This window comes from Geotrypetes seraphini, chromosome 1 (assembly GCF_902459505.1).
Source record: "Geotrypetes seraphini chromosome 1, aGeoSer1.1, whole genome shotgun sequence".
Taxonomy (NCBI): Eukaryota; Metazoa; Chordata; class Amphibia; order Gymnophiona; family Dermophiidae; genus Geotrypetes; species Geotrypetes seraphini.
The window spans coordinates 381,727,543-382,734,835 of record NC_047084.1 but is presented as its reverse complement, the minus strand read 5'-3'; the positions used below and the strand labels follow the sequence as shown (position 1 = coordinate 382,734,835).

The window sequence follows — 1,007,293 nt, the reverse complement described above, 5'->3', positions numbered from 1 at the left end:
TAAATTTAATTAATCCGATCAACATTCTTATTAATAGTAATAAAGGGAATAAGGAACTCAAACCCAGCCTTTACCTGAGCTCGGGCCTTAAATTCATCTGGGACTCCTCTTGGGACACCTATAGCATCTATGTATACATGTGATCAGATTTATATTGAGACAGAAAAGAGGAAAAACCATGTGAATAGGAAGGATGCCTTTCAGAAAAAATATGCAGGAGCATGGTAACCTTAACTAAAGTGCACTGGCCTATCCACTGGCTGGGTAGCTTAACAGGGAATCAAAAGTCTCCATAAAGCCAGTAAATATCAAATACTTTTGCTCATTCTTTTTGGGACTGTTGGACTGTTCAAGTTTTTGGGAACTCCATCGTCCGATATTTTCAGGGCTTATTTCAGGGTCCCATTTCGGGTACTGTAGAGCACTTGTTTTTAGATCTCCCTGGAGCTTTTCATGGCCTACCCAAGGGGGGTCCCCTATGGTGTCATAAGGTGTGTCTTCTTGCTCGTAAATGCATTTTGCAATCATGGACTGTTTCTGAGCCTCCCTCCTATTGGACTTGGAGATCTATGGTGCATAATTTAGCCACCTGGGAGGCTGGAGAGATGGTTGGTCGCCCTTGCCAACGGCGCAGATTCCTGCTGATTTGGGGAATCTATCTGAATTCCTTACCTCCTAAAGGTCGTAGCCTCCTTTTAAATCCTCTTGCCAGCTTTGCTAGTGTTCCATTCATTTGCTCCCATGGTCAGTCACTGCCTGCCTCTTCTTTTTTTTTGGGGGGGTAGGGGGTTCCCATCTGACGTAGCCCAAGGGCCACAAGAGTATGGGCCTTTGGATTCCAGGTGATCTTTTGGTGATCTTTCGTTTATTTTCTGGGGGGGGGGGGGGGGGGTTGGTGGTTGGGTGGGGGGTTTGGGGGATGGGTTTGCTACTTTAATCTTGTATTTTTTTTTATCTTTGTACTTTTCACATTCACAATAAAAAAGATTTGAACATAAACAAAGCCCTGCCAGCTGAACATCTTTCTTTAGTTCAGCAGCCAGAACTTTGATTTATAAAATGACAATTGTGCAGAATATTGTTTCTTTTTATACTTTAATAAAATAAGTGTAGTATAAAACTACTCAAGGCTTGTGTTGATGAGATCAGATGGTTTGCGGGGAAGGGGACTGAGCTCGCGGGGACGGAGACCGAGCTCGCTGGGATGGGGTAGAGACGGGGACAAATTTTTTCCCCGCATCATTCTCTAGTTCTGGTGCTATCTTCCTTGAATAAGTTATGTACTTTCATCAAAGAGACTTCAGGGAAGCTAGGTGAATTGGACACTATGGGGGTAATAATCAAAACAGAAAAACATCTAAAAAGGCCACCATCCAGGATCTCTGCCTTCCAAGCAGCCAAGTCGAACCCATGGCTAGCACAGATGATACTCGAGGCCCCCACTTACCTATCATTCAGAAAACTACTAAAAACGTACCTTTTCAGCAAACACGACCCTTAATAATCCATTCACCTCACATGACACTTACCCCACCCCTGCCCCCTTCCTCCTTCACCAGTCCCTCCCTCCCCCACTCTCTACCTCCCCTACCTAGCTCGATCAAACCTGCAATCTCTGTAATATTGTTGTAAACCTGCCCTCTTTGCAGACAGTTAAGAATCGCTGTAATTTCACGGCTGACTCCGGCAAATCACTGTAATTTATCGTAATTCAGCCTGCAATTTGCTGTTAAAAATTACTTCTAATTATGCTGTAAATCTGCTTCTAATTTTGTAAACCTACTTCTAATTTTGTTGTAAATCTGCTATTCAATGCAGATCATTTGCTAATTGATGTAAACCGCCTAGAACTCACTGGGTATGGCGGTATATAAGAATAAATAATAATAATAATAATTGCAGCCCCTGCTACAGGCCCCCACTCGCTGTAATTACCCAATCCCAGTGCATTTAAAAGTAACAACAGCCCTCGCTTTCCTGGCAACTGGGAGCTTCCAGTCTGTATTGGCCTCCAACACTGGGCTCACTAATCCTGCCATTTCCAACTGCCTCACCCAATTTCTTAATGCCTTCCTAACCCACACCCGTGACTACATCTCCTTCCCCACCACTCCCCAGGCCCTATAGGACAGTATGAAGCGGTTCTACAATGTGGCACAATTCCCCTCTGTCATCGGAGTGGTAGACTGCATTCATATTGCCCTGAGACCCCCTCGGGCGGATGAGGCCAGTTACCGGAATAGGAAAGCGTTCCACTCCATGAATATGCAGGTGGTGTGCAATTCAGAGGGAGAGATCCTGGATGTGTGTGCCTGATACCCTGGTTCCACACACGACTCCTATATAGTGCAACATTGCGGCCTCCACAGGAGAGCAACCCAGGGGGAGTTCAATGGGGCTTGGCTTCTTGGTAAGCACCTCAGGGACACAGCTACCCTGTTCCCCCCCCCACCCCAACACTCTCCTCCTGCACCTGCAAATCACTGCCACTCATCATTGTTCTCTCTCTCTCTATGTGTGATAGGTGACAGGGGGTATCCGCAGCGTGTCTGGCTGATGACTCCGATTGTCCACCTCATACTGCAGCTGAGGAGAAATACAACCAGCGTTACAGAGCCACCAAGAGCATCATTGAAAGAACATTTGGCCAGTTAAAAAACCGCTTCAGATGCCTGGATCGCTCAGGGGGCCAGCTGCTGTACAGGCCTGAGAAGGTGGCTCACATCTTTGTGGCATGCTGCATGTTGCATAACCTTGCACTACGCAAACAGCTGCCACTGCCGGATCCCCCACAGCAACAACCTGATGCTGATGATGACGAGCCCCCTCCACCCCCACACTGCAGAGCTGAGCAGAGTGCCGTCCATGAAGGGTTCAACGCCAGGCACCATCTAATACAGACCCACTTCGTGTGACATGGATGGTGTACCCTAGCCACCTGACACTATATCAGTCCAGTGCCATTTAACTGGACTGCAAAACCAAGTCAGCTTCAGTGTACATAAACTGAAGCTGGAAAATAAGCACAGGTTCCTCTCCAAAAACACCTTTATTATCCCACATAATGTGCAAAACGCCACCCCTACATACACACATCCTCACCAAACCCACCCCCACCCCATACACAAACAACTGCAGCCCCACCTACTTCCCCTTCCCTCACCCACGTGGTCTCCCACGGCCCCTGACAGCCCTCCCAGCTCCCCCTCTAGGTAGAGATGTGGCCTCTGGAACAACTGGCGCCACATAAGTGTCTGAGCTGCCACTCTCACTGCTGGAGGTTGTGTTGTGGTCAAACGCTGGCCATCTTAAGGGAGCCGAGGAAGGCAAGCGTGGAACAGGCCCCAACACCTGGGGGTGCTTGGTTTTCTGTGTGGCTTTGCGGCCGCTTGGCACTGAGCCAGTGCTGGAGGGTGGTGCAGGCACCTCATCAATGTGGTGGCTTGTGGAGGGAGTACGGTGTGCAGCTCGCAGCTCACTGCGGAGGCATTCCAGCTTGCCAACGATGGCAGTGTTGGTATGCACAAGCTGGCGCAGAAGGTCATTCGTCTCCCGTTGGGCCTCCACTCCCTGCAGTTTCGCCTCCTCAGCCTCTCTCAGCAGCTGGAGCTTCTGCTGGTGATACCCCTCCAGGGTCAGATTCTGGCCCAGTAGCTTCTGGGCCAATCGAACCAGGTGTCGATGCTGGTGACTGGGTGCCCTCCAGCGGCCAGCCTGGGGTCCCTCACTGCCATCTTCAGTCTCACCAACCACAGTGGCAAGCTACTCAGGTGGTGGGAGAATTGGAAGGTCCTCAGTTCCACTCGCAGGCTCCTGTGTGAGGGTGTGCTGGGATCCCTCAAGCTCCTGCTGGCTGACTATAGCTGTCTCATCCTGCAGAGTTGATGTGTCCATGACACTACCGCAGGGCTGCTCATCAGAGCTGGCATCTACATAGGGGAAAAGCAGACACCTTATGTGACCACACCTGCTGATCATAACAAATGCTCCAATTTGTGAGTATAAGGGTGGTGGGCTCTAATTCCATGCTATGGCATCAGCAGTACCAAACAGGTGTTATGTGAAGGACTGAACAGCAGGTGTACTCACTGGCCCATTAGAGGGGTAGAGGAAGGCGGATGAAAGAGAGGGCTCTCAGAATATGGGACATAGCTGTGAGACTGGGGATGAGGACAGGTACTTACCAGAAGGCTGTGCAGGTGGGGCAGCTGAGGTGTCCTGGGTGCCCACACCATAGGTGGAGGATACTGATACAAAGCTCAGCACCAGCTGCTCCATGGGGCTGAGGTCTGACATGTCTGCATCCGGAGGCCGGTTCCCCACCTTTGCTCACACCTCCCTTTTAATGGCTCACCATTTCTTTTTGCAGTCCTCCACATCCCGCTTATGGTGGTGGACTGCATTGAGGCGGTGAGCAATTTCGGTCCACAGCTTGCTCTTGGAGTATGCCCAGAGTCTTTCTCCCTGGGGCGAGAAGAGGCTCTGGTGGTGAGTGTGGACCTCCTGCACCAGCAGTTCGGTCTCAGCCTGGTTGAAGTTGGGTTTTCTCTCCATAGGTTTCTGTGCTTTGGGAGCCATGGTGTCAAAGTACCCACACTTTTGATAATATGAAGTTAGACGTATTTATACACAATTAAGCACGTACAACAAGCCGTACGTTAGACGACCTGACGTAATACGTTCATCTGGTCGGTTATGGACAAATCCAAAAGACGTCTAGCCGACGTTCCTTGGTACGTTTAAATTCTGAGGCCTGTGATATGTCTACATCACCATGAACTTCCGTCTCCTGTCTGTTCGGAGACACCTTCCTATCTACTGTTGCAATCCGCACTCGTTTGCTGAATGTTACACATTACATGAGCTGCCTTTTCAAGCCTGTGGCTGTACTCAGGTAAGCAAGTATTCCTGCTTCATCTATGATGTTTGGAATGCTCATAGTAATGTCTGGGGCTCACGTTGCTGGTCACCCTATGGAAAGGCTGTGTGAAACAGCGTATAGAAGAGTGGGGGGGAGAGGCACTCTTTATTGGGGGGACACATCTCCTTCCTGTCCTCCATCCCTGCCTGGGGGGGGCTTCCTTATCCCACAATGCCACCTCCTTCCTCCAATGATTGCTTTACCTCACCCCCCTCCCCTCCCCTGGGATATCTGCCTTACACACACCTGATCCTGGCCACAGGTGTATGTGTGGCTGTGTTGGTGGGTATGCTGTTACAGCTTTTAGATGTCATGGGGGGGTACCTTCTCATTTTTCACAGCTCTGCTTCCTAGTGCCTCACCTTGCACATGTGATGCTCTTATGGCATCTACCTGATTGCATATGATTCCCAGCATTGCAAAGCAGTCACCAGCTGTCCTGTACATGACTCCTCAGGCCTAGGATGTCCAGTCAGTCTAGGGTCAGCACAGGCCTCTAGAATGAGGGGGAGCTATTTGTGCTGGTCAAGTGGTACATGCATTGCAAATCATGGAACCCACAGGTCTATGTCTCTCCCCTCATTCTAGACTAGAGAGTTGCGTGGGGACAGAAATCCCACCCATCCCCGCCAAAGTCTCACCCGTCCCCACCCGTCCCCGTGAGGAATCCCAGCCGTCCCCACCCGTCCCCGTGAGGAATCCCTCCATCCCCACCCGTCCCCGTGAGGAATCTCCTCCGTCCCCGCCCGTCCCCATGAGGAATCCCCTCCGTCCCTGCCCGTCCCTATAAACTTCAGAAATAGTTATTTCATTTAATTATGCTACTGAATTAAAGGCTCTGGTAGAAACCCATTTACAATTAAGCAAAAAGACTTTATTAATTTGGAAATATTAATTGGGAAGAATACATACTTTGTAAACGGGTTTCTACCAGAGCCTCTTTTGTTTATAAATTTGTATCAACACAACTAATATACTACTTTATCCTGAAGCAAAAAAAAAAGAAAAAAAGAAATAGAATTCTTTTCCTACCTTTATTGCCTAGTTTCTGCTTTCCTCATGTTTCATTCAGTTCCTTCCATCCACTGTCTCTCTTCCTTCTGCGTCTTCCATTTGCTCTGTTACTGTACCTCTCCCTTTCTCCCCCTTCCAAATTGGTCTGGCACCCATCTTCTTCCCTCCGCTCCCCCCATAGTCTGGCATCTCTGTCTTCTTCCATGCCAGCATCTTCTCCCCACTCTCTCTTCCCTATTTCCTTTCAGCATCCTTCTCCCCCCCCCTCCCATCTTCCCCATGTCCTGTCAGCGTCCTTCTCCCCCCTCTGTCTTCCCCATGGCCTTTCAGCGTCCTTCTCCACCCCCCCCCGTCTTCCCCATGGCCTTTCAGCGTCCTTCTCCACCCCCCCCCACCTTCCCCATGTCCTTTCAGCGTCCTTCTCCACCCCTTTGTCTTCCCCATGTGCTTTCAGCGTCCTTCTCCCACCCATCTTCCCCATGGCCTTTCAGCGTCCTTCTCCACCCTTTGTCTTCCCCAGTGCTTTCAGCATCCTTCTCCCCCCTCCTTCTCTCCCGCCCCGGGAGCAGCACAGCCGGCCAGGTCCCCTTACTTTTGTGGCGCTTCCCCGACCGACAGACTGACAACAGCCCCGGTCTGACAAACCTCCCTGCCCTTAACCGCGAATCTAAATTTCCTTCTTACAGCTGCTGTAAGAAGGTAATTTAGATTTGCGGTTAAGGGCAGGGAGGTTTGTCGGACCAGGGCTGTTGTCGGTCGGTCGGGGAAGTGCCATAAAAGTAAGGGGACCTGGCCGGCTGTGCTGCACCCGGGGCAGGGTGGGGTGGGGCGGGGCGGACCACCCCCCTCCCTTGGTAGCCACTCGAGCCGCGAGGCTACTCCTCCTTACCTACCCTGCCTGCAGCACAGAGCCGAACGGAAGTCTTCCCGACGTCAGCGCTGACGTTGGGAAGACTTCCGTTCGGCTCTGTGCTGCAAGCAGAGCAGGTAGGGAGAAAAGCTGCGCGACTTAGTACATCCAGCCCTGCAGGAACCCCGCTACCCTCGGAGGCGTCCCCACAGGATCCCCGAGACCCTAGGGGGCATCCCCATGGGATTCCCATGACCCGAAGGGGGAACCCGCGGGATTCCTGTCGTCCCCGTTCCCGTGCAGCTCTCTATTCTAGACCTCTTACTAACACAGCCTCTGTCTCAGGTCCTGCATTTGACATGGTCTCATCCACATCTCACTTACAAGATGGGCACCTTCCCACTTTCAGTAGGCTGCCTGACCTTTTGTTAGGTGCAGGTCAGTGACATGACATCAGGGAGCACACATGACACCCAGTTTAGAGGTAGATATCTGTTATTTATTTACTTCTGCTTTTGTTTTGTCATGATTCATATATAAATGCATACACCATTGCTGAGGTAGACATGAATGCTAGACCACCTGGTCACAACAGACTGTCATAGAACATTCACCATACATATATGTACGCTTTATGAGAAAACACAATATCATACTTATGGTAACAACATGGCACATACCAGGCTGATTGGCCCAATATGCCTGAAACTGCTCCGACCTGTGCAAAGTAAGCGAAAAGTTCTCAGCCTCACATACTTTTTTCATTTGTAAGGGACAGCAAATATCTGTGAGGGCTATCCTGCTGCAGCAGCCTCTGTCTCCAGAGGTTGTGGCTTCTAATCTCACTGCTGCTCCCTGTACCCCTGGCCTGGTTACATCATCATCCATTGGCCCATAGGTTAGGCAAGCTATCTGTCACCTCAAATATGCAGCCTACCATTCCCACGTTTTCAGTGTCACTCTTTGGGCCTCCACACCACATGCCAACTGATGGCAGGGTCTTTTCATTTCACTGCATACCTCTTTTCCACTGATATGGGATAGGTACCCTATATTGCATATAACACTGTCCCACCATATGCATGTCTTCCTACCCTAGGCATGGGGTGAAAACACACCTTCGGTGCAACTATTGCACACCTTAACCATCAGCATCTGTACATCACATCTCAACACTTGCAATCATTGGCAGAGAATATGGTGACAACATTGTAGGCGACAGCCTGTAACATGCAAGTATGTCCCAATGGGATACAGTAGGTAAAGTCCCTTGAATATGCAAAGAAGCGCCCGTGTGATGTCCTTTCAGTCATTGGATATCTGCCAGCTACTTGTGAGATGTCAGGGACACTGTTGGTAACATGATTGGGGCCTCAATGGTCCATTGCCACTATGGCCCTCAGCTCTGCCCCTTCGGCTCCTACACAGGCTCCTGGAAGATGCCTACCAGCTGGCGCAGGAGCCTGACAATCTCCGCCAGGGCCTCCATTGTCTCCCACCTCCCCTCCTACAGTTCAGCACACATATTGGCCACAACGTTCAGTAGCTGTTCATAGGCCTCAGGAGGGAGAGGAACAATTGGGGCCGCTGGCTGCACATCCTGGGCTGGGGCTGGCCCTGCTGCCTCCATCGCCATCTCCTCATCCCCTTCAAGAGGGGGCATGTCTGCATAGACATCGGGGACCTCCCATGCTCCCTGCTCCTCCACCACGTGCTCTGGCACCACCTCCGCCACGCCCTGTGCCACATCCTGCACCTCTGCCGCCCGGCCCTCCTCCTCCACATCTGACACCTCCACTATGTTGTCATGTGGCAGACTCTCCTCAGATGCAGAGTTGCCTTCCTCCTCATCTGCTGCCTCTGCCTCTGCCACTGCCTCCCTGGCGGCCTCGAGGCACATATCCTGCACCACCTCCTGGGCTAGGCCCTCCGCAGTATGCTGTGCACGACCTGTGTATGGACAGAATATGTTAGGGTAACCATAGCGTGCATAGCTTTTATACTACATACACAATTAGCTATCTCCCCACCCAACCCATTAAGACTACCGTATTTTCACGTACATAACGCGCACCCGTGTAAAACGCACTCACGGGTATAGCGCGCGGGAAACCGAAATATATGTTTAAAAAAATTTGTATACCGCGCACACCCGTATACTGCGCATGCTGCCCGACTCTCCCGTCGCCGCCCGGCTCTCCTTTCGCCCGCCCCGACTCTCCTCTCCCCCTTGAAGTCCTGTCCCCACCCTGAAAGCCTGATGCCCCCCCGACGTCCGATTCACCCCCCCCGCAGGACCGCTCGCACCCCTACCCCGAAGGACCGCTCGCACGCACCCGCACCCCCACCCTGAAGGACCGCTCGCACCCCCACAGCCTCCCGACCCCCCCCCCATCATGTAGAAGCTCCTACCGGTGTCCTGCTGCTTCCTCTTGGCGGTCCTGGCCCTTCTGTGAGCCCTGCCTGCGCTGCTTCCTCTTCCGGCGGTCCCGCCCTTTCTCTGACGTCAAGCCCTCTTGCCCCGCTGACTCCCCAACTCCCCGACACGATCGGGGCAAGAGGGAGCTCAAGCCCTCTTGCCCCAGCCAACCACGGCACCTCCGACACGATCGGGGCAAGAGAGAACTCAGGCCCTCTTCCCCCCCCCCCCCAACTCCCCAACTCCCCGACAATATCAGGCCAGGAGGGAGCACAAGCCCTCCTGGCTCTGGCAAACCCCCCCCCTGCTAGTTGTTCGGGCCAGGAGGGACCTAAGGCTCCCGGGCCTATTCTGATTGGCCCAGGCGCCATAGGCCCCACCAGTAGGCGGATCTTTGGGACGGATGGGCCAATCCGGCCTCATTCCGTCGTTGGCTGCCTGCCGGACAAGCGGGTTTGGCTCCCGTCTGTCCGGCCAACTACACAAAGGTACGGGGAAGGGGGGTGGGGGTGTCATGGGGGTCGGCCAGGGGGGTCACGGGTCGGCTGGGGGGGCGGTCAGAGGTTCTTGGGGGGGCGGTCGTTGGGGGGAGGGAGGTTTGCGTAGAGGGCAGGAGGGCCTGGGATCCCTCCTGCCCGTAATGTAGTGCGGGGTGGGGGTAGGGGGTCGCCGTGGCCAGGAGGGTTTGGGCTCATTTTTGCCCCGATCGTGTTGGGGAGTCGGGGGGCAAGAGGGCTTGAGCTCCCTCTTGCCCCGATCGTGTCGGGGGTGCCGCGGTTGGCTGGGCAAGAGGGCTTGAGCTCCCTCTTGCCCCGATCGTGTTGGGGAGTCGGCGGGGCAAGAGGGCTTGACGTCAGAGAAAGGGCGGGACCGCCGGAAGAGGAAGCAGCGCAGGCGCAGGGCTCACAGAAGGGCCGGGACCGCCAAGAGGAAGCAGCAGGACACCGGTAGGAGCTTCTACATGATGGGGGGGGGGGTCGGGAGGCTGTGGGGGTGCGAGCGGTCCTTCAGGGTGGGGATCCGGGTGCGGGAGGGAGTGCGTGCGAGCGGTCCTTCGGGGTGCGGGTGCGAGCGGTCCTGCGGGTGGGGGGTGAATTGGTCGGGGGGGGGAACTATGTAAAAAAAAATTTTGTTCAACGCGCTCACTCGTATAACGTGCAAGGTTATGCACAGTTTGTAAAAATCGTGTATAACGCGCGCATTATATGCGTGAAAATACGGTAGGTGGGAGGCAGGTCAGGCCAGTGTGTGAACACATATGTAAACTACTTTCTGTGTTCAGTGACACCGGTATACATCTAAACAAAAGGTGGCCAGGCTTATGCAGGTGACACTGAGTGGCCTTGATGTATATGTTGACACAGTGGCCTGACCGGCATCTCATCACCAATAGGTTGCATACCAGAACAGCTGACAAAGAAGAGCACATTGACAAGAAGGTGAACGTTGAGAGGTAGCAGACATGCGATGACATAGAATAGAGGGTGACAGGTGCAACTATGAAGCACACATGATGCTTAGATTCTGATCGTGTCTCTCCGAAGCCCCTCACCGCAATCATCTGCATTGTCAGGGAGGCATACCTGACCAAGGGATATATGCCTCCACAACAGCAGGCCTGACATTCGTCTGGAGGTATGAGGATGACCTCCAGAGCAATATGTGGCTGGCAGCCTCTGAGGCCTATATCCCTTGTTCAGATATGCCTCCTTGACAATGCAGATGATTGCGGTGAGGGGCCTCAGAGAATGAGCACTCAGTATGCTATCAGCACCGATATCAACTGCAGAGATATTCATTGAGCTGACCATTAGCTCCTGTTCTTCCATTATAGCTTTTGTGCATCTAAGAGTCACCTTCACGTTTCAGGATTTCTGGTATTTATTACAAGGCAGCTGTCATAACTGCTACTGACTTTAGTGTTTTTTGTTTGGGGGGGGGCTGCCACTTACGTCCAGCTCGGAGGTGGTGTCTGGTGTGCCGGATGAGGGCTGGGTTCTCCCGGTGGACTCTGCGCCACCTGTGCCTCAGGGACTCGAGGTCCCGGTACACACCATAACGCCTGGAAGAAAGATATGGTGGAGAATACGGTCAGGTGACAATCCTTTTCAAACATATGCAGCGTTATGAAGGCACTGAGCACATCACATCTGTCATGTAGATTCTGATGAGGTAGGGACCTATCCAGGTATTAAACATCTGCCTGCCAAAATATTGTTATCCTTCATTATCTATCTCTGTTTCCTTTATATATATATATATATATATCTTTTTTTATGCAACATAGAATAAGCAAGCAGGTCCTTGACAAATGGGGGTGGGAGCAATAGGTGACAGGTTAAGTGACTAGGACACACTGGCTACATAGTGATGGGTACTGGGATGGTTCTCACCTATGCAGGGTGTCTTGTATTCTGGCCCAGGCCCTCATGGCGACATTGCGGGGTGGCCTCCTGCCATTGTAGCCAAACACCCGTGCCTCATACTGGAGACAGAGCTCCACTAATGACTCTGTCTCCGCTAGGGAGTAGTTGGGCTCCCTACGCTCCACCATCACACCCGCACGCACTCACAGAACCTCTCACACACACACTCCCACACCCTCTCCCACACTCACCCTGGTGGCCACACACTCTTCCTGGCACGCCCTTCCTCACTACACTATCTCTCACTCCCACAATTGCTCACACTGTCGCTCCTGTCTGTCTCCCTTACAATCTCTCTCACTTGCTCTCACACACACACTCACAGAAATACTCTCCAATCACTCGATCCCACTCAGTAATCAATTTAAACTCTCCTAACCTCCACCAAACTCCAACCACTCTCCTACTCACTAAACTCCTACTACACCCACAAGGGTCGCACTTCCATGTGGTGGTTTATATATGGGCATGCAGGACGTTGTTGGGGACAGTATGACATCAGTGGGACATGTGCAAGGCCAACTAATAGATAAAGAGCGCTACACGACTAGCAAGTCGTCTAGCGGAACGTGGCAACAATAGTTGTACGTCCTGTTTGGACGAATGACATTTTGGTAGGTAAAGTTGGACGCTTCGGTATAGCGCATGTGGACGTGTTTCTGGTGGACGTGTTACGTGCCGATAATCGACTGGCTTGGACGTCTTTCGATTATCAACACATTTCCCTGGACATTTTACACCGCCGACGCGTGGAGCTCTTATACGACTTATCGTTTATGCCCCTCCACGCGTGGATAATTTGCATTAAATTAAGAATCTGAAGAGACAAGAGATTACTATCCAGTTAGCTTCTTGTTCAACTATTAAAGATAATTTACATTTGCATATGAAGAGGCATTGCAAGGACTACAGGGACCAGACGGGTTACACCTGACCAGAAGAGGGAAGACCGTCCTTGGACACCGTCTAGCCTGCCTAATACACAGGGCTTTAAACTAGGTAAGTTGGGGGAGGGTACGGGCACAAACAACCTACCTGGCGAGCTAAGCTGCCAATACTTTTTTGAGACTAAAATAAGTAAACACCGATCTGGGTCAGGGGAGAGTATACACACTTTCAAGTCTGGGGTTGGCTCACATTATAATTCTGGGTCACATTGTAATTCTGGTTCTAAGGGGAGTACACATTGTAATTCTGGGTCTAAGGGGAGTACACATTGTAATTCTGGGTCTAGGGGGAGTACACATTGTAATTCTGGGTCCAGCGAGAGAACACACATTGCAAATTGTACTAAAGGAGTTCAAGTAGCCCAAGTGGGACACACATTTTAAAGTCTGGGATAGGAACACACTGTAGTTCTGGGTCTGGGGAGTCCGGGATAGGTGCACGTTGTAACTCTGGGTCTAGAGAAAGTACAAAACATGCGAATAATGCTAAAGGTGTCCAAGTAGCTCAAGCGGAAACATCCCCACTGAGACATAACAAACATACAACATGGAGGGCTATGTACGTAAACGCCCAGTCTGGGAAACAAGATCCTGGAATTAGAAACAGAAACGAGGAATGCCGACTTGGATGTGGTGGCGATATCTGAGACCTGGCTCACGGATTCCCACGGGTGGGACATGGTCATACCGGGTTACAACTTGCTTCGCCGGGACAGGAAGGGCAAAATGGGAGGAGGTGTAGCATTATATACTAAAGATGACATAAAGGTCACCAGAATCACAGATGTCCACTACACTGAGGAATCCCTTTGGGTAAATTTGGCCAGAGGGAAGGACAAATGCCTGTATCTTGGCGTAATATACAGACCCCCAAGACAACAGGATGACTTAGATATGGAATTAATCGGAGATATAGAGAATATCACCTTGCATGGGGACACAGTATTGTTAGGTGACTTCAACATGCCTGATGTGGATTGGGACACGCTTTCCTCTGCTTCCAGCAGCAGTAGGAGGCTATTAAACTCTATGAAGGGAGCAAAACTCAGGCAACTGGTGTTGGAACCAACAAGGGATCAGGCAATACTGGACCTGATACTTACCAATGGAGAAAGTGTCACAGAGGTCTCGGTGGGCGACACATTGGCCTCCAGTGACCACAACATGGTATGGTTCAATCTCAGGAAAGGTTTCACTAAATCTACCACACTGACCAAGGTCCTCAAATTCAAGGACACAAACTTCAAAGAAATGGGAGACTTTGTTCACCAGGCGCTACAAAGCCAAGCAGAAACCGATAACGTGGAAGAAATGTGGTCGACTTTGAAAGCCACCATACAAGAAGCAACAAACCGCTATGTTAAATCAGTAAGTAAACGGCAAAGGAACAATAAGCCACAGTGGTTCTCTGCGGAGATTTCGGACCTCATCAAGGAGAAGAAAAAAGCATTCATCTCTTACAAACAATCAGGCTAACAGGACTCTAGGGAAGTCTATCTGGATAAGTCAAAAGCCGTCAAAACAGCAGTTAGGGAGGCCAAATTCCGCATGGAGGAGTCTCTAGCGAAGAACATCCAGAAAGGAGATAAATCCTTCTTCAGGTATATCAGTGACAGAAATAAGAACTCAGGCGAGATAGTACGTCTTAGGAAACCAGACGGAGACTATGTAGAAGCAGACTCGGAAAAAGCCCAACTGTTAAATGAATACTTCTGCTCAGTCTTCACCCGCGAGGCGCCAGGACTCGGCCCTCAGCTACAGACAAGGGTTGACGCAGATGACCCGTTTAGTAATTTCGAGTTTACACCCAGCGGTGTCTACTGCGAGCTGTCAAGCTTAAGGTTAACAAGGCAATGGGGCCTGACAACCTACACCCCAGGGTGCTCAGGGAGTTGTGTGATGTCTTGGCGGAACCGCTATCCACGCTCTTCAATCTCTCCCTTAGTACGGGTAACATCCCGTTGGACTGGAAGACGGCTAACGTCATTCCACTCCACAAGAAAGGCTCCAAGATGGAGACAGCAAACTACAGACCGGTGAGTCTCACATCAATAGTGTGCAAACTAATGGAAACTCTAATCAAACGCCAATTGGATACGATCCTGAACGAGGAGAATCTACGGGATCCCCGTCAACATGGATTTACTAAGGGGAGATCCTGCCAATCCAACCTGATCAGCTTCTTTGACTGGGTGACGAGGAAGCTGGATGTTGGGGAGTCCCTGGACATCGTATACCTGGACTTCAGTAAAGCATTTGATAACGTACCACACCGCAGGTTGCTGAGCAAGATGAGTTCTATAGGATTGGGCAACACATTGACGAAATGGGTTGGGAACTGGCTTGGAGGTAGGCTTCAGAGGGTAGTGGAGAACAGCATCCCCTCCGAAATGATGGAAGTAATCAGTGGAGTGCCGCAGGGCTCAGTCCTGGGCCCGATCCTATTCAACATCTTTATAGGAGACTTGGCAGAAGGGCTGCGAGGTAAAATAACATTATTCGCCGATGACGCCAAACTAAGCAATGTAGTGGGCAAAAGCACAACAGACATAAATACAACGTCCGACAACATGATGCATGACCTACTCCTACTGGAGCGCTGGTCTAGGTCCTGGCAACTCAGCTTCAATGCCAAAAAATGCAGTCATGCACCTGGGCAGCCAAAATCCATGCAAGACTTACACCCTTAATGGCGAGATCCTAACTAGAGAATGACACGGGGAAAAAATCTGTCCCCATCCCCGCCCCACCATCCTCTGCACCGCCCCATCACCGCCATTCCCTTCACCACCCCGTCACTGTCATCCCTTTCACCGCCCCTGCCATCCCATTCACCGCCCCGTCACCGTCCCCGCAGCATCCATATAAGCCTTAGTACTGTAATATTTAGCTTATTCCTTTCTTATAAATCAAAGTTCCTGCTGCTGAACTAGAGAAAGAGATGTTCAGCTGGCAGGGCTTTGTTTATAAATTTTTATCAACACAACTAATATACTACTTTATCCTAAAGCAAAAAATAAATAAATAAATATAATTTTTTTTTCTACCTTTGTTGTCTGGTTTCTGCTTTCCACATCTTCTCATTCAATTCCTTCCATCCACTGTGTGTCTTCTCTCTGTATCTTCCATTTGCTGTTACTGTGCCTCTCCCTTCATCCTCCCCCAATTGGTCTAGCACCCATCTTCTTCCCTCCGCTCCCCCATAGTCTGGCATCTGTCTTCCCTTCCAGCATCTTCTCCCCACTCTGTCTTCCACATTTCCCTTCAGGGTCTTTCCCTCTACCCTCTTTCAATGTCTGTTCTATTCCTTTCCACCACCATCCTTCCCTCCCTCCTTTACCATCTGTTCCTTTCTACCACCCTTCAGCTCCTCTCGCGTGGCCTATCTACCTCCCTCCCTCTTATTTTCATGGCACGTTACAATGTAATTTGTGCAAGCTGCTGGAGCCTGCGAGCTCGGTCCCTGTCCCATCCCCACAAACCATCTCGCTTCTGTGCTATTTTCCCCATTTCTAATATCTCTCCTATGAATCTGCCATTTCCCCCCTCCCTGTGTCCATATACCATCCCCATGGCATGTCCCCTTTATGACTCAGTCCCTATGCCCCATGCACATAATTTCCTCTCTTTCCGTTACCTTCCTCTGTCCAAATTTCCCCTATCTTCCTCTTCCGTACCAGTGTGTCTCTTCTTTTCAACCCCATCTAGCTTCTTTCCCTCTTTCTCCCCCCCCGCCCCCTGCTTCCAGCACCTGCCTGTCTTCCCCTTTCTCTCCTGCTGTGGGTTTCTTTCTTTCCCTCTTCATCCCCTTGGCCCAGATTTTTTTCCTTTCACTCTCTTCTTCCTAGTATGAGCCGGGAACACACGCGATCGCACGATCTAGCAGCCCCCACCTACTCCATCGCAGCGTTTAGCCAGCTCCCTCCCTCCACCTCACCTTATATTCTGAGTTTGTCGGTTTCCTTTTTCCCGAGCCACACGCGTTCGCAGCTGCGCGAGTCCATCAAACTTCTCCTCTCCTGCAACTTCCTGTTTCCGGTTGCGTCAGAGAAGATTGATGGAATCGCGCAGCCGCGCGTGCACGTCTTTTTGAACGCGTGCGGCTCGGGAAAAAGGAAGCCAGCAAACTCAGAATATAAGGTGAGGTGGAGGGAGGTAGCTGGCTAAACGCTACAGGCGGGCGGTGGCTGCGGGGACCGCGCAATCCTTAATGCCTCACTACGGAAACAAGACCATTCACCGCTCCATGGGGCAGTGAATGGCCTTGTCCCCGTCCCCGCAGCGACTGTTATTTTTCTTTCCCTGTTCCGGCGGGTTACCCGCGGCTAGCCGCGGGTAACCGCCACCGTGTCATTCTCTAATCCTAACAAGAACTGAAGCAGAACGAGACTTAGGGGTGATCATCAGTGAGAACATGAAGACTGCCAATCAAGTGGAGCAAGCTTCATCCAAGGCAAGGAAAATCATAGGTTGCATACGCAGGAGTTTCGTCAGCCGTAAGCCTGAAGTCATTATGCCATTGTATAGATCCATGGTGAGACCCCACCTGGAATACTGTGTGCAATTCTGGAGGCCGCATTACCGTAAGGATGTGCTGAGACTGGAGTCGGTCCAGAGAATGGCCACCCGGATGGTCTCGGGACTCAAGGATCTCCCGTACGAGGAACGGCTGGATAAGTTGCAGCTGTACTCACTCGAGGAACGCAGAGAGAGGGGTGACATGATCGAGACATTCAAGTATCTCATGGGCCGCATTGAGGTGGAAGAAGATATCTTCTTTTTCAAGGGTCCCGCGGCAACAAGGGGGCATCCGTGGAAAATCAGGGGCAGGAAACTGCACAGGGACACCAGGAAATTCTTTTTCACTGCAAGGGTGGTTGATCGCTGGAATAGTCTTCCACTTCAGGTTATTGAGGCCAGCAGTGTGCCTGATTTTAAGGCCAAATGGGATAGACACGTGGGATCTATTCACAGAGAAAGGTAGGGGAGGGTCATTGAGGTGGGCAGACTAGATGGGCCGTGGCCCTTATCTGCCGTCTATTTCTATGAGAATCAGTCTTGAGTAAACAATTTACATTTTTTTGAATCTTCCGCAGATTATTTGCTTTTTCTTGAAATTATTTTATGGAAATACTTCAGAGATTCTTGCCATCCCCAATTGTGATTCTATGATTCTGTTCATTATTTATCTATTTTTTTAAAAATTCTCATTTTGGTATTTGAGGTAGAGAGGGTTATTAAAAACCTGAAACCCAGTAAATCTCTGGGATTGGATGGATATTCTGGGCAATTTTATAAGATTTTTAAGGAAGATCTTAGTGATTATTAATGAGAGTTGCTAATGAGTTCTGGAAAAGTGGGGAGGTGTCTCTCCCTTCCTCAATGGGGGAGGTGGAAATCATGGTACTACTGAAACCTAGTAACGATCCTTCTAATTGTGGAGTAAACAGACCCTTTTCACTCGACTAAAGATGCCAAAATTATAGCTAATATTTTGGCCTTGCGTTTAGCCATGGTGTTGCCTGGGCTTATCCATGTGGATCAGTTGGGTTTCATTAAGAAAGTTGGGGATAATGTATTGTGGGGGGGCTCAACAAACTAGAGATAAGTTGGCCTTATTGACAAAAGACATGGAAAAGGCATTCAGTAGGGTGCATTGGGAGTTTCTCTGGTCAGTTAAGTGCAAAATGTGTTCGATTCTTGGGTTCAAGCATTATTAGTGTCCCAAGGCCATAGACTAAATGGCTCTTATATGGATTTCTTTTATTGAAAAGGGTAAGAGACAGGGATGCCTGCGTTTGCCTCTCCTCTTTGCTATTTATATTGAACTCTCAGCAGCTTATATAAGAACTCATCCAGATATTAGAGGGTTTCAAGTGGTGGTGATGGTGGTGGTGGCTTAGAACATAGGATTGCTGATGGCATCTTATTATACCTTTGAGACCCGTTCCTTTCTCTGACTTTCGTGGAAGCGGATTTCCAGCTATATGGTAGGATGACAGAGTTTAATGTGAATCTGAATAAATCTGAGCTGATGGGTATTACTTTATCAGAAGATGAGAAGCAGCACTTAGGACATTGTTTTCGATTTTCTTTGGAGTTCAGGTATTTAGGAATCTACATCATTTATATACTGCCAATTATGCATGACTCCTCCAGGAGGTTCATTCCGATTTGCAGCAACAGAAGGGGCTCTGGTTGTCGTGGTGGGGAAGGATAGCTGTGATTAAAATGAATGTATGGACCAGACTATTATTTTCAATTCAAACTCTTCCTCTTGATATCCCACATTAAGTCTTTAGGGGTCTCCTTAGGGAATTTTTCCAGTTTATTTGGGGGGGGGGGTTAAATCCCCAAGAGGGGCTATAACGATCCTGTGGGGAACTAGGAAGAATGGGGGCACAGCCGTTCCAAACTTAGTTTGGCATTATCAGGCAGCCCAGTTGAGACTGGACGATTGTGGAGACTAAGCCAGGGATTCAACTAAAACAATATTATGCTGGTCCATGCCCCTTGAGACATTGCCAGTGGTCCTCTCATTCCTTGGCCAATAGATTGCATGGGACCACTAATCCGTACGTACATTTGGTAAAACTGGGGGGGGGGGGGGGGGGGTCCAGAGGAAATAAGGGCAGGAGGGCCAGATCTCCATGCTAGCTTCGATTAGAAGGGAGCCTAGATTTGTGGGGGAAAAGAGCAAGGAGTCTTTGCCCGGTGGGAATGGGAGGGATTAGTTTTGTTTCAAGATGTTTTGCATGGTGCTGACAAGTTAAATTAATCATATATTTTTAATGAATATAACTAATGGGCAGACTGGATGGACCATTCAGATTTTATCTGCTGTCATTTACTATGTTACATCATTCCATTTACCAGTTTGCGGGATTGTTACCATTTTTTAATGGGGGACTTTTTGGCCCATATGAAATTTACTATGGTGGTTAAGGTATGAGACAAACCGCAAAAACGATATCTTTTTTGCGGTTTGTCTCATACCTTAACCACCATGGTAGGTCTTCTTTAGCCTTTTTCTATTCACATGTCACTATTTCACTCATACAGTTCACAGTTCTAAATATGAGATTAGTATGTTGTACTTCCATTTTTTTGGTCACCTTTTGTGACGTTTTCGTTTATTATTTTCTCATTATTATTTTTTATTGCTGATTTTGATGTTTACATCATTTTGTGTCACTCTTTCCACATTATGTTATGCATGCTTTGTCTTTACCTTCACAGCATTGTAGTATCAACATTACTGTACAGCTTCATAACAACATAGGGTTATTGGTCTTCCTTTTTTATATATTGTGTAACACATCATCACTTGATCACCACGTCACATCATAACGTTTCTGCATGGCACATACAAACTATCGCCATGTCACACCATTTTGGTACTTCTAAGCATTTATTATATTCATCTCAGAATATTTATATTCATTAGGACCTCTGAGGAAGGCGTGTTATCCAAAACACGGACCGTGTTGGGTCCCTTGGTTGGTAATAAGGTTGTATATTTACTGCACTTTTATTGGGTTAATAAACAATGCCTGCATCCTGTACATAATCTGCAGTTTGTGTTTTGTTTTTTGCTTGCTGCTTGTTTAACTGCAGACCACGTTGGACTCCTTCTTTGTGCTCACTCAACTGCTGCATCAGGGAATTAAGGACATTCGTTTTTATTAGAGTACACTGGTCTTTTGTACTTCAGAGTTTTTGGTAATACAGTAGAATCTTAGTTAACTGGGATTATCATACAACCGGCAAAAAAATTGCCAGTGGAAAAAAATAAATGTCCCTCGAAGAACCAGCAGCAGTGTCTTGAGCCACCAATCATCCCTTCCTCAAGCCCCCAAGCAGCTTCAAACCCCCCTCCCTCGTGCCTCAAAGCACCAATTTGGCAGCAGTCCTGGACTACAAAGCCCTCCTTCCTCAAGCTGTGAAGTGGCAGAAGCAGGTGGCGGTCCCAAGCTGCAAACTACCTCGCTCCCTCCCTCTCTCTTCCTTACCTGAAGCACAGTAATCAGCAGAGGCACAGGCTGCTGGCGGCCAGTCCTGGCAGGGTTTTTCATCTGACTCATCGCTTCTGACACATCAGAAGAAAGGCCCAAGGCTCTGCTAGGGCTGGCTGCGAACAGCCTGTTTTGAGGCTGCCTCCTGCTGACCGCTGCACTTTGGGTAAAGAAGAAAGAGGGAACGAGGGAGTTCGCAGCTCAGGACCGCAGCCTGCTTCTGCCACTTCGGGGCTTGAGGGAGGAGGGCTTTGCGGTTCAGGATCACTGCCGCGCTGGTGCTTCGGGGTGAGAGGGGGTGGGGAATTGAGTGTGTTAGACAAGATTTCTAACACACTCTCAATTAAACAGAAAAACATATCCACCGATCCCCGTGGGTGCTGGATAACTGAGATTCTACTGTATGTCACAGTTTTTCTTCGCTTAACACTTGTTTCCGATGGCTTGCAGAATCTTGTATGAACTTTCCCCCCCCCCAATCAAGTAGGGCTCATTTCTAAGCAAACAACCTCACGGTCTTCAGTTCTGAATTAAAAAAGGGTTCAAGAACTATTTATTTTGATGTGCAAAATATACAATATAAACATATCTGTGTGATAAAAGTTTTAAAATATATTAAGGTGCTTAATGAACAAAAAATTTACATTGAACTGGCTTATTTTTACATGTTTCTGTTTATATTAACAGTGAGCTTCCGTTATTAATCTATATTGCATGGCAATGGTTAATTTTTCACAGATGGATTTTGTGGCACAGGAGCTCCTTCAAGCGATGCAGTGCTAGCCACAGGCATCAACTGCCCTCCATGTAACCTTTCATTTACACGTAGCTGGCAGCCATCCTGCAGCATGCGTACAGCGATCCGTGCTATGTTGCAGGAGTCATCCAATCCACTATGAGGCCGTCCTTCATAATCCATGCCAAGATTCTCAAGCATGATTGTTAGCTTGGTCTGGTTCCTGGGAACCTGTGCAAATGAAAGATATCATAACATTTATTTTCTCTGCTTTAAAACTATTTGATGTTATTCATACAATTTATTTTACCTTGTATAAAAGTGAAAACAAAGCAACTTCAGAAAAGCTCAATACCATTACTGAAATAAAAATATGTCCTCCTAGTTCAAGTCAGCCATTTATGCCATGCCTGATTCCAAACAAAGTGCAAATATGGCATTTGTGGTTTTCAGTTCTGCCTTTCCACTATCTCTACAAATGCCCAAAGATGATCTGGATATTTACAATTGCAATAATGTCAGCTTTTCCAATGGGAGATTTTTTCATCTTTTTATCATGACTTATTTAACAATATATATGCTGCATTTCAATTACCACCAAATATAACAACATTTGTGTACCGCATTACCCTTCAGATCTATGCCGTTTAACAAAAGTAAAATAATGCTACAACACAGAATGAAATACATTTTAAATCTTTCAAAAATGTTCTAAATAAGTTTTTAATAGTTTCCTAAAATTTTGATATGATGTAGATATAAAGAATAATTCACGAACATCAGTATCCAATGTAGCTGCTCAAAATGACAGTAGTCGATTATGATATCTTTTATAGCAGCAACCTTTTATAGCAGCAATCAAAAAAGGGAAGCTATCCCAATAGAACGTCTATGAAGGGAAATATAAATTGATTAATTAAGTAGGTTGGAGCCATACCAGATATTACTTTGTAACACAGGCAACCGAACTTTAAACTGCACTCTAGCTTACATGAGGTGCCAATGCAGCTGATCCCTGTAAAAAGAGATTAGGTACTTACCCTGGTAAGCTCTTTTCCAGTAGATAGGTGAGACAATCTAGATGACATTCTAGACAGTAGGGTTATTTCACTTTAGTCGCATGGTTGCAGAAGGAATCCACTCCAGATTTTCACTCTGTCTGTATAGTACTTCACTGATCAGTTTAGCGCCCTCTACAGTTAGTACCCAAGAACTGAGGAGCACCAAATATACGTAAAGCAAGTAAGTGGGTCACTTCTTCAGTTGAACAACTGTTCAACAGGCTCAAACCAGCTGTTCTGCTCAAGAATTTAAACAACAGTAAAGAGAAATGCCAACACCGGCTTCAGAGAAGCCGAGACATTCCCCAATAAATGGAACATATATCCAAATTCTTTCCAGCTCACAAGGGCTGACAGGTCTCCAAGAAACAGCTTGGAAAGGCATAAACAGCTCAAACTATAAGCAGGCACAGTAAATATTGGGTAGGAGTCTTACCAGGATAAGTACATAATCTCATTTTCCAATGAAATAGATGAGACATTCTAAACAGTAGGGTCGTACAAAAGCAGTCCCCCTCCAAAAAAAAACTAGAATGGGCTTGCTGTGCCGACCCATAAGACCGAGGACCCAGAGGCAGAGTCCTGTCTTGCCACAACATCCACTCTGTAGGTCTTGGCAAACATGCAAAGAGAAAACCACATTGCCAGCCTGCAAATCTCCACAAGAGACAGCTCTAGCTGCAGCCGACAAAGAGACCATAAATCTGGCAGACGGAGTCCCCGCAAAATGTAAGCTAACAAAATGGCCCTACGGAGCCATCTGGAAACAAGGCCTTTGAAGCAGGAGCGTCCCGCTGAATGGAATGATTCAACACAAACAAATGAACAGAGACAAAACTTGGTGACTTTCAAGTAAGCAGAAGAACTCTGCGCACATCCAGTTTCTTCAACAGGTAATCCTGTGACTGGGAACCTGTCGGCTGAAAGTCAGGCAAACACACATCTGGACTGACCAGGAAATCCAAAATCATGTTTGACAAGCAAGAAGGAACCATCCAAAGGAAAACTCCCTTCTCTGAAATATAGAAGAAAGGGTCCCTGCAAGACCAAGCCCTCAGTGCAGATCCTCGATGTAACCATGTAATGGTAACCAGAAAAAACAGTCTTGAGCATCAAGTCCAAGAGGGTAGCATCTCGAAGTGGCTCAAAAGATGCCTTAGCAAGGCTAAACAGTTGCTATGTATTGACTCAGTTGCTATGTAACATCTCCTGTGATATTGAATGTACTGTAATTCTTCACTATTACCTGTAATTAACACTTCTCCTGTAATGTAATTCTACTGGAAATGCCCAGATATCTTCCTTATTGTAATCCGAGGCTATGTTATATCTGCTGCGATGTTGAATGTATTATAACTCTTCACAGTTACTTGTAATCTACTCTTCTCCTGTAATGTAATTCTACTGGAAATGTCCAGATTCATCTTTATTGTAATCCGCCTAGAACCGCAAGGCACAGGCGGAATAGAAATCCCTAATGTAATGTAATGTAAACAATATCTGGTGATAGACCCAGAAATGGAAAAGGTGCTTATCCAGTGATCGCACACAAAGAACTCCCTGCATGAGTCTAGCAACACATAGGCTGAGACGTCAAGGGAGACCTATGCTTCAGGATCTGAAGCAGGAGAGTCCGGCCACATGACTCAAAGAGAAACTACAAGAAGGCCTGCATCCAAACCAGCCTAAAGCAAGGTAAAAATGAACCAGATCATAACTAAATAAGGGTCCACCTGGACTGGGCACACTAGTGTGGAAGGCCTTCCACACCTGTAGCGTAAGCCGACACCACAGACTACTGTGTAGACTTCCGCCAAGTATCAACAGCCAGGGCAGAACATTCTGTCACTCCAAGACTGCGTGCTCAAGATCCAAGCCGGCAGAGCGAAGTAACCTGGAACTTCTATGGCTGCTGGACCCTGTGTGAAGAAGTCTGGAGAGAAGCTCAGCCAAAGGCTGTGACCATTGCGCAGGCAGGGCCGCCATCAGGGCAGTACTACCAGTCCTGCATTCAGGGGCCCGGAGCTGACATGGGGCCCGGGCTCCCCCAGGGTCCTAGGCCACAGTCTAGGGAGGGGGCGGTCCACCCCAGATGCACAGGAGAGAGCTGGACGGAGCATCCTCGGAGTTCAATACATCTCTAGCCGCGAGGCTCGTCTTCTGTTTCTACCTGCCCTGCCGCTCACATTTAGCCGATTGGAAGTGTTCCCCGATGTCAGCGCTGACGTCGGAGGGAGGGCTTAAGCAAAGCCTGCCCTCCGACGTCAGCACTGACTTCAGAGAATACTTCCGGTCAGCTATTTGTGCGCGGCAGGACTGGCAGGAAACAGGAAACAAGCCTCTCGGCTCGAGCTCCGTTTTGCTGAGAAAGTTGCAAAGATGGGCTGGGAGGCAAACGCGGAACACAAAAGGGGGGACGGAGTGCGTTTTGGACACAAGGGAGAGAGGAAGGGAGGGAAAGAGATGCTGAGGTGGGGGAGGGAATGGGTTTTTGGACACAAGGCATGAACTTGGGAGAGAGGAAGGGAGGGAAAGAGATGCTGAGGTGGGGGAGGGAATGGGTTTTTGGACACAGAAGGCATGGACTTGGGAGAGAGGAAGGGAGGGAAAGAGATGCTGAGGTGGGGGATGGAATGGGTTTTTGGACACAGAGGGCATGGACTTGGGAGAGAGGAAGGGAGGGAAAGAGATGCTGAGGTGGGGGAGGGAATGGGTTTTTGGACACAGAAGGCATGGACTTGGGAGAGAGGAAGGGAGGGAAAGAGATGCTGAGGTGGGGGATGGAATGGGTTTTTGGACACAGAAGGGCATGGACTTGGGAGAGAGGAAGGGAGGGAAAGAGATGCTGAGGTGGGGGAGGGAATGGGTTTTTGGACACAGAAGGCATGGACTTGGGAGAGAGGAAGGGAGGGAAAGAGATGCTGAGGTGGGGGAGGGAATGGGTTTTTGGACACAGAAGGCATGGACTTGGGAGAGAGGAAGGGAGGGAAAGAGATGCTGAGGTGGGGGAGGGAATGGGTTTTTGGACACAGAAGGCATGGACTTGGGAGAGAGGAAGGGAAGGAAAGAGATGGTTGTGTACACGGGGAATAGAAGAAAGGAGAATTTTTGTTCATAGGGAGGGAGTGAGGTATAGATAGTGGCATACCAAGGTGGGGGAGGGGCGGTTCGCCCCGTGCCGGGTTTACATTCCAAGAGGGTGCACAGCTGGCCACCCTCCAGTGTTCTCCCTAGGCCGGCAAACTGCGGCTCTTTAGCCACTTGAGTGCCACCACCGCCATCGGGAACAGGCCGGCGCCAAGTTCTCCCTGCTTTTCCCTGTGGGGCCGATCAACTCTCGCCACTCGCGTCAATTCTGACGTCGGAGAGTACGTTCTGGGCCAGCCAATCGCTGCCTGGCTGGCCTAGAACGTCCTCTCCGACGTTAGAATTGACGTCGGGTGGCGAGAGTTGTTCGGCCCCGCGGGGAAGAGAAGCAGGGCGAACTCGGCGCCGGCCTGTTCCCGATGGCGGCAGTGGCAGCCTATTCCCCAGTGGCGGTGGCAGCATTTTCCCAATGGTGGTGGCATAGGGGAGGGCAGGGAGAAAGAAAGGAGGGGACATGAAGCCAGAAAGAAAGAAAGGGGGCAGGGTGAAACAAAGAAAAATGGGGCACGGAGAGAGAGAGAGAGAAAGACATACAGAAAGAAAGGGGGTATGGAGAGAGAGAAAAAGAAAGAAGGGGCAGGGTGAAACAAAGAAAAAGTTTGGGGAGGGAATGAGGTCTGGAGGAGAGGAAGCATACAGGAGGCTGAAAGAAGGGAAGAAATATTGGATGCACAGTCAGAAGAATAAAGTGCAACCAGAGACTGATGAAATTACCAAAGGTAGGAAAAATGATTTTATTTTCAATTTAGTGATCAAAATGTGTCTGCTTTGAGAATTTATATATGCTGTCTATATTTTGCACTATGGCCCCCTTTTACTAAACCGCAATAGCGTTTTTTAGCGCAGGGAGCCTATGAGCATTGAGAGCAGCGTGGGGCATCAGTGCAGCTCCCTGCGCTAAAAATCGCTATTGCATTTTAGTAAAAAGGGAGGGGGAATATTTGTCTATTTTTGTATAGTTGTTACTGAGATGACATTGCATAAAGTCATCTGCCTTTACCTCTTTGAAAACCCGCGGAATATAAATGATAATTAACATTTTCTCTGCGTACAGCGTGCTTTGTGTTTTTAAAATTTTATTGTTGGTAGATCATTTTGACTTGGCCACAAAGGTAAGGGGGGGGGGGAAGGAGGGGAGCTGCTGAAAGACATCTAGTAATCCTTGCATGCTTGACTGTGCAGGGAATTATTTTTGTAAAATCATGTTTTGTTATGTGACTGGCATTATTTAGACTTTAATTTCTATGAATGAATAGAATGAAAATGATATAAATTACTTGCTTGTTTTTATGTGCTTGCGCTGAAGGAAAGTGGAGAGAGAATGGGCTGAGGACGCTGAAGGGAAATGGAGAAGAGAGAGTGGGGAGAAGACGCTGATGTATAAATTGACAAATGTACAGAATATTGTTTCTTTTTTATATTCATCCATAGCTGCATGTTAATGATGTGCTCATATGCACTTATTTATCATCATAACATATACATCATCATTAACATGCAGCTGTGGATGTGTAAGGACAGGCTGAGGAGGATGGATGGGAAGGAAGGAAGGTGCACATATCAACATATCGTACATTTTTAACATGCATGATGCAGCTATAGGCAAGCTGAGGAGGATGGGATCATACAGATGTGTATGTTCAGATATGCGCTCAGATGTGTATGTTTAGATATGCGCTCAGATGTGTAGTTTTTTCTGATATATTTATTAAGCTTACAGAATTTATAAAAACACATTTAATACTTGTTACAAAAAATATTGTGCAATTGTGATCTACTTCTGGCCTACAAAGGTCAAAAGAAATCCTTAACTGAGATTTTACATTCAAAAGTGAATTATAGCTACTAGCACTATTATTTATTAGTTATTTATTATGCAGATGTTTGTTAGTTTGTTATTAGTTCAGTATTAGACATATGTGAGTTTAGAATAGATAGGTATAGATTAGTTTAGTTTAGGTTAGGTTAGGGCCCTGCTGAAAGAGTCTACCTTGACGTGGTTGCAGGCTTACAAATCTTTTGGTCAAAGAGTGCGGTGACAGAGAAAAGTATGTGTGTATTCGGCCCATGGAAGAAAGGGGGGGAGTTGGGGGGGGGAAGGGGTGCGTGGGGGGCCCAATAGGATTGCTCAGTAAGGGGCCCAGAAATTTCTGATGGCGGCCCTGTGCGCAGGCACAGCAAATCTGCGCACCAAGGACTGTGAGGCCAATCTGGAGCCACCAGAATGACGTGACCTGGAAGAACTGTGATCGTCCGAAGGATTCAGCTGACCATCAGCCAAAGAGGAAAAACATACAGGAGAAACTCCGGAGACCACGGCTGCACCACAGCGTCGAGCCCCTCGCTTCCAGGCTCGGATCTTCGACTGAAGAAGTGACCCCATTTACTTGCTTCTCGCCCTGGAACACCTCTGGGAACAGAACGCACTCGCTTGGATCCAGAGGCTGTCTGTTGAGGAAGTCTGCTGGAACGTCATCTACTCCCACCTGTGCTGACGCAAGTGCTAGGGCATGACGCTCCGTCCAATGAAAAAAAAAAAAAAACGGACTTGTTGAGCCAGAGGAGTGTTCTTGGTTCCTCCAGGGTGAATGCCAGAAGCTACTGTTATCGTACTTTTGGAGAATACCCAGAGCTCTTGGTCCACTAGCAGCTTCTGTAATCTTGACCGAGCTAGTCAAATGGCTCTGAGCTCCAACTGGTGAAATGACCACTGTTGTTGAGATGGTGTCCAACACCCCTGAACATAACAACAAGTGCAATAAGCTCCCCAGCCCCAAAGGCTAGCATCTGTCCACCACGATCCAGGAGGCAAAGTGTAGTGGAACGCTCCAGCGGAGCGATTACGGGAGAAGCCACTAGACCATGCTCGGCTTCCAGAGTCCAAGGTAGACAGGTCTGCACAGTATCCCTGTGTGGAATTCGGCGAGAGAGCAAAGCATGTTGTAGAGGATGCCTATGCACCCTCGCACAAGGAATCACCTACAACGGGGAAACCATTGATCCCAGAATCTGAAGACAATCCCACGCCGAAGGAGCCGGCGCTCCAGAAGGGAAGAAAGCTGTGCCCACTAGTTTCTGCTGATTTGAAAGGAACTCCCAGGTATCCAAGCGAGTGTATAGGCGTCAGATGGTGCATTTTTGTTCTTTTTGGGGGGGGGGGGGGGTCATGTTTTGACTGACAATCCAACTCAGGTCTTCCAGCACCTGGAGCACTCTCGCTCCAAGATGCAGTATCCCTCGGCCAGTGAGGGCGCTCTGATCAGCCAGCACTCTAAATAAGGGTGCACCTGGAGACCCATCTGCTGTAGGTAAACCGCTTCCATCACCTTAGTGAAGGTTTGGGGTGCTGAAGCCAGTCGAAAGGGCAGGGCTGAGACCTGAAAATGCCATCCCAACCTGAACTCGCAAAACTTAGCGGGAACTGGAAAAATTGTTGATGTGCAAGCACATCTCTGTAAGATCCAGAGGCCAAGAGACTGTCCTGGAGTCACTGCTGCAATAACCGAATGCATAGCCTCCATTCGAAATCTTGAGAGCCACTGCTGAAGATCCAAAAGAGGCTTCCACTCTGCAGAGCCTTTCTTTGTCTCGAGAAAGTATATGGCATATCTACTTGAGCACGAGGTCAGGCAATACGGAGTTCATAGTTTGAAAATGGTTTTCAGAATCCTGAGCGCTTTGTCCAGGCGATCTAAGCAGAGCCCACTAACCAATCTGCCAGAGATTGAGCAAAGTCCAGTTTAGAACCTGACCAAATAAACTCCAAGACCCACTGGTCAGGTATAACGCTTATCCAGACAGGCAGAAATGTTTTGACATGGCCCCCAATCCAAAGAGGGGCATCCGTGGACCTGGTGCTATTGTGCCTATGCATCAGGAGGCGCAGCACTGAAGTCGGGAGACTAAGATGTCTGTAGCCACAATACCAGCATTGGTAGGCCTGAAAAACACCTATGATGTGTCACTTGTACACGGTTGGAAGTGCTGGCGCCAAGAAATCAGAATGACCAAAACTCCAGGAGGGCCAGGACTACTATCAGGCTGAGTCGTAGGATGACAGTCCAGTCTAGAATCCATGAAATCATGCAAACCTCTGTCAAACAATCACAGCTCCTGAAAAGGCAGCCCAGCCAAAGGAGCCTTGAAAGTGGAAACAGCAGCCCACTGCGGGCAGACATGGATTACTCTGATACCTGAGTCAAACTCGCTTAAACAGGGAATGCAAAGCATCTGGAAGATAAATAGTGCCCGCAAAAACAAAATGGAAAAGAAGGAACCACTGCCAGCGTGCCTTTGAGTGTGACATGCACGAGCGACACAAAACTTCGCCATAGCAGCTTTAATGCCTAAGGCAGCTGGGTCACCCACCTTGCACTACCAAAAATCCACCCTGGGCTGAACCAAAGCTGCTGACACTTCCTTGCTATAAAATCCAAGCATGGCAAAGCTCTAGCAAAAGTCAGAGCACTCTCAGGAGAATTAAATTGCTTCAAGACCAGAATGCACATATCAGGGTACCAGGGAAAGGTAGCAAGAATACACCACAAAGCCAGGAGGAAGAAGTGACCAGAGTCAGCTGAGAGAACAAAAAGACCTGTAAAGGCCGGCAAAGTCGCAAATTCAAATAGGCACAGGCTTGTGAGAGTATGTCCAGGCTCCCAAAACCCCAGAGGGATCCACAGATCCAACACATAGTCTCTGATTTCCCATCAAGGAAACGCACCTATAAAGAAGGAGTCAGCAAGCAAATCATCTGCACCCGGATCCCCCAGATCAGGGACAGGCAGCACAAGCATCACAACTGGGTGAGTCTAGGATGTGTCCAAAGAAGTAACGCCTCTGAGGGACGCCTTGTAGGCGGACTGAGATTGCGCAGGGGGAAAAACACAGGGGGTCCGAAATCCAGAGCACAAAAATTTCAAAAAATGGTAAAAATGTGTCTGGCTCCTGGGGCATAGGTCACATAGATGTGGCAAAACTGAAAGTTCTGAGGCTGTGCAGGATCCGCAGCCTGATGGATGGAATTACCAGCCATGCCGAGCCCCGAAAACCATCCCATTGGGCTAGCTGAACATTTGATCACCTGCTTCAGCAGAGAAAAGGCTAAGCTGGACGCTGCAGGCCCCCCCCCCCCCCCCCGGCTGCGCCATGCGACACATGGAGCAAAAACAAACAATCTAAAAGTACCAAAATTGTGCAATCCTGGCAAGAGTCCACAAGAGGAAAGCCTAAGGACTCCATCCCACCAGGTTTCCAGGCACATTTTGTAGATTTGAAGAAGCAGGGAGCTTTAGAAATTAAAATTGCTAAAAATCCGAGATGGCCACCATCACAAAATTTGTGTATTTTTCACATTTTCCAAACTTTAAAAACAGCGATTTTAGCACAGTTACTTACCGTAACAGGTGTTATCCACGGACAACAGGCAGATATTCTCTACATGTGGGTGACGTCACCGACGGAGCCCCCTAGCAGATGTTTTCACAAGCAAACTTGCTTGAAGACCTTCAAGCTTGCAATTGGCCCGCACATGCGCACGTGCCCCTCCCTGCCCAGTCTAGGGAATGCGTCTCCTCAGCGTGGCCTCAGTTCAGATAGCAAGCAAAGAAGCCAACCACGCGGAGGTGGGTGGATTGCGAGAATGCTGCTGTCCCTGGATAACACCTGTTATGGTAAGTAACTGTGCTATATCCCAGGACAAACAGGCAGCATATTTTCTACATGTGGGAGACCTCCAAGCTAACCAGAACGGGATGGAGAGAGAGTTGGCAATTTAGGAGAACAGATTTTGCAAAACTGACTGGCCGAAATGGCCATCACGCCTGAAAAAGCTTCCAGACAGTACTGCGAGGTAAACGTATGAACTGAGGACCAAGTGGCAGCCTTACAGATTTCCTCAATCAGAGTCGAGCAGAGGAAAGCAACAGACGCTGCCATCACTCTGACCTTGTGGAGTGTGACTCGACCCGGCAGGGAGAGACCAGCCTGAGCATAACAAAGAGATACAAGCGGCCAACCAGTTAGAAATGGTCCACTTAGAAACAGAGCGACCCAAGCGATTAGGATCGAAAGAGAGGAACAGCTGGGGAGCAGAACGATGAGGAGCGGTGCGCTTCAAGTAGAAGGCCAACGCATGCTTACAATCAAGAGAATGCAGAGTCACTTCTCCAGGGTGAGAATGGGGCTTCGAATAAAACACTGGAAGAACGATGGATTGGTTGATATGAAACTCAGAAACAACCTTAGGCAAGAACTTAGGATGGGTACGGAGAACCACCTTATCATGATGGAAGACAGTGAAAGGTGGATCCGCAACCAAGGCTTGAAGCTCACTGACCCGATGGGCAGAAGTGAGAGCAATAAGAAACACAACCTTCCAAGTAAGAAACTTCAAGTGAGCCCGCGCAAGTAGTTCAAATGGGGGTTTCATCAATTGAGCAAGGACCACTTTAAGATCCCAAACCACAGGAGGAGGTTTAAGGGGCGGATGAACGTGGAAAAGGCCTTCCATGAAGTGGGAAACCACAGGATGAACAGAGATAGGCTTCCCGTCAATTGGCTGGTGAAAAGCAGCAATGACACTGAGGTGGACTCGAACTGAAGAGGTCTTGAGTCCAGCGCCAGACAAGTGTAAAAGATAATCCAGGACAGCAGATAAGGGGGCAGACAGCGGCTCCTGCTGTCGAGTACCACACCAGGAAGCAAAGCGAGTCTACTTCTGATGGTAACATTGGCGAGTGGACTCCTTCCGAGACGCCTCCAGTTGTGAGAACTGGAATGAGGGCATTAAGTCTCGAGGAACCAAGCCATCAAGTGCAGAGACTGTAGAAGAAGAGAACCTCGACTCTGTGTAAGCAGAGAAGGAAAAACAGGCAGAAGAAGAGGCTCCCTGGAACTGAGTTGCATAAGAAGGGAGAACCATGGCTGCCGTGGCCACCGAGGAGCTATCAGAATCATGGTGGCACACGAGGACTTGAGTCTGACGAGAGTTTTCAGAATCAGAGGGAATGGAGGGAACGCATACAGAAAGAGGTTCGTCCAATCCAGCAGGAAAGCATCCGCCTCGAGTCTGAGACGGGTGTAAACCCTGGAGCAGAAGTGGGGCAACTTGTGATTGAGGGGGGATGCGAACAGATCGACGTCCGGAGTCCCCCAACGAGCAAACACCTGACGCAGGGTCATGGAATGGATGGATCACTCGTGAGGCTGCAGAAGACAACTCAACTTGTCCGCCAGACAATTGTGCTGGCCCTGAATGTAGACCGATCGAAGGAATATGTTGCAGCAGATGGCACAATCCCCAGAGCCGCATCGCCTCCAGGCAGAGGGACCGGGACCTCAGTCCCCCGTTTGCTGATATAATACATGGCGACCTGGTTGTCCGTGCGGACCAGCACCACTCAGTCGCGAAGCAGGTGACAAAAAGCTTTCAGGGCGAGGAAAATCGCTCGAAGCTCCAGTAGATTGATGTGACAAAGGCGGTCGGCACTGGACCAAAGACCCTGAGTACAAAGACCATCCAGATGAGCCCCCCAAGCATAGGTCGTGATGACCTTCTGCGGAGGAGGAGCATGAAACAGAAAACCTCTGGAAAGATTGGAAGAGAGCATCCACCAACAGAGAGACTGCTTCAGCAAAGGAGTCACGACAATGAGTCGAGAGACAGGATCCCGATCCTGGTTCCATTGGGACGCTAGTTTGGCAAAAAGAGTCACGTGAACTGTGGAGGCCATGTGACCTAGGAGGACCATCATGAGCCGAGCCGTGGCCGAGGACAAATGGGCAACCCTCCGGCATAAGTGAACAAGGGCCTTCTGCCGTGACCGAGGCAAGAAGGAGCGGAGACGAGCCATGACGAGCCGATAAATTCCAGAGACTGGGACGGGCAGAGGTGAGACTTGGGAAAGTTCACCTCGAAGCTGAGGCTCTGAAAGAGCAAGATGGTTTGATTCGTCGATCGTAGCACTTCATGGCGAGAGGACGCCTTGATCAACCAGTCGTCGAGGTAGGGAAACACCTGCAGGCCGCGGAGACGCAGGGCCGCAGCAACCACAACTAGACATTTCGTGAAGACCCTTGGCGAGGCTGCCAGGCCGAAGGGAAGAACACAATACTAGAGATGGAGATCCCCCCACCCAGAATCTCAGATACCGGCGAGAGGCCGGGTGTATCAGAATGTGTGTGTACACCTCTTTGAGGTCCAGCACAGCCAGTCCCCCTTGTTCAAGAGGGGATACAACGTAGAAAGGGTGAGCATTCTGAACCGTTCCCTGACCAGAAACTTGTTCAGAGCACAGAGGTCCAGGATTGGATGCAGATCCCCCATCTTCTTGGGTACCAGAAAGTACCGGGAATAAAATCCGGTGTTCCACTGGTCCGGAGGAACCTCCTCGACCGCCTGAAGGCAAAGAAGGGCCTGAGCTTCCTGCAGAAGGAGAGGCAGCTGAAGCCGAGCAGAAGGAAACTCTCTTGGAGGCAGGTCCGGGGGTATGTGACTGAAGGGAAGAGAGTATCCTTCTCGGATGATAGAAAGCACCCAACTGTCGGTGGTAAGACTTTCCCACTAGGGCATAGAAATGATGGAGACAACCCCCGATGGGAAGGGGGGAAGGCTCCAGGAGGAAGGAAGCCCAAAGGCTTGGACCGGAATTGTCAAAAAGACGGCCCAGTCTTCGCCGGAGCAGGCGGCTGGGCCTTAGTTTGATGCTGCAGCTGTTACAGTGGCCGCTTCGAAGGAGGCCGAGAGAAGGCAGGAGTAGATTTCTGTGGGTACCTCCGGAGAGGAATTTTGTATTGCCGAGCCAGAGGGGCCTTCGGTTTAAGTTTCACCAGGGAGGCGAAGGACCGTTCGTGGTCTGAGAGGCGCTTGGTGGCCGCTTCAATGGAATCATCGAAGAGCTCATGACCCACACACGGGAGATTGGCAAGACGATCCTGTAGATTCGGATCCATAACCACAATCCGGAGCCAAGCGAGGCGACACATGGCGATCGCAAAGGCCGTGACCCTCGTTGACAACTCGAAGGTGTCATAGGTCGCCTGAAACATATAAAGGCGGAGCTGGGAGAGGAGACTAAATTCCTGACGCCGAGAATCCGGCACAGCTTCCCGGAACGAGTGGAGGGCATCCACACAAAACCGGAGGTAGGACGTGAAGATAAAATTATAGTTAAGGACACGATTCACCATCATTGAGTTTTGATAAAGACGGCGACCAAATTTGTCCATCGTACGGCCCTCTCTGCCCAGAGGGACAGCAGCGTAAACCTTCGAGAGGTTAGACTTCTTCAAGGAAGACTCAACCACCAAGGATTGGTGAGAAAGCTGAGAACTTTCAAACCCCTTAACCGGAATCGTCCGGTAACGGGGCTCCAACTTGGAGGGAATGGGTGTGACTGCATATGGGGATCTCCAGGTTCCGTAGAAAAGTCTGACGGAGAATCTGGTGCAATGGTAATCTTAGCGCCTCACGGGGCTGATCATCAACACCCATTTCCGCCAGGTATAACTGGACTCAGACTGGAGGTCCATGTTCAAGGCCCTACCCATGTCAGAGATGAAACGAGTAAAGGAGGAGTTTCGAGAAGAAGAGACATCCTGAGGAGACCCCAAGCAAGATCTGGGGGCAGCCGAGAAAGAGGGAGAAATTTCCCTCGAATAGTAAGCCGGGGCCTTAGAGTCCCACGAATGGGAGACCAAAGAGGCTCGACTAAAGTGTCTTAGGGGCGTCAAGGAACGACCCCATGCAAGATGTTCCAGGGAAGACCCCGGGGTCCGAGGAAACAGCTGGCGAAGCCTCGTAGAAGACGGGGCAAAGGAAAATTCCTCCACCAGTTTCGAAGAAGACCCCTTAGAGGCTGGCAGCCGCCTCGATGGGGAACACACACTAGAGTCCAACTCGAGGACAAGCATGTGCCTGGAAGGTTTCGCGTTCGGAGACCTGTCCCGAAGGGGCAGAGAAGACTGGGGTTTTTTAGGAGGGGCAAGCCGCGACATAGTAGTGGGGGAAAAACGGGCCCCTGGCCTGGACCCCCGAAAAGTCTGAGGTGACTCGGGGGATGAAAAATCACTCGAGAGAGCCCGGCGAGTCTTGCAGGCATGGCCTCGAGATACAAGGGGACGCCCAGGCTGGTTTAGACCGAGACTGGGTCGAGACCGAAGTCAGAGGCGTCGAAGTCGGGACCAGATGGTTCACCACCGAGGAAAGCTACGTGGTAAGTATAGCCTTAAGCATGTCCTCGAACATAGGCACCGAGACCAATGGTGGTTGGATCTTAGGTGCAGCAGTGCGCTCCTTCGGGGTCAACCTCAAGGAAGAGTATTCCCTATGTGAGGAGGCACGCTTAGAGTGATGTCTCGAAGACGCAGACAAGGCGGCACTGACATGAGACTCCGAGGTAGGCTTCTTTGTCGGCACACCTGAGGAGGAAAGAGGAGACTTACCTGAGGCCGCAGTAGCAGGAGGAGCCGAGGTCGACGGGGACTTCGAGGCCGAGGCACCCAAAGAGGGCGCCGAGGCCGAGCTCGAGGCCTGTCCTGCAGGATGCATGGGGCCAAAGAGTTGAAGAATCTTGGCCACCCTCCTACGAAGAGCCCGCGGTTGCAAAGTCGCACAACAGGGACACGACTCAGCGCGGTGCTCTGCACCCAGGCACTCCACACACCAACGATGAGGGTCGATGATGGAGATAACCCGGTTGCACTTAGTACAGTTTTTAAACCCGGAACAAGGCCGGGACATAAGAAGAAAATACGGCCGCGGCCCCGCGAGGCCAGGCGGCCAGAGTATGACCGGGAACCCGGTCAAAAATATACGAACTGAAAAAATGAAAAAGAAAGGAAAACAAAGACGCGGGCACAGCGACTCAACTGAAACTAACCAAACAAGCCGCGGTGCAAGAGGGACAACGATATCGCGCAAAGCATGGGAGCAGTGCTTCTGGCTTCGCGGAAAACAGAGAACTGAGGCCATGCTGAGGAGATTCATGCCCTAGACTGGGCGGGAGGGGCACGCGCGCATGCACGGGCCAATCGCAAGCTTGAAGGTCTTCAAGCAAGTCTGCATGTGAAAACATCCACTAGGGGGCTCCGTCGATGATGTCACCCACGTGTAGAGAATATGCTGCCTGCTTGTCCTGGGATAAAGGATTTTTCAGGAGGGGGAACAATCAGAAGCACTTAAAACCCCACTTTTCACACCTCCCCTGATATCTCTCACAGGGTGTCATCCTGTGTACTCACTGTGACCTGACAGAATCAGTTAGAAGTGCTAGAAGTCTGCATTCAGCTCTCACATAGTAGCTGGAGGAGAATTAATCACTGCCACAAAGCTGGGAATGTTCCTACAAAGCTGATAGTTGGGCTGCCAGTCAGACTCCAACGTCTGACTACACCTCCACTCTCGCAGACCATCGGATGCGCACCGGAATGGGCGTGACAATGCAACCTGAGAGACACCGTTGAGCCTCCTAAGGGTGCCTAACAGCCTGTGCTCAACCCCTGATTAACAGGAGATGAGACCACCTCAGGGACAGCCTTGAGCTCTGGAGAAAACTATGTAGGCTGGCCAACAGGTCAGCTACAGACTGAAGTCTGAATTCTCAAGCAGGCAGAGCTTTAAAATTGCTCCAAGCACTAAATTACATGGAATTAAAACAGTAAAATGGGAAGAGTAGAACACACACAACTGCATCCATGCGTGCAACAGGAAAAAAATGTAGAGCGCCCTAAACTGATCAGTGAAGTACTATAGAGGCAGAGTGAAAAATTTGGAGTGGATTCCTTCTGCAACCATGTAACTAAAGGGAAATAACTCTTCTGTCTAGAACAGGGGTGTCAAACTCAATCACATAAGGGGCCGAAATATAAAACAGAGGCTAAGTTGCGGCCCAAATTTTTTATTAAGATACTTACCCCCTCTTCTATTAAACTACGCTAGCAATTTGTGGCACAGAGAGCCGCATTGAATGACCTGTGCTGCTCATAGGAATTCTATGAGCGTCAGGAGCAGCACAGGCCATCAGCATGGCTCACCGCACTAAAAACTGCTAGTGCAGTTTAATAGAAAAGGGCCATAGTCTTAGAAGTATAGGGTTACCTATGCCAGCTCTGTGGTGTAAACAAAAATAAATAAAAAAGACTTTTCCTCTGTCCTTTAGGTCCTAGTTCACGCTTGCTGTCTTAACACCAGCTCTGACATATTGTGATCACAAAATAGAAAATAAAATTATTTTTTCTACCATTTTGTTGTCTGGCCATTTTGTTTTCTCCATCATCTTGGTCCCAGTTTCTCTTTCTGCTTTTTGTCTATCTTCTACTAATTCTCTTTCCAGTGTCTGCTATCCATTTTTTCTCCTCTTCTTTCTTGTTCCATTCCCTCTTTATGACTGCCTCCAACGTATTGAATTTTCCCATTCAGTTTTCTTAACCTTTTCTTTTTTTGCCTCTGTCGACTCAAATTTTGCCCTCTTTCTCACCCTTCTTCTTTTTAAATTTTCAGCTACCTCTGAATTCTCCATCTTCTCACAGTCTTTAGCTCTCCATTTTCCCATCTCACTCCTTTTCTAGCCTCCTATTTCCTTCTATCTATTCTCCATTACCACATCTCTCCTCCTCTCTCCCCATGGACCAGCATTTTGCTCCCTTACTTTTCTGTTGTTCTTCTTCCCACCAACTCCCCTTGATGCTGAACAATGAAATGGAAGGAAAAAAAAAGATGCTGCATCTCTCTCTCTCTCTCCCTTCCACCCCCAGGCCTAACATTTCTCCCTTCCTTCCATCCCCAGATCCAACTTCTCTCCCTTACACTTCCCAACTGCCCCCCTCCCATCTCTCCCCCCTACCTGCCTCCCTCTCCCAGGTCCACCATTTCTCCCTATTTCTTCCCAACAGTTCTCCCTTCAAGTATCTATTTCCCTCTGCCTCCATACCACCCCGAATCCAACTTCTCTCCCTTCAGACCATTGCCTACCATCTCTCTCTCTATCCTCTGTTTCTGGCCCCATAAGCTCTCCCTCCATGCCCAATCTAGCCTTGCTTTTAATACCCTCCCCCTTCGTACTTAAAAAACCCCAACAAAAACTCAGTTAGTCCAGGCGACTTCCTCAGCCCAGCATGTCCTCCCCCTTCTCTCTGCGCCAGTCCAATGTCACCCTCATCTTCTGTCACAGTGAAAAATATGCCAGCCTCGGCAGTAATTCAGCAACGTTGCCTACGGCTCCCCTTCCTGCTTTCCGTATGCCATGGTCTGTCTTCAATGACGTAACTTCCTGTTTCCGCCCGGGTGGACCACGGCAGACAAAAAGCAGGAAGGGGAACCGCAGGCAACGTTACTGAATCACTGCCAAAGCTGGCAGATTTTTCAGCATGACAGAAAGTGAGGGCGACATCAGAATGGCACAAAGTCCTCCCTCCGACGTCAGTGCTGACATCGGGGAAGACTTCCGGTCGGCTATTTCCTGCCTGCAGGGCAGGCAGGAAATAGAAGTTCTCAGAGCTCCATTTGGATGAGAAAGTTGCTGATAAGGTTGCTGGCAGATGAGAGCTGGACACGAACGTGGGAGGCAAATGCGAGACAGAAAGAGGTCGAACATGGGAGGCAAACGCGGAACACAAAAGGGGGGAGGGAGTGCGTTTTTGGACACAAGGCATGAACTTGGGAGAGAGGATGGAGGAAGAGAAGGAAAGAGATGCTGAGGTGGGGGAGGGAATGCATTTTTGGACACAAGGTATTATTTCATGCTACCCCAGAGCACACCTGTTTTGGAATAATAGGGAAATCTCCTTTGTTAATTGTGGAATATGTTGATGCGAAACACTGGATGTAGGTAGGAGATGAGAATGAGGATGGGTTGACAGAAAGTTGAGGGAATACCCTTGGGAAATTATCTTGAGAACCCCAAAATCTGTTGTGATGATTGACCATGCTGGGAAAAAACTGGCTAGCCGCCCTCCCTCCCCCCCCCCCCGCCAACCACTGGTAGCGGGTCAAAAAGTAGGAGTCTGCTTAAGTGGAGGAAGTTGGGTAATTGATGGTTGTTTATGTTCCCTTGGACATTGTTTTTGTGAAAACATCAACGCTTGGGACCCTAGAGGCATCGACCTGGAATAAGGATAGTACTGCTGAAAAAACTGTTGATGGTATGATCTGCAATAAGGTGGTTGGGACTGCTCAATTTGTTTCTGAATTCTAAAATTGTTCGATCACTTGTACCAATATTACCAATGCCTGTTATATCCAATCCATAAATAGTAAATTGCTGGAGTTAGCTTTCATCTTTCTTATGGGACTTTATATAGTGCCTTGAATTGAGCCTAGTCCCCTTCTAAATTTTGTAGACTAAGGGCTCCTTTTACATAGCCGCGCTAGCGGTTTAACACGTGTAATAAATAGCACGCGCTAAACTGCCGGACACACTAGCCGCTACCGCCTCCTCTTGAGCAGGCGGAAGTTTGTGGTCAGCGCGGGGGTTAGCGCGTGATGAAAAGTCACGCGCGTTAACCCTGCTAGCGCGCCTTTGTAAAAGGAGCCCTAAGTAAAAGTAAAGCTTTTCTGTTTTGCACATGGGGTTAAAAATTAGTATGTGTGTGTAATTAGTCTTTTTTCAAAACTAGAGGGTTTTTTTTCTTCTTCTTGTATTTGTTATATATGCCTATAAGTAAAAATAAATCAAAATAATCTGAGCCTTGGCAAATGGCTTCTGGAGCCCATCATATTTAGTCTCCTAAACATCCAAGCAAACAAGTTGCTTACTGTGAAGGAAGCAAACTAGTGACACAGGAAGACAACATGGGGGAACCATTCACAGTATCTGACTATGAATAAAAATCATTTAAAGGAAAAATCTATAAGAATTACTTCAAAGGAACAAATGTAATCTTTTTTTTTATAACTGGACTTAATTACACCTTAGCTCTAAAGTTATCTAGAAGCAGCAACTGCAAACAGACCTTGTAAAAGTTCCCATAGGATTTGCGAATGTTGATCCACTTTTTTGCAAAGCGAGGATACTTGATACAGCTAACGCGACATTGTATATTCAGGAACTTACTCATGTCCCAGGATCTGAGAAAAGGAAGAATTAAAAGGAAACATGAACAAAGGAGAAAGGAGCATTCAAAAACCTTCTACTGGGAGCAAGAATCAATTACAAATCAGCTGTCTTTAAGCTCAACTTGGGAGCATTAGTTGGATTTGTTTTCTGAATTCAACTAAACTCAAAAATTTGTATATGTGGAGGGGCATAATAAAAAAACTACCTTTTTGGCCTAAGGCTTTAAACGTCCAAAGTAAGCAGCAGGGAAATGTCCATTCTCAAAAAAACATCCAAAATGTATTTTTTTCCAAGAATGGCCTACCTGTACATTCAGGTGTTTAATTGACCAGACTGCCACTATGTCTACCTTTAAGCTCTAGTCCCGAAAAAAAAAAATTGCCTAAGTCCCAAACACCTAAAACAAGACCTTATAGGCGTGGGAGGGACCAGCCCTTCACCTAAAATCACGATTCTCTAACTGGTGTCTGTCATAAGCACCGATTAGAGAATCATGGAACCGTCCCCCCCCCCCCCCCCCCCAATGATCACCACAGGAGGGATGCCCAATCCCTCCTGCCCAAAGCTGTCGCAATCTCCTGCAACGTTCCCCGGCAGGAGGATTACCTTTAGTAAGGAAGGGAAGGATAGAGTTGGGCCTGTAATTACTGACCACAGCTGGATCAGATTTCAAAGATTTAAGAACAGGGTACTGTGACAGGGATCTGGCTAGTCCTACCAAATCCAAGGAGAAAGTCCCTGTAAGCCCCACTAAAGATCCTGTGTCCAGGTTTAGGAAACATCCTGTATATAGTAAAAATCCTGTGCACAGCTTTAGGAATGAGCCTGCCCCTTTAAAAGTTCCCAGAGCTCAGGCAGTGACTGAAAGGACAGGGCTCTTTAAGAATTTTGCTAACCCTGCTAGGGGGGGCGTGGCCTGTTGCCGAGGCTCCCTTTTTCTGAGCTTTCCTCGTCAGATGGTGAGGAGAGACAGCTGGGACTGGAAGCTGAAGTCAAGCTGAGGAGGAAGCCAGCTCTGGCAGCTAACCCATGGCCAGCACAAGAAGGTTCTCCCAAGGATTGGGAAATGGAGGAACCTGAAGTCCAGCCCGAGGTTTGTGACATGGAATGGCTGGAGAACTATGTTTTGCCCCAAAGGGAAGAGCACCCCATGGAATGTGAGTAGGCTGATAAGCCCGGGGTTTCCTTTTTCTTTTGAAGAGTTTTTTTTTAAATTTATGTTTTGAGAGCAGTTTGTGCACTGCACTGACTTTGTGCTGGAAGCTGCAGAAGTTACACCAAAACTTGCCTGTTGGGGAGAGTGGTAACACCTGTGGAGAACAGGCTTCTCTGCTCTCATACTGTTGGGGATTTTTGCTCAACCTAACAGGGACACAAGGTGTCAGGTCAAAAGCGCGCTGGGACAAAAGCGCGCGCAGACAACTGAGCACAACGCGGAAGCATGCACTGAAGAAAATGACTGTTTTAAAGGGCTCTGACAGGGGGTGTGGGGGGGAACCCACATTTTACTGAAAACTTCACTTTTTCCCTAAAAAACAGGGAAACAGTTAAGTTTCCAGTATAATGAGGGCGGTTACAACCCCCCAAACCCCCCACAACGCCGCCGCGATCTGTATTAAGTAAAGTGTGGGGGGGGGGTTCCCCAACAAAACCCCCTGTTGGAGCCCCTAAAAACACTTTTTCTTCAGCGCGCGCTTCCATCTTGCGTTCAGTTGTCGGCGTGCGCCTTTGTCTTCAGCGGTTTTGTCTATGAACCGGGACACCATTAGAGCCAGTACCCAAGAGACCCTTATACTCAAAAGCTATTACTTGATGCACGGACTGTTCTGTCATACCCTGAATGTGGCCAGAAGGCTAAACTGAAGATTTTGCTGTTATTAGTTTGGACTGACTCTGGAAGCACGGCTGGTGCTAGGAGTAGGACTTATTTGTTTGGTAAAAGAAGTAAAGAGAATTCTTGGAAGTTTTGTTTTCACTCGTGCCAAATTCTGACATTTTTGTTTGAAACTTTTGATGTTCCATTAAAAGTGTTTTGTTTGAATAACCTGGACATTTTAGTGTGCAATTTCTGGGAGACATTAAAGAATCTGTGTTCCACTACCTTTATTTTAACTCCAGGACTAGGATTCAGCAGAGCCACTAGGCCTAGCCAGGATCCTTGTCCCACAGTACGTGGCACACGGATGTTCCTCAGCCAGCCATCCAGAGCAAATCTGACATCAGGGGTCAATAAGCTTGAGGAATCCATACTAACCAATTTAAATCAAAATCTAGGTGTTTTGAGGTAGAGGCTTTTAAAATAAAATAGGGATATCCAAAATGGCTGTTGCAACAGCATTTTGGCTCCAAAAAATGACCTAGAAGAGCTATATTAATGTTCCAAAAATTCAGGAAGGGGGTTTCTGAAGTTGGGGAACCCTAACATAAGCCCCAGAAACACTCAGAAGTTCAATTTCTGAACTCCCCCCTCCCCAGATGTCTCCCATAGAGAGCAGTGTTCTCCCCAGGGCTTTTTAGCCGGGCGGTCCACCCGGCTAATTTAGGTGACCGCTCGGATGTCATCTATCGGGAATCCTGCTGCTGCTGCCGCTCAACATTAAAAAATCCCCCCAAAAAACCATCTCTCACCGGCTTGGAGATGCAAACTCATGCTTCGGGGCTCTAAGGCATGTGCGCCGGCTTCCATTCTCTTCCCTCTGAAATCGGAAGTTACGTCCGGAGGGGGGGAGAATAGAAGGGAAGCCAGCACACACACCTTAGAGCCCTGAAGCATGAGTTCGTTACGGGCTAAGGCAGGAGACTGGTCAACGACGGATAGAAGCTTACAACTTGCTTCGGGCCTTCCTCACTGCCGGATCCTGCCTACTTTCTGTTTCTGCGAAGGCAGGACTCGGCAACGAGGAAGGCCCGAAGCAAGTTGTAAGCTTCCCTCTGTCGCTGACCTATGCCTAATGAGGCAAAAAAGTCACGGCACAAGGGAAGCCTCCCCTTCCCTTCCTTGGAAACTTCACTGCAGCGCAGGATGCCTATGGTGCAGGACAGGACACTGAACAAATCGGACCTCGCACTCTCTTCCACACTGTCCTTTGCAACCTCGCTGCTTAAAGCGTGGTCACCACCTGTTTGATACCAGTTCATCGCCGATTCCCCCTCTCATTTTGACTTGGTCACTTTAAAAGTAGCTCGCAAGCCAAAAAAGTGTGGGCACCCCTGCTCTAGAGCCATTTCTTGTATGACTGGATGAGCTATATTTATCTTTTTTTTTTTAGTTGTTTAAATTCATGCAGAAATAAATGGCTAGATTGAACCTAATGACTTCATTAACGCCTTCCCCTTTTTTAAACCTCTATACCATTTGAAAGAGGGCAAATATCTAATTATTCCCTTCTAGAATTGAGTACTTCTTAAATTTAGTAAAAATATTCTGGCACAAGTGTCAAACCTTAAAAAAAGGAAGTCATATTGAGGATGGGAAAATAATAATAAACTAATAAAAAATAGTACACATTTAGGGCTCCTTTTATTAAGTTGCGATAGTGATTTTAGCGTGTGCTTAGCGCGCGCAGAATTGCCATGTGCACTAGACGCTAACGCCAGCATTGAGCTGGCTTTAGTTTTCCCACTTAGCACGAGGGTTTGCGCGTGGTAAAAATGCTAGCGCACCTTAGTAAAAGAGGGGGTTAATTTTCCCCATCCCACTCCACCCGGCTACTTTTTCATGCCACCCGGCTGGAAAAAATTTCTGGGGAGAACACTGGAGAGTAATAGTTTGTTCTCACAGAACTGTGCCTGCATCAGCTTGAACTGCAGCGGAACAATGAAGATTTCTGCCTCAGACAAGTAGGTAACTTTCTTCAAAAGCTTCTTGGGCTGCTTTTAGTCAAACCCAGTGAGCATGAACCCCCCACAGCTCCTCATATGTCTTTGGTGAGGGGAGGAGGGGGAAGGAGGGATCACAGCCAGCATCTGCTAAAGGCTTCTGGACTATCACGGGGTCAAACAGCCTGTGCTCCAGTGCCTAATGAATCAGAGGCAAGCCTAGCTCTGAGGGGACCAGAAACTCAAGCAGCTTTAAGTGTTATTGCAGGCCTACCAAGCAGGTTCCCTGTAAAAGGATTGACCCACCTTCCAGCTACAGAACCCACCGCAGAGTTTGTCCTCTCCCAGGCAGAGCTACCTCAGGAATACCAGAGACCTCGGGAGTACAGAGAAGCCTCAAATATTTGGGTAAAAACCCCAAAATAATAAATCAAATGCAGAACAAATGTAAAGATACTTTCTCAACTCATGTGTAGAAGGATATAGAACACAGCCAAGTGAGTCAAGGAGATGAACCTGCAAAAATGTAGACTACGTACTTCTATACAAACTTGCAAGTAGAGATGAATAACCTACTCGTTCAAGACTCATAAGAACACAGGAATGCTAGTTGGGAGAAAAAGCAGTTACTTACCGTAACAGGTGTTATCCAGGGACAGCAGGCAGATATTCTCAACATGTGGGTGACGTCATCAACGGAGCCCCCTAGGGACGTTTTCGTAAGCAGACTTGCTCGAAGACCTTCAAGCTTGCGATTGGCCCACGCATGCGCGCGAGCCCCTCCCGCCCTTCCTAGGGCATGCGTCTCCTAGCGTGTCCTCAGTTCAGATAGCAAGCAAAGAAGCCAACCACTGGGAGGTGGGTGGGTTGCAAGAATATCTGCCTGCTGTCCCTGGATAACACCTGTTACGGTAAGTAACTGTGCTTTATCCCAGGACAAACAGGGAGCATATTCTCAACATGTAGGTGACCTTCAAGCTAACTATAATGGGATGGAGGGAAAGTTGGCAATTTAGGAGAACAGATGCTGCAAAACAGACTGGCCAAAGCGGCCATCACGCCTGGCGAAAGTATCCAGACAGTAATGCGAGGTGAACCTATGAACCGAGGACCAAGTGGCAGCTTTACAGATTTCCTCGATGGGAGTCGAGCGGAGGAAAGCAATAGACGCCGCCATCGCTCTGACCTTGTGGCCTGTGACTCGACCCGGGAGAGACCAGCCTGAGCGTAACAAAAAGAGATACAAGCGGCCAACCAGTTAGAAATGGTCCGCTTAGAAACAGAGCGACCCAAGCAATTGGGATCGAAAGAGACGAACAGCTGGGAAACAGTACGTTGAGGAGCGGTGCGCTTCATATAGAAGGCCAGCGCACACTTACAATCAAGAGAATGCAGAGCCACTTCTCCAGGGTGAGAATGGGGCTTCGGAAAAAAACACAGGAAGAACAATGGATTGGTTGATGTGAAAATCAGAAACAATCTTAGGCAAGAACTTCGGATGGGTACGGAGAACCACCTTATCATGATGGAAGACAGTGAAAGGTGGATCCGCAACCAAGGCTTGAAGCTCACTGACCTGACGGGCAGAAGTGAGAGCAATAAGGAACACAAACTTCCAAATAAGATACTTCAAGTGAGCCCGCGCTAGCGGCTCAAACGGGGGTTTCATCAATCAGGCAAGGACCACGTTAAGATCTCAAACCACAGGAGGAGGTTTAAGGGTCGGATGAACGTGGGAAAGTCCTTTCATGAAGCGGGAAACCACAGGATGAACAGAGATAGGCTTCCCATCAATCAGCTGATGAAAAGCAGCAATGGCACTAAGATGGACTCGAACCAAAGAGGACCGGAGTCCAGCGCCAGACAAGTGTAACAGATAATCCAGGACAGCAGAGAGAGGCTCCAGCTGTCACGTAGCACACCAGGAAGAAAAGCGGGTCCATTTCTGATGGTAACATTGGCGAGTGGACTCCTTCCGAGACGCTTCCAGGACATCCAGGACAGGCTGAAAAGATGGAATTAAGTCTGGAGGAACCAGGTTGGGATGAAGAAGAGAACCCCGACTCTGTGTAAGCAGAGAAGGAAAAACAGGCAGAAGAAGAGGCTCCCTGGAACTGAGTTGCAACAAAAGGGATAACCAAGGTTGTCGGGGCTACCGAGGAGCTATCAGGATTATGGTGGTATGTGAAGACTTGAGTCTGACAAGAGACTTCAGAATCAGAGGGAAAGGAGGGAACGCATACAGGAGGAACTCGTTTGTCTAATCCAGAAGGAAGGCATCCGCCTCGATCCTGAGGGGTGTAAACCCTGGAGCAGAAGCAGGGCAATTTGTGATTGAGGAGGGATGCGAACAGATCAATATCCAGAGTCCCCCAATGAGCATACACCTGATGCAGGGTGACGGAGTGGAGAGACCACTCGTGAGGCTGAAGAAGACGACTCAACCTGTCTGCCAGACAGTTCCGCTAGCCCTGAATGTAGACAGCTCGAATGAAGATGTTGCGGCGGACGGCCCAATCCCAGAGCCGCATCGCCTCCTGGCACAGGGACCTGGACCCCGTGCCCCCATGCTTGTTGATATAATACATGGCGACTGAAGGGACACATATCATGAACCTTGGTAATTTTCCTTAGGCATTTGTTGTTTAAAGCTGTAAATCCAGACCCTGTTTGTCTTTCCTTCTTTGAAGAGAGTACAAGGACATTTATGTTTGAAAAGATATGTTCTTAACTTGTTGTGAAGTGAATTCAATTGTTTTTATAAGCCGTATTTGCAAACAGCTATAGATAAGAAAAAAGCTCTGCTGACCACAGCACCCTCTGTGGACTTAGTCTTGAGATAGAAAAAATGCTGACGACCCTTACCCATGTAATTTGTTATTTCTTTTAAAGTTTCATGTGACCTGTGTCCATATATGGTTTGTGTTTACGTCACATGCTGACAACACTGATTCATGAATAATATAAAAGAGGTGTGAAGCTGACAATAAATTTGGACATGTTTTGGAGATCATTTCTTGCCTCTACAATATGTCCCGGGGTGCACCTGTCTTCCAAATGGCAGAGAAAGTATGGGGCAGGAATTGGGACCTAATCCTTTTCAGCGACCTGGTTGTCCATGCGAACCAGCACCACTCGGTCGCGAAGTAGGTGACAAAAAGCTTTCAGAACGAGGAAAATCGCTCGAAGCTCCAGAAGATTGATGTGACAAAGGCGGTCGGCACATGACCAAAGACCCTGGGTACGCAGACCGTCCAGATGATCCCCCCCCCCAACATAGGTCGACGAGTCAGTCGTGAGGACCCTCTGCGGAGGAGGAGCATGGAACAGAAAACCTCTGGAAAGATTGGAAGAGAGCATCCATCAATGGAGAGACTTCCTCAACAAAGGAGTCATGACAATGTGTCGAGAGATGCCAGAGTCCATTGAGGAATACGGAGGTAAAGTTTGGCAAAAGGAGTCACGTGAACCGTGGAGGCCATGTGACCCAGGAGGACCATCATGAGCCGAGCCGGCGCTGAGTGCAGATGGGTCACCACACGGCACAAACGGATAAGGGCCTCCTGACGAGGCCGAGGCAAGAAGGAGCGGAGGCGCACCGTGTCCAGGACCGCTCTGATGAACTCGAGAGACTGGGACGGACAGAGATGGGACTTGGGAAAGTTCACCTCGAATCCGAGACTCTGAAGGAGCAAGATTGTCTGTCTGTTCCGTCGCTTGCAGGACTTCGTTATGAGAAGATGCTTTGATTAACCAGTCATCGAGGTAGGGAAACACCTGCAGGCCACGGAGGCGCAGGGCCGCAGCTACTACAACCAGACATTTCGTGAAGACCCTCGGAGAGGCCGCCAGGCCGAAGGGAAGTACACGATACTGGAGATGGAGATCCCCCACCCAGAATCTCAAATACCGGCGAGAGGCCGAGTGTATCGGAATGTGCGTGTACGCCTCCTTAAGGTCCAGTGAGCACAGCCAGTCCCCCTCGTCCAAGAGTGGATACGTGGGAAGGGTGAGCATTCTGAATCATTCCCGTACCAGAAACTTGTTGAGAGCGCGGAGGTTCAGGATCGGACGCAGATCTCCCCCGTCTTCTTGGGTACCAGAAAGTATAAATCTGGGAATAAAATCCAGAGTTCCACTGTTCCGTGTGAACTTCCTCGACCGCCCGAAGGTGAAGAAGGGCCTGAGCTTTCTGCAGAAGGAGAGGAAGCTGAGACTGAGGCAGTCCGGGGGTAAGCGACTGAAGTGGAGGGAGTACCCTTTCCTTGATGATAGACAGTACCCAACTGTCGGTGGTAAGAATCTCCCACTGGGCATAGAAATGTTGGAGACGACCCCCGATGGGGAAGGGGGAAGGCTCCATGAGGAAGGGAGCCCAAAGGCCCGGACTGGAATTGTCAAAAAGACGGCCTGGCCTTCGCTGGGGCCGACGGCTGATCCTTAGCCTGACGCTGCTGCTGTTGCGGAGGCGTTTCGAAGGAGGCCTGTAGAAAACAGGAGTGGATTTCTGTGCATACCTACGGAGAGGAATTTTATATTGGTGAGCTGGAGGGGCCTTAGGTTTAAGTTTCACCAGAGACGCAAAGGACCACTCGTGGCTGCCTTGATGGACTCAAAGAGCTCATGACCCACACACGGGAGATTGGCAAGACGATCCTGTAGATTCGGATCCATATCCACAAGCCGGAGCCAAGCGAGGCGACGCATAGTGATTGCAAAGGCTGCGACTCTCAAGGACAATTCAAAGGCGTCGTAAGAGGCCTGAAACATATACAGGCGGAGCTGGGAGAGGGTCTCCACGAGGAGACTAAACTCCCGAGGCTCAGGCATGACCTCCCGGAATGGGCGGAGGGCATCAATACAGTACCGAAGATAGGACGTGAAGAAGAAACTGTAGTTAAGGACACGGTTTGCCATCATCGAGTTCTGGTAAAGATGGCGACCAAATTTGTCCATCGTACGGCCCTCCCTGCCAGGGGGGACGGCAGCATAGACCTTCAAGGGATTAGATTTCTTCAAGGAAGGCCCAACCACCAAGAATTGGTGGGAAAGCTGAGCACCCTCAAACCCCTTAACCGGGGTAGTCCGGTAACGGGACTCCAACTTGGAGGGGATAGCAATGACAGCATATGGTGTCTCCAGGTTCTGGAGAAACATCTGCCGAAGAACCTGATGCAAAGTTAGGCGAAGTGCCTCACGAGGCATATTGTCAACTCCCAGTTCCGCCAGGTATTCCTGGGTAAAGTGGGAGTCGGACTGAAGATCCAAGTTTGGGACCCCCGAAAAGTCCTCGGCACCTCAGATGAGGAAGAATCGCTCGAGGGAATCCGACAAATCTTGCGGGCGACGCCTCGAGAAACGAGGGGACACTCAGGCTGGGCAGACCGCGACTGGGTCGAGACCGAGGCCACAGGCGTCGAGGTCGGGACTAGTTGGTTCACCATCGAGGAAAACTGCGTGGCAATAATAGCCTTAAGCATGTCCTCGAACATAGGCACCGAGACCAAAGGAAGGTGGGTCGGAGGTGCAGCAGTGTGCTCCTGCGGGGGCAGTATTCCCTACATGAGGAGGCACGCTTAGAATGATGTCTCGAAGACGCCAATGAGGCGGCGCTAACTTGAGACTCAGAGGAAGGCTTCTTTGCCGGCACATCTGAGGAGGAAAGAGGAGACTTACCCGATGCCGGAGCAGCAGAAGAGGCTGAGGCCGGAGCTTTCGACGCCGATGGGGACTTCGAGGCCGAGAACTTTGAGGCCGAAGTACCCAACGAGGGAGCTGAGGCCGAGACGACCAACGAGGGTGCCGAGGCCAAGCTCGAGGCCTGCCCTGCAGGATCCACGGGGCCAAAGAGTTGGAGAATCTTGGCCACCCTTCGACGAAGAGCCCGCAGTTTTAGAGTCGCACAACGGGGACACAACTCGGCGTGGTGCTTTGCACCCAGGCACTCAACACACCAACGATGGGGATCGGTGATGGAGATAACCCAGTTATACTGAGTAGTTTTTAAATCCAGAACGAAGCAGGGACATAAGAAAAATTACGGCTGCGGCCCCGCAAAGCCAGGCAAGGACCGGGAACCTGATCAAAATCCACGAACTGAAAAAAAAAAAATTAATAATAATAATAAAGATGCGAGCACAGCGACTTAAATGAAAATAATAAAGAAAGCTGTGGTGCAAGAGGGACAATGAAATTGCGCAAGGGAGCAGTGCTTTTGGCTCCACGAAAAACACTGAACTGAGGACATGCTGAGGAGATGCATGCCCTAGGCAGGATGGGAGGGGCATGCACGCATGCGAGGGCCAATCGCAAGCTTGAAGATCTTTGAGCACGTCTGCTTGCGAAAACATCCGCTAGGGAGCTCCGTTGATGATGTCACCCACATGTTGAGAATATGCTGCCTGCTTGTCCTGGGATAATTTAGGGTTCTGTTCAAATCTTGAGCTACATGGGCAACAAACATTATTGCACACCTTCTTTTAGTTATAAAAAGGTTTCTTAGCTTGTGTTCTTCCTTTATTTTTTCCTAGTGTTCATTTTCTCTTGTCTCAAAATTAAAACGAGGGGTTATGTGATGTGATGTCTCATTTTCTAAATATTTTTAGCCTTTCTTCTGTTTAGATACAACTTTATACTGTTTTACATTGAAAGGTAGTCGTTTGCTTATTTTGTACATTGTTATTCTTGTGCTTCAATAAGGACTTTGTGACTTCTTGAATTATAAAAAAAAAAAAAAAATACACACAGTGGTGCCTAGCTAAAGCTTTGGACATCGTTACCCACTTGTGAACAACTGTAATCCTTCATGTATTGAAGAAACTATCCTGCTTAATCCATTTCTTGTTTTTGAATCTCTCAGAACAAAGCATATTGCAGTAGCAGTTAGATATAACTTCTCTCTATAACTCTGCTATTTGGCTTAATTTCAGATTTCTGGACTTTATTTTTGCCTCAAATTCTGCTAAAGCTAACTAGATGATGATGACAGTGCATAAAAAGAGTAGTGCAATACAATTCATTTCATTCTGTGCAAACATACCCATCTGTAAGAATGCAGTATTTATACTTTGTTCCCAGTTCTTTTTGTCTCATCCAATCGACAGCTTTTTGAAGCACCTGAGGAAATGTGTCAGCCTTATCTACAAGGTCCTGTGCATGAAGTAAAACAAAAAAAGTAAAACAAGTAAAAAAAGTAAAACAACAGTTTTTGCAAACATTAAAATTTTATAGTAAGGTAACAGAGAAATATTTTACTTGCTAATTTCCTTTCTTTTGGTCCCTCCAAACTAGTCCTAACACTTGGGTTATGCACACCTACAAGCAGAGACCAAGAACCACTGGCTTCATAACCTGCTATAAACGTTTCCTATGTAGCTCACAACCAGTCGGTATTTTCATACCAAAGCATATAATACCCTTTGAACACCTCACACTCCCCAAACCAGAGAACAATTAGCAACAAAAACTCATAAACCATCATTTGAGAAAAAATATATACGACCTCTTGCTGCATAACTCTTGCTCATGCTTTGCCCTAGATATCTACCAAAACTGATCCTGGGTAGGCTCTGGATTGGTCTGAAGGAACTAAAAGGAAAGAAAATTAGTATGTAAGACCTAATTTCTCCTTCAGTCCAGATACATGAGAAGTAGAGTACCCTCTATAGAAACATAGAAAATTATGGCAAATAAAGGCCACATAGCCCATCCAGTCTGCCATTCAAATCATCCGCTATCCTCTTCCTCCTCCTAAGAGATCCCACATGCCCGTCCCATAATTTCTCAAATTCAAATATACCCCATCTCAAGTACCACCACCAGAAGATTGTTCCAAGTATCCACCACCCTTTCTATGAAGAAGTATTTCCTCGGTTTACTTCTGAGGATATCCCCTTTCAACTTCATCTTATGCCCTCTCATTCCAGAGCTTCCTTGCAGGTGAAAGAGACCTCCTATGCGTTTATGCCATGGAGATATTTAAATGCATCAATCATCTCCTCTCTCTCAACTTTCTTCTAAAGTATACATACTGAGGTCTATGAGTCTATCTCTATATGCCTTATGATGAAGACCACAGACCATTTAGTAGCTACCCCCACTGGACCAACTCCATCCTGGTCATATCTTTGAGGATGCAGTCTCCAGAACTGCACATAGTATACTAAATAGGGCCTCACCAGAGATTTATACAGAGGCCATATCACCTCCTTTTTCCTGCTGGATATTTTTTTTCCCTGTGCACCCAAGCATCCTTTTGGCTTAGACATTGTCCTTTCCACCTGTTTGGCTACTTTAAGATCTTCAGAAACAATCACCCACAAGTCTCCTTCTTTCAACCACAGGAGTACTTCTCCTAAATGGTACTGCTTCCTCGGGTTGATGTAGCCCAAGTGCATAACCCCACATTTTAACATTAAATTTTAGCTGCCAATTTCTGGACCATTTTTCAAGTTTAGCTAGATCCCTTCTCATGCACACCAATAGTGATAATTACCCTATTACAGAGTTTTGCATTGTCTGCAAAAAAGCAAACCTTACATGATGGCCCTTCTGCAATATTAAAAAGAGCCATGTCAAGGACCGATCTCTATGGTACACAACTGGTAACATGCTCCTCCTCTGAATAAACTCCATTTACCTTCTAGCACTTAACCAGTTTCTAATCCAGTTAGTGACTTTTTGGATGAGATAGAGGTTACTCAGTTTATCAATCACTTATGCAGAACCATGTCAAAAGGCTTTACTGAAATCTAAGTATACCACATCCAGCACTCCCCCTAAATCCAACTGTTTGGTCACCCAAAGAAGTTAATCAGATTAGTCTGACAAGATCTTCCTCTAGTAAAACCACAGTGCCTTGAGTCTTGTAATCCACTTTGATTCCAGAAACCTCTCTAGCCTCTGTTTAGAAACATTTCCATTAATTTACTCACACCACTGAGGTAAGACTAACCAGCCTGCAGTTCCCAACTCTTCCCTACTCCCACTTTTATGTAAAGGGACTACTCTCAACTCAAGCAGTGAAAAAGTCAGCTAGAGGAGTTACCAGAACCTCCCAGAGTTCCTTTGGCCCCATTGCTGTTTAACCTTTAGTATAGCTATCTAACATAGTAACTTAACAGATTATGGCAAATAAAGACCTGTGTGGTCCATCCAGTCTGCCCAATAGTCACATTCATTTTTGAGGCAATGTTAAACGAGCAAGCCAGTAATTATTCATTTTACTTGCTAAGTTCCACTATAAAATGTTTTTCCCCTCTCCCCAAGACCTGTACTCAGACTAAATGAATGTGGTTAAAAAAGTGCTTTCTTGCTCTTGATTCATAATGCAGCACACGCGACACAGGCCCTAGAAGTCTAGTTGGCATTAGCCACAGTGCTCCACTCTGGAGTCACTGCCCAAGGTAACTCCAGCCTACCCCAATCTGTCTTATCACATACTGAACACACCAATAAACCAACCTAATCCTAAACGCACCAACATACCATTCATTCAGAAAATCACTAAAACCCCACCTATTCGACAAATTTATCTAACCTTCAATCCTGCTCACCCCTCACCCATCTTACAAGCTCCCTCCCCTTACCAACCTGTTTACTAAACTGTCTTCTACCTCTTCCCAATTCTAACTGATGTTGTAACTCTTGTTGTACACCATCTTGAACTGAAAAGGTATGACGAGATATAAATAATGCTATTATTATTATTATACTGGACCCAGACCATAGAAGTCTGTCCGGCATTGGCTTCACTGCTAGAGCTGCCCCCGTATAAGATTCTGGTGCGACCTCAATTAGAATATTGTGTACAATTCTGGAGACCACACTTTCAAAAAGATATAAAGAGGATGGAGTCGGTCAAGAGGAAAGCTACTAAAATGGTTGATGGTCTTTGTCATACGGCGTTTGGGGACAAACTTAAAGATCTCGATACGTATACTTTGCAGGAAAGGCAGGAGAGGGGAGATATGATACAGACATTTAGATCTTGCTATTTTCACAAAGCTTCCCAGTCTTTAATCATACAAACTATATGTTTTATGTTCAAAAAACTGTTTATTGGTCAAAATATTCAATCCAATATCGCAATAATAACAAGCAACACAGACCAATTTTCATTTCCTCTCCTGACAAAGCAATTAACAACAAAACTCAAGCAGAGTGGGGTAGGCTAGGAAAAGCTGCACTGCACGATGACTTAAGGTGTTGGTTAAAAGCCAGTGGTAACCGTGTTGCCAGTGGGTTAAGGGGGGAGAAAGGGATGGAGAGGTAGTGGGGGGAGGGTGGGGAGGTTTCTCCTGTTGGGTGAGCCTTGGCCGAGTCTGGGTACAAGAACCCAACCCGGACTCTACCGGTCTCTGCCCGTTCGGGTGGTTTGTTGTGGGGGGGGTTTTGTATACTGTATACTGAAAATGCTGTTATCACCTGCTCTGTTTGTTTGGACTTTATCGTTTAATAAACTGTTTTGGAAAAAAAAAAAGCAGCAAGGTGCAGCATCGATGAAAGCAACAAAGCTAAGCAGAGAATATGATAGAAGTTACAATGTAATAACTGTTTCAAAGGTGCTTAACTGATTAGTATATACTTACAGCAACATTGTTTCCAAGGCGGTTACAGGGACTGTGAAAGTGCAGTGGACAACCTATGTTTGCTTTTATAAGTTTTGAGCACAGAGGATGGTGGTCTGTGCAATATATATAGAAATATATATCTATCTTATATCTATCTATCTATCTATCTATCTATCTATCTATATATATATATCACACATACATTATACAGTAAGACCTTGGTTTGCGAGCATAATTCGTTCCAGAAGCATGCTTGTAATCCAAAGCACTTGTATATCAAAGCGAATTTCCCCATAGGAAATAATGGAAACTCAGACGATTCGTTCCACAACCCAAAACTTTAATGCAAAATACTGTATGTACTTGTATTGCAAGACCTCGCTTGTTTAGAACAGTCACTACACTCCTGCAGCATCAGAGAGGGAAGAATCATCAGCTCAGTTGTGATGATGCGACGCGTGTATACTGTATGTACTCATATTGCAAGACATTGCTTGTTTAGAAGTCATTACATGCTTGCAGTGTCAGAGAGAGAAGAACTGATGTGGTATGTACTTGTATTGCAAGACAATGCTTGTATATCAAGTTAAAATTTAATAAAATGTTTTGCTTGTCTTGCAAAACACTTGCAAACCAATTTACTTGCAATCCAAGGTTTTACTATATATATATATATATATATATATATATATATATATATATATATATATATATATATATATATAAAATAATAAAATGCTAGCCGCGCATGCGCACTTGCCTCACGTGTTCCCTGATCCCTTTTCTGTCGGGATGTGGCAAGACAAGTGCGCATGCGCGCCCTTCCCTGCTCTCCACCTCACAATACGGCCCTACTGGCCAAAGTTTCTAAAGGCAGTACGGAGCGGCGGCTTCCGGGAGGAGGCCGCGGCGGCCCAGGAGAGACTTCCTGTGTCCGGGGCTGGCTCCCATGGAGATGTTGTTTTTCTGTTTGGGGCGGCGGCTTCTCTCGGGAGCCGCACCAGCGTCGGACACCTCTCTGTCGTCACAATGTCAGAGACAAGGCTTCCGACGCTGGTGCGCCTCTTGAGGGAGTCTGCCGCCGCGGCTTTGGACAGAGGGGTAGCATTTTCTTTGGAGCCGGCCTTCGGAGAGGCTTGGGATGCGGGAGGGGCTGCCGCCGCGAAGGGCTTTGGTGGGGGAGCCAGCCAGACCACCCGTTAATATAATGGGCTAAAAAACTAGTGTGTGTGTATATATATATATATATATATATATATACACATACACACACACACACACACACAGTGGTACCTCGGTTTACGAGTGCATCGGTTTGCGAGTGTTTTGTAAGACGAGCAAAACATTAGCAAAATCGGCGCCTCGGAAACCGAGCTTACTTCGATGTACGAGCGACCCCCCCCCCCCGGCAATCCGGCATCCCCCTCGCTAGCATCACCCCCCGACATCCCACCCCCCGCACCCATCCACCCACCCGAACACATCGTTTACCCCCCATCTGGCACCGGCACCAATGCACAGGACATGCCGGTCCAGTGCCCAAAGATCTGCCTCCTTCTTTTTGCTGGGCCTTGAGCATCTGCGCATGCTCAAGGCCTTCGAGTTCCCGCGCTCTCCGGGAAGGTTTGTGAAAGTACCAAGAGTTAATCTGTACACAGGCTTATAGTGATATTTTGTGAGCTCCCTTTTTATTTGAGAGACATTTAAATACCTATGTGGCATAAATGCGCGAGGCGAGTCTCTCTCATTTGAAAGGAAGCTCCAAAATGAGAGGGCATAGGATGAAATTAAGAGGTGATAGGCTCAGGAGTAATAAGGAAATACTTATTTTCACAGAAAGGGTGGTAGATGCGTGGAATAGTCTTCTGGTAGAGGTCAGGACTTTCTGAATTCAAGAAAGCGTGAGGCAGGCAAGTGGGATCTCTCAAGGAGTGGAGATAGTAGTTGATGCTGTGGATAGGCAGACTGGATGAGTCATTTGGCCTTTATCTGCCATCCTGTTTCTATGTTTCAGACAGATCTCGTGATCAACATGAAAGACAGACTACTTTTGGCAAAAAGTAAGGCACCATATGCAACGATACCTAATTTCAATAAATCAGAGAAATGGCTCCCAATAGGACAAAGCCTGAAGTTCCAAAATCCTTTCTGCCAAAACTATGGCCACCAAAAATACCATCTTCACTGTGAGGTCCATAAACAATGCCCTCTATAAAGGCTTATATAGAGCTCAACAGAGGGCTCTGAGAACTATGTTGATATTCCACGCTGGGCCCTGTGAAAGAAATTTGGATGAAGGGGAAGCTTATGACTCTGCACTAAATCCACATACCACAGCTGCCATGGCCAATCTGGAGTGACCAGGATTACAAGACTTGGATAAGTTGTTATTCTTTCAAATGACCTGGCCTATTATTAGCCAAGGTGGAAACATATACAGCAGACCTGCATCCAACTGCCTGAACACACACATCCGTGCTGATGCTTCTGGGCTCATACCTTCGGCTGAACTGCGACACCTTCTTGTTGGCCACCGTTGAAATCAGATCGAAAGTTGGACAGCCCCCATCAACATAAGATTGCGTCAAATTCTCTTTGCGACAAAGACCATTCTCTGGAGTCCAAGGTCTGTCCACTCAAGTAGTCACACACTGTCTACTCTCGCCACGAGTGGCCGAGATAGCTTGAAAATGAACCTCTGCCCACTGAAACAACAAGCAGACTTCCAGTCTAAAGGGAGTGCTTTTGCTGCCTCCTGCTGATTAACATAGCCCACTTCTGTGGCATTGTCCGAAACGACTCTGACTGCTTTGCCTTCCCGGGGGGTTTCTAGACTCTGGAGCGCTAGACGGATGGCTCGTTGCTCCAACCATTTGATCAACCGCTTCCTCTGAGAAGGTGACCATCACCCAAACAGGACATCCCTCACAATGGCCTCCCCAGCCATAAAGACTGGCATTGTCTGAAAAGACCCTGACCGCTTTGCCCTCCTGGGAGGTTTCTAGACTCTGGAGCGCTAAACGGATGGCTCGTAGCTCCAGCCATTTAATCGACCGCTTCCTCTGAGAAGGCAACCACCACCCGAACAGGACATCCCTCATAATTGCTTCCCCAGCCATAAAGACTGGCATCTGTCGTATCACCCAAGATGAGATGTGGCGAGGCATGTCCTTGGAAAGCAATTCCAGATGGAGCCATTAGCATAGACTCCAGCTCACTTCTGCTGTCCAGACTAGTGGCATGGTGAGAGGATCAGTCTGATGGAAACAATGGGATAATAACACTTCCTGAAGTAGCCATAGGTGAGTTTTTGCCCAATGATTCCACCATATATCCCAGCACCTGTAGACAATGCCAAGCTGCGAGATTTAGCTTCACCAAAAGCTCCAAAATCTGACGCCACAGCTTCTATTTGCATGGCTCTGAAAGAAAAACACAGCCCTGTGCCATGTCAAAGATGACTCCCATGTATTCCAGGAATTGGGTTGGCTCCAGGTGGTATTTCCAAAAACTGATTACCAAACCTAGCCCACTGCCGACTTCCCCTCGGACATGGATGAGGCTCTGATTAGCCAGCTGTCCAGATAGGGGTGTCCAGATAGGGGTGCACAAATGTGCTGCCACTATGACCATCACTTTGGTGAAGGTACAAGGCACTGTTGCAAGCCCAACATCCTTATAGCCCAGCATCTCCTCCCCACCCTCCTAGCCTAACATCTTCCTATCTCTTCCCTGCTACACTCTCTCCCATGGTCTAGCATTTCTCCCACTCTCTTCTCTCACTCCCATTTCCAGGCATCACTCCATCACTTCATTCTGCTCCTGGATCCAACATCTCCCTCCTTCTCCCCTTCCACCTCCTGTGTGTCTCTTTTCCCCTCGCATCTACCCCCATATCCAACACCTCTCCCTCTCCCTTCCTTGGGCCCTGCGTCAAATCTCTCTAACCCCCTCCATGCACCATCTCTCCCTTCTTCCCCTCCATTATTTGCAATTTCATCTTCTCCCCTCACCATGCATTTCTCCCTCTACTCCCCCATCTTTCCTTCTTCTCACCCTCCCCTCCCCCTATGCCATCAGATTTTCTTCCTCTTACCTCTTCCCTCTCACTGTGCCATCAGATTTCCTTCCTCTCCTTCCCTGTACTCCAAGGCTTGCTTCTTCGGGTCGCGGTATCAGCAATCTCTCACATGCTGCCTGCCACTAACCCAGAAGTCTTCCCTCTGCTGCAGATAGACTTCCATATCAGTGGCAGGCAATATATGGGAAATGCTGCAGATACTGCGACGAAATTCAATGCTGACTCAGTGGGTGAAAAGGAAATTCCATTTCTCCCATCCCCTGTGCAGCAACTTTTGGACCTCCTAAAAAGGTAGCAATAAACAGGCTGCTCGCAGCCTGCCCACTAGGGCTTCTCTCCACCGCATCATCAGTGATGTCATCAGTGATGTGGCAGAGGGAAGGCCCCGGCAGGCAAGGCAGGAGCAGCCTGTTCACCACTGCTGCTGCTTTAGACCCAGAAGTGACTCAGGACTCAGTGAATCGGTGAGTCCATTTTTTTAAGGAAACAAATCGATTTGAAGCAATTCACCAAAGTGAATTGGTGAATCAATTCGAATCGGTGAATCAGGCAGCACTACCGAACAACCCCGAAGCCACAGGGTACAGAGGGTCGCTACACCGAGCTGAGGCGCACAACAGATCATACATGGCATCAGAGACATAAGAAGCTCCCAGCTCAATCTTAGCAATGTCCTGATCCACTAAGGACCAGTCAGCTGTTTCACGGTCAAGAACTTTCTCAGACTACCGGAAGGAAGCCCAGGCTACTAGACTGCCACAAATCACCACCTGGACAGCCTGCCAAATCAAAACTACATTTAAGTAGAGCTTTCATCTTACGGTTCCTAAGGGTTTCTCAAGGCCAAGTTGCCTTCCAATAGTCAAGATCGCCGCATCCACAACAGGAGACTTAAAGGTTTCTCTATCACCATCAGGAATTCATAGGGAAAGAGCGGGATGCTGACTGGATCCCTCTAAGAGGGTCCACCACACGAGGGGGGTCCTTAGCTTCCTCTTCAAAGAGTAAAACTGAAGACACCTGAAAAATGAGCTCATGCAACTCTTCTCGATGAAATATATGCACAACAGATGCATCCTCACCAACCGGCATCGGGAGGGAGGGGGGGAAAGGGTACAGAGCCCCATGTCAACCTTTTTTCCTCCTTTTTTTTGGGGGGGAGGGAAGGTTACTTTGGTTTATATTAGAATACATATGGTATGTTTTCTATCATACCTCCTAGTCCGTTACTATTCATGTGTTTGAACAATAAGCAGAGCTAAGATGGACCTCATATCAACCATCACCCATGAACTAGCAAGCCAGTATCTCAAACATTCATCTCTCTCTGCATTTAAAGAAGCAAGGCAGAGGAACAACCCAAATGAATGACAGTATGCTTGTTAATATTTTCCTTTTAGCATTCTACAAATGATCTAATCAAGCTAGTGCAACTTTGCAACAAAGTTCCCACTTAGGCTTCTTCAGGTAAGGTTTGCAAACACATGGCTTTTTAGAATTCCACACCTTACAACGAGGAAGCCCACTATGATAAATGTTTCTTCCCCTTTATTTCAAACACTCATTTGTTTAGTGAGTACAATACACATGCTTATAACTATCCAATGGAACTTCAACCCTCCCCCAGTTATATACAGAAATTCCCCACAGTAGGTAAAACTCTTAATTTCTTCCTCAATATTCAAGTTTTGTATGGACAAAAAATTTCAAGGTAAAAAAGTGTCATAAACTAGGCAGTAGGTCAGTATATCGCAAACTGTGTGCCACGGCACAATAGTGTGCCTCCTGAGATTCCAAGTGTGCCGTGGCACACTGAGAAGGAAGAGAGGCGTCGGCTAGCTGACTTGCTTATATAACGTGCCTCTCGCCACGAGAGGCACGACCTGTAGGGCCAGAGGTTCTCAACACACAGTACAGCGCCAGTGCTGTATGTCTAGCGACTTCCTGCTGCCGTTGCATATCTTTCGGGACTTTTGCCTTCCTCATCTTCTCTCCCCATCTCCACACCAGCAGCGGCAGCTCAGTGTGCATTTAACTTTGCCACACAGCTGCCGCTAGCATTACTTTAGATGCGGTTCCATCAGGCAGCCTCGGGGCCCTTGCTAGGCCGATCCGCTTCGATGATGTAACTTCCTCTTTTGTCAGATGCAGGATGGCCTAGCAAAGGCCCCGAGGCTGCCTGATGGAACCGCGTCTAAACTAATGCTAGTGGCAACTGTGTGGGGAAAGTTAAAAGCACAGTGAGCTGCCGCTAGAGAGAGGAGAGGTACTGCTGGACAGGGGAGGAGGGAAAGAGAAGGGAGAAGGGGTACTGCTGGACAGGGGAGGAGGGAAAGAGAAGGGAGAAGGGGTACTGCTGGACAGGGGAGGAAGGAAAAGGAAGGGAAGAGAGGTACTGTTGGACATAGGGAGAGGGACAGGTGCTGCTGGACAGGAGGGAGAGAAAGGAAATGGAGAAGAGGTGCTTCTGGACCTTGCAGAAGGAGAGGGAAAGGAAAGGTGCTGCATACTGGAGGGGAGGGTGAGATGGTGCATGGAGAGAGATCATATTAGTTGAGTGGGGTTGGGGAGGGAAGGAAAGAAAATTGTTGCAGGAGGACAGTGATGAGAGAGGGAGAAATGGAAATGGGGTGGAGGAGAGAGAGAAATGGTGCATAGGGAGAGAGCATGTTGGGGTGGGGATGTCACTCGAGGGAAGAGGCAAGGAGAGAGAAAAAGAAAGAGTGAGTGAATGAGAGAGTATAAGTGTGCAGGAGGCAGAAAATGTTGGACTCATGGAGAGGGTGAGATGGATGGGGAGGACAGAAAGGAGGAAAGGAGAAATCTCACACTTGGGGGAAGTGGGAGAGGGCAGAGAGTGTAAAGTTGGACTCATGGAGAGAAGTTGGTTGGGGGAGGGAAGGAGAACCAGAAGAGAAGCAGCATGCAGGAGGAAGAGAGAAAGAAATGTTGGACTGGTGGAAAGGAGGGAGAAATGTTAGACCACTGGGAGGAGGGAGGGAAGGGGAAAATACCCTCCAGGGATTCAAGACAAAGTAGACAAGTGCCTATTGAACCAGAACATATGCAGGTAGGGCTAGTCTCAGTTAGGGCACTGGTCTTTGACCAAGGTATACCATGTGAGCGGACTGCTGGGCACGATGGACCACTGGTCTGACCCAACAGTAGCAATTCTTATGTTCTTAGCTAAATAAGAAATGAAAAACGTGTTACTACTGAAAAATGCAAGCACAACTCTTACTTGATAAAACTTATATTATAAATTATTTACGTAAAAACGGCATTTCAACACGCTGGTTACCTTTAAAGTACCTAAAATATTCAATCAGACACTCTCACAAGTCTCTTAACAGGAGAAACGGCGACAAACAGCTGATTTTAAAGAACTGAGTGTCAAAACTTCAAAACATGGTTGACGTCCAGTCTACCCTTCCTTACAACTCAAAGGACACACATTCAAAAACAAGCAGGATCTTCAGGCACCGGCACGTCCGGTGCGTTGGTACTGGTGCCAGTGCCAGATCGCGGTAAGGGATTGTGTTTGGGTGGGTGGGGGATGCCGGATCGCGGGGGAGTTCACAAGCGGGGGGCAATGGCGGTGGGGTGTAAGGTGGAGCAGCATCGGTGGCCTCGGGGGAGGGGAGAATGAATCAAGCGAGTTTCCCTTACTTCCTATGGGGAAACTCGCTTTGATATACGAGCAATTTGGTTTAAAGGGCATGCTTCTGGAGCGAATTATGCTCGTAAAGCAAGGTTCCACTGTACTTGAAAAATGATCTTAAAAGGTACAAAAGTAAAAAAGTCAGTACTCTATTTTCTGCACATTACTGCCATCTAGTGGCCAATAGCTGGAACACGTGGCGACTAGAGCATATAGTAAAAAAGTCAATACTTTATTTTCTACACAGTACTGCCACCTAGTGGCAATCAATTGGAACTGATTTTCAAAATACTGTACTACAGAAAGGCTTGCCATTCAAGCTCACTATTTAACCCAACAGGGATTAAAGTATGCAACTTAAAAATCCAATGTTGCACAAAATCTGTGCTAGATTACCACCCTGTGGCAAACATGGTAAATACTGAAAATAAAAGGGATTCAATCGGATGTTGTAGATCTATCCAGTGTTGGACTAAAGATGCTGACAGGACTTCAGTTCTAATTCTACTTAAATGTTCTGTTATACGTTAACGTATAGTCCTCATCGTGTGCTCTACATAAAATTTTGGACAGGGACATTGTATTATGTAAATGAATCCACTGGTAGTACAGTCAAAAGCATATTTTTTATGTAATACCCATAGATCTTCCAATGGGACACTGTGCCTGCAAATTTTACATTTGTCACATATAACGTGGCTCTGCATAGAAGATCTAAGAACTTAAATCAGTGGATTGGAATTGGGTTCTCATTAAATAATTACGCATATTGCATCCTTTAGAGCAGTGTTCTTCAACCTTTTTACACCTATGGACCGGCGAAAATAAAATAATTATTTTGTGGACCGGCAAACTAATAAGACTGAAATTTTTAAAATCCCCATTGCCGCCCTGTCCTCGCGAGCTCGGTCCCGTTAACCATCTGATCCCATCCGCACAAGCCTCAAATAGTTATGATTTTATATTGAAAATATTTTATTAAAGTATAAAAAAAACAATATTCTGTACAATTGTCATTTTATAAATATAAATAATACAGGGCAAGGATCAACAAAACTCCCATCTCCCCTCCCCTTCACATATATCCCCTCTACTATCAAGAAAACTGAATAAGCCAAATTATTACAGAATGCTACACAAATATCATGCTAACAGAATACCGCAGTCACACATGGCAGGAATGGTGTTAGGGGGAGGGCAACTGCCTCCTAGTCAGAGAGAGCCCTAAGCCAGATGGAAGCTAAAGACACACTGCCTGGGCTTTGCACTCCCCAGTTATGTCTAACATCAGCTCTAGCAGGATACATATTTTAAATCTGATATATTCTAATCACAAGATAGAAATAAAATTATTTTTTTCTACCTTTTGTCGTCTCTGGTTTCTGCTTTCATCGTCTTTTCACTCTCTTCCATCCAGCGTCTGCTCTCTGTCTCTTCAATCCAGCATCTGCCTCTTCCATCCACTGTCTGCCCTCTACCCCTCCCCCTCCCATATGGTATCTGCGTTCTTTCTATGCCCCTCTCTCCTACACCAGATCTAGCATCTTTGTCCCTCTTTCCTTATTTTTCATCTGAGCCCCCTTCCCAGCATGAATCTCTCTCTACCTTGTCATTCCTCTGTCTCTCCCCTTTCCCTCATCTGATCTCTCCATTCCATCCTGACTCCTTCCCCTCCTCTAATCTCCCTGCCAGCTGTTTCCTTCCAATGTTCCTCCTCCCTTGTCCAGCAGTACCTTCTCCCTTTCTTCCTCCCCTTATCCAATAGTAACTCTCTTCCCTTCCTCTTCTCCCCTGTCAGCAGTAGCCCCTTCCCCTCCCTTGTTCAGGAATACCCCTTCTCCCTTTCCTCCTCCCCTTATCCAACAGTAATTCTCATCCCTTCCCTTCTCCCCTGCCAGCAGTAGCCCCTTCCCCTCCCTTGTCCAGGAGCACCTCTACTCCCTTCCCTCCTTCCCTCTCCAGCAAATGTTTCCTCTATGTAGGCTAGCGGCAGCTCTGTGTGCTTTTAACTTCGGCACACAGCTGCCCCTAAGCAGTACTTTAGCGCGGTTTCATGAGGCAGCCTTGGGGCCTTTGGTAGGCCGGCCCGCTTCGATGATGCGATGTGGGCCGGCCTACCAAAGGCCCCGAGGCTGCCTCATTAAACCGCGCTAAAATACTGCCTAGGGGCAGCTGTGTGCCGAAGTTAAAAGCACACAGACCCGCCGCTGCTTTTCTAGGGGTGCGGAGACATATGCGGCAGGAGTCGGTGGTGGCAGGCAGGAGTGCCGGCATAGCGACGGCAACAGGAAGTTGCACGTCAGCTGACGCCGGCACCTTTTGCTGCGGCGGGGTCCTGAATCCTTTGCGGACTGGCATGATTTTTTTGCGGACCGACACCGGTTCACGGACCGGCGGTTGAAGAACTGTGCTTTAGAGAAAGCAAAACAGGGAAATTCCTGAAAAACAGGATGGTACTGCAATACGTTCCAATGTGATTTTATAATGTGCTTGATCTTAAATGAGCGAGTATGGTAACACACATACTACTGATGAATCAGTAGATTTAACTGCAGGTTTCAACAACGTATCATGTTGAGCATATAATGCCCCTTTATATGCTTTTTTCACTGTGGACTGTGGATACCCATAAGCCAAAAATCTCACCTTCATTTCTTCTGCTTTCACTTAACAGTCCTGTTTAGAGGAACAGATCCTGCGCAAACACAGAAACTATCCTACTGGAATATTATTATGCAGATGTTTAGGATGTTAACTGTCATATTAAAAGATTATTGCGATCAGTGGAACAAAGAGCAACGTTGGATTTTTAAGTTGCACACTTTAATCCCTGCTGGGTTAAATAGTGAGCTTGAATGGTAAGCCTTTCTGTAGTATTTTGAAAATCAGTTCCGATTGATTGCCCCTAGGTGGCAGTACTGTGTAGAAAATAGAGTATTGACGTCTTTACTTTTGCACCTTTTGAGATCATTTTTCCAAGTAATGAGTTCTTTATGAACTCTATGATCAGGTTTTTTTCTCATCCATTCATTTTTTAGCTTCTCTTAGTCTTTCTGTTTTTGAATAAGTGTATTCTTTGAGTTGATAGGAAGGGTAGACTGGATGTCACCACGTTTTGACACTCAGTTCTTTAAAATCAGCTGTTTGTCGGCGTTTCTCCTGTTAAGAGACTTGTGAGAGCGTCTGATTGAATATTTGAGCTGCTTTAAAGTTAACCAGCGTGTTGAAATGTCGTTTTTACTTAAATAATTTATAATATAAGTTTTATCAAGTAAGAGTTGCACTTACATTTTTCAGTAGTAACATATTTTTCATTTCTTATTTAGGGCTCCTTTTATCAAGCCGCTCTAGCAGGGTAAATGCGCGCAATGTTTCATCACGCGCTAACCCCTACACTGGCCAAAAACTACCGCCTGCTCAAGAGGAGGCGGTAGCGGCTAGCGCGGCCGGCGCTTTATCGCGCGCTATTATGCGCATTAAACCGCTAGCGCGGCTTGATAAAAGAAGCCCTTAGTTTTAGAGTATTCCCTGCTGCCAAGTACAGTTGAATGCGGCTGTATTCTAATGCTGTTTGGTTTCCTGAAGCAGGAGAACGAAACGTGTGCAAGTTGAAACCAAGAAACCAAGCTGATCTTTACATATGTATAGCATGATTTAAGCTTTATTTAGGTAATTTTTGGGTAGTGCTCTGATATTATTATATACAAAGATAGATAGATGCAAGGCAGAAAGTGAAGGAGAGAAAAACAGTCAATGGATAAGAAGGCATTGGAAACATAGTTAAAAGCACAGAAAAATAAAGTCACCAGACAACAAAGGTAGGGAGAATGATTTTATTTTCAATATAGTGATTGAAATGTGTCAGTTTTGAGAATTTATATCTGCTGTATATATTGTGTGTATATGAAAAATGAAAGGAAAAGATTGAATTACAATTAGTAAAGGAGGTGGGAACTGGGGCAGAGCTTGGGAGGTCTGTGGTTGGGGTACTCAGTTGATATCTGTTAGACTTAGGGGTACCTAGCTTGAAGTAGTTGAGAAACGCTGCTGTAGGCAATCAGCTGGCACCAGTGCCTCTCCTTCCCTGCTGGCACCCCCTATTGGCATCTCAGGGCCCATCTGGAGGGCCTCTATGCATGCGTGGATGTCAACGTGATGATGTCACGCATGCGTGTGATGTTATCTTGGCGACATCCGCGCACCTCCGGGTGCCTTGAGCCGTGGCCACTACCTTCAGTGTTCTCTAGCTCGAGAAAGTTTGAGAGACACTGCTGTAGGTAATATATAGGTGGTAAAAAGCTTTCAAAAATGCATGCTATTTTAACTCAGTGTAATTGCATCAATTTGGTTGTTGACCCTTAATGACATACTGCTCTGCTCAGTTAAAAAAAAAAAAGACTGAGGGACCTACATTTCAACTGTATAGAAGAATATGGATTGAGTGCTCACCTATGCACAAGCATATATACTCAGTTAATTTAGAAAACACCTTCCATTTGCACAAAATCATAATGCAAGAGCCATGTATTTGTACCACATTTTCCAAGGTATTGAGTGATTAATTTTGCTTTCTGATGGTGTACTTCTGCTATCCCATCAAAAACGGAAGTTAAAATATTAAAGAAATTTTTATGGGATGCAAAGGCAACAAATATTTGCTTGTCTTATCCAGATAAAATGTTTTTACATATGTAAATAAGTGTTTTGATCTGTAGCCAGTCTCTGTGCACACAGAAGTATACCTGTTGTGCAACGATTGTACTTTTTTTTTGCTAAAAGAAGGGACAGTCCACTTATTGTTTAACAATTGACAAAAGAACACTCATAGGGAAAAACTATTCTCTAAGAACAGCATAACAGAGCTAAAATTGAAAACACATCTTTGTGGTTATATAAAATAATCCAAATAAAATTTTTGCTATAACACACTAAATACCTGAGTAATTCCAGTCAGACTGATACAGAAATCAGACAGCTGCGTTTTAATCTCTGGCCTCACATACTCTTGAAAGGTATCTTCCTAAGGGAGAAGCAAGAGGGGAAAATATGAAGTTTTCTGTATGTGGTATTTGACAAATATACATCTCAGCAATTCTAGCAGTTACTCAGAGCTCCTCATGAGTGTTTACTCCAAGCTATATAGAACAGTTCAAACAAAGACAAATTTTAAATTGTGAGAGTTATAAGATAAAGATACAGCATACCATTACTTTACTGGATCATCTGAAGAGCTTCAACCTTTAGAAATCAATTTTGAGTTAGGCCATAGACATCAGGTAATAATCGCATGATTGATCTAGCTCCAACAATAAAACTAGATCTCTCTTCTGGAAAGTTTGGGCTCAACAGTCTACATGCATTATTACAGTCTTAACAAAGGCTCAACATTTATACTCTGATAAGGGAGGTGTGGTCCCAGATAGAAAGAGGGAAGTTAGGGTCCTGCAGGGTTCTCTGAAGGTTTTCTAGTGAAGAGTTGGGCCTAATGACCCTCTTAAAATGCCACCTTTAGGTCAGAGGCCACCACAGCCATTCCTTAGCTCCTGGAAAAAAAGTCAACCCAACCCAGATGTAAGGATAACAAGGAAAGCCAGGGGTCTAAGTAAATGCCCTTAAAGGATAAGACACTGGGAAAAGAAGAGAGTTTGATTTGTGGTAAACCCTTCGAAGAAGAAGAGGAAATGGTTTGGGAAAATCAGGAGGAAAAGAGGGAGAATTTTCCCATGGAATTCAAAGAAGTATCACGCCTGGAAGATATGGAAATAGACAACTAACCTGAGAGACACCCAAGTGGGAGGGGATGGAAGGGAATTGGGGAGGAGAACCATATGATTGTTCTATGTAGGTAGTGACTTTCTCCTAGTCTCTGTGCCCCAGTGGAAGGTGAAAATTGGATGGGTATGTGGGAAAACCTTGAAACCAATCCAAACAAGACTGAAGAAGGACTTGGGAATGTCTTATGAACTGATAAGTCACTGGACTTCATAAAGCCCTATATGACTTAGGATGATTTGCAGAATGAATTTGCATGAGGACTAAGAACATAAGAACAGCCTCTGCTGGGTCAGACCAGAGGTCCATCGTGTCCAGCAGTCCGCTCGCGCGGCGGCCCAACAGGTCCAGGACCTGTGTAGTAGTCCTCTATCTATACCCCTCTATCCCCTTTTCCTTCAGAAAACTGTCCAATTCCTTCTTGAACCCTAATACCATACTCTGTCCTATCACGCCCTCTGGAAGCGCATTCCAGGTGTCCACCACCCGTTGGGTGAAGAAAAACTTCCTAGCATTGGTTTTGAATCTGTCCCCCTTCCAACTTTTCTGAATGCCCTCTCGTTCTTGTGGTTTTCGAAAGTTTGAAGAATCTGTCCCTCTCTACTTTCTTTATGCCCTTCATGATCTTGTAAGTCTCTATCATGTCCCCTCTAATTCTCCTCTTCTCCAGGGAAAAGAGCCCCAGTTTCTCCAGTTTCTAAGGGTATGGAAAACCTTTCATACACTGAATCAGACGCGTCGCTCTCCTCTGAACCCTCTCGAGTATCGCCATATCCTTCTTATGGTACGGCGACCAATATTGGACGCAGTACTCCAGATGCGGACGCACCATCACCCGATACAATGGCAGGATAACTTCTTTCGTTCTGACTGTAATACCCTTCTTGATTATACCTAAGCATTCTATTCGCTCTCTTAGCAGCCGCTACGCACTGTGCCGACGGCTTCATTGTCTTGTCCACTATTAGCCCCAAGTCCCTTTCCTGGGTACTCTCGCTCAAAAAAATCCCTCCCATCGTATAGCTGTACCTTGGGTTTCTGCTTCCTACATGCAATACTTTACATTTCTCTACATTGAACTTCATCTGCCATCTCGTCACCCACTCCCCTAGTTTGTTCAGGTCCCTTTGTAATTCCTCGCAGTCCTCTTTAGTCCGAGCACCACTACATAGTTTGGTGTTGTCTGCAAATTTTATTATTTCGCACTGTGTCCGTTTCTATATCATTTATACATATATTGAATAGCAGCGAACTAAGCACCGACCCCTTCGGCACACCATTCGTGACTCTCCTCCAGTCCGTGTAGTGGCCCTTTACTCCTACCCTCTGCTTCCTACCCGCCAATCAATTTCTGATCCATCTATGTACGTCTCCTTCCACCCCCATGGTTCTTCAGTTTCCGAAGTAGGCGTTCATGGGGTACCTTGTCAAAGGCTTTTTGGAAATCTAAATATACGATATCTATGGGGTCACCTTTGTCCATCTGTTTGTTAATTCCTTCGAAGAAGTGCAGTAAGTTAGTTGGGCACGATCTCCCCTTGCAGAAGCCATGTTGACTTGTGATTAGAAGTTTATTTCTTTCAAAATGCTCATCGATGCTGTCTTTTACCAGCGCTTCCGCCATTTTCCCCGGAACTGAGGTCAGACTTACCGGTCTGTAGTTCCCCGGGTCACCTCTCGATCCCTTCTTAAACATGGGCGTAACATTGGCTATCTTCCAATCCTCCGGGATCACGCCTGTTTTCAGGGATAGATTGCAAACTTGCTGTAGTAGTTCCGCTATTTCCTCCTTTAGTTCCTTCACAATCCTTGGGTGGATTCCATCCGGGCCTGGAGATTTGTCAGTTTTTAATTTTTCTAACTGCCTGCGTACATCTTCAAGGCTTACTTCCATGGATGTTAGTTTATCTGTTTGGGCTCCTATGAAGATTTGCTCAGGTTCTGGTATGTTGGATGTTTCCTCTTTTGTAAATACAAACGAAAAGAAAATGTTTAGTCTTTCCGCCACTTCTTTCTCCTCCTTCACCACTCCCTTCCTGTCTCCGTCATCCAGCGGTCCCACCTCTTCCCTAGCCGGCTGCTTCCCTTTAACATACCTGAAGAACGGTTTGAAATTTCGTGCTTCCTTGGCTAGCCTTTCTTCATATTCTCTTTTGGCTTTTCTAACCACACAGTGACATTCTTTTTGATGCTTCCTGTGCTCTTTCCAGTTCTCCTCAGTTTTGCCCTTTTCCCATTTCCTGAATGAGTTCTTCTTATCACCTATCGCTTTCTTCACTTCTTTGGTTATCCACGCCGGGTCTTTTGTTCGATTCTTTTTTCACCCTTTTCTGAATCTTGGTATATGTAGATTTTGCGCCTCAATCACCGTGTCCTTGAACAAAGACCAGGCTTGCTCTACAGTCTGCCATTTCTTTGAGACATTCCTAAGTTTCTTCCTTACCATTACTCTCATCGCTTTGTAGTTTCCTTTCTTGAAGTTAAAAGTTGTCGCTATGGTTATCTTTCCCTTCGGTAGTCCTACTTCAACTTTGAACTTGATCATATTGTGATCGCTGTTTCCCAACGGTCCCACTACTTCTTCCTTTGCAGGTCCTCTTAGCTCATTTAGGATTAGATCCAGAGTGGCATTCCCTCTTGTCGGTTCTCTAACAAGTTGATCCATGAAGCAATCCTGTATAGCCCCCAGGAATCCGGTCTCTCTGGCACATTTTGAGCTTCCAAGACTCCAGTCTATCCCGGGATAGTTGAAGTCTCCCATAATAATTGTGTTACCGCTTTTGCATTCTCGCCTCATCTCGGCTTCCATTTCTTCATTGATAGCTTCGCTTTGCCCAGGTGGACGATAGTACAGGGCCATCTTTATCTCAGGCCCTTTCCTTCCCGGTATTTTAACCCATAGTGATTCCAAATTGTTGGTCGCCGCCGCTGTATCCACTCTAGTCGAGTGTATGCTTTCTTTTATGTATAGGGCTATTCCTCCTCCTTTCTGACCTGACCTTTCCTGGCGATAGAGTTTGTACCCCGGCAGTGCTGTATCCCATTTGTTTTCTTCATTCCACCATGTTTCGGAGACCCCAATGATGTCTATGTTCTCAGATTTGGCCTTGACTTCTAATTCCCCCATTTTGTTCCTTAGGCTCCTTGCATTAATATATATGCAATTTAAGTCCTGGTATTTTTTTGTCTTCATTTCCTTTCCCTATGCTTCAAACTTTATTTTCTTCTCTTGTGCTGCAATTCTTTTATCTTCCTCTTCTGGGTTAGTCAACTCGTGTGTTTTGCCAGTTGTTTCTTCCCAGCATTTTTCTCCCTTAGTATTTTCGTGGGATATCTTCTTCCGAATCGTCGACACTTGGTCGACTGTCGGCTTTCCCCTTCTTCTTAGTTTAAAGCCTGTTCTATTCCTCTCCTGGCGTTGCTTGCTAGAAGTCTAGTTCCCGCCGCGCTCAGGTGCAGTCCATTTCTTCTGTAGAGCTTGCTCTTACCCCAAAACGTTGTCCAGTTCCTCACGAAGTGGAACCCCTCTTCCTCACACCATCTCCTCATCCAAGCATTTATTGATTGTAGTTCCGTCTGCCTCTTTACATCTGCCCTCGGTACTGGTAGGATCTCTGAGAACGCTATCTTCTGGGTCCTCATCTTCAACTTCCTTCCCAGAATCTTGAAATGTTCTATCAGTGCACCTCTTCTGTAGTCTCTCCTGCTGACATCATTTGTCCCGATGTGGATCATTACTGCAGTCTCTTCTGTCTCTGCTCCTTCCAGGATCTCTTCAATTTTGTCCACGATGTCCTTTGTTCTCGCTCCTGGGAGACAGGTCACTAGTCGATCCTCTCTCCCACCTGCTATGTGGCTGTCTACATTCCTTAGGATTGAGTCTCCCATTAGGATCGCAGACTTTCCCTTCTTCAATTTTCGCTTCGGTCGCAGGTCAGTGTCCTCGAAGTGCTTTGCTGCTTCTTCTTCTGGGCATCGACTTGCCCTTTCCTCCCCTTCCTGTGGTTTTCCTCTGTGGGCATCTACTTCGGGGTCATCCGTCTCTTGTTCTCCTTTCCATGTTGGTGTAACTTCATCTGTCTTCTGAAGTTTGTTCTCTTCCACCCACCTGTAGGCTTCCTCAATGAATTCCTCGAGTTCCCTGACTTCTTCCTCGATGTGTCTCTTTCTCAAGAAGTCCTCAGGTGTCCTAATTGGGTCCTATGTGATGTGAAGTCCTTCCAGTTCCTGTATCTTGTCCTTCAGTTGCTTGACTTCTTTCTTCAGGCGGCCTGCCAAGGCAGAAAAGACCGGAGGCGGACCGAGGACAGAGGGGCCACCTTCCGGCATAAACAAACAAGGGCCACCCCCTGAGGCCGAGACAAGAAGGAGCGCAGACAAACTGGGTCCAGGTCCGCCCCGACGGACTCCCGAGACTGGGGCGGGCAGAGTCTGAATCACTCCCGGACTAGAACTAGTGCAGGTCACGAAGGGCCTGGACCAGACGCAGATGGGAGGATGGGAATGCCCAACCGACAGAAGCGAGGCTATACTCCCGGTGCGTAGACACGGAGACACCCCTCCCGAAGGGAGGGGAGGAATCCCAGAAGGAGAGCAGGCCGGAGGCTATGCGAGAATAGTCAAAAAGGCGGCCAGGAGTCGCCGAAGCCGGTGACTGGACCATAACCTGGCGCTGCTGCAGCTATTGAAGCTGCTGCGAAGGAGGCCGAGAACACAAGAAAGGTATCCGGAGGGCCCCTCCGGAGGAGTCCAAACCACCAAGGCAGACGGGATTCAGCTGAAGGCGTCCCGATAGGTGAAGGACCGGTCGCGTTCTGAGAGGCGGTTAGTGGCCACCGCAAGAGAGGCCTCAAGAAGCGCAGAACTCACGCAAGTAAAAGTGGCGAGACGATCCTGGAGGTTCGGATCCTCAGCCACACTCTGCGCCAAGCTAGATAACGCATGGCAGGAGCAATAGAGCCGGAGCAGGGAGAGAGTCTCCTCCAGGCAACCAAACTCCATACTACAAGATTCCGTCACGGCTGCCCGGAATGAACCGAAGAGAAAGCGGGGAACCCTTTCGAACAGGAGCCGGAGACGCCGAGGCACAGAGCCCCAGATGTCGAGACACTAAGCCCCCGTCGATAACGGGGCGCAAACCCGCAGTTGACGCCAAGGCCCAAAGCCTCAGCCGCTGCTGAAATATAAAGCCCCCAGCGACGTTGCGGCACCAAGCCACAGTCGACATCGAGACACAAGGCCACCGCCAACCAAAGGGCAAAGCCCCAAGCGACGTCAAGTCACAAAGCTCCAGTCGACGGCGAGACACGAAGCCCTGGCAACGACGAGGCACAGATCTCCAGCAGACAATGAGGCCCCCAGCCTCAGTCGAGGCACAAGCCTCAGGCGCCATCGAAGCACAAGTGTCAAGTGACGCGGAGCACACGACCGCAGCTGACGTCGAAGGTACAAAGCATCCGTCGACGTCGAGACACCCAGCCCCAGTCGACGTCGAGGCACGAAGCCCCAGTCGACGTCGAGGCACGAAACCCCAGTCGACGTCGAGGCACGAAACCCCAGTCGACGTCGAGGCACGAAACCCCAGTCAACGTCGAGGCACGAAACCCCAGTCGACGTCGAGGCACGAAGCCCCAGTCGACGTCGAGGCACGAAGCCCCAGTCGACGTCGAGGCACGAAGCCCCAGTCGACGTCGAGGCACGAAGCCTCAGTCGACGTCGAGGCAAGAAGCCTCAGTCGACGTCGAGGCACGAAGCTCCAGTCGACGTCGAGGCACATCGAGGTTCAGAAGTCGGCACCGTACCAATGAAACTGGTAATAAAGGTGCAGCAGTGCGCTCCATAAAGGGCAACCTCGAGATGAGTATTCCCATGAAAGGAGGCACGCTTCGAAGGTCTCGTAGAGGCGGGCACGACTGCACTCGATGCCTGGAATGCCTGAGACTCAGCCGGTGGCATTACCGAGGTAACGCAGCTAGAAGAACAGAAAGAAAGAAAGAAGACTTACCGGGGATCGAAGCTACTCAGTCCGATTCCAACGAAGGAAAAATGGTCCTGGCCATCCTGCTCACACGAGGTGAGCCCAGAGAGAGGCCAGGGAAGAAGAAAATACAGCTGCAGCCAAATGAGGCCTAGCCGCATGGCTGAGGCCCAAGAAGGGCCTGCCGGTGGAACCAGCAGAAACACAATAAAAAGTCCTTTTTTTTTTTTGAAACAAAGAAATATACGATCAATCAACAAACGCACAGCGACTCCCTAACAAAATAAAGAAGCCGCGGTGCTAGAAAGGCACTTATAAGAACGCAGAGAAGAGAGACAGGGCTTTCTGGCTCCGAGGAAAACTAAGAACTGAAGACCATGAGGAGGGGATGCGCCTTCTAGTGGATCAGGAAGGCACACACATGCGTGGTGCAGCACTAGCAAACTTGAAATCTTCAATCAAGTTTGCTTGAAAAGCTGTCCGCATCGGGGCTCCGTGGATGACGTCACCCACATGTGAGAATATGCTGCCTGCTTGTCCTGGGATAAAGGTGTTTTATCTCAACCCGTGAACTAGGTCTTGCAGAAAACCACACGCTTTTTTCCTCTGCTCTTCCCACTTAGCTGAGAAACAGAGCCCCCCCCACAGTTGAAGCCAAAAGCAAACGAGTATCAATGGAACAAAGCATACACACAAAGGGGGCATGGGAAACTTCCCCACCACACAACAGCAATCTGTTACGCTCTGCAATATATAAGAGAACAATTATTAAACAGGCAATATGAAAAACAGGCAAGAAAATGGAAGCAACATGGAACCAATTTGCTGCGTGCAACAAGCACTAGCTTGAACAAAGCCAGCAGTAAAGATGCAAACTCACATATACAGAATGATGCCCCACAGGACCCTTCTGCTGGTTGGAAGATACTCAGGCCAGAAAGGAGAAACATTCGAGGCAGAAATAATGCAGGTGATATAGAGAAAGACAGAGGTAAGGCTATATGGACTTCATTGGGGATTACCAAAAGGTAAGAACCTAATCTTCCATTCTGTTAAATCCCCTCTGGAGTCAATACGATAGGCAACATACCAAAGCAATGGAAACATCTAGGGTGGGACAGAAGAGCCTGCCTGCAATACTGAGGCTCCAAAAGTGATGTTGGACCAAGCCTCCACACCCACACTTTAAAACATTGTAAAGGTATAAAGAGAAAAACAAATGGCCGCTCTACAAATTTTGGCCAGATGAATCGCTCTAGACTCTGCCCACAAAGCTGCAATACCTCTTGTCAGTGAGTTTTGAGAGAAACTGGCGGCTGCTTGCCACAGGCAATGTAAGTAGACAAAATGGCAATGCAGATCCATCAGGAAAAATAGAGGCCTCGCCAGCCTACCTCATCTGATCTGGCTAGTCAGGACAAACAAATGGTTAGAAAGATGAAAATCACTGGGCCTATCTAAGTAGTGGAGTAAGACTCTTCGCACATTTAGTCATCTCAGAAACTGATCCTTCCGCTCTGACCCCATGGTACAAAAAGCAGGACGATGAACTTCCTGGTTGACATGAAAATCCAAAACCACTTTTGGAAGAAAGGAAGGAACAATGCAGAGGGAAATCCCCACCTCCATGATCCAGAGAAAGGGCTCTTTGCAAGAGAGAGCCTGTAACTCTGAAATAATAATAATACCGGTTTAATACACCTTGCTGAGATGCTGAGACAATCGCCACATGGAAAACTGAGGTCCAGAAAGGATGCATCTTTTGAGTGGCTCAAAAGGTGCTTCCGCGAGCCCTTTCAGTACAACATTAAGATTCTAAGTAGGAAAGAGCTTTTCAGGGGTGGTCCCAAGTGAAGCATCCCCATGAGAAATCTAGTCACATCTGGATGAGATGTAAGTGAACTGGAACCGCTGTGCACTCTCAAACAGGAAAGGCCTGCTACCTGTGCTTTGAGGGACAGGACCTGGAGGAAAGCTAGTACCACAGGAATGGGAGCAAATGACGGGTCCACCTGGTCTTTGGTATACCATTACTGGAAAGCCTTCCAAGCATTGGCATAAGCCGCCAAGGTAGGTTTCTTGGACCTCAAAAGAGTGGCAACGACTATGTCACAATATCTCTTCTGAATCAAGGCCTTGTGCTCAAGAGCCATACTGTAAGATCAAAGCACTGGGGGTTCTCCAATGAGAATTGGTCCCTGAGTGAGTAGGTCGCAATGAAGAGGGAGCTTGAGTTTTTTTGTCCCCTGATGATGGACTAGATCCACACACCATTGATGGCGAGGGCAGTCCAGAGATGACTCGGCCCACTAAGGACCGAGTTGGAAAGACAAAGGAGTTCCTGAGTTGGCCAAGGCTAAACCAAAGTGTCTTGCCCTAAGCTTACTGGCTCTGTTCTTCGATTGAAGAATTGCTTGACTTTCAAGTTCTTGGCTGAAGCCATCAAGTCCAATGCTGGCCTGAATCAACACCTCACAATGAGATGAAATGCTCTCCCAGGTCCAGGCCTTGATGACTGAGAAAGTCTGCTTGCACATTTTCCACTCGTCATGTGCACTGAAATAATATCTGAGCTCTGCCCACCAAAATAACATCTGAGCTTCCTGATTCTAGTGAGCAGTCCTGGTGGCTCCCTGTCGATTCACATACACCACCATAGCATTGTCGGAAAACACTCTTATGCTTTTCCTTCCAGGGTGTTTTGAAGAGCTTGCAAAGCCAAGCGTATAGCTCGAAGCTCTCAATGGTTTTATTGACCAACCCTTTTAATGGCGCATCCATTGGCCCTGGATGGAGTAGTTCCTGCAATGAACACCCCAGCCTAAAAGACTGGAGTCGGTCATGAGAGATCCATTTTGTGACTCAAAGAGGCATGCCCTGCATTAGAGTTTCTCCCTGAATACACCAGCGCAGGATGAACCATGCTGGCTCCATCCAGGGAAGGAGCCTCTGAAGGGGATGATGCTGAGGGGACCACTGAGACAGGAGGGACTCCTCCAGGGGACCACCTGTATTGAGGCCACCATGAACCCCAAGACTTGAAGGTAATGCTAAGCAGTAGGGTTTGGGAGTGCTAAAAGATCCATTATCTGTTTCTGGAGCTTCTATTTGCGTGTCCTCAAAGCTTCATAGAACTTTAACATGACAGTACACTTTAGCACTGTTCGTACCGGACTCCATGGATAATGTTTCCCACTCTTCTTTCATCCCCTAGGTTTAGCTTTTCTCTTTCACTTTCCTTCTCTCTCTTCCTCCTTGCAGGTCATGTACCTCTCTCCCTTCCCTCTAGCTCTCTTCCCATGGGTCCAACACTTCTATCCCCTCCCTTCAGCACCCTTTTCCCTTCCCTCCAGCTCGACTCCTCCCAACTCCCTCCCCTTTTTGTGGATGTAGCAGTAGTCCCCCCCCAGCGAGTCCAGCAGCATCACCTCCCTCCCTCTAATTAGTCCAACAGCCCCCCGACCCTTGCTCCCTCTTTCCCGAGAGTGGACAGTAAAAAAAAAATTTTTTAAAAAATGCAAGTGCAACTCCTGGGTTGGACCCTTCGCGCCTCCTGGGGCGAGCATACCAGCCTGTTGGTACAGAAGCTTCCTGTACGCGTGACGCAGGGCTGCTCAAACCGGAACCTTCTTGCTGCTGAGTCCCGCCTTCCGATATAACTTCCGGCTGCAAGTTACCCTTTCTGAAGGGGTGGAATTTGGAATGGAAGTCCCAGGGTCAGGTTGGAACAAATGATCCATGAAAGAAGAGTGACTCAAATCTGGAGGAATAAGTTTGACATCCGCTAGGTTCTCAGTCATCCTGAAGAGTAAAGAAGACAACCTAGAAGATCCATCCAACTAAAGGCTGGTAGCCAACCAACCATGGATATCTAAACTAATAGACAAACTAGTCTACCAACAAATATCAGACTTCCTAGAAAACTCATCAAAACTAGACCAGGCCCAATCAGGATTCAGAACACACCTGAGTACAGAAACCGAGATAGCAGCAGTACAGGACTCGGTCCTCAAAACACCACGCAAAAGGAGAAGACGTGCTGCTGAACCTCTCAGCGGCCTTCGACCTAATCCAACACACACTGCTAAAGTCAAGATGCATAGAATTGAGCCTTAAGGGTAAAGTCATAGTTTACCTGCAAACGAACATAATAGCCTTACTGGGTCAGACCAATGGTCCATCAAGCCCAGTAGCCCGTTCTCACAGTGGCTAATCCAGGTCACTTGTACCTGGCCAAAACCCAAGAAGTAACAATATTCCATGCTACCGATACAGGGCAAGCAGTGGCTTCCCCCATGTCTTTCTCAATAACAGACTATGGACTTTTCCTCCAGTATTTCATCCATGTGCTCTCATTAAAAGACCTGAACCATAACTCTGATATGTGCTCTTTGATTTTATTTTTAATTGTAATCTGTCTGGTTAAAGGGTTTGCAGCCTGATATCTATTCTCTAAATTTTTAATTACTTATTTAAACTGTGCTAACTATATCTGTATTGTGGTGTACTGCTCTGTTTTCAATCCTAGACCTCTTCTTCCTCAAAAAAACCAACAACAAAAAAAAGCTCTCTCTTCCTTTCTGGCTAACTTTTATACAAGAGGAGATAGCCTTTTAAAACTGACTCTAGCCTTTCCAAACTGAATCTAGTATTTTGTGCTGCTAATTTTTCTAAAACTTTCCTAACTTGGTTTCTTGAACTGTAGACTGTAAGGTTTTATTTTCCATTGCCAAAGCTTGGATAGGTTAGCAGATTAAAATCTTGCAGCTGGTTTATTAGGCAAGAACGTGATATATATACACTTTTTGCTAGCCTTCTCCCCCCCCCCCACTTCTTGTCTGGAGGCAGGCTCTATTACAAACAGTTATACAAAAATGTTTTAATAGAAAATTACATTGGAGATAGGTTTCATAGCTAACACAGCTCACAGAGCTCTGTTGTTTATACTACCTATATACCAGTGGTCTCAAACTCAAACCCTTTGCAGGGCCACATTTTGGATTTGTAGGTACTTGGAGGGCCTCAGAAAAAAATAGTTAATGTCTTATTAAAGAAATGACAATTTTGCGTGAGGTAAAACTCTTTATAGTTTATAAATCTTTCCTTTTGGCTAAGTCAATAATAATAAGAGACGTATGATCAAGAAACTGTTTATTTTACTTTTGTGATTATGATAAACATACCGAAGGCCTCAAAATAGTACCTGGCGGGCCATGAGTTTGAGACCACTGCTATATACCTAATTCTCATCCTTGGTTCTCTGCTGCATTAAGGACTAATTGCCCCACCCACCCCTGGTTTGTTACTGATAAGTATTGTTGTCTATATATCAGTCATATCCCATACCAACCAATCTAGATGATTTTTATTCAGTGCAATCATGTGGTGCTTTAGTTCCAAGGCGCACCGTCTGGAGACTTAGGGCTTGCCTCATCTGTCTTCAGCTTTCTAATATTAAGGAGCAGCTTGGTGATCTTAAGCAGGAATTGGATGCAATCAAAGCAGCTTCCATCACTCCACAGAATCATACCAATTTACCACCACTGCCTCAAAGAGTAATGCAATCAATGAATAAATGGATCACAGTAGGGTCAGATAGACTGCAACATGTAACACAGAAACATCCACCCTCACAGCTGCACCTGAAGAATTCTTTTGTTTCATTACAGCACTGCAGTGCTCAAGAAAGAACTGAAAGCACCCACAAAGGAAGAGTAAGAAAGCTCAATCTAATAAATTATTTCTTTTAGGGGATCCCATCATCAGAGGCATTAATATTGGAACACAAGTCAAGGAGCCTAAAATAGTGAAGTGTCTCCCAGGATCCTCAGCTACCAGCTACCCAACAAATACTGTCTATAATTAGGGAAGAAACTAAGAATTCTAAAGCTGATGTCATCATCCATTTGGTAACAAATGACCTGGCTAACAACTCCCCACTTGCAGAGCAGAAAGCCTTTCGGGAGCTAGGGGAGGGTTTAAAACCTTTTGTAAAGACTGTAGCTTTTTTACTGCCTACATATGGAAAGGGAGAGGAAACAGTTAAAAACACAGAGTTCTTCAAAAGATGGCTCAAAGCCTGGTGTCATCAAGAAAGCTTTAGGTACATAGGAGGATGGGGAAATACATGGAAGGACAAGAAACTATATTGTGCTGATGGGCTACAACTTACTACAGCAGGTAAAAGAATCCTTGCTGAAAAATTTAGACAATATGTTTCTAGGCGTTTAAACTAGAAGGTGGGGGTGGTGTGTGTATGAAGGACAATTATGAAGGCTACCCCCAGGAAGACAAGATGTGATGGTAGTAAAGATATGCAACATAAACAATATTAGCAACTCACTTCTTAGCAATGCAACAGGAAGCGAAACAAAACAAAATCTATACAAAAAAGGAGATTACCACTGAAAAATAGCCGGAAAGCAAGGACCACAGTCTAAGTAACAAAGTTCATGATCTACAAGCCCTAATGTTTGAGGCATACCTGGATATTGCTGCTATCACAGAGACATGGTTCAGTGAATTCAATGGATGGGATGCAAACATACTGGCGCTATCTCGAGAGACAACACAAAGGAGGCTGCCGCCGCAGTCTTGATACCTGAAAAAGCTACCTTCAAAAAGCCTTTTCAAGATAATGAGCATACTATGATCTAGGAGTCAATAAGCAGTACAACCCTGGTCTTGCGCTGGATGATCTATGCCATGGCGGAATCCACCTTTGGCTGTGGCAGTGGAGAAAATGTAGTCATAGCTTTAGAGTTGGAAAGAGCTTTCTGGAATTCCACTGGCCCATCACCAGACCAAAAAGCTGTGGGTGGGACGGAAAAAAGGAGGCCAGCACATTAAAATGGTCCATGACTGAACACAGACATAGAAGGCTGAAAGGCCAATTTAAGCCATTTCAGGGCATCAGTATGAAATAGTGGATAGACACAGACCTAAAAAAAAATCTATGGATGGTGGGGTTCTCACCCAAATCCAGACACACTGAGGTATTGCGCTGACAAGTCCCTGCAGTAGCATCCAAAAGACAGACATAATATCCATGCAACATCTAATGCAATTGAGATCAGTCGTAGCCGGAGGAGAGGGCTCCCGCACAGGGACCTCCGGCACGTGACCAGCATGGAAGAAAGCGACACGCCCGCCGGCTGCGTCAAATGAGCCAGGTCCAAAAAGCATGCTCTCCAAAAGAGCTGAAGGAAATCTGAGGAACTTGCATATCCCGTGGTCACTGCCGAGTCCAGCTGAGGCACACACGCCATGCCAAAAGAATCCTCAGACTTGGAACGCAGGCATTTGGCGCCAGTGTTCAGAACGGCCAGTGGGTGAGACTTTTAGCCCAAAACATAGACCCAGGCTGGCTCCTCAGCCCTGAAGGGCCCAGAGGAGGCAAAGCCCTTAGCTCCTGCCCCTCCCCCCAGCATGCTGTGGCACGCAAACACTGTTCTGGCGCCAATTTAGAGCAATTGATACATGAAGTCGACAGATTAGGGGTTGAGGAGTTCATCCCAATCAAGGAGTTTTGAGGCAGAAATCAAGCTTTGAAGAAAAAAAAAAAAAAAAAAAAAGATAATTGAAAATCCAAGATGGTTGCTGCCAGTGAATTTGAGGCAAAAATAAAGAAAATATGAAAAGAAAAACCCCAGCGATTTGGGATGGGAAAGAACTTGAATCCTACCCTCAGAAACTCTGAAAAATGAATTTTAAAGAGTTTCACAGACCACCCCTGCAACTCCCATAGGAAATAATGGCCTGCTTGCCATCTCCGTTACACTGCAACTGAATGAAGGAAAAGGATTTTCTGCCCCAGAAACTGCTCCAAATTACCAAACTTGAAGATTTTTGGACTGCCAGTTGAACGGACACTGACTGTAACTTCTGCCCACACAGACTCTCCATGCGTCCAGCGTCGGGAAACGTAGCCTGTGCCCTGAAACCCGGAGTGATATTTCACTCAGGACACATATAGCCTGTGCTTAAACCCCCGACAGGGTCAGAGGGCAAGCAAACTCCTAGGGGAAAGTACACCGAGTCTGAGAAAGGTGCTCCACAGATCTACCAAAGTTTCTCTGTAAAGCAGCAGTCCAGCTCTGCGGGACTGCATCCTTTCCTTCAGTAGAGGACACTGCACAGGGTCTCACGGCACTGAAGCCACAGGAAAAAGCAAACTTTAAGCGAAAAAAATAAGAAAAAGATGCAAAGCAGATCAAAAGACTTCTGAACAGATTGCTTGCAGAAATTGAAAACTGTAAGGGGTTCTAACTCACTCTTTAAGGTAGGAAGAGCACATGCTCACAAAAGCGTTTGGATTTCTGCAACTCCTGGATTGCGGGAAGGGACTTAACACCTAGAGTATGGAATCTGGAAGGGACATAACAGAATGCAGTTTCTGTCGAGTGAAATTTTCTAAAACCAGATTGGGAGGAATGTAGCTTAAAACTAAAACACTAATCATTCCACAACTTTAGACATAAATGGCAAATTAGTAATAGGATAGAAACTGGATGCCTGTGTCAAGTCTAAGGAATGATTTTTGATGATTGGAAAACTGCTATTGTTTATCCTATCTGTAAGAACAAAACCATTTGACAGACTATCGACAACCATACTCAATACTAAAGAATCCAGGAAAATGGTATTGGGTCCAAAACCAAGCTGTTTTCTTCATAGTGCTAATTGTCTTCTCTAAAATAGTAAAGAAGGCAAGTTAAATTTTGACCAAGTATTAGAAGTCCCAATCAAAGATTAATTAAACAAAGATAAAGTACTTTCAGCTGAACAAGTTGGGGGCGGTCTAACTGGAAAGGAATGATGCGAACAAGATATTTTGGAAACAAATTATCAGCCAAATGTTGAGCAGTCAATGTAGAATTATTAGCAGACTAGTCTTATAGCCCGTTACATTAACGGGTGCTAGAATATATATGTGTGTGTCTGTCTTTATATTTTTTTTCTCTCTCCTTAGCCGCTTTCTGTATTTCTGTCTTTCTTTCTTTCTTTTCCTTGGCTGTCCACTACCACCCCTTGCCTGCTCCCCCTGTCCATTCTCCCTTCCTTTTACCTCCCCTGTGTCCTCCACCACCCCATCACTGCTCAACTTATCCAGCAGCAGCCCTTCTCCCTTTGTTTTACCTCCCCCTGTCCATCATCACCTCCTTCCTGCTCCCCCTGTCCAGCAGTAGGCCTGCCTTCATTTTTCTGACCCCCCCTGTCCATCAGCACCTCTTCCCCTGTCCATCAACCCCTTTTTCCTGCCCCCCCTGCCCAGCAGTACGCCTCCCTTCCTTTTTCTGCCCCTCCATTTCCGTGTGCTGCAGCATTTTCCTCCCACCCCACTTCCCTGTGCAGTATTTTCCTCCCCTCATACCTTCCTCCTTAACTCCATCAACTTCATCAGGCAGCAGCAGCAGCAGCATTTATAATTAATTGCTGTTGCCGGCTTCAGGTCTTCCTCTCTGGCGGGTCCTGTCTTCATGAAAACATAAAGTAGGCAGGACCCGCCAGAGAGGAAGGCCTGAAGCAGGCAACAGCAGCGAATTTTAAACGCTGCTTCTGCCTGAAGAAGCCAGGCCTTAACCACAAAGCTGGGGGGGAGGGTTTTAAAAGGTACAGCGGTGGTGGTGCCTGTTTGAAAAGCCATCATTTAAAAACTTGCCTCTTTTATTTTAAAATGCCGTCTGGGTTCGGCCGCCGCGGCCAGCAGCCGCCGCGGCTGACATCCGCCTCGGGGGGAGGGAGAGAGAGAGCTTCGCGCACATGCGCACTCCTTTTATGTTTAAGTTTTTTTATTGAATTTTTTTTCCATTTAACAACAAGTGTCATAAATTTTCATACAATTATCTTAACAATACACTTGATATTTTTATAATATATTTTATATATAACATTTCTTGTCTTATTTTTCTTATGGTTTTATATATCATATAATTGTAATTATTTTTCTTATAAAGTTATACAATATATATATTGTAATGATTTTATCAATTATTAATTAAATATGAACCTTTTCCCCCTCCCTTTATTACGTTATTTTCATGTAAGAATATCATCTATTATAATATTTTATTTATAATATATGATAAAGAGAATAATTCCCTCCCCTTAACCCCTCCCCCCCTCCTTCTTTATACTATTTTCTTATCATGGGAAAATGAAATTCAAATATTGCAATATTCTGTTAATGGTCCCCAAATTTTCTTGAACTTATTCATATATCCTTTTTGTGTTGCAAATGCATGTTCCATCTTATATATATGGCAAACTGAGTTCCACCAGAAATTATAGTTCAATCTGTCCCAATTTTTCCAATTACATGTAATTTGCTGTATTGCTATTCCAGTCATTATAAATAAAAGTTTGTTGTTATTTGATGAGATTTGACTATGGGCTCTCATTGTAGTACCAAATAGAATTGTATCATATGTCAAGGCTACTGGATTTTCTAACATCCTATTTATTTGGGGCCAAATTGATTTCCAAAATGTTAATATGAATGGACAATAGAATAAAAGATGATCTAATGTCCCTGCTTCTAGATGACAATGCCAGCATCTATTAGACTTAGAGCTATCAATTCTATGTAAACGTGTAGGGGTCCATAGAGCTCTATGTAAAATAAAAAACCAAGTTTGTCTCATAGATGCTGACATTGTACATCTTATCCTCCAAGACCAAAGTCGTGGCCATTGAGATGCATTAATTTGATGCTTAATCTCAATGCTCCAAATATCTCTAAGACCATTTTTTTTTTTTAATGTATAAATCCAGATATTAATTTATACCACATTGCGGCCTGGTGTCCCATGGAATCTATCTGAAAACATAAGAATTCCATACTATGATAATTATTAAGATTTTTCCATTCAGAGAACTCTGTCTGAATGGCCTGCTTCAATTGCAACCATCTGAAATATTGTGATTTATTTAAACCAAATTTATTTTGCAATTGTGAAAACTCAAGCAGTTTACCTTTATTTATTACATCTTCTAAAATACGAATTCCAGCCATCATCCAATGTTTCCAGATAATTTTAAAACCGCCAACTTTGATCTTTGGGTTAAGCCATATTGTTTGAGTCGTTGATTTAGTTATTGAAATAGGAGTTAGATTACTTATATATCTTATAGTTTTCCAAGTATCCATTAATATTTTATGATCTTTATATAACCTTGGCATTTGAATACTTATCACATGACTCAGACGTAAAGGAAACATTAATCTCCATTCTAACCAGAACCAATCTGGTATATGTTCAATGGGTTCTGGGAGGATCCAATACATACCATGACGCATAATATAGGCTTGATGGTACCTATAAAAATTTGGAAAATTTACCCCTCCCTCCTCAATTGGTCTTTGTAAAGATACTAGAGCAATTCTGAGGTTTTTTCCAAGCCAAATAAATTTTGTTAATATTTTATCCAATTTTTTGTAAAAAGACCCCTGGAAAAAAATTGGTATCATACCCATTTGATAACAAACTATTGGTAAAATCATCATTTTTACAGTTTGCACTCTCCCCCACCAAGATATGCACAAAGGATTCCATTGCTCACACATGCGCACTCCTACCTGCGGTGCCCTACAGCTCATAGAAAACGGGCGCACGCAGGTGGGACTGCGCATGCGCGGCTTAGTTTTATTATATTAGATGTAACATTAGCTTTAAAAAGCCTATTCCGAGTAGCAGCAGTTAAAGCTACAGCCTCAATACCCTGAGGTTGTGGGTTTAAACCTATGCTGCTCCTTGTGACCCTGGGCAAGTCACTTAATCCCCCTCCCCCCAGGTACATTAGATTTTGAGTCCACCGGGACAGACAGGGAAAAATGCTTGAGTACCTGAATAAATTCATGTAAACCATTCTGAGCTCCCCTGGGGGACTGACGGCAGCCATTCAGGAAGTGGCGCATGCCCACGCAGCAGCGCGCTTGTGCGTCGCTGGCCCCGACATACCGGTAATCAGCAGGCTGCCGTCCAGCGAAGCACCAGCAATCACAATTAGGAAGTGTTGTGGGCCCAGGCATTAGTGCACTTGTGCGCCACTGGCCCTGACATAATCAGCAAGTAGTTGTCCACCGACCACCACAATTTAAAGGTACTGCCGGGGGGGGTATGGAATTTAAAGGTGCCAGTATACAATTTGGTTCAGAATGGTTTTTTTTTGTGTTTTCCTCCTCTAAATCTGGGGTGCATCTTATGGCGAGATGCGTCTTAAGGAGTGAAAAATACGGTATACATAATTGGTGCTCATTAACAGTCAAAAATATTTAGAAACCAAGAATAAATTAAGTACAGTTTAAATATACTTTGCTTTTTTGGTCTTTTTCTTTGTTCACTCCCTCTCACTCTTTCCAGGTACTCCTCCCTTACCTTCCTCCTGGCATTTTCCCTATCCTCATCAAATCCTTCACCTGTCCCACTGGCATTATCCCTCCTTTCCTCTCCCCTTCCCTCTACCTGCTTTCAATACTCTCTCATCTTCCTTATTTATAGCCTCCCCCAATAGTTTTCTCTGGGCCCAGAATGCACCCCATGAGCTAGTATTGAGTCAAGTATCTCCAAGATTTTTTAATTTCTCCAGTCCTGCCTATATGTGGACATGTTTGAGGCTGTTAAATTCTTGCACTTACCAAAATCAAATGTTATTAGTTTCCACAACTGTGAAATATATTTTCAGTATTAATGCTTTATTTTCTCACAATATACTAAACCAACTGGGCTGTTCACATACAGATTCAAAACTGTCCCAACAGTCAAATCTTACTCTCATGTCCGACATGCTATTAAAAAGCTCACTTACTATTTGCAAGGTGCATGTGTTGAGGAGGACAATGGGGAACTCTATGATTTCATGCACATACCCCGAAGGGTTATCTTCTTCACAAGTGGCCTCAAAGTCAATAATGCATATGTAGTCATAGTAGGTGTCTGTACTTGCATCACTAGCCTCTTTCCACAACTTCTGTTGTTTGTAATGGTTCTTCAACCTTTTCTGCAGAACATCCTTCACACCTCTGAGGAAAGTGAAAAAAAAAAAGTCACAAAGTAACAAAAGTAGGGATAGATTAAATAAAAATACAATCATTGAATTGTACTGTATATAACTTAGATGTTTGTTATGTAATTCCTGTATTTAATTTCTCCTATTGTGAACAATAAGGTGTACCCTACTGTGATTGGTGGTATGAATTTGGAAAATAAAATAAGTACATTGGGCTCTTATCACTACAATTAGGGAAGCAACTCCTTTAGGCCAGAATAGGCAGCCCTAGTTAAAAAGCCAGAAAGTGCTCTTCAATTCCGAGATCACATGCTCAAGAACACATAGTTGCTTACCTAAACATGGATTTTTTGGTAAATCAAGACCACTTAGGCACCAAAAGAGTACATGTGATACCCTACTGTTATCCTGCTGTCTACACAGTGTTTCTGGTTTAGGTAAGCAAACAAGATCAGCCACCATATTAGCGGGGACCTTCATACCTGTAAACTGTTCTGAGCTCTTTGGGGAAAACGGGATAGAAAATGAATTAAATAAATATAAATACATGAGGGTTGTCATAATCATGATTTAGCTCTGCAAGCAACTTAAACAAGGGGAAATTAACATCAGAGCCCTTGTAAGATTGGTTGACCAAAATGCACTGTCTCAGACACACTATCAAGAGTAATACAATATGAATAGATGCCTCAGTGCTTGCTTTACATATTCCCTCAATTAAGAAGGAGAGGTACACAACCAGTACAGCAAAGTTACCTGTAGCAGGTTTTCTCTGAGGACAGAAGCTGGGTGACGTCATCTGACAAATGTAAGTGGAAGTTTCTAGCAATGCTGCACTAGGTAGGCATCAGCAGGTACCTTCCTAGCTTACATGCGAGTGCGGGTCCCTCAGTCCTATAACATAGATTAAAGAATACAACGCCAAAGCCAAGAATATTTGGCCTGCTGTCTTCAGAGAACACCTGCTACAGGTAAGTAACTTCACTTTCTCCAAGGACAAACAGACCTTCATATTATTGAAACTGGAATCCCTAGCTACCAGGCTCACCGAAAACATACCTAGGATAATAGGAGCTCAAAATGTTACAGCTTGTAGAACAGGGGTGCCCAAAAGGTTGATTGCGAACGCCAGTAGATCGCAAGGGCCTTTGTGCTCTCCCTGCTTCCCTGAAGCTGCAAAAGCCATGCGCGTGCAGCTACTGCATAAGTGCGGGCCCACAAGCCTCCTCCCCCGATGTCAATTCTGATGTCAGAGAGGAAGTTTCGGGCCAGCCAGACAGTGACTGGACGTCAGGGGAGGCTTGTGGGCCCGGCGCTTGTGCAGTGGCTGCACGCGCCTGGCTTTTGTGGCGTCGGGAAAGCAGAGAGAAATCGCTAGTCGTTGTCGGTGCCTGGGGGCGGGGGCAGGCGGTGGTGGCTTGGGGAGGCAGAAAGAGAGAAAGAAAGACAGAGCTTCATGCTTCCTGGAACTCACAGGCTGCTGTTCCTCCAATGACCAACTAACAGTACTGCCTTCTCATGGCAGAGCCAAAAACTGATAATGCTGATCCTGCACAAGAAACCTTCGCTTAGCTTCAAGCATTTTTTAAAAAAAATTTAAATTTGATTGAATACTGTGAAGTCATAATTTAAAAATATTTTCCAGCATATGTAATGAATGGGTGGTGGGTCTTGCAATAGGGGCTTCAGCCCTTAGCAAGACTGCACAACTCTGAGCATATGTTATCACTTCAATTACAGTATGTATGATTGCATAAATTTTGAAACAGGGATCATTATATTATTTGCTGAAACTTGAGAGACACCTGAAGTTATATTAGATCCAGAAGAGGTCTCCAATCTACTGATGCATTCTTTAGTACAATCAAGTGTACAGAGTATCTGCCTAAGCCCGAAAGGGTGCTTGGCACTGGCTCTGTCGCTCAAATATCCAGGAAGCGCTGAAAGGTAGCCTGGACTATGGTTTTCAGCATTATATCTACTTAATTTCTCTTCTCCTCCCTGTTTCTTACTTAAAAAAAAGCACAAAAAAATAAACCCTTCTCTTTCCTCTGTTAAATCTTATTTCCTCTTCCTCTTCATAGGAATAAGGGTAAGACTTTATTAACTCTAATTAAATCCTAGTGCCTGTGGCTCAGGGTGACTAAAGTAGGGAAAATCCTGTTATAAATCCTGTGTTTTAGGGTAGCCACTGATTTGTTATAGAACCTGCATTTCTGTTTAAAATACTGTGTTTTAGGTGGTATAGAGCCTATATTTCTAACTTACTAGTTTTTAGCCATTGTGTCTGATTAGGTGGAGAAGGGAGGGGCTCTGTTTTACTTCTAAGGTTAATTGCATTATCTTTGGGACATTGCTGTGAACAAGGCTGCCATGTGAACTTCAATAAGATAAGTTGCTCAACATTTCATATTCTGCTCTTTTCATTGGTTTTCAGCAATATATCTGCTTAATTTCTCTTCTCCCTGTTTCTTACTTAAAAAAAACAAAACAAAAAAGCACAAAAAAAACCCTTCTCTTTCCTCTGTTAAATCTTATTTCCTCTTCCTCTTCATAGGAATAAGGGTAAGACTTATAGTCCCACCATATATAGAGACCCAAATAGTCAGGACTACTCAAATCAAGTCACTTCACAACCAATCAAGATGACCTTTATTCTATGCAATCACTGTGGTGCTTTAATTCCAAGACATACTATTTGGAGGCTTAAGGCTTGCCCCATCTGTCTTCAACTTGCTAGTATTAAGGAGAAGCTTTGCAAACTTAAACAGGAATTGAATACAATTAAAGCAGCTTTCATCACTCCACAAAATCATACCAACTTACCACCTCTACCTCAAAGAATAAAACAGCCCAGGAATAAATGGATCACAGTAGGCTCAGGAAGACTGCGACATGTAACACAGAAACATCCACCTTAACAAATATTACCTCTACAGAATTCCTTCGCTCCACTAGTGCACTGCGATACTCAAGAAAACAGAAGGGAGGTGGGACTGGAACCAATGAAGGTAACTCAAGAGAGCAAGCACACCCTAAGCACAAATAAAAAGGCCAAAAACAGAAAACTATTACTGTTGGGGGGTTCCATCATCAGAGGCATTAACCTTGGAACACAAGGCGAGGAGACCAAAATAGTGAAATGTCTTCCAGGATCCTCAGCTACCAGGAGTTCCAGGCAAATACAGACTATAATTAAGGAAGAAACTAAGGATTTTAACACTGATGTTGTCATCCATCTGGGAACAAATGACCTGGCCTTCAACTCCACACTTGCAGCACAGAAAGCTTTTCGGGAGCTTGGTGAGGACGTGAAACCTTTTGTAAACACTTTAGCTTTTTCTGAAATACTGCCTGCATATGGAAAGGGAGAGCAAAGAGTGAAAAACACAGAAGACTTTAATAGATGGCTCAAAGCCTTGTGTCATCAAGAAGGCTTCAGGTACATAGGAGGATGGGGAAATATATGGAAGAACAAGAAGCTATATTGCACTGATGGGCTACATATTACTACAGCAGGAAAAAGAAACCTTGCAGAGAAATTTATACAATACAATATTTTTCTAGGCATTTAAACTAGAAGGTGGGGGTGATGTATGTACGAAGGACAATTATAGAGACCACCCCCGGCAAAAGAAAAGATGTGATAGTAAAGACTGCAACATAAGCAATATCAGCAACTCATTTCTTAGTATTGCAACGGAAAGTGAAACGACACAAAAATCCATACGAAAAAGGAGATTATCGCTGAAAAATAGTTGGAAAGCGATGACCACAAATGCTCGCAGTCTAAGCAACAAAGCCCTGATGTTAGAGGCAGATCTAGATATTGTCGCTATCACAGAGACATGGTTTAGTGAATCACATGGATGGTATGCAAACATACCGGGATATAATCTTTTTAGGAAGGACAGAGATGGTCAAAAAGGTGGAGGAGTAGCTCTCTATGTAAAGATCAATATCCAAGCGACCGAAATGCAAGGGACCTGAGGAGAGGAAGAAGCAATATGGATTGCTCTGAAAAGAGAAGATGGAACTTCTATCTATGTGGGTGTAATCTACAGACCTCCGACTCAATCGCAGCAAATTGATAAGGATCTGATTGTGGATATCCAAAAGTTTGGAAGGAAAGAGGAGGTTCTGCTGTTGGGAGATTTCAACCTGCCGGATGCGGACTGGAATGTTCCGTCTGCAGAATCGGAAAGAAGTAGGGAGATTGTGGATGCCTTTCAAGAGGCTCTGCTCAGACAAATGGTGATGGAACCCACAAGGGAAAAAGCGATATTGGATCTGGTCCTCACAAATGTAGAGAGTATCTCTAATGTTCGAGTGGGTACTCACCTGGGAAGTAGTGATCATCAAACGGTTTGGTTTGATATAACGGCTAAAGTGGAGAGCGGCCGTACGATACTTAAAGTCCTAGATTTCAAACGTACGGACTTTAATGCTATGGGAGAGTACCTGAAGAAAGAGCTGTTAGGATGGGAGGACATAAGAGAAGTGGAAAGACAGTGGTCTAAGCTGAAAGGAGCGATAAAAATGGCTACGGACCTTTATGTGAAGAAAATCAATAAAAACAAGAGAAAAAGGAAGCCGATATGGTTCTCCAACCTAGTGGCTGAGAAAATAAAGGCGAAAGAGTTGGCGTTCGTGAACTATAAAAAAAACCAAGAAGAGGAGAGCAGAAACTGCAGGGTGAAACTGAAAGAAGCCAAGAGAGAGAGATACGTCTGGCGAAAGCACAGGCGGAAGAACAAATGGCTAAAAATGTAAAAAAGGGAGACAAAAATTTTTTCAGATATATTAGTGAAAGGAGGAAGATGAAAAATGGAATTGCTAGGCTAAAAGATGCTGGGAACCAATATGTGGAAAGTGATGAGGAGAAAGCGAATATGCTAAACAAATACTTCTGTTCTGTGTTCACAGAAGAAAATCCTGGAGAAGGACTGAGATTGTCTAGCAAAGTTACACGAGAAAATGGAGTAGATTCTGCGCCGTTCACGGAGGAGGGTGTTTATGAGCAACTTGAAAAACTGAAGGTGGACAAAGCGATGGGACCAGACGGGATCCATCCCAGGATACTAAGGGAGCTCAGAGAGGTTCTGGCGAGTCCTATTAAAGACTTGTTCAACAAATCTCTGGAGACGGGAGTGATTCCTGGGGATTGGAGGAGAGCGGATGTGGTTCCTATTCATAAAAGTGGTCACAGGGATGAAGCAGGAAACTACAGGCCAGTGAGCTTCACTTCAGTTGTTGGAAAAATAATGGAAGTTTTGCTGAAAGAAAGAATAGTGTACTTCCTTGAATCTAATGGGTTACAGGATCCGAGGCAACATGGCTTTACAAAAGGTAAATCGTGCCAAACGAACCTGATTGAATTTTTTGATTGGGTGACCAGAGAGCTGGATCGAGGACATATGCTAGATGTAATTTACTTGGATTTCAGCAAAGCCTTTGATACAGTTCCTCATAGGAGGCTGTTGAACAAACGTGAAGGGCTGAAGTTAGGACCCAAAGTGGTGAACTGGGTCAGAAACTGGCTGTCGGACAGATGCCAGAGGGTGGTGGTTAATTGAAGTCGCTCGAAGGAAGGAAAGGTGAGTAGTGGAGTCCCTCGGGGATCAGTGCTGGGGCCAATCCTGTTCAATATGTTTGTGAGTGACATTGCTGAAGGGATAGAAGGAAAAATGTGCCTTTTTGCAGATGATACCAAGATTTGTAACAGAGTAGACACCGAAGAGGGAGTGGAAAATATGAAAAAGGATCTGCAAAAGTTAGAGGAATGGTCTAATGCCTGGCAACTAAAATTCAATGCAAAGAAATGCAGAGTAATGCATTTGGGGATTAATAATAGGAAGGAACCGTATATGCTGGGAGGAGAGAAGCTGATATGCACGGACGGGGAGAGGGACCTTGGGGTGATAGTGTCCGAAGATCTAAAGGTGAAAAAAACAGTGTGACAAGGCAGTGGCTGCTGCCAGAAGGATGCTGGGCTGTATAAAGAGAGGCGTAGTCAGTAGTAGGAAGAAGGTGTTGATGCCCCTGTACAGGTCATTGGTAAGGCCCCACTTGGAGTATTGTGTTCAATTTTGGTGACCATATCTGGCGAAGGATGTAAGAAGACTTGAGGCGGTCCAGAGGAGGGTGACGAAAATGATAGGAGGCTTGCGCCAGAAGACGAATGAGGAGAGACTGGAAGCCCTGAATATGTATACCCTAGAGGAAAGGAGAGACAGGGGAGATATGATTCAGACGTTCAAATACTTGAAGGGTATTAACGTAGAACAAAATCTTTTTCAGAGAAAGGAAAATGGTAAAACCAGAGGACATAATTTGAGGTTGAGGGGTGGTAGATTCAAAGGCAATGTTAGGAAATTCTACTTTACGGAGAGGGTGGTGGATGCCTGGAATGCGTTCCCGAGAGAGGTGGTGGAGAGTAAAACTGTGACTGAGTTCAAAGAAGCGTGGGATGAACACAAAGGATCAGAAAATAAGATTAAATATTGAACTAAGGCCAGTACTGGGCAGACTTTCACGGTCTGTGTCTGTATATGGCCGTTTGGTGGAGGATGGGCTGGGGAGGGCTTCAATGGCTGGGAGGGTGTAGATGGGCTACAGTAAGTTTTAACAGAGATTTTGGCAGTTGGAACCCAAGCACAGTACAGGGTAAAGCTTTGGATTTTTGCCTATTCGGGTCTTTATCTGCTGTCATCTACTATGTTACTATGTTACTATGTGTCTGGTCTCCTGGCAGCAGAAGCCACAAACCAATCTAACAGGGGTTGGGCAAATTCTAGCTTGTAGCCTGACCGAATAAATTCCAAGACCCACTGGTCTGCCGCAATGTGCATCCAGGCCTGCAGAAGCTCCAAGATCCAACTCCCTATCCGCAGAGGGGTCCTCAGCTCCCTAGCATCAACATGCTTTTTTTTGTTGTTTTTTGGGCAGATCGGGCAGAGGCAGGCTGAGAGTGCCTGTAGTTCACAAACTGGCCCCTGAAAGGATCTCTGCGACGAGGAAGGAGAATGTGGTCTATATGCACATAAAATCCTTCTGGAACCCCAAAAAGGGGGGCATTATACCATCCAGCTGAGCCTGCGGACGACGATCCATCACCAAACTCAAGACGGCATACAGCTAATTGCCCAACAGCAACTGCCCCTTGAAAGGAAGCCAGACTAGAGTTGCCATGGACGACATATCACCAGCCTACTGCCAAAGCATTAGGTGAGCTGACATAAAATATGCTGACCCTGAAGCTAGCCCTCTCAAAAGTTCATAGAACCATCCGTCATGAAGTCCATTCCAACCATCAGAAGCCGGAGGAGGAGGCTCTTCCGCCTCAGTCTCTAGCATGCACAGCAAGCTAGGCAGGCGCAGCACAAAGGACATCGCCATAGCAGCTTTAACTCCTAACTTAGTTAAGTCAAAAACTGTCACTAGGCAGTAACGTGCATCGGGTCACCTGAGCGCTCCAGGAATCACCTAGGGCCGCCTCAACAGCTACTGTCACTCCTGCGCCAGAGGATAGCAGAGGGAGATAGTGCTAGCATTCCAGAAAAGTCCATCCAGAGTCAAACTATTCCGTAACTATGAGACTGATATCCGGATGCCGCGGAAAGGACTCACACTGCGAGAGCACTCTGCAAAGCCAAGAGAAGAAGTAACAGAAATAGGAGGCGGCTTGGCATCCAAGCTCAAGGCCTGCAAAGATAGAACAATCAGATCAAGCAGCGCCGCAAAGTTAAACAAGAGCACCACAGTCTGATCAGCACCAGGATTCGGAGCCCCTAAGGAATCCGCGGATCCAGCATTCAAATCCGGATCCTCCAATCCAATCACCACAGCCCTTGCAACAAAATGCTCAAGGACCAGATTTGCCGCTGGCGCCCCTTGAACTGGCTGCGAAAAAGGAACAGATGGAGCTAGTACAGACGCAGAAATTCCTGAGGAGGTGCAGGAGAGATAGAACAGCCAGAAGCCAGATCCCCAGCTTGAAACTCGGAGCACAAAAATCTCATGCACTCTGAGAAGGTATCTGGACTAGAGAGTTGCGCGGGGACAGAAGTCTCACCCGTCCCCACCCATCCCCGCGAGGAACCCTCCGTCCCCACAAGGAATACCCTCCGTCCCCGCCCGTCCCTATAAACTTCAGAAATAGTTATTTCAGTTAATTATGCTACTGAATTAAAGGCTCTGGTAGAAACCCATTTAAAAATAAGCAAAAAGACTTTATTAATTTGGAAATATTAATTGGGAAGAATACATACTTTTTAAACGGGTTTCTACCAGAGCCTCTAAAATTTATAAATTTTTATCAACACAACTAATATACTACTTTATCCTGAAGCAAAAAAAAAAAATGAATTTTTTTCCTACCTTTGTTGCCTGGTTTCTGCTTTCCTCATGTTCTCATTCAATTCCTTCCATCCACTGTCTCTCTTCTCTCTGCGTCTTCCATTTGCTCTGTTACTGTACCTCTCCCTTTCTCCCCCCTTCCAAATTGGTCTGGCACCCATCTTCTTCCCTCCGCTCCCCCCATAGTCTGGCATCTCTGTCTTCTTCCCTGCCAGCGTCTTCTCCCCACTCTCTCTTCCCCATTTCCTTTCAGCGTCCTTCTCCCCCATGTCCTGTCAGCATCCTTCTCCCCCTCTGTCTTCCCCATGTCCTTTCAGCGTCCTTCTCCCCCCTCTGTCTTCCCCAGGTCCTTTCAGCATCCTTCTCCGCCCCTCCCGTCTTCCCCATGTGCTTTCAGCATCCTTCTCCACCCCTTTGTCTTCCCCATGTGCTTTCAGCATCCTTCTCTATCCCTTTGTCTTCCCCATGTGCTTTCAGCATCCTTCTCCCCCCTCTCGTCTTCCCTATGTCCTTTCAGCGTCCTTCTCCACCCCTTTGTCTTCCCCATGTGCTTTCAGCGTCCTTCTCCCCCGTCTTCCCCATGTGCTTTCAGCGTCCTTTTCCCCCCCTTTGTCTTCCCCAGTGCTTTCAGCGTCCTTCTCCACCCCTTTGTCTTCCCCAGTGCTTTCAGCGTCCTTCTCCCCCCTGTTTTACCCATTTCCCTTAAGCGTCTTTTCTTCTCCACTCCACATTTCCTCCCTTTCTCCCTCCCTGCCCCTTACCTTTGTGGCGCTTCCCCACCCGACTGACAACAGAAAAGGCCCGGTCCGACAAACCTCCCTGCCCTGTAGCCGCAAATCTAAATTACCTTCTTACAGCAGCTGGAGTATTGAAGCTGCTGTAAGAAGGTAATTTAGATTCGCGGCTACAGGGCAGGGAGGTTTGTCGGCCGGGCCTGTTGTCGGTCAGTCATGGGAAGCACCACAAAGGTAAGGGAACCTGACCGGCTGTGCACACTCCCCCCCATGGCTGCACCCGGGGCGGACCGCCCCCCCCCCCCCCCTTTGGTATGCCACTGCCTTTTCCCTACCTGCCCTGCCGCACACAGCTGACCGGAAGTCTTCCCGATGTCAGCGCTGACGTCGGAGGAAGGGAGGGCTTTGCTTAAGCCGGGGAAGACTTCCGATTGGGACTAGAAAATAATGGGAATAAAAGCCCGTGTCCCGCTGGTTGAGGAGAACTTCCTTGACAGCTCGAAGGCAAAGATCCTGAGCTTCCTGAAGAAGGGAAAGTTGCAACACACTGGAAGGAAACTCTCTTGAAGGGAGATCTGGTGGCTCTTGGATGAAATGAAGTGAATAACCCTCCCGAATGATGGTGAGAACCCAGAGGTCTGATGTAATCTGCTCCCACTGTTGGTAAAAATGATGGAATCAACCTAGCCCACACAGCGACCGACCCCAAAAAGAAATAAAAGACACAGAAATCTGCGATGCGAGAAAGGCACTTAGTACACAGCAGAGCTAAAAAACAGGGCTTCTCGGCTTCGCGGAAAACTAAGAACTGAGGAGACGCTGAGGAGATGCGCGCCCTGAGTCGGGTGGGAAAGCACACACGCATGCGCAGTACAGCACTCGCAAACCTGAAAATCTTCAAGCAAGTCTGCTTACGAGGCTGTCCACTGCGGGGCTCCGTGGAGGACATCACTCACATGTTGAGAATATGCTGCATGCTTGTAATGGGATAAAGAAAGTTAGGAAAGAATATAAAGAGAAACTTGTAAAGGAGGCAAAAAATCATAACAATTTTTTTAGGTACATAACAAGCAGAAAACCTGTGAGAGAATCCGTGGGACCGTTGGATGATCAAGGAGCAAAAGGGGTGTTTAGGGAAGATAAGACCATAGCGGAGAGACTGAATGAAATCTTTGCTTCGGTCTTTATGAAAGAAGATGTAAGAGATCTACCTAACTCAAAATAGTTTTCAAGGGCGATGATGCAGAGGAACTGAAAGAAATCTCGGTGAATCTGGAAAATGTACTAAGCCAAATCAACAAGTTAAAAAGTGATAAATCACCTGGACTGGATGGTATACATCCCAGGGTACTAAAAGAACTCAAACATGAAATTGCTGACCTGCTGTTAGAGATCTGTAAACCTGTCGCTAAAATCATCATCTACAGTACCTGAAGATTGGAGGGTGACCGATTTTTAAAAAAGGGATCCAGGGGAGATCCAAGAAATTACAGACCTGTAAGATTGACTTCAGTGCTGGGCAAAATGGTGGAAGCAATCATAAAAAATAAAATTGTGAAACACGTAGACAAACATGATTTAATGAGACAGAGTCAGCATGGGTTCAGCCGAGGGAGATCTTGCCTTACCAATTTGCTTGACTTCTTTGAAGGTGTGAATAAACATGTGGATAAAGGTAAGCCAGTTGATGTAGTGTATCTAGATTTTCAGAACGCTTTTGATAAAGTTCCTCATGAGAGGCTTCTGAGAAAATTAAAGAGTCAAGGGATAGGTGGCAAAGTTCAGTTGTGGATTAGGAATTGGTTATCAGATAGAAAAGAGAGGGTAGAGTTAAATGGTCATTTTTCTCAATGGAGGAGAGTAAACAGTAGAGTACTGCAGAGATCTGTACTAGGACCGATGCTATTTAACTTATTTATAAATGATCTGGAAATTGGAATTATAAGTGAGGTGATTAAATTTGCAGATGACACCAAACTGTTCAAAGCTGTTAAATCATATGCGGATTGTGAAAAATTACAGGAAGATCTTAGCAAACTGGAAGACTGGGCATCCAAGTGGCAGATGAAATTTAATGTGGGCAAATACAAAGTGATGCACATTGGGAAGAATAACCCAAATCACAGTTACCTTGGGGGTTAGCACCCAAGAAAAGGATCTGGGTGTCATTGTAGATAATACAATGAAACCTTCCGTTCAATGTGCGGTGTCGGCCAAAAAGCAAACAGGGTGCTAGAATTATTTAAAAAGGGATGGTTAACAAGAATACAAATGTTATAATATGCCTGTATTGCTACATGGTGCGACCTCATCTAGAATATTGCATTCAATTCTGGTCTCCTTATCTCAAGAAAGATATAGCGGCACTAGAAAAGGATCAAAGAGCGACCAAGATGATATAGGGGATGGAACTCCTCTTGTATGAGGAAAGACTAAAAAGATTAGGGCTCTTCAGCTTGGAAAAGAGACGACTGAGGGGAGATATGATTAAAGTCTACAAAATCCTGAGTGGAGTAGAACAGGTACAAGTGAATCGATTTTTCACTCCGTCAAAAATTACAAAGACTACGGACACTCAATGAAGTTACAGGGAAATACTTTTAAAACCAATAGGAGGAAATACTTTTTCACCCAGAGAATAGTTAAGAACATAAGAATTGCTGCTGTTGGGTCAGACCAGTGGTCTTTTAAGCTCTGGAACCCGTTGTCAGAGGTTGTTGTAACAGCGGATAGCATAGCTGATTTTAAGAAAGGTTTGGGCAATTTCCTGGAAGAAAGTCCATAATCTGGTATTGAGAAAGCCATATGGGGGAAGCCACTGCTTGCTTCGGATCGGTAGGGACGTGGATTGGCCCCGTGAGAACTGGCTACTGGGTTTGATGGAACATTGGTCTGACCCAGTAAGGCTATTCTCATGTTTTTATTTATTTATAAGATTTCAAATAATATTCCAACCATAACATCTTGTACAGAAAGTGTGATCCAGAGATAACAATATTGCTACAATAATAAAAATCCCAAAGAAAAAGAAAAATTTCTATTCAACTTAATTACACTCAAGTCCTCTATAAACTGGAACTAGGATAGAGAACAAGAGTAATTAAATTAGGAACATAATCTATAAAAAGTATACTAGTGATCTGCTGCAGAACAGAGCCAATTACTAATTGGATGCAGTAGTCGATGTTCCCACATTCTCAAGACGCTTTAAGGAGAGAAAATTTACTAATCCCCTCTTCTATTAAACTGCACTAGCAGTTTTTAGCGCAGAGAGCTGCGCTAAATGGCCCATGCTGCTCCCAACGCTCATAGGAACTCTATGAGCAACAGGAACAGCGTGGGCCATTTAGCTCGGCTCCCCGCGCTAGAAAACTGCTAGCACAGTTTAACAGAAGAGGTCCTAAATATGTCGGTTCTACAAAAACATATTTCACAGAACGAATCTAATAACACACTTGCAAGTATATCTGAGGAAAAATGTACCCCCTAGCTGAATAACCCCAGGTTTAAAAATCAGGAATTCTCGTCTTCTTTTCCGAGTCTTCCTTGAGACGTCAGGGAATATTTGAATTTGGCACCCTAGAAGTCTTTAGATCTGTTCTTCAAGAAAAGTTTGAGGATCCAATCCTTGTCTGGAGCTAAAGCTACAATCAATAAGAGGGTGGCGGGAATAGCCACTTCCCTTTCAGATTGTTCCAATAGTGCGGAAACATTTAAAGGACCTTCCTGTGAGTCACCATCATCTTCTTTAGTTTGTGGATTTTGATATTTAACCGGCAAATAATACGCCTGTGTAAGGGAGATAGTGAATTTTCCGGGATCTTCAAAATTTCCAAGAAATAACATTTTACCATAACTTGAGGAGAGATTGAGGAAATCCTAGGAAAATTAATTAACCGTAAATTGTTAATTCTACTATTGTTCTCAAGGGCTTCCAATTTTCTTCTCATCATTAAATTATCTCTTACAAGCATATCTTGATTATGTTTAACAGTTGTCAACTCTTTATCATACTTTGAATGTCAGATTTTGCTAAAGTCATATCTTGAGTCAGAGTTAATTTCTTCCTTCCGATTTTTCAATTCCTTATTTAAATGTTCAATTTGGGGATTAGGAATTTCCCAAATTCGCCACCAAATCCCAACTGCAGGTATGTTTAAGAACATAAGAATTGCCATTGCTGGGTCAGACCAGTGGTCCATCATGCCCAACAGTCCGCTCACACAGCGGCCCTCTGGTCAAAGACCAGCGTCCTAACTGAGACTGAGACTAGCCCTACCAGCGAACATCCTTGTTCAGCAGGAACTTGTCTAACTTTGTCTTGAATACCTGGAGGGTGTTTTCCCCTATGACAGACTCCGGAAGAGCGTTCCAGTTTTCCACCACTCTCTGGGTGGGTGAAGAAGAACTTCCTTACGTTTGTATGGAATCTATCCCCTTTCAACTTTAGAGAGTGCTCTCTCGTTCTCCCTACCTTGGAGAGGGTGAACAACCTGTCCTTATCTACTAAGTCTATCCCCTTCAGTACCTTGAATGTTTCAATCATGTCCCCTCTCAATCTCCTCTATTCAAGGGAGAAGAGGCCCAGTTTCTCTAATCTTTCGCTGTACGGCAGCTCCTTCAACCCCTTAACCATCTTAGTCACTCTTCTCTGGACCCTTTCAAGTAGTACCGTGTCCTTCTTCATGTAAAGCGACCAGTGCTGTACGCATTACTCCAGATGAGGAGGGCCCAACATGGCCCGGTACAGCGGCATGATAACCTTCTCCGATCTGTTCGTGATCCCCTTCTTTATCATTCCTAGCAGAATTCTGGTAAAGATGGCGACCAAATTTATCCATAGTATGACTCTCACGTCTTGGTGGTGTAGTGGCATAAACCCTGGAACTTGAGGATTTTTTAAGAGAGGATTCAACAAACACCGACTGGTATGGTAGTTGAGATTTATAAACGCCAGGGCAAGATTGTATTCTATTAAGTGAGTCAATCTTTCTAGGAGTGACAGAAAGAAGATTCTCCCAGGTCTTAAAGAGCACTACTTTGAGGAGACTGTGTAGAGGCAACTTAAGAAGCTCTTTAGGAGGCTCATTGTAATCCAAAGCATCAAGGAGTTCTGCTCTGAGCTCAGTGTCTGCCTCCAATTTGACAGGTAGAGCTTTCCCTCAACTGTCTGATATATTTGATAAATGAAAGTCCCTCAGAAGATGGATCTGAAGGGATACCATATGACTCAGGAGCAGATAATGTAGGCTCATACTCAGTTTCAGTATGGTGATGGGACAGGTCAGAATCAACTTCTTGTACCCTAGGTAATTCTCTGTAGGTCGAAGATTTTCTAGGTGGAGGAGACTGATGAGTGTGAGAATGTCAAGAAAAGCTTCTTCAACAACATCTGTACAGAGCTGATGATGATGGAGAATGGTACTGTATCTATGCAGACCTGGAATTGTTACCATGTGGACTCAAGAGTGCGACGCTCAGACTGGGCCAGTACTGAGGGAGTCAACAGGTCACCAAGCTCCCTCCGTAAAAACACTTGTTGAGTTGTTCTTTGAAAACTTGCGGTACTGAAGGATGTTGAGGGGTGGAGACCTTGATGAGGATGGGGGTCCAACTTGGGGGTTAGCGCCCAAAAAAAGATCTGGGTCATTGTGGACCATACAATGAATCCTTCTGCCCAATGTGCAGCAGCAGCCAAAGAGATATTTAAAATTATTTTAAAAGAGATGGTTAACAAGTCTAAGAATGGTACAAAGCCTCTATCACTCCATGATACAAACTCCCCTTGAGTAGTGCATTCAATTCTGGTCACCTTATGTGAAGAAAGATATAGTGGAACTAGAAAAGGTTAAAAAAGAGCGACCAAGATGATAAAGGGGATGGAACTCCTCTTATATGAGGAAAAACTTAAAAGGTTAAGGCTCTTAGGCTTGGAAAACAGACCTCCTTAGAGCCTTGTTTCTCCATAGCACCAGATATCCCAGCCGTGGGTTTGTTCAGGAGGAATAAATCACTCCCAGATATTTCAAATCGGCAAGCCCTCCAATACACTGGCCTCTCAAGACGAGAGCTCTTCCTCTTTGGGTAAACTCTCATCTCGCGGTGAGTTGGCTTCCAATGGGGGCAGCTGTAGAGGTGGCGTCCTCACGTCAAGGCTCAGAGTAACATCCATCCCAAGGGTATTTGCCGTGACACTACTCTCTGCCAGGGAGTGATTCCCCATTACTTGCTCTTGTTGGTGGCATCTGAAAAAATTATCAATAGTAGCAAGGGGGACTTCTAAGCGCCGGGAGGTACCACTGATGTTTTTTCCCCCTTCTCTTCGGCATCTCAGGCTAAAAACCAAGAGAGGCAATCAGAGGCGTCCGCTCAGCAGTGGGTAGAAGCAGCCATCTTGGATCCCAGAAACTATTCTTGTTTTTAAGGTAGCCTGAATTCTGTATGGACACCGGTGCGCAATTAACACGTGATACTCTGCCGCTTCTTAGGCAGCTCCCAAGACCTGCGTCCTATACAGAATGAGGCCCAAAAAGTATCTTAATTCAAGAAAGTTTGGGACAAGTGTAATGGATCTCTAAGGGAGAGGAAGGGATAGATGTCACAGTTAGGCTATATAGTGATTATCTGACTTAATTTTTCTCTGTTTTCAATAAGAACAGAAATAAAACTACCATATATGCTCAAATATAAGTTGATCCCCCCTTTTTCCCCCCCAAAAAGAAGGAAAAATGGTTGACTCGAATATAAGTCAGGCAGCTTAATATTCAAGTGCCCTGCCCTGTCAGGATCTCCACCCAGCCCCCTCCCTGCCAAGCTCTGCACCCAGCCCCCTTCCTGCCAGGCACTGCACCCAGCCCCCTTCCCTTCCTCATCAGGTTCTGCACCCAGCACCCTTCCTTCCTCGTCAGGCTCTGCACCCATCACCCTTCCCTCCCATCAGAAGCTGCACCCAGGACCCTTCTTTCCCTCCCTCCCCTATAAGGCTCTGCACCCAGCACCCTTCCTTTCTTCCCTCCCCTGTCAGGCTCCGCACCCAGCACCCCTCCCTACCGTCAGGCTCTGCACCCAGCACCCTTCCATCCTTCCCCTGTCAGGCTCTGCACCCTCCCTCCCAGGTTCTACCCCCTGCCCCCCCCCTGCCCTATCCTCATACATCTGCCGATCCCTGGTGGAGGTGCAATGGGCAAGAGCAAGCTTTCTGAACTCCTGCCCCGCTGCTAATCGGCTGCGCAGATCCAGTTTCTTCGGCTGAGTGGCACAAGCAGGAGCATGATTTGGCGCTGCTGCTCGGCGTTGAGCGGCTTCCTTACTGGTTCCCACGAATTCTCTTGCTCATGCCACTCAGCGGCCAAAGAAACTCGATCTGTGGCAGCCTGTTAGCAATGGGGCAGGAGTGTGGAAAGCTTGCTCCTGCCCGCTGCACTTCTACCAGGGATCGGCAGAGGTATGAGGATAGGGCAGGGAGGAGGGCAGAGTCTGGCAGTGGCAGGGGCGGCCTGCAAAATTCTGGGAAGGGGTGTTGGCTCGAATATAAACCGGGACCCCCATTTTTGGGCCAATTTTTTGGCCCCAAAATCCCAGTTTATATTTGAGTATATACGGTAGCAATGAACTACTACTGTTTGTTTAAGAGCCCAAAAAAGTCCTAAACAATTCTCCCCATTTTGTGCCTACAATAGATAAAGCATTTTCTCACATTTCTCCATTTCATTTATTAAAATGATTATGCAGAAACACAAAATTAACCGATAAACAATCAGTTATTGATCCCACCTGGTATCGAGTTTTAATTCGGCTAATTTACGCCTCAGCTCTTCTCGGCTCATTCTGTTAACACGGCCATTGGTAGCTGCCAGCTCTTTGTACACGGGGTCGCTGTAATCGTCAGCAGTAACGGAATTCGTTTCCCTTTCTTCTTCGCCATCCAGTCTACATCGCTGCCCACCCTAAACAAAAAATTATTAGTAAGTTGCAAAAAAATAGAACTTGCAGCATCGCATTATTTAAAAACAAAAAACAAGCACAGCACACGACACTAATGGGCATAGAGGAAAGCACATTCTTCTCAGAAAAGGCCCTGGAAACAATGGCACAGCAAGACAAGGAAAACAGAACGCAAGACAGAAAGCACCCTGGCAGGCATGCCTTTTAATATCACCCACTCTGTGTAGCGTGGACGATCTACCGCAACTTGCAGAAACTAATGCTCTTGCAGATCTCATTCTTTCGTGCAACTCCAGTTTTCCTTTTCATCCCCCATTCCACTCGGAGAAAGTTGACTGCTCAATCCATCTTTTCCACTTTCGTCGCCAGACACTAACCTAGCGACCCAAGACCGCGTGCGGTTCTTTGATGTCACTCTATAGAGCCAACCAATCAGATTCCTAAGGTTAGGCAATAGGAAGAGGTTTTCGTGTCACCTAAGACAAAACTGATTTGGAGGCGCGCATAAATTTACATAGGATCAGGCGCTTATGGATGAGGTTGTGGAATAGCTAGATTTGAATGCTGGTGCAAGGCTGAATTAACACTAAGGCCCAGATGCACTAAACTCACCATGCTTCTAACGATCAACCCTAAACTAGTTGAACCAGTTTAGCATTGATGTAATTTAACAGACTAATATACATAATGGCTCAAGGCTAGATGCACTTGAATTGTTACCTGCCAGAGCATTTTTTCTTAGGTTTGACTTACGATTGTTTACTCATTTACTTATTGTACCACATATTCCTCATGTACTGGAAATGTTCATCCTTATTCTGTATTTTTGAAAAACTTTAATAAACAAATCTTGACTAAAAAAAAAAGACCATGGCAGTCGCTGTTGGCAGATGTTTTGGCTGATTGTGGAACAGAGATTGACATACCAACAAGTTATCCCAGGACAAGCAGGCATGATATTCTCACATGTGGGTGACGTCATCTACGGAGCCCCAGCGCGGACAGCTTTTCAAGCAAACTTGATTGAAGTTTCAAGTTTGCTACACTGCACCACGCATGTGCATGCCTTCTTGCCCACTAGAGGGCACATCCCCACCTCGTGGTCCTCAGTTCAGTCTTTTCCGCGGAGCCAGAAGCCCTGTGGAAATTGTGCTCTTCGTGTTTAGCCTTCTGACACCGCGGCTGAGTGTTTTTCTCTTGGTCGCTGTGCTTATTTTGCTTTTTTCTTTGATTGTGTATCGAGTTTCGTAAAAAAAAAAAAAAACTTTTATTTTCTTCAGTCGGCTCCGGGGGCTCCCGGTAGCCGCGGCCGCAGGACCTCGTTCGTTCCCGGACGGGTTTCGTGTCCATGTCCCGTCCCTTGACGGGTTTTAAAAAAGTGCACCTGGTGCGATCGTCTCCTGTCAATTACCGATCCTCACCGGTGGTGCTTGCTTTGTTTGGGCCCTGAGCACCCGACCGATTCTTGTACTCGGTGCTCTACTTTTCAAACCCGGGCCCTCCGCCGCCGTCGGATGGCGGAGCTCTTTGCGGTGGACTCCGGGGCGGGGAAGGCCTCGACGTCGGCCTCGGCCCCGGCCTTGACCTCGGCCTCGTCTCCCTCGACCCGTCAGCCCGCTTCGTCGAAGCCGGTCTCCTCGACCCCGAAGTCAACGAAGGGTAAGTCCTCACTTCCTTCTTCTCTTCCAGCCTCGAAGAAGCCATCCTCTGGATCGACGGGGGCGGGTGGGTCGTCCTCGGCCCGCCCCGAGCGTCGAAGTCGGGTGCCCCGCGGGAATACTCGAGACCGAGGTCGCCCTCGAGGGAGCACCCGCCGGCCCCGGATCTGCCTGCCATGATGGCGGTACCGGCCTTTCAGGACTTACTCCGTGCACTTATTACCTCGGAGCTGTCCGGTGCCCTCGCGCACCTCCAGCCGCCTTCGGTGGCCCCGGCGTCGGCGGCCTCAGTCTCGGTACCCTCGACCTCGGCTGACCAGCCTGAGCTGAGCGTGCGGCCTCGGGACAAGGGGCGGAGGGTTCGGAGGATCTCTTCCTCTTCGTCCAGGTCCTCCCGGGGCTCCTCGCCCTCGGGTCGGCCTCGAGCGAAGCGTCGGTCGAGGAAGCCCAAACGTCAACGAGTTTCTCCTCGACGACGCGGTCGCTCCTCGCCGACCGGGGCCGAGACCCTTCGGGTCTCCGAGCTTCGCCTCGATAATCCGAGGCTTCTCCGTTCCTCCGAGGTTGAGTACTCGAGGGACTCTTCGCCGAGACGGAGGGGGCGTGCCTCGATCCCTCATACCCCGGGGACTTCCCGCAGGGGTTCCTCGGGGCGTGGCCGGTCCCCGACCCCATCGAGATCGCTTGATGCGGCCTCTTGGGGTTCGGGGTCAGGCACGGGGAGGGAGCCTCGTTATTCCCGTGAGGCTTCCCCTTCCTTCTTGGCGACGAAGACTTCTCGTTCTCCCTCGCCTCCTTCAAAGCCCTCTTCCTTTTCCAGATTTGTCCTTGATATGGGAAGAGCCTTGGACCTTGATCTGGCGTCAGGGTCTCAATATACGAAGGAATTTTTGGAGGAGCAGGATTTGCCTTCTCCTCCCAGAGAGACCCCCCGGCTGCCTCTTAACAAGGTTCTACACCAGACCTTCCTGAGGAACTTGGACTCCCCTCTTACAGTCACAGCTGTTCCGTCTAAGATGGAGTCTAAGTACCGCACAGTCCCCTGCAAGGGCTTCGATAAAGCGCAGTTGTCTCACCAGTCGTTGCTGGTGGAGTCGGCGTTGAAGAAGTCCCAGCCTTCTCGGGTCTCGGCTGCGGTTCCCCCCGGGCGGGAGGGGCGGACCCTGGACAAGTTTGGTCGTCGCCTCTATTCTAACTCCTTGATGGCGGCCAGGGTCCTTAATTACGCTTTCACCTTCTCCTCCTATTTAAGGCAGATGGTCAAGGCGTTGCCCGGGTATTATGGAGTCATGCCTGATTCCCATAAGGAGGATTTTGGCGCCTTTATGGCCAATTTATCCCAGCTGCGCCTCTACCTCTTTCACGCAGTCTACGATGCCTTTGAGTTGGCCTCTCGCGTGTCCGCCTTTGCGGTGGCGATGCGCCGTCTCGCATGGCTTCGTACGTTAGATATGGACCCGAACTTGCAGGAACGCCTGGCCAACCTTCCCTGTGTTGGCTCCGAGTTGTTCAATGAGTCCTTGGAGGCGGCGACCAAACGCTTGTCTGAACATGAGCGCTCTATCGCCTCATTGGTCCGTCCTAAACCCCGGGCCCCGCTGCAGAAGCCGTTTAGACCTCCTCCGCGGCGGTACCCACAGAAGTCGACGCCGGCCTTCTCCAGACCTCCGACCCGGCGTCCCCAGCAGCAGGGCAGAACGTCCCAACCAAAGCCTCAGGCGCAAGGAGCGTCTAAACCCGCTCCATCTTTTTGACATGATGCGCGGTTGGGGGCGGGCCTCCTCCGCACTGTCAAAGGACCCCCTTCCTATCGGGGGCCGATTACAGGCCTTTCTTCCAGCCTGGGCCCAGATCACGTCGGACGCTTGGGTGCTCCGGATCATCTCCGAGGGTTACTCGCTAAACTTCTTAGCCAGGCCGCCGGAACATCCGCCGGGGGCTTCTCTTGCCTGTCGAGACCAGCTTCCTCTCCTCCTGTCGGAAGCCAAGTCCTTGTTGAGCCTTCGGGCGGTGGAGCCTGTTCCCCCGAACCAAAGGGGACGGGGGTTTTACTCCCGGTACTTCTTGGTCCCGAAGACAGGGGACTTACGCCCAATTCTGGACCTCCGAGGGCTCAACAAGTTTCTTGTTCGGGAGAAGTTCCGTATGTTGTCCCTCCCAGTCCTGTACCCTCTGTTAGACTCGGGGGACTGGATGTGCTCCCTGGACCTGAAGGAAGCGTATACTCATGTTCCGGTGCATCCCGCCTTCCGCAAGTTCTTACGGTTCCAGGTGGGGGAGTTGCACCTCCAGTATCGCGTCTTTCCCTTCGGGCTGGCCTCGTCTCCTCGGGTCTTCACGAAGTGTATGGTGGTGGTCACGGCTGCCCTGAGATCTCAGGGGCTGCAGGTCTTCCCCTACCTGGACGATTGGCTGATCAAGGCTTCATCCCGGGAAGGGGTTATCTCAGCGACCTGACAGACTATCATTTTTCTTCAACGTCTGGGGTTCGAGGTAAATTTTCCCAAATCGCAACTGTGCCCGGCTCAATCCCTGCAGTTTATCTGGGCCGTGCTGGACACGGTTTGCCTTCGGGCGTTCCTTCCCTCGTCGAGACTGGAGGCTCTGCTTCGCCTGGCCCGTCAGATTTTGCTGCAGCGCTCCGTATCTGCCCACAGACTGATGATTCTACTCGGCCACATGGCTTCGACAGTTCATGTCACACCGTTTGCATCCGAGACTCCCTCAGTGGACCTTGGCCTCCCAGTGGCGTCAGGATCGAGATCCACTCTCCCTTCCTGTAACGGTGACTCCTTCCTTGAAACGATCGCTCCGTTGGTGGACCAACTCTTCCAATCTTTCCGGGGGTTTGCTCTTTCTCGTCCCTCCACATCGCAAGGTCCTGACCACGGACTCTTCGGAGTACGCGTGGGGAGCTCACCTCGACGGTCTGCGGACTCAAGCGCTATGGTCGGCGGAGGACCGTCTTTGTCACATCAATGTGTTGGAGCTTCGCGCCATTTTCCTGGCAGCTCGAGGGTTCGGTCATCTGCTGCGCAATCAGGTAGTCCTGGTACGGACGGACAACCAAGTGGCCATGTATTATGTAAACAAACAAGGGGGAACGGGCTCTTGGTCTCTGTGCCGGGAAGCCTTGCGCCTTTGGGAATGGGCGACCTCCCAGAACATCTTCCTGCAGGCGGTCTACATTCAGGGAGAAAAGAATTGTCTCGCAGACAAACTCAGTCGTCTTCTCCAGCCGCACGAGTGGTCGCTAAACTCCCGAGTCTTACGCGAGGTCTTCGACCGCTTGGGGACCCCTCAGGTGGATCTTTTTGCTTCCCTGGAGACTCGCAAACTGCCCCTCTATTGTTCCCGGATTTACTCCCAGGACCGTCTCGAGGCAAATGCCTTCCTTCTCGACTGGGGAGGGAGATTCCTTTATGCGTTTCCTCCTTTTCCTCTGATCTTGAGGACGTTGGTTCACCTCAAGTCATCCAGAGCCACTATGATTCTCATAGCGCCACGTTGGCCTCGTCAGCACTGGTTTTCCCTGCTCCTTCAACTCAGTGCCAGGAAGCCTCTACTTCTGCCAGTTTTTCCCTCTCTGCTGTCTCAGAGTCGGGGTTCACTGTTGCATCCCAATCTTCAGTCATTACATCTGACGGCTTGGTTCCTTTCCCCCTGACTTCGGCGGTCAGGGAGGTGTTGGAAGCCTCGCGCAAGGCCTCGACTCGGCTTTGTTATTCCCAGAAGTGGACCAGATTTTCATCCTGGTGTGCCTCGCACCATCTGGACCCGAGTTTCGTTCCGGTGTCCTCGGTTCTGGAATATTTGCTGCATTTGTCCAAGTCTGGGCTGAAGACAACTTCCATCCGAGTGCATCTCAGTGCTATTGCTGCTTTCCATCGGCATCTAGAGGGACGTTCTCTCTCTCTGCATCCTCTGGTGGGTCGTTTCATGAGGGGTTTAGTTAATGTTAATCCTCCTCTGAAACCTCCTCCTGTAGTTTGGGATCTGAATGTGGTCTTGGCTCAGCTGATGAAACCTCCCTTTGAGCCAATTGACAAGTCTCTTCCTAAGTTTCTCACTTGGAAGGTGGTCTTTTTACTTGCGTTCACGTCTGCTCGTCGAATTAGTGAGCTTCAGGCTTTGGTTGCGGACCCGCCCTTTACTGTGTTCCATCATGACAAGGTGGTTCTTCGCACTCATCCGAAATTTCTACCTAAGGTTGTGTCTGATTTCCACCTCAATCAGTCTATTGTCCTTCCGGTGTTCTTCCCGAAGCCCCACTCTCATCCTGGTGAGGCGGCGCTTCACATGCTTGACTGTAAGAGGGCGTTGGCCTTTTATCTCCAACGTACCAAGTCTCATCGGAAGGTTCCTCAATTGTTTTTGTCCTTTGATCCTAATCGGTTGGGACATCCTATTTCCAAGCGCACCTTGTCCAACTGGTTGGCTGCTTGTATTTCTTTTTGCTACGCTCAGGCTGGTCTCACGCTCCATGGTCGAGTCACGGGGCATAAGGTCAGGGCTATGGCAGCTTCTGTTGCTTTCCTCCGGTCTACTCCTGTGGAGGACATATGTAAAGCTGCCACTTGGTCTTCGGTTCATACGTTCACCTCCCACTACTGTCTGGACACTTTGTCCAGAAGCGACGGCCGGTTTGGCCAGTCGGTGTTACGTAACTTGTTTTCCTAAATTGCCATCCTCCCACCTGCCCTTTTTTGGTTGGCTTGGAGGTCACCCACATGTGAGAATATCATGCCTGCTTGTCCTGGGATAAAGCACAATTACTTACCGTAACAGGTGTTATCCAGGGACAGCAGGCATATATTCTCACAACCCGCCCTCCTCCCCGGGGATGGCTTCTTTGCTGGTTATGGAACTGAGGACCACGAGGTGGGGATGCGCCCTCTAGTGGGCAAGAAGGCATGCACATGCGTGGTGCAGTGTAGCAAACTTGAAACTTCAATCAAGTTTGCTTGAAAAGCTGTCCGCGCTGGGGCTCCGTAGATGACGTCACCCACATGTGAGAATATATGCCTGCTGTCCCTGGATAACACCTGTTACGGTAAGTAACTGTGCTTTTCCATGCAAGTGATTTGCACAGAGGTTCATCGTAATCCCGTCTGACCACTTTGACACATGCGCTCTGGTTTGGGGAAGCCCAAAGCAGCCTCCTGCCACTCAGCTATTGGGGCTTTTTTCTTTCGCCAGTTTCGCCTCCCTCCCTCTAGCGTTAGAATCTGTCACCGATGGGTTCTGTCTGCCGTGGTATCTTTTTGTTGCTTCATTTCCGTCATGGGAAGTCAGTTGACCCAACTAAATGAATGTAAAGAGCCAAAGGCTGTACTAACTTCCAAACAAAAAAAAATTCCAGCAGCTGGAGAATAAAACGAATGCACATCACAGTGCTGAACTCTCCTCGGTGGCCACTTATCAGCAGCCCCGCTCCCGATCTCCGTGCTCTCCTGGCGCCAACGGTGCTCCCAACATTTTTTCATCACCCCATCCTTCATTTATCCCCACCCCATCCTTCATTTATCCCCACCATTACCATCACCATTTCTCACGTCGGTGGTCATTAAAATCTACTGCCACTCCTAGGAAAAACAGCCTAAGAATAAAGCCAAGGAACTTGGAAAAAAAATACTATAAAAATTTGATCATTAACCTTAATTATGAAAATTATATATTTCACAACAAACTTCTGTTGCAGGATCTTTCAAGATTTACAGTTGCTCTCATCTCCGTGATAAATATTGGAGGAAGTTTACGAGGAATGCAAGCTAGCTGCTTATGGCCATTACAGTGTTTTAGTAAAAACAAAAATCCTGGCAGATGTAGCAGGGGCCAAGAAACGTCTTCATTTATTTGGTGCAATTATACCTTCCAACTGTGCCTTCAGTTGCCGATTGGTCTGTACTCTGTTTAAGGAACTGGATCTCCTCTGCATGCTTTTTCTCTTCTACTTGCCGCCTTTCAGCCCCTCCCGCTTCACAAGCTCTGATATTCTCTTCCGCATGTCGGATTTGCCGCGCTTAGCCTGCGAGGCCTTCCTCATGCCAAATGCTACGCTGCTCTCGTAAAGGGCTGCGATGGTCATTGCGGATCTCGTCTCTCACTCCCAACAGAAGCACGCCTCGCTCCGGATCAGCTCATCAAAGCACTGGTGGGGATACGTATGTTCTGTGCGCGGGGAGCTTTACTCCCAGTGCTTCGATGAACTGATCAGGGAGATTATCATTAACTGCGCGGAGGGAAGCTTGGGGGAGGGGGCAGGCTGTTGCGGACTCACTTTCAAAGGCCTGCTCTCCTCGAGCGGCTCAGCAGCCATGATCCCGCCTGCAGACTCCCTGCTAAAGAATGACAACCTCCATGCTCATCATCCGCAACACGGACAGGAAGTCCCCCCACGTTTTCTTTTAAAAAAAAAAAAAAAAATTTCAGCGGGCACTGTGTTACGAGTGATTTCCTGTTCTCATTGGTTAAATTGGACGTCGATCAAGGAGCAACCGTTTCCCATAGGATCAAAGAACTAGGTACTAAGGCGCAGATAAACTAAGTTTCTTGTCAATTGACGGTGGAAGCCGCCTATCAAATCTCTTGGTCGGCTTCTTAAGCACGTTTTTGATAATACAGGCTGAATCCCAATTGGCTTTCACACTGGCAGACGAGGGAAAACTACGGCCGCCTCAGGTGCAGAGTTTTACAGTTCTGCGGTTTGGATTTTTGTTATTGGGAGAGAGGGAGGCTGTGGATCCTTCTGAACTGTTTCGGGAGCGGAGAGTATCCACCGCTGTGACAGGATTTGCAGCTTTTACCATTGTTGGTATTTTTTGGGGAGCTTCCTGTGGTTCTGGTTGGTGCTGGTGTTCTCCTGATTTCTTTTGACATATTGGTCTGTGACAGCCCAGGTCTCCCAAAACAAGGGCTTGGCTCTAGAGAGTTGCACTGGAACAGAAATCCCACCCGTCAGCGTGAGGAATCCCTTCCATCCCCCCCTAAAAGTAACCTGTCCCCATAAAAAGCAGCAATTACTTCAGAAAGTTTTTATTTTTTTTTAAGTTTTAGTTTATTTAGATTGTAAACAATTTTTATTGAAGTTTTAGTTTTTTTTTAGTTTTTTAACACCCCCCTCCTCTCTCTATAAAAAATTTTTTTTAGTAATAATCCATGGGTCAAACAGCAAGGGTGCATCTAGGAAAAGGGAGCATCATAAACACTGCAGTGAGCATTAGAACATCAATATACCCATTGTTAAACTGAAGCCAGATTAATACAGATCGATCCTGCAGTCAACCCTATAAGAAAAGTTTTCATACATACAGAACACAACCTCCCTACCCCTCACACTGACCCACTTGCTTCCTTGTCACATAGTAACATAGTAGATGATGGCAAATAAAGACCCGAATGGTCCATCTAGTTTGCCAACCTGATTCAATTTAAAAATTTGTTGGGGGGGGGGTCTTCTTCTTAGCTATTTCTGGGCAAGAATCCAAAGCTCTGCCCAGTACTGTTCTTAGGTTCCAACTACTGAAGTCTCCGTGAAAGCTCACTCCAGTCCATCTACACTAGTGGTCTCAAACTCTTTGCAGGGCCACATTTTGGATTTGTAGGTACTTGAAGGCCTAAGAAAAAATAGTTAATGTCTTATTAAAGAAATGACAATTTTGCATGAGGTAAAACTCTTTATAGTTTATATATCTTTCCTTTTGGCTAAGTCTTAATAATAATATTGTAATTTATAGCTAAAGAGACATATGATCAACAAACTGTTTTATTTTACTTTTGTGATTAAGATAAACATACCGAGGGCCTCAAAATAGTACCTGACGGGCCGTATGTGGCCCCCAGGCCGCGAGTTTGAGACCACTGATCTACATCCTCCCAGCCATTGAAGCCCTCCCCAGCCCATCCTCAATCAAACGGCCATATACAGACACAGACCGTGCAAGTCTGCCCAGTACTGGCCTTAGTTCTTCAATATTTACTCTTATTTTCTGATTCTAGATCATCTGTGTTCATCCCACACTTTTTTAAACTCCATCACCATTTTCCTCTCCACGACTTCTCTCGGGAGTGCATTCCAAGCATCCACCACCCTCTCCGTAAAGAATAATAATAACTAGCTAATAATAACTTTATTTTTTCTATACCGCCATAATCTTGTGACTTCTAGAATTTCCCTACATTGCTTTTGAGTCTCCCACCCCTCAACCTCAAATTATGTCCTCTGGTTTTACCATTTTCCATTCTCCGGAAAAGATTACATTAATAACTAGCTAATAATAACTTTATTTTTTCTATACCGCCATAATCTTGCGACTTCTAGAATTTCCTTACATTGCTTTTGAGTCTCCCACCCCTCAACCTCAAATTATGTCCTCTGGTTTTACCATTTTCCTTTCTCTGGAAAAGATTACGTTAATACCTTCCAAGTATTTGAATGGCTGAATCATACCCCCCCTGTCCCTCCTTTCCGCTAAGGTATACATATTCAGGGCTTCCAATCTTTCCTCATACGTCTTTTGTCACAAACCTCCTATCATTTTTGTCACTCTTCTCTGGACCGCTTCAAGCCTTTTTGTGTCCTTTGCCAGATACGGTCTCCAAAATTAAAACAATACTCCAAGTGGGGCCTCACCAACGACCTGTACAGGGGCATCAACACCTTCGTTCTACTGATTACGCCTCTCTTTATACAGCCCAGCATCCTTCTGGCAGCAGTCACGGCCTTGTCACACTGTTTTTTTCGCCTATAGATCTTCGGACACTATCACCCCAAGGTCCCTCTCCCCATCCGTGCATATCAGTCTCTCCCCTCCCAGCATATACGGCTCCTTCCGATTATTAATCCCCAAATGCATTACTCTGCATTTTTTTGCATTGAATTCTAGTTGCCAGATATTAGGCCATTCCTTTAACTTTTGTAGATCCTTTTTCATGTTTTCCACACCCTGCTCGGTGTCTACTCTGTTACAAATCTTGGTATCATCCGCAAAAAGGCAAACTTTTCCTTCTAACCCTTCAGCAATGTCACTCACATACATATTGAACAGGATTGGCCCCAGCACCGAACCCTGAGGGACTCCACTACTCACCTTTCCTTCCTCCGAGCGACTTCCATTAACCACCACCCTCTGGCGTCTGTCCATCAACCAGTTTCTATTCCAGTTCTCCACTTTGGGTCCTAACTTCAGCCCTTCAAGTTTGTTCAAGAGCCTCCTATTAGGAACCGTGTCAAAGGCGTTGCTGAAATCTAAGTAAATTAAGAACATAACATAAGAACATAAGCAGTGCCTCCGCCGGGTCAGACCATAGGTCCATCCTGCCCGGCAGTCCGCTCCCGCGGCAGCCCAGACTGGTCACGACCTGTCTGTATCACCAGAAGAGGCTCCCTTGCCACCTTGGTTTCTCATTTAAATCCTGTCTTCCTATAGAAGTCCTAACCTTCCGGTCTTGCACATGCACGACCTGGTTTGGTTTCTATACTCATTACTTGGTTAGCTTTTTATACTTGTGTTACATCCCAGCTCCTCCCTCAGTATCCCACGATCCCTTTATCCTTCAGGAATCCGTCCAATCCCTGTTTGAATCCCTGTACCGTACTCTGCCTGATCACTTCCTCCGGTAGCGCATTCCAAGTGTCCACGACCCTTTGGGTGAAAAAAAACTTCCTTGCATTTGTTTTGAACCTATCTCCCTTCAGTTTCTCCGAATGCCCCCTCGTATTTGCTGTCCCTTTCAGTCTGAAGAATCTGTCCCTATCCACCCTCTCTATGCCCCTCATGATCTTGAAGGTCTCTATCATATCTCCCCTGAGCCTCCTCTTCTCCAGAGAGAAAAGCCCCAGCCTATCCAACCTCTCGGCGTATGGGCAGTGTTCCAGCCCTTTTTCCATTTTCGTTGCTCTCCTTTGGACTCTCTCAAGTACCGCCATGTCCTTCTTGAGGTGACCAATACTGAACGCAGTATTCCAGATGTGGACGCACCATCGCTCGATACAATGGCATGATGACTTCCCGTGTTCTGGTTGTTATGCCCTTCTTTATGATGCCCAGCATCCTGTTGGCTTTTTTCGAGGCTGCTGCACACTGTGCAGATGGCTTCATTGATGCATCCACCAGCACACCCAAGTCTCTCTCAAGTCTGCTGTCTCCCAATAATACCCCCCCCAATTTGTAGTTGAACAACGGGTTCTTTTTCCCTATATGCATGACCTTGCATTTGTCCACGTTAAAGCGCATTTGCCATTTGTTTGCCCAGTCTTCCAGCTTGTCCAGGTCCCTTTGTAGGTCCTCACACTCCTCCCTGGTCTTAACTCTGCCGCACAGTTTGGTATCGTCTGCAAATTTTATAACCTCGCACTTTGCCTCCTTTTCCAGGTCATTGATAAATATGTTAGAGTAACGGCCCCAGCACCGACCCCTGTGGCACACCACTTGTAACTCCCCTCCAGTCAGAATATTGACCCTTTACTCCGACCCTCTGCAGTCTACCCGACAACCAGTGCTTGATCCATCTGTGCACATCCCCTCCCACCCCGTGGTTCCACAGCTTCTTAAGCAGCCTTTCATGTGGCACCTTGTCGAAAGCCTTTTGAAAATCGAGGTAAATGATGTCTATGGGTTCCCCATTGTCCACCCGACTGCTTATTCCCTCAAAGAAGTACAGAAGGTTCGTTAGGCACGATCTTCCCTTACAGAATCCGTGCTGGCTTGTTCTCAGTAGGCCATTCCTCTCGATGTGCTCGCAAATGCCGTCCTTGATCATAGCTTCCACCATCTTCCCTATAATTGAAGTCAGGCTCACCGGCCTGTAGTTCCCGGGGTCACCCCTCGATCCCTTCTTGAAGATAGGTGTGACATTCGCCAATTTCCAGTCCTCTGGTACCTCACCAGTTTTCAAGGATAGGTTGCAAACATGCTGGATTGTGCCCGCTATTTCTTGTCTTAGTTCCTTCAGAACCCTTGGGAGGATCCCGTCCGGGCCCGGTGATTTGCCGCATTTCAGCCTGTCTATCTGTTTGAGGACATCCTCCTTACTTACCTCTATGTGTTCCAATTTTTCAGCCTGTTCCCCATTCATGAGCTCCTCTGAGTCCGGTATATTAGATGTGTCTTCGCTCGTGAAAACCGACGAGAAGAACGTGTTCAACCTCTCAGCTACCTCTTTATCCTCCTTAATCACTCACTTCCTATCCCCATCGTCCAACGGCCCCATCTAGCATATGTCCTCAATCCAGCTCTCTGGTCACCTCATCAAAAAATTCAATCAGGTTCGTTTGACAAGATATACCTTTAGTAAAGCCATGTTTCCTCAGATCCTGTAACCCATTAGATTCTAGGAAGTTCACTATCCTTTCTTTCAGCAAAACTTCCATTATTTTTCCAACAACCGAAGTGAGGCTTACCGGCCTGTAGTTTCCCGCTTCATCCCTGTGACCACTTTTGTGAATAGGGACCATATCTGCTCTTCTCCAGTCCCCAGGAACCACTCCCGTCTCCAGAGATTTGTTGAACAAGTCTAATAGGACCGCCAGAACCTCTCTGAGCTCCCTCAGTATCCTGGGATGGATCCCATCTGGTCCCATCGCTTTGTCCACCTTCAGTTTTCAAGTTGTTCATAAACACTTTCCTCCGTGAACGGCACAGAATCTACTCCATTTTCTCATGTAACTTTGCCAGACAATTTCAGTCCTTCTCCAGGATTTTCTTCCGTGAACACAGAGCAGAATTATTTGTTTAGTTTCAAGTTTATTTGTAATTTGATATACCGACCATCACAAGTATCTGGTCGGTTTACAAGCACGTTTGCTTTTTCCTAATCACTCTCCACATATTGGTTCCTAGCATCTTTTAGTTTAGCAATTCCTTTTTTCATCTTCCTCGTTTCACTGATATACCTGAAAAAATTTTTGTCTCCCTTTTTTACATTTTTAGCCATTTGCTCTTCCGCCTGCGCTTTTGCCAGGCATATCTCCCTCTTGGCTTTTTTCAGTTTCACCCAGTAGTCCTTTCTGTACTCCTCTTCTTTGGGTTTTTTTAAATATTTCAGGAACGCCAAATCTTTTGCCTTTATTTTCTCCGCCACTAGTTTAGAGAACCATGTCAGTTTCCTTTTTCTCTTGTTTTTATTTATTTTCTTCACATAAAGTTCCAGTCATTTTTATAGCTCATTTCAGCTTAGACCACTGTTTTTCCACTTCTCTTATGTACTCCCTTCCTAACAGCTCTTTCTTCAGGTACTCTCCCATTTTATTAAAGCCCGTACATTTGAAATCTAGGACTTTTAGTATTGTGTGGCCGCCCTCCACTTTAGCCGTTATATCAAACCAAACCGTTTGATGATCACTACTTCCCAGGTGAGCACCTACTCTCTCCATTTATAAGGACCAGATCCAATATCGCTTTTTCCCTCATGGGTTCCGTCATCATTTGTCTGAGCAGAGCCTCTTGAAAGGTATCCACAATCTCCCTACTTCTTTCCAATTCTGCATCCGGAACTTTCCAGTCCGCATCCAGCAGGTTGAAATCTCCCAACATCAGCACCTCCTCTTTCTTTCCAAACTTTTGTATATCCACAATCAGATCTTTATCAATTTGCTGTGATTGAGTCAGAGGTCTGTAGACTACACCCACATAGATAGAAGTTCCATCTTCTCTTGTCAAAGCGATCCATATTGCTTCTTCCTCTCCCCAGGTCCCTTGCATTTCAGTCGCTTGGATATCAATCCTTACATAGAGAGCTACTCCTCCACCTTTTTGACCATCTCTGTCCTTTCTAAAAAGAGTATATCCCGGAATGTTTGCATCCCATCCATGGGATTCACTGAACCATGTCTCTGTGACATTTTTCTGTTCTTATACAATCAATCATTCTTTCGAGGTAATGCGGTCTTCTTAAGCCTGACTAAGAAAAGTCTTCAAAGGCTTCAGTTGATCCACAATACTGCGGCTAGGCTGATCTTTGGTAAATTTGATTATGTTTCGCCGCTTTTGCTAAAACTTCATTGGCTTCCAATTATTTCTAGTCTATTTCAAATGTGCTTGCTTTAAATTTAAGATCTTGCATGGCATCTTTCCTTCCTTCTTTCTTTCCTCTATTTTGGAATTCTACAAGATCTGAGATTACCAGACCTACTCAAAAACTTAAATTATACTTTCCTACGCTGAAAGGCGTTTCACACTTGGTTTCATCAGGGGCTATGCCTCCTTACGTACATGCACCAATTTTCTGGTGAAGAAACCTTTTCTTAGACAAAATAACAAGCACCAAAGTCTGCCTGTGTGAAACGGTTGAGCAGCCGTTGAGCATGAAAGATAAGTGCCTTCCTTTCATAGCACCACAAGCACTTTATATTTTTATAGAGCCTGTTAAAAATGAATTTAAAATCAATTTGCACACATCACTTTACCAAGACCGATGATGAACACATCAGCCCAGTAAGGACACCTAAAATTAATAAGTAGTGCAGGGGTGTCAAAGTCCCTCCTCGAGGGCCGCAATCCAGTTGGGTTTTCAGGATTTCCCCAAAGAAAATGCATGAGATCTATTTGCATGCACTGCTTTCATTGTATGCTAATAGCTCTCATGCATATTCACTGGGGAAATCCTGAAAACCCGACTGGATTGCGGCCCTCGAGGAGGGACTTTGACACCCCTGAAGTAGTGTCTAGGGTGTTTGAGGTCTGGTAATTAAATTTACTTGATATTAGTTTGTTCTCCATCGCATTATTATTCCTCAATCACTGGAGCAGTATCAAGCAGGTATGTCAGAATGCAGTGAGTACGTACAAGTACATGCTCCCATATTTAGCTTTGGAACATATTTGGCTGTTCCAGCCAGCATGTGATCAGTAGCATAGCAAGTGAAGTTGGGCCCAGGAAAGAGACACCTGGCAGCACCATGCTCCCCAATATGTTCTTTCCCACCCATGCCCTGCATCTCAACTCCTGTACCTCTTTAAATCTTTGCTGGCAAAAAGCAGCATCTCATAGTCACAGCTTGTGCAGGCTAAGCCTTTCTTCTGACATCACTTTCTGGCCCCATGACCAGTAAGTGATGTCAGGGAGGGATGAGTCCAGTGCAAGTAGTGGCTAGGATTTGCTGCTCACTGCCACCAAAGATTTGAGGATGTAAGCAGGGAGGGGATGTGGCATTGAAGAGACTCCCCTCATTGCTGGGAAAGGGGAGAGAAGAGGTTTCGGTACCCTTGCCAAGACAGTGTCTGGGACATCCCACCCCCTCCCACTTACTACACTAGCTGCATGTAATCTGTATTCCCAGGGCTCAAGGCTAGAAGATGGCAGAACATATCACACAGAGTCTGTAGGCATGGGTGAGAGAAAGACGATGGGTATGAACTGAGTTGGAGAAAAGCATGATTGGTAGGATTTTTGAGTACTTTCCCAGTTTCCCATTTGGCCACATGAGTCTTCTGCATATCCACAGTACCTGCTTTGCTCTTGACATTTAAATATGAACATACAACCTGTTATTCATTTATTTATTTTCTGGGAAAGAAGAAATTTTATTGTGTCAGTGATTTAGCCCCTTGATCATTTTCAAAAATTGGCCACTATGAAAGCAATTCTAAAACGGAGCACCTATTTGGAGCTTACTTTCCTTTATAGAATACTAATGTAAATGGATATACTGTATATGCTCATTATCCCCCCTTTTTGTTAAGCTGCGATAAAGAATTCTACCGCGGCCCGAAGCACTATGGGCCATGGTAGAAACATCTATCGCAGCTTAATAAAAGAGGGGGGCATGTGTTTAGCCATGAACACTTGCACCAGCCACTGAGCTCGTGTAAATGCTTGCACCTAGATTGGGGAAATGCATGTAACTTTTAGTATTTATTTAAAATTTTATACTGCTTAAGAACTAAACGGTTCACATGAATTAAAACAAACATAATTATGATAAACTAAAATCTTAAAATCAACAGGGGAGAACTATCTTTTCTTTTCCAAAGAACTGTTAAGTCATAAGAATGCAGTGACAATTGGGTTTTTAGCTGTTTCTTGAATTGAAACAGATGAATGCACTGTAGCAACTGACCCACCAGAGCATTCCACATCTTAACATCAACTATGTGTAAGCTATGTATGCAACCCATGTGAATGCCTACCTACAAAATACATATCAAGAAAATGCAAGTAATAACAAATAGCTGGATTATTGATATTTATGCACATGTATGTTCACATTTGCACATAAATGACAAGAATGCTGGCAATTATACATGTACTTGCTGCTTAAATCTATGCAGCTTCTTAACCCCCCCTTTTACAAAACTGTAGTGTGTGTTTTAGCGCCGGAATTATATGAGCATTGGAGCTGTTACTGTCACGGCCGGCACTAAAAACCACATTACGGTTTTGAAAAAGGCGGCAGGGAGTAATAGAATTACCTCCCAAGTGTCCAGGCGGCTCACATGAAATAAACATCCAAGACCTGTAATGGCAAAAATTCTGCGCTACCAGCATGCTTTAAGGATTTTAACAGTGACTAAAAACAAAAAACTATTGCTGTTTCAAGGTTTCAACACATTTTGACTCCCAAGTTGTTTTTGTCCCCTGAGGAAGGCAGTGGTCCTGCTGAAACCAGGATCCTAGTTGGGACTGTCAATAAAGTTACCTTGATTGATCATAACACATCTCCTTTGCCTTTTTGTTCCTGTTTTCAGATGCAAGAATGGCAATGAAAGCTAATAAAAAGCAAGTCACAAAGAACTTTGAAATCTCCCCCCCAATAATGTATTGGTCAATGTAATGCAATATTTCTCAAGCTTAACTCTCTGAATACCTAAGGCCTTAAGATATTCTGTAAATAACTCAATTACCTACTGTCTGAAGGTTTTTTTTCACTATTAATTAGCTTACACAAACGGAGACAGTGGTTGGAACTGTAGAAAAGTGCTGCTGACACTGGGACCACATATAATTGATGTTGGCCTTTCCGTAACTCTCTGATCAATCAGTGACATTCATCCATGCTTCATGGTAATTTTATTTACAAATTTTCATGTTACTACAAACTGTCATTAGTTCTTCTCATCTGCTAACTCCAATTTCATTGACAAGATATGAATATTGCATTTTTTTTTCCATGGTTAGGGAAGATGAACTGACCCAGTAAAATTATTTGGATCTAGAACATTAAACAGATGGGAGACTTTATAGGCACATCCCCTTTTTAAAATTTCACATTTTGGACAAGGTTTCAATCATATCATCTGTTTGTGTTGGTCCTACCCATCAATTTTTATAAATAACAAATAAATTTATTCTTTTAGACCCTTCTTTACAAAGCCACACTAACGTTTATAGTACCAGCCACACTGGTAAAACTTCAGACGCTCATATGAATTCTATGAGCGTCGGAGTTCTTACCATCGTGGCCAGTGCTAAAAATGTGCGGCTTTGTAAAGGAGGGGGTTAGCTCCAAGTTTTGCTCTCTCGGTCTTGTTTCATTTCTAAATAATACTCATATTTAGTCTAAAATTAATATCAGCTAATTTTATATTTTTGCAATTAAAGGTCTGCATAATTTATTAAGACTGAAACTATCTCCAGTTGGTTTTCAACAGTAAATTGTATTGGTCAGTATTCAGCTGATGCAATGAGCATTTCTTTTTAAAAATGCCCACCATGGCATTTTAAACAAACAAACAAAAAAGTATATTCATAGAAACATGATGGTAAATAAAGGCCCAATGGCGCATCTAGTTTGCCCATCAGCATCTGCCATCTCCTCTTCTCCCTAAGAGATCCCACATGCCTGTCACACACTTTGTTGAATTCAGTCCTGCTATCCATATATAGAGCAATTCTATAAACTGGGTGCTAACATTTATACACCCATTGTGCGTATAAATGTTTAGATTATTAACACATGTGCATATGTGTGCAAATACCTGCAAAAGGGTCCCTTTTACAAAGCCACGGTAGTGATTACCGTGCAACAAATGTGATACAGCCTATTCAATTTCTACAGGCTGCATTATATTTGCCACATGGGAATCGCTACCGCGGCTTTGTAAAAGGGGTAAGTGCTATTCTACAAATACCTGCTTCACTTATATAGTGTGAATTTGTAAGCAGAGGCAAACATAGAGGTAGGGCATGAGTGGGATAACAGTACAAGCTCCCACTTATGCACATAACTTACAGAAAACTGCAAGTTAGGTCATTCCCGCTCCAATTACAGTGGTTCTAGGGCAGGTGTAACTGTAGGTGTCTAAATATTAAGTGCACCACTACTGGGTTACAGTAGATTAGTATTCTTTAATGGAACCTAGATATTTAGGTTCTATTACAGAATAGGCTCCTACTACAAGGGTTCAGGGCACTACTGTATTTGCAGGCATAAAACATGCATATTATATTAATTTTTAAGTCCCAGGCATTGTGCTGTATGTTACATGTGCGTAATATACTGGAGAGTTTAGGAGGGGTTTGGTTTTTTTTTTTACATTTTTCTCTAGTTCTTGCTTTCTTTTTCTCCTCTTTCCATAAGACCTCTTTAATCTTCCTTCCACTCCAAGTGAATCCTGCATCATCCCTTCATTCCATTCTCCAGCAGTCCTTACTTAGTTATACACTTCTCCCTCCAAATCCACGAGGGTTAGGGACAGAGCCAGGCCCATGAATATGGAAAATTGTGGATAACTTTTAGGGCCAACTAACCCACCCCCGCCTCCCTCCTGCGACCTGGACTTCTCCAGACCACGGGAACTCACAGCAGCCATTTTTGATGATGGCTCTACACGGGGCAGGAGTGTAGGAAGATCGCTCCTGCCCCCCGTCACCACTAGACCATCAGGCAAGGTCTATGGAGGTCTGAGACGCAGTGATTCAGCCTTTAAAAACTAGGGGAGGTCCGGGGCAAAAAAATCAAGAATAACCAAATTTGCGGGTACTAAACCTGCAGATTCGGAGGGAGAAGTGTACTAGCAGTAATCTACACAGATAGTCTTCTGCCAGTTGATGCAACTTCCTGTTTTCATGTCACAGCAAAATTCCCGATGTTTGCAGAAGACAGCTTATGTAGAGCGCAGCTAGTATAGCAGTACAGCAAGAGGTCATAAGAAGTAAGGAGGACTGTAGGAGGGGGAGGGAGGGAGAAGAAGAAATGCAATATTTGTATGGAGAGGAGGCAGCAAATAAAGACGGACAGCAAGATTCATGCAGAGGCAAGAGAGGGGAGGGATAGATTGGGGAGGGGGCGGTGTAAAGGGCCTGATGCTGGCAATAAAACCACTGAATTTCATGCATATAGTTTGCACATGTTGTATGCATTTAATTTTTACATGTTCCACAATGAATGTATGTTTTACGCAAACACACATTATACAATAAATAGAGGTACCCCTTACAGAACTGCCTCCATAGCAAGCAGTGCTGAATATACATAGAATTCACTGCCCAGCTACAGAGATGGCAGCAAAACTCAGCAACTATCTGTATAGTTTGGAGAAATTAGGTTCTTACCTGCTAATTTTCTTTCTTTTAAACCTGCCAGATTGGTACGACTTCAGCTTACTGATGGGTTATATCTCATCATGACCAGCAGGTGGAGACTTGAGACAAAACTTCAGAATAGCATATAACTGATCCTCCCTATATTCCTTCAGTCTGCTGAATAGCCAAGCAAAACTATAAACAGAGAACAAGACTCTGAACAGGAGTAACAACTAATAAATTTGAATGCTGCTGGAAAATGCAAAAGAGAGACTCCCGCAGCAAAATGTCCCCACAGCTCGCCAGCTACACCAGCCGAGCCACTGCCGCTGTTTTTTAATCTCCCCGGCCCTAGAAAAATACTAGAACCCACAGAAAAAGCAAAATCTGCACGTGCAACAACCGCAAAAACAACATGACAACATACAGGGTGGGGTGCTGTACCAGTCTGGCAGGTATAAAAGAAAGAAAATTAGCTAGTAAGAACCTAATTTCTCCTTCTTTATCAACCTTGCCAGACTGGTGCAGCTTCAGCTTACTGATGGGACGTACCACAGCAGTACCCTTTATGGGTGGAACCCCCGAAGGGCTAACACCAGAACAAGCTCACCGAATACCACGTCCCAACACATATGAACATCCACATGGTAGTGTCTGACAAAGGAACACAGAGAAGCCCAAACTGTAATCCTGCAAATATCCACTGGAGGCACCAAAGAAGACTCAGCCAAAGAAGCTGCTTAACCCCCGAGAGGAATGAGCCTAGAGAAATTCAGGAACAGGCTTTTTCTGAAGAAGATAAGCGGAAGCAATAGTCTCCTTGATCCAGCGCACAATGGTAGCCTTGGCAGCGCCATCCCCCTTACGAGAACCCACTAGAAGGATAAAGAGATGATCTGATTTCCTGATCTCCTGGGTCCTCTGCACATAAGAGCAAAGGACACGACAAACATCCAACTTGCACAACTATTTCTGCTCAGAAGATCCCTCCCACCTACCCAAAACCGGGAGGACCACTAACTGATTGACATGAAAAGGAGAAGCTACCTTTGGCAGAAAAGAAGGAACAGGCCGCAACACAACCCGCTCCATAGAAAACTCCAGGAACAGAGATCTGCAAGAGAAAGCCTGTAGCTCAGAAACTCATCTAGCAGATGTAATTGCTACCAAAAAGGCCACCTTAAGAGTAAGGTCCTTTAATGTACAGGCCCCCAAAGGCTCAAAGGGTGGATGCACCAGCACAGACAAGACCATATTAAGATCCCAAGATGGAACAGATAGTCTAACGCAGGGCTGGCTAAGTCCGATCCTCAAGATCTACTGGCAGGCCAGGTTTTCAGGATAGCCACAATGAATATGCATGAGAGAGATTTGCCTGCACTGCCTTCTTGGTATGCAAATCTCTCTCATGCATGTTCATTGTGGATATCCTGAAAACCTGGCCTGCCAGTAGATCTCGAGAACCGGACTTGGGCAGCCCTGATTTAATGGGAGGGCCTGAGCAACTTCGCCACCTACAAGAAGTGAATGATATCAGGAATGGCAGTCAGGCGCTGACCTTGTAACAACCCATGAAAGGCTGACAAGGCCGCAAGCTGAACCCGGAGAGAAGATCAAGCCAGACCCCTGTCCAGGCCATCCTGCAAGACCTCTAAGATGTGAAGCAGAGAAGCGCGAAAGGAGACCACTCCACACGCAGCACACCACTCCTCAAAGATAAGCCAAACCTGCACATAAGCCCAAGAAGTGGAAAGTCTCCAGGACCCCAACAGGGTAGAAATGACATTCTTACCTAGGCACTCCCTTTCAAGAGCCAAGTCGTAAGCCAAAAGGGCCCCAGATCAAATATTGGAATGGGACCCTGAAGCAGAAGGTCGGGTGAGAGCGGCAGAGGCTCCGCCACTAGATGCCGCACCAGGTCTGCGTACCATGGACGCCTGGGCCAATCCGGGCCCACCAGAATCACAAGGCCTGGATGACAAACTATGCGGAGAACTCTGCCCACTCATGGCCACAAAGGGAACACATGCAACAGACCCTCCGTTGGCCATGGTTGGACCAGAGCATCCAGATCCTCGGCCTGACTGTCTCTGCAATGACTGAAGAAGCGGGGTTGACACTTGTGGCCATCAGATCCATGAGGGGCTGACCCCAAGCTTGCACTATCAACTGAAAAGCCACGTGACTTAGGTACCACTCTCCAGGATCTAGCATGTGATGACTCAGAAAGTCTGCCTAAACATTCTCCACGCCTGCTATGTGGGAAGCCGAGATGTCCAGAAGATGAAACTCTGCCCAGACCATGAGCAGAGCTGCCTCTTGCACCACCAGAGTGCTCTCGGTGCCCCCCTGACGATTCACATAGGCCACCACTGTGGCATTGTCTGAAAGGACCCTGACTTGCCCATCAAGAGGATCGGAAGGCCAACAGTGCCAGACAGATAGCTCTGGTCTCGAGAACACTGATCGACCAAGATGCCTCCTGTGTGGACCAGGTGCCCTGAGCCGAGTGGCCTAGACACTGAGCTCCCCAACCGAGGAGACTGGCATCCATGAGAAGCACCGTCCACTGTGGCTGAACCATACTCACCCCTGGAAGTAGATAGGGGTGTCTGAAGTCACCAACGAAGACTGCAGCGAGCCATCCAGAATGTGCCTCTGTGGTGACCACCTCCAAAGAACAGCATACTGAAGAGGTGCATATGGGCACAAGCCCACCTCACTACAATAAGGAAGCCGTCATTGACTCCAAGACTTGGAGGAAATCCTGTGCCCAAGGACACCAGGATGCCAAAAGAAGACAAATCTGTGACTGTAACTTGCTCACCAAGGCCTCTGGGAGGAAGACCTTCCCCAAGGAGGTGTTGAACAGAATCCCAAGGTACTCCAAGCACTGAGATGGGTCCAACCAACTCTTTGAAAGATTGACAACCCAGCTCAGCGACTGCAGGAACTCCACCACCCAAGCCGTGACCCGTGTGCTCTCCTGGAACGACTTCGCCCCAATCAACCAGTCATCCAAGTAGGGATGTACTAGAATGCCCTCTCTGCGTAAAGCCGCCATGACAACCACCATAACCTTGGTGAACGTTTGCGGAGCCATGGCCAAACCAAAAGGAAGTGCACAGAACTGATAGTGCTGACCCAAGATCGCAAAGTGAAGGAAGCACTGATGGGAAGCCCGGATTGGAACATGCAAGTAGGCCTCCGTCAGATCGAGAGAGGTCAGAAACTCTCCTGGCTGAACCACCAGAATCACAGACTGTTGATCCCTTTCAAATCTAAGATGGGCCGATAGGTCCCCTCTTTCTTGGGCACCACAAAGTAACTTGAGTACCTGCCAGTGCAACACTCCTGAGGGGGCACTGGACCTGCTGCTTTGAGATCCAACAATTTTTGAAGGGTCTGGTGAAAAGCCTGCTTCTTCCACGCTGTCTGACAAGGAGAAGCTAGAAGAATATCTGGCAGGGAGTGGGCATACTCCAAAGAATAACCGTCCCAAATCACCTCCAGGACCCACTGATCAGATGTGATCTCTGCCCACTTTGGAGAAAACTTGCGTAGCTGGGCACCCACTGGAATGACGGCAAGGAGTCATTGGGCAGGACGGGCCACAGGGGAAACAGTGGAGGGATTCCCAGCCCGACGTGCCCGCCCCCCCCCCCCCCCCCCCGAAAGGACTGCATGCACTGATAGAAATGACCCCAGGAAAAACCAGAAGTCAGGAAGGGAGCAGCCCCACTACCAGGGTAGTATTTGCGGAACTCTCCGAGCAGTGCCACCCCCTAACAGCTGGGCAGGCACGGTCTTCAGGCAGGCGGGACACTTTAGAGTCCGTCAGAGTCTGAACCAACCTATCCAAATCTTCCCCAAACAAAAAGGACCCCCGAAAGAGAAATTTAGTAAGTTTAGTCTTGGACGTTGCATCCACCGACCAAGCGCAAAGCCACAAGGTACGACGCGCAGCCACCCTAAAAGCCATCGAATTGGTGGATGTCTGCACCAAGTCATCGAGGGTGTCCAAGAGGAAAGAGGCTGCCATCTCAATCTGTGCGACCTCTTGATCCACCAAGGACCAGTCATCAGACTCATGGTCCAGGACATGCTTGGTCCACCAAAACATGGCCTGAGCCATGAGCCCCACACAAATAGCCGCCTGGACACCCAAGGCAGAGACATCAAAATTCTGCTTAAGAATGGTCTCCAACTTACGCTCCTCAGAGTCCCCTAAGGCAGAACCGCCTTCTACGGGCACTGTATGCCACTTAGCAATAGCTGAGACCAGCGCGTCTACCACAAGCGACAGCATCAGGACCCGATCACCCTCCAGGATGGGATACAGGCGGGCCATGGAATGCGCAAGCAAAAGGGCATCAATGGCACCTACCACAGAGCGAGCAGAAAATCCCAATATCCTGAAGCATAAGGAAAGAGCGGGAACAGAGTGGTTCCCCTGAAGAAAGGGGTCCACCACATGTGGGGGCTCCGACACAGTGTCCTCAGATTGCAACACAGAGGAGACCGAAAAACACAGCTCATGGAGCTTGTTCCGCAGAACAATGCACCCCCGGATGTGTAGGCACTAGTAAATGGAGCAACAACCGCCGCTAGCGAGAAAACTGTATCCCTCAGAGGATCCTGGAGAGTTCCCCAAAGGGTACAGGTCCTGCGCTACCAAAGACTGCTCCGTCCAACCCAGTAGCATCCCAAGAGACTCCCAGGCATTGGGACACGTGAGGAGCAGAGGGGAACAGAACTGTTAGTTAGTGGAGCCGACCCGTAGAGGACATTGGGGCAAGACCCCCGGGGCGGAAGCAGGACCTCTAGCTACATCAAAAAGCTAAACATGTAAAAATAGGGGGGAAAAACCCCTGGCGGCCCCCTGGGACTCCCTGTCACAGCAGGGGACCCAGCAAACCAATCTGTCACCTGTGTCACCAAACAGGGACAAGATCACATGAGGTTAGACTAAAATGGAGATGCTTCCCGCCAAAAATGGAGCTGAACCACCCAAAAAAATAAGCTCCATAGACCTTCAGCGGCTAAGAGGTCTAAACCGCCCCAGCCGCTAAAGGAGAAAAACCAGCATCAGCTGGTAAGGGAGTTCCCAGCCACTGCAGAAGTAAGGGAATCCTTTCTGCCTAACTGTCAGGCGGCTGGGGAAGCTCCCGCGTGTGCAGCGGGGGAAGTCCGGGCTTCCCCGCTAATAGCTGCCAGACACAAGGCACTTGCAAAGGGGATCCCTGGACGCCGGCATCCGATGCTGACAAGGCTTCCCCTTTGCAGCGGCTGCCTCGCACAAACAGATCGGCCGCAAACGCCTCACAGCTGGATTACAATGAGCACTTTTTCCCTTACAAAAGTGCTCATTGCTCCAGACGTGACCTAGCTAAATAAAAAAGTGCCGGTTAGGTGAAAAATACATTAAAATACAGTAAATTTAAAGGGAAAGATCCCTTCAGACCGGCACAGCCTCAGAATTTTTTCTTCTTCTATCAGAGCAGACTCCACGGCTCTTGAAGATGGAGGCCTGACTGGAATCAGGGGCCAGGCTGCCAGCTGAGGCACCTTTACAAAAACTTGGGGAGGTGGAGGAAAGGGGTGGGAGGGACCCAGCACGAGACCCGCCGGGTGTGACATCCCCGAGGTCGGACGGACCCCCAAACAGGGTCCACCCAAGCTCAGTCTGGCAACAAAAAAGGACCAGGAGCCCTAAATAAATTCCAACAGCCCTAACCAATGGAGATGGGTACAACTCACTAATACCTGCTAGAGACTTAGAAAAGACTGAAGGAATACAGGGAGGGTCAGCTATTATATGCTATTCCAAAGTTTTATCTCAGTTTCCACCTGCTGGTCATGATGACAACCGATCAGTAAGCTGAAGCTGTACCGGTCTGGCAAGGTTGATAAAGAAATATGATTTAAGTTAAGGAAGCATTTTTGCATTCCTAAATTAAACTACATAGCTCATGAATAATGGCTGAGTTAAGTTGAAAGCCCAAGTTCTGTCCCAGCACTATCATCTGGATTTTGTAAACAGTGCCTAAATCAGCTGGCGCCTAGAAAAACAGCACTGGCCACATGTCAATTACGCTTAGGTGCCGTTTATAGAATCACACTTAGTGGCGCCTATGTAAAAACTTAAGCGCTGGAAATGTAGTCAAGGGTTTTAAAGGCCTACATTTCAGGTGCCTAAGTTTTTGAAGAATCACGCTTAGCGGTGCTTAAGTCATGCTCTGTCCATAGAAATACCCACTTAGGCATTAGGCTCCACTAAGTGCCATGCAATAGGCACCTAACTTTTATAGAATCTGATAGGTACCCAATTGATTTTTTTCCAATTATTGAGGCTATCAAGGGTATTTTGCCAATTAAGTTAGGTGCCATTTATGGAATCTGGCTCTATATGAATATGGGTTCATTTTATAACGAGATGCCTAGGTTTGAAGGTGGAGAAGATGCTTATTTTGTAAAGACACAAAGGCCTTTATGAGTCTTTATAAAAATGCTAATGCAAATACAACAGAAATAGTGCATATATTCAAAGCACACATATGTCTCTTCAAAAGCAGGTTTAAATGTTGGCGGGTGAAGTGCGACTCTGTCCATACTCAACACTAATTCTATGCCTGTGCACACCTACTTGTAAAAGTATGCAGCTGCTTATATTTTTAGGTAGGTGACCCATGTTTATGAGAATCGATTTATGCAAATAAAACACTATTTTAGACCTAAGAGCGGCTTATAAAATTACCCTCCATGTACCAGGATGATTTGTAAAGATTTTGAGTGGCATTGTACAGTGCCATGGAAAATTTGCACTTATCCATATGGTAGCAAATGTAGTTTGGATAAGTGCTTTTGAATACTGGGCCTTACTTGATCAATATTCAAAATGATTTAACCAACCAGAAACGGCTGCTGACCAGTTAAATCACTTGGTTGGGGCTATCTACAAATTTTCAGTGGCACTTAACTGGTTATTGCTACTGAAAATTAGCAGTTAGTGCCTAAGAGCTAGATGCACTAAAGTCAGTGATCATCTAACGATTGTCATTAAACCAGTTTTGGCTGGTTTAGCGACGATCGAATTTGCTGATCTGATGCAGAAAACGGCCCACCGTGTTTTGTTTTGTTTTGCCTGATCTGACTCAATGATGCAAATAAGCTCTTTAATATTAAAATGCCATGCAAACTAGTCAAGCGCTTGATGCACTAATATTGCTTCCCGATGCACAGAAAAGCTATACTTTTATTTTTTTGTTAAAGGGCATAAATGCTGTGTATTACACATGCACAATATCTGTCCCATTAAATTAAAAAAAAATAAAAAATAAAACAAAGCAAGACAAACAGTACCCCCCCCCAATGACAAGCCGCCACCCCTTGACAACCATGGGTCCCTGAATCCTCCCCCCCCCCCCCGATAGAGAGACAGGAGTGTTGCCAACTCCCAACGTGAAAACCCCCTGTGCCAGGCGCCCTCCCCAAAACCATCCCTTATTCTCCCCTCCTTCCCTCTCCTCCCAAAAAAGGCAGGAGGGATGCCTACTCCTTCCTGCCACTGGATGCTCCCCTGACCCTCCCCCACCTTATCTTTGTCAGAAGTTGAGAGCCGGAAGGACGCTCAGTCCATCTGGCTCCAAGGCCCCCCAGTACAACCAATTGGGCCCTTAGGCTCCTCCCTCTATATCCTGGGATACAGAGGGAGGAGTCTTCCTGATTGGCTCAGGTGCCTAAAGCCAAAGACACCTTGGGAGGGGCCTTATGCATCTGAGCCAATCAGGCTCTTAGGTCCCTCCCTGTACATCATATGATGCACCAGGGAGGGGAAGGCCCGCCATTTTGGACTGGCAGACTTCAAGAGCCAGAGGGAGCGAGTTTCCTTTTTGCTTTCAACTTCTGACAAAGGTAAGGGGGGAGGGAGTTCGGAGAAGCATCCAATGGCAGAAAGGAATGGGCATTCTTCCTCTTTTTTTGAGGAGGTGGGGAGAAGGGAGGAAGGTAGAACATGGTTCATGGGGAGGAACCTGAGGCAGGTGGCCTCCATTGACAGGAGGGAGTGGGCATCCCTCCTGCCATATTTGCTACCATGGGTTGCTGAAGCAGGAAGGAATGAGCAGGAGTGGGCATCCCTCCTATCTTTCACAGGGCAGCCATCATCATTGGGGGGGGGCAGGGATTGGGGGACCCATGGGGGGGGGCTGCGACATTTGTGGTCGTGAGGGAAGGCCAGCACAACATTTAAAAAAAAAAATGGGAACAGATATTGTGCGTAGTTAACACACACATTACAAAAAAAATAAAAAAAGGTTTCTTGCCCCAAATAGCTGAATGACAGTGATCCATCAGATGGGAGAGATGGAGACTATGGCGAACCTCCACGCCAATCATTTACATGCAAACTTGTTTGTGCATCAATCGTTCTTTTGGAATCAGCCAAAAATCGGATCGCAGCAGACCCACACAGTATTACCGACCCTGTTTAGTGCATCTAACTCTAAGTGAAAACCAGCTACTTTGGGGGCATTCTGAGGCAGAGTCAGGACTTAATCAGCCAAGGTAACCATATAAATGGGTCTACATACATATGTCTTATCTTTATGCGGCAACCCATAGCCAGTTAATACCAAGAACAGCACTGAATATCTGGCAATAATGCCAGTAGTGGTCAACAAAATGCTCACTGCCATCGGTTGAATATTTACCTCTCTATTCCTATCTTGCTTGCACCAGAGTGGTACTGAACTTGGATTCTAATGAATAGTAGAGCAGCACCATAATTTACATTTTGTTTGTATAGCACATATCATATGTACAGAGCAGTGTTTAAAGATACATAAAATGTGAGGTGACAGAGGATGAGACTCAAAACCTCCTTGTTCTAATTTCATTTGTAGGTTAACTAGAATCCAGAAGGAAAGTTTAATTGGAAAGTGGGAGGTATGTCAATCTTTTGCCCAATGAATGTCTGTAAAAAACAAACAAGAAAAACTTCATTCATACACACATACATATAAATACACACACACATATACTAAATTTACACATTAAGGTACAACATAACATATTTGTGAGCCTTTTTGATGTGATACATGGTTCTCATGCAGAACATTACACCTGCTGTTAAGTAACACTAGAAACTGTAAACTGTAGAAATTCAAATGCAAATTCATATTATAAAAATAAAGATAAAAATGTACAATTCTGTGACTTTACATGTGTTACTAAACAGCTGTGAATGTCTGTGATGCCATTGTTCCTACTCAAGAGAACTAAACGTGAGAATACTAAATTCTGCCATTCCTACTAACAAATTATGGCTTATATGTGCACAGCAAACAATCCCTGAGAAGCCATTAAGATATATTCTCTTTCCAGCAGCTCCATCTCTCAGGATCCAGATAGTAGACTGTAATACTTTCTCCATTTTCATTCCTTAAATAGTCAAATTATTATTGAAAAGCATTCAGTCTTCTGTTTAAGTCCTTACAGGAGGATTACTATGATATTCCTTGATGGTCTTCCATAAGTTGAAAATGGTTCAGGATTTATAATTATTTTACCTATTTCCTTTATATAAAGAGATCACCACTTTCTGTGCTTTTCAGCAGCACACTTCCTACAAAAGAAAAAAGAAGTCTATCAGATGACAGTAAAAACACAAGGCAATGTACCATAAAAGCTGCTGTAATTCTTCTGGTTCCCCATTCATCTCCTTTAGTTACCTTCAGCACACATTCCAAGGACAAGGCTTTTTTTCTTTCATACAATTTCAAGTGTATATGCATTATAATCAGGGGAACTAACTTTGTCATAGGATATTAGGATGGTTACAGAATCTCTGACTTTTATAAATGCTCATGTCCTAAAGAATCATGCCATTTGCTAAGTAAAAATGCTTCTTGCATTCTTGAGGCTTGTTAGCTGGGAACTAAACCCTTATTAGTGATTAAGGCATTTGTTGTTCAGAAAGAACATCTGCTCTAACAGCCTGGGATTGGTGTCTGAACTTTGCATATTGATAACGGCAAGTAAAGGACTTGTTCACCTACTATCTTAGAAACATAGAAAATGACGGCAGAAAAGGGCCATAGCCCATCAAGTCTGCCCACTCCAACAACCCTCCCCTAATCTACACTCTATCACTCATCCCCAAGCTGCCCTCATCTATGCTACCCTCGTAGGGATCCGATGTGGGCATCCCATTTATTCTTAAAATCTTGTATGCTGCTGGCTACGATCACCTGCTCCGGGAGCTCATTCCAATGGTCCACCACTCTTTCAGTGAAGAAGTACTTCCTGGTATCCCCATGAAATTTCCCCCCCCCTGATTTTCAACGGATGTCCCCTTGTGGACGAGGGTCCTTTTAGAAGGAAAACGTCGTCTTCCACCTCTATGCGGCCAGTGATGTACTTAAATGTCTCTATCATATCTCCCCTCTCCCTACGTTCCTCGAGAGAGTATAGCCGCAACTTGTGCAGCCTGTCTTCATACGAGAGATCCTTGAGCCCCAGGATCATCCTGGTGGCCATTCGCTGAACCGACTCAACTCTCAGCACATCCTTACAGTAGTGCGGCCTCCAGAATTGCACACAGTACTCCAGATGAGGTCTCACCATGCTTCTGTATAACGGCATTATGACCTCTGGCTTCCGGCTAACAAAGCCTCTACGGATACATCCCAGCATTTGTCTAGCCTTAGATGAAGCCTTCTCCACTTGATTGGCTGATTTCATGTCTCCACTAATGATCACCCCCAAATCCCGCTCTGCTGTAGTCCTGGACAAGGTTTCACCATTCAGTGTGTATGTCTTACACGGATTATTGTTACCAAGGTGCATGACCTTGCATTTTTTCGCATTGAAGCCCAGCTGCCAGGTTGTGGACCGATGTTCCAGTAAAAGCAGGTCCTGCCTCATGCTGTCGGACAAATCATTTTTACTTGCGGTGTCACTCACAGTGTTACATAATTTGGCATCGTCGGCGAACAATGCTATTTTACCTTGAAGCCCCTGAGTCATGTCTCCTATAAATATGTTGAAAAGGATCGAGCCCAAGACTGATCCCTGCGGCACTCCACTGGTCACCCTCGACGTTTCAGAGAGGGTACCGTTAACCAACACCCTCTGAAGTCTCCCGCTTAGCCAGTCGCTGACCCATGCAGTTAATGTATCACCTAATCCCAATGATTTCATCTTGCTCAGTAATCTACGGTGGGGGACGCTGTCAAAAGCTTTGCTGAAGTCCAAGTACATGACGTCTAGGGACTCTCCCAGGTCCAGCCTCCTAGTTACCCAGTCAAAGAAGCTGATAAGATTGGATTGGCATGACCTACCCTTGGTGAGACCGTGTTGGTGGGGGTTGCGTAGGTTCTCCTCATCAAGGATCATGTCTAGTTTGCGTTTGACTAGTGTTTCCATGAGCTTACACACAATCGAAGTGAGACTCACCGGTCTGTAATTTGCAGCTTCTGCCTTGCAACCCTTTTTGTGCAGAGGAACGACGTTAGCTGTTTTCCAGTCCAATGGGACTTTTCCCGTACTGAGAGAGAGATTGAAGAGTACGGCTAACGGTTCCACCAGGACGTCACACAGCTCTCTGAGCACCCTTGGATGCAGATTGAGTGGTCCCATGGCTTTGTTCACCTTGAGTTTCGATAGTTCGTCGTATACGTCACTGAGTGTAAACTCGTGGTTCTGAAATGGGTCTCCCGAATTATGCTTCACATTTAACTTTGGACCTGACCCTGACCTTATATTTTGAAATATGTAACATCCTCTCATTCTGGGAACATGTACCATCCACATAGCTAAGCAAGTAAACAGAGGTCAACTGAAATTACTTTTTTTAGTTTTGTCCAAAACCAAAACTTCCACTGAAAATATCTGAAAGTTTTTGGCCAAAACCAAAACTGAAAAATCAAGTTTGATTGTGTGGATGTAAACCTGTGAGGGCCTGTGAGGATTGTCAGAGTTTGCAGTCTGTATCCCTCTGCTAAACGCACAGTAACCAAGCCAGAATATAAAAAATAATGAAAGACTGCAATTTACCTTCAAACAAAAATAGCCCCCACAAACATGGACTGCAACTAATGAAAACTGTAACTACGTAAAAGTAGGGGTTACCATATGGCTCCAGAAAAAAAGAGGATGGATTGAGACATCTGGATTTTATTTTCATAGCTTCCAATGGAAATATAACCCAGATGTCTGTCCTCCTTTTTACTGGAGCCACCAGTTCATGCTTGCTCTGGCCTCCAAAGTCCATGGCAGGCTCATCTGTAAGGCATCTCAGTGGGGCGTCCAGTGAGAAAGCAAGGCATTCTGAAGAGGACACATGTGTGCTCTCGCTCAAGGGACTACATCAAGCGTGGCCACCATGGAACACAGAACCTATAGGTAGACTCACGCCAAAGGAGCTGACTTCTTCAACAGAGCCAAAATCTGGACACAGAGCTTCCGCCTGTGGTCCTCGGGCAGGTATACATGACCTTCTGCCTTATCGAAAAGAACTCCCAGGTATTCCAGCGACTGCATGGGCGTTAGATGGCTCTTCCTGAAATTGACAATCCAACCCAGTTCTTCCAGTACCTGTAGCACTTTCCCCACCGTGTTGCACCTCTCTGCCAACGATGGAGCTCTGATCAACCAATCGTCTAGATCAGTGTTTCTCAGCATGTGATATGCATACCGTTGGGGGTACATGGCCCACCTGTTGGGAGTACGTGGCCTGGCTGACACCAGGGATCCTTGCCTGCCCCCTGCTGAAGCCACCGCTGCCGGGAATCCTTCCCTGCCTCCCTGTCTGCAAGCGTGCACCACCCACCACCTCCGAAGCTAACCCTGCCACCAAGCCAGAGCTTTAGGGCCAACTCTGACCCACCTCCATCCCGCCACCCAGACCTCTCCACACATTACTTAGGGCTGACTCTGACCCACTCTCGCCTCCTCCTGCCTCCTGGACTTCTCCACACCTTACCTGGTGGTCTAGCAGTGAAGCGGGCAGGAGCGATCTCACGGGAACTCATGGCAGCCATTTTTGTTTGCGGCAGATATTTTCACTGATGGGTGACGTCACCAACGGAGCCCCAGTACGGACACTTTAAAAGTGCATTGGCACTTTAAGAATTTAGAAAGTTTGCGATAGTCCACACCGCACATGCGCGAGTGCCTTCCCACCCAATGTAGGCGCGCAGTCCCTCAGTTAAGATAAGCCAGCTAAGAAGTCAACCCGGGAAGGTGGGAGGGTTGTGAGAATATCTGCCTGCTGTCCCTGGATAACACCTGTTATGGTAAGTAACTGTGCTTTATCCCAGGACAAGCAGGCAGTGTATTCTCACTGATGGGTGATCTCCAAGCTAACAGAATGGGATGGTGGGAGAGTTGGCCTTTAGGAAAATAAATTTTGTAATACAGATTGGTCGAAGTGCCCATCCCTTCTGGAGAATGGTTTCAGATAGTAGTGAGAAGTGAAGGTATGAACTGAGGACCAGGTGGCAGCTTTACATATTTCCTCAATGGGAGTGGATCGAAGGAAAGCAACAGAAGCTGCCATAGCTCTAACTTTATGGGCTGTGACACAGCTCTCCAGCTCCAGTCCTGTCTGAGCATAGCAGAATGCGATGCAGGCAGCTAGCCAGTTGGAAATCGTTCTCTTGGAAACAGAATGCCCAAACTTGTTTGGATCAAATGAGATGAAGAGTTGGGGAGAAGTTCTGTGAGACTTTGTGCGAACAAGGTAGTAAGCCAAAGCTCGTTTACAGTCCAAAGTATGCAAGGCTGCTTCTCCAGGATGAGAATGAGGCCTAGGAAAAAATACTGGAAGAACAATCAACTGATTGAGATGAAAGTCAGAGACAACTTTTGGAAGAAACTTTGGATGTGTACGCAGAACCACGTTATCATGATGGAAAACTGTGAAAGGTGGATTTGCTACTAGTGCTTGTAACTCATTGACCCTCCTGGCAGAGGTGAGAGCAATAAGAAAGACTACTTTCCAGGTAAGAAATTTGAGATGAGCTGTCATTGGTTCAAATGGTGGCTTCATTAAGAACATAAGAACATAAGAAGTTGCCTCCGCTGAGGCAGACCAGAGGTCCATCTCGCCCAGCGGTCCGCTCCCGCGGCGGCCCATCAGGCCCATTGCCTGAGCAATGGTCCCAGACTATCCCTATAACCTACCGCTATTCTTATCTGTACCCCTCAATTCCTTTATCCTCTAGGAACCTATCCAAACCTTCTTTGAAGCCTTGTAACGTGCTCCGGCCTATCACAGCCTCCGGAAGCGAGTTCCATTTGTCCACCACCCTCTGGGTGAAAAAGAACTTTCTGGCATTTGTTTTAAACCTGTCCCCTTTTAATTTCTCCGAGTGCCCCCTTGTACTTGTGGTTCCCCATAGTCTGAAAAATCTGTCCCTGTCTACTTTTTCTATACCCTTCAGGATCTTGAAGGTTTCTATCATGTCTCCTTTAAGTCTCCGCTTTTCCAGGGAGAACAGCCCCAGCTTTTTCAGTCTGTCAGTATATGAGAGGTTTTCCATACCTCTTATAAGTTTAGTTGCTCTTCTCTGGACTCCCTCAAGTACCACCATGTCCTTTTTGAGGTACGGCAACCAATACTGGACACAGTACTCCAGATGCGGTCGCACCATTGCACGATACAGTGGCAGGATGACCTCCTTTGTCCTGGTCGTGATACCCTTCTTAATGATACCCAACATTTTGTTTGCTTTTCTTGAGGCTGTGGTGCACTGTGCCGACGCCTTCATAGACGTGTCCACCATCACTCCCAGGTCTCTTTCAAGGTTGCTTACCCCTAGCAGTGATCCTCCCATTTTGTAGCTGAACATCGGGTTCTTTTTCCCTACATGCATGACCTTGCATTTCCCTACGTTAAAGTTCATTTGCCATTTTTTTGGCCCATTCTTCTAGCGTCGTTAGGTCCCTTTGCAGATCTTCGCAGTCTTCCATGGTTTCAACCCTGCGGTAGAGTTTGGTGTCATCCGCAAATTTAATAACTTCGCAATTTGTTCCCGCCTCCAGGTCATTAATAAATATATTGAACAGGAGCGGTCCCAGCACCGACCCCTGCGGAACTCCGCTCGTGACCCAATGCCAGTCTGAGTAATGGCCCTTCACTCCAACCCTCTGTTTCCTGTCTGCCAGCCAGTTTTTAATCCATCGGTGGACCTCCCCTTGCACCACGTGTTTCCACAGCTTTTTAAGCAGTCTTTCGTGCGGTACCTTGTCAAAGGCTTTTTGAAAGTCAAGGTAAATGATGTCAATGGATTCCCCTTTATCCACCTGTCTGTTTACCCCCTCAAAGAAGTACAATAAGTTTGTGAGGCATGACCTACCCTTGCAGAAGCCGTGCTGGCTCGACTTTAGCTGTCCATTGTTTTCTATGTGTTCACAGATACTGTCCTTAATCAATGCTTCCATCATTTTTCCCGGGACCGAGGTCAAGCTCACCGGCCTGTAGTTCCCCGGGTCCCCCCTTGAACCCTTCTTGAAGATGGGCGTGACATTTGCAATTTTCCAATCCTCCGGGATCTCTCCAGTTTTTAAGGATAGGTTACATATTTGGCGAAGTGGCTCTGCTATTTCGTTCCTTAGTTCCTTGAGTACCCTTGGGTGAATGCCGTCCGGACCTGGCGATTTGTCGCTCTTTAGTCTGTCTATCTGCCTGAGGACATCCTCTTGGCTTACCTCTAGTTGGACCAGCTTTTCATCCCGATCCCCATTTACGATGTCCTCCGGTTCCGGAATATTGGATGTGTCCTCCCTCGTGAAGACTGACGTGAAGAACTTATTTAACCTGTCTGCTATCTCTTTTTCCTCTTTTATCACTCCTTTTTTGTCTCCATCATCCAATGGCCCCACTTCTTCCCTTGCCGGTTGCTTCCCCTTCACATTTCTGAAGAACGATTTGAAGTTTGTTGCTTCCCCCGCCAGTCTCTCCTCATATTCTCTTTTAGCTTTTCTAACCACACGGTGACACTCCCTTTGGTGTTCTTTGTGCTCCTTTTGGTTGTCCTTTGTTTGGTCCTTTTTCCATTTTTTGAACGATGCTTTCTTGTCACTTATCGCCTTTTTCACTGCAGTTGTTATCCACGCTGGGTTTTTTGTTCGGTTTTTTTTTGCACCCCTTCCTGGAAATAACCACATTAAGGTCCCAGACGACAGGCGGAGGCTTGATAAGTGGTTTCACATTGAAAAGCCCTTTCATGAATCTGGAGACCAAAGGATGAGCAGTAAGAGGTTTTCCCTGTACTGGTTCATGATAAGCAGTAATAGCACTGAGATGGACTCTAATGGATGTAGATTTAAGGCCAGAGTCAGACAGAGAAAGGAGATAATCCAACACCAATTCCACTGCCAAGGAAGTTGGATCATGATGATGAAGAAGACACCAGGAAGAAAACAGAGTCCACTTTTGTTGGTAACATTGCTATGTGGCTGGTTTCCTGGAGGCATCAATAATCTGACAGACAGGCTGAGAGAGGAGAATTTGAGAAGAACTCAGCCCGTGAGAAACCAAGCTGTCAGGTGTAGAGACTGCAGGTTGGGATGTAGAAGCGATTCCTAATTCTGAGTAAGCAGAGTAGGAAATACTGGAAGAAGTATGGGCTTCCTGGAACTGAGTTGAAGAAGAAGGGAGAACCAATGTTGCCTGGGCCACCATGGAGCAATGAGAATTATGGTGACTGCTTCTCTCTTGAGTTTGAACAGAGTTCTCAACATGAGAGGAAGTGGAGGAAATGCATATAGAAATAGACCCGTCCAATTCAGAAGAAAAGCATCCGCTGCCAGATGGAGAGGAGAGTAAAGTCTGGAGTAAAACTGGGGCAACTAGTGATTGTGAGGAGCTGTGAATAAGTCCACCTGTGGAGTGCCCCATTGAGCAAATACGGACTGGAGAGTTGCAGAGTCGAGAGTCCATTCATGAGGCTGAAGAATCCTGCTGAGGTTGTCTGTTAGTGAATTCTCTCCTTGAATGTATACAGCCTTTAAGAATAGATTGTGAGCTGTCACCCAAGAACAGATTTTCTGGGCCTCCTGACACAACAGGAGAGAGCCCGTGCCTCCCTGCTTGTTGATGTAGTACATTGCTACTTGATTGTCCGTGGAAAGGAGGAGGACTTGAGGGCAGAGATGTTGAAAAGCCTTGAGGGCATAAAACATCGCTCTGAGTTCTAGGAAATTGATGTGAAATTTCCGTTCTCTGGCAGTCCAAAGACCCTGAGTCTGCAGATCATCCATATGTGCCCCCCAGGCATAAGGAGATGCGTCTGTCATGAAGATCTTGTGATGAAGGGGCAAGTGAAAAAGGAGACCTCTGGAAAGATTGGATGAGGTCATCCACCATTGAAGTGACTGCAGAAGAGATAATGTGTTGTGAAAGTCGATCTGTTGCCTGAGACCACTGGGAAGCCAGAGTCCACTGAGGAGTGTGCAGATGGAGTTTTGCCAATGGCGTGACATGGACAATTGAAGCCATGTGGCCTAGAAGAACCATCATGTATCTGGCAGAGATGGTTTGAAGAGGAAGCAATTGTTGACAGAGACGGAGGAGAGTCTGAAGTCGATCTGGCCAAAGAAACGCTCTCATGAGAGTGTTGTCTAGAATTGCCCCAATGAACTGAAGACGCTGAGTCAGAATGAGGAAGTTGACTTCAAATCCCAGAATCTGAAGAAAGGAAATGATCTGAGATGTTGCTTGGACCACTTCCTGAGATGAAACAGCCTTGATCAACCAGTCGTCCAGGTAAGGAAAGACTTGAAGGCCCTGCAAACGGAGAGATGCGGCCACTACAGTCAGGCATTTCGTGAATACTCTGGGAGAAGATGCCAGACCGAAGGGAAGTACCTTGTATTGGTAATGACAATGATTGATTTGAAACCAGAGGTACTTCCTGGAAGCCGGATGAATCAGGATATGTGTGTAGGCTTCTTTGAGGTCTAGGGAGCATAGCCAGTCATTCTGATTGAGGAGAGGAAAAAGCAGAGCAAGTGACAACATCCTGAATTTCTCCTTTACTAGAAATTTGTTGAGAGCTCTGAGATCCAAGATGGGTCTCAGTTCTCCGGTCTTCTTGGGTACTAAGAAGTAACAGGAGTAGAATCCCCAACCCTGCTGATCGAGAGGAACTTCCTTGATGGCATTCAGCAGAAGAAGGGATTGCACCTCCTGCAGAAGAAGCGAGAAGGGAGGACCGAGCAGGGTCCAAAGCAGACTCTCTTGAAGGATTATCTGGTGGAAGAGTCTGGAAACTGAGAGAGTAACCCTGATGAATGATGTTGAAGACCCAAAGATCCGAGGTTATGAGTTCCCAATGACTGATGAACAACTGAAGACGACCTCCGATGGGCTGAGGTAAAGGTTAAGAAATGATGAGACTGGCTATCAAAAAGACTGTGTAGCTTTAGGTTGTGTAGCCTGTTCTTTCTGCTGTTGTTGACGTGGTTGTTGCTGCTGCTGTTGCCTTTGTCTGCGAGGTTGAGACTGAGATGGTTGCAGAGGCCTAGCAGCAAAACGATGTTATAGTAAGACAGTTATCTGAAAGGACGAGCAGGTGGAGGATTTTTCTTGTTCTTAACCAAAGTATCCCACCTGGTTTCATGAGCTGATAAATTTTGGATGGTGATATCTAAAGACTCCAAAAAGTTAATCGCCCAAACAAGAATCATTGGCCAGACGATCCTGGTGGTTGACATCCAGCTCAGACACCCTAAGCCAAGCTAAGCGCTGCATAGTCACAGACATGGCTGCAGCTTGTGACAAAACCAGCACCAGCACTAGTTCGGTCCCTAATAGGATCGGGTGCAGAAGAGCTGATCAGATTGATTCTGGCGCTCAACTTGAGGCTGACCTCCCTTGCCCCTATGATCAGAGCAGTAGTGATCTGGAGCAGAGGCAGGCAGACTGGCAACAGCAGCCTCCAGGCTTTAGGGCAGCTAGAGAAGCCACAAGGGATATAGCTGCATTAGATAAACCCAGGCAGAGAAAAGCTGCTTTAGAGCCAAAGCCCATCCCCCGCTACAGGCTGAAGGGGATTGGCTCTGAGCTGTTTAAAAGCAGGCTGAGACAAGCAGCAGGAGGAGGAGCGAGTCACTCCCACAGCCCAAGGCAGGTGAGGAGCTGTGGAGCAGAGCAGCAGAGACAACCGTGCCAGATTGGCCCATGCAGGATTTGGAAGAAATCCTCCCCACTTCAAACTTCCAGAGTCCAGATTGTGTGGAAGGCATGGAGGTACAAGTAGCTGACCCTATGCTAGAGAGCCAGACAGAATGTATGGACACTGAATGAAGGAAGTGAGTAACTGGGAAACAATTAGTGGTTTGGTGTTTTTTCTTCCTTTTTGCCTGTGCTTTCCTTCTCTGCAAACCAAGCCTGAAGAATGTGAGATATGTTTGGGCTTTATGAGTATTTTTGAGTTTAAGAATAATACTTACCGGAATCCTAAACTATGGAAGTGATTTAAAGTCAAGTTTGGGAACAAGAAGCTCAAGAGAGAATATTTAAGTTTGTGGTTTTGAACTTTGGAAATCCTGCTGTGACTCCCGTTCCTGAGGAGCTAATTAGCTTATCTCTCTCAGCTGTGTGTTTTGCCTGCACGAGGGAGTTGAGGGAAAAGCTGATCTGTTTGCAAGAGCTATATTGCCTAAAGAGTTTTGGTTTGATTTGGATTTACAGCAAAGGTTTATTTCAAACTTTATTTGGCTGCTGAAATCTGCTGTTACATGCCTTTGATATTAATGCTGAGAAAAAGTTTGAATTATGAGTGAACACCAGTGTAAAGCAATCCTGAGTCAGAGCACATGACCTCAGGAATAATCAACTACAGGAGATTGCTGTTTTGTGATATCTTTATTTTACAATTGACTTTATTTTTGAATGAAATGCAAAAGTGATTTTTGTTTTATGCTGCATCTTTTTGACCTCTGGGTCAGAATAAACATCATATTCCTATTTGAAGAACTTGGTTTCACTGGTGATATTTGGAAACTCTTTGCTTGCCTTGTCTCTCATAGGCCTAGGCGGTCGCCTAGAGCCACCTGAAAAGTCCTGAAGGTACCCCTGGTTAGAGGGGACACGCCAGAATCCTTGTGTTTGTCACACGACAGCCCGCCGCTGCAGAGGGTTTGTGACAGATTTGGTATCAGGAGTGCGGATCTGGTACCTCTTCAGGTGAAGATTTGGGAGTGCAAAGGTGGAAAAAAAATTTTTTTTTTTTTCTCTCTACTACTGTTTGGTTTCATGTTGTGAACTGCTGGAGTGGACTGCCAGTGCATCTTACCGGTGCTGGTTGGAAACATTGGTTGGTTCATCGGAACCGGGATTACAAATTCTGCTGAATGGAAGCGGCTTAAACAGAGCAGTGCTGTGCAAGGATATCGGTTCCAGTGTCCTGAGTTTGGCGGCTGCAAGAGGTGCGGATAGCAGACCAGGAGACGAGGCCATCGTCCGGAGCTGGCGAGGAACCAAAAGGGGGACCAGGAGGTCTCTGAAGAAAGGCGGTGCACCCTGTAATGAGCACGCAGGCGATGATTCATCAGTACCTCTGGTAAGCATATTTGACAGAGGGTCTGGTGAAGACAGTTCTGGGGGGAAAGAAACTGAGTGGTATCGCACTTGGATTGTGTGTTTGTGATTTCCCTACAGAGCCAACATGGAGCCGGCGGCGTTGGCAGTGGTGGCTGGAGAACGACAGCGGCAGAATGAGGACCTAAAGAAAGTTCTTGAAACTAGTCATGGACTATGGCAGGCAAGCCAGGAGGCTAGCGAACGTCATCACAGTGACTTTATGCGAGCTATGGAGCAGCAATCTCAATTGATGGCGCAACTATTGAAGCCTACGTCTGGTGGACAGAGACCTATACCGGTATTGGGGACTGGTGGTACTCTACCTACGGTAGGACAAAACTCTCTAAATTTATTGAATCTGAGTAAAATAACACCACAGGATGCTCCAGATGACTTTTTTAATTCTTTTGAGAGAGTTGCTGCTGCAGCAGGTTGGCCTCCAGAACAGTGGGCGGTACGCCTTCTGCCATGTTTGGCTGGAGAGACCCTTGCGGCTTTCCAGACCATTGCTGCAGAGCAGGCCAATAGTTATCCAGCTGTGAAAGCGCATATCCTGGATTTTCTGGGATATACAAGAGAGTATTACAGACAAACCTTTCGTGCTCTCCAGTTAAAAGTAAAAGAAAGACCTAAGGCGCTGTTACAATGCCTAACGAAAGCTGCAGAGAGGTGGTTACAGCCTTTCTTGGCAGACCCCCGAGCTATGTTCGCTGAGTTAGTCAGGGAACAATTCCTAGAAGCTCTGCCCCAGAACATAAAGGGGTGGATCCAGAAACAGGGATGCCAGGATCTGACACAGACACTCTCTGTGGCAGAGGCTTATCTGGATGCCCAGGGGCTTCCTGAGAGACCAGGCCCAAGTTATAGACCCCAGACACAGTTCCAGAGGGACACTACACTTCAGGCTCCTACTAATACTAACATGCCACCCAGGAACCCTCAGAATCGTGCAAAGAAACCCTTTAACCCAGCTCCCATCTATTGCTTTAGGTGTGGGGGAAAAAGGACACCGTCAAAGGGAGTGCAGGGAAAGAAGGGATTTTACTATTGCATGTGGGGTAAAGAGAGCTAGCCACGGAGAATATTTTCAGAAAGTACAAGTGACTGGTAGGACAGTGTCTGCCCTGATTGATACGGGGGCAGAACAAAGCGTTATGGCACAGAAATTATGGCATCAAATTAGGGGTGCCAGCTCCAGTGATAAAGGGTTGGATACAGTGAATGTGTGGTGTGTGCATGGTGATGTGAGGGAGTATCCCCGTCAGCAGGTGAACTTGAGAGTTGGGGAAGAAATGATTGAGCTAAAGGTAGCCATTGCTCAGAATATACCTCATTCCTTGATCCTGGGTCAGGATTGGCTCAGAACCAAGGTTAGGGGTGATTACAAGATCTCTACCGGAGATAGGAGGGGGGAAGAGACCCAAACTAAGGGTAGACTGATATTGGGAGCATGGTCTAAGCAACAGCAGTTCCAATCCAGGAGGGCCAGAAGAGCAGGGGACTGGCGGGTTAGAAATGGGGGAAAAGAATGGCAGCCCACAATCAGATGGGTACCCTTATCTGAAAAAGCAAAGGCCCCTACATGAGCATATGGGAAGGCTGCAGGGTACGATCTTTATGCTGCACAGGAACAACTGATTCCCACCAATGGAAGAGCCCTTGTTAATACTGATTTACAGTTGTCTCCTCCACTAGGCTCATATTTAAGGATTGCACCCCGCTCAGGTTTAGCATGGAAGGATTCGGTAGATGTAGCAGCAGGAGTTATTGACCCTGATTTTCGGGGTAATGTAGCGGTCCTATTGGTGAATCACGGGTCTGTACCATTCCAGGTACAGCCTGGGGATTGCATTGCCCAGATGGTGTGTGAACGTATATGGGCAGCAAGACTGGAGAGATGGGTTCACTTCCCTGAGACTAAGAGGGGTATGAAAGGCTTTGGGTCATCAGGGAACACACAACCTAGTAATCACGGAGGATTGAGTGATCAGGATAATATACCTCCACAAGTGAGAAGTAAGGTGACAGAAAACATCCAAATACAGAGTTCTGATACTCCTACTCCGGCAACCTTCCCGGTTCCAGGAGACTCACACAAGGGGGAACACAATGAAGGGGCCGAATGGAGAAAGGATATGGAGAAATTACAAGAACAGATAAGAGCCCTGACAAAAGATAAAGAGGCTCTTGGTAAAGAAATAAAACAGGAACTTGAAGAGCAAAATCAACAAAATATAAAGTCCTTTAATAAAGCTCTAGCGGACTTGACCTAGCAACTTTCTCAGGTGGGAGAGCAAGTCGCAGGAAATCAGCAGCAGCAGAGCGAGTTAAAAAAGCTTATGGAAGGTTTGGCAGGAAAATGGAAAGACAAGGAGGGTGAAACAAGTAAATGGGTAAAGCAAAGTCAAACCTTTGAAACCCAGTTAGGCCAGAATAAATCCCAGTTAAACAGAGTGGAAGAGGTGTTGGGTGACTTACAGGCTCAACTGGAACAGACAAAGGAGGGTGGTATGAAAGAAATATCAGAGGCCGTAGCGGCCTTAGCCCACAGGGTATTCAGTCTGGAGGGGTTGGAGTGCACAAGGGGCTTAGATGATTGTGAGTCAAACAAAGTCCCAGTGTTACAGTGGCCTGATGACTTCTGTGATACGAACCCTAGTCCGAGCCCTTCTGACAAAAGAAACAAAAATAGGAAACGCCATTGAATTTATTTAGGTTGTCACGTATTCCTGAGAATATAGGGACTCCTCAGGGTACAAGTGAGGGTCATCCTTTAAGGGTGGGGGAATGTGACAAACCCAGCACCAGCACTAGTTTGGTCCCTAATAGGATCGGGTGCAGAAGAGCTGATCAGGTTGATTCTGGCGCTCAACTTGAGGCTGACCTCCCTTGCCCCTATGATCAGAGCAGTAGTGATCTGGAGCAGAGGCAGGCAGACTGGCAACAGCAGCCTCCAGGCTTTAGGGCAGCTAGAGAAGCCACAAGGGATATAGCTGCATTAGATAAACCCAGGCAGAGAAAAGCTGCTTTAGAGCCAAAGCCCATCCCCCGCTACAGGCTGAAGGGGATTGGCTCTGAGCTGTTTAAAAGCAGGCTGAGACAAGCAGCAGGAGGAGGAGCGAGTCACTCCCACAGCCCAAGGCAGGTGAGGAGCTGTGGAGCAGAGCAGCAGAGACAACCGTGCCAGATTGGCCCATGCAGGATTTGGAAGAAATCCTCCCCACTTCAAACTTCCAGAGTCCAGATTGTGTGGAAGGCATGGAGGTACAAGTAGCTGACCCTATGCTAGAGAGCCAGACAGAATGTATGGACACTGAATGAAGGAAGTGAGTAACTGGGAAACAATTAGTGGTTTGGTGTTTTTTCTTCCTTTTTGCCTGTGCTTTCCTTCTCTGCAAACCAAGCCTGAAGAATGTGAGATATGTTTGGGCTTTATGAGTATTTTTGAGTTTAAGAATAATACTTACCGGAATCCTAAACTATGGAAGTGATTTAAAGTCAAGTTTGGGAACAAGAAGCTCAAGAGAGAATATTTAAGTTTGTGGTTTTGAACTTTGGAAATCCTGCTGTGACTCCCGTTCCTGAGGAGCTAATTAGCTTATCTCTCTCAGCTGTGTGTTTTGCCTGCACGAGGGAGCTGAGGGAAAAGCTGATCTGTTTGCAAGAGCTATATTGCCTAAAGAGTTTTGGTTTGATTTGGATTTACAGCAAAGGTTTATTTCAAACTTTATTTGGCTGCTGAAATCTGCTGTTACATGCCTTTGATATTAATGCTGAGAAAAAGTTTGAATTATGAGTGAACACCAGTGTAAAGCAATCCTGAGTCAGAGCACATGACCTCAGGAATAATCAACTACAGGAGATTGCTGTTTTGTGATATCTTTATTTTACAATTGACTTTATTTTTGAATGAAATGCAAAGTGATTTTTGTTTTATGCTGCATCTTTTTGACCTCTGGGTCAGAATAAACATCATATTCCTATTTGAAGAACTTGGTTTCACTGGTGATATTTGGAAACTCTTTGCTTGCCTTGTCTCTCATAGGTCTAGGCGGTCGCCTAGAGCCACCTGAAAAGTCCTGAAGGTACCCCTGGTTAGAGGGGATACGCCAGAATCCTTGTGTTTGTCACACGACAGCCCGCCGCTGCAGAGGGTTTGTGACAAGCTCTAGATGTGAGCTCAAAAGTGTCATAAATAGAACATACTAAAAACTTTCTCAGTTGCAGCAAACTAGAAATGTACTGTTGTAAAATAGGTACTTTACGTTCAGGTAAATATTTCATTACATTACAGTAGGTACTTGCTTGACTAAGTGTTTAAGATAAAAAGAAAAATGGAAAGCATAATTGCCGGACCGATTGGCAAGCATGGCATTTTGAAATAAACGCTTCCCAAATCGGTCCATTGTCTTTCCTTCTCTGCCAGGAGGAACAGAAGTGTTAACAATGGCCCCTGAAGATTTTTTAAGAGTGGACTCCACCAGGAGAGACTCATGAGGGAGCTGAGGCTTGTCAAAGCCCGGAATTGAAACCACCCTATAAAGGGAATCAAGTTTACGAGGAGCCCAGGAACAGTCAAAGGAGTTTCAAGATTTTTATAAAAAGTCTCCCTTAGAATATCATGAAGGGGGAGCTTAAGAAACTCCTTAGATGGATGCTCATAATTTAATGCATCTAAAAATGCTTTAGATTTCTTTGAATCAGCCTCCAGAGGGATAGAAAGAGTCTCTGACATTTCCCTCAAAAATAAGGAGAAAGATATCTGCTCTGGTTTTTGAACAGGCTCTTGAGAAGAAGGATCTTCATTAGAAGAGGCCTCATCATCAGTCAAAATAGGCTCTTCAGACTCTTCCCAGAGATCAGAGTTGGTGTCGGTGGAAGAGTCAGTGTCGGTGGAAGACGACGTCGAGAACGGGTGTCAATGGCTCAACATGTTTCATCTTCTTCAAGGATTTTCCCGATTTGACCGACATCGTCTCGGGAGATGTGTGTGAAGAAGAACGATGTTGAGCTGCATCCGACATTGAACCTTGAATCAAGCCCACCGGCACCGAAGACTTTCATTCTGGTGCCCAGGCAGTAGACACCAGTTCCGCAAGAGTCGATGCCGACAATAAAGGTTCAGACTGCACCGGTGCTGCAAGGGTCGGTGCCGGCATCAAAAGTTCAGACCGAACCAGTGCCGCAAGGGTTGATGCCAAGAGCAAAGGCTCAGAACGGACTGGCACCGGAGGAGCCGGTGTCGTCATGACAGGGAATAAGATTTGCAACTGCTCCCTTAGCTCGACTCGCAGCACTTCTTGTATTTGCTGCGTAAGAGTCTGCACCGGTACCACTGGCTTTTTCGCCAGTACCTTCGGTGTCGCTCTGCACTCTGGAGATGAGGAGACCGATGACGAGGTACTCACCTCAATCGGAGCCGAGTGTTTCTTAGAGCGCCTCGAGGTCTGCAGGACTTGGCTCACTGCTGAAGTGACCTGAGGGCCTGAAGGGGTGGGGGAAGGCTTCTTAGCCGGCTTACCCACTGGCTGCAACACCAAGGTGGATTGCAGCGACATCGCGTGATATGATGTCAACTTCGGTGTGGATTCCGACGCCAGGACTGGTGCTGTATCTCCCACCTTACCGGACCTGAAAAGCAAACGCTGTTGAATTTGATGATTCTTGAGGGTCCTCTTTTGAAGGGAAGAGCAACGGGTGCACGAATCAGCCCTATGGTCTGGCCCCAAACACTGGAAACACCAGCGATGCGGGTCAGTAAGAGAAACAGGGCGAGCACACCATTCGCACTTTTTAAAACCTGATTGTGGATGGGACATGGATGGAAAAATAGCCTCAGCAAAATCAAAAGTCGCTTGAGGCGTGGAACAGGACCTGCCGAGCCGTGACTGCGAAAGAGGAAAAGTAAAAAAAAAATATATATATATTTTTTTTTTTTTTAACTTTAAACTAAACGGAAAATAAAAATAAAATGAAAGCTGACAAAAGTCAGAAAAAAACCTGCGTGAGCAGAAAGGCAGCGAAAAAATATCAACGACCGTTGACAAGCGACTTCTTAGCTCTGCAGAAACTAAGAAATTGAGGGACCGCACCCCTACGTTGGGCGGGAAGGCACTTGCGCATGTGCGGTGCGGACTATCACGAACTTTCTAAATTCTTAAAGTGGCAATGCACTTTTAAAGTGTCCGTTCTGGGGCTCCGTCGGTGACGTCCCCCTTCAATGAGAATATGCTGCCTGCTTGTCCTGGGATAAAGGCATGTCTGAGACAGAAAGCAGGCTAACCGACTAACAGGGCAGATGTCAAAACTGATGTTCCTATCCACTAGAAAGAAGATTATCAAGGTAAGTACCTAATCTTCTCTTACAGTATAGTAAGAACATCCTTAAACATTTTAATACACTCACTTGTGATCGCTAAGCTTGATTATTGTAACTCGCTATTGTTAAACATTACTCAAAAGGAAAAGAAACGTTTACAAATAATCCAAAATACTGCAGTTAAAATCATTCATAATGGAAAAAAATTTGATCATGTAACTCCTTTTCTGATTGACTCACATTGGCTTCCCATTAACCAACGAATAACCTATAAAATTTTGCTTTCAGTATTTAAAACGCTATCCACCAACGAACCTCAATTTATAGATCGGTTACTCATCCCTTACAATACGACACGTTCACTCCGATCTACATCTCAGGAACTGCTAATGGTTCCTTCTTTGAAAATTATTGGAACCAGACGTCACGATATATATTCTGTAATGGCCCCTTTAACCTGGAACGCCTTGCCTTTATATATAAGAGAAGTTAAAGATCTCAGCAGATTCAAAAATAATTTAAAAACTTTTCTATTTAGAGATGCATTTAATGTTTAAATAATTCATTTTTAACAATCTTAATCCCATTCCATATGTTTTTTCCCTTATTTGGTTTTTCTTTTCTTCCCAATTATGAAAAATATCAATATTGTAACTGTCTTCTATTCCTTTCCTTTCCCTTATGTATCTGAGTCTGTTTGTTTTGTCAGTTTGTTTTTAACCCCTTTTAAAGTTGTATAATGAACTCTAGATCTATCTTATATTTTAATGTTACTCGCTTAGTATGTAATAAGCGATTTATCAAATTTAAATAAACTTGGAAACTTGGAACATTTGTCTTAATCAACAGGATGTACCAGAACAGTCCCTGGATTTTTGGATAGGACAGGGAAGAGGAGACTGCGAGGGGATCTGTTCGAGACTTTCAAAATACTGAAAGGAATCGACAAAATAGAGCAGGAAAAACAGTTATTTACAATGTCCAATGTGACACAGACAAGAGGGCATGGACTAAAGCTGAAGGGGGACAAGTCCAGGACAAATATCAGGAAGTTCTGTTTCATGCAGCGAATGGTGGACACCTGGAATGCTCTCACAGAGAAGGTAATTACGGAATCCACCATTCTAGGATTTAAGGGTAAACTAGATGCACATCTCCTTACGAGTGGCATAGAGTGATATGGGGACTAAATCTATGCCAGGGTACACCTGACGGGGCCTTCGCATGTGCGGATCGCCGGATTTGATGGACCTAAGGTCTGATCCGGAGTTGGCAATTCTTATGTTCTTATGTATGCCTGCTACCAGTACAGCAGAGCCAAATTCTGAATCCATTCTGGCTGTGACATCTACCCTATAAAATTTAGTTAAATTATGAAGGCCGGACCACGTGGCCACCCTACAAATTTCTTCAGGTGAGAGTGATCTCGCCTCCACCCAGGATGATGCATGTCCCTTGTGGAGTGTGCTTTCAAGGCCACAAGAGATTGTTTTCTGTCCGATATAAGCTGAAGAAATCACCATTTGAATCCATCTGGAAATGGTCACCTTTTGACACCAGCCTACCTTTTCGTGCAGTCCCCAGGAGTATGAAGAGATGATTGGAAAGTCGAAACGCATTTGTTACTTCCAAGTACCAAAGGAAAATTCTCAGAACATCCAGGGATGTCAGAACCTTTTCTTTCTTCCTTGCTCCAGAGGGCAAAAAGACTGGTAGATGCACTTCGTGGTTTTCATGAAAACTTGAAATTACTTTCGGTAAAAAGGAACTGTTCTTAGCAAAACACCAACGTCTGAGATTCTGAGAAAAAGCTCCCTGTAGACAGAGCCTCTAACTCAGACACCCTTCTGGCTGAGGCCACTGCTACTAAAAACACAATTTCAACCGTCAAGTCCAGAAATGCCTCTTCCAGAGCTCTATTAGGACCAAGTTAAGGTTCCATGTAGGAAAAGACTGGCACACTGGCGAGCGAAGGTGTAAAGCTCCCTTTAAAAATCTGGACACATTTGGATGTGAAGCCAATGTTTGTTTATTTGATTGTTCCCTGAAGCAGAAGAGACCCGCAATCTGAACTTTGAGTGACCCACTGCAAGGACTTTTGCAAGATCTTCCTGAAGAAAAGCTAACAACAATGGAATGAGGCCTTGGTTTGGGTTTGCATGTGTCTGACCGCACCAGCTCTAGAAACACTCCCAGGCCTTTGCGTAAGCTGCTAAAGTAGACTGCTTCTTCACTCCAGAGTAATTATGATCAGTGTCACTGCTTTTTAGGGGCAGAATTGGGATGGGATCCAGACCCTTGGGGGCACCTGGCGCTCTTGAATCTCTGTCTCGGGCTTGAACATATGAATTGTCATACTAGGACAGATTAAAGGTCCATCAAGCCCAGTATCCTGTTTCCAACAGTGGCCAACCCAGGTTCCAAGTACCTAGCTAGTAAAACAGATTTTATGCTGCTTATCCTAGAAAAAAGCAGTGGATTTCCCTTTAAGCCATTTCAATAATGCCCTATGGACTTCTATTTTAGAAAAGTATCCAAACCTTTTTTAAACCCTGCTAAGCTTACTGATTTCACCACATTCTCCAGCAATGAAATCCAGAATTTAATTACACGTTGTGTGAAGAAATATTTTCGCCAGCTTTTTTAAATCTACTACTTAGTAAGTTCATCGCATGCTCCCTAGTCCTAGTATTTCTGGACTCCACACAGTATTTTATAGACCTTTATCATACCACCCCTGAACAGTCTCTTCTCTAAGCTGAAGAGCCCTTGCCGCCCTATCCCAGGGTTTTGCTGATATTATTTATTTATTTTAAACTTTGTTGTTCTCTATAGAAGGAAAACTAAGCCTTCTTGTTAAATCTTTGCCCTTTTCAATTTGAGGAGGGAGGGAGCCAGCTACTCTTAAGGAATTCTGGACAGGGGGGGTGAGACATGACCTGGCATCACCAGGTGTACCCCAATACCAAGGACCCCAAATCCAGACTCCCAGCTCTCTGAATTAGTATTCTGAGACAGTAGCAAGGCCATCATCAAAACAAAGCCAGGAGCATAAGAGATATCCATTCATCTGCCTGCTGGAGACAGAGAATACTGGGTAGACGGGGAGTGTACCATCCTTATATCATAGATCAGTGTTCTCTATCTCTGCCTTCTTGTGGATGGCCACAACCCATTCGTTTGGATTCGTCTTCTGCTGATGACAGGAAAAATACTGTTCCCCACTAGGTAGCTGCTAAAAACATTAGCATATTTTTCTGAAGTTGCTTACTACTTACTATAGTATAAGACATCACAACTGGTGAACATTTTGCATAGAGTGTGGATGGCTTTGCTATTGTATGCTCTCTAATATATCTGCATTTAAAACTAGATTAGTCATTCCTTTTCACTGAAACATTAAAAAAAGTTATACTGATTTTTTTTTTACCTTTGCTTATAAAATCTGATGATGCTATGTCGCAAAAAATTAGAGCAGTGCCTTGGCAGCTTGATGATTACTTTTCCCAGGTTTTTCTTTTGGTGGCTGTTTTTGTGTTGGTGCGCAAAGAGGTGGAAGGAAGAGGGAGGTGTTGGTGTTCTTCAGAGCTTACTTGGAACAAGGACTGATTACAGTTGGGGTGGGTGGGTACACCAAGGCCACATTCACTCGTTCACTACCATTCTTGGGGCACATGATCTCGGCCACACCTTCTGGTCTGGGCTGACTCAACAACTCTCCTGGTAAAAGGGAAAGAAAGAGAAATGTTATTTAAGGTAATTTTAAAACAAACAAGATATCATTTCTTTACAAAATTAATGTCAATTATAAGCTAATTTGGATATTTATAATATACTTACTTTTTCTGATAAAGCAAAATTATTTACCTGTGACAGGCATTCTCCGAGGACAGCAGAGATATATTCTCACATGTGGGTGATGTCATCCATGAAACCCGGTGCAGACACTAAGGCCCTAATTCTAGAAAGGTGCCCAATGCTGAGCGGGACTTAGGCATCCAAACAAAGTGGTTAATGAGTCATTTCAGGGTCTTAAAGAGTGATAACTGGAACTTGGACGTCCAAAGAATGTGGACGTCACTTTGTATGCACCTCCACAATTTCATGGACGCCCATTGGGAAAACTCACATCTAAAGGAATAGGCGTGGGCGTGGAATGGGAGATGGTTTCAAAGTGGGCATCCTTTGATTCATTTGCATAATGCTGAGCGACCTAGGGCATCCATATCATGCCTACATTGTAGGCAAATGAAAACCAGGTCTACTTTTCAGCATAGTTTGGGCTTCAGATAGACCTGAGTTCTATGGACAGAACTTTGGCACAGTTTAGACGTCCTTACTGCGATCTGCTAAATAGATCTCTGGGCTTTTATTTTTGCTTTATTAATACATTTAATAAGGCACCACATAAACATGGCACATCAAAGCAGATATATTGCATGCAAAACCTTCTATTTTTATGGACAAACAGCAATGCTATTTGCTAATTAGAGGAAAAGATCCATTTAACTGAAGCATAGCACATGAAAATCACAGCTTTATGTTTCTTGCTAAAAAGCTACACTTTTTTCTGACTAAACAGTGCTCCAATCAGCTCATTCTTAAAAGCAAAGAAAGCACATGAAAAAAAATATGTAGATTGCATACATAACTTCATTTGCAAAAACTTAAAAAGAGAAAAAACAGATGCAGACCTTAGCATGGCTTCTACTTCATTGCAAATGGAGGTGTGCAGCTGCAAAATGCTGACCTCATTGTGAGATCATCACGGTGCACCTGCAAGCTTACCCTTGATGTGAATTCTGATATCGGAGAGAAGGTCCGGGCCAGCCAAGCAGCGATTGAACAGGTAGAAACAGGATTTCTGTGCGCTTATCTCTTTTATGATGGTAAATAACAGTCCTTGGTGTTTCTCTTGTGTTCTCTGAATGCTGTTATATTGGACCTTCTTGAATACAATACAGCTTCTTATATCCTGCAATTTTCAGCAGGATATCATTGCAGCTTACAGCAAGATGGATTACATTTGTGGTATAATGTTATTGATAGGTGAGTTTAATATTGCTAGGTTAGTTTAAGGGATGGCAGTTTGTGGGATGAAGAGGGCTGGGAAGAGTTGAGAACCAGGGGAAGAGATATGTTTTTAATCTTTTCCTGCAGATAGGCAGGTAGACTATTCCAGATATATGGTCCTAGGAAGGAACTCATAAGTGGAGTTAAACATCCTCTTCGGACGTACTCCTTAAGAGGATGGAAACAGTATTTTAAATTGCTTGTGTGGTCAAGTTTCAAGTTTATTTATGTCTTGATATACCGACCATCACATGTATCTGGACGGTTTACAATATTAAAAATTAGAAAAATTTAATAAAATTTAAGATTTAGTTAAAATAAAATAAAAGGGGGGTAAAACTAGGACTAAGACAGATTAAGACTTGTCAGAAACGAAAGGTGCTAGGGGATAGGGAAGTTTTAATTACAATATGTAAATAAAAAGGAGGGGTAGAGGGGTAGGAAGTAACAAGAGGGAGATGGGGATGTCACTTCTTAAAAGCTTTCCCCCCCCTGTTGATAGGCATCTTTAAAAAGAAATGTTTTAAGATTTGTTTTAAATTTATTTAGGGAATTTTCACTGCGGAGATATAGTGGCATTGCATTCCAGAGCGAGGGTGCGATTACAGAAAAAATGGAATTTCTAGTATAGTATAGGTCCTTGATTGAGGGTACTGTCAGTAAGTTCTGATTCATAGATCTAAGGGCCAAAAACCAGCCTAAGTCGGCATTTGGACGACCATAAGTCAGAAAAACCCACTTAAAGTCACCAGATAAGCACTGCAAACACATAAAACAGATCCCCACACACTACCCCAGTGATCACCGACCTCCCCCCCCATAAAAATATTAATCACACCTTTAAAATTCAGCCTCCAGACCAACATCACCTGGCAGCCTGGCATAGGAAAGCCTAGTCGTCCAGCACAGAGGCGGCTTAAGCTGTCTTGAGGGTGGGTTAGGGACTCATGCAGAGGAGGACCCATGCCAATAAGTCCCTGTAATCCCTGCATTGATAATGAAACATGTGCACTCCCCTATACACCCCCAAAACCCTTTTGTACTGGCATATAAGTGGCTCCTGCAGCCATAAGGGCTATTGGGGTGGTATATAAGTGGGTCTAGAGGATTCTGGAGGTGGTTTGGGGGGCTCACCGTGACCTATAAGGGAGCTGTAGTGAGGAGAAGACATGGCACCCTTTTTGTGAAGTTCACAGCAGTGCCCTGTAAGGTACCCCACTATTTAGGTACCATGTCTGGGTGTTCAGTCCATCACTTTGTAGACCCCTCCCACGTCCAACAGGGCTTGTTCTAGGCATTTTTGATTCGATTGAAAAGTTAGACGAAAATGTGGTATAAAGATGGACGATTTAGCGACTTGGACGATCAGATCTGCAGGACATATAATTAGATGATTTTCGAAAGAAAAAAAATTTTGGATGTATTTTTCAAAAATGTGTCCTAGGCTGTTTTTCACTTTGATTGACTTGCGACTTAGACGAAAACGGACTTAGACATCCCTTTCGATTATGCCCCTCTAGGTCTAGGATATGGCCCACAGAGTGAATCGGCAAGGGGACTATTTATGGGAAGTCTAGATATGATAGTGAAGTGATGAAGTCTGCTGGGGATCCGGTCTCAGTTGGGTAACTTGCGAAGTTAAAGTCTCCAAAAATGATGACTCGGTTGTATGTGATGAACAGTTTGCTAAGGATAGATAGCAGGTCATCTAAGATAGCCATTGGAGAATGCGGTATTCTGTATATCAAGGTGAATGTTAGATCACTGTTGTGACCGACCAAGAAGGTGAGGCACTCTAGTGTCCATCAGTCTTGGACTGAAGCTGGACTTGAGGATGGCGGCTACACCTCCACTTCTAGTGTCGGTGTGTAAGCAAGCTATTGCTTGGTACCCTGGTGGGCAAGTTTATTTGAAATTTTTTATACCGCCTAATCAAACCTTCTAGGCCAGAGGTGCCCACACTTTTTGGGCTTGTGAGCTACTTTTATAATGATTAAGTCAAAATGATCTACCAACAATAAAATTTAAAAAAAACACAAAGCGGGGCATGGCTTGGTCGCGCATGAAGAAGGTTGGGTAGTGAGTGAGCTCCATATCAGCAGATTTTGAAAGTTTTATAAGTCGCATGAAATATATGGCGATAATTAGGTTATGAAGGAACTGAAAGAGATTAAAGAGATTGTGTCGGGCACTGCCAAGAAAGTTAACAATTTGACAGAGGAAGTTTTCACCCTGAACAAGAAAATGGAAATGTTAGAAATGAAGTCAAACAATATGGAAAAAAGTATAGATATAGTGGAAACAGAATTACTTCATAATAAAACAGATCGGAGGAAAATTGAGTTACTCACCTGTGAGCTGGAGGACTGCTCAAACCGAGAGAGGAGTAATTTAAGACTTTTAGAGCTACCGGAAGGGGCGGAGAAAGGAAATGCAATCTACTTCCTAGAAAATACTGCCGATAAAGTCAAAGTTCCCTTTAGAAGTCGAGAGAGCACACAGGATTCCTGTGAAGAGATCAGATAAGCAAAAGGGTCCTTGGCCATTAATTTTTAAGTTATTAAGACATCAACAGGTCATAGAGATCTTTCAACTAGCAAAGCAAAATAAAAATTTGAAATATCAAGACGCCCGTATACATTTAGTACCCGACTTTGCCAGAAACACGGCAAACAAAAGAAAAAGTTTTTTGGATCTTAGACCCCCAGCTGAGAGAGATGGGGATAAATATGGATTAATATATCCTGCTCTTATGAAGATAACTTTTGACAATAAAACAATCACTTTTGACAATCCAGAGAAGTTACAAAGTTTTATACAGCAGCAGGAACAGCCAATGTCTACATAATTCCTCTCAATGAGAAAGAAAGGGGAAAATGGATTTTAATTATACTATTATATATATCTTTATTTTTTTGGATGATAGTATATAAATGAAATCTCTTATGCATGAGTTAGAGTGTGAAAATTAAAGATAAAATATTGTCTTCATAGGTGCCTAAAGGAAAATGGAATAGAATGTTTACAGATTTAATTTAAATAGTGTGATTCAACGGTCCCTGCAAGGAATTCATCAAACTAAGAATAAACATTCTAAGTTGGAACAAAAGCAACTCTAGTGCTGCGGTTATATCTTTTTGTATCTGTTATGGATGCAGGAAGTATATTGATAATATGCCTCTCTATCTAATAATTACCCACTTGCGTTACAGTTCTTGTAATGGAGTTTTTAAATTTTTCTACTTTTAATTCTTAGTTATATTGAAGAGGCCAGTTGAAGAATTAATCTGTCATCCCATCATATAATTTGGAGATTTCTATGTTGTGCTGTTTTCACTCTTGTATACGTTATCTGGATCGGAACACTGTTCAACATCGGAATGTTGCCTTGGAAAAATATAATTTTAAGATGGCTTATATAATTTTGAGGTTGAGCTTCAAGCCAATGTTGAATATATCCGTGGAGTCATTGACATGGGGAACTCACTTATGGTTCGAGATACCTGTGCAGGAGTGAGAATGCAGTAAAGGTATGCATGGAAGATATGGCAGACCAATGGAAGTTCCTGATACAGAAATCTACAGAGAAGAGTCAGAAGCTGAAGGAAACCAATAAACAACAGAACTTCAATACTGGAATTAAAGATTTTGACTTTGGGCTATCATTGCTCTGAAAGACCAGTTTCTGGCAGCTAAACATGTGGAATCCAAGACCATTGAGGCTCGCCATGCCGCCCTGATGAAACGCTGAAATCAGCTGTTGGCCAAATCCGCTACCAGGAAAAAGAAACTGTTAGAAGCCCAGGAGTACTTCAAAAAGGTTGAGGATTTATTCCTAGCATTTGCCAAAGAGACATCAGCATTTAACAGTTGATTTGAGAATGCAGAAGAAGATCTAACAGACCCAACGCGCTGTAATTCATAGGAGGAAATTAAAGCACTTCGTGAAGCATATGATGCCTTTCGCAACTCACTCAGTTCTGCTAAGGCAGATTTCAACCAGCTGAAAGAGATGAACCGACAGATCAAAAATTACATTGTGACTTCAAATCCATACACTTGGTTAACAATTGAGGTATTGGAAGAATCCTAGAGAAACCTACAAAAAATCATTAAGGAACGCGAGTTGGAAATACAGAAGGAGCAACGAAGATAAGAGGGAAATGACAAATTATGCCAAGAGTTTGCACAACATGCCAATAATAAGATATTATATTACTTTTGGTTATATCTATACTTTAGATAAATACAAATGATTCAATTTTAGAATTTAGAAAGGGGAAGATGCTAATAGTTCCATAAAGGCGAATTTTTAAAGGAAGGGATTATATGGGTAAAAGTTATTCCAGGTTTATTTATCTATTTATGTTTCATATATTAATTGTAACATAAGAAATAGATTCTAAATGGTTCTAAATATGCTTAGTGATACTTATGGGATTGTAATGGATTCTCATTATTAAAATTAATTTATTTAATTTAAGAAATTAATTTAGTTAAAAAATTTATTTTACAGGTAATATAATATATTCCCCGAAAGATAGATGGTAAGCTTAAGTCTTACACTAATTCAATAAATTAAATATGTTCTGAGTTTTAAATTATGTAAGCTGGTGTAAAAGAAGATTGATGATAAAATTTTATGAAAGATTTAATTAAACATAAGTAAAAAGAGGACAAATTATAGATATTTATTAATGAATTTATTAATGAATGAATAAGTTATAATATAAGTTGATAATTGGACCAAAAAGGAATTTGATTCTATTATTGATTTCTAATCTTAAATGTAAAAGTCTTTAATATAAAAATTAAAAGATATTAAGAAGGTATACTCATATTAATAAAATATATTGATTATAGGGTGAATTAAATGGGATATAAATGAGTGTTTAGGTATCTAATATAATAAAGCCCTAAACTGCGCATGCGCACTCCCACCTGCGTGCTCCCGTTTTCCGTGCGCTTAAGGGACCCTCAGGTAGGAGTGCGCATGCTCGAGAGTCTTGCCATACAAACAAAATCACACAGCTTCATACTTATTTGATGGCCCTACAGTACTCTCTCCCTCCCTTCCTGTAAGCTTGCCGTCGCCGCCGCCGTCGTTCCCTGTAAGAACACTCGCGCGCACCAAAAGGTGATGTTTTCACACTCGCGCACCAGTGCTCCCTTAATGTATAGACGCAGCTCCCATCGTCGATTTCGTGCACTAGACTGGAAGTGATCCATCCCCCCATTAATAGCAAAGAGGAGGAAAAAAATGGCTGACGGTGAAGAGGCAGATGGCGTAGGCTAGCGCTGTTTAGTGCTTGCAATTGGGATGGCGAGGACATCAACAAGCATGTTTTTTTTAACATTCAAAGGCAGTGTGTACTGAATTGGCACCGCCGCGGTAGAACATCCTGAGGTTAGGTCGGATGATAATCTCTTCAAGTGCCAGGGTTAGTGAGAAGATAGATCGGCATCTGCCAAATGGAGAAATGCCGGGACAGAAAGGACGGAGACCCGAAACCTGTTGCGACAGATCCTGCACGTAGTGAGGCAGAGAGGTGATTTATGTGGCCGCTGAAGCCGAGTGAAACGGCGGAGGGTATACTGTATTTCGGAACCCAGGCAATAGCTGTATTAAATGAAACCTAAAACAACACATATACTAAATGCAAACTACTTTGATTGAACTTTTTTTTTTAAGCTTTTTTCTTTAGTGCCCTCTTTATCCCAACTTTCACCCCATTTGCAGCCACCCTTCTAGGACCAGCCTAAAGGTATCTGATCTCTTAAGCCACAGTTCTTGCCGGTCCGCGAAGGATTCGATCCCCGCCGCAACGAAAGGCCGGCATCAGCTGACTTGCAACTTCCCGTTGCAGTCGCTGTGCCGGGACTCCTGCCTTCCACCGCATTTGCCTCCTGCCTTGTCTCCGCACCTCCAGACCAGCAGCGGCAGCTCTGTGTACTTTTAACTTTGGCACAGAGCTGCCCCTAAGCAGTAGTTTAGCGCAGTTTCATGAGGCAGCCTCGGGGCCTTTGCTAGGCCGGCCCACATCGCATCATCGAAGCGGGCCAGTCTAGCAAAGGCCCCGAGGCTGCCTCATGAAACCGCGCTAAACTACTGCTTAGGGGCAGCTCTGTGCCAAAGTTAAAAGTACACAGAGCTGCCGCTGTTGGTCTGGACTCTTGGGCCACTGAAGGAGAGCAAAGAGCAGCTGTCCTGGAGGATTCCCTTCCTCTCGCCTTTGCAGGTCCCTTTTTTCCACCTTTTTTTTTCCTTCAAAGGCCAAGGGGCCCCAGCATCGACATCAATCAAGTAAGTTCAACTGTTCCTTGCAAGCGGTTCTGCTCGGCCAAAGCTTCCCTTCCGACATGAGCCACCCTCAGGGGAAAGAAAGTGACCCGCAAAGGTGAGGGGAAGGGGGGCAAATGATGGAAGTTGGGGGGGGAGAGAGAGAAGGGGCAGATGATGGAATGGAGGAGATGAGAGAGAGAAGGGGACAGATGATGGAATGGAGGAGATGAGAGAGAGAAGGGGACAGATGATGGAAGTGAGAAGAAGGGAGAGAGAGAGAGAGAGAGAGCAGAAGGCAGATGGATGTCAGTTGAGAGGGGAGAGCAGATGCTGAATGGAAGTGGGAAAGAACACATACTGGATGGAAGGAGGAGATAAAGGGGGAAGAAAATAGTAAGATAATGGAGGGGTGAGGGAAAGGGGTGACAAGCTGTGGGTCGACACAGTGAAAAGAGGGAAACGGGACTAAATAGGAAGAAATAATTTAATTTAGGAGGAAGAAAATAGAGAAGGAAGACCAGAGAAGAGAAGAGAGAGCAGAGAATGATATCAGATCTGAGTGGAGGAAATGATAAGAGAGAGATGCTAAAAACCACAGGGGGGAGGGAAGGACAGAGATGCCAGACCATGAGGGGAACAGAAGGAAGATGATGGATGCCAGACCAAATTGTGGGGGGGCAGGAGGAGAGATGGCAGGGAAAGACAGACAGTGAATGGAAGGGGCAGATGCTGGACTGAAGAGACAGAGAAGGTTATCATGCCGTTGTACCGGGCCATGGTACGCCCTCACCTGGAGTACTGCGTCCAGCACTGGTCACCGTACATGAAGAAGGACATGGTACTACTCGAAAGGGTCCAGAGAAGAGCGACTAAAATGGTTAAGGGGCTGGAGGAGTTGCCGTACAGCGAAAGATTAGAGAAACTGGGCCTCTTCTCCCTTGAGCAGAGGAGATTGAGAGGGGACATGATAGAAACATTCAAGGTACTGAAGGGAATAGACTTAGTAGCTAAGGACAGGTTGTTCACCCTCTGCAAGGCAGGGAGAACGAGAGGGCACTCTCTAAAGTTGAAAGGGGATAGATTCCGTACAAACGTAAGGAAGTTCTGTGATGGAAAGCTGGAACGCTCTTCCAGAGGCTGTTATAGGGGAAAACACCCTCCAAGGATTCAAGACAAAGTTAGACAAGTTCCTGCTGAACAAGAATGTGCGCTGGTAGGGCTAGTCTCAGTTAGGGTGCTGGTCTTAGACCAGAAGGCCGCCCTAGTTCCACTCCCCTAACACCATTCCTGTCATGTGTGACTGTGGTATTCTGTTACATGATATTTGTGTAGCATTCTGTAATAATTTGGCTTATTCAGTTTTCTTGATAGTAGAGGGGATATATGTGAAGGGGAGGGGAGACAGGGGTTTTGTTGATTTTGCCCTGTATTATTTGTATTTATAAAATGACAATTGTATAGAATATTGTTTCTTTTTATACTTTAATAAAATATGTTCAATATAAAATCATAACTATTTGAGGCTTGTGCGGATGGGATCAGATGGTTTGTGGGACCGAGCTCGCGGGGACGGGGCGGCAATGGTTTTTTAAAAAAAATTTCAGTCTTAGTAGTTTGCCGGTCCACAAAATAATTATTTTATTTCCGCAAGTCCATAGGTGTAAAAAGGTTGAAGAACACTGTCTTAAGTGAACTTTCAGCCATGGGCCCACACCCAGGGATAGCGCCAGCCTCTTCCTTTCCTTATTCTCTCCTTCAAACTCAACTATCAACCACTACCTTACCTGCCCCCCCCCCCACACACATACACACACGTATCAAGCATATCTCCTTCTTCACCCTTTTCATCGTGGCATGATTTGGGATGCAGCACTGGCATGGCAGAACACCATCTCTAAACAACATAAGAACATAAGAACATAAGAAGCGCCATCTCCGGATCAGACCTTCGGTCCATCAAGTCCGGTGATCCGCACACGCGGAGGCCCTGCCAGGTATACACCTGGCTTACCCTATAGCCAACCATATCTCTATATGCCTCTCTCAAGGAGATATGCATCTAGTTTGCCCTTGAAGCCTAGGACTGTCGATTCTGCAATAATCTCCCCTGGGAGAGTATTCCAGATGTCAACCACTCTCTGTGTGAAGCAGAACTTCCTGATATTAGTCCTGAACTTGCCCCCCCCTTAGCTTCATTTTATGTCCTCTTGTCCGTGTCAAATTGGACAATGTAAATAATCTTCTCTGCTCTATTTTGTCGATTCCTTTCAGTATTTTGAAGGTCTCGATCATATCCCCACTCAGTCTCCTTTTCTCAAGGGAGAACAATCCCAGTGTTTTAAGTCGATCCTCATATTCCAGTTTCTCCATACCCTTCACTAGTTTAGTTGCTCGCCTCTGCACCCTCTCCAGCAGTTTTATATCCTTCTTTAGGTAGGGAGACCAATGTTGGACGCAGTATTCCAAGTGTGGTCTGACCATTGCCCTATAAAGCGGCATTATAACTTTCTCCGATCTACTCGAGATTCCTTTCTTTATCATGCCCAACATTCTATTTGCCTTATTTGCCGCTGCCGCGCATTGTGCCGACGGCTTCAGGGTCCTATCTATCAGTACACCCAGATCCCTTTCTTGTTCACTTTTTCCCAGAGTTGCACCTGACATTCTGTACTCGTATTCCTTATTTTTACTGCCTAAATGCATTACCTTGCATTTCTCCACATTGAACTTCATCTGCCATTTCTCCGCCCAGTTTTCTAACCGACACAAATCGCTCTGGAGTTCCTCACTGTCCTCCTGCGATCTGATTTCCCGGCAGAGTTTTGTGTCGTCTGCAAACTTGATGATCTCACTGGATGTTCCGTTTTCCAGGTCATTGATATAAATATTAAAAAGAATCGGCCCAAGTACCGAGCCCTGGGGTACACCACTAGTCACTTTCTCCCAGTCGGAGAACTTCCCATTTATGCCCACTCTCTGCTTCCTATTTTCCAGCCATTTGCCTATCCATCTTTGTATATCTCCCTCTATGCCATGGCTTTGTAGTTTCCTGAGAAGTCTTTCGTGTGGAACTTTGTCAAATGCTTTCTGGAAGTCCAAGTATATTATGTCCACCGGCTTTCCACTATCAATTTGCTTGTTCACGGTCTCAAAGAATTGGAGTAAATTCGTCAAACACGATTTCCCTTTCCTGAATCCATGTTGACTGGGTTTCATCAAGTCGTGTGTGTCCAAGTGCTGAACTATGCTATCCTTGATCAGTGATTCAATCATCTTGCCGGGGACAGACGTAAGACTCACAGGTCTATAGTTGCCCGGTTCTCCTCTCGATCCTTTTTTGAAGATTGGCGTGATGTTCGCTTTCCTCCAGTCGTCTGGTATTTGACCAGTTCTGATTGACAGGTTTGCAAGTTTTTGCAGTAACTCTCCGATTTCAACCTTCAATTCCTTCAAGACTCTTGGGTGAATTTCATCCGGTCCAGGGGATTTGTCACTTTTAAGTTTGTCGATCTGGTAGTATATCTGATCTAAGTTCACTTCAACTGTGGTGAGGCTGTCCTCTATTTCTCCTGTAAACAGTTTCTCCGCTTCAGGTATTGTTGAGGTGTCCTCCTTCGTAAAGACGGACGCAAAGAAGGAATTTAGTTTGTCTGCGATTTGTTTATCTTCCTTGATGTACCCTTTTCTTCCCTTGTCGTCCAGGGGTCCCACTGCCTCTTTTGCAGGTTTTTTCCCTTTCACGTATCTAAAGAAGGGCTTGAAGTTTTTAGCCTCCCGGGCTATTTTTTCCTCATAGTCCTGTTTTGCATCCCTCACCGCCTTGTGACATTTCTTCTGTTCATCTTTATGTTTGTTCCAGGCTTCGGTTGTCTTCGTGCATTTCCATTTTCTGAAAGAGTCCTTCTTTTCTTTTATGGCTTCCTTCACCTGTATGGTAAGCCATGCCGGTTCTCCTTTGCCTTTAGTTCTCCGATCTTTGGAAATCCTCGGAATGTAGAGATCTTGTGCTTCTGCAATAGTATTTTTCAATAGGCACCATGCCTGATCTACTGTTTCAAGTTTGTCCACCATCTTCTCGAGTCGTTTTGTTACCATGGCTCTCATGCAATCGTATTTACCCTTTTTAAAGTTTAAGGTGGTGGTTAAGGTTTTGGTATGTTTCCCTTTCCCGATGTCAAGTTTAAAGTTGATTACATTGTGATCACTCGTTCCCAGTCGAACCATGACTTCTACTTCTGTTATCGGTCCGGTGAGATCATTTAGGACCAAGTCCAAGATGGCGTCTCCTCTTGTCGGCTCTTTTACCATTTGCTCCAGGAAGCAATCCCCTAGCACCTCCAGGAACTTGGCCTCCTTGCCGCAGTTGGAGGCTCCTAGTTTCCAGTCTATTCCTGGGAAACAAAACTCAACATAGGTGGTATGGGACCTTGCACATGTTCGATGCTGGTAGCATCCCATCCTTTCCAAACTTCCTGTTGGAGGGAGGGCACCAACTTGAGCCATGCAGGTAATCAAAGGCGTCATGCTGACCATGCTAAGTTGTTTAGACTTTAGAGCTGACGGCTGCCCCACTAGTGCCAAACTTGGTGGACACGTGGTCAACCTGATGGTAGGGCTAGCTCTGTACCCTTACACAGCCTTACCCCCTTACATTGTAGAAATTTTTATCTTATTCCACAATCTAAATTTGTTTAGGAAATTTCAACTTAAAATGTTCCTTGACCCAAATTGGAGTCTCTCTTACTATTTGGGATCTTTAAGCTGTTTTCTCATTTTCCTCTAAAGTTGGGTAATGATTCCTCACTAATTTAGTTTTCCATTACAAAACACAGATGCTCACAGGAACTTGAGTGGATTTTAAATTTTTAAGATCTGTGGGTCTATGTAGAAAGCTCTATGCTAAAGCTCAGTACATGGTTCCTTAACACTCATAAAACAATTTTGTGTCTGGTGCAGTAACTAAATAGTATGTGAAAAAAGTACATACTAAAATATGCCTTAAGATGGAAGAGCATGGCAAAACTATATTTTGTGCAAAGAAATGCATCAGCACTCAGTTGCATGTACATAAATATATGCATGAGCTAGAACAGAGGTTTCAAAGTCCCTCCTTGAGGGCCGCAATCCAGTTGGGTTTTCAGGATTTCCCCAATGAATATGCATGAGATCTATGTGCATGCTATGCTTTCGATGCATATTCATTGGGGAAACCCTGAAAACCCAACTGGAAGACAGACACACACACATATATTCTAGCACCCGTTAATGTAATGGGTTATAAGACTAGTATTATTATAAAAGATTAATTTAAAGCTTTCTAAATTGCATAAAAAGTTATTAAATTTATATTATTGTATAATTTATGACTTAGAATAGTTTTATGAAGAATGATTATATTTAATAAGTATTTTCTTTGTGACTTATAATAGCTGAGCCACTTCGACAAATATGCAACCTATCCTTAAAAACTGGAGAGATTCCGGAGGACTGGAAAATAGCAAATGTCACGCCCATCTTCAAGAAAGGCTCAAGGGGAGACCCAGGAAACTACAGGCCGGTGAGCTTGACCTCGGTCCCGGGAAAGATGATGGAAGCGCTAATTAAAGACAGCATCTGGGAACACATCGAAAACAATGGGCAGCTAAAGTCGAGCCAGCATGGCTTCTGCAAGGGCAGGTCATGCCTCACGAACTTATTATACTTCTTTGAGGGGGTAAGCAGCCAGGTGGATAAAGGGGAATCCATAGGCATCATTTACCTTGACTTCCAAAAAGCCTTTGACAAGGTACCACACGAAAGACTGCTAAGGAGGAGAGGTATGCCGGGGACGCAGAAGGGAAGAGGCAGGCAGGCAAACCGGGGTCGCGGCGAGAGATAGCTCCGCCCACCCCCACCGCGTCACAGGTCACATCGGCCCGGGCTCCCATTTAAGAGGAAGGGAGCCGGGACACGAGGTGAACTGCGGCGGAGCTTCTTTCAGCTTTCTTTTTCTTTTCTTTTGTTAGTTTCCAGGCGGGGAGGCGGAGGAGAGGTAAGCAGGGGACGCAGAAGGGAAGAGGCAGGCAGGCAAACCGGGGTCACGGCAAGAGATAGCTCCGCCCACCCCCACCGCATCACAGGTCACATCGGCCCAGGCTCCCATTTAAGAGGAAGGGAGCCAACGGCGCCCAGCTGTTCGGCGCGCGGCGAAGGCGAGCGGCAAAGGCGCTCGCCTTAGCGAGAGCGCCTTTGCGAAGGAGCCTTGAGTAGGAGACCAGGCATCCCAGCAGCATACCTAATTTTCTAACTTTAACTGTATTAAAAAAAAAAAAAAAAATTATTCTTCTCTCATAATCTCTCTCATACTCTTACTATCTCTTATACTCATACATTTACTCTTTCTCATTTACTCTCTCCCTTTTGTTATGGCAGGGCGGACGAGGAGTGTGAAAACTACATGCAAGGTTGACATCCCCTGCACTGAAGTGATGAACTCGGCCTACACACAGACGGAGGAAAACACAGCCCCGGGAAAGGACGTCTCCACGCAGACCGAGGCCATCCCACAGCAGTACATCACGGTCTCTACACAGACGGAGGAGGTCGGTCAGTGGGATGAAAACATCATGCAGGAACTTAGAAGCCTTAGGGAAGAGGTGAAACGTCTGAGAGGCATTAGAGAGGATGAGGCCTACATCGATGGGATAGTGCAGAAACTATCCCAAATCACAGAGCAGGCCCGTGACGGTTCACCCATGATGACTCCAGGGCCGCTGACAAAGAAACCAACTATTGCAGTTCAGGAGATGGATGGAGACACTGACTCCTGGCAGTTAGTAACCTCCTCCACAGGTAAACGTAGGAGACTCCCCCCCCGCCCCCCCATTTACAATCTCCTCACCTTCTCACTCTTTCTCTCACCAGGGCAGCTCCACATCGACTCCACAGCTGAGCCTGAAGAACAGATTCCAGGTCTTGCAGGAAGAGACTACCGACGTGGACCAGGATCAACACACTTCTCCATCTCCCGGGACGATGGATCGACACCCCCAAAAGAAGCGTAGAGTGATAGTCATTGGGGATTCCACGTTGAGGGGCACCGAGGGACCAATATGCAGACCGGATATGCAGTCGAGGGAGGTCTGCTGTCTACCTGGAGCCAGGATACGAGATGTGACCACCTGTCTTGATAGACTTCTCAGGCCCCAGGACCACTTCCCCATGCTACTCATCCACGTCGGGACGAACGACACTGCCAAGAACAACCTGGAGGACATAGCTAGAGATTTCGGAGCTCTGGGAAGGAGGCTGAAGCAGACAGGAGCACAGGTAGTATTCTCTTCAATTCTTCCTGTTAGGGGCAGAGGAAGGGACAGGGACGAACGTATCCTGAAGACGAATGAGTGGCTACAACGATGGTGCCTGGAAATGAACTTCGGATTCCTGAATCACGGAGAGACACTACAGGGACTACAGGGACCAGACGGACTCCACCTGACCAACAGAGGTAAGAATGTCTTCGGACGCAGACTAGCCCACCTACTTCAAAGGGCTTTAAACTAGGTAAGTCGGGGGTGGGTACCCATTTTTACACCAGAGCAGTAAGTAACAATCCTGATGGGGCGAATCAAAACTCCACTTCTAAGTCTGAGGTAAGTACCCTTATTGCAAAAGAATCGCTAGGTGACACTTTAATTCAAATGGGTAGCTCACTACAGGAGATTAGTAAACAGAAAGAGTGGAGAGCTATGTATGTTAACGCACACAGCCTAGGGAATAAATTTCTAGAACTAGAAACAGAAATAGTTAATGCAGAGCTAGACGTAGTAGCAATATCCGAAACATGGTTCACAGACTCTCATGGGTGGGATATAACTATACCAGGATACAACCTGCTTCGACAAGATAGAGAGGGTAAGTTAGGAGGAGGGGTAGCACTCTATATCAAAGAGAACATCAAGACAACCAGGATCACAGATGTCAAGTATACTGGGGAATCCATCTGGGTAAACCTGGCCAGAAGCAGAGAAAAATGCCTGTACCTTGGTGTGGTATACAGACCTCCAAGACAATCGGAGGACAAGGATGCAGAATTAATTGAAGACATTGAGAATATCACCTTACGGGGAGATGTTGTTCTGTTAGGAGACTTCAACATGCCTGATGTAGACTGGAACACACTCTCAGCGACAACTTGTGATAGCAGGAGGATATTAACGTCCATGAAGGGAGTACGGCTCAAACAAATGGTACTAGAACCCACTAGGGCCCAGGCCATCCTGGATCTGGTACTTACGAACGGGGAAAGCGTCTCGGGGGTCTCGGTGGGAGAAACGCTAGCCACCAGTGACCATAACATGGTATGGTTTAACCTTAAGAAAGGCTTCCCTAGGTCACAAACAAAAACAAAGGTACTCAATTTCCGGGGCACCGACTTCACACGCATGGGAAATTTCGTCCATCAGACGCTCCAGGTTCAAGAAGTAACTGATAATGTGGAAGCTATGTGGTCAAGCTTGAAATCAACCCTTCATGAGGCAACAAAACGCTACATTAAATCGGTAACCAAACAGCAAAGAAAAAAGAAACCCCAATGGTTCACTGATGAGATCTCGTACCTTGTCAAAGAGAAGAAAAGAGCATTTCTCTCATACAAACGCATGGGGGAAAAAGAAGCAAACATTGAATACAGGACAAAGTCTGCAGCGGTCAAAACAGCAGTCAGGGAGGCCAAACTTCAGATGGAAGAAACTCTAGCGAAGAACATTAAGAAAGGGGACAAATCTTTCTTCAGATACATTAGCGACAGGAAAAAGAACGCAAACGGGATAGTACGCCTTAGAACGCCAGAAGGGAACTATGTGGAAACAGATTCCGATAAGGCCAAACTACTAAATGATTACTTCTGTTCAGTCTTTACATGCGAGACACCAGGGCACGGGCCACGTCTGGAAGCAAAGCAAAGCATAGAAGACCCATTTCAGAATTTTGAGTTCACACCAGCTGATGTTTACAGAGAACTGTCAAAACTCAAGGTGAACAAAGCCATGGGACCGGACAATCTGCACCCAAGAGTACTCAGAGAGCTATGCGATGTTCTGGCAGAACCGTTAGCCATGCTCTTCAATCTCTCTCTAAGTACGGGGAGAGTCCCCCTGGACTGGAAAACAGCCAACGTTGTTCCTCTGCACAAAAAGGGTTGCAGAGCAGAGGCTGCGAATTACAGACCAGTGAGTCTCACATCAATAGTGTGTAAACTCATGGAAACTTTACTTAAAGGTAAACTGGACACGATATTGGATGAGGGAAATCTGAGGGATCCCTGTCAACATGGATTCACTAGGGGCAGGTCATGCCAATCCAATCTTATCAGCTTCTTTGACTGGGTGACAGGAAAGCTAGACTCGGGAGAGTCTCTGGACGTGGTGTACTTGGATTTCAGTAAAGCTTTTGACAGTGTCCCGCACCGTAGACTATTAAACAAGATGAAATCGATGGTGTTAGGTGAGAAACTAACTGCATGGGTCAGTGATTGGCTGAGTGGAAGACTTCAGAGGGTGGTGGTCAACGGTACCCTCTCTGAGACATCGGAGGTGACTAGCGGAGTGCCGCAAGGATCAGTCCTGGGACCATCTCTTTTCAACATATTCATAAGGGATTTAACCCGGGGGCTTCAGGGTAAAGTAGCACTGTTCGCCGACGACGCCTAACTGTGTAATATAGTAAGTGAAAGCAGTCTCAAGAGTAGTATGACGCAGGATCTGATCATGTTGGAAAACTGGTCCTCAACATGGCAGCTGTGCTTCAACGCTAAGAAGTGTAAGGTCATGCATCTCGGCAGCAGAAATCCATGCAGAACATACACCTTGAATGGAGAAGCACTAGCTAGGACTTCAGAAGAACGGGATTTAGGAGTAATCATCAGTGCAGACATGAAGGCTGCCAAACAAGTAGAGAAGGCCTCATCCAAGGCAAGGCAAATGATGGGATGTATCAAGAGAAGCTTCGTCAGCCGCAAGCCTGAAGTCATAATGCCACTTTACAGAACCATGGTGAGACCTCATCTGGAGTACTGTGTGCAATTCTGGAGGCCACATTACCATAAAGATGTGCTTCGAGCCGAGTCGGTCCAGCGGATGGCCACTAGAATGGTCTCTGGACTCAAGGGTCTCTCATACGAAGAAAGACTGGGCAAATTGCAGCTCTATACTCTAGAGGAGCGCAGGGAAAGGGGGGACATGATTGAGACATTTAAATATGTCACAGGACGTGTTGAGGTGGAAGACGACATCTTCCTTCTCAAAGGACCATCGGTCACAAGGGGGCACGCACTCAAACTCAGAGGAGGGAGCTTTAATGGTGACACCAGGAAGTACTTCTTCACAGAAAGGGTGGTGGATCGCTGGAACAAACTTCCGGTGCAGGTGATCAAGGCCACCAGCGTGCTCGACTTTAAGAATAAATGGGACATCCACGTAGGATCACTACGAGGGTCGAGTTAAGGAACTAAGTCATCTGCACCTAGACTTAATGGGGTGGGTCAGTAGAGTGGGCAGACTTGATGGGCTGTAGCCCTTTTCTGCCGTCATCTTTCTATGTTTCTATGTTTCTAAGGAAGCTATGGAACCACGGGGTGCAAGGGGTGGTCCACCGATGGATCAAAAACTGGCTGGCGGACAGGAAACGGAGGGTTGGAGTAAAGGGCCATTACTCGGATTGGCAATGGGTCATGAGCGGAGTTCCACAGGGGTCGGTGCTGGGACCGCTCCTGTTCAATATATTTATTAACGACCTGGAGGCGGGAACAAAATGTGAGGTTATTAAATTTGCGGATGACACTAAACTATACAGCAGGGTCAAAACCATGGAAGACTGCGAAGACCTCCAAAAAGATCTGACAACGCTGGAAGAGTGGGCCAAAAAGTGGCAAATGAGCTTCAACATAGGGAAATGCAAGGTCATGCATGTTGGGAAAAAGAACCCGATGTTCACCTACAAGATGAGGGGGGACACCGCTAGGGGTGAGCAACCTTGAAAGAGACCTGGGAGTGATGGTAGACACAACATTGAAGGCGTCGGCGCAGTGCGCCACAGCCTCAAGGAAAGCGAACAAAATGTTGGGTATCATTAAGAAAGGTATCATGACCAGGACGAGGGAAATCATCCTGCCACTGTATCGTGCGATGGTGCGCCCGCACCTGGAGTACTGTGTCCAGTACTGGTCGCCGTACCTCAAGAAGGACATGGCGGTACTTGAGAGAGTCCAGAGAAGAGCAACTAAGCTTATAAAGGGTATGGGGGACCTCTCATATACTGACAGACTGAAAAAGCTAGGGCTTTTCTCCCTGGAAAAGCGACGACTTAGGGGAGACATGATAGAAACCTTCAAGATCATGAAGGGCATGGAAAAAGTGGACAGGGACAGATTTTTTTAAACTATGGGGAACCACAATTATAAGGGGGCACACAGAGAAATCAAAAGTGGAAAGGTTTAGAACAAACGCCAGGAAGTTCTTTTTCACCCAGAGGGTGGTGGATACATGGAACGCGCTGCCGGAGGATGTGATAAGCAGAAGCACGCTACAGGGCTTCAAAGAAGGTCTGGACAGGTACCTGGAGGACAAAGGGATTGAGGGGTACAGATAGGAGTAGAGGTATGGTTATAGGGATAGGATTGAGGTAATTTATAAAATTAGTCAGAGACCACTGTTCAGGCAGTGGGCCTGATGGGCCGCCGCGGGAGCGGATCGCTGGGCAAGATGGACCTCTGGTCTGCCTCAGTGGAGGCAACTTCTTATGTTGTTATGTTCTTAATATGGATTTAAAGAAGGTCTATATCAGTGTTCTCAAACTCGCGGCCCGGGGGCCACATGCGGCCCGCCAGGTACTATTTTGAGGCCCTCGGTATGTTTATCTTAATCACAAAAGTAAAATAAAACAGTTTCTTGATCATATGTCTCTTTAGCTATAAATTACAATATTATTATTAAGACAGCCAAAAGGAAAGATTTATAAACTATAAAGAGTTTTACCTCATGCAAAATTGTCATTTCTTTAATAAGACATTAACTATTTTTTCTGATGCCCTCCAAGTACCTAAAAACCCAAAATGTGGCCCTGCAAAGGGTTTGAGTTTAAGACCACTGGTCTATATGGAGTTTATCATCGCCTGATCTAATATGTGTGTCACCAAGTTAACACTATTATTACAAATTTGAGGAGGGAGGGTAGGGGGAAGGGTAGAGAAGAAATTTTTTAGGAGAGGGGAATTTTATGTACAAAATTTTAAAATATTGGTAATGGTGTCTAATTATTTTAAATTAATTATATCTGACTACTTAGAAAACAAATTATATAATGGAAGTTAAACTTTTTTCATTAAATGTTAATGGCCTTAACCATCATATAAAGAAGAAAAAAATGCTTGCTTTTCTGAAACAACAGAATGCGGATCTATATTTCATACAAGAGACTCATTTATCAGTGGTGGAGTCACAAAAGTTGGAAGGGGGATGGATAAAACAGAGTTTTTTTGCCCCTGCTCTTGGAAAAAAAGCTGGGGTTGCCATATTAATAAATAAAAAGAATACAGCTAATTTTCAATTGATTGATTCTGATCCCTTGGGAAGGTGGGTACATGTAAGATTGAGCATGGGAAATAATACCCTGGATCTGGTAAATGTATATGCCACAAATACGAATCAAAATGAATTTTTCAAGAAATTACAACAATTATTACTCCCACTGGCTGTTTCTAATTTAGTGGTGGCTGGAGATTTCAATGCTGTTATAGATCCATTAATGGATAAAAAACCAAGTAAAATTATGAAGTCTTTAGGGTTAGATAATTTGATACAATCTTGTGATTTGAAAGATATATGGCGGATACTTCATTTTGATGAGCGGGAATTTTCTTTTTGTTCACAAGTTCATAAATCCATTACATTTGTCTTGGTGGGGGAGAGTTCAAACTATTAAAATGATGATATTGCCTGTGGTATGCTATCAGATGGGAATGTTACCAGTTTTTTTAAGGGGTCCTTTTATAAAAAGTTAAACAGTACTCTTACAAAATTTGTTTGGTTGGGCAAAACTCCTAGAATTGCTTTAGTATCTCTACAAAAATCAATTGCGTAGGGTGGGGTAAATTTTCCCAATTTCTATAGGTATCATCAAGCTTATATTTTGAGACAGGGTATGTATTGGGTCCTCCCAGAGCTCATAGATAATACTCCAGATTGGTTGTGGTTTGAATGGCAACTCATGTTCCCTTTGATACTATGTCATGTTCTTAGTATATAAAGAACATTCTTAGGTTATATAAAGAATTGCAGAATATTTATGGATACATGGAAAACTCTCAGGTATGTTAATAATTTAACACCTATTCCAATCTATAAATCAACTAATCAAACAATATGGTTAAACTCCAAGATTCAAATTGGCGGATTTAAGGTCATCTGGAAGCACTGGATGATTGCAGGTATACGAATTTTGGGAGATGTTATTTCAAATGGTAAGCTGCTTGACTTTTCACAGTTGCAACATAAATATGGTCTTAATAAATCACAAAGCTTTAGATAGTTGCAACTGAAGTAGGCTATTCAGAAGGGGTTCCCTGAATGGAAAAATCTCAATAATCAGTATAGTCTGGAGTTCTTGTGCTTTCAGGTGGACTTCTTGGGTCACTAGGCCGCACAGTGGTATAAGTTGATAAATGGATTTATAAATAAAAAACCTAAAAACGGACTTAGGGACATCTGGAGCATTGAGATTAAGCATCAAATTACAGCGTCTCAATGGCCACGAATTTGGTCTTGGAGAATGAGATCTACAGTGTCTGCATCTATGAGACAAACTTTTTTTTTTGTTTTGCATACAGCATTTTGGACCCCAGTTAGATTACAAAAGTTGGATAGCTCCAAGTCTAATAGATGCTGGCATTGTAATCTGGAAGCAGGGACTTTAGATCATTTAATATTCTATTGTCCCTGTATCATGGCATTTTGGAAATCAATCTGGTCTCAAATTAATTGTTTATTAGAAAACCATGTAGCATTATCATATGATACAATAATGTTCGGGATGTCAATGAGAACAAAAAGTCAAATTTCATCAAGCAATAATAAACTTTTATTGATCATGACAGGAGTCGCCACTGGTTATCTTCAGTGCTATGTTAGACAATGCAACAGCAGTGAAGATAAGTGCAGGCCTTTTATCTAATAGTTTTGTAAAAAAAAATTTAAAGAAATAATATTGAGAATAATTTAGTTGAACGGAGTTTTTCAGACCAAGGATGTGTTTCCTATGACAATTTCATAACTGCCATAGAAGTTCCCCGAGTTTGCCTCTTGGAATACTGAGGTCTTTTCTCCGGATATTCTGTAAACCTGCTATTTTGAAGTCTCTGGTAATGAGGTTTAGTATATGAATATCTATGTAGTGGTTTTATACATTTTTTGATATTCAGCTTGTGTGGAATTACTGAAGGAGTCGCCATACAACATATTACCAGTAATTGGAAAAATTACAGTAGACTAAATTATACCTTCTGGTGGAATTTGTTATGCCACATTTACAGAAATGGAAAGAGTAATTGCCATACAAAAAGGGAGTTATAATAATTTTAAAAAGATTTGGGGGGGCCATTGACAAGTTATTGCAATGATTAGACACCATTATTCATTGAAAGTATACTTACACATAGGGGGAGGAAAGAGGGTATAAAGTTATATTAAGGTTCAAGCAATTGATAATATTTATATGAAATTTTTGATTAAAATATTTGTGGGAAGGGGGGAGGGGAAGGTATAAATGTGTTTTTAAGAAGATGTTAAAAGAAATACAAGAGATGTTTATAAGGTTTAAATGATATACCGTATTTTCACGCATATAACGCGCGCGTTATACACGATTTTTACAAACCGAGTATAACCATGCGTGTTATATTCGTGAGCGCGTTATCCCCTTTTTTTTTAACATAGTTCCCCCCCCCCCCCGACGTCCTATTCACCCCGCAGGACCGCTCGCACCCCCACCCCGAAGGTCCAATCGCACCCGCACCCCCACCCCCACCCCGAAGGACCGCTCGCACCCCCACAGCCTCCCCACACCTCTGATGTCAGAGAAAGGGCGGGACCGCCGGAAGAGGAAGCAGCGTAGATGCAGGGCTAAGAGAAGGGGCAGGACCGCCGGCAGAGGAAGCAGCAGGACGACGGTAGGCAGCTTCTACATGATAGGGGGGGTGGGGAGGCTGTGGGAGTGCGAGTGGTCCTTCGGGGTGCGGGTGCGTGTTCGAGTGCGAGCGGTCCTTCGGGGTGGGGGAGCGAGCGGTCCTGCGGGGGGTGAATTGGACGTCGGGGAGGGCATCAGGCTTTCAGGGTGGGGACAGGACTTCAAGAGGGGACAGGACTTCAAGGGGGAGAGGAGAGTCGGGGCGGGCTAAAGGAGAGTCGGGCTGGGCTAAAGGAGAGTCGGGCAGCGACGGGAGAATCGGGGTGGTGTGCGCGGTATATAAAAATTTATTTACATAAATTACAGTTTCCTGCGCGCTATACCCGTGTGCGCGTTTTACACGGGTGCGCGGTATATGAGTGAAAATACGGTAATATTGTGTTCTTGATGTTAGATGGAAAATGAATAAAGAATTTGAAAAAAAAACAAAAACCCACAAAGCACACTGAAAGGCAGAGAAAATGTTAATTATCATTCATATTCCGGGTTTTTTCAAAGAGGTCACGGCAGATGACTCTATGCAATGTCACCTCAGTAACAAAATACAAAAATAGACAAATATACCCCCTCCCTTTTTACCTTTTTACCAGTTTTTAGCACAGGGAGTTACTAAGGTGGATACTGAAAAGGAGTTGGGCAACAGAGCAACACAGAACTTTTAGCCCTTGAACCCCAGAGTTCAAGCAATCATAGTCAAACTACCAAAGAGCTCAAACAAAGAAAAAAATATTTGCCTGCAGCAGCATAAACACTTTTCTACGAGTACAATCAGAGTGCAGCTCATTTCCCTCACCTTCACCTTTCCCCAACTCATACAGTAACTCCTCATTAGTAATAGAAGAAAAATCTCCCCCAGAGCTGGGAGGAGCAAAACTGCATTTGGAACCATTCAACTCAGAAAGACTATTGTCCAAATGCGGGGGCACTACAAAGGTTGTTTTGGCATGTTACACAATACATGAATTACTAATAGAGCTCTCAAGGAACTGACAAGAAAAAATTAACATCTCTACCATATTATATTGGGCCCAATATGAATTGCATGCATACAGGGTACTTTACTTATTCTATGTTTGTCTTTCAGCCCTTTTACAGCTCCCAGCTCCTGCAGCTTGGTCTAGCGTTACAAAGCTATAGATCTTAATGCTTTATATCAATTTAATGACTGTTTATATTGTGTACAGTGAATTTATTAAGAATATTTTAGTAAAAGTGTTTACATATGGCTGGTTTCAAGACAGGCAGAAGCTTCCTGAACTCTTTTGCATTCCAGAATGTACCACACTATATTCAACAATATTTTAACCAGCTCAGGTCCCAGAACAGGACAACAACAAAAAAACCCCACACAGTTACTGTAACTGGCCCCATCTTAATTAATCATAGAAAAACTTATCAATTCAAGCAAAGACTAATTTTTTTTAAAATTACTACCTAATGCTGTTAAGAAAGCATACAGCATTATTTGCTGAAGTGTTTCTGCTTTCCACTAAAATCTTAAAAGCTTCTACACTGTCTAAAAGTTTTATCTCAACAAGTCTTAAAATGGAAAAACATTTTTGTTAAGCATACTTGGTGAATTGCGTAAGCATTTGCTGTAATACATTTTTTAAAAAATTTGGCAAGGAAAGAGAACAGTTTGAAACTACAAATTCTCAGTATGTCAGTAACTTGTCTACAAAAGAATTCACTCTCCAAACAGGATGTGATAAAGTGAAAAATCTTCCAAAAGGAGAGTGTGGCACCATGGTTAAAGCTACATCTCAGCACCCTGAGGTTGTGGGTTCAAACCCATGCTGCTTCTTGTGTCCCTAAACAAGTCACTTAATCCCCCCATTGCCCCAGGTGCATTAGATAGATTGTGAGCCCACTGGGACAGACAAGGAAAAAAGCTTGAGTACTTGAATAAATCCATGTAAACCATTCTGAGCTCCCTGGGGAGAATTGTATAAAAAATTGAATAAATACAATTTTTCTGTACAAGATGCTACGGCCTCACTGTGTTATTTTGGAGGCCATATCACAATAAGGATATAAAGGGCAAAAGAAAATCATAGATATAGAGAGGTGCAGGGTATGCACTGAAAGACATATGATATGAGAGTTAAAAGACCTAAATATATACACCTGAGAGGAGAGAAGGAGCAGAGGAAATATGATACAGATTCTTAAATATTTGGAAGGTATCAATTCACAAGAAAAACCTTTTCCAAATAAAAAGAAAATTGTTGAACTAGGGGACACAATGTAAAGCCAGAAAGAGAGACTCAGAAGCAACATCAGGATATATATTTTCATAGAAAGCATGGAGGAGGTGCCTGGAATGCCTCTTGGAAGAGGTAGAAGACACAGTGATGGAATTTAAAAAAGAATGGATAAGGGAAGATTAGGTTCTTACTGCGATAATCTTTTTAATAGAAAGGCATGAGTCTCTAATTATGAGTTGTGTAAAACGTGTTGTCAGCCCAGGCTTACATTGCTAGCTGTCAGCATTTTCTGTTGGCCTAACCCAGTGGTCGGTAAACTGCGGCTCTTTAGCCACTTGAGTGCGGCTCGCGGCTCATCTAGAGCAGGGGTGCCCAACCTGCTTCCCTTCCCTTCTCACTGCCCTCCCCCAAGCCACCGCCATTGGGGAACAGGCTGCCACTGCCGCTGGGGAATAGGCTGTCACTGCTCCCATCGGGGAACAGGCCGGCACCGAGTTCTGAGCTCTCCCTGCTTCCCTTCCCCGTAAAGAGGAGCGTGGGGCCGACCAACTCTTGCCACCCGACGTCAATTCTGACGTCGGAGAGGAAGTTCTGGGCCAGCTAATCGCTCTGGAACAATCTTCCGAAAACATCTGAAAACCTGGTTATTTTCAAAAATGTAACTCTTCCTCTCTCTGGTTACTCTGTCCTAAATTTTCTCTTCATTTTGTCTTTTCCTTTCACTGGAGTTCCTTTTTACCCTAACCCTTGTTAACCGTGTCGAGCTTTGCGAATGTAGAGATGATGCGGTATACAAACCCAAGGTTTAGTTTAGTTTAGTTTATGTGCGTGCGCTGAAGGGAAGTGAAGAGAGAGTGGGCTGAGGAAGCTGAAGGGAAATGAGGAAGAAAGAGTGGGGAGAAGAAGCTGATTTATAATTGACAATTGTACAGAATATTGTTTCTTATTATACTATAATATAATAAGTTCAGTATAAAACTATTCGAAGCTTGTGTGGATGGGATCAGATGGTTTGCGGGGACAGGGACCGAGCTCACAGGGACGGGGCGGGGATGGAAACAAATTTTTTGCCATGTCATTCTCTAGGCTCTGCCATGAATCGATTTCGACTACATGCGGGCGAGTGGGGTCAGTTGGGTTGACGTAGCCATCGTAGTGCAAGCGGGCACAGGGTATGGCTCTCAAAAAAATCTTAATCATTGTACTGCTAATTTTGGCTCTTTTGACTAATGAGTTTGCCTACCACTGGCCTAACCAATGTCATCAAAAGCCTATGGGAAATTACAGTGTTCTCCCCAGAAATTTTTTTCCAGCTGGGTGGCATGAAAAAGTAGCCAGGTGGGGCGGGACAGAGAAATTTGGTGGTTAGAATAGGGTCATTAAATCCAGTGGCGAACCTAGTATATATGACAGCCAGTGCTGATCATTTTTTAACAACCCCCTCCTCTATATAAAAAAATTATTTTTAGTAATAATCCATGAGCCACACAACAAGGGTGCACCTAGGAAAAGGCAGCATCTTAAACACTGAGCACTAGAAACCAACACACAAATTGTAAAACTAAACAAGCCAGATCCTGTCCAGTCAATTGATTTTGTACAGTCAATGCTAGCAGAAAACCATGTCCTTTTCATACACACAGAACACAGAAACACCCTCGCACAATATGGAATAATCACAAATTAAAAATAGAAATATGTAGACAAAAGTTAAACTAATACACCACAGAAACAGTGACATGTCCCCTAATACTGTGTAAAATATAAAGACAGTAGATGTAAATTTGAAAAAAACTGATACATAACAATCACCACTTTAAAAATTAAGAAATAGAAATAAAACAAATAACGAGAAATAAGAAAATACCATTTTATTGGACTAATCCATTTTTCAATTAGCTTTCAGAGGCCAAATCTTTCTTCAAGACAGTACAGAATACTGCTGTTATGGTATCCTGTCTTGACCTGAGGAAAGGGGTTTAATCCAAAAGAAATTGCCTTATTTCCATTTCCTATTTATAAAGTTTTATCAATACAGTTGCAATAGTACTTGATTCTATGTAAAGCAACAAAAAAAAAATGTCTTGCTACCTTTTGTAGTTTCTGCTTTAATTATCTTCTCTTCACTCTTTTCTTTCTATATAGTGTTTGTCCTCTCTCCCTTCCATGCAACATCTGCCCTCTATCTTTGCCCCTTCCACTCAGCCTCTGCTCTCTCTACCCCTTCCATCTACTGTCCACCCTCTTTCTGCCCCTTCCATCCACTGTCCACCTTCTCTCTGCCCTTTCCATCCAGTGTCTGCCCTCTCTCTCTTTCTTAAGGCATCTTCCCTCTTTTTATGTCGCTTCAATAAATTGTACCGTATTTTTCGTGCCATAAGACGCACCTAACCATAAGACGCACCCTAAATTTAGAGGAGTTAAACAAGAAAAAAAGCATTCTGAACCAAATTCTCCCTGCCACGCTCTGCACCCAACCCCACACCCCTTGCCAGGCTCTGCACCCTGTCCCCACTATGGTGGTCTAGTGGTGGGCAGGGACAGGGCACAGATATCAAGGCAGATGACTTTTTAAAATATGCAATGTCACCTCAGTAACAACTATAGAAAAACAGACAAATATAGTGCAAAATATAGACAGCAGATATAAATTCTCAAAACACACATTTTAATCACTAAATTGAAAATAACATCATTTTTCCTACCTTTGTTTGGTGATTTCTTTCTTTCTTTCCTTCCTTCCTTCCTCAGGCCCAACAATTGTCCCTTCCTCCCTCCCTCCCTTCCTCCTATGTTCCCCTTACTGCCTTCCAGCCTCTGTCCTCCTTCGCCACCCCCCCAAGCCTGCTTGCCCGCCCGCCCGATCTAATTACACGTCAACGAAGCAGCAGCAGCAGCCAGGGAAGGGGGACTCCTGGCTCAGCAGCGCGGCACCCGGAACAGATGTTGCTAGGAAGGGCCAGGCGGGTGCAGCGATTGCACGCCACCGGCCCAGAAGCCTTACGCCCGATGACGAAGCAGCAGCAGCAGCGGGGAGGGACTCCTGGTTCAGCGCGGCACCCGGAACAGAAGATGTTGCTACTTGCTAGGAAGGGCCAGGAGGGTGCAGTGATTGCACGCCAGCCCAGAAGCCTTATTCCCAATGTCAATTCTAACATCGGAGTAAGGCTTCTGGGCTGGCGGCATGCAATCACTGCACCCACATGGCCTTTCCCTTCCTCTACTTTCCGCGGCAGTGAGCAACCAGCAGCAGCGGCGGCAGCGTGCAAAGGGCGAGCAACGGCGACAATCTAAATAAGGTAACGGAGGGGATTTGGGTATTCGCTCCATAGGATGCACCCCTTTTTCCACCCACTTTTTTTTTGGGGGGAAGTGTGTCTTATGGAGTGAAAAATATGGTATATCTTGTGCCCTTTCTCTCCTTTGTACATGATTCATTTCAGCTTCATCCCCTCTCCATTTTTCTATCTCCACTCCCTCCCCTATGCTCTGGCATCTCTCTCTTCTCCTTTCCTTCCTTCCTTCCCATTCCATCCCATGGTCTGGTATCTTTGTCTCCTTCCCTTCCCTCCCCCCATGCCCTGGCATCGCTCTCCTCTCCTATCTCTCCCTCTCTGCTCTGGCACCTCCTCTTATTCCTTTCCCTCTGGTTTGGCATTTGTCTCCTTAGTTTCCCTTCCCTCCCCCTTGCCCTGGCATCTCTCTATTCTCCCCCTCCATTATCTGGCATCTCCTTTCCTTCCTCTCCCTCCTTCCTTTCCCATGGTCTGGCATCTGTCTCCTTTTCCCCCACCATGCCCTGACATCTCTCCCTCCATGGTATAGTATCGCCTTTCCTTTCTCTCCCTCCCATGGTCTTGACATCTCTCCTCTCCCTTCATGATCTTCCTTTTCCCTCCTTCCCTCTCTCTCTCCAATTGGGTGTAGCAGCAGCATTTCTCTTCCCCCATCCCCTCTCACTCTCCTCCTCCACTGCTCTTCCCCCTTCCCCCAACCACTCTCCTCCTCCACTACTCTTCCCTCAGTCCTGCTGCAGCTTTCCCTCTTCCACTTTAAGTCCAGCAGCACTCTTCTCTATTCCCAATCCAGCAGCACCTCTCCCTCTCACCTCCCTCCACCACTCAGCTCCAACAGCACCTCTCCCTCCCTCCTCTCTACTTCTGTTTCCCCCACCGACTAGCTGCAGCACCTCTCCTTTCCACCCCCAGGGTCAGCAGCACCTCTCCTCTCCGACTAGCAGGGCTTCTCTCCCTTCCCTTTCTCTCCCCTCTGACTAGAATCAGTACCTTACCCACTCACCTCCCAGATCTAGCAGCACCACTCCCTCCTCTCCTCTTCGCCTCTTATCAGCATCCCTCCCTCTTATCTCCCTGGTCCATCCGCACCACTCCTCTCTCCCTATTAACAGGCTCTCACCGGCTTGGGGATTCCCCGGCCTAACTCAGCACTGCCTGAAGTTCTGTGTTCGACTCCGGCCAAAGAAAGTAAAAAAAGAAAAAAACAACCGAAAAACGAAGTGATTTTTCAAACCCTCCCTGTAACACTAGCCTGGACTAACAGCAGCACTGCTCTCTCCTTATTGTAATTTGCCAGACTACTGCCATAGCTTTAGTGAGTCAATTCCCTCCAGCAGCCTCGGGGCCTCTGCTAGGCCGTTCCGCCTCCGAGGAAGAATTAAGTTGCATCATCGGAGGTGGGGCGGCCTAGCAAAATCCCCAAGGCTGCAGAAGGGGAAGATAAAGCAGGTGTACTCGAGACTAAAGATGATTCAAACGAGGACGGTCTGATGAGGCTCGAGGTCGGAGTCGTAGAAGCAGGAAGACCTTCGCTGGGACCGAGGCAGCACTCGAGGTCGAGGGTGTCAGCGAAGAGTCCATGCTGAAGAGTTTTTCCACTAAAACTCAAAGATGTTTAAGGGCTAGAGGTTGAAGAGTAGCACAGGGCTCGCACGACTTTGGATTAGGGTCAGGCCCAAGGCATTTGAGGTACCAACAGTGTGGGTCCGTGAGAGAAATCGCACGCTGGCACTGGCTACACTGCTTGAAGCCCGTGACTGGCCGGGACATAGGAGAGAAATTAGCTGCTGCAAAGTCGAAGTCTGCAGGCTGTGGCCTGGCCCGCCAGTCAGGCAATGAAGAAAAAAATCAAAATAAATCTTTTTTTTAAAAAAAGGAAAATAAAGTAACACAGCGATTCGCAACTAAAAAGAACACAAACCACTGTGCAACAATCAATTCCTGCATCACTTCATGTACCGGGAAAGCCTTGGAGGGTCTCCCGGTACCTGCCATCTTGGGGTTCACCACTGACATTGCAGGAGTTTTTAACAAGCTAATATTGAGAGCTTCTAGTGCCTTAACAATGAGGGCAACTCCTGTTTGTGAAAGACCCATACCACTATAGGATCATCTGCAAGGTCTGGAGGCAGCTCGCCTTCCTCCAACTCTTCCAGAGGAGCAGCAGACACCGGTGCAATTGAACTTTTCACCAAAGACAAGTTTGATGAGGAAAGAGAGGCCCCCATCGACTCCTCTGTGTCCTGCAACCTCCTGTGCTTTGATGTGCTGCCCGAAGTCCAAGCCTGCAAAGCTGCCCAGGATTCCTGGGCACCAGCAAGAATTCCCTGCAGTCCAGAGACCTCAGGCTCTCCCCTCAGCCACAATGCTCCCCTGTCCCTAGGAAGACTGGGCCAGCCTTAATAAAAAAGCCTGATGGAGCAAAGTACAAATTCTGAAGAAAAAGGCAGCTCAGCCCCCAGCTCGGCGCAAGAGCCATGCAGCTCTGAACTCCCTGATAGTGGTTCTGAGGGCCCAAACCACAGGGATTTAGTTCCATTTTTTTTTTTGTCCTGGTGAGGATGAAGTGCAGAGTGGGCAGCAGAAAAGGGAGAGGTAAAGGAGATATTGATATGGCTCTACCAGGAATATCCCCTAGGCACCCAATCAGCCTAAACCCTCCAGACTCAGCCATGGCAGAGAACCACAATGGGAGCCTAGAGTCAGATCAATCCTGGAGCATGGGTGAAGCCATCCATCCTCCTGCTGGAGATAGATAATACTGGAGAAACAAGGTGCATGCTATCCAAGGTGATGGATCACAACTCTGGTGTTCTCTATCTCCTCCTGTTGGTGAATGGATTTAACCCATGCATCTGGATTTGTCTGCTGCAGATAACAGGGAAGAACCACTAGGCACTTTGTGAAGTCACGGCTGAAGCTAGTCCAAAGGGCAAGACTTTGTACTGAAAGTGTTGAGATCCATTGTGAAAGTGAAGATACTTTCTGTGAGCAGGTAGGATGAATATGTGAGTGTAGGCCTCTGAGATCTAGAGAGCAAAGCCAATTTCCTTTTCCTGGAGAGGTAGAAGCATTCCCAGAGAGATTATGTGAAACTTCTCCTTCAGCAAGTATTTGTTTAGGCCCCAGAGGTCTAGAATGGATCAAAGGCCTCCAGTCTTTTTTGGTATTAGAAAATACTTCAAGTAGAACCCCCGGCCTCTCTCCTGCAAAGGAACAGGTTCTATTGTGTTTAGCTGGAGAAGGACCGAGAGTTCTTGGCGAAGGAGGGTCTTCTGGAGGGAGCTATAGAGAGACTCTCTTGGTGGGTGATTTTGAGGGTTTTTGATCAGACATAGCTCTGAGTAACAAGTCAAAGAACTCACTGATCTGTTGTGATAAGAGAACAACATTGGTGAAAATAGGACAATATGAGAGGTAGAATGAGAATATCAGCAATGCTCTCTAGAAGAGAGTCATTTGGACTGAGAAAGAGGTTGAGACTTTTGTATCTTTTGTTGTTTTGCACGGGAATGATGACTAGTAAGTCTAGAGGATGATGGTGGCTAGCTATAATGATGTTTTGTGTTGTAGTACAATTTTTTGATAAACATCTAGACCAGTATAAACATCTAGACCAGTGGTCTTAAACTCGCGGCCCGCCAGGTACTATTTTGAGGCCCTAAGTATGTTACCATTGTTCTGGAATGTTGCCCACCTCACTGCTGTAACCTCACGCAAGCGCTTTCCTCCATCTGTGCGTGATTTTGAGGTGGAGTGGAGAGGACAACTGCATACAGCAGTGAGGTAGGCAGCGTTCCAGAACGTAAGGTAACCATTGGAGGCAGTACAGCTTGTGCGTATGTACGTAATCTCGTGAAATTCAGCACCTCTCCTGGCGGTGACTGCTTAATGTAAGATGGCAGTTGTATCCGGTGCTGGAGGAGGTGAGAACTGAAGATGGCTGAGGGTGCAACCACCAGATACTTAAGGCAGACGTTTTCCAGGCACAAGTTGGATATTGATTTTCCCCTCAACAAAAAGCCTAGAGGACTACACCAAAATCTTGTCTCTTGCATTTGATATTTTAGATTGGAATTTAAATCACAATTTTGCATGAGGTAAAACTCGTTATAGTTTATAAATCTTTCCTTAATTGCTTCTGATAGTGAAGTTTAGATAATTTTTCACTTTCTGCATGTTGCACTGCTTTCAGCTGTGTATAGCTGAAATTATCAGAAGCAATTAAGGAAAGATTTATAAACTATAATGAGTTTTACCTCATGCAATGTTGTCATTTCTTTAATAAGACATTAACTACTTTTTTCTGAGGCCCTCTAAATACCTACAAATCCAAAATGTGGCCCTACAAATGGTTTGAGTTTGAGACCGCTGATCTAGACGGAGCAGAGTATCTTCTAGAAGAATACGATAACTGAGATTTAGACAAAGTTGACTTGGTGTTTTCTGTGTTTTTTAAATTTTATCAGTCACTTCTTCAATCTTGTCTCCAAACAGTCATCACCCTTGCAAGGAACATCTGAAAGGCACTCCTGAAGTTTTGCCACATCAAATACAAATATGCCTCTAGCTGGAAGCGTTCTTGTAGTGAACAAGTTCTTGGATAACTGTTAGAATTCTTTAAGTTTGTCTTGAGGGAAGAATTTCTCATACTTTGAAATTGTTTAAGCAAGGATTTTAAATAAAAGGAAGAATAGAATTATCAGTTTATAATTCTATTAATAAGCATGGATGATTAGAAAATTCATTAACCAAAAGAGCCTAGTGTTCTGGCTTCCCTTCCTGGAGGAGCAGAACCATAAGACCTTGAACTTTCTGATCGAGAGTCTGCTGTGGCGGCTACATTACTTGTTACGGTAGCCCTTGCACCAGATAAAAACTGGATGCTTCGGCTCTTCTTCAAGAATAAACAGAAAGACTTTCTTGGTCATAAAGTATTAATGTTTCCAGATTTGGCACGGGATACACAGAAAAGGAGACGAGAATTTCTTATGTTAAAGCCAGGGGTTATATCTCTTGGAGGGTCATTTTTTCTTTGTCATCCATGTAAATGTATAATACATTACCGTATGAAAAAATATGTTTTCTTTGAACCCCCCCAGCTGATAGCTTTCGTGGCTGGAGCTCGAATGGATGAAGGGAAAGTTTTGGATGCAGTTTGAATAATAAGGGATATCTCTGTTCAGTAGAGGGATCTTAATTTTCTTATGTTTCATATAATTTTGGTTTATACTCGTTATTGCAATCTTGGACCCTGGATAGAGGACTTGAGCTGAAGTTAAGCTATGATTTTTATGTTTCTTATATAATTTTGTATTGTAATAGTGCGCTAGGTGTTCCTAGTCGCGTTTTTTAATTTGTCTGCTTTCTTCAACTTTCTGTACAAGTGGATATTTGAATGTAAAATGTGAAACTTGATAAATAAAATAATTAAAAAAAAAGACCTTGAATTGCATAAGCATTTTAGAGCAGATACCACAACTAGAGAGCGATGTTGAAGTTGTGTTCTCTCAAACCCTGGACACCTTTGTATTCTGTACATTTTGTCAATTTTTAGGAGCTACTTGAACTGATAGAGGGGTCTCCTAGTTTTTAAATAGGGTATCTTTTATGACCCTATGTAAAGGTACCTTGATACAGTCATTTGATGATGACTTATAGTCAAATGCTCAAAAAGCTCTGAATGAGGTTCTTCCTCTATCTCTGTTTATCCCAGTAAAATGGAGATAGAGGAAGAACCTCATTCAGAGCTTTTTGAGCATCTTGATTATGAATCACCATTAAATGACTGTATCAAGGTACCTTAACATTTTAGATATGCTTTCTGATGGAGACTTACGCCTTTGAGGTGGAGAAAGATCAGAAGGTATGCCATAGGATTCTTCTGCTGACAAATTTGGCAGATCCTCATCACAGAGGTGTGAAATCTCAGTCAGACTCCTCAAAATATACTCCCTTCTAGGTGAATCTGGGGAGCATACATCAAGAGAAGCATTGACTGTGCATGGAAAAGCATTGAGGTGAGGGTCAATATATTGACCCAGCAGATAATTCCTCTACCAATGATGACACATGCGTGGAATGGGACCATGTCAACTCTGATGCTCAATGTCAAGCAGGGGTGCATGAAATCGATGCCTCTGGGCTGGGCTGTGTGGAATGCATCTGCAGTAGCAACAAAAGCTCTTATGAGCATTGCCAAAATCTCCTCCTAGACTAGGGGTGTCAAACTCAATCAAATAAGGGGCCAAAATCTAAAACGTAGGCTAACCGATTTAGCGCGTGCTAAATGTGCACCTTAATAAAAGGACCCCTTAGTCTTAGTAGAAATATAGGGTTACAACCTCTCCAACCCCACGCCAGCTCTGTGATGTAAACAAAATAAATAAAAAAAGACTTTTCCTCTCTCTTTTAGGTCCTAGTTCACGCTTGCTGTCTAACACCAGCTCTGGCAGGATACACATTTCAAATCTGACACATTGTAATCACAAAACAGAAAATAAAATTATTTTTTCTACTTTTGTTGTCTGATCATCATTCAAATCATGATGGACCCAGGCTCTAGTTGTCTTCTGATAACTCACTTGCCAGGGTCCCCTGCCCATTTGTTATTTTCTTCTTTCTCCATGCTAACCATCCATCTCTCCTTTTCTCAACTACCCTTTCATCCAGCATCATTCCCTCCTTCCCTACCATCCCAGGATCCACCATCTCTCCCTTTCTCTTCCCAGCTATCCTCCTATCCAGTATCTCTATCCCCCCTTTCACACTATCCCTTGAGTCCAACTTCTCTCCCTTTCTGTTCCTTCCCTCCTTAAATCCCATTGTCCACCATCTCTCTCCCTCTCTATTTTCAGACCCATTATTTCTTTTCCCCCCTCCCCCTCAGTCCGGCATATGCATGTCTCTTTGGACCCCCCCTTTCCCTCCCTCTGTATACTTCTACACCAGAGCCCCCCCCCCCTTCTTTGTAGAGCTTTCCTGCTTCCCCCCCGGCCTTCCGGTTTCACCTTCAGCTAATTAGGGACAGTGTAGAGCAGTGGTGTCCAACCTGCGGCCCGAGGGCCACATGCAGCCCTGTGAAGGATTTTGTGTGGCCCCGGTTGAGGGTGATGCAGTGTTTTCCTCTGCTACCCCCTGGGTGTTTACCATCTTGCCGGCTCCCTCCTCTGTCTTGCTGCAGCATTTATGCATTTGTGCGGCCCCAGAAACATTTTTTTCAGCCAATGCGGCCCAGGGAAGCCAAAAGGTTGGGCACCCCTGGTATAGAGGATCATCAGTGCTGTAGTGATCCTAAAAGGCTGCCGTCGGCCTCTGCAACACATTCCCTCTGCCGCAGTCCCACCCCTACTCTATGTCAGGGGCGAGATCGCAGCAGAGGGAACATGCTGCGGAGGCTACAGCAGCCTGCTAGGATCGCTACAATCGACCGGCAATCCTCTGCAGGCTGCTTTAAAGGTAAGACCGGGAAGCTGGGAGGGAAGAAACAGAAGGCCAAATCTCGGGCCAAATTTAATTATCCTGCGGGCCTTTGACACCCCTGTCCTAGAGAGTCAGCGTCTACACCAGAAGAGACATCAGCATGGAAGAAATCTGCAGTACATGGTATCTGGGCGTGGAAGGAGACATAGGAGCTTTCAAAGCATTTAGACATTTGTGTGTTTAAGTGCTTTATAAATGAACCCCATGATCTGTAACAATGGAGAGAGATTTATGGTGTGTTGAGGAGGTAGATGCCTGGGATGATACTGTGCCATGCCTAGAAGGGGAAGAATGTTTATGCATTTTAGCTTTCTTACGTGCCACCTCCCCGATGGGTGAGGCATAGAGGAAGACAATATCAAGTTTTGCCTTTGAAGAGAGCCTGATACTCGATGCTCTCTATGCAGCATTGTGCACACGGTGTTGATACTGATGCCAGTGTCAATGTAGGCTATGTGTCAGGTCCCGAATTTCCCGCTATGCTTGATCTTGATGCTGAACCAAAAAGTCTTTCATGTGTCTTCTTTTGCATATGCAGACAGCAATCACAGTGAATGTCCCAAAGGTCAGGACCAAGACATTAAACACACCAATTATGAGGGTCAGAGCCTGAAATAGTCTAATTACATCAAGTATATTTTTGAAGCTGCTCAGCAGTCAACACCCTCTTTGACATGGAAGGAAAATTGGCCAACGTGAACTCAAAAAGCTCGATGACCCAGGGAGCTCGAGTGAAAAACACACTAAAATTTCTTGATGCTCCCTGGGGCAAAAAAGGTCTCAAAGTTGTCAAAGCAAAAAAATGAAGAAAATTTAACCAAATTAGAAGAAATGACTAAAAAATGAGAAAAATGAAGAATGATGAAGAAAAGTACAATAAAATTTAACTAGGAAGGCACAAAAATATCTATGTTTGACAAACTTAGGAGAAACCGAAGACAGTTTCTTGTCTCCATGGAAAACTAAGAACTGATGGTCTCACAAGTTGACATCGGATGGGAAGGCACCAACATACTCGTATGTGCACTGCCTAAAGATTTAAAATGGCAGTGGACTTGGCAGTACCCGTGTTCTGTGGATGACATCGCCCACATAAGAGAATATTATGCCTGCTTGTCCTCAGAGAATGGAGAATTCCTCTAGGAGAAACTTTCTCTTTTGCTGTAATGGAGAAGGGCCTGAGAACAAACCAAGGGATCCCTCTTTTGAGAAATCCTCTTGTTTCACCTCAGCAGTCCGTATCTGGCTCAGTAAAATACTCCTCATGAGATGTTCGAGCCTGCCTCAAACCATTGGATATCTGGGCAAGAGCGCTGAGGTGCAAGTCCTCTCCTGGGCTCCAGGATCACTTCTTCCCCCAATGGGATGGAGAGGAGCACCAGATTAGTCAATATCACCATAGTCAACACTGATGCCCTCAATGCTTCAGCATCACACTGAACCAGGATGGTCTCCAGCTCTTCCTGTTACATGACTGGAACTGTTCCTTGAGAGCAGACATCAGTAAAGATGGGGCCAGTGCCAGAATGGTGACAGCCTATGACGATAAATGAGTCAAATTGGAGGTGGGATCCTGACTTCAGGGAGACTGATGCATTAGTACTGTTTCCACTGGTGATGTCAGTGTCCCAGAGCTACTGATAACATGCTTCAAAGAGAATCAATATTGAGGCTTCTATGTCTCTATTTGATGCATATCATCAACATAGATAAGGACAATGTGGAATTCTCATATGCCCTTGGTTTTACAGTAGGTCTAATGATGCTCATCCTTAAGTGAGCACTATCAACACCCAGTGTCAAGGTAGGGGAAGACTTCAAGTTGATGCATCCTCAGTGTCAGGTATAGCTCCTGAAGCCAGAGGAACCAGACTTAGGTGCACCAAAAGCTCTTTTGCACAGGGCCTCTCAACTATTCTGGGTTCTTTCTGCATTTTAGAACAGTTTACAATGTGAGGACTGGCAATTAGGGCCCAGGCATGATAGTCACCAGTTATAAGAATCAGTCACTGTCATGACTCTGCTGCACCTTGAGCACTTCTTGAAACCAATGGGAATTTTCTTGAAAATGGTCAGAAAAACAGTCTATGCAAAAATCAAACTGCTCAAATTATTATTATTATTTTTTTTTTTTTAAAGAAAGGGAAACATCCCAATTGGGAGCTCAGACCTAAGGAAACCTAAATGTGCAAAAAAATTACTAAGAAATAAATGGTAAGAAAAAGGAATAAAATAAATAGTAAAAGGTTTTGTGTTATTCATATGCAAAAAAGAGGCTGTGAAGGCCAAGAAAAAAATCTCACAAGGAGAACATATGACAGAAGGCAGAGAAACAGGCAGCTTCAAGAGAACCCACTTCCCTTCCCTCATGTTCTTCCCCTTTTCTGTTCTCTTTTCCTTGTTCAACTGTCTTTGTTATTCATTTTTGTTTTGAATTTTAAATTTGTAAAGCCCCTTTTTTATTACTGTGTATTGCCTAGAATCTAAGATAGGCAATTAATCAAATTTTATTAAATTTGACACTTGCTTCGCTCCTCCACGGAAACAAGACAACTGTAGATCACGCTCTAGTTGGGTAGATGGGAAGGCATGCATGCATGCATGCATGCACAGTCAGGCCTGCCAAAAGCTTCAAGGATCTTCTGAACACTGGACAGCATCTGCGTCAGGGACCATCAGCAATGTCACCTATACATTATAATCTCTCTGTCCTGCTTGTCCTTGGAGAAAGATGTTAGACTGAAATTAGAAACTGAAATCCTGCATTTAACTACAGAAAAAAAGAGGCAAGAAAAACCCTCTGCAAACAATCCCGCTCTTGTATCACAATCTATGTATGAAGGGACCATCTATGGAGGTTCAACATTCAACAATTTAATCTACAGTCTCACTGAATTCTTGACCTCTTTACTGAAGTTGCTAATACCAATTGCCATGTAGTGACAGTTTTACTGTGGTTCTTAATGACTGAGACAACTGTCAACTGGATTGAGTCCACTATCTTATTTCACACAGGCCATCAAACAGCCAACCTGAACTGGAAAGAAAGATTATATCATCATATAAAATGCTCTATCTCTGCTCAAAAGCTCTAGAAGCATTTAAACCCAGATTCTCTAAATGGTGCTGTTGCTGGTGGCTGCCGATTGCGTGCCAATCACACAATGATGCCATTTAGAGAATCACGCCTCCAGCAAAGGTAGGCACCAGAAACACAGGCCAGGGTTTTCAAGTCCTACATTTCCGGCACTTACCTTTGATGTTAATCGTTTCTACAAAGGCAATTTACAGTGCCTAATGCCACGTCTGGCGTAAGCTATGCCTACAGTGGCTTCAGGCACTATGTAAAGTTCCTATGTAAAGTACCTATGTAAGCATGATTTTGGCACCATTTTTATAGGCACTGGTAGGAGTCTTGAAAATCATTTTAAAATGTCTTTTAAACAGCATTTTTCACTTAAGGTGCCATTTATAGAATATGAGCTTTACTCCCTCAGTGCCTTGCTTTCAAAACTTTCTGGCATTCTTTTTACTCTGGGTGATGGCTAACACACATTTCTGGAGCTAATCAATACAGAATAAACGCTAGCTTCACTTCATATTAGGGCTGAACAATTAACGTGTTAATGCAATTGACACATTAATTGTTTAACGATACTAAAGAAATTTAACAGGATTAATACAGTCGGGTCTGCCTACCTTCTTTTCTTTAAAAAAAAAATATTTTATTAATTTTAAGATAAATAATCAAGATATACAATCAGTAGAAATATACAATTAATCAATAAAAATATAGATATACAGTATTTAACTATAACATGAAATCAACTAGTTGCTTATAACACAAATGATATACATCAAATGATGTTGACTATAAGGCCATACAACTAGTGTCTCATGTTCAGCATATATAGTAAGACCAGTACATTTAACTATGGCTGACAGTATGCATGAAGAGTTCCCAACAAGCTTCAAAGAACAGCTTTGTTTAATAACTCGTATATTAACACTGAGGTCAATGATCCAAAGCACAATAAGACTGGACGGAGCTCCAACTTTGGTAGAAAGAACTAGTAGAGTTATGGATACTGTGTTCCACCATACAATGAATTCTACTTTAGATAAGTCCTTCCAACAATGCAGGATGTTTTTTTATAGCCAAAAACAGTAATATATTAAGCAAACGGATATTGGATTCAGACAAAGAATGTGCAAGGCCCTGTTGACCAAGAATAATAATTTTAAGGTGTAGGGGTTCTTTAATGTTTAAAATGGTGAATATAGTGTTCCAGACTTTATCCCAATTAATGCTGCCCAATTCACGATTCGAATCGGTTCACCAATTCAATTCGGGTGAATCGATTCAAATCAATTAAAAAAAAAAAATCAGCCTCCCGATTCGGTAACTGACCCTCCCCCCTCACCCCCTAAAGCAGGAGTGGCAGTGCTGCCTCTTGCTGACTGACCGCTGCCAAAATCTGCTTTAGAGGGTGAGGGGGAGGGTCAGTCATACCAGCAGCCTGCAGAGAAGATCACTGGGGCTAGCGATCTCTGCAAGCTGCTATAGGTCTTCGGAGCTGTTTCCTCTGCCACGGTCCCGCCCCTCCTCTGACATCAGAGGCAGGATCGCGGTAGAGGAAACAGCTCCGAAGACCTATAGCAGCTTGCAGAGATTGCTAGCCCCAGTGATAAGAACATAAGCATCGCCTCTGCCGAGACAGACCACAGGTCCATCATGCCCAGCAGTCCGCTCCCGCGGCAGCCCCCCAGGTCAATGACCTGTAAGTGATCTAATCTCCAAAGCATTTTGTACTGTATAGTAACCCTCTAATTGTACCCTTCAATCCCCTTTTCCTTCAGGAACTCGTCCAATCCCATTTTGAAACCCAAAATCGTACTCTGCTCTACCACCTCTTCTGGAAACGAATTCCAGGTGTCCACCACCCTCTGAGTGAAAAAGAACTTCCTAGCATTTGTTCTGAATCTATCTCCCTTCAATTTAAATGTTAATTACTCATAAATATGGAAAACAAATGAGTTTTTAATTGTTTTCTAAAATGTAAATAAGAGTGAGAAGTCAGTAATATTTGCTTGAAATCCTTATCCCAAGTGGCTTCCTGATAAGAAAGAATACGGAGAATATTGGGGAGATAATTCAAATTAACAGGAATGCACGCTAAATCGGGTAGCGCACCTTATTAAAAGGACCCCATAGTGAGCATCAGGAGCAGCACAGAGCATTCTCTGCAGGCTGCTGCTAGTAGGTAAATGGTGTGCGGGAGGCCAGGGGGAACACGCAGGCCTTCAGGGGTGGGCTGCAGGCCTTCGGGGGGTGCAGGTCTTCAGGGGGATGGTACAGGCCTTCAGGAGGGACAGGCAGGCCTTCAGGGATGGGATGCAGGGCTTCAGGAGGAGGTGCAGGACTTCAGTGGTGGGATGTAGGCCTTCAGGGGGTGGTATAGGCCTTCAGGGGGAACAGGCAGGCCTTCGGGGGGGACAGGCAGGCCTTCAGGGGTGGGGGGTCCTGGTGTAGAAGTACATGGAGGGAGGGAGGGAATGGGGTTCAAAGAGACGTGCATATGCCGGACTTTGGGGGGGAAGAAATAATGGGTCTAAAAACAGAGGAGAGGGAGAGAGATGGTGGACAATGGGATTTAGGGAGGTAAGAAACAGAAAGGGAGAGAAGTTCAACACAAGGGATGGTGTGGAAGGGAGATAGAGATACTGGATAGGAAGGTAGTTGGGAAAAGAAAGGGCGATATTTTGGACCCTGGGATGGTGGGGAAGGAGGGAGAAATGCTGAATGAAAAGGTAGTTGAGAAAAGGTGGATCTGTGGATAGAGATGAAATAAAGGAAAGATGCCAGACCTCCGAGGGAGGGAAGGGAAACGGAAGGGGAGGAAAGAGATAGAAGATGGATGGTTAGTAAGAAGTAAGAAGGAGACCCTGGCAAGCAAGAGCCGGGGACCATCAAGATTTGAATAATGACCAGACAACAAAAGGTAGAAAATAAAATTATTTTTTTCTGTTTTGTGATTACAATATGTCAGATTTGAAAAGTGTATCCTGCCAGAGCTGGTGTAAAGATTTAACAGAGAGAGAAAAATTCTTTTTTGTTTGTTTATTTTGTTTACACCACAGCGCCAGTGTGGTTAGGAGAAGGCAAGGGGGGTGAAGAGGCTATATAAGGAGTGAAGAGGCTATGAAATAAACCCACCAGGATGTTTGAAAAAAAAAACAAAACAAAACCCAAAACATTCAATTGGGCAGGAAAATCGAATTTAAATCGAAAAATTGATTCAATAGGTTGAATCGAATCAAATTTTTTTTTCCTGAATTAGGCAATACAATTTAAGATGTGGGCATAGATAAATCATGTGAGGTAGCGTGCCTACAAATTTTCCACAGGACCAGCCTAGATTGGAGTCTTTATTAGAAAATTTAGCGATTTTCTGTGGTGTCCAATTTGACCGCTGCAGTAAAAAAGTAAATTGATTGTAAGACTGCTGCCAATCGAGTGGATTTAAATACTCTAGTCCACACTTTTTGCCATATCTCATCATCAGCTGATATTTCAAAATCAGCATGCCATGCGCTCATCATTTGTGATATAGACACTGAGGAGGTTTGTCTCAACAATGCGTACCATTTGGAGGCTACACCCCTAAGTGGGGTTATGGTGACAATATATTGAAGAAGGTCAGGTGTAGATTTCAATGCACAAACGCAATGTTTCAACTGGAGCCAATTATTAAATTGATTGACAGGTAAGCAAAACTTGTCACATACTTCTTCAAAGGACAACCAGTGATTATTCCCAAGAAGATCTTGTAATGACCATATATCACAATTTTGCCAAATAGGCCAATTCAAGGCAATGTTTTTTATTCTGAAAGTGTTATTATTCCATAGTAAGATAAGAGTAGAGTTCTTCCAGATGATCTTCATAGCACCGTGAAATTGCATAAGTACCTTATATGTAGAACAAAAAATATAATTGTGTTGTTTCAAAGGAGGAGATAAAGGACTTTTTCCAGAGACAGCCATTGGAGGGGGAGGGAATCAGACATGCTATCGTTAAGGATCCATAAAGAACCTTGCTTGGTAGTATTTAAGAACGTTGGCTTAAAGCCATATTGAGAACTGCCTCTGCCACCACAACCCCCACTCTGGAGAGCCACCATTGCCCTTCTGGAATATGCCATGGTGCACCCTCACCTGGAGTACTGCGTCCAGCACTGGTCGCCGTACATGAAGAAAGACACAGTACTACTCGAAAGGGTCCGGAGAAGAGCGACTAAAATGGTTAAAGGGCTGGAGGAGTTGCCGTACAGCAAAAGATTAGAGAAACTCGGCCTCTTCTCCCTCAAACAGAGGAGATTGAGAGGGGACATGATCGAAACATTCAAGGTACTGAAGGGAATAGACTTAGCAGATAAAGACAGATTATTCACCCTCTCCAAAGTAGGGAGAACAAGAGGAAACTCTCTAAAATTGAAAGGGAATAGATTCCGTACGAACGTAAGGAAGTTCTTCTTCACCCAGAGAGTGGTAGAAAACTGGAACGCTCTTCCAGAGTCTGTCATAGGAGAAAACACCCTCCAAGGATTCAAAACAAAGTTAGACAAGTTCCTGCTGAACCGGAACGCACGCAGGTAGGGCTAGTCTCAGGGCACTGGTCTTTGACCGGAGGGCCACCGCGTGAGCAGTCTGCTGGGCACGATGGACCACTGGTCTGACCCAGCAGCGGCAATTCTTATGTTCTTATGAAGATCCCTTGCCACCACTGCCCACTCCCTAGAGAACCATTCTCGCTGCCACTGCCCTCCCAGAAGAGCGGTCTTGTAGATATTTGTCTCCACCTGCAGCTGCCACTGCCTGCTACCACTGCTACCGTGGTCCACTATATCCCCCCTCCCTATCTCTAACCTTTCATAGCCCACCAGCAGTGCCAGCGCTTATAGTAGAGAACTGCAAACAGGATAGCCTGCTTCAGTCTTTCGCAGTTTCTTCAATCCCTGCTACACTGGAACAGGAAGCTATATCAGCTGTTCCTATGTAACATAACATAACATTGTACTTCTTATCCGCAAAACCATAAGTTCTACATGGTTTACAAAAGATTATAAACTAAAGACAATTTTTCTTATGATAATGACAGAAAAATTATTTGACCAAGTATATTGAGAAAAGATGAGTTTTCAATTGGGTTCTGAAATGTTTATAAGAACAAGCTCCAAGCAATAACAATCAAAAGGGAGGAAAAAAGGAAGGAGAGAGATGCCCAACCTATAACTGGAAAAAGAACCTGTGTCTAAGCTGAATTATTTGACATCATCCAAACTGTACACTGGCTGTTCATTCCTGTAATTCATAAGAAACTGTCCTTTAAAAGAGATTTTGATATGAGAACAAGAAGTTACATATGAAAAGTATATTAACTGTGCTGCAGGATTAGTGGACATTGGAGCAGAGGTTAGTTAAGGTTTCTTAGATCTCTTTTGGAGGAGGTCTGGAACTCTAACAATTTGACATACGAGAAGAGAGACAGGGAGGTATAAATGCTAAATCTGGTTCCTCTCCCTGTAACTAGCATCTGTTTTCTCCATAGAAAAACATGGAAGCTAATATGGGGCACAACACTGAGGGGTTAAACCTAATTGAAGAGAAATGAATACAGCCCACATCTGTGTTGCGTATTAGCCTCTATTTTGATAATGTGGATTTTTTTAAGTTAACCACGTAAAATGTGCTTTCAAGGGGAACAGAAAAAGACCCTTATTACGGTAATTCCTGACTATATTGGGTACAGCCACAGACAAATGAGTGTTGTGCAGCAAATGCTCTGATACCCATTCAATCCCTATGGGCATTGGAGCATTAACTGTGCCAGCTTGTGCTGTAGGGTTTAGTAAAAGGGGGGTTCAGATATGATGGCAATCTTATGTGTGCTGTAAGTGTACCTATTACTCCTGGTGGAATTCTGTACAAAAATTCAGAATTCTGCAAAAAACTAAAATCCAAATTCTGCAAGTTTATTTGACAACATTTAAAAACCTATTTTTGCTATTATTCAGAATTTCATACAATCCAGTATTTTCATTAAATTATATTAGCGAAAACAAAAAGCCATCAAGTTATGAAGGTTTTTATGCCAATGATTGTTTAGCACCAACACAGGCTAATGCCTGGGTGCTGCGAGGCTTTTCCTCTTGCAAGTTGTTTATTTAGTGGTTGATTGAACATAGTACTTCACTTTGGCTTTTTGTTGTTTGAAAAGTATTTCTGAAAGCTGTCATATTTCAATAAATTCAGGCTAAAACACCACACTTTTTCAACCTTTGTTGTCTAAGCATTTTATTTTTCTGTTCACTTTGGTCCCAGAGTCTTTTTTCTGTTTTTCTCTGTTTTTTTGTAACTGTCCTCCCATTTACATTTCAACTCTTTCTATGTATACCATCATCCTTCTTCCCTTTTGTGTTCCTATCTGTCCTGTCTAGCATCTCCCCTCTGTCCCATCCCCCCTCTCCCCGCCCCTGTATTTTGAGCTAATTCACTCTGTTCCTCTCCATTCCCCTGCATCTATCATCCCTCTGTCAGAATCACCCCTTTTCAAGCATTGTCCCTGTGTCTAGCATTCCTTCTATGCCCGTCTAAATGCTCTCTCCCCATCTAGCATTTCTTCTCCATGTCTGTCCCTCCCCATGCCCAGCATTGCTTCAGTGTCCCTTTCTCTATGCTGTTCCCATCTAGGATCTCTTTGATATGCCTCCTAGTGTGCAGGATCTTACCTGAATCAGCATCTCTCTCTCCCCTACCCCCTCAAGTCTGCTTCTCTCACTCGCCCCTCTCACTTTCCCCCATCCCCTCCCAAGCCAGAATCTCCCTTTCTCCCCCCCCCAGCCAACATCTCACACTCTCCATCTCTTCCTATCTTCTCTAAGTCAGAATCTTTCATCTCTCTCCCCATCCAACATCTATCATCCTCTCTCCACTCTCTCCTTCCTGAATCATCACATCTTTCAACCTTATCCTCCAAGTCAGCATCTCTTTCTCCCTCTCCCATCTTCCCTGAGCCAGCATCTTTTATCCTCTTACCCTAACCCTCCCCCTGAGCCAGTCTCTCCCCTCATTCGTCCCCAGCCAGCATCTGTCTTCTCCCTATCCTTCCTGAGCCAGCAACTCTCATGCCCCCCTATGCCAGAATTTCTCAAAATTATATTGCAAGCAATCGCCCAGTTCAAAGTTTTCTGGGCCTCCCGACAAAGAAGGGGAGAACCCCTACCTTCTTGCTTGTTTATGTAGTACATTGCAACCTAAATGTCCGTGGGGATTAGGAGGACGTAGTTAGTCACAACATGCTGAAATGTTTCAAGAAGTATAAGACTTAAATTAGTCACCAAAATAATGAGTTTAAATAAAGTTAAACTCTAAAAACACATCACGTTCCTCAGTGTGCCACACGTATTTAACGAATGGTAGCTGTCCTCATAGGAACCATATTGTGTGTGATTTTATCTTTTAGTTTACTTTTTTACTTTTTATTTATAAGTTATAAAGTTATAAAGAGTGCTTGTGCCTAATAATTTTAGCAACAGTAGTTTATACTAGCAACAGTAGAATGAACCAGACCCAGTCCTTAAATAAAAGCTAAGTAATCGCTACCATAAGCTACTGTTGCTAGTATAAACTACTGTTGCTAAAATTATTAGGCACAAGCACTCTTTATAACTTTATAACTTATAAATAAAAAGTAAAAAAGTAAACTAAAAGATAAAATCACACACAATATGGTTCCTATGAGGACAGCTACCATTCGTTAAATACGTGTGGCACACTGAGGAACGTGATGTGTTTTTAGAGTTTAACTTTATTTAAACTCATTATTTTGGTGACTAATTTAAGTCTTACACTTTTTCAATCTAATTTCTGTGCACTTTTTGGATTTGAAATGTTTCAAGAGCATCGTAGATCGCTCTGAGTTCCAAAAGATATAGATAGAAAAACTGGTTCTACTAGACTAGAAACTGAGTGCGAAAACAGTCCAGGTAAACCCTGCAAGTGTAGGAGGACGAGTGCGTGGTCAGAACCTTCTGATGTGGAGGTGTATGGAACAAAAACCCCGCGCTGCTCCTTGTGACCTTGGGCAAGTCACTCAGTCCTCCATAGCCCCAGGTACGTTAGATCACAGTTCTTCAACCGCCGGTCCGCGGACCGGTGTCGGTCCGCAGAAAATTCTTGCCGGTCCACACAGGACCGGCAAGATCAACATCTTCAAATTTCCTGCCGGTCCACACAGGACCGGCAAGATCGAGTAGCGCAGGGCCGGAGATATAATGGGGAGCCTCAGACTGTGCTTTCTTCCCTCCCAGCGGCTATCCTTACAAGTGCAGCGATTCAGGAAGGAAGCCTTGGAGCTTTTGCTGAGTCGGGCCGCCTCTGATGATGCAACTTCCGCTTTCCTCAGAGGCGGTGCGACCCAACAAAGGAACCGAGGCTGCCTTACTGAATCGCAGCACTGGTAAGTAAGGAGAGTTGCTGGCAGGGGAGAAAGCTGCTGGCATGGTTAAAAAAAAAAAAAGGGACAGCTGCTACTGGACCTGGAGAGGGAGAAGGAGAGATGCTGCTGGGAGGGGGGAGGGAAAGGAGTCTGGGAAGCTGCTGGGAAAGGGGGAAAAAGGGACAGCTGCTACTGGACCTGGAGAGGGAGAAGGAGAGATGCTGCTGGGAGGGGAGGAGGGAAAGGAGTCTGGGAAGCTGCTGGGCAAGGGGGGAAAAGGGACAGCTGCTATTGGACCTGGAGGGAGGGAGAAGGAGAGATGCTGCTGGGAGGGGAGGAGGGAAAGGAAAAGGAAGAGAGTTACTGCTGGACAGGGGGAGGAGGGAAGGGAGAAGAAAAAATGAACAAAACAGCTTGCAGGGAGATTAGAGGAAGGGAAGGGGAGAGATAGGAATGAGATGGGAAGGGAGGGTCAGCAGAGAAATTGAGAGGGACAAAGATGCTAGATCTGGTGTAGGAGAGATAAAAATGAAGAGAGCAGTGAAGCTGGAGTGAATCGTGTATAAAGGAGAGAGGGGCATAGAAAGAAGACCAATACCATATGGAAAGGGGAGAGGTCAGACAGTAGATGGAAGGGGCAGATGCTGGATTGAAGAGACAGAGAGGGCAGACGCTGGAAGGAAGAGAGTGAAAAGAAGATGAAAGCAGAAACCAGAGACAACAAAAGGTAGAAACAAATAATTTTATTTCTATTTTGTGATTAGAATATATCAGATTTGAAATATATATCCTGCTAGAGACATAACTGGGGACTGCAGTATTCTGTTAGCATGATATTTCTATGAACTTGGCTTGTTCAGTTTTCTTGATAGTAGAGGGGATATATGTGAAGGGGAGGGGAGACAGGGGTTTTGTTGGTCCGTGCTCTGTATATTTGTATTTATAAAATCACAATTGTTCAGAACATTGTTTCTTTTTATACTTTAATAAAATGCGTTCAATATAAAATCATAATTGCGGCTTGTGCAGGTGGGATCAGATGGTTTGCGGGGACCGAGCTCGCGGAAATGGAGCGTAAACGGGGTTTTTAAATTTTAGTCCTATTAGTTTGCCGGTCCACAAAATAATTCTTTTATTTCTGCTGGTCCACGGGTATAAAAAGGTTGAAGAACACTGCGTTAGATAGATTGTGAGCCCACCGGGACAGATAGGGAAAATGCTTGAGTACCTGATTGTAAAACCGTTTAGATAATCTTGATAGGCGGTACATAAAAACCTAATAAACTTGAAACTTGAAGAAACATAAAGCTGTGTTTTTCACGTGCTGTGCTTCAGTTAATGGATCTTTTCCTCTAATTAGCAAATAGCATTGCTATTTGTCCACAAAAATAGAAGGTTTTGCATGCAATATATATGTTTTGATGTGCCCTGTTTATGTGGTGCCTTATTAAATGTAGTTTGAGCTTAATAAAGCAAAAATAAAAACCCAGAGAGCTATTTAGCAGATCGCATTAAGGACGTCCAAACTGTGCTGAAGTTCTGTCCATAGAACTCAGGTCTATCTGAAGCCCAAACTGTGCTCAAAAGTAGACCTGGTTTTCATTTGTCTACAATGTAGGCATGAGATGGACACCCTAGGTCGCTCAGCATTATGCAAATGAAACGAAGGATGCCCATATTGAAGCCTCGCCCAGACCACGCCCACACCTATTCCATTAGGCGTGAGTTTTCTCAATGGGCATCCATGAAATTGTGGATGCGCCTACAAAGTGATGTCCAGATCCTTTGGATGTCCATGTGCCAATATCGCTCATTAAAGCACAGTTACTTACCGTAATAGGTGTTATCCAGGGACAACAGGCAGATATTCTCACATATGGGTGACGTCATCCACGAAGCCCCGATGTGAACAGCCTCGCAAGCAGACTTGCTTGAAGAACTTTTAGAAAGTTTGCGACTGCCGCACCGCGCATGCGCGAGTGCCTTCCCACCCAACGCAGGGCGCGCGTCTCCTCAGTGTCTCTTCAGTTCAGATAGCTAGCTAAGAAGCCAACCAGGGGAGGTGGGTGGGTTGTGAGAATATCTGCCTGCTGTCCCTGGATAACATGTGTTACAATAAGCAACTGTGCTTTATCCCAGGACAAGCAGACAGCATATTCTCACATATGCGTGACCTCCAAGCTAACCAGAATGGGATGGTGGGAGTGTTGGCAATTTAGGAGAATAAATTTTCTAATACTGCCTGGCCAAAGTGGCCATCCTGTCTGGAAAAAGAATCCAGACAATAATGAGAGGTTAAGGTATGAACCGAGGACCAAGTGGCAACTTTGCAGATTTCCTCAATAGGAGTAGATCTAAGGAAAGCTACAGATGCCACCATGACTCTAACTTTATGGGCTGTGACTCAACCCTGTAGATGCAGTCCAGCCTGAGCATAGCAGAAAGAAATGCAAGCAGCCAACCAGTTGGAGATGGTGTGCTTGGAAACTGGATGTCCCAACTTGTTTGGATCAAAGGAGACAAAGAGTTGAGAAGATCGTCGTGGCATAGTCCTTTGCAAGTAGAATGCCAAAGCACATTTACAGTCCAGAGTATGAAGAGCTGTTTCTCCAGGATGAGAATGAAGCTTTGGAAAAAATTACTGGAAGAACAATGGATTGATTGACATGAAATTCTGAAACCACTTTAGGTAAGAATTTAGGATGAGTACGGAGGACCACCTTTGTCTTGATGGAATACTGGGAAAGGTGTGTCCACTACTAAAGCTTGTAGCTCACTGACTCTGCGAGCAGATGTGAGAGCAATGAGGAAGACTACTTTCCAAGTGAGATATTTCAGATGAGCTGAAGACATTGGTTCAAATGGAGGCTTCATCAACTGAGCAAGAACCACATTGAGATCCCAAACCACTGGAGGCGGTTTGAGAGGTGGTTTGACATTGAAAAGTCCTTTCATAAATCTGGAAACCACAGGATGAGCAGAAAGGGGTTTCCCTTCTATGGGCTGATGAAAAGCAGCAATTGCACTGAGATGAACGTAAATAGATGTGGATTTGAGGCCTGATTGAGATAAATGCAACAGGAAGACAAGGAGGTAGACTGAGGCTCCTTGTGATGAATGGTGCACCAAGCAGAAAATCTAGTCCACTTCAGGTTGTAACATTGCCTAGTGCTAGGCTTCCTAGAATCCTCTAAAATGTCCTTGACAGAATGAGAGAACTGGAAATTGGCAGTTGCGTTGGAAGGTACCAAGCTGTCAGGTGTAGAGACTGCAGGTTGGGATGAAGCAGAGACTCCTGATTCTGTGTAAGCAGAAACGAAAAAACTGGTAGAAGAAATGGCTCATTGCTGCTGAGTTGAAGTAGAAGGGAGAACCAAGGTTGTCTGGGCCACCGAAGAGCTATCAGAATCACGGTGGCATGTTCATGTTTTGAGTTTGACGAGTGTCTTGAGAATGAGAGGAAATGGAGGAAATGCATAGAGAAATTGATTTGTCCATTCCAGAAGAAAAGCATCTGCCTCCAGACGGTGAGGATAGTATATCCTGGAACAGAACTGAGGAAGTTTCTTGTTGTGGGGAGACGCAAAGAAATCTACTTGAGGAGTTCCCCACTGAAAAAAAATATGATGGAGAGGCGACGAATTGAGCGTCCATTCGTGAGGTTGTAAAAGACTCAATTTGTCCGCCAGACAGTTTTTCTCTCCTAGAATGAAGACCGCTTTCAGAAAGGTGTTGTGAAGAATTGCCCAATTCCAAACCTTCTGAGCTTCCTGGCAAAGAGTGAGAGATCCTGTTCCTCCCTGCTTGTTGATGTAGTACATGGCGACTTGATTGTCTGTACAAATGAGGACTACATGATCGTGAAGAAGATCCTGAAAAGCTTTGAGAGCATTGAAGATCACTCTGAGTTCCAACAGATTGATGTGAAACTGACAATCTGTGCTGGACCAATGCCCTTGAGTATGGACACCATCGAGATGAGTCCCCCAGGCGTAGGTCGAGTAATCTGTCGTGAGGACCTTCTGATGAGGGGGCGTTTGAAACAGTAAACCTCTGGAGAGATTGAAAGAGAGCATCCACCAGTGGAGAGACTGTCTCAACGAAGGAGTCACTGTAATGTGCTGAGAGAGTGGGTTGAAAGCCTGCGCCCACTGAGATGCCAGGGTCCATTGAGGAATTCTGAGTGAAGTCTAGCAAAAGAGTCATGTGAACTGTAAAGACCATGTGACCTAGCAGAACCATCATGTGTCTCGCTGAGAGTGAAGTGAGAGATGAGACTTTTTGACAAAGTTGAATGACAGCATCCTGAGTTGCATAGTGTCCAATACAGCTCCAATGAACTGTAGAGTCTGAGAGGGCTATAGCTGGGATTTTTGAAAGTTGATTTCGAACCCCAAACTTTGGAGGAACCAAGTAGTCCATTGGGTCGCTACAGTAACCCCCTGAGATGTTGAATCTTTGATGAGACAATCGTCCAGGTATGGGAAAACCTAAAGACCATGGTGGCGCAGAGCTGCTGCTACTACAACCAGGCTCTTGGTGAAAACCCTGGAAGATGATGCCAGGCCGAAGGGTAGCACTCTGTATTGAAAATGATGATTTCCCACCCAAAATCTGAGAAACTTGCGAGAGACTGGATGAATGGGGATGTGAGTGTAAGCCTCTTTGAGATCCAGAGAGCATAACCAATCTTTGTGATCTAGAAGGGGATACAAGGATGCTAGAGACAGCATCCAAAATTTTTCTCTGACAAGAAATTTGTTGAGAGCTCTGAGATCTAATATAGGTTGCAGCTCTCCCGTCTTCTTCGGGACAAGTAAGTAACGGGAGTAAAACCCCCTGCTCTGCGGTTCCAGAGGATCTTCCTCGATGGAACGGAGACGAAGCAGAGCTTGAGCTTCCTGAAGAAGGATGGCTTGGAAGGATACTCTCTTGGTGGAACATGGATGAAGTGAATAGAGTAGCCTTCCCTGATGATAGTAAGGACCCGGAGGTCGGATGTAATGAGCTCCCATTGTTGGTAAAAAAGACAGAGACGACCCCCAATGGGGAGAGGAGAGGACAGAGGCAGAACGATTGAGGTTATGCTCTGTGTTAGATGGTCAAAAAGACTGAGAGGCCTTGGGTGCAGCAGGAGTCTGAAGTTTTTGCTGCTGTTGCTGCTATTGTTTCTTAGGAGGCGGTCTTGAATAAGGTGCTGCCTTTTAAGGAAAACGCCTCTGGTAAGATGGATTAGGCCTTAGCGGTAGAAGGCTTTGGCTTGATTATGGAAGCAAAGAACTTCTCATGCTCAGATAAGGAAGTTCCAAGTACCTAATTTTATTTTTATTTTATTGTAACCAGTTCTGGGCTCCTGGGGTGGACGGGCTATAAAAATGAACAAATAAATAAATAAGCGCTTTGTAACTGCCTCATTAGAGTCATCAAACAACTCACTGCTATGGCATGGGATGTTAGCCAGTCAATCTTGTAGATTCGGGTCCATATCTACGGTGCGGTGCCAGCCGGTGCATTGCAACCGAGAACACAGTGACTATAGAGGACATTTCAAACGCATCGTATGCAGCTTGAACCATATGCATGCGAAGTTGACCCAGAGTGTGATGCATGTGTTGAAACACTGGAAGTCGATGTTGAGGAAGATATTTGAAAAAAAATCAGGCATGGCATTCACCAATGCTTCAGGTAAGATATGAAGACAAAGTTGTAATTCAAAATTCGGTTTGTCAGCATTGAATTTTGATACAGCCGACGACCAAACTTGTCCATGGTCCTGCCCTCTCGGCCGAGAGGAACAGTAGCATAAACTTTGGCAGGATTGATTCTTTTTAAAGAAGATTCCACGAGGAGATCACGTGATGCTGTGAGCTGGTCGGCTGAGAGATCGATCGACTCCGGAGCCCTGCAGCTCATCCGGCCTATTTATAGCGCATAAACGCGAGCAGATTTAACCCCCTTTGCCAGACGAAGCATTTTCAATATATGGACAGATATTTGACTCCTCCGGCGGTTCCCATGGCTTCGAAATCGTCGAAAAAAGACCGAGAAAAAGTGTGGCCTGGGGAGGACAAAATGGCGGCCACGCCTCGTGCAGAGGCGCCGGCGCCGGCGTTTACCCCTGAAATGCTTGTGGAGCTGCAACAGGTCATTTTGCAGGCACTGGGGCCGCGGATGGAGCTCATTTCAACTCAGCTGACGAAGTTGGAATCCCTATTGGAGGATAATTCTACGTGAGTAACTGAGCTGGAAACGCGGGTCTCAGCGGTGGAAGATGGGGCCACGGCGATGGAATCTACGGTGGCCTCCCTCACCACTCAGCTCTGATCTTGCCAAGATAAGCTTGAAGACTTGGAGAATCGTTCTCGCCGTGGGAACCAGCGCTTCATTGGCTTACCTGAAACTATATCTGACACAGTGCTGCTATCAGTGGTGGAATCCTGGCTGGCAAGTGAGCTCCCAATGCCGTCTTCCCTGGGCCCAGCCCGTTTTGAAAGGGTGCACAGGGTGGGCCCTCGAGTGGGACCTGAACAACGACCCAGAGTGGTCATTGGAAAACTACACAACTATCGTCATAAAGTGGAGCTGCTGAGAGCCTTTCGTGACAGGTGCACAGGGTTTACTGCATTGTGGATTAAGGAATGAGACTGAGTATTTTTGATTTTTCTTTTTTCTGTAGTGATTTTTGTTGGGTGTTTTCACATATTGTTTTTTTGATTTAGGGTTCAGGGAGAGCTTTTTTAGGGGTGATTTTCTCTCCTTTTGCTCTAATTTGGGGATGATTGGGCTCCCGATTATTTATTATATATATATATATCCTTTGGCTATAATTATTCACACACAAGGATAAGATGATGTACGGGGCAGGGTTTATTTAGATTTATTTCTAAAGTGCTTGTCACTTCATAAACACCTGCCCGGGGCCAACGGTTGTTACGAGGGCTTTGGGCCCGTACTGATCGGTCCTTTTATTTATTTCATCTTTTTTAATTAATAGATTTTGTTCTTACCTCGGGAAAGCAATGTTACTTACCGTAACAGTTGTTATCCAGGGACAGCAGGCAGCTATTCTCACTAGTGGGTGATGTCATCAGACAGAGCTCCGGTACGGACGTCTCACAAGCACGTGTTGCTTGTAGAAACTTAAAAGTTTCTAGATGCCCGCACCGCGCATGCGCCGGTGCCTTCCCGCCCGGAGGTCCGGGCGTGTCTCCTCAGTTCAGGTAGCTAGCCTGAGAAGCCAACCCAGGGGAGGTGGGTGGGACGTGAGAATAGCTGCCTGCTGTCCCTGGATAACAACTGTTACGGTAAGTAACATTGCTTTATCCCAGGACAAGCAGGCAGGTATTCTCACTAGTGGGTGACCTCCAAGCTAACCTCAGTGGGATGGAGGGGGAGTTGGCGACTTAAGAGAATAAATTTTTCAACACTGTTTGGCCAAACTGTCCATCCCGTCTGGAGAAAGTATCCAGACAATAATGTGAGGTGAAAGTGTGAACCGAGGACCAAGTGGCAGCCTTACAAATCTCCTCAATTGGTGTTGATCTGAGGAATGCTACTGAGGCTGCCATTGCTCTGACCTTATGGGCTGTGACCTTACAGGGAAGTGATAATCCAGCCTGGGCATAGCAGAAAGAGATACAAGCCGCCATCCAATTAGAGATGGTGCGCTTTGATACGGGTCTTCCCAACTTATTAGGATCAAAGGAGACAAAAAGTTGAGGAGTGGTTCTGTGTGGCTTGGTACGATCCAGGTAGAAAGCCAAAGCACGTTTACAGTCCAGAGTGTGAAGGGCCGATTCTCCGTGGTGAGAATGGGGCTTAGGAAAGAATACTGGAAGTACAATGGATTGGTTGAGATGAAATTCGGAGACCACTTTAGGCAGGAATTTCGGGTGAGTGCGGAGGACCACCTTGTCATGGTGGAATACTGTGAATGGTGGATCCGCCATCAATGCCTGGAGTTCGCTGACTCTGCGAGCAGACGTAAGGGCTACAAGAAAAAGCACTTTCCAGGTGAGATACTTAAGTGGAGCCCTGTTGAGTGGTTCAAACGGGGGTTTCATGAGACGGGAAAGGACTACATTGAGATCCCAAACTACTGGGGGTGGTTTGAGAGGAGGGTTAACATGAAAGAGTCCTTTCATAAATCTGGCGACCACCGGATGGGCCGAGAGGGGTTTCCCTTGTAGAGGCTGGTGGAAAGCCGCAATAGCGCTCAGGTGGACTCGTATGGATGTAGACTTGAGCCCAGATTGAGATAGGTGTAGGAGATAGTCCAGCACGGAGGATAAGGAAGCTCGCTGAGGTTCCTTTGATTTAGAAACACACCATGAGGAGAATCTAGTCCATTTCTGGGAGTAGCATTGTCGAGTGGCGGGCTTCCTGGAAGCCTCCAAGACCTCCCTCACTTCTTGTGAGAATTGGTGAGGGGTTACGTTGAGAGGAACCAAGCTGTCAGGTGGAGAGACTGCAGGTTGGGGTGAAGCAGTGATCCTTGATGTTGAGTAAGTAGTGAAGGAAACACTGGAAGTGGTACTGGTTCCCTGCTGCTGAGTTGAAGTAGGAGGGAGAACCAAGGTTGTCTGGGCCACCGAGGAGCTATTAGAATCATGGTGGCCCGTTCGAGTTTCAGCTTGACCAGAGTCTTCTGGATCAGCGGGAATGGTGGGAACGCATATAGAAATCGTTCCCCCCAGTTCAGTAGAAAAGCATCTGCCTCGAGGCGATGAGGAGTGTAGATCCTGGAGCAAAACTGAGGCAGTTTGGAGTTGTGGGGAGCCGCAAAGAGGTCTATCTGAGGTGTCCCCCACTGTGTGAAGATTTGGTGAAGGGGGCTGGAATGGAGAGTCCATTCGTGCGGTTGTAGTAGACGACTTAGTTTGTCTGCTAAGACGTTGTTCTCCCCCTGAATGTAGACAGCTCTGAGGAAGGCGTTGTGGCGCACCGCCCAGTCCCAGACTCGTAGAGCTTCCTGGCAAAGGAGGGCCGAGCCCGTGCCTCCTTGCTTGTTGATATAATACATGGCGGCCTGATTGTCTGTGCGAATGAGGATCACCATGTCGTGAAGTAGGTGTTGGAAAGCTTGGAGCGCATTGAAGATGGCTCTGAGCTCCAGTAGATTGATTTGGTGTAGTCTTTCCGCACTGGTCCAGAATCCTTGGGTGCGGAGACCATCCAGGTGGGCCCCCCATGCGTAATTCGACGAATCGGTTGTGAGAACTTTCTGATGGGGGGGAGAGTGCAACAGCAAACCTCTGGATAGATTCGAAGAGGTCATCCACCAAAGTAGAGACTGCCGAAGAGCAGGTGTGACTAAGATGTGTTTGGATAGTGGATCGGACGTCTGATTCCACTGTGATGCCAGGGTCCACTGAGGGATCCTGAGATGGAGTCTGGCAAAGGGTGTCACATGTACTGTGGAGGCCATATGGCCCAGGAGCACCATCAGTTGTCTCGCCGGTAGGGTTTGGCGAGTAGACACCGACTGGCAGAGATGAAGAAGAGACTCCATGCGTTGCAGAGGCAGGAATGCTCGGAGTCGAGTGGTGTCCAGGACCGCTCCGATGAAGGGGAGGGACTGGGTGGGTTGTAGATGAGACTTGGAAAAGCCAAGACCGCCGAAGTGACCTCTGGGGCTGACGGGGCCTTGATGAGCCAGTCGTCGAGGTATGGGAAGACCTGTAGACCCCTGTCTCGGAGTGCCGCGGCCACTACCACCAGGCACTTTGTGAAGACTCTGGGGGACGAAGAGAGGCCGAATGGTAGCACTCGATACTGTAGGTGCAGATTTCCCACCCGAAATCTGAGGAACTTTCGGGAGGCCGGGTGAATGGGGATGTGAGTGTAGGCCTCCTTGAGATCCAGGGAGCATAACCAGTCGTTCTGCTCGAGGAGGGGGTATAGAGAAGCCAAGGTCAGCATGCGGAACTTCTCTTTGACCAGAAACTTGTTGAGGGCCCGAAGGTCTAAAATGGGTCGCAGGTCGCCCGTTTTCTTCGGGACGAGGAAGTACCGGGAGTAAAACCCTCGGTTCAATTGGTCTGACGGGACCGGCTCGACAGCCCGAAGCTGAAGTAAGGTTTGGACTTCCTGAAGAAGGGCGGTCTGTGTCGAGCTTGAAGGATACTCTCTTGGAGGATGGTCCGGGGGGACCTGATGGAATTGAAGAGAGTATCCTTCTCTTATGATGGTAAGGACCCATAGGTCCGTGGTTATGGCCTCCCATCGATGGTAAAAAAGATGGAGGCGGCCCCCTATGGGAGAGGCTGAGTGCAGAACGGTGTCGGTTATGCTCCCGGGAGGGGAGTCAAAAGGGCTGGGGAGCCTTAGGTGCAGCCGGTGGCTGAGGTTTTTGCTGAGACTTCTGGGGAGGTTGTCTCTTCGCAGGTTGTCTCGCAGCAGGCGTTTGTCTGGGCATGTAACACCGCTGGTAAATCAGGGGTGGCCTGGAAGGTCGAGACTGTTGAGGTTTGGGTTTGGGCCGCAGGATGGATTGAAAAGATTTTTCGTGATCCGACAGCTTCTTGGTAACAGTTTCGATAGACTCATCGAACAGGTCAGCTCCCGCACATGGTACGTTGGCGAGTCTGTCCTGGAGGTTGGGATCCATATCGATTGTACGGAGCCATGCCAGGCGACGCATGGCTACCGCGCTTGCGGCAGCACGTGCCGAGAGTTCGAATGCATCGAAGGAGGATTGCATCAGCTGGAGGCGTAATTGGGAGAGGGAGGCTACCACTTCCTCGAACTCGAATCGAGCTTGGGTGTCTATGAACGGAGTGAACTTGCGGAGCACCGGCAAGAAGAACTCCAGATAGGAAGAGAAAAAGAAATTGTAGTTCAGCACCCGTGACGCCATCATGGAGTTTTGATAGAATTTTCTACCAAACTTGTCCATCGTTCTCCCCTCTCGGCCCGGCGGTACAGAGGCGTAGACCTGAGAGGGATGAGAGCGTTTAAGAGAGGACTCGACCAGTAGGGATTGGTGGGAGAGTTGAGGGCCCTCAAACCCTTTATGGTGCACGATGCGGTATCAAGCATCGAGTTTGCTGGGAATCGCCGGTATGGAGTACGGTGTTTCGAAACACTGCATGAAGGTCTGATCCAGCAATTTATGCAGGGGGAGCCGAAGCGACTCCGTTGGAGGGTTAGGTAAATGCATGGTGTCCAGATACTCTTTGGAGTATCGGGAGCCCGTGTCAAGGGTCACATCCAGATCATCCGCCATTTGTCGGAGGAATGATGAGAAAGACAATTGATCCGCCAGCGTCGGTCTGTGGGACGGGCTGGAGGAGGAAGAGGCCTCCGGGTCCATGGACATCGGGGAGTGGCAAGGAGAATCGGGTACGGGTGTCTCCTCGTACTCCGGTCCCTCCGGAGGGGACACCTCTGATGAGGAGTATCCCATACGTTGCAGTTTTTTCTGCGGTGACACCTCCGAATGGCGTGAAGAGTGCCAGGATGAGTGTCTTGATCGGTGCCTGTCTCGGTGGCGGGACGGGGATCGGGATCGTCTGTGCATCGCATGGTCTCCCGAGGCCCCCAAGTGGTGGATAGGGCTGGAAGCGGTGGATCGCAACTGGGGTTGCGATGCGGATTCTTGCGATGCTACCCAAGTCTGGTAAGGAGTACGGAAGAACTCTTCCTGACTATGCCCAGGGCTTTGAGTATCGATCAGAGGTCTGGTCCCATGTTGGCGCGGGGGCGTAATGGGCTCTAATGGCGGCATATCGGTAAGCGAGGCTTGCCGCATGGGCATCGCCGCCCTCCCCCGTTCATCCTCGTCGGTTTTCGAGGTCGAACGGCGTGGGGGAGGGGGCGGACCGCCCCTTTGGACCGGTACCGGGAGGTCACCCTGTATGGCAGCGATGAGCCCGGGTCCGATGGTCTGCATGAGCTCAACGAATTGAGCTTCCAGCATGGACCGTAGCGAAGCCGATAAGGAGGGATCCGCACCGAAAGGGGGTCCTCCTGCACGGTCATCGCGCTCCTTCGAGGTCGAGTGCTTCTGCTTAGTAGCTTTCGGCACTTTGATGACCACTGGTGGCACTGTGGAAGGAAGAGGTACCTGAACCGAGGAGACCGGGGCAGGCACCGACGTCGAGCTCGTGGATGGTGTCGGGATGAACGATGCCGGTTTCACCACACTCGATGCAGGAGGGGTCGATACCGGTTTCGCCCGAACCGGGGAGGTATCCGATGAAGTGGAGGCTGAGGGATCCTTAGCTGCGTCCATCTTGAACATCGATTCCCACAATAGGCAACGCCGTTTGAATGAGCGTGCCGTAAGGGTAGAGCAAGGCCTGCACGATTTCGGAATGTGGTCAGGGCCCAAACACTGCAAACAGCGCTGGTGAGGGTCCGTGAGTGAAATCGCGCGTTGGCACTTGCTGCACTTTTTAAATCCGGTGATTGGCCGGGACATAGGCCGGAAAATCTCCGCCGCGAGGTCGAAGCCAGTGGGCCTGAGCCACGTGGCCGGCCCGTTCGACCCGCCGGAGGAAATAATCTTCTTCTTTTTTTTTTTTTTTTTAACTGAAAAAGAAAAGTACTGTTAACTGTAATTAAAAGAAATCGAAAACGCGGACAAGGAAGGCAAATTTAACTGAATTCAGCTAGCGCATGATGAAGTTGAACTTCTCAGCTCCGCGGAAAGAAAAGAACTGAGGAGACACGCCCGGACCTCCGGGCGGGAAGGCACCGGCGCATGCGCGGTGCGGGCATCTAGAAACTTTTAAGTTTCTACAAGCAACACGTGCATGTGAGACGTCCGTACCGGGGCTCTGTCTGATGACATCACCCACTAGTGAGAATACCTGCCTGCTTGTCCTGGGATAAGCATATTTTCCTATATCATCTCCAGGGTTATTTAAGGACAGATCATCACTATTTATACCAATTTTTTGAAGCGAGAGCCTTTCGTGCCAGACGAGAGCCCCTGACCTATGAAACCTTACCGGTGCGCCTTGGTCAGGATTACTCTGCTGCGCTGACTGACCGGCGCAAAGTTTTCCACCCTCTTTGCGCGAAGCTGGTGGAACAGAAGCGGCGATTTATGTTTCTTTATCCTGCAGTACTAAAAATTCATCAAAATGGGAAATGGCACGTGTTTGACTCTGCAGATTCAGCTGGAGAGTTCATTAATCGTGCTGAGTCCACTGCTGGAGCTACTTGATTAACATGTCCTGTGATTTTTGCAATGCTGGTTTTGGGGGTTTGCTATGACTGATTGTTACTTGTATGCTGTATGTGCAGTGTGTATTACTCTATGAGGGAGGCAGGGTTTCAATAGCCTCACTGTCATGATCTGCTATCCTAGGACCTGGAGGGTTTTAGGTTAGCCCAGAATTTGGCTGGGCAGGGGGATGGTATGGTAGGAAATGGAGGGGGGTTTGGGGGTGGATTGTGTAGGGGTTGGGGGGAGTTTGGGTTTGGGTTTTGGGTACCGAACATGCAGAATTTCTTTGTTTTCCATTCCAGTGCAGTTCCTGAGCTCAACAGGTATCTGGCTCACTTTAGTTTACCTATGGATAGATTGGTATTGTGTTCTCCTTGGTCTGGCTAGGAGCCTGGGAGATCCTGTGTGTGGAACTGGGTGGTTAACTGCTCATTTCCTTATCCATGAACTCTCATACTTTTCGTATATTATCCTGGAACGTGTGTGGTATAACCTCCCCTGTTAAGAGAAGTAAGATTATTCAGCGTCTTCAGCATCATAAAGCTGACTTAGCTTGTTTGCAGGAGACAAGACTTTCTGATGTTGAACACGCTAAGCTTCTTAGAGGATGGGTGGGACAGATGTTTTGTTCCTCCTCCTCTAATAAGAAGGCAGGCGTGGTGCTGTTGGTATGGAGGGGATTCCCGGGTAAGGTGGAACAGCTTTACCGGGATGCATTGGGAAGGATTCTACTGTGTAAGGTCACTATGTCGGGGTCCGTTATTAATCTGTTAATGATTTATGCCCCTAACCAATATGATCACTCCTTTTTTACTTCCATAGCAGGAGTGGGTATCCGTGATCCCACTAACCCTCTTATCCTGCTAGGTGACTTTAACCAGGTGTTGGACCCCACTTTGGACAGAACGGGCCCGGGTTCCTCTCAGCAAACTGGTCCCTCGAAAGGCATTCCATACTTATGTGACACCTTAGACCAGGGGTGCCCAACACGTCGATCGCGATCGACCAGTAGCTCAGGAAGGCAACGCGAGTCGATCGCGGAGCCCATCCCGGGCTCCGTGATAGACTCGTGTTGCCGTCCTGATCTACCGGGCCGATCAGCCTTCCTCTCCAGTGTTCTCTCTAGGGCCTTTTAGCTGGGCGGTCTGCCCAGCTGTCATCTGCTGCTGCTGCCGCTGCTGAACATTAAAAAAAAACGGCTTGGAGATTTCAGCCCGTAGCGAACTTATGTTCCGTGGCTCTAACGTGTGCGTGCAGGCTTCCCTTCTCTTCCCTCCGAAACCGGAAGTTATATCCGGGGGGGGGGAAGGGAAGCCGGCACGCACATGTTGAAAGCCCTGAAGCAAGCGTTCGCTACGGGCTAAGGCAGGAGACAGGTTAATGAAGCATTTCCTCTTCTTGCAGCCGGGTCCTGCCTACTTTCTGTTTCCACGAAGGCAGGACCCGGCAGCATTTCCCCCAACAGCTCGATCGCGATGCTGGTTGGCCGAAGAAGGGAGAGGTTGGGGCGACGTCGGCTTTCGGGCCTGTTATTGGTGCCGGTTTCGAGCCTGTTATTGGTGGCGGTTTGGCAGTGGCTTGGGGGAGGGCAGGGAGAAAGAAAGAAAAAGGGCAGGCAGGGAGACAGAAGGAAAGAAGAGAAACAGAAAAAAAAGAAAGGGAGACAGAGAGAAAGAAAGGGCAGGGAGAGAGGAAGGAAAAGTTGGGGGAGGGAACGAGGTCTAGAGGAGAGGAAGCATACAGGCTAAAAGAAGGGAAGAAAGATTGGATGCACAGTCAGAAGAAGAAAGTGCAACCAGAGATTTATGAAATCACCAGACAAGGTAGGAAAAATGATTTTATTTTAAATTTAGTGATCAAAATGTGTCTGAATTTATATCTGCTGTCTATATTTTACACTAAGGTCCCCTTTTACTAAATCGCAATAGAGTTTTTTAGCGCAGGGAGCCTATGAGCGTCGAGAGCAGTGCTGGGCATTCAGCGCAGCTCCCTGCGCTCTAAAAACTGCTATCGTGGTTTAGTAAAAAGGGAGGGGGGTATATTTGTCTATTTTTGTATGGTTGTTACTGAGGTGATAGTGAATAGAGTCATCTGTTTTGACCTCTTTGAAAAACCCTGGAATAGGAATGATAATTAACATTTTCTATGCGTACAGTGTGCGTTATGTTTTTTTTTTTATTTTATTGTTGGTAGATCATTTTGACTTGGTCATTTTAAAAGTAGCTCGCAAGCCCAAAAAGTGTGGGCACCCCTGCCTTAGACCTTATTGATCCGTGGCGTGTACTTCACACCACGGAACGGGATTACACCCATCAGTCCCGTGCACATCACACGTTTTCCCATATAGATTACATACTGACGTCGACTGCTTATTTGTTTAAGATCCAAGCATCCGAAGTGGGACCACTTTCTGTGTCGGATCATTGTCCTATTTGGTTAGATATCTTATATGGCATGGACAACAAGCCCGGGGGTACCTGGAGGTTTCCGTCCTACTTATTTAAAAATTTGAATTTTCAGAAATATCTTACGCAGAAATGGGATGATTATGTGGCTTTCAATGCACAACATCGGAACACACCCTTGCTCTTTTGGGAGGAAGCCAAATATGTACTTCGGGGGGATATTATTTCCTATGTCAGTGCCCATAGAGCCCGCCTTTCCCGGGCCTTCTACACTTAGAGGGTGAATATAAACGTCTGAAGCGTGCTCACCTTGCGCATCCTTCCCCTCAATCTCAGGAGGCTATGGTGGCGGCACAGAATGCCTTGAATACTTTATTACATGAACGCACGCAACATTATTTCCACTATTGTAAGTTTAAATTCTACAGGTTTGGGAATAGAGCGGGGTGGCTATTGGCTAATTTGACTAAACCTAACCGTCCTAATCGCCATATTTCCTGTATTTTGCTGCGTTCGGGTGAGGCGCTTACATCTACTCCTGACATAGCGGATGGTTTTCTTAAACACTATATGGAAATTTATGCCTCCAGGGATGGGCAGGGGGGACCAGACGCAGAGGATTATTTAACGGATGCTGGGGTTCCCCGATTGACTTCCCCTGATCGTCATTACTTGAATCGTCCCATTCAGGGTAAGGAACTTCAAGGAGCAGTTAAACAGCTTAAGGGAGGCACATCACCAGGCCCTGATGGATTTTCTCCTGAGTTCTATAAACTTCTTTTTCCCTCCATTTGTGGCCCTTTAGAAGCATATTACACAGCGGCCCTTGAGGGTGGGTCTTTTCCGTTGGGGGCTAATCAGGCATTTATAACTTTAATACCTAAACCAGGTAAAATTGAGACGGATATTGAATCCTATCGACCCATATCACTAATCAATGTGGATATCAAAATATTGGACAAAATATTGGCCAATAGACTGGCTACCCTGTTGCCCACTTTGATAGTACAGGAACAAGTGGGTTTTGTGCAACATCGTCATTCGGTACTAAATGTTCGTAGATTACTCACTGCTCTACAGCGTTCCAGGGATTCTGAGCTTCCGGGAATACTGGTGGGCTTAGATGCAGCGAAGGCTTTTGACCAGGTTAATTGGGGATATTTATTCTGAGTGCTTACATACATGGGTTTCGATGGGTGGTTCCTAGATATGCTTCATTTGCTTTATACTGACCCCACAGCTTGCATTTTGGTCAATGGTACCCGTACACCTGTTTTCCAGATAGCGCGTGGGACGCGGCAGGGTAGCCCGCTTTCCCCTCTTCTTTTCTTGCTGTATTTGGACCTCTCCTGCGTACTATCATGTGGGATGATATTGTCCAGGGCTTACCAGAGGGAGATTCCCAACTGAGAGTCTTAGCTTATGCGGATGTCTGTTATTAACTCTGGGATCTCCTGAACTCTCTCTTCCTAGAGCATTAGATTTGCTGGATGAGTTTAGTATGTACTCAGGCCTGGTATTAAACAAATTAAAGTCAACAGTTTTGCCTTTGACCCCGGAGGTACAAACACAGTGGAGGGGGCCTTTTCCTCTCACATGGGCATCGGGACATCTTACCTATTTGGGTATTGTTATTTCCCCTGACCTTTCCAAACTATATGCTCTCAATATAGACCCTCTAGTTCTTACCACAGTACAAAAATTGGAGAACTGGAGGGTCTTTCCGCTTTCATTAATGGGCAGGATAGCATTGTATAATATGGTACTGGTGCCCCAATGGCTTTATGTATTTCAAATGATACCTGTATTATTATCTTCCCGTCATGATAAACTACTAGGGAAATGTTTACAAAAGTTCCTGTGGAATGGGAAGAGAGCACGTTTGTCTTTGTCTCATCTGGCGCGCCCTAAAGATCGCGGTGGTTTTGGCCTCCGTAGTCTTCGATTATTGTCTCAGGCGTGTCAGATGAGACATCTGAATGATTGGTATCGGGGGACTAATCATTTTTCGGCTTCCCGGCAGGAACTGTCACTTTGTGCTCCATATCACTTTAGCTATCTGCTTCATGTTCCTCACCTGCCACGGAAAACTTCAACGGCACGAGATTTGTTCTTACTACCCCTGCGACGCCTCTGGAAACTATTGTACAAACAGCTCCAGATTTCATCTCAGGTGACTCCTTACTTACCGCTGCGGGGTAATGGTGCCTTTACAGCGGGCATGGATCCAGTTTCCTCTCCGGTCTGGACCTTACCATCTAACCAATATGTTTTTCAATTGGTCCATTCCAATGGTTCTTTGAAATCGTTTGAGGAACTTCAACGGGATCATGGTTGGAGGCCCATTGATTGGCTTTCTTACCTTCAACTTTCCTCCTACATTTGCTCATTGCCACGGGACTCCATCACGGACCGTTGTATGGAACTCCTTTCTGAAGCGTTGAGTCTGTCCGCACAGGTACCGATTCCATTGCGATTTCACCATCGTCATCTTCAGGAATGCCTGGGTGAGCCTTCCTATGAATCCTATGCTCTGAAATGGTCGCAGGACCTTTCTTGTGACATGACAGCCACTATGATTCGCAGGGGGGCCTTTCGGACAGCTCGTGTTTCACATAATGTGATCCTATTTGAAATGAACTATAAATTTTTGCACCGGTTGTACAGATCTACCTCATACCAATTTCGGGCAAGGATGTGTTCGTCTGACCGCTGCCTTAAATGTTCTCATTCTCCTTCTACTCTTGGACATCAGTTCTGGTCTTGCCCTCGGATTCATACCTCCCCTGTCAGCACCAAAGGGATTTCAGAGCTTTCTTGCTCGCTCTGTGTTATTGGGGAAGAAAACGATTCTACTCTACTGGATTTCCTCTGACTCTCCAACGCTTTCCCGTTGGCGGACTCTGATGATACAACAAGCATCCATGGAGCGCTTATGCTTTTCCACGTTGGACTCTGCCTTGGGCAGGTTATTTTTGTCTATGTTGGACACCTTTCTGGGACACTTTAACACCACGAGCGCGTAGTCATTTGTTAAATGTATGACTATTTTATTGAGACTGCACTGGAGTGGATTTTTTGTTGTATTTATTTTCTGTTTAGGAAGTGGGAGGGGGTGGGTGGCATAGGATTATGGTGAATTTGGGCTGTACTTTGGTATTCACGAATCTTTGTTGTACACCATATATATATATATATATTGGAGTGTTTGCTATTCCTTTTTGAAAACTTAATAAAATATATTTCTCAAAAAAAAAAAGAAGATTCCACGAGAAGAGACTGATGAGATAATTGAGACTTCTCAAATCCCTTACAATGGATCATCTTGTATCGAGATTCCAACTTTGCTGGCACAGCAGGAACGGAATATGGTGTATCAATATTTCTTTTGAAAGTTTAAGAATGCCATTCATGGGTAATGAGACCCAGTTCTTCCAAATACTCAGAGTATTTTGAGTCATATTCCATATTGATGTTGAGATCTTTATTCATTTGGCATAGAAACTTGGTAAAGGACACCAGATCTGAAGAGGTATGACCTCGTTGAGGAAAAGGTGATTGGGAACCTCTCATAGCAGAGATATGAGGTACCTCTCATAGCAGAGAACGAAGGTGAAGCATCTCTGGAGTATCATTGGGTGCAGCAGTACTTCTGATGATCCACTTCTGGAATGTGAAGAGAACCTCGCAGGAGAAGAACTCGACTGATGAGAGTGGTGAGGCTCTACAATAGATCTCCTCGACAAAGGAGTTGGTGGTCTCGAAGAGTCTCGTTGCTTTGATAAACGAGACCGGTCTCGAGAAGAAGACCTGGGCCTCGATGAATGCCTCGGCAGATGATGTGGAGAACTATGCCTCTAATCACGGTCCCATGATTGAGTCGGATCCAGTCTCGAAGATGAATGTCGAGGAGTCCTCGTCCTGTGCCTCGAAAAGGGCAACGCCTTATGTGAAGAGGTAGGACTGGAAGTCGGAGAACAACGTCGAAATACCGAAAAGGACTCCGCTTCTTGTGTAGAGGTATCTCGAGGTACTCTCAAGGACTCGACTCCTTGCATAGAGTGTGTAGACTGAGCTCGAGGCACTCTCAAGGACTCGACTCCTTGCATAGAGTGTGTAGACTGAGCTCGAGGCACTCTCAATGACTCGACTCCTTGCATAGAGTGTGTAGACTGAGCTCGAGGCACTCTCAAGGACTCGACTCCTTGCATAGAGTATGTAGACTGAGCTCGAGGCACTCTCAAGGACTCGACTCCTTGCATAGAGTGTGTAGATTGAGCTCGAGGCACTCTCAAGGACTCGACTCCTTGCATAGAGTGTGTAGATTGAGCTTGAAGCACTCTCAAGGACTCGACTCCTTGCATAGTGTGTAGATTGAGCTCGAGGCACTCTCAAGGACTCAACTCCTTGCATAGTGTGTAGATTGAGCTCGAGGCACTCTCAAGGACTCGACTCCTTGTAATACTGCTGAGTGCTCAGGCTGAACTTCAGGAAGCAGAGTCGAGCCAGGAGTTAATTTGGCAAGCATGTTACCAAACTCTTGATGCTGAATAGTTTCCAACATATTCTGAAAAGCCGGCACCAAGACCAATGAATCTGGTACATATGGTGTGGCTACAGTCTCCGAGGAAGATGACCTCAAGGAAGAGTGGTGCCTCGATTTTGAGACACGTTTCCTGGGCAGCCTTAGACCCACCGGTTCTAAGGGTGGCATGTCCTGAGGAGATGGCTGAGCTATCTTACCTGAGGGAGATAGTTAAGATAACGGAGCCTCAGGAGAAGATTCAGCTGATTTCCCCAAAGACGAGGACTTCCCCATCGAGGAAGGTTTAAACGAGGTCGAGGTTAAAGGTTTCTGCCCCGTAGATTTTGCTGGAGTCGAGGATGGGGCCAGAATCGGGGTCAAGGCCTTAGGTAGAGGCCGATCCATTCCCCTGAATATTTTTTCAATCTGGACTCGACGAAGTTTAAGGGCTCGATTTTGAAGTGTAACACAGCGGTCGCACGACTCTGGATGATGATCAGACCCTAAATACTGTACACACCACTTGTGTGGGTCAGTGATGGAGATCGCGCATTGACACCAGCTATACTTTTTGAACTCTGTAACCGGCTGGGACATGGAATGAAACACAGCCGTGGCAAAATCGAAGCCTGCAGGCTGAGGCAACAGAGTGATATGAACGAAAAAACAACAAAACTTAAAAAAAAAAAATCAAACGCTTAAATAACACAGTGACCCTGCAAAATAAAATACGCGGTGAGAGAAGGCATGAGTTTAGAATTAACTCATGCAGAGCTTTGAAATGAGGGCTTCTCGGCTCCACGGAAAACTTAGAACTGAGGAGACGCGCACAATATGTTGGGCGGGAAGGCACTCACGCATGCACGGTGTGGTAATCGCAAACTTTCTAAAAGTTCTTCAAGCAAGTCTGCTTGCAAGGCTGTCCACATCGGGGCTCTTTGGATGACGTTACCCATATGTGAGAATATGCTGCCTGCTTGTCCTGGGATAAGACCCTTAAATGGCTCATTAACCACTTAGTTTGGACGCCTAAGACCTGCTCAGACTTAGGCGGGATTTTAGGCGCCCTTTATAGAATCGGGGCCTCAATGAACAAGTAACAGCCAATATAAGCATCAAAGGAACTCAGGAAGTACTCCTGTAAATGCTAAAACATATTATATAGTATTCTTAAGGGCCCAAAAGGCTGAATGGCTTCCAAGATGCAACTTGGAGAAGCATAATAGAATAAGACAGTAGGCAGGTGCAGGAAGCACAGGGCAGGAGTCTAGAATGACACGCCTATCTACTAGAAAATATATTATCAAGGTAAAGACATAATCTCTTTTTACAGTGCAACAGGTGCATGTTATTCTAGACAAGCAGGATGTACAAAAGCACTCCCAAGAATCTAGACTCGGCTGATTGTGCCGGCCCACAACACGGAGGAACCAAAATCAGTCCTCTCGTGCCACAACGTCCACCCTGTAAAACATTGCAAAAATGTGTAGCATGGACCAAGTTGCCGCTATACAAATTTCCTCTGGAGAGACAGCTCTAGCTTTAGCCCACGACGAAGCCACACTTCTAGTCGAATGTACCTTAACAAAAACAGAGGACTGATTGTTTAGTTTATAGTTTATTTAAAGCTTTTATACCGCTAACTAGTGACTATGAAGTCAATTCAGAGCAGTTATCGTTAGAGCCACGGCGCATGAGTTCGCTACAAGCTAAGGCAGGAGACAGGTCAGTGATGGACGGAAGCTTATTTGCTGCTCTTGCTTGCTTAGGGCCTTCCTCGCTGCCAGGTCCTGCCTACTGTCTGTTTCTGCAAAGGTAGGATCTGGCAACAAAGAAGGCCAGAAGCAAGCAAGTGCAGCAAGTTGTAAGCTGCCCTCCATCGCTGACCTATGGAAGATAGGTCAGTGATGGAGGGAAGCTGACAACTTGCCTTAGTCTGTCTGTAGCGAATTTGCTGACGGGTGTGTGAGATGGGAGGGATGGGAAGAGAAATGCTGCTGCACCCAACTGGGGGAAGAGGGAAGAGAAATGTTGCTGCACCCAATTGGGTGGAGAGGGGGAAGAGAAATGCTGCTCCTGCACCCAATGGGAGGGGAAGAAAAATGCTGCTGCTGCACCCAATTTTTTTGGGGGGAGAGGGAAAGGAAATGTTGCTGCTGCTGCACCCAATGAGGGGAAGAGAAATGCTGCTGCACCCAATTTTGGGGTGAGAGAAAGGGAAGAGAAATGTTGCTGCTGCTGCACCCAATTTTTTTGGGGGGAACAGAAATGCTGCTGCTGCTGCTGCTGCTGCTGCTGCTACACCCAATTTTTTGGGCAGGAGGGGAAAGAGAAATGCTGCTGCACTCAATTGGGGAGGGGGAAGAGAAGTGCTCCTGCACCCAATTGGGGAGAAGGAAGACCAGGGAAGGGAGAGGAAAGGAAAGAGATGCAAAGACCATAGGAGATTGGGAAAGGAAATAAGCTACCAGACCATGGAGGGGGAGGGAGAGATGTCAGGGCATAGGGGGGAAGAAGACAGATGCCAGACCAGGTGAAAGGAAGGAAGGAGAAGAGATGTCAGATAATGGAGTGGGAGGGGGAGATGGAAGGAGAAGAGAGAGATGCCAGGGCATGGGGGGAGGGAAGGGAAATCAAGGAGACATAAAATGCCAGACCAGAGGGAAAGGAAGGAAAGGAGGTCCCAGAGGAGGAGGGAGAGGGAGATATAGGAGAGGAGAGAGCTGCCATGGCATGAGGGGAGGGAAAGGAAGGATATAGCGATGCCAGGCCATGGGGTGGAGTGGGAAGGAAGGAAAGGAGAAGAGAGATGCCAGCGCATAGGGGAGGAGGTAGAGACAAAAAATGGAGAGGCGGTGAAGCTGAAATTAATCATGTACAAAGGAGAGAAAGGGTGCAGGCTATACAGTTTATTGAAGGCACATAGAAAGAGGGAAGATGCCATATGGGAGAGAGAGGGTAGACACTGGATGGAAAGGGCAGAGAGGGTGGATAGTGGATGCAAGGGGCAGAGAGAGGGTGGACAGTAGATGGAAGGGGTAGAGAGAAAAGGCAGAGGCTGGGTGGAAGGAGCAAAGAGAGAGGACAGATGTTGCATGGAAGGGAGAGAGGACAAACGCTGAAGAGAAGATGATTAAAGCAGAAATGACAAAAGGTAGAAAAACATTTTTTTTGTTGCTTTACGTAGAATTAGAGAATGACACGGTGGCAGTTTACCAGCGGCTACCGCATTTAGCTGTGGGTAACCCGCCAAAACGGGGAATGAAAAATAGCAGCCTCTGCATGGAGCGGTGAATGGTCTTGTCACCGCAGTGAGGCATCAATGATCGCGCGGTCCCCGCAGCCCCCACGCCGGCTCGATCGTTTAACCAGCTTCCTCTCTCCACCTCACCTTAGTTTGCCGGCTTTCTTTTTCGGCAACCGGCACGCTTTCAAAGAACAGCGCATGCGCGGCTGCTCAGTATTCAATCTTCTGCTCTGACCCAACCGGAAACAGGAAGTTGCAGCAGAGCAGAAAATTGAACTTTGAGCAGCCGCGCGTGTGCGGCTCTTTGAAAGCGTGCCGGTCGCCGAAAAAGAAAGCCGGCAAACTAAGGTGAGGTGGAGAAAGGAAGTAAACGATCGAGTCGGCGTGCGGGTGGAGGCTGCGAGGACTGCGTGTTCCCGGCTCACACAAGGAAGGAGGGAGTGAAAGGGAAAAAGTTTCTCTTCCTTGGAAATAGATTCTGAAGTGACCTCATCAAAGAAGACCAGCACCAAATGTACAAGAAATCCCTTAAACAATGTCAAAAGAGCCCAAAAAAGGAAACTGCTACTGCCGTGAGACTCCATTATTGAAGGAATCAACTTGAAATCACAGTTCAAGAGACAGGAAAAGGTTAAATGCCTCATGGAATCCTCAGCCACAACACAAACCAAATTGTGAATGAAATCAGAGCAGACAGTAAGAATTATAAAATTGATGTCTAATGCTGAGGCATTAGAAATAATGCCTCAGCAATACAATTTTCAGAAGTTCTATTTGCTCATGGTAAGGGAGGAGAGAGAGACTGCTAGTGATGGTGGGGGGACTGATAGAAGATATGAAAGAAGGGTGGTAGAAAGGAACAGATGGTAAAGGAGGGAGGGAAGGGTGGTGGTGGAAAGGAATAGAACAGACATTGAAAGAGGGTAGAGAGGAACAGACCCTGAAGGGAAATGTGGAAGGCAGAGTGGGGAGAAGACGCTGGAAGGGAAGAAGACAGATGCCAGACTATGGGGGAGCGGAGGGAAGAAGATGGGTGCTAGACCAATTGTGGGAGGAGGTGAAGGGAGAGGCACAGTAACAGCAAATGGAAGACGCAGAGAGAAGACACACAGTGGATGGAAGGAATTGAATGAGAAGATGTGGAAAACAGAAACCAGACAACAAAGGTAATGTTACAATGCATGTGTTGGTGTTCTAGTGTTCACTGTAGTTTTAAGATGCTGTCTTTTCCTAGGTGCATCCTTCTTGTGTGACTCATGGATTATTACTAAAAATAACTTTTTTTATAGAGAGGAGGGGATTGTAAAAAATGATCAGCACTGGCTGTCATTTATACTAGGTACGCTACTGGATTTAATGACCCTATTCTAACTTTACTGTTGATGTAGGTGCTGTTCCCCCCTCCCCCCCTCCACACACACACACACACTATAAAGAATTAAATCAAAGTTTTATTAACATCAAGTAGCTTTCAAATGACATTATAAGCAAATAAAAATAAAATATTTTAATACATTGCTAATTATTATCTGCATCTCTGATCAGCCAGTCAGGGAGGTACAGATGCACTAACACACCCAGAGATCGCAGATGGGCAGCCACCACCACCATGAACTTGGTGAAGGTTCTGGGCGCCGATGCTAAACCGAAAGGGAGCACTGCCAACTGGAAATGCCATCCTACAACACGAAACCGCAGGAACCTCCGATGTTCTGGGAAAATCGGGATGTGGAGATCCAAGAAAGCCAAAAACTTCCCAGATGCCACCACTCCAAACACAGAATGCACCGATTCCATCTGGAAACATGGAACTCGCCAGAATGCATGCACTGCTATGAGGTCCAGAATTGGTCTGCAATCGACAGAGTCCTTCTTTGGCACGACAAAGTAAATCGAGTATCTCCGGGAGCCCAAGTCACTCTGTAGGACCGGCTCTAACCGCTTTGAACTTATGGTATAGTGGTATATAAGAAATAAAATTATTATTATTATAGCCGCCAGGTTTAGCAACCTGCGCACCATACCGCGCACCTTGCCAGCCCTCTCCAGATTGCCCTTGGGAGAAGATATGAAAAAAGTCCACTGGCGACTAGAAGAATTGCAGTCAAAGACCTTCCCTGAGTACCTCTAGAACCCACTGGTCTGAGGTTATCTTCAGCCATTCCGGAAGGAAGGCCAACAGCCGCCCGCTGATTCGAGGAGGCCTCGCCAGATCCCTGGTGTCATAATTTTTGGGGGGAAGGTCAAGAGTTGGGAGGATACGGGCGCGCTGTACCTCCAAAGCGAGGTCTGTAGGAGGCTCCGATACGCTGTCCCGCCACAGGGGGGTCCAGCGTACTGCGAGGTCCTCCGGAAGACATGAAAATTCGGCTGTCCCGGCCCCCTGGGCGGACGATATCCAGGGCCAGGAAGCACCTTAGGCTAACGGTCCTGCACACTCGCCATAAGGTCATCCAAACCCTGGTCAAATAAGAGCCAAACTTTGAATGGCAGTTTGCCTTGGATGAAGAATCCCCTGACCACTGGCGAATCCATAACATTCTCCTAGCAGAAACTGAATAAACTCCCAGCTTAGCAAAAATCTTCAAAATATCATAGAGGTTTAGTATGACATGTCCGGGCCACAAAGGAGGTGGCCGCTGCAGCTCGCACCCCAGTCGCAGCAGAATCAAAAAGACACTTCAAGACAAAATCCAGCCTACAGTCCTAGACATCCGTCAGGACCATCCCTCCATCCGAGGGCAAGGAGGTAGGTTTAGTGACCTGAGCCACCGCCTAATCCACCCTCGGCGGGACTAGGCGCTCGGAAAATTCCGACGCCATGGGATACAATTTAGCCATGGCCCTAGTGCACTTCAGGGGACCCTAGGGGGCCCCCCAACCTCCAAGAACATTTCTGCCGAGTCTTCATGATCTGGAAATGCAGTGGAGAGCGGGCGCGTAGAACACATGATCGAACACTCCACCTGAACTACAGAGTCTGAATCAAGTCCCAAAGTCCGCAGGGATTCAGAGATAAAATCAGGAAGGCAACTGGACTTAGCCTGCACACTATCTGATACTCTCCCGCATCGTGAGAATCAGCGTTCTGGGATTCCCCGAGATCCGCTAGGCTAGTCACACAGCGGGACCCGCCGAATCGCCTTGTGACAGCAACGGCCTAGAAAGTGTGCAGGTACCACGACAATAGCGGGAAGTTGATGCTGACATTCAGGCGTACCAGCAAGGATCAGATTGACATGCTGCAACCACAAGCCATCCGCAGGATTTACAGCATGAATCCATGCCATCCTGTCCTGAAGTGGCCATCTGTGAAGTTTGGAGCAAAAATGAAGCTTCTAAGTCCAAAAAATATAGTTTTTAAAACTTTAAAGAAAATCCAAGATGGCCACCGCAGGTGCCGATTTTGACAGAAAAACGGCCGTTATAAACGCAGGAAAATGCTAAAACCACGATTTTAGGATTTTACAAGTGGGGTGGACCAAGGCATGCAGGGAAACCCCCCCCCCCAAAACCCTGATTTGAGGATCTCCCAATATCGGCAAACTCTGACTCACAGGCACCACAGAAACATGTGTTGCAATGCATTTCAATGGCAGCCAACATTACACAGTGCAAGCATAGGGAGATCATTACTGCAGGAGCTGTTTAAACTGGAATTTCAGATCTTCTGGCCGCCTCAACCTCCCTGCCACCTCAGATCACGACCACCAGGACCCCTCAGGGAAATCAGGGAAGACACACGGCATGGTTCCGATCCCAGCGTACCTCCTCAGAACCACAGCAGCCTGCGCTCTACCCCTTTGCGGACGAACCAGGGGAGAGATAGCTCCTAAACTTGGAGACCCGATTCAATCTGCAGGCTGTCCAGAGGGCTTACTACAGTTTCAGGCTTACAGAGCACTCTCCAGAAGCAGACAAATTTTAAAATGTCTGCGATCTCCTGTCAAAGGATGACTCGCACAGAGTTGATCCGCAGCACGTAGGCAAACCCGCGGAAAAAAAATTAAAAAGAACTAGGAATTGAAAACAAATCACAAGCAGAATTAACTGAAATGAAACCAAGCAGTGACGCTGCAGGAACAAACTGAGCAAGACAGGAAGCTCAAGGGCAGGGGAGGGATCATTTTTTAGTTGCCCTGCAAGATCCCATCCGTTCAGCTTCCAAAGAGATTGTACAAGAAGTGGGGATCGCATCTATTTCATATCCTCAGTGAGACCTCAGCAAGGAACCTAGTGATCAAAACATTATTAGAGGTGCTGTAGAGCCATTTCTTGTATGACTGGATAAGCTACATTTATCTTTATTTTTAGTTATTTAAATTCATGCAGAAATAAATGGCTAGATTGAACCTAATGACTTCATTAACGCATTTCCTTTTTTTAAACCTCTATACCATTTGAAAGAGAGCAAATATCTAATTATTCAGTTCTAGAATTGGATACTTCTTAATTTTAGTAAAAATATTCTGGCGCAAGTGTAAAACCTTAAAAAGGAAGTCATATTGAGCATTGGAAAATAATTCATAATAATTAATTAATAAAAATAGTACACATTTAATTTTCCCCACCACCTAATTTCCCTGTCCCGCCCCACCCAGCTACTTTTTCATGCCACCCAGCTAGAAAAAATTTCTGGGGAGAACATTGTGTATTTCAATTTAAAGTACTTATTGGTCTAAAGGGTATTTTAATTTAGGAAAAGTCTAGATTTATTAAAGAAGTGCCTGAGTCTGTTTTAGAAGCATTTTATGATGGGGTCAGAGCACTCAGTGATGCCCTTTCTTACAATTGTTTTATAATTGTCTTCTTGGCTGCTGTTCAAAAGCATATGAGAGGTTCACTTCTAGCAATTCTTGTCTATTATTAAAATATCCTACATATCTGGTTGACCCCTAAATATTTAAAGTAAATTTTAAAAGGGATAAATACTGTTCTGAAAGATTGTAGTTATTTACTGATAAATGAGTGGATCTCTTATTTTCATATCATTTACAAATATGTAGGCTCTCTTTTACTAGGCTGAGATAGAGATTTCTATCAGGCCTGAAGCTCTAAATGCTCCAATACTGCTCCTATCTTGAAAATCATACACTATCTTGGCATTCACTGGATATTAAATAACATACATTGCTTCATACTATAATAATAATAAGTTTATTTTTATATACCGCAATACCACAAATAGTTCAGCGTGGTTTACAGAGGAAGAGACTGTATACAGACAGTGATAATACAACTTTCAAAATTGCATTAGCATGTTAACATTAATCGAGTTTATCTGGGAGTGTTTTAGGAATGCATCAAGGCAGAAGTGGAGTTAGAGAAATTTGTCAAAGAGATATCATGCTGATATACTTTATATCACAATAGGGATTCTCAGAACGCTACCTTGATCAAACAGGAACAGTGTGGCAGCACTCTTCACTGATTCTACCCAGTTGTGTGATATAAATTTACTTTTGTCCTTTTTTTTGTTTAATTATTTTATATGATTTTATCTTAATTTCATGTTTAATACTATATTCTCCAAGAAACTACATTTATCCGGCATCTATCAATCTCCATGGGTGTCGGTTAATCGAAAGTCTACTGTACTGATTTTCTTATACTTTCAAACCACACTTTAAAAAAAAACAACAACATGATATATGTTTTCTGGGTTCTTCATGTTGACTGATGAAGGCATTCTTCTCTTTTGCTGCTTTATATTATTTAAACTGTGTGGTATTATGAAAAAAAATACCTAACAGTTCTCTTCTTGAGTATCACATTATGCAATACTTTTTATTGGGTGAATAAAAGTTTAGTGACAAATAGTCTACATGTAATGAGACATCTGGAAACTGAAATATTCCTGATAGGAATCTGCCAAAAAGCGAAGGCCTCTATTTAGTTAAAAGATTAAGGCCTAGATTCTCAAAACTAACGTCGTCGCTAAACTGTTTTCTGATGGTTTAGCCTGCAGGAATTTTAGTGGCAGATTATCAAAATAGTTTATCTCTGTTTTTAGCGTGGTTTTAGCAGTCTCCAACACTGACATGCAAATGGGCTCTTCAACACTGAAATCAGCATTCCAGTGTATTCTTAACAATTGCTGAGCCATTCTCTTCGAGCAGTGCCACAAAAACAGTTTTGGCAACAAAAATCAGCGACTGGTCCAGGGGTGCCGGTACAGTGACAGCACTGTTTAAAACCCTGGCATGGCAGTGCCTGAGACTGCTAGGAAGCCAACCGAACCCACAGCCGATTCTCTCCCACAACAAATACCCCCCCTGCAGCAGCGATCCCCCCAACCCACCAGGAGAGATGCCCACTCTCTGCTGTCACAAACAACACCCCTGCAGCAGCAACCCCCCTCCAGCAGCAGGAGATATGCCCACTCTCTCCCGCCACCAAGCGGCCTCCCCCAGCAGCGGGAGATATGCCCATTCTCTCCCAGTGCCACACAACACTCCCCCCTCCCTGTTTCCAACCCCTCTCCCCCTTAAATTAGTTGGCTGACAGGAGGCTGTCCTTGTCATTAATTTCACTTCCTGCTGAACCTCTCTGAGGGTACTGAACCCAGGACCTATTGGGGGCTTGTCTGCTGCAGCACCCTCCTGCAAAACCTTAAAGTAGTGCTGGTTGTGTCACCCTTGAGGAAATTCAGATGGGCATGCCCTTCAATAAGGAGTCCCCCTTGAGCCACAAGCACAAGCTGTTCCTCGCTTCCCCTGTCCAATGAAACTGCAGCTGGAGAGAATATCACTTTGAGGACCACCTAAAGAACAGGGAATCCTGGAGGGGGTACAACCCAGGGAACTACTTCCAGGGTAGCCACCATTGAGCCCAGCATCTAGCGGTAACGTCAGGCCATGGGATTCGGCATCACTAAGAGCTCTGCATTTTGCTTCCTGAGTCTCTGTTTGTATATCTTGGGAAGAAAAACATGGCCTTTCGCCATGTCAAAGCAGACTCCCAAACACTCCAAGCATTGGGTCGACTCTAGATGACTCTTTTTGAAGTTGACTATCCAGCCCAGATCCTGTAGATCCACAACTTGTCGCACTGCCTACTTGCCCTTCAGTCTTAATGGAACTCTGATCATCCAATTGTCTAGGTATGGGTGTACTTGTATCCTCATCCTGCGGAGGTGAGCTGCGACCACCATCATCACCTTGGTGAAGGTGCCTGGGATTGTTGCCAACCTGGAAGGCAGAGCTGCAAACTGAAAATACCTTTAAAAGACATAGAATCTCAAATATTTCTTGTGGTCCAGGAAAATGAGAATATGAAGGTACACTTCTATCAGATCTAGGGAGGCTAATAATTTCCTTGGAGCCACTGCTGCAATGACTGACCAAACTGTCTCCATTCAAAAGCATGGTATTCTCAGCGCCATATTCACAAACTTTAGGTCCAGGATCGGTCTCCAGTCTTCTGTGCCTTTATTGCGCACTATGAAGTATATGGAGTATCTGCCAGAGCCCGATTCTTATTCAGGAACTGGTTCTATGACTTATATGTCCAATAGAATTTGTACCATTGCTCGGACCCTGGCCTCTTTTTCTGGCCATCCGGCTGACCAGTCGATGAACAGATCTGAAGGAGGGCAATAGAACTTGATCTTATGACCTTCTCAAATAATATCTATGACCCAGCGGTCTGAGGAAATTTGTTCCCACTTCCTCCAGCTTTTACCAATGTGTAGGAGCACGGCTGCTGACCTAGCATCACTGTATCTTCGTGGAGGTTGTGCTAACGCAAAACCCCGAGGGTTGCTGATGTCTGGAGCTGCCAAATATCTGTCTGGATCCCTGATAAGATCTCTGAGCAGAGGAACCTGCATAGAATTGGCAGGAATGTCGTAAGGAACAAACTTGCCTCTGCCTCCCCCAGCAGGTCAACAAGGTCTGCTGTCTGGCAGAGATTTAAGGCAGCGATTCGCCACACTGGCCATAAGGTTGTCTAAGCCTTTACCAAACAGCATCTGCCCTTTGAAGGTCAGTCTACTCAAAGTGGCTTTGGAGTCTGTATCGCCAGCCCACTGCCTGATCCAGAGCATCCTGTGGGCTGAAACAGCATATGCCAAAACATTGGGCAGGCAGCGGCTGAGGAAGCAGGAGAGCCAGAGGGAGAGGAAAGGAGGCGTTTTTCAGGTAGCTGCGCGCCGGGCACCACTCATACACACCGTGGGACATAGGAACGAGAAAGGAGCAATGGAGGCTGTGGGAACCCAGCAGAGCTACCCAGTATACTGCATCGGGTGCCATATGTATGACTACCTCCCCTCCGGGAGGCAGGCATACATATGCGGTCGATGCCAGGAACTGGATAGCCTGAAACAGGAGGTCGGGAGACTGCAGGTTAGAGTCCAGGAGCTGGAGGGACTCTGCACCATGGAGGAGCAATGCTGGGAAACTAAAGACACCACCAGAGAGAGCCACATCGCGGAACAAGTTAGGGAGCTCGAGAAGTTCATTGAGGAGGCCTGCAGGATGGTGGAGGCACAAGAACACCAACACACCAGGAGAGAACCGACAGTTGGATGACAGGAACCACCAGACACCATGGGAATAGGACCTTGCGGAGGACCTGGGCAGACAGAGGAGGAGGAGACCCAACAGAGCCAGGAGAAAGGACTAGCGGACTGCGCAGATGACACAGACCTGAGACCTTGCGGAGGACCTGGGCAGACAGAGGAGGAGGAGACCCAACAGAGCCAGGAGAAAGGACTAGCGGACTGCACAGATCACACAGACCTGAGACCAGGGGCGGAGACACAGCAGAACCCAGAGGACGGACAAATGGACTGCACATATGACACAGATCTGAGACCAGAGAGACAGTTGAAGAAGGGGAGATCGGCTATCGTGGTTGGAGACTCAATCCTGAGAGGAGTAGACAGTCACATAGCCAGAGGGAGAGAGGACCGACTGGTAACATGTCTCCCGGAGGCAAGAACAAAAGACGACATCATCAACAATATCGAGAGGTTCCTGGAGGGAGCCGAGACGGAGGAGACAGCAGTAGTGATCCACATCGGAACCAATGACATCAGCAGGAGAAACTTCAACAGGACTACACTAACTGACCAGTTCAGGATCCTGGGGAGGAAACTGAGACTGAGGGCAAGGAAGATAGCCTTCTCAGAGATCCTGCCAGTACCGAGAGCGGACACAAGGAGACAGAGCGAACTACAAGCAATTAACGTTTGGCTGAGGAGATGGTGCGATGAGGAGGGTTTCCACTTTGTTAGGAACTGGACTACTTTCTTGGGGAAGAACAAGCTCTACAGAAGAGATGGACTGCACCTTAGCACAGCTGGGACGAGGATGCTGGCACACAACGTCCAGAACGTCATAGACTTGGCTTTAAACTGAGGAGAAGGGGAAAGCCGATAGTCGATTTGACCTCGACACATCGGACATCAGTACCTGACAAGGATACTGATCTGGGACATTGTAAAGGAGGGCTCGGGACTGAGTGTGTATTTTTTGAAAAAGGACCTAAGGACGCATTGCAGGGACTGAGGGCACAAATGGAACTGGTAAGCGGCACTAACACAGAACAACAGGAGCCAGAGGGGCAAAGACTTTGTGAAAAAGAGCCCAGGACTGAGTGGGAATTACGAGAACAAGAGGTGCAGGGGAAACAGGCTGAGGACGTCACAGACACACAGCAGCAGGAGGAGGATGAAGCTCGGGGGCTGGCAAACCATGAGGAGGACTGCAGGGGTACCAAAACAAGAGGAAAACAAAAAGATAGGGCAAAAAACTGGGTCTTAAACTGCCTATACACAAATGCTAGGAGCTGGAGGGCCAAAATGGGAGAACTAGAAATCACTGCTAGCAAAAAGGACCTAGACATAATTGGAGTCACAGAAACGTGGTGGACTGAGGACAATCAATGGGATGTGGCCATACCAGGGTACAAACTATACAGGAGAGACAGGATACATAAAAAGGGTGGAGGAATAGCGCTGTACATAAAAGACTCCATACCCTCAACCAGGATGGAAACAACAGTACGGGCGGATGGCTTGGAATCACTATGGGTTAAGCTACAGGGAGGAACTGGGGCACACATTAAATTGGGACTATACTACCGCCCACCAGGACAACATGAAGAAATCGACCAGGACCTGGAAGCTGAACTGAGGCAGGTATGCGGAAGCGGAAATGTGGTGGTGATGGGGGACTTCAACTATCCTGGGATAGACTGGAGTATTGGGCACTCAAACTGCGCAAGGGAGAACAAATTCCTAGAGGTCACGAGGGACTGTTTCATGGAGCAACTGGTCACGGAACCAACACGGGGTGATGCCACTCTTGACCTAATCTTCAACGGACTAGGGGGGCCAGCAAAGGAGGTGGCAGTATTAGCGCCGCTAGGTAACAGCGATCACAACACGATCCAGTGCAGGCTAGAAATTGGATCATCAAAGGGGAAAAGAACCACAACGACGGCACTCAACTTCAAAAAAGGAAATTATGATGCCATGAGGAAATTGGTGGGAAAGAAACTCAAAGGCAACATAGGGAAGATGGAATCCGTAGAAAAAGCCTGGACCTTACTCAAGGGAACTGTGCACGAAGCGCAAAACCGGTGCATCCCCAAGTTCAGGAAAGGGTGCAAAAAAAATAGAACAAAAAACCCAGTGTGGATAACAAATGCAGTGAAGAAGGCGATAAACGACAAGAAAGCATCGTTCAGAAAATGGAAAAAAGACCAAACAGAGGAGAACCAAAAAGTGCACAAAGAACACCAGAAGGAATGTCACCGAGTGGTTAGAAAAGCAAAAAGAGAATACGAAGAGAGACTGGCAGAGGAAGCAACAAACTTCAAGTCATTCTTCAGATACGTCAAGGGGAAGCAACCGGCAAGAGAAGAAGTGGGACCATTGGATGATGGAGACAGAAAGGGAGTAGTAAAAGAAGAGAAAGAAATAGCTGACAGTTTAAATGAGTTCTTCACGTCAGTCTTCACGATGGAGAATACAACCAACATTCCGGAACCCGAGGAGATCGCAATAGGAGACCAAGATGATAAGCTGGTCAATTTAGAGGTAAGCCAAGAAGATGTACTCAGGCAGATAGACAGACTAAAGAGCGACAAATCGCCAGGTCCGGACGGCATTCACCCAAGGGTACTCAAGGAACTAAAAAACGAAATAGCGGAGCCACTTCGACAGATATACAACCTATCCTTAAAAACCGGAGAGATCCCAGAGGATTGGAAAATAGCAAATGTTACGCCCATCTTCAAGAAGGGCTCAAGGGGCGACCCAGGAAACTACAGGCCGGTGAGCCTGACCTCAGTCCCGGGAAAGATGATGGAGGCACTGATTAAAGACAGCATGTGTGAACACACCGAAAAAAATGGGCAGCTAAAACCGAGTCAACATGGCTTCTGCAAGGGCAGGTCATGCCTCACAAACTTATTGTACTTCTTTGAGGGGGTGAAAAGCCAGGTGGATAAAGGGGAATCTATAGACATCATTTACTTTGACTTCCAAAAAGCCTTCGACAAGGTACCACACGAGAGACTGCTTAAGAAGATATGGAACCACGGGGTGCAAGGGGAGGTCCACCGATGGATTAAAAACTGGCTGGCAAACAGGAAGCAGAGGGTTGGCGTAAAGGGCCATTACTCAGACTGGAAAGGGGTCACGAGCGGAGTTCCGCAGGAGTCAGTACTAGGACCGCTCCTGTTCAATATCTACATAAACGACCTAGAGGTGGGAACCAAGTGTGAGGTCATTAAATTTGCAGATGACACCAAACTATACAGCAGGGCTCAAACCAGGGAAGACTGCGAAGATCTCCAAAAGGATCTAACGCAGCTGGAAAAGTGGGCCGAAAAATGGCAAATGAGCTTCAACATAGGGAAATGCAAGGTCATGCACGTGGGGAAAAAGAACCCGATGTTCACATACAAAATGGGGGGAACACCACTAGGGGTCAGCAACCTGGAGAGAGACCTGGGAGTGATGGTAGACGCAACACTGAAGGCATCGGCGCAGTGCGCCACAGCCTCAAAGAAAGCAAACAGACCAGGACGAAGGAAGTCATCATGCCGCTGTATCGTGCAATGGTGCGGCCGCATCTGGAGTACTGTGTCCAGTACTGGTCGCCGTACCTCAAGAAGGACATGGCAGTACTTGAGGGAGTACAGAGAAGAGCAACTAAACTGATAAAGGGAATGGAAAATCTCCCATATACCGACAGATTGAAGCATTTGGGACTTTTCTCCCTGGAAAAGCGGAGACTTAGAGGAGACATGATAGAAACCTTCAAGATCCTGAAGGGCATAGAAAAAGTAGACAGGGACAGATTTTTCAAATTGTGGGGCACCACAAATACAAGGGGGCACTCGGAGAAATTGAAAGGGGACAGGTTTAGAGCAAACGCTAGGAAGTTCTTTTTCACTCAGAGGGTGGTGGATGCATGGAACGCGCTTCCAGAGGCTGTTGTAGACAAGAAAACATTAAATGGTTTCAAAGAAGGTTTGGATAGATTCCTAGAAGAAAAAGGGATTGAAGGGTATAGATAGGTATAGACCACTACTCAGGCAATGGGCCTGATGGGTCGCCGCGGGAGCGGACCGCTGGGCAGGATGGACCTATGGTCTGCCTCAGCGGAGGCAACTTCTTATGTTCTTATTGCTAATGACTCTGCTGATGTCATATAGAGCACAGTTCTTCAAACGCCGGTCCATGGACCGGTGCCGGTCCACAGGAAATTTCTGCCGGTCCACGCAGGGCCGGTAAGATCAAGATATTTTCAGTTGGTCCGCGCTGGGCAGGAGAGATCATGGGGAGCCTCCGACAGTGGCTTTCTCCTCTCTCTGCAGCTCTCCTTACTTAGCAGTGCAGTGATTCAGAAATGCAGCCTTGGGGCTTTTGCTGAGTTGCAGCCATCTCTGATGATGCAACTTCCTCTTTCCTAAGAGGCGGCGCGACCCAACAAATGACCCGAGGCTGCCTTCCTGAATCGCTGCGCTGGGAAGTAAGGAGAGCTGCTGGGAGGAGAGAAAGCCACTGTTGGAATCTGGGAAGCTGCTGGGCAAGGGGAAAAAGGGACAGCTGCTACTGGACTTGGAGAGGGAGAAGGAGAGATGCTGCTGGGAGAGGAGGAGGGAAAGGAGTCTGGGAAGCTGCTGGGCAAGGGAAAAAAAGGGACAGCTGCTACTGGACCTGGAGGGAAGAAGGAGAGATACTGCTGGGAGGGGAGGAAGGGAAGAGAGTTACTGCTGGACAGGAGGAGGAGGGAAGGGAGAAGGAAAAAAAGTAAGGAAACAGCTGGCAGGGAGATTAGAGGAGGGAAAGGGGAAAGACAGGCATGAGAAAGTAGAGAGATTGATGATGGGAAGGGGTCAGCAGAAAAATAAGCAGAGGACAATGATAGTAGATCTGGAATAGGAGAGATAAAAATGAAGAGAGCAGTGAAGCTGGAATGAATCATGTAAAAAGGAGAGAGGGGCGCAGGCAGGCTGGATGGAAAGGGGAGAGGGGTATAGAAAGAAGACAGATACCATATGGAAGGGGGAGAGGACAGACAGTGGATGGAAGGGGCAGATGCTGGATTGAAGAGACAGAGAGGGCATACGCTGGAAGGAAGAGAGTGAAAAGATGAAAGCAGAAACCAGAGACGAAAAAGATAGAAAAAAATTATTTTATTTCTATTTTGTGATTAGAATATATCAGATTTGAAATATATATCCTGCTAGAGCTGGTGTTAGACATAACTGGGGACTGCAAAGCCCAGGCAGTGCTTCTATAGCTTCCAGCTGGCTTAGAGAGCTCTCTGATCAGGGGGAAGTTGCCCTAGTTGCACTCCCCTAACACTATTCCTGTCATGTGTGACTGTGTGTCATGTGTGTCATGTGTGACTGTTAGCATGATATTTCTGTGTAGCATTCTGTAATTATTTGGCTTGTTCAGTTTTCTTGATAGTAGAGGGGATATATATGAAGGGGAGGGGAGATGGGTTTTGTTGATCCTTGCCCTGTGTTATTTGTATTTATAAAATAACAATTGTACAGAATATTGTTTATTTTTATACTTTAATAAAATACATTAAATATAAAATCATAACCGAGACTTGCGCGGATGGGATCAGATGATTTGCGGGGACCGAGCTCGAAGATATGGGGCGGAAACAGGGTTTTTAAATTTTAGTCCTAGTAGTTTGCCGGTCCACAAAATAATTCTTTTATTTCTGCCGGTCCACGGGTGTAAAAAGGTTGAAAAACACTGATATAGAGCATCTGTCACATAATCCACCCCCTTTGCCTTCAAATTACCTCTTAAGAACCACGCCCCCCTGCAATTTTGTGCATTCTTTAGCATCACTCTTACCTCATTAGGGAGGGAGGTACATTTAGTCACTTGAGCCACCATGAAATCCACCTTCGGCTGACTAACCAACTGCTGAGACTCCGGAGTCACAGAATAAAGTTTAAACATAGTTTTTGCCACCTTCAGAAAGCCTTCCAGTCTCCCATTGCTCAGTGACCAGCAAGGTAATGTCCATATGCAAGGGAAAAAAGGCGATATGAGCATTTGTGCCACTCATGACCGTGCACTGTGAAGTGGATGGCAGTTGGGGCTCCAACTTTAACTCTCCCGAGGGCATCTGTAATAACATGTGAGAAGGTAGCCCACTTGAAAAGCTGCCACACCAATGGATCATCTCCCTGGTCGAGTGCAATTATCGCCTCTTGACTCCAGGTCCCCGACAGGGAACTGGAATCCTCCAGGAAAGCAGCTGAGCACTGGGACAATAATGACATGAAGTCTAACCTCCAATCCTCCCAGTCCTGCTCCGCTTGATATCTTAGGCTGGGGGCCATTTTTTCCCGCAGCAGGGAGACCTCTGAAAGAGGAATCTCTCCCTAGTCCAATGCCAGCACACCCCCAGGTAGAACAAGGCAACCCAGACCCATCAAATAAGCTTTCCACCTAGGGGATTCACAAACTCTACGGAAAATCCTTGAACAGGTGGCCCCAAAGACCCCTGCAGGACCTCAGACTTACTTCTCTTGGGCTTCACAGCATCCTCGCACTTGCATTTCATGCCTTTGCTGTTTGTGATCTCCAGAAGGGATTTTCTCCCTACCACTCGGACCCCCTGCAGTTCCCCAGCCCTAGAAAACTCAGAGGAGGCTGAGACCATGGCTCCTGCCCCTCCCTTACTTGTCTCGCAGCACACGTTACACAGACGCTCGTCAGTCATCCATCCAGTACAAAACTGGCATGACATGGGGCAGAACAGTTTGAGTCCATACCAGTTGATTTTGAGCCAATTCAAGGGGTTTTAAATAATAATAATAACTTTATTTTTGTATACCGCAGTACCATAAGTTCAGAGCGGTTAACAGAGTAATAGACTGTACATAGACAGTGATGTTACAGATGGAGGCTTTAGGATCGTTTAAAATCCAAGATGGCTGCCACCACCGAATAATTTTGGAGAAGGGAGACCCTAGCTCTGACCTCAGAAACCCTTAAAAATAACTTTTTCTGATTTTCCCCATAGGGAATAATGGGCCATACTCACTGTGCTTTGCTGGTGCCTGCCTGTGTCAACTTTGCTTCAGCGTGACTGAATTGATCAGAACACACCTTCTCAGTTCGCTTGCAGAAGGCAAAACTAAAGAGGGCACTATATGAGAGGGTGCTGAAAAGTTCTCAGCCCAACCAACCAACTTCCTAAATTCTGAGCGGTTTTCTTTTCCACTGTAGCTCCAAAGAGTGTTATCTTATTTTGTTAAGTGCCAATTTTCAGAAACAAATTTCTGCACTTTGACATAGAGTTGCACAGGGACAGAAATCAAACCCCATCCTCCCCCATCCCTGCTGGAAATCAAATCTATTCCCGCAAGTAATCTCTTCCGTCCCCGCCCAGAAGTAGTTATTTCATTTAATTATGCTTCTGAATTAAAAGCTCTGATAGAGACCCACTTACAAATAAACAGAGACACTTTATTAATTTGAAAATATTCATTGGGAGGAATACATACTTTGTAAATGGGTCTCCAGACCCTCTAACGTACCGTAAATATAAAAACTCCAGCTGATGAGGATCCTCAAGCTATATTAGCTGTGGACTTCCTCTGAAAGTGGCTGGGGGTCCCTTTTGTCAAGCTTGACATGCAATAGCAGTATCCCTGAGTCACAGATGCTGGCACTTCAGTGGCCTAAGGATGCTGCCAGCTCCTACACTTGGTGGAGGGGAGTTCTGGCCAACTTTGGAGGAGGTCCTTACCTGGCAGTGCTTGGGGATTCCTACCAGCCACAGCAAGGGTCCAAGACTGCCATTAAATGTGGCAATGTGCACAAAAGATTTTTGAGTTTCTCCGCCAAAAGTCAGCGAAACAGGTCTCTTGTCAGGAGTCAGGAGACTGTGATCAAGTTATGAACACAGTGGAATAGAAAAAGTCCCATTACTGAGATAAGTCCCAATATGTGCACCTGACTGCCTGTCCTCACTCTTCTCAAAACAGGATTTCAGCAGAAGCGGGCGAGCTGGGTCAACAGGAAAGCTTGGTACAGGCTATGGGCAGTCTTTCAATAGGGCTGCCACTGGCTGCAGGGCCAAAGATTGATTTGCAAAGATAAGGATGCTGATGCAGCAGTAACAGGGGCATCAGGTTCAGCGATCGGGTCTGGTAAAAAGAGATGCTAGACCTGTGGTGGAAAGAAGGGAAGATATGCGAAGAGGCAGAAGGGCTGCATGTGATTAATTATTAATCATGATTAACCTCTCCCCCCCCCCCCCCCCACTTATTACTAAGCTGCGGTAGAGGTTTCTACTATGGCCCGGTGAGTTAAATGCTCTGATGCTCATAGAATTCCTATGAGCATTGGAGCATTTAGCACCCCGGGCTGTGGTAGAAACTTCTAACATGGCTTAGTAAAAGAGGGCCTAAAATTTTTAATTTCCATTAATAATTAATGTGTTCATTGCAGCGTTAATCGTGATTAACATGTAGCCCTAATTTTACTTTTTTCTTTGATCTCTAAGTTGTGGAATGATCTTCCTGGATTTATTTGTGCTGAAGTTTCGCAAACGATTCATGGTTTTATTAAAGATGCATTTTCTACTTTTTTTTTTTTAGAACCTGAGTCATGGGTCAGCAGATCTGATCCATTGTACATTTTATTCAGTTTGCAATATGACAACTACTGTGTTGTCTTTTTAATTGGTGTTCCTTTCACAGTTTTATATTTGTAAAGCACTTTAGCCCTCTTTTACTAAGCCATGGTAGAAGTTTCTATTTTGCGCCGGTGTGCTAAATGCTCCGATGCTGCTCTGACCTCATAGGAATTCTATGAGCATTGCAACATTTAGTGTTCCAAACTGGGGTAGAAAACTCTACCTCAGCTTAATAAAATGGGGGCTTGATCTGCTACTAGCCAAGGTGGTATATCAAGTCTGTTAATAAACATAATAAAACTTGTAGTAAGATGTTGCTGAAGAGCAGTTCTCACACAGGGCTCTATCAGGTGTCCTCACCAATCAGTGTGGAGATATCATCCTGTTTGTCCTTGAATGACAGCTTTTATTATTAGTGTTAACCCCGGTTATTAGTAACTAGGTCTCATTGCATAAAAATGGGACCTGTGATAAAATAACATGTTAGTGGTAAAACATCACATCTTAACAGTAGGTTACATTGATAACCAAACACCTTAGTAATCCTATAAATTATCCTTTAGAGTTATTTCCTGTATCATTTGAATTTCCTGTTTCAAGGTTGGTTGCATCTCTATTAGTTGCATGGCAGACCATAATAGCCAAAGGGAAAAAGAGCAAAAATGGTAGCCACTGTCAGGGAGATTTGCAGACACTGAGGAAAATTATCCCAGAAAAGGTACCCTCACATATTTACACTTGCTGATTAGTCCAAGGCTAATCTTTGATACTGGAAAAATCTTGGACTAATCTCTTCTTCATCAGGAAAAGTATGTGTGTAAAACTTTGCCTGAGAGGAGGAGGAAGAGAATGAGGATGGAGAAAAGGAAGTCAAGTAGAAGGTTGCAAAGAATTGCTGTTTACACAGCAATCTACTGTATACAGCAGTGTTTCTAAACACATGGTACACGTACCTTTGGGGGTAAGCGGCAATGGCCACCGCCGAGGATATTGCCTGCCTGACCATCTGCCGAAGCCTCTACCGGGGATCCCTCCTTCCTGCCTGCCCATCCGCCGAAGCTGCTGCCGGGGGATCCCTCCTTCCTGCTCACTGAAGCCACCGCCAGGGATCACTCCTTCCTGCCCGCCCCCCTCCGCTGAAGCCGCTGCCTCGGATCCCCCTTCCTGCCTGTCAGAGGAAAGCCTTCCGGGTCAGCCAGGGGGGTGGGGGATTTCCCAGATACCTCCTTCAGCAGCACTTGTTGGGGGGGACACACAGGCAGCGGTTCATACACTGCACGTAGCTGACCTGGAACCTTCTCTCCGACATCAGAGGGAAGGCTTGTGGGTCAGCCACATGCAGCATGTGTGCCGCTGCCTGACAAACCCCTCCAACAAGTTTCGCTGAAGGCAGAAAGAGCGAGTGCAGCTCAAACAAGTAAGGGGATTTGTTCTGGGAGAAAGGAGGGGTAGAGAAGCACGTTGGAATATGGGAGGGGTACAATTTTGGGACAAAGGCTGGAAGACAGGAACGGGGGGCACGAACTTGATAAAGAAGGAAGGGAGGGAGCATGAACATGGGACACAGAGGGGAGGGAGAAAGGAGGCACTAACTTGGGACATAGGAGGAAGGGAATAGAAAAGGAGAATTGTTGTGCATGAGTGTGTGAGTAAGAGAGAAAGAGATGATCCACAGGGGAAAAGAAGAAAGAGAAAAATTGGGCAGAGAGAGAGAGAGGAGTGCGGTAGAGATGCATGGGGAATAGAAGGATGAGAGGGAGGGAGAAATGTTGGATATGGTGGTGGAGAGGGAACAGAGGGACAGATTGAAGGGGATGCAAAGGGGAGGAATGCTGGACATAGAGATGGAGGGAGAGATGTGGCATTGTGTTGGAGAGGGGTGATAGAAGGAGAAATGGGAATGGGGCTGGTGGGCAGTAGTGAAAAATTCTGCAAATGATGTAGAGAATGAGAGAGGGAGAAATGTTGGATGTGGCAGTAGAGGAGGTGGGAGAGATGCCTGATCTCTCAAGACAGATGCACAGTGAGAGAGAGAGGGAGACATGTTGCTAATAGGGGTGGAAGAGAGAGGAAGAAAAGTTGGACTCATGGAGGGACAGAGAAATATGTTGGTTGGGGAAGGAAATGAGGTCCAGAGGAGAGGAAGCATGCAGGAGACAGAAAGAAAGAAATACTGTATGCACAGTCAGAAGAAGTGCAACCAGAGACTCATACACTATATTTTTCTACTAGTTTTTAAGCCTGTTACATTAACGGGTGCTAGAATATATGTCTATCTGTCTTTCGTTTTGTCTCTCTCCCTGCCCCTGTCTCTTTCTTTCTGTCTCTCTCCCTCCCACTGTCTGTCTTTCTTTCTGTCTGTCTATCTCCCTGGCCCCCTTTGTCTGTCCATCTTTCTGTCTCTCTTCCTGCCTCTGTGTCTTTCTTCCTTTCTGTCTATCTTTCTTTCTTTGTCTCTCCCTCCCACTGTCTATCTTTCTTTCTGTCTCTCTCCCTGCCCCCTGTACAGCAGCAGCATTTCCCACCCCCCTCACTTCCCTGTGCAGCAGCAGCAGCATTCCCTCCCTCTCCATTTCCCTGTGTAGCAGCATTTCCCTCCCCCACCCCACTTCCCTGGGCAGCAGCAGCATTCCCTCCCCCTCCCTGTGCAGCAGCAGCAACGGTATTTCCCTCCCCCTCCACTCCCCTGTGCAGCAGCAGTGGTATTTCCCTCCCCCCTCCCACTTCCCTGTGCAGCAGCATTCCCTCCCACTCCATTTCCCTGTGCAGCAGCATTTCCCTCCCCCCCCCACCCACTTCCCTGTGCAGCAGCAGCATTCCCTCCTCCTCCACATCCCTGTGCAGCTGCAGCAGCAGCATTCCCCCCCAGGTCCCTTCCCAGCAGCTGGTTGTTTATGTCTGGCTTCCTTAATCCTTTGCCGGAGTTATTTTTAAGTTTAAAGCTGTTGGCGCAGCTCCTCTCAAGATCCCTGCCTGCGTCGGAAGCCTTCTCTCTGATGTGACGTCAGAGAGGCTTCCAACGCAGGTGCGGCTGCGACAGGAGTCGCCACGGCGGCTTTGAACTTAAAAATAACTTTGGTCAGGGACTGTAAGGGAGCCAGCCAGACCGCGAGCTGCAGAACAGTACCTGGGCGGCAGCAAGTGTGGGGCCATTCTGTTAGACGGAGTGAAGGCGGGAGGGGGGAGTCACCTCCATGCATCCCTGCTTAAGGTGACTCCGTATGCACAGAAGAAACCACCGCTGACTCCTTCTACTGTGCATGCGGGGCCACAGAGCTACGGATCACAAATCAAGTAGGTAGGAGTGCGCATGTGCGCTTAGGGTTTTATTATTAGTAATAGTTGTTACTGAAGTGACATTGCATATTTTAAAATCATCTGCCTCAACCTCTTTGAAAAAAATATATATATAAATGATAATTAACATTTTCTGTGCATACAGTGTGCTATGTTTTTTTTAATTTTGTGGTTACCATTATGTATTAATAAGATTATATTCTGTTTATATGAAAAATAGATGGAAGAAATTGCATTACAATTAGTTCTATTATGGGGTGGGGTCAGGGCAGAGTCTGGGTGGGTCTGAGGCAGAGCTTGGGCAGGAGTACTCAGTTGATATTTGTTAGATTTAGGGGGCACTTGGCTTGAAGAAATTGAGAAACACTGGTATACAGCACTGAATAAGAGGCAATGAAAAGCAAAGGTTCTAAAAAGTACACAAAATTATAACAGCAGCAAAACAAAGACAGTAGAAGCTTTCTGTAGCATCATTTCAGACAGTTTGGAAATCCTTTTATCTAAAAGACTTTCATCCTGAGTTCCTCTCTCACCCATCTGCACTTTAACTAGGCTCCTGATCCCTAATCTCCTCAACTTCCACTCCAAAATCTGAAAAATTTCAAATTCCGAAATAAGTCTGGTTCCAAGAATTTTAAATAAGAGATTTTGTGCTAGTATGCTGCTTTGAAGCTATCAACTGTATTACATATAGTGAGAACAAAGTGCAACCCTTCATTTAAATTTTTTTTTTTACTAAATTCTATTTAAATACCCAAAATGTTTATAAACTGGTTCAAATCTTACCTGGGAAAGTATGTGGGTTGGGTGACCCTCGTTTAAGGCACTTTGAACAGAGGACATGTACAGTGTAGTAAAGACCTGGCCATTCTTGAAGAAGTACATTCAATTCCTCCAGCAGTGGCGTTATGGCTTGCCATGCAGTCCATATATTTGGTAGCGAAGCATGGCTGGCAATGGACAAAGTGTCTAGCTGTAGCAGTCTACTACTGGCAGGTCTGTAACTCACCACAACAGGCACTTTCCCTCTATAGGCAAAGATCTGAAATTTACCATCTGAACGATGAACTACATGACTATTAATCTGAACGCTAAAACGTGCAAATAATCCTGGAGGGAAGATAAATGGAAAGCTGTAGTCTATCTGCAGCTGTTCAGTTACTAATGACTGCCCTGCTGGGCTTGTGCCATTGATCCAGGCCTCTGCATGAGGCACCTCGTTTTTTACGTAACAGGGAAATTTGTGCCAGGCAGCAGCTCCATTCAAAGGTTTAGATTTTGGTTTGTTAATGCAGTAACAGAGCCCCATTTTTTCCAAGAGTTCGAGTATGAGTTGTAGATCCTCAAGAGTTTTGATATGGGGCTTAAGAAGCAGCCTGATAATATGAGCAGGAAGGAGCCCATGAAGAAGGAATCCCTCCACATAGTGATGGAGCTGGGTAGCTCGCAGTTCATCCATGTTGGTATCACTCAAAAGCTTTTGAAGAAGAATTGTGGCATCCTTCTGAAAAAACACATTCAAAATGTCAATCAGTTTTGTGAGGTTGTGAAAAACGTATTCTTTAAGTGTCAGATTATCTTCAAAATAAAGCAGCTTTCCACTTTCATGCAGATAGGAGAGGGCACTCTGCAACCTGTCCTCTGTCAGCCCTGCCTGTAACCCTAAACGAGCTGAATCCCACCAAGTAAGCCACAGCTCTTGGGGTTTAAAGTGCAGTTCTTCCAGCATCTGCCAGGATTTAGGGAGGACTCGGTGCAAGTTTGGAAATATCTCCCTGTGTTCTGCCACAGACATCAGCTTGTCTCTCAGACGCTGAATGTTGGAGTATTCAAGGCAGCTCACACAGAGCACAGGGGAAAGGATCTGCAAGCGACTGTTTAACAAATACTGAAGCTGGGCTTTTCTCCTTCTCAGGTTCTTGTCATTCACACCATAAAATGCTGCATGGGGGCTGGAGGCACGCACATCATAGTCTTGGCCCAGGGCCTCATCTATCTTTTGTGCTAAGTCTTGCAAAATATCAGAGTTTTTTTTCTCCTGCAGAGCTATTTGATGGTGGATGTCAAGGCATTTCTCCTCCAGTTCCTTATCATCACACAAATCAGAGTGGGTCCCCACAATGCAAACAACAGCATGTGGCACCTTGGCACGGATGAAATTTAAAAAGTAGCCAACATATGGATAAAAGTGCTTTGAAACATAAGCTTTCAAGTTTACTACCAAAGTATAAAGGGCCCCAGGTGAAAGGAAGAAAGGTTTAATGACATCATAGCTCTGGTCTCCTGCTAAATCATAAACTATAAAAGTTAGGTTTCTCTCCACATCAGCTGTCCAGTTGGTGACTTCTACCCCTTTACTGCCTTGCACCAGGTGTACCTTCTGTTGCCCACTGGTCAGGCACTGCCTTAGGGCTGTTTTGCCTGCATCTTTCAGCCCCATAAGCACCAGTTTCAATCTTGGCTTTACCGCAGGTTGGGATTGAGCAAGTTCCTTCTGGTAGGCAGCAATGTAAGGGATACCCTTCATGCATACCTCATAAGGAGGCTGGATCAAAGGATTATCCTTTATCTTCCAGATGCTGACTTTGGACAACTTCCCAAAGTTGTCCGGGAGGATGGCGATTTGGTTTCCTTGCAACACCAGCTCTTCCAAACCCTCCAAGTCTACGATGGAGTCAGGCAGGTACCTAATCCTGTTATTGTCCAGCCACAGGGTTAGAAGCCTACTCAGCCCAGAGATGGCTTCGGGCACGGTGAAGAGTCTGTTGCGGCTCAAGTACAGCTCCTCCAGCCCCTGGAGCTCCAGGACGGCGTGGGGAAACTCCTGGAAGGCGTTGGAGGACAGGTTGAGCATCTTGAGCCTCTGCAGCTGGCCGAACTGGACAGGCAGCGCCGCCAGGCCGTTGTTGTCCAACATGAGGCTCTCCAAGCAGCCGAGCTGACGTAAGCTTTCGGGCAGCTCCAGCAGGCCGGCGCCGCTCAGCCAGAGGAGTTTGAGGCCACGCAGGGCACCGATGTCGTCGGGCAGCGCTCCGAGCCGGTTCCCGGACAGGTCGAGCTCCTCCAGGGCGGACAGCTGCAGCAGCGGTCGGGGGAAAGCCGGCAGCTTGTTGTGGTCCAGGTCGAGGGCGCGCAGCCGGCTCAGGAGGCCCAGAGAGTCGGGCAGGGCGGCGAGGCGATTGAAGCTCAGCTCGAGCTCCTCCAGCAGCCGCAGCGCGCCCAGCTGGCAGGGCAACTCGTGCAAGCGGTTATGGCCGAGGCAGAGCCGGCGCAGCCCCTGAAGCGGCGCCAGAGCCTCGGGCAGCGCCTGCAGCCGGTTGTGGCCGAGGTCGAGCTCGAGCAGTCGGCAGCGGGGCAGGGCGGCGGCGGGCAGGCTCAGCAGACGGTTGCGCCGGAGGATGAGCGCGCGCAGGTTCTCCAACTGCCGCCCAGCCAGCGCCGCCGGCAGCTTCTCCAGCGCGCGGTCGTCCAGGTTCAGCACCTGGACGTCGGACAGGTCCGGGGGCAGCGCCAGGTCCGCCACCTCGGCGCCCTTGTCCTCCTCTTTGCCGGCGTCCGGGAACAGCTGGCACAGCGCGCCGCCGCCGCCTTCTCCCCGAAGCTTCCGGGAGCGCAGGGCCAGGTCCCGCCACAGCCGCGCCGCCCGCAGCTTGCCGCTCTCCGGCTCGGTCATGGCGGCGGCGGGAACAAGGCCCCGGGGACCGGCTACATGCCGCTCGCTGCCCCGGGCGGCAGGAGGAAGATCCGTTCACCTCGGGCCGCCCGCAGCCGTCGGCTCGCCCCTCGATTCATCCTCCAGCACAAATCCCATTGGCGCGCGTGCACGGCGTAGAAGGCGGCGCCTGCCGCGACCAGCGCTGCTGCTCGCCCTGAACGTTTGGGCGGGGTGAGTTGAGTTCTTTTTATTGGGCACAGATGTACATTCTATTTTATTTATTTTTTTTAGTCAATGTTCATTTATTGAATTTTTACAAAATTACAAAGTATGGAATAAAACAATCCATAATAGTGGAAAACAAAAGATATGCCAATGAATGGAATCAACAAATACAGAAAATGAAATGCAGAACATGAACATGGATTCTACATTCCTCAAGAAATTTTCTTCATAGCATATCTAATACAACAAACTGTATCCTAACTACCTAAACAAGCACGTTCCAGGTAAAATAAAGGAAGAGAGAGAAATAAGTGTGAGAAAGAAAGAAAGAAAGAGAAAGAGAAAAAAAAAGAAAATAAATACATAAATAAGTGAGTAAATAAATAAATAAACAAATGAGTGAGTAAGTAGATAGACGAATAAGTAGATGAGTAAAAGAAAAGGGAGGAAGGGAGAAGAAAGACTAGAGAAGGGTCCACTCAAGGGAGAGAAGAGTGCAGGTAGAGTTTCAGTAGATTCCATCTGAGCTGGAAACGAGGAAACCTATTGGAGGACTTAGCCAAATACGCTTCAGTTCTGTATGTGAGACAAACGAGGTTCCACCAATGTGAGTGTGAAGCTTTGGATAAATCCTTCCAAGTCCGAAAATTCTTTGAAAGAACACAATTCCAACTTATAGTACAATCCCTAATACTAGGTATATTGGACTACTGTAACATACTCTTCCTTCCATGTCCTGCAACTGCGATAAGACAACTCCAAACAATCCAAAATACAGCTTTGAGACTCATCTACTCATTGAAAAAACATGACCACATCACTGAAGCCTTCATCAACTCACACTGGCTCCCAATCCAAGAAAGAATCCATTTCAAACTCTACTGCATATTATTTAAAACCCTACACGGAGACAGCCCATCATACCTGAACAATCGCCTCATCCAAGCACCCAGTACCAGACACAGAAAAACGCACTCCCCATTCATACCCCCCCCAATCAAAGAAGTAAAAAGAACAAAACTACACGACGGCCTCCTAGCCACTCAAGCCGCAAGACTGGACAACCAGATCTCCAACCTTCTGATGACCACCCCAGACTATAGGACATTCAGAAAAGAAATAAAAACCACACTTTTCAAGAAATTCCTGAAACAGCAATAACAACACGACCTCTAAATGCTCTTAAGATCTACAACTTACCTCTCTAGCTAATCATTGTAATTCTGTCTTTTTTAAATTAACCTTTTGTAATCCGCCTTGAACCGCAAGGTAATGGCGGAATAGAAATCCCTAATGTAATGTAATGTAATGTAATAAGTGAGAATAGTCTTTAAGGCCAAGGTGAGTAAAATATCAAAGAGAAGATGATCGGAATCTGAGAGATCATCAGATGTACATTCTATTTTAAATCAAATTATTATATAATAAAAATAATTAAGGGGTCTTTTTTTTAGGATTTAAAGTTGTTTTCTTTTATTTTAAATTTTTTATCTTCTTTCATTATTTCTATTTCTTTGATTTTTGATCTTAGAAATGTATTACATATTTATATTTTTATTTTAATCAGGTACTTTAGCTAGATTGCGAGCCTTGGAACAGATAGGGTAGTTTTTCTTAAGTACCTAATTTCATTTTAATTTGTTACATTGTAAACCGCTTAGGTCAGTAAAATGCAGGAGCGGTATATCAAATCTTAAATAAACATAAACAATAACAAGATAAATTGAGTGTGATAAGAAGAGTGTCTTGACCATCCTCTATAATAAAACCCTAAGTGCGCATGCGTACTTAGGGTTTCGTGATCCCTACCGCCGTGCTCTCTGGTCAGTGGCCGGATTCTATTGTAGAACACACCAGCAGGGAACACTCCGGAGACTCCCCCTCACTCACCAACTGCTGCCGACACCGCTTCTCTTCAAAGGAGCCTGGTGAGGATCGCGGCCGGCTGTAGCAAACTTCGCAGGCCGCTCAGCACCTCGGTAGCACGTTTCCTCTGATGTACGCGATTGCATCAGAGGGAAATTGCTACAGCGGTGCAGAGCAGCCTGCAAGGTTCGCTACAGCAGGACACGATCCTCACCAGGCTGCTTTAAAGAAGAGGAGGGCAGACGCAAACGACCAAGTAAGGAGTGCTGTTGGACAGGGAAGAGGGACACAGGGAGCAGACAGAGGGGCAGGGGGAGCAATAAGGAGTCCTGCTGGACAGGGGGAGCAGAGAAGAGGGACAGGAGGAGCAGTAAGGAGTCCTGCTGAACAAGGGGGGCAGGGAAGAGGTGCTGCTGGACAGGGGGAGCAGGGAAGAGGGACAGGGGACACAATAAGGAGTGCTGCTGGACAGGGGGAGCAGGGAAGGGGTGCTGCTGGACAGGGGAGACGTAAAACAAAGGGAGAAGGGCTGCTGCTGGACACGGGAGCAGGTAAAGGGTGGTGGTGGACAGCGGAGGAAAGAGAGACAGAAAGAAAGAAAGACAGACAGAAAGCAGCCAAGGAGAGAGAGAAAAAAAGAAAGACACACACTTCTATTCTAGCACCTGTTAATGTAAGGGGCTTAAAGACTAGTTCTTTATAATGAGTTTAGTGCAGTTAGTAAGACCTAGTTGGTAGAATGGAAGCTGTCAGTGATGCAGGGCATTAGTCTTAGGGAGGAAACACGTCAGTTGTTCAGCTACAAGTTTCTCAATTAGTGTACCTTTGAAATAAAGGATTAGTGGCATAGTAACGGGAGGCGGGTGGCAATCCGCCCCGGGTGCCATCTTGGTAGAGGTGCCAGCAGCTATCTTCTTGCCCACACCCCCGCTCCTTCCCAACTCCTGTACCTCTTTCATTTTCCCATCACGAGCAGGATCAGGACTGCCTGCATCAGTGTCCTCCCTCTCTCTCTGATGTCACTTCCAGGTCCCACACCCAGGAGGTGACATCAGAGAGAGAGCTGACACCGACGCAGGCAGTAAGTTCCTGATGCTGCTGGCACTTTTTAATATTTTTCTTTCCCCCTTACTAAGTCTATGTCAATCAATAGGCTTTACTACTTATGCTTTCGCAGACGATATTCAGCTGACTCATCCCCTCAATCCAGAAAATATAGACGAAATACACCAGATCAACCAAAAATTAGAAAAAAATAAAAATTGGCTTACTCTAAATAGATTAGCTTTAAATATAACAAAAAATAAAGCACTACTTTTTCTATGGAAACAGGGGTTAAATCTGGCCGTTCCGTTTACTATTAATAATATACATCTAAACCTAGTATCATCATTGAAAATACTTGGGATTATTATCGATGACAAACTATTGTATCATGATCATATTAGTAATGTTGTCAAATGCTGTTTTTACCGCTTGCGTTTGATTCGTTCTATGTCCAAGTTTCTGGAACCTAAATCATTAAATATTTTAATACATTCACTTGTCATTGCTAAGCTCGATTATTGCAATTCACTATTTTTAAATATCACTCAAAAGAAAAAAAATGTTTACAAATAATTCAAAATACCGCTGTTAAAATCATCCACAACGGAAAAAATTTTGATCACTTAACTCCCTTTTTGATTGATTCGCATTGGCTCCCCGTTAATCACCTTATAACCTATAAAATCCTGCTTCTAGTGTTTAAAACACTGTCCACAAACGAACCTCAATTTATAAACCGGATGCTCATTCCATATAATACGTCACGCTCTCTCCGTTCCACAGCTCAAAGGCTGTTAGCGGTCCCTTCTTTAAAAGTTATTGGTACTAGACGCCATGACATATATTCAGTAATGGCCTCTCAGACCTGGAATACCCTACCACAACATATAAGAGAAGAAAAAGATCTTAACAGATTTAAAAACAACCTGAAAACTTTCCTTTTTAGAGACGCTTTTAATTTTTAAATGACTTATATCCAACGTACCAAACACCATTTATATATAAAAACAAAAAATTGTTTTACCTTTCCTCATGTACCTTCCATTCATGGCTTCTTCTTTTCTTTTTTAAAATGAATAACATTAACTTTGTAACTTTCTCCCTTTTTTTCCTTATGTATTCAAGTTTGTCTATATGTCTGTCCGTCTAACCCATTTTAAGCTGTACGTTAAATTGTATGTTTATTTTATATTTTATTGTAACTCGCTTAGTAAATTATATATAAGTGATTATCAAATTTAAATAAAACTTGAAACTTAAGGGGCATCACTTACCCTTCCTATGCCTCCTCTGCTTTCCCTGCCTTCTTCTGATGAGGAATGAAAGTTCCATGCTTTTCAGTGTAAGAGCTCCTTCTAATCTAAACCTGTGTGTGCCTGACCTGAGATTTAGCTCTCTTGGGCTCCCCCTGTGGTCACACTGCACATTGCTGGGTTAAACACAGTGCCTTGTTTCTATTTTCTGACTACAGGTTTGCAGACAACTGCTTTCGCACTGGGCATGATTTCCATATCACTATCACTCAGAACATCCTGACAGGGTTCATCCTCATAAAATCTGTCTCAGGCTAGGCAGCCAAATCATTAAGGGAATATAACCTGGGCTTTCAATGTGTTTTTCTAACCCCAGCACCATTCTTGTGATTTTTAAAGGGGACCAAAGCAGGCACGAAACCTGTTTGGTCACATCATGTACAGTTGCAGCTCAGTGCGAACCTAACATTCCAAGAAACAGGATATCAGGTGAGTCCTCGTGCAAATCAAGTAAGAAAGTGCTAGATTTGGAGCACCATTCAGTGTATAACATTTCTCATGAAAGAAGGGAAACAGCAAAAGGAGATCCATGAACGCATGACTGTAGTTTATGATAATTCTACCCCATCATCCTACAAAGTAAAATTATGGAGCAAGCAGTTTAAGAGGGGTAGAGAGTCCATTGAAGATGACTCTCATAATGGACGGCCTGAGGAAGCAACATCCACAGAGATGTGCAAAAAAGTCAAAGATTTAAATTTGTCTTATGGATGAATTAAGGTTTCATGTATTGCAGGATTATCCTTAAAAAGTCTCTAAAACATATATATGTACTAGGGTTGCTTTGAGTAAGCCACACTTAAGACAACTACCATCAAACTCCCAGATGTGCCCTGTAAGCCCACCATGGGGCTACATATGTTCTCAATAAAAACTTGTATTCCAGTTCCCTAAGAGTCATATTTACTGTGCTCAAGCCAATGTTTAATAAGCACTCTTGGATCAATGGTCCTTCTATTATGCATTCCAAATCTGTTCCCTGGGCATTAGCCAAATCTGCAAAGGGTAACTGGTTGGAGATTCCTAAAATACTAGTAAAAATACTTTTAACTTCAGCCTTTTTTCCTTCTGAGCTGCAAACATATGTCAGGAACCTACGCTCTAAGCACTAAGTGGGAGCCTTTCGGATCTTGGGCACAGTGCCTCAATTGTAAATATACAAAATAGTCTGTAGGGCCAAGATCACGGGAAGCCTTCTTGGCTTATTACTGGAAACTATTTATGGAACTACATTATGCCTAGGTTATGTGCATTACATTTGTTGTCAATTATCTGGTGCATTAGATTCAAAATTTTTATCATAAGTCTCAGTTTTATGATTAGTAATAAATCCTTACATTGCAGTGCAATCTTTAGTATCAGGTCATCCAGGGCTGTTGATTATTCTATTTCATAAATGTTGTTATGTACAAGGTGAAATACAAGTTGTGCTTTCTCATTTGCAGGTCCTACTTTGTGGAATCCCCTCACACTTGAAATTCAGTTAAAAATAAAGAAACAACTAAAAGCTTTTCTATCAATAAACATTCAGCAGTCTTAAAATAATTGATTCTTACAGATCTATGCGGGGTGATCAGTGGCACTTTTCAAAGCAGGAGTAGTTTCTACCCAAAAAATTCTGCTGAAAATTATCTTTGACTGTCCTAGCACTGTCAAGCTAGTGCTGGGATGGTATAGGGGCTGAGCTAAAGCAGAGCCAGCACTTATTCAGGTATTGGCAATTTTCGGTCTAGTACCCAGATAACTATCGGGACAAAGTTAGAACAGCAAAGAGACTGTCTTAGCTTTATCCAGAAAGTAATCTGGGTACCAGTGTGAATGTTGCCAATACCCAGATAACTATACAGGTACAGTATGGCACTGAAAATCCCAGTATAAAGAGACCATAGTTGGCATAATCAGGAAATGTGAGTTTTAATCACTGGGGACAAGATTCTCAAAAGTTTAATGCCATCACTAAACTGTTTTTCGGCGGTTTAGCCTGCACGCAGTTTAGCGGCGGATTATCAAAATGGATTATCTCCATCTTTAGTGAGGTTTCTAGCAGTCTCTGACACTGACATGCAAATGGACTCTTTCGACATTGAAATGAGCCCTTGTGTGGATTCTTAAAAAATGCTGAGCCATTTTCAAAAAGCAGCATCAGCTTTTGGTGACAAAAAAAAAACGACTGGTCCAGGGGTGTTGGTCAGTGTCAGAGACTGCTAGAAAACCCATCTGTGTTGTGATGCAGCGGGAGAGATGCCCATTCTCTCCGCTGCATCACAACACCCCTTCCCTACCATCCTGGCTGCGATCCTCCCAGCAGCAGGAGAGATGCCCACTCTCTCCTGCTGCACTAAAAAAAAAATCCTGCCTGATCTGACCCGAATGCGTGCGCGCACTCCCCCCCCAGGGCAGCAGGAGAGATGCCTACTCTCTCCTGCTGTACTAAATTACCTGCCATGACTAGTAGTGATACCCCCTACCCCTTACCTGAACAGATGAGCTGGACAGAGATGGACATCCTCATCGCAGCTGCTGCTGCATCGTCTAAACTGTGTATTCCCTTCCGTGGTGCATCTTGTGATGCACCAAGGATCAGCCCGAGGCTCTGATTGGCCCAGGGTGTTTAAGGCCCCTCCTGTGGGAGGGGCCTTAAACAGCTTGGGCCAATCAGAGCCTTAGGCCCCTCCCCGGATGCATCAGGAAAGGTCCTAAGGCTCTGCTTGGCCCAGATCTTATTTGCATGCACAATTTTTTAAGAATGTCTCAGACCACCCTTCTTCTTCAGGAAGCTCAAGCTCTGCTTCTTCTCCATGCCATTGAGGAAGTTCCTCTGGAACAGCAGAGCACAGGATTTTACTCCCGTTACTTCCTTGTCCCGAAGAAGACGAGAGATCTACGACCTATATTGGATCTCAGAGCCCTCAACAAATTTCTTGTAAAAGAAAAATTTTGGATGCTGTCTTTAGCAACCTTGTATCCCCTTCTGGATCACAACGATTGGTTATGCTCTCTAGATCTCAAAGAGGCTTACACTCACATTCCCATTCATCCAACCTCTTTCAAGTTTCTCAGATTTCAGGTGGGAAATCAACATTTTCAATACAGAGTGCTAACCTTTGGCCTGGCCTCATCGCCCAGGGTTTTCACCAAGTGCCTAGTTGTAGTAGCAGCATCTCTGTGTAGTCATGGTCTTCAGGTTTTCCCATACCTGGATGACTGGCTCAAAGAGTCAACATCTCAGGGGGTTATTGTAGTGACCCAACAGACTATTTGGTTCCTCCAAAGTTTATTTCGAACCCCAAACTTTCCAAAATCTCAGCTACAGCCCTCTCAGACTCTACAGTTCATTGGAGCTGTATTGGACACTGTGCAACTCAGAGCATTCCTTCCTCAACTTCAGGATACTCTCATACAATTTTGTCAAAAAGTGTTGACCCTCACTTCATTATCAGCAAGACACATGATGGTTCTCCTAGGTCACATGGCCTCTACTGTTCAAGTGACTCCTTTTGCTAGACTTCACGCCACCTCAGTGGACCCTGGCATCTCAGTGGGCGCAGGCTTTCCACCCACTCTCTCAACACATTACAGTGACTCCTTCTCTTCAGCAAACTCTTCACTGGTGGATGATTTCGTCCAATCTTTCCAGAGGTTTATTGTTCCAAATGCCCCCTCACCAGAAGGTTCTCACAACAGATTCTTCAGCTTACACCTGGGGGGCTCATCTCAATGGTCTTTGGACTCAGGGGCATTGGTCCACTGAGAACCATTGACATCACATCAATCTGTTGGAACTCGGAGCAATCTTCAATGCTCTCAAAGCTTTTCAGAATCTTTTTCACAAACAGGTAGTGCTCATCCATACAGACAATCAAGTCGCCATGTACTACGTCAACAAGCAGGGAGGAATAGAATCTCTTCCCCTGTGCGAAGAAGCTCAGAAGGTTTGGAATTGGGCAATCCTTCACAACACTTTTCTGAATGCGGTCTATATTCAAGGAGAGCAGACGCATTTATCACCTACAAACATTTAGGCAGAGAGAGGGCGAAAGAGGACTATCTAGACAGATCTAAAGCTGTCAAAACAGCAGTCAGAGAAGCCAAACTCCAAATGGAGGAAGAGCTAGCATGGAAAATTAAGAAAGGGGATAAATCTTTCTTCAGCTATATTAGTGACAGGAAAAGAAACAAAGATGGGATACTACACCTGAAGCAATCGGATGGTAACTTTGCGGAATCAGATTCTGAGAAGGCAGAACTACTAAACAAATACTTCTGTTCAGTGTTCACCCGCGAAGCGCCGGGAGCTGGTCCACAGCTGCAGATGGGAGATAACCAGAAAGACCCATTTCAAGATTTCGAATTTACGCCCAGTAGCATCTATGACGAACTATCAAGACTCAAAGTAAACAAAGCCATGGGACCGGATAACCTACACCCCAGAATGCTCAGGGAGTTAAGGGAAGTCCTGGCAGAACCATTATCTGTTCTTTTCAATCTTTCCCTAAGCACAAGAAGGGTCCCCTTGGACTGGAAAACCGCCAACGTAATCCCACTCCACAAAAAGGGCTGCAGGACAGAGACAGCAAGCTACAGACCAGTGAGTCTCACTTCTATAATGTGTAAACTCATGGAAACACTGATCAAACAGAATCTTGACACAATCCTAGACGAAGAAAAACTGCGTGATCCACACCAACACGGGTTCACCCAGGGTAGATCCTGCCAATCTAATCTGATTAGCTTTTTTGACTGGGTTACTAGACAACTGGACGCCGGAGAGTCATTGGACGTGGTATATTTGGACTTCAGTAAAGCATTTGATAGCGTCCCTCATCGAAGATTACTGAACAAGCTGAAATCGATAGGATTAGGAAACACTCTAACTACATGGGTTGGGGATTGGCTGAGTGGTAGACTTCAGAAGGTGGTGGTGAATGGTACCCCATCCGAAGCATCGGACGTGATCAGTGGAGTGCCGCAGGGCTCGGTCCTGGGCCCGATTCTATTTAACTTATTCATAAGAGATATGACGCAAGGACTTAGAGGAAGGGTATCACTGTTCACCAACGACGCCAAACTTTGCAACATAGTAGGCAAAAGCTTATTACCTGATAATATGACACACGACCTACTGTTGCTGGAACAATGGTCAACTACTTGGCAGCTAGGCTTCAATGCTAAAAAATGCAAGATAATGCACCTGGGTAAGAGAAACCCGCGTAGAACTTATGTACTAAATGGTGAGACTTGGTTAGGACCACGGCGGAACACGACCTAGGGGTGATCATTAGTGAGGACATGAAGGTTGCCAATCAAGTGGAGAAGGCTTCCTCCAGGGCAAGACAAATGATGGGGTGTATCCGCAGAGGTTTTGTCAGCAGGAGACCTGAAGTTATGATGCCGTTGTACAGAGCCATGGTGAGGCCTCACTTGGAGTACTGTGTTCAGTTTTGGAGACCACACTACCAAAAGGACGTGCTGAGGATCGAGTCGGTTCAGCGAACGGCCACCAGGATGGTCTTGGGGCTCAAGGATCTTCAGATCGTTCTTCAGATACGTCAAGGGGAAGCAACCGACGAGAGAAGAAGTGGGACCATTGGACGATGGTGACAGAAAGGGAGTAGTAAAAGGAGAGAAAGAGATAGCTGACAGGTTAAATGAGTTCTTCACGTCAGTCTTCACGATGGAAAATATAACCAACATTCCAGAACCCGAGGAGATCGTTATAGGAGACCAAGACGATAAGCTGGTCGATTTAGAAGTAAGCCAAGAGGATGTACTCAAGCAGCTTGACAGACTAAAGAGCGACAAATCGCCAGGTCCGGACGGCATCCATCCAAGGGTACTCAAGGAGCTAAAAAACGAAATAGCGGAGCCATTTCGACAGATATGCAACCTATCCTTAAAAACCGGAGAGATCCCGGAGGATTGGAAAATAGCAAATGTCACGCCCATCTTCAAGAAGGGCGCAAGAGGAGACCCGGGAAACTACAGGCCGGTGAGCCTGACCTCAGTCCCGGGAAAGATGATGGAGGCACTGATTAAAGACAGCATCTGTGAGCACATCGAAAAAAATGGGCAGCTAAAACCGAGTCAACACGGCTTCTGCAAGGGTAGGTCATGCCTCACTAACTTATTGTACTTCTTTGAGGGGGTGAGCAGCCAGATGGATAAAGGGGAATCTATAGACATCATTTACCTTGACTTCCAAAAAGCCTTCGACAAGGTGCCACACGAGAGACTGCTTAAAAAGATATGGAACCACGGGGTACAAGGGGAGGTCCACCGATGGATCAAAATCTGGCTGGCAGATAGGAAGCAGAGGGTTGGCGTAAAGGGCCACTACTCTGACTGGAAAGGGGTCACGAGCGGAGTTCCGCAGGGGTCGGTGCTGGGACCGCTCCTGTTCAATATCTACATAAACGACCTAGAGGCGGGAACCAAGTGTGAGTTCATTAAATTTGCAGATGACACCAAACTATACAGCAGGGTTCAAACCAGGGAAGACTGCGAAGATCTTCAAAAGGATCTAACACAGCTGGAAAAGTGGGCCGAAAAATGGCAGATGAGCTTCAACGTGGGGAAATGCAAGGTCATGCACATGGGGAAAAAGAACCCGATGTTCACATACAAAATGGGGGGAACACCACTAGGGGTCAGCAACCTGGAGAGAGACCTGGGAGTGATGGTAGATGCAACACTGAAGGCATCGGCGCAATGCGCCACGGCCTCAAGGAAAGCAAACAGAATGTTGGGTATCATTAAGAAGGGTATTACAACCAGGACGAAAGAAGTCATCATGCCGCTGTATCGTGCAATGGTGCGGCTGCATCTGGAGTACTGCGTCCAGTACTGGTCACCGTACCTCAAGAAAGACATGGCGGTACTTGAGGGAGTACAAAGAAGAGCAACTAGACTGATAAAGGGAATGGAAAATCTCCCATATACCGAAAGATTGAAGCAGTTGGGACTTTTCTCCCTGGAGAAGCGAAGACTTAGAGGAGACATGATAGAAACCTTCAAGATCCTGAAGGGCATAGAAAAAGTAGACAGGGGCAGATTTTTCAAATTAAGGGGCACCACAAGTACAAGGGGGCACTCGGAGAAATTGAAAGGAGACAGGTTTAGAACAAACGCTAGGAAGTTCTTTTTCACTCAGAGGGTGGTGGATACATGGAACGCACTTCCAGAGGCTGTTGTAGACAAGAAAACATTAAATGGTTTCAAAGAAGGTTTGGATAGATTCCTAGAAGAAAAAGGGATTGAGGGGTATAGATAGGTATAGACCATTGCTCAGGCAATGGGCCTGATGGGCCGCCGCGGGAGCGGACTGCTGAGCAGGATGGACCTAGGGTCTGCCTCAGCGGAGGCAACTTCTTATGTTCTTATGTTCTTATCTCACGTATGAAGAAAGATTTAAAAAATTGCAGCTGTACTCACTTGAGGAAAGAAGAGAACGGGGAGATATGATTGAAACATATAAGTACATCACGGGACGCATTGAGTCAGAAGATGATATCTTCTGGCTCATGGGACCCTCGACCACCAGAGGGCATCCGCTGAAAATCAGGGGAGGGAAGTTTCATGGCGACTCCAGGAAGTACTTCTTCACCGAAAGAGTAGTGGATCATTGGAACAGACTCCCACTCCAGGTGATAAAGGCCAGCAGCGTGACGGATTTTAAGAGAAAATGGGATACTCACGTGGGATCTTTAAGGGAGTAAATTCAGGGGAGGGGATACTTGGAATGGGCAGACTTGGTGGGCTATAGCCCTTTTCTGCTGCTTTTTTCTATGTTTCTAATGCTCTAGTGGACAAATTGAGCATCTTCTGCAACCTCACGAATGGACAATCAATTCTTCCTCTCTCCGCCACATTTTTTCTCAGTGGGGGACTCCTCAGATAGATCTGTTTGCGCCTCCCCACAATTACAAACTGTCCCAGTTTTGCTCCAGGATCTACTCTCCTCACCGGTTGGAGGCAGATGCCTTCCTCCTGGAATGGACAAATAACTTTCTATATGCGTTTCCTCCATTTCCTCTAATTCTCAGGAAACTTGTCAAACTCAAACAAGAACATGCCACCATGATTCTGATAGCTCCTCAGTGGCCCAGACAACCTTGGTTCTCCCTTCTACTTCAACTCAGCAGCAGGGAGCCACTATTTCTACCAGTTTTTCCATCTCTGCTTACACAGAGTCAGGGTTCACTTCTTCATCCCAACCTGCAATCTCTACATAACCTCTCTATCTCCTTCTTGCCTGCTCCCGACTCGGTAAGTTATATTGATTGATTGACTTATTTGTAAATTTCGCTGTAGATGTACAGTCTCTTGTCATGTAAACCGCTTTGAACTATTCTGGTACTGCGATATACAAAAATAAAGTTATTATTATTATTATTACATTTGACAGCTTGATACCTCTCAACGTAACTTCCAATCTACAGTTTTCTCAATCTGTATCAGACATTTTAGAGACTTCCAGAAAACCTTCCACCAGACAATGTTACAACCAGAAATGGACTGTTTTCTGAATGGTGCAAACTTCATCACAAAGAACCTCAGTCAGACCAGTAGTCCATTGTGCCCAGCAGTCCACTCCCATGGCAGCCCTTAAGTCAAAGACCAGTGCCCTAACTGGGTCTAGCCTTACCTACATACGTTCTGGTTTAGCAGGAACTTGTCTAACTTTGTCTTGAATCCCTGGAGGGTGTTTTCCCCTACAACAGCCTCCGGAAGAGCGTTCCAGTTTTCCACCAGTCTCTGGGTGAAGAAGAACTTCCTTACGTTTGTACAGAATCTATCCCCTTTTAACTTTAGAGAGAGTGCCCTCTCGTTCTCCCTACCTTGGAAAGGGTGAACAATCTGTCTTTATCTACTAAGTCTATTCCCTTCATTATCTTGAATGTTTCGATCATGTCCCGAAACATGTCCCCTCTCAGTCTCCTCTTTTCAAGGGAGAAGAGACCTGTTTTCTCTAACCTCTCATTGTACGGCATCTCCTCCAGCACCCTTAACCATTATAGTTGCTCTTCTCTGGATCCTTTCAAGTAGTACTATGTCCTTCTTCATGTACGGCGACCAGTGCTGGATACAGTATTCCAGGTGGGGATGTACCATGACCCGGTATAGCGACATGATAACCTTCTCCAATCTGTTCGTGATCCCCTTCTTAATCGTTCCTAGCATTCTGTTCGCCCTTTTTGCCGCCGCCACACATTGCACAGACAGCTTCATCGACTTGTCAACCAGTATCTCCTTGTCTTCAATTCTGGATTACCTGTTTCATTTATCTCAATCAGGCCTCAAATCAACATCCATTTGAGTTCATCTCAGTGCAATTGCTGCTTTTCATCAGCCACTAGAGGAAAAAGCACAGTTACTTACCGTAACAGGTGTTATCCAGGGACAGCAGGCATATATTCTCACATGTGGGTGACGTCATCTACGGAGCCCCAGCGCGGACAGCTTTTCAAGCAAACTTGCTAGAAGTTTCAAGTTTGCACACTGCACCACGCATGTGCTAGCCTTCTTGCCCACTAGAGGGCGCATCCCCACCTCGTGGTCCTCAGTTCCATATCATAGCAAAGAAGCCATCCCCGGGGAGGTGGGCGGGTTGTGAGAATATATGCCTGCTGTCCCTGGATAACACCTGTTACGGTAAGTAACTGTGCTTTATCCCAGGACAAGCAGGCATGATATTCTCACATGTGGGTGACCTACAAGCCAACCAAAAAAGGGCAGGTGGGAGGATGGCAAATTATGAAAACAGGTTACGTAACACCGACTGGCCAAACCGGCCGTCGCTTCTGGACAAAGTGTCCAGACAGTAGTGGGAGGTGAACGTATGAACCGAAGACCAAGTGGCAGCTTTACAAATGTCCTCCATAGGTGTAGATCGGAGGAAAGCCACAGAAGCTGCCATCGCTCGGACTTTATGACCCGTAACACGACCCGCAAGCGGGAGTCCAGCCTGAGCGTAGCAAAAAGAAATACAAGCAGCTAACCAGTTTGACAAGGTGCGCTTTGAAACCGGGTGTCCCAAACGATTAGGATCAAAGGACAAAAATAATTGAGGAACCTTCCGATAAGACTTGGAGCGTTGGAGATAAAAGGCCAACGCCCTCTTACAGTCAAGGGTATGAAGCGCCGCCTCACCAGGATGAGAATGGGGCTTCGGAAAAAACACCGGAAGGACAATAGACTGATTGAGGTGGAAATCAGACACAACTTTAGGTAAAAATTTTGGATGGGTGCGAAGAACCACCTTATCATGATGAAACACCGTGAAAGGAGGATCCGCCACCAAGGACTGTAGTTCACTGATCCGACGAGCAGACGTGAGTGCAATCAAAAAGACTACTTTCCAAGTAAGAAACTTAAGATGCGACTTGTCGATGGGCTCAAAGGGAGGCTTCATCAGCTGAGCCAAGACCACATTAAGATCCCACACCACCGGAGGAGGTTTCAGAGGAGGATGGATATTCACTAGCCCCTTCATGAAACGAGTCACCAGAGGATGAAGAGAGAGAGAACGACCCTCAAGATGCCGATGGAATGCTGCAATGGCACTGAGATGTACCCGAATGGAAGTCGTTTTCAGGCCAGACTCAGACAAATGCAAAAGATACTCCAGAACCGAAGCCACAGGCACCGAATCCGGTTCCAGACGATTCAAAGAACACCAGGATGTAAACCTGGTCCATTTCTGAGCATAGCAAAGCCGAGTCGAGACCTTACGCGAGGCCTCTAAAATGTCCCTCACGGCCCGAGACACCGGAATCGAAGTCAGGGGGAGAGAAACCAAGCAGTCAGATGTAAAGACTGAAGATTGGGATGCAACAGCGAACCCCGACTCTGAGACAGCAGAGAGGGAAACACCGGCAGAAGCAGAGGTTCCCTGGTACTGAGTTGAAGAAGTAGGGAGAACCAGGGCTGCCTGGCCCAACGAGGCGCAATGAGGATCATGGAGGCTCCGGTCGATCTGAGATGAACCAACGTTCTCAAAATCAGTGGAAACGGCGGAAACGCATAAAGGAACTTCCCCTCCCAATCGAGAAGGAAGGCATCCGCCTCGAGACGATCCGGAGAGTAAATCCGAGAACAATAGAGGGGCAGTTTGTGGGTCTCCGGTGAGGCAAACAGATCCACCTGAGGAGTTCCCCAGCGGTCGAAGACCATGCGAAGGACCCGGGAATTCAGAGACCACTCGTGCGGCTGAAGAAGACGACTGAGCTTGTCCGCCAGCCGGTTTTGCTCTCCCTGAATGTAAACTGCCCGCAGGAATATGTTCTGCGAGATCGCCCAGTCCCAAAGGCGGAGAGCCTCGTGACACAGAGGCCAAGAGCCCGTACCCCCCTGTTTGTTGACATAGTACATCGCTACCTGGTTGTCCGTCCGCACGAGTACCACCTGGTCGTGCAGTAGGTGGACAAAAGCTCGCGCAGCTAGAAAAATGGCGCGAAGCTCCAGCACATTGATGTGACAACGACGGTCCTCGGCCGACCACAGAGCCTGCGTCCGCAGACCGTCCAGGTGAGCTCCCCACGCGTACTCGGAGGAGTCCGTCGTCAAGACCTTGGTGTGAGGAGGAACGAGAAACAGCAAACCCCCTGACAAATTGGAAGAGTCGGTCCACCAACGGAGCGATCGACGTAAGCAAGGGGTCACCGATATCCGGGAAGACACCGGGTCGCGATCCTGTCGCCATTGCGACGCCAGAGTCCACTGCGCGAGCCTCAGGTGCAAGCTAGCGAAAGGCGTGACGTGAACCGTCGACGCCATGTGACCCAGCAAAACCATCATGTGCTGGGCCGACACCTCCCGCTGCCCCTGACAGTGGCGGCACCACCGAAGCAGGGTATCCCGCCGAAGAGGGGGGAGAAAAGCGCGGAGGCGAACCGTGTCCAGCACGGCTCCGATAAACTGGAGAGACTGTGCCGGGCACAATTGAGACTTGGGAAAGTTCACTTCGAACCCCAGGTCTTGTAGAAGATTGATAGTCTGTCGGGTCGCTAAGATAACCCCCTCCCTGGACGGGGCCTTGATTAGCCAATCGTCCAGGTAGGGAAACACCTGTAGACCCCGCGTGCGCAGGGCCGCCGCCACCACTACCATACACTTGGTGAACACCCGAGGGGACGACGCCAGACCGAAAGGAAGAACCCGATACTGCAGGTGCAAATCCCCCACTTGAAAGCGCAAGAACCTGCGGTAAGCGGGATGCACCGGAACATGGGTGTATGCTTCCTTCAAGTCCAGGGAGCACATCCAATCCCCCTCCTCCAACAGCGGATAGAGAACCGGAAGCGATAACATACGGAACTTCTCTCGGACCAGGAACTTGTTGAGCTTCCGTAGGTCCAAAATGGGGCGCAAGTCCCCGGTCTTTTTTGGGACCAAAAAGTAGCGGGAGTAAAACCCCCGTCCCCTCTGATCGGGAGGAACCACTTCGACCGCCCGGAGGGTCAACAAGGCCCTGGCTTCTTCCTGGAGAAGGGCCAACTGGTTCCGATTGGGAGGGCAAGCCCCGGGTGGCAAGTCTGGAGGCTGACTGGAGAAGTTGAGCGAATAGCCCTCTGAGATTGTTCGGAGCACCCATGCGTCCGACGTGACGGCCGACCAGGCCCCGGCAAAGGTCGTCAGCCGACCCCCGATGGGGAGGGGATGGTGCGATATTGCGGTGAGGGCCCGCCCCCAACCGCCTATCCCGTCAAAAGGACGGCGCGGTCTTGGCGGCCCCCTGCACGGCAGGTTTAGAGGGGCCACCCCTACTCTGTTGGGGCTGTCGCCGTGGCGGCGGTCTGGAGAAGGCCGGCGTCGACTTCTGAGGGTACCTCCTCGGGGGCTGCCGGAAAGGACGCTGGGCAGGAGCCTTAGGTTTCGGCCGTACCAGAGAGGCCAGGGAGCGTTCCTGTTTGGACAGTCGCTCCGTCGCCGCATCCAAGAGTCATCAAATAATTCCACCCCAACGCAAGGCAAGTTTGCCAGGCGTTCCTGCAAATTTGACTCCATCTCGAGGGTACGAAGCCACGCCAGCCGGCGCATGGCCACCGCACAGGCTGACACCCTCGAGGCGAGTTCAAACGCATCATAAACAGCGTGGAATAAATATAGGCGCAGCTGGGCCAGATTCGAACTAAAGGTGGCGAACCGGTCCCTATGCGACTCAGGCATCACCTCACGAAAAGAGGGGAGGTCCTTCACCATCGTACGGAGGAAGGAAGAGTACGAAAATGCGTAGTTCAGGACCCTTGTAGCCATCAGAGAGTTCGCATAGAGACGACGCCCAAATTTGTCTAGGGTCCGGCCCTCCCTACTCGGCGGGACCGTCGCCGAGACCCTGGAGGGCTGCGATTTCTTGACCGCCGACTCCACTAGGAGCGAAGTATGGGAAAGTTGGCCCTTCTCGAACCCCTTGATGGGGAGGGTGCGATACTTAGACTCCATTTTGGAGGGGACCACAGCGACCGTCAAGGGAGCCTCAAGATTCCTCAGGAAGGTCTGACAGAGGACCTTGTTAATCGGAAGGCGCGGGGACTCCCTAGGGGGGGCAGGAAGATCCTGCTCCTCCAAGAACTCCTTGGTGTAAGTGGACCCTTCAGACAAGTCAACACCCAAAGCCGCAGCCATATCCTGCACAAACCTCGTAAAGGATGAGGGTTTAGCAGGAGGAGAGGGAGACCGAGACTTCCCGGCGGAGCCGAAGGGAGAGGCCTCGTGGGAGTATCTGGGCTCCCTACCTGACCCCGACCCCAACGAGGCACATTCCTGCGACCTCGACGGAGTCGGAGACCGTGTGCGTCTGAAGGAACCCTTCGGGGATCCCCCCGGGGTCCGAGGCACCGAGGCCCGACCCTTCGGCCCCGGCGAGGAAGCCCGGGAGCTCTCCCTGGCCGGAGACCGGAACAAAATGGGGTTATCGACCCGCAGGTCCCGCACCTGCAAGGCATCGGCCCCGGCCGGCGACGAGCGACCACGCCGCCGAGGCGAGGTCCGAGACCGCTTGGCCTTCCTCGGGCGGCGCCTCGCCCGAGACCTGCCCGAGGGCGATGAACCTCGCGAGGACCTCGAGGACGAAGACGAGATTCTCCGCGCCCGGCGCACCTTGTCCTTTGGGCGCACGCTACGCTCCGGCGGATCCCGCGAAGCCGGGTCCGAGGGTACCGCCGAGGTCGAGGCCGTGGGCGCCTCGGGAGCCGAAGCCCCGGTACCCGAGGCCGAGGTCGCCAACTGTGGGGCCACCGAGGCCGAAGCAGCCGAGGCCGAAGTAGCCGAGGCCGAAGCCTGCTGCAGCTGGTCAATGGCCCCGGTGAGCTCCGAGGCGATTAACGCCCGGAGCAATTCTTGAAACACGGGGATTGACATTCCCTGCGGCAAGACCTGCCGCCGCTCCTCGGAGGGCGACCTCGGTCTCGAGTATTCCCTCGGGGCGGCGGACGCGGGCATCTTGGGCTTAACCGAGGCGGACCCACCCGCCGACGAGCCCGAGGATGGCTTTTTGGACGATCCCGGAGCTGAGGAGGGAAGCGGAGACTTACCCGAGGCCTTGGAAGAGGCCAGTTGCTTCGAAGGCATCGAGGCCCGAGGCGAAGCCGATGGTCCCGAAGCTGAGGTCGAGGCCGAGGTCGAGGCCGAGGTCAAGGCCGGGGCCGAAGCCGAGGCCGAACTCGAGGCCTTCCCCGGAGGGGACTCGACCGAGAAAAGTTCTGCCATGCGGGCTTTGCGGCGTTTAAGTGCCCGCTTCTGGAAAGTGGCACACTTCTCGCAGGACGCCGTCGGGTGTTGGGGCCCCAAACACCGCAAACAGCACCCGTGCGGATCAGTAATTGATAGAAGCCGTTCACAGCGCCCGCACTTTTTAAAGCCCGTTACGGGCCGGGACATGGGCCCAAAAGAGAGCCGGGAACAAGCGAGGTTCCTCGGCCACAGCTACCGGGAGCCCCCGGTAGCTACGAAACGAAACGAAATTTTTTTTTTTTTTTTTTTTTTAGAAAAGAAAGAAAATAAAGAAAGAAGAAGACAAAAAAAACGCAGCGACCGTGCGAAAATCCCTACACAGCCGCGGCGACAGAAGGCACAATTTAGCACAAATTCTCCACAGGGCTTCTGGCTCCGCGGATGAAAATGAACTGAGGACCACGAGGTGGGGATGCGCCCTCTAGTGGGCAAGAAGGCTAGCACATGCGTGGTGCAGTGTGCAAACTTGAAACTTCTAGCAAGTTTGCTTGAAAAGCTGTCCGCGCTGGGGCTCCGTAGATGACGTCACCCACATGTGAGAATATCATGCCTGCTTGTCCTGGGATAAACCTCTTTCTGCTCATCCTGTGGTTTCCCGATTTATGAAAGGACTTTTCAATCTCAAGCCACCTCTCAAACCACCTCCAGTAGTTTGGGACCTCAATGTGGTTCTTGCTAAATTGATGAAACCTCCATTTGAACCAATGTCTTCGGCTCATCTCAAATATCTCACTTGGAAAGTGGTCTTCCTTATCTCTCTCACGTCTGCTTGCAGAGTCAGCGAGCTACAAGATTTAGTAGCTACAAGATTTAGTTTTTCATCACAACAAGGTGGTATTCCGCACTCATCCTAAATTCTTACCTAAGGTTGTTACAGATTTTCATCTAAATCAATCTATTGTACTTCCAGTGTTTTTTTCCAAAGCCTCATTCTCACCCTGGAGAATCAGCTCTTCATACTCTGGACTGCAAGCTTGTTTTGGCCTTCTACTTACAAAGGACTCAGCAGCATAGATCTTCTCCTCAACTTTTTGTCTCCTTTGATCCAAATAAGTTGGGACATCCAGTTTCTAAGAGAACAATCTCCAACTGGTTGTCTGCTTGCATCTCGTTCTTCTATGCTTAGGCTGGACTGCATCTAGAGGGTTGAGTCACAGCCACAAAGTTAGAGCCATGGCGGTATCTGTCGCTTTCCTTAGATCTACTCCTATTGAGGAAATCTGCAAAGCTGCCACTTAGTCCTCAGTTCATACATTCACCTCTCATTATTGTCTGGATTCATGATCCAGGCAGGATGGCCAGTTTGGCCAGGCAGTATTACAAAGTTTATTCTCCTGAATTGCCAACACTCCCACCATCCTATTCTGGTTAGCTTGGCGGTCACCCATATGTTAGAATATGCTGCCTGCTTGGCCTGTGATAAAGCACCGTTACTTACCTTAACAGGTGTTATCCAGGGACAGTAGGCATATATTCTCATAACCCACTCACTTCCCCTGGTTGGCTTCTTAGCTAGCTATCTGAACTGAGGAGACGCACGCCCTGTGTCAGGTGGGAAGGCTTGTAAAGCTGTCCGCATCGGGGCTTCATGGTTAACGTCACCCATATGTGAGAATATATGCCTTCTGTCCATGGATAACACCTGTTACGGTAAGTAACTGTGCTATTCCCCCATCTTATTCCTTAGGCTTTTTGCATTCATGTATATACACGAATTTGCGGCCTGTTACTTTCTTGCATTTCCTTCCCTCTTGTGTCCCTTTCGATCCATCTGGATTTCTATCTTGCCTATGATCTAGGGATAGCAGGCAGATATTCTCACAACCCGCCCACCTCCCCTAGTTGGCTTCTTCATGTGGGCATAGAATAGACAACCTTGCGAGCTGGCATCAGACGGTGCGGGGTGTGGGCAGTCTAAAAATTTGCTAAAGCTTAAAGTGCTACTACACTTTTCATTGTCCATACCAGGGCTCCGTGGATATCACCACCCACATGTGAGAATATCTGCCTGTTGTCCCAGGTTAACACCTGTTACGGTAAGTAACTGTGCTGTCCCAGCACATAGGTAATTACACAGCACAAACATCTACTGGCATTTTACAAAAGGCTGATGGAAAAACATTTAAGCCACAAAAACTTCAAGGGCCACTGGAAGCTTGTCAGGGGTAGTACAGGGGGTATATCATGGGCGGTGCAGAATCATCATCTGTCCCCGATTCTGAATAGCATGCTGATGTACATCCAACACAAGATCTACATTGAAAGTCAACCTTTAAATCATGAATAAGTGCCACAACAGCATATCCCTAAGAACATAAGAGCAGCCTTACTGGGTCAGACCAATGGTCCATCCAGCCCAGTACCCCATCTTCACGGAGACCAATCCGAGTCACAAGTACCTGGCAAAAACCCAAATAGTAGTAGCATTCCATGCCACTGACCCAGGACAAGCAGTGGCTTCCCCCATGTCTGTTTCAATAGCGGACTATGGACTTTTCCTCAAGGAACTTGTCCAAACCTTTTTTAAAACCAGCTACAATAACTGCTCTTACCACATCCTCTGGCAACACGTTACAAAGCTTAACTATTCTCTGAGTGAAAAAATATTTCCTCTCATTGGTTTTAAAAGTATTTCTTTGTAACTTCATCGAGTATCTCCTAGTCTTTGTAAATCTTGATATGATTGCAGGTGTCTGCAGGTGAGCTGAAAAAGAGTCCGTGAGCCTTACTGCCATTTCTGTTCTCCCCGTTCTGTTGTCTATGACTCTTACCTCCCAACTCCCCTCCCTCATCTGCTAACAGCCTGCTGCTTTGCCAAAGCCCCCACCCTCTTTATACCATCCTGTCCCAACACCACCTGTGAGACACTTCCATATTGCTCCCCGAGTCTGTTCCATCCAAAATCTTCTGTGCCAGCCTGCCTTACACTCCAGATCCACTTCAGTCTGTTTCTGTGTGTGTGGCAAGACAGAGTTCTTTTCTTTCGGTTGTCACTGTCTGTGTTGTTTCACATTATTACTTTTGTGCCTGTGAGTGTTGGTTGTAGATAGTCAAACCTTGAGAAACACTGAATTTCTGGGCTGTAAAGGCCATCCTGCATGAGGGACACCAGAGCTATCAAAGACAGAACATTTAGACTGCTAAAAACATGGTTCAATGCCTAGAGATGTCTAGAGGGGAGCTCCTCTCTAAACCAGAAAAAGTATACCAGATTTTTCTGGCCCACTATATCCTGCAAAATCTCACACTAAAATGAAGAATATAATTTGTTGGGGACAGGAGCTCCAGGGCAAAAAACTTGAGGATGGAGAAGAACAGGTACCACCAGGATAGCGGCACCCACAAAACCTATGCCAATCATATGTAGCAAGGCATAACCTACACAGCTTTCCTGTGAAGGTAATTTGTACTGCTCAGTATAAACAGTGTGTATGATATATAAGACTATCCCCTCCCCAACTCAGTGCCTATTTTGTATTCCCTCCCCCACTGTACTATACCCACTCTCACCCCTCTGTGGCCACCATGATTTCTTCACCATCAGCTGACCTTCCCCTCCCTCCAACAATTGTGCAACAGGTCCCTTCAGGGAATCTGACTGGTTTGCAGCGTGGTAGAAATAGAGCAGATCAACATAGAATGTCTGTATTCAAAATTTTTTCACTACAAACAATATTAAAAGCCTAAAAATTCTCTAAAAGCCTGGTACAACCATTTTTCCCCCCCCCCCCCCCCCAAGGGCTGCATCAGAGGCAGATTAAAAACTGTTAAATACATAAGAGTGTTAGTATAAATCATAAAACATACAATAAACCAGAGGCTGCCATACTCAGTCATATAAAGTGACATAAAAAAACATGTTCAAAACAAAATGCAAAAGAGACCAAATCATAATAAACCATGTATACATATAAATCATAAAACAAACAATCAAAAATGTAGAGGGAAAGCTGACATACCCCGCAGATATAATTCCAAAGTCTCGCCTCTCTGGTTGAAGGCTAAAAGTTTTAAAAAAGTACTTTTTAATTGCCCAATCAAATTAAAAAGCACTTGAAAATGTGGGACTTTTAGAGAATTTTTATGCTTTTAATATTGCTTGTGGTGAATAAATTTTGAATACAGACATTCTATGCTGGTCTGCTCTTTTTCTGCTATTTTCCCTGTTTGTTTTGCAATGTCTATCTCTGTTCAGGGCTCTCACTATTATCTGAAACAGTGCATGAGTCCTCTGTCACCACGCCTGCCACCAAATGGTGAGATCAGACCACCAGGGGGATGTTGGGGGGCCTTTCTTTATGACAATATGTGTTTCTTTCTTGCCTATATGGCATGGACGCCCCCAGGAATCCTCAGCAGAAGTCCTGTACTTGTGTCAGTGAGAAGCATCATGGAGGTGATGTGGCTCACCTGGGATGGGTAGGTAGTGGTGTATGGCTAGTGGTCATGAGTCAGGAGAGTGCAGGTCTCATAGCTCAGCTCTGTGTGTTCTGTGCTTTCTGCTATCTGCAGATGCATCGTGTAACTTCCTCAGAGGAGAGCTTTGAAATATGAAAACAATCTTCCAAAATCCACTTCCATCATTCTGACGAGTAGAAGGAATGGGCAAAAATCCATCAGTACCAAAAGGGAAGGAAGAAACAGAATTAGCAATGGAAGAGAAAAGAAACCTCGTCAAGGAATTGGATCAGTAGGGGGAAAAACAACAAGTTGCAAATGCATAAGTATAGTGGGAAATAGAAATTTTTATTCCAGGAACCACTCATGGATCAGCATTAGACATAAATTATTATGGAGAGGTGAACTGAAATCTAAGAATGAACAGTATAGTCGCAGTCCAGGACATCAGATTACAGGCAAGATGGTGTACAGCAATCAGCAATGAGACGCACCACAACAAGGTGGTGTGTCTCATTCATTGGAAACTGTAAGCATTACAACATCAGTGTGCTGGAAAAGCATTGGGATCATGACCTTAAGAGAATTGTGGAAAAAAAAAAAAAAGGAGGTTATGATCATCTGGGACATATCCATCCCAACTGATAAAATGCTGGATGCCAGAAAACCAGATATCGTAGTAAGAGAGAAAAACACCAGAACAGCATTGGTGAATAGTGTGGAGAGTGGGAAGATCCTCAAGTACTAAGAAATGCAGTATGAAACTAATAAAAGGTGGCAGAAAGATACAGAAATATTCCCCATCACTTTGGATGCCACAGGCACACCTGGATAAGTTGCCTATATATATATATTACATCTTATGAACTCCAGAATGAAGCTACATTTGGCACAATGCAAGTACTATACTGAGTATTAGCAGTAAATTTGAGAGACTGAGATCATACTCCACACCCTGGCTTAGGAGTGAGGGTTCATTTCTGTTACCGCATGCGCAAAACTAACCCATTTGGAGAAATCGCCCCTGCAAGATATGAGCTACTGTTTTGGAGCCATTCCAAACCTCCCTATGCAGGTGCTGGCAGAGATTGTAAAATGCAAGCTGTACATTTAACTATAAGCTATAAAAATGTCCAGGTGGGAGAGCTGTAAACATCATTTATGCTTGAGGTTTCTGAAAACAGGTGAAAACATTTAGGGCTGACATTTTACAAAGTGTCTACTAAACATTTAGGGGAATTACTGGCAGGTGTAAATGTTTCTGAGTGAAAAACATCTATGCCTGTCTTGACAAGCAACTGCAAAGGTTTATGAATAAATGCAGTTATTACACTGGACACATGACTAGAGAATTTATCATATTTGATATATCGCTTGTACATAACTATTAAGTGTTTTACAAAACTAACTACATATGCACTTTGGACTTCACTTAGAGAGTGGCAGGGGGACACATTTGTCCCCGTCCCCGCAGGAACTCAATTTCCCCGTCCCGTCCCCGTGAATTTTGTCGCTGTCCCTGTCCCATTCCTGTAAGCTCTGCCTTAACTGCACAAGCCTCAAACACTTATGATTTTAAAGTGTTTGAGGCTTGTGCAGATGAGGACAGAGCTTGCAGGAATGGGGCAAGGACAGGAAAAGAACTCGCAAGGACAGGAAAATTAGTTCCCGTGGGGACGAGGAAAAATTTATCCCTGTGTCATTCTCTAACTTCACTCTGTCCCGAATGGGCTCACAATCTAAACTAAAGCGCCTGTGAGAAAAAGAACATCAATTCATATATTCAAAAAATTAAAATAGAAAGAAGATGAGAAGGAAGAAGGAGCCCCAGAGAGATGTAGAGAACCAGGGAAAGAATGACAAGGGAACGATGATAGGGACAGAGCCTATGGGGATGGGATGGGGACCACAAGGATGAGGACAAACTATCCTTATGTCAATCTTTAAAAGCTTGAGACTGGCCTTAAACAAGCTGTTCCAACTAGATGGAACAACATCTATAAAATGCTATTATCAATATGTAAACACATCTTAGATAGCTGGCAACTGAATTCAATTATTTAAAAATAAGTTGACATTGCTTTTGGATTTAAATGAAACACTGTTAACATCATTTGTGTCTTGTCTGCTATTGATGTAGTAACAAGAATCTAGTATGTCAATCAGACTCCTACCATCTGCATCGTCCTTCCTCACATGCCCAGCTGTTACTACAACAGATTCATCCATCATTGCTGGCAATAAGACTTAATAGACCTTATACCCAGATTCTACAAAAGATGCCTAAAGTTAGGCACCTAGATCTAGGCATGCCTAGCCGATCTAGGTGCCTAACTTATTTATTTAAAAAGCTTAATTGGCACCAATACCAAGCAATTAGCACCTTATAATTGGCTTAAATTAAAATTAATTAGATGGTAGACACCTAACTCAGTAGGCGCCTACCACTTTCAGGTAGGTGCGGTTAGGTGGTGCATCGTGGGCATTTAGGTGCCTGTTTTAGACTTGGGTGCCTGTATTTAAGCTAAGAAAATCCTGCCATAAATAGGGTGTGGCTAAGGTTCAGACACTTACTGGCACTTAAGTCCACTTTAGTTTCAAGTTTCAAGTTTATTAGGTTTTTTATATACCGCCTATCAAGGTTATCTAAGCGGTTTTTACAATCAGGTACTCAAGCATTTTTCCTTATCTGTCCCGGTGGGCTCACAGTCTATCTAACGTACCTGGGGCTATGGAGGACTGAGTGACTTGCCCAGGGTCACAAGGAGCAGCGCGGGGTTTGAACCCACAACTCCAGGGTGCTGAGGCTGTAGGCACCACTAGTGGCCAAACTTAAGATTGACATGAGCTATGTCTGCGTTCCTCTGCGCCTATGTTATAGGTGCCATGTATAAAATCAGGGCCTTATTTACCTGTTCATCTACTACATTGCTGGTTCTCTTCGATACCTATGTCTGAAAGGCAACACAGTTATCTTCCCAAATGATGTAACAATACAGGCAACCGAATCTTTGGGAAGATGGTACTAAAACCAGATCGAAACGGAAGGTTCTATATGTAATTTATAAACAACAGTTGCACAGAATATTGTCCATTTTTATACTTTAATAAAAAGATTTAAATATAAAATCATAAGTGTTTGAGGTTTGTGCAGAAGAGGACAGAGCCCATGAGGATAGGGCAGGAATGGAGACAGAGCTCATGGGGATGGGGAAGGGATGGAGACAGAGTCTGCAGTGATAGGGTGGGGTTAAAGACAAAGCTGGTGAGGAGGTGGGCAGATTTTGTCCCTATGTCACTCTCTACACATCTATATATATAAAATCGGAGGTATGTATGTGTGTATGTGCCGCGATCACGCAAAAACGGCTTGACCGATTTGAACGAAACTTGGTATGCAGATCCCACACGTGGGCGGAGCTACAAACATAAAATCAGTTTTCACCCATTCATGTCAATGGAAAAAATATAAAAAGCTGCCATTCTCACAGTAATTCAAAAACGGCTTGACCGATTTGAACGAAACTTGGTATCCTGATCCCTCACTACCTGGGGTGATATGTTCTGGGGGTCTCGCGGCCCACCTGCACACGTGGGCGGAGCTACACACAGAAAATCAGATCACTCACTACCTGGGGTGATATGTTCTGGGGGTCTCGCGGCCCACCTGCACACGTGGGCGGAGCTACACACAGATAATCAGATTTCACCCATTCATGTCAATGGAAAAAATATAAAAAGCTGCCATTCTCACAGTAATTCAAAAACGGCTTGACCGATTTGAACGAAACTTGGTATCCTGATCCCTCACTACCTGGGGTGATATGTTCTGGGGGTCTCGCGGCCCACCTGCACACGTGGGCGGAGCTACACACAGAAAATCAGATCACTCACTACCTGGGGTGATATGTTCTGGGGGTCTCGCGGCCCACCTGCACACGTGGGCGGAGCTACACACAGATAATCAGATTTCACCCATTCATGTCAATGGAAAAAATGTTAAAAGCTGCCATTCTCACTGTCATTCAAAAACGGCTTGACCGATTTGAACGAAACTTGGTATGCAGATCCCTCACTACCTGGGGTGATATGTTCTGGGGGTCTCGCGGCCCACCTGCACACGTGGGCGGAGCTACAAACAGAAAATCAGATTTCACCCATTCATGTCAATGGAAAAAATGTAAAAAGCTGCCTTTCTCACAGTAATTCAAAACCGGCTTGACCGATTTGACCGAAACTTGGTATGCAGATCCCTCACTACCTGGGGTAATATGTTCTGGGGGTCTCGCGGCCCACCTGCACATGTGGGCGGAGCTACACACAGAAAATCAGATTTCACCCATTCATGTCAATGGAAAAAATGTTAAAAGCTGCCATTCTCACTGTCATTCAAAAACGGCTTGACCGATTTGAACGAAACTTGGTATGCAGATCCCTCACTACCTGGGGTGATATGTTCTGGGGGTCTCGCGGCCCACCTGCACACGTGGGCGGAGCTACAAACAGAAAATCAGATGTCACCCATTCATGTCAATGGAAAAAATGTAAAAAGCTGCCTTTCTCACAGTAATTCAAAACCGGCTTGACCGATTTGACCGAAACTTGGTATGCAGATCCCTCACTACCTGGGGTAATATGTTCTGGGGGTCTCGCGGCCCACCTGCACATGTGGGCGGAGCTACACACAGAAAATCAGATTTTACCCATTCATGTCAATGGAAAAAATGTTAAAAGCTGCCATTCTCACTGTAATTCAAAAACGGCTTGACCGATTTGAACGAAACTTGGTATGCAGATCCTCACTACATGGGGTGATATGTTCTGGGGGTCTCGCGGCCCACCTGCACACGTGGGCGGAGCTACAAACAGAAAATCAGTTTTCACCCATTCATGTCAATGGAAAAAATATAAAAAGCTGCCATTCTCACAGTAATTCAAAAACGGCTTGACCGATTTGAACGAAACTTGGTATCCTGATCCCTCACTACCTGGGGTGATATGTTCTGGGGGTCTCGCGGCCCACCTGCACACGTGGGCGGAGCTACACACAGAAAATCAGATCACTCACTACCTGGGGTGATATGTTCTGGGGGTCTCGCAGCCCACCTGCACACGTGGGCGGAGCTACACACAGATAATCAGATTTCACCCATTCATGTCAATGGAAAAAATGTTAAAAGCTGCCATTCTCACTGTCATTCAAAAACGGCTTGACCGATTTGAACGAGACGTGGTATGCAGATCCCTCACTACCTGGGGTGATATGTTCTGGGGGTCTCGCGGCCCACCTGCACACGTGGGCGGAGCTACAAACAGAAAATCAGATTTCACCCATTCATGTCAATGGAAAAAAATGTAAAAAGCTGCCTTTCTCACAGTAATTCAAAACCGGCTTGACCGATTTGACCGAAACTTGGTATGCAGATCCCTCACTACCTGGGGTAATATGTTCTGGGGGTCTCGCGGCCCACCTGCACATGTGGGCGGAGCTACACACAGAAAATCAGATTTCACCCATTCATGTCAATGGAAAAAATGTTAAAAGCTGCCATTCTCACTGTAATTCAAAAACGGCTTGACCGATTTGAACGAAACTTTGTATGCAGGTCCCTCACTACCTGGGCTGATATGTTCTGGGGTTCTCGCGGCCCTCCTGCACACGTGGGCGGAGCTACAAACAGAAAATCAGATATCACACATTCATGTCAATGGAAAAAATGTAAAAAGCTGCCATTCTCACAGTAATTCAAAAACGGCTTGACCGATTTGAACGAAACTTGGTATGCAGATCCCTCACTACCTGGGGTGATATGTTCTGGGGCTCTCGCGGCCCACCTGCACATGTGGGCGGAGCTACACACAGAAAATCAGATTTCACCCATTCATGTCAATGGAAAAAATGTAAAAAGCTGCCATTCTCACTGTAATTCAAAAACGGCTTGACCAATTTGAACGAAACTTGGTATGCAGATCCTCACTACATGGGGTGATATGTTCTGGGGGTCTCGCGGCCCACCTGCACACGTGGGCGGAGCTACAAACAGAAAATCAGTTTTCACCCATTCATGTCAATGGAAAAAATATAAAAAGCTGCCATTCTCACAGTAATTCAAAAACGGCTTGACCGATTTGAACGAAACTTGGTATCCTGATCCCTCACTACCTGGGGTGATATGTTCTGGGGGTCTCGCGGCCCACCTGCACACGTGGGCGGAGCTACACACAGAAAATCAGATCACTCACTACCTGGGGTGATATGTTCTGGGGGTCTCGCAGCCCACCTGCACACGTGGGCGGAGCTACACACAGATAATCAGATTTCACCCATTCATGTCAATGGAAAAAATGTTAAAAGCTGCCATTCTCACTGTCATTCAAAAACGGCTTGACCGATTTGAACGAAACTTGGTATGCAGATCCCTCACTACCTGGGGTGATATGTTCTGGGGGTCTCGCGGCCCACCTGCACACGTGGGCGGAGCTACAAACAGAAAATCAGATTTCACCCATTCATGTCAATGGAAAAAATGTAAAAAGCTGCCTTTCTCACAGTAATTCAAAACCGGCTTGACCGATTTGACCGAAACTTGGTATGCAGATCCCTCACTACCTGGGGTAATATGTTCTGCGGGTCTCGCGGCCCACCTGCACATGTGGGCGGAGCTACACACAGAAAATCAGATTTCACCCATTCATGTCAATGGAAAAAATGTTAAAAGCTGCAATTCTCACTGTAATTCAAAAACGGCTTGACCGATTTGAACGAAACTTTGTATGCAGGTCCCTCACTACCTGGGCTGATATGTTCTGGGGTTCTCGCGGCCCTCCTGCACACGTGGGCGGAGCTACAAACAGAAAATCAGATATCACACATTCATGTCAATGGAAAAAATGTAAAAAGCTGCCATTCTCACAGTAATTCAAAAACGGCTTGACCGATTTGAACGAAACTTGGTATGCAGATCCCTCACTACCTGGGGTGATATGTTCTGGGGCTCTCGCGGCCCACCTGCACATGTGGGCGGAGCTACACACAGAAAATCAGATTTCACCCATTCATGTCAATGGAAAAAATGTAAAAAGCTGCCATTCTCACTGTAATTCAAAAACGGCTTGACCAATTTGAACGAAACTTGGTATGCGGATCCCTCACTACCTGGGGTGATATGTTCTGGGGGTCTTGCGGCCCAACTGCACACGTGGGCGGAGCTACAAACAGAAAATCAGATTTCACCCATTCATGTCAATGGAAAAAATGTAAAATGCTGCCATTCTCTCAGTAATTCAACAACGGCTTGACCGATTTGACCGAAACTTGGTATGCAGATCCCTCACTATCTGGGGTGATATGTTCTGGGGGGTCTCGCGGCCCACCTGCACACGTGGGCGGAGCTACAAACATAAAATCAGTTTTCACCCATTCATGTCAATGGAAAAAATGTAAAAAGCTGCCTTTCTCACAGTAATTCAAAACTGGCTTGACCGATTTGACCGAAACTTGGTATGCGGATCCCTCACTACCTGGGGTGATATGTTCTGGGGGTCTTGCGGCCCAACTGCACACGTGGGCGGAGCTACAAACAGAAAATCAGATTTCACCCATTCATGTCAATGGAAAAAATGTAAAATGCTGCCATTCTCTCAGTAATTCAAAAACGGCTTGACCGATTTGACCGAAACTTGGTATGCAGATCCCTCACTATCTGGGGTGATATGTTCTGGGGTTCTCGCGGCCCACCTGCACACGTGGGCGGAGCTACAAACATAAAATCAGTTTTCACCCATTCATGTCAATGGAAAAAATGTAAAAAGCTGCCTTTCTCACAGTAATTCAAAACTGGCTTGACCGATTTGACCGAAACTTGGTATGCAGATCCCACACTACCTGGGGTGATATGTTCTGGGGGTCTCGCGGCCCACCTGCACATGTGGGCGGAGCTACACACAGAAAATCAGATTTCACCCATTCATGTCAATGGAAAAAATGTAAAAAGCTGCCATTCTCACTGTAATTCAAAAACGGCTTGACCGATTTGAACGAAACTTGGTATGCAGATCCCTCACTACATGGGGTGATATGTTCTGGGGGTCTCGCGGCCCACCTGCACACGTGGGCGGAGCTACAAACAGAAAATCAGATGTCACCCATTCATGTCAATGGAAAAAATGTAAAAAGCTGCCATTCTCACAGTAATTCAAAAACGGCTTGACCGATTTGAACGAAACTTGGTATGCTGATCCCTCACTACCTGGGGTGATATGTTCTGGGGGTCTCGCGGCCCACCTGCACACATGGGCGGAGCTACACACAGAAAATCAGATCACTCACTACCTGGGGTGATATGTTCTGGGGGTCTCGCAGCCCACCTGCACACGTGGGCGGAGCTACACACAGATAATCAGATTTCACCCATTCATGTCAATGGAAAAAAATGTTAAAAGCTGCCATTCTCACTGTCATTCAAAAACGGCTTGACCGATTTGAACGAAACTTGGTATGCAGATCCCTCACTACCTGGGGTGATATGTTCTGGGGCTCTCGCGGCCCACCTGCACATGTGGGCGGAGCTACAAACAGAAAATCAGATTTCACCCATTCATGTCAATGGAAAAAAATGTAAAAAGCTGCCATTCTCACTGTAATTCAAAAACGGCTTGACCGATTTGAACGAAACTTGGTATGCGGATCCCTCACTACCTGGGGTGATATGTTCTGGGGGTCTCGCGGCCCACCTGCACACGTGGGCGGAGCTACAAACAGAAAATCAGATTTCACCCATTCATGTCAATGGAAAAAATGTAAAATGCTGCCATTCTCTCAGTAATTCAACAACGGCTTGACCGATTTGACCGAAACTTGGTATGCAGATCCCTCACTATTTGGGGTGATATGTTCTGGGGGTCTCGCGGCCCACCTGCACACGTGGGCGGAGCTACAAACATAAAATCAGTTTTAACCCATTCATGTCAATGGAAAAAATGTAAAATGCTGCCATTCTCTCAGTAATTCAACAACGGCTTGACCGATTTGACCGAAACTTGGTATGCAGATCCCTCACTATCTGGGGTGATATGTTCTGGGGGTCTCGCGGCCCACCTGCACACGTGGGCGGAGCTACAAACATAAAATCAGTTTTCACCCATTCATGTCAATGGAAAAAATGTAAAAAGCTGCCTTTCTCACAGTAATTCAAAACCGGCTTGACCGATTTGACCGAAACTTGGTATGCAGATCCCTCACTACCTGGGGTAATATGTTCTGGGGGTCTCGCGGCCCACCTGCACATGTGGGCGGAGCTACACACAGAAAATCAGATTTCACCCATTCATGTCAATGGAAAAAATGTTAAAAGCTGCCATTCTCACTGTAATTCAAAAACGGCTTGACCGATTTGAACGAAACTTTGTATGCAGGTCCCTCACTACCTGGGCTGATATGTTCTGGGGTTCTCGCGGCCCTCCTGCACACGTGGGCGGAGCTACAAACAGAAAATCAGATATCACACATTCATGTCAATGGAAAAAAATGTAAAAAGCTGCCATTCCCACAGTAATTCAAAAACGGCTTGACCGATTTGAACGAAACTTGGTATGCAGATCCCTCACTACCTGGGGTGATATGTTCTGGGGGTCTCGCGGCCCACCTGCACATGTGGGCGGAGCTACAAACAGAAAATCAGATTTCACCCATTCATGTCAATGGAAAAAATGTAAAATGCTGCCATTCTCACTGTAATTCAAAAACGGCTTGACCGATTTGAACGAAACTTGGTATGCAGATCCCTCACTATCTGGGGTGATATGTTCTGGGGGTCTCGCGGCCCACCTGCACACGTGGGCGGAGCTACAAACAGAAAATCAGATTTCACCCATTCATGTCAATGGAAAAAATATAAAAAGCTGCCATTCTCACAGTAATTCAAAAACGGCTTGACCGATTTGAACGAAACTTGGTATCCTGATCCCTCACTACCTGGGGTGATATGTTCTGGGGGTCTCGCGGCCCACCTGCACACGTGGGCGGAGCTACACACAGAAAATCAGATCACTCACTACCTGGGGTGATATGTTCTGGGGGTCTCGCGGCCCACCTGCACACGTGGGCGGAGCTACACACAGATAATCAGATTTCACCCATTCATGTCAATGGAAAAAATGTTAAAAGCTGCCATTCTCACTGTCATTCAAAAACGGCTTGACCGATTTGAACGAAACTTGGTATGCAGATCCCTCACTACCTGGGGTGATATGTTCTGGGGGTCTCGCGGCCCACCTGCACACGTGGGTGGAGCTACAAACAGAAAATCAGATTTCACCCATTCATGTCAATGGAAAAAATGTAAAAAGCTGCCTTTCTCACAGTAATTCAAAACCGGCTTGACCGATTTGACCGAAACTTGGTATGCAGATCCCTCACTACCTGGGGTAATATGTTCTGGGGGTCTCGCGGCCCACCTGCACATGTGGGCGGAGCTACACACAGAAAATCAGATTTCACCCATTCATGTCAATGGAAAAAATGTTAAAAGCTGCCATTCTCACTGTAATTCAAAAACGGCTTGACCGATTTGAACGAAACTTGGTATGCAGATCCTCACTACATGGGGTGATATGTTCTGGGGGTCTCGCGGCCCACCTGCACATGTGGGCGGAGCTACAAACAGAAAATCAGATTTCACCCATTCATGTCAATGGAAAAAAATGTAAAATGCTGCCATTCTCACTGTAATTCAAAAACGGCTTGACCGATTTGAACGAAACTTGGTATGCAGATCCCTCACTATCTGGGGTGATATGTTCTGGGGGTCTCGCGGCCCACCTGCACACGTGGGCGGAGCTACAAACATAAAATCAGTTTTCACCCATTCATGTCAATGGAAAAAATGTAAAAAGCTGCCATTCTCACAGTAATTCAAAAACGGCTTGACCGATTTGAACGAAACTTGGTATGCTGATCCCTCACTACCTGGGGTGATATGTTCTGGGGGTCTCGCGGCCCACCTGCACACGTGGGCGGAGCTACACACAGAAAATCAGATCACTCACTACCTGGGGTGATATGTTCTGGGGGTCTCGCAGCCCACCTGCACACGTGGGCGGAGCTACAAACAGAAAATCATTTTTCACCCATTCATGTCAATGGAAAAAATATAAAAAGCTGCCATTCTCACAGTAATTCAAAAACGGCTTGACCGATTTGAACGAAACTTGGTATCCTGATCCCTCACTACCTGGGGTGATATGTTCTGGGGGTCTCGCGGCCCACCTGCACACGTGGGCGGAGCTACACACAGAAAATCAGATCACTCACTACCTGGGGTGATATGTTCTGGGGGTCTCGCGGCCCACCTGCACACGTGGGCGGAGCTACACACAGATAATCAGATTTTACCCATTCATGTCAATGGAAAAAATGTTAAAAGCTGCCATTCTCACTGTCATTCAAAAACGGCTTGACCGATTTGAACGAAACTTGGTATGCAGATCCCTCACTACCTGGGGTGATATGTTCTGGGGGTCTCACGGCCCACCTGCACACGTGGGCGGAGCTACAAACAGAAAATCAGTTTTCACCCATTCATGTCAATGGAAAAAATATAAAAAGCTGCCATTCTCACAGTAATTCAAAAACGGCTTGACCGATTTGAACGAAACTTGGTATCCTGATCCCTCACTACCTGGGGTGATATGTTCTGGGGGTCTCGCGGCCCACCTGCACACGTGGGCGGAGCTACACACAGAAAATCAGATCACTCACTACCTGGGGTGATATGTTCTGGGGGTCTCGCGGCCCACCTGCACACGTGGGCGGAGCTACACACAGATAATCAGATTTCACCCATTCATGTCAATGGAAAAAATGTTAAAAGCTGCCATTCTCACTGTCATTCAAAAACGGCTTGACCGATTTGAACGAAACTTGGTATGCAGATCCCTCACTACCTGGGGTGATATGTTCTGGGGGTCTCGCGGCCCACCTGCACACGTGGGCGGAGCTACAAACAGAAAATCAGATTTCACCCATTCATGTCAATGGAAAAAATGTAAAAAGCTGCCTTTCTCACAGTAATTCAAAACCGGCTTGACCGATTTGACCGAAACTTGGTATGCAGATCCCTCACTACCTGGGGTGATATGTTCTGGGGGTCTCGCGGCCCACCTGCACATGTGGGCGGAGCTACACACAGAAAATCAGATTTCACCCATTCATGTCAATGGAAAAAATGTTAAAAGCTGCCATTCTCACTGTCATTCAAAAACGGCTTGACCGATTTGAACGAAACTTGGTATGCAGATCCCTCACTACCTGGGGTGATATGTTCTGGGGGTCTCGCGGCCCACCTGCACACGTGGGCGGAGCTACAAACAGAAAATCAGATTTCACCCATTCATGTCAATGGAAAAAATGTAAAAAGCTGCCTTTCTCACAGTAATTCAAAACCGGCTTGACCGATTTGACCGAAACTTGGTATGCAGATCCCTCACTACCTGGGGTAATATGTTCTGGGGGTCTCGCGGCCCACCTGCACATGTGGGCGGAGCTACACACAGAAAATCAGATTTTACCCATTCATGTCAATGGAAAAAAATGTTAAAAGCTGCCATTCTCACTGTAATTCAAAAACGGCTTGACCGATTTGAACGAAACTTGGTATGCAGATCCTCACTACATGGGGTGATATGTTCTGGGGGTCTCGCGGCCCACCTGCACACGTGGGCGGAGCTACAAACAGAAAATCAGTTTTCACCCATTCATGTCAATGGAAAAAATATAAAAAGCTGCCATTCTCACAGTAATTCAAAAACGGCTTGACCGATTTGAACGAAACTTGGTATCCTGATCCCTCACTACCTGGGGTGATATGTTTTGGGGGTCTCGCGGCCCACCTGCACACGTGGGCGGAGCTACACACAGAAAATCAGATCACTCACTACCTGGGGTGATATGTTCTGGGGGTCTCGCGGCCCACCTGCACACGTGGGCGGAGCTACACACAGATAATCAGATTTCACCCATTCATGTCAATAGAAAAAATGTTAAAAGCTGCCATTCTCACTGTCATTCAAAAACGGCTTGACCGATTTGAACGAAACTTGGTATGCAGATCCCTCACTACCTGGGGTGATATGTTCTGGGGGTCTCGCGGCCCACCTGCACACGTGGGCGGAGCTACAAACAGAAAATCAGATTTCACCCATTCATGTCAATGGAAAAAATGTAAAAAGCTGCCTTTCTCACAGTAATTCAAAACCGGCTTGACCGATTTGACCGAAACTTGGTATGCAGATCCCTCACTACCTGGGGTAATATGTTCTGGGGGTCTCGCGGCCCACCTGCACATGTGGGCGGAGCTACACACAGAAAATCAGATTTCACCCATTCATGTCAATGGAAAAAATGTTAAAAGCTGCCATTCTCACTGTCATTCAAAAACGGCTTGACCGATTTGAACGAAACTTGGTATGCAGATCCCTCACTACCTGGGGTGATATGTTCTGGGGGTCTCGCGGCCCACCTGCACACGTGGGCGGAGCTACAAACAGAAAATCAGATTTCACCCATTCATGTCAATGGAAAAAATGTAAAAAGCTGCCTTTCTCACAGTAATTCAAAACCGGCTTGACCGATTTGACCGAAACTTGGTATGCAGATCCCTCACTACCTGGGGTAATATGTTCTGGGGGTCTCGCGGCCCACCTGCACATGTGGGCGGAGCTACACACAGAAAATCAGATTTCACCCATTCATGTCAATGGAAAAAATGTTAAAAGCTGCCATTCTCACTGTAATTCAAAAACGGCTTGACCGATTTGAACGAAACTTTGTATGCAGGTCCCTCACTACCTGGGCTGATATGTTCTGGGGTTCTCGCGGCCCTCCTGCACACGTGGGCGGAGCTACAAACAGAAAATCAGATATCACACATTCATGTCAATGGAAAAAATGTAAAAAGCTGCCATTCTCACAGTAATTCAAAAACGGCTTGACCGATTTGAACGAAACTTGGTATGCAGATCCCTCACTACCTGGGGTGATATGTTCTGGGGCTCTCGCGGCCCACCTGCACATGTGGGCGGAGCTACACACAGAAAATCAGATTTCACCCATTCATGTCCATGGAAAAAATGTAAAAAGCTGCCATTCTCACTGTAATTCAAAAACGGCTTGACCAATTTGAACGAAACTTGGTATGCGGATCCCTCACTACCTGGGGTGATATGTTCTGGGGGTCTTGCGGCCCAACTGCACACGTGGGCGGAGCTACAAACAGAAAATCAGATTTCACCCATTCATGTCAATGGAAAAAATGTAAAATGCTGCCATTCTCTCAGTAATTCAACAACGGCTTGACCGATTTGACCGAAACTTGGTATGCAGATCCCTCACTATCTGGGGTGATATGTTCTGGGGGTCTCGCGGCCCACCTGCACACGTGGGCGGAGCTACAAACATAAAATCAGTTTTCACCCATTCATGTCAATGGAAAAAATGTAAAAAGCTGCCATTCTCACAGTAATTCAAAAACGGCTTGACCGATTTGACCGAAACTTGGTATGCTGATCCCTCACTACCTGGGGTGATATGTTCTGGGGGTCTCGCGGCCCACCTGCACACATGGGCGGAGCTACACACAGAAAATCAGATCACTCACTACCTGGGGTGATATGTTCTGGGGGTCTCGCAGCCCACCTGCACACGTGGGCGGAGCTACACACAGATAATCAGATTTCACCCATTCATGTCAATGGAAAAAATGTTAAAAGCTGCCATTCTCACTGTCATTCAAAAACGGCTTGACCGATTTGAACGAAACTTGGTATGCAGATCCCTCACTACCTGGGGTGATATGTTCTGGGGCTCTCTCGGCCCACCTGCACATGTGGGCGGAGCTACAAACAGAAAATCAGATTTCACCCATTCATGTCAATGGAAAAAATGTAAAAAGCTGCCATTCTCACTGTAATTCAAAAACGGCTTGACCGATTTGAACGAAACTTGGTATGCGGATCCCTCACTACCTGGGGTGATATGTTCTAGGGGTCTCGCGGCCCACCTGCACACGTGGGCGGAGCTACAAACAGAAAATCAGATTTCACCCATTCATGTCAATGGAAAAAATGTAAAATGCTGCCATTCTCTCAGTAATTCAACAACGGCTTGACCGATTTGACCGAAACTTGGTATGCAGATCCCTCACTATTTGGGGTGATATGTTCTGGGGGTCTCGCGGCCCACCTGCACACGTGGGCGGAGCTACAAACATAAAATCAGTTTTAACCCATTCATGTCAATGGAAAAAATGTAAAATGCTGCCATTCTCTCAGTAATTCAACAACGGCTTGACCGATTTGACCGAAACTTGGTATGCAGATCCCTCACTATCTGGGGTGATATGTTCTGGGGGTCTCGCGGCCCACCTGCACACGTGGGCGGAGCTACAAACATAAAATCAGTTTTCACCCATTCATGTCAATGGAAAAAATGTAAAAAGCTGCCTTTCTCACAGTAATTCAAAACCGGCTTGACCGATTTGACCGAAACTTGGTATGCAGATCCCTCACTACCTGGGGTAATATGTTCTGGGGGTCTCGCGGCCCACCTGCACATGTGGGCGGAGCTACACACAGAAAATCAGATTTCACCCATTCATGTCAATGGAAAAAATGTTAAAAGCTGCCATTCTCACTGTAATTCAAAAACGGCTTGACCGATTTGAACGAAACTTTGTATGCAGGTCCCTCACTACCTGGGCTGATATGTTCTGGGGTTCTCGCGGCCCTCCTGCACACGTGGGCGGAGCTACAAACAGAAAATCAGATATCACACATTCATGTCAATGGAAAAAATGTAAAAAGCTGCCATTCCCACAGTAATTCAAAAACGGCTTGACCGATTTGAACGAAACTTGGTATGCAGATCCCTCACTACCTGGGGTGATATGTTCTGGGGGTCTCGCGGCCCACCTGCACATGTGGGCGGAGCTACAAACAGAAAATCAGATTTCACCCATTCATGTCAATGGAAAAAATGTAAAATGCTGCCATTCTCACTGTAATTCAAAAACGGCTTGACCGATTTGAACGAAACTTGGTATGCAGATCCCTCACTATCTGGGGTGATATGTTCTGGGGGTCTCGCGGCCCACCTGCACACGTGGGCGGAGCTACAAACATAAAATCAGTTTTCACCCATTCATGTCAATGGAAAAAATGTAAAAAGCTGCCATTCTCACAGTAATTCAAAAAACGGCTTGACCGATTTGAACGAAACTTGGTATGCTGATCCCTCACTACCTGGGGTGATATGTTCTGGGGGTCTCGCGGCCCACCTGCACACGTGGGCGGAGCTACACACAGAAAATCAGATCACTCACTACCTGGGGTGATATGTTCTGGGTGTCTCGCAGCCCACCTGCACACGTGGGCGGAGCTACAAACAGAAAATCAGATTTCACCCATTCATGTCAATGGAAAAAATGTAAAATGCTGCCATTCTCACTGTAATTCAAAAACGGCTTGACCGATTTGAACGAAACTTGGTATGCAGATCCCTCACTACATGGGGTGATATGTTCTGGGGGTCTCGCGGCCCACCTGCACACGTGGGCGGAGCTACAAACAGAAAATCAGATGTCACCCATTCATGTCAATGGAAAAAATGTAAAAAGCTGCCATTCTCACAGTAATTCAAAAACGGCTTGACCGATTTGAACGAAACTTGGTATGCTGATCCCTCACTACCTGGGGTGATATGTTCTGGGGGTCTCGCGGCCCACCTGCACACGTGGGCGGAGCTACACACAGAAAATCAGATCACTCACTACCTGGGGTGATATGTTCTGGGGGTCTCGCACTCCACCTGCACACGTGGGCGGAGCTACACACAGATAATCAGATTTCACCCATTCATGTCAATGGAAAAAATGTTAAAAGCTGCCATTCTCACTGTCATTCAAAAACGGCTTGACCAATTTGAACGAAACTTGGTATGCAGATCCCTCACTACCTGGGGTGATATGTTCTGGGGCTCTCGTGGCCCACCTGCACATGTGGGCGGAGCTACAAACAGAAAATCAGATTTCACCCATTCATGTCAATGGAAAAAATGTAAAAAGCTGCCATTCTCACTGTAATTCAAAAACGGCTTGACCGATTTGAACGAAACTTGGTATGCGGATCCCTCACTACCTGGGGTGATATGTTCTGGGGGTGTCGCGGCCCACCTGCACACGTGGGCGGAGCTACAAACAGAAAATCAGATTTCACCCATTCATGTCAATGGAAAAAATGTAAAATGCTGCCATTCTCTCAGTAATTCAACAACGGCTTGACCGATTTGACCGAAACTTGGTATGCAGATCCCTCACTATCTGGGGTGATATGTTCTGGGGGTCTCGCGGCCCACCTGCACACGTGGGCGGAGCTACGAACATAAAATCAGTTTTCACCCATTCATGTCAATGGAAAAAATGTAAAAAGCAGCCTTTCTCACAGTAATTCAAAACCGGCTTGACCGATTTGACCGAAACTTGGTATGCAGATCCCTCACTACCTGGGGTAATATGTTCTGGGGGTCTCGCGGCCCACCTGCACATGTGGGCGGAGCTACACACAGAAAATCAGATTTCACCCATTCATGTCAATGGAAAAAAATGTTAAAAGCTGCCATTCTCACTGTAATTCAAAAACGGCTTGACCGATTTGAACGAAACTTTGTATGCAGGTCCCTCACTACCTGGGCTGATATGTTCTGGGGTTCTCGCGGCCCTCCTGCACACGTGGGCGGAGCTACAAACAGAAAATCAGATATCACACATTCATGTCAATGGAAAAAATGTAACAAGCTGCCATTCTCACAGTAATTCAAAAACGGCTTGACCGATTTGAACGAAACTTGGTATGCAGATCCCTCACTACCTGGGGTGATATGTTCTGGGGGTCTCGCGGCCCACCTGCACACGTGGGCGGAGCTACACACAGAAAATCAGATCACTCACTACCTGGGGTGATATGTTCTGGGGGTCTCGCGGCCCACCTGCACACGTGGGCGGAGCTACACACAGATAATTAGATTTCACCCATTCATGTCAATGGAAAAAAATGTTAAAAGCTGCCATTCTCACTGTCATTCAAAAACGGCTTGACCGATTTGAACGAAACTTGGTATGCAGATCCCTCACTACCTGGGGTGATATGTTCTGGGGGTCTCGCGGCCCACCTGCACACGTGGGCGGAGCTACAAACAGAAAATCAGATTTCACCCATTCATGTCAATGGAAAAAAATGTAAAAAGCTGCCTTTCTCACAGTAATTCAAAACCGGCTTGACCGATTTGACCGAAACTTGGTATGCAGATCCCTCACTACCTGGGGTAATATGTTCTGGGGGTCTCGCGGCCCACCTGCACATGTGGGCGGAGCTACACACAGAAAATCAGATTTCACCCATTCATGTCAATGGAAAAAATGTTAAAAGCTGCCATTCTCACTGTCATTCAAAAACGGCTTGACCGATTTGAACGAAACTTGGTATGCAGATCCCTCACTACCTGGGGTGATATGTTCTGGGGGTCTCGCGGCCCACTTGCACACGTGGGCGGAGCTACAAACAGAAAATCAGATTTCACCCATTCATGTCAATGGAAAAAATGTAAAAAGCTGCCTTTCTCACAGTAATTCAAAACCGGCTTGACCGATTTGACCGAAACTTGGTATGCAGATCCCTCACTACCTGGGGTAATATGTTCTGGGGGTCTCGCGGCCCACCTGCACATGTGGGCGGAGCTACACACAGAAAATCAGATTTCACCCATTCATGTCAATGGAAAAAATGTTAAAAGCTGCCATTCTCACTGTAATTCAAAAACGGCTTGACCGATTTGAACGAAACTTGGTATGCAGATCCTCACTACATGGGGTGATATGTTCTGGGGGTCTCGCGGCCCACCTGCACACGTGGGCGGAGCTACAAACAGAAAATCAGTTTTCACCCATTCATGTCAATGGAAAAAATATAAAAAGCTGCCATTCTCACAGTAATTCAAAACCGGCTTGACCGATTTGACCGAAACTTGGTATGCAGATCCCTCACTACCTGGGGTAATATGTTCTGGGGGTCTCGCGGCCCACCTGCACACATGGGCGGAGCTACACACAGAAAATCAGATCACTCACTACCTGGGGTGATATGTTCTGGGGGTCTCGCGGCCCACCTGCACACGTGGGCGGAGCTACACACAGATAATCAGATTTCACCCATTCATGTCAATAGAAAAAAATGTTAAAAGCTGCCATTCTCACTGTCATTCAAAAACGGCTTGACCGATTTGAACGAAACTTGGTATGCAGATCCCTCACTACCTGGGGTGATATATTCTGGGGGTCTCGCGGCCCACCTGCACACGTGGGCGGAGCTACAAACAGAAAATCAGATTTCACCCATTCATGTCAATGGAAAAAATGTAAAAAGCTGCCTTTCTCACAGTAATTCAAAACCGGCTTGACCGATTTGACCGAAACTTGGTATGCAGATCCCTCACTACCTGGGGTAATATGTTCTGGGGGTCTCGCGGCCCACCTGCACATGTGGGCGGAGCTACACACAGAAAATCAGATTTCACCCATTCATGTCAATGGAAAAAATGTTAAAAGCTGCCATTCTCACTGTCATTCAAAAACGGCTTGACCGATTTGAACGAAACTTGGTATGCAGATCCCTCACTATCTGGGGTGATATGTTCTGGGGGTCTCGCGGCCCACCTGCACACGTGGGCGGAGCTACAAACAGAAAATCAGATTTCACCCATTCATGTCAATGGAAAAAATGTAAAAAGCTGCCTTTCTCACAGTAATTCAAAACCGGCTTGACCGATTTGACCGAAACTTGGTATGCAGATCCCTCACTACCTGGGGTAATATGTTCTGGGGGTCTCGCGGCCCACCTGCACATGTGGGCGGAGCTACACACAGAAAATCAGATTTCACCCATTCATGTCAATGGAAAAAATGTAAAAAGCTGCCATTCTCACTGTAATTCAAAAACGGCTTGACCAATTTGAACGAAACTTGGTATGCGGATCCCTCACTACCTGGGGTGATATGTTCTGGGGGTCTTGCGGCCCAACTGCACACGTGGGCGGAGCTACAAACAGAAAATCAGATTTCACCCATTCATGTCAATGGAAAAAATGTAAAATGCTGCCATTCTCTCAGTAATTCAACAACGGCTTGACCGATTTGACCGAAACTTGGTATGCAGATCCCTCACTATCTGGGGTGATATGTTCTGGGGGTCTCGCGGCCCACCTGCACACGTGGGCGGAGCTACAAACATAAAATCAGTTTTCACCCATTCATGTCAATGGAAAAAATGTAAAAAGCTGCCTTTCTCACAGTAATTCAAAACTGGCTTGACCGATTTGACCGAAACTTGGTATGCAGATCCCTCACTACCTGGGGTAATATGTTCTGGGGGTCTCGCGGCCCACCTGCACATGTGGGCGGAGCTACACACAGAAAATCAGATTTCACCCATTCATGTCAATGGAAAAAATGTTAAAAGCTGCCATTCTCACAGTAATTCAAAAACGGCTTGACCGATTTGAACGAAACTTTGTATGCAGGTCCCTCACTACCTGGGCTGATATGTTCTGGGGTTCTCGCGGCCCTCCTGCACACGTGGGCGGAGCTACAAACAGAAAATCAGATATCACACATTCATGTCAATGGAAAAAATGTAAAAAGCTGCCATTCTCACAGTAATTCAAAAATGGCTTGACCGATTTGAACGAAACTTGGTATGCAGATCCCTCACTACCTGGGGTGATATGTTCTGGGGGTCTCGCGGCCCACCTGCACATGTGGGCGGAGCTACAAACATAAAATCAGTTTTCACCTATTCATGTCAATGGAAAAAATGTAAAAAGCTGCCATTCTCACAGTAATTCAAAAACGGCTTGACCGATTTGAACGAAACTTGGTATGCAGATCCCTCACTACATGGGGTGATATGTTCTGGGGGTCTCGCGGCCCACCTGCACACGTGGGCGGAGCTACAAACAGAAAATCAGATGTCACCCATTCATGTCAATGGAAAAAATGTAAAAAGCTGCCATTCTCACAGTAATTCAAAAACGGCTTGACCGATTTGAACGAAACTTGGTATGCTGATCCCTCACTACATGGGGTGATATGTTCTGGGGGTCTCGCGGCCCACCTGCACACATGGGCGGAGCTACACACAGAAAATCAGATCACTCACTACCTGGGGTGATATGTTCTGGGGGTCTCGCAGCCCACCTGCACACGTGGGCAGAGCTACACACAGATAATCAGATTTCACCCATTCATGTCAATGGAAAAAATGTTAAAAGCTGCCATTCTCACTGTCATTCAAAAACGGCTTGACCGATTTGAACGAAACTTGGTATGCAGATCCCTCACTACCTGGGGTGATATGTTCTGGGGCTCTCGCGGCCCACCTGCACATGTGGGCGGAGCTACAAACAGAAAATCAGATTTCACCCATTCATGTCAATGGAAAAAATGTAAAAAGCTGCCATTCTCACTGTAATTCAAAAACGGCTTGACCGATTTGAACGAAACTTGGTATGCGGATCCCTCACTACCTGGGGTGATATGTTCTGGGGGTCTCGCGGCCCACCTGCACACGTGGGCGGAGCTACAAACAGAAAATCAGATTTCACCCATTCATGTCAATGGAAAAAATGTAAAATGCTGCCATTCTCTCAGTAATTCAACAACGGCTTGACCGATTTGACCGAAACTTGGTATGCAGATCCCTCACTATTTGGGGTGATATGTTCTGGGGGTCTCGCGGCCCACCTGCACACGTGGGCGGAGCTACAAACATAAAATCAGTTTTAACCCATTCATGTCAATGGAAAAAATGTAAAATGCTGCCATTCTCTCAGTAATTCAACAACGGCTTGACCGATTTGACCGAAACTTGGTATGCAGATCCCTCACTATCTGGGGTGATATGTTCTGGGGGTCTCGCGGCCCACCTGCACACGTGGGCGGAGCTACAAACATAAAATCAGTTTTCACCCATTCATGTCAATGGAAAAAATGTAAAAAGCAGCCTTTCTCACAGTAATTCAAAACCGGCTTGACCGATTTGACCGAAACTTGGTATGCAGATCCCTCACTACCTGGGGTAATATGTTCTGGGGGTCTCGCGGCCCACCTGCACATGTGGGCGGAGCTACACACAGAAAATCAGATTTCACCCATTCATGTCAATGGAAAAAATGTTAAAAGCTGCCATTCTCACTGTAATTCAAAAACGGCTTGACCGATTTGAACGAAACTTGGTATGCAGATCCCTCACTACATGGGGTGATATGTTCTGGGGGTCTCGCGGCCCACCTGCACACGTGGGCGGAGCTACAAACAGAAAATCAGATGTCACCCATTCATGTCAATGGAAAAAATGTAAAAAGCTGCCATTCTCACAGTAATTCAAAAACGGCTTGACCGATTTGAACGAAACTTGGTATGCAGATCCCTCACTACCTGGGGTGATATGTTCTGGGGGTCTCGCGGCCCACCTGCACATGTGGGCGGAGCTACAAACAGAAAATCAGATTTCACCCATTCATGTCAATGGAAAAAATGTAAAATGCTGCCATTCTCACTGTAATTCAAAAACGGCTTGACCGATTTGAACGAAACTTGGTATGCAGATCCCTCACTATCTGGGGTGATATGTTCTGGGGGTCTCGCGGCCCACCTGCACACGTGGGCGGAGCTACAAACATAAAATCAGTTTTCACCCATTCATGTCAATGGAAAAAATGTAAAAAGCTGCCATTCTCACAGTAATTCAAAAACGGCTTGACCGATTTGAACGAAACTTGGTATGCAGATCCCTCACTACATGGGGTGATATGTTCTGGGGGTCTCGCGGCCCACCTGCACATGTGGGCGGAGCTACAAACAGAAAATCAGATTTCACCCATTCATGTCAATGGAAAAAATGTTAAAAGCTGCCATTCTCACTGTCATTCAAAAACTGCTTGACCGATTTGAACGAAACTTGGTATGCAGATCCCTCACTACCTGGGGTGATATGTTCTGGGAGTCTCGCGGCCCACCTGCACACGTGGGCGGAGCTACAAACAGAAAATCAGATTTCACCCATTCATGTCAATGGAAAAAATGTAAAAAGCTGCCATTCTCACAGTAATTCAAAAACGGCTTGACCGATTTGAACGAAACTTGGTATGCTGATCCCTCACTACCTGGGGTGATATGTTCTGTGGGTCTCGCGGCCCACATGCACACGTGGGCGGAGCTACAAACAGAAAATCACATTTCACCCATTCATGTAAATGGAAAAAATGTAAAAAGCTGCCTTTCTCAGAGTAATTCAAAACCGGCTTGACCGAAACTTGGTATGCAGATCCCTAACTACCTGGGGTAATATGTTCTGGGGGTCTCGCAGCCCACCTGCACACGTGGGCGGAGCTACACACAGAAAATCAGATTTCACCCATTCATGTCAAAGGAAAAAATGTTAAAAGCTGCCATTCTCACTGTAATTCAAAAACGGCTTGACCGATTTGAACGAAATTTTGTGTGCAGGTCCCTCACTACCTGGGCTGATATGTTCTGGGGTTCTCGCGGCCCTCCTGCACACGTGGGCGGAGCTACAAACAGAAAATCAGATATCACACATTCATGTCAATGGAAAAAATGTTAAAAGCTGCCATTCTCACTGTAATTCAAAAACGGCTTGACCGATTTGAACGAAATTTTGTGTGCAGGTCCCTCACTACCTGGGCTGATATGTTCTGGGGTTCTCGCGGCCCTCCTGCACACGTGGGCGGAGCTACAAACAGAAAATCAGATATCACACATTCATGTCAATGGAAAAAATGTAAAAAGCTGCCATTCTCACAGTAATTCAAAAACGGCTTGACCGATTTGAACGAAACTTGGTATGCAGATCCCTCACTACCTGGGGTGATATGTTCTGGGGGTCTCGCGGCCCACCTGCACATGTGGGCGGAGCTACAAACAGAAAATCAGATTTCACCCATTCATGTCAATAGAAAAAATGTAAAAAGCTGCCAATCTCACTGTAATTCAAAAACGGCTTGACCGATTTGAACGAAACTTGTTATGCGGATCCCTCACTACCTGGGGTGATATGTTCTGGGGGTCTCGCAGCCCACCTGCACACATGGGCGGAGCTACAAACAGAAAATCAGATTTCACCCATTCATGTCAATGGAAAAAATGTAAAATGCTGCCATTCTCACAGTAATTCAACAACGGCTTGACCGATTTGAACGAAACTTGGTATGCAGATCCCTCACTACCTGGGGTGATATGTTCTGGGGTTCTCGCGGCCCACCTGCCCATGTGGGCGGAGCTACAAACAGAAAATCAGATTTCACCCATTCATGTCAATGGAAAATATGTAAAAAGCTGCCATTCTCACAGTAATTCAACAACGGCTTGACCGATTTGAACGAAACTTGGTATGCTGATCCCTCACTACCTGGGGTGATATGTTCTGGGGGTCTCGCGGCCCACTTGCACACGTGGGCAGAGCTACAAACAGAAAATCAGATTTCACCCATTCATGTCAATGGAAAAAATGTAAAAAGCTGCCATTCTCACTATAATTCAAAATCGGCTTCACCGATTTGAACGAAACTTGGTATGCAGATCCGTCACTACCTGGGGTGATATGTTCTGGGGGTCTCGCGGCCCACCTGCACACGTGGGCGGATCTACAAACAGAAAATCAGATTTCACCCATTCATGTCAATGGAAAATATGTAAAAAGCTGCCATTCTCACAGTAATTCAAAAACGGCTTGACCGATTTTAACGAAACTTGGTATGCTGATCCCTCACTACCTGGGGTGATATGTTCTGGGGGTCTCGCGGCCCACCTGCACACGTGGGCGGAGCTACACACCGAAAATCAGATCCCTCACTACCTGGGGTGATATGTTCTGGGGGTCTCGCGGCCCACCTGCACACATGGGCGGAGCTACACACAGATAATCAGATTTCACCCATTCATGTCAATGGAAAAATTATACACAGCTGCCATTCTCACAGTAAATAATAAACGGCTTGACCGATTTGATCGAAACTTGGTATGCAGATCCCTCACTACCTGGGGTTATATGTTCTGGGGGTCTCTTCACCCAAGAATTTATATGTTTTTGCTCCTGGAGGTGAAACTAAAAATGTTGTTTATAGTCAAGTTTTGTGTTTGTTGTATTGTATTCATTTTGTCAAATATTTCGCATTATAATTTGATTATTGTACTTTTTATAAAGCTGTAAAAATATAATTTCATTCACCACTATAAAGTATCTTTATTTGAATCCATTTACTGTGTTATTGCTATAATTAAATACCCGTGCAACGCCGGGTCATCAGCTAATGACCTATATAAAGCAGCATTGGTGCCTAGACTATGTGTTTATGCACAAGAAATGATTACTCCCTTCAGAACCATCTCCCCCACCATATAGGAGAAGATCCCCTCCTGAAAGTCTGTCTTTCACCAAGTACATCAGGCAGTTGGGAAAGAACTTCCTGTACAATTGGAAGCAGACATGGAACCCAGAGCTGAGTTGCTGGAGGTATTAGACAATAAGAACATAAGAAATTGCCTCCGCTGAGGCAGACCAGAGGTCATCTCGCCCAGCGGTCCGCTCCCGCGGCGGCCCATCAGGCCCATTGCCTGAGCAGTGGTCTCAGACTATCCCTAAACCTACCTCTACTCCTATCTGTACCCCTCAATTCCTTTATCCTCCAGGAACCTATCCGAACCTTCTTTGAAGCCTTGTAACGTGCTCTGGCCTATCACAGCCTCCGGAAGCACATTCCATGTATCCACCACCCTCTGGGTGAAAAAGAACTTTCTGGCATTTGTTCTAAACCTGTCCCCTTTTAATTTCTTCGAGTGCCTCCTTGTACTTGTGGTTCCCCATAATCTGAAAAATCTGTCCCTGTCTACCCTTTCTATATCCTTCAGGATCTTGAAGGTTTCTAATTATAGACCAATATCTACGATTCCATTCTTGGCTAAATTAACAGAAAAAATTGTCTTTAATCAGATATCAGAGTTCATTGAACAAACCAATGTGTTACATCCTAATCAAACTGGTTTTAGAAAACACCATAACACAGAGCACTCACTTCTTGGAATGACTTCTTCAATTCATTATTTCTTAGATCACCATCAATCGGTGCTTTTAGTTTCTCTTGATCTATCAGCAGCGTTTGATACTATTGATCACCATTTACTCCTTGCTAGACTTCAGACTATTGGGGTGACTGATGAAGTTCTAGCTTGGTTCACTTCATACTTTACTGAGCGTACCTCTATAGTTGATTTCAATAATACTGCATCTCTTCCATCCCAGGTTTCTTATGGAGTTCCACAGGGATCTATTCTCTCACCCTTACTCTTCAATATTTTTTTAGCTCCTTTGATGACTTTATGCCAATCAGTAGGATTTCAAGTTTTTGCTTATGCCGATGATATTCAATTATTACACCCTTTAAACAATAACAATTTAACTGATATCTCATCTATTAATGAGAAACTTGAACAAGTATATCATTGGCTAAACAAAAACAGATTGGCTCTCAATATTAATAAAACCAATGTGATGCTATTTCCTTGGAAAGATAGTTTCTCTCTTGCTCATCCGATATTAATCAATAATGTTCCCTTACAATCAGTTAAGAATATAAAAATTTTAGGTGTTATTTTTGATAATAAACTAAATTTCCATGATCATATCAGTAATATTGTGAAAATCACTTTTTACAGATTACGTAAAATTCGTTCCATTTCAAAATTTCTCTGTTCTAAATCACTTACTATACTTGTTCACTCTTTGGTGATGTCTAAGCTCGATTACTGCAATTCTTTATTCAAAGGGATTGCACTTCATGAAATAAAACGATTACAAATCATACAGAATACAGCAATAAAATTAATCAATAATTCAAAAAAATATGATCATGTAACACCACTTCTTAAAGAGGCGCATTGGCTTCCTGTTAATTATAGAATCACTTATAAGTTATGTATAACTATTTTCAAAACTTTGACTAATAAGACTCCTGCTTTTTTATATAGATCACTGATTCCTTATTCTACTAAAAGAATTTTAAGATCTAGCGAACAAAATCTGCTAACAATTCCATCATTAAAAATTATTAATACTAGGAGACAATTTATTTTTTCCTGTATGGCACCGCAAACTTGGAATGCCCTTCCTATTGTGCTGCGGGATGAGAAAGACTTGGGTAAATTTAAAACTGCGTTAAAAACTTTCCTTTTTAAAGACGCTTTTTTTACATAATTTATTTATTTTATAAATTCTGTTTATTGTCAATTTATTGGGTAAATTTAAATCTGTGTTAAAATTTTACCGTTTTAATGATGCCTTCTTCACATAATTCTTTTATATTTTAAGAATGATGATTATTTGATCAATCCTGTTCTAATTACATTATTTTGTGTTTTCCTTCATTGTCTTATCTTTATTTAAAATTGTATTTCTTCCCTTCTTTCCCTTTGTTTAACTATGCTTAAATTTATTGTTTTTTAGTTATTACTTAAATATATTGTCTGCATTGTAATGTAACGTATTGTTACTGTATTTTAGATTTATATTGTAAATTTTAAATGTACATCGCTTAGAATATTTGATTAAGCGATTTATCAAGTCCCATAATAAACTTGAAACTTGAAAACTTGATGTCTCCTCTAAGTCTCCGCTTTTCCAGGGAGAACAGCCCCAGCTTTTTCAGTCTGTCAGTATATGAGAGGTTTTCCATACTCTTTATTAGTTTAGTTGCTCTTCTCTGGACTCCCTCAAATACCGCCATGTCCTTCTTGAACCTCCTAAAGAACTCTTCAAATTGCCTTTTCATGCTCTATTAAAAGAGTCTTTTCTAAAGAATTGGGAGACTCCACTGACAGTGACTATCACTCCCAGGAAGTTGGATTCTCTTTATAAGATTATTTCTTGTCCAGGTTTTGATAGACCGCAACTTCAATATCAGTCATTGCTGGTAGAATTCACCTTGAGGAAAACATCTAGTTCCAGAGTTTATACTATGGGTCCTCCGGGACGGGAAGGCAGAACCATGGACAAATTTTGGCAGCGTCTATATCAAAACTCAATGTTAGCTAATAGAATTTTGAATTACAATTTTTCATGTTCTTTTATCTTAAACAATTAGTAAAGGTATCTGTATTTGAGGAGTATATTCTTCCAGCTCATTTGCTCTAGTTTAAGCATGTTGCTCATGCTTTAATGCAAACAAGGAAATATAAAGCTCGCACTTCATTTCATGCATTTGAGTTGACATCTAGAGCTTCGTCATATTTCGTATTATGGTTAATGCCATGTACACTGTTTCTGGAGAGCAAACCTTGCTTGACTTTGACTGTATTTGCTATGTTAATGATGGCATATGGTTTTTCATCATTATTATATGTAATTTTTCAAAAATTCAATAAAAAGTTTGAACAAAAAAAAAAAAAAAAAGAAATGATGACCCCCAATAGCTTGACCAATGAAGTTTACTTAACAACCTTATGCAGAGTTGTGGGATATGTGGGGGACACCCTGAGTTCTATAACTCACCTGGGAACTTCAAAGGTATGTTTCGCCTTCTAGTTTTCTTCCTGACACAGCAACTAGAAGGCGAAACAAGGATTCTCTTGTTGAATGAATAAAGTATACCCGGGACTTTGGCAGCCGACGGCGTTATTTGGATTCCCTTTTCTTGCTTGGACTGTGGCTAAGAGACACCACACTGCACTACAGAGGACAGCGATATGAAATTGCAGCAAAAGCTACGTTGAAACTCGTAGCACGGGTGCACAGCACGACTCTGCACGGGGCAGGAGTATAGGAAGATCGCTCCTGCCCTGCATAACCACCTGCCCTGCATAACCAGGTAAGGTCCGGGGGTGGGTCAGAGTCAGCCCAAAAGTTATTAATGAATTTTCCTTATTCACGGGTCAGCTCTGCCCCTAACCCCTGTGAATACGGAGGGGGGAGTGTATATTCAAACGAAACCCTAAGATTCAAGACTGCATGCAGTACAACCCCAGAGAAAAAGAAATAAATACATTTCTTCCTGAACAGTGCAAAATATAGACAACAGATTAAAATTCTCAAAATTGACACAATTCAATCACTAAATTGAAAATAAAATCATTCCCCCCTACCTTTGATATCTCCCTCCCTCCATGCTGTGCCTCAATTAGATGCCTCCCTCTGCACGCATCTGCTCTCTGGCCTTCTTGTCAACGTGCCATCCCTTCATCACGGCAATTGGGTGAGGCTGGGTGTCCTGCCTTCGCTTGTTTACAAACAACACCTTGAGAAAGCCAGCAGTCTCTCTTGTCTTCCTCCCCCTCTGCAAAAAACATACCAGCGCTCCCACCTGGCCGTTTTATGCTGCTCGCAGCCGGCTCCCTCTCTGCTTGCAGCTGGCTCCCTCTTCCTCATTTACCCTCTTCCTCACTGCCACAGTTTGCACAAAGCCACATGCGGCGGCTCCTCGCACGTCCCGTGCATCATCTAGAAGCCTTCCCTCTGATGTTGCGACGTCAGAGAGAAGGTTGCCGGTTCAGGCGCAGGATGGGCGTAGGAGCCGCTGGCCACAGCTTTGTGCACTGATCTCCTCAGGCTGTGGACCGGCAGTAAATTTCTGCGGACCAGCGGTTGAAGAACACTGTTATAAAATACTGTCAGATTGCTATGTGCCTAAGTTTCAATTAATGTCAGTTAAGCCTCATTATTGGCAATTATTGGCACCAATTAAGCCTTTTGATCTATTCAGTTAGGCACCTAACTTTAGAAAGAATATATAGAATCGGTATAAATTCCTAATCTATGCATACTGTTTGCATGCTAAAAATATTTTTTATTTTTGTGCGGAGGATGGACATGTCTGCACTAATCATTTAGGTCAGCTACATTATTATGCACAGACTGATTAGCACAGGATTATCACGTGGTGAACCCTTACCTCCCACAAAATAGGTGTCAGTAAGTGCTTATGTGATCATTTTTTAATGGCATGTGCTAATAGTGACAGTGCATGGCCATTAATACATAAAAAGGAGAAACTTGTGAATTTTTCTGCTGCAGCAAAAAGAGCCTTAGCATGCCCTTGTGTGGCTTTTTCCTAAACGCTAAGGCCACTTTATACCACAACTTATTGAAAAGACCCCTTTGATTCATAATGAAGATTTTTCAGTGTTTTAAGGCCTCCTCCTTCCTCTATCAATCAAAAAGGGGAAAGGTGCTCTCTATTTTTAACATTTTAAACATTCACATTCTTTTCAGAATCTTTAGTAAACCTGTTCGTGTTTACTGTATAACCATGTTGGTCCTGTAGGTTTAGTTTGTTCCTACCTTTCTGTGAGTGTAGGTAGGAGGGGCGTCTCTCTTGGAAACCTAGCTCTTCTGTCTCTGCTCAGGAGAAGCAGTAAATAATACCAAAGGCTGTCACTAGCCTTCAAGAGCATTGCTGTGTAACAAACTGGATCCTCCTAACAGGTCTGCAAAACCCACAACTGTGCTAAAGAACAAGAGCACTGAAAGATTTTAGAATGTACAGTTTTGCTTCAGATGTGGTAAGTCCTACAGCTTTATGTATATATAGGAAGCCAAAATTAATCACACAGTTTTGCGTTGGGTATCTTATTAAAAATACATTAGAAAAAATGTAGAGTTTACTGGAAAACTACTGTATGTACCCAATCATCATGCTAAACAGAAAATGGCTACACTGTAAGAGGGCTAATAGTACACTATAGAGATATGTTAAATGTCATTATTAACTGCTTTTTATCCATACTCATACCCTTTGCAGGGCCACATTTTGGATTTGTAGGTACTTGGAGGGCCTCCGAAAAAAGAGTTAATGTCTTATTAAAGAAATGACAATTTTGCAAGAGGTAAAACTCTTTATAGTTTATAAATCTTTCCTTTTGGCCAGCTCTTAATAATAATATTGTAATTTATAGCTAAAGTGACATATGATCAAGAAACTCTTATTTTACTTTTGTGATTATGATAAACATACCGAGGGCCTCAAAATAATACCTGGCGGGCCACATGTGGCCTCCGGGCCACGAGTTTGAGACCACTGTCTCTCAAAACAACCTTTTTATTAGTTTACATCAGTGAATGTATCTTGCTATAGGTGATCTTTTACTAGAGTATTACCACCATATTACTGAGTACTTAAGAAGTTACTTTAAATGGGTGCTTATAGTATACTTTCAGCCACCTTCCTAATGTGTCTTTGGAAAGAATAAAGACTGTAATGTGAATAAAATAGAGCTTTTAAGAAAAAAAAAAAAAAAGTAGGCTAAAATGAAATTAAAACCAGGTCTGTGTTTCAGATGTTAGGGTGGTTGCTCTGTGGTGTGTTTAGGTTTGTGTATTACCGTGTTCTTCAACCGCTGGTCCGCAAAAATTTCCTGCCGGCCCATACAGGGCTGGCAAGATCAGGGGGGGCCCGATGAGCTGGGTACCCACGTGTCTCCCTCCCTCCTGTGCAGCAGCCGACGTATTGCTACCCAGCCTCCAGACTAGCAGTGGCTGGCTTCCTCCCCTCCCAACAGCTCTGAGTATTCTAATTTGCTTGCAGCAGTGCCAGTAGCATCAGCACAGTGATTCACTTAAGCAGCCTTGGGGCTTTTGCTGAGTCGCGGCCCACCTCTGATGATGCAACTTCCTCTTTCCTCAGAGGCGGGCACGACCCATCAAAGGACCCAAGGCTGCCTAAGTGAATCGTTGTGCTGATGCTACTGACACTGCTGCAGGCAAGTTAAAACAATGAGCTGCTGCTAGTCCGGGTAAAAGAAGGTGCTATTGCCACTGGTTGGAGGAGGAAAGGGGAGCTGTTGCTGATAGGGTGAAAGAGGAAAGGAGAGCTAGAGCTGGTTGGGGGGAAGAGGGCACTGCTTCTGCTGGTCAGGGGAGTTACCACACTGGACTGGAAATGAAGAATAGTGAAGAGGGAGCTGCTGCTGGACAGAGGAAAAGAAAGGGAGAGCTGCTACTGAACCTTGTAGCCAGCACCAGAGCCTTAGGCCGGGACTCTACAGTGCCTCCAGTGGCCACAGTCCAAAATTACACTAGCTTGTGACTATGAATGAAGTCACCCTGCAGAGTTTACAGGAACTATACAAAAACCCCCAACACAGTTCCAGGATGGTAATAGAAGAAAATTTACTGTTCAAAATAAAGGTCAGAATGGCTCAATCTCTCAACATACAAAAAAAAAAAATGCATAAAAAGAAATGTCCAGAAGAAAACTCAGGATTTTCACTCCTAATAGAAACAGTTCTCTCTGCGATTCCCCCTTTCACAGAGCTGCTTTCAATAAAGCTTCCTTTTCCCAAGTCTGCTCCTAACAGAGCTCAGGTAAGCACAGTTCAAAAACCAATGTTTAAGTCATGGAGAATATGTTTTCTCATCCAAATATTCTCAGCACGAACATAAAAACAAAGCCTCCAGCCTAAAATGGAGCAGGGCTGGGCAAAGAGGAGTGTCACAAGTTTAAAAGCACTAACTGCTTTTCAAAATTTCCACCCAGATGGAAGCAAACTTCTCCCCACAACACTCCCAGCTTTTCAGTAAAGTGCACAGTCCAGGAAATTCATGAATGTGACTGGAACAAAAACAATACCAGCCAACAATAGAAGAAGAAAAAAAAACACCTCACAGTCTTTTGCTCAGCTAGAGCTGGTTGCCACTCCTACTTCCATCAGTTCTGGAGTGCTGCACAAATCCTCAGCAGTCAGTTCCCCTTGCAACTCCATGGGCATCTCCTCATCAGTTGCTTGTTACTCTGAAGTGGCTTCAGCTTCATCCACTTCCATGGGCACACAAGCATTACCCTTGCTTGAGCCAGGTATCTCCTCCCCAGGAAGAGCTCTAAGCTTCCTCCCTAACCTGCCTAACAGCTTGTTGAGCACTGCTGGCTTTTCAAGGGGGGAAGACATGTCCTGTTCTAGCTGAGTCAGTACCTAGCTGTTCTTCTCTTTGGCTCCCCTGATGGTGACCTGGATAATAGATATTCTGCTTGCTCTCAGGTCTGACTTTACACTCCTGGGTCCTAGCTCTGCTGTGTTCATGAGAAGGTTTGTGGAAAGTTTTCCCAACCCCCGGCTCTGGGCTGCTAGCAGCTTCAGGGAGATCCAAATAGTGATGAGGCCGGGTCCTTGGCACCCTCTTTTTGGGTTTCCTGTCCCCTTTCCTTCCAGCACCCCCAGGGACCTTAGCAGGAACAGTCACAACTTGGAGGGAGGGACGGAGAAGGAGAGATGCTGCTGGACTGTGACGAGGGCAATGGAGAAGGGGGCATAGAGAGTGAAATGGTGGATGGGAGACAGAGTCCACTGTCAGTCCAGAGGGAGAGATGCTAACAACAGGGGGAGAGCAAGGAAGGCATACAAGCCATAGGGTGGGGAGCCTGGGCTCCGGGCAGAAAAGAATAGAGAGATGATGCCCACAGAAGAGATGCTGTGCATGGAGAATAGGGACAGACAAAGAGGGAGAATGCTGGATGGAGAAGGGATGGGGACACAGAAGGGCAATACTGATCACAGGGGTACAAAGGGACAAGGATGCAGAGGGTAGTAGTTTTTATTTCAGTCTTAGTAGTTTGCCGGTCCACAAAATAATTATTTTATTTCCGCCGGTCCATAGGTGTAAAAAGGTTGAAGAACACTGGTGTAGTCACTGGCAAGTCACTTTATCCCCCCATTGTCCCAGGTACATTTGAGAGATTGTGAACCTGCCAGAACAGATAGGGAATAATGCTTGTGTACCTGAATAAACTCGTGTAAAACCAGTTCTGGCAGATGTACATTGCATAAACTGACATATTCTAATTAATAAATAGAAAACAGGCTGCCTGTGAGTGGTACGCTGGGCCTTCCCCCTGTGGATCCCACCCTTCTGAAAACAGGAGGTAAAATCAGCAGAGGAAAGGCCCCATGGACTGCCCAAAGGCAGCCTGTTTTGAGCACTGTAGCTCCTGTTGGCAAGCATGGAGAGCAAGTTTAAAGGACCCTTGGGGAGGGAGGAGTATATGACAGATGCCAAACTGGAGGGGGGGGGAGATGGAAGCGGGTATAGGGACTCAGGGCTAAAGTCAGCGATTGTTGCAAAACCAGTTTTGACTGCTTTAGTGACAATCACATTTGCTGACCCGATCCACGAAACGGCTCACTGCCTGTTTTTCCCCTCGATCACCCATTTTCCGATCCAGCCATGCAAATTAGCTCTTTAATATTAAAACCCCATGCAAACTACTCAAGCAATTGATGTACTAACATCGCTTGGCAATGCACAAAAAAAAAAAAAAAGCCATCAAAAAAAGCATTCAGAGAAAGAGCGACTGGTCAAGACCAGTCACTTACCAGTCTTACTGGCATTTTTTAAAAGGGCACAGATGCTGTGCATGTGCTACACATGCACAATATCTGCCTCATAAAAAAGCAAAAAAGCCCCCCTCATAACAAATAAATAGCAAATAAAGCCCTCCCTCCCCCTCCCCAATTATGGCCCTCTCTGACATCTCCCTGACAAACCAGGATCGACCTCCCCCTGTGCCAGTGAATATCAGCAGGAGGGATGCCTACTTCCCTCCTGCCATGCTGACACTCCCCCCTGCGTGAGAGAAAATTGGCCAACAGAGGCTCCACTGAACCAATCCTCTACTTTCCCCTCCCTCCAAAAAAAAAAAGGCAGGAAGGATACCCACTCCCTCTTGCCACCGGATGCTTCCGTGAATGCCTCTGGTACCTTTTTCAGAAGTTGGGAGCAGGAGGGAAGCACAGTCCCTCTAGCTCTGAGAGCTGCTAGTCATAAATGGTGGGCCTTCCCCTCCCCGGTACATTTCCTCCCTCTGTATCTCATGTGATGCATGGGGAGGATGCATGGACACTGATTAATGAGAATTCAACGAGATATAAAATTGCACATAACATGTTTAGCATTTCCTTCTCTCCATCTTTGTAACTCAGCATCTCTTCTTTTTCTCCTCACCACCGCACACACTTATAGCTCAACATTTTCCCCTCTCTCTCCCACCCCACATTTGTAACCTAGCATCTCCATGTCCCTTCCCTTCTTCTTCAACTGTGTGGCTTCTAATCTAATCTAATCTAATCCTTAGGTTTGTATACCGCATCATCTCCACGTTCGTAGAGCTCGACGCGGTTTACAGTAGGAGAAATAGGAAGGAACTACAACAGAGGGTTAAAGGTAGAAGTGTGAAGAAAATTTAGAGGACTTGGGATGCCAAGATATAAGAGTTTCCTTGATTCCTAAGTTGGAGGGAGACTTACATTTTTTGAGAAAAGCCAGGTTTTCAGATGTTTGCGGAAAACTTGGAGAGAGCTCAAGTTCCGAAGAGGGGAGGTAAGGTTGTTCCAGAGCTCAGTGATTTTGAAGTGGAGGGAGGTCCCTAGCTTTCCTGTGTGGGAAATGCCTTTTAGCGAGGGGAAGGATTAATTTGTGGGAGGATGTGGTGGTATTAGGGTTTGAGGAATTCCAAGAAAGAGGGATAAAGGGAGGGAGGATACCATATAGGATTTTGAAAGTTAAACAGGCGCATTTATAGTGGACCCTGGCGATTATCGGAAGCCAGTAGAGCTTGGCCAGGAGCAGGGAGACATGGTCAAATTTACTTTTAGCGAAGATGAGCTTGGCCGCGGCATTCTGAATCCTTTGGAGTCTGTGGAGGTTTTTCTTAGTTAGGCTGAAGTAGATAGAGTTGCAATAGTCCAATCTGGAGAGGATGATGGATTGGACAAGGAGGGTAAAATGTTTTTGATGGAAGCAGGATCTAACTTTCCTCAGCATGTGAAGGCTGAAAAAACATTTTTTTACCAAGGATTGGAGGTGGTCATTGAAGGACAATGTGGAATCAATGATGATGGCTTCTCTCTCTTTCTCTCCTTTTCCTCATAATCAGCAGCCCCCTCCCTATCCATTTCTTCTCCTTTCTCCCAAACTCAGTTTCTCTCTCTTCATCCCTTTCTTCTCAAGTTCAAGTTTCAAGTTTATTTATTCTTAATGAATCGCCTATTTTAAATCACTAAGCGATGTACAAAGCCTTAATACATACAGTATTCATCCCCCAGTCAATATCCCTCTTCTCCCTTCTCTAATGGTTCTGCATTTCTCCTTCTCCCTTCCCTCCCCACCCCAATAGATCAGTATTTCTCTCTCCTCCCCTGCTCCATCCTCATGGCCCAACATTTTTTTTCTATTTCCATCTCTCAATGATCCTGCATCAGCGTTCTGGCAACTACACTGGTATCTCAAACACACCTCCACCAATTGCACTAGCAGCAATTCATATCTGATACTCGTGCTCTCCTCACAATCTTCATTTTGATGCTTCTCACCTAAGCGGAAACAGGAAGTTGTGTCAGAGTGAAAGCTGAGGTAAGGTTGTGAGCATTGTGTATGAATCACTGCTCATTGGCCAGGGTCGATGCTGGATCACTAGCTGGAGATAGGATAGGAGGGGGAGAGAAGCTGGATTGTGAGGAACAGATGAGTGGGGAGAACACAGGGTGATGCCATCACTCCTGGAGCTGCTAGACAGGGTGGAATGCCATTCCACCCTGTTCTGGCACAGACTGTAAATGTTTATTTCCAATTCTTATGTTATGTGCGTGTACATAATTGCCAGCATTCCAAACACAATACAAATTACTCCTTCCTGGACACAGTGAAGGAACTTGCTTACTATTGCAGATGTTCCACACCCATTGCATTCTCTGTATGTATGTACAGTATATGTGTGCACAGCCACACATGCACTCTTCTATATTTGCCTAAGGACAAGACAGACAGGGCCTCAACATTATCTAATTCCTGATTTGCAAAATGCAACAGAAAAAAAAAGAGTGGAGAAAAGCATTTCTATGCAGTTTTATGGCCTTTCACCAAAGTCTGAAGACTACATTGGTAATTTGAATTATATTTCATTTTATATACTTTAAAAGCCTGCATTAGTATTCTTGCCATCTTTTTCCAGAGTCCATTTAATCCTGTTAGATGCAACTCTCCAAATCTCTCCAGAGGACACAATTATCAGTCAGCAGATATTGATAGTGGAATAATAAGGTAAGAGCATAATGTGTGATTGAATGTGACAGCACTTTTCTGGTGTATGGCGATATGTACTGATAGCATCGCAGATTAAAAACTGAAAACTAATTTTGAATTTTGGCATACATAGCAATGGCGTAGCTATGGGTGGGCTTATGTGGACACAGGCCCACCCATTCTTGGCTCAGACCCCCTGCTATCTGGCCCACCATATGTTCAGCTATAGCCACCTTATTCTCTTCTCTCCCATTCCCAGATCCGGCATTTGGCTTCCCCACCCCAGGCAATGCCTCAGATTACCTCAGCATCTTCACTGGTGGGAGCAGCGACACACATCCACTACCTGCACCAACCTTGCTGATTTCCCTCTTCTGTGTCCCACACTCATTGACATCACTTCTCGTTTCCTCTCTGGCTGAATGTGGCAGAGGGACGACTGCAAGGATGGTGCACGTAGTAGATGTGCAGTTACTGGGCTACAGGTGGTGGGGCAAATGCAGGATCCAGGGGTAAAGGAGAGAGAGATGCAGGACAAAGGTGGGGGAGTTTTAGAAGACCCATCTATCTTAATGGTGGCCCAAAATGACAGTTCTGACTACATAGTCAAATGTAGGGTTACCATATGGCTCCAGAAAGAGGAAACAATATCCTCTGTATCATAATTCAGATTGCAATACCAGCAACGTCATTTATTTGATTCAGTATCCATGCCCTCTTATTTACGTTGGAAAGACCAAAAGGATGATCAAATCCCAGATCATTAAACATAGGAGTTGCATCAATAGAAATATTACTAGTACACCCTTGGTTGAACATTGGAATGAAGTGAAACACCAAATTGGAGAACTTAGGTTTTTGGCCATTAAGGTCATTAAACAAAAGGTAGAAAGGAGGAGACATGGATCTTATTCTTTCACAAGAAGAGCAAAAAGTAATTTATGAGATGAAGTCTGACACCTTTTGGTCTCAATTTGGAGGTAGATTGGAAGTCCTTCCTTTAAGGTCAGATCTCTCATACTAGCACATTTCAGCTTATATGCTGGTCTATTCGTCTGATTTCATATTGATACATTTTGTCTTTATGTTTATGATTGTATTTTAGTACAAAATTTTGTTTTATTTATGTAATTTGTCTACCTGAGGCTGTTACAGACTCTCGTCTCCTTTCTACATTGGAGTCTTGGCTCTAGTTGGCGTTGCTACTTCCAGACGGAGTTGGGCCTTTGAGGCTCGACCACACTCACCGCCTGGGCCGACGCAACGAAGACCGCGAACAAGCCCGAGTTACCATTCTTAAAGTTCATAATTCGGCTGTGAAATCTGAACTCATGCGGCAGTACCGTCAGAAGCGGAATACCCTCTCTTATGAGGGTACCCCTGTGCGCCTGTTCCAAGATTACTCCCCTGCACTACAGGAACGTCGGAGGCGCTTCTCCCGTGTGTGCTCGGCTCTCTTTAATAGAAAGCAGCAGTTCCAGCTCCTCTACCCGGAACAACTGAAGATTTGGACTCCCACCGGTTGGCAACTGTACACTACGGCAGAGGATGCCCAGGCCTACCTAGATTCGTTATGGGAGAAGCGGGACCATCATCGGCCACCTGAGTCCTGTAGCAGAGTTGGTGTACAGCGTTGATACCCCTTTGTGGAGTGGCTTTGTTCTGTTCGGCCAGTGCTAGCTCTTCGAGCTTTTTGCTCCAGCTTTCTTACTCTTTGGACTTCTAGCCTCCTGGACCTTGCTGACATTTACATCTCACCCTGCGTTTGGGCTGCTTTGTGGCCCATTCCGGCTGCCTCTCTATGCTCTCCCCTAAAGTTTGTTTATCATTATGTTTGTGCACCTGGATTTGATGTTTTGTAATTTTCCAGTTCCTGTTCAGGATTTTCCTGACTGTTTTCATGATCTCCTTGTTGGTTACAGGTGTTTCCTAGGGGGTTGCAGGGGTGCTATGGCTATGGTGTGGAGTTGGCATCCTGTCTGGTTCGAGGGTTTGTCTCCTCCCGTATGGTTGGGGTATGCTTGTGGGGGTTGTGATTTTGATTGGGATGCTGCATGGGCGCGTATTGCTGGGATTGGGTGGTGGGGGGGAGTGTTTGTGTGTTTGTGACCTTGGAGTTTGCTTTTCTTTAGGCATATGCGCATGCGGGACTGATTGCACTGTGTCTGCCTGGGTTGTATGCCACCCTGGGAGGCCCCTTGATGACCCCTTTTATGTTGAATGGCTATTGAGCTGAGTTGCTCCCCGTGTCCTGGGGTCATTTTGCTTCTTGACTTCGCTCTAATATGGCTTCTCTCGGTGTGTATGGTGGTTGGCTGGGGAGATCTGATTGACTGTAGTGTGGTTGGGATTGAGGGATTTGGGGCCCTGACTGCGTCTTTACGTGACTCTATCTCTGTTCCATGTTTGTGGGACTGGGTTTTCCAATCTGGTTGGGTTCTTAGGGGGTTTGGTTCGGGGGGGGTGGGGGGTTCCGGGGGGGTGGGGTGGGTTCGTGAGGGTGGGTTGGGTGTTGGTGGGGTGGGTTTGTGGGGATGGGGTTCCTCCTTCTGTATGTTTGTTCCATAATTTTGATATGGTCCATTGTTCACCTTTTTTATCCATCACTATCATCTGGTAATTACTACTGCTCTGGGGGGGGCTGGGCCCTTGGGGTAGTTTTCATCTGCTTTTTCTTTCTCTTATATTGCTTCCTTTCTGATTTTCTGCTGTGAGTACCCCTTTTAGAATTACATCTTGGAATGTTGGGGGGATCACGTCGCCTGTCAAGAGATCCAAAATAATTGCTGCCCTACAACGCTATCGGTCAGATATTGCTTGTCTACAGGAAACTAGATTGACTGATGCAGAACATCTTAAGTTGCGTCGTTCTTGGGTGGGGGAGGTGTATTTGCTTCCTCTTCGGGCCGTCATGGGGGCATTGCTGTGTTGGTTCGCAAGTCCCCGGCAAGGGAAGAAGTGGGGCCATTGGATGATGGAGACAAAAAAGGAGTGGTAAAAGAGGAAAAAGAGATAGCAGACAGGTTAAATAAGTTCTTCACGTCAGTCTTCACGAGGGAGGATACATCCAATATTCCGGAACCGGAGGACATCGTAAATGGGGATCGGGATGAAAAGCTGGTCCAACTAGAGGTAAGCCAAGAGGATGTCCTCAGGCAGATAGACAGACTAAAGAGCGACAAATCGCCAGGTCCGGATGGCATTCACCCAAGGGTACTCAAGGAACTAAGGAACGTAATAGCAGAGCCACTTCGCCAAATATGTAACCTATCCTTAAAAACTGGAGAGATCCCGGAGGATTGGAAAATTGCAAATGTCACACCCATCTTCAAGAAGGGTTCAAGGGGGGACCCAGGGAACTACAGGCCGGTGAGCTTGACCTCGGTCCCGGGAAAAATGATGGAAGCACTGATTAAGGACAGTATCTGTGAACACATAGAAAACAATGGACAGCTAAAGTCGAGCCAGCACGGCTTCTGCAAGGGTAGGTCATGCCTCACAAACTTATTGTACTTCTTTGAGGGGGTAAACAGACAGGTGGATAAAGGGGAATCCATTGACATCATTTACCTTGACTTTCAAAAAGCCTTTGACAAGGTACCGCACGAAAGACTGCTTAAAAAGCTGTGGAGACACCGGGTGCAAGGGGAGGTCCACCGATGGATCAAAAACTGGCTGGCAGACAGGAAACAGAGGGTTGGAGTGAAGGGCCATTACTCAGACTGGCATGGGGTCACGAGCGGAGTTCCGCAGGGGTCGGTGCTGGGACCGCTCCTGTTCAATATATTTATTAATGACCTGGAGGCGGGAACAAATTGCGAAGTTATTAAATTTGCGGATGACACCAAACTCTACCGCAGGGTTGAAACCATGGAAGACTGCGAAGATCTGCAAAGGGACCTAACGACGCTAGAAGAATGGGCCAAAAAATGGCAAATGAACTTTAATGTAGGGAAATGCAAGGTCATGCATGTAGGGAAAAAGAACCCGATGTTCAGCTACAAAATGGGAGGATCACTGCTAGGGGTAAGTAACCTTGAAAGAGACCTGGGAGTGATGGTGGACACGTCTTTAAAGGCGTCGGCACAGTGCGCCACAGCCTCAAGAAAAGCAAACAAAATGTTGGGTATCATTAAGAAGGGTATCACGACCAGGACAAAGGAGGTCATCCTGCCACTGTATCGTGCAATGGTGCGACCGCATCTGGAGTACTGTGTCCAATATTGGTCGCCGTACCTCAAAAAGGACATGGCGGTACTTGAGGGAGTCCAGAGAAGAGCAACTAAACTGATAAGAGGTATGGAAAACCTCTCATATACTGACAGACTGAAAAAGCTGGGGCTGTTCTCCCTGGAAAAGCGGAGACTTAGAGGAGACATGATAGAAACCTTCAAGATCCTGAAGGGTATAGAAAAAGTAGACAGGGACAGATTTTTCAGATTACGGGGAACCACAAGTACAAGGGGGCACTCGGAAAAATTAAAAGGAGACAGGTTTAAAACAAATGCCAGAAAGTTCTTTTTCACCCAGAGGGTGGTGGACACATGGAACGCGCTTCCGGAGGCTGTGATAGGCCGGAGCACGTTACAAGGCTTCAAAGAAGGTTTGGATAGGTTCCTAGAGGATAAAGGAATTGAAGGGTACAGATAAGAGTAGCGGTAGGTTATAGGGATAGTCTGGGACCATTGCTCAGGCAATGGGCCTGATGGGCCGCCGCGGGAGCGGACCGCTGGGCGAGATGGACCTCTGGTCTGTCTCAGCGGAGGCAACTTCTTATGTTCTTATGTTCTTATGTTCTTATGTTCTTAAGTCTTCGCCCATTGGTGTCCAGGTTCTTGATAAGGAGCCTGACGGTCGATCCTTGCTCTTACAACTTACCTTGGGAGGGCGCTCCTATCTTTTGTTAGTGGTTTATGGCCCTAATTCTGGAGAATCGGCCTTCTTGCAACGGTTGCTCCAAATTTGTTCTCGTTTTCCTGGTGAGCCTCTATTTCTCCTGGAAGATTTTAACTTGGTCATGAATCCTGATCAGGATAAATCCGGATCTCCCGTTTCTTCTTTGGGTTCTAAGGGTCACCTTCTTTCGGACTTTTGTGAATCTCTTTTGGTTGTGGACCCTTGGCGCCTCCTGCACCCTGAAGTTTGTGACTATACTCATCTTTCTCGTGCCCATGGCACTTGGTCTCGCTTGGATTATATCTTCTTGTCTCCCTCTATGTTTTCTCCTGTTCAGTCGGCTGAGATTGGTCCTTTGTCTATTTCTGATCACGCCCCAATTTGGATAGATGTTTTCTTGGACTCTACGTATCTTCGGGCGTCGTCCTGGCGGTTTCCCTTCTATCTTGCCCAGGATACAGAATTTCGTACCTTTCTGCAGGCCCAATGGGATGACTATTCCACGAATAATGATTCCCACATGGATGATCCTATTTTGTTTTGGGAGGCTGGGAAGACGGTGATTAGAGGTCATATTATTTCATTTCTATGTGCTCGTAACAAGCGTATTAATCAAGGGATAGTTACTCTGGAACGGGCCTTGCGTTTGGCGAAGCGGTCCTTTTCTCTCCATCCTTCACAGGAGACTCGAGATTGTTATCTGTCTACTCAGGTGGCCCTGAATTCACTTCTCCATTCTCGTTCCCAAAAATGCAAAGCCTTTTATCAGCATCGTTTTCTTCGTTATGGGAACAAACCCGGCCGCCTTATGGCCCATTTAGTTAAAGCTGCGACTGGTAGGAAGCCGATTTTGTCTTTACGGACCCGGAGTGGTGGGGTGGTGTCCCAAACTTCTAAGATCTCCGGGGTCCTATTTGACTTTTTTCGTCGGTTATATGACGCCCCGGATGACGCTTCGTTGGAGATGTTGACGGACTATCTTCACTCTTCTGGGCTGCCTCGTTTGTCAGCGGATGTGATTTCTTCTCTTAATAGTCCGTTTCGGGCGGCTGAGTTGGAGTCTGCCATTAAGGCGCTCCGCTCTGATAGGGCTCCGGACCGGATGGTTTCTCTGGTGACTTCTACCGGCTCCTTTCCCCTTCTCTTTATGGACCTTTGTTGGCATATTTTAATGCAGCTACTGCCCGTGGTTCTTTTCCGCGCTTTGCGAACGAGGCCCTTATTACTTTGCTCTTGAAGCCGGGTAAGGAAGCTGATTTGCCGGGGTCTTTTCACCCCATTTCTTTAATAAATGTTGACCTCAAACTCTTCGCACGCATGTTGGCTGATCGTCTTGCTCCTCATTTACCACAGCTTATACATGAGGATCAGGTTGGTTTTGTTCGGGGCCGCCAGTCTGTACACAATGTCCGCAAGGTACTTCTTGCTCTTGCTCAGTGTCAATTTCGCCAAATTCCAACTCTATTTGTTAGCCTGGATGCTTCTAAGGCGTTTGATAGCATTCACTGGTCTTTCTTGTTTCGTACCTTAGAGTATGTGGGGCTCGGAGGGTTCTTTCTGGATGCCGTGAGTTCACTCTATTCCAATCCGCAGGCTTCTCTGCTTGTCAACGGGACCCGCTCAGACTCTTTCCCTATTCTTCGTGGTACCCGGCAGGGTTGCCCTCTTTCCCCCCTTCTGTTTCTTCTTTCTTTGGAACCATTGTTATGTACTCTTCGGGGGTTTGCAGAGGTTAGAGGTCTCTCGGTTGGCGACTTCGAGCTTAAGACCCTGGCGTATGCGGATGACATGTTTTTGATTCTAACTCGGCATGTTTTTGATTCTCTCCTGGCAGCCCTGGATCTCATTTCTGAATTTGGTTTTTACTCGGGGCTGTCTCTCAATTTAGATAAATCCTTGGCCTTACCTTTTCCGCCAGATTTACGAACTTCGTGGAGGGGTGCTTTTCCTCTTCGTTGGGCTGATTCCGCTTTGCGGTACCTGGTGGTTACCATTCCGCTGGACTTATCTAGTCTGTACCGGTTAAATGTGACGCCGCTGTTTCAGGCTCTACAAAATAAGTTGCACCTTTGGGAAACTCTTCCTTTCTCGCTTCTAGGTCGAGTGCATCTGTATAACATGCTCCTAGTTCCCTGTTGGCTTTATGTTTTTCAGGTCCTTCCCCTTTATTTGACTTTTCGTGACGAGCGCAGACTGGAGCAACTGGTCCAGAAATTTCTTTGGGCTGGTAAGAAACCTCGTTTGTCTTATAAGCAAGCGGCGACTCCCTGGTATAGAGGTGGTTTGGGCTTATTGAATCTCCGATATTTGACAGTTGGTTGTGGCATGCGACATATTAATGATCTCTTTAGGGGTACCTCAGCGTTCACTAACACATCTCTGGAACTTTCCTGTTTTCATTCTACTCACTTTAGTGCCTCTCTTCATTCTATCCCTTCTCTTGAACCTGAGTCTCTTTCTGTGAAAATACTACATCGACCCTTGCGGAAGGTTTGGTGTTGGGTCTGTAAATTTCACACTCTTTCTCCCTCTGTCTCTCCCTTTCTGCCTCTTCGCTTTAATGGTTCTTTCCTGCCTGGGATTGATGGGCCGAGTTTTGCTCGGTGGGAAACAAAGGGCATTCATTATATATTTCACTTGGTTAATGATGATGGTACCACTAAATCCTTTGCTCAATTGCAAGCAGAATTTGCTCTCCCTCCTGATTATTTTGCTTACATGCAAATCCATCATTACCTTTCTTCCTTACCCTCTAGCTCCTTGCAGGCCTCCTGTCAAGAGTCGTTGTCCGCGGCTTTTACCATTGGTTCCCAACACCCGGTCCCCCTCAAGTTTCATCATCGCCACTTGAAAGATGAATGCCCTTTGTTTGACCATTCTCAGCTGCGAGATGCTTGGTCCTGTGATCTTGCTGTTGATTTGCCTTCTGATATACTCCTTCAGGCTGTCCGCCATCTGCCTGCTTTTCGTAAATATACAGCCTTTTGGGAACAACATTTTAAATTGATTTTTCGTTTATATATCTCTCCTAGAAGGGCTTATTTATCCCACTTCCGTCTAAACGCAGCCTGCCTTCGTTGCCAGGCTCCGGAAGCAAGCTTGGGACACATGTTTTGGACTTGTCCTAAGGTGCAGCTTTTTTGGACTGCTATCTTTGCTTTTGTGGAGAATCTTTGGCATGTCACCATTCGCAGCTCCCCTTTGCTCTTGTTTGGGACTGTTCCGCACTACTTTCCACGTTCTAAAGGAGTTGCAGCCTTCCTTAAGTGGTCTATCCAGATTGCTTTGAAATGCATCTTGCTGAAATGGCTTGAGGCCGAAGCTCCAGACTATTCCTTTTGGAGATGCCGAATTATTTCTCTTCTGATGTGGGAGCGGAGGGATGTGACTGATTTGTCTTCTCGCCAGGGCCGCCTTTTCCAGACCACTTGGGAACCTTTTTGGTCTACTTTGACCCCTCTGGCTTGTAGCCGGATGCTTAATTGAGGATTCTTGTTTGTACCTGCCCTTTTGTTTAGCTTGGTGTTTTACTTTCTTTTCTAATTCTTTGTTACTATGTACTTGGACGGAGGACCCAGGGGTGGGACTGGGGGTGGGAGGGAGGTTGTTTTAGTTGGGGTTTGGGGGGGGGTTCTTTTGGGGACATTTCTTACTCTAATGAGCTGGTTTTGTACTTTGTTGTGTTGACCTGTTAATTTCTTGATTGCTCAATAAAAATATATTTGATCATAAATGGCTAAGTTAGTATCATTATAAGATTTAAAAAGGGCTAATGAGGAGGTTGGTGTCTAAATCTTAATGCTATGAAAGTTTTTGAGCTTTAAGTGTCGCTGCTGAAGCCCATAAAAAGGTGGAAGACTTGCATACTTTAAGAGTATGTGTGATAATACCCTGTGAATGAAAAGTGGTTTACAATGTGACATATTTGTGGGGTAAAACTTGATTGGCAGGACGTTTGAATTATAACATCTAGATTTGGGCATTTAGCTACTGGGCTGATAGGGCTGGAGTAAGCGAGTCTGCCATAATGTATGTGTGTTTTGGCCCAGTGGCACTAATACTCTGTTAAAAAAAAAAAAAAAAAAAACCTACTCTCTGACTGCTTAGCATTCTTTAATGAACAGGCTCCCGGGTGGGATTGGCATTGCTTGATGGTTTCTTAAATGAGCCTGCTCATTTCTGTTAAAGCATTCTATGAAGATTAAGGGAAAACAATACAGAGCTCTCGGTCTTGGATGGTGAAGTAGAGTCTTCTAGGGTTCACTGCTCTCTCCACTAATGTTTAACTTTTCATAGCTCCTTAATGCAAGTGCTTGCATATTTTGATTATTATTCATTTTTCACAACACTGATGCTGCTGCATTATCGTTACGTTTGGCTTGTAGTCTGAGTTTTTGATTGCTTTATTTTCTGACTGGGGCAATAAGTGTTCTAGGTAACCAGGCCAGGCCCTAGGCAAACAAATATACATATGTACCGTGCTATTTATAGGCAATTGTATCAGAGGTACAAACTTACAAAGTTTTACATGCGAGAAGAATTAAAATAAATAAATATAGTTATCTTTGGTGCTCCTGATAGAATACAGAGTGGAAGTAATATTAGTCTAGTTTTCCAATGAATTTGCCTAGTAAACGTAATATCTGGGTGAATTCATCTGGTTGTAAATGTCCATTTATTAAGTGAACAGGATCAGGCAGCGCTTGAACTGCGGCGGACTGAGAGCACAACGTGCCCATAGAAGCAGTGCCACTTAAAAAACAGATCACAGGCAGAGTGGGACTACGCAGAGGAAGATCACCTGCTGCGAGATGCATTCCACAAATATGCCAGCTCCTGGGGCACAGAATCACCCTGAGAAAATGGAAGAATGTGGTTCTGAAGCTGCGGAGGGTCCACAGCCTTGCACACGGAACCATCAACCATGCCAAGCTCCAAAACCAAAATAAGCCGCCCCGCCAGACTAGCCGAGTGTTTAGTCGCCTGCTGAATCAGGGGAGAGGCTTAGCTTTGTGCTGCTGCCACTCCCAGCTGCATCAAGTGACATGTGACGCAAAAATGCTCCAAAAGTGCCTAATTTGCGCAATCCTGGCAAGAATCCACATTAGGAGAGCTCAAGGAGTTTGGAGGTTAGAATTGCAGTTTTGGAGAAGCAGGGAACTTTTGAAAAAAAGATTGCTAAAAAGCCAAGATGGCCAGCACTAAGAAATTCACGCCAAAATTGCGATATTTTCCATACATAACAACATTAAAAATGGTGACACCTAGGAGACACTGCTGAGTCACCTATGTATGCCCAACAGCCTGTGCTGAACTATGTCCAGCAGTAGGAGAAATGGGGACGGACTGAACTCCTCAGAAGCAGATGCAGGCTGGCTGACAGGTACCCACTGGGATTGGCCTGTCAGCTGAAGACCGAAGCTTATGAGTTCTCCATGCAGGTAGAGCTGAATAATCACTCCGACTGAAAAAAACACCAAATTCCTATGAGCATCGGAGCTTCTACCACAGCGGTCTGCAATAAAAAAAAACCCTTACACAGCTTGATAAAAGGAGGCCTCAGTTTGGAATCAATCTGGAATGTTCTACAAAACAGGTCAATTCCAAAATATCAATGTCCTGATCACAAAAGCGAAGTTTGAGGGGAATGATAGCCATTTTCGGTACTTTCTTGGCATAGGCAATTAAGAAAGAAGACTTATTACCCAGGAGTGAAAAAAATTAAGTTTGTTACATGGAGGGGCATTTTTGATAGGACATCCAAGTCTGAGTTTGGCTGTTTTGGGAAAGATGTCCAGAAATCCAGTAGAGAAAACTTCTATTTTCAAGACTTTTTTTTTTATGACCTATTTAGATGTTTGGCCCTTAATACGTCTATCATTTTTAGCAAATTTTGAATTAAAAGACATCCAAATGAAAAATGCACAAAAACAAGCTATTGGGATGTCTAAGCATCCAGCATTCTTAGCAAACTGGCCAAAAGACAGCTGAGCACAAGGGCATTCTAGGGGGTACTGCAGTGAAGGTCACATAAAAAAGTCCCATGTTTGAGAAATCCAGCAAGATCATAAGAGACTTGGCTGAGGGGCTTCGAGGTAAAATTACACTATTCACCGATGACGCCAAACTATGCAACACAGTAGGCAACAGACAAAAGCACAGTGCCCGACAATAGCTCAGTGCCCGAAAGTATGACGCAGGACCTTCTCCTACTGGAGCATTGGTCAGAGACTTGGCAACTAAGTTTCAATGCCAAAAAATGCAAGGTCATGCACCTTGGCGGCAAAAATCCATGCAGGACTTACACCCTGAATGGTGAGATCCAAGCAAGGACTGTAGCAGAACGCGACTTGGGGGTGATCATTAGCGAAGACATGAAGTCTGCCAATCAAGTGGAGAAAGCTTCAACCAGGGCTAGACAAATCATGGGCTATATCCGTAGAAGTTTCGTCAGCCATAAGCCCGATGTGATAATGCCGCTGTACAGATCCATGGTAAGACCCCATCTGGAATACTGTGTACAATTCTGGAGACCGCATTATCAAAAAGATGGGCTGAGAGTTGAGTCGGTTCAGCGAATGGCTACCAGGATGGTCGCAGGACTCAAGGATCTTCTGTATGTGGAATGGCTGGGTAAGTTGCAGCTATACTCACTTGAGGAACGCAGAGAGAGGGGAGACATGATTGAAACGTTCAAATATTTCACGGGCCGTATCAAGGCAGAAGAAGATCTCTTTTTTCTTAAAGGACCCATGGCAACTAGAGGGCATCCGTTGAGAATCAGGGGAGGGAAATTCCATGGCGACACCAGAAAATATTTCTTCACCGAAAGGGTGGTTGATCGCTGGAATAATCTTCCGCAACAGGTAATTGAGGCCAGCAGCGTGCCAGACTTTAAGAAAAAATGGGATTGGCATGTGGGATCACTTCATGGGGGTAGTTATGGGGTGGGTAATTAGTGTGGGCAGATTAGATGGGCCGTGGCCCTTTTCTGCCATCATTTTCTATGTTTCTATGTTAAGATGGCGTCGGGAGCGGACACCTGAGCAGCCAGCGCTGAATGTTGGCCGAGTTCAGCGTGTGGTGTGACTCTCTCCCGTTCAACATGGAGAAGAGGAAAGGAACTGCTCGCCCTAACCCTCCGGCGACGGGAACCTCCCAGCGAATGACACAGCTGACCATATCTAGCGTGTTTGCTCATTCGGGCGAAGAACACAGACCTACCTCTGAGGTCTATCCAGGTTTAGCTGGGAACTTCAGTGCGGGACCAAGCCAGGCTTCACTGAGCCCGGAGCAGAGACTGGTTCCTCCCCAACCCGGAAGCATTACAGTGCAAGGAGCAGCTAGTGTCCGGTTACCCCAAGAGGGAAGTGTGGATTCCAGCACGAGAGGGACGCCTTCACCGGACTCATTGGAGGAAGGAGCAGGTAATTTTCATCTGTATTCTCCCAGCACAGTTAAGGGAGATCTAGGATTCGCTTCAAGTAAGAAAGCCATCAATTTTGGGGAGTTGAAAAAGCCAGAATGTTGGTTTAGAAGTGCTCTGGCAAGCCATATCTGTTATGGACTCCAATCTAAAATTGACTCTTTCTGCTATTAGAACTGATTATGGGACTGTCCATTCCAAGGTGGAGCAACAGGGGATATTGCTATCTACTTTAAAGGATAAAGTGGAGACGCAAGAAGTTAAGATTAATGAACTGAAAGCAGTTGAAGTACAAATGGTTAAAGAAAGATCATATATTTCATGAAAAATGGAAAACTTTGAAAATCAACTGAGAAAGAATAATTTAAGATTTCTAAACTTTCCTAAATGTCCTGTCATCTCACCAGTGGAGATGGTTAGGAAATATTTTCAAGAGACTTTGGCCATACTGTTGGAAAATTTGCTCCCCCATTGTGAGAGCTTATTACTTCAATATCAGGAATCCTCAATGGGAATCTACTCCAGCTGAACTGCCTGTAGATAGACAGGCGGATATGAATTTATCTTCATTTTTGGGAAACTTCTTTAGAAGTAGTTACTGATAGAGCTACCATGCTTGTGACTCTTGCTTTGGAAAGAGACAGGGAATTTGTTCTTCGTTTATATTTCTGTCATATGAATGACCAGTTTTTAGGCTTAAATGTTAGAATTTTTCCAGATTTATCTCAAAAAACCCAGAGACTTAGGAAAGAACTCTTGGCCTTGAGGTCTAGAGCTCTGGCTCTGGGGGCAACATTTCTTGTGAAGTAGCCTGCAAAATGTTTTGTTACATTTCAGAATAAAAAATTTTATGTTTTTTGAGCCTAAACAACTTATAGAATTTATAGAGTCGAGAGAAAGGTTAGTAACCGTATCTGATGTTATATGACTTGCCAGCGGCTGTAAAAGGTGTATCTTTTGTCGTCTCTTTTGTATTAGATTAATAGTTTCCTCAGTGTTTAATTTCTTTTCTTGATCTCTTATATTGTGGACTAAATAAGAGTTATATTTTTTTTTATACTTTGTATCTATAAATTTATATTTCATGATCTGTAACAAGTTATGTATATGCTTGTAAAATTGAAAATGTTATAAATAAATATTTTTTTTTAAAATCCCAGGTTCACTGTTCACTATAACATGCTTATAGGTTGAACCCTCCAAAATCCACCCAAAATTTACTGTACCTACCTGTACAGTAGCTCTTATGCCTGTACCTTTAGGTAGGTATAGTATGCGTACCTAAGACTCTATGTAACGTTCATTGCTGTACCTCTTAGAGTACCCCTCTGCTCTGATGTGCTCAGCTATCTCTGTGGCCATTTGACACTGCAATACAAGCTAGAATGTACTGGGAGGGGTCTTAGGCATCTGGGCCAATTGGAGCCTTAGGCCCCTCCCTGTTGCATCCAAGAATGCACCGGGAAGGGGAAGGCAGCCATTTTGGAGTGGCAGGCCGGCGGCCAGGGATGAGTGTCCCTCTGGCCGGACATTCAACTGAAATGTACGGAGGGTTGAGGGTAGAGTTAGGGGTGTGGAGTTGGGGGCCTGAACCTTGAGGGGGTGTCAGGTTTGTGGGGAGAAGAAGGGAGGGGAGGAAAGGAGTCAGGTGGCATGGGTTGACTTAACACAGCTTTGTATTTCCTTGCTGGATGAAAATAGTTATGTCTCAATTATAGGGTAATTCAGATAACTGGTAGGAACCTATTCTATAAAGGAATATAGCTGCCTACTTTCCTCTATAAAATACTAGCATAACAGCAAAAGTGAATGTCTATAAATTAGCTGCAAGCACTTATGCCAGCCACAGAGTTGGTGTAAGTGTGTGTACCTAAAAGCAGATAACATAAAATACTATTAAGTTATGTGCACAAGTTAGCATCTACTGTAATTGTGAATCTTGCCCATGCCCAGTCACACTTGGCCCATGTATACACCCACTTGTCATATACGCACTGTAAAAGATATGCATGTGCATTTACAGAATAACTTTTATGCAGAAATTTGTCATTTATGCACGTTTGTACACATATGCATCTATATGCTATTATTCTTGATTTACACACATAATCTGGCAAAAAGGAATAGGAAAATGACAGCCACCAGAGGCTTGGTAAATCCAGTGGAATTTTGGTCACACTATGATATTACTTCTACTTCAGACTCCAATTCCCTCTCGGTAGACTCCTGGACCATACGAGCATGCAGATATTAAACAAAATGGCCCCCATCAAATTAAGAAAAATAAGAAACAAAAACCTGGATGGCTGGTTTGACGCCGGGCTAGGAACAGTGAAACGGGAGATATGTAAACTTGAAAAACAATGGCTGAAATCAGGAGATAGCAAAGGGAGACCAAACTGGAGACTCAAAAGAATACAAAAAACTAGTAACTATAAAACGCACTAATTTTTATGCACAAAAAATTGACTCTCCCAACACCAACATTAGAAACCTTTTTAAATTAGTTAACAGTCTCTACGATATACAGGCCTTCTCCCGCCTCACCACAGACTCCCCACCATCGGCCGATGCTCTGACTGTATTTTTCAACAACAAAATCAACTTCCTAAGATCCAACCTACCAGTCACTACATACAACCATTTGAACTACCCAGTGTCTCAACACATAGTCGAACCTCAGGTAGACATGTCCTGGCAAAAATTCTGCAAATTCTACTTGAAATATGCCAATTAGACTGCAGATTAGACTGTTGCCCACCAAACATCATGAAAGCCACCCCAGTCACCTTCAAAGCCAAGTTACACAATTGGCTCTCTTCTCTATTACTGTCGGGTACTTTTCCCAATGAGTTAGGTCAGATCTTAATCACACCAATTATAAAAAATCCCAAAGAATCTATCAAGCGGACATTGAATTACAGACCCATTGCGAGCATTCCCTTATTTGTTAAACTGATGGAAGGTTTGGTAAACCAGAACTTAGTAACGTACCTGGACAAACACAACATACTGCATGACAACCAATCAGGTTTTCGATCCGGATTTAGCACAGAAACAGTCACTGCTTCATTGCTAGATTCCCTCATGAACTTATTTAGCCAGGGTACAAGCGCACTAATCCTGCAGTTAGATTTGAGTATTGCCTTTGATTTAGTTGATCATGTTATCCTAATGGACTATTTGGAGTCAATTGGTCTCTCAGGTAATGTGTTAAAATGGTTTCAAGGTTTCTTGACTACACATTCGTACCGAGTCTATAGCGATAATAAACAATCCTACAGCTGGGTAAACCCATGCGGAGTCCTGCAGGGCTCCCCCCTATCTCCCACTTTGTTTAACATTTATCTAGCCCCTACGGGGAATCTACTGCAAAGCTTAAAAATCAAATTTTATATCTATGCTGATGACATCACCATAGTTCTTCCCCTAACAAGCCTGACCTCTGAGACCAAGAATCACCTGGCATCAATTTTAAAGCAAATCGAATCATGGATGGCTAAATTCAAACTCAAACTCAACTCAGAAAAAACCAAATTCTTCCTGGCGAGTCCGAATGACAAAAATCAAAGATACTTTAATTTCCTTGAACGGTCAGATCTTTCCTATTGCTGACTCCATAAAAATTCTGGGAGTGACGCTACCTCACTCTAGATGTTCACACAGAATTACTGGTTAGAAAAGGCTTCTCGACATTATGGAAACTAAGAACCATCAGAAAGTACTTCGATGCAGCATCATTCCACTTACTGGTGCAACCTTCCATTTTAAGCCTGTTCGACTATTGCACCATTTATCTAGGGTCTTTCAAGAAAACCATCCAAAGACTCCGAATCATATAAAATTCGGCAGTTCGACTGATTTTTGGTATAAAAAATGGGAACATATAACCCCCCTACTACCAAAAACTTCACTGGCTGCCCCTAGAAGCAAGCGTGTTGTTCAAATTTGCCTGTCTATGTTTCAAATCCATTCAAGGTTTGGCCCCCCATATACCTGGTTTCGCACTTCAACTTGGATTGTTCCACCAGGCCTACATGCAGAGTACATATGTTTAGCCACCCAACATTAAAGACCTGCTGATTTAAGAGATATCTGGGCAGAACTCTTGCTTTCCAGGCAGGCCAACAGAACGGTTGGCTGGGTAACATCATTAAGCACTTCTCATCCTATCTTAACTTTAGAAAATTAGTTAAAACAAACCTGTTCAACCGATTTGTAACCAAGAACTCTTAATGCCTTACCATGTACGCTTCCTACTTGTACTCGATGTCTCTACACTCTGACTTTCTCCCACTCAACTTGTATCCGCCCTTTCCACATGTATTCGACGACTTCATTGTAATGATTGTCCAGTTCTTCTTGTTGCAAACCACCTCGAACTACCATGGCTTTGGCAGTATATAAGAATAAAATTATTATTATTATTATAACTGTTAGTGCAAATATTATTAAATTCCCTTCTTTGGGGGTCATTCTCTAACTGGATGCCACAAGTTAGGCCCCTAGATGCAGTGCACTGAGCATTAATTCTATATCACCACCTGGATGCCTAGATTCTGTTATACAATACTAGCATAAGTCACACCCATATATGCCCTATCACCACTAGCAGGCATAAATGTACACACCTATATGCAGCATTTCAGGGTGTAACTTACAGTATCCAGTAACTTATGCATGTACGTGGAAGCCCCATCTAAGCCCCACTCATGTGTACGTCTCATTGCATTTATACACTAAGGAGGGAATTCAGTTAATGGCACTGAAAAACTTGAGTGCTAAGTACTATTCTATAAAGGGACCACTTCCTTCTTAGAATAGTATATGGGCACGGATTCCGCTGTATTAAAAGCATATGTAAATGCTGGTGCCCAGCTTAGCAATCATCTAGCACTTGCTTGCTTAAATGCCAGTATTATATAATTTCAGCATGCAAATGATGCTTACATTTAGGATTTGAAGTTATAGAATGAAGCGGTATGTGTATGGCAACAAATCCCAGTTGAAAAAGGACAAACTGCATAAAGAAATGCCAATAAGCATTACAAATTCTAACATTAACTTATTATCCAGATACATAAATTTTCCTTTGGCTATTGTAAGCCTGTAATTAGATCAGGAGCTATGTCTTAAACAACTTCCTAATCAGGGGGCTCAAATTTATCTCTTATGCCAATTATTTATCTTGGGATGATTGCTGCAGACTAATTTAATCTTCATATTGTATTTTCAGTTTAAACAGCAGTACATGTAGTTCTGAATGTTATGAGTCTAGACGCGATTGTCATTGTCCAGAGAAGAAGGAAGGACTGAGAACCAAATGGCTGAAATCCGAGAACCGAAGATGTGCCCTTGCTGGAACCCTCAGCGGAGCTCACAATGCATTAGAACATCAAAAGGATTGTCTGAAAAAACAAGAGACAGAAATACTGAGCAGCAAGGAAGCACTTGAAAACCTACTGCTAAAACACGAAGTACATACCAGTTGTGTGTTTTCATTGTAATCGTTTGGGAGGGGGGAGGTTAAAATTGTTTATTTATTCAACAACAACAAAAAAAAATCACAGCAAATGTACAATATAATAGGTCATACAGGTACAGATTCATCATAAAAACAAAAACTGTGGATACAGATGTTCTGGAGATAATTTATTAAACAATGACATATAAAACCATGAAAATTCAATTAAAAAAGTACAATGATAAAAAATACTGTGATAAAAATCCAACTGGACCCTACATGGTCCGTGTTTCGGCGAATACTCCTTCCTCAGGAGTCCAATGGTTTGCAATCTCACATATAAAGAATTGGACTGAAAACAGTCTATTGTCTTTAAACGTGAGCAAAGAACACCATAGACAAGCTGAAGTAGAAAAAAAAAAAAAAAGGTATCCACAGTTTTTGTTTTCATCGGTGGATTGTTTTCACTGTGGATCATTGGATCTCCCCATTTTTCTTTGTTGTGCTACAGATTCATCATAACACAGAAACACTGATATTCCAACAGATCCCTGTATAGTTACTCACGTAAAATCTCCCCTCCCCCTCTCTCCAGGAGAAATTCCCAGTACTCCAAAGCAATCGCGGTCAATTATGATCTTTAAACCCCTCAGTTTCTACATAATTGTTTCCTCCATTGTACATAGACATCCTGGACTTCATGGTATGCCGGTAAAGTATTATGTCTCAAAGCTGTTAATTTAGATATCAATTGCAACTTTCTGGGTCTTTCCCATGTTTATGAAGCAAGGTTACAGCTGCTAATCTCCACATCTGGGGAAGTGAGTGGTTTTCATCCAGCCTATTATATGCTTATACCAACAAAGGGGTTAACAGCTGCTGGAACATTTTATAAAATTTATCGGTGAACCCATCCAGCCCCGGGGAGGTATTCAAGGGGAGAGAACTACCATGTTTCCCCCAAAATAAGACCTACCCCAAAAATAACCCTAGCATGATTTTCGGGGTAGGTTTTAATATAAGCCCTAGTCCCTGGATTTGCCGGCAGCAGCACTTCCCTCTGCCCCCTGCCTCACCACATAGCTGAACCCCCGCTGACTCTTCCATCTCTCCCTCCTGTCCAAACCCCACCAACCCTCCGACCATGAGACCTACTACCTCCCTCCACAGAGCAGCGTCAGCAGCACTCTAAACGGGCTGCTGATGCTTCATGGCCTTCTCCCACCAGGGCATTCCCTCTGCCGCATCACTGATGATGTCCCCAGCGGTAGAAGGCCATGAAGCAGCCTGTTTAGAGTGCTGCTGACGCTGCTCTGTGGAGGGAGGTATGTAGGTCTCGTGGTCAGCAGGTTTCAGAAGGGAAGGAGAGATGGAAGGATGGAATGGTCAGCGGGGGCTTGGCTGCGCAGCGGTGGGCAGGGGGGGGCTGCTCAAGAGTTCTGCTGCAGCTGCACAGAAGGGAGGGATAGAAGCAGGGCAGGGGTTCTGCTGCAAGAGGGATGGGAGGTAGGGAGGGATAGAAAGATGCTGTGCACAGTGCAAGGGTTCCGCTGCATGGGGGATGGGAGGGATGGATAGAAAGATGCTGCAGAGGGAAGGCACAAGGGGATGGGTGAGAGGGGAGGAAAGATGCACATGTGGGGGAGAGAAAGGAAAGAGGAAGAATTGGGGTGGAGGAGAGGAAGGGAGAGATGATCATTGTACATGAAAAAAAATAAGAGCTACCCTGAAAATAAGACCTAGTGCATTTTTTGGGTCCCAAATTAATATATGACACTGTCTTATTTTGGGGGAAATAAGGTAATAACCTCTTCCACCTCTCTCGCTGTTATCGGCCAAGAAAGCTGCACTGCTTCACCCTCCAAAAGAGCCTCTAGTGCAGCAGTCTCAAATTAAAACCCTTTGCAGGGCCACATTTTGGATAAGTACCGTATTTTCACGCAGATAACGCGCACCCGTGTAAAACGCGCACACGGGTATAGCGCGCAGAAACCACGATTTTATGTACAAAAACTTTTGTATACCGCGCTCACGGGTATACCGCGCTCACGGGTATACCGCGCATGCAGCCCGACTGTCCTTTCGCCCGCCCCGACTCTCCTCTGGCCACCCCGACTCTCCTTTCGCTCTCCCCGACTCTCCGTGCGCTGTCCCGACTATCCGTTCACCCTCCCTGACTTTCCGTGCACTGCCCCGCCTCTCCGTGCGCGGCCTGAGGCACATGGTCGGGTTGGGCCCATGTGCCTCAGGCCGCGCCCCCAGGTGGGACCTAAGGCTCCAGGGCCTATTCTGATTGGCCCACGCGCCTTAGGCCCCACCAGTAGGCAGAGCTTTGGGACGGATGGGCCAATCCGGCCTCATTCCGTCGTTGGCTGCCTGCCGGACAGGCGGGTTTGGCTCCCGTCTGTCCGGCCAACTACCAAAAATACGGGGAAGGGGGGTGGGGGTGTCGTGGGGGTCGGCCAGGGGGGTCGCGGGTCGGCTGGGGGGGCGGTCGGAGATTCTTGGGGGGGGGCGGTCGTTGGAGGGAGGGGGGTTTGCGTCGAGGGCAGGAGGGCCTGGGATCCCTCCTGCCCGTAATGTAGTGCGGGGTGGGGGTAGGGGGTCGCCGTGGCCAGGAGGGTTTGGGCTCCCTCCTGGCCCGATATTGTCGGGGAGTTGGGGAGTCGGCCGGGCAAGAGGGCTTGGGCTCCCTCTTGCTCCGATCGTGGATGCGGGTGCGGGTGGGAGCGCGTGCGAGCGGTCGTTCGGGGTGGGGGTGCGAGCGGTCCTGCTGGGGGGGGTGAATCGGGCGTCGGGCGGGGTGGGAACTATGTAAAAAAAATTTTGTATACCGCGCTCACGCTTATAACGCGCGAGGGGTATGCGCGGTAGGTAAAAACGCGTATAACGCGCGCGTTATATGCGTGAAAATACGGTAGATACTTGGAAGGCCTCAGAAAAAAATAGTCAATGTCTTATTAAAGAAATGACAATTTTTCATGAGGTAAAACTCTTTATAGTTTCTAAATCTTTCCTTTTGGCTAAGTCTTAATAATAATATTGTAATTTATAGCTAAAGAGACATATGATCAAGAAACTATTTTATTTTACTTTTGTGATTCTGATAAGCATACCGAGGGCTTCAAAATAGTACCTGGCAGGCCACATGTGGCACTCGGGCCGAGCATTTGAGACCACTGCTTTAGGGGGTCTGAATTCAAATAACCCTCTATTGCAGCCTCCATGGACCTCAAATCTGCTTAATATAATTCATTATAATACTGTATGAAAGCCTCTCCTATGGCAGGTATAGATGTACATTTCACCCCTTGGGAGTCAATAATGCTCATAATATTATTTCTTGTAGCTTGCTTTTTCAGACTCTGAGCCAATAGCTTACTAGTTCTATTATTAAACTCAAAGTTTCAAGTTTATTAAAATATTTGTTTGACCGCTTAATCTAATTTCTAAGTGGTTAACATAATAAAATTACATTAAAACAAGTGAAACAGTTACATTGAGACGTATATTAAAACAGGGAAAACAAGTGACTTGCACAGACATACGGCAACAAAGGGACGGATGGGGAAGAACTACAATTGATATAGGATAGGCAAAACATAAATGGCTAAAACAATAGGTTAGGTAAAAAATTATATTTAGGGCCGACTCGATAGAAGCCAACTCTAGGTCTTTCAATTATATTTTTAGTTTGGCTAATTGTGCCCTTTCTTGTTCTGATCTAGCCCTCACCCTCTCCTCAATCTCCCTCAGCGTCTGTCTCTTAGCTTGTTCACCTCATGTGTTTAATTTCCTGACATGGGCTTGTAACGCTATCGCTTTACCCCTTATGACAGCCTTCAATGTTTCCCACAATAGTATCAAGTATGGGATTAACATTGTCAATATCATTTAGTTTTATATACTCTAATTTCCTGAGCCAATTGAGCCACCTGTTTGGGGTCAAGTAGAAAGCTATCATTAAACCACCACTGAGTGGACCAACGAGATGCCCCCCCCCCCATCACTAGCAATAACCAAGGCATGATCCGCCAGGACACTAGTCTGAAGAGTGCACTGCTTTACCTGCTGACATATCATACTATCATCTAACCAAAAGTCTATGCAGGTTTCTGAGATATGCACTGCTGAATAAAAGGTATATTCAAACTTTTGGTACAAGTGTTAATCCTAGGACTCCTGGACTACTCTAACATCCTATACCTGCCATGCCCAACCAACATGCTAAAACAATTACAAACAGTCCAAAATACAGCTCTTAGACTGATTTTCTCACTGAAAAAATATGAACACATTACCACCGCTTTCCAAGATTCACACTGGCTCCCAGTACAAGCACGTATACAATTCAAATTCAACTGCACCCTATTCAAAACCCTAAATGGAAACGGACCAAGCTATCTGAGCAACCACCTAATCAGGAAAAACACATCGAGACCAAGGAGAACTCATGCACACTTTACCTACCCCCAAATCAAAGGCATACAAAGCAAAAAAATATACAACGGACTATTAGCCACCAGAGCAGTAACCCTTTCCGGGACTACCTACCGTGCTCTTGCCCCTTTGTCTACTAAACCTATCTCCCACTCCCGCAAGGCTCCCTGGTATCTTCCATACCACAGGGAATTAAAGCAGAAATGTTGAGCCCTGGAACGTAAATGGAAAAAATCGAAATCCCCTTCAGACAGAAAATCCTGGAGAGACAAAATCAAATTCTATAACACAGTACTAAAAAAAGCAAGGAAGAATTTCTATGGAGATAAAATCACCAGATCAAAAAACCAAAATAGTACACTGTTCAACATCTGGCGCAACCTAACCTCAAAAAACGACTCCACCTTTCCCCTTTTCCCCCCATCTGCAAACGACCTAGCTAAATTTTTCAATGAAAAGATTACTACCTTACGGAGTTCTTTTCCCCCAGCAGTCTCTTACAATTCTCTGCCTCCCAACGACTCCAACCCTATCCCTGCTGATAGATCCTGGACTGCCTTTGAACGTGTATCCAAATCCCAGATCTCTAAACTCTGTCTCAAACTGAAATCCTGCAATTGCATCCTGGATCCTTTCCTTTCCTACCTTTACGAAAACATTCCCGCGCAGGCCATCTCCTCCCTTACCAGGCTTATAAATTCTGCTTTACTATCGGGCCTGTTCTCCACAGAAATGGGACACATTGCCTTGTCCCCTCTTCTGAAAAAAGCTGATCTCGACCCTTCCTTACCATCTAACTACTGCCCCATAGCAAATATCCCTCTCCTAACTAAACTGCTAGAGGCCATAGTCGCCACCCAGCTCTCTTCTTACCTAGAGAGATTCTCTATCCTCCATCCCTACCAATATGGCTTCAGACCCAGCTTCAGCACCGAATCCCTCCTAGTTTCCTTAATTTCTAAGGTGCAACAAATGCATTCTCGTAACAAATTCGCTGTCCTATTACAATTTGATCTCTCTGCAGCTTTCGATGTTGTCCACCACGACATACTACTTTATCAACTTTCCGAGATAGGAATTGAATCCACCATCCTAAAGTGGTTATCAAACTTCCTAAGCTCTCGCTCCTATACTGTCAACACAAATGGCACCATGTCCGTTCCTTGGACACCAGCTTGCGGTGTCCCTCAGGGATCACCCCTATCCCCTATTCTCTTTAACATCTATATGTCCTCCCTGAAACTCCTCCAATTATCTCTCCTTGAAACAATCTACACATATGCTGATGACATCCTTGTCCTCCTTGAGACAGACCAGAACCTCACCAACCTCCACAAAAACATTACAGCTTGCATAATGAGACTCCATTCCTGGTCCTTCTCGGTACAGATGAAATTGAATGAATCAAAAACAAAATTACTCTGGCTCGGCCCAAAATTAGAACACCTGCCCTATTATTATTAAGACTTCGCACTACCCTCAGGCGCTGCACTGCAGCTTGAGTTCTCAAGCAAGGTCCTTGGCATCATTATCGATTCTTCTGTCTCCCTCAATGACCATCTCAACTCCTTGGCTAAATCATGCTTTTTCAGCCTCCACATGCTGAGGAAAGTAAGATCCTATTTTCGCCAACAACATTTTGCTGTCCTTGTCCAATCCATCATCCTCTCCAAATTAGACTACTGCAATGCCATCTACTTAAGCCTATCAAAAAAAGTCTTCAAAGACTCCAGCTAATCCAGAATATTGCAGCCAAGTTGATCTTTGCAAAACGCAAGTCTGACCATGTCTCCCCACTCCTAGCCAAACTTCACTGGCTCCCAGTGATTTCCAGAATCCATTTCAAGTTTCAAGTTTCAAGTTTATTAGGTTGCTTGTTAAATCGCTTAATCAGAATTCTAAGCGATGTACAATAAAATATACATATAAGGAAACAACAACAATACAAACAATTTCAATTATAACGTAAACAAAGGTTAAGAGGGAAAGAAATACATTTTTTTATAGTAAAGAAAGAACTTACAGGGAAAACACATAAGGAGATTAAAAAATGGGTAAAAAAATAATTAACTAGAATAACACTGTGTAATAAAATTTAATTAATTTGCAAATGCGTCTTTAAACAAAAAAGTTTTTAATTCGCTTTTAAATTTCCCAAACACTTTCTCCTCCCGTAAAAACATGGGAAGCGCATTCCAGACCTGGGGAGCTGTACATGAAAAGATAAATTGTCTTCTTGTATTAATTACTTTTAACGTAGGAATTGATAAAAGGTTCCGTTCACTCGATCTTAAAGTTCTTTTAACAGAATATGGAATAAGTAGTCTGAATAAAAATGCTCTTGCCTAGCTTTTAAGATCATTCACGGCATCCTTCCTCCCTTAATCCCACTATCTTATAACTCCTCGAGTCCTGATTCTACCAGACCCACCCAAAGGTATAAATTATCCTTCTCCTCTCTAAACGGTGTTCGCTATGCAGGCAAACTGGGAAAATCCCTTCTCTTCAAAATCACAGGTCTTTGGAACGACCTTACTACCCCACTGCGGAACCTGGGCTCCCTCCAATTATTCCGCAGGCAACTGAAAACCTGGCTTTTCACTAAAATGTATCCCCTTACTCTTCTCTTCTATATATAAGTTCATGTAAACTTTTTTTTTTCCTTCTCTTCCTATATTTTAAGTTCTTGTAAACCGTGCCGAGCTCCACAACATCCGTGGAGATGATGCGGTATAAAAACTTAAGGTTTAGTTTAGTTTAGTTTAGACCGCCACCTCTCCAATCTGCTGGCTATGATGCCCAACTACAAAACATTCAGGAAAGAATTTAAGACTTTTCTATTCAAGAAATTTGTCAAATGATCTAACTCAGGGATCTCAAAGTCCCTCCTTGAGGGCTGCAATCCAGTTGGGTTTTCAGGATTTCTCCAATGAATATGCATTGAAAGCAGTGCATGCACATAGATCTCATGCATACTCGTTGGGGAAATCCTGAAAACCTGACTGGATTGCGGCCCTCAAGGAGGGACTTTTAGACCCCTGATCTAACTAAACCTGATTGACCCTCCACAGATCTTGACGCATACTACATCTGTTAACCATGTATTCTCCCTGGGAATGCCCAGGCCAACTCTTGTTGTAAACCGCCTAGAATTGAAAGGTATTGGAATAGAAGACACCAATGTAATGTAATGTAATATCTCTGCCCCAGGATGCAGAGCTCTCCAAATGTTATGTAGCCTTCAGCGTAATAAGATCTGTAGCATGCCTCTATCAAACACTGCCATGTGGGTTTTTTTGGAAGAGCTGTCCAAAATAGGATTTTTCACTAGATTTCAGTCCCCCCCCCTCCCAATAGTAGTATGCTCTTTAGTTGTTTCTGCAGGACTCCTTCAATCTGTTGAAAAATTTTTCCTTGTTCCACATTGGGAGCATATATATTAAAGAGTTTGTACAGTTGATCATTAATATGGACACACAGGAACAAATAGCACCCTTCCAGGTCCTGTACCAGCTTTGTTACCCATGCCTGGAAATCTTTGTGAAACAAAATTACTACACCTTTGATCTTTTTATTCTGCTGATTAGAAGCACAATAAATCCCAGGAAACCAGGGAGGATTAAGCAGGTGCATTTCCTGCAAGAAGACTATGTTGGCTCGGTGACACGCCATCTCTTTATACAGGAGGTGGCACTTCACAGGTACAATCAGACCCTGCACATTCATAGAAAGCAATCTCAGTTCAGAAATCCTAGGCATTTCTCTAAATCAAAAGCTTTATAATGTTAGGGTGACCAACCCACCAGAAAAAAACAATTGTTATTGGCCCTGCCTCCCTTCCTCCCCCAATCTCCCCCAAACCACAAAAGGAAGCACATCTAGAAATGCACTCTCTGTATACATGTTTGTTGAACATATAAGTTTGCTGCAATAAAAGCTCCTTATACTGTATGTCCACTTGAGTGAGGGCCTTATGTTGCTTTTCCATCTGTACTTCCACCTCTCCCACCCATGTGACAAGTTCAGCTATTTTGCCGTGGAGGTCTGCCGTGAGCTTGGTAAGTTCACTTCGCATCCCCTTAACTTTATTTCGTATTTCTATAAACAGTGCATGTACTTCAGCTAGGGGGCCAAAAGAGACTACGAGGAAAATATAGCCAAGGAGGCAAAAAACTTCAAGCCGTTCTTTTGATATATTAAGGGGAAATGACCCGCGAAGGAAGCGGTGGGGCTGTTGGATGACCATGGGATAAAGAGAGTGCTAAAGGAGGACAAAGCTATCGCCGACAAACTGAAAACATTTTTTGCATCTGTGTTTACCAAAGAGGATATACACAACATACCGGAAGCCGACAGGCTATACACGGAAAATAAAGATGGGAAACTGACAGGGTTGACGGTAAGTCTAGAAGAGGTATGCAGGCAGATTGATAGGCTTAAAAATGATAAATCTCCGGGACTGAATGGCATCCATCTGAGAGTAATCAAGGAACTGAAAGGGGCTATAGCTGAACTGCTTCAACTAATATCCAATCTGTCGATCAAATCGGGGAGGATTCCAGAAGACTGGAAGGTGATGAATGTTACGCCAATCTTCAAGAAAGGTTTGAGGGGTGATCTTGGAAACTACAGATCGGTGAGTCTGACCTCGGTACCGAGAAAGATAGTAGAGGCGCTGATAAAGGACCGCATCATTGAGCACCTTGACAGACAATCTGATGAGGACAAGCCAGCATGGCTTCAGCAAAGGAAGATCTTGCTTGACTAACTTGCTGCACTTCTTTGAGGGAGTAAACAGGTGGATAGACAAGGGTGACCTGGTTGACATTGTATATCTGGACTTTCAGAAGGCGTACGACAAGGTTCCACATGAACAACTACTTCCAAAAATTGCAAGTCATGGAATCGAGGGTGAAGTACTCATGTGGATTAAAAACTGGCTGGCGGATAGGAAACAGAGAGTGGGGGTAAATGGACAATACTTGGACTGGAAAAGCGTCACAGTGGAGTGCCGCAGGGTTCGGTGCTTGGGCCCATGCTCTTCAACATATTTATAAACGATCTGGAAATTGGTACGACAAATGAGGTGATTAAATTTGCAGACGATACAAAGTTATCCAGAGTAGTGAAGATGCAGGAGGACTGTGAAGATCTGCTGCATCGCATAAACACGCTTGTGAAATGGGCTGCGACATGGCAAATGAGGTTCAACATGGATAAGTGTAAGGCGATGCATGTCGGTAACAAATATTTTATACATAAATACAGGATGTCCGGGGTAGTGTAGAGACCCCCCCAGGAGAGAGACCCCAGGAGAGAAACTTGGGAGTACTGGTTGACAAGTTGATGAAGCCATCCGTGCAATGCGCGGCGGCAGCAAAAAGGGCGAACAAAATGCTAGTAATGATTAAGAAGGGGATCACGAACAGATAAGAGAAGGTTATAATGCCGCTGTACTGGGCTATGGTACGCCCTCACCTGGAATACTGCGTCCAGTACTGGTCGCCGTACATGAAGAAGGACCCTGTATTACTCGAAAGGGTCTAGAGAAGAGCGACTAAAATGGTAAAGGAGTTAGAGGAGTTGCCGAACAGCGAGAGATTAGAGAAACTGGGCCTTGTTCTTCCTTGAAAAGAGGAGAACATTTAAGATACTGAAGGGAATAGACTTAGTAGATAAAGATAGGTTGTTCACCCTCTCCAAGGTAGGAAGAACGAGAGGGCACTCTAAAGTTAAAAGGGGACAGATTTATTCTGTACAAACGTAAGGAAGTTCTTCTTCACCCAGAGAGTGGTGGAAAACTGGAACGCCCTTCTGGAGGCTGTTATAGGGGAAAACATCCTCCAGGGATTCAAGACAAAATTAGATAAGTTCCTGTTGAACTGAAGGGTACGCAGGTAGGGTTGATCTCAATTAGGGCACTGGTCTTTGACCTGGGGGCCGCCGTGGGAGCAGACTGCTGAGCGTGATGGACCACCGGTCTGTCCCAGCAGCGGCAATTCTTATGGTCAGATGTTATGACAGCAGGATCCTCCGTAACGTTATTCTCGGCCATAGGTGTCTGCGTGGTCTCACCTTTGCCCTTTGGTGCCATCTTTGCAGATTCCATTCCCAGTGGCTAGAAAACAAAATCATGGAGTGTTTTACAAGTAGATTGGTAGATAGGGTAAACACTTTCAACACTGAATGTGAAGATGTCCAGAAATGTAAGACAGGAACAGCATAGACCTAACTCAATCCCAAAAATGAAGGAAAAAGCCTCCCACCTCACCAAAACGGCTCAAAGAGGTGGTCAAGCTCACTGGCAAAAAAACCTTCATTATGTGATAAAGTTTTATGCTGTGCTGTAATGTGCCAACGAAAATTAAATAATAGAGGAATTATTCCACTTATCTAAACTGATCGGTACACCAACGGTGGCCAGCGTTTCACAAATTCATGCTGCCTCAGGGTGTATCCCGACTGATTAGGTTTCTAGGAGCACAAAAGAAAAGAATGTAAATAATTAAAAGTCTCTTTCTGATGTGTCCCAGACAAATTAAAATCTGCATAGCATAGCATACAGAGGACATACCTTTCAGAACAGGACGCCAAACCGTGAGATGGCTCCCACAAGGTGACACTCAATTTGAATGATCCTGATAGCGAGACATGAGCACAGGAAGTGCATCATCAAAGACGCTATTCGCTAGATTAAGCTGTATGTCAATGAGTCACTGAAGGGGCAGGACAAAAATGCAGATCCATGGGAAATGTAGTGTCTGACCAAACTCAACTTAATAAACCGTTTATGTATTAACAGTATGTAATATGTGAGCAAAACCTTTTTGGAGGAAAACAAAACTCAAAAATAGATAGAGATAATGTAAGAAAACTGACATTAAAACAAAATAAAAGTGAAAACATCAGAAAAAGTGTCAATAAAAATTCTAAAAGCAACACATCATGTTGCTGTGCTTTCTTGGAGAGAACCTCTGTTGGTAAGTAGTGTCATATACAGCACCTTTTGAGCTGTAATATGTTTTCTAAGTTTACTTGTCATTTCATTTTAAAATGTGTGAGGACTTGAGTCTTTTTACTAGAGGGAAATACTGTTTTTAACCCTTCTGGATGGGTGCCAATGATTTTTTTTTTATTATTATTTCTGTTATGGATTCACATATTTACTCAGGATTTTATTCATTACTGTTTGAAATGTATTCAGATCAATTTATTTTATTTATCCTAACTCCCCCCCACCCCCTTTTTACAAAACCTTAGCATTTAGCATGCCTTAATAAAAGGACCCCAATATTTCCAATACTTATAAAGGATTGTTTATTTGCTGGAATAATAGTTCCTGTTTAGAAAATGTATTTGGTGGTGGAATGGGAACTCAATGCTGTGATGATGGTTCCACATATCACAGGACTTATGTTTATTTAAGATTTGATATACCGCTCCTGCATTTTACTGACCTAAGGTACTTGAGAAAAAATACCCTATCTGTCCCAAAGGCTCACAATCTAGCTAATGCTCCACTTTCCATGATCTATGTGAAGGAGCTCTGAACACATTACAAAATTATAACATTATTGAATTATACATTTAATGGGTTCATTAAAAAAAAAAAAAGATAATAATATCACAATACTGAAGAACCAACATTTATTAGAATAATGCTAGCACTAACCTCCTCTTCTACTAAACCGCGCTAACGGTTTTAGCGCAGGGAGCCGCGCTGAATGGCCTGCGCTGCTCCCGACACTCATAGAGTTCTTATGAGCGTCAGGAGCAGCACGAGTCATTCAGTGCGGCTCCCGGCGCTAAAACCGCTAGCACGGTTTAGTAGAAGAGGGGGTAAGGTTTGAATAAAAAATTATATAGTGTGGCAAGCATAATTTTTATCCTCTACTATTGTGATTATACTTTCCATTCTCATTGTCAGCACAGCTCTGCTACAGGCTAGCTTTTGGGATCTATGACCTTTGTGGCTATGCAGGGCACCATGAATGAGGGGGTACTGTTATAGTGGGGTGCCATCTTATATCCTTCCATATAATTTGGGCCAGGTAAAAAGGGGAGTGGGGTTTAATGGTACTAGTCATAGTAGAGCAGAAAGAAGGGGGTGTTTGGTAAAGGGAGAGAATAAGAAGGATGTGGTGCTGGAGTCAGCACTAATAAAGGAGGGAGTGGGGGCATTGTGCCAAAGTTGGTACCACCAAATGAGGTGCCAAGTCCCTTTTTTTTTTTTTTTTTTTTTGCAGAATTCACTAGAGTCATTGCTAATTCAGCTCTCCAATGAGCAAACACTTACTCTGTAACTGCTAGAGCTTTAGCAGCTGGGCTCGCACACAGTGGGTCGATATGAATGTACACCTTTAGGTTCACTGATTTCCTTTTCAGCATGTGATCTTTGGGGTTTTGCAGGGAGCGCTAGTACCCCTCCACCCCTTCGCGTTCACCGGCACGAGCATCTTCCACTTGCTGCTCAAGCCAGCCCCGCCTTCTTTCTGTTATCACTTCCTGGTCATGGGACCAGCATGTGATGTCAGAAGGGAGCCGAGGCTGACGTGAGCAGAGGGTGGAAGATGCTTCTTGTGATGGTGAACATTTCAAGAAGTACGCAGGGTGGTGCGCTCAAGCTGCAGGGAAGAGTGGGGGAAGCATACAGCATGGTGATGCCAGGCGCCACCATCCTGGACACCAACCTCCCTTGCTACACCACTGCTTTTGGAGGAGGTCCAGTGGGGGAGGGGGACAGGAGGCTTTACTATGTTGGGGGGGGAGGGAGAAAAGGGAAGGGAATCATAGGAAGCACCATTACCTTTTAGTCTCTGAGGTAAATACGATACAAAATGCCTTGAATGAAACATTACAATGAAAAAACTTGTGGTCACCCAATTGTTAAATCAAAACCTCAGAACCACTGGTGAAAACCAAAATGATACTGCAGGTATTTTATCTACAAAGGAACAAGCCTCAGATTGTGGAGCATCACCCACTTCGAGTTTTCTTAAGAAGAAATTCCAATTCTCCTGCTCCTCTTTACGTCACTGGCTTGAACCCAGCCTACCTTCCTTTCACTAAAGTTATATTTTTAAACCTTTATTAAATCTCTTATTGATATAATAAAATAATTCTTTAAAAAAAGCCTCTTTAGTTCATTAATTACGAGCTTAATAAACTTCATAAACTCTTTACTGAAAATAGTTAACCTAACAGTTCATTTCAGAACAGAACCAACAGAGGAGCAGAAGAATTGGAATTTCTTCTTAAGAAAACCCGAAGTGGGTGATGCTCCACAATCTGAGGCTTGTTCCTTTGTAGATAAAATACCTTCAGTGTCATTTTGAATGAAACATTACCAGAGTTCACTAAGGATTTCTGAACATGCAGAGCAGGATAGTAGACTCACAGCATTGCCCTATGCTTATGTTCTACAGCAGTGGTTCCCAAACCCTGTCCTGGGGGACCCCCAGCCAGTCAGGTTTTCAAGATATCCTTAATGAATATGCATGAGAGAGATTTGCATATAATGGAAGCGACAGGTATGCAAATCTCTCTCATGCATATTCATTAGGGATATCTTGAAAACCCGACTGGCTGGGGGTCCCCCAGGACAGGGTTTGGGAACCACTGTTCTACAGTATAATATAACTGTTCATGAGTATTTGCTTTCACATCTGCTTCAGTATCCTGTAAGTACATTTCTAGGATGAACATAAGAGAAAATCAGGTGTTGACAAGTCTGCAGTGTCAAGAATACTCTGGATTCACATGATTCTTTAAAAAGTAACATTTTTATTGTTTCATTTACTTCTAGTTTTTAGCATCAAAAGTGTCTCAACTACGAGATGAAAAATTGGATCAAAAGTCTGTGGCACAGCAAAGCAGTGAAGGAGAGCATAATCAGAAGCACAGGTATAAGACACAGATAGGAATGTGCATTTGGTATTATGCCCTTGATCTGTTGGACATCTAAAAAAATATTAATGCATAGAAATCCATTATACTCAACGTATCTACAATCAATATACAAAAGTTCTAGCATGTATAAAATTAATGCAATATAAAAATGTATGAAACTAGCAAAAGAAAAAAAAAACACATGAAAATGGAAAAGAATGTGAAAAATCTAAATATGAGGGGGCATGGGAAGTCCTTGGGTACAGGAGGGGGGATTGGCAATGCTTCATCCTCTGGCTATGTAGGTGTTGGCTGGTTTTCAATGCTGACCATTGGTCCCGCAGATCTTTGAGAGCTTCCAATGCCATTTACCAGTCACTCTGCCAGTTGCCACCATCCCAGCCGGTCCCTCCGCCGGATGCTCCTCAATCTACCAGGCTGCTTCCTAGGGACTGCTACCAATGCCATTTACTGGTCACTTTGCCGGTTGCCGGTGGAACTAGCAGGGGTGGGACCACTGGCCCTGCTAGTCCCACCGTTGATCAGCCATCAGTCCCTTCCCCCCATCCGCCTTGGACTTCAACCTTCTTTCTTCTTGTTGGGCCACCATCAGTTCCTTACTCCATGGCCTCTTGGGTCTCCACCGGTCCTGACTGTTCTTCACTGGTCCCACTTCTAATCATTAAGCCTGAGCCCTTACTCGACTCCAGGCTCTACTGGGACCTCTGGCTAATTCTCCTTCAAGACTTCTCTGCCAGTGTATAGCTTCCTGCGGAATCTCCCACTGCTGTGCTTTTCTGCTGCACTAGTCCCCCTGTCAGGACTGGCCAGCCTGACCACTAAGGTTTCCAGATGGCAAAAAAAATTTCTAGCTAAACTCATGGCAAAAAGTAACCCAAAAGTAACCCAAATTGTGTTCGAGTAGCCCAAAAAGTAGCCCAATCAATTGCCGCTGGAAACACATCTAATTTATCAAACAAATGTGGCATACAAATACAAAATGTTTATTTATACACTGCACATATCCCTCAGTCCTTAATGGTGTACAAAATACAAAAATCCAAATACAAAACATTCAGGAAAATCACAATAAAAACAAGCACTTAACGTAAAAGTCCTTACCAAAATTAATAGCTTGTCAATCTTCTGGACATAACAAGCCGGATTCTTTACAGGATGCTTTTGAGAATCGCACATAGCATCCTATATAGAATCGCATCTGTCTGTGACCATCTAACCACCACGATTCTCATGTCACAGGTGCTGGTTAGAGAATCGCGTTGCCACCGAGTTGATTGTGGGAAGGGAACCTCCCTGCCGTGATCAGTGTAGCACTGCAGCAGGGAACCTGTTTCCCCCGCCCAAAAATCTGTAATGTGGTCATTCAAAAAAAAAAAAAAAAAGAGGTGGAAATCTATTTGTTTCTCCCTGTACTCAGTTACCCGAAGTCCCTTTAAATCCAGTTAAGAAAAGGGTCAGAAGGGAAAAAAGTTTGGGCCTTTCATCATGAGGGGAGAAGCTGAAAAACTCTCCTAAGGATGATAAGCAATACATAACAGATTGATCAGATGAGGGTGACAAAAACCATTTGAGATGAAGCAAGAAATGTTGCAGCTTCGATAAGTTTAGGTAAAGAAGAAACATTTTCTTTTTTGCATCATTTTGTGTGAAAGAAGTCTGCTAACGGGTAGTGATCTTTTGGAATCTAAACTATTAGCTATGAATATTCCTCACCTCAGCGTCCCATCTTCCAACCAGTGTTGCACAGGGACAGAAATTTCACCCACCCCCATTGGAATCAAACCCATTCAGGGTCCCCACAAGTATTCTACGGCATCCCTACCTGTACCCATAACCATAACCATCAGAAGTAGTTATTTCATGTAACTATGTTACCGAGATATATCAATGTATTTGAAATCACATAAAACCCAATAGGGAAGAATATCCAAATGTCGCTACAAAAAAGGATACTAGTGGATCATAGGAGATAGCTTGCTATAACTTTAAATTTTGAAATTTTTTAAAAATTTTTTTTTGATGGGTCCTCAGTCTACACAACTCAATAATCAGGACCAGCCTGTAATGTCGAGTTGAAAGCTTTATAAACCCAACTGGGTTATTCGAGCGTGAAACATCCCTGGACCCTAAATAAATTGTGAAAAGCGTGCAAAATCACACAAACTGGTAATTATTACCACTGAACCCTCTAGTATCCTATAGTGCAATGAATATTGCTACAAGTCCAAAAATCAATTGAGGTTCAAATTTCAGATGTATCCTCCTCTGGATTCAAAAGTTAATATAGAAAAAAAACTCATGAAGACCGAGTGAAAAGGTACTTATATCACAACGCGATAGCGTCAGTGAAGCCTCATTTAGTCCATCGTTCTTGGTGCAGTATTGAAGCTCTTACAGGGCTCCGTTTCGGACATTCAAAACCTCCTTCTTCTGGAGCGATAGCACTGAACTTCTGGAGGCAGAGAGGAGAGGAGGATACATCTGAAATTTGAACCTCAATTGATTTTTGGACTTGTAGCAATTATCTGTGATTGGCCCTTTGTGCTGCAGCAGAACCAATGAGAAAAAATCAGGAAGTTTACCCACCCAAAATAGTCCAGTTACAGAAAAAATAGCCCAAAAACCAGCCATCCACCCAAGCACTTTATTTATTTATTTAGATTTTTATCCTGTCCTCCCAGTAACTCGGAACGGCCTACAAGCAAACATTCACAGTGAAGTGCATTTAGACAATACAAAGACTATACAGTAGTTTAAGTACAAGGACTATACGGCAATTTAAGTACAGGTTAAGAATGGACTATACAGCAATTTAAGTAGAGGTTCAAAATGGAGAAGATAATGTAGAAGGGAGGGGGAGTTTAAGGGGGTAAGGGGTAGATTGCAGTTGTAATTTTAGTTGAAGAGGAGGGTCTTTACTGCTTTCTGGAAGGTCATCAATGAGTTCTGTAATCTGATTTGCAGAGGAGAATTGGTTCCAGAGTTGGGGGATGAAGTGGCTGTAGGAGCATTTCCAGGCAGTTTCTGACAGGAGGAACCTTCCAGGCTTAAAAACTACCCAACTGACAACACTGTTAGCCACTCTACTCTGCTGCACCAGGCCCCCTATCAGCACTAATCAACAGTTGCCTTAAGGGCTGGCTAGTATTTCTCCTCCCACAGGTTGAGCAAGCCTAAAGAAGCTCTTGTTTTTCCTAGCTGGCACCCTGGGAACTGTCCTTTTCAGCACCACAATCCACTCAGGGTGAGTGGACAGCTCCCAGCAGTGTTTGCAGCTTTTATGCAAATCAGCTCCACTGCTCAGACTCTTTCAATGAGCTCCAGTGCACAGGCTTCCTCTATTGGCTGGCCAGTGACAGGGAACTTCACCCTGTCACACACCCACACAGCTAAACAACCAAAGTTAGGACTGCTTTTTATGCAGTCCTGTTTGGTCACTTAGGGCCTCTTATATAACGCCATTTAGCCCATAGAGATTTAAAGGGCTTTGAGGCCATTGCCACAAGGCTGTGTAAAAGGGTGGGGGGCTAGTTATTTGAGCATTGGCACTGAATATTGCTGGCACCTGCTCCTCCCCAGTTCCGCCCTTAAACACCTCTCTCTACCTTAAATCATTTTGAATATCAATTGGAATATTCATACTATATTATGATAGTAGCAAGAAATTGGATTTTGAATATAATTGATTTCCTTTGTAAACCCAAGCTTAAATTGAACTACATGTTAGATGCAGTTGGGATCTTCCTGCCCTGAGGGCTTACAGTCTGAGTCTGTAGCTGAGTCAATAGAGGGTGAACTGCCTTGTACAAGATCCATCAGTGGGAAAAGCAGAATTTAAACCCTGGCTTCCCTAGTTTTCAGCTCACTAAATGTTAAGCTTTTACAAACTTCAGTATAAAGATAGTAGACTGGGAAAAAAAAGTTCTCCAACAGCTAGTTTGAGGTGCAGGAATGAGGGAATCCCAATCATTGTCCAGCAAGGTTGCATCCATACTAGCTTCCAAAACTAATATGGCCTGTCGTTTTCTTTTAAAGGCTGTGATGGGTGCCTCCTACCCTCGCTATGCCATCTGACTAGGTATGCCCTAAGGATTGGGGTGGGAATGGGTGCTACAGAGGGAGGACATTAGGGCCTGATCAGGGGATGGGGGCAGGGGCGGTAGGAGGAAAATCCTAACAACTGTGAAATAATACCCAGATGTCTCACTGTCAGTAAAAAGAAAGCAAGTGATAGGCATGCTTTGACTAGCCCAGGATCTCTTATATGGAGGAAGGTAAGCCAGGCCAAAGTCAAAATAAAACAAACCTCACATGCCGTTGATTTTACTATGCTTAGAGAGGCCCTGTTCTTATTTACCGTTTAAAAAAAATAATACATTTTACAGAATAACAGTCCTAGAAGAGAAAGTTAAAGACATCATCCAGAAAATAGACAGAGATACTCTGAACAGAAAAACAAGTACAACTTCTTCAATCAGTGATACAGCAGATGGGGGAAACGATTATACAGAAGAGGTAAGTTTTTTCTCCAGTGGTATTGTAGTATGTGTGGCCAGGATCATAAGCATTTTCCTAGAATGAATCATAATATGCAAGTGTTTCTGATGCACTTGGATTGAATTTGCAATAGATGTGGAATGTACAGCACAGTATAGCATAACTAGGGTAGATTCAACACTGCTTATTAGTCAGTGTATTGTTCTATCTACATAGGCCAATTGCCAAATGCACATGCCTGAACCTGTCAGGGAATGACCCAAAGAAGACACTTCTGTATGAGAGCCACAATACAATGTAATATTTATGATTCATTTCCTCTCTATAAACACCTTAAGGCTGGAAAAACAATCAACATAATTTGAGAAAAACATAAACAGACATAGAAACAGAGAAAAATTAAGACAAATAAAGAGCATATGTCCTATCTAATCTGCCTAACCATACCATCTACTATCCCTTCCTCACCCCCAGAGATCCATCGTGCTTGTCCAAAGATTCTAAAATTCAGATACACTTTTTGTTTCCACCACTTCTACCAGAAGGTCATTCTATACATTCACCACCCTTTCTGTGAAAAATTATTTTCTGAGGTTATATCTGAATCTATCCCCTTTCACCTTCATCCTATTCCCCCTCATTCTAGAGTTTTCTTTCAATTGAAAGAGAGTTGCTATTCTGCCCCCGGCAGCCTTGCACTAGTTTAAAATGTGATTTATGTATAAATTCTCTCCATGGGACTGCAGTCAGTTATGCTGCAGTCAGTGTGCAAGCAAGGCATTATGAGTAAAGTAGTTTCATACGTATTGCAACTACCCCTGCTTATTGTACAAGCTTTGTGTCTAGTTGTCTTTCTCCTGAGACCCCCCTCCCTCAAGTCTTTTGTCTCACCACTGTACTTCCTGGTCACCTCTACAACCTTTGCTCTGATGGGTCTACAGAGGTCTGACCTCTCTCTGTTACCTGTTGCCAAGCTCTGTCCCTATTGGTCGCTTCTCTTCCCTCTCTTAGCCTTCTGGGTGCTCCCTGAGAATCCTTTGTCTCAGTCACTAGTCACACTTCTGCTTCTATCTTGAACATGTGGCTCAATTCCCAGCAAAGCACCAATATTTTCACCTTAAGCTAATCAACAACATGCATGAATAACTCAGCATTTCAACTCTAAAACTTGGAGCACCTTTCTGTCTACCTACGTCCTCATCTTTGCCCATCCTCCCTTCTTCAAATCTCCATTCTCTTCTCCAGCTGCAATATCCAGGAGATTCACCAACTGTAAGTACATCTTACATATCTACTCAATACAATATATTTCAGAAAATTATAAGGACTTGCCTGCATTTTCGTTGGGAATGCTAAGGTTTAACTATCTGCATAATTTAGCCAGGACAGGAAGCTAAATGAGGGCAGAACAGTTGCCTCATGCATATTTATGCCACATAGGTATTTTAAAAGTATCTATTATATCTCCCCTCTCCTGTTTTTCCTCCAAAGTATACATTGAGACAAAAATGTAAATACAACTTAATATCCTTTCTCTCTTCATTCCAGGTCTAAGGAAAAAGATAAGGCAAGCACACCATCTCACTTAATTTCTCGTTCTTACACTTCCAATTATATGTAGTTTTTCATGTAGATGGAAGCAGAAGCTGTGCTCAAATGTATGCTCCATCTCCTCCCCTATATAACCACACACAAACCATTCCTATATATAAGGTCACAACATTATATTTTTGGCATACATCTGTCCTGAGTCAGTCATCATTAGCAGTATGTTCAGTTCCTTACCTTCCAGCTACCATCCAGATCCAACCCATACCGTATTCCTTGAACCTATAATTTCTTTATGCTGCACAGCTGTGCAGCCATTTAGCCCCACTGCATAGCTATGGAGTCGAAGCCAGCACCCCTCTAGTATCCATCTTGTGCCGTTGCTGCTGCTTTCCCAAAGCAGCAGCAATAGAAGCAAAATGAAACAAACCAGCTGTGGGACCTTCCCATACTTACTCATAGCTGCCGGCCCATCCTCTCCAATGACACTGCTCATAGCACCATTGTTTCTGTCCAAGGCCCTGAGCTGTGGAACATGCTCCCACTCACCCTCAGACTTCAGACCTTACCTAAATTTAACTCAGAATTTGACTTACCTCTTCTCCGATGCCTACATTAGTTATCTTCAAGGGTGCTCCCTGACAGTCAGGAAGCAGAGTCTATCCCCATGTGTTATCCTTTACTCCTCTTTTCTATCCAAATTATTTATTTATTTAAAAACACTTTTATCCCACATAGCCAAACAATCTATGCGGGTTACAAAAGTACATATACAAGTCAATAAACAAACATAAAACAATTTCTTTTAAAAAAAACAAACACAAAAACTCTAAAATTGTATAAAAAAAAAAGCAAAAGCTAATGATTCAACAGCTCAATTGAATATAATATAGCATAACATAATAGCAAATATCTAGACCGCATAACCAATGCGGTTAACAAAAGATTATGTTATGAGAAAATACAGGAATAATGTGATATACAGAAATCTAATTAATCAAGAATTTGGAAAAAAAGAAAAAAGATGTGGATCTAATCAATAATGGACGGAGATCTTTGTCATAATAAGCTGCATGGTAAGAAAGACAATGCTCATGATGTTTCTTACTTTTACAACCCTTAGCTGAAGGGAACGTAAATAGGGCATCAGATTTTCTACTACTCTCATGCACCACGATAACAAATCTGTCGGCAAGATACAATGGGGCAACACCAAGAGCAACTTTATAGTATAAGCATCCCAACTTAAAAATCACCCAGGCCTCTACTGGAAGCCAATGCAGCTCATAATAATAGGGAGTAACGTGGTCTTATTTCCTCAGACCATAAATCATTCTTACTGCTGTATTCTGAACCAGGGTCAATCTATTCAAATTTTTCTTAGTACTTGTCAAATATACAATATTACAATAGTCCAGTATACTCAGAAGTAGTGTCTGAACTAGAATTGTAAAAGCAGCGGCATTAAAGTAGGATTTGATGGTATGTAATTTCGATAAGGTATAGTAACCCTTTTGAACCACTGCATCTATCTGATTTTTCATGGTCAAGCACTGATCAAGAACAACTCCTAAGATTTTAATTGTAGGACTTAATGTATGATATTGAATTGATCTTTTTTTTTTTTTTTAATATTCTTTATTCATTTTCAAAATTACATTAAGTGTAAAATATATTCATTCACAGTAACAATAAATAAATCACTTATAAACAATCATTGGTACATTATATAAATTTTTATCCCTTCCCCTTTCCCATCCCTCCCATCCATATCTTCCATTATTATATAATATATGTAATAATAAAAATACCCCCCTCCCTATATCCTGAACTGATAATTAAAAGGGAAATAATTTTACTTAATCCTTACAATATTTTGTTAATGGTTTCCACACATCCTGAAACTTCTTAAAGTATCCCCTTTGTAAAACAATAAATCTTTCCATTTTATAGATATGGCATAAAGAATTCCACCAAAAATTATAATTTAATCTCCTCCAATCCTTCCAATTATATGTAATTTGCTGAATGGCAACCCCAGTCATTATTAGTAGTAATTTATTGTTGTTAGCAGAAATCTGACTTTTTGCTCTCATTTCCATACCAAATATCACAGTATCATAAGATAATGCCACTGGGTTATCTAATAAATTATTAATTTGGTCCCAAATTGATTTCCAAAAATTCATAATATATGGGCAATGAAACAATAAATGATCTAAAGTTCCTACTTCTAGATGACAATGCCAGCATCTATTAGACAAAGAACTATCTAATTTTTGCAACCTAACAGGGGTCCATAACACTCTATGTAACAGAAAAAAACAAGTTTGTCTCATAGATGCAGACACCGTACATTTCATCCTTCAAGACCAAATTCGTGGCCATTGAGATGCAGTAATTTCATGCTTAATCTCAATGCTCCAAATATCTCTTAAACCAGTTTTTAATTTCTTTTTAGTAAATCCACTTAATATTTTATACCACTGGGCGGCCTGGTGACCCAAGAAGTCTGTCTGAAAACAAAGAAACTCCATACTATAATGATTATTAAGGTTTTTCCAATCAGGGAACCCCGCCTGAATGGCATGCTTCAGTTGCAACCATCTAAAATTTTCTGATTTATTAAGTCCAAACTTATGCTGCAACTGTGAAAATTCAAGCATAGTACCATTAGAAATAACATCATCCAATATACGTATTCCTGCTATCATCCAATGCTTCCAGACTAGCCTTTCTCCGCCAATTTGAATCTTGGAGTTTAACCATATAGATTGACTTGTAGATTTGTAAATTGGAATAGTTGTTAAATTGCTTACATACCGTAAAGTTTTCCATATATCGGCTAGTATTCTGTTGTCCTTACTGTAGCTAGGCATTTTGATACTGAGCACATGGCACAGACGCAATGGAGACATGAGTTGCCATTCTATCCATAACCAGTCTGGGAGTTTTCCTATGAGTTCTGGGAGGATCCAATACATACCATGATGCAAAATATAGGCTTGATGATACCTATAAAAATTTGGAAAATTTACCCCTCCCTCTGAAATTGATCTTTGTAAGGATACCAAAGCCACTCTAGGAGTTTTACCCAGCCAAATAAATTTTAACAGAATGCTATTTAATTTTTTATAAAAGGACCCTTGAAAATATACCGGTAACATACCCATCTGGTAACAAACCACAGGCAAGATCATCATCTTAATAGTTTGGACTCTCCCCCACCAAGAAAGGTGTAAAGGATTCCATTGCTCACACATTTCCATAACCTTCTGCAAGATCTGTTGTGATGACACAAGGAAGAATTTTGATTTTTCCTGATTTAATTTCAACTTGAATTCCTGCATCCAGGATTCCATCATATTTAGCACAGACTCAATAAGTTGAGTACTGTTGGATAGCATTTTATAACATGGGATGACTATTGTAATATCGTCACCATAGCTGAACAACCTCAAGCCCTGCGGGACTCCACACGGGTTTTTCCAAATAGCTGAGAGTGTATCCTTAAATTTAGAGTCTGATAGAGTCTTGAACAGATCTCTGTTTCCAAAAACGTTCAGAAAAAAAAATAAGCCTTCAGCGACTTGCAAAAGGATAATAGAACCGGAATCTGACGAATATTAATAGGTAAAGCATTCCACATACACGGTCCAGCAACACTAAAAATTATCGAATGTATTTTGGTTTTGGCGAAAGAATTCAATGAATGAGTTCACAACAAATATTGCGACGCCAGCCTAAGCGATTGAAAGGGCATATATGTAGACACCAAAACGCTGAATAGCACCAAGATCTTGAACTGAATTCTCCAAAATACTGGAAGCCAGTGTAACTTGGCCAATAATGGAGTTACATGCTCATAATGGGAAATGCCACCAATTACTCTCGCTGCTGCATTTTGTGCAACTTGCAATGTCCTTAAGGTTTTCTTTGGAAGTCCACAAAAGAGAGCATTGCAATAGTCCAGGTGCGGCAGTACAAAGCACTGCGTGACTTGTTGAAAATTTTCCAGAGAAAGCAACTTAAGCAACCCCTTCTTTTCTTTCTGTCCTGTCTCATTTTCACTCACCCCAACCTAAATATTTAGACTGTAAGCCACTTAGACAGCTATGCTTGATAATCAGGATAGTAAATCCCACAATAAACTTGGAAACCTCACCATTCCTTTTTCTCCTATCTTCTTTTCCGCCTGTCAATATTAAATATTTTCTTCCTTCCATTCAACCATCTCTATTCTGTCTGAGTGTATCTCATCTTTGTCACTCATCAGAGACAAGAAAATTTCGTTTAAGGAATGGAAAAGGACAAAAACGGACGAAAACTGGAAAAAGCACAAAAAACATCAAAGCAAGGGCCATAAGGCGGTGAGAGGGGCCAAAATAGACTATGAGGAAAAAATAGTCAAGGAGGCAAAAAATTTTAAGCCGTACTTTCGATATTTTAAGGGGAAACGACCTGCGAAGGAAGCGGTGGGGCCGTTAGATGACCATGGAATAAAGGGAATACTAAAGGAGGACAAAGCCATCGCCAACAAACTGAACACATTTTTTGCATCTGTATTTACCAAAGAGGACATATCCAATATACCCTGTCAGTTTCCCATCTTCATTTCCTGTGTATAGCCTGTTGGCTTCCTGTATATTGGATATGGCCTCTTTGGTAAATACAGACGCAAAAACTGTGTTCAATTTGTCGGCGATGGCTTTGTCCTCCTTTAGTATTCCCTTTATTCCATGGTCATCTAATGGCCCCACTGCTTCCTTCGTAGATCGTTTCCCCTTAATATATCAAAAGAATGGCTTTAAAGTACTTAGCTTGCTAAATCCAAATATTCAGCATGGGATAACCAGTCATCTCCTCTGAATATTTGTAGTTATCAGCTAAAATTTAGCTGGCTATATCCCATGATAGCCACCGATGTTCAGAACTGACCGGTCAAATTGGGCTGCTCAAAAAGCAGCCCTATCTTTGGCCACTATAACTTAACCAGCCAGGGCTGAAAAATGACTTAGCTGATTAAGTTTGAGCCTGCCAAAAAAAAAAAAAAAAGAATATTCAATGACGGTCACTGGAAACAGCCCAGCATTGAATATCTGCAGTTGGCACTGACCGTGGGAGTTAGCTGACCTGCCTCCTACAGTCTGAATATCGGCCTGACAATGCCCAAATATGCTGCAGGTAGCAAGATGCAGTCGTGATGTGGAGAAAAAGGGGCATACACAAGCTATGAATTCTGGAGGGTGCTGAAGTAGTATACCCTCTTATACTGCCATCACCCAGCAAAATATTCTGCATTATTTTTTTCTAATTCATTATACAGGTGAAGAATGTACTTCAGCACCATATCCAGCAGTTGTCTGTCAACCTAAATAGTACCCAACAAGAGAAAGAAACTTTGGAACGCCATTTGACCTCATTGCATTCTGAGCTCTTTCAAGCTAAAATCACAACCAAGAAGCTGGAGAAAGACATTCTGGGACTACAGTCAGAGCTCTCAGCAAGCAGAAATGTGAGTATCAATATATATATCTATACCAGTAAAAGGCAAAGAACAACTGTTCCATTATTAATTGCTTGCGCTCCCTGTAGCCATGGCTAAATTGAGCCAGTACCTGGCAAAAAAAAATCTGAATAAAAAATCAAGACAGAGGACTGGACCTTAATACAGAGAAAACAGAATTCTGTGGTTTAAAAACCAGCATCCTTACGCCTCCATGTACATACTCTCTTGGATGGGACTACTCCCCTTCTTAGTTCACATTTAGAAGTCTGGGAATAATCAACAAATCAACAAGTAGCAAAACACCTGGACTGGATGATATACACTAGAGAATGACACGGGGAAAAATTCTGTCCCCGTCCCCGGACCACCATCCTCTGCACCGCCCTGTCCCCGCTGGTCCTTTCACCGCCCCGTCCCTGTCTCTGCCGTCCCCTTCACCACTCCGTCACCGTCCTCGCTGTCTCTTTCACCGCCCCGTCACCGTCCCCGTCTTCAGTGTCTTCTCCTCTCCATCCCCCCATCCCCAGCACCCTTCATGCGGTCCAGCAGCTCCCTCCCGCCGGCCAGCTGTGCAATTCCCTCCCTCCCTCATTTTCCCTTACCTTTTCTTCTTGAAACTGGCGATTTCTATAAGGCTACGAGCTGTATTACAGCCGGAGCCTTGAAGTCGCGATGGGTTGCCTGCTAGAAAAGTCTCCTCCGATGCAACCAGAAACAGGAAGTTGCATCAGAGGAGACTTTTTCCAGCAGGCAACAAGGCTGTGCCACTGCCACGCACTATGTGAACACTCTTGGAGCCGTTGAGAGTCCAAGGGGTAGGACCTTGTACTGGAGGTGTCTGTCTTGGCTTTAGAATTGACGATGCCTCCTGTGGGCTGAGTGCATGGGCACGTATGCATCATGTAAATCCAGGGATACTAGCCAATACTCGGGCTGTAACAAGGCCAAGACTGTACCCAGAGAGTGCATCTGGAATCGTTCCTTGTGTATGCACCTGTTGAGCTTGCAGAGACCCAGGATCGACCGTTGTCCTTGTCCATGGACGCGGGGGTTCCTGGAGTAAAAACCCCTTGGTGATCTCCTCTGTTCGGCACCGCCTCTATTGATTCTGCCGAAGCAGGTCCTCTCCTTGCTGCAGGAAAATTGGGTCGTCAGATGGAGGGTGCCCCGCCCACTCTGGGGGCAGGAGTGGAGACGAATTCGGAATCCCTGCTTGATGATGCTGAGAGCCCACTGGTCGATGGTGATCCTGGGCCAAACCTTTGCAGACAATCCGATCCTGCTGGCCGGAGGGTGGTCAAGGTTCTGTTTTTGTTTTGGGGAGAGGGCTGCCCTTGGATGCCCCTGCCCCTCGGGCGGTGCTTGTTTGTGTAGCAGTTATGTTACTGTTGTGAGCGCTGGGACACAAACTGCTGCCAGTGTGGACTGGCTCGGTGGTGAGCTGGAGTCCCTGTTTTATTTTATTTATTTATTTTCTCTCAATGGCCTCCTGATAAAGCCGCATCTGGAACTGGAGTGCAGCAATTCGTGCGCTCAGCATTGCGCCCTCGAAGGTCTTTTTCCCCGTGGAATCCAGGGTTTTTCAGGTCCTTCCCTGACGAGGTGTTGGAGGGGGGGTCGTGCTGCCCTGTTTCTCTTAAGCGCCAAGGCTACCGCAGTGTTCATGTATGGCTGCTGCGGGTTGTTGAATCCCCGGGCCGGAAAGATCTGGTACTTCAGTCCCAGTTTCCTTGATGTTGGTTGCCTTGAAGAGGTAGTCTGCCAAATCTTGTCTCTGCAGTCCAGGAGGTTCTTGTGGACTGGGATCGCCACCGCCTGCCTGACATAGTTCAGGCATTGTAGTAATCTGTGTTGGGTACTGGTGGTCCACCCATGTGGATCTTGAGAAAGGCTGTGAGTTTCTGGAGGAACTTGGGGTAAGTCCTCGTTTGTAGGTTTTTTGTTTTGTTTTGTTTTATTTATTTATTTATTTTTGTGGGTGGTGACTCGGGGCGTGGCTGGAGGCTGGTATGCTGCTTGTTCCTCCGTTGCTTGGGTGCATGCCATGCCGCTGGAACGCACCATGTTGTTGTGCGTGGCTCCCTCTAAAGGGGGGCATTGGGAGGAGTGTTGCCCGCTGAGAGAGGAGTTGGGTCAGCAGGAGGATTAACTGTTGCTGCTGGTCCCACCCCTGGTGGTTCGCAGGTTCATGTGCTGCTCCACTTGACTGGTTGGGTAGCTCCATGTACCCCGCCGACATTCCCTGTCCTTCTTGAGAGGGGGGGGTGAGCCTGCAGAGAGGGGGCAGGATGCACCCCTTCATCTGTGCCAGTGCTCCTGGCTGCGTTTCCCACTGTGCCTGGAGGCAGAGAAAGAGGAGTGATGATGCCTCCTGTGTGGGCTTCTCCTGCTGTACTGCCTATTGTATATTAAATTGTACAGCGCTGCATATGCCTTTCAGTGCTATAGAAATCATAAATAGTAGCAGAGTCCCTCATGCTGGCTGGAAAAGCACTCTCTGCCTAGGTATCTGAAGTGCAGTTTCAAACCCCCACCTTTGGAGAGGCGTGGTCTGACATGCCGCATCACTGATGACATCAGCACCATCCTTTGTGAAGAGTTCCCCGGGACTGCCCCTGTTGGCAGGGAGGAAGGAAAAACCTGTGTTGCAATTGGTTGCCAGCAGTTTCCATCATGGCTGGTTGCTGAGACCCTGCCCAGTCTGAGCTCGGAAAGGCTAATGTGAAAGGTAGACTCCTCGTTCCTGACATGAGGGGGGGGGGGGGAGGGTGGAAGAGGTCTGCACTGCAGACTCTGCAGGACCCCAAGAGGGAAAAAGCATCGAGTTTATTTATTTATTTATTTTTTTTTCAGAATGTGGGGAGATTGCTGTACAAGCTGAACTCTGGAGCAGCATGTCTCCTGCCAGTGGGAGAGGTCTGCAGGTCCCCCCAAGGGAAAGAAGCATGGGAGTTTCTTTCTCCTTAAGTTCAGATTGGGAGGAGGGTGGGGCAGAGCCCTCGGTGTTGCAAAAGATTATCAGAAGTTTTCCCAAAAACAAGCAGATAGACTTACCTTTGGGGCTGGAGGGGGAAACCCCAGTCGGCTGCCTGCAGCGGCTGGCTGTACGCAGCAGCATGCAGGGACTCCGGGGGAGATCTCTCAGTCTGGAGGACGAAAACCCCGATCTGCTGACTGCAGAGGCTGGCTGTATGCGGAAGCATGCAGGGACTCTGGGGGAGATCTCTCAGTCTGGAGGGCGAAAAACCCCGATCTGCTGTCTGCAGAGGCTGGCTTTATGCGGCAGCATATAGAGACTCCAGAAGAGATCTCTTGGTCTGGCGAGACCCCTATCGGCTGCCTGCAGAGGCTGGCTGTACACGGCAGCATGCAGGGACTCCGGGAGAGATTTCTCTGCCGGGCCGAGGGCAGGCAGGGGAATTAGCTGAGCCAGGGCATCCTGGAGGCTCCTTGCCGCTGTAGCTTGTGGATCCCCCGCTGTTGTATGCCGATGAGGAAGGCTGCTGGAGGAAGATTCTCGGGCCTCACTTCTCTTCATGAAGTCTCTCAGTGCCCTCTTCCTTAGCTTGTGTGCACGTGGAGACATGTGCACACAATGCAAGCAACATGGAATCTTCGTGCCCCGGAGCCAATCAGTGGGTGCACAATTCATGAGGATCCAGTGCATTCATCCTTCTCCTGCATCCCAGTCATTTCTTTAGATGATTCAGGCATCTTCAAGGTGATGAGTAGAAAAGTTGTAATGGAGAGCTGTAGAAAATCCGACCGATGGGAACGGGCGGAAATTAAAGACTTCAAGGCTCCGGCTGTAATACAGCTCGTAGCCTTATAGAAATCGCCAGATTCAAGAAGAAAAGGTAAGAGAAAAGGAGGGAGGGAGATGCATGGACAGCTGGCGGGAGAGAGTGGGCTGCCGGATCGAACGCTCGTTCACCGTGCATTCACTACTTGTTCACCGCCCTGTGCTACCATTCACTGCTCCACGGGGCGGTGAATGGCGTTGTCCCCGAACTCGCGGTGACCTTTTTTTTTGGTCACCGTTTTGGCAGGTTACCCGTGGCTAGCCGCGGGTGACAACCACCGTGTCATTCTCTAATATACACCTCAGAGTATTGGAAGAACTCAAAAGTGAAATTGCAAACCTATTATTTTAATAATTTATAACCTGTTATTAAAATTGTCTGTGGTATCTTAAGAGTGGAGAAAACTCCAAATATAAACCCTCAGATATCAGCAACTGTGTTTATAGCAACTTCATCTGTAATAGTCCAACTAGATTTTTGTAATTTATTATAAGTCAGATTACTACAACGTAAACTTCAGAATCCTCAGATGATACAAAATTGTGTAGCTCACTTGAAAGCAGGTATTAAATTGGCAGTCTAGTTGCCATCCCCTGATCGCCTTACCATGCCCCTTCCCAAATCTTGAACTCCCAATCAGTCTTTTTTTTTTTTTTGACATATTTTATTGAGACACTATAAAGAAACACAAACATGTGTCAACACTTTTAAAGTACAGTAACAGAAAAATACAATAAATTCAACAAAACAAACCAGTTAATATTTTTTCATCCCCCACCCCTACCACCCCAACTCCTTCCCTCGTCTAGAGGCCGAGTGTATTCTCGCTTGCTATGATAGAAATACTAGATGGTAGGTGAATGTTACAAATTAAGTAATCCGCTTTGGGCAGTCGGTATCAGTGAGTTCCAAAATGGCTCCCAAGTAGACTGTAACTGTCTGCCACCAGGAGTGTTTAAGTTGGGTATTCTCTGCCTTTCCATCTGTAAATGTTGTATAAGAAGCACCCTCCATTGTGCCAAAGTAGCAGTCTCTGGGATTAGCCATTGCGGTAGTATAGCTTTAATGCCCAGGAGAAGAGCTGTTATAAGGAAGGCTCACAGGCCCTTAGGTACCAGTTTGACCATCGGACATTGGGAAAAAAATTATCCGAGGGGTTAAGATACAATGCACCTGCCAAAGGATTGTAACATCTTTTTCCAAAAACATTGGACAACTGGGCAGAGGTAAAACGTATGACCCAGGGTGGCGTTGAAGTTGCCACATTTCAGACACTTGGAATCAATATGAAGGATCATGCGTTGGACACGACTTGGGTGTGATTGTATGTGATGATCTTAAGGTGGCTAAACAGGTTGAAAAGGTGACAGTGAAAGCTAGAAGGATGCTAGGTTGCATAGGGAGAGGTATTGCTAGTAGGAAAAAGGAGATATTGATACCCCTGTATAAGACTTTGGTGAGACTTCATTTAGAATATTGTGTACAATTCTGGAGGCTGCACCTTCAAAAAGATATAAAAAGGATGGAGTCGGTCCAGAGGAAGGCTACTAAAATGGTATGTGGTCTTCATCATAAGGTGTATGGGGACAGACTTAAAGATCTCAATCTGTATACTTTGGAGGAAAGGCGGAAGAGGGGAGATATGATAGAGACATTTAAATGTAAATGTGCATGAGTCGAGTATCTTTCAATTGAAAGGAAACTTTGCAATGATAGGGCATAGGATGAAGTTAAGAGGTGATAGGCTCCAGCGTAATCTAAGGAAATACTTTTTTACAGAAAGGGTAGTAGATGCATGGAATAGTCTCCCAGAAGAGGTGGTAGAGATAGATACTTTGTCTGAATTCAAAGGGCCAGGGATAGGCATGTGGGATCTCTTGGAGAGAGAAAGAGATAATGGTTACTGTGGATGGGAAGAGTACATGGGCCATTTGCCATCATGTTTCTATATAATATTGTATAATCAGCTTTTAAGCGATTTCCTAAAGTGGTACCGAGAGATGTAGGTACGACATCATTCGAAAGTATCGTTTAAGTTTATCAACCGAGCAGGCCACACCCAAGTCTACCTACCACTGTGTACTGAGGCACGAGTAGTCATAATCTGACAGCAGTTCCAATAGACTTTTATGGTGGAACCTTAAATGAATAGCGTTTGTCCATCTAAGCAAAGAGCCTTCCTTAATTGTTCATAAGACTCTAGTGTCAAAGATGCAGAAGGCAATGAATGGATGTAATAGCGCAATTGCCAATAGGCATAAGAATCCTGAGTGAGTATCAAGAACTCCGTTTGCAAAGACAAAAAGGGTTGTACTACCCCTTCATCAATAAGAATCTGATGGAGATAACAGATACTCCTGGTCTGCCAATGTTGGAATACTCTAGAGGTCCATCCTGGTTCTAGTCGTGGTAACCTCGTATAGGAAGTAAAGGTAAACAATCAGATTGAGCTTTTAAGTGTGAACATAGCTGCCTCCAAGCCATTCTCATGGCGGAGTAGATCAGATAGGCCTGGATAAGAGAACAAAAGTGTTTCTGAGGCGCATGAAATATGGCACTAAAGTGAAAAGGATATAGTAAAGCTGTCTCCGTCGAAGTGAAAGAAAAAGTAGTAAGATCTCTAAACCAGTCATTATGACGAAGTTCGCACGCCACTACAAATAATTGGATATTAAAGAGACCCAGCCCTCCCCATTAGAATTTAAAGTAGATGCCCCATCCCACTAGATACCAGGGAAGTCCACCGGGTAAATCATGGGGATGAAGGGGAGGTTCTAGGGAGGTTTGAGGGAGGACAGGGAGTGGTGGTCCTTGAGATTATGGAGAAGCTTCTGCTTTAAAGACAGATGAGGGTGGGGTGGGGGCTGGGGGATCACGTGATGCTGAGCTAGCAAGCAGACGTGTGTGCCTCGAGCTCCTGAACTCCTCTCTCATATCAGCAAATTTAACCCTCAATCTATGCCATAATTTTTCTGAGAGTGCCCTACCTGCCAAGATTAGTTCCTTGAGCTTCAAAATCCGGTGTTGGATCATCTGTTAGGGCAACAAAGCCCCCCCAAAAAGACAAAAAGAAAGGGAAACATGCAGAGCCTAAGATGACCAATGGGGATGGGCCAGCTAGCGCTACAGTAAGCTCTGCCTGGGTGCAAGAGATCGTTGCTGAAGTTAAAGGAGCTATTAAATCCTCTTTAGACCAATGCTTGCAAACAATTATGGATAAATTAGATGATGATGATGATGGGCGTTTGGAATCACTTACCGGTGAATTTTCTACCAACGAGTGTCGACACTGGAGGACAATGTTACACACATGAATACCATGGAAATGATGCTCCAGAATAAAGTTAAAGCTCTAGAAGATAAACTCGATGATTTTGAAAACAGATTGCGTCAGAGAAACCTCCGTCTGGTTGGACCACCTGAAAGTATAGCAAATATGGAGCTATACAGTTTCCTGGAACGATGGCTGGTGGAGACTCTAGCCTTGCAGTCGTCCGCAGAACCACTGCTCATAGAACGGGTGCACAGATTAGGCCCAAAACGGGCACAGGCGGAGGGACCCCGCATTGTGATCTTCAGACTTTTTAAAATTACATACAAAAGATTGAAATTCTGTGTGCGATTAAAGGATCCACTGGTGTATGACAACAAGCAGGTACTTTGTTTCCAGGATTATTTAGCTAGGGTGTCCATGCAATGCAGAACTTATGCTCCATTATGTGCTGATTTACATCGCAAGAATATTCAGTTTGCATTGCTCTTTCCTGCCAAGTTTAAGATTTATTATGAAGGGAAACCTCATCTTTTGACAAGCTGGAAGATGCTACCCGTTTTGTGGCTCAGATGGCTATCCTATCTACTAGCTCAGAAGGCTATCCCATCTACCAGCTACTTCATGTGATCTTTTCTTTGGGTTTCTGTATGGAGAACTGTACAAGCCATCCCAATGCCCACATACAGCTGAGCCTCCTTAGCCTACCTTTGCTTATTATGGCGTTCTATGTTTGACACAGCCTAACTGCTAGATTGGATACCGGTGTCATTGACTTTGGGATGACTTTCTAAGAGCTTTTGGAGGGCTCTTTATTATGTGACCTATATAGATTGGTGGGGAGCCCTCGTGGATGAGCGAGCAGAGTAGGAGACAACCACAGTAGGGTTGGCACTTCTTGGCTGTTCTCTGGACCTCCTGCACGCCAGCTTTTGGATATGATTTATAACCTTTCTCCACTTGGTGACCCTCTGATCCCTGGACATGAAGCTGTAGTTTCTTTGACCAGTACCAGCTCTAACCTTTTGTTTTTCAGCAGATATGCCATGGACTTGATCATTCGACTAACTACTGATGGATAAGAAGCACGAGAGACTTTTGTTAGTTTGCCAGATGATTGAGTGCTGTCTGGAGTGCATTTGTGCTGTATGAGAGGGGGCTGAAGGTTCTTTAGCTGGAGGGTATAAGGGGAGGATGATGGAGGATGTGTAGTGATGTGAGCTCGGTATGGATGATAGTAAGTGTGGTCACCATGTGATTGAATTTAAAAGATGGAACTGTGATATAACGGTCTGGGTCTAAAGGTTAAATGTATTTGCCACAAGAAGGTTAAGGATGATTTATGTACACTGCATGTGGCTCCTTTGCCGGATGGGACACTGATGTTCTATGTCTGGGATGTTGGGGTTTGGTTTACAGTTGATTATGGATCCTTAAAGTTTCACTGTTCACTATTTGTTATTGGAGTTAGAGAGGGGGGTACAAAGGTAGCTCTAGGCTGCCCTCTGTTGTCCTAAGGGACATGTTGTTTTGTGGTTGAATGGGGGGGGGGGAGCTATTTTGGGGGTATGGGTGGTTTGGGAGGGATTTTTCACAGTGTTCTTTTTCTAATTGTGCATCAATGTTCCCTTTCTTTTTCTTTTTCTGTATTCTTTTTCCTTTCTCTTACCCTCTATTTTGTTGTTGGGTTTTTTATGGGGGGGGAGGGGAAGAAGGCGCTGACCCCAGGGTCTACAGAGGCTATGAGAAGTCTTGTATCCTTATCTTGTGCATATTTGGACAATTCTCACTGGGATGGGACTGTGGGTTGGGACGGTCCCCCTTACTAACTAATACTATATGACTAACTTTATACTCTAGAGCAGTGGTTCCCAAACCTGTCCTGGGGGGCCCCCAGCCAGTCAGGTTTTCAAGATTTAACTAATGAATATGCATGAGAGAGATTTGCATATAATGGAAGTGACAGGTATGCAAATCTCTCTCATGCATATTCATTAGGGATATCTTGAAAACCTGACTAGCTGGGGGTCCCCCAGGACAGGTTTGGGAACCACTGCTCTAGAGGGAGACTAATGGTTAAATTGATTTCATGGAATGTTAATGGGGTGACCTCAACAGTTAAATGATAAAAAAATGTTGCAAACCTTGAACTGTCAAAAGGCAGATCTAGTCTTTTTGCAAGAAACACACCTGACCTCTGTTGAGCATGAGAAATTTATGTTTAAATTTGTTTTATTATTATTATCGAGAAACAGCAAACATAAGATACAAGTCAAACATAGTGCGATACACAAGAAACATGTCCTCCCCTTCCATTCCCTCCCCCCCTTCCCCCCCGAAAAGGGAACAGCCACTGTCATACATGCCTGAATATATTCACTCCAATAATCGAGCTTTCGCTACGGGAGACAAAGTAGAACAAAAAGGTCTCCAACAACGAAGAAATAGAACCCCTTTTTTAGAATGTATGTCAAGAATATCCTGTCTTTCAAAACCAGCCCAATAAATCATCTGAGTCCGCCAATGTGAGACGGTAGGCGTTTGTGGGGACAACCAGCATTGTAAAATAGTCTTTATGCCCACCAGGATAGCCCTTTGGACAAATGCATTCACTCCTGGCTTAACTGGGTCCAGTGAGAATTTCAATGTAAAGAAAAAAGTCGACGTCTGTGTCCAGGAGCAGTTCCATAGGGACTGTATTATGAGCCCTATGCGCTGCCAGTAGGCTTGAATACCGGGGCATAGCCAAAACATGTGTCCAAGAGTAGCTCTGGCAGCCGCGCATCTGGGGCATCCTGCTGAAGTACTGATGTGGGCTTGGTATGCTCTTGTGGGAGCCATGTAGGCGCGAACCAAAAATTTATAGTATCGTTCCTTTTCAATTGCTGCTACCAGGATATTTGATCTCAATTTAAAGCTCCTCTTTAACATGGACTCTGTGATTGTGGTTTGTAAGTCCAAGGACCAGGATTCAGCCAAGGTTCTATAGTCAAGGTCCCCAGCCAACCCTTGCAGATAACGATGGTAAACACTGAGTGGGGTGGGGTCTTGTGTTGTTAGACTGAGGGCTTCAGATAATGTATCTTGGACAGTGTCCGATAAAGCCTGTCTAGGTAAAGAGTTCACATAGTATAACAGTTGTCCGTAACTCAGCCAGTCATTAGCAGTTAAAATATGAGCATCTAACAATTTCTGAAATGAATAAAGGGTACCATCCGCGTTTAATACCTGAGACAGATAAAACACCCCCCCTTGGGCCCACCTAGAAGGGGCCCTTAGACCTAGTCCAGGAGCAAAAACAACATTGCCATGTATTGGTAAATAAGGTGTTACGTCCGGTCTAATGTGCAGTTGTTTGCACAGTTTCTTCCAAGTTTTCCTCAACGGAACCAGTAAAAAATCCCCATAATGCTGAGTACGCACAGGCAATGTGGAAGCATGTAGTAAATAGCTGCAATGAAAGGGTGTAAATGCAAGGCATTCAACCTCAGCCGCTGAAAAATGGGAGGTCCCACAGAGCCAATCATTTAGATGTCGAAGTTGGCATGCCATATTCATTCTCCCCAGATGTAATAGTCCAAGGCCTCCCTTGGTTACGGGTAAGAAAAGTGTACGGAGGGGTATACGCGAGCGCCTGCCACCCCACAGATACCCATTTAATGACTTGTGAAGAACACTTAGGTGTCGATGTTGTAACAACAAGGGTAATGTCTGTAATAAATACAACCATTGGGGGATAATCATCATGTTGTACAGGGCTATTCGTCCTAATAGAGATAAAGGGTAAGAGCGCCAGGCTCGAAGTCTCTGTCCCGTTTGTTGGAGCCGGGGGAGAACATTAAGCTTATATAATTGAGTTAAGTCTTGCGGGATCCAAATCCCCAGATAGCGTAAGGATTTCGAGGCCCATTCCAATTGAAAGGGCCCCTGCCAGGAAGTTCGAACCTCATCTTGCAAAGGCATAACTAAGGATTTCTGTTTGTTTAAGATTAGGCCAGAGAATAAATGGAACTCGTCCAATAATTTAAGGGCTCTAGTCAGGGATTGCTGGGGGCAAGCCAGGGTCAGCAAGATGTCATCAGCAAATGCTAATACCCGTAATTGGGATGTTCCCTCCATTAATCCGACTAAAATGTCATCTCTTTGAATTGTTCTGAGGAGAGGTTCCAGGTATAGTATGAATAGTAACGGCGACAATGGGCAACCCTGGCGTGCCCCCCTGCCCACCTCAAAGGGCGGTGTGAAGACTCCGTTTACCAATATGGATGCAGTGGGGGATGTGTATAATGCTCGCAATGCGGCTAGAAAATGCCCGCCTATACCTGCATATTCAAGAACTGAAAACAAGTAGGGCCACAGGACCTGATCGAATGCTTTGGCCGCATCCAGGCTCACCAAAATGCCCCCAACGCGCGATTCCTGCGCCCTAGCCATAGCCAAAAGAGTGCGTCGTACGTTGAGGACAGAGTGGCGACCCTGAACAAAGCCCACCTGTGCGGATGATATGATGTGAGATAAAAGCGGAGTCAATCGATTTGCCAACAAATGGGATAGAATTTTTATGTCCAAATTGAGCAGGGATATAGGTCTGTAGGAGTCAACCTCCTCCCTGGGTTTATTCGGTTTAGGGATCAGTGTAATAGTGGCTGAATTAGCGTAAGCCGGGAAAGCTCCAGTCTCCGTCACCTCCTCATAGTAAGACATCAATGACTCACAGAGCTGGGGTGACATCATCTTATAGAATTCCGCCGAAAACCCGTCAGGGCCCGGGGCTGTGCAGGAACGCAAGGTTTTAATGGCTTTTTGTATCTCTTGGCCTTGCAGTGGTCTGTTCAGAGTTTCTCGTTGGTGTTCAGTAAAACTAGGCAGGCCAGCATCAGTTAAATAATCTAGAACATCAGGGCCTGAGTATGGTCTGGGATTCGCGTAAAATGTCGATAAGTGCTGATAGAATGCGTCCGCAATGTCTTTTGGAGCGGTGTGATAGGTAGAGGGACCGTGCCTAATTTTTGGAATATATCTGGAGTCCTGCCAATTCTTAGTTAATGAGGCAAGCATCCGGCCCGGTTTATTTCCGTACCTATGAAATTTGTATTTGCGGTAAATAATAGAGCGTTTGGTACGGTCATGTATTAATGTATTAAGAGCTACTTGGGCTACATGAAGTTCTTCCCTCAAGGCAGTGGTTGGTGTACATATAAAATCTGCCTTCAAGGCCGAGCATTTTCTTTCTAAGCTTATAATACTAGCCGCTATACGTTTATTCCTTGCCGCAATATAGGCAATGATCTCCCCCCTGAGAACCGATTTAGCGGTTTCCCAAAACAGACACGGTTCTGTACGATGTTGTGCGTTATTCATCAAGAAATCTTCCCAACGTGCTCGGAGGTAGGCCCCAAAGTCAGGGTCATCATGGAGATAGGATGGGAATCTCCACCGGCGGGCTCCGAGAGGAGGCTGTCCCCAAACCAGGTCTATCCAAATGGGACAATGGTCTGACACTTCCATTGGGCCTATAGTAGTTTCAGAGACTCGAATAAACCAAGATTCCGAAACGAGCACATAGTCTATACGTGAAAATGATCCGTGTACACGGGATTGGTGTGTGTAATCTCGCTCTGTTGGGTGGAGAAGTCTCCATGGATCTACCAAACCCAATGATTGACAAAGAAAAGGGATACCTTTGTTTAAATTTGGCACCGTCGATGTTTGGGAACCGGAACGATCTAAGGAGGTGTCCAGCACTTGGTTAAGGTCTCCGGCTATTATCAAAGGCAGTGAGGTGTCTTGCAGGCCCAGTGATACTAATTTATCAAAAAATTCTTGGGAGTACGCGTTTGGCCCATATGCGATCAGCAGCCGGAAGTCTGTGCCCTGCATAGATATCTTCAAGAATAAATATCTACCCTCAGGATCCTCAGAAAGTAACGTTACAGAGCAGTGTAGTCCCTTGCGTATTAGCAGACATATCCCGGCTCTTTTCCCAGAAGATGAAGCCGAATAAACTGAACCCACCCAGCCTCTTTGTAATTTTTGGTGTTCTTCCTGGGTCAATTTAGTCTCCTGGAGGCATGCTAAGTCGGCCCTATGATGTTTTATCTGTCTCAAGAGCTTCGTACGCTTAATTGGTGATGAAATCCCCGACACATTCCATGACAGAATACGGAGAGAGTGATCACCCAGGGTCAAAGCACCAACAGCTTGATCTATCCAGCTGCAAGTAATCAACACCCAGGTGCCCAGCCTCACCCAGGTGAACAATAATGTCCCTGTAGCATCTAATAATCAGGCAGAAATGAATAAACAACATCCCCAATAACAGTTCAGTAGGCTGTTCCCCACACATCTTCTCCCCCCCCCCCCTTACCCCCAGAAATCCCAAAAACCATATCCCCGAAGGAATATGTGGTAGGTCCGAGAATGGCGCCTCACAAGACCCCACCCCTACCCCTGCAAACAGTAAATCAACAGTGCCCCCATCATGTCAAACTGTAAACAGTTCTGTAATATTCAACGTTACGATTGCAGGAACCACCGTCTGGTGTAGAAAGCGTTGCCTCTTCGTCCGTTCCTATGTCGGCTCTGATGTCGGTTGTACAGTCTTGTTTATATAGTCTGCGGCTGCCAAGGCCTCGGTGAACACGTGCCATGAGCCCTCATGGTTAATCTTCAAGACCGCTGGATAGATAAATTGAAAACGATACTTGTTTTCCTCCAGCTTAGAACACAGTGGGTAGAAGGCTTTTCTGCGTTCAGTGAGAGCTGCTGAATAATCCTGGCTTATTCGAATTGCAGAACCTCTAAACTTCACGGTGTCACGTTTAGCTCGGTACTGTCGCAGGATCTCCAGTTTGTGTCTGTAGTTGAGGATTTTCACGATCACCACCCTAGGCCTGGAATCCCTGGTCGGACGTGGGCCAAGGCGATGTGCCCGTTCTAGGCACAGTGGGCCCAGAGATTCAGTGTCTGGAAATTCTAGCTCCAGCCAACCCTCCAGCTCAGCAGTTAATTGGTTATCTGGTATAGTTTCAGGCACTCCCATAAAGCGCAGGTTCCCTCGGCGAGAACGGTTCTCTAGATCATCTATTTTAGCAGCTTGTAGATGAACCGTTTCTTGCAGGGCCGAGAGATCCAATTCATGTGAGTTTAGGGTGTCTTCTGCTGTTGATACACAGTGCTCCAATTCGGTCGTTCGGGCCGTCGTGTCTGACATAAGCTGCTCAAGTCTGGTCATCTGTGTGGTTAAGGCTTCCATCTGGGGGCCCAGTACCTGCGCCACCGCCGCCTTCAGTTCCAGCAGTGCCCCAGCCGAAAATTCTGTGACCGCCGTTCCGGATGCGGCCGCCATCTTGCCTGCCCCGGGGCTCGCACGCTCCTTGTCTTTGCGCGCTGGTTTCATGTGCGCCGCCTCCTGGGAACGTGTTAAATATCGTTCCATGCGATCCGGCTCCCGTTGCTAGGCAGTCTTCGTTCGTGTGCGGTCCGAATTCCGGCGGTAAGCGCGAGGGTAGAGACGGGGTCTCGGAGCTGAGCAGGAACACATCCTCACTCGCTCATGGCGTCAGGTGACCTTCATGAGAAATTTAAGCGTTGGTGGGTAGGTAAGGTGATAGGAGCAGAAACGGTACATCGGAAGGCTGGAGTATTGATTCTAATTCAGAAGACTCTGGCTGTGACAGTGAGAGACGTTTGAGCAGATCCCTCAGGTCGTTTTGTTTTGGCCCATGTGATTCTGAATTGACAAATCTCTTACTCTTCAACATTTATGTCTCGTATGCCTATGAGAAGTTCTTCTACATGGCTGTATTTCAAGCCTTGGATCACTTTTCTGGGATACCTCTAGTGATAGGCAGGGATTTCAATCTGATTCACGACCCAAGCATGGATAAGTCTAATCCCTGACCACAGGATCGTATAGATAGAACTAGAGACATTCCCTACCTTTGCTCTTCTCTTGATCTTTTAGATGTTTGGTGAAATTTGCACCCTGGGGAGAGGGATTACACCTATCTTTCCAGAGCCCATGGATCTCAATCTAGAATTGATTATTGGCTACTCTCTAAAAGCTTATTTTCTCAAACACAACTGGCAGGGATAGGTTCCTATTGTGTCTTGGATCATGCTCTCATCTATGAACCTTGGATGTGGGCATGGCAGGTGATGGACTGTGCAGCTGGAAAGCTCCGGGACCCAATGGGTTTCATTCTGAATTTTATAAATTATTACATGCTGAGATAACACCTGTTTTGGCCTCTTCTTTTAATGCCTACATTCATTGTGGGATGCTCATATAGTGGTATTATTGAAGCCGGGTCGAGATCCGAATCTGCCGGGTTCTTATCAACTGATCTCGCTTCTAAATACTGAGGCAGAGTTGTTTGCAAAAATTCTGGCTAATCGTATGGCATGTATACTTCCTGATCTCATAGTGGTTCTATAGATGGGATTTGTGAAGGACTGAAAAGTGGCCCATAACCTTTGCGCATCTTGGCCTCACTGTAGAATATTGCTAATCTCCACTTACCATCCCTCCTGGCCAGTTTTGATGCAGAAAAAGCGTTTAACCGGGTCTCTTGGACCTTTTTATTTGCAGTTTTATGGCATTATGCTTTTGGGGTGTTTTATTTGGCTGCCATCCAAGCACTTTCTTTTTCTCCTTTGGCATCTATCTGGGTAAATGGGATGCTCTCTCAGCCTTTCGAGATTAAGAAGGGTACTCAGCAGGATTGCCCCCATCACTCTTTTGTTAATTTTAACTCTAGATCCTTTGATACAGAATATTCTGCAGACTTCTGATATTAGTGGAGTATCCTTTGGCAGGCAGGAATTCAAAATTTCAGCCTTTGTAGATGACCTGGAAAAAGAAAAAGGAATTGTTAGAGAGGCAGGAGAAGGGAAAGAGTAGACACAGGCATGGATTGTGCAAGGGCATAGCCCAGTCCCTCCCAGCAGTGGTGTACCTTGACCCAGCCTTGGCATGGAGGAAACAGGGTGGGCTCCCGCAGTCCTGGCTGCATTCCTCTTTTCAATGGGGCAGTGGCAGCAGTTTCCACATGTTGCCTTGATGCTAACCCAGAAGCTTTCCCTCTTTCAAAACTTCCTATTTCTCTACTTGCTAGTGCTGCTTTGTAAAAGAGGGGGTTATTTTTTTGTCCAGGCATTTAATTGAAAAGAACTATGAACTTAAGTGATTGTTCCGTATCATTATTACAGCTTATGGGTGATGTAAACGATGTGGTATTTGTTCAATGTTCATTTGTTCAACTGATTATGAATGTTGCATTGTAAGTTGACTAGGTTGTAGGTGGATAAAGCACAGTTACTTACCGTAACAGGTGTTATCCAGGGACAGCAGGCAGATATTCTCACTGATTGGTGTCGGTACCGACAGAGCCTCGGTACAGACACTTCAAGAACTTGAAAAAGCTCTTGATGCCAGCACCGCGCATGCACGAATGCCTTCCCGTCCGACGTAGGTGCGCGGTCCCTCAGTTAAAATAAGCCAGCTAAGAATTCAAGCGGGGGAGGTGGGAAGGTTGTGAGAATATCTGCCTGCTCTCCCTGGATAACACCTGTTACGGTAAGTAACTGTGCTTTATCCCAGGACAAGCAGGCAGCATATTCTCACTGATGGGTGACCTCCAAGCTAACAGAGATGGGATGGTGGGAGAGTTGGCCAAAGAAATACAACTGGAAAACATAATGGCCGTCTGAAGAAAAAAACCAGACAATAGTGAGAAATGAAGGAATGAACTGAGGACCAGGTGGCAGCTGTACAGAATTCCTCAGTAATGTAACTATAAGGAAAACAACAAAAGCTGCCAGAACTAGAACTTAGGGTCTAGGACATGATATCCCCGTGCCAGGCCAGTCTGAGTAAAGAAGAACAAGAGGGAGGCAATCAGTCAAGTTAAAATCGTTCCCATGAATATAGGATATCCAAACTGAGTTGAATTAAAAGAAAAGGTTGGAATAAAATCACTGTGGCTCCGACCTGTGTAACAAGGAGGACAAAAAAATTGCTTATAGGACAAAACATATAAAGCCAGGATCCTCATAGGGAAAAATGAGATGCAGGAAACAACACAGACAGAAGAACTGGCTGAGCGAAATGAAAATAGTAGAAGGTACGGTGGACATGAACGCAGAATCACCTTGGCTTGATGAAAGACTGATAAGGATGAAGCTGCTAGCAGGGCATGAACACTCTCCGATCCTCCTGGAAGAGGTGAGAGACATAAGGAAAAACCATTTTCCAGGTAATAAACTCAAGAGAAGATGACGCCACTGATACAAATAGTAGCATTAACAACCAGGAAAGAACCACAGGAATAGTCCAGATGACAGAAGAAGGAATGAGGTGTGGTTACACACATGAAAAAACCCCTGTCATGAGCCTGGGAACCAGAGAAGAAATCAGAAAGAGGTTGCTCCTCGAAAGATCAAGGGAAAAAATGCAAAAGCATTAAAAAGAAGTCTGAGAGCTATAGACTCGAGACTAGAATCAAACAAAGAAAAAATACCACCGGTTAGGAAGGTAGAAACAGGCAGAGAAAAAGACACCAGGAAAGAAAACGAAACCACTTTTGATATCAACAACAGCGAGTGGCTGTTGTCCTGGCAGAAATCAACAAACGGGCTGAAAAAGATGTAAATGAAATGGACGCAGCCCCAAAGAAAAAAACCCAATGAAGATTGGAAGAAATCAAAGAGTCCTGAGTCGGAGTGAACCGAACAGGAAAATGAGAAGAAGAAAGGGCTCCCAAAATTTGAGTGGACGAAGAAGGGAGAACCCATGTTGACTGGGTCACCATGCATCATGGTGATAACAGCTCTCGTGAGCTTGATGAAAAAGCCCAACAGGAGAAGAAGCGAAGAGAATGCATATAAAAATATGCTCGCCCAATCCAGGAGAAAAAGAACCGTTGCCATACGAAGAAAAATCCTGGAGTAAAAGGATTAAAGAATCCTGCTGAAATTGGCTGCCAGAAAATTCAGCTCCCCATGAATAGCAGCAAGAGCAGATGGCCAATTGCCTCCAAGGTCACAAAAACAGGGCCTCCTGACAAAACAGGAGAGAGCCCTAGACTCCTTGCTCAATTACATGTAGTGTAAAACCCCTGAATTGACTGTGCAAGGAAGGAGGACTTGAGGACAGAGTAGATGATAAAAATCATGAGGTCCTAAAAATATCATTAGAAAAAATGGGAAAAATCCGATGCCTGGCAGTTGAAAGACCCTGAGGCTGTAGAATACCCATATGAACCCCCCAGGGAGAAATTAGATGCAGTAAGCATGAAGACCATGCAAGGAGTTAACAAATAGAAAAGGGAACCTCCGTAGAGACTAAAGGAGAGCAAAGATATACAAGTTTTGAGAGACAAGCCCTCACCTGGTACCACTGGAAACAAAAGACCACTGGAAACAAAAGACCACTGAAGAGTACAAGAATGTAGGCTGACCCATGGCATAACAGAGACAGGAGAATGCCTGTTGTTCAAAAGGAACAACATGTGGAAGATTGAAAACAATCTGAAAAAGAAACACTCTCAGGAGAGGAGTCAAGTAGTACCCCAAAGAAACACAGACGTGAATACGGGTACTGAAAAAACAACCGGGTAAAAAAAAAGATGTTTGAAAAATGGAAAACCAAGAAGGCCCTGTAATTGAATAGATGTGGCCAGCACAATCAGACACACCCTGAATAATCTGGGAGGAAAAACCCCCAAACAGGTAAAGAGTACGGTTGAAGAACAAAGCTTGAAAGCCGTATGAATTGGAACCTGTAGCGGCTGCCCAGAAAATCAGGAAGCAGAGCCATGAAGTCTGAAATCCAGAAAAAACACAGTCATCCAGTGGCCTTGACAATTAAGAGAAAGACCAGTAATCGAAGAGAACCCTTCAAGGAGAATTAGCAGGAGAAAACAGGAAGGACTGCCTAAGATCCTATGCAGACTCAAAAGAAAACAGAGTCTGAGAGCAGGAGTCTAGATGAAGAAAACTCGGAGAGCCTAGGCTCGTAGGAGTACAGGAAGACTGAGAAGATAGCCACCGTGACAGTGAAAACTGCTACACAGATGCAGCCAGAGAAAACTCACCAGGTCCATAATGTAGAAGAAACATGTTCCAGCACAGCCCCAGGAACACGTCTCCAATCAGACATATTCAATAACTTGACCTGTTGAGTAATGATAAAGACAGACACTCAGATGGAGACCAGATCCGTAAAGAACAGATCTGCAAAAAACAGGTACTCAAATGGAAAAGCGGCTACATGGAATGTGTACACCAATGAATGTCAAGGAAAACCATTAAGGCAGTAGGGGAATCTAGTAAGCCGGTTTGGCGAACCGGACCCCAGCCTTGTCCACTCTGCATAGAAAGACAGAGGACAACACACTAGTCATGAGGAGGAACTCTACCAGGAAGGAAACAAAGACACATGGGAACTACTTCATAGGACATGCCAAAAAGTCCCCACAGAGATCCAGGAAGGGAAGCAAACCACCCTGGAGGAGATAAGGACAAGGAAGGAAAAGAAATTCCATAGGGAAAGAAATGACTGTACAAAGTCAACTCCCAAAGGAATGCATTTACAGAAAATTCCCTAATGGTGCAATTATGAAGGCTCTGCGAATCCCACTCAAGGGAAAAAAGCACATGTGATGAAGAAGCACCCACCACTTCAGAGAGAGATGGGGCATAGTTCTAAAAGACACCCCAAGTCTCTCAATCAGTCAAAGCCAAGACTATCAAGGAGTCGAAGTCAAAGGCCAAATACAGCTTGATGACTGTAAAGCCTTCCCATACCAGAACAATACCGACACCAGAAACTGCAACGACAACTGGTGTCACGGGATAGGAGTCGTCAAAAGCAGAGAAGTGAAAAAGTCCCCAGAATCAAAAAACTCAACTGGGCAGCACTAGAAGAGACGATGTCAACAGGGCTGACAACCCAAACAACTGGAATCACAGTTGAACGTGTCAATGTCAACAAGAAAGTCTGACATCGACCTGGATGTCGATATGGACTGCGACATCGATCACACATGACAACAGTAATATTATGTCGAGAGAGAAGTCGACATCGAACAGGGAGGTCAACACCAATTAGAAACATCGACATCACCAACAGGAACAGTGGAAACATGCTGACGCCGACCAAAATCGTGGCATGAAAGAAAACACTGTTAAAAATGAAGAGCCGGTACCAACAGGAACAGTGAAAACATGACCGGTACCAATGGTGTCATTCAAGAGTAGAAAGAAAAAAGCACCAGCACTCAAGGGCCATGACCGGTATCATCGGTGCCGCTCCTGGAGGAGGAGAAAGAAAGAACACCGGTACCCTTGGTCCATGATCGGTACCATAGGTGTGGCTCCAGAAGAGAAGAAAAGAAAAGAACACCGGTACCCTTGGTCCATGATCGGTACCATAGGTGTGGCTCCAGAAGAGAAAGAAAGAAAAGAACACCGGTACCCTTGGTCCATGACCAGAACCATAGGTGTGGCTCCGGAATAGAAGAAAAGAAAGGAACACCAGTACCCTTAGCTGATGATCGGTACCATCGGTGTCACTCCATGCTTCGAAGATGAACATGCACATATCAAGACAGTCATCGACGTCGAAGCGGAGCCAGAGATAGGACTGAAAAAGGTCAACAGGATTAGACTCACTGCTACAATGACCTGAAGTCTAAAGGAGAAAACCAACCAATGACAGAAAAGAAGAAACTGACAAAAAGTCAGTAAAACCACGAAAGCGGGAAGGCAGTGAAATAAAAAATTTTCAACAGCCGTTGAAACGTGACTTCTTAGCTCCACAGAAACTAAGAAACTGAGGGACCGCGCACATACTTCGTGTGGGAAGGCACTCACGCATGCGCGATGTGGGCGTCAAGAGCTTTTTCAAGTTCTTGAAGTGTCCTTACTGGGGCTCCATCGGTGCCAGCACCCATCAGTGAGAATATGCTGCTTGCTTGTCCTGGGATAATACATATTTTAAATAAATAAATTTGGAGTTCTGTAATATTTAAACACTTTTGGCTAATTATTTTAACCATTAACAGATAAATGAAAACCTCTTACTGGAGGCAACCTCACTGAGGCGAGACATACAGTCACTGTCAGAATCCAAGAAAGTGCTGGAGACTGAGTGGAATCTTCTTGATGTAAGAATTAAAGATCTTGAAATAGAGAAGCAGCAGCTTGTTTCTCAAAATGACCTGTTGCTGAAATCCTTAAAAGCTTGGAGGAGAGGGAATACAGCTGAAGCCTCGGACCAATCAGAGAGGTACAGTACTGTAATACACAGAACAAGACTATAGATATGCTACCTGCTGTTCATTCATATCACTTAATTTATTTTTATTCATTCACAGTTTGCTGTACCACTTTAACTGGCTTGCAGGACTAAGAGGTTTATTGTTACCTTTAAAAAAAAAAAAATCAATTATACAGAAGAAAACTAGCATGCAAACTCACAGGAAGTAGAGAAAGTTTGGTATAAATCACTGTGCTATTAGTGACATAGCAGTTAGCTTAGCAGGGTCTAAAAAAAGTTTGGATAATTTCCTAAAAGAAAAATCCATAAGCCATTATTAAGATAGACTTGGGAAAATCCACTGCTTATTTTTATAAGATAAGCAGCATAAAATCAGTTTTACTCTTTGGGATCTTGCCAGATATTTGTAACATGGGTTGGCCACTGTTGGAAACAAGATACTGAGCTTGCTGGACCTTTGATCTGTCCAAATATGGTAACTCTTAAAAGCAATAGAATCAACTTTTAAATAAACCTGAAACCTAATACAGTGGTTCTTAAACCTGTCCTGGGGCCCCCCCAGCCAGTTGGGTTTTCAGGATATCCCTAATGAATATGCGTCTAATACAAACAGGGCTTTAAATCACTTAAAATAGCTTCAGCTAACTCAAAAATAAATACCTACTAACTACAAGAAGCCTTCTATTGCACTTATTATTTTTTATTCTTTATTACCACAAAATAAATATATTTATATCACACTGATTTAAATAACATATTACCAAACCACACTCTCTGTGAACAAATCACACTACATAACTGTTTTCTTTATAAAATTTCTCAATGGGATTACCCCATTGGGCCAGAAAACCTGGACTGGAACAAAGCCTTTTCTGTTTCAGTTCCTTTCAAAACCACATTGTCCTGATTTGAAATTTATCCCACGTTCTCTTGCTATATTGCAAATTGTTACCACAGTCTCATGTTGCTCAACCACAATGATTATAGTTTATATTTTCTGGTATTGCCATTGAACTCTACAACCATATTGCTCAGTCGGCCGACTGTGGTAACAATTTGCATTACAACAAGAGAAGGTGGGATAAAATTATCTGCAAGTCCTGGGGTCAATGGAAGCAAACATAGAGGTGGTTCCTTGGGCCAGAGCACACGAGGCCCCTCCAAGTCTCTCTTCTCTCTTGCTGATCCCCTCAGATGGGCTTTCTACAACAGCCACTCCCTTGGCTACCGACAGTGAAGAGCAGCCTGCGATGGTGGCTGCAGACAGATGCCCTCTTTGCATCTCCCATCTCCTCCTAGGAAATACTAATTAGAGAATGACACGTTAGTTGTTACCCATGGCTAGCCGTGACTAGCCGCGGGTAACCCACCAAAATGGTGACCAAAAAAAAAGGTCACCGCAAGTTTGGGGACAAGGCCATTCACCGCCCCGTGGAGAGGTGAATGGTAGCACGGGGCGGTGAACAAGTAGTGAATGCACGGTGAACGAGCGTTCGATCCGGCAGCCCACTTTCTCCCGCCGGCCGTCCATGCATCTCCCTCCCTCCTTTTCCCTTATCTTTTCTTCTTGAAACTGGCGATTTGTATAAGGCTACGAGCTGTATTACAGCCGGAGCCTTGAAGTCGCGTTGCGTTGCCTGCTGGAAAAAAGTCTCCTCTGACGCAACTTCCTGTTTCCAGTTGCATCGGAGGAGACTTTTCTAGCAGGCAACCCGACGCGACTTCAAGGCTCCGGCTGTAATACAGCTCGTAGCCTTATAGAAATCACCAGTTTCAAGAAGAAAAGGTAAGGGAAAAGGAGGGAGAGAGGGAAATGAACGGCTGGCGGGCAGGAGGGAGCTGATGGACCGCATGAAGGGTGCTGGGGATGGGGGGATAGAGAGGAGAAGACGCTGAAGATGGGGACGGTGACGGGGCGGTGAAAGAGACAGCGGGGACGGTGACAGGGCGGTGAAGGGGACGGCAGAGACAGGGACGAGGCGGTGAAAGGACCAGCGGGGACGGGGCGGTGCAGAGGATGGTGGTCCGGGGACGGGACGGTGACGAGGACAGAATTTTTCCCCGTGTCATTCTCTAACACTAATGACCAATGCTAGTCTTTACAGTTGGGGGGAGAGGGGGCATTGCAATGGACACCCAAAACAGGAGTGTTGAAATCTGGCTCAGCAGAAGTGGTTCATAAATCATCTGGAACTCAGAGCCATTTATTTAGCACCCTCAGGCACTGACAAAGTCTCTAGAAGGCAAGGTGGTCAGGGTCTTCTCAGACAATACGATAGCAGTAGCATATGTCAACAGGCAAGGGGGCATCAGAAGTGCCCTATTGCGCCTGGAAGCTCAACTCCTCTTCCAGTGGACAGAAGCTTACTTGAAGACTCTCTCGGCTGCCCACGTAGCAGGAGTGGAAAATTGCAGGCTGACATTAACAGTCAGCAAACTCTTAATCCAGGGAAATAGTCACTGTCTCCACAGATGTTCAGTGCCATAGTTCGGTGGTGGGGGCCTCCACAGATGAATTTAATGGCCTCAGCAGTGAACACCAAGATACCTCATTTTTACAGCTGAAGATATGAGCTCAGCAGCTGGATGTGTTAGTTCAACTGTGGCCAGAGCATAAGCTTCTGTACGTGTTTCCCCCATAGCCCATGCTTGGTCGAGTTATCTGCAGGATTGTGAGTCTTCTGGGGATGGTAATCTTGATGGTGCCAGATTGGCCTTGCAGACTTTGTCCGTCTCCAAAGGGACAGAGCAGTGGCGTACCAAGGGGGGGCGTGGGGGGCGGTCCGCCCCAGGTGTCAAGCCCTGAGAGGGTGCTCCTGGTCCGGTCCGGTCCCCCCACCCTGCGCCGGGTGTCGCGTCTGGAAACAGCCTGCAGCAAGATTGCGATGCCAGCAATCTTTGCCTGCTTCGGCTGTTTCCTCCGCCACGGTCCCGCCCCTCCTCTGATGTCAGAGGAGGGGCGGGACCGCGGCGGAGGAAACAGCCGAAGCAAGCAAAGATCGCTGGCATCGCGCGATCTTGCTGCAGGCTGTTTCCCCAGAGAAATGAAGCGGGGAGGCTGGAGGAATTAGCAGTGCTTCGTGGTGGTGGTGGGGCCGAGCGGTCCTTCGAGGTAGGGGGGGCAGCAGGCCTTCAGGGTGGGGCGGGCAGGCAGACCTTGTGGAGGGGGGGGGTGACAGGCCTTCATGGAGAACAGGCAGGCAAGCCTTCAAAGGGGGGACAAGTAAATAACTCCCCCATAAAAGAGGAGGAGCCAATGGCAAAAAACTCACTGGGGTCAGCACTCAGGCTAACAGTAGGTGGTTAGGTGGAGCTGAGCCTAGCTAAACCCAGGCACGTGGAGCAGAGGAAGCAGTGAGAGAGATAGGAAAGAGTTGAGCAGAGATCAGAGCAGAGCAGAGCAGAGGGAGTAGAGCGGGGAGTGCAGAGAGAGATTTGGAAAGGCGGAGAGCGGAGTGGAGAGAAGCAGAGAGCGTAACAGGTAGAGCAGAGTCGAGGGGAAGAGGCGAGAGTTAACTCCGCTTACCCCCGACATCACCAGCCGAACTCCCCCATAAAAGGGGAGGAGCCAACGGCGAAGAACTCACTGGGGTCAGCACTCAGCCTAGCAGTAGGTGGTTAGGTGGAGCTGAGCCTAGCTAAACCCAGGCACGTGGAGCGGAGGAAGCAGTGAGAGAGATAGGAAGGAGTTGAGCGGAGATCGGAGCAGAGCAGATCGGAGGAAGCAGTGAGATTGATAGGAAGGAGTTGAGCGGAGATCGGAGCAGAGCAGATCGGAGGAAGCAGTGAGAGAGATAGGAAGGAGTTGAGCGGAGATCGGAGCAGAGCAGATCGGAGGAAGCAGTGAGATTGATAGGAAGGAGTTGAGCGGAGATCGGAGCAGAGCAGAGCGGAGGAAGCAGAGGGAGTAGAGCGGGGAGTGCAGAGAGAGATTTGGAAAGGCATAGAGGAGCAGAGAGCGGAACGGGCAGAGCAGAGGCAAGAGGAAGAGGCGAGAGTTAACTCCGCCTACCCCCGATGTCACCAGCCGAACTCCCTCATAAAAGGGGAGGAGCCAACGGCAAATAACTCACTGGGGTCAGCACTCAGGCTAGCAGTAGGTGGAGAAACAATAAACCTCAGTGGTTCTCTGCGGAGATCTCAGACCTTGTAAAAAAGAAGAAAAGAGCATTTATCTCCTGCAAACAATCAGGAAAACGAGAGACTAAGGAGAACTATCTGGCCAAGTCTAAAGCTGTCAAAACAGCAGTCAAGAGGCCAAACACCTTATGGAAGCGAATCTGGCAAAGAACATTAAGAAGGGGTATAAATCCTTCTTCAGGTATATTAGTGACAGAAAAAGAAACACAGATGGGATAGTACGCCTTAGGAAACCAGACGGGAATTATGTAGAATCGGATCCCGATAAAGCCGAACTACTAAATGAATACTTCTAATCAGTCTTTACCTGCGAGGCGCCGGGGTCCGGTCCACAGTTGCAGTCAAGGGAGAGCTCGGAAGACCCGTTTTGAAATTTCGAGTTTACGCCCTGCAGCGTCTACTGTGAACTATCTAGACTCAAAGTGAACAAAGCCATGGGACCAGACAATCTACACCCCAGGGTGCTTAGGGAGTTGAGTGATGTCCTGGCAGAGCCGTTATCCGCGCTCTTCAAACTTTCCCTAAGTACAGGAAGAGTTCCATTGGACTGGAAAACAGCCAACGTCATTCCACTCCACAAAAAGGGATGCAGGACAGAGGCTGTGAATTATAGACCGGTGAGTCTCACCTCGATAGTTAGTAAACTTATGGAAACACTAATCAAACACAAGTTAGATACGATCCTGAATGAGGAGAATCTGCGAGATCCCCATCAACATGGATTTACAAAGGGAAGGTCCTGCCAATCCAATCTAATCAGCTTCTTTGACTGGATATGGGGGAGTCCCTGGACATCGTATACTTGGACTTCAGTAAAGCTTTTGATAGCGTTCCACACCGTAGGTTATTGAGCAAGATGTGTTTGATGGGATTAGGTGAAACATTAACTGCATGGGTTAAAGTCTGGCTTAGAGGTAGACTTCAGAGGGTGGTGGTGAACGGTACCCTCTCCGAAACGTCGGAGGTGATCAGTGGAGTGCCGCAGGGCTCGGTCTTGGGCCTGATCCTATTTAACATCTTCGTAAGCGATCTGGCTCAGGGGCTTTGAGGTAAAATTACATTATTCGCCAATGACGCCAAACTATGCAACATAACGTTGGTCCACGACTTGGCAACTAAGTATCAATGCCAAAAAGTGTAAGGTCATGCACCTTGGCAGCAGAAATCCATGCAGATCTTACACCCTAAATGGTGAGACCTTAGCAAGGACTACAGCAGAACGAGACTTAAGGGTAATCATTAGTAAAGACATAAAGACGGCCAATCAAGTGGAGAAAGCTTCATCCAAGGCTAGACAAATGATGGGTTGTATCCATAGAAGTTTCGTCAGCCGAAAGCCGGAAGTCATAATGCCGTTGTATAGATCCATGGTGAGACCTCATTTGGAATATTGTGTACAATTCTGGAGGCCACATTACCAAAAAGATGTGTTGAGAGTTGAGTCGGTTCAGCGAATGGCCACCAGGATGGTCTCAGGACTCAAGGATCTCCCGTATGAGGAACGGCTGGGTAAGTTGCAACTATACTCACTCGAGGAGCGCAGAGAGAGGGGAGATATGATTGAGACGTTCAAATATGTCACGGGCCATATCGAGGTGGAAGAAGATATCTTTTTTCTTAAAGGACCCACGGCAACAAGAGGGCATCCGTTGAACATCAGGGGTGGGAAACTTCATGGCGTCACCAGGAAGTATTTCTTCACTGAAAGGGTGGTTGATCATTGGAATGATCTTCCACTGCAGGTAATCGAGGCCAGCAGCGTGCCAGATTTTAAGAAAAAATGGAATAAGCACATGGGATCTCTTCATGGAAGAAATTAGGGGGGTGGGTCATTGGGAGTGGGCAGATTTGGTGGGCCGTGGCCCTTTTCTGCCATCATTTTCTATGTTTCTATGTTACTTATTTGTAATGATGTTTGTGAACATATAAATAATTGAAATGTAATAAAGATAAAAGTTAAAAATAGAGAAGCAGAGTGACGCTTAGAAGCGGAGTCTGAAGCAGTACCTTGTGGCATGTAAGCTATGCTTGGGCTGGGTCAGTACCGAAGGAGTTGGTGTAGGCACTGGCATGGAGAACAGTTTGAATATATTACGAATTTCCTTGTGCAGCATGTCATCGACATGGGTTCAAAGATCCTTCACTGATATCTGAGACTGAGTGGGTATCAATGGTGCAGCTTGGTGGGGTAGGAGACCTCGAGGAGGATGCACGCCCTGAAGGAGACACAACCTGCATGGAAGGAGACTGTTAGTATTAACATTTGGCTTGCGCATCAAGGGACTCGATGCTGAAGAGACCTGCACGCTGTTTGGGATGTGGTCAGTTTCTTAACAGGTTTTCCAGAGGCAGGGATGCCCGATGTCGATGCAGGCATCGGTGGTTACTGAAGATTGGGAATTTTCTACCGAATCCATGGTGACACTGAAAAGTTTCTCCTGCTGGAGACTCCGGGCCTTCAACAAATGTTTCTGTAGAGTAGAACAACGAATGCAGGTGTCCATTTGATGTTCAGGCCCAAGGCACTGGATACAATAGTTATGTGGGTCAGTGCTGACACTGGCAGCACTTTTTAAACCTGTTCGGCGTTTTAGACATGGACGGAAAAATTTGGGTGGCAAAGTCAAACTCAATTTTAACTGAGGAAAAGCCGCCTAAAGGCCTCAAACAAAGTTTCAAGTTTCTTTATTTTTTATATACCGTCTATCAAAAAAGTGTCTAAAAAACGGTGTACAATAAAATGAGGTTAAAAAAAAAAATAAAAGTAGGCAAATTAAAAGAAATATCTTATCAAATGTTAAAAATACTGGACAAGTTCACACTGATGTACATGGAACAAAAGGGAAGTGGGGGAAGGAAAAGAAAAAAAATTAACAAACAAGGGTTTTTTTTCTTTTTCTTTTTTTTACCAAAAGAAACAGAAGAACCAAAAGAATTAAAATAAAATAATATGAGGCAAGGCTCAAAAAATACTGCGCTGAAGGGAAGGCAATGCAGCACAAGAAAACAACTTCGCTCCACAGAAAACGAAGAACAGAGATACCGTGAGCCTACATTTGGCAGGAAGGCACTTTCGCATGCGCGGTGTGGGTAGTCTGAAAGTTTTTAAACTTTTAAAGTGCAAGTGCACTTTTCACTGTCTGTACCGGGCTCCATGGATGACGTCGCCCATGTGTGAGAATATGCTGCCTGCTTGTCCTGGGATAACATCTCATACATTTAATTGTAATGTAATTGCATCACGTCGCCACTAGTTGGTTTTACACTAATCTTTCTTTAGTACCTTGCAGGAGTTCCTCTTCCTTTTCTCATGATTCATTTGGCTGGTTTTCAGTGGCAGGCCCAGCTACCCAGTGGCGTACTAAGGGGGGGGGTGGTCCTCCCCGGGTGCACACCCCAAGAGGGTGCACAGCCAGCCACCCTCCCTATTCTGCCACTGCTGCTTTCTTTAACCAGCAGCAGTGGCAGTAAACAGGGGTGTCCCCGGTACTCACTCTGGCGTTGTACAGCTTCTGGCTGGCTCCTCTGCTCAAAGCCGCAGGTGTTGGCTTCTTGCATGATCCGCGGCTGCATCGGAAGTGTTCCCTCTGATGTCACTACATCAGAGAGAAGGCTTCCGACACAGCCACGGGTCGCGTGAGGTGTAGATGCCTGTGGCTTTGAGCAGGGGAACCGGCCAGACATGCTGGGCAGGGAGGAGAAATGTTGCTGTTGCACAGGAAGGGGGGAGCATAGAAATGTTGCTGCTGCACAGGGAAGGGGGGAGGGTAGAAAGGCTGCACAGGGAAGGGGGAGGGTAGAAATACTGCACAGGCAAGGGGGGAGACATCCTGCTGCTGCACAGAGAAGGGGGGAGAAATGCTGCATAGGCAAGGGGGAGAGAAAAGCTGCTGCTGCACAAGCAAGGGGTGGAGAAATGCTGCTGCTGCACAGGGAAGGGGGGAGAGAGAGGGAAGGAGGGAAAGGAAGACAAAGGAGAGGAATCAGAGATGCCAAGTCCATGGGAGGGAGGGAAAGGAGATACCAGACCATGGAGGGGGAGGAAGAGATGCCATGGCATGGGGGGAGGGAAGGGAAGGAGATAGAGATACCACACCATGGTGTGGAGTAGGAAGGAAAGGAGAAGAGAGAGATGCCAAAGCATAGGGGAGGGGGTGGAGACAGAAAAATGGAGAGGGGATGAAGCTGAAATGAATCATGTGCAAAGGAGAGAACATAGAAAGGACATAGAAAGAGGGAAGATGCCATATGGAAGAGAGAGAGGGTGGACAGTAGATGGAAGGGGCAGAGAGAGTGTGGGTAGTAGGTGGAAGGGGTAGAGAGAGAGGTCAGAAGCTGGGTGGAAGGTGCAAAGAGAGGGCAGATGTTGCATGGAAGGGGGAGAGGACAAACGCTGTATAGAAAGAAGAGAGCAAAGAGAAGATGATTAAAGCAGAAACGACAAAAGGTAGAAAGATTTTTTTGTTGCTTTACTTAGAATCAAGTAGTATTGTAACTGTATTGATAAAAGTTTATAAATAGGAAATGGAAATAAGGCAATTTTTTGGACTAAACCCCTTTCCTCAGGACAGGATACCATGACAGCAATATACTGTACTGTTCTGAAGAAAGATTTGGCCTCTGAAAGCTAATTGAAAAATGGATTAGTCCAATAAAATGGTATTTTCTTATTTCTCATTATTTGTTTTATTTTTATTTGTTAATTTGTAAAGTGATGATTGTTATGTATCAGTTTTTTCAAATTTACATCTACTGTCTTTATATTTTGCACAGTATTAGGGGACAGTATTAGGGGACATGTGTCACTGTTTTTGTGGTGTTGTGGTGTTGCATTGTATGCAGAGTCTGGTTTCTTGGCGGTTCAGTTAACTTTTATCTACATATTTCTATTTTTAGTTTGTGATTATTCCATATTGGGCGAGGGTGTATCTCTGTTCTGTGTGTATGAAAAGGACATAGTTTTCAGTTGGCATTGACTACAGGATCAATTGACTGTGCGGGATCTGACTTGTTTAATTTTACAATGTATGTGTTGGTGTTCTAGTGCTCACTGCAGTGTTTAAGATGCTGGCTTTTCCTAGGTACACTCTTGTGCGATATGTGGATTGTTAATAAAAATCATATTTTTGATATAGATTGGGGGTGTGTCAAAAAAATGATGGGCCCTGGGTGTCGCATATGCTAGGTACACCACTGCAGCTACCTACATAGTTCTTTTTTGTTTCTGAACTGAAGCTGTGTATATGTTTACCTTATTTTCTCTGCCATGGCTGAGCTACAAGTGCTCCAGGTCTCCTTCCAATAGTAAAGACTGGGTCATGGACATTAGAATTTCCTGATCTCCTACTTTTGTGATGCATAAAGCTTGATCAAAGTTCAAGAAGTTTGACAGCAGTGTAAAGGGAGCTCAATAATCCATAGGTTATCACACATTTTAATAAATGACCTCCTGTAGTGAATCTTGAGGTGATGGGCAATAAATGGATATAATGTGTGCTAGCTAATTTCATTTCAAATCTGTATATTACATTTCAGATAAATGTTATCTGCTTTCAGACACTGCAATAAATGTATAGTTTTGCAAAAGCAGTTAGAAAAACTAAAAACAGAACTGGGAGTCTGCACAAGAAATCATGGACAGAGGAAGACAGAGTTTCAGGATCACTCGTCAACTTCTCAGTCACCCAGAGAACAAAGTGAAAGAAGTCATAAAATAAAGAGGGAGAAATCCTGTAAAATGGTAATTATTTTACCTACAGATTGTTTTATGGCAGTGGAATTATGAAACAGCCCAAAATCATGTTCTCTCTCTATTTATGCTGTCTTTTGTTTGGCAAATTATGCACAGCCAAGACAGTGACTTGGACTGGTATGACCTGTCAAATGTTGCATAGCATTCTCTAAAGTGAACTAAGGCTGTTTTGTTATAATAAGGCATATATTTTTGCATTTCCATTCATACACATGGCTTTGAAAACTGTCCAGCACGTGCACATGTATGGCAAATGCATATGTAAGTATAGGTGTATACAGGCAGTCCCTGGATTAAGAATGAGTTACGTTTTTTAAACCGTTAAGTTGAATTTGTATGTAACTCGGATCTTGTACAGTACACAGTCTATAAAACATAAGAACATAAGAACATAAGCAATGCCTCTGCTGGGTCAGACCTGAGGTCCATCATGCCCAGCAGTCCGCTCATGCGGCGGCCCAACAGGTCCAGGACCTGTGCAGAAATCCTCTATTTATACCCCTCTATCCTCTTTTCCAGCAGGAAACCGTCCAATCCTTTCTTAAATCCCAGTACCGTACTCTGCCCTATTACATTCTCTGGAAGCGCATTCCAGGTGTCCACCACACGTTGGGTAAAGAAGAACTTCCTAGCATTTGTTTTGAATCTGTCCCCTTTCAACTTTTCCAGATGCCCTCTTGTTCTTTTATTTTTTGAAAGTGTGAAGAATCTGTCCCTCTCTACTCTCTCTATGCCCTTCATGATCTTATAAGTCTCTATCATATCCCCTCTAAGTCTCCTCTTCTCCAGGGAAAAGAGACCCAGTTTCTCCAATCTCTCAGCATATGGAAGGTTTTCCATCCCTTTTATCAGACGTGTCGCTCTCCTCTGAACCCTCTCGAGTATCGCCATATCCTTCTTAAGGTACGGCGACCAATATTGGACGCAGTATTCCAGATGCGGGCGCACCATCGCCCGATACAACGGCAGAATAACTTCTCTCGTCCTGGTTGTAATACCCTTCTTGATTATACCCAGCATTCTATTCGCTCTCTTAGCGGCCGCTGCGCACTGTGCCGTCGGCTTCATTGTCATGTCCACCATTACCCCTAAGTCCCTTTCCTGGGTACTCTCATTCAATAACATCCCTACCATCGTATAGTTGTACCTCAGGTTTCTGCTTCCCACATGCAGTACTTTACATTTCTCAACGTTGAACTTCATCTGCCATCTCGTCGCCCATTCCCCTAGTTTATTCAGGTCCCTTTGTAATTCTTCGCAGTCCTCTTTAGTCCGAGCTCCACTGAATAGTTCTGTGTCGTCTGCAAATTTTATTATCTCACACGTCGTCCCTATTTCTAGATCATTTATGAATATATTAAATAGTAGTGGCCCGAGCACCGAGCCCTGCGGAACACCACTTGTGACCCTCTTCCAGTCCGAGTAGTGGCCCTTCACCCCTACCCTCTGTTTCCTACCCATTAAAGAACATTAAACAAACAGTCCTCAAAATAAAGTACAGTATTGTAATTTAAATAGAAAGAAAATATAGGAGGTAAACACTTACTTTGGTTTTTCATTTGTCCCACTGTTCCCACTCCATCACCACATCCAACATTTCTCCCTCTCATCTCTCTCTTCCCCATGCATCTGTACCTCATGCCTCTCCCACTACCATGTCCAATATTTCTCTCTCCTTCCCTATGCCCAACAATTCTCCCTTTCTGTTCCCTCCTCCACCTCAGCATCTTTCCCTCCCTCCCTCCATTTTTCCATCCTATGTCTCAAGTTCATGCTTCCCTCCCTCTATTCTGTGTCCCAAGTTGATGCTCCCTCCCTCCTTCCATCCTTTGTCTGAAGTTTATGCTACCTCCATCCCTTCTTTTTTTTATCAGTTTAATCATTATCATTTTTACAAATAATAATAAAGAAAGAAAAGATTATAGAAATATTCTTAAATAAAAATCACTATCTCCTCTAGTCCATATAACGGGAGAATATATCCTGATATTACTAATTGATACATTCAAACATAATCATGATCAAAGATCAAATATTTATGGTGCATAATTAAGTCAGGTGAAAACCTTACTAGTTTCATGAAGTTGTAAAAACTGTTCCAACTGAATAGAGTCCCAGTATACATATTCACATTCTTTAAATTTCACAAGGCATTTACATGAAAATTTTAAGTAAAATGTGGTCCCAAAGCCAACACCCTTGATTTCAAAACTAAAAAGGCTTTTCTTCTTAATTGTGTAGCTTTGGCCACATCTGGAAAAATCAACACATTATCTCCACAAAATTTAATAAGCTTATTCATAATTAAGGATTTATCTATCTCTCTCGCAAAGGTTATCAATAAGGTAGACCTAGTTTGGATTATATCCTGTGAATCTTCTAGGAAACCAGTTAGATCAAACTCTATCTGTTACAACTGGTCTACACCTAAATCTGCAGGACTTTTCTTTTTCTGTGGAATATAATATAGATGTGTTATGAGCAATGTCTCTGTGTCAGCCAACCCCAAAACTTCCTTGAAATATTTCCGAATCAATATTTATGCGGACAATAAATAGGTTTTTGGGAAATTGACCAGACGCAGGTTTTTTGTCCTTAAAATATTTTCCATCTTCTCAAATTTTGTATGGGTAATATGGAAATCTTTAATAGCTGATGAAGATACCGCTTGCAATGTAGCTACTTGAGACTCTTGTTATAATACGTTTTTCTTTTCCCCATGAGATTGTCAAAAGCAGTATTTCATACATAACAAATTATAGACGTCTCCCATGTCTCCCAGTGTCTCCAAGGAGCTCCCAAGGGGCTCCAAAGGGGCCTGGCATGCCCCTTAGGGCACGCCCCTTTGGCCATGCCCTGCGGCCGCACGCTGCAGTCGTGGCATCCTTTTCACTCGTGGGTGCAGGACTCGAGTGACGTCAGGGTGTCTGTCTCTGTGGGTGTCCGACGAGATTCGGCACCCGATGTCTCCAGCTCAAGTTGTCAAAGAACACCGCTATCCAGGCACAGCAACAGTTCCCCACAAGTTGCACCTCAAATCAGGTATCTCTCCCTCCCTCCCTTCTTTCTGTGTCCCAACACGACCCTGCTTCTACCTTCCTGTGCCAATGCAACCCTCTTCCTTCTGTGTCCCAACGCGCCCCTTGTCATCCTTCCCTTTCTCTGTGCTGTGTCCCAAATTTGTGCCTCCCTCCCCTTGTGTGTTTATCTCCTCTAGCTAGCTCTATCCTCCTAGCCGCACTTCTCTTCACAAAGCCACAGCCCTGGTTCCTACATGCGTCCAACCCAGAAGCCTTCCCTCTGATGTCAGAGGGAAGGCTTCTCAGTCATCTGCTCATTGCTTTGTGAAGATAAGTGCAGATGAGAGGAGGGAACTGGCCAGAGGAGATAAACACACACAGAAAGGAGGCAGGAATATGGGACACAGAACACAGAGAGGAAAGGACGATGAGGGGCGCATTGGGACATGGAAGGAAGGAAGAGGGGCGCATTGACACAGGAAGGGAGAAGCAGACCCTGGTTCATAAGTACAAGTCTAATTTAAGTTGAACATTCTTAACCTGGGGACTGCCTGTATTGGAAAGGCATTGCAGGTGGTGAAAGGCTTGGGGCAGAGAGTGTATTTATACAGTACATATGCTTTTAGATTTCCAAAATCTATAGATTTGGTGCTATGTGTAATTTTCTTAGAAAAAAGACCTGCACATATGAAAAGTATAGATTTGTGTATGTTCTGTTCCTGAATCAGTTTGATGGTTATAAAGTTCTAGCAGAATTTAAGCAAACATGTTTTGTTTAGAAATTGCTTACTAAAATGCCTAATTTATAAAGGCATCGCAAAATAACTTTTTCATTCCATAGTATAAAGGGTTCTAAAAACTGCTTTAGAGTTTTTTGTGGGCCTTTATCCCAATGGTGATCAGAGATGATAATTCAAGCTTCTGGTAATGTCATGTAAATTTTGGATCCAATTTGAGGACCTGAGTAAAGTTGAGCCAATGTAATTTTATTTTCTATTATGAATTAATTGGTTAACAACCAATTTTATTGGAATGTGTAGATTGTTCTAGGCTTAATTTATTTCTGTACAAGTTATGCTTGATAATTATGTTGAAATTTATAAATAAATAATATTAATTTTTTTTAAAAGAGAAAAAAAAGATGTGAAAGAAGATAACTGACATAGATTCACCTTGAATTCTCACCTCCCACCCCTCCCTTCCAACTGTCCACTCTGCCAACCTCCTTCAACTCCTGCCACCTGTTCCTCCTTCTCTGAAATCACTGAAGAGGAAACTGCACATCTCTCCTCCTCCAAATCCACTACCTGCTCCTCTGATTCGAATCGCATCAACCTACTTGGTGCTATCTCCCCCACTGTCATCCCTCCTATCTGTCACATCATCAAAAAAACCCTCACTAGACCCCATATGCCCCTCCAACTATGACCTCATCTCCCTCCTCCCCTTCTTATACAAGCTACTATCCCTGCACTCTATCCCTGTTTATAACAGGGATTATTAATGATGTTGTTTAGAAATGTCTATGTTATATGTGCTAATTGTAGGGAAACAAGATTTTATGTATGTGATTTGGAAACCGCATAGTTGTATGCAGTATATAAATTTATAAATAAATAAAAATAAATACTAGAAAGTGCTGTTCACTGCCATTGTCTCGACTTCCTTTCATTGCAAGCTATTCTTGACCCACTTCAATCAGGCTTTTGCCCGCTCCATTTCATGAAAACTGCCCTTGCTAAAGTCTCTAATGACCTGTTCCTAGCTTTATCCAATGGCCTCTACTCTATCCTCATTCTTCTCAACCAGCCTCCTGCCTTAGATACTGTTGATCACCACATACTCCTTGTTACACTTTCCTTGCTGGGAATGTTCTGTTATCTCCCAGTTTTCATCTTATCTCATCCTTCACACTCTCAATCAGAGTACCTCAAGGCTCTGTTTTAGGACCTCTCCTTTTCTCCTCTTCCTCAATGCACACTGATCTTTTCCCAAGGTTTTCGGTATCACCTCTGTGCTGATAATTCCCAAATTTACTTCTCCACACTAGATATTTCTACAGGAATCCGGGCCTGAGTCTCAGCCTGTCTGTTTGACATTGCTTTCTGGATGTATCACTGCCTTCTAAAACTGAATATGGCTATGAGTTCCTTATCTTTCCACCTAAACCCACTCCCCCCCCCAATTCTCTATTTCTGTGAATAACATTCTCTTTCTCCCTGTCTCATCAGCTTGTAACCTTGGCACCATCTTTTCCTCCTCTCCTTCTCTGCTCAGATCCACAAACTGCTAAAGCTTGTCGCCTCTTCAACCATCTCTCTTCCCTTTCAATCTGTGCAAAATTCTTATGCATGACTTATATTCTGTCAAAGCTACCACACTCACATTACCCCTCTCCTCAAGTCACTTCACTGGCTCCACATCCATTTCCAAATACTGTTCAAACTCCTCTTATTGACCTACAGGTACACTTACTCTGCAGCTCCTCTATCTCTCCAGACTTTTGTTCATTGGACAAGTACTCCTATCCATACCCTTCTCCTCCACTGCCTACTCCAGACTAGTTTGTCCCTCCCATCTTGCTGTGCCGTAGGCATGGAACAAATTGCTGGTGTAGGTGACGTCTCTAGCAGTATTCAAATTCAAGCTAAATGTCCACTTTTTAATGCTGCTTTCAACTCCTAACTCCCACTCACCATAAAATTACCTATGTCCATCCTGTCATTCTCTGAAAGAAACTCCCCCCCCCCCCATATGTCCTCTCTGTCCAAATTAAATTGCAAGTTCTTCTGAGCAGGGACCATTTGTTACATGTTGAATGTACAGCGCTGCGTACATTTTTCAGTGCTATAGAAATGATAAATAGTAGTATTAGTCCAAAACTAGACAGTCTAGTATTTGCTTATTTACTTTAACTTGCATCTCATTTGTTAGGGTAGAAGATTTAACACAGAAAATATAAAACAGAAGTGGACAAAGTTGGTCAGTAAACAGATCCTCCCAAAAGGGTAAGTATTCAGTTTCTGTAGCTCTCAGATTTACTGTAGTATTTGTATGTTACTGTTAAATCATGATTTGTGTCAAAATGAGCAGCAGTATACCATGCAGCCAGGGTCAGTGCTTGGGCAGACTTGGTGCCCTTTCTGGCAGGGGGGGGCCAGGGTTAATGCCCTATTTGCATCCCCTAACAGCAGGCCTGAATGCAGCAATATTATTGGTCTTTACTGATTTGCATACCACGAATTAGAGAATGACACGGAGGGAAAATTTGGCCCCATCACTGCCCTGTCACCGCGACCATCATCCCTGTCACCACCCCATCCCCACGACCACTGTCTCTACCCCGTCCCCATCTCCCCAACCACTGTCCCTGCCCCGTCCCCGTGACTACTATCCCCGCAGCATCAATACAAGCCTCAGTACTGCAATATTTAGCTTATTCCTTCCTTTTAAATCAAAGTTCTGGCTGCTGAACAAGAGAAAGAGATGTTCAGCTAGAAGGGCTTTGTTTATAAATTTTTATCAACAAAACTAATATACTAGTCTATCCTAAAGCAAAAAATAAATAAATAAATAGAATTTTTTTTTCTACCTTTGTTGTCTGGTTTCTGCTTTCTTCATCTTCTCATTCAATTTCTTCCATCCACTGTCTGTCTTCTCTCAGCATCTTCCATTTGCTCTGTTACTGTGCCTCTCCCTTCACCCCCCCCAATTGGTCTGACATCCATCTTCTTCCCTCCACTCCCCCCATAGTCTGGCATCTCTGTCTTCTTCCCTTCCAGCATCTTCTCCCCACTCTCTGTTCCCCATTTCCCTTCCGCGTCTTCTCCCCACTCTGTCATCTCTATTTCCCTTCAGCGTCTCTCCCCACTTTGCTTCCCCATTTCCCTTCAGCGTCTTCTCCCACTCTATCTTCCCCATTTCCCTTCAGCGTCTTCTCCCCACTCTATCTTCCCCATTTCCCTTCAAGCGTCTTCTCCTCACTCTCTCTTCCCCAATCTTCATTTCCCTTCACCACCTTGAAATAAATGATAAGGAGGTATATTAAATTTTTAATAAACTTGAAATTTTTTTTTTTAATAATAAACTTCAGCATCTTCTCCCCACTCTGTCTTCCCCATTTCCCTTCAGTGTCCTCGGCCCACTCTGCCTTCCTCATTTTTTCCCTTCAGTGTCTTCTCCCCACTCTGCCTTCCTCATTTTTTCCCTTCAGCGTCTTTCCCCACTCTGTCTTCCCCAATCCCCATTTCCCTTCAGTGTTTTCTCCCCACTCTGCCTTACCCATTTTTCCCTTCAGTGTCTTCTCCCCACTCTGCCTTCCTCATTTTTTCCCTTCAGCGTCTTTCCCCACTCTGTCTTCCCCAATCCCCATTTCCCTTCAGTGTTTTCTCCCCACTCTGCCTTCCCCATTTTTCCCTTCAGTGTCTTCTCCCCACCACCACCCTTCCCTCTTGCCACCTCACCGCCTTTAAGCACCCCTCGTGTGGCCCAAGAATCTCCCTCCTTCCCCCTTACCTTTGTGGCACGTTAGTAAAGTAACTTGCTCAAAGCCGGCCGAGCCTGCCTGCAGTTGCGTGTGTGTGGGCGGAAGCTTCTCTGACGCAACTGGAAGTTGCATCAGAGAAGCTTCCACCCACACACACGCGACTGCAGGCAGGCTCGGCTGCCTTTGAGCAAGTTACTTTACTAATGCCACAACTTGCCGCGAAGGTAATGGGGAGGGAGGGAGATAGATTCGGTAGGTAGGAAGGAGGGAGGGGGGCCGCGCGCGATCGGTGACTGTGCGCGTTCCTTCCCTTAACTTCGGTGACAAGGCCATTCACCACTCCACAGGGCGGTGGATGGCCTTGTCCCCATGCCCGCAGTGAGCACTTTTTCCCCCTCCACCGTTTCGGCGGGTTACCCGTGGTTAGCCGCGGGTAACAGCCACCGTGTCATTCAATACCAAGAATGTTTGGGGTCTGCACAGCTAGCATTTGCAGAAAACTCGAAAAAAAAGATTTAATGGTATGCAGTTTCCATAGCGTGTAATAACCCTTACTTACCACAGCATCTATTTGTTTTTTCATAGTCAGATGCTGCTGCAAAATAACTTCCAATATTTTAATTGTTGGTTGAAGTGTATATAGTTTATATAGTTTATAGTTTATTCAGTTTTTGATTAAACGCTTTATCGATTCTTCAAAGCGTTGTACAAAGTAAAAACATTAACAATTTAAACAAACAAAACAATTGGACGTACTTTTCTATAAAATCTACAGGACTACTGACCGTACAGAACTAGATAAATATTGACCCATAGGCCATAGATACATGTGGGAAGGGGGGAGAAATACAATTGTAATAGAAAAAGTGAGTAACATTTAAGGAAAAAACACTTAAGGACTGGGAAAATATAAAATTAATAGTTAAACTACCATAGTTTAGTTAAAAGCATCTTTAAAAAGAAAGCACTTTAAATTGCTTTTAAAAATTTTTAGGTTTTTTTTCCATTTTTAGATATAAAGGGAGAGCGTTCCAGATTGTAGGGGCTGTTACAGAAAACGTGGAGGTGCGACGCGTGCCAATGATTTTTAAAGAGGGAATATTAAGGTTATATTGAGAGATAGATCTTAGAGATCTTGGGGGGTCGTAAGGAATCAAAAGTCTATCTATGAAAGCTGGTGTGTTGCTCAGCATTGTTTTAAATGTCAGAAGGGCAATTTTATAAGTTACTCGGTGTGAGATTGGCAACCAATGGGCGTCTTGGAGCAAAGGGGTAACATGATCGTATTTTTTTGCGCCTGAAATTATCTTAATGGCCGTATTTTGAATAAGCTGCAAGCGTTTTAAATCTTTGTGATAGATACCATTTAATAAAGAGTTACAGTAGTCCATTTTTGAAATTACAAGTGAGTGGATCAGAATGTTAAGGGAACCAATATCTAGAAGAGGGGCCAATGATCTAATCATTCTTAATTTGTAATAACAACTTTTTACTATTGCGCTTATTTGAGGACGAAATGTTAGCTTATTGTCAATTAATACACCTAAAATTTTAGTAGTTGTAATTAATGGAAGTGGAATGTTTTCAATAATGACTGGAGATTTTAATTGTGCTCCCTCTTTACCTGAGAAGAGAAGAGTATTTGTTTTTAAAATATTTAAAGAAAGCTTGTTTATGTTTAACCAGTCATGAACTTTACTTAATTTATGATTTATTGCCTGAATCTCAGTTTGGTTATTTGGATCAAGGGGGTGCAGTAATTATAGATCATCAGCATAAGCGTAAACCGTAAATCCTATTGATTGACAGAGGGTCAAAAGACGGGCCAAATAGATATTAAATAATAAGGGAGATAAGATAGAACCTTGTGGTATGCCGAATTTGGAATGATAGGGTTTGGATTCTGAATTAGTAGGAACGAAACCATTCAAGAGCTTGATCAGCTACTCCTATAGAAGAAAGACGTTGCAATAAGAGATGATGATCTATGGTGTCAAACGCAGCAGCAAGATCTAAGGAAATTAGTAAAACAGATTTATGATGATCCAAATAGTAATTTATAGATGTAGTAAGACCAAGTAATGAATACTCTGTGGAATGGTTTGTACGGAATCCTGTTTGGTTCGGATGGAGTACATGCGTTTTTTCAACAAAATCTACCAATTGTTGAAACACAATTTTTTCGGTTAACTTGGATAAAAATGGTAAGTTTTCTATTGGACGATAGTTATTATTTTTTGAATCTTTTATAATTGGAGATATAATGGAATGTTTCCAGTCTAATGGAATATTGGCTGTAGACAAACAAGTATGAATAATTTTAAGAATATAAGGCCCGAATAAGGTAGAATTTATACTAATCGATGGCTCGTGAATAATCTTATGTGGCGACACAACAATAAACTTTGTCTTATCAGGGTTAAGCTTGAGTTTGAAATCCTGCATCCAAGAGTTCATCAATTGCAACACAGACTCAATTTTGTGAGAGATATGAGATAGAACTGTAGCACAAGGTATGACAATTGTAATATCGTCAGCATAGCTGAACAGTTCTATACCTAGTTTACTCAAACTGTAGCCCAAGGAGGGGAGATATACATTAAATAATGTGGGTGAGAATGGGGAACCCTGGGGTACACCACTCGGATTTTTCCAGTTAAAGGAAAACTGGTTATTAAACTTGACCTGATATTGTCTGAATTCCAAAAATCCTTTAAACCACAGGAGAACATTACTCTGTAGGCCAAAAGCATCCAAACAAGCCAATAATTTGGTATGATCTACCAAATCAAAGGCGCTACTTAGGACAAACTGAAGCACTAGCGCACTGTTACCCTTTACTCAGTAGGCTATTTAAATGATCTAATAAATGTAGCCAGCATTGTCTCAGTGCTAAAATAGGTTCTGAAACCTGATTGGGAATCGTGCAGTAGGGAATGTTCCTCAAGATATTTAGTGAGCTGAATTTGAATAAGACCCTCCATAATTTTTTCAAAAAAGGGAATGGATGCAATAGGTCTGTAGTTAGATGGCAATGAAATGGATTCTTTGATGTTTTTAATTATTGGCATAATAATTATATTACCTTCTTCATGTGGAAATATTCCTGCTTCTAAAAAGTCAGATAGCCATTCAAATAATTTCAATTTAAAGCTTAAAGGGGCAACTGCCATAAATTTAGGAGTGCAGGGATCGAGCAGACAACATGATTTAACATATTTACAAAATAATTTGGAAAAATCGTCCCATTCTGGACAGTCAAATGTAGACCAATGTAGATCTGCGTGACTTCTTCTTCTATCATACTAAGATGATAGTCAAAAATTTCTGAGCAAGGCAAGCAAGAAGATCTTAAATTAGAAACCTTGGAACAGAAGAAATTTGCTAGTTCGTCAGCAGAATACAGAGGCAACCATGAAGATTATGTGGGCCTGAATATCACCAGGGACATAGACAACACCAATTACCTTTGGGTATATCAGCCCTTTAGATTTCAAAAACTAAAAAATAACAACTTACCTGATCTGTTCAGTTTCCAATGTTTGCATAATCCTAAAGCAAACTTCTTGGAGCTTAAAAGATAACACCTGAAAAACACAAGAGAGATAAGAATTTACCAGTAAAAATTCAAATCCAATGAAGGAGATTAAAAGTAACAATAATGTTCTTGTTGTGTTTTCTATTGCTGAGATCTGCATAGGAAAAGAAACAACCATTTATGTTAATGATGTGATGCCTTTTTCTGTAATGCGTATATACAAGGGTGGTCACCATATTTTTAAACACTAGCTGTGCCATTTTAATACACATATTCAGTGGCACTAAATGTCACCACTGCTCTTCATCAGTCCTAGACTAAGGGCTCTTTTTACTATGCTGCGATAGCATTTTTAGCGCACGCAGCATTTTAGCACGTGCTAAACTCACGCTACATGGCTAGAACTAATGGCAGCTCAATGCTGGCATTAGCGTCTAGCATGCGCTATTCCGCGTGTTAATGTCCTAACGCAGCTTAGTAAAAGGAGCTTTAAATGTATAGTTTATCTGTATAGCGGCTAACTATTGCTGCCATATGGATATTTGTTTCCTACCCTCCCTCCATCTCCAGAAGCTCTTTTTCTTTCATACCTAACCTACACTCCAGACAATACAGTCCACTCCTCACTCCCTTCCTCCAGACCCTCTTCTTTCTTATTCCCTCTATTCCTTCCTTTTATATCTTTTTCCTTATTCCTTCCAGGCACTGTTACCTCCCTTTTGATTAATTTCTTTCCTCCGCCCAGTTTTCCTCTTCTGATTCATTCTCTTTCCGTACAGACACTCTTCCCAACTTCTCAACCCCTCCTTCCAGATATTGTTTCCTCCTCATTTCTTCTCCCAAGGACTTCCTCCCTTCTTTTCACCTCCTTTTGTCCAAATGTTTTTCCTTCTCACCCTGTCTCTCTCAGACTCTTTATCCTTTTTCTTTGCTAATCCCTCTTTCTTTCCTTCCCTGTTTCTCTTTTCTTTCTCCATCGGGGCTGAGTAAGCTGTGGGATTACCTTAGGACCAATCTTGCTCCTTACTGTGCCACTCACCTGGACTGACAACAGAAGAAACATTGAATTGGATATATCATATCTTATGGCTCTTATCATAAGGCTGACCTCATAGCTACAGAAGATTAAATCAGATATCTGCTGCTGCAGAGGCTAAGCTTGCCTGTTGCTGAAATGAAAAGGAATCTGAGAAGGAGCAGGAGATTGGAAAGAAGACCAGGAAAAGAACCATTGGATTGGAAAGAGGTTGAGTTACCACAGGCTCAATAAGGGTGGAAAGACATTTTTCTGGGTGGTATGTATTGCCTCATGCCAGCCCTTAACAAACATGCCTCACATACATTTAAAAAAATATATAAAATTACCCCCATAAAGTTAGTACTGCTATTTCTGTGTTCAGACCTACAGATTATTCAGATAGTAGTTGAAAGTCACCCCTATCAGGATAACTTGTGACTTTACCACAGCATGCCTTAAACGCCACCTAACCCTGCCCCACTTCCTCCTTCTAACCTTTTGTCTTTGTACCAATGCATATAGCCAAATTTTATCCACATGGAGGGGCAGGAACTGCAAACAGAAGACTTATTTGTGTGACTTCACGTAACTGTGTAAACTGCCATGTTTGAGAATCCTAAAGTTGGGTGGATTTTAGCTGAACAATTTTGCAATTGTCTGACTGACCAAGTCACTCAACCCTCCAGCACCTCAGATACAATATCTATATTGTGAGCTCACTAGGGACAGAAAATGTGTCTGCATGTGATATATATAAACCACTTCACTTGTAGCCACAGAAAGGCAGTACACTTCTCCCTCTGCATTCGCGGTTTCTGCACACGCAGTTTCACTTATTCACGATTTTTCTCATGCTGACTCCGCCCCCCAAATTACATTATGATTAAAGTTCCTTTCCTTTTACTGTACAAAAAATTTTTTTTTATGTTTACCAACATTCATTCTGAAAATTGCTGCTTCCATGCTTTCTCCCACCAAATCGATGCTTCAAATCTTTCACCCTGAAAATCGCTGCTTCCCATCATCCATAGAGAGAAACGCTGTTTCCCAGCATGCATGCAGAAAATCACTATTACACAGAAAATCGCTGGGAATTGCTGCTTGCCTGATTAAAGCTGCTAAAAGCTTAGTGAATCATTTCCAAAAACCGTGAATAACATTTCAAAAGTTATTCACGGTTTTTCCATATTCACGGCTATGTTCCACCCGCATCCACCGCGAATACGGAGGGAGAAGTGTATATCAAATCCATGACCCTTTTAGGGGACAGGGCTGCTTTCAAAAAAAGATTTATGTGCCTGCAGGTTGGTCAATAAAACTATGAAGAAAGAATCTGATATTCAAAAAATGCTGTGCTTCTACGTTATGCTCCTAAATTTGTGCCCTATTTTTAGCCAAACTTAGCCTAAATTTGTGCCCTATTTTTGAGCCTAGTGCTGAAAATCAGTGCTAAGCTCCTAACTTTTTGCCCTGCCCTCCTGGAGTCACCCACCTTTTATGCTCCTAAATGTAGTAGTTTAGTGAAATTTTACATATAAAGCTATCCACTCAGCCCTAGTAAATACCGGGCCCAAAGGTTTTTTTAATCCAAGTTTTTAATAGCCCCTCACCTGACTGTTTAAAATATCAATTTAATTCTAGCAGTCGTGAAGACCAGCTGCCACTTTCCCAGAGCCCTGCTCACCTCATCCAGCCTCTGGTGAACTACAGACTCACTCCTGAATTGAAAAATAGGTAATTTTATAACAGAGGCTATGTGAAAAATGTTTCACTGGTACAATCTGTACAGTACTTCATATTGTGGGCAAATTCATGCTTGCTTCCATGGTATTCGGCACCTATGAGTAGGCAACAGCTGCGCTTACACTTCTTTCCTGATCCAGGTTCTCAGTTACTATAAATCAGATGGGTTTTTTTTTTCCACTGTAGTTATTCATCCTTTCAGCTTTGCCACTGTGCTTTCCAAGACATGCCACTTTTTTTTCCTTTCTCAGTGCCACTGTCTTTTGCTTGATTGTTTACTCCATCTTATAATACCCAGCAAACAAAAGGCGTCTGATTTTGTAAGGTGAACCATAGCAGAGCACAGTTAAAAACAGATTCTGTGCTTTCTTTGAGGCATGTGGATAATTTTAAGAATCTTTCTTCCTGTTTTAGAGGCCAAGATCATAATAAACAGGTCTTCATGCACAGAAATGGATCAAAGTGGCAAAAGGTAAAGCTTGTTTTTCTTTCTTTTTTTTTTAAAGCATGGTGCATTGTTGAAGATGACCTCTCCCATTAGAAGGCAGGAATAACTTTACAGGACAAACAAGTTCGCATTCCATTATGTTTAATATACTACTGATTATAATCTGCTGAGGAGGGATCTCAATCGGTATAACTAACAGAACAGAAATTGAAGAAGACAAGCCCCAGAATAGATTACAATGTAGGCTCGGGGAAGCGGCGAGAGTTCGCTCCGCCCACCCCCACCGCGTCAGAGGCTGCGCCGGACTCCCCCTTGAAAGGGGAGGAGTCAGCGCGGCACACGCGGCAGAGGAGAGCAGAGGAGAGGAGAAGACCAGCGCCAGGGTTCTCTGTGTTCCGGCCGAAGAGAGGAGCAGCGTTGGGCCGAACACAGCAGGGGAAGCGGCGAGACAGAAACAGAAGGCTCGGGGAAGCGGCGAGAGTTCGCTCCGCCCACCCCCACCGCGTCAGAGGCTGCGCCGGACTCCCCCTTGAAAGGGGAGGAGCCAACGGCGCCCAGCCGTTCGGCGCCTGGCAAAGGCGCGCGGCAAAGGCGCTCGCCTTAGCGAGAGCGCCTTTGCGAAGGGCCTCAAGAAGGGCCAAGTTACTACACCAAGAACATCAAGAAAGGACTGAAAGGTAAGGAAGAAGCGGGCGCAGAAGGAACAAACACAAACAAGCAACAGTAAGAAAGCTAGAGCAAAGGCAGCACACAAGACAAAGGTAGCACACACAAGAAGAAGGTAGAGTAAAGGCAGAACACACAGGAAGAAGGCAGCACACACAAGAAGAAGGTATTACAACGGCAGCACACATAAGAAGAATAGGCAGCACACACAGGAAGAAGGCAGGAAGCAGGCATAGAAGAAACACGTAATCTTAACTGTTATCTTTAAGCAGGAACGACAATGGAAGCAGAGGGGAACCAGAAGATGAGCTTTCCAGTGTTCTGCACGGACTGTCATATGTATGACTACCTCCCCTCGGGGAGACAGTCATATGTATGCGGTCGGTGCCAGGAGCTGAAAAGCTTGAAGAAGGAAGTCAAGCGACTAGAGGACAAGATACAGGAGCTAGAAGAACTCTACACCATGGAGGACCCAGTCAAGACAGCTGAAGACTTCATGAGTGAGAGACACATCGAAGAGGAAGTCAGAGAACTCGAGAATTTCATTGAGGAGGCATACAGGAGGAGGGTGGAAGAGGATAAACTTCAGATGAAAGATGAAGATATACCAACACCAACACGGAAGGGAGAACAAGAAGCAGATGACCCCAAAGAAGACACCCACAGAGGAACACCACAAGAGGGAGAGAAATTGGCTAATCGATGCCCAGAAGAAGAAAGAGCGAAGCACACCGGGGACATTGACCTGAGACCGAAGCGAAAATTGAAGAAGGGAAAGTCAGCAATCCTAGTGGGAGATTCGATCCTAAGGCATGTGGACAGCCACATAGCAGGAGGGAGAGAGGATCGACTGGTGACCTGCCTCCCAGGAGCAAGAACCAAGGACATCGTGGACAAAATTGGGAAGATCCTGGAAGGAGCGGAGACGGAAGAGACCGCAGTGATGATCCACATCGGGACGAATGATGTCAGCAGGAGAGACTACAGAAGGAGCACGCTGATAGAACAGTTCAAGATCCTGGGAATGAAGCTGAAGATGAGGACCCAGAAGATAGCGTTCTCAGAGATCCTACCGGTACCGAGGGCAGATGTGAAAAGGCAGGAGGAACTACAATCAATAAATGCGTGGATGAGGAAATGGTGTGAGGAAGAAGGATTCCACTTCGTGAGGAACTGGACAACGTTCTGAGGCAAGAGCAAGCTCTATAGGAGAGATGGACTGCACCTGAGCACGGCGGGAACAAGACTTCTATCAAACAACGTCAAGAGAGGAATAGAACAGGCTTTAAACTAAGAGGAAGGGGAAAGCCGACAGTCGACCTAGCGTCGATGATTCGGAAGAAGGTATCATGTGATGATACTAAGGGAATGCAAGGCTCGGAAGAAACAAAGGACAAATTACAGGAGTCGACTAACCCAGAAGAAGTGGTTGGAAGGAGTGTACCAAAAGAGAAGACACTAAAGACCGAAACACAGGGAAAGGAAATGAAGACACTTAAATGCCAGGATCTAAACTGCATATATACTAATGCAAGGAGCCTAGGAAACAAAATGGGGGAATTAGAAGCCGTGGCCAATGCAGAAGTCTTAGACATCATTGGAAACTCTGAAACATGGTGGAATGAGGAAAGCAAATGGGATACAGCACTGCCGGGATTTAAGCTCTATCGCCAGGACAGGTCAGGACAGAAAGGAGGTGGAATAGCCCTATACATAAAAGAAACCATACAATCGACAAGAATAGACACAGCGGAGACGACCAACAAGCTGGAATCGCTATGGGTTAAAATACCAGGAAGAAAGGGACATGAAATAAAAATGGGCCTATACTATCGCCCACCTGGGCAAACCGGAGATATCGATAAGGAAATGGAAGCCGAGATGAAACAAGAATGCAAAAACGGTTGCACAGTTATTATGGGAGATTTCAACTACCCCGGGATAGACTGGAGTCTTGGAAACTCAAAATGCGCTAGGGAAACAGAATTCCTGGAGGCTACACAAGATTGCTTCATGGAGCAGCTTGTTAGAGAACCGACGAGAGGAAATGCCACTTTGGATCTAATCCTAAATGGGTTAATGGGACCAGCAAAGGAAGTGGAAGTAGTGGGACCGTTGGGAAACAGTGACCATAACATGATCAAGTTCAAGGTTGAAGCAGGAATACCAAAAGGAAAGAGAACCATGGCGACAACTTTCAACTTCAGAAAAGGAAACTATGAAGCAATGAGGAAAATGGTAAGGAATAAACTTAGGAACACTTCCAAGATATGGAGGATGGTAGAACATGCCTGGTCTTTTTTCAAGGACATGGTGAGCGAGGCGCAAAATCTTTACATCCCCAGATTCAGAAAGGGGAGCAAAAAGAGTCGAATAAAGGACCCGATATGGATGACTAAAATAGTGAAGGAAGCGATAAGTAATAAGAAAAATTCATTCAGGAGATGGAAAAAGGACAAAACTGAAGGAAACTGGATAGAGCACAGGAAGTATCAAAAAGAATGTCACCGTGTGGTTCGAAAAGCTAAAAGAGAGTATGAAGAGAAGTTAGCCAGGGAGACTCGTAATTTCAAACCGTTCTTCAGATATGTTAAAGGGAAACAGCCAGCTAGGGAGGAGGTGGGACCGCTGAATGATGGAGTCAGGAAGGGAGTAGTGAAGGAGGAGAAAGAAGTCGCGGAAAGACTGAACATGTTCTTTTCGTCTGTATTTACAAACGAAGACACAACCAACATACCGGAACCTGAGCAATTCTTCAATGGAAATCAAGCAGAAAAATTAACATTCATGGAAGTGAGCCTTGAAGATGTGCGCAGGCAGATAGATAAACTAAAAATAGACAAATCTCCAGGTCCGGACGGAATCCATCCAAGGGTTCTGAAGGAACTAAAGGAGGAGATAGCAGAACTACTGCAGCAAATATGCAATCTATCCCTGAAAACAGGCGTGATCCCGGAGGATTGGAAGACGGCCAACATCACGCCCATCTTTAAAAAGGGATCAAGAGGTGACCCGGGAAACTACAGACCAGTGAGTCTGACCTCGGTTCCCGGAAAAATGGCGGAAGCACTGATAAAAGAAAGCATCGATGATCACTTGGAAAGAAACAAACTTCTTATAACCAGCCAACATGGTTTCTGCAGGGGGAGATCGTGCCTAACCAACTTACTACACTTCTTCCAATGAATTAACAAACAGATGGACAGAGGTGACCCCATAGACATCATATACCTTGATTTCCAAAAAGCCTTTGACAAGGTGCCCCATGAACGATTACTCCGGAAACTGAAGAACCATGGGGTGGACGGAGACGTACATAGATGGATCAGAAACTGGTTGGCAGGTAGGAAACAAAGGATAGGGTTGAAGGGACACTACTCTGACTGGAGGAGGGTCACGAGTGGTGTTCCGCAGGGTTCGGTGCTCGGGCCGCTGTTATTTAATATATTCATAAATGATCTAGAAACAGGGAAGAAGTGTGAGATAATAAAATTTGCAGATGACACCAAACTATTTAGGGAAGCTCGGACTAAAGAGGACTGTGAGGAATTGCAAAGGGACTTGAACAAACTAGGAGAATGGGCGACAAAATGGCAAATGAAGTTCAACGTTGAGAAATGTAAAGTATTGCATGTGGGAAGCAGAAACCCGAGGTACAACTATACGATGGGAGGGATGTCATTGAATGAGAGTACCCAAGAGAGGGACTTGGGGGTAATGGTGGACATGACAATGAAGCCGACTGCACAGTGCGTAGCGGCCGCTAAGAGAGCGAATAGAATGCTAGGTATAATCAAGAAGGGTATTACAGCCAGGACGAAAGAAGTTATCCTGCCGCTGTATCGGGCGATGGTGCGCCCACACCTGGAATACTGTGTCCAGTTTTGGTCGCCATACCTTAAGAAGGATATGGCGTTACTCGAGAGAGTTCAGAGAAGAGCGACACGTCTGATAAAAGGGATGGAAAACCTTTCATACGCTGAGAGATTGGAGAAACTGGGTCTCTTTTCCCTGGAGAAGAGGAGACTTAGAGGGGATATGATAGAGACTTATAAGATCATGAGGGGCATAGAGAGAGTAGAGAGGGACAGATTCTTCAAACTTTCAAAAAATAAAAGAACAAGAGGCCATTCAGAAAAGTTGAAAGGGGACAGATTCAATACAAATGCCAGGAAGTTCTTCTTTACCCAACGTATGGTGGACACTTGGAATGCGCTTCCAGAGGACGTTTTAGGGCAGAATACAGTACTGGGATTTAAGAGAGGATTGGACATTTATCTGCTGGAAAAGGGAATAGAAGGGTATAAATAGAGGATTACTGCTCAGGTCCTGGACCTGTTGGGCTGCCGCGTGAGCGGACTGCTGGGCAAGATGGACCTCAGGTCTGACCCAGCAGAGGCATTGCTTATGTTCTTATGTTCTTATTTGCAAATAAGGCTAAAATTAGTGTTGGATAGAACAAAGAGAGGAGAAAGAATAGTACTAAAATTTACATTTATATTAGATAAGAAATAACATTACATTACATTTGTGATTTCTATTCCGCTTTTACCTTGCGGTTCAAGGCGGATTACATAAAGGATCTATCAGGCCATTTCCAGAGGAATTATAGAATAAATAGATTGGTTCGTAGAGATGAAGTGGTTCTTGTGGCGTTAGGTTGTTTTAGAGAGTAGGGAGACGTTAGGTTGGTTTCTATTGTTGGGTATCAGGGTTTTTTAAAATAGTATGTTTTTTATTTCTTTTCTAAATGTTCTGTAGTCAGGGGTCGTTATCAGCAAAGTAGAGAGTTGGTGGTCTAATCTCGCTGCTTGTGTGGCCAGGAGGTCACTGTACAGTTTTTTCCGTTTGACTTCTCTGATTGGGGGGTATGTGAATGGAGCTTGGGTTCTCCTCTGTCTGGCTGAGTTGGTTCGGATTAGACGGTTGTTTAGGTATGTTGGGCTGTTGCCTTTCATGGTTTTAAATAGAAGACAGTAGAACTTGAATTGTATTCTTGCTTGAATTGGTAGCCAGTGTGAGTGGAGGAACGCCTCGGTGATATGGTCATGTTTCCTCAGTGAGTAGATGAATCTCAGGGCTGTGTTCTGGACTGTTAAGGAATGGAATGGAAAGGAATGGAAAAGGTTAAGGAATGGAAAAGGTCAAAAATGGACGAAAACTGGAACAAGCACAAACAACATCAACACAAGTGCCATAAGGCGGTAAAAGGGGCCAAAAGAGACTACGAGAAAAAAATAGCTAAGGAGGAAAAGAACTTCAAGCCGTTCTTTCGATATATTAAGGGGAAACGACCCGCGAAGGAAGCGGTGGGACCGTTGGATGACCATGGAATAAAGGGAGCGCTAAAAGAGGACAAAGCAATTGCCGACAAACTGAACACATTTTTTGCGTCTGTATTTACCGAAGAAGATGTACACAGCATACCGGAACCCATCAGGCTATATGCTGAAAACGAAGACGGAAAGCTGACAGGATTGACGGTCAGTCTAGAGGATGTGTGTAGGCAGATTGATAGGCTTAAGAGTGATAAATCCCTGGACCGGATGGCATCCATCCGAGGGTCATCAAGGAACTGAAAGGGACCATAGCTGAACTGCTTCAAATAATAGCCAATCTGTCGATCAAATCGGGAAAGATTCCGGAACACTGGAAGGTGGCGAATATTATGCCAATTTTCAAGAAAGGTTCGAGGAGAGATCCGGGAAACTACAGACCTGTGAGGTTGACCTCGGTACCAGGAAAGATGGAAAAGTCACTGATAAAGGACAGCATCATTGATCACCTTGACAGACACGGGCTGATGAGGACCAGTCAGCACGGTTTTAGCAAAGGCAGCTCGTGTTTGATGAACTTGCTGCACTTCTTTGAGGGAGTAAACAGACAGATAGGTCAACATTGTATATCTGGATTTTCAGAAGGTGTTTGATAAGGTTCCGCATGAACGACTACTTCAGAAAATTGCGGGCCATGGAATCGATAATGAAATACGTGGATTAAAAACTGGCTGAAGCATAGGAAACAGAGAGTGGGAGTAAATGGACAATACTCGGACCTGAAAAGCGTCACCAGTGGGGTGCCGCAGGGCTCGGTGTTTGGACCCGTGCTCTTTAACATCTTTATAAACGATCTGGACATAGGTACAACGAGTGAGGTGATTAAATTTGCAGACGATACGAAGTTATTCAGAGTAGTGAAGACGCAGGGGGATTGCAAAGATCTGCAACGTGACATAATCAGGCTCAAGAAATGGGCATCAACATAGCAGATGAGGTTCAACGTGGATAAATGTAAAGTGATGCATGTCAGTAACAAAAATCTCATGCACAAATATAGGATGTCCGGGACGGTACTTGGAGAGACCTCCCAGGAAAGGGACTTAGGAATTCTGATCGACAAGTTGTTGAAGCCGTTCATGCAATGTGCGGCGGCAGCAAAAAGGGCAAACAGAATGCTAGGAATGATAAAGAAGGGGATCACGAACAGATCAGAGAAGGTTATCATGCCGCTGTACCGGGCCATGGTGCGCCCTCACCTGGAGTACTGCGTCCAGCATTGGTACTACTCGAAAGGGTCCAGAGAAGAGTGACTAAGATGGTTAAGGGGTTGGAGGAGCTTCCGTACAGTGAAAGATTAGAGAAACTGGGCCTCTTCTCCCTCGAACAGAGGAGATTGAGAGGGGACATGATCGAAACATTCAAGGTACTGAAGGGGATAGACTAAGTAGATAAGGACAGATTGTTCACACCCCTGCTGACCCCTCGACCCCCCACCCCCAATCCCCAAACCTGGCCCATGTGCCTAATGCCCTGCCCACAGGAGGGGCCTAAGGCTATTGGGCTGATTCTGGTTGGCCCAGGTGCCTCAGGCCCCCACCTGTGGGTGGGGTTTGAGCCACCTGGGCCAATCAGGCCCTAAGGCCAGCCATTCGAGGGATGGATGGCCTGCCGGCCAGCCAGGCTTGGCACCCATCTATCCGGCCAACTTCTACAGGTACGGGGAGGGGGATTGGGGATGGAGGGGGGTTGAGAGGTTGGCGGGGGGGTCGAGGGGTCGGCGGGGGGCGATCGGGGATCGATCGTGGGAGGGGGGTGCATCGAGGGCAGGAGGGCCTGGGATCCCTCCTGCCCATATCTTAGTAGGGGTGGGGGTAGGGGGTTTGCCTGGCCAGGAGGGCTTGGGCTCCTTCCTGGCCCGATCTTAATCGGCGGGGGGGGGGGGGGTTGCAGCTCGCCAGGGCAAGAGGGCTTGGGCTCCCTCTTGCCCCGATCATTGTGGGGGGGTTGCAGTTCGCCGGGGCAGGAGGGCTTGTGCTCCCTCCTGCCCCGATGTTGTTGGGGGTGGGTGGTGGATTCTGTGACCGGTGTTGTTTTTGACAGACACCGGTTGCAGAATTCAGTTTTTAGGCAAAGGATTGGCTCCTCCTTCACCTAAAAGCCCTTGTTTTGGGCTTTTGAGACTTAGAGGGGCATAATCAAAAAAAGCGTCTAAGTCCCCTTTTGGCTTAAGTCCTTAAACGTTCAACGCAGAAGCAGGGAAAGTGTCCCTCTTGCCCCGCCGATTAACATCAGGCCAGGAGAGAGTCCAAGCCCTCCTGGCCCCAGCGACCACCCCCCCCTTGCATCTCGATCGGGCCAGGAGGGAGCCCAAGCCCTCCTGTCCCCGGCGACTCCCCCGCCGCTACTTGAATGGGCCAGGAGGGAGCCCAAGCCCTCCTGTCCCCAGCGACTCCCCCGCCACTACTTGAATGGGCCAGGAGGGAGCCCAAACCCTCCTGGCCCCGGCGACCCCCCCCGCCACTACTTGAATGGGCCAGGAGGGAGCCCAAACCCTCCTGGCCCTGGCGACCCCTATCCCCCATCCCCCACTACAATACGGGCAGGAGGGATCCTAGGCCCTCCTGCCCTCGACGGAACCCCCCCTCCCCCCAACGATCTCCCCCCAGAACCCCCAGCCCCATTCTGGAGTCGGCTACCTTCCGGACAGGCGGGTTTGGCACCCGTCTGTCCGGCCAACTTGGACAAGGTATGGGGAAGGGGGGTGGGGGTGGGGGTGGAGTCAGCCGGGGGGGCATGGGTCGGTGGGGGGGGCGATCGGGGGTTCTGGGGGGTGATTGTTGGGGGGGAGGGGGGTTCCATCGAGGGCAGGAGGGCCTGGGATCCCTCCTGCCTGTATTGTAGTGGGGGGTGGTGGGTAGGGGGTCGCTGGGGCCAGGAGGGTTTGGGCTCCCTCCTGGCCCATTCAAGTAGCGACGGGGATGGTCACCGGGGCCAGGAGGGTTTGGGCTTCCTCCTGGCCCATTCAAGTAGCGGTGGGGGAGTCGCCGGGGCCAGGAGGGCTTGGGCTCCCTCCTGGCCCGATCGTACTCAGGGGTCGCCGCGGGCCAGGAGAGTCTGGGCTCTCTCCTGGCCCACTCGATTCGGGGGTCGCTGCTGGCCAGGAGAGCTTGGGCTCTCTCCTGGCCCAATGTTAATTGTGAGGGGGGGTGATGGATCGCGGCAGGAGAGATGCCTCATCTCCCCTACCGCGATGCCATCACGCCTCTACCGGAACTGCCGCGATCCGCGGCAGGAGAGATAGGGCATCTCTCCTGACGCAGGTCGCGGCAGTTCGGGTAGAGGAGTGATGGCATCGCAGTAGGGGAGATGAGGCATCTCTCCTGCCGCGATGCTTGTGGTGGGTAGGTTGCCGGGCCGCTGAACAGATGGCGCCAGCGGCCATCAGCTCAGCGGCCCTTTTTTTGGCACTTAGACCTGGTTTGACTACGTCTAAGTCAAAAAGGTCTAAGTGCCGACTAGGCAACCTGTAAATGTTTTGGTTATACCTGTTGTACGCCTAGGTGTAGGTCGGCCCACTTCCCGCCCACTGCCCACCCTTTCCCCTCCTCTAAACACACCTCTTTTCTCTCTGTGCATTTAGTGGCAGGGGAAAGGCCTAAGCTGTTTTTAGATACGTCTAAAAAACAGCTTTGGTTATGGTTACTTGGACGATCAGGCTTTTTGATCGTCCAAGTAGCCATTTAGGACACTTTTTAGACTTTTTTTTTTTTTTTAATTATTACCCCCTTAGGCTTTTTTTAGATTGATGATATGGTGTAAGTTTAGACGTAGTGGTGGTCTGGGCATTTAAACAGCTGAACATAGAGGCACGCCATTATTTTTTTTAAAAACTCCTTTTGGACGTTTTTTTTGATAATGGACATTTTTCCTGTTTCTACTTTCAACGCTTAGGGCCTTAGGCCAAAAGGGGACTTAGACCTTTTTTTTAATTATGCCCCTCTGTGCGTATAACCCACCTTAAAAACAAAAGTGAGTGTTTCATGGGGTTTCTGTTTGTTTTTTGCATGATCTAAATTAAAACTTTTTGAAATAATTGTTTTACTACTATTAACCCATCAACTCTACAGGATCACAATGATTATGATACTAAAAATCGAAAACCTATGAGGAAAACAAGAAGCAGGGATAATATAACAAGGTACTACCTAAACTTTCCTTTTTTTCTTTGATTAATTTTGACAAATCTCAGCTTTCTTCTGTTTGGCAGTAAATGTACAAACTCATGACTTGGAGTAAGTGCTCTAATGCTTCATGTTCTTATTCAGAGCACTAGTAAGAGGACTGTTTTTCAGGCAGAGATAGTGATGCTTGGAAAATGTTTTTTCTTTGCTAATATCAGAATGTAAGATACTCATGATTTAGGGTCTCTTCTATCAAACTGCGCTAGCAGTTTGTAGCGTGGTGAGCTGCGCTGCTCCTGATGCTCATAGAGTTCCTATGAGTATTGGGAGCAGCGCGGGCCATTCAGCACAGCTCACCGTGCTACAAACTGCTAGCGCAGTTTGATAGAAGAGGCCCTTAATGATTCCAACTATTTCAGATGGCATCATCTTAAAATTTTTTTAAAAAACTCAAACATTTAAACTATATTGTCATAATAAAGGATGACTTCTTTTATTTTTTGTGGTAAGTGAAAAATTACTTATTTCCTGTACACATGCCACCCAATATTTAAAACCATTTAATTGTTCAGGAATGACTCCTGGCTGGTTAAATGGCACTGAATTGGCTATCTGGCAGTATTCAGCAGGAGATAGCCAGTTATCGCCCGCTAAATATTGCTAGATAGTGCATAGCATAGGGTTACCAGATTTTATAAAATCTGGACCCTTGGCCCTGCCCCCCGGCTGACCCAGTTCTACCCAGACCCACCTCCCTAAAGTGCTCTGAGCTATGTTTAGAAGGCATCTGCACATTGTCACAAGCCCGACTCCCATACCTGCCTTGTGCCAGTTAAAAGACACAGGAATACCCCCATTAAGCTGGTTAGGGCAGATCAATGTGTCTCTGCTTGGCAAAATCCAGAGTATAGTGACCCCGCTGAGCCCAGACTGAACACTAGGCAAAGAGTACTACCTGCACTACTTTACAAGCACAGCCAGGGAAATCAGGACTCTGTCCCTTTAAGGGCATCCATTTTGAAGTTACTGGCTGAACAGGTTGGGAAGCAGCCAGAGCTGAGGAGAGACCATCCCCTGCGCAGGGCTGGGCGTGGCTCTGCATGATGTAGAACTCAGTCAGAGAGGCAGCACAGGGAAGCTTCCATGCAGGAAGAGCTGCTGCAGCCCCAATTGCCAGAAGACATTGATATGGTATGTCCTGAGGAGGACAGTGTAGCTGGCAGGGCAGAATGGGTGTGAAGCCATGGAAGTAGGAAGCATGCCTGAACAACTTATGGTGGAAGCCATGGAAGTAAGTTGAACTTGCTTGTGGTTTTGAAAAGGAAAAAAAAAAGGGGTTTTTTTGCTTTGCAACTTCTGGCTGAAGCCAGGACTCTGGACTGAGTTAATTTACTTAGAGCTGATGGTATACTCTGTAAAGGGGGAAGTTTTTATTTTCAAACTTTCCCAAGACATTTTGTGGTTTATTTCTTTGTTGCCTTGCTGGGAGTTTTTTTTTTCATGTCCAAGATGGCTGCTGCTGCAGGCAGGGATATGTTTTGAGGACTTTGCTAATGCCAAGCAGGTCCCAGTACTGCAGAAGAAAGGAAGAAGTTTATATTTCTTCTACAAAGTAAAAGCTTGAACTGTTTGCAAGACCTGTGAAGATTGGGGGCTTGAGCTTGCCTGACATCTATGGAGTTGGTCTTTGTGGGATGCATTTTGGAGTGCTTTTCAAAATGCCAATTTTGGCAGCCTCACCAATCTCTCTCACCAACCTAGTCAGAGGAGAAGGGCTTTGAGGTAACTGGAAACCATCCTGTTAAATTTTGTGCTGGTTGGTTTATGGACTGTAGAAACTGGACTGAGAGTTTCTGGGTTTCTTTTCTGTTTGGGATTGGGTTGTTTGTTTGGTGTTTTCTTTTTTTTTTGAAAACTGTTTTAACTTACCAGGACTTTGGGGTAAGGACTCTTTGATTGGCCTGCTCAGCCGGGGCAGGAAAGCCTTGTATTTTTTTTTTTGTTCTTTTGTCAAGATGTGACTTGCCTGTTTTTTCTTGTTGGACATTCCGGTATGGAAAATAAATGAACTTAATGAAAGCTTCCCTTTTTACACCTTGTTGCCATTCTGACTTTTATTTCATGTGGTGGGCCCACCTGTACAGAGACTTCCTCTTATTTGGGAAAGCACGCCGGGCCTATATTGTGGCTGTGGACCGGTCCCTTCTGTACCCAAGGGATGGCCACGCTACAGCATGTACGTGTTACATGATTATGTTGCACGCATGCTAACTTTTGCATTGCTGGTGACTCCTGGGTACAAGCCAATGGGTTGCTGCCTTTCTTAAATGCCCAGCTCCAGGCAGAAATACAGGAGAAATCTCCTGCTCCTTCTCTCCTCATTAAAACTCCTCTCTAGACTCACTGAATCTGATAGAACTATTACCAACCGTATAGAATCTGCTAATCTAGCCACTTCCGTGAGGGTACACTATAGCAAATGGTTTACTTCTTTCTACAGTCAACTTCCCCTCCTCCCTAGTGAGGAAGCACATGCCTCTAGAGAAGGGTATAAGTGTCCCTTTACACTGAAAATGTCTGTCACTTTACACTGCAAAAGCCTGACACTTCCTGTTTGTTATGATGCCCTCCACTGGAAGAATGTCGTCAATGCATAAGGACATGACAACCTGTGGGCAGCTCCTTTCACCTGATATCTTCCTTACAGCATAAAGAATGGTAGAAAGGAAGTGGGACTGCAAACCTGTCTTCCTTCATTGCTATACAGGCAGGCCCCGGGTTAAAAATAGGTTCCATTTTTAAACCATTCTTAAGTTAAGTTAAATTTGTATGTAACTCAGATCCTATACAGTACATAGTCTATAAAAACATTAAAAAACCAGTCCTCCAAAATAAAGTATTGTAGTTTAAACAGAAATAAAAGATAGGAGGTTTACACTTACTTTCGTTCTTCATCTGTCCCACTGTTCCCTCTCCATCACCATGTCCAATATTTCTCTCTCCCTCCCTATGCCCAACAATTCTTTCTTCATTTCCCATGTGCACCATTTCTCTTTCCATCTCACTCAGACTCCCTTGCCCAACAATTCTCCTTTTCTATTCCCTCACTCACTCCAGTCTTCCATCCTATGTCCCAAGTTCATACTCCCCTCACTCTATTCTGTGTCCCATGTTCGTGCCCCTCCTCTCTCCTTCCTTCCATCCTTGTCTGAAGTTTCCTCCCTTCCTTCTGTGTCCCAACACACCCCTCAACCTCCTCACTTGCCTCCCTCCCACAGGTGTTACCTCTTGTGGCTGGATCCATAATTGCCAGGTCCACGGTTTTCTCGCCCAATTGGGTTGCTTTGGAATGCTGGTTGCGGAAAATTTTGAGTAGCTACGGGTTGCAGATTTTTGGGTTGGTTTAGATTTTTGTGTGGTAATTTGGGCTGCCTCATGGCACAACTTGTGTTGGATGGGAAGGAGAAGGAAAGCTGCAGACTTGTTGGTAGACAATCTCATAAATTTGATAGTAGGATGGGGTGGTGGGGGGAGGGTTTGAGAGAGAGGTGCTGGACTGAATACAGGGAAGAGAGCGGAAGCAAGCAGGAGGGATGGGAGACCTTAGGGAGGAAAGACCAGTCCCCCTGGTTCACGATTCGCTGCTCTTGTCGGCATTGGACCTTCCTCTCTGCTGTGTCCCACCTACTTCTTGTTTCTGTGAAGGCAGGACCCAGCAGAGAGGAAGGCCTGATACCAACCAGGTCAGTGAATTTGAATGTTGTGCTGCCAACTGCAGGGTGACGAAGGGAGGGAGGGGCAGAGAAACGCTGCACTAGATTGGGGAGAGGGAGGAAGGGAGAAGGAAGACCAGGGAAGGGAGAGGAGATGAAAGAGAGGTGCCAGAACATGGAGTAGGGAAAGGAAGGAAGGAAGAAAAGGAGATGCCAGGGCTTGGGGGGTAGGGAAGTGAAGGTGACACAGATGCCAGACCAGGGAGGAGGGAGGGAGGGAAAGGAAAGAGAGGAGATACCAGAGCATGGAGGGGGAGGGAGAGATGGCAGAGAAAGAGATGCCAGAGCATGGGGGGAGGAAAGGGAAGAAGATTGAGATGCCAAACTATCGAGAAGGAAGGGAGGGAAAGGGAGATGCCAGAGCATAGAGGAAGATATGGAAGGAGAGAGATCCCAGGGCATGGGGGGAAGGGAAGCAGATGCCAGGACCATGGAGTGAGGTGGGGTAGGAAGGAGGGAAGGAAAGGAGAAGGGAGAGATGCCAGAGCATGGGGAGGGAGTGGAGACAGAGAAAGAAAAATGGAAGGAACAGAGAAAGAGAGCACACTGGATGGAATGGAGAGTGAAGAGAAGATGAGGAAAGCAGAAACCAAAGATGATAAAAGGTAGAATAAATATTTTTTTGCTATTGCTTGAGAATAAAGTAGTATATTAGCTGTATTGATAAACATTTATAAATAGAAAATGGAAATAAGGTAATCTTTCATTTGACTAATTTATAATACATTTTTTACTAACTTTTGGAGACCAAAATCCCCTTACTTATGCAGTGGTGTACCAAGGTGGTGCAGGATGGGCAGTCCACCCTGGGTGCAGCTCCTAGGGGTTGCTCCTCCAATCTCTTTTTATATTGGAGGGGAGTGTTAAAAAAAGATCAACCCTGAGTGTCACATACCCTAGAGGTATGCCACTGTCCGATTCCCTCTCCGTAGAGTATTAGGCAACTTCCAGATCTAAGGAGCAATTTGAATCTGATTAGAAAGGGTTGTTTTGTGGCTGTAAATTTTGTTTTGTATCTTCTATAAGGACGTTCGGACACTATTTTGTGGAGACTGTCCCAACTAAAATTAGTTAGGCTAAGAACTTTTCAGCACCCCCTCATCCATTGGACTGTTTTGGGAATGCTTTTTCAAGGTAATTGGGCGGGATTATTAAAAAAAAGTATTTGGCCACACTGGCCGGCTCCCTCCTCTCCGTTATACTTTTCTTCTCAAAGCCGGCTGCGAGTTCTGCATGTGGCCCACAGCTGACCCAGAAGCCTTCCCAGCAGAGAAGGAAGGCTTCCGGGTCAGCTGCGGGCTGTGTGCAGGACCTGCAGTCACAACTTTGAGACTTTGGCAGGGAGGAGAGAGTTGACCAGAGGAGGTAACACCCACAGAAGGGAAGCAAGTTAGGAGGATGAAGGGCACACTGGGACATGGAAGGAAGGAAGAGGGGCGCATTGGGACAGGAAGGGAAGGCTTCTGAGCCAGCTGTGGGCCGCATGTAGGAATTGTGGCCACGGCTTTGAGAAGTATGGCGGGGAGAAGGGATCAGGCCACAGGAGGTAACACCTGCTGGAGGGAGGCAAGTGAGAAGGGAGGAAGAGGGGTGCTTAGGGACACAGAAGGGAGGAAGAGGGGTGCATTGGGACATAGAAGGGAGGAAGAGGGAGGCATTGGGACAGGAAGGGAGAAAGAGGGTCACGCTTGCACATGAAGGAGGTAGCAGGACCCTGGTTTGTAAGTATGAGTCTGACATAAGTCAAGTGTTCTTAAACAAGGGACTACCTGTAGTTCAAAAATCCTGGCCTTGAGAAACATTACTGCTCACAGGGCTATCAGCCATTTGCATCTCTTAATTATTTATCCTGTGAGCTGGCAGCATATGTAGTCAGTCATACCTGTTTCTCTCAATTCAGTGAACTGGGTGTCCTACACTGGTCACGTACGTTTTCCTGTTAATTATGAGAATAGCAGCATTTCAGTACTGCTTTCTTTTATCAAAAGAGGTTTGGTTTTTTTTTTACCACTAATCTGTAAGAATACATGCTAATAAAATTTATTTCTTTAGAACAGAAGACAGCAGACAGGACCATCATGAATATTGTTCTTCTTATCCACAGCTGTCTACTCTACTAAAAAGATTAGAAGGTAAACACAAACTAGTTGATATTCAAGACAATTTAAGTAGGCTGGAGAGGGCTGTTCCTAGGGCAGAGTCCAGGGAACTATGTGGGTGCTGGTAGTATTCAGTGCTGGTGCCCATATAACAAAGCAACCAAATAGGACACATAAATAGGACCTAACACTTAGGTCATTTAGCTATGCAGGTATCAGCTTGAAGTGTGTAGACCCACCCCCCCTCCTTCCTTCTCTCCCACCTTCCCAGAAATTCAAAATCCCCCCTTCTGACCCCCTCCCTCCTTCCCACCTCCTGGAACATCCAGAATCTCTTCCCGCCTCCAGGATCCCCAGCCTCCCAGTTCTGAACATCATAATCTAGATCACTGTTCTTCAACTGCCGGTTCGTGGGCCAGTGCCAGTCCGCAGGAAATTTCTGCCAGTCTGCTCAGGGCCGGCAAGATTAAGGTGACCATAGGCCAGTTTTCAGACCTCCTGTCCTGTTGTCCCTACACACAGCTTCGGGACAGCGTCCCGAAGCTGTGCTCGGGGACAACAGGACAGGCAATCATTTCCTGTCTCTCCCTTCTTCCTTTCCCTGGGTCCCCTTCTCTTACTGCCCTGCCGCTGCTGCTAAAGCCGACAGGAAGTCTTCTTTCCAACGTCAATTCTGACGTCGGAGAGGACGTTATGGCCCAGCCAATCGCTGCCAATCGCACCGCACAGTCTATGGAACATTTATGTTATAGAACTCATGTCTAGTGTTTGCTTTTGTTCTATACATACTCGGGTTTTGTTAACTTTGATATTTTATCAAGGCAGCATAGACTCCAAGATCCAACCTCAGTAGCACACAAATGACAATGAAAAACTTAGCACTGTTTGGATGAAGGTCTAAATGTATGTGTGTGTACTCTATACATGTACAATCCATCCGCACCTCCTCTGCTGTGGCCAAACTACACCCCTGGGAATACCTACGTTCAGATCATATAAAAGCAGGTACACATTTTTCATTCACTTATTTGTTATACATGTATACAGTCAAACAATTTTATAAAGCTCTTTCTGTATTTAACACCATATGAAACATTTCAATCCTCTGAAGCAACCCGCTCTACTCTGTAACACCTCTGGACATGTTCAGAAATCCTCTTCTGTAATCCGCCTTGAACCGCAAGGTAACGGCGGAATAAAAATCACTAATGTAATGTAATTTTATAAAATGATCCCCCCTCCCTCATGCAAGTCTTTCTTAGATCAATCCAGAAGCACCTCTTAGTTTGACTGGTTTTCTGGCTTTATAGCTTTTTACCCTTACCTATTGTTTTTCCCCTTTTACTGTTCTCTTTTCCTCAAAGATTGTAGTTCTAGCCCTTCTTCCCCATCTGTGTGAAGTTAGTTCATATGTTTTGTTATGTGTTTTATTAACCTACCCTGGTCTTGTTTAGTACTTCTAATTTGAATTTGTTTTTATGGAAAATTTTTTACTTTGTACACCGCTTAGAAATTTGATTAAGCGGTATAAAATTTTTTAAATAAACTTGAAACTACATAAGATAGATTTGCATACACTGACTGTAGAACACTGTCAAAGGCTTTGCTAAAATTTAAATACACCATATCTAGCACATTCCCTCTATCCAATTCTCTGGTCACCCAGTCAAAGAAATTGATCAGATTTGTATGACAAGACCTACTTCTAGTGAATCCATGTTGCCTCTGGTCCTATAACCCACAGGATTCTAGAAACTTCAACCTTCTCTGTTTTAAAAGCATTTCCATTAATTTGCTTACTAGCTTGTAATTCCCTACTTCTTCCTTACTTCCACTTTTGTGGAGAAGGGACCACATCCGCCCTTCTCCAATCCTCTGGTACCACTCCCGACTCTAGAGAAACATTGAAAAGGTCAGTCAGCGGAGCTACCAGAACTTCCCTAAGTTCCTTCAGCACCCTCAAATGTACACCATTTGGCCCCATCGCTTTGTCTACTTTTATTTTAGCTAGCTCCTCATAAACCCATCCCTTTCAAAGTTGGTCAGGGTCTGCCACTCTTCCATCATCTACAAATCTACATGTCTGTGTGGTATGCTTGGCGGCTCTAATACTTTCAACACCATGGAATAAACACAACTATTTTATTGCTTTATGAATGCACCACCAGTAGTTCTGTGCCTTGGACAGTATGTACTGTAAATAAATCATTTTAATATATTAGCAAGCTATATTAGCATGTTTCCCAAATATTATCTGGAGGCACATCTAACCATTCAAGTTTTCAGGATGACCATGATGAATATACATATAAGCTAGATTTGCAGTTTCTGAAGAGCTAGTATATGAAATCTAGCATACATATTTATTAAGGTTATCCTGAAAACTTGGGCAGATTGGTGTTCGTGTGGATTGGATGCTTAATACTTCTGAAATAAATGTTTAATTATTTTTCTTACAGATCTCCTTACAATTAATGATGGGGTAGAAAAGGAAAAGCATCGTATAATGAAAAATGTGGTGAAATTGTTAAAGGAAATAAAGGTATGATGAACATAAAAAAAGAGCCACAGATAAATTTTATGTGTTTATTAAGAAACTTTAGGATATATACCTACTGAACATCTTGAATCTTTCTGAAGAAAGTCACCTTATTACCTGTTGCACATTTTAAAGAGAGGATTATCTTTTAGTCATCAAGTAACATGAATCACAATATGGTGGTAATTTTGTAAAGTAATTTTTTGTTTTTTGTGTCCACATATTTATGTATTCAAAAAATGTATAGTTTGCTTTTGAATCTAAGCAGTGGGACCAGCCGCAACTACCGGGAGCCCATCGACCCGATCCTGCCGGGCGTGTGAGCTCCGCCCCCCCGCAATCCGCTGGGGAGAACTGCCTGCTTTTGAATCTAAGCAGCGGGACCAGCCACCACTACCGGGAGCCCATCGACCCGATCTTGCCGGGCGTGTGAGCTCCGCCCCCCCCCCTGCAGTCCGCTGGGGAGAACAACTGCCTGCTTTTGAATCTAAGCAGCGGGACCAGCCGCAACTACCGGGAGCCCATCGACCCGATCCTGCCGGACGTGTGAGCTCCACCCCCCCGCAGTCCGCTGGGGAGAACAACTACTTGCTTTTGAATCGAAGCAGCGGGACCAGCCGCAACTACCAGAAGCCCATCGACCCGATCCTGCCGGGCGTGTGAGCTCCGCCCTCCCCCCCCCCCCCCGCAGTCCGCTGGGGAGAACAACTGCCTGCTTTTGAATCTAAGCAGCGGGACCAGCCGCCACTACCGGGAGCCCATCGACCTGATCCTGCCGGGCATGTGAGCTCCGCCCCCCCCCCCCCCCGCAGTCCGCTAGAAGAAAGAACTGCCTGCCTGCATATGTAACTGTTAGGCATATGTTATCATCAGAGTCATACAATTGCTAGCCCGAGGTGTAATTGTTAGATGCATGTGTAATTGTTGGAGACTTGAATTAGGACTGCTTAGGAACTATAGAGGCATGTGTTACCATCAGAGACACATATAGTTGTTAAATGCATGAGTTATTGCTAGATGCATGTGTAATTACTAGAGACTTGCAGTAGGACTGCTTAAGAACTATATCCACTTGGGCCACCTTCAAAAACTACACCAATCCAGTTAACAACCATACAAACGATAACTCAAGAATTTACAGGGAAACCAATACACTTTCTGTGCTAGGAAGAAATACTTTACCGTGCAAACATGAATCTCCTACCGATTTTACTAATCTGTCTGTTAATTGGCAACATCAAAGATGTTAACTCACTCCACCCACAATTACAATAAATCAACTACCCGGATCTAACAATTTTACACATCACTAATCCACAAGAAAACATAACCGTGGCAGCAGTGTCCAATTTAAAGTAATTGAAAGGCAAGGAGGACGGACCCAATGACGTCAGAGGTCCGTCTTACGAAATGCCTGCCCGATTCAAGCTCCGGGCTCTGGTGCTGCTACGGGCTGCATGGGGCAGCGTAAAGGTCTCCTCTGGCGTCCCAAACTGAAAAATAAGCAGCTCCCAGGCTCTCCACGGCAGCGGTGTCCAATTTAAAGTAATTGAAAGGCAAGAGGACGGACCCAAAGATGTCAGGGGTCCGTCTTCCAAAATGCCTGCCCGATTCAAGCTCCGGGCTCTGTCGCTGCTGCGGGCTGCACGGGGCAGCGTAAAGGTCTCCTTTGGCATCCCAAATTGAAAAACAAGCAATTCCCCTAAATATGTTACTTTTAATAACTAAAAATCAAGACACAAGATTGTTTTCTGATCCAGTATGGTTATAAGATTTATCCTTCATGGTTGATATAACAAAACACTTAAACGATTTAAATTTAAAACTGCAAGGAAAAGATCAGATCATTACGAACTTGTGTGATCAAGTTAAAGCATTCCAATGTAAGCTAGTTCTTTGGGAAAAGCAGTTGAAAAATGAAGATTTAATGCACTTTCCAACATGCAAAATCAAGTTTAGGTGAAATTGCAGTGTATCAAAAATATGCAGAAAACATTTTAAGCCTTAGAACTGAGTTTGAAACAAGATTTGCAGATTTTAAATCTTTGGAAGACAAGTTCTTTGTTTTCTTTGATTTTCTCAATAAATATAGAATTGGTACCTAATCATATGCAAATGGAAGTAATTGAGATCCAGTGCAATTTCGATTTGAAGACAAAATACAGTGAAGTTGGCTTGCTTGAATTTTACAAATATTTGCCAGCCAGGTTTGAAAATACTCGCAAATTCACATACAAGATTATTTCCATGTTTGGAAGTGCTTATCAGTGCGAGCGGTTATTTACACTTATGAAAGGAAATAAGTCTCCTATCAGATCCAGAATTGCCAACATTCCCATGGGTCAGTTTTAAAAGTAATCACTGTAGACAAGACCTAAGCGGTTTACTAAACTACAAACATAATCATCATTTAACCAACAAACAAATAAGTAAACAGGTACTTGGGACCTGGGTTGGTCACTGTTGGAAACAGGATACAGGGCTTGAGGGACCGTCGGTCTGTCCCAGTATTCTTATGTAGATAGTTTGTGAGACCACCAAGACAGGGAAAAATGCTTGAGTGCCTGAATAAATTCATGTAAACCATTTTGAGCTCCTCTAGAAGAGCGGTATAAGAAATCGAATAAATAATCCATCATACACTGTAACTTTCTGTTGGATATAACTTGTACTGCAAACCTTATACCGTAAGGACAAGTATAGCAAATTGTAACCAGTAAACTGTATATTATGCATATTAATATTAGACCCTAGTATGTATCAAGTTAGGATAAAAACTTGTATCGTAAGCTTGTACAGAAATTATGTATGTTAAACCTGTAACCCGTTCTGAGCTTTTGGGGGACAACGGGATAGAAATTGAACTAAATAAATAAGGTTTCCCCCGAAATAGGAAAAATAGTAACAGAGAAGAGATGCCAAGTGTCAGGAAGAAAACATTAATTTTATGGTTGCTCTTCTTTTTTTATACTGTACTTTTCAAAATAAACCTAAGTTTCTATGAAAAATGACATTTTTTGCGGCCCACATAACACTTAAACATTGTTTATTTGGCCCGTGTTTGACATGCTTGCTTTAGACACTTTGATTAAGGAAATTCTTGCTAATGCTGACATCCAAGGGGTCCACTTTAAATGGGAAGAGTTTAATATTTCAGACTTTGCTGATTTGTTTTGCCCCCAGGAGTTGTTAATGGTTTTAATGGAAAGCTTTTTATGGCTATTTTTCTGGCTTTCAGTTGAACCTGGATAAATCTATGGCCTTGAGTTCTATAGCCACAGCCAAAAAGAGGTGAGTAGGAGTATTTCCATTACAATGGGTAGAAATTGGTATCAGTACTTGGGCATTCAATTAACCATTAACACTGCACATTTGTATTTGATTAATATTGCTAAATTGTTGACATACCACTGCATGGGCAGATCTTCTGCATTCCTTGGCAGGGAGAATTGGTCTCTTTCAGAAGACTGTGTTCCCAAGACTGTGTTCAGCAATCTTATGAGTAAGTTTGAATCCAAAATGCTGAACACTACATCTATTGCCAAAATTAGAGAGAAATTGCCTAAAATTGACAGCTTCAGATGCAGATAATATACCGGTATAACATAAATTAATTTGTTCAGAAAATTACTCCCTTCCCAGCCTCTTCTAACAACCAAACTTTTATATGTCCAAGATAGCATCTGGAAAACTTCATCACTCTTACACAAAGTTTCAAGTTTTATTTAAAATTCGATATACACACATTGTCATAATTTCAAAGCGTATTACAAATCTAAAAACAGGGGAGTAATAATATACATGTACAAAGTTTGGGCAGACTTATAAATATCATAACTGATACAAAAAGAGGAGGGGAGGAACTACAAATGTTATAGTAAAGAAAGATCGAACAAATAAGGGAAGAACAATAGGGCAAGTAAAAGAAGTTCAAGAGCATCTAAGGAGGGGCTTGATCATTAAGGGTGAAAAATGATATATAACATAAGAATTGCCACTGCTGGGTCAGACAAGTGGTCCATCGTGCCCAACAGTCCACTCACGTGGCGGCCCTTAGGTCAAAGACCAGTGCCCTGAGTCTAGCCTGCGTACGTTCTGGTTCAGCAGGAACTTGTCTAACTTTGTCTTGAATCCTTATATAAAATGCTTTTTAGGGAGCCTTTGAATCTATTCAATGCTGTTTCATTATGTAGGTATCCCGGTAGGGTGTTCCAAAGCTGGGGACTTGTCACAGAAAAAATTACTGACCACCTTGTGCCAATAATTTTCAGACAGGGAACGATAAGCAGATTCTGTTTTGTTGATCTTAGTGTTCTCAATAAAGTGTAAGCCAAGGTATGAGAAGGCGGTCAAGGAATATCGGAGAGTTTGTAAGTTGGATTTTGAAAATCAGTACACTTCTCCCTCCAAATCTGTGGTTTCAGTATCCGCAATTTTTTTTTTTTTTTTTTTAACTACAGGAAATGCTGCATTCTGGACCTCCCCGGACCTTATCTGGTGGTCTAGCAGGCTTTCAGGGCAGGAGCGATCTTCCTATGCTCCTGCCCTGTGCAGATCACTGAGACAAAATAGCTGCAGGGAGTTCCCGTCGTAGTCTCGAGAGACTACGGTAACTCCCTGCAGCCATTTTGTCTCAGTGATCTGAACAGGGCAGGAGCATAGGAAGATCACTCCTGCCCCGAAAGCCTGCTAGACCACCAGGTAAGGTCCGGGGAGGTCCAGAATGCAGCGTTTCCTGTATTTTAAAAAAAAAAATGGATCAAAATGTTTAAAAATCGTCAAAAAGGAAAAAAATAAGTGAGAAAGATGGCTAACTCTTATACTTCTCTCTTCCATCAAAAAGAAAGTTAATCCCATAACGACTCCCTTACCACCCTCCAGTGGCATACCTAGCATATGTGACACCCGGGGCCCATCATTTTTTGACACCTCCCATCTATATGAAAAATATGATTTTTAGTAACAATCCACATATCGCACAACAAGAGTGTACCTAGGAAAAGGTAGCATCTTAAACACTGCAGTGAGCACTAGAACACCAACACATACATTATAAAACTAAACAAGCCAGATCCCGCACAGTCAATTGATTCTGCAGTCAATGCCTACTGAAAACTATGTTCTTTTCATACACACAGAACAGAGATACACCCTCGCCCAATATGGAATAGTCACAAACTAAAAATAGAAATATGTAGACAAAAGTTAAACTGAACTGCCAAGAAACCAGACTCTGCATACAATGCAACACCACAACACCACAAAAACAGTAATACATGTCCTCTAATACTGTGCAAAATATAAAGACAGTAGATGTAAATTTGAAAAAACTGATACATAACAATCACCACTTTACAAATTAACAAATAAAAATACAACAAATAATGAGAAATAAGAAAATACCATTTTATTGGACTAATCCCCATAAGCTCGGTCCTCATCCCCGCAAACTACCTGATTCCATCCACACAAGCCTTGAATTGTTTTATATTGAACTTATCATATTAAAGTATAAAAAGAAACAATATTCTGTACAATTGTTAATTTATAAATCAGCATCTTCTCCCCATTCTTTCTTCCCCATTTCCCTTCAGCGTCCTCAGCCCACTCTCTCTCCACTTTCCTTCAGCGCACGCACATAAAAACAAGCAAGTAACTATATATCATTTTCATTCTATTCATTCATAGAAAGTAAAGTCTACATAATTCCCTGCACAGTCAAGCCTGCAAGGATTACTAGATGTCTTTCAGCAGCTCCCCTCCCTCCCTCCCCCTTACCTTCATGGCCAAGTCCAAATGATCTACCAACAATAAAATTTTTAAAAACACAAAGCACACTGTACGCAGAGAAAATATCATTTATATTCCGCAGGTTTTCAAAGAGGTCAAGGTAGATGACTTTATGCAATGTCACCTCAATAACAACTATACAAAAATAGACAAATATACCCCCCATGATAGCGGTTTTTAGCGCAGGGAGCTGCGCTGAATGCCCCACACTGCTCTCGACGCTTATAGGCTCCCTGCGCTAAAATCCGCTATTGCCATAGTGCAAAATATAGAAAGCATATATAAATTCTCAAATCGGGCACATTTTGATCACTAAATTGAAAATAAGATCATTTTTCCTACCTTTGTTTGGTAATTTCATCAGTCTCTGGTTGCACTTTATTCTTCTGACTGCGCATCCAATATTTCTTCCCTTCTTTCAGCCTCCTGTATGCTTCCTCTCCTCCAAACCTCATTCCCTCCCCAAACTTTTTTTTTATTTCACCCTGCCCCCTTCTTCCTTTCTCTCTCCATGCCCCCTCTCTTTCTGTATGTCTGTCTTTCTCTCTCTCCGTGTCCTATTTCTTTCTTTCTTTCACCCTGCTCCCTTCTTCCTTTCTCTCTCCATACCCCCTTTCTTTTTGTATGTCTGTCTTTCTCTCTCTGTGCCCCATTTCTTTCTTTCTTTCACCCTGCCCCTTCTTTCTTTCTTTCGCCCCCTTTCTTTATATATGTCTGTCTTTCTCTCTCTCCGTGCCCCATTTCTTTCTTTCTTTCTTTCACCCTGCCCTGTCTTTCTTTCTCTCTCCATGCCCCCTTTCTTTCTCTATGTCTGTCTTTCTCTCTGTCCGTGCCCCATTTTTTTTTCTTTCACCCTGCCCTGTCTTTCTTTCTCTCTCCATGCCCCCTTTCTTTCTCTATGTCTGTCTTTCTCTCTCTCCATGCCCCATTTTTTTCTTTCAGCCTGCCCTGTCTTTCTTTCTCTCTCCATGCCCCCTTTCTTTCTCTATGTCTGTCTTTCTCTCTCTCCTTGCCCCATTTTTTTCTTTCAGCCTGCCCTGTCTTTCTTTCTCTCTCCATGCCCCCTTTCTTTCTCTATGTCTGTCTTTCTCTCTCTCCGTGCCCCATTTTTTTCTTTCTTTCACCCTGCCCCCTTCTTTCTTTCTCTCTCCATGCCCCCTTTCTTTATATCTGTCTCTCTCTCCGTGCCCCATTTTTTTCTTTCACCCTGCCCCCTTCTTTCTTTCTCTCCATGCCCCCTTTTTTCTCTATGTCTGTCTTTCTCTCTCTCTCTGTGCCCCATTTCTTTCTTTCTTTCACCCTGTCCCCTTCTTTCTTTCTCTCTCCATGCCCCCTTTATTTATGTCTTTCTCTCTCTCCGTGCCCCATTTTTTTTCTTCCTTTCTTTGTTTCACCCTGCCCCCTTTCTTTATTTCTGGCTCCCTGCCCCCCATTTCTTTCTTTCTTTCTCCCTGCCCTCCCCCATCCCACTGCCATTGGGAAACATGCTGCTGCTGACACCACCACCGGGGAAAGGCTGCCACTGCCACCATCGGGAACAGGCCGGCGCCGAGTTCTCCCTCCCTGCTTTTCTTTCCCACGGGGCCGACCAACTCTTGCCGCCCGACGTCAATTCTAACGTCGGAGAGGACGTTCCGGGCCAGCCAGGCAGCGATTGGCTGGCCCAGAACGTCCTCTCCGACATCAGAATTGACGTCGGGTGGCGAGAGTTGGAGGGCCCCGTGGGGAAGAAAAGCAGGGAGAACTCGGCGCCAGCTTGTTCCTGATGGTGGCAGTGGCAGCCTTTCCCCAGTGGCAGCCTATTCCTCGGTGGGTGGCCAGCTGTGCACTCCCTTGGGGCATGCACCCGGGGCAGACTGCCCCCCCCCTTGGTAAGCCACTACCACACTCCCCTACCTCCCTGAATCATTAATACAATTAACAAATTCTAGGGGGAACACATTCCAAGCCAGAAAGAAGAAGAAATTAGTTACCCAGACTGGAGAGAATTTAAATCAAATTATGGGCTCTTTGTGGTAAAGACTGTTTATAAGCATCCCAAGTAGACAGAAGTCCTGCCACTTGAACTCTGCAGGATGCCACTGTAAGCCCCTTGTCAAGACTTGCCTTGAGGAAGGCTATCATTATGGAAATTGGAGCAGAGAAACGCTCCACCTTCTTTTTAATGCAGCAGTGCTGGAAAGTTTTCCACACCTTAGCATAAGCAGACAGTTGGAGGCTTTTTGGCTCTGAGCAAGGTATTCAAGCAATGTCGTAAGAACAGAGATCTGGAACTTTTATGACGACTGGCCCCCGAGAAAGAAGGTCTGGCGGTACTTGCAGTCTGAGATTTGCGCCTTTCTGAAGAGAACTAGCTCTACATACTACAGTCTGTGGAACCAACCTGGAGCCACAAGAATTACTGTTCTTTGATGGCTTGCAATCCTGTGGAATGTCCGGCCTATTATGGGCCACAGAGAAAACACATACAAGAGCTTGCTCTTTGGCCACGGCTGGACCAAAGCGTCCAGACCAGTACTTCTGAGCATGGATCTTCAACTTATAGTTCATCCATTCTGTTAAAGCTTGTTTAAATTTTAGCAGAAGTCCCTCTAAGCTGAGCAGGTGTCCTCCAGCTGCATTGCTACCACTAGGGGGTGGAATATTTTCAGTCGCTAAGGACAGGTATGTTCCCTGGAGTCCTGCAGAACTTGCATGTCCCTCACAATTGAAAAATGTGACAGTAAAACAGCACCCTCTATTGGTGAGACTGTGGGTGGAGGACTCCTGCTCAGCTTAGAGGGAACAGTGCGTGGGACATAAGTCAAGTTGACAATATGACTTGGCGTATCTCATGAATAATTTCTCCAAATCCTGAACTGTTACTTTTTGAGAAAAAAAAATGCTATATTCTATCAGAAGGATAGCCTTCAGTAATTATTGATGAGAGATGGTGCTTGCAGTAAGAAGTTCAAGTGCCAAGGCTCCAGGTGGCACAACAAGCATGCATAATTATATTTCCTCAAGTGTAGGCGTCCCAAGCCACCTCCCTTCCAATTTCCATAAAGAAAATTAAATCATAACTTGGATTTCTTGCCCTGCCAGCAAAAAGACAATAAGGTCCTTGTTCAGCAATAGGTGTAGTGTTCAGCATTTTGGATTCAAACTTACTCATAAGATTGCTGAACACAGTCTTGGGAACACAGTCTTCTGAAAGAGACCAATTCTCCCTGCCAAGGAATGCAGAAGATCTGCCCATGCAGTGGTATGTCAACAATTTAGCAATATTAATCAAATACAAATGTGCAGTGTTAATGGTTAATTGAATGCCCAAGTACTGATACCAATTTCTACCCATTGTAATGGAAATACTCCTACTCACCTCTTTTTGGCTGTGGCTATAGAACTCAAGGCCATAGATTTATCCAGGTTCAACTGAAAGCCAGAAAAATAGCCATAAAAAGCTTTCCATTAAAACCATTAACAACTCCTGGGGGCAAAACAAATCAGCAAAGTCTGAAATATTAAACTCTTCCCATTTAAAGTGGACCCCTTGGATGTCAGCATTAGCAAGAATTTCCTTAATCAAAGTGTCTAAAGCAAGCATGTCAAACACGGGCCAAATAAACAATGTTTAAGTGTTTCAAACTTACCGTATATACTTGAATATAAACCAATGTGACCTTTTTCTCTCCAAAAAGGAGGAAAAAAGGTTGAATCAAATATAAACCGGAAAGTTAATATTCAAGTACTCTGCCCTGTCCAGTTCTGCACCCAGCCCCACTCAAAACCTTTAGACTGTGAGCCCACTAATGATAAAGTTCCTGCATGTAGCTTTAACCACTGTGCCACACTCTCCCCAAAAGGGTTCTTATATGCAGGAACTTTCTCTATTACTAGTGGGCTCAGTCTAAAGGTTTTTGAATACATTCCAAATTTTATCTCATTTCATCACACATTCTTGTTGTGGATCCCAGTTGGTCAACAGTTTGAATAAAATCATCCATTTCTTAAAATTAGATAAAAGAAACTCAAGAAATTGATTAATAGAGATGATTTCTATAAAATGCAAACAAATTTTAAAAGATGCTTAATTTGGGGATTGTTACGGTCATTCCCTCTGGTATCTACAAACAATCCAAAACACAGCACTGAGGCTTATCTTTTCATTGAGGAAACACGACCACATCACAGAGGCATACCTCAACTCACACTGGCTTCCAATTCCAGCAAGAATACTATTCAAATTCTACTGTCTACTATTTAAAACTATAAATGGCGACAGCCCAACCTACCTGAACAACCGCCTCATCCAAACTACATCAACTAGACATAGGAAAACCCACACTCCATTCACGTACCCTCCTATCAAAGAAGTCAAACGGAAAAAACTATGTGATGGCCTCCTAAACAAGCAGCGAAACTTGACAACTAAATCTCCAATCTACTGATTATGACCCCCAGATTACAAAACATTCAGAAAAGAAATAAAGACCCTACTTTTCAAGAAATTCCAGCAAACAACTTAATACCATTAGCTCCTTTCCACTCCCCATTACCCCTTCCCAATTCTCCAAAGCAACTTCATCCACTCTTTAGCTCCTCTAGGAATTACCAGATAGCTTCTTCTTGTAATCCATTTTTTGTAATTCTTTTGTAATCCGCCTTGAACTGCAAGGCAATAGCGGAATAGAAATCTCTAATGTAATGTAATCTTTTACCCAGCCTTCATGAATAGGAATCTCCCAAGCTATTCATATACATGAACATCAAATCTTAACTCATGACTTTCATAGTGCATAGGGCTTGCTGTCTCTGGCAGTGTTCAAGTATAAGTTAAAAGCCCACCTCTTTGAGACTGCTTTCAACTCCTAACTCCTCTCACCTTGGGTTCTGCATCCCCAACCCAAGTTAGACTGTAAGCTCTTCTGAGCAGGGACCATTATTAAATTTCAAGATGTGCCATTAAGATCTGCCAAAATGAAGCATGATCCTCTAACATTAATATATCCTATTGGTTTACCCTGGTATATGCCTGCAATTTAGATAAACAAAGAAACAAAAAAAGAGGCTTTTAGAAACCTTTTTCCATCATCTCTAGTAAATGGTATAGAATGACGGAGGAGCTCTTATTATTCTCAAGTTAAACAACTTCCCTCATCTGTCCTTTGCTCATACTAGGATGCCGAAAGTTTCAGTGAACAAAGCAGAAAACAGGTTGAAGATCTTCTCAATGAGCACCTCTACCTAAAGGAAAAATGCCATTTGAGAGAAAATCAGGTAAATTCAAGTAATTGTCTTTTGAGAACATCACTTTTTTCTTTTCACAGAATTCTGTTGAAATCTTGTGGCAAGACCTGAAGCAGACTGTTCATGCAAGAAAGCCTTAAAATGTCACAGAGCTAAACCGGTTTGGTTTCAATTGAGACTGATTAAAAGTTACAGGGAACTTTAGTTGAAGTTAGTGCTTCTCAGTGAGGTGCCACCAGTTGCTTAATATAGGGATTTGTATTCACATAAGGATACTTATTTTTAAAATCATTTTGTTGAATAAATATAAATCCTTTTTGATTGAGTTTATTCAGTAGAGTTATTTTTCTATCCTGTGAAGGTTTAGATTCAGATAGAATTGTATTTTTAGTATCAATTGTGCTTAAAAGAAGAAAAAAACAGGCTAGCATAAAACAAGATACTACTACTACTTATCATTATGTCCATAGCGCTGAAAGGCATATGCAATGCTGTACATTTAACATGCAGTAGACCAGTGGTCTCAAACTCAAACCCGTTGCAGGGCCACATATTGGATTTGTAGGTATTTGAAGGGCCTCAGAAAAAATAATTAATGTCTTATTAAAGAAATGACAATTTTGCATGAGGTAAAACTCTTTATAGTTTATAAATCTTTCCTTTTGGCTAAGTCTTAATAATAATATTGTCATTTATAGCTAAAGAGACACATGATTAAGAAACTGTTTTATTTTACTTTTGTGATTATGATAAGCATACCGAGGTTCTCACAATAGTACCTGGCAGGCTGCATGTGGTCCCCGGGCCGCAAGTATGAAACCACTGCTCTACAGGTTCTGCCTATGTATATTAAGAGGAGGGATGAATTAGAGTTTAAGGCTCTGAGGAGGAGATTTTTGCGGCATAATAAGAGTGCTCGTATTACTTACAATGTACCAGTACGCCCAAGTCCTTTTTTCATACTTTATGGAGCTGTCCCAGAGTTAAGAGTTTTTGGAGACAGGTGGTCCGGTATCTGGAATCCTTGTTGGGCCGCCACATCCCTCTTACTCCGGTGGGGTTTCTCTTGGATAAGTACGAAGCTTTTTGTTTTCCCCCAGGGGGCAGCTGTTTATTTTTTCGGAAAGCTGGCTTGGTGGCTAAGAAAGTGATTCTGGGGGAATGGGTCTCTGCTCACACTCCCTCTTATTGGGCTTGGTGTAATCGTATACATGCTCTGATGGTGCTTGAAAAGAGTCGGGTGTGTGCTTCTTTTCGCCAATCTAAATTATTTTTAAAGGTCTGGGGGTCCTTATGTATATTCTTTGTCTCCTTAAGCCCGCAGTCTGATACTTAATACTTTAACAATCTAAGTTCCTTTAAGCGGTGAGGGGATAAGCGCCCTGGGAGTGTCTTTTTCTTGTATTGTTTCTCCTGGCTATTCCTCCTCTCATGTTGTGGGTTTTGTTGTTTTTTTTGTGTGTGTGTTTTTCTGTTCTGGTTTGCAGTTGTGTTGGTTCTTGTTTCACTGGGTTTGTTGAGCCCTAGCTCGCTGGGGGGACAGGGGGAGGAACCCCTTTGCAGTATTTCAGGGCCCATCAGAGTCCAGGGCCCTGACGTTCTAGCTATCGTTTGGTACTGTTGGGACCTCTCCTGTTTGGTGGGTTTGGGATAATTGCTCCTTTCTTGTGTTCACTATTGCTTGTTGGTTTTCTTCCTTACCATGACTGTACACTGGCTGCCTTTCCTCGCTATGTCTGCCATTATACTTTACTTTGACACGGAGCAGGCTTGGAGGGAATCAATACTATTTTGTTCCTCCAAACATGTTCTTTTCCTGCTCTTCTTGGGAAGGGTGAGGGGGTTAATGTGCTGGAATCTATTGCTGTATAATGCAAAACTTTTGAACATTTACTGTACCTTTTGTTGCATTCTCTGTTTATTTCTCTGTTTGTTAAATAAAATTTGCTTTCTCCTAGAAAGATGAAAGAAACTAATTTTTGAAAGAATTTCCTTTTCATTCTTTAAAATGTCTGCAACATGAAAATTATCCCCAATTTTAACAGATTACAGCTGTCATAATTGAACTGAAGAACCTGAGGAAAGCCTACCATGGAATGTTATGTCATGTGAATCTTCCACAGGCTATTAATTCAGTTGATTGGATCAGCAAGGTACAGCTGGTTAAGGTAGGTTCAACCCCAAATAAAGAACAGTAGTACAAACAACAATATTATAGTAGTTCACGGCAGCTATGATCAAAAGTCTACTGCATATATGTTGCCAAACAGCTCATTAACATACAAGAGTTCAAAAAAAGTGGAGAAAAAGAGACCTCAGAAGAAGAATGATGCTCCTTATTTTCAGTACATCAAGTCCTGCAATGGAGCTAGCACAGTCATTGGTCTCTCAAAAAACGCCACAAAAACAACCAACTCTTTCCAATATCTTCAATAATAATAAATATGCAGTCAGATACTTATCTTCATAGTTGCCGAGGATGGTCAATCATGGCAAAAAGCACTCCATAAACAAATTCAGACAAGCCAAATATTCGACCAGACCCAACAGTGGCCCTATTTCACAACAATGCTATATCAAGGGCTCTGGCCACTATATCTTCTCATATCTTCCACAGACAACAACCGTAGCACATGAAACAAGAATAGTCCCTTCAAAACAGGGCTGCTGTCTGGTCTGGCTGAATATTTGGTTTGTCTGAATTTGTTTATGGAGTGAAGATCAGCAACAGTTTTTGCTTTTTGCCATGACTGACCATCCTCGGCAACCATGAAGATAAGTACCTGACTGCATATTTATTATTATTGAAGATATTGGAAAGAGTTGGTTGTTTTTGTGGCGTTATTTTGAGAGACCAATGACTGTGCTAGCTCCATTGCAGGACTTGATGTACTGAAATAAGGAGCATTATTCTTTTTCTGAGGTCTCTCTTTCTCCACTTTTTTGAACTCTTGTATGTTAATGAGCTTTATGGCAAAATATATGCAGTAGACTTTTGATCATATATTCAGACCAGTGCTTGGATAACTCCCTACATAAGGACAGCACAGCCTTTTTTCTTTTCTAATTTTATATAGTTGCTCAGCTGGTTAATAGACTGAAAATTGCTGCTAACCAGTTAAGCTTACACTCCAACCCTGAACAGCCCACAAAGTAGTCAATTTCAGCATAGATGGTTAGAAGAAATATTCAACGGCACTAAGTGGCTCTGAATATTCCCATATGGTCCTACATAAGTGATTTAAATATCTACCCTTATATGTCTAGATTGACTGCACTCGCATATAGCAATTTTAGAACACCACTAGTGGCCACATATACTGTAGAACCTCACAGATGCAGAGATTTAAAGGAAGCATTGCAGGGCAGTGGTAGGTGCATGGTTAAGGCAGAGTTTGTACATACACATGTAAATTATAAAATTAGCTAATCTCCCCTCTCTGGGGGGAATTCAGTATGAGGGCACCCAAAGTTAGGCACCGGGATGATCTGTGCTAAGCATGAATTCTATAAAGGTTGCTCAGCACAGAGGCCCCTTTATAGAATATTAGCATAGCACCCATTTTCCCAGCAAACATTTGGACACGAGCATGTATGCTTCCTAAAAGATGGTATAAATGCCCAAGTTTTCTATAACATTGTGCCCACCCATTCCTCTCCCTTTGCCACGCTCCCTTTTGAGTTTTGTCCTATGAAATTTAAATGAGCATATTATCGAATAGGGCACATCTGTGTGTAACTCTTAATTACTGCCAATTAAATGCTTATTAACACCAATTATTGATTTTAGCACCTAATTAGCTCATTAATTTATGTGCACCCAACTTTAGGCAACCTATACGGAATCCGGGGCTTAATGTGTGAGTTTTATAGGAATGCTGTTAGCATTGTGTTATATAAAATGTTTGTACACTTCCCCCTCCACATTCGCAGTGATAGGGGAAAAGCATAGCAGCGAATACCGAAAAACCACGAATAACTTTTCGTATGTTATTTGCGGTTTTTCGGTAACAAACCCCTAAAAAAGATTTAAAATCCACGAATAACCTAACCTAATTTGCTCTGGGAGTAGCAATTTCCTCCATACAACGCCAGAAGAATTGATTTCCTCTGTTAAACGCCGGGAGCGTGTGATGCTGTGATTTAAATTTGGGGGCAGAGCCAGAGAATGAAAAACTGTGAGTAATCGAAACTGCGGTTAACGAAACCTGAACAAGGTAACTTATCAAACCCTGCCCTTAGTTGCCTGGGAATAATTACAATTGCACAAATCTTTTCCAATCGGTTATTTTTTATTAGCTTTATCATAATTCACAGGTAATTTGTGCAAAAAAATCATATAAAGTCAGGCATGTCAAAGTACATCTCTCCTGGCAAATATCTAAAAAAAAAAATAATAATAATAATAACAGCTTATATACCGCAATACCGTGAAGTTCTATGCGGTTTACAAAGATTAAGCAAAGGTACAAATTGATTGACTTTAAGAGGGGAGGAAGAAAGAGGGTTAATAGGACAGGAAATCCATTTTTGAGGAGAGAGTGATCAATCGAACAAGTTAATCGCTATAGAGAGGAGAGAGAAGAGAGGATCAGTTGTCTAGATACTTTAGGAACAGGTGTGTTTTCAGACGTTTCCTAAATTCCTCATAAGTAGTGGGCGAAAGCAATTGTTCTAGGTCTTTACCCCATGATGCTGCTTGGTGCGAGAGAAGATGTTCATGGTGTTTTTTTCAGTTACAACCTCTCACTGGGGGGGAAACGAAGTTGGAATGTGAGCTTCTCTTGTGTCTGTTGGCTGAGAAGACGAAAAGGTCAGTTATATATTTAGGGGCAAGTCCGTGTAGTGCTTTGAAGCAGAAGCAGGCAAATTTAAACTTTATGCACGCCTCCATTGGCAGCCAATGCAGCTGCCGGTAGTAGGGTGTCACGTGGTCAAACTTCCTCAGCCCAAAGATCAGTTTGACCGCTGCATTTTGCATCAATTGTAAACTCTGCATGTTCTTTTGGGAAATTGCTAAATAGGCGATGTTACAGTAGTAAAGTAGACTCAGTACGAGAGATTGGACTAGGGTTCTGAATGCCGCTGTATCGAAATAAGCTTTAATGGATCTGAGTTTCCAGAGAGTGAAAAATCCCTTTCTGATCAAGGAGTCCACCTGGTCTCTCATGGTTAGGCACTGATCCAAAGTTACACCTAGTATCTATATGGTAGGTTGGTTAGGGTAATTAAGATTATTGATGTCAAGCGGATGTGGTGAAGCAATAAAGAAAGTTATCTTTTCTGAATTAAGTTTGAGCCTAAAGGTTGTCATCCAGTGCTCCATCACGTTTATGGCTTCTGAAGCTTTAGGAATAGTTTCAGAGATAGAATTAACGAATGGAATGATGATCGTAAAATCATCTGCATAACTAAATAGTTTTATCCCTAACTGGGTTAGCTGCGTGCCTAGTGAGGACATGTAGACGTTGAAGAGCAATGGAGATAGCGGGGACCCTTGTGGCACACCAGATGGATTGCTCCAGGTATCTGAAAGTTCATAATTAAAATGTACTTGATAAGTACGGGACATAAGGAAGCCACGGAACCAATTCAGCACCTCGTCCCTGATACCAATGGCGTCTAGGCATTGAAGCAGTTTCCTGTGGTCTACTAAATCAAAGGCAGAACTCATATCGAATTGCATAACCAGGGCATTAAGGCCCTTACTAAACAGTAGGCGCAGATTGTCTAAAATAACTGCAATTATTGACTCAGTACTGAATAATGGTCTAAAACTGGATTGAGTTTCATGTAGGAGAGAGAACTGATCCAGATAATCCATCAGTTGGGTGTGTACCAATCCCTCCATAATTTTTACAATAAACGGAATGGATGCTACTGGTCTGTAGTTGGATATTATAGCTGAAGATTCTTTTTGATTTTTTAGAATTGGGGTTATTATTATGTGACCATTATTAGAGAGGAACTTCCCAGTTTTTAGGTTATGAGCCAAATATTGCATCAACGATAGTTTAAATACTAAAGGTGCCGCTTTCATGATTTCTGGGGGGCATGAGTCCAGAACACAATAGGATTTAGAGTATTTGTTATATAGTCTGTTGTAATTGTTCCACTCTAAATCTTGAAAGGAGCTCCAGATCATGTCTGCCGGTGTATCATTTCCTTGGGTGATAGGTATCGGATGATCACTAGGGTTGTTTGTTGAACAATGAATTCTAAGGTTTTTAATTTTTGAATCAAAGTGTAGTGCTAAGTCATTTGCAGAGGGTAACTTAGAGTTGTGTGTGGGTGTGGTGTAGCGAGCGGTGTCAAATAAATTTGTGATCAGGTTGAATAGCTCTTTTGTATTGATTCCTTGTGAACCATTACAAGATGAGTTGATTTTAATTGAGTAGAATGCTTTACGTTTGTCTTTTATCATTTGTTTGTAGATTTTTATGTTAGCTCTCCATTTGTTACGGTCCGTTAGTTCTCCTGTTTTTTTCCAAGTTCTACTCCCACAAGGTTCACTTATATACTTTTGCAATGTCTAGTATGACATCACACCTGTCAACCAGTCAGCCAACAGAGAGGCCGTCCTTGGGTATGATCAAAAAAAATTCCTTTTAACATAGTTAGCAGGCTTAAGAAAAGTTTTACAAATTATATTTTTGTGAACACTTTTTCTCTCAGTAATTCTTTAACAATTTAGCTCAAACCAGCTTTCTAACCAAGACTCAGTAACACTGACAGCTTCAAATTTCACTGACACACACAAGAAAAAACCCCAGACCCCCCCTTACTGAGAATTTCCTATGTGGGCTTCACAAGTTTCTATGGTAGGCTAGCTGAAAGGTCAGATAGGTCAAACTGCAGATGTTACTTCTCAGGATTTTCTTCAGGTTTAAAATATATAAAAATGTTTTCAAAACCAATTCTATGTTTATTATACATTCACATTCATAATCACTCACATTCTCTCACATTCATAAATCGTACGACATATTTTCATTCATATTTGATACTTCTTTTTCTTCTATACCCAGCATTTGAATGTCAGGACCATCTGTTAATACTTAAGCCATGTGGTTTCATGACAATCCAGACAAAGAACACTAGAAACCCTAGCTTTTTTTAAGCGGGAAACCTTCAGTATGTTTTACACCAAGAAAAGACACAAAGAATGACAGAAAACAAAATGGAGTCAGATTAATACAAAATGGAATCATTAATACCTCTAGAAGTGTGTTATGTATTACCTGATTTCCCCTATGATCTGGCTTATCCAGCCCTCCTGGTAACCCCTAGTGTTTTTCTGTTATTCTCTAATGTTATTTTTCTGGCCTTTGCCGCAATCCATATTCAATTTGTTTATATTTGTGTACCAACTTTTCATAAGTTTCTATTGGGTGTGGCCTTAACTATCACATATGCATCTAACTAGCCAGAACCATATGAAAGGCAGGTGTTATATGTAGAAAAATCTACAACATACTCCACAGACATGTTTTGCACACTATCCATTCCATTACAGCATTATAGCGCCCCCTACCAGCCAGCCACCAGCGCCACTACTCAAACCGTGAATACCGAGGGGGAAGTGTAATTGTAATTTTACTGCTTGCATTTTTGTGTTTTATTCTGTAAATTGTTCAGAGCTCTAGGTGAACATTAACAAATCTGACTAAATACTCAAGTTTTAATTTTGGGGTCCTTTTACTAAGGCGTGCTAGCCGATTTAGCACGCACTAAATTGGCTAGCACACCTTAGTAAAAGTGGGGGGTTAATGCTTTCTGGCTTGCATTGGTTATAATTCATTAATATCTTTTTTACTGGCAGAAATCTCTTGAGATCTTAAAGTGTCATCAACAGAAGACTAAATTATTGGAGAAAGAAATTAACTGGTTGAAAGTTCAGCTGCAACATAAAGCCTTGAAACAACAAGAATTGTAAAAGAAAAAATGTTGAAGGAGAAATGAAAGCAAAGTGCATGTAAATGTAACCATTTCATAAAGAAAGAGCTATCAAGATTGTTTTCTGTCATCAAGCGATAACTTAGAAACATAGAAAGATGATGGCAGAAAAGGGCTAAAGCCCATCAAGTCTACCCACTCTACTGTCCCACCCCATTAAGTCAGAGTGCTGCTCGAACCACGTAGAGATCCCACTGGATGTCCCATTTATTCTTAAAGTCGAGCACGCTAGTGGCCTTTATCACTTGCACCGGTAGTTTGTTCCAGTGATCCACCACCCTTTCTGTAAAGAAATACTTCCTGGTGTCACCTCCAAATCTCCCTCCTCTGAGTTTGAGCGGGTGCCCCCTTGTGACTGAAGGTCCCTTAGGAAAGAATATGTCGTTTTCCACCTCGACACGACTGTGACGTACTTAAATGTCTCAATCATGTCACCCCACTCCCTGCGCTCCTCTAGAGAGTAGAGCTGCAACTTGTCCAGTCTTTCCTCGTATGAGAGACCCTTGAGTCCGGAGACCATCCTAGTGGCCATTCGCTGGACTGACTCAGCTCGAAGTACATCTTTACGGTAATGTGGCCTCCAAAATTGCACACAGTACTCCAGATGAGGTCTCACTATGGTTCTGTACAGTGGCATTATGACTTCAGGTTTACGGCTGACGAAGCTTCTATTGATACATCCCATCATCCGCCTTGCCTTGGATGAGGCCTTCTCTACTTGTTTGGCAGCCTTCATGTCTGCACTGATGATTACTCCCAAGTCCCGTTCTTCTGAGGTTGTAGCTAGTGTTTCTCCATTCAAGGTGTATGTTCTGCATGGATTTCTGCTGCCGAGATGCATCACCTTACACTTCTTTGCGTTGAAGCCCAGCTGCCATGTTGAAGACCAGTTTTCCAACTTGATCAGATCCTGCGCCATACCATCCGTGAGATCGCTTTCACCTACTATATTACATAGTTTGGCGTCATCGGCAAACAGCACTACTTTACCCTGAAGCCCTCGGGTCAAGTCCCTTATGAATATGTTAAAAAGGGATGGTCCCAGGACTGAGCCCTGTGGCACTCCGCTAGTCACCTCCGATGTCTTGGAGAGGGTGCCAAGTCTTCCACTCAGCCAATCATTGACCCATGCCGTTAGTTTCTCACCTAACTCCATCGATTTCATCTTGTTTAATAGTCTACGGTGTGGGACACTGTCAAACGCTTTACTGAAATCCAAGTACACTATGTCCAGAGACTCTCCCAAGTCTAGCTTTCCTGTCACCCAGTCAAAGAAGCTGATAAGATTGGATTGGCATGACCTGCCCCTAGTGAATCCATGTTGACAGGGATCCCTCAGATTCCCCTCATCCAATATCGTGTCTAATTTCCCTTTAAGTAGAGTTTACATGAGTTTACACACTATTGATGTGAGACTAACTGGTCTGTAATTCGCAGTCTCCGCTCTGCAACCCTTTTTGTGCAGAGGAACAACATTGGCAATTTTCCAGTCCAGGGGGACTCTCCCCGTACTTAGGGAGAGATTGAATAGCATGGCTAACGGTTCCGCCAAAACATCGCATAGCTCTCTGAGAACTCTTGGGTGCAGATTGTCCGGTCCCATGGCTTTGTTCACCTTGAGTCTTGACAGTTCTCTGTAAACATCAGCTGGTGTGAACTCAAACTTCTGAAATGGGTCATCCATGCTTTGCTTTGCATCCAGCCGAGGCCCGTGCCCTGGTGCCTCGCAGGTAAAGACTGAACAGAAGTAATCATTCAGTAGTATGGCTTTATCGGAGTCAGTTTCCACATAATTCCCGTCTGGCGTTCTAATGCGTACTATCCCATTTGTGTTCTTTTTCCTGTCGCTAATGTATCTGAAGAAGGATTTGTCCCCTTTCTTGATGTTCTTTGCTAGAGTTTCTTCCATACGAAGTTTGGCCTCCCTGACTGCTGTTTTGACCGCTGCAGACTTTGTCCTGTATTCAATGTTTGCTTCTTTTTCCCCCATGCGTTTGTATGATAGAAATGCTCTTTTCTTCTTCTTTTTTTTTTTTTAATATATAAGTATTTATTGAAAATAAACTTTTATGGTTAACAATGCACAGAAGCAATACAATATACTCAGCAGTATATATATACATCAAAGAGTATCATGTACTAACAGCAGGTTGATAACGTTAAATGAAAAACAAAATATAATCATGTCGAATAAACAAACTCCCACATCCCCCATGTCCCAGCTTAGTACCAATTTCCCAATTATCCACAATCCCCATCCCTCCCCCCCCACCCCATTCTTCCGGCAGACGACAAGGCAAGGGTCCCTTACAGAGCATCCAGTATTTCTTCCAACTTCCTCCAGGTATGAAAATAGACGATATAGTTATGTCGTCTCTTTGCTATGGCTACCTCCATCTTTCCCATAGAAAGCAAACGAGACACCCATACCGCTCGAGAGGGAGCTTCCACATTTTTCCAGTGGTTGGCAATTAGACATTTCGCAGCCGCTAAACCCCATCTAAGAAATTTAGTCTGCCAAGAACAATCTCTGGAGTTATATAAACCCAAGAGACAACTCCTAGAAGAAAGAACAACACATTCCCCCAGACATTCAGACAATGTATCAGTCACCACCTTCCAGAAGGGCTGTATAAGTTTGCAATCCCACCAGATATGCATAAAAGATCCCCCCTGCATTCCACATCTCCAACATAGGTCAGGCACTCCAGGGTAGATTCTATGCAGACGTTCTGGCGTATAGTACCATCGCGTCAGCACCTTGTATGCATTTTCCTGAACCAAGGCACAGGTAGAAGCCTTATATGCCTCCCGACAAATCATTTCCCAATCTTTATCAGACAACTGAATGCCCAGATCTCTCTCCCATGCCAATCTAAAAGGATAAGTAGCGGGTACATAACCCCTCTTGAATTGATAGATCACTGACAGTGGCTTAGGAGCTTTCTGCAGCAACAACCAGAGATTTTCCAAAGGTTCCTTATCAGTCTTTAGCCCAGAGCCCCATCCCTGTGCTATAATAAAATGCCGAATTTGCAAATAAGCAAAACAGTCCCCATCTGGTAAATCATAGTTTTGTTGAAGTATATGAAATGGGATTGGTCCATCTCTTCCAATGAAATCACGAAACACTCGTAACCCCTTTTGATACCATCGGTGAAAGACCCTGTTATCTCTGCCTGCTGGAAATAAAGGTTCGTGTTGTATCCCCGCCAATGTTGAAACCAAAGCCCCGTCACCCATCTGTTTACGCGTTTGACTCCATAATCGTGCCAAATGTTGCAAAAAGGGATTAGACATGCTCTGGACCCACATGCGTTGCGCCTCCGATGCCCACATCTTGAATTTCAAAGGTACTATATCACTACAATTCTGTTCTATTTGTACCCCACTTTTATATGCCCCAACTTCCCATTCTAGCACCAGTTTCAACTGCGCCGCTTGATAATACCACGCCAAATTAGGCAACCCCCTGCCCCCCTCCTCCCTAGGGGCCCACAACAAAGATTTGGATATTCTAGGCGATCTACGATGCCAAATAAAGCTTCGAATGTCCCTATCCAGTCTCCTCAAATCTCCTAAAGGAACTGGGATAGGCAAAGTCTGAAAAAGGAACAACAGCCTGGGAAGTACATTCATTTTTATGATCGCAATCCTGCCCCACCAAGATAACCACAGCCCATGCCAACGTTGCAGGTCAGCTCTGATCTGCCTATAGATAGGCATATAATTCTTGTCATAAATTCTCTGGAGGTCTGAGGGAATATAAATTCCCAGGTATCTAATCCCCTGCTCCGCCCATCTGAAGGGAAAAATATCCCGCAACCTATCCATCTCATGCCTTGTTAGCGTCAGGTTCAAAATCTCCGTCTTTGTCAGATTTATTTTAAACCCAGAGACCTTCCCATATGTGTCAAATATCTGTAGTATATGAGGTATAGAATGCTCAGGTTGTCCCACGTATAGGAGGATGTCATCTGCAAACATCGCTATTCGATGTTCTATCTCCCCGCTAACTACCCCTACCAATGAGGCATGCTGTCTAATAGCTATTGCAAGCGGCTCTAGGGACACCGCAAACAATAAGGGAGAAAGGGGGCATCCCTGCCGAGTTCCCCTGTATATGTGGAAGAAATCAGTGTATGATTGATTAATCCGTATGCATGCTCTCGGTTCCACATATAGAGCCCGAACCCACTCTCCAAACCTTCCCCCCAGACCCATCCTATCCATCACTTCCCATAGAAATCCCCAAAGAACCCGATCAAATGCTTTCTCAGCATCAATCGATATCAAAACCGCCTTATCTCGGCTCTCACCCACTTTCCATAGCAAATTCAGAGTTCTCCTGATGTTATCACTCACCTGTCTCCTCTGTATAAACCCCGCTTGATCTTGATGGATCAAGGTAGGTAATACCTTTCCCAAGCGCTTAGCTAAAACCTTGGCCAATATTTTGGCATCTATATTCAGCAAAGATATGGGTCGATAAGAACCACAGAGTAAAGGATCCCTTCCCGGTTTAGGCAAAATCACCACTCCTGCTTCCCCCATCGTAGGCGGGAGCCTACCTCCCCCAGATATTCCATTAGCTACTCTAACTAGAAGGGGCCCCAAGTGCTCCGAAAATTGTTTATAGAATCGGCTAGTGTACCCATCCAATCCTGGTGATTTACCATGCTTCAACTCACCAATCACCCCTAGAATCTCTGACAGCTGTACCGGCTCTCTTAAGTATTCCTGATCTGATTCTGTTAACACCGGTATCTGCAGCGAATCCAAAAATCTAGTCTGCGCTCCCTCCTCCATAGGCCCCGGGCGCCCATATAGGTCCGAGTAAAAACATTTGAACTCCTGTTGAATAGTGGAATCCCTGACTTGTATTTCCCCCCCTACTTCCCTTGTGATTCTTGTAATAGTATTCCGAGCTTGTTTAATCTTTATATATCTCGCGACTTGTGCACTAGCTTTATTACTATGTTCATAGATATTAATTCGGAAGCGCTCTCGCTTACGTTCCATTTCTTCCACTTGAAGTTGATATAATTCATCCCTAACTCTTTGTAAGGATATCAATGATCGGGCATCCCTCCTATTCTGATGTTGCATTTCCAATTGAGTCAACCGGGTTCGTAATTGAAGAAAGGTTCGGGCTCTATGTTTTTTAAATCTAGCCCCCCATTTGATAAATTCGCCCCTGACAACCGCTTTAAGAGCGTCCCACAATATAGCATCAGATACTTCCCCATTATCATTCAAATTTAAATAGTCCCCAATAAGACGGTCTACCGCAGCAACCACCTGAGGGGAACTCAGCAGGGATTCATTGAGTCGCCAATATGTACTACCCCCCGGGTCTAACATTTCCGTGCAAGATATCCATACCGGCGCATGATCTGACACATGCATCGGTTCTATCTCTGCTGCACGCAGCCCCCCTGCTAAATTCCTGTGAATCCATATCCCATCCAATCTCGTGTAAGTATTTTGTGCATGTGAATAGAAAGTGTAAGCCTTTTGTGTACCATGTAATAGCCGCCAACCATCTACTAGCCCAAGGGAACCCATTAAAGCCCTGAGCTCTGCAGCTGGTTTCCGAAGAGATCTGCGTCCCCCCCCTGAATGGTCCAGTGCAGGTTCAGGAGGGACATTAAAGTCTCCCCCCACATAAATCGCACCTTGCACAAAAGTACTCAATGCTCTCCTCAATTTCCTATAATAAGCCTCCTGACCTACATTAGGACCATAGATATTAATAATGGTTAGAGTGCGACCCTGTAGTGCACCCCGTACCGCTAGACACCTCCCTTCCCCATTCTTTTCTTCTTCTTGACGAGGTGTGATACCTCATCTGTGAACCATTGGGGTTTCCTTTTTCTTTGTTGTTTGGTTACCGATTTTATGTAGCGGATAGTTGCCTCATGAAGGATCGATTTCAAGGTTGTCCACATAGCTTCCACATTATCAGTTACTTCTTGAACCTGCAGCGTCTGGTAGACGAAATCTCCCATGCGTGTGAAGTCAGTGCCCCTGAAATTGAGTACCCTTGTTTTTGTTTGTGATCTAGGGAAGCCTTTCTTAAGGTTAAACCATACCATGTTATGGTCACTGGTGGCCAGCGTTTCTCCCACCGAGACGTCCGAGACGCTTTCCTCATTCGTAAGTACCAGTTCCAGGATGGCCTGGGCCCTAGTGGGTTCTACTACCATTTGTTTGAGCCGTACTCCCTTCATGGACGTTAATATCCTCCTGCTATCACAAATTGTCGCTGATAGTGTGTTCCAGTCTACATCAGGCATGTTGAAGTCTCCCAATAGAACAGCCTCCCCCCGTAAGGTGATATTCTCAATGTCTTCAATTAATTCTGCGTCCTTTTCCTCCGATTGTCTCGGAGGTCTATATACCACACCAAGGTACAGGCATTTTTCTCCACCTCTGGCCAAGTTTACCCAGATGGATTCCCCAGTATACTTGACATCTGTGATCCTGGTTGTCTTAATGTTCTCTTTGATATAAAGTGCTACCCCACCACCTAACTTACCCTCTCTATCTTGTCTAATTAGGTTGTATCCCGGTATGGTTATATCCCACCCATGAGATTCTGTGAACCATGTTTCGGATATTGCTACTATGTCTATGTCTGCATTAACTATTTCTGTTTCTAGTTCTAGAAATTTATTCCCTAGGCTGTGTGCGTTAACATACATAGCTCTCCACTCTTTCTGTTTGCTAAGCTCCTGTTGTGAGCCACCCATTTGAGTCAAATTGTCTCCTAGCGATTCGTTTGCAGTAAGGGTACTTACCTCAGACCTAGAAGCGTAATGTTGGTTCGCTACATCAGGATTCTTACTTACTGCTCCGGTGTAAAAGTGGGTACCCACCCCCGACTTACCTAGTTTAAAGCCCTTCGAAGTAGGCGGGCTAGTCTGTGTCCGAAGACATTCTTACCTCTGTTGGTCAGGTGGAGTCTGTCTGGTCCCTGTAGTCCCTGTAGTGTCTCTCCGTGATTCAGGAATCCGAAGTTCATCTCCTGGCACCATCGTTGTAGCCACTCATTCGTCTTCAGGATGCGTTCGTCCCTGTCCCTTCCTCTGCCCCTAACAGGAAGAATGGAAGAGAATACTACCTGTGCTCCTATCTGCTTCAGCCTCTTTCCCGGGGCTCCGAAGTCTCTCGCTATGTCCTCCAGGGTGTTCTTGGCAGTGTCATTTGTTCCGACGTGGATAAGCAGCATGGGGAAGTGGTCCTGGGGCCTGAGAAGTCTATCGAGACAGGTGGTCACGTCTCTTATTCTGGCTCCGGGCAGACAGCAGACTTCCCTCGACTGCATATCCAGTCTGCATATTGGTCCCTCAATGCCCCTCAACATGGAGTCCCCAATGGCTATTACTCTACGCTTCTTTTGGGGGTGTCGATCCATCGTCCCCAGAGATGGAGAAGTGTGTTGATCCTGGTCCACATCAGTAGTCTCTTCCTGCAAGACCTGGAATCTGTTCTTCAGGCTCAGCTGTGGAGTCGATGTGGAGCTGCCCTGGTGAGAGAAAGAGTGAGAAGGTGAGGAGATTGTAAATGGGGGGGGGGGGGGAGTCTCCTACGTTTACCTGTGGAGGAGGTCACTAACTGCCAGGAGTCAGTGTCTCCATCCATCTCCTGAACTGCAACAGTTGGTTTCTTTATCGGCGGCCCTGGAGTCATCATGGGTGATTCGTCACGGGCCCGTTCTGTGATTTGGGATAGTTCCTGCACTATCCCATCGATGTAGGCCTCATCCTCTCTAATGCCTCTCAGACGTTTCACCTCCTCCCTAAGGCTTCTTAGTTCCTGCATGATGTCTTCATCCCGCTGACCGACCTCCTCTGTCTGTGTAGAGGCCGTGATGTACTGCTGTGGGATGGTCTCGGTCTGCGCGGAGACGTCCTTTCCCGGGGCTATGTTCTCCTCCGTCTGTGTGTAGGCCGAGTTCATCTCCCGGATCACTTCAGTGCAGGGGATGCCAACCTTACTTGTAGTTTTCACACTCCTCGTCCGCCCTGCCATAACAAAAGGGAGAGAGTAAATGAGAGAGAGTAAATGTAAGAGTATGAGAGATAGTATGAGAGAAGAATGAAGAATGAGAAGAGGAGAAAAGTATTTTTTATTTATTTTTTTTTTTTAAAGTTAGGTTTTTAAAAAAAGTTTGAAAATTAGGTTTGCTGCTGGGCTGCCTGGTTCCCTTCTCAAGGCTCCTTCGCAAAGGCGCTCTCGCCGCACGCCAAACGGCTGGGTGCCGTTGGCTCCCTTCCTCTTAAAGGGGAGCCCGGGTCGATGCGACCTGTGACGCGGTGGGGGTGGGCGAAGCTAGCTCTCGCCGTGACCCCGGTCTGTTTGCCTGCTCCTAGTCCTCCTCCCTTCTGTTTCTCCAGCTTCCTCCCTCTGCCTCCCGACGGAACAAGCCTAAAAAGAAAAAACAAGCAAAGAAAAAGAAATGCCGCCGCAGCTTGCCTCATGCCCCGGCTCCCTTCCTCTTAAAGGGGAGCCCGGGCCGATGCGACCTGTGACGCGGTGGGGGTGGGCGGAGCTAGCTCTCGCTGCGACCCCGGTCTGTTTGCCTGCTCCTAGTCCTCCTCCCTTCTGTTTCTCTGGCTTCCTCCCTCTGCCTCCCGACGGAACAAGCCTAAAAAGAAAAAACAAGCAAAGAAAAAGAAACGCCGCCGCAGCTTGCCTCGTGCCCCGGCTCACTTGTGTAACTAATGATGAAAATCAGGTAATACAGTCAAACCTCAGTTTGCGAGTAACCCGGTTTGCGAGTGTTTTGCAAGACGCGCAAAACATTCTCGCAAAACGTGTCTCGCAAACTGAGTGTTGACTCGATTTGCGAGCACCCCCCGATAACCGGCATCTCTCACCCCCGCTCGCAAAGGGCCCCTTCCCGCTCGAATCAGCACCCTCCCGCAAGAACAGGAACCCCCCGCCCGACCAACTTTAACTCACCCCCCTTTTGGCAAGAGGGAGAATTAGAAGGGGTTGAGCATGCGCAGATGCATGCTCAAAGCCGGCAGAGACTGGGAAGAAGAAGATCTTCAAGCGGCACCGGCACGTGTGGGCTGCGTGACGGTGCCAAAGGGGGGGTGAGTTAAAGTTGGTCGTGCGGGGGGTTCCTGTCCTCGCGGGGGGATGCCGATTCGAGCGGGGGGCCTTTGTGAGCGGGGGGAGCGGTTCTCGTGCCGGTGCCAGATGGGAGGTGGGTGAGTTAAATTTGGTCGGGCGGGGGGTGCCTGTTCTCATGGGGGGTGCCGGATCACGCGGGGGGGACTTTGCGAGTGGGGGGGGGAGCAGCGCCCTGGCCTCGGGGGGGGGGGTGGAAACGTTTCAAAGCGAGTTTCCATTATTTCCTATGGGGAAACTCGCTTTGATAAACGAGCATTTTGGATTACGAGCATGCTCCTGGAACGGAATATGCTCGTAATCCAAGGTACCACTGTACTTTTGATTGCCTTTTCTACAGTTAGAAGACACTGTAACCATTTCTGTTTATCAGTAATGACCATTTAGAGCTGTGCCTCCCATCCCTATACCCTAAAGATTGGTCAACAGTAATGAGTAATCAACTAGGGGCTCCTTTTACTAAGGTGCGCTAGTGTTTTTAGTGCGCGCTAAACGATAAATACTAATGCAAGCTCAATGGAGGCATTCGCGTTTAGCGCATGCGGTATTGTAGCACGCTCTAAAACGCTTAGTGCACCTTAGTAAAAGGAGCCCTAAGTTATAATTATATCTTGTGGCGGGGCCAGGAGTAAGCCTAGCGCTGGCAACCCGACTCCCGTCCCAGGCGTAGGATGGAGCGCTCCCAGGAGGACTCCCACTGGATAATCAGTAGAATAATTAGTAGACTGCTTTTTGGGTAAAGTTCAGCTTTTATCTTTATTACCCCCAGTTCAAAGCACTGGGGTTCCAGTAGTCCCTCTGGCTGAGTGGACTTAAAACAAATCATACATTCACAAGGCTTCTTCCTTATAATATAGTCCAGCCTGCTGCTCAGGCAAAAAGCCAAAAATAAACCAAAAACGTTTTCTCTTTAGTTTTACTACTTTTGTCTGCTGATACTTCAGGAAGCTTTTCTACCTGACCCACCTGAAGTCCAATGCCCCCACTACCCCTATGCTCCTGGGTAGGGGCTAGGGAACTTTATATAACCCAACCTTTTATGACTGGTGTAAGTCCCCTCCCAAAAGTTCCCTGCTTCAGGGTTACGTGAAGTCAGGTCTCTGAGTTCCGTTCAAGCTTCTCGGGAAAGTTAATTATGGTTCTCACCTCCTTCCCTTTATCTACAAGGCCTCTCTCTCAGGCTCTAATTGATTCATTCACACATGCTTACAGTTCTGCCTAAGGGAGAAAGAACGCTATACAAAATACATTCACTTTCATTCCCCTCCCCCATTCATACCTTATGACTGTGATTCTACAGGAGATCCCAGGCTGCTAGATCGCACTCCATTTAACTGCTTCCAGATAGCTCTCCCTCTAATTCCATTAGGGACTCTCCGCTTTCTGAGACCGGGTAAGAACTCCCTTCAGGGGCAGCTAATGGCCAGCCCTGCCCTGGAAGTCTTTCTCCTCCCTTGAACTTCTGCTTAGGAGCCAGAAGTCTGTTAGCTCGAGAGGGTTGTAAGACAGCCTGTGCTTTAGCTCTGGTCTGATACAGAGAACTCCTAGCAGGCTCCTTCCTGCTCAGCACGGCACTTCTTGTTCTAGCAGTTCCTGAATTCCCTCCTGCATTCCTCCCTGCATTCTCTGCCTTCCCCCGAGTGTTCCCAGCTGTGCTGATTTTATGCTGCAGGCTTGTTCCCACTCTCCCTCTGGGTTCGTCCTGCCTGTCAGCCCCGCCCCTCTCATTAACCATGCCTGTGCTGGTTTTCTTTACTAGAGGGTTTGTTGGAGAACTACCCAAGGTGTTATAAAAGGGATTATAGTGCCCTAAACCAGATGTTGTGGTTTCTGCCCTTCTCTCTTTGCCTTGCCCTGCCTGTTGGCTCTTGGTGATAGGAACAGGGTTACTGGGCAGCTTCCTGGGCTTAGGGATAGGGGCAGCCCTTTGCAAGGCAGGGTTTAAAACCGGGTTTAAACTGCTTCCCTGTCACAATCTAAAGAAACTAAAAATACACATCAGTCCTGCTGCTTAGGGTGACATAAAGGTGTTAGCATTACAAAAGGGTCTAGAACAGTGTATCGCAAACTGTGTGCTCCCTGAGATTGTAGGTGTGCCACGGTACACTGGGGAAGAAGAGAGATGCTAGCGCCAGCTGACTGTCTACAGGACATGCCTCTCGTGAAGAGAGGCACAACCTGTAAGCAATCTCCCGACACCGGCACCTCTTCTCGCTGCCAGTCCTTCTCCTGCGCAGGTCCTTCTTTCAGCGCAAGGCCCGTTTGAAGGGCCTTTGCGCATGTGCTGACTTTGGCGTGCTGATGTCACGCATGCATGTGACATCATCACACTGACGCTAGCGCACTTCCGAGTGTCTCAAGCCGGGGACACTAGGTTTAGTGTGCCCCAACTCGAAAAAGTTTGAGAGACATTGGTCTAGAACATGTTTGCCTCAGGTGCAAAGCATTGGATTTTGTAATAAAGTCAAATAGTTGAGCATGAGCTCATTTTCTGTGACTTTTGAAATAATAAGTAAATTTAACACTGAACAGTAATTTCCTCCCAAGGACCAGCAGGTCATATCATTATGTTTATGTATATTATCATTTGTTAAAATTGCCTTTTTTTCTGACAAAAATCAAAGTGATGTGCAAATAAGATATACCCAGAAAGGAACACTATATAAAATATAGGAAAGCAATACAATCACACATCAAGAATTGTCTATAAGACATGGACAGAGACAGTCCACATACAAACCAATAACTCTTGCTGATCCCCCTGCACTAGGGCACATCAAAACAGACAAATATCCCTGACACCAGAAGACAATTAAAAGCTGAATGTGAAAGATCAGTGCCAAAATTTGACAGGAAGTGAAGAAGAAAGGAGGTGAGAAAAGAAATAGCAAATGGGCTGAAGGCCCTGGAAACAGAGTTTAGAGGGAAGGAAGCCAGCAACTCAGAACTAGAAACTGGGGATGTAGGAGGGTGCAGGCAGGATGGAGTGGGCATCCCTCCTGCCAGGAGGGGGGGGTCAGGGGCTCCGTGCCGCTGCCACTCAGTTGATCACGGCAGAGAGATTCCCTTGCCGCGATCAGCTCAGCAGCAACGCGATTCTCTAAACGGCATCTGTGATATGGATGCCGGTTAGAGAATTGGGGTGGTTAGGCGTACGCCCATGTGCAATTCTCAAAAGCCGCTTAGACGGCTGCTGAGAACAGGCGTCCTATACAGAATCAGGCCCTAAATGTATACTGCAATTTTGAATTAATTCTGACCTTCCGACTTATTGGCAATGGAGAAACCAAGTCCATAGTATACCTGATACCTTAGTTAACTGGGTGGCATGCATAGTGGAAGGTTACCATAGTGGAAGGTTTTATTTTATTTTTCTTTCCAGCTTATGATTTATCTTTAATCTTATCTATTGTTTTGCCTTTTGTCTTTGTTTTGTTCTATTTCTATCATTTAAATTTCTCCAGAATTCTACTGTTCAACGGCTCCCCCTTCTGCTTCTATTCCTTTCTCTCCTCTCTTCTACCTTCCAAAGTATTTAGATCAATGCTGTCTTGTTAAAATGTTTATTTTATTTTTATTTTTCCTCTAACTCTACTTTTCACTTCTCTATTACCCTCCAGGTACTTTAGTTAGATTATGAGCCTTCGGGACAGTAAGGGAATTTTTCAAGTACCTTTCTTATTTCTAATCTTAATGTATATTTTCTGTAAACCGCTTAGAACCTAACGGATGTAGCGGTATATAAGAAATAAATTACATTACATTACATTACCTTATAAGGAGTAAACTTTTTTTTTACCAATTTAGGAAACTTATTTGTATTCTTTAAGTTTGAAAGGACATAATTGTTTACTTTTAAATAATTTGTAATTGTGAACCTAATGGAGCCTTTTTCATTTCATGTAATTTCTTGCATATCATATGGATATTTGGGGGTGGGGGGGGGAAGAGGATATAGTGATAGAGTTAACCTGGGGGGATCATATGAGTCCATATTCCCCTCGGATCTTTGAGGATATTTGGACAGGTAGTTGTAGTTTAGTTATGTAAGATGTATTAATAGGGGGATAAGCTTTATGTTGGGAGGGGGCATGGAGATGGGGGATGGATTGGGGAGATGGGGACATATTTGAAAATTCTTGATGATTTCTTATTCGCTGGGAGGTTAATTTTGTTCTTTTGTATTCCTGGAAATTTCTACTGCTTGTCAGTTCTGTATTATCGTTTGTCATCAATAAAGCAGATTTATGCTTCAATCATATTCATTGGAATTGAGAAGTCACTACAACATTCAAAGATATACAAGAGGGCTGACCACAACTTCCAGGAACAAAACAGGGAGGAATAAGTATGGTCAGGGCAGGATTAATTCTTCGAGGGCCCCTAGGCACACAAGTGCACTGGGCCCCCCAGCCCTGCCTGCCTATGCCCTGCCCTCATGTAATTACCTGTTTTCTTACTTACTTCTTTATTTCCACTTCTATTTCTTTTTTTTCTTTTATTATAAAATTCAAAACAAAGATTACCATACCAGTGTCAGTGTACAGTTTTAGTTCTATGCAAGCCCCAAACATCTCTGAACAAATCCTCCCTTCCTTCCCACCTATTGCCCAATAATTTAACTCTGAACCCTTTCCATACGTATACAAAAGTGTTCAAATGCATTGTAAAGCAGTAATACTATCCGAAATATAAGTCTGTATTAATAACCAAGTTTGCAACTCCTCTCAACTGCCTCACTCGATGTTGTCCAACTTTAACCCATATGTATGTATAAACAACCAAATCTGTAACTCCTCTGGTACATTCCACTCCATGTATGGTAATTTGCAACAAAACAACAAGGCAAGTGATCCACCAAAGAATCCAATGTGGAACAAAAGAAGATCGACAGACAATAAGGAGATCCAAATCAAGTTTATTCAAGGTGTTCCCAGGAGCCATGCCTGATGCATTTCGCCAAACAAAAATGGTAAATGCTAATAGAAAACCATGTCTTTCATATACACAGGACACAGAACTACCCTCATCCAGTATGGAATAAGTAATCACAAAATACCCTCCTCCCCCCCCTTTTTTTTTTTTTTTTTTTTACAAAAGCGCTGGCGGGCTGAATGTTCTGCACTGTTCTGACAATCATTTGAATTCTCATCGGAGTACATAAGAACATAAGAAGTTGCCCCCGCTGAGTCAGACCAGAGGTCTATCTTGCTCAGCGGTCCGCTCCCGCGGCGGCCCATCAGGCCTAGTGCCTGAACAGTGGTCCCTGATTAATTTTGTAACTTACCTCTAATCCCATCCCTATAATCTACCTCTACTCTTATCTGTACCCCTCAATCCCTTTGTCTTCCAAGTACCTATCCAAAGCTTCTTTGAACCCCTGTAGCATGCTCCTGTTTATCACATCCTCTGGTAGCGCGTTCCATGTATCCACCACCCTCTGTGTGAAAAAGAACTTCCTGGCGTTTGTTCTAAACCTCTCCCCTTTCAATTTCTCTGAGTGCCCCCTTGTACTTATTGATTCCCTTAATTTGAAAAATCTGTCCCTGTCCACTTTTTCTATGCCCTTCATGATCTTGAAGGTTTCTATCATGTCTCCTCTAAGTCTCTGCTTTTCCAGGGAGAAAAGTCCTAGCTTTTTCAGTCTGTCAGTATATGAGAGGTCCTCCATGCCCTTTATTAGCTTAGTTGCTCTTCTTTGGACCCTCTCAAGTACCTCCATGTCCTTCTTGAGGTACGGCGACCAGAACTGAACAAAGTACTCCAGGTGCGGGCACACCATAACACGATACAGTGGCAGGATGACTTCCTTTGTCCTGGTCGTGATACCCTTCTTAATGATACCCAACATTCTGTTTGCTTTCCTTGAGGCCGTGGCACACTGCGCCGACGCCTTCAATGTTGTGTCTACCATCACTCCCAGGTCTCTTTCAAGGTCGCTCACCCCTAGCACTGATCCCCCCATTTTGTAAGTGAACATCGGGGGGTTTTTCCCTATATGCATGACCTTGCATTTCCCTATGTTGAAACTCATTTGCCACTTTTTGGCCCATTTTTCCAGTGTTGTCAGATCTTTTTGGAGATCTTCGCAGTCCTCCATGTTATTGACCTTGCGATATAGTTTGGTGTCATCCGCAAATTTAATAACCTCACATTTTGTTCCTGCCTCCAGGTCGTTAATGAACTGCGCTAAATGCCCAGCGCTGCTCTCAACACTCATAGGCTCCCTGCGCTAAAAAACACTATTGCAGTTTAGTAAAAGGGGGCCATAGTGCAAAATATAGACATCATATATAAATTCAGACACATTTTGATCACTAAATTTAAAATAAAATCATTTTTCCTACCTTGTCTGGTGATTTCATGAGTCTCTGGTTGCATTTTCATCTTCTGACTGTGCATCCAATCTTTCTTCCCTTCTTTCAGCCTGTATGCTTCCTCTCCTCCAGACCTCATTCCCTCCCCTAACTTTTTCTTCCTCTTTCCCTGCCCTTTCTTTCTTTTTTCTCTCTTGATGCACCCTTTCTTTTTTTCTGTTTCCCTTCTGTCTCCCTGCCTGCCCCCTTTCTTTCTTTCTTTCTCCCTACCCTCCACAAAGCCACTGCTGCCACCATCGGGGGAAACAGGCCCCAAAGCCACCGCCGCGGCTGCCCCAAGCTCTCTCTGCTTCCCACCGTCGGCCGACCAGCATTCCCCCGACGCCAATTCTGCCATCGGAGAGGAAGTTCCGCCCAGCCAGGCAGCGATTGGCTGGCTCAAACTTCCTCTCCGACGGCAGCCTTAGGGGGGTGCACAGCCGGCCAGATCCGGACCTGGCCGGTTGTGCACCCCCCCTAAGGCTGCACCCAGGGCGGACCGTTCCCCCCCCCGATATGTCACTGAAGATGTGGCAGCGGCTGCTCTCACGAATCCCCACCTGCGTCGGAAGTCCGATGCAGTCGGGGATCTTGAGAGGAGTCGCCACTGCATCTTTCCACTTAAAATACACCAAGGTGAGCAGGGCAGACCGCCGCCGCTGCTTCCTCTCACCTCTGCCTGCGACACGAGCTGAGCGACACCATAAAACATATGAGCAACGCCACTGAAAATAGTGAGCGATCGCTCATGCGCTCAGCTTAGAGGGAACATTGGTCAGGGATTAATATCAGGAGTTATTCTCTTTTTCAAGAGTGAGTATTTTGAAACACACTCCTTCATCAACTGAGACAATTGCAAAGACTTAAGAACCTGTTCAACTTTAAGCATATTCATACATTTACAAGTGCTAAGACCTTAGACAAGGGATAGTCACCACTGATCACGTTAATCCAAACTTAGATTCTAATTAGATTATAGAGAATAGTTATAGAAACTACACAGTTCCAATTAACCACTCACCAACACTCATTGTTCCCTCCAGAGAGCACATACACAGCTTTAGACAATATCACAAATACCTCACAAAACCCTTACCTCCCCGTTACACAGCTCATTCCAAATAAATTGGTACAAAAATTCTTCTACCCGCTAATAAAATGGCAAATCGCTCATACAAACTTATATGTGCCCCCTACTACTTTCTCAATTCATTACTAACTCAATAACTGCAGAATTTTACTCATCACCTATCTCAATTCTAAAATCAACCTATAGACAACATCTTCCAATTAGGAAATTCCTTACCTCTAGAACTCTAATAACCTGCCCATTGGTTTGCCAAAAACACAGTTCCACCTCTTGGGGAAAAAGAACCCCAACAAAACTCAAATCAAATAATCAAAAACAACAATCATTGCATATAAATCTCCGTTATCCATACTGCATACCTAGTTCCAAAATAAATCACTCCTCGCTAACAGTTTTAATTAAAGATTGGCTGACTATTGATCAACTAAGCTGTCTTTTTCTTGCAGAAACTTGGCTAACATCCTACTCAGACCCTTGCATTACAGAATTTTGCACTAATGGATACAAATTAGAACTAGTTTGCAGAGAAAACAAACGAGGAGGAGGACTAGCCATTATAGTAAAAAGCAACCTTAACTTAAAAGTCCTACATAAACACTCAACCCCTCATTGGGACCTTCTAGCTTGTCAGCTATCCGAATTGTCTATTATGTTACATCACACCAGGAAATTGGAACGCCTCAAAACCTGAGCTGGAAGAATTCATATTTGAGAACTCAATAACCTCCACATATAATTTACTCCTTGGAGACATAAATCTCCACCTTGAAGACCACACTTCCAAGCAAGTAGAGAGTATTCTCTCACACCTTGAAGCCCTGATTCTCAATCCTGAACCCACGCATGAAAAAGGCCACCAACTCGATATTGCTGCATTCGCATCTCATAACATTCACACCCCAAATATCCACATCACCAATGGTAGCTGGCACCCCTCCCTCTGGTCAGACCACTACAAATATACTTTCACCATCAATTGGCCTCATAATAACATCAAACCCGCCCCCCAAAAAACAACTTTCAAATCTAGACAGAAATTAGAACCTGCTACATTTTGGGATAAAGTGGACCCTTCAATCAACTCCATTGATCCTATAGACTTCATAAAACACTGGCGTAACTTAAGTGAATCAACTTTGAATGAACTAGCTCCAGAAAAAAATCAAGCATAGAACCTGTAGATCTTCAGACAAATGGTTCAACTCTGAACTTCTCTTACTAAAAAGGCATTGTAGACAACTTGAAAGAGCCTGGAGAAAAAAGAAACCAGATCAAACCAAAAAGGCATGGAGAAATCAAATCAAACAATACAACATCAAACTTAAGGAAAAGCGCAAAGCATACTACTCTAAGTTAATCGGCACTAATTCTCCGGACACAAAAGTTCTCTTCAATCTAGTAAAAAAACTTACAGATACTTATCCTTATCTAGCCACTCAAGGTAACAATACTCCATCAGCCTCTCAATTAGCAGATCATTTCAAACATAAGATCATCTCAATTAGATCTACCTTCAACAACTCTTCAAATAATCTTGACGAGTTTTTAACAACCCCCACAATGGAAGAAGCTATAACTGCTGACAGAATTTGGAATACCTTCCCAACTCTACAGTGGTCTGACCTGAATCGACTCTACAACAAATATAGTCATACGTCATGCGTCCTGAATAACTGCCCATCATATCTACTCTCAAATGCATCCCTTAAGTTCAAAACTAGCCTCATGCAATGGATTCAAACTACTCTAAATGAAGGTCAATTCCCACAAGATCTAGGCGAGATTATAATCACTCCTCTACTGAAAGATCAAAAAGGCCCTATAGGCAATCCTACTAACTAAAGACCGATATCCTAGATCCCACTATATGTTAAACTGATTGAAGGTCTTGTGGCACAATACCTCACCAACTTCCTAGATGACCATAACCTACTACATTCCTCTTAATCAGGTTTCAGATCAAATCATAGCACGGAAACCCTATTAGCTACTCTGCTAGACATAGCCAGACAGTATCTTAGCCAAGGACGCAGGATCCTAATAATTCAATTAGATCTCTCAGCAGCTTTCGATCTTGTTGACCATCCCATTCTACTCCAGATACTAGATGCCATTGGGATCTCTGGTGGGGTATATAACTGGTTCCAAGGTTTCCTCAAAGCAAGAACTTATAGAGTCAAACTAAAAGACATTAAATCAGACCCATGGACTAATCCTTGTGGAGTACCTCAGGGGTCTCCACTTTCACTCATTCTATTCAATCTCTTCATATCATCTCTCGGTGCCACTCTAGACAACCTAAATGTAACATCTTTCAGTTATGCAGATGACATAACCATTCTCCTCCCCTTTGATACCCTAGATCCCACCTCATCAGGCCACCTGGAAACAATATTGGAGGAAGTTGAAAATTGGATGACCAACCACAAATTGAAGCTGAACACAGAAAAAAAACAAATTCCTTTTGCTAGAATCAGACAAAATCCCATCCATAACAGACCTGAAAATTAAAGCAACCAAGTATCCAATTCAGAGTTCACTCAAAATCCTGGGAGTACTGATTGACAGATGCTGCACAATGCAAACTCATATAAATAAAACTACCCAAAAAGCCTTCTTCACAATGCACAGCCTAAGAAAAATAAAAAAATTATTTGATAAAGATCAATATAGGATTATAGTTCAATCCCTTGTATTAGGACTTCTAGATTATTGCAATATTCTCTATCTACCATGCCCCATTAATATGATCAAACAGTTACAGACAGTTCAGAATACAGCTCTCAGGTTAATTTACTCGCTCAGAAAATTTGACCACATCACCAATGCCTACTTAGCCTCACATTGGCTACTGATTAGAGCCAGAATTCAATTCAAACTATACTGTATATTCTTCAAAGTAATTTATGGTACAGCACCCACCTATCTCTACAATCACCTAAATCGTCTTCTACCAACAAGAATAAGAAGATCACAGAACATATTTTCCTATCCATCACTAAAAGACATTCAGCGCAAAAAGCAATATGATAACCTCTTAGCAACACATGCAACAAAACTTGAATCCTCTATCGCCAAATTGTTATCTATAACATCTGGCATTAAAGTTTTCCGTAAAGAAATCAAAACTTTCCTATTCTTAAAGTATATTCAACCTATGGCCCTTATCTGCTGTCATCTTCTATGTTTCTACTCTCTTTATAACATTCCCACGTATAGTCTATTCCCTGGTGTCATCCTCTCTATATCCTAATAAGCAACAGGTTTTCCAAATAATCAACTTTTTACCACACCGCAGGAATTTCTGGAGCAATCTATGTAAAAGGACCTCGTCCCTGTGTTGAAGACACACAGATAACATTTGAAATTTTTACAGCCACCCCGGAGCTATCATTATGTTGTACAGATGGACTCGTCCTAATAGTGAGATGGGAAGTGATTGCCACAATGCCAGTTTATGAGAGGTGGCCTGTAGAAGGGGATGCACATTCACTCAGTAAAGTTCAGAAAGCCAGTCTGGAATCAGAATACCCAAATATTCCCAGCCTACGCCAATGGGAAGTTCCCCCGCCATCCTTCTCTAACCTGCGCCAACACAGACAGCACCTTGAACTTCTAAGCATTTATTCAAAATCCAGAAAGGGTGCCATATTTTCATGCCATCCCAAGAAGAGTATCTAAGGAATATTCAGGAACTGTGAGGGTACAGAGCAGATTATCAGCAAATGCTAATACTTTGAGCATCCGGCCCTGAACTATAACCCCATGAACAGCTTCCTCTGAATGGATCATACACAAGAAAGGCTCTAATACCAGAAGAAATTAAAGGGGAGAAGGCGGACACCACTGGTGGGTGCCCACCTGTATGGGGAAAGTCTGCATGAAAGAGCCATTAACCAGTATTGAGGCCTGGGGATTAGCATACAGCACTTTAATTGCCTCCAAATACCACCCTGATATCCCTATATACTCCAAAATAAAACACAAAAACTGCCAGATCACCTTATCAAAAGCATCTAGACTAACTAGAATAGCTGGGACCTCACATTGTTGGCAACATTCCATCACCAATACGAGCTTCCTGATATTGAGGACTGAGTGCCTCCCTCTGACAAAGCCCATCTGGTCATCATGGATCACTGAAGGCAAGTGCTGAGAAAGAAAGTCAGCCAAAATTTTAGAAAGAATCTTGAGATCTACATTGATTACGGAAATGGGCCTAAAAGCTGTTGGAGTGGCTGGGCGGATATCAGGCTTGGGAATTAAACTAATCTATGCCTCATTATCATGTAAGGGAAAGGAACCAGTTGTTATACACCCCTCATAATAAGCCAACAAGGGCTGGCAAAGCTGGTATTTCCGTTATCTTATAGAACTCATAAGAGAACCCATCTGGTCCAGGTGTTGAACCACATTTAGCGGCTCCCAGTACGGAAAGCAGCTCGCTCGGTTAAATGGGGGCCATCTAGGACTGAAAGTGCAATGGGTGAAAACCAAGTCATACCCGACCCTTGCAAATAAAACTCTCTGTCAGCTACATTAATAGGCTCCCCCTGCTGATAGGCTGGACTAAAATAGGAATAGAGGAGCTCAGAGATCTTAGTAGTATCTGTATGGTTGACTCCCTGGCCTTCTTTCATAGATTGGATACAGCAGGAGCCTCTCCTTTGTTTTACCAAACTAGCTAAAAGTTTCCCCACTCTATTACCATGTTTATGGAGGCGATATTTATGATATATGAGCAGTCTTTGAGTTCTCTTATGCAGTAGCGTTTGCAGAGCCACCTTCATGGAATGCCATCTATTGAGGTCCCTTGGCAGATGTGAGTGAACATATTGTCTCCTAGCCCTATACAATTCCTTTTCCAGCTGCAATATACTTGGGAACAAACATTATTATATCTCCCTTCAGAACTGCCTTAGCAGCCTGCCAATATAGCAAGATATCTGAGGTATGTGTGCTTATAATCAATATTTTTAAAATCAGGACTGGTGTATACATAAGCAGGGAAACACCAGCAGCGCTGTGGCTGACATTAGGGGTCCAGAGCCACATCAATCCATATGAGGGCTTAATCAAAGTCCCCTGCAGTCTCAATAGAGGCTGAAACTACATCTGTAAAGTTATGCTCACTAAGGAGAATATAATCAAGTCAGGAGGAGTTGCCATGTGCCCACGAGGCATGAGTGTAATCCCTCTCGTTCATATGGAGAACCCACCAAGAGTCTAGCAACTTTGTTACAAAAGGTATGAAAAAAAATGAAGAAACCCTCTGTGCATTGCCTTGGAGCACACCAGTCCTGTCCCACTGTGAGTCCATAACCATATTGAAGTCACCTACCACTAAAATAGAGTGATCAATATAAGGTAAATATAAACTTGCACTACTTTATCATAGAACCCTGAATAGGGTTACCAGAAGTCCGGATTACCCCGGACATGTCCTCCTTTTAGAGGACATGTCGGGGGGGGGGGGGGGCCTGGACGGCTTTTCAAAACCCGGCACTTTGTCCAGGTTTTGAAAAACCTCCTCTAAATCGTGTCGGGCAGGAAGAAATCTGCGCATATGCAGATTTCTTCCTGCCTGACCAGAACAGGCAGCGGGGGTGGGGCTTGGGCGGGACTGGGGCATAATGGGGCATGGATGGGTGGAACTGGGGGCAGGTGTAGGGGGTCCAGATTTTACAACAGTAAAATCTAGAAACCCTAACTCTGGGGAAAAGGTGTTAAGACCATACAGGTTGTCACAGGGAACCCCCTGTGAAGGCAAAGGAATCCTTGCAGTGCCCCAGAACTAATGACCAAAGTAAGGAATTGCCCCAGGAGAAAACAGTAGATAAACCTAACATTCCTCCTAGGGCACTGCCAAGAAAGAAAATGCCTTTGCATAACAGTGCACAGAAGGAGGTAGAGACTCCTCATGTCTGTTTACCTTTTCTAAGCATCAAGTAAAAAGCTAGGTAACAGGACTACAAATCCCATCAGGCCAAGGGCAGAGCATTGCTAAAGCCAGGACTGGAAAAGCTCCAGTGCCTAGCAAATCCAGAACTGGTTTGAGCCAGCTCAACAAGCCTGAGCTCAGAATTTGCCAGAACTAAGGGCACACCTGCGCTCCAGCACAGGCAGTTAGTCACTGAGAGGGAAAAGGGTGGGGCTCTTAGTTGCAGGCAGCCACACAGGAGGAACCTAGCAGGGGGAGAAAAGGGAACCAGATCTTCTCTGCCAGGAAATAGAAGTGAACCAGAGCCTTATACTCCAGAAGGACAGGTAGTAGAGAATGACATGGTGACAAAATTCATCACTGTTCCTGTCCCCGCGGGAAATAATCCCATGTCATTTTCTAGTGTCTGTTTCAACCTCAGTCCTTCTACACCAGCATTCTTCAAAACAAAGCTTGCGGGTTATTCATACTCTGATTCTTCCCTCTCTCTTTAAAGAATGACATGAAGATGGTTTCCCGCGGTTATCCGCGGGGACGGGAACGGTGATGAATTTTGTCACCGTGTCATTCTCTAACAGGTAGGATCTCAGGATTGGGAGGATTTTGTTGAGGACTCATTCATAAATGAAAATGATATAGAAATGAATGAGGATTTTTCATACACTACTGACCCTGAATTAATGGAGTGGATTTGAGGTACAGTAGGAAAAGTTTGGAGTTTATCAAGAGGAAATTGTTGGTGAATGATTCCAGACTAGCCAGGCTGTATTATTTAAAGCCTCTGGTTGAAAGAGTTTTTTTCCACTTGTTGCATGGAATTTGCAGAAAAAACTGCACAGCCTAAATCCAAGCAAGACTGAGTTTGTTTTGCTGTGATGCTGTTTGGGGTAGTGCCTGAAAATTGGTTACCTAAAGCACTGTTCTTCAACTGCCGGTCTGCAGACTGGTTCTGGTCCGCAGGAAATTTCTGCCAGTCCGCGCAGGGCCGGCAAGATTAAGGTGACCATAGGTCCGTTTTCAGACCTCCTGTCCCATTGTCCCCACACACAGCTTTAGGACAGTGTCCCGAAGCTGTGCTCGGGGACAACGGGATAGGCAATCATTTCCTGTCCCTCCCTGCCATGCAAAAAAAAAAAAAAAGCCTCCCTCCTTCCTTTCCCCAGGTCCCCTTCTCTTACCGCCCTGCTGCTGCTGCTAAACTGACAGGAAGTCTTCTTTACTACGTCAATTCTGACATCAGAGAGGACGTTCTAGACCAGAATTGACGTCGGAAAGAAGACTTCCTGTCGGCTTTAGCAGCAGCAGCAGGGCGGTAAGAGCAGGGGGAAGGAAGGAAGGAGGCTTTTTTTTACACGCGTGACAGGGAGGGAAGGAGGCAGTGGCGTACCTAGGGTATGTGGCACCCGGGGCCCATCATTTTTTGACACCCCCCCCCCCCTCATGGAAAAATTTTTTTTTTTTTTTTTTTTCAATAACCATGAAATGGAATAAATGGTCAGAATAGAAACAGGCAGTGAAAATTTTCTTTTATTGAACCTCATTTATGTAACCATTATTCCAAACATAACATAACATAAATTATGTCGGAATTGTCATGACATCAGAAGTACATATGGAGTAGTTGCAGGTGATGCTTGGGACAGTTCTGATTATGTTAGTTTGGTTTTATGTGTTTTTTGAATAGAAGGGTTTTTATTTCTTTTTTTAAGGTTTTGTAGTTTGTGGTCAAGGTCAATAGGTTGTAGAGTTGGGGGTCAAGTGTTGCAGCTCGAATGGCTAGGAGGTTGTCGAACAGTTTTTTTCTTTTGACGTTTTTGGTTGGAGGGTGTGTGAATGGTGCGTGAGTTCTCCTATGTCTGTTTGAAGTGGATTGAATTATTTAGCTGAAGAAATTAGTTACCCCCCCATTCCACACACATTAATTCTCTTCCATTTTTGTTCCTATTATAAAAAAACACTGATAAGTTCCCAGGAAAAAAATACATTAAAATAAGAAGTGAAAACAAAGGCCCCTACAGATGAGAACATAACATAAGAATAGCCTAACTGGGTCACACCAATGGTCCATCATGCCCAGTAGCCCATTCTCATGGTAGCCAATAGTGCTGCCCGATTCAGAGAAAAATATTTCATTCGATTCGATTCACCCTGTTGAATCGATTTTTTCGATTAGATTCACTGTTAATGACACCGCTTTTTAAGTTTAAACAAAGTATAACAATAAATTTCACAACAACAATAAATTTCACAAAGTACTTAAAAAAAAAAAATCACATTTTTCCATTAAAGCAGTTCTGGAGACATTTGCTTGAACAGTCTTTTTTCCCAGTCCATAAGCAAGCAATATGAAAAAGATTTCCTTAATTATCTACTCAAACATTTTTGCTATTTACTTTCATTGTACCTAGACTATTATTCAGTAGAAAAAATTTAGTTTGTTCAATCAAGCAGAACATTCACTCATAGAAGTCCAATGTCCACACAGGATTTGATTGAACAAACCATATTTTTTCTACTGAATAATAGTTTAGGTATACTGAATAGCAAAAATGTTAAAGCCACACAGAAAAGCAGTAAAAGTCAATAGGTTCTCCAAGTGGGAACAACCTGATGTTTCAGCACTTGAGGAAAAGACCACGTAATAATGTTTATAAGATAAATCATATAAATGATTATACTGAAGCAGGGTGTCCTCAGCGTGAGAGGTAAGCGAGAGGAGAGAATTCTCCAGTGCTTTACACAATAAGGCTCCTCTGCCTGCAGTGCACACCATCATAGGACACCTCAGGTGTGCTCAAATTAATCAATGTGATAAATTAAACAGTGATAAACAATTGGTCAATCACAAGAGTGCAAGATCAAACAGGTTGTTCCCACTCAGAGAACCTATTGACTTTACTGCTTTTCTGTGTGAGTAGATAATTAAGCAAATTTCTGATAGCCTACAGAACTGATTCTCACCTTCCATCCCCAGCCCCCAAGACTTACCAGACCCCCCCTGCCGATGCATTTACTTACTGCCTGAACTGGATATTAAATCGTGGGGAAGAGAGGAGAAATGCGGGGAAAGAGCCAGCCAAAACTAGTATTTGTTGCTGCTGAGTGCACCAATCCAGGGCAAGCAGACGCTTCCCCCATGTCTTAATAACAGACAATGGACTTTTCCTCCAGGAATTTGTCCAAACCTTTCTTAAAACCAGCTACGCTATCTACTTTTAACATAACTTCTGGCCACTTCATTTTTAAGCTTAGATCTTTCCTTCCAAACAGAGACCTTGCTAGATGTCAAATACAGCACAAGGTAACTTCACATGGACTTAACTGTGCAGGAAATGAATCTCCTCATACACCCACCATATAGTGCAAAAATGTGCAAAGGTCTGTTTTTTTCTTTCGATCACTACATAGCCTAATGCCACACAAGCAGCGCTGTTACAAACATATTCTGAAGGTCAATGCTAAGGTTGACAAAGTTTCCTTCCTTGGACCAGAAGGAGATACTGACAAACCACTGGAAGAGATTCTAAAACAACTACCCAGAAATAACACCCAAAGACCCACTCAGTGTGTGAACCAGTTGAGTGGAGTGGACTAACTGGGGGTGGAAATGGGCCCAGAGTTTGCTCAGCAGAATTTCCCAGACTACCTCTTCCTCTCAACACACTGACATGCTACCACCACCACCAACACTAGGAACACCTCACCGAGTATGCCAGCAATGCTTATAAACTTTATAAAACACATTATTATATTTTCTTATAAAGCATATATTTTAACTGAACTCAGCCTTGCCATTCACAAAAATAGAAAAGTTCCCATTTCAAGCTGTCTCATGTACACTTTTCAAATCTAACATATTGTAATCACAAAACAGAAAATAAAATTATTTTTTCTACCTTTTGTTCTCTGATCAATATTCAAATCTTGTTGGTCCCAGGCTCTTGTTGTCTTGCTTGCCAGGGTCTCCTTTCTCCGTGCTAACCATCCGTCTGCCATCTCTGTTCTCCCCTTCCGTTTCCCTTCCCTCTCCCGGAGATCTGGCATCTTTCCTTTTTTTTGTCTCCATCCACAGATTCACCTTTTCTCAACTCCTCACCACCCCAGGATCCACCATCTCTCCCTTTCTGTTCCCAACTATCCTCCTATCCAGTATCTCTATCCCCCCTCCACACCATCCCCTGTTTCCAAGTTCTCTCCCTTTCTGTTCCTTCCCTCCCTAAATCCCATTATGCACCATCTCTCTCCCACTCCTCTGTTTTTAGACCCATTATTTCTAACCCCCAAAGTCTGGCATATGCACGTATCTTTGAACCCCCCCTTCCCTCTCTCCCTCTGTGTACTTTTACACCAGGACCCCCCTCCCCTGAAGGTCTGTCCCCCCTCAGAAGGGCTACACCCCACCCCTGAAGACCTGCACCCCACGAAGGACTTTACCTCCCACCCGAAGGTCTGTCCCCCTCTGAACGCCTAAACCCCACCCCTGAAGGCCTGCACCCTCCCCGAAGGATTGTACCCCCCACCCGAAGGTCTGTCCCCCCCTGAAGGCCTGCACCCATCCCGAAGGCCTGCACCCACCCCGAATGCCTGCACCCACCCCGAAGGCCTGCACCCACCCCGAAGGCCTGCACCCCCCCCCTTGAAGGCCTGACCCCCCCTTGAAGGCCTGCCTGCTTGTCCCCCCTTGAAGGCCTATCCCCCCTTAAAGGTCTGCCTGTCCCACCCCCTTGTAGGCCTGTCCCCCCTTAAAGGTCTGCCTGTCCCACCCCCTTGTAGGCCTGTCCCCCCCTTGAAGGCCTGCCCCCCCCTTGAAGGCCTGCCTGCTTGTCCCCCCTTGAAGGCCTGTCCCCCCCTTGAAGGTTGGCACCCCCCCAAAGGCCTGCACCCCCTTGAAGGCCTGTCCCACCCCCTTGTAGGCCTGTCCCCCCCTTGAAGGCCTGCCTGCTTGTCCCCCCTTGAAGGCCTGTCCCCCCCTTGAAGGTTGGAACCCCCCCAAAGGCCTGCACCCCCTTGAAGGCCTGTCCCACCCCCTTGTAGGCCTGTCCCCCCCTTGAAGGTTGGCACCCCCCCAAAGGCCTGCACCCCCTTGAAGGCCTGTCCCACCCCCTTGTAGGCCTGTCCCCCCCTTGAAGGCCTGCCTGCCTGTCCCCCCCTTGAAGGCCTGCACCCCCTTGAAGGTCGGCACCCCCCCTGAAGGCATGCACCCCCCCTGAAGGCCTGTCCCCCCCCCTTGTAGGCCTGCACCCCCTTGTAGGCCTGTCCCCCCCCCTTGTAGGCCTGTCCCCCCCTTGAAGGCCTGCCTGCCTGTCCCCCCCTTGAAGGCCTGCACCCCCTTGAAGGTCTGCACCCCCCCCCGAAGACCTGCACCCCCCCTTGAAGGCCTGCCTGCCTGCCTGTCACCCCCCTCCCCCTTGAAAGTCTGCCTGCCCGCCCGCCCGCCCCACCCTGAAGGCCTGATGCCCCGACCCACCCCGAAGGACCATTCGCCCCCCTGGCCTCCCCGCACTACCTATGAAGCAGCCGCAGCAGGATCGCGACGTCAGCTATCTTTGCGCTGCTTAGGAGCTGCTTCCTGCGCCGGGCTACCTTAAGCTACTGCCCCCCCCACGCCCGAAGGACCGCTCGCCCCACTGACCTTCCAGCACACCTATGAAGCAGCCCGCAGCAGGATCGCGACGTCAGCAATCCCTCAGCTGCTTGGGCGCTGCTTCCTGCGCCGCGGTCCCGCCCCCTCCTCTGACGTCAGAGGAGGGACGGGACCGCGGCGCAGGAAGCAGCGCCCAAGCAGCTGAGGGATTGCTGACGTCGCGATCCTGCTGCGGGCTGCTTCATAGGTGTGCTGGAAGGTCAGTGGGGCGAGCGGTCCTTCGGGCGTGGGGGGGGACTGAGCGGCAAGGCCGGGAACACCCCCTCAGGGCTGGTACCCGGGGCGGCCCCCCCCCCCCCGCCCCCCCTAGGTACGCCACTGGAAGGAGGTAGGCAGGCAAGCAGGCTGGGTTTGGCCAGGAAGGGAGGGAAAGAGGTAGACAGGCAGGCAGGCTGGCTTCAGGGGTGGGACAAAGTGTGGAAGGCAGTGAGAGGGACATAGGAAGGAGGCACTGGGGGCACTAAAAAGATATGAAGGAGGCACTGGGGGCACTAAGGACATGGTAAGGAGGCACTGGGGGCACTAAAGATAGGAAGGGGCACTAAAGACATGGGAAGGAGGCACTGGGGGCACTAAAGACAGGAAGGGGCAATAAGGACATGGGAAGTAGGCACTGGGGGCACTAAAGAGAGGAAGGTGCACTAAGGACATGGGAAGGAGGCACTGGGGGCACTAAAGACAGGAAGGGGCACTAAGGACATGGGATGGAGGCACTGGGGGCACTAAAGACATGGGAAGGAGGCACCGGGGGCACTAAGGACATAGGAAGGAAGCACTGGGGGAACTAAATACATGGGAAGGAGGCACCAGGGACACTAAGGACATAGGAAGGAAAGAGGGAGGGAATAGAAAGGGACAATTCTTGGGCCTGAGTGAAAAAAGAAAGAAATGAAAAAAAGGATACACAGACAGAAGGAAACGCAACCAGAGACTCATGAAATCACCAGAGAGCAAAGGTAGGAAAAATGATTTTATTTTCAATTTAATGATCAAAACGTGTCAGTTTTGAGAATTTATATTTGCTGACTATATTTTGCACTATATTTGTCTATTTTTCTATAGTTACTGAGGTGACCGAGCTCGAGGAGATGGGGTGGAAACGGGGTTTTTAAATTTTAGTCCTAGTAGTTTGCCGGTCCACAAAATAATTCTTTTATTTCTGCCGGTTCACGGGTGTAAAAAGGTTGAAAAACACTGACCTAAAGCACTGCTGGCCACAGGACACTGGGGAACTCTTTATTCAAAATCTAGTGGTATCTTGGTTGGGATTTTTGTATACCAAAATCTACAGGGCGGGTACAGATCTGGGGGTATTTTGATTAATAAAACACCAAGGTGGATTTTTCCCCAGTGAAAGGACTTACAAGAAGTCATAGAAGAATCTGTTTGAACTGGCCAGGTGGAAAACAGTGGCTGGGCCGAGAAGGTCCTAGCCCAGTGAAGCCAGTGGATGGCACCAAGCCAAATAAAGGAAACAAATTAATTGTTTTTGTTTGTATTTTGTGTAAGGACTATTGTTTACTTGTATTTTTGGAACTCACTTTTGAATTGCTACTAATTTGAGTTAAATGCACCAAGTCTGGTGTGAAATAAAGATTTCTTTTGTGACACACAAGTGTTTTGCACTATTTTTTGAACTTTATTGCAGTCCTTCCCAGCTACCTCTACCTCGCTTTCGCTCGGCCGAGGTCTGTGTGACTTAGGGTATTGGCCCCTGGACATGTCCAATCGGCCACACCCGACCACAAGGTTCAGTAGGAAGTAGGTGGCACCCTGAATTTGAAGTTTAAGGAAGAGAATTCTGCCCTCCTCATCTCTGTCCAATGGACTTATCACCCCACCTCTGCGATGGGAAGGGAAAGAACTGAAAATTTCCCCTACCCAACCCTTATGTTCAGTCTCAGTGAGTCTAGTTTCCTGGAGACGTACTATGTCCGCCCATTTTCTATGCAATATAGTTAAAATCTTACTACGCATCTAACCTCTTTTTAAAACTTACCAACTGCTTGAGTTTTGCTCTGTGGACAAATTTGTGCAAAAAAACCCACACTCTGAAATGTCAACAAAGTCTTCAAAATAGGACAGAGACAAAACTAATATCTACGGGTGAAACCAGGATGATGGGAATGGCAGAAGAAAGTGTTATGTTGAGTGAAACATTTCTTCAAAAGTTGACAAAGGCAGTTGTAGCACATGGCTGCTATCTGGGTAAAGTGAATGAGAATTTACATACTTTGTTGACTTTGGTTACTGATTTTAATGCCCACGTTTCTGAACTTGAGCAACAAATAGAACAGAAGACTCATTGCTGTATGTGACAGAAGAACTAAAACAACTTCGCCAGAAGTTGGAGGGGTAAGCTGAAAAGCTAGATGATCTGGAAAACAGATCTAGACAAAATAATATTCATCTTGTTGGCTTACCTGAGACCCTGAAAGATGTAGAACTGCTTCTCACACTGGAAAAATGGTGGTCGGAGGAACTTCTTGAGGGCTTTCCTCTTGGCCTGCTGCAGATTGAGAGAGCGCATCTCCATGGGTAGATAACCAGAGGGACTCGCCAGACCAAGAATAGAGATCACCCGGTTCCTCAATTTTGCTATAAAAGATCTTCTACTTCCAAATTTTTTTCAACTTAAAGGATTAAAGTTCCAGAATCATCAAGAGCTTCTTTTCCAGGCCTACTCGGTGCACATGGCATCTCTGCATCGTACCTTTGCAGCAGTTTGCAAGCAGCTTACAGAATGGAAGATGCATTTTACTTTATAGTTCCCTGCTAGATTTAGAATATTGCAAAAAGGGAAACCATTTGTGCTCGACACCAGTGATGCAGAAAGGGATCAACATTCTCTTTTTTTTTAAATAAAGCTTTTATTGAGATATACACACAACATAAAATATACATAGTAGATGCAGCAGCAATAAATAAAACAAGGCACAATGTGCAACATTCTGGAAAACACTCAAAGTGCTGCCAACCAAATAACATGTGCAATCCCTATGATCAAGCAACAACAAACCACAATAGCACCTACCCCCCCCACCCTCCCCCAGGGACAAAACACAATACCCACAACACTTAAAAAGGTTGAGAACCATCAAAGCCCATACACAGCAGAAAATAGAAGAGGAATATGAATATGAAATCCCCCACATCCCCGCCCTCCCAGGTCAGCCCCAAATGTATCTCAAATCCCCGGATCCGCCCCTACCTCCAACCTCCACAGAAGCCCGAAATCTACGCCAAATGCGAGCATAGCCATGTTGTTTGCCATGCCGCAAAGCCGTTAAGTGGTAAAGAAGTTGCCATGAAAGCAAGCGCTGCTCCACCATAGCCCAGGTGGGAGAGAGCGCTTGCTTCCACAAGGAGGCCAAAGCCAACCTGGTAGCAGTGAATGCCAGCTTGCAAAACATAGAATCTCCCCAGGCAAGATCTAAGTGATGCCAATACAATAGGGCATGTTGCCAACTCTCCGGGATCTGGATATCAAGGATCTGGGACACCCTAGAAAAAACCTCCTTCCAGAACCCACGCACCCGCCCACACTGCCACCACATATGAAGGTAGATGCCCACCTCCCCACAGCCCCGCCAACATAGTACACTCGCACCCCCCTGCCAACGTGCCACAGCCTGAGGAGTATAGTACCAACGAAAGAGGACCTTATAACCATTCTCAATCAGCAGAGCAGATATACCCGCCGAGGAAACTTCTGTCCAGATATTCCCCCAAGTGTCCCACGAAATAGAAGCACCCCAATCACCTTCCCAAGCCCTCATGTAGGGATGTGGGGCCTCCCTGCGATTAAGACACCTATAGATAACAGCCAGAACTCCCTTCCGGAGCACTGGACCCAACAATAACTCAAAGGGGGTCTTGCCCCCCCTCAAATCCCCCAGGAGACCCGAAGTCCGAATATAGTGAATAACTTGGAGATAAGGAAACAGATCCCGGACCCCCCAGCCAAACCTACCCTGCAAAGGGTCGAATACGGCCCAAAATCGGATCCCACAGTTGTCCCACACATACCAAGCCATTAGCTTCCCAAGCAGCAAACACTCCCCCATCCATGCCCGGTAAAAAATCTGGATTATGTCTCAACGGGGTATACCAGGAATGGCGCCTGCCCTGCAATAAGCCCCCTCTGGTCTGATTCCAAACCCTCAGAGAAGTTCTAATTGAAGGTACCTCACCCACTAGTCGCACCCTGCCCGGCAGCCATGGCCGATGCATCAAGGGCACTCCATCATTTAGACTTTGCTCTATCTCCACCCACGGTTTTGGTACTTGCGTCTGCCACTCTAAAAGGGCACGTAACTGAGCAGCCTGGTAGTATTTCACCACGTTGGGTACCCCCAGTCCCCCATCACTCCGTCCCAAATATAAGACCTTCCTGCTTACCCTGGGTCTGCTGCCCGCCCATATAAAATCAAAAAGGTGCCTTTGAACCCCCTCCAACGCCCTCCTGCTCACCCATAGCGGCAACACCTGAAATAAAAACAAGAGACGGGGTAAGATCATCATCTTCACAACAGCCACCCTGCCCAACCAAGAAAAGTACTGATCCTTCCAGCCAAGCAAATCCTGGCGAATAGGCCGAAAGAGCGGAGGGAAATTAAGATCATAAAGTGCCACTCCCGGCGGTCCAAAATAAATCCCAAGGTAACGTAGAGAATGCTGAACCCACCAAAACGGAAATTGGTCTCTGAGATAAGACACTCGCTCTCCAGTCAAGTTAATATTGAGGAGCTCCGATTTACCAACGTTAACACGAAACCCCGACACCCGACCAAAATCTTCCAACTCCCGCAATATTGCAGGCAGAGAACTCTCAGGCTCCTCCACCGTGAACAGAAGGTCATCCGCGAACAGGGTCAACTTATAATCCCCTCCCGTCACCGTAACCCCTTTGATATCCCGGTTCATCCGCACCCGCTGAGCCAAGGGTTCTACCGTCAAGGCAAAAAGAAGCGGGGAGAGAGGACATCCCTGTCGTGTTCCCCGGGCTAATGAAAAAGTCTCCGAATACCCCCCATTAACCTTAACACAACTAAGAGGGCAAGTATAAAGGACCCGAATCCAATCTTGCATGCGCGGACCCAAACCCACAGAATCTAAGACCCGAAACAAAAAAGGCCAGGAGGCCCTATCAAAAGCCTTCTCAGCATCGACAGATAAAAACACCGTGTCCCGTACACCCCTCCTGGCCCAATCAAACAAGTTATAGACCCGACGAGTGTTATCGCCCACCTGTCTTCCCACTACAAACCCCGACTGATCAGGATGGATCAAACGGGGAATCCAACTCATCAGTCTATCCGCCAAAATTCGCGTGAAGATCTTAGTGTCAACCCCCAGCAGCGAAATCGGCCTATAGGAAGCACATTGAAGGGGGTCCTTTCCCTCCTTAGCCAGCACCGTAACCCCCGCCAAGCGCATGAAGTAGGGGAGAACACTATTCTCTTGCAGAGAATTAAGAAAGCGCAACAAAGGAGGCAGCAAAAGGTCCTGAAAGCGTTTATAGTACCGAACAGTGAATCCATCCATCCCGGGCGATTTACCAAGTTTCATCGAGCGCAGCGCTCCACGAGCCTCAATCAGCGTGAGAGGACGGTCCAACCGTACCACATCTTCACCAGCAATCTTGGGCAGTGCCGCCGAAGTTAGATAGGGGTCCAGATCCTGCGAGGACCCGGGAGCCTCTGGAGTATAGAGATGGGAGTAAAACTCCACGAAACGAGCCCGAATAGCATCCTCTTTCTGCAATAGTTCCCCAGAGGCCGCCCTAATCAAGAGAATATGATTGCGCGTCTGCCGCACCTTCAGACGATGGGCAACCAGCCGACTAGCTTTATTAGAAAACTCAAAATATCTCTGTTGGAGAAGCTGCAAATTAAGATGCAGGCGCTCCAAGTCTAAAGCCTGGAGGTTGCGGCGTGCCTGAAACAACCTCCCACGTAACTCAGTATCCCAAGGGTTGCGCTTGTGTAAGTGCTCTAACCGACCTATCAGAATCAGCAGTTCCGCCGCGTCTGCCCGCCGTTTGCGCTGCCTGGCAGAAGCCAGAGCAATCAATCTGCCTCGAAGGGTAGCCTTTAATCCCTCCCAAACCGCTTCCAACGATGCTCCACACTCCTCATTCACATCCAAATATTCCTGCAGCCACCCCTCTACCTGCACTCCCACCTCCGGGTCGTCAAGAAGGCTATCATTGAAACGCCAAAATTTCTGTCCCGACCCACCCCCCTCCCCCAAGAACCTCACCCAAACCGGTGCATGATCCGACCACGTGAGTGATTCAATCCCCGCGGACTCCACCCGACGAAGCAATCCCCGCTCTATGAATACATAATCGATTCTAGAATAAGAGGAGTGTATCCCCGAAAAATAAGTATAGTCCCTAACCGCGGGATGTAACCACCGCCAGCCATCTACCAAATTAAGGGTAGTCAAAGCCTGACGCAACAGTTTACGATCCGTTCTCCCATACCGATCCGCCCGCCCAGAGTTATCCAAATGAGGGGTCACGGTAAGATTGAAATCCCCACCCAAAACCAGGGCGCCCCCCTTGAACCGGAGGATTCGAGGCACCAATTCTTGGAAATAGGCCCCTTGACCCTCGTTAGGGGCATAGATGTTAACCAGGGAGTACAAGACCCCCTCAATCAGAGCCTCCAGCATTATATATCTACCCTGGGGATCCCGCACCACCCTATGTACCTCACAGCGAACCCCCTTACGAATAAGGATGCCCACCCCTCCCCTCTTGGAAGTACCTACTCGGGAAGCCCAAAAGACCAGAGGAAACCTAGTGTCCTTGACCAGGGATTCATGGGACTGAAGTAGATGAGTCTCCTGGACAAAGCAAACATCAGCCTTCAAACAAAGCAGCTCTCTATAGAAAGCCCGTCTCTTATTGGGGGAATTAAGACCCCTAATATTATAAGAAACCAACTTAAACCCCTCCATAGTCTAATTGAAGCAAAGGACGATGCAGACCCAACCTCTCCATACTCGTCCCCATACCCCCCTCTTCCCCCCACCCTCCCACCCCTCCCCCTCCCTCTCCCAAAGTGAGAGTCCACAGATCTCCCACCAACTTGCAAGAAAGTGAACCATCCCCTCGGCCCATTTATCAATCCCCACAACCAAATACTAACTATCAAAACATCCCCCACAACAATCCCCATAAGCCAACTCTCCCAACCAGCAGCCCTCCACACAATAATACTCAATCCCCCCCTTCCCCACCCAACTCTATACCCCCACCCATCACAGAAAGAATTCCCCCCTTCCCTCTCCCACCACACCCCAAGAACAATCCATGAACATCCCCCACACAACCCTCCCCCAAAACCCAGAAATACATCCTCAAGGAGAGTGTCCAAAAACACTCCTCCCACTCTGAAGGGAAGAAGGAAAATAGTAATGAAACAAACACAGCCAGTCAATGTTCAGGGGGGGCCACTCGAGGTAGAAGCGGTAGCTCGAAGAGAGGGACCGCCCCCCCGGCCTCCCCTCCCGCTCCTGGATCCACTCTCCACACGCTGCCATCGGGAGGAGGCGGGATTCCCCACTCGGTTAGACGCCGCTCCCCCCGGAGGAACAACCTCCTCCGGGACTTCAATACCCGCTTGTTGCAGCAAGCCACGGGCCTCCCGCACAGTGGTAACTTTAGTGTGCACTCCATTGATAGAAATAACCACTCCAAAGGGGTAAGTCCAACGGTAGCGCAAATTGCTGCGCTGCAGAGCTTTAGTCACTTCTCTGAATGCCCGGCGTTTCTGAAGCGTGCCCGCAGCCAAGTCCTGATAGAACTCCAATCGATGCCCCTCCCAGGTGACCGTGCCCAGCTCCCGGGCTCTGCGGAAGATCTGTTCTTTAAGCACAAAGCTCTGAAGGCAAATCACAATGTCTTTAGGTAGATCAGAGGTCCGGGGTCCCAGAGCTCGATGTGCCCGCTCCAGACCCGGCTCCAGAGAGTCATCCTGTAGAAGCCAACGGAGCAGCTTAATAGTAGTAGCCCGAACATCTTTATACTCCGGTAGATCCGGTAGGCCCCGCACCCTCAGGTTATTACGCCGGGTGCGGTTCTCCAGGTCCTCGAGGAGTTGGTAATCAGCAGATGCAGATTCCAGGGATCTTTGCACACCAGTCACATTTTCCTCGCAACTATCCAGCCGCATCTCCACCACTTCCACCCTCGTGCCCACCTCCACCAGGTCAGTGCGCAGCTCTTGCACCGCTTCCCGGACTTGCACAGCCACAGCCGAGATTTCAGATTTTACTTCAATGATCCAGCGTTGCATATCCGCTTTCGTAAGCGGTTCCGGTGGGGCATCCTCCAGCATGGGTTCTGCCACCATATCGGCCACCGCCGCGATGACGCCACTCAATCTCGCCGCCTCCCCACTGCTAGTCTCCGGGCCTGCCCCACCACGTGCAGCCCGACCCAGCACCTGCTCCATCGTGCGCTGGCCGGGTTTATCGCCGAGCAATTTTTTGCGCATCGCCATGGGGTTCTCCAAACCTTCGCACACCTCGCCAGCACCCGGGGGCAGAAAAATTGCGCTTTTTACACAGCTGTAGATAGTTAGAACGCTGGGCCCGAACGGAGCTCTCAGATCAAGCTCCCATCCGCGGCGATGACATCACTTCCTCCGATCAACATTCTCAATGGTTCCCAGAGCAAGCAACTATGTATTCTTGATTGCACCATTATCAACTGCTATTAAACAAAGAAACGTGATGGCAGATAAAAGCCCATCTGCAACATCCACTATCTCCTCCTCTCCCTAAGAGATCCCATGTGCCTGTCCTGTGCTTTTTTAAATTCAGACACAGTGAGGGGCATTTTCAATAGGAAGTCTAAGTCTGAGTAGGAATGTTTTGAGAAAGATGTCCAGAAATCCAGTAGATAGTGAGCCCACCGGGATAGATAGGGAAAATGCTTGAGCACATGATTGTAAACTGCTTAAATAACTTTGATAGGCAGTATATAAATACCTACAATAAAAAAATAGAGAAAATGTCCATTTTTGAAGCCGTGAGAAGTCTATTTAGACATTTCAGCCCTTAAAGTGTCTACCTTTTTTGCCCATTTTCGAATATGAAAATGTCCAAATGAAAAATGCACAGAAACAAGTCACTGGGACACCCAAGCAGCCAGCATTCTTAACAAATTGGCCACAAAGACAGCTGAGCAAAGCAGAGGGGCACTTTAAGGGGTTCTGCAATGAGCATTACATTAAAGTCCCAGGTACACATGTCACTATAACCTGCTTATATTGTACTAGTGTTTAAGCCCATTAGATTAACGGGTGCTAGATGTGAAATGTTAACATTTAATCGGAGATACAATCTGGACTCTTTAGAGAAACTCATTGCACAGTCTCGATCTAGGGAGCAGAAAGAAAAAAAAAGGGGGGGGCTCAGGGCGATGAAAACTGTCTAATGTAACTCTTGAGCCCGTCCACGATTTAGGAGCGAGAGAGAGAGGGAGTGAGTGCAGGCTGACCGCCTCTCCTACTTTTGAACCTGGGCAGAGGCAGAGCCGGGGAGGGAGGGAATGACATCATCATCCCGAAGTGAATAAGATGGGAGAGCAATTTCAAAGCCTCGGGCAGTGGTGGCTCCTCAACCGATCCGCGCTTACAACGGACCCACACTCGCTGTTTGGCTGGTTCCCCCACCAAAGCCCTTCGCGGCGGCAGCCCCTCCCGCATACATCCTCGTGTCCCAAGCCTCTCCGAAGGCCGGCTCCCACGAAAATGCTACCCCTCTGTCCAAAGCCGTGGCGGCAGCCTCCCTCAAGAGGTGCACCAGTGTCAGAAGCCTTGTCTCTGACGTTGTGACGTCAGAGTGGTCTCCGATGCTGGTGCGGCTCCCGAGAGAAGCCGCCACCGCAGCCCCAAACAGAAAAATAACATCTCCATGGGAGCCAGCCCCCGGAGAAGCCCTGGACACAGGGCCAGATGCAAAAGGAGCTGCCACCGCGAAAAACCCCAGCAAGGGAGCCGGCGAGGCTGCGAGTGCGGGGCCATTGCAAACAGCTGACTTCTTCGGCTTCCCCTATTATCTCCACCGCCGTAGTCCTCTTTTTTAATCTGGGGAAACCGCCGTGCAGAAAATGCCATTGCTGGAGAGCAGGGAGTGCCGCATTTTAAAATTTCTCTGCTGCGTGTGGGGCCATAGCAAGCGCACATGCGCACTCTTGCCGGCCACGGACCTACGGATCATGGAAGCACGCCGATAAGAGTGCACATGCGCCGCTTAGGGTTTTATTATAAGAGATGGTGAGCCCTCTAAAACCCACCCAAAACTTTCCATACCCACCTGTACAGCACAACAATAGCCCTTATGCCTGCAGATGTCATCTTTATGTAGGTACAGTAGGTTTTGGGTGGGTTTTGGAGGGCTCACCATACAATATAAGCAGGTTATAGTGACATGTGTACCTGGGACTTTTTAATGTAACGTTTATTGCAGTACCCCAGAGAGTGCCCCTCTGATCTGCTGAGCTGTGTCTGTGAGGCCTTCTGAAACTGTAATACAGGCTGGAATGTACTGTTTCTTTCACATCTTTTGGTCAGTGACCACTGGGGGAGTAAGGTGTGGGGTCGTGCCTTAATCTCCCAGTGGTCATCTTGTCAGTTTGGGTACCTTTTTGATAATTATTAATTTTTTAAAACGGGTCTAGCCCCAAATGTCTAAATGGTGATCTGGACATTTTGTTAAAAATTTGATATCCCTGCAGAAAGTCTAAGCCCACCCAAAACACACCTCTAACATGCTCCCTTAAAATTTAGATGAACTGGAGACAAAATGACCAGAAAGATGTCTAAAAAGTCAGTTTCGAAAATGGCTACTTGGACATTTTGGCTAGTAAGACATCCAAGTGCCGGTTTATGCTGTCTTTTGGATATCTATCTTTCTTTGAAAATGAGCCCCAGTGTAAGACTTTTTTCTTGCCTAATGTAGGCTCATTTATCACTACTATTGCTGAAAATGAATGTGCTCCTTCTTTGGAGAGCGTGCTGATTCAATCTTACTCTATATGCTCTTTTAGTAGTGTTTAATAATACTTATGGGCAAATGTGTGTCTTTGCCATTTGGGTCATATTACATAGACAACACTAAAAATGGAAAAATACTTTCTCCAAAAATGCAAAATGTCATCCAGAAAAGAAAGTTAATGCATAATGGTGTTCTAAAGATTGAGAAAACAAGGATCAGTGGACATCAAACACCCAACCCTCACCCTCCAATACTGGGGTATGATTTTTATCATTGGTCCAAGAAACCTTGTTAAATTTTAAATTTATTAATTTTATTATCAATTTAATTAATAGCAAAAAATCATATGTGTAGATCACCAAGTGGATTTGTCACTCAAAATTTTAAACTGTATCCACATATCTATAAAAGTCCCCCCCAAAAAAGACTAAGTTCATATCAATGTAGGACAAAAAAGCCCAAATGGATCCTTGTTGGAATCAACTGTATAGTTATAAATTTGGTCTGACGGTGACTCAACCGTTTCACAATACTCTGCTGCTTCAGGGACACATTGTGAGAATCATAAAATATGTAGATTTCCAGATACAGTGGTGCATCACACAACGAACTTAATTCGTTCCAGGAGCAAGTTTGTTATGCGAAAAGTTCGTTATGTGAAATGCGTTTTCCCATAACAATACATGTTAAAAAAAATAATTCGTTCTGCAGCATAAAATATGCTAAGATGACATAAAAAAAGATAAATTTTTTGTTATTATGTTTATTTAGATACATCTAAAAACATAATTGTTTTTTAAAACAACACACATTTTTTAAATTTAAAGACAGACTAAGTAGAGTCTAATTTTACAGTGAGAGAGGGCAGAGTCTCAGCGGCAAAAACTGGGACTTAACTGTTCATTTACATCCTTTAATTTACATTTGGTGCACTGACTTGCTGCCCTTTCTATTGTCTCCCATTGGAAAAAAACAGTCATTCCTTTGCATTTCTTTTGTGTAGCATCTCAAAGGCTACCCTGACACCCCAGTGTATGTTTGAGAAAACATCATGTTTAGCTGCTGTTTGGCTCCTGGAGCCCAAAACAGAGAGACAGACTTGACTCCCTTGTAACCATATAGTATCTCAAGTACAGGGCAGCTTTAATGCAGAAGTGTAAGCATGCATCGGATACAAAAGAACGCAAGAGCAAAGCTTAACAAATTGCCAGATGCATGAAAGAAAAGTCAATTTAATAAGGTCAGTTGGTTTCTGTACAACAATGTTTTTTTTTTCTAGCATCGGGGAAGCAGCGAGAGTAGCTCCGCCCCCCCCAACGCATCAGCAGTAGGCGCCGGGCCCCTGCGAGCCGACGGTCCGCCACTGCACAGGGAGCCAGGCGGAGAGAGGGCAGTTAAGCGCAGTGCCTGCGCGGAAGGATGCAGCTCGGGCGACTTCGTTGTGTGAAACGAAGTTCGTTGTGGGAAGCAAGACCTGAAGTTCGTTGTGCGCAGCGTTTGCTGTGCGAGGCGTCCGTTATGCGAGGCACCACTGTATCATTAACTTTGACAATATAAAGCAGGATCCTATGTGTTTCTTTCCATTCCAAAAAGATTCATATTGAATGTGTTACCCTGCATGTTAATCATATCTGGAAATCTACACATTCAGTTGAGGACAGGCTGGGGAGGGTTTCAATGGCTGGGATGGTTAAAATGGGCTGGAGTGAGCTTTGATGGAGACTCCAGTAGATGGAACCTAAGCACACTACTGGGCAGGGCTCTGGTTTTTTGGCCCAGAAATATCTAAGAAAAAGAACCTTTTAAACTAAATTAATTTATGGAGCATGTATGGTTGGACTGAATGGATGGACCACTCGGGTCTTTATCTGCCGTCATTTACTATGTTACTATGACAACTTTATCAAATTTTTAAATATTTTTCAATCTTTTGTGGCACTTTCTAGACTTAAATTGAATGTTTCTAAGTCAGAGAGGCTCTTCCCTTGAATATGTGCATTTCCTCAGTGTGGAATCAATTTCCATTGAAAGAGACTTTGACCATGCTGAAATACCTGGCGACGTATATTCCACCTGATACATGCTCATTATATGACCTCACTATTTCTCCATTACTTAAAATATCTGTGAAATGTTTGCATCTGTGGAGTGCTCTCCCTTTGGCGCTCTCAGGCTAAGTATTCCTTTATATTATGTTGATTATCCCTTGTTGACTCTATGTATTGCAATCCTTTCCAGTGTGATTTAAGAGGAAAAATAAGGATAAACTTCACAGAGAATTACAGAATTGTTTTTTATGGGGAGGTAAGTGCACTAGAATACATTTTGAAGGTCTTGATATAATCTTGAAATAAGGGTGGGTGGGTTATAGTTTATTGGATTTGCAGATACAGCTTCATGATTGGTGTCTTGAGTCTTCGCATTTTACTCCTGAGTCTTTGGAGAGAGTTATTATCTCCGGTTTCTGTTCTCTATTTAATTCATGCTAGATTGTTCCATTTAGTTGTACATCTCAAGATGTACAACTAAATTTGGAGCTATATGAGAATCATTTGACAATCTTTATGTATATTTCAGAGGGATAATTGTTTTATTCCCCTCTATTGCCCATACTAAGAAAAAGACATGTTTAAGGAGGTGTGTGTGTGGTGGGGTGGGGAGGGGGGGGGGGAGGTGGGTTGGAGAGGCACCAGCACCCCCTGCAAAGACAACACCTGGGGCAGTCCACCCCTCCCCACTTACTATGCCACTATTAAGTGATTAGAGCAGCAAACTCCAGGACCCAAATCTCATCTATTTCTGATTTTCAGCAAATCCATTCACCCTCTTGTTTGAAGGACAAACTTAGGGGCCTATTTACCGGTACTAGTTCGCATTTCTGTACCATTTTACTAAGCATACACTGACTCAGGCTACTTCAGTACATCCAACAGTAGACTTTTAGGCCCTGATTCTATAAATGGCACCTAAAACATAAGTGCCAAGGAATGTGGCACATAGTGTGTTTCAATCATGAGTTAGGTACCATTTATTGCAGCCATTTCATTGCGGCTAGTTCATCATGGCCATTTCAGTATGATGAACTGGCTGCAATAAATCCAATTCAGCGTGTGTGGGGCAATGCCTCCCCACCTGAAATTATACCCACCCCCAGAATTAGCTGCAGGCCTGGGGTGGGGCAGGGGAAGCAAGCAAGCAGCGGTGAGCAACAGGCCACAAGGTGAGGCCAGGAAGCGTGCGTATGGCGGTGGCTAGCAGGGAGCTCAGGCCCTGGGCTGGAGCTGCTCTTCAGCTGCATCACAGATATGACCCTGGGGGAAAAGCTGCTGCCAGAGCTGCTCTTTACAATAAGCAGTGGCTGGCAGGGAGGCCCGGCTGGAGCTTTCAGCTGCTCGTCTTAGAAGCCCAGCCTCCCTGTAATGAGGCAATACATCACAGCCGTTTCATCTCAGCCACAATGAATCTTCCCATTCCAATTTATGCCAGGGTTTTCTTGGCCTAAATACTGGTGCCTAAGTCCAATTTAGGTGCCTACATACAAAACAAGCCCAAGATCTTCCAACAGTCCATCCCTAACCATTCCCACTTTCAGGTAGGCACCTACCTGAAATTCGTATGCACCTACCAAGTCATGTGCCTACCACCCAATTAATTTTAATTTTTACCAATTATAAGCTCATTATTGCTCATTATCGGCACCGATTAAGCTTTTTAGATAATTAAGTTGGGCACTTAACTTCAGGCACCATTTATAGAATCTGAGCCTTGGTGTTGTTGCAGCAGGGAACACAACCAGTACTGACCACAGCAACACAAAGACAGTAGATCCCAACACTGACCACTATCAAAGGGCCAGATAAGCAATGTAGAAAAATAAGACTCCTCCCTCCCCCCTCCACACATTTTATAATTCCTGATCAATTTAAATAGCAGCATGTGGACTCCTTCGCACAGCTTAATGCTAGAAATTTCCCCCCAACACATGTTAATGTTTGGTATCTAATACCAAAACATGGTAAAAGAATGAGGACAAGATACCAGAATCACACACAAATATTTTTATTAAATAACAAAGTCCCAGCATAGCCACGTTTTGGCAGAGGCCTGCATCGGGGTGTAGTTTCTAAAAAAAAAACAACAACAAAAAAAAACAAACTACAATATAATTTACACTTATAATCCAAGTATAAATTGATCAAATGAAAAACAACAACACAAGAGTATACAAGAAACTAAATATGTAATATCCAATTAATACCACTAAGTGTCAGTGAAGTATAAAAAAAATCCCTGTACAATCAGTCTATACACCTCCTTAGTAATATAAAAATGCTTAGATCTGCCATACCAATTCATAAGTTTGCCAAGCAGAGGTAAGAAAACAGTGGTCTTTACTTAAGAAAGAAAAATACATAAGTTACTATGGGACCATTTTACTAGGCTGCAGCAAAATCTGGGCTTAGCAAGTCCTACTTTGGACCCTTCCTGAATGAAAAGGCATTTTTGCCACTTTGATAAAATCATACCAAAAAGTTCGCTAAAGAACCAAAATAACCTCATGAAAACCTCACCAAAATTGCTTTAGGAAAGACTAACCCAGAACTCAATAATCAGCATATATATATATATTAGTGCTGCCCGATCCAGGAAAAAAAAATTCGATTCAGCCTATTGAATCGATTTTTCGATTCGATTCGATTTTCCTGCCCAAGTGGATATTTTTTTTTCAAATATCCTGGTGGGTTTATTTTATAGCCTCTTCACCCCTTTTATAGCCTCTTCACCCACTTTGCCCTCTCCTGGCGCTGTGGTGTAAACAAAATAAACAAACAAAAAAACACTTTTCCTCTCTCTCTCTTAAATCCTAGCTCACATTCGTGGTCTAACACCATAAAATAGAAATAAAATTATTTTTTCTACCTTTTGTTATCTGATCATTATTCAGATCTTATCGGTCCCAGGCTCCGGTTGTCTTCTGATAACTTGCTTGCCAGGGTTTCCTTCTTTCATCTTTCTCCGTGCTAACCATCTATCTTCTGTCTCTGTCCTCCCCTCCCCTCCCCCTGAGGTCTGGTATCTTTCCTGTTTTCCGTCTCCATCTACAGATCCACCTTTTCTGAATTACCCTTTCATCCTTCAGCTCTCTCTCCTTTCCCACAACCCCAGGGTCCACCATCTCTCCCTTTCTCTTCCCAACTACCCTCCTATCCAGTATCTCTATCCCCCCTCCACATCATCCCTTGTTTCCAACTTCTCTCCCTTTTTGTTCCTTCCCTCCCTAAATCCCATTGTCCACCATCTATCTCCCTCTCCTGTTTTTAGTTCCTTATTTCTTTTATCCTTTCCCCATCCCTCTCCATGATCTCCCCCAAGTCCATCTCCCCCCTCCACCAAGTTAATTTCTTCCATCTATTTTCTCCCCATCTCTCCTCCAGTCCACAAACTCCCCATCTCACCTCTCCCTCCATCTACCTTTTTAAAAAAATTTTTATGGCACTCCTAAGCCCCCACCACCACCACACCCCCGCACCTTTCCCAAAGAGAGTCCGGAAGAGGTCTGCCGGTGGCGGTAGCGATCCACTCCTGCCACTACTCCTAGTATCTTCTCTCTACTGTGGCCTGCTCTCAGTGAAAACTTCCTGTTTCCACTTGGGCGGCCGAAAGGAGAGAAGTCGTCCAGAGTAGCAGCAGGATAGTGAATTGAATTCGCTACCGCCACTTTTGCCTGGCCAGGGAGGAGAGGAGAAAGTCTTGCTTGCGGGAAGGAGAGAGCTGTGCTGCCCCGATCTGCACCAGAGACTCATTCGAGCTTCCCCTCTGCCACCGGAGTCCTTGCTTCGATGTAACTTCCAGTTTTGCAAAATAGTAAGTGTTTCAGCATTAACCAGTTGGCATGGTAATATGGACATGCTAGCTGGTTATTGCTTCCATGGCCACTATTCGCTAAAGACATGCTTCCTCAAAAAAAAAAATAAAAAAAAATTTGTGTGATTACTGCATGCAAATGGGAATCAATCACAAGATACTTTAGCATGTCCTGTGGTAAGCATTTTTTGGTGCACTATTACATTACATTACATTGATGTCTTCTATCCTGCCAATACCTTTCAGTTCTAGGCGGCTGCCTGCATTATGAGAGAGAATAAAGCATGGAGGCTCTGGTCCCTGTAAGTCCTGACATTAGCAAGACAGGTGAAGTAGGATATATCCCGGAAAGTCCTGGCATTAGACAGGTGAAGAGGGATAAAAGGAAAACAAAGATCACTTTTCTCTTTACAGAAAAATCTGCTCTCACCCCCTGCAACTGACATCTACCTTATCTATCTCTGCAGATGATAGAAACAGTAGATTAACTATGGAAAGATATTTCACCATTAACTGAAGAACATGCAAAGATGGAGAAATACGCTGTTTTATGAGTTCAATTAGCTACTGTAGAAGTAAAAGCAACAGGTCCTGAGGCTGTGGGCTAGCTGTGGTTTTACACCAAGGCCCACCCAGCCAGATACCATAAAGAGATAAACAGACCGTGGTCAGAAGACAGAATTCTCAGAAGAAAGAATTCATAAGAAATATCACCTAATAGAAAGTATCAGAGATGTTTAAAGTTGGGAGGGGGGCTTGTGCTCGGAAGTACTAATATGGTGGGGAAACAGGCATTTCGGGGAAAAGGTAGGTTTTACGGAAAACAGAGTAAAGCATATAACATGACGTAGGTGAGAATAGCCAATAAATGAATGTAGTTAGGCAGTAATGCATAAGTAAATAGCCAATAAGGATGTATCATGTGATGTAAACCAACGTGGTGTTGGCCACTAAGAAATGTATAAAAACCAGGCCTTTAGGAAGGAAAGGTCAGAACAGACATCAGAGGACCTCTAGGCCTAGAGGTCACCTTTTGTATCACCTTCTGTTACACTATATACTATATGATCTATTCTTGTAAGCTGTTATTGATTGACTAAATAAATATATACTTATTGAAGCCAGTATATAGTCTCATTACCGAGGTCTCATTACCGAGGTAGGCCTGGACAGCGGCCTATCTACCTCAGTGGTGAACCCCGACGTTGACAAAGGGAACATGCCCCTTTAGAGACCTCACTGGATTGAAGGCCTATACTCTGCTTGTCAGATTGCCTCTCCATTACTTTTGGCCAAAAGTGTGTTTCTGGGTTGCCTGCTTGTACTTATGCAGTGTCTCTACCTAAACTTCCTTATTTTCTTGCAGATTTGCTGTGTTATTTTACTTCCCCTTTTATGTGGTTTTTTCTTTCTTTTTCTAGTTTAAAGCCAGCAATGGAATGTCGTCTGCCTTAAACACTGCTTTCTCTTTCCTTACTAATCCTGTTTGTTTGTCGTTACACAGGCCCTGTGGCGTCAACTTTGGAGGATCCCGGACCCTGGAGCAGGAATTCACGTCAATTCGCCCAGGACCGAGCTACCATCCTTAGCTGTCCTACGGGTCCTGTATAGACTAGCGCGTTGGGTAGTTAGTAGGACTGACCGGTGGTAGGCAGTCCATAGTTCATAAGATGATATATTTGCTTGCGGATGGGTCGAGTAGTCCGCCGATAGCTTGGGTAGCCGATAGCTTAGGTAGTCAATTGTTTAAGAATTGACTGGTGGGTGGTAGCCAGTCCATAGTTTAGGTATTGTTTAAGAATTGACTGGTGGGTGGTAGCCGGTCCATAGTTTAGGAATTGTTTAAGAATTAGGATATGTGTATATATGTTTATGACTGGTGGGTGGTAGTCAGTCCATAGTTTAGGAATGGTTTAGGAATTAGGATATATGTATATATGTTTATGACTGGTGGGTGGTAGTCAGTCCATAGGTTAGGATAGGAGTCAGAATCCATTATAGTTGGCAGGTTATGTAGTCAGTTCAGGGTGTAGTTAATGTATACATACGTAGGTAATTAATAGTTGATCAATTACTGGCGGGTCGGGTAGCCGGTGTTTAGGTATAGTCTCAGCGTAGCTGTGTTGTCACCCACTAACACTTCCGTTATATGCCTTCTTTTTACTCTCCTTAATTTTTTTTTTGGTACAGACACTGATTCGTTTGCTGGTTAAATTCTTTTCTTTATTTCTTGTGGTCTTGGGCCACGCCTGACATTTCCTCTGCTATATCAAACTATCACTGTTATGGTGTGACTGTTGGACCAGCTTTGACTGGTGGTTATGCTGTTTCTGTGGTCTCTGGCCACACCTGAGTTATTGCTACGAAGGTACCTGCTCTTCTGTGATCACATTGCATCATTTTGTAAGTATTCTTATTAGTTTTATTTTTAGACTCATTAGTTTGTACACTTTGTAGTTGGATATATTGTTTATTTCTCCCATGTTGCCTGCTCCTGTAGTCTCCCACCCCCTTCTTCTCCTGCTTCTCCGCTTTTGCTGCTAGCGTCTCAGTCCTCCCGTTTGTATCACTCTCTGCCACTGGCAACTGCCCCTTTTCTCTCCCCAGCGTATACTCCTAACCCTTACCCTGTCTCTCTATCTCCCTTTGCATACCAAGTGCAATGGCAGGCAGATCGCACTCTTACAACACATACTGGTCGTTATTCCCCTGTCCTGTGGGCCACTATCTCTCAGGCATTAGATGATATCTGTGAAACTATTCAACAGCAATGCACCCCGTTCCCCACCTTCCCCCACTTTCCAGGAAACTGTGCTTAAGTAGTGTTTTTGTCTCGGAGCCCGCTATGTCTGATTTCGCCCCCTGCTCTTGCTGACCTTAGGAATCCCCTTGTCTTATACTTCTCTGGCTGCCAGTGCTAGCCAGAGTTATTTGTCTTGTGCCCCTGGCCCTAGCTTCTCTTTCTCTTGTCTGTTCCCGTTGGATCTTCTGTTAAGCGGTTGCTTAGACAATCCTGTTCCTCCTTTTGCCCCCATATTTCCTACCATTGTTGAGCCGAAAGTATACACCTCTTCTCTGCATTGTGCTTTGTGTTACCTAGCCCCTTATGATGTAGTATTATCATGTGTGGCCACTATTTTGTATGGGTTTTGGCTTATTAGTTCTGTTTTTATGGGTTTATTTCTTTGCTACTAACAAGAGGGGTCTTCTAGCCTTCTAGCTCTGAGTCTGTGTTTTACTGTAATATTTTCAGCTTGTCATGCTTCCTTTATTCTTCCGTTTATGCTAGCTGTCGCTTGTGTACTGACCTGTGTAACATATGGCGCTTTGTGAGACAGCGAAAGCATTGCTCTCGTGGGTTTTTTGTTTCCTGTTCTTTTGTGGTCACGACCGAAAAAAAAAAAAAAAAGAAAAAAAAAAAAAAATTGGGGGGGTGAGGGGGATGAGAGTGAATGAGACTGAAAGAGGAAGTATATATTTTTAACTGCGTTTCAATGTTACCATAAGCTTTCATTAAACAATTATTTATTTCATATAAGTTTGCTGGATTATAAAGGATTGTTTTTGAGAAAGAGAAGAACGAAATTACAGAAATGATTTGGATCACTATCGTTTTCAATAGAAAGTGTTATGTTGGATTGGAAATGAAGGGAATATATAAGGATAGTGTACGTAAATAGGAAGAATTCGTGACAAGTGTTTATGTCTAACCAAATAACTGACAGGCATTAAGTATAACTGACAATATAAAAATAAACGCACCCTTTGTCTTTCTAGGTCTGGGATTTTTATTATGGGCGTTTCCCATCACCTCACTTTTTCCCATTACTAACGATCATTTGTTTTCTAGGGTTAGGAAAACCTACAGTGCACTTGAATTATACAAGAGGGGGACTCCTTTAATACTTGCTAGCAATTAATGTCTGTCTATTTTTCAGCGTTACAGTCTTTTATGTTACTATGAGTCATTATCTGTTGTATTGTGCCCTGTGTCAACTTCAGTGTTTATGGAAATGCGAGTGGATTTCCATTTATGAGCGCTCACTATAATTACCAATATAATGAAAGAAGATTTATTTTTTTATTACTCACCACAACCATTTCAAACCTTATTCTTTGTCTGTGATCAAAGTTTAAGAAATGAGTTATGCTTCTTCTTCTTTTTTCCGTTACACAAACATACCGAGCTACTTCCTGGTTGATGTGTCTATGTTTAGGGACACTGGGAAATGTAGTGCTTTATTTCTTTAACTTGAAATTATCAGTTGCTATTTTCTCTTTGTTTTTTCATTATTCATGTCTCTACAATAACTGGAACATATTGCATAGGGTTCTTATGATCCGCTTCTATCCCAAATGGTAATATTAATTAATGTCGTGCTAACACACCGAAGCGAAAGTAACTTCTGCTTTCTTCATGTACTGTACTGTTAACCCATTGCACGGTTAACAGCAATATAAAAGGGAAACTATTGTTCCTTTACTTATCATAACAGTTTCGGAAAAAAAAAAACCAAACTTCTAGCAGTCTTTCTCTCTCTGCCTTTTCTTGGAACTTGTAAAAGACATGTTACTTCTTCTTTTTCTTACATATTCTCTGATACACGCAGAAATACTTTTTGGTTTAACACAATGCAATTAGCGTTTGGCTTTATTTAAAAAAAAAAAAAAAATGGTTCTAACTGTTTTTTAAGAACTTTTCTAATTAAGTTGCTGAAGGAAATATCCAGTCCTATTGATTGGAATTCAAAATACTGTAGTTTAGGTCTTTTTGCTGATTGACATTCAGAATATTAGTGAAAGAAACAAAATTGAACCCATGATTTGATAGAATCCCATGGGAAGGACATTTCTCCCATAAATCCTATTTTATTGTAATTTTTAGGGTTTATCCTCTTTATTTTAGTATGTTTCAATATAACCTATGTGTTAATATGTTTAGCCATCCTTTTGCTTGGGTTTGACTCTTTGCTAATTCATATTTATGTTTAGCATATTACTCCTGTCCTTTGAACATCATATGCCATTGTAACTATAACTCCCTTAGGCTGACAATTATAATTCAGCCAATACATATATTAGACCTTAGCCTATCTGAATTAAAGCAGATAAGTTTTGTATGTCATCTTTTAACGCTGTACTTATCCTGTTAGTAATATTGCTCAGGTATTGTTGGAAACAAGTTAAATGATATATACAGTACAGATATTTTTGCCTTATTAATTATGGATCACTTCACAAAGACAATTGCCTATCAGAGGAAGCTGTATGCTACATGAGAATCCGTGTTTACATCCTTTTAATGTCTATTAAGGACTTATTTGCATAATTATGGACTAATGCTATTTGAAATATCATCGCTGGAAGAAAGATGTTCGGCCGTATGAAACCCCGATGACGGATGAGCCCCAATGGAATGATCTTGCTACCGGAGAAGAAACTGGATAAATGCCTAGACTTACCAGCAAAGACTTCCTGACTGTTGCTACCAAAGACGGGATGACCTTTATGACTTTGAACTTCTACAGCTTTAATTATGGACTTATTAATTTGCACTTTAACTCTTTTATGGACTCATGCAGTATTAGTACATATATATATTTTCATGTGTTGATAATTATTTCTAACAGCCCTATTGCAAGTTCATGTGTTTTTCTTGATTGTGACTTTATGCATTTTCATCCTGTTTTGACTCCCATAATAGCTCCCTAGTTATTTTCCCCTCCAGTTGGATTCTTTCCATTCCCTTTCTTGCTGCTAAGCTGAGGAGAACTGCAGTGAAGAAGAAATGATGAGCCCAGCTGAAGGATGATGACGTAAGATTTGATGTGGTTACCTGGACTTTCACCCCTGGCGTCTGGACCCAGCCGAGTCTGCACTGATCCCAGCTGTTTTGGAAGAGCTTGGAAATAATCTAACTTGTTAATTTATCCCGCCATCCCTTTTGGATGTAGTATGCTCATAACAGGATGAAGCCATAAAGAGAGAATATATTAAAATGTATCAGGTTAAATTATGAACCCCTGCAGATACCTGGTTGCCCGAACTATCCCAAATGTTGAAATAGAGACCCCAACACAGACCCATACACAACATTTTTGATAATCTTGACTTGGCTGATTTATAATGTACCTCCCTATGAAACATCAACAGCTCCACGAGTCACCACCTATCCCCACTACATCAGTAATTTATGCTGATGTTTCTATCACAGCCCGGCAGGTATAAGTCGTTTATTTGAAGCTTAAATGCCCATGATTTCTGCTTTACACAAATATCTGAATTATTGACTGCTTAGCCTAGTATTATAAGCAATAAGTACACTACGACATGTTATACTGCTCTGTTCACGGTAGCATAGCAAGGGTGGGTACTTGTCTCTTTCCTTTTCCATGGGTAGTTCCTAGCACATAGCCCCGGCCCATAATATACAGTTTCTGATACAAACTAACTCCTCACCGAATGAACAGGGGTCAAAGCCACCTGGAGGGGCTTTGAAGAGGGGATGAGAGAGAATAAAGCATGGAGGCTCTGGTCCCTGTAAGTCCTGACATTAGCAAGACAGGTGAAGTGGGATATATCCCGGAAAGTCCTGGCATTAGACAGGTGAAGAGGGATAAAAGGAAAACAAAGATCACTTTTCTCTTTACAGAAAAATCTGCTCTCACCCCCTGCAACTGACATCTACCTTATCTATCTCTGCAGATGATAGAAACAGTAGATTAACTATGGAAAGATATTTCACCATTAACTGAAGAACATGCAAAGATGGAGAAATACGCTGTTTTATGAGTTCAATTAGCTACTGTAGAAGTAAAAGCAACAGGTCCTGAGGCTGTGGGCTAGCTGTGGTTTTACACCAAGGCCCACCCAGCCAGATACCATAAAGAGATAAACAGACCGTGGTCAGAAGACAGAATTCTCAGAAGAAAGAATTCATAAGAAATATCACCTAATAGAAAGTATCAGAGATGTTTAAAGTTGGGAGGGGGGCTTGTGCTCGGAAGTACTAATATGGTGGGGAAACAGGCATTTCGGGGAAAAGGTAGGTTTTACGGAAAACAGAGTAAAGCATATAACATGACGTAGGTGAGAATAGCCAATAAATGAATGTAGTTAGGCAGTAATGCATAAGTAAATAGCCAATAAGGATGTATCATGTGATGTAAACCAACGTGGTGTTGGCCACTAAGAAATGTATAAAAACCAGGCCTTTAGGAAGGAAAGGTCAGAACAGACATCAGAGGACCTCTAGGCCTAGAGGTCACCTTTTGTATCACCTTCTGTTATACTATATACTATATGATCTATTCTTGTAAGCTGTTATTGATTGAGTAAATAAATATATACTTATTGAAGCCAGTATATAGTCTCATTACCGAGGTCTCATTACCGAGGTAGGCCTGGACAGCGGCCTATCTACCTCAATTAGTACAAAGACTCAACTATTTGTTGATGCATTTAATTAAGAATATAAGAATAACCATACTGAGTCAGACCAATGGTCCATCTAATCCAGTATCCGGTTTCCAATAGTGGCTAATCCAGGTCACAGGCACCTGTCAGAAGCCCAAACTATATTGGGTAATGTAGTAATAAAGTCTGAGAAATGCAAAATAATACACAAAATGGAAAACAAGGTGATACCTTTATATTGGACTAATTGAGGAGTGGCCTAGTGGTTAGAGCAGTTACCTCAGTACCCTGAGGTTGTAGAGAATGACATGGGGACAAATTTTCCCCATCCCTGTAGGATCTCTCTATCCCTGTCCCCGCAGTTAAGGCAGAACTTGCAGGAATGGGACAGGGATATTGAGATCCCTGTGTCATTCTCTAAGTTCAATTTCCACTGCAGCTTCTTGTCACTCTGGGCAAGTCACTTAACACTACATTGCCCCAGGTACAAAATAAGTGCCTGTCTCAAAAAAATGTGCAAACCATACAAAAAGTGGTTATCAAGTCCCATCTCCCCTTCACATTTTTGACTAGCTTTCAGAGACCAACACTTCCTTCCTTAAGTTTACAGTATACTGAGCTGGCATGGAGTTTTGGCCTTTGAAAGCTAAAAAATGTATTAGGCTAGTGGCTAACTAGTCCATTAATAAGATATCATCTTATATTCCATTTCCAAGTGCCTGACCCGAGCATGCGCAGGAGTGCGGCATCACCGACTTTCTGCATTGCTCAAACAGTAGGAAGGGGGCGGCGCTGGGGCGTGTACTGAAAGCTCAAAAATTGGACCCATTTGGCAGCTCTGAATAGGGCAAAAGCACAAATGGATCAGATCCTCAAGGTTGATCTGGCTTTCAGCAGCAAATCTATAGCTATTGCACCTAGACAAGCAGGCAAGAGCCAGTCGCATCAGCTCCGGCAAAGAACCAACAGCACACCAAGTGAACCTTAGCGCAGCCTATCACAACACAGCTTTCAGCGTTCTCGTCAACAGCCTTACGGCAAGTCCCGCCTCCTTCTCCCAGCTTCCTCTGCGACTCCAAAACAGAAACCCGTCATAACAAATAAAACCGATTAGAACGCTCGCCCTGACCTGCATTATCCGTATTCGTCATTTCCGGTCCCTGTGCCTTCCTCACCTGCGATTGGTGTGGGAAGTCGGAAACGTGCCCTGGAAGGGGGCGGTGCAATTACCGCAGTGAAGGGGCTTATGGGGGAGGGGGGTGTTGAAGATGGCGGCGGTCGTACGTCGCTCACCTCAGCAGCACAGGGGAGTAACGTCTCCGACTACTGTCGGTGCCTCGTCTCCACCACATAGTCCCAGTCTGTCTTCACGTTACGGGCTGGAGGCGGCGGCGGGTAGTGAAGCAGATGGAAACCCCGACGTAGGAGGAGAAGGAGGCCCAGACAGAGATCCCGAGCGGCCTCTGTCCCCGACGGAGACCCCAGACTCCGCAGGTTTGGTCTCCGTTCCTAGCCTGAGCAATAGCAGCAGCAGCAGCACTAACACCAGCGGCAGCGTGTCCTCGGGTTCCAGCCCTGCCGAGAGCCCGGAGTTCAGTCCATCAACCGTCAGCGGCGCCTTCAGGGAATTGTTTGAAGCCTGCAGGAACGGGGACGTGTCGCGGGTAAAGCGGCTCCTGGACTCCGGCAACGTGAATGCCAAGGACATGGCAGGGAGGAAATCCACCCCGCTGCACTTCGCAGCAGGTGAGAGATGGGTGCGAGCTAAAGAAACCGGGAGTGGAGTGACGAGCAGTAAGGGGTTTTCTGGTTGAGTCGTCTTTTTGTCTTTAGTGCTCAGTTAAACTTTTAGTATAGTTACTGCTTCATAATCATGTATCTTTTGTTTTTAGGGGCCTTTTCAGTGAATACAAAATATGTAGCAGTATTGAACATGGAAAAAGAGGATGCTTTGCAAGTTACATTTTTGTTGATCTCACAGGCTCATGCAAATCATCTAAGGATATTTATTGTTTTGGTCTAATAAAAAAAAAAAAATTAGAGCCTGGAAAGAGTGGAGATTCTTTGAGTCTTATTTATCACTGTGTCACTAATACAGCACACCAGTGCATAGCCGACTCCTAGGCAACCTTCAGTGCCCCCACCACCATTTCATGGGCAGCTCAAGACAATAACCCCTTTTCCCCAAACAGACCATTATCTTCCTTTCCCTATTGCCCCCACCCCTGAATCGGCCATTGAGGCTCTTCCTTTCTACTTACTAGAGCTGCTACTTCTGTTCTCGGTTTCTGAGGAAGGAAGAGGACTGAGCTTAAGACTGCACTTCAAGGTCCAGTGCTGAAGTGCTGCTGTGTTCTGCTACACTCTGCTACAGGACTTCCTTTTGCAGTGAGTGGATCAGGACAAGACAGTGTTTGAGCTCAGGCCTTTGCTGGTGCTGAGTCCTCTTGTCTCTTTGGCATCAGGAGGGGTGGGGGTCAGTGGCGGCAGGAAATGAGGCTGTACACCTGTCCCATTGCCCAAGTGCTGCCATCCTAAGCAAACATTTACAAAGCTGCACTGTCAAGCAGCACATACTAAATGCTGAGCTGCCCATAGGAGTAGAACGGATGGCTCTGCATTTAGCATGTGCTGCTCTGCAGTGCAGCTTTGTAAAAGGACTCATTAATCTGCCTAATGGTAGGTTTAATTTTATGTATGCTATGCTAATGGTATTTTAAATTCTGCTTTATCTCCTACTGGATTAAGAGCGAATTACGAACATGATTAAAGACAATACAGCTTGAGATTACAATATCTTTTCTATGTGATTTTTCATACTGCAATACTGTGTGACATAATTCTTAGTAAACATCTGAGCAAAGGAGCAGCCTAATGATCAGTGCAGGGGATATCACATAAAGGGATCCAGGTACAAATTCCACCTTAACATCTTTATTTTGTATTATGATATCTAAAAATCTACTGTACCCAATTGTGCACCACTACAAAAGCCCTCAGATCTGCAAGTGTTTACTAGCAATAGATACAGTTGAGATTTTGTGGGTTTTGGAAAACTCACAATTTTTGCCACAAAGCAGAGGGGTTTATTCACTTGGGTCCATTTCTCTACACTCCACTGCACTGACTACTAGACTACTCCTGGAGCTAGCTTGCTGCTCTAATCTGTACTGGAAACCTTTGCATTCCCCCCCCCCCAAGTTTGTTTTAACTGTTTCTTAACATTTTACAGATAGTTGTCTTGGTATCTCTATGGTGTACTTTAGTACAATAAAAGCATAGTGATGGAATAATCGGTTGCAATACCCTGAAAACTTGCTGATTAGGTTTAATTTTATGTCTGCTTTTCTATGTGATTTTTTTCATAATATTGCAGTATGTGCGTAGCATGCTTTTATATAATTTACTTTGTGCTATGATATTCTATGCTACGATTGTCTTATATTCCGCAATATCTCCATAAGATTCAGGGCCCCTTTTAACAAATTCCGAGTAGTGATTCTTCTATGGCAAATGCATTGAAGTCCTTAAGAACTGAATGGTTGTTAATGCTTTTGCCACAGGAGAATTGCTACAGCGGCTTTGTAAAAGGAACCCTGAATGCAGATTACAGTAAGAAAATCTCAATCTGAGAAAAATTACATTCATGAGCAGGAAGCCCTTAGTTACATAACCTTCACAATCCATTTATTAAATAAGCTTTCAAGAGTTTACAAAAAAGACAATAGGATATTTGCATTTAGATAGCCAAATGATAGCTGATAATGTTTATTATTTAACTTCCTTAAAAGTTGAATAAGAGAGTAAATTTACTCTTAGTGGATTGTAAATTTTTGTAACTTTGCAGAATTTGACAATAACTATACCTGGTGGATTTTGTGCTGACAAAGATTTAAATACCATACAGGCAATCTTGGAATGTTCTGAACTGAATTGGCAGCCAATGAAGATCCCTCATATTTCTTTGCACCACAATCAATCTTGCTACTTTATTCTGCAGCAATTCCAATTTTTTTTGAAATTGAAACAATACCTTCATACAATGAATTGCAATAGTCCAAAAGGATTAATAAAATTGCCTGGGATACTAACCGGAAACTGGAGGAATTCAAAGATAGTTGTACCACTCTTAGCTGTCGAAGTTTACCACATATTCCAAAAGTTTAGCAAGCAAGGAATCCCTGCTACCCGATCTCACTCAGTTCAAAACCCAATAATTACGGTATAAACCAGTGTTGGATCAGCATCCACTGACTTTTGAATTGGAGTCAAAACAATCTCTACTAAACCTTCAGGATAAGTACTCTAATCCAATTCAAAGTTTATAAATTTAGAGGGGCATAATTAAAAAAAAAAGGTCTTAGTCCCCTTTTGGCCTAAGGCCCAAGACGCCCAAAGTAGGCAGCAGGGAAATGTCCATTCTAAAAACAAAAAAACAAAAAAAACATCCAAAATGTTGTTTTTTTCCGAGAATAGCCTACCTGGACGTTCAGGAGTTTAATTGCCCAGATCGCCGCTACGTCTATCTTTAAGCCCTATTCTCGAAAAAAAAAATCGTCCATGTCTCAAATGCTCAAAACAAGACCTTTCAGGCGTGGGAAGGACCAGTGCTTCGCCTAAAAGCATGATTCTCTAACTGGTGTCTGTCAAAAGTGCTGGTTAGAGAATCATTGAACTGTCATCGTCATCCCCCCCCCCGACAACAATTGCGGCAGGAGGGATGCTCAGTTCCTTCTACCGCGATACCCCGAACCCTCCCCCAATGTTCCTCGGCAGGAGGGATGCCCAATCTCTCCTGCCACGACCCCCCTATCCGAAGGTTTGCCCCTGGTCCCCCCTGAAAGTTTCCCCCAGACCCTCTCCCCCAACCTGGTTTTGTTGGCCGACCAGCAGGCGCTGGCGCTTAAGGCCCCCTCCTGTGCACTGGGAGTGGCCCCTCCTGGGATGCACTGGGAGTGGCCTAAGATTCCGATTGGCCAGATTCTTTAGGCTACCCCCCCCTTCTGGGGAACATTGTGGGAAGGTTCGGGGGATCGAAGCAGGAGAGATTGGGCATCCCTCCTGCCGCGATCATTACGGAGGCGAGGCCCGATCCGGAACTTATATCTGGTCTAAGTCAAAACGTATAAGTTCCGTCCAGGCAACCTGTCGAATTTTTTGATTATGGCTGCCGGACGACTAAGTGTAGGTCGGCCCACATCCTGCCCACCTCCCACCTTACCCACTCCTCCAAAAATACCCCTTTTCACTCTGGGCGCACAGAGGGAAGGAAAAGGCCTAAGCTCGTTTTAGATACTCGTTTAGAGCTGTTCAATTATCGGTACTTGGATGACCTGGCTTTTTGATCGTCCAAGTGCCGATATAGGTGAGTGTTTAGACTTATTTATTTTTTGATTATAAGCCCTTTAGTTAACAATAAGATTGCTTTACCTGAGATTGTTCTCACTATATAAGAAAGGGAAATGTCTTACACTGCAAGATTTCTTTGAAAGGTTCATAAACAATTGCTTAACTAAAGCCCAAATTCTCAAAACTTTAACACCATCGCTAAACTGTTTCCCAGCAGTGTAATCTGTATGCAGTTTAGCGGCGGATTATCAAAATGGATTATCTGTCTTTAGCAAGGTTTCTAGCAGTCTTCGACACTGACATGCAAATGGGCTCTTCAACTTTGAAATAAGCCCTCCGGTGGATTACTAAAAAATGCTGAACCATTTTCAAAAAGCAGCGTCAGCTTTTGGCGATAAAAATAAGCGACTGGTCCAGGGGTGCCGGTCAGTATCAGAGACTATTAGAAAGCCTCTGTGTTGTGATGCAGCGGGAGAGATGCCCATTCTCTCCGCTGCATCGCAACACCCCTTCCCTGCAGTGGTGGCAAACACCCCTCTTTTGGAATGGTGGTGACCCCCCCCTACAGTGGGAGAGATGCCCACACTCTCCCGCTACCCTAAAATCCCCACCGTGACCTGACCCTCCCCGCGCAGCGGGAGAGATTCCCACTCTCCCCTGCTGGCAAGTGACCTCCTTATCTCAAAATAAATGACTCGGAGGGATGTGAAGTCTCTCCTCCCAGCTGTCTGCATTGTCTAAAATGGGCCTTCCCCTTCCTGGTGCATCTTGGGATGCGCTGGGAAGAGGTCTGATGCTCTGGCCCAAGTTATTTAAGGCCCCACCCATGGGAGGGGCTTTATACAACCAGGGCCAATCAGAGCCTTAGGCCCTTCCTTGGATGCACCAGGAAGGGGTTTAAGGCTCTGATTGGCCCGGATGCCCCGCCCCCATAGGAGGGGCCTTAGGCTTCAGGCCAATCAGAGCCTTAGGCATCTGGGGAGGGACCTGAGGCTCTGGCCCAAGTTGTTTAAGGTGCTGAGGCTGTAGCATTAACTACTGCGAACTCTCCCCCCGTGGATATCAACCAATGTGACAGAAAAAAAATCTTTGTATAATAAAGCTAGACTCCTCCCCTCTTTTCTTATTTTCTCATGAGCAATTAATTACTTTATATTTTGGTGGACAAATATTTAAAACATGAGGTGAATCTAAATCAAATCTACATTACAACAATAAAAGTAAATCCTACATAACTACTGCATCGCCAATCAATTCCTCAATCAATACCATATATACTCGAATATAAACCTGGATTTTTGGAGCAAAAATTGGCCCCAAAATGGAGGTCTGGTTTATATTCAGACCAGCACCCTCCTCTCAGACTTATTGCAGGCCGCTGTCAGGCTCTGCACCCTTCTCCTCTCCCTGCCCTGTCCGTCTTACCTGCTCTGCCGATCTCTGGTAGTCCAGAGGTGCAGCAGGCAGGAGTGAGCTTTCTGCTCTGTTGCACCGCTGCTAACCCGGTTGGTTGGTCGCTGCCATGGCTGCTGCGAGTTTGGGTTTCTTCAGGCACTGAGCTGCATTGAGCAGGAGCGCTCTTTGGTGCTGCTGCCGCTCAGCACTGAGCGGCTTCCTGACTAGCTCCCGTGAATTCTCGCGGACAGGACAGGAAGGGGGCAGGGTGCAGAGCCTGGGAAGGAAAGGGGCTGGGTGCAGAGCCTGACAGGGAAGGGAGGGAAGGATGGAAGGGGGCTGGGTGCAGAGCCTGATGAGGGAGGGAGGGAGGGGGCACTGGGTGAAGACCCTGGCAGGGCACTTGAATATTAAGCCGCTCGACTTTTATTCGAGTCAATCATTTTTCCTCCTTTTTGAGTGGAAAATGGGGGTCTCGACTTATATTCGAGTATGGTAATTTGTTAAAACAGAACATGCTTTTAAATAATATTGAACTTGTGTTGTCAACTCTGATTTTAAAAGGTACTTTCATCAAATTTTTGGTAACATGATTTTTTCCACTCCATTGTCTTAGGTTTATTACCAACCACAATCACTATACTATGAGGAAGGTACCTGGATCAATCTATCACATTATTTCTATCTCTAGGATTAGCAAATTGTGTTCTTTGTTGTCAATAAAAGTTATCAGGGATATAGAAATCTTAAGTCTCGAGCATCTTGTCCTAAATGCAGATTGAACCCTAAATGGGCAAGACATTAATAGGTAACCAATGCATTTTTTTGAACAAGTTAAAACTAAAAGAAAGAGAAAGGGCGAGGTGAAATTCCTTACACTGTCTGGCTCCTGTTGGTAGAACAGTATGTTCCCGGAATAGAGTGGTGGAAATGCGAATCTCACTCTTGGCGCTCATGCTGTCTTAATAATGATGTTGCACTAGTGGGTGGGGCCAAACCACTACACCTAAATGCACCACTTGGATCCACTTGATTCCAAAACAAATAACGAAATTTCAAACATTAAAAAAATTAAAACTCAAAATAAAACCCAGTTTGAGAAATGAAGTTGCAAACAAAGGAGCAGTGTGTGCCCCTTTAGTGCGACACCTGAGGCACAGTGCCTCAGAAGCTGTAGGTCTTTATGTTCTTAATTATATGTTTTGTTTGCTGCTCTGTGTTGTTTAAAAGGTGGGGTATACATTAGAGAGTTGCGCGGGGACAGAAATTCCACCCGTCCCACTCGTCCCCGCGAGGAATCCCCTCCGTCCCCGCCTGTCCCTATAAACTTCAGAAATAGTTATTTCATTTAATTATGCTACTGAATTAAAGGCTCTGGAAGAGACCCGTTTACAAATAAGCAAAGAGACTTTATTAATTTGGAAATATTAACTGGGAAAAATATATACTTTGTAAACGGGTTTCTACCAGAGCCTCTAATGTAAATATAAATACTCAGCTGATGAGAACTCCCAAACTGTCAGCTGAGGACTTCCTTTGCAGTTGGCCAGGGGTTCCTTTTGCCAAGCTTGGCAGGCAGCAGTAGCGTCCCTGAGTCACAGATGCTGGCACCTCAGTGGCTCATGGATGCTGCCAGCGACTGCTGTGCTTGGTGGAGGGGAGTTCTGCCAGACACCTCAGCCAGCCCTCCTCATGCCAGGCACTGCACCCAGCCCCCTTCCCTCCCTCCCCTGTCAGGCACCGTACCCAGCCCCCTTCCCTCCCAGGCTCTGCACCCTGGCCCTCCTCCCTGCCCTGTCCTTGTACCTCCTCTGCTGATCCCTGGTGGTCCAGAGGTGCAGCGGACAGGAGCAAGCTTTCTGCGCTCCTGCCTCGTTGCTAACTCGGTTGGAGGTGGCTGCTGCGAGATCGGGTTTCTTCAGCTTGACGCTGAGCGGCTTCCTGACTGGCTTCTGTGAATTCTAGGGTCCTTTGCTCCAACTCATCAATTGAAGCCCATCACACTGTCGTACCATTTGTCAGTGGATGGTGCTACTTTTGGAGTTAATCTCTTCAGCCATATTGGCACACTTCTGGAATTATCTGCTGCCTTTTAAAGACCAGTGCCAGTTACTATTGTGAGCCATATTTGCCACTTTTATTGAACCAGTGATATTTATAATTGTATGTTCTATTTTTCATTTTTTAATAAACCCTGGACTTGCCAGTTCAGTAACTCCACTCTGCCGGTTGCATAGACAATGATAACAGATAACACCTATCTAGTTATGCTGTTCAATGTTAAGACTATATCCGTGCTGCTAGCTACAGGGTGTAATTTCCAGGATTTTTTCTTTTGTTTGTTCCTCCTTTACACACCACCATTTTGGGTTGAAAAATTGATTAGCCGGGATGTAGCATTTACAGTACTACAGTGTTCTCCCCAGAAATTTTTTCCAGCCGGGTGGCATGAAAAAGTAGCCGGGTGGGGTGGGACGGGGAAATTTGGTGGTGGGGAAAATTAAGGGCTCCTTTTACTAAGCTGCAATAGCATTTTTAGCGCATGCAGAATTGCCGTGCTACACGGCTAGAACTAACGCCAGCTCAATGCTGGCATTAGTGTTTAGCACGTGCGGCAATTCTGCGTGAGCTAAACGCGTGGTAAAACTGGTAGCCCAGCTTAGTAAAAAGAACCCTAAATGTGTACTATTTGTATTAGTTAATTATTATTAGTTATTTTCCAATGCTCAATATGGCAGCCTTTCTTAAGGTTTGACACTTGTTCCATAATTTTTTTATTAAATTTAAGAAGTATGCAATTCTAGAAGTGAATAATTAGATACAGTGGTGCCTCACACAAAGAACTTAATTCGTTCCAGGAGCAAGTTTGTTATGCGAAAAGTTCGTTATGTGAAACGCGTTTTCCCATAACAATACATGTTAAAAAAAATAATTCGTTCTGTAGCATAAAATATGCTAAGATGACATAAAAAAAGATAAATTTTTGGTTATTATTTTTATTTAGATACATCTAAAAACATAATTGTTTTTTAAAACAACACACATTTTTTAAATTTAAAGACAGACTAAGTAGAGTCTAATTTTACAGTGAGAGAGGGCAGAGTCTCAGCGGCAAAAACTGGGACTTAACTGTTCATTTTTTTTTTTTTCTACCGTGTTTCCCCGATGATAAGGCAGGGCCATCAAATAAGACAGCCCCCCCTTTTTAGAAAAAAATGTAAAATAAGGCACCCCCCCGCAAATAAGCCACCCACCGATACCTGCGCTTACCCGAATCGGGTGGTACGGTGGGTGATTCCGTGTGGTCCCTGGCACCCCCGACACGATCGGGGCAAGAGGGAGCTCAAGCCCTCTTGCCCCCCCGACTCCCCGACACGATCGGGGCAAGAGGGAGCTCAAGCCCTCTTGCCCCCCCCGACTCCCCGACACGATCGGGGCAAGAGGGAGCTCAAGCCCTCTTGCCCCCCCGACTCCCCGACACGATCGGGGCAAAAGGGAGCTCAAGCCCTCTTGCCCCCCCCGACTCCCCGACACGATCGGGGCAAAAGGGAGCCCAAGCCCTCTTGCCCCGCCGATTCCCCAACTCCCCGACAATATCGGGCCAGGAGGGAGCCCAAGTCCTCCTGGCCACGGCGACCCCCTAACCCCACCCTGCACTACATTACGGGCAGGAGGGATCCCAGGCCCTCCTGCTCTCGACGCAAACCCCCCCTCCCCCCAACGACCGCCCCCCCCAAGAACCTCCGACCGCCCCCCCAGCCGACCCGCGACCCCCCTGGCCGACCCCCACGACACCCCCAACCCCCTTCCCCGTACCTTTCTGTAGTTGGCCGGACAGACGGGAGCCAAACCCGCCTGTCCGGCAGGCAGCCAACGACGGAATGAGGCCGGATTGGCCCATCCGTCCCAAAGCTCCGCCTACTGGTGGAGCCTAAGGCGCCTGGGCCAATCAGAATAGGCCCGGGAGCCTTAGGTCCCTCCTGGGGGCAGGGCCTGAGGCACATGGTCGGGTTGGGCCCATGTGCCTCAGGCCCCGCCCCCAGAGGGACCTAAGGCTCCCGGGCCTATTCTGATTGGCCCAGGCGCCTTAGGCCCCACCAGTAGGCGGAGCTTTGGGACGGATGGGCCAATCCGGCCTCATTCCGTCGTTGGCTGCCTTCCGGACAGGCGGGTTTGGCTCCCGTCTGTCCGGCCAACTACAGAAAGGTACGGGGAAGGGGGTCGGGGGTGTCGTGGGGGTCGGCCAGGGGGGTCGCGGGTCGGCTGGGGGGGCGGTCGGAGGTTCTTGGGGGGGGGCGGTCGTTGGGGGGAGGGGGGGTTTGCGTCGAGGGCAGGAGGGCCTGGGATCCCTCCTGCCCGTAATGTAGTGCAGGGTGGGGTTAGGGGGTCGCCGTGGCCAGGAGGACTTGGGCTCCCTCCTGGCCCGATATTGTCGGGGAGTTGGGGAATCGGCGGGGCAAGAGGGCTTGGGCTCCTTTTTGCCCCGATCGTGTCGGGGAGTCGGGGGGGCAAGAGGGAGCCAGGCGGAGAGAGGGCATTTAAGCGCAGTGCCTGCGCGGAAGGATGCAGCTCGGGCGACTTCGTTGTGTGAAACGAAGTTCGTTGTACGAATCAAGACATAAAGTTCGTTGTGCGCAGCGTGCGCTGTGCGAGGCGTCCGTTGTGTGAGGCACCACTGTATTTGCCCTCTTTCAAATGGTAAAGAGCAGCGTCTCTCAAACTTTTTTAACTCCGGCACACTAAACAGAGCAAATGTTTTTTGTGGCACACTAAATGCAGCAAATAGTTTTCATGGCTTGAAAAAATTTCTGGGGAGAACACTGTTGCCATTAGTTTTCAAGGTCCAATCACGTCAAAGACTGATGCTTATCTGGGCAGTTGTATAATAAAAAGAATGGATAAGATAACATGAGAAGTGAAATTGTCATGAATCAGAGGGATACATACCCTGTAGATCACAGGTGTCAAAGTCGGTCCTCGAGGGCCGGAATCCAGTCGGGTTTTCAGGATTTCCCCAATGAATATGCATGAGATCTATGTGCATGCACTGCTTTCAATGCATATTCATTGGGGAAATCCTGAAAACCCGACTGGATTACGGCCCTCGAGGAGGGACTTTGACACCCCTGCTGTAGATCCTAAAAGCAGGCTTGTGGATTAGATATAAACTATGAAGGCAGTGGTGTACCTAGCATATGTGACACCCGAGGCCCATCATTTTTTTACACCCCCCCATCTGTATGAAAAACATGATTTTTAGTAACAATCCACACATCACACGAGTGTACCTAGGAAAAGGCAGCATCTTTCATACTGCACTGAGCAGTACAACATCAATACACCCATTGTAAAACTAAACAAGCCAGACTAGTACAGATCAATCCTACACAGTCAATCCTAACTGAAAACCATGTCTTTCGAACACACAGAACACAGAAAACACCTTCGCCTAGTATGGAATATGTAATCACAACTAACCCCTCTCCCTTTTACAAAACTATAATGTGAATTTTAGCCATGGTGGTAACAGCTCAGACTCTCATAGAATTCTGAGCAATTACCACCATGGCCGGTGCTAAAAAAATCCCTCTATAGTTTTGTAAAAGGGGGGATAAAATAGAAAAACGTAGACAAAGGGCTGGACTCTGTATACAATGCAATACCACAGAAACAGCGATGCATCTCCCCTAAAGCAAAAAAAATAAATAGAATTTTTTCTACATTGTCTTCTCTGGTTTCTGCTTTTCTCATAGTCTTGTCACTCTCTTCCTTTCATCCACTGTCTACCTTCTGCCCCTTCTATATGGCATCTTCTCTCCTTGTATTCTCCTTCCATCTCTCCCTTCACCCCTATTATTCTGGCAGCCATCTTCTTCCCTTCCCTCCTCAAGTGGTAGTGAAAGTAGCATAAGGCACCCGTAGTACTGTTAGTGCCAGAGCTGCTTAGAATATAGAACCGTGCTGTACATGAGGAGAAAAAAAGAAAGAATGAGGTGATAAGATGTAAAGTGCTGGCCCCTCACTGCACCACTTGATAAAACTAAGGAGTGATGTTCTAGAGCAGGGGTGCCCACACTTTTTGGGCTTGCGAGCTACTTTTAAAATGACCAAGTCAAAATGATCTACCAACAATAAAATTAAAAAAAAAAACACAAAGCAAACTGTACGCATAGAAAATGTTAATTATCATTCCTATTCCAGGGTTTTTCAAAGAGGTCAAAGCAGATGACTCTATGCACTGTCACCATACAAAAATAGACAAATATACCCCCCTCCCTTTTTACTAAACCACGATAGCAGTTTTTAGCGCAGGGAGCTGCGCTGAATGCCCAGCGCTGCTCTCGAAGCTCATAGACTCCCTGCGCTAAAAACCTCTATTGCGGTTTAGTAAAAGGGGACCTTAGTGTAAAATATAGACAGCTGATATAAATTCAGACATATTTTGATCACTAAATTTAAAATAAAATCATTTTTCCTACCTTGTCTGGTGATTTCATGAGTCTCTGGTTGCACTTTCTTCTTCTGACTGTGCATACAATCTTTCTTCCCTTCTTTTAGCCTGTATGCTTCCTCTCCTCCAGACCTCATTCCCTCCCCCAACTTTTCCTTCCTCTCTCCCTGCCCTTTCTTTCTCTCTGCCTCCCTTTCTTTTTTTTCTGTTTCTCTTCTTTCCTTCTGTCTCCCTGCCTGCCCTTTTTCTTTCTTTCTCCCTGCCCTCCCCCAAGCCACTGCCATCGGGGACCAGGACCCAAACCGCCACCAATAACAGGCCCGAAAGCTGACGCCGCTCCAAGCTCTCCCTGCTTCGGCCGACCAGTATTCCTCTCCCCGAAGTCAATTCTGCCGTCGGGGAGAGGAAGGCTGATCGGCCCAAGATCGCGATCCACCTATTGGGGGAAATGCTGTCGGGTCCTGCCTTCGCGGAAACAGAAAGTAGGCAGGACCCTGCAGCAAGAAGAGCAAATGTTCACTAACCTGTCTCCCACCTTAGCCCGTAGCGAACGCTTGCTTCAGGGTTCTCAACATGTGCGTGCCGGCTTCCCTTCTCCCACCCCCCCTCCCCCCCGAACATAACTTCCGGTTTTGGAGGGAAGAGAAGGGAAGCCGGCACGAACATGTTGAGAGCCCTGAAGCAAACGTTCGCTACGGGCTAAGGCGGGAGACAGGTTAGTGAAGCATTTGCTCTTCTTGCTGCCGGGTCCTGCCTACTTTCTGTTTCTGCGAAGGCAGGACCCGGCAGCATTTCCACCAATAGAGCCCCGGAGCATAAGTTAGCTACGGGCTGAAATCTCCAAGCCGGGTTTTTTTGGTTGTTTTTTTTTTAATGTTCAGCAGCGGCGGAGGCAGCAGATGATAGCCGGGCGCTGGTCTAAATTAGCTGGGCGGACCGCCCAGCTAAAAGGCCCTAGGGAGAACACTGTACTAAATATCTTGCATGAGAATACATCCTGTGTATCTTGATGGAAACTTTATCCCCATGCATACCTTGTGGCTTTCATTAGCTAGGAACGCTTTGTTTTTCTTAGTACAGCACAATAAAAAAAATATTGCTTGTTTAATGCGAGAAGCTGTGTGGAACTTGAATTCTTTCCCCATGGGGGACAGGCTTCTCTTTCTGGCACTGCTCTGCTGCAGCACACAGCCGACCAGAAGTCTTCCCGATCGGGAAGTGACATCGGGAAGTGAAATCGATGTCAGCGCTGACGTCTGAGGGAGGGAGGACTTTGCTTAAGCCCTCCCTCCGATGTCAGCGCTGACATCGGGAAGATTTCTTGTCGACTGTGTGCTGTGGCAGAGCAGGTAGGGAAAAGAAGAAGAGCCTCGCGGCTCGAGTTGCTTCGAACCCCGTAGGATTCCCGCGACCCTAGGAGGCGTCCCCAAGGGATCTCTGTGACCCGAAGGGGGAACCCACGGGATTCCCGTCGACACCGTTCCCGTGCAGCTCTCTAGTATACATTAGAACAGGGGTGCCCACACTTTTTGGGCTTGTGAGCTACTTTTAAAATGACCAAGTCAAAATGATCTACCAACAATACAATTAAAAAAACCCACAAAGCACACTGTACGCAGAGGAAATGTTAATTATCATTTATATACTGGGTTTTTTTTTTCCAAAGAGATCAAGTCAGATGACTATGCACTGTCACCTCAGTAACAACTATACAAAATTAGACAAATAAATCCCCTCCCTTTTTACTAAACCACGATAGCAGTTTTTAGCGCAGGGAGCTGCGCTGCACTCGATGCTCATAGGCTCCCTGCACTAAAAACCACTATTGCGGTTTAGTAAAAGGGGCCATAGTGTAAAATACAGACAGCAGATATAAATTCTCAAAACTGTCCCTCTGCCACGGTCCTGCCCCTCCTCTGACGTCGGAGGCAGGATCGCAGCAGAGGGAAGACAGTTCCTGAGGCCTATGGCAACCTGCAAGGATCGCTAAAGTACTAGTGATCCTCTCTGCAGGCTGCTCCCTGCTAAAATTAGGTAAAGAGATGCGCGGGATGCCAGAGAGAAAGCTGGACAGCACAAAAGGGAAATGGCATGGCTCAGCGATCGACTGGGGTTGCCTGAGCGATCAACCGGTCGATCGCGTTCAACGTTTTGGGCACCCCTGCATTAGAATAACAGGATTAGACATTTAAAAAGATAGTTATTAAGGTGTGGTAAATAACCCCCACCCCCCTTCTATGGTACCTTGACTTCATAATATTATGAGACACCATGCGGGGTTGCCATTGCTATTTTTAACCCAACAGTAGCAGGAGTAATTGGGGATCTCTTGTGCTTTGACCTTCTAGACATCATGGATTTCACCTGTAAGTCCATAACATACTCGTACTTTGATAACTACCCCATATCAATTTTAAAATGAATGTATCATAGTACATTGCTACTAGTACCACTTACCATTTCTGTAGCACTGCTAGATATACATAGTGCTGTACATTAGCATACAAGAGACAGTCTCTGCTCAGTAGAGCTTACAATCTAATTAACAGACAAACAGGATGAGTAGAGGGCTAGGAGGTTTCTTAGGCATGTGTTCCTAACAAGATATTGGGGGCTAGGAATGAAAAGCAGGAATGGAGCTTGACATACTGACTCAGGCAGTTTGTTCCAGGCATATGTTGCAGCAAGAGAGAAGGAACGTAGTCTGGAGTTGGCAGTAGAGGAGAAGGGTACCGTTAAGAGCAGGGGTGCCCAACACGTCGATCGGGAAGGCAACGCCAGTCGATCTCGTGTTGCCGTTCCAATCGGCCGGTCGATCAGCCTTCCTCTCCCCAAGGTTCCCCACCGGAATCTCCCCAAGGTTCCCCACGCACACTCATTCTTGCTGCGCCCTTCCTGCCCGACTGCCAAAACCCGTCTTCCGACTGGGGGATGAAGTCACTTCCTTCGGGAGAAGGCGGGAGGGAGGTCTAGGGAAGTCACGACCCTTGAGAGCTGAGCGCCGGCTGCCCCTGGCGGAATTGACAAGCCAGACTGGAGAAAGGCGGTCGGGAGCAGGAGGTGCTCTGCCCAAAAATGCCGGAGCTGCTGCTGCTGCTCTGACGTCTTGAGCCTGAAAATGGGAAGTTGAGTGTCGTGCTAAAAAGAGACTGGAACGGCTCTCATGGAAGACTGGCTTTTTTTCTTTTCTTTTCCTCGGCCCTGGGGATCCAGAGATTTGGGCCTGCAGAAGCCTAACGCTGACCAGCATTCCTCTCCCCGACATCAATTCTTACATCGGAGAGGAATTTCTGGGCCAACCAATCGCTGCCTGGCTGGCCTGGAACTTCCTCTCCGACATCAGAATTGAAGGGGAGCAGAATGCTGGTCAGTGCAAGGCTTCTGCATGCAGAGCTTGGGGGGTGGTGGCTTGGAGGCCTGTTCCCCGGTGGCGACGGCAAACCTAGTGGCTTTGGGGAGGGCAGGGAAAAAGAAACAAAGGGGGCAAGCAGGGGAGACAGAAAGAAAGTGGGCATGGAGAGAGAGAGAGAAAGAAAGAACAGGAGGCAAGGAGAAAGAGGGAAAAAGTTGGGGGAGAGAATGAGGTATGGAAGAGAGAAAGCATATAGGAGGCTGAAAGAAGGAGTGGGCTGAAATCAGAAGATGTCAGAAGAAGTGCAGCCAGAGTGAAGTGAGAAGAAGTCAGAAGAAGAAAGTGCAACCAGAGACTCATGAAATCATCAAACAAAAGTAGGAAAAATGATTTTATTTTCAATTTAGTGATCAAAATGTGTCTGTTTTGAGAATTTATATCTGCTGTCTATATTTTGCACCATGGCTCCCTTTTACTAAACCACAATAGCGGTTTTTAGCGCAGGGAGCCTATGAGCGTAGAGAGCAGCGTGGGACATTCTGCGCAACTCCCTGCGCTAAAAACTGCTATTTTTGTATGGTTGTTATTGAGATGACATTGCATAGAGTCATCTGCCTTGACCTCTTTGAAAAAAAACCAGAATATGAATGATAATTAACATTTTCTCTGCCTTTCAGTGTGCTTTGTGGGGTTTTAAAAATTTTTTTTATTGTTGGTAGATCATTTTGACTTGGTCATTTTAAAAGTAGCTCGCAAGCCCAAAAAGTGTGGGCACCCCTGGTTAAGAGAGACTTGCCCGATGAACAGAATTCCTGGGGAGGCGTGTAGGGAGACATAAGAGATGAGAGATATTGAGGAGCTGTAGAGTGAATGCACTTGTAGGTTAGTAAGAGGAGTTTGAACTGTGTGTGGAAATGATGGGAAGCCAGTGAAGTGACTGGAGGACAGGGGTGATGTGGACGTAGCGACTCTGGCGGAATATGAGTCATGCAGCAGAATTTTGAAGGGGAGAGAGTTTGTTAAGTGGAATGCCAGCAAGAAGCAAGTTACAGTAGTTGGAGAGAGAGAATAATTTTTGCTATTCTGTCATTTTGGGAAAAGAAAAATAAGACTGGACCAATGAAGATGCCAGCCTGGCAACATGAGACAAGCACCTCCAGGCCCATACAGCCATCTGAGGATCCTTCATCCTCAAAAAAACAGTACATACTGGTGATGTGAAGGAGTTGTTGATTCAGGCCTAATTGCACTAAGAGGATCAGTAAGACTGTGGGTCTGCTCCGATCCTATTTTTTTGCCGATTCAGAGCTATCGATGCACTAAAAAGTTTGCATGCAAATAATTTACGCAGGTGTTCATTGTAATCCCCGAATCTGCCATCAGATTGATCACTGAGAACGACTCTTGCATATGCACAGAGCTGGCAGGGAAGAGCCTCCTGCTACTCAGCTGTTCGGGGCAGGAAACTTTAAAAAAAAAAAAATAATTTTTTTTTATGGACTCAAATGCGCCCCCTCCCCCTGATGACGGCCTTCCCAAACGACCCTTGACGAATGCAGCACTAGAAATTCCTCCCCAATGATAATTTGAAGGAGGGATGGCCATTCCCTCCTGCTATTTGCCCCCCCACCCCCTGCGAGACAAAAACAGAAGGATGCCCACTCCCTCCCGCAATCCTGACCCTCCCCAACAATGGCAGTGAAACAGCAGGAGGGATGCCAACTCCCTCCTGCCCCAAAGGCTCCCCCAAAACATCCCCTCTCCTCCCCACTGAAAAAAAGCTGGAGGGATGCCCACTGCTTCCTGCCACTGGAGTCCTCCCCTCCTGTACTTTTTCAGATAAGTTGGAGCAGGAGGGAAGTTCCGTCCGTCCTGCTCATAGGCCCGTCAGTTCAAAATGGTGGGCGTTTCCCTCCCTGGTGCATCATGTGATACATGGGGAGGAGCCTAAGACCCTGATGGGCTTGACTGAACTAATCAGGGCCTTTGGCTCCTCCCTTTGTTGGCTTTGGGGCAGTTACCACAGTGACAACTGCTAGCGTGACTTTGTAAAAAAAAAAAAAAAAAAAAAGGAGGGGGTCAGTCATTTTCTTTAGGGCCCATACTGAGGGGACTCAGTTTTATTAGTCATCTGTGTAGAACCATGTCAAAGGTTTTGCTAAAATCTAAATACTACTACTACTATTATTTCTAGAGTGCAACCAGACATATGCAGCGCTGTACAGAGTAAAAGAGACAATCTCTGCTCAAAAGAGTTTCATTTAATTTTTGATATACCGTCAATCAAATATATCTAAATGGTTTACAGTAAAATTGATTATATAAAAAACCAAAACAAACAATATCAGGTATAGGGAAGGTAACATTCAAACGACATAAAACAGAAAGGTATAGAAAAAAAAATACAATAAAAGAAAAGGGGAAAACACAAATAGGAATAATTCACATTCCCCTTCCCATCTTGAGTCATTTTTCTCATACATTATATGCATCTTTAAACAAGAATGATTAAAGGTTGGATTTGAACTTTGTAATAGAGTTTTCAGGTCTAAGATGTTGAGGAAATGAGGCTTCTTAAGGAGGGGGGCAGTAATGGAAAATATGGATTTACGTGTTTGTGTCAAAACGATTTGTCACATTGAGGGAATGGACAGGAGATTTTGATGATTGGGCCATGGAATAAGTATTTATCAATGAACTAGTCTTTAAGCCCTTTACATTAACAGGTGCTAGAATAGATGTGTGTGTCTGTCTTTCTTTCTCTCTCTCTCCTTGGCTGCTTTCTGTTCGTCTCTCTCTCTCTCTCTCTCTTTCCTCAGCTGTCCACCACCACCCCTTGCCTGCTCCCCCTGTCCAGCAGTAGTCCTTCTCCTTCCTTTTACCTCCCCCGTGTCCAACAGCACCTCTTCACTGCTCCCCCTGTCCAGCAGCAGCCCTTCTCCCTTCGTTTTACCTCCTCCCTGTCTAGCAGCACCTCTTCCCTGCTCCCCCTGTCCAGCAGTAGGCCTTCTCCCTTCCTTTTACCCCCCCTGTCTAGCAGCATCTCTTCCCTGCTTCCCCTGTCCAGCAGTAGGCCTCCATTCCTGTTACCTCTCCCCTGTCCAGCAACACCTCTTCTCTGCTCCCCCTGTCCAGCAGTAGGCCTCCCTTCCTGTTACCCTCCCCCCCTGTCCAGCAACACCTCTTCTCTGCTCCCCCTGTCCAGCAGTAGGCCTCCCTTCCTGTTACCTCCCCCCCTGTCCAGCAGCACCTCTTCCCTGCTCCTCTTGTCCAGCAGCACCCCTTATCTGCTCCCCCTGTCCAGCATCCAGCTTCCTTGGTTGTTCGCGTTTGCCCTCATCTTCAAAGCAGCCTGCTGAGGTTCGTGGCCAGCTGTAGCGAACCTCGTAGGCCGCTCTGCATGTCGGTAGCATGTTCCCTCTGATGCGATCCCGTGCATCAGAGAAAACGTGCTACCGAGGTGCAGAGCGGCCTGCGAGGTTCGCTACAGCTGGCCGTGAACCTCAGCAGGCTGCTTTGAAGAGGAGCAGTGGCGGCGGCGGCAGTGTTTGGTGAGTGAGGACGGGAGGGGGGAGTTGCCGACGTGTTCCCTGCCTCCGTGTTCGAAAATGGAATTCGGCACAGACACAGAGACCACAGTAGCCATCCTAAGTGTGCATGCACGCTTAAAGTTTTATTATAGAGGATGTCAGGGAGCATTCTAGTCTAGTTTTAAAAGTGAGAAAATAATTTACAATCTAAACAGACAAGACAAACAGGATGCCAGGGTGGGAAACAGGGGGGATGGTTAATCTACTGGTTAGGTTGGTGAGCAGAGGGGAGTAGGATTATGGATTGAAGGCTAAATCAAAAAGGTGGGTTTTCAGTCTGCTTTTAAACAAGGGAAGGGGCATGATGGACAAACTCGGGTAGTTTATTCCAGGTGTACGGGGCAGCTAGATGAAACAAACTAAGTCTGGAATTGGCAGTGGAGGAGAAGGTACAGATAAAAGGAGCTTTACTGAGGAAGAGAGTTCTCAGGGAAGTGCATAAGGAGAGATAAGAGAGGAGAAGTAGTGAGGGGCTGCAGCATGAACACACTTGTAGTTAGTAATAGGAGTTTGAACTGTATGTGGAGGTGGATAGAGAGTCAGTGGATCTATTTGAGGAAAATGGTAGGGTGAGTATAGCAATAGCAAGGATGGCAGTAGATAAGTTGTGCGGCTGAGTTTTGCACTGATTGCGGGGGTGGGGGGAAGGGAGAGGCAGTTCAGCGGGAGATATGTTAGAAGTAAATTGCAGTAGTCCTAAGTGTGAGGTTATAAGTGTGGACAAGGGTCTGGATAGTGTGCTTGGAGAGGAAGGGGCAAATTTTGGTGATGTAGAGATGTAAGTGACATGCTTTAGCGATCTTTTTGGTTGTGCGTAGAAAATGAGTCCTCAGAGCCGAAGACGACTTCAAGTTTGCGAGCAGAGACTGGAAAAATAATAGTATTATTTACAGAGATGGAGAATGGAGGGAGAAGAGCAGAGGGTTTAGGAGGAACGAGGGGCAGTTCAGTCTTGGACATGTTTAGTTTAAGGTGGCAATGAGACATTCAGGCAGCAATGTCTACCAGATAGGCTGAGATTTTTTCTTGGACTTTAGGTGAAATTTGGGGTGTAGAGAGGTAGATCTGGGAGTCATCAGCATATATAGGTGATGCTGGAAGCCATTGGAGGAAATCAGAGCACCAAGGGAAGAGGTGTAGAGAGAGAAAAAAAGAGGTCCTAAGATAGAACCCTGTGGTATGCCAACCATTAGCGGGATAGCAGCAGAGGAAGGCCCACCAACGCATACACTAAAGGTGCAATGGGAGAGGTAGGAGGCAAAACCAGGGAGAGGATAGATTTACCGAATCCAAGCAAGGACAGTGTGTCAAGGAGTAAGAAGTGATTAACAGTATCAAAGGTAGCAGACAGGTCAAGAAGGTCAGACAGGTCCCTTCTTGGCCCAGGCGCCTTAGACTCCTGGGCCTCCCAGGGATGGCCCACTAGACCAGTGTTTCTCAACTTCATCAAGCCAAGTACCCCCTAAGTCTAGCAAGCTCCACCCCGCCCGACCCACACCCACATAATAATAGTACAAGTTTTTAAAAAAAATTTGATGTACACGCATTTGTCGAAATTTCATGTTGAATCGATTTTTATTTTCACAATAACAAGAAACAATCTCATATGCCCTAACCACCCAACAGAAGAAACAATCAAAAACAAAACAGTAGATCCAACAATCCCACCCCACCCACCCCCCATCCCCAAACCCCCTAGGCAAAAGCAGAGATAATGTACTGCAGTAGGCTTGGACTCTGATAGCCCACTGCTAAAGACAATGATTGACTCCAACAGTGAAAAAAGGAAGAAAGAAAGAAGGAAAGAAAAGAAAGAAGAAGAAAGAGAAGTATACCTGGCGCCCCGCAAAGATGGATTGTCAAAATTTCAAAGCGTATTACAATCTAAAATGGGAAAAACAATACTATATATAGATATCATTTTAGTCAAGCATGTAAGTGGCATGACAAAATGGAAGAGGAGAGGAACTACAATAGTTATAGTAAAGAAAGAACATATAAGGAAAAGCACAACCAGGTTGGTTGAGGATAAGATTAAAAAAGCAAAGAACCTCTAAAAGAAGAGGCTTGATTATTTAAACTAAAAGTGATATGAACGAAAGGATGTTCATACTCAGCGAAGTTATGTCTCAAATGCATCCCTCCGTTCATTTTTCATATACACACACAATATAATCTTATTAATAATACATAATGGTAGCCACAAAATAACCCCTCCCCCCACAAAGCACACTATGCAGAGAAAATGTTAATAATTTATATTTGTTTTTTTCAAAGAGGTCAAGGCAGATGACTTTTAAATATACAATGTCACCTCTGGAACAGCTACAAAAAAATAGACAAATATAGTGCAAATTGAAATTTTCACTAAATTGAAAATAAATAATTTTTTCTACCTTTTGTTTGGTGATTTCATGAGTCTGTGGTTGCACTTCCTTCTGACTGTGCATTCAACATTTATTTCTGCCTTCTGCACGCTTCCTCTCTAGATCTCATTCCCTTCCCCAACCAACATCTTTCTCTGTTCCTCCATGAGTTCAACTTTTCTTCCTCTCTCCTCCACCCCCATTGGCAACATGTCTCTCTCTCTCACTGTTCATCTGTCTCTCATTCCCTCCCTTGCTGCAAAGGGAGGTGGGGTGGGAGAGAGATCTAGGGTTCATGTCTCCCACCTCATCTACTGCCACATCCAACATTTCTCAATCTCTCATCTCTTGGATCATGTGCAGCAACTTTCACCACTGCCCCCCAGCCCCATGCCCAGCATTTCTCCTTGTGTTGCCCCTTTCCGGTACTTGCCACATCTCCCTCCATTTTGTACACCACTATGTCCAACATTTCTCCCTCTCTCCTTCCCCCCCCCCCTGGCAAATCAAGCATTTCTCCTCCTCCTCTTCCTCCTTCTGGCGCCCTACCACTGCCTGATCCGTAACCTGGAGTCCACTGGTGCTAACTTCAATGAAGAACCTTCACATCCACACGCTCGGGAAGGCCCTGTCAGCTCCACCCATTTTTGACACAATTGCGTCAGTACCAATAGGGCCTCACGAGTGGATAGACTTGAAGGCTTTGCATCAGTGAAGCTAGCGCCAGTACCGGGCCTTGTATAGACAGGGATCCCCGGGAGGGTGGCAGAAGTAGGAGGGCTGTTCATCACTAGAGTTAGCTTAGTGTTGCCTGGACCGTGGGGCCACCCTGGCTGTCCCAGAAGTCCTTTCCTCAGTCTTCCCAAACTGTAAAGCAAATAGTCTCTTGATTGCCCTGGTTCAGGATTTACACTCCTCCAGGCTGACAAAACTTGCAGGCTCTGTTTCCACTGCCACAACACATACAAATAACCCCCCCAAAAAACCTTTGCCAATTCAAACTTCAGTCTTCCTGAGGCATGCCCTCCTAGTTTGCTTCAATAGCATACAAAATTCTCACAGCTCCTGGGCATGTAATGAAGCTCATAAAGTCCCACAAATGCTCTGCATTTCTCCAGTACAGCAGAAAAGGAAAGCTTTTAAAGCAAAAGTCAACTCACTTGCATGGCTTCCAAATCAGGCTGCGTAAGTGCTTCCCTCCTTTTAGTTTAGCCATGTTTTTTTTAATTTTTATATTCTATTTTATTGTTAACCATTTACATACCTGTATGATAAACGGTATATCAAAAATAAAGAAACTTGAAACTAGAAGTGTCCATAACTTCAATTGGTCCAGGCAAATTCCCCTGCTCTGGCAGCAAAGATTCCTCAGACTCCACCATTTCAATGTCCTCTGGCTGTGCTGCTTCAGGAGCTTCCAAAAGAGTCTGCTTCCTCGGTGCTCTCTCTCTCGGTGAAGTTCCCATTCTTTAACCTGCCTGTGTGTGCAGGGGCCACGCCCAACTTTGTGTGGGGGAGGGCTGAAACTCGGCTCTCCTGAACTCTTCCCCTGCTTAGCCAACAATTTCATTAAGCTAGGACTTAAAGGGTGGGTAGGTAGGTGGTTTCCTACCTGTATTCAATTGCTGCTCATCAGGAATTCTATTCTTAGCACAGAATCCTGCTCAATCCCTTGCTGTATTTATGATTTGCTCTATTTAGGACTCGAGGTAGGAGTCTGTCTGGCACAGGAGCTTCAGTGCTGCACTGATCAGCTCTGGTGATCTTAAGGGCTGTGTTATTAGGCGTTTTAACTGGCACAAGGCTAGTATTTGTGCTGGACTTGTGACAGAGGGCACTAGACTACCAGACTCTTTTGGGCTACATTTTTAAGGAATCGAAGCTGGTGGCAGGTCTGAGAGCTGCTTTATTTTCCTGTCAGTGCCTGAGACAGTCGGCGCTCGGGCACTGACAGGAAAGTAAGGCCACAACAGCCAAGACCCGATTCCTCATAAATGGAGATGCGTTCCTTTTTAAGAATCATCCAGAGAGGTAATTTTAATATTAATGACCTCCTTAGGCTACAGTTTTAATATTAATGATGTTGTTTTTAAGTTTTTTATTCATTTTTCATATAACAAGTGTATCACTTAAATTTATACAATTCATTACGTACACACTTGATATTCCTTCATACATTACTATATATATAACGTATCATTATATAATCTTTTACTATAATCTTGAAACAGTGTATAATATTTAATAAGTATACCAACTATTTCTCAATTATAAACCCATCCCCTCCCCTTCCTTTGGCAACTGCATATAATACAACAAGATATATTGATAAATTATTTATATAATATAAGGTAAATATTAATGATGTTGAACTACATTTGCATAGTACAATTGGAAGCTGCTAGAAAAAACCACAGTGAGCCATTTTAATAATCAGGCGATAAAATCCGTGCATTTAATGATGGTTACTTTATTTTAGAGCAGTATTCTTCAACTGCCGGTCAGTGGACTGATGCCAGTCTTCAGAAATTTCCTGCTTGTTCGTAGGGCCAGCACATGTATCGGGCCCCAGACAGTACTCTTCAGCCGCCGGTCCACAGTGCGATCGATGTGGCATTGTCTTCGGGCTAGCTCCCTCTTCCTTAGTGCTGCAGTGCACAAAGCCGTGGGCAGAGACTCCTATGCATGTCCTGCGCCTGAACTGGAAGCCTTTTCTCTGGCGTTGCAACATCAGAGGGAAGGCTTCCAGATGAGGTGCGCGATGCGCAAAGAGCCGCTGCCCACGGCTATATGCACTGCAGCACTGAGGAAGAGGGAGCCGGCCTGAAGATAACACTTGGGGGGCAGACCAGAAGGCATGGCACAGGATGGAGGGAAGGAGACAACGGTAGGGGGAATGATTTTATTTTTTAATTTAGTGATTGATTTACATCTGCTGTCGGTTCAGGAGGAAATGCATTTGTTTTTTTTCCTCTGGGGTTTTACTGCATGCAGAGTCTTGCATCTTAGGGTTTGTTTCTATATATTAGTACTTTTAGTTTTTGATCCCATATTTGCATGATCTGTGTTCTGGTAGGAATGAATATTGAAAAGCATACAGTGTGCTTTGTGTGGTTAACCATTTTGTGTTTTCGTGCATCGACTATTGTAATGCCCTTTATAAGGGTATAACTAAATAAGAAATTTGAAATCTACAAGATCGATTGGCTAACATCCCATGCCAGGGCAATGAGTTGTTTGATGACTCTATTGAGGCAGCTACAAAGTACTTATCTGAACATGAGAAGTCGTTTGCTTCCATAATTGGGCCAAAGCCTTCTACTGCTAAGGGTTTTAGGTAAGCCTACTCCATCTTACCAGAGGCATTTTCCTCAAAAGGCAGCACCTTATTCAAGGCCGCCTCCTAAGAAACAAGAACAGCAACGGCAGCAAAAACCTCAGACTCCAGCTGCACCCAAGGCCTCTCAGACTTTTTGACCATCTAACACAGAGCATAACCTCAATCGTTCTGCCTCTGTCCTCTCCTCTCCCCATTGGGGGTCGTCTCCATCATTTTTACCAACGATGGGAGCTCATTACATCCGACCTCTATCCTCATTACATCCGACCTCACTATCATCAGGGTTACTCCCTTCACTTCATCCAGGTTCCACCAGATCTTCCCCCAAGAGAGTATCCTTCTTCAGGAAGCTCAAGCTCTGCTTTGCCTCCGTGCCCTCAAGGAAGTTCCCCTGGAATAACAGAGCAGGGGGTTTTACTCCCGTTACTTCCTTGTCCCAAAGAAGACGGGAGATCTGCGACCTATTTTAGATCTCGGAGCTCTCAACAAATTTCTTGTCAGAGAAAAATTTTGGATGCTGTTTCTAACATCCTTGTATCCCCCTCTAGATCACAACGATTGGTTATGCTGTCTGGATCTCAAAGAGGCTTACACTCACATCCCCATTCATCTAGCCTCTCGCCAGTTTCTCAGATTTCGAGTGGGAAATCATCATTTTCAATACAGAGTGCTACCCTTCGGCCTGGAATCATCTCACAGAGTTTTCACCAAGTGCCTAGTAGAAACATAGAAACATAGAAATAGACGGCAGATAAGGGCCCACGGCCCATCCAGTCTGCCCACCTTAATGTCCCTCCCCTACCTTTGCCCTGTGAATAGATCCCATGTGCCGATCCCATTTGGCCTTAAAATCAGGCACGCTGCTGGCCTCAATCACCTGTAGTGGAAGACTATTCCAGCGATCAACCACTCTTTCAATGAAAAAGAATTTCCTGGTGTCACCTCGTAGTTTCCCGCCCCTGATTTTCAACGGATGCCCTCTTGTTGTCGTGGGACCCTTGAAAAAGAAGATATCTTCCTCCGCCTCGATGCGGCCCGTAAGATACTTGAACGTCTCGATCATGTCTCCCCTCTCTCTGCGCTCCTCGAGCGAGTATAGCTGTAATTTGTCAAGCCATTTTTCGTATGGTAGATCCTTGAGTCCCGAGACCATCCGGGTGGCCATTCTTTGCACCGACTCCAGTCTCAGCACATCCTTGCGATAATGCGGCCTCCAGAATTGAACACAGTATTCCAGGTGGGGCCTCACCATGGATCTATACAATGGCATAATGACTTCCGCCTTACGACTGACGAAACCCCTTCGTATGCAGCCCATGATTTGTCTTGCCTTGGACGAAGCCTGCTCCACTTGATTGGCAGACTTCATGTCCTCACTGACGATTACCCCCAAGTCTCGTTCTCCTACCGTTTTTGCTAGGATCTCGCCATTAAGGGTATAAGACTTGCATGGATTCTGGCTGCCCAGGTGCATAACTTTGCATTTTTTGGCATTGAAGTTGAGTTGCCATGTCCTAGACCATCGCTCCAGTAGGAGTAGGTCGTGCATCATGTTGTCGGGCACTGAATCTTCATCTGTTGTGCATTTGCCCACTACATTACTCAGTTTGGCGTCATCGGCGAATAATGTTATTTTACCTCGAAGCCCTTCTGCCAAGTCTCTTATAAAGATGTTGAATAGGATTGGGCCCAAGACTGAGCCCTGTGGTACTCCACTAATCACCTCCGTCATTTCGGAGGGGGTGCCGTTCACCACCACCCTTTGGAGCCTACCTCCAAGCCAGCTCCCAACCCATTTCGTCAATGTGTTACCTAATCCTATAGAACTCATCTTGCTCAGTAACCTGCGGTGTGGTACGCTATCGAATGCTTTGCTAAAGTCCAGGTACACGATGTCCAGGGACTCCCCAATATCCAGCTTCCCTGTCACCCAGTCAAAGAAGCTGATCAGGTTGGATTGGCAGGATCTCCCCTTAGTAAATCCATGTTGTCGGGGATCCCGTAGATTCTCCTCATCCAGGATCTTATCTAATTGGTGTTTGATTAGAGTTTCCATTAGTTTGCTCACTATCGATGTTAGACTCACTGGTCTGTAGTTTGCTGTCTCCATCTTTGAGCCTTTCTTGTGGAGTGGAATGACGTTAGCCGTCCTCCAGTCCAACGGGACGCTGCCTGTACTAAGGGAGAGGTTGAAGAGCGCGGACAATGGCTCCGCCAAGACATCACTCAGCTCCCTAAGCACCCTGGGGTGCAGGTTGTCTGGCCCCATTGCTTTGTTAACCTTGAGCTTTGACAGCTCACCGTAGACACTGCTGGGCGTAAACTCAAAGTTACTAAACGGGTCAACTGAGCCAACCCTTGTCTGTAGCTGAGGGCCGAGCCCTGGCGCTTCTCGGGTGAAGACTGAGCAGAAGTATTCATTTAATAGTTGGGCTTTTTCCGAATCCTTTTCCACATAGTCTCCGTCTGGTTTCCTAAGACGTACAATCCCGCCTGAGTTTTTTCTTCTATCACTGATATACCTGAAGAAGGATTTATCTCCCTTCTGGATGTTCTTTGCTAGAGACTCCTCCATGAGGAATTTAGTAGTAGCAGTAGTAGCAGCAGCAGCTCTGCGCAACCATGGTTTTCAGGTTTTACCATACCTGGACGATTGGCTCATCAAAGATTGCACATCTCAGGGGGTTATTGTAGCAACCCAATGGACTATTTGGTTCCTCCAAAGTTTTGGGTTTGAAATAAACTTTCCAAAATCCCAACTACAGCCCTCTCAGACTCTACAGTTCATTGGCGCAGTATTGGACACTGTGCAACTCAGGGCATTCCTTCCTCAACAACATCAGGATGCTCTCATTCAACTTTGTCAAAAAGTTTCATCCCTCACTTCACTCTCAGCGAGACACATGATGGTAATGCTAGGTCACATGGCCTCTACAGTTCACGTGACTCCTTTTGCCAGACTTCCCCTCAGAATTCATCAGTGGACGCAGGCTTTCGACCCACTCTGTCAGCACATTACAATGAGAAAGTCTCTCCACTGCTCTCTTCCAATCTCTCCAGAGGTTTACTGTTTCAAACGCCCCCTCTTCAGAAGGTCCTTATGACAGATTCCTCAACTTATGCTTTGGGGGGGGGCTCATCTCGATGGTCTCCGTACTCAAAGACTTTAGTCCTGCACAGATTGCCGATGTTGCATCAATCTGTTGGAACTCGGAGCGATCTGGTCCGGAGCTCCGTTTGCAACAGAGTCATTACACAGTTGTTTTGGACACGCATCTGGAAGCCCCTTGGGTCAGTTGGATAGTGAGTTGTCTATGGTAGTGTGCCGATTGGTCCATACCAACCTGTGCAGCTGATGTTTACCTCTCGCATCGATAGCTCATGCTGCCACACAGTTATCACATTGGGTTGTTGAAAAGGTTCCATTCATCCGCTCATGTTACACTTTAACCTTAGCAGCCCTTGAACAGTTCACAAACTCCATCATTTCCGAAATGCTGCTTTGCCCGGTAGCCAATGATCATACCTTTTTCAATGTGATAAATCGTGCATTTTCCCCAAGATAGCCATGGTTGCTATATTGACAACTTGCTGACACCCCACCTTATATACCCACAAAGTCTGAGCGTGACACATACATTCGTTCATTGTGCGTACCTGATGTCGGAGGAAGGTAGTGGTCATCATAATGTGACTTGACCGTTTATCTCCCTATGTTTGACCACTGTTCACCAAGTTGACATCTAGTCCTTCAGGGGTGAATCTTTCAATTGGAACCAGAGTTTTGTGTTTGTGTGTACTTTGTCTTTATCTGCTCTTGAAAAATTTACCACCATTTCATTATAATTACATTTCTGTAAAGGTAATAAATCATTGTGAATCTGCTGCTATATAAGCAGTAATTGTAAAACGAAAGGAAGAATGCCTGCTCTGCATTTAGCTGTTGTTTCTGATCCAGTCTCTTGCCTTTACAAAATGATTTCGCATAAACATAATTTATTTACAGTTTGGCATTGTCAAATATATTGAGATATTGACATTTTGGGGTTTATGAAGGCATTTAGTCTTTGAGTTCTTAAATCACAATGCAAACAGTACCCTATAGTGTCAGTACCCCATAGTACAAAGTATTGTTTATTTTAGCTAAAAAAAAAGAGAGTGCTAATCACTGTTCCTCTAAGCCAGTGTCTCTCAAACTTTCTTGAGCCGGGGCATACTAAAGGTAATGGCCACGGCTTGAGGCACCCAGAAGTGCACGGACTTCGCTGTAATGACATATGCATGACATCATCAAGTTGATGTCTGTGCATGTGCAGAGGCCCTCCAGATGGGCCCTGAGATGCTAGTAGGGGGTGCCAGCAGGGAAGAGGGCCAGAGAGCAGGAGAGGCACTGGTGCCAGCTGATTGCCTACAGCAGTGTTTCTTAACTACTTCAAGTTAAGTACCCCTTAAGTCTAAAAAATATCAATTGAGTACCCTAACCACAGACCTCCCTAGGCCCACCCAAGCTCTGCCTCAGATTTCATCCCCTTTACTAATTGTAATGCAATTTTTTTCCATTCATTTTTTCATATACACAGCAGATATAAATTCTCAAAATGGACACATTTCAATCACTATATTGAAAATAAAATCATTTTACCTACCGGCGATCCTCTGCAGGCTGCTGTAATTAGCTTTAAAAGTGAGACTGGGAGGCCAGAGGAGAAGCTGGAGGACACTAGAGAAGGGGGAAACGTGCAGGCCTTTGGCAAATCGGGCAGCGCTGGCACTGTACCGCATAGGGCAGTCAGCTGGCAGTGTGCCGCGGAACACTTTGAATCTCAGGGGGCACACAGTTTGAGATACACTGGCTTAGAGTGACACTGGTGCTAATATTTCACATGACACCAGCCTACACTGTAGTCTTGTGAGCTGTGCTGCTTGTTTGTAGCCTCTTCTTTTATTTTTTTTTTTTTTCCTTTTGTGGGGTATGTTATTTTTATATTTAAGACAGCCAAGGACCCTATAAGACCCCTGAGGAAGTCATTTTTATTTTGCTGAAACACAGCCCGTGTTTCGTCATTTTTATTCTATACATTATTTGGTTTCTAATATCCTGTGGGTCACTTGTAATTGAAAACACCCTGTGTGGATTGTTTTTAAGATTATTATTTTAAGTTATTTGGATGCTTATTAAACTACAAACTGGTACATCTGATCTTGTGTTCCGCAATCTTTTTGTTATTTTGCTAATAGTTTATAACATGGGCCTCTTTTATTCTATTGACTTCCCCCCTCATTCTGTAATCTTTTTTTTTTTGATAAATCTTTATTGATTTTTCATTACTAACAAAAAGTGCAACACAATATTCATATCGGTAACATTAACAAATAATCACTTAAATTCAATCAGTAGCAATGCAACAATATAACCCCCACACAATTACATTAAGGAATCACACTAAAGATATATCGCTCCCCTCCCCCCCCGGATGTGTCTGAATTATACCAACTAAAAGAAGGATAAAAGAACTATAACAATTGTACAAAAGATGTTAATGGACCCCAAACTAAGTTAAGCATCTTAGAATGCCCTAGTACAGTGTTCTTCAACCTTTTTACACCCGTGGACCGGCAGAAAAAAAATAATTATTTTGTGGACCGGCAAACTACTAGGACTAAAATTTAAAAATCCCGTTTCCGCCCCATCTCCGCGAGCTCGGTCCCCACAAATCATCTGATCCCATCCACACAAGCCTCAGTTATGATTTTATATTGAATGTATTTTATTAAAGTATAAAAAGAAACAATATTCTGTAGAATTGTCATTTTATAAATACAAATAATTCAGAGCAAGGATCAACAAAACCCCTGTCTCCCCTCCCCTTCACATATATCCCCTCTACTATCAAGAAAACTGAACAAGCCAAATTACAGAATGCTACACAGAATTATCATGCTAACAGAATACTGAAGTAACACATGACAGGAATAGTTTTAGGGGAGTGCAACTAGGGCAACTGCCCCCTGGTCAGAGAGCGCCCTAAGCCAGCTGAAAGCTAAAGAAGCACTGCCTGGGTTTTGCAGTCCCCAGTTATGTCTAACACCAGCTCTAGCAGGATATATATTTCAAATCTGATATATTCTAATCACAAAATAGAAATAAAATTATTTTTTTCTACCTTTTGTCGTCTCTGGTTTCTGCTTTCAATCTTTTTTTCACTCTCTTCCTTCCAGCGTATGCCCTCTCTGTCTCTTCAATCCAGCATCTGCCCCTTCCATCCACTATCTGTCCTCTCCCCCTTCCATATGGTATCTGTCTTCTTTCTATGTCCCTCTCCCCTTTCCATCCAGCTTGTGCCCCTCTCTCCTATTTACATGATTCATTCCAGCTTCACTGCTCTCTTCATTTTTATCTCTCCTACACCAGATCTATCATCGTTGTCCCTCTGCTTATTTTTCTGCTGACCCCTTCCTATCATCAATCTCTCTACTTTCTCATGCCTGTGTCTCCCCTTCCCCTCCTCTAATCTCTCTGCCAGCTGTTTCCTTCCTTTTTTCATTCTCCCTTCCCTCCTCCTCCTGTCCAGCAGTAACTCTCTTCCCTTCCTCCCCTCCCAGCAGCATCTCTCCGTCTCCCTCTCCAGTAGCAGCTGTCCCTTTTTTTTCCTTGCCCAGCAGCTTCCCAGATTCCTTTCCCTCCTCCCCTCCCAGAAGCATCTCTCCTTCTCCCTCTCCAGTAGCAGCTGTACCTTTTTTTATCTTGCCCAGCAGCTTCCCAGATTCCTTTCCCTCCTCCCCTCCCAGAAGCATCTCTCCTTCTTCTCCCTCTCCAGTAGCAGCTGTCCTTTTTTTCCTGGCCCAGCAGCTTCCCAGATTCCTTTCCCTCCTCCCCTCCCAGATGCATCTCTCCTTCTCCTTCTCCCTCTCCAGTAGCAGCTGTCCCTTTTTTTTTCCTGGCCCAGCAGCTTCCCAGATTCCTTTCCCTCCTCCCCTCCCAGAAGCATCTCTCCTTCTCCCTTTCCAGTAGCAGCTGTCCCTTTTTTCCCCTGCCCAGCAGCTTCCCAGACTGATAGTGGTTTTCTCCCCTCCCAGCAGCTCTTCTTACTTCCCAGCGCAGCGATTCACGAAGGCAGCCTCGGGTCCTTTGTTGTGTCGCGCCGCCTCTGAGGAAAGAGGAAGTTGCATCATCAGAGACAGCCGCGACTCAGCAAAAGCCCCGAGGCTGCCTTCGTGAATCGCTGCGCTGGGAAGTAAAGGAGAGCTGCAGAGAGGGGAGAAAGCCACTGTCGGAGGCTCCCCAAGATCTCTCCGGCCCAGCGCACGCTTCCGATGCTGATCTTGCCGGTCCTGCGCGGACCGGCAGGAAGTTCAAATGAGTCAATCTTGCCGGTCCTGCGCAGACCGGCAAAAATTTCCTGCGGACCGATACCGGTCCGCGGACCGGCGGTTGAAGAACTGTGCCCTAGTATGTCGGCATTCATTTTCTCATATCTATAGTTTAAACATAAGCTCACCCACCAAAAAGAAAAATTAAGACGATCACAGTTTTTCCAATTTCGAGTTATAATCTGTATGGCTACCCCAATCATAATCGGAAAAAGCCGGCGTTTATAACGATCCATGGGGGGCTTAATATACAGTAGTGTTCCACATATAACCTCATATGTCATTCTGTAATCTTAGTGCTTATATGCACCATTTTTGTGCTAATATTATAGAATACCAACACTTACATACGTGAATGTTACCTTCATGGATGTAAGTGAGATGTGAGCATTCAGCATTATTCTAGAATGTGAGTGTGTGGGATGCACATTGTATAATTGCAAGGGGGCATTCATTGAAGGAGGTACATGGGTGGGTCTCATACTTGCACGCTTAACTTATAGGATTCTATAAGATACAGATTAAAATATATTATTTACACCTGCCTATCACATAGCATAGGTAAAAGTGCCTAAATGTTGGTGCGCAAATGCTGACTTGCACTTTTATTCTATAACAGAATCTGGGTGCCCAGATGCAATTGTAGAATTTCTGCTTAGCAGTTTGGTGCCCAAATTTGGGCATTCTTTATAGAATTGCCCCCATAATGTATTGTCTTGAACTAATAATAATTTGTATTTTGTTACAGGGTTTGGAAGAAAGGATGTGGTAGAACATCTGCTGCAGACAGGAGCTAATGTCCATGCTCGGGATGATGGTGGTCTAATACCACTTCATAATGCATGCTCTTTTGGCCATGCTGAAGTGGTTAGCTTGTTACTGTGCCAAGGTGCAGACCCAAATGCAAGAGACAACTGGAATTATACTCCTTTGCACGAAGCTGCTATCAAAGGGAAGATTGATGTGTGCATTGGTAAGTATTTTTTGAGTGTATTTTTAAAACAAGAAAATGATCTACAAATATTCCATCTAAACTGAAACGGAAATGCGAGTACAGCTTCTATAGAAATTCTGTAGGAATTTGACTTATTTTGGTTGTATTTTTTTTCCTGGTCTTGTGTTTGAGCGATTCTTTGTTTTTTTCCCTCTCTGTAAGTCTGTTACCTTTTAGTACACCAGAAGCCCCATTTTCTGGCATGTTTAAGGCTTGTTAGAAGCCAGCTTACAAATAGTGTTTGTGAATCTCTTGATAAAGCATGAAGCAAAACAGAGATTTCTCTGTCGGGAATTTTGCACTTTAATGCCAAGAGTTGAGTTGGAAATGCAGCTGAGCTTCTAAAACAGCAGGGTATTGTGAGTAGTTTTGAGACAGATAAATATGGGTGCATTTATTTGCTTATACTGTAGTTTGGATTGAACACTCGAATGTGCAGCTTTGCTGAGAGTCACTGTTGGTTTGATCTGCACGATTTGGACTTTAATTATCTATTAAATTATTGTAACATAGTGGAGTTTTCTTTTTTTTTTGTGATGTGTTGCTTTGCTTTAAGCTTACTTGAGCTAATATATAGCAGAATCCCAGTTAACCCGTATTCAACTAAATGGCACTCTCAAACTAGCCAGCAAAAAAAAAAAAAAAAAGTTTCCCACACTCCTCAGACAAACATTCAGAGTCATACTCCTGACCCAACAACCCACCTCCCTCCCTCCAGCCCCCAAAGCATCACATCAGTCACAAATGTCCCCCTCCCTCCCTCCAGCCTCCGAAGCATTGTGGTAGTACCACAAATCTCCCTCCCTCCCTCCCCCCCCAAAGCAGAAGGCAGATGGTCCTGACAACCCTCCTTCACTTACTCAAAGCAGCAGAGCCGGTCCTGGCAACCCCCCCCTTCCTCTCTCCCTCATCCCCAAAATGTGTCGGAGGGCAGGTTTCCTGGTCAGCCGCCAGTAGTATGGAGGAAGGAACACTGCCAGTGGCCTGTAAAGAGAGAGCGAGTGCGGCTGGATATGACCCAATGCCGGGGAAAGGTACCACACTCGCGGGAGTCCCAAATAAAGCAGACCTATTCCTGCAGGATCCCTGCAAGTCTGGAGGCAGATATTCTCACATCCCTCCCACCTCTCCTAGTTGGCTTTTTAGCTTGTTTATGGAACAGAGATACTGTGAGCCAACATCGAGCGGGAAGGCACTCGCACATGTGCGGTGCAGGCAGTCGCAAAGTTTCTAAAAACTTAAAGTGGCAATATACTTTTACCATTGTCCTTACCTGGCTCTGTGGATGATGTCACCCAAATGTGAGAATATCTGCCTGTTGGCCCCAGATAACACCTGTTACGGTAAGTAACTGTGCTTTTTCTGTCGCCTAAAACTAGGTGGTTTCTCATAGAATGTGTACTGAGTTGAGTTCCCCTAATCATTTTGAAAAACAGGCTCCTGTAAACTCAATGGTCAGACTTGTTGCATCCCTCACCCGCTGCTGTTCCCAACCCCTTCCCACACCTTGTCCCCTTCCAACATCTTGTTTGTCTTTTCACCCATACTTTCCCTTAGCGTCTAGGCTTAGTGTGGTTCAGTGGGGCTTGTGTGAGTATCTATTCCCTACTCCTTGGCAGATAGGTAAATTACAATCTGCTGTAAGTTTCTGGTTAATTAAACATTTCCAGTTGGTTGAGTGCTTGATAATGGGGCTTTGGCTGTATCTGGTGGTGTGACAGATTTATATGTTATGTTTATTTGCAGCTTTTTTGGCATCAGAATACTTTTTTTTTTTTTACTAGTCTTTTACATTTTATGTTGGATGAAAGAATATTTTTTGTTGCAGTCTAATTGCTCGATATCCACATTCACAGTTTGGTCTTTTGATCAATGAAGTCTTTTGTTTTATTAGTAGATGAGTTAAGAGAATTCATTCTAACATTTGATTAGGAATACAATTCATATCATTAATTTACCAGATGTAAAGCCAAATGCCAACTAGCATGGAACTAAATTTTGATGGATTAGAGCTGTTAAACCCTGTTATTTTAAAATTGTGTAAGAACGCTTTTATTATGTTAGTTGTTAGAAACATCCTATAGAATGTTACATCTGTGAAGAGGCAAATAGGGTTACATTTGATAGTATTTGTGTTTTGTTTTAGGGTGATAATATGGTACAGTGCTTAATTTCTATAATAAGCAGTACTTTTTGTTTTCCCAGTGGAGTAAAATAGAGCCATCAATTTCTGGTTTCCTATTTCAGAGTTTTAAACGACTTATGACAATAGAAAGTAACTTAATGAGGGCATATATTTCCCTCATGTGCTTTAGTTTGCAAGTGAAGTAATTTAGAACAAAATTGAACTTTTCAGTCGTGTCAAGACAGTCTAAATTGAACTACTTGGTCTTCAATCAACTTGAATGTTTGCCTTGGCTGCCACCTTCATCATGCTGCTTTGTTTCACATGAAGCAAATTTGTGTTTCAAACCTTAGAATAGTTTAATAAGTTCCTTACAAACTTTTGAAAGCATGCCTTCCATAGAAGGATACGTACAATACCTGTGGTCTGGTCTATGGATGAATCATATTTGTTGACTAAGCTTCACATACACATCAGTAAATTGAATCAGTTCAGCGGACAGCCACCAGGATGATCTCTGGGCTCAAGGGTCTCTCGTATGAAGAGAGACTGAACAAATTGCAGCTCTACACTCTCGAGGAACGTAGGGAGAGGGGAGACATGTTCGAAACATTTAAGTACCTCACGGGACGTGTCGAAGTAGAAGATGATATTTTCTTTCTCAAGGGACCCTCGGCCACAAGAGGGCACCCGCTCAAACTCAGGGGCGGAAAATTTCATGGCGACACCAGAAAGTATTTCTTCACAGAGAGAGTGGTTGATCATTGGAACAAGCTTCCAGTGCAGGTGATCGAGGCAGACAGCGTGCCAGACTTTAAGAATAAATGGGATACCCATGTGGGATCCCTACGAGGGTCAAGATAAGAAAATTGGGTCATTAGGGCATAGACAGGGGGTGGGTAAGCAGAGTGGGCAGACTTGATGGGCTGTAGCCCTTTTCTGATGACATTTTCTATGTTTCTATGTAAAGCCAAGGTTGAATTTACAAGTAGACAGAGTAGGCAACTGCCTAGAAATAGCTACCTCAGTGCCAGAAATTTGCCATTGTCACTAACTGAGACTACAGAGCTTTGTCCTTATTTGGGGCTAGCTGGCCTTGCAATCAACATGACATTGGGATAGTTAAGTCCTTACAGCCTGCCTCAGTTACCAAGAGGGGCAGCAAGCAGCTGTCCAAGTACCTTGAGATAGCCATAGGATTAAATCTACCACTGCTCATAGTTCAACTTCTAGAAAGCAGTACCAGATTTGAAGGTGTCAAATTTAATTATTTATCCTGCTTGTCCTGTCCAAATTAACGGATTTGGTGCAACAGAAATGTGAGGTGTAGGATTTGAGTCCCTAGGGTGCAATCTATCTAGTGCGGCCCTATGGTTGAGCCCCTTGCTGTGACTAGTTCTCAGAAATTGGCCTGTGGATCTCTCCTGAAAGGGCACAGTCTGTCTCCTTTTTTTCCCCCTCCTCATAGAAACATAGAAATAGACGGCAGATAAGGGCCACGGCCCATCTAGTCTGCCCACCCCAATGACCCTCCCCTACCTTTCTCTGTGAATAGATCCCACGTGTCTATCCCATTTGGCCTTAAAATCAGGCACGCTGCTGGCCTTAATAACCTATTCCAGCGATCAACCACCCTTTCAGTGAAAAAGAATTTCCTGGTGTCCCCATGCAGTTTCCCGCCCCTGATTTTCCACGGATGCCCCCTTGTTGCCGCGGGACCCTTGAAAAAGAAGATATCTTCTTTCACCTCGATGCGGCCCGTGAGATACTTGAATGTCTCGATCATGTCACCCCTCTCTCTGCGTTCCTCGAGTGAGTACAGCTGCAACTTATCCAGCCGTTCCTCGTACGGGAGATCCTTGAGTCCCGAGACCATCCGGGTGGCCATTCTCTGGACCGACTCCAGTCTCAGCACATCCTTACGGTAATGCGGCCTCCAGAATTGCACACAGTATTACAGGTGGGGCCTCACCATGGATCTATACAATGGCATAATGACTTCAAGCTTACGGCTGACGAAACTCCTGCGTATGCAACCTATGATTTGCCTTGCCTTGGATGAAGCTTGCTCCACTTGATTGGCAGTCTTCATGTTCTCACTGACGATCACCCCTAAGTCTCGTTCTGCTTCAGTTATTGTTAGGATCTCGCCATTAAGGGGTGTAAGTCTTGCATGGATTTTGGCTGCCCAGGTGCATGACTTTGCATTTTTTGGCATTGAAGCTGAGTTGCCAAGACCTAGACCAACGCTCCAGTAGGAGTAGGTCGTGCATCATGTTGTCGGACATTGAATTTATGTCTGTTGTGCTTTTGCCCACTACATTGTTTAGTTTTGCGTCATTGGCGAATAATGTTATTTACCTCGCAGGCCCTTCTGCCAAGTCTCTTATAAAGATGTTAAATAGGATCGGGCCCAGGACCGAGCCCTGTGGCACTCCACTGATTACCTCTATCATTTCGGAGGGGGTGCTGTTCACCACTACCCTCTGAAGCCTACCTCCAAGCCAGTTCCCAACACATTTCGTCAATGTGTCGCCCAATCCTATAGAACTCATCTTGCTCAGCAACCTGCGGTGTGGTACGCTATCGAATGCTTTACTGAAGTCCAGGTATACGATGTCCAGGGACTCCCAACATCCAGCTTCCTCGTCACCCAGTCAAAGAAGCTGATCAGGTTGGATTGGCAGGATCTCCCCTTAGTAAATCCATGTTGACGGGGATCCCGTAGATTCTCCTCATTCAGGATCATATCCAATTGGCGTTTGATTAGAGTTTCCATTAGTTTGCACACTATTGATGTGAGACTCACCGGTCTGTAGTTTGCTGTCTCCATCTTGGAGCCTTTCTTGTGGAGTGGAATGACGTTAGCCGTCTTCCAGTCCAACGGGACGTTACCCGTACTAAGGGAGAGATTGAAGAGCGTGGATAGCGGTTCCGCCAAGACATCACACAACTCCCTGAGCACCCTGGGGTGTAGGTTGTCAGGCCCCATTGCCTTGTTAACCTTAAGCTTTGACAGCTCGCAGTAGACACCGCTGGGTGTAAACTCGAAATTACTAAACGGGTCATCTTCGTCAACCCTTGTCTGTAGCTGAGGGCCGAATCCTGGCGCCTCGCGGGTGAAGACTGAGCAGAAGTATTCATTTAACAGTTGGGCTTTTTCCGAGTCCGCTTCAACACAGTCTCCGTCTGGTTTCCTAAGACGTACTATCCCGCCTGAGTTCTTATTTCTGTCACTGATATACCTGAAGAAGGATTTATCTCCTTTCTGGATGTTGTTTGGCCTTCCTAACTGCTGTTATCCCAGGACAAGCAGGCAGCATATTCTTAACGCATGGGTGACGTCACCGACGGAGCCCCGGTACGGACATTTTAACTAGAAAGTTCTAGTTGGTCGCACCGCGCATGCGCGAGTGCCTTCCCGCCCGACGGAGGAGTGCGTGGTCCCCAGTTTCTTCGTTTCCGCGGAGCGAAGAAGACGCATGTTTTTTCAACGGCCGTTGAAAACGAGTTTTCTGCCTTCCCGCTCGCGTAAATTTTTTCGGTTTTTATTCTCTTTCTTTTCGGATTCCTTATTTTTACTTTAAAAAAAAAAACAAAAAAAACTCTCGTCGAGTTTTCTGTATTTTCTGGCCAGTCCCGGTGGGGCCTGTTGCCACCATACAGGCCTCCGGATTCGATTTTGCGGAGGCAGTGTTTCCCTTCATGCCCCCCAAACCGGGCTTTAAGAAGTGCCAGCGGTGTGCACGCCTGATCTCTCTCACCGACCCGCACAATTGGTGCCTGCAGTGTTTGGGTCCAGAGCATCGGGCTGACACCTGCACCCGCTGTGCTACACTAAAAAGCGCACATAAAAAATAGGCAGATCCAGCAAAATCTTTTGTTCGGTACCGGATCTGCCATGGAACCTGCCGCGACGTCGACGGCACCTCAAAAGTCGGCACCGACTACGTCGATGCTACCGGATCCTTCTTCGGGGTCGCTGGGCCCAGGTAAGCCGGCTAAGAAGCCTTCCACTTCTCTAGAACGTCCTCCTGCCACGGTCGCGACGCCGACCCTTCCGGCACCGCACCGACCCCGTAAACGCTCCGCTCCAATATCGGTGAGTGCCTCGTCATTGGCCTCCTCATCGCCGGAGCGTAGAGCGGCACCTATGGTACCGAAGAAGAAAAAAGCGGTACCGGTGCCCCCCCTGGATGACCGCATCGCGGCCATACTTCAATCTCAATTACAGGAGGCAGCTGCAGCAACAACTACAACAATTGTTGCCGGCGTTGCTGGCCCCGCACATTCCGGTACAGGACCGGTCCGAGCCTCGCACTGTCCCATCGGTGTCGACCCCCTCGGTACCGATTAATACCTCCATGCCAGTGCTCTTGCCTGAACCGCCTACAGTGCATACCCGTGCTGCTGCCGACCCTTCCCGGTCCCAGGAATGACACCGGTCTTCTTCACCCGGTACCGCCTTGGTGCGCTCAGGCAAATCTCTCTCAAAGACTCGCCATACCGAGCCTTCCACACCGATGTCCAGACATGCACACCCCGACGTTAGGGACCCGGACTTATGGGAAGACTCCCCGCACGGTACCGAAGAGGACGCTTCGTCGACCGATGAAGAACCCTCCATGGCCGACACCGTTTCAAAACCGGAACAGTCCTCTTTCTCTAAATTCCTTAGGGAGATGTCAGCAGCTCTTTCTATCCCTTTAGAGTCCGACTCTAAAAAGTCTCAGGCTTTCCTCGATGCCCTAGACTTTGAGCAAGCTCCCAAGGAATTTCTGAAGTTGCTCGTCCACGACATCTTACGGGAAACTTTTTATAAAAACAGGGAGACTCCCCTCACTGTTCCCGGGGCCCCTCGCAAACTGGATAGCTTGTACCGGGTCATTCCAATCCCAGGGTTTGACAAGCCTCAATTGCCCCACGAATCCCTCCTGGTGGAGTCCACCTTGAAAAAATCTCAGGGTTCCAGTGTATATGCTTCCACCCCTCCTGGCAGAGAGGGAAAAACTATGGATAAATTTGGTAAGCGCCTTTTCCAAAATGCAATGTTAGCCAATAGAGCGAACAATTACACCTTCCACTTCTCCTTCTACATGAAGCATTTGGTGCAACAACTCTCCTCCTTACAAAAATATCTTCCTGAACGTAAGGTCCCCCTCTTCCAGCAGCAAATTTCCAGCCTCCTCCAACTCAGGAAGTTCATGGTTCGCTCCATTTATGACTCGTTTGAGCTGACCTCTCGCGCATCTGCCATGGCTGTTGCTATGCGCCGTTTGGCCTGGCTGAGAGTCTCTGACCTTGATATTAACCACCAAGACCGTCTGGCTAACGCACCTTGTCTGGGTGACGAACTCTTCGGGGAGTCCCTGGACTCGACAACCCAGAAACTCTCAGCACACGAGACCAGGTGGGACACTCTGGTCAAACCTAAAAAGAAGACTCCACCTGCTCGCCCCTACAGACAGCAATCTTCCTACCAGCGCAGGTTCTCGGCCAGACCTCTCAACCCGCCTCAACAACAGTCTCGCCATCCTCGTCGCCAGCATCAACCTCAGGCTCGATCACAGTCTCATCAGCCTGCCAAGCCTCTTCCTCCATCAAAACCATCTCAACCCTTTTGACTCCCTTCTCCAGGGCATAGCCAGTCTCCCACCGTCGCTACCTCTTCCTCAACCTATTGGAGGACGTCTCCAGCTCTTCCTCAGCCGTTGGGAGGTCATCACTTCGACCAGTGGGTCCTCAACATCATTCGCCACGGCTACTCTCTCAACTTTCCAGACTCTTCCACCAGACAATCCTCCCATCGAGTCCGCTTCTCACTCCTTTCAATCCCTCCTTCTTCTCAATGCCATCGAAGAGGTGCCTTCGGACCAAAGGGGTCAGGGATTCTACTCCCGCTACTTCCTGGTTCCCAAGAAAAACAGGAGACCTCCGTCCATCCTCGATCTCCGGGACCTCAACAAGTGTCTGGTCAAGGAGAAGTTCAGAATGCTCTCCTTTGCCACGCTTTACCCTCTTCTCGCTCAACACGACTGGCTATGTTCCCTAGACCTCAAAGAGGCCTACACTCACATCCCAATCAATCTGACTTCACGTCGCTAACCTCCGATTTCAGATACAGCACCGTCACTATCAGTACAAAGTGCTACCCTTTGGCCTCGCATCATCGCCCAGGGTGTTCACCAAGTGCCTTATTGTGGTGGCGGCCTTCCTCAGGTCTCACAACCTCCAGGTGTTCCCCTACTTGGACGATTGGTTGGTGGAAAGCACCTACGTCTCCACTTGTGCTACAAGCCACTCATCACACCATCTCTTTCCTCCATCTCCTGGGGTTCGAGATCTGCTTCCCACACAGCGACTTCAGTTCATTGGAGCAGTTCTCGACACCACTCTGATGAGGGCGCTTCTCCCCTCCGACCGACAACGGACCCTGCTCCACCTCTGTCGTCAGGTGCTCCTTCATCACTCCATTCCAGCCCGGCAGATGATGGTCCTCCTGGGCCACATGGCCTCGACGGTCCATGTGCTTCCTCTGGCGCGACTCCACCTCAGGACACCTCAATGGACTCTTGTCCAACCAATGGTCACAGACCACGGATCTTCTTTCTCATCCCATCTCTGTGACATCGTCTCTTCAGCAATCTCTTCACTGGTGGGTTGAACTCCTCAAATCTTTTCAGGGGTCTACTCTTTCACCTACCCCCTCACTCCATGATCATAACCACAGATGGCTCCCCCTATGCATGGGGAGCTCACCTGGGAGATCTTCGCACCCAGGGACTCTGGACCCCTCAGGAGCGTCAACATCACATCAATTTCCTGGAACTCAGAGCCATGTTCTATGCTCTCAAAGCCTTCCAGCACCTTCTCTACTCTCAGGTTCTTCTCCTGTGCACAGACAACCAAGTCGCCATGTAACTACATAAACAAGCAAGGTGGCACCGGATCTCCCCTCCTCTGTCAGGAGGCCATCTGCATCTGACCTGGGCCACGGCCCACAGTCTCTTCCTCAAGGCTGTCTATATCCAGGGCGAACAGAACTCCCTGGCCGACAATCTCAGCCGCATCCTTCAACCTCACGAGTGGACTCTGGATCCTCCCAACGCTCCGCATCCATCTTTGCTCGCTGGGGCACTCCTCAGGTGGACCTCTTTGCAGCTCCTCACAACCATCAGCTGCCCCAGTTCTGTTCCAGACTCTTCTCTCCTCATCGTCTGGCCCCGGATGTATTCCTGCTCGACTGGACTGATCGGTTCCTCTATGCCTTTCCTCCACTGCCTCTGATGTTGCGGACGTTGTCCAAACTCCGCAGGGACAGAGCCACCATGATTCTCATCGCTCCTCGGTGGCCTCGCCAACACTGGTTCTCCCTCCTGCTCCAGCTCAGCTCCAGGGAGCCCATCCCTCTTCCTGTGTTTCCTACTCTACTTATGCAGCAGCATCAGTCTCTACTACATCCCAATCTGTCCTCGCTCCACCTGACAGCTTGGTTTCTCTCGGGCTGACCTCTCCAGAGAATCTGTCTCAGCCTGTCCGTCGTATTTTGGATGCCTCCAGGAAACCGGCCACCCTCCAATGTTACCATCAGAAGTGGACCCGGTTCTCCTCTTGGTGTCTACTTCATCATCACGATCGGTGGAAACTGTACTGGACTATTTGCTCTCTCTCTCCGAAGCTGGCCTCAAGTCTACCTCAATCAGAGTCCACCTCAGTGCCATCACTGCGTTTCATGAGCCTATCCTCGGAAAACCTCTTACGGCTCATCCCCTGGTTTCCCGGTTCATGAGAGGCCTCTTCAATGTCAAACCACCTCTGAAGCCTCCTCCAGTCGTCTGGGACCTGAATGTGGTTTTATCAGCCCTCATGAAACCTCCGTTTGAGCCTCTTGCCACAACATTCACTCAAAATTTCTTACATGGAAGGTGCTTTTCCTCATTGCCATCACCTCTGCCAGGAGGTTAGTGGAGCTGCATGCACTGGTTGCTGACCCACCTTTCACTGTTTTTTCCACCATGACAAGGTGGTTCTGCGTACCCATCCTAAATTCCTTCCAAGGTGGTCTCGGACTTTCATCTCAACCAGTCCATTGTGTTGCCTGTCTTTTCCCTAAACCCCATTCTCATCCTGGGGAACAGGCATTGCACACGCTGGACTGTAAGCGTTCCCTTGCTTACTACCTTGACCGTACCAGGGCTCACCGCTCGTCTCCTCAGCTCTTTTTGTCCTTCGACCCTAACCGTCTAGGTCGTCCTGTCTCTAAACGGACGCTTTCCAACTGGCTTGCTGCCTGCATTGCGTTCTGTTATGCTTGGGCCGGTCTCTCACTGGAAGGTGCTGTCACGGCCCACAGGGTCAGAGCTATGGCTGCTTCTGTGGCTTTTCTCCGTTCCACGCCCATCGAGGAAATATGCAAGGCTGCCACTTGGTCCTCAGTTCACACGTTCACTACTCACTACTGTCTGGATACCTTCTCCAGACGGGATGGGCACTTCGGCCAATCTGTGTTACACAATTTATTTTCCTAATGGCCAACCATCTCTCCTCCCTCTCTGTTAGCTTGGAGGTCACCCATGCGTTAAGAATATGCTGCCTGCTTGTTCTGGGATAAAGCACAGTTACTTACCATAACAGGTGTTATCCAGGGACAGCAGGCAGATATTCTTACGTCCCACCCACCTCCCCGGGTTGGCTTCTTAGCTGGCTTATCTTAACTGGGGACCACGCACTCCTCCGTCGGGCGGAAAGGCACTTGCGCATGCGCGGTGCGGCCAACTAGAACTTTCTAGTTAAAAGTGTCCGTACCGGGGCTCCGTCGGTGACGTCACCCATGCGTTAAGAATATCTGCCTGCTGTCCCTGGATAACACCTGTTACGGTAAGTAACTGTGCTTTTTGACGGCTTTTGAGTTGGCCAGATAGACTTCCCTAGAGTCCTGTTTCCCTGATTGTTTGTAAGAGATGAATGCTTTTTTCTTCTCCTTGATGAGGTCTGAAATCTCCGCAGAGAACCACTGTGGCTTATTGTTCCTTCGCCGTTTACTTACTGATTTAACATAGCGGTTTGTTGCTTCTTGTATGGTGGCTTTCAAAGTCGACCACATTTCTTCCACGTTATTGGTTTCTGCTTGGCTTTGTAGTGCCTGGTGAACGAAGTCTCCCATTTCTTTGAAGTTTGTGTCCTTGAATTTGAGGACCTTGGTCAGTGTGGTAGATTTAGTGAAACCTTTCCTGAGATTGAACCATACCATGTTGTGGTCACTGGAGGCCAATGTGTCGCCCACCGAGACCTCTGTGACTCTTTCTTCATTGGTAAGTATCAGGTCCAGTTTTGCCTGATCCCTTGTTGGTTCCAACACCAGTTGCTGAGTCTTGCTCCCTTCATAGAGTTTAATAGCCTCCTGCTGCTGCCGGAAGCAGAGGAAAGCGTGTCCCAATCTACATCAGGCATGTTGAAGTCACCTAACAATACTGTGTCCCCACGCAAGGTGATATTCTCTATATCTCCGATTAATTCCATATCTAGGTCATCCTGTTGTCTTGGGGGTCTGTATATTACGCCAAGATACAGGCATTTGTCCTTCCCTCTGGCCAAATTTACCCAAAAGGATTCCCCAGTGTAGTATATCAGTGACAGAAATAAGAACTCGGGCGGGATAGTACATCTCAGAAAACCAGACAGAGACTATGTAGAAACGGACTCGGAAAAAGCCCAACTGTTAAATGAATACTTCTGCTCAGCCTTCACCCGCGAGGCGCCAGGAATTGGCCCTCAGCCACAGACAAGGGTTAAATCAGTTGACCCGTTTAGTAATTTCAAGTTTATACCCAGCAGCGTCTACTGCGAGCTGTCAAAAATCAAGGTCAACAAGGCAATGGGGCCTGACAACCTACACCCTAGGGTGCTCAGGGAGTTGGGTGATGTCCTAGCGGAACCGCTATCCGCGCTCTTCAATGTCTCCCTTAGTACAGGTAACGTCCCGATGGACTGGAAGACAGCTAACGTCATTCCACTCCACAAGAAAGGCTCCAGGATGGAGATGGCAAATTACAGACCAGTGAGTCTCACATCAATAGTGAGTAAACTAATGGAAACCCTAATCAAACGCCAGTTGGATAGGATCATGGACGAGGAGAATCTACGGGATCCCCGCCAACATGGATTTACTAAGGTAAGATCCTGCCAATCCAACCTGATCAGCTTCTTTGACTGGGTGACGAGGAAACTGGATGTTGGTGAGTCCCTGGACATCATCTACCTGGATTTCAGCAAAGCATTTGTTAGCGTACCACACCGCAGGTTGCTGAGCAAGATGAGTTCTTTAGGTTTGGGCGACACATTGACCAATTGGGTTGGGAACTGTCTTGGAGGTAGGCTTCAGAGGGTAGTGGTGAATGGCACCCCCTCCGAAATGTCAGAGGTGATAAGTGGAGTGCCACAGGGCTTCGTCCTGGGCCCGATCTTGTTCAACATCTATATAAGAGACTTGACAGAAGGGCTCCGAGGTAGAATAACATTATTCGCCGATGATGCCAAACTAAGCAATGTAGTGAGCAAAACCACAACAGACAAAAATTCAATGGCAGACGATATGATGCATGACCTACTTCTACTGGAGCACTGGTCTAGGTCCTGGCAACTCAGTTTCAATGCCAAAAAATGCAAAGTCATGCACCTGGGAAGCCGAAATCCATGCAGGATTTACACCCTAAATGGCGAGATCTTGACAAGAACTGAAGCAGAAAGGGTGATTGTCAGGGAAGACATGAAGTCTGCAAATCAAGTAGAGCAAGCTTCATCCAAAGCAAGGCAAATCATAGGTTGCATACGCAGGAGTTTCGTCAGCCGTAAACCTGAAGTCATTATGCCACTGTATAGATCCATGGTGAGACCGCACCTGGAGTACTGTGTGCAATTCTGGAGGCCACATTACCGCAAGGATGTGCTGAGACTGGAATCGGTCCAGAGAATGGCCACCAGGATGGTCTCGGGACTCAAGGAGCTCCCATACGAGGAGCGGTTAGGGAAGTTGCAGCTCTACTCACTCGAGGAACGTAGAGAGAGGGGAGATATGATCGAGACATTCAAGTACCTCACGGGTCGCATCAAGGTGGAAGAGGATATCTTCTTTTTCAACGGTCCCGCGGCAACAAGGGGGCATCAGTAGAAAATCGGGGGCGGGAAACTGCACGGTGACACTAGGAAGTTCTTCTTCACCGAAAGGGTGGTTGATCGCTGGAATAGTCTTCCACTTCAGGTTATTGAGGCCAGCAGCGTGCCAGATTTTAAGGCCAGATGGGACAGACATGTAGGATCTATCCGCAAAGATAGATAGGGAGGGCCATTGGAGTGGGCAGACTTGATGGGCCGTGGCCCTTATCTGCCGTTTACTTCTATGTTTCTATGTAGTGGACATCTGTGATTCTGGTGACCTTAATGTCATCTTTAGTATATAATGCTACACCTCCTCCCATTTTGCCCTCCCTGTCCCGGCGAAGCAAGTTGTAACTCGGTATGATCATGTCCCACCCGTGGGAATCCGTGAGCCAGGTCTCAGATATCGCCACCACATCCAGGTCAGCATTCCTCACTTCTGTTCCTAATTCCAGGATCTTGTTTCCCAGACTGTGGGCGTTTACGTACATAGCCCTCCATGTTGTATGTTTGTTATGTCTCAGTGGGGATGTTCCCGCTTGAGCTACTTGGACACCTTTAGCATTATTCACATGTTTTGTACTTTCCCTAGACCCAGAGTTACAACGTGCACCTATCCTGGACTCTCCAGACCCAGAACTACAGTGTGTTCCTATCCCAGACTCGGAAATGTGTGTACCCTGTGAGGGTATTGCCGCTTGGGCTATTTGAACTCCTTTAGTACAATTTGCAATGTGTGTTCTCTCGCTGGACCCAGAATTACAATGTGTACCCCTCCTAGACCCAGAATTACAATGTGTACCCCCCCTATACCCAGAATTACAATGTGTACTCCCCTTAGACCCAGAATTACAATGTGTACTCCCCTTAGACCCAGAATTACAATGTGACCCAGAATTATAATGTGAGCCAACCCCAGACTCGAAAGTGTGTATACTCTCCCCTGACCCAGATCGGTGTTTACTTACCTTAGTCTCAAAAAAGTATTGGCAGCTTAGCTCGCCAGGTAGGTTGTTTGTGCCCGTACCCTCCCCCAACTTACCTAGTTTAAAGCCCTGTGTAGTAGGCGGGCTAGACAATGTCCAAGGACGTTCTTTCCCCTTTCGGTCAGGTGTAACCCGTCTGGTCCCTGTAGTCCTTGCAATGCCTCTCCATGATGCAAGAACCCAAAGTTCATCTCCTTGCACTATCCCTGCAGCCAGTCGTTTGCCCTCTGGATGCGATCCTCCCTGGCACTGCCCTTGCCTCTTACTGGGAGGATCGAGGAGAAGACCACCTGCGCATCCATCCTCCTCAGCTTCTCACCCAGGGCTTCTCTGACTCCCTATTTGTGGTTTTTGTTTTAAGTTCCATGCTGGCTTCACTTTTTATCTCTGTTTAATCTAGTAGACTTATCTATGCTTATCAGAGCTTCTCTAGATTTCTCTCTCTCCTTGGTTGTGTTTTCAAATAGGGAAGTGGGATTGGGGACAACATTTGGACCCAGCTGCCTTTTCTTCTACCCAAGTTGCCTTAAAGCTTATTGAGCTGGTAGTATATAGGATTTGTTGCAAGAAAAGGAAATAAAAAGACAAGACTTTAGGTCAGGGGTGCCCAAAAGGTCGATCACCATCGACCAGTCGATCGCAAAGGCAACGCAAGTCGATTGCGACTCACATTGCCTTTGCATTCTCCCTGTTCTCCGATGCCACAACAGGCCAACAGTGACTTCCGAAGTGCTGGACAAGCCAGCTTCCCCCCCCCCTCGGCTGGCCTGGAACTTCCTCTCAGATGGGGTGGGGGGAGGGGGAGAAGGCTGCTGGCGTGTTGCGGCATCGGGAAACAGGGAGAACTTGGCAGCGGCACGGTTTGGGGGCCTGTTCCCAGATGTCGGCGGTGGCTTGGGGGCCTGTTTCCAGACGACAGCCCCGGTGGTGGCTTGGGGAGAAAGAAATGAGAGACAGAAAGACAGGGAGGCAGAACAGGGAGACAGAAAGAATGAAAGAGGGGTTATGGAGACAGAAAGAAAGAAAGGGGGGCATGGAGACAGAAAGAAAGAAAGGGGGCAGGAAGACAGAGAGGAAAAGAAAGAAAGGGGGGCAGGGAGACAGAAAGAAAGGTGTGGGGGCAGGGAGAGAGGATGGAAAAGGGGGAGGGAATGGAGTGTGTAGGGTGGCAGGGGGCAGGCAGGGAGAGAGGAAGAAAAAGTTGTACTCTTGGAAGGACAGAGATGTTGGTTGGGGAATGGAATGAGGTTTGGAGCAGACGAAGCATGCAGGAAGCAGAAAAGAGGGAAGAAATATTGCATGCACAATCAGAAGAAAGTGCAACAGAGACTCATGAAATCACCAGACAACAAAGGTAGGAAAAATTATTTTATTTTAAATTTAGTGATCAAAATGTGTCCGTTTTTGAGAATTTATATCTGCTGTCTATATTTTGCACTATGGCCCCCTTTTACTAAACCGCAGTAGCGGATTTTAGTGCAGGAAGCCTATGAGCGTCGAGAGCAGCGCAGGGCATTCAGCGCAGCTCCCTGCGCTAGGAACTGCTATCGCGGTTTAGTAAAAGGGGAGAGGGTATATTTGTCTATTTTTGTATAGTTGTTACTGAGGTGGCATTGCATATTTTAAAGTCATCTTCCTTGACCTCTTAGAAAAAAAACCCTGAATATAAATGATGATGAATATTTTCTCTGCATACAGTGTGCTTTGTGTTTTTTTAAATTTTATTGTTGGTAGATCATTTTGACTTGGTCATTTTAAAAGTAGCTCGCAAGCCAAAAATGTATGGGTACCCCTGCTTTAGGAGCTTGTCTTAGCAGCACCTCCTGCTTCTACTTGAGCTTTCCCTAGCTTTATTCAGTGCTCCTTTATGAATGGACCCCAAGATATTCCTTGACAAGTTTGGGATGCTTGGGCATTCTGCTTCTGGGGTGAGGGGGGATATGTTAGCCATTTGCCATAGGTAGAGAGAAGAGGCTTCTTCTGTCAGATATAGTGCCTCCAGAGAGAAGATTAGTGAGAAGGAAAGAGAGAGAGAGGTCTGTGACCCTTACCTCCCAGGGTTTCCTATCCAGCTGTGGCCATAGGAGTCTTCTATATTTCTGGGAATCATATCTCCTCCTCCCCTTAGGTGCTTGTTATGTTTGATAGTTAGAGATGGATTCTTCCTTGTCATCAACAGCAAATGAATCCAGAGACCTAAGAGAGAGAGATTTTTTTTAAATTAAAAAAAGTCTTTGTGTCTGTGAAAATAATAATATGCCACCTGGTTTGCCTTTATTCCTTCAGATATTTGTTTGGCGAGCCAAATAGGTTTTCTTTTCCTCTTGCATTTATTTATTTTCTTTACAGGAAGAGCCATTGCCATTTTTATTGTTTCTTTCAGCTTGGACACTGACTTTCCACATCTCTTATATCCTTCCATCTTTCTGTGGCTGGTGTAGAATTATGGAATGCCATGCCTGGTATTTTGCGATTCTGTATTGGGAAGATGAGCTTTAAGAAAATGCAGAAAATGCAATTATTTGCCAATGCCTTCCTATGCTAATGCTTATTCCTCTGATAATATCCTCTTTAGATTTCCCTGTCAGTAATGTATGATTTAAAGCATGTTGTATTTCTGAATTGATGGTATTAGACAACTTTGCCTGCTAATGTGAATTGGTGTGGCTATCTACCTTAGAATTGATCATTTGATGTGTATGTGGTTTTGCCTTGATTTTTGATGTTGTGGAAATTGTAGGGAAACAAGAATTTATGTATGTGACATGGAAACCACATAGTTGTATGCGGTACATATATTTTTTAAATAAATAATGCTAGCTCTTTCTAAGGTACTCTTCATTTTACTGAAGTCAGCATGTTTGAAATCCAGGACTTTGAGTTTTGTGTCTTTACACTTCCCTTTAGCTCTTATATTGAACCATATGATGTAATAATTATAATTGCTGCCCAAGGAAGCACCTATCTTGGATGAAAAATAAGAAAATTATTCGACAAAGAACAATATAGGCTTCTGCGCTGGTTCTCTAAGAAGCGTGGCCTTTCTAAGTCACTCTATTCAATTGTTCTATCTATTTCAGGGATTTGTTTCCTGTGGTGGTCAATTTGGGTCACTAATGCAGGGCAATATCTGCTTGACAACTTCTAGCCATGTTATGGATCAGAGGGCACACTCTGTCTTTCCCATCTCTACCTTCATAGCAGACCTTAGGCTTTTCCTTCAGGGAATTTTCCAAGCTGGTCTCACAGGCTGCTCACGCAGCAGCCTCATGTATTGCGCTCTGCTCAGACATAGAAACACAGAAATATGATGGCAGATTAGGCCAAATGGCCTATTTGCAGCATCCACTGTGTCCTCCTCTCCACTTATAATAATGCCTAGATTGTAGCTGCAGATATCTACTTCTGCTCAGGAGCAGGTTAACTATTCACACACAAAATATCTATATAAATCTTCTGCTCTTTATTCAGTGCTATTTAACTGGCCCGGAATGGCTTATGGCCGTTTAAAGAGTTTGCCTGGCTCTCTGCTATTCTGCTCAGGCAGCTCTATTTTGTTCAGAATATTCCTGAGGTGGTGTGTTTTCATTTTTCTGATGATGCTTTCATGTCGTACAGTGAGAGATTAGAGAAACTGGGCCTCTTCTCCCTTGAAAAGAGGAGACTGAGAGGGGACATGATCAAAACATTCAAGATACTGAAGGGAATAGACTTAGTACCGTATTTTCACGCATATAACGCGCGCATACCCCTCGCTCGTTATATGCGTGAGCGCGGTATACAAAAGTTTTAAAACATAGTTCCCACCCCGCCCGACGCCCAATTCACCCCCCCAGCAGGACCGCTCGCACCCCCACCCCGAACGACCGCTCGCACGTGCTCCCACCCGCACCCGCATCCACATCGGAGCAAGAGGGAGCCCAAGCCCTCTTGCCCGGCCGACTCCCCGTCGTCCGATACATCCCCCCCCCCGGCAGGAACACTCGCACCCCCACCCCGAAGGACCGCCGACTTCCCGACAATATCGGGCCAGAAGGGAGCCCAAACCCTCCTGGCCACGGCAACCCCCTAACCCCACCCCGCACTACATTACGGGCAGGAGGGATCCCAGGCCCTCCTGCCCTCGACGCAAACCCCCCTCCCTCCAACGACCGCCCCCCCCAAGAACCTCCGACCGCCCCCCCAGCCGACCCGCGACCCCCCTGGCGCAGCCTGAGGCACATGGGCCCAACCCGACCCTTGTGCCTCAGGCCGCGCCCCCAAGGTGGGACCTAAGGCTCCAGGGCCTATTCTGATTGGCCCACGCCGCTTTAGGCCCCACCAGTAGGCGGAGCTTTAGGATGGATGGGCCAATCCGGCCTCATTCCTTCGTTGGCTGCCTGCCGGACAGGCGGGTTTGGCTCCCGTCTGTCCGGCCAACTACCAAAGGTACGGGGAAGGGGGGTGGGGGGGTCGTGGGGGTCGCCAGGGGGGTCGCGGGTCGGCTGGGGGGCGGGTCGGAGGTTCTTGGGGGGGGGCGGTCGTTTGGGGGGGAGGGGGGTTTGCGTCGAGGCAGGAGGCCTGGGATCCCTCCTGCCCGTAATGTAGTGCGGGGTGGGTTAGGGGGTCGCCGTGGCCAGGAGGGTTTGGGCTCCTTCTGGCCCAACTACCAAAGGTACGGGAAGGGGGGTGGGGGGGTCGTGGGGGTCGCCAGGGGGGTTGCGGGTCGGCTGGGGGGGCGGTCGGTAGGTTCTTTGGGGGGGGGGGCGGTCGTTGGGGGCAGGAGGGCCTGGGATCCCTCCTGCCCGTAATGTAGTGCGGGGTGGGGTTAGGGGGTCGCCGTGGCCAGGAGGATTTGGGCTCCCTCCTGGCCCGATATTGTTGGGGAGTCGGCGGTCCTTCGGGGGTAGGGATGTATCGGACTGTCGGGGGGGGGGCATCAGGCTTTCAGGATGGGGACAGACCTTCAAGGGGGACAGTGCACGGAAGTCAGGGGGGGTGAACGGAGAGTCGGGACAGCGCACGGAAAGTCAGGGCGGGCGAAAGGAGCGTCGGGCAGCATGCGCGGTATACCCGTGAGCGCGGTATACCAAAGTTTTTGTACATATCATCGTGATTTCTGCGCGCTATACCCGTGTGCGCGTTTTATACGGGTGCGCGTTATTTGCGTGAAAATACGGTAGATAAAGACAAGTTGTTTACCCTCTCCAAGGTAGAGAGAATGCGAGGGCACTCTCTAAAGTTAAAAGGGGATAGATTCCGTACAAACGTAAGGAAGTTCTTCACCCAGTGAGTGGTAAAAATCTAGAACGTTCTTCCGGAGGCTGTTATAGAGGAAAGCACCCTCCAGGGATTCAAGAGAAAGCTAGACAAGTTCCTGCTGAACCAGAACGTTCGCAGGTAGGCTAGACTCAATTAGAGTACTGTTCTTTGACCTAAGGGCCGCCGCGGGAGCGGACTGCTGGGCATGATGGACCACTGGTCTGACCCAGCAGCGGCAATTCTTATAAAAAACAAAAACACGTGAAACAAATTACATGGCCAAGGACAGACTCAATATTATATAAAAGGGATGGGGTAGAACTGCAATAAATTCAAGAAAAGTGAACATAATGGTAACCACAAAATTAAAAAAAACACACCAAAGTACACTGTATGCAGAGAAAATGTTAATTATCATTTATATTGGCTTTTATTTTCAAAGAAGTCAAGGCAGATGACTTTAAAATATGCAATGTCATCTCAGTAACAGTTATAGAAAAACAGAAAAATATAGTGCAAAATATAGACAGCAGATATAAATTCTCAAAATGGACACATTTCAATCACTAAATATGAAAATAAAATCATTTTTCCTATCTTGTTCTCTGGTGATATTCATGAGTCTCATGGTTGCACTTCATTCTGACTGTGCATCCAATATTTCTTTCTTTCTGCCTCCTGCACACTTCCTCTCCTCCGAACTTCATTCCTTTCCCCAACCAACATCTCTCTCTCTGTCCCTCCATAAGTCCAAAAATTTCTCCCTCTCTCGGGGGAGCGCTTTTCTTCCTTGCGTTTCCTTGATGTGCGCAGAATTCTTCTTCATTATTTGCAGGTTACTAACGATTTTCGTCGGTCGACCACTATATTGTGTTGTTCGCGGGACCGGAACAAAGGGATGGCTGCATCTAGGCTTCCATTGCTCGTTCGGTCCAAAGAGACGATTGCTTCGGCTTACTTGATGGCAGGGAAGCGGTTGCTGGAACAGCCTTCGTGCCCATTCAACCCGAGGGATGGCTGCGTCATGGGCGAGTCAGGGGGTCTTTCCTTGGAAGGATTTGTCGTGCGGCTACTTGGTCTTCTAAGAATACCTTTTCGACTAGCATTACCAATTGGATGTGGCAGTCCGTGGGATGCTGATTTTGGAGCTTCGGTTATTGCGGAGGCTACCTTGGCTTCCCACCCAGTTTGAGTTTTGCTTTGCTACATCCCACTAGTCTCTGGATTCATCTGCTGCTGTGCTAAGGAAGGAAAAAATTATGTTCTTACCTGTTAATTTTCTTTCCTTTAGAAGCAGCAGATGAATCCAGAGCCCCACCCCTTTCTGCGGACTGGTCTGTCGTTTTCTGTGTTACGCAATTCGGTTGTGTTATTGTTGGTAGTTGTATTCTGTATTTTGCCCTTCGTAATTCGTTGCTGGAAAGAAGTTTTTTTTCAATGCTCAATTTTCCTAGTTCTGGATGCTTGGGCAAGGAGCATTACTGGATATACAGGAGGAATGCCAGAATATAAGTCCATCTGTTAATCAGTTTCTCTATCTCCACCTGCTGGTCGATGTGTGCTATCCCACTGGTCTCTGGATTCATCTGCTGCTTCTAAAGGAAAGAAAATTAACAGGTAAGAACATAATTTTCCCCTCTCTGTCCCTCCATAAGTCCAAAATTTCTCCCTCTCTCATCCCCAGATCATGTGCAGCATTTTTCATCATGCCCACCAGCCCCATGCCCATTTCTCCTTCTATCACCCCTCTCCAGCACAATGTCATAATTATCCCTCCATCACTATGTCCAACATTCCTCCCTCTTGCATCCCCTTCAATCTGTCTCTCTGTTCCCTCTCCATCACCATATCCAACATTTCTTCCTGTCATTCTTCTATTCTCCATGCATCTGTACCTCTCTCCTCTTTCTCTTTATGCCAAATTTTTCTCTTTCTTCCTTTCCTCATGTGCCACCATCTCTTTCCCTCTCTCTCATGCACTCATGCCCAACAATTTAACCTTTCTACTCACGCCCTCCTATGTCCCAAGTTAGTGCCCCCTTCCTCCCTCCCTTCTGTGTCCCATGTTCGTGCCACTTCCCTTCCTTCTGAGTTGAGTTTGTGCCTCCTCCCTTTTCCTGTCTTCCAGCTGTTGTCCCAAAATCGTGCCCCTCCAATTCCCCAACGCGTTCCTTCCCCCATCTTTCTCCCTATGTCCCCTTACTTGTTTGAGCCATCAGCTCTGATGTAGAGAAGGTATCTGGGTCAGCTATGTGCAGTATGTGAACCACTGCCGGCTGTGCATCCCTCCCAACAAACCGCTGAAGGAAGAAGGAGTAAGTGCAGCAAGTAGGTAACTGGGATCCTCTCTCTTCCCCCCTCCCTCGCTGTCCTGGAAGGCTTTCCTCTGACATCAGCTCTGACATTGGAGGGCAGGGATCCCTGGCAGCAGCTTCAGCGCACAGGAAGGAGGGATCCCCAGCTTCGGATGGGAGGGCAGGGAATATTCTCCATGGCGGCCATGCTGAGTTCCGCCAAGGGTACGCATACTGCGTGTTGAGAAACACTGCTCTAGATGACGGGCAGCAGTCAGGTGGAGTATGACTCCCTATAGGGATAGCGAGCTCAGGAGCCCTTTTTCCCTGAATTTGTTTTGCTGCTGCACCAGGTCTATCTCCTGAAGCAGGCATAGCCTGTACTTCAGGGGTCTTCTCCTACCCTGGACCCTCTGGGAGAGTCAACAGCAAAGAGGAGAAATTTTCAGGAGCTTCTCCGGGGAACTTTAGGTGCTTTTGCTTCACTGGCAGGGTTGGAGGCTGTGGCTTTGGTGTGTTCTGTTCCAACTTTGCTCCTGGACACAATGGAAGGCAGTGAGCTCTTGGCAGTGGATACCGATGACCCGTCAACAGGTTAGGTGTTTCACAGGGAGGAACTTCTGGCCTTTATTGTCTACGTGCTAGATGCCCTTAATGTTGTGGATCTGGAAGCTTCCTTTCCATCTACTTCAAATCCTAAGATGGTAGGCACTAGGCAGCTGCATAGGACCTTTCCAGTTCTTGAGGCCATCCAGAAATTGATCCCTGTTCAGTGGTCCTCTCTCAACACTGCCTGGAAAGGAGCTAGATAAGTTTCAATGGCTTAAGGTGGACTCCTTGGTGGCTGCAGTCATTAAAAAGGCAACTGTTCCAGTCAACTACTGGCTTCGCTCTTAAAGATCCTCAGGGTTTTAAATTAGAAGGTTCTCTTAAGATTGCTTTTGAGGTGGCAGCTCGTACATTGCAGGCATCTTTCTATAGCTCTTACTTTGTGAGGGCATGTTTATCATGGGTGCAACAGATAGTGGACACAGTGTTAGAGTCTGCTTCTGTCGTTGTTGAGCTGCAACATTTGGAATCCAGTTTAGCATACTTGGTGGCTCCCTGTATGATTTGGTCAGAACTTTGGCGAAGCTGATGGCCTTGGCAGTTACATCACGGCAGTTACTGTGGCTTAACTGGCCAGTGGATGCGTTATCCAAACAGTGTCTTACAAAGATTCCCTTTTGGGGAAAGCTGCTTTTCAGCGAGGACCTGGAAAAGCTAGTGAAGGATTTAGGAGACTCCAACTTCTGCCAGAAGATCAGCCAAAAGATACTGGTAGGCAGTCCCAGATACGGGCTTGGTTTTGGGATTCAAAGCATTACTGTTCCGGGCAGTCGCAGGGACCCCAGAGAGGCAACAGCAGTCCTTTTGCCCTAACAAGCTCAGGCTGTGCATTTGGACCAGACTTCTCTCCCCTCACAATGATGGTCAGCCATTCTACCCTTAGGAAGATTGGACAGGGAGATGGCTGATTCTTTTCTTCGAGGATTGGACCAAGATTACCTTGGATCAGTGGGTTCTCGCTATTATTAGACACAGATACAAGTTAGTGCTGGCTTTTCCTATCATCGATTCCTTTTTAGAGTCCTTGTGCCATGCTCCTGCCAAACAAGAGGTGGTGTTACAAACCCTTCATGTGCTGCGGGCAATGAATGAGGTGGTTCTGGGGAGGCAGGTTCAGTCAGGTACTCCATTTACTTTGTAGTACCAAAGAAGGGCAACTCCTTTTGCCAATTCTTGGACCTCAAGTGCATAAATTGGTTCTTGAAAGTTCAAGTTTCCAAGTTTATTTACAATTTGATAGACCAGCCATCAGCAAGTATCTGTTGGTTTACAATACTAAAAATAAAATGGGGAGCGATTATTAAGCCGTGCATATATTCATGACCATGTGACACCTTTGTATTTAAAATTCCATTGTACGTTCTTTTATTTAGTTCTGCGGCTATGGAATAACTTGCCCATAGACTTGAGAAAAGAAGAATCATATATAAATTTTAAAAGACATTTAAAAGCACATTTTTTTCATTTGGCTTTCTCAAATTGAAGAATTGAGTCTGGGACTGTAATCTATTTATGTAATGATTAATTTCTGTTATGGAAATTTTTAGTTGTATGTATTAGTTATGGTTTATTGAGATTTGATTATTTAATTGTTATTATTAGAATTGTTGTTATTGAGATTTGATTATTTAATTGTTATTATTAGAATTGTTGTTATTGAGACGTTGATTGCTATAGTATTTTATGAAAAAAAAAATAATTTTTGCTCTTATTCTTTCCTTTCCTATTTTTAAATGGAGTTCTTTTCTTAATGAATGTGAACTATACATTGTACCGCTTGGATCCTTTTTAGGCTATTATGTGGTATATAAAGTTTTTAATAAACATAAACATATGGACGGCACAAAGATGACAGGGAAGGGGGGGTTGATACAGAAGGTGCCAAGGGGAGCGGGAAAGTCAAAAATACAACAAAGTTAAAATAAAATTTAAAAGGGGGAAGAAGGGGAAGGGAAGGAACAAACGGAAGTTCAGCGTTTCTGAATGGAAATGCTTCATTTGGTGATTGCAGGGGTGCAGCCCGGGAGTTCCTTACTTTATTGGATTTCAGGGAGGCCTTTATATCACCATTTGGCCACAGTATCTGCTTTGTGGTGTTAGGCCGGCACTTTCATTTTCAGGCCCTGCCCTTTTGGTTGGCAATGGCCCTGCGGACATGGTAGTCATGGCAGCATTCCTCTGGAAGGAAGGCATCGGGGTTCATACTTATCTTGATGCAGTGGTGTACCAAGGAGGGGGCAGTCTGCCGCGGGTGCATGCTCCAAGGGGGTGCACAGCCGGCTGGATCCGTAACCTCCCGTGCTGCTCCAAACGATACCTCAGCGCAGCTGCCCTACTTAGGCAACCGCGCTGAAGTGAGAAGGTCCCGCGATGACTGCGCCGTCTACCGCCTCTGTTCCGGAAGCGGTAAGTGACGGGGGGGGGAGGTGTACCGGCAGCTGCAGTCATCGCGGGATCTTGCCGCAACTAACTGCGTCTGCTGGCCCAGCCCCCCTCCGACGTCACCTCTTCCATCCGGAGCAGAAGCAGTCATCGTGGGACCTTTGGGATGGAGAAAGGAGCATAGTAGGGTGGTGAAAGGAGGTCAGGGTGGCATGGAAGGGTGTGGAGGGTGACAAAGGGGTCAGGGTGGTATAGAATCATGGTGAAGGGTGACAAAGGGGGGGTCAGGGTGGTATGGAATCATGGTGAAGGGGGGTCAGGGTGGTATGGAATCATGGTGAAGGGTGACAAAGAGGGGTCAGGGTGGTGTGGAATCATGGTGAAGGGTGACAAAGGGAGGTCAGGGTGGTATGGAATCATGGTGACGAGTGACAAAGGGTGGTCAGGGTGGTATGGAAGCGTGGTGGAGGGAGAGAAAGGGGCAGATGCTGATGGAATTGCAGGGAAAGAGACATAAGGGGGAAGATACTGCATGGGATTGGGTTGGAGGGAGAGAAAGGGGGCAGATGCTGATGGAAGTGGGGGGGGGAAGGGAGAGGAGAGAGTGAAATGCCAGACCATGTGGGTGTGGGGGAGGGAAGGGAAGAAGAGGAGAGAAAAGATGCTAGACCATTGGAGGAGGGAAAGGGAGGAAGATGGATGCAAGACTAATGGGGGTGAAGGGAGAAATGGAAGGGGGATGCATAAAGTTTCTAGAACGGGAATAGAAAGAAAGAAGATGCCATATAGAAGGGGCAGAGAGAGGGTAGACAGTGGATGGAAGGAAGAGAGTGACAAAAAGATGAGGAAAGCAGAAACCAGAGAAGACAAGGTAGAAAACAATTCTGTTTATTTATTTTTTGCTTTAGGTGAGATGCATCGCTGTTTCTGTGATGATACATTGTATGCAGAGTCCAGCTTCTTGGTGCTTCAGTTTAATCTTTGTCTATGTATTTTTATTCTATCTTCCCATTTACAAAACTGTAGAGCGTTTTTTAGCGTTGGCATCTGAGCTGTTACCACCGTGGCTATAACTACACTACAGTTTTGTAAAAGGGGGAGGAGTTAGTTTGTGATTACATACTAGGCGAAGGTGTTTTCTGTGTTCTGTGTGTTCAAAAAGACATGGTTTTCTGTTAGGATTGACTGTGTAGGATTGATCTGTACTAGTCTGGCTTGTTTAGTTTTACAATGGGTTTATTGATGTACTGCTAACTGCAGTATGTAAGACCAGTATGTAAGATGCTGCCTTTTCCTAGATATTCATGTGTGACGTGTGGATTGTTACTAAAAATAATGTTTTTCATACAGATGGGGGGGGGGGTGTCAAAAAATGATGGGCCCCGGGTGTTACATATGCTAGGTACGCCACTGTCTTGATGACTGTCTAATCTAAGTTACCTCAGCTCAGGAGAGTGCTCAAGCCACCACCTGGGTCATATCCCTACTTCAGTTGTTAGTTTGCTCCTGGACAGACTGACCACTCAATGTGGTCCAGTCTCAGACCTTGGAATACTGTGATATGCAAGGTAAGCCTGCTAGGGCTGTTCCTAATATAAAGCCCATTACTAGAGCAGATAGTGCCCATCCAGCTCTGCTAAAACCTGAGTAAACTTTTTCCTGCCATTACTCCTGTGGCCAGTAGGGGGAGTGCTAGTGCCAGACTGCAGGTTTCCCTTCCCCCACGTAGTCAGGGAAGGAGAAACAGGATATCCTGCACACCTGAGAGTTTGGGGCGTGGTTTTCATCTCCTTAATCTTAGGTCTGCCCTGCTGGAAGGGGAGAAGGAAAAGGGAATTGGAGCAAGGCAGTCAAAAAGCTCAGGGCTGGGAGCTCTGCCAAGCTGTTCAGTTCCTGAGCCGATGGAACTGGTAGAGGCTGGGGCAGAGTCTCCTGAAAGTCCGTTTGAAGAGTTCCAAGGGATGGAACTGGATTTGGAGCCGGAGTCTTACCCTGAGTTACCTGCCAATATACAACCCATGGAAGTCTGCTAACCAAAGGCAAGTGTCCAGTGCTGTATAATTGTGGATTACAAATGTCCAGGTTTTCCTGGAAGGACTATTTTTGAACTGGTCAGACCGGGTTGATTTGCAAGGGGGGGGGGGGGGGGGGGGGGGGGTTAGCCTCACGTTATATGTGGTGGGATAGTGGGCCAGTGTTTGGCGAAACTTCATCACGTGAGGCACACCACCTTGCCCAGCACTGCAGAGGCTGGAGGAAACCAGTGCCGTAGCACTGGTTCAGGCTCAGTCCGAGTAGGAGAGAAATCAGGACTTGTGCTGAACCCATGTCTTAGTCAGACTAAAGAAACTTTATTGTGGGGAACTCTGTCTTAAGCTGAAAAGAACTCTTTTTGGAACATGAAGAGTTAAAGATTCAGATTTTTGAGTTTTGTTGTTTTCTCTGTTTTTGGTTTTGAAATTCCCTTGTTGGAGAGATTATTCAGCACAATAAGACTAATGAGTTTGCCTCTTCTGAACATTCAAAGACTTACCTGTTTATGGTCATTGCCTGACAAAGTTTAATTTCTTATTATTTTGTTTTGAGGGCTGTTATAAGGCTGAAGTGTGAAGCAACCATTTTGTTTTTGGATATCACGAATTAAATCCAGTCCAGGTTTTGGTTTTCCCTTACTTACTGTTTGCATTGTGTTTTCTTTTTGGCTAAACCAGACTTATTCTTCCTTATGTCGCCAGCACACAAGAGCTAAAAATCCATGTCCCAGCGGCTCAGGACCCATTGCCCTGACCCCGCTGGTGACAATACCTTGGAGCATTGTACAACATGGCTGAGAAGAAAGTTTTTCTGCCAAAGTTGTAGAGACTCGAGCTTCTAGATTTGCAGTTTGATGCAGGATCCAAGGCCTCAGACTTAGGACTTTGCTCAGGTCCTCAGCTCGATGGTGTCTCTTCTTATTTTCTTTATTTGGATCCTTTTTCCATTCTTTAAAGGATGTATTTTTGGCTCTAAAAGCCTCTTTCATTTCGCCTTTTAACCATAGTGGCTCTCATTTCTCTCTTCTTTACACCTTTGCTGATACGTGTAATATGTTGGGTCTGGGCTTCCACAATGGTATTTATGAACAACATCCACGTCTGGTCTACTACAACAGTGTACGCTAGAGCAGTGTCTCTCAAATTTTCTCGAGCTGGGGCATACTAAAGGTAGTGGCCACGGTTCAAGGAACCCAGAAGTGCACAGATGTCACTGTGATAACATCATGTGCATGTGTGACATCATCACAACATCAGCGCATGCATAGAGGCCCTCCAGACACCAGTAGGAGGTGCCAGCAGGGAATAGGGCCGGAGAGAAGGTGAGGTGCTGGCGCCAGCTGTTTGCCTACAGCAAGTGTTTCTCAACTATTTTAAGCTAAGTACCCCCTAAGTCTAACAAATATCAACTGAGTACCTCAACCACAGACCTCCCAAGCTCTGCCCTAGATCTACCCAAGCTCTGCCACAGATCCCACCCCCTTTATCAATGCAAATTTTTCCATTCATTTTTCATATACACAAAACATACACAGCAGATATAAATTCTCAAAACTGACATTTCAATCATTATATTGAAAATAAAATCATTTTCCCTACCTTTGTTGTTTGGTGACTTTATTTTTCTGTGCTTTTAACTATGTTTCCAGTGCCTTCTTATCCGTTGACTGTTTTTCTCTCCTTCTTCACTTTCTGCCTTGCATCCATCTTTGGTATAAATTTAATATTCAGTTTTTCCATTTTTATGCTTTCTTCTTAAAATCTACTTTTCCATGTCTTATCTTCCCTCCCCATTTCCATTGTCTGACATCTCTCTCCTATCCTCCCAGTAGTCTGACATCTCTCTCCTTCCTTCTCTCTTCCCAGTGGTTCAACATTTTTTCCCTCCTTTCCATCAGTCCAACACTTGTTTCTCTCTTCCTCCTGCATGCTGCTTCTCCGGTCCTCCTTCCCTTCCCCAACCAACTTTTCTCCATGAGTCCAACTTTTCACTCTCTGCCCTCTCCCCCTTCCCCCCAATTGTGACATTTCTCCTTCCCTCCTTTGTCCTCCCCATCTATCTTGCCTTCTCCATGAGTCCAACACTTTCTGCCTCCTGCACGCTTTCTCTTTTTCTTCTTGCCTCTTCCCTCGACTGACATCCCTCCTTCCCACCCCAACCCAATATGCTCTCTCCCAATGTACATGTCCATGTCTCCTTCTCTCATCACTCTCACTCCTCATGCAACAATTTTCTTTCCTTCACTCCCCCAACCCCACTCACAACTATTATGATCTGTTCCCATGCACCATCTTGCCCTCCCCTCCAGTGTACAGCACATATCCTTTCCCTCCCCTTCTGCCAGGTCCAGCAGTGCCTCTTCTCCCTTTTCTTTCCCTCCCCACTGTCCAGCAATACCTCTCCTCTCTAGTGGCAGCTCACTGTGCTTTTAACTTCCCCACACAGCTGCCGCTAGCATTTGTTTAGATGCAGTTTCATCAGGCAGCCTCGGGGCCTTTGCTAGGCTGGCCCGCCTCTGACGAAAGAGGAAGTTGCATCATCGAAGTAGACCGGCCTAGCAAAGGCCCCGAGGCTGCCTGATGGAACTGCGTCTAATGTTAGTGGCAGCTGTGTGGCAAAGTTAAACATAAACTGAGCTGCCGCTGCTGGTCCGAGGGTGGGGAGAGAAGACGAGGAAGGCAGGAGTCCTGGGAGATACGCGAAGGCAGCAGGAAGTCACTAGATATGTAGAGCTGGCGCCGTACCGCGTGTTGAGAACCTCTAGCCCTACAGGACGTGCCTCTCGCGGCGAGAGGCATGTCCTGTAGGCAAGTTAACTGGCCGACGCCTTTCTTCCTCCTCAATGTGCTGCGGCACACTTGGAATCTCAGAAGGCACACTAGTGTGCCGCGGCACATAGTTTGTGATACACTGTGCTAGAGTCTAGAGGATATTTGAGGTCTGGTGCGGTTTGGGGTGATTTCTCCTGCAAAGGCGTCAATGCCGAGCATCTTGGTATTCTTGAAGGAGGTCCTGGATAGAAGATTGGCTTGCAGCTCCTTAAAGCTCCAGGTGGCATTCCTGGCATGTTTTTGGGGTTATGTACATTGAACATCGTCAGTGGTGCATTCGGATATAGTTCTTTATCCGAAAGTGGTTCAGCATCTGAACATCCCCAGAAGACCAGTATGTCCAGAGTGCAATCTGAATCTGGTGCTCTGGGCCTTGCATTGGGAGCCTTTTGAGCCCTTAGATTGCACCTCCATAAAGGATCTTACTTTGAAGATGGTGTTTTTGGTAGCCAATATGTCAGCCAGGAGGGTGTAAGAGTTGCAAAGGATCTTTTTCTATGTTTCAGAGGTAGGATTATTGATCAGGACAGTTCCTTCCTTCCAAGGTGGCCTCAGCTTTTCATATGATTCGGCCAATTTTTCTGCCAGCTTTTTCTAGAGAAGATATCCAATCGACTTCCGGATCAAGCATTGCCTTGATATACAACATGTGTTAGTCTGGTATTTGAAAATTACCAGTGACTTCCAAGTGTTGTCTTGTTTGCAGGGCACAAAAAAGGAGAGCAAATGTCTAAGGCATTGATTGCACGTTGGTTCAAGTAAGCAGTTTTGTTGGCATATGTGTTAGTGGGGCCATCCCCACCGGTGATTCTGAAGGCACATTCTACCAGGGTACAGTCAACTTCTTTTGCAGAGTTATAGTCAGCCCCAAATGAGGAGATTTGCCAGTTGGCTAATTGGCCTTGATGCATACCTTTGTGAGGCATTACCAGTTGAATGTGGGTGCTAGGAGGGACTCAGCATTTGGTTCCTCAGTGTTGGCTGCTGGGGTTGCAAGTTCCTGCTCAACTTGAGCACGGCTTTGTTACATCCCACAAGTCTCTGGATTGATCTGTGGGATGCTGTGGAAGGATAAATCATTGCTTACCTGATTATGTTTTTTTGTTAGTCCCAACAGATCAATCCAGAGGCCTTCCCTAAGATAGGGGATCAGCTGTTCTGGGAAGTGGATGAGACTGCAAGGAGAGTATGATTTAGAAAAAAAGACATTCTGCTTATATTTGGGTGCTAGGAGTGCCGGCACTGGTATTACTAAGCTGTTTGTGCCCTTTTGGGTTCTTCCTTTTGTTCTTCTTTTCAAAGGCAGATGATTTTCCCTTTCCTTAAAGTTCCTACTGCTTGGCTAGTCAGAATACTGGAAAGAAGGCTGCTGCACAAGAGGATATATGCAGAGCTCTGGCATTCTCTCTATCTCTACTTGCTGGTAGATGGGCAAAACCCACAAGATTCTGGATATGTTGGGACTAATGGAAAGGAAATGATCAGGTAAGAACTAATTTTTCTTAACTTGATACTGTGGGCATTGCAGAAATCCCTGCTAGACCCGCTTTGGGCAGCAATGCTGAAAGATCTTACAGTAAAGACAATATTTTCTGGTGAAGATTGCTTCTGCGAGACATATCTCTGAGCTTCAGGCACTCTCTTGTATAGACCCCTTTCTTCACTTCTCGGAGGCTGGGATTACTATTTGCACTGTGCTCTCCTTTTTGCCTAAGATTGTGTTGGCCTTTAATTTGAATCAGCCGGTGTTTCTTCCCTCCATTTGCGAGGAGAACTATCCAGTAACCTTTGGTCACTGTTGGACATTTGTAGGGTGTTGTGCAAGTATCTATGTGTGACAAATTAGTTTTTCTGTTCAGATCACTTGTTCTCTGTGGAAGTCCAGTGCATGGTGGGGCAGCTTCCAAAGCCACCATTGCTCGCTGGATTCAGGAGGCAATTTTATCTGCGGGCAAGTCAGTACCACTGGCGTTGTGAGCACATTTGGCAGAGCTATTGCAGCTTTGTGGGCAGAGTCGTGGGCAATTTTTTTTGGAGGAGATTTGTTGAACTGCCACCAGGATGTCGGTGCATTCGTTTGCTAAGCATTACAGAGTGGATGTTGTATTGCGAAGCAATGTGTCCTTCGGGGGTGTCTGTTATCTTGGGGTGATTTTGTCTGCCCTCAGTTGAGGATTGCTTTGCTACATCCCATTCATCTGGATTCGTCTGCTGCTGATGACAGGAAAGATAAAATTAGGGCTTACCTGATAATTTTCCTTTCCTTAATCACAGCAGATGAATCCAGGGTCTCATCTTAATTTTCTATTCAGCTGCCAGTTCGTAGCTTAGTTCCAAGTGTTGCAAATTTGCCCCTTTGTCTCCATGCTAGGTTTCATATAGGTTTATTCCAGTTTTGTTTTGTTTTGGGGTTTTTTCTGCTGGAAAATTATGGATTTGTAAGAGGAGGGAGAAGGTGTGGTTTCGACAGTTGACAGTTATTTTTCTTCTGCTTTGTTATGAGTAACATAGAAACATGATGGCAGATAAAGGCCAAATGGCCCATCTAGTCTGCCCATCCATAGAAACCATTACCTTTCTCTATCCGAGAGATCCCACATGCCTATCCCAGGCCCTCTTGAATTCAGATACAGTCTGTCTTTACCACCTCTTTCGGGAGACTGTTCCACGCATCTACCACCCTTTCTGTAAAAACGTATTTCCTTAGATTACTCCTGAGTCTATCCTGTCACCCCTTAACTTCAGCCTATGCCCTCTCATTCCAGAGCTTTCTTTCAAATGAAAGAGACTCGACTCGTGCGCATTTACATTATGTAAGTATTTAAACGTCTCTATCATATCTCCCTTTCCTCCAAAGTATAGAGATTTAGATCTTTAAATCTGTTCCAATACTCCTTATGACGAAGACCACGGACTATTTTAGTAGTCTTCCTCTGGACAGACTCTATTCTTTTTATATCTTTTTGAAGGTGCAGCCTCCAGAATTGTACACAATATTCTAAATGAGGTCTCGCCAAAGTCTTATACAGGGGCATCAATACCTACTGGCCATACCTCTCCCTATGCACGCTAGCATCCTTCTAGCTTTTGCCATCACCTTTTCAACCTGTTTGGCCACCTTAAGATCATCACATACAATTGCACAAAAAGTCATGCTCTTCTGTCATGCACATAAGTTCTTCACCCCCTAAAGTGTACCATTCCCTTGGGTTTTTGCAACCCAAATGCATGATCTTACATTTCTTAGCATTAAATTTTAGCTACCAAATTTCAGATCATTCTTCAAGCTTCATGTAATACTGGGAAGTTAGGGAGCATGCCATCTTAAATATATTTCATGTAGCTTAATGCTTGTCTGGATTTGTCTACTGTGAGTAAGGGAAAGAAAACAATTGGGTAAGCCTTAATTTTACTTTCTAAGGCCCTGCATGATTTAGTACCTGGTCATCTTTATGGAAACCTGTTCTGTTCTGTAACCTCTCAGTCAGGACCACGATAGTTTAATTTTTTCAATAAAAAATTATAGCTCTCTGACTGACTGTGTGTCAGTGAAACTGTAATTGTTTTCTTAGGGAGATAGAATTGCTGGGTAACTCTCACTAGTGGGTGTATGCAAGATGAAAAAGAGGCACATATGCAGAATTGTGCATGAATGTACTATATCAATGAATGCATCATATCTGTGTTGGGAGAGTGCCTCTCACCTGTTTTACCCCCTCTCATTCATGGAGCCTTCTTTAGGCTCTCCAGCTCCTGAGGATATGAGGCCATCTTGTTGAATCATCAGAGGAGTGAATGGCAGAAATTGCTCATCTCTGATTGTGCAGCTCTTGGCAGATGGATATGGCTTCTTCTCTTCTGACAGGACTGAATATCCTTTCCCTCCGCTTCCTTCTAAATTAACAAATTACAGTATATGGAGCTTCGATGAACACATTCCCTTCTTTTACCTCCTGAATTAACCAACATTTTTTTCTTGCAAAATCAAAAACAAAATCGCAGTACCTTCTTGCCTGTCATACATGAAAGAGATTTGCATAAAGTACCTCTATTGTGTGCAAATCTCTTTCATGCAAATTCAATGTGGACATCCTGAACACTTGACTGGCAAGGGGGTACTCCAGGACCGACTTGGGAAACACTGCCCTAGATCACAGTGAGCATGAGGGACAAAGGGGGAGGGGCGCCTTATGAGACTCAGTATTACCACATACACCACCCTCACTTTCCTCAGTACAGAGTAAGTTGTATTGATAAAGGACTCTGAATGGAATCAGATACATGTTTTTGCAATTTCAAAATATGTGTTGCCAAATAATACATTTTGTTTGAACAAAAGTATAGATAAAAATCATGAAATGAAAAGGAAAATGTCTCCAGGCACAAACATACGCACAGAGAAAAACACTATCTGTCACTGTCAGTGCAGAGGCTAATGGATAAAGGGGCGTTTCTCTATTGCTAGAACAGGGCTTGTACTATCGCACATACTGCTCCTTCTCATTTTATAACAAGGACTAAAAAAGTGTCTATTTTTAGCCTGTTTTATAAAGACAGCAGAGGCACCAATGTGCCTCTATGAAATAAGCACACAGAACCAGCCACAAACGCACACAACAGAAAATGCAGATATTTCTATCTGTTCCACCATTGGTATAAATTTGTGTGTGTAGTTTACAGATGTAGTCACATCTTATAAAATACACACATACGTCACAACTCCACCCTCCACCCAGATTATGCCCTCAGAAGCACAAACATGTGATACAAGATTGTGCAGGTTAATAACTACATGCCCTCTTGTTGGCACAGGTACTTATATACACTTGCATGAAAGACAGTGAGTTAAATAACTTAACATTATTAAGACATTGTTTCTCAGAGTTGAGGACAGCAGCTGGGATCAGCTCTCTGCCAAACCTGTATTCACAGTAAGGAGTTGCTGCAGGGTGGCTGCCAGTAGCTTCACTCGTAGTTAAGGAAACCCGGATTTACTTCAGGCACTCAATCACATGGTCTAAATACCAGGGAAAGGGAAGGAAAAGGGATTGGGACTTGCATATACCGCCTTTGGTAGTTATACAACCACACTCAAAGCAGTTTACATACAGGTACTTCAAGCATTTTCCCTATCTGTCCCAGTGGGCTCACAATCTATCTAATGTACCTGGGGCAGTGGAGGATTAAGTGACTTGCTCAGGGTCACAGGGAGCAGTGCGGGGTTTGAACCCACAACCTCAGGGTGTTGAGACTGTAGCTCTAACCACTGTGACACACTCTCCTTCAATGTCCATCTTTTGGATGTAGACATTTATTTCTCCTCTGAAATGGGGATTGGATGCTTGTATTTTGGCTCCTCCCTAGTACTGCCCAAAACACAACTAGACCATGTTCCCTTGGCGTATGGATATACTGCAGTTTTAAAAGTCAATATCCCAGCTTTATTAAAGTGGGGTTTAGACTTGTATTTAATATGAACATCTAAAAGAAAAAGCTATACACGCTTGAGGTTACAGTCCACTCTTGTTATTTACATGTTCCCGATTCACTATTTCGCATAGTCAAGGTTGCATGCATTGTGACCAGCATTTGTATTTCACTTTCACTTCGCGGTTTTGGCTTTGCTTCCAGAAATGGCCATCAAGTGCCAAGAGAGGGAGTGGCATCTGCAGGTACAGCTTCAAAGAGAGAGAAGCATGTCATGTGTCTGAGTGACAAATTACATGTTTTAGACATGCTTCATTTTGGCAAGTCTGTTTCTGCTGTCAGCCTTGAGTTCAGAGTGAATGAATCCACAATCCGATCTATCCGGCAAAAAGAAGTATTCGTTGATCTGTTTGCGAAGCTGCACTGGAAAGTTCCAAAAACAACATCTGTGGTTTGTGATCAGTCAGTGGAAAAGATGGAAAAGTGGCAAAATTTGTGGATGATGCAAATGGTGAATGAGAAAAAAAGCACAGTAGACAGCATTGTAAGGATAAAAGCCAGAGACATTTACGAACACCATCATCCAGGGGCAGGAAAACATGAAAACCTTTTCTGCGAGTTCAGGTTGGCAAGTGTGTTTTAAAAAGTGATATGTGCTAAAAAATGTAATCTTTTCCAGGGAGGCAGGTTCAGCTGACAATGAAGGTGCTGAGGAATTTAAAACATACTTGAAGAAAAGGGGTATGCTCCAGAGCAGGTCTTCATTGTGGATGAGACTGGCTTGTTTTACAAGCAGACTGGGAAATGGACATATAGGATGAAAATGGCAGCAAAAGCCCCAGGATTCAAGGCATTTAAAGATTACATCACCCTAATACTGTGTGCCAGTGCCAAGGGTGATTTCACATGCAAGCCTCTTATGGTCTACAGATCCCAAAATTCTCGGTACTTAAAAGAAAGAACCTGAACTGCATGCCAGTCCATTGGAGATGGCACCACAAGCTTGGATGACATCTGCATTATTCTGGAATTGGTTCAACAAATGTTTCATTCCAGAAGTTGAACATTATCTCCACCATAAAAACCTTGCATTTAAGGCAGGGGTGTCAGAGTCCCTCGAGGGCTGCAATCCAGTTGGGTTTTCAGGATTTCCCCAATGACTATGCATGATATCTATTTGCTTGCACTGCTTTCATTGTATGCTAATAGATCTCATACGTATTCATTGGGGAAATCCTGAAAACCCGACTGGATTGCGGCCCTCGAGGAGGGACTTGACACCCCTGATTTAAGATATTGCTGATTTTGGATAATGCACAGTGCACTGTCGGCAAGACCTGGAAAATGCACACCCTGACATTGAAGTTTTCTTCATGTCTTCTAACACAACATCCCTCATCCAGTCCCTTGATTTGAGAAGAATAAAGGCTTTCAAGAGCCACTATGTGCGACAGTTGTACCTCAAGGTCTGTGAAGCTTTAGATGCTGACAAGGAAACCATCATGTTTGATTACTAGAAGACAGTGACAATGCACAATGTAATAGACTATGTTGGCTTAGCCTGGGAGGGGGATGACATCACACAAGCTACTTTGTACAATTGTTGGGAAAAAAGTTGAACAATCAAACACAACAAGTGAAAGATATGTATCAACAAAGTAAATACAAGTACCACCACAAGTTGATACCGGTAGATATATAGCCTAAATGGAGGAAAAAAGATCTCAGAATCACCTTTTGGGGATCGTAGATTTCTTACCCCAAAATTGTATGGTGACGAGTCTCTATCATCTATCAAAAACCTCCATCCTATCCTACACAATATAAATTAATTACTTTTATTATCTTTTTCAGAATAATAAAAGTAATTAATTTATATTGTGTAGGATAGGATGGAGGTTTTTGATCTATGATAGAGACTCGTCATTGTACAATTTTGGGGTGAGAAATCTATGATCCACCAAAAGGTGATTCTGAGATCTTTTTTCCTCCATTTAGGCTATATATCTACCAGTATCAACTTGTGGTATTTGGAAAAAAAGTTGGCCAGACTGTGTCACAAGCTCTGAGAACTTTGAAGGTGTTGCAGAAAACACAAATAGAAATGTGGAAAACATCAAGTTTTGTACTCAAAAAAATCAACGGAGAAAGAGCTTCAAGGGCATGACATATGAAGACGTGGAAGAAATTTTAGAAGTGAGTGTCATAAAGCCCAGCAAATAAGACCTGGACAAGATGGCGTAACAAGGCATCAGAGACACTGATGATGGAGAGGTGTCAGACATTCCAAAAATTGTGCCTCTCACATCTATACTATTGCCTCCTGAGGTCTCTGATCTCTGTATTTCCTCTGAATATCTACTTATTATATTTCGCTGAATGTCCAGCGTTCTTGATTGTAAACCGCCTAGAAGTCGCAAGATTGTGGCGGTATAGAAGAATAAAGTTATTATTATTATTATTATTATCAGCAAAAATAGCAGGATGTGCATCAATGTTGGAAAAACTCTTCAGTGACATGGAGGAATATGATCCCATGCTGGAGTGAAGTAAAATTCAAGCATCTGACAAGCTCTATGTTTGCATTTATGCTGAGATACTTAAGGATTTGAGAAGGAAAGCCAGGTAGACAAGACTGACAGCTTTTTTCAATCAACAAGTCATGAGAGTCATGCACCAGAGGTTGATGTGACAGAAGTCAACTTGCCAGCCTTGACTCACGTGCCAGAGGTTGATTAGGCTGAAGTTGACCTACCAGCGCTGACATCACTTATCTTGTACAGATACTGTCATTCTTAAGCTGCATGCATATACTTTTCCAGAGGTTGATGTGTCAGAAGTCAACCTATCAGTCTTGACTCATGCACCAAAGGTTGATCAGGCTGAGGTCAGTCAACCTACCAGCTTCAGCGTCTTCTGCTGCCATTTTGGAGCTGCAAGCCTCTCCCTCTCCAGTAGTTGATTTGATAAAAGTTCACCTTGAGTGATATAGTACAGTACAGTTTTGTTCTAATGGTGAAGCACACTAAGAGCTCCTTTAGAAAGCCCAATAGCATGTCCCAGAGTGGCTGATGTACCAAAGCCCATTCAGTTCCTATGGGCTTTGGTGCATTTGTCATAGGAGAATTGCTATCGTGGCTTTGTGAAAGGGGCCCTAATTGCTTACAGTGGTTTATGTTTATTAAAATTTGGTATCCCACAATTTACAACAGATCAATGCAGCTTACAAAACAAAAAATCAGTTAAAACAAGAAAAGAACGCCATTATCAGTAGGAGAGACCTAATCTAAATATTGAGGTGAGAAATCCCCCCTTTTTCTCATGTCCACTGACAATCTAAAAATGACCTCAAATTTAATGCCAGATTGAAAAAAAAAAAATGAGTTTTCAACATAGACTTACATTTTGGAAATGAAAGTTCATTTTGAATAACTTATGGAAGGTTGCTCCATAAGAATGGAGATATAAAGAAAAAAAAAAAAAAAGCAGAATTATGAGTTGATTCAAAATGAGCCATTTTTGGTGAAGGAAGTTCCAGTCTCTGAGAGTTAACTGACTGTAATGTACATTTTGGAGTATATGGAATGGCCAAGTTGGAGATACATAATGCAGAGTTTTAAAAATCTGACAAAGAATTTTAACTTCAGATCTATAATGTACAGGCAACCAACATAAACTTATCAACAGAGGAATAATATGATGATATACTTTAGCCTTGAATAGAAGGCTAGCTGCTGAATTTTGTAATGCCTGTAACCTACGTAAAAGCGCTGCATTGATTCCACAATATATTGACTTACAATAATTTAACCTTGCTGTTACAAAGGCATGAATAAGTGTGTGAATGGAGTCAAAATCTAAGGTCTTACTGACTGAATGAATATGTCTAAGCCAGTAATAGCCTTTTTAAAAAATACATGACCTATCTTCTGTTATATGGTACAGTACATTGTATTTATTTTCCAGCACTGTTGTGTGCAATTTTTGCTTCTAATGGTGAGAAAACCATGGTGTATTGCATTGGTTAATGAGCAGACTAATTGCTTACTATGGTAGTGCAATATCATACAGTACATTACTGTATTTTTCAGCACTGATGTGTGCAGTTTGTTTAAGAATGTTACTTCTATAAACAATACTGGAAATAAAAAAAATAGGTTTGCAACAACTCCCCTCTTCATGCTCATCTCAATATCTCCATTACTTGTAAATCTAGTTCATTGTAATTTCTTATTAAACTTTGTTTAATTGATGTGAACCGCCTAGAACTCCCTGGGTATGGCGGTATACAAGAATAAAGTTATTATTATTATTATTAAATCAGTAGTCTCAAACTCACGGCCCGCCAGGTACTATTTTGAGGCCCTTGGTATGTTTATCATAATTACAAAAGTAAAATAAGAGTTTCTTGATCATCATATGTCTCTTTAGCTATAAATTGCAATATTATTTTTAAAGACTTAGCCAAAAGGAAAGATTTATAAACTATAAAGAGTTTTACCTAATGCAAATTGTCATTTCTTTAATAAGACATTAACTAATTTTTCTGAGGCCCTCCAAGTACCTACAAATCCAAAATGTGGCCCTGCAAAGGGTTTGAGTTTGAGACCACTGTTCTAAATATTCTACTTTTGGTTTTTGTCATATACTGTCCCATGCAAGAACCTAACCCTATTTTTCCTTTAGAGTCCTTATTCGCTTTATGTGGTTTTATAGTGCAAAATGTACTGCTGGAACCTAGCCTCTGTTTTCCCATAGATGCAGTATTTTGTTATTTGCAATTTTGCGGTTTGCAAACTTTTCCGGGAATCATATTACTGCAAATAATGAGAACGGACTGTGTGTCTTGGGATTTTCCCATCTCAAGGATGCTGTTATTATTTCCTCTTGTCTTATCCCGGAAAAACAGACCACAGAGAAAGTGATGCTGGACAGGTAGCTAGATCCTGGGGCTATTGTTTTGATGAAATACACTGTATAGGATCTACATTGGCAATCACAGCCCAGAAAAAGGATTTAGGTGTGATTAGTAGAGAAATAGGACTGATGTAGGGCCTAAAGATGACAAGGAGGGATCAGGAGCTAGTATTTGTGTTTTATACCACATTCATATCTTCTGAGTACAGGTCTTGCATATCTCGGAGGGAGGAGAAGATATCAGTGGAACTTAGCAAGTAAAATATAATAATGTACTGGATTGTTGGTTCAACATTGTCTTAATAATAAACGTTACTGTTGGATAGACTGGATGGACTATGCAAGTCTGCTGTCATTTACAATGTTACTATGAAACTCTGCTCAGTGTGCAGAGGTGACTAAGAAAGCAAATTTAATGTTAGGAATTATTAGGAAAGGAATGGAGAACAAAACTGATATTATAATACCTTGAATATTGTGCTCAGTTTTGTTCACTGCATCTCGAAGATAAAGCAGAATTAGAAAAAGTACAGAGAAGGGCAACGAAACTGATAGAAAATGGATGACTTCCCTATGAGGAAAGGCTAAAGAGGCTAGTGCTCTCCAGCTTGGAAAAGAGACGGTTAAGGAGAGATATGATAAAGGTCTATAGAATACCGAATAGAATGGAACGGGTAAATATAAATCGCTTGTTTATTCTTTTTTACAATTCAGGGCCTAGGGGGCTCACAGTGAAGCTACTAAGTAGTACATTTAAAACAGAGAGAATTTTTTTTTCACACAACATGTAATTACATTGGAATTTGTTGCTAGAAAATGTGGTAAATGCAGTTAGCTTAGCTGAGTTTAAAAAAGGGGTTGGACAAATTCCTAAAAGAAAAGTTCATAAACCATTTTTAAAATGAACTTGGGAAATCCATTGCATTTTCTTGTGATGAGCAGCATAAAATCTGTTTCTCCGAGGACAAGCAGGACAGTGGTATCCTTGCATCTAAGTAATATCATCCCAACAGAACCCAGCGCAGATGCTACCCAGCGCGCTAAGAGGCTTTTGGTAGCGGCCTCATCACGCATGTGTGAGTGCCTTCCTGCTCAACATGTGGGCGTGGGACCCTCAGTCTTGTTTTTTCCAAAGAGCTAGAAGGTTGAGTTTTGTTGATCTCCTCAGCACTTTTTTTTTTCTTTGCGATTTTGTGCCTTCCTGAGCAGGTATTTTTCTTCATTTTTGTTGTATTTAAAGAAAAAAATTCCCTTCACACTTTGTGCTTTTGGCACTTTTAGGTATTCTTTTTTAGAAGCCCCTGACGCCTTCTTAGGCTGGAGCACCAAGCTCAATTTGAGATTAGCCTTTTTTGGCCTCACCATTGAGCCTTTTGATTTAGTTACTATTCTTTTTGACATGCTCCAGAAGATACCCAGTGGCTTCAAAAGATGCGCTGAATGTAATTGGGTGATATCTAATGCTGACCTGCACAATTGGGGTGTGAGGGGTGCTTGAGACCTCACCATGACCCATCTAACTGTGTTTTTTTTTTTTAATGGGGAAAAACACAGAAAGCACATCAGGCCTGCCAGAGGTAACTTTTTGGATCCTCAAAATCTGATCCATCGACATTAGCGTCAGAAGCATCGATCGACCCTGATGTCTGCCTGGGCATTATCTGACATTGGGGGTGCACCGACATCAAGGAGGTCTCCATCTACCTTAGCAAGACCCAGGCCCGATTGTGTCAGACCTGATACTGAAGACATAAGTAGATTTAATGTCCTCATCGGCACTGAGGGCCACTGATATCGGGCATTGGAGGAAGGTCAAGAAGCATTGGTCCCCTTTGATGTACAGTGTTAGGAGCTCTGGAACATTGGCATTGCTGGCACCCTAGAAGGTTCCAGGCTAAGAGGACTTCTCCCCCCCTGTAATTTTGGTATCACTGCCTCAGCTTAGCATACGGCATAGTGGTGTCTTATCTCCACATGAACACTGGCCTCAGCCTTACTGATGCTAGGCTATTCTGTGGAAGTACTTAGCAGGCTTGATATTGCTCCAAAGTGCTCAGGCATCGAGGGCGCTTGCTTGAGCTGCATCATTTAACCACTCTTTGAGGTCCATAACACTCCTTTGCCTTGAGAGGAAATCGGAATTGGTGCTTCCCTGTGCATGGTATCACTTGACATTGAGGGCAGACACTCTCTCAAGGTCAAGGCTCAATAGTCACCTTGGCACCTAGCCCTAAGGCCTGTACATACTTCCAAACTGCCAAGATGGGCAAAGACTCAAAAGTCCCATCAGGTCTATTTTGTGTGGCTTGCCTTGAATAAAATACCCAAATATAAGAATACCTGTCCTGTTGTCTTCAGAGAACACTTGTTACAGGTAAGCGACTTTGCTTTCTCTTTTGGGATCCTGCCAGGTACATTGTTGGAAACAGGTTACTGGGCAATGCTTGTGTTCTTATTAAGTAGGCCGTGTCAATTTTAGGGGTAAATTTTTATTTTGTTCAAACTTTACAAACTACTGGTAACCAAATTATACAGTTTTGCATGCTGACTCTAAAACCATCTTCAGAAACTGCTTAAAGTAAGTCTTATGTACATCAAATCACAGTTGAAATATGTAGAAATTAAGTAATATTTGAAAGTACACTGGGTAATTCTATGTCAACTGGTCTAATTTCAAGAAGAGTCCCTACTTGTCCATTTCAGAAATTAATGAAAGTTTTTCAGGGGATAAGTTGGGACCTTTAGTAAAGATATCCAAAATTTTGGAGCATGATTTTTTTTTTCATCAGTTTTGATGAAGCTTTATCTCATTAACAAAAAGCACAGCGGATTTCAAAATTTGTGGGATATCCACTGGCTGTATTCTCTCTTCCATTTCCTGAATTCTTAACCCCAGGATGCTTCTAGATTAGGAGGGATGACTAGTCAAACATACACTTGCACATTCCGCGACAAACTTTTTAACCAACTTTGTGACTGCCTAGTGATCCAACAAAGTATCTGTCACTATTCTGAGCAGTATGTTTGGACTCAGCCTAAAAAGTTGTCCTAGAAATGTGGCTTTCACCCTGGTTGACCAACTGTGTTTTTTCCTTGACTTGAATCCAAAGTTGACATCTTTTTAGCATCTTCCTTGGATGCAAAAATGTAGCCCAAAGGAAAGGGCTCCTAACTCTAGACCTAGTTGAGACCATGTCCCAAAACTTTGGATATCTTCATTAGAGGTCCCAATAATATCACCTGTGAAAATGTCATCAATTTCTGAGATTGTCGCATGGGGAGCTCTGGACTACTTGACATGAAATGGCTCGAAGAGAAGGTGCAGAGTTTGCACATGCAATCTGATAATGAAACAGAACATGATGGCAACAATGGAAGCTGAGAAAGCAATCATTTATGGAGGGCGATGATCTCTGGGAACTAAATATGTGGAATTTTAAGTCTAACAACTGGATAAACAATGGCTCCCATGCTTCAGATCAATCCAGAGACTTCTGGGTCAGCAAGCAGGTGGAGACCGAGAGAATGCTAGAACTCTGCCATAAAAGACCCTCTGCAAGCAGCCTTACTTTCAGTATTCTCTCTATTTAGCAGCTGAATAGATAGATATAACCTGTGCAGCTCTTGGTCGGTAAATAATGACATTTATAAAGCCAAAAGTAATAATGAAATCCTGTCGTTATAAGAAGTTCCTTGAGAGAACTCTCTCTGCCAAACTGAATGTCTGGTTTGGAAAAATTATGCTAGAGGTTTCTTATTTTGATTTTAGAAAATTGTTAAAGACACAACTATTTGATAAGTTTGTATCTTAAAGCATTGTGTTTTAATTCTCTAAGTGTTCTTTTTATATTTATAATTTGATGTATTTTTATCTGCATTATATGTATCAGCTCCATTTGTTGTGAACCGCCTAGAACCATCTTGGTCTGGCGATATATAATAATAAATTATTATTATTATTTAAACTACAGCACCAGATTTCCTGTGGTATGGAGCCATTCTTATGGTATGAGTTCTGATATCTATGCATTTCATACCAGAAGACTGGTTCCAGCATGGGGCGCTAAAGCAAATGTTGTCTTGGGGCACTGTGCTACCCAGTGTTAAATATTGAAAACTTTAATGTCTGGGATAGAGCACTGAATGCCATAAATGTGTTGGGAAGCAAGAGGATCTAAAAATAAATTTTGTGCTTTGAAATTGCTTGGACATAAGTAACTAGAACATAAGAATTGCCGCTACTGGGTCAGACCAGTGGTCCATCGTGCCTAGCAGTTCGCTCATGTGGCGGCCCTTAGGTCAGAGTCAGTGCCCTGAGTCTAGCCTTACCAGCGGACGTTCTGGTTCAGCAGGAACTTGTCTAACTTTGCCTTGAATCCCTGGAGGGTGTTTTCCCCTACAACAGCCTCCAGAAGAGCATTCCAGATTTCTACCACTCTCTGGGTGAAGAAGAATTTCCTTACGTTTGTACAGAATCTATCCCCTTTTAACTTTAGAGAGTGCCCTCTTGTTCTCTCCACCTTGGAGAGGGTGAATAACCTGTTTTTATCTACTAAGTCTATTCCCTTCATTATCTTGAATGTCTCGATCATGAAGGGAATAGATGTGCTCATTTGCTTTTTGTAATCTTGTTTTTGCACCATGTGGCTTTTTCTGTATTTGATAAGTGTTCGATATCATGAGGGCGCAGCTTCATCAGGGGTCTTGGGAGTGCTTAACTTAGGAGTACTGCCTAGGTGGCTTTAGTCCAGCAGCATTTTATTTTGGTTTTCTGCAACATCTTGACATATTTATAATGTTTGAGTTCACTTTCTTGAAATGCTACAATTCTGAGGATGCTTGGCTAACCTGCAGAGTTTCCACCCTTAAAAATTCCTTTCCTCTCTGAGCATGAGATGTATAGCGCTTTGTATGTCTAGCAGTGCTTTAGAACTAAGTAGTAGTAGGGATCAGATCCTGTTTTTAGTGCCTGTGAGCGTGTATTGCTGCAGCCATATTCTACGTCTCAGAATACTGTTGCAGGAGGGAGAGACTGAGCTGGTGTACTGGTAAAAGCCTTCTTGTAAGCTGGGTGGTAGGCATACATGTCCTATCACCTGCTTTAATCAGAACCTCAAAGGTAATCTATTTGCAAGTGTTTTTGGACTACCAGGGTTTAAGTGTCCTAGAGAAGGGATTCAAACTGTTGACAAGTCTCTTAGACCTATTTTCAAATAGTTTGTTCCTCACCTTGAGCTTTCCTCTCATGCTATATCTTTTTATTTATAGTATACTTCTGGGTGAATGATACAAAATGATTTTGACAATTCTGCACACAATATTTTAAAATTTTCATACTTTGTGCTTTTTTGTGTGCAGAATTCCCCCATCAAAAGACTTGACCTCTTCGCCTGGCTTAAAGTCTCCCCCTAACTTTCTCCCTCCTCAAGCTCAATCCTCTGCAGCAATATTATTTTCCAGGTTCAGCCTCCCTAGTGCTCTCACAATAACTTAACTTTAGCTATTAAGTTCATCTCTCAGCTTTCTTTCTGCCTCCTAGTTCCTACTTCCCCTGTCCCAATATTCTCCATCAAATTTTCTATCCTCTGCAGTTCTTTCTTTCCACCCACTCAGCCTTCTTGTCTTCCCTCCCAGTATTTTCTGTAATTCCCAGCAAGACCCCCTAGGTTCCCCCGAGGTTCTCCCCCCTCAGCCCATTCCATTTCCCCTCTTTCTCCTGTTATGTGGCTGTTGTCGTGGACCTGACTGCTGATTTGTATAGGTAAAAAGTACCATAACTATGGATTTTGCCCAAGCTCTCTTTCAAGGTAGCTTATTTTACAGTAGTCTTTTTTTTATTATTTGCATTTCAAATTAAATACAAGAATCCTCTTGTCACAGTAATATAGAGCACAATTATTAGAGTATATATGATTTGTCATCAAAAGTTCAAGAAAAAAACTATAAAATAAGAAACTATAAGAAACTATAAAATCATATAAACATTAACACAATATCCAAAACTCTTCCTTAGACCACACAACAGCAATGGAGAAACAAGTAAGAAAGATAGAGAGATCTCTTACTATAGGAAAATTAGTTACAAACAAAACTTAACGCGGTACAAAACCGGCCTTCCTTTCTTTTACAGCTCTATTTCATTAATTTTTTAGCATCCAAAAAAGTTCAAAGCTGCTCTGGTTAAAAAAATACATATTTTATACCAGCATATTTTATCTGATATTTACATGGATAGGATAACAAGAAATTTGCTCCCATTTTTACAGCTTCTTCCCACATAACTAAGAATAGCTTTCCTGTGTTACTTTAGTGACATCTGGGAATATTCTAATTTTTTGTCCTATAAAAAGACTGTGGGGAAATTAAAAAAAGGCCTTCATAATTAAATTCAGGTCCTGCTCAAAAACAAATGAAATGACCAAAGTTCCTCGATATTCGATTTCTTCCTGAGAATTGTCTAATAAATCAGTCAAATTATTCAGGTCAATTTATTGTTCCATTTCTTGTTGATTTTCTTGTGAATTCTCTCTTTTTTCAGTAGATAATATATTGGTGGAATCATTTTGGAGGTGAATTGAAGATTTTTCTATCAAATATTTTTTGAACAAGTCTGAAGGATTAGTTAATTGTATTTTAGGAAAATTTAATATCTGAAGATTAATCCTCCTATTGTGATTCTCCGATTGTTCAATTTTCTTCTGAAAGAGGACTCTATCTTTGACAACAGTAGTTGAAATTTTTTGAAGGGACAAAATTTCTGTGGTTATCTGGTCAAACTTAGAGTCCGTTTCAGTTTTAATATTTTGTACAGAGGTAGTAAGTTCATCCAATTTACTCACGATTTTTGAGAATTGTCCAGCTGATTGAGTTGCAGCAGTTTCTAATTTTTGAAACGCTCTCCAAATGTTAGGCAAAGTTGCCTGCGAGGAGTCGGTTCCTTCCGCTCCTCCAGCTTTGATCACTTGAACGGAAGTGGCGGTCAAGTAAAACCCCAGCCAACCTCTTCAAATATAAAGAACACTCATTGTACTATAAAAGAATGATAAACCAAACCAAAATGAAATATTACATAAAATGCATTGCAAAAGCAAAAAATTCTTCAGCACGCTATTCCATACTTTAAAAACCTGACATCATTTAAACAAAAACGAGCAACATTTCCCACGGACTCCCCCGCAGCCCAAAAGCTAGCTATTTCCAGGAAAAAATTAACAAGACCCGGAATGAAATTCAAACTAAAGCAGCTCCAAATAAAAAAATTATGGGCAATATGCCTAAGGCCCCACCCACAGGAGGGGCCTAAGCCTTCTGGGCCTATTCCGGTTGGCCCGGGCATCTCAGGCCCCACCTGTTGGCAGGATTTGAGCTGCCTGGGCCAATCAGGCCCTTAGGCCAGCCATTCAACGATGGCTGGCCTGTCGGATGGACGGGCTTGGCACCTGTCCGTCCGACCAATGATTTTGAAGGTATGGGGAGGGGGGGTCGTGGGGTCGGTGGGATGTTTTTTTGATAATGGACATTTTCCCTGCTTCTACTTTCAACGTTTAAGGCCTTAGGCCAAAAGGGGACTTAGACTTTTTTTTGACTATGCCCCTCTATGAATTCTAAATTTCTTTCCCCTTCCTTTTGTTTTTACCTTTTTACGTATACTTTTCTTAACTTATTGTACTTCAACCTCCTCCCATTTTGTTTACCATACGTCTGTTTATTGGGCAACCCTTTGGGAAAGGGGGAACTTGTTCTGAAAGGATGGACTCCACCTTAACCGGGATGGAACCAGGCTGCTGGCGCTAACATTTAAAAAGGAGAGCAGCTTTTAAATTGAGATGTGGGGGAAAACCAACAGTCATCCCAGGAGCGGATGGTTCGGTGTGAGGCATCTTTGAAGGATACTATTGATATATAGGGAATCCCAGTAGAGAGGCTCCAATAATAGTGAAAGAAAGCCAGGAGGGTTTGAGAGGAAGGCAGAGTAAAAGACTCAAATTTTCCCTGTCTTCTCAGCAGCCTGTAGTTACAAGGAAAAAACACAATTTGAAGTGTCTGTATACAAATGCTAGAAGCCTAAAAACTAAAATAGGGGAGTTAGAGTATATAGCAATGAATGATGAGGTAGATATAATCCACTATAATAAAATCCTTAGTGCACATGCACACTTCAATCTCCGTGCGTCTGTGCTTCATGATCCGTGCTTCTGTACCTCGCATGCTCAGTGCCTGCCTCAGCTGATTTCCTGCCCTGATCTCCGACACTGGCTGACTTTCTGCCTTTCTGACTACGCTGCTGGGACACCTCTTCTTGAGGTTACTTCTAGGTTGTCAAGAATGGTACCAAGGGAGGATATGAAGAGGTTGAAGATCATCTTGATCTCCAATGTATTGGAAAAGGTAGAATTGTGGATGTTGCAGTTTAGGTTGAAACGTAATCCTGAAAAAACTAAGATTTTTTTAGCTAGCCCAAATAAAAAGATTCAGGAAACAATAATCCAATTTAATGGTCAAAGTTTTGAGATAGCAACAAACTTGAAGATTTTAGGAATAACTCTGGATCATAGCTTAATTTTTAGGCAACAGACAGATTGTTAATAAAAAAAAGTTATGCACTATTGTGGACCATCAAGATGTATTTTGATGTGGAGTCTTTTTGGTTGCTGGTCCAGTCTACAGTATTGTCTACTTTGGACTATTCTAATATTGTCCATTTAGGATTACCGAAAAAGATTTTATCAAGTCTCCGATTGTTTCAGAATGCTGCAGTTTGTTTGATCTTTGGCCTTAAGAAATATGATCATGTTAGTCCTTTTTATGCTAGATTACATTGGCTGCCTTTTGGGGCCAGAGTGTTCTTTAAGTTTGGGTGTTTTTGTTACAAGGCTCCTTATGGATTTTTACCCTCTTATCTGATTTCTTATTTGAAATAGTTTTATTCAAAAAAACATACCAGAAATCCAGGTATGTTTATCTTCCCTACTCTAAGGGATTGTCGTTATAGGACTTTCTTGGATAGGACACTGGAATATCAGACAGGTAAGATGAATTCTTGGATGAGTCCATTGATTGTCCAAGGATATTCATACCCTATATTTAGAAAACTATTAAAAACTCATTTATTTGATAAACAATAATACTGATTTCTTTAAAACATATGTTACGATGGTGCCTTTTCTTATTAGGTTCTTATTAGGGACAGATTCTTCAAACTTTCAAAAACTACAAGAACGAGAGGGCATTCGGAATAGTTAAGAGGGGACAGATTCAGAACCAATGCTAGGAAGTTCTTCTTCACCCAAAGGGTGGTGGACACCTGGAATGCGCTTCCAGAGGGTGTGATAGGACAGAGTACGGTATTGGGTTTCAAGAAGGGATTAGATGATTTCCTAAAGGAAAAGGGGATTGAAAGGTATAGATAGAGAATTACTATACAGGTCCTGGACCTGATGGACAGCTTATGTGTTTTTAACAGTTTTTATCTTCAAACTTTTTATTATAGCAGTTTTTTGTTATTGATGTATTAATTTTTAAAATCCAATTTTAATTATGTTATATTAATTGATGTATTAGAAGTAGTATGTTCAAAATTGTATTTCTAACTGGAATGTCTTGGTTTCTTCGCTGTTGTGAACCGCCTAGAACTACTGGTGGGGCGGTATACAAGAAAATAAATTATTATTATTATTATTATAAAAGGAATCGAGAAGGGCTACTTCTGGACAGGGGAGCAGGGAAGGGGTGCTGCTGGACAGGGGGGAGGTAAAAGAAAGGGAGAATGGCTACTGCTGGACAGGGGGAATAGGGAAGGGGTGCTGCTGGACAGGATGGAGGTAAAAGAAAGGGAGAATGGCTACTGCTGGACAGGGGGGCAGGGGTGATGCTGGACATGGAGAGTAAAAGAAAGGGAGAATGGCTACTGCTGGACAGGGTGAGCAGGGAAGGGGTGCTGCTGGACAGGGGGGAGGTAAAAGAAAGGGAGAAGGGCTATTACTGGACAGGGGGGCAGGGGTGCTGCTGGACAGGGGGGAGGTAAAAGGAAGGGAGAAGGGCTACTACTGGACAGAGGGAGCAAGGAAGGGGTGCTGCTGGATGGGGGGAGGTAAAAGAAAGGGAGAAGGGCTACTGCTGGACAGGGGGAGCAGGGAAGGGGTGCTGCTGGACAGGGAGGAGATAAATAAAGGGAGAAGGGCTACTGCTGGACAGAGGGAGCAGGGAAGGGGTGCTGCTTGGCAGGGGGAGGTAAAAGGAAGGGAGAAGGGCTACTGCTGGACAGGGGAACAGGGAAGGATGCTGCTGGACAAGGGGGAGGTAAAAGGAAGAGAGAAGGGCTACTGCTGGACAGGGGGGAGGTAAAAGAAAGGGAGAATGGCTACTGTTGGACAAGGAGCAGGGAATGGGTGCTGCTGGACAGGGGGAGGTAAAAAAGGAGAAGTGCTACTGCTGGACAGGGGTGCAGGGGTGCTGCTGGACATGGGGGAGGTAAAAGGAAGGGAGAAGGGCTACTGCTGGACAGGGGAAGCAGGGAAGGGATGCTGCTGGACAGGGGGAGGTAAAAGGAAGGGAGACGGGCTACTGCTGGACAGGGGAAGCAGGGAAAGGGTGCTGATGGACAGGGGGGAGGTAAAAGAAAGGGAGAAGGGCTACTGCTGGACAGAGGGAGCAGGGAAGGGGTGCTGCTTGGCAGGGGGGAGGTAAAAGGAAGGGAGAAGGGCTACTGCTGAACAGGGGGACAGGGGCGCTGCTGGACAGGGGGGAGGTAAAAGGAAGGGAGAAGGGCTACTGCTGGACGGGGGAACAGGGAAGGGTGCTGCTGGACAAGGGGGAGGTAAAAGGAAGAGAGAAGGGCTACTGCTGGACAGAGGGAGCAGGAAAGGGGTGCTGCAGGACAGGGGGGAGGTAAAAGAAAGGGAGAATGGCTACTGCTGGACAGGGGGAGCAGGGAAGGGGTGCTGCTGGATAGGGGGGAGGTAAAAGAAAGGGAGAATGGCTACTGTTGGACAAGGAGCAGGGAATGGGTGCTGCTGGACAGGGGGAGGTAAAAAAAGGGAGAAGTGCTACTGCTGGACAGGGGCGCAGGGGTGCTGCTGGACAGGGGAGAGGTAAAAGGAAGGGAGACGGGCTACTGCTGGACAGGGGAAGCAGCGAAGGGGTGCTGCTGGACAGGGGGGAGGTAAAAGGAAGGGAGAAGGGCTTCTCCTGGACAGGGGGGAGGTAAAAGAAAGGGAGAAGGGCTACTGCTGGACAGGGGGAGCAGGGAAGGGGTGCTGCTGGACAGGGGGGAGGTAAAAGGAAGGGAGAAGGGCTACTGCTGGACAGGGGAAGCAGGGAAGGGGTGCTGCTGGACAGAGGGGAGAGAAAGAAAGAAAGAGACAGACAGGGGATCAGGGAGAGAGACAGAAAAAAAGACAGAAAGGGGGGAGAGAGACAGAAAGAAAGAAATGCCTAAGTCTACACATCTATTCTAGCACCCATTAATGTAAAGGGCTAAAAAACTAGTAGAAATATAATAGGCATCTCAGAGACCTGGTGGAAGGAGGACAATCAATGGGATACTGGATTACCTGGGTATAAATTATATTGGAAGGATAGAGTAGATCAAATTGGAGGAGGGGTGAAGGTTGCTCTATATGTTAAAGAGGGAATTGAATCAAATCAAATAAACTTCTGCATGACATAGCAGTGTGGAATCCTTATGGATAGAAGTTCCATGTGTGAAGGGAAGGAATATAAAGGTAGGGTTATACTACCGTCCCCTGGGACAAAATGAGCAGACAGATGAAGAAATATTTTCAGAGATTAGGAAAGCTGTAGAATTGAGCAACGATATAATAATGGGTGATTTCAATTACCAAAAAAGCAAGGAGAGAGTACATTCAATCATTCAATATCAACAATCATAAGCATGAACTTGGGACACAAGGTGGAGGATAGAAACTCTGCTGTGCCACTCATCTTCTACCAACCTCGCTACGCGGTTCATAGACTAAAGCGTTCGAAGACAAAGGCGCGCCGAGTGTGTAGCGTAGTGGTTGAAGCTACAGCCTCAGCACCCTGGGGTTGTGGGTTCAAACCCCGTGCTGCTCCTTGTGACCCTGGGCAAGTCACTTAATCCTCCATAGCCCCAGGTACGTTAGATAGATTGTGAGCCCACCGGGACAGATAGGGAAAATGCTTGAGTACCTGATTGTAAAACCGCTTAGATAACCTTGATAGGCAGTATATAAAATCCGAATAAAAAAACTTGAAAAAAAAAAAAAAAAAAAAGGTGTGGACAACTGAGCGCAGGACTTCATCGTGCCGAAGAAAAAACATATTTTAAAGGGCTCCGATGGGGGGTGTTGGTGGGAACCCCCCCCCCCACACTTTATTTAATAGAGATCGTGCTGGTGTTGGGGGGGGTTTGGGGGTTGTAACACCTTTCATTATACTGGAAACTTAACTTTTTCCCTGTTTTTTAGGGAAAAAGTTAAGTTTTCAGTATAATGTGTGGAGTTACACCCTCCACACACCCAACATGGCAGCGTGAGGCAGCGCGATCCCTATTAAGTAGAATGGGGGGGGGGTTCCCCCACACCCCCCCCCATCAGAACCCTTTAAAATACGATTTTTCTTCTGCGCAATTAAGCCCTGCGCTCAGTTGGCGCGCTTTTGTCCTCGCTCGCTTTTGACCTGTCACCTCGCTACGCTCATGTCACCCTCTCCTTAAGTCACTTCACTGGCTCCCTATCTGCATCACATACAGTTCAAGATCTTACTGACCTACAAGTGTGTTCATTCTTCTGCCTCTCAATATCTCTCCTTGCTTCTCACTCCTTATACACCTCGCAGAGAATTCCGTTCCTCTGATAGGTCACTTTTAATGTTATCCGTCTCCTCCACTGCCAATTCCAGACTTTGTTCCTTTCATCTAATTGCCCTCTATGCCTGGAATAAATTACCCAAGTTTGTCCATCAAGCCCCTTCCCTTGATTAAAGGAGAATGAAAACCCACCTTTTTGATATAGCTTTCAATCCTTAACCTTACTCCTCTGCCCTTCAACCCAGCCCACTGATTAACCGTTCCCCTTAACTGTATCCATGACATCTGTTTGTCTGTCTTGCCTGTTTAGATAATAAGCTCTTTCATTTTCTTACTCTTTGTATAAGTGAGAGGGAAAGATGGTGCATGGGGAAAGGAAGAAAGAGGAAAATGTTGGGCATAGAAAGAGAGAGGAGTGAGGTAGAGATACATGGGGAAGAGAAGGATGAGAGGGAGAAATGTTGGTTATGGTGGTGGAGAGGGAACAGGGTGACAGATTGAAGGGGATGCAAGGGGGAGGAATGTTAGACATAGTGATGGAGGGAGAGGTATGGCATGGTGCTGGGGAGGGGTGATAGAAGGAGAAATGTTGGGCATGGGGCTGTTGAGCAATAGTGAAAATTGCTGCACATGATCCGGGGGATGAGAGGGAAAAATGTTGGATAAGGCAGTAAAGGGAGTGGGAGAGATGCACCATGGATCGATCTTTCTCTCTCTTTTTCCCCACGGTATGGAGATGGGGACGAAGTTCACGGGGGTGGGGATGGGGTGGAGACGTTTTTTTAAAATTTCAGTCTTAGTAGTTTGCCGGTCCACAAAATAATTCTTTTATTTCCGCTGTTCCTTAGGTGTTAAAAGGTTGAAGAACATTGTTCTAGATGATGGGCATTTCGCAGTGAATGGAGATGGTCAAATGTGATTATCTTGAGTATTTCAGATTGTTATACTAGTGAATAGGATTTTAAAATCACAATTATAATTGAGAATTTTTAATTGATCTCTTTTAAGCTACTGGTAGAGCAACACTCGTTTAGAAACATAGAAACATGACGGCAGAAAAGGGCTATAGCCCATCAAGTCTGCCCACTCTACTGTCCCATCCCCAAGTCTGTGCCCTAGTGGCCCAATCCCTTAACTCGGCCCTTGCAGGGATCCCACATAGGTATCCCATTTATTCTTAAAGTCTGGCACGCTGCTGGCCTCGATCACCTGCACCGGAAGCCTGTTCCAATGATCAACCACTCTTTCCGTGAAGAAATACTTCCTGGTGTCTCCATGAAATTTCCCGCCGCTGAGTTTGAGCGGATGCCGTCTTGTGGCCGACGGTCCTTTGAGAAAGAAAATATCATCTTCCACCTCGATACGTCCTGTGATGTGTTTGAATGTCTTGATCATGTCTCCCCTCTCCCTACGTTCCTCAAGAGTGTAGAGCTGCAATTTGTCCAGTCTCTCTTCGTACGAGAGACCCTTGAGCCCGAGGATCTTCCTGGTGGCCATCCGCTGAACTGACTCGACTGAGCACATCTTTACGGTAGTGCGGCCTCCAGAATTGCACATGAGGTCTCATCAAGGTTCTGTACAATGGCATAATGACTTCAGGCTTCCGGCTGAAGAAACCTCTATTTATACAACCCATCATCTGCCTTGCCTTAGATGAAGCGTTCTCCACTTGATTGGCAGATTTCATGTCCGCACTGATGATTACTCCTAAATCTCTTTCAGCTGAAGTCCTAGCTAAAGTTTCTCCATTCAAGGTGTAAGTTCTGCATGGATTTCCACTACCGAGGTGCATGACCTTACATTTCTTAGCGTTGAAGCCCGGCTGCCAGGTTGAAGACCAGCTTTCCGCCATGCTATCCCTCAAATTGCATTCATTTACTATATTACATAATTTGGCATCATCAGTGAATAGTGCTATTTTACCTTGAAGCCCTTGGAGTCAAATCACCTATGAATATGTTGAAGAGGAGTGGACCCAGGACTGAGCCCTGCGGTACTCCGCTGGTCACCTCCGATGTTTTAGAGAGGGTACCGTTAACCACCACCCTCTGAAGTCTGCCGCTTAACCAATCATTGACCCATGCAGTTAGTGTCTCTCCTATCCCCATCAATTTCATCTTTCTCAACAGCCTGCGATGTGGGACGCTGTCAAAAGCTTTGCTGAAGTCCAGGTACACGACGTCCAGAGACTCTCCCAAGTCCAGCTTTCTTGTTACCCAGTCAAAGAAGTTGATGAGATTGGATTGGCAGGACCTACCCTTGGTGAATCCATGTTAACTGGGATCCCGAAGATTCCCCTCATTCACGATCGTGTCTAATTTACGCTTAAGTAGTGTTTCCATGAGTTTACACACAAGTTCAGTTTGTCAAGACATTCTCCATCATGTAAAAGGATTTCTGATATCCCTTGTTTTTCCATTCTCTTTCACCTGTGCAAGATAAAAGATCCTTGGTCTTATGATGATGATGTCATGTGCAAGGGGGTGGAAAGGAAGAGTGATAAACACAGACATGAGCTTGTGTCTGAGATCTGAACAGCCAAAATTTTGTTCTTAGTTATGAAGAATATATCTGGTGACTAAGTGCGGTGCTTCTGTTGCATACCCACTGAAGCACTGACACAATGAATCATGCATCGTGTTAGTTCTGTTTTGTTTTCACAATTATTTTATTGATGCTTGATTAACCGCATTTTCCAACTTATGAATCGAAGTGGTTTACATCTCTCTTTCTTCAGGTGCTCTAAGTATTTTCCCTATCTGTCCCGGTGGGCTCACAATCTAAGTAATTCATGTGTTTGATACTAATATAGTGCTGAATATAGTGGTTGAAATGTATTTTGTTGCAATGGAGTTAAATTAGTGTAATGAATTTGAATGGGGAGAAACTGTATATAAGATGTGCATCTGTATGCCTGTTTTACTTCTATATTACATTTCTCCCTCCATATTCATGGGGGTTAGGGTCAAAGACAGCCTGTGAATACCCCCCCAAAAAGTGAATAACTTTTTGATTTATATTTGCGGGTTTTGTGGTATAGACCTTGCAAATACCATGAAATCGCGAATAAAACTTATCCTTAGTATTTGCGATTAATTAGGCGCACAAGCTTTCCCACCTCCTCTATTTATTTATTTATTCAGTTTTCTATACCGTACGATTTACATTAATTTAGTTTGCCTGACCACACTGAAGCAAATGCTGAACTTTTCTCTCTGCACACTTTTCTCCAACACTGCCGTTTACACAACCACACTGACAAAAAACACTGAACCTTTTTTCTCAGCACTCCAGGATGACGACATTCACGGGGTGGAGTCAGCAAGATGAAAACCACAAATAATTAAAGCCGTCATTGCTGAACCCGCAGATTAGTAGGGATAAGTGTACTTGCGTGGAAAATATCTTTTTTGGTAACTCTTGATATAAACATATGTGACAACACCTGGATTGGCCTTGTGTTGTGAGGAAATTTTAAAAAAATTCAGTAAGGTCTAATATTTTTGAACTCTGGATGAATTTACAATTTTATATATTGATTTAGGAAAAAAGATTTCTAATGATTCACTGGTAATGTTTGAATACCTTAATATTGGTATTATGTGAAAGGAAATTCATTACACAGCCATCCTCTAGCTACCCTATGATTAGTTAAGCTTTATTTTCTTTAATTTTTATTTTAGCTGCATATACAGGCAGTCCCCGAGCTATAGACATCCAACTTATGACTTATACTTACGTGATTGCACTGAGCAGTATTTCCAGTGGCATAGACTCCTATAATTCTCCTGTAGCAGATTCAGGAATGATGCATGGTCACATTAAGAACAGTGTGTGGTTGTGCATGCTGTACCTTAGAGGGATATCAAAAATCTTATTCTTATTAGAAAGTCTTGAAAATATGAAAACTTCACTCCCAAAAGTTTCTATGAGTGCAGACAAAGCTCTAATATTTATAGGGATCTTCAGACCACCGCTCGAGTACCATAACTCGCAGCGGTCCTAATCCTCATTAGTCCCAATAACATTAGTACTAGCCGATACAGTTCATTTATAATATTATTTTCTGTAATTTTAGATAGTTTCTTAGAATTTACTTAGCTTTTCTTAATTCATTCCCCTTGCTTGCCGACACGTTTCAATATACTTTATCAAGGTCGGGGATACATGGACAAATTCAATCCTAAAGACTATACATTAACAGCTGCCATAGCGCCTTAGAGGAAACACTGGTTGAGACAGTTGGCCCTTTTGTCAGCTGGGAGCAGAGGTAAGCAGCAAGAATCTTAAAATCTTCAAGTTAAGAATTATAAACAAATCTGACTTAAGAACAGCTTTAAAAATGTAACACGTTCTTAACCCAGGGACTGCCTGTATACTTTCTGGTGGTTTATCTCTGTTTAGTGAACTTGTTTTAAATGTAATTATTTGCTTTACCTGAACTCTGCTTGGAAATTTTATGACTACCGTATTTTCGCGGATATAACGCGCACCAGTGTAAAACGCGCACAGGGGTATAGCGCGCAGAAATCAAGATGATATGTACAAAAACTTTTCTATACCGCGCTCAGGCATATAACGCGCATGATGCCCGACGCTCCTTTCGCCCGCCCTGACTTTCCGTGCGCTGTCCCGACTCTCCGTTCACCCCCCCTGACTTCCGTACACTGCCCTGACTTTCCGTGCGCTGTCCCGACTCTCCGTTCACCCCCCCTGACTTTCCGTGCACTGTCCCCCCTTGAAGTCCTGTCCCCCCTTGAAGGTCTGTCCCCATCCTGAAAGCCTGATGCCCCCCCCCCGACGTCCGATACATCCCCCCCCCCGGCAGGACCACTCGCACCCTCACCCCGAAGGACCGCCGACTCCCAACAATATCGGGCCAGGAGGGAGCCCAAACCCTCCTGGCCACGGCGACCCCCTAACCCCACCCCGCACTACATTACGGGCAGGAGGGATCCCAGGCCCTCCTGCCCTCGACGCAAACCCCCTCCCCCCAACGACCGCCCCCCCTCAAGAACCTCCGCCCGTCCCCCAGCCGACCCGCGACCCCCCTGGCCGACCCCCACGACACCCCCACCCGCCTTCCCCGTACTTTGTGTAGTTGGGCCAGAAGGGAGCCCAAACCCTCCTGGCCACGGCGACCCCCTAACCCCACCCCGCACTACATTACGGGCAGGAGGGATCCCAGGCCCTCCTGCCCTCGACGCAAACCCCCCTCCCTCCAACGACCGCCCCCCCCCAAGAACCTCCGACCGACCCCCCAGCCGACCCGCGACCCCCCTGGCCGACCCCCACGACCCCCCCCCACCCCCCTTCCCCGTACCTTTGGAAGTTGGCCGGACAGACGGGAGCCAAACCCGCCTGTCCGGCAGGCAGCCAACGAAGGAATGAGGCCGGATTGGCCCATCCGTCCTAAAGCTCCGCCTACTGGTGGGGCCTAAGGCGCGTGGGCCAATCAGAATAGGCCCTGGAGCCTTAGGTCCCACCTGGGGGCGCGGCCTGAGGCACATGGGCCAAACCCGACCATGTGTCTCAGGCCGCGCCCCCAGGTGGGACCTAAGGCTCCAGGGCCTATTCTGATTGGCCCACGCGCCTTAGGCCCCACCAGTAGGCGGAGCTTTAGGACGGATGGGCCAATCCGGCCTCATTCCTTCGTTGGCTGCCTGCCGGACAGGCGGGTTTGGCTCCCGTCTGTCCGGCCAACTTCCAAAGGTACGGGGAAGGGGGGTGGGGGGGGGGGTCGTGGGGGTCGGCCAGGGGGGTCGCGGGTCGGCTGGGGGGTCGGTCGGAGGTTCTTGGGGGGGGGCGGTCGTTGGAGGGAGGGGGGTTTGCGTCGAGGGCAGGAGGGCCTGGGATCCCTCCTGCCCGTAATGTAGTGCGGGGTGGGGTTAGGGGGTCGCCGTGGCCAGGAGGGTTTGGGCTCCCTTCTGGCCCAACTACACAAAGTACGGGGAAGGCGGGTGGGGGTGTCGTGGGGGTCGGCCAGGGGGGTCGCGGGTCGGCTGGGGGACGGGCGGAGGTTCTTGAGGGGGGGCGGTCGTTGGGGGGAGGGGGTTTGCGTCGAGGGCAGGAGGGCCTGGGATCCCTCCTGCCCGTAATGTAGTGCGGGGTGGGGTTAGGGGGTCGCCGTGGCCAGGAGGGTTTGGGCTCCCTCCTGGCCCGATATTGTCGGGAAGTCGGCGGTCCTTCGGGGTGGGGGTGCGAGTGGTCCTGCCGGGGGGGGGGATGTATCGGACGTCGGGGAGTCGGCCGGGCAAGAGGGCTTGGGCTCCCTCTTGCTCCGATCGTGGATGCGGGTGCGGGTGGGAGCGCGTGCGAGCGGTCGTTCGGGGTGGGGGTGCGAGCGGTCCTGCTGGGGGGGTGAATCGGGCGTCGGGCGGGGTGGGAACTATGTTTAAAAACTTTTGCATACCGCGCTCAGGTATATAACGCGCGAGGGGTATGCGCGGTACGTAAAATCACGTATAACGCGCGCGTTATATCCGCGAAAATACGGTAATGGAATATAAATCAGCAAAATAGTCTTTTTTTTGTTTTGTTTTGTTGTAATTAATCTTTCATATTTAAATCTAGTAGTTTGCAACAGGTCTGAAGGATATTGGAGGGGCAGTTGATTCCCTTGGAGCCAGTCAGAATCACAGAATACTGTAGTACATATTGCTTTATCTATTAAAATGATTTTGTTTTTGTATTTTTAATTTGTTTTTATTTCTTGTTTATAATATAAAAATGTTGGCTATTTAATTATTCAATTTGCTACTTATGCTGGCTTTTACAAAGCTTCAATTTCACTATCCTAAAAGATGTAATTTATATATTTATTTTTTCTTAGAGGCAATAGCTTCACAATCTTCTCAATAACACCTCTAAAAAACTCCCAGTTAAACAGCCACCTAAAAAAGCTGCCTATTATCTTTATATCACTGTCTGAGCCTCAGCCCCACCACTCCACTGCATCAATATACTTTCATAGCGGTGAGCTTTACGTGGTAAATTTGTCACTGGCTCAGAGCAAATTTAAATCTTCCTACTAATTCATATATTAATTTTTTTGTCATTACTCCATTCTCAGTTTAAAACATTCAATTTGTTTTAAAGTACTCAGTGTGCAGTAATTTATCTTTTCATAATAAATAGATAAATATGTTTTGAAAAATATGTGTTCAATTTCATTTAAATCATGGACTTATCTTAATGAAGTTCTTCTCTCAATATTATTCCAGCTTAATTTTAAGCGCAATTTGGGAGGGATGGACCCAACATGTTTCGCGTCTTGCTTTTTTCAAGGGTCCTCCCTTCAAAACAAATTTTCAATCAGTACTTATAAGCCTGTCAGCAACATTCTAAAACTAGCCCTAACCACCCATCAAATTTTAGAAAAGTCTTATCTATACCCCGTCTTACCGTTAGTGTTGGCGTCAGCCACCCCCACCAAAAATTCTCACAGCAAAGATGGCCACGGCGTCCTCTCACTAACAAATTTATGCAAATTTCAAAACAACTTAACTACACTCCCCCCTATTGTCCCATTGGAAAGAGCTTAACCAATCAGAGAACCCCATTCCTCCTCAGGATTCAGCCTGTTTGGTTCTGCCGAAGCTAAACGATAGATCCATTTTTGTTCTTTAAAGTTAAAACTCTTTTCTAAATTAGTGAGAGGACGCCGTAGCCATCTTTGTTTGCTCTGAGAATTTTTGGTGGGGTGGCTGACGCCGACGCTAACGGTAAGACGGGGTATAGATAAGGTGACCATATGTCCCGTTTTGAACGGGACTGTCCCGTTTTGGGATCCCTGTCCCGTTGTCTCCACACACAGCTTCGGGACGCCAAAAAAGTCCCATTTTTTTCAGGGATAGAATCCCGAAGCTGTGCGCGGGGACAACGGGACAGGTGATCGCTTCCTGTCCCTCCCTGCCGTGCAAAAGAAAAAAAAAAAAAGCCTCCCTCAGGGCTGGATTAAAGGGTCCTAGCAGTCCGGCCATTTCTCCCCCTAACTAGCCCATCTCCCTCACCTTTGTGGCCGACTCCATCGCTGGAATTGACGGCAGCAGCACTCTCACTCTCCCCGCGCAGCTGACCCTCCCACCGCGAGACGCCTGACATACCTCCCTCAATAGCAGCGTTGGCAGCGCTCTAAACAGGCTGCTTTGCAGCCTTCTCCTGACGGGGCCTTCCCTGTGTCGCATTGCTGATTACATCATCAGTGATGCGGGAGAAGGCTGCAAAGCAGCCCTTTTTAGAGCGCTGCCGACGCTGCTGTTGAGGGAGATATGTGAGTCGTTTCACGGTCGGAGGGTCGACTGTGTGGGAAGAGTGGGGAGTGCTGCTGCCAGCAAATCCATCTAGTACTCTGTACGACTGCAGGCAGGATCTTTGAAGACACATTTAAATGGCTTCCAGAGCAATCTCTGATGGACAGACTGAGGTTTCCAAACTCTCTCTTGCCAGCACTAGACCCAAAGGTGTAGCCTGTGATGAATTACCTCTCATAGAAACTTCTGCACTCAGCCTACTCACTCCTACTGGGAATAACACACAAGGCAATGCCCTAGAGCAGGGGTGTCCAATGTCGGTCCTCGAGGGCCGCAGTCCAGTCGGGTTTTCAGGATTTCCCCAATGAATATGCATTGAAAGCAGTGCATGCAAATAGATCTCATGCATATTCATTGGGGAAATCCTGAAAACCCGACTGGACTGCGGCCCTCGAGGACCGACATTGGACACCCCTACCCTAGAGGGTTCTGGCAAAGGTTCAATTCTAGGATGTAGGGGAGAACTAGGGCCTGCTTGGATAAGTGTACTTGTGTGCCTAGGGGCCCTCAAAGAATTAATCCTGCCCTGGCTTCCCTCCAGCGTTTGATTTAACCCCCCCCCCCGGTCCACCGCCGCTGCTTACCTCCCTGCTGCTGCTGCTGCTAATCGCGGCCTAGAATAGAAGCCTTATTCCCGACGTCAATTCTGATGTCGGAGAGGACGTTCTGGGCCAACGTCAGAATTGACATCGGGAATAAGGCTTCTGGGCCGCGAATAGAAGCAGCAGGGAGGTAAGCAGCGGCGGCAGACCGGGGGGTTTAAATCGGGTGCTGTAGGGAGGGTTTTTTTGTGTGCGGCAGGGAGGGAAGGAGGTAGGCTGGCAAGCAGGCTGGCTTTGGCGCGGGAGGTAGGTAGGCAGGTAAGTAGGCAGGCAGGCTGGCTTTGGGGGAGTGGTAGGACAAAGTCTGGAAGGCAGTGAGGGGGACATGGGAATGAGGCACTGGGGGCACTAAGGACATAGGAAGGAAGGAGGGAGGGAATAGAAAGGGACAATTGTTGGGCCTGAGTGCAGAAAGAAAAGAAAGGATGCACAGTCAGAAGGAAACGCACCCAGAGACTCATGAAATCACCAGATAGCAAAGGTAGGAAAAATGATTTTATTTTCAATTTAGTGATAAAGATGTCAGTTTTGAGAATTTATATCTGCTGTCTATATTTTGCCCTATATTTGTCTATTTTTCTATAGTTACTGAGGTGACATCGTTGAAAACCCCCCCAAATATAAATAATTAACATTTTCTCTGCTTTGTGTTTTTTTTTAAATTTTATGGTTACCATTATGAAATAATAAGATATTGTGTGTACATGAAAAATGAATGGAAGAAATTGGGGGCGGGGCTATGGCAGGATTGGGGTGGGGCTAGGGCGGGATTGGGGGCAGGACTGAATATTAATAGATGTCCCGTTTTGATGAAAAAAATAAATGGTCACGTTAGGTATAGATGATAAGACCTTTCTAAAATTTGATGGGTGCTTAGGGCTAGTTTTAGAATGTTGCTGATAGGCTTATAAGTGCTAATTGAAAATTAATGTTTTGTAGAGAGGACCCTTGAAAAAAGCAAGACGCAAAACATGTTGGGTCCATCCCTCCCAAATTGCGCTTAAAATTAAGCTGGAATAATATTGAGAGAAGAACTTCATTAAGATAAGTCCATGATTTAAATGAAATTGGACACGTATTTTTCAAAATGTATTTATTTATTATGAAAAGATAAATTACTGAGCACTTTAAAACAAATTGAATGCTTTACACTGAGAATGGAGTAATGAGAAAAAATTAATATATGAATTAGTGGGAAGATTTAAATTTGCTCTGAGCCAGTGACAAATTTACCACGTAAAGCTCACCGCTATGAAAGTATATTGATGCGGTGGGGCTGAGGCTCAGACAGTGATATAAAGATAATAGGCAGCTCATTTAGGTGTTTGTTTAACTGGGAGTTTTTTTAGAGGTGTTTTTGAGAAGATTGTGAGGCTTTTACTGAGCAGCAGTAGAGGTTTCTACCGCGGGCTGGCAGGTTAAATGCTCCGACACTTGTAGAATTCCTGTGAGTGTTGGAGCATTTAACCTCGCTGGCCCATTGTAGAAACCTCTATCGTGGCTTTGTAAAAGGAGCCCATAGAATTTTAGTTAATGCAGGATGCAAATGGTTTAAATAAATTATACTCTTACTTTGTGATGAGTTTTTGTTTGTCGATGGTGAATCACTAAAAGGTTTGAGCTCTGTCCTCTTAGGGAAGGAGAGCATTTAGGTATTCGGCAGTAAAAGGAGAGACAGCAACAGCCTTAGGGGCTGTGAAAAACAGATGCGAATAGGTTTTAGCAGAGCTCTCAGCGTGTGCTCTTGTGCTGTTCAGCTGTAGCATCCCAAATGATTAAATGAAAAAATAAGTTTCATGTTTTTAATACTAAGTCATGTGATCTTATTGTATCTTAAGTTGCCAACTTAGCTGCACTCTGCCGAGGATCCTTTACTGCAGTACTTTGGGGGGGAGGAGGAAAAGAATACAAGGGGAAACCGTGCAATGTATGTTTAACACGATGCCGAAGAGAGCCTTGCCCATAAATAATCTGTGTATCCCTGAGATAAGATATTGCTTCTGCTTTCCTTGCACAGTGCTACTGCAGCACGGAGCTGATCCAAACATCCGCAACACTGATGGAAAGTCAGCCCTGGACTTGGCAGACCCTTCAGCTAAAGCTGTCCTCACAGGTAAGCGCATCAAACTCTTGTATTGCTTTCTGGACCAGTTCTCAGTAGGTCGCAGTCGATTTCATGAACTTTTCTGTCTGGCTTATCCATCCCCACAACATATGAAGAAGAAAAATGATCTCTACTTTCCATGATCTAATTTCTAGGTATTGATTTGATGTACAGCTTTGTCATGAAGTTCAGATGCATAGACAGAGAAAAAATTTTCAGGTTTTTTTGAGAATTATGACAGCATTAAAGGAAAATCAGTCATTCTTAATCACACTGGCATTTCCATGGGGTTGAACTGCTTTTGCTTTTGAACATACAAGGCAATTGTATTAGTGCACAAGAAGTTGTTGATCGCAAGGTAGCCTGCCACACTATTGCCCAGATCAACATGTGGATAAAATTGCATAATTCAGTCTTAAATATGCATTGTGGTTTTTTTTTCCAATGTAGCTCAGAAGGTCAGTTCTTGCAAACAACTTCTGTAATCATTGGTTCTGAATATTGTAGAAATGCATACATTTTTTAGCAGTACTTTTAATATGCGTTAGATTTCTTTCCCGTCAATATATGTGTTACTGCTAATTTGCTGTGTGATATCTTGTGATATGTCTTAGAACTGCCTATGCAACTTCTTTCAAGTGTACGAATATTAGGTTAGTGTGTCATATGTATGGTGCATCTTGTTCATCAACCAACTCCCCTTAACACTTAGGGCTCCTTTTATCAAGCTGCGCTAGCGGTTTAACGTGCGTAATAGCGCGCGTCAAACTGCCGGCTGTGCTAGCCGCTACTATCTCCTTTTTAGCAGGCGGTAGTTTTTAGCCAGCGCGGGGGTTCGCGCGATGAAAAGTCGCGCGCGTTAACCCCGCTAGTGTGGCTTGATAAAAGGATTCTTACTCTCCTGCTTCTTTCTCGATTTTCTCTTTCTCTTCCTGTAGTTTAAGATGATATTGGAGCTGTACCACTGCTGTCGCTTACTAAATTTTAGCTACCAACATGCAAGTCCCAACATAAGAAGCTGAACTCTGCACATCTTATTTCAGGACACTGATTTATAAGGAACAGTTTATCAATTAAACACAGGCAGACACTTCTGATTCATAAAGCTTTGTCTAATTACCGTACATCAAAATTATTAAGCCTTCTAACCAAATTCCAAGTGAAAGGCATGATCAATATAATAAAACCTTGACTCGTCCCTTCCTTTTTGTGATGCACGGCAGGACAAGTAAACATGGTAAATACTGTTTGGGTTTTTTGTTTGTTTGTTTTTACTATAATAGAGGTGGTTCTTTGGTTTCTATTTTGTCTTTACTGAACAAAACCTTTCCCTAGCAACAGCAGCAGATGAATCCAGAGACCAATGGGATAGCTCACATCTACCAGCAGGCGGAGATAGAGAAACTGATTAACAGGTGGTCCTATTGGCTGGCACTCCTCCTGTTTATCTAGTATTCTCTATCTCCCAGCAGGAAAATGTCGCTATTCAACTAGCTCCTGAATTCTGGCTGTGGCTGGAACTTTATTTTCTCTGTTGAGGTTTCTCTTCAGTGAGACTGCCTTTCTGTTTCTCCTGTTGAGGTTTCTCTTCAGTGAGACAGGGGTGTCCGGCTGAACAGTGCCGGCTTTAGAGGTTACACTTGGGCCCCCCCTTGTCCCTGCCTCACCCTCCCTCCATTGCTAGAGGGTCTGACTGGGTCTCAATTTTTTTCTTCTTTCCCTTCTCTGTAAAAAAAAAAAAAACAAAAAAAAACAACTGAGACCACATTTGTTACATTCTGCCATGCTTTTGCTGCAAACTGGCTTCAACTGGCCCTAACAACTAGCTTGTGAGTATGTCTGGCTTTTACGGTTGTTTGAACTTCAGGTTCTGTTTGGGAGTCTTAGTATTGTGGGTTCGGTCATCATACATTTAAGGTATGGATATTTTATTGAGGCTAAGTTTTCTGATTAGAAATCCGTGGAGGGAGCCGGGACTTCCTGCCCTTTGCATGCACGCGCCTTGTTGGTTACAGCGCAGCAGTAGCGATGCGATTTCATGCTCGTACTTGTTCTCATTGTTGGGTTTCAGTGCAGCAGTACCGTATTTTCGTGGATATAACGCGCGCGTTATACGTGATTTTACGTACCGCGCATACCCCTCGCGCGTTATATGCCTGAGCGCGGTATACAAAAGTTTTTAAACATAGTTCCCACCCCGCCCGACGCCCGATTCACCCCCCCAGCAGGACCGCTCGCACCCCCACCCCGAACGACCGCTCGCACGCGCTCCCACCCGCATCCACGATCGGAGCAAGAGGGAGCCCAAGCCCTCTTGCCCGGCCGACTCCCCGACGTCCGATACATCCCCCCCCCGGCAGGACCACTCGCACCCTCACCCCGAAGGACCGCCGACTCCCCAACAATATCGGGCCAGGAGGGAGCCCAAACCCTCCTGGCCACGGCGACCCCCTAACCCCACCCCGCACTACATTACGGGCAGGAGGGATCCCAGGCCCTCCTGCCCTCGACGCAAACCCCCCTCCCTCCAACGACCGCCCCCCCCCCAAGAACCTCCGCCCGTCCCCCAGCCGACCCGCGACCCCCCTGGCCGACCCCCACGACACCCCCACCCGCCTTCCCCGTACCTTTGTGTAGTTGGGCCAGAAGGGAGCCCAAACCCTCCTGGCCACGGCGACCCCCTAACCCCACCCCGCACTACATTACGGGCAGGAGGGATCCCAGGCCCTCCTGCCCTCGACGCAAACCCCCCTCCCCCCCAGCCGACCCGCGACCCCCCTGGCCGACCCCCACGACCCCCCCACCCCCCTTCCCCGTACCTTTGGAAGTTGGCCGGACAGACGGGAGCCAAACCCGCCTGTCCGGCAGGCAGCCAACGAAGGAATGAGGCCGGATTGGCCCATCCGTCCTAAAGCTCCGCCTACTGGTGGGGCCTAAGGCGCGTGGGCCAATCAGAATAGGCCCTGGAGCCTTAGGTCCCACCTGGGGGCGCGGCCTGAGGCACATGGGCCAAACCCGACCATGTGTCTCAGGCCCCGCCCCCAGGTGGGACCTAAGGCTCCAGGGCCTATTCTGATTGGCCCACGCGCCTTAAGCCCCACCAGTAGGCGGAGCTTTAGGACGGATGGGCCAATCCGGCCTCATTCCTTCGTTGGCTGCCTGCCGGACAGGCGGGTTTGGCTCCCGTCTGTCCGGCCAACTTCCAAAGGTACGGGGAAGGGGGGTGGGGGGGTCGTGGGGGTCGGCCAGGGGGGTCGCGGGTCGGCTGGGGGGGAGGGGGGTTTGCGTCGAGGGCAGGAGGGCCTGGGATCCCTCCTGCCCGTAATGTAGTGCGGGGTGGGGTTAGGGGGTCGCCGTGGCCAGGAGGGTTTGGGCTCCCTTCTGGCCCAACTACACAAAGGTACGGGGAAGGCGGGTGGGGGTGTCGTGGGGGTCGGCCAGGGGGGTCGCGGGTCGGCTGGGGGACGGGCGGAGGTTCTTGGGGGGGGGGCGGTCGTTGGGGGGAGGGGGTTTGCGTCGAGGGCAGGAGGGCCTGGGATCCCTCCTGCCCGTAATGTAGTGCGGGGTGGGGTTAGGGGGTCGCCGTGGCCAGGAGGGTTTGGGCTCCCTCCTGGCCCGATATTGTTGGGGAGTCGGCGGTCCTTCGGGGTGAGGGTGCGAGTGGTCCTGCCGGGGGGGGGGATGTATCGGACGTCGGGGGGGGCATCAGGCTTTCAGGATGGGGACAGACCTTCAAGGGGGGACAGGACTTCAAGGGAGGACAGTGCACGGAAGTCAGGGGGGTGAACGGAGAGTCGGGACAGCGCACGGAAAGTCAGGGCGGGCGAAAGGAGAGTCGGGCAGCATGCGCGTTATATGCCTGAGCGCGGTATAGAAAAGTTTTTGTACATATCATCGTGATTTCTGCGCGCTATACCCCTGTGCGCGTTTTACAATGGTGCGCGTTATATCCGCAAAAATACGGTAGTCCTGTTTATTCTGAGGCTCTCTTTCATCAGTGTTTGTCACGGCCATGTGCAGCTGATTGTGCAGGTGCCGGTTTATAGCAGCGCGCATGAGATGGGATATGTTTTTTCTGGCGCTGTGGGCCGTTCTGGTTATTCCCCGAGTCTGATTTTCTTTCTATGCAAGCCGCGGCAGGGTAAATTTTGCGGGGCTCGAATCCGACTATGTTTCTAGGAGCGTTGATGCAGCGGCCACGTGTCAGCGAGAATCAGGCGTGCGCATGGGTCTCCGGCGATGGCGGGAGAGCTGCAGCGTTCCGGTAGTTTGTTTCCAGCTGACTTTGGTCAGGGTATGCCGGGGCTTCTCTCCTTTCCGGTTCAGACAAGTTGTATGTGTTTCACCAGCTTTGGGACAAGCTTGGGCAGCTTTATATGTCTATGTCTGTGTTCCTGCTGTACTCCCTTGAAGGAAGCTGCTTGTTTAATCGGACTCTGGGGTTAGCACTCAAGGGGTTTACCAGAGAGGCTCTGATCTGTGCTAGGTCACCCAGTCTCGGTTTGTCTCCAGACTGGGGCGACATACGGCAACTCACGGCACAGTGAGATCAGCAGTAAGATAGTGCCCTGTATTTCACACAGGTATCTCATTGTCTCTCTTGGGGTCCCTGCAGATTGAGCCTTTGTCTATTGGTAACTGTCCTTATTTGGGCCTCTGTGCTGAGCTGCATGTGTCTAGTAGTGGCACAGGATATTTATGCCTAAAGGTAGTACAAGCAGTTTCCAAGTTCGGGCTGTCTTTATGGGCATAATGACACTGCGCATATTCCTGCGGCCAGGACTCTCTTTCTCTATTTCTGAGGGGGCCTGGACTTCAGATTTCCATGCTTATCACGCTGGTTTCTCCTGTTACCATTTTCTCATGGCACATGCTAGACGGGCCCCCTGACCAGACAGAAAGGGCTGTACAGCTCCTTTTAACCAAGAGCCAGTTACCTATTCTATCAAACCCGCAGAGGATCACGCACTTATGTGGCTGTTAGCCTCATCCCTGAAGCTCTCATTAACGATGTGAGCTTTGTCTGATACCTGTAAGGATGCTGTTGTTTTCCACGGGGCGATAGATGCAGCATCTTGATTGAGTCTACTACGTATTCACTTTAAAGGACATACGTATTTCGCTCATGTTGCATGGGGTTAGTACTGTTTTCATGGTTCCAGTATATTCCTCTTTACATTGTGAAACTTGATTTTTCCTAGGAGAATCTTCTTGCAGATCCTACAGTCTCATTCTGCCATTCCCTGACCTTCTGCACTTCATTCTGAGGGGATCTTGACTTCTTTCAATGACTCTTCAGGCTTTCTCATGAGGGAGAAGACACTATAATGTCAGGTCAGAGGGCTGTGAAGATTTTTCAGGATGCTTGCATCTTTGCATTCTCCTCAGGTTTTCCAGTTCGTTCTTGGAGTCTCTATGTTTTGTGTTTCCCTTTTCAGTGTTACTGGTCCTCAGGACAGTTCTTGTAGTTCTTCGGGAACTAAGGGACGTTGTTCCACTTACTGCATGGTGCCCGAGACGGGGGCATTGGACAGGCTGGATCCTATTCTGCTGAATTAGTTTCTCGGGGTTACACATTTCTGCAGACAACCTGGGAGTATATTTACATTTTCTCTATGGACTCCGAATCGGCACTTGGTTTGCCTGCCTCTCTTGGAGCAGCGCTTTCGGTTTTGGCACATGCCATTTCATCTACCCAAGGCTTCACGAATGTTTTAGGTGATGTGGGCAGTGGTACCGTTTTGGCGCTACCAGGCAATTCATCTAATTTCTTCTTGACTGCCTGCTTGATTCGGATGACTTCCAGTCGGGCCATTTGACTGACACGAAAAGGGTGGTATCTTTTCCTCAGTTCTTTACACGTGCATCTTCGAATTTGCACAGCGCTCTTTTCTCCTGTACTATTTATAGGTATATCGGGGTAATGTTTTTATTCATATAAGAGAGACATGTGTTTCTTTCCGGAGACTGGGGTGTGGGGTCTCGGTCTCAGATTGGTATTCTTCTTCGCTTACCATGACCAAGAGTATGGGATTCTGTACAGTTTCTGGGATCCATATTGCTGACTCCACTGGGAACTTCGGCTTGCTTTCCCCTTCTTACGCTACAGCAGTCGCTTTTGTTCCGGTGGTTCCCGGTATCTCAGGGCTCCAATTATTTGGTATGCTCCTCCTGCATCGCTCTGTATGATTTGGTGGCTCAGCGCGATTTCTCTTTTCAAGGCATGCCTCGGTCTTTGCTGGACTAGCTCATGACCACCTACCATCCCGGGCTGTCGGGTTGGGGGGCTCAGTGGCTTCCATCCTCAGCGCCAGGATTCTGGTCTTCAGAGGCGACTCAGTACTTGTTCATTCTTCTACTCTTGAGCAGGGTCAGGCTACCTTTCTGGAGCTTCAGATCATTCTTCCGGATTGCCGCTGAGGGTCCTTTTGGTCAGTATTAGGATGGGGGTATTTCTCTACAGCTTGGGAAGTAGGTGTTGTAGTCAGTTGGCAGGTGAAGTTGGTCTGCTTCAATGGGTGGACTCTCATCTTCGTCTTCTGTTGGCAGATCCTTTTATGGATCTCTCGGCGGAATATGAGCATGGCCCATTTCTTGTATGTTACAGTGTACAGCGCTGCGTACGCTCTGGAAAGTGTGCATGTTAGTAATAGTGTAATCTTCTGCATCCTGGATATTGAGATTTGTGGCTCAGGCGTTCTAGCTCCTTTTATGAACGTGAGATCTCCTTGACCTAGACCTCATGGTCTTGTCTCTCAATTCTAAGCTTCCTAGCTTCTTCGGCGGGCCCAGGGAGTGGGAGTTAGAGGGGGAGCTGCATGGCTCCTTTCTCGCCTCTGCCTTCTCTTTTTCAGTGTTTTCCGCTGGCTGATGATGGCTTGGATTTGCCATCTCGAGCTCGCTTTCCTGGCATAGTATTTGTAGAATCTCTGGATTGGCGGCACCATCCTTACTATGCGGATTTGATGAGTCTTTCAACAGCCGGACTAAGAAGTTTCTGGGTATCTCCGGCTTTGCTCGCCTAGGGTCCGATCAACATGGATATTTGTACTACTTTAGTATTACGACCTAGTTTTTTGAAAAATCTTGGCTGACGTGTAAGGGTTATGCGAAGCAGGTTGTTTCTTCTCTTATCCAGGTGCTACAGACGTCTTCTCCTGTGGCTTCTGCTTCCTTTTGGAGGTTTTTCCTTTCTTGGGTGCTTCTTAACGTTTGAACCACTCCAGAGTTCCTTTTTGGCACAAGTGTATTGCCGAGGGCTTAGCATTTTATTCCCTTCAGCTTCTGGTGCCATTCTTGGCTTGTTACAAGGGCTAGATATATTGCTCTTTGCTTACTTCTCAGCTTCATGTAGTTCAGTTCCTAAACAGAGTGCGGTATATTCATGCGCCTCTTAGAAAGCCCGGTTTGGAGTACAATCTTCACGTACTTCTTCTAAGTTTACCGAAGGCTTCATTTCATCCTTGTCTTTTGGGACTCTAAAGGGCTGTGCCGTTGAACATGGGGTTTCTTGTGGCCATGGCTTCAGCTCTATGTTGCAGGCCTTGTGCAATGGGGATTCCTATTTCTGATTTCCGAAATATGGGATATCAGTTCGGATGGTACCACTATTTCTTTCTAGGGGGGTGTCATCCTTTCTTTTATGTCATGCTCGCTTTTCCTTCCTTCTTCCTGGGAGGAGAAATTGGGAGCAGTGCTTTTATTCACTGCATTTTTTGATACGTACGTAGCGTTCTCCGCGAGCTCGGTTTCTAATGACTTTTAGTTGTTTATATCTCCTTTTTGTATTCTTCAAGGGACGCCTCAAATGTATGGCGGCGTCCGAAGCCTCCATCGCTCAATGGGTCCAGGAGGACATTATTTATGCTTGCTTGCTGACAGAGAAGCGGTTGGCGAAAGAACTTCATGACCATTCCGCCGGAGCGATGGCTACTTCTTGGGCTCGGCCCAGAGGTTTTTTTCCTTGGAGGAGATTTGTCTCGCGGCTAATTGGTCTTCCGAGAGTGCTTTCTCTCCACATTTCTGCTTGGATGTGGGGGCGCATGCGGTAGGGGCGTTTTGTGCTTCAGTTGTTGCAGAGGCGGCGTTTGCTTCCCACTCAGATTGAGGATTGCTTTGCTACATCCCATTGGTCTCTGGATTCATCTGCTGCTGTTGCTAGGGAAGGAAAAATTATGTTCTTACCTGTTAATTTTCTTTCCCTTAGACGCAGCAGATGAATCCAGAGCCCCACCCTTTCTGGATATTGTTTCTCGGTTTTTTCTTTTGCAACTTTCGCAGTTTGTTATTATGGCAGGTTGTTTTCTGTATTATTGCATTTTGAGATTTGTTATGGGAAAGAAGTTTTTTACATGCTATGCCTATTGATGGTTACGGATGCTTGGGCAAGGAGCTATACTAGATAAACAGGAGGAGTGCTAGCCAATAGGACCACCTGTTAATCAGTTTCTCTATCTCTGCCTGCTGGTAGATGTGAGCTATCCCATTGGTCTCTGGATTCATCTGCTGCGTCTAAGGGAAAGAAAATTAACAGGTAAGAACATAATTTTTCCTTAAGTTACAAGAATGAAAAGTATACAGTACGCATTTTATTTGGAAGGTCGTGCTCTTACACACATTTCAGAAAGTTATTAAAATCATTCTTATTCACAAAATTTTGGGAGAACTAAAATGACTGATTATTCTGTAGTTCACTGGAAATGTCCAGTTTTTTGTCTTTTGTGAACCGCATTGATCCGTGAGGTTTTGCGGTCTATAAATGTGATGTAATGTAATATAACGAAAAGTCAAGGAAGACTAATGTCTGTAATGAAGTTGGTCCTGGCCTTCAAAATCCTACCACCCAGATTTTGCTCCAGGCTGGAAGGCTTCAGTTTTCTTCTTAAATTCTGTTTCTAGCTGCACTATTCTAGCAGCTCCTCCTTCCAAGTCATTATAGGGCAAAGGACTGGGGCTACACAATTAAGTGGAGGAGTAGCAGCCTATTGGTTAGAACACAGGGCTTACCATGCAGGGGAGCCTGGTTCAGTTCCTCACTGCTGCTCCTTGTGATTTTGGATGCATTGCCTTCTGTTGCTTCAGGTAAAAAATTAGATTGTGAGCCCTTAACTTACCTTGAGCTACTACTGAAAAAGATGTGAGCAAAATACAAATAAATATGTATTAGGAAAGTTAAAAGTATGGGTGCAAGCTGCTAAGGTTTTAGAACGAAAAAAACCAAAGTGACCAAATTATTATAAACTATAAGAGATCACAGAAAGAGGAACACAGGCAACAATATCTCGTAAAAGAGAAGCTGGGAAAGTTAATCTGGAACATGAAGATGCAAATGGCAGAGGAAATAGCTAATACAGTAAAACAAAGTCAGAAGGGGTTTTTTGTTGTAGATATATTGGATTCAGAAGGAAGTGCAAAAGTGGCAGTGTGAAACTCAATGGGAAGAATATGTAGAGGCTGATAATGTGGGGGGGGGGGGAGACAAACCCCAAATTTCTCTGTTCAACGTTTACTGAGAGGCCTGGGAATGAAGAAGAAGGATACAAAAGTGGAAGCGAGATTGACCTCAAATAATTAGAAGACTTTATAAAGAGCTAGCTAAGCCAGAAGTAGGGTAATCACCTGGGCTGGATGCAAGAAATCTGAGGATACTGAAGGAACTTAGGGAAGTTCTGGTGGCCCTTCTGTCTTAATATTTGCAACAGTTCTTTAAAATCAGGAGCGGTCCCAGAGGAATTGAAATGAGCAGATGTGGTTCATCTTTGCAGAGGCGGAACTGAGGCTAGAACCAATTACAGAGTAGACCAGTTAGTCTGACTTCAGTGGTGAGAAAATTAATGGAATCACTGCTAAAACAAAGGATTTTGCAATTTCTGGAATCCAGTAGATGAGTCGATCCTGAAATGTGTTGAGTGATGTACTCCTTTCCCTATAAGGCCAAGGAATCGAGGTTGAGGCCCAGTATCTGAAGGAAAGGTGACCAGTGGCTAGATTTACTTCTGCCACTGGAAGCTTCTGAATGATTATCGTATCATGTAGTGCAAGTCACCAGTTCATCAAAGAAGGTGATAGATTTTTCCGGTACATCTAATGAAAAGACTTTTAGAAATAACAAAATAAAACCTTCAGGGTCCATGTGCGCTTTTTACACACATAATCTGCATAAAATGATTTGCAAAATTACATACACAGTCAGACCATATATCCCAATTACCTTGTTTCCTTCCCACATCTATTTTACATATCAGAATCTACTATCTTAGCTCTGTATGCCTGTTGAATTATGAAGACTTGTCACCTGATAGTATAGCTTTCTATCAGCTTTGTTGCATCCCTTAGTCTATTGATATTATATGGGATCCTCAGCGCCACCACTCAGAGCTCAAATAGATTTCATAGCTCTAAGCTTTATGTGCCAGCTCCTCATTGGTTCCCTTTATTTAATATCAGTCTCATACGCTTATATATTTGCTTTTGTGATATTTTGTAATATTTTATAAATGCGTTTTTTTTAGTAATAATCAATTATTTAAGTACTTAGCTTTGACTTGTGGTCTCTGGCTAGGGGAAACATAACACCGACATGTTTCGCTCCTTGAGCTTTATCAAGGTTTTACCCCTAGAAATAAAACAAAAGCTGTCAACTATTATTTGAACAACTGAAGACAAATGGAGACAGAACTTAGAGCAATGCTTTTCTTTTAAGCTGTCCTACCTATTTGCTTACCTATAGTTTTCACCGCCAAACCTGTGACCACTCTATCCTGCAGATATGGCGGCGGCGTTTCTACTAAGATTTTAAAGAGACCGGGACCCGCCTTGAACGTGACTGCGTCATTGCGTTACTAACGCGTCATACCGGGTTTGCCGATACTACACTATTGAGATTGGATACATTAAAGAAGAAAAGCCTAGATTTTCAGCTACCTCCTCACTTTTGAAGTTACTGCTTCATAAGAATATTACAGTAAAGAGCCCCACTCTAGTTCAGCATTTAAACCATGTGGGGTCACTGTATTTAGGGTGTGGATCCAGCGTTGTTCTTTGTAGTTCAAAACCTCCTCGATATTACCTCCCTCCCGTCCCCATTTTACCTTTTCAATTATGCGCCACTGTATTTGCTCTATAGTATGTTGGTATTGTAGAAAATGTTCTACCATTGGAGCTTGTATATTTTTTGTTTTTATGCGTGATTTATGTTCATTCAGTCTTATATGTATGGGTCTAGAAGTACGACCCACATATACAAGACTGCACGGACATACTATGATATATACAACGTGAGTTGACTGACAAGTTGTGTTAATACTTGCTGTAATAACTTTCCCTGTTTGAGGGTCTTTCCATGTGGTGCCCATGATAGTCATGGAACACCATTGGCAATGCCCACAACTTGTGTGATATCCTGTCTGATCGATTCTATAATTCCCTAATTTCTGTTGGATTAGAACTTGCCCAATAGTTTTTCCTCTCTTAAAGGCAAACATAGGAATTTCTTTGAAAATTTCATGCGTTTGCAAAACATGCCAGTATGTTCTAATATTAGCAATGAGCTCTTTTGCCGCTTCGGAATATGGCAGCACACAGATTAATCTATCAGTTTTTTCTTCTTCAGGCTCTCTTTCAGATATCAAAAGGTCTCTATTTGCGTATTTAGCTCTTGTAAACGCTTGTTTAATCGATTTTGCAGGATATCCTCTAGTTTTAAACCGGAGTTTCAACTCTTCCGCCGCTTCCATGAAATCATATATATCTGATGATACTCTTCTGAGCCTTAAAAATTGACTCACCGGTAAATTAAACTTTAGATGGTATGGATGGTGGCTGGAGAAGTGCAATAACGTGTTCTTCGCCACTGATTTTCTGAAAAGTTTTGTTTTCAGCCGAGATTCTTCTTTTATTATAAGTAAGTCAAGAAACTCTACCCTGTCTAAACTATAAGAAGGGGTAAATTGGAGATAGGGATTTCTAGTGTTGATCCAATTTAAGAAATCAACCAAGAGACTTTCGGAACCCTCCCACAAGAAAAAAATATCGTCCAGAAACCTCTTCCATAATGTAATATTTTGAAAATAATCCGAAGTGTAAATGTGAGTATCTTCAAATTGTCCCACATATAGTGTAGCCACTGATGGGGCCAACGTGGCCCCCATCGCCACTCCCTGTATCTGTTTATAAAATACCCCTTCAAACTCAAAATAATTTTCTTCTATCACCCACCGAGCTAGCTGTATCAAAAATTCAGTGGTGATACGTTGAGTTCCTTCTCTTTTCTGAAGGGTATCTTGAATGATAGCTATAGCACCATTTTGGGGGATGTTAGTGTATAGGGACACTACGTCCAGTGTCACTAAAAAGGTTCCAGAACTGACAGAAATTTCCTGAGAGAGAATCCGAAGTAGATGAGAGGAATCTTTCAAATATGAAGTTGTTTTTATTGCTTCTTTCGCTAGGAAAACGTCTATGAACTTGGATAGGGGTTCCAATAAAGACTGTCTTGTATTAACTATGGGCCTGCCTGGTGGGTCCTTTAACGACTTATGTATTTTAGGCACAAAGTATATATTAGGCGTGCGTGGGTATTTTTCCAAAAGGAATTGATATTCTTTTTTAGTCAATATTTCTTTTTCATAATGTGCAGTAACCCAATCGAAAACTGTTTTCATCAAAGGGCCTCCTGGATCTTGAGAGATTAGTTTATATGCCATAGTGTCCGATAATTGACGGGACGCTTCTTTTAAATAATTCTATCTATTGAGGATGACAGTGGCGCCACCCTTATCTGCTCTTAGAATCATGCAGTCTCGTTTTCCTTTTAATTGCATGAGAGCTTTATGTTGAGGGTACGTTAAATTATAAGAGACCTGTCTGTGAGAAAATGATTTTTCAAACTTTGAAAACCCTGCCAAAACCAAATTTCTAAACGTTTCCACAGCTGGGTCCAGCGGACCCGGAGGATTCCACTTTGATTCTTTCTTACAGATAGAGCCCTCATCTTTTGTCTCAAGACCTTCCTTATTTAGAAAAAATAATTTTAATTGAATTTTCCTTAGAAACTATGTAATAAATCAATACCCTGATTTTTTTCAGCTGAAATTGTTCTTCTTTAAATTTCTAAGGAAAATTCAATTAAAATTGCTAATCTGTTTCATGCATATTCATTGTGGATATCCTGAAAACCTGACTGGCAAGGGGTATTCCCGGACCGACTTGGGAAATACTTCTCTACCTTGTAGATGTTCTTAGTTTGTCACCTGCATTTTTGAATTCTGATAGACTTTACCTTTACTATTTCCGCTGGGAAGCTGATCCATGAATCCACCACCATTTTCATAAAGACATAGACTCCCAGTCTAAATCTCTACACCTGAAATTTCACCTAAAGTCTAAGAAAAAGTCTCTGCCTGTTTGGCTGACATTGCTGCCTGAATGTCCTGCCGTCATCTGAAACTAAACATGTCCAAGACTGAGCTGCTCCTCTTTCCTCCTAAACCCTCTGCTCTTCCTCCTCTGTTCTCCATCTCAGTAGATAATACTGTCATCATTCCTGTGCTCACAACCTTGGAGCTGTCTTCGATTCCAACCTCTCATTTTCTAGGCACATCCAACAAACTGCTAAGGCCTGTCTCTTCTATCTCTACATCACCAAAATTTGTCCCTTCCTCTCTGAGCACACTACCCGGACCCTTGTCCACACTCTCGTAACCTCACGCTTAAATTACTGCAATCTACTTCTAACTGGTCTCCCCCAGTGCCACCTCTTCTCCCTACAATCTGTGCAAAACTGCTGCACGATTCATCTTCTACCAACCTCGCTACACTCATGTCAACCCTCCCCTTAAATCACTTCACTGGCTCTCTATCCACCTTCACATACAGTTCAAGCTCCTTTTGCTGACCTACAAGTGTGTTCATTCTGCTGCCCCTCAAATATCTCTCTTCTCTCTTTATACACCTCCCAGAGAACTCCATTTCAGCTGCTCTTAGCTGTACCCTTCTCCTCCACTGCCAATTCCAGACTTCGTTCCTTTTATCTAGCTGCCCCCTATACCGGGAATAAATTACCCGAGTTTGTCCGCCAAGCTGCTTCCCTTCCCTTCTTTAAAAGCAGACTCAATCTATAACCCTATTCTCCGCTGCCCACCAACCTAGCCAGCAAATTAACCGTTCTCCTTAACTGCATCCTTGACTGTCTGTTTAGATTGTAACTCTTTTGAGCAGGGACTGTCTTCTTTATGACTTTGTACAGGGCTGCGTACGTCTGGTAGCGCTATAGAAATAATTAATGTAGTAGTAGTACCCAGGAGTCACCTAAGGAAATATCTCCTTGCACTTCATCCTATCCTCACTTGTTCCCTCACCTGCTGCTTTGGTGGGAATTGCGATTTGATACGATGCGGTGTGAGGAAGGAGCTGCCTGACATCAGGAGCCTTCATTTTATTCTTCCTTCCGTTTTACCAGTCTGTTTCAGGGTCCAGGGACTTGGTGACTTTGGCGTGTTTCTGGGTTGGTGTCTTTCTTCCCGTGTTTCCAGGTTGCAGTCTTGGTAGTTGGAGTTCTTTACCACTGACTTTGTTGTACTTGCTTCCCATTGAACTTTGGAGCTCAGTACTTATCTTTGCCATGGGTTTGGACAGCCTGAGGTCAGGGCTCACCATGGCTTAGTGGCTCTTCTCAGGCCACCAAACAAATTTTTTTTTCCACAATCACGACAGTCCTCGCATAAACTTAAAACCAGCTTACCCACTGTGTGGTCATTGAGGGCCCTATCACAGAGAATTTCTGAGGTTCTAGACTGTGTACTGACTTCCCTCATATATATCTCATTCACAGATTAGGTCTACCCCCAATAGATCCATCTTGGTAACAGAAGCAATCTTTCATATTCCAAAAAAATATATATGTATACAGGGGAGAGAGTTTTCCTCTCCTTGGTCTCCTTTCCGCTCATGCTGTCTCCTTTGGGGATCTGGCAGTTAGTTTTGTACACTGTGTTTGGAGTGAAGCCACATTATTGGGCATTTGTGGTTGCATGATGTTCATAGGCTCTGGTTGCCCCTAGCATCCTGTTTGCCCTATTGAACCACTATTGAGTAGCGGGTGCTCAGTATATGGTTTTCTATGGTACTTAAATGGGGATAGCCTTGGTGGCACTCTCTCCAATTTTAGGCAATGGGGACTACCGCCCAGAACCAACTGAAATGTGCAGGAGCACACATATATATTCTATGTATGCAGAAGCTGTAGCCTTCAAGCAGAGTGTGTGGTCTACTACTAAAAATAATAATAATTTTATTCTTGTATACCGCCAAAGCCATGGTAGTTCGAGGCGGTTTACAACAAGAAGAGCTGGACAATCAGTGAAAAGAAATTACAAAGACGTCGTTGAGTACAAATGGAGAAGGGCGGTTACAAGTAGAGTGGGAGTAAGCCAAATGATAAGCAATAGGAAAAATCTGACCGTTTAAGGAAATTGAAGTATTTTTTATTTTGTCATTTGGACTCGCCAGGAAGAATTTGGTTTTTTCTGAGTTGAGTTTGAGTTTGAATTCGGCCATCCATGATTCGATTTGCTTTAAAGTTAATGCCAGGTGATTCTTGGTCTCAGAAGTCAGGCTTGTTAGGGGAAGAATTATGGTGATGTCATCAGCATAGATATAAAATTTGACTTTTAAGCTTTGCAGTAGATTCCCCAAAGGGGCTAGGAAAATGTTGAATAGAGTGGGGGATAGGGGGGAGCCCTGCGGGACTCCGCATGGGTTTACCCAGCTGGTGGATAGATTGTTATCGCTGTAGACTCGGTACGAATGTGTAGTCAAGAAACCTCAAAACCATTTTAACACATTGCCAGAGAGACCAATTGACTCCAAACAGTCAATTAGGATGATATGATCGACTAAATCGAAGGCGATACTCAAGTCTAGCTGCAGGATTAGTGCGCTTGTGCCTTGGCTGAATAAGTTTAGGAGGGAATCTAGCAATGAAGCAGTGACTGTTTCTGTTCTGAACCCGGATCGAAAACCTGATTGGTTGTCATATAATATGTTGTGTTTGAGCCTTGGGGTTATATTGTTTTATATCAGCGGATACCTGTGGCAGACCAGCAGTACTAGTCTTTCATGTTCTAAGCTGCCTGTTCTTGCACCATTTCCTTCCCCCCCCCTTGTATCTTAGCCCTTGGTGGAGTGACTTAAGGGAATCCGCTGATTCTTCCATGGTTAGGCAACTTACACTCTACCTTTCTGCCAGGGCCTTGCCAGATACTTGTGACTGGGATTGGCTCCTGTTGGAATCAGCTTCCTGCACAGTTTCCTTTCTGCTTAAAGGCTACAGTTTCTACAGTTATTATGTTATTTGTGCCACAGGCTGTCATACACAGGATATTGTGTGCTCCTGCACATTTTGTTTGGTTCTGGGTGGTAGTCCCTCAACTGTGTTGTTTTATACTTAATCCATTGGTAGGCCTCTGGGCTTGTGTTGAATGATGTATTCTTGCCAGCATGATTCTCTCAGAGACTTTGAATTGTCCAGCCTTCCTATTCTGTTTGTTGTTTAGGCTATAGGTTCTTAGGACTGAGACCCCCTAGCCTGTCCTGTTGATTTCCAGTGAGATTCTGATCTCGGGTCTTGCTCTGCTTGTCCCTTCTCTTTGAATATTAGAGTTTACCCATCCTAGGACCAGTAAAACATTTCATCTCAAACACAGTTCAACATGCAACACCAAAGGGGGAAACTATAGACCTGTGAGTCTCACATCGGTCCCTGGGAAGATGGTTGAAGCATTGATTAAGGATAGCATAGTCCAACATCTGGATACCCATGACCTAATGAGAGCTAGTCAACATGGCTTCAGGAAGCGGAAGTCATGTTTGACGAATTTACTTCAGTTTTTCAAGACTGTGAACAAACATGTTGATACCGGAGAACCGGTGGATATAATATACTTGGATTTCCAGAAGGCGCTTGACAAAGTTCCACATGAGAGACTTCTCAGAAAACTACAAAGTCATGGAATAGAAGGGGACATACTAAGATGGATAGGAAAATGGCTGGAAGACAGAAGACAGAGGGTGAGCGTAAATGGGAAGTTCTCGGACTGGGAGAAAGTAACTAGCAGAATGCCTCAGGGTTCGGTTCTTGGGCCCATCTTATTCAATATTTTCATAAATGACCTGGAAGAAGAAATAGCCTTAAAGATGTTCTGTTAAAATATTTAGATGATAATGACAATGGGGAAGTCACTGATAGTCTCTTATGGGACGCTTTAAAAGCGGTCTAGAGGGGCCATCTTTCTAAAATGGGGTTCTAGGAAAAAGAGAGAGAAGGAACAAATTAATTTGACCTTGATAGAACAGCTCATGAATTTAGAATATCAGCATAAGTGTTCTCCCACTAAATCTATTTGGTTACAATTAAGCAAGTTCGGGCAGAATTGAATGCTTTGCAGGTGGCCCAACTAGACTGTCAAAAAACAAGGGCTAAGCAACATGTGTTTGAATATAGTAATAAGTCGGGAGTCACTTTGGCTAGATATTTAAGGGGGACAAGGAAAAGGGCCTAAAGACAATTAAAGGGCCTAAAGATGAACTGATTTATGAAGATAAGATAAGATTCAAAATGTATTTCAAATTTTTTATAAGAATTTATACACTGAATCTGAATTGGGGGGACAAAAACAAATAAAAACATATTTAGATCGGATTCAATTACCAAAGCTTACTGAGGAAGAAAATATTAAACTAGATCTCTCCATGACAATACAGGAAATTCAAAAAGCTATAAAAGCTTTATGATTGAATAGTTCTCCAGGTTTGGATGGCTTTTCTCCTTGTTTTTATACATTTTTTGGTAATTTAGTGGGCCCTTTGTTGGTTTGAGTTGGTAATGGACTGTTGGTAGGAAATTCATTACCACCAAGTATGAGGGAAGCTGGTATCTTGGTCATGTTGAAACCTGGAAAGACCCTGCATCATATTCCTCATACCATCCTATTTCCCTCTTGAATGTAGATGTAAAGCTAATAGCCAAAGTGAAAGCTGATAGACTTTCTATAGTCCTTCCCAAATTAATACATGTTGACCAATCTGGGTTTGTTATGAAGCGTCAGGTAGGGGATAATATAATGTGAGGAGCTCGGGAGTCAGATATTCCTTTTCTTCTATCAGCTGATGCAGAGAAGGCATTTGATAGGGTCCGTTGGGTTTTTTTTAATGGCAGGTGTTGCAGAAGGTGGGAGCAGGGATGGGATTATGTACCTGTATTCATAAATTATGACTCCCCAGTTGCATGAGTTAAGGTAAATGGTGGTTATTCTAGCTTGTTCAAATTTCAGAGGGGGACCAGGCAAGGTTGCAAACTCTCACCTCTTCTGTTTGCCGTTTCAATAGAACCTTTTGCTCAATGTATTCAAGATAATTCAGAGATACAGGGTTTTCAATATGGCCCTTTATATCACAAAATTGCACACTTTGCTGATGATATCTTGTTTTATGTGCAGCAACCCCAGCGGACCCTACCAGAGATGACAGAATTACAACTTTATAGTAAAGTGGCGGGGTTTAAAATCAACTATAATAAATTGGAAATTATGGGAATTACAACCTCCCCTTGTGTAGAGGAAGAACTTCGCAAAAGTTTTCCATTTAAATGAGCCTCCACCCAAATAAGATACCTTGGTGTTCAAATTACTTGAGATTTGTCATTGTTATAGTCAAGTAATTATGAAGTCTTATGGAACAATATTAGACATGATTTAAGTAAATGGAGTACTTTATGGCTATCATGATGGGGCAAGATTGCAGTGCTTAAAATGAATATATTACCCTATATGCTTTTCCTTTTTCAAGCATTGCCTCTATTGATTCCAAAAAAGACTCTTGAATTATTCCGAGAGTTATCTAGATTTGTGTGGGGTAAGGGATCCCCAAGAATGCCTAGATCATGAATGTGGCAGGGACCTGAGTGGAGGGGGGGGGGAGAGGAATACCTAATATAACTTGGTACTATTGGGCAGCTCAGATTAAACAACTATTTGATTGGAAATACTTTCCTGAAAACCAGGATTATTAATACAAGTTAGTTCTCCGAACTTTAATTTATGTCATTTAATTTGGGCATCCCATATGAAAACTTTATTACAAAGGAGATGTATTCAAAATCCATTTGTCTCCCGTTTGTCGGAGCTTTGGTATAGGACAGTGGTAGGCAAACTCATTAGTCAAAAGAGCCAAAGATGAGCAGTACAACAATTAAGATTTCTTTTGAGAGCCAAATTTCTTTTCATGAACCATGTTTTTAGGAGTCGGTTTAAACTAGCTACTAACATTAAATAAAACCAGATATAATAATAATAATGTTATTTATTGCCCAAAAATATTTTTTTTACATTAAAATAAAAATAAGACAAAACATGCATTTAATGTGAACAATGACCTTGCATTTTCTTGGAAAGTTTGGATAAGTCAGGTTTGTATGTCATTGTTTTTAATTTCAAGCAGGATTCCAGGTTCTCATCAATAAAACAATTTCTCAATGTACTTTTGATAAGGTTCATGCTTGAAAAAGATTGTTCACATGAATATATAGAGCCAAAGAGTGAAAGAACAGCAAATGCTAGTTTTTTAAAAAATTTATCATATGAGTCAGGAATCCTATTCCAGGTGTTGAAAATTATCATGTCTTCCTTCTCCAGGTCTTTCAAAGCAGACCACATGTGCTGTGAACTAAAATCACATTAATTTTTCTCCAATTTTCCAGATCAGCATTAAGGCGTTCAAATTTTGAGCTCCTTAATTCTTTGTTTTTTTTAATTCCAGTAATTGCATTTCAAAAGCGCCAATGCCAATATTAAAAAGAGGAAAATTCAATTCTGTTACGTCAGCACTGAGAGATTTTTTTTAAACAAAGGCTAACATAGCCATGCTATTTCTGAATTCCTGAAACCTCCATAGAAAATCTTCCCTCATATTTAAAATTGCTGTTTTGAAATAGTAAATGTCAATTACTGAGTTATTTTCTTGGCGATGTTTCAGCAGGCTCGGAAAATGAATTAATATTTCTCTTTCAAAATCTTGAGCAAAAAGATATAATTTGTTATCGAATGAAATGACTTCTTCCAACATCGAAAAAAATTGTGTTTCCTTTCTCCTGTAGTTTACGATTAAGTTTATTTAGATGAGATGTAACGTCTACCATGAAATAAAATTATTGGATCCATTTATCGTCCGTTATCGTCGGAGAAATGCTTTAATTTCTAATAATAAGGAAGCGAAACGTTTTAAAATGTTTCCTCTTGAAAGCGAAAGTACCTTATTATGCAGCAGAAGATCTGTGTATTCACTCTCCATTTCAACTAAAAATTCTTTAAATTGGCGATGATAAAGAGCTTTAGCTACAATTGTGTTGACAATCTTGATCACCAATTCCATAACATTGCAAATTTCTTCTGGAAATGTCTGTGCACAAAGCGCTTCTTGATGAATGATGCAATGGTAAGCAAGTATCTTGTGATTAATTTTTTCTTTCAAAATAGAAACAAAACCTTTTCTCACTCTGATCATACTTTTTGCCCCATCTGTTGAAATTGAAACAATTTTATCGAGTGGAATACGATGTTTCTCCATGCATTCAATGATAGCATTTGCAATATCCTCGCCACGTGTTTGACCTTTCAGTGGCAATAATCCTAAAAGTTCTTCTTTAGGACCCATAGACGAAATAAAACAAACAAAAAGTGAAACTTGCGCTGTGTCATTTATGTCACAAGACTCGTCAACAGCTATTGATAAAGCTGAAACCAATTTAAGATCTTCAATTTGCTGATTGGTTATATTCGAAGACATTTTGACTGTCCTATCTTTTACTGTTTTAGCAGACAGTGGTAACTTTAATTTTTAAAAGAATTTCTGCCTTGTTCTTAAAATCCAGGAATAGCTCTTCGGATGCATTTATAAAACAACTTTTAATGTACTCACTGTCTGTGTATGGTTTGCCTCTCTTAGCAATCTCTTGACTAACAATAAAGCTTGCAATATTAACATTGTTGGAAGATTGCACCCAATAATTAAATACAGAACTTGATTTTTCTTGACTCTTCTGAAGTTCCTCAACTACTTTCTTCCCCGCAAAAACGGCGGGATATTTACTGCCAAATGACGCGTGTTTAGTTGTAAAATGTGTCTTCAAATGATTTCTTGTTATGCGCCAATTTTTCTTGACAAATAAGACAGACAGGTCGGAAGGCCATTTGAGTTTTGTATAAAAGTGAACAATTCAGCCCATTCAACTTTAAATTCACGGTTTTCGTCTTCCGTTTTCTTTGCTTCTTCTTTGTAGCCATGTCAAATAGGTGGCACCTAAAAACATGTTTCATTTTAATTTATAACAATAAAAGCAGCAACACAAAGTTAGAACAACTTATTAAATTGATGCCAAAAATACCCGTGAGATCTGCAGCTGGTTAAAAGATACAAGTAGCTTAATGCACTTAAGGTACTCTCGTCGCTCACGTGAGACTTTTCGGCATGCCAGCCACTGACCATTGTACACACTGACGGACAAGCTGTGACTGGCTCACTCTTGCTCAACTCGTGTGTTAGTCGCATGTGTCGCGGGCGCCGCTTGCGCTACGATGGCTACGTCAACCTGACTAACACCCTGCTCGCCCGCACGTAGTCGAAATCGATTTGTGGCAGAGCCTAGAGAATGACACGGGGAAAAAATCTGTCCCTGTCCCCTCGAGCTCGGTCCTCGTCAACCATCTGATCCCATCCACACAACCCTCGAATAGTTTTAAACTGAACTTATTATATTAAAGTATATAAAGAAACAATATTCTGTATAATTGTCAATTTATAAATCAGCATCTTCTCCCCACTCTCTCTTCCCCATTTCCCTTCAGCATCTTCTCCCTTCTCTCCACTTCTCTTGCCCATTTCCCTTCAGCGCCCCACAAGCACTAAGTAACACTAAGTAGAATTGCAATAGATGTATGGGACTACTAGCAGAGACAGTCGGGTGCTATAAAAAAGTGGTGAAATCTGCACAGTCAAGCTTGCAAGGATTATTAGATGTCTTTCAGCAGCTCCCCTCCCACCCTCCCTCCCGCCCCCCCCCCCCCCCCCCTTATCTTCGTGGCAATTTTCTTTTTTTTTTGTCTTCCAGCTGCCTGAGCTGGCTTTCATCAAGTCGCGTGTGGCTGCCAAAACTTCTCTGATGCAACTTCATGTTTCCGGTTGCATCAGACAAGAAGTTTCGGCAGCCACATGCGACTTGATGAAAGCCGGCTCGGGCAGCTGGAAGACAAAAAGAAAATCGCCATGGTAAGGGGGGAGGGAGGGAGATGCCCGATCGGTGGATGTGTCATTCTCTAGCAGAGCTGCACTCAAGTGGCTAAAGAGCTGCGGTTTGCCTTCCATGGTATAGGATACGATGATCCTTTTGTAGAAATAATGTAACCTTTTCTTCTTTGTCCATTAGATTTGAACCAGCCTTTCAAGCGAGTAGAGAAGGGTGTGTGTTTATAAGATGGGAACAGTAGGGATTAATAAGGTTTGGGTAGTTTATTGATAATGGGGAGATAATTCCCTTTGCAGAATTAAAATTTATCAATTATCCCCTGGAGTTGTATTCCCATATTTACAGGTAAAACATTTTATGCAGAATCAAAGGTGGCTGAGGAATAAGCAAATGGAATCTGAGAATTTAGAAAAACTGTATTTGGAGTTCCAAATAACACTAAGATCAATCACAGTGTTCTATAGATTTTTTATAATAGCAAATTTAGTAGGCACAAATTTATGATATCTTGGAATACTGACATAGGGCTCCAATTAACCAAATCTGAATGGAAAAGAATATTTATGGAGGTATCAAATATAATAAAATGGTAAGCCGCGCATGCGCACTTCCTATGTGTGCGCCGGTTTTCCGTGAGCTGTAGCGACACATAGGAAGTGCGCATGCGCGGCTTACGATTCTTTGAAAGACACGGCGGTGGCTACTTTCACGATCCCCGCCTGCGTCGTACTTCCGACACAGGTGGGGATCATGAGAGGAGCCACCGCCATGTCTTTCAACTAAAAAAAACAACAACAAAACAAGGCGGATGTCGGCCCGATGGCTGGAGTTCACCACTGAGTCCGGTGAGGAGTGCTTCCCTCAACAGGAACCGTCGGGTCTAATTCAAATACTCCCAGCAAGTCGGGAGGGGGCGGAGCAGGCTCGCACGCCTGGCGGGGACCGGACAGGAACTAGACTCCCTGCAGGAGCCAGCCTAATGGCTGGTGATCACCGGACTGGACAGGGGGAGCAGGTAAGGAGGTGCTGCAGTACAGGAGGAGCAGGGAAGAGGTGATTCTGGACAGGGGGGGAGGTAACAGGAAGGAAGGCCTACTGCTGGATAGGGGAAGAAGGGAAGAGGTGCTGCTAGCCGGGGGGGGGGGGGGAGGTAAAAGGAAGGGAGAAGGGCTCCTGCAAAGGAGAAGAGCTACTGCTGGATATGGGGAGCTGGAAATGGGGTGATGCTGAACAGGGGGAGATAAAAGGAGAAGGGCTACTGCTATATAGGGGGAGCAGGGAATGGGTGGGGGTGCTGCTGGACAGGGAGGAGGAAAAAGTAAGGGAGAAGGGCTGCTAGCACCCGTTAATGTAACGGGCTAAACAACTAGTCTAATAATAATAATAATAATTTTATTCTTATATACCGACAAAGCCATGGAAGTTCGAGGCGGTTTACAGCAAGAAGCGCTGGACAATCAGCGAAGAGGTTACAATCAAAGTCAACAGTACAATCTTACATAATGAAAGAATTGGAAAGCTATATAGTTCTTAGCAGAGCTGTGTAGATTCTTAGTTTACAAATCGATTGAACAAACTCGTTTTTACCAATTTTCTAAATTTGAAGTAGGATGAGGAGAGCGTGATAAAGTTACTAAGCCAATCGTTCCATTTGCCTGCCTGGAAGGCAAGAGTTCTGTCCAAGAATCTTTTGTAGTGGCAGGCTTTAATTGTCGGATATGTCAACAGATGTATTCTTCATGTGAGCCTGAAAGAACTTGCCAGATTAAAATGAGAAACTAGGTAAGTGGGGGCCAGACCAAATATTGATTTATAACACAGACAAGAGAATTTAAACAGGATTCGCGCCTCCAGGGGCAGCCAATGGAGTTTTTGATAGTAGGGGCTTATGTGTTCCCATTTCTTCAGCCCAAAAATTAGTCGAACTGCCGAATTTTGAATGACTCTGAGTCTTAGAATGTTTTTTTTGAAGGATCCCAAGTAAATGATGTTGCAATAATCGAGCAAGCTTAGGATGGAATATTCAACCAGTAAGCAGAAGGATGTTGCATCAAAGTATTTTCTGATGGTTCTGAGTTTCCATAGTACCGAAAAGCATTTTTTAACCACTAAATCTGTGTGAGCATTTAGAGTGAGGTGGCGGTCCAGGGTGACTCCCAGGATTTTAATGGAGTGGTCAATAAGGAAGTCCTGATCATTCAAGGAGATCGATGTGTCTTTAATTTTGTCGTTAGGCTTGCAAGGAAAAGTTTGCTTTTGTCAGTGTTGAGCTTCAATTTGAATTCGGTCATCCATAGTTCAATTTGCTTTAGAATGGATGATAGATGAATCTTAGTCTCGGGGGTCAGAGTAGTAAGGGGAATAACAATGGTGATATCATCAGCATAGATATAAAATTTAACTTTTAAGCTTTGTAGTAAGTTCCCCAATGAGGCAAGGTAGATGTTGAACAATGTAGGGTGTAACCACACTGCTGCCCTAGACCAGGGCTCAACAGCGCCCTCTGAGGTTACCAACGAAAGTATAATAGCGTGTGACCCAGGCTAGAGTCACCCTGCAGGTTCTCCACAAAACTTAATCAATGATTCAGACACGGTGAGGAGTATGGCGAAAGTGAAAACTTCTACTAGTTCAAAATCAAAAAGTCAAGAATGGCATACCGTTCAAAATAAACAATCAATGTCCCAACTGGAGACAAAAATAAAGTCAGAAGAAAACTCGACAGCCTTCAGGATTTCTCTTTCTCAAACAAACCATTCACTCTGTGCACTGCCTTATCACAGAGCAGCTTTATTATACAACTTTTTTTTCCAACAACTGCTCCTCAGCAGCACTCAGGTAAGTTCATAGTGTTCAATGATTCCCAGAGATAATCTTATTCACGCCCACTCTCTCTGGTCAAACACACACTAAAAATAAAGCCTCCAGCCTGAAATCTGTAACAGGGCTGGGTAAAGAGGAGTCTTTTAAACTTGCCATCAAAAGCATACAAAATCGCTTTCAAACTTCCCTCCCAGGTCTTGACAAGCTTCTCCCCACTCACTCTTAGCTTCAAACAATAATTGTACAGTCCTGAAAAGTCTTTGCCAGTGACTAAGAGCAGAAAAGAACCTAGCCACAAAAAAATAAGGAAAATACAAAACTCACTGTGACTCAGCACAGACTCAGAAGCAGGAGCTGCCAATCCTCAGGGTTTCCCTTGCAGCAGAAGGTGGTGTGGTTCACAGCTTCTTCCACACCGGGGTCTAAGGCATTGCCCCACTTTGTCAGAAATGCCTAACTTGGGAAACTTTTTATCTACCTCTCACCTTCCTTCCCCAAGAGCAAACTACTGGCTTTTCAGCAGAAGGAGCCACACCCTGCTCTTCCTGAGCCTGCTCACAACTGTGCTACTCTGCCTGGTTCCCCCCGGTGGACGCCAAGGAAATAACATGGACCAGAACAGGCACGGAGCCTGGCTGGTCACAAGGGGAAAGAGGAGAGCCTTGCGGGACTCCACAAGAGTTTACCCCAACTAAAGGATTTTTTATTGTCACTATAGACGTGATATGACCGTTTGCTCAAAAAACCCCGAAATCATTTTAACACATTACCTGAAAGACCAATTGACTCTAGACAATCAATCAGAATTGCATGGTCAACCAGATCGAAGGCACTACTTGGTCTAGTTGCAGAATTAGAGCACTGGTACTCTGACTGAATAAGGTATGGAGGAAGTCCAGTAATGATGCCAGAACGAAAACCAGACTGATTTTCTTTCAGTATGCTAAATTTGTCCAGATACATTACTAGTTCCTGGTTGACCAGTCCTTCCATTAGATTAACGAACAAGGATGTGCTCGCAATTGGTCTGTAGTTAGATGTCAGTTTGGTAGATTCTCTAGGGTTTTTGATGATTGGGGTGATCAAAATCTGGCCTAAATCCTCAGGGAAAGTACCGGTTAGTAAGAGAGAGGAGAGTCAGTTGTATAATTTGGCTTTAAATGAGACTGGAGCAACTTTCATAATGTTTGGGGGGCAGCAGTCTAATCTGCAGTAGGAGACGGCGTATTTCATGTAAAATTTAGAGAATTGTTGCCAGGATGGGGTAGTGAAATTATTCCAGGCCATATCTACCCTAGGATCATCTTTATGTTGGGCGACTGGGTAGTTCAAATGGTTGGTTGAGGAGCTCGCTAGTTTGGATCTCAAATTGATGATTTTGTTGTTGAAAAATTCAGCCAGATCATCTGCAGATAGTGGGGAATCTAGGGTAGAACATGAGAGGGCCTGTATGTCATAGAGATTGTTGACTAATTCAAAGAGATTTCTACTGTTGGTGTTCGGCGATCCAATTTTTGGGGCTTCAAAGTTAGTGCATTTCTTTATTATTAGTTTTTTGTATTCATTTAATTTTAGTCTCCAATTTGACCTCCCCACACTGTCCCCTGATTTCAACCATTGTCTCTCGAGTTTCCATAACTCCTGTTTCATATTTCCTAACTCGGTGTCATACCAGCCATCCAGATTCTTGTTTCTTATTTTTCTTAATTTAGTGGGGGCCATTTTGTTTAATGTCTGTGTACTCATGTTGGTCCAAGAGTCCGCCGAAAAGGAGTCTAAGTCTTGGCTAGAATTTAAGTCATAGTGTGACCAGAATTCTACTGGGTTCACCATACCTCTGCTAGCTACCATTTTGTTTTGGTCTTTTTGCCACCTTGGGTTTGGTTGGGGAGCGTCTTACTTGCCAGCTAAATTGGAAATTGCATAAATGGTGGTCTGACAATAGAGAGTCAATCCATATGGCTTGGTTCCAGTAAATCTTGGGATTGGTTAGTTTTTTGGTGGAAAAAGTGACTAGATCTAGCTGGTGGCCTTTTTGATGGGTCTTTTCTGGAGGTAGCACAAAGAAATCTAGTGAAGAAATGAAGGATATTAGATCATTGGAGTCACCCTGCTCTGTCTGCTCTAGGTGAATGTTTAGATCATCTGTCAGTAGGTTGTGTGGGCCTAGTGTAGAGTTTGTAAGGAGGAATTCGTAGAAAATATCTTTGGCTGCGGGCCATTTCTTAGGAGGAATGTAGAATAGGGTAATTATTAGAACATTTTCTAACGGATCTGACCAGAGTTTACAAGAAATGATTTCAAGGTCCACTGAAGAATTTGGCTAGGATTGTGGACTTGAATGATTCTTTTAAGATGATAGCTAATCCTCCCCCTTTACCTCTGCTTCTAGGTAGAGATAAAATTTTAAACCCAGGAGGTAGACAGTCGTGTATAATAATGTCGTTGTCTGAGACCAACTAAGTTTCAGTTAGAAGAACAAAATCGGGGTTAGCTTCATTCAGCCAGTCTTTGACCAGCTGTGACTTGTTCCTAATAGAACGTACATTTAAGTAGAAACCGTGAAGATTTTGATGGTAAGGAGCGTCGATGGTTACAGAATAGGTAATCTTTCTCAGTTTCTGCTGTCTTTTGCAATAGGGTCTGCTAGGTTTTGTGAAGGGGGTACAACTGGGATTTGGAAGGGACCCCATTCTGAACAATCGTAAAGAGAAGGATTATCAGCTCTAAGATGTTCTGAGTTAGTTGGGCGAGATCTTATAAGTACTGGGATAGGGATAGCAAAAAATGCAGCAACTGACCTTCTAGATGTGTGTTGATTAAGGAAAATGCATATAAAGTTCTTACACACTGGTATTATACTCCTGATTGAATATATGCTATGTACCCTCAGGTTGCAACTGATGTCTGTTGGAGATACATGGCTGCAAATACTATCATATTTGGTGGTCTTGTAATCTTATACAATGTTTTGGGTCCTCTGTTATCAAATATATGTCTAGGGCTTGGGCTTTTCTATACATTTAGATCCAAAGGCTTGTCTATTAGGTCTTTATAATAGCAAGGGTTATCCCAGGACAAGCAGGCAGCATATTCTCACTGATGGATGACATCATCGATGGAGTCCTGGTATGGACCACTTTAAAAAGTGCATCGCCACTTTTAAGAATTCAAAAATTTCGCGATAGCCCGAAACACTCATGCGCGAGTACCTTCCCACACAATGAGGGCGCGTGGTCCTTCAGTTTCTTAGTTTCTGCGGAGCTAAGAAGTCGCGTTTCAACGACTGTTGAAAAATTTTCTTTTCGCTGCCTTTCCGCTCTCACGGTTTTCTGACTTTTTAGTCAGTTTCTTTTTTTCTTTCATTGTTAGTTAAAAAAAGAACTAAACCATTATAGTTTGTTTATTTTTTCTTTTGCCTTTGAATCCCTGGAGGGTGTTTTCCCCTATAACAGCCTCCGGAAGAGTGTTCCAGCTTTCTACCACTCTCTGGGTGAAGAAGAACTTCCTTATGTTTGTACGGAATCTATCCCCTTTCAACTTTAGAGAATGCCCTCTCGTTCTCCCTACCTTGGAGAGGGTGAACAACCTGTCCTTATCTACTAAGTCTATCCCCTAGGAACTAGGAACACTCATGGACACCGCTAGACAACACCTCAGTACAGGAAAGAAAATGATGATCATACAATTAGACCTATCGGCAGCCTTTGACCTGGCAGATCACATCATCCTTCTACAAACACTAGACTCTACAGGAATCTCAGTCAAGGTACTATCATGGTTCAAAGGCTTCCTACAATCCAGAATATACAGAGTTAAAACAAACAAAGAAAAATCAGAACCATGGTCCAACCCCTACGGAGTACCCCAAGGATCACCTTTATGTCCCACATTTCTTCAGCCTATACATTGCCTCCCTCAGCTTCTACCTAGACAAACATGGCCTAACCTCCTACAGCAATGCAGATGACATCACCATTCTCCTTCCCTTCGACCAACTGGAGCCCACCATGATAGGCACAATACACAAAACACTTGAAACTGTAGCAACATGGATGACAGAGCACAAACTAAAACTTAATCCGGACAAAACAAACTTCATCCTCCTAGAAAACAGCAAAAATCCAACCTTAACAAAATAAACTTGATCTCATACCCCCATTCATCCCATGCTAAAACTCCTTGGTATACTGATTGACGGAGGCTGTACCATGCAACCACAAATCAACAAAATAATAAAAACATCATTCGCAACTATGAGAAACCTAAGACAAGTTCGAAAATTCTTCGACAGAAAACAATTCTAACTTTGCTAGTCCTAGGCTTAATAGACTACTGCAACATACTATATCTCCCCCTTCCCAGCAACCATGATAAAACAATTGCAAACTATACAAAACACAGCCCTAAGACTCATCTACTCGCTAAAAAAATACGACCACATCACAGAAGTATATCACGACTCACACTGGCTCCCAATACAAGCAAGAATTCCACTGCCTACTATTTAAAGCTATAAATGGAGACGGCCCAACCTACTGGAACAACTGACTAACTCAATCTACCTCAACCAGACACAGGAGAACCCACACAGTATTTATTCACACACCCACCTACCAAAATTGTCATATGAAGAAAAATGTACGACAATCTACTAGCCACCAGAGTGGCAAAGCTGGACAGACAACTCACAAATCTGTTTTCCTCGACCACAGACTACAAACCTTCAAAAAAGAAACAAAAACCCTACTCTTGAAAAAATGCATTAAACCTCTATAACAGAAACAGACCCACCCCAAGCTTCACCCAAAACACTTTCTACTAGTTCTGCCCGATTCAGGAAAAAAAATTTTGATTCGATTCAGCCTATTAGTTTTTTGATTTGATTTGATTTTCCTGCCCAATTGGGTGTTTTTTTCAAACATCCTGATGGGTTTATTTTATAGCCTCTTCACCCCCTTTGCTTTCTCCTAACCATACTGGCGCTGTGGTGTAAACAAAATAAACAAACAAAAAAGACTTTTCCTCTCTCTGTTAAATCCTAGCTCACATTTGCGGTCTAACACCAGCTCTGGCAGGATACACGTTTCAAATCTGACATATTGTAATCAAAAAACAGAAAATAAAATTAGTTTTTCTACCTTTTGTTGTCTGATCATTATTCAGATCTTGTTGATCCCAGGCTCTTGCTCTTCCCTTTAGAATCGCAGAACTCTGAAACAACCTCACATCCCCGCTCAGAAATTCAAACTCCCTCCAATTCTTCCGCAAACACCTGAAAACTTGGCTCTTTTCAAAAATCTAACACCTCCTGCTCTCTGGTACCTTGACCCCTCTCTACCCTCTTAGTTCCTTTCCTATAACCCTTCTTCTTCTGGAGTTCCTTTCTATCCTAATTCTGTAAACCGTGCCGAGCTCTACGCTTGCGGAGATGGCGCGGTATACAAACCTAAGGTTTAGTTTAGTCTTCCGATAACTTGCTTGCCAGGGTCTCCTTCTTTCTTCTTTCTCCATGCTAACCATCCATCAGCCATCTCCGTCCTCCCCTTCCCTCCCCCGGAGGTCTGGCATCTTTCTTTTTTTTCGTCTCCATACACAGATCCCCCTTTTCTTAACTACCCTTTCATCCAGCATCTCTCTCTCCTTCCCCACCACCCCAGGGTCCACCATCTCTCCCTTTCTTTTCCCAACTACCGTCCTATCCAGTATCTCTATCCCCTTCCACACCATCCCTTGTGTCTAACTTCTCTCCCTTTCTGTTCCTTCCCGCCCTAAATCCCATTGTCCACCATCTCTCTCCCTCTCCTCTGTTTTTAGACCCATTATTTCTTCACCCCAAAGTCCGGCATATGCATGTCTCTTTGAAACCCCCCTTTCCTCCCTCCCTCCGTGTATTTCTACACCAGGGCCCCCTCCCCTGAAGGTCTGTCCCCCCTGAAGGCCTGCACCCCACCCCTGAAGGCTTGTCCCCCATGAAGGCCTATGCCACCATCCCTGGCCAGTCCCCCCTTGAAGGCCTGTCCCCCCCTTGAAGGCTTGTCCTCCCCCGAAGGCCTGCCTGTCCTCCCCCGAAGGCCTGCCTGTCCCCCCTGAAGGCCTATGCCACTATCCCTGGTCTGTCCCCCCTTTGAAGGCCTGCACCCCCTCTTGAAGTCCTGCACCACCCTTTGAAGGCCTGCATCCCCCAAGGCCTGTTCCCCTAAAGGCCTGTCCCATCCCGAAGGACTGCGCACCCCCCCCGGGAAGGCCTCCGTGTTCCCCCTGACCTCCCTGCACCATATACCTTATAGGTGAAGCCTACAGAGCAGACCGCGGCACTAGCGTCTCTGCAAACTGCTTTGAGCTGGTTTCCTCTGCTGTGGTCCCGCCTCTCTTCTGACATCAGAGGCAGGATCGCAGCAGAGGAAACAGCCTTGAAGCAGTTTGAAAAGACACTAGTACCGCAATCTGCTCTGCAGGCTTCATCTATAAAGTAAACGGTGCGGGGAGTCCAGGGGGAAATCGGATGCCGGGGGGAAACCGGACGCCAGGGGGGAAGCCGACAGCAGCACTTCCCGACTGGTCCTCCCTCCTCGCCCTCTAAAACAGGTGCGGCAGTGGCCGGCCAGCAAGAGCAGCGCTGCCACTCCTGCTTGAGGGAGCGAGGGGGGAGGGTCCGAATCGGGAAGCCAGTTTTTTTGTGTTTTAAATCGATTCGGTGAACCGATTCGAATCGGGCAGCACTACTATGTACATAGCAAATCAAAAAAATATTCAAATCACTCATTAGGCATTTATTAGTACCGAATGTATTTCATAGCATCATAACAATTCTTATGTAATCCGCCTTGAACCATAAGGTAACGGAGGAATAGAAATCACTAATGTAATGTATTGTATATACTTTTCAGTTCCACTAAGTCATTGCCATTCCCAGTATAGGTCCTTCCTTTAGGTCTGGCTTTTTCTCTTAGACTCTTCATGAAGTGTCTGATTGTGATGGCCGCATCTCTTCGATCACACAGCCTTCAGGTTTTTTTTTTCTTTTTCTAAGCATCTGGTTCTTTCCAGGCTGTTTTCTTCTTAGGAAATGGTTCAAGCAACATCTCAGAACATCTCCTTTCTTCTGGTTCTAGGCTTTGAATTTAAATTCCCTGTATTCATGTCTATATTTCATTGGGGTACTCCTGGTACTCCTAGATACCACTCTCATGAGAACGTTTCTTCTTCCAGATAGATTTCAGACTCTCTTCCGTCTGTGTCCGCAGCTGTTTCCTTTTCAACCCATTTTTGCCAGACACATGATGGTTCTTCTGAGCAACTGGACTTTCCCTGTTCCTATTATGCCACGGGTAGGATTACATTTTTGTACTCCTTTGTGGACTTTTGTTTTCCAGTGATCTCAGGAGAGGGATCGTCTCTCAAAGCATATATATCTCTGACATTGTCTCACTGATGGCTGATCTCCTCTAGTCTTTCGGAGGTATCCCTTTTTTATTTGACTCTTCCTTGCATGATCATCATGACTAATGCATCTTTTTCTGCATGGGGGGTTTGTTTGGTTTTTTTTTTTTTTTTAACATATTTTTATTGAAAGTGAAAAAGGTCACAACCAGATATAATACAAAGTCTACATATGGATGATTTGCACCTTCAGGGTCTTTCGACCGCCAAGGAACAGAAATTTCACATCAATTTCCTAGGCTTCAGAGTGATGTTTTAGGCCCTCGTGGTTTTTTTCATCACCTACTCTGCCCTCAAGTCCTTCTCCTTTGTACAATTAATCCAGTAGTTGTGTACTACATAAACAAGCAAGGAGTCTCGGGCTCTCTCTGGTTGTGTCAGGAGGCCCTACACATATGGACTTGGGCTACTACTACTACTTGCATTCTGCTCTTGCTACATCATGGACAACAGAATTCCATAGCAGACAACCTCGGCAGAATTCTTCAACAACTGGTCTCTACAACTCTCCAGTCCATCAATGGGGCACCCACAAGTTGACTTGCTTGCATTTTTTTACAATAGAAACATAGAAACATAGTTGCCCCAGTTTTGCTCTATACTTCTCCGTCTGACAGAAGCTGTTTTTTCTCCTGGATTGTACGGGTATGTTTCTATATGCATTCCCTCCATTTCTTCTCTTGTTGAGCTTTTTATTCAAGCTCAAGAGAGCAGTAGCCACCATCCATCTCTTTTCTAAAGGGTGGCTCAGGCTACATGGGTCCTCTCTTTTCTTTCAACTCAGCTTCAGGGAACTCGTACCTCTTCTGATATTCCATACTTGGTTCAATCCGACTCAGAAGTCTCTGATTCATTCTAATCTGCACTGAATTCCATTGTCAGTTGCTTTTTCTTGGGCTGCATCCTTCTCAGCATATTTGTTATCTTCTGGATGTCTCCAGGAAACTAGCCATTTAACAATGTTTCCATTAAGAGTGGTCTTGGTTTTTCTTATTGGTGTCTTTTTTTATCTTCATATTCTACATTCCTACATAGTGGAATTGCTCATGAATTTGTTCTACCTTTGTTGCTCTTAGTCTCAAGTCTATATCTCTCGGACTTCTTTCCAGTGTTATTGCATTTTTTCCCTTTGTCAGTCGAGAGACAACCTCTTCCTGCTTCTCCTCTGGTTTCCAGATTCATGACAGGGATTTTTAATGTGTAACCGTACCTCATGTTTTCTCCTGTCGTTTGGACCCTATTATAACCCTTTTTCACTTGGTTTCCAGGTTTCTGATAGGGGTTTTTCCCCCTGTGAAACCACCTCTCTAGTCCCTTCATGTCGTTTGGGACCTTACTGTAGTTCTTTCCAGTTTGTTGAAGCCATTTTCTGGCAGTTCATCTTTAGTTTCTTGCCTGGCAAGTATGTTTCTTTATTGCTCTCACCTCTTCTAGGAGGGTTGGTGAGTTACCTGTATTAGTAGTAGATTCATCCTTCAACGTTTTTCATCATGCCAAGGAGGTTCTTCGTACCCGTCCAATGTTACTTCTACAAGTTGTCACTTTTCTTTTCACTCAGTCACTTGTTCTGCCTGTGTGTCTTTTCATTCTCCTACTGGAGAAACTGCTTTGTATACTTTGGACTGTACCTGGGCTTTGGCCTGCTACTTTGACCAGACAAAGCATCAGCGAACTTTTCTCTAACTTTTGATTCACAAAAGTTAGGTCATCTTTATTCAAGAGAACGTTTTACGCCTGGATGGCTGTCTACATCTCGTTCTGCTATGCTCATTCTGGCCTGGCACGAGACAGTTGTGTCATAGCCTACAGAGTTTGAGCTCTGGCAACTTTTTGTTGCTTTCCTTAGATCTACACCATTAAGGACCTCTGTAAAGCTGCCACCTGGTCCTCAGTTCATACCTTCATTTCTCACTGTTGTCTGGATTTTTTCTCCAGACGGGATGGACACTTTGGCCACTGTATTTCAAATTATATTTTCTTTGGCCAACACTCCCACCATCCCATCTCTGTTAGCTTGGAGGTCACCCATCAGTGAGAATATGTTGCCTGCTTGTCCTGGGATAAAGCACAGTTACTTACCATAACAGGTGTTATCCAGGGACAGCAGGCAGATATTCTCACAACCCCCCCACCCCCCCCGGGTTGGCTTCTTAGCTGGCGTATCTTAACTGAAGGACCGCGCGCCCTCATTAGGTGGGAAGGCACACATGCAGGCGCAGTTCGAGCTATCACAAACTTATTGAATTCTTAAAGTGGCGATGCACTTTTTAAAGTGGTCTGTACTGGGGCTCTGTTGGTGACATCACCCATCAGTGATAATATCTGCTTGCTGTCCTTGGATAACACCTGTTACGGTAAGTAACTGTGCTATATCAATGGCAAAGACAAATTAAATGCCTATGCTCTGCATTAAAGGAATGCCGAAGTGCAGGGGGAAACAGAGGAGCGATCTCCTGGCTTTCTCTGCCTCGTCGGTAATGCACCAGACAGCAATAACAGCTTTTGCTGTTCCCTTTGGTCTGAGCGAATCCGTGCTCCGAGGGGGGCAGACCTCGGAGCTGGACAGTGACTTCTCGCTGAGCCCGCTGGGTCCTGCGATCCCTCCCCGTCCCAGGATGATGTCGGGCAGTCCTGCGGGTCAACGGGAGACGTCGGGGAGTGAATCCCCGATGGACCCGATGGTGCTGCCTTTGACCCCGGAGGTGATTCAGGCTATGCCGGGTTACCAGCAAACGGCAGAAGGAGGAGGAGGCGTTCAGGGAGCAACGAATGTGGGAAATGGAGTCTCTTCTCCACTTCAACCTCTGAAACCCCTGATTAAGCCGAAAGTGGTGGATATGGAGGCGTTGTGGGGAGCCATGGAGAGCCTTCACCAGGTATGCTCCCAATTTATTTCCTCAATCCAACAAACTGCAGTTCAAATTAAAAACTGTGAAGGGAAAATTCAACAACAAGCAACTAGAATGGATAATATTGAGAAGACAGTCTCTGAAATAAAACTTGTATCAAACTCTCAAATGAAAGAAAAAACCTAATCATCAGGAAAATTGAAAATTTAGAAAATGCAAATAGAAATTTAAACCTGAGACTTTTAAATTTTCCTGTATCCAGAATATTATCACCGAGAGAACTTTTCCATTCTTTTTTGACTTCAGTTTTAAAATTTTCAGAGACAAATATGCCACCATTGCAAAAACTATATTTTCTTAATATAGTTGAAGAGGATAAGGACAAGTCAACTATTCATCCCGGAGAATTAGACCTCACTGGGATGTTAGAATCTTCACGGATTGAGATTTCAGCGAGAGCCACTTTGCTAGTAACTTTTGTTTTCTTACAAGATAAAGAAGCTTTTCTCCGCCTCTATTATAGAACTGAAAGTGTTGAATTTTACAATTGCAATTTTTCCTGATGTCTCAAAGTGGACGCAGCTTAGACGTAAAAAATTTCTGACATTTCGTCAGTCAGTTTTGGCTTTGGGAGCAACCTTCCAACTTAGGTTCCCTTGTAAATGTTGTATTACCTATCAAACAAACAAGTATATTTTTTATGATCCAGAACAATTGCAATTTTTCTTGGAAGGTAAGGCTGCCATCAAGGCTCCCGACCCGACCCCTCTATAATTTCAACCACTTAGGCCCTAATGTAATTAACCAAAGAACCCTGTATATTTGAGGCATATGTAAATATGACCGAGTTTAGTTTTTCTTTAATTCAACTACCCTTGATTGTGTATGGTTTCACTCTCCCTTATTGTGGACTATGATCATTGTTCTGGAATTTATGACTTGATAATAATTTCTTGAACGTATTTAGTTGCCTGTATCAAAGTGTTCTTTTTTGATCTTTGATGTGAAAATGAATAAAATAGATTTAAACAAAATGCCTATGCTATGCTGCAGCAAATGTGTGATTGCCTTAAAGTGGAAACAGTCAGTAGGCCCCAATATACAAGATTGGTGTATGAAACTGATTGCATTGAAAACATTGGAACAATTAACAGATAAACATGGTCGTTACGACCTCACAAATGACCTATGGATAGGACTGGATCTGATTTTACAGGTTTCCAGCCAAGATTATTGAAATCTTTATTTATATGTAAAGATAACAAGATGATAACTTAAGTGTTGTGTTAATAATGTGGCTATACTAGAAAGATGATCATCTAAAGACCATTGAGTAAGGGAGTAAAGTAAATTGAGTAAGGGAGGAAATGATTTGGGGGTTTAGGGATGGCGGTTGGGGGGAAGGATTGAGGGGATAACATGTGATTGTTTATTTTGTTGATGTATTATGTTGGTTCAAATAGCCTAGTGACGGCTTAGAATTTGTTTAATTTTGGTTTTTAAAGAAAATTTTCAATAAAAATATATTTTAAAATGAAAAAAGTGTAAGCAAAATCTAACTATACATAAAAAATACCAAAAGCAGAGGACTTGGGGGTTGAGTATATCATGTTTTCAGTTTCTGTAGCCTCCTGAACAAAACGTTAGTAAAATGGAATTTTATTCAGTATTGTATCTGTTTACAGAACAGGGAGGGCTGATTGAATAACATGCATTTAGTGTGATGACATTCAACTTGGTTTTATTTGTAAGGGATAGGTGTAATAAATTACTGGTTTAGGTAATGTTTCTTGATCACATCAATTGTATTCATCCTCATGTATGTGCTATTTCTAGTGTGTGCCTTTAATAAAGATATCCAAGGCAAACCACTGGGAAAAATCTCAAAAAGAACAGGCAAGCCAAAAGTAAAATAACCAAAGTATTCAAACAACGAAAGGCACCCCTGTACTTTCACTAATCTCTTGATGACTGAGATGTGCTCAGAACCGTTGTCAGGTAGAAAGAACACAAACGGGGTCAAGCCATTAAATGCAGCTTCCTTCGTCTATCATTGCACAACAAACAGTCTTTAGAGATACCATGCCAATAAATCATTACTGTTTGTTTCTTTGAAAACTATAAACTTTCTCAAATCCCTTTACTGGATACTTGGCCAGTTTTACTGGTCCCTTTACTGGGTTTGGCCAGTTTTGGCCTTATATATAATATTCGTCGTTGATGCAATGTATATGTTATAGGTAATTTGATTTGATATGTAGGTATGTAATTTGTTATAGTGTGTCCTTGAAGTGTTTTGTATGATAAACGTAAATGTTTTATTTTATATGCTAATATATATGCTAATATGTAACTCACCCTGGATGGGCGGGTGAGAAATAAACAAACAAACATACTTGGCTGTGGTACCTGAAATTATTTTCAAAATCAAGCAATATCGAGTTCTGATGCGTTTCACCAGACTGGCTTCCTCAGAGAACCGACAATAAACTTTTAATTGTAACAACAGGAAAAGAAAGCGAGATCAGCAGAGTATGAGGAAGATGATGATCACTTATGGTCTTTCTACCTGACAACGGTTCTGAGCACATCTCAGTCATCAAGAGATTAGTGAAAGTACAGGGATGCCTTTTGTTGTTTGAATACTTTAATAAAGATATCACAGTTTAGTAAAAGGGGAGGGGGTATATTTGTCTAGTTTTGTATAGTTGTTACTGAGGTGACTGCATATTTTAGTCATCTGCTTGACTTCTTTGGAAAAAACCTGAATATAAACTATAATTAACATTTTCTCTGAGTACAGTGTGCTTTGTGTTTTTTAAAATTTTATTGTTGGTAGATCATTTTGACTTGATCATTTTAAAAGTAGCTCACAAGCCAAAAAGTGTGGGCACCCCTGACATAAATGAATATTGTGAAGTTAAATCTTTTGTCTTTCATTTACCAAAATATAAACACACAAAAATTTGAAATAATTGGTATCAGCATGTTAATTGAGAAGTCAGAGAACTGGAGCAGGATGAGTGTAAAATGAAGAGGAGGTCATTTATTTTTGCATTTGGACAAAGTTAATAAATCATTTTTAAATTATTATATTGTAGCTTGTAGACAGCAAGCAGAAATAATGAGCTTTGGTTCACACAGTATGTGTTGTGTAGCATTGATTATCCTTCATGTGCCCTTAATGATACTGAAAGATACTGTGTTTCTTGGTAATTTATTTGTCTTTTTGCTAAGATGGTGATGCTGTCATTTAAAAGAAATGGTTAGTTTACTGACTGCATTTTCACAAATAAACTACTAAACCAAGAGGGGAGAGAATAAAGTTTTTGGCACTTGGCAGATGTGACTCAAAACTTGAGTGAATTTGGATTTTTATAGAAAAAGTTCAACGAAGAACGACCAAAATGATAAAGGAGCTGGAACTCCTCTCGTATGATGAAAGACTAATACTATTAGGGCTCTTCAGCTTGGAAAAGGGATTGCTGAAGGGAGATATGATTAAAGTCTACAAAATCCTGAGTGGAGTAGGACAGGTATAAGTGGATCAATTTTTCACTCCATCAAAAATTACAAACACATGGGGACACTCGATAAAGTTACAGGGAAATATTTTTAAAACCAATAGAAGGAAATATTTTTTTAGTTAAGCTCTGGAACGCATTGCCAGAGGTTGTGGTAGTAGTGGATAGCGTAGCTGGTTTTAAGAAAGGTTTGGACAATTTCCTGGAGGAAAAGTCCATAGTCTATTATTGAGAAAGACATGGGGGAAGCCACTGCTTGCCCTGGATCAGTAGCATGAAATGTTGCTACTCCTTGGATTTTGGCCAGGTACTAGTGACCTCGATTGGCCACCGTGAAAACGGGCTACTGGGCTTGATGGACCTTTGGTCTGACCCAGTAAGACAATTCTTATGTTATTATGGCTCGAGGTAGAGTAGGGAAAAGTAAGAGATACTGGCTTTGGGGGGAGGGGGTGGGTGGGAGAAAGATGCTAGATTGGGGAGGATGGAGATAAATTGCTGGTTCAGGGTGGATAGGGGGAGAGAATGAGAAATGCTGACTTGGGGGGACAGGGGTGAGAGAGAAATGTTGGCTCAGGAAGGATAGGGTAGAGAGGGTGAGATGCTGGTTTGGGGAGGATACGGGGGGGGAGTGAAAAATGCTGAGTGGAGAGGGTTGGAATGGGAAATTTTGGTTGAGGAGTGATAGGGGGAAAAATGCTGACTTGGGGGACAGGGGTAAGAGTTGCTGGCTCAGGAAGGATAGGGAAAAGACAGAGATGCTGGAGAGGAATGAGGGGAGAGACGCTGACTTGGGTGGGTAGGGTAAGAGGATGAGAGGCTCGGGAATTATGGGAGAGGGAAAAAGATGCTGACTCAGAGGATAGGGTTGAAAGAGGTGCTGATTCAGGAAGGATAGGGTGGAGAGAGGGTGATAGATTCTGGATGGGGAAAGAGATGCTGGCTCAGGGGGATAGGGGTGAAAGAGATGAAAGATCCTGGCTTAGAGAAGATAGGAGGAGATGGAGAGCGAAGCCTTCTCTCGGGCCTCCCGCGCACCTATCTCTCACCTCTTCAATCCATTCAAAATTCTGCTGCATGACTCATATTCCGTGAGAGCTGCTATTCTCATATTTCCTCACTCCTCAAGTCATTTCATTGGCTCCCCATCCATTTCCGAATACAGTTTAAACTCCTCTTGCTGACTTACAAGTGCACTGGCTCTGAAGCCCCCCAATATCTCTCCTCACTTATCTCCCCCTATGCTCCTCCCCATGATCTCCGCTCATCAGGCAAGTTCCCTCTGATGTACGGGACCGTGACAGAAGGAATGTGCTGCAGAGGTCGACGGAAGCCTGCTAGGTTCGTTACAGCCGACTGGCAATTCTCTGCAGGCTATTTGAAGATGAGACCGGGAGGGAGGGAAGGAACAAAGGGTCAAATGGCGGGCCAAATCTAATTACCCTGTGGGCTAAATTTGACACCCCTGCCTTAGACGCTAGCTCACATCCTGATTAATCAGGAACTTGAGTGCAGGTTATATGGCACCAGTGAAGGTCTGTTTGGACTTTGAGAGTGCCAACTGCATTTCCACTCACCATGTTGTAGCACACGTTCTTTCTGGGGGGTTGGAGGTCTCAGTACAGCTTAGTCCAACTGGCAGCCTTGAAGATCAAATTGATTTTGGCCATGGATTGGTTCTGAGGCAGAAAGTTGTCTTCAGTTCTTTGCCGCTTCAATGAGAGCCTACAGGCAGGCACCAGCATGGCACAGTAAGTACAGCCGATTATAATCTATGGAAAAATCAAGAGAAGATCTAAATTTGTTGAATTAGAGGATTTCTAGGGCTAGAGACAGGGTTGCCTACCTACAAAAACTGCTTCATTGATTTTTTTTTTTGAGATTCAGGGTAGCTCCTCTGGACCTTTTTTTGTGTGAAATCACTGCTGCAGTGGCCATTTTCGATAAATAGAAAGGGAATCAAACAAGACTGGAGATTTCCTATCTACCAAAGTTTTTTAAATATCAAATACGATACTCAATTGGCAACCAGTGCAATTCTTTAAGAACAGGAAGCCTGGATGTGGAGTTCCTCAGGGCTCCCCTTTGTCACCGATTCTCTTTAACATCTATATGACCTCCTTGAAAAGCTTCTGTTTCACATCAGTGGAGACCATGTTTAAATATGCAGACGATATCTTTATTCAGCTGGAGGTTGACCCTGATCTTAATAATCTGGTTTCAAATATAGATTGCTGTGTTTCTAAGCTTCAGTCGTGGGCAATGTCCATTCAAATGAAATTGAATGTTGCTAAAACGAAACTATTATGGTTCAGTCCAAAGTTGGAAATTCTTCTTGCTTCTGTCACATTGAAATCAGGTACCTCAATACAAATTGGGTTTTCTTCTAGAGTTCTGGGCATTATCCTGGACTTATCACTTACATTCTGTGAACAGATAAACTTGTTAGTGAAAAAGTGCTTTTTCAGTATGCATATGCTGAAAAAATTTAGATCACTACTTTTATCAGGAACATTTATCATTGTTGGTACAGTCCAATTGTGCTTGCTCAATTGGCCTATTGCAATTCTGTGTATCTGGGTATCAAGCAAGGCAACTTGCAACATCTTTAGTTATTACAAAACACGGCAGTGAAACTTATCTTTGGAAACGAAAGTTTGATCGTGTCTCTCCTTTGCTTAGAAAGCTTCATTGGCTTCCTGTTTGCTTCAGGATCCAATTTAAATGTGCAAGTATTATTTTCAAACTTCTTTATGGAATATTTGATCCTCTGATTCCCTTATATTGGAATGCCTATAGAACCTGCTATTTGAGGAACACACAGAAGTACAAATTATTGTTTCCTTCTTTCAAGGGAATTAAATCAGCTGGGAAACTTTGTCAGTCCTATGTTTTCAAGTTGTTAGAGATTTGGAATGGACTTCCTGGTGTTATTTGAATGATAGACCAATTGCAATTCTTTCAAAAGCTTTAAAAACACTGCTATTTTCACAATATCTAATTAGCTTACCTGCAGAACCTACTAATTGTTAACATTGCAAGATTTCCTTCTATGATAGTCTAAACTAATTTTTATTATCTTTTATTTCTCCTTATTTTATGTATATTCTAGTCTCTTGACTTCTTGTAAACCGAGTTGAGCTCCGACGAGAGATGACCTGGTATATAAACTGAAGATTAGATTAGATTAGATTTTATCATCCTTTAGTTTCTGCCATTTTCTTTCTAATCTTTTGCAACTACTTTTATGTTCTACCATCTTGAACAGTTTTTTTAAAAATTCTCATTTCCCTAAGTGGTGCAACCTTATTTAACACGTTTTCAATTGATCTACTGTATATACTCAAATACAAACTGATCCAAATATAAACCGAGGTATCATTTTTTCCCCCTCAAAAAAGGGGGAAAAAAGGTTGACTTGAATAAAAATCGAGGTACCTGGAGATCTATAAATCAAAATTAATCCCAAGTTACTAGCAAATTCTGTGCCAAAAAGTTGACATCATATCTCCAATTTTGAATCCATTATTGTTTCTAATAAAGTAACAGAATAAAATTCCTTATAGATTAAAGCTAAACCACTTCCCCTCCTGTCTTTTCTAGGACTATGTAGCATCTTATACCCTATAGAACAAATTTCCAAAACTATTGGGGGAATCCTGATCTGTAATCCATGTCTCAACTATAAATGTAAAACCTACTTGCGAATCACCAATCAAATCCTTAACCAATAATGTTTTGTTACAAATAGATCTAGCATTAAAATAATAATATTATATAGGTATACAGTATAATCCTTTATTTTAATAGTACCTATTTCTGGAATTATAAATATAAGATTTTCAGTATTCCTATTTTTAAATCTCTTATCTATAAAATTTTTCACTAATCATACATGAAATAGCAGAGAAGTAAGATTTACAATCTTTCAAATTGTTTAATTCCATTCTCCCACTGGCTTATATTTGGAATGTTTCCTATATGATGTCACTACAGGTATAGCGCACAAAACTAACCTAAAGGACTATATAGTAGCCAAAAAGTCCTAACTGTAATGAAATATCAAAAATTGGCTAACCTAAGTAAATTCTTAGAAGGACTGTATGAACTTGAAAAAGACAATATAAATAAGAAAGGGTTTAAACTTGAGGGACCTCAGTATGAGCTCTTAAGGAATCAACGAGGGGTATTAGGTTAGGTTAGGTTATTAGGGTTTTTTTTTTCTATACCGCCTATCAAGGTTATCTAAGCAGTTTTACAATCAGGTACTCAAGCATTTTCCCTATCTGTCCCGGGGGGCTCACAATCTATCTAACATACCTGGGGCTATAAGCTCAGGTAGTAACTTATGGATGAACCAGCATCAGACAAAGTCTAAATAAGTACTACCTCATACATCATTAGGTCCAAGATTTGTGTAAATCACACTGAATAGAAAGTGTTAGACAAGTCACATATAACAGTCCCTCTAAGAGATAAACTTAATATAAGGCTTAAATAAAATTCCCAAGATTTTGCCTCATGTGTAAGGTAAAGTGCCAGTGCTAGATAAATAAATACAATAAACTTTGAAATACCACAACCTAAACAGATATATAAAATTATTATTATATATATAGTGTGGAATATAAACTCAAATCAAGCTCCCTCAGCTGATTGCAATACGCCAATAAATAAATAAATAAGTTACTTACACACTATAAATACATGCATACACAACCTAAAGTGCTAAAGTAGATATAAAGAAAAGTATCCGGAGATACTAGTTTACACAGCTGAAAAGCATTGGCATGTATAGCTGACTGTTAAAGCGTTCATAGGGTTCATCAAGTCGCTTCTAAAACATGCCAAACAATGCAAAAAGTCACTTAGTCAGATCAAATAATTCAAAACATTGAAAATGCACTGTATAAGAAATCAACCTCTGGAAACCTCAAGGGGTACTTGGTAATCCGAGCAATGCAGAAGATACTACCACTCGACAGCTCCGTTTCGTTCTCTTCATCAGGAGCGGATAGAGAATCAATTGCATCCGGCAGAAGAATCTTTTCTACTGACAACTCAAAATTCCGGAGCGTGGAAAAAATTATTTAAAACTATCGCCGCGGAAAAACAATGATGGCGTCTCAGGAGCAACAGAATGCCATGAAAAATCAGCGAAGGCAGCTTCCTAAATACCGGGATGACGTCGATGAACGTGCAACGTCAGAACGTGCCTAAGACGATTTGATAACATCTGTCCACATTTTCATTTAGTCCTTTAGGAGAATAGGACTGGAGTTCGAAGATCCAAAAGTTTTCTCGTTGAGGTAAATTAGTATGTCAGTCACTACTAAAGGACGGAGAAACTTGTTCCAGAATGCACCATCTGAGTTGTGAAAAATCATATTGATGGGAGACCTTTCGTTTCTCTCAAGAATGCCGTATTAGAACCTTTATCTCAATTCTTGGATTATTTCCTTCAGCCATTTGTCAGTAAGGCCAAGTCATACATCAGAGATACTACAGATTTTTTAAATAAACTCAAAACTTTAAATCTACCCACGTCTGAAGTCAGTCTGGTCACCCTTGATGTGGTGGCCCTTTATTCAAGTATTCCCCAAGATCAGGCTTTAAACATCGTTCAGACCACTCTCGACTAGAGAGAACCTTCAGATAGAGTGACCACGTCTTTTTTGATGAAGCTTGCCCAGTTGGTTCTTACTAAAAGTTATTTCAGATTTGATTCCTCTTTTTATCAACAGTCCCAAGGGGTTGCTATGGGCACTACGGCTGCCCCCAGTATTGCAAATCTCTATATGTCTAAATTTGAAGAAGATTTTTTATATACTCACCCTTTATTTTGTTCAGTGCGGGGCTGGATGCGTTTCATAGAGGACATCTTTTTTGTTTGGACTGATTCTGAAGAGCAACTCATTTATTTTTTCAATTGGTTAAATTCTCTCAATCCTTATTTACGGTTTACTATAGCCAGTCACAAACATGATATTACATTTCTGGATACTAATGTCACACTTGTAAATGGTCAATTACACACGAATGTCCACCACAAGCCAACAGAGAGGAATAATCTACTGTCTTTTTCAAGTTGCCATCCTAAGCGCCTAAAAGCAGCCATTCCTATAGGCCAATTTCTACGGATTAGGCGCATTTGCACTACAGATGAGGCATTCAAAAAAGAAGCCAGTCTCTTAAGTAAAAGGTTTACAGCTAGAGGATACCCCAGAAATGTCATTAAAAAATCCTATTTTAGAGCATGGCATGCAAATAGAGACCTCATGCTCACCAGTACTAACCAGAAAGAAACTTCTTCGAATCAGATCTGTGTCTTGTCTCATTCAATCAACCGTTTGAGGCATCCCAGACCTTGTTGCATCTTTGGTCTCAAAAGTCTCCGTGCTGAAAGTTTTCACACCATACTTCATTGTGGATTATAATGGGCATTTGTTACTCAATGTTTGCATCATACATTTATGGATTTCCTTTGGAGTTTTCTTCTGCAGAAATAGGAACTTCAGCTGTGGGGGGGGGGGATACACCTGGGCCCCCTAACCTCCCCCACATTTGAAGGGGGTTCTAGTGTCTGTTATTCTCTCCTTTCCCATACTTTAAAAAACAAACGGAGGAAATTGAGACGCGTTTAGTACCCGAGCCTATTCGGCTATCGACACTGACAGGAACAGTCTTTCCTTGGTTCCTGGGTGCATATCTCTTTAAAAAATTTTATTACCTTCGGGGTTTATTTTTAGCTGCAGTTTGCATTTTTATGGCAGCTGAAGTTGTTAAGAGGTGTTCACACTGTGGGAAGTGGCGAACACTGTTGGGAGTTTGTTTGGCCAGCTGTGCTGGGGGGCGGTTGGGAACCCTGTTTTCCCGCACAGAGGAGCTCCATGCGCGCTCTCCTGGCTCTGTAGCAGCTTTGTCTTTGCTGGGTTCTTCTCCAGATAAGGAGATAATTGATTATTCGACTGAGCTTGCAGGGGTTTTTGGGGGGGGTTTTTTGTTTGGTTTTTTTTTTTTTGGGGGGTGGCTAGTTCTCAAATGGAGGCAGCTCAGGGTTCCAGTCAGCCTTTAGGCTTGGCTCTGCCCTCTAACCTGGAATTTGTTTTATTGTTGCATAAGGCCTTTTTGCTTCACAACTCTACTCCTGCTCAGCTTTTGTCAAATTCTTTAGGGGAATCTTCCCATTTCGGATCAGTCTCCTTTGGGCTCAATGTCCAGTCTGCAGCCTTCAAAACGCCGCAAGGTGGTCTCAGCCTCAGACACAGTCATCCTTGGTTGCTTCCTATCCCGGGACTTCCAATGATGTTTTGTTGTAGGATTTAGGTCTGGGAGATGTTCTACTGGGTGAACCAGATGATCCCACAGTTCTTCAGCTATTTCACAGGGAGAAATTGGCAGGTTTTATTTCTAAAGCTCTGAAGGGCTTAAATATCTCTCAATATGAGGCTTAGTCTTGTGTTTCAGCTAATACTTTCATGGCGGTACAAGAAAACCCCCTAGAGTACAGGCATGTGGACTTACAGAGAGAGATCTTATGGCCTCCACTCATAACGTGAAAGTTTCTCATTTCTTCAGCAGACGCAGGAAGATCACATCTGAAGGGGTTGATGCATTTGTAAGTGCTTCCCACCCTATATCCCACTTTGCTTTGCTGCATCCCACTAGTCTATGGATTCATCTGCTGTTGGTTCTAAGGAAGAAAAAATTATGTTCTTACCTGATAATTTTCTTTCCTTTTAGTTTCAGCAGATGAATCCAGAGCCACACCCATTCTCTGTTTTGACTGGTAATATTCAGCGAGTAGTTGAGGATATTTTGTGTTCTCTGTCATGGTTGATAGTTCCGAGTTCTATTTGTTACTTTTATATTTTTCATGTGTTTATGGGAAAGGAGTTTTTTTCCAATTCTTTGTTGTTCCTGATGCTTTGGCAAGAGCAATACTAATTAGTCAGGAGGCTTTCCATCCAAGAAGAGGACCTGAAAATCAGTACTCTCTATCTCTACCTACTGGTAGATGGGCACTAGTCTCTGGATCCATCTGCTGTGACTAAAGGAAAAAAAATTATCAGGTAAGAACATAATTTTTCCATCTACTATATTGATTATTGAGGTTGGGGAGTAAGTACTGTACATACAACCTGGAAAGTATTTGCATTTTATTTTGTCTCCAATATACCACTGGAACATTCTACTTATATGAAAATCCTTCACAGACAGAAGAGAATCTCATTTGCGGGCTTGTCAGAGAAATCATAGGATGAATTTCTGAAAACATTCTCATTGGTTAATTATTTGAGACAACCAAATATTACTTAAGTCAGTGCTTTATAAGTTGGTTATACTATGAAGTATTACCAATGTTTTGATTTAAATGTTTGAGCTCTTAGTTGTCCATGGTTTGATCAGTAAGCATTGTTTTCTGTTTGATATAGGAGCAAAGTTTTTTGTAAATACATATGTAAGCAAGAGAAACCTTCCTTGATTTTTGTGTTAGAAAATACATCTCATGGTTTTCCTGTTTGTGCAACTGCTTTTTGCTGTTTTACTGCTGACCAGACTTTATTCTGCATGCAAATAAAACAGTTTTGACTATGAGCTCATGAGATACTGGTGCTTGTTCAAGTCTTTCAGTGCTTTTTTTTGTGCTAGTGCCTTTTAGCAAATTTGCATCTTTTCTGTACGCATTTGTCAGACATGCAATATTTCTGTAGAAGGTCTGGAATTTTTCTTCATTTAAACGGTTATCTATAAAAATGTCTTTTTTGTTTTGTTCATTACTTAACATAACACTGAAAGTTTTCTTCTTTGGGGAGGGAAAAGTGTATGTGAGATAAGGGATATATCTATAGTATTTCTTAGAAAGCTACACAGGCTTGCTTTTAGTCTGATAATTTCTTGTGCTTCCCAAGTATAGTGTCGCACACTGAGTAGGAATGAAAGAGGGGGGGGGGAGGAAAGACAGTCTTGGCTTGGCATGCTGTTATCAGAGGGAATGTGTTTCTAGACATAATATTTAGCATTCATTGGTTGTCTGAAGAAAGCCATTTCATCAGAGGATTGGACAAGAAGCTGCGTCAGTTTGCTGCTCGTCTCCAAGGCACTGATGATGATGCCTTCAGAATCTGGCTAACGTCACAGCTCCATCACCCTGTGGGGTGTGGGCTCCCCCCTCCCCCACCTTTCTTCTTTTCTCTGTTTAATTCTATTATTTGCTTCCTGCTGCATTTCTTGATCTGTCTTCTGCCAGTTGCTAACAGCATGATATTTTGTAATCATCTAGGTGAATATAAGAAGGACGAACTCCTGGAAGCAGCTAGGTGAGTATTCCTAAGAACATAGTACAAAGCGTATGGTAAAAAAAAAGGAGGGGATGGGAGGAGAGAGAGGGAAATGCATAGAATTGTAACGTGTTGCCTTTGTTTTGTTTGTGCTCACTGTGCTCACCTAAATGCATAATGAAGCTGAAGTCATTACCATATATCCTTTGTACACTTTTCAGTTCATTGCTATATAGAAGTATTTAGTGTGCATGACAATTTAAGGTACCAGTGATAAGGTTATACTTTAGTACTTGCCTTAAGCTACCAGAAATCACATTTACATTTAGTGGCAGTCTTCTTAGGAGTAAATTATATATAGTTGGGATATTTATCCCTTTAGCTGCTTTGCTCTATAGCTTTATTTTCCTAAATAGAAATTCCACTGGAATATATCCTAAGGGGGATTTAAAGGCTAGAGGTATAAAGTTCAGATAATCATCTGGGAAATGCTTTTATTTTGCTCTTTGTGTAATAACCTTTAAATAATTGTTCAACTTTTTCCTTATTGATAACACTGCTGTTGACTGTTTGATTATGGAAAGGGCTTTAAAGCCCCATGCACACTGATTCTAAAAACAAGCTGCGCTTTAGAATTCAGACAATGGCTTTTTATACATGCTGCAAGTAAAACTGGCTGAAGCGAATGAAGATTTGAAAAGGTCAGATTGAGTCCCTCAATATTCAATAGAAGGCATTACTGTTTCACCTGCAGAATTTTAAGGCTAGTGTGATTATTCTGCAGCATGAATAATGTACAGAATATTTTTGCAGTGCAGGGCTAGTGTTAAACATTCTAGGACCCAGGGCAGAAATCTGGAAAGGGGTGCTAAAGCCCTCCAAGAGGCTATATCTCATTCAGATTTAGGCAGGCTTAGGGCTGCTTAGTAGCATGGAGGCTCAGGGTAGCTGCCATGTGTGCACCAACCCTCCCCGCCCCATGTTGGCACTGCTACTGTAATATATTGAATGGCAGAAATTGTCATCTAGCTTTTCCTGTTTGAGTTTTTTGTTTTTGTCTGGGGGGGTTTTGGTTTTTTGTTTTTTTTTTTTACCTTGTCTGTCTTCCCATTATCCCTTTTTTTAGGAGTGGCAATGAAGAGAAGCTCATGGCTTTGTTGACTCCCTTAAATGTGAATTGCCATGCCAGTGATGGGAGGAAGGTAAGGATTTCCCCAACTCTGTTCTCATAAATGTGAGAAAGCTAAATAGACTAGACTATAATTTGAGGCAGTTTAATTCTGAGAAATAGATAGACGAAAGAGTCCTAATTGATGCATGTTAGCTACATAATGAAATGCTGCTTTTTTACATATTGGCAGCTATGAAAGATTGACGGAGCCCACTGAAGCATAAGGAGAGGCCTAGTGGTAGAGCTGCTGCCTCTACAGCCAGAGGTGGTAGGATCAAATCTCAGTGTTGCTGCTTGTAACCCTGGGCAAGTCACTTAATCCTCCAATGCCCCAAGTACAAAATAATATATGCAAACCACTTTGAAAATGTAAACTACAAAAAAGGCAGTATACAAGTCCCATTCCCTTCAAACATCAGTTACTCAGATGTGTTTTTCAGAGGCTACAGGTTTTCCAGAAAAAAACCTGCTTTCTACCAAAATATTTATAATATATTGGGAGAAGCTATAACCAATGCTTTTGAGTTTCATAAGGAAGATATATATATATATATATATAAAAAAAAGACAAAGAAGAAAAATGTCAAATAGATAACACTCTTGGATTACTTGAGAAACAAAGCAATTGATGCTGTTATATACCACAACAGTAGACCCACTGGCTATTCCATGAGCCACTTTAGCTGGATGTCAGTTACGTTGTATTAAATGTTTGAAGTTTAAAATGTAAGCACACCTTCATCTTTCTCTGTGCTGTTATAAATATTTGGTCGTGTAATAAGTACAATTACTGAGCTTTGGATTGCATAGCACAAACTTAAGATAAGCCCAACAATATACTAACAAGATTAATGAGATGTTATATTAATTGTGTGTTTTGGCTGGGGTGTTTTTTGTGCTATAAGTAGGAAATCTAGCATTCTGCAGTTATTTGTACATTTAACAGACAAAAACATTGAAGATGGATGCTTTTTGAAGGGTGGCTGCTCCAAGGAATGCTTTCCCTGCAAAGAAAGGTGATGGTGATGCCATAACAGTTATAATATAATACTTTTATCTATCTATCTATCACATTTGTTAAATTGGATTTCTGTGGATGTGTTAGTGTTAAAAGTTCCACCTTTTTGGCACCTCTTTTATGATTTGCAGCGTATTTCCACATAGGACCAGATTCTCTACAATTGCTGTTAAAATCCTGTGGGTCACTGATGCTGGTGAATTGTCCGATTTGAAAACGATGATCACTGTTCAAACAATTTTGCATGCAAATGAGTTTCGCAGGGATCCACTGTAATCCAATTCAATCAGTTGTTAGAGAAAGCAACTGATGTATGTGCAGAGCTGGAAGGGGAAACCCAAACAGCTGAGCGGCAGGGGAAGCCCTGAAGCAGCCTCCTGCCACTCAGCTGTTTGGGACAGGAAGAGTAAGGTGGGTTTTTTAAAATGGGCACAGATGTGCTGGGACCGTCCTCCTCCACCTAATCTTAAAAAAAAAAAAAAAAGACAAGAGAGATGCTTACTCCCTCGGCCACCTGGACCCCCTGTGAAGGCAGGAGGTATGCCCATTCCCTCCTGCCTAGACTACCCAAACCCTCCTGAAGTGGACAACCCTCCTGATAATCATTTGAATAAGGGGCAGGAGGTGTGGGGTGGTATGTGGGCCAGGGCGGGAGGTGGGGCGATAGGTTGGGGTTGGGGTGGGGGTGGAGTTCCAGGTGGCCATCCCTCCTGCCAATTGATGCACATCTATGCCCATTAAAAAAAGCCTACTGTTCAGTGCTTTTTTAACTCTACCAGCACCTCCAGACCAGTTGAAGATTGTGGAGCATTAAAAACTGGCGCTTCATTTGGGCATCGGTCGGAGTGCCCAATTTAATATTAATGAGCTCATAATGTAGGCATTTACATACGATTATCAGAGGCTGCTACAAACCACGGACAAGACTGCAATTTGACATTTTGTGCATTGATAGCTGAAATACTTAGACGCTAAACCGGTTAAAGCTGGTTTAGTGATGATTGTTAAATGCATGGTAAGTTTTGTGCATCTGACATACAGTTTTTACAGCTCTCTAACTGTGGTATCTTGTACCTTCTTATTTTTTTTTCTGGTGAGCTCAATAACTGAATCAACTACTACTTTCATATCACCAGCATATACCGTTTTTTGAAGATGAAGGATCCTCAGATGGCTTTATAAATCCAGAAATGCTTTATCTCATAGCAATATTTAAAGCTATTGCCAAACCAAAATCTTACATTGATCCAATCTTCTTATTTTTATTTTCCCAAAATGACAGAATAGCAAAAATTCTCCTTTCTCTCTCTGACTACTGTAACTTGCTTCTCGCTGGCCTTCCTCCTAACCATCTCTTTCCAGTCCTTCAAAATTCTGCTGCATGACTCATATTCCACAAGAGTCTCGTACATCACCCCTCTCCTCAAGTCATTTCACTGGCTCCCCATCCATTTCTGCATACAGTTCAAACTCCTCTTTCTAATCTATAAGTGCATTCACTCTACAGCTCCTCAATATCTCTCCTAGTTTCAAGTTTATTAATACATTTGATGAATCGCCTATTAAAATTTACTAAGCGATGTACAAAATCCAAGTAAAGAATAATAAAGAGAAACTAACATTTTAACAATATAATTACATAAGATATATACATGAGTCGGGAGGGAAAAAGTAAAAGTTACAATTTTCAATTTTTGGTAGAAAAAAGGAAAAAACAAGAAGGTAAGGGATAGTTAAAACCATAGCACGATTAGAAACCTCTTATCTCTCCCCAGGAATTCTGTTCATCGGGCAAGTCTCTCTTAACTGTACCCTTTTCTACTGTCAACTCTAGATTACGTTCCTTCTCTTTGCTGCAACATATGCCTGGAACAAACTGCCTGAGTCAGTAGGTCAAGCTCCATCCCTGGCAATTTTCAAATCCAGGCTAAGGGTTCACTTCTTCGAGGTTGCTTTTCACTCCTAGCCCCCATTTCCCATGACTAAGAAACCCCCTAGCTCCCTACTCGTCCTGTTTGTCTGTTAATTAGATTGTAAGCTCTCCTGAGCAGAGACTGTTTCTTGTATGTTTTAATATATAGCGCTATACAAATAAGTAGTAAGAACATAAGAATAGCCTTACTGGGTCAGACCATTGGTTCATCTAGCCCAGTATCCCGTCTTCATGGAGGCCAATCCAATTCACAAATACCTGGCAAAAACCCAAATAGTCAGAAAATACAGACGGATCACCTTATAAGTTATCCAACCCATAAACAAATATCATTGATCAAAAAAAGGGGGTTATTTAGGATAATTTATACAATGCTTACTTTGGAGAATTTTTTACACATCTGCTGACCCACTATTTTTTATCATTCAAATGAAACCCCATTTTAACAACAAACTCACCCCAAAACAACTACAATGGGAGGTTGAAGTATCATAAAAATGCACTGTTTTCAGTAAAGAGACCTCTTATAACATGGATGTTATTTCAAGTCTTCATCCTGAATGCATGTGATGTAATCATTTACTTCAAAACCTCCTTCCTAACCATTACCTCAAATTTTATTTTACTTTTATTTAATATGAAAACTAACTAAGGGTTGTTGTTTTTTTTCCCCTTTTGTTTTAATGATTATATCAAAACCTAAAATCAATTCATCAATACACTTTGAAGAAGAACTCTTATAACTAAAGTGTTGCTGTTCTTCTTCAAAGTATATTGATGAATTGATTTTAGGTTTTGATATAATCATTAAAAGAAAAGAAAATGAGCAAACAAACCCTTAGTTAGTTTTCATATTAAATAAAAGTAAAATAAAATTTGAGGTAATGGTTAGGAAGGAGGTTTTGAAGTAAATGATTACATCACATGCATTCAGGATGAAGACTTGAAATAACATCCATGTTATAAGAGGTCTCTTTACTGAAAACAGTGCATTTTTATGATACTTCAACCTCCCATTGTAGTTGTTTTGGGGTGAGTTTGTTGTTAAAATGGAGTATCATTTGAATGATAAAAAATAGTGGATCAGCAGAAGTGTTATATTAAATCATCAAATGGAAGTTGGACACTGATGTGTAAAAAATTCTCCAAAGTAAGCATTGTATAAATTATCCTAAATACCCCCCCTTTTTTTAAATCAAACCCCCAAATAGTAGCAGCATTCCAAGCCACCAATCCAGAGCAAGTAGTGGCTTCTCCCATGTCTGTCTCAACAGCAGTTTATGGACTTTTCCTCTAGGAACTTGTCTAAACCTTTTTTATTTTAAAACCCTAGCTACATTAACTGCTCTTACCACATCCTCTGGCAATGCATTCCAGAGCTTAACTATTCTCAGAGTGAAAAAATATTTCTTCCTATTGGTTTAAAAAGTATTACTCTGTAACTTCGAGGATCCCCTACTCTTTGTAAATCTTGATGCAGTAAAAAAATTGATCCACTCATGTAAGTATATTGGGAGAGGCGGCCAACATTTTAAAAGATAAGTTAATGACTATTTTAAGAATGATATGTATACAAATGTACATAAAATAATTTTTGCTATTCTGTCATTTTGGGAAAAGAAAAATAAGAAGATTGGATCATTGAAGATTCTGGCTTGGCAATAGCTTAAAATATTGCTATGAGATAAGCATTTCCTGGCTGATATAGACATCTGAGGATCCTTTATCTTATAAAAAAAGTATATGCTGGTGATGTGAGGGTAATAGCTAACACAGTTTTTACATACATACAGTCCCTCTTCAATTTATACCTGCCATCATCTCAGACAGACATCCATTGGAAATATGATCAGGCTTCATGAGGCTGATCTAGTAACCTCCAAGCAGTCAGATTTTCAGCATGTGAATAACTAATGTGCCTGACGCACATTTGAATATACTGGAAACCTAGTATATATAAATTTCTCTCATGCATATTTATCATGGATATTATCCCAGGACAAGCAGGCAGCATATTCTCACATTGGGTAACGTTACCGACGGAGCCCCCTAGCGAACGTTTTCGCAAGTAGACTTGCTCGAAGACCTTCAGGCTTGCGATTGGCCCGTGCATGTGCGCGTGCCCCTGCCTAAGGCATGTGTCTCCTCAATGTGTTCTCAGTTCTCTGTTTTCCGCGGAGCCAGAAGCACTGCTCCCTTGCTTCGCACGATCTCATTGTCCCTCTTGCACCGTGGCTTATTTGGTTAGTTTCTTTTGAGTCGCTGTGCTCGCGTCTTTCATTTTCTTTATTTTCAGTTTGTATATTTTTGACCGGGTTCCCGGTCTTCCTTTGGCCGCCTGGCCTTGCGGCTCTCTTTTTTCTTATGTCCCGGCCTCATTCCAGATTTAAAAACTGCACTAAGTGCAACCGGGTTATCTCCATCACCGATCCTCATCGTTGGTGTGTGGAGTGCCTGGGTGCAGAGCACCGCGCTGAGTCGTGTCCCCGTTGTGCAACTTTACAACCCCGTGCTCTTCGTAGATGGGTGGCCAAGATTCTCCAACTCTTTGGCCCCATGAATCCTGCGGGACTGGCCTCGAGCTTGGCCTCAACGCCCTCGTTGTGCACCTCGGCCTCGAAGTTCCCGTCGGCCTCGGCCCCGGCCCCTCCTGCTACTCCGGCCTCAGGTAAATCACCTCTTCCCTCCTCAGGTATGCCAACAAAGAAGCCTACCTCGGAGTCTCATGTTAGCGCCACCTCGTTGGTGTCTTCGAGACATCAATCTAAGCATGCATCCTCACGTAGGGAATACTCTTCTTCGAGGTCGCCCCCGAAGGAGCGCACTGCTGCACCTCCGACCTTCTTACCCTTGGTCTTGGTGCCTATGTTCGAGGACATGCTTAAGGCTATTATTACCACACAGTTTTCTTTGGTGGTAAGCCAACTAGTCCCGACTTCGACGCCTTTGACCTCGGTCTCGACCCAGTCGCGGTCTGACCAGCCTGAGCGTCCTCTCGTCTCTCGAAGCCTCACCCGTAAGACTCGTCGGATTTCCTCGAGTGATTCTTCGTCCCCTGAGTCGCCGGTGACTTTTCGGGGGTCCAGGCCGGGGACCAGTTTTTCCCCCGCTACTGCGATGAGGCTCGCCTCTTCTAAAAGGCCCCGGTCTTCCCTGCCCTGTCGGGGCAAGTCTCCGACCTCGAGACCATCCAGACACACGCTTGTCCTCGAATTGGACTCTAGTGTATGTTCCCCATCGAGGCGACTGCCGGCTTCTAAGGGCCTGTTTCGAAGCCGGTTGGGGATTTTTCCTATGCCCCGTCTTCTCCGAGGCTTCCCCGCGATTTCCTCGGACCCCGGGGGTCTTCCCCAGTCCATCTGGCACGGGGCCGTTCCTCGATGCCCCCTACATGCCTTAGTTGTACCTCTTCAGTCTTCCGTTCACGGGACTCTGAGGCTCCAGCTTACTACTCCAGGGAAGTCTCTCCTTCTTTTTCGGCTGTACCCCAATCTCGATTGGAGTCTCCCCCGGAGGATAAGTCTTCTTCTCGGATTTCCTCCTTTTTTCGTTTCATCTCTGACATGGGCAAAGCTCTGCACTTGGATCTTCGGTCCGACTCCTGCTTTACCCATGAATACCTGGCGGAAATGGGAGTTGACAATGCGCCTCGTGAGGCTCTTCGCCTTCCGTTGCATCAGGTTCTCTGGCAGACGTTTCTCCGGAACCTGGAGACTCCTTATGCGGTCACGGCTATCCCCTCCAAGTTGGAGTCCCGTTACCGTACTGTCCCGATGAAAGGGTTTGAGGGTGCTCAGCTTTCCCACCAATCCTTGGTGGTTGAGTCTTCCTTGAAAAAGTGTAACTCATCGAAGGTTTACGCTGCCATCCCCCCGGGGCAGGGAGGGACGTACAATGGTCAATTTGGTCACCGCCTGTATCAGAATTCAATGATGGTGAACTGTGTCCTAAACTACAATTTCATCTTCACGTCCTACCTCCGGTTCTGTATAGATGCTCTCCGCTCGTTCCGGGCGGTCATACCTGAGACTCAGCGTCAGGAGTTTCGTCTCCTCGTGGAGACCCTCTCCTAATTCCGTCTGTATATGTTTCAGGCCTCTTATGATGCCTTTGAATTGTCCTCGAAGGTTACAGCCTTTGCGATCGCCATGCGTCGCCTCGCTTGGCTCCGGATTGTGGATATGGATCTGAATCTGCAAGATTGGCTTGCCAATCTCCCGTGTGTGGATCATGAGCTCTTCGATGATTCCATCGAGACAGTCACAAAACGCCTCTCGGACCACAACTGGTCCTTTGCGTCTATGGTGAAACTTAAGCCTAAGGCCCCTCCGGCTTGACAATATAAAATTCCTCTCCGGGTGTATCCACAAAAATCCACTCCTGCTTTCTCTAGGCCTCCTTCGAAACAGCCCCAGCAACGTCAACCTAAGACCCAGCCGCCGGCCCCGGCGAAGCCTAGGCCGTACTTTAGACAATTCCAGTCTGAGGCTTCGGGCTCCCTTCCTCCTGGAGCCTTCCCCTTTCCCCATCAGAGGTCGTTTCCATCATTTCTATGCCCAGTGGGAAAGTCTTACCACTGACAGTTGGGTGCTGTCTATCTTCCGGGAGGGGTACTCGCTCCACTTCAGTCACATATCCCCAGACCTGCCTCCAAGGGAGTTTCCTTCTGCTCAGTCTCAGCTTCCTCTCCTTCTGCAGGAAGCTTGGGCCCTTCTTCACCTGCGGGCGGTCGAGGAGGTTCCCATGGATCAGTGGAACTCCGGATTTTATTCCCGGTACTTCCTGGTGCCCAAGAAGATGGGGGATTTGCGTCCGATCCTGGACCTCCGTGCTCTGAACAAGTTTCTGGTCCGGGAACGATTCAGAATGCTCACCCTTCCCACGTTGTATCCCCTCTTGGACGAGAGAGACTGACTGTGCTCACTGGATCTCAAGGAGGCATACACGCACATTCCGATACACCCGGCCTCTTGCCGTTATTTGAGATTCCGGGTGGGGGATCTCCATCTCCAGTATCATGTTCTTCCCTTCGGCCTGGCGGCCTCTCCGAGGGTTTTCACGAAATGTCTGGTTGTGGTAGCTGCGGCCCTGCGCCTTCAAGGCCTGCAGGTGTTTCTCTACCTCGACGACTGGTTAATAAAGGCATCCTCTCACACCGAAGTCCTGCGAGCGACGAGTCAAACTATCTTGCTCCTTCAGAGTCTTGGCTTCGAGGTGAACTTTCCCAAGTCTCACCTCTGCCCATCCCAGTCTCTCGAGTTCATCGGAGCGGTCCTGGATACGGTTCGTCTCCGCTCCTTCTTGCCTCGGCCTCGTCAGAAGGCCCTTATCCGTTTGTGCTGAATGGTGACCGTTCTGCACTCGGTGCCGGCTCGGCTCATAATGGTCCTCCTAGGTCACATGGCCTCCATGGTTCATGTGACTTCTTTTGCCAGACTTCACCTCCGTATTCCTCAATGGATTCTTGCGTCCCAATGGTCCCAGAATTGGGATCCTCCCTCTCACCGCATTGTCGTGACTCCTTTGTTGAGGAAGTCACTCCGTTGGTGGATGCTCTCTTCCAATCTCTCCAGAGGTTTTCTGTTTCATGCTCCTCCTCCGCAAAAGGTCCTCACGACGGACTCGTCAGCCTATGCTTGGGGAGCTCATCTGGACAGTCTGCGCACTCCGGGTCTTTGGTCCCATGCCGACCGCTTTTGTCACATCAGTCTTCTGGAGCTTTGAGCGATTTTCCTCGCTCTGAAGGCCTTTTGTCACCTGCTTCGCAACCGAGTGGTGCTAGTTCGCATGGACAACCAGGTCACCAAGTATTATATCAACAAACAGGGGGGCACGGGGTCCTGGTCCCTGTGCCAGGAGGCGTTGCGGCTCTGGGATTGGGCCATCCGCCGCAACATATTCATTCGAGCGGTCTACATTCATTGCCAGCGGAACTGTCTGGCAGACAAGTTGAGTCGCCTGTTGCAGTGTCACAAGTGATCCCTCCACTCCATTACCCTGCGTCAGGAGTTTGCTTGTTGGGGATCTCCGGATGTCGATCTATTCATGTCCCCCCTCAATCACAAGTTGCCCCGCTTCTGCTTCAGGGTTTACACCCCTCTCAGGATTGAGGCGGATGCCTTCCTTCTGAATTGGACAAACGAGTTCCTGTATGCGTTCCCTCCATTCCCTCTGATTCTGAAGACTCTCATCAAGCTCAAGTCTTCACGTGCCACCATGATTCTGATTGCTCCTCGGTGGCCCTGACAGCCGTGGTTCTCCCTTCTGTTGCAACTCAGTTCCAGGGAACCTCTTCCTCTGCCTGTTTTTCCTTCTCTGCTTTTGCAGGGTCAGGGTTCTCTGCTCCATCCCAACCTTCAGTCTCTGCATTTAACAGCTTGGTTCCTCGAGACTTGATGCCCTCGTTTCAGTTCTCCCAGCCTGTGCTGGATGTCCTGGAAGCGTCCCGAAAGGACTCCACTCGCCAATGTTACCATCAGAAGTGGACCTGCTTTTCTTCATAGTGTGCTACTAGGCAGCTGAAGCCGCTGTCTGCCTCCTTGTCAGCTGTCCTGGATTATCTGTTGCACTTGTCTGGCGCTGGGCTCCAGTCCTCTTCGGTTCGAGTCCACCTTAGTGCTATTGCTGCTTTTCATCAGCCGATTGACGGGAAGCCTATCTCTGTTCATCCTGTGGTTTCCCGCTTCATGAAAGGACTTTTCCACGTTCATCCGCCCCTTAAACCTCCTCCGGTGGTTTGGGATCTTAACGTAGTTCTTGCTCAATTGATGAAATCTCCGTTTGATCCCCTTGCGCGGGCTCACTTAAAATATGTTACTTGGAAAGTTGTGTTTCTTATTGCTCTCACTTCTGCCCGTCAGGTCAGTGAGCTTCAAGCCTTGGTAGCGGACCCACCTTTCACTGTCTTCCATCATGGTAAGGTGGTTCTCCGTACCCATCCTAAGTTCTTGCCTAAGATTGTTTCTGCTTTTCACATCAACCAATCTATTGTTTGTCCTGTGTTTTTTCCGAATCCCCATTCTCACCCTGGGGAAGTAGCTCTACATTCTCTTGATTGTAAGCGAGCGCTGGCCTTCTACTTGAAGTGCACCGCTCTTCACCGTTCGGCTCCCCAGCTGTTCCTCTCTTTCGATCCTAATCGCTTGGGTCGCTCTGTCTCTAAGCGGACCATTTCTAACTGGTTGGCCGCTTGTATTTCTTTCTGTTATGCTCAGGCTGGTCTCTCCCTGCTGGGTTGAGTCACTGGCCACAAGGTCAGGGCGATGGCGGCGTCTGTTGCTTTCCTCCGCTCCACTTCCATCGAGGAAATCTGTAAGGCTGCCACTTGGTCCTCGGTTCATACGTTCACCTCTCACTACTGTCTGGATACTTTCTCCAGGCGTGACGGTCACTTTAGCCAGTCAGTTTTGCAACATCTGTTCTCCTAAATTGCCAACTCTCTCTCCATCCCTTTCTGGTTAGCTTGGAGGTCACTCACATGTGAGAATATGCTGCCTGCTTGTCCTGGGATAAAGCACAGTTACTTACCGTAACAGGTGTTATCCAGGGAAAGCAGGCAGATATTCTCGCAACCCACCCACCTCCCCGTGGTTGACTTCTTTGCTTGCTATCTGAACTGAAGACACGCTGAGGAGACGCATGCCCTAGGCAGGGCGGGAGGGGCATGCGCGGGCCAATCGCAAGCCTGAAGGTCTTCGAGCAAGTCCGCTAGGGGGCTCCGTTGGCGACGTCACCCACATGTGAGAATATCTGCCTGCTGTCCCTGGATAACACCTGTTACGGTAAGTAACTGTGCTTTCTGGAAACCCAACTGGCAAGGAGATCATGAAGACCATGTGGAAAGCTTAGGATTGTATTTTCAGAACTGGTAGCAGTGATACCATAACTTCCTTGTCTGTTACAGCTCTAGAAGTGATTGACTGAGTTCCAGGAGTAGATTCCCTTTATCTTTTGCTGCCAATATAGCACTGGTTTTCTCTGCAATTTACTATTCAGGTACTAGCCAGGCCTAATTCTGCCTACCTTCTGAGATTTGATAAGTTTAGGCTCTTCCAGGGCCTAAAATTGTAGGAATTATAAAAGACAAACACAGTATTGACTGCTTCATCAGCAATCTGAGTTCATACTTTCTAACTATTGGATTGGTTTATTTATAATCCGCCTTTTGCAAGGCAAAGTACATCAACACATTTGTATACACAAATGACTTTTCAATCATTTTATTAGTGATACTTCTGCATCTAGTTGTTTCTCAGTCACACAAGCTGATTTTTTAAAAAAAGGCAGAGAGCTGCAGCAGCTCTGTAGCTTTAATCTAAGGCTAATATATCTTTTGAGGAAGTCTTTTTGAGGAAGCTTTTAAAACAATATTTTGGAAAAAGGAAGATGATTAGATTTTCTAAGTCATTATCACCCTGTGTGCACTTTTGTTAGAGGAGTGTATAGCTATATGGTAAACCAGTGTCTCTCAAGCTTTTTTTTAAGCAGGGGCACACTAAAGGTGGTGGACACGGCTCGAGGCACCCAGAAGTGCGCAGATGTTGCCGTGATGGCATCACACTGACATCCACGCATGAGCAGAGGCCTTCTAGACAGGCCCTGAAATTCCAGTAGGGCGTACCAGCAGGGAAGTTTAACAAATATCAACTGAGTGCCCCCAACCACAGACCTCTAATACTCTACCTTAGACCCACCTAAGCTCTTCCCCAGATCCCACCCCCTTTACTAATTGTAATGTAATTTTTTTCCATTCATTTTTCATATACACACAATATACCCAGCAGATATACATTTTCAAAACTGACACATTTCAATCACTATATTGAAAATAAAATCATTTTCCCTACCTTTGTCATCTGGTGAATTTAGTTTTCTGTGCTTTTAACTATGTTTCCAGGGCTGCCTTATCCATTGACTGTTTTTCTCTCCGTCTTCACTTTCTGCCTTGCATCCATCTTTGGCATTAACTTAACATTCAGTTTTTCTCCTTTCTTCTTAAAATCTACTCTCTCTCTCCTTCCCTCCCTATTTCCATGGTCTGACATCGCTCTCCTTCCTTTCCCCTCTACCCAGTCTGGCATCTCTCTTTACTACTACTATTATTATTTCTATAGCGCTACCAGACTCCCCTCCATTCCCTGGTCTGATATCTCTCCCTCCCTTTAGTCATCTCTCCTCCCCCCCCAGTGTAACATTTCTCTTTCTCTTCCTCCTTTCTGCCCCTGCAGTCCATCTCCCTTCCCTTCCTCCTTTCTGGCCCCCCTCCCAGTCCAACATTTCTCCCTCCTTTTCACAAGTCCAACATTTTTTTCTCTCTTCATCCTGCATGCTTTTCCTCTGGTCCTCCTTCCTTCCCCCAACCAACATCTCTCTCTCTCCCTCCATGAGTCCAACTTTTCACTCTTTGCCCTCTCCCCCTTCCCCAGAGTGTAACATTTCTCCTTCCCTCCTTTCTGTCGTCCCCATCCATCTCGCCCTCTCGATGAGTCTAACACTTTCTCCCTCCTGCGCGCTTTCTCTCTATGTCCTTGCCTCTTCTCTCAAGTGGCATCCCTCCTTCCCACCCCCCAACTCAACATGCTCTATCCCCATGCACTATCTCACCCTCCCCTCCAGTGTGTAGCACCTTTCCTTTCCCTCCCTTTCTGTCAGGTCCAGCAGCACCTCTTTTCCCTTCCTTTTACGGCCTCCTTGTCCAGCAGTACCCCTTCCCTCCTTCCTCTGTCCAGCAGTACCCCTTCCCTGCTCCACATGTTCAACAGTACCCCTTCTCCCTTCCCTACCACTCCTGTCACTGCTAGTGGCAGTTCACTGTGTGCTTTTAACTTCAGCACACAGCTGCCGCTAGCAGTAGTTTAGCCCAGTTTCATCAGGCAGCCTCGAGGCCTTTGCTAGGCTGGCCCGCTTTGATGATGCGATGCGTGCCGGCCTAGCAAAGGCCCTGAGGCTGCCTGATGAAACCGGTCTTAAACTACTGCTAGCGGCAACTGTGTGCCGAAGTTAAAAGCACACACAGTTGCCGCTGCTGGTCCGGGGTGTGGAGACGAGGAAGGCAGGAGTCCCGGCAGATACACGCAACGCGATGGTAGAAGTCAGCTGACACAGGTGCCAGAACATCTCTTCCTGCCCTGTGAGCCGCGGCTGACTTAAAATCTCAAAAGGCACACTAGTGTGCCGTGGCACACAGTTTGCGATACACTGTGGTAAACAATAAGCGATCCATGTCAACTAATTTTAGCACAGAATCAGTTTTTTAAGTTTTTATGGGACAAGGTAATCTTTGAATACTTATAAATTTACCCTTGTATTTTGATACCTTTGATTATTATGTTCTGTATTAATGAGTATTTGAGATCAGAGTTTGTGACCTAGCATTTTCTGGGCTGACATCGTAATTGAAGAATCATGTACAAAGAGTTTGCTGAAAGAGACTGCATTGTGCACTCGAAGACCTTGGTATCAGGAATGTCTCAGGGATTGGTCCTACCTCCTTTATTATTCAATATTTGTGTATCCTTTCTGGTACTCTATATCCTTGGTGTTTGGATGTAAGGCCATTTTCTTTGCTAATGACATTCAGTTGATGATACTTGTATCTGATCAATTGGCATCAATCTAAACTCTGACTGAAAAGTTATATTTGATTTCTATTGAATATTTGTGGTTTTATGTTATTATATGATAATGTGAATTTTGTACATACATTGCATCCTGTTTAGATTGATAATATAAGTTAGAAATACAGTTCATTCTCATTCACAGTAGTATGGTTCACAAACCATGAAATTACAAATAACGAAACGTGGAGTCTATAGGAACGAGTGCTAGAATAGATTAGTCTGATCCAGTATGGCTATTTTTCTTATGTCTTACCCCCATATTCAGGCTCCCATTTCCTCTTTTACCTTCCCTATTTCCACCTTTTTCTCCCCATCCAGCATCATTCCATCTTCTTCTCTCTGCTATCCCATCCAGCATGCTGCTGTCTCTGTCTTCCCCTCCATCAAGAATCACCCCATCTTTCTCTATATATTTCTTCCCTCATTCATCACCAACTTATTTGTCAATCCCTTGTATCCCTTCCCCCTCATCCAACATTGCTCCCTTTGTCTCTGTTTCCCCTTTCCAACATCCAGTGTCATCCCCTTTCTCTCCATCATCCTCTTACAGCATTTCAAGTTCGGTGACAGAGCAGCAGCAGTACCAGCTGTAAAAAGAAAGTCCACTTGTGGCAACCGGAAGTGCCCCTTTCCCCCTTCTCAGTTCCTTCAGCAGTACTGCTCTCAGCGATCATCTTTGCTGCTTCTCTCGAGCCCGCCGTCCCGGTGCAGCAGTAACTGCACCCTCCACTTTATCTCCCCATGTCACCCGGATCCCCGGGACCTCTCCTCCCCCTCCCGTTGCTGGGGTGCCTGCAGTGCCCCCTTCTGTCCAGCTCTCCCCAATGCGCTCTCCCTTTCCTCCTGCTTCAGGGTGCTCGAGTTCCCCCCTCCCCCGGCACCCCTCTTCCTTCCTCGGGTTTTTCATTCGTTCTCAGCGTCAGCTCAGTCCGTGCGGGGATCAGTCACACTCCTCCCCCGCTGGCTTTTCCAGAGTCCTAAACCTTGTGTACCTAGTGCTCCTTTTCTCGCTCTCTCACAGGCTCCGGGCTCGCAGCGTCGCCGAAGGAGGGCGATGGGGAAACTGCCGCAGGCAGAGTTCTACTCTACTGCACATGTGGAGGCATGGAGTTTGAAGTGCGCATGCGCGCTAATGATTTTATTATTATAGATAGAGATTTTGTTCCAGTAGTTCACGTTGTACCTCAAAACTGTAGAAAGTAATCAGTGGATCCTATGGGAGAATAGGGTTAGGTTCCTGTATGAAGTACCTGTCTCTGTACACTTTAAGGCCATAACTGGAAGCAAAACCTTTTTTTTTATTTTTTATTTTTTTAAGCGCTGGTTCACAAATATGTGAACACAATGGCGTGAATGGGGAATTTGGTTGCAATTGATACAACCGTGGATAGGCAAATTTATGCGTCATGAATGCACAAATAACAAGAACAGACTGTGCTGATAAATAGACTCAGTACAGAAGAAAACCAGACCTGTTATGGACAGAGAATTTCTCTTCAGATCTTTCTAGAAGTTTCAGGGATAGTAATGATTACCTTGCATATTTGATTAGGTGATAAGCTGATAAAGGGCCAACAAATTTCATATGTGAAACATTGTTTCCTTTGCTAACTGCAGCAGTTACAATCATATTTAGACCATAATTGTCCATTCTTTCAATTTGACACAGCATACCAAAAGTTTACCAGGACTTAAACTTAAATGATTACAGCTAATACAGAGTATGGCAACCAAAATGATAGTGCAGATCTCATTGCATTACTGTCATTAGAATTTGAAGCATAGTATAGTTCAAAGTAATCTGGGATTTTTCCCCCCCAAATATCTCTGTGGTTTTGGGCCACAGTACATGACATTAGCTGGGACTAAAAATAAAATAGTGACTAGTTTATATTCCTCACAGAATGATCTTTGGAAGATGCTACCCATCTGTAAAATAGCCTTTGGCAAGACAGGGATTATAGATAGTATGTCAAGTCTAATAACATACTTCCCAAAACTATGCTTCTGTTTTATAGGACAGACTTCCAATGGAATACAGCTAGAGCAGCAATGTTTGAAATATACTTTTATTACTTAAATCTTAATAAAGACAGACAGCAGAGTGTAGCAAGGCAAAGCAATGCCACAATCTGATACTAAAAGATACATATTTATTTATTTAGATTTCTATCCCGTTCTCCCGGAAGCTCAGAATGAGTTACAAATGACATTCACAATAAAATTATAGGACAAAGTTTATAAGCAGTCATAGAGAAACAACTGAATTTATAGCCAACACTTTAATACCACATGTTTTTGAGATGATTTTCCCCAAATACAGATAATAAATAACTTCCTTTTAAAAGCGTGTAAAAAAAACTATAAAAACTTATTTGATGTAATACATACATACATACATATACATACATATACATACACACATATATATATATATATATATATATATATATATATATAAATAATTTATTATCTGTAAATACATATATATATGTTACTTATCTGTAAATATATATATATATAATTATCTGTAAATACATATATATATGTTACTTATTATCTGTAAATATATATATAATTATCTGTAAATACATATATATGTTACTTATTATCTGTAAATATATATATATATATATATGTGTGTGTGTGTTTATTTATTACATCAAAATAAGTTTTTATAGTTTTTTATACGCTTTTAAAAGGAATTTATTATTTGTATTATTGTCTGTTATTTGTTATGAGACCATTATAGTTTGTTTAGCAATGGTTTATATGGAAATTTTACATAGAAATCAGTTTTAAATTAATATATAAAGTTTTACATTAATATATAAAGCTGAGTATATAGCGATAGAAGGCTCATTAAAAATCCAAAAGGGCGTTCTGCATATATGAAATGGTGTTTGTATAGAATTCACTACTAAGATATGTTGAACCACAACATCAAAACATGGGATAAAAAGATACTGACATAGCAGACTTGCCAATCCCTCTCCTTCAAAAGGTGTGTTTTGTAGCAGCAGTCTATCCTGAGATGCATACCACCCTGCTTTTATACCAGTGATCATCTAATCACCATGCTATCTTAGTGAGGTTAAATGTATTACAAGATATCCTTAAAAAAAAAAAATTAAGTGAATCTGTAAGGATGACTTAAACAAGCATTAAAGGAAGGATGTTGGTCTGTAAATGTAAAATTGTTGCAAAAACTTAAAACCTATGCAGATTTCTTACTGCGAATGCTGGAACCACTGAAGGTTGCATTTTGACACAAAGTTTGACCAATAATCTTAGTGAAAATCAATGTGCCTCTCATATTTATAAAATTGATTTAGTATGTCTGTACACTTACCCCTTCCCATTCGCGGTTTCCCCACTCACGATTTCACATAGTCGTGATTTTTTTGGGGGGGAGGGGGAACCCCCCCCCCCCAATATTTTTGCCTTCCCCCCTGGCATCCCGGTCTTACCTGGTGGTCTAGCGAGCTTTCGGGGCAGGAGCGATCTTCCTACGCTCCTGCCCCGTGCAGATCACCAATAGGAAATGGCTGCCGTGAGCTCCCATAGTCTCTCGAGACTACGACGGGAACTCCCTACAGCCATTTCCTATTGACAATCTACACGGGGCAGGAGCGTAGGATGATTGCTCCTGCCCCGAAAGCCCACTAGACCACCAGGTAAGGCCAGGATGCCGGGGGGAGGCGTGGTTGGGTCAGAGCCTGATATTCGCAGTATTTCTCTATTCGTGGTCCGGCTCTGCCTCTATCCCCCACGAATGATGAGGGAGATGTGTAATATTTTACACAATTGTTTAGAAATATAGAAACTGAACTCGCTTCTGGAAAACTGTGCTACAGTTAATGGATAAATTTGTAATTCGGGTTACAGCAGAAAAAGAAATGGAACATAATGTACCTCTAGCATCTGGAGTTGATCAAAATACCACAAAACAAACTGCTGAAGATTTGGATGAAGATGAGAAACCCAGCACTAGCAGTTGTGTAAATTAAAAAAAGGAGACACTCATTTCAAGAGAAATGGATGTCAGATTTCAGCTGGCTCATGTACTGCAAGATATAAGAAAAGGCCTTTAGCAAGGTTTGCCAAAATGCAAAAGGTAGAGGTTCGATACAATTTACTACAAAAACTGAGTCTTCATTTATTGACTGGATTTGATGCATGGCATCATGCATTGGAAAGATTCCATAAGTATGAAAAATCAGACTGCCATTAGGATGCAACAAGTAAATTTGTGAGTACACAAAGGGCTCCTTTTTTAGCGCACGCACCAGATTAGCATGCGCTATAGTTCACGTTAGCCAAAAATCTACCGCCTGCTCAAAAGGAAGTGGTAGCAGTTAGCGCACGCAGCAATTTAGCACGCACTATTCCGCGCTTTAAGGCCCTAACGCGCCTTCGTAAAAGGAGCCCAAAATGTATTTATCATGATGAGTAAAGCCAAGAAAAATGAAATGCAGATTTCCCGCCTGGTGTTGACATAGGCTTTCACATCACTGAGATATCTTGCTCAACAAGGCCAGGCTTTATACGTGGTCATCCAGATGAGAGATCTAATTTTTTGAATTTGTTAAAGCTAAGGGGTAAAGATGTTTCTGAAATAAACCAATAGCTACAGCAAACAAATTTCTGATGTTTATCACATGACGTAACTAATGAAATGCTTATGATCATGTATAAGGATGTGTTAAGAAAAGTGCTTGTGAAAATTCATTTCTATCACGATTGATGAAACAGTAAGTTTCAGTTTGCATTTGCTGAGTTGATAAAAGTTTAGAGGTTCATGAAAACGTCACTGGATTTTATGAAATAGGTGAAACAAAAAGCCTTTTCAATATTGTTAAGGATGTTTTAACAAGGTGTAGCTTGGAATTTAAAAAATGCAGGGGACAGTGCTTTGAAGGAGCCAGTAATTTCCCAGGAGTACAGAATGGTTTGCAAGCTAAAATCTGGGAACTGGAGCCTTGTGCTATCTTTGTTCAGTGTTTGGCGCACTTTCTCAATTTGATTATTCAGGTTTATGTAACAAAAGTTTTCGAATGTAGGAATGTGCTCATTGAGATCAAGGATCTAATTAATTTTGTTAGTGCATCTCCTAAAGACGTAGTAAAATTTTAAAATCTGATGCATTTAACCTGTGACCATTTGCATCCACTAGATCAAACATGGGCAAACTATGGCCCACGGGTCATATCCGGCCCATTTAATTTTTTAATCCGACCCGCCGACCATCCGAACCCCACCGAGTGCAAGCCCTACATACCTTCCTCCAGAGCAGCATCGGCCAAAAGCACTCTAAATAGGCTGCTTCACAGCCTTCTCTTGTTGGGGAATTCCCCCTACCGCATCACTGATGATGTCATCAGTAATGCAGCACACAGAAGGCCCCAATGAGAGAAGGCTGCAAAGCAGCCTGTTTAGAGTGCTGCCAGCCTGATGCTACTCTGGAGGGGGAGATATGTAGGGCTCGCGGTCAGCGGGGTTCGAATGGAAGGGAAGGATGGAGGGTCAACGGGGATTCGGCTGCACGGCGGGGGCGGGGGTGCAAGGGTTCTGCTGCACAAGGGATGGGAGGGAGGGAAGGATGGAATCTGGACAAGGATTCTGCTGCATGAGGGAGGAAGGGAAGGATAGAAGCTGAGCAAGGGTTCTGCTGCACACGGGGATGGGAAGGATGGAGGGATAGAAAGATGCTGTGAGAGGGGAGGAAAGATGCTGCACTTATGGGGGAGAGCAAGGAAAGAAGAAGAATTGGGGTGACGGAGAGGAAGGGAGAGATGATCATGTACATTCATTTTGTACAATAAGCCTTATGTTTTCATGCTTTGCTACCTTTTAAAGACCAAAACCTTTTATATTATGACGGTTACATTTAATTTATATTCACACAAACACTCCATCCATTTGCTCTTGATCCGGCCCCTCTGTCAAATTTAAGAACCCATTGTGGCCCACCCCTGCACTAGATGGACACTTTATGCAGCTAGTTTGAAATCAGTTATTGCCAAAGCTACTTGAATTTTTTCAAATGACAGCTGTGGAAGATTGCACTAATATTGGAGCTAAAGCAAATGGATTTTGTTGCAGACTACAGACCTGAACATTGAAGAAGAGCCAGTTCTGCCACAGAAGCGCAGAGTACAAAAGTGTTTGGAATCAGGTGTCAGTGAGCAATATACATTTTCCATGGCAGAAGGTTTCTATAGGTCCCAGTACTTTAAAGTTTTTGATCACTGACTGCTTTATATGATAGATTTGACAAAGAAAGCTTGAATTTATTTAAGCAAGTTGGGGAAGATTCAGGAGAAAATGTGTTTCAGTACTTTGGAAGTGATATTGATAATATTAGACTAACTTTACGATGTGATATAATTCTAGTAATATAATATGAGCTTGGCAGCCCGCCTAACAATATGAAAAATATATAGTACAATACACTGATATTTTTGAAGTCTGACCCAACATTTTCCATTATGTTTCCTGAAATGTTTAAACTGGTTTGACTAATTCTCACAATTTCTGTCCCTATTTGAAGCCATTTCTCCAGTCAACAATAGGTCAGGCAAGACTGAACAGAATTGCAGTGCTCCAGATTCACAGAGAGTTGGATTCAGTAGACATTTTTAAATGAATTAATCAGCAGAAGTGCTGTATGTAGGAACACGTTTCTCTTAACAATATAAAAATAACCCCCCCCCCCCACCTTTTCTGGATCACATGATTCTGGTTTTCTTATTATGATACCATTTTGTCTTGAATGTTAGCTAATATCCTATAAATATATTGGCCTCTAACAGTAAATAAGCAGTTTAACAAAATGTAAGACTGTTTCTTTTTTGGTGGTGGCAATGGAATGGAGGATATAGGATTGCATTCGGCACCCCCAATAATTTTGAAAAGTTGACTCCTGTGCCTGTAGGTATGTCTTCTATATATAAGTATAGTAGGTATTTGGTTTTTTTATCAAAGGTGGGCACAGAATTTCTACCACATGTGTACTAGTTTGAGTGGAATATACAGTAGGCCTGGGTCTCCTCCTCTACAATCCACTATACTGACCACTAGACTGCTCCTGAGACCTTCTTGCTACTCTAATAGGAAGATTAAAGTAGGTCCAGAATTTGGATGTTTTTCAGCTACAATGGAAAAGACACAAAAAGGTTTCCTAACTGGCCAGATGACCACTGGAAGGATCAAGGAATGACCCCTTCTTAATCCTCCAGTGGTCACGGACATTCTCCCACCTTCCATAGGTGCATCACACACAGTACATATCTGGCTCTTTGATAAGATGACCAGGTTATCCATTCCAGAAGGGAGACTTTTTGGCCAGACCTGGATTTCTACCAACCTCATCCTGGTGCATTATGGGCTCTGCAGCACTGATTTCAATGGATAGAATCACAGACTACAAATACTACACCACTATGGGATGTTATTTTAAAACCAGGACTGGCCAAAAAGTCTCCCTTTTGGAATGGATAACCTCTCTCAAATTTCTCACTTGAAAAGTTGTTTTCCTCATTGCCGTTACCACCTGCATGCTGTATGAGTGAACTTCAAACTCATATCCTTCTTACACAGGATTCTTCCACGACAGAGTACGACTTCACACTTAACCAAAATTCCTACCAAAGGTCATCTCAGAACTTCACTTCAATCAACCCATAGTTCTCCCTGTTTACTTTCCATAATTGCATTCACATCTTGGAGAGGCAGCTATGCACACCTTGGACTGCAAAAGTGCTCTGGTATACTATCTAGAACACACTAAACCTCAAAGAGGATTCTCCCAGCTCTTTGTGGCTTTTGATCCTAACAGACTTAGAGTTTCTGTTTCCAAGAGAACCATTTTCACGTGGCTGGTGAACTGCATCTAATTTGCATATATCAGGCTTGGCTGACTCTTCAGGGCCATGTAACAGCCCACAGCTTCGATAGCTCATTTCCGCTGTTTGTCCTTTGCAGGTACTTGGTTCTCAATCCATACCATACCTTTACTTCTCACTACTGTTTGGAACAAAACTCCAGAAGAAGACAGCTGGTTTGGGCAAGAGTTCTGCAGAATCTTTTTACTTCCTGAGGGCCAACTTTCTCTCCAACCCACTTGGGTTTTGCCAGGCTCATGTTTATATATTCATTTATCCTTGTCCAGAGCCATGACCCTGGCACCTTGATAGTCCCACATGTGAGAATATAATGCCTGCTTGTCCTCATAGAAAGCAAAAATAAGTACAGTAACCTGTAGCAGATGTTCTTTGAGGACAGCAGGCATATATTCTCACAATTTACCCACTTTCTCTAGTTGTCGTCTTAGCTTTTTTTTTTTTTTTTTTTTTTAACTGAACTGTTGGTCCTTCAAGCTGATGTCAGGCTGAAAGGGACAGGCGCAAGTGCAGTATGGGTACTGCCAAAATATTTAAAGTGACAATGCACTTGGTAGTGTCCATACTGGGTTCTGTAGATTGTCACCATATGTGAGAATATATGCCTGCTGTCCTCTGAAAACACCTGCTACAGGTAAGTATGTTTGATTTTTGATCAATTTCTTTGATTGGGTGACCAGAGAATTGGATAGAGGGAGTGTGCCAAATGTGGTGTACAGTACTCCCCCGATATTCGCAGTGGTTCCGTTCCAGGAACCCCCGTGAATCTTGAAAAACCGTGAATATGGTTTTCAGCGGGGGAGGCAGGAGAGAGCAGCCGGAGCACCGGCGAGTGAAGGAAATAACTCGCGGTATGCTCCAACCACCTCTTCTTGCATTAAAGTCGGGCCTCACCAATCAGGAGCTGCTTTGACACGCAGCTCCTGATTGGTGAGGCCCAACTTTAGTGCAGGAAGAGGTGGTTGGAGCATACCGCGAGTGATTTCCTTCACTCACTGGCGCTCTGGCTGCTCTCTCCTACCTCTCCGGCTGCCTTCTCCTGCCCGGTCATTTGCAGTCGGAAAATACCTTGAATGACTGGGACCATGAATTGCTGACCGCGAATGACTGGGGGAGCACTGCATTTAGATTTTAGCAAAGTCTTTGACAGTATTACACACAGGCATCTAATAAACTGAATGCCCTCGGTATGAGAACCAAAGTGATAGACTGGATCAGGAACTGATTGAGTGGAAGGCAACAGAGGGTAGTAGTCAGTAGACATTGCTCTGAGGAAAGGGATGTTACTAGTGGTATGTCTCATGGTGCGGTTCTTCTTGGGCCTTTTTTTTTTTTAAACATTTTTTGTTAGCGATATTGCTGAAAGGCTGTCGGTAAGATTTTTCTCTTTGCGGATGATACTAAAATCTGCAATAGAATAGACATCCCTGAAAGTGTGAATAACATGAGTTAGGACCTAACAAATTTTGAAGAATGGTCTGAAATTTGGCAGCTAAGGTTTAATGCTAAGAAATGCAAGGTCATGAATTTGGGTTGCAAAAACTCAAGGGAACAGTACAGCTTAGGGGGTGAAGAACTTTTGTGCATGAAAGAGTAGTAGGACTTGGGTATGATAGTATGTGATGATCTTAAGGCCAAACAGGTTGAAAAGGCGATGATGAAAGCTAGAAGGACACTAGGGTGCATAGGGAGAGATATGGCCAGTAGGGAAAAGGAGGTAATGATGCCCCTATATAAGACTCTGGTGAGACCTCATTTAGAATATTGTGTATAATTCTGGAGACCACACCTTCAAAAAGATATAAACAGGATGGAGTAAGTCCAGAGGAATGCTGCTAAAATAGTCGGTGGTCTTTGTCATAAGGCATATGGGGACAAACTCAAAGATCTCAATATGTATACTTTGGAGGAAAGGTGGGAGAGGAGAGATATGATTGAGACGTTTAGTGTTGCATCAATTTATATTGAGGTCTGTACAACCAAACAAGCAAAACAGCAACAGCATTCCAACAAATATACACAGAACAGAATACAGCTCTAATCATCGCAACCAAGATAACAGCCAGGAATAAGTCACATTTCCTTCAGTTATTAACTGGTGTACAGGTCCCCAAAAACTCTCCTCCTGAATAGTTAAACCCCCCTATCTAGCCCCCTCCCCCTACTAGTCGCCCCTCCCTTCATCTCCTTCCCCAGTCATTGAGAAGTTTAAATATCTACGTGGCATAAATGCACATGAGGTGAGTCTTTCATTTGAAAGGAAGCTCTGGAATGAGAGGGCATAGGATGAAGATAAGAGATGATAGGCTCAGGAGTAATTTAAGGAAATCCTTTTTTACAGAAAAGATGGTAGATGCATAGAATAGTCTCCCTGTAGAGGTGCTGGAGACAGACTGTCTGAATTTAAGAAAGCATGGGACAGGCTCATGGGATCTCTTAGGGAGAGAAGATAGTGGTTGCTGTGGATGGGCAAACTGGGTGGGCCATTTGGCCTTTATCTGCCATCATGTTTCTATCTTTCTCACATCACTTTACATTTGCTCGCATTAAATGTCGTTTGCCATTTTGATGCCGAGTCTTGCAAGATCCTCTTGCAGTTTTTTCATAGTCCTGTATTTAATAATTTTGTGTCATTAGCAAATTTAATTACCTCTGTTACACAGTTTCCACAGCTACCATGTTATAGCAGTGGCAGTGTATTGCTCATTGTTGTACAAGTGCAATGCTTCAGCTGATCAATGCTTTCTGGATTTTCTTTAATCGTCTAGATTGCACTTAGATATGTTTTTGGCCGTACACTCCCAGGCCTCTTTCTGAGTTCTGCGTCTGGATCAGGATGCGACTTAAGTTGCCATGTTTTCTGCATGTACTTTCTTAGAGTGTGATTTTCCCCTTCCCCTCTTTAACTTTTTGAGGTTTGATGGCATTGGAGGTAACTGGGCTGGACAACAGGAAGGTACTTCCTCTTAGAGAGAGATATACCTTATTGTTAAGTGGGGAAGGTGGTGGAGTGGCCGTGGAGGATATGGGGTAGGGGATGGTAAGGGCAACACATGGGTTTCTATTTGCAACATTAGCAGAGTGTTTATTGTTTCATGTGCAATTGGGGAAGGGATTCATGGGCTATCTTTGTTGCAGTTATGAATAAGCCATTAATTCACTTGGTCAATGAATAAGTTAATGTTTGTATCTTATAATGTGAAAGGCTTGAATCCCCCCCCCCCCAAAAAAAAAAGAAAAAGACATTTATATTTTAAAGAAGCAACTCACCTTAATAAGGATGTCGGTTTCTTCTAGGAGACGGACTTGATGCTGAAATATAACAAATTGCTAGCACATAAGTCATACCCGCATGCTTTTCTAGACTCCAATAAATAAATGGGTTGTGGGTAGTGTGATCCATTAAAGGGTTAAGTGCAGTCTTCATGAGGTCCTTGCAGACCCAGAAAGGCACTACCTGTTTTTGAATGTAGAGCTTGGGATTCAGCTCCCAACTGGGATCAGCGTCTCTCTTTTGAGCTTCTTGAACAGAAACTGCTGATGTTTTGAGAAGGAATTTTGCTTATTGGAGGAGAGTTTAACTTGACTTGTGATCCTTGCGCTTGTGTAAGCCACGAGATGTTTTAAGAAATTATTGAAAACATATTTGTATTTGTCAGCTTTTATGTAGATTACGAGGACTATTTCTATGTATTATACTTTGCTTGAACACAGTATTTGATGTATTATTACATATGTATGTTGATTGTACTTCTTTGATTTAAAGCCGTATATACATTTTTAAATAAATCATTCCTTGTTTAGATAAGTCCAATGTAACAATTAGATAAACAGAGAAGAATAGACAGTTGCTCCTTCATTTAATAGAATGATGTGGTTTAGAATTCTGGAGACCATGCAGTCCGTAGATATGAGTTCATACCTTCTATTCAGCATTGCATTGCTCTTATTCCAGAATAGATCTGTAACTTGGTGTGCTTTATAAGCATTGGACTTAGTGTTGTTGGGTGTTGCTCCTATCTCATTATAAATGTCCTATTTCATTATAAATGTCATTTGGGTAGGGGAGAAGGGGGATGTCATTGAATGATTGGTTGTTAGAGGATCCACCAGTTTTCTGTTCTTGCAACCAGATGTGTGAGAATGATTTACATTACATTAGTGATTTCTATTCCGCTTTTACCTTGTGGTTCAAGGCAGATAACATAAGAATTGTTATGGAAACAAGAGGTACATATTGTTAAGATATTAAGAAGTACTTAAGAAATAGTTTGAACATTTTCTAATTTTCTAAGGAGTAGTTGGTAATTGCAGGAGGTGTTCGGAGCATATTTGGTTGTGTTATATTGGTTTTATGTATTTTTTTGAAGAGTAGGGTTTTTGTTTCTTTTTTGAAGGTTTTGTAGTCTGTGGTCGAAGTCAGCAGATTGATGAGTTGTCAGTCCAGTTTTGCTGCTCTCGTGGCCATTAGGTTATCATACATTTTTTTTGTTTGATCTTTTTGTTTGGCGGGTGTGTGAATATTGAGTGGGTTCTCCTGTGTCTGGTTGAGGTGGATTGAGTAAGTCGATTGTTTCAGTAGGTAGGGCTGTCTCCGTTTATAGCTTTGAATAGTAGGCAGTGGAATTTGAAGTGTACTCTGGCTTGTATTGGGAGCCAGTGTGAGTCGTAGTATGCTTCTGTGATATGGTCGTATTTTTTTCAGTGAATAGATAAGTCTTAGGACTGTGTTTTGTATTGTTTGAAGTTGTTTTATCGTGGTTGCTGACAGGGCTGTGGAGTCGGTAGATAAATGTTCTGACTCAGACTCCTCAGTTTTTTGTACTTCAGACTCTGACTCCAGGTACCCAAAATTTCCTCCGACTCCTCAACTCCGACTCCACAGTTAATTTTCAGATCGTTAAAATGGAATGTCAAGGAGAGAAATGAGCATTTTTGACACCACCTTCTTTTTGCTTTTAATCAAGGTTCTAAGGCCGCAGAAGCTGCTCGCAACATTTGTGCTGTATATATAGTGGGTGCTATAGCTGAAAGAATCGCTCGTGATTGGTATGCCAAGTTCAAAAATGGAGTCGGTAGTTAAATGTTCCGACTCAGACTCCTCAGTTTTTGTACTTCAGACTCCGACTCCAGGTACCCGAAATTTCCTCCGACTCCTCGACTCCGACTCCACAGCCCTGGTTGCTGGGCAGGGGAGATATAGTATGATGCAGTAGTCTATTAGGCTTAGAATTAGTAATTGAACTACTAGTTGGAATTGTTTTCTGTAGAAGAATTTTTTTACTTGTCTTAGGTTTCTCATGGTTGCGAATGATGTTTTTATTATTTTGTTGATTTGTGGTTGCATGGTACAGCCTCTGTCTATCAGTACTCCGAGGAGTTTTAGCATGGGTTGAATGGGGTATGAGACCGAGTTTATTACTAGGTTAGTCAAGGTTGGGGTTTTGCTGTTTTCTAGGAGGATGAAGTTAGTTTTGTCAGGGTTAAGTTTAAGTTTGTGTTTTTTCATCCAGGTTGCTACTGTTTAAAGTATTCTGTGTATTGTGCCTGTCATGAAAGGCTCAAGTTGCTCGAAGGGGAGGAGTATGGTGATGTCATCTGCGTAGCTGTAGGAGAAAATGCCTAGTTTGACTAGGTAGGAGCTTAGGGAGGCAATGTATAGGTTGAAGAGTGTGGGAGATAGGGGTGATCCTTGAGGAACTCCGCATGTGTTGGACCATGGTTCTGATTTTTCTTTGTTTGTTTTGACTTTATAAGTTCTGGATTGTAGGAATCCTTTAAACCATGTTAGTACCTTTCCTGTAATTCCTATTGAGTCTAGAGTTTGTAATAGGATGTCATGGTCTACTAGATCAAAGGCTGCAGAGAGGTCTAATTGTATGATCAGCATTTTCTTGCCTGTGCAGAGGTGTTGTCTTGCGATGTCCATGAGTGTTCCTAGTAGGGTCTCAGTGCTGTAGTTGGTTCTGAAGCCAGACTGTGTGGGGTGGAGTAGATTATGGTTTTCTAGGTATACGTTTAGGGCTTTAGCTGCGAGGCCTTCCATTAGCTTGACGTAGAGTGGGATTGAGGCTATGGGTTTGTAGTTGGATGGTTGGTCCGTTTCTCCTTTGGGGTCTTTTAGGATCGGCGTTATGATGATTTCACTGAGGTATTGTGGAAATTGGCCATCTGTGAGTAGAGTTTGTATTCATTGTAGAAGCTGAGTGTGAAATAGCGTACTGGAGGTTTTCAATAGGTATGGTGGGCAGTGGTTAAGGTCACAGGCCGCGTTGAGGTCTGACCATTTTATAGGTGAGAAGTGGGATCAGGTTCTGTCTGCTGCTACTGATTCTTTCTCTGTGGGGGAAGTTGAGATCTCTTCTAGGTGAGTAGGTGTTCCATTGAACTTGGCTCTGATGTTTGCGATCTTATTTTTGAAGAAGGTGGCTAATATGTTGGCTGAGGGATGGAGGGAGTTGTTGTTGGTCAGATATGGTGTGGTATCTGAGTTCTTTTAGTAACTGGAAAAGCTTTTTTGTGTCTTGGGATCCTTCTCCCCACCGGCTAGAGGGTGTAAATATAAGAGATACCATCAACAACTGTTATCGTACCAAGCAGCCACATGGGGCAAAGACTTAGAAAAACTAATTGCACATACAAACAACTATGGCGAATTTAGGAAACACCTAAAAACCTACCTGTTCTTGAAATACCTAGATAATGAACCAGAACATCAGCCCCCCTCATAATACCACCACATACCCAAATCTGTAAATTGTAAACCCCAACCCAATCACTAACCATGAACACTCCATTCAATTTAAGGAATATTTCTAATCTTGTGTAAGCAGCATGGCACACAAACTGCTGTTAATATTATTAATGTTGAAATTACCAGATGTACAATGCTATACCCTTTAATTCGCTGTATGTACAGTTTCTCTTTATTGTATCTACAGTTTCTCTATATTGTAAACCACTTCTCTTTATTGTAAACCGCCTAGAAGTCGCAAGATTGTTGGCGGTATATAAGAATAAAGTTATTATTATTATTATTCTCCTATTTGCTTTGTGTAGTACGTCTTTCTTTTTTTCTTTCAGCTTTTGTTTGTATTTTAGTTTTCCAAGCAGTTTGTGTGAAATCTTGGCTACTTTTTCTCCATTTTCTTTCTAGTTGTCTGCATTGCCTTTTGAGTTGGAGTAGTTCATTGTCGAACCATTTGTCTGATTTTCTATGCATTCTGGTTTTGGGTTGTTCTGGAGCTAGCTCATCTATGGTTGCTGTACATAGATGAAGTCTACAATGATACAGTGGAGGTTAACTTGGTAATTCTATGGAAATACTTTAAAGTGTTTATGAGGGGTAAGTGTATTGCAGTGGGCACTTATAAACATCATCAGAGACATCCAAAAAGCCAAGCTATGGTGAGAAATTCAGCCCCTAGAGAGGGCTCATAAAAACTAACTTGCAAACTTGTAAGGGAATACTTTGGACTCTGGAGCATGATGGTTATCTTAGTGGGCTGAGAATCTAATGAACTGAATTTGATTTCTCCTGTAGCTCCTTGTGACCCTGGGCAAGTCATAGTCCATATTTGGTGGAGTTATCCTAAGGCGCAGGCCTTGTTGGAAGGCAATTTAATATCTCTTTCAACTGTGGACTAAATGGGAGATTTCTCTGGGATCCAGCCACCATTTTTTAAATTAAATAAAGAAATTCTTTTCCTGACTATCCCACAGAACACTTTTCTCAGATTTTGTTTTAGTGTTGGTGGGGAGTTGGAAACCAAAGGGGTACCTTCAAGAGATAAATGGTTGGCTAAACTGGGTTTTACATGAAATGGAAAAGTTATTAACCAAGCAGTGGAAGAGACGGTGGCTGTTATTTTTATACTGATTATGTATTTAATAATTTTGTTAGTTTTGATATTCTAAGATCTGTTTGTATTTTCAATAAAGTTCTTCAAAAAAGCAGCCCACCAGAGGCTGAAAGAATTAAAATGAGGGGCAAGAGGAAGAAATGCTATATGTAATGTGTGCCCTAAACAGGCCTCAACAAATTTTGATTAAACATAGGAGCCAACCCAAAAATTTAGGAGCTGTTTGGAGACCTCTCTCGTCTCCTTCTCCACCCCTCCAACATGATCAACAGTGAAGTTTGCGGAGAAGGGGAATGGAATCCCCTTCCAGATCAGCAGTAGTTTTTTTTTTCCTCTTCTGTGTCTGTGGATAAAGAAACTTTAGTAAATCAGTCCCTTAAGACATCTCTGCTGTTAGCTGTTTGACGGCACCACCTTGATATCAAAGCAGAGGGAACGGCCTCTTTGTTTCACATATCACTATAGCCTGGGTTTCCACTAGTCTCACTCTTTCGTCCATACTGTCTCCTTCATCCTTAACCTAGTCTCTCTTTCTCAAATCTCACAGCCTTCACTCAGTTTTTCTCTTTCTCTCATAGACCTCAGAGTCCACCTAGTGTCTCTCTCATAGCCCTACCCCTTCCCCTCAAGCTTTCTCATTCCTGTTACCTTGCTAATTGCATTCATCATAGAAACAGGATGCTTCCTGTTCTCTGGCTACAGTTCATCTCTCTCTGTAAGCTTAAGTCACAGGGTGCCTGAAGTCTGGACTGGTCTGTGGTTTCAAGTCCCATGAGTCTTGAAACTGCAAGACTTCCTTCACCAGAAGACTCAAGCTTACAGAGAAGGCCAAGTCGTGGTGCAGAAGTTGAATACGTACTGTTTGAAGGAGCTTTACAAAAAAAAACCAAACAAACTTGGAGGTATGAAATCCCAGGTGCCAGCAAGCAATTTCTAGGTGCCATGGCAACCTAATTCCCGAGATTTGTAGAGCCCTGGTGTGCACAAAACAACATCCAGCTATTCTGGCTGTACATGGCTGATACTTAATTTCCGCACTCAAGCGATCCTTCTTTTATGTAATAAGAAGAGAGGCATGCATAACTTATGTGCTTGGAAAGGAGCTTCCTACATGTTTGAGCAGCCATTGGGGTTTGTTGCTGAGAGCAGAATCTATTATGATCTAGACTGGATAATCAAGCATTAGTCACTCCCCCCCGCCATGGTATATCTGGCATGTCTGAAGACATGCTAGTGTTCCATGCAATACAGTTTGAGATGCGCACACTTAGAATAATAAGGAAATACAATATAAAAATCAAACCTAAGAGAGCAACAGAATCAAGGAGTCATCAAGTCATTATTTTAGAGCAATGGAGCCAATTAATTAATGTGTAAAGGAGTGTTAAAAAAAAAACCCTATAACTATCACACGATAATTATGGCACTAGACTATTCCTCGGATTGCTTTTATTTCTTTAATAATCTTCTGACCTTTGTGAAATTTTGCTATAAGCCACATCTCTCTTTTTAAAAAAAAACACACAAAAGGGTACTGAATTGACAGTTGTTTAAAATGAGTATGTGACTTTATTCTGCCACTGCCTTCTGATTTGTACCCAAGCTGTGGGCAGGGTCATGGCAGTGTGTAGTACTTTTTTTAATGTGTTGTTTTAGGTTTTTTTTTAAATAAAATAAGTGTTATTACAGGTTTCCCCATACTAATGAACATTTATCAGGAGTTTTGTAGGTAGGTGCTGGGTTTTATGAGAAGAAACATTCCCAATAGAAAAACAAAGTAAATTGTAGGGAAGATGGATTGTTTGTCAATTGCCCAAGGATAGTCAATGACAAGTTGGGCTGTATTTTTAATTACTATTCCAAAGCTGTTGGTTCACTTAAATACATGGCTGCAGTCTGGTGAGAAACTTCAATAACTTCTGCTGTAGATGCAGAGGACTCATTGCTAGCATCTTCTTCATCATCACTAATAATAAAACCCTAAGCGCGCATGCGCACTCCTACCTGCGTGATCCCTACCTCTATGATCAGTAGCTCCGTGGCCGTCAGAGAAATATTAGTGCGGGTTCGGCACATTGGGCACGTGCGCGTTGGGTGGTTTATGAGTGTGCGCGTGACAGTTTACTATATCCAGCAGCGGTTACTGTGTGCCAGTTGCCCGTGATAAAAAAAAGGTAGGTGGGAGAAGGGGCACGATAAACAGGCAGTGGGCAGGGACATTGATAGACAGACAGAAATAGAGACACACACACACTGAAAGACAGGTAGGTGGGAGTGAAAGACACACACAGAAGGGCTACTGCTGGACAGGGGGAGCAGGGAACTGGTGCTGCTGGACAGTAGGGGAGGTAAAAGGAAGGGAGATGGACTGCTGCTGGACAGGGGGAACAGGGAAGGGGTGATGCTGGACAGTGGGGAGGTAAAAGGAAGGGAGAAGGACTGCTGCTGAACAGAGGGAACAGGGAAGGGGTGCTGCTGGACAGTGGGGAGGTAAAAGGAAGGGAGAAGGGCTGCTGCTTGACGGAGAGCAGGGAAGGGGTACTGCTGGACAGTGGAGAGGTAAAAGGAAGGGAGAAGGGCTACTGCTGGACAGGAGGAGCAGGCAAGGGGTGGTGGTGGTCAGCTGAGGAGAGAGACAGACAGAAAGAAAGACAGACAGACACATGTATTATAGCACCCGTTAATGTAACGGGCTTAAAGACTAGTTGCTAATAACATTATTACCAAAGAAACACCTAGAAAAATTGTCATCATTCAAGTGTAACAGGGATTCATATGGACACTCTTTCTGAAATAGGTCTTAACGGTGTGTGTTGAAAACACATGGATAGTCCTTCTAAATCAGCTTTTAATGCAATAGGCACATCATTCTTGAACCTGTGGGTTGTGTACCTCTGATCACAAGAACTAGTATAGAGAGCCTCATTTACATTTTTCTGCTCTGCCTCCCCTCCCTCTGGGCTGGCCTGTATTTCCTCAATTTTGCTCTACAAGTGAGATGGTAGGATCCTGTCTGTTCTACTTGTGTTTATTTTTCCTTTAATTTTGGGTTTTTAATGCTGCAGAGGATCACAGTTAAGGAGCATATCTGGCTGCAAGAGAACACAGACTCTGAGGGCAGTCTGTAGCCAAGAGGTAGCCTGCTTTGCCAGCATGCACTACCAGTTCGGAAGCTCAGGGACTGTTCCCTTGGGAGCGAGGCTCACTCCAGGTTTTGTCCACTGAGAGCTTCAGTGCAGGCTGAGTGGCCCTGTGGCAGTTTTTCACCAAGATTGCTTGCTAACTGCGGTCCCTCCCCCAACTTCGCACATGAGTTCTGGTGGGGGTTGAGGTCTCAGTCCGACTGGTAGGACTGACAAGCAGTCTGAAGAAACAAGCTGTCTGGGTTTCCAGTCTTGCTGAAGCAGAAGTTCTCTTTCTGCAATTTCAGTCTTAACAGCTCCTATTGAGTATGTGCTGTGATAGCCTGAGAGAAATTGTTGGAGGGGTGTCTCTAAAAGTAGTTTTTAAAGGTTTCTGGGGCTAGGGACAGGGTCCCCCATCTCTAAAATCCTATTCCCTGAATTTTTTTGATCTCTTGTTTAGCTCCCATGGACCATTTTTGGTTCTAAAATTGTTGCCACAGCAGCAATCTTGAATTTCCCGATTTTAGAATAAAAGCCTCTATCTGCCTCAAAACAACTTAATTTGGCTCCAAATCACCTTGGAGGAACTCCTTAGGCTAGGATACCCAGGATTCATACCAGATTTGCGCTGGATGGCTGTCCGTGGACTGCCTGTGTCCCACATGCCCTACAGTACGTGAAAGGGGTGGGGGGGAGAGCCACTGGCTTAGCATCCCCTGGCCCTCTGGTGGTATGGGGACACAGATAACTAAAGTTCCAGGTCAAAAATTCTATCTGGAGCTGGGAAATGGTGAAAGTGTGTCCCTGGCAAAGCTCAGCCACACTCCTGCTATTAAACCCCAGAGTGAAACTCAGGAACACCACCTGCAAGGGCCCTCTGGGCATCCTGTTCTAGCTGTTGACCAGAATATATAAGTACTAGTCTTTAAGCCCATTACATTAACGGGTGCTAGAATAGATGTGTCTGGGTTTCTTTATCTCTCTCTCCTTGGCCACTGTCTGTGTCCTTCTGTTCCCCCCCCCCCCCCCAAGCAAAGCTGTCTGCCCCCAGTACACACCTCCCCCCAAAGCAGCCCCTTTCCCTCTCCCTAACTGTCTCTCCATGGCCCTCTTCTGTCTTCCCCCCCAGTGCAAAGCTATTTACCCTAAGCACACCCCTCCCCAAAGCAGCCTCCTTTCCCTCTCCCTATCTGTCCATGGCCCCTTCTGTCTTCCCCCCAGAGCAAAGCTATCTGTCCCTAACACACCTCCCACCCAAAGCAGCTCCCTTTCCCTCTCCCTATCTCTCCATGGCCCCTTCTGTCTCCCCCAGCACACCCCTCCCCCAAAGCAGCCCCCTTTCCCTCTCCCTGTCTCTCCATGGCCCCTTCTGTCTTCCCCCAGAGCAAAACTGTCTGTCCCCAGCACACCTCCCCCCCAGAGCAGCCTCTTTTCCCTCTCCCTATCTCTCCATGGCCACTTCTGTCTCCCCCAGCACACCCCTCCCCTAAAGCAGCCCCCTTTCCTTCTCCCTGTCTCTCCATGGCCCCTTCTGTCTTCTCCCCAGAGTAAAACTGTCTGTCCCCAACACACCTCCCCCCCAAAGCAGCCCCCTTTCCCTCTCCCTATCTCTCCATGGCCCCTTCTGTCTCCCCCCAGCACACCCCTCCTCCAAAGCAGCCCCCTTTCCCTCTCCTTCTGGCCCCCTGAATTAATCCCCCTGCTTACCCTCCCTCCATCCCGGCGTCTTCTGGCCTGCTCCTCTTCAAAGCAGGCCGCGATCGTGGTGGCCGGCCCCAGCGAACTCCGGAAGCACGCTCCCCCCCGACGCGATCCTGTGCGTCAGAGGGAACGTGCCACTGAGGCCGGAAAGCAGCCCGCGAGGCCCGCCAAAGCCGGCCACGATCGCAGGCTGCCCCGAAGAGGAGGATCAGCGGTGAGCGAGGGCGGGAGGTAAGTTCCAGCTTCGGGTTGGTGAGGTGAGGGCGGGAGGTGTGTTGAGCTTGCTTCGGGTTGGTGAGGGCGGGAGGAGGGGAGTGGCCAGAGTGATCCCTGGCCGGGTTCTAAAATGGAACACGGCCACGGATCACACACCATAGCAGCAGGAATCACGCTTTTTTAAAAGCGCATGCGCTGCTAACGTTTTATTATATCGGATTTATTTATTTATACCTTTACTTTTCCAATCTGGGTCTTCAGTGCTATGAGGTTCTGCATCATGCCGGGGAGGGTCAGGTCCTGACCAGGTGGCAGCCCTGGATCTCGGAGAGGACCTGATTATGTGCAGGCTGTTTAAGCCCACAGCACTTTTGGAGAATTAAAGATAGAGCCTCCACAGACCTCAACTGCCCAGTGCTCGCTTATGAGCAGCACTAAAGCTCAGACCTTATGCTTTCCTTCCTATCCAGAAATTACTGAGATGCTGACTGACCATTGGGAGGTCCCAGAGGGACATCTTTGGGTGGTTAAGGCCATGATGAAACTTTACCTGATGGATGCTGATTTTCATCAGCTGTTTATTGTGCCAAAGATGGATTCCCTGGTGGTGCAGATTACCCAAGCGTACCTCCCTCCCAGTGAAGGGGGAGTGTTGTTGAAAGATTCACAGGATCACAGGCTAGATTATGTTCTTAAGAGGCAATTTGAGGCTGTAGTGTTGGGGTTGAAGTAAACAGCAACGTCGTACATTGCACATGCTTGCTACTCTAGATTAATAGATTAATAGCACATTAATAACACCAGCTTCCGATAACACAAACACAAAAACTTTCATTCCAACAGCTAAATGTATCAACCTTAGAATACCATCTCTAAAAGATCTTGAAGGACACCTAAAATCGATCAACTTAAAAGGTTCCCCCTTAGACTTATTTCCGCCGTTCTATTTAAAAAAATTTTTTCATTACCTTGGTCCGTTTATTCTTTCTCTTATTCAAAATAGTTTCTCTTCGGTAACCATTCCCATTTCATGGAAAAACTCAATTGTTACGCCCATTATAAAAAACACTAAAAATAGTCAAGACGAAATATCTAATTACCGCCCCATTTCCAACATACCATTCCTGATGAAACTTTCGGAAAAAATCGTATTTGAACAACTCTCAGAATTCATTGAATCCTCCAATTCACTACACCCTAACCAAACTGGCTTTCGCAAGCATTATAGCACTGAACATTCTATGATCGGCCTCATTACGAATATACACTATTACCTTGATCATCACAAATCTGTAGCCCTCTTTTCTTTAGATCTATCCGCTGCATTCGATACAATCGATCACCAACTCCTACTTGATCGACTACAATCTTTAGGCGTAGAAGGCCAAGTTCTTGACTGGTTAACATCTTATCTAACTGGCCGTACTTCTAGGGTCAAATTTAATGATGTTTATTCAGCCAATTTTACCTCCTCATATGGAGTACCACAAGGCTCAATTCTATCTCCCTTATTATTTAACATTTTCTTATCTCCTCTCATTACTATTTCTCAGTCATTGGGCTTCACAGCCTTTTCTTATGCCGATGACATCCAACTAATCCACCCTCTCAACCCGGAAAATTCAGATGAAATAAAAATTATCAACGACAAACTTGAACTAATAAAAAACTGGTTAAATAATAATAAACTGGCTCTAAATACTCAAAAATCAAAAACAATGCTTTTTACTTGGAAAGGAGACATAATTCAAAAAATACCATTCATAATAGATAATACTCTACTTGAATCAGTATCTCAATTGAAAATTCTAGGAATATTAATTGATTCAGATCTTTCATTTCACAGTCATATAAGTGAAATAGTTAAATCTTGCTTCTACAGATTGCGGCTTCTCCGATCTATTTCCTCCTTTCTAGATTCTAAATCAATCAATATACTAGTACACTCACTGATTATCTCAAAACTAGATTATTGTAACTCTCTTTTGATTAACATAACCCAAAAAGAAAAGAGACGGCTCCAAATAATCCAAAACACCGCAATCAAGTTAATTCATAAAGCAAAAAAATATTATCATGTAACCCCACTCTTTATTAAATCACACTAGCTCCCTATCTCTCATCGAATCACCTTTAAAGTTATATTTTTGGTTTATAAAACATTAATCTTCAATGAACCTCTATTCATATCAAAAATGATTGTCCCTTACAATTCTTCTCGTTCCCTACGATCGTCTTCAATGAATCTACTTTCAATCCCGTCTTTGAGGGTTATCGGCACAAGACGAAATGATATGTTTTCAGTCGTAGCACCTTCCTTGTGGAATGCCCTCCCAAATTTTATTAAACTTGAAAAAGACATCACTTCTTTTAAAAAAATTTTAAAAACATATTTATTTCAAGATGCATTTGATTTATAACAAATATATTCCAATTTCCTGCATTTTCATAACAATTAACTAAAATTTTTTACATTTCTATCCCATTCTTACCTAATGTATTTCCCGTTTTATGTAATTTCACTAAACATTACAATTGTAACTTTTTCCCCTCTTACCCACTCATTCATGTATGTCCAATCCCTCTGTCTAATGTCTTGTCCTACAATATTAAATGTATTACCAAAATCTGTTGGTTTTTAATATGTACATCGCTTAGATATTGTAATAGGCGATCCATCAAATGTAAATAAACTTGAAACTTGATTACGTTGTGCTCTGGGAACGAATGCTGACGTGAATCCCCAGTTTCTTTTGTCTGAAGTGGATTATGTGGCAGATGCTCTGATCTTTTCAGAGTTCTGAGCAAGATCCCTGCATATGCTATTTCCTCCAGTTGAATGCTTTGGATCAGACAATGGGCGGGAGATTCATCCTCAAAGGCTACTCTGAGCAAACTGCCTTTTAAAGATCAATTGCTTTTCAGTAAGGGGCTTGATAATCTGATGGCCAGTAGGTAGGATCATAAACCACAGTTTTTATCACACAGCAGACCAAGGGCCCCTAGGGGGTCAGTTCGAGAGAATTTTCATGGCTCTAGGTGCTTTTGCCTTTACCTGGAAGGACCTTCGATCCAGCGATCATTTTAAGGCTCAAAACAGAGATTTGGGGGTGCCAAGCGTCCCCATTCCTCAAGATTCCACCCCACAGCGGCCCCCAAGAAGCTGTTATGATACCAGGTCAGGAGTCATACCTCCAAGGATAGGAGGGAGGTTGTCTGCTTATTGGAAGGCTTGGGCATTAGACTTCTGGGAACTGGAAATTATTCAGGAGGGGTACAAGCTTGAATTTTTTCATTCCCTTCCGGACCTCTTTGTCGATTCTCCAGTAGGAAAGTCAAAGAAAGTGGTCAGAGTCTGAGCAACAGTAAAGAGACTACTAGATCTAGCAGCCATAGAAGCCGTCTCGGACGAAGAATCGGGCAAAAGCAGATTCTGCCGGAAAGAGACTCAGAGGACTGGAGGCTGATTCTGGATCTGAAGTCAATCAATGCTGCCCTCAAGATACTGCACTTCCGCATAGAAATGATAAGGTTGGTTATTGCCTTGGTGATGCCAGGAGAGTTTCTCGCTTTGATGGATTTGACAGAGACCTATCTGCATATCCCCATTTTTCCGGATCATAGGAAGTTTCTGAGGTTCCACATTCTAGTACAGCAATTCCAGTTCTCGGCCCTTCCGTTTGGACTGACCGCAGTGTTATGCACCTTCACCAGAGGTGATGATCGTAGTAGCAGCACACCACCACAAGGAGGGAATACAGATGCATCCTTATCTGGACGATTGACTGATAAAAGCTCCATCTGCATCCGAAGGAAGGACAGAAGTGGAGCGTGTGATCAAGTTTCTGCAGAACCTGGGCTGGGTTATAAATTTCTGAAAAAGCCACCTGGAGCCGACACAGTTCCTGGAGTATCTGGGCATTCAGTTCAACATGAAGGAAAACAAAGTTTTTCTCTCGGAAGCCCTTGGAGAGAAGCTCACATGTCAGTTCAGGGAATTTCGGGACAGGCCAGCACCGCCAGCTTAGCATTACTTGCAGGTGCTGGGGTCCATAGTAGCAACTATAGATGTGGTCCCCTGGGCAAGAGCACATCTATGCCCTCTCTAGGATGTGCACTTATCTCGTTAGTCCCTACTAACTGATGTGTTGCAGATGCCTCTACCTTGGATGATGGCAACGTGTTTCATTCTGAACTGGTGACAGCAGCCACGGTCACTATCCTGGGGAGTACTGTTTTGCATCTTCACATGGGTGATTTTGACAATGTATAATGAGCACATTGTGAGGGCCATCCAGTGCAGGGTCATTGGAACCCCTCATAGAGGAAAAGGTTGCTCAACCGGTTAGAGCTGAGAGCCATTTGCCTGGCACTGCAGGCACTTGGAAGCTAATTGCAGGACAAAGAGATAAAGAGTTTTCGCAGACAATGCAATGGCGGTAGCCTATGTCAATTGGCAGGGAATCACCAAGAGTGCTCTATTATACTTGGAAGCTCAAATGTTGTTTTAATGAGTGGAAATCCATCTGTTGGCTCTCTTGGTGGCACACGTAGCAGGAGTGGACAATGTGCAAGCAGATTTTCTAAGCCGGCAGACTCTAAACCCTGAAAAATGGGATCTATCTCATAAGAGCATAAGAATAGCCTCACTGGGTCAGACCAATGGTCCATCAAGCCCAGTTGCCTGTTCTCATGGTGGCCAATCCAGGTCCCTAGTACCTGGCCAAAACCCAAGGAGTAGCAATATTCCATGCTACCAATCCAGGGCAAGCAGTGGCTTCCCCATGTCTTTCTCAATAATGGACTATGGACTTTTCCTCCAGGAACTTGTCCAAACTTTTATTAAAACCAGCTACACTATCCGCTCTTACCACATCCTCTGGCAATGCGTTCCAGAGCTTAACTATTCTCTGAGTGAAAAAAAATTTCCTCTAATTGGTTTTAAAAGTATTTCCAAGACCTGCAGTGCTCTCTGACAGCTCAACAGATACAGCAGGTGCTGAAAACCATCAAGAGAGTGTCTGCCAATGTTACCCACTGGGAATTACAATTGAAGGTGGTTATGCGGCTCTACATTTCCCCTGAAAGGGCAGCTCAGATGGGAATCACTCCTACTCATAATTGTCCCAAGTGCACACAGGCTTATGCTTCTTTGGGACACATGCTTTGGACTTGTCCTCTGATTCTCCTTTTCTGGTGTGATTTGGGCAACTATATCACATCCCTTTGGGGCAGATGTTGGTCTCCTATGCCCAGAGCCTTATTTGGTTATTATACTATTGCTACACCGAAATTGAAAGGGATGACAGCTTTTTTAGCGCGGACTGTGCTTTTGGGAAAGAAAGCCATTTTGACAAATTGGATATCCCAGGATCCACCGACTTACAGTCAATGGAGATCTTTGATGATAGTGCAAGCTTCTTTGGAGCGGAGACAGGCTGGTGACCTTGACCTGGGCCCAGGTCGCCGCTTCTGTCAGATTTGGGAACATTTTTGGATGGACCTTACACCTCAGGCCCATGGACGATTACTGAACTTGTGAAGGGGATCACACGCCACTTGTCAGATTGTTGGATTGTTGGTGGGGGTGTGTGTGGGCAGAGGGATGGTGGGGGTTTCGAGTTGTACACATGTGAGAATTTCTGGATTACACTGCTCTGTAATTTTACTTGCACCTTTTTCTTGAAAACTTTAATAAAAATATTTAAGCATAAAAGTATTTCCCTGTAACTTCATCGAGTGTCCCCTAGTCTTTGTAATTTTTGACGGAGTGAAAAATCGATCCACTTGTTCACGTCAGGAGGCATTCAACAGCATTGTGGGTCATTGGGAATGCCTGATGTTCAATCTAATGGCATCAGCAGCTCAGTTTTTCAGCTGAAGATATGAGCCAGGAAGCACCGGCTTGAACAACCTGGTGCAGCTGTGGTCACAGGCAGGGTATGTGTTTCCTCTGTGGCCCATGATAGGAGAATAATATCGCACCAGGGGCTGGTAGTTCTTGTTGCACTGGATTGGCTGAGGTGTCCATGATATACAGATCTGTCATGTCTACAGAGGGACCAGGGTCTCAGACTACCCTGTCATCTGTGATTACTATCTCAGGGCCCAATCGCCCTGAAGAATCCAAAGTGCTTTGGTCTAACGGCATGGCTCTTAAGCATGCAGCCTTAGCACGCAAAGGTTACTTTGAAATGGGTTTTGCCACTCTCTTAAGTTCTAAGAAGCTGAGCATTGGTGGCCTATGTGAAAGCCTGGAAGTTCTTTCAGGGCTGGTGTGCACAGAAGAGCGAGGACCAGGCCATGGCTCTGATTCCGTTGGTTCTAGCATTCCTTCAAGAAGGAATTGAAAAAGGTCTGGCGGTTGGCTCCCTCAGGGTCCAGATAGCAGGTCTTTTGTCCTTCAGGCTCTAAACTAATAGAGGGCCATTGGCTTCTCACCCAGATGTGTCCAGATTTTTGAAGGTAGCAAATTGTCTGCATCCTCCATTACATCAGCCTTTTCCAACATGAAGTCTTAATCTCATTCTGTGAGCTCTCTCAAGAGTTCTGTATGAGCCTTTGGAGAAGGCGTCAGTGATGAATCTGACAATTAAAACAGTGACGGGTGTCTGAGCTGCAGGCTTTATCCTGCATAGAAACTTTTCTTAGATTTTTGGAGACTGCAGTATCGATGTGCACAGTCCCCTTTTTCTTGCTGAAAGTAGTCTCAAGTTTTCATGTCAACCAAGAAGTACATTAGCCTTCATGCCCTCAGGGTCCAAGAAGAGTGACAAAGTTCTGAAGGTGCTAGATGTTCACAGTGTTGCTTCATTATCTGGAAGTGATGAATAAGTTTCAACTGTCGGATCATGATCATCTCTTTGTGCTGGTGGGTACTAGTTACCAGATCTGGCTGGCTTCGATAGCGACCATTTCTAGATGGATTAATCTTTTGGTAACTGCATTGAACTAAGGGTTATGCGGTCTAGAAATTTGGTATTATGTTAATTTGGCCATTTCTTCGGCTTATATCGGAAGCAGAAAGTGATCTCTGGTATCCTGGGCAGAGTCCAGTGTAGTTTCTTCTGAAGAAATTTGTAGCATAGCCACATGGTCTATCCTCTTATACTTTCACAAAGTTTTAAGTAGCAGCCAAATTGGATGCCATGTTTGGCTCTTCAGTGCATGGCTCATCTGTCCCACCATAAACCTAGGGGGACTGCTTTGGCACTAGAAGGGAAGATTAGGTACTTGCCTTGATAATCTTCTTTCTAGTAAATAGGCACATCGTTCTTGAAGCCCGCCCTGATAGATATACAGTGGTACCTTGGTTTACGAGTGCACCGGTTTGCGAGTATTTTGCAAGACGAGCAAAACATTCGCAAAATCGGCGCCTCCCACGATCCGCCACCCTCCCCCCGTGATCCGCCTCCCCCCCCCCGCCGCGATTGGGCACCCCCCCGCCGCTTCTTACTGTCATCTGGGCACCGGCATGTCCTGTGCATTGATGCTGGTGCCCAAAAATCGGCCGCCTCTTCTTGCTGGGCTTTGAGCATCTGCGCATGCTCAAGGCCTGCGAGTTCACGCTCTCTCAGAGATTCTCGGAGAGAACATGAACTCGCAGGCCTTGAGCATGCACAGATGCTCAAGGCCCAGCAAGAAGAGGAGGCTGATCTTTGGGCACCGGCACTAACGCACAGGACATGCCGGTGCCCAGATGACAGTAAGAAGTGGCGTGGGGTGCCCGATCGCGGCGGGGGATGCTAGATCATGGGGGGGGGGGAGGGTGCCGGATCGCAGGGGGGGGGGTCTTCGAGGGAAGCAATGCCAGTTCTCGTGGGGGGGGGAGATAGAGCAGCACCGCTGGCCTCGGGGGGTGGGAACATATCAAAACGAGTTTCCATTATTTCCTATGGGGAAACTCGCTTTGATAAACGAGCATTTTGGATTACGAGCATGCTCCTGGAACGGATTATGCTCGTAATCCAAGGTACCACTGTATATTAGCCTGCTTTCTATCTCGGACATGTCCTTATTGCCAGATATTTTGTTTCTTTCCTCAGTCCAGAAGGGCAAAGATAGGGGAGACCACTTCCTTTTTTTTGAAGAGACTATGGAATATTTTTCATAACTCCAGGTAGGGGTCTTGTTTGTTCCTCCTGGTTATATGTTATATAGGGTTCATGACTAATTTGCGTTTAATGTTGTACTATGAGCAGGCACAGCATGGGTCTGAGAGTTTCAAATGTTTTGTGGTGGACCATTAGGGGTGGCCATTTAGTTAAGATGCTGTTAAGAAGTGAACAATGTTGGATTTATACATTGAAAGCCTATGAGCCTTTTGGTTTTGAATAACAACAATGATTGGTCAGCTTGTTTTTAATAACTTCTGTTTAGCTGAAGTGTGTGCTATATGCACTGCACATTAGATCTGGCAGCATGGGTATCCTTGCTCATCAATGTGTTTTAGTATGTGTGTCTGTTAAACTTTAGAGCAGGGGTGGCCACACTTTTTTGACTCGCGAGCTACTTTTAAAATGACCAATCAAAATGATCTACCAACAATAAAATTTAAAAAAAACACTACGCACACTGTACGCATAGAATTGTTAATTATCATTCCTATTCCGGGGTTTTTTCAGAGGTCAAAGCAGATGACTCTATGCACTATCACCTCAGTAACAACCATACAAAAATGGACAAATGCCCATCCCCTCCCTTTTTACTAAACCACAATAGCAGTTTTTAACGCAGGGAGCTGCGCTGAATGCCCAGCACTGCTCTCGACGCTCATAGGCTCCCTACGCTAAAAACCACTATTGCGGTTTAGTAAAAGGGGACCATATTGTAAAATATAGAGAGCAGATATAAATTCAGACACATTTTGATCACTAAATTTAAAATAAAATCATTTTTCCTACCTTGTCTGGTGATTTCATGAGTCTCTGGTTGCACTTTCTTCTTCTGACTGTGCATCCAATCTTTCTTCCCTTCTTTCAGCCTGTATGCTTCCTCTCCTCCACACCTCAATCCCTCCCCCAACTTTTTCTTCCTCTCTCCCTGACCTTTCTTTCTTTCTCTCTTCATGTCCCCTTTCTTTTTTTTCTGTTTCTCTTCTTTCCTTCTGTCTCCCTGCCTGTCCCCTTTTTTTCTTTCTCCCTGCCCTTCCCCAAGCCACTGCTGCTGCCATTGGGGAACAGGAGCCAAAACGCCACCAGTGGATAACAGGCCCCAAAGCCGACGTCGACGCTGCCCCATGCTCTTCCTGCTTTGGGCCGACCAGCATTCCGCTCCCCGACGTCAATTCTGCCGTCGGATAGGACGTTCCGCCCAGCCAGGCAGCGATTGATCACCAAGGCAAAGCGATCGACCTATTGGGCACCCCTGCTTTAGAGAAACAGAGCAGATGGTGCCTGTGCTAGTGTTCTAATATATGGGTGAGCAGTGTGTGTAAGCCATACCCCTGTGAGTTGATTGGTTGAATGTTTTGTCAGTATCTGAGAAAAATTCCAATGTTTGAGGTGCAGGTGTAGTTGCAGTTCATATGACTGAGTGAGCAGAGCATATAAAGCTGTAAATAGAAGTCTGACTCTGAGCTACATGTTTGAAACATTTGGCAAATAGATTAATCCATTTTGTATGTTTTATGTGCAGGCAATAATTTGTAAAAGTGTGCAGGGAGCAGAACATTCAAAGCTGTAATGAATTCACTAGGCTGTGCAGGCAAGAAATCCCCTGATGAAGCCTCTGGTGAAACGGGTTCCCGTTGACTAGTGATTTTTTCCTGCGCTGCTTCATGTGAATTTTTGAGCTGCCTGTATTTTGCCAATGCAAGTAAGATAAGTGCTACTATTTTTCAGGATTTCGTACTTAAAAGATAAATAGCATAATTGTTTGAACATTGTAGGAGGGAGGTTGTTCGACCAATGTTTTATAATCAGCCTGTAAATGGTAAAATTAAAAAGTAAATGACCCTGGGAGTCTGATGTCTTGTCCTCCATTTAAAGTAGTTTACTTGTTTATAGTATTTGCCTTAAAAATATATAAAAATGAGATTTAAAAAATGTGTGACGCAGTGGTTAGAACTATAGCCTTAGCACCCTGAGGTTGTGGGTTAAAATCCCTCACTGCTCCTTGTGACCCTGGGCAAGTCACTTAATTCCCTCATTGCCCCCGGTACACTAGATAGAGTTTGAGCCCACCGGGACAGATAGGGAAATATGGAAAGGATGGTGAGCAAGAAACAGCGTTATTCACATTGGCAAATGTAACCCAGTCTCGGACCAGAGGTCATGGCCTGAAGCTGAGAGGGGACACGGCCAAGACAAACGTCAGAAAGTTCTGCTTCACACAGCGAGTGGTGAACGCCTGGAACTCTCTCCCGAAAGAGCTGGTGGAGGAAACCACCGTTCTAGGATTTAAGGGAAAATTGGACGCACATCTTCTTGCAGAAGACATTGAGGGATACGAGTGACATTGTATTCGCCAGGGTGTGCCTGGCTGGGCCTCCGCGTGTGCGGAACGCCGGACTAGATGGACCCCGGGTCTGATCCGGTGCAGGCATTTCTTATGTTCTTATGTTCTTATGATAAAGTACTTGAATGTAAACCACTCTGCCACTCTGAACACCAGTGGCAAAAACATAGGTTCCCTCATTATTTAAAATTTTGGGTGGCTTTGCAACACTATGGAAAAATTATGTTCTTACCTGTTAATTTTCTTTCCTTTAGACGCAGCAGATGAATCCAGAGCCCCACCCTTTCTGAATATTGACTGTCGGTTTTTTCTTTTGCAACTTTCAAAGTCTGTTATTATTGATAGTTGTATTTTGTATTAACTTTTGAAATGTGTTATGGGGAAGAAGTTTTTTACATGCTAAGCATATTGATGGTTACAGATGCTTGGGCAGGGAGCCATACTGAAGATATAGGAGGCATGCCAGCCAGTAGGAACACCTGTTAATCAGTTTCTCTATCGCCACTTGCTGGTAGATGTGTGCTATCCCACTGGTCTGGATTCATCTGCTGCATCTAAAGGAAAGAAAATTAACAGGTAAGAACATAATTTTTCCATAGTGTTGCAAAGCCACCCAAAATTTTAAATAATGAGGGAACCTATGTTTTTACCACTGGTGTTCAGAGTGGCAGAGTTGATTTTTGAAGAACCTAAGGCTATGGTAAAACAAACGGTGTGAATTTTGATGGTGGATTTCTACCTTCTTTATGGTGGCAGCTTTATTAAAAGCAGGAGTGAGAGTAGAGATCAATATGGAAATCTGCTTATCTAGAGAGCGATGAAAAATCATTCTAAGGGAAAAGACTAGTAGCAAAAAAAGAGAGGGGTGAGATTTGTTTTATCTCTGAATGGAGAGCAAAACTGAGAATACTATAATGCCTTTCTGCTCCATGGTGTGACTGTACCTTGAATATTGTGTGCAACTTTGGTCACTGCATCTCAAGAAAATCTATATCAGAATTAGAATAGCTTCAGAAAAGGTTGATGAAAATAATAAAGGGAATGGAATGACTTTCCTATGAAGAAAGGCTGCCGAGGCTAGGGCTCAGCTTGGAGAAGATGCCAGAGGTGAGATATAAGAGGTCAATAAAATACTGAGTGGAGTAGAATGGAATGGGTAGATACGAGTCACTTGTTTATTCTTTCTAAAACTATAAGGACTAGAGGGCACACAAGCTACTAATTAGTACATTTAAAACAAATTGGAGAAAGTATTGCTTCACTCAACCTGTAATTAAACTCTGGATTTTGTTGCCAGAAAATGTGGTAAAAGCTCCATGAGTTTAGTAGGGTTTAAAAAGGCTTGGACAAGTTCCTAAAAGAAAAATCTTAAACCATTAATAAGATGGTGAAAATTCCCCTGTTATTTCTGGGATAAACAGCATAAAATAGATACTGTGAGCCCACTGGGACAGATAGGGAACGTTCTTGAGTACCTGATTGTAAACCACTTAGATAATTTTGATAGGTGATATACAAATACCTAAAATAAATAAAATCTGTTTTAGGATCTTACCAGGCAATTCTGACCTGGATTGGCCACTTTTGGAAATGGGATACTGGGATTGATGGATCTTTGGTCTGCCCCTATAAAATGATTCTTATATTCTTACTCCCTATTCTCTGCATTTCCACCTCTATTTTAAAGCCATACATTGCTGAGATATGCTAATCTTTGATATCTCATAGGGACTTGACATTGAGCAATGACCCTTTGCCATCCTTTTCCTCATGTGTGGACTGTCTTATGAGTTCGCTGCATATGCACTCTTTTCCACTGGCACTGTGCCATCCACTTCAGAGCATATGGTATCTAGTGAGTCTGTCAGCTGTCTTGGAGAGATGGCTTGTATGACCATACAGAGTACAAATCTAATGGCCATTATTTGAGTCTGCAACATTGGCATGCCTATCACACATTATATGCTACCAAATGGTGGTCCTTGGAGACTGTGCACAGGTGAGAGTTCATTTTATTTATTTGTTTCTTGGGATTTATTAACTGCCTTTTATGAAGCAATGACTTCTACTTGAAAGTACTATCAAAATGATCAAACGTTTGGGTTGGGATGACAATATTCATGATTGAAAGGTTGTGCTTTTCTATCAGTTTTATGGAATTCTGCTTTTAAACTTTCATAAATGTGATTTTGTAAATCGCATTGAGAAGTAGTATATCAAATTGATAAATAATAAACTATATTCTGTGTAGTTGGGTATGACAATCAGATTATGATGTTGTGCAACTGTTTCCTTAACTGCAGATGAGACCATGGGTAGTGAAGAGGGTGGAAGCTGCCTGGACAAGACAACGGCCTGCCATCTGAGGATACAAGCAGGGACTCTGCAACAGGGGAAATTCAGCATGAGCCATCGGAAAGGCATGAAAAGAGGATGCCACAGAGTCTGCCACCAGGACAACTAACTTGGAAGCTGAAGATAAGGAGACCGACGTGCCTGTATCATCCTCTTACTCTTCAGTGAGCAAGCTGAGCCAGCAACAGGTGCTCCTTGCCCAACAGGAAAGGAAACTTCAGTTCCAGGAGCCAACGTTGGTACACTCAGACCAACAGGTTGAGTTACAAGGAAGAAAGAGAGAGGTAGAAGTTAACAAGCTGGTGGTGAGTGGGATTAGCAAGGAGATGAAAGATCTTCACAGAGATCTGATACACCTGAGTCCCCACTCTGTCACACTGCCTTCTTTCACAACACTACCTCCAGGAAAACTGACTTCTGCTGCTTTTCTATTGTATACACCTTTGAGCCTCAAGGCCACTGCCAAGCACCACCTTGGGTTTATTGATCCCTGTGCCTGATGCCACCACTGTGACCCCTTCATTATCACATCCACTGCCAGCATACTCCAGTAGACCACATGGCTCCATAATGTTTACTGACTTTTATGGGGCTGAATGATGTGCAGGGCTGCTGGATGATGTGTCACAGAGCTCTTCTGAGAGCAATGGTATCCCATCAATCACACATGCATGTTATGACATCTGGGCTTTGCTGAGAGTAGAGGGTGGAAATGTGAAGAAGCATGAGGAATCTGGAAAGAGGAAAAAAGTAGTTCACAGTTGAGGATTTGGGAAGGGGATTAAGAGCACTGTATTTACCTTTATACTTTAAATTCATTCACTTAACTTCATTGAATATGCTGTGTATGAGTTTGTTTCTTGTTCTCTGGGTAAGTTGATAAGGAGTGGACTAACTCCTCCTGTATAAGTAATTTGGTATCCTCTTTTAAGTCTTTGAGGTTATGCTTTATCACCTGTGTGGAAAAGGAAAATCCAGATAATCAAAAACTGAGAAACAGACTATGAGACATCGTGGGTAGACACTGCAAGAGTGCTTCCGTAAATGTGATAGGAACTTAGATAGGGGGCACTAGGACTTCATAATATGCATGTAGTCTGTGTGAGGTAGTGTAGGACTTACAGCTGGTGCCATTGATCTGGTCAGTCTCCGCCTCGTCATGAGTGTGAAAGAATGTGTGCATCATGGCTGAATCCTGGAAGTCTGGCAAAAGCATCTGTTTCATCCAGGACCTGCAACCACTTTCTTGTTAAGAACATAAGAATTGCCGCTGCTGGGTCAAACCAGTGGTCCATCATGTCCAGCAGTCCGCTCCTGTAGCGGCCCTTAGGTCAAATACCAGAGCCCTAACTGAGACTAGCCTTACCTGCGTACGTTCCGGTTCTGCAGAAACTTGTTGAAGGAGTTAAAGGTCTCTCTATTGCATTAGACTGTCTCACTCTCTTATCCCTCATGGGGGTCTTATGGGCACATTTGGGCTATGATGGATGGGAAATGAGTCATAATCAGTGTGGGTAAGAAAGAGTCCAGAAATTGGAGATACACTATGAGACTGTCTGAGGCCGGCAGTGGCAGCCAACACAGACTGGAAACTGTTGGTGGTGAGAAAGGCAAGGGCTTCGGTGACCTTTAGGTGGACCGACATGGAGTGGAGAAGAGGTTCTAGCTCCTGGCAGAGATGGTGGATGGAAACCTTATGAAAATAGAAGCTAGGGAGGCACTGTTCATCTGTGAAATCTATAAGCCTCTGATGGGGATGCATCTTCATGGGTTTCTTCTGAGCTGTATATACCTCATGAAACAGCTTACAGAAAAACCATTTTTTTCAAGTTGCCTACAATGACACCTAGATCTTTTTCTTGGGTGCTGAATCCCAAAGTGGTCCCTAGTATCAGATAACTGTGTTTTGGATTATTTTCCCCCATTATATGTCCACATTAAATTACAGTTGCCATTTGGACGTCCTGTCTTCCAATTTCTTAAGGTCTTACTGCAGCTATTCACAGTCTGCATGTATTTTAACAACTCTAAAAAGGTTTGTGTCAAGTCATTCTGATTTCCAGATCATTTATAAACATGTTAAATAGCACCGTATCTCCCCTCAGTCATCTCTTTTCCAAGCTGAAGAGCCCTAATCTCTTTTGTCTGTCTTCATATGAGAGGAGTTCCATCCCCTTTATCATCTTGATCGCTCTTCTTTGAACCTTTTCTAGTTCTGCTATATCTTTTTAGAGATAAGGCAACCAGAATTGAACGCAATATTCAAGGTGAGGTTGTACCATGGAGCGATACAGAGGCATTATTAGTCTTGTTTACTATCCCTTTTCTAATAATTCTTACCATCTTGTCTGCTTTTTAGGCTGCCACCACACATTGGGTGGAAGGTTTCATCATATTGTTTACAACGACACCCAGAATTTTTTCTTATCCACTGACCCTCAAGGTGGACCCTAGCATCTGGTAACTCTGATTTGAGTTATTCTTCCCACTGTGCATTTGCCATTGGATGCCCAGTCTTTCAATTTCCTAAGGTGTGCCTGCAATTTTTTACAGTATGCTTGTGTTTTAACAACTTTGAACAATTTAGTGTCGTCTGAAATTTAATTGCTTCGTTCGTCATTCCAATTTCAAGATCATTTATAAATAAGTTAAATAGCACCTGTCCCAGTACAGATTTCTGTGGCACACTACTATTTACCCTCTTCCATTGAGAAAATAGCCATTTAACCCTACCCTTTGTTTTCTGTAAAATAACCAATTCCTGATCCACAATTGAACATTGCCTCCTATCCCATAACTTCTTTAATTTTCTCAGGAGCCTCTCATGAGGAACTTTGTCAAAAGTTTTCTGAAAATCTAGATACACTACATCAACCAGCTCACCTTTATCCAAATGTTTGTTTACACCTTCAAAGAAGTTAAGCAAATTGGTGAGGCAAGACTTCCCTTGGTTGAACCCAGGCTGACTCTGTCCTATTAAATCATGTTTGTGTATGTTTTTCACAATTTTATTTTTTATAATTGTAATTTCGCAGATCTCCCCTGGAACTTTTTTAAAAAATTGGTGTAACATTGGCCACCTTCCAAACTTCAAGTACTACAGATGATTTTAGCAACAGGTTACAGATCACCAAACCAGATCAGCAATTTCATGTTTGAGCTCTTTCACTACCCCGGGATGTATACCATCTGGACTGGATGATTTATCACTCTTTATCTTGTCAGTTTGGCTTAGTACGTCTTCCAGGTTCACAGAGATTTCTTTCAGTTCCTCCACATCATCACCCTTAAAAGCCATTTTTGGTTCAGATTGTTCTTACATCTTCTTCCATAAAGACCGAACAAATAATTTATTCAGTCTTTCCATTATGGCCTTATCCTCCCTGAGTGCCCCTTTTGCTCCTTGATAATCCAACGGTCCCATGGATTCCCTCATAGGTTTTCTGCTTGTGATGTACCTAAAAAAATTGTTACTAAGAGTTTTTGCCTCCTTAGCAAGTTTCTTTTCATACTCTCTTTTTAACTTTACATAGTAACATAATAGATGATGGCAGATAAAGACCCGAATGGTCCATCTAGTCTGCCCAACCTGATTCAATCAAAAAATGTGTTGGGTTTTTTTTTTCTTCTTCTTCTTCTTCTTAGCTATTTCTGGGCAGGAATCCAAAGCTCTATCCGGTACTGTGCTTTCTTTATCAATGCTTTGCATCTATCTTGCCAGTGCTTGTGTCCCTTCTTTTCTACATTTGGATTCTTTTTCCATTCTTTAAAGGATGCTTTTTGTCTCAGCCTTTTTCACTTCACCTTTTAACCATGCTGGCTCTCGTTTGCTCTTCTTTCCACCTTTGTTAATGTGCAGAATACATCTGGTGTAGGCTTCCATGATGGTATAAATAACATTCATGCCTGCTTTATAGTCCTATCTTTTGTCACCAATCCTTTTAGCTTGCCTTGATACAGGGTTTGAGGCAGAATTACAATATTGTGCGACTCTGAAAATAGATCTTAGTGCGATTGATTAATCATCAAATGTCATATTGATGTGTGTTTGACTCCTGAGGAAGACACTCAGTTGCTGAAACACTGGCCATGTAGAGTCCAATCAAATCACTATTAGTACTAATGAATAAAAGACCATCATGAGTAGAAGCATCTCATTATCCCTATTTTTTTGATTGACAGTTTGGATTCGTTATGGAGTATTTTTTGGCTCCTTGTTTTTTCCTTTTTTTTAACCATTACTGCAGGCAACTAGTTTGGTTACATACCAAAGCTCACCTGGGGGCTTTTACTCCAAACTGGTAAGACAGGGGGAGCAGCCAAAGAAGGCCATGCCTGTTCAGTCAAAAACAGCAACTTTATTTTTGACTAGATCCCCTTGTCACAGCTAATGTTTCTTCAGATTTATGCTCTGCCATACCTGTAAGGGGCTATATTCATGTTTTTCTTGGACAGTGGGAACAAATTACCATGGATGTTTAGGTCCTCGGCAAAGACATGCTACCAGGCTAAGGTTTCTTATGCCAACCACCCAGTTGACTTTTATGCTGGTCTTAACTATCTCTGGCTCACACTACTTTGAAAGAGGCAGCCAATCATTCCCTACAATCCAATGACCCAGAACTAGTGCTTTTCCATGACAGGTACCAAGGCTTCTATTTCAGGTATTTCCTGATTCCCAAGAAAACAAGAGGCCTATGCCCCATTCTGGACCTCCAGGATCTTGCTGTCTTTACAAAGAAAATTTCAAGATGAACACACTATGAAATTGAGTTTAGAGGGGAGGATGCCTCTTATTCATGTTAGAATTGGAGCATTGATGATGTCAGTGGTGGATGTCAAACTTTGGAATGCTCTACCAGGCCTACTGCGTCTTTGTGCTGGAAAGATCAATTTTTAAAAAATGTTGAAAATCCAGCTCTTTGCTAATGCTTTTTTATGAAATGTTGTTACTTTTGTTCTTCCTGTAAGATATAGTGCCAACGAATATCTGTTTTAACTTTTTACAGTTTTATTGCTGAACATTTTATTGATACGATGTTTGTCTATTGTTTGTTCATATCCATGCGACTAAAGGGCGATCAGTATATTATGTGTGTAACCAATATGTTAATCGCATAATTTTATGCAGTATAATAATTTTTTAATAAATAATATTGTTTCCTCCGTTCTACATTTCTTAAAGAAAGGAACATTTGGATATGAAAGATGCTTATATCTTTATCCATCCCTACTGCAGCTGATATCTTTGATTTCAATTCTGAAAGAATTGCTATCAGTAGAAACCACACGGTCCTCACGTCATATGAGTACACTTTTGTTTTATTTAGCGCATTTGATGTACTACTTAAAACTTGAAGAACTAGGTGGTTTGCAATATCATTTGGAAATACTGAGAAGTTGAGATGTAATAAGGCTTGGGGGGCGTGGCTTGACAGCACTACGAGATTTTTAAGCTCCCTACATTCAGGCTTTAATTTGAAATTTTTTTCAGTCCATTGTGGAAAAATTTACTTTTATAGTAAAGTAAAGATTGAAGTTTACTGACGTCCTTATGGCAGCTACAAGGCAAAATAGCTTAGAGTCGTCTTTCTCTGCAGGAGGGAAAACTAAACGGCAAAAGCAGGATCCAATGACTCCTTCTAAAGTCCCTCTGCCCAAAGAAGGTCTTGAAAATAGTGAATTGATGGAGGAATTAAAGCAGATACGGCTGCTTTTGCAAGGAAATGCAGAGAAACTGACGGAACTAACTGCACAGATGGAGTTATCTAAACGCCTGGTATAAATGGGAAAAAGACTGGAGACAGTGGAGGCAGTTCAAGTGCAGTGTAAAAAGGATCATAATGAGTTGCAAAATGTGGCAAGGCAGATAGAGGATCTGGAAAATAGATTGAGAAGATGTAATGTGAGACTTTTAAACTTGGCTGAGGGAGTTGAGGCAAGTTTGGCGCAGCTAATTCCAAAATTACTCCCTCTTACGAAGAAATATCCTTTCGAAATTGAAAGAGCTCATAGGACACCCACTAGAAAACCTGTGGGTCAGTCTCACCTTCGACCTATAATTTTTAAGGTGCTACGCTTTCAACACACTTTAGATATCTTGCAGCTGGCAAAGGGGAATAAGGATCTTAAGTATGATGACACGAAAATAATTTTCCTTCCTGACTTTGCCAAAAACACGGCTTTTGTGCGAAAGCAGTTTTTGTCTCTGAGATGTAATAAGGCTTGAAACATAAGGAGCAGAATTTATAATTCATTGCAAAGCAGTAATAAGGATATATGTACAGCACATCAGATGTATTACTTTCTGTCTTAAACAGCCAGGTTTTTACCCCATGCTTAAATGTACAATAGAATTATTGCTTCTCAGGAAGGGTGGCAGTGTAAGGCTTAAGTAACTGATAAAATGCTTTGTCTTTTGTTCATCTCTGAGTTTGGGGGAGGTGCTAAAAGGTTGGCTAAAGGTTTGGGAAACCCACGATTAGCTGGTTTGTGATGCAGGCATGAATCTGAGTATGAATGTAGCTATGATGAAGAACTGACTGTGGAGCATGACTCATTCAAAGCTGAAAAAAACCCTATCTTATTAAAGCATAGATGTGAGGACTAAGGACCTGTGTTGCATTAAGTCAAATATTATGCCAAGGGTACTAATTGTGTCCTTAGTAGAGGTCTGGATGCCCAGAATAGTTAGGATGAAAAGAATTAAGGTATTCTTGGAGGAAAACCAGATTGCTTCAGACCAATATACAATAAGAGTGAGTGCTTTTGGTCACACTGTGCTAGCTAGCTAGACTGTTAGGGCCCTTTTACTAAGGCGCGCTAGCCGCTTTAGTGCGCGCTAAAACGGCTAGCACGCCTTAGTAAAAGAACCCCTTAGTGTAGTATTGAAACTCTCATAATTTTATTTCACATATGCGGGCTGCTACTGGACAACGGACAATAAATGAAAGTTGAGCATATCTAAACTTGGGAATCATCCAGTTGTGTGCCTGACTTAGTCCTGTTTGTCAACAGAAAAATTATTGTTTCTCACATTTACAAACACTGGACAATTTAAACTGAACAAAATTGTTTTTAATGTGGTGTTTTTAAACAGAAAACCAAAACCATATAGCAGCCTGAAAGAGCTATTGTAAGGGCAACAAACCATTTTGTAAGGAAAGTAAGTAAAAGTAAGAGGATACTGTGGGCCGGCATGGTAAATTTGTCAAAGCCTAAAGAGAATTTATGGCCTTTGGAGCATTTGCCATGTGGGATTCACTTGCACAGCTTTGTAAAAGTGGCCCAGTATCTTTGCCAAGCACATTCTAGGCTGCTAGAAGAGTTAAAATGACTTTTGTTTTAAAATTATATATGTCTTTTATGCTGCTGTTGCTATTTGAAACCAGAAATAATTTTAAATTGTTTTATGTTTTGAAATTCATGTTTTATGTTTTATCTTGAATAGTTTATTATTTGTTTGTACAAACATAATTCAATAAGCTGTCACTACACCGTTTGTATTTAATAAAGAAGGAATGCCACAGAAATCAAACTTATTGTTCCCATTTCATTTATGATAGAAGATTCAGTATACTTGGCATTGTTTCTGTTGGTAATTTTTTTTACATGAAAAATGTATCCCTGATTGTTTTTTAATAGTGTTTTTGCTTTTTTTTTTTTCTCCTTTACCTTGCATATTTACTCCCTGAGGAGTATTATACCATTTACTCCATTGACCATTGAAAAGTGATAAAAACACACACTGTAGTGCAGCTATACTGTAAATTCTACTTAGGAATATATGTGTTAAATGCATTTAAAAAAAATCTTTGTAAGACTGCATTTTTGCAATTGCATGAGTATAAATTGTGTTTGTTTATTTGGATTTCATTTATTTGGTAAAAAAATTCTTATGGGTTTTCATATGATTTTGTAACAAACCTGTGCATGTTATATATATATATATATATATTTTTTTTTTTTTAAATCATTTTTGTACATATTGTGAGTTTATATTTATAGATCCTGATACAGGCGTTTATGCCAAAACCCAGCCAAGTTGGATCATCTTTTCAATAAAAATTGCTGTGGTGAAATTTCTTGACTGTCCTTTCTTTAGTCAAAAAAGGATGAAAAAAAACCTCAAAATTATCCCCCCTTTTATGAAGCTGCATTAGGGGTTTTTATCACAGGCCGCAGCTCCAACGCTCAAAGGAATTCTGTAAACACTGTAGCTTTTACTGCTGCAGCCTGCAATTTAAAAAAAACCCTTACATGGCTTCATAAAAGGGGGAAGTTAGTAAAAAACATAATACAAAAAATAACGGAAACCTGCCTGACAATACAAATTACTTTGTTTACTTTTTGTAGATTATTTGAAGTAGGAAGGAAAAGACCTCAGCGGATCACTGTAATAGTAATATTTTTCACTATACAATCAGTCATGACCCCCATATATAATCGGTCTAAAAAAACTCCCATAGGCTTAACATAAAACTTTAAAACTCATTCCTGCTTCACCGTTAATAACATGACATATCTTCTCCAAAAAGAAGAAAAAATAAAGCTTCAGCACTTATCTTAGAAACTAATTCAGTAATTGTTTTCTCTTAAGCAGTTTTTAAAAGTCAGCCTTTGAGTCCTGTGTTTAGCTTTACTGTGCATTCAGTAGATGACGGTTTACTACGGAGTAGATCAGAGTGCCTGTATTACAAAGAAAGTAATCTCTGGAAGGAAATAACATTTGGCAAAATGAAGAGCAACGATGAGTAGCAGGAATCCTTTGCTTACAGTATATGGAGGCATTCGGTCTGCTTACAGTATTTATTATTTATTAGGATTTGTTTACTGCCTTTTTGAAGGAGTTCAATCAAGGCAATGTACAGCAAAAAATGAGGTATTAGGTCTTGCTGATGCTACACTACACTATACAACATGCTATGACAAGGTAGTAATATCATGCTTGGCTACAGAAATATCTAGAATTCCTTACAGCCTCAATTTGAGCATCGGATGAAAATTCTGAGCATTGAGTAGGTGGTGCATCCTTTGCTTCAATATATGGTTCGTAAACGTAAGCCATCATGCAAATATTTTAGATGTATATATTGATTCTGTGGAATTTGGAACACTGATATTTGGGCCAGAGTACTTACAACTGATTGGTAGATTCTTGCACCATGGTTGCTATGGAGGAACCAATATGACAACATATGCCTCATTTCTCCTTCTGTTACAAGTTCTTTTCTGCCCACGGCCTCCTGTCCTCTTAAAATTGGATCTCCTTCCCACGTACATAAGAATAGAAAGTGATGAGATTAATCCTTCTGACAACACCACACACACACACTATTTTATATCTTGTACAAAAGCTCACATTGTATGGCATATACCCGTCACAGCAATGAAACAACAAATATATGGAAATCACGTAATTAAATATGATTAACCTATTGGAGTATGTTTGTTCTTGTATATATTTTTTTATTTTTCAAAGCTTCCTAAAAAAGTGCAACTATAGGCTTTAAGAATAGGTCGTTTGAATAAATCTACAGTTTGTGATGAGTTTAGAGCAGAAGTTAAAACAGATATTTTCTTTTCAGTTCTCTTTCTTCTCCTCCTTTCTAATACACAGTTCTTTTGATTTTAATCTTATCATGCCGTCTCTCCTTGACTTCAAACATGGTTCATTTTATTCTCTGTATCCACTATATTATAAGCTTGTATGCAACTGTAAGAATGGTGGTGGATCAAGTGTAACAAACTAAACTTATGGAAGATTAGGTTTTCATTTTTGTTAATCTTCTTTCTGCTAGTTCCAGGAGGATTCGGTACACTAGGTGTTCAATCCCTTCTTGCAATCCAGGAGTTGCAGAAATCCTAACTCTTTCCTGAGCATATGCTCAGGACTCCCACCTCAGAGAGAGAGTTAGGGCCCCCTGTAGTTCAGTCCCAAAGCCAAGTAATATACCTGAACAAATCCATGACAAGAAAGAGGGGTACTGGAGAAGCTCCCCTGTGACATAAACAATTTGTGAACTGGTCTGGTCTTCAAAACATGATAAGAAGCAATAAACAGGCACAAAGGTAACAGAAAAACATTGAGGAACAATGTAGAACTAACCTGCTGTGTGCAATGAGCACCCACATGAGACAGCCTTTAGTAATGCATACTCATAGAAGTGGAAAACTTCCCACAGGGTCTATCAATGGTCTGGAAGAAACTAAAGCCTGGAAGGAGAATAAGCGAGGCAGAAAGAAGGTGATTTAGAACAAGTGAGAGGACGGGCTGTACTTAATCCTCCAGATTATCGAAGGTGAAAACCTAATCTTCCATTCTGTTACATCCCTTAGGGATTCAGTATGCTAGGTGGCATACCAAAGCAATGGCAGCATCTAGGAAGGGACAGAGGAGCCTGCCCACAACACTGAAGTCCCAAAAGCAGCATCATAGTGAGCTGCCACATCCACCCGGAAAAAACCAGGTAAAGGTAGGAAGAGAGGACCAAGGAGCCACCCTGCAAATTTAATCTGGAGAAAATGTGCAAAATTCCGCTTATGAAGCAGCATTACTTCTAGTAGAAAGGAAACTGGACAGCAGCTTGCAGCAGGAGATATAATAATAATAATAATAATTTTATTCTTGTATACTGCCACACCTGAAAAGTTCTAGGCGGTTCACATCCATTAATTAAGATCCGTGCTGATACCCGGATTTACAATATTTTGACAGAGTTACAGCAGTAAAGAAAGGGAGCGTGGGAGCAATAAACAGAGTTTTATCAAAAGTACAAGCAGCAATAAAGGAAGGGAAGGAAGGTAAAGGAAAGATAGGAGAGAGATAATGTAGGGGGAGGGGGGAGCAAAGGGAGCCGGGGGAGAGGGGGTAGTTGCAGGTGGAAAGGGGTTAATGGGCCTATTCTCGGAAAAGGTGCGTTTTGAGTAATTTTCTGAAGCTAAGGTAGGTGGGGGCCTCGAGTACCATTTGTGCTAGCCAGGGGTTCAGTTTAGCCACCTGGTAAGCAAAGGTTTTGTCAAGGAATCTTTTGAGATGACATAATTTTAGGGAGGGAAGACGAACAGCTGGGTTCTGCGGGATTTCTTGTTGGTGGGATTCAAAGTGAAATGCTGATTGAGGTAGTTAGGTAAAAGGCCGAGAGCTGTTTTGTAGCAGAAGCAGGCAAATTTGAATAAGACTCTGGATTCGAAAGGCAGCCAATGCAGTTGATGGTAGAAAGGAGTGATGTGGTCCCATTTGTTTAGGCTGAATATGAGGCGGACGGCAGTGTTTTGGATCAATTTTAGCCTCCTAGTGGTTTTCTTCGTGGCGTTCAAGTAAATGATATTGCAATAGTCCAGTACACTGAGAACGGAGGACTGTACCAGTAGTCGGAATGAGGTGTCGTCGAAGTATTTTTTTATGGTGCGCAGTTTCCAGAGTACCGAGAAACATTTCTTGACAGTAAGATCTGTATGATTTTCAAGAGAAAGATGTTTGTCTAGAATGACTCCCACTATTTTTACTGTTTGTTCGAGGGGGAAAACCAGTCCTTTCACTTGGATTGAGGTGTCTTTGATTTTGTCATTGGGTGTGGCTAGGAAGAATTTTGTTTTGTCTGGGTTTAGTTTTAGTCTGTAGGAGTGCATCCAGAGTTCTAACTGGTTATGTATGCTTGTAATGTAAGTGAGTAGTTCTGGTGAGAAGCTGGTGAGTGGGATGGCTATTGTGATGTCATCTACTTTGGTACGATGAAGTATAAAGAGTATCTGCCAAAGCCCGATTCTGGAATCGGTTCTAGTGCTCAGATGTCCAAGAGACGCTGCAAAATAGTGCAGACCTTGGACTCCTTTTCCGGACAACCTGCCAGCAACTCCAGAAACAAATCTGGAAGCAGGCAAAAGAAATCTAGCTTATGCCCCTCCCGAACGATGTCCAGCACCCATTTATCCAAGGACATGCGAGTCTACTCTTGGTAAAACAATGAGCAAGATGGCCCTCTGGAAGGCTGTTTAGGAGCAGTAGCTGCCCAGGATCCGGATGTCTGAGGATGTCTGGAATTAGAAGTGTCACTGGGACTGCATCCTGGTGAATATCTCTGGGAAGAAGAGCCCAAGGATCCCTGATAAAAATGGAGGGAGGGTCGAAACTTACTATCGTCCCCTCCCAAAGTCCAGAGAGACTTAGGGCAGTGATCAGCAACACTGGCCATGAGGTTATCCAGACCTTTCCCAAAAGAAGCTGATCCTTAAAAGGAAGTCTGTTTAAAGTGGCCTTGGAGGCAGTGTCCCCAGCCCAAGGCCAATACGCAGACACCGCATAAGTGGTAAAAACTCAAATGGAATCATAAAGGGCGTCCACCACACTAGTTGGGGCAGAAATCCACTTCCGCTGAGGGCACTCTGCGCAATCTCATATGACAGGCACACACTGCAAAGGAGGCTGCTGCCGCCTTGTTGCCTGAGGAAGCCACTTCAAAAAGGTTCTTTTTTCTTTTCTTTCTTTTAATATAATATCCACTGTGCGATCCTGGGAGTCCTTAAACACTACTCTTCCATCACTAAGGAAGTTCCTTGTTACGGGTAACATGCACCTTGACGGAATCCAGCTTAAGTTGCCAGTTTAAACATAGCTTGAGAGAGCCAGAAAGAGAATCCTGGACATCTTATTGTTCTTTAACCAGACCAAGAAGCTGTGGATGGGATGGAAATTAGAGGACAGTACATTAGAAAAGTCCATGGCTGATGTGAAAAGGAAACAGAGAGTGGGGGTAAATGGACAATACTCGGACTGGAAGAACGTCACCAGTGGGGTGCCACAGGGCTCGGTGCTTGGATCCGTTCTCTTCAACATCTTCTTTTTTTAATTCTTTATTTATTCATTTTTCCAAAGTTACAAACAAGCACATTAATTACTTGAGTACAGATTTGCAATAGAAATCAAAGAAAACTAATAATCCTAAACACTGCTCACAAAGGCAGTGTAAGGTAATTAGAAATAAAATATATATTATTTAGTCCACAAATAAAAGTAAAGATCCAAGTATTAGAATTAATATAAAGAAATATACATAAGTATACAAAACATCAATTACAAGAGCAGCCCAGGAGACAGTGGTGTAAACCCCCCAAAAGCCTGTACTTTAAACTGTAGGAGCAGCTAACAGACCAATTACCACTCCACCCCCTTCCTTGACCGAAATAAATTCCACAATTGCTTTGCTTCGAAAAATAAAAAAAATTTTCCCCTGAAGTGATACACAACATTTGGCTGGAAATTTCAATAAAAAAGATGTACCCAAAGCCAAAATTCTTTTTGCCTCTTTTGTGTCACTTGAGCAATATCTGGAAAAATCCAGATTGTCGAACCAAAGAACTTATCATTCATGTGTCTGAAGTAAAGTCTAAAACCAAGTCTTTGTCATGCTCTAAGGTAAATGTCACCAGGAGAGTAATCCTTTGGGTGACTACTTCCAAGGAATTCTCCAGAAAGTCTGTAAAATTAATTCTTTCTGAATCAGCAAGAGTTGAACTATCCTGTTTCTTCCCTGAGGATATGGTTTGAGCCGTGGTGATAGGTGGTAGATTATCTTCCGAGATCATTAAGATATCCTTCAAGTATCTACGCACCATTTCCAATGGAGATATTACTGGAGATTTAGGAAAGTTTAACAGTTTTAAGTTTCTTCTCTTTATTTTCCATAAACTCAAGTTTTTTTAAATAAAAGATCTTTCTTTAATAATCTCCATTTCTACCTTTTTTATTTGCTCAATCTGTTCTTCATGCTTTTTTAATTCATCTCCCTGTTCTTTTAACTTTTTCTCATGGACCTCACCTGAGAGCCGACAGAGACACAATCTGCCTGTACCTTAGTCATTGCATACTGAATCCAGCAGGGACGTAACAGAAATATGTTTAATTATATACCTAATTGGTGAATGAAATTATTAGACACTATGAGATTCATAATCAAAACAGAAATATGTCTAAAAACCCACCCATATCGGCACTTACATGACCTAAAAGACAGGTCGTCCAAGTGCCGATAATCAAAACGGGTTTGTAGACGTATCTAGAGGCATTTTACGCCTCTGACTGCCGCTGTATGTCCAGAGCGAAAAGGGGCATTTTTCGAGGAGTGGTAAGGTTTGATGAGACTTCCTGGATGGAACTTATATGTTTGACTTAGGCAATCTAAAAAACAGGTCTAAGTGCCCAGAAGGTATCCAAAATGACCAGATAACCACTGCAGGGACAAAGTACAGACCCCACACACTCCCCCAGTGATCACTGACCCACCCCACACCACTATACAAATTGGAATAAAAATGTACATACCTGCCTCCGGAACAGGAGCACCTGGCATAGGAAAGCGTAGAAGAACTGCACAGAGGTGGCTTAAGTAGCCTTGGTGGGGGGGGGGGGGGTGTCTAGTGAACCATAGAGAGCAGGACCCAGGCCCATAAGCCACTCTAACCACTGCATTCATGGTGAAAAATTTGAGTCCAGCAAAACCCTACTGTACTGCCATATAGGTGCCACCTGTAGCCATAAGGGCTATTTGGGTGGTAGACAGATGGGTATAGTAAGCTTTGGGGGTGTTTTGGGGGGCTCACCATGACCTACAAGGGAGTTGTGATGAGATGTTTATGTGGCACCCTTTTTGTGAAGTTCACAACAATGCCCCACTACTATATTGCCATGTCTGGGTGGCCAGTCCATCACTTTGATGACCCCTTCTACATCCAAAAGGTCTGGTTCTAGGCATTTCAGACTTGGAAGATTTTTGGGGATGAGAATGCGGTACAAAGATAGATGACTTGGCAGTATGGATGATCAAACGGCCAGACGTAGAAGTAGATGATTTTGGGGAAAAAAAAATATTTAGGCTATATTTTTCAAGAATGGACTTTAGACACTGCTGACTTTGAGTGACTAGGTCTCTAGGCCCAAAACGTGTTTCACGTATTGTATCAGTTACATCTTTGTTTCCTTATTCTTGTATCTGTTGTTAATCAGATAAACTATACTGTATAGTTCTTGTAAAATAGGACCTAATAATTAAGGCCTACCCAATTGTTTATTGCTAATTATGTGCAGAGATGCTCCTACAATTTGTGAATTACCCAAATTCCCTATGCCTCCCCTCCCTTCTCTGCCTCTATGGCTGATATATACAGATAAAGACAAGTAGATATTATGTGAGCGAGAAAGAAAGAGATGTGGCAACATTTCAAAGTGTACAGCAGTTGCTGTGAGAGCTTATTAGCATATCATGGTTGGAGACAATGTGCTACTATGCTGCTAATGCTTTTACTAGTTTTAAAATCACCTGTAGAATTTGAAAACCTTCCTGGAGATAAACAGGGTTAAAGTCTTACTGAAAAGTAGTTGAATTAGCATAAGTTTGAAACTTCAAAATCATCAATCTTCAGGCCTTCATTTTAAGCTACGGTACTAGTTATGCATCTTTCATAAAATTGAATTATGAATGTTTGCAATTCTGAATGCTTATGAAAGGTACATGAATAGTATGGGTCCTGTGTGGCTAAAGCCACGCCCCTAGGAGGGGCCTTAGGCAACTGGCCCAATTCTGGTTGGCCCAGGTGCCTAAGGTCCCTCCTATGGGCGTCTCTCACCCTCACTACGCCATTGATCTCACCTACTGATTCACAGAGGCTTGAGCACAGGCTGTTAGGCATCTGCAGGGGGCTCAGAGAGGCTCTTCAGCGTGCTGGCTGCAATATCACCTTCTCCCTTTTACGCTGTTCTACAGGGGTTGAAGATCACTCTGCCATTGGTCTGACTGGCAGCCTGAAAATCTCAGCATTTGGAAGATTGCCTGATTGAGGCAAGGTCTCCTCAAATTCTGCTATGCGTTGGAGATGTTTCACAAGTTGGAAGTAAGCCATAGTGCTTACTGAAAAGTACACAAAAAATTTTCTTGTTAAATTTTCTTTTGTACCATCCATTTACCCCCATTTTTTCTATAAACATTTATTGTTTGGGTACGATGCCAATGTGAAGCCTATGGAGTATTGCATACACTATTATGAGTTAGAGCTGAGGCAGGCTGCAGCACCTTCACATCACATGGCCCTGTCAGTAAGGCTGTTATAGCCTGTGGGCAGAATCGGGGTGGGGGAGGGGAAATGTCTGATAAATAATTTTTGGAGGTTTCTGCCACATTATATAAGGCCTCCCACCTCTAAAATCCTGGTTTTAGTTAAGGTGGTTTCAAGCTTTTTTTTGGCGCTAAAACACTGCTGCAGTGGCCATCTTTGATTTGACAATTTTTTTTTTTTTTTTTAATTTTCCAGATCCTTCAGATCACCTCATTTTGCCTCAAAGCTAGCATGGTTGGATTCCTCAGGCTCAAATACTCAAAATTCATGTCAGATTTCTGCTGGATGGATGACAGAGGAATGCCTTTGCACCACATGCCACACAGCACGTGAAGGGGAGGTGGAAGCATCAGGCTTAGCCTCCTCTTTGGTCTTAGGGCTATGGTACCTTTGGGGAGGTGCATCTTTCATGGAAGAAAATCTCTCCTAAAGCCGCGAAGCCCAAGAGACGTAAGGTGGAGTTACCTAAAAGGACTCAGAGCTGCCTAGTACAGGCTTTTCTCTTGAATTGAATTTAATTTGGAGAGCCTATTTGGATAGCCAGGATCCTCTTAGGAAGTCTGGCGGTGAGCCAGGAGTCATGCAAGGGAGCGTGGGCTCCCAGGGGGTGCATCAGGTGCTTGGCAGAAGCTGTCCAGGATCCTATAGACCTTTCCGACAGGGACTCGGAAGGTGAGGGATCAGACTTTATGCCCTGGATGCTGCAGAGCGAAGATTTAGGGTCGCGAGCAGGAGTGAGTACACAGGAAGCAGTGGGGGCCCTCAACCAAGTGAAGGATCCCATAGTACGTCAGCTGTTTAAGTCTGTGGGAGTTAGTTAGAGGCCCCTTCCTCTCAGTGTTCTATCCCGAGTGGAGTGCATTTGCAACCCACATCTTTTCTCTGGCATCCTGAGGGTTCTCTAAAGATAAATTACTATGTGTGCCAATGGATGGACAAAACAGTGATTACCAGATTATCCTATGGCACAGGAGTGTCATCCAGCCTAAGGTGGATGCCTTAGTTGCTCAGTTAACCAAATGCACAACCCTACTTTGTGAGGGAGGCATGGTGATGAAGGATATGCAGGATCGCAGAGTGAATGTGGTCTTAAAAAGAAAGCATATATTGCCTATGGCAAGCAATGCCAGTCTCCTTGAAAATGCATTCCACAAATCTTTCTGCAAATTTAGTCTATATCTCATCCTGACTCAAATAGAGCTTTGAGAAGTTCAAGAATTAACACTAGCAAAGAAATTCTAAGCCGCAGTTCACTTCTCATGCTCTTACTGCTCACTCAGACATAGAAGTAAAGAGAGAAATTCATCATCTACGTCTTCCTCCTGAACCTCCACCTCCCCTAGATCCATGGGGACATCCTCATCCTCTCCCTGACCCTTTTCTTCTTTCCCTCATCTTTCAAGGATTTGGATTAGACTGGTGTTCCCACAGAACTGAGGAGCTTCCCAAGGTGCCTCTGGCCCAAGGGCGGGATCTGATTGATGCCCTTAGGGAATTACGAGGCAACCTTTCTGGGGGCCTAATATATTTATTATAGTATTTATGGGAAAAGTGCTAGCACAAATATTGTGTTTAAACTGTGTGTGTACATTTTCTGAATCATTTTAAAAGGAAAATTATTCCCTTTAAAACAGGCTTAGGGGCGCTTGTGAGCAGCAACTAAGATGGTAGCTTAGAGCTTTTGCTCGGCACATTTTGAACATTACGCATTGAAATATTGTAAAACAGAAGTTTCTTCTTCGCAAAATCAAGGAATTAAAAGGCAAACATTGGAACCTCCATCCCCCTGCAAGTCGCAGTTGAATAAACAGGAAGAAACCAGCATGCTTACTATTCTACAAGAATTGCATCAGATAAAAAATCTTCTCAGAAAACAAAGAATCCCATTCGTATCTTAAGGAAGATACACTTAATATAAAATATCAACTAAGTTCTCTTATTTTGAGGATGGAATTTGTGGAAAACAAAATTCAAACATCAAAAATCCTTCTAGTTATTGGATCGTGATTTAGAAGACCTGAACAACTTTTTGAGTTGATCCAATTTTTGCATACTGGAACTTCCAAAGAAAGCAAAGACCTTAATGTAATTCAGTTTCTTGAATACAGGATCCCCAAAATACTGGATTTGAAAGCTGCTCATCCGCTAGAACTCGAGAGAACTCATCGAGCACCCTCTTTCATTCCTCATAATGCTAATTTTCCTCAAGTGAATATAATAAAAACTTTGTTTAGATTTTACAATTTGCTAAAGCCAGAGCACCGCTTAAATTTGAAGGACATAATATTCTTTTTATCGCAAATTTGCACAAAAGAACCATACAAAGACGTAAATGGTTCTTTTCTATGAGGCTGTGGCTCAAGCAGATTGTAATTCACTCACAGTGGAATAACCACTACACATTGGCTTCCAACCACCAGCCACCTCTCATGAGACCTGAAGAAGAGAAATATTGCTAATATAAGAGATTGTTAATACTGGCACCCTGAAGAAAAAGATCTGCTATGCCATTAGTATTAAATCTATTGAAAAGAAGGAATTATTTATTATTTTAGAAACTTGGAAGTTTGAAGAAGAAAAGAAAAAGGATAACATCACCTAAGTATTAAATAGATTAGCTGAAAAAAAGTAAAAAAAGAAGAAAGAAAAAAATATAAATAGTTTTGAAGAAAGGGGTGGCTGGTGGTTGGAACTTAAGCCAATGATTATAAATAAGAGTAACTGTAAAGTGGAATACTAACACCCTTTGGAGATGCTCTAATTCTGAGGCAACTCCTCCACCTAGTGAATAGTTAAAAATAAGGAAGTTAGTTAGTCTTAAGGATATTTTGGGGTGGGTTTCATGATATTTTTCTCAATGGAATAGTAATTTATTGTCAAGCAGATTGCTAAATATGGCCTTTTGTTCCCTGCAGCAATGAAAGTCACATCAATAAAGTCACAAAATCTTTTGAGGATCCTGATGCTCTTATTCAACACATGAAGCAATTAGGATTTGTTGATATGGAAATATCATCTGTTACACGAAGCTCCTTTTTTGACTCATCATACTCCTTATAATTATATCTTCTGGCAATTCTTGTAGTTCCAGCAAGATCTGATTGGATATCTATGTGATCGTTTCCCTCTACAAACTTTATTCCATCCGATTGCTTGCATATGAAGATGCGTTTTATGTACCACTCAGTTTTGAATATTAATGTTTTGCACAAATAGGCGTCTTTCTCATTTGACTTATAAAATGAGATTCTTTAGTAGCTTTTTTTAAAAAAATTCTGACTATAGAAATTTATGCTTTATTTTATTTTATACTTTTATTTCTTAGCTTGCTTACATGCTTGCTTATCCACTTGTTCTTTTTAATCTGTCTCACTGTGATTTTGCTTTCCTTCTATTTGCTCTCATTTTGGCACTTACATGGTTTGATAGTTGTTAAATGTTTTTCAGATGAGCAGTGTTATAATATTTCAATTTATATCTGCAGTTTGTTCGATTGATTTGTCTGATTAATGCATAAGGTCATGACTTTAGCGTTTAAGGCACTACATTTGGGTTAACCCGATTATTTGGCAAAACTTCTGGTTCCTTACAGATCAGTTTGAAATCTACAGTCATCCAGTGCCCATCAACTGACTCTGCCTTCAGCTCATCTAGTTAAGTTAGCATCCACCCGAAATTCTGCTCTTTTTTTTATTTTTGCTTCTGTTCCTTCATTATGGAATTACCTTCCCATTGAACTACGATGTGAACTCTCTTGCCCTAAGAGTAGAAGTCTTTTGAAAACTTAACTTTTTGGCTTAGCATTTCCATAGATACCCTAGGGAGGACTATAATGTTGCAACTAACACAAGTCCCCTAGAGCCTGATTCTCAAAAACACGTGTCCCAATGGCAGGCAGCACTGGTAGGCGTCATACCTCCATCTGGCAGCCAATCGGGACGCATGTTTAAAAAAACTCTTGAGGCAGGATGCCCATATTGTAGACCTCTGGAGCATGCGGTACTACATGTCTGTGTAGACATGTAGTACCGCATGGGTGTGGCTTTGCCCGGAAGTGGCTTTGGGTGAACTTAAGCAAAGATGCAAGACAAGACGCCTTAAATTTAGGCCTGTAGAATGCTGGCCTATGTTTTGGGCCTCTGAATGGGACTGTAGACACCAACGTGTGATTGACAGACAATTGGCGGCTGCTTTTTAGGTGGCCATCGATGTCAGTGTCCAGAAGAGAATCAGGCTCATAGTGTGTTTTTTTTTTCTTTTCTTTTCCTGCTATCCTTTACATATGAAATGTATTATGTATATGACATTTTCTTTCCACTACTAGGATGAAAATTCCAATAATGAAACAAATGTAATAAATATTTACAGTACATGATGGATTATTAATCTTAGTTGGTAATATTTCTTTGTATAGATTTACAATTCTGTTCTTCTTTCATCTATATCAAGGATGTGCTTGGCTGACTGAAGGAGACACATGATAGTTTTATTAAAATACAGCCCGATGTCTTGCAGGATTTTTTTTAAATTTTGTATTCATTTATTTTTCTGCTCATCAGAGAAGTGTTTGGAAACATAAAACTCAGACATTCTGTTAAAACTAGCTGAATATTAAAAGGCCTCTTGCTGGGCTTAAGACCAGATTGTGGCTGTACCATAGCTTGTATTCAGATGATGGGTCAACATGAAACCGGGCTAAGATCAGTCTCTTTACGGCCTTCATTCCTCTGGGAGCCTCCTAACAGATTTTACTTGTCTTGCTCTCTTACAGCAATATTTTTGTGTTTATTGTAGGAACCTACCTTTTACATGCTACAAAGCAAACAGTGAGCATAATTTTTAAATTTTAATAAGCTGAATTTGCTTCTTACGGCAACAGTTGATTTTAGTCGTTAATCATGGTTGACAATCATAGGAACATAAGAAGTTAAAGGGTCATGGATTTGATATATTGCATTTCTGTAGTACAAGTGGTTTATATATATAAACATGCAGATACTTTCTGTATCCTTAGTGAGCTCACAATCTAATATTTGTACCTGGGGCAACAGAGGGTTAAGTGACTCACTCAGGGTCACAAAGAGCTGCATGGGACTTGAACCCAGTTTCCCCAGGTTCTTAGCCTATTGCACTAACCATTAGGGCACTCCTTCATAGTGCTGGCTCAGATCAAAGGTCCTTTGAGCTCAGCATTTATTCTCTTAACAGTGGTCAGTCCCAATTGCTAGAAATTACCCAGCAGATGCAAAATAGTAGATTCGCTTCTTATTGCCCACTGCCGAATCTACAGCATATAGCTAATAGTTTTTTATGCTCCTTTACTTTAGGAATTTGTCCCCAAAACATTTATGTAGTATATAGTCAAAAGTGATTCACAGTCATACATTAACTCCTGAATTCTATGTATCCCCCCAGATTTGCTCACCCAGATTTGTGTGCACGCTCATGATCCGTGTGCAGATCGACAACCAGTTATAGAAGTTAATTGGTACTAATTAAAATTTGCATATGTGCACCTGGCTGCACACTATTCTATAAGGCAGGGGGGTAGGGAACTCTGCTCCTTGAGAGCCATATTCCAGTCGGGTTTTCAGGATTTCCCCAATGAATATGCATTGAAAGCAGTGCATGCAAATAGATCTCATGCATATTCATTGCGGATATCCTGAAAACACGACTGGAATAAGGCTCTCGAGGACCGGAGTTCCCTACCCCTTCTATAAGGCATGATGCCTAACTCTACTAGTGCATAACTCAAAAGGGGGCTTCAGGGTCAGCATTTACACCAGGTACCTAGGTGTGGAAATCGGCACCAAGAACTATTCTAAAATGACGCATGCAGTTTATATAATAGTTCTTAGCGCTTATTATTTCAGTGCCCATTTTGGAGCACCATGTATAGAATTTCCCCCCTTAAATGCATAACAAAAGTACACCCCTCCCCAAAGCCTCCCTATATGACCTATAAAATCTCCACTATTTCCCAAACCACTGCTCACCATCCGTCAACCATCAAATAGCTTCTAGAAGTGCCATGCTTTATCCAACTTTATACATTTTAAATAATCCTGCAAAAGTGTAACTTTGTCTGGCACAATATTCCATAACACAGGTGTAGCTGTGAAGGTACTTCCTCTGGACTTTCCCAAACACTCTTCAATCCTCCCGGGTATAACTTATGGAGAGCTATGGGAAATGGAATGAATTACCCTTCCAAAACACAGAAAATAGATCACTCTGATTTATCTCTGTCATCAGGAATTTTATTCAGCCAAATCATGACATTTAGGGATGAGTCCTTTAGTTTCCTTAGTGTGGAAGGTCTCACCTCTCCCTCCTGGACTGGATGTTTAGCAGCTGTTTCTTAATCAGCTGTAGCTGACTGCTCAAGGTCATGTATATAGGATACATTAAAAACAACAACAACAAATGTTCCTGTACAAATAAAAAAAATAACAGAAAAGTAGAAGTGGGTGGATCGTTAGGCAGAGAATTCTACAATAAAAGGAATTGCCAAAAGTGTGTGTGTGGGGGGTGGAAGGGGGTGGGGGGTAAAACAGCCAATATTTATTAACACAAACATGAAATAGACCTGCAAGGGTCAATGTAAGGTCCCAAATAGGAAGTTATTTGAAGGCAAATATTTAGAAGGAGGACGTAACATAGTACCAGTTTCAGTGTAATTGCCTGCATTAGAAGCCACAAACATCTACCATATTTTCACATAGATAACGCGCACCCGTGTAAAACGCGCACACGGGTATAGCGCGCGAAAAACACAAATTTATGTACAGAAATTTTTATATACTGCGTACATCCGTATACCGCGCATGCTGCCCGACTCTCCCGTCACCGCCCGACTCTCCTTTCGCCCGCCCCGACTCTCCTCTGGCCACCCAGACTCTCCTTTCGCCTGCCCCAACTCTCCTCTCCCCCTTGAAGTCCTGTACCCACCCTGAAAGCCTAATGCCCCCCCCGATGTCCGATTCACCCCCCCCCCCCGTAGGACCGCTCGCACGCACCCCCACCCCGAAGGACCGCTCGCACGTACTCCCACCCGCACCCCCACCCTGAAGGACCGCTCGCACCCCCACAGCCTCCCGACCCCCCCCCCCCATCATGTAGAAGCTCCTACCGGTGTCCTGCTGCTTCCTCTTGGCGGTCCCGACTCCCCGACACGATTGGGGTAAGAGGGAGCTCAAGCCCTCTTGCCCCAGCCAACCGCGGCACCCCCGACACGATCGGGGCAAGAGGGAGCTCAAGCCCTCTTGTCCCCCCGACTCTCCGACACGATCGGGGCAAAAGGGAGCCCAAGCCCTCTTGCCCCGCCGACTCCCCAACTCCCCGACAATATCGGGCCAGGAGGGAGCCCAAGTCCTCCTGGCCCTGGCGACCCCGCCCCCCACGCTAGTTGTTCGGGCCAGGAGGGAGCCCAAACCCTCCTGGCCAGGGCGACCCCCTACCCCCACCCCACACTACATTACGGGCAGGAGGGATCCCAGGCCCTCCTGCCCTCGACACAAACCCCCCTCCCCCCCCAAGAACCTCCGACCGCCCCCCCCCAGCCAACCCGCGACCCCCCTGGCCGACCCCCACAACACCCCCACCCCCCTTCCCCGTACCTTTGTGTAGTTGGCCGGACAGACGGGGGCCAAACCCGCCTGTCCGGCAGGCAGCCAACGACGGAATGAGGCCGGATTGGCCCATCCGTCCCAAAGCTACGCCTACTGGTGGGGCCTAAGGCGCCTAGGCCAATCAGAATAGGCCCGGGAGCCTTAGGTCCCTCCTGGGGGCAGGGCCTTGGGCACATGGTCGGGTTGGGCCCATGTGCCTCAGGCCCCACCCCCAGGTGGGACCTAAGGCTCCCGGGCCTATTCTGATTGGCCCAGGCGCCTTAGACCCCACCAGTAGGCGGAGCTTTGGGACGGATGGGCCAATCCGGCCTCATTCCGTCGTTGGCTGTCTGCCGGACAGGCGAGTTTGACTCCTGTCTGTCCGGCCAACTACACAAAGGTACAGGGAAGAGGGGTGGGGGTGTTGTGGGGGTCGGCCAGGGGGGTCGCGGGTCGGCTGGGGTGCGGTCGGAGGTTCTTGGGGGTGCGGTCGTTGGGGGGGAGAGGGGTTTGCGTCGAGGGCAGGAGGGCCTGGGAACCCTCCTGCCCGTAATGTAGTGCGGGGTGGGGGTAGGGGGTCGCCGTGGCCAGGAGGGTTTGGGCTCCCTCCTGGCCCGAACAACTAGCGGGGGGGGGGGGGGGTCGCCAGGGCCAGGAGGACTTGGGCTCCCTCCTGGCCCGAACAACTAGCGGGGGGGTCGCCAGGGCCAGGAGGACTTGGGCTCCCTCCTGGCCCGATATTGTCGGGGAGTTGGGGAGTCGGCGGGGCAAGAGGGCTTGGGCTCCCTTATGCCCCGATCATGTCGGGGAGTCGGGGGGGCAAGAGGGCTTGAGCTCCCTCTTGCCCCGATCGTGTCGGGGGTGCCGCGGTTGGCTGGGGCAAGAGGGCTTGATCTCCCTCTTGCCCCGATCGTGTCGGGTGTCGGGACCGCCAAGAGGAAGCAGCAGGACACCGGTAGGAGCTTTTACATGATGGGGGGGGGTCGGGAGGCTGTGGGGGTGCGAGCGGTCCTTCAGGGTGGGAGTGCGGGTACGGGTGGGAGTGCGTGCGAGCGGTCCTTTGGGGTGGGGGTGCGAGCGGTCCTTCGGGGTGGGGGTGCGAGCAGTCCTGCGGGGAGGGTGAATCGGGGGGGGGGGGGAACTATGTAAAAAAATTTTTGTACAACGCGCTCACGTGTATACCGCGCAAGGTTTGTAAAAACACGTATAACGCGCGCGTTATATGCGTGAAAATACGGTAAATAGTTTTGAGCACATGTATAAAAAAACAAAATATCATTCCAAAGTAGGGAGTTCCATTTGCAGTGAACACTCTTAAGTAATGGTAGTATGAAGAGAATGTATGTATATAGGAGCCTCTGCTCCATGACATGTCTCAATTTGTTGTCTAAGGTGGAAGGTTGGCTTAGTGATGAAGCTGGAATGCTGGCTGCACAGAGCCTTTTGCAGGAACCAATCTTAATTGTAACTGAGATACTACACAGTACTGGTTGTTGTTTAGTACAGCACAAGCTTCTTGTATTTCTGGCCATATACTCGTATATAAGTCAATGGGGATCTTGGCTTATATTCGGGTCAGCGCCTATCTGTCCCCCTCCTGATGTTGTTGCAGGCCTCAACCAGGCCTGCTGTAAGACCTGGTGGGCAAGTGGTAGACCAGGACAGGAGTGATCCCTCCCGCCTCCTGTCCTGGCCAATTGTTGGCTTATATTTGACTATATACGGTACATTCTGAGTACCAACCCCTTCATTCTATAAATGACACCCAAAGATAGGCATGCAATTATAGAATAGGATCTTTTATGTGTATAGATTAATTTGCTCAATTGGTGCAATAACAATCAGTAACTGGCCTTAAGAAGTGCTAATTGCACTGATTAATAGTTATGTATGTAATTGTTCTAAGCCTCTAAACAACACACCTGATTTCTAGTGTGCAACTCCAAAGGTGTGACTAGGGAAAGGGGCATAAGCAGATTAGGAACATGCCCAGCATTTAGGTGCAGTATTACACACCTTCTTGCCAATAGTTAGATACAAGCTTTTGGTTGGTGTAAATGGAACTTCCATTATAGAATTTGCACTTAGCATCTTGTATTCCAGTGCCTAATTTTGGGTTACCATTATTGAATCTACACCCGGGTGATCATGTACTCAAGAGTTTCCTAGGTGAACTACATCTTGGATAGTAAAGTAATAAATAGAGAAAGGTATCTAGAAAGCCAGAAAGTCTCAGCTAAAATTTAGAGGGAGAGCAAGTATGCATGTCCTAAAGACAAACTCCCCAAAAAGCATTCAGAGTATAAGCACATGATTGTTACATATCATATCACACACTCAATAGCTCTCTGATTTAATGATGGGATGAGTTAGTCACATGAATTCCCTAGGGACTAGAGAATGACGTGGAGATGGGTACCCATGAGCATCCACAGTGAACTATGGTAAACTCACGGTTAAAAAAAAATAAAAAATTAGCACATTTTACCACAGGTGCAGGAGCAAACCTTTTTACTACCCTGCAGTAAAAGTTTTGCTATTGTGGCAATAAGAAAACACTTAGGTTCTACACCTATGGGTCCGGCATCTCTGTATCCACCCCCCACTTCTCCCAGCGTGGCGTGTGTCTGATAATGCTATAGAAATAATTGATCCCCATGCAGGCCTGCTTTGGGGCCATTACTCTGCCAGGTTTCCCTGTCTTCTGATGCAACTTCCTGTTTTCAAAAACAGGAAGTTGTATCAGAAGGCAGCCCCAGATCCTTGAAAATTCATAAAGGTACAGAGGAGTAAAAGGAAAATAACATGTTGGACTCATGGTGGTGGGGTCTGGAGCCGAAGGGCGAAGGGAAAGACTAGAGAGTGCTGGAGCCAGAGGGAAGGAAGAGAGGTGCTGAAGGGAGGGGAAAAAGTGGTGGATCATGGAGTGGCTACTGCTGGAGGGAAGAGAGAGCGGTGCTGGACCTGCAGAGGAGATGGGAGAAACAGGAAGCAAAAGAGAGTTGCCAAGGGGATATTTGACCACTAGACTACAGGGGGAGGCAGTAACGGTAGCTGCAGAGACACAGCCTTATTTCCTGCAGCTCTACATTGGGAAGATTTCAGCTCTGATATCTGGGGAGTGCTGGAAAGAATATTATTAGGTGCTCTAGCACCCACAGAGTTGGTGCCTATGTATAATATCTAATCTAATCTTCCATTTGTGAGTTGCACATACCTATACAGGCTCAAGGCGACAGATCAAAGAGAAGGGAAAGTTTATGATAGCAGAACTGTAAGAAAAATGAGAGAGAGGATGTGGTTGTTCTGATCTTCTGAATAAAATAGGTTTTATGTAAAAAAAACCCAAAACAACCACCCCAAAAAACCCATGGAGACAGTAGAGGAGGGTGGAAGGGGAGCAAAGGCCTGATTGTTGGGGAGACAAGTGCTGAAAATACCCTTTCTAAAAGTGCTCCTCCTTGACAGCTCTGCAGTACAATAAATCTTACTACAGCTCTTAATCATGGCTACCTTGTTGATTGTGTGCTAATGGAGAAAAAAAAAGCTTTGTATAAATTGTTGAGAATTCTGCCTTTCTCTTTTGTTATCTGTTGCAGTCAACACCTTTGCATCTTGCAGCAGGCTATAATCGAGTTCGAATAGTCCAACTACTTCTTCAGCATGGTGCTGATGTTCATGCAAAAGACAAAGGGTAAGGAGAACATAGTGATTACTTAAATTTTATGTAGAGGAAGGTTCTTTACTGATATTCACCTTACGTTGCCACAAAGGTTTCAAGTTTTCAATATTAAAGAATCTTAAGTTCAGAACTATTTGACTTGTATGGTTTGACAGCTTGTAAGAAAGAAAAATTTAAAGACATCTTTAATAGTTCTGTTTGGAAGTTAGTTGTGGTAAAACAAAGGAAAGACTCGTGGATCTTTTTCTTTGTTCTAATTTTCTAATCAATCCCAAACACCAAAAGAGGTAGGATTAGGACAACTTTGAAACTTGGGAGCAGTAAATTAGATTGTATGCCCTCTGGAGATGGGGAAATATAGGAAATTATATATTACAACTTTCCCCTGTCTTGATCTTCCTCTTCCTTGTCACCAGCAGCAGACTAATTCATACGAGTGAGTTATGATCAACTATCAGCAACTGGTAATAAAGAGCACTGGACTGTATTCTCTGATACAGGATGGCATGCCTGTCTCCAGCAAGCATACAGATAGTCTCTTCTGAGCTCCTGGATGGATTAGCTCCTGTTTTAAGTTGCCTAACTCAGTTGGGCTTGGGGGGTATAGGCTTTTTGGTTGCCTGCACTGGGTTACACCTGGTGGTGCCAGGTCCCTACCCACCCCTGCCTCCCCTTCTGCTGCTTTTTTCATTCTCACTCCCTCCTCACAAAAAAACAACAATCCAGGAGAACTTAAAAATACCCCCCACAGTGAGCAGGTCACTTATTGACTCCCTGTCTTTCTATATACAGCTCAGATTCCTTTTACTGACTTCCAAATGCCTTCATTCTGCAGTTCCTCAGTATCTCTCTTCTTGTAGCTCTCCCTACATTCCTTTATGGGAACGCCCTTCATCAGTAAGTCACTCTTATTTGTATGTTTCTCCACCACCAACTCCAAACTCTGTGTCCTCCATCTTGCTTCACCGTATGCCCACCTTTTTGAGGCTACCTTTAACTCTTAATTCACAAATTCAATACCCATGTTCGTGTTTCTTGAATGGGTTGTAAGCTCTGTCAAGCAGTAATTGTCTCGTACATGTCTGCGTATAGCACTGTGTGTGTTTAGCAGCGCTATAGAAATAACTAATATTATCATGAAGAAACAAGATTCCATTTGGTCTCCTCTTGATATCATTTTGCACCAATTGTACTATCTCTGTTGTCCTCTATCAGAGAACATCTTTGAACTCTCTCAACCTACCATGCCCCGGTCAACAAGCTTCCAGCCACGTCGCCCACTATTTTATGGTTGACTGATCCAGAAATGGGCTTCTTTTCATCAAACCACTAAGATTACTGCTATTATTTCCCAGGAAATCAGCATTGTCCTTAATCTTGGATTAATATATTGTTTGAGCCAAGGAGATTGGCTTAACTTTAAATATGTAACCTGGGAGGTACGGTTTTTTAGTAGCAGTTATGTTGGCTAGAAGAATAAGTGAACCTCAAACTTTAGTTTCAGTTGTCTACATACAATATATTTTTTTTCATCATAAACAATGTAGTCCTTTGATCCCAAGATTTTGCCTAAGGGAGTAGTACTTTTCCATTTTAGTAAGGAAATAGTACTCCCTAAATTTGTCCAAAAGCCCGGATTCTTAAAATGGTGTCGTTTGGAAAGCACCGGTAGGTGCTCAAATGGCAGCTAAGTTAAGGGGTTTAATTGGCCATTGCCGGTGCGGTAATTGACTGTGCTGTTAAAAAAAACAATTCAAAACTAATTAAGAAAAAATGTAGGCACATTAATCGTCTTTACAGAGACGCTTACTGACACTGAATGTCAAAAGAGGCATGGTTATGGCTGGTGTTGACATTTGGCACCACTAAGTGTGATTCTGTGTCAAAGCTGGGCGCCGGAAATGTAGGCCTGTAAAACCCTGGCCTACATTTCCGGCACCTATCTTTGACACAGGCCACAATTCTCAAAATAGCACCATAGATTGAGTGACGTGCGACCGGCACAGTTTTGATAATCTGGGCCAAAATGTCATAAAAATCCATGCCTGAAGTCCCTTTCAACTCTGGACCACAAACAAACTCTAGCATGTTACCCTAGGGAAAAAAAATTCAACTGAATCATTCTATAGAGCTTTTTTTTTTTTTATCCTGGTCCTAATCAAACTGGCCTTCATCTAACAACAAAAAAAAATCAAAGGAGAGAGGATGCTTTGGCAAATTCAAGAAAAATGAAGGAAGCCTGAATATTTAGTTGGAGAGCCAACTTCTAGAAACACAGATTTTCTTGAAACCACAACTCCACTTATCTGGCAAGGCTATATTTTGGCTGTGTATGTGCATCAGGAGTCTATAACTCTATTAAATTGAACAATAATTCATATATCTTAATACTGAACAAATAAATCCAACTAGTTTAAAATCTGCATTAAAAAGATGATGATTCATGTTCCTAGGAATTAACTGATATCAAGAAAACATTTCAGGAGTGTAAAACACAACTTAAACATAAATTACACATTAAGGAACTCATTCTGTAATTGTTTCACATCTTATGTATAGATGTATGTATCCAATTTCTGTTGCGAACAAACTGGTAATACTAAAATGAAAATCTCATCATCGGTGCAGCTACTATGATTCTCCTGAAGTATGTAAAGCAGTGGATAGCCCTCACTTTATACTTTTAAAATTCATTATATAAGACAGTTCATTTGGTACAGGTGTGCTGCCTAGATAATCCTGCAGCTCTTGCGTATGTTTGATGTATGGGTTTCTCCTGCGTATGGACAATGCATAATGTGAGAGCAGCCTGAGCTTGGGAAGCACTCACTTATATACATGATCTTTCCTGCTAGTCAAAAAATCTTTGCTCCTGGCTTGTATCGGCTGTTTTCTGTAGATGGTAGGATTGATCAGGTACAGAATACCTCTTAGAATTTCATTACTTCTTGAGCTATGGAACTAGCTGAGGAGTCTGGTGAGTGTGGAAGTGTCTGTATACTCTCAGAGCATTACAGTAAATCCTGAGTCCTGGGAAACAGTTCTTCCCAGTGACATGCAATAGATACCCACTTGTGTGCCTGATCAATTCACTTATTAAAGGCGAGGCAGTGCTTTATTCTCAAAGAAAGATATTTACAAGTGGTTGCAAATATTAAGCATAGGGGCCAGATCATAAGCTTTTTCCTGTCAAACAGGAAAAACTCTTTAGCAGGTAAAAAGCTTAAGATATTATTTTAGCAATGGAATAAACTATTGGTGGTGTCCAAATTGTGTGTATAAGTAAAAAAAAAAAAAGAAGTCAGTAATTAAGTTGCATTTTCATAGGCACACAAAGAATACAACTATCTCTTGAAAGATAGCCTGAACTATTGGCTTTTTAAAAATTTCAATCTCAATTAACTTATTTCTTTAAATCCAAAATTTAGGGGTTATTTTACTAAGCTATGGTAAGCACTATCATGCGCCTACCACGGGTTAAAAGGGCTTACTGCAGGACATGCTCAGGTATCTTAGGATAAGTTCTCAATTGGTGCATGCTACCTGCATGCTAAAAATATATGTATATATATATTTTTTTTTCTTGCATTGAGGGAATGCGTCTGGGAGTGGAGAATGGATGTTCCAGCACTGATCAGTTAGTGCATCCACATTGTAGCATGCTGACTGATTATCACAGATTATAACATGAGCCCATAAAGCTTACAAAATAGGTTTTGGTATGTGCTCCCGCAGTAATGTGTTTTAATGGCTGTGCATTAATGGTGATATTAGTTCATGGCCATTAATGCAAAAAATGGAAAAATGGCCTTAGCACGTGGGAAAAACTTATATAAGGGCACTCTAAGGCCACTTTCTACCGCAGCTTAGTAAAAGGACTCCTTAGTTTATTGTACGCTTTTTACCACATCAATAAATTTTAAGATATTGTGCATTGTTTTAACTGAATTTTCTGTTTTCTTGCTATACTAGAAAATGTTTAGTGCAGAAAACACTGGCATAGTTCCTTCACCAATAAAATGAAAGCTTTCTATGTTTAATCTGTTGGCGTTTTCTCATTTGTACATAGCCACAGACCCTATTTAATTCTGACAACTACCCATAGGAATAGATTATACGAGTATGGGAAAGAATGTAAATGACCCAGTCTTTACATTGCAAAAGCATGATATCTGGTATTCAGGCTGTTATGCACACTGCTACAGTTTTATTACACCTGGGCTGAACTACCTTGATTGAAGACTTTACTGTAGGGATAAAGTTCCAGCTATCTATCATTTTTCAATGTAGAATTGAACTTTACATTTATATTGCAGCTAGCCTTTTCTTATTGAAATCAATTATTTACTTAATATAAACAGCAATACTTTTGCAGTAGCAGTATGTGCAGATCAAAAGAGGGAGCTCACTTACCTTGAAAGTGTCAAGGTTTATAGACTTTGGCTGCTTTAAAAGAATTGGAATTGTTAGGGTAATCATTAGTGAGGATATAGGTTGATATGGTCTAGCCCGTTCTCCAGAGACAAGCAGAGGAGATGACAGACACACTAATACGTTTTTATAAACCCTTTATGTAGGACTAAATAATACCTCAAAGTTGGAGAAACATCAAAGTTTTCGTACCTTCCCTGCACTATAATTGTTCTACTACTCAAAATTAGAGATATGGACCTTCAGAGAGCATTTGTTCCACTTTATCAGTAGTGGATGGAACACTTAGGCCTCCATTTACTAAACTGCAATAGCGGTTTTTAGCACAGGGAGCCATGCTGAATGACCCACGCTGCTTCAGACGCTCCCTTTCATCTCCAGATCCAACTTCTCTCCCTTTCTCTTTCCAACTACCCCCTATCCCCTGTCTGCCTGTCTCCCTCCCCCAGGTCCACCATTTTTCCCTTTCTCTTCCCAACGGTTCTCCCTTCAAGTATCTTCTCCACACCACCCAAGGTCCAACCTCTCTCCCTTCATCTCTCTCTCCTCTCAGCCCAGCATGTCTTTCCCTCTCTCCTCACAGCCCAGCATGTCCCTCCCTCCAGCGCCAGTTCCTCTCTCCTCACAGCCCATCATGTCCCTCCTCCAGTGCCAGTCCCTCTTTCCTCAAAGCCCAGCACGTTCCCTCCCGCGCTGGTCTGATGTCACAGCCAAGCCGAAAAATCTGCCATTTTCAGCAATTCAGCAATGTTGTACATTGCTCCACTTCCTGCTTTTCACCTGCCGCGGTCTGTCTCCAGTGACGCACAACTTCCTGTTTCCTCCTGGGTGGACCACGGCAGACAGAAAGCAGTAAGGGGAATCACGGACAACACCAGCATGATGGCGACATCAAAGCGGCACGGGAGGGAAGGGCTGTGAGAAAGGAAAGTTTGGGAGCATTGCCGCAGGCCACATAAAAAGGCCAGGCGGGTTGGGTTCAGCCCGCGGGCCTTATGTTTGACACATGTGCCTTAGATGATCCTTTCTGGGATGAATTATGTAGCAGAATCTCTATATGACACCTTAAGAATCATGAGCAAGGTGTCAGCCTATTCTACATCCACCCAGTGGATGCTTTGGATCAGACAATGGGCAGGAGACTAGCTTCTAAGGCCACCCTCAGCAGGCTTCCCTTCAAGGGACAGATGCTATTTGGAAAGGGTCTTGGCAACCTGAGGGTCAGTGTTATGGACCATCGCCCTAAAGCCTTGTCAGACAGCAGACCTTGGAAATTTTTGAGGCTTTTCAAAATTCCATTCTTATGCAGGATGCCCTTGGAGGGTCATGGCAAAGGTTCATTGGGGGCAGAAGGCAGCAAGCCTCTGGCTCTTGCCCCTTTCCAGTCTCCAAGAGAGCACAATGATGCCAGACCAGCAGCCCCGCTCCCAGATAGGGGACATGCTGTCTGCTTACTGGACAGTCTGAGCACAGATAGGCGCATATTGTTGGGTCCTGGAGGTTGTTTGAGAAAGTTACAAGATCGAGTTCTGTGCCCCCCCTTATGGACTTCTTTGTAGATTCCTCAGATGCCTGGCCAGAGAAAGCCCTCAGATCCAGGCAATGGTGCAAAGGCTTCTAGATCTTTGCCATAGAGCCAGTTCCAGATGAAAACTCAGGCTCAGGCAGATACTTTATATACAGTTGGTTTGTGCTTAACCCAGGGAAGTGGTCACTCTCCCCACAAGCATTTGATGCCATTGGTGGGGGCGTCGTCTGATGAATCTCATGGCCTCAGCAGCAAACACAAATCTTGATCGCTTTTACAACCGAAGATACAAGCCCGGAAGCTCAGGGTATGACATGTTGGTCCAGACATGGTCGGAGAAAGGGTTTGTGTATGTGTTTCCCTTGTGGCTCATGCTAGGTTGAATCATTAACAGGACTGCAAGTCTTCCAGGGCTGGTTGTCCTAGTGGGAGGGAGGGAGACCAGCTGAAGGAAAAGTCTCCCCTCCTGCCGACATCCCCCTCCCCCCAAATACCCTGTACAAGATCAGCAGGAGGGATGCCCATTCCCTCCTGCCTTGGTCGCCACTGCCTGGACCCACCCAGACCACTCCACACTCCCGTGCCTTGGCAGGAGGGATACTCACTCCTGCCACCAGGGTCCCCCACCCCCCGACAACCTACTGCCCTCCCCATACCTTTAATTTGAAAGATGGCAGGAGGGAAGCCCCCACTCTCCTGCTTCCGGGTTCCCTGAGAACCCCCCCCCCCACTCCCCCATATCTTTAAGCTGAATGATGGCAAAAGGGATGTTCACTTTCTCTGGCCAGCATGTCCATCTCTTCAAAATGGTGGGCATCCCCCTTCTCGGTGCATCCTGGGTTTCACTAGGTGGGGCCTAAGTCCCTGATTGACTCAGGCATTTAAGGCCCCTCCCTATCCCAGGATGCAAGTTTCAAGTTTCAAGTTTATTAGGATTTTATATACCGCCTATCAAGGTTATCTAAGCGGTTTTTACAATCAGGTACTAAGCGGTTTTTACAATCAGGTACTCAAGCATTTTCCCTCTCTGTCCTGGTGGGTTCAGGTTGTAAGGCCCCTTAGCCTTAGGCCCCTCCTAGTACATCCCAGGATGCACTGGGAAAGAGAAGGCCCACCATTATAGCAACATAACATAGTAGATGATAGCAGATAAAGACACGAATGGTCCATCCAGTCTGCCTAACCTGTTCTTCAACTTAAAGGTAAAGGAGGAGGTGGTGGGTTGTCAAGTAGGCCGGGAACCCCGGCAGCAGGAGGAAATAGGCATCCCTCCTGTCCTTCAATTTAAAGATACAGGGGGACCCTGGTGGCAGGACGGAGTGGGTATTCCTCCTGCTGTCCTTCAATTTAAAGGTACAGGAGGTGGGGGTTTGTCGGGTTATTGATGAGTTGTCAGGAGGGCAGGGGACCCTGGGGGCGGGAGACCTCAGCGACAGGAATGAGTGGGCATCCCTCCTGCAGATTTCAGCCCTGGAGAGGGATCGGTGGGAGGGGGGGGGGTTCTTTTTTTAATTTGTTTGCAGGAGGGGATTTTTTGTGATGGGGTCTGAGCTGTCAAGCCTTATTTTCCTGCCCATGCCTGAGCTAGTCAGCGCTGATAGGAAAGTAGGGCTATGATAGCTCAGACTCTGTCGGAAAATTTTGCCTGTAAAAAGTGGGCAAAAAGTTTAGAAAATCGCCTGGAGTGCTCATTTTAATATTAATGACCACATTGTACTATGTTTGCATAGTACAATTGGAGGCTGCTATAAAGCATGGAAAAGACCATGGTGAGCCGTTTTGATAATTGGGAGGTCAAATACATGCATTTAATGATGGTTTAGTGCCATCTTTATATGCACGGTAACTTTATAGAATCTGGCCATGAGTTGTGGGGATGGGGGAGGGAGATGGAGACTGTTCTAACATAAGAACGCCAACATATACCCAGGGAAGCTTAAAGGCTTTTCTTAGTTAGAGGAGAGTTCCACACTTACAGGTTCACCAAGTAATGAATTTGTGTGGCTGTGTTCCCTTGCTGTATACAGAGAACTCCCTCTACAGGTAAGCAACTTTGTTTTATCTTCATGTTTCAAGGAATCTCTTAAATTATCCTACCAGGATAGTTTGATGCATTAATTGTCCTTTGTCTATCCACTTCTGAGTTTCTGTACTTTCTATAGGGTACAAACATGTGCTTGAAAAGCCAATTAGGTTTGGAGATGATTTATTACAATGATTTCTCTTATAGTTTCTTTTTTCTCTAGAACTTTTTGTTTCTTAAACATGTTAATTTGTTTATCTAATCTAGTGGACTTGTGCCCCTCCATAATGCATGTTCATATGGACACTTTGAAGTTACCGAGTCGCTGCTAAAGGTAAGCAAAAATACACAAATATTTTTCTTAATAGCATAGTTTTAGTTTCTTAGTTTCAAATTTTATTTTTAGGTATCACTGCTTGGATAAGAAAATTTAAGTGAGTGATAGTGTTTAGATAACATCTAGATTTTATATTGACTGCATTGTTTTCAGTGTTCCATTTCATATCATGCTTTGTAGCGTTTGTAAAATGCCATAGCCTTTGTTAAAATAACTTAATTTTAGTTGTGTTTGGGGTTTGTTTATTTGCTAGAATTTATTTACCACCTTTTTCAAAGACGTTCACCCAAGGTGGTGTACAGGAAGTATAACTTGGACATAGGCAACAAATAATTGAGTGGTAAAAATATTCAAATAACCGTGCCCATTATGGCATAGTATGATATTTACAATTACAACATTAAAAATGCTATTAAAAATAACTCAGTAGACAGCATAAGGAGTAAGTGAAGTTAAATCTTGCATCAGGGTCCTTAATAATGAGTGGTATGTTGAAGGAGATACACAATGGTTCTTCAAACAACTCAGAGGTTGTGCAGGATAGTTTTTCGTGCCTTAGGTGATTTCAAAATCTGCTGCTTCTGTTCTGAATCTGTCTTCCATGGCCTGGGATTGGAGGATTGGAGGGAAGCGGAACTCTGTATGCCCAGGCTTGGTGGTGCAGAGAGCCACTTTATTCCAGCATACAGCTCTTCCCCTCTTTATTTTAGTCCCTCAGTCTCTGTGAAACAAATAGCTGTTTACTCCTGGGGGATTTCTGCATAAACATTTTTAAGATTCTGCACATAGTATTTTTAAATTCTGAGTTCCTTATTTGTATTTTGTTTATGTGCATGTGGAATGTCCCTGTCATAAAGGTCTGTCGTTTTGTGCCTCAGAATTTACACCCACAGTTTTGCTCATGCTCATTTTTGAATTCCCCCACCAAGTGGTCTTGAACCCTTTCCTAGTGCTTTTCAAAGAAGCTAAAAGACTTAAATCTGATTTGCTGATTATACAAGAGACACCTTCTTCTCAGGCATGTAGAGGAACTCCTGCATATGAATTATATAGAAATACATCTAGCTTCTAACAAATTAGCCACTAGCAAATTGGCTGCCTGGAGTTCTTGCAATCCCGCAAGAACTCGCGGCATCCAATTAATTAGGGGCTCTACATGGGCAGGAGCAAAGGAGGGTTGCTCCTGCCGTGATTCACAGATGGGACAGGAGGTGTGACGGATCCCTCCTGTCCCGGCCACCACTGGACCGCCAAGTCTCATGGCAGACACGGAAAAGACCTGCAGGGCATTGGGAGGGAGGGAGAAAGGGTAAAGAACCTGGTAGGGAGGGGTGCTGGGTGCAAAGACTGGCAAGGCAGGGGAGTGAGTGAGTGAGGGGGCTGGATACAGAGCTGTGGGGGAGGGGAAACAGGATGCAGAGCCTGGTAAGGCTCTGCACTTGAATATTAAACCCTCCCAAATCATTTTGTCCACATAAAATTTTAGACATGGACAACAAATAGCATATACTACATGGTCACTATTATAATTACATTGCATTACATTAGTGATTTCTATTCCGCCATTACCTTGCGGTTCAAGGCGGATTATATAAGGAGTTTTCTGGACATTTCCCATGGTATTATGGAGTGGAGCGGGTTGCTATTTGGGATTGAGATGATTCTTGCTGTGTTAGTTTGTCTTCTGTTTTCTCGTGCTAATATCTCGTACCTTACTTGGTACTTCCGGTATCTTATTGTAAACATCCTGTAACTGTTCTCTTGTTAATATCTTGCACCTTATTGTAAACACCCCAGTACCCTGTACCTCATTGTAAACATACTGTAACTGTTTTTTCGTGTTAATATCTCGTACCTTACTGTAATCACCCAGTACCTGCTCACTTTGTATCACCCTGTATCCTACTGTTAACACTGTACTCTCTCTAGACATGACTCCACTGTAAACCGCTTCGAACTTAGAGTATAGCGGTATATAAGAAATAAAATTATTATTATTATTTTAGGATTTCTTGAATAGCAGGGATTTTATTTCTTTTCTGAAGGATTTGTAGTCTGGGGTCATAATCAGTAAATTGGAGAATTGGTAGTTTAGTTTTGCTGCTTGAGTGGCCAGGAGGCCATCATACATTTTTTCATAAAATACTTAAACTTATACTGTTTTTGATGTACTGATTTATAAAATGATCAGTGACGCATGTGATAGAACATGTATTGCATGCGCTGCACTGAAAGTTGCCAACTTGCTTAGTTGTATGAAATTCAAGCTTCTAGATGATACACTTACATGTTCTTTAAATTTCTGTCCTGAAAGTAAATACTGTTGTCCTCCAGTGAGTTTTCAAAATTTGAATAGCAATATTAATGCCTGCTGTGTATCTCATAACATGTTTGACAGTCCAGATTTTCCCGTCTTTCCATCCAAGACAATCATGATGGTTAGGTTTTGCTCTCCTATAAGTTTTTCTTATCACATGACCAGATATCCCCTATATTTCAAATCTGTTACCATATGCTTGGAGCGTTATTTAAAATCCTCTTTGTTTGTGCAAATACAGCAAAATCTTAAAAATTGAGAGAATGGCAAACTTTGCTTCAATGATAGCAGATGACAGCTATCAAATTGTAATAATGTATAGCTATCCGTAGGCATATCCATTACAGGCAGATTTTTGTCTTCTTCACGTCAAACCTTTAGAGATTGCTAAAAAAAAGTACATAAATTTGATTCCCATCTCTTTGTGGCAGGAAAACTTATATTGGCTAGATATTAGAAATTTCCCAGGTTGCTACCAGAAGAGATAGTATTCACTAAACTGAACTTTTATTTGCCTTCTGTCTAAATTGACAGCTTTTATTTTAATTTAATTTAATGCAGAGTTTATATACCGCTAAATCATCATACTGGCTTTGAAGTGGTTTACAAGAAAACAAATAAAAACTAAACCTATACAATAGCCAAAAATCTAATCGGGTACTTTTAGTAATTTCCCTCTCAGTCCCAATGGGCTCACAATCTAACTGCAGTACCTATGAAAAGAAATTAACAAACAATCATCATACATAACAGACATAGATGAAGGAAGGAAGAGGGAATAATAATACAGTAATTCAATAAAAGCATAACAGGAGAGAAAAACTTCAAGAAGCAAAGTTACTGAACAGATCTGTATCTAACAAATAGATAAGTTTTAAGTAGCTTTCTAAAGGTGAAACATAGAAACATGATGGCAGATAAAGGCCAAATGGCCCATCCAGTCTGCCCATCTGCAATGAATTCAGACACAGTCTGTCTCTACCACCTCTTCTAGGAAACTGTTCCACACATTTACCACCCTTTCTGTAAAAAAGTATTCCTTAGATTACTCCTGAGCCTATCACCTCTTAACTTCATCCTATGCCCTCTCGTTCCAGAGCTTCCTGCCAAATGAAAGAGACTTGACTCATGCACATTTACATCACATAGGTATTTAAACGTCTCTCACAAGAATCCAAGTCGCAATAACAAAATATAAATACAAATGCAATCAGCAAAAATTGTTATTAGCCTAGTAGTTGAAATACCCCATGAAAGTGCATTTACAATAGGTGGAGAAAAAGCCTCAACTTATCAACAATATACGGACGGCAACCCAATGAGTTCTTAAGCCAGTCCTACTCTGTGTCATAGGCAAAAAACTCCACACTTTTCAAAATGTAACTTTTCAAAACAGGACCAAAGCCACCACTGTGCACAGGGAGCCAGAAAAAATTCACTTATCTTCTGCCGATGGCAACAGCAGCAGCGAGTAGATCTTCCTGCTATAGCACTTCTCACGCTTACAAAAGACAAGGAACCACCTATTGTAAATGCACTTTCATGAGGTATTTCCACCACTAGGCTAATAACAATTTTTGCTGATTGCATTTGTATTTATATTTAAGCGTTTCTATCATATCTCCCCTCTCCTGCCTGACTGCAGTTAATTTGCAGTGAAAAGTCTAATTTGTTTGCCTAAGTTTGTTAGTTTGTGTATTTTAATATGTTTGTTGAAGATGTAACCACTTAGGAATAAAAAAAAAAATTAAATAAAATTGTTTTATTTTTAGTGTCTTTATACTTTCAAAGAATAAAATTTGAATAAAAACCAAAATTATATGGCAAAGAGGTGGATAAGGAAAAGGGGGCATGGGATGGTGGGGAAAATAATGGTACAAAAGAGGTTGGAGGTAGGAGAGAGGGGCGTTCAGTGAATAAAAAAAGAGCATCACCATAACAGAGGAGACTAACACAGAAAGTCACAGAGGAAATCATGGCCTTACAGATAGAAGAAAAGGAGCAAAAGCAAATATAACTAAGGAAAAAAAGGTACAGAGATAAAGGAATAGGAGAGAAAAATTTGAAATAAGGAAGAACAATTGTAATGTGGAGAGCAAACAAAGTTGTCCAGAAAAACCTAAGGTTGGAGAAACTTTACTAATTGAACTTTTCCTCATGAATTTGTATGTGCTTGATCACAAAATATTTTTGGTACAATTTTTTAGGCTCATCCTGGGGTCGTTCAAATCCAATGAATATAAGCACCACCAAAATCCATTTTTCCTTTTAAAATTGGATGTAGATTAAACTTGTATTTTTCACTCCATAAGACGCACCTGACCATAAGACGCACCCTAGATTTAGAGGAGGAAAACAAGAAAAAAACCATTCTGAACCAAAATTCTCCCTGCCAGGCTCTGCACCCTGTCCCCCCTCCCTGCCACGCTCTGTACCCTGTCCCCCTTCTTGTGGTCTAGTGGTAGGCAGGGACAGAGCACAGGGCAGGCAGGCAGGCCTAGTGGCCTAGTGACAGGCAGGGCCCCCCACCCCAAAGCAAGCAAGCAGGCAGGCAGGGCCCCCCAAAGTGTATAATCTTTCTTCTCTTCTTCATTATCCATGTATACCATGTCCTCCCCTTCCATTAAGTATCACATCTCTGTATCTTTATTCCTCCCCTTTCCAGCATTATTCCATGTCCCTGTCCCTATGCTCCCCCCTCCTTCAGCATTTTTTTGCTCTGTCTCTTTACCTTCCCATGTTAAGCTTCATTTCCTTCCTCCTGTACTCCTCACCCCACATCCCGAGGCAGGCAGGCAGGGCACCCTACCCCCTGAGACAAGCAGACAGGCAGGGTCCCCTGTACCCCCTCTGACCTCTCCCCTGTACTTTATAGTTCCTCCAGCGCAGCTTGCCAGGCCCGTTCCTCCATGTCCCGCTCGAACACGAAGGGAGTCAGAGGAGCGGCGGTGGAGGCAGCTGAGGCCTGGATGTGCCGCCCAGCACTGCCTTGGGGGAAGGGAGTGAAGCAAGTGTGAGGCTGGAACCAGCCACCACTGCTGCTGTTAATGTAGCCGCTCGCTCTCGTCAGGGCTGACTTCCAGAGGCTGCTGGTTCTGATGGCTGCTGCTCGTGTCTGGCCCACAGGGAGTGTGTGGGAAATAGGACTTGCTGTCTCTAATGGCAGAGCGGTGTGCAAGGCTGCCTGCCTGGTTGGCTGACGCAGCTGCCTCCTCTTAAGAACATAAGAATTGCCACTGCTGAGTCAGACAAGTGGTCCATCATGCCCATCAGTCCGCTCACGCGGTGGCCCTCGGTTCTAAGACCAGCAACCTAACTGAGACTAGCCCTACCAGCGCATGTTCTTGTTCAACAGAAACTTGTCTAACTTTGTCTTGAATCCTTTGAGGGTGTTTTCCCCTATAACAGCCTCTGGAAGGGCGTTCCAGCTTTCTATCACTCTCTGGGTGAAGAAGAACTTCCTTACGTTTGTACGGAATCTATCCCCTTTCAACTTTAGAGAGTGCCCTCTTGTTCTCCCTACCTTGGAGAGGGTGAACAACCTGTCCTTATCTACTAAGTCTATCCCCTTCAGTACCTTGAATGTTTCGATCATGTCCCCTCTCAATCTCCTCTGTTCGAGAGAGAAGAGGCCCAGTTTCTCTAATCTTTCGCTGTACGGCAACTCCTCCAGCCCCTTAACTATCTTAGTCGCTAATCTCTGGACCTTTTCGAGTAATACTGTGTCCTTCTTTAGGTACGGCGACCAGTGCTGGACGCAGTACTCCAGGTGAGGGTGTACCATGGCCCGGTACAGCGGCATGATAACTTTCTCTGATCTGTTCATGATCCCCTTCTTTATCATTCCTAGCATTCTGTTTGCCCTTTTTGCTGCCGCCGCACATTGTGTGGACGGCTTCATCGACTTGTCGATCAGAACTCCCAAGTCTCTTTCCTGGGAGGTCTCTCCAAGTACCACCCCGGACATCCTGTATTCGTGCATGAGATTTTTGTTACCGACATGCATCACTTTACACTTATCCACGTTCAACCTCATCTGCCATGTCGATGCCCATTCCTCGAGCTTAATTATGTCATGTTGCAGATCTTCGCAATCCCCTTGCGTCTTTACTACTCTGAATAACTTCGTATCATCTGCAAATTTAATCACCTCGCTCGTCGTACCTATGTCCAGATCATTTATAAAGATGTTAAAGAGCACGGGTCCAAGCACCGAGCCCTGCGGCACCCCACTGGTGACGCTCTTCCAGTCCGAGTATTGTCCATTTACTCCCACTCTCTGTTTCCTATGCTCCAGCCAGTTTTTAATCCACGTGAGTATTTCACCCTCAATTCCATGGCTTGCAATTTTCCGAAGTAGTCGTTCATGCGGAACCTTGTCGAACGCCTTCTGAAAATCCAGATATAAAATGTCGACTGTATCGCCCTTGTCTGTCTGTCTGTTTACTCCCTCAAAGAAGTGCAGCAAGTTCGTCAAACACGATCTGCCTTTGCTAAAACCGTGCTAACTGGTCCTCATCAGCCCGTTTCCGTCAAAGTGATCAACGATGCTGTCCTTTATCAGTGACTCTACCATCTTTCCCAGTACAGAGGTCAGACTCACCGGTCTATAGTTTTCCGGATCTCCCCTCGAACCTTTCTTGAAGATAGGTGTAACATTCGCTACCTTCCAGTCTTCCGGAATCTTTCCCGATTTGATCGACAGATTGGCTATTAGTTGAAGCAGTTCAGCTATGGTCCCTTTCAGTTCCTTGATGACCCTCGGATGAATGTCATCCGGTCCCGGGAATTTATCACTCTTAAGCCTATCAATCTGCCTACATACCTCCTCTAGACTGACCGTCAATCCTGTCATCTTTCCATCTTCGTTTCCAGCATATAGCCTGATGGGTTCCGGTATGCTGTGTACATCTTCTTCGGTAAATACAGATGCAAAAAATGTGTTCAGTTTGTCAGCGATTGCTTTGTCCTCCTTTAGTGCTCCCTTTATTCCATGGTCATCCAACGGTCCCACCACTTCCTTTGCAGGTCGTTTCCCCTTAATATATCGAAAGATCGGCTTGAAGTTCTTAGCCTCCTTGGCTATTTTTTCCTTGTAGTCTCTTTTGGCCCCTTTTACCGCCTTATGGCACCTGCGTTGATGTTGTTTGTGCTTGTTCCAGTTTTCATCCGTTTTTTACCTTTTCCATTCCTTAAATGAAGTTTTCTTGTCTCTGATCGCTTCCTTCACCTCTACAGTGAGCCACGACGGTTCTTTGTTCTTTTTCCTCTTGGATCCCTTGTTGATATGCGGTATATATATATATTTTGCGCCTCGGTGACTGTGTCCTTAAAAAGGGACCAAGCTTGCTCTAGCGTTTTTACAGTGCTTATCCTCTTCTTAACCTTCTTCCCTACCATGAGTCTCATCCCTTCTTAATTCCGTTTTCGGAAGTTCAGTGCCGTGGCTGTCGTTTTGGACCGATGTTTCTCCCCTGCGTCCAGATCAAAGCGGATCATATTGTGATCACTGCTTCCCAGCGTCCCTTCTGTAGTGGCAGAGCGGCAAACAAAGCTGCCTGCCTGGTCCCATGCCACTTCCGTTCTTGCGGGAAGTGACGTGGGACCAGGCAGGCAGCTTTGTTCGCCGCTCTGCCACTACAGAAGGGAAGAGGAGGCAGCCTTGTCAGCCGACCAGACAAGCAGCCTTGTGTGCCATTCTGCTGCTAGAGAGGCAGCCGCATCCAGCGAGGGAGGGCACCAAAATTAAAAATAAGGTAACCATGGGGGGGTGGGGCTTGGGTATTCGCTCCATAGGATGCACTCTTTTTTGGGTGGAAAAAGTACATCTTATGGCGTGAAAAATATGGTAAGTAAATCTGACATTAGACATATGTGAAAGAATTTCTGTGTTACAATGTCATACAGAAATCAAACAGAAATTCACATGCTGTAATCACTGACAGTGTCAAATAGGACATTTCTTCAAAGTTGTTGTCAAACAGTTTTGTTGGGGCAGGCTGGTTTTCAAGCAGGTAAACTGAAGCATAACACTGGGAGACTTGGTTGGAACTGAATCACATTTCCTGTTTCACGCTTAGTATTACCAATGAAAGGGTTGGTAATATCCATGGTCTGAATATCCAAACTTCCATACTGAAGAACAGTTTGTCAACATAGTGAAGGTGGTTAATGACACTGCCAAACGAGGTGAGCCAATCAGGGCCTTAAGCCCCTCCCCGTGCATCACATGATGCACCAGGGCATGGCCTAATGCTGCAGTTCGGAGGAAGAGGAGGCCTGGAGCAGGAGCAACCCTCCTCCTCCCAACTTTTTAAAGGTACTGGGAGGGAGTGGGCCAGGCCCAGCCTGGCCAGCTAAAGGTACAGGGAGGGAAGTGGGCCCGGCCCGTTCGAGTTTGCGATGGCAGGAGGAAGTTGATATCCCTCCTGCCATATTAATTCGTGTGTGAGTGCGCAAGGAGGGGGTGGACCTGATGGAGACAGTGGCGGGCATCGGTGCGGGCAGGATATTTCAGTGCGGGGGCATTTTTTGGGTTTGGAGAGGGGGGGCGTTGTTAGGTTAAAACCATGGACTCCCAATGCATTTTGCAGAACATATAAAAAAGGAAAAATTCCTTTTTTATATATTCTGCTAAAAGCATTGCGAGCATGTGGTTTTAAAGGGCAGGAGAGTCAGCAAGATTAGAAGCGACTGGTCTTCAGCAGTCGTTTCTTTTCTGATCGACAAGCCCAATCAGTGTTTGGGAAATTGTTTAGTGAATCGCTGCCTTCCAAAATTTGCATGCCATTTCCCTCATTTACTTGCACGGATCAGATCGGGTGCGGATCGGGAGGAAGGTTAGTGAATCGGGTCGGGGAACAATCGGGTCGCAAAGTGGTTGGGACACGATCGGTGTCCTTTGTGAATCTAGCCCATAGTGAAGGTGGTTAATGACACTGCCAAACGAGGTGTGGAACTTATAACTGATATTGCCTCTAGCATCACCACAGACTCTGCAGTGCGAGGCCTTGTTGCAAGGAGTTGAACAGCATTGCAGGCTTTATCCTGACTATTTAAGAAGACATTGAATGCTTGAGTGTTTGGAACACCACTGGTAGATGACTACACCAAAGTGTACATGTTTATCTATTAGTGAAATGCTAAATTTCTCTTATTTTCCACAATAAAGTGCAGATATTGAAGGTTCATTTAATAAAATACTGGTAAATATTTTGCATAAAATGTCGTATCAATGTATCATTGCTGAGTGTGAAAACAAAAAAGTTGTAGCTATAATACCAAGAAATTCACTTCCATTAAGCAAAAATAATAGCAAATTTTAAGAAAAATGGAGCTTTATGTAATCAGTGGCTTTGAGTGACCCCAAGATGAACTTTCATAAATTTTAAAAAATTATTTGCTGATCAAGCATAATCAAATTCATAGGAAAAACGTCAGTTCACGCAGTTTTTCAAACTTTAGGTTTTTCTGGACAACCCTAAAGACAACAGTATTTTACTGCTATGAATGATAGTATTAAAATTTCAGTGAAAACTTTTTGGTCCTGAGTTCCATCTTCTTATGGTTTGCAACATCCAAAGTTCCCATATATGTGGTCTAACAATTAAGTTCATGAACTCATCTTAGAAAAAGTGCTACATACCTCATTGCTGAATATCATTATGGTCACCTTCAAATTACACCCCTTGGGAAGCTATGCACCGATGCCAGCACCTAGTGCACCCTTCAAAGCAATTTTGGAACTCTTTTTCTAGAATCGCCTTCAGAGCTGTCGTCATATTACCCATGATGTCTTGAATGTCATCAAAATGTCTTCCTTTCAATATTTCCTTTATCTTTGAGTAAAGATAAAGTCATTGGGAGCCAGATCAGGTGAGTAGGGAGGTGTTCCAAAACAGTTATTTATTTACTGGCTAAAAACATCCTCACAGTGCCATGTGAACTGGTGTATTGTCGTGATGCAAGAGCCATGAGGGACCATTTTTACATATACCTTTTTTATAGCAAGATTTACAATTAAGATTTTCCTGTTTCTCTATTCATGTTTACTTGGGCCTTAATGCACTAAAGAAGATCGGAAAGATCCGATTTTTTGGCCGATTCAAAAAGAGCTATTGACGCACTAAAAAGTTTGCATGCAAATGATTCACATAGAGGTTCGTCATAATCCCTGTCTCTCCCATCTGACTTATGGCTGTGAGAGAGACTATCACATATGCACAGAGACGGTAGAGAAAGTCCGAACAGCTGAGAGGCAAGGGATCCCTGAAAGTAGCCTCCTGCATTCAGCTTTTCAGGGCAGAAACTTTTCTTTTTCTTTCTTTTAATGGGCAGAGATGCTGTGCGTCTTGGCCTTAGGCCCCTCCCTGTGCATCACTTGGGATACAGCTAAGGAAGAGCCCAAGGCCCTTGGGGGCCGTAGGCGTCTGAGCCAGTCAGGGTCTTGGGCCCCTTCCCTTGCATTACATGATGCACCAAGGAGGGAAGGCCCACCATTTTGGATCGGTGGGCCATGAAGGTGGAAGGATCGTGCTTCCCTCCTGTGTCCAACAGAAAATGTATGGGGGGGAGTACGGGGGGGGCATCCAGTGGCAGGAGTGAGTGGCCTACCCTACTGCCATCTCTCTCGTGGGGAGGGGGGGAGTTGCCATGGCAGGAGGGAGTGGGAATCCCTCCTGCCATTTATTCTCACGTGGGGGGGGGGGGGAGAGACGGCATGGCAGGAGGAAGTGGGCATTTCTCCTGCCGTTTTTGCTGCTGTGTGTATGTGTGTCAGTTTGTCGGGGGGGGGAGTTGTATTTTTTTCTAATGGGGCAGATATTGCGCATGTGTAACATGCACAGCATCTGTGCCCATTAAAAAATAAAAGGTTAGACAAGTAAGCGACTGGTCTTGACCAGTCGCTTTTTATGGATTGCTAAAAACCATAATTTTTTTTAGTGCATCAGGAAGCCATGTTAGAGCATGAATCGCTCTACTAGTTTACATGGCATTTCAATATTAATGAGCTTATTTGCATGGTCAGATCGGGGAATGAATGATCATGCAGTAAACCATGCAGTGAGCCATTTTTCTGCATCAGGTCAGCAAATACGATCATCGCTAAAGCTGTTAAATGGGTTTAGCGACAATCACTGGCTTTAGTGCATCTGGGGCTTGGTCTGCTATTCATCTCACAGTCAGCCGATAAATTTTTGCAATTTTTTCATCAGTTCTGCTTGTTATTGGCCGCCCTGACCTCTTTTCATCAGTGATGCTTTCTCTCACCTCAGAAAAAATGTTTAATTCATTTGTACACTGCCAATTTCTTCATGGCATTGTCCCCCATAAACTTTGGCTAACGGGTCCCTGATTTCACTTCCACTCTTCTCACATCAAGAAGAAATGTAATGTTTGTTCGTTGCTCTAATTCAAGTTCCGACATTCTCGTGATAGCACACAAAAACATGCAACAACAATATTTAACAAGGCACCGCCACATGTTCAAATGAACACAGCTGTGAGACACTGAAATACCAAGGTTATGAAACCTTACCGAGTTGTTTGTATAGTACTGCCAATGTAAGCGCACAGTGGTAAGTTCATGAACTTAATTGTCTGACCTCATATATGCCACTCTTAAGCATTCCTGCAAACCACACCTACCTAACAGTTCACTTAACACTCTGCTGAAAGGATAGTAAATGTTTTTAGCAATGGCCCTTACTGAGTGCCAGTTTAAGAGTCAAAGTAGAGAATGACACGGGGTCAAGTCCCCCGTGGGATCCATCTCCATCCCAGTTCTGTCCCTATCCCTGCAAGTTTTTAAGTCTTGTACAGACGAGGACAAAGCTTGTACGGATGGGACAGAACTCACGGGGATGGAGATAGATCCCACGGTGACAAATTTGTCCCTGTGTCATTATGTTTCTGAACAGATTCTCTTCATTCTGTGCAGGTTTCCTGATTGGACAGGAAGTCTTAGAGAATGTGAGGGGATTCTGTAGATGAAGTGAGCCACAGAATTGTGCTCACTGACAAAGGGCTGATGTGCTAGGCAGCTCTGATTCAGCTGTCGGAAACGGTGCTGCTACTAAGTATGCGGTGGGAGAGAAAGAGGTAGTGGACCTGTTAGCCATGGCAGAATTGGTTAGGGGAGGACTGGTTAGTAACAATAGGGTTTGCAGAATGGGTGGAATACTTACTTTAAACACTGTAGAAAAGTCTAGGTACAGCCTTGAAAGATTAGGAAGACAAAGGCTTTTGTTCATATGAGACCAGAGCTAATCTGATAAGTAGTGAGTTGAATGGGCTATCTTTTGTGTATATATAGTAATTATAGCACTCCAGTGGGTTATACACATTTTCAATTTTTGATTATAAATTTCTGAGTTCAAACAACACAAGACTGGCTTTTCACATGTTAAACAAAAGCCATGGATGATCCGGCCTTCTCTGTATCCTTTGTGCCTTTTAGTTACGTTTGAAAAAATATATACTTTACTTTGAAATAATTGGGAACCTATAGCATGCCAATGTATTTTGTAAACTGTTTTTACTGATTATAACTATTAAAATGAGAGCCTTTGATTAAATATTGCATCAGTAACATTAAACTACTTTCTTATTCTCAGCATGGAGCATGTGTTAATGCAATGGATCTCTGGCAGTTTACGCCGTTGCATGAGGCTGCTTCCAAGAACCGTGTGGAAGTTTGCTCCTTATTGCTGAGTCATGGTGCAGATCCAACATTAGTCAACTGTCATGGAAAGAGTGCTGTTGATATGGCTCCAACTCCCGAACTGAAGGAGAGATTGACGTGTATGTATTTAGATGCTTAAATAATTCTTGATGATAGCAATGAGCATGTTTTTGTGATCAAATTTGCTATAATTAAGGAAAAAACAGAACACAACCTTTTTTTTTTTTAAACGGCAATATCCCAGCTATTATAGAAACAAATTGATGGTAGTTAGATGTATGGCCTATCCATTTTGCCCATGTATTCTAGCTGTTAAGATCTATTATCCCTTACTTATCCCATGCTTTCTTGCAGTTGGATATTATTCTCATCATCACCATTTTCACTAGGAGACTGTACTATGTATCTACCACCATTTTCATTAAAAAAAAAAAAAAAAATTTACTCCTGAGCATATTCTCTCTTATTTTTGGCAAAAGTTGCTCATTCCAGAACATTCTTTTAATTTAAAGAGGCTTGCCTCCTGTGCATCTATATTATTGTATTTCCTTTCCTTTTCAAGTTATTAAGGTTTTGATAAACTGCTTATCTAATAAAATATAAAGGGAAAAAAATAAAATAGTAATAAAAACCAAATATAATTGCGTAAGAAATATAACATTGCATGTGAGACAGAAGGGGAGGACAGGAGCAATTCCTCCTTGAAATTTCCCAGCCGACTCTGCCCACCACTCCCCGACTTACCTTGAGCCCTGGTCTTGGAGGGTGCAGGGGGCTGCACAACTGGGGATGACATGATTATAAACTGAAATCCTCATTTTGGGGCCATATAGAGAGAAGCATATAATGTAACTTGTGACATTGCTGTTTGGAGCTGCAATGTGTGGCATATTTTTATAGTCGTCCTTCATTCCTCTTATTACTTCCAAATCAGGATCTGGATTTACAAAGTATACTTAATGAGTGTTTACAGAGAAGAAAATCTAGCCACAGGGAATATAAACAGTGATAATTCAGGAAAAGATTATCAGCATCTCCTCCATCTCTCCATTCGTTGAACATTTCTCAGTTGATTTTTTTTCCTGACATTCAAACTGTCAAGGTAATTCTTAAGCATTTGTGTTTCCCTAACAGACGAATTCAAAGGACATTCTTTGCTGCAAGCTGCAAGAGAAGCAGATTTAACCAAGGTGAAAAAAACCCTTGCTTTGGAGATCATTAATTTCAAGCAGCCACAGTCACATGAAACAGCTCTGGTAAAGTTTGATATTACAGTTATTGCATGCATTTCAGAAAATGTTTCAAGTGAGATAGGGCTAGATTCACTAACCCTTCCAATTCACTAACCTGGCCGATCAACCTCTGACCCGATTTGTTCCACGCATGCAAATGAGAGGAAACAGCATGCAAAGTAGGAAGCCCTCGATTCACTAAACAGAAGAAGGTACATCAATTGGGCTGGCTGATCCGAAGTGAAGTGACTACTGAGGACCAGTCGCTTCACTTCCTTACCAACTCTCCTGCTCTTTAAAACCACGGGCTGGCAATGCTTTTAGCAGAATATATAAAAAATGAATTTTTCCTTTTTTTAGATATTGTGCAAAATGCATTGCGAGCCCTTGGTTTAACCTGACAGTGCCCCACTCCCCGAACAAATAAAAAATGCCCCCTGCACCGATGCCTGCCACTGCCATCGGGCCCGACGCTGCCTGCCCAACCCCTCCCTAAGCGCGTGAATGAATATGGCAGGAGGGATGCCAACTCCCTCCTGCCATTGCAAACCCGCCATTGGCCGGGCCAGGTTGGGCCCGGCCTACCCCCCCTCCCCATACTTTAAAAAAGTGCTCAGTCCCTCCTGCTCCAGGCCTCCTCCGAACTGTGGCCTTAGGCCCCGCCCCGGTGCATCATGCGATGCATGGGGAGGGGCTTAAGGCCCTGATTGACTCAGGTGCCCTGGCTCCTCCCTACTTTAAAAATGAGAGTACAATAGTGAGTTTATTTCCAAAACCTGCTAAATCCATATTAGCTATAATGGACCGAAAGGGGTTTGGGAAATAAGCCCTTTAATTACAGAACTATTCAAAACTAATAAGGAATAATAAGCCAAAAAGTTTTGATTGCATGTCTTCACACTTTGACACATTACTTCGTGGTAGCCTCTTTTGCAGCCGTGAGTCAGGATAAGTGTTTACCAATTTTGTCCAGCAGATTAGCGCAGGGGTTTGTCCTATTCTTCTTCAGAAAATAGCTCACGTTGTTCAAATTAGTGAAGATAGTCTATGGAATGCAGTCTTCAAGTTTTGCTACATACAGTCGACTCCGCTTAAGTGCAAGCCCTTTGGACCGTTTCGCCACGTGTGCTTAAACGGAGTGTTTGCTTAATCGGAGTACCACGTGAAGAGAGTCGAGCACCGTCATTTTTCTTGCGAGATCAGGGCAGGATTCCGTGCTTGCATCGATCACTGCCATCGCATATCATAGGACAAGTGACCTGAAATGACGTTTGAAGTTTGCGATTATCCCTTGTTTTTTGTTGCTTTCATATTCAACAGGCAGGCACCTTGAAGCCAACAGCTTCGCTACGTTTGAAAGCGGTGTATAGGTGTCTATCGCTTCAATTGGGAGACCATATTGTAGTTCATCTGTGTGAGCAACTGCAGGAGAACCTGGAGTACACCACTCTTGGGGGACAGGCCCTTCCAATTTATGTACAAGTATACTGTAATAACGCCTAAGCGGCATGGTGTACACGTTCAGCCAAAGACAATGATTTTTGTCCACGCGATGCCACGGTGCTGTTCCGAAAGTCCAAAACACATGGCTCATCTACGTGATTGCTTTTAACTAGAGTGAATGTTGTGTGAAAGAATAGAGGTGGGACCTACGACATCAGTGCGCATAAGCGGATTGTGTGCGCTTATCAGAATTGCAAATATCCAGAGTTTACGTCCATTGACTTTAATGTAAATAAAATGGGACCATGGTGGTCGGGTGCGGATAACCGAAGCATGTGCTTAACCGATGTGCACTTAGGTGGAGTCGACTGTATTACTTTCCATTAGATTCAGCTCTGGACTTTGACTAGGCTAATTGAGGATATTCACTTTTGCCTTTCAGGGCCACTCCATTGCTGCTTGTGGTTTGTGCTTCACTGCTTAGGATCATTATCTATTCTCTCTCTATTCTCTGTGATAGACAGGTTTTCCTCCACAATTTGCCTGTACTTTGCATCATTTATCTGTGTCTTGATCTTTGCCTCCATGCTTTTACTGCTATAGATTATCCCCACAACGTAATTTCGCCACCATTCTATTTTGTATGGAATGGTGGCAGACATGCCAAGTCTCCCACATTTGTGGTCCTTCTTCAGCTCTCCCACCAATGGACCGGGGTCTCTTGTTGAGTTCTCTCTCCATGCCATAACAGCACAAAAGACCTTCATAAAGGTTATTTCCTGCTACCACTAATCCCGCAGTTAGAATTTTGCCTCTGGCTGCCAATCGGATATAGCAGAAGTGGAGTGATGGGCACATATAAATTTAAAAGTGTAAATTTCCATGTATCAATTCTTCCCGTGATCCATACATATCTACCTGCAGCATCTTCCCCCCCCCCCCCCCAATCTCATATAAAGTGAAGGGAAGGTGTTTACCCAGTAGAATAGCCACCCACAGCGCTTTGATCCACCTGAAGCAAAGTACACCTTCCCTCATGGACTTCTACTAAGTTTCTGCATCTCTACAGGAGCAATATTAATCTGCAAATGCCTCAGATGTGTAAGAATTCTCTGTCTCTTAATAGGTCCATTAACCTCCCCCCCCCAACACACACACACACATTCCAAGATGCTACCTTATACCCCTTAACCTTCATTGTATATCAATTGTTTAATTCAAAAAAACATACCAGAAATTCGGGTATGTTTATCTTTTTTTGACAGGACATTAGAATATCAGGCGGGGAAAATTAATTCCTGGATAAGTCCGTTGATTGTCAAAGCATGTTCCTACTCTATATTTAGGAAATTATTAAAAACTCATTTTTACTATGCCTATGTTTACAACGGTATTTTTATCGGGTTATGTTTTTTTTAACCTCCTTTTTAATTAAGTTGTATGTTTGAAACTGCATTTTAACTATGTTGTATTAATCTGTTCATTAGATGTAATGTATATGAGATTGTATTTTTTAATTGAAATGATTTTTCTGTCCGTTGTGAACAGCCTAGAAGAAAATAAATTATTATTATTATATCCCTAATATTCTGATTAGCATCCCCCCAAGTCACACTTCCAGGCACCCTCCCAAATCTTTTTTCAATTCCGCAGACCCTTGGAACTCCTCCCCCGCACCCTGCCCCAAAACCTCCATTCACAACACCATTATCCCCTCCCCCTCCACTGCGGATTGCCTCCTGGATTGTAATGATGACAGATGCCAGCCTTCGGGGCTGGGGAACCCATTGCAATCGTTGTCCCATCCAGAGTGAATACATTTGTAGGTCAATAAGAGGAATTTGAACTCTGTGCAGAAATGGGCAGGGAACCAATGAAGTGATTTGAGAAGTGTAACGTGAGCATAATGACACTGGTAGACTATGAGGCGTGCAGCAAAATTCTGAACAGATTGAAGGGGAGAGAGATGATTTAGCAGAAGACCTGTGGGAAGCAAGTTTCAGTAGTCTAGGTCAGTGTTCTTCAACCACCGGTCCATGGACCAGTGCCGGTCCACAGGGCCAGCACGTGCATCAGGCCCAAAACAGTATTCTTCAACCGCCGGTCCACGGTGCGATCGATGTGGTGTTATCTTCGAGCCAGCTCCCTCTTCCTAACTGATTCAGTGCACAAAGCCACGGGCAGTGGCTCCTACGGGCATCCTGCGCCTGAACCGGAAGCCTTCTCTCTGACGTTGCAACGTCAGAGGGAAGGCTTCCAGATGAGGCACGGGACATGCAAGGTGCAATTAGTACTATTATGGGGGCGGGGTCTGGGGTGGAGATTTGGTAGAGATGGGCAGGGTCTGGTCCACAACTTAGCCCAGTGTTCTTCAACCGCTGGTCCACGGACCAATGCTGGTCCACAGAATAATTATTTTATTTCTGCCAGTCCATAGGTATAAAAAGGTTGAAAAACACTGGTCTAGGTGAGAGGTGATGAGAATGTGGATGATGGTCTTAGCAGTGTGCTCAGAATAGAAAGGTCAGATTTTAGTGATGTAGAGAAAGAAATGACAGGTTTTGGTGATCTGTTGGATATAATGGAAGCAGGATTATGTCTTATGCCACACACGTCATTTAGCATGGAAACCAAAATTTTCCATGATCTCATCAGACCGCAAAATCTTCTTCATATATGTGCGGTGTTCTCTAAATGTTTGTTTGGAGCGTAGCATATATGGTGCTTTTTAAAATGATGATTTTCTTCTTACCATCCTCCCATACACATCATTTATGTGGTGTAATAATCTTACTCTGACCTTCCTACTACTACAGTATTTATCATTTCTATAGCGCTGAAAAGCATACACAGCGCTGTATATTAAACATGCAAGCCTTCCTCAGTAGTTTCCTTAAGTCACAGCTTTTGAGGAGTGGACTGCTCAACACAGTCTTGGTTCTGCCAGCCATTTCCCTGAGAATATCTTAAAATATTGAAATACACTAAAAGTTCTATTCCAGAATCCTTGTGGTGTTCCATATTTGGCATGTTTGTTTAGACCTTTTCTTCAGGTTGACATCATACAACTGAATCTGATTCTTCATCCTGAAGTATTTGAATTAGCTCAACTGTGCTTACTATGGGTCTTGTTAATGGCAGTTTTTGGATACTGAACTAATCTGGTTTGTGTGAGAGAACCTGAAAACTTATACAATCAAACCTTTATTGGTTTCATATTCTTAATTTTTTGTATTGTGCACATCAGTGAAACAAACTTATTATTTTATAGCATTTTGAGGTTTTAAATTACAGAATGTGAAAAATATATGGGGTTGAGAAAACTTATGCAAGTCGTTCTATTAGATCTTCAGAAGTTTGATGATGAAAATTTGCATCTTGTATTGCAACGTTTGCTTTTAGGCTTATTTTCTATGCACAGAATATATTGTCTCTGCATTTTACATAGATGACTTGCATATTTTTCCTCTGCAGTTATAAACTCTAAATTATTTTCAAAGGAGTATAATTTAGCATTGATCACTAGCTTGCATTTTGCTCAGCAAATTTTGTACCTGAGCCAGAAGTTTGACAAATATCTGAAAGATTCCATTTGCAGCCTTTGTAGTCAAGGAGCCTTTGAATATATGATGAAGATATAAAAAGCGACATGAAAATCAGTAGAAATCTAAGCATGCAATTATATATTTTGCCTATGCTTGCTAATTTATTTTTGCTTTGTTTTGCAGCATTGTGCTGTGGCCTCCCTGCACCCAAAACGTAAACAGATTACAGAACTGTTGCTAAGAAAAGGAGCCAGTGTGAATGAGAAAAACAAAGAGTATGTTTACTGATTTAAATCAAGTTTGCAACTTTTTTTATCCTTTTGATATTTTAAGAAAGAACTAACTGATTTGTTTCTTTACTGCTGTCTAGTTTAATGACACCATTGCATGTCGCTGCAGAAAGAGCTCATAATGATGTTGTAGAAGTTCTGCATAAACATGGAGCAAAGGTAAAGTATATTTTTAATAGTCATTCACTTTAAATCAGGGGTGTCCAACCTTTTGGCTTCCCTGGGCCGCATTGGCTGAAAAAAATGTTTCTGGGGCCGCGGAAACGTTGCAGCAAGACAGAGGAGGGAGCCGGCAAGACAGTAAGCACCCGGGGCAGCAGAGGAAAACACTGCATCGCCCTTGACTGGGGCCGCACAAAATACTTAAAGGGGCCACATGTGGCTCTCGGGCCGCAGGTTGGACACCGCTGCTTTAAACCAATACTATTTTGAATTTATCCTTCTGAAATTCTGTTAATTTCAAATATCCATAGCTTCCAAAAACATGAGTTTCCTCTGCCCCACCTAACAATTTATATCTTTCTCAGATGGCCAGATGTCTGGGAATGTTGCAGTTTAATAAAGGTGCAGGCTGATGAGCTTTAGCCATTTTGGTTTGTCACGTGTTTGCTGCTGCGTGGCTTGGACGCGAACGATGACGGTTGGATGAAGAAAGAGCTCCTGTATAAACAAGCTTAATTTCAAAAAAAAAACTACAAAAAACGTTCTTAAAAGTATATAAATTGGAGTTTACCTCTTTGTTTAGGTGGGAGAGTCAATTGAAGGGGAAAATCGGAAAAAAAAGTGCCGTTTTCATTGTTTTCTGAAAAACGAGGTGTGGAGGGCTGAATCCGTCTCAACGGCAAAGACAGCAAATCGGGTCTCCCAAGCAGAGACGACAAGATCAGATCCCCGCTGACAAAGCCGGTAAGATCGGGTCCCCGCTGGCAAAGGCTGCAAGATCGGGTCCCGCTGACAAACGCGGCAAGATTGGGTCCCCGCTGGCAGAAGCGGCAAGATCGGGTCCCCCAGGCAGAGACAACAAGATTTAATTTTAAACGTTGCCAGGGTGGGCTGGTCCGGGACGCCGTGAGGCCAGTGAGGCTTTCCTTCCCTCTTTAGCACGATCAAAGCTCTCTGGCAGAGAGCAAGAGGAAAGATTTCCCGAAGGTGGGGGTTAGCAGGCAGTTGCTCGTTGCACCACGACCGCGGCCATCTTGGATCGGAAAAAAAGAAACTTTTACAAGGTCTGGGTCGGCCGGTGAGCTACCTACTGACAAGGATAAGTTTTTTGAAATGCCTGATGCCTGCTTAATTCAGGTAATGGGCTGCTTGAAATAGCTGTCCTCTGCTGGAAATGAGGAGAGATCTGCAGTGAAAGCTACTTGGCAACGGTTTTTATTTTTAACTATTTCCTTGCTGCTAACTTCAAAAATAAACTATGAAAGATCAATATAAATGTTAATCTCTCATGCTGTAATTCAAGAGATTCAGATATAAGAGACTATAGGTTTTTGGGCTCTGAGGAAGGTCAAATAAAAGGATTGGTAATTTCTTTGACCTGAAGAAAAGTGACATTGAGGCAGTTGAGAGACACTGAAATACAAATACATGCACATTGAAAGATTGAAGTAATATATTGGATGGAATATTGCTCTCCTCGATAAAAGCTGCGATTGGGCTTGTAAGAGGAGAGCTAGAAAAGAAGGCTACAAATTTTTTCAGGCTAGGTGCCAACAACGAGTCTGCAATAGAGCCTAAAAACAAATAACTTACAGTTGCCTTAAGAATACTGAATAAAAGGGGCGTGGCTTGGATGAAAGGTTGGATAAACGAATAGCTCCTTATAAGCAAATATAAAAAAAAAAAAATATATTAAAAAGAATTACTACCAAATATTTTAAAAAAAAAAAACTAAAATATATATTGAAATATGACTTCAACTAAACAAAATAAAGCTGACTTAGGAGCTGGAACATCAGGAAGCAATAAGAGGTCGAAACCTGAGCCAGGTACACCCTCTAAAATCCCATTACCAACAGAAAAAAATCTGGATGTTATGGAAGAACTAAGACAAATAAAAGAAATTGTCTTAGATAGTAACAAAAAACTACAAAAAGCAATGGAAGATGCTGCAATCCTAACTAAAAGAGTGGACATTACAGAGAATAGAATTTCAACATTAGAAGATATTACAGAACAATTAAATACAGACATGAATCACAGCAAAATCATATGGAAAGAAATAACAGAGATAAAAAAAAATCTTGAAGACAGCCGAAATCGGGAAAGACGGAATAATTTAAGAATAATCGGATTACCTGAAGGAGTGGAAAAGAATGATCCGATTGCATTTCTTGAAAAATTTCTACCTAAAATACTACCATTGAAATTTAAAACGGAACTGGAAATTGAAAGAGCTCATAGGATTCCAACACAAAGAAATAACACTCAAACAGGTCCAAGAACTTTAATTTTCAAACTTTTAAGACACCAACAAGCAATTGAAATATGCCAATTAGCCAAGGAAATCAAAAATCTTAAATGCCAAGATTCAAAAATATACATTGTCCCAGACTTTGCAAAAGAAACAGCAACAAGAAGAAAACAATTCTTAGATATGAGACCACAACTAAGATCTCTAGGAGCTAGATTTGGGCTCCTGTACCCGGCAATTATGAAGGTTACCGTTGCTAACAAAACGCAAAACTTTACAGATCCAAAAAAACTACAGGAATTTATAAATCAACTGGAACAACCTATGACAATCTAAAAATAATTAATGGATTCATACTAAAGTTTATTGACGGTTAAAAGACAGATCAAAACGGAAAGCAATGGAAAAAGAACACACAAGGATCAAATTAAAGACTTAAACAACTTGTAACATTCTCCATAGAAAACAAGAAAACTGAAAAATATAAAAATTCTACTCAGAATAAATAGAATAAACTTAATGGCAGGAACGTAAATGATTTGAAACACATCTCCGAACTCAAATGATGACGAAGAAAGTTTCTTCAACAAACTTAAAAATGTACTGATTGAATCCGAAATCTTGAAAGCGGAGTAATAGTGAGAAAGAAAATCATCCTTCAATCACAAAGAAGATTGAAAGGAAAAAAAAAAAAAAAAAAAAAAAAAGATGTAGTGATTGGATTGTTGTATTTCCGGTTGAAGGTGGTACTTCAGGTTTAATTTTGCGTTTCAGATACATTAAAATGCATTTCAAATACGAAATATATGAAAAGAATAAGTCTGAAACGCAAATTTTACGTTCTTTTATTTATTAAATTTAATTTAGTATCCACAATAATTCAACCTGGGAATCCTCAATGGGAGATAAAAGGAGGGTTTTTGGCACAGGACTTCACTCTTATCTACACAGGCCTCAGATACTTTAAAATCATAAATGAAGCTATTGAGACAGAACTTACAAGAACACTGATGGGAATGTTAGCTCCTCTTAATTGATAACTCTCTCCTGAATCATAAGAAAATAATGAATATAAGAGATGAGTGGATTCCTGTGCTATAAACTCTTGTTGCAGTTCTAAGGAAAGAGGCTAAATTGGAAAGTTTTTTAAAGTAAAATAATATACCACCTAAAAGAAACGAATAATAATTGAAATGTTCTTAGATATAATTGATTTAATATAATCATTCTTATGTATTTAAAGATATACAAATACAGAAAATAATCTTTCAATACATAAGAATGAAAAACTTTTTACTTATTCTTATAATTAATAATAAAAGAAAATATACAAAAATAGAGAAAAAAAAAAAAATGGTAGTACTTTAGATAATTGTTAATAGCTTGTGGGAGTTATCTAAATCTAACCTCAACCTGCGTATCCAAGTTTTCGTAATTAATAAGGGGGGGAAGGGAGGGATAAGAGGGATGGGAGGGTATAAAAGGGAAATATATAAGGAATTCATGGGAATAAAGGAAAAAAGAGAAATGAAATACTTAAAACATTGGGGAAATATACATAATTTAATACCTGAAAATTTAAAAATAAATGGATATTAAAATTATGTCTTTAAATGTTAACGGTCTAAATCATATGATAAAAAGGAAAAAAGCACTATTATTTTTAAAAAGGCAAGATGCTGATATATGCCTTATACAAGAGACCCACCTCTCACATATAGAATCTAAAAAACTAGAAGGAGGCTGGGTCAAACAGTGTTTTTTCTCACCAGCTATAGGGAAAAAGGCAGGTGTTGCTATTTTAATTAACAAAAAATGCTCTGCTTCATTTAAACTAAAAGCTTCAGATATTCATGGAAGATGGATAATGGTGGAAATGAATATGGGAAATACTACCATGACGTTAATCAATATATATGCCCCTAATTCGAACCAAAATGAATTCTTTAAAACTCTTCAACAACTGATCACACCACTGGCTACTTCAAATCTTATAGTAGCAGGGGACTTCAATGCTGTAATGGATCCTTTATTAGATAAAAACCCAGGTAGAGTTATGAAATCTATGGGACTAGATAATTTGATTCAATCTTGTGATTTAATAGATATATGGAGAATACTTCATTTTGATGGTCGGGAATTTTCTTTCTGTTCTCATGTTCACAATTCTTTTTCAAGAATCGATTATATCTTTACTTCAAAACATCTTGCACATCAAGTGACACAAGCAACCATTGATCCAATTATTCTATCTGACCATGGTGGAGTATGGATCAAAATTAAAACTACAAATCAAAATAATAATAGACCAATTTGGAAAATGGATAGTACAATGTTGGTTGACAAAAATTTTTGTGAAAATCTTCTAATAAAAATGAAAGAATTTTTTCAAATAAATGATAATGATGATATTAACAGAGAAACTTTATGGGATGCCTTTAAGGCAACAATTAGAGGACAAATAATTTCCTATTCGGCTTTTCTAAAAAAACAAATTAAAAAACAATTTTTAATATTAGGAAAAGAGATTAAAAATTTAGAATCAAAACTTATAGAAAAATGGGAATATTCTATTCAACAAGAATTATTAAAATTAAAAGGTAAATATAATGAAATCTCATCTAAGATGATTAGGAAAGATTTATTTTCTCAACAAACATTGTACTATGGTAATTCAAACAAATCAGGAAGAATATTGGCAAACTATCTTAAAGCGAAAAAAAGAAAAACAAAAGTAATAGCAATAAAAGATGAAAATGGAAATACATATACACAAATTGAACCTATTTTAAAACAATTCTTAAAATTCTATAAATCTCTTTATTCTTCCGAAAATTATCTAAATAAAGAAAAAGATGGTTTTGAATTTTTAAAAATGTTAGAGGGTCCAAAAATTCCTGAACATATAAAACGAAGTTTGGAAGAACCAATATCACTAAAAGAATTAGGAACAGCTTTGAAGTCCCTTAGAGTTGGATCCGCTCCAGGTGGTGATGGATATACAGTGGAATTTTATAAAACATTTCAAAACTTTTTATTACCCTATTTATTAAATCTTTATCAATATCAACTCAATAAAGGTTGTATTAAAGGCACTATAGCAGAATCTTTGACTATTGTTTTGCCAAAGTCCAATAAAGATCCCACTTTGGTATCAAACTATAGACCAATATCTTTAATAAATGTAGATGGAAAATTATTAGCAAAAATACTTGCGCTAAGATTAGCTAAAGCTCTCCCCCATATAATAGGTATGCATCAAACAGGATTCGTTGCTCAAAGACATTCATCTCACAATACCAGATTAACATTCCATATGTTATATTTAACAAAGAAAATTAACGAACCTACTTTTGCAATTTCATTAGATGCAGAAAAGGCCTTTGATAGAGTAGAATGGCCTTTTATGTATCAAGCAATGGAATGGTTTGGTATAGGTCCTGGATTTATACAAATGATACAAACAATGTATAGCTCCCCTTCTGCTAGACTATATATTAATAATACGTTTTCAGAAAAATTTAATCTACAGAGAGGAGTTAGACAAGGATGTCCCTTATCCCCTTTGCTGTTTGATATTGTTTTAGAACCCTTAATATTAGCTATCCAACAAGCTAAGGAGATACAGGGTATACCTCATTCAGATAAAGAATATAAAATATCTGCTTACGCAGATGATTTATTATTATATCTGAAGAATCCAGAATCCACCATTCCACATCTACTTGAATTGATTGAGAAATTTGGAAATTTTTCAGGATATAAAATTAATTGGAATAAATCAGAAATTCTTCCACTAAATATACATTGTACAAAAGGTTTATTTGATACATTCCCTTTTGTTTGGAAGGAAGAATATATCAAATACCTTGGAATTTTGATAACAAAAACAGTAGATGAAACAATGAAAATTAATGAAAAATGCTTATTACAAAAAGTAATAGAAATGTGTGAGCAATGGAATCCTTTGCATTTATCTTGGTGGGGAAGAGTACAAACTGTAAAAATGATGATTTTACCGGTAGTATGTTACCAAATGGGGATGATACCAGTTTTCTTTCAAGATACGTTTTATACAAAAATAAATAGGACTTTGACAAAATTTATATGGCTTAATAAAAAACCAAGAATTGCTCTAGCGTCATTACAAAAACCAATTAAGGAGGGAGGGGTAAATTTTCCCAATTTCTATAGGTATCATCAAGCCTATATCTTACGTCATGGTATGTATTGGATCCTCCCAGAACCCACAGATAATATTCCAGACTGGTTTTGGCTAGAATGGAGGCTTATGTTTCCATTACGTCTTAATCATGTAATTAGTATCAAGATGCCAAGGTTATACAAAGATCATAAAATATTTATGGATACCTGGAAAACTCTAAAATACATAAGTAATCTTACTCAAATTCCAATTAGTAAATCAACCAACCAAACTATATGGCTAAACCCCAAGATCAAAATTGGCGGTTTTAAAGTCATCTGGAAACATTGGATGATAGCAGGCATCCGCACTCTGGATGATGTAATTAAAAATGATAAATTGCTGGAGTTTTCACAATTGCAACAAAAATTTGGTCTCAATAAAACACAATATTTTAAATGGTTGCAATTGAAGCAATCTATTCAGAAAGGGTTCCCTGAATGGAAAGATCTCGCTAAATATCATAGTTTGGAATTCTTATGTTTCCAGATGGACTCAATAGGTCACAAAGCCGCACAGTGGTATAAATTAATATCTGGATATATAAATAAAAAACCAAAAAATGGTCTTAGAGACATTTGGAGCATTGAGATAAAACACCAAATTAGTGCATCTCAATGGCCACGACTTTGGTCTTGGAGGCTAAAATGTACGGTGTCAGCATCTATGAGACAAACTTGGTTTTTTCTTCTTCATAGAGCTTTTTGGACCCCTACTCGTTTACAAAAAATAGATAGTTCAAGATCTAATAGATGCTGGCACTGTCATATTGAAATTGGGACATTAGATCATCTTTTATTCTTTTGTCCATTTATCCTATCATTCTGGAAATCAATTTGGCCCCAAATTAACAGAATGTTAGAAAATCCAGTAGCCTTGACATATGATACTATATTATTTGGAACAACTATGAGAGCAAAAAGCCAAATTTCATCCAGTAATAACAAACTTTTATTTATTTTAACTGGAATTGCAATACAACAAATTACATTCAATTGGAAACAACATGATAGATTGAACTATATGTTCTGGTGGAATTCGGTATGCCACATATACAAAATGGAACTTGCTATTGCAACACACAAAGGATACATGAATAAATTTAAAAAAATATGGGGACCATTAACCGATTTTTGTAATGAAGGATAATTTTTCCTATAAATAACACTGGAAACATCTAAGACCGTTAACATGATTTCTCTAATGAATTTTTCCCATGATAAGATAATTGTAAAGAGGGAAATGGGGTGGGTTTTTCAATTTTGATTATTACATACTAAATTAATATTTAAAAAAAAATATACAATAAAATTGATTTATGTATTATTGTTTGGGAAGGAGGGTGGGACAGGGGATTATTATATTAATGTTATACTTGATATTAATATATGAGTTAGTCAAGTGTGTATTTAAGTTTCTATTGAGTTTATTTGTAACACTTGTTGTAACACAAAAAAATGAATAAAGATTTAAAACGTGTTTGCTGCTGCTCTCCAAGGCTGTAGCATAGTTGAGATTGTGCTGTAAAAATTTAAGTTCAATTTTAATTTCTAGTGTAGTCGGCAATTATCCCAGGACATTCAGACAGCATATTCTCACAGATGGGTGACTTCATCCTTGGAGCCTGGTACGGACATTGCAAAAGTGTACTGTCAATTTAACTTCTTTAGAAGTCTCGAGACTGCCCATACCGTGCATGCGCGAGTGCCTTCCCGCCCGATTCCATCTCGCGAGACCATCAGTTCTTAGTTTTCCATGGAGCTAAGAAGACATCTCTCCAATAGCGCTAATTTTTCCCTTTTTTTGTGCCTTCCTGTATCATTTTTCTTCATTTCTTTTCTTTAGAATTAGTTTAATTTCTCAGGAGCTTTTCTTGCAAATTTTTCTTTTCAGTTTTTGGGCCTTCGGTTCCCCCTTCAGTCGGATTTCTGACCAATAACATCGACTCTTTTTCAGTCACAAATTTGCTCAACTATCAGAGGAAAAATTGATTCCTTCACTCTCGCATAGGTGGTTTTTCCCTTGATGTCGAAGCCTTCTACTGGCTTCAAGAGATGTTTCCAGTGCAACAGGGCCATATCAGTCACTGATCTGCACAATTGGTGTCTTCAGTGCCTTGGTCCTGATCATCAGATAGACTCTTGTCAACACTGTTCAACGCTAAAAAACATTCTTTGAAGGCACAACCTCTGCAGCAGGAGAAACATTTTGGACCCCGAGATTCATCACAGATGTCTTCTACGCTTGATGTCGACAAGGCCGTGTCAAAGTCAGCACCACAATTGCCGCATCATTTGGTGGCGTCTTCCAGTAAATAATCTAAAAAGGATCCCCATGCCTCACCTCACCGCACGATGCCGGCATATCTAGCATCAAGTAAGTCGATTCATGCCAAACAATGTCATCAGCAGTCTCGCTCTCCATAATTACAGGAAGTGTCTCCTCTGAGGCGTACCTCTACATCTCAACATCCTGTACCATTGGTACCATAAACACATTTGGTACCACAACTTGCCAATCAGAACCAACTTTGCAAGCTAAGATGCTCTGAGACCAGTCGAAGTCAACTACTGCACAGACTCCTCCATCCTGACACCATCATTGGCAACGTTACTACATGCTACAGCCTGTACAAAATCATGCTCATTCTCAAGGAACAGTTTCTAAATCTCCAATTTTACAGCACAGGGACTCGGATCTATCCCTTCAGGATTTTTCTGGCCCACAACGTTCTGCACCAGAGTCCTATGGGCTTTTGTCAAATCCATCTCCTCTTCTATTTAGACTTAGGTCACCACTTTCATACAGCTCTTCCTGTGCATTTAAAATCTGAACCAGAACCACGAGCTGCACTTTTCAGTGCTCTTGACTTTGCGCATCTCTTGAAGGAATGTTTAAAACTCCCACTCCATGATCTCATACAAGAATTCATGTTCAAGAACTAGGAGACTCCCCTATATATACCAGCGGCTCCATCCAAATTGGATTCCTTTTACAGGGTGCAGCCAAGTCCTGTTTTTAATAGGGCCACAATTGCAGCATCAATCTCTTCTAGTTGAGTCTGTTTTGAAGAGGTCAACCAGCTCCAGATCATAGCCACTGCACCTCCAAGCACAGAGAGTTGTAATTTGGACAAGTTTGGATGTAAACTATTTCAAAATACAATGCAACTATTCTTTCTATATGACATTTTATTTCAAGCACATAATAATAATAATTTATTTTCTTGTATACCGCCTTGCCAGTAGTTCTGGGCAGTTCACAGCAAGAGAAAGACATTTCAGTGAATAAATACAATACAGAAAACATATTACTACTTTAAATACAACATGAGTAAAAAACATTTAAATTAAAATACAAATTCCTAGATAAAATAGACCATCGTTGATATGCTATCAAAAAAGTTCAACACCTGTCTCACTTCAAACAATTCATCCCTGTAGACCAGCTTAATGACTTTCAACAGACTTTGCATGATCTCCTTGAGACCAGGAAATTCATGTCAAGATCAAACTTTGATGCCTTTTATGTAACTTCCAGAGCCTTGTCCATTGCAATGTGACAACAAGCATGGCATCTTGAATCAGGCTTAGGGCTCGCTGTCCAAGACCACCTTGCAAATTCCCCTTGTTTGGGATATAAACCTTTCAGTGATCACACAGAAGAAGCTATGCAGACGATCAGCAAGCATGATCACTGTATGACCTCTCCTTCAGCCTCCAAGTTGAATGCTCCTAAACAGTCAACTACATTGTTTAAAAGGCGCTACACTATGCCATCAATGTCTTCCACAACACTGGCTCCAAAGCGCCATAGAAACCAACGCTTTAAAAAAATCTCAAACTCTTGGTGTTACAACTGCCTTTTAGCATTATATCTCATGGTTTCAGTGCCTTATAAATACCTTTGAGCACCAGCCTTCTGGGTGGTGGTTAATGGAATTCACTCAGAGGAGGGAAAGGTGAGTAGTGGAGTCCTTCAGGGATTGGTGGTAGGGCAGATCCTATTCAGTATGTTTGTGAGCGACATTGCTAAAGGGTTAGAAGGAAAAGTTTGCCTTCTTGTGGATGATACCAAGATTTGTAACAGAGTAGACACCGAGGAGGGAGTGGAAAACATGGAAAAGGATCTGCAAAAGTTAGAAGAATGGTCTAATATCTGGCAACTAAAATTCAATACAAAGAAGTGCAAAGTAATGGGGATTAGAAATCGGAAGGAGCCGTATGTGCTGGGAGGTGAGAGGCTGATATGCACAGATGGGGAGAGGGACCTTTAGGGTGATAGTGTCTGAAGTTCTAAAGGTGAAGAAACAATGTGACAAGGCAGTGACTGTTGCCAGAAGGATGCTAGGCTGTATAGAGAGAGGAGTGACCAGTAAAAGAAAGAAGGTGTTGATGCCCCTGTACAGGTTGATGGTGAGGCCCCCAATTGGAGTATTGTGTTCAATTTTGGAGTCCGAATCTGGTGAAGGACATAAAAAGAGTTGAAGCAGTTTAGAAGAAGGCGACGAAAATGGTAGGAGGTTTGTGCCAGAAGACGTATGAAGAGAGACTGGAAGCCCTGAATATGTATACCCTAGAGGAAAGAAGGGACAGGGGAGATATGATTCAAACGTTCAAATATTTCAAAGGTATTAACGTATAATATAATCTATTCCAGAGAATGGAAAATGATAAAACCAGAGGGCATATTATGAGGTTGAGGGGTGGTACTTCAAGAGTAATGTTAAGAAATTCTTCTTTACGGAGAGGGTGGTTGATGCATGGATACACTCCCGAGGGAGGTGGTGGAGAAGAAAATGGTGGCAGAGTTCAAACAAGCGTGGGATGAACACAGAGGATCTCTAATCAGAAAATAATGGGTATACATTGAAAGAACTAAGACCAGTACTGAGCAGGCTTGCACGGCATGTGTCCATATATGGACATTCAGTTGAGGACGGGCTGGGGAGGGTTTCAATAGCTGGGATGGTTAAGATGGGCTGGAGTGAGCTTTGATGGAGGCTCCAGTAGTTGGAACCTAAGCACACGACTGGGCAGGGCTCTGGGTTTCTGGCCCAGTAATATCTAAGAAAAAGGACCATTTAAATAAATTTATGGAGCATGTATGGTTGGGCAAACTGGATGGGTCTTTATCTGCCGTCATTTACTATGTTACTACATGTCCATTGCTTTCTCACCTCAGGAAGGGCCTCATGATGTCAAAGCCTCCAATCCAACTTCCTCCAGTTGCTTAAAACTCACAGGTTATCCTCGTCACTTAATGAAGTATCCATTTGAAGTGCTTGTAACTTTCTCTCTAGCACCTTACTTAGACAGTAGTCTTCTCCCTTTGAATCACTTCTGTGCACCGATTCAGTGGATTCCAATCTCTAATACATGATCCATTTAACACAATATTTTCTCAAGATAGAGTTGTTCTTCACACTCATCTCAACTTCGTACTACAGGTAGTCTTCTAATTTTCATCTCTTCCTGGGAGAGCTGTACTTCACTTATTGGACTGTAAACCTGCCTTGGTTTGCTGCCTACATTGAATTAAACCTTTCCAAACTACAGCTCATCTGTTACTGTTATTTAATCTCAACAGACTAGATGCTTCAGTAGTCAAGAAGTCAGTCTCTCCATAGACAGCGGATTGCATATCATGCTGCCATGCTTGGGCTGGGATGCTTCTGGACATTCGTGCTCCAACGTATGAAATAATAACGATGGAAGCCTTAGTAGTTTATTCCATTCCTCTCCCAGTGTGGACATTTATGAGGCATACTCTAAATTCCCATTCCATACTTTCACATCCCATTTTTGTCTGGAAACTAATTCCAGATGGGATATTGGTTCGGCCAATCAGTTCTACAAAATTTATTCTCTATTTAGTTGCCAACTTCCCTCCATCCCATTCACAGTAGCTAGGGAGTCCCATCTGTGAGAATATACTGCCTGCTTGTTCTAGGATAAAGCAGTTACTTATCTGTAACAGGTATTATCCAGGGACAGATATTCTCAACAACCCTCCTACCTTCCCTAGTTGGCTTCTTAGCTTGTTTACTGAACTGATGGTCCCATGAGCCGGCATCAGGCAGCAAGGCACTTAAGCATGCACAGTACGGGCAGTCTTGAGACTTCTAAAGAAGTTAAAGTGACAGTACACTCTTGCACTGTCTGTACTGGGCTCCCTGGATGATGTCATCCATCTGTTAGAAGATCGCCTGCTGTCCCTAGATAATACCTGTTACAGGTAAGTAATTGTGCTATATCAAATCTGCTATGCCATGACATTGATTGCATTAAGAATAAGGCTGGAGATTAAATGCACATATCGACATTATGGCTTTTAAAACATAATTTCATGATTGCATACACTTCATGTGTTAATATTTGTCCATCTATGCAAAAAAGGAAGACTGCAGATACTTAGCTATTTAGCCTTGGTTTTATTCTCAGATAGTTTTTATGAGATTATATCAGTGTTTGTGTTGTGGAATCAGTGGCTATTTGTGCCCTTTCCCTCTTTATAAGTTGCAAACAACCAAAGATGGGGCCAGAAGAGCTGTACCAATAGCATATTTTCTTATTATACTGAATACGAATAATGGGCATTGAGCTTTAATATAACAAATAATTTTAAAAAGTAACATAAAATCACAGATCGCTAAAATCTGCCACTGCGGTTTATTAAAAGGGGACCATAGTGCAAAATATAGATAGCAGATATAAATTCTCAAAACGGACACATTTTGATCACTAAATTGAAAATAAAATCATTTTTCCTACCTTTGTTGTCTGGTGATTTCATGAGTCTCTAGTTGCACTTTCTTCTTCCGACTGTGCATTCAATATTTCTAAACTAACTAAACTAAAACTTAGTTTTATAGACCGAGTCATCAACCAAGAGGAGCTCAACTCGGTTTATAATAATGTAAAACATAATACATAAATTTGACAAGAAAAAGTAGACTGAAATAGTTAATTTCCAAAATGTTTAGCAAACAAAAAAGTTTTCAGAACTTTCCAGAATAAAGCAAAAGAACCTAAACTTCTTAATGTAAGCAGTAAAGCATTCCAGAATTCGGTTAATTTAGAAGCAAAAGAATAACTAAATCTCTTAAAGGTTCTGTTTTTACCACTGAGAGAGGGAAATGTAAGTTTTAATTTTTGAGAACTTCTGGCAAGATGAGATCTATGAATATTCCAGTCTAAAGGAATCAATGTGGCAAAAATGCCAAATAGGATCTTAAATGCAATACAAATGCACTTAAATTTAATTCTGAGATACACTGGAAGCCAAAGTAATTCCTTAAGCAGAGGAGTTACGTAATCAAATTTACTCTTACTGAAGATAAGTTTAGCTGCAGTGTTCTGTATTAATTGAAATCTCTGCAGAATGACCTTTGAAAGACCCAAATACACTGAATTGCAGTAATCCAGCCTTGACAAAATGATTAATTGAACCAATACGGAGAAGTGTTGTTGGTGAAAAAATGCTCTCACTCTTCACAAAGCACGGAGGCTGAAAAAACACTTTTTAATAAGCGAGTTTAGTTGGTCCCTTCTTTCTGCCTTCTGCATGCTTCGTCTCTTCCAGATCTCATTCCATTCCCCAACCATCTCTGTCCTTCCAAGAGTCCAACTTTTTCTTCCTCTCTCCCTGCCTGCCCCCTGCCACCCGACACACTCCATTCCCTCTCCCAACTTGTTCTTCTTCTCTCCCTGCCTCCTTGCCCCCCTCCCCTTTCTTTCTCTCTCCCTGCCACTTTCTTTCTTTCTCTCTCCTTGCCCCCCTTTCTTTCTGTCTGTCTGTCTTCCTGCCCAATTAAAGAGAGACTGAAGTAAAAGCTTCTGCTCTTGACATGTCATGTCTTTTTTTTATACAGGTCTTCCACTTGATTTTTCAAGTCAACAACAATTGCTCTAGAATACTGCGGTCAGATAAATTTAGATCTAAAAAGATATGAAAGTGTTGCCTTAGTGTATAAGAATCTTCATTGGTTATCGGTTGAGAGGCGAATTAAGTTTAAATCAGCTTGTATAGTTCATCATATATTACAGATTGACTTCAAATAATTTGATTTTGCTTTTTCTCATTTGCATTCTTCCATTAGATTATGTGGTACTTTATTACTACATATTCCACAGATTAGAGGAGTACAGTATAAATGACAGCTCAACTCCTCTTTTGCTTATGCTGCCATTACAATTTGGAATAATCTATCTGTTCACATTAGAACTGATATCAATTACTTAAGGTTTCATAAAAATTTGAAAATTTTTTTATATGACTTGTTGTCATCATGTTATGATATTTTAATTAATTGCTTTTGTATTTTATCATAGATTTTACTGCCTCTTTGAATCGTTTTTGTATAGTGCAATTAAAATGTTGTGTATTAGATTGAATTAGATTTATATACCACCCAGTGGCATAGTAAGAGGGTCGTACAACCCAGGCGCTCTCTTCTTGGGAGGTGCCAGCGCCTCTCTGCCCCCTGCGTACCTCTTTAAATATTCTCCAGTGCGAGCAGCATCTTCCACTTGTTGCTCACGCTGGCCTCTGCTCCCTTCTGATGTCACGTCCTGGCAGGACCAGTACGTGATGTCAGAAGGGGCCAAGGCTGGTGCATGCATGATACTCATGCCAGCAAACATTTCAAGAGGTAAGCGGCAGGGAAGAGTGGGGGAGGGGCACACGGTGCAGTGATGCCAACCTCCCTCGCTATGCCATTGATACTGCTTATCAATGGAGGTTTTCTTAAGCGTTTTATATTCAGGTACTCAAGCATTTTTCCCTCTCTGTCTCAATGTCAGGCGCAACTCTGGGTAAGAGCGAACAAGAAAAGGACCTGGGTGTACTGATAGATAGGACCCTGAAGCCATCGGCACAATGCGCAGCAGCGGCAAAGAAAGCAAACAGAATGTTAGGCATGATAAAGAAAGGAATCACGAGTAGATCGAAGAAAGTCATAATGCCGCTTTATAGAGCAATGGTCAGACCACACTTGGAATACTGTGTCCAACATTGGTCTCCCAACCTAAAGAAGGATATAAAACTGCTGGAGAGGGTGCAGAGACGAGCAATGAAGCTAATAAGAGGTATGGAGAACTTGGAATATGAGGAACGACTCAAGAAACTGGGACTGTTCTCCCTTGAGAAGAGGAGGCTGCGAGGGGACATGATCGAGACGTTCAAAATACTGAAAGACATCGATAAAATAGAGCAGGAAAATAAATTATTTACATTGTCCAACGTGACACGGACAAGAGGACATGGTTTGAAGCTAAGGGGGGACAAGTCCAGGACAAATGTCAGGAAGTTCTGCTTTACGCAGCGAGTGGTAGACGCCTGGAATGCTCTCCCAAAGGAGGTTATTAAGGAATCCACTGTGCTGGGATTCAAAGGCAAATTAGATGCACATCTCCTTACGAGAGGCATAGAGGGATATGGATGACTAAAACTACATCAGGTGTATACCTGACTGGGCCTCCGTGTGTGCGGATCGCCGGACTCGATGGACCATGGGTCTGATCGGGAAATGGCAGTTCTTATGTTATGGGCTCACAATCTATCTAACGTACCTGGGGCAATGGAGTATTAAGTGACTGGCCAGGGTCACAAGGAGCAGCGCAGGGGTTGAACCCACAAACTTAGATTTCTCTTTTTACATCCAGAATTAGTTTACACTTTACTGTTGTTTCACTTGATCAGGCTCCTTCTTTGTGGAATTCATTGCCATTCAGCTTGAGATATGAATCGTCATCTGCATACTTTCAAGTGTGGCTTTTTTCTCCAGCTTTTTCACAGTAGAACTGATTGCCCCTGGGGTTTCAGCCTAGGAACAGCCAGAGCACTTTCTTGCTATTTGTGGCCCTTCCATGGATTTCATTACATGTAACTGCCTTCTCTGGTTTTCCATTTGTTTCTTTCTGTCCTATCTTCCTGTATTTTATTATTATTTATATTATAAATGGCTTTGCTGTAAGCTGGTAAAAGACAATATATAAAATCCATAAAGTCAACTAAAAATGGCTTAACTTATATTTTACTATCCATTCTCTCACCTTATATGAAAAGAGAAATGTTAGCACTTAATTCTCTCTTTATTTTTACTGCAGTGTTTTGGGAGGAGTTTGTCATTGTTTTCTTTTAGTTTGACATTTTTTGATCAGTCACAAGCACCACTTTGACATTAAGTAGAAAGATCTCAAAAGATGTTTCTCAAATTTGTTTCTGAGCTTCAGGCTTAGCAAGCCTGTGGCTGCATTTTCTCTTCTTATGCCAGAATGTATCCCAAGATGCATATTTCTGTGATATCAGAGCGCTGTTTTCACTTTAGGCTGAAAGCTGCAGTGTTCATCAAAAAGCATTGCCAGTGCTTGTATAACCTCTCGCTGTAGTTTGTGTTTTTCATCAAGTTATTAGGGCTCACTGCCAGCCTTGCCAACCCTACTAGAGAAACTGAAATGAGAACAGCTTTTACTGATCACTCAAAACAATAAATATAGTACAGAATAGCTCCAGCAAGGAAAAGGTTTTTGCATCAGCAACCAAATCTCTACATGATCTGGGTCAACATCTGTCGTCATCTTGTTCACAGAGAAAAGTGCCCCTTACTCTGTTGCAGTGGCTACCAGGAAAAAGAAAAAGGTGTACATACTCATGTAACCTAGACCAGAATGGATGAGGAAGAATTATAAGACTTATGATCCACAGTTTGGAAGAGACAACATAGAAATGCATGTATGGGTATAATGCATTGAAAGATTATGCAACTTACATATGAAGTAGAACTGAATGCCTTAAATTCAAGGAAGATATCAGAGGTGAATCAGAAATGTATTTTTTTAACTCCAGGGATAACCAGGATAAATCGACTACGCATGTAGATGACATCCAGCATTCCCATCACAGTGTTTCAGAGCATTTCATAGCCTTTCCGGCTATCAAAAAGCCAGGAAGGCTTTTAGAAGCATGCTTGGAACTTGCTACTGTGTGGAGGCATCTTTAGATTTTTTTTTTTTTTTTTGGTAGCAGATGACACAGAAAGCATATCCTCCTTTACAATCCTGCCACTTCAGAGGTTCCTAGTGTCCCTTCTCAGTCTTAAGTATTTCCCTAGATAGAAACATGACTGAAGATAAATGCCTAATGACCCATCCAGTCTGCTCATTTGCAGCATCCACCATCTCCTGCTCCTCTCTAGATCCAACATACCTTCCCCCATGGTCCACACTCCCTCTCTCCATGCTCTTGTGGTCCAAGATCTCTCACTCTTTCTTCCCTTAAGCCCTCCCATCCAGCAATTCTTTCTACCCTTCTCCCCCAGTTCCAACATATCTTCCTTCCTCTTTCCTCCCATTCTTCACCATCTTTCTCCCCCTCCCTTCTGCTCTGGAGCTAGAATTTCATCAATCTCTACCTCCATACCTAATATCGCTCTCTTCTTCCCCTGTGTTGTGGTATCTTTCTTTCCTCCGTCTACCTTCACATATCTTTGTTTAGAAGAATTGCCAATAATAACAGCGGCTGACCCTGAATCCTTTCCTATGCCATTTTCTTCCAGTGCATAAACAGGAAGTTGCATCAGAAGGGGTTAATGAGGAAAGGGAAGATTTTGAAATTGGCCACAGGCAGTGTGAGTGAATCGCTGCGTCTTCCAGTGGTCCCTCTAAACAAAGATACTTGTTAAGGTAGACAGGTAGGGGGAAGATGCAGAAGCACTGGGGCTCCCCATACTGTTAGACCCAGGGAGGCTGCTGTTTGTCTACACCCTCCAATGCCAGCCACTGCTGACAGGTGCGCCTGAGTCCAAAGTGGGTGGGCCCCTGCCCTCCCCTTTTGGCTATACCTCTAATGTTTTATAGCTCAGTGCAGATATTTCCTACTTTAATAAGTGCTTTAAATTGTATTTTTAGATATTAGATTTGGAAATATGCATGTTTATGAACACCTTTTACAAAGTGAGGTAATTTTATATAGATTGTGTAACGTTAGGCATTGGGATGATGTGCACTAAGCATGAATTCTATAACAGCAATTGATTGGTGTAAATGTTCACACCTAACTGTAGGCAATTAGGCACTTAAATGTTAGTATTCTATGACCCTCAAGTGCTAGGTATGACGCCCCTAACTTATCCATGTCCCTCTCAGGTCCACACCTCTTTTACAATTGCATGATCTGGTTTTACATAGGCAATTTATAGAATACTGTCTAATGGTACATTACATTAGGGATTTCTATTCCGCCATTACCTTGCAGTTCAAGGCGGATTACAAAAGAATTATCCAAGATGTATTACAACAAGAACTTACCAAAAAAAAAAAAAAAAAAATTGGTCATTTTCAAAAAGAGTGAGAAATGGGTAAGGTTATTTGTTTGGGGTAGTTGGCTTTAGTGAGAGGTGGAGTTTGAGACTTGCGGTATTATTTCTTTTTTCGGAGTTTTCTTGAAGAGTATGGTCTTTATTTCTTTTCTGAAAGTCTTGTAGTCGAGGGATGGTAACTGATATAAAGTCCAATTATACCCAATAATTAGTCATTAATGCCAATTAGCAGCTAACTAGGCTATTAAGTTACGTGTCCAACAGACACAATTCTATAACATACAAGCACAACTTGAAAAAAAACCCCAACATTAAAAAAATGCATAGCATAGTAGATGATGGAAGTTAAAGACTTGTGTGTTCCATCCAGTCTGCCCAAAAAGATAAACTCATAGCACAGATATGATGTGATACTACATATGCATACTTGATCTTGACTCGTCTTTGCATTTTTCAGAGCACAGGCTGAAGTCTATCCAGCTCTAATCTAATCTTCTATTTGTGCATCGCTCATACTTATACAGGCTCAAGGCGACTGTAAAGAGAGGAAGAGGAGGGAGAGAGGGGAGGTAGATAGGTAGGAGGCAGAGGAAGGGGAGAGAAAAAGAGGGGAGAGTGGAGGTAGGAGGGAAGAAAGGAAAGGAGAGGGTAAAGGAGATTGTCATCCTTCCAAATCTCTTCAGCCACAATTGGGGCACAGATCATAGAAGTCTGCCTGACATTACCCTATCCTGCTTCTATCAGTGGCCAATTTCTGGACTTTTCTTCCAGGAACTTGTCCAAACCATTTTAAAACCCAGATTGACTATCTGCTGTTACCATATCCTCCAGCAACAAATTTCAGAGTTAACTATTTGTTGAGTGAAAAAAATACTTTTAAAACAAAGAAGAGAAAATATTTTCCATACAACTTCTCGTCTGTTTATTCTTTCAAAAGTGCATTTGATTCATATCCAACTGATCTACCTCACTTAGGATTTTGTAGACTTCTGTCATATGTCCCCTCAAATATCTTTTCTTCAAGCTGAAGCGCCCTAATCTCTTAAACCATTTCTCATATGAGGAGTTCCATCCCCTTGATCATTTTGGCTGCCCTTCTGTAACCCTCTTCTAATTCTTCTATTTTTTTTTTTTTTAGATATGGTGACACAATTGTATACAATATTCAAGATAAGGTCACACCATGGAGTAATATAGAGGCATTATAATATTTGCCTTATTTTCTGTTCCTTTCATAATAATTTTTAACATTCTGTGTGTTTTTTGGTCACCACTGAACACTGAGAAGAAGATTTTATGTTGTTCACAATGAAACCTAGATCTTTTCTTTAGGTGCTGACTCTTAATTTAGAACCTAGTATCAGTAACTATGATTTGGATAACTCTTCTTAATGTGCATCACTTTGCATTTGTGCACTTTATATATCATGTGTCATTTGTTTGCCCAGTCTTCCAATTTTCAAAGGTCCTCCTGCAATTTCTGAGTTTGCATGCAATTTAACCACTTTGAATGTTTTGGGTTGTTTTTTATGTCATTTGTAAATTTACCCCTCCCCCTTTTACAAAACCATAGCACGGTTTTTAGCGCCAGCCATGGCGGTAACGGCTCCGATTCTCATAGGAATTCTTTGAGCGTCAGAGCTGTTACTACCAAGGCCAGCGCTAAAAAAACATTTTACGGTTTTGTAAAAAGGGGAGGAAGTGTTAATCACCTCACTTGCCGTTCTTATTTCCAGATCATTTTAAATATGTTAAATAGCACCAGATCCCTGGGGCACTTCACTGTTTGCCTTCCTCCATTGAGAGAATCATCCATTTAACCCTGCCTCTGTTTCTCTCTTTTAACCTTTTCCCAATCTACAGCAGAATACTGTATCCTGTCCCATGGCACTTAAATTTTTTCAGGAGTTTCTCATGAGGGACTTTGTCAAATGCTTTCTGAAAATCTAGATACAGTATACTATATCAGTTGTGTCATGAAACAGATTGGTGAGGCAAGATTTCCCTTATCTGAATCCTTGTTGACTTTGTCCCATGTCCCCTTAAACCAGGGATCTCAAAGTCCCTCCTTGAGGGCCGCAATCCAGTCGGGTTTTCAGGATTTCCCCAATGAATATGCATTGAAAGCAGTGCATGCACATAGATCTCATGCATATTCATTGAGGAAATCCTGGAAACCCGACTGGATTGCGGCCCTCAAGGAGGTACTTTGAGACCCCTGCCTTAAACCATGTTTGTCTACATGTTCCACATTTTTTTTTAAATAGTTTTCATTGTCTTGCGCAGCACTTAAGTCAGACTTTACTGGTTTGTAATTTCCCTGATCACTCCTGAAACCCTTTTGAAAAATTGGCATTAAATGAGCCACCCTCCAGTCTTCAAATACCATAGACAATTTTGTTTTTGTAATTGTTTATTTAAAGATAGCAGGATACACAGTTATACATTATTTACACTACAAAGCAGACAGCAACTACAATCATGGCAGGTTCTCTCCCAGCCCCGTCTTATAATATCATTAGTTAGCAGTCAGTACTACCATAGCCCACTACCCACAGGGGAATTGAACCCCATTAAACAATATAACAGTAAAATAAAATAATAGTAGATCAACAATTTCATTTTTAAGTTTTTTCAATACACTGGGGTCTATAGCTTCTAGTCCAGTGGACTTACCACTCTTGATCTTGTCAGTTTTGTTTAACATGTTGTCCAGGTTCACCAAGATTTCTTTCAGTTCATCTGCATCATCACCACTTGGTTCTTCTTTTGCTTGATCTCCCATAGGTTGCTGGAGACTCATATTTGGTCATTTGACAAGCTATGAAATATACCACTGCAGCATTTGGCCTATTTTAGGACAGAAAAATGATAATATTGTACTTAACGTAGCACATTTTATTCAAAGCACTTTACAGTCAATGCATAATTCTGGTATTGTGCATTATTTTTTTTGATTTATTAACCACCTTTTCATGAAAAGATTCACCCAAAGCGGTTTACAATACATTGATTAGTAATCAGATATTTCTAACTATTTTCCCTATTTGTCCTGGCAGGCTCACAACCTAACTATGGTACCTGGGGAATGGAGTGCTAAGTGACTTGCTCAGAATCACAAGGAGCAGACTAAGGTCGAACTCATAACTAGAGAGCTGCATAGGAATGGGGACGACGGGAATCCCACTGAACCTGCAGGGATCCTGTGGGGTTGCCCCTCAGATCACGGGGATCGCACGGGTTTGGAAGCAGCTCGAGGAGCTCGAATATCTTGGTGCACCTCCTTTTCCTGCCCTCCATCTGCACTAGCTCCTCTACAAAGCAGCGTGCAGCACTCCTAGCATGCCACCCACAGCCAACCCAAAAGCCTTCCCTCCGACATCAGAGCTGACTTCGGTGGGAAGGCTTCGGGTCGGCTACGTGCAGAGCCTGTGGCCCTGCGAAAAAAGTGCGGCTGGAAGGCAGGAAGGAGGCAACCGACCTGGACGGCTCTGATAGTCTTGTGGGAGGGGGGCAGAAAAGGAGGGAGCAGGCGCATGTGCGTTGGACCAAGGAAGGGAAAGAGATGGGGCATGTACTTGGGATAAAGGAGGGAGCACATTGGGACATGGGAGGGACCCAGAAGGGAGGGAGGGAGCATGTTTGGACTCAGAAGGAGGGAGTGGGCATGAACTTGGGACAGAGAAGAGAGAGTGGAAGGGGGCACAAACTTGGAACATAGGATGGATGGAGGAAAAGAGATGCTGAGGTAGGGTGGGAGAATAGAAAGGGAGAATTGTTGGGCATGAGTGTGTCAGTAAGAGGGAAAGAGAGATGATGCAAATGAGGAAATGAAAGAGAATTTATCCCAGGACAAGCAGGCAGCATATTCTTGACTGATGGGTGACGGCACCGACGGAGCCCCGGTACGGACAATTTTAGAGTGATTGCACTCTAAGAACTTTAGAAAGTTCTAGCTAGGCCGCACCGCGCGTGCGCGAGTGCCTTCCCGCCCGACAGAGGCGCGCGGTCCCCAGTTTTCTTAATTCCGCGGAGCTAAGAAGACGCGTGTTTCCAACGGCTGTTGGAAGTTTTTTTTTTTCTATTTCACTTGCCTTCCCGCTCGCGCGTAATTTTCTCTTCATATTTTATTTCTTTCCTTCTTTTTTACCTTTTGTGTAAAAAAAAAAAAAAAAAAATTCTTATTTTTCCTTTTTTTGTCGAATCTGACCCGGCGGGGCCTGTTGGCACCATCGAAGCCTCGGGCTTCGATTTTGCTACAGCAGTATTTCCCTTCATGCCCCCGTCACCGGGTTTCAAAAAGTGTCAGCGGTGTGCACGCCCTATCTCCCTTTCCGACCCACACAAGTGGTGCCTCCAGTGTCTGGGTCCGGACCATAGGGCTGAAACCTGCACCCGCTGTAGTTCTTTACAAAAAAGAACTTTAAAAAATAGACAAATTCAGCAGCGGATCCTTTTCGGTACCGCTATGGAAGTTGCACTGGTATCGACGTCGACGACTTCCTCCAAATCGACTCCGACTACCTCGGCACCGCCAGATCCATCGTCGGTGTCGACTCCTGTAGGTAAGCCGGCTAAGAAGCCTTCCCCTACTGTTCTAGGCCAGCCAGTCGAGCATGCAGTGAGCCAAGTCCTGCAGACTGAGCGCCGGCCCCGTAAACGCTCCGCTCCCATTGAAGTCTCGGCCTCTTCATCGGCATCGACTTCACCCGAGCGTCGAGCGGCACCGAAGGTACCGAGCAAGAAAAAACCGGTACCGGTGCCATCGGGACCAACGTTGGATGAGCGCATTGCCTCTATCCTCCAGGTCCAGCTTAAGCAGCAACTCCAACAGTTGCTTCCGGCTCTCTTGTCTCCGAACCTTCCAGTGTCGGTACCGACTGAGCCTTCGGTGCCGTCTGTCGAACAGCCTCTGTTATTGGCATCGACTGTTTCAGCACCACAAAAATCTTTGTCCATGCCTGTTCTGTCAGCAGAACCAAAACGGCGTGCTACTCCTACGGGGTCGGAACCGGTACTGTTCTCTGAACCCCGTACCGTACTACATTCCCCTGGTACCGTCTCCACTCGGTCTGGTAAATCGGTACGCAAGACTAAACATACTGATACATCGACTCCACTTTCCCAGGGCCGTTTACAATCGGTACGGGACCCTGACTTGTGGGACGATTCGGATGATCCCCTCGGTACCAAGGAGGATTACACATCTGATGAGGAGGAACCATCGGTGCAGGATACTACTGCTAAGCCAGAGCACTCCTCCTTCACAAAATTTTTAAAGGAGATGTCAGACACCCTGTCTATTCCTTTAGAATCTGACTCTAAAAAATCCAAGGCATTTTTGGATGCCTTGGATTTTGACCAACCTCCTAAAGAGTTTTTAAAGTTACCCCTCCATGACATCTTGAGGGAAACTTTTTATAAGAATCTTGAAACTCCTTTGACAATCCCAGGAGCCCCAAGAAAACTAGAATCTCTATATAAAGTGATTCCAATCCCTGGATTTGACAAACCCCAACTTCCCCATGAATCCCTGTTGGTAGAGTCAACCCTAAAGAAGACTGCAGGAGCCAGTATGTATGCCTCTGTCCCTCCTGGTAGGGAAGGAAAGGCCATGGACAAATTTGGAAAGCGTCTTTACCAAAATGCCATGCTGGCCAACCGTTCAAGTAATTACGCTTTCCACTTCTCGTTTTACCTGTGACCTCTTTTCAAAAGTATATTCCGGACCGTAAACTTCCTGCTTTTCAGCAATGTACCTCTAGTCTTCTGCAACTCAGGAAGTTTATGGTCCGTTCTATTTATGATACTTTTGAACTGACATCTCGTGCTACTGCTATCTCTGTAGCAATGAGAAGGTTGGCATGGCTGCGGGCCTCAGAATTGGACGTAAACCATCAGGACCGGCTGGCCAATGCGCCTTGCCTAGGGGATGAGCTGTTTGGGGAGTCTATGGATACCACCACACAAAAGCTCTCCGCCCATGAAACTAGGTGGGACACCTTGTTGAAAAACAAGAAGAAACCTCCTCCTCCTCGTCCATTCAGGCAACAATCTTCATATCAAAGGAGGTTTTCTGCTCGGCCAGCCCAGCCTCATCCTCCTCAACCTCGCAGACAGCGTCAGCAGCAGCAACAGGCTCGCCAACAACAGCAGCCTACTGTCAAACCGGCTACTCAACCTAAGTCGACACAGCCCTTTTGACTCCTTTCTCCAGAACATTGCCAGTCTTCCTCCCTCATGTCCTCTACCTCAGCCCATAGGAGGTCGACTACAAGTTTTTCTATCTCGCTGGGAAGCAATCACCTCCGACCAGTGGGTACTTGCTATCATCGCCCACGGCTACTCTCTAAACTTTCAGACTCCTCCACCATTAAGTCTGCCAAAAGAGTCTGCTTCCAACAAGGCTCAGTCCCTCCTCCTCGCTCAGGAGGTTCAATCCCTCCTTCTTCTCAATGCCATCGAACCAGTTCCTCTGGACCAGCAAGGCCTGGGTTTTTACTCCCGGTACTTTCTTGTACCCAAAAAGACCGGAGATCTCAGACCAATATTAGATCTCAGGGATCTCAACAAATGTCTGGTCAAGGAGAAGTTCAAGATGCTATCTCTTGCCACCCTATACCCTCTTCTCTCTCAGGAAGACTGGCTATGTTCCCTCGATCTCAAGGAGGCGTATACTCACGTTCCAATTCATCTGATGTCCAGACAATATCTTCGCTTTCTTGTCAACCAACATCATTACCAATACAAGGTGCTACCCTTCGGCCTAGCCTCCTCGCCCAGGGTATTCACCAAATGTCTGATTGTGGTCGCAGCTTATCTCCGCTCCCACAACTTTCAAGTCTTCCCTTACCTGGACGACTGGCTCATCAAGGCTCCTTCTCCTCAGTCCGTTCACAAAGCCACGGATCAGACCATTTACTTCCTTCGACTGTTGGGGTTCGAAATCAATCTACCCAAGTCGCACCTCATTCCAACTCAGCGACTTCAATTCATTGGAGCCATTCTGGATACTGTTCAGATGAGGGCTTTTCTTCCTCCAAACCGCCTTCACACCATCCTTCATCTCTGTCAGCAGGTGTTCCAGCAACCTTCCATCTCTGCGAATCACATGATGGTGCTCTTGGGACACATGGCCTCCACAGTACATGTCACTCCCTTCGCACGTCTCCACCTGCGTACTCCTCAATGGACCCTAGCGACTCAGTGGTCACAAGCGACGGATCCTTGTTCACAACACATATCTGTGACCTCGTCTCTTCGACAGTCGCTTCTTTGGTGGTTGAAATCATCAAATCTATCCAGAGGTCTACTGTTCCATCTACCTCCTCATCAACTGGTCATCACCACGGATTCCTCCCCCTATGCATGGGGAGCTCACTTGAACGAGTTCCAAACTCAGGGATTTTGGACCACACAGGAAAAGAAACACCACATCAATTTCCTGGAACTCAGAGCGATGTTTTACGCCCTCAAAGCTTTCCAACATCTCCTGTTTCCTCAGGTTCTTCTCATTTGCACAGACAACCAAGTTGCAATGTACTACATCAACAAACAGGGAGGGACGGGATCCCATCCCTTATGTCAGGAAGCTCTAAGGATTTGGACCTGGGCGACTGCTCGTCACTTATTCCTGAAGGCAGTCTACATCCAAGGGGAACAGAATTGCTTAGCAGACAATCTCAGCAGAATTCTTCAACCTCACGAATGGACTCTCGACCCCTCGACTCTCCAGTCCATTTTCTCCCAATGGGGCACACCTCAAGTGGATCTTTTTGCAGCTCCCCACAACCATCAACTGCCCCTGTTTTGCTCCAGACTTTACTCTCCTCACCGTCTGGAACCCGATGCATTTCTCCTGGATTGGACCAATCTCTTCCTTTATGCATTCCCTCCTCTTCCGCTCATGCTGCGCACCTTATTCAAGCTCAAGAGGGAACAAGCCACCATGATTCTCATCGCTCCACGGTGGCCCAGACAGCATTGGTTTTCCCTTCTACTTCAACTCAGTTCCAGGGAACCCATACCTCTTCCTCTGTTTCCTTCACTGCTTACACAGCATCAGCAAACACTGCTTCATCCCAACCTACAGTCTCTGCACCTGACAGCTTGGTATCTCTCGGGCTGACTTCGGCTCACGCTCTCCTTTCTCAGCCTGTCCGTTCTATTATTGATGCCTCCAGGAAACCGTCTACTCTTCAATGTTACCAACAAAAGTGGTCTCGGTTTTCTTCCTGGTGCCTGTTACATCACCATAATCCCATGACTACAGCAGTGGGACTGGTTTTGGACTATCTGTTGTCCTTATCTGACTCTGGTCTTAAATCCTCTTCGATAAGGGTCCACCTTAGTGCTATTGCAGCTTTTCATGAGCCGATTCATGGAAAACTCCTCTCAGCTCATCCCTTAGTTTCAAGGTTCATGAAGGGCCTTTTCAATGTGAAGCCACCTCTTAAGGCTCCTCCTGTTGTGTGGGATCTTAATGTGGTTCTTTCTGCGTTAATGAAAGCCTCCTTTCGAGCCTTTGGCCACAACGCATTTTAAATTTCTAACTTGGAAAGTGATCTTTCTTATAGCTCTCACTTCTGCCAGGAGGGTCAGTGAGCTCCATGCACTGGTGGCTGATCCACCTTTCACTGTTTTTCACCATGATAAGGTCGTTCTCCGTACACATCCAAAATTCCTTCCTAAGGTTGTGTCTGAGTTTCATCTTAACCAATCCATCGTTCTACCTGTTTTTTTCCCAAAGCCTCATTCTAATCCAGGTGAACAGGCTTTGCATACCTTGGATTGTAAACGTGCTCTGGCTTACTATCTTGATCGCACCAAACCTCACAGATCATCTCCTCAACTGTTTTTGTCCTTTGATCCTAACAAGTTGGGTCATCCTGTATCTAAACGCACCCTGTCCAATTGGCTTGCCGCTTGCGTTTCCTTCTGTTATGCTCAGTCGGGCCTGACGCTGGAAGGTTCTGTCACAGGCCACAAGATTAGAGCTATGGCAGCGTCTGTAGCTTTCCTCCGTTCCACTCCTATTGAGGAAATCTGCAAGGCTGCTACTTGGTCCTCAGTTCATACTTTTACATCTCACTATTGTCTGGATGCATTCTCCAGACGGGATGGACACTTCGGCCAATCTGTTTTACAAAATTTGTTTTCCTAATGGCCAACCTTCCCTCCATCCCTCTTTTTGTTAGCTTGGAGGTCACCCATCAGTCAAGAATATGCTGCCTGCTTGTCCTGGGATAAAGCACAGTTACTTACCGTAACAGGTGTTATCCAGGGACAGCAGGCAGATATTCTTGCGTCCCACCCACCTCCCCGGGTTGGCTTCTTAGCTGGCTTATCCTAACTGGGGACCGCGCGCCTCTGTCGGGCGGGAAGGCACTCGCGCACGCGCGGTGCGGCCTAGCTAGAACTTTCTAAAGTTCTTAGAGTGCAATCACTCTAAAATTGTCCGTACCGGGGCTCCGTCGGTGCCGTCACCCATCAGTCAAGAATATCTGCCTGCTGTCCCTGGATAACACCTGTTATGGTAAGTAACTGTGCTTTTTGGTCATAGGGAAGGAGAGGAGTGAGGTACAGATGCATAAGGAAAAGAAAGATGAGGGAGAAATGTGGTGGTGGAGAGGGAACTGTGGGACATAAAAGGGATGCAAGAGGGAGGAATGTTGGACATAGTGGTGGAGGGAATAAAGGGAGAGATTAGGCATGGTACTGGAGAGGGGTGATAGAAGGAGAAATGTTGGGCATGGGGCTGGTGGGCAGGGAAAAAAGATGCTGCACATGGTCTGGGGGATGAAAGAGGGAAAAGTGTTGGATGTGGCCATAGAGGGGATGGGAGAGATGCACCCTGTATGCCTCTCTCTTTCTTAGCTCCCTTTGCAGCAAGGGAGGAAATGAGAGAAAGAGAGATGTTGGACAGTGAGAGAGAGAGAGAGGAAGACATGTTACACATGGGGGTGGTGGAGAGGAAGAAATGCTGTGCAGGAGTGAGGAGGGGAAAAGAGAGAGATTGATCCAGGACAGAAGGGAGTAAGGATGCTGTACAATGGGAGGAAGGGAAGAGTGAGGAACAAATGCTGGACCATGGTAGAAGGAACCAATAGACAGCAACATAATTTGTAGAAAACAGGAAAGTGGAAAAAAAGAAAAACTGGGACTAGAGAATGACATGGGGACAAATTTTTCCCCGCGGGAACTAATTTTCCCATCCCATCCAGGCAAATTCTTTTCCTGTCCCTGCCCCATTCCTGCAAGCTCTGTCCTCATCTGCACAAGCCTCAAACACTTTAAAATCATAAGTGTTCGAGGCTTGTGCTGTTAAGGCAGAGCTTACAGGAATAGGACAACGACAGCAACAAAACTCGCGGAGACGGGATGGGGAAATTGAGTTCTTGCGGGGATGGGGAAAAAATTGTCCCCATGTCATTTTTTAACTGGGACCAACTTGTTGGAAAAGTAAATCTCCAGACAACAACGGAAAAAAGGAATTATTGACTAAAATATGTTAGCTTTGGGAAATGTATATAGCAGATGTCTTTGTACTGTGTTCAAAAGAAAAGGAATTGCATTTCTGATTTTATTTTTCCAGTGCTGAAGTATTTGCTGACCCTTACTGTTACTGGTAGGGATACCCAAAACTGTCAGCTGATGACCTCCTCCAAAGATGGCCAGAATTCCCCTCCACCAAGCGCAGCAGTCGCTGGCAGCGTTCCTGAGCCACTGAGGTGCCAGCATCTGTGACTCAGGGACGCTACTGCTGCCGGCCAAGAATGCCAAAAGGGGCCCCAGCCACCTGCACAGGAAGTCCCCAGCTGATATAGCTTGGGGGTCCTCATCAGCTGGAGTATTTATATTTTATATTTACATTAGAGGCTCTAGCAGAGACCCATTTACAAAGTATGTATTCTTCCCAATTAATATTTCCAAATTAATAGTGTCTTTGCTTATGACAATACCTTAATCCATAGAAAACTTCAACAGATAGAAAATTATAATCGGCGGTTAAATCTTCATTTCCTGAATTTTCTTTTGGCCCCCAGGTGTTTTACTTATTGATTTTCTTAAAAGATACTTTTCTGAGAATCTAAAAATTCCCATAAATAATGTTCCTCCAATTAATAAAATGTATTACTTGCCAAATAGAAAGGCTTCACAAAAGAAATTAGGGAAAAAAGAATGGTCAATAGACTCAGATTGATTTTGAAAATGTGTCTGCACTTCTTGAACAAACTTTAACAGCTGACACTGAAAGTGCTACTCTTTGGTGTCTTTTGTTTTCAAACTGGACTCTAATATGATTTTGAAATTATATTTTAAGAACTCTCAGAAATTGTTTGGGGGTCAGAAAATATGGTTATACCCTGATGTTTCTAAAACCACTCGGGAACGAAGAAAGGATTTCCTCTCTTTACGTCAAGAGACAATCAAGTTAGGTGCTACATTCTTTCTTGCGTATCACTGTAAGTGCCTGGTTAGGTACTTGGGTGTCAAATATACATTTTTTTTCTCCAGAACATCTGAAGCAGTTCCTAGATATCAAGAAGATCATCAAGGAATGATTAAACAGGGACTTTTTGAATAATCCAGTCATTAAATCACACTAAGCTTTTTCCTTAAATGATTTGTATTTAATTTCTCCTTGTAATATATGTTGACTACTCCTACTGTTATTGTGGTTAAAGGAAGGGGATTAAGATTTGGTTATATTGTAAAAAATTTTCTTTTTTCTTGAAATTATTTTTCTTCTCTGTGTTTCATGCAGCAAGATGTATTCTTGTGAATTTTATTTGAAAGTTATAAATAAATAAAGTATCTTTGCTTATTTGTAAATGGGTCTCTACCAGAGCCTTTAATTCAGTAGCAGAATTAAATGAAATAACTACTTCTGAAGTTTGTTGTATGGTGATTTCATGAGTGTCTGGTTGCACTTCTTTCTGACTGTGCATCCAATATTTCTTTCTTACTGCCTCCTACATGCTTCCTCTCCTCCAGACCTCATTCCCTTCCCCAACCAACATCTCTCTCTGTCCCTTCATGAGTCCAACTTTTCTTCCTTTCTCCTCCACCTTCCATTGGCAGCTTGTCTCCCTCTCCCTCTCACTGTCCTTCTCTCATTCCCTTCCTTGCTGCAAGAGGAGTAGGGAAAGAGAGGGATCCATGGTGCATCTCTCCTACTCCCTCTTCTGCTACATCCAACATTTCTCTCTCCTTCCCACCAGTCCAACGTTTCTTTCTCTCTGCCTCCTGCAGGTTTCCTCTCCTCCAATCTTTAGTCTCTCCCTCAACCAACATCTCTCTCTCTCTCTCCATGAGTCCAATTTTTTCTCTCTGCCCTCTCCCCCTTTCCCTGAGTGTGACATTTCTCCTTCCCTCCTTTCTGCTCTCCCCGTCCATCTCTCCCTCTCTCTTTCCATGAGTCCAACACTTTCTGCTTTCTGCACGCTTTCTCCTCTTTCTCCCCTCAAGTGAGACATCCCTCCTTCCCACCCCCAATCCATCTCTCCCCAACCACACTCACAACACATTCTCTCACCATGCCACATTTCTCCCTCCACACCATGTCCTTTTCTCCCTTTTCATCACTCTGACTCAACCTGCAACAATTTTCCTTTCTTCCTCCCCTCTCCCCAGCCCCACTCACAACTGCTCTCTCCTTATGCACCATCTCACCCTCCCCTCCAGCGTGCAGCACCTTTCCTTTCCCTCCCCTTCTCCTTCGTCCAGCAGCACCTTTCCCTTCTGCCAGATCCAGCAGGACCTCTCTCTCTCTCCCCATGTCCAGCAGTATCCTTTTTCCCTTCCCCCAACCCTTCACGATGTCCAGCAATACCTCTTCTCCTTGTCCAGGAGTACTTCTCCTCTCCTTAGCGACAGCTGACTGCGTGCTTTTAACTTCCCCACACAGCTGCCACTAGCTGCGGTTTCATCAGGCAGCCTCAGGGCCTTTGCTAGGCCGGCCCACCTCCGATGATGCCACTTTCTTGTTCGTAGGAGGCAGTCTGGCCTAGCAAAGGCCCCAAGGCTGCCTGTTGGAACTGCGGCTAAACTAACGCTAGCAGCAGCTGTGTGAGGAAGTTAAAAGCTGCCGCTAGGAAGAGGAGAGGTACTGCTGAGCCGGTGATTCTGTCAGGCAGCCTTGAGGCCTTTGCTAGACCGGCCCACCTCCAATGATGTAACTTGCTCTTTCATCAGAGGTGGGCTGGCCTAGCAAAGGTCACACAGTGAGCTGCTGCTGCTGTTATTGGAAAGGTGGGGGAGGCTGTGGAGAAAAGACAAGGAAGGCGGGAAATATGCGCTGTCAGAAGGAAGGGAGACATACAGTGCCAACGCCACGTATATGTGACGTCTGAAGGAAGTTTGGAGACATACAGCGCCTGGCGCCGCATAGCCCCCTACATACACACACACACACAAGCAGCTTGCATACCCCTAGGGGTACACATATACCGCGTGTTGAGAAACACTGTCCTAAATTAGTGGTTCTTAAACTTGTTAAACTTTTCAAAATATCCCTAATGAATATGCATGAAGCAGAATTTGCATGCCTGTCACCTCTATTATATGCAAATCTGCCTCAAGCATATTCATTAGGGATATCTTGAAAACCCGATTGGATGGGGATCTTTCAGGATAGGTTTAAGAACCACTTTCCTAAATGATCAGTTTTAAATAGGATCTTTTATAATAATTCTAGATTGTTCTGTTTTGAGATAATAAAATAATTTAAGAGCATTTTTAATGGAATATGTACTGCTTGCTATTGGGAATCCTTGATTTAATTATAGTTTTTCCATATTATTGAATTGTTGAGGGAAGTGAAAAAATGCAAGCAATATAAATATGTTAATGTTTGGATGATTTTTCAGATGAACACACTAGATACACTTGGTCAGACAGCCTTGCACAGGGCTGCCATGGGAGGTCACTTACAGACTTGCCGTCTTTTGCTGAGTTATGGCTCTGACCCGTCTGTCATCTCCTTGCAAGGTTTCACCGCAGCACAGATGGGCAATGAGGCAGTGCAACAGATTCTAAGTGGTGAGTCAAGATGTATTAACACACTAATTTTGCTTTCTTACAGATTTCCATTTTAATTCCACAGTGAGGATAATTTTATAAAGCTTGTTCTGCTTAGTCAAGTCCATTGCCTCAGGTACAAAAACTTAGATTGTGAGCCCACTAGAGACAGAGGAAGTACCTGTAAACCAGAGGAAGTAATATGTAAACCAGTTTGGTTGTACCACAGGAAGGTGGTATATCAAATTCATTACCCTTATAAAACATGTTTTACATGCAGAAAGAGTCTTCTTGGGTATCTATGCATAAATAGTAAGTGCATTGCAAGAAAATGCCTCCTTATATGCTTTCCAAGCATAGGTGTTCTCAGGAGTACAGTTTGAGTGAAGTTGCAATATACATGTTTTAAAAAATATGCATGTATACTCAGACTGCACTCACCCTCTTACTCCTTTGGAGCCAGTGCAAACATTTGCAAGAGCGTTTGCATATATTATAAAGGCACATGAGAGGTTATTCTATAACTGCACTTATATATATAGGTTCATATTCTATAAAGGAAAATACAGTGGAACTTGCGATTTATGAGTGTTTTGCAAAACGAGCAAAACACTCAGCAAACTTTTGACTCGCAAACCGAGCACTGTTCCGATAAACGAGCACTTACAGTCCAGGAAGCGCCGTTTCGGGGGATTCCTCTTCCGTCTTCCAGCCAGCCTTCCACGTCGGGTGCCTTCCGCAGGTTGGAGGACCTCTGTCTGGGCCTGCGCGGCCGGGTGCCTTCACTTTCAGCAGTCTTCGCTTTCAATACCAGGTCCTCCCATTCAGATTGTTAGCTGTGCCCAGAGTATTTACGAAAACTTTAGCAGTAGTAGCAGCTTATCTCAGGAAGAAAAGCATTTTTGTCCTTCCCTACTTGGACAACTGGTGCAAACTCTTCTTCATTCTCTCAACGTCACAATATCCTACTGGAATCCCTCGATTTCATTATCAGTCTACCAAAATACAACCTTACTCCATCTCAGCATACCTAGATCATAGTGGCCCTTCTGGACACTGCATAGCCAAATCTTCCTTCCACTGGAGCGTATTCACTCTCTTTAAACCCCTGCTCACCGGATTCTCCATTCCAACTCCTGCACAACACGATGCCTATTAAGACTGTCAACCACAATGGTGATGGTAACCACAGCAAGACTCAGAATGAGGCCAATTCAATGGGCTGTAAAACTCCAATGGGATCAAATTGAACATTGCTTCTCCCAAAAGATTTCTCTCACATCTCAAATGAAGTGCTGTCTACATTGGTGGTTCCAACATTTCCAATCTGACCCCAGGGTCACCCTTCCAGCCTCGATCCCCGCAGGTAGTTCTCACCACGAATGCCTCACTTCACAGCTGAGAAGCACATCTTCAAGACTTAGAGACCCAAGGTTAATGGTCTCTAGCAGAATCTTCTTTTCACATCGGTCTTCTAGAGAACACCAGTCTAGCGAAGAGCGAAGAGAGAGGGGGGACTTGATTGAGACCTTTAAGTATATCACGGGGCGTATAGAGGTGAAAGATGATATCTTCAGTCTTACAGGGCCCTCGGTAACCAGAGGACACTCGCTGAAAATCAGGAGAGGGAAATTTCAAGGTGATGCTAGAAAGTACTTCTTCACCGAAAGGGTGGTCGATCATTGGAACGAGCTGCCTCAGCAGGTGATTGAGGCCAACAGCGTGTCAGATTTTAAGAGAAAATGGGATATTCACGTGGGATCTATAGGGGAGTAAAAGTCGGGGAGTGGGTCATTGGTATGGGCAGACTCGATGGGCTATGGCCCTTTTCTGCCGTCAATTTCTATGTTTCTATGTTACTATGCAATTCTTGAATTTGCTTACTTTCTACAGAAAAAACATCTTCTGTTCCAGATAGACAAAAAGGGAACCAAGGGAGATGGATCCTACTGTCATCCCTTCATGCATCATACATTCCAGGACCCTCAAATTTCTTGGCAGATAGACTCAGTAGAATTCTACAACCATGAGTGGTCTCTCACTATCACAACAATACAACAGATTTTCCATCACTGGGGCACCCCAGAGATTGACTTATTTGCCTCAGACCCCAAGTTCAAGTGCGAAAAGTTTTGCTCCAGACTACCATCATCCCTTAGTCTCCAGTAGGATCCTTTTCAACTCTCATGGATGACAGCCCTCCTTTATGCCTTTCCACTTTTTACTCTAATCCTCAAGCTCCTTTGCAAAGTCATTCAGGATGCAGTGACTATGATTTTCATAGCTCCAAGATGGCCACGTCAACCATGGTACCTGCGATTTCTCAACTTTCCTCAGAAGTACCTGTGTCTCTGGGAGTACATCTAAACCTTCTCACACAGTCCTTCACCCCAGTCTCAAGAAACTGACCCTTACAGCAAGGAAACTCAATGGTTCTCTGGCATCTCAATCTTTCTAACAATACAGGATGCTGTTCAAGCAGCTCACAAACCAGCTACCTGAAAATCATATTCACTCAAATGAAAGAGATTTTCAAACTGGTGTACAGTACATCAAATAATTTCACTACTTGTTCCATTTCTGTGCACACTATTTTGAATTATTTATTATCACTCTATAAAGATAGATCAATCTCTCTCAAACTTTTTTTATAGCTCCGGCACACTAAACGGAGCAAATGTTTTTCACGGCACATTAAAATTGAAATTATAAAACAGCAAAACCAACAATAAATTTGAGAGTTATTTATTTAAAGTTCTTTATGGGTAATTGTAACAATGGTAAAACTAAAATAGATAGAATAGAATTGCTAATTAATGTGATGGATGTGCTTGTTTTTGAGTGCAAATTAAAATGTGTCACCCGGATGGTCTCGGGACTCAAGGATCTACCATACGAAAAACGGCTTGACAAATTACAGCTATACTCGCTCGAGGAGCGCAGAGAGAGGGGGGGCATGATCGAGACGTTCAAGTATCTTACGGGCCGCATCGAGGCGGAGGAAGATATCTTCTTTTTCAAGGGTCCCACGACAACAAGAGGGCATCCGTTGAAAATCAGGGGCGGGAAACTACGAGGTGACACCAGGAAATTCTTTTTCACTGAAAGAGTGGTTGATCGCTGGAATAGTCTTCCACTACAGGTGATTGAGGCCAGCAGCGTGCCTGATTTTAAGGCCAAATGGGATCGGCACATGGGATCTATTCACAGGGCAAAGGTAGGGGAGGGACATTAAAGTGGGCAGACTAGATGGGCCGTGGGCCCTTATCTGCCGTCTATTTCTATGTTTCTATGTGTCTCGATAGTCAACAAGCAAATACACATCTCATCATCCACCATCTGCAGTCATTCCCTTTTTTTCAATTTAATTTCTGTCAGAGCTGAAAATCCAAGTTTGCAAAGGTAAGAAGATCCAAATGGTAACAAAGCCTTGGTTGCTTTGTTGCTCAAGTTAGGATAACTACTGCATAAAAAATAAAAATAAAATTATTTGCTGATAGTTTTCAAGGACTAATCATGTCAAAGAATGATGTTTGTTTGATCAGTTGTATCCTTACACAGATGCTCATAACATTGACAGATTCTTGTGTACATGACGTCATCTATTCTAGTCTATACTTATGAAGGAAATTTTTTTAAATAAAGTAAAATTCTGGAATCTTTCATGGCACACCCAGAATCTCTTTGGGGCACACCACTGTGCTGTAGCACACAGTTTGAGAGACACTTAGATAGATTGAAGCCATCTTCAACAAGAGTTCATCGGCAGCAGTCTCATCCTACTGCTTCAACAATCACCAAATGTCTTTCGCATCTCATCCTCTGATCAAAAAAATTCCTCAAAGGTCTTCTAATAAAAACTTAAGAATACCCTTACTGGGTCAGACTAATGATCCATCACAATTACCTTGTAAAAATCCAAATAGTAGCAACTTTCAGTGCTACCGATCCCAGGGCAAGCAGTGGCTTCTCCTATGTCTTTCTCAATAACAGATTATAAACTTTTCCTCCAGGAACTTGTTCAAACCTTTTTTTTTTTTTTTTAAATCAGTTATGTTAACCACTATTACCACATCCTCTGGCAACACATTCCAGAGCGTCTCTTGAGTGAAAAACTATTTCTTTCTATTGGTATTTCTCTGTAACTTCATCGAGTCCCCCCAGTCTTTGTAATTTTTGATGGAGTAAAAAATCAATTCATTTGTACCCTTTCTAGACACTCATGATTGAAGTCTACAAAATCATATCTCCCAAAGCTGAAGATCCCTAACCTCTTTAGTCTCTCCTCATATGAAAGGAGTTCCATCCCCTTTATCATTTTGACTGCTCTTCTTTGAACCTTTTTAAATTCCGCTATATATTTTTTGAGATACAACAACCAGAATTGAACACTATGCTCAAGGTGAGGCTGCACCATGGAACGATAGAGGCATTATTAACATTCTTAGACTTTGAGACCCCTGTATTAATACATCTTAACATTTCCAATGAGGAAAGAACGTCATTTTTTGGAAAATTTAAGATCCTCAAATTCAGTGTTTTTATTAAGTTCTCAAAAGTCTCATGCTTCCTACAAAGGTTTGTAACATCTTTAATTAAAATAGTATTGGTGTTCTTAAGCTCAGTCACCTGTTCATTTAAGGGAACTATCTTCATCTCTAAACTACTAGTCTTGTTCCACTGTGTCCACATGCTGAGAGAGCTGGAAAGATTGTTGCAGGACCATATCTAAAGAATCTTTCATTTTCATCTAAGTGACCCAAATTGAATTCAATGTAATTAATGAAAGTTTTATCAGGACTTCATGTATGCAGGCTGCAAAATCCCCTTAAAGGTGGGGGGAGGGGGAGGTGTCTTACTCACAGATTATTGTGCGCCTCTGTTAGCTTCCAATGTCTTTGAAGCAGTAGACTCAACTTCAGCCATACTCCTCCGTCTTCATTCTGGGCTCCTTGTGTGGGAAAAGCAGCATTAATTGGAGTAGCCAAAAAAAAAGTATCACTTCACTACCCAACACACAAGCCTCTCCCTGCTTCACTTCTATGTTTAATGGCTACAGTGTTTGCTCCTTGGTTCTCCCTGGCATCAGAGAATGCAAGTAAAGGCCCACTGAGATATCTGCACTGCTGGAAGAAGAAATGCTTTACTGTTTTTCTTCTTAAAATAGTGCTAATATAATGGCATTTTTTTTCCCACGTGGTTAAACAAGTTCGGAATCGGGATTGGAGCCAGACTGCATTCCTCCGTCAGGTGTCTGCATGGCGTGTCCAAGGTTGGCGGGGGTACCCAGCCTTGGAGGTCAGGCTGGTGGAGCATTCAGAAGATTTGAAGTCCAGCTTTCTAGTTCTTGAGCTGTTTCAGCTCTGTCTGCAGTGTTTTCCTGTCAGTACTTGGTTCTGTGAGTACAGGTTCACAGCCTGAATCAGCAATTCTGGAAGAGTGTGTGTGTGGGGGGGGGATTCACAGCCTGAATCAGGGATTTTAAAAAGGGGTTTTGGAGTGGTTTCCCTGCATGCCCTACCCTTCCCCATTCCTAAGATCCTAAAATCGCAATTTTTGAGGTTCCCAGGCTATTTTTAGTCAAAATCAGCACCTGCAACAGCCATCTTGGATTTTTCCCGATTTGATTTCAAAGTTATTTTTTATGCTTACAAGCTTTGTTTTTGAAAGAAAACCACATAAATGTCCTCCCCAGGGCAGGATGTAATGGATTCATGCTTCATTTGAGGTGGATGGCTGTCGGATATGCTGTGTTCCACGTGCTCTGCAGCCCACAATGGGTGCGAGGCTTGCCCGGATTTGCTGCCTACAACCTCCAAAGAGGGTCTTTTAGAGCCTTCTGCCTCGACTCCCGCAAAAATGGCATCGGGGGAGGACCCTGAGAAGTGCGCAGGCGACATTTCAGGATCCACCGTGCAGAGCCCCTGATTTGGGGGAGGATCCCATTGTGCACAGATTTTTCAAGCACATGCATCTTGTGGATTTGATCTCTGAGGAATTAAATCTGCAGTCTGAGCAGCCTGACACTGCAGAATGTTTACTCATGAGTGACCAGAGACCGCAATCAGCCTCTTTTCCTGATCATCCTGACCTCGTTCGGATCCTTACGGACATCTGGGAGACTCCTGAAGGTCCTTTGAAATGTGTTCGCACCATGGTTCGGCTTTATCCCATGGTGGATATCTTTAACAAGCACTTTGTTTCCTTGAAGGTGGATTCTTCAGTGGTGCAGATCACCAAGCGCACTTCGTTTGTCACTGACGGGGGAGTAGTCCTGAAGGATGTTCAGGACCGATGTGTGGATTTTGTCCTTAAGCATCTGTTTGATTTAGCCACTGGGGTTAAGGTGTTGTCCTCTTCTTTCGTGGCCAGGGCATGTCATTCCAAGCTGTGCCATGATCCTGACAATGTGGTGCTTCATGACTTGATTTTATAATCTCGGGAGTAAATTATATGGTTGATGCCTTATATGACTTCTTGAAAGCTTTGCTAAGTTTTCACCTATTCTGTTTCAGCTCGCAGGCTGCTCTGGATCCAGCAGTGGTCTGTAGATTCATCTTCTAAAGTGACCTTGAGCCGGTTGCCCTTTAAGAGACAGCTACTGTTTGGCTAGGGTCTGGATGACCTGATGGATAGTGTGCAGTATCGCAGGTTCAAGTTGCTGCCTATGAATAGATTCCGCTCTTACAGAGTTTCGGGGCATCCTAATTTTCATTCCTTCAGGCGCTTTCATCTGTACTCCAACCCTTCCGCAGGCCAGCAGTCCTTTTCATCTGCCAGACCATGCTTCAGTGTTTCTCGGCATCAGCCGTCCACTGGAAGTCGTCCGGCAGCTCCTGCAAAGAAGCGGGTCTGACACCAGACCAGTGTTCCCTCACCCCCCATGCTTCAGGGGGTGGTTGTTGGCTTTTCTGGCGGAATGGCAGGCCATTACTTCCGATCAATGGGTCTTGGCTACAAACAGGTGTTTCTCTGACCGAGTATTTTCTGGATTCCCCAGTGGGCCGCCCTGAGAAGGCAGTTTGGGTGCAGGCTACAGTCCACAGATTACTCAATATTGCGGCCATAGAATCAGTTCCGGAGCGAGACTTAGTCTCTGGGAGATACTCGATATACTTCATCATGCCAAAGAAAGGTTCCAATGATTGGAGACCAATTTTGGACCTCAAGTTGTTCAATGCGGTGCTGAAAGTGTCTTGCTTTCGCATGGAGACAGTGTGCTCAGTGATAGCGTTGGTGGCACCGGAGGAGTTTTTAGCCTCCCTGGATCTGATGGAGTCGTATCTCCACATTCCCATTTTTCCAGACCACTAGAAATATCTTAGGTTCCATGCCTTGGGGCAACATTTCCAGTTTGTGGCAATGCCTTTTGGATTGGTAACAGCACTCAGGACCTTCACCAAAGTGATAGTGGTGGTGGAAGCGGCATAATTGACTTATTTGTTGGGGAGTGTCCCCATTCCCCTCTCTCTCTTGTTCTTATCCTCTACAGATGTTCCTGGCTGCTTTAAGACTGACTGATGTTTACAGGGACAGTAATGAGGGGTTTAAGCCTATGAAGTTTGAGACTTCCTACAAAGTTCTGGCGGGTAGACGGAAATAAACTACTGGTTCCTAAATAAAGTGTGGATTTACAAGGAAGAAGATTAGCAAAGGGAAGAACCTAATCTTTCATTCTGTGTCTCAGAGCTGTAACTGCTTCTACCATAGAAATGCATTGAGCTGGGTTGTTTTCTTTTTTTTTTTGTGGGGGGGGAAAGGAGAGGAAGTTCATTTCTCCGGATATCCATGTCCATTCTGTGCAGTTTCAAATTTTGTTTATTTTTTTCTCCCGCTTTTCCCTTCTCCATGCTAAATTTCCCCATTCTGTTGAATTTTGAGATACAGTCAAACCTCGGTTTGCGAGTAACGCAGTTTGCAAGTGTTTTGCAAGACGAGCAAAACACTCGAGCAAACTGTAACTTGCAAACCGAGCATTGACTTGATATCCGATCCCCCAATCCGACCCTGGGAACCAACTTTGTTGCTCCCCCGAGGCCACCAGCGCTGCTCCCTCCCTTCGCGATCGCCTCCTCCCTCCACTGTCCAGCCCTGTCCTTATCCATGCACCGCTGGTGTTGAAAGTGCCTGCTGCCGGTTTCCTTGCTAGGCTGCTGCTGGCCCTTGAGTATCTGCGCATGCTCAAGGCCTTCTGGCTCTCACCCTCTGCGAGATTCTCATGAGATTCACTGATGAGAATCTCAGAGAGGGTGAGAGCAGTTAGGCCTTGAGCATGCGCAGATGCTCAAGGCCCAGCAGCAGCCTAGCAAGGAAACCGGCAGCAGGTACTTTCAACACCGGCGGCGCACGGGTAAGGACAGGGCCAGTCAGTGGGAGGGAGGAGCCAATCACAAAGGGAGGAAGCAGCGCCAGTGGCCTCGGAGGAGCAACAAAGTCAGTTCCCGTGCTCGGATCGGAGGTCAGCTCGGGTCGGGTCAGAGAGATGTACCTACCGGTATTCAGTCTGAATCATCCGAGTTGCCATTACGGCCTATGAGGAAAGTTGCTTTGATATACGAGCACTATGGATTGCGAGCATGTTTCTGGAACAAGCTATGCTCACAAACCAATTTTGCACTTAGCCCAGTAGCACCCAGAATTGCTGCACCGTTCATCCCCTACTTTTCCCTGTCACTCAGCCCCTCCCCATGTATCTCTTGAAATGTTCTCTGGCGCGAGCAGCATCTTCCATCTTCTCTTCATGCCATCTTGGCTCCCTTCTGACACGTCCTGGTCCTGCAACCAAGATGTGATGTCAGAAGGAAGTTATGGCTGGTGTGAGCAGGAGGTGGAAGATACTGCTCAAGCCAGCAAAATTTCAAGAGGTACACGGAGATGAGGAGAGGAACCGTTGCCCGATACAGTCTGGACTCCTCACCGACCCACCCTTACTTTGCCACTGACTGAGACATTTTCAACCCTTTTTATATAGTTGTTTGGAACAACTAATGAGTTATTTCATGCTGTCTGCCAAAGGACCCATTTTATTCCTGTGGACCTTGTCATAGATGGTGTGCACTAACCCCCTTAGTTTCTTATGCTAGCAACCACCAGGAAATTATTTGAAATGTAATACATTTGCTGATAAAGAATCAGGAGAAGTGGTTTTGTGCTATGATTTTTGTATTGCTAAAGTCAGTCTTACAGTTCATTATATGACATTGTGGTATGTACAGACAAAATGGGGAAAACATGCATTACTTAATCTGTGTAACTGGAATATTCATTTCTCCAAGGAAGATCAGTGTATAGGAAAAGATCTTATTGTCAGTCAATTGGCAGCAAAACGTCTACAGTAAAACTCAAAGAGGAAGGGAGCAAAAGCATTCTTTTTTAGGACATATGTTTCTATGAGATATTAGAATTGAAAAATTAGGGCAAGCAGTAAAGACACTTTATATTCATATTTTTGTACAGAGAACACTCCTGTACGAACTTCTGATGTGGATTATCGACTATTAGAAGCATCTAAAGCAGGGGATTTGGAAACTGTAAAGGTAAGGTTTCTGTAAATATCTGGTTTATTTAACCTAATAAAATAATTGTTTTTGTTAGACAGATCTGAATAGCTTTTATATAAGTCTTAAGGGCTCTCTATGCATATTGCAATTAAAGGCAGCTGGCAGGTGATATGTTATTGTAACACAACATAGTACAGTATTCCCATGGGGATTGATAGATGCTGGATAAATGTAGTTTCTGGTTGCTTGAGAGTTCTAACTAATACTATAGCCCATACTATGCCATACCATAAACTGTTGCAGACAAACTACTGGACATGTGGTAGGCAAAGCCTGGCCAAGTTTACACTTAAATTTCCATCAGAAATTGATTTTATTTTAATTTTTATTCAAAGTATTACAGTATTTCTTTGAATATTTTTTTTTTTTGCTGGTTGCTTGAGAGTTCTAGTTCCTTGAGTTCCGGTTAACAGAAAGTCTACTGTAATAAGTTTGGGGGATTTTGTTAAGTACTTATGTGTCATTTTCTCTTCACTATCTCTACATTTTTTGTGTCTCATGGAGAAAGACAGTTGGTTTGAAAATAAACAACTTGTTACAGAAGACCTCATGACTACCCAGTGAAACTCTCCTACATTATTTCTAGCTAAGGGCAGATGCATATGTTTGGACATCATTTAGTTTCCAGGTAAAATGAAGAGACATGCATCTTACTACCATGTTTCCCCGAAAATAAGACACTGTCATTAATTTTGGCTCAAAAAACCCACTAGGTCTTGTTTTCGGGGAAACAATGCCCAATCACAAACCCACAGTATCTTTCTATCCCCCCCTGCCATGCAGCCGAACCCCCACCAACCCTTCCATCTCTCCCTCCCCACGCTGACCGCGAGACTGGCATACCAATACCTTCTTCCAAATGGCAGCATTGTGGAAGCAATCTAAACAAGCTGCTTCGGGCCTTTTACCACCAGGGCATTTCTGATGACATCATCAGTGATGTGGCAGAGAAATGACCCAGCGGGAGAATGCACGAAGCAGCGCGTTTAGATTGTTGCCGCGACACTACTGTTTGGAAGAAGGTAATGGTATGTCAGTCTTGCAGTCAGCGGTGGGGAGGGAAAGATGGAAGGGTTGGCAGGAGGAGAGTGCGTGGGGGGAGGGGGGAAGTGCTGCTGCCTTCGAATCCAGCGCTTCAACTAGGGCTTATTTTCAGGGGTAGGGCTTATTTTCGGGGAAACACGGTAGCTCCTACAGGAATTGAAAATTTGATTCAACAGCAGTTTTCACAGGTTCTTAGGAGTGACCATTTCTTTGTATCACAGATTTCCTATTTGCATGGAAAATATCCCCTAAATTTAGTTCACCTTCCAAGTATTAACATGCCTAGAAGATAAGATAAAATATTAATGGATACTTGGAAAACGTTGAGATTTATTAGTAAATTAACACCTATCCCAATAAACAAATCAACTAATCAATCTCTATGGATAAACTCCAAGATCAAAATTGGCGGAACTCAAATCCTTTGGAAGAACTGGATTATTGCAGGCATTAGATCTCTAGATGATGTTATTTCAGAAGGTAAACTGCTGGATTTTTCACAATTGCAACATAGATTTGGTCTAAGTAAAACACAAAGTTTTAAATGGTTGCAATTGAAGCAGGCCATTCAGGTTGGGTTCCCTGAATGGAAAACATTGAATAATCAATATAGTTTAAAGTTCTTATGTTTTCAAGCAGACTTCCTAGGACATCAAGCCGCATTGTGGTATAAATTAATATCTGGATATTTGAATAAAAAACCAAAAAATGGTCTAAGAGATATTTGGAGCATTGAGATTAAGCATCATATTAATGCATCTCAATGGCCACTAATTTGGTCTTGGAGAATGAGATGTACAGTGTCAGCATCTATGAGACAAACTTGGTTCTTTCTATTACATAGAGCTTTTTGGACCCCTACACGTTTGCAAAAATTAGATAGTTCTAAGTCTAATAGATGCTGGCACTGTAATCTGGAACCAGGGACGTTAGATCATTGGTACTGTATCATTGTCCCTACATTAAAAGTTTTTGGAATACAATTTGGCCACAAATTAATAAATTGATGGAAAATTATATAGCAATATCTTATGATACAGTGTTATTTGAAATGATGATGAGAAAAAAAAGTCAAATTTCACCAGAAAATAACAAGCTTTTATTAATTATGACAGGGGTTGCCATTCAGCATATAACCAACAATTGGAAGAATTATAATAACCTAAATTATACATTTTGGTGGAATACAATATGTCATATATTCAAAATGGAAAGAGCAATAGCAATACAAAGAGGGACATATACTAAATTTATAAAAATATGGGGGCCATTGACAAAATATTGTAAATAATTAGATTTTTCTTCTTCTTTTCAATATCTTTTATGAGACACACATAGAGGGGGGGGTAGTGAAAATAATTTTTACATAATATGATTTAATATAATATATAATATGTAATATATGATAGAAAAGTAATAGAAGGGTGGGGGGTGGGAGAGGGAATAAAAATATATTTAGAATATGATGTATTAGATATAAAAGTGATATTGTGTATTCATAAATTGTATTTTAATATTTTGTACACTTTATGTAAAACTTGAAAATAAAAAAATAATAAGAAAAAAAAAAAAAAAAAGGAAAATATCATATCCAAGAAATGTTTTAGATGCCAGTAAAAGTTAACTTCTTTGCATCAGGTGATTATTACAAGTTACCCCCAGTTTTGCAGCCATACTCATCCTCTTTTGTCTTTTTATAGATGCTGACATGGGAAGTTATTTCATGCAGCTGCTCTTGTGCTGTTTAGCTGCATTCATTGTCTTTTTGCATATGTGGGTGCATGGGTTGAGTGACTGGGGCAGTATGTGTGATTTGGGATTGAGTAACTAGATGTGTAGTGTGTGATTGGAAGGATGTATGTGTGGGTGCAGGGACTAAGTGACCTCCCAAATCCACCTTCCCTCTGCACTCACCTTACTGACCAAGTTCTTGCTTCCCTCTCATACTTAAACTACACCAGGATTATGCTTACCATTCACAGAGGATACATGGCACTGGTGCTATATGTCTCCCAACTTCCTTCTGTCATTGCGTATCTTCTGCCTTCCACATCTTCTCTCCCCAGTCTCCCCCCGTCTCCCCCCCCCTCCGGACCAGCAGCGGCAACAGCTCACTGTGTGCTTTTAACTTCCCCACACAGTTGCTACTAGCGTTAGTTTAGCCGGCAATTCCATCAGGCAGCTTGAGGCCTTTGCTAGGCTGGCCCACCTCCAACGAAAGAAGAAGTTGCATCTTTGGAAGTGGGCCGGCCTAGCAACAGCCCTGAGGCTGCCTGATGGAACCATGGCTAAACTAATATTAGCGGCAGTTGTGTGGAGAAATTAAAAGCACACGGTGAGTTGCCCCTAGGGAGAGTAGAGGTACTTCTGCATATGGGGAGGGGAGAAGGTGGTACTGCTGGACATGGGGGGAGAGAGAGAGGTGCTGTTGGACAGGGGGGAGGGAAAGGGAAGGGAGAAGAGGTGCTGCTGGACCTGGCAGAAGGGGAAAGGAAAGGTGCTGCACGGGAGGGTAAGATGATACAAGGGGAGAGAGCATATTAGTTGCGAGTGGGGTTGGGGGAAGGAAAGAAGAAAAATTGTTACAAGAGGAGCAAGAGTGATGAGAGAAGGAGAAATGGACATGGGTGGAGGAGAGGGAGAAATGGTGCATGGGGAGAGAGCATGTTAGTGGGGTTGGGGAGAGATGGGCTGGGGGATCTGAAGGAGGGATGTCTCACTTGAAGGAAGGGGTGAAGAGAAAGAGAGAAATCATACAGGAGGCAGAAAGTGTTTGACTCATGGAGGGAGGGAGGAAGAGATGGATGGGGAGGGTAGAAAGGAGGGAAGGAGAAATGTCACACTTAGGGGAAAAGGGAGAGGGCAGAGAGTGAAAAGTTGGACTCATGGAGGGAGAGAGAGAGATGTTGGGTGGGGAAAGGAATGTGCAGGAGACAGAGCGAAAGAAATGTTGGACTGGTGGAAAGGAGGGAGAAATGTTGGGCTGGAATGGGGTCCAGAAAAGAGGAAGGGAGATGTTGGACTGCAGTGGGCAGAAAAGAGGAAGGGAGAGAGAAATACTACATGGGGGGGGAAGAGAGTTGACTCAAGGAAGGGAGAGATGCCAGACCAGGGAATGGAAGGGAAGGAGGGGAGTCTGGTAGCACTATAGAAATAATAATAGTGGTAGTAGTAGAGAGATGCCAGACTGGGGGAAGGAGGAAAAGGAAGGAAAGAGATGTTGGACCACTGGGGAGAGGGAGGGAAGGAGAGAGATGTCAGGCCATGGAAACGGGAAGGGAAAGAGAGTGAAAGAGAGAGAGATAGGAAGGGAAGACATGGAAAAGAAGATTTTGAGAAGAAAGCAGAAAAATGGACAAAAGTTGAATGCTAAAAATTAATGCCAAAGATGGAGAGAAAAACAGTCAGTGGATAAGAAGGCCCTGGAAACACAGTTAAGAGTACAGACAGAAGGAAGTGCAACCATAGACTGAGAAAAGATGATTAGAAAAATAAAATCACCAGACAACAAAAGTAGGGAAAATTATTTTATTTTCAATTTGGTGACTGAAATGTGACTTAGGGGATACTTGGCTTGAAGAAGTTGAGAAACACTGAACTACACCTTTTTCAGTCGTAGCCCCCCTGCAGACTCTCTTCTCCCTGCATTCTAGCTTTTTCACCCTATTGTAGTCTCCCTTCTCCCCCCAGCAGGGTTCTTCCCCTCCATATTCACCATTTAACTCAGACTAATGTTTTGCTCATGCTCTGCTCAATCTCATACCTTTCCTCATTCTCACAGCTTGTCTGCTGTCTGTGACTTAGTATTGTTGAGTTATTGTTAAAGGGAATAAGAGTACTTAAATTAATATAGCCAAGACAAATTTGATACTAAACACTTTAAACAAACTAGGATTGTAGAAGATATTAAAAAATACAAATTAATTTTAGGTAGTTGAACCAAACTAATAATATATTTTTGTTTTAGAATTTGTCAACCCACAACCTCTCTTCTAAACCAAGCTTTAAGTCACCAAATTTCCCAGCAAAACTGTGTTCTCTTAACCACAGAAGCTTTGTATGCTTTCAGAATTCTATCAAAAGATGGAGAATAAAATGGAAAATATTATGCCTCTGTCAATGGCATAGCAAGGGTGGGAGGCACCCAAGGCGGTGCCACTCCCATGCCCTCCCCCCTTACCATGCATATGCTTCTCTTCCCTTTCCCGGCACGAGCAGCATCACCAACTTGCTGCCCACGTGGGCTCTCCCTCTGATGTCACTTCCAAGGCACGGGACCCGGAAGTGACATCAGAGGGAGAACTGACGCTGGCGCGAGCAGCAGCTTGGAATTGCTGCTTGTGCCAACGAAAAGCTAGAGGTACAGTGGGGAGGAAGTGAAGGTGTAGCGGGGGAGGAGTGGGAAGTAGGGAGTGGAAAGAAGAGATGGATGCCAGCATCCCTACCAAGATGGTGCCCGGGGTAGACCACTCCCCATTACTATGCCACTGGCCTCTGTATCAATCCATAGTTCAACTGCACTTTGAGTACTGTGTGCAGTTATGGTCAGCCTTGCTCTAAAAAGATGTAGCAGAGCTAGAAAGATACAGAGAAGAGCAACTAAAATGTAGATGTGAAAAAGTCTACACCTAGGGGCCATTGGCATCAGCTCTGTGGGTGATAGAGCCACTTTTAATTAGAGCTCCTGTGGTGTTTGCTGCTAGCAACACTTACCTGCAGTAATTATCAAGTAATGTTGCTGACTACCAGAGAAAGATTCGTACATAAAAAGAAAAAAAATGGTCTTAGAGATATTTGGAGCATTGAGATTAAGCATCAGATTAATGCATCTCAATGGCCACGACTTTGGTCTTGGAGGTTAAGATGTACATTATCAGCTTCTATGAGACAAACTTGGTTTTTTATTTTACATAGAGCTTTATGGACCCCTACACGTTTACATAGAATTGATAGCTCTAAGTCTAATAGATGCTGGCATTGTCATCTAGAAGCAGGGACATTAGATCATCTTTTATATTATTGTCCATTCATATTAATATTTTGGAAATCAATTTGGCCTCAAATTAATAGGATGTTAGAAAATCCGGTAGCCTTGACATATGATACGATTTTGTTTGGTACTGCAATGAGAGCTCGAAGTCAAATTTCATCAAATAACAATAAACTTTTATTTATACTGACTGGAGTAGCAGTACAGCAAATTACACATAATTGGAAAAATTATGACAGATTGAACTATAACTTTTGGTGGAACTCAGTTTGCCATATATATAAGATGGCGCGTACATTTGCAACACAAAAAGGATATATAGATAAGTTCAAGAGGATTTGGGGACCATTAACAGAATATTGTAACAACTAATTTTCATTTTTCCCATATTAAGATAATGGTTAAAGGAGAGAGGGTGGGAGGGGGTAAGGTTTTTATTCTCTTTGTCGTAAATTATAAATGATCTATCATAATAAATATTATTCTTATGTGAAAATAACAAAATGAAGGGAGGGAAAAGGATTAATAATTAAATAATAATTGATAAAATCATTAAAATTTATTGATATATAAAATTGTAATAAAGATAATATAAGATATGTTTTATATAAAATATATTATAGATATATCAAGTGTATTGTTAAAATAATTGTATGACAATTTATGACACTTGTTGTTATATGTAAAAATCAATAAAAAACTTAAAAAAAAAAAAAAAAAAAGAAGCCTTAGAGCTACTAAGGACACCGATTGTGTCCCAACCACTTTTGTGACCTGATTTTCCTCTGACTCGATTCACTAACTTCTGAGCCGATCCTGTCCGCACCCGATCTGATCTGCACATGCAAATGAGGGAAATGGCATGCAAATGTAGGAAGGATGTAATTCACTAAACTAAAGAAGGCACACCGACTGGACTGGCCGATCCAAAAAACAAGCGACTGGGGAGGACCAGTCGCTTGAGCAAAAACCCTGCTCTCTGCCCCAATTAATATTGGAAACCAGAGGATAGATAGCTTAAAATTGGTGGTTTGACTATATCATGTGCTACTATTCAAAAAGTTATGAGTCTCAAAGTAATGAGGAGTTTCTTCTATCTTCCCCTGCCCGTCAGATTTTATTTTATTTATTTTCTCCTGCTTGCCGCTCTCTTCTCTGCCCTGAAAAATAATGCTGGCCGCCCTCTCGACTCTCCTGCTTGCCACCCAGCTCCGCTCTCTTCTCTGCCCTGAAAAGTAATGCTGGCCACCCCGCAGCATGAGCCCGAGTTAAAACCACAGGCTTGCAAGTAAAAAAAAGTCAAAAAATAAAAAAGCAATTCACGGACAAAAAAACCTGCATGTGCAGACCATCTACAGGTACAGAAGATGGTTTGCGCATGCGTCAGGATCGCTCACTAGCAATCCGTGTAGTCAGTAGGGGGGGGGGCGTTCCTCCGATATCCCCCATTAGCATGCTGACCTGTTGTGGATCAGTCAGCCTGCTGCGAATCAGCCCCGGATCGGGCATGATCGGGCAGGTTAGTGAATCGGGCCCTTAGTTATGTAAATGAAGGGAACTCAGGAAGGGAAGTCACAAAGAAGGATAGAAGATCTTAAGTCCTGAAAGGAAGGGTAGTTTTCCAAGCCTCTGGCTAGCAGTCCTGTTAGCCAGGAATGGAATAGAATCCACCCTAAAGTAGGCATTACTGCTAAGCCTCACTGTAGGCATCCACAAGGAAAAGTTAATGCCTGAGAGGAAAAGGGGGAAGACAAGTCACAAGTGCCAAGCAGTCTCTACTCTGGAGAAAAAATTATTCCATAGGGGCAAGTAATAGCTTATTGTGGTGTATCATTTCTCCTAATATAAATGAGAAGTTTTATGTTGGCTGATGTTTAAACTAGGGCTGTACATCGATTAATTTTTTTTTTTTAGTCTTAGTTTATTTATAAATTTTTTTATACAGTTTATTTATAAATTTTATTAAATTTAAAGTTTTTTATTAAGTTTATTTATAAATTATTTATAAATTTAGTCTTAGTTTATTTATAAATTTTATAATAACAAAAAAACATCAAACAGTAGTATACAAATCCCACAACAGTGTATGAATTTGTACATGGAATCACATCAGACCTAACAATTGTTAGATATAGATAGATAATCTTTCAAAGCAGACCATTTCTCTCAGAGGAATGAGTAAGAAGTGGGAAATTTTTTTTTTTTTAAGCTAAGTAACATTCATAATGGTAAGTAAGACAAAGGAGATTCCACCATCTAACAAACGTAGTCTGTGAAAGGTCCTTCCAGGAGGCACAAATCACTTTTAAAGCAATTGATAAAAGAGTGTCCAACAGAAGACAGGAGGTTTTTTTGTAATCACAATTTAAAGTAAGTACCTTCTAAGATAACAATTTGTAGTGATAGAGGATCAGAAATTGAAATGATGGTAGAAAGAGTCTACCAAACATCCCTCAAATATTTATGTAATCGTGGACAGTCAAATATTAAATATGCAGATTACCTGTGGAAGAGCCACATGACCAACACATTTTGGAAACAGAAGGATTAATTTGGTGAGAGCGTAAAGGGATCCACATTACTCTATGCAATATAAAAATAATAATAATAACAGTTTATATACATACCGCAAGACCGTGAAGTTCTATGTGGTTTACAATGATTGAAAAATGCTACAAATTGAGTAGAACTTACATAGTTGGAGATTAGTGACTAACAGTTTATGAGATCAGGGATTGAACAGTGGATGCCGACTTGGAAGATTTATATAGTCGGGTCCAAATATCATCCCAGTCTGAATCAGAGATTACAGACTGAGTATCGGTGTTTAATCAGGTCTCTGAATTCATTGAGAAAACTGGAGCTCTACACCCACATCAAACAGGCTTTCGACAACATCATTCGACCGAACATTCACTAATAGGCCTGACATCCTCTGTTCTTTACTTTTTGGATCACCATCAATCTGTTCTCAAATCCTTAGATTTATCTTCAGCTTTTGATACTATAGATCATCATCTCCTTCTAAGCAGACTTAGATCCTTAGGAATAACTGATAAAGTTTTTCAATGGTTTCAGTCATATTTTTCTGAGCATTCATCAAACTGATCTTCTAATACAATTTCAACAAGTTTCGGGATTCCTCAAGGTTCAGTTTTATCACCCCTATTGTTTAACGTATTTTTGGACTCTCTGTTAACGCTTAGTCAATCAATCGGATTTACACCATTTGCATATGCTGATAATGTTCAACTTTTGAATCCCCTAGATTCAAATTCAATAGAAGAAATCTCATCAGTCAATAAGAAATTATTGAAAATTTACAAATGGTTACACGACAACAAACTAGCTCTGAATACATCTAAAACAGAGGTTATCCTATTTCCATGTAGGGAAGGGCATAAATTAGGGTCATGCATAAACATCAATAAAATAATAATAAAGGAAGTTTCAAAGGTTAAGATACTAGAGGTTATTCTGGACCAGAAATTGAATTATCACAAGCAAATAAGTTCACTGATTAGAAGCTGTTTTTATAGGCTACGGATGATTAGATTGTTATCCTCATTCCTTGACAGATCATCATTGAATATTCTAATTCACTCGTTAGTCATATCAAAAATAGACTACTGTAATGCCTTGGGAATAACTCTAAAAGAAATACGTAGATTACAAATCCTACAATTATAGGCTGTCTTTTTCTTCTTTCCTTGTTTCCTATATTATGTTTAGTCACTTAATGAATCTTGGTATCTCTAGATGTTGAGGACTTGAGAATGACAGAATTAATTGAATTTTTGAAATATGATTTGTTGTTCTTCGTAAATTGGTGATTTTATTTCTGTTTCTTTCTGTTCAAGATGTTTATGCTTGGAAATGTATTTTGAAAATTGCATAAATAAATAAATAATTAAAAAAAAATCATACAAAATACCACAATAAAAATAATTACCAAAAAAAATTGATCATTTTACTCCCCTATTAAAAGAAGCACATTGGGTACCCATAAATTATAGAATTATATACAAAATAGCATTACTTACACACAAAACGTTAATGAATAAAGCTCCTGCATTTTTAGAAAAACTTCTAATCCCTTACATTCCAACAAGATCTTTAAGATCTGAGGAGAAATCTCTCCTCTCAGTCCCCTCACTAAGATTCATTTACTCGAGGAGGGACATGATTTTCTCTGTTACAACACCTCAAACCTGGAATTCGCTTCCAATTTATATTAGGGAAGAAAAATCACATAGTAAGTTCAAAGGTCTCTTGAAAAGCTGGCTCTTTAAGGATGCTTTCTACTGAGCTGCTTGAATTCTACATAACTCAAACATCCTATAGTGGACTAAAATCCTATAAATGAAAATTAAGTGGGTAACTATTTCCCATCCTATTGTTTTAACCCCTATGTTCATTTTATTTGTTTATGAATTGTAATTAAACCTATCTTCCTCTTGTGTCCTATAGTGTCATAGTTTTAACAATTATGTGGTTTTTGTTTTTGTTGTTTTTCTTACCCTGATTTTATTACTATTTGTAAATCGCATTGGATTATGATATTGCAATCAAATCAGATTTATAAATAAACTTGAAACTTCCCATGTCTTGCAAAGAGCTAATAGCAGAGGTGTCAAAATCCCTCCTGGAGGGCCGCAATCCAGTTGGGATTTCAGGATTTCCCCAATGAATATGCATGAGATCTATTAGCATACAATGAAGATAGTGCATGCAAATAGATCTCATGGATCTGGGGAAATCCTGAAAACCCGACTGGATTGCGGCCCTCAAGGAGGGATTTTGACATCCCTGGCTAATAGAGTGGAAGGTTTCAGTTGTTTAAAGTGCTGATATATAAGAGAGGCAATATGACCTTGATAATATAATTTGTGACCAACAAACTTTCCTGCCAAAATTCAAATTCATGACCAATTGACCTCCGTGTTCTCAATCAGACCCATGGACCCACTATATATAAATCAAACTACAGACCTCACAGCATACCCTGAAGAAAGCCACAGCATGATGGCTGAAATGTCTATTCTACCTACTTAGATGCGGCAAAACCCAGAAAACAGCAACAATCACTTTTCAATTCAGTTGTCCCACAGAAAGGTGGTATGTCAAATCCCATTACTTCCCTTACTAAACTAAAAATAAAATTGTTTATCTTACCTTTATTGTGTGGTGATTTTATCTTTCTAATCATCTCATTCCGCATCTCTGGTTCTGCTTCCCTGCTCTGTCTAATCACTTTTTCTCTCTTTTTTACTTCCTGCCCTATATCCATCTTTCACGATTGATTTTTCTTCCTCCTTTTCAAATATGTCTAGTTTCCATGTCTTCCATTCATAGGCACCATCATCTCCATTCATTTCCTTTCCTTTTCATAGGTACCCTCTCTTCCTTCCCTCTCCCCACCACTCTGTGCTCACCATTTCTCTCTTTCCCTGCTCTGTCATCATCTCCTTTGTTTTTCCATCCCTGTTTCCAGAATCTGGCCCTCTCAAACGTCACCCTATCATGTTTGCACCTCTTTCTTCCAGCAAATCTTCCTGTGATCCCTCCCTCTGTGGTTAGGTATCTCTCTTTTTTTTTTTCTCTCTCTCTCTCTCTCACCCCCCCCCCCTCTGTAGTTAGGTATCTCTCCTTTCTTCCTCTCTCCCTCTAAACTTTTATAGCCTGTCAGCAGTGCTAGTGATTAAAGTAGAACACTGCAGCAGGCTCTCCAGCTCCACAGCCTCTGTGATCTCTTCAGTTCCTGCTACCCTGGAATCGCTGATGTAACTTCCTGTCCCAATGTAGCAGAGACTGAAGAGACCGCAAGAGACTGTAGCCAGCAAGCCTGCCAGCAGTGCTCTGCTTTAACTGCTAGCACTGTTGGCAGGCTATAAAAGATTAGTTAAGAGGGAGGGGATATAGTGAGCTGTGGCGGTAGGTGGCAGAGCGGAGCTGAGGAGGCAAAAGGGCATTAACTTGCATTAAAATTTCTAATGCGCATTAATCACGTTAAATGTGCAGCTCTAATTAAACTAAACATTGCTAGTGCAGAAACTTGCATATATTTTGGAAAAGAAAAAAATGGAATTGAATGTAGATCTGTCAAGTCTCCCCACTTTTGCGAGTCATCTCCTGCTGGGAAGCTGGGATCTCTTGCTGATCAGCTTCCCCTTCCAGTGGCAGCAGGAGATGCCTTAATAAAACGTCATCTGCTAACGCAGGACCAGTTTCAAGATAAGAGCTGTGGGACTGGTCCTACAGTAGCAGGAGATGACATTACGATGTCTACTGCTACCACTGGACGTGGAAGCAACTGCTGGTGCCATGGGCTGCTATTGGGGTATGCTAGGGCCTGTGGGTGGAGTTTGGCAGAACTGTGGGCAGGGCTTGGTGAAGCTTTGAGCAGGCTGGGGGCATGTCCTAAATCTCCTGCTGAATAGGCTTGTCCTCTTGGAAACTCTGTGAATGATGGATTTTAAACTGAGCATTGCTAGTAAACAAGTCTGCCTATATTTTGGAAAAGGCAAAGTGTGTTTAGAAGAAATGGATTTGAGATTGAGGGTTGTTGCTCGCTTACTTCTAGTTCAGTTAAAACTGCTGGGGAAAAGGGAAACCTTGTAAAGCTAAAATGAATTTAAAAAATCTAGGTTTAAAGATTAAGAAGTGAAATCCCCAAAGCTGTGAGCGAATTGGTGTTATCAGAATTTTGTTTTTCCATGAGTCTGTGAAATAAAGCTGTTATTTAGCAACTGCATGCATTGGCTACAGTCTGTGAGATCCTGCTGAAGCATCCAGTAGGGAAAGTGCAGCAAGGAAACTTGGGGCAACCCTGACCCCAAAGCCACTGGTTGGTGGTTTAATAAGGATGTGCATTAATTAGAGAACATTATTTTTTAGTATACCTTTGATTTGGACTTGTGCTAACAGCATAGAAACTTGACAGATATCTTGTTAGGACATTTTCTTTCCACAAACTGTATGGAAAGATGCTGGGAATGGCCCCACACTTAACAGACAAATTTTGTATTTACCCTGTGTTAATTTTGGCAGTGAACACAGAGTAACTGCCAAAACTGGCCATACTTCAGTAATTAGCCCCCTTAGTGTGCACAAAATCTATTTAACATACATTAACTGAAAGATTAGCAAGCAATCAATTGATTTTGCAAGTATTACATTCTTGAAATAAATTCCCCAAAATTGAGCAAAATCTTTTTAAGTATCAGTTTAAACATTTTTAGGTGATTAACTTTTATCTCACTCTAGTATTTGTTAAAGTATCTTTTGAAGATAAATTTTTGTTTCAATTTGACCTACTTCTAAATAAATATCTTCTAAATAAATATCTTCCCAGGACCTGCCTGGTTAACTCTCCTGTAAACCTTATTGAATTATTTGGTTGAAACTTGCAGTATATAAGCTAATTGTATTGAATTGAAAAAGAACTGAATGTTTTTTTGTTTGTGCACATCTTCAATGTTCAGTGATGAAATACTACACTATTTAATACAAACTTATAAATCTTAAAACATCCCAGTTTAAAATTTGAATTTACAGATTCTCTCTAATAATGAGTTTCTGAAACTATTGGACGGTCAGAGGGTGCACAGCATCTTTATGAATTTTAGGCAATGTATAAAAAAAATTGGGATTATAAATTTGGTGTAGTTTAAAAAATGATATTCAGAATTGGTCAGGAAACCTAGTTTCTTACCAGACATTAAAATATCTACTTACTAACTTATAAATTTCATCAGACGGATCTTTATCCAACCATTTATAAGTAGAGATATCCATAAGCTGACAGTAAAGCTTCTGCTTTGTAATCACTGTAATCCTGGATCACCATAGCACTACCTTTGTCAGCCCTACATATAACTATAGATGCATCATTCTTAAGACCATGAGAGCTTGTCTTTCTTCACAAGTAATATTAAATGGCTTCCAGGGAAGGGATTCTTCCAATTTCTCAATATCTTGCATTACTAACATTTTAAATGTCAATAAAACCAGGTCAAGAACCCAAGGTGGGGGGACCAACTATGATGGCTCTCTCACAACTGACCGATCTTCCTTTTCATATCCATTAATAGTAAAGTGTAATTTTAATTCAAGTTTCTGTAGAAATAATTCAAAATCTGTCCTAAATTGAAACGAATCATGAGGATAGGAGGGGATAAATGAAAGACCTTTCTCCAACACTTGTTCTTCTATCCTAGTCAATTGTCATGCGGATAAATTCACCATGACTGATTGTGACATTGTTGCAACCAAGTGTTGGGTCTTGGCGGGGGTTCCCTGTTGCCTCTGTTCTGAAAACACCTTGGATTTTCTTGTGACCTTGATCCCCATCTGTTGAATCCTAATGTTCCCCTCTCTAATTTCCTCCCTGCTACTAGAACTTGATGATGTAAAAGGAAATTTTACAATCTTTATACTCTCTTGCCCTTCAATTTCTTTTTTTATCCAGAAGTAAACATACCCCTCTTTGTAATATCATTTGTCTTGATGAAATTTCTTGATCATCTGTGTTTTGTCATTCCTGAATTTTTTCAATTCTCCTTTTAAGATCTTGAAATCGCTCTTCATAGTTTATCTCTTCTTTCCATTCTGTAAATAACACCTCACATTGCTTTTTGTCTGTCAATGTCCTTTTGTAATCTCTTAATAATAACATTATTGCTTCACAAATTCTACATCATCTCTAAATATTGTTGGTGCTGTAATATTCATCTAGCGCTGAACTCTGAGCATGGGTATTGGACGCCAGCGCACTCATAGAGCTGCAGATGCCAATTAAGCTGCTAGCTTCCACTCAAGGTGTGAAAAATAACAAAAATATGGAAAATGAACGCATAACGCATGGTTACCAAAGTATTTTAATTGCTTTTATTTTTCCATCATGAAACTCAAAAGACTAGGTGCGTTAGCGGGAGGTCGTTATAGTTGCCAAAATGCTGGCCTTCTGATAACGAGCTCAACTCGATACTTCGAAGCTCTCCATTATATACCTTATGTCCAGTATGACATCATTGACCGTGTGGGCCAATCAAAACTAACAGAGGTGGCCTTCAAAGTTAGACAAATAAAATTCCTCTACATGTTTAAAAGTTTCAGAAATCATATTTGTTTTGTTTACATTCATTTCTAAATATACATTAACATTTTATTACATATCCAATATTCTTTTTTTGTCCTTTCCAAAAAGGTATATTAAGAGAATCTGCATTTGTTAAAAAGGTGATGAAATATTCTCAGCCTTAGAGAAAAAAGGAGAAGGAGGGGCTGTTTCCCCCTCTCCCTGAAAACTAACAGCTTCATGTTACACCCTTCCTATGCTTGAGACTGGAACAGTTTCTGACTCTAATTATTTCCAGATGTTGTGCTCAGGCTTCCTTAGTGTTCTTTTTATAAACCATTTCATTTTAAATACAAATTCTTTTATCCATCCATTCAGCACTTGCTTGGGGCCCCACATCCATTCAGACCATGTATTTTCATTCATTCTTAATGCATGTTATATCTCAGTTTAGAATATGAAATCTAATATGCTCTTCCTAACCAGCCTAAGGCACATCTGGTATCAATTAGAACCACGATGCTAGAAGCGGGAAACCTGAGCAAAGGCTGAACACAAAATGGAGTAAAACCAAGCAAAAGAAACAGAAAGACAGAGAACAAAATGGAGTCCATATATATCCTGATTTCCTTTATGATCTAGCTTAATAGCAAAGTACATAAAAAGAATATTATTATGCTTTTCCTTACTATTAATCTGTAGTGTGTTTTTCTGGCCCTGGCTACATCCATATTCAGATTTTTATTCACCAATTTTTCATACGCTTCTATTGGGTGTGGCCTTAACTAACACATATGCTTGTATCTAACTAGAGTTACCCAGAATCATACAAAAAACAGGCTCTTTTTTGTAGAAAAATTCCACAAAATACTGCACCATCATGTCCTGACGTCCATTCCATTACCGTCCCATAGACATCACCCCCTACTGGCCACGAGCCACTGCTCCTCAGCTCCTGTAACTTTAACTGTACTAATGCTTGATGAGCCTCAAAAATATTTTCAGCCAGGTATCCAGATTAACATCTGATTTCACCTTTTGTCAATAAAGTTGAACATTGTAAAATTTCTTCTCTTTTCGGTATTCAAAGAACCTTAATCAATTTTCCACTCAAAAGTCATATTGAAGCCCTAAATCGCTCTTATCAGAATCAAATATAATTAAGGCCAGGAGTAGTCAAAATATCAAAATAATCATAAATATCTATCCCATTCTGTAAAAGGAGAGAAACAACCATTATAAACAGAATGTGGAGAAAATAGACCTCAGTGAGTAACAGATCATGTTACATTCCAGCAAGTGCTCATTTTATAACACATCAACTTCAATCACGAGTCATAAAATTCCACAATATGGAATCATGTATATTAGTGGTGTCCCATGTTACAGGAAAAAAAATACATTACATATCTCCATCTTGCAATCCATACAGACAATCTCCATCTTGCAAAATTGCAGACCAAACATTACGTAGCTCAAATCTTTCATTCGTCAACCATCAGCCAGCATCATTGCCAAAAGGTCTGCCAAAATAGGCCCAACAGAAGTACCCTGTTTTGCTCAGCGCGTCTTCAGGGGAACTTCATAGGAGAAAACACATTTGCAGTGATGATGTTGATTGATAGTTGAAGAATGAAGCATTTGAGCTAAGTACTGTTTGGTTTGTAAGATGGAGATTGTCTGTATGTGATTGCAATATATATATATTTTTTTCCTGTAACAGGGGGCACCATTTATATATATGATTCTATATCATGGAGTTTTTTATGACCCATGATTGAAGTTGATGTGCTATATAAGTTGGTGTTTGCTGGAATGAAGCATGGTCTTTTACTCACTGAGGTCTTTTTTTTTCTCCACATTCTGTTTATAATGGTTGCTTCTCTCCTTTTACAGAAGAGGGTAGATATTTATGATTGTTTTGGTAAATGAAATCACCCATTATTATACTGTTGTCCAATTTGCCATCTTTCTTAACTTCTGCAACATTTCTTCATCTGTCTGCTCATTCTGTCCCAGGGGACGGTAGTATAACCCTACTTGTATAGTCCTTCCTTTCACACATGGAATTTCTATCCATGTGGATTCCACATTGCTATCTATGTCATGCAGAATGCTTATTTTGTTTGATTCAACTATAGTACAACCCCCTCCCCCCCCCTCCTTCCAATTTGATCTATTCTATCCTTGTGATATAATTTGCACTCAGGTTACACAGTGTTCCACTGATTGTCCTCCTTCCACTAGGTCACTGAGATGCCTATTATATCTACCCTTTCATTCAGTGCTATATAATCTAACTCTCCCATCTTATTTTTATGGGCTTCTAGCATTTGTATACTTACACTTGAAATTATGTTTTTTCATTGCATTTACAAGCTGTTGAGAACTTGACAGGGATAATTTTCATCCTTTACTCTGCCTTCCTCTTAAACACTCCTGGCTTTCTTTCATCATTATTGAAACCTCCCTGTTTGGGATTCCCTAAATATCCTGTTTCAGTAGTATTCTTCAAGGATGCTCCACACCAAACCATCCACTCCTTTAAGTCTGTTCCTATATACCTTATGACGAAGACCACTTTTTAGTAGCCTTCCTCTGGAATGACTCCATCCTGTTTATATCTTTTTGAAGGTGCGGTCTCCAGAAGCCATACTATTAGTCATGAGAGCTGTGTGTCCAAGCAAAGGCATGTGCTAGTCTCTGATAATTGAACTATAGTAGGTTATCATCAGTGTGCTTTGGAGTTTAATGTTTAATTTATGTTGTGCTCATAAATCATCCACACATGAAAGAATGATCTCTTGAGTCTAGTTTGGCCATCACAACAATAAAGAATGTGTCAACAATGTATGTTATATCTGCTTATTGGAAAAGTAGATAGGTTCAAAGGTAACATAGTAAATGACAGCAGATAAAGACCTGAATGGTCCATCCAGTCTGCCCATTAGTTATGCCCATTAAAAATACATGATTAAATTAACTTTAGATATTTCTGGGTCATAGACTGTAAAGTGCACCTGGTATTGTCCTGGGTTCCAAATGCTGAAGCTGCTGTCCAAGCTCACTCCAGCCTATCCAACTATCCTGTTTGCAGGATACCTACAATAAAGTCTGTCCAGTAACATCCTCATGTTTCAAGTTAGTGGAATTCCCATTAATGCCCTCCCTAGCCCATCCTAATCACCACATATGGAACACAGACCGTGCAAGTCTGCCCAGTACCAACCTTAGTTCTTTAATTTACATCCTTCGTTTTCTAATTAGTTAGACCTAGCAGATGCAACAGCCCATATAATTTCATATTGTTAAAACTAGGCACGTTGTTTTTCAGGGGAGAGCAAACTGCAGAGAAAAAAGATCCAGAGTATGAAGCAATTTTCTAAGGGGAATATAATGTGCTTGTATTTCCTTTAATGGTGTAAAGTTCATGGCTTAAAAAACCTACAAACTTCCCACATAGTTTTGAAAATTGTCCCTTATATGCCATAAATAGTACAATTAATAGGTGACGGTATAATGTGGATTTTATTCTCACTGAGTCTTTTAGGTAAATGTTTCTATAAAATATTCATGAAGTGAGACTAAACCTTTTAATAGGCAATTTTAGTGAGTGTGTTTTCAGTAAATTATTTATTAAGCATATGAAGTAATTTATGTTCTGTAGTACAGCTTAGTCACCTTCAAAATTTCTGTAGAGCCTGTGTAATACCCACTGTCACAGAGATTTTGGGTTGGAGGTTTAGAAAGGAGAGTGTTACAGTAATAATGTCTATCGATCATCTACTTTGTACAATATGGAAAATTAGATTGTGCATAGTTCCACATAGGCAACTGATAAACTGAGTACCCTCAGATTGGGCTGTAAAGTGACTGAGTTAAAGACTGGGTTAATGGTATCGGTGGTGTTCCACAGAAATCAATCCTTGGGCCAGCTCTTTTTTAACAACTTTGTGAGTGATATTGTAGAAGGGCTATTTAGTAAAGTTTGCTTCTTTGTAGATGATACCAAATTCTATAATAGGGTAGACGCCCCAGAGGGTGTGGATTACATAAAGAGGATCTAGCCAAGCTTGGTCCAGAAATTGGCAGCTAAAATGCAAGGTCATGCATTTGGACTGTAAAAATCATAGGAGCAGTGTTATTTGTGAAGTAGTGTGGCGTAGTGGTTAGAGCTACAGCTTTAGCACCCTGAGGTTGTGGGTTCAAACCCTACGCTGTTCCCTTCAACTCTGGGCAAGTCATTTAATCCTCCACTGCCCCTGGAATATTAGATAAATTGTGAACCCACTGGGAGACAGAGAGGGAAAATGCTTGAAGTACCTAAGAATTAACTACAAAAAGGTGGTATACAAGTCCCAATCCATTTCTCCTTCCCTATGTACAAAAGAAGAGCAGGACTTGGGTCTGAACATATCTGATGATCTTAAGGTGGACAAACAGGTAGAAAAGATGACCATCAAAGCCAGAAGGATACTCAGGTACAAAGAATGACCAGCAGGAAAAAGAAGATGATGGAGCCTACTATTACTATTATTAATAATTTCTATACCACTATTAGACATATGCAGCAGCACTGTACATATTACTAGGGGGTGCTGAAAAGTTCTCAGCCCAACCAACTTTCTAAATTCTGAGTATTATTTTGCCACTGTAACTGAAAAGAGATTTATTTTATTTTGCAAAGTGCTAATATGCAAAATCTTAATGCTATGTTTTGACATTGTTTCAGATCATTGATTGAACCATGCTAACGAAAAGTGTGGATTTTTCAAGCGTGGAATTCTGAGCCATCATGAAGTTCCTATTCCTGCAGAAGAAAAATCCAAAGGACATACGGGAATATACGATGTAAACGTTGAGTGACAAATGCCTATCATACTCCACAGTGACGAAGTGGTGTGCAAACTTTCAGCATGGAGATTTTGAGACCAAAGATGCAGCAAGGTCTGGGAGGCTTCATGTCAACTCCTGAAATTGTTGACCATGTCTGTGACCTGATTTTGACAGATAGCAAATATCAGCTAAAACAATTGCTGAGGACTACAGATATTCAGGGAACATGGGTATATAATCCATGAGTAGCTAGGTACTCAGAAGCTTTCAGCCAACCGGGTGCCCAAATAAGAACATAAGAATTACCACTGCTGGGTCAGACCAATGGTCCATCGTGCCCAGCAGTCCGCTCCTGCGGTGTCCCCCAGGTCAAAGACCAGTGCCCTGAGACCAGCCCTACCTGCATACGTTTTGGTTCAAAAGGAAACCATCCAACTTTGTCTTAAATTCCTGGAGGGTGTTTTCCCCTATAACAGCCTCCGGAAGAGTGTTCGTTTTCTACCACTCTCTGGGTAAAGAACTTCCTTATGTTTGTATGGAATCTATAACCTTTTAACTTTAGAGAGTGCCCTCTTGTTCTCTCTACCTTGGAGAGGGTGAACAACCTGTCTTTATCTACTAAGTCTACTCCCTTCATTATCTTGAATGTTTTGATCATGTCCCCTCTCAGTCTCCTCTTTTCAAGGGAGAAGAGGACCAGTTTCTCTAATCTCTCACTGTATGGCAGCTCCTCCAGCCCCTTAACCATTTTAGTCTCTCTTCTCTGGACTCTTTCGAGTAGTACTGTGTCCTTCTTCATGTTCAGTGACCAGTGTTGGACGTAGTATTCCAGGTGAGGGTGTACCATGGCCCGGTACAGTGGCATGATAACCTTCTCCGATCTGTTCATGATCCTCTTCTTAATCATTTCCAGTATTCTGTTCGCCCTTTTTGCCGCCGAACCCTATCCTCCATCTTAGACACTCTCAGAACCCTCTCCTCCATCGTAGACACTAGTTCTGTTGCTGGAGGAAGTACTGGGTGCTGTGTTTGTGGTTGAGGATCTTTGCCCTCAAACAAAATTGTCATTGTACCTTTTCCCACAGTCTTGTGCCCAAACTGAAACATCTGCAGCCTCTGAGTGAGTTACACTACGATCATGCTGCTGCACTGGCAGGCAACACTGCGTGGCTAACTGCACAGGAATATCCTCATGAACTAAAGTTTCAGAAGCATTTAGAATGCCTGTACCCAATGCAAGACCTTCTTTGCCTATATTCTCACTCGTGCTGGTAATGGTTTCTACAGTGTCTTTCATTTGTTCCTTTTCTACAGGGATAGACACACACTTAGAAGCTGTGTCATTTATACCCTGAATTTCACAAATTCCCACATTTTTCTGATCTCCAGTAGGAGGCGCTCTATCTCTAAAACTGATTCTGGTCCCTGTATCAATCAAAGCTAATTTATCCTGACCCTCTATGGTAGTATTAACATTGGGGCAGCCGCAAGTGTCCAATATCAAAGGTGCCACATACCTCAAGCTGAATTCTGAGTCTGACTTCTTTTCCTTATCCTGCATCTCCAGAAGTGAGTCCACAGGAGTCCAGCATGGCTGTGAAGGTTTGAGTCACCTTGGTATTCGGACACAGAGAGTCAGGACAGCCCTGTACCCTAGTGCTGTTTTTCCTGGCTATCAAATCACTCTTTACTTTGTCCAGTTCTAACTGCATTGTATGTCTATCCTGTTCCCATTTAATTTTCTCTTTTTCTAATCTTTCCTTTTGGTCTCCGAGTTCATGGAAAGGAATGTAAGTGGAGGAATTTCTGTAAGTACCTCTGCCATGCCCTCTATTTCCTGTGCGTGGGGTTTTTTTGTATTGGGGCGATCCTTCAGTACACCACCTCTAGCTTCTGATACTTAAATAATTTGAGCAGGCTGGGTCTTCCACACAGACTTGCAACAAAATGAATCCTCACTCTGTAGGGAAATTCTTTCCAGAGCTGAAACTCTTCTTTATCATAAATCCAGAAATCCAGACAGGACACACAGTGATTCTTAATCTTTATCTTTATTATTCTTAGAAATTGCTTGCCCCAACATTTTGGCCCGACGGGACCCATTTCGCCTCACAAGAGGCTTTCTCAAGGGTTCCAGGGGGAGCACTCCAATAGCATTCTCTCACTCACAGGGCAGGAGCAGCTGACACAGACCCAATTCTGAGCAGTAAAGTGTCAAAAGGGGTAGCTTTAGGGTCCTCTGAAAATAACAGTAATCTCGGGGGATAATAATTCTAATAGAAATTCTTTATGCTCTCTCTAACCATAATCTGCTGCACTGGGCCAGTGTTCATGTTCTTTAAGTAGAGCGTTTATTATCCACACCCTATATGCAAACTGCTCTAGTGTATCACTTGGCAGGGGTGAAAGAGTTCTAAGTACTTGCAAGGAGGTGCAGCAAAATAGTTCGATGCCCATCTTTACAAACTGGCATAGGTGCACGAGAGATCCAAATTTATAATAATGTGGACCCAGGGCGAAGTGCAGAAGCTTATCAAAATCTGCATTGTTCCTTTTGTATTTCACTAGACCCCAGTGAATCAGTATGTCAGTAGCCCATTTGCACCATTCATTAATGTTAAAAGGCATAGGGCCCACTTTCTCCACTATTCTTTCAATGTCATTGTCCTTCATATGTCCCTGCAGCACTACTGTTACTGATGCTGTGTCATTTATAGGGGCATTTATTGGTATTGCTCAGGCATGGTACTGAATTTTCCTCATCTTTGTCGGTTCTTCATCTGCCGCTAATTTACCTTTTCTCTGGCCTGCTACAAAAACTGTGTTCTGTTTCTCTATAAATTGACTAAATGGATTATATGGTGAAGGTGGCACAGGTGCCGAAGGCAAAATCTGTGAGGAGACAGCATTAACCTGTCCCTGTGCGCACATTTTGACTTTAAATACTTTAATTCTGCCTTAGCTTCTTCTAATTGTTCATTTACAGCTAAAAAGGGATTTGTAGCTTGAACAATTTGGGTTCTTAGCATGGATATATTAATTTGTGCCACATCTGTTTCACACAAAGAGTGGTGGGCGCTTGGAATGCTCTCCCGGAGGAGGTGGTGGAAGAAAATACTGTGCTGGGTTTCAAACGCATGTTGGATGCACACCTTCTTGCAGATCATATTGAGGGATACGGGAAAACCGGGTCTCCAAAAAGGAGCACCTAAATGGGCCTCTGAGGGTGCGGATCGCCGGACTAGATGGACCTTGGTCTGATCCGGTGAAGGCGTTTCTTATGTTCTTATCTAAGTCTTTGGACAACTGATGGCACTGAGTGTTCAAGTCAGTATTTTCTTGTCTGATACTAATAATTCCCCTACATAGGCCTTGAATGAAAAGGCACTTTCGCTTATTTGTTTTCTTTCTAAACTCCTGAGAATGAGTAACCATTTGTTTCTGAATATTGTACCATGTGTGTTTTGGAAAATCACCCTCATAAGGGCCGCTCTTCCTGTCAAAATATTTCTGTGAGTTCTTGAAAATCAAAAGCTCCATATTTGAGGCTGCAGAAGTCTGACTTGGTTCGTGGGCCTTGCTCATATATTTATATGATCTTCTAAATGTCCCTGTCTGTGTGTAGCCTTTGAGATTGAAATGCTTCCACTTTTGAAGGAGAGAGACTTTAGTTAATAGGTAGAAAAATGAGGTAAAGCGTGTTAGGCAAGAGTCACTGGCATAAAGAATACACTTATGCCCACACTTTAAATACAAAGGTTACTACCTGAAATTTACAGGCAGAAGTTTAGCAGGAAAAATATAAGAAGTTTGTTAGAAGAGCAGAGATGTCAGCTGCCAGTACCAGTCTAATCTGCACTGGGCCTCTCACCAGGGCAGAGACTGACAAGAAATAGAATTAAAAGCATAAAGGAAAAAAAAGTAAAAGTTATTAGTACAGATGTGGCGTGTCTTAATTGAGTGACTGTTTTCACTTTGAACTCTGCTTTTCTTCAGAGCAGCTCAAATATTCTTACATGCAACACCCTAGCAAGCCTATAATAGTAAAGCATAAAATGCAAACTGGCAGAGGTAAAACTACAAAGACTTTTGATAGTAAAATCTCACCAAATATAAAACCCAAAATATTACTGGAACTTTTCACAACAGTGTCATCCAGTCTAAAACAATTTAAGGGTTCCAGAAGGTCTTTCGATGTCTATCTCACTCTGTCTATAAAACAAAAAAAATACAAAGTCTTAAAATCTCACCAAGTATAAACCCCACAATATTACTGGAACTTTTCACCAGTGTGTCATCCAGTCTAAAGTACAATCTAAGGGTTTCCCAAGGTCTTTCGATTTCTTTCTCACTCTGTCTATACTGCACAAGGCCTTTTGAGTGGAAAATACCATCTCTCACCTTGTCTTATGCAGCCAATAATCCTATTGCACAGTGCATACAAGAAAAAATCCTGCCTATTCCATACAAGAAAAAAAATTGAATTCTACTTACCCAGATGAAATCGTCCGGAAGGACCGAGACAAGCCCCCCAAATGTAAGGATGGACGAGCCCCCAAAATGTAAGGATGGAGGGGTTATGGTAAAGTGCCCTTACAAACGCCAGGTCCTGGGTTCAGTGCCTTCACAGAAGTTTCATTATGAAAAAGAATCAAATGACAAGCACAGCCAGAAGTGATTGCATAAAGAATATAATATAGAAATACAGAAAGGCAATCTTTAAAAAGACGCATAAGCTTTACAAATACAGAGTGAATACAGAGACTGCTTCTGTGCTCCTGTGAATGAGAGAGGACAGACAAAGAAAGAATCCAAGAGAGACAGGAAAGAGAAGCGTGATGATGAGACAGAGAAGTGTGATGTTCCAGGTAGAGCAAGAGAGAGAGAAAGGGGGGGTAATGATCTAAGCTTCGGGTTCCAGAGATAGAGAGCCAGGTGTGTTACAGAGAGGAGGCTTTTATAGCTTGGAATCTTATTCTGAATATAGAAACTATTGTATTTCCCAGTATCTTTCTGTTTATAATTTGTAAACTGTTTGAAACAATGGTTAGTTTAATTGATAAGGAAGGTGTGACACTTGCAGGCATAGTAGATGGGATTAGTGTCTGGCTTCTTTGTCCCATTCAAGTAGCCTATCTTCTTGATAAACAATCCAGTCTGGCTGGATGCTTAATGTATGTGAATTCTGTGCAGGAGCACTTAGGGTATATCTGCATCAACATTCCAGAGTCAGACTGATATAATGTCCCATAGGCCTTTGCTGATGTTGGTTAAGCCAACAAAATGCTGGCTGCTAGCCATGCTAAGCTGACAACTGTGTCCTTAAAAAGGGACCACGCTTGCTCTAGCATTTTTACAATGCTTATCCTTTTCTTAATCTACTTCCCCATCATGACTCTCATCCCTTCGTAATTCCCTATTCGGAAGTTCAGTGCCGTGGCCGTCGTTCTGGATCGATGTTTTGCCCCTGTGTCCAGGTTGAAGCAGATCATGTTGTGATCCCAGCATCCCTTCTACTTCTACACCTTGTGCCAGTCCTCGTTGTCCATTTAGAATTAAGTCCAGAATTGCATTTTCCCGCTGCTGACTTTGGGTGTCTAGCACCATACGCCCAAATTAGACTTAGACATATGTTTTGATTATGCCCCTCCATCTTCCAAGGAGCCAAACAATAAATGCAGAATACTACTTTAAAACTTACTGCGCTGAATAAAGGAGGCATTGAAAGAAAAAAGGAGAGGGAAGCTGCAGAAAGGAGTTCTATTTTTGCAAGACAATGCACCTGCTCACAAGGGTGACAAAACGATATATGTTTTGACGCAGTTGGGGTTTCAGTGTATAGACCATCCATTCTACTCACCAGATCTTGTTCCATCTGACTATTTTCAGTTTCCAAACCTTAAAAGGAGTTTGAAAGTGTGACCATTTTTGAGTGATTCTGAGGTGATTGCAGCAGTGGAGCAGTATTTGGAAGGGTTACAGAAACTTGAGATAATGTGTCAAGTGTGTTGAACTTAGAGGTGAATATGTGGAATAACTTGTAAGTTTCATGGCACCATATCATTCCCTTCTTGATTCGACTGAGAACTTTTCAGCCCCCACTTGTATATACAGGTACTTTTTCTGTTCCTAGTGGACTCGGGGCTGGATGCTCAAAACTTACCATGTCCTTAATGATGGTTGCTAAACCGGTTCCAGCTGGTTTAGTATGCCAGTATTTTAGCGGACGATTATCAAAATGGCTCATCGTGGTCTTTTCTGGGATTCCTAGCAGTCTCTGACTATGCCATGCAAATGTAGAACAATGAGGTCATTAATATTAAGATGGTAGTAAAATGGGCTTATTTATATTTAAAGGAGTACTCTGAGTGATTCTCTATCATTCGCTGGGTGACTCTCTAACCTCATTATGCCACATTTGCGGGCAAAATTTTCTGGCAGGGTCTGAGCTGTTGTAGCTTTACTTTCCATTCAGTGCCTGAGTGCCAATTGGCTCAGGCACAGACAAGAAAGTAAGACTTAACAGCTCAGACCCCCCATCCCCTCAAATTAAAAAAAAAGATCCTTCATTCCTCCCACCAATCCCCCCAGGCCATTCGATTCCCCTAACAATGCCGGCATTACCCACTCCCCCCTGTCTTCTCACCCGCATCTTTAAATTGAATGATGGCAGGAGGGATGCCTAATCCCTCCCACTTATGGGGTTTATCGTCCCCTCCTGACACCCCACGCACCTTTAAATTGAAGGATGGCTGCCCACTCCCTCCCATTGCCAGGGTCCCCTGCTCCCTTCAACACCCTGACCCCCCACACCTTTAAATTGATGGATGGCAGGAGAGATGCCCATGCTCCACCACTGGGATCTCCCGACAACCCCCCCTGCACCTTTAAGATGAAGGTCGGCAAGAAGGATGCCTACTCCCTCTGGCCGCCAGGCCCACCTCTTCAAAATGATGGGTCTTCCCCTTCCCAATGCATCCTGAGATGCATTGGGGAAGGGCGTAAGGCTCCGATTGTCCCGGGCACTTAAGGCCTCTCCAATGGGAGAGGCCTTAGGTGCCTAGGTCAATCAGCGCCATAGGCCCCTCTAGGATGCACCTGGAAGGGGAAGGCCTGCCATTTTTAAGAGGCGGGCCTGCCAGCTGGAGGGAATAGGCACAGGGGCAGGGAGTTGTCAGGAGGGTGGGGGACCTTGTCAGTGGGAGGGAGTGGGCATTGCTCCTGCCATCCTTCAGTTTAAGGTACAGCGGAGGCAGGAGAGACAGAGCACATCCCTCCTGCTGTCCTTCAGTTTTAAGGTACAGGGGGTGAAGGGGGGCAGGGGACCCAGGCAACCCCAGTGGCTTGAGGGAATGGGTATCTCTCCTGCCAATCTTGCATAGGATGTGGGGGGCTGGGCAGTGATAGACGAGGGGGGGTGTTGGTGGAAGAGGAAAACATGCCCCTCTGCTGCTCTCCCTGCTGGTAAATCAGCTGAGCCGCAGGACTCGGGGGAGATCTGTGACTCAGTTGATCGGGGCAAGGAGAACAGCACAGCTTTGACTGATGGGAAGAGCTGTGCTTAGCAATTGAGCTTCTGAGCACGCGCCAGGCACAGCTCCTCCTGCTCTTTACTGCGATTCTCTGCATAAATAGCTTGCTTATAATTTGAATGCTATTATGCTGAGAATCACCTATAAAATAAAAATTGCTCCCACTACAGCTACTACATCAACTCGCTGGATTTTACCAGTGAGTTTGAAAATCCGACCTTCAGTCTAAGTTGGATTTTTGGAGCCTAATCAGAGACTTATACAAAGCACTATTTAAAACTGTGCAATTTTGGAGATAGGACCTTCAATAAAGATATAAACCGGATACAGAATGGTCAGTTGTCTCTGTCATAAAGAGTGTAGGAACAGACTTATAGGCCTCAATATGTATACTCTGTAAGAAATGTGGGAGAGATGAGCTATGGCAAAGACTTTTAAATATCTGTGTGGTATTAATGTACAGGAGGTGAGTCTATGTATTTCTAATGAAGGAAAACAACGGAATGAGTAGATTGTAAGCTGTACTGAGCAGGGACTGTCTCTTGAATATTTAATGTACAGCGCTGCATATGTCTAGTAGTGCTATAAAAATAAGTAGTAGTAGAAATTAAAAAGTTTGTTTGCTCGGGAGTAATTTAAGGAAATGGGGAAGAGTGTGGCACAGTGATTAAAGCTACATCCTCAGCACCCTGAGGTTGTGGGTTCAAACCCACGCTGCTCCTGGGCAAGTCACTTAATCCCTCCATTGTCCCAGGTACATTAGATAGATTGTGAGCCTGCTGGGACAGATAGGGAAAAATGCTCAAGTACCTGAATAGATTCATGTAAAAGCATTCTGAGCTCCCTGGGAGAGCAGTATAGAAAATTAAATAAATAAATACTTTTTCAGAAAAAGGGTTACAGATTAGTGAACAGCCTTCTGGTGAAGGTAGTGGAGGTGCAGGCTGTGTCTGAATTCAAGAAAGCATGGGACAAACTTTACATTACATTATCTTTTAGGGAGAGGACAAGATAGATGAGCTATTTTACATTGATCAGCTGACGTGTTTGTTTCTATCCGCTTTCCTGTTGGATGATATTTACGAGTAATATAGTGAACTGGATAAGAATTGGAAAATAGGAATAAGAATCATTGGCAGCTACAAAATATAGTGGATGGAATGGAATTCCGTGGCACTGTCCAAATTTGTGGAGACATCCTATGAAAATGAGGTGCTGGAATACTCCACCATGTCTTTTTCTCTAACCTTTGTGACCATATTTTTCCATTGTATGACAGATTTAACTGAAAATAAGATGTCTGAAATAAAATAACTTTTCATTAAGAAAAACGGGTGGATATTTAAAGATTTGGAAGTTAGCAGGAAAGATTGAACAGGTTACAAATTTCCTCCTCTGCTTACCAGCTAAATTTGGCCACATTAAACCTCACTAATTTAGCTGGGTAGAAAAGAGAAGCTTAGAGTTGTTCCCAATGCAATTTGTTTTAAACTTTATTTTCATCAACATTTTAACAGATTATAATTCAAAGTGACTCAAAACCTTACAATAAATGGATGTCACCATCACTGTTTCTGAGAGCAACAAAAAGAAATCCAACCAAATCTGCAGCGAAAACCACCAAAACAGGAAAACCAAACAAAAACTGCAGACAATGTACAAGATGCAGGCAAAATTTATTGTACCAAAGTTGGTTGGTAAAAAGGTTTTATATCACTGCACCATCACTGTTTCTGCAATTACTAATATCAGAAGCTGTATCTAGTTGAGTATCTGCAAATTGCTCCCACCTAGCTATTTTCTCCTTTTAGTGCTTTTCTCTCTCAAGTCCAGTGCCCGTTCTCCAAATAGTCCTCCACAGGCTTCTACATTTCAATTATCCAACATGTATTTTTAGTCACCATATAAATTAACTTGCACAATCCAGTTACACAAGTAACAGACCTAAATGTACATAGATTAATTTTGTCTGGCTAAATTTTGGAGATTTTCAGTCACATATCTAGTGAGTTTGGCTGAAAATCCTTCTAAATATAGGGAAGCAAAATTACACAGTTCTTTCCTGTTCAGAGTCTTTTGAAAATTGATCCAAAAATTCCTAAATCCTAGCAGAAAACTGACTGTCACAGTGAGAAACAATAATCTCTTACTTTTTCCATTCAACAGCAACTTTGCAGCTCTCAGAATGTGAATTGCAGAGATTTGGAAGGACGGCATTCAACTCCCCTGCATTTTGCAGCAGGTTATAATCGTGTATCTGTAGTAGAGTATTTGCTGCACCATGGGGCAGATGTGCATGCTAAAGACAAAGGGTAATTATTCATTTTATTTCATTATTATTTTGGGTGAGTGTACTTTATTATCTTTATTTCTATTCTAGGGAATGGAACAAAAGCTTCTCTGAGGGAATTTGTTGAATGGGTGAAACCCTTGGAACCTGACCTCCATTTCACAGTGACTTGTAACTAGTTTGAAATTGGTTTCTTAGATATTCACATTTGTAAATCTGCTAGATGATCCCACACCACTTTTTTTAAAAGAAAGACACAGACCAAAAAAGCCTACCTGATGTTTCATAGTTTTCACCCTTAGAGGTTAAGAGCAAGTTTGTCTGTAAGTAGGGTTACCAGATTTTACATATGTAAAATCTGGACCACCCCCCCTAGATCTGCCCCCAGACCCATACCATGCCCCTAGCCATGCCCCCCTCAGCCTGCTCAGCTTGGTCGGAAGTGCATCCGCACATGCGCAGATGCCCCTCCCGATGTGATTTGTTTTTCAAAATCCAGACAAAGTGCCGGGTTTTGAAAAGCTGTCTGGACATTCCCTCTAAAAAGAGGAGATGTCTGGGTAAATCCGGACATCTGATAACCATACCTGTAAGTCAAATTTTGTGCTTCAAATGCTTTGTTCTGCTACAACATGGACAGAATTTGAAGTGCAAGCTTGTCATCTTACATTTTTACCAGCATGGCTATCCAATACTGGTGGTTAAGCAAGCCTTGCTAAGAGTAGGCTCATAGGGAAGTCCATGAGTTGGATAAGCTGGAAAAATATTCCAGCACTGAAGATATGACGGACAATAAAGCATCTTGATGATGAATACCATACTACGCTGAAAGCCATATTTGTTGAAAACACTGCAATGAAGAAAGGATTCCTGGAGACATCCAAAAGATTGTGAAAAGAGCAGATCAGCGTCGGATGAGGTCATCCCAAATAAAAGTGTCAGATGAGAAAACTGTAGAATGGGATGTAAAAGAAATCTTGACTCTGCATGAGAAGAGAGGGTAAGATCTAGAATGATATTGAATCCTTAACATAGTGTCTGAAATAGGATAGGACTATGTGAGGAGTCTCAGAAAGAGAGAAAATGTGATGCAAAACCAAGGAGGTAAGCATCCACTCGTGTTGCCGAAGAAATTAGCTGAGATCGGCAAGAGTATTTGTTGCTTGTTGAACATAGACAAGGTTTAGAAATATGTTTCAAGCAATTCAGTAGTTCCAAATCCTCTTGGCCTTCTGACAGAAAAATAAAAAAACTAATTCTGTCATGCTTGATTATACAGTAGAACGCAAGTTGATTGCTCATGCATAGTAAGAGGAGTTGAATAAATATGCTATGATGAAAAGACTTAAGAGTATTCCAACTTGCTTAAGTCTCAACACATATATATATAAATGTCTGCCCTTGGCAGAACAGGCTCCTGTGTTAATATTGTCCAGGTGAGGTTCACAAGAATACTCAGAGGAGTATGTGGTCATAATTGGCTGATCTAGAGGCATCTGAAGCAGCAGCCATTTGGAAAAATTGGGCGAAATCAGCCCCCACTGAAGAGAGCAACACAGTGATGAAAGCGGCTGTGAAAAAGGATCGAAAACTGGAGACCATGTAGACACCAGAGACTACTGAGCAGTTCAAAAATGAAGTCTCGTAAAGAAAGTAATATGGATTGAAGCCATGTGATCCAAGAGTCCCCCTCAGTTGTCTAGCTGAAATAGACAGAAGATGAAAAATTTGAGTAGAAAGTTGAAACAGGTGGTCCTGTCATTACTGAAGTAGGAAGGCCCCGAATATAATTATTTTGAACAGGGCTGTTATGAATTACAGTGGCTGAGAGGCTTAAAGATGAGATGTCAAAAAGCTAACTGTAAACTTGAATGCCTGAGAACATCCATGAGGAGAGGCATCCTATAGTAGCCAATTGTCGAGATAGAAAAAAATGACTTGGCACTAAAGTTGCTGCCATCAGAACGCCACTCTGATGAAGCCTCCTGGAGCAGGTCAAGCTGAAGGGCAGAACTACGTATTAAAATTGTTTAACATAGTAGATGATGGCAGATAAAGACCCAAATGGTCCATCCAGTCTGCCCAACCTGATTCAATTTAAATTTTTTCTTCTTAGCTATTTCTGGGCAAGAATCCAAAGCTCTACCTGGTACTGTGCTTGGGTTCCAACTGCCGAAATCTCCGTCAAAACCTACTCCAGCCCATCTACACCCTCTGAGCCATTGAAGCCCTCTCCAGCCCATCCTCCCCCAAACGGCCATATACAGACCGTGCAAGCCTTCCTAGTACTGGCCTTAGTTCAATATTTAATATTATTTTCTGATTCTAGATCCTCTTGTGTTCATCCTACACTTCTTTCAACTCAGTCACCGTTTTCCTCTCCACCACCTCTCTCGTGAGCACATTCCAGGCATCCCCACCCTCTCCGTAAAGTAGAATTTCCTAACATTGCTCTTGAATCTACCACCCCTCAACCTCAAATTATGTCCTCTGGTTTTACCATTTTCCTTTCTCTGGAAAAGATTTTGTTCTACGTTAATACCCTTCAAGTATTTGAACGTCTGAATCATATCTCCCCTGTCCCTCCTTTCCTCTAGGGTATACATATTGTGACAGGGATTTGACTAGCCCTATTAGAAACAAGGAGAAAGTCCCTGTAAGACCCATTAAAAACCCTGTTACCAGGTTTAGGAAACATCCTGATCAGTGTGAAAATCCTGTGTACAACCTTAGGAAGTAGCCTGTCCTTTTAAGAGTGTCCAGAGCTCAGGCTGATATTGAGAAGGCAGGGCCCTTTAAGAGTTTGTCTAACCCTGCTAGGAGGGGGCGTGGCTTGTTGCCGAGGCTTCCATTTACTGAGCTTTCCTCGTCAAACGGAAAGGAGAGACAGCTGGGACAAAGAGCTGAACAGAAGCTGGGAAGGAAGCCAGTCCTTCCAGCTGAACCATGGCCAGCACAAGGAAGTTTCCCTGAGGATTGGGAGATGGAGGAACTGGAAGACAGCCAGTCCAAACCAGTCGCAGAAGCCTAGCTTGAGGACTATGACATGGAGTCCATGAGGACTGTGTTTTGCCTAACTGGGAAGAACATTCAATGGACTGTGAGTAGGCCGTTAAGCCAAGCAGTTTTTCTTTTTCCTTGTGTACTGCTCTGACTTGTGCTTGGGGGTTGAAGAAGGAAGACCTGAGCCTGTCTATTTGGAGGGTGGCAATACCTGTGGTGTACGGGCTCATCTCCTCCCAGCCTGTTGAGGATTCGGCTCTACCCAACAGGGCCAGAGCCAGAGAGAGCGTTTTCAGAGAACAAGTGTTTGGTGCATGTAATGTTTTTTTAGGCCCTGAGTAAGGCCAGAAGGAAAAGTTAGGGACTTTTTTTTTTGATGGATTGGACTGACTCTGAAAGCACGGCTTGTGCTAAAGTGAGACTTATTTGCTTCCTATGAGGAATTAATTGAATTCATGGAAGCCTGTCCTTTCTGCTCGTGCCATTTCTGAAATTGTGTTTGGAGTTTTGTTTTCCATTAAAGTGTTTTGTTTGATTAACCAGGAAATCTTAATGTACCATTCTTGGGAGGTACTGAGGACTGTGTTCCACCACCTTTATTTAAATTTTGGGACTGGGATTCAGCGAAGCAACTTGGCCTAGCCAAGATCCTGTCCCACAATATTCAAGGCTTCCAGTCTCTCTTCAAACGTCTTCTGGCGCTAGCCTCCTGTGATTTTCGTCGCCCTCCTCTGGACCATTTCAAGTTTTCTTATGTCCTTTGCCAGATATGTTCTCCAAAACTGAACACAATACTCCCAAGTGGCCTCACCAATGACCTGTACTGGGGCATCAACACCTTCGTCCTTCTACTGACTACGCCTCTCTTTATACAGCCCAGCATCCTTCTGGCAGCAGCCACCACATTGTCACACTGTTTTTTCTCCTTTAGATCTTCGGACACTATCACCCCAAGGTCCCTCTCCCCGTCCATGTCCATTCTCACCTCCCAGCATATACGGTTCCTTCCGATTAATTCCAAAATGCATTACTCTGCATTTCTTTGCATTGAATTTTAGAAGCCAGGCATTAGACCATTCCTCTAACTTTTGCAGATCCTTTTTCATATTTTTCACTCCCTCTTTGATGTTACAAATCTTGGTATCGTCTGCAAAAAGGCACACTTTTCCTTCTAACCCTTCAGCAATGTCACTCACAAACATATTGAACAGGATTGGCCCCAGCACCAACCCCTGAGGGACTCCACTACTCACCTTTCTTTCCTCCGAGCGTCTTCCATTAACCACCACCCTCTGGTGTCTGTCTGACAACCAGTTTCTAACCCAGTTCACCACTTTGTGTCCTAACTTCAGCCCTTCAAGTTTGTTCAACAGCCTCCTATGAGGAACCGTATCAAAGGCTTTGCTGAAATCTAAGTAAATTACATCTAGCATATGTCCTCGATCCAGCTCTCTAGTCACCCAATCAAAAAATTCAATCAGGTTCTTTTGGCACGATTTACCTTTTGTAAAGCCATATTGCCTCGGATCCTGTAACCCATTAGATTCATCTACCAATGCAGTTGTAGGTCCCAAAGGTCAGGTAAACAAAGACCGAACATCTAGAACCTCTGAAGCTAGGTTGAGGAAGAGGCAGAGAGAAATCTAGTATGCTCATCAGAGGCAAATGAAAAAAGGACTGAGCATATTAGGAGGAGTTGCTATGTGAATTTTCTGAGGCTGCTTCTAGATTTTCTGGTTTGCAGAAAGAGCCCAGTCTTGCCTGTGACTCAAATAGAAAGGGCAATTAGACATCTCGGAACTCACAACATAGCAGATACTATAGATAAGCAGCAGAGTTTGACCTTAATATGCAAATTCCAGTCTATGAATTTGACACTATAGAAAGTTGCTCTGGAGAAATATACTGGTTAGAGACAGATAATTTCCTTATGAGTTGCTATTGGGAAAGAAAATAAAATCCTGTTCGCCAGGAAAAAGTTTTTGATAATAGCGATGAAGTTGTTAAAGTATTAAGGGTTGTGTAGATTTGAACCCATGACCTTTGGAAGAGAGAAGCAGTACCTTTAACCACTGAGCAAGAATGATTTGGTTGGTTTTTTTTTTGTTGTTGTTGTTGTTTTTTTGTAAGCCTGGTATGAAAACCAGTGGGTTGGGGTTTTGTTTTTTTTTTTTGCAGGAATATATTATTATTATTATTATTATAAGAAATGAAGCACTGTTCCAAACATGTAGGAACTCGGCAAGTGAGTCAGTAAGAGCTTTAAAACTAAAAGCAGAACTCATCATATATCCAGGAAAGAAAAGATCTACTAAAGAAGACCTGGTCCTGGGAAGCAATTCCTTGTAAAAACAGTTCTAAAGGAATGCTGGAAAAGTCAGGCAAAGGTAAAGCCAAGCAAAGCCTGAATGAAAGTTAAAAAGTCCAGTCTTTGAGTAAAAATAGGATGATCTTGGTATCAATCCCATGAAGTTGATGGCGACGATCGATGAGTACCTCTTATTCACTTAACCACCTGAGAAACGATGCAATAGAGAAGTGTTGATGAGAAGAACCAGAAGGTCAAGATAAGATCAATATCTGGTCGAAGGGAATTGCTCAGAAATTCCATGCATAGTAAGAAACTCTGATGGATAGCTAATGCCGGTACTTGGAGGCCTTGTAGCAGCAGGCCAATACCAAGGGAATATATACTAGCTCAGCATGGTGTGCCAAACTTCCTTTTGTAGGACTCATGTAGGTTTGTCCTGAAACATGTACCGGTATCAGTAAGCGAATATTCAATATTATTGGTGCAGAAAGTTGTTTCGATACACATAGAAAACTGAAAAAACAGTGGTGTTGATGAGTGGTCTGCATCAAATAACTGGATGCTGCTGAGACCTATGGCACTTTGAAGTATGCACCGGTACTAATGGCTGAACAGTGGTACCCCCGGAGCAGCAGGTTGACTCGGAGTTGATAACTTCAATAAGAATACATACCGAAGAGAAAAGTCAACCTGTGAAGCTGGAACGTAATGGTATCAATATATGCTCTGCATGAAGATTTGATGCTGGTAAGACCTTCGACATCTTCGACACCAGTACTAAAGGCTCCACAGGCGGTATCATCGGTGCAGCAGGTTGTTCTGGAATGGTTGACCTCGATGCATACCATGAAGGAGAGAGAAACTGTGAAGCTAGGGAGCGGTGGTGTCGTCATTTGGTCTGCATCGAGTGACTCGATGCTGTAGAGACCTGTGACGCTTGATGGCAAGTGGATGGCCTCTTAACTGGCTTCCCCAATGCCTGTATGACCTGCGATGCCGATGTTGATGTCAGTGCTTTCAATGTCAAAGGCTGAAAAGACCTGGCACTGTCCATTTTCACAAAGAAAAACTGTTCTTGACAGAAAAAAAGGACACGGAAGAAAGAAATTATTTTAAAGAAGTAATTTAAAGAGCTAAAAGAAGAAAGCTGCCAACCTTTGAAAAAGGTCAGCAACAAAAAAATGTAATTACCGCTGCACATTCCATCGCCACGGATGGAAGAGGTCTGTGATGGAAAAGTTTTCATACCTTTTTTTTTTTTTTTTTTAGAAAACCCGTCAAAAATAAAACCGAATTACTAAACTTGAAAAAACATAGAATAGAAAATAAGACGCAAAGTAGGAAGGCAAAAAAAAAAAAACTGAACAGAGTTCCATGGAAAACAAAGAGATCTCATGCTGGCTTCGGGCGGGAAGGCACTCGCAAACTTTTTCAACTTAGTGACAGTTCACTTGTCAAACTGTACCAGATTTCGTGGATGATGTCACCATATGTGAGAATATGCTGCCTGCATTTTATATCACTCAGGATTTTGTAGACTTCAATCATATCTCCCCTCAGCTGTTTCTTTTCCAAGCTGAAGAACCCTAACCTTTTTAGTCTTTCCTTATACAAGAGGAGTTTCATTCCCTTTATCATCTTGGTCGCTCTTCTTTGAACCTTTTCTAGTTCCGCTATATGTTTCTTGAGATAAGGTGACCAGAATTGAACACAATACGCCAGGTGAGGTTTCATCATGGAGCGATACAGAGGCATTATAACATTCTTAGTCTTGCTAACCATTCCCTTTTTTTAATAATTCCTAGTATCTTATTTGTTTTTGCTTTTTTAGCCACCGCCTATCATTGGGCAGAAGGTTTCATATTGTCTGCAGTGACACCCACGTTATGATCACTGTTTCCCAGCAGACCCAACACAGTTAACTATCTGAAATAAAAAGCATCTGCTTATATCCATGAAGGCGCACTCCACTAGATGTGGAATCTTCGTCGGAAAACATTTGCAGAGAGGCTACTTGGTTCTCTCTCCATGTGCTCATGAAGTTTTACAGGCTAGATGTGGCAGCCAAACAGGACTCCGCATTCAGATAATCCATTCTGTTAGCAGGCTCATTTGGCCCACCCTAAACTCAAGGGACTGGTTTGATATGTCCCACGGGTTCAGTAATAGAGTGTCTGTCACACTAGAAGGAAAGATTAGGTTCTTACCTTGATGATCTTTTTTTCTAGTGGACAGATGCACTATTCCTGAAGCCTGTCCTGTCAGATGTCAATTTGTCTTCTTCTTGCCTCCAAATGTACTGGGGTATATGGACATTTTGTTTGTTTCCTTATTCAGTTTTAACAAGGATAGAGGACATGACTGACACATTGATGAATCTAGGAGGTATCTGTAGAATCTCCCACCCTCTTAGTGCAGGTTGCGCTTAAGTTGGTGACTTGTTTGTTTGTACCTTATGTTTGCAAATGTTTAAATTTTGTTTTATCTCTCATACAGTATGTTACTGATATGAGCAGAACTGACATGTTTCTTAGGGAGAGTCCCTGTACCCCTACCTATTTTGTTTCCTCTCCAGGGCTGAACATTTGCTTTGGTACGAAATGAAGAACTGGAGGACAGCCCAGAGGGGTGGGAGGCGGCACAAAAGAATATTTTGGCTCTCTACAAGATTTTCCGTGAGAAGAGATTGACTACACCACAAGTTCAGGAATAGAGTGTCTGTCTACTAGAAAGAAGATTATCAAGGTAATAACCTAATCTTTCCACCAATTTCCTATTTTTTCCTTATGAGACTTGTTAAACGTAAACTGTTTAATAAAAATAATAATTAAAAACCCACAAATGCAAGGTTTCCAGGGCTCATCTCTGTCCCCAATTTTATTCAGTATAATTTTATTTTAGTTTGATGCTGATTGCATATGTTTGTCTTCTTTTGTAATTCATAATGCATAAGATATTTTTTAGTGATTACATTTGAAGGTATACTGCAGAGCACTTATGTTCTACTAGAAAATCATTTACAGTGAGTCACTTCTTTGATGACTGTTCAGTGTTTAAAACTAGATGTTGAGAAAAAGAACAGCAAATGTATTATGGATTGGTAATACTCTTAATATGCTCCCACAGAAAAATTCAATTCTTGCTGGAAATATAATTCCCCTGCTCAAAACTTTGAACGTGTTAAGGGTCATGTTAGACTTACCCTTAGCAATAAATGCCCAACTGAGCAATGTGGTGTGGTCACGAGTTGCATTACCAAAAGAGACTTGTGCATCAGGCCAAGAGGCAATGGGGCAAAGATAAATCTGTCTCAAATAGAAGTGCCAAATGCCAAGCCTGTCAACATATTTACACATCAGTGATTCAGAGTGAAGAGGAGGATATATTATGCAGTGCTACTCAGGTTGTGGGAATCCAATGCACATACTTTCCTGGTTAGTTTCAAGGATGGCCTTACTATCTCCAGCTAAGACTAATTATGGGACCTGCTTTTCTAAGATTGTTTAAAATTATGTTTTAAGAAAGATTCATGACTTCAGAGCAGCCTTTGGTATAAGATAAATTGGATATAACACGCAGTCCAGTGCAGTATGTTGTTATTTTTATTCAAACAAGCCTGACACAGCCACATTTCGGCTTGTGCCTGCATCAGGGATATTAACAATGATCCTATAGCCTTATTCAGTCTTCAAGTAGTAAAATTATATCTGAGAAAAAGACAATGAAACTCCTTGTCACTGAAGCCTAAAATGATTTGTTAGCCATCACCGACAAGGGTGTCATTATCCTGTGGCTTGAGACCAGTCTTCATAAGTGGATTATTATTGGTACATCTGAAGATTGATTAAGGCTACAAGATCATTGTTAACACCTGTGATTTAGGCACAAGCCGAAATGTGACACTGTCAGGTTCGTTTGAATAAAAATAACTTTTAGCATACTGCATTGGACTGTGTTTTATCTAACTCTTTATATACCTCTGTGTGTGATTTTGTTGGATTGTGCCTCTGTTTTTATTTGTTGCCAAGAGCAGACTTTTCCTTGCTATTTTCACCAACCATAACTGATGCCTTTGAAGGTCCCTCTAAAACTGGGACGAGTTTGACCAGCTTTTTTTGTTTCTCTCCTCTTTTCCTAAGACCTGAGTTTGCTCTTAAGAAGATTTTAGCCTCTCTGAAAAATTCATTTTCTGCTATGGATATCCTTTCTTCAAATTTGATTCAGCACTCCTCCCTGACATTGTTACCTTATATTTTGGAAATAGTAAACTCTAGTTTATCTGAAAGAGAGGTGCCTTGAGTGAAAAAGGGCTATATGTATGCCTTTTGCTGTACAGTACAGATCCTTGCGGCACTCCACTGTTTACTCTCCTCCATTGAGAAAAATAACCATTTAAACCTACCCTCTGTTTTCTATCCGATAATCAATTCCTAATCCACAACTAAACTTTGCCACCTATCCCATGACTCTTTAATTTTCTCAAGAGCCTCTCAAAAGCTTTCTGAAAATCTAGATACACTACATCAACCGGCTCACCTTTATCGACATGTTTAGTCACACCTTCAAAGAAGTCAAGCAAATTGGTGAGGCAAGATCTCCCTCGGCTGAAACCATGCTAACTCTTGTCTCATTAAATCATGTTTTTCTACGTGTTCCACAATTTTATTTCTTATAATTGTTCCACCATTTTGCCTGGCACTGAAGTCAGGCTTACCGGTCTGTAATTTCTCGGATATCCCCTGGAACCCTTTTTAAAAATCAGTGTAACATTGGCCACCCTCTAATCTTCAGGTACTACACACAATTTTAATGACAGGTTACAGATTACTAACAGTAAGTCAGCAATTTCATGTTTGAGTTATTTTAGTACCCTGGGATATATGCCATCCGGTCCAGACGATTTATCACTTTTTACCTTGTCAATTTGGCTTAGTACATCTTCTAGATTCACTGAGATTTCTTTCAGTTCCTTCGCATCATCACTCTTTTAAACCATTTCCAGTTCAGGTAGATCTCTTACATCTTAGAAACATAGAAACATGACGGCAGATAAAGGCCAAACGGCCATCCAGTCTGCACATCTGCAGTAACCATTATCTCTTTCTCTCTCTGAAAGATCCCACGTGCCTATCCCAGGCCCTTTTGAATTCAGACACAGTCTCTGTTTCCACCACCTCTTCTGGGAGACTGTTCCATGCATCTACCATCCTTTCAGTAAAAAAGTATTTCTTAACTTCACCCTATGCCCTCTCATTGCAGAGTTTCCTTTCAAATGAAAAAGACTTGACTCATGCGCATTTACATTATGTAGGTATTTAAACGTCTCTATTATATCTCCCCTCTCCCGCCTTTCCTCCAAAGTACAGAGATTGAGATCTTTAAGTCTGTCCCCATATGCCTTATGATGAAGACCACATATTTTAGTAGCATTCCTCTGGACCGACTCCATCCTTTTTATATCTTTTTGAAGGTGCAGCCTCCAGAATTATACACAATATTCTAAATGAGGTCTCACCAAAGTCTTATACAAGGTCATCAATACCTCCTTTTTCTACTGGCCATGTCTCTCCCTATGCAACCTAGCATCCTTCTAGCTTTTGCCATCAACTTTTCAACCTGTTTGGCCACCTTAAGATCATCACATACAATCACACCCAAGTCCCGCTCTTCTGTTGTACACATAAGTTCTTCACCCCCTAAACCAGGGGTGCAACACTTTTTTGGCTTGCGAGCTACTTTTAAAATGACCAAAATGATTTACCAATAATAAAATTTTAAAAAACACAAAGCACACTGTATGCAAAGAAAATGTTAATTATAATTTATATTCACGGTTTTTTCAAAGAGGTCAAGGCAGATGACTTTAAAATATGCAATGTCACCTCAGTAACAACTATACAAAAATAGACAAATATACCCCCTCCCCTTTTACTAAGCCATGATAGCAGTTTTTAGCGCTGAATGCTCCACACTGCTCCTGACGCTCATAGGATCCCTTTGCTAAAAACAGCTATTGCAGTTTAGTAAAAGGGGGCAATAGTGCAAAATATAGACAGCAGAAATTCTCAAAATGGACACATTTTGATCACTAAATTGAAAATAAAATCATTTTTCCTACCTTTGTTGTCTGGTGATTTCATGAGTGTCTGGTTGCACTTCCTTCTGACTGTGGATCCAATATCCTTCCTTCCTTCCTTCCCCCCCCCCCCTTCCTTCCTTCCCCCTCTTTCTCTCTCCCCGTCTTTTTCCCTTCTCCAGAGAGGGCACTGTTAGTTGGTCATTGGAGGAACATCAGCCTGTTCCAGGAAGCATGAAGCTCTGTGTCTTCCTTTATCCCAGGACAAGCAGGCATGATATTCTCACATGTGGGTGACGTCATCTACGGAGCCCCGATGCGGAAGCATTTTCAAGCAAACTTGATTGAAGATTTAAGTTTGCTCTGCTGCTCCACGCATGCGTGCCTTCCTGCTCCACTAGGGGGTGCATCCCCTCGTGGTCTCCAGTTCAAAATTTTCCGCGAGCCTAGAAGACGTGTTTTTCAGGCTCTGCCCCAACTGCCTTCTAGCACCGCGATTTTTTCTTGTTTTTTCACGATTAAGTCGCTGTGCGCGAATTCTTTACCTTTTTATTTGATTCCTGCTTCGTTTTCGACGACCCAGAGGCTTCCGGGTCCCCGTAGCCGCGTGGCTAATCGAGCCGCGGCTACTTTCGATTTAATGTCCCGGCCTTTGACCGGCTTTAAAAAGTGCACCCGGTGCGAGCGGCTTCTTTCTCTCACAGATCCGCATCGCCGGTGCATCCTCTGTCTGGGGGCGGCTCATCCAACCGACTCCTGCCCCCAGTGCGCTAATTTCCAGAACCGGGCCCTCCGCCGAAGAAAAGCCCGCATGGTGGACCTCTTCAACCCGGACCAACCCTCCACCTCGGCCTCGAGGTCGGCCCCGGCCTCGGCCCCGGCCTTGACCTCGGCCCCGGATACCTCGGCATCGCCTAGAGACTCGACCCCGAAGTCCTCGGGACAACAGAAAGCCTCGGCCCCGGGTAAGTCCCCTCTTCCCTCTTCAGGTTCTGTAACAGCGAAGAAGCCAGCCTCGGGGACAACGTCGACGCATGGCGGAAGCCCCATGCTTACAGCCCCGTCTAAGCCCTCCAAGCCTTCGGGCCGTGCCTCCACCACACGGGAATACTCTAATACGAGGTCGCCCCCGGTGGAGTGCACCGAGGCAGTGGACATGCCTTCGATGCTGTCCGTGCCCGTCTTCCAGGACCTACTCCGAGCGATGATCACGTCGGAGCTGTCCGCTGCAATGGCCCAGTTTCAATCGGCCTCGACCTCGAATGTGCCAGACCAGCCTGAGCCTCGCACCGAACAACCTCGAGGAAAGGTGCACAATCCTCGCCGCATCCCATCCTCCTCGGACTCCTCGCCGAGGCGCCCGAGACGTTCCCCCTCCAAAGACCGCCGAGGGGCAAAACGTCGGGCTAAAACGACAGAAACCTCGAACCGCCGTACCTCCAAGAAGGCCCGAGGTTCACCAACTCTACGAGGCCGTTCTCCCACACCTCGTACGGGACCACTAAGGGTGGCTGAGTTATCACTCTCCAACCCGCGCATCCTCCGAACTCCCCCTCGGACGTATTCTCCGAGGGAGTCCGGATCGAGGTCACCAATCTGACATCGATCGGTACCCCTAACCCCGGCATCGTCTCCGAGGGGCTCCTCGAGACGCCGAAGATCGACAACCCCGGAACACTCTCACAGTGCTTCCCCAGTCTCGGAGCATGGATCAGAGCATGAACCTCGATACTCGAGGGAAGCCTCCCTATCCTTCTCCACCCGACGAAGGTCTCGTTCCCCGACCCCGCACGGGGCCCCGGGGACATCTCGCCCATCCTTCACTCGCTTTGTCCAAGACATGGGCCACGCATTGGACTTAGACCTCCAGTCCGACTCCAGATACTCTAAGGAGTACCTGGCGGAGCTGGATATGCCATCACTGCCCAGAGAGTCCCTTCGCTTACCACCTAACCCGGTACTCCAACAGGCCTTCTTCAGGAACCTGGAGACCCCCTACATGGTCACGGCCGTACCCTCCAAAATGGAGGCCAAGTACCGCACAGTACCTTACCCAGGATTCGAGCAACCACAGCTCTCCCACCAATCGCTGCTAGTAGAATCCTCCTTAAAAAAGGCTCACCCGTCCCGGGTCTCAGCAGCGGTCCCCCCAGCCCGAGAAGGCCGAACCCTGGCCAAGTTCGGCAGGAGACTATACCAAAACGCAATGATGGCCTCTAGGGTGCAAAGCTACACTTTCACCTTCACATCCTACCTCAAACACCTCATTGGACTATTGAGAGCCTTTGAGACTGACCTACCGGCCTCCCGGCAAGGAACGTTCGGCCGGCTTTTAGAGTCCCTCTCCAACCTGCGCCTTCATCTATTCCACGCGGCCTACGATGGCTTCGAACTCTCCTCCAGAGAAGCAGCCTTCGCTATCGCCATGCGCCGACTAGCTTGGCTGCGCCTGGTCGACATGGACCCCAACTTACAGGACCGTTTGGCTAACCTCCCCTGCGTGGGAAAGGAATTGTTCAATGACACTATTGAGGCGGCTACAAAACGCCTCTCCGAACATGAACGCTCGTTTGCCTCCCTTGTCCGGCAAAAGCCCAAACCGCCAGCGTCCAGGCCGTATAGGGCCCCTCCGCGCCGCTACCCACAAAAGTCCACCCCTGCTTTCTCACGGCCCCCACCCAGGCGTCCGCAAGCCCACCACAGGGCCATGCCCAAGTCCCAACCGCCTGCGACCACCAAACCATCCCCGTCCTTTTGACGGGACACGCGGAAGGGGGCGGGCCCCCTCCGCCATAGTCCCAGGCCTCCTTCCCATCGGAGGTCGACTCAAAGCCTTTTACCCTCGCTGGGAACAAGTCACGTCGGACGCATGGGTCCTTGGCGTGATCTCATCAGGGTACTCTCTCAACTTTCGGGCCATTCCCCCGGACAACCCCCCAAGGAATTGCCCTCCCAACCGGACTCAGCTATCCCTACTCCTCTCCGAAGCTCGAGACCTGCTTCGCCTGAGAGCAGTAGAGAAGGTTCCCCCCGACCAACGGGGGAAGGGCTTCTACTCCCGTTACTTCCTGGTACCGAAAAAAACGGGAGACCTACGCCCAATACTAGACTTGAGACGCCTCAACAAATTCCTGGTACGGGAAAAGTTTCGGATGCTCTGACTACCGACACTTTACCCCCTGATCGACGAGGGCGACTGGCTCTGCTCCCTCGATCTCAAGGAGGCGTACACACATGTCCCAGTGCACCCCGCTCACCGCAAGTTCTTGCGTTTCCAGGTAGGGGACTGGCACCTACAATACCGAGTCCTCCCCTTCGGACTAGCATCATCACCTCGGGTCTTCACCAAGTGCCTCGTGGTGGTAGCAGCAACCTTACGTTCCCAGGGCCTCCAGGTATTCCCCTATCTAGACGACTGGCTAATCAAAGCCCCGTCCAGGGAAGGGGTTATCTCAGCGACCCAACAGACTATTACCTACCTACAAAGTCTGGGGTTCGAAATAAACTTCCCAAAATCTCAACTACGCCCCTCGCAGTCCCTACAGTTCATCGGGGCCACGCTGGACACGGTTCGCCTCCGTTCCTTCCTCCCCCCTCCGCGCCTGGAGGCGTTAGTAAGTCTGAGCCGAAGGATCTCCCTGCTGACCTCGGTATCAGCTCGACAGATGATGACCCTCCTGGGCCACATGGCCTCCACCGTCCATGTCACACCCTTCGCCCGCCTCCATCTGAGAATCCCTCAATGGACCCTGGCGTCTCAATGGCGTCAAGACCGGGACCCGATCGACCGCTCCGTGACAGTGACTCCTTCATTGCAACGATCGCTCCGCTGGTGGGCCGACTCTTCAAATCTTTCCAAAGGTTTGCTCTTCCTCACCCCACCCCACAGCAAGGTACTCACCACGGACTCCACAGCAAGGTACTCACCACGGACTCGTCGGAGTACGCTTGGGGAGCCCATCTGGACGGCCTACGCACCCAAGGAATGTGGTCAGCACAAGACCGTCGCTGCCACATCAACGTGCTAGAACTTCGGGCCATCTATCTCGCAGCTGTAGCCTTCCAACATCTGCTCCACGACCGAGTGGTTCTCATCCGAACCGACAACCAGGTAGCGATGTACTACGTAAACAAACAAGGGGGGACAGGGTCTTGGTCCCTTTGTCGGGAAGCCCTGCGCCTCTGGAAATGGGCAATCTCCAACAACAACTTCCTTCGAGCGGTGTACATACAAGGAGAACAAAACTGCCTGGCGGACAGACTCAGCCGCCTCCTCCAGCCACACGAGTGGTCACTACACTCTCAGACCCTACGAGGGGTGTTCGAACGGTGGGGGACACCTCAAATAGACCTGTTCGCGTCCCCTCACAATCACAAACTGCCTCTCTTCTGCTCCCGGATATACTCCCCGGACCGGCTCGAGGCCGACGCCTTCCTCCTCGACTGGGAGGGAAGGTTCCTGTACGCGTTCCCGCCGTTTCCTCTAATACTGCGGACGCTTGTCCACCTGAAAACAGTACAAGCCACCCTGATCCTGATTGCCCCTCGCTGGCCTCGCCAGCCGTGGTTTTCCCTTCTACTTCAACTCAGTGTCAGAGATCCACTGCCTCTGCCTCTGTTTCCCTCTCTACTGTCACAGGGTCAGGGTTCACTGTTACATCCCAATCTTCAATCTCTTCATCTGAATGCTTGGTCTCTCTCCCCCTGACTGCTCTCACCGTGTCTCAATCAGTCAAGGAGATATTGGAGGCCTCTAGAAAAACCTCGACGAGAACCTGCTACTCCCAAAAGTGGACCAGATTCTCAACCTGGTGCTCCTCCCACAGCCAGGACCCGGTGTCGGTCCCCGTCCCCCTGGTCCTTGACTATCTACTTCAACTATCTCATTCCGGCCTAAAGACCAACTCCATTCGAGTACACCTCAGTGCGATTGCGGCCTTTCATCAGCCCCTGGAAGGGAAAGCCCTCTCGCTCCATCCCTTAGTCACTCGCTTCATGAAGGGTCTGCTGAACGTCCACCCCCCTCTCAAACCTCCCCCGGTGGTTTGGGACCTTAACGTGGTTCTGGCTCAGCTAATGAAACCTCCATTTGAGCCACTAGACAAATGCCATCCAAAATTCCTCACTTGGAAGGTAATTTTCTTACTCGCGCTCACGTCCGCACGGCAGGTTAGTGAGCTACAAGCGCTGGTAGCGGACCCACCCTTCACGGTATTCCATCACGACAAGGTGGTACTCCGCACCCATCCAAAGTTCCTACCTAAAGTAGTGTCTGATTTCCATCTCAATCAGTCCATCGTCTTACCTGTGTTTTTTCCCAAGCCCCACTCTCACCCCGGAGAAGTGGCGCTCCACACCCTTGACTGCAAAAGAGCGTTGGCCTTTTACCTCCAACGCACTCAGCCACACCGGAAAGTCCCACAACTGTTTCTGTCCTTCGACCCAAACCGGTTAGGCCACCCAGTTTCCAAACGCACCTTGTCCAACTGGTTGGCCGATTGCATCTCCTTTTGCTACGCTCAGGCTGGTCTCGCGCTGCATGGTCGAGTAACGGGACACAAAGTCCGAGCGATGGCAGCCTCCGTAGCGTTCCTCAGGTCCACACCTATTGAGGAAATCTGCAAGGCTGCCACGTGGTCTTCGGTTCATACCTTCACCTCCCACTACTGTCTGGACTCCCTGTCCAGAAGCGATGGCCGGTTCGGCCAATCGGTATTGCGAAATCTATTTGCTTAAATTGCCAACTTCCCTCCATCCCTCTTCAGTAAGCTTGGAGGTCACCCACATGTGAGAATATCATGCCTGCTTGTCCTGGGATAAAGCACAGTTACTTACCGTAACAGGTGTTATCCAGGGACAGCAGGCATATATTCTCACAACCCGCCCACCTCCCCGAGGTTGGCTTCTTGGCTAGTTAAGTGAACTGGAGACCACGAGGGGATGCACCCCCTAGTGGAGCAGGAAGGCACGCATGCGTGGAACAGCAGAGCAAACTTAAATCTTCAATCAAGTTTGCTTGAAAATGCTTCCGCATCGGGGCTCCGTAGATGACGTCACCCACATGTGAGAATATATGCCTGCTGTCCCTGGATAACACCTGTTACGGTAAGTAACTGTGCTTTCTCCCCCCCCCCCCAAGCCACCACCGCCTGCCCCCTCCCCCAGCTACCGCTGCTGATTTCTCCCTGCTTCCCCAATGCCACAAAAGCCAGGCGTATGCAGCCACTTCACAAGCGCCGGGCCACAAGCCTCCTCCCCTGACGTCAATTCTGGGCCAGCCGGGCAGCGATTGGCTGGCCTGGAACTTCCTTTCTGTCATCAGGAGAGGAAACTTATGGACCCAGCGCTTGTGCAGTGGCTGCACGCGCCTGGCTTTTGCGGCATCGGGGAAGCAGGGAGAACGCAAAGGCAACACAAATCTATCACGGAGCCCGAAATTGGCTCCGCGATCAACTCACGTTGCCCTTGCGATCTACTGGTGAATCGTGATCGACCCTTTTGGGCACCCCTCCCCTAAACTGTACAGTTTCCTCGGGTTTATGCAGCCCAAATGCATGACCTTGCATTTCTTAGTATTAAATTTTAGCTGTCAAATTTCAGACCATTCTTCAAGCTTTTCCCGGTCTTTCTTCATGTTATTCACACCATCCAGCATGTCTACTCTATTGCAGATTTTTATATCATTTGCAAAGAGGCAAAACTTACCCGACAAACCTTCTGCAATATCGTTTATCAAAATGTTAAAAAGAAGCCAAGAACAGAATCTTGAGGCACCCTACTGATAATATTCCTTTCCTCAGAGCGATCTCTATTGATCACTACCCTCTGTCGCCTTCCACTCAAAACAGTTCTTGAACCAGCCCGTCACTTTGGGACCCATGCCGAGGGCACTCAGTTTATTTATTAGACGTCAGTGTGGAACACTGTCAAAGGCTTTGCTAAAATCTAAATACACCACATCTAGCGCACATCCTCTATCCAATTCTCCGGTCACCCAGTCAAGGAAATTGATCAGATTTATCTACCTCTAGTAAATCCATGTTGCCTCTGGTTCTGTAATCCACAGGATTCCATAAGCTTGACCATTCTCTGTTTTAAAAGTGTTTCCATTAATTTGCTTACCACAGAAGCCAGACTTACTGGCCTGTAATTCCCTACTTCTTCCTTACTTCCACTTTTGTGGAGAAGGGACCACATCCGCCCTTCTCCAGTCTTCCGGTACCACTCCCTACTCTAGAGACTCATTAAGAAGGTCAGTCAGCAGAGCTATCAGAACTTCCCTAAGTTCCTTCAGCACCCTTGGATGTACACCATCAGGCCCCATCGCTTTGTCTACCTTTATTTTAGCTAGCTCCTTATGAACACAACCCTCTGAAAATCGATCAGGGTCTATTACTCCTCCATCCCTATTCACGTTTGTCTTCTGCGGTCCCAGTCCTAGCGCTTCAGCCGTGAATACAGAATAGAAATATTTATTAAGCAATTCTGCCTTTTCTTTATCAGCTTCTACATATTCCTCCCCTTCACTTTGAGTCTCACAATGCCACTTTTGCACTTCTTCCTATCACTAATATATCTACAAAATGTCTTGTCTCCCTATTTCACTGTGAGCATGGGGCATTGACGCCATTTGTGAAAGCTTCAGGTTTGAAATTAATTCTACATGCAAAATGACACCAGCGCAAGGTTTTAAAATTATAACCAGGATTTATTGAATTATCGGTTCTATTTTCCCAATATTAGATCAAAAGAACAGCATAATTCTTACGTTGCGTTCATGGGAGATCATCATCGTGGCCAAAGGCTGGCCTTCTCACAATGGTCTCGTCTTTCTATCTCATTACATTCTATTATATAACTTTTGGTTTAGTGACATCATCAAGTTTGACGACCAATAACATTTCTATGGGTGGTCTTAAAGTTTAGACAAAGAAACATTCCTCCATGTTTAAAAGTTATACAAAGTTTTCAGAAAATTACTTTTGATTTTTGAATTAACATTATAACATTCAAGAGAATCTATAATTATTAACATGGTGCTGAGAAATTCTCACTTCCTAAGCTGACAGATTCAAATTGCATGGCCTTACACAGAAAGCTTACTCTGGAGGAAGGGGGGTTTAAATTCCCCTCTCCTCTTCCTGAAGCGTGGGCTTCCAATGCCCCCCTTCTCCCTATTCTTGAGACTGACTCTAATCACTTCCAGATGTTGTGCTCAGGATTTTTCCTTAGTGTTTCTTCTTATAAACCATTTATATCACCACATATCACATTCATGGGCCCCAAACATTCATAATTTCATTCATATCTTGGCCATTCATACTTCATACATTTTATATCTCAGTTTGGAATATGGAGTCTAATATGCTTTTCCTAACTGGTCTAAGCACATCTGTTATCAATTAGAACCACGAGGCTAAAGGCGGGAAGCTGAACAAAGAACAGAAACTATTCACTGGCACAAGATGGTGACCTAAGACAGGACAGTTATAGTACACACAAAAGAACCTAAACTGGACTCCATGTAATCATGTAATCATGATTTCCACCATGATTTAGCTCAACAGCAAAGTACACAAGAAAACACCATTCTTTTCCTTATATTAATCTTTAGTGTGTTTTTTCTTCTGGCCTTAGCTACATTATATTTAAATGTTTTATTCACCTATTTTTCGTACACTTCTATTTGGGTGCGGTCCTTAACTAACACAGATGTTTGTCTAACTAGAATTACCCAGAATCATACGAAAAACTGGCGCTACAAAAATACTGCACTATCATGCTTCTGACATCCATTTCAATATCGTCCCATAAACAGCGCTAGCCACGAGCCACGAGTCACGAGCCACGACTCAACTGTCAGCTATTTTTTCTTTCATTTGCATCTTTGCTTTCCTGACTACACAACCAGCCTCTCTCAACATTTCTAGATATTTTTGCCTGTCTTCGTCTTTCTGCGATCTTTTGTAGTTTATGAAAGCTAACCTCTTATTCCTTACCTTCTCAGCTACTACTTTTGAGAACCAAAGCGGCTTTCTTTTCCTTTTCCTTTTACTTACTTGCCTCACAAAAAGGTATGTCGCCCTTACAATCGCTCCTTTCAGTTTTGCCCACCACATTTCCACTCCTTCCAGACGGTCCCATCTATACAATAATTCCTTGACGTAAACCCTCATCAGAACAAAGTTAGTTTTTTTAAAAGTCTAGAACCTTTGCTTTTGAATGAGCCCTCTCTACTTATCTTAATAGTAAACCTTACCATGCAGTGATTTCTGGATTCCAGATGATGACCTACAGTAACATCAGAAACACTTTCCCCGTTTGTAAGCACTGAATCCAGTATGACCCCATCCCATGTGGGTTCCATTACCAACTGATGGAACAGTTCTCCTTGTAGAGAATTCATAATCTCCCTACTTCTAGAAGGCCCCCTCAATAGGGATACCCCAATCAACATCCAGCATGTTAAAATCACCTATTAGCAAGACTTCCCCTTTTTAGATATATTCTAAATGTCTATTATTAAATCTGTATCTACTTCTTCCATCTGTGAAGGAGGCCTGTATATCACACCAATGTAAATATGAGTATATTCACCACTAGTGTTTAAGCCCGTTACATTAATGGGTGCTAGTATATATGTCTGTCTGTCTTTCTGTCTCTCTCCCTGTCCCTGTCTTTCTTCCTTTCTTTCTTTTTGTCTCTCTCCCTCCTGCTGTCTTATCTTTCTTTCTTTCTGTCTTTTTCCCTGGCCCCCTGTGTGTCTCTCTCTCCTTGGCCCCCTTTGTCTGTCTGTCTTTCTTTCTGTCTGTCTCTCTCCCTGGCCCCCTTTGTCTGTCTTTCTCTCTCCCTGGCCCCCTTTGTCTGTCTGTCTTTCTTTCTGTCTGTCTCTCTCCCTGGCCCCCTTTGTCTGTCTTTCTCTCTCCCTGGCCCCCTTTGTCTGTCTGTCTTTCTTTCTGTCTCTCTCCCTGGCCCGCTATCTGCCTTTCTTTCTGTCTTGTCTCTCTCCCTGGTCCTCTGTCTGTCTGCCTTTCTTTCTGTCTATCTCCAGAGATGAAGAAATTTAAGGTTAACAAAAAGCAACAAAATGTAAACAAGTAATATTAACTCTTATTTAGCCCACAATATTTATGAGATCAAAAAAGGAAATAAACTTCAAATCAACTATTAAATTATATTGGAGTAACTGAGCAAGGGACATCGACGCCTCTTTGAAAGCTTCGGTTTGAAAATAATAACACATGCAAAATGACACCAGCGCAAGGTTTTAAAATTATAATTAAGATTTATTGAATTATTGTTTCTATTTTTCCATTATGATATCAAAAGAATCAAGCATAATTGCTTAACAGTTGTGCTAATGGGAGATCGCCATAGTTGCCAAATGCTGGCCTTCTCATAACGATCTCGTCTTACTATCTCATTTCATTCTATTATATAACTTTTGGCTCAGTGACATCATCAAGTTTGACAACCAATAACATTTCACCAAAGAGGTGGTCTTAAAGTTGGACAAAGGAAAAAAATTCCTCCATGTTTCAAAGTTAGACAGTTTTAGAAAATTACTTTTGATTTCTGAATTAACATTATAACATATTCAAGAGAATCTACAATTATTAACAGGGTGCTGAAAAGTTCTCAGCTTAAGTTTCATCCACACACAGTGCTGCAAAGTTGTTAGCCTGAAGGAGGGAGCTGACAGCTTCACACAAAAGCCCTCCTATGTTAGAGCAGGGGTCTCTGACTTAATTACTTCCAGATGTTGGATTAGGATTTCTTTAGGTTGCAAATATATATTATGTTTTTCCAAAACCTATGCTTTTGTTCAAAATACACAGCCATACACACACTCCAATCATATTTGTTCATTCACTCTTTGCTTGGCCAAGCCTCCATTCAATAAATCATAATTTTCATTCAAAACTATATCTAATTCAGTTTGGGACACGTTATATTTCTTTACCAGTCTAAAGCAAGCACATGTGGTATTAATTAACACCACGCTGCTGGGAGCGGGAAAACTAAACAAAGGACACAGAAGACAGAAACTAGTCACTGGCACAAAATGGTGTCCAAAGACAGAACAGATATAGTAAAAACAGAGAACCCAAATTGGTTTCCTCAACATGTGAAGATATAGTAGAGACAGAGAACTCAAAATGGATTCCATGTAACCCTTATGATTTCCTCCATGATTTGGCTCAACAGCAAAGTACACAAGAAAACACCATTCTTTCCCTTATATTAATCTTTAGTGTGTTTTTCTTCTGGCCTTAGCTACATTATATTTAGATTTTTATTCACCCGTTTTTCGTACGCTTCTATTTGGGCGTGGCCCTAATTGACACATGTATTTGTCTAACTAGAATTACCCAGAATCATACGAAAAACAGGTGCTTTTGTAGAAAAACTCCACAAAAAAATACTGCACATCATGTTCTGACATCTATTCCATTACCGTCCCATAAACATCACCCCCTGCTGGCCACGAGCCACTACTCCTCAATCCCCTCTTGAATATTACTAAATTTATGAAGTAATATTCATAACTGAGCTCGTGGTCTTATCTGTGGCGCTGGGGTTTACTCTGGGTACGGTTCTTCTTATGGATCAGTGTGTGTCTGTTCAAGTATATTCTTTTAATGCCAATTATATAGCAAAAGCCAGAAAAATGTACTACCTAGGCCTGCAAAGGCAGGTGCCTAGAAGATCTTACCCAAAGCTTACTTGAATTCTCTAATGAGAATGCAAGCAAATCCCATCCACTATTCTAGATAAAACCTATTCAAGTGTACATTTATGTAAGTTGCTGGCTAAGCAATACCATACAGGAACCTTACCATTCCAGTGGTAAGTAGATAGTGTCTGTTCTAGGTGCAAGTACAGTCCTAGAGCAGAGACTAAACTAGTGTCTGTTCTTTTATTCATAGAGGTATTCATGAAACTCCAATTCTTTTGAAGTATAAAAGGTCAGAAAATGTAGAGAAAGTATAACTAAAGAAAAATAAAACTCTATATATCCCTAAATTTCCCTAAAATAAAGAGAGAACCTCAGTATTACCTAACTTAATTGGTCCCTATGATCAAATGTGTTTTGTTATAGTACCCAAGATATCCTATCCCACAGCCAGATGGAAGGTCATACCTAATTAGTCATGGTTACCATACCTTCTTTAGAAGTAATAAATTCCAATAACTGGGCTCAAAAAATAAAAAATTCTTATTTTGAAATAGCACATAGCATTTTGAAGAAAATTTAAAAAGAAATGTAGCCCCTAGAGCAAGAACTCTTGGTTTTAAGGCCAAGAATTCTTTTCTACGTCTCTGGGTTTTTTAAGCTAAATCAGGAAAAATTTGCACATTAGAGCCCAAAAACTTGTCATTAATATGACGGAAATACAAACGTAAAAAATTCCCTGTCACTTTCCAAGGCTAATGTAAGCAACAAGGTAGTTCTATCAGTCACAGCCTCAAGGGAATTTTCTAGATAAATTGATAAATCCATGCCCACATTTTGAGCTGGTAGCTTTCCGATAGGAGTAGACTCCTCTTGCGGCCATTTAATATTCAGGTAATAAGCTCTCACAATTGGAGGTAAATTCTCCATTGAATGACCAAGGTCTCCTGAAAATATTTCCTTACCATTTCTACTGGTGATATAATAGAACATTTTGGAAAATTCAAAATTCTTAAGTTATTTTTCTGTAGTTGGTTCTCAAAATTTCCATTTTACATGATATATAGAGCTCTCTTTAATCCTTTCCAATTCTACTCTTTTCATTTGTCCTAAATCCTCTTCTTCCTTCTCCAATTTTTCCTTTAAATTAGTTAATGTTATCCCTTGTTGCTCCACCTTAGGAAAGACAGTACCATAATCCACTTTCAAAGTAGAAAAAGTTAATTTCAGGTTGGAATCCATGATTGATATGGCCTACCAGAGCGCTTCCATATCAATCTTTTCAGGCTTTCTCAATTTCCCAAAAGTAACAGCTCTCCCTCCTGAAGCATCTCTCACCTCTTCTCCTCTGATGTAGGGAATTAACTGACCTTGTTCACATGCTCTTTCCTCCAAAGAGTCCCGTGCAGGTGTCCCTCTCGTAGTGGGATCTGAACTTCCTTCTCTAGGAGGCAGGACTCCCTCTAGCCCCTGCATCAGTTCGCTTCCGGGTTGAGAAGGGATTGGCCTTTGCTCCGGGCTCAATGACGCCCGGCTTGGTCCTGCGCTGAGATTGCCCAAGAGTTTCGGGCTCTCCCCCGAAGTGGGATAGGTATCTTCACCTGAACAGGTAAATGCGCTCTGTATCGACGTCTGGACCATCCGCTGAGAGGCTCCAGTCGCCGGAGGGTTAGGGCAAAAGGCTCCCTTCCTCTTCCCCATATTAGAATGTGGGGAGAGTCACCATGGATACCGGTTCAGGCGAGGTAAGCAACGCAGCTCGTTCAGATGTCCGTTCTCGACGCCATCTTGATCTCCCCTCTCTTAGCTTTCTTTATCAATGCTTTGCATCTAATTTACCAGTGCTTGTGTCTCTTCTTATTTTCTTAATTTTTATCCTTTTTTCCATTCTTTAAAGGATGTTCTTTTGGCTCTAATAGCCTCTTTCATTTCACCTTTTAACCTTGCCAGCTCTCATTTCCTCTTCTTTCCACCTTTGCTGATACGTGGAATACATCTGGTCTGGGCTTCCAAGATGGCAGTTTTTAAATAGCTTACAGTCCTAACTTTGCAACTGATCCTTTTAGCTTATTTTTAACCATTTTCCTCATTTTATCATAATCGCTCTTTCAATAATTAAATGCCCCTACAGTATATTTATTTTGCGATGTCATTCCTAGTATCAGCTCAAATTTGATCACATGATCGCTGTTTCCCAGTGGACCCAACACAGTTAACTCCTGTGCTATGCCTTGCATTTCACTAAGGACCAAATCTAAAATAGTTCCCAGACCAGTTGCACCTCCAAGAAGCAGTCATTTATGACGTCTAGGAATTTTACCTCCCTAGCACTCCCCAATTTAACATTTAACCAGTCAATGATGGGTAATTGAAATCACCAATTAACAAAAACTCATACTCTATAAATAAGCAGTTATATAGAACCCCCTGCAACTCCACAAGATACTACAGTAAACTATATCACATTTAGAGGAACCACACTACCGCACTCACACACCACACACTCAAGAACAAGGATTTATACAAAGAAGAGCAAAAGAAAAAGAAAGTGGAGAAAAAGCCTCAGTTCTGTTTCATGGGCTCAAAAAACTCCACTTTCTCACAAAATGGCTCCACTTTCATAAATAATATAAAAAATAAACACTGAATTGTGTGTCGGCAGTAGCAAGCCCCCACTTAGGGACTGTAGAATCACAACTTCTCAAAGATTGCAGAGCAAGTTCAATAAACACTTACAGGCACAGTTCCAACAGAGCGCATGAAGAGCAAAAGAGCAGATACTTAGCTGCCGATCATCTCATGCCTCTCGTGCCAAGAGCCCCAAACAAAAAAGTTCACATGCAGGACACACAGAACTTAAATAGGCATCTTCACTGCAGGACCCGACAGGGAGCTTCCGTGTTTCGCCGAGGCTGCGTCAGGAGTCTTGCAAAACCACATTAAAAAATATCACTGCTAGTTTGATCACTGCACAATGGCGCCGGGGATAAAGTTCGCCAGCAACTGCAGATAGAAAACCGCTGAAGAAGCTCCGCCCACATCAGAACGTAGCAAATGGAAGGAAAATGTGGCTCCACCCACATTTCAGCGCAGCCAATGAACAACACAGCGGGCAGTTCAGAGAGCAAACACAATAGAACTTAAAAGTAACTTTAAGAAAAAGTTTAAAAAAGGCGGCCCATTCCACCTGGGCATTCAAGCCACCCAGCTCCACAGTTTGAGGGTGAAAAATCTACCATTGCTCCTTCTGGCAAAGCAGATGTCGCCAATCCCCTCTTCTGACAGGTTTAGGGCAATGTTCTAACACACAGTGTTTTTCTATCTGCAGTTGCTGGCGCACTTTATCCCCAGCACCATTGTGCAGTGATCGCATTAGCAGTGATATTTTTTGAATGTGGCTTTGCAAGACTCCTGACGCAGCCTCGGCGAAACACGGAAGCTCCCTGTCGGGTCCTGTAGTGAAGATGCCTATCTAAGTTCTGCGTGTCCTGCATGTGCGCTTTTTTGTTGGTGATCTCAGAACGAGAGGCATGAGATGATCGGCAGCTAAGTATCTGCTCTTTTGCTCTTCAAGCGCTCTGTTGGAACTGTGCCTGTATGTGGTTATTGAACTTGCTCTGCAATCTTTGAGAAGTTGTGATTCTACAGTCCCTAAGTAGGGGGTTGCTATTGCTGAGACATGATTCAGTGACTGTTTTTGATATGATTTGTAAAAAGGAGCCTTTTAGTGAGAAAGTGAAGTAATTGGGTCCATGAAGCCGAACTGAGGCTTTTTTTCCACTTTATTTTCTTTTTCCTTTCCTTTGCTCTTCTTTATATGAAGCCTTGTTCTTGAGTGTGTGAGTGTAATAGTGTGGTTCCTCCAAATGTGATATATTTTAAGGTAGTATCCTGTGGAGTTGCAGAGGCTTCTTTATATCTGCTTATTTATAGAGTATGAGTTTTTGTTAATTGGTGATTATACATACTCTTTCCTATTAACTTGGTAATTAAAATCACCCATTATTATACTGTTTCCCAATTCTCCAGCTTTCCTAATCTTTGAAAACATTTCTTCATCTGTCTGCTCATTTTGTCCCGGAATATGGTAATATAACCCTACCTTTATAATCCTTCCCTTCACATATGGAATTGCTATCCCTATGGATTTCACACTACTATCTTTTGTGACAGGGACACCCAGCTAATCCTTCTAGAGCCAGCTTGGACCCCTGTCTGGCAGGACAGTTGTGTGTGTGAATTAACTTCCCCCAATGATTGTGTCTCCCAAGCGCACTGTTGGACCTGGCTCTAAGGTAATGCATTCTAACAAAATATCACACAGTCTTTAAATAGGAAAACAAAAGATTTCCGTTTTATTTTCAGGCTCAACGCATAGCCTCTTATTTAAACTTGTCAGGATCACAGTTGACATACTGGTTCACACTGGGTCTTTGGTAACCCTAGTGGGCTGGCTTAGCCCTTCACCTTTCCCTCAGTGAGGGTAACAATAACACAGCTCTAACAACAACAACAACAAAAACTCACAAAAATATCAGCTCATTCATTATAGTTCATAACAGTCCTTTTCTTCCTGAGGGAAAAAGAGCTTCTGCCCTTCCCCCCACAAGACTTGTCTTACACAGGACAGGAACAAAAACAAAATCCAAAATCCTTTCTTGCATTCCAGGCAAAAGGAAAAAAACTCCACTGTTGGATTCACCCACAATGCTAGGCCCTTGCTATGCCAAGCAGCACCGGGCCTGGATGCCACTTGCCTGGACTGGGTAGACTGACCCAATTATTTCAATAGCCTGCCTGCCCAGATAGATTTAGTCACTTTCCTGATCTTTATCTGGTAATGATAACAGATAGCACCCTTAACAATTCTGGGAATCTTTCTCATAAGCACAGTGATAAGCAATAGAGAGGAGGGAAAAAAACACATGAATGAAAAACCTTCCCCAATGTCCAAAAGCAAAATTAAAGCTCCTACTTGCTTTCAAAGAGTCTTGGAAAGCTCCTCCCAAACAGACACATTCAGGTGCCTTGAGCTCACATTTTAGCAGAGGAAAAACAAACGAATTTGCTGAAATACTTTCAGGGATAAAGAGTTTGTAAACTCAAAGCCAGAAAAGCTATAATACACACCAAAAAAACTGGCCTTATAAATGGTAAACCAGTGAAGGGTGATCAAACAAAATTATAAGAAAGCTCAGAGATTTGAAACTCTGAAGGGAAGGTTTTGAGACCTCCCTTGGGGAAAGAGTTTACCTTCCAGTCACAGTCCTCTTATGAAAAATGTTTAATCACTTCCTTCAAAGGTATTATGCAAAAAAACACTTCAAAAAACTTCAAAAAGTGTCCAAACAAGGTACTGATTTTAAACTTGCAATTGTCACTGCACCTGTGGCAAGTTCTAACAGGCTTACTTAACTTAAAGGCAGGATTGAAGGGGTCCCAACGCGGCCCCGTTTTGATCCCTGCTTCAGGGGACCCGATTGCTGATTCTCTAAACAGGTTCCATTGCTTTCATGCTGGTAAAATTTGCTGTGGTGACATGCAGCTGAAGAAACTCTAAAACAAACATATAGACATGCCACGTGTGAGTAAATCCTTATAATGAACCCACACTGACAGAAGGTGATACACTTCAAGGCATGCCTTCTAAATCTTCAAACCGCCAGACCAAGACTCTTCCCTTCAGAGTTTCAAATCTCTGAACTTTCTTATAATTTTGTTTGATCACCCTTCACTGGTTTACCATTTATAAGGCCAGTTTTTTTGGTGAGGAAAAACAAACAGCAGCAATCAAAACTTAACAACAAAGTTTTCCCTTCTTAAACAAGAAACTCGACCTCCTTTAAGAGCTGTGCTGCAGTCCATGGCATCTGGAGATGGCTCTGGCAATGGGACATCTTCCCAGTCCTTGTTTGGTTTCCATTCCTCACAGTCCATTTGGCTTATATCCATCATAGGAAAATCTTCACACAGGGGCTCTCTCTCACAGCTGCTTTCAGCGTCTGTAATCTCCCACATCTCCTCCTCTTCTCCCTGCATGCTGCTGGGGAAAAAGGGCTCTGATGTCCTATGCCCCTTCCCCTTGTTCAGCTCAGGTGAAAGCACCGGAGGATTGTTAGTTTTAACCAAGGCATTTTTGTGTCACTCCTTAAAGGAACAGGCTTAGAAGGTACTGCACAAGTCTGTTTACCTTTTTTAGTCTGCATTGCTCTGACTTTGGGTAGGACTAAAATGCCCCAGATCTTAATCTGCATCCTGCATTTCTAAGTTAGGGAAGCGTGGGGTCCCTGTCACACTATGTTATGCAGAATGCTTATTTGATTTGATTCAATTCCCTCTTTAACATATAATGCAACCCCCACCCTCCAATTTGATCTACTCTTTCCTTGCGCTATAATTTGTACCCAGATAATATAGTGCCCCATTGATTGCCCTTCTTCCACCAGGTCTCTTGAGATACCTCATCATTTATTGCTATATACTCTAACTCTCCTATTTTCTTTTTTTTGACTTGTAGCATTTGTATACAGACACTTCAAATTGTGTCTTTTCCTTGAAACTACAGGCTGCTGAGAAGACAGGGAAAATCTGAGTATTTTACTCTGTCTTTCTTTTAAACCCTCCTGGCTTTCTTTCACCATTATTGAAACTTCTCTACTGAGACTCCCTAAATATCCTGTTTCAATAGTATCCTTCAAAGATACCTCACACCGAACCATCCACTCCTGTGCTTCCCCCCCACCCACCCCATATCAGTTTAAAAGCTGCTCTATCCACTTTTTAAACGTTAGCACCAGCAGCGTGGTTTCATCCCAGTGAAAGTGGGAGTCTGTTCTTTTGGAAGAAGCTCCCCCTTTCCCAGAAGGTTGCCTGGTTCCTAACAAATCTAAATCCCTCATCCCTGCACCATCTTCTCAACCACGCGTTGAGACTTTTAAGCTCTGCCTGCCTGCCTCTTGGGTCCTGCACATGGAACTGGGAGCATTTCTTAAAATGCTACCCTGGAGGGTCTGGATTTCAGCTTTCTACCTAAGAGCTTAAATTTGGCTTCCAGAATCTCCCTCCCACATTTTCCTATGTCATTGGTACCTACATGTACCAAGACAGCTGGCTCCTCCCCAGCACTATCTAAAATCTTATTTAAGTGACGTGAGGTCTGCCACCTTCGCACTAGGCAGGCAGGTGACCAGGCGATCCTCACACCCACCAGACACCCAGATATCTACATGCCTAATGATTGAATCGCCAACTACAACAGCTGTTCTAACCCTTCCCTCTTGAGCAGAAGCCCCTGGAGGACACATCTTTGGTGCGAGAGGATATTGCATCCCCTGGTGGGCTGGTCCTAGCTACAGGATTATTTCCTACTTCAGTAGAGTGATGCTCTCCTTTTAGGAGACCTCTCTCCTCCAAGGCAGCACAGGGGCTACCAGACTGGAGGTAGGACTTCTCTACAATATCCCTGTAGGTCTCCTTTATATACTTCTCTATCTCCCTCAGCTCTTCCAAGTCTGCTACTCTAATCTCAAGGGAATGTACTCGTTCCCTGAGAGCTAGGAGCTCTTTGCAGTGAGCACACGCATATAACTTCTCACTAACCAGGAGAAAATCATACATGTGACACTCAGTGCAAAAGATTGGATAGCACCCCTCTTGCTGCTGGATCTCTGTCTGCATCTTGTTATTGAACTGATTAATTAATTCATGAAACCTTATTAAGCTACTAGGAATATTTTAGACCAGGGGTGCCCAACACGTCGATCGCGATCGACCAGTAGCTCAGGAAGGCAACGCAAGTCGATCGCGGAGCCCATCCCGGGCTCCGTGATAGACTCGTGTTGCCGTCCTGATCTACCAGACGATCAGCCTTCCTCTCCAGTGTTCTCTCTAGGGCCTTTTAGCTGGGCGGTCCGCCCAGCTGTCATCTGCTGCTGCCGCCGTTGCTGAACATTAAAAAAAACCCAAAAAACCCGGCTTGGAGATTTCAGCCCGTAGCGAACTTATGCTCCGTGGCTCTAACGTGTGCGTGCCGGCTTCCCTTCTCTTCCCTCCGAAACCGGAAGTTATGTCCGGGGGGGGGGAGAAGGGAAGCCAGCACGCACATGTTGAGATCCCTGAAGCAAGCGTTCACTTTGGGCTAAGGCGGGAGACAGGTTAGTGAAGCATTTGCTCTTCTTGCTGCTGGGTCCTGCCTACTTTCTGTTTCCGCGAAGGCAGGACCCGGCAGCATTTCCCCCAATAGGTCGATCGCGATCTTGGGCCAATCAGCCTTCCTCTCCCCGACGGCAGAATTGACGTCGGGGAGAGGAATGCTGGTCGGCTGAAGCAGGGAGAGCTTGGGGCGGCGTCGGCTTTTGGGCCTGTTATTGGTGGCGGTTTGGGGCCTATTATTGGTGGCGGTTTGGGTCCTGGTCCCCGATGGCAGTGGCTTGGGGGAGAGCAGGGAGAAAGAAAGAAAAAGAGCAGGCAGGGAGACAGAAGGAAAGAAGAGAAACAGAAAAAAAAAGAAAGGGAGGCAGAGAGAAAGAAAGGGCAGGGAGAAAGGAAGGAAAAGTTGGGGGAGGGAATGAGGTCTGGAGGAGAGGAAGCATACAGGCTAAAAGAAGGGAAGAAAGATTGGATGCACAGTCAGAAGAAGAAAGTGCAACTCATGAAATCACCAGACAAGGTAGGAAAAATTATTTTATTTTAAATTTAGTGATCAAAATGTGTCTGAATTTATATCTGCTATCTATATTTTACACTAAGGTCCCCTTTTACTAAACACAATAGAGTTTTTTTAGCGCAGGGAGCCTATGAGCGTCGAGAGCAGCGCTGGGCATTCAGCACAGCTCCCTGCGCTCTAAAAACTGCTATCGTGGTTTAGTGAAAAGGGAGGGGGGTATATTTGTCTATTTTTGTATGGTTGTTACTGAGGTAATAGTGCATAGAGTCATCTGCTTTGACCTCTTTGAAAAACCCTGGAATAGGAATGATCATTAACATTTTCTATGCGTACAGTGTGCGTTGTGTTTTTTTAAAATTTTATTGTTGGTAGATCATTTTGACTTGGTCATTTTAAAAGTAGCTCGCAAGCCCAAAAAGTGTGGGCACCCCTGTATTAGACTAACATAGAGAGGATTTTATTATATACTTTAATTAGTGTTTCTTTCTTAGAAAGTCTTAGCGGAATAGAAGTCACTAATGTAATGTAATGTAATATTGTATGCTTATTTGGTGTTTGATTCTTTGCAGGTAATGAAATATAAATAGTTCTCCTGTGGTCCTAATTAGAATAATTGACAATGAATGAAGACTATAAGTAAAGAAATGAGCTGGGAGGGGATGGAAACTAAGCTAGACCCTGCTCTACCTGCCAGAAACTATCTCTAGCAGAAGGTTCAAGCTTACAAAACTGTAGAACTATAAAAGGCTATTAATCTATGGAGACTAGTTTATTTTTCCTGTTCTGTGTTTTTCAATGCAGGTTTCTGAAACAGCCCTCAGTATTGGGGGGAGGGGGATTCAGTTTATACATAATAATTACTACATTTAAACTTCATATAAACTTGGAAAAAATAAGTATGCTTGTTGCTTTGTCACTTTCACAGCACTATTGGGAAAAGGATGATCTTAGTCACCAGATCCTACTGTGCAAGGCAAGAGCTATCTTAGAATGAGAAGAAAATTTTAAGATGTAGGGTTTGATCATAAATCATGATTGTCTCTATCAAAGGACTGTGTGCCCTTTGAAATGTGTAGAGAATTATTTATCCTGCAGTTCTGAGCTAAGTGTGCCACAAATAAAAATAAATTGTATGAAGATGCTTTTCTATTGTTCACTTAAGTTTGTCTTACAATAGTTCTATGCTGTTTTCTCCTTGCTCAGTGGTTTGGTGCCCCTTCATAATGCCTGTTCCTATGGACACTATGAGGTTGCAGAGCTACTGGTGAGACATGGCGCATCTGTCAACGTGGCCGACCTCTGGAAGTTCACTCCTCTGCATGAAGCAGCAGCAAAAGGAAAATATGAAATTTGCAAGCTACTCCTCAAAGTAATACTTTTTATTGTCATTTTTACTTTAATGCTAAGGAGATCATTTTATATGCATATGTAAAAAGCAGACTTATACATGTAAATGGTCATAGATTATATGTTACAAATTTTCACGTGTATATCTCCAGCATGCACATTTTTGAAGGGAGTGTGAGTTGAGTGGACCCAAAAATATGTGCATATATCATATTTTACAAAGAAAATACATATAGCTCAAAAAAAAAAAATCCCTGTTGGTATTTACACCTGCTCCAAGGCATGCATGAGTGTTAGCTAGTAGAGAATGACACGGTGGCGGTTTACCTGCTGCTACCGCGTTTAGCCGCGGGTAACCCGCCAAAAACGGGGAATGAAAATTAGCAGCCTCTGCGGGGACGGGGATGAGGCCATCATTGCGCCGTGGAGCGGTGAATGGTCTTGTCACCGCAGTGAGGCATAAAGGATTGTGCGGTCCCCGCAGCCCCCACCCGCACGCCGGCTCGATCGTTTAACCAGCTTTCTCTCTCCACCTCACCTTAGTTTGCCGGCTTTCTTTTTCGGCGACCGGAACGCTTTCAAAAGAGCCGCGCATGTGCGGCTGCTCAGTATTCAATCTTCTGCTCTGACCCAACCGGAAACAGGAAGTTGCAGCAGAGCAGAAGATTGAACTTTGAGCAGCCGCGCATGCGCGGCTCTTTGAAAGCTTGCCGGTCGCCGAAAAAGAAAGCCGGCAAACTAAGGTGAGCTGGAGAGAGGAAGCTGGTTAAACGATCGAGCCGGCGTGCGGGTGGAGGCTGTGGGGACCGCGTGTTCCGGCTCACATAAGGAAGGAGGGGGTGAAATGCCTCAGCAATACAATTTTCAGAAGTTCTATTTGCTCATGGTAAGGGAGAAGAGAGACTGCTAGTGATGGTGGGGGGACTGATAGAAGATATGAAAGAAGGGTGGTAGAAAGGAACAGATGGTAAAGGAGGGAGGGAAGGGTGGTGGTGGAAAGGAATAGAACAGACATTGAAAGAGGGTAGAGAGGAACAGACCCTGAAGGGAAATGTGGAAGGCAGTGTGGGGAGAAGACGCTGGAAGGGAAGAAGACAGATGCCAGACTATGGGGGAGCAGAGGGAAGAAGATGGGTGCTAGACCAATTGTGGGAGGGGGTGAAGGGAGAGGCACAGTAACAGCAAATGGAAGACGCAGAGAGAAGACACACAGTGGATGGAAGGAATTGAATGAGAAGATGTGGAAAACAGAAACCAGACAACAAAGGTAGGAAAAAAAAAATTCTATTTATTTTTTGCTTTAGGATAAAGTAGTATATTAGTTGTGTTGATAAAAATTTATAAACAAAGCCCTGCCAGCTGAACATCTCTTTCTCTAGTTCAGCAGCAGGAATTTTGATTTATAAGAAAGGAATAAGCTAAATATTGCAGTACTGAGGCTTATATGGATGCTGCGGGGACGGTGACGGGGCGGTGAATGGGATGGCAGTGGCGGTGACGGGGCGGTGAAAGGGATGACGGTGACGGTGACGGGGCGGTGAAGGGAACGGCGGTGACGGGGCGGTGCAGAGGATGGTGGGCCGGGGACGGTGCAGTGACGGGGACAGATTTTTTTCCCCGTGTCATTCTATATTAGCTAGCTACTTGTTTGGATCTGCCATATGCTTCCCAGCCTTTCTGACATTTAAAACTACTTTAAAAAATACAAAATTTAGTGCAGGTTGCAAAATCTACCATCTACAAGTTTCAAATTTACATATGCAGATCCTGAAGTGGTTGTGGCATTTTTTTTTTTAACATTGTGAAACAGCTGCTTCTGCTATATATACTACCTATGAATATGAATAGATTAATAAAATAGCATTTACTCATTTTCATTAAATAAATCCATGCATATAATAATTGCTTGGTTATGCCCTACTTACTAAAGTGCAGATTTTTCAGTTACTATATATTAACTGCTAAAATTAATGTATGGGAACTGCAAAGTCTTCATGTTAATTGTTGGAGTGTTCCCAACAGAGCAGGATAAAGGCATAGGCAATGTAGGTGCATGCTTTGGGCTCAAAATTTTAGGGGCTCAAGATTCAGGAGACTGGATTGCCTGCTCTCTGGATTTTTTTTCAGGATTCTAAAGAGTTATAAATTGCCTGTCTCAAAGCCAGACTCATAGCTAAGTGTATAGGTGTTTTTCAGAGTTTAGCCCACTACAGCTAGCCCACTTCTCCCTTCTACTGTAGAGGCTGTGGTAGGCTCCAACCAATGGGAAGGCTGCTCTAGTTACCGGAAGGAGGGGCTGATCTCAGGGCTTGAAGGGAAGCAGATCTCTGCACAGGCTCTTTGGAGAGAATCAGTGGAACAAGGGTAACCAGATGTCCAGATTTTCCCGGGCATTTTGTCCGGGTTTTGAAAAGCTTCTCTCAAAATCATGTCAGGAATGGGCACCCGCGCATGCATGGACACAACGTGGTCACGTCAGGTGCGTGTGACATCATTGCGTCGCGTCCGTGCATACGCGGATGCCATCTGGGGGCGTGACATGGGCAGAATGGGGCGGAACTGGGTGGGCCTGGCCATGGGTCCGGATTTTCCTTCAGAAAAATCTGATAACCCTAAGTGGAACTAGTGAATGGTCTGGGGGTGGGGTCTTTGAAAAGGATTAGGACTAAAGAATGGGGGGAAAATGTGAAGGATTTGCTGTCAGCTGAGGAAAAGAACTGGCAGCAACTGCCAAAATTTACATAATGTGGGCAGACCTGGTGGGAGGTTAGGGCACTGCATGAAGGAGCATATGAGCAATGTGGCAGCACTAGAAAAGAGATCTGGAGAGTACATATATTTGTTTGTTTCTGTGTCTCTGGAGAGGACAGTCTTGTATAAATAAAGTTTGCCTTTGAAAATCTGGGCTAGAATGGTGAGGTTCATTGATACCTGGGCACATACTAAGTGAAGGGAAGTTTGCAGCACAAGGAATTTGCCCTAACTATTAAGTTACTTGGACAGATTTCTTTTTTTTTTTTTTTTTTTTTTTAACTTTATTTTTTATTGAATTTAACATACTTTACAAGTATAACTACTTGGTTTAGAAATACAGAATCATGTTTCAAAAGAAAAACATCATTGAACATTACAATATTTAAAATAAATATATATATGAAACTTAACTCTTCCTTAGACCTCAAATTAGGAGGAGGAAAAGAAAACAAAGATATTATAGGGAGTAATATTACAATAATATAACAAAAAGGTAAAGGCTTAAACGCTACAACCCAGCAATTCCTTTAAGCTACACTCCCTCCACTAGATAAACCTTTGAGATCTAAAAAGGAACGTAGATGATCTGGTGTAAAATACACATATTTCAGACCTTTAAACTTAATAACACATTTGCATGGATAAGCTAGCAAAAAAGTAGCACCTAGCTTCCAAGGACAGATTTCTTAAACACTGTCCTAAACACTACCTTCACTCTGTCTATATCCTTTCAGAAGCATTTTTTTAAAAACTTAAATATTTTTAGTTTGCTTTTTCTATTTGTGAACCTTTATCTTGTTCTCTCTTCTGTCCAAAGGTGTTTTCTGGGTCCTGTCATCTATCAACGTGGCCTTCTTTGGCTTCTTTCCCCTCTCCATCCCACCATAATGTCTTTTCTCTGATTGCTCTTGTTATAACCTACTCACTCCAATGGTCCATTTTCACATCCCACTCATTTCCTTAATTTGTCTCCAGACCTTACTTCCCAGTGGCAACTGTAACCTTGATGCTATTTGGAACTCCAAATGCAGAGAGACCAACTGATGAAAGCCAATATGTGAGCAATCTCAGGACTGCAGTGGCACTATGGCAACAATACTACCAAAAGTCAGTCAGAGGCCGACTGAGGCAGCTCTGTCCTCCTTTCCCTATGCAAGTTTCTTCTTGCTTCAGAAATCTGTGTGAGGGGTGAGGCCAACATAAGATAATGAGAGTATGCTAACTCATAGGCCCCCCTACACTGCTGTTTCAAAAACAAACACCTTTACCGGGATGGAACAAGGCTGCTGGCGCTAATGTTTAAAAAGGAGATAGAGCAGCTTTTAAACTGAGATGCGGGAGAAAGCCGACAGTAGCCCAGAAGAGGATGGTTTGGTGTGAGGTATCCTTGAAGGATACTATTGAAACAGGATATTTAGGGAGTCCCAGTAGAGAGGTTCCAATAATGGTGAAAGAAAGCCAGGAGGGTTTAAGAGGAAGGCGGAGTAAAAGACACAGATTTTCCCTGTTTTCTCAGAAGCCTGTAGGTACAAGGAAAAAACACAATTTGAAGAGTCTGTATGTAAATGCTAAAAGCCAAAAAAATAAAATAGAGGAGTTAAAGTATATAGCTCTGAATGATGAGGTAGATATAAGAGGCATCTCAGAGACCTGGTGGAAGGAGGACAATCAATGAGACACTATGTTACCTGGGTACAAATTATATCGCAAGGATAGAGTAGCTCAAATTGGAGGGGGGTTTGCGCTATATGTTAAAGAGGGAATTGAATCAAATCAAATAAACATTGTGCATGACATAGACAGCAGTGTGGAATCCATATGGATAGAAATTCCATGTGTGAAGGGAAAGAATATGAAGATAGATATACTACCGTCCCCTGGAACAGAAGGAGCAGACAGATGAAGAAATGTTTTCAGAGATTAGGAAAGCTGACAAATTGGGCAACAGTATAATAATGGGTGATTTCAATTACCTCATTAATAATAATGTATACCAGGCAGGATAGACAATATCAATAAACACTCTCCCTCTATCCTCTTTTATTAAGGAAAGGACATGCTAAGCACAAAAGTGGAAAAAAAAGGCCTCACATAAGATTTGTGGGACTTAACATAACAGCCAAAGCTGAAATTCAGTAAGTTCACTTATCATTGGTCATTAAAAAACTCCACCACCGTGCAAAATAACTATTTGTATGTATCCTTCCAATAACAGACAAAAGCACAGAATCAAATATAGTAAAGGTTCAATGGGCTGAAACCTTCAAGCAGCACAAGGAGGATTCCACTCAATACATTCTATAAGAGAGCCAACCGGGAGCATAAAGAACGCTCAAAACAATATCCCTGAAGGAAACAAAAACAAAAAAGCAATTAACGTTTCAATTTTCAAAAAGAGTGCTACTAATATACTTCATATGGTTCCACAGGAATACTGTCAAAAAGTCTGAAACTTTAGCCAGAAAAACCGGCATAGAAAACGAATGTCACTTATCTTTCATCCAAATAGTTCAGCATGTCTCAGTGCATCCTCAGGGCATGTAGATGTAAGTGTGGTCCAATCTAGTCAACAATCCATGAACTGAAACAAAGTCCCAACGGGAGTACCCCATTTCGCAACAAACGTCTTCAGGGTTTGAGTTGCAAACAAATTGCTTAAGGCTGCTCTGACCGCAGCGAAAAGCAGTGCTTTTAAATCCAGTCATCAATGACATCATCATTAAGAAACACCTTCCATTCACTAGAATAGTTTAAGCCGGCAGGAACGGAGTATTGCAAATTAAATATCCTTTGTTCCTTTTGCCGAAGCCAGTGCCAGACATCTCCCCGGCAAGCTGTAGACTATAATTGCTCCAAAACGCGGCACTGAAAAGTTATGTTGTTCTTGTAAACAGTGTTCAAAAAGTGGGTCCATAAGTTTGCCAGCTGCAGCACAATGTCTATGTTCAGTGAGGCAGACCTGGAGTTGTCTCGAAGTTTGTCCAACATAATAAAGTCCACAAGGACAGATAAGCAAATACACAACATTTATAGATGTGCAAGAAGTGTTAGCCAGTAGATAAAAAGTCCGATCAGTTTTTGCATCATAAAATGACGAACCTTCCAACATCATCAGACAGACTTTGCAGTGTCCACATCTATGATGTCTCTCATAATCCACCACCTCATCCCAATATCAATCCTAGCAACCGCTGGACACTAATGATCTCAAATTCTTATTCCTGGTAAAGGAAAAAACACAATTCAGAAATTTCAATATCGGATATGTAGACAGAATTCCTAGATGACACTTCATTGCCTTAACCACTCTAGGAGTGTGTTCATTATATTGCAATACACAAGTCATTATATCTTGTAACCGGGTCTGTGGCCTGAAAGAGCCTCCACAGCACCTCACAGTGGTTACACACACAATAACACCTGCGTGTGACCCGGACTGGAGTCACCCTGCAGGCATGGACTGACACCAAGAGTAAAACCAAAAATAAACCACAATTCCTCAGAAAAAGAAGTAAATCAAAACTCAGGATTTATTTTCTTTTAGGTAGTAAAGTCAGTATTATTAGTAGTACTACCAGCAACAGGTGAGTAGAAGGTCTTCAGTTCAAATTCAAACAGCAGAATAATGAACAGTCCAAACATAAACTTAAAAAAAAATATATATATATATTTTTTTTTTCTTCACCCCACTGGGTTGTGTGCTTCCCTTAGCATTCAATTTAGCCTGCTCCTAAGCAGGGCATTTAGTTCATTACAAACAACAAAACACAACAGGGTTTAAGGCACTGGATACCCTATTGTTAGTGCTTCAAAAGGAAGCCTCTGGCAGCCATGAAATTGCACTGCCAGGAAAAGGAGAGTGCCTCAGGTTTGCTTTATTTTTCAGCATATAATAGCTTCAAATTTCCCTCCCAGATTATAGCAAACCTCTCCCTCAATTCAGGCACCCACAGCTTCTTAACAAAAAGAAAAACAGAGCAGAAAAGAAACTACCAAGTCCTTCAAGGTTCAGCTTCATTCAAAACAGTCCTTTACACACAGAAAGCTGAACAACAAAAAACAGGAAAAAAACAAAAAAAATGCATTCCAGGATTCTTCACTGTTACCTTCATTTAGCAGGTACAGCTGGTAGACAAACCAACTTCCATGGCTTCCTCAGCCAAGCTCATTTCCTCTGGTAAGAGTTCAGTTTCCATTGGAAGTTCCAGCTCAGGCACAGTTTCTTCCAGAATATCTCCAGCTTCTTGTACCTCCATGGGTGAGACGGGTTCGCCTCTGCCTGGCCCAAGGAGACTCACAGGGAGCAAAGGTCCCAACCTTCTCCCTAACCTGCTTCCTCCCTTGAACTGAGCTGCTGGTTTTATACTGATTGGACCACACCCTAACCTGGCTGATTCAGCAGTCCTCAAAGCAGCTCTAGAGCTCCTCCTTTGGTGACCTGAATATTGCTGGTCTAGGAAACTTTCAGGAGATTCCAACTCCCTCTGGTGGTCAGGCTGAGGATCAGCCAGATTCTTCCTAGGACAACCTTTAGACACTCCTTTCCGGGTTTTACTGGGAGTCTTAATAGGAACCCTATCCGGAACCAGGGCAGGCACGAAGTCTGTCTGGTTACAATCTATATATTTATTTCTGTGCTTTTGCCTGTTATTGGAAGGATACATACAAACAGTTTGCACAATGGTGGAGTTTTTTTTATGGCCAATGATAAGTGAACTTACTGGATTTCAGCTTTGGCTGTTATGTTAAGTTCTCCTCTTTTATGCTTAGTATGTCCCTTCCTTTCAGAATGCATATTAGTCTGATGTCGAAAATCCATGTGACATCACAGGCCTGTTCCGCAAGCTGGGTCAGATTAAGTTCTGTGATACACACATTAGATTGTGACAGCAGCTATACCCTTTACAAACTTATCTATAAATAGGCATCACTACAAATGTTACATGGGGGTCCTAGAGCACCAAAACATTTAATACTGGTAAAACAGAACAGGTTGGGATTGCTATAGATCTTTACAGAAACTACATACAAACAGAATACCACACTTCTGTCACAGGCAAGACATAGACACATGGGTGGCAACTCTAGATCTAGTGGGTGCTGATCACTCCCAGTATGGAGTAAGCTCCTTCATTGTGTCCAGAGAGGGGTAATTTGTATTGTCTGATACAACCAAATATCTTTAAATGTTGGCATATTTGCACAGATAAACCATCACCATATACAGAATAGGGGATCACAAAATAGAAATATAAAGACTAAAATTGAACTTGGATCCCCCCCAAAATCAAGCTTTAAAAGTACTGCTACACTAGAGAAATAGACAGAAATACATTTCTTCTTGTACTAAACAAAGTAAAAAGACATCCGCAATGACCATTTCTCAATACTAACTTATTCTAGTTAATAAATTCAAACTAATATTGATTTTTCCATTTTAGCTCTTTCCTCCCTTTCTGTGTTTCTATCCACTCAAATTTTACCCTCTTTTCACTGCAGTTTCCAACTTTCTTTTTACTTTCACCCCTACCAATCAACTTTCTGTCTCCTCTTCTCACACCTTAGCCCTCCCATTTCTATTATCTATAGTCATCCCTTCTATTGGTCACCTATTCTGCTTTTTGTAGTCATCAACTTTCTTGACAAAGTCCCATGGCCCTTCTTACATGGTTCCATCATGGCCAGCATCTCCTCCCCCTCTCTGTCCCTTCACTCTTGTAGCCCAACATCTTTCTCTTTTAACCTTCTCTCCAACCCCCACTCTTGTAACTCAACAACTTCTCTCTCCCCTCACCCCACATTTGTAGCCTAGCATTTCCCTGTACTATCTCCTTCCTTCTCCCCCCATGGTTCAACATCTTCCTTCCCCTTCCCCCAGCGATTCAACTTCCCCCTTTCTACTTTCCACTATAGTCAGCCCTCCATCCTTTTCCACTCCATGTCCAGAATCCCCCTTTCTCCTCCCTTCTCTCGTGCCCTCTCTATACATCATCTCTTCCTCATTCTCCCCTTCTGTCATCTCTCCCTCTGTTTCCTTGCCCCTCGGTCCAGCACTGCTGTCTTGTCCCTTTTCTTTACTTTTACTGCAGCCACAAACATGAAAGTAAAGGGCCTTGGGGCACTTCCCACTGTCAGCATCTGCCAGTCCCACCCCAACGCAGACGTTGGCCCTGATTTTATAAAAGGCATCTACTGATGTAGATGCCTAACTTCATACTGTATTTTTAATTGGTTAAATGGTGCTGATAATTGAACGCATTATTAAAAACCAATTTTTTAAAAAAATTTAAAATTAATTAGCCAATAGGCACCAACATGGAAACTAGGTGTGGTTAGGAGTGGAGTTTGGGAATTGATTTAGGTGCCGGTATATTAAGCCAACATTATGACACCTGCTGGCGCCTAACTTTGACTTGACATACTTTAGGTGCAGTTTTCATGGCACCTGCCAAGTTAGGTACCATGTACAGAATGAGGCCCTTTGTGGCAAACTCTGAGAGCATGCTTAGGCTGTAAAATGGTAGCACGGGATCATAAACCTGTGTGCACACTCAGACTCAGATTCTCTAACCGGTGCTGTTGTCAGCAGCTGCCGATCATGTGTCTGTCACACAATTGCGCCGGCTAGTGAATCACATCTCTGGCAAAAAGTAGACACCGGAAATGTAGGCCAGGGTTTTCCAGGCCTACATTTCTGGCACCTACCTTTGATGTGAATCATACCTCCATAGGCACCTAACACCACTTCCGGCGTTAGCCATGCCTACAGTGGCATTGGGCACTGTAAAGCACCTATGGAGGCGCAGTGCCGGTGCTGATTTTTTAGGCACTGTTAAGCACCTTGAAAATCTGTTTAAAATGTTGTTTAAATGGCATTTATCACTGAGCTTGGGCACCTACCTGCACCTGGAAAACTGGTGCCATTTAGAGAATCCAGGCCTCAGTGTCTGCTGGTCCTGATCCCTTTGACACACAGTCTACATCAGAGGCACTGAGTATGGGCATATTCCTGAAATCTCCACTCTACCTAGAAAAGCCCTGCATATGTTTACTGTACTTCCTGTTACCCTACTTGTGCCAACCCTGCCACACACCATTTGAGAACCACTGTAGTGGTTAATTTTGTAATATACTATTTATCATGCAAAATTTTATTTGAGAGGAATCCATGTCTGTTGAAGCAAAACGATTTTATAGATAACTGAAATAAGTTAAATTTGTCTTTAAAATACATGGTACATTTTGTGTTATTGAATAAATGCATTAAAAGTCCAGGGCATCAGCAAAGCTTCTGACACTATTGAATAAGAGTTATATTTTGGGGAATTTTTTTTTTGTTTCCTTTGTAGCATGGAGCAGATCCAACAAAAAAAAACAGAGATGGTAACACTCCTTTAGACTTGGTAAAAGAAGGAGACACAGACATCCAGGACTTACTGCGCGGGGATGCTGCTTTGCTTGATGCTGCCAAAAAGGGCTGCCTGGCACGAGTGCAGAAGTTGTGCACACCAGAAAACATTAACTGTAGAGACACTCAAGGAAGAAACTCCACTCCACTGCATTTGGCAGGTAACCTATACATTGAAATTTCTGAGTGTATGTTGTATACTTTTAAATGAAGTTGATATCGTTGAGCAAAAACTATAATTATGTTGCCCTCTTATATAGACGTAACAGCATAAGAATTGCTGTTTCTGGGTCAGACTAGTGGTCCATCGTGCTCAGCAGTCCGCTCATGCGGCGGCCCTTAGGTCAAAGACCAGTGTCCTAACTGAGACTAGCCATACCTGCGTATGTTCTGGTTCAGCAGGAACTTGTCTAACTTTGTCTTGAATCCCTGGAAGGTGTTTGCCCTTATAACAGTCTCCGGAAGAGCATTCTAGTTTTCTACCACTCTCTGGGTGAGGAAGAATTTCCTTACGTTTGTACGGAATCTATCCCCTTTTAACTTTAGAGAGTGCCATCTCATTCTCTCCACCTTGGAGAGGGTGAACAATCTCTCTTTCTCTACTAAGTCTATTCCCTTCAGTATCTTGAATGTTTCGATCATGTCCCCTCTCAGTCTTCTCTTTTCAAGGGAGAAGAGGCTCAGTTTCTCTAGTCTCTCATTGTACGGCAACTCCTCCAGTCCCTTAACCATTTTTGTCGCTCTTCTCTGGACCCTTTTGAGTAGTACTATGTCCTTCTTTATGTACAGCGACCAGTGTTGGATGCAGTATTCCATGTGGGGGCGCACCATGGCTCGATACAGCAGCATGATAACCTTCTCCGATCTTTTTGTGATCCCCTTCTTAATCATTCCTAGCATTTTGTTCGCCCTTTTTGTCCGCCGCTGCGCATTGCGTGGACAGCTTCATTGACTTGTCTACCAGTACTCCCAATGTGTTAAGTCTATGACCAATACCCCTTAAATTATGATGTATGATAGAGAGTTCATTAATAACCCTCTTAATTTAAGATTTTATGTTTTAATAGGTTGAGAGACCTCAAGTGTTCACAGCTGTCTGCTTTTGGAACTAGTCCTATCAGGACAGCCTATTGTGAACTATCATTAGTCCCAATAGCCTTTCTTTTTATAGCTAATGCTATTGGGGGGGGGGTTTCTTTCTCTCTTTGTTAGTCTTCTTATCTTATTTTATATCTAATTTATATAGTGATGGTGATCTATCAAATACTACTCATAACCGAGCTATAACTGTAGAACTAGTAATTAAGCCAGTATTTATCAATATTAAGGCTTACTAACTTTGTGTAGCCTATAATGCTTAGCTTTTTAGTCCAGCTGTTATGGTAGTACAAGCAGCTCCTGGCTGTAAGAGTAACTCAGCTGGTGTTCTCGGCTGCTAGCTGAGTCACAATTGCTCTTGTTGCGCTCAACGGAGCGTCTCCGTTTCACTCAATTAAGAGCTTCATCAGGAGATCTTCAATTGTTAGATTTTAATATTCATTCTTTTCGGCCATCATCGTTCCAAACGCCCAGTTCTTATAGAATGAATCAATCCAAAACACCAACGGGGAAGTTTACATTATCTTTGATAAGATATGTTTGTTTTATTGTAATCCACTTAGGCATTAAGTGGAATAGAACTTTTTTAAATAAATTAAGTGTAACAGTACACTTTTTGACTATCCATGCCAGGTTTCGTAGATGATGTCACCCACATGTGAGAATATACTGCCTGCTTGTTCTCGGATAAAATATTTTACTTTGCTTTCCTATCCCAAATGGTGGCTCATTTTAAAGTGTTAGGGGAGAGGGCTGTCCTGAATATTATTGTTCCTCACAGCTACTTCATTTTTTAGTCCTATATATGACTTTCTTTAAATGAGTTCCCAATGCCATACAGCCAGTGTACTCTATTTTTTTTTTACCTGTTTTAAGTTTTTATATAGTTTTTATGTCATAATTGATAACATATACTCACTGTTTTTCTAAGTGTGTCTGGTAGCATGTATCTCACACAAGTAACAAGAGTCTTTCAGTTTTTTGTTTATTTTGTTCTAGACTTAGAGGTTTTAATAAAGTTCTTTTTAGACACCAGTTTTGACGTCACTAATAGGAGCGTCTCTCATATAAATGTAGTCGTCACCAGAATTCGGTTTTTCCGAGTTAGGTGTTAGGTTCTCACATTTGGTAAGTAAATTTGTGCTCTTTGACTATTGTATTCCCTTTGGCATCTTTTTGTTTTGTACAGTTAGATACACGGGCCAGCATTTTAAGCTGTTGGCATTATTGTTCATGAGGTTTTTTTTACAGGTACACTTGTTCCGGGAGAGTTTAATCAGTTGTACCTCTAACCCTCTGTTGTAGTTCCTTCCTATTTCTCCTACTGTAAACCGCGTCGAGCTCTACAAACGTGGAGATGATGCGGTATACAAACCTAAGGATTAGATTAGATTAGTTGTAGTAGAAAACGCTTTGATGTTGATCTGCCAGTTTAGATGTATTCTTTTTGTCTGTTTTATGGGGTTCATGCAGCGTGGTCGGTTTTTCAATCGTTCTTCGTTTTTATATTCATTATTTTAATTATCACGGTGAACCACATGTAATCTTTTTAAGTTTGGTTTCATCATTTTTATGTAGTGTATTAGCAGGAGTTAATAACAGTGACTCAAATTATGGCTCAAATTATGTTCTCTGTCATACATTTTATATCATTCTTGTGTTTAAAAAAAACCTCTTATTTTAAAACTTTTCAGTGCTATGACACACAAGCATTTACATAATGGGTAACCAAGGTATGTCTTCTTTTATGATATATGCTTCTTGTGTTGTAGTATTACCCATTGTGACAAGTCACTTTTGTCTGTCTGGTTATGTATATATGTATGCTCATTCATGTAGTTTTTAGCTCCAACAATAGTAATTATTTACTCTTATTATTTTATATGAAAGTGTACTTTGATGTAGTTTGTCTACTCTACATGTGCATTCTACAGTTTTAATTTACTATACCTGTATTCTAAATCTATACTACTTTTACATCATATAATTATTTTATTTCCTTAGCACAGCAGCAGATGAATCCAGAGACTAGTGGGGATAGCTCACATTGACCAGCAGGTGGAGATAGAGAAACTGATTAACAGGTGGTCTTATAGACTGGCATTCCTCCTGTCCATTCAGTTTGCTCTATCTCCCAGCAGGGGTAGTCGCTATCCATCTAGATTCTGGCTGTGCCGGGTGACTTCATAGAAATTTTCATTTCTCCTGTTGAGAATTTTTCTCTTCAGAGAGCAAGGGGTGTCTGGCTGTGCGATGCCAGCTTTGGGAGCTACACCTGGGCCCACCCAGGTCCCTTCTCCACCCTCCTCTCCAGTGGATTGAGGGGTTTTCTTTGGGCTCTGTTTTTCTTCTTTCCAGTTTAAAAAAAAAAAAAAATGAGAAATTTCATCAGAGCCTCACTGTGCTGTGCTGTGCCTTCGGTCAGCTTACAGTTTACAACTGCCAGCCTTAACTTGTTCATGTTGTGATGGGTGGAAGGTTTGGGTAAGTTGAAGTTGCTGGTTTGTGTGTGTTTAGTGCGGTTGACTGATTCCTGGTGGTTTTTTGTTTGGGGGCAGCTTTGTTTGTTTCGTGGGCTTTCTCTGTTTAAAAAAAAAAAATAAAAACCCAACAAAATGGCGGCTGAGTCCGTTAAACGGTGTTCGCGCTGTGGGAAGTGCAGAACACCATCGGGTTTGTGCTCCGCCGGCTGTGTGGGCTCGCCGGCTGAAGGGGGAGTGTGGCGCAGTGGTTAAAGCTCCGACCTCAGGACCCTGAGGATGTGGGTTCAAACCCACGCTGCTCCTTGTGACCCTGGGCAAGTCACTCAATCCCCCCATTGCCCCAGGTACGTTAGATAGATTGTGAGCCCGCCGGGACAGAGAGGGAAAAACTGCTTGAGTACCTGAATAAATGCATGTAAACCGTTCTGAGCTCCCCTGGGAGAACGGTATAGAAAATTGAATAAATAAAATAAAAATAAAAATAAAATAAATAGACGCGCTGCTACCGGCCAGTGCTTTTGAGATTTCCCGTGCTGGGGAGGCGCGCTCGAGCTCCTCTCCCCTCGCGGTCGAGTCGGCCACACTTCAGGGCGTGGCTGCGTCTGAAGGGAGTTTGGCGGCTGTTGGAGCGTCGGGAGTGCTGGGGGAAGACGCGGTTTCGCTCCCCTGTGCGGTACAGGCCGGGCCAGCGGAATTTGGGCAGGGCTCATTTTCGCCTGAATTTGTCATGTTAATGCACCGTGCCTTCCTCTTGCAGAGCTCTCAGCCGGCTCAGAATATTCCTTTGCTGCCTACTCTGGCTGCTCGGACTACTACTTCTGCTCCTGCTCCTCCTGCCAATGTTTCCCCTCCCGTGCAGGCTCAGGTGGCGAAGCGTCGCAGACTTGCGGATGAGGGGGACCCTGCCTCAGTTTCCCCCTTGTCTCTGTCTCTTCCGGAGTCGTTGGAGGACACGGAGGAGCCGATTGGTAGGGACGTGGATGATCCTTCTGTGCTCTGTCTTTTTCATAAGGAAGAACTTTCCTCCTTAATTTGAAAGGCTTTGCAGGGCTTGCACATTTCGCAGGAGGATCCGCAGGTTTCTGGGTCCGCGAACCCCCTGATGGCAGGGATGCGGAAGCCGCCTAGATCCTTTCCGGTTCATGAAGCCATGCAGGAGCTTATTGCGACGCAATGGGACACCCCTGAGGCCAGTCTGCGGGTGTCGAAAGCCATGCGACAGTTGTACCCTATTGCTCCGAAGGAACTGGAGAAATTTAAGCTACCTAGGGTTGACGCGTTGGTGGCCGCTGTCACCAAAAAGACTACCTTGCCTGTTGAAGGGGGTGTTGCGCTGAAGGATGTCCAGGATAGAAAAATTGAATCTTCGCTTAAAATGTCCTTTTGAGGTGGCGGCGGTCACCTTACAAGCTGCGGTTTGCAGTTCATAAGCTGCGCGGGCTTGTCTACAGTGGTCTCAGGTGTTAGCAGATAACATGATGGAGTCCGGGAGTTCTGTTCCATCAGAAGTGGCAGATCTGGAGTCTGGTCTGGCGTATTTGGCGGATGCCTTGTATGATATTATTCGTGCTTCTGCAAAACAGATGTCTCTATCTGTGGTTTCTCGCAGATCTTTGTGGCTCCGTCATTGGGCGGCGGATGCGGCGTCTAAGTTTCGGCTCATGAAACTCCCTTTTAAAGGTCGGTTATTATTCGGGGAGGATTTAGATAAGTTGGTGAAGGATTTTGGTGATACCAAAAAACAGCGATTGCAGGAGGACAGACCTAGGCCGCCTTTGAAAACCTCGGTTGCAAGACCTCGCTTCCGGGATGTTAAGAGATATAGACCGGGTATGCCGTCCTTTCAACCCTCTTCCGGTTCCTTCGCGAATTCGAGACCTAGATTTCCACAAAGGAGTTCCTTTCGTGCAGCAAAACCCCAGCCAGTTCAACCAGCCCGCCGGGCTCCAGCAAATTGCAATCCCCAATAACGGGGTCTCGGCTCCCTCCGCCATTCCCTTGGGGGGGCGGCTGTCTGCCTTTCTGGCGGAGTGGGCCAAGATAACGTCGGATCAGTGGGTTTTGGACATTATTCGAGACGGTTACAAGTTAGAGTTTTCCTCTCCCGTCGCAGATTCTTTCTTGGTCTCCCCGTGCAATGGAGTGGCCAAAAGAGACTCGGTACGCCTAACTCTTCGGGTGCTTCTGGAGCTGGGGGCTGTGGTGCCGGTTCCCCCGGAGGAGATGGGGCTCGGCAGATATTCCATTTACTTCATTGTGCCCAAGAAGGGGGGGTCAGTAAGACCGGTGCTGGATCTCAAGCGGGTCAACCGATTTCTCAGGGTTCGACATTTCCGTATGGAGACGGTTCGTTCAGTAATTGCGGCGGTTCAGCCAGGGGAGTTTCTCACGTCCCTAGATCTCAAAGAGGCTTACCTCCATATACCCATATGGCCTCCGCATCAGAGATTTCTTCGGTTTGTGATCCTAGGCCAACATTATCAGTTTCGGGCGATGCCCTTTGGTCTCGCCACGGCTCCACGCACCTTTTTGAAGGTGATGGTAGTGGTGGCCGCGTTTCTGCGCAGAGAGGGGATTCGAGTGCACCCTTACTTGGACAACTGGCTGATCTGCGCTTCTTCCAGGCAGGAGAGTCTTTCGGTTACTCAGAGAGTGATCTCTTTCCTTCAGTCCTTGGGGTGGATCATCAACTTTCCCAAGAGCTCTCTGTCCCCGTCCCAGTCATTGGAACATCTGGGAGTGAGGTTCGACACTTGTCTGGGGAAAGTGTTTCTGCCCCGGGACCGGGGAGAGAAGTTGCAGTCTCAGGTTCGTCTGCTTCTCCAGTCACCCAGGCCTCGAGTTTGGGATTATGTGCAGGTTTGGGCTCGATGGTGGCGGCTCTGGAGGTGGTGCCTTGGGCTCGGTTCCACATGAGGCCGTTGCAGAAGTCTCTTCTTTCCCAGTGGTCCCCGGTGTCTCAGGACTACAATCGCCGTCTCCAGTGGTGTCATCAGGCATCCCGCAGCATGCAGTGGTGGCTCAGCGAGGTCCATCTGTTCGGGGGCATGCCGCTTGCGACGCTGGATTGGGTCGTGATTACGACGGATGCCAGTCTTCTGGGCTGGGGAGCCCAGTGTCTGCAGGCCTCGGCGCAGGGAATTTGGTCCCAGGAGGAGGCCCAGTGGTCGATCAATATGCTGGAGTTGAGGGCGATCAGGCTTGCGCTTCTGGTGTTTCAGTCCATGGTTCAGGACCGTTCGACCAGGGTCTTTTCGGACAGTGTCACGGCGGTGGCGTATATCAATCGCCAGGGGGGTACCTGGAGTCCTCAGTTGGCCGACGAGGCGATGGTTCTGTTTCGATGGGCGGAGGTGCATGTTCCTCTTCTTTCGGCGGCACACATTGCGAGTCACGAAAACGTTCAGGCGGACTTTCTCAGCAGAAATCTTCTCGATCCAGGCGAATGGGAGCTGTCCGCTCGGGCGTTCGATCTGCTGGTCCTGCGGTGGGGTCTTCCGGAGATGGATCTCATGGCCTCGTACTGCAATGCAAAGCTTCCTCGATTCTTCAGCAGACGCAAGGAACAGGAGTCGGAGGGGGTGGATGCGTTAGCCCTTCTGTGGCCTCCGGGTTGCCTTCTTTATGTATTTCCTCCTTGGCCGATGATAGGTCGGGTGTTGCACCGCATCTCTCTCTTTCAGGGCAGGGTGATCCTCGTGGCTCCGGATTGGCCGCGTCGGCCGTGGTACGTGGACCTGATTCAGCTGTCGGCGGGCGATTGGCTGACGTTCCCAGTGACTCCGGACTTACTGACTCAGGGTCCAATCTCCATGGAAGATCCATCCCACTTTGGTCTTACGGCCTGGCTCTTGAACGGTCGCGGCTGAGGTGCTGGGGTTATTCGGAACAGGTTATTTCCACTCTTCTTCAAGCCAAAAAGATTTCTACATCTGCCTCCTATGCTAGAGTATGGAGAGTTTTTGAGTCTTGGTGTAGGGGGCAGGGTGTTTCGCCCTTCCAGGCGTCTCTGTCGGCTATTTTTTCCTTTCTGCAGGAGGGCGAAGCTAAAGGGTTGGCCTATAATTCCCTGAAGGTTCAGGTGGCGGCCATTGCTTGTTACAGAGGCCGGGAATCTCGTTCGGCGCTCGCGTCGCAACCTGATGTGGTTCGATTCCTTAAGGGGGTTCACCAAATTCGGCCTCCTGTAAAACGAACCTGTCCCGCGTGGAGTCTTAAACTTGTCCTTGGGGGATTGGTGGCGGCACCTTTTGAGCCTTTGTCTACTGCTACTCTGAAAGATGTCACATTGAAAACGGTGTTTTTGGTGGCTATGGCTTCAGCCAGACGGGTGTCGGAGTTGCAGGCGCTGTCTTGCAGGGATCCTTTTTTGCATATTTCGGATGCTGGGGTGTCTGTTCGGACGGTGCCGTCCTTTCTGCCTAAGGTGGTTTCTTCCTTTCATGTGAACCAGTGTTTATTCCTCCCGGCTTTTCGGCGGGAGGATTGGGGGGAGCGCTTCTCGTCGTTGCATTTCCTGGATGTGCACAGGATTGTTCTGCATTATTTGGGGGTGACTAACGACTTTCGTCGGTCGGACCACCTGTTCGTGTTGTTCGCGGGCAAGAACAAAGGTATGGCGGCATCTAAGGCTTCCATTGCTCGTTAGGTCAAAGAAACGATTGCTTCGGCTTATTTGATAGCGGGGAAGCGGTTGCCGGAGCAACTTCGTGCTCATTCGACTCGAGCGCTGGCTACGTCTTGGGCGGAGTCCGGAGGGTTTTCCTTAAAGGAGATTTGCCGCGCGGCTACTTGGTCTTCTGGGAATACCTTTTCGAAACATTACCGGTTGGATGTGGCGGCCCGTGCGGAGGCTGGTTTTGGCGCTTCGGTTATTGCGGAGGCGGCGTTAGCTTCCCACCCAGTTTGAGTTTTGCTTTGCTACATCCCACTAGTCTCTGGATTCATCTGCTACTGTGCTAAGGAAGGAAAAATTATGTTCTTACCTGTTAATTTTCTTTCCTTTAGGAGCAGCACATGAATCCAGAGCCCCACCCTTTCTGTGGCCGATCTGTTGGTATTCTGTGTGCTGTGTTTCAGTTGGGTTATTGTTGGTAGTTGTGTTCTGTAGTTTACTATTTGAGATTCGCTACTGGAAAGAAGTTTTTTGGATGCTCATTCTCCTATCTTTGGATGCTTGGGCAAGGAGCATAACTGAATGGACAGGAGGAATACCAGTCTATAAGACCACCTGTTAATCAGTTTCTCTATCTCCACCTGCTGCTCGATGTGAGCTATCCCCACTAGTCTCTGGATTCATCTGCTGCTCCTAAAGGAAAGAAAATTAACAGGTAAGAACATAATTTTTCCTTACATGTATGTTTATATGTTTATTTATATGTTATGTGCATAATAGGCTCCTGAGGCAAGCCATAGAGGCCGAAACACGTACGTGTCGAGCCATCGCACAAGACTTTGTGATTTGTGGAATAAAATTGCACACCAACAATATTTCTGATCTCCGCTGTGTTTGTTGGTTTCTCACATAGAAACATGATGACAGATAAAGGCCAATTAGCCCATCCAGTCTGCCCATCCGCAGCATCCACTATCTCCCCCTCTTCCTAAGGGATCTAAGGTGCCTGTCCCATGCTTTCTTGAATTCAGACATAGTCTTTGACTCCACCACCTCTACCAGAAGCCTGTTCCACGCATCTACCACCCTTTCTGTAAAAAAGCATTTTCTTAGATTACTCCTGAGCCTATCACCTCTTAACTTTATCCTACACGCTCTCTTTCCGAAGCTTCCTTTCAAATGAAAAAGACTCGCCTTATGAGCATTTATGCCATCTAGGTATTTACGTCTCTATCATATCTCGCCTCTCCCGCCTTTCCTCCAAAGTATGCACATTGAGATCTTCAAGTCTTTCCCCATACACCTTATGACAAAGACCATCGACCATTTTACTAGCCTTCCTCTGGACTGACTCCATTCTATATCTTTTTGAAGGTGTGGTCTCCAGAATTGTACACAATATTCTAAATGAGGTCTCACCAGAGTCTTATACAGGTACATCAATACCTCCTTTTATTTACTGGCCATGCCTCTCCCTATGCACACTAGCATCCTTCTAGCTTTTGCTGTAATCTTAACATGTTTGGCCACCTTAAAATCATCACATACTATCATATCCAAGTCCTGCTCCTCTTTCGTGCACCAAAGTTATTTACCCCCTAAACTGTTCCATTCCTTCAGGTTTTTGTAGCCCAAATGCATGACCTTACATTTCTTAGCATTAAATCTTAGCTGCCAAATTTCAGACCATTCTTCAAGCTTCTCTAGGTTCTTCCTCATGTTATTTACACCATCAGCAGTGTCTATCGCCATGTGTAGACAAGCATGGCTTAGAATCTCTGACCTTGATGTCAATGCACAAGATTGCCTTTCTAATATTCCCTGCATAGGAGATGATTTATTTGGAGACCATATAGAAAAGGCAACACAAAAGTTTAAAAAACATGAGAATCGCATGACTACCTTATCCTCTTCCAAGTCAACCTGGGTTTAGGCACCCAGGATGTATTCCAACATATCCAGATGCTCTACTTATTATATCAAGTGTAAATGTATACAACCTTCTACATCCTCTTGAACTCCCATTCAGAAACTTCCCAGGCAACAAATATTGCAAAAGCCTTGGTCACTACCTCAGTCCAAACAACAGTTTTTTTGACTCTGTACTAGAGAGCCTAGTCAGTGTTTTCTAATCTTTTCCTCAGACTCTCCCCGTAGGAGGTCGACTCGCTCACTTTTATCATCGATGGATCCTGATAATATCAGATCACTGAGTCCTTCAAGTGGCAAGACAGGACTATGCTCTTTGTTTACAGAAAAGATTTCCATACCATCCTCCAAGAGAGTCATGTTTCAACTCCTATCAGAAGACCCTCCTTCATCAGAAGCTCTCATCCCTCCTCAAGATCAATGCCATAGAATAAGTACCTCTGCAGGAGAAGAGCTGAGAATTCTACTCAAAGTTTTTCCTCATACTATAGAAGACTAAAGGTCTCTGTCCAATTCTTGACCTTTGCATTTTCAACAAACTTGATGAAGAAGAAATTTTCCATGGTCTCTCTGGGAACCCTATTACCACTGATGGAGAAGAAAGACTGGCTCTGCTCTCCAGGCCTCAAGGAGGCCTACACACATATTTCGATCCTCCCACCCCACAGGAAATATGTTCGCTTTCAAGTGGGAACACGCCACTTTCAGTACTGGATGCTTCCATTAGGACTGGCATCAACACCCAGAATATTCACAAAATGCTTAATAATAGTAGCTGTATTTCTTCATTTACACAGCTTTCATATGTTCCCTTATCTAGATGATTGGTTGATCAATGCTCCAATGTCTCAGCAAACCCAACAACCCATGATTTCAATAGTTCATCTTCTAGAACTTCTCGGATTTGCAGCCAATTACAAGAAATCCCATCTCCAGCCCACTCAAACTCTGGAGTTCATTGGAGCAGTTCTGGACACAGCTCAAGCTTATGCCTTTCTTTTACAACACAGACTCAACACTGATCCAAATCTACCAGAAAGTCTCCTCTCTCCAGCTCATTACTGCACACAAATAATGCATATTCCAGTTCATTACTGCACACAAAATAATAAGTGTACTTGGCCACATGGCATCTACAGTGCATATGACTCCATTTGCCTGTCTACTTCTCAAGTTACCTCAGTGGACACTCTTGACCCAATGGTCTCATGCTATGGGACCGATATTCCAACAATTACAAGTAACTTCAAGCCTTCATCAATCTCTTCAGTGGTGGTTATCACTGGCTAATCTTTCCAGGGACCTTCTTTTCCATACTCTGTCACATCAAGAAACACTAACAATGAATGCTTCCATGTTGCTCAGCTCATCTCGACTGCCTCCATACTCAAGGCAGGTGGTCCATACTAGAGAAAGTTCTCCAAATCAATCTCCTAGAGCTTGGAGTAATGCGCTTTACACATTTCAAGATCAAATCCTCATTCATGTAGTCCTCATTCGAACAGACAACAAGGTAGCTACATGAATAAACAGGGAGGTGCAAGGTCTCACTTACTTTGCCAAGAAGTGATCCAGATCTAGTTCTGGGTGATTTCTTGCAACATATTTTTAAAGTAAAATGTCTTAGTGGACAGGTTGAGCAGACTCCTGAATGGTGAATGGTCACTCTACTCAGTCTTGTTGCATCAGATATTCTCAGAATGGGGGATCCCAGAAGTGGACCTTTTGCATCCCCCCACAACCAGAAACTTCCAACCTTCTGTTCCAGAATCTACACTCCAGATCGACTGACGTCAGATACTTTTTTCCTTGACTGTGAGGACAAATTTCTTTATGCTTTCCATTCAGTTCTTTAAAGGGCTGTACCTACAAGAAATTCCTTGATAGAACATTATCATTCCAAGCAGGCAAATGGGACAAATGTTTAACCAACTTCATCTCAAATGCACTTTCTTAGCAAACTTTTAGGAAGTCAATCAAAACTTATCTCTTTAACAAATTACTCTGACCCCATTTCAATCTTGATGTATTTCCAAAACACTTCCAGATAAAGTTGACTAAACTTAACATGCTAATGTAATTTCAAAAGGTTTCTGTAATATCGCTGTTTGTATACAGTCTCTTCCTTTGTAAACTGCTTTGAACTGTTCATGGTATTGCGATATATAAAAATAAAATTATTATTATTATTACTTAGACTCCACCAAGAACAAGCCACCATGATTCTCATAGCACCTCAGTGGCCACATCAACCATGGTTCCCTCTCCTCCTGCAACTCAGCAAAAGGGAACCCAGCACACGTCAAATCTTTCCAACCATGCTGACACAGAGCAAGGGTTCTCTCCTCCATCCCAATCTATGTTCTATCTCTCTCCCAACAAGTAGATGCTTTCCCACGAAGGTGGGAGTTTCCATATGCACAGTCCTATCCTTTTTATTGAAGGTCATTTTGGTGATTCAAGTCGATCAAAGAAGTAAGATTACCAGCATTCCAGACCACAAGATCAAAGAAAAAGGATCAGACTCTGAGAAAGCTGGATGCAAGGAGAGTTCTCCTATGTTATCAACAGGTCACCACTGAATTCTGACTGTCTGACCATCTGTTTGTGCTCACCAATCAGGCTAGATGCGGAAGACCAGCGTCCTAGGCTACCTGTTCAAGATGGATTTGCAGGGCCATCTTGTGAGCTTATATTGCCTGTGGCAAGCAATTGCAGATCTCCTTGGAAGCGCATTCGACAAGAAGCATGGCTTCTTTGTGAGTGGAAGCTTGGGCGATTTCACCCAAGGAGATTTCTGGGCAGCAATCTGGTCCGGACCACATACATTTTCCAAGTTCTATAGAGTGGACCTGGCATCAAGGGAGGACACCATATTTTGATCCTCAGTGTTATGAGTAGACGAAGAGGTCCCACCCTAGATTTCTGGGACTGCTTTTGTACATCCCTACTGTCCAGAATGACACATCTATTGCAGTAGAAAAAGCGATTAGGTTCTTACCTTGCTAATATCTTTTCTAGTAGATAGGCAAGTCATTCTGCTGTGGACCGCCAGAAGAGCTAACAAATCAATTTGAGAAGAGATCAAACTGGCTATGTCACTCAGCCCAAATGATGAAGTTATGACCAAAATAAGACAAAGATCATTGGAGAAGGACATTATGTCTGGGAAGATTGAAGGAACCAGGCGAAGAGGGTGGCCTGCAATCAGATGGCTGGACATGTTGAAAACAACCATTGGGATGATACGGGAGGATTTTACTAGACTAGTACATAGCTGATCTCTTTTTAGATCTGTAATTTATCAAATTGCTAGGACTCAAACATGAGTCGATGACACCTATCTAAGACTCTAATCTCTCTTTCTGCCAGTCTTGTAAGCATGATATGATCCACAGTCTAGAAGGCTGATGAGAAATCCATCAACACTAGTGTCACAGCTTCTGTGGAGATTGTTAAGAAGAGATAAAAGCAGACTGGCAATGGGCTAGCCAGTTACTTTAATTTAGCCAGTCAATGAGCTGAATGAAGACTCCCTGGTGCCAGAAAAGGGATGTTAGAAATTAATCTTGTCCCAAGTCAAAGGAGCTCTTTTTATTAATTAATTATGTATGTAACTATCTGTAAACCATTTTGGAACAAAACGGTATAGAAATTTTAAAAATAAATAAATAATAAATATGCTTAATTTTTAGGCATTAAAGTATTCCCTAAAGATATATAAACTGCAACTTCCCTACATGTAATCCTCAAATCTCCACCCTTCCTTCAATTTCTCCTCAAAGCCTCTACTATGTATCCAACCCCTAAATTGTAACTTCCTGGAAATGTCCAGCTATCTTCTAATGTAATCCGCTTAGAACTGCAAGGTACAGGCGGAATAGAAGTCACTAATGTAATGTAATATATCTTGTATGCTTGTATGTGAACTAGTATTTGTACTGAAATTATAGCATCTACAGTTGTACTAGAGCAGTAGTGTAAGACTTGTATACCCTCTGTTTTTAGAGTTGTACATGATATAAATTTAGTGCAGGAAGGTTGAAAAGGAACAACCACTGGAAATTGTAACCAGTAGATAAAACAGATCAGTGCTAGGTCCTGAAGAGCGATGCAGCTGGCATAATACAGAATGGGAATTGAATGCCACCGGGGTTTGGCCCTGCAAGGAGAAAGTACACACTGAGAACTGAAGCGGCCTATAGAGAGACTTGTACCTAGATAGAAAACAGGTGTGAAAACACCCCCAGGATTGGCAGTATAAAGGTGATGAATACCACCACTTCAATATGCATGCCTTTTGTATTTGTTACTTCTTGAGATTGGGTGGCTCTGTATAGAAGCCCCTATGTGCCATTTGCCTCACAATTCCATGCTTCCAGATTGCTTAGAAAATCTTGAAACAATAAATACACTGGGATCGTAATTTTTTGGCAAAGATGTTTTACATTTTTCCAAAACCTGTTGGGAAAAAAGCAATATACATATCTAGTCAAAATCATATTATCCATATATTTCCAGAATGTCGCCATGTTTTTTTCTAAAGTAGTTTCTGATACTCTTTTGTTTTCTGCCTTACAGCAGGTTACAACAACCTGGAGGTAGCAGAGTACCTGTTGGAACATGGTGCTGACGTTAATGCTCAAGACAAAGGAGGTCTAATTCCTTTGCATAATGCAGCTTCTTATGGGGTAAGCCCCAATAATATATTTAATGACCTGTTTAAAAATAACTGTACCATTTTCGAGTGATCTGGTGGCCATATCAGCTGTGGAGAGGAATATTGTAATGTGGACTTGTGCGTTTACCTATTTATTTGGGTTTATTAACCACCTTTATGAAGAGATTCACCCAAGGTGGTATATAGCAAGTACAGTTCAACATAAAACTTAAAATTTTGTTCACAGCATAACAGTAATAAAAAGACCAGATATAAACATAAATATAATGAATGAGAGAAACTCAAAATCAGCTAATTAAAACATAATAATAGGACTACCATGCAAAAGACAAGATATAATGGTACTAAAAATAGCCATAAAAACAACAGTATTAGCAATTCACTTCATAGCAGTGCAACAGGAAATGAGATGGAAGTAAAAACTATACAAAAAATGAGATTGCCATGGAATGGTAGCTGGAAAGCAGTAAACACAAACACTCACAGTCTAAGCAACAAAAATCAGGATCTGTAAAATTGGTAGTCCATAATTCTATTTATGATGATTAGAAAAAGCATTTTCCAAAGAGTCCAATGTCTGGCTTCTCTGCCTGGAGGAGCAAAAGTGTAAGATTGTGAGCTGGGTGAACGCTTGAGGCCAGATTCCACAACTAATAAATGTTGCTGAAGTTGATTTTTGCCAAATCCTGGACACTTATGAATTCTATACATTCGGTCTCTTAATCAAAAAACATAGACATCCAAAAAGCATCTTAAATTGGCACTTGGATGTCCAAATGCTGATACTCCAAACTGCCTTTCTGGATATCTAGTGAGATGTCCCAGCCTCTGTGCATCCAGAGCACGAGATAGGCTTGGTGGAGGCGTTTTATGGGCAGGCTTTGGGCATACCTAAGGGCGGGTTAGACTTGGACGTCTTGCGGTGATAATCAAACATTTGCAAGACATCCTGGATGGAACTTAGGTACTATACCTCTTTTAGAAGTGCCTGCCACAAAGTTGCCCAAACTGACCAGATGACCACTGCATGCATCAAGGTAAGACACCCCACACTCCCCCAGTGCTTACTGACCCCCTTCCACCACACAAAAATGAGAACAAAAAGGTACATAGCTCTAGTACCTGAAGATTGGAGGGTGGCCAATATTACGCCAATTTTTAAAAGGATTCCAGGGGAGATCCGGGAAATTACAGACCAGTAAGCTTGTCCTCAGTGCCGAGCAAAATAGTGGAAACCATTATAAAAAATAAAATTGTGGAACATGTAAACAAACATGATTTAATGAGACAGTCAGCAATAGGATGAATTATTTTTTCACTCAGAGAATAGTTAAGCTCTGGAACGCATTGACAGAGGATGTGGTAAGAGTGGTTAATGTAGCTAGTTTTAAAAAAGGTTTGGACAAATTCCTAGAGGAAATGTCCATAGTCTGTTATTGAGACAGACATGGGGGAAACCACTGCTGCCCTGGATCGGTAGCATGGAATGCTGCTACTATTTGGGTTTTTGCCAGGTACTTGTGACTTGGATTGGCCTCCATGAAGACAGGACACTGGACTAGATGAACCATTTGTCTGACCCAGTAAGGCTATTCTTATGTCTGTAAAACAGCATCTGTTATGAGGAAGCCTAGTAGAGCTGCACATAGGTGTCTTAAGTAGCCTGGTGGGTGGGCTAATGAACCATAGAGAGGAGAATCTAGGCCCATAAGCCACTCTAACCACTACATTTATGGTAGAATGTGTGAGCCCACCCAAACCCCACTATATTGTCATATAGATGCCACCTGCAGCCATAAGTGCTATTGGGGTGGTACACAGGTGGGTATAGTAGCTTTTAGGGGGGAAGGGGTTGAGGGGCTCACCATAAATTATAAGAGGGTTATGGTGAGCTGGCACCCTTTATGTAAAGTTCACCGCAGTGCCCTCTAAGGTGTTCCATTGCTCTGTTGGGATGTCTATGTTGCTAGTCTATTACTATGCTGGCCCCTCCTATGTCCAAATGGTCTGCATTTGGATTTTTAAAACATGGATGTTTTTCTGATTGAAAATGAGGTATAAAGTTAGACGTCCTAGTGACCAAGACATCTAAGTAAATGATTTTCAAAAAAATAGTTATATTTGGACATCCAGCAGTTTGCCATTCGAAAATGGCCATTTCTGTTCCTCCAACTTTGGATGTCCAGCTGGAAACATCCAAGTTTGACATAGATGATTTTTTTTCAAAAATGCCCCTTTTTGTCTATCTTTTTAGGAGCTACCTGCACTGATGGGAGATTCTCCTAGTTCTTAAATAAAGTACCTTTCTTGACTCTATGCAAAGGAACCTTAATGTAATTGTTTGATGGTTCTTCAAAGTTAAGAAGTTCAGATAGTTCAGAGTGAGGCTTCTCTTTTTCCATTTTGATTGGCAAAACTTACCCAATTTGCCTTAAAAAGCCAGTAAAAGATAAACTTTCTGATGAAGGCTTGCTTTATTGAGGAGGAGGGGAAGGATCAGATGGCATAAAGTAAGATTCTTCTGCTGAGTGTTCTGGAAAGTCCTCATCTGAATGCTTAGAGATACAGTGTTCCCCCGCTCATTTGCGAATTGCGGACTCGCTCATTCACTGACTGCCTCTTCCTGTAGTAATGTTGGGCTACACCAATCAGGAGCTGCGTGTCAAAGCAGTTCCTGATTGGTGTAGCCCGACTTTACTACAGGAAGAGACGGTCGGAGCAGACCACGAGTGATTTTCTTCACCCGCCGGCGTTTCAGCTGCCCTCTCCAGCCTTTTGACAGGCAAAAAACTACATTTGCGGTTTTTCAAAATTCACAGGGGCTCCTGGAACGTAACCCCTGCAAATTTCGGGGGAGTACTATATCTGAGTTAGATCTCAAAGTGCTCTCTGCTAGGCGAGACAGGGGGTGAGCATTGAGAGGCGTGTCGATTGCATCTAGATACATTGAGATGAAGGTTGATAGACTGAGGCAGGAGATAACTCCTCTACCAGTGATGATGTATGCATCAAGTGGGTGCGTGCCAACTCCAATGCTCAACAATGAGGAGAAGTGTGTGACCTTGTCCTCGATCAACACTTCGATGCTTCCTTGGGCTGGGCTGAAGCTGGCATGGAAGCCTTTAAAGCCTGTGAAGACTGCAATAACCCCAATTCTCTTGTCTGAGTATAGCCCAGATCTCCTCCTGGAGAAGAGAGTGCTGGTACCAGAAGAGACCTAGGCATATAGAAGCAGTCTGCTTTATTGGTTGTCGAGGCATACCTTAGAAGGAGACATGATCTGGATGGAAAGAGAATGTCCTTACATCGATGCATGGAGGAAGTCCATGCTTGGGAGGATGCAGTGGTATGCCTAAAAGGGGAAGAATGTTTGTGCTTAGCTTTCTTGTGTGCCACGTGCCCTGATGCTCAAGGCATAGATGAAGATAGTGTAGAGTTCTGCCTCTGTAAGAAGCCTGATGCTCTGGACCTGGTGCTGATGCGCGTGCCACCAATGCTGATGACTGAGTCATAGAATGCTGAGTGTCAGGGTCAGAGTTCCGAGCCATGCTCAATGTAGATGTCGATGTGGTACTGAAAAGTTTTTCAAACTGAAGTTTTTGTGCTTTGAGTGACCCTTTTTGCATTCAGAGGCAGAGGACACAGCTAATGTCCTGATGTTCAGGACCCAGACACTGGAAACACCAATTATGTGGATCAGAGCCTGAAATGGTCCAATTACATCATGAACATTTCTTAGACATTCAGGCCCAGATTCTCTAAAAGTGCGTCCCGATTTTAGGCAGCTGTAGGCGTCCTACAGCTGTCTAATCAGCCAATCGGGATGCACGTTTTTTAAAAAAACAAAATGCTCCCCAGGCAGGCCGCCTATATTGAAGGCGAGGCCCTGATTCTGTATAGGACGCCCGGGAGAGGCGTCCTATTCAGAATCGGCCTAAACTAAACCCCGATTCTGTAACCGGCGTCCATGTTACAGACGCGGGTTAGAGAATCGGGTTAGATTAGACACGGCCCGCTACACTTATCGCGGCAAGGAATCTCTCTGCCGCTATAAGTATAGCGGGCCGCGGCCTGTCCGATCGGATGCCCCCCCCCCGACACTACCGACCGACCGCCCCCCCCGACACTACCGACCGCCCCCCCCGACACTACTGATGCTGGCAGGAGAGTGTCCAATCCCTCCTGCCCGAAGACGGCACCCCCCCCTCCTGCCCGAAGACGGCACATTCCCCCCCTCCTGCCCGAAGACTGAACACCACCACCCCCCGGCGCTACCGATGCTGGCAGGAGAGTGCCCAATCCCTCCTGCCCGAAGACGGCACATCCCCCCCTCCTGCCCGAAGACGGCACACCACCCCCCGGCGCTAACAACCCCCAAATTAACCTGTTCTTCGGGCCAGACGGTTCTTTCCCGTCTAGCCGGTAAGCCCGCCTCGTCGAAATGAGGCGGGCTCGCCCCTTCCCGGCCCATCCCGCCGAAGCCTAAGGCCTGATTGGCCCAGGCTCTAGAAGCCTGGACCAATCAGGCCTTAGGCATAGCGGGTCCGCCCATCCCCACTTGGCCAATCAGACCTTAGATTTAGTGGGGATAGGCGGACCCGCTATGCCTAAGGCCTGATTGGTCCAGGCTTCTAGAGCCTGGGCCAATCAGGCCTTAGGCTTCGGCGGGATGGGCCGGGAAGGGGCGAGCCCGCCTCATTTCGACGAGGCGGGCTTACCGGCTAGACGGGAAAGAACCGTCTGGCCTGAAGAACAGGTTAGTTTGGGGGTTGTTAGCGCCGGGGGGTGGTGCGCCGTCTTCGGGCAGGAGGGGGGGGGGTGCGCCGTCTTCGGGCAGGAGGGATTGGACACTCTCCTGCCAGCATCAGTAGTGTCGGGGGGGGCGGTCGGTAGTGTCGGGGGGGGCGGTCGGTCGGTAGTGTCGGGGTGGGAGGGAGATCGGTAATGTCGGGGGGGGGGGGGGCGGCGGCATCCGATCGGACAGGCCGCGGCCCGCTATACTTATAGCGGCAGAGAGATCCCTTGCCGCGATAAGTATAGCAGCTGCATCTACTTACAATGTAGACCAGCATTTTGCTGGCCTACATTTTTAAGGTTTATTCCTCTACTAGGGAGACGCGTAGGGCCACCTAGGTTCGCCTAAGGCCCTTAGGCGAGCTTAGGCGTCTTGCGGGTCTCCCTAGGCTCCCGGAGGTGCCTTCAGGCCTGCCTGGGGAGCATTTTTTTTTTTAAACGTGCATCCCAATTGGCTGATTAGACAGCTGTAAGACGCCTACAGCTGCCTAAAATCGGGACGCACTTTTTGAGAATCTGGGCCTCAGTACCCTCTTTGACATGGAGGGGGAAACGGCCTACATGAAATCAAAGGGCTCAATGGCCCGGGGAACTTGAGTAACTAGGACACCGAAAACAATCAAAGCTTCCAGGGGTAAAAAGGGCCTGAAGGCAAAAAAAATGAAAAATTGTCAAAAATGAGCCAAAGTCAGGTAAAATACTGGAACACAATAAAAGCAGTGAGTTATGGGAAAAATAAGTATGAGAAGGCACAAAATAAAGATAAAAGCTTTATGTGTTGGAAAAAAGAACTGAAGACACAGATTCTCAGCTGTGCAGAAAACAAAGAACTGATGGTCCCACGAGCTGATGTCAGGGGGAAAGGCCCCAGCACACATGCAGTATGGGCACTGCCAAAAAATTTAAAGTGATAGTGCAGTTTTTAGTGTCTATACTGGGTTCCGTTGATGACATCACCCACATGTCCTCAGAGAATAAAAGCTTCATTAAATCTTCATTAGGCTTTGAAGTTTTAGTGGATTTAATCTAGTTTAGAAAAAGAAGCATGGAATATTATATAAAGTCAACCTGTAGCAGTAATACACTTAAGAACATAAGAATAGCCTTACTGAATCAGACCAATGGTCCATCTAGCCCAGAATCCCGCTTTCATGGTGGCCAATCCAAGTCACAAGAACCTGGCAAAACCCCAAATAGTAGCAGCATTCCATGCCACCAATCCAGGGCAAGCAGTGACTTCTCCCGTGTCTGTCTCAAAAGCAGTTTATGGACTTTTCCTCCAGGAACTTGTCCAAACTTTTTTTAAAACTCTTATCACATTCTCTGGCAATGTATTCCAGAGCTTAACTATTCTCTGAGTGAAAAAATATTTCCTCCTATTTGTTTTAAAAGTATTACTCTAACTTCATCGAGAGGACACTTGATGAAATTATAGAGTAATACACTTTAATTTGTTGTTCACATTTTTGTAAATGTGTGACAGTTTAGAATAAATTGTCAAGAAATACACTTTAAGGTTGTTACTTCCTTAGAAACATAGCTCACATACTGTCCATTTAGAGACTGTTAGTATATTTGGGTTATATATTTTTAACATAGTTACATTATCCATTTAAGTACATTTAACATATGAAATGAATCAATTCTGATTGTAAAACAATTGTTTATATTCATTAGTTTTTAATTTACTCCTTACTCTTGTTGCTTTTCTATAGGGATTGTTCCATGGCAAATCAACTATCTTGCCATTTCAGAAATTGATAATAATCTACCAGAATGGAGACCAATATATAAGTTGATTCAGTGGGTTTTGAGATTTCAGTTTATTATCCAAGGGGGGGGGGGGGGTTAGTCAGCCCAGGCTGTGACTGACTGAAAGTTTGGGTATCTTTTAGGTCTTAATAACTTTGCCAATTTGAGAATTTTTCTTGTACTTTCTAATGATGTAAAGCTCATTTTTATACTACCCATCCTACGTGATGAAAATTGCCTCTGAAGTGGACTCACAGAGCATGACAATTTTCATTGAGCTATAGCAGGAAAACTATAGCTTCCAGCTGCACAAAATTAACACATAGTGCTCATTTTAACCAGTACTACTAATAGATAAAACATTAAAGCTTTTTCTTTAATATTTTTGACACAGTGGTTTGCTGAAAGTGGCATTTTCTTACACGAGATTTTTTAAAAAATCCCATTTTTGACAATTAATATTTCAGAAACCATGTGTTCCTGCTCAAAATGGGTTGCCATTTCTGAATCTATACAAAATTATAAGTGGTGCAAATTTCATAACTGTAGGATATTTAATGGCAAAGTTTTTAAGACCTTAAAGGAGGCCAAACTTTCAGTCAGCTGCAAACTATGCCAAACCTCCCCCCCCCACCTCTACTGGATAAAAAAACAATGTCCTGAAAACCATTGACATTTGAAGTCTGAAATTTTGCAGTTTTTCATCTTATATATTGTTCTTCATTCTGGTGGTAGGTTATTATCATTTTATAAAATGGTGAGGTGTGGAGGTTTACAAATTTTTTTGAATCAATATGGAATGATCCATAGGTAACTTATTTTTTGATGGGCCATTTATTTCAGGAGCCATTTTGATTGGGTGCCGTGTGTGTGTTTGTATATGTGTATAAAAACAATATACTTAAAAGGGTCATGGATTTGATATGCTGCTTTTCTGCTAGTACAATCAAAGCAGTTTACATATACTATATGCAGGCACTTTTTCTGTCCCTAGTGGGTTCACAACCTAAGTTACGTACGTGGGGTTAACAGAGGGTTAAGTAACTTGCCTAGGGTCGCAAGGAGCTGCAGTGAGAATCAAGCCAGGGTCCCAAGATTTTCAGCCCATTGCACCATCAGGTTGCAGTGGAAATTATTATACAGTTAAGTGTTATATATCTTCATTAACACTAATATTTATTTTCCAGCATGTGGACATAGCAGCATTGTTGATAAAATACAACACATGTGTGAATGCTACGGATAAATGGGCATTTACTCCATTACATGAAGCAGCCCAAAAAGGAAGGACACAGTTATGTGCGCTACTCTTGGCGCATGGAGCAGATCCAACAATGAAGAACCAAGAAGGTCAAACTCCTTTAGATCTATCCACAGTAAGTCCTACACAGGAAAACCTCTGTGTCTTAAATGCACATATGCATCCTTCATTTTAGGAACTTTGGGATATACCACATGTATTATTGCTTTGCATAGTAACATAGTAAATGACGGCAGATAAAGACCCGCATGGTCCATCCAGTCTGCCCAAACTGATTCAATTTAAATTTTTTTCTTCTTAGCTATTTCTGGGCAAGAATCCAAAGCTCTACCTGGTACTGTGCTTGGGTTTCAACTGCTGAAGTCAAATCTCACCCCAGCCCATCTACACCCTCCCAGCCATTGAAGCCCTCCCCAGCCCATCCTCAATCAAAAGGCCATATACAGTCACATACTGTGCAAGTCTGCCCAATACTGGCCTTAGTTCAATATTTACCATTATTTTCTGATTCTAGATCCTCTATTTATCCCACACTTCTTTGAACTCCGTCACCATTTTCCTCTTCACCACCACTCTCGGGGGCGCATTCCACCCTCTCTGTAAAGTAGAATTTCCTAACATTGCCTTTGAATCTACCACCCCTCAACCTCAAATTATGTCCTCTGGTTTTACCATTTTCCTTTCTCTGGAAAAGATTTTGTTCTACATTAATACCCTTCAAGTATTTGAACGTCTGAATCATATCTTCCCTGTCCCTCCTTTCCTCTAAGGTATACATATTCAGGGCTTCCATTCTCATCTCATACGTCTTCTGGCGCAAACCTCTTATCATTTTCATCACCCTCCTGTGGACCACTTCAAGTCTTCTTACGTCCTTCACCAGATATGGTCTCCAAAACTGAACACAATACTCCAAGTGGGGCCTCACCAACAACCTGTACAGGGGCATCAACACCTTCTTCCTTCTGCTGGCTACGCCTCTCTTTATAAGTGAATTCTGAGATAATTTTGGTGTATAGCTATAGTTGTGCTCATGTGTGCCTGTAAAACAATAATGCAGGAGAGCGCTGTTTATCCAGAGATCCATTATCTGGAGAGAGAAAAAATCTTCTTGGGCTCTTCCCTTCCTCACTTTACCTTGATCTAATTCCAATCTTTCCCATGAAGCTTTCAGCTCTGGTCAGACATGTGAACAGTGTGCTCTGTAGACTGTATGAGAGGGAGAATTATCACTGCCCAGACACTAGGAAAATAATGAATTGTGTGTTGAGCAAGGGGGAACTGGGTAGCACTGCTAGAGGTGGCTGCTGACCATTCTGGATAAGTAGCTATGTTATCTACTATAAGATATAATTCATGGTGGTAACCAGCAATTTATTTTATAAGTGGTGATAAATGCCTATCATGCTATTCCAAGTTCATTTGAATTTTAGCTGCTGTTCTATCAATGTACATGTCTCTGATTATCTTTTTTTTTAAATATAAATTTCTTTATTGATAAATCAAATTACATATACAGTGGAACCTCGGTTTGCGAGTGTTTTGCAAGACAAGCAAAACACTCAGTAAACTTTTGCCTCGCAAACCGAGCATGTTCTGATATGCGAGCACCTCCCCCCCGCTCTAACCGGCATCGCAACCCCCCCTACCGCGAACGCCCCCGCTCCTTATCCCTTCTGCTGGTTGTGAGAGTGAAAGCAAGCTCCCACCTCTTGCCTGGGCCGGGTCTTGAGCATCTGCGCATGCTCAAGGCCTTCTGGCTCTCGTTCTCTCGAGTTAGAGCGGGGGAGGGGGTGATGGAGCAGCGCCGGTAGCCTCGGGTGGGGGGGGGTTGGTGGAATGAATCAAAGCGAGTTTCCATTCATTCCTGTGGGGAAACTCGCTTTGATATACGAGTAACTTGATTTACGAGCATGCTTCTGGAACTCTTGATTTACGAGCATGCTTCTGGAACTCCAGGACTGAGTTAGAAACACTGATCTAATTAAACAGACAAACAGGACGAGAAGGAGGTTAGGGAGTTTCTCAGGCATGGGTGCTTTACAAGTGAGTGGGGATTAGAAGTTAAAAGCAATCTTGTGGATCTGTGACTTGTAGAAATATATAATAACTAGTCTTTAAGCCCTTTACATTAACGGGTGCTAGAATATATGGCTGTCTGTCTTTCTTTCTTTCTGTCTCGCTACCTCCTGCTGTATTTCTCTCTCCCTGGCCCCCTTTCTCTGTCTGTCTTTCTGTTCCTCTTCCTGCCCCTGTGTCTTTCTTCCTTTCTTTCTGTCTCCCTCCCTCCCACTGTCTATCTATATTTATTTATTTCTATCTGTCTCTCTCCCTGCCCTCTATGTAGCATTCCCTCCCCCTCCATTTCTCTGTGCAGCAGCATTTCCCTCCCCCACCCCACTTCCCTGTGCAGCAGCAACAGCATTTCCCTCCCCCCCACTTCCCTATGCAGCAGCATTCCCTTCCCCTCCATTTCCCTGTGCAACAGCCCCTCCATTTCCCCCCTTTATTTGCTGTGCAGCAGCAACAGCATTTCCCTCCACCCCACTTCCCTGCGCAGCAGCATTCCCTTCCCCTCCATTTTCCTGTGCAGCAGCATTTCCCTCCCCCCCAGTCCCACTTCCCTGTGCAGCAGCAACATAATTTCCCTCCCCCTCCATTTTCCTGTGCAGCAGCATTTCCCTCCCTACACCCCACTTCCCTGTGCAGCAACAGCAGCATTTCCCCCAAACCCCCCCCCTTCCTATCACGCGGTTTGGCACAGAAAAATAACAAAAAGCAACCAACAACCATCAAGGTAATTTAAAAAAATAATAATAATAATTTTATTCTTATATACCGCCAAAGCCATACCCATACCTTTTAAAATCTCTCCCATCCTCGCTAGACGGCTCTCATACTCATTAGTAGTGCGGATTAGTAGTGCGGATTTGTAGTGCGGATTAGTAGTGCGGATGTGAGGAGCAAGCGGTGAGCCCAAGTGGGAGTGCATAAGCTTGCTCCTCACATCCTCGCTCCTGACCTGAACAAGAGCTGTCTAGTGAGGGAAGGATACCACTGGACCACCAGGCTGTTAAAAAAAAGGTACCAATGATGGCGGCGGTGCTGGGTGGAAGGGTTTGAAAAAGTGCAGCGGCGGCGGTGCTGAAGGGGTTTGAAAAGCTGCAGCGGCGGTGCTGAGAGGGGGGTTGAAAAGTTACGGCAGCAGTGCTGAGAGGCGGAGGGGAGAGGGCACAGCAGGAAAAACGGCACTACCAGTCGAAGTTTATTTTTAAGTTTAAAGGTGATGCGGTGGCTCCTCTCACGATCGCCGCCTGTGTCGGAAGCCTTCTCCGACGCAGGTGCGGCTCGTGAGAGGAGCCGCTGCATCACCATTAAACTTAAAAATAAACTTCGGCTGGTAGTGTCATTTTTCTGGATGGAGGTCTGCACGAAGTGCAGAGCAGGGAGGCCATTTCCAATTTGTCTGGCGACCACTGACAAAGCTAAGCGCGCATGCGCACTCCTACCTGCCAGGGACCTACTGAACACGGAAAATGGAACCCGCAGGTAAGAGTGCGCATGCGCGCTTAGGGTTTTATTATAGTAGATATAATATTAATGGCTTTATTTATATCCTGTCATACCTTTTCAGTTCAAGACGGTGTACAACAAGAGGTGTTGTAAGTACAGCGAGGTAACATCAATTAGATTTGGGAAGGGATAGATAGACACATAAGTGACGGGGAGGCATGGGTGGGAGGGAGGAACATGTAAGAAGAGTAGATGTAACGCTGATTTGGGGGATCAGGTAAATTTGTCGAATAGGTGGGTTTTCAGTAATTTTCTGAAAGAATGGTATGTTAGGGAGTTCAGGATTAGGTCACTTAAGGTGTTTGAAAGGAGAGTGTCTTGTTGAGGAATCTTTATTTGGTTTTCTTTCTTCCTTTATCCCTACTTTCCCCTTCTAAATCCCATTATGCTGTTTCTTGCAGATATGCCTCTCATCAGGCATTGCAGGGGAGGTTCCTCTGCCATTCAAAACCTAAGAAGTTTTCCCTCAGCGAGTAGTAAAATAAGAATTACAAGCTTACATTCATTGTTTTGAAAGTTGGATGATATCTAGCACTTTTCACCAATAATTCTGTAAACAGGGACATTCCATTAACAAGTGCACCAAAATTATTTTCATATGTTTACATTTTATGTCCTCTTCTCCCTCCCACAGCCCAGTTTTAGCTCATTAACTGTGAGATACATAGGTTCTGTATAATATCTCATATTGCATTTCTTGCAATATAGCATTTTTATAGACTACTGGTATCTCCATGAGGAAAAAAACAAAACATTTCATTGCCTTCTCAGTCACTGTCTTTCCAAAATCATTTGTCCATGACCTGACTAAGGCCTAGATTCTCAAAAAAACCGTGTTTAAAAACGATGGGCTGCTATTGCAGCCGTTCTGGTAGCAAATTAAAAAAGGCGAGTCATTCTCCAAAAAAATGAGGTTGACGAAGAGTAGCAAAGTCTCTCTAAATTTGCATGTGCCTATCACTGGTGATCGCGAAAAAAGCAGAAAAAAGAAAAACCAAAACCCAAAAACACAACAACAGCGGGTGAGATGTTCAATCTCTCTCGCTGCCAACCAACCCCTCCTCCCAGCAGCGGGAGAGATGGCCACTCTCTCCCGCTGCCACACAACCCCCCTCCCCTGCTGCGGGAGATGCCTACTATCTCCCGCTGCCAAGCAAACCCTCCCCCCAAACAGCAGGAGAGATGCCCATTCTCTCCCGCTGCCACACAACCCCCCCTCCCCTGCAGCGGGAGATGCCTACTATCTCCCGCTGCCAAGCGAACCCTCCCCCCAAACAGCAGGAGAGATGCCCATTCTCTCTCGCTGCCAACCAATCCCTCCTCCCAGCAGCGGGAGAGATGGCCACTCTCTCCCGCTGCCACACAACCCCCCTCCCCTGCAGCGGGAGATGCCTACTATCTCCCGCTGCCAAGTGAACCCTCCCCCCAAACAGCAGGAGAGATGCCCACTCTCTCCCGCTGCCAAGCAAACCCCCCTCCCCAGCAATGGGAGAGATGCCCATTCTCTCCCGCTGCCACACAACCCCCACCCCCCCTTGCCTCCGACCCCTCTCCCCCGTACCTTGAATTAGATGGCTGACCAGAGGGATGCCTACTTCCTCTGGCCAACTGGCCTGCCTCTTCAAAATGGGTCTTCCCGTCGGGATGCACCAGGGAGGAACCTGAGGCTCTGATTGGCCCAGGATGTTTAAGGCCGGGGTTTTAAACAGTAATACCACTGTACCGGAACCCCTGTACTAGTTGCTGATTTTTGTCGCCAAAAGCCGACGCCGCTCTTAGAAAATGGCTCAGCGATTTTAAAGAATCCACCGGAATGCTCATTTTAATGTTGAAGAGCCCATTTGCATGGAAGTGTTGGAGACTGCTAGAAAAGCTCGCTAAAGACAAAGATAAGTCATTTTGATAATCAGCCGCTAAAATACATGCAGGCTAAATCATCGGAAACCAGTTTAACGACCATGTTAACATTTTGAGAATCTGGGCCTAAGTACTTAAGATCCTATACCTCCTTATCTCCCATTCCGATTTGTATGAAAGGGATACTTTATTTAGAGATGGAGCAAGTTTGAAGAAATAACTTCTCTGTTTTAAAAAATTATTCCTCTGATGAATCGTGCTAGGTTTTTTTTCATTATAATAGTGTCTAGCCTGCAAGTAGACAAAGAAATGAGAATTTGTTACCATCTACTGCTGCTCAAGCTGCTCAGATATGCAGAAGTTTCCCCCACCTAATTCCTTAAACTGGTCCATGTATTTTCTATCTGCTCTCTCCTATGGGCCAATGCTCAAAACCTAACACCAGCGCAAAATGCAAATAGTACAGCGTTAGTGTGCCACCCAGTACACTAATGGTTTAAGTGCAGACTGCATTTAAATGCTGTCATTAAATATCCACAGCAGGCTAAAAAAATAGGCTTGTTTTTTCTTGTAAAAAAAAAAAAAATGTCAAGCACATTTAGCGCTGGCAAAAATAAAGCCAGAGTCCAGGGCAGCATTAGAAGAGTTGGTTGAGAGAAGGGGTATATAATGACATCCCTTCTCTCCAACCAACCTAACTACCCTGAACAGACTTCCCTGAAAACCCTAGCCCTGGTTGTCTAGTGGGACCTCCCCAAGTAGGCCAAGGGGTGGATCCAAGCCCCAAGGTAGAACCCAACTACACTCCCTCCCGCAGCAGGACCCGACCTCCTCATCCCCTGAATAAGGACCCAACCTCCACTCCTCCACCCTGAAGCAGGATCCAACACCATCTCACTCCAGGTGGGCTGAGAGGAGAGAGTGAGCCCCATTCTCTCCTCCCTCCGGGTGGGCCGGGGTGCTGCCATTTAGTTGATGCCCTGGAGGGAGGAAGGGTGCTTACTCCCTCCTGCTTGCTTCCTGGATTTTTTTATTTTGTCAGGGTACAGGGCAGAGCTCTCGGTGCTTATCCCATTTGAGTAGCCACTCAGTGAATACTTATCTATTCCTTTCATGCACTTTAGTTCAGCTTGTCCAGTAAGGGTCAATATGCTGTCTCCCCCTTCCACACTTCCTCCCCCAAGATTATCAGGACTGCTGTCATGAGACACCTATACACCCTGCCCCCAACCAGCATTGTACTTACCGGCACTGAAAAAGGTGCCAGTGATCCTCGTTGTGGTGCCTTGAGCTTCTGCACATGCTCAAGGCCTGCCAGTTCCTTCCAGTTCCAAGATTCTCAGAGAGGGTGGAAGCTGGCAGGTCTTGAGCAAACGCAGATTCTGAAGGCCCCACACCGGTCCAACACGGAGGGTCACCAGCAGCTTTTTCAGCACCGATAAGTGCAGTGTCAGTCAGGGGTGTAGGTGTCCAGGTGCATGACAGCAGCACTGGTCATCTTGGGAAGGGAGGAGTGGGGAGTGAAAAGCAGTGTACCAATGGTCAGTGGGGTGGGGAGCAGTGTGCCAATGGTCATTGGGGTAGGTGAGGACAGTAACATGCAGATCAACATGGGGGACTCAAATATAAACCGAGACCCCATTTTTGGGCCCAAAAATCTGTTTATATTCCAATATATGCGGTATATAGAATATTTAAATACCATTGCTGATTCATAGACAGATATAGGTACCACCATTCTTGGTATGTGAATATTGATAATTTCCTCAGGAGCTAGATGAAAAGATTTCGTAGCTTATTTACTGTATACTGTTGGAATTAAGACAATTGTAATAACTACTATTTTAATTATTAACTATGATTCTGAAAATAAAATGCTGAAAACATATTGCTTTTTTTTCTAGGCTGATGACATCAGAGCTTTGTTAATTGATGCAATGCCTCCAGAAGCATTGCCTACCTGTCTCAAGCCTCAAGCTGCTGTAGTCAGTGCCTCTCTCATTTCTCCCACATCTACCCCCTCCTGCCTTTCTGCTGCCAGCAGCATAGATAATCTCTCGCTTCCTCTAACAGAGCTAGCTGTGGGGGGGACATCCAATGCAGGAGATGGAGCTGCAGGGACAGAAAGAAAAGAAGGAGAAGGTAAGATTACTGCTAAATAGAGTTTTAAGAATAAAATTAAATAATTCTGTTTGTTTTATGTTTATTTAAAAAATTTGATATACCATTTTCCTTAATCAGATGTAAGCAGTTCACAATTCGAAAGTATCAAACAGTTTTATAAAAGTAAAAGAAACCCCATAAAAATAATAGGAAAGACCTAACCATCCAATTTCAAGGTCAAAATCACTTGCCTTTCATTCTGCGATATCCCTATAAGGACAGGATAGACATCTTTACACTGTTACTCGTAAACTAAAAACCTCCCTAAAAAGATAGGATGTCAACAAGGTCCTGAGTTTCCCATGAGTTTCCTATAATTAATCTCTCCATAGATTTCACAAGATAGTCTGTTCCAAAGAGTTGGTAAAAAGCCAGAAAAATACCCTATCTCTCATAGCAGCCCCAGTGTGCCTTAGCAAGAACAGTCTGAAATATTGTAATGACCTCAGGCACCTTGTGGGTGTGTATAGAATTGTTGCTCTATTTAGAAAAAGAGGTTGATGTTCCCATAAGGATTTTGTGTGCCAGAGTAACTTAAATATTACTCTAAATATTATGGGTAACCAGTGATATTCACATAATCATAGACATGTGCATTTGCAAGCAGCTTAACTGCCATATTCTTCATAGTCTGTAGTCACCTTAGTTGTATAGCCCAGTGTAGGCTAAATTTCCGTAATCCAGTGTGTTTTTTTAATGTTATAAAATGCTACTATTAAATGCTATAGTAAGCCAGTCTTCGACTCTGACCTCTTATTTTCTACACACATCCAACAGACTGTTAAAGCCTCTCACTTCTATCTCTACAACATCATCAAAATTTGCCCCTTCCTCTTCGAGCATACTTAACGTGACCATTTATTTTTTTCCTCAAAATGGGACAGGCCCCCCTCCCCGTTCAAAACAGGATGTATGGTCACGTTAAATATAGTGCAAAATATAGATAGCAGATATAAATTCTCAAAACTGACACATTTTGATCACTAAATTAAAAATAAAATCATTTTTCCTACCTTTGTTGTCTGGTTATTTCATGAGTCTCTGGTTGCACTTCCTTCTGACTGTGCATCCTTTCTTTCTTTAATTTCTTTCTCTTTCTCTTTCTTTCTGTCTTTCTCTCTCCCTGCCCCCCTTTCTTTCTTTCTCTCTCCATGCCCCCCTTTCTTTCCTTCTTTCTCTCTCCCTGCCCCCTTTTCTTTCTTTCTCACTCTCTTTCCCTGCCCCCTCAAGCCGACGCAACAACAGGCCAGATGCATGCAACGACTGCACTAGCCTTCCCCCCCCCCCCCCCCGATGTCAGAGAGGAAGTTCTGGGCAAGCCAGGCAGCGATTGGCTGGCTTGGAACTTCCTCTCCGACGTCAGAATTGACGTCGGGGGGGGGGGGAAGGCTTGTGCAGGAGGGAAGGCTTGTGCTGCGTTGGCGTTAGGGAAGCAGGGAGAAATCCCAGGCTCCGCGATCAACTTGTGTTGCCTTTAGATCGCAATCAACGTTTTGGGCACAGCTTCAGGATGCTCTTTCTGAAATCGGGAAATATCGGCATCCTGAAGCTGTGCTTGGGGACAACGGGATAGGTTGCGTTAAAATGGGATGATCCCGTTCAAAACGGGACATATGGTCACGTTAAGCAAACTACCCAGACCTTTGTTCACACCCTTTTAACCTTACACTGTCTACTGCAATTTACTTCTAACAAGTTTCCAACTGAACCCCCTGCAATCTGCGCAAAATTCTGCTGCATGATTTATCTACTGCCAACCTCACTACACTCATGTTTTCCGTCTCCTCAGATCACTTCATTGGCTCCCTATCTGCCCTTGCATACAATGCAAACTCCTATTACTAACCTACAAATGTGGTCATTCTGCAGTCCCTCAATATCTCTCCTCTCTTTCTCTCCTTATACGCCTCCTCGAGAGCTCCTCCTCAAATAAGTTGCTTCTATCTGTACTCTTCTTCTCCACTGTCAGTTCCAGACTTTGTTCCTTTCATCTCGCTGCCCTGGAATTTATTTATTTATTTATTCAATTTTCTATACCGTTCTCCCAAGGGAACTCAGAACGGTTTACATTTTTCCCTGTCTGTCCAGGCGGGCTCACAAATAGGCTTCCTGAGCTTCCCTTGTTCAAAAGTAGGCTGAAAACCCTACTTCCCACTGCCCTCAGCTCATCACCATAGCCAGCAGCTTAACCATCCCCCACTAAACAACTAAACAAAGCTGGCCATTGTCCAAAGATTCTCAAAGGTCACTGATAACCGCTTCTAGGATGGTGGCTGCCATTAATAAAAATAAATGGAATAACATGTAGAGTAGAAGTTGAGATGCAGATTATTGTAAATGTAAAGTTCTCCAAGGGCAAACAGGATATTTTGTCCTAATAGGTGGATGATGTCTTCTGATAGAGCATGGGATGGGGCATAAAAATGAATGGAGCAATTCTATAAATTGTTTCCTCAGTTTCAGCACCCCAGTTCCATGTGCTTAGTGCCAATGTTAGCATTGGCCCTCTTACCCATGTCAGTGACAGGTGTAAGTTGGCACGCCTAATTTATTGCATATTTATTAAATTGCTCAGAAGCTTGAAAGTGTGGATTCCAACTTGATGATTTTAGATAAGATTGTTGGTAACTGAAGCACAGGTCTCGACTCTGCAGAAGGTTTCGGCCTCTGCAGTTAAAGATTCACATGTTATATATTCTAAGCTTGAATTAATGTAGAATATTAATATCGTTCAAGGAATCTGTGTTTTGTTAATTTCCCAATGACTCATTTATTATCCCCAAAGATATTACTTTGAAAAGATTTCAAGGAGATATTGGGGTTATCAAATGCAAAAAAACTTTTCTATCTCTAATTGTTACTATATACCACAAAAAAATAAGATAAGTTCCGAACAAGGATTGGACCTGCTTGCTCCAATTGATTTTGATTTAACTGGGTTTTTAGAAAACTCACAGGATGTGATCCACACCAGGTCTACCCTTTTGATGATGTGAATAAGTGAAGTTGATAAAATATTAATTATCAAAACATATTTCAAGAATAAAAATACCAAATTTAATGGTGATGTAGTATTGATATTTCCAGATGTAGCTAGAGCCACTCAATTGAGAAGAAAGGCATTTCTTTTATTGAAATCTAGGGTACTTGGCTCTAGAAGCTACATTCCTTTTGAAATTTCCTTGCAAATGTATGATAAAGTTTCAAGAGAAGGAATTTGTTTTTTGGGACCCTATTCAGTTGGAACAATTTTTGAGCTTACAAGAGCAACAAAAGGTATAATGGACTGATTTATTCAGGAGTATTAACTGTTTCACCATATAGTGTTAATAGAATTAATAAAACCTTTTTTTTCTATTTGTTAATTGTACTTAATTGCTGCTTTGCTAATTTTGATCTTGAATTTCTTGAACTGCTTAGTAAGAAAATTTATGAGCAAAATCCTGTTATAATGTGGGCTAGATGCAAAATTTTTGATTGTAGCTAATGGAGAATATATCTGAAAATCCATTCCTAACTGTTCCTTGTGAATTGTACTTGAAAATTAATGAACAAGAAAGAAAAATCATTTGGGATGGACTCCCCAGCCCCTAATCTGTTGAACGTGTGCCCTGATTGTGACAGATTGGCACTGGATCTGTGACTGTATACTGTGTGCCGCATCGCACTGGGGGAGAGGGCAGGAGTTTGGCTTTAACTATTTTAGGTCATTCAGGGCTGGGGAGCTGGCCTGGGTCCATAGTTTTGAGAAAATATCTCATCCAGAAGCTGTTCTGGAGTTTGGCACCAAATGCCTACGTTCCAAGTCTGGGGATTCTTTTGACTCAGTGTGAGCACCTCAGCAGGGTGACGGGATAATCGCGCGCCAGACACCAGCACGCCGACAAGCCAGCGCTGACAATTTGGCACAAGAAAGAAGCGCGCCGCAGGAAAACTTCATTTAAAGAGCTATGACGGGGGTTTGGGGGAGGAACCCCCCCACTTTAGAAACATAGAAACATAACGGCAGAAAAGGGCTGTAGCCCATCAAGTCTGCCCACTCTACTGTCCCACCCCATTAAGTCAGAGTGCTTCTCGACCCACGTAGAGATCCCACATGGATGTCCCATTTATTCTTAAAGTCGAGCAAGCTAGTGGCCTTGATCACCTGCACCGGTAGTTTGTTCCAGTGATCCACCACCCTTTCTGTAAAGAAATACTTCCTGGTGTCACCACCAAATCTCCCTCCTCTGAGTTTGAGCGGGTGCCCCCTTGTGACTGAAGGTCCCTTAAGAAAGAATATGTCGTTTTCCACCTCGACACGACCCATGACGTACTTAAATGTCTCAATCATGTCACCCCTCTCCCTGCGCTCCTCTAGAGAGTAGAGCTGCAACTTGCCCAGTCTTTCCTCGTATGAGAGACCCTTGAGTCCAGAGACCATCCTAGTGGCCATTCGCTGGACCGACTCAACTCGAAGTACATCTTTACGGTAATGTGGCCTCCAGAATTGCACATAGTACTCCAGATAAGGTCTCACCATGGCTCTGTACAGTGGCATCATGACTTCAGGTTTACGGCTGACGAAGCTTCTATTGATACATCCTATCATCCGCCTTGCCTTGGATGAGGCCTTCTCTACCTGTTTGGCAGCCTTCATATCTGCACTGATGATTACTCCCAAGTCCCGTTCTTCTGAGGTCGTAGCTAGTGTTTCTCCATTCAAGGTGTATGTTCTGCATGGATTTCTGCTGCCGAGATGCATCACCTTACACTTCTTTGCGTTGAAGTCCAGCTGCCATGTTGAGGACCAGTTTTCCAACTTGATCAGATCCTGCGCCATACCATCCGTGAGATCGCTTTCACCTACTATATTACACAGTTTGGCGTCGTCGGCAAACAGCGCTATTTTTCCCTGAAGCCCTCAGGTCAAGTCCCTTATGAATATGTTAAAAAGGGATGGTCCCAGGACTGAGCCCTGCGGCACTCCGCTAGTCACTTCCGATGTCTCAGAGAGGGTGCCTTGACCACCACTCTCTGAAGTCTTCCACTTAGCCAATCGTTGACCCATGCAGTTAGTTTCTCACCTAACCCCATCGATTTCATCTTGTTTAATAGTCTACGGTGTGGGACACTGTCAAAAGCTTTACTGAAATCCAAGTATACTATGTCCAGAGACTCTCCCGAGTCTAGCTTTCCTGTCACCCAATCAAAGAAGCTGATGAGATTGGACTGGCATGACCTGCCCCTAGTGAATCCATGTTGACAGGGATCCCTCAGATTCCCCTCATCCAATATCATGTCTAATTTCCCTTTAAGTAGAGTTTCCATGAGTTTACACACTATTGATGTGAGACTTACTGGTCTGTAATTCGCAGCCTCCGCTCTGCAACCCTTTTTGTGCAGAGGAACAACATTGGCAGTTTTCCAGTCCAGGGGGACCCTCCCCGAACTTAGGGAGAAATTGAAGAGCATGGCTAACGGTTCCGCCAAATCATCGCATAGCTCTCTGAGCACTCTTGGGTGCAGATTGTCCGGTCCCATGGCTTTGTTCACCTTGAGTCTTGACAGTTCTCTGTAAACATCAGCTGGTGTGAACTCAAACTCCTGAAATGGGTCATCCATGCTTTGCTTTGCATCCAGCCGAGGCCCATGCTCTGGTGCCTCGCAGGTAAAGACTGAACAGAAGTAATCATTCAGTAGTCTTTATCGGAGTCAGTTTCCACATAATTCCCGTCTGGCGTTCTAAAGCGTACTATCCCGTTTGTGTTCTTTTTCCTGTCGCTAACGTATCTGAAGAAGGATTTGTCCCCTTTCTTGATGTTCTTCGCTAGAGTTTCTTCCATACGAAGTTTGGCCTCCCTGACTGCTGTTTTGACCGCTGCAGACTTTGTCCTGTACTCAATGTTTGCTTCTTTTCCCCCCATGCGTTTGTATGATAGAAATGCTCTTTTCTTCTCCTTGACGAGGTATGATACCTCATCTGTGAACCATTGGGGTTTCCTTTTTCTTTGTTGTTTGGTTACCGATTTTATGTAGCAGATAGTTGCCTCATGAAGGATCGATTTCAAGGTTGTCCACATAGCTTCCACATTATCAGTTACTTCTTGAACCTGCAGTGTCTGGTAGACGAAATCTCCCATGCGTGCGAAGTCCGTGCCCCTGAAATTGAGTACCCTTGTTTTTGTTTGTGATCTAGGGAAGCTTTTCTTAAGGTTAAACCATACCATGATATGGTCACTGGTGGCTAGCGTCTCTCCCACTGAGACGTCCGAGACGCTTTCCTCATTCGTAAGTACCAGGTCCAGGATGGCCTGGGCCCTAGTGGGCTCTAGTACCATTTGTTTGAGCCGTACTCCCTTCATGGATGTTAATATCCTGCTATCACAAGCTGTCGCTGATAGTGTGTTCCAGTCTACATCAGGCATGTTGAAGTCTCCTAATAGAACAGCCTCCCCCCGTAAGGTAATATTCTCAATGTCTTCAATTAATTCTGCGTCCTTTTCCTCCAATTGTCTCGGAGGTCTGTATACCACACCAAGGTACAGGCATTTTTCTCCACCTCTGGCCAAGTTTACCCAGATGGATTCCCCAGTATACTTGACATCTGTGATCCTGGTTGTCTTAATGTTCTCTTTGATATAAAGTGCTACCCCACCACCTAACTTACCCTCTCTATCTTGTCTAATCAGTTTGTATCCTGGTATGGTTATATCCCACCCATGAGAGTCTGTGAACCATGTTTCGGATATAGCTGCTATGTCTATGTCTGCATTAACTATTTCTGTTTCTAGTTCTAGAAATTTATTCCCTAGGCTGTGTGCGTTAACATACATAGCTCTCCACTCTTTCTTTTTGCTAAGCTCATGTTGTGAGCCACCCATTTGAGTCAAATTGTCTCCTAGCGATTCGCTCGCAGTAGGGGTACTTACCTCAGACCTAGAAGCGTAATGTTGGTTCGCTACATCAGGATCGTTACTTACTGCTCCGGTGTAAAAGTGGGTACCCACCCCCGACTTACCTAGTTTAAAGCCCTTCGAAGTAGGCGGGCTAGTCTGTGTCCGAAGACATTCTTACCTCTGTTGGTCAGGTGGAGTCCGTCTGGTCCCTGTAGTCCCTGTAGTGTCTCTCCGTGATTCAGGAATCCGAAGTTCATCTCCTGGCACCATCGTTGTAGCCACTCATTCGTCTTCAGGATGCGTTCGTCCCTGTCCCTTCCTCTGCCCCTAACAGGAAGAATGGAAGAGAATACTACCTGTGCTCCTATCTGCTTCAGTCTCTTTCCCAGAGCTCCGAAGTCTCTCGCTAGGTCCTCCAGGGTGTTCTTGGCAGTGTCATTCGTTCCGACGTGGATGAGCAGCATGGGGAAGTGGTCCTGGGGCCTGAGAAGTCTATTGAGACAGGTGGTCACATCTCTTATTCTGGCTCCGGGCAGACAGCAGACCTCCCTCGACTGCATATCCGGTCTGCATATTGGTCCCTCGGTGCCCCTCAACATGGAGTCCCCAATGGCTATTACTCTACGCTTACATAAGAACATAAGCAATGCCTCTGCTGGGTCAGACCTGAGGTCCATCATGCCCAGCAGTCCGCTCACGCGGCGGCCCAACCTGTGCAGTAATCCTCTATTTATACCCCTCTATCCCCTTTTCCAGCAAGAAATTGTCCAATCCTTTCTTAAACCCCTGTACTGTACTCTGCCCTATTACGCCCTCTGGAAGCGCATTCCAGTTGTCCACCACTCGTTGGGTAAAGAAGAACTTTCTAGCATTCGTTTTAAATCTGTCCCCTTTCAACTTTTCCAAGTGTCCTCTTGTTCTTTTATTTTTCGAAAGTTTGAAGAATCTGTCCTTCTCTACTCTCTCTATGCCCTTCATGATCTTATAAGTCTCTATCATATCCCCTCTAAGTCTCCTCTTCTCCAGGGAAAAGAGACCCAGTTTCTCCAATCTCTCAGCGTATGAGAGGTTTTCCATCCCTTTTATCAAGCGTGTCGCTCTCCTCTGAACCCTCTCGAGTAACGCCATATCCTTCCTAAGGTACGGAGACCAATATTGGACGCAGTATTCCAGATGCGGGCGCACCATCGCCCGATACAATGGCAGGATAACTTCTTTTGTCCTTGTTGTAATACCCTTCTTGATTATGCCTAGCATTCTATTTGCTTTCTTAGCGGCTGTTGCGCACTGTGCCGTCGGCTTCATTGTCATGTCCACCATTACCCCCAAGTCCCTTTCTTGGTTGCTCTCATTCAATAATATCCCTCCCATCGTATAGTTGTACCTCGGGTTTCTGTTTCCAACATGCAATACTTTACATTTCTCAACGTTGAACTTCATCTGCCATCTCGCCGCCCATTCCCCCAAATTGTTCAAGTCCCTTTGCAATTCTTCGCATTCCTCTTTAGTCCCAGCTCCACTAAATAGTTTTGTATCGTCCGCAAATTTTATTATCTCACACTTCGTGCCTGTTTCTAGATCATTTATGAATATATTAAATAGCAGCGGCCCGAGCACTGAGCCCTGCGGAACACCACTCGTGACCCCCATCCAGTCCGAGTAGTGGCCCTTCACCCCTACCCTCTGTTTCCTACCCGCCAACCAGTTTCTGATCCATCTATGTACGTCTCCGTCCACTCCATGGTTCTTCAGTTTCCGGAGTAGACGTTCGTGAGGCACCTTGTCAAAGGCTTTTTGGAAATCAAGGTATATGATGTCTATGGGGTCTCCTCTGTCCATCCGTTTGTTAATTCCTTCGAAGAAGTGCAATAAGTTCGTTAGGCACGATCTCCCCCTGCAGAAACCATGTTGGGTTGTTTTCAAAAGTTTGTTTCTTTCCAGATGTTCATCGATGTGTTCTTTAATCAGTGCTTCCGCCAGTTTCCCCGGAACCGAGGTCAAACTCACTGGTCTGTAGTTTCCCGGGTCACTTCTTGATCCCTTTTTGGGGGTGTCGATCCATCGTCCCCGGAGATGGAGAAGTGTGTTGATCCTGGTCCACGTCGGTAGTCTCTTCCTGCAGGACCTGGAATCTGTTCTTCAGGCTCAGCTGTGGAGTCGATGTGGAGCTGCCTTGGTGAGAGAAAGAGTGAGAAGGTGAGGAGATTGTAAATGGGGGGGGGGTCTCCTACGTTTACCTGTGGAGGAGGTCACTAACTGCCAGGAGTCAGTGTCTCCATCCATCTCCTGAACTGCAACAGTTGGTTTCTTTGTTGGTGGCCCTGGAGTCATCATGGGTGATCCGTCATGGGCCCGTTCTGTGATTTGGGATAGTTCCTGCACTATCCCATCGATGTAGGCCTCATCCTCTCTAATGCCTCTCAGACGTTTCACCTCCTCCCTAAGGCTTCTTAGTTCCTGCATGATGTCTTCATCCCACTGACCGACCTCCTCTGTCTGTGTAGAGGCCGTGATGTACTGCTGTGGGATGGCCTCGGTCTGCGTGGAGAAGTCCTTTCCCGGGGCATCATGTTCGCGCTGCCGTTGGGGGGGGGGGGTGCAACCCCCCACATTATAGAGAAAACGGAACTTTTCCTGAAAAAAATTGGAAAAAGTTCCGTATTCTCTATAATGCAGGGTTTCAACCCCCCAAATCCCCCCCAACAGCAGCACGAATACTATGCAGTAAAGTGGGGGGGTTCCCCACTCACACCCCGCTTCAGAGCTCTTTAAAATTAAGTTTTTCTGCGGCGTGCTTCTTTCTTGCGCCAAATTGTCAGCACTGGATTGTTGGCGCGCTGGTGTCTTGCGCGCGACAGACTATGAACCCCTCAGCAGAGCCCTGCAGTGCACACGGTGTGAATTGTCACCAAACTTTTTTCAGCTCCTTTCGAAAGTGTATTCTTATGAAGCAGCCAGTGGGCATGTCAGTTTCTTTTAAACCAGTTGCGCTTGTGGCATAGATCCCTTCTCAGGAGCCCTCTCAACCAATTATGGCTGAGCTCGATTGCATTGTGCTGTATGGATATTATGCCGCTTTTGTCTCCTGATACTGCTTTTATTTTGGATCTGGTTTGCTGGGACTGGGCAACACAGTCACCCTGAGAGTTCTGATTTGGATGAGAATCTCTCCATTAGCAGGTCTTTTCAGCCATTTTATTGCTGGGGTTCTGAAAGTGGGAAAAAATCCTTCTTTTTCCATCCCATCCACAGCTTCTTGGTCTGGTTACAGGACAATAGGATGCCCAGGCTGCTGTTTCCAACTCTCTCAAACTATGCCTAAGCTTTCTCCGCTGGCTCCTGCTTTTCAACAGTTTTGAACACCATAAGGTGGATTCTGCCTTGGCACAGGATACCCAATGTCTGGACCATCCTAGTGTTTAAGGACTCCCAGGATCGCAAAGTGGTGTTTATATTAAAAACAAAACTTTCTCTTATTAAAAAACAATTAAGATCACTTGAACGTAAATGGAGGAAAAATAGATCACCAGTTAATACTGAATCATTTAAAGAACACTCTAAATTCTATAAATTAAAAATTAATGATGCCAAAACTAAGTATTATTCAACTAAAATTTTGAAAGCTAATAATTCCTCAGTACTCTATCGAATTTTGAATTCAATTACTTATTCAAGCAAACGGAAAAATCAGGAAGAACAATCCACCCTTACTGCCCAAGATCTTTCTACGTATTTTATTAACAAAATTACTAACATTAGGGCAACTTTTAACGCACATCAATCACTCTTATCCACTTATGAACAAACAGATCCCAGCCCATTTTCGTCGAAATGCTCCCATTTCAAAATTCCAAATTTAACTGAGATCGAAACACTCTTTAATTCTATTAATATTAAAGGCTCCTCAGCTGACTCAATACCACCGTTTATTCTCAAGCGTTATTTCAGGATATTTGGTCCAGCAATTCTTACACTTATTAGTGAAAGCTTAAAACAAAGCTATATGCCAAAACTCTGGAAAACCTCAACTATTCGCCCCATCATTAAAGATCAAAAAACTAGTATTAATGACATGTCAAACTATAGACCAATAGCTAACATTTCTTTTCTATCAAAATTAACTGAGAAGATAGTATTTAATCAGTTATCAGATTTCATCGAAAAAACCAATATTTTACACCCAAATCAGACAGGCTTTAGGCAACACCACTCAACAGAATATTCATTACTAGGTATGACCACATCCATACATTATTTCTTAGATCACCACCAGTCAGTTCTATTAATTTCACTAGACCTTTCAGCCGCTTTCGACACCATCGACCATGAGCTTCTATTAAACAGGCTTCAATCTATTGGTGTTTCGGACCAGGTTTTTTCCTGGTTTCAATCTTACTTTTCCGATCGAACATCATCCGTGTTATTCAATAATGAAATTTCTAATAATGTCTCTCTAACATACGGTGTTCCGCAAGGCTCAATATTATCTCCACTACTTTTCAATATTTTTCTTGCACCACTTCTTACTCTATGTCAGTCCATCGGTTTTAACGTCTTTGCTTATGCCGATGACATCCAATTATTACATCCCATCGATACTAATAACCCTTTGGATATTTCAACAATAACCACGAAACTAGAAAAAATATCAGATTGGTTAAATTTCAATCGGCTTGCGTTGAACATAAACAAATCAAATATAATGCTCTTTCCCTGGAAAGATAATTTAAGTATTAATTCCCCAATCACTATCAAGGGCATCCCGTTACAAGAAGTCAATAAAATAAAAATCTTAGGGATTATATTTGATAATAAACTCACTTTTCACGATCATATCAGCAGTGTCGTCAAGTTATCTTTTTTTAGGCTCAGACAAATTCGTTCCATTTCCCAATTTCTTTGTGAAAAATCTCTTAAAATTCTTATCCATTCTTTCGTTTTATCCAGAATAGACTATTGTAATTCTCTGTATAATGGTATTGCTCAAAAGGAACTTAAACGCCTTCAGATTATTCAAAACACTTCTATAAAATTGATTACAAAAGCAAGGAAATTTGACCATGTGACACCTCTTCTTAGGGAAGCACATTGGTTACCAGTCACCCACCGAGTATCTTATAAAATATGCTTGCTTACATACAAAACTCTTCTTTTCAAAACCCCAGCATTCATTCACAAATATTTGATTCCATATACTACTAATCGAACATTAAGATCCACAGAACAAAATCTGCTATCGGTCCCCTCTCTTAAATTCATTAATACTCGACGACAAGTTATCTTTTCTGTTTCAGCACCCCAAATCTGGAATTCTCTCCCTATCTATCTAAGGGAAGAAACAAACATAGAGAAATTCAAAGGTAACCTGAAGAGTTTTCTCTTTAAAGATGCCTTTTCTATTTAATCCTCTCTACACAAATTAACAACAATTCTTTTTCCTCTAATCTTACTGAAATACTCAGTTTTTTCCCTTCCTCATGTATTTTCCTTACCTGTTTTTTTTCTATCTTTAACATATATTGTAACTTTTACCCCCCCTTTTCCTTATGTATCATGTTTTGTCCCGTTTTGTATTTTTTCTGTCAATAATGTGTTCAGTCTTATTTATTATATGATTCCCCTTTTTATTGTAATTTTAATAACATGTACATCGCTTAGAATGTAGATTAAGCGATTAATCAAACTTTTAATAAACTTGAAACTTGAAACTTGAAAGAAAAAAATCCTTTTCAAAGTGGTTTCTTCAGGTTTCCAGATGGCGGCAGCCTCCTTTGTGATGTGTACCTGTCACGCAAGATTTCGCAGGGTGCCCTCTGCAGAAGTGGAGGTCTGTCCCCAGCTAGTGCTGGACATTGTGGATTATGTGGTAGACGCCCTTTATGATCTCATTCAAGTTCTTACCGCTTATGCGGTGTCTGTGTGCCGTCCTTTTTGGTTCTGTCAGGCTGGGAACACTGACTCAAAGGCCACTTTAAGCAGACTTCCTTTCAAGGGTCAGCTTCTTTCTGGGACAGGTCTGAATGACCTCAAAGCCGGTGTGGCTAATCGCTGCCCTAAGTCTCTCTCTGTGTACAAGTCTCACCGGAATTAAGGAGGGAACGGTAGTAATTTTTGTCCCTCCTGCCATTTTTCGTCAGAGATCCTCAGGCTCCTCATCCCAGAGATATTCCCAGGGATACAGTCCCCGTGACAACACTTCCAATTCCAGAAGTCCTCAGACATCCGGATCCTGGGCAGCTACTGTTCCTGAACAACCCTCTAGAGAGCCACCTTGCTTAGTATTACAAGGAGTGGATTTGCATATCCTTGGATAAATGGATGCTGGACATCTTTCAAGAGGGGGCACAAGCTAGATTGCTTTTGCTTGCCTCCGGATTTGTTTCTAGACTCGCTGGCAGGTTGACCGGAAAAGAAGTCAAAGGTCACTACTTTGCAGTGTCTCTTGGATGACTGAATACTAGCAATCATTATGTAACATGAATTGGGCTTTGGCAGATACTCTTTATACTTCATCATGCCAAACACAGACTTGGATGCCTGGAGACCCATTCTAGATCTCAGGCTGGTCAATCATTTTTACATGGAAGCATTGTGCACAGTCATTGTTGCTATCTCTCCAGGAGAGTTTTTGGCATCCTTGAATCTCACAGAGACTTGCCTCCATATTCCGATCTACCCAGAGCATCACAGGTTTCTGTATTTCCATGTTCTGCAACAGCATTTCCAGTTCACAGTTCTGTCCTTAGCGCAGGGTGCTGTTGCGAGCCCATTCACCCAAGTGATGGGAGTTGTGGTGGCTTTTCTCCACCAGCAGGATATCCTGGTTCCTCCTTATTTGGATGATTGGTTGATCCGGGCTCCGTCGCGACAGGAATGCGAATATGCGATAGACAGTGGTGTCTCTGCTACAGGTTTTAGGTTGGATTGTCAACTTCAGGAAGTGCCAGTTGACGCCATCCCAATCCTTGGAGTCTCTGGGCCTGTTTTTCGACACCCGGCAGGGTTGTGTGTTCCTTTTCGAGGCACGCAGATGGAAACTTTCACAGCAGATGAGAGATTTCCTGGACTGTCTGTCTCCCATGGCCTAGCATTATCTGCATGTGCTGGGGACCATGGCAGCCTCCTTGGAGGTGGTCCCCTGGGCCAGAGCACACATGTGCCCTTTACAGGAGTCCCTCCTCTGTGGTCTCTGCAGCATCATCCTCTTCAGCTGCCGCTCTCCTGGATGGTACTGGCTCACAGAGGTTTGGGCTGGTGGCTTCAGGGGGAGGCTCTCCACCAAGGCAAGCTTCTTCGGATCTTAGAGTGGCTGTCTCTTATGATGGATGCCAGCCTGTCGGATTGGGGTGCTCACTGCAGGGACCACTCCATTCAGGGACAGTGAACTCCTCATTTGAAGCATTCATCAATCACTCGTCTGAAGCTCCAGGTGCTTCGGCTCCAGTTGCTTGCTCTCCATCCCATCCTGGAAGGAACAGCGGTGCGAGTATTCGCCGATATTGCCACAGCAGTGACTTATGTAACTGGTCAAGGGGGCACAAGAAGTGCTTCCTTGGGCCAGGAAGCTCCCATGCTGTTTTGCATGGTGGAATAACTTCTTCTGTCCCTATTGATAGCCCGTGTGTCTGGAGTCGACAATGTACAGGCAGACTTCCTCAGCTGACAAGTCTTAGACCCTGGAGCATGATCCCTCTTGTGGAAAGATTGTGCAGCATTGAGGGCAGCCCCAGCTGGATTTGATGGCTTTATCAGTGAACATGAAGGTCAGACTTTTCTTCCATCACAGAACAGAGCGCAGAGGCTTAGGGTAGATGACTTGGTTCAGCACTGGATGGCTCATGGGCTCCTTTATGTGTTCCCTCCTTGGCCTCTGAGTGGTCGGGTCATCCACCGGATGGCGACACATCACGGCCTCGTGATTTTAGTTGCTCCAGTCTGGCCTCGTTGTCTGTAGTTTGCGGATCTCGTCCATCTACAGCAGTACAGGAAGCTCCAACTCCCTCTTCGTTGCTACCTTCTCAGTTGGGGTCCAGTGCCCATGGAGCACTCACAGCACTGTGGTCTTACGGCATGGCTCTTGAGCATTCAGCCTTGATGAAGAGCTGTTATTCAGATGTTCTCATCTCAACACTTTTGCGATAAAAGTCGCCTTCTCCTAAGGCTTCTTAAACCAAAGCTTTGAAAGCTGTCCAACAGTGGTGTTCTACAGACCAGGTGGAGCCTGAGAGGGCTCCCATTTTGGTGGACCTGGCTTTTCTTCAGGCAGGCCTAGAGAAGGGTTTAGCAGTTGCAGGCCTTTCGTGTTTCTGAGCATGCAGAGGCTCTAATTCACTTACTGCTCATCCAGATGTGTCCAGATTTATGAGAGGGCACTTCATTTGTGGCCTCCCTTGCATTATCTTTTCCCTTCATGGAATCTTAAAATCATTCTTTAGGGCTTTGGGGAAGCCCCATTCGAGCCACAGAAGGCAGCTACTCTTCTGGATCAGATGATCATGACTGTCCTTCGGATCACCATTGTCTCAGCACAGCGTATTTCGGTGCTTAACATAATAGATGACGGCAGATAAAGACCTGAATGGTCCATCTAGTCTGCCCAACCTGATTCAATTTAAATTTTTTCTTCTTAGCTATTTCTGGGCAAGAAACCAAAGCTCTACCCAGTTCTGTGCTTGGGTTCCAACTGCTGAAGTCTCCATCAAAGCTCACTCCAGCTCATCTGCACCCTCCCAGCCATTGAAGCCCTCCCCAGCCCATCCTCAACCAAAAGGCCATATACAGACACATACCGTGCAAATCTGCCCAGTACTGGCCTTAGTTCAATATTTACTATTATTTTCTGATTCTAGATCCTCTGTGTTCATCCCACGCTTCTTTGAATTCCGTCACTGTTTTCCTCTCCACCACCGCTCTCGGGAGCTCATTCCAGGCATCCACCACCCTCTCCGTAAAGCAGAATTTCCTGACATTGCTCTCGAATCTACCATTCCTCAACCTCAAATTATGTTCTCTGATTGTACCATTTTCCTTTCTCTGGAAAATATTTTGTTCTACATTAATACCCATCAAGTATTTGAACGTCTTCTGGCTCTTTCATGCAGGGAACCCTTTCTTTGTATTCCGAATGCAGGAGTTGCTCTTCGTACTGTACCTTCCTTTCTAACGAAAGTGGTTTCTGCCTTCCATGTCAATCAGAAGGTTTATTTGCCTGCGTTTCCTTCCTCAGGCTTGGGCGACAGGATCAGATCTTGCACAAGTTGGATGTCAGGAGAGTCTTGCTCCATTATAATTTGGAGAGAGCTAATGCTTTCCAGAAATCTGATCTCCTCTTTGCCCTGACTGCTATGCCTCGATGTGGTTGACCGGCGTTCAAGTCTTCGATCACTCGATGGGTTCAACTGGCCATTTTCCACTACTTATATCGCTCACTGCAAGCAGCCGCCAGTTTCTCTTAAAGTCCACTTGACTAGAAGTGTTGCTGCATCATGGGCAGAGTTTCACACGATTCATCCAGATAGAATTTGCAGGGCAGCTACTTGGTCTTTTCCTCATACCATTACCCGATTTTACTGAGTAGATGTGGCGCATTGTTTGGATGCCATTTTTGGGGCCTCGGTGTAAAGGGCAGGCTCTTCTGTCCCTCTCTAGCTGCTACCATTGCTTTTGTACATCACCTAACATATGGCATCCAGAAGGGACATAACAGAATGGAAGATTAGGTTTCTGCCTTGATAATCTTCTTTCTGTTAGTCCCTGTAGGATTCCATATGACCTGCTCTCTGTGTACGCTCAGATGTTTGGAATATCTGCTTCTTTCTGCCTCAGTTATTCTCTTTGCAGGCTTGAAGACTTTCCAACCAGTTGACAGTTCCTGTGGGAAGTTTTCCGCCTCTGTGAGTATGCTTAACTGAAGACTGTCTCTTGTGGGTGCTCATTGCACACAGTAGGTTAGTTCTACACTATGTTTTTTCTGGGTTGCCTTTGTGCCTGTTTATTACTTGTTTCATGTTTTGCAATTCATTCCAATTCAGAAATTGTTTATGTTGCTGGGGATCTTCCCCCGTACCCCTCTTGTCATGGATTTGTTCAGATTTGTTGCTTGGTTTTGGGATTCAACTGGAGATGGCTCTAGCTCTCACTCTGAGGGGAAGGAGCATGTGCTCAGAAAAGTGTTTGGATTTCTGCAACTCCCAGATTGCGGGAAGGGATTGAACACTTAGCTTATGGCATCCTATAGGGACTAATTGGAAGATTAGGTTTCTACCTTCAATAATCTTTCTTTCTTTTGTTGTAGTCACTTGTCTTGACATGAACATAAATCAGTTCCTGAAAAGTCTTGGTCTAGATCACCTTCGGGATATTTTTGAAACGGAACAGGTAAGGGTATATTTGGCTATATTTGGTATACATCTACATGCTAATTACTGAAATTCAGCATTCATAAGCTTATAAGGAACAGAAATGTGGGATGTGAAATATAGTTTGAGTTCAACTTGATTGTTTCAATACCGTCTTATGAAAAAATTTGGGAGATGTTTCAGAAGAATACGGAAGTGCCTTTACTATCAAGTAGTTTTAGGCCACTGATTTGGGGGATGCAATATTGCTATTTTGTAATTCCAATAATTTCTGCAAAGGTTAGAGCCTATTAATTCTAAATCATTGATCTGTAAACTTGTTATCTGGTAATATTAATTACCTTTAAAGTGGGTTTAAGATTTCAGGCTTAAGATGCTAAAATTAGTATCATTAGTACCTGGTAAGATCACAGCATTAAGAAAGAGTATACTTGTCAGGAAAGCATACAGTTTTTAGATTCTAGATGTTTACTCTAAGTTTACTGTTCCTTGATACAAGCACAATCTTGTGACAGTTGAACTTTCCATATCAGGTGATACTTATAAAGGAAATCTTCCTTCTCAGTGTGATCACTCATTCCACTCAGGAGAAGAGTAGGGATTTTATTCAACATATTTTCTGATTCCTGGGTCCGGCAATAAACTTGATTTGATTGTCCCTATCTGGATGGTCCCTGGTGCTTTTTTTACTGTTTGCTTTGGATTATGTACTTTGACCGTCTCCTACATGTTATTGATTCCAAAGATGCAAGGGAGACATTAACTCCACCTTAAGTATGAAGGTTCAATAAAAAATACTTATTTTGAGCTCCCCACCCCCTTACTCTCAACAATTCATGGTAGATGTTGAAGAGAATTCTCCTTTAGGTTCTCCTGCTTTACTACCACCCACTGCTTTGGTTTGCCATTCTAACAGGGTTCTTAACTGTGCAGCATAGTAGTAATTTTGTAGATTAGAGACTCAGCATAGTAGTAATTTTGTCTATTTTGGACTCCCAGCCCTCCTTCCTTTCTAATTAAACATCACTTTTCTTCCTGCCCTTGAAGTCCTCTTGAACTGAGAGTAATTAATGCATTTTCTACACTGTTGCAGTTGGTTTAGGCATGAATATAACACAACAAACATAGGGTCATATGCCAGTTTCAAATCATTTCCTTTCATAAATGAGGAAGACAAATGTATTTTATACCCCTATAAAATATAGAAACATAGAAAGATGACGGCAGATAAGGGCCATAGCCCATCAAGTATGCCCACACTATTTACCCACCCTCTTAAGTCTACTGACCCCCTAAAGAATAATTGTAATTATACTGTCACTCTACTGACCCGCTCATTCAGTCCTAGTGACCCTATCCCTTGGCATGACCTCGTAGGGATCCCACATAGGTATCCCATTTATTCTTGAAGTCTGAGATGCTGCGTGCCTCGACCACCTGCACTGGAAGCTCGTTCCAATGCTCAATCACTCTCTCCGTGAAGAAGTATTTCCTGGTGTCTCCACGAAACTTCCCTCCCCTGAGCTTGAGCGGATGTCCTCTTGTGGTCGAGGGTCCCCTGAGAAGAAAGATATCATCTTCCACCTCTACCCGTCCCGTGATGTACTTAAATGTCTCAATCATGTCTCCCCTCTCCCTACGCTCCTCGAGAGTGTAGAGCTGCAATTTGCTCAGTCTTTCTTCGTACGGGAGACCCTTTAGCCCCGAGACCATCCTGGTGGCCATCCGCTGAACCGATTCAACTCTGAGCACATCCTTACGGTAATGTGGCCTCCAGAATTGAACACAGTATTCCAGATGCGGTCTCACCATGGCTCTGTACAGTGGCATCATGACTTCAGGTTTCCTGTTGACGAAGCTTCTCTTGATACAACCTATCATTTGCCGTGCTTTAGATGAAGCCTTCTCCACTTGAGTGGCTGCTTTCATGTCAGCACTGATGATTACTCCTAAGTCTCGTTCTGCCGTAGTCCTGGCTAAAGTTTCTCCATTCAGGGTGTAAGTTCTGCAAGGATTTCCGTTGCCGAGATGCATGACCTTACATTTCTTGGCGTTGAAGCCCAGCTGCCAGATCAAGGACCAACTTTCTAAAGTACGCAGGTCTTGCTCCATAGCATCCTGAAGATTACAGCCGTTTACTACATTGCATAGTTTGGCGTCATCAGCGAATAAGGTTACCTTACCTTGGAGCCCTTGAGTCAGATCCTTAATGAATATGTTGAAGAGGAGTGGGCCCAGGACCGAACCCTGTGGCACTCCGCTGGTCACCTCCGACATTTTAGAAAGGGTACCGTTGACCACCACCCTCTGAAGTCTGCCACTAAGCCAATCTTTAACCCATGCAGTTAGAGTCTCTCCTAATCCCATAGATTTCATCTTGTTCAGCAGCCTGCGGTGTGGGACGCTGTCAAACGCTTTGCTGAAGTCCAGGTACACGACGTCCAAGGACTCTCCTGAGTCTAGTCTTCTTGTTACCCAGTCAAAGAAGCTTATTAGATTGGACTGGCATGACCTACCCTTGGTGAATCCATGTTGGCTGGGATCCCGGAGATTACCCTCGTTCAGGATCGTATCTAATTTGTACTTAATTAGTGTTTCCATGAGTTTGCACACTATTGAGGTGAGGCTTACCGGTCTATAGTTCGCAGCCTTAGCCTTGCAACCCTTTTTATGTAGAGGAACGACGTTGGCTGTTTTCCAGTCCAACGGAACTTTCCCCGTACTTAGTGAGAGATTGAAGAGCACCGCCAACGGTTCTGCCAGGACATCTCTCAATTCTCTGAGCACTCTTGGGTGTAAATTGTCCGGTCCCATGGCCTTGTTTACCTTTAGCCTTGCCAGTTCGTTGTAGACGTCCCCAGGAGTGAACTCAAAATTCTGAAACGGGTCATCCACGTCTTGTATTATCATCAACTGTGGTCCGTGTCCCGGTGCTTCGCAGGTGAAGACTGAGCAGAAATATTCATTTAGTAGTTCTGCTTTTTCTGAATCCGCCACCGCGTAGTTTCCGTCCGGTTGTCTAAGGCGTACTATACCGTCTGTGTTCCTTTTCCTATCGCTGATATACCTAAAGAAGGATTTGTCCCCTTTTTTAATGTTTTTTGCCAGAGTTTCTTCCACTCGACGTTTGGCCTCCCTAACTGCTGTTTTGACCGCTGCAGATCTGGTCTTATATTCTACTTTAGTTTCTCTTCTCTGGGTGCGTTTGTAGGAAAGAAATGCTTTTTTCTTCTCCTTAATGAGGAGTGAGATCTCTTCAGTGATCCATTGGGGTTTGTTGTTTCTTTGCCGTTTATCTACTGATTTTATGTAGCGATTAGTTGCTTCGTGTATGGATGATTTCAGGTACGACCACATAGTTTCCACATTGCCGGTCTCTGCTTGGTCCTGTAGCGTCTGATGAACGTGATCTCCCATACGTGCGAAGTCGGCGCCCTGAAATTTGAGCACCTTTGTTTTTGTAATTGATTTAGGGGATCCTTTCCCAATGTTGAACCATACCATGTTATGGTCGCTGGAGGCTAGCGTATCTCCTACCGAGACCTCTGAGATGCTTTCCCCGTTTGTGAGTACCAGGTCTAGGATCGTCTGGGCCCTAGTGGGCTCCGTTACCATCTGTTTGAGATGTACTCCTTTTATGGAGTTCAGAAGCCTCCTGCTGCTGCTGGTTGCTGCTGAAAATGTCTTCCAGTCTGCATCAGGCATGTTGAAGTCCCCTAGCAGCACAGTGTCACCCCGTAGAGTTATATTCTCTATGTCTTCAATTAATTCTGCGTCCATGTTTTCCGGTTGTCTTGGAGGTCTGTATACCACACCAAGATACAGGCATTTTTTACTACCTCGTGCCAGGTTAACCCAGAGGGACTCCCCGGTATACTTGACATCAGTGATCCTGGTAGTTTTGATGTCTTCTTTAATGTATAGTGCTACCCCTCCACCTAACCTGCCCTCTCTGTCCTGACGAAGTAGATTGTACCCCGGTATAGCCATATCCCACCCAGGTGCGTCAGTGAACCAAGTCTCGGATATTGCCACCACGTCCAGGTTGGCATCCCTTATTTCAGTTTCTAGTTCTAGAATTTTATTGCCTAAACTGTGTGCATTAACATACATGGCCCTCCACACTTTGTGTTTGCTGAATCCCTGTAAGGCTATCCCTGACTGAGTCTGTGTGGCTCCAAGAGAACTGTTTGCATATTGGGTCCTTACCTCGGAATCTGAGTGTCGACTCGTCCCATCAGGATAGTTCCTTTCCACCCCAGTATATGAGTAGGCCCCCTCCCCCAACTTACCTAGTTTAAAGCCCTGCGAAGTAGGCGGGCTAGTCGGTGTCCGAAGATGTTCTTACCTCTGCTGGTCAAATGGAGTCCGTCTGGTCCCTGTAGTCCTTGCAGCGCCTCTCTGTGATCCAGGAATCCGAAGTTCATATCTCGACACCATCCTCGTAGCCATTCGTTCGTTCTCAGGATGCATTCATCTCTGGCTCTTCCCTTGCCTCTAACTGGTAGGATTGATGAGAAGACTACCTGCGCACTTGTCTGCTTCAGCCTCTCACCCAAGGCTCCGAAGTCTCTGGCGATGGTTTCTGGGGTGTTCCTGGCAGTGTCATTCGTACCTATATGGATAAGAAGCATAGGAAAATGGTCATGAGGTGTAAGTAATTTCCCTAGGCTGGTGGTGATGTCCCGTATTTTGGCACCAGGCAGACAGCAAACCTCTCTTGATTGTGCATCCGGTCTGCAGATTGGTCCTTCGGTGCCCCTCAGCATGGAGTCCCCAATGACTATAACTCTGCGCTTCTTCCGTTGGGGGGGAAGTCGGTCAGCAGATGGGGTTGCGTGTTGGGCCTGCTCTTGTTCTTCGAGTTCTTCGTGCTGGGCCTGTTCCTGTACTTTGTCGGCAGCTTCTTCCTGAAGAATCTGGAATCTGTTCTTCAGAACGAGTTGAGGGGTTGATGTAGGGTTTGCCTGTTGGGAAGAAAAAGAAGAGGATGAAGAGATTGTAAAAGGGTGGGGGGATCTTCTATGTTTTACAGTCTCTTCATCCTCTTCTTTTTCTTCCCAACAGGCAAACCCTACATCAACCCCTCAACTCGTTCTGAAGAACAGATTCTTCAGGAAGAAGCTGCCGACAAAGTGAAGATTTTGAACCAGGGAGGGATCCAGAAATTTACTTTGTGGGAGGGAGTGGCTGAATTACACGTTTAGAGCACATGGTAGGGATTGGGAGAAAGTTTGGAGGTTTGAGAAGCTTCGCAAGAGGTCACTTGGAAGAATACACTGTCTTTCTATACTTATAACTGAAATAGGGAAGGTTGGCATTTAAGAATTTGGTAGCCTCTAGGCTTAAGAGAGGAACAATATCATATGTAAGCATTAGAGTACCCTAGATCATGGGAGTAAGATATGGGAAAAGGATAAGCATTCAGAAGTGAGAAGACATTTTCTTGCAAATTTCTAAATTATTGTTGACTAGGGTGGGTGGTGCGGAATGGTATAAAATGTTGACAAACTGGTACTATACTCCTGCTCAACTGTTTAAGAAAATGGGCATAGGGAATGGGAAGTATGGGGAAGAGCAGATGTATGAACATGTGGGGTGGGGTGTGTGGTAATTGTTGAATTCTGAGATAAGATGTTTGGGATAATTACTGCAAAGAAGTTCCCCCATACTATAAATGTGGCTTTAATTAATACTATGCCCCAGGAAGTAGAGGGGAGTATATGCTAAAATCATGAGAATTGGTATAATGGCTGCTAGGATGTGTATTGGCAACACAATGGAAAGAACGGGGTGGAATGCCTTAGAAAATTTAAGCAGGTACTGCTTCATAGAGGGGTGAGGAGGAAGTGATGGGCAAGAAGAGTTGCTGCTAAACCCAAGAGGGGGAAGGAAGAGGAAGGAACAGATAGAGAGAGGTGGTGGACTCAGGGTGAGAGAAAGAGACAAGGCTGAGGAAGGGAAGAGACACTGGATGGGATGGGAGAGATTCGATTGGGGAAAAAAAGAGAGGGGGCTACAGGGAAAGATACTGGCCCCAGGGTGGGGGAGATGTGAGAAGAAGGAAAGAGACGACTGGGATGAGAGACAAAGAACAGAGATGCTTGGAATGGAGGGAACATAAGAAATGCATGCACCGGATCAGACCTGGGGTCCATCTAGTCCGGCGATCCGCACACGCGGAGGCTCAGCCAGGCACACCCTGGTGAATACAATGGTCACTCGTATCCCTCAATGTCTTCTGCAAGAAGATGTGCATCCAATTTTCCCTTAAATCCTAGAATGGTGGTTTCTTCCAACAGCTCTTTCGGGAGAGAGTTCCAGGCGTTCACTACTCGCTGTGTGAAGCAGAACTTTCTGACGTTTGTCCTGGCCGTGTCCCCTCTCAGCTTCAGGCCATGACCTCTGGTCCGAGACTAGGTTACATTTGCCAATGTGAATAACGCTGTTTCTTGCTCACCATCCTTTCCCCCTGCTGGTGAGTGAGTTTGCTCCATTATGTCGATCCCTTTTAGCAATTTAAAAGTCTCTATCAGATCCCCTCTCAGTCTTCTCTTCTCAAGGGTGAATAGTCCCAGTTTTCTGAGGCGATCTTTGTAGCTCAAGTTCTCCATACCTTTTACTAGCTTCGTCGCTCTCCTCTGCACCCTCTCCAGTAGTGTTATATCCTTCTTCAGGTATGGAGACCAGTGTTGGACACAGTATTCCAGGTGTGGTCTGACCATTGCTCTATAAAGCGGCATTATGACCTCCCTTGATCTACTCGTGATTCCTTTCTTTATCATGCCTAATATCCTGTTAGCTTTCTTTGCCGCCGCTGCACATTGAGCCGATGGCTTCAGGGTTCTATCTATCAGTACTCCCAGGTCTTTTTCTTGTTCGCTCTTCCCCAATGTTATACCTAACAATTTGTACCCATGCTCCTTGTTTTTACTGGGACATAGGGACAGAGAGGGGTAATGCTGGACGGAGAGGGGAAAGGGACACAGAAATAATACTGGACATTGGGAGAAGTAGATGGGGTACATAGTGGCAATGCTGATCACAAGGAAAGGGAAAGGGATAGAGGAACAGATGCAGGGGAGAGGGAGATGCTGAAAACAGGGGGAAGATAGGGACAGGAACACAGAGGGGAGATGCCAAACAGAATGGATAGGGAAAGAGAGGGAAGATGGATGGTGTACAAAAGATAGAAGAAATGTCAAATGGACAGGAGACCCTGGAAAGAGTGGAAAAAATGCAGAGAAAAGCAGAAGAGACACAAGGGCTAAAATGAATAATAAAATGCAGATGCATTCACTATTACTATCTTAATACTGTTGAAACCAGATCAAACATTGTACTAACAATTTTAAGCTAAAACGTAATACCGATAAAACTAGATTCTTTCTCGCCAGCCCAAATGAAAAAATTACAGATACATCAATTCAACTTAACAGACATGAATATCCAATAGCGACCTCTATTAAAATCCTGGGAGTTGCACTAGATCGTCACCTAACTCTGATCGAACATACAGATTTACTGGTAAAGAAATGCTTTTTTGTTTTGTGGAAATTGCGGACCCTTAAAAAATACTTCAACTGTGCATCGTTTAGACCAGTGTTCTTCAACCTTTTTATACCTATGGACTGGCGGAAATAAAATAATTATTTTGTGGACCAGCAAACTACTACGTCTGAAATTTAAAAAACCCATCCCCACAAGCTTGGTCCCCGTAAACCATCTGATCCCATTCGCACAAGCCTCAAATAGTTATGATTTAATATTGAACGTATTTTATTAAAGTATAAAAAGAAACAATATTCTGTACAATTATCATTTTATAAATACAAATAATACAGAGCAAGGATCAACAAAACCCCTGTCTCCCCTCCCCTTCACATATATCCCCTCTACTATCAAGAAAACTGAATAAGCCAAATTATTACAGAATGCTACACAGAAATATCATGCTAACAGAATACCGCAGTCACACATGACAGGAATAGTGTTAGGAGAGTGCAACTAGGGCAACTGTCCCCTGGTCAGAGAGAGCCCTAAGCCAGCTGGAAGCTAAAGAAGCACTGCCTGGGCTTTGCTGTCTAACACCAGTTCTAGCAGGATACATATTTTAAATCTGAATTCTAATCACAAAATAGAAATAAAATTATTTTTTTCTACCTTTTGTTGTCTCTGGCTTCTGCTTTCACCTTCTTTTTACTCTCTTCCTTTCAGTGTCTGCACTCTCTGTTTCTTCAATCCAGCATCTGCCCCTTCCATCCACTGTCTGTTCTCTCCCCCCCACTTCCATATGGTATCTGCCTTCTTTCTATGCCCCTCTCCCCTTTCCATCCAGCCTGCTTCTCCTCGCTCCTTTTCACATGATTCATTCCAGCTTCACTGATCTCTTCATTTTTATCTCTCCTACACCAGATCTAGCATCTTTGTCCCTCTCTCCTTATTTCTCTGCTGACCCCCTTTCCAGCATCATTCTCTCTCTACTTTCTCATTCCTCTGTCTCTCCCCTTTCCAGCATCTGATCTCTCCATTCCACCTAACCCCTTTCCTTCCTCTAATCTTCCTGCCAGCTGTTTCCTTCCTTTTTTCCTTTTCTTTCCCTCCTCCCTCTATCCAACAGTAACTCTCTTCCCTTCCCTTCCCTTCCCTTCCAGCAGCATCTCTCCTTCTCCCTCCCTCCAGGTCCAGTAGCAACTCTCCCTTTATTTTCCCTTGCCAATAGCTTCCCAGCCTCCAACAGTGGCTTCCTCCCCTTCCCTCCCGACAGCTCTCAGTACTTGCCTGCAGCAGTGCAGAGATTCACTTAGGCAGCCTTGGGTCCTTTGATAGGTCGCGTCAGCCTCTGAGGAAAGAGGAAGTTGTATCATCAGAGGCAGGTCGCAACTCAGCAAAAGTCCCAAGGCTGCCTAAGTGAATCGCTGCGCTGCTGTAGGCAAGTACTGAATCAGGCCCCCCTGATCTCGCTGGCTCTGCACAGACCGGCAGGAGTTTTTGTGCACCAATCTCGCTAGCCCTACACAGACTGGCAGAAAATTTCTGCGGACCAGCAGTTGAAGAACACTGGTTTAGACTGTTAGTACAGACAATGATTCTATCTTTATTGGATTATTGTAATATAATTTATCTAGGATCTTTCAAAAAGAATCTAAAAAGATTGAGAGTAATCAAAAATACAGCCATCAAATTAATATTTGGTTTGAGAAAGCAGGATCATGTTAATCTGTATTACCGCCAATTACATTGGTTACCCATTGAAGCAAGGATTTTATTTAAATTTGCTTACATAGGCTTCAAATTGATATTTGGATTGTCTCCGATTTACCTTTTCTCCCATTTTGAGTTGTACAGGCCTACAAGGGATACCCGTAATTTCCATCTTTTTTCCTATCCCAAGATAAAATCCTGCCGCTATAAGACGTTCTTGGATCGGACGCTTGCATTTCAAGCAGACAAATTGCAAACTTGGTTAGGTGAATGCATCCATCAAGCCTCGTCATACTGTTCCTTTTGAAAATTAGTGAAGACTAATTTTTTCGATAAATTTATTACTTAAACCTGAAGGTCTTGAAATCTTAATTATGTATTTCACTACAGAACTATGTACTAGGAACTAGTAAACTAATTGTTTTGGTAAATTTATTACCTATATTAGAAGGTCCTGATACAGTAGCATGTATTTTTATTGCTTTGTCTTAAATGATCGTTTTTAATCATCATAATGTAAACTCCCCTTCGAGGAAGTAATAATATATTTTATACTGTTGCACTCTTCACTGAATGTTCAGTACTCTTTTATGTAAACTGCCTAGAACTGCTAGTGATGGCGGTATAAAAGAATAAAGTTATTTTAATTTGAGTTAATAAGTTTCTCATTGCAGAGCAGAAAAGACTTAACATATTGGGAAGTTTCCCTTGCCCTTCTTGTTATTTCTCCTTCCTAGAGGTTATCTATTGCTTTGGGATGTACTGAGGGACTGAGGCACTGCCCAGTGATACAAGGAGGCGGAATTGAAGAAAAATGTAAATGATGCCTTCTGCAATCATCGCAGGTGGGGGGGGGGGGGGAAGAACCCAATAGTCAGGACTCCTGTCCCTCCCTACAGGAAAAAAGATTACTGAGATAAGAACCTAATCTTCTCTGTATCTACTATTATGTATTAGTTTGATACATATTTTCCTGGTGTGTATTTAGTGTGCTTAGATCATCATCAGTGACAGAGGGTACTTGGGGAAGGCAGCTGGTGCAACTACTACTACTATTTATCATTTCTATAGCACTGAAAAGCATACACAGCGCTGTACATTCAACTTGCAACAGGTGGTCCCTGCTCAGAAGAGCTTGCAATCTAATTTGGACAGACAGAACATATAGGGGGGTTGGGGAGATTCTTAAAGAGAACGATAGAATACACATAGGTACTTTTGTGGCGAGTGGGTGTTAGGAGTTGAAAGCAGCATCAAAAAAGTGGGTTTATAGCTTGAATTTGAATACTGCTAGAGACAGTACCTGACATAAAGACTCAGGCAGTTTGTTCCATGCATATGGCGCAGCAAGATAGAAGGGACAAAGTTTGGAGTAAGCAGTGGAGGAGAAGGGTACCAGCTGCACCAGGTCCAATCAGTACAGAAGTTTCTGCTATATTCAAAAGTGCTCCTACTGTCCCTTCACTAATGACATCAGTAATCACGATTAAAAAACAACTTGCATTTCTGTGCAGCTCCCTCTTTCCCTGCTCCCACTGACAGAAGACTGGTGCTATAAAATGCCATTTCTTTCACCCAAGCCTCCTGCTTCTCTCCTGCATGTGTCAAATAATCAGGAATTTGAACTACATGGGCAAATGAGAGAGAGAGAAAGAGAGGGGCAGATAGGCTGAGGACAGATGGGAAGTGAGAGAAATAAAGGCAAACGGGCTGAACATTATTTTCAATTCACTTTAATTCAGTTGTCTAAGATATATATATATATATATATATATATATATATATATATATATTTCCAGTGTAGTAGGTGTGTCATTCTAAACAAACGAGTTCTCTCCATGGCCACGTGCCATATGCAGAAGAAATCCATTCCAGATTTTTTCTGTGATCCTCCTTTTTCACTGGGAGCTCTACTGCTATCTGCAGGTTTTCCCTTCTGCACACAAACTGGAAGGAGTGTTTCTATTCTGCTCTCCCTTTTTCTTATTTTATTTGGTGTTTTTGACTTTTATTCGGTGTTTTCAGTGCTTGGAGCTTTCAACTTGGTATCAGCTCTGCTTGTGTAGAGAAGAAGCAGACTAAGGTCTGCAGCTGACAGGCCAATCCTTGGTGGTACCTTTATCCAGCCTGCACAAGTATTTTTAGAGCTCAGGGCTGTCCTTCACCTACTGCTTAGCAGGGGTTTGAGTGCAGGCTGTTAAGCTTCCATAGGAAGCTCAGTGATGTCTTGCAGGGTGCCGGCTGCAATTTTTGCTTCCCTCCTTTTGTTAGCGTATCCGTCAGTCCACAAGAATGCGGTCAGACGCCATATCTGACTGGCTGCCCAGAGATCAGCGTTGAAGAAGCATTTCCAGCATGAGGCAGTGATTCTTCTCCTTTCCAGCTACTGTAAAGAGCAGAGGCAGGCTGCAGCATATTGCCAGCACAGGTCACAGTGAATAAGGCTATTACAGCCTCTGAGGTGTATTGGGAGTGGGGGGGGGGGGGGTCCTGAAAAATAATATTTTTAGAGTTCCTGTGTGTTCTTCTTGCTTCCCCCCTCCTGAAAAATCGTAAATTCACTGTTTTTTAAATTCAGTTAGTTGGGTGGAGGGGTTACCATTTTTAGGCGTGAAAATCTTGATGGCCATTTTGGATTTTTAGCAATCTCTTTTTCAAAAGTTCCCTGCACTTCCAAAACTTCAATTTATGCCTCAAAATTGGTTGGGATGGAGTCCTTAGGCTCTGTTACCCGAGATTCATGCCAGGATTGTGCAAATTCTGTGCCGCATGAGCATCCTTGCGCCACATGCCGCATAGCGCAGATTGGAGAGGCAGGAACAGCCAGCTTAACCTCGCCTCTGCATACTCAGATGTCAAAAAGGGCGGCTAGCCCACTGGGACAGCCTTTACTGTTTTCGGGATCTAGAAAACAGTGACCGTTCTGCGTGTAAGGATGCAGATGCCCCAAGCCCTAGAAACGCAAAGTAGAGTCATCACAGGGTAACTTCAGCGCTCCCTGGTACAGATGTCTTTTCAGACTTCTTGATAGTTTTGTGGAAAGCCTTTCACAAGAGCAGTGCTTCTGCGCAGTCCCGCTGTGTGTAGGATTTGCCTCATTGAGACATAGCCTTCGTAGGCACATCTTCACAGTCTGCCGCTGTTAAGTACTTGGGAGACCTGTCTCCAGGGGATACAGATGATGATGATAATCTTACTGATCACTTATTTTCTGCAGATGCTCCTCCCATGGCAGGGGACCTGGGACTGTATGCTGGCACTTTAAATCCTATTTTAGCTTCAGAACCTGGGGACATTCCCATGGTTCTGCATTTATTTAAGTCTGCTGCCTTACCAGATTTTATTTGGACTTTCTTCATGAGTTGAATTTAGACACACAGCCAGCTTCTTCTACCTCCTACTCCCTCATGTGTAGAGTGAGGGTCCAGTGTTCTGCATTTCCCTGGCATCTCAGAACAGTGGGATTCTCCGGAGGGGTCTCTCAAAGTAGCAAGAACCATGTCAAGGCTGTATCCTATGTATCCTATGGCACAGGAGTGTCAACCTTTTAGTCAGCTTAAAGTGTATTCCTTGATTGCTCAAGTTACCAAGCACACCTCCCTTCTGAGTGAAGGCGATGTAGTGCTCAAAAGAGATGCAGGACCACCAAGTAAATGTAGTACTCGGGAGACTTTTCGAGGCAGTGGCTTTGGGAGTCAAAGCTGCCTCGGCAGCATCTTTTGTCACACGTGCTTGTCTGTCCAGACTACACACTTTGGAGAGTGAGGGAGATAATCTTCCCCCCCCCCAGCTACTTTTATCTGGTGTGGATTATGTAGCTGACATTCTATATGACATTATATGGGTCCTGGGTAAAGCATCAGCTTATTCCATTTCTGCTCATAGAATGCTCTGGATCAGACAATGGGCTGGTGATTCCACCTCTAAAGTTACTCTTGCCAGGCTCCCTTTTAAAGGGTAGCTGTTATTTGATAAAGGCAAGTATGAGCTCATGAACTGCATAGTGGACCATAGACCCAAGACCTCCAGAGGCTCAGGGCATGTTAATTTTTGTGGCTTCAGGCGCCCTCAACATTATTCCAGTTCCACATCATAGAGATTCTCCCAGGGCTACAGGCAGAGGTTTTCTGGATCCAGGCACAACTAGGCCTCCACTTCCCATGCTGCTCCATTTACCAAGAGGTTGTAATGATGCCAGCCCAAGAAAGGCAGGCTTTCAGCATTTTTGCACTGGCTTCTGGATGTCATTTGGACTGGCTTCAAGCTGGAATTTGCCCAGTCGCTAATGGATTGGTTTGTGGACTCTCCTGCAAGGCGCCTGTAAAAGGCAGACAAGGTTCAAGCCACTGTGAGAAAGTTGCTAGATATTCAGGCCATAGAGCCTGTGCCGCCTGAACACTCGAACTCAGGGAGATACTCCATATACTTTATCATGCCAAAGAAAGACTCCGACGATTGTAGACCCATTCTGGACCTTACTCATGTAAATACAGCACTCTGGAAAATCATTATCAATTTTCAGCTCTACCCTTCAGCCTGGCAACAGCTCCTTGCACCTTCACCAAGGTGATGGTTGTGGTAGCAGCTCACCTGTGCAAGATGAGACTGCAAGTGTATCCATACCTGGATGACTGGCTGATAGGGCCCCCTCATTGTCCAAAAGTCAGTGCACAGTGGATCAGGTGATCTGAGACCTGGGCTGGATTGTGAATTACCAAAAGAGCAATTTGACACCGACTGAATCCCTGGAGTATCTGGGAATCATATTCGACACAACTGCCAGCTATCTACCAGGGACTCACAGACAGAAGCTTGGATAAGTTGGCTCCATCAGTGTGGGACTATCTTCAAGTCCTGGGGTCCATGGCAGTCATGGTAAGATGTCCCTTGGGCAAGGGCCCACATGCATCCTCTCCAGCATGCGTTAATCTCACGCTGGACCCCACACCTACTGCACTGGAAAAAGAGATTGTCCTTACCTTGATAATATCTTTTCCAGTAGATAGGTGTGTTATTCTGGACCCCTGCCCTGTCCATCCTGATTGTTCTTCTCCAAGTATGTATATTGGATACCAGTCAGCCCTTTGTGCCCAGAAGAATTCTGTATAATGTGTTCTTGGCGTCTGCAGAGATACTACCTGAGCTCCTTTGATGCTTCTGTTGACTGTTACTTGTTCATTGAATGTTCAAGTATTATTATGTTTGAGCAGAACAGTTGATTTGTTTGGGAACGTTCCCATTTTTGTCCTTCACATAATTTTGATGGAGCTCTTGCTTGCTTGGGTACTAAGTGCAAGTGGCAGCAGAGCTCCCAGTGAAGTAGGAGGATCATAGAAAAAAATCCAGAGTAGATTCCTTCTGCATATGGCTCACGGCCATGGGGAGATAGCCCGCTTGTCCAGAATGACACACCTATCTACTGGAAAAGATATTATCAAGGTAAGGACATAATCTCTTTTTTCCCAACTTTTACTTAAAGTTTTGAATTGTACTCTGAAGTACCTAGAGAAACAAACTGAAATATTAAAACATTTTCTTTAACTTTTCAGATAACCCTTGATGTTCTGGTAGACATGGGCCATGAAGAATTAAAAGAGATTGGAATTAATGCTTATGGTCACCGACATAAGTTAATCAAAGGTGTAGAGAGACTTCTAGGAGGACAACAAGGTAGATCTGTCAACAAATGGATATATGTAGTCTACATTATATGTAAAATAGCTTAAATCAGCGATTTCTCAACCAAGGTGTTATGGCATACTGGTGTGTTGTGAGACCCTGGGAGGTGTGTTACAAGGTGACGATGATGGCAGCTACATGAAACACAAGGAAAAAGATGTAGCTGCACAAGACCCAACAATCTGTCCTATTTTCATGTGAGCTGTGCTCTTCATTTGGTGTGCGGACACTTTCCATATATTTAGGGAAGAGGGTGCTATTTGCTTCTCTCCCAGTTCTGTTCATATCCAAGACTCCATGATTTTGATTGTCAGAAATGGCTTCCTTTGTCTATGTCAGCTTTTGATCAGAACTCTAATTAATCTCAGTGTCTCTTGAATTGATCAAACATCATCAAGTAAGAATCTTCTAATTTGTTTGCTGGTCCTAACAACATTTATGCGAACAAGCACTATTAATATTAATTTTATATTAATATCTCTTTATCTTTCTTGGGAGATATCTTGAGAGCGTCTAGTTAGGGAAATGGATTGAGACTTGTATATCAACTTTCTGTAGTTTTACAACCACACTCAAAAGTGTGTACAACCACAGTGTACATACAATACAAGGCCTAGTGTAATAATGGCCTACAATAATAGAGTCCAGTGTCAATTCAACCATTAGTTTCTAAGCTTAAGAAGGGATTGTGAGTTTGGTTGTAATCTGCCTTGTTTAAAGGCAGAATGCAAATAATAAACTATAAACTATTATGAAACCCCTGTTATAAGTAAGCAACTGTACTTAACGCTAAAACAATTTTAAAATGAAAGGGATTAGGACTTGTATCCTGCCTTTTTGTAGTTTTACAACCACACTCAAAGCGGTTTACACACAGGTACTTCAAACATTTTCCCTTTCTGTCCAATGGCTCACAATCTATCTAATATACCTGGAGCAGTAGAGGATTAAGTGGCTTTCCTAGGGTCAGAGGGAGCAGTGAAGGGTTTGAACCCACAACCTCAGGGTACTGAGGCTGTAACATTAGGCAAAGTTAGTTAATATATAAAGTTCTTGCATGTAATAGTAAAGATATTAAATAAAGAGGTAAGCAATTTATCTAAGTAAATGGGATGTTTGAAAATTGACTATCCTTCTTGAAGTAAAAATATGCAATAACACTTGTGTCTTTACTCATGGAAAAAGTTGTGCTCAGAGCAGTGCCTCTATCTGCCTCAAAACACCTCAATTTTACTTAAAATCATTTATTATGGACTTCTCAGATCTTTCTACTCTTGTATTATGCCAGGTTTGTGCTGGATGGTTGGCTGAGGAATGTCCATGTGCCACATGCCACAGCACATGTGATGGAGGTGGGAACCTTGGGCTTTAGCCCCCTTTAGTAATTCTAGGACTGGGGAATCACAGGGGTCTTGTTTGTCAGGGAGGAAATCCTTCCTGGAGCCCAAGAGACGACAAGATGAGTCCCTGAAAGGGTCCTTTGGGCTTCCTACTTAGAGCTTTACCTTGATTTTGTGAATCACATGTGGAAAACTTATTTAAGTGAAGTTGTTGGGGTCCATCTGTGCCCACGGAAGGTGCACCTGTGGTCTGGCCTCCCATAATGTGCCTCCCCCAGAGAAAGTTTCTGATCTGGAACCAGATGACTAGTCAGAGTCCTTGCCTTTACTGCCCCAGAGTGAATCTTCGATTTTAAGGAGATTCAGGGTCTCAATCATAGTCTGCTTGCCAAGATATGTAGTTGGACCTTGATCAAGGGGAAGACCTGTCAGTACACTGCCTCTTCAAGTCAACAGAATTGCTGGAAGTTATTATGGATTCCCTGTGGGAATTAAATCTGGAAGATCCGCAGATCTCGGCTTCACAGTGCTCTCTAAGACTCGCTTCATTTTTTCCCTCGCATCCTGACATTACTTTGCTAGTCCCGGAGCATTGGGAGATTCCAGAGGGGTCGTTGCGGGTTGCTATGATGATCTCAAAGCTGTATCTCGTGGCTTCTAAATTTCAGTAGCTGTTCATTAAGCCTAAAGTGGATTCCTTGGTAGAACAGGTTGCCAAGCGTACTTCCCTGCCTAATGAGGTGTCATGTCAGGGTAGATGTTTTCCTTTAAAGACACTTCAAGGCTTTGGCCTTGGGAATCAATGCGGCACATGCTTTCCATACCAGATTATGTTGGACTCCCTTGGTAGATGATGACGTTTACCCCCAGCTGGTGATGGTGAGAGGTTGACTATGTAGCAGATTCCCTGTATGATATAATTAAAGTCATGAGCAAGATTTCTACTTATGCCATTCTGCTCGTAGAATGCTCTGGATAAGACAGTGGGTGGGAGATTTGGCTTCTAAAGCAATACTAAACAGGCTCCCTTTTAAGGGGCAAATACTGTTTGGTAAGGGATTAGATGATCATATGGCAGATCCTTGCTCAAAAGCTTTGCCTGACAGCAGACCTTGGACTCCTAGAGGGTCAGGTCAAGCTAATTTTCAAGGCCCTCTGTGATTTCATCAGTATTCGGGAAGAGCCTCTAACCAGAGATCTTATCAAGGATCTAGACAGAGCTATGGAAATGCTAGGCAATCTCAGTTTTCTGGTTCTTGAACCACAGCCACTTCCAAAACTCTCCAATGATGCCAGGTTAGTGGCCAGACCTCCGTAGATAGGTGTTAAGTTGTCAGCTTATTTGGAAGGCTTGGAAGCTGATTTCCTTGGACTGCTGGTTGCTGTCACCCCGTCCAGGATATATTTGTGGACTTTACGGATGGGCGGCCAGCGAAAGCAGTCAAATTCCAGGCAATGGTGACAGGGCTCTTAGACATTCAAGCCATAGAGGCCATGTCTCCCGAAGAATCCAGCTTAGGCAGATACTATATATACTTCACAGTACCCTAGAAAGACTCAAATGACTGGAGACCAGTCCTGGATCTGAAGTCTGTCAATGCAACACTAAAAGTACTGCCATCCACATGGAGATCATTTGTTCAGTCGTGGCAGAGGCTCCAAGGGAGTTTTTAGCCTCCCTGGACTTAACAGAGGCTTATCTGCATATTCCCAGAGCACAGAAAGTATCTGAGGTTCCACATTCTGGGGAGTTATTTCTAGTTCTCCACCTTTCCCTTTGGTCGGGCCTGTCTGGCCTGGAACCTTCTCTCTGATGTCAGAATTGATGTCGGGAGAAGGCCTGAAGGGCCAGCTGCGTGCAGTGTGAGTTTCTGCATGCGCCCTGTGCGAAGTTGCTGATGGATGCTGCTGATGGAGTGTGTCAGCTCTGGCAAGGTTGCAGGGTGTGTTTTCGGAGGTGGGGGGTGATGCAGTGGGCAGGGAGGGATCCCTGGCGGCAGCCAGGCTGCATACCCCCAACATGCGGCCCACATACCACCAAGGGTATGCATACCGCCTGTCGAGAAACACTGCCCTAGAGTATTTGGGAATTTGTTTCAATCCATGTTTCCAAGTTTATTTGTCACTTGATATACCGTCTATCAATGGATAACTAAATGGTTTACAATAACATTATAATAAAAAATAAAATCAATTTTGAGTAAAAATTAGAAAATAAAATTGCTGGGGTTAATGAACTAAGCTATACTTACTGGAACCAATGGGAAAGGGGGAGGGAGGGGAAATTTAAAAAAATACATTGAGATGGAAAATAAAAGAAAAAGGAAGACTACCTTAGATTTCAAAGCTAAAAAAGCTTTTCGTCTAAGTTGGGTTACTCTTGCCACATCTGGAAATATTTGGATTCTAACTCCACAAAACATTGCCTGTTTATTTTTAAAATATATTAATTCTTTCTCCTCAATGATGGGGGCTTGATGGGATTTCTGATTTTCTCTGACTGATATAAGTTGTATTAAGAAATAATATTTCTATATTTTTTGTGTAAATTCCCATATCCTGTATACTTGTTTGGATACGTTAATAAATTTCAATTTAAAAAAAGGAGGAAAGAGGGGGAAGGAGGAGGCCATAGGAGGAAGGCCATGTTTTTCTTCCCGAGTCATGTAAACAGAAGATCTGAAGACAAATTTCAGACCTCTTAACAATGCCAGCGCCTACAATGCGATACTATCTCCAGGTACAGGGGTCCATGGTAGCAACCACAGAAGTGGTTCCGTGGGCAAAGGCTCATATGTGCCCATTCTAGGACATTCTATTGTTGCGCTGGTTCCCACAGACAGATCTCCTTCAGATCCATCTGGATGGAGGAAGAATGGCACAGCTTGCGTTGGTGGGTGATACTGACCACAGATTCCAGTCTTTACAGCTGGAGGGGTTCATTGCAATGGCCATCCAATTCAAGACTGAAGGACTCCCTCTCAGAGGAAATGGTCAATAAACAGACTAGAGCTGAGAAGCCATATGATTGGCATTACAGACCCTGGGGAAATCCATGGAAGGCAAAGCCATAGGGTGTTTTCAGACAATGCCATAGCGGTGGTGTATGTCAACTGGCAGGGAGGCACCAGTAGTGCTCCATTAAGATTGGAGGCCAAATTTTTCCATTGGGCGGAAATCCATCTGCTGGTGATCTCTGCGGCTTATGTAGAAGGGGTTGAGGATGTGCAAGCCGGCAGACTTTGAACCCAGGGGAGTTGTCATTGTCCCAGGTAGCCTTTCAATACATTTTGCAGTATTGGGGATGACTAACAGTCCATCTGATGGCTTCAGCAATGAACAAGAAAGCAAGCTGTTTCTTAGCCAAGGATCCAAATCCTGGACTGGACACTTTAGTACAACCATGGCTGAAGAAAGAGATGCTGTAGAGCTGCTGTACATATTTCCCCATGGCCTAAGATAAGTCGGGTTCTCCACAGAATATCTCTCCACCTGGCATTGGTAATTCTGGTAGCTCTGAATTGGCCGCAGTGGCCTTGGTACACGCATCTAGTGCATACACAGAGAGACAAAGGTCTCAAATTACCGGTACATCTAGATTTACTGCCACAGGGTCTAGTACCCATGGAAAATTCAGTCTTATGGCATGGCTCTTGAACGCACAGCTTTAGCTCAGATAGGGTATTCAGGAGTAGTTATTGCTACTCTCCTTACAACTAAGAAGCTGGCAACAGTCGCAACATATGCTAAGGCCTAGAATACATTTCAGCTTTGGTATGCTAAGGACAATATGGAACCCTTCAAGGCTCCGGTTTTGGTAGTCCTAGCATTTCTGCACGCTGGACTCAAAAAGTCTCTAGTGGTTGGATCTCTCAAGGTACAGGTAGACAGCCTGTCATGTTTCAGAGTCAAATTAGAAAAGGGTTCTCTGACTTCTCATCCAGGTTTAGTCAGATTCTTGAAGGGGGTGCTTAGGCTGCATCCTCTGGTAAGACAACCTTTTCCATCATGGAACCTTAAACATTGTGTTGCAGGGTCTCAGTAAGGCTCCTTATGAGACTTTACAAGATGTGTGTCTGCTGGATCTGACAGTCAAGACGGTCTTTCTAGTGGCTATTGCCTCAGCAAGGCAAGTCTCAGAGTTGCAGATGCTTTCATGCTGAGAGCCATTTCTTAAGGTTGCAGAAGCTGGGGTCTCTCTGCGCATGGTTCCTTACTTTTTGTCAAAAGTAGTTTTGGCTTTTCACATCAATCAGGAGGTCTGACTGCCTGCATTTCAGTCCAAAGGTTCAAAGAAACAGGACAAATGGTTGAAATTACTGGATGTGAGGAGAGTTCTCCGTTATTTAGAAGTGACAAATGACTTTTGGCTCTCCGACTGTTGTTTTGTCCTAACTAGTAAGACCAGGTTGAGCAACCCAGATGGATTTGCGTAGCGATATCAGTGTACATTGGCTGTGGTAAACAGCCACCCACCAATATCTTTGAGAGCTCATTCCATGAGAAGTGTAGCTTCTTCATGGGTGGAGGCCTGGGTGATCTCACCCAAGGAGATTTGCAGAGTGGCTACATGGTCCATACTTTTACAAAGTTTTTATAGAGTAGACATAGCAGTGAAAAAGGGCGCCACTTTTGGGTCCTCAATGTTAAGGTCAGGCTCATTTGTCCCACCCTAGATTCTAGAGACTTTTTTGATGCATCCCACTTGTCAGGACTCATATGCCCTGTGTAATAGAAGGGAAGATTAGGTTTTTACCTTGATAATCTTCTTTCTGTTAACACGGCATATGAGTTCTGATGCTCTGCCCTGTCAGTGTAATTATTCACCTCCTTAATGTCTTGGACAAGTATGTCTGTCCAGAACTTGAGATCTTGTAATGCCAGTCAAGTATTATGAATACAATGCAATGGTATTACAATTGCAATTGAGAGTATACAAACTCCATAAATGTTGGTACTGGTTGCACTCAGATAAGTTGCTTGATTGTTCCACTTTGTTTTGTATAATATGTTTTGATTAATATTGTTCATTATACTTGTTACAGGTCAGGGAAGTTTCCCTTACCCCTTCTTCGTATATTTCCTATTGTAGTGGTTATCAATTTCTTTGGTACAAACCGAGGAGGTGCAGTACAGCCCACTGAGGAAGGAGGCAAAGCTAAAGAAAAAATATACAATATAATTCCTTCTACAACAGCTCACGACTGAAGAGACTTAACTTACTTGTCAAGATTCGTATGCTGTGTTAACAGAAGGATTATTGAGGTTAATCTTCTTTTTCTGGTTGAAAGACCATCAGATGTCCATAAACTCCAACCCAGTTGTAAAAGAATTTTTGTAGTAATAAAGGGAACAACAAAAAAATAGTACTTTCTTTCATAGTCCATGAAGATGTAGAAGATCCTCACCTTGGTTATAGCAATTGGTTCCTTTCCTTAGAATTTTTCTACCCTTGATTCCTTTTATCTGTCCATTGGATATACTGTATATTGTATAGCACCATTTATAAAATATAGTTCCCTTATTCATGTATCCACTCCTTAGGGTAGGTAGCCTATTAACATTTTGACACTTGAACTGCTTGAAAGCTTATAAAGAGAAAAGCTCATGTTTATTTACCCAGTTGTTTGATTGAAATTGAACCCCTTATGGCTAGAGATTTCAGAAGAGTCAAACAGCTGTTGTTGATAGAGATACTTGAATTCTATGATTCATCCCAGTTGTAGACTATACCATGCCTTTCTTTTTGTTTCAGATGGATTATTTTATCTTATAAACCTATACTCAATGAGCTCCTGAGGGTATAATGGGGGCAATTAGCATGACTGGGTCTGAAGAGTGTTTGGGTAGATTCTTGAGGATAAGTTCTGGGTACTATTGTTGGGCTGAATCCAAAGAGGGTGTAGGGGGGGCAGTTAGCATGGAGTTTTGCTGCTTATTGGGGTTCTCCAGATGACTTTGCCCTGGTTTGGCCAATGTTGGAGACATGGTGCTGGGATAGATGGACCTTTGATCTGACCAGTATTGCAATTCTTATGTCTAATCTCTTATGGTTGATTTACTTTGTGATTTTTTTTTTTCTCACCTGCAGGAACCAACCCTTATTTGACTTTTCACTGTGTTAGTCAGGGAACTATTCTAATGGATCTTGCTCCAGATGATAAAGAACACCAATCAGTAGAAGAAGAGGTAAAAATATAGTTACTATATATTTTCCTTTAATTTGAGTGCATATCTTATTGTAAAAAAAAACCATTTCATTCTAAATCCATGTATTTAATAAAATACATTAAAACATTTGCTTATTTAATTAAATACATTAACCCCCCGGATTCTCTAACCGGCGCCCATGTCGACAATCACCTTAAAAGTGGCCATCAATCACAACAGCGCTGGTTAGAGAATCACGCCTCAAGCGCCTACGTAGGCATGATTCACACAAAGATAGGCACAAGAAATGTAGGCCTGGAAAACCCTGGCCTACATTTCTGGTGCCTATCTTTGCCAGGGGATCCCAACAATAATCCACAGCCTGCCATCACCTGATTGTGGCAGAGGAAACCCCAATTAACTGAACCAGCAGGGAGATCCCCGATTCCTCTCTCCCTTCCTCCCCCCTCCACACTTCTCAATTGATCCCCACCCCTCAACCGATCCTCTCCCAGTACCCCTCCAAGGAGAGACCCCGAGCTTGACATCCCCATACACACCCCTTGCACCTTTGATGGAACATCGACAGGAGGGATGTCCACTCCCTCCTACCAGCAGGCCTGCCTCATCAAAAAAAACCGGGCCTTCTCCTTCCCGGTGCACCCTGGGATGGAATGGGAAGGGGCCTAAGACAGTGATTTGCCCAGGCACCTAAAGTCCCTCCCATAAGAGGAACCTTAGGCACCTGGGCCAATCAGGGCCTTAGGTCCATAAGATGTTTCGGTGAGCCCTGCTGTCTAAGCTGATTGAGAATTCCTCTGCCGCAATCAGCTGATGGCAGCCTGTGGACTATTGTCAGGATCCCCCTGCAAAGATAGGCACCAGAAATGTAGACTAGGAGTTTCTGGGCCTACATTTCTGGTGCTATCTTTGTGTCTGCTTTGGTGTTCGGCAGCCTAAAGGGCCTATGTAGGTACTGTGCTAGCACCTCAATCTTGCCATTTTTTTTGCTGCTTCTAGTGGCATTCTTCAGTTAACTTAGGCATTGGTAGTACTTAGATATGTAACCACTACAAAGGATACCATTTATTTACATTGAGATACCATGATTCTTGCTTTGTTTTGTATGCCCTTGAAGCATATATCCAAGTGTTTTCAAGTAATGTGAATACAGCTGTAGAAGATTAGATCATGAAACTGCATGGTTCCTCTACTGTTGAAAGGTGAGCATTAAGGGGTTTATGTATGATTATGGTTTATTTATCTTCATATACCACATTTCCTGAGAGCAATACAAAACAGTTTACATTAAAAAAATAATTACAAATGGACTAAAAATTGAAATGGAACACTAATTAAAATAGGGAAGCAAAGCATTCTTACCAAGCGTCTAAATAGAATAAGAGAGAGAAAAATGTATGTGCGTATACATACAGTATTTATACTGTATATATGTGTGTGTGTTTGCATATATGTAGGGTGTAATGTGATTTGATCTTTTAAAATTGAAAATCAGACAAGCCACTGTATTTTGTAACATGCGGAACCTTCAAAGGTGCCTCTGGGTACCAGAAATCATAACTATATTACAATAATAATAATAATAATAACTTTATTCTTCTATACCACCTAATCTATAACTGATAAAACTAAAGACTGCACCAACAGTTTCTTCATTTTCTTTTATGATTGTAATTCATCCCCCTCTTCTTTTGTACCGGTAATTAAATTTGTACATATATATATATATATTTTATTTTTTGTAACAAATTGTCTTGTAGTTTGTCCCCCTATTTTTAATATTGTTATGCACATTGAAATACTTGACATTGCGTGTACAACACATTTTAAATAAACTTGAAACTTGAATAAACTTGAACAGTTGAAATGCTGTAGTGTCAAAATGTGATCTGATAGAGTGTAATTTCCAGAGCTTAGAAACCCTTGTGCACAATTTCATCTACTTGGATTTTTCATGGCTAAGTTCCAAACCCTCTTTGCTCAATTCAGGGCACTTTCAAATTCCCTCCTAGGCTACCAAGTATATACTCTTCTAGGCTTTCTTACTTCCAAACTTTTCCCTAGTCTACTAATCTTGTCTTTTACTTGCCTCTGGCCTTTTATTCCTTTTGAGACTACAAATAACCCAGGTGTCCTAGCTCAGTGTTTCTCAAGTCGGTCCTGGAGTACCCCCTTGCCAGTTAGGTTTTCAGGATATCCACATTGAATTTGCATAAACTTGATTTGAATACACTGCCTCTATTATATGCAAATTTCTTTCATGCATATTCATTGTGGATATCTTGAAAACCTAACTGGCAAGGGGGTACTCCAGGACCGACTTGAGAAACACTGATATACCTTCCCCCTCCCCCCCAGATACCTTTTTAAAGTTGCGCTGGTCCAGCGTGCTCTCCTGGGTGGCTGGCTTTGGAAGCAGAGCGGCGCAACGCAGGAGTGTGCCCTCTGCAGCACGGGACCAGGCAGGAAGTGCAAAGGTCACGCTCCTGCATCGTGCCGCTCTGCTACCAAAGGCAGCTGTCCTGCTGGAGTGTGCGCTGGACCACTGCAACTTTAAAAAGGTGCTATGGGCAGCTTTGAGCTGTAGGCTGCGGCCGGGCTGCAGGCAGCTTCGAGCTGTGGGCTGCAGGCAGGCTCCTTCAGGCTGTGGGTAGGCTGCTTTGGGCTTCCCAGCACCAGACGCACCCGTCCATAAGATGCACCCCCCCTTTAGAGGAGGAAATTTTTTTTCCTTGGTTTTTCCTCCTCTACAGAGGAGTACATCTTATAGAATGAAAAATACAGTACTCAAATATAAACTGGGGTGACCTTTTTCCCAAAAAAAAATGAGGAAAAAAGGTTGACTCGAGTATAAACAGAGATTAGAAATTTGGATGATCCTGGTGAGAATGTCTACAAAGAATAGACGTTCTTGCCATAAATTTTAACACAATTTTTTTTTTAAATTTAAATATTTTAATTGGCACAAAACCACACATTTACAATAACAGCAATTTAAAAGTTCCTTGAGAAGCCTTTCAGAAAAATGTATTTTTGAGTCTGCTCATAAAGGTTCCCTAGTGGCTACATGGGCTTGAAGGTAAGAAGCAGTAACAAACTAGAACAGGATGGTAGTAACAGAAAAATAAACCCAAACAAACCCTTATGCCCTATCCAGTCCTCCCATCTATACTAACTGTTTAGCTCCATAATTCCCACCTTGCCCCCAATGTATTAAGCAAACATAGCAACACTTGCAGCAACCCCCGCCCACTATCTTTCATGGATGCCCCCCCTCAGCCATCCATTGAGAACTTGATCCATCAATCCAGTATTCCTGAGCTGGGACAAGTGTTGTAGTTGGTGAGGATGAAGGGTGAGGAAGAGTGTAAGTAGAGAGATAAAAGGAGGTACAGTAGAAAGGAGGAAAGGTGGCAACCCTAGCAGGAGTGAACTGAGTGTAAAGCAGCCTGGAGAACTAGTGGCCTCCATGTCCTCCTCAGAAAAAGGCCCTCAGCCAGCATCGTGCTTACCATTGGAAAAAACTGCTGCTGCTGCCCCCGATGCTGAAGAAAGCTGTTCCTGCAGCCACCAAACTTAATAAAGGCACCACCATCCTTCATGGACATCCCACCTCGGACAGCATTACACTTACGACTTAAAAAAGCTTCTGCTGCTGCTCAACTCCGAAGAAAGCTGTTCCTAAGTCACCGAACCTAATAAAGGCACCACCATCCTTCATGAACTTCCCCCTCAGCCAGAATTACACTTATGATTTTAGAAAGCTGCTGCTTCTGCTGCTCCCAATACCAAAAAAGATGTTGCTGCAGTCACTGAACCTGAAGTAAACAGGTGTCACTGACGCTGTATGGTGATCCGGTGTGGGGCCTTGAGTATCTGCAAATGCTCAAGGTCTCCCTGCTCCTGCCTTCTCTGAGAAGGTGGGAGCCAGCAGACCTTGAGCATGCGCAGATGCTCAAAGCCCCACACTGGATCACCATACAGCATTGTCGGCAGCTGCTTACTTCAGGTTCGGTGGCTACAGCAACATCTTTCTTGACATCGGGAGCAGCAGCAGCTTTCTAAAAATTGTAAGTGTAATTCCAGCTGAGGGGGGATGTCCATGAAGGATGGTGGTACTTGTATTAATCGCGTGGGGCAGGGTATATGGTGGACAGCCACTCTGGTGTTTATCTTGGCGGCAGGGAGGGAACTCACACATGGATGCCTACAGCCTGTCAGGCGTTGAGCGTAGGAGGACATTTACCAATTCTATCTCTGAGAGAGCGAGAACTAGAAGGCCTTGAGCATGCGCAAATGCTCAAGGCCCAGCACAAGGAAGAGAGCAGATCTTCGGGCATCGGCATGTCCTGTGCATTGGTGCTGGTGCCAGTGCCAGATAGAGGTAAGACAATGTGTTATCCCAGGACAAGCAGGTATGATATTCTCACATGTGGGTGATGTCATATACGGAGCCCCAGCGCGGACAGCTTTTCAAGCAAACTTGATTGAAGTTTCAAGTTTGCTACACTGCACCACGCATGTGCATGCCTTCTTGCCCACTAGAGGGCGCATCCCCACCTCGTGGTCCTCAGTTCAGTCTTTTCCGCGGAGCCAGAAGCCCTGTGGAATTTGTGCTCTTCTTGTTTAGCCTTCTGACACCGCGGCTGAGTGTTTCCCTCTCGGTCGCTGTGCTTACTTTGTTTTTTTCTTTGATTGTGTATCGGTTTGCGTCAAAAAAAAAAAAATCTTTTATTTTTCTTCCGTTCGGCTCCGGGGGCTCCCGGGAGCCGCGGCCGTGGGACCTCGTTTGTTCCCGGCCGGGTTTCGTGTCCATGTCCCGTCCCTTGACGGGTTTTAAAAAGTGCACCCGGTGCAATCGTCTCCTTTCGATCACCGATCCTCACCGGTGGTGCTTACTTTGTCTGGGCCCTGAGCACCCGACCGACTCCTGTACTCGGTGCTCTACTTTTCAAACCAGGGCCCTCCGCCGCCGTCGCGCTCGTATGGCGGAGCTCTTTGCGGTGGACGCCGGGGCGGGGAAGGCCTCGACATCGGCCTCGGCCCCGGTCTTGACCTCGGCCTCGTCTCCCTCGACCTCGCCCCAACAGCCAGCTTCGTCGAAGCCGGTCTCCTCGACCCCGAAGTTGACGAAGGGTAAGTCCTCACTTCCTTCTTCTCTTCCAGCCTCGAAGAAGCCATCCTCAGGATCATCGACGGGGGCGGGTGGGTCGTCCTCGGCCCCGCCCCGAGCGTCGAAGTCGGGTGCCCCGCGGGAATACTCGAGACCGAGGTCGCCCTCAAGGGAGCACCCGCCGGCCCCGGATCTACCTGCCATGATGGCGGTGCCGGCCTTTCAGGACTTACTCCGTGCGCTCATTACCTCGGAGCTATCCGGTGCCCTCGCGCACCTCCAGCCGCCCTTGGCGGCCCCGGCGTCGGCGGCCTCAGTCTCAGTGCCCTCGACTTCGGCCCCCGGGACGGCCTCGGCCTCGGCCCCGGCCTTGCCCTCGACCTCGGCTGACCAGCCTGAGCGGAGCGTGCGGCCTCGGGACAAGGTGTGGAGGGTTCGGAGGATCTCCTCCTCGTCGAGATCCTCCAGGGGCTCCTCGCCCTCGGGTCGGCCTCGGGCGAAGCGTCGGTCGAGGCAGCCCAAACGTCAACGGGTCTCTCCTCGACGCGGTCGCTCCTCGCCGACCGGGGCCGAGACCCTTCGGGTCTCCGAGCTTTGCCTCGATAATCCGAGGCTTCTCCGTTCCTCCGAGGTTGGGTACTCGAGGGACTCTTCGCCAAGACGGAGGGGGCGTGCCTCGGTTCCCTATACCCCGGGGACCTCCCGAAGGGGTTCCTTGGGGCATGGCCGGTCCCCGACCCCGTCGAGGTCGCTTGGTGCGGCCTCTTGGGGTTCGGGTTCGGGCACGGGGAAGGAACCTCGTTATTCTCTTGAGGCTTCCCCTTCTTTCTTGGCGACGAGGGCTTCTCGTTCTCCCTCGCCGCCTTCGAAGCCCTCCTCCTTTTCACGATTTGTGCTGGATATGGGGAGGGCTTTGGACCTTGATCTGGCGTCAGGGTCGCAATACACGAAGGAATTTCTGGAGGAGCAGGATTTGCCCTCTCCTCCCAGAGAGACTCCCCGGCTGCCTCTTAACAAGGTTCTACACCAGACCTTCCTGAGGAACTTGGACTCCCCTCTTACAGTCACAGCAGTTCCATCTAAGATGGAGTCTAAGTACCGCACAGTCCCTTGTAAGGGCTTCGATAGGGCGCAGTTGTCTCACCAGTCGTTGCTGGTGGAGTCGGCGTTGAAGAAGTCCCAGCCTTCTCGGGTCTCTGCTGCGGTTCCCCCCGGGCGGGAGGGGCGGACCCTGGACAAGTTTGATCGTCGCCTCTATTCCAACTCCATGATGGCTGCCAGGGTCCTTAATTACGCATTCACCTTCTCATCCTATTTAAGGCAGATGGTGAAGGCGTTGCCCAGGTATTATGGGGTCATGCCGGATTCCCCTTGGAATTGGAGCCTTTATGGCCAATTTATCTCAGCTGCGTCTCTACCTTTTTCACGCAGTTTACGATGCCTTTGAGTTGGCCTCTCGCGTATCCGCTTTTGCGGTGGCGATGCGCCGTCTCGCATGGCTTCGTACTTTGGACATGGACCCGAACTTGCAAGAACGTCTGGCCAATCTCCCCTGTGTTGGCTCCGAGTTGTTCGATGAGTCCTTGGAGGCGGCGACCAAACGCTTGTCCGAACATGAGCACTCTATTGCCTCATTGGTCCGTCCTAAACCCCGGACTCCGCCGCAGAAGCCGTTTAGACCTCCTCCGCGGCGGTACCCGCAGAAGTCGACGCCGGCCTTCTCGAGGCCTCCGCCCCGGTGTCCCCCGCAGCAGGGCAGAGCGTCCCAACCAAAGCCTCAGGCGCAAGGAGCGTCTAAGCCCGCTCCGTCTTTTTGACGTGATGCGCGGTTGGGGGCGGGCCCCCTCCCCCCTCCCCACTGTCGAAGGACCCCCTTCCTATCGGGGGCCGATTGCAGGCATTTCTTCCAGCCTGGGCCGAGATCACGTCGGACGCTTGGGTGCTCCAGGTCATCTCCGAAGGTTACTCGCTAAACTTCTTAGCCAATCCGCCGGAACATCCGCCGGGGGCTTCTCTTGACTGTCGAGACCAGCTTCCTCTTCTTCTGTCGGAAGCTAAGTCCTTGTTGAGCCTTCAGGCGGTGGAGCCTGTTCCCCCGAACCAAAGGGGACGGGGGTTTTACTCCCGGTACTTTTTGGTCCCGAAGAAAACAGGGGACTTACGCCCAATTCTGGACCTCCGAGGGCTCAACAAGTTTCTTGTCCGGGAGAAGTTCCGTATGTTGTCCCTCCCAGTCCTGTGCCCTCTGTTAGACTCGGGGGACTGGATGTGCTCCCTGGACCTGAAGGAAGCATATACTCATGTTCCGGTGCATCCCGCCTTCTGCAAGTTCTTACGGTTCCAGGTGGGGGAGTTGCACCTCCAGTATCGCGTCCTTCCCTTCGGGCTGGCCTCGTCTCCTCGGGTTTTCACGAAGTGTATGGTGGTGGTCGCGGCTGCCCTGAGATCCCAGGGGCTGCAGGTCTTCCCCTACCTGGACGATTGGCTGATCAAGGCTTCGTCCCGGGAGGGGGTTATCTCAGCGACCCGACAGACTATCATTTTTCTTCAGCGTCTGGGGTTCGAGGTGAATTTTCCCAAATCGCAGCTGTGCCCGGCTCAATCCCTTCAGTTTATCGGGGCCGTACTGGACACGGTTCGCCTTCGTGCGTTCCTTCCCTCGTCGAGACTGGAGGCTCTGCTTTGCCTGGCCCGTCAGATTTTGCGGCAGCGCTCCGTTTCTGCACACAGGCTGATGATTCTGCTCGGCCACATGGCTTCGACAGTTCATGTCACGCCGTTTGCCCGATTGCATCTGAGACTCCCTCAATGGACCTTGGCCTCCCAGTGGCGTCAAGATCGAGACCCACTCTCCCTTCCTGTAACAGTGACTCCTTCCTTGAGACGATCGCTCCGTTGGTGGACCAACTCTTCCAATCTTTCCGGGGGTTTGCTCTTTCTCGTCCCTCCACATCACAAGGTCCTGACCACGGACTCTTCGGAGTACGCGTGGGGAGCTCACCTCGACGGTCTGCGGACTCAAGCGCTATGGTCGGCGGAGGACCGTCTTTGTCACATCAATGTGTTGGAGCTTCGTGCCATTTTTCTGGCAGCTCGAGCGTTCGGTCATCTGCTGCGCAATCAGGTGGTCCTGGTACGGACGGACAACCAAGTGGCAATGTATTATGTCAACAAGCAAGGGGGGACAGGCTCTTGGTCCCTGTGCAGGGAAGCTTTGCGCCTTTGGGAATGGGCAACCTCCCAGAACATCTTCCTGCGGGCTGTTTACATTCAGGGAGAGAAGAATTGCCTGGCAGACAAACTCAGTCGTCTTCTCCAGCCGCACGAGTGGTCGCTGAACTCCCGAGTCCTGCGCGAGGTCTTCCACCGCTGGGGGACTCCTCAGGTGGATCTGTTTGCCTCCCCGGAGACTCGCAAACTGCCCCTCTATTATTCACGGATTTACTCCCAGGACCGTCTCGAGGCAGACGCCTTCCTTCTCGACTGGGAAGGGAGATTCCTTTATGCGTTTCCTCCTTTTCCTCTGATCTTGAGGACGTTGGTTCACCTCAAGTCATCCAGAGCCAGTATGATTCTCATTGCGCCTCGTTGGCCTCGTCAGCACTGGTTCTCCCTGCTTCTTCAACTCAGTACCAGGGAGCCTCTATTTCTGCCTGTGTTTCCCTCTCTGCTGTCTCAGAGTCGGGGTTCGCTGTTGCATCCCAATCTTCAGTCATTACATCTGACGGCTTGGTTCCTTTCCCCCTGACTTCGGCGGTCAGGGAGGTGTTGGAAGCCTCGCGCAAGGCCTCGACTCGGCTTTGTTATTCCCAGAAGTGGACCAGATTTTCATCCTGGTGTGCCTCGCACCATCTGGATCCGAGTTTCGTTCCGGTGTCCTCGATTCTGGAATATTTGTTGCATTTGTCCAAGTCTGGGCTGAAGACGACTTCCATCCGGGTACATCTCAGTGCTATTGCTGCTTTCCATCGGCATCTAGAGGGACGTTCTCTCTCTCTTCATCCTCTGGTGGTTAGTTTTATGAGGGGTTTAGTTAATGTTAATCCTCCTCTGAAACCTCCTCCTGTGGTTTGGGATCTTAATGTGGTCTTGGCTCAGCTGATGAAACCTCCTTTTGAGCCGATTGATAAATCTCTTCTTAAGTTTCTCACTTGGAAGGTGGTCTTTTTACTTGCGCTCACGTCGGCTCGTCGGATTAGTGAGCTTCAGGCTTTGGTTGCAGACCCGCCCTTTACTGTGTTCCATCATGACAAGGTGGTTCTTCGCACCCATCCTAAATTTCTACCTAAGGTTGTGTCTGATTTCCACCTCAATCAGTTTATTGTTCTTCCGGTGTTCTTCCCGAAGCCCCACTCTCATCCTGGAGAGGCGGCGCTTCACACGCTTGACTGTAAGAGGGCGTTGGCTTTTTATCTCCAACGTACCAAGTCTCACCGGAAGGGTCCTCAATTGTTTTTGTCCTTTGATCCTAATCGGTTGGGACATCCTGTTTCCAAGCGCACCTTGTCCAACTGGTTGGCTGCTTGTATTTCTTTTTGCTACACTCAGGCTGGTCTCACGCTCCATGGTCGAGTCACCGGGCATAAGGTCAGGGCTATGGCAGCTTCTGTTGCTTTCCTCCGGTCTACTCCTGTGGAGGATATATGTAAAGCTGCCACTTGGTCTTCGGTTCATACATTCACCTCCCACTACTGTCTGGACACTTTGTCCAGAAGCGACGGCCGGTTTGGCCAGTCATTGTTACGTAACCTGTTTTCCTAAATTGCCATCCTCCCACCTGCCCTTTTTTGGTTGGCTTGGAGGTCACCCACATGTGAGAATATCATGCCTGCTTGTCCTGGGATAAAGCACAGTTACTTACCGTAACAGGTGTTATCCAGGGACAGCAGGCATATATTCTCACAACCCGCCCTCCTCCCCGGGGATGGCTTCTTTGCTGGTTATGGAACTGAGGACCACGAGGTGGGGATGCGCCCTCTAGTGGGCAAGAAGGCATGCACATGCGTGGTGCAGTGTAGCAAACTTGAATCTTCAATCAAGTTTGCTTGAAAAGCTGTCCGCGCTGGGGCTCCGTAGATGACGTCACCCACATGTGAGAATATATGCCTGCTGTCCCTGGATAACACCTGTTACGGTAAGTAACTGTGCTTTTTGTTGGGTGGGTGCGTGGGGGATGCCGGATCGCGGGGGGGTTGTGTGGAGCAGCGCCAGTGGCCTCGGGGGGGGGGGGGGGGGAGTAAGCTACAGTAGTGCCGCTGGCCTCGGGGGTGGGGGTAGGTGGGAACGTATCAAGCGAGTTTCCCTTAGTTCCTATGGGGAAACTCGCTTTGATATACGAGTAATTTGGTTTACGAGCATGCTTCTGGAACGAATTATGCTCGTAAACCAAGGTTCCACTGTACTTGAGAGCAGAGCATTGCAGTAGCCTAGTAGTGACAATATCGTTGACTGTACTAGTATCCTGTAGTGCTATTGGAAGATGTATGGTCTTAATTCTTCTTAGTTCTTGTAGTGTAAGAGGATTTTCGCACTAACATGATCTTCATAACTTTAATGAGCTATCTAAAGTGACTCCCAGTACTTTGGAGGTTTTCGCAATGTTGAAGCTGGTTCCAGTTTTCAGAGTAATGGTAGATGGGATTAGATGTGTGTATGTGTTGCCCAAAACCATAATATTTGGGGGGGGTTTTCAGTGTTTAGTTTGAGATGATATCTCCTCACCCATTCTGGACAATATGGTAGTGATGCTTGCTTGGTTCAGACTTCCAGATATTAGTAGAAAGACATCATCTGCATATGAGAAGAACTATTTATCTGGTTGAGGATTATTTAATTCAGTGTGGTCATGTTATATAATAGTGGTGAGATGGAAGATCCTTGTGGTGCTTCACATGGTAGAGACCTGAAGTCAGAGAAGGCTTAGTTTCCTAGTGGGTCATTCAGTGTCACGTGGTCCAGAGCTCCCCATTCGACCATCTCAGAAATTGATGAAATTTTTTTCAGGGGATATGTTGGGACTTCTAATTAAGATATCCATAGTTTTGGGACATGGTCTCAACTAGGTCCAGAATTAGGGGCCACTTTTTTGTATCCACAGAAGATGTTGAAATTGGACCTTGAAATTGGACCAGCTGTAATGGACTTACCCTAGTGTCACAGACAAAGATAGTCTCTCTCTATCCAAAAGATAGGTGCTAGACAACCGGGAAAAGTCTTCTCTGTTTTTCTTTGCTTGCTTCCTTCCTCCTCCAAAGTCAGAACCAAACTCCTGTGTCCACCATAGATTCACTCCAAAACATACCCAGATGACATACAGGGATCAATCTGAACCTTTTCCCACAGGTTATTGTCAGGCACATAGAAGAATAGAATAGGCTTCTTGAAGGACTCTCTGGTCAGACAGCATGTCTGACCAAGATAACAGAACAAGATACCAATCATAGCAGTGCCTGCAAAGATCTATCCTACACATCTTCACAGCGCCAGTGGATGACCTTGGCTGTGAACACACACAGCTTGTAAACAAGTCCAAGGCAGGATCCATAATGCTTCTGGAGAAAAAATATGATTCATGGCCTGAGCAAGGCCTAAAGCCTCTAAAAGGCAAGGCAGGGATAACCTACAGGAGCCAAAATAGTGGCAGGGTTCAAGTATTCATGGGGTAGACACAAAGGTACTATAGTGATGAAGAAGACCCCAAATCAAGTAAAACTTGCTGCATCACAGCTGATAGGTTCAGAGGTCCAGACTAAAAGGGGGCAAATGTTCTTTTTCTATGTTCCTATGCAAGTCATACTGGAAAATTCTGATACTGTAACTAGCAAAATTTTTGAATTCAGACTTAAGCAGTTGTGTGTTCTCTTTTTTTAAATTTAGATGCAGAATTCTATCCGGGAACACAGGGATGGTGGCAATGCTGGGGGTGTCTTCAACAGATACAATGTCATCAGGGTAAGTGTGAAAGAAATGGTCAGAACAATCATACCAATACAACTACTACTTTCTGAAGATTGAGCATGTAGTCAAAGTGTCTTGGATGCAGCTGGTGTTCATTTTAAAGACTTAGGTGGCTATGTGTATCCCTGTTTGCTAAATAACACTCATCCGTACTTTTAAATTGAAAGAGTTCCATGTGTAAATAAGAAAAGACAGGATGGGATAGAGCATTCAAAACCAACTCTCTGCTCTTGAATGAAACTATAATGACCTTGCACCCAGCATCAAGCACAACAGTGTTTCTCAAACTGTGGTATGCAGACCCTATTGGGTACACGGGACAGTCTGTTGGGGATACACGGGCTGACCACCAATTCCTCCCTGCCGCTGCCCGCCAGCTCCGTTTAATTATCCCCTGCTGCCACCACTGCAACTCTGGGAAGGAAAGGGCCAGGCATGTGCAGCAATTGCATGCCGGTGGCCCACAAGCCTTCCCCTGGACATCAATTCTGACATCGGAGAGAAGGTCCAATCGCTGCTTGGCTGGCTTGGACCTTCTCTCCGAAGTCAGAATTTACGTGGGGGGGGGGAAAGGCTTGTGGGCCGACGGCGTGCAATCACTGCATGTTCCTGGCCCTTTCCTTCCTGGAGTTGCGGCGGGGAATAATTGAATGGAACTTGCAGGGGTGGCGGCGGCGGACTGGGGAGGGGAGGGGAGGAGGAATCAGCGATGGGTCAGCTTGGAAGGAGGGGGTGGAACAAAGGATGGAAGGCAGTGAGGGGGAGGGAGCATGAACTCAGGATATAGGGAAGGAGGGAATAGAAAGGGACAATTGTTGGGCCTGAATGTGTGAGTGAGAGGGAAAGAGATGGTGCACATGGGAAAAGGAAGAGGAAAATTGGGCATAGAGAGGAGTGAGGTAGAGATGCATGGGGAATAGAAGGATGAGAGGGAGAAATGTTGGATATGGTGGTGGAGAGGAACAGAGGGATAGATTGAAGGGGAAGGAATGTTGGTTATAGTGATTGAGAGAGAGATGTGGCATGGTGTTGGAGAGGGGTGATAGAAAGAGAAATGGGCAGTGGTGAAAATTGGTCTGGGGGATGAGAAAGGAAGAAAAATTGGACTCGTGGAGAGACAGAGAGAGAAAGGTTGGTTGGGGAATGGAATGAAGCCTGGAGGAGGTAGAAATATTTGATGCACAATCAGAAGGAAGTGCAGTCACAGACTCATGAAATCACAAAGGTAGGAAAAATTATTTTATTTTCAATTTAGTGATCAAAATATGTCGGCTTGGAGAATTTATATCTCCTGTCTATATTTTGCACTATATTTGTCTATTTTTCTATAGTTGTTACTGAGGTGACATTGCATATTTTAAAATCATCTGCCTTGACATCTTTGAAAACCCCTAAATATAAATGATGATTAACATTTTCTCTGCGTACAGTGTGCTTTGTGTTACCATTATGTATTAATACGATTTTATAGTGTGTATATGAAAAATGGATGGAAGAAATTGCATTACAATAGTATTATTATTATTATGGGGTGAAGTCAGGGATGGAATTTGGGAGGGAGGTACTCAGTTGGTATTTGTTAGATTTAGGGGGTACTTGGCTTGAAAAGGTTGAGAAACACTGATGTACTACATGATCTGTCAAGGAGAGAAATTAAGAGTGGTCTTATGATTGGAGCAGTAAGCCAGGATTCAAGTCTCTCTGACAACTGATAACTCTGATACTTAACCCTTCATTGCTTCAGGTACAGAATGAGAATGTAAGACCTCTTGGTCCAGGGAAATACCTACTGTGCCTGAATGTAACTCACCTTGAGTCACTGCTGCAAAAAGATGTGAGCTACATTTCCCTCCCCCTGCAAAATAGTACAAGAAAAGTATCTTCTATGGATGAGAAGCAACTGCAACAAAACATATTGCAAGCCAGTTTGAAAGTGTTCCTTTCTCATGAAAAGATGTAATTTTTAGATACCACAAATGGGTGCTTCTATCATAGCAACATAGAAGTATGATGGCAGATAAAAGCTAAATGAACCATCAGTAAGATGTTATTAGCAGAGTTTACAATAGTGACAAAATGCTCTTGAACTACAGTATAGTTCGATTCCTAACTAAGTTATTTTGGACTTCTTTTAGATTTTTTGCTGTTTTTACCTGTATTGCTCTCTTTTTTTAGGTTATATATTGCATAATTATTTTATGGCTAGATATATACCTTCAATAAAGATAATTTAAAAAGCCTTAGCTCTGCCTTTCTTGTTTAAAAAATTAACAGTGCTGTTAATTTCTGTTTTATCATTTCTTTACTAAAATCTATTACCAATTTTGGCTAGAGGTATTTTCCTTGATTGGCTTTATAAATGAGAGATTTGGGATTGTACTTAGTCCAAACTGGGGCTGCAGGCCCTTGAACACTTAAAATTCCCACTCACCCACCCTCTCCTAAACCGTTTTTCTTATATAGTCATCCTAAAATACATAGCCAGTAATCTTAAATTAAGGGGTAATCAAATGTGTTTTTCTCTGTCATAACACAGTTGCTCCATATCAAACCCAGCTATCAAAATGACTTAATTCAATGCAGTGGCCCTGGTGTCTTAGCCCTAAGGCAAAATATCGGAGACTTAGTATTTGCCTAAGCTGTTTTTAGCTCTGTGCTATGGATAAAGGATTTGACTCAATTTCAAAAAGTAGTTGTAATTATAAACAATACATTGCCATTTTCACAGAGAATTAAACCCAGGAATAAATGGGTTACAGTAGACTCTGGCATTGTATGATATCTGACACACATACACCCCAAATGGTACTTCTATAAAATGCATTCTCTGGCTTGGAAAACGATGATGCTCCAATAATAGAATCAGAGGTGGTGTTAGACATGAAGGGTGACACCCAGTGTGCCCCAAATTCCTTAGACAATATCTGTGTCAACACAGAAAATTTATACTGCTGAGCAGACATGAGATTGGCCTAAGAGATCTGTCCAATCGGACTCTTAGGCTACTCCCAATGCACCCCAGAATGCGCTGGGAGATAGGCCTAAGATTCCGGTTGGCCCAGGTGCCAATGGGAGGGGCCTTAAGCGCCTGGGCCAGTCCCTTCCCCGGTGCATCCCACAATGACCTGTCATTCTGTGGAAGTAGGCCTGCCGGCCAGAGGGAGTAAGAATCCTTCCAGCTGGCCAACGAAAAAAAGGTATTGTTGGTGTCTGGGTGGGCTTGGTGAGGGTGTCAGGGTGGAGGCATGCCTGTTGAGGGGGGTTCTGGCAGGAGGGAGTGGGCATCCCTCCTGCCATTGATCTTAGGGAGGGGGGATTTCCAGCAGAAGGGACTGGGCATCCCTCCTGCCATGGAATGTCTCAGGTGGGTGGGTGAGTTTCCGGCAGGAGGGACTAGGCACACCTCCTGACGCAGACAATTGGGGATGGGGGGAAATTTTGGGGGTTCCGGCAGGAGAGACTGGGCATCCCTCCTGTCAGGGGATGTCTCGGGGGGGGAGAGGGGACGGGTTATCTGCTGCGTCTGCTAAACTGATTGAGGCAGGGAGATTCCCTTGCCGTGATCAGCTCAGCAGCAACGCAACTCTCTAACTGGCACCTGTGACATGGATGCTGGTTAGAGGATCGTGGTGGTTAGGTGGGCTTAGGCATCTATCTGTGAGGACAGGCATGATTCTATATATGATGCCCGTGTGCGATTCTCAAAAGCCACTTAGGCAGCTTCTGAGACCGGGCATCTTATACAGAATTCCACCCTAAATGTGCAGCATTTGGATACCTAAAAGGAAGCACCATCTTATTGCCCCTTAAGTATGGGCATGTGTAAAAAGGTCTTTGTGGTGAGGAGAGGTGATGACCTCTAACTGTAGCCTAAAAGTCCAGTAGTGGATATTTGAGTGTAGAGTTGTTAAATCTTGAGGTTTGACTAATAACGTAGAGTGAAGTAGCATCATATAGCATAGTGATATGTTTATAACAACTGGATATGTAGGAGAATGTGGGTCCTTAAAACACACCAGTGGGAGTGAATAAGCTTGATGGTGGAAGGAGCTGCATATTGGCTCCTTAGTAATGATAGTTGTTGGGTTTTAAAAGAGATCATAGCAACCCTTGATGCAGACCTTGCAAAATTTGATTGAAAATTATGGCAGTGCAAAATTTACTAAATATAGCATCAGCACTTTTACAATGCTGACTACAGTGGCAGCACCTTTAGAGATAAGTATACTTCACAAACTATATGTATTTTTGTCCCAGACTTTGTGATTTTAAGACTATAATGTTATCAGTTAGATATCAATTAGATATGTTGACATTTTCCAGTGACTCCTCATTATGTCTTTATGTGGTAGGTAATGTTTGGATGCCTGTAATCTTGTCAGATCACTTCTTGTTGAAATTTACTTTGTATTAGAAAGTACCTACCCACAAGAACGGGGACAGCCTAGACCTAATAACTTGCACATCCAGTGACCTCCCAACTCCCTTAGTGGAACATACCAATTACATGGTCAGACCATCACCTGCTAAACTATTATCCAAGACTAGCATATGAGCAACCAAACACTAGATGGACCATTCGGGTCTTTTTCTGCCATCATCTACTATTTTGCTATGCTACACTAAAGATATCAAAGCAAAATTAGGGAGTGAAGAACTTATGTGCACAACAGAAGAGCGGGACTTAGGTGTGATTTTATGTGTTGATCTTAAGGTGGCCAAACAGGTTGAGAAGGTGATGGCGAAAGCTAGAAGGATGCTAGGTTGCATAGAGAGAGGTATGGCTAGTAGGAAACAGGAGGTATTGATGCCCCTGTATAAGACTTTGGTGAGACCTCATTTAGAATATTGTGTACAATTCTGGAGGCCGCACCTTCAAAAAGATATAAAAAGGATGGAGTCGGTCCAGAGGAAGACTACTAAAATGGTATGTGGTCTTCATCATAAGGCATATGGGGACAGACTTAAAGATCACAATCTGTATACTTTGGAGGAAAGGTGGGAGAGGGGAGATATGATAGTCGTTTTAATACCTACATAATGTAAATGCGTATGAGTCGAGTCTCTTTAATTTGAAAGGAAACTGTGCAATGAGAGGGCATAGGATGAAGTTAAGAGTAATATAAGGAAATACTTTTTTTCAGAAAAGGTGGCAGATGCATGGAACAGTCTAAACAGAGACTGTGTCTGAATTCAAGAAAGCCTGGGATAGGCACGTGGGATCTCTCGGAGAGAGGAAGAGATAATGATTACTGCGAATGGGCAGATTAGATGGGCTATTTGGTCTTTATCTGCCATCATGTTTCTATGGCAAAATACCAGCAGAAAAGTTCTGGAATGCACTCGCAGCTCAGCTGCAACCAGTAGATGCAAATATCAATGCACCCATGAACTCCTGGCAAAACCTCACCATATCCATCCTGGAAGACATCATCCTCTCCAGTGTTCTCCCCAGACATTTTCTCCAGCCGGGTGGCATGAAAAAGTAGCCTTGTGGGGCGGGATGGGGAAATTTGGTGGTGGGGAAAATTAACCCCGTCTTTTACTAAGGTGCGCTAGCATTTTTAGCGCGCGTAAACCCCTGCGCTACGTGGGAAAACTAGCGCCAACTCAATGCTGGCGTTAGCATCTAGCGCGCATGGCAATTCCTCTGCGCGCTAAGCGCACACTAAAACCACTATCGGAACTTAGTAAAAGGAGCCCTAAATGTATACTATTTTTATTATTATTTTCCAATGCTCAATATGACTTTCTTTTTTAAGGTTTGACACTTGTACTAGAATATTTTTACTAAATTTAAGAAGTATTTGGCCTCTTTCAAATGGTATAGAGGTCTAAAAAAGGGAAAGGCATTAATGAAGTCATTAGGTTCAATCTAGCCATTTATTTCTGCATGAATTTAAACAACTAAAAAAAAAAGATAAATATAGCTCATCCAGTCATACAAGAAATGACTGTACAGCAGGGGTGCCCACACTTTTTGGGCTTGCGAACTACTTTTAAAATGATCAAGTCAAAATGATCTACCAACAATAAAATTTAAAAAAAACTCACAAAGCACACTGTACACAGAGAAAATGTTAATTATCATTTATATTCCGCGGGTTTTCAAAGAGGTCAAGGCAGACGATTCTATGCAATGTCACCTCAGGAACAACTATACAAAAATAGGCAAATATACCCCCTCCCTTTTTACTAAATTGTAATACTGGTTTTTAGAGCAGGGAGATGCACTGAATGCCCTGCGCTGCTCTCGATGCTCATAGGCTCCCTGCGCTAAAAACCGCTATTGCGGTTTAGTAAAAGGGAGCCATAGTGCAAAATATAGACAGCAGATATAAATTCTTAAAACAGACATATTTTGATCACTAAACTGAAAATAAAATCATTTTTCCTACCTTTTTGTCTGGTGATTTCATGAGTCTCTGTTTGCACTTCCTTTTTCTGACTATAAATCCAATATTTTTTTCTTTCTGCCCCTCCCCTTTTCTTTCTGTCTCTCTTTCTTTCTCTCACCCCCCTGCCCCCCCCCCCAAGCCATCGCGCCAATTTCTCCACTTCCCCGATTCTTTCCTTACCCCCTAAGCCACCATGCCGATTTCTCCCTGAGCCAGACCAGGAATGTACAAGCACTGGACTCACAAGACTTCACCTCTGATGTCAATTCTTACGTCGGAGAGGAAGAGCCAGGCAGCGATTGGCTGGCCCAGAACTTCCTCTCTGACGTCAGAATTGACGTCAGAGGTGAAGTCTTATGAATCCGGCGCTTGTACGCACCTGGCCTGGCTCAGGGAGGCAGGAAGAAAAAGATTGCCAAGGCAACGCGATTGACTCACATTGCCTTTGTGATCTACTGGTCGATTGCGCTCGACCATTTGGGCACCCCTGCTGTTATGGTATGGTATCCTGTCCTGACCTGAGGAAAGGGGTTTAGTCTCCAAAAAACTGCCTTATTTCCATTTCCTATTTATAAACTTTAATCAATAGATACAATACTACTTGATTCTACGTAAAGCAACAAAAAAATTTTTTTCTACCTTTTGTTGTTTCTGCTTTCATCATCTTGTCTTCACTCTTCTTTCTAGCCAGCATCTGTCCGCTCTGTCTTCCATGCAGCATCAGCCCCTTCCATCCACTGTCCACCCTCTCCCCGTTCCATATGGCATCTTCCCTCTTTTTATGCTCCTTCAATAAACTGTCTATCCTGTGCCCCTTCTCTTCTCCTTTGTACATGATTGATTTCAGCTCTGCCACCTCTCCATTTTTCTCTCTCTGTCAACACCCCATCCCCTATGCTCTGGGAACTCTCTCTTCTCCTTTCTTTCCTTCGCTCCCCACAGTCTGGTATCTTCCCTTCCCTGATTCTCTGGCATCTCACTTCTTTCCTTTTCTTCCATCTCTCCCTCTCCCTCCATGCTCTGACATCTTCTTCTTCCTTTCCCCCTTCCTTTTCCCTTGGTTTGGCATACTTTCCTCCTTCCCTCCAATCCCTGGCATCTCGTTTCATTCCCTCCCTCATCTTCTTTCTCCCTCCAGTTGGGTGCAGCAAGTCTCTCCCTCTCTGCTCCCTTTCCTCCTTCTCTCACCCAAGGCCTGGCGTCATGAACTTCTTCAGGCAGCAGCATTCACAATTCGCTGCTGTTGCCAGCTTCGGGCCTTCTTCTTTGCCGGGTCCTGCCTTCATAGAAACAGAAGTAGGCAGGACCCGGCAGAGAGGAAGGCCTGAAGCTGGCAACAGCAATGAATTGTAAATGCTGTTGCTAGCCGAAGAAGTTCATGATGCCAGGCTGAGTACCCGGGGCAGACTGCTACTCACCCCCCCACAACCTTCCTATCTCTTCCTCCTCTCATCACGAGACTCTAAACAGCACTGCTCTACTCTAAGCAGGCTGCTTCAGGGCTTTCTCCTGCCGTGATTCCCTCTGGCACGTCACTGATGAGGGAAGGAGGGAGAGATAGGAGGGTCAGATCGGGTTGGGGGGGTGCCCAGGATGATGAGGCTGCTGCTGCTGCTGCCAGCGAATCCAGCAAGGGTGAGGCCCCAAAGCACAGCACTGGCGGGACCCCCCTGACCATTTCAGGTCCTAGGCCTGTGCCTACTGGGCCTATCCTTTAATCTGGCCCTGCTTCCCCTCCCCCCCCATATGCCCTGACATCTCTCTCTTCCATTTCATGGTATGGTATCTCCTTTCCCTCCCTCCCATGGTCTTTGCATCTCTCCCTCCTTCCCTCTCTCTCCCCAATTGGGTGCAGCAGCATTTCTCTTCCCCTCCCCCCATTAGGTACAGCAGTATCATCAGCATTTCTTTTTCCTCCCCCCAATTTGGTACAGCAGAAGCAGCATTTCTCTTCACCCTCCCCCTAATTGTGTGCAGCAGCATGACTCTTCCCCCTCCCCCTATTGGGTACAGCAGCAGCATCAGCAGCATTTCTCTTAAACCCCCCCCCCCACAATTGGGTACAGCAGAAGCACCAGCATTTCTCTTCCCCCTCTAATTGGGTACAGCAGCATTTTCCCCCCCCCCCCCCCCGCCGTCTCACACACCCGGCAGATTCGCTACAGACAAAGGCAAGTTGCAAGTTTCCCTTCGTCGCTGACCTATCTCCCAAAGGTCAGCGACAGAGGGAAGCTTACAACTTGCTGCTCTTGCTTACTTCGGGCCTTTCTCGTTGCCGGGTCCTGCCTTCGCGGAAACAGAAAGTAGGCAGGACCCGGCAGCGAGAAAGGCCTGAAGTAAGCAAGAGCAAGTAAGCTTCCCTCCGTGGCAGGCCTATCTCCCGCATGCTCCGGTGCTCTAATGGTCCGTGCCGGCTTCTCTTCTCTACCCCCCCAACCCCCGACGTAACTTCCGGTTTCGGAGGGAAGCCGGGTTCGAGTCGCTTGCTCGGTTTTGTTTATTTTAAAGTCCGGCGGGAGTCTTTCGGCGGCTCTTCAGGCTAAGCGTTAAGCAGTGGTGGCAGCAGGATTCGGCAGATGACAGCCGGGCGGTAATCTAAATTTGCTGGGCGGAGCGCCCGGCTGAAAAGCGCTGGGGAGAACACTGCTCTTAGAGTAATCCAAATAAAACCAAGGAACAATCCCTAGTACCCAAACTCATTGCTAATGCTAAAGAAAAAAGTGTGGAGAATGGAAAGAGCTTGGAGGAAAAGCCAAGAACACTACATCCATTGGAGGAAGGAAGTAAAACAATATAAAAGAAGCTAAAGATAAGGCAAAGAAACAATACTTTGAAGATCAAATAGCGAAATCCTAAAAACACTCCTAAAAGTCTTTTCAGGATATTTAACTCATTCATAGATATCAACGACGTAACCAATGACCCCAAAATACAGCAACCAAACACAACAGAACCGGCACACTACTTTCAAGAGAAAAATAGAACGGTAAGGAAAGCATTCACCCACTTCCTTGAAGGCAGTGTGGAACATAAGAACATAAGAATTGCCGCTGCTGGGTCAGACCAGTGGTCCATCGTGCCTAGCAGTCCGCTCACACAGCGGCCCTTAGGTCAAAGACCAGTGCCCTAACTGAGTCTAGCCTTACCTGCGTACGTTCTGGTTCACCAGGAACTTGTCTAACTTTGTCTTGAATCCCTGGAGGTTGTTTTACCCTATAACAGCCTCCTGAAGAGCGTTCCAGTTTTCTACCACTCTCTGGGTGAAGAAGAATTTCCTTACGTTTGTACAGAATCTATCCCCTTTTAACTTTAGAGAGTGCCCTCTCGTTCTCTCTACCTTGGAGAGGGTGAACAACCTGTCTTTATCTACTAAGTCTATTCCCTTCATTATCTTGAATGTTTTGATCCTGTCCCCTCTTGTCTCCTCTTTTCAAATGCTGATGAAACGAAGAAAATACCATCAAATGGAAACTGGACGAAATTCTCACCAATCTCCAGTAGAGAAATTAAAACCTGGATAAAAAGACTTGCCCAGAAGTACTGTCAGCTAGACATCTGCCCTGCACACCTATTGGAACAGGCTTCACCAGAGTTCTTGCATTGGCTGACAGTACTTCTAAACACATGCCTGAGCCAAAAGAAATACCCGACATCTATATCCAACATATCCCTAACCCCAATACTAAAAGCTCCTGGACTAGACCTAAATAAAGTAGAGAATTTTAGACCAGTCAGGCCTGCAAAGCTATTAGAATTCTACATCAATGGAGCTCAGTTTTGGTGGGGGACAAGATGGTGGCAGCATGACGCTGTGAGAGCCGGAGCTCCGTCTTTCCTTGCATTTTCCACTATACTTTTCTAAGTGCCTCTTAGTAAACGCAAGGGCATTCTTCGGGCAGACCCCTCCAAGCCCGGGCAATTGCAGATGGACCGGTTTCTCACAAGTTCACAGGTCGCTATCGGAGGGGGAAGTTTACCCGCTGTAGCACCGACGGAAGGAGATGCCGGAGCCTTGGGATTCGAGACATCACTGTCCCCCGCCCCCCCCCCAGCTGCCAGGCTACCACCGAATCTGGCGCAGGACTGTGAGGAATGCACGATAGCCGAGACCTCGAGTAGCTCGACACTATCACGCGGAGGGGGTGATTACGCAGCCCAGGACGCCGAGTCAACATCGTACTTAGGAGCGGAGGGAACCGACTCCTCAGGAGTGACTTTAAACAACATATGGAAGGTGCTTCAGAGGCTTGAAACTGCAGTCACAAAATCCGCTGATGATACTTCCAAAGTAGTGAGTAAACTTGATGATTTGTCTAATTTAATACAAAACAATCAGTAGAAACGACAAAATTTGATCAAGTTAATAAAGAAATATCTTCACTACAAGCTCTTTCAGCTAATATGGTTAAAGATAGACTTGTTATGCAGAATAAAATTGAGCAATTGGAAAACTTCAATAGAAGATTGAACTTGCGGATACTAAATTTTCCTAAACTTGCTTTGTCTACACCTATTGAAGTTTTTAAAAGATACCTCATGGAAAACCTTAAAATTCCTCTGGAACTGATACCACCAATAAATAAGATTTATTATCTTCCTAGAAGACCAGGCGATAGTTGGGGGAGGGGTACAGCAGAAGCACCAGCATTTCTCTTCCCCCTCCCCCTCTAATTGGGTACAGCAGCATTTCTCCTCCCATTAACACCCCCCCCCCCCCCCCGCCGTCTCACACACCCGGCAGATTCGCTACAGACAAAGGCAAGTTGCAAGTTTCCCTTCGTCGCTGACCTATCTCTCCTGTCGCGGGTCGCGGCAGTTCGGGTAGAGGAGTGATGGCATCGCGGTAGGGGAGATGAGGCATCTCTCCTGCCGCCAGCGGCCATCAGCTCAGCGGCCCCTTTTTCGGCACTTAGACCTGGTTTGACTACGTCTAAGTAAAAAAGGTCTAAGTGCCGAGTAGGCAACCTGTTAATGTTTTAGTTATACCTGTTGTAAGCCTAGGTGTAGGTCGGCCCACCCACTGCCCGCCCTTTCCCCTCCTCTAAACACACCTCTTTTCTCTCTGTGCGTCTAGAGGCAGGGGAAAGGCCTAAGCTGTTTTTAGATACGTCTAAAAACCAGCTTTGGTTATGAGTACTTGGACGATCAGGCTTTTTGATCGTTGTTTTTTTTTTTATTATTATTACCCCCTCTTTGTATTTCTATACCAGTTATTGATATTGCCAACATACTGTGTCTTGTCTTTTCACATTTAACAACTCCATTTTTCTAGACTGCATAGCTTTATGTATGATTATTCTGGGGTTTTACCTTTCCTCAAATACTCTTCCAAAAATCTATGAAGCTGTTTTTCTTCTTTAACTCGTATAGTATAAGGGAAGCATTTGAAATTTATCTAGCCAACATCATTAATAGATGGATTCTGTCCATCAACAAAACAGGATAGAATTGCCAAATGGCTAGTTTATGTTGTGTTTCTTGAAGTGTACCAGATATAGATCTGCAAAATTAATAGAAATAAGAGTACCCAGACTTTTAATGGATGTTTCGGCCAATGCTGATGAAAAGTGGCCTTCCCAGTTTGTTTTGGTAGTTCTTTGGATTTTTGTAAGTTAAGGCAAAAGCCCGATAATGTACCATAATTTTCTAATAAGTTGCAGAAAATTAGTTAAAGAAACCTTTGGGGTTGGTATTAACATCAAATCAATTGTGAATGCCAGAATTTTAAAAATCTGGCCTCCTAGTGATACTCCCTGGACCATTTCAGCATTATGCACTACATATAATAAAGGCTCTAAAGATATCAGGAAAAATAATGGTGATTACAGATATCCCTTCTGTGTTTGAAATTTCTACTTATATATTTAATGTTTATGTCATTCTCTTCCACCATTACAGATTCAGAAAGTAGTTAACAAGAAACTGAGAGAGCGGTTCTGTCACAGGCAGAAGGAGGTCTCAGAGGAAAATCATAACCATCACAATGAACGCATGCTGTTTCATGGTAAGCAAATAGTTTGTCTTCTGGAGCTAGCTGCATATAGCACAAAAAGCAAGGCATATACTTTTTTCATTAGAAAGCACAGCTTTGTATCTTCTAGGTTCTCAAGCCCAACAGAATCTCTGAAGTATGATTTGTTTTTCCTTAGTAATTTTGAAGAAACACTCAAAATCTACTTTTTGTTCCCTCCCTCAAAACTTTTCATATGCGACGTACCACTTCATTTGTCGTTACAGCACCCCAAAACTGGAACTCCCTGCCCTCTTATCTGAGGGAAGAATCAAATATTGATAAATTTAAAGGAGCATTAAAAAGCTTCCTCTACAGAGACACTTTTATTCCATAATTCAGGACTCTTTTACAAACTATGAAAAGGCAGCTCTCAACTAACTTTCCCCTTTGTGTTAGCCTTAACTGTTTTCTTTTCAAAAATATTGTATTTCACTCTCTAAGAACATAAGAAGAGCCTCTGCTGGGTCAGACCAGAGGTCCATCATGCCCAGCAGTCCGCTCACGCGGCGGCCCAGCAGGTCCAGGACCTGTGTAATAGTCTTCTATCTATACCCCTCTATCCCCTTTTCCTTCAGAAAATTGTCCAATCCCTTCACCCTAATACTGTACTCTGTCCTATCACGCCCTCTGGAAGCGCATTCCAGGTGTCCACCACCCATTGGGCGAAGAAGAACTTCCTAGCATATGGTGCTAATGTTTTTTTTAACCAATAACTATGAACCACTACATGAGTATAGTTTGTTTATATAGTAACCTGAGTTTTTCATTTCTAGATTTTTTGTAGTAACTGTGTCTCCATCCATACCGGATTCAAATGACTTTTGGCGCTTGGTATTTGATCTTATTTCTCTTACAGTCAACAGTTTAATAAAATTAGAGTCCTCTTCTCTTTTTATCCCTATGAATTTCTAAGTCAAAGAATTTGAGTTGTTCATTTTCTCACCATAGGGTCTCCATTCATTAATGCTATCATTCACAAGGGGTTTGATGAAAGACATGCATACATTGGAGGGATGTTTGGAGCAGGCATTTATTTTGCTGAAAACTCTTCTAAAAGTAATCAATATGTATATGGTATTGGCGGAGGTACTGGCTGCCCAACGCACAAAGATAGGTCATGTTACATTTGCCACAGGTAAGCTGCTTAGTACTAGTTCTTTTGAATATTTAATTATTACAGCTCAGAATGCAGAAAGCTAATGAACCTTATAGCTAGTTTATTTTGTTAGGGTTTTATTTTATTTTTGTGATGTAGTTAGTTTAAGGGCTCCTTTTACAAAGGTGCGCTAGTGTTTTTAACGCACGCACCGGATTAGCGTGCGCTAGCCGAAAATCTACCGCCTGCTCAAAAGGAGGTAGGAGCGGCTAGCGCGGCTTTGTAAAAGGAGCCCTAACTGTATGTTTCATTGATTATATGAACCGCTCTGTTATTATATAAGGAAGGGTGAGATATTAAATAAAATAAACCATATTACACTTTGGCATTTAGAATTATAAGTGGGTATAAACATGATTGACATCTTATGGTCAAGATATGAAATAATTTTCCCAGAGAAGAGTAAAATGATTCAGACTGTCTCGATCTTCTGTGCTGACAAAGCATGGCATAAAACTGTATCTTTATAACAAGTCACCTAGATTGAGTATTGTGAGAAATCTGTTTTCTAACCTATTTTAAGTGAAATGGTATGGTGGCCGTGTTAGTCCATTCTTCAAGGTAATATGTAGAAATAAAACAAAAAAAAAGGGAAAAAATGCCTTTTTTATTGAACTAACTTATGCCTCCCCCCCCCCTCTCCATAGCATGGTGGTATTAGGTCCGATGCTCATAGAATTCCTATGAGCATTGGAGCTGTTACCGCCGCAGCTGGCACTAAAAGACGTGCTGTGGTTTTGATTAGCTTTCGAAGGTAACCCCTGATCTGAGGAAGAAGGGGTTACCTTTGAAAGCTAATCATAAACTACATTATTAGTCCAATAAAAAAGGTAGTATTTTTTTTCCTTAATGGTTTTGTTTTATTTCTACATATAGCCTATTTTAGAAAGACATAGAGGTACTTCTGTGTTTTTACAAAATACTATGGGTAAACTAAGTAACCTGAAGCTACATTTTTGCCATTTTGAGAAGGGGTGTAAATGTTAGCATATAAAATAGCTTGTAGAGTGGGTATTTTAGAAAGCATATGTATAAATTGTGACTTCACTCATGCACTACCCAGGCTCCACCCTAGGACATGCCTACATGTTAATCATGTGAAAGCATTTGCTACCTTGTAATTGCATATTATTTATTTATGTATTAGAATTTTTAACAGTTGACAAATTTCCACAACGTGTTGGTATCGTAACAATTTAAATATTAAAGTTCTTGGACCTTTTTGAGATAAAACTTTTTGGGTCGGTATCCTGTGTGCTCTTTCGATTTCAAGATTTTAGTTAAAACTTGGGAGGGAGCTGTGTTACTATCAGCAAAATGATAGAAGATTGGTAGCACCTTGTAGACTAGCCAGTTCATTAAGGCAAGAGAATCCTTGTCCTTGACAGCTCATGTTCCAATAAATTGTCTCATCTGTAATATTCTGCCATAAGAATAGCCTTACTGGGTCAGACCAATGGTCCATCAAGCCCAGTAGCCCGTTTTCATAGTGGCCAATCAGGTCACTAGTACTTGGCCAAAACCCAAGGAGTAGCAATATTCCAAGCTACCAATACAGGGTAAGCAGTGGCTTCCCCCATGTCTTTCTCAATAACAGATTATAGACTTTTCCTCCAGGAACTTGTCCAAACCTTTCTTAAAACCAGCTACGCTATCTGCTCTTACCACATCCTCTGGCAACGCTTAACTATTCTCTGAGTGAAAAAAAATTTCCTCCTATTGGTTTTAAAAGTAGTTCTCTGTAACTATTTTTAAAAACCATTTACCAGTGTTGCTTTTCATTACTCTGTCATCTCTATGGTTTCATAAGAATTCAATATTGTACAGATTGAATCACATTAGGCAGTTTATTATAGCAAAAGCACTCTGTGCACAGGAGGTTTTCAGTGCCAACTCATTTAGAAGTGGTGAGATAAAGGAGAGAGTGTAGAATCTCTGGCAATATACTCAATAGTAGTATACCATGGGGAGTATATGCATTTTTTTAGAAATCAAAATTATGTAAGCTTAATTATTTTTTTTATCTTTAACACAAAATATTGAATAGAGCAGTATTTGAACATTCTTAGACATCTATACTTATCTGCTTCCTTCCCAATATAACGCAGCCCCAAAAAACCAGATCTGCCCTAATCTCAGGGCTGCCTCCACTCTAGAGAGTTGCGCAGGGACAGAAATCCCACCCGATCCCATGAGGAATCCCTCCGTCCCCACCCGGCTCCGCGAGGAATCCCCTCCATCTCTGCCCGTCCCTATAAACTTCAGAAAGGTAAAATTATGTTCTTACCTGTTAATTTTCTTTCCTTTAAAAGCAGCAGATGAATCCAGAGACAAGTGGGATAGCTCACATCGACCAGCAGGTGGAGATAGAGAAACTGATTAACAGTCGGTCTTATAGACTGGTATTCCTTCTGTCCATTCAGTTATGCTCTTTGCCCAAGCATCCAGAGATAGGAGAATGAGCACCAAAAAAACTTCTTTCCAGTAGCGAATGTTGACACTATAAATTCAAGAGTACAACTACCAACAATAACCCAACTGAAAAAATCCTACCTAACCCTTAGACAGACAGTCCACAGAAGGGGTGGGGCTCTGGATTCATCTGCTGCTTCTAAAGGAAAGAAAATTAACAGGTAAGAACATAATTTTACCTTCCTTAGCATAGCAGCAGATGAATCCAGAGACAAGTGGAATGTAGCAAAGCAAAACTCAAACCGGGTGGGAAGCTAATGCCGCCTCCGCAATCACTGAAGCGCCAAAACTAGCCTCCGTACGGGCAGCCACATCTAATCGGTAATGCTTCGAAAAGGTATTTCCAGACGACCAAGTAGCCGCCCGGCAAATCTCCTCCAAAGAAAGACCTCCGGACTCCGCCCAAGACGTAGCTAATGCTCGAGTCGAATGAGCACGAAGTTGCTCTGGCACCTGCTTCCCTGTTAACAAATAAGCTGAAGCAATCGTCTCTTTGACCCAACGAGCAATGGAAGCCTTAGACGCAGCCATACCCTTGTTTTTGCCCGCGAACAACACGAACAGGTGATCCGACCGACGAAAGTCGTTAGTCACCCCCAAATAATGTAGAACAATCCGGCGCACATCCAGGAGACGCAACGACGAGTATCGCTCCCCCCAATCCTCCCTCCGAAAGGCCGGGAGGAATAAATACTGGTTCACATGAAAGGAAGAAACCACCTTAGGCAGGAAGGACGGCACCGTCCGAACAGACACCCCAGCATCCGAAATATGCAAAAAGGGATCCCTGCAAGATAGCGCCTGCAATTCCGACACTCGTCTTGCAGAAGCCATAGCTACCAAAAACACTGTTTTCAACGTGACATCTTTCAACGTAGTCGCAGACAAAGGCTCAAAAGGCGCCGCTCGCAACCTCCCAAGGACAAGTTTAAGACTCCTCACGGGACAGGTTCGCTTTACCGGAGGCCGGATATGGTGAACCCCCTTGAGGAATTGGACCACGTCGGGCTGCGATGCGAGCGTCGAGCGAGAAACCCGGCCCCTGTAACAAGCAATGGCTGCCACCTGAACCTTCAGAGAATTATAGGCTAACCCTTTAGCTACGCTCTCCTGCAGAAAAGAAAGAATAGCCGACAGAGACGCCTGGAAGGGCGAAATACCCTGCCTCCCATACCATGACTCAAAAATTCTCCAGACTCTAGCATAGGAGGCAGAAGTAGAAATCTTCTTAGCTTGAAGAAGAGTGGCAATAACCTGCTCCGAATAGCCCCTACTTCTCAGCCGCGACCGTTCAATAGCCAGGCCGTAAGACCAAATTGGGCCGGATTTTCCATGGCGATTGGACCTTGAGTCAGTAAGTCCGGAGTCACCTGAAACTTTAACCAATCGCCTGCTGAGAGTTGAATCAGATCCGCGTACCATGGCCGACGCGGCCAATCCGGAGCCACCAGGATCATCCTGCCCTGAAAGAGAGAGATGCGTTGTAACACTCGACCTATCATTGGCCAAGGAGGAAATACATACAGAAGGGAATTCGGAGGCCACGGGAGAGCTAACGCGTCCACCCCCTCCGAGTCCTTCTCCTTGCATCTGCTGAAGAACCGAGGCAGCTTTGCATTGCGGGACGAGGCCATGAGATCTATTTCTAGAAGCCCCCACCGTAGGACCAGCAGATCGAACGCCCAAGCAGACAGCTCCCATTCGCCTGGATCGAGAAGATTTCTGCTGAGGAAGTCCGCTTGAACGTTTTCGTGACCCGCAATGTGTGCCGCTGAGAGAAGAGGAACATGCACCTCCGCCCATCAAAACAGCACCATTGCCTCTTCGGCTAACTGAGGACTCCGGGTACCCCCCTGACGATTGATATACGCCACCGCCGTGACGCTGTCCGAAAAGACCCTGGTCGGACGGGCCTGAATCATGGACTGAAACGCCCGAAGCGCAAGCCTGATAGCTCTCAACTCCAGCATATTGATCGACCACTGGGCCTCCTCTGAGGACCACACCCCCTGCACTGAAGCTTGCAGGCACTGAGCCCCCCAGCCCAGAAGACTGGCATCCATCGTAATTACGACCCATTCCGGCGTCGCTAGCGGCATGCCCCGGAATAGATTGAACTCGTTGAGCCACCACTGCATGTTGCGAGCCGCCCGAGGACTCCACTGGAGACGCTGATCGTAGTCCTGAGATGCCGAGGACCACCGAGAAAGTAGAGACTTCTGTAATGGCCTCATGTGGAACCGAGCCCAGGGAACCACCTCCAGAGTCGCCACCATCGAGCCCAGAACCTGTACATAATCCCAAATCCAAGGTCTGGGCGACCCGAGAAGTAGATGAACCTGAGACTGCAACTTCTCTCCCCGGTCTCGGGGCAGAAACACCTTCCCCAGACAAGTGTCGAACCTGACCCCCAGATGCACCAAAGACTGGGACGGGGACAGAGAGCTCTTGGGAAAGTTGACGATCCACCCCAACGACTGAAGGAGAGATATTACTCTCTGAGTCACCGACAAACTCTCCTGCTTGGAAGAGGCGCGGATCAACCAGTCGTCTAAGTAAGGGTGTACTCGAATTCCCTCTTTGTGCAGAAATGCTGCCACTACCACCATCACCTTTGAAAAGGTGCGGGGAGCCCTTGCAAGACCAAAGGGCATCGCCCGAAATTGATAATGCTGGCCGAGGATCACAAACCGCTGATGCAGAGGCCATATCGGAATATGGAGGTACGCCTCTTTGAGATCGAGGGACGTGAGGAACTCCCCCGGCCTTACTGCCGCAATAACTGAGCGAACCGTCTCCATACGGAAATGGCGAACACTGAGAAATTTGTTTATACCTTTGAGATCCAGCACCGGCCTGAACGACCCCCCTTTTTTGGGCACAATGAAGTATATGGAATATCTGCCGAGGCCCACCTCTTCCGGTGGCACCGGCACCACCGCCCCAAGATCCAGAAGCACCTGAAGAGTCATGCGGACCGAGTCTCCCTTGGCCGCCCCATTGCACGGGGACACCAAGAAAGAATCGGCGACGGGAGAGGCGAACTCTAACTTGTAACCTTCTTGAATAATGTCCAACACCCACTGATCCGACGTGATTTTGGCCCACTCCGCCAAAAAGGCCGACAGCCGCCCCCCTAAGGGAATGGCGGAGGGAGCCAAGACCCCGTCATTGTGGAGTGCGACTTGCTGGGGCACGGGCTGGCTGAGCTGAAGGAGGTTTCGCTGTACGAAAGGAACTCTTCTGCGGAAACCTAGGTCTCGAAGAAGTGAAAGAACCATACGCTGATCTGAAGAATGGTTTACCTGTCCTATATCTCTTAACATCCCTGAAACGCGGTCTAGAAGATGAGGACTTCAAAGGGGGCCTAGGCCTGTCTTCCGGTAATCGTTGGGTTTTGGTATCACCAAAATCTTTCACCAATCTATCTAAATCTTCCCCAAACAACAAACGCCCTTTAAAAGGGAGTTTCACGAGCCGAAGCTTGGACGCCGCATCCGCCGCCCAATTATGGAGCCATAAAGTTGACCACACCATATTACTACAAATACTCGACACCATAGGGATCTCAGGCCAGGTCTACAATTGGTTTCAAGGGTTCCTCAAATCAAGAACCTACAGGGTAAAGTACAATGATATCAAATCAGAGCCATGGGCAAACCCCTGCGGAGTTCCACAAGGATCACCACTCTCACCTATGCTCTTCAACCTCTTTCTCTCCTCCCTAGGAGCCATTCTAGATAACCTAAATGTCACATCCTTCAGCTACGCAGACGACATCACCATACTCCTCCCCTTCGACCCATCAGATACCACCACCACAACAAAGCTGGAAACAACCTTAGATACAGTAGAAAAATGGATGATAGATCACAAACTAAAACTAAACTCAGAAAAAACAAAATTCCTCTTGCTCAAACAGGCCAAAACGCCTGCCATCACAGAACTGAAAATCAAAAACACCAAATACCCAATACAACCCGAACTAAAACTCCTAGGAGTTATAATAGACAGATGTTGCACAATGCAGTCCCAAATCAACAAGACGACCCAGAAAGCTTTTCTAACCATGAGAAATCTACGTAAAATCAGAAAATTCTTCAACCCAGCACAATTCAGACTAATTGTCCAATCCCTAGTCTTAGGTCTGCTGGACTACTGTAACTCCCTCTATCTTCCTTGTCCAGCCACTATGATAAAAAGACTCCAGACCGTACAAAACACCGCCCTCAGACTGATCTACTCACTCAGAAAATATGATCACATAACTACTGCCTTCTTAGACTCCCACTGGTTACCCATACAAGCACGAATTCAATTCAAATTCCACTGCCTATTATTCAAAGCGTTACATGGCTCTTCCCCTTCCTACCTAAACAACCGCTTAAACCAGATCTCCACCTAAAGACACAGAAGAACCCCAAACCCTTTTGCCTTTCCTCCACTCAAAGGCACACTACGCAAGAAATTGTTTGACAACCTTCTGGCAACACAAGCAGCAAAACTCAACCATACCATCTCCAATCTGCTGACAACATCGGACGACTTCAAAACATTCCGAAAAGAAATCAAAACCCTGCTTTTCAAAAAATTCATCCAAATATCTTAACCATTCTTCACCTACCTCAAGATATTACTTCCCCAAATAACCAACCTAAACACCTTCCAAGCAAACAGACCCCAAAAATTAGATGGTAATCTTACCTACTCTAACTATATTCTCTTTGTCCATATCACACAGTTCGGCACTGTCATTTTACTATCCAACCCCTAAATCCCCTTGGGAATCTATCCAGCTATCTCTCCTCTGTCAAAAAAAAAAAAAAATTGTATCTTCACTGGAAAATGTCCAGTCAAATCTTTTGTAATCCGCCTTGAACTGCAAGGTATAGGCGGAATAGAAATCCGTAATGTAATGTAATAAAGATCTGCGAGAAACAACCGAAAGAGACATCTGCTTTGCAGAAGCGCGAATAATATCATATAAGGCATCTGCCAAATATGCCAATCCCGACTCCAAATCAGCCAGTTCCGATGGGACAGAACCCCCGGACTCCATCAAATTATCAGCCATCAACTGAGACCACTGCAGACACGCCCGCGCCGCATACGAACTACAAATTGCGGCTTGTAAGGTGACCGCAGCCACTTCAAAGGACATTTTCAGTGAAGATTCAATCTTCCTATCCTGGGCATCCTTCAGCGTAACTCCCCCTTCCACTGGCAAGGTAGTCTTTTTGGTAACCACGGCCACCAGCGCGTCAACCCTGGGTAACTTAAATTTCTCGAGTTCGTTCGGGGCAACCGGATACAAGAGCCGCATGGCTTTCGCCACCCTTAGACTGGCCTCCGGCGTGTCCCATTGCGCCATGATAAGCTCCTGCATGGCTTCATGCATCGGAAAGGACCTAGGCGGCTTTCGCGTCCCTGCCATAAGGGGGTTTGCGGACCCAGAAACTTTAGCATCCTCCTGTGAGATGTTTAAACTCTGCAACGCCTTTGAAATTAAGGAAGAAAGTTCTTCTCTATGAAAAAGACGGAGAGCGGAAGGGTCATCCACTTCCCTACCCGGGGGATCCTCCGCCTCAAAATCCAACACCTCACCTTCCTCTAGTGACTCAGGAAGAGATAAAGGGGAGACTGGAATAGGATCCCCTTCGTCCGCGACAGCGAGTCTACGCTTCTTCGCTACCTGCGACAACGCTTGAGGGGACACAGTATTAACAGCAGCCGTGCTAGCATTATTACTAGTAGAAGTAGTAGTAGAAGGAAAGGGAACAGGCAGCAACGGAAAATTCAAAGGCACCGGCTGAGCAGGCTGAGAGCTCTGCAAAACAAAAGCCCGGTGCATCAGCATGACAAATTCCAGTGAAAACGAGCCCAGACCGAATGCCGCCGACTCTGCCTGTTCTGCGCCGTAGAGCGGAACCGCGGCTCCTCCCAGCGCTCCCGACGCCCCAACAGCCGCCGAATTCCCCTCAGCCGCCGAAGTGCACTGCAGCATGGCCGAGTCGACCGCGAGGGAAGGGGAAGTCGATCGCGCCTCCCCAACGCGGGAAATGGCCAAGTCACACGCCTGCAAGAAAGAATCTTCTGCCGGTGCATCTGTACAACCGGCAGAGCAGAATCCCGACAGTGTTCTGCGCTTCCCACAGCGCGAACACCGCTTAACAGCCTCTGCCGCCATAATCCTTTTCTCTTTTTTTTTTTTTTTTTTTTTTTGAAACGGAGAAAGTCCGCCAAAACCGCCGCCGACGCCCTCCAAAAAAAACCGGCACTCGGGAACGAACAAAATGCAATAAAAGTACAAAAATCAGAAATCCTACTTACCACCAAACTCTCAAACCGCCCCACAGGAAGCAAGGTTATGGCTGGCAATTGTAACTGAAGGCCGACCAAAAAAGGCACAGCTCAGCATAGGCAGGCTCTTGCTTTTTTTTTTTTTTTTTTTTTTTTTTTTATACTGGAATGAAGAAAAACACTGCAGAGCCCAAGTAAACCCCTCAATCAACCGGAGGGGAGGGTGGAGAAGGGACCTGGGAGGGCCCAGGTGTAGCTCCCAAAGCCGGCACCGCTCAGCCAGGCACCCCTGTCCTTCTGAAGAGAGCTAGTCTCAACAGAGGAATATAACTGAACACCAATTCACCCAGCACAGCCAGAATCCAGGAGCTAGAGTGATAGCTCCAACCCCTGCTGGGAGATAGAGCAAACTGAATGGACAGAAGGAATACCAGTCTATAAGACCGACTGTTAATCAGTTTCTCTATCTCCACCTGCTGGTCGATGTGAGCTATCCCACTTGTCTCTGGATTCATCTGCTGCTATGCTAAGGAATAGTTATTTCATTTAATTATGCTACTGAATTAAAGGCTCTGGTAGAGACCCATTTACAAATAAGCAAAGACACTTTATTAATTTGGAAATATTAATTGGGAAGAATACATACTTTGTAAACGGGTTTTTACCAGATTCTCTAATGTAAATATAAAATATAAATACTCAGCTGATGAGAACCCCCAAGCTGTCAGCTGAGGATTTCCTTTGCAGTTGGCTGGGGGTCCCTTTTGCCAAGCTTGGCAGGCAACAGTAGCGTCCCTGAGTCACAGTTGCTGACACCTCAGTGGCTCATGGATGTTGCCAGCGACTGCTGTGCTTAGTGGAGGGGAGTTCTGGCCGTCTCTAGAGGAGGTCCTCTGCTGGCAGTGCATGGGGATCCCCACCAGTCACAGCAAGGGTCAGCAAGTACTTCAACACTGTAGAAATAAAAACAGAAATGCATTTCCTTTTCTTTTGAACACAATACAAAGACATCTGCTATATACATTTCCCAAAGCTAACATATTTTAGCCAATAAATTCCGTTTTTTACCTTTGTTGTCTGGAGACTTATTTTTCCATAAAGTTGGTCCCAGTTTCTTTTTTCCGCTTTCCCATCTTCTGTAAATTCTTCTGTTGCTGTCCATTGGTTCCTCCTACCATGGTCCAGCATTTATCCCTTTCTCATTTTTCACCCTTGCCCACCAGTCCCATGCCCAACATTTCTCCTTCTATCACCCCTCTCCAGCTCCATGCCACTTCTCTCTCTCTTCCCTTCACCACTATGTCCAACATTCCTCCCTCTTGCATCCATTTCAATCTGTCCCACTGTTCCCTTTCCACCACAATATTTCTCCCTCTCATCTATACCTCACTCCCTCCCTATGACCAAAAATTCTCCTTTCTTCCATTCCCCATGTACACAACCATCTCTTTCCCTCCCTTCCTCTCTCCCAAGTTCATGCCTTCTGTGTCCAAAAACACATTCCCTCCCCCAGCTCTGAATCTTTTTCCCTCCCTTCCTCTTTCCCAAGTTCATGCCTTGTATCCAAAAACGCACTCCCTCCTCCCTTTTGTGTTCTGCGTTTGTCTCCCAGCCATCATCTGCAAGCAAATTACCTTAGCAACTTTCTCAGCCAAATGGAGCTCGAGCCGCGAGGCTCATCTTCTATTTCCTGCCTGCCCTGCCGCAGCACACATAGCCGACCGGAAGTCTTCCCCAATGTCAGCGCTGACATCAGAGGGATGGCTTTGTTTAAGCCCTCCGACGTCAATGCTGACATCGGGGAAGACTTCCGGTCAGCTATGTGTGCTGCGGCAGGGCAGGCAGGAAATAGAAGACAAGGCTCGAGTTGTATCGAACCCCCCAGGATCCCCACGACCTTAGGAGGCGTCCACACGGCATCCCCTGCGGGATTCCCTTTGTTCCTGTTCCCATGCAGCTCTCTACTCCACTCCCCCTTTCTCTACTTTCCCATTAGCGCCTCTGGCCCTTGTACGCTGTCACATCTTTTATCTTTTAAGCTTCTCTTTGTACATTGGGCTTGTCTCCGTCACTCCACAGAGGGTATTGCACACCCTGTAGCTGGAGTTATTACTGGTATGTATTTGAGGAAACATATCACTCCAGTATTAAACAGTTTACACTGATATCTTTTTCTTTTAGAGCATAGTTGAATTGCTCCTAGCTTTTAAAGCTGTGAGTTGTAAAAGCCCTTAATACCTTTAAGATTTCTCAGTGGTACATGCCCCTGTATGTCCTGCCCTGCCCTCTGTTAGAAAAAAAGCTGTTGGGCATACTTTCAACCGAATTTCCACAGTAAACATCCTCATAAATCATACTCATACTGTTTTCTGAAAACCTGACTGGGGTGCTTCCAGGACCAGGTTTGGGAACCACTGGGCTAGATCCTTAGTGTGGGAGATTTGTAATAAATGAGGCAGTGGTTTGCAATTAATATTTGAGATATGCACTCTCCTCTTTATATTTTCCTTAAGTTTTGTTGTACAGTAGTTCTCTTTTTTTCTCTTTACTTCCCTTTATTGTGGACTTGGTTAATTGAAACTATATTCTCTGTATTTTCTTATTTTGTATTTTTGTATATTTTCAGCTTTGTTGTAAAAAGTTTTAGAATCATTTAGTATTTTGTATCATTTTAGTTTTAGTTTCATTTTAGTTTTAGTATCATTTAGTATAGTAGCAGCAACTTTCTCCTTCCAAAAATGTGAAAGGCTACATCTTAATAGTAAATAATGCAAGGCCTGATATCAAACCGCTAACATCTGTGGGCTTAGTTAAGCCTAGATATTCAATGACAGGCCATACCCAGGCACTGACCTAGACTATTCAGATCAGTGCGATAATCCAGAAGTTAATTGGACACTGACCAGTATTCAGATTGGTGCCTGATTAACTCAGTGGATAAAGATAGAAAAGTCTTTTTGCAGTCCTAACTTTATGCACTTAACCAATTAGCAGACTGAATATTGCCACTAACCAGTTAAGTGCCAGCTCCGCCCTGGACCAGCCCATGGTAGTTAAGTGCCATGGCAAGTCGGAGCCTCTGCTGCCTGCTTTGTAGTGTATATTAACCTTGCAGTGTTTAAAGTCCCAGATATTGCTCAATAGTGACATCTGCTGGCTTTTTAATTACATATTTGTAATAAGTTCAAGGTGGAATCACAATTTATGATTCTCAGCCAATGAATGGTAGCAACAGTTAGGGAGAAATCACTAAAAAAAACAAACGGTTATGAATGAAAGGTTATTGCATTGTAATTCTGGGTTGTGGTGATTTGTTTCACCAAAGGAGCAGGAGAAAGCTGTTGGGCAAAATAAAAGAAAAATATTGTAACTTCTGATGAGAGGTTTCTGTTAGCATTTTGCTGCTGGATATTATCCTTGACTTTATACATGTTCATGCCTTGAGCTCAGGGCTTCTCCTCACTATCTTCAAGACCATTGTAATGACATGTAACATGTTCTTCAGATTTATCTTAGTCTTTAGAAGTTGGAGGCGAATTCTAGTGGGTGACTTAATTGTGTAGCAATAGAAGTTAGTTTGAACTAAGGCTCAGTTTTAATATGTACCTTTTCCATTTTTACCTCCTCAGACAAATGCTTTTCTGCCGCGTGACACTTGGAAAATCCTTCTTACAGTTTAGTACAATGAAGATGGCTCATGCTCCTCCTGGGCATCACTCCGTAATTGGTAGACCAAGTGTAAATGGACTTGCATACGCTGAGTATGTTATCTATAGAGGGGAACAGGTAAGTTAAAAAATGGCTGTGATGAATACATGATGCAGTGGCTTTAAAAAGGCAATGTTTTGCTATGGGTCTCAGTGGCCGATAGAATGCCATTACTTGTGTTAAATACCAAGGGATGAGTAGGAATGTGCAGGATCGGTGCTTAAATGGCAGCCCCAGCAGTGAAGCCGATGCTAGATAGACTTCTACAATCTGGGTCCGTTATGTGGAAAGATGGATCTGGATAGGCTGGAGCATAGGCGTCAGAACGGGGGAAGCCACAGGGGCCATAGCCTCCCGAAAATTTCTCGGTTGCTGTTTTAGCCCTTCCGCCCTCCCTTTTCTTGGTGTTTGTTTAAAATCTTCAGGCAGCCACCGCACAGCTGCCACGCAGTGTCAAACACTAGGCCTGTCCTGAACCCTTCATTCTGCTTCTGGGAGCAGGCCTGCTCATGTACACTGCATGGTGACTGCTGAAGATTTAAAACAAGCACCAGGAGGAGGAGGGTGGAGGTCTCAGGAGTGCGCCAGGGCAGAGGTCCTGCCCCCCTCCTTCCCCCCCCCCCCCCACAACAAAGCAGCGTTCTGCTGCCTATGGGCTGGGGTTAGATTGGACAGCAACTTAAGTGGTGGGGCAGTGTGGCTGATGCTGGGTGGATTTCTGTGGCCTGTGTCCCGTATGCGGCAATATGGATCAGAAGCAAGAAAGCAATTTTTTTTTCTTTACCACATTCATATAGTCTGAGTACAGGTCTTACCTATCTCAGAGGAGAGGGGAAAAGGTCTTATAATGGAACTTAGCAAGTAAAATAAATAATTACTGGATTGTTGGCTTAACATTGCCTCAAAAATTAGTGTGATTGTTGAGCAGACTGAATGGACCATACAAGTCTTTTTATCTGCCGTCATCTACTATATTAATACGGTTTGTGGTTTATTAGTCTTTAAATATAACCTTTTACAAAAAAAAAAAAATTAGCAAAGCGGTTAACAATTTAAAATTATAAAATGGAAAGGAACTACAGATATAGGAAAGAAAGAAAATATAAACCGTACAAATTTAAAACCAAATACTATCATAAGAGATCCTGAGGCCTAAAATATAATGTCATGCATTGAAAGCTGCATTAAACAAATGAGTCTTTAACTCAGTTTTGAATCTAAAATAAGAAAGTTCAAGATGCAAAGCTTTAGAAAGAGGAATATATAGAAGTTAGTCTCACTGCAGATGGCCCTGGAAGAATTAACTGACGATCATGAGTTGAGTGTAAAGCACGAGATAAAACATTAGTAGTGAGATATGAAAAAAGATACAATGGGGAACCAGCAGTAAGAGTTTGGTGGTACATAAGTATAAGAATCTATGCATTGTATCATGAATGCCAGCTGTCACACAAAATATCAAGAAGACCCAAAATTTGGCTTACCATTTTAAATATAATCATATCCCCAGTTTTGAATTTTAACAGTTGCGTGGAAAACATCCTCCTCTTGTCGATTCATTCTCAAGTCCTAGCGACTTGATGAATTGCAGATCTAAAAAGAAATCTGTTTTGTGCTAGTCCGGAAATGTCCTCCAGCATCATCCCCATGGTTGTTTTCAATGTGTCCATCCATCTGATAGCAGGTTGCCCTCTTCACCTGGTTCCTTCGATCTTCCCAAACATGATGTCCTTCCCCAGTGATCTCGCTCTTCTGATGGTGTGACCAAAATAAGACAGTTGTACTTTCATCATTTGAGCTTCGAGTGACATAGCCTGTTTGATCTCTTCCGGAATCAATTTGTTAATTCTTCTGACAGTCCTCAGCACGCCTAAAATCCTTCTCCAGCACCAAAGCTCAATTGAGTCAATCTTCTTTCTGTCTTGTTTCTGTAGTGTCCAGCTTTCGCATCCAGAACTGACCACTGAGAAAATGAGTGCGTGGACAAGTCTGATCTTCGTTTGGAGTGTTAACTCCTTGCCTTTGAATGCTTTGTCAAGAGTCTTCATTGAAGAGCGATCAAGTACTATTCTGCGGAGTATTTCCTCCCCATTAGTTGCTTCTTTGTTTACAAAAGATCCCATGAGATTGAAATCCTTTACAACTTCTATTCTATCGCCTTCAAGCTCAAAATCGTCATTATTTTCCATGTTCATGATCTTCGTCTTGTTTATGTTCAGTTCTAATCCCATGTAATGACTTTCAGCTTTGACTTCTCTCAGTAGATGCAGCTTGTCTTCTTTGCTGCTAGTGATAAGCGTTGTATCATCTGCATAGCACAGGCTGTTTATATTTCGGTCACCAACTTTGAAACCGACACTCTCTTCTTCCAAATTTGTTTTTCTGAAGATAGTTTCACTGTACATGTTGAACAGATAAGGTGACAAGATGCGTCCTTGCCTGATGCCACGTTTTTATTGAAAACCAATCAATTTTGCCATATTCAGTTCTTACTGCAGCTTCTTGATTTTCATATTCCTATCTCCTAAAAACTTCTACTTCCCGTTGATAACTATTTTACCCGACATTTTTATTACCTTAAAAATTTTATGTCATCGCTTATTCTATTCCTTCAAAATTCTTTATTCATTTTTAAACTTTCATCAAGTGTACAAAAATTCATAATAAACACAATTAATTTAACCACTTGAACATCTTATCATTATAACCTATAAATACAAATGTAACCCCCCCACCCTCCCTCAAAGCCCATAAATCATTATAAGATCATATACTTGAAACCCTCCCCCCACCCAATACTAAGTGGTGTATAATTAATAGAAAAATGGTATTTAATCATGACAAAAAGATGTTAATGGCTCCCATATTTTAATAAAATTTTTATAATTTCCCTTCTGTACCGCTAATGATCTTTCCATTCTATATATGTGACATAATGAATTCCACCAAAAATTAAAATTAAGCCTCCTATAATCTTTCCAATTATTAGTAATATGTTGGATGGCAACTCCCATCATGATCATTAAAAGTTTATTATTAGACGATGATATCTGACTCTTTTCCTTCAAATTTTGAATGTAATTCTTGTTTTAGTTTGGTTGTAATCCGCTTTGAACCGCAAGGTAATGGCGGAATAGAAATCACTAATGTAATGTAATGTAATATAGGCTCTCTTAACAGCTGAGTTATGTATTTGCACTAGAGTTCTATTGTGATCCACAGTCAAAAGCTTTGCTGTAGTCTATAATGGGAAAAAAATTTAAGTGCTCTTAATCTGTACCGTATTTTCGCGGATATAACGCGCACCATTGTAAAACGCGCACAGGGGTATAGCGCGCAGAAATCACGATGATATGTACAAAAACTTTTCTATACCGCGCTCAGGCATATAACGCGCATGCTGCCCGACTCTCCTCTGGCCACCCCGACTCTCCTTTCGCTCTCCCCGACTCTCCTCTGGCCACCCCGACTCTCCTTTCACCATCCCCGACTCTCATCTGGTTGCCCCGACTCACCCTGACTTTCGGTGCACTGCCCCGACTCTCCTCTGGTTGCCCCGACTCACCCTGACTTTCGGTGCACTGCCCCGACTCTCCTCTGGTTGCCCCGACTCACCGTTCACCCGCCCTGACTTTCGGTGCACTGCCCCGCCTCTCCGTGCCTGTCCCCCTTGAAGTCCTGTCCCCCCTTGAAGGTCTGCCTGTCCCCCTTGAAGATCTGCCTGTCCCCCCTTGAAGTCCTGTCCCCATCCTGAAAGCCTGATGCCCCCCCTCGACGTCCGATTCTTCTCCCCCCTCGGCAGGACCACTCGCACCCCCACCCCGAAGGACCGCCGACTCCCCGACAATATTGGGCCAGGAGGGAGCCCAAATCCTCCTGGCCACGGCGACCCCCTAACCCCACCCCGCACTACATTACGGGCAGGAGGGATCCCAGGCCCTCCTGCCCTCGACGCAAACCCCCCTCCCCCCCAGCCGACCCGCGACCCCCCTGGCCGACCCCCACGACCCCCCCACCCCCCTTCCCCGTACCTTTGGAAGTTGGCCGGACAGACGGGAGCCAAACCCGCCTGTCCGGCAGGCAGCCAACGAAGGAATGAGGCCGGATTGGCCCATCCGTCCTAAAGCTCCGCCTACTGGTGGGGCCTAAGGCGCGTGGGCCAATCAGAATAGGCCCTGGAGCCTTAGGTCCCACCTGGGGGCGCGGCCTGAGACACATGGTCGGGTTTGGCCCATGTGCCTCAGGCCGCGCCCCCAGGTGGGACCTAAGGCTCCAGGGCCTATTCTGATTGGCCCACGCGCCTTAGGCCCCACCAGTAGGCGGAGCTTTAGGACGGATGGGCCAATCCGGCCTCATTCCTTCGTTGGCTGCCTGCCGGACAGGCGGGTTTGGCTCCCGTCTGTCCGGCCAACTTCCAAAGGTACGGGGAAGGGGGGTGGTGGGGTCGTGGGGGTCGGCCAGGGGGGTCGCGGGTCGGCTGGGGGGGAGGGGGGTTTGCGTCGAGGGCAGGAGGGCCTGGGATCCCTCCTGCCCGTAATGTAGTGCGGGGTGGGGTTAGGGGGTCGCCGTGGCCAGGAGGGTTTGGGCTCCCTTCTGGCCCAACTACACAAAGTACGGGGAAGGCGGGTGGGGGTGTCGTGGGGGTCGGCCAGGGGGGTCGCGGGTCGGCTGGGGGACGGGCGGACGTTCTTGGGGGGGGGGGTGGTCGTTGGGGGGAGGGGGTTTGCGTCGAGGGCAGGAGGGCCTGGGATCCCTCCTGCCCGTAATGTAGTGCGGGGTGGGGTTAGGGGGTCGCCGTGGCCAGGAGGGTTTGGGCTCCCTCCTGGCCCGATATTGTTGGGGAGTCGGCGGTCCTTCGGGGTGAGGGTGCGAGTGGTCCTGCCGGGGGGGGGATGTATCGGACGTCGGGGAGTCGGCTGGGCAAGAGGGCTTGGGCTCCCTCTTGCTCCGATCGTGGGTGCGGGTGGGAGCGCGTGCGAGCGGTCGTTCGGGGTGGGGGTGCGAGCGGTCCTGCTGGGGGGGTGAATCGGGCGTCGGGCGGGGTGGGAACTATGTTTAAAAACTTTTGTATACCGCGCTCAGGCATATAACGCGCGAGGGGTATGCGCGGTACGTAAAATCACGTATAACGCGCGCGTTATATCCGCGAAAATACGGTAAATCATATAAATAATACAAAATTAATCATCTTACAATTAGAAATTTTAACGTGGCCACATCACAACAACTGAAAACCATGATGCCTAGCAGTCTTCATGGCTGTTAAGAGCATAAAGTCAAGCTCTTTTACTCAAATAAGTTATTTCCTTTGGCTTCAGAATCATCAACGCCAAGAGCACCAGATTTCTGTGCATCAACCTTGAGAAGCCATTGGAACCCCTCAGCATCAAGTATTAATAGAAGCAATCAGGACATGTCTCCACTGAAGTCCCACCCAATGCATACCTAGGATTCCACTGCATCTGAACCAGCAACAAGGGATTCCAATGATAAATATCATAAGACATAAGAATAGCCTTACTGAGTCAGACCAATAGTCCATCTAGCCCAGAATCCCACCTTCACGGTGGCCAATCCATGGCAGCAAATCCAAATTGTAGCAATATTCCATGCTTCTGATCCAGAGCAAGCAGTGGCTTCCCCCATGTCTGTCTCAATAGCAGACTGAAGGAACGTATCCAAACCTTTTATAAAACCAGCTACATTAACCACTCTTACCACATCTTCTGGCAATGCGTTCCAGAACTTAAATGTTCTCTCAGTGAAACAAAAATTTCCTCCTATTGGTTTTTAAAGTATCACCCTGTAACTATGTGTCCCCTAATCATTGTAATTTTTGATGGAGTAAAAAAATGATCCACTTGTACCCGTTCTAAACCACTCAGGATTTTGTAGACTTCAATCATATCTCCTTTATCATCTTGGTCGCTCTTCCTTGAACCTTTTCTAGTTCTGCTATATCTTTTTTTAGATAAGTCAACCAGAATTTAACAAAGTTCTCAAGGTGAGGTCACATCATGGGGTAATACAGTAGCATTATAACATTCTTTGTCTTGTTTACCATCCCTTTACTAATAATTCCTAGCACCTTGTTTGCTTTTTTGTCACCACCACATATTGAGTGGAAGGTTTCAGCATATTGTCTACAATGGTCAGCAAAGTTACACCTGAGAATGGAATGGATACTGCACCGTTCACAGAAAAAAGTGTTTATGAACAACTTGAAAAATTGAAGGTGGATAAAGCTATGGGACTGGACGGGATCCATCCCAGGATATTGAGGGAGCTCTGAGAGATTCTGGTGGGTTCTCTGAAAGATTTGTTCAATAAATCTATAGAGATGGGATAGGCTCCACGGGACTGGAGAAGAGCGGTTGTGGTCATTCTTCACAAAAGTGGTTGTAGAGATGAAGCAGGAAACTGCAAGCCAGTAAGCCTCACTTCAGTTATTGGAAAAATAATGGAAACGTTGCTGAAGGAAAGGATGGTGAAGTTCTTAGAATCTAATGGATTATAAGATCCGAGGCAACATGGGTTTACTAAAGGTAAATCGTGCCAAACGAATCTGATTGAATTCTTTGACTGGGTGACCAGAGAATTGGATCTAGGACGTGCGCTAGATTTCAGCAAAACCTTTAGTTCCTTATAGGAGGCTCTTAAACTCCATGGGCTGAAATTAAGGCCCAAAGTGGTGAACTAGATCAGAAACTGGTTGACGTAGACATCAGAGGGTATTGGTAAATGGAATTCGCTCAGAGGAGGGTCAGGTGAGTAGTGGAGTGCCTCAAAGATTCAGTGCTGGAACCGATTCTGTTCAATATGTTTGTGACATTGCTGAAGGGTTAGAAGGTAAGGTTAACCTTTTTGCAGATGATACTAAGATTTGTAACAGAGTGGTCACCCTGGAGGGAGTGGAAAACATGAAAAAGGATCTGCAAAAGTTAGAAGAATGGTTTAGCGTCTGGCAACTAAAATTCAATGTGAAGAACTGTAGAGTGATGCGTTGGGGGGTAGAAATCCGAGGGAACCATATGTACTTGGAGATGAGAGGCTGATAAGCACAGATGGTGAGAAAGACCTTGGGGTGATTGTTTCTGAGGCTCTAAAGGCATCTAAACAGTGTGATAAGGCGATGGCTGTAGCCAGAAGGATACTAGGCTGTATATAAAGAGGAGTAATTAGAAGAAGAAGGGAAGTGTTGATGCCCCTGTATAGGTCATTGGTGAGGCTGCACTTGGAGTATTGTGTTCAGTTTTGGAGGCCGTATCTGGCGAAGGATATTAAAAAAACTTGAAGCGGTCCAGAGGAAGGTGACAAAAATGCTAAGAGTTTTGAACCAAAAGAAGTATGAGAAGAGACTGGAAGACCTAAATATATATACTCTAGAGGAGAGGAGGGACATGGGAGATATGATACAGACATTTAAATACTTGAAAGGCATTAAAATAGAACCAGATCTTTTCAGAGAAGAAAAAATGGTAAAACTAGAGGGCATAATTTGAGGTTACAGGGATGAAGACTTAGGAGTAATGTTAGGAAATTCTTTACAGAGAGGGTGGTAGATGCCTGGAATGTCCTCCCGAGGGAAGTGGTAGAGAGGAAAACGGTGATGGAATTCAAAAAAGCGTGGGATAAAAATAGAGGATCTCTAATTAGAAAATGAAGGATGTAAAATAAAGAACTAAGGCCAGATTGGACAGACCTACACGGTCTGTGCTCCATATATGCTGATTTTGTGTAGGATGGGCTGGGGTGTGTATCAATGTGAATTCCATTAATAGAAACAGGAGGATGTTACTAGCCAGACTTTACGGTAGATGCCTTGCAAATAACGGGATGGTTGGATAGGCTGGATGGCAACTTCAGCTTTTGGAACCTAGGACAATACCAGACTTTACTAGGACAATACCAGACTTTATGGCCCAGAAATATCAAAGAAGAGACAAGTTAATCTAATCATGTATTTTTTAATGAGTATAACTTATGGGCAGACTGGATGGACTATTGCCGTCATTTATTATGTTACTATGTTGCTATCTTTTTCTTAGGTGCTGACCCTCAAGGTGGGCCCTAGCATCTGGTAACTATAATTTGGGTTATTCTTCCCAATGTGAATCACTTTGAACTTTGTCCATACAGTGGTGCCTCACACAACGAACTTAATCCGTTCCAGGAGCAAGTTTGTTATGTGAAACGTTCGTTGTGTGAAACGCGTTTTCCCATAACAATACATGTTAAAAAAAATAATTCGTTCTGTAGCATAAAATATGCTAAGATGACATAAAAAAAGATAAATTTTTGGTTATTATTTTTATTTAGATACATCTAAAAACATAATTGTTTTTTAAAACAACACACTTTTTTAAATTTAAAGACAGACTAAGTAGAGTCTAATTTTACAGTGAGAGAGGGCAGAGTCTCAGCGGCAAAAACTGGGACTTAACTGTTCATTTTTTTTTTTTTTTTCTACCGTGTTTCCCCGATGATAAGGCAGGGCCATCAAATAAGACAGCCCCCCCTTTTTAGAAAAAAATGTAAAATAAGGCACCCCCCCGCAAATAAGCCACCCACCGATACCTGCGCTTACCCGAATCGGGTGGTACGGTGGGTGACTCCGTGTGGTCCCTGGCACCCCCGACACGATCGGGGCAAGAGGGAGCTCAAGCCCTCTTGCCCCCCCCGACTCCCCGACACGATCGGGGCAAGAGGGAGCTCAAGCCCCCTTGCCCCCCCCCCGACTCCCCGACACGATCGGGGCAAGAGGGAGCTCAAGCCCTCTTGCCCCCCCCGACTCCCCGACACGATCGGGGCAAGAGGGAGCTCAAGCCCTCTTGCCCCCCCCGACTCCCCGACACGATCGGGGCAAGAGGGAGCTCAAGCCCTCTTGCCCCCCCGACTCCCCGACACGATCGGGGCAAAAGGGAGCTCAAGCCCTCTTGCCCCCCCGACTCCCCGACACGATCGGGGCAAAAGGGAGCCCAAGCCCTCTTGCCCCGCCGATTCCCCAACTCCCCGACAATATCGGGCCAGGAGGGAGCCCAAGTCCTCCTGGCCACGGCGACCCCCTAACCCCACCCTGCACTACATTACGGGCAGGAGGGATCCCAGGCCCTCCTGCCCTCGACGCAAACCCCCCCTCCCCCCAACGACCGCCCCCCCCAAGAACCTCCGACCGCCCCCCCAGCCGACCCGCGACCCCCCTGGCCGACCCCCACGACACCCCCAACCCCCTTCCCCGTACCTTTCTGTAGTTGGCCGGACAGACGGGAGCCAAACCCACCTGTCCGGCAGGCAGCCATCGACGGAATGAGGCCGGATTGGCCCATCCGTCCCAAAGCTCCGCCTACTGGTGGGGCCTAAGGCGCCTGGGCCAATCAGAATAGGCCCGGGAGCCTTAGGTCCCTCCTGGGGGCAGGGCCTGAGGCACATGGTCGGGTTGGACCCATGTGCCTCAGGCCCCGCCCCCAGGAGGGACCTAAGGCTCCCGGGCCTATTCTGATTGGCCCAGGCGCCTTAGGCCCCACCAGTAGGCGGAGCTTTGGGACGGATGGGCCAATCCGGCCTCATTCCGTCGTTGGCTGCCTGCCGGACAGGCGGGTTTGGCTCCCGTCTGTCCGGCCAACTACAGAAAGGTACGGGGAAGGGGGTTGGGGGTGTCGTGGGGGTCGGCCAGGGGGGTCGCGGGTCGGCTGGGGGGGCGGTCGGAGGTTCTTGGGGGGGGGCGGTCGTTGGGGGGAGGGGGGGTTTGCGTCGAGGGCAGGAGGGCCTGGGATCCCTCCTGCCCGTAATGTAGTGCAGGGTGGGGTTAGGGGGTCGCCGTGGCCAGGAGGACTTGGGCTCCCTCCTGGCCCGATATTGTGTGGGGAGTTGGGGAATCGGCGGGGCAAGAGGGCTTGGGCTCCTTTTTGCCCCGATCGTGTCGGGGAGTCGGGGGGGGCAAGAGGGAACCAGGCGGAGAGAGGGCAGTTAAGCGCAGTGCCTGCGCGGAAGGATGCAGCTCGGGCGACTTCGTTGTGTGAAACGAAGTTCGTTGTACGGATCAAGACATAAAGTTCGTTGTGCGCAGCGTTCGCTGTGCGAGGCGTCCGTTATGCGAGGCACCACTGTATTAAATTTCATCTGCCATTTGGATGCCCAATCTTCGAGTTTCCTAAGGTCTTCCTGTAATTTTTCACAGTCAGCATGCATTTTAACAACTTTGAACAGTTTAGTGTCATCTCTGGATTTACTCACTGTTCCAATTTACTGATCATTTATAAGTAAGTTAAATGGCACCAGTCCTGGAAGAGAGCCCTGCGGCATGCCACTATTTACCCTTCATTGAGCAAAATGGTCATTTAACCCTACCCTTTTTTTCTATCTGTTAACCAATTCCTAATCCACAACTGAACATTGCCTCCTATCCCATGACTGATTTTCTCAGGAGCCTCTCATGAGGATCTTTGTAAAAAGATTTCTGAAAATCTAGATATACTACATCAACTGAGTCACCTTTAACCACATATTTATTCATACATTCAAAGAAGTCAAGCAAATTGATGAGGCAAAACCTCCCTTGGCTGAACCTTTGCTGACTCTCTCTCATTAAATCATGTTTGTCTATGTGTTCCAAAAGTTTATTTTTTATAATTGTTTCCACTAATTTGCCCAGTCTGTAATTTCTCAGATCTCCCTTGGAACCTTTTTTTTTTTTTTTTTTTATAAATTCTTTATTCATTTTACATCTTACAACAAGTGTATAAAAAAAATAACATTTGAACTTCTACAATATCACTTGATTATCTATCTGTTTAAACTTAAATTATAATATTTAAACCCTCCCTCCCAACCCTACTAATTCATATGTATTTACATATATCATATAATATATTATATAATTTTTCCTATTACTCTAAACATTTAATATCAAATCAGAAATCCCTCCCCCCCACACACTTTGCAATTATACCTATTAGAGAAAAATGATATTTCAATCACTACTCATTACAATATTCTATTAATGGCCTCCAAACCTCCTGAAAGTTATTAAAATTTTCTTGGAACCTTTTAAAAAAATTGGCGAAACACTGGCCACCCTCCAATCTTCAGATACTAGAGACAATTTTAGCGACAGGTTACAGATTACTAACAGCAGATCAGCAATTTCATGTTTAAGTTCTTTCACTACCCTAGGATGTATTCCATCCAGTCCAGGTGATTTATCACTCTTTAACTTGTCAGTTTAGCTTAGTATGTCTTCCATGTTCACTGAGATTTCTTTCAGTTCCTCTGCATCACCACCCTTGAAAACCATTTCAAATTTAGATAGATCTTAAAGACTGAAGCAAAGAATTCATTCATTCTCTCTGCTATGGCTTTAACTTCCCTGAGTGCTCCTTTGGCTTCTTGATCATCCAATGCAGAGAGGCCTATTCCCTCTCCTCTGTGTTGGAGGCATGCAACAGCATTCTAGGGGCCTTGAATTCAACCACTAGTACACCTTAAATGATCCAGGAGACAATTATCTTTCTTCCTGAAGCCCAGCATCATTGGCAAAGTAGTCTTCAGTCAAAAGCTGGACAGGAATATCCAGGAAATGATGAGCTTGCCATCTAGCAAGGATTGGTGCACCAGCACTATTTGAAACATCACCAGTGCTAGGAAGGTTCGGCCAGTCTTGGAGTCCTTAGTGGTACTTTGATATCTCAGCATTGACATCATGCTTATCCATTTCCAGTACACTGGTGGAGGAAGTGTTGCATGAAACGTTTTGAACCACACTGAAGGTCTATCATTGTTTCTTCCTCAAGAGTTTTAACAACCTTAGATGGAAGAAGTGACATCAGCCCTTTAGATGGCAGCCTGATTTTGGGCTCCCAACGTCTCTTCTAAATATTAGCCTCATCTCACTCCATCGGTCCTGCAGGATGCACTCCCACTGTGCCTTACCTTTTTTATGGCCCATAAACTTAAAACTGCTGACACTAAGGAGTCATTTCACTGCACAGGTGATGACACCATACAATAGGCCTCCTGGCCTAGCTCTACAACTTGGAGCCAAAAACAAGTTTTTTTCTAGCTGATTGGAGAATGAGGGTGAGAACAAATCAACTTGTGAAATTTGAGTAGAGATTTTAAGTGCTACTTCAAAGATTTACATGTAGAATTGCAAGCCATAAGGAGAGAACTTGCAACCTGGGGTAAAATGCTACATTGGGATATGCGTATCTTTCATCCCAACTTGAGGAAATGGAAATCCAGTTTGAAGAACAGAGTGAAGCCGTGGTGAAGTTGCAACCCAAGCATTCTTCTCTGGAAGCCTTTTATGAAAAACTTCAATATAAACTGGATGATCTTGAGAACCAGAAGTACCATAATAACTTGTGGTTCCATATGATTCTCTAAAACAGGGATGCACTACTTTGGCTCTCGTCAGGCCAGGTTTTCAGGATTTACCAAATGAATATGCATGAGATCAATGGAAGCAGTGCAGGCAAATAGATCTCTGCAAATTCATTGGGGAAATCCTGAAAACCCGACTGAATTTGACCCTCGAGGACCGAAGTTGTGCACCCCTGCTCTAAAATCACGTTGTTATGCTGACAATTACTGAGACTCAAGGAGGCTGGGCCTGATGTTGCACTGGAGAGGACCCCCCATCTGAAAATTGTCCCCACAATGTAGTGATCTGTTTTTTTTGCTTTGTGAACAAAGTGGCAATTGCACAGAGGGCACATGCCATTTCTAGAGATCTAGAGCTGGGAATAACTAGTGAGATAATTAAATTTGCTGATGACACAAAGTTGTTCAAAGTTGTTAAATCACAAGAAGATTGTGAAAAATTGCAAGAGGACCTTGTGAGACTGGGTGTCAAAATGGCAGATGATGTTTAATGTGAGTAAGAGCACAATGATGCATGTGGGAAAGAGTAACCCAAACTATAGCTACATGATGCAGAGTTCCATGTTAGGAGTCTGCCCAGGAAAAAGAGCTAGGTGTCATCGTTGAGGATACGTTGAAACCCTTGGCTCAATGCGTAGCGACGGCAACTAAGAAAGCAAATAGAATGTTAGGAATTATCAGGAAAAGAATGGAAAATAAAGATACTATACTACAGCTGCACCTAGAATACTGTGTGCAATTCTGGTTGCCGTATCTCAAAAAAGATGTAGCAGAATTAGAAAAGGCACAGAGAAGGGTGATGAAAATGATAAAAGGGATGGGATGACTTTCTTATGAGGAAAGGATAAAGTGGCTAGTACTCTTCAGCCTGGAGAAGAGATGGCTCAAGTGTGATATGATAGAAGTCTATAAAATACTGAGTGGAGTGGAAAGGGAATCGTTTGTTTACTTTTCCAAAAATACTAGGACTAGGGGGCATGTGATGAAGTTACTAAGTAGTAGATTTAAAACAGACCTAAGAAAATATTTCTTCACACAACATGTAATTAAACTCTAGAATTTGTTGCCAGAGAATGTGGTGAAATCAGTTAGCTTAGCAGGGTTTAAAACAGGGCTGGATAATTTCCTAAAAGAGAAGTTCATAGGCAATTATTGAGATGGCATGGGGAAATCCACTGCTTATTCCTAAGATAAGCAGCATAAAATCTGCTTGGGATCTAGCTAGGTTCTTGGAACCTGGGATGGCCATTGTTGGAAACAGGAAACTGGGTTTGATTGACCTTCAGTCTGTACCAGATGACAATTCTTATGTTCTTAACTCCCTCCTGTTCAAGGATGTGCCTTTAACAGTTTTTCAGAATTTGTCTGTGCTGTGACTTTAAACCGATGCTTGAAGTGCTTAGGAGGGAACAAATCGTTTATCGCTGGGCCTTTTCATTGGCTCTTTGGTGCAGATGGGGAAAGGAAGAGGAAAATTGGGCATAGAGAGGAATGAGGTAGAGATGCATGGGAAATAGAAAGATGAAAGGGAGAAATGTTAGATATGGTGGTGGAGAGGAAACAGAGGAATAGATTGAAGGGGATGCAAGGGGGAGGAATGTTGGACATAGTGATGGAGGGAGAGATGTAGCATGGTGTTGGAGAGGGGTGATAGAAGGAGAAAGGTTTCTATTTGCAGGACCTGGAAGCTTGATGATGCCTTAAAACTTCTGAGAGAAGCTATTCTAGGTTCTGAATAACCTGCGGCATCCAGATCCTCCTCTTCATATGCAGCAAGGAATAAACATTGGGCCACGGTAGGGAGGGTTCGGGACCACTGAGGTCGGTTTTCTCTAAATCTTCTCAAATTTGGGCATGCTTCAGGGAGCTTGTGGAAGGTCTTTATACTAAGAACCTTACTATTTCAGATTGTCCATCAGTTTTTACTTGGTGTCCTTGAATTTGTCTTTGTGCTCTGCTAGTCAGAGAGATAGATTAGATGCTCTAGTTAGTCTAGAGGAGGTAGTGCAGGCTATCTGATAGATGGCAATGGTCAAGTTCCCTGATCTGATTGGTTTCCTGCTGGTCTTCTATAAGACTTTTGTCCCTGATCTGTCCCCCTTACTATCTGAGGTTTTGAATACGATTAGAGATGGGGGCATAATACCGCCCTCTATGCTTAATGCATGGATTTCTGTCATACCAAAGGAAGGGAAGAATATCATCCTATTTCTGTTCTTAATGCTGATGTTAAGCTTTTTGCTAAAGTTTTGGCCATTCGACTGGGAAATTTGTTCTTATTCTTATCCACCTAGACCAGGTGGGCTTTGTGCCAAAACAACAGGCAGCAGATAGTAATTATATATCCTGTCAATGTACTCCTCAGGTCAAAAATATACATCAGGCATGGATATTGTATAAAAATTTCATCCTAGAAGCCCAGACTAGATATATTCCATGTATTATAAAAGGTGGAAGGAAAAACAAATGGCATCCAGCGTGGTTATAGAAACATAGAAGATGACGGCAGAAAAGGGCTACAGCCCATCAAGTCTGCCCACTCTGCTTACCCACCCCCTGTCTATGCCCTAATGACCCAATTTCCTTATCTTGACCCTCGTAGGGATCCCACATGGGTATCCCATTTATTCTTAAAGTCTGGCACGCTGTCAGCCTCGATCACCTGCACTGGAAGCTTGTTCCAATGATCAACCACTCTCTCTGTGAAGAAATACTTTCTGGTGTCGCCATGAAATTTTCCGCCCCTGAGTTTGAGCGGGTGCCCTCTTGTGGCCGAGGGTCCCTTGAGAAAGAAAATATCATCTTCCACTTCGACACGTCCCGTGAGGTACTTAAATGTTTCAATCGGTTATTGAGTGAGATGAAGGAAGCTTTTAGAGCTAAAAGAGAATCCTTCAGAAAGTGAAAGAAGGATCCGACTGAAAATAATTGTAAACAACACAAGTACGGTAGTGTCAAGTCAAATGCAAGGAAGGTGAAGAGAGATCTTGAAAAGAAGATTGAGATGGAAGCAAAATCACACAGTAAAATCTTTTTTAGGTATATTAAAAGCAAGAAGCCAGGAAGATAATTGGTTGGACCGTTAGATGACCAAGGGATAAAAGGGGCTCTCAGGGAAGACAAGGACATAGCAGAGAGATTAAATGAATTATTTGTCTCGGTCTTCACTGAGGAAGATATGGGGGAGATACCGGTGCCAGAAATTGTATTCAATTCTGATGAATCGGAGAAACTCATACAAATCTCTGTAACACTGGATGATGTAATGGGTCATTTTGACAAACTGAACAGTAGCAAATCGCCTGGTATACATCCCAGAGTGCTGATAGAATTGAAAAATGAACTTGTAGAGCTATTGGTAGTAATTTATCATTTTTCTTTAAAAACCAACATAGTACCGGAAGACTGGAGGGTGGCCAACATGACGCTAATTTTTAAAAACAGTTCCAGAGATGTTCCAGGAAATTATAAACTGGTGAATCTGACATTACTGCTGGGCAAAATGATAGAGACTATTATAAATCCAAGTTTATTAAAATTTTACTATCACAGACCTTGGGAAAACCATCAGGGTAGTTTTAAAATCTAAAATACAGTACTCCCCCAATATTCGTGGGGTTCCGTTTCAGGAACCCCCGCGAATATAAAAAAAACAAACGTGAATACGGTTTTTTGCCTGGAGAGGGCAGCTGGAGCGCTGGTGAGTGAAGGAAATCACTCGCAGTATGCTCCGACCGCCTCTTCCTGTACTAAAGTCGGGCTATACAAATCAGGAGCTGCTTTGACCGCGAATGAGTGAAACCGCAAACCGCGAATTTGCGGGGGAACACTGTACACATGTGCATACATTAGATACAATAAAATCATAATTAAAACATGATGGACATGACAAAGGACAGGAGGAGGAACTATATAATATAATCGAAGAAGAAAAAGAGGTGGGGGGAACATTAGGGAATTTCCATTTTGCATGATACCCTCAGCGCTGTACGTTGAAAGGGAAATTAGTATGCATCTGCAAAAAGAAATGTTTTCAGGTCTGCCTTGAACTTATCGATGGAGGTTAGGGAACATAATGATAGTGGTAATAAATTCCACAATTTTGGACCTTTAACAAAATGACAGAACATATACGTAGGGGACAGCCTTGAAAAAGCCTGAACTGCGAAACATTTCAGCGGGGTTCCCCAGCCGACAGACCTTCAAATAAGAAAGATAAGTGATAAAGAAGCTTTTAAATAAGATAAAATAAGTTCAATAAGTTAAGAAATTAATTAAATTAAAAACAGGTAAAAATAAACGGGATCGATAATGCTTTAGCAGTTCTTCTATATAAAAAATGTGAAGGAACAGCTGCGCTAAATTCTGATGATTTGTACATTATTGGTACATGATTACACATTATAGATTTATAAGAACATATGTGTAAGCATGGATTAATGCGAGAAAGCCAACATGGTTTTAGTCAAGGAAAATCTTGCCTTACCAATCTACTGCATTTCTTGAAGGGGTGAATGAACATGTGAATAAGGGTGAACCTGTTGACATTTTGTGTATTTGGATTTTCAAAAGGCATTTCACAAGGTACCTCATGAAAGACTTCTGAGGAAATTATAAAGTCATGGGATAGGAGATAATGTCCTTTTATGGACTGAGAACTGGTTAAAAGATAAAACAGAGTGAGTTTAAATGGTCAATATTCTCAATGGAGAAGGGTAAATAGAAGGGGGTTCCCCAGGGGTCTGTGCTAGGACTGCTGCTTTTTAACATATTTGTCAATGATCTAGAAATGGGAATAACTAGTAAGATAATTAAATTTGCTGATGACACAAAGTTGTTAAATCGCAAGAGGATTGTAAAAAATTGCAAGACTTTGAGACTGGAAGACAGCGTCAAAATGACAGATGACGTTTAATGTGAGCAAGTGCAAAATTGTGCAGGTGGAAAAGAGGAACCCAAACTATAGCTATCTGATGCTGGTTTCTGTGTTAGGAGTCACTGCCCAGGAAAAATATCTAGGTATCTTTGTTGAGGATATGTTGAAACCCTTAGCTCAATGTGCGGTGGCTGCTAAGAAAGCAAATAGAATGTTAGGAATTATAAGGAAAGGAATGGAAAACAAAGATGGAAATGTTATAATGCCTTTGTAGCGCTCTATGGGACAGCTGCACTTCGAATACTGTGTTCAGTTCTGGTCGCCGTATCTCAAAAAAGATATAGCAAAGTTAGAAAAGGTACAGAGTAAAGCAACAAAAATGATAAAAGGGATGGGACGACTTTCCTACGAGGAAAGGCTGAAGTGGCTAGGGCCGTTCAGCTTTGACAAGAGATGGCTCAGGAGTGATATAGAGGTCTATAAAATAATGAGTGGAGTGGAAAGGGTAGATGTGAATCGCTTCTTCACTCTTTCCCAAAAATGCTGGGACTAGGAGACATGGGATGAAGCTAAGTAGTAGTAGATTTAGAACAAACCGGAGAAAATTTCTTCACACAACGTGTAATTAAACTCTGGCATTTGTTGCCAGAGAATGTGGTGAAATCAGTTAGCTTAGCGGGGTTTAAAAAAGGTTTGGATAATTTCCTAAAAGAGAAGTCCATAGGCCATTATTGAGATGGCTTGGGGAAATCCACTGCTTATTCTTAGGATAAGCAGGATAGAATCTGTTTTGCTAAGTACAGTGGAACCTTGGTTTACAAGCATAATTCGTTCCAGAAGCATGCTCGTAAACCAAAATACTCGTATATCAAAGCGAGTTTCCCCATAGGAAATAATGGAAACTCACTTGATACGAGAATCTCGGCGAGAGGGAGAACTGACAGCAGCCATTCAGGAAGCAGGGCGGGCCCAGGCAGCAACGCAGAAAGCTGGTTCCTGCCCTTGCCGATACATGCTGGAACACCAGGCTATGAGAGTGTTTTTGAAAGGTACGACGGGGCGGTCGGGAGAGTGTTTTTAAAAGGTATGACGGGGCCGGGTGGGGGGGTGTTTTTAAAAGGTAGGATGGGGTGGGAGGATGGGGCAGGGGGTGTTTTTAAAAGGTACGGGGGTGGTAAAAATTTGTATCTTCGCTGTATAAGATGAATTGACATTTACGGTAAATCCTGAAAGCCTAGCTGGCAAGGTGTGCCTCCAGAAGAGGATTGAGAAGAATGTGGTGCAGTGGTTAGATCAAGAAAACAAAACAAAACTGCAGGAAAATGTACAGGGACAGGAATTTTATTAAAATAACAAAAAATTAAAAACAAAACAGATACATGAACCACATAAAATACATCCAAAAACTGGTCCTAATATTCATGTGGACCAGACCCACAAGAACATTAGGACCAGTTTTTGGATGTATTTTATGTGGTTCATGTATTTGTCTTGGTTTTAATTTTTTGTTGTTTTAATAAAATTCCTGTCCCTGTACATTTTCTTTCAGTTTTGTTTTCTTGTTGTGCACCTTCCTGCAGGTTTTTGTTGGTTCTCTTTTGTTTTGGCAATGGTTAGATTAACAGCTTTGGCACCCTGAGGTTGTGGGTTCAAAACCCTGTGCTGCTCCTTGTGACCCTGGGCAAGTTGCTTAATCCTCCGCTGCCCCAGGTACATTAGATAAATTATCCCAGGACAAGCAGGCATGATATTCTCACATGTGGGTGACGTCATCTACGGAGCCCCAGCGCGGACAGCTTTTCAAGCAAACTTGATTGAAGTTTCAAGTTTGCTACACTGCACCACGCATGTGCATGCCTTCTTGCCCACTAGAGGGCGCATCCCCACCTCGTGGTCCTCAGTTCAGTCTTTTCCACGGAGCCAGAAGCCCTGTGGAATTTGTGCTCTTCTTGTTTAGCCTTCTGACACCGTGGCTGAGTGTTTCCCTCTCGGTCGCTGTGCTTACTTTGTTTTTTTCTTTGATTGTGTATTGGTTTGCGTCAAAAAAAAAAAAATCTTTTATTTTTCTTCCGTTCGGCTCCGGGGGCTCCCGGGAGCCACGGCCGTGGGACCTCGTTCGTTCCCGGCCGGGTTTCGTGTCCATATCACGTCCCTTGACGGGTTTTAAAAAGTGCACCCGGTGCGATCGTCTCCTTTCGATCACCGATCCTCACCGGTGGTGCTTACTTTGTCTGGGCCCTGAGCACCCGACCGACTCCTGTACTCGGTGCTCTACTTTTAAAACCAGGGCCCTCCGCCGCCGTCGCGCTCGTATGGTGGAGCTCTTTGCGGTGGACGCCGGGGCGGGGAAGGCCTCGACGTCGGCCTCGGCTTCGGCCCCGGCCTTGACCTCGGCCTCGTCTCCCTCGACCTCGCCCCGACAGCCCGCTTCGTCGAAGCCTGTCTCCTCGACCCCAAAGTCGACGAAGGGTAAGTCCTCACTTCCTTCTTCTCTTCCAGCCTCAAAGAAGCCATCCTCAGGATCATCGACGGGGGCGGGTGGGTCGTCCTCGGCCCCGCCCCAAGCGTCGAAGTCTGGTGCCCCGCGGGAATACTCGAGACCGAGGTCGCCCTCGAGGGAGCACCCACCGGCCCCGGATCTACCTGCCATGATGGCGGTGCCGGCCTTTCAGGACTTACTCCGTGCGCTCATTACCTCAGAGCTGTCCGGTGCCCTCGCACACCTCCAGCCGCCCTCGGCGGCGGCGGCCTCGGTCTCGGTGCCCTCGACTTCGGCCCCCAGGACGGCTTCGGCCTCGGCCCCGGCCTTGCCCTCGACCTCAGCTGACCAGCCTGAGCGGAGCATGCGGCCTCGGGACAAGGTGCGGAGGGTTCGGAGGATCTCCTCCTCTTCCTCCTCGTCGAGATCCTCCCGGGGCTCCTCGCCCTCGGGTCGGCCTCGGGCGAAGCGTCGGTCGAGGAAGCCCAAACGTCAACGGGTCTCTCCTCGACGACGCGGTCGCTCCTCGACGACCGGGGTCGAGACCCTTCGGGTCTCCGAGCTTCGCCTCGATAATCCGAGGCTTCTCCGTTCCTCCGAGGTTGGGTACTCGAGGGACTCTTCGCCAAGACGGAGGGGGCGTGCCTCGGTTCCCCATACCCCGGGGACCTCCCGAAGGGGTTCCTCGGGTTATGGCCGGTCCCCGACCCCGTCGAGGTCGCTTGGTGCGGCCTCTTGGGGTTCGGGTTCGGGCACGGGGAAGGAACCTCATTATTCTCGTGAGGCTTCCCCTTCTTTCTTGGCGACGAGGGCTTCTCGTTCTCCCTCGCCGCCTTCGAAGCCCTCCTCCTTTTCACGATTTGTGCTGGATATGGGGAGGGCTTTGGACCTTGATCTGGCGTCAGGATCGCAATACACGAAGGAACTTGGACTCCCCTCTTACAGTCACAGCAGTTCCATCTAAGATGGAGTCTAAGTACCGCACAGTCCCTTGTAAGGGCTTCGATAGGGCGCAGTTGTCTCACCAGTCGTTGCTGGTGGAGTCTGCGTTGAAGAAGTCCCAGCCTTCTCGGGTCTCTGCTGCGGTTCCCCCCGGGCGGGAGGGGCGGACCCTGGACAAGTTTGGTCGTCGCCTCTATTCCAACTCCATGATGGCTGCCAGGGTCCTTAATTACGCATTCACCTTCTCATCCTATTTAAGGCAGATGGTGAAGGCGTTGCCCAGGTATTATGGGGTCATGCCGGATTCCCATAAGGAGGATTTTGGAGCCTTTATGGCCAATTTATCTCAGCTGCGTCTCTACCTTTTTCACGCAGTTTACGATGCCTTTGAGTTGGCCTCTCGCGTATCCGCTTTTGCGGTGGCGATGCGCCGTCTCGCATGGCTTCGTACTTTCGACATGGACCCGAACTTGCAAGAACGTCTGGCCAATCTCCCCTGTATTGGCTCCGAGTTGTTCGATGAGTCCTTGGAGGCGGCGACCAAACGCTTGTCCGAACATGAGTGCTCTATTGCCTCATTGGTCCGTCCTAAACCCCGGGCTCCGCCGCAGAAGCCGTTTAGACCTCCTCCGCGGCGGTACCCGCAGAAGTCGACGCCGGCCTTCTCGAGGCCTCCGCCCCGGCGTCCCCCGCAGCAGGGCAGAGCGTCCCAACCAAAGCCTCAGGCGCAAGGAGCGTCTAAGCCCGCTCCGTCTTTTTGACGTGATGCGCAGTTGGGGGCGGGCCCCCTCCGCACTGTCGAAGGACCCCCTTCCTATCGGGGGCCAATTGCAGGCATTTCTTCCAGCCTGGGCCGAGATCACGTCGGACGCTTGGGTGCTCCGGGTCAATTCCGAAGGTTACTCGCTAAACTTCTTAGCCAATCCGCTGGAACATCCGCCGGGGGCTTCTCTTGGCTGTCGAGACCAGCTTCCTCTTCTTCTGTCGGAAGCCAAGTCCTTGTTGAGCCTTCGGGCGGTGGAGCCTGTTCCCCCGAACCAAAGGGGACAGGGGTTTTACTCCCGGTACTTCTTGGTCCCGAAGAAAACAGGGGACTTACGCCCAATTCTGGACCTCCGAGGGCTCAACAAGTTTCTTGTCCGGGAGAAGTTCCGTATGTTGTCCCTCCCAGTCCTGTACCCTCTGTTAGACTCGGGGGACTGGATGTGCTCCCTGGACCTGAAGGAAGCATATACTCATGTTCCGGTGCATCCTGCCTTCCGCAAGTTCTTACGGTTCCAGGTGGGGGAGTTGCACCTCCAGTATCGCGTCCTTCCCTTCGGGCTGGCCTCGTTTCCTCGGGTTTTCACGAAGTGTATGGTGGTGGTCGTGGCTGCCCTGAGATCCCAGGGGCTGCAGATCTTCCCCTACTTGGACGATTGGCTGATCAAGGCTTCGTCCCGGGAGGGGGTTATCTCAGTGACCCGACAGACTATCATTTTTCTTCAGCGTCTGGGGTTCGAGGTGAATTTTCCCAAATCGCAGCTGTGCCCGGCTCAATCCCTTCAGTTTATCGGGGCCGTGCTGGACACGGTTCGCCTTCGTGCGTTCCTTCCCTCGTCGAGACTGGAGGCTCTGCTTTGCCTGGCCCGTCAGATTTTGCGGCAGCGCTCCGTTTCTGCACACAGGCTGATGATTCTGCTCGGCCACATGGCTTCGACAGTTCATGTCACGCCATTTGCCCGATTGCATCTGAGACTCCCTCAATGGACCTTGGCCTCCCAATGGCGTCAAGATCGAGACCCGCTCTCCCTTCCTGTAACGGTGACTCCTTCCTTGAGACGATCGCTCCGTTGGTGGACCAACTCTTCCAATCTTTCCGGGGGTTTGCTCTTTCTCGTCCCTCCACATCGCAAGGTCCTGACCACGGACTCTTCGGAGTACGCGTGGGGAGCTCACCTCGACGGTCTGCGGACTCAAGCGCTATGGTCGGCGGTGGACCGTCTTTGTCACATCAATGTGTTGGAGCTTCGTGCCATTGTTTTTGTCCTTTGATTCTAATCGGTTGGGACATCCTGTTTCCAAGCGCACCTTGTCCAACTGGTTGGCTGCTTGTATTTCTTTTTGCTATGCTCAGGCTGGTCTCACGCTCCATGGTCGAGTCACGGGGCATAAGGTCAGGGCTATGGCAGCTTCTGTTGCTTTCCTCCGGTCTACTCCTGTGGAGGATATATGTAAAGCTGCCACTTGGTCTTCGGTTCATACATTCACCTCCCACTACTGTCTGGACACTTTGTCCAGAAGCGACGGCCGGTTTGGCCAGTCGGTGTTACGTAACCTGTTCGTCATCTGCTGCACAATCAGGTGGTCCTGGTACGGACGGACAACCAAGTGGCAATGTATTATGTCAACAAGCAAGGGGGGACGGGCTCTTGGTCCCTGTGAAGGGAAGCTTTGCGCCTTTGGGAATGGGCGACCTCCCAGAACATCTTCCTGCGGGCTGTTTACATTCAGGGAGAGAAGAATTGCCTGGCCGACAAACTCAGTTGTCTTCTCCAGCCGCACGAGTGGTCGCTGAACTCCCGAGTCCTGTGCGAGGTCTTCCACCGCTGGGGGACTCCTCAGGTGGATCTGTTTGCCATCCGGAGACTCGCAAACTGCCCCTCTATTGTTCATGGATTTACTCCCAGGACCGTCTCGAGGCAGACGCCTTCCTTCTCGACTGGGAAGGAAGATTCCTTTATGCGTTTTCTCCTTTTCCTCTGATCTTGAGGACGTTGGTTCATCTCAAGTCATCCAGAGCCACTATGATTCTCATTGCGCCTCGTTGGCCTCGTCAGCACTGGTTCTCCCTGCTTCTTCAACTCACTACCAGGGAGCCTCTACTTCTGCCTGTGTTTCGCTCTCTGCTGTCTCAGAGTCGGGGTTCGCTGTTGCATCCCAATCTTCAGTCATTACATCTGACAGCTTGGTTCCTTTCCCCCTGACTTCGGCGGTCAGGGAGGTGTTGGAAGCCTCGCGCAAGGCCTCGACTCGGCTTTGTTATTCCCAGAAGTGGACCAGATTTTCATCCTGGTGTGCCTCGCACCATCTGGATCCGAGTTTCGTTCCGGTGTCCTCGGTTCTGGAATATTTGTTGCATTTGTCCAAGTCTGGGCTGAAGACGACTTCCATCCAGGTACATCTCAGTGCTATTGCTGCTTTCCATCGGCATCTAGAGGGACGTTCTCTCTCTCTTCATCCTCTGGTGGTTCGGTTCATGAGGGGTTTAGTTAATGTTAATCCTCCTCTGAAACCTCCTCCTGTGGTTTGGGATCTTAATGTGGTCTTGGCTCAGCTGATGAAACCTCCTTTTGAGCCGATTGATAAATCTCTTCTTAAGTTTCTCACTTGGAAGGTTGTCTTTTTACTTGCGCTCACGTCGGCTCGTCGGATTAGTGAGCTTCAGGCTTTGGTTGCGGACCCGCCCTTTACTGTGTTCCATCATGACAAGGTGGTTCTTCGCACCCATCCTAAATTTCTACCTAAGGTTGTGTCTGATTTCCACCTCAATCAGTCTATTGTTCTTCCGGTGTTCTTCCCGAAGCCCCACTCTCATCCTGGAGAGGCTGCGCTTCACACGCTTGACTGTAAGAGGGCGTTGGCTTTTTATCTCCAACGTACCAAGTCTCATCGGAAGGTTCCTCAATTGTTTTTGTCCTTTGATCCTAATCGGTTGGGACATCCTGTTTCCAAGCGCACCTTGTCCAACTGGTTGGCTGCTTGTATTTCTTTTTGCTATGCTCAGGCTGGTCTCACGCTCCATGGTCGAGTCACGGGGCATAAGGTCAGTGCTATGGCAGCTTCTGTTGCTTTCCTCCGGTCTACTCCTGTGGAGGATATATGTAAAGCTGCCACTTGGTCTTCGGTTCATACATTCACCTCCCACTACTGTCTGGACACTTTGTCCAGAAGCGACGGCCGGTTTGGCCAGTCGGTGTTACGTAACCTGTTTTCCTAAATTGCCATCCTCCCACCTTTGGTTGGCTTGGAGGTCACCCACATGTGAGAATATCATGCCTGCTTGTCCTGGGATAAAGCACAGTTACTTACCGTAACAGGTGTTATCCAGGGACAGCAGGCATATATTCTCACAACCCGCCCTCCTCCCCGGGGATGGCTTCTTTGCTGGTTATGGAACTGAGGACCACGAGGTGGGGATGCGCCCTCTAGTGGGCAAGAAGGCATGCACATGCGTGGTGCAGTGTAGCAAACTTGAAACTTCAATCAAGTTTGCTTGAAAAGCTGTCCGCACTGGGGCTCCATAGATGACGTCACCCACATGTGAGAATATATGCCTGCTGTCCCTGGATAACACCTGTTACGGTAAGTAACTGTGCTTTGTGAGCCCACCGAGACAAATAGGGAAAATGCTTGAAGTACCTGTAAAAAATATGTGAACCGTTGAGAACTCTATAAGATGCAGCGGTATATCAAATTTGAATAAAACATTAACACTGTCCAAGGAGACTGTCTAATTTGCCTATTGGTTATGTCGGCTCTGCATTGGACAAAGGGTCTTAAAAATTTATCAATGAATATTGACAAAGGCTGCAATAGGGAGCCTGAGACTATTGTTGGTTAACAGTACTATATATGCATTTTAGGAATTCTGAAAAAAATTGTCTTAAGAAGTTTCATAATTCAGATTCTTATCATACTTTTTGTCTAAGGATTTCAGTAAGATATGGCTCGCTAGTGGAGCTGCTTCCTCTGCACCCAGAGGTTGTGAGATCAAATCCCAGTGCTGCTCCTTGTGACCCCTGGGCAAGTCAATTAATCCTCCAGTGCTCACGGCTTTGAATGACAGCTCTGAAATGCCAAAGCCACTTATGTCAGGTTCCTTCACTTGAGGAGTGGCAAACTTGAGGGGTGTTTAAATTTTATTGACAATGTATTCAGTATTGTAAAAACTAAATCGCTGAACCAATGTACCTTAACAACAATAAGTTATAATATAAGCCATATGGCTATAATAGGTGGAAAAAAGTACATATATTACAAAATGAAATGCTTTTAAAAATTTTCTGCATCAAGCGGAACTACTAAAACATTTTTTGAACTTCTTTTTCTTGTTTGCTTCTTTAATAGGCATATCCAGAATATCTCATCACTTATCAGATAATGAAGCCAGAGACACCATCACAGGCTACCACAGCAGAAGAACAGAAGACTTAATACACCATAGGAAGAAAAGACAGAGATCTTCACTCTTGGACTGAATTCTGACTTTGGGCAGAATCCTATAACTATACAGTTCCTGCAAGCCTGGAAATAACATGTATATCTTTTATAAAGTATTGATATATGGATGAATATAATATGAGTAACTGGTGCATACTCAACTGCTACTGTTGTTTTTGAGGAGATGTTTACAAAAGGCTGCCTTTACAATATATCTCGGGCTCATTTTCAGTACAAATGTGGCTTGACCAAGACTTAGGGAACATTATTCTACTTTCAGGTTATCACACTAAATTTTGGCTGTTTTACTTGCAGATAACCATGAAATGCACAGAAGCTAAATGTTATCCTAGGACAAGAAGGCAGCATATTTCTCAATGTGGGTGACGTCATCCACGAAGCCCGGTACGGACAGTGTTAAAAGTGAACTGTCACTTTAAGTTTTAAGAAACTTTGCAACTGCACCGCACATGCACGAGAGCCTTCCCGCCCATTGTAGGCTCACAGTTCCTCAGTTCTTCCTTTTCCACAGAGTGAAGCAGTGTGTTTTTCTGGACTTCGTCCAATCTGCATTGCCTTCAACCCATATAGGTTTTTCTGACTGGCCTTTGGCCGTTATTTTTTCAACTTGAATACTTTGTTTCCTTAGTAATAAATAATACTTATTTATATATATAACATAAGAACATAAGAAGCGCCATCTCCGGATCAGACCTTCGGTCCATCAAGTCCGGCGATCCGCACACGCGGAGGCCCTGCCAGGTATACACCTGGTTTATTTTATAGCCAACCATACTTTATATGCCTCTCTCAAGGAGATATGCATCTAGTTTGTCGATTCTGCAATAATCTCCCCTGGGAGAGTATTCCAGATGCCAACCACTCTCTGTGTGAAGCAGAACTTTCTGACATTAGTCCTGAACTTGTCCCCCCTTAGCTTCATTTCATGTCCTCTTGTCCGTGTCAAATTGGACAATGTAAATAATCTTCTCTGCTCTATTTTGTCGATTCCTTTCAGTATTTTGAAGGTCTCGATCATATCCCCACGCAGTCTCCTTTTCTCAAGGGAGAACAATCCCAGTGTTTTAAGTCGATCCTCATATACCAGTTTCTCCATACCCTTCACTAGTTTGGTTGCTCGTCTCTGCACCCTCTCCAGCAGTTTTATATCCTTCTTTAGGTAGGGAGACCAATGTTGGACGCAGTATTCCAAGTGGGGTCTGACCATTGCCCTATAAAGCGGCATTATAACTTTCTCCGATCTACTCGAGATTCCTTTCTTTATCATGCCCAACATTCTATTTGCCTTCTTTGCCGCTGCCGCGCATTGTGCTGACGGCTTCAGGGTCCTATCTATCAGTACACCCAGATCCCTTTCTTGTACACTTTTTCCCAGACTTGCACCTGACATTCTGTACTCATATTCCTTATTCTTACTGCCTAAATGCATTACCTTGCATTTCTCCACGTTGAACTTCATCTGCCATTTCTCCGCCCATTTTTCTAACCGACACAAATCGCTCTGGAGTTCCTCACTATCCTTCTGCGATCTGATTGCCCGGCAGAGTTTTGTGTCATCTGCAAACTTGATGATCTCACTGGATGTTCCGTTTTCCAAGTCATTGATATAAATATTAAAAAGGATCGGTCCAAGTACTGAGCCCTGGGGTACACCACTAGTCACTATCTCCCAGTCGGAGAACTTCCCATTAATGCCCACTCTCTGCTTCCTGTTATCCAGCCATTTGCCTATCCATCTTTGTATATCTCCCTCTATGCCATGGCTTTGTAGTTTCCTGAGAAGTCTTTCGTGTGGAACTTTGTCGAACGCTTTCTGGAAGTCCAAGTATATTATGTCCACCGGCTTTCCACTATCAATTTGCTCGTTCACGGTCTCAAAGAATTGGAGTAAATTCGTCAAACACGATTTCCCTTTCCTGAATCCATGTTGACTGGGTTTCATCAAGTCGTGTGTGTCCAAGTGCTGAACTATGCTATCCTTGATCAGTGATTCAATCATCTTGCCTGGGACAGACGTAAGACTCACAGGTCTATAATTGCCCAGTTCTCCTCTCGATCCTATTTTGAAAATTGGCGTGACGTTCGCTTTCTTCCAGTCGTCTGGTATCTGACCAGTTCTGATTGACAGGTTTGCAAGTTTTTGCAATAACTCTCCGATTTCAACCTTCAATTCCTTCAAGACTCTTGGGTGAATACTTATATATATATATATATATTTGTTTCTTTTTCCTTCACTTTGGTCTTTTAGCCCTCTTATGAAGTTTTTCAGCCTTTGTGTTCTTTTTCGCTGAGCTTTCTCTTCTTTTCAATAATTAAGTTTAATTTGGCCGCTGCAATTTTTCCGTCCATGTCGAAACCATCAACAGCCTTTAAAAAGTACTGTCTGTGCCAGCAGCCTATTTCAGTCACTGACCTGCATAGCTGATGTTTGCAGTGTTTGGGCCCTGAGCATCGTGTTGACACCAGCATGTGCTGTTCCACTAAAAACATGTCGCATTCAACAAGAGGAACTCTTTGGTTCGGCTATGGACACCAGAAAACATTCTAAGCCTGCGATACCGACGGTACCAGTATCGGCATCGGATAAGATTCCAGCATCGGGGAAGCCAGCTAAAAGCCATCCTTCTCTTCCCAGCAAGTGTTGCAGGCCTCTACAGCATCGAATCCCTCAATGCAGGCCAAATGACGCCGCCATTGCTCTCCATCTCTGCAGGTTGTGTCTCCTTCAGAGTGTGCATCCTCCTCGAGGTCACATAAGAACATAAGAACTGCCATCTCCGGATCAGACCTTTGGTCCATCAAGTCCGGCGTTCCGCACACGCGGAGGCCCTGCCAGGTGTACACCTGGCATAATTTATAGTCCACCATATCTTTATATGCCTCTCTTAAGGAGAAATGCATCTAGTTTGCTCTTGAAGCCTAGGACGGTAGATTCCGCAATAATCTCCCCTGGGAGGGCATTCCAGGTGTCAACCACTCTCTGAGTGAAGCAGAACTTCCTGACATTAGTCCTGAACCTGTCCCCCCTTAGCTTCATTACATGTCCTCTAGTCCGTGTCAAATTGGACAATGTAAATAATCTTCTCTGCTCTATTTTGTCGATTCCTTTCAGTATTTTGAAGGTCTCGATCATATCCCCACGCAGTCTCCTTTTCTCAAGGGAGAACAATCCTAATGTTATAAGTCTATCCTCGTATTCCAGTTTCTCCATACCCTTCACCAGTTTTGTTGCTCGTCTCTGCACCCTCTCCAGCAGTTTTATATCCTTCTTTAGGTAGGGAGACCAATGTTGGACGCAGTATTCCAAGTGTGGTCTGACCATTGCCCTATAAAGCGGCATTATAACTTTCTCCGATCTACTCGAGATTCCTTTCTTTATCATGCCCAACATTCTATTTGCCTTCTTTGCTGCTGCCGCACATTGTGCCAACGGCTTCAGGGTCCTATCTATCAGTACACCCAGGTCCTTTTCTTGTTCACTCTTCCCCAGAGTTGCACCTGACATTGTATACTCGTATTCCTTATTCTTATTGCCTAAATGCATAACCTTGCATTTCTCCACATTGAACTTCATCTGCCATTTCTCCGCCCATGTTTCTAACCTACACAAGTCGCTCTGGAGTTCCTCTCTGTCCTCCTGCGTTCTGATTGCCCGGCATAGTTTTGTATCGTCTGCAAACTTGATGATCTCACTGGATGTTCCTTCCTCCAGGTCATTGATATAAATATTAAAAAGGATCGGCCCAAGTACCGAGCCCTGGGGTACACCACTAGTCACTTTCTCCCAGTCGGAGAACTTCCCATTTATGCCCACTCTCTGCTTTCGGTTTTCCAGCCATTTGCCTATCCATCTTTGTCACGCACCCCTCAACACCCTGCCGCACTGATGGTACCGGCTGTTGAGCCAAGGGTACTGGTGTAGCTCTTCAAAGAGCAACTCAGTGAGTTTTTCAGGAGGGAGATTGGTGACATGTTGCAATTACATTCGACACCGGTGTTAACATCAACTCCCTCGGTACTGGCCCAGCTTAAGCATTGCACTCCGAGGCCATGGGGTACCAATTCCAGATCTCCATCGAGGCATCAGTCTGACTCTCATCATCTGCCAGTAGATAATAACACTCTCTCTACTGAGACATTGATCTTTAACATATCATCAGCGATGCTCTCCATCAAAACATTGTCACTCCTTCATCGAAGAGTCCTCCTTCGACGCATCGATGCTCTTCATCAACTAGACACTCTGCATCGAGGCACCGACATTCTACATTGCATCGATCCCATGCGTCCAGAGACAAGAGAACGTCCCATCACTCCTCTTCATCGGATCGGTACCGAAGACATTGGAGAGTATTGTCTCGTTGATCTCCTCTACATTCTTCATCTTATAGAGAATCACCTGGGATTGTTGCAGTTGATTTTGATTCCTCATGTCACCATACTGACTTTGAGTATGAGGCCAAGTTGTCTGTCCCGAGTCATATGGCAAACATTCAGATCCATCTCCTCCAAGAAGAAGATTTCCTCCTGAAGGACTTTCTTTTACTAAATACATTAAGACTGCTGGGCAAGGCCCTCCCTGTCAAATTAGAAGTTGATACTGAGCCCAGGGCAGAGCTCCTTGATGCCTTAGACTATGACGAACCTCCTAAGGAACTCCTCAAAATACTATTGCACAATCTTCTTAAGGAGTCCTTCTTTCGAAACTGGGAGGAGACTCTTTCTGTTATTGCAGCCTCAAGGAGAACCAATTCACTCTACAGAATAATTTCTTGTCCTGGATTTGACATACCGTAACTACAACACCAATTGTTGCTTGTAGAATCAACCCTTAAAAAATCCTCCAGTATCAGGGTTAATGCTTCGGCACCACCATGATGTGAGTGTCGTACTATGGATAAATTTTTTCACTGTCTCTACCAAAACTCTATGTTGGACAACTTCTACATATCATTTTATTTTAAACATCTTGTAAAGAAGTTGTCTGTTTTCAAGCAGTATATTCCCTCAGAACATTTTGAGGATTTTCAACAGACCAAGCACAGTCTTCTACAAACTAAAAAATATATGGCACAGACAGCTTTCAATGCTTTTGAAATGTCATCCAAAGCATCTTATATAGCAGTAAGAAGATCTTGTAAAAGCTTATAGCAATAATTTATCTCGATGTACTCACAGACCTCAGTGATACCATCTGTATGTCACTAAGCTTTAGATCATACAGAAATAATCGGTATCCCTAATCGTCATCGGTCATATCACTTATTATTAATTATTGCTATAAGCTTTTACAAGATCTTCTTACTGCTATATATGTTGCTTGACTTGAAGGAAGATTAGAAAATTCATAGAGTCAGTGGTTAGGTTGTATATCCAAAGCATCTGCCATTTCTGTTGCTATGCAGCATCTTGCTTGGCTACGAGTCTCTGACATGGATATTAATCTCCAGGACCATTTAACCAACATTCCATGTCTGGGGGAAGAACTCTTTGGTGATAGAGTTGAAGATGCTACTCAAAAACTGACTCAACATGAGCAGAATTGGAACTCTTTGAATAGATCAAAGACTAAGAGCCAAACAATCTAAGTCTGCTCCAAAATTAGCTTTTTATTCTTACAAAGATGATACCCTATAACATCCTCTTCTTCCAAGCCACCGCCACAGAAGAGACAAAAGCAGCAGTGACCTCAACAATTAATATTACCATCATCCTCCTCCAATTTAATTTTGGCAGGGGACTTTAATGCAGTAATAGATCCTGTATTAGATAAAAAGCCTAGTAAAATATTAAAATCTTTAGGATTAGAAAATTTGATAAATTCCTGTGGTTTAAAAGATATTTGGAGGATTCTTCATTTCAATGATCGGGAATTTTCATTTTACTCCCATGTTCATAAATCATTTTCCAGAATTGATTATATACAGTGGTGCCTCGCATAACGGACGCCTCGCACAGCGAACGCTGCGCATAACGAACTTTTTGTCTTGCTCCCTATAACGAACTTCGTTTCACACAACGAAGTCGCCCGAGGGGCCCGGGGGGGGGCGGAACTACTCTCGCCGCTTCCTAATGTGAGCCGGGAACAGCAGCACCCTCCTGTCTGAATGCAGTGTTCCATCATCTCCCTCCACCTTACCTTAGATACCGAGTTTTCCGGCTTTCTTTTTCGGCCAGCCACACACTTTCAAAGAGCAGCACATGCGCGCATGCTCTGTTGTTCAATCTTCTCCTCTGACGCAACCGGAAACCGGAAGTTGCAGGAGAGGAGAACATTGATCAACTCCAGCAGCTGCGCGTGCACAGCTTTTTGAAATCGTGCGGCTGGGTGAAAAAGAAAGCTGGCAAACTCTGCATATAAGGTGAGGTGGAGGGAGGGAAATGTAGGGCTGCAGAACGAATTATTTTGTTTTACATGTATTCTTATGGGACAACAGGGCTGCAGAACGAATTATTTTGTTTTACATGTATTCTTATGGGAAAACGCGTTTCACACAACGAACTTTTCGCATAACAAACTTGCTCCTGGAACGAATTAAGTTCGTTGTGTGAGGCACCACTGTATTTGTTCAGCGGATTAATAAGGCAAATATAGGTCCAATTACCTTATCAGATCACGGGGGTATTTGGATTGATTGTGAGTTAGGTGGACAAGAAAATAATAGACCTGTTTGGAGGTTCAATAATGCATTGCTGGCAGATTCCAACTTTATGGAAGAATTTAAGTTGAAAATCAATGAATTTTTTCAGATTAATGCTTCAGAAGAAATCTTACAGGAAACATTATGGGATGCTTTCAAAGCCACCATGAGAGGACACATAATTTCGTATTCAACATTTATTAGAAAACAACTTAATAAGGATTTTTTAATCTTAGAACAAAATATTAAAGAACTGGAGTTTAAATTAAAAGTAAAATGGGAACAAAATACTTTTCAGACTCTTCTAAAAGAAAAATATAGATACAATGAGATTTCTTCACAGTTGGCCAGGAAAGAGTTGGTATCCCATAAGGCTTTGTATTATGGATGCTCAAATAAGGCGGGAAGATTACTAGCTAATTATCTTAAAGCAAAAAAAAAAAAAGTAAACATAATGGCTATTTCAGATGAAAATGGAATAATTCAATCTCAAATTGGAAATATTTTACAACAATTTTTGAAATTTTATAAAAGCTTGTATTCTTCTGAGCATTATTTAACTAAAGAGAAAGAGGGTTTAGAGTTTTTACAGTTGATTGAGGGGCCTAAAGTTCCTGATCATATGAAAAGAAGTCTTGAAGAACCTATCTCACAAAAAGAGATTCAGACAGCTTTAAAGTCCCTTAGAGTTGGATCCACTCCAGGAGGTGATGGATATATGGTAGAGTTTTTTAATTCCTTTCAAACTACCTTGTTACCCCATCTATTCAATTTATATCAGTTTCAACTAAATAAAGGTTGTATTATGGGTACTATGGCAGATAGTTTTGCCAAAGCCAAACAAAGATCCTATGTTGGTTTCATACTATAGGCCTATTTCTTTGATTAATGTGGATGGAAAATTATTAGCTAAGGTATTGGCTTTATGTTTGAATAAGGCTCTCCCTTATATTATTGGTATGCATCAAACAGGATTTGTTGCTCAGACATTCTTCAAATAATACCAGATTAGCTTTTCATATGTTAAACTTAGCAAAAGAAATGAAGGATCCAGCCTTCTCGTGTGAATAAACATGTGGATAAAGGTGAGCCGGTTGATATAGTGTATCTAGATTTCCAGAAAGCTTTTGATAAAGTTCCTCATGAGAGGCTCATGAGAAAATTAAAGAGTCATGGGATAGATAGCAAAGTTCAGTTGTGGATAAGGAATTAGTTATCGGATAGAAAACAGGGTAAGGTTAAATAGTCATTTTTCTCAATGGAGGAGAGTAAACAGTGGAGTGCCTCAGGGGTCTGTACTGGACCGGTGCTATTTAACTTATTTATAAATGATCTGGAAATTGGGGTGACGAGTGAGGTGATTAAATTTGCAGATGACACTAAACTGTTCAAAGTTGTTAAAACGCATTCAGATTGTGAAAAATGGCAGGCGGTTTTTAGGAAACTGGAAGACTGGGCATCCAAGTGGCAGATGAAATTTAATGTGGACAAATGGAAAGTGATGCACATTGGGAAGAATAACTCGAATCACAGTTACCAGATGCTAGGGTCCACCTTGGGGGTTAGTGCCCTAAAAAAGGATTTGGGTGTCATCATAGACAATATGATTAAACCTTCCGCCCAATGTGCAGCAGCGGTCAAAAAAGCAAACATGATGCTAGGAATTATTTAAAAAGGGATGGTTAACAAGATTAAGAATGTTATAATGCCCTGTATCGTTCCATGGTGTGACCTCATTTGGAGTATTGCATTCAATTCTGGTCTCCTTATCTCAAGAAAGATATAGTGGCGCTAGAAAAGGTTCAAAGCAAAGCGACTAAGACGGTAAAGAGGATGGAACTCCTCTCGTATGAGGAAAGACTAAAATGGTTAGGGCTCTTCAGCTTGGAAAAGAGACGGCTGAGGGGAGATATGATTGAAGTCTACAAAATCCTGAGTGGAGTAGAATGGGTACAAGTGGATCAGTTTTTTGCTCCATCAAAAATTACAAAGACTAGGGGACACTCAATGAAGTTACACGGAAATACTTTTAAAACCAATAGGAGGAAATTTTTTTCACTCAGAGAATATTTAAGCTCTGGAACATGTTGCCAGAGGATATGGTAAGAGTGGATAGCATAGCTGGTTTTAAGAAAGGTTTGGACAAGTTCCTGGAGGAAAAGTCCATAGTCTGTTATTGAGAAAGACATGGAGGAAGCCACTTCTTGCCCTGTATTGGTAGCATGGAATATTGCTACACCTTGGGTTTGCCAGGTACTAGTGACCTGGATTGGCCACTGTGAGAATGGGCTACTGGGCTTGATGGACCATTGGTCTAACCCAGTAAGGCTATTCTTAGGTTCTTATACAAATCAGGTGAAACCAATGGATTGAGCTATATTAAAAACGGAGATATTAAACAGCATTGGAGATAGTATAAAGCTTTGAGGCACACCAAAATTCTGTGCATATGGCTCAGATTCAGAGTTCAGTAGTTTTACTTGGTACATACAATTTGAAAAATAAGATTTAAACCAATCAAGGGCTGTCCCGGAGATACCTAACGATTGTAGTCTTTCCAAAAGTAATGAATGATCGACTGTGTCAAAAGCTGCTGCTAAGTCTAATGACACTAAAAGGACAGGTTTTCTTTGGTCTAAAGCAGTGGTCTCAAACTCAAACCCTTTGCAGGGCCGCATTTTGGATTTGTAGGTACTTGGTGGGCCTCAGAAAAAATAGTTAATATCTTATTAAAGAAATGACAATTTTGCATGAGGTAAAATTCTTTATAGTTTATAAATCTTTCCTTTTGGCTAAGTCTTAATAATAATATTGTCATTTATAGCTAAAGAGACACATGATCAAGAAACTGTTTTACTTTTGTCATTATGATAAACATACCGAGGGCCTCAAAATAGTACCTGGCCCCCGGGCCACGAGTTTGAGACCACTGATCTAAAGAATATCAAATGGAAGTAACAAGGCCTAAGAGAAAGTTCAGTTGAATGGTGTGGTCTGAAGCCCATTTCATTAGGGTGAAGAGCATTTGTCTGATCAAAAAAGAGGTCAGTTGGTTAAACACTATTTTTTTCTATGAATTTAGCCAAAAATGGAACGTTAGCTATGAGGCGATAGTTGGAACATTCTTCTGGACTGGCGGAAGGTAGTTTAAGACTAGGTCTCACAGTTGCCATCATCCATGGTTCTGGCATGGTACCCATGAAAAGGCTTGTCGCAATCAAACTGCGGATGAAGGGTCCAAAGATATTGAAGTACTGCTTTAGTAATGATGGAGGTAGGTTGTCTAACATATTGCCTGACATTTTTAGGATTTCTAGAGTTCGTAGGAGCTCCGACAATCTTTCCAATGGTCTACTATTTCACATCCCTCCACATCAGAAAGTACTCACCACAGACATGTCCATGTATGCTTGGGGAGCTCACTTGGACGGTTTTCACACACAAAGTCGCTGGTCTGCTCAAGAGAAGACATTTCACATCAACCTATTAGAGCTGAGAGCAATTCGAAATGCTCTAAAAACCTTTCAGAGCAGTCTTTCCAATCAAGTCCTCCTGGACAGAAGTGGACATGTTTCACTACGTGGTGTACTCTCCATCACCAAGATGCTCCATCTTCTTCTCTAGCCTCAGTATTGGATTGTCTTCTGAAAACCACTTCAGTCAGAATTCACTTCAGTGCCATCAGTGCATTTCATATTCCTGTCAACAATAAATCTCTGGCCTCTCATCCTCTTGTTTCCAGGTTATGAAGGGACTTTTTCAAGTCCAAACCTCCAGTCAAGCCGCCTCTAGTTGTCTGGGATCTTAATACAGTCCTAGCCACTTTGATGAAACCAGTGGCTTCTACTCACCTCAAGTTTCTCACCTTGAAAATTGTCTTTCTGATTTCTCTCACTTCTGCACGTCGAGTGAGTAAACTTCAAGCTTTGGTTTCTGATCCATCGTTCACAGTATTCCATCCAAAATTCCTTCCAAAACTAGTCACAGAATTTCACCTTAATCCAGTGTATTTCAAACTGTGTGATGCTGCACACTAGTGTGCCTCCTGAGATTTCAGGTGTGCCACGGCACTCTGGGGAGGAGGAGAGGCACTGGCACCAGCTGACTGCCTACAGGATATACCTCAGCGTTCGCAAGTGCCTCTCCTGTCCACCCCTCTTCTCTGCTAGCACCCCCCACTGGCATCTCAGGGCCCTTCTGGAGGATCTTCGTGCATGTGTGGCCATCAACGTGATGATGTCATATATGCACATGACGTCGTCACGGCAACATCTGCGCACTTCTGGGTGCCTCGAGCTGTGGCCACTACCTTTAGTGTGCTGTGGCTCGAGAAAGTTTGCAGGACACTGCCTTAATCCATTGTGCTTCCAGTCTTCTTCCCAAAGCCTCATTCTTATCCTGGAGAAGCAGCTCTTCATACATTGGATTGTTAGTGTGCCCTGGCTTACTACATACAAAGGGCTAAGCCACACAGGACTTCACCTCAACTGTTCATCTCCTTTGATCCTAACAGATTGGGAAAGTCTGTATCCAAAAGAACTCTTTCCACATGGCTAGCAGCCTGTATTTCCTTCTGCTATGATCAGGCTGGGCTGCAGCTTGCGGGTCATGTTACAGCACACAAGATCCGAGCTATAGCAGCATCAGTAGCTTTCTTACATTCCATTCCCATGAATGAAATTTGCAAAGCAGCTACTTGGTCCTCAATTCATACATTCACATCTCATTACTGTCTAGAATCCTATTCAAGATGAGATGGTCATTTTGGCCAAGCAGTATTACCAAATTTATTTTCTTCCTAATGGCCAACTCTCCCTCCATCCATCCCATTTCAATAAGCTAGGTAATCCCACATGTGAGAATATGCTACCTGCTTGTTCTAGGATAAAGCACAATTACTTACCGTAACAAGTGTTATTCAGGGACAACAGGCAGATATTCTCACATCCCTCCCACCTCCCCTTAGCTTGCTTATGGAACTGAGGAACTGCGAGCCTATGTCAGGTGGGAAGGCACTTGCGCATGTGCTGTGCGGGCAGTCGTGAAGTTTCTTAAAACTTAAAGTGACAGTTCACTTTTAACACTGTCCATAGCAGGCTCCGTGAATGACATCACCCACATGTAAGAATATCTGCCTGCTGTCCCTTGATAACACCTGTTACAGTAAGTAACTGTGCTTTATGGGGGGAGGGTTAAGTATAACCAAATAGTGAAATATATATGTTCTGAAAATGAGTCAGAAAGTTTAAGAATGTTTGTTTTTTGCACAAAGACAAGTTGACTATATTAATTTACGATGCCATATGGGTTTGGTTTTTTTTTATACATTTGACACAATGTATGTCCTGTTGGTTTTTTGTTTTGTTTTTGTTTTTTGCACTTTTGTGAAATGTTGTTACATCATGAACATCCTTTACTTAGGGAAGGGAATGTGAAGGAGGGAGAGAGATCATGTTTTAAACTTGCCTCCTGGTCCACACAGGCCCATTTTCTAAGGGAACATCTTAAGAGTTTGATCAACTTCAGTATTCATTCTTAAGAGAAATTCCTCTGTGAAGTAGATCAGCTCCATCTGCTGGCACAAACAGCTCTTCAAAAAGAAGTTCAATCTCTTCAATTTCAGGTTACATTATAGGATAGAGTGCAGAATACTGATGTTCACAGGAATGAGTATTAAACATGCTTTCGCGTGAGACATTTTCAGGAGCTGAACAAAAACGGCCATAAAATGTGACCTATGATGTGATATGTTTGTGTGCAAGCAAATGTGAGTGTTAAAAATGTGTGTTGACACCTTTCAAGAGACCAACAAGTTATATCAGAACCCTCCATTTTTGAAAATAAAAAAATGAAAACATTTACAGTGAGTAGTTTAGAGTTTATCATTTTTGTATGTGGTATATAAACAAATAATGAATTTTAATGACTAAATTTATTAAAAGATGCCACAGTATGCTAGCACATATTAACAATGTTAATCACTTCAGATCCCATTTTATGCAGTGGGCCCTGTTTACTAATGTGTTAATACCAATAATGTGTTAATACCATTAGCACACATGCTAATGCAGTAGTACATTTTAGTAGATGTAGGGCCAGATTCACTAAACTCATTGATCGTGTCCCGACCCTGACCCAATTCACTAACCTTCTCGATCAATCTCCCACCCAATCCGATCCACCCATGCAAATGAGGGGAAATAGCATGCGATCTGATATGAAGCGACTGCTGAGGACTAGTCGCTTACTGTCCTTGCTGACTCTCCTGCTCTCTACCGCCCTAAAATCCCAGTATCGAGGTTACAACCCCAAACATCAAAATAAAAAATATAAAACTGCATACACATACGATCTCCCTTATATTCTGCAAAAAGTGCAGCGTTAGCCCACGGGTTTAAAGTGTGTTCTGTTCCATAATCTGACTGCACAAAAATCATTCCTTTTAAAATGTCCACTGGTAAGGCTGTAACTGCAGCCACCCCTCCCCCTTTATTTTGAGCTGGCTTGTGTGAAGAGCAAGCGCATGCACAAATGACATCTACAACCAACAAGGATAATCTGCGCATGCGTCTTGATCGCTTGTGAGCATGCGTCCGATCAGATTTTTGCATGCTGACTAGTGAATCGGTTGCTCGGCAAAACTCAGCCATTAATTGCCCAACAATGATCCAGATCGATGAGTTTAGTGAATCTAGGCCGTAGTCTTTAGAGACCCTGAATGCTACTTTTGCTTTTTTGTTTGACTGTCTAAAAAGATGATTCAGATTTATTGACAACTAAAACTTACATCTGCATCAAATACAAATTATATTCAACCAGTGTATTGAGCTTATTGTTTTTAAACACCAGCTGCACTGGTTAAATAAAACGTATATATGTATTTCCTATCTGGATAGTAGAATGTCCTGACTGCTAATGGCAGTCTTTTTATTGCTGTCCTAAATTAAACCGTATAACTATAAAGATAGTAGTAAAATAGGGCATTATCTGGATAATGCCAGTGCACAAGAATTTTCAGTGGCATCATTGTGCTTAGTGCCACTGAAAACTCATGGATGGGGGAGGATTATCAAAATACTAGTTTTTTAGCCCGTTACATTAGCAGGTGCTAGACTAGATGTGTAGACTTAGGCTTTTCTTTTCTTTCTTTCTTTCTCTTTTTCTGTCTCTCCCCCCGGTCCAGCAGCACCCCTTCCCTGCCCCCCCCCCCTGTCTAGCAGTAGCCCTTCTCCCTTCCTTTTACCTACCCATATTCAGGCTCCCATTTCCCCTTTTACCTTCCCTATTTCCGTCTGGCGCTGGTGGGATTTGGGCTCCGGGAGAGTTGACTTGTGCATCGGGTGCCAACGCATTCTAGTGCGGTGCCTCTGCCGGGCCGCGGGGAGCTGGTTTGCCCACACTGCGTCTATGGAACTCGGTGTCTGGGGTTGTCGGGTAGGTGTTCCAGGCCACGGGAGGAGTGGGTTGTGTCTGGGAGCCGACAGGATAGTGCCATGGTCTTTGACTGCCTCTGGCTACTCTCCTGCGTGCGCAGGTGCTTCGGCGGGCCTTTTCGGGATTGGGACAGGGACCCATGTGGTCGGCAGCGTGACACTTGCAGCATTGCTGAGGGAGGGTGATGGGGAAACCGCCGCAGGCAGAGTTCAACTCTACTGTGCATGCGGTGACACGCAGCCACAAATCAGGGATCATGGCCACACGGAGTTTCAACTGCACATGCGTGCTAAGAGTTTTATTATAGTGGATGGACCACTGCTGTACAGCTAATTCCTTCTGAATATTTGGCCCCATTTTTATGTGAATGTATTTGTATATACACTAGTCTCATCTATGCACTTACACTTTTCCTTTTCTTCTCCCTCCAAACCTCTCTGTATACTACTCTATATATTGAGAGACTAGAGAAACTGGGCCTCTTCTCCCTTGAAAAGAGGAGACTGAGAGGGTACATGAAACATTCAAGATAATGAAGGGAATAGACTTAGTAGATAAAGACAGGTTGTTCACCCTCTCCAAGGTAGGGAGAACGAGAGGACACTCTAAAGTTAAAAGGGGATAGATTCCGTACAAACGTAAGGAAGTTCTTCTTCACCCAGAGAGTGGTAGAAATCTAGAATGCTCTTCCAGAGGCTGTTAAAGGGGAAAGCACCCTCCAAGGATTCAAGAAAAGGTTAGAAAAGTTCCTGATGAACCAGAACCTACGCAGGTAAGGTTAGACTCAAATAGGGCACTGACCTAAGGGCCACCGCGTTAGTGGACTGCTGGGCACAATGGACCACTGGTCTGACCCAGCAGCAGCAATTCTTATGTCCTTATTCCTAGTGCTTAATAAGGTTAATTAATCAGCTCAATAACAATATGCAGACAATAGTCCCAGCAGCAAGAAAGTTGCTATCCAGTCTTTTGCACTGAGTGTCACATGGGATGTAGAGAAGTTCCACCTCCAGTCTGGTAGCCCCTGTGCTGTCTTGGAGGAGAAAGGTCTCCTAGAAGGAGAGCATCACCCTGGGGAATTAGGAAATAATCCTGTAGCTAGGACCTGCCCACCAGTGGATGCAATATTCTCTAACACTGAGGATGTGTCTCCAGGGGCTTCTGCCCTGGAGGGAAAAGTTAGGACAGCTGTTGTAGTTGGTGATTCGATCATTAGGCATGTAGATAGCTGGGTGGCTGGTGGGTGTAAGGATTGCCTGGTTACTTGCCTGCCTGGTGCGAAGGTGATAGACCTCATGCGTCACATAAATAGGATTTTAGGTAGTGCTGGGGAGGAGCCTGCTGTCTCGGTACACATAGGTACCAATGACAGGAAAATGTAAGAGGGAGGTTCTAGAAGCCAAATTTAGGCTCTTAGATAGAAAACTGAAATCCAGTAAGGCTATTCTTATGTTCTTATGTTCCATGCGCAGGACCCAAGAGGCAGGTAGAGTTCCGAAGTCTCAATGTGTGGTTGAAACAATGGTGCAGGGATGAGAGATTTAGATTTGTTAAGAACTGAGCAACCTTCTGGTAAAGGGGGAGCTTGTTCCGAAAGGATGGACTCCATCTTAACTGGGATGGAACCAGACTGCTGGCATTAATGTTTAAAAAGGAGATAGAGCAGCTTTTAAACTGAGATATGGGGGAAAGCCGACAGTCGCCCAGGAGCAGATGGTTTGGTGTGAGGTATCCTTGGAGGATACTATTGAAACAGGATATTTAGGGAGTCCCGGTAGAGAGGTTCCAATAATGGTGAAAGAAAGCCAGGAGGGTTTAAGAGGAAGGAAGAGTAAAAGATTCAGATTTTCCCTATCTTCTCAGCAGACTGTAATTGCAAGGAAAAAACACAATTTGAAGTGTCTGTATACAAATGCTAGAAGCCTAAAAAATAAAATAGGAGATTTAGAGTATATAGCTCTGAATGATGAGGTAGATATAATAGGCATCTCAGAGACCTGGTGGAAGGAGGACAATCAATGGGACACTTATCTGGGTACAAATTATATCGCAAGGATAGAGTAGATCAAATTGGAGGGGGGTGAAGGTTGCGCTAAATGTTAAAGAGGGAATTGAATCAAATCAAATAAACATTCTGCATGACATAGATAGCAGTGTGGAATCCTTATGGATAGCAATTCCATGTGTGAAGGGAAGGAATATAAAGGTAGCGTTATACTACCATCCCCCAGGACAAAATGAGCAGATAGATGAAGAAATTTTTTCAGAGACTAAGAAAGCTGAATAATTGGGCAACATAATAATGGGTGATTTCAATTACCACAATAAAAGTAGACAGGAGTACGATAATCATTATAACAAAAGAAACAAGCTTTCTCCAAAAAGAATATGTAAACAGTGCTCCTAGCAGATGCCAAGATAACCTAAATGTAAAAGGAAAACAAAGGATCAATGGGAATATACAAAGGAATGGAGAAAAAACCTCAGTTGAGCTTTATGAGTTTTGAGGAAAAAAAACTCCACTCATGCTCCAGTTCCCAATGATTCAGTAATACACTTTCAAGTCTCGTTCAAAATAGAGCTGTTTCAGATAACTCACACCAGGAAAACACTTTAAAGGCATAAAAAATACACCACTGCCAAGTCAGTTATATAAAGCCAGGTCTTATCTGTTCCCATTCAAGCGTGACCATCCAGTGCTCCTGCAAACGAACGCCAACTTAAAGCGCTCCTCAGGGCTATCGCATGGAAGTAAAGTCGTCCAGCTGATTCTCATTGATCCTTTGCTTCACTTTTACATTTAGGTATCTTGGCATCTGCTAGGAGCACTGTTTGCATATTCTTTTTGGAGCAGGCTTGTTTCTTTTGTTATAGTTATAGTGATTTAAATTATCTCAACATTGACTGGTTAAATGTTACTGGTTAAATGTTACATTAAATGTTACATTGACTGGTTAAATGTTAGGAGGTAAAATTCCTAGATGTCATAAATGACTGCTTTTTAGAGCAATTGGGCCAGGAACCGACAAGAGGGAGAGCTATTTTAGTTTTGGTTCTTAGTGGAATACAAGGCAAGTACAGGAGTTAACTATGTTGGGTCTGCTGGGAAACAGTGATCATAACGTGATCAAATTTGAGCTGATACCAGGAGTGATGTCACAAAAGAGATCTACTGTAGAGGCATTTAATTTTCGAAAGGGTGACTATGAGAAAAATGGTTAAAAAGAAGCTCAAAGGATGCAAAGGTTAGGACTGTAAACTAGAGAATGACACGGGGACCATTTACCGTGGTAAACCGTGGTCACCACAGTAAATCTTCAGGAATGGAGACATTTGCAACTGGTTTACCACAGGAATGGGGACAAGTCTTTTCACTGCCCCACGGGAACGGGGACAAGATCCTTTACCGCCCCGTGGGAGCGTTGAAAAGTCATGCTCCTGTGGTAAAAAAAATTGCATCCATGTCAGACTCGGCATTTTTTAAGAATCCACCAGAGGGCTCATTTCAATGTTGAAGAGTCCATTTGCATGTCAGTGTCGGAGACTGCTAGAAACCTCGCTACAGACAGATAATCCGTTTTGATAATCCGCTGCTAAACTGCGACAGGCTAAACCAGTTTAGCAACGGTGTTAAAGTTTTAAGAATCTGGTCCTAAATCTTGAGAGTAAAGACAAGAGCGAGTACCTGCCAGCATAGCTGAATGGTACTGTGAATGAGGCTATTTACCATATATACTCAAATGTAAACAGAGATATTTGGGCACTCAGCAAGAGGCTCAGTGCTGGGCAGGAAGGAGGATAGCTTGCTCATGCCCGGTACACCGCTAGTCCACGAGAAATCGAGGTAGCCATTCAGGGAGGGGCTCAGGGCGGTGCAGGAGCACAGAAAGCTTGCTCCTGCCTGGTAAACCGCTGGACCACCAGGGGTGCAAAAAGGTATTGTGGGGGGGGGGGGGGAAGAGGTAAAAAAAATTGACAGAGTAGGCCAGGACAGGAGACAGATGGGATCCCTCCTGTTCC

General features: G+C 44.6%; 4 protein-coding genes across 14 annotated transcripts; 2 read left to right on the top strand and 2 right to left on the bottom strand.

Moving 5' to 3' along the window:
• Positions 1 to 21,118: 21,118 nt before the first annotated feature.
• ERI1 (exoribonuclease 1) lies at positions 21,119 to 112,599 on the bottom strand. 2 transcript variants are annotated; one of them, XM_033916108.1, is made up of 7 exons: positions 112,453 to 112,599; positions 104,344 to 104,516; positions 87,278 to 87,491; positions 67,658 to 67,741; positions 51,448 to 51,557; positions 40,486 to 40,600; positions 21,119 to 21,559 (listed from the first exon to the last, which is right to left on the bottom strand). In XM_033916108.1, the coding sequence occupies exons 1-7, from the start codon at positions 112,489 to 112,491 to the stop codon at positions 21,317 to 21,319; spliced, it is 978 nt and encodes a 325-aa protein (XP_033771999.1). In that variant the 5' UTR covers positions 112,492 to 112,599; the 3' UTR covers positions 21,119 to 21,316. The 2 variants fall into 2 exon arrangements, with proteins under 2 accessions (XP_033771999.1, XP_033772009.1); XM_033916118.1 differs by lacking the exon at positions 112,453 to 112,599 and adding an exon at positions 112,044 to 112,361.
• A 19,646-nt stretch (positions 112,600 to 132,245) lies between these two features.
• Positions 132,246 to 250,253, bottom strand: MFHAS1 (malignant fibrous histiocytoma amplified sequence 1). Of its 6 annotated transcripts, none has more exons than XR_004536598.1 (4): positions 247,185 to 250,253; positions 154,977 to 155,266; positions 134,204 to 134,259; positions 132,246 to 133,608 (listed from the first exon to the last, which is right to left on the bottom strand). XR_004536598.1 is itself a non-coding variant. In XM_033916067.1 (4 exons), the coding sequence occupies exons 1-3, from the start codon at positions 250,069 to 250,071 to the stop codon at positions 134,226 to 134,228; spliced, it is 3,048 nt and encodes a 1,015-aa protein (XP_033771958.1). In that variant the 5' UTR covers positions 250,072 to 250,253; the 3' UTR covers positions 132,246 to 133,608; positions 134,204 to 134,225. The 6 variants fall into 6 exon arrangements, 4 of the variants coding, with proteins under 4 accessions (XP_033771958.1, XP_033771949.1, XP_033771986.1 ...); XM_033916067.1 differs by having other exon boundaries at positions 155,140 to 155,266; XR_004536595.1 differs by having other exon boundaries at positions 133,544 to 134,259.
• Positions 250,254 to 304,225: 53,972 nt separating this feature from the next.
• Positions 304,226 to 437,634, top strand: LOC117346450. Of its 5 annotated transcripts, none has more exons than XM_033916033.1 (17): positions 304,226 to 304,303; positions 310,741 to 310,829; positions 328,370 to 328,610; positions 342,843 to 342,940; positions 347,332 to 347,461; positions 354,318 to 354,506; positions 375,644 to 375,867; positions 385,555 to 385,738; positions 391,705 to 391,778; positions 399,454 to 399,546; positions 399,970 to 400,027; positions 410,076 to 410,146; positions 415,955 to 416,034; positions 418,461 to 418,543; positions 429,491 to 429,589; positions 431,605 to 431,727; positions 437,382 to 437,634. In XM_033916033.1, the coding sequence occupies exons 1-17, from the start codon at positions 304,280 to 304,282 to the stop codon at positions 437,493 to 437,495; spliced, it is 1,974 nt and encodes a 657-aa protein (XP_033771924.1). In that variant the 5' UTR covers positions 304,226 to 304,279; the 3' UTR covers positions 437,496 to 437,634. The 5 variants fall into 5 exon arrangements, with proteins under 5 accessions (XP_033771924.1, XP_033771934.1, XP_033771905.1 ...); XM_033916043.1 differs by lacking the exon at positions 304,226 to 304,303 and adding an exon at positions 305,443 to 305,500; XM_033916014.1 differs by lacking the exon at positions 304,226 to 304,303 and adding an exon at positions 305,507 to 306,104 and having other exon boundaries at positions 399,457 to 399,546.
• A 53,589-nt stretch (positions 437,635 to 491,223) lies between these two features.
• TNKS (tankyrase) lies at positions 491,224 to 989,957 on the top strand. The gene is made up of 27 exons (XM_033915990.1): positions 491,224 to 491,733; positions 523,950 to 524,174; positions 587,917 to 588,012; positions 636,220 to 636,256; positions 637,344 to 637,419; positions 711,899 to 711,993; positions 720,231 to 720,297; positions 733,234 to 733,420; positions 734,436 to 734,557; positions 739,705 to 739,796; positions 739,892 to 739,970; positions 772,622 to 772,793; positions 782,229 to 782,308; positions 811,980 to 812,125; positions 845,039 to 845,204; positions 855,286 to 855,505; positions 870,051 to 870,160; positions 877,884 to 878,072; positions 885,292 to 885,529; positions 902,723 to 902,805; positions 917,540 to 917,660; positions 925,101 to 925,198; positions 937,170 to 937,244; positions 949,547 to 949,652; positions 950,610 to 950,796; positions 963,219 to 963,375; positions 989,085 to 989,957. Exons 1-27 carry the CDS (start codon positions 491,256 to 491,258, stop codon positions 989,169 to 989,171), a joined length of 3,789 nt encoding a protein of 1,262 aa, XP_033771881.1. The 5' UTR covers positions 491,224 to 491,255; the 3' UTR covers positions 989,172 to 989,957.
• Positions 989,958 to 1,007,293: the final 17,336 nt, after the last annotated feature.

What these genes read in the sequence shown, in the direction of transcription:
- ERI1 (XM_033916108.1), bottom strand. Translation starts at nt 112,491, where the DNA reads ATGGCTGCTGAGCCGCTCGAGGAGAGCAGGCCTTTGAAA. An exon ending in ACACATGCACCTTGCAAATA is followed by an intron (nt 67,742 to 87,277) that starts GTAAGTGAGCTT and finishes CTTCTCCCTTAG; the next exon opens with GAAGATACCTTTCAAGAGTA. An exon ending in TACTGCATTCTTACAGATGG is followed by an intron (nt 40,601 to 51,447) that starts GTATGTTTGCAC and finishes TCCTTTTCTCAG; the next exon opens with ATCCTGGGACATGAGTAAGT.
- MFHAS1 (XM_033916067.1), bottom strand. Translation starts at nt 250,071, where the DNA reads ATGACCGAGCCGGAGAGCGGCAAGCTGCGGGCGGCGCGGCTGTGGCGG. An exon ending in CAACCCACATACTTTCCCAG is followed by an intron (nt 155,267 to 247,184) that starts GTAAGATTTGAA and finishes CCCTTTTACCAG; the next exon opens with GAGAGTTGTTGAGTCAGCCC. An exon ending in GTAATCAGTCCTTGTTCCAA is followed by an intron (nt 134,260 to 155,139) that starts GTAAGCTCTGAA and finishes TTTCTTTTGTAG; the next exon opens with GAAGTGTGCTGCTGAAAAGC.
- LOC117346450 (XM_033916004.1), top strand. Translation starts at nt 305,829, where the DNA reads ATGAATGAAGTCACCCTGCAGAGTTTACAGGAACTATACAAAAACCCC. An exon ending in CTGCTCCTAACAGAGCTCAG is followed by an intron (nt 306,105 to 310,740) that starts GTAAGCACAGTT and finishes ATCTTTTTCCAG; the next exon opens with AGTCCATTTAATCCTGTTAG. An exon ending in AATTGTTAAAGGAAATAAAG is followed by an intron (nt 418,544 to 429,490) that starts GTATGATGAACA and finishes TGCTCATACTAG; the next exon opens with GATGCCGAAAGTTTCAGTGA.
- TNKS (XM_033915990.1), top strand. Translation starts at nt 491,256, where the DNA reads ATGGCGGCGGTCGTACGTCGCTCACCTCAGCAGCACAGGGGAGTAACG. An exon ending in GTGCATGCTAAAGACAAAGG is followed by an intron (nt 812,126 to 845,038) that starts GTAATTATTCAT and finishes CTCCTTGCTCAG; the next exon opens with TGGTTTGGTGCCCCTTCATA. An exon ending in TGAACGCATGCTGTTTCATG is followed by an intron (nt 949,653 to 950,609) that starts GTAAGCAAATAG and finishes TTCTCACCATAG; the next exon opens with GGTCTCCATTCATTAATGCT.